The following is a 1,153,433-nucleotide window of genomic DNA, read 5'->3' as shown; positions in this document are numbered from 1 at the left end:
TGAGGAACGATGTGTCCCGTGTTGGGGCTGGCCCTGTGGTCGTCTCTATGCATTGCTGCTCTGAGCAGAAATATTGTCCTTAGGGCTTGGTGAGCCAGGATGTGCTTCACTCTTTTTTTCCCCTTGCCCCCTCATTGGGTCCTGTGTGCTCTGATCAGACAAGTCCCTCTTCTTGAGCTGTAGCTTCAGTGCTGTCTTCTGAAGTGAATTCTTCTGGAGGGGAGGGTGGTGCTGTCCACTTAGATGGTAATAGGGCTGTCCTTCAGGCTGAGACTGTAAATCTTTATGGGAATAGAAAGCCTCATCTTTCTCCTGAAGAGTAGCTGATGGTTTCAAACTGATAAATTTGCAGGTACCACCACCTCAATGAGTAACCCATTCACTCTGCCATTAAGGCTGTAATGAAGCACAGAGAATATGACACAGTACCAAATGGTTGTCATAATTAAGGTTTTCTGTCTTCTTGGCCAGGCCAGGATTCTCATTGTTTTGTCAGGTAAGACAATTCATATCATTGTGTGCACACCTCCATGATCCGATCGCTGAGGACAAACGGGTGCATAAGCAAATGTGGCAAAGAAAGCTGATGGTGCCTGGCTATCAAAAGAGATAGTGTCTGGGGTCTTAAAGGCTTGAAGGTGAACAAGCGGCCATCTAGCTCAGAAGCACCAAACCCACATGGAGGAAGCACACCAGCCTTCAAGGCGTCGAAGGGATCAAGTATCAGGCATCATCAGAACAAAAAAATCTTACCATAGTGAATGAAGGGGGAAATGAAGAGTGGAGACCCAAAGCCCATTTGTTGACCACTGGAGATCCCCTCACAGAGGGGTCTAGAGGAGAGATGCATCAGTCAGGGTGTGACATAGCACCAATGAAGAATATACAGCTTTCCTCCAGTTCCTAAATGCTTCCTCCCACCCTCTACCCCCCACTACCATGATCCAAATTCTACCTTGCAAGTCTGGATAGAGCAGAGGTTGTACACAGATGCAGGTGGGAGCTGGAGGCACAGGGAGTCCAGGGTGGATGATACCTTCATGACCGGGGGTCTGAGGGGCGATACTGGAAGGGCAGAGGGTAAGTGGGTTGGAAAGAGGAAACCGATTACAAGGATCTACATGTAACCTCCTCCCTGGGGGACGGACAACAGAAAAGGGGATAAAGGAAGATGCCGGATAGGGCAAGATATGACAAAATAATAATTTGTAAATTATCAAGGGCTCATGAGGGAGGGGGGAGCAGGGAGGGAGGGGGAAAAGAGGACTTGATGCAAAGGGCTCAAGTGGAGAGCAAATGCTTTGAAAATGATTAGGGCAAAGAATGTACAGATGTGCTTTATAATATATATATATATATGTTGTGATAAGAGTTGTATGAGTCCCTAATAAAATGCTAAAAAAAAAAAAAAGAAACCAAACTTGACCAGAAAGAGTTGTTGCTTAGGGGTTTATGTTGATGGTGGAGGAATATTTTGGAAGAGATTATCAATCATGGTTGTAAGGAGTTGAAGCCCAGAACTGTCAAGTAGATGATGCAAGCTTAGAGCATATGTGCTGGGGTCTTAGTTTTTAGCTGAGCAAGAACTCATACACTTAGCCACACCTCACTGCCTGCTATGACATCTGCTTAACATTTGAGCTGACTGCAGTAAGAGGAAAAGCGAAGACTGGCAGTACACTGACGAGGGGCTCTGGGAAATGGTGACAGGGACTACATTGAGTTTCTGGAAATAGTGATAGCAGGTGAATGTGGAAAGGTAGACAGACAGAATCAAAAGGACTCTAGAAATATGAGAAGAAACAACTCTGCCTATTCCAAAGTTTGGCCTAAGGGAGAGTCTGCTTCGATTTCTCTTCTGTAAAATGAAATATAATATTAATATCTACCAGTCTCATCCAAGGGGGTTGAGTAAATGAATTAATTCCAATAAACTGCTTGAGGTCTTTAGATGGGAACTGAAAATCAGGAAAAAGTACAGCAGAGCAGTTGATTTGTATTTATTACTGCGTTTATTAGATTGTCCCCCCTCCTGGTCTTTGGAAGGTTTTGTGAATAAGCAGTAGAAAATTAATTACTGTGAGAAAACCAATTCCAAATACAAGGAGATCGTGTGTATTCTGCAACTGCGAAGGTTCAGAAAGCCAAAGAATAACCTTCTTTGAAATTCCTTTCCCATATGTGTCTATTTGGATCCCTGTCATGAGAATGACAGGACGCATTTCAACTTCTTGGTTTCTTTTTTCCCTAAAATACCGAGAGCACAAACTCTCTGTCCTTAGGAACAATTTTCACATGAAGGTTATTTCATTCTTTTCTAGAAGTATCATGTTGTGGAAAGAGGGGCCTAAGACACATGAGGCAGGAGAGCTGGTCAGACTGTGGACTCAGCACAGAATGCATGCAAGACACTGATTATTCTGTTGCCTCCTCCATGGAGTCTTCACTGACACCCAAGCTGAGTAAGGTATCACTTCTCGGTGCTTCCATAATGCATTCAGGCTTCCATCATATAACATATGTCCTTTTGAAATTGCTAATTTGCTCATCGGTAAACTGACATTCCTTGAGAGCAAGACTTACTTGTCTTAATTTTGTCTGCCCTTGATGCAATGCTGGACATACTGCGAACTTTCAAGACACATTAAATGAACTGGTTTGGGTCTGCTAATTGGTCAAGCAGGGGAATGGGAGAGAGAGAGATTCATGTCCAAACTTGTTTTGAGATTGGGACAAGGATAACACTTTCAACTCCCAAATAAGCTTTCAGTCAACTGATAATTCACTGTATTGGGGTTAGGAGAGAGAACAGGGATCCCAAAAGAGAGAGAAATGGAGGGGACTAGATAGCACTCTTCCAATAGAATAAGCAGACATTCTCTTCTCAACTCAGCATCCAGAGGGATCCACTTTCAAACACAGATAGTTCTTATCACGTCCCTGCTCAGAACCTAACTAAGGATTTCCTGTCATGCCTAAAGTGAAAGCCCATAGGTGCCACACCATCTAGCTTTCTCCTTAGGCACCTCTCTGATCTCTACCCATAGCTCACCCAATTCCAGCTCACCAATTTGTGGTGTCTGTAACATTCTTATTTACCACCTGCCTTCTAGCCTTGGAGGAGCCCTGGGGGTGCTGTGGGTTAGGTGTTAGGCCGTTAACACAAGGTACTTGGTTCAAAACCATCAGCAACTCTGCTGTGGAAAGATAAGGCCATCTGCTCCTGGAAAGCTTGACCATCAAAGAAACCCGATATAAGGTCACTATGAATTGACTCAATAGCAGTGGGTGGTCCTCTTGCCTCCTTCAAATTGCCCAAAAGTACTCTTTTGGGAATCATCTCATGGCATTTTCAATCACCCGTACAGCATTCCCCACCCTCTGTGCTGGCTTTATTTTTTACATAGCACTCATTACTGAATGAATGGATACAACTAAGGCAATATCATATGGATGGAAGTGAGGCTCAACTCATGAAGAGTCTCCAAACCTACTGTTCATCCTGGTTGGCCTTTGGTCTGCTGCCTGAACCTCAAGTTCATGGCCACCTCTGGATTTTAGATTTGCTCTGCTCTTCCAGCTCACTTTCTCTTTTCAACCTCTGTCCATGGGTTACTCCCTTTCAGGACAGTGGGAGCTCTATCTGAGGGCAAATTAAACAGGAGGTAAAGCGATGGAAAGGGAACATATCCTTATGCACTAATGGAAGGCAAATGCTATTATCAACAGGAAAGTCATGGGCTTGCCCATTAACCTCATTTCCTGATGTGGAAAAAGGAGACAAACATCAATTTTTCAATCCCAGGCTCTCATGAAAGCCATTTTTGAGCTAATGATGGCTAGAAAAGTAACTTTATAAATAAAAATGGAATACACAAGTCCAACACTGTCTCCTAGTATAGCCGGTGTTTATACCAGCTACATAAACCTTAAGCCTTATGTCAAATGACATAATTCATTGTAATAATAAGCAGGTAACAGGATAGGATGGAAAGATGTAGGCTTTAGATACAGACACTTGATCTTCTCCATATGAGGAAAAAGTACAACACCCACCCCCACCTTATGAAACTTTAGAGTGAAATGGGAGACTGTGAGAGTGGTATATTATACATAAATTACTCAGTTCATAATAGGTACACAGTAGAAGGCAGTCACCACTATCACCAGAACTGCCAACATTATTGATATTATTATTATTTTTAAGGGTTCATCTTTCTAAGAAGAAATAAAGACAGTAGAGTACCATTATGCTGAGAGAAAAAGAGAAGTAGGGCATTCTATAGCTGAAAAATGAATCTGATCAAACCATTCCAGGATTTTTCAACCCCAGCATAGTTAACATCTGCAGCTACATAATTTTTGACTATGGGAGGCTGCCCTGTGCACGGTCAATGTTGAACATCATCCCTGGCCTCTACACAATGGATGCAGTATCAATCTAGCTGTGATATATAAAATTCAGTTGTGATAAACAAAAAAAAACCACAATCCAGTTGTGATGAACAAAAACATACGCTATGAGGCAGAATCACTCCCAGTTGAGAAGCATTGATGTCTGACCAGGATACAGGAAATAGAAGGCAATAAAAAACAAATCTCACATAAATATCTACCATACATAAAGAGCATTATACCCTTGTTACAATTAACAGCCATCCAACTATTGTCCATGGGCCAAATCCAGCTCATCTCTTGCTTGTATGTAGCTATATGGAAACATAGCTATGACCATTTGTGTATAGAGACTTTATGGCTGCTTTTATGCTACAATGGCAGAGCTGATGTCCAAAGAGAAACTATAAGACTCACAAAGACAACAGATATTGCCTATTTGACCCTTTAAGGAAAACATTTGCTGCCTCTTGGTTTATAGCTTAGAGTCTGGAGCCAGACTGTCTGTGTTTAAATTCTGCTTCTACTTCTTATCACTGATGAAAGTGTTTAGTCAGGTCTTTGAACTGTCCAGTATTGCAGTTTCCTCATCTGTCAATGGTGTAGGCAACATCTCTCTCACTTCCATTGAGTTGATTCTGACTCATAGTGACTCTAAATGATAGGGTAGAACTGTGGGTTTCCTAGACTACAACTCTTTGTTGTTTGTTTGATTTGGGGATTTCAGAACACTTTATTGTACAGAAACTTCTTTTTTCATGTTAAAATGAACTTTGAATTCCAGATCAGGTTTAGGTTTACAAAAATTGAGAAGAACATACAATGATTTCCCATATATCCCTCTCCTCTATTCATTGCTTCTCCTATTATTCACATATTTTATTCTTGTGCTGCTTTTTTAACAGTTGAACACATATAGATACAATATTATGTACAAATGTCTAAAGTTTACATTAATATGTATGCTTTCTGTTGTATATACCTATGTTTTTATTTATTTTTAAATAAGTTTTATTGGTACTTCATCCACGTATCATAAAATTCAATAGTTCAATCATATCAAGGAGTTTTGCAATCTTTACCACAATCTGTTTTATAATATTTTCTTTTCTCTTCTACTCATTGTTTTTCATGTAATTCCCCTCCCCCCAATATTTTCAAAAATATACACAACAGTCTGAGTATACTCTTTGTGTTGTGCAACCATGACTGAGATCCCTCTCCAAATAGTTCCACCACCATTAAAATAAAATCAATGTCCCCTAGCCAAAAATTCTTAATCTTTCACCCATTGTAACCATAGGCCAAGTTTGGTTTCTCTCTCTCTCTCTCTCTCTCTCTCTCTCTCTCTCTCTATCTCTCTCTCTCTATCTCTATCTCTATCTCTATCTCTATCTCTATCTCTATCTCTCTGTTTTCTTAATATAATATTCACAAGTCATACACTTCCATAGATAAATCACTTTAAAAGAGTTGTATATACATCAACACAATCAGTTCTAATGCTCCCTCTTACCTAGACTGACATTCTTAAATGGGAGTAGAAAGCCTTATCTTTTGCTAGAGAAAAAGCTGGTGGTTTTGAACTGCTGGCATTGTGGTTAGCAGCCCAACACATTCATAGGTTTGGTGTGAAGATGAAAGAATGAGGACACAGGACATATTGATAAAAGTCTCTAAAATTATATAAGCCAGCGGTTCTCAACCTGGGGGTCATGACCCCTTTTGGGGTCAAACAACCCTTTCACAGGGGTCGCCCACTTCATAACAGTAGCAAAATGACAGTGATGAAGTAGCAATGAAAATAATTTTATGGTTGGGGGGTTACCACACCATGAGGAACTGCATGAAAGGGTCGTGGCATTCAGAAGGTTGGGAACCAATGCTATAGGCACTCAATAAGTGCTACATATTATAATACATTTTTTCAATACTTTTCAAGAGGCCGTAAAGAAAATATAATGATTTTAGTTTTTAGGGACTTATTTATGTATCTAAAAATCTGGCCAGAAGAGAACAAAATGAGTCCAGTAAACTCGTTATCTTATTTCCTTTATATTTGGTGTGCTGATTTCAAAACAAGAGGGGGGAAGAATAAAAATCCTTTGAAAATATGAGTTTACACTTATCCAGTAGAAAAGGCAAGTGAAGAACTACAAAATTAGAGTGACTTTCTTTATTTTCTGGCCCTTTTTACATCGATCTAGACTACGCTTTCTTTGTTCACTGTCACCTCATTCATCTTAGTTTTCAATTCATAAAGGCTGATTGGTGGTGCAGTGGGCTAAGCAAAGTCAGAGGTTCAATCCCACCAGATGTTCCTCAGAAGAAAAATGTAGGCATCTGCTTCCATAAAGATTTCAGCCTTGGAAACCCTAAAGGGCAGTTCTACTCAGTTCTATAAGGTCACTATAAGTCAGAATGGACTCAATAGCAGTCAGTTTGGGTTTTGATTTTTTAAAAACTCCTATAATGAAAAGGCTTCCAGGTAACAAGACATATGCATATGATGTGTCTTCAACTTCATTACAAACCCCTCCTTCCCTATCCCACCCTCACACGGTCTCACTAGAGTAGGAACTTAGACCCACACACTTGGTCAGACTGCTGTTTCTGTTCTTTCCATTCTCATACATCTATTTTCCTGGTATCAGTTGGGGTGCTCTCTTTTCCTTGGTCCTTGGAACATTCTCTAGAATACATATTTTGACTCCAGTAGTACTCAGAGGACCTCAGCTCTCTATAAGGCACTTCATCCCATGCTCACTTGCTGCTATATTACTCATCTCCTATTCAAGAGGCTGCTATATTTTCAAACACATCTAAAGTGACTCATGACTAAGACCTCAACTTCTCATATATATCTCCTGTTGTACTATGGTCAACAGAGGAGCTCTTGGGAGGCACCAAACACATCCATAAATTTAAAAATCTATATTATTTATATGTCTATTTGAGATAACATTAATACCCAGGATATATTAATATATTATTAATATAATAAATAGAACTAATATAATAACCAGGTTAATTATTATATCACTATTATATAATGCTTTTATATTATATGATTCTTTAGAATATTATATTTATGCTATATGAATAAATATAATATAATAAGTATACTTATACATACAGGCACAAGGGGATTCAAAAAGTTCGTGGAAAATTTCATTAACTTCTAATTACATTTTTTATGAACTTTTTATAGCTCCCTCATATATGTCACATATACCTCATATATAAACTCCTACATATCAATGAAAATACAAGCAACTCAGGAGATAGTAGGTTTAAAAGTTGAACAGACACACCATAAAAGAGTTTCTACAAATAGCCAACAAATATCTCAAAAGATTCTCAGCACTCTCAACTATATTAGTTATCAGGGAAATGCAGATTAGAACTTTGTACTGCTTCTATCAAACGCCCACCAAAATGACTAAAATGGGTGGGGGGAATGCAGAGCAAGGAGTAGAGCAGCGCTCACAAAGAATGGGGCCACAAGTTGATAGGACCACTTTGGTAAACCATTTGGTAGATTCTACCAACGATCAACACTAGCGCCCATGGGACCCAGAAATTCTATCCCTCAGCTTACTCCCCATGGATACATGGGCTCTTTAAGAGCGAGGTACCAAATGCATACATGTACTCTTTAAGAACGAGGTACCAGAATCATCAGGGAAACACTATTCATACTAGGTGAAAGCTAGAAAGTACCACAATGTGGATTGACAGGAGAAACCGGTAAAGTGTGGTAGTGGAATATTACACAGTAGTGAAAAGGAATGATTTGCAATACTTGAAGCAAGATGGATGAATTTCATAATCATAAGGAGTCCTGGTGGTGCAGTGGTTATGCAGTAGCCTGTTAATTGCAAAGTCAGCAGTTTGAAACCACCAGCTGTTCCACAGAAGAAAGATAAGCTTTTCAACTCGTATAGAGTTACAGTATTAGAAACCCACAGGGCCAGTTCTACCCTGTCCTGTAAGGTTTCTATGAGTCAGAAGCCACATACTGGCAGTGAGAAGGTGGAGGGAAAGCAGCAAACAGAAAAGGGCACATAGAGGATGGTCCCATTGACATACAGTGTCACACCTGGTCAAATGAACCTGTGTAGCTGGCAGTTGATACAATAGCTATTCTTACAGAGCGGAATATGAGGGATCTTCCCAGAGCCAGGACCAGGGACAGGGTGGGGGGAGGTACTTCTAATGTTCTAATTTTTCATTTGAGGATGGATTTTATGAGTGTGTTCAATTTGTGAAAATGTATTGTGCTGTACAATTAAAAGATGTGACTTTTAATATATGCTTATTATTTTCAATGTAAGATTAACATGCTTGGGGTTTATGTAAGTTGTGGAAAAGTAAGAAACTGGATGAAAATGTAAGCGGCCAAATTCTCTACGCATATAAGCACGACGTTTGGATGGCTGACTCAGGTGGGGGAAGACTCCCACACTTACAAGCTAGAGATGACTCCCAATACACATTCTCCAGACTGATATATGTCCCCACAATAGGCCCCTACAAAAGTGCTGCTTTAAAGATGCCTCCTACTTGTGCCTGGTTGCTCATTATGCACCCGAGGGCTATGTATTTCAAAGAATGATCAGATTCTATTGTCTGTCCCACCCAAAGTGCAGCAGACTTCCTTCTGACACTGATCAAAGATTGGTCCCCTAGAGAATGCTCAGGGTCACCCAAGGTTAAGCCTTTAACTCACTCTAGTACCTGCCCATCCTATTATGCATATGCCTGCTGGGGTTTGCAAGCCTCATGATTATATAAACCCATTGGAAAATACATTTGCTCTCTCTTGATCTTGACATTGGGAAAGGGGAGCCCCGGTGCCCATCTTTTCTGTCTCTTCATTTCCTAAAATTGCTCATGTCACCCTTAACGGCCTGTTTGGTTGTGGGGCTGGATCCCACAGTAAATAGGATGGCATTCGTGCTGCTTTGCTTTATTTCCAGCGTATGCTTTCGGTTTGGTGCAGAGCGTGCATATAACCTGACGACGAGCAATACTGGGGAGGCAGGCACAGGGCCAGTGGGCGGGGTGTTGTTCTGTTGTACATAGGTTCGCTATGAGTCAGAATCCATGCCATGGCACGTCACAACAACACCATGTAGATCTCAAAGGCCACCACGCTCCTGGAGCTGAATCTGAGAATGAAAGAAAACTTCTCACACTGTCACAAGACCCTCTCTGCTAGTCTAGTCCCCAACACCAGGTCACCACCTCCAGTCTTCTGCTAAACACACTGGGACGTGTCATTCCTTAAATAGAGCCTAGAGTGCTGGAGATTTGAAAAGAACTTTTTTTGACAGAGAAGAAAACAGACTCTAAAACTCAAATTGCTGGTTGGAGATCCCACAGCCAAGTTACAGTTGAGGCAGGAGTGTGAACTCAGGACCCCTGACTCTCAGCTGAGATCCTACCTCCTCTGTGTGGTAGGAAATAGCACAGAGACATCGGACTTCACTGAAGTGGATGGGGTGTCACTCTCTTGATTGTTGGAGATGTCAGTGTTCGTTGTCAGTGTCTTGTTGTTGCTAGCTGCCAGCTACTTCTCTTCTTTTTTTAAAAGATCATTATATTGGGTTCCCTTTACAGCTCTTATAACAATCCATACATCAACTGTATCCAGCATATTTGTACATATGTTTCCATTATTATTTTCTAAACATTTATTTTCTATTTGAGTCCTTGGGATCAGCTCCTCTTATCCAACCCTCCCCCTACCTCCGGTGACCCCTTTTATAAATTATAGATTGTTATTATTTTCACATCTTAACACTAACAGCTATCTCCTTTCCCCCATGGTTTCTCTTACTTGTCCCACTGGGCAGGGTGTGTGTGTGTGTGTGTGTGTATGTGTGTGTGTGTGTGGTTATGTATTGATCATTGCTATTGGTTCCCCCTTCATCCCCTCTTCTCCACACTTTCCCTCTACCTGACAACTACTTCTGCCAATCAGCCAATGAAAACTCAATCATCTCCTCTTGTCACCCCTCCCCCAATTTGTCCAGGCATTGCTGACCGTCCTTGGAGCACCGAGAACAGATGTGTGCCTCCAGCAAAGCATCCAGAGTTCTCTATCAACACCCTCTGCTATGAAAACTTGACAGTTGTCTATGGGGGGAAGGCACATTTATTAAATTTCTTGGGGACCAATTGTTTCAGACTGTATGTATGAGCTTATTTCTGCAGTCGAACAGCAGAATCTTAACCTAGTACTTGGTTAGTAATTATATGGTACATTGTGTTGCATGATTCAGGGAGAAAAAAAGAGGGAGGGGGAATCTAAATCTTATAAGCAGCAATTCTTTGCCTTGTCATTTTTGCAAGCCAAAAAAATCTATATTTTGAATCCAAGGAAAACATGTTAAAATTAATGATGTGGCTATTTTGTGTTTTGCCTTGAACAAAGTTTTTGTATCTCTTCTCTGCTTAACACATACTGATGCCAGACAGAAGGAAAGTTACAAAAGAGGCCAAACTCTTACATAACCCAGCCTGGGTAAACAAACCTGTCTATCTGCGAGGCTTCTTGAATCTCTAGGCTGACCCTGCGTGATAGCAGCTATGAGGGAGGAATTCTAAGAGAGGATCACTGAGTGCAGACAAGTTGTGAATCAAATACTAGCTGCTGAGGTCACCCAAGGCACAGCAGTTGGGCTCTATTTGCCTGGAGCAATAGGAGGAAAATCAAGAACAGGAAGAAGAAATGGAATCTGTAGCTAACTAGCTAACTGCCTCTGTGGACATCTACCTCCTTGGCCATGAGACGAGAAGAACTGGTTAGTGACTGGCTGTCATTACTGAGGATTTTGATGAAAGATTCTATAGAAGCAGCCTGATCAAAAGGGAGGGAATACCAAACAGAATTTAAATTCTCAGAGAAGCCAGATTATCTGAAGCCACTGAGACTGGAGGCACCCCTGAGACTGTTACCCTGAGATAGTCTTTAAACCTTAAACCAAAAATATCTCCTGAAGTTTCCTTTAACCAATTAGTAGTTCAGCCAAGGTAGTAAAGATGATCTACCATGAGCACTGTGCTCTTTCACAAGCTAGTTATTTGGGATCAAATACACAATACCTACTCAAAAGATGAGATAAGAAATGAAAGTGAGTTAATGTTAATGAGGAATAACTTGGAAAAGGGGGGTGAAAATGGTTGTACAACTTGGCGAATATTATCAATGACAACAGACTATATAAGCAAAATCTGTTGAGTTGGTGCTTGTTCTGTTATGTGTATTCTAAATAACAACCATTTAAAAAAATTAGATTGTTAGCTCCAGTTTAAGAACAATTAGTTCTTACAATATGGCCCTGCTTGCTATGTGCATTCATGAAAGAAAAAAAAAACCCACAAAACACAAAGAACATTCTGAAGAAGGAAAGCTAGAAGTTTCTGCTCTAGCTGCTCTTGCTTAGAGTTCCCACCAGCGCTAAATGAATGGTCATGTCAGTCCACATATAACTCTGCCTCATGCTTCCGTAACCATGCTTGCTCCCAGTTCCAGACCTTTATAAGTTGTACTCACACCTTGTTCGGGACCCAGATCTTTAGAACTTGAGGTCGTCTGGGTTGCCGGCTAAATAAATCCTCTTTCAATTTCTCCAAGAGTGCCACGTGGCAATTCCTGCACCAGAAAATAGCTGTAACAATATAGGTACAATAGCAAAGTGTGATGAAGAAATTAGATGGTGCCAGGCTATCAAATAGAATAGTGCCTGAGGTGTGAAAGGCATGTTTGTAAACAAGCAGTCATCTAAGTGAGATGTCAACTAAATCCACATGGAAGAAGCACACCAACATCCATGACCCAAGGATTGTCAGTAATATAATACAAAGCCAAAGTAATCATACCAGAGCTTAGATTGTGAGATTCTGGTTTGCAGAAGGCTATGGATAACCATGGCAGCTCAAGATACATTTGTGAGATCGACATAGGAAATCAGCTGCTGGTGATTTCCATGTATATATAAGTGAGGGGTGGGAATCAACTGATTATCAGAGGGTACTGGAGTGATGACTATAGGAAATCCAAATGATAAACCTGATTTGAATGGTTAAAACTTTGTCACTTGCTCTCCCCTCTGATACACTTTGGGCTGGATTTGCTTTTCAATATTTTTGCGGGTTTTTTTTTCATATTGGGGTTTATCGCTGATGTGTCCTGACATCATGGGTAGCCCTGTTGAGTTGCTGTTGTGTCAGATGAGGTTGTCTGCTGCCGTCAAGAGGGAAAGTCTCAGAAATCCACCAGGAGCAGTTCTGCGCTGGGCACTAGGGTGGCTCTGAGTTGGCATGGGCTCAATGGCAGGGAGGTTTTTGGGGGTTTGGATCTATGCGATCAACGAACATTTTTCAATATTCAAAATACTCCCATAGGTTTCTAGGAAATATTAGCCCGTTTCAAACTTTTAAATTATGTTTCCATTTGAAAATATTGAAACGCACATATTTAGTACAAGAGTTGACATAATTCATAGGAAGAGTTCATTTCATCGAACTCTTCAGAATCACATCCACTGGATAAAAGTTACCATCTGGTGGTATATCTATTATTATGGGGGATTAGCAAACACCATGATTAGATTTAATTACTTAACTGAGTGTTACATCTCAGGATTCCCTTTAATCCTAACACTGACTGTTAAATAAGCCGGGTTGAGACGATCAGCATCTCATCCATGCTGTTTTCTGTTTTCCAGTGTCTCATTGTGTGTGATCCCCTGATGTTATCCAAACAATTGTCTTTCCCCCAACACTTCTCTGGCTCTACCAATCTTTGGAGATAGCAAATAGTCAACTTCAGAAATGTCAGAATTTCATTTCTCTGAAGGCTTGCACTCTGACTCTGCACATTCTCCTGTCCAAATTCAGGGACCCTCCAAAGCCACTACCTCACGTGGTTTCTCTTTTCAGGCTGTTTCCTGTGGCCCAAGAAGATTCATTGAAGTACCCAGATACCATCCTTCATCCATACCTTATCCACAGTGGAGAAGGAAGGGATTTCAAATCTATCGTTTCTTCATTTTTATGACATATGGAATATTATTGACAATTTTAGATATCAAACCACCAGATTATTTATCTCTCTTCTGATGAGCAAGCATAAGACTTTTATCTACCAATGACCCAACATTTCCATCCCCAAGTACATACCCAAGAGACTTGGAAGGAACTCTGCCAACAGATCTCAGAAGAGTTCATTGTACAATGAGAAGAAACAGCTGAAAATATCCATTACTACCTGGGATATGGAATGTACAAAATATGAATCTATAAAAATTGGAAGCTGTCAAAAATAAAAGGAAAAGCATAAAGAACATTTTAAGTTGTCAAGGATTTCATCTTGCTTGGATCCACAATCAATACTCATAGAGGTAGCAGTCATGAGATCAAATGATGTGTTGCATTGGGAAAGTATGCTCACAAGACCTCTTTAAAGGTTTGATGAACAATGCATAGTAGTCAAAAGGTGGAAGTAATCTAACTGACCATCAGCAGATGAATATGGATAAACAAAAAGTAGTACATACATACAATGTAATATTACTCAGCCACAAAACAAATGAAGTTCTAATACATCTGTACCATGAGTGAATGTTGAAAACACGCTTATTGATATAAATCAGATGCAAAAGGCCAAACATTGTATGATCTCACTTATATAAAATACTCTAGTTCAGAAAAAAAACAACCCCAAAGCTCACTGCCATCAAGTTGATTCTGACTCATTGTGACCTTACACAGTTTCTGAGGCTGTAAATATTTATGGAAGCAGTTAGACTCATTTTTCTTCCAAGAAATAGCTGGTGGGTTTTGCATGAGAGCTTAAATCTAAGCATTAACCTTGAAGAAGGCTACGGTTTACAGTGAAATCCTTAAATTCACTCTGCTCCTCCACAAATATTCAGTCTCCATTAAATTCTTTCTGGCCTTTTAACCCACAATGTGAATAGCCTTGCCCACAGGCTGAGTGCAAGAGTGGATTATTACCACTCTGCTAGCCGGACTCAGGAGGAGCAGTCTATCTCTCAGGGACGTGCCTGGGTGTGCCCTTAATGGGAATTAGAGTACTAGGGCTGCATAGTCATGGGTCATATGCTGACTTGGTTGGAGAGGCATAAAAGATGAGTTGCCATCAGAATTTTATTCCTGGTTCTGTCATCTGACCTGAAACTGTGATGGATGTATTGATCTGCCATCAATCATGCTTTTGTGACCATGTCCTTGTACTCTCATGTCCTGCTTAGGCCACTGGGTTTCTATAAATCCATGAGTGCCATTGTGGCCTCTGTAGCCTGCTCATCTGGATGAAGTGTCATTGTCTTTTCTTTTTCCTATTTAAGACTGAATAAATGTGTCTCTATAACTTCTATTTGAGATTTGGAATCTTCTCCCCCAGTCCCAACAATTTGAACCACAACCTTGTGGTTAACAGGCTATAATTTTCCAGGCAGACCTACTGAATCTCCTATCAGGGATAGGAGGGAAGGGGGAAAGGGAATCATTGTTTATGAAAGAGTGAATTTGTATTTATGATGCTTCTGAAAATTTTGATTATGGATATTGATGACGGTTATACAACACAACTAATTTAATTTTTATGACTACATTGTATAAGTACATGTGGAACATGTAAAACTGGTAAACATTGTACATAGGTCTAGGTATGTGTATATTCATAACAATTCCCCATCACCTCCTCTGAGCACTGAAACTATCGGAATATTTCCTGTGCTTACTAATTGTGAAATGCGTGCCAAAGGCAGGGTGGTTTAGACTATGAGTGCCCATGTGTAGGGGTGCATACCCACACTACATGTAAATACCACTGGGTGTTCTCAGAGAAGCAACACTATAACCAAGGGATTCAATGAATCTCACATCCTTATCTGATTTGATGAACCTTTTTGATTTTGTTTTAATAATTAATTGGTCTCCTATAGAATATGACTTGTGCTACATTCCTGGAAGGAAAAAACTACACTAAAAATACTGTGAATTGGGCTACATCAGGTAATTTCAAAAGTATAACTCACCGACTGTCTGAATAATGTCACAGTGAGAGGGAAGATATTTATGGTAGCTCTTTCCTCGCATCATAAATTTCAGAGGAACGAGGAAATTCGTTGCATACACAGCAGAGAATACTGATGAAATTTTCTAAGGTGGGAGCTGTCAATTCTGGTGACATTAAGGGAGTTTCAAATGTAATAAAAAAATGAAAAGTACAACTTCTATAAGCGTCTATGATAATATATTTCTCTCTCTCTCTCTCCATTAGAACCTAAAATTATACCGAAAGAATTAAGTAGAAGAAACTTCTGTTCTAAAAACAGCGATCCCCATGGGAAATGTTTCAGGCACGTTTGCCATGACTCCTTCACCTCTTCATCTTGGTTAAGCCCTTGGAGGACATAAGACAATGGTCAAAGTCATGGCTGAAAAAGAAGCTATTGAAAAGAAAAACATCAGATGATGCCAAAGTCACCAGTAATACAACCAGGACCTGAAAACTGCCTGACAAAGACTAATCTGCTTCTATTCACATTTAAGAAAATCTATTTGCAATTGACCTCCTACCATGTAGCTTCTTGGGGGACGAGGGGTGGGGGGGGATCTTCATTGGAAATAAAAACTATGAAAACTTACTGAAATTTGAACAACAGGTTTATTCTGAGAGGCCTATCTAGAGATCATTTTGATTCCAGAAAAAGCAAATAGCTCCACAAAGCGAGGCAAGAGAGAATGGAAGATTAACCACTGGTGAATCTTAACATGATTGATTGAACCCCGTCTGCCTGCCTGCTTGCTGCACTGAGACCAGGGCTGGAAGGTGACTTCGGGCAGGGCTGCTGACAATGGGCCCCTGCTCTCACCACTCACCAGCAGCCAGCCTTGTTTGAGGGACTGACACGCGATGCCTATGATTTGACATCTACGCTTTCTAGCACTTTAAGACAAACTGACAATGCTATAGGGTAGCATCTGGCTGGCTTTGGCAGTTTGAGTCAAGCTTTTCATAGGGATTTTTTTGTTTGTTTGTTTCCTGGAGAAGTAGCACTGTAAAATCACAGTAAGTTGTTATTAGTTTCCCTCTTCAACAAAGGCGTCCTTAACTTAGAGGGAAAGGAAATGTCGCTAGCATTAACCACAAACCAGTTAGAGCCCCCAGGTTGTTCTACAAGTAAGATATAAAAACTGATGCAACCAAGGAAGGTTAGTCTCGTTCTCGGTGGGCTTGGTGTGTGAAGGGCCCAGGGTCTCCACTGGGCAGCAGGCTGTGGTAGACCAGAACAACAGTCTCTTGGGTTGTGTGTTTCAGGAGACTCGGTTCATGAATGGCACAGAACAGAGAGGAAAATCCAGGAAAGATTTGCTATGGTGAAGTTTCCTGTAGGTAGCTTTAAAGAGGCAGCAACTATTTAAACAGGAACAAAGGCCAGAAAATAGGTAAACAATTCACAGGAGTTGAGTCTGACACTCATTTGGAAGGTAATAGAATGCAATATTGATGCTTTGATAAAGAAATAAGTCAGCTTTTGCCTTGTGTAGCAGGGCTGCTGTAGAAATCTATGACAATATTGTATTGACCTTCTGTTACCTACAAAAGCAGCTGCAATCACTTCTGAAAGGGACACGTGCAAACATTCCCTCGGGATTTTCACTCCTAACTTATCATGCCAGAAATAATTTCCAGAATTTATTATTTATAGACGCTTCCTCTTATTTTCGTTTTTCTCCAAACAAAGCATGCCTGGTATTCCTTCTGCAGGCTTTGTTCTGTTCTTGAGGTCTCCATGTGGACTGTGCTTTGATTCCTCGCTTCCAAATACTGGAAGTTCGATCTAGAGCTGTGTGCCTGAGTGCCCTTTCACACACACCCTTGGCTGAGCCTCCACTCTGCTCTTTGCCCTAAAATCCACCAAGAGAAGAACCGTGCGCCTACTGACGGACATAAGCCAGAATCAAGATCACTCCCTGGTGGGCATCCATGGTGATGCTACCGAGCTGGAAGTTTGGATCTGAAGTCTCAAGAGTCTGTCAAGAAGCGATGGGTAGGAAGAGAGGGGCCATCTACGCTGCCATGCTAAACTGTGATGCTTTTGAGAGTGAATGGAGATTTACAAATAATGGCACTAGAATAACAACTGTCAACCAGGATGGTGCTGGGAAAATGGATACAGGGTCTTCAATTTACCATGGGGTGCTCTTCAAATGAGTCCAGCTTACGTTGGTTCTGATGGTGGATGATGAATGCCTCATTCAATTATTTTTTCATTACAGTTGTCTTTAGTTATCAAGATATTTATAAATAATAACTGGGGACATCTTTGAACAAGTATCTGAGAATCTCATATCACCAAATTCCCCACGGCAATGCTTTATGTAGTAAATACTCCTGATGATACTATGTACTAAGTTACAAGTGCAGTGTGCCCTAACTCGAATATGTTTACGTCAGGGACTACCAGATCTGGCTATTTGAAAGTGACGGAAAGCAGAAATCATGAATCTGCTCATAGGTGACTATGAAGTGAAGCACGAAGTAGAATTGGTTATCTCATGGAGGAAGGACACCATTGCTTGGTAAAGCAAAGGGGCAGCTAAAAAGAAGGCCCTCAAGGAGACACCATTGGCTACAGCAATGGGCTCGCGCACATGGTGCAGGACTGGATAGTGCTTCGGTCTGTTGTGTATAGGGTCACTAGGGGTCATAACCCACCCGACCGCCCCTAACAACAACAATCTTGTGGAAGAGAGAAGGAGATGCCACAGAGGTGGTCAATCATATTCTCGTCCCCCACCCTTCCCCCATTGTTTCCGCTGTCCTCATCCTTTCTTTGCTCAGAGAAGCATGTTACTGATTGGAAGGGTGTGATCCCAAAGCTCCCAGAGTTTTCAAAAGCAATTGGTCGGCACACTGTTTCAAAGTATAAGGACTTCATTTCTACACAAACATGAGTTAATGATCCCAATGGTAACTTAAGGTATATTATAGCTTTGCTTTTACTTTTTTTCTAAACATCAGATAGAAAGCAGTGCTCATGTTTCTGCCAAATTCTAATCTAGTAGTGGATGATTAACTAGTCTTCTTTATTTGAAGACCTTGCTTGCAGAATGTATTTGCCAATAGCCAGCAGGATGATCGGGAGAGGTGGAGCCAAGACTGCAGATGTTTACAAAATAAATGAAACCATCGGGTTATGACTGTGAACTGGCAGGCCTTAAAACTACCTTGGCCTTAAGGGGAAAAAAAGGATTACATAAAATAAAACAAATAGAAATCATCTTTTTTAAGTGCCAATCATTTTGATTTATGAAGTCATCTAGTTGGAATTGTAGTTTCTAATGGATTGCCAAACATGTGTTTGTGGATTTTAATTTCCCTCTGTGGGCATTTTATTATCAATTGGAGGAAAAGAAAATCAGAGGCCTAAAAGGCTCAAATGGAGGTTTAAACATTTGGAACATGAATGACAAATGTGGAAAGTTATCCAGTAAACTGTAACCTCCAAAAGAGGCTTTGTTCAGGTTTAATTATACAATTTATGGATATTCATTCTTCTGTTAAAAAACATCCCGAGTTCAGCAGTGGTAGAACCAAGTATTTCAATTGTTAGGCACCTTGTGGGCAGAAAAGAAATGTCAAAGGAGGCAACAGTATTTTTTAAATCACAGCACCATGGCTATGATTACAATATGCACATTTTACAAATGAAACAAATTGGGCATCAAGAGACTACCATCGCTAGGAGGATGAGAACTCTTTAGACATTACCAGGCTGCCTGAAGCCAGCTACTAATGTCCCACTGTCTTAGTTCATCAGTTCTAATGTGGTTGGATAGACTCACAGCTGTGTTCATACCAATTTCACCCCTAATTATATTTTCCTGAAATTACACTGCATGAATTTTATTGGAATCAGGAGGTTCCAATAAAGATGTCTCCTTAATGGAAATCTGGAAAAAGACCCTAGCAGAGTAGTTCTTTTTGCCCCTCTCCAGGGGACACTTGGCAATGTCTGGAGACATTATTATAACTAGGGGGGTTAGAGAGGAGGCAGTGATACTGGCATTGAGTGAGTAGATGCCAGGAATTCTGCTAGACATTAGCACTTTATTTCCCAGTGATTTAAAAGAAGTCATTTTCTTTCTTCTTGCTGTTGAAAGCATTCCGAGACAACCATAAATGAAGTTAATGTCCATGTGTACAACTGAGTCACATTGATGACATTCTCCAAGTGGTGGAACCATTCTCATCCTCGTCCTTTTCTGACTTATGCCTCCCCAATGAACATACACACATTGCTTCACCAACCTTCCTTTCTATCTTTACTGAATGGCTGTTGTCAATTTGATCCCATATAGACAGTTCTTAAAAAGGACACAATACTTAAGGCAGATAACTAAGTGATACCTTAGATTGGAATTTGTCTTGTGCTAACTAATCCAACCTGGAGGCCGTGATGCCAGATACCTTTATGATTAGACCAAACTGATGGCCATTGAGTACTTTCTGTCTCACAGTGACCCTATATGATAGAGTGGAACTGCTTCTTACAGGAGGAGAGCTTCATCTTTCTTCCATAGAATGGCTCATGGGTTTCAACTGCCGACCATTTGCCCCGTCTTTAACTCCCTATGACAACAAGGCTTAGGTTCTTGATTATGAAAATGCATTGACTGCATTTGGAGGTTGATGTTCCTCATTCAAAGTGTTGTAAAGTATTTAAGAAGAAGGAAGGAAGGATGGGGCCCTAGTGAAATAGTAGGTTAATCATTGAGCCAAGAGCCACAAAGTCACTGGCTCCATCCCATCAGTTACTCCTTGGGAGAAAACCGTGGCAATCTGCGTCTATAAAAACACTGAAATCTCAGGAAACCTTAAGGGCAATTCTACTCGTACCTACAGAGTCACTCTTAGTTGGCATCAATTTGATGGTAGTGGGTTTGTTTTGGGGGTCTGTTGCAGGAAAGAGGGGAAGGGATTCTGAGAGGACCTTTAAGTAACCCCTGCCTTGAAGAAATGGCCAACCTCTCCTTCACAGTCCAAGGTAGCCTCCAATGAGTCCTTAGCCTTGAACAGAGGTGGAACCCGTGACTTCTTTCTAATCAGTCGACCACAGCGAAGGTGATAGGAGGTCTTTTTCTTTGTTAGGTTATGTTGTCTAACAAAGGTGATGGGGTCACTCCTTTGATTATGTTATAATGGCATAAGACTCTGACTTAACCAACTAGTGTGGAACTTTTGGTTGGCCTTGACAAAGTAAGCTACCACGTTGTGAACTGCCTGTGGAGTGGTTCATGTGGCAAGGCACAGTGAATGGGTTCTAGGATGGATAGCAGTCTCCATCTGACAGTCAGTAAGAAGCTGAAGACCCCAGTCCCATGATCATTAAGAGAAGAATTCGGCCAACAACCTGAGGGAGGTTGGAAGAGGAACTTTCCCCACTCATGTGTCAGATGAGCCCATGGCCCTGGCTAACAGCAGAACTGTAGTCTTGGGTGATTCTTTACAGAGGATCCAGCTATGCTGTGCTGAAACTTGACCCCTGGAGACTGAGAGATGATGAAGAGTGCTGTTGTAAGTTGCTAATCTAGGATGATTTACTATGCGGCAAGAGTGAATGAGCACATCATGGAGGAACCGGGTCTGTGGCAGCAAAGTAAAACTGTGAAGCCATGTTCTCCTCTTCTTTTAACTGAGAGAAGATCTGGGGTGGTGACTGGGCTAGGACCACTATCAACTGGAAACCAGTGGCCATGGCCATCGGTGGATCAAAGAAGACCCATGTAGGCAAGATTTCCTCCCACTTTGTCTCTTCCATGATGACCTTTCCTAGAAATTCCTAGGTTGCATTCACATCAAGGCTCTGTGGAATTTTCTTCCTCCTTTTTAGAATAGACCATTCTCCTCCCCTCCCCCCGCCCCCCCCCCCCCCGCCATTCTCTTCCTTGTTCCATAATCTTGTCTCAGCTGAGGAGGGAAATTCAAAGGGCCTTCAATAGTGGGGTCTTGATCTCTAAGGCATGTCAAGGACATATCAAAACGTTGTAGGTCAAAATGGGAAGAACAGGTGTCTATTTCATCATTTGTCATTTGCAACACAGATTCTTAAACTGCTCGGAAGAGTTCTTTCCCAATCACCCTTGATTCTGTCAAATGGACTATGATTTGAAGGAAATATTCAGAATATTTTAAATAAGAGATATCTCTCAAGACATTAGACATCTCATGAGTCCTGGTCACAGGTATCCCTGGAGAAAGGGTTCTAGAAAGCACCTGATGCTTTCTCCAGTCTAATGAATTCCATCTAAGGACCACAATTGGGTCTCTCAGCATTAGAATCAACATGTATGGCAACAGGCAAGCATGACAGCTTTTCCAGGGAAAAACATAAAGGGCACAATCAACCCGATGAGGCCAGGAGGGTAGCATTTACCCAGTAAAAAAAAAAACCCAGTAGGAAAGAAGGAGGAATGGAAATCCGGAAGCCAGGGAGGATGTGGGGGGAGTACTGTTCCATTGAGGGGATTGCAACTAACATCATGAAACAAAATATGTATGAAATGTTAGATGGGAAAGTCATTTTCTCTGTAAACTTTCACTCAAACTATCATAAGGAAAGAAAACACTAGGAGTTGCTACTCGGTGGTGATATAGAGATTCAATGAAGACACCACTCTATCTTGGGGACCAAATGGTTTATTTACACATTCAATATGCTTTGGACAGCTTGCGATAGAATGAGAAATGTTCTTAATGCTCTACTCCAAGTGTCTATTCTCTAAGACAGAGCAGGGGAGAAAACAATGAAAAACATTCCCTAAGGCTATGTTTCCAAAAAAATTTTTTTAAGGAAGGCAACCATTCTAGTAAGCACTCATAAAATAATTTCTGAAATATTTCTTATAAAGCAGCGGCTAGAGTTGTGTGTGAAAACACCACTAAGAATGGAGGAGGGTAAGTAGAGAACTTGCCAGGTGAGACATGCACACTTAGAAATTCCATTTTCAATCCCCCAGAGCTCTTTGAGATCAAGGCCCATGGGAAGCTTTGTTCAGCGCAGGCAAACGAATTCAGCAGTCACTGTTGTCATTGACTGTTTGCTGCTAATTTTCTATTATAAATAAAGTCTGGGAAGTGACTTGCTGCTCCATAATTACGATTTCATTCTGGCCAAGACAGCTAACTTTCCCACAGTGCAGGGTCGGCTGGCAATGCAGTGCTTATATCTGTCAAACACACGGCATCCAGGGCACCAGCTGCAGCTCTGCAATGCTGACTGCAATACTTCAGTTAAGGTCAGAATGTCCCGACCACAGGTGACACCTGGCTGTAAGATGCACAGAGGTATTATTTTTTAAATCATGAATTTTGGGGTGGTTGTTGTCATCATGGAGAATAGCCACAACAAAAACACACACCAATTCAAGTCTCTCCCTGTATATATCAGTGATGTCTACTACACTCTCAAAGTTGGCAACCCTAGCAAATGGATGATTTCTCTTCTGCAACATAAAAGTCAGAGCACAATGGGACATGAGACATGCCTCTGGATCATAGCCATTCTCAATTCCTGGCTTGAGCACGGGTTCAAATCACAATCTGTATGAGCATCAGAGTCATTCTTACCACCACCACCCCTCCGTTTTGACATTTGCTCAGACCAAGACAATTGCCTTCTGTTGCTTATTACTCCCCTTTAGGTTCCTTATCCCTAGTTACAAGCCTTTTCCCACACAGGCGGCAAGATCCTGCTGCCCTTTGAGAACACGCACTTCTCTTTCCAAAGACCATAAGTTAAAGCATTTGGGGGGAGAGGGGCAGAACAGCTCTTAATGTTGTTACAAGAATGATGGGATGGGAACGATCATCTTCATTATATGTCACTCAACATGGTGTAGGACCCATGCAGAGCAAATGCAGTTTGAATTTCTTGCCTCTCGGAGAAAAGCTATCAAAAGTAATATACTTGGGGGTCATGTACACATTCTTATTATCTCAAATTTCATTAATAGAATATAAGAGCCATATGTTAAATCAACACTAGGGCATGTTAACAGAATCACCTCATTTATCTTGCGATCATAAGGCAGGTCTACTGCCATCTAACTGGCTGGGTTTCAGGGAGTCAAGAAAATTCTCTTATTCTCACTGACAGATGTCTGTCAATTTACATCAGTCAATTACTTCTTTGGATTATGATATTGATCACTTCGTCTGGAAAATAAATCCCCAAGCAGGTATTAGGTGCTGCAGGGCTTCTTCATAGGACGCACAAGAGACAGAACACAGCAGAATGAGAGGAAGGGGGAGTGCCAGGGAGATGGGGTGGGAGGGTCATGAGGGAAAGTTGGGGAGATGGACCTGGTAAGTCAAGTAATAAGGCCTTCTCATTGAATTTGGTGTTGGTGTTTGATTTGTGACCTAGGAGACCCCATGAGTTACAGAGGAGTACTGCTCCCTAGGGTTTTCCTGGCTGGCATTTGGTTGGATACCTATTGTCAGGCCTGTTACTTCCATGGTTCTCCTGGGTAGACTCAAGTCAGGAGCCACCCAGGGACCTTGCATCGACTCCTTAATTTTGCAGTGGGAGTATGGTGGTCATTTAAATTCACCCCAAAGAGTTTTGAGCATGCAAACTAATAGAGAATTTCTTTTTAAAATAGAATTCATTAATAAAATATCAATGAGTTTACACAAACTACTTTAGTACAATGAAGACAGGTCACAAACTGAAGACATCAGCAATGCAGTGCTTATATCTGTCAAACGCACGGTATCCAGAATATATAAAGAATCCTACAAATGGGGGGGGGGAGGAAAACAGTAAACAATCCATAGAAAACTCGAAAAGGATACAGATAAGCAAGTCAATAAGAGAGAGAAGTCAAGCAGCTAATGACTTGAACTCCTAGAAACCCAGCTGGCTAGAGGGCAGTGGAGCATTGAGTAGCTGTGTCACAGGCCTAGAGAGCCTAAAAATCCTATAAAGCCTAAAATATTTACTCCATAGCCAGTTATAGGAACATTGTGGACCCTGGCCCTAGAGAGGGGTGGCTGGCTTTATGAATGCACACACATAAGAAAGACCCCACAACTGACTTTTGTAAAGTTATACTCAAGAGAACCTTATGGAACAGAGTTCCACTCTGTAACTGCTGGATTTCCATGAGTTGGAATGAACTCAACAGCAATGGGTTTGTGTAGGGAGGGGGATGGGGATGGGGGGGGGGGGAGGCAGGAGAAGGTATAAGAAAAATGTGCCAGAGTGGTCACTAGAGTATCACATCACATTTGACATAGTTTGTATTCAAAAGAATCTGGAAGTAACCTAAATTCTTACTAAGAATTGACTGTATAAATGATCTGTGATATATTTATACAATGAACTATAAAAAACTAGACCTACATCTATCACCTTAGATAAATTTCAAACACTCAGAGCTGAATGAAAAAACAAAACAAAGCATATGACAAAAAAACCCATATACAGTATGAAGCTACTTATATACATTCTGAAAAAATACTAAATTGTACAGTATAAGGTATGTGGACCTACCTGTAAAGATGGAAAATAAAAAAATAAAACTATGTACAGGAGAGAGACACACACCCTTGAAATGCCTCCTGGATATTCCTGGAGAGGAATGAGAGGTGGATGGGATGTGAACCTTCAAGGGCATGATCAAGTTCCATTTCTTTATAAAGAGATACACACCATCTGGCTCAAGCCAGGGTCTTTTCAATCACCTCCCCTGCAGTTGAAAGCTGGACAATGAAGAAAGAAAACTAGGGAAAAATCCACGCATCTGAGTGATGGTGTTGATGAAGAACATTGACCACACCCTGGCCTATCAGAAGAACAAACAAATCTATTTTGAAAGAAGTAAAACTGGAATGCTTCCTAGAAGTGAGGATGGCAAGACTTCAACTCTTGTACGTTGGACATATCATCAGGAGATATCAGTCCCCTAGAGAAGGACACCATGCTTGGTAAAAGTAGACGATTGGCAAAAAAGAGGAAAACCATCAATGACAGCAGTAATCAACCTGTGAGTCACGACCCCTTTGGGGATCAAACAACCCTTCACAGGGTCGGCCAATTCATAACAGAAGCAAAATGACAGTTATGAAGTAGCAACAAAAATAATTTTATGGTCTGGGAGGCAGGCCCCAATCCCAACTACTAAGTGGACACCTGCCCCTCACCCCAGAAGAATTTATTTCAAAGGACAGCATTGAATCTGCAGCTCCGGGAGAGGAGCATATCTGATCAGAGCATGTGGGAGGAGATGAAGGGGAGGGAGGAAAGAGTGGAGCACCTCCTGGCCCACCAGGCTGTGAGGACGATGTTCCCAATTAGAGCAGCCAGTCCATAGAGAGGACCGTATGGCCGGCCCCACTATGAGACATGACGCCCCTCTCTAACCCATAGCCATACAGGGGACAATACCGGAAACACAGTGTGGGAACTGCACCCAATATGGCCCCGCCACAACGAGGCAAAACACGAAGGTAGTGCAACAGAACGGCAAAGAAATGGAGCAGCTAGGCCCTCAGGGAATGCCGAAGGTGGACTTTGGGGCCAGGGCGTGGTGCCCCAACAGACTGGACTGGAAAACACTACTAAAGGCCAACAAACAATCATTGAACTAACTACAAGCTTTTCTTTCTTGTTGTGTCTTGTTTGGGTTTTTTTGTCATTGTTTTTTTGTTGTTTTGTTGTATAGTGTTGCTTGGTTTTGCTCTGTCTTATTTTTATGCATGTTATTATCTCTGCAGGTCTGTCTAAATAAGATAGGTTGGATGAACAATCTGGAGGAGAAAACAAAAGGACCAACAGTTCTGTGGGGGGTGGGGGGCATGGGAGAAGGGGAGGTGGAGAGAAAGGTAGTGGTGTTAACAAACCCAGGGATAAGGGAACAACAAGTGATCCAAATCGGTGGTGAGGAGGGTATGTGAGAGGCCTGGTAGGGCATGATCTTGGGTAATGTAACCAAGAGAAATTGCTGAAACCCTGGTGGGACTGAGCATGATAGTATGACAGGAGGAAAGTCAAAGGAAATAGAGGAAAAAGCTGGGAGGCAAAGGGCATTTATAGAGGTCTAGATAAAGACGTGTGCATAGGCAAATATATTTATATATGAGGATGGGGAAATCAATCTATGTGCCTATATTTATAGGTTTAGTGTTAAGGTAGCAGAAGGACACTGGGCTTCCACTCAAGTACTCCCTCAATGCAAGAATACTTCCTTCTATTAAGTTGGCATTCTATGATGCTCACCTTCCCAACACAACCACTGAAGACAAAGTGGGTGAATAAGCAAAAGTGGTGAAGAAAGATCATTGTACCCAGCTATCAAAAGAAATAGTGTCTGAGGTCTTAAAGACTTGAAGGTAAACAAGCGGCCATCTAGCTCTGAAGCACAAAGCCCACATGGAAGAAGCACACCAACCTGTGTGATCACGAGGTACTGAAGGATCAGTTATCAGGCATCAAACAACAAAAATCATATCATTGTGTGCTCACCTCCATGATGTGATTGCTGAAGGCAAATGGGTACACAAGCAAATGTGGTGAAGAAACCCGATGATTCCCGGCTATCAAAAGATATAGTGTCTAGATGTCTTAAAGGCTTGAAGGTAAACAAGCGACTATCGAGCTCAGAAGAAACAAAGCCCACATAGAAAAAGCACATCACCCTGTGCAATCACGAGGTGTCAAAGGGATCAGATATGAGGCATCATCAGAACAAAAAAGTCTTATCATAGTGCATGAGGGGGGAGTGCGGAGTGGAGACCCAAAGCCCATTTGTAGGCCACTGGACATCCCCTTACAGAAGGGTCTCAGGGAGGAGACAAGCCAGTCAGAGTGCGATGTGGCAACGATGAAAAATAGAACTTTCATCTATTTCCTAAATGCCCCCCACACCCACTATCATGATCCCAAATCTACCTCACAAGTCTGGTTAGACCAGAAGATGTACACTGGTACAGATAGGAACTGGAAACACAGGGAATCCAGGGCGATGATCCTTTAAGGATCAGTGGTGTGAGTGGTGATAATGAGAGGGTAGACAGAGGGTGAGTTGCAAAGAGGGAACCAATTACAAGGATCAACATGTGACCTCCTCCCTGGAGGATGGACACCAGGAAAGTGGGTGAAGGGAGACGCTGAACAGGGTAAGATATGACGACATAATAATTTATAAATTATCAAGGGTTCATGAGGGAGGGGGGAGCTGGGAGAGAGGGGAAAAATGAGGAGCTGATGCCAGGGGCTTCAGTGGACAGCAAATGTTTTGAGAATGATGAGGGCAATGAATGTACAAATGTGCTTTACACAACTGATGTATGTATGGATTGTGATAAGAGCCCCTAATAAAACAATTTAAAAAAGGAAGAACCAGAAAAAATGATGATGGCAACCTATGTACAACTATGCTTGATACAATTGATGAATGGAATGTTGTAAAATGTATAAGAGCCCCCAATAATATATTTTTAAAAACAAACAAAAAAATAAAACAATTTTAGATTTGGGGGTCACCACCACATGCACATTCAAGGGTCACGGCAGTAGAAAGGTTGAGAGCCACTGCACTGGGAGGTCGATTGGCACCAGGGTTGCAGCAATCAGCTCAAGCGGAACGAAGATAGTGCGGACGGCACGGGGGCCCGCAGCGTTTCGTTCCGTTGGACACAGGCTCGCAAGGAGTTAGAATTGGTTCGCCAGCACTTAACAGCACGTGTTCCCTTGGGGTGACCTTGTTGCCATTTGAAATACCAGTGACATAGCTTCCAGCAACACAGCAACACACCAGCCACCCCCATACAACAAACTGACAGCCAAGTGCTGGACAACACAACATGGCAAATACAAAAGACATGGCTTGAAGGCTTGAAGCCTTTTGGCAGGTTAACTATGAATAAAGTTCATTTGACTGTTTCCCTTCAACAAAAACAAAGTACATGACAAGGAGGCTTTAAAAAGGTGGTGGGAAAATGTCAATTTCCCGATATCATTGTTTCATGAATTTTTTGCAGCTCCTTGTATGTGCACAGCAATGGTCTTTATATATTTGGTAAGGATGGACTGTTTCATGATTTAAAATACTCTTCCAGAATGAGAAGACCACTCTGATAGCAAGCATTTCCACCCGCTCAGCCAGGCACAGTCTTTTCTGTGCAGGCCCTTTGCCTTACATAACTCTCAGGAAAGGAAACCAAGCTGGAGGTTTGGCTCATGTCAGCCCCAGCATTGTAGGGTGCGAGGAAAGGCACACATGCCGCGTGATTAATTACAGAGTCCATAAAGTCATGCTATTTGACTGTACACCTAATTATAGTGAGCACTCGAGTGTATGGGTGATGAAATAATTGCCGTAACCCAGGACAAATGCTTTATGAATTTTGGAACAGCAAGGGGAATGGAACAGACTTCAGGAGCACTCTCTGGGGTGAGAAGAGAGACCTCGCCTAAGCACTTCTCCCCTGTTAATGAAGAGTGCGTTTCCCGAACACCCTGGGTGACAAGCAGCCACAGCAGCCACGGGAAAAGAAGTGGCAATATGCTGTCCCCAGTGATGACTCAAGGGGTCTAGTGCTCTGAAGCATGCAGGACTAAATGTGAACAATAATGTCAAATGTGGTGGGGCACTGCGACTCTCCAGCTCAACATCTGGGAGTTTGGAGCTTTCTTGGCCACAGGGTATTCATAGATACCCAGCTCCTTGTACCATTGCCTGGCCCAGGCAGTTTGCCTTTGCTGTCATGGGTGGAGGCAGGCTCGGGCAGTTGGCAGCACCCCATGAGAAGGCTGTTGGGGAAAGTGGCGTATGTGGGAGGCTTGTCAGGTGGTGTCAGCCTCACAACTGCACCTGCTTGCCTTCGCCAACCAGGATACCAGGAGGAGGTTGGATGATGCCGCAGCCTCTCAGCAGAATAAAGCAGGGTTACATTCTGGATCTCCTCAGAGGCAGTGTCCCTTGCTGCCTGTCTCCTTGTCTGTACCGTGGCTGAAGGAATGGAACTGGGATCTAAGAAAAGTGAATGTCTACCTCACAGGCCCGGTGGGCATTAGAAATGCCATCTATGAGCATGTGTCAGGAGGGGTTAGGTGCTGCAAAACCCAAGAGTGAACTAGTGGGAGCTCTTCCAGCAGATGCTTTACTCTGCATGGGACTATTTGATCAACCCCCATGGGACTATTTGATTGACCCCAGGTGAGGAAGAAGGGAAGAGGGAACAGGAGGGAAAGGAAGAGGAGAGAAAGGGGAAGGAGGGAGAAGGTGAAGAGAGAAGGGGCAGGGGAGGCAGTGGAGATAGAGCAAAAGGGGCAGGAAGAGGAAGAAAGGAAGAGCGAAGAAGAAGAGAGGGTGGCAGAAAGGGAGGGAGGCCAAAGGAAAGCGGCCAGGCACATCCAAAGGAAAAGTCAGCCCTTCTGATCAATGCTCACAGACCCACGGATCAGCACTCTTCATGGACTCTGAGCCGATAATGAACTCAGCCATCTTGTCATCTGCAATGTCTGATCATTTTACCAGTCTCCAAAAAATGTCAGAAAGTGATGTTTTAAGGCAAATAAAAAAAAAGAGTACAGAGAACAGAGTTCCCTGAAAGATGTAAAGGACCAATTTAGCCAGGCATCTGAGGGCTGAAACCCAGTGGTTTGCAATGCAAATAGCCAAGCCACTCAGACTTGCACTTGAAATGATTTAGATCAATTATATCTCATCTTTGCAAAGGTTGTTTCATTACATTAACAATATCAGTTCCACAATATATATTTTTGGTCCCAAAGGGCCATATTTTATATGAGATAATGATGCTGATGCATTGTCACCGGGCCCTGCAATGAGTCAGCCCCATGTGTTCCTGCCCCAGCCCCACCCCCACCCCAATCTTTATTTATCTGGCTAGCTTTGGTAGCGCCTTCCCTAGCATGCTGCCACACTTTTTCTGTTTAACTCTGAGAGTTCAATTGGGTTGGAGCTTTGAACCACAGCCTCAACAATAATGTGCTAACAAATGAGGTAAATAAACCAAATATAATAATTACCACTCCACTCAAGAGTTGTTTGTACATATGGGCTTTCTGTGAAATTCATGAATATTTTTAAATGTTCTTCCCTGTTGTTCCCATAAATTTTGAAAGGTTCCAGAAATTTCTCTTTTCTTTTTTTTCTCCAAAATCCCATATCTTGAGTTGCTCTTCATGCCATAAAGTAATATAAGAATCCTTTAAGATAAATGTCTTTGTCAGGTTGTTTGGAACACATGTGTATTGTATATGTTGTTATTAGGTGTCAGGGCATTCGTTCTGACTCATAACAACCGATGTACAACGGAATCAAACACGGCCAGGTCCTGTGCCATCCTCATATTCCTACACATGAGCCCCTGGTTGCAGCCACGGACAAATCAGCTTATTGAAGTCCTTCCTATTTTTGAGAACACTCTACTTTGCCAAGTGTACTGGCTATGTCACTATTTAAGGGCAGCCTTCCATCAGACTACTGGGCCGCTTCCCTTCGGACCGTGCACTGTTCATTACTAGCAATGTGCCATTTAGCTCCAGTCTCTTGTGGATCATCATTTTTTCTCCCTCTACTTGATTACTGCTATCTGTATATAAACATCATGCAATATCCCCCGTATGATAAAAATTTTAAATTCTTATCTGGTCCCATGTGGTCCCTTGGCTCCTGCCCACTTTCCCTGTTTCCATTTACAGCTACAATTTCAGTCATGTTTACCTCCACTTACTGTCCCAATTTCCTCTCTACCCATGCTCTATTGAGTTCACTGCAATCAGATCTTTGTCTCCAACCTTCCACCTAAACTGCTGGTTCAAGGCCACCAATGACTTCCACGATGTCCATTCCCAGAGTCAATTCTCACTGCCTGTTTTACTCACTCTATGCATTTAACACAGCCACTACCTCTCTGCTCTGTGGACTCTGGGTTATTTTCTCCTTTCACCAGGGAATCCCTCTGTTGCATTTTTTCCAGCTGTTATTGTACTGGTTTCCTATTGTTGTTGTAACAAATTGACCACAAAGTCAGAAGCTTAAAATAACAGAAGTGTATTATCTTATAGGTCTGGAGATCAGAAGGCCCATAAAGGTCTCTTTAAAAATCAAGAAGTCAGCAGGGCTGGTTCCTTCTGGAGATTTGAGGGGGAAATCTGTTCCCTGTCCCTTTTAGAGGTTATCACAGTCCTTAGCTCATGACCCCTCCTCTCATCTTCAAAGCCAGTAATATAGCATCTTCAAATCACTCCCTCTCAAATTCTGCTTCTTCTGTCACGTCTACTTATCTGAAACGGACTCTCTTGTCTTCCTCCCATGATGGTGTTTATTATGCCACAGGGTCCACTTCAATAATCCAGGATCAGGGATTAAGATGTGGACATTTTGGGCCCCATTGTTCTGCCCACCACAGTTATCCACTATGAAATAGAGAGGAGGATTGCACTATGTTGAGTCATCAAATCAGTACCTTGGGCATGCCAAAACTGCAGCAGAATTCGAGAATACACAGTTCATTTATATTAAAAATATCTCCGCGTGGTGCTTGGCGTTGAGTGACTAACTGAGGCTGTAGGAGGTGAGCTCTGGCAGCCTCTACTGGGCATGAGCATTTCTGGGACCTGGGTAGTGGGTGCCAACTAGTGGGGGTGGAAAGAGGCACTGAGGGGTGGGGTTATCTACTCATTTTCTCCTTCAAAAAGTTCACTGTACAATAAACCTAGCATAGAGTTCAGTACTTCTTTAAAAGACTCACATTGCTGCCAGATTTAAGCTTTGTTGTGCTCTTTTTTGTAAAAAAAAACAAAAAACAAAAAACAAAAGAACTTGCCTGAAGTTATAAAAAGAGTTCTGGTGGCACAGTGGATTAAGTGCAAGGTCAGCTATTCAAACCCACCAGCCCCAGCCATTCCATGGGAAAAATAAGGGGCTGTCTGCTCTAGTAAAGACTGACAGTCTCAGAAACATTAAGAAAGAGTTATACTCTGTCCTGCAGAGTCATTGTGAGTTGGAATTAAGTAAATGGCAATGGATAGGGGGGAAATTATAAAACTTCAAGACTTGGGGTGTGAGTTTTATATTAGAGTTCCCTCAACCCTAAATGATATTCACTATACATTATTTGTGTAAAAATTTGATATAGCTAGGATTTTAAAGGAAATGACAATAGAACATTATTCCAGAAAGGCATATTTCTATATGAACTCTGTTCCTTTTTTTTTTCAGGAAAGGAGCCCAGGTGATGTAATGGCTAAAGTGCTCTGCTGTAAGTGAGAGGTTGGTGATCCAAACCCCTCAGCCACTCCAGGGGAAAAAGATGAAGCAGTTGGTTTCCATGGAGATTTACAGCCTGGAAAATATTTGGGGCAGTTTCAGTCTGTCCTGTATAGTTGGTCAGAATCAACTCCATGGCTCTTTGGATATTTGAAACATAAAAAAACCCTAATTTTTCCATACTGAAATTCTTTTTTCCCCATGAACAGGTCCAAAGTTGCTAAAAAGCAAATCAAGCACAAGTTGCTTGAAGGGCAAGAAGCAGAGGAGAAACACTCATTATCCCATCAAATATATTTGTTTAATTGATCCTATTAATTCTTTCTGTTCATGCTATGCTTACAAAAAGATACATTCCTGGGAAGTTAAATTTCAAGGGTTCCTCTCCAATCATTGAATAGTACAGAAAACACAATCTTAGAATTTGGTTTGTTTCCTAGGTAACACCCTCTCAAATATGGTATAAGTGCTCAGCATTTTGTTCCTACATATGGATAAAGATCCAGAAAGAACAGAGTGAAATGCTCAGGGACAGCAGATGACACGAGCAGGCATTCTAGAAGGATGATTTGAGGTGGATGTTATTCTTTGGAACAAAGCTTAATAAATTTAAGCTAATAAAGATAGCAGGAGACCACAAAGCCAAATTTTGATGTGTTTTTTTAGCTTTATCAAGGGCAATGTAAATGAGAGGAATTACTGAAACCTGAATGAAGGCCGAACATGATAGTAGGACAAGAGGAAAGTAAAAGGAAATAGAGGAAATAACTAGGAGGCAAAGGGCATTTATAGAGCTATAAATATAGGCATGTAGAAATGTAAATATATATATATATATATATATATATATATATATATATGACAATGGGGAAATAGATCTATGTGCATATATACATATATAGCTTTAGTATTAAGGGAGCAGACAGAAATTGGGCCTCTACTCAAGTACTCCCTCAATGAAAGAACACTTTGTTCTTTTAAACTGGCATTCCATGATGCTCACCTTCCCAACACAATTGCTGAAGACAAAGCAGGTGTATAAGTAAATGTGGTGAAGAAAGCTGATGGTGCCCAGCTGACAAAAGATATAGCCTCTGGGATCTTAAAAGCTTGAAGAAAAACAAACGGCCACTTAGCTGAGAAGCCACAAAGCCCACCTGGAAGAAGCACAGCAGTCTGTGTGATCATGAGGTGTCAATGGGATCAGGAATCAGGCATCAAAGACCCAGAACAAAACAATCATATCAATGTGAATGAGGGGGATTGCAGAGTGGAGACCCAAAAGTTAAAACCCATCTGTAGACAATTGGAGATCCCCTTACAGAAGGGACACAAGGAAGAGAAGATCCAGCCAGTGCAGTATAGCACCAATAAAACATACAACTTTCCTTTAGCTCTTTAATGCTCCCCCGCCCCCCACTATCATGACCCCAATTCTACCTTACAAAACCAGCTAGGCCAGAGCATGTACACAGGTACAGATAAGAGCTGGAAACACAGGGATTCCAGGACAGATAAACCCCTCAGGACCAATAATGAGAGTAGTGATACAAAGAGGGGAAGATGAGAGTGGAGAAAGGGGGAACCAATCACAATGATCTACATATTACTCCCTCCCTGGGAGACAGACAACAGAAAAGTGGGTGAAGGGAGATATTGGTTAGTGTAAGACATGAAAAAATAATAATAATTTATAAATTATCAAGGGTTTGTGAGGGAGGGAGAGTGGGGAGGAGTGAGGAGTTGATACCAAGGGTTCAGGTAGAAAAAAATGTTTTTGCAAATGATGATGGCAACCAATGTGCTTGACACAATGGATGCATGTATGGATTGTGGTAAGAGCTGTATGAATTCCCAATAAAATGATTTTTTAAAAGAATTACTAGTTTAAATAAACAAACACAATTGAAAATTGGTTGAGACAATTCACTTAAGGACAGTGATATCTAGTATTTTAATCTCATGACCCAAACAGATGATTTAAGTTTCTGAAACACATAGTTTAACCCAAATGGTTATGACATGATATAGTTCCCAGGGTGTAGAATACCATTAGCTGGATATGTTTGAAGAATAGTGGATCATTTCTGAAATCTAATCATGGGTAGGATTAACAATAAGCACAAAAGATATTTATATAGACTGAAAATAAAGAATATTTTCCCACCAGTTCAAAGGTTCAATGTTGGCTTTGCCCATTGCCATTGAAATCAGGTCAATTCTGATGCTTAATGACCCTGACCTTAAAGGACAGAGTAAAGCTGCCCCACAGGGTTTCCCAAAGTGTGAATCTTTATGAATTACCAGGTCTTTCTCCACGAAGCGGCTGATGGGTTCAAAGTGAAGACCTTTAAGCTAGTGGCTGAAGGCTTGCCGACCGCACTACCAAAAAACCAAAACAAACAAAACCTAATGAAACTCACTGAGTTGATACCAATTAATAGTAATCCTACAGGACAGAATAGAACAGCTATTAGTTGCTAAACATAAATATTCAAATGATGGAAAGAGAACCATTTTCCAAGATGTAAAAACCAAGGGCACACCATAGGGTGTGTGAATGTCCCCACCTTGTGCTACAATATTAGCATTATTACCTCTTTGGGAATTTTTTACTTAAATATCAATCCAAACTCACTGACTGTAAGTTGATTACAATCCTATAAGTGGTCACCATGTATAGGGTCCCCAAGGCTGTGAATCCTTCCAGAAGATAGCCTCATCTTTCTCCCTTTTATAGTCATCAAAGGTGCCCTTAAACCACAAAGTGGGTTGATTATGGTAGGTAGAAATAGAAAGGGTAGAAGAAAAGCAGCCCTCAGGCTGCCAGTCCAGATCCACCTAGCCAGCTTGTCTGCCTTTCAGTTGAGCATCTTTTCAATAACAAGAACTGTCCTTGGTGCTGAAACAGACATTTGCATGAACTTTGGTTCCCATGATGATGGTCTAAAACTGTCTCCAGTCCCTGTTTGGCATTGGTTTAAGGCAAACTCTGGCCCCCTTTTTTTGTCTTCTGCCAGCATGAGTCACCATGCATTTCCAGCTGCCTGCTTCGCACAGTGGCTAGGCAGTCCAGCCAGGCCAGGAATACTTCTGTTTGAAAGGGATAAATCAGAGCATCTGGAGTTCACACAGACAGCTGTTTAACAGCTTAGTAATTCCTTCTAGTATTCACTGGCCTCCTAGAATTTACAACACCAACTCAACTTGCGAACTGAGAATGATTTAAAATTCAATAGTATTTTCAAATGGGAATCTTTATTTCCTTGTACAAACTAAAGATGTCTAATGTTTCCCTTTTCTTGTTATCAACCTACTTTTCACTTAGCTAAATGGAGATGATTAATTATGTACATGGCATTTAAGCATATTGATTCTGCCTAGTTTCTAACAAGATTCAAATCATATTCTTATTTGAAAAATTAGTACCTATTGGTTAAATGAGACAAAAGTCAGAATAATCCTTATTAAAACCTTAAATGCACTGAAATGAACACTTTCCCATTGTTTGGGGCTCAAATAATTACTATCTCGTGGCATGGCATACATTTTCTTCCAGAGTTTACTATCCAAGATTCTGGATCTATTACCTTCTATTCCCCTGAGCACATGAAAACAATCACCTAATAAGGTGGATGATGGATGTCCCAGTCCGGCAAAGATTAACCTCTGTGTTCCTTGCTCTTCATTCTTTTGTATTTCATTTTGAATTCCAACAATCCCAATACTCCCCTATCAGTGTGTTCAGTGAGAGACTTAAAGCATGCATGCATTGATTTATCTCTAGCAAAATACTCCTGATCTGTAATGCACTGAGCATGTTGTATTTTCCATAGATACTTTTTAAATCATTTGATATGATTGTCAATATCTGTTCATAAAAAGTAAATAGTACATTTGTACATTTGTTGCCATCATCATTCTCAAAACATTTGCTTTCTACTTGAGCCCTTGCTATCAGCTCCTCATTTCCCCCCTCCCTCCGATCTCCCATCCCTCATGAACCCTTGATAATTTATGAATTATTATTATTTTGTCATATCTTACACTGTCCGACATCTCCAGTCACCTACTTTTCTGTTGTCCAACCCCCAAGGAGGAGATTATATGTAGATCCTTGTAATCGGTTCTCCCTTTCTACCACACCTTCTATCCACCCTCCAGGTATCACCACTCTCATGACTGGTCCTAAAGGGATCATCTGATAGCAACAAATGTACAAATGTGCATCACAAAATGGATGGATATATGGATTGTGACAAGAACTGTACGAGCCCCAATAAAATGATTTTTTAAAATATCCAAAAAAGTAAACAGTAGATATATGGTAGGAAAACCTCTCAATTTGAAGAAAAATGTCTACCAGAAATCTACAACAAACATCTTTTTTGGTAGTCCCTGCCTTTGATTCAATTTTAACTCACACTGACCCTATAGAACAGAGTAGAACTGCCCCAGTGGGTTTCTGAGATTGTAAATGTTTACAGCAGTAGAAAGCTTTGTCTTTCTCCCATAGAACAGCTGGTACTTTCCAATTGCTGACCTTGGTTAGAATGGGTTAAACATAATACAAATGTAAGAAATTGAATCATAAGGTTTATTCTGAGCAGTTGTTAACTGAGAGAGAGAGAGAGAGAGAGAGAGAGAGAGAGAGAGAGAGAGAGAGAGAGCATTTTGTACCCAGAGAAACAAATGGCTGGAGGTAAGCTAGTTCACAATAAGCTTATCAAGAGGAAAGGAGGGAGAAGAATAGAAAATCAAACATTGGCTAATCTTAACAAGGATGACTGGGCCTTGCCCTCCTCCCTGACTCAGGTCACAAGGTGTCTTTGGGCCTCCACCCATCTGTAGCCACACCTCTTGAAAAGCAAATCTAGCAAACCTGGCTTCATGCAGGAAAGCAAAGATTTTGGTCAGAAATTTCTTTACAGTGAATATTTGATTTTTTTTAAAGCTTAAAATTTAAATAAGATGTATGTTAGTAATTGTTCCCTTTGACAAATGTTAGAAGTCATATCATAAAGCCATAATTATGGCAACGATGCTCATTCTCATCTTGGCTAATCAAAGTTAGCCTGGATGTCTTATCTGATATTATGGATAAAATTCTAAAAAGCACTACCATTGAGAAAAAAATTTAAATGCTATAACTATTTTGCCATAATTTTTTGACACACAAATTTTTCCTTAAAATTTACAAAAAAAAATTTATCTCGCAACAAAAAAGAGGAGCTGATATCAACAGCTCAAGTAGAAAGAAAATGTTTTGGACATGGTGATGGCAATATATGTATAGGCATAATTAACCCAATTGAATGATGAACTATATTAAGATTTTTTAACAGTCTCCCAATAAAAGGATTAATTTAAAAAATCAGAAAAAGAATGAGAAATATCTTCTAAAATAAAAATTCTTCTATGTGCTACCAATAACCAGTTAAATAGTATCATTAGGAAAGAAAGGTAGTGCTTTTCCATAGTAGCACCAACTTGCATTCTGAAATCCTTAGGCCAATATCCGATCTTAAAAAAAAAACAACCACACACTGTTTTTTTTTGGGGGGGGGCTCATACAACTTTTATCAGAATCCATCCATCTATTGGGCAAGCACATTTGCACCTTTGTTGCCATCATCATTCTCAAAACATTTTCTTTCTACTTGAGCCTTTGGTATTAGCATCTCATTTTTTTCTGCTCCCTCATCCACCCTTCCTCCCTCATAAACCTCTGATAATTTATAATTTCTTATTATTTTTTTCATGTCTTATACTAACCAATATCTCCCTTCACCCACTTTTCTTTTGTCCGTCCCCCAGGGAGAGTGTTATAGGCAGATCATTGTGATCATTTCCCCCTTTCTCAACTCTCACCTTCCCCTCTTTGTGTCACTACTCTCAGTATTGGTCTTGAGGGGTTTATCTGTCCTGGAATCCCTGTGTTTCCAGCTCTTATCTATACTAGTGACAAAACAAAGAAAAGCCTGTAAATAGTTCAAGTCTGTTTGTTGATCTTTAGGAGTGTTTCCAGTTGAGTGTGATGGGGTGCCATGCCCTGGCCCCAAAGTCTGTTTTTAGTATTCTCTGGGGACTTTGTTGTTCTGTTCCCCTTGCTGTTCTGTTGCACACCCTTATTATTTCACCTCAGTGTGGAGTGGTCAGATTGGGCACAACTCCTACACTATGTCTCCAGTGTTGTCCCCATAGCAGTGAGGGACATCATGTCTCTTAGTGGGGCTGGCCCTATGTTCCTCTCTGAGCTTTTGCCGCCCTGAGTGGGAATATCATCCTCAAGGCTTGGTGGGCCAAGATGTGTTCCACTCTGTCTTCCTCTCCCTTTGTTTGCTCCTGTGTGCTCTGATCAGGCATGTCCTTCTCCCTGAGCTGTAGTTTCAGTGTTGTCTCTGAAGTGAATTCTTCTGCTGGGAGGGGAGACTGTTCACAGAGTTGGGATTGGGTCCAGCCCCTCAGACCTCTTTTTTGGTTCCCTGCTTCATGCTGGTATGTTGCCTTGTTTATATCTCTACAGGGAAAGAGGGAACAGACTTCAACTCGGTGCTCCAAGACATGAATGCAACATGACTTCTCTCTTGGAATGTTACTCTATCCCCTTTTCAATGGCTCTCCCTTGGTTAGTCTGGATTCAGCAAGCCGTCTCTTATCTAAATCTTGCAGCTTGCACATCCTGGTCATCTGAATTCTATCCTAAGATGCTTCTGCCAAGAATGGCTTTAGGCTCTTTCCAACTTGGATCAGACCCAGTAGCATGCACAGTTCACACATCAGTGTTCTCCAACTAAGCTCACATCCAAGAATCATTAGAAAGGAGGACATTATCAGACCTATAGTCCCTTCTAAGCCTATTTTTCAGGGGAAAAGTCTATCTAAAAACACCTGAGATAGCATGACTTATAAGTCTAACTTGTTTATGGACAGAGGGAGATTAGAGGCCTGGAACCATGGGAAGCAGTTAGAGTCCAGAATATTTTTAAGGGGATAATTAATGCAGGTGCCTTAAACTACAGGTGACCCCAAAGTTTTGGTCATAAGACCCACTCTGCTTCTTTTCAGTGCAGACAAAATAATTCCTCTCTGTTTCTCTTGCATGCAGCATGGTTGAGAAAGCAGGATAAGGACTAATATATTGGGTGACAACAATTCTACACCTCTCCCCACACATCACACAATGGAAGGAAAGAAGAAACAAATACTAGAAAGCTCATTGTAATACACTGAACAAGAAATGTGGAGGATCTATGTGAATAAAATTATAAACTAAAAATTATGAAAACTTTATTTTTGAAAATTAAGAGTATTGTTGCCGATTCATTTTCAGCTAACTTTTCCATTCAGTGCAGCTTCTTTGTCTCAGAAAGAAGACGCTGCAAAGAGGAAGGGAAGGGTAGGTTTTCCTGTGAGTATGCAAGCAAGGATCCTGGAGGAACAAACCCGTGGCCAAGTTCTCCCAAACTGTGAGTTGCTTTTATTAGTTTGCACTTTCTGATGAGGAAGAAGGAATAGGCTGTCTACTTCTGAGGGATAAACCACTGAAACCCATCTGAATAGCAGCAGAACCTTTTCAGATATAGTGCCAGAAGATAAGTACCTCAGAATGGAAGGTACTCAACATAGAAGGAGCATCATAAAATGAATAGAAAAAGCTGAAAACACCCACTACTACCTGGGACATGGAATGTACAAAACATGAATCTAGGAAAACTGGAAGTTGTCAAAAAGGAAAAGGAAAGCATAAAAATCAATTGAAGTTTTCAAGGATTTCATCTTGCTTGGATCCACAATCAATGCTCTTGTAGGTTGCAGTCATTGCATAGTACCTTGAGGACCATAAGGAGGGGGCTGAGAGGAGGGGAAAGTGGTCACAGTATCGCCTGTGTTTGGCATGTGGTGATCACACATAAGCATGACTTACTTTTTTGTTTCTTTGTTTGCTTCTTTGTGTTTTCTTCCGAATTATAGAACTCCATCTGGCCACTTCAGTCTCCATATATTACTAATTGGTAAATTTTATCACTCTATTTCTTACTTTCTTCCTCTGTAAAATGGGTATGATAATCTTAAGCCACCACACAGGGACATTCAGTGAAGGGAGCAGGGGCGCACACAGCAGGAGAAGCATGAAGATGACAAGGTACTTCATGAATTTGCTCTTCCATTCAAGGCCAATTTAAAGTTCATGTCCTTTGTTAAAACCTATACAAAGGGGTTTAAGCCCCCATCACTAAAATATAGTTAAAGAGATACTTAGGGAAATATAGGAATTTCTGTGTGGTAAATACTTATGGTATATACCTCTACCCAAGAGCCTGGAGGTATAAGTTCACCCAAAGGTGCCTTATTAGAAAAGCCTGAGGATCTACTTCTGAAAACTCAATGAAGCACAGTCCTCTTCTGATACATATGGGGTCACTATGAGTTCGGATTGACTCAAAAGGAACTACCATATATACTCGTGTATAAGCCGAGGTTTCAGCACAAAAATGTACAAAAATGTGCTGAAAAACTGGGGTTCGGCTTATACACAGGTCAGTGGTACCCCAGTGAGGTGTAACATCTCACGAGGCAATTGCCATTTTTCCGCTGTTCATTCAAAGCCCCACTGACATTGCAGGGCTTTGAATGTTTGCTTACTCACATCTAACCAATCAGAGCTGTCCTATGACGTGGACAACTCCAATTCGCAGAAGCACCCGTAGTGATTCACTTACGCTGGCAGTTGAACTGGTAAAGAGGTGTCTGTGGCTGCCCTCCGTCTCTCCCCTCTGGTCTTTGTGTTAATTCACATCCTGCATTTCCCACCCTAGGCTTATACTCGAGTCAATCAATTTTTCTGGTTTCCCAGGTAATGATTGGGTACCTCGGCTTATACTCGGGTTGGCTTATATTCGAGTATATACAATAGGTAAAAAAATATATATAGTTAAGGATTTTACCCCCACATATCTGGAATAGTTTTATAGACTACCTTTTTCACACAGTTCAAGGTTTCTGAACTCCCAGACTGTTGACATTATTCTTTTGGGTTAGAGTGCCTTGTGTAGTGTAGGATGTTTAGTAGTATCCCTGACATCTACTCCCTGCATGCCCAAAGCATCCCTCTTCCTCTTGTGACAATCAACAATGCCCTGGAACACTGTTGGATGTCTTCTAGGGGGCTGGAGTATCAACATAGGTTTACAAATCAATGAGTGGCACAATGGCCATTATCTCTTGTCATGAAATATTACCTAAAAGTACCTGTTAAATTATGTCCCCCCACAATATGTGTCAACTTGCCTTAGCCATGATTGCCCTCCATTTTGTAACCTGATATAATTATCCTTCATTTTGTATTATTTGCTGTGAATCTTAACCCTCTATATTTTAATGAAGCTGAATGAGGATTGTTTGTATCTTGACTTACTGTCTTACAACAGTGTGTAACTCCTGTCCCATCTCTACTCAACTCACACCCTCTGTCAAGTCACGCCCTTGCTTAAGTCATATGGTTCATCTTACAGGAGAGGAAAATAGCATAGAGGAGGGACCTGACTATCATCAAGAAAGAAGAGTCTGGAGGGTGCATCACTTGGAGGAACTCCTAGTCCCAGGGGAGGATTGATGGCAGAACACATGGAGGTCTCCCAGGCAGGCTGGGCCAACGGATGTTGCAAGAAGACTAGAGCTGACAGAGAAAGAAAGCCTTCTCCTGGAGCTACTGACCTGACTTAAAATTCCCAGTCTCCTAAACTTCAAGAGAATAAATCCCTGTTTGCTGGCATTTCATCACAATAGGACTCAACAACTAATGAGTTTAATGAGTTAAAAATAGCATAACATAATTTTATGCTAATTTTAATATATATGATTTTCATTCACTAATTGGCATTCCATATGGCTTCCTTCTATGTATGGTCACTGAAAAACATACATCTTTGAATTATTTTTAAAATGAATTTTTTCTATTATTTCCTCTTTTTTATTGACTGTATCATTTGCCTAATGCTGCTGTAAAAATTTACCACATCATTGACATGGTGAACCTTTTGTTATAGATATTTTACTACAATAAAAAAAATCACAAATATAGTAGCTTAAAGCAACAGCGAGTTATTCTTTTATAGTTCTGGCGTTTAAAATTCCAAAATGAGTCATAAAGGGTTTAAATCAATGTGTCGGCAGGCCTGGTTCCTTTAGAGGTTAAAATACAGAATTCATTCCCTACCTCATCCACTTCTAAAGATTATCAGCATCCCTTGGTTTCTGGCCCCATCACTCCAATTTCTTATTCTGTAGCATTTTCTTCTTCTCTAATCAAATATCTCTCTATTCCCCTCTTATAAGGTCACATAGGGTAAGGGCTCCTGTGTTAGTTTGGGTAGACTAGAGAAACAAATTTATAAACACACATATGTGTATAAGAAAGAGGTTTATATACAAGAGCAATTGAATTTTGAGAAAACATCCCAGCCCAGTCCAGAGCAAGTAAGAAAACATCCCAGGCCAGTCCAGATCAAGTCCATAAATCCAATATTAGCCCATATGCCTGATTAACAATCTACAAAGTCCTCCTCAGACTCACGAAACACCTGCAATGAAGCCAAATGCAAGAAGATCATAGGCCAGTGGGTGCTAAGTCTTGTGGATCCAGTGGTGGTAGAAGCATCTCAGCACTGGCAGGGGTCTCCACGTGGCTCCTTTACTTCCAAGGGTGTGGGGTCTATCAGCGTAGTGCCATTTGGTTTGTCAGTAGAGCATCTCTTGGGGAGTGAGCATTCTCAGTAGAATCTCCAAGGGAGTGAGTAGTGAGAGAGAGTCTCTCCCATCTTCAGGGAGGAAATATAGGAATTCCCAAAATTCTCAGGGGAAGGCCAGGCCTACACAGAAGCTCATTGGCTATCATTCAATTGACAGACTAGACTCCACCCTTTCACCCTTAATCCTCTCAAGTCTCAAATTGGCCCCAGATTATGTCATTACCACAGCTCCCTAGGATAATTCCCCCTTTTCAAGATTTCTAACTTAATCTCATCTGCAGTCTCTTTTGCCATATAAGGTAATGCTCACGGGTTCTGAGGAATAAGGTGCAGCACATAACACCTTAATCATTCTATGTACTTAATCACCTTGTTTCACTAACTTCGTATTTTGTATGATACACTCATACAAAATTCTTTATTTTGACATCATTGATATACAGCAAGCCCGAATATTATACTTTTCAAAATATAATTTTCTGTGCAACCAACACCTGAAATATGGTATACCACACCTGAAATATGGTATACCACAATGGTACTTTCATTAGCATTTATTTTCCTACTTACCCTTATATGAAATTGAAGTTTCTTTGATGTTTGAGTGTTATATGAAATATACCTTCTGTTTTATGAAAATATTTCTTGAAGTAATTGAGGTAATTTTTTCTTGCACATGATAGATCACCCCCTCTGTGTTCTTTGCATGATTTTTATTTAACTGTCTTTCAACCCATAGCTGGGAAAGATTTTACATTGTAAGAAAAAAAGTAACTTAAGAGCTCACAGAAAAACTGAAAAGAAGCAGGCATTTTAGGATGTGAAAAACCCTTGCCCACCAGCCCCCGAACAAGATTTCTTCCTGATTTAGGGACAGACTGTCTTGTAACTCCGGCCTCTGAAAATCAATCCCAAAGCACATATTAAAAGGCAAAGGCAGAAGAACTGGTATTCCCTACACTCAAACTGTGGTACAGAATTGGGTGCCATGTAATAACAAAGTGCAGGAGTGGGTATTCATACTACTGTTCCCAAGGTTTTCAATAATTATTAAATGAAATCTTATATGATCTGTCTCAGGAGGTGGGTATGGCAACACAGAATTCTAAGATGGCCATAGAGCAAGGTCACTTTTTTCTAATTTTTTAACATTTTACTAGGGACTCATACAACTCTTATCACAATCCATACATATACATACATCAATTGTATAAAGCACATCTGTACATTCTTTGCCCTAATCATTTTCAAAGCATTTGCTCTCCACTTAAGCCCTTTGCATCAAGTCCTCTTTTATCCCCTCCCTCCCCGCTCCCCCCTCCCTCATGAGCCCTATTCGGAGTCTCCCTTCACCCCCTTTTCTGTTGTCCGTCCCCCAGGGAGGAGGTCACATGTAGATCCTTGTAATCGGTTCCCCCTTTCCAAACCAAATACCCTCTACCTTCCCAGTATCGCCCCTTACACCCCTGGTTCTGAAGCTATCATCCACCCTGGATTCCCTGTGCCTCCAGCTACTATCTGCATGGTAGTGGGGGGGGGGGGGAGCATTTAGGAACTGGAGAAAAGCTGTATTCTTCATCGGTGCTACGTCGCACCCTGACTGACTCATCTCCTCCTCTAGACCCCTCTGTGAGGGGATCTCCAGTGGCCGACAAATGGGCTTTGGGTCTCCACTCTGAACTTCCCCTTTCATTCACTATGGTAAGATTTTATTTTTTGATGATGCCTTATACCTGATCCCTTTGACACCTTGTGATCGCACAGGCTGGTGTGCTTCTTCCATGTGGGCTTTGTTGCTTCTGAGCTAGATGGCCGCGTGTTCACCTTCAAGCCTTTAAGACCCCAGACACTATCTCTTTTGATAACCAGGCACCATCAGCTTTCTTCGCCACATTTGCTTATGCACCCGTTTGTCCTCACCGAATGTATCATGGAGGTGTGCACCCAATGATATGATTTTTTGTTCTTTGAGGCCTGATAACTGATCCCTTCAGAACCACGTGATCACACAGGCTGATGTGTTCTCCCATGTGGGCTTTGTTGCTTCTGTGCTTGTTTATCTTCAAGCCTTTAAGACCCCAGATGCTATCTCTTTTGATAGCCGGGCACCATCAGCTTTCTTCACCACATTTACTTGTTCACCCGCTTTGGCTTCAGCAGTTGTGTCGGGAGGGTGAGCATCATAGAATGCCAATTTAAAAGAAGAAAGTATTCATGCATTGAGGGAGTGCTTGAATAGAGGCCCAAGGTCCTTCTGCCACTTTAGTACTAAACCTATAAATATAGACACGTAGCTTTATCTCCCCATCCTCATATATTTATTTGCATGTACATGTCTTTGTCTAGACCTCTATAAATGCCCTTTGCCTCCTAGCTCTTTCCTCTATTTCCCTTGAATTTCCTCCTGCCCCACTATCATGCTCCATCCCCACCTGGGTTACAGCTATACCTCTTCTTTATGTTACCTTACCCTTGATCATTCCCTCCCAGGTCTGCCACTCCCCCCTCACCACCAATTTGGATCCCATGTTGTTCCCTTGTCCCTGGGTTTGTTAACACCACTTCCTTACCCCCCACCTCCCCCTATCCCAAGTCTCCCCAGAACTGTCGGTCCTGTTGTTTTTCCTCCAGATAGTTCATCCAGCCTGTCTTATTTAGACAGACCTGTGGAGATAATAACATGTATAAAAACAAGACAGAGGAAAACAAAGCAACAGTACACAACAAAACAACAACAACAAACCATTGACAAGGTTTGTTGATTGTAGCTGTGTGAGACTGAGCAGGGAACTAGCTATCCAGGCCCAGACTCTTGACCCACAGGAACTGTGAGGTAATAAATGGGTGACATTCTAAGTTGCTAAACTTGGGATCATTTGTTATGTAGCACAGAAAAAGGAACACAACAGACAATTACTAATACTGACTTAGAATAAACCCAAACGCAAATCCATTGCCATCCAGTGGATTCTGATGGAGAGAGACCCTGTGTAATAAGTAGAAGTGTCTTGTCGTGTTTCCAGAGCTCTGAGCTTCACAGAAGCAGACTGCACATCCTTCGCCCACAGAGTTCCTGGTGAGTTCAATCCTCCAACCTTTCATTTAGCAGCCATGTGCTTAGGCACTATAACAACAGGACTCATTTATTTTACAACAACTTCCATTAAAAGAGGCAAAATATTTCATTAATTAAACCCTTGAAAAAGTACACTTCAGTTATTACATCATCTGGAAAACTCATTCTCTTAAAATATTTCTGAGTCCTCCCCACCCCCCAAAAAAAGACTTGGTGAGAAGACACTGTCTTGATTTCACCATCTCTGAAAATATATCATTAATATGTACCATAAAAAGCACTTTTTAGCACACAAGGCAGAGTACATAAATTTAAATTCATGATCTAAATATTTAAGTGTATCCCATTTATGACAAAGATAAGAAATGAAACAAGAAAAAGAACTAAAAATAGTCATTCTGATTTTGATTCTTTGCAGCGAGGCTGATGAGTCTTAATTATGCTCTATTCACAAATGCCATCATCAGTAATGTAACTAATTGACAAATGAAAGCAGAAGGGACATCTGCCAAAATTTGGGTAATTAAAAGAAATGCCTGTCTTCATTATATACACATTAAATTTAACATACAATTACTGTATGGTGTTTTTCTTCTTTGCTTCAAAGCATTTTATAGTTCCAATTTTCCCCCTAAAAATAAGCACTAAAAATCAAACTTACACAATGGTCCAAAAAATAAGGAGAGATTATTTACTCACAAACAAGCTTTGGATACTTTAAACTAGATCATATTTCTAGAAGTTATTTCTAGAGCCATAATTACATAATTTCTAAAATATGTAAGAACACTCATTACAGCATTATTTGTTATAGTAAGACATAGAAATATCTTAAATATTCATCAATAGGCAAATGGTTAAGTAAATCTTGTGATCATCATATCATAGAAAGTCATGTAGTCATTAAAAAGAATAAGCTTGTCAGAAGGTACTGATGACAATATTTATAATACCTTATTGACTTAAAATAAAATTGTAATATAATATAGATTGTTTGACATTTGTATTTTTAAAAGGATCTGCCAAAAGTATGCTTTGGGCATAGAAAAAGGCTTAGAAAAATCTAGACCACGCTGCTGTGAAAAGAGAATACTTGAGGAGAAGGAATGGAGAGGAGGAAAGACTTGGGAAATTCCACTCTTGTTATAACTCCTATGTGTCCTATACCCACAAGATCCAAAGAAGCAGCTAGATAATTATGTAAAGTGTCTCATTTCTAAGTGGCATATCCTGCAAACATTAAATGGGATTCAAGTCTTGACTCCCTAATTTCCCACTTGTGCTCTTCCATTCTGCCACAATTCCCATTTTTCAGTGGCCAACTAAACCACCCAGTCTAACATAATTGTACGAATTTTACCCAGCCTCACTTACTCTCACACTTCAAGCCTTTAGACCCCACCTTCTATCCATTCTCTGGTTCAGTCCAAAAACCGTAATAAATGGTCCCCAATGAGGTAATCTCATCTCTTCTTGAGTAAAACCAGGCAGACAGATGGAAAACATCTACAAATTACTGAATTGTGACTTGTCCCATCACCCTTGTATATTACTTTAATAGAAATATCAAACAGGTTTTAGATTACTTAAGCATTTTCTGAATATGTATAAACAATTCCCAATTGATCTATTTACAACAAACTACACTTACAACTGTCTTGTTGCTTTATTTTGTGCACCATTGTGTTAGTAATATGTGCCACATACGATGATGTGGTGTGTAATTTGCCAGTCTTTTCACCCTCAGATGTAATGCTTCCAACCTCTGAAAAAATAAGGATCAGATTTATGAAGATACTCATAATAAAAGGTAAGAATAATGAAAACTAAAAATAAGAAAAAGAGGCAGGTATCCCACTTACATCATAACTAATGGAGTAGTCATCCAAATGGAACCTTGTCATTAAGTAATGGACTCTATCAGACTCTCTCTGTTGTTCCCCCATTTACTTCACAGGCATAAGATCGGTTCCAAATCCATTCTTCCCATTTTCATCTGCTCAGAGTTAATGAAATTTAATTTGACAAATACTTCATGCTCAGCAGGTGACCAAAAAGATGAAGGCTAATGCTCTTGCTCAGGGAACTTATATTCTCGAGGGATGAGGGAATCATTTGAAATAAATATAGCAAATAAGTGAACTATACAAAGATAACAGGATTCGAGCCGGGTGATGAGGGTGAGAGATGAGGGAAAGGGATTTGCAAAAAAATCCCTAAACACAGTTTTAAGAGAGAAAACAGGATGAATGAGAGGCCAATCACTGTGTTGAGAAGCACCAGGAGAGCAGAGAGGGTGTGATCCGGTGGGAGGGGTCTGTTGGTCCCCTCCTACCCACTCATCTTTAAGCCACACTCTGTGGATCTGTAGGTTCAGGTAGCTGCAGCCCAAAGCTGGAATTCAGTATGATTTCATATTAATTTACCAACTAGGATCACTGAAAAAGTTTCGTGGGGGGAATAATTAAGAATTAGGTGGTCTACCTACAGGTTTCTCTCTCATCGTTGCTGATTAATCTTGATCCATCAAGCAACTGTTTCCTACCTGAATCTCTAGCTTCAGTTCAATTCACAACAGAGTGTTTTTGCAAAATTCCCAAATCATACAACATACGTCATCATCGATTTGGTTAGAGTAAATACGGTCCACGTTTAGAACCTCTTTGTGATGGAAATCCGATTTCCCTAAAGTACTCCTCTTTTTAAAAAAAACATTTTAACAGTTTTATGGATATATATTTCACATGTCATAAAATAGTTTAAACATCAAAAGTAGTTGTTCAATCATCACTACAATCAATTTTAGAATATTTCTTCTTTCCTGTTTCTTGAGGGGGAAAAGCCTTAGCAATATCATTCCAAACTTTAGCCAATAAAATCCTTATGGATAAGAACAGAATGTTATTTGGCATAATGCTGGATGTTATCAGGATAAAACAATAGCTAGAGAAGGGCATTATATTTGGTAGAGTGGAGGGTCAGTGAAAATGGAGGAAATCCATAATGAGATGCATTGCAACAATGGACTCAAACATATCAAGAGATTGTCAAGAGCAGGCCATGTTTGGCTCTAATATACAAGAAGACTTAAAAGTGTGCAAAAGTTCCATTATATTTTAGTTACATGTTCCCATGAACTTTCTTAGGCCCCCTTAAACATAAGGTTGCCATGAGTTGGAGTTGACTTAACAGCAACTAACCCCACCACTTTCCTTACTACCTTCTCTCTTGCCCTAGCTAGTGTTACCTGAGAGTTGGTAATATTAGGGAATTATTATCAGTTCATTTTATATGATCCTTTGAGTTTTGATGATGGTTTGAAATAAAGTAATTGATATTCTTTTCTTTTATACAACTCAAGAGTTCAATTATAGTAAGAAAAGTTGGCAATTATCACCACAATAAATTGTAGAACATTCTTCTTTCTTGAAAAATAATTGAAATGCAAATCATTGAAGAAAGGATATTCATTACAACAAATTGTGCTGAAACAAAAATAACCATACCATCAATATCTTGAACAACATGACAAAAAACACCCTCAAAGTATTTCTTAGACCAGTGCCAAGAAACCACACAATCTGCTCTAGATAAATATTTTGAGTAGGTATATATTTAGAAGGATACTAGACCAGAGGGCGCTTCACATCAGCTGGGATCAAATGGTCATGGGAAGGGAAAGAGAGTACATGATGTGAGGCTGACATGTGCATAGTTGATGAGGTACCCCCTGGACAGTAGACAGCCCTATCAGAGGGAGGGAGGATACAGATGGGAAGATCAATGCAGGAGAGGGGAAATGGAGCAAACACATCTGGGGGAACATATGGCATATCTGTTGGTAGGAAAAGAGCGAGGATTAACTTCCAGGTGTGGGGAAGAATAACTGAAATACTTTGGGGGACACAGGGGGAGTGCCTTCGGAGGTGTGGCCCAGAGGGATCACATTCACCTGGCCTTCTGAATGCATCCTGAGGACCCACTCTGGGTACCAGGCTGAGTTGGGCCACTGAATCTTGGTTCTTCAAGGCGCACAGCATGCTCCAGAGGCTGCACAAATGAGATCCCATGTGGGAATTCCATGGGGTGAATTGGACTCTACCTCAGGCACATCTAGAACCTGAGGGCTTAAGTTAGAAAATGCAAAGTGTCTAAGAAAGCAATTTTGGAGAACTGTTGGAAGGCAAACAAATGAGGTCTTGCTACATCAATGCCCTATATGTTGTAATAAGTATTATTCTGGCAAACCTGTGACAGTCGTCTTGTTGTATTTGGTTTTTGTTTGTTCCTATCAGGGTTTATCTCACAGGTGCTATGGATGGTGCAGATTACCCTCTTCAAGTTGTAATATAAGTTTTTGGGGGGAGGGGGTAAATGAAATCCAGGATTAATGAGCCTATAGGGATAGCAAGGAGAACAAGTGTTTGGGGGAGGGGTGCAGGTAAGGGGCTGGCGATAAAAGGGAGATAACATCAAGGTAACCAGGAAGAAACAGGATGTTTGGAATCTGATTATGGAAGCAATGATACAATTCTGCTGGACTAGATTGAAAAATGTAATGGCATGTATTTGGCTTAATTCCCAAGTAATAATAAATTAAAAGGAAAAAACAAACAAACAAATATAGATCCAGGAATGGTTTGGGGGCTCACAATAAATCCCAGCTCTAACTTAAAAATATTAGTTCTTACATCATGGCCCTACTCAATATTTGCCTCCAGGAAGAGAACACAGTGGAGACGGGTGCTATAGCAAAATGAGGTGAAGAAATTAGATAGTGCCTGGCTATCAGAGAAAATAGTATCTGGGGCGTTAAGGCTTGTCTTTGAACAAGCAGCCATCTAAGAGAGATGTCAACCAAGTCCACATGGAAGAAGCACACAATCACGAGTCACCAAAGGATATTGTGAAGCATATAATCTGAAATCGAAGGGAGGGATTAGTATCAGAGCCTAAAGTCTGAGAGGACTATGGATGACAGTGGAAGCCCAAGATTCATTGGCGGAACTATAGCAGGAAATAAACCTCTGGAGAACCCCCTCTACCCACCATTGAGGGATAGGAGGAAAGTGGTTACTAAACGGAGTGCACTGGAGAGTTGAGTACAGGAGGTCAAAGGCATAAGCCTGACCTGAACAGTTACAACTTGTCAGCAGATTCCCCCTAGGAAACCTGATCTGGTTTCCAAAATGTTGTGTTTGGGATGTATTGCTTGCTTTGGCTTTTGATTGTCCATCTAACGGAGTATCTCGGAAGTGTTGCCATTGGGAATCACCCTCTTTAAGTGGTGATATATGTTGTTTTTCATTCTTTGGTGTATGAGAAATGAACCTATAGGGTAAGCAAGTGGAATAAGGATTTTGGCTGGAGGGGGTCACAGAGGTGGGGGTGCGGTGAAAGGGTGATGATGTCAAGGGTTCCATATAGGAAAAGAATATTTGGAAACTGGTTGTGGTAGCAAATGTACAATTCTACTGGACAAGATTGAACTATGGAATGATTTAATGTATGTATTAATCCCAACCAATCAAAAACATATTTCTGAGACTTAAGTGCAAAACTTAAGTCTGGGATAAAATGGTTCTGCTCTTGGGTAAAACAAATATTCTTCATACACAACACCAAAATATGTTTTAGAAAAGGCTAAAATGATTTTTTAAGTAATTGAGAAAATGTGTACTAATTAGAGAGCAATTATATCAATGGAGGTCACTCTCTTGAAGCTGTGTTTTATGCTTTCCCATTTTACAGTATATGAAACCCAGGATTGATGACCCGATAGTGACAGCGAGTAGAATAAGGGGACGAGAGGGGAATAGTGGTGGTGGTGGAGTAAAAGGTTGACGAAGTCAAGGAGTCCAAATAGAAAAAGAATGTTTGAAAACTGGTAGCAATTGTACTATTCTGCATGATGTGATTGAATTATGGAATGATATGATCTATGTATTAAATCCCAACTAATAAAAAAAGAAAAGGAAATGTCTACTAATTAAATGAAAGAGTTAGAAAGGACTTGACTGTGAGCAAGAATCACTTTTGTTTTTTCCAAACAAAGTATTATGGGGGAAACTTGCCTATCCATAACAGCAGTAGCAGCAGGATAAAGTAGACAAAGAGCTCTAGATGCTCAACAACGGCTTCGGGATGGCTGGTTGACTTGTCACAGAGGGATAAGAACTAACAAGAATACAGAGTACATGTCTACTGGTTACCTATTCAGGGCCTTTCTACTACACTTACTTTGAGATGGGAGTCAACTTATATATTTCCTTATCTAGCCTTACAAACAAACACTTTATTTGTGGAAATAGCATACAGGCAGCATTTCAGTACTCATCATCCCTCTTTACCCCTCTAGCTGGGTGAGATGACAGCTACAACTGCACGCATTTCTTTGATGTTTTATGTAGACCATCACTGGAGCAAGCTCTAGGCAAAGACAAAGGGTATTTAATGACCACAAGAACCACTTTTACAAGCTTCTCCTTCCCATAAATATGACACACTGATTTACAGAAGACTCATTTGAAATTACCCCTGACTAGCAGAAGTAATCTCTAAAATATGTAGCCTGGTAAAATCTTGGTGTCCTCATTTGGCATAATATATCAGAATGCTAGATTGCCATTGGATCATAGTGCCATGCTTATTTAACATATCCTACATGGGCTCAAATATTAAAATAGCTTTGAAGTACACCATCAAACATGTCTAAATGATTCGTGAACATGATTGTGGACACCATTTAATCATAAACATTGTTTGATATTCCTTACATTTAGCGAGGAGCCCTGGTGGTGTAGTGGTTACTGAGTCAGGCTGTCATTAGCATGGCAGGCAGTTCAAAACCACCAGCAGCTACGCAGGAGGAAGCCTGTGCTTGGTCCTCTCTTCAACAGTTACAGTCTCAGGAACCTACAGGGGTTGCTATGAGTCAGCAATGACTCGATGGGGGTGAGTATGGATTTTGTTTTACACGTAATGAAGTTGAAAATTGCTTCCACTGACCACGTTCTTGGGAGAAGGATGAGGTTGTCTACTCTCATCAAGAGTTACAGTCTTGGAAACCCACAGGAGAAGCTCTACCCTGACCTCGGTTCACAGTTATCATGAATCAGAATTGACTCGGTGCAGAGTAACACTCAGTTCTTACTTCCTTCTTCTCTGTTTCTGGAGCATTTGGAACATATCTTCACTCAAATGGTGATGTAACTTCCCTAGCTTCCTTTCCACTGGCCCTACAGGAAAAAGAACAAGGTTTCTCTTTCATCTATCGAACTCCATTATGGAGTTCATGGATGGGCAGTTTTTGTGTTCATGGATGGCTGATAGATGGATTTGGATAGATGAATAGACCTGACATAGATACAAGGGGGATAGTGTAGTAAAGGTTCTCTAAAGTAACTAATTCTCTTTTGACAATTCAAATGGAATCTTTTTCAATACTATCTTATTTTGTATTTCTCTGAGTGGGAAGTATCAAATAAGTTAAAATAGAGAAAGAAAATGGAAGTCTATGAAGGTGGAATATAAAGGATCCTTATTAATTCTTTACATTATTTCTACTTTGTGCCAAACAAAAATTTTAAAGCATTTCTGCAACTTGCACATTTCTCCACTGTCTTCAAAAGCATCTAGGATTTTATTCAACCATATTCCTCCTAATTTATCACAAAACTTCTGTGGTAAGTCTTCTTTTAGTTCCCAATCTATGAAAAAAACAAAACCCCCAAAATGCTGTGTACTCATCATCCATAACATATTACAAATACAGTAAAAGTTTTCTGTCCCAGTCAAAATGTTCATTATTCTGAATTTTTTCTCTGTTTCCTGTGCACATCTTTGTATTTTTATAAATAAGGAAGTATCCTAAAATCAAAGATATTATTGTTATGCATAATTTAAAACCTCATGTATAGTAGATTGCATTACATAATATTGATATTTTATTCAATGTGCTTTTTGGCACTAGACATGAGATTTATCCATTTTGAAATATGTAGCTCAAGCTCATGTTGTTCTGCTGTGTAATAAATTGACTTTGTTGGTTTATTTGCTTTTGAATCTTTGTTTTCGATTTCGTTTTTACTCTTTTTTAGTCCTTCGAATTTGGGCGTTCTTCTAATGTCTTTTTTTAAAAATTTTTATTGGGGGTTCTTACAACTCATCACAATCCATCCATCCATTGTGTCAACCACATTTGTACATATGCTTCCATTAACCTTTTCAAAACATTTTCTTTCTACTTGAGGCTTTGGTATCAGCCTAAGATCTTAACTAGAAAGATTATTTTTTTTAATCTCAGAGTTCTTCTTGTTATTAATCTAAGAATTTAGAATTATAAAATTTCTCTTTCTATACCACTTCCTCTATAGTTCAGAATTTCTGAAACACATAATTTTAATAATTATTTAATTATAAATATTTAAAAATTGATTTAATTTATTCTTTGATTCATGGGTGATTTATTTTATTTATTTTTAAACCATTTTATCAGGACATAATCCAGAGATCATTCAACTCAATAATTCAGTTATATCAAGAAGTGTTGTGCAATCACTACCACAATCAGTTTTAAACTGTTTTCTTCCTTCTTGTACTCCTTGTTATTAGTTCCCCGTTACCCACCACTCACCCCTGTCTAGTTATTGTCTCTACAGATTCAGCTCTCCTGGGTTTTATATACCAAAAACATTTAAAAATACATAACAAAGAGTCAAGAAGCCTACCAATAACAAAATACAACAGAGATAAACCCCTGTTTGGAAGAAACAGAAATTATTAAAAACGAGAGCAAACTCAAAATGTGTCAAAAGGAAGAAAAATGATAAGGTTTTAACAATTCAAATAAGATGTTTCATTATAATCTACTATAATTTTCTCTATAATACTCTCTGATAACCTGGCTATTCACATCCTTCGATTATGGTCAGAGGGAAATCACCAAAGTCTTAATTTATGTGTTGATCTTGCAAATCGATGTTGGGCTTCCACTGTCATTCATAGTCTTCTGAAAACCAGGAGTTCAGAATCTGTGCTCTGATACCACTATCTCGTTTGGATTTGGATTATAATATCTACAGACCTTGGATCACGTAGACTGGTGTGCGTCTTCCATGTGGACTTAGTTGATGTCTCTCTTAGATGACTGCTTGGTTGAAGACGAGATGTTAAGGCCCCAGGCACTATGCATTCTGGCAGTGAGCACCATGTAGTTTCTTCACCACACTTTGCTGCAGCACCCATATCTTCTGTGTTCTCTTCATGAGGGTACATATGGAGCAGGTCCATGTTGTAAGAACTAATTGTTCTTAGGTTGGAGCTAAGATTACAGGCAAGACCAAAATCCTTTCCTATATCTATGTTTTATATATGCCTCTGGCCCACCTTAAAGATGTTATTTTTTGTTATTTTATGTTATAGAATGTTATCAATAATTTCCCTGGAGCATAAGATCTTTCTGTTTATAATGTCATTGATTTAGCCCTTGGTAAAGTATTTGAAACACAATGAAGGAAAGGAGTGTAAACAAGTATAGGCTGGCTACAAATTGCAATATATGGATTATTGACTTGTACTATTTACACAAGCAATGGTAATTGGTGTACAAGCAAAACTTACTATAACATTCAATGGCAATGGCAGACTGGGTCTGCTAGATTAATATGTATCTTAATGAAGCAAGTAGGATATTAAAGTAGTAAGTAAATGGTAGTCTGCCTATTGGTAAAGCGGCCTTTTGATTCTTAATATACTATGTACTTTAGGCCCTAAGTCCTAGGGCTACAGATGTGTTTGAGGTACAGTCTAGTTCACCTAGTGGGGTTTCCACATCACGTACCTCTGGTATGACCTCTGGAGTATGTTGTGTGCCTCGAAAATCCCGGGTCCAGTGTCTCAGTATTCTATGGCACATGGCCTTGGTCCCCACGGGCTGTACAGAAACTCGATTCAACTCCCCTTGGGATGCATATAAGTATTGTTAGTCTGTTTTGTTTTCCCAGTGGGAGGTTGGTCTTCCCCATTTTTCTACACACAGAAATGTACTTGTCTTCTCTGAGATGGGGATGCTCGCTTTTTCCCTGCTTGACTTGATTTTTCTCATCAGTAATCATGTATAACTCTGGTAGGAAAGTCTATTGATTTGAGGTAACCTTAGCACATTTTTCCCCGAAAGTATTTTATTGGAAGCTAATATAGATATTTTATGGTTCCATAATTCAAGCACATCAAGTTAATATTGTACAATTGATACCACAATGAGTTTCAAAACATTCTCTTCCTTTTTGAACTCCTTGCTCCCTGCTCCCCCACTGTACCTCCCAGGGACCCTTATTCTACTTGCTCTCTCCATAGGTTCATCAATCCTGGGTTTCATATACTGACAAACGGAACAAAAATTCAAGAGGGTTAACTCAAATGATAAAACACATCTGAGATAAACCCCAATAGGTAAAATAAAAAAACAGAAAATGTTGAAAACCAGATCAAGACCAACAAGCATCAGAAGGAGGATCAATGGACAAGGTTTCAACAGTTCAAGTCAGTTTGATTACTTTGATCTACTGTAGTCATCTCTCAAATGCCTTAGCACATTTCTGTATGGCAGCAACTTAATGGCCTTTTCCCTGAGTTTGACAATCTGATCCCGGGGTTGAAGTGAGGTCTCCTCTGTCAAAGTGGTTTATAAGATCTACATACAGAGAGGGTACGGCTTCGTGGGCACTTGTTAATTTACAAACGTACAGGAGCTTTTTTGGTTACATTTTGGTGTTGATCGATTTGAAAACTGCCCCATCATGGTTAAAGAATGTGGACCAATATGAGTATTGGGAAAGTTGCTGAAATTTATTTCTTGACTTCAAGGTGGTGCTAGCTTTGTAGAGTGAACTTCGGCATGTTCCTTCCTTCTCTGTGTTCTGGAATAGATTGAGTAGACTAATTAAATCTTTCCCCATTTGCTTGTAGAATTCTCTGGTGAAGGAGCCTGGGTTGGTTTCAGTTTTTTTGGTGGGGGTGGGGATAGAAATTTTGTTGTTCTTGTTTGTTTTGTTTTTCATCAATTTCTTCTTTTGTTATAGGTCTGTTCAAAATTTCTCTTTTTGTGTTACTTTCGGAAGTTTTACTTTAGAAATGTGTCCATTTCTCTTGGGTTTCAAATCTGTTTCCGTATACTTTTTCATAATGTGCAGTTAAGATCCTTTTATCTCATTTCGGATTCTAGTTATTTCGATCTTTTTCTCTGTCAAATTGACCAGTTTGTCAATTTTGTTGAGCGTTTCAAGGAAATCACTTCTAGTCTTGCCGATTCTTTCTATTGTTTTTCAGTTTCATTTATTTTTGCTCTGCTCTTTATTATTTTTCTTCTGTGGACTGGACTTCATTTGCTGCTCCTTTCCTAATTGTTCAAGGTATATGAGTAAGTGATTGATTTGGGTCCTATCTTCTTTTTTTAATATGTGCATTTATTGCTATAAATTCTCCTTTGAATATCGTTTTTGTTGTGTTCCAAAGATTTGGGTAAGTTGTATTTCCCTTCTCATTTGATTCTAATGATTTTTTAAAAATGTAAAATCTATTGTAATACCCAGTATGTTTTAGGTAAAGTGTTATTTAGTTTCCATATATTTAATTTTTTTCCTCTTTGTTTTTTTTTTATTTCTAGCTGTAGAGCACATGACCAAGATGATTTGTGGGTAAATGGAAGCAGCGGATGGTGTAAGATATGAAAATAATAATAATTTATAATTTAGCAAGGGATCACAAGGTAGAAAGGGGAGGGGAGGGAGAGAAAAAAGAGGAACTGATACCAAGCGCTCAAGTAGAAAGAAAATGTTTTGAAAATGATTGCAATATATGCACAAATATGCTTGAAACAGTTGATGTACGGATTATTGTAAGAGCTATAAGAGCCCCCAATAAAAATATTTAGTGAAAAAAGAAGCAGCTTTACAGTACTTTGATATTTTTTAATTTATTGAAACTTTCTTTGTAGGGGAAAAATGGTCTAGTCTGGAGAAGGATCCATGTGCATTGGAAAAGAGTGTGCACTGAGTGTGCACTGTGCTGCTGTTGGGTTTTGTGTTCCGTATACATCTGTGAAGATGAGTTGGTTGATTGTATTATATAGAGCTTCGGTAGGTTTCTTTAGTTCCTTTCTAGTTGATTATGTACTTAGAGTAAGGGTTGGGAAATGTTTTCTGTAAAGGGACACATAGTAAACATTTTAAGCTTTTGGGGCCATATAATCTCTGTTGCAAGTACTCAACTCTTTAGTGTGAGAGCAGCTTTCAGGCAATACATAAATGAATGGTTGTGATCTAATACAAATTTATTTATAGATGCTGAAATTGAATTCCGTTGAAGTGTCATATGTCAAGAAATATTATTATTTATTTTTCCACATAAGTACACTTTTACTTTGGGGACATACACAAAAGTAGGTAATGAGCCAGATTTGATCCAAGCAAAAGTTTGACAACCTCTGTTTTAAAGCAGTGCCTAATACATAGTAAATGGTCTCTGTGTTTGCTATTATTTTTGTAACTAAAGGAATCTTAGTGGCTCTATTGGGTAAGCATTGGACTTCTAACGTCAAGGTCAGGGATTCAAATCCACTAACTACTCCTCCAAAGAATGATCACGCTATCTGTTTCCGTAAAGAGTTATGGCCTTGTAAATCTTATATGGGTTTATTATGCAAGATCCAAGCAAGATAAAATCCTTGACAACTTCAATCATTTCTGTATTTATTAAAATGTTACCTACTGGTCGTTTTTATACAATTTTAGTTTTTTTTAATTTTAGTTTCTTTTACATTAAGATGTCATCCATACTAAAGGCTGCCATTCTTGATCTTCATCAGCAAGTGCTTCAAGTCCTCTCACTTTCAGCAAGCAAGGTTGTGTCATCTGCATATCACAGATTGGTATTAATCCTTCCTCCGATACTGATGCTGCTTTCTTCTTCATTTAATCCAGCTTCTGTGATTATTTGCTCAGCACACAGACTGGATAAGTACAGTTAGAGGAGACAACCCTCGTATTGAACAACATTAGTACAAATACAAAAGGAATGTGTAAATATAAAAAGATTGCAGCCTCCTCTTTAGAAATTCATATAATAGTTGGATCTGAACTGACTTGAAAGAGTTGAATATTAAGAATAGGACTGAGATCATTGGGACTAGAAATGTCTAAACAGCTTGTTCATTGTCTGACACTAGCAGTATGGTATAGTGAAGCCTACTCATCATTGAAGGTCTAGCTGAAATCTGTCACCTCCTCTCTAAAACCTCCTCTGAACTGTCTGCTTTAATGTTTCCATCATTGGAACCCACGTTATCCTTGGCATATACAACATGGTAGCACTATCATTGCATTTCTAACTTTTGCTTTGCCCTCTCCTTCTCCCCTGACTGTTCCTTATTTGCCTTCTTATCTTCCACATGAAAACCAAAGCAGTGACACCTGGAAATTGTTCATTTAACATTTATTAAATACGGTAAATGAATGTGGTATTTATGTGGCTCCTGTGTTTTCCGGAGACAGGATAGACTGGATAGTAGGAATGAGGTAATTGCCTACCATGAACTACGATAAGAATGCTCTGTTACCTGCTGTGAAGTCATCCCTGACTCATGGTGCATCCTTTGTGCACCATTGTGATCCATAGACTTTTCATTGGTTGATTTTCAGAAGCAGAATGCCAGGCTTTACTTCCTCATCAGTCTGAGTAGGAAAGCTCTGTTAAAATCTGTTCAGCAAGGTGCATTTTTCAGGAATCAAACCCAAGTCTCCCAGGTGAAAAGTAGGAATAATCACCATTGCCTTCTATGAAAGGATGATTATGTATAAATTGCTTATGTATGCACTTGAAATTCTGGACCTTTACAGTAAGTGATATGATGAATATAACAAAATGGTAGGAATATGCTTCTGTATCAGTGATTATAAAAAGTGTCTAATCATTCATAAATTGATTTAAAAGAGAAGCACTTAACAACTAACAGTTATTTTTCCCAATTTATTTGGTTCCATCACTCAGAACATTGGTAAAAATGAACTCAAATGGCTAAAATCACACAGAAGGGAGAACAGTAATTCATTTTTCTTGTCAGTTATATAATAAGATTTTCTCATGAAGAACTAAAGTAAATTGTGTTAACACAAGAAAAGATTTTCTTTGCTTAGAAAAACGGAGTGAACGTGAGAAAAGCCTTTAACTTTCCTGTACCTGCAGTACATTTTCAAAATGATCCAGAAAGGAGTATTGTTGAAAACTTAATTTTGCTGAGAATCTAATCCCCAAACCCAATGCCATGATTTGTAGCCCAACTCCTAGCAAGCCTATGTAAGGCTTCTGTGACTGGAAGTCTTTATGGGAGCAGACAGACTCATGAACCACCAACTTTGCAGTTAGTAACCCGTAGCTTTCCAGACAGCTTTTACATGCTAACAGTATTCCCATCATTTCATAGATGAGAAAGAGCATTTTAATTTCCAAATACAGGACAATGTTTGCGAAATTGTTAAATCCTACTCACGCTCCCCCACTTTAAAACAACAACAAACCCTCCAAACTCACAGCTATAGAGTCAATGCCAACTCATAGCGACCCTATCTGGCAGGATAGAACTGACCCTGGACGTTTCTGAGATAGTAACTCTTTACAGAATTAGAAAGGCTAATCTTGTTAAATTACATTCCTTTTGACAGATTTAGTTTTATGAAATGCATGCTACATTGTTTTCCAGATCAGAGAAAAACATTCTCACAGGTCCCCAGTGGTCCCAGTAATCAATAAATATCCCAGTATTTGAGGACAACTGGATTAGAGGATACGTGTGATTTCTTTTAGTTAAATTAGTTAATTAAATTTTATTCTAATGACACATCTTAATACATTTTCTGAGGGTAAGTCAGACTGCATGGTTATAAAGGCTTATTGGATTTATTCCAAACGAAATGTGCTTAAATATGTCTTTGCAGTCCGTGGATGGGGCAAACAAGGTCTCTCGGTAATATACTTATCTTAGTCTCCTTAGGATGCCTTAAAAAATCCCAGTGAAAACAGTGGCTTACCAGTCAGGGTGCGATGTAGCAAACGATGGAACATACAACTCTCCTCTAGTTCCTAAATGCTTCCTCCCCCCACCCCCACGATCATGATCCCAAGTCTACCTTACAAATCTGGCTAGGTCAGAGCATGCACACTGGTACAGACAGGAACTGGAGACACAGGGAATCCAGGGCGGATGATCCCTTTAGGACCAATGGTGTGAGTGGCGATATTGGGAGGGTGGAGGGAGAGTGGGGTGGTAAGGGGGAACCGATTACAAGGGTCTACATATAACCTCCTCCCTGGGGGATGGACATCAGAAAAGTGCGTGAAGGGAGACGTCGGACAGGGAAAAATATGACAAAATAATAATTTAAAAATTATCAAGTGTTCATGAGGGAAGGGGGAGCGGGGAGGGAGGGGGAAAAATGGGGAACTGATGCCAGGAGCTTAAGTGGAGACCAAATGTTTTCAGAATGCTGAGGGAAATTAATGTACAAATGTGTTTTACAAAATTGATGTATATATGGATTGTGATAAGAGTTGAATGAGCCCGTAATAAAATGACTGGACCAGTTAAATCCACAGTTGAGAGGTCAGTTCAGAAGATGATAGTGACTACTTTTTGAAGACTCCAAAATGGTAATCTAGAGTCTCTTGAAGGACTCAGGATTATCTCTGGGGCTTTGGGGCTTATTATGAAGAAATTTGAAAACTGTATTGGTGAGAAAAAGGCCAGGAATGTTGCCCTGATCAATTTTGTTCCATGAAGACAATGCACTTACTCATTCCTACTTCAATTCTGTGGGGGGAAATTTCCCCATCTACCCTACATCCCTGATCTTGCCCCTTCAGACTTCTTTGCTGTTATTGTTAGGTGCCATCAAGTTGCTTCCACCCAAAGAGGTCTTATGTACAACAGAACAGAACACTGCACATTCCTGTGCCATCCTCACAATTGTTCCCAAGCTTGATCCCATTGCTTAAGTCACGATGTCAATCCATCTCCTTGAAGGCCTTCCTCTTTTTTGTTGCCCCTCTGCTTTACCAAGTATGATGTCCTTTTCCAAAGACTGGTCTCTCCTGACAACATATGCAAAGTATATAAGAGAAGTCTCGTCATCTTTGCCTCTAAGGAACACTCTGGCTGTACTTTTTCCAAGACACATCAGTTTGTCATCTTAGCAGTCCATGATACTTTCAGTATTCTTCTCCAGCACCATAATTCAAATGCATCAATTTTTCTTTCCTCTTGTCAATGCCCAACTTTCACATGCATATGAGGCAATTGAAAATACCATGGCCTGAGTCAGGTACACCTTAGGCCTCAAAGTAACACTGAACAAGTATGTGAGAGGATATAATTCAGATGCACACCTTTCCTAATTTTAAACCCTGCAGTATTCACTTCTTTAATTTGCACAACTGCCTCTTGATCCATGCAAGAGTTTCCCATGAGCACAATGAACTATTTAGGGCATTCCCATTCTTCTCAAGGTTATCCATACAGTACAATGCCTTGGCCTAGTTACTGAAACATCTTTCTAGTATTATTTTCTTTCAGCTAAGCTCCATCTGAAACTAGTCTGGAATTTTCACAGTTCCCTGTTCATGAACCTTTGTGGGATGGTCTTCAGAAAAATTTTAATGGAATGTGATATAAATGACATGGTTTTATGATTTGAACGTTCTGTTGAGTCACCTTTCTTTGGAATGGGTACAAATTTGGATCTTTTCCTGTCAGTTGGCCAAGTACTGTCTTCCAAATGTTTTGACATACATGAGTGCGTGCTTCCAGGGCTTTGACAGTTGTTGAAACATTTCCATTGATATTCCATCAATTAACGGAGTCTTGTTTTGGGCTAATGCTTTCATTGCAGTTTGTGCTTCGTCCTTCAGTATCATTGGGTCTTGCTCATAGGTTACTTCCTGAAATTGTGGAATGTCATAAAGTTCTTTTTTGGTACAGTGACACTTTGTGTTCTTTTCATCTTCTTAGGATCATTCAAAGGTTTATCCATCAAATATTGCAATATTGCAACTTGAGGCTTGATTTTTTTCTTGAGTTTTTTCAGTTTAAGATATGCTGAATGTGTCCTTCTCTTTCTGCTTTTTAATTCTAGGTCTTTGCACATTTCATTACAATACTTGGCTTTGTCTTTTCAAGTTGTCCTTTGAAAATTTCTCTTTAGCACTTTGATTTCATCCATTTTGCTTTAGCTACTCTACAATTAAAAGCAAGTTTCAGAATCTCTTCGGACATGCACTTTGATCTTTTCTTTCTTTCCTGTCTTTTTAATGACCATTTGCTTTCTTCATGATTGATGTTCTTGATGTCCTCCCACAGCTATTCAGGTCTTCTGCCATTAGTTTCTAACACATCAAAACTTTACTCGAGATGTTCTAAAATTTCAGGTGGGATAAAAGTCCAGAGTCACCCCTGGCCTGGTTTAGCTGTTGATATTGAGCTTCTCCATAATCTCATCACACATATGTAGTCAAATGTAGTCAATTTGATTTCTGTCCTTGTGAAAATTCACCTCTGTGTTGTTTAAAAAAGGTATTAGCTACGAATGAGTAGCTGGTTTGGGAAACTTCTATCATGCGATCTCCAGCTTTGTTTCTATCACCAAGTCCATATTTTCCAGCTATTGTCTTTCCCCTTTGTTTCCAACTTTTGAATTCCAATTGCCAATAATTATCAATGCATTTGATTGCATGTTTGATCAATTTCTAATTGAAGTCAGACTTCTCTATGTCCCCCAAACTCTAATAACATTTAAAAGGAACACCATATGGGTCCCTTGGGGGCTTTTTGAGTGGTGTAAATCAAAGAGCAGAGAGTTCTTTGGGGAAGGGTTACAGAGATGGAAACATTGCCTTCAGAAGTGTATAGCCATAGATGAAAGATATGTTCAAAAACAATAGCTTCACCCTTTACTATTTTTGTTTAATACAGACTTCTGTGATTTTTTAGCAATACTCTTTAACTTACTCTCATATATTCATGTTCCTTTATAGTGAATTATATAATAGATCAGTAAATACAGTTTAACAGGGAAGTGGTCTTGGATAAGAGATTGCCTTAGAAGTACACTAAATTTTCTCCACAGTTATTTGACTGATGGGGAAATTATGTGTATGTACAGGGAGACCTGACAGGACCTAGTGGAAAGTAAAAGCCAAGGCAGGTGTTAACATTTTCTCAACTGTACCATAGATGAATCATGATCAAAAGTGGGAAAATGCAAAACAGAATTGAAAATTCTCATGGACTCTAGATTTACTGGAGCCACAGATGCCAGATGAACCCCTGAAACTATTACCTGGGATAATCTTTAAATATTAAATAAAAGATATCTCCCAAGATTGTAATCACTTTCGTGAAACAATGTGAATAGATTGTTGAATGGAAAACTACCTTGCTGTGTAAACTTTAACTCAAACTACAATGGAAAAAAATCTCCTGCTGTCAACTTAAAACCAAACAATAGTTTAAAAATAAATAAAAGTTCAGCCTTTAGCAATATGGTGTTTTGAAAATTATTTATATGTGATCAAATTGACAATAACATCTGAAACATTGAATAGGAACCCTAGGGCAAGGGGGATGACTTTATGCTAAGGTGGGAGAAACAGCTCTGAAAAGGAAGATAAGAATGGTTGCACAGCTTGAATAATGTCAACAATGACACGAAATTGTACATGTTGAATTAGTGTAGGTTTTGATGTGTATATTTGCAACAAGATAACTAGTACTAATAAAATTTAAAGGAAAAAAACTCTCAATTTTAAATGTGTTACCAACACATAAATAAATGCATTGGAATAATGCCGAAATCACATAGGCTAAAAGTATGAGCACAACTTTTGCTCAATCACTATCCAAGTATTAAGCTATACAGACAAGATATTAAGGGGAAAAAATGAACAGGGAGAGCAGCAACCACACACAATACCACATATTGCAAATGAGCAATATTCAGTAGCCCAGACAAACAAATACAAATCCTCAAGATAGGGGCAGGATTCGAATCCAAAGTCCCTCCAGCATATTATCAAAATGCTGAGTTTACAACAGAGAAGTATGGGACATGCAAACAAAACTAGAAAATGTGACGTATACGCTATGAAAAACTTTGTCGATATTAAGTGATTTTGAACGGGGACATATGTCGGAGTGAGTACATGAACACTTCAAAGAAACTATCATAAACATGTTAAAAAACTAAAGAAAACCATTTTTAAAACAATAAAGAAAAATAAGACAATGATCCAACAATTAGAGAAACTTAGTAAAGAAATGGATCTTATAAAAAATTAAATGGAAATTCTATAGTAGAAAAGGACATTAAGTAAGATGAAAAATTTCCAAGATAGGCTCAATAGTAGATTGGAAGAGGCAGAAGACAGAATTGAAGAACTTGTAGACATAAGGTTAGAAATTATTCAATTCAAGAAGTAGAAAGAAAAAGGAAGAAGAAACATGAATAGTCTCAGATGTCTATGGGGCATTATCAAGTATATGAACATTTTTCTAATAAAAATCTCATAGGATATAAAAAAAGAGCAAAGGACAGAAAAATTGAAATTTTGGACAAACCCTTTCCAAGTTTGATGGAAAGAGGTTGATCTACAGACCCAGGAAGCTCAATTTTACCAAAATAGAAGAAATATTAAGAGATTCACATCGTAGTTCAACTACAAAAGACAAAGATAGAAAATCTTGAAAACAGAAAGAAAAAAATGCATCATGAAATCGGACAAAGGAACATTTGATCACTGTCTGATTTAAAAGAGCAATATGGAACCCAAATGATGTGTATGAGATATCCAAAGTCCTACAAGAAAAAAAAAAACCAGTTAACCAAGAATTTTATGTCATAAAAAATAACCTTGAAAAATGAAGATGAAATAACACCATTGTAAGATAAACAACTATGGAGAGAATTTGTTACTAGAAGATCTTTCTTAAAAGAAATGTTAAAGGGATTCTTCAAGCTGAAAGGAAATTACATCAAATAGTGAAATCCATAGGAAGAACAGTGGGAATGATGCATATTTATGCAAATAAAAAAGAATTATAAATATAATTTTCTTAATTTTCCTTTAAGATCATGAAATTACACAAAGTAATTAACTATAAGAACTCAATGTAAAGAAGACCAAAATCCAGACAACTGGATCAATAGGTAACATCATGATAAATGGAGAAAAAGTTGAAATTGTCAAAGATTTTTGCCTTGCTTGGGTCTACAATCAATGCTTATGGAAACAGCAGTCAAAAGGTCAAAAGAAAAATTGCATTAGGTAAATCTTCTGCACAAGACCGCTTTAGAGTATTGAAAAGCAAGTATATTACTTTGAGGACTAAGGTGCGCCTGACCCAAGCCATGGTATTCGCCATTGCCTCATATGCATGTGAAAGTTGCACATTGAATAAGGAAGACTCAAAGAGAATTGGTGCATTGAAACTGTGGTGCTAAAGAATAATATTGTAAATACCATGGACAGCTACAAGGGAAAATTGATCTGTGTTGGAAGAAGTAATACCAGAGTGCTCCTTTGAGGCAAGGATGCCAAGTCTTCATCTTACGTAATTTGGACACGTTGTCAGGAGAAATCAGTCCCTGGAGAAGGACATCATGTTTGGTAAAGTGAAGGGGCAGCAAAAAAGAGGAAGGCCATTTACAAGATGAACTGACACAGTGGCTGTATCAATTGGCTCAGGAATAGGAACAACTGTGAGGTTGGCACAGGACCACGTAGCAGTGATTTGTTCTGTTAGTGCATAGGGTTGCTATGGGTTGGAGATAACTCAATGGCACCTAACAACAATAACTATAACATTATATTGTGGGTTTTATAAAATTATATGTGTGTACATGTATATACACCCATACACCATTCCTCACATACTGGTTATTCTATCACTTGACATTTCACATTTATAACAAGAGTAAAACATCTGCTATTTTTTCATATCAGTGATATATGTCTGGCAGTATCAAATGCCAAGGTGCAAGGTAAGAGTATTGCTGGCTGTGATAGTTAAAGTTATGTGTCAACTTGCTGATCCATGATTCTTACTGGTTTGGAGATTATGTAATGATATCGTTTTGCATTATGAAATTATGTAATTTAGTAGGTATATAATAGTACAGTCAACCTGAATTTTTGTGATCTGATATGGTCATCCTCCATTTCCAGATAATGCTGATTATCAAATAATGACCCAGTTTTTAGAATCTAACTATATTGATAACTGAGGTAATAAATGATAAACCATAAAGACAATAACCCTAAAATCTGGATTGACTACATTACTATGAGATAAAAATAATCTGTAATACAAGAAATATTATTAGATATAGAAAAGAACATTATCTAATAATAAAAGGATCAATATATTAGGAAGATATAACATTTATAAACATATATGCACCCGACAACAGAACATTAAGTACATTTAAAAACAAAAACCTGACAGTTGAATGAAAAAATACATAATTCAACAGTTCAAGATGGAGGTTCTAATAGCTCAATAAATATTTGTGTAACAAATGGATAGATTAAAAATTGATCTTAACAAAAGCACTTATATATTCCTTACTCTTAAGAACTGATAGAACAACTGAAGAGTAAATCATTATGGTTTTAGAATACTGGACAATTCTTTCAACAAACTATATAACACACCACCCTGAAAGAATGTAATTTCCATTTTTTTAAAGCATACGTAAGGAAGTCTTTAGAATAGACCATATGGTAGTCGACAAAAGAGTGTAGTCTCCCACACTCTACCTCCCACTATCATGACTTCAATTCTGCCTTACAAATCAGATTAGACCAGAACATACATGCTGCTACAGATAAGAGCCTGCAACACAGGGAATTCAAGATAGATAAACCACTCAGGTCCAACAAGGAGAGTAAAGAGATACCAGGAGGATTAAAGGGTGGGGTGAGAAAAGTGGAATCAATCACAAAGATATTTCTAGAACCCCATCCCAGAAGGATGAAAAACAGAAAAGTGGGTGAGGAATAATGGAGGAGGATGCAAGATATGAAAATAATAGTCTTATAACTTATCAAGGGTTTGTGAGGGAGGGTGGGTGGAGAAGAGAGTGGGAAGAAATGAGTAGCTGATACCAGGGGCTCAAGTGCAAAGAGAATGCTTTGAAAATGATGATAGCGGCATGTGGGCAAGTTCACACTTGATGAATGTATGGACCGTGATAAGAGATGTAAGAACCCCCAATGATAGTAAGGAGGAAAAAATAGAGAGAGATTAATATATATATATATATATATATATAAATTTTTAAGTCTTAATTTTAAAGGATCAAATAATTTAAAGTATGTCCTCTAACCACAATAGAATTAAATTAGAAAACAGCAATAGAAAAAATGGACTTAAATAAGCATTTTGAAATTATCTTCTCTAAGCTATTTGATTAAAAGATAAAATCCAATTAAACTAGAAAATATTCTTAATTAAGAATTTCATATGTCAAAATTTATAAAATGTAGCTAATGTAGTTGAGGAAATAATTTGTTGTTCTAGATGGTAGTATTAGAAGAAAGTTCTCAAAATAATAACATAAGTTTCTACCTCAAGAAATTAGAAGATTTGGAGGAAGGATCCCTCTATTCCCCTTTCCCAGGCATATGAAAATAAGATTTAGAGGTGGACTTCCGGGAAGATGGCAATGGGGTGACACATACCAGAGGAACTCCGCAGAATCCATCCCAAGAGAGTTGCTTAGAGTGAATTTTAACACAGCTGGATGCAGTAGGAACATTATAAAGATAAGTAGGCACAGACCTATGGGGTTTTAAGGGGCTGGGGGCTTTTGGCTTACCAGTGGAAGCTGGCTGGGGCTTGACCTTGGCCCTGCCGCTGTCTCTGCCTGAGCCGGGACCATTTTGAGCCCGTAGGAAGCTTGGTCTCAACACAGCCACATTTTGCCCCCACCTGCCTCAGGGCAGGGACAGGACCCTTGCAGTTCCACCGGCAGGGATCTGGGTTCAGCTACATTGTTGCTTCTGTTTATAGCTCTGCTCTCTGTTCGCCCACTGTCCTGGAGGTCTGCACAGGAGCTTTTCCTTGGGAAAGCCACAGCTTGCCACCACTGCCTTGGGGCGGGGACTGAACACTTGCAGTTCCATAGGCAGGGATGGGGGTTCAGCTACATTATTTCTTTTGTTTACATCCGTTCTCTGTCCCCCCACTGTCTTTGAGGGCTGTGCAGGGGCTTTTTCTCTGCTCAGCTGTGGCTTGCCACCACTGCCTCAGGGCAGGGACTAAACCCTTGGAGCTCCACAGGCAGGGACTGCGACTCAGCTACATAACTCTTTTGTATCCCTCTCTTCCCTATATTCCCAAACAGTCTAACAGGTTTTACTTTAAAATTTTTTCCCTCCTCTTTGTCTCTTTCCTGTTCTCTCACACTCCATTGCTGACCTCCAGACCACTCCCCGTAGCCTAGGGCATTTATGCCTGCACCACATCCACCTAGGTGAGCCCCACCCTGTGTAGCTAGCTCGAGGCTAGAAAAGCCCTGCTTTCCCTCCAGGGGATATTCTGTCCAGCTTCTCACCTGGGAATTCCTACCTGTGTACCTGGGGGCATAAGGCAGCTCAGCCAACACTCATCAACATTCCAAGCTGTTGCAGGAACCTCTGTCCAACTTCCTCAACACCAAAGCAGGCACATAGGAAGTCACAGGAAGATAAAGTAGTAGGTTAGTCCCATAATAAAATTAGCTGCAGGCAGTTCGAAGAAGCATTCTTACAAGTCTCCCAGAGATAGCCAGTGCTCTTCAACTCCCTGAAAAATGGCACCTGGCTCCTCTAAAACCACGCAACGTAAATAGCAATCAGTGGCAATGACCTCAATGAAAAAATAAACAGGAGAAAACAAAAGGCAATGGCAGAAGATGTACTGAACATAACAACATACATAGAAGAAGCAGACATTGAGCTGTCACAAAAAGAAATTTTCAGAATGCTGCTTGGAGTCATACAAGATATGAGGAGAACAATACAGAAAAGGGATGAAATGATAGAGGAGATAAAGGCATTACACCAAAGGGAAATACAGGCGCTTAGGGAGGAGATAGCAAAAACCAGTAGCAGAAACACGGACCTCGAGAATCGACTGGAGGAATCAGAGAACCACATCATTAATTTGGAGGACAGCCAAGCAGACTTTAACAAACGTGAACAAAAATCTAATAAGATCATTAGAGAAGCTGAAGAAAACCTAAAAGCTATGCCTGATGTTATGAAGCAGAACATTAGAATTATTGGCTTACAGGAGGATGACACAACACATAAGTCATCTGCAACAATAGTGAGAGAATTCTTAGAGGAAAACTTCCCCAGCTTAATGAATGAAAACCAGGCAACCATTCAGGAGGCTGAAAGAACACCAACTAATCTGAATCCCAAGAAGAAGTCACCAAGGCACATAATAGTTACACTAATCAACTTTGAGGAAAAGGAGAAAATCATGAGAGCAGCTAGGGAAAAATAAGCAACCACATATAAAGTTTCCCAAATAAGAATATGCTCAGACCTATCAGCAGAAACTATGAAGAAGAGGAGAGAGTGGAGTAACATATCCCCAAAATTGAAGGAAAACAATGCAAATGCAAGCATACTCTACCCAGCCAAATTATCAATCAAGATAAATGGAGAAGTAAGAGTCTTCCCAGAAAAGGAAAAACTCAAAGAATACATTAGAAGAAACCCAGCCCTACAAAAGATCCTTGCCGACCCAGTATGGCAGAAGAACAACACTCACCAAGCATAAATAAGAGACCACCACATAGAAAAACCTCATCCAGAGGGCAACAAAGAAAAAACAGGCCCCAAGATAGCATTGGCTTAAGGACAGAAAGAGTTCAAGAGTGATACACACACACACAAATGCACAACACACTGATGAGAAAGGAAAGTAGGAAAACTCCCAACACAAAGGGTAAAAGATGGCATCACAGAGTCAGCAGATAGAGATAATAACCCTGAATATCATTGGCCTGAACTCAGGCATTAAAAGACTGAGACTAGCAGACTGGCTTAGAAAACACAACCCATCAATCTGCTGCCTACAGGAGACACATCTCAAGGCTACTGGCAAAAATAGGCTGAGAATCAAAGGCTGGAGAAGGTCCTACCAAGCAAACAGTAATACAAAAAAGCAGGGGTTGCAATCCTAATCTCGGATATAATTAACCTCAAAGTGCAAACCATAAAAAGAGATAAGGAGGGACACTATATAATGCTCAAGGAAATGGTAGACAAAGAACCACTAAGCATTGTAAACATGTATTTCCCGAATGAGAGACCCACTCAGTACGTCAACCAAATACTCCAAAAGATTACAAAAGAAATCACAGCCTCAACAATTATAGCGGGTGACTTCAACACACCACTCTCTGAGAAAGATAGATCACAGGGAAAGAAACTCGATAAGGAGACTAGAGATCTAAACACCACAGTTTGACAATTTGACCTAATAGGTATTAACAGAGCTTTTCATCCAAATACAAAAAAATTCACATTTTTTTCAAGTGCACATGGCACATATTCGAAGATAGACCACATGACGGGGCATAAGGCAAATCTACATAAATTTAAGCACATTGAAATAATATAGACCTCTCTCTCTGACCACTGTGCCATAAGGCTGGAAATCAACAAAAGAAAGACAAAGAAAACAAGAGCAAACAATTGGAGGATGAATAACTCTCTACGGCAAAAGGAGTGTGTACTGGCTCAGATCAGAGATGAAAACAGGAAGTTTCTAGAAACCAATGAGAATGAGCACACAATGTACCAAAACTTATGGGACACAGCAAAGGCAGTGATCAGAAGAAGTTTCATAGCAATACATGCACACCGAGAAAGGAAGAGAGACTCATGACTGATATGCTGGCACAAAATTTACAACGACTAGAGCAGAGTCAGCAGGACAATCCTACTAATAGCAAAAGAAAAGAAATTATAAAAAACAGGGCTGAGATTCAGTAGAGGGAAAATAAGAAAACTATGGGAAAATTAACACTGCTAAAAGTTGGTTCCTTGAAAGGAGAAACAGAATCAGTAGACCACTGGTAAACCTAACCAAAGAAAGGAGGGAACAAATTTCAGTAGCAAAAATAAGAGGTGAAAGAGGGGACATAACAAGAGACCCTAATGAAATCAAAAGGATAGTTACACAATACTACGAAGGATTGTACTCCAATGAATTCAACAATTTGGAAGATATGAACAAATTCTTGGAAAAACAATCCTTCCCTAGACTATCCTCAGTGCACGTCAAGAATCTCAACAGACCCATAGCAATAGAAGAAATAGACAAAGTTATCAAGGGATTACCAACAAAAAATCCCCTGGACCAGATGGCTTCACTGGAGAATTCTACCAAGCATTTAGGGAAGAACTAACACCAATCCTACACAAGCTCTTCCAGAACATAGAAAACATGGCAAACTCCTGAACTCCTTCTATGAAGCTACTATAACTCTGATACCCAAACCGGGCAAGGATCCCACAAGAATCGAGAACTACAGACCAATATCCCTAATGAAAATTGATGCAAAAATCCTTAACAAAATACTAGACAACAGAATACAAAAGTATATAAAACAAATAATTCACCATGACAAAGTGGGATTCATGCCAGGGATGCAGGGATGGTTCAACATGCAAAAAAAACATTAGTATTATTTGTCACATTGGCATGAAAACTATAAGAACTACATAATATCGATAGATGCAGAAAAAGCATTCGACAACATCCAACACCAATTCCTGTTTAAGACACTTGAGAAGATAGGAATGAAAGAAAAGTTCCTCAAGACAATACAAACTATGTATGAAAAATCAACAGCCAACGTGGAAGTCAATGGAGAAAAGACAATCCCACTGAAAAAGGGAACCAGACAAGGATGCCCCTTGCCCCCATTCTAATTTAATATTGTGCTGGAGGTTTTAGCTAACAGCATAAGGCAGAGACATTAAAGGTATTCGTCTGTGGAAGGAAGAGGTGAAACTATTGTTATTTGCAGATGATATGATTTTATGTATGGAAAATCCCAAAAACACCACAAGGGGAGTACTGGAAGCAATAGAGGAGTTTGGGAGAGTGGCAGATACAAGATCAACAAACAGAAGTCCATCGGACAGTTATACACATCGGATAAGACGACAGAAGAGGAGATCAAAAAGGTGGTACCCTTCACAGTAGCCAAATACAAATTGAAATATCTAGGAATATACCTGACTAAAAGAACAAAAGATCTATACGGGGAAAACTATAGAACACTATTACAAGAAACCAAGAGCAACCTCAACAAATGGCAGAATATCCCATGCTCCCATGCTTCCATGTGGATTGGAAGACTCAATATAGTCAAGATGTCAGTTCCACCAAAGGCACTATATAAGTTTAATGCAATCCCGATACAATTACCCTCATCTTTCTTCAAAGAAATGGAAAAATTGATTACCAACTTCATATGGAGAGGGGAGAAGCCCAGAATTAGTAGAGAACTCCTCAAGAAGAAGGACACAGTGAGAGGGCTTGCTTTACCTTTCTTTAGCGCATACTATACAGCCACAGTAGTCAAAATCGCATGGTGTTGGTACAATGACGGATACTCAGACCAATGGAAAAAACTGAAAACCCAGAAATGAAATCATCACCATACAGAAAAATGATCTTTGATAAGGGCTCCAAAAATATCCAATGGGAAGCAGATGCCCTCTTTAACAAGTGGTGCTGGAAAAAATGGATATTTACTTGCAGAAAAATGAAGCAAGACTCTTATCTCACTCCATACACAAGAATAAACTCAAGGTGGATCATAGACCTTGAGGTTAACCCCCAAACTATTAGGGCCATCGCTGAGGGAATTGGGGCCAACTTGAGAACTTTGGCACAAGGAATACATAGGCTATCAGAAATAGGGAAGGACAGAAACACAGAGGAGGCAAAATTGACAAATGGGATATATTGAAGATAAAACACCTATGTACATAGAAAGAATTCACCAAGAGGGTAATACGAGAGTTCATGGACTGGGAAAACATGTTTAGCAATGGCACATCAGACAAAAACCTTATTACTAAATTCTACAATACTCTGCTAGCTTTCAAAAAGAAAAAAACTAATTGGCCATTTGAGAGGTGGGCAAAGGATTTGAACAGATGTTTCACAGGGGTAGAAATCCAAATGGCCCACAAACATATGAGAAAATGTTCCCGATCTTTAGCCATAAGAGAAATGCAAATTAAAAGAACAATGAGGTACCACCTAACACCCTCAAAGTCAGCCCAATTCAAAAAATCACAAAGCAACAAGTGTCAGAGGGACTGTGGGGAAACAGGAACTCGTATCCACCGCTGGTGTACTTGTAAGTATGTCCGACCACGATGGAAATAGATCTGGTGATATCTAAAACAGATGGAAATCGAGTACCATACGACCCAGCAATCCCCCTACTGGGCACATACCCAGAAGAGGAAAGAAACAAACCAAGGCCAGACATCTGTGTGGCAATGTTCATTGAGGCACAGTTCACAATTGCAAGGAGTTGGAAGCAACCCAAATTTCCATCAACTGATGATGGGATTAAAAAACTCTGGTATATACATACAATGCAGTACTACGCATCGCTAAAAAGCAGTGATGAACATATGAAGCACATCGCTCCATGGGAAGAACTGGAGGAAATCACGTTAAACAAACTAAGTCAGGCACAAAAAGGACAAGTACACTATGAGTCCACTGAGGTAAGCATTAAAAAAAATGCAAAAGTGGCATCGGGAAAAAGCTACTCTATAGAAACATTCTTGGTGTGAAGACCGTGTAGTATGGCAGGGACCAGATCAAATGTAGGATGCACATGGTAGACAACTGAGGAGGAGGTGGGGATAGGGAAAAAATGATGAAAATAAGGAAAAATGGGTAGCGGGACCCTGGGGATCTAACCCACCCAAGGGGAGGGTATTGTTTATATCTCTACAGTGAAAGAGGGATCAGACTTCAACCCGGTGCCCCAAGGTGTGAATGCAACATTCCAGTGTGAAGTAGGGGAACAGTGGAGAGGTCTGGGGGTCTGGGCCCAGTCACAAATACTAAGTGGACGTCTGCCCCTCCCCACAGAAGACTTTATTTCAAAGGATGGCATTAAATCTGCAGCTCCCGGAGAGGGACATATCTGATCAGAGCACATGGGAGCAGATGAAGGGGGAGTAGGAGAGAGTGGAGCACAACCTGGCCCACCAGGCCTAGAGGACGATGACCTCAATTAGAGCAGCCAGTCCACAGAGAGGACCACATGGCTAGCCCCACTGACTCATGGTGCCCCTAACTGACTCGTGGTCCTGCGGGGGACAGGACCGGGGACATAGTGTGGGAATTGCACCCGATCTGATCTCGCCACATGGAGGCAAAGCACTGGGGGAGTGCAGTGGAACAGGAAGGAAATGGAGTAGAAAGATCCCCAGGGAATGCTGAAGGTGAACTTTGGGGCCAGGGCATGGTGCCCCAAAAGACTAGACTGGAAAACACTCCTAAAGACCAACAAACAATCCTTGAACTAACTACAAGCTTTTCTGTCTTGTTGTGTTTTGTTTTGTTCTTTGTCAGTGGTTTGTTGTTTTGTTGTATATCGTTGCTTGATTTTGCTCTCTCCTGTTTTTGTGGATGTTATTATATCCGCAGGTCTGTCTAAATAAGACAGGGATGATGAACATTCTGTGGGAGAAAACAACGGGACCGACAGTTCCACGGGGACATGGCAGAGGGGGTGGTGGGGGAAAAGGAAGTGGTGTAACAAACCCAGGGACAAGAGAACAAGAGATGAAAATTGGTGGTGAGGAGGGTGTGGGAGGCCTGGTAGGGCATGATCAAGGGTAATGTAACCAAGAGGAATTGCTGCTGAAACCCAGGTGGGGACTGAACATGATAGTGAGACAGGAGGAAAGTCCAGGGAAATAGAGGAAAGAGCTGGGATGCAAAGGGCATTTATAGAGGTCTACATAAAAACATGTACATATACAAATATATTTATATATGAGGATGGGAAATAGATCTATGTGCCTATATTTATAGGTTTAGTATTAAGGTAGCAGAAGGACATCGGGCCTCCACTCAAGTACTCCCTCAATGCAAGAATACTTTCTTCTATTAAATTGGCATTCTATGATGCTCACCTTCGCGACACAACCACTGAAGACAAAGCGGGTTAAGCAAATGTGGTGAAGAAAGCTGATGGTGCCCGGCTATCAAAAGATATAGCGTCTGGGGTCTTAAAAACTTGAGGATAAATAAGCGGTCATCTAGCTCAGAAGCAACAAAGCCCACATGGAAGAACACACCAGGCTGTGTGATCACAAGTTACTGAAGGGGCCAGTTATCAGGCAACAAAGAACAAAAAATCATATCATTGGGTGCACACCTCCATGATAAGATCACTGAAGACAAATGGGGTGCATCAGCAAATGTGGCGAAGAAAGCTGATGGTGCCCATCTATCAAAAGGTATAGTGTCTGGGGTCTTAAAGACTTGAAGGTAAACAAGTGGCCATCTAGCTCTGAAACAACAAAACCCACATGGAAGAAGCACATCAGCCTGTGAGATCACGAGGTGTCCAAGGGATTGGGTATAAGGCATCATCAGAACAAAAAAATCTTACCATAGTGAATAAGTGGTGGAGTGCAGAGTAGAGACCCAAAGCCCATTTGTCGGCCACTGGAGATCTCCTTGCAGAGGGGTCTAGGTGGAGAGGAGCCAGTCAAAGTGCAAGGTAGCATCGATGAAAAATACAACTTTCCTCTAGTTCCTAAATGCTTCCTTCCCCCTCCCCCCCCCCATCATGATCCGAATTCAGCCTTGCAAGCCTGGTTAGACCAGAGAATGTACACTGGCACAGACAGGATCTGGAAACACAGGGAATCCAGGGAAGATGATCCCTTCAGGACTGGCAGTGTGAGTGGCGATACTGGGAGGGTAGCGGGAGAGTGGGTTGGAAAGAGGGAACCAGTGACTAGGATCTACACGTGACCTCCTCCCTGGGGGATGGACAACAGAAAAGTGGGTGAAAGGAGACATCTGACAGGACAAGATATTACAAAATAATAATTTACAAATTACCAAGGGCTCATGGGGGAGGGGGGAATGGGGAAGGAGGGGAAAATATGAGGACCTGATGCCAGGGGCTTAAGTGGAGAGCAAATGTTTTGAGAATGATGAGGGCAATGAATGTACAGTTGTGCTTTACACAATTGATGTATGTATGGATTGTGATAAGAGTTGTATACGCCTCTAATGAAACGATTAAAAAAGTAATTATAAAAAGGGGGCAAATTAGATCTAAAATGAGCAAGTAGGGAGTAATAAAGATCAGAGAAGGAAGCTAATCAATTGATAACAAAAACAATAGAGAAAACTGAAGAAACTAAAATAAATATTTATAGAGATCAATATAACAAAACTCAGAAGGGTCTGACAAATGAAAAAGAAGAAACAAATTTCCAAAATTAGAAATGAAAGTGAGACATGACTGTCAATTCTCAGTAAGTTAAATAAATTATGTCAATGCTATAAACAAATTTACAACAATAAATTAAGCAAATATAGATGAAATAGTAACTTCTTAGGAAAACATTTTCTAAGATGTAAGAGATGAATCCCTAACTCTTCTAGATGAACACAGAGTAGAATATCTTTGTGAAGCTAAGTTAGACAATGACTTTTTAGATATAGACCTAAAAACCACAAACTATAACTGTATATAAACTCTATGTGAAAAACAGTGAGGTCCATTTACAGGTTTAAAGTTGGTTTCCTTGATGTCTTAGATTAAATTTTCAAAATATTTTCCTCTCTCCCAGCTGAAATCATTGTAGAACTCTCTAGAAGTTCTATGTTAATGCATTGCATTTTTGAGGAGATAAAAACTGTGTAATGTTTCTGTATAATTCCAACATCAAGCAAAAGGTCATAATCTCATAGCTGCTCAATAAATATTTGTGTAACAAATGGGTAGATAAAAAAATCGATCTTAACAAAAGCACTTAGCCAAGCTCAGATACTCTGCCAGGTGGAGAGGTGGAATATTAAACAGCTAAATATGAAAATGGACAGGCCTATAAAGTAATCGAATTCTCCATGGTCCTGTGTTGATGGCACCTGGGTTGCTGTTTTCAGAAATTTCATGTACTATGCACTCCCAAAGCAGATAATTTTAAGTAAACCATTTTGACAAGCTATCATAGATGAAGAACAAAATATCTCACAAATCATTTAAAGATTAAAAGAGATAAACAATGCAAATTGAAGAAAGTGCACCCATCCCTTAAATTCCCACCTAAGTCAAATTGGTCTGTGTATATCATGCAATACCTGAGCTGAAGTAAATATCTATGATGAATTTGCTTCACTTGAGCTAGGCAGGATTTATTATTTTTATCACATTCTGAATTATGAACAGATTCTAAAGGTCTTCCACAAGTTGTCCATTTTTCAGCTCTAGAATGTTTTCAAAATTACCAACACTGATTAATTCCAAAGAAAGGTCATAATATTCTCAGCAGTCCGCAAAGATAATACTGATTGTTTTACTTTTATCTGATACAAGTCTGTATTTTGCAAAATTTCCTAATAATATCTGTTATGGCAATGTAGTTGTTCTAATACAGGATATAATCAAGTGTACTGCATTAAAATGTGAACATCCTGTCTCTTCAGACTCCTTCAATCCCAAACAGTTGCTTCTCTGACTTTCCTTGGTTTTTATAAGCATTAAAATTAAAATTGGAGGGCCAGATTTGTTCTAGTGTCCCTCAAGTTTGGTTTGCATGGTGTTTTCTTGTCATTAGATCCTGGTTAAGCATTTTAAGCAGTGCCATAGATGACGTGTTGTGTCTGTCCTGCTTCATTGAATCTGCAATTTGTCCTATTACTGTAGATATTCACTTGCAGTCATTTGGTTTGGGTAGTCCTATCAAAATTTTCCACAGAAAAGGGTTATTTCCCCCTTTGTAATTAATAGGTAACCCATATACAAGTAATTGGATAGTTCCTCATTTTGTTCCACCATATGTCTTTTTAGTAGTAGGATCCTGTAATGCGACAAAGTATAACATCTCTGAAAACAAACAAACTGAACCACTAACCATCTCGACAGATGTAGTTTTGGAAGAGAAAGCTATGTTTAAGCATCGCGCAGATTTCTTGAGCCTGTTATCTACACCCATATTACTAAGGCATAAATTTAAGTAGATGTTGTTAAAGGGACTCTTCTGAGATTGCTGCTTTCTCTCCTCTATCAACATGAGGCTTGTTGTTTATGCTTTGTGCCCATGAGCTCTGCCGGACACCCATTTCTTCTGTTTAAAATTGAACAGCAGTGCTCTTCATTCTAGAGAAAACAAAATGCTTTTCTAATGTTCTGACAAATGCACCATCTCACCAAATATCAAGAAACCCAAGAGGCCAGACTAGATCAATAAATAAACTTGCAGCACCTGGCCTAAGCTCCAGTGATTTAGTTCCATTTATAAAGTGTTAACCTTGAAATACAGCTTTATATCAAGTTGAACATACTTTATTACAATACAAGTTGGAAATACACTAGAAACCTTACTTTCTGCAAGTTAACATGTTCTAATAAACAGCTCTCTAGAGTTTAAGACAACCAGTGTTTCCATGTTAACTCCAGCACTCAAATGTAGCCTTTGGTAATTCACTTTTCCTTTCTGAAAACTGGTTGACTCATCTTTAAATTTGGACTCCCAATATCAGCTCAGTGGGGTAGTATAAGAAATAAATCATACACAGGAAAGAGCTTCAAATGCCACAAAGTACTTACAAATGTCAGCAAGAGGCAAAAAAAAGCTCTCTAAAATGCCATCATATTACTTCCCATATAAAGTCATTAGCCTTAGATTTGGTGCCAAATAAGCATGATTATTATTAAAGAATTGCACACATACACCGCCCCCCCAAAGGTGACAAATAACAGAAATGTGGGTGAAGGGAGAAAATGGACAGTGTAAGACACGAAATAACAATATATGATTGGTCAAGGATACCCGGGGGTGGGGGGTAGGGGGTACCAAGGGCTCAAGTAGAAAATGATTTACAAATGATGATGGCAACTTATGTACAAAAGTGCTTGATACAATTGATATATAGAATGTCATAAGAGCTGTAAGAGTGCCCAATAAAATGATTAAAAACAGAATTTTAAATGCTCTAAATGCCTGAAGATAGAGCATCCTGATTGTACAAATAAAGCTAGCCTGAAAAGAAATTTTAATGATGCCAAGAACCAGGCATAAACTGCTCAAAAGAAGAAACTCTTGTCCATGCTGACGCGGTGAAGCGAAGCCCATTTTCCGGAGGAACAGCTGCCAGCTTGGGTTGTCAGCCCACCGCAGCCCTTTTATGGTGATGCCAGCACTACCCACACTCTGGGCTGTAGCAACGTCCTCAGAAATACTAGCCATTTAAATCAGTCATGTCTATACACACACACACGCACACACACACACACACACACATTCTGATAAGGATACAGATCAGTTAACCAAAGTGTAACTCCCTTGAGTTACCTCCTTTAATAGCTAGATCACAGGATGGTGACTGAATGTTCTGTCCCAGGGAGGGAAAATCAGATGGCTCAGGTGTCATAATTACTGCTCTACTCGCAAGTGCTCAAATAAGTAGTATTGGGTCTAAAGACTTCCCCTGAGGCTTCATATAGCAAAAGCATTATGGAATAGATGAAAACCTCTTTAGCTAAATCAATAACTAACTGAGGAGAGCAGCCTCAGGGAAGAGCTAGATGAACTGGGGTTTGGAATGGAGGATAAACCGGAGTAGCACAGGGAATCCCTGGGTTAGGAACAGGGTCTGTTATTTAGGTGTAGGTTTAGGTAAAAATTGTAGGTAAGTCAGAACCAGTGCCTATGGTTCTTATTGAGCTTTACTGGAGGGCCACAAAAGGCTCAACATCTTTCCCATAGTTTAAAAGCTGCATGTGAGGCAAACGAAAGTGGTTGTGATGAAGAATTTGTTATACGTAGGGATTGGTGAGGGCAAATTCACACAACCTCAAAGGAAAAATCCAAGTTGTCTATATGCTAGATGTTTGCAAACCAAGGACTTACTATACTGGGAAACATGTAATAAATCTTGTGACCACAGATAATGTTCAGAAATTAGCATTTGGTTGAATAGGCAAATTAATTAACCATCTGAATATTCATCTTGCTTGTATCCATGTTCTTTTAGATCAACAGCCTTCTTGGTCTTCTGAGTAAGTCATATCTTCTCATCTGACCAATTCTCTACACTGTTAACAGTAGATACTGGTTGGTATTTTTAATTGCCAATGAGTCAGTTCGAACTCATGGTGACTCAGCATCTACAGAATAGAACTACTCCATATGGTTTCCAATGCTATGACCTTTCAGAAGCTGATCACCAGGGCTGTTGTATGAGAAACCTCTGGGTGGGTTCAGACTGCCAGCTTTTCTGCTAGTAAGTGGGATATAACCATAGCTGTAATCGAACCAATGGCTTCACTTAGGGCCTCCACAGTGATTGTGTTAGGTGGCATCGAGTCACTTGTGACTCATAGTATTTCATCCAACAGAACAAAACACTGCCTGGTCTTGAATCGTCCTCACAATGCTTATGTTTTAGCCCATTGCTGCAGCTCTGTTTCAGTGCCTGTGTTGATCCATCTGGTCAAGAGTGTTCCTCTTTTTTGCTGCCCCTGTACTTTACCAAGCATGATGTTCTCCACGGAATCATCTCTCCTGACATGTCCAAAGTATATGAGACAACCTTTCACCACCCTCACTTCTAAGGATCATTCTGGCTGTACTTCTTCCAAGACACATTGCTTTGTTCATTTGGCAGCCGTGGTGCTTTCACTGTTCTTCATCAGCACTGACATTCAAATGCATCCATCCCTCTTCAGTGATTGTTTAGGACTTTTTTCTCTTTCCCTACTATGGATTATCTTGACGTTCGCTCAAGGAAATATGAAAGTCTCTGGAACTCATAAACAGTATATTTGGAATGTAGATCTATGACCTCCACAGGGCTCTTACATAGATCTGTCCTAGATTCTTGTCTACAAATATTTCCTTGATAAATGACACACAGGGATACCTCCCCTTTCTTCTTTCTTGCCATCACCTCTAAATCCCTCCTCTTATCTAGTAGTCTACACTGACAATTTGTTATTGTTATTGTTAGGTGCCATGGAGTTGGTTCTGCTCCATAGCTACCTTATGCACACCAAAACAAAACATTGCCTAGCCCATGCTACCCTCACCATTGTTCCTATGCTTGAGCCCATTTTTGTAGCTAATGTGTTGATCCATCTCCTTGAAGGGATTCCTCTTTTTTTTATGCCCCTTCACTTTACCAAGCATGTTGTCCTTCCCCAGGCACTGATCTCTCCTGAAAACATGTCCAAAGTATATAAGACAGAGTCTCCCCAACTTTGCCTCTAAAGAGCACTCTGGCTGTACTTCCTCTAAGACAGGTTTGTTTGTCTTTTTGGAAGTCCAGGGGATTTTCAATATTCTTCACCAGCACCACAATTCAAACCATTGATTCTTCTTCAGTCTTCTTAATCCAATGTCCAACTTTCACATGCCTATGAGGCCCCTAAAATAATACCATGGCTTGGGTCAGGGGCACTTTAGTCTTCAAAGTAACATCTTTGCTTTTCAATACCCTAAAGATGACTTGTGCAGCACATTTACCCAATGAAAATAATCTTTTGATCTCTTGACTGCTGATTCCATGAATATTGATCATGGATTCAAACAAGACAAAATCCTGATACCTTCAATCCATTTAAAATTTCTTTAGTGCTTATTAATTTTGGATGTTGCATTCATCAAACTTGCCTCTTAATCCTACAAGTTCCCATTGCCAGCACTTAACCATGGTGCTGGATGATAAGAGGAAGAACATAGAATCAAGATTGGAGGAAGATTTTTGAGTAACCTGCATTATGCTTGCCCCAAATGCAGACAACGTGAAGAACTTACTAGTAAAGATCATAGACCACAGCCTTTGGTATGGATTATACCTCTAGGTAAAGAAAATGAAAATCTTCACAACTAGACTGATAAATGACATCACAATAAATAGGGGAGGAAAACAAACTTGTCAATAATTTCATGCTACATGGGTCCATGGAAGCAGCAGCCAAGAAGTAAAGTGACATAGAACACTGGACAAATTCACTACAAAGGAGCAATGTAAAGCCATTTTTAAAGCCAAAATGTCACTTTGATGTCTAAAGTACTTCTTTGGTCTATTAAAACACCTCAGACAGATGCAAAAACTACACAACGAGAAAGGAAGGCGGAAGAAGCATCGATGCATTTGAATTGTGACATTGGTGAATATTAACTATATCATTGACTGCCGGAAAAACTTACACATCAATCTCATAAGAATTGACTAATAGAATCCATAAACATAGCATTTCCTGGTTCAACTTGATGCAAGGACCGAATTATCATATTTAGAACAGAGTTTTGCAACCTCTGCACTGTAGTCATTTGGAGCCAGGGAGTTCTGTGGGACGACCTAGCAGATGCACTGTAGGATATTGAACAGCATTCCTGGCATCTGTCCATTCCCAGCCCTCAAGTCAGAGTTATTTCAATCAAAATATTCCCCAAAGCCCCCATAGGGAGGCAGAATCATCCCAGGTTGAAAGACACAGTGCTATTGTAACAGAAAACAAATTTGACTCCCTAACTCTCACTTTCAATACAGATTATTCCTACCTTGCTACTGGTCTCATGGGAAATGTACTATTGTGGACATTTTCTCCTTCAACATTTGGAGATCTTCCATTTGATTTTCTGCTAGCCTCCCATTTTTTTTTAAATCGGCCAAGTACCCCCTTGCATTTTTAATTTAAAAAAGATTCTTATGGTTCTATTTTATGAATAATCATCATCATATGAGCACAGATCATTCATACTTCTGTTTACTAAAGTTTTTACCAGAGGACTGACCTGTAGGGAAAGCACAGCTGCTGTCATTACTGGAAATCGACCAATCATGTTGAAACATGCCTTTCTACAGTTATTACTCCTCTCCCCAATCTTGTCATAAAGAACTGGGAACGCTGATGCTGTTACTTTATCATTTTCCCTCTAGGGAGAATCTGCTGTACACTACTTATACTATTTCTTCTATAACTACTACCAGTTAGCATTAATTAAGTGCATTCATTATCTCTGAGGCAGATAATGTGGTAGAGTACTTGAAAACATTGTCAATGATCCTTGCCCAAACTCATTCATTAAGTCTTTATTGACAGGTGTTAGCATACCATAGGAAAGAAGATGCTCCGTTGGATGTGGAATGACTAATACTTGATATTCAGCTTAAGAAGGTAATTTCTAACAAGATATTGTCTTTATTTCTCACCTTTTGGCTTTCTTTCTTTAATCATTTTATTGGGGCTCTTACAACTCTTAACATTCCATACAACAATCGCATTAAGCATATTTGTACATATGTTGCCATCATCATTTTCAAAACATTTTCTATTTGAGCCCTTGGTATAAGCTCTTTTTTACCCTCCTCCCCCCCACCCTCGTGAATCCTTGATCAATTATATATTATTATTATTTTGTATCTTATACTGGCTATTGTGTCCCTTCACTCACATTTCTGTTACTTATCCCCTTCGGGGTGGGGATGCTATATATCCAATGTTGTGATGGGCTCCCCCTTTCTTCCCGTTCCCCTCCCCAACCATCCTCCAACCCTCATGATATCAATACTCCCACTACTGTTCCTGAGGGATTTATCTGTCCTGAATTTCATGTGTTGAGGGCTCTTACCTGTACCAGTGTGTGTTTTCTGGTCTAGCCAGATTTATAACGTAGAACTGGGTCATGGGAGTGGGAGTGGGGGTAGGGGGAGGAAGCATTCAGGAACTAGAGAAATAGTGTGTGATTTGTCAGTAAGGAACTCAATTCTTCCAATCAACATGTGAACACAGAAGAGGACTCCAACCCCAGAAAGGAATACAATAAAGCCAACACTTTGTTTTCAGCTTTATGAAAATGCTGGAGCAAAAAACTAAGCTAGGCGGTGCCCAGATTCATGACCCGCATTAATGGTACATTGTTTAAGCCACTAAGTTTTTTTTGTAATTTATTATGCAGCAATAGAAAACTAACGTATCCCTAATGTTGGGTTCTGTTTTGGAATCTGTTTTGGAAGAAATGCAGCTAGGATGTTCCTTAAAAGGAAGAATGGTATGAGTACATCTCATGTACTTTGGACATGTAATCAGGCATAGTGAGTCCCTAGAGAAGGATAGAATGCTTAGAAAGCTGAGGGTTAGAGAAAAAAATGAAGACCCTTAATGAGCTGGGCTGACACAGTGGCTGCAACAATGGGCTTGAGTGTGATAATGATTGTGAGGATGGCACAGAGCTGGGCAGTGTTGTTTTCCATTGTGTTTAAGGACATTGCAAGTGAGAACCAACTTGTCAGGCACCTAACAACAACAGTGTTGGGCTATAAAATTCAATGGTTGCCCCCAAAAAAACCCAAGAAGCTATAACAAACTTGCTTCTTCCGCCTCTACGAATTTCAGAGACAGGGGATGTATTTAACACCAGAAAATATAAAAAAGATTCTACAGTTTACAAACAAAATATTCCACTACATTTGTTGCAGACTCTTAAGATCACACTGGCCTTTCCCATGGTGGGAGGTGGGGTAGTGTGCAATGGCTGCAAATAGCAGCCTCCTTGGTAGTGTATATAACCTGTTAGTATGTATAAGCTGCCCCAAGTAAGAGACCTTGGAGACAGCCCTTTGTTGCTCTTTGATGGCTCTGGCCTGGCTATTTTTTTTGCTGTCCCAAACCTAGACTCCAAACTGGGCTAAGAGGTGCTTCTGAGAAACCCCAGCGTATGGTGTCTAGGGTCCATATTGCCAGGTCATGTTCATCTGCACGAAACTTCAAAACAAGGAATATATGATGGAGGCCTTATGCAGGGTCAAATTCAAGTCCTTTCAGTGCCAAAAGATCCACATATCTCTAAGAAATGGGGCTTCAACAAGTTTAATGCTGATGAATTTGAGGACACGGTGGCCGAGAAATGCCTCATCCTAGATGGCTGTGGAGTCAAATATATCCCCAATCATTGCCCCTGGGACCCAGTGGAGGGCCATATATTCATGAGGGCCTTGGTAGCCCTGTGCCCTTCCTGACCTGTGCCCACAAATACATGGAACTTCCTGACTCAAAAAAAAAAAAGAATCAAGGATAATGTTATCAGCATAAAGAATGGACCTCATATATAAGTTTACTAACCTTTCATTTGACTAGGAAAATAAGGTTCCATTTAGTTGAAAATATTTCATTAGCTATCTCTAAATATGCCTTAAGCAGTCTAATGGCACAAAGCACGAGCTGAGGTGCTCCTGGCTTACTTTCGTTTGCATCAGGACTATCTTTTTTACTTCCATACGGCTCATCTCACACATGCTCCATCGAACACTTTTGCAAAAAGTCAGGGCTGAGGAAGGAGTGTCAACTTCTAAGAACAGGTGTTTCGGCTCGCCCTGTCACACTTCATGTCACAGCAAGAAATTGTTTCAAGCTGACTCTAGTTTCCTCACACAGATTGCTTGCTCCCATCAGTTGATTGCATCAACCATCTATGCGGTCGAGGAAGTTATCGTTTCGCAAGATTCAAGATTCGAAGATTGCCTCTTACAATATAGCTGAAGAATTCACTGGGCTGATGTGAGAACAAATTGAGTTAACTTTAAAGACCTGCAAATAAGAAGCCATCTCTAAAAGGCTGAGTCACAAGGGGTTTAAGTCTTTTATATGGATTTAGGAATAGCAATGGGCTATAGGCTAGAAATATTGTTTTGATTGAAGTAAACAAACTTAACAGACATGAGTCAAAAGGAAGTAGAAATCTAATCAATATAAGAGATTGCAATAATTTTATCTTTCTAACAATGAGATCAGCTGCTGTGTGATAGAATGAGCTGCCAATTACTAGAAATGATTATGTGGAGGCTGGAAGATCATCAGTTCTGAAGACTCAGAGAGGGAATCCAATGACCAGGAAAAGGCCCCATTTCCATTCTACACATTTTTGAGATTTAAGAGAGAGAGGGAGGGAAAGAGGGAGAGGGAGAGAGAGAGAGAGAGAGAGAGAGAGAGAGAGAGAGAGAGAGAGAGAGAGAGAGAGAGAGAGAGAGAAAATAAGACAGAAATACTACACTCCTGCCTGTTTATATTAGGAAATAGTTAGTTTATCTATAGTATCCTTTATACCAGGGGCCTTGAAGACACTTGTGGAAAAATTAGAAAGATAATGGACTTTTTCCGTGCACTGCTTGAAGTCTCCTCATTCATCACTCTTCATATATTATAGGAATAAATGTATATCTTGTTTCTCCTTAAGTATAATGTACCCTTGACAATTTTCCCCAACTTTTTAATGATGAAAGAGGGAGGAACACTCAGCCCCGACTTCTGGTATTGAAAGTCCTAACCCTAGAGAGTCATACCTGGGGAGGGTAGTTAAGAAAAGAAAGAGGTAGACAGTCATGTGATAGACTGTACACTGACACACATAACTGTATCATCCATTACTTTCTGCAAGATATTCTGGAAAGTTCTACCTCAAACCAGTAAATGCGAAAGCACCCCTGATGGAGAACAAACCTCAATATCATTTTCACAAGACACCATCAGAATACTCGGCAGAAAGGGATGGCCTTATCCTTATGGAATCAGTTTTCTCTTCTGAAAATTCTCACATTTCTTAGTTTATCTGTCTTCCTTAATTTATAGGCAATTTCACGACTCAGGGACGATGTTCTGTTCTGATCACTAACACCAGTAATTCCCAATGAGCCCTTGATTGTTTTATGTACAACAAAATGAAGTACTGCCTGGACCTGCAGCATCCTCACGAGTGTTGCTAGTTATGTTTGAGCCCATGGCTGCAGTCACTGTGTCAATCCATCTTGGTGAGCGTCTTCCCTTCAACTTTACCGAGCATGATGTCCTTGTCCAGGTATGGCTCTCTCCTGATAACATGTGCAAAGTATGTGAAACACAGTCTCCTTCTCGTTTCCAAGGAGCATTTTGGTTGTACCTCTTTCAAAATTGATTTGTTCTTTTGGCAGTCCATGGTACTTTCATGGTACTAAGGACACTTTGTGATACATAAAACATACTGACTAGATGAACAACATTTTGAAAACAAACTAGAAAATAAAACTTGCTGCCATCAAGTCCATTCTGATGCATAGTAACCCTATGTGTTGCAGAGTGGATGCTTCATAGGGTTTCCTTGGCTGTAAGAAATTCATGGGCAACTCTCTCAAGTCCCTACCTGCGTTGCCGGGTCCTTGCCTTTCCTTTCCTTTCCTCTCCTTTCCTTTCCAAATAAGCTTTACTTTCTGCTTGCTGAGAGAGAGAGAGAGAGAGAGAGAGAGAGAGAGAGAGAGAGAGAGAGAGAGAGAGAAAGAGAGAGAAATTCAACACACCTTTCTTTCACTGAGCCACTGAGTGGGTTTAAACTGCTCATCTTTAGTAGGTGATTGTACCCTGTCCATACAACTCAGGTCCCCATAGTAAGTGGATAAAATAATGTAAAAATAAGGTCAGGATATATACAACATACTTAACATTTTCTATGAGGTGAGGTCTTTAGGTGGTGCAAATAGTTTTCCTTTGATTACTACCAACAAGATCAGTAGCTCCAATCCCCCCAACAGTGTTCTGGAGAAAAGACTTACTCTTTCTGTGAAGAGTATAGTCAAGGAAACCCTATGGGGGCAATTATGGTCCATAGGAGTCATGAGTCAAATGGTCTCTACTCAATGGGTTTGGTTTTAGAATAACCCCTAAGGGATCTGACTACAGACCTCCTATTTCTCCCTCAAGGCAAGAGATGATGATGGCTTGGTTAGCATCATGGGTGTCTCAGTGAAAATGAAGAGAAGGAGAGAGATTCGTACTCTAATATGGAGATAGAAGCTATAGGACTCACAACCTGATTGCTGGGAAGAATAATGTAGAGGGACGGACCAATGAGAACTCCAATTTATGATTTGAGCACCTAAAAAGATGGCATATGGGAATGTGGACAACTGGGAGATGAATAAGATTTGTATTTGTTATCTAACACCGCACACAAAATCACACCAAAACTTAGAAACATCAGCAATGAATGCTTCTTTTCTTATAGTTTCTGTGGGTCAAGGAGTCAAGTGTATCTCAGCTGGATCCTCCATCTCAGGGTATCTCCCAGGTGGCAATGCTGCCTGCATCATCTAAGATTCAAGTGAGGAAGAATTTGCTTCCAAGTATACTCATGTGGTTATTGGCAGGATTCAGTACCTCACTAGCTGCTCTCAGTTGCCAAGTGGGCATCTTAATAGGGAAGCTCACAACATGGCAAATTGTGTCATCAGAATGAGAAAACAAGGAGACTGAAAGGTGTGATCCAGATGGAAATTAGTCTTTGCTAACCTAATCATTGGAAATAACATACTCTTGGGTATGCAATACTGGATTCAAATGAGGCAAGTCAGTAGGTCCCATATTCTGCTCACACACAAAAGAATAGGCTGTTCTACAAAGATGTGAATACCAGGTGTGGCCACTGGACCACTTTAGATGCTCTCTACCCCAGATTTGCACAGAAACATCAAGAGTTATTCTGACTCCTCTGCTGCCTGAAATTGGAACCCAAGTGACCTCTGAGATTGTCCAAGAGGAAGTATCAAGTAGGTTATTCAAGATTCAGGAATCTGATCTCTTGGCTCCTCTGAAGGATTCCTTTGGCTGTGAATAGCACACTTGTTGTGCTGGGGAAACTGAGGAGGGTAGGACAGGGCAAGGACCTGAGAGTGGTGAGCTTCCCCAGCTCTGCCTTGCCTAACTTCCACTATGCCGAGTCACACCTTGGACCTTTTTGCTCCCAATCAGTGGGGGCCAAGCCACCTCTACCTCTCCAGCTGTGGGCAACTTGCAAAGGCTTATGTTGCCACAAGCCTGATGGGCCACCTCCCTGTACACTACTTGGACCTGGCTGTTCTGAGTAGCCAAACTCGGGACTCATTTTTTTCTTCTAAAATTTAAAAACTTGAAATAGCTAGTACAATTGCTTTTAGTTTTCCTCCTGAGTTTACCACTCAGAAAAACAATGGATAATATACTAAAAGCACAGTGCCAACAGCTCCCCCAACTTAGGTTCCTGCAGAAAAGTAATCTAAGACTGTTATTGTAAGAATTAGCCTTATGCCTGTCTCTCTGCTGTGCCATGCTACAGTGTGAGCAGCTACTAACAGGTAGCTCGGATTCTTTTTCCTCTGTCTAGGGATAGTAACAGAAGCAGTGATGTACATATCACGAATTATACCAGGCGCAGTATACAGGGGTCAGTCTACTTTCTACAATGATGATGATTTCAGGAGGGATAATGAAATCATCACATTCAGGACTATTTTCCTTCCAATCCCAAGGATAGGGCGGTCCTTATCTGAATCCATGTAATAGAACCCACTGAAGTTACCCAGGCAGGACCGACTGTGTTACAAGCTGCCATATATTATGTAGAAAAGTAAGACTTGTTAATATTGTGCTCACCACTTGAGAATGGGTTTAATCCCCTTTCCAAAAAGAGCACCCTCAGACTTTACTTACTCACTGTATGCTATCACAATTCCTTCTCCCTTTCAAAACTCAGAAGCAGTGAGACCAGGAGTAAAACACATTCTGCATAATTTACTCTTATGGAAGAGGCGGCGGTAGAGCAGTGAATAAACGGCAGTAAAAATGTGTGCCTACCTCCAAGAAATCCTCAGAGGGCAGATGTGATCACTCTGAGCACTGTCGGTTTGTATGTAAAGTCATAGAAAGAAGGAGAGCATTCAACAAGAAAAGAGAGAGACAGGGGAAAGGGTCTAAGACCAAACTGATGAACCCCAACATTTTTAGATTAAGTAGACACGGGCAGGAAAAGAAGGAAAATGGAGAAAGGGTGGACATAGGGGTAGAGAAAACCAACAAGCAACCACAAACAGCACGAAGACCCTTGAGGTTCCAGATCCAAGAGGGGAAACAAGTGGAAGAATAACGCCAAGGTCAACGACGGCAGCTGCTACTAAGAAGTGAGGTGAGATGAAGACACGGGAGTGACATGATGGCTTGTCAATTTAAAAGTTGGAAGCAAATGTATAATCAAACAAAAAGTATATACCTATTCATCAACAAGAGGCCAGGTGGAGAAGCCATGGCATGTGTGTGAAAAGGAATACTTTAATTAAAATGAAAAAACTAATAAAGACATGCCTGTCAACACCCACAAATCCCCCAAACATAATGATTCATTAAAAACAGGCAGATGTTATTTAAAGGTTCTTTTTAAAGGCAGATGCTATTTAATAGTTTAAAGAAACAACCTATAACTATGTGCATATTTGTACAGATGCAGGGATGCATGGGGCTAGTGTAAAAGCTAGCTAGGGAATTCCAAGCACTCCATGAGAGCGCTTGCATCTGCACAGAAGTAGGGGAAATGCGACTGGGAAAGGATCTGTAACCGATGCCACCTGATCGTCAATGTACTGTTTCAGAACACAAAAAGCAGACACAAATAAAGGCTGATGCATAGGTATCCCTGGTATTATTTCCTCTTTTTATCTTTGAAATGTTTCACAATGCCAATTTTTCATCAACAAAACGACAAGATGTGGTAATCTTTTCATAATGGTTTTATGTATTTATTTTTGTAATAGGGTTTTACTGGGTCTTGGATGAAGGTTTACACATCTGTGTAAGTGCTCAGCCATCATTTTCCACCCACCGTGTTCAGTGACATTGGCTACATGCTTCAGGATGAGGGAATGTGCTCACTATTTCCCACTGGTTGTTCCATTTCCATGTATTTTGTTTCTTTGTTCCCTTACCTTCCCAACTTTGTTATAAAGCCAGCCTGACTATTTGGTCTCATTTAGGTACCTTTTTATTGGCATAGAATTCACATATCTTACAATTCAATAGTTTAATCATATTAAGAAGAGTTGTATAATCATCTCCACATTTTCTTCTTTCTTGTAGCTATCATTATTAGCTTCCCATTTCTCCTCAACCATATCCCTAGGTATTAATCAAGTTATTGTATCTATAGATTTACCAATTTTGGATTTCATATACAGAAAAACAAAATCAAGAAAAAACAAAACACCCAACAACAATAACAGAACAGAGAAAACACTCAATCTAAAAGAAAGCAGAAAATAGGAAAAATGGGAAGAAATTTAAAATGGGTCCAAAGGGAGATCAAATGAAAAAGTATTACATTTTTAAACCTACCAGATCATCTATAACTGACTTCACAATGCTCTCTGTCTCACAGCAAGGTTATTCACACCCTGGACTATGGTCAGTGGGGATTCACTGGAGGCTTAATCCACTTGGGGTCTCTGCGAGTGGATTTGGGGCTTTCAATGACAATATAGACTTCTGCAATCGGTGTCTTCAGAACTTAAGTTCAGAGATACTGGTCTTTAGATTTCATTATTTATAATCCTTGGATCATACCGGCTAGTGTCCTTCCATGTGCATTTAGTTGATGCTTCACTTACAGCACTGAGATCACAGTGCTATTCATTAATTTGTGAGCCAATCACTCTGTTATTTAGTTACAAGGTGATTTCAGAGGCTGGTTTTAATTCAAGGTTGAAGAGTATTCCAGGGCAATAGTCTCAGGAAGCCTTGCAATCTCAGCCAGTCCAGGAAGTCTGGATTTCCCACCCACAGATGTTCTAAGTGGAGTAGGTTCAAGTGGACTAAGGAGCAAACTGGAGCTGAGGAAGAGTTCCATATTCTCTTGAGAAGTTTAACTTCACTCTCTGAGTGGTCTTGAAGATATGACTTAACCTCTCTGCATTTCTATTTTCTCATTTGTAAAATGGTGTGTGTGTGTATGCATATGCACACAACAAACAAATTATAGTTATTATTCAACCTTCAGGGATGACAGCTGGAACAATAGAAGAGAATCTTGCAGAGCTTAGCTAGAGTGCAGCTAGCAGATAAAAGAAATGGAAATTGAGGGGTAAAAAGGCCAGGGAGATTGCCCAATGGTATTCAGATCAGTCTGTACTAGGACAAAGGACTAGAAGAAAACAGATCTTCAGAAGCCTGCCAAGCTTTGTGGTTCAACTATAGTTACCAATATATGATTTTCAAAAGAAAATACTCCCTCCACCCAGAACCTCCCCCCCCCCACTGGCCTCCCAGAAGGGATGCAGGTGGTGGTGGTGGTGGCGCGGGGGGGGGGGGGGGGGGCGGGCGGGCATCTCTTCAGCAACTGCCTAACCAAGAAAAAGCAGGCCTGCACAGGAGCCTAAGGAAAACAGTCATTGTGGAGAGCAGAAAAGGCAAGCACAGCTCCCAAACCCTGCACAGATAGGAAAAATGTGCCTGTGCCGAAAGAGCCAACGAAGTCTGGTGTTGCTGGGGTGAAGCATTTGCCTGCTAACCAAAATGTTTGTGATTGGAATACATCAGCAGCTCCCTGGGAATAAAATGTATCAATCTGTTGGAATGGACTCAATTTTTTCACAGATATAGACTGCCACATCATTCTCCCATGGAGTGACTGATGGGCTCGAACTGCCAACTTTTCACCTCGCAGCTGAACACTCAATCACTGTACCACTAAAGCTCCTTTCTATAAAGATTGCAGCCTTTGCACTCCTCTGGGAAGTTCTACTTTGTCTTACAGGGTTTCCAGAAGTCGGAATCTGCTCAGCTTGGGTGCTGAAAGGAAGGAATGAGGAATTCCTGGAGGCAGAGCCCTGGCAACAGCAGAACCTGAGACTTATCCCAGGTACCCTGTGTCCATCGTTGATAATCGCCCACTAAATGTCTGGCCAGGTCCTACTACAATGTAGTAACTACATGCCAGCCACTTTCCTCGGCACTGCTGGCACATCTGTGGACAAGGTCAAGCCCATGTTTCATGAAGCGTACATTCTAGTGTAGTGGTTCTCAACCTGTGGGTTGCAACCCCTTTGGGGGTCGAACAACCCTTTCACACGGGTCGCCCAATTCATCACAGAAGCAAAATGACAATTGTGAAGTAGCAACAAAAATAATTTTATGGTTGGGGGGGGTCACCACCACAGGAGAAACTGAATTAAAGGGTCCCACCATTAGGAAGGCTGAGAACCACTGTTCTAGTGGGAGGGCATTGGAAATGAAAAAAATGTTAAGAACCATAAGCAGCGGACATTTTTAGGCTACAGAGTAAAGAAAAGCATGGGAACTTGATGAGCACTGAGAGAAGGGGTTGGAAATGGAAAATCCAATAAGCAGGGAGGAGCTCAATCATAAGGTGGCACTTCACCTATGTGGGAATGAGAGTCCAGGAAATGAGGGGTAATTGGGGAGGAATGAACCTCTTCCTAAAGGAGCCCTGGTGGTGCTATGGGTTAACACAGGACTTCTAACCGTGACTCAAAACCAGCCACTCAATTGAAGAAAGATGAGGTTGTTTGTTCCGAGAAAAAGATGTAGAGCTTTGGAAACCCCAAGGAGCAATTCTACGCCATCCTATAGGATTGCTATGAATTGGAGTCAATTTGATGACAATGTGCTTCGTGTTTCCAACATCTTTCTGCAAACAGAGATAAATCACAAAAAGGAGATGAATCTAAATGGTCGCCAGACTCATGGATAAGGGTGGCAAGGCTAAGAGTGAGGTTGAGAATCAAAGGAGGGTGAATGGAGACAAGGAAGGGAGAGTGGGAGGTGGGGTGATGCACGTGTGAGCACACAAAGCCCCAGGCTCCATCCCAATTTTTGATTTGCCTTTATAGAGAGTTTGAGCTGAATAACCGATTCAAATACAAGAGTGAAGTAATAGAAAAAGGACTACATCATTGGTACCTGGTCTCCACTTGCACTAGGGGAATCTGTAAGGAATGCTGTGATCAGGAGCATTAACACAGGAAGAAGTTGCATCCTAAAGAAGATGAGCAAGGACGCCTATAGATCTGGACTTCTGGAGTCATAATGATGCTGATGACGAATCGTGTGTGACCTACAAGACCTGGCACACTGTGTCATAGCGTGGCTCCATGCTGATTTAACACCATAGAACAAGCCAGGAGCGAGCTGCCACTGGCAAGGAAGAAGTTGCTGAGTGAATCCATAAGTAGTTTCTCCTTACGTTCATTTCTAAGAAAAATCTCAGTCTCAAAAATCTTTGTGTGTGTGTGTGTGTGTGTGTGTGTGTGTGTGTGTAGTAAGTAGGCCTATTTACCAAACACAGCTCACCTGAGCAACTTTCCTTGGGTCATAGATAGCAAGCGGCCAGTGTAATTAATATCGAACAAGTGTACAGAGCTTTTACATTGTGCCAGACATTGTCCAAAGTGTTTGTGGTGGAGTGAAATGGTTTTGGTGTGGCTTGCCTATCTTTGAATTCCCACCAAATGATTGGGTGTGACCGTGTAAATAGGGTGTGTGAAATACTGATAGAGGGAAATGTTCAGTTTTGCCATTCCTGTGGGTATAAAAGAGATATCCTAGAAGCGCACAGAGAGATTCCTGGGATCATCAAAAAGGCAGAGCCACCAGCAGAGTGTTTGTCAGATCCCTGTCGGAAGCTGTGGAGGCAGCAGAGACAGTAGAGGCCATAGTGCCGAGACCATGAGACAAAGCAGAAGAGCAGCACTGAAACCACGGGGCACAGCAAAATACAGAGCAATGAACTTTCCAGCCCAAGGAACAAGCCAGAGGCCAAGGGACTGCAGTGCTGAAAAGAGGTGTTTTGGGCAACGGAACTAACTATATCCTTACCATCCTTACCATTTTGTAACTGACTAGCATCCCTAATAGTGATAGTTATAGATTTTGTGTCAACTGGACTGGGCAAGGATTCTCAGTCATTTTTTGCAGTAAGGTTTCCCCAAAAGGTACAAGTCACCACCTGAATATGTCTCCTTGGAGGTGCGGCCCATTTCACATATAAAAAATAAACTGTAGAGAACTGGATCTAGCTCTTTTTATCCTTGGTGGCCTGGCTCCTGTATCTGATTTCTTGAGACTTGGGGCTGGTGACCCACCATGTGGCCTGCCAACCCTAAGAACTGTCAGTAGCCTGCCAGTTTGCCTGTCTTGCATCCACTGACCTCTGCCTTCCTTGGCCTGTGGTCTCCTCACCTCCGGCTTTATTTTCCTGCTTCCTGTTTCATTGACTTGGCAACTGCATGAGTCACGAAAGGTCTTCCAGATTAGCATCTGAGCCATGGACTTGAGTCTAAGTGGGCTTTTCGGCTCTGCACCTGTGGGCCACTTCCTTGATAGAAATTTCCTTCTTAATATAAATTTCCTTGATATCAATTTCTTTCCTATACATAAATGTCACTGGTTTTTGTTTCTCTAGAAAACCTAGTCTAACACACTAATAAACACCAAAATCATGAGTATTGCCCGAGAGATCTGTGTGGCCATTGTGATGAATATCAACACCAACGGAGAAGTAGAGTGCCATGGGAGTGATGGCTAAATTCAGAGTGGTCTAAAGAGGGATGGAGGGCGGAGGCATGGTTGCCCTCTACTTTGTGGCAATCTGCCTTGAGCTGCTATGGAGTTTGATTTTCTTTCTTCTTTGTGCAGCCAGAAAAGGTCAGTTGTAGGCCCCACACTATTTTCTCAGTGTTTATATGCATTGATTCATTGCATTTGTTCACCTAAATGTTCATCTTTTACCTGGTATTTATTGTGTACCTAGCCAAGTTCTGGTAATAAAAAGGAAGGAGATTCTTCCAACCAGTTCGGACCTGATGATCTGGGGAGGGACTCGTAGCAATTTGTTTAAGCCAATCTTCTACCACACAGGAAGAAGACTGAAGCCAGGAAAAGTCTTCTTTACTTGTGGTGGCACAGTAAGTTAGCACCACCAGATCAATGACTCCAATCCCAGCCTCCCAACTCTCACATCCATGCTCTTGGCTCTGCTAATGGTCTTGCCCAGAAATATGGTGCTGCTCTGGGAGAGAGTCTATCAAGAATGATAGTCACCATGCAAGTGTATAAATTCAAAGGCCTTGAGACTCTAAAATGCTCCAAGGGTGAAAAACATCAAATATGGCTAATGTGCAAATAGAACCAGTTGCTGATTGAGTCTGACCTAATTTGTGGTAACCTCATTCTTGTTAGAGTAGAACTCGGTTCCATAGAACTTTCTATGGCAGATTTTGCAGAAGTAGATCACCAAGCCTTTCTTCTAAGGCACTTCTAGGTGAACTCAGATCTCCACATTTCGAGACTAGCCAAGCATATCAACTGTTTGTGTCTGGACTCACATCCTTGAGTAGTGACCTAGTAACAAATCAAGATCAAGCTATGCCAAAACTGTTGTCTCAAAATGTTAATACTAGACAGATGCTTTGAGAATACAGCAAAAGATATTACCTAGGGCCAAAGGGATGGTTTCTTCATCTATTTGGGGGGAAGGAAGAAGGAGGCAAGGTCATAATTTCCTGATAAATTCTATATATTCTGAAGCCATGAAAAATTGAAAGAGGCAGGAGTGACAGTAATTAATTATTCATTACAGCACATATGTTGGCATAATATTTGGATTTGTCCCTTTAAAGGACATGAAGAGTTATTCTAGACACTGGGGGTAAAATACAAGAGATAACGGCAACAGATGTAAATACTCTTATATATACAGACCTGCAAATATATACAGACCTGCAATAATAAGACACGACTTGTGGATACACAGATATACATGGAAGTTGAACAGGTATAAAAAGGAAAATGGGTTTAAAAATAATGGACAAAGAAGTTGTTTTAGGCTGCAAATGGGCATCTTGTTAATAATTATTTTGTAAACATAAAAATCCGTTTCATTTTTTATGTCAGCCATGTGCATCAAGAACATATATATTAAAAATGAAAGAATTACTCAGTCCCTTGAAATTTACAGCCTTAGATAATATAGAGAGAAGAAAGCTTAGAAATTATTTTACAAATAATCAGATCATAGCTTTACATTTCTTGTTTGGGAAAGAAAGAGACGTACTATTTGTAAAAGATAAACCTATTATTATATGCAATTGATTATTTATTGAACTGGTTTTAGGACTGAGAGTAGTATGTACTAGACTCAGTCAAATAGCTCTCCACTCCATAAATCAATCAAGATAAAAATTAATTTGATTTTCAGAAAATGGATACATTGACTTCTGAGTGTACCTACATGTGATTTCCAAAATCAAGTAAGTGTACCTTCTCTGGACTTTGAGCTTGTACTTAATTGTAGTCCTAATCTAAATATAATTAGTTTTTATGAGGTAGCTCTGCTCAATACCTGCCCCCATGTAGTGAGGACTGAAAATATGTGTGCTATAGCAAAGTGTGGTGAAGAAAGCAAATGGTACTGGGCGATCAGAAAAAAAATAGTGTCTGGGATGTTAATGGCTTGTCTTAAATTAAGCAGCCATCTCAACGAGGCATCAGCTAAGTCCATGTGGAAGAAGCACACAAGCCTGTGTGGTCCAAAAAATATAAATAATAGAAATCAAGCCCTGATGAGGGAACAGTATTAGAGCCTAAATCCTGAACAATCACTCAGTTGGATATGGATGGCAGTCAAAGCCCAAAACCATTCACAGGGTCCCTCATGCGAAACCTCTGGAGAAACCCCTCTGACCATAGCCCAGAGGTGGAAAAGACTTTGTTATCAGGCAGAATATATTGTAGGGTGGATCCCTGAAGTTGTATTAAGTCAAAATGTAACACTTTGTCATTTGATCTCCCTCTTGATCCAATGTATAATTGTTCCAGTTTATAATATTTTCTAATGAATATTTTCTCTGATTCATTCTGTTTTTATTGGACAATTAGTTTGTGTTTTGTTTATTGTGATAGTTGTGCCAACCTGGCCAACTATTGTGCCAACCTGGCCAATAGCTACATGTTGGGATTAATCAGGTAGCATTGGATTGGAGGTCAAAGAGATAAATGGCTCTGAAAGGCCTGCCCCCCCATCCATCCCCCTCCATGTTTGCTCTCTGGTGATCAGAGCATGCTGGAGCATGCTGCTGCTTTAGCTAGTTCTCTGCCTCAACCTGTGAGCTACACTACTTGTGGTCCCAGCCAACCCATGGGTCTTTTCACTAGCACTTCAGGCTGTGAGACCTACTTCACCACAGAGCTGGTGCATATATCACTTGAGTTTGAGGTTGGTGGACCCTGTCGCCTTGTATTGCTTGTGTTCAATATCCCATGTGGGCCTGCTTTGCTGCCTGTGGACATAATCTGCTTGCCTTGCCCGGGGAAGGACTCCGCTGTCTGCTTCCTTAACCTTGGACTTGGCGTCCCTGGTGCGTTGAAGGACTTCCAGTATATTAACTGTTCCATGGAAGTAAGTTGAACGAATCCTCCGTATTTCTGTGTGGACTAATTAGCTGTTATATTCCTTCTTGCTATATAAATCAATCAATCAATCTATCTATCTATCTATCTATCTATCTATCTATCTAATCACAAGTGTCCTGGTTTTGTTTCTCTAGAGAACCCTTCGTAACACATTTATTTTTGTGTGTTTTTCTGTATATAAAACTCGGGATAGGTAAATCTATACAGATAACTACTGGATAAACAGTTTCAAAGAGACATGACAGGGAGGTTGGTCGGAAGAGGAATGCTAACCATGAGTACTAGGAAGAAGAAATGTCCTGGAGTTGATAGTGGCAATAGTTACACAACTTGTATGAATGTGATTCAATTACTGAAATGTATGGTATGTGATTTTTATGTTGGTGAAATTGTTAAAAAATAGACTATTTTTTAAATGGACGTACTCTCTTATGGTGACAATCAACTATGAGAAGACAGATAAGATCAAAGTTTTTGAATGGCACATTGTGTGGTGTGTGTGTGTGTGTGTGAGAGAGTGAGTGAGAGAGAGAGAGAGAGAGAGAGAATATACACAACAAAACATACACCACTTCAACAATTTCTGCTTATACAATTCAGTGACATTGGTGGCAATCTTCAAGGAAACACAAGATTACTGGTCCCTTAAACTTCTCATATATCCTTCAGGTCACTGTTATCCACTGGTTCACATACAAATCACAGCCATGGAGTCCATTGTGATTCAATAGCCCTAGAGGACAAAATAGAAATGCCGGCTTCCCTAGGTTCTAAATCTTTACAGAAGCAGACTCTCAGCGTTCTCCCTCCCAGTGACAGGTGTGTTCCAATCTTGGACCTTTCAGTTAGCATCCCAACATATAAACCACTGCATCATCAGGGATCCTTGATTACATCTGGACAAATCTTTAAAATTATAAGGCTTTATGGGAGAAAGACTCGACTTTCTAGTCCCGTAAACAGTTATAGTCTCAGAAACTCACAGAGGCAGTTCTACTTTGTCCTATAGGGTCAATAAGGGTTGGAGTCAACTCAAAGGCAGTGAGTTTTTTCTTGCAGTTAGACGTGGCTCAGTGATGAAGACAGGGGAATCATGAGATTAAAAAGTCAAGCCCTTAAACTTCCCAACTAGGAAACATGCTGCTCAACCAGAAACACCTATGCTGCCTGCTTGTGTGAACCTGAAATGAACTTTATTGTGTCAGCCAACTAGGCTTTCAGGGTTTATCTGTCATACAGCAACTGGTGTCACCTTAAGCAAGAAACAGATTCTTGTTATATGCTAGGGTTATGGGAAAACACATGCAAATCCCATGTAACTTTTCAATTTAAAAAGCTAATATCTCGATAGAAAGATCCTGATATTCACAAGCATATTAAAAATCTATGACCTTGTGAAAGTTACCTAATTCCTCTAAACCTCAGTTTCTGCATATGTAAGACAGGCATACAACTAGAACAAACCTCAGATTGGGTTATGAAGATGAAATCAGTTAATACATGCAAAGGTCTCTGGCCGGTGTTTGGCACATGGTAAATGCTTAAAAATGTTATCCTTGTTATTATAATGAGGAAATAAGGCCACATGCCACTGAATTGAAGAAGGCTTCCTGAAAATGGCATTAGAACTTGGTCTTGGTGGATGAGTAGAATTTGGACAGTGCGAAGTCATGTCTTGGCTGGGGTGGGTGGGGGGTGGGCAGATTAGGTCTCAGTGATCCTGCAGAGAAGAAGAGGAATTGGATTATAAGGGCACTAAGTTGGATGCTAGATTGAGGGATTTGGATTTTATTCTGTAGATAATAGGGAGGGGTCGAATGCATCTGAACAAGAAGGTGGCTCATTCATAACTGTGTCAGGAAAATTAATCCAGTGGCAGAATGTAAGCAGTATTGAAGAAAGGAAAAACAGAAATCAGAGAGACTCGATCGAATGTTATGAGAATGTGCAAGTTGGAGACTTCCAGACAGCTGGGCTACATCATGGTTATGTGTTAGGTAACTATCGGTTGTTCCATTGGGGAAAGATGAGATTTTGTACTCCCATACAGAATTACATTCCAGGGAACCCACGGGGCCAGTTCGACCTGTCCTCTAGGTCACTATGAGTTGAAATAAACTTGATGGTAGTGAGTTTGGTTTTTTGGTTTTGGAGTCATGAATTAATGAGGACTAAAAATATGGAAAGGTCAACTGAAAGTCAAAAGGAATTACTAGGCTAAGATTTTTGAAGGGCAGGGTATCCAAGTCAATATGACACAGCTACATAGTCCATTCACCGTCTGAAATTTTGACATCCAAAATAGATTGCTTGTCAAATTGTAAACTAATTTGGCAGTAAATTCTAATTTGAACTGTTGAGACCATATTGATAGTCTTTATTTATCTCACTTAGTGAACATATGAATGCTTTTTGTTGTTAATAAATTATATTATACTATTTGAATACATGGTGTAGCCCTATACCCTACTGGAAGCATTGTCCCATATATTGGATATACACTGTACTACCTTTCTAAAATCCTAAATACCCCAAATTCCAACACACCTGTCTTAAGGATTTTAGATAAGGGATTAGTGTGGTATATTTGGCAGTGTGATTTTGATGCATAAAACCCACTCTCATTATCTTAGTTACTAAATTCCTTAGTCAATCTTGGTAGAAGAACAAACATTGGGCCTCAGATTTCCCATATCTAAAATGGATATAAAGAGACTAGGACATTGTCTTCCCTATATGTTCACGATTGAGAGAGTGAATGTACTTAGGATTCAATTCAATAATGATTCCCTAAATGCGTACCATATACCAGTCACCATGCTGGGAAGTGGGTTAGATAATGAAGATAGTTTGGCATCCCTTTCAATCTAGAAAAAAAGGCGCTGTGGCTGTTAACTGTGAGCTCTCCCATGTACAGGGCCCTCCATTGACTCATCCACTAAGAGAGAACTAAGACTCAAGATTTGCACTTGAGCTAACAAGAGAGAGTTACATCATCCTCATATTCCATGCTCTAACGAAAACCCCAACTCACTCTCATTGATTCAATTCCAACTCATAATTAGCAGTGCAATGCACAAGGCACTACCGCACCAGAACGCCTTCTCCATTCCCTCCAAAATCAAATCAAACTCACTGCCACTGAGGTGAGGTCACTGCACAGTGACCCTATAAGACCACCTAGAACTGGCCCTATGAGTTTCCAAGATTGTAACTCTTAAAGAGAGTAGAAAGCCCCATCTCTCTTCCTTGAAGCCTCCAGCTGGTACTGTCAAACTGCTGACCCTGCAGTTAGCATCGCAACGCCACCAGGAGGTAGCCAATAAGCTACATAAAAGCAAAAACAGAGAGAGAGAGAGAGCAATGGATTTGCACCATAAACTTCTTCCTTATTTTCAGATGGCAAAATCTTGATTTTCCATTGATTATTGATTTGACCTCATTAAGTTCTTCTCAGAAGGATTGACCCTGATAGTTCTTTACAATGAAAGTGTTTGAAAGAAAGACAAGAACTGATAGCGGAGGAGGGATTGACAGCGGAGGGCTAGAGATGAAAGCACCTGAAGTCGAGCCTGCTCACAAAATTACATTCTCGGGATTAACCAGTCTCTGACTTTCTGAGAGAGAAAGGGGTGTTGTAAAGACAGCTGCCATCAGGATTAACAGGCTTCTCCAGGGTGCCAGGGGTATGTGTAAATTCAGCGTTCCTAGTTTTTTTCTAAACAGTCCATCTATTTCTGCTACTTGGTGTGTAACCTTGTAAAAGAACTTGTTGAATGCACAGCTATCTAAGATCAGGGCAAGTAAGGATTCTAAAGCTAGGTCAATCAGTAAGAAGCAGGAGGATATAAATAGTGATGGTATGTGGGGCAAGCACTGTTCTCAGGCAAACAATAGCCGTGTGTGGAGAAAATAGAGGACTAGGGGAAAGCTCAGAGGGTCAGATCAACGTTCTGAAGAAGTGAGACCAAGGATTGGCCTCCAAGGAAACACTGGCCGGCTTCGTGTGAAGGCGGGCCTTTCCCTGGTGTTAACAGCCTGAGCCCCATGACTGGCATCATCTAGGGTGGTCTCCCTGTGAGAAGCAGGGAGCGAAAGAGAAAGGTGGGTTTTAGTACTGAATGCACTTTGGCCGTTAGATATCACCTTCTTACAGCAGACTTTCTGTTTGCTGGCAGTGCAGTCTGTGTGTAAGGCACCCTGGTGGTGCAGTGGTTCAGTGCTTGGATACTAACCAAAAGGTTAGTGGTTCAAACCCACCAGTAGCTCCATGGGAGAAAAGACTCGGCAAACCTTTCCCTTAAAGAAAACCCTGTGGGATAGTTTGACTCTGTTCTCTATGCTCACTTGGAGCTGCAGGGGATGATGTCAGTGGGCTCAGCTCCGTAGGATCAAGCCTGGAGAAAGAAAAGTAACCTCAATAGTTGGTTTTGTAAGGGTAATGCTCAAAATAATTAGCCCCCACCCTTTGACTAACTTTCCTTTGCCTCATGAACAGTGGTATAGTTCTCAAGACCAAATAAGCACACAAAATAATCTCTAGCACAGAAGAAGTGGGATTGGGTAAAATGCATCTCCTTTCCCCAACAATTTTCTGGGGAGAAAGCCATTTATAGGGTTTCATGAGTCATTATTTTCCTAAAAAGATGGCAGAGGCGTGTTTTATCAGACCAATTAACTCTGCTTTTAATGCACTCTAGTCTGCTTAATGCACTTGATAAGTACACTAACCACATTGAACCTCTCTCCAACTCAAACACCCTTAATAACAGAAGCATTAGATAGCCCACAGAAGCTCCTACTTTCACCTCCACTTCCTTTGACTTAATGCATCCATTCAATCAGCATCTCTCTCATTTCTCTCTAGTGGCATCTTACCCTCATCTTCAACTATCTTCTCTTCTACTGACTTCTTCAATCATGAGCTCCCAGTAAGGGCTCACCACTTCTCCTGAATCATCCACTTATCTTTGAAGGTCATGTTACATTGTCTAGTGAAACATGGCCCTTCTTTTCCAAGTAAAATGGTCTTCATTTCTTTCTTTCTTTTTTTCATCTTTACTTCTCTACCACTGCAAGTAAGAGAAACTCAAAAAAGAAAGAAACCAAGGAAAGACTTTGAAGACATTATTTTTTCTAGTGTTAAAATAAAGTCCCAGGAGGAGAGAGGGAAAAAAGAAATAGAAAGTAAATGTATAGAAAAGAATGATGGCAACTTATGTACCAATGTGCCTTATACAAATGATGTATGGATTGTAATAAGAGTTGTAAGAATCCCCAATATAAAGATTTTTTAACTAAAAAAAAAAAGAAGAAGAAAAGAATGTAAAATAATTAAATAAATACAGTCCCCAGGAGGATGATGGCTCTGGATCGCATTAGGGACTCAGGCTGCATCTATTTTCTACTTGGCTTCTGCAGTCGGTTCCTTTCATCTATGATCGCTGCCTCATGAATGCAGAGTGGCTGCTTCTCTACCAATATTGGGACTGAGCCCCAGGCAAGAGGAGAAAGTTGGTGATAGGCAAAAGTCAGTCAGGTTAGCTGAATCTGCAGCTATTTTCAAGCGCAGGCCCTGAAGCCTTATTGGATAACTTTTATCCACACTTTAATGATCAGAGTCAGGTTATCTGACCAGCCATAAATATACAAGAGTCTAAGAAATACAGATTTTAGCTGGGAAAATGTTCACCCCAAACAAGAGTTTGATAAGATAAATGGGGTAATAATTATCTGATAGTTAACTGGTGACCTGGTGATACAGAGAAAAGGAATAATTACAAAAATATGCAGCAGAAAACCTTGATAAACAGAAAAGTGAGTGAGTACATATCGATATGAGCACACTTTAACAAGGCAAGCTGAACTAGTGTGGGGAAGATGAGATGATCAGGTGCTACTTCATGATAAATTATACTTAAGAGATAAATAGTAATTAAGTAGGTGATGGGGCCATGTAGAGTTTAAAAATGTATATATCCATTGCTGTCAAGTTGATTTTGACCCATAGTGACCATATAAGACCAAATAGAACTTCCCCCATATTGTCTCTAAGGCTGTCAATCATTATAGAAGCAGACTGCCACTTGTTCAGCAGCTGATGGGTTTGAACCACTGACTTTCAGTTAGCAGCTGAATGCCTAACCACTACTCGACCAGGGATCCTTCTTGGGAGAAGGAAGAGCATGGGTAAAAAATGCCCTGGAATCAGAGGGTCATGTCTGTAAAGGATGGACTCACCATAATTGAGTCAATGAAGTTAAGAAAGTCTGATTATGCACATCTATAAGCCAACACTTCCACTTTCTGCAAAATTCACCAAAATGAATGTAGAGAAAAAGTGGTATTCATAATAGCTTCAAACAAGTAAGGGCTCAAATTCCCATCAACTTTAGACTGGGTAGATAAATGGCCATATATTCAACCAATAGAATACTATACAGCAATGATGAGTTACTACAGTCAACACCGTAAATGTACCTGAAAAGTTAATGTTTAGTGAAAGAAGTGAGGTGCAAATGAGGGCATCTAAATAGAGGACTCTGCTAGGCAAGATGAATTTGTGTTATTAGAAGTCAGCCAGGTGCTTGCCCTTGGTAGCAGGTGATGGATGGAGCACAAAGGGGACTTCGGGGATGGGGGAGGGAATGATAGTGTTCTCTATCTCTTTTTGCTTACATGGGTGTGTTCACTCTATAAAAACTCATTGATCTGCATATCGGATGTATACTTTTCTGAATGTTTATTATACTTTAACAAACCAGTTATTTTTTTTTCTTAATTGTGATTTTGGTGGAAATTTACAGAGTATAGTAGTTTTCCATTCCAAAATTCATATACATTTTGTTTCATGCCATTGGTTGAAATTCCCTCAATGTAACAGCACTCTTCCTATTTCTCCACTGGATTCGGTGTTTCCATTTGTTCTTGCCTGCCCCTTCCTGCATTCTGATCTTTGTATTTGGGCAAATGCTGCCCATTTATCTTTGTACAGTGGATTGTTCTGAAGAGTACATTCATCGTGGGTGTTATTGTTCACGTTATAGGCCTATCGATTGCATGGCTAAAATATGCTCCTCGGTGGGGGCGGGTTTCAATTCCAGGTTTGAAGGTTGTCTTAGAAATTTGTAAAGAATGAATGAGAAAAGGATGTGGAGACACCCATTCCTCCTAAGAACTGATTAGTCTTCTGAAAATGGTAGGGAATTTTAATACATTTCTTTTAAAACATTTCTGCTCTATTCTCATCAAAAGTTGTAAAGAGGATGGACTGGTCTCAACTCATCTGGTGTAAAAGAGAAACCAAAGACTCGAAGAAGAAATTAGTCTACAGGAAGTCTGTAGGAGCCACAGCTTCATCTAACCTAAAACCAGAAGAACCAGACGATGCCCAGCCATGACTACTAACTGCTCTTATTAGTGACACGAGATAGACCCTTAAAGGGTATGGGAAAATATGGTACAGAACCTCAAATTCCTGAAAAGAATGACAACAGCAAAAACTCAAGACCTTCCGAACTGGTTGAGAATGGAGAACTCTCTGAGACTATTGCTCTGAGCTAAATGCCAGATTGGCTTGAAAAAACAATGGCTCTCTAGATATTATAGTGGGATAAAAGGAAAGACCTAGGAGGCACATTTATGGAGATCTAAATACAGGCATGAACATATGTACATATACTTATATATAATGATGAGGAATATGTACATATATTTATATGTTAAGTATTAAGGTAGCAGATTGACATTGGGCCTCTACCCAAGTTGTCCCTCAATGGAAGAACAGTTTGTTCTAATAACCTGACATTCTGTGATGTTCAGCTTCCCAACACAATTTCTGAAGACAAAATGGGTACATAAGCAAATGTGGTGAAGAAAGCTGGTGGTGCCCAGCTAGCGTCTGGAGTCTTAAAGTCTTGAAGATAAACAAGCAGCATTCTTCACATGGAACAAAGTCCACATGGAAGAAGCACATCAGCCTGTGTCATCATGAGAAGTTGATGGGATTAGGGATCAGGCATCAACAGACCCCCAAAAAATCATATCAATGTGAATGAGGGGGAGTATGGAGTGGAGACCCAATGACTATCTGTAGACAATTGGACATCCCCTTACAGAAGAGTCACAAGAAAGAGATGAGCCAGTAAGGGTGCAGTATCGTACCAATGAAATATACAACTTTCCTCTACTTCTTTAATGCTTCCTCCCCACCCTACCCTCCACTATCATGACCCCAAATCTACCTTACAAACCTGGCTAAAACAGGGCATGTACACTGGTACAGATAAGAAATGGAAACACATGGAACCCAGGACAGATAAACCCCTTGGGACCAAAAAATGAGAGTAGCAATACCAGGAGGGTAAAGGGAAAGTGGGGCGAGGAAGGGGAAACCGATAACAATGATCTACTTTTAACCCTCTCCCAGGGAGATAGATGGACAACAGAAAAAGTGGGTGAAGGGAGACATTGTCAGTAAGTTATGAAATAATAATAATAATTTATAAATTATCAAGGGTTCATGAGGGAGGGAAGGTGGGACAGAAAGGGGAAAAGTGAGCTGATACCAAGGGCTCAAGTAGAAAGAAAATCTGTTGAAAATGATGATGGCAACCTATGTACAAATGTGCTTGACGCAATGGCTGTATGTATGGGTTATGATAAGAGCTGTATGAGCCCCTAATAAAATGATAAGAAGAAAGTTATTAAAGTATATGAAAACTGCCAAAAATGGCTCTCACTGTTAAGTACTGCACTCTTTGAAAGAACCACCTATTTGAGATCAAACAGCCAAACATTCCTTTTCAATTATATGTGAGAATGCAAAGGAGCAGGGAAACTAGATTGATGGACATGGAACAGCCAGTGCAGAAAGAAGGAAATTATTTTTTTAAACAAGGGAGGGGAAAAAACATCCCTATCATAGGAAAAGACGGAAAGTTCTTTCACTGCAGTGACTAGAAAACCAGTGCCCTTCTATTATCTCTGTTCCCATCATTCTGGAGAGATGCCAGAAACCAAATATTTTACTAATTACTGTGAAATCAGCTATACAATGGGAGAGGTGGGTGAAGTCTCAAATGTTCTAAACTTAGTGATGGCAATCTTGCCAAAGCCCAACTACCTCCAGATCAATCGCTTTTCTTGGCAACACTTTTAAAAAGCAAAAACAATAACAAGAAACAACACCAAGCGCTCCTCCCGCAACTTTATGCACAGCATTGCCAGCTACAGATAATGCAGGAAAGAAAATCCACCCCTCCTAGCTCTTCCTTGCGTAGGTTTGAAGTCAACGACATGCCCTTCTCACGATTACATATTGGCGCTGTACCATCAAGAATGTTATTTTCTACTCTTATCTATTGGGAAATAGAAAAAAAGATTTGCAATTTCTTCATTCCGAGTGTACCACCAGATGCTCCTGTCCCATTTGTCTGCCACGGTCTAAAGTGCTTGTGTGGTTACTGCCTCCACGGAAGCTGACACTCAATGAGATCCTGGAGCACTTGATGCTGCATATTCTCGTTAACTCTCTGGGCCCAGCGCTCTCCAGAAATCCTTAAAACTACACTTACATTCGAGTATATATGTAGTTCTATTTCCCATATCCTAGGAGTTTTTAACACGACCCTGAAAACTCTGATGGAAGAAAATATGACCCATGAATGATGTTATAAATATTCAAACGTCCTTTGGCAGGAAAAAAAAAAGGTTCCCCATCCCTGCTGTAATAGAAAGCAAGAATTATCTCAGTGAACTATCAAGCCCCAAACCCAAACTCCCTGCCATCAAGCACATTCGGACTCACAGCAACCCTATAGGACAGAGTAGAACTGCCCCCGGAGGTCTGAGACTATAACTCTTACGGGAGTAGAAAATCCCGTCTTCCTACCTCAGGGTGGCTGGTGGTTTCGAACTGATGATCTCTTGGCTAGTGGCCCAACGAGCAGCCCACTATGCCACCAAAGCTCCTACTGAACTACCAGTGCCCCTGAAAACCAAATCAGTTGCTGTTAAACCCATCCTAATCCCAGGAAACGCCATGGGTTACTGAGCAAAAATGAGCTCTGGAGATTTGTGAAAGGTGTAATTTGTCAGAAGCAGACCCTCAGACCTTTCCTCCAACCATCAACCTTTCAGTTAGTCACCAAATGGTCAGCTGCTCGTACCCCCAGGAACTCCACCAAGGCCCCTTCCCACGCACGGTGGGACATAGAACTGCTCCGTAGTGTTTCCAAGTCTGTGAGTCTTACAGAAGCACCTTGCCATATCTTTCTCCCTGGGAGTGGCCGGTGGGTTTGAACTGCCAGCCAGGATGCCACCAATGCCCCTTATTGTTATGATTGCTGCTGTTAGATGCCATCCCGTCAGTTCCGACTCGTCGTGACATGAACAACAGAACAAACACTGCCCAGTCCTGTGCCATCCTCACAATTATTCTATTTGAACGTACTCTTATAGCCACTGTGTCAATCCATCTCTTCTCACATGTTCACTTGCAGACACAAGCTTCCAGACCCTCAGTAGAATATAGGATTGAAAGTACCGCTTTGTCCTACTAGATGAGGAACATGTCCTTGACATTTATAGGCCAAATGCTATAAAAACACTTCTCCCTGTACTCATCAAACAGAACAGTGAGTGTGATGAGTTAGGGCACACTGGGCCTTCATGGACAGGCACTGTCTTCCTTCCTGTTTGAGCAGAAGGTCTGCCCCTCTGTTTCTTGTGGCTTTTTCCTTCCAGGGAAACACTGAGGAGTGGGAGTCAGCCATTACCTGCGCTTCAAACCCGGAGGCTGAGGTCTAAGAAGTGAAGGTGTGCCAACAATCAGAGCAGAGATACTTCTCCCTTCTTGACTGCAGGGTTACACTGGAGGAAATGAGTTCTCACAAGGCTTTAGTAAGGTTTTGGATCAACACATCTCAAATCAACTAGGAAAATATCATCTAAATCAGATCCCTGGTTTGCAGATTCTTTTCAAAGAAGGGCGAATCCACTGTTTTGATTAAATTGGTTGCATAAGGGTGATTTCTTAATGTGCCAATGATGATTTCTTTGTGATTTGGGTAAGGGCCTTAAGAACGTACCCACTCGATGGTTTCCCAATGAGGTCAAGCTGGAGAATGTGACTAACAACTAGAGAAAAGAAGTTGAAATAATTCTGACAAAGTGGAGAATTCTGTGAATAGAAACCAGGTGAAAGTCAATTAAAACAAGCCTGGGTCAAATCATAAGGGGAGGGAAAAAAACACCTCAGAAATACATCCATGCCAGGTCACCTTGTGGATTGAGCAAAGTGAACCTCAAAGAACTGTTAAGCATTTTAAGAGACTTGGTTGTCACCAGTAAATATGACCTTATGTTTAGAAAGCAGGCAGACATCTCCAGAGAGATAGAGACAACTGTTGTTCCAGAATATTGTCATCACTTTACATTAGGTATTAACCACTTGTATTAGTGACCTCTTGCTGTATAGCAAATTACCCTGAAACTCGGTGGCTTAAAATGACACACATATATTACCTCATAGCTGCTCTAAGCCAAGAATCTGGGTGTCACTTAGATAGGCCCTCTGTTTCACTATCTCTAATAAGGGTGAAATCAAGGTGTCAGCTCAAGGTCTGGCTTGGAGTTCATCTGAAGGTTCAGCTGACGAAGGATCACTTCCAAGCTCATGTGGTTGTTGCCAGAATTCAGTTCCTTGAAGGCTGTTAAATTGAGAATTAAAGATCTCCACTGGCTCTTGGTCAAATGTCACCTTCAGTGCTTAGCTACATGGACCTTCCTGATATGGCAGCTTGCTTCCATAAAGCAAATCAAAAGAGTAATGCAGAGCGTCTTCTAGCAAGACAGAAGTTACAATCACTTGTAACCTAATCACAGAAGTGACGTCCCATCCTTGGAGCGAGATTGTTTTCATTAGTAGCAAGTCACTAATTCCAGCCCACACTGAAGGAGAGGGGATGACACAAGCAAGTGAATAACAGGAGATGGGGTTCCTTGGGGACCATGCCAGAAGCTGCCTCCCACACCACTCATTGATGCCGTTTTCCAATGCTTGCACTCAGCCGAAAGATCACAGATGAGGCTCTGTATCCCTTTGTGTGAATGCCCTTCTTAGGTAGCTTTGAGATCATTAAAAGTCCAGGTGAAGCCTGTCTACCCCAGAGGTAGAGGAAGCTGTGAAAATTGTAAATATCTCTGAAAGGGGAGCTGGGCACTGACTGAGCTGAGCATAGCTTTCCACTGAAGCGGATGTTAAGAAGATAACACGGACGTCATGGGAGCTTAAGAAAACAATCTGAGGGCAAGGAGACTAAATATGAGTCAGCACATTGGCACTGTAGTTAAGGCAAAGTAAGCTTGAAACAGAGCTGGAAAAACAGGAATATACTATATACGAGCCCTGGAGGCAGGGCCTATCATCTACTCCACAATGGTAATATCTTTGAGAGACCATAAAACCTGTCCTTGACCATGGAAGCAAACGGCTTGATGAGTCCCCAGATTAACATGCAGAAAATCATGAAAGGTTGAGGCGATAATGGAAGAAGGGCACAATGTTAGTTCTCCTACTAAAAGAATCACTGGAATACACTACTGAATTGATGGTGATAGAGAAATTGAGGGTCATTTGCTACTCTTTTCAGTTACAATTACCTTAGCATCTGAGAAACCATTCAACAGTTCCCTCTCAACCAAGAGACCTTTCTGAGCAACAGATTTTCAGCTCTCCGTTTGATAGAACTGTCCACTAAATGAAGTGCTGTGGGAAGATGCTTAGGCTCGCATGCATCCTAAACACCTCTCTCCTTGTGCTGCAAAAATAGCCAGGCTCCTATACAACAGCTCTGTCTCATCCTTCGCCTGTTCTGAAATGTCCCATGATCATCTCTACTTCTGGGCATTTTCCTCAAGGTAGAGTCCTGTCTGTTCCCATTCTTCCTCTTCTCTTCCTTTATCACCCTCTTTTGTCCTCTATGACAGGCTAACACACCAAAAAGGCAGGTTCCTTCTTCCATGATCAAGCAATAAATTACAACCATAAATGGTACATAGTTCTTCTTCCATGCAATAACACATTTCCTACTATGGTGAGGTATGCACTCCGCATTGATCCTTTAGCAGTAGCCTTAACCTAGGTGCCACGCCACAGATTTGTCAAATCCATCTACATGCTCTCTTATGGCCTTCCTGATTGCCATGTAAGAAACTATTTTAGGAGCTGCTATCTGCTATGAGTTGCAATCCCCTCAATAGCACCCAACAACCATAACAGCTCTAATCAGTCTCAGAGTTGGTTTCCACTCCCACAAGAAGCTAGGAGGAAAAAAATCAAATGAAGGCACTAACACAAGGCGATAACATTGCATTATAATGTAATGGAAGAAACAAAAGGCATACAAATATGTAAGAGGAGCAAGTATCAATATCTCCCCATGATTAAAAACACTAATCAGAGTAGGAATGAAAGGGTCTTGACAAAGGACAGTTACAAAATAGTCGCAGCTAACACCATACTCCTGGTGAAAGGCTGACTACTTCTCACTTATGATTGGAACAAAACAAGAATGTTCCCACTCATTCCTCCTATTTAACACTGTACCGGAGATTCTAGCCAGGGTATTAGGCGATAAAATAAAATCAAAGCCATCCACATTGGAATGGGAATCAAAATCAAAATTATCTTCTTTGCAAGATGACACAATCTTGTACACAGAAGTGAGCAAGCAAAATAGTGGAAATTGCCTGAAGGCACAAAGATGACATTATTGAAATAACAAGCCAAGCTTCATACTTATGTAGCATTTTAAACACTCCCAAAGAGCTATGACCACCTGCAAGCTAAGTACTATTATTACCCCATATTACAGATGACTACACTTATGCTTGGCCCCACAATTACTAAATGTCTTACATGACACACCAAATCTAGGTCTCAGGATTCTAAGTCAGGATGTTATGGCTGCTTCGTTTATTATCTCTTAAGGACAGCATAACTCAATACAAGGTTGCACATCGATGAAACTATTTGATATCTGCGTAGTCACGTATAGTGGCACCCAACCATGTGGTTACTAGATACTGGCAATGTGATTGCTGCTATTGAATAATCAAATTTTTCTTTTTATGACATTTAAAGAGCCACATGCTGGTGAGCACCCTGCTGGACAGTGTAGTTGTAGCATATCGGTCCCACTCTGAATCAGACACTCCTCCTCATGATTCTATCCTTAGAGTGCCCAACCTACGTGCAACTCTTCATAGTTTGATGAGTAGTGTGTGAGACAGCACGAAGGTAAATAAACTGCCCCTCGGCAATGACTACAAGCCACAGAACATACTTCCTGAGCAACACCAAAAATGATTCTGCAACATAGAAATACTTACGAGGGCTCTAACCAACTAGAAATAGAAAGATTCCTTTCATATCATTTAGTATTCATTGGGGGGGGGCAGGCAAATAGAATACCACTTATGATTAGGTGCCTGACTATGTATGTCTTTCCTCCTTTTGACCCAATTCAGTGAATGCTTTCTTCTAACTCCCCCCTTACTGCTTTGTCAAGCCAATGACTCTTTCTCTAAATACCACCTTCCTATTGCTAGCCAGGTTCCCTTTCTGCTGGGAGTGTTTTGCAAACATGACCATCTCCTTCAAGATCTAACCTCAAACCTACAACCTCCTGGAAGACTTTCTTGAATGCCATACCTCGGTTGGCTGTCATCACATTATTCGTCTATTTTATTTATTACATTGAGGACTCAGACCTCGTATTATCATTTTATGGACACATAATCTCCCCTATTAGATCAGAGTTTGGCATACTATGGTCCATAGACTCAATCTGTCCCCAACCATGGTCACACGGTCACATATTGCCTATGGCTACCTTCACAGTAGAATTGCTGGTTTGACTCGTTGCAAGAGAGACAATCTAGACCCCAAATTCCAATATATTTCCTACCTGGCCTGTGATAGAAAATGCCTGTTGACACGCTATTCCTATAAGCTCTTTGAATGGACTATAAGACTGAGATCTGATTTCTATTTGCATCTTCACAAAGCCTAGAATATTGCCCTATAGCCAGCAGTATATCATAAATATTTTAACCCTCACATTTATAAAGAATTCTGCTTGTGTCTGTTAACTTTCTATTTGCAAACATCATCCATTCAATTTCTCATTTACTTGTTAAGACAGCTTCCATACACAGAGGAAGTAGGTGTCATTAAACACGTTACATGCAAAAAAGGACCAGCTACTGGTTACACAACAAGTAGAAGGTGGCAAAACTGGATCATCAACTCAGATCTTCTGACTTCTGGCTAAAGGCCACCTCACTCTGCCTGGTTGTAGTTCTCTGCTTTCCCCTATACGGAACTATCATGCCAGGGCACCCCAAATAATAACATATGTGCATTGAGTTAGCCAATTAACAATCCTGACCCAAATAAGCCATGTTGAGTTTTGAGTAAAGAGAAGACAACTATTTCTATGAGGACAAATAACAGGACAAACTAAATCCTTGCCCGAGTGAAAGATCTCACCCCATCCCACACTGCTGAGAGAGACAGACTGAACATTGCCTGAGCTTATCACCCATGGAGTGCTCTACTCTCTCCGATTTGCACTCTTCTGACCCAGCAACTTCGCGCCAGTGGCTTCAAGTTAGTAGGCCTCGGATGAAACCATAAGGAAGAATAATCTGCCCCCATGGGGAGTTGATCTCATTCCAGTCCATTATCTGCTCAGCAACACCTCCTCACTATTTGGTATCGATTGTTTACACAGCTGATTGGAAACACTGGAGAAAAGCAAGAGCGGTGCGAACACAGGCCATTTGTTTTATATCTTCCTGTAAAAGACAAAACCAAACCAAATCCTTCTGGCTCGATTCTGAATATAGTAAACACAAGACTCATGTATTTTTCAATGCTTATTGTTAATGTCTTTGCATATATAGTTGATCGTTGTCCTGTTTGGAATATGTGAAGCGGAATTCGTTGTTGTTGTTGAATTACCTCTTTCTCTGAAATGGATCACCTGCCTTACCATCCCTGAGAGTTTACTTATTTCTGCCCAGTGAAAAGAAATGGATATATTTTTTCAGCCTTTTAGAGATTTGACAGTCAGCTTAAATTGTGTATGTCATTTAATGCAAATGAAAGGTTGTACTCTAAGCAGGTGCCTCTCCGAGCCGGAGGCTATCCTATTGGCAAATAGGAGTATGCATTCAACTCTGTGAGCATCCCAGAAATATTTGTAGTGTTCTCTCTCTCTCTCTCTCTCTCTCTCTCTCTCTCTCTCTCTCTCTCTCTCTCTCTCTCTCTCTCTCTCTCTCTCTCCACACACACACACACATCTAATTTTCTTTAAAAGCAAAGGTGAGCATTTTCCAAAGTCATGGATAAGGATGAGTAGACTGGCCTCGTATGAAGAAATCACAGGAGCCTGCCAACTACAGATGCAGCCTCTTTGCCTGGCTCACTATAGTGAGCCAGCCCTTTCTTCTCGAAATTCAGGGTGCTGCACTGCTGTGGGGGACCACCCATGATGATTTCTATGGCGCTGTGTACCTCTGCTCTCTTTCACATGTGCTAAGTTGTACTCTGCCCTTCTCAGAGAATGCTTTCAATCAGCCTGCAAGGGCACACACAGTCCATGTGAAATGAAGATGCTTTGGAAATCCTAAGAAGGAAGCCTTTCTGAGTCCCATTCCTCTGATGCTTGACATGGGACCGACGACTAAAACTGCCATGTGGACACACATTGGCCTCCCTCTCCGTGTCAAAGTAAGTGCAAAGATGAAGCCTGGGGTGAGGACTTGGTAACACACACTCTTCCAGGTGGCCTAGGCTGAGCATCCTCTTATCTCCATGCCTCACTTTCCAAAGCCAGAGTCAAGGATAATAACAGTGCCCCCCCCCCGCTTCATTCATATAGGCTGGCTGCAGGAGTGCCACTCCAAAGCAAGGCCCCTCTGTCGGCAGGTACTGCTAGTACTAGTCAGAGCCTGCTTCCAGAGCAGCCCTGCCAGGAGTTGTTCCGCAGCACGGTCTTCCTTAGTCAATGATGGTGGTGGTTCTCAGGCGCTGCCAAGTGGATTATCTCTCATCGTGGCACCATGTGACAAGTGCCCCCATTGGATTTCCTAGACTGTGGTTGTTATAGGAACAAATCGCCAGGTTTTTCTCCCTTGGATCATCTGGGTGGGTTCAAACTACCAACCTTTCACCTGGTAGCCAAGCACTTAACCACTGCGTTTCTAGGGTTCCTGGTCAAAAGGTTAGGACTGGAAAGAGGACTTCTAGGACCAGTTAAACAGTTGTAGCTTCATTACAATCATGGTGTCCTGTGCCTCTCACCCAGCCCAGGACGTCCCTGTCATTCATTATGAACACGTCCCTGCTGCCTGACTAGGACAAAAAGAGTACCTAGATGCCACAAAGGCTTCCTGGGTAGAAGCTGCTCTTGCTTGGAAGACAGGGATGGGAGTGGAGAGGCCAGATGGGAGCAGCAGCCCTAAGACACCACTGACCGAGGCAGGTTAGGTGGGTTCTGGATGTGAGCCTCAGATTTGGTCTGACCGCACGAGGCGGGGGGGAGGGGGGGCTCACTGGAGAGGGAAGGGCTGGTGTCAGGTTTCCTCCTTTCACAATCTACCCTCACTGTATTTTAAAAACCATTTTATTAGGGGCTCATACAACTCTTATCATGATCCATACGTACATCAATTGTGTCAAGCCCATGTGTACATTCATTGCCCTCATTATTCCCCAAACAACCGCTTTCCACCCAAGCCCCTGGCATCAGCTCCTCATTTTTCCCCTCCCTCCCCGCTCCCCCTCCCTCATGAACCCTTGATAATATACAAATTATTATTTTGTCATCTCTTGCACTGTGCGACGTCTCTCTTCACCCATTTTTCTGATGTCTCCCCGAGGGAGGAGGTTATATTTAGATCCTTGTGATCGGTTCCCCCTTTCAAACCCACCCTCCCTCCACCCTCCCAGTATCGCCACTCACACCAGGCCCTCAGTGTATTTTTTATGCTCCCCATGATGTCCTGTGCATGCATATCCCCCTTCTTCATGGTGAGTGCTTCCACTCTCCTACCACTCTCGGGCCACTCATAGACAAAGCCTTACTCTCAGATGACCGTCACCAATTGTTGCTCATAGTTCAATGTCAAAGATGTTATCTATACCACGGAGAGTAGATTGGGGTCACTTGAAGAGGGGCATAGAAGACTGTGACGCTTTAAATCCTGATCGAAGGGTTCAGATGGCAGGTTGAAAAGCTCAGTCTATTTTGTGCCTCTATCTTCCAAACGCTGCCTGGTTCATCACAGTCTCTGTATGAGAGAAAGTACACTATGGGAATAATGAATGGGGTAGGGGAAAGTGACAGCAAGCATTTGGTACTACAGCAGGTGGCAGGGAAGGGAACAGAGAGGATGTGTCCAAGGCCATCCTGGGTTTGAGGTAGTTCTGTGGGAACCTGTCTGAAAGGCTCTGGAACTAGAGTTATGGCCTAATCTCGGCAGTGGCTCTCAGGGACGCCATGGTAAAGAGTGGACAGGGAGCTTCTTATCATTCTGGATACCTATTGCTGCATAATAATAAGTGACCGCAAAAATTAGCGGTTCAACATAACATTGCGAAGGTTCTTAAATCTGCAATTTGGACAGGACTTAGGGGGAGAGTTTGCGGTGCTCCACGGGGTGCCCTCTGGGACACTTTGCAGAAGCGGGAGGGCCCACCTCCATGATGGTTTGTTCACGTGGGTGGCAAGGTGGTACTGTCAGGTGGGTGCCCACTTTGCCCTGCCAGCCTGAGGCCTCCGTGACGGTGTCTGAGCGCCCTTCTGAAGAGCCGCTTGGGATTCTTCACAGCATTGAGGCTAGGTTTCAAGAATGGCTGTCTCAAGGGACCAGAGTCACAAAGCCCACTCCTATTATGGAGAGAGAGAGAATAAAGACAGGAGTGTCGAAGAAAGTGTGGTGATCTTTGATTTGCCACGCGAATGTATTTGTTTTAAAGAGAAAAGGACAAGAAATGCCCAAGATCAGGTAACTTCTCTCTTCTCTTTCTCCGTTGCTGCCGCCAGCTGGCCGAGGAGATGGGTCTGGTTACTTTCAGGTGAGGTAGGTCTCTTGGCCAGAGATCACAGAGACCCTTGTGCCTTGGGGTTGCTGTATTTGCAAATCCCTTGCCTTTGAGTTCCTGGTGTCCCTTTACAAGCCTTCTTCCTGTGGTTCCTGAAATGGATGCTTGCAGCCTCACTGAGAGGAACCATGCCAGCTGCAAGGAAGAAGGGAGCCAGAGGGGGGAAGAGAGGCAAGGCTGCAGGGCAATTTGCTGTCTCTCTCCTCGGGGATGGCTGGACTTTATCAGCCACCAGGTGATTATGAATTGTTGATAAGCTTCTAAAGGGTGACATGCCCAACGACATATTTAACAGATACAATTTAATTAAAAGCAGCAGCAGATTAACTATTTCCGGTGGATTTGCTGGTGGTAAAACTCTTACCAGCACTTTTATTTTGCCCAAGGCATTGAAAGCATGTTAAAGCTGTTTCTAGTAGAACCCTAAATGTAAAAATATCAGAGAAATTCTGTGTTTAGTTATTTCTGTTTCAGTATAGATTGCATCTACTAAATCCTTCTGTTCTTAAGCAACCATGGGTACATAACCAAAGTCACCAGGCTATTTTGCTAAGAATCAATTTCATTATGAGATGGTATAAGGGGCCCAGGGAGCACATGGTCAGGGGGTGATAGAGTTCCCTTTCGCTGTCCTAAATTAGAGGGGCCCAGATCCTCAAAGGAGGCTCAAATATTGTGAAAGCAAAAGGCTGCTTTGGAGGCGGGGCCTGGGAGTTTCAGGAAGTGGCCCCTGTGGGAAGTTCACCTTTGGAAAGGAGGCACCCAGGCTCATTTTCTCAAGGCTATAATCATTTCACCACTTCCTTTAACAGGCTGAAAATTTTCTTATAAAGATCAGGTTCTTAAAATTTACCCAACGAAAGGGGGTGGGGGTGGGGAAACTTGGGAGCAACTAATGACTAATGATTCCTTCCCTAAAAATAAATCCCATTTTTGAATGTGGCAGCCTGGGAGGAGACAGCTATTTTCCCACCAGGAAGGAGGGAGCATGCTTGGGTCACAGGGTCCCAAGTATGCACCCTCTGCACTTGGCACAAGGCATAGGGCTCTCGGCCACATCTCTTGGACCCACCTGGATCTGAGTCACAGCATGGTGCGCACAGCAAATCTCTGGCTGCACGGTAGGTCCTGGGTGTATTGGGGCTCCTCTCTGCAGTGCTCAGAAGGATGACATAATGCATTTGGTGAGAGCTCACATGTCTGTTACAGGATGATTCATCAGGATAAAACTAGGACAATACAATTCAAAAGAATTCTGTATCTGTATGTACTTTGGCATTGAAGACTGCATTGGAAATAAAACGGACCCTGTCTGGGGCAAAAAAAATACAACATTAAAATAGAAAGGACCAAGAGAATGACTATCTTTGTTGTGTTATTTTTTGCCACAACTACTTCATGCTAGGAAGTCTCAGAAATGATCATGGTGAAGTTCTCATACCAGCAGGCCACTTAAGATGGGATTTCTATGATTTAGGTCAGTGGTACTTAATGTGTGGAGCTCCTGGTGGTGCAACATACTGGACTACTAGCCAAAAGTTGGAGGTTCAAGTCTACCCAGTGACACCTCAGAAGAAAGACCTGGGGACTAACTTCCAACACATCAGCCAATTAAAAACCTTTTGACAGCCATTCTTGAAACCCTGCCTCCATGCTGTGAAGAAGCTCAAGCAGCTCTTCAGAAAGACAGACATACACCATCATGGAGGCCTTAGACTGGCAGGGCAAAGTGAGCCCCCACCTGATAGTATCACCTTGCCACCCATGTGAGCAAGTCATCATGGAGGTGGGCACTCCAACTTCTGTCTGTTGTTTAAAATCAGGAAAGGTGTGTGTCAGGGTTGTATCCTCTCACCATACTTATTCAATCTGTAGACTAAGTAAATAATCTGAGAGGCTGGATCATATGAAAAAGAATGTGGCATGAGGATTGGAGGCAGGTACCTTGACAACCTACAATACACAAATGCCACAGCCGTGCTTGCTGAAAGTTGGGAAGACTTGAAGCACTTGCTGATAAGGATCAAGTATTGCGGTCTTTGGTACACATGATTACAACTCAATGTAAGGAAGACCAAAATCCTTACCACTGGATAAATAGGGATAAAGGGAGGAAAGGTTGAAGTTGTCAAGGATTTCATCTTGCTTGTATCCACAATTAATGGTCATGGGATCAGTTGTCAAGAGATCAAAAGACACATTGCATTAGGTAAATCTGCTGCACGGGACTTCTTTAGAGTATTGGAAAGCAAGCATGTTACTTTGAGGACTAAGATGTTCCTGACCCAAGCCATGGTATTCTCCATTGCCTCCTATGCCTGTGAAAGTTAGACAATGAATAAGGCAGACCGAAGAACAACTGATGCATTTGCACTAGTGTGCTGGTGATGAAAGTGAAAATACGACAAACTGATCTGAGAAGTATGGCTAGAGTGCTCGTTAGAGGCACAGATGGTGAGACTTCATCTTACATACTTTGGACATGTTGTCAGGAGAGACCAGTCCCTAGAGAAGGACATTGTGCTTGGTAAAGTGGAGGGCAGTGACAAAGAGGAAGGCCCTCCAGGAGATGGATAGACACAGTGGCTGCAACCATGGGCTCAGGCCTAGGGACAATTGTGAGGCTGGTCCAGGACTGGGTGATGTTTCAGTCTGTTATGTCAGTATGGCAAGTCAAATTGACTCGATGGCCCCTAACATCAACTACCTAACAACGCCTACAACCGTAGGTCTACTGAGTGTGGCTTCTCTGGGACTGGGACCCAGCAATCAGTGTTATTAGTCATCCAGATCCCTCTTCGGTCTGAAAACCTTGATTCGGACTATGGATGGAAGAGCATTTGGTTTATTCTATAAGAATGCATAATAAAATGAGGCAAACGGCATGTGTCATTTATATATTTAGGAAGTTTCCGAAAGTTTGACAGAAACCTTAAAGAAATACAATTCAATGAAATGTGACAAGTTCACAGATCAGTTACTCAAAACATTTGTCTCCAAATAACATATTTTAGATTTCAGGGAGTGGTGGTGGAGATTACGTACATGTTAAGGATATAAAGGAAGCAAGGAAGAAATAAAGCAGAGTGGACCAGCACAGCCTGTTCCCCAATTTGGGATGCAGGCGATGCTTGGCTCCAACACAGCATTTCAGAAGAAATGGATTTATCTGGTCACTTCATCATCAGGTGCGGCCTGTTCCTACCACACCTTGCTGTTATTAATTGCCATCCAACTGGCTCCAAATCCTGGTGACCACCACACCATGCCAGGTGGACTCTGTGTGGAGATTTGCAAGCCTAACACCAATCAGCAGCTCTCTTTAGAGTTAGTAATTATACTGCTGGTGTTGCCAAAGCATGATCCAGCAGTAAACACCAGTAGAATCACAGTTCTACTGCTTTAAGTTGAAAGTAGTATTCACTTGAACTTCTCTTTCCTACTAGGACCCAACTAGAACACGGCTTGAGAGAAGTGGTTCTCAACCTCTGGATTGTTTCCAGGTGCAGATGAATTACATAGCTGAAGTTTTACATGAAAGCTCACTGGGTGATTCGAATGCAGGCTGACCTTGGAGATATTGCAGGTTAGGTCCCAGACTACTGAAATCAAGTCCCTATCACCATAAAGTGAGTCACACGCACTTTGTGCTTTCCCAGTATACATTAAAGTTATATTGATCACAGATGATAGTCTGTGCCACAGAGCCTTGAAGCACATGCAGTTGGGAATAAAAATGACATTGCTCAGCTTGCTCAGTGCAGGGTTGCCACACATGTTCAACTTGTAAAAAGCACAGTACCTGCAGAGCACAATAAAGTGAAGCACACAAAAACAAGGTATGTCCGTTACCAGCCAGCTTTGGACAAAGGAGCCCAGGAAAAGTCAGTCCTGACACTGTGGGCCTAAGTGGGGATAGAGTGGGGTGGGGAGGAGGAGCTGGCATGGGATAGATTCATGATGTGAACCAAGGTTGAACTAAGTATGGAAGGAGCTCATGTGATCAAAATGGCCACATTCAGTCTGTGCTCTGAGATAAAATGTGATAAAAACAATTGTACATTTTAGAATGTTAATGATGGATATTTGTGTAGGCAATGGGTAGATTTTTTTTTGTTTTTTTTTTTTGTTTTGAAGGTACGGGGAAAGGGAGAGTCCTAGGTAGCAAAGGAGAAAGAGAACAAGCAGACCTTCAGCAGTGTGTGAATCCAGGTAGACTAGAGAAACAAATCCATAGATACGCATGTGTATAAGAAAGAGCTTTATAGAAGGAGTAATTGTACATTAAGAAAACATCCCAGCCCAGTCTAGATCAAGTTCATAAGTCCAATATTACCCCATATGTCTGATACTAATCTATAAACTCCTCTTCAGACTCAGGAAACACATACAATGATACTGAATGCAGGAAGATCACAGGCCGGTGGGTGGGAAGCCTTGTGGATCCAGTGGCATTATAAGCGTCTCACTGCTGGAAGGGGTCTCCAGCTCAGGGACCGATCATAATTCCATGTGTCTTGTCAGCTGCAATGCCTCCCAGGGAATGAGCAGAGAGAGAGAGAGAGAGAGAGAGAGAGAGAGAGAGAGAGAGAGAGAGAGAGAGAGAGAGAGTATCTCCTGCCTCCAAGGAGGAATACCAGAGTACCACGAATCCTCAGGAGAAAGCCATGCCCACACAGAGGCCTCATTGGCTATGACCTGATTGACAGGCTGGACTCCACCCCTTCACTCTCAAATTCCTCTCAAATTGACAAATGATTACATAACTACCACAAGCTTAACCTCGATACATTCTTGTCACATTATATGTCATAGCATATCATAATTGATGGCAATTCATAGTGACCCTAAAGGAAAGGATAGAACTGCCCCATGAGTTTCCTAAACTGTAACTGTTTACAGGAGTAGAAAACCCCGTCTTTCTCTTGAGGAGCAGCTGCTGGTTTTGAACTGCTGACCTTTCAGATTGCAGCCCAATGCATCACCACTATACTACCGGAGCTTGCTTGTATATGTACTAGGCTCTAATTAAGGTAGAATACATTTCTGGCCTTAACCCTGTATCTACCCTAATAAGTTCTAAGACAGCCCTATTTTACAATGAAATAAGGTTTAAACAAGATCAAGTCACTTTCCGAGTTATCATTCCAAGTCTCACCTCTTGGATCTCAGACTCGCTTTTAGTACCCTTTTTCTGGGACAGGTAGGAATGCCGGCAGGGGACCCCAGGTCATAGCACTTTGTGTTCTTGACTTGGAATACCTGGAATAGAGGGGTGTCCAAAAGATGCCAGTGTGATGTCTAGTGTGCTGAGTGGACGAACTTGAGAAATTTTCGTTCCCTAACACACAACACTACGAGACAGATGCTTTATGACTTAGCCTCGATCTGGTGAGTGAGTGAGTGAGTGAGTGAGTGAGTGAGTGAGTGAGTGAGTGAATAACAGGGTTGGTCCCTCGGGGGATTACTTTTTCATTTCCAAGGAGTTTAAAATTTCCTCTTGGACAAACACTTATTGAGTGCCTACTATATGCTTTCTCACAATTCTAGGACATACAGACTCGATAGCGAACCCAGCCAGAGCAGCTCAGTTGCCAAACTGCTGTGCCCAGATGAAGGACTCAAAACAGGAGTGAGGTGAGGAGGAATCTGGATGTAGTATGGCAGACTTGGACTTCTAAAATTACTTACTTTCATTTGGCCTTCTTATCACATACTTATTTTAAACCAGTCCACAACAACTTCCTGTCATCAGAAATGCAATTCTAGGAGTAATGCTACCAAGACCTCGGAATTGCTGACCTGACACACCATCAAAGCTGCCTGCCTATGAACGAGTCGAGGGAAGTAATTGATTCCCATACCCACAAGTGCAGAGGCAGGCTGGCTATTGCTTCTGTAGATCATTCCAGCTAGCTAAACGGGAGTGAGGGGTCCAAGAACTCACCGGAGAGACCAAAAGTTAATTAAAACTCATCCTTCATTGTCCAGAATTTGGGTAATAAATGCTCTGTAGAATGCACTGAAAGGAAGCCTAATGTTCCTCGGTCACATTTTGCATCCTCCTTTCCAGCCTTGTGAAAACAGGCCTCTGAAGAACTACCTAATCCCAGGTTTACCTGGGAGCTTTGTGTGGCAATGGATGCTCCTCTGGCTCCAGGGGTGTAGGAGCCACAATGATGATTACTAGATTCCTAGATCCCCATCACCCCTCCCCCCCACACACACCCAGCACTATGTGCATGATCCAGTCGAAATTGTATTTTCTGAAAGTGCAGACATTCTTTCTGTTAATGGTGATGGGGAACTTGTTAGTTCAATGGCTGTTCTGAAGAATTCATTTACAAAGAATCCCAAAAGTCTTGTTTAATTACAAAGACAAAAACGGGTCAATTGGGCAGATCAGGTTGTTTCGGCAAGTCTTTGGCTCAGAAGAAAGCATCAAAATCGAAAATTAGTGGTCTGTAAATACCAGGTCTGATAGCTTTCCCCCCTTCTTCTTTAATAGTGTGTTTGCTTTCTAACAGTGTCTATTTCTTGGTGTTTTAGGCCCCTGGCCTGGAGGAGATGATATAACTTCATTGTTTGCCTAAATCAATATTTGGCTGCACTCATAGGACAGCTGGGAAAAATATGATCATTTTTATAGTCCCCTTTTCCTCTAGACCGTCTTCTTTCTTAATTTAAACTATCACCTATCCCCTTCCTATATTTTCAATTACGCTTTTGTTTAATTGGCAAGTAAATCATGATGAAAAGCCACCTAACTGCATTTGCAACCCTCCACTTTCCAGTGCACTCTGCAGGCTAACAGTGTTATTCACACCCCTAGTGTATGGTCCGAGGGCATTCCCAGGAGGCTTAATCCACATATTTCTTCTGCACTTTTTTTAAATTGAAACAATTTTGAAATGAGTCAAAGGGGCGATCAAATGATAAGATGTTACATTGTAGCCTAACTACATCTGCTGTAATGGACTTGGCACTATTCTCTGTCTTGATAGAAAAGCTTTACACACCCCTTGAGTATGGTCAAGGCCTCACGGGGGACTCACCAGAGGCTTAATCCATGTGTGGACCCTGCAAATGGATTTGGGCTTCCACTGTCATCCAGAGTCTTCAGGAAACCAGATACCATTCCCTCCTTTGGATTTGGTTTTATGATTTACAATCGTTGGGTGACACAGGCTGGTGTGTTTCTTTCATGTGAAATTGTCGTTCATGCCTCACTTAGATGTCTGCTTGTTGGAGACAAGCTTATAAAACCCCAGATACTATTCTTTCTGATAGCCGGGCACCATCTGGTTGACACACTCTACTTTGCTATAGTTGTTATAGCATAGCACCCAGATTTTTAGGATCTCTTCATCAGTCCTTCCCTATACTTGTGATGCCTCGTGTGTTGCACAATATTATTATTCCAAAGAATCTTTCAATTTTGCAACTTAAGGTTTAAACTTTTCTTTAGTTCTTTCAGCTTGAGAAATGCTCAATGTGTTCCCCCTTTTAGGTTTCTAACTCCAGGACTTTACATATTTTGTTCTAATCATAAAACAACAGTAGAATGTCTGATTTGGTATCATGTAAAAAAATAATCCTCCTGAGAAAGTACGCCATTTTGTGATTTTTATGCTTAGTCTTGACTGGGGCCTTTGAAATAGCAGTGAGTTGAGATTTTTTCATCAAAGGGTAAAAATCTGTTCAGGGTATGCCTAGTGTGTTGACAAGAAAATATTCTTTTTTTTTGAATATCACTAATGGGCTCCCAAAGACAGACATAGTCACCAGAGGCTTGCACAGATGTTCATAATCATTTTAGGCAGAGGTTTATAGTTGGAGAAGCTGGTGTGCTCCATTTGCTAATTGCTTCTTCTGCCTGTTTCTCTGTAATCTCCCATTCAGACGGGCTGTAAGCCTTTTGAGAGTCTCTGATGTGATCAGAAACAAGCAATAGGGACCAAGCCCCATATGATTACTACAGGTGCACACATCCTTTCCCTTGTGCTAACTCATCTTGCCACTGTAAATTTTCCACCATTTCTAGAACTTTCCCCGGCAAATTTCAAACATGCTTTAATGACTTCTTGTGGGAATAGCTACACTCTACCTAATGTTAATTGTCCTAATGTATGTTCTTTTGTCAGAGTGACTGAAAGGAACATTTATTTGACTTGAGAGTTTTTGGATTCAATTGTTAATGTCAGTGTTTCATTTTAAAAACTCTATGATAATTTATGGAGTTGGGATGGATTGGGAGCTCTTTACTGCTAGCATTTCTTTAGAACACTCACAGCAGAAAAGATGCAAGCTGATTTACTCCGTCCGTTTGGCTCTATAACAGCCAACACTATTCTTATTGCTTTGGGATTGAGTCACAGACAAGCACGTAATTCTCAAAGAAATCCTGTGGGTGCTGGTAAGGCAGGAGATGGGCTCCCAGAAGAAAGTGACGAGGCAAGTGGGGGCACTTCCACAGGGGACCATCTCCCAGGGCAGCACAAAGAGTTTCTAGATGAGATGCGTATACCCCAGTCATCAGATGATCAATTGTTCATTCCTGATGCCCTAGGTTGTTCTTGAGGTTAGTTGACATTGGGTCAATTCCAATGTATGGTGAACCCATGTGTGCATAATAGAATGGCTCCTTAGGGTTTGCAAGGCTGTGACCTTTTGAAAGTGGATGGCAGATCTCTCTTCTACATGCTTCTGGGCAGGTTTGAACTGCCAACCTTACTGCTCACAGTTAAACGCTTAACTGTTTGCACTCAGTTAAGGTATCACTCATGGATGCCTGTATGCCCCACAGATGTATGAAACTGTCAATAGACTAAATAGCTCATTTAGCTAGGAATTCTGAGCTATCCCTGCTTTAAGAAAACGAAGGCAAATTATTTTTTATTATTATTAAGCAATGGAAAACACTCTTCCTGTACAAACTTGAAAAGCACTTAGCCAACTAGTTCAGTTAAATGACTGTGCAGCTGTTGCTGATGCCAGCTGTTGAAACCAAAAGTTGTTTCCTAAAGAAGCATGAGAAGAGTTTTCATAACTCTCGAAGAAAAGTTTTGGAGCTGGGTTATCTAAAGCTGATGCAACCATTTTGTTTCCTCTAAGAATGAATGAGTCATATGCGATTTCCTACTATTTGGATATGATTTATGGATTGACTACAAAATAATTGCTCTTTTTAAAACCCCCCTTTGAAGGCATAATCCTCAGCAACGGAATTTTAGGTGAAATTAGGCAGAAAATACTGTCTGGCCACGATTTCAACTCCAAGTTTAATGGTGGTGGCTGTTCAATGAGGTGTGCTCTCCCAGCCCTCTCAGCTCTGCTCCAGGCGCAGACCTGCAAGTCAGGAGAGCCACCAGGGCCTCCCGCAAAACTGAAAGTTCCCAAATGGAAAACTCGTGATGTTTCTGCCCCTCACTGCCTAATAACAAGGACAGAGCAAATAAAACCTTCAGTTTTGCCTCCCAAGTCCCCAATTCCTTCCTTGGTACCCACTTTTATCCTAATCTCATTCAAGCAACACATAGAAAGGAAAGAGAGAGGAGTGAGTCACAGGTTCAGCTCCCAGCATGCAGCTGAGCAAGGAGGCCAGGGCTGACCTTGGGTTCCACGGGAAGGATTGATGGACAATAAGTGGCATCAATTGCAACCTGGCAGGGGGCCGGGCGAAGAGAACTCTTCCATTGGGGCTTGAACAATTGGAAGGAAGGGATGAATGTTCTACGTAGAAAAGAACAATATGTGCAAAAAAGGCACGGGACTTGCCAATAGGTCAGTGTGACCTGAGTGAAAAGCAGATGTGGGCCCATATCACAGCAGTAATGAAAATGTGGCCAGATCACGAAGAGCCCTATTTGCTAAAATGTTTGACCTTTAAGGCAAGTAGGAAGCCACTTAAAGCTTTTAAAATGGTGAATAGCTTGTTCAATGCATTCCAGAAAGATCATAACAGTTTATAATCGTTTGGACATTTCTCAGAAAATCCCCACTTAACCTCTCTTTTTCTTGAGTATGTCTTTTCCTGCTGTGTTGACTTTGGGTGTCGCCATGTGACTGACTTTGATGAAAAAGAATATAACTGAAACAGAAGCCTTTGAAGTATTTGGCAAATGGGCTTGGCCCGTTGTCCTCTGATGCTCAAGAGCAGAGCCTGTTCGGGGTCAATTTCTGTCCCTTTAGCATGGACGCCAGGATGAGACACAGGCTGCAAACCTGAAGACTGGTTTCCCAAACCTGGCACCAAGCCCAGTAACCTGCAAGCAGGAGCAGAACCACAGTTAGGTATACCAGGTGTTCCTGGTCAATCCAAAGACCTACTACCATCAGTGCAAGCTTATTGTTATGAAATGTTAAATTTGGGGATGATTTATTACAGAGCACCAGAGCAGCAAAGCCAATACATCTATGCTAGAAGATATGACCATCTTTCCTGCCCCTTATACCGCTTATCCTTTGTTCTTCCAAATCCAAACTACTTAAGCGGTAGACCTCACATCCTTCAGCAGTGGATGACTAAAGCAACCTCCCAAGCAGCTTCCATGCATGTGTAGTTGTTGTTAGGTACCATCCACTCGGTTCTGACCCGTAGTGACCCTGTGAGTAACAGAATGAAACATTGCTTGGTCCTGTACCCTCCTCACAATTTTTTCTGTGCCTGAGCCCATGGTTGCAGCCACTGTGTCCCTCCATCACCTTGAGGGCCTTCCTCTTTGTCCCTGCCCCTTTACTTTATCGAGGATGCTGTCCTTCGCCAGGGACTGGTCTCTCCCGACAAGTCCAAAGTATGTAAAATAAAGTCTCACCATCGTTGCCTCTAAGGAGCACTCTGGCCATATTCTTTCCAAGACAGATTTGTTTGACCTTTTGGTAGTCCATGGTACTTCCAATATTCTTCTCCAGCACCACAATTCGAATGTAGTGATTCTTCTTGGGTTTGCCTTATTCCATATCCAACTTCTGCATGCATAGGAGGTGATTAAAAATATCATATCTAGGGTCAGGCATGCCCTAGTCCACAAAGAAACATCACTAAAAGGATATGCTTTTCATAACCAGACGAGCTTGCTTCTGTTCAACACACGCTGATAAAGCACCTATGCTATGTGCTCCAAGCCCAAACCAAACTCACTGCCATCGAGTCGATAGCTAGGAACATGATATAAATAAACCATCACCTTTGGCCCTGAGGACTTGACAATCTACAGCAGCGGTTTTCAACCTGTGGGTCGTGACCCTTTGGGGGGTCAAACCACCCTTTCGCAGGGACTGCCTGATTCATCACAGTAGTAAAACGACAGTGATGAAGTAGCAACAAAAATCATGTTATGGTTGGGGGGGTGGGTCACCACCACATGAGGAACTGTATGAAAGGGCTGCGTGGCTGGAGGAAGGCTGAGAACCACTGGTGTACAGTCATAAGCTACAAATGTATAAAAGGAAACCTTACCATCTTCCTTTGGAAGAACATGGTTTTATGAGGATTTACTGCCCAGCTTTGAAATGTTCAGATCCACTGTCTCTCTGAAAAGAAGGAAGGAGAGCGAGAGCACCACAAATGCATTTCCTGTAGTCACAATCATGGGTTGCCTAGGGAATACTCGTAATGTAATTGCCACCACTTTGGGGACATGATTGTCAATCCTCGTTTCCTCTCTGCACAAAGACAGAGAGCAAGGGCAGAACGGGCATCTGAGGAGACAATCTTCTGCGAACCACACTATTTATAGTTTTCCCCAATTTACCAGAACCAAATATTTAAATGTGCTTTCTTAATTTCCCCCTGTCATCTGACAGAAATGTAGCAGCTTCCATAATTTATCAAAGAGGCAGCGTCTAATGTTACAAAATCAATGCGCTGCCTAATGGAATTGCCATGTCTAGGTACCGGGCCTGCTTGGCCTTTCTTTCTTTGTACATATAGAGGAGCTATCTAAAGAGCAGCATTTCTAGACCTAACACACACACGGGGAAATTTCAGGTCCCATTGCTGATTAGGAAACAGAATTCAATAACAGATTTGTATAGTAATGTTGCCAAAAGATTCTGCAAGACTGTTTGGCTGTACTTAAGAGAAACGTACTTAGAGACCATTTCCTGCTTCAACCATGTCTTCATGCACCTCAGAGGTATAGTGTTGGACATTTCAAGTGCAATTTGATGCCAATTATTGGATTGGGTATTTAACCATGTAAGTGAATCCTTTTGCCATGGTGGTCCCTCTGTACAATGGGCACCATAAAAGGTGACCATCTCTTGGGAATAAGCATCCTCATGGCTAAGAAAGATCACCACATGAATCCTGAGCAGGCACAGTGAGAGCTGAACAGCGTCAATAAAGGAAGAAGTACTTTAAATAACTGCATATCTAACTGGTGAACAGAGTATTAAAATCTACATACTCTTCCATTTGAGGCAGTGTTTTCTAAGCACAGCCAAGCTTTGCCTTGTTCCTGGCGGGGGGTGGGGGGTGAGGTGGGGGTGGGAATCTAAAGTGTTGAAGCTTCGGCTCTATTTACAGCTCTTGGGTTACTCAAATCTAAGAAAAGAAGTAAAATTAGCAGGTCCCAAGCAAGAATGGGAAAGAATGGGGAAAAAATTAATTTAATGGCAAAATTAAATTTCTGGGACCACTGCCAGGTTGATCTTGAGTTGAAAAAGTAAAAGAAAAATGGTTCTATAGCATGCTGCTGAAGATGAAATGGGTGTTGGCTATCCAAAGGATCCCTCGTGGTGCAGTCAGGTAAACCTTGGGCTGCTAATCACAGGGTGGGCAGTCTAAACTCCCTAGCTGCTCCTCAGGAAAAGAGGAGGCTCGTCTGCTCCTGGAAAGATTTACAGCCTCTGAAAGCCGCTATAGGGGTTCTAGAAACCAGAACAATGAATTTGGGTGGGATGCCACAAAGAACGATGGTCAGCCATTCTTGATCACCGTTTGAGTTCTTCAGATCATTTTGAAAGTTTCTGCTCAACTGTTAATTAAATCTACCTTTCATAATAAATAACTACAATTTAGCAAGAAGAAATATTTCTGTGTATGGGATATTTACATATGGGGGGGGGTTAAAAAATCTAAAGACCAGGGAGAGAGAATACACTGTTGTATTTTAAAGCTTCAAGGGGTAATGAGACTGGGGGAAATATTTTTTAAACTGGTATCATTGATTTTAAAATTATTCTAGGCCTATTTCATAGCAGACAAATAACACAAAGGATGCAGCAATAAAAAGGAAGAATCTTGGAGCAGACCGGAACGAAAAGTTGAGTATCCTATAGAATCCATGTCTTCTAAAAGTCTACAGCCTAAATATAAATGTTGGCGTGATTGAGTTGTTGGAGTGAGTGGCCCTGGTATCATTCGTTATATGGACACACCTAAAAAACATGGCAAATTGATCACAAAAGGTAGCAGTTAGAGTTTATGTCCCTTTGAAAGTGCAGCGGTGGAGTACAACATGTCAGTCAAGTCACAACCTGATGATGGCTTCTTGGAGGAGTGGCCTTTTTATAAGCGAGACATTGGGAATGTCTCTCTCTCTCTGCTCCTTTGCCCTCTCTACTTGCTGGGATTCTGTGTCTGCCTTGAGCCCCATGTGAGCCACTGACCTTGGGAGTCAACCTGGGAGCTGTTGATACCCTGCCATGTATCCCCTTGACTCCGCCCCTCCTACCCTGTGATCTCCCTGTGCCCCGCTACACCTTCCTGTGTCATCAGCCTGCAGCCATGAGAGTCTGAAGAGGGTGCCAGGTCATGTCAGACCCATGGACTTGAGAAGGACTGGGCTGGGATATCTTCTTGATAGAACATTACTTCTTGATATAAAGTCCTTTCTTAGACATATATGTGTCACTGGCTTTGCTTTTCTAGACAACTCAGCCTAATGCACACAAAGATCATTTATTACAGCTAATATAGAAAAATGTTTTTCACACTCTTACTCCCTCCACCCCTTGTGCACGTGCACACACACACATACACACACACGTGCTCATAAACACTGGGTTTTACCTTTGGGGGTGGGAGGGATAGGCTAATGCTACTAACAATAGCCAACCATAAGGAAGGGATGTAATGGAGAGAGTTCAGTCATTGCTGCCTCCCTGGCCATTCCTCCTCATTTCAAAAACTCTCCTCTCACTCCCGAATGCACTCCCCCAGTCTGATTGTGGATACTGGACCCTGAATTAGGCAGAAACATGCCAGAGAAGAGAAACTCAAATATTGTTTCACAAAGACAGAGCAATAGAAAAGTGAAAATACCACAGCCGGTCAATGGCAGGGGCATTTGCCAGACTCAGCCAAACAGGGCAGTCCTTCCTGAGGTCTGTCTCACAGATTTCACCACACTTGCTCTAGCCTGGCTGCTTGTTTATCTGCAAATCATCTGATGGATCCTGGCCACCTTTTGTTAACTCGGTATTTAGAAAGCTGAGAATGAGAGGTCTGCATTAGGTCCAAAGACCTAAGCTCCTGCGGGCCAGCGGGGACATCACTGGGGAAAAAGAGAACAGTCTTGTGTGCCATAAAGAAGCGCTCCTTTCCCCAACATCCAGACCAGGGTTTCTCAACTTCTACCCTGGAAACACTGCAGGCTGCTTAAGTCTTCCTTGAAGAAGGTCTGGCCTGTGGATTGCAGGAGGTTTAGCAACTTTCCCAGCCTTGATCTGCTACATAACAATTGCCTCCTGTCCCCCAGTACCAAAAGTCACAAATCTTTGCCTGACAATTTAAAATGTCTCCCAGGAACAAACTTTCACCAGTTGAGAATCATTGGTATGTGCAAAGACAGGCCTTACTTTAAAAATCAATAACCTTAAATGCATGGTTCCATATTTTGTTTTTATTTTTTTTGCAATTGTCATAGTATTATATGAAACACTCGAGGGGGGCAATAAACCTGTTCATCAAAAAATAATCAGCCGAATTGGATTCAACTCAACAGTTTTTGCTCTTGCTTCACTGAAGGAAAAAGACACATGGATAATATTCAACAGCATGGACCCAATTCAGTCATATTCTTTGCCCCTTAGTCTTATTTCCAAAAACTTACTTGAAAATGGATTAAAGGGCCAACCAAGAACTATATTCCTTTAGATTCATTGTAATTCTTGAAGTGACCGTATCAAAAAGGTACTGGAGTGTAAAGAAACTATTAAGTGGGAACATGAAGAGGCAGAGCTTCGGATTTACAAAAAAATACTACTATTAAATCCGTAACTTGTAGAACCATCAGTGTTTCTGGCTCAAGTTAGACACATAGATCTATGAAACATATTGATTTTCAAATATGTGTATCCATGCTTTTCTGCTTTTATACCTCTCAAACCACTGCCTATGCATCTTAAATGAGTACTTCTCAACTAGGGGCAATTTTGTCCCCAAGGGGATATTTGCAAATATTTGAAGACATTTTTCAGTCAGAACAGGGAAGGTGTCCTACTGGTATCTAGTAAATAGAAGCCAGGGATCTGCTGCACGGTCAACGATGCAAAAGTAGTTCCTCACAACATATAATTCTACCCTGTCCTATAGGGTGGCTATGAGTCAGCATCCACTGGAGGACAGTGACTGGGTTTTTGGTTTGGTTAAGTTTGGTTAGGTTATACATTCAACCCTCCAGGGGGCGCTGAAGGCTATTTTCTTCATTCAGAATCTCCACTTCCAGAGACCATCAGAAGAACAATCATGCCACAGTGCTTTCTGAGGTCTCCATGCTAGCGGGGAGCAAATGTTGCATACCACTGAGTCAATTCCAACTCATAGTGACCTTAAGGGCAGATTAGAACTAACCCAGAAAGCAGAAGAGTGCTAGATCTTTCTCCTAGAATCACCAACCCTTTGGTTAGCAGCCAAACACTTAACCAACATGTCACCAGGGCTCTTTGGAGGGTAAATCGAAGATAGGAAATATAACTCCACTGGGGCATGTAAGCCCCCACACCCCATTCCTGTAAGTGAATTTCATCATTTTTCATTTTCTCCTTGGCATCTCCATTCTGGAACTGCAGCTAAACTTTGAAAACTAGAGCTCTGATCTGCCTTAGTCTTTTTTTGAACATTTATGTAATCGTATCCCATTGCTCCAATTTCTCTAAAAAGGCTGTAGAATTCAACCAAAGGGGGGAGGGGAATTTAAGATAATAAAGTACAAAACACAGGTAATGGTGGAAGAGCCCAGGAAATGCAATCCTCTAACCTTTGAGATCCTGAGTAAGCCACATTTGATTTCTAACCTGAGAGATGACACAAGTAGCCACAGCAATAACATGTTGGTTTTTGTAATAATCCTTGAAAGTGTATAAATAAACCAAATCGCTGCAAATAGAAATCCCGCCAGCTCTTCTTGTGATTAAGAATTTAAAGCACCCATATTCTCTTGGGCTTGAAGACTTTCAGAACAAAAAGTTTTAAGTGGAACTGGAAAAGAGTTAAATATTACTGATGCTCCCATATTGCTCATGGAATATGTATGAGCCACAGAATGATCATTCTGATTATTCCCAGCTGATTTTAACAAGAGATTTTTTCCCCCTCTCTTAATTAGGTGCCTGCGTGCAAACAAAAGCCTTTTATAGCACTCAGAAAGAACACACTGAATAAAATTAAAGCAGATCTAGCTTCTAAATCATGGGATAGTAGTCTGGATATAAAAATAAAATGCTTCCCTGCGATCTGGATGGGAGCGTGCTTGCAAGAGAACTTCACTATTATTTCATTTGCCACGCTTTGCAATTAAGGTGCTCAAACCTAAAATCAACTCAACGGTCTTCTTGGAATGCTTGCAGGGCATCTCAGCTGAAATGCAGATTTGATCTGAGATGCAGGTTGCATTAGCACTCTGCCATTTAGAGGAGCAAATGTCTAAGCACTGGGTCTGGGCTACGCGGGGAGGAACTGTATGGCAAATGACTGCAATTGGAATGAATTCATCATCCCTACTATTCAAAGCACAGAAGAAATCGTTCAAGAGGATGTGAGAAAGGTCGGGGCTTTTAGAAGCAACAGCTATCCTTAAACTTGACTTGCAAAGTTGAGTCCACTGGAATGGCATCCAAATTTAAACCCCCATGGTTGAGATAGACATACAAAGTTGGGAATTCTGCTGTAGCAAGCAGCCCGGCATGCTCTTTTCATTGAAGCATCTTCTGTATTCTGTGCTTCCAGCAAAATCACAACACAACGCGTTCAAAGGTACGGAACCTTCAGAGGCCAATAGCTGGTGGACTCCCTGTTTTACTTCGGTAGCATATAGAATCAGAAGTTGGATAGGTTTATGCCTGAAATATTGGACCTGATTTTAAAGTAATATTAAGGATTGGACCCTGTAGCAGGTAGCCCCCAATGTAGTCCCCATGGTTTCCACTTCCTGGTGTCCAAGCCTTTGCGAGGCTCCTTCCCCTTGAATATGAGTGGAACCTGGGATTTAATTCTAACCAACAAAAGATGGCAGAAGTGATGGCATGGAGCTTCTGAGACAAGGTAATGTTATGTAAGACTCTCCTTACAGACTTAACTAAGTGGTACGTTTAAAGAAATGCCTGGTGATTTAATAAATTTTTTAAAAAGAACAGTCACTGCAAACACAGTGACTGTTCTTTTTAAACACAGTTCTGCTCTACACATGGGGCCACCATGAGTTGGCATTGATTTAACAGCAACTGGTTTGGTTTAGTTTTCAGTCCTACAGCCTCCAGGAATTGAATGTGGCCAACAACATGACAGAGGTTGACAGTCGACTCCTTTCCATTTGGACCTCCAGATTACCAGCCAGTACCTTCACTGCAGCCTAGTATGACATGATGCAGAAGACCGAGCAATACTGTTCCCAAAGTACTGATCCACAGAAATTGCAAGACAGTAAATGTGTGTTGTTTTAGGTCACTAAGTTTGTGGTGACTTGTTCTACAGAAATATGAAATCAATACCCACTAACTCATGGCTATCAAGTTAATTCCAACCCACAGCAACCTACAGGGCAGAGAAGAGCTATACCATCGAGTTCCTAGGCTGTAATCATTAAGGGGGAAGATGGATTGACACAGTGGCTTCAACAAGGCACTCAAACAAGAACAATTGTAAGGCTGCCACAGGACTGGGCAGTGTTTCTGTGGTTCATATGTTTACTATGAGTCGGAACCAACTTGCTGACACCTAACAACAACCATCTTTATAGACCCCCCAGGAACTCCACGAAATAGGGTAGAAAAAGACTAGAATGTATGATATGATGGGTTATGCTGAAAGGTTCCACAGAAGCCAACATGAAAAGAAAGTATACCACAGGAAGAAACTAGGGAAACAAATCAGCCAAGTTGTCTGGTTGGGTGTAACCATTTACTATAGTTTTATACAAATAATGAGCATGGTTTGGGGTTTGGTTTTGATTTTGGAAACTGCATAATCCCCTTGTGTGTTAGTGTCCTGTGCATGCTATGTGCTTTATATGTGTGTGCACATACTTTGTGGGGGTATACTATTTGTGAAAAATATGGTAATGAGCTTTAAAGAGAAATGTCATGTAATGATAACTATGCAATAGCTAGCGCCTTTACAAGTTTTGTGATCAATAACACTCCCTTTAATTATTTCCACAAAATTTGCAGTGGGGATCTATGTGAGAGGGGATCTCTTTTTATAAGCAAATTTAGTTCTTAAGGATTTTATTTCCTCTTAAAATTCCATTCCACTGGCATTCAATCACATCTCTTACACAAACATAACAATTTCATCATCAAAATCTAATGGTTTTTATTGAACCTATTGAGGCTGGAGAGTCTGATAATATGTCCCTGAGTTTCTCTTTAAACATGGACTTGAAAGTTTCTCCCCACCCTGAAGTCACCTTTCAACCAAGTAACAATTGAGCCCAAAGAATATCGACTGTCACGTTGAATACTGCATTTCTTTTAAAAATTAACTATATCATTTCTTACATTATACATTATATCAAGCGCTATTTTAGAGCCTAGCTTGAAAAGACTGGGGAACAGGGCAATGAAGTAAATTGAAAGGAAAGAATTAGAATACAATGTGAAGAAAGTAGCTAATGTCCAATGATCCCAATGGCTAGAGGCTGTAGAATGGGAGTAGATAAGAGTTTTAAACTGAGGGATGCAGAATTGATGGTCTGAAATGTAAATCCTGTACCAAATTTACTATAAAATGTTTTTAAAGATGATATTTTGATTTTTCTTTAAATACCCTTTATACACCTTCCCTTGTGTGCCTTAAAGTAAAATCCATCAAAGAAAAAAATCAAGGGATTGACCAAACCAGATTGATCTTCTCTCAAGTCACAGTGGGAAGAAATGAACCTGTGTCTAAACATCAGCGATGGAGGTCTTCTTGATCATCTTGCCCACAGTGCTGGCTATAAAGCTCTAATTGATGGTAAACATAGCAGAGTGACTTCGGTAAGTGTGAGAACAAGTGGCAGCTCCAAAGCTTACAATTATCTATGGCTGCAACCCAGTTTACAAGGCTCTGTCATGTAAGGAAAACAATCCACAAATCACATACTGAGGACCAACTATGGGCCAGGCATTTTGCTGTCAAACAGCAGTGAACAAGTGTCCCTGGACCCAAAGTAGGAAGGGAATAAATAAAGCAGTAATTACATTCTGTGTACGACCTTATGGTATAATCAATATACTAAGCAATCCTTTTGATGAAAATGATTAAATGCTGAGTTAAATTAAGAAAGAAAGAGAAGCGAGAGTGAGATGCTTTGCAATGCTTCACTGAGACAGCTTGATGGTCAAAAAGCCACAGAGGAAAAAAAAGCAAAGTCCTAGCAGGAACCTCCGGAGGTCAGTAATCAGCAAAGGCAGCCTTCTCCTCAAGGAATTCTGCTAAAAGTGAAAAGATCATGGAGTTCCTCAGAATGCAGGAAAGAAGAGGTAGAGGCCCATTTTTCACTAAGGGGCTAGACCCCTTTGTGTATACTTGAATAAGGTATACATCCATTGTACAAAATGCAATCCTCTGGGCATGCTACTAAAGTTGGCCTGCACATGGGTTTGCTTTCCAATGTCTGGGACCTGTGAGGGCAGAAAGGTTTAAGCTGGCCATTAAGTGTGATCTTGCTTTGGAAGGAGGTTTTGGGAATAGATAAGAATAAACATTTTCTGAAGGAAAGCAATCTCAAACAAGTCTTCAAAGAATGACAACAAATAAAATTCCAAGGTCTATGATTCTAATGTAAAAACCACAGAAAAGACGAAGCAACAAAGCAACAGGCGTGAGAGCCAGCAGAAATAAGATAGCCGAATCAGATTCACAAAGACAGCAGTGCGTTAGTCTGAGTAGACTAGAGAAACCAATCTAGGGAGACCCATTTGTGTATAAGAAAGAGCTTTATACAAAAGAGCAATTGTATATTGAGAAAACATCCCAGCCCAGTCCAGATCAAATCCACAAGTCCAATATTAGCCCATATATCTGATACCAATGTATAAATTCCTCTTCAGACTCACGCAACACATGCAATGATGCCAAATGCAGGAAGGTCACAGACCAGTGGGTGGGAACATCTCAACACTGGCAGGGGTCACCAGGTGGCTCCTCCAGCTTCAGGGCTCTAACGTAGCTCCAAGTGTCTTGTCAGCAGGAACAGGAAGCAGAAGATCTGTATGTATCTGGCCTTCAGTGAGGTATTTATCTCCAGAGCACCTCCAAGTGAGGTCATCAACTGTGACCTGATTAACAGGCTCGACCCCACCCCTTTGCAAGTTGACACCAGATTATGTAACTATCACACAGCAGGTATTAGAATTAGCATACTCAAAATACAAAATAAATATTAAATATCCTTAAAGAGAAACCTGAAGGTAGGAGCAGAAAAGGGAGTCTACCAAAATCAGTAAGCAGATTTGAAAAAAAACTAAATTAATCCAGAAATGAAATTAAAGACTAAATAGACAAAAAATAAAATAAAAGCATTAAATAGCAGCATTGGTATAGCTCAATACAGATCTGTTGAGCTGGAAGATATTCAGTGAAATTATTCTAGATACAGCCTATAGGACAAGCAATGAAAGTGTAACCGAGATACGAACCATGGAAGATAATATGGATGGCTTTATTCATCATATGCAATTTATAGCGGAGAAAATAGAAAGAATAAGGACAAGCAATAATTGAACTCTTAAGTGGCCGAGAGTTTTACAGAACTGATGAAAGACATACTATATCCTAAAATGCAGACATTTTAATGACTTCCAAACCATAAATGAAAAGAAATCCACATGTGAACAGTAGCAGAACATAAACACGTTAAGATGATGGGAAACAGAAGACACCTGCAGGAAGTAAAAAATGAACAACCACCAATAACTGCAGTTTGGTTGATAAGTGATTTCTCAACGTCACAAAGGGAAGAAGGTGGTGCAAAGAGAAAATAACAATTTCATGTAAAATTCTAAGCCTGGCAAAACTCTCTTTGAAAAATAGGGTGCAGTTGGGGGGGGGGGGCGATTTATATAAATATATAATAAAAACCAAAAAATGGCTAGTTTATTTTTTTAATGCCGAAAGAAGATTCTCACAAATGGACCCATCATGACAAATGGAAAAAATTATTAAAATAGTCTAGGATTTCATTTTACTTGGATCGCTAACCAAGGCACATGGCAGTATCAGTCCAGACATCAAACACTGTATTGCATAAGGGAAATCTGCTTCAAAAGGCCCTGGTGGCACAGGCAAGTAAGCATTGACCTGCTACCCACATGTTCAGTGCTTCAAAGCTACCAGCTGCTCCTGCAGAGGCATGGTGACTGCCCGCTCCTGTGAAGATTTATAGCCTCGAGAGGGTGACTAGGGGTCAGATTCACAGCGATGGCAGTGGGCGCAATAGGCAGTAGCTTACTGAGTCTGCCCTTCCCTCGGACAATTAAAGAAGAAATCAGTAATAAAGATGACTAAAAAAATGGGAACATGTTTAGAAGTTTTGTGTCACATACAAGGGAAAAATTCACAATAAAAACTGGAAAATATTTATATTGAATGATCATGGAAATCCAGAAACCATTTGAGATGAGTTGAGTATGACAGTATGGTAAATTTCTGAAAATTCATCTTGATGTATAAAATTACGACCTATTCATTGTTCCTGCGTATAGTACAGTGATGCCTCAGTTGTTAAACAGCTCCAAGCTCGAACTTTCCACTACTTGAACAGCAAAATTTGAAAAAGATCTTCTGAGTAATAACTTTGCTTGATAGTCAAATTGAAAATCCAACTTGAAAAAACCTGTATGGGGCTGAGAGTGAGTCACGAGTCACATTTCCCATCGGACACAAAGGAGTGATGTTTCAGTCTGAGCACTCCATTAGCTTAGATAACATATAGTCTGTGTTAGTGCATTAGAACATTCCTCGATATGTGCAATTTTTTTCACTTTACATGTATAAAATATACTTTACTTGTATGTACTGCCTTGCATTTTGATATTTCACATACTGTACTTAGTGTGTTTAGATGTTTTAGTGGGTATCTCCACAACTTAGGGCTATTAAAATGAACTTATAAGTATAATTTGGGAGCCTCAGAACCAATGATTAGGCTTTCCATTATTTCTTCTGGGAAAAAATGTGTTCAGTTCTCAAACATTTTGGTGTTCAAACACGACTTTCGAAGGAATTGATTCAACAAGTGAAGTATGACTGTATGCTTCATTAAGAGGTTAAAAGTTAAAAATCTGATACATGGAGTTATAATCATACTTAGAGGATAATTCATGGCCAAAAATATTTGCCTTAGCTGATAACAAATCAATTTAATCAGCTTATTGATAAAGTGAAGACGTTAGAAAAATAGCAGCAATCCCATATTAATTAAGAAAAAATAGAAAACTGATTAACAATGAATAGAAAACCAATTAAGTTCTCTAGTGGGGCAAAATCCATGAAATGTACAAGAGGTCTTCAAAAAATTCACAGAGAAAATCAAGAAATACCAGAAAAACGTCATGAGTTTTTATGATGTCTTCTCACAAATACATATACATATATATGTGGACAGAGCCTGGGAGAGAGAGGAGAGAGAGAGAGAGAGAGAGAGAGAGAGAGAGAGAGAGAGAGAGAGAGTTTTAATTAATTAGTTCAAGGAAATGGCTCATGAAGTTGTGGAGGCTGGCAAGTCCCAAATCCATAGGCCAGGCATCATGCTGGAGGCTTCTCCTGACTTACATGGTTGCAGGGCCTGATGAAAGCTGCTGGCTGACATCCCAAGAACCAGAGGTCAGAGGATGTTTCATCAGATGCAGGAGCTTTGTCAGATTATTCATATATATTGGATACAAGCCACATACCCAAGGAAACTGACTGGCTTTCAAATATTTGGCTGCATAAATCAGATCACAAAATGGAAAATGATTATGTAATATCTGCCAAACCACTAAGCGTCATGGCCTAGCCAAGTTGACACAAAACATAATCCATCACAAGGATTAATGAAATTGTAAAAAAAAATTGGAGCGAATATAAAATAGAGAAATATCTGACAAAATATATAAAGAAATCAAACAAATCAAAACTATTAAGAATTTTAAATATTAAAATGGCACAAATATATTAAGAATAAAATGGGAAATTTAGATGTTTGCTTGTGTTTTATTAACTATCCAAAGGCATTTAACTGTGTGTATCCTTAAAAACTATGGACAACTTTGAAAATACTGAAAATTCCAGAGCACTTCCTTGTACGCCTGTAGAACCTTTCTACAGACCAAGAAGCAGCTGTTCGAACAGAACAAGGGAGTACTGCATGGTTTAAAATAAGGAAAAGTGTGCTTCTGGGTTGTATCCTGTCACATACTCAATCTGAATGCTGAGCAAATGATCCAAGATACTGGATTATCTGAAAAGGAATTTGACATCAGGACCAAGATATTTGTTAACCTGCAATATTCAGCTGACACAACTTTGCTTGCTGAAAGCAAAGAGAACTTGAAGCACTTGCTGAAGATCATGGAGTGTAGCCTTTGGTATGTATTACAATTCAATGTAAAGAAAACTAAAATTCTCATAACTGGACCAATAGACAACATTATGGTACAAAGAAAAGATTGAAGTTCTCAGGGATTTCATTTTTCTTGGAATCACAATTAATGTTCAGGGAACCAGTAGTCAAGATGAACAACAGAAAAGTGGATGAAGGGTGAAAGAGGACAATGTAAGATATGAAAATAATAATCTATAACTTATCAAGGGTTCATGAGGGTGGGAGGGGGAAAATAGGGAGCTGACATCCTGGGCTCAAGAAGAAAGAAAATGCTTTGAAAACGATGATGGAAACATATGTACATATGTGCCTGACACAATGAATTAATATATGGATTGTGATAAGAGATGTAAGAGCCCCCAATAAATGTATTTAATAAATCAAATGGCGACTTGCATTGGGTAAATGTTGCACAAAGCCTTCAACAAGTGTTGAAGTTGTCATTTTGAAGACTAAGGTACAGCTAACCTGAGCCATGATATTTTCAATCACCTCATATGCATATGAAAGTTGGAAAATGAATAAGAAAAACTGAGGAAGAATAGAAGTGTTTGAATTATGGTGTTGGTAAAGAATAATGAAGAACAAACAAATCTACCTTGGATGAGGTACAACCAGAATGCTCCTTAACATCAATTAACTTGCAGGTGGGTTTTGGGGTCTCCACTACATCCCCACCCCTTCACAGAGATTTGGTTGCTTGGTTTTGAATTTCTGATACTTTTTCCCCTCGACACCACATGATCACATCAGTTGATGGGATTTGTTGCTTCCTTGCTAGATAGCCATTTGTTTTACTACAATCCTTTAAGATCCCAGATGCTATATCATTTAATAGCCAGGCACCATCAATTTTCTTCACTTTTGCTTATGCACCCATTTTGTCTTCAGCAAAAATTCTTACTGAAACTTGAATAAGGAACTATAAATTTCTGTCTTGTACTGGACCCTACAATTATATAGCTGGTTCTGGCTGTTGGTCACAATCTGCTTCTTAACCAGGGTGCTGGAACCATACTTTTTAAAAATATGTTTGAGTATGTATTGTGGTTTATACCTTATTAAATAATTTTTTTTAAAGAATCAGGAGTGGTGATACATCTTCTCACATACTTTGGACATATTATCAAGAGAGACCCATCTCTAGAGAAGGACATCATGCTTACTAGAGGGTCCTTGGGTGGGGGTGGGGAGAGGAAGAATGTTAATGAAATGGATTGATACCGTCTCTATAACAATGGGCGCATGCATAACAACAATTATGAAGATGGAACAGAACTGGGCAGGGTTTCATTTTGCTGTACACCAGTTCACTGTGAGTTGGAGTTGACATGATGGCATTAACAACAACACATAATAACCAAAGGGTGGTATGTACACCTTAGAATAATTAGCCATTTGTAATCAAAAGGGCAGCCTATACCCAAGGGCATTGTTCAGAAGGGTTAGAAAAGAAAGAGAAATGGAAACCGAAATGCATAGAGGATATGGGATGCGTGCTGTTACATTGTGGACATTGCAAGCAATTCCATGAAACAACATGTCTATGAATTATTGGATGGAAATATCTGCTCTATAAACCTTCATCCAATTTTTTTAAACAAAGCACTATAAACAGAATGAAAATCTGGACCACAAACCAGAAGTCAGTGTGTACACCATATAGAAGAAACAACTACTTAGTATCTAGAGGAGATAAAGAGATCCTCTAAGTCAATAATAACCATAAAAAAAGACAACTCAAATTTTTAAAAATGCAGGAGACATGAGCAAGCATTTCACAGAGGAGAAAATCCTAATGACCAATAAACATAAGATGTTCAACTGCATTTGTTTTCATGCAATCAAAGCTAAAACCACAATGAAATGCCATTTCACACCTTTCAGAATGGCAAAAATGTAACGTCTGGGAAAGCGGTGAAGCAGAGTGGTACAGATTTCATCCCACGTTGATGTGAATGGAAATGGACAGAGCCACTTTGGAACGCGGTCCAGTGTTAACTGGCTAAGTCATACATGCACCTGCTCTATGACCCAACAAATCCAGTGGTAGATACCCTATGTAGATTCCCTAAACAATGCTTGAAAATATATGCTAGGAGATACGCAGAATGCATAGAGAAACAGCATTCATAAAGGAACTAAAACCAGGAACAAACGTCAGTCAGATGGATAAGTAAAATCCATAAAATAAACTATAGAAATCACTGCTGGCTCAATTCCAACTCATAGTGATGTGACAGAATAGAGAAGCCAATGGCCACACATTTCTCCCCATGAGTGTCTGCATACAACTGGTTAATGACTAAACTACCAGTGCACCTGATTTATAATCATATGACCCATTAATGCAAATAATTGTAAAAACTACCATGGCATATCTTGATCAAAGTAGGGGAAATGTAAGATTATATAAAATTCAAAAGGAGGCAAAAATATACATTAGAATGTTTAGGGACACATACCTTAAGTGGTAAAACTATAAAAAACAGCAAGGTCGTTTCACCCTGAACTTCAGGGAAATGATTATTGCTGCATACAGGTGTTGTTAGTTATAGACAGAACAAAATGCTACCCAGTCCCACATCATCTTCATGATTGCGTATAGAGCAATGATTCTCAGTCTTCCGAATGCCATGACCCTTGTTGTGGTGACCCCCCTCCTAACCATCAAAGTAATTTCTTTGCTACTTCATCACTGTCATTTTGCTACTGTTATGAATTGGCTGACCCCTTTGAAAGGGTTGTTTGACCACCAAATTGGCCGTGACTCACAGGTTGAGAACCGCTGGCTTAGATGCTCCAGTCCAGGGTTATGAAGCCACTAGATTAAGACCTGGCCACCATGGGTGACCTTGCTGTTATTTACAACACAGGTGGCAGAGCTTCCAGTAGCACAGCAATACACCATCTACCACACTAGGACGCATGGATCGAATGACAGAAGGGTGGTGGGCTGGGTATAAAGAGAAGAGGAATTAGGGAGTGGCATGTAGGAGACTTAAAATGTCCCAGTGCAATTCCATTTCCATATCTAGGTGCTAGGTACCATAGGCTTTCAATTGTGTTTCTCTTTGGAGTGCATGACTCTACAGAGTCTTTTATATGTATAACATATCTCACTACAATTAATTATCCAAGATAGTAAAGATTACAAGTGAACAGTGCTACAAAGGAGCAACATAAGGCACTAAGGTGTAGTGTTTACTCTTTCGATTGCAATCTGCATGGTTGGCAGTTTGAAACCACCAGCAGCTGCGTGGGAGAAAGACTGAGCTTTCTACTCTCGTAAAGCGATACAATCTTGGAAACCCACAGTGGGGGTTGCTATGAGGAGCATTGACTGGATGGCAGTGAGTTTGTTATTTTTTGGATGATACAATGGTTCAAACCCATCAGTCCAGCCCCTCCGTGGAAGAAAGGTGTGGCAGTCTGCTTCTGTAGAAATTACAACCTGGATGCATTTCCACCCTGTTTTATGTAGTAGCTATGAGTCAGAATGCACTCGATGGCAATTTGCTTGGTTTGGTTTCCCGTTACTACTTCAGGTATGAAGGGGATCCTCTCCTGGGGGTGGTTGTTGAGGGGTTCTTGTGATGAGGGCGGAAGATAGGCAAGGCTCCAGTTTTACAGATAAAGAGTGGCAAGGAAAAAGCACTGACCTCAATGTGAATTAAGATCAGAATGAGTTTTGTTCTTTTATCCCCAATTTTCTAATTGCTTCAAACTAAAATTTTGTATTTGCAGGCCATGATTTATTCTCTACCAACACACTCAACTCATTATGATTCCATTTTCCTAGCAGCCCTGACGTATCGTGCTCATAATAACCATTTCATTACTTCTGTGATTCACTTTAGCTTTCTCCTGCAGTAATTACCAGGAGGATTTCTTTTTCTTGCCTTCTCAAATGGGTAGCATATATTCTCTGAATTAGTTTTCAATTCCAAACATAATTTTTTAAGCAGGCAAATGCCCTAAATCTCTCTTAATCTTGCTAAAGCAGATATGCTGCAGCAGTCCTGGATATACTCAAATTACTCTCCTCATGCCTCTAGTTAAGATCATTTAATACACCCTGCCACTTAAAAACAACCACCACGGAGCCCTTCTGGTTTCAGAGGCAATCTCTGTGTTATCACAGGGAAGAACTTCAGCCTTGGCCTTTGGACTGGTTTCCCAGCAGGATACCAAAGTGAATGACTTCCAGTTATACATTGTGCAGAGCATGGGGTCAGGAGTCCAGAGAATCAAAACCTGAGATCGGTTCTGGGATCCGGGACCACACTGGAATAGTTACGCCAAGAGTTGATACAGATGTAGTCACTGACTTGAAGTTTATTTCCCATCAGTCCAACTATTTTTAAATAAGAAAAAAAAACAAAATGTATTGATCTAAATGCCTTCTTGACATTTTCTTACATTATATCAGTATTTAGGAGCTCTGGTGGTGCAGTGGTTACGTGTTGGACTGCCAGATGCAAGGTTAGCATTTCAAATCCACCAGCCAATTCACTGGAGAAAGACAGGGCTTTCTACTCCCCTAAAGAGTTACAGTCTCAGAAACACACAGGGGCACATCTGTCCTGTCCTATATAAGATCGCTGTGTGTCGACATGGACTCAATGGCAGTGAGGTTTTTCTTTATACCCATATTTGCAACAACAGAAACAAAGTATTTTCTTAGGAGATGACTGTGGTTTGACACTGTTACCATGAGTCATAATTTATACATAAATTGTTTTGGTTTTTTTTTAGGATTTTTTTACAAGAAATAAAAACTTTTTATAATAAATGTGATCTCTGGTAATGAAATGGTAAACTGCAAATATGATGCAATTCAAAAGGACTAAGCAATGAGGAAACCCTAGAAGAAGCAGTCAATCAAAGGATGATGAGTCATAGAAAATGAAGAGGAAAGAACCAGGTCTAATGAAGACTGCTGAATCACAGCCATGTGGGGGCCACTTTTGAGCAAGGTCCATCTCCTACATTGGCTAGTCATTAGTAACTTGTATGGCACTCATTGTCTAGAAGACGCCTTGAATAGCAATGGATTTGTTTGATACAAAACAGAAGTGTGTGATCTGAGGAATCTCATTGTGATTGATCGATTCTTTATAACTAAGTCTTCTTGATGCCTTTGATATTTGTAATAGACTTGTTGAAGGAGACAACCAGATTGATATCCTGGCTAGAAAAGGAGTATTTAAATAAAAGCCAGTTAATTGACCAAGGCCAACAAAACCAAACTGATCTCACGATAGCTGAGTCCATTCTAACTCATAATGACCCTGTAGGACAGAGCAGAATTGCTGTCAACACTGTAAAACTTTACAGGAGCAGACAGCCTCATCTTTCTCTCAAGGAGAGAAAACCTGGTTGGTTTGAACTGCTGACCAAAGGGTTAGAAACCCAACACTTACCCCACTCTACCACCAGGGCTCTTTGATCAAGATCACAGCTAACCTAAAAAGGGATGTTTTGTACAGTATTGTTACTGTTGTTTTAACATTTTATTTTGCTTTAGTTTACATAACAAATTAATCAATTAATTCATGCATACACAAATTATCTCCTGATATTGGTTGTAAGTGACAGCATTCTCCCCCTTTCCTCACTGGAGCCCCTTCTCCATTCACTTGCTTTCCCTGTCCCTTTCTGCCTTCTAATGGGAGTTTGGGCAAATGTTGCCCTGCTGGTCTCCTATTGTTTATTGTTCTAATGAGTACATTCTTCCCAGGTGTTACTATTGTTCTTTTAACACCTATCTCTTGGCTGTGGAAGAAAAACGAGGCTTTCTACTTCTTTAAAAAGTTCATCTCTGAACCCCCCAGGGGGCAGTTCTACCCTGTCCTATAAGGTTGCCATGAGTCAGAATCAACTCAATGGCAGTATTATTGACCGAAAGGTGGCCTCTTCAGTTTCACTTTAGGAGGCTGTCTTACAACAATGCTTCCTCAAGTCTCTTTCAGATCAGTAAGACTGGTCTTTTTTTTTTTTCAACTTGAATTCTGTTCTACATTTTTTACCCATTATAGCTGGGACCTCCTCTTGTGGTCTTGGTCAGAGCGGTCAATAGGGGTTCCTGGGCACCATCTCATTCTGTTCCCCAGTTACAGGAGGCTGCGATTCATGTGAACGATTCATTCTTTAGATTACTGGCTTCCTTGAGTCTTCGGTTTTCTTCATTCTCCTTTCCTCCAGGTGAAAACCCCGGATGCTATTCACCAGACTTGGATGTAGAATATTGTATTTAAGAACTTGGTTTTGCCAATGTACCTACAAGTCCTCCAAAACTATGATTCTTGGCCTTCAAGTCCAGAAGTGCAGTACCATAGTCTAACCAGTTCCTATAACTGTGCTCCCTCTGTGGACGATTCTACATATAACTATATGTGCAGCATTTTAAAATTTCTATGTAGAAATATCCACAGCAATATTTGTGGGTGCACTCTAATATGATTTCCTTTGCCTATTTAGCATACATATATATCTATGAATCTACTCATAAATTATTGTTTTTAACTATTATTTTATGAGTATATGTATTACAGAATTTATCATAGTTATCTATTAGTCTTGCATACCTCCCAGGGTTTTCCTTTGCCTTGATTACATTATGAATTACCTTTCCCTTCACCATAATTAATATTCAATTATTTCACTTAGAACTAAATTAATATTTAGTACTAACTTGTTAGTGATTTCACTTCCCTCCTCCTCTCATCTCTGGTAGCCATCAAAGATTATTTCTTTCTGTGCCTAAACCTATTCTTGGTGTTTTCAAATAGTGGTCTCATACCAAATTTGCCCCTTTGTGATGGATCTACCGTGTATACTCGAATATAAGCCAACCCGAGTATAAGCCGAGGTACCTAATTATTACCTGGGAAACCAGAAAAACTGATTGTCTCGAGTATAAGCCTAGAGTGGGAAATGCAGGATGTGAATTAACACAGAGACCAGAGGGGAGAGACGGAGCGCAGCCACAGACACATCCTTACCAGTTCAGCTGCCGGAGTAAGTGAATCACTCCGAGTGCTTCTGTGAATTGGAGCCGTCCACGTCATAGGACGGCTCAGATTGGTTAGATGTGAGTAAACAAATATTCAAAGCCCTGCAGTGTCAGTGGGGCTTTGAATGAACAGCGGAGGAACGGCAGTCACCTGCGAGATGCTACACCTTGCTGGGGTACCACTGACCTGTGTAAAAGCCGAACCCCAGTTTTTCAGCACAAAAATGTGCTTATACATGAATAGATACGGTATTTCACTCAGTACAATGTCCTCCAGATGCATCCATGTTGTGGGATGCTTTGCAGAGCCAACACTATGTCTTATTGTTAAGTAGTGTCCCCTTGTGTGTGTTTGCCACAGTGTGTTTATTCACCTGTACATGGATACTTTGCTCTTGTGATAAACATGGGTGTACATGTGTCTATTGGTGTCACAGCTCTTATTTCTCTAGGATCCCTTCGTGTTTTAAAAGAGTTTGGCTGAAAAGGATGAGAGCACCGCATTCATTTAAAAACTGCATGGGCGGGGAAGGAAATGTAACACTAGCTTCAAGAGAAATTATTTTTATCTTCTGTGATTTTCATGATCAAAAGGTCAGTAGGCTCTTGTACTTGGATTTGTCATTCCTTACTTTTTCTTGGAGAATGTCTCTTGAAATTGTTTGTCACTTGAAATTGTTTGTCACGATAAGCTACAGATTATTCAGACACCTCCGCTGCAGATCAAAACGCACAGATGGGAACCAGCTTACAGCTCATTAGAATCCCTGGCCCCTTCACCCTCAGGGATGTCCAGAGGACACTGAGAGAGGGAAAGGTCAGAAGCTAAAGGTTGGGAGATTTTAAAGTCTCCCTTTTCCATGCATTCAAAAGCAGGACAATGAAAAAGGGGGACCAAAGGATTGGTACACTTGAATTGTGGTTAACCTGTTCAAGGAATGGAAAAATCCAGCTCAGAAGAAACACAACTAGAATGCTTCTTAGGTGCAAAGATGGCAAGACTTTGGCTTATTTACATCAGACCCACTCAGGGGAGACCCAACACCAGAAAAGGTTCAGTGAGAAGGAAGATGAAGTGACACAATAGCCATGCCAATGGGCTCAGAATAATACACTTCGGATGACCATGGAGAAGGCCAACAGCCAGACAAGTTTCATTCTGATACACATACCCTTGTCTTCAGTCAGAGCCCACTCCACCACAACTAACAACAGTAAAGGCACTTTGTCCTCCAAGTGATCTCCCATGGACCTGCTACGGCATCACTAATTCCCAGCATGAAAGTCACTGCTTTTGGATCGTGACATTTTTCTTTCCTCTGGAGAATCCTGTTAAAATGCAAATATCTTCCCTGGAGAGGATAAAGTGTCAACCTCTCGCCACCGGGCAACTCCAATCGCAGCTGGCCTTCTACCCCAGGCACCAAATAAATCTCAGACAGTGGTTTGATTTAAGCCGTGGTGTTTGCCCTCACTTTATAAACAGGAAGGTTCACTTTAAAGGTTTCTGGGTTTGTTGCTCTTCGTCCACCAGCTGAGGAGTGGCCAGTAAGTGAGCATTGCTCTTGGTTATGTGGGGTGAATGGCCCCCTCTCCACAATATAGGTTTACCTGAGTATTTGATCTATTCTCATCCATTACCCACTTGAAGTAGAATTATCATCATCTTTGTACAGTAAATGGAAACACTGTAGTATCCCCCAAAATGCAAAGGAAAGAGAGAAGAAGAATAGTATTTCAAGAATGAGGCAATAATAGGTAAAGGGTTAAGGAAGCTAAGTATGAATAATTTCTATTGTCCATAGTTCTCTAGCTGTCAGCTACAGACAAATGACCATGGTAACCCCACACACAGTGTGCCACCTTGTGCCATCCTCATGATCCGGTGTGGATCAAGCCATTCAAATGCATCCACTTTTCGTTGGCTGCCTTTTGAAGGCAGATTGCCAGGCTTTTCTTCTGAGTCCATCACAGTCTGAAAGCTTCACTGTAATCAGTTCAGCCTTACCTTATAGCACCACACAAGCCTCTTCTGACAGGGAGGGGCTACTGCAATTGAGGTGCATTGGCTGGGAATTGAGCCTGGTTCTCCCGCACCCCAAACCCACTGTCATCGAGCTAATGCTGGTTCACAGCGACTCTATCTAGGGTTTCTGAGGTTGAAATTTTGGCAGGAGCAGTCAGCCTCGTCATTCTCCCACAGAGACACTGGTAGGTTTGAACTGCTCACTGGTCTCTCAAATGGAAGGCAGGGGATTCTAGCACTGAACCACCATGGCCCCCGTTCAAAGGTATCTAGTTGCAGTTTATTGAGCCCTGAGCTGCTAAACACAGCATCAGCAGTTTGAAACCACCAGCCACTCCTCGGGAGAAAGATGTAGCTTTCTACTCCCGTAACAAGTTACAGTTTCAGAAATCCACAGGAGCATTACAACCCTGCCCTGTGTGGTCCCTGCAAGTCAGAATCAGCTTGATGGACGTGAGCTTTGACTACTCCGTGTCTGAAATAATTCCCAGAGAGATTCTCCATGGGTTTTCCAACAACCCTGCAAGGAAGGGAGCAGTTTTGCAATTTTATCACGTTGAAACGAAAGGAAAACAAGAATCCTCCCACATCCTGGCGTGTCTATTCACAGTGGCAGCCTCCCTTCAGGACAGTGTGCTCTGCCCTCTCTTCTGAATGATCACCTCTTCATTGGATTATGACTTCAACAAAATTACTAAACTCAGGGACTTGTCTCACCGGTTTGGGGGTTTCTTGCTTTGGTTCTCTGCCAGCCGTGGGCTTCCTTTTTGACACTGCTGATGCTCAGCGGTGTCCACACCCATTAGGCCATATGAAGGAACACTGAGAGCAGAAAGTCAAACCCTCACCCCCCAGGCCACCAGCCTCGCTCGCCTGACTCCTGCTCACCCTTTGACCTGAGCAGAGGGCCTTCTCCTGCCCTCCTGTGCCCAGCCATCCTTCAGGAACTCTGCACTCCACTTCCTGGCAGAAAGGGGGCAACCAGGGCTGCTCTAGGAACCTTTCTCTCTCCTGTCGCTTGGACCTCAGCTTCCCAACCAGCCTGGTTCCACTTCCTCCTGCACACAGAGCTCAGCCTTTCGTTATGGCTCTCCCCGCGACTCCAGCCATTAGCTTCCTTTCTCGGGCGGAACACCCACGCTGCTTTAGCTCCGGAATGCACCAGCAAGATGAAGGCTGGCCATGCCAAGAGATATTCTTATTAGCCAACTGTTCACAGGGCTGAACATTTCTCCCTGCCTTGAAAGTTCCCGGGCATCTTCAAGTTGCTGATGATGGCTTTGGGCTTTTAACCTTCTCCTTTGCCCTTTTCGGTGCCACTTGCCAACCTTTCTCTCTTGACTCTGACCTTTTCTCTTTGTCAAATCCTCAACTCCTCGCTAGCCAGGGGTCCACTGCAAATCACTCCCTCCCCTCCGGATCCCTGCTTCAAGCCAGATTGACAAATTGACAGCTTCTACCCTCCACCCCAGCAGGAAACAGGCTCTATGCTGGCACTTTTGTGCGCTGCCCTGTGTCTAAGCGAATCTTGTCCCTGGATCCCTGCAAAGGAACCTTGCAGCACTGCCAATCATTGTAGAATGGAATCCTGCTGCTCCTCAAGACAAGTAGGATGGATTAGCAGAGATCTCTGTAGCTGTGAGCTTTCTTTGGCAGGTATAGAGCATTCCTTCTCACCAGGGGGTCTCCATTGTTCTCCTTTTGCTCCCACTAAATGGTAGCTTTCTCTTTTAGAGACAAAGGAAAATAAAACAAAAGACAGAGAAAACAAAGAATAAACACTGATCAGCATAAAATCACACAAAGGCCTTCTCTGAATTAGAAGATGCGCATTGCGGTCAATTCTCTAGTTTGTCCAGACTTACTCTTTAAAATAGCGCTTTTCAAACTCCTACAGGCCTTTGAGTCACCTGAGGAACCTCAGAATGTGGTTCAGTAGGTGCTGGGAGAGACACTGTCTTAAGCCTGTGATTGAAACCCACCAGTTGCTCCATAGGAGAAGGATAACTACTAGGACCAATGACTCCTCTAGGACCAGTGACTCCTCTAGGACCAGTGACTCCTCTAGGACCAATGACTTGCACTGCAAAGGCATCACTATGTGCTTTCATGCATCAAACCCAAACCCACTGCCCTCCATCCAATTCCAACTCCTCGTGGCTCTGGGTGGCACCATCCAAGTGCCCCATGGGGTTTCCAAGCCGGTGATCTTGACAGAAGAACTTGGCCACATCGCTCCCTCTTGGAGCCACTGGTGGACGCCAATGTCGATATTTGGGTTAGCAGCCCTTTGAGCAGGACGAGCACGGCGGAGATGGAAAAGCCAGTGGCATATCCAGGCTTCGGAGTGAGCGGTAGAGCGGAAGTTGAGCTCAGATCTTGGATTCCAGCCCGAGCTCTCCGCTGCTATACTATCAGGTTCCTCTGTGACATCCTTTGATATTTTTTCTCCAATAACACAATTTCAGTTTTGCTTCTTATGAACTTTCCCTATAGGGCTTCTCGAGAATTCTAAGAAATAGTCCTCTAAATGGACTCAAGAGCAGGAATCCGTGATGACCAGAGACCCTAGCTAGAGTGAGAACATGGACTGGCCATTATACTCGGCTTCCCTAGCACTCTGATATGCATGCGCTGTTGGATTCTAGACTTTTTCCTGTCCCTCAGAGTGCGACATCCCTAGCACCTGTCTGAGGGCAGTTGGAGTTTTGAGTTTGCTTCTCTGTTTTGATTTAATGTCATACTTGAATCAGGATGCTTTGGATTACAATGGAAGTATGTGCATGTACACACACAACCAGAATCTGGCCTAAGTGATTAAAGAAACTGATGACCACCCCACTCCACTGTCATGATCCTAAATCTACCTTGCAAGTCTGGCTAGACCAGAGGATGTACACTGGTACAGATAGGAACCAGAAACAGGGAATCCAGGACAGATGATCCCTTCTGGACCAGTGGTGAGAGTGGTGATACTAGGAGGACAGAGGGAGGGTGGGTTGGAAAGGGGGAACTGATTACAAGGATCTACATGTGACCTGCTCCCTGGGGGATGGACAACAGGAAAGTGAGTGAAGGGAGACGTCGGACAGGGCAAGATATGACAAAATAATCATTTATAAATTATCAAGGGTTCATGAGGGAGGGGGGAGCAAGGAGAGGGGGGGAAAATGAGGACCTGATGCCAGGGGCTTAAGTGGAGAGGAAATGTTTTGAGAATGATGAGGACAATGAATGTACAGATGTGCTTTACCCAATTGATGTATGTATGGATTGTGATGAGAGTTGTATGAGCCTCTAATAGAATGATTTAAAAAAATAATAAAACAAAAACCAATAAAAAATAAAATAAACTGAAAAGGATTTTTATCTAAGTAAAAAAAAAGAAACAGATGAACTTATGTTAACAGAAGCTTCCCTCACCCACCCAAGACAAGCTAAGGCAGTGTCAAGAACCCAGTTTATTTTTGCTCTCCCACATTTGCTGTGGAAACATCCAGACTCAGCTCTCCTGAGAGGCCTCGACTGGTCCTGGTCAGTGTGACTACGAAAGCTACTTGCACCCGCACTCCTAGCTGAGAAGAGGGAGCATCTCTTTCTCAAAGCCTCGGCAACGATCCTGCACTTCGCTCTGACTGGGCCCGCTCTCCATACCATATCCATTCCAACATGCACATTGGTCCTATTTTAACATCGTGGAAGGAAAACACATCTGACAATTGATGGGCAGTTTTGATGGGTATGATTGCCTTCATTATTTCTCAGTGGTACCTTTTGGAGCTCAAAGAGTGAGATGATAGACCTAGATCAATCAGGAATTATCCCTAGAGCTCGATGGGGGCAGCAGCCCCCCCACCACCCCAAAGGCATGGTGGACGTTTCTTATTAGAGAGGGAGGAATGGAGGTGGGAAAATCCTCAAAATATTCTTTAACTCACAGGGCTCATAATAATGGGGAGAGAAAAAAACCTAATCGTGCAAGTCACCTTTTCTTTTATTCATCGGTCATTTATTATTTATTCATTAAAATGAAAGCATTTATTGAATGTCAACTCTGACCTGGTGTTCTTCAAGGGGCTAGGATATAAATGATTAAAGAGATCTAGACCCTGCCACTGAACGGCTCACACACTACAGATATTTGCATTGTTAAATGTCATATAGATAGCTACATTTAATAGTGTAATAATTTCTGAGTCCTGTTTTGTGAATGATAATAACCCAAAAGTAATCTGATACAGGTAAAGCCGTGGGTAATACATCATATTAAATGCTATACCCAAAAAGCTCTGCTGCAAAAAAATCTGGCTCTAACAAAATCTGCTGTTGGTATGGCAGCACCCCTGACCCAGATTCTAGAGTAAGGATAGAGACCAACCCATGGATAAGATTCTTTTCAATGATTCTCAGACCCCAGAAAGGAAGGAAATAAAACTCCAGGAACCTACAACTCTTGGTGGTGAGACCCCTGATAATTTGGCCATCCTAAATCATATGATGTAGAAATGGAAAGCAATTGCTAATTACACTTACCAAATGCCAAATAAATGCTGCATTTTATTTTTCTTGGAAAGGCTCGCACCTGGGAACAAGCAAATGGACCCAAGTCTAACAAAAAGGTGATTATTCATCTCTGGAGTCCCTGGGTGGTGCAAACTATTAAGCACTCAGCTGTTCACCAAAAGGGTTGGAGGGCTTAACTCACCCACTGACAATATGCTTTGGAAGAAGCAGCCATTGAAAACCCCATTGTGCTCTGTTCTATTCTGACCTAGGGAGTCACTGTGAGTCAGAACAGATTCAGCTGAAACTGGCTAAGAGACTCTTGGTTGGGGATCAACTTCTCAGCCTTGAGCATGTGTAGCGTGAGATGACTGGTGGACATTTGTGATCAGCACCCCAGTAAGGTCAACCCATATTAGCTGAACAGACAAGTACTTTAGGCAATCAAAGAAACATTCCCCTTCTGGGAAAATAACCTTTTCATTGAGGCAAAGAGGCAGAGGCTTGTAGTCAGCAGATATTTTACTTCTGACTTGGATGCAGCATGTATCGATTAAATTGTGACTCCCCCCACCCGCCTCAAGTAGATATTCTAAGTCCTAATTCCTTTAGGGTTGTTAGAAGTCAGGATCCACTTGACAGCAGTGTTAATTTGTCTTTTTATACCTGTGGATATGATCCCATTTGGGAATGGGCTTCAGCTTCGTAGTGAATGAGGCCATATCAATGTAAACTGTGTCTTAAACCAATTACTTTTGAGATGTAAGAGACCAACTGAGGCACAGAGAAATGAGACCAAATGGGGAAAGGTTGATGCCATGCCACGTGAAGATCACCAACGGAGGCATACAAGTTGAAAAGAGGCCAGTGTCTTCCTCCCGAGCTGCTAGAGAGAGCTCCCGTCCCTAGAGCTGGTGCCCTGAATGCAGACTGCTAGCCTCCTAGACAGTGAGAAAATAAGTTCCTATTGGTCCAAGCCACCCACCGAGGGTATTTCTGTCACAGCAGCACTAGGTGAGTAAGACTGACACCTACTCTCTGCTTTCCCCTGGTGGAGAGTGCATAGCTCATATCTGTGAAGAACTTCGCTGGTCCTAAAGCATCAATAGTTTATTTTTGTGATTAGGACATAGATGGGAGGTGTCAGGATCAATCCTTCTCCCATTTCCTGTGTAAGATCAATGGCATTGGGTTTGGAGAATGGAGAATGGAGAGGCCTAGGAGCGATTCAAAGAGCTTGTTCATGCTGTCCCAAGCGTCTGATGCCATCTGAGAAGCCAGTTCAAATGGCTGCGTGGAGCAGAGAGTCCACTGATGGCCCCCAGGAGGAGAACACACCCTGCTTTCCTCTTCAGGCTCTCTAGAAATTCCCTGCCTGTTATGAAGGTTGTGACGATGACAGAAGAAATGCATCAAAAGGGAAATGGAGAAAAGCCTTAATAGCATGTCTACCCCCACTCCCCTCTACTCAATTCCAGGGCATAGTGACCCTATAAAGGATAGAGTAGACCTTCTCCTGGGGGGATCTGAAAAGGTAAACCTTCACGGGAGCACACAACTTTATCTTTCTCACATGGTACGGCTAGTGTGTTTGAACTGCCAACCTTGCACTTGCCCAATCTATAACCCACAGGGCATCCCTTTGATCGAAGCTGGAGAGCCAACCTGCCTACTCTCTGGGTACCAGCCATCATCACAAGGTTAGTCAGGTTTCCAAAACCACAACAAACTATCTATCCCTGGCTTTGCTACAGTAGCTTTGAAACCCCAAACATACACAAGCTCTTAAAGCTGAGGGCAGAGGAAGATTGTACCAGAAGCAATGCATTTCTACAACTTGATAATGCTGTTATTGTTCCTTGCTGTCAAGTCAATCCCCAAGTCATGGTAACCCTGTGCACAGCAGACCAAAATGTTGTTCAGTCCTGTGCTAACTGCCAGCAAGCCATTGTGACCCACAGAGTTTTCATTGTCTGGTTTTTAGAATTAGATTGCCAGGCCTTTCTCCCTAGTTTATCTTAGTCAGTAAGGCTATCTAATATTGTGGCTCTTCCAGTGACCATTAGTAGGAATGGCAAAAGGAAGAATAGGGCAGGAGTGGCTATACCAACACTGTAAAGTCTATGAAATTAATTAGGTTGGGAAATTCAAATAATGAATTGACATAGTTGTTACACATTTTAAAATAACACAGAAGACAATGACGGTTTGGAAAATCATATAGGTTCCAGATTCCCTGCATCACCTTAACCCAAATTTAGTCAGTCGGTCCTAGACCACAGCACTTTGCACTTATCTATCACCGAATTTCTACCAAGATGACTGCAGGCTCCTAACTATTCCATCCTGGTGATCATGCAATATATCAAGGACACTTTAGTTTCAGAGCCAATTTTGTATTGCAGGTCAAACCCCTATAATTACTTAAAGGCCATTTGGAATCTTAATACCCATGATCCTTTCATTTTACTATCCAAGTCATTAATGAAAGGCTCCTGTTTCAGATCTAGAGCCTAACCCCATGGAAATCCATGGTCTCATCAATAATGCCTCCAGGACATGCTCCTCCATGGAAAGTCATCAATGTGGACAAGAAAGTTCAGCCACTTGCCCCAGTTTAAGTAAATATATTAGGGGCTGTGCTAAAGGGTGGTGGCTCACAAGGCACTCTGCCATACTTAGAGAGCTGAGGACACTGAGCACCGACTGGTGCTACTGAGAGGAAAGTTTGATGAGAAAAAAGCCTTAATATTCAGTCAAGCCTCCACCAACCCAGACAGCTCTAGATATAACCCAATTATCCCGGTTGTTCAGGCCAATGCATACTGCCTTCACACCCTGATTGTAGGCTTTGCTTGGATAATACACTTGCCTGACATTTTCTTCCACACTGTTTTCCCTTACCCAGCGTTTCCTGTCATAAGGTTCTTGACAATGCCAAGGCTACTGACTGCCTTTGAAACTTTTGTTTGAGGATATAGTTCTCTGCTTGGGTTATATGTAGTATAGGATCGATGATTGTCACTTTTTACCAAAGCACTGTGAGTTCAAAACTTATCACTCAATTTCTCAGAAAAAATAACTTCCATAATCCTAGAGTTTGCCTTGGGAGGACAGTTGGTGACAAAAGTGATAAAGGCAGCTAGAGGCTGGAGGGTGGAGGCTTGAGATAAAAGTCAGCCTCTGTCTTATAGGAATCAGCCTTGGGCTAATGCTGTCGATGACTGGCCTTCTCCCATCTTGTGAAGTTAGAAAGGGTATGACTCCATGCCCACATCTGATTACAGTAATACAGGATCGAATATAAAGAACAAACGGACATGTGAGAAGCCCAAGGGGCTCAGCTGGTGAAACAGTAGTTCCTATAGAAGGTCAGAGGTTCAAACCCACCACAAGAAAGAGGAGGCTGGCTGCTCGTACAATGGTGTACACAATAGGACAGAGAGGAGTTCTACTGTGCCCCATGTAAGGTCACTATGAATCAGAGGGGGCGGTGAAGCAAAGGGAAAAGGGAGTACACGAATTCAAGAGGTTGGCCACCTTCCTCAGTCTTTGAACAGTTTCATCTGGGATGACAGCAGGCCTCTTTTTTCCCTTTTTTTAAAAATTGCAGTTACGTCTTGCCAAGAAAAGGATCAAGGAAAACCTCCATAAAAGCCTGAAACCATCTACTTCCTGGTGGTTGAGACAGGCATGGTGAAATTAGCCTAATTGGAAGAGAAGACCCTCCAATCGAATCCAAACCAGTGTGGCCACCTGGAAATGTTTAATCGATTGAACTGAGAAAAGTCAGATGCACGCATCCCCAGTAGTTTCTTACAAATAAATGGAGCTGGAGATTTAACAGACGAAACATTCAGGAGGATTTGGGGATCGAAGCGTCGGTCAGTGTACATCAAAGGAAATGTCACTTGACATTACTGGAAAGGTCAAAAGGGGAAAGAGTGAAATTCAACGTAGTTGGTTTGACTGATTTTGCCTTTTAAAGAAAAAGCGTAGATCATGGAGAAAAGGAAAAGTCCTAGTTAAAGCAATATTTCAGCAGCATTAATAATTTTTACATATCCATGCCATCTTTTGAACCCATGTCATGGCTACAAAAGGTATTAGTGCTGGTAGGGGCCATCAAATAAATTATGACTAATAGGTACCCCATGTGACAGAGTAGAGCTGCCCCATAGGGTTTTTCTAAGCTGCCATCTTTATAGGAGAAGATACCAAGGCCTTTCTTCCATGTAGCTGCCTGGTGGGTTTGAACCATCAACCTTTTTGTCAGCAGCTGAGTGCTTAACGGTTGAGATACCAGAGTTACTTAATGTTCTATTCTTTGTATAGAAGCTGCTTTCCTCCCAACTTTATATTTATTGATTCTCTCCCCCCCCACTAGATTCTTACACCTCTGTGGGTGTGGCGTTTGTGTCTTAGAATCTTTTATGATAGTACAGTGCTGAACTAATACTCTTGAATTGATTCACTAAAAATTCAAATATGGCGGTCAAGCAGTGTGGACTATATTGTGAGAAACATATGAAATGATGATTTTTTTTCCCCTTGTCGGAGACGGAAGAACTTCTGGCCTTGCCCTAGAATACAGATGACGGGACACAAGGACACGTTGCTTCAAAATAATAATCAAATCAAGCCACTATTCAAATCCCATCCTGGGGTGAAAATAGCTATGACCATTTTCTTCTGCATCGGTGTATTATTTGATTCTTTTTTTTTTAAGCTGCTGAGAGCGTGGAAAGCAGCAGGCGGGCCCCGTGTAGGACTGAGAACAAGATGTTTATTTATATCCCACCAACAATGATGACACAGGAAGATGGTGTTGTCAGCTGTTACAGGGGCTCTTGAAGTAATGTAACATTTGCAGAATCAAATCATAACAACATGACCCTGGATAAATGAAGCCCACTCTGGTCATGGCACATGTATATGGATTTAAAGAAGCGGGGACCTCTTTTTGGACCCTGGGGGGAAGTCTACTAAGTTGCTAAGTCTTATTTCCGATTGAAATGCACTTAAAATTATGCTGGAGTCCAAACTAATTTGAAGGCACCCTTTTCAAGATAATGCAAGTGAAGGCACTGGCAGCCAGCATCTGGCAATCAGCTCAACAAGCAATTGCTGAGTAAGTACTTTGACACACACACGTGCACACACAGATAACCCCCGAAAATAAAAACAAACTCTTCTGGTTAAAAGGAGATCACGTAGCCCTGTCCTCTTGGGATATTTACCATCAAATTTATAAAACAGGGTATCTGATCAGAATCAGGGTCCCCAAAGTGGCCCAGGTACTAATCCCCAGAAACTGTGAGCAGGTTACATTGCCTGTCGAGGGGGAATTAAATTTGGAGGTTGTTTTTACACCACTGGCATTAGTCTAAATTATCCAGGTGAGTTCAATACAATCACACTGATTCTTAAATGTAGATGAGAAAAACTGAAGGGAACCCGAAATGTGGCCGATGGAAAGGACTCAGCTTCTCCCTTCTGGGCTGTAAAGAGGGAGGATGGCAGCCTCCCAAAGCTAAAAAGGGCAAGGAAACAAATTCACCTCTCATTTAGACTCACTGTCATCGAGTCAATTCTGACCCACAAGTCTGTGACCCTATAGAAAAGGGTAGAACTGCCCTTGTGGGTTTCCGAAACTGTAACTCTTTTTTTTTTTTTTCTCCCAGCCACCCTCCCCGAGACTGTAACTCTTTACGGAAGTAGAAAGTCTCATTTTTCTCCCACAATTCTCCCCTACTCCAAAAACCAAACTCGCTTCCATTGAGTCAATACTGCCTCAAGTTTTTCCTATAAGACAAGGCAGGAGGGACCCCTGTGGGTTTCTGAGACTGTAATTCTTTAGGAGAGAGAAAGCCTCACCTTTATCAAGTAGGGCAGTAGGTGGTCTCAAACTGTTGACCTTGCAGAGAGCAACCCACTATATGCCACCAGGGAGCAAAGATCATCAAAAGGGAAGGCGTACTCACAAGAAGGATGAAGAGTCCCTTGTCATCAGAGTGTTTGACCTGCACTTGAGGAATCTGGGGAAGAATGTTGAGCTGGCTAATTTCTTGGAAGACAATGTGTAGTGGAGGTGTTTATTCAGGTGGATCTGCCCTCTTGGTGTCTGTCACAACAGATAGTGCAGGAGTATGTCTCAGGGACTAGATGCAAGGTATGAATTCGATTGATCTGGCATAGCATTGTTCAAGAGGACAACCAGGAGGGGCAAACAGATCTCAGCAGAGAGAAGCTTGAAATCGTTCCAGATTCCTATGGACCCGAGAACAAGAACTAATGGCCGGCACAGATAGATGAAAACACTCATGAAATAATCAACTGCATCCCTGGCAACCAAGGACCCTGAGGCTGGACGCCTCTGGCAGTAACTCTCCTACTAGGACGTCCTTGCCTCCTCATGCTGTTCACTCTGGAGCAGTCAGACACCATGGGTTACACAGGGGAGCAGAGGGAGGAGAAGCCAATAAGCACCACTCTCTGGCTTCACACTTCCCGCTTGCAGCATTTCCAGGTTTCAAGGTTTACAAGGAGGGGTTTCATAAAGTTCATGGAGAAATGCCATTATCTGTCATTCCATTTTCCGTAAACTTGTTGAAGTCCCTTCATATCAGAGGTAACAAACCTTTTTACTCACATATCAGATGGCAACAAACATTTTAACTGAATGAGATTGTATTATAGCACCTAAAGTGACTCTAGAAATTGATGTTACCTAAGAGAAGTGAGAAAATCCAAGGATAAGGGAAGAAAACAACTCTATGTCTGTCATGTTGACTAATGTTGTCCCTACCCAGAAATGCCTATCAGGAGCCTCTGCCTATGGTCTTATTTGGAAATAGGATCTTGACCCTAATCCAAGGACCAGTGTATTTTAAAGGAACTGGAGATGGGCCTATAGGGAGCAGGCCATGTGATGAGAGGGACACGAATGGATTCAGGTATCTACAGACCAAGGAATGCCAACGATTAGCAGCAGCCACCAGAAGCTGAAAGTATCCTTTCCTCGAGCCTTGAGAAGAATCATGGCCTTGCTGACATCTTGGTTGCAGACTGTTAGTCCTCAGAACTATAAGAGAATAAATACCTGTGATTTTTAGTCCCCCAGTTGATGGTACTTGGCTATGACAGCCCTACGAAACAAATACACCACAGGCCGATTTAAAGAAATAAAGGGAGCAAAACTAAAAGCTATGTTATGATTCCATACCCTAAATCCTTCTTGTTCCACATATTGGTCATAAGTAGGTGATCAAAGGAAAACAAGGTGAAAAGCTAAATAAGGTTTTGAGTACCAGGCAAAGGTGCCTGGCCTTTATCCCTTGAGGCAGTAGGGAATAAATTCAATTTAACTGAAATATGTATTGAGCATTGTGGTTAGTAGTGAAGATATAAAAATAAATAGAATAAGGTCACTTCCACAGAGGCAACAGACAGATGAATTCAATACACTGTGATGAAGGCGATGCTCCAGATGTGCATCAAGTGCTGTGGGGCTGATATGCACAAAGCAGCTTTTCAGAGAGTCCATTATAGTTAGGATAGAAGAGAAAGGCCAAGACAACAACAAACGCCCTACAAGAAGGTAGGATACACACACCTTTCTTTCAGAGAAGATCCAAATCATCAAACATCTGTGTGGAAGACCAAATACTTAGTTCAAGTTGGAAGAGGGAAAACTTTTAGAAGATGGTGCCAGAAACAGAGAAACCTGACAATGATTTTACCTCTCTCTCTCACTGCCATCAAGTCAATGCTGACTCATAGTGGCAGTATAAGGCAGGCTAGGAACTGCCCTCTGGCAGGTTTTGAGACTGTAACTGTTCATGGGAGTAGAAAGTCCTGTCTTTCTCCTGAGACAACTATTTTAAGGGATCCTGAATTGCGTTGACAATCTCTGGTCTGGATATGGATCAGCATACCCGAGTTTAGCAGGTTTCTTCTCAGGTCTTCTTAGGAAGCAATGCACAGTACCCCGTGCCAGGCTGGGTAGAGTGATGTACAGAAGAAGGATGCAAATAACAAGTAATCAGCCTCAAGAGACAAGACCTTGGCCTGCATTTCAGCCTTGCTGTTCCAATAGGCTCAGGTACTCTGCACGCAAATTCTAGAAGAAACTTGAAGGGAGAAGATGAGAGAGGAGAGCACAGTGCTTCATGAGGAAAAGGCTCGGTATTGCTGAGTTCTTGCTCCCTACTGCCAGCAGCCCTGAAGTAATAATATGCCACCTTGTCCATTCTGGGACACACCACCCAGCTGCTGAAAAGGATAACACACCTGCTGTTTTCTGGGGATATTGTTCTCTTTCCATGCTGATAGATTAGGGCTTATAGAATGTATCTAGCAGGGGCCCATCATTTGAGAGGCTTGAACCTCCAACCGAGCTGTATTTGGTGCCTTCAATTACTATTTGCCAAAGTGATATTGCCTTATGTGACAGAGCATATGTCAATAGAAGGCTTTCATGTCCTTTATAAAAAAGCAATTGTTTGGGTGAGCAAGGCATGTCTACTTCACTTATGGACATAGTGTTAAGAAGTTTACCTTGCAATCACAGTTTTGGCTTTTCATTATAAGAGGAGTTCTTTTCAGGGCATATGTAAATTGCACTTTGCTCTGTTTTTATCTTTCTTTTAATGCCCATTTAATTCAACTCTGTTGTTGTTTCTAGGTACCTGCCTCACAGCAATCCCATGAACAACAGAAATAAATACTGCCCCGTTCTGGGTTATCCTCACAATTGCTGTTATGTGTGAGGCTACTGGTGCAGTCCCTGGGTCAATTTGTCTTATGGTAGATCTCACTCTTCTTTCTCAAGCATGCTGTTCCTCCAGGGACTGCTCCCGCTTGATCACATGTACAAAGTATGTGACACACTCTATTATTGTTCTTACTGCCTTTGAGTCAATGCTGACTCATAGCAACTCTGGAAGGCAGGGGAGAACTGCCCCTGAGAGTTTCTGAGGCTGTAGTTTTTCATGGGACTAGAAAGGCCCATCTCTCTCCCACAGAGTAGCTGGTGGCTTCGAACTGCTGATCTTACGGTTAGCAGCCCAACTTATAACCTGTTGTGCCAGAAGGGCTCCTCTGTTGTTGATAGGAGCTGTCAAACACATTTCAATGCATGGTGACTCCAAGTGACAGAGTAGATCTAATTGCCCCATATATTTTTCTAGGCCGTAATATTTATGAGACTATATCACAAGATTCTGTGGAGCCACCTTCTCTGATCATTTGCTCAGCATACAGATTGAGTAAGTATGGTGAAAGGATACAACCCAGAAATGCACCTTTCCTGATTTTAAACCATGCAGTATTCCCTTGTTCTGTGTGCACAACTGTCCCATGATCTGTGTTGGATCAAGAGGCCCATACTGGATCCATGTTCCACATCACCACAATGTAGTGTTCTAGGACTCCCATTCTTCTCAAGGCTATCCATATTTTGGTATGGTCCATACAGCCAAATGCCTTTGCATAGCCAAGGAAACACAAGCAAACATTCTTCGAGTACTCTCTGCTTTTACCCAACAATCCATCTGACATCCGCAATTACATCCCTTGTTCCACATCCTCTTCTGAATCTGGTCTACACCACTAGCAGCTTCCTTTCAATGTATCATTGCAAACACTATTGGATGATCTTTAGCAAAATGTGATGTGCATGTGATATTAATGATATCACTCCATAACTTGTGCATTCTACCAGGTTACTTTTCTTGGAAATGGGTAAAAATATGGATCTTTACCAGTCAGTTGACCAAGGAGCTGTCTTCCAAATTTCCTGGCATAGACGAGTGAGTGTTCCAGGGCTTCATCAACTTGTTGAAACCTTTCCATTGGCATCTATCACCCCCTGGAGCCTTGTTTTTGGGTTAATGCCTTTAGTGCAGTGAAGACATCTTATTTGGTTCTTCTGCACATGCTACCTCTTGAAATGGCTGAATCGTGACTAGTTTGGTTTTTTTAGTACTGTGATTCTGTATATTCTTTCCATCTTCTTTTGATGCTTCATGCTTAATTTAATAGTTTGTACAGAGAATATTAAAATATTGCAACCCGCGGCCTGAATTTTTTTCTTGAGTTCTTTCGGATTAAGATAGATAGTGTTCTTTCTTTTTGGTTTTCTAACTCTTGTTCTTTTCAAATATTCTGCTCAACTCTTGGACTTCATCATTTCTTCCATTTGCCTTAGCTACTCTATGATCAAGAGCAAGGTTCTCTTCTGACCTCCATACTGATCTTTTCATTCTTGTCTTTTTAATGTCCTTTTGCTTTCTTCACTTATGACCTTATTGATATCCTCCCACCACTCACCAGTCTTCTGTTGTTAGTGGTTAATACATCAAATCTGTTCTTGAGATGTTCTCAACATTCAGGTGGCATGTACTCAATGTCATATTTTGGCTCCCGTGGACTTGTTTCCATTTTCTTTAGTTTCAACCTGAACTTAAAAATCAGCAACTGATGGACTGTTTCACAGTCAGCCCTTGACCTGGTTTCAGCTGCTGACATTGAGCTTCTCAATTGTCTTTTCCCACAGATGTACCAATTTGTTGTTGCTGCTGCTGTTTTCAACAGATTTCTTGGCAAGTAATTTAAATGTCATATAATTCAATAGTTCAATCATTTAATCATATCAAGGACAATTGTAAAATCACTCCCACATCAGTTTTAGAGTGCCCCCCATGGCTAAGCCTCCTTTAAGATGAGTTACACCATTACAATCCAATCTAGTGTCCCCTTCCCGCTCCCATCTTTATTATTTACTCCCCAAATACCCTTTCCCTCCCTATCATCCACCCACCCCCTTCCCTTGTATTCCCTATATCCCTGTATCAATTATTATCATTATGCTTCTACTCCTCCGGTGCTTCACAGCTGAAAGACCCAAGAGAAAACAATAAAACAATGTGCTGGGGACATGGGAGAGGGGGAGGTGGGGGAAAGGAAGTGGTGCTAACAAATGCAGGGACAAGGGAACAACAAGTGATCCGAATCGGTGGTGAGGAGGGTGTAGGAAGCCTGGTAAGGTTTGATCAAGGGCAATGTAAATGAGAGGAATTACTGAAACCCAAATGATGGCTGAGCATGATAGTGGGACAAGAGGAAAGTAAAAGGCAATAGAGGAAAAAGCTATGAGGCATTTATAGAGGTCTAAATAAAAGCGTGTATGTATGTAAATATATTTATATGAGGATGGGGAAACAGATCTATGTGCATATTTTATAGGTTTAGTATTAAGGTAGTAGATGGACATTAGGCCTCCAATCACGTACTCCCTGAATTCAAGAATACCTTCCTCTATTAAACTGGCATTCCATGATGCTCACCTTCCTGAGACGATTGCTGAAGACAAAGCGGGTACATAAGCAAATGTGGTGAAGAAAGCTGATGGTGCCCGGCTATCAAAAGATATAACATCTGGAGTCTTAAAGGCTTGAAGGTAAACAAGCGGCCATCTAGCTCAAAAGCAACATAACCCACGTGAAAGAAGCACACCAGCTTGTGTGATCACGAGGTGTCGAAGGGATCTGATATCAGGCATCAAAGAACAAAAAATCATATCATTGTGAATGAGAGGGAGTGCAGATTGGAGACCCAAGACCCATCTGTAGGCAACTTGACATCCCCTTACAGAAGGGTTGCAGGGAGAAGACGAGCCAGTCAGGGTGCGGTGTAGCAACAATGAAACATACAACTTTCCTCTCGTTCCTAAATGCTTCTTCCTCCCACCCACTCCCACCACTATCACGCTCCCAATTCTACCTTACAAAGCTGGCTAGACCAGAGGATGTACACTGGTACAGATAGGAACTGGAAACACAGGGAATACAGCAAAGATGATCCCTTCAAAGCCAGTGGTGAGAGTGGTGAAACCAGGAGGGTGGAGGGAGGGTGGGGTGGAAAGGGGGAACCGATTACAAGGGTCTACATATAACCTCCTCCCCTGGAGGATGGACAACAGAAAAGTGGATGAAGGGAGATGACGAACAGTATAAGATATGACAAAACAATAATTTATATATTATCAAGGGTTCATGAGGGAGGGAGTACCAGGGATGGAGGGGTAAAAATGAGGAGCTGATGCCAAGGGCTTAAGTGGAGAGCAAATGTTTTGAGAATGATGAAGGCAACGAATGTACAAATGTGCTCTACGCAATTGATTTGTGTATGGTATGTGATAAGAGTTATATAAGCCCCAATAAAATGATTAAAAAATAAATTTAAAAAGAAAGACAAAAACCATCACTCAACAAAAAAAATGTGGTAAGAATAAAAACATGAGACACTACAGACAAAATTACAAATAATGTGTAACAGGGGAAAGACCCCCAACACCATTCAAAAAGCCAGGGAATAAAATTCTGTCATGGAACCAGTAAGAGATACTTGCACCCAGGACAAATTCAGGTTGCATCTGTAGGGTGGTCAACTGGCCAAGTATCAAGTTCAATCCAGCATGATCAAGATTACAATGATCTCTGCCTGATAGTAAGGCTGTTCGAGACTCTCTCCTGTGGCAAGAGCGGATCTGCCAGTGGGCTGAGTCTGAGCAGATACTCTGCAGGTGGGTCTTGGGCTCCCACCCCCTCCATAGCCCTCCACAAATTGGGTGTTTATAATTTTTGCTCTGATACTTTTCTCCTCACCATATTCAAATTGTGTAGTTGTCATCTTTGGATCACACAAGCTGGTGTGCTTCATCCGTGTGGACTTAGTTGACTCCTCACTTAGATAACTGCTTGTTTGAATACAAGCCTTTAAGACCACACACATTAGTCCAATTGATAGGTGGGCAGCAAGATGCAGCCAATTTGATTTCTGGATATTCCATCCTATTGTGTTGTTGAAAAATGGTAATTGCAATGAAGACGTTATTGGTCTTGCAAAATTCTATGATGCCATCTCCAGCTTTGTTTCTAGCAACAAGACTATATTTTCCAACTTTAATTCCTTCCTCTTTGCAACTTTTCATTCCAATGGCCTACAATTATCAATTCATCTTGATTGCATGTTTGAAAAATTTCAGACTGAAGACGTTGATAGAATTCTTCAGTTTCTGCATCACTGGCTTTAGGGTTGATGCATGCAGTGGTTATGTGTTGAGCTGAAATCTGCATGGTTGGCAGTTCGAAACAACCAGCAGCTCCAAAGAAGAAACACTGGGCTTTCTGTTCCCAAAGGGGGTCCGCTATGAGTCAGCATTGACTCAATGGCAGTGAGGGTTTTTTTTTTACTTACATATTGACTGTACTTCCATGAAGTTGGATAGAAATTCTATCACATATAGCATTGTAGTTCAAGATAGATCTTGGAATGTCTTTTTTATCATTTTATTGTGGGCTATTACAGCTCTTATCACAATCCCTACATGCATCCATTATGTGAAGCACATTTGTACATATGTTGCCATCATCATTTTCAAAACATTTTCTTTCTCCTTGAGTCCTTGGTATCAGCTCATATTTGCCCCTTACTCATCCTCCCTCCTTCATGAACCCTTGATAATTTATTTAAAAATTTTCATGTCTTACACCGACCTCTGTCTCCCTTCACCCAATTCTGTTGTCCGTCCCCCTGGGATGGGGTTATATGTTGATCATTGTGATCAGTTCCCCCTTTCTCCCCTCACCTTCCCCTTAACTTCCTGGTATCGCTACTCAAATTATTGGTCCTGAGGGGTTTATCTGTCCTGTATTTCCAGCTCTTATCGGTACCGGTGTACATGCTCTGATCTAGTCAGATATGTGAGGTAGAATTGGGGTCATGATAGTGGGGTAGGAAGCATTAAAGAACTAGAGGAAGGTTCTATGTTTCATCGGTGCTATACTGCATGCTGACTGGCACATCTCTTCCTTGTGATCCTTCTGTAAGGGGATGTCCAATTGTCTACCGATGGACTTTTGGTCTCCGCTCTGCCCTCACCCTCACTATCACCCTCATTCACATAGATATGATTTTTTTGTTTGGGACTTTTGATGCCTGATACCTGATCCAAATACATCATGATCACACAGACTGGTGTGCTTCTTCCATGTGGACTTTGTTGCTTCTCAGATAGATGCACACTTGTTTATATTTAAGCCTTTAAGACCCCAGACACTATATCTTTTGATAGCCGGGCACCATCAGCTTTCTTCAGCATACTTGCTTATGCACCCATTTTGCCTTCATTTTGCATTCAGCGATTGTGTTAGAGAAGGTGAGCATCACAAAATGCCGGGTTATTAGAACAAAGTGTTCTTGCCTTGAAGGAGTACTTGAGTGAAGGCCCAATGTATTTCTTCTGCCTTAATACTTAAATAAATATATGTACATAGATCTATTTCCCTATTAGTATAGAAAAATATATTCACATATGTACAAGTCTGTATTTAGACCTCTGTAAATGTCATAATATCCTTTGACAATGAATAAGACATACTTCCTCTTGATTGTGTCATTCCTGGCATTGCAAGCCATATGATTTTCTGATTCAAAATGGCCAATATTAGTCTATTTCAGCTCATCAACACCTACAATATTGCTCTTCATTGATTCCATTTCATTTTTAACAACTTCCATTTTTCCTAGGTTCATACTTTATACATTCCAAGTTTCAACTATTAATTGATGTGTGCAGCTGTTTGTTCTCATTTTGAGTTGTGTCCCATGCACAAATGAAGGTTTAGCAAAAGAAGGTTCTGAAAGCTTTACTCCAGCAGACTTTACTCCATCTGCCCCATTGCAGCAGAATCTACTTTGAGAAGGTAGCTCTTCCTCAGTCATATCTTGAATGTCTTCTAATCTAAGGGGCTCATCTTCTGGCACTATCTCTGACAATGACATGCCCCCAATTATTAGGTTTTCAGTAACTGACAATGTTTTGATGCTATCCGTAGGGATTTCAGTGACTCCTCCCTCTGAAGTGGACAGCCTATTCCTTCTTTGTAGTTTGTGCTTAGTCTGGATGCTTTGTTGAAACCTGATCACTTTGGGTGAGCCTGCTGGTATTTGAAATGCCAGTGACATAGCCTTCAGCATCACAGCAATACACAAGTATGACAAACTGACAGACAAGTGGTAGAATTTAGCCATTACAAACTAAATTAACAGCATTTAAAAAAATGTTGTGTGCTTGCATGTGTTTAGTTTAGCTTTAAACACATCCAAATACATAGTATCTTTTTTTTAAAAGTTCCTTCAGGATAGAATTATGTAAAGTTGTCTGCAAGGGTTGCAATAGGAATTCCCGATATAAAATATGTGACATTTGCAAATAAAGAAATGCCGAGAAGTCATGAATGAAGACATTGTGGTTAAAAGACTGTTCTCAGGTTGTCCCATTAGCGCCTCCTAAAAATAATCCTCATGACTGAAGTGCCTTTTTCATGTGTAAAAGCATAGTAATTAGAACAAAGCAATTAAGGGCAGGGAAATCTTTAAGTGGAGGTGAGCAAGAAGAATTGCCCATTGTTTTTAATTACCACTTTCTTTCAGTGATATGGTCCACTGTGACCAAATCAAGCCCATTTCCATTAAGTTGATTCTCAATCATTGGGATCCTATAAGACAGAATAGAGCAGCCCCTTAGGGTTTCCCAGGCTGTATATCTCACATGAAGCCAACCATCTCATCTTTCTCCAGTGGAGCAACTGGTGGGTTGAACTCGCTGGCCTTTCAATTAGTAGCCCACTGAACCATCAGGCCTCCTTTTAAAAGACTGCACTTTCTGTCAAATAGAATCAACATTCCTTCTTACTATCACCCTTTGTCCTTGCCATAGCACCCCAGAGTGTTACACTGTTCTCTATAATTGTATCCTTCATTATAGGATCATAGCTGTATTGTTTTATTGTTAGGTGCTCCAGTCAATTCCAATTCATACTCATCTCGACAGTACAAAGTAAAACTCTGTACATGGTTCCTAGGCTGTAAAATCTTTAAGGAGTAGGAGTTCTGGTAGTACAATGGCTAAGTGATAGGCTGCTAAATAATCAGTTGTTTGTTCAAATCCAACTGCCTGTGGAAGAAAGGTGCTGATCTGCTTCTGTAAAGATAACAGCTTTGAAACTCTATAGGGCAGTTCTACTCTGGCCTACATAGTTACTATGAGTCCAAATCAAATCAATGGCAGTGGGCTTGTCTTTGGGTTTTGGAATCTTCTGTGGAGAGAATGGGTGGATTTAAATCTAACTTTACTTACCAAAGCAAAAAACTCAAAAGGAAACAAAACAACAAACTCACGACCATTGAGTCAATTCAGACTTACAGGGATCCTATATATACTTTCTGAAATTGTAAATCATTAGAGCAACAGACAAACACATCTTTCTACCATGGAACAGCCAGTGGGTTTGAACTCCTAACCTCGAAGTTAACAGCCAGATGCCTGACGCACAGCACCATTAGGGCTAATTTAGGTTAATTAACTTTTAGAGAGAACCCCATAATAACGTTAGGTCCCTTTTCAAATACTCACTAGAGTAACCTGGCTCTTCATTGCTCATGGGAAATTCCTCCTTTTAACAGTATTATTTCTTTAGCACCATAGCAAATTTGTGGAAAACTTCTGTCCAAGTTCCCCCCACACAATCACACTCCCAACAAGTTTTAAAAACAAATAAACAACAAAAGAGAGAGAAACAAATCAAAATATTTCAAGAGCATAAATAATAATTTTTCCATGTTATAATTAGAAAGAAATAAGAATTGTCACAGAGGTTGACAGATTGGCTACTGACACATGCTCTAAATATCTGGCCCTCAGACTTGTAGTCTCAGAAATCAGAATGTTTTGGTGCCCAGAGTTAAGCAGCCTTAAACATATCTCAATGGTATCCATGAGAGACTAGTTTATAATAAGTAATATTTTATTTGTTTACACTGAGAAGTCTGATTTCAAGAAGACTAGCATACTTTGACCTGGGTAGTATATTATTCTCCCTCATAGAACAATTGTGGCCTTTTTGGTGAGCCAGGCAAAACAGAATGAGAATTGACCGGATGAGTCCCTTGGCTGCGATCATCAAACTATTTTTTTTGGGGGGGGGCACCCTATGCTTCCACCTCAACCCCATGTGTCACCTCCCACTAGATCTCTTGAATGTTAATTTCTGGATAGAATTTGTTAAAGAATAATAAGTTCTCACTGGAGTAATTTCATGACTCACATAAAATATTTTTGTAACTCTTTAATTAAATGAGAAACCCCAAAAGATGCTACAACCAGTTCAAAGTAGAATTAAAGAAGCACTAATTTATATAACCACCACTTGTCTGTCAGTTTGTCCTACTGTGTCAATCCATCTCATCGAGGACCTTCCTCTTTTTTGCTGCCCCTCCACGTTAGCAATCCTACTCCAGGGATTGGTCTTTCCTGAAACCATGCCCAAAGCATGTGATGAAGTCTCGCTATCCTTGCACCTAAGGAGCATTCTCACCATACTTCTTTCAAGACAGATGTGTTTGTGCTATTGGCAGTCCATGGTACTTTCAAGATTCATCACCGGCACCGTGATTCAGATGCATCTATTCTTCTTCAGTCTTCCTTATTCACTGCCTTACTTTCACATGCAGATGAGGCAATTGAAAACATCATGGTTTGAGTCAGGTGCACCGTAGTCCTAAAAATAAGATCTTTGCCTTTCAACACTTCAAAGAGGTCTTCTGTAGCAGATTTACCCAATGCAATGTGTCGGTTGATTTCTTGACTGCTACTTTCATGAGCATTGACTATGGATCCAAGCAAAACAAAATCCTTGACAACTTCAATCTTTTCTCCTTTTGTCAAACTGTTACTTATCGGTACAGTTGTGAGGATGTTGGTCTTCATTATATTGAGCTGTAATCCATACTGAAGGCTGAAGTCCTTGATCTTCATCAGCAAGTGCTTCAAGTCCTCTCACTTTCAGGAAACAAGGTTGTGTCACCTGCCTATGGCAGGTTGTTGAAAAGCCTTCCTTCAATCCCAATGTCCCATTCTTCTTCACATCATCCAGCTTCTCTGATGATTTACTCGGCAGACAGATTGAATAAGTATAGTAAGAGATGGAATATGTATGGTGAGAGGACACAACCCTGACATACACCTTTCCTGATTTTAAACCATGCAGCTTTCCCTTGTTCTGTTCGCACAATTGCCTCTCGATCCTTTTGCTGTCAACTTACATAAGGGGCACAAAATATTTCATTTGGTCAATAGACCTGGAATTACTCACCTTTTCAAGATCAAGTGCTCTGTGATAGCCATTTACAGTCCTCGACATTTCTCATAAACCCTTTTCTACTTGGTCGGTTTTCTATCCAGACATTCACATGGTTTTAATGATATGTGGAAATCTGGGTAAAGATTTTTAAATAGCCCTGATTAGGAATCTAGGATTCCTAGGTCTTATGGTCCAATACTCTACTCCTGAAATGGAACATCTTTAAAGTTTTAACTAAAATCTATACCTATAGGGAAAACAGGGTCAATTAAAAATGTTTCTTTTTTACTTCATGGTTTTATTACTTGCTTATTTTAATTCATTTTCAATAATATTGACATGACAACAAAGAGCTTGAAGGCAAAAGAATATGACCAAGTATTAAATAATATGCAGATAGGAAAGGGCTAAACATTCTCCTTCTTCATTTACCATTTTGTTAATTGGATGAAAGCTTAAAATACAAATTTTTCCATTCACCAATTCATACACATTTTGTTTTATGTCATTGATAGGAATCGCACATATCACTCATCCCACTTCATCCCTGTTTCTTGTTTCTATTTCTCCATCTTTCTCACTTTTCCTGCTTTCTGATCTTTGTACTTGGACAAGTGCTCCCCTTTTGATCTTAAATGGATGCTTATTCTAAGGAGTATGTACCTCCCTAATGTTATTGTTCACCTTATAGACTTGTCTATTTGGGGGCTAAAAATTGAGTCACAGGGATGAGGTCAGTTCCCTGACTGAGGGTGACTATGGGCCATAGTTTCAGAGATACTATGCCTAGTCTTTTTTATGATGTTGAGCTCTGTTCCAGTGTTTCTCCCACTCCATTTAAGCCTTCTCTTGTAATACCTTCCAGAGTGGTCAGCAATGGTAGCCAGGCACCATCTAGTCCTGGTCTCAAGGTTATGGAGACTGAGGTTCTCATGGTCCATCAGTTCTTTACGACCATTGTTTCCACGTGTATTTGATTTTCTTCATTCTTCTTTGCTCCAATCAGAGAAAGACCAACAGCAGCACTTTATATGGCAGATCACAAACTTCTAACATCAAAGTAGGGTGTAGAACATTGTCTCTGCGGACAATTGACCTTAGTGTTTCTAGAGACTACGGTCCTAGGCAACCAGGCCCAGCAACTCATTCCCTCAAGGTGTTTGTTTATGTCTAAGAAGTTTTCACCTTGTCCCTGTATACTTGACCACATCCATGGATGTATTTGCAGCAAAGGTAAACACACATGTATAAATATCCTCTGTAAAATATTACATATATATGCACATAATGTATATATGTGCATACACACACAGAGTGACCAGGGTCTGACCAGGATCTATAGTGATTTAATACTCCTGTCCTGATGCCCCAAGAAGTGTGTAGGTTAAAGCTTCAACACAAAGAAAGAGGTTCTCGATGAAACAGATGGAAACAGGGGCTGCAACAGGGAATCAAATATAACAATTGTGAGGAGGGTGCCAGACTGAGCAGAGTTTTGTTCTGTTGTACACGGAGCACTATAAGTCAAAGCAGACTCCACAGTGCCTAACAACAATATGACGATTCTTGTATAGTTCACTTGGGCAGCTTCGCCATGTTATGGTTGTTGTTGTTCTTGTGTGTGTGTGTGTTCACAGTGGGGATGATTTCTGCTCACAATGGTGCCATGTTACAGAGTAGAACTGCCCCATAGGGTTTCCTCAGCTGCCATCTTTAAGAAGCAAATTGCCACATCTTTCTCTTACTGAACAGCTTGGTAGTTCGAACCCCAACTTTCCAGTAAGCACCCAAGAGCATCACCAGGGCTCCTTCAAATGGTTAGAGACCACTTTAATGGAGAAGGGAAATGCAATCCTACAATATGTCTAGCAAGTGGTAATGTCCGTCCACATGCTTCCGACTGCCACAGGAACATACTCTGCAATTTTTCCAGCCAAGTCTGTCACCAAACTCACTGCCATTGAGTCAATTCTAACTACTGGAGATCCTATAAGATAGAGTAGAACCCCTGTGGCCTGTGGGTTCTGGAGACTGTAAATTACTACAAGAGCTAAGAGCCTCATTTTTCTCCTTTGGGGCTGCTGATGGGTTTAAACTGCTTGACCTTGTGGTTTGCAGCCCAACAAAGTAACCCACCAGAGCTCCTCACACAAAAATTGTGCTGCAGTTAAATGTGGATATTTATGCTCTATTGAGTTTAAACTAACTGCCCAGGTCTTCATACTGGTCTTATGCACAAATGAGTCTTGGTACCAAACATAAAACTCTGTTTTCAAGCTTTGGAGATTTCAGACTTGACATGAAGGACTGTGACTACCTATTATACTGAGGGGTTTCTATTTTTGTTCACTTTTAGATTTATTTTGTTATTGTTGGCTTATATTTTCAGAATGGCATTCATTCACTTTAGATATTAAATGGACAGGTAGTGTAGCCATGACCTGCAACATATAAGCCATGGGAGTAGGACTCTGCTTTGGGTGGGGCCTGCGATTCTTCATTCCTATAGTTCCTAGGGGAGGCTGAGGAGCCTTGGTGGCATAATGGGTACTCATTCTGCAAGGTCAGCAGTTGGAAACCACCGACAGCTCCACGGGGGAAGGGCAGGGCTTTCTATTCCTGTAAAGGATATTTATATATAACAATAAGATGTATTAAGGTAGCAGACGGACATTGGACATCTACTCAAGTACTCCCTCAATGCAAGAACACTTTGTTCTAACAACCCGGCATTCTGTGATACTCACCTTCCCAACACGATAGCTGACAACAAAATGAGTGCATAAGCAAATGTGGTGAAGAAAGCTGATGGTTCCCGGCTATCAAAAGATATAGCATCTGGGATCTTAAAGGCTTGAAGATAAAGAAGCAGCCATCTAGCTGAGAAGAAACAAAGTCCACTTGGGAGAAACATGCCAACCTATGTGATCATGAGGTGTCCATGAAATTAGGTATCAGGCATCAAAGACCCAGGAAAAAAATCATATCATTGTGAATGAGGGGGAGCACAGAGTGGAGACCCAAAGCCAATTGGACATCCCTTTATAGAAGGGTCACAAGGAAGAGAGACAGTCAGGGTCCAGTATACCACTGAGGAAATATACAACTGTCCTGTAGTTCTTTAATGCTTCCTTCCCTCCACTATCATGACCCCAATTCGACCTCACAATTGTGACTAGATCAGAACGGGCACACTGGTACAGATACGAGCTGGAAACACAGGGAATACAGGACAGATGAACCCCTCAGGATCAATAATAATAAAAAATAATAAATAAATTTAAAAGGCTCAAATAAAAAGCAAATGTTTTGAAAATGATGATGGCAACATCTGTACAAATGTGCTTGACACAATGGATGGATGGATGGATGGATTGTGAACAGAGCTGTAAGAGCCCCCAATAAAAAGATTTGAAAAAGAAAAAAAAAGAGAGAAACTCACAGGGGGAGTTCCGCCCTGTCCTATATGATCGCTATACATCGGCATGGACACAATGGCAGTGAGGTGAGGGAAAGCTGATGCTGACAGGCTGGTCTTTCAGGTCTATTGCTCTAAAGGAATGTTTGGAATTACCACTAAAGTGCTAGTAGTGTCCAAAGACAAACTCTAGTAGAGAGCACTGACCCAGGAAGCCTTGACCTCAGAAAGCGAGGTTTCCCTGGAGGAGCATTAGTCTTTTAAAGCTTGGGCCCTGCTCCCAGGGAGTCCAGTGTCACTGCTTGGGGTGTGGCCTACACACCCGGAGTTTCAGAGCTCCCACATGATTCCAGCTTGCATCAAGTTCAAAATCCACTGATTCCCTGAAGTCTGCCTTCTGGCATGGCAAACCCCAGTGCTTTGTCTGTACTGTGGGTTCTGCTCTCCCATGGATAAAGGTAACAGCCACCTGGCAGTGAGAGTGCTGGAGTGAGCTCCTGGCTCTGCTACCCCTGCTTACATTAGGAGAGTGTTGGTTGGGCCTGAGAGTGCCTTCTCTGTCTTCTCGGCTATTGTGACTCAGGCTTCCAGGCACCATGAACTTACCACCACTCCTGTTGGTGGGTGGTCCCCAGAACAACTTTCCCAGCATGCTCCCTGGTGCTGTACTCCCCTAGGGACATCTGGTTTTTCTCACCTGCCTTTGCAAGTTCACCGCAGTGGCTGTGCCGACTAAACGCTCTGTTATATTCATTTTACATGAACCTCCAGATGCTGCAAGCCCAGCAATCACTGGAAATCAGATTTCTATCTAAAAAGCTGCCTTGACAGTGAAATACACGGCCCTGGCAAGGCGTCTAGGGGAAATTACAGAGATGGAAACTTCCACCTTCCTCCGCACCTCACCTTACTTTTTGTTGATGCTCAATTTCTGGGTCCAGACCAAGATGATGGAAGAAACTGAATGTTCATTTACTTTCACTCTCGAAACACCACTAAAATGACTGCAAAAGCATTGGTATGTGCATATATACATATATATATATATATATATATATATATATATATATATATATATATATATATATATTCTCTCAAATCACTGGAATTGAAGAGAGGTTGCATGCCAGCAACATCATTTTGGAAGCTGGAAAGCAAATAGCTGGGTAAATTAGACCAAATGGAAGATGAATCTTGAATCAGCAGTGGGGAAAGCCACAATGCAGCCCAGTTTATACTATAGAGTGGAGTCAGTGGTTTTCTGAGGACACAGCCTAGACCATTCATTTATGTATCAGCTGTGGATGTTTTCCAGACAAGTGACATAGTTGAACAGGTGCGATTTGATAGTTGAGCAGTTTTATGGCTGCCAACGCCTACAATATTTACTATTTGTCTCTTTAAAGAAAAATATCGAGGCCCCCTGCCATAAATTACTCAAAAGGCTCAGTCGCTGGCAGCATGGGACATGAGGAATAGGATAGAGTTATGAAAACTGGTGGATTGGCTAAAAGTATGCTTAAGAAACAACTTGATTTCCAGTTCCCCACCCAGACCCGTTGCCAAAGAAACATCCCGAGACTTTTTTAAGCTCATAGGAATGACAAAATGGAATAAGCTCAATGGATGGACTGAAAGATCAAGTTGCATAGATATCTCAAAAATGGAAAGAACAAAAACACAAAGGAAAATCATAATTTACAAATCGTACATGAAATCATTTTTAAAAGACTGAGCAAGAATTCCAGACTAGGTGGGCCCACTGTGTGCCTGGAAAGGTCTGTCATCATCAATGAGCAGAACAAAGAGAAAAGTCTGGCCGGTTATGAAGCAAAGTGCTAATAATTAAAATACCTTCGGTCTTCTCCATAGCAACCCTGGGACCTAGAAGACATGTATTTAAAAAAAAATTTTACAAAACAACCTTATCACCTTCAAAATACTTTCCATTACACTTCGCACATTTGTCAAATATGCAATTCCATTCTTGAAAACATTTTTCAAACTCATCTGTTTGGATGGCTGATAGCACCTCCCTCATTTTTTCCTTCACCTCTTCTACATTGTCAAATAGCTGTCCTTTCATGTCCCTCTTCATTCACGGAATGAAGTAGTGCAGAGTGAGGTCAGGTGAGTAAGGTATGTTGGACAAGAGAGCCATGCTGTTTTTTGCCACAAACTGTGACACTGAGATGGCTGCGGGAGCAGGTTCATTGTCGTGGCAGCAAAACCAGTCTCCCGGCTTCCACAAATCAAATCTTTTTTGTTGCACACTGTTACACAATCTTTTTAGAACCCCTAAATAGAAAGCTTGATTAACAATCTAACCTGGTGGACCAAACTCCAAATACCCTCTCCCCCTCACATCAAATAAACAAATGAGCATTTTCTTGATCTTTGATTTCACTTAACAAGCTTTTTGTGGGTGAGGTAACAAGTGCATCTTCTACTGGCTTGATTGATGTTTGCTTTCGGGTTCATAAGCATAGCACCATGTGTCTATACCAGTAATGACCTTGGGGAAAACTCGAGGTAGCTTCAGATCTGTTCTTTCAAAGTATGGCATGCTTCCACTCAACACTCTTTCTCTGGTCAGTCAGAACCAGAGGCTCACATTTTGCAGAGACCTTTTCATTCCCAAATTTTCTGTTAAAATTCACTGAATACACAATGGGGCAAATCAACAAGGAAACATAACAGATCAGCAACAGGAGCAAAGCATAGCCACACCCCTGAGGAGCCCTAAAAATAGACTTCAGGCGAGGAGGGGCTGTTCCTGAAAACCCCCAAGACCGGTGGGGAGAAAGTCATAAAGGTCAGCAGACAGTCCCGAAATTATGTTTGCGGCATGGGAAGCAAGCCCAAAGCAAAAGCAATGGGACCAACTGTTCTATAGGGACCTGGGGGGAGGAGCAGGTGAGGAGGATGAAGGAGCGTTGATCAAACTACACAATAGACAGGGAAACAACTAGGGAATTAAAAGCAACAATGAGGAGAATGTAGAGATCCTGGGGTTGCTGGAGCAACAGAAATCTAGCTGAGAAGAATTACTGTGGCAGGAGGGAGGTAAAAGGAAACAGAGGAAAGGTCTAGGATGCAAAGCTATGGATGGACGTATAAACATAGATGTGCACTTATGTAAACATATTAATTCATAAAATAGAGGAATTTTCCTATGTGCATATATTTATATCGCAATATAATGAGGAAGTAGACAGACTTTGGGCCTCTGCTCAAGCCCTCTCTTAATGCAAGTACACTTTGTTCTAACATCCTGGCATTCTGTGATTCTTTCCCTCCTGACACAATCACAGAAGACAAAATGGGTGCATAAACAAATGTGGTGAAGAAAGCTGATGGTGGCCGGCTATCAAAAGATATAGCAATCTGGGGTCTTAATGGTTGAATTTAAACTAAGTGACCATCTAGCAGAGAAGCAACAAAGGCCACATGTAAGAAGCACACCAGCCCGTGCAATCATGAGGTGTCAATAGAATCAGGTAATGGGCACCAGAATAACCCAAACAAACAAATAACAAACATATTGTTGAGAATGAGGGTGGTCGGAGCACAGACCCAAAACCCATTTGTAGACAATAGGTCATCCCCTCACATAAGGGTCACACGGAAGGGATGAGTCAAACAGGGTGCAGTATAGCACCAATAAACATTCAATATTTCTCTGGTTCTTTGAGGCATCCTCACCCCCCACTATCATGACCCAGTCCTGCCTTTCAGTTCTGGCTAGACTGGTGCATGGACACTGGTATAGGTAAGAGCTCATGACACATATAATCTAGGTCAGATTAACCTCTCAAGAACAGAAAGGTAGAAGAAGGTGGGGGTGGGGTGGGGAGGAAAGTAACCCAATTATTGCATAATCCAACATGAGTGAAGGCAGACAGCAGTCAGTGTAAGATATGAAAACAACAATAATTTATAGTTTATCAAGGGATCACAAGAGGCGGTGGGAGGGGGAAAAAGAGGAGCTGATACCAAGGACTCAAATAGAAAGTAAATATGTAGAAAATGTGATGGCAACATATGTACAAAAATGCTTGATACAATTGATGTAAGGAATGGTATAAGAGCTGTAAGAGCCGCCAATAAAATGATTTTTTTAATTCACCATACCAAGTTCCAAGAGAGTCCAGATACTTCCCCATTTCTTCAATGGTCTGCCATTGGTCTTCAAGCACAAGTCAAGAATTTTGTTGACATTTTTGTCCATTTGGGAAGTTGATGGACACCCAGAATGAGGTTGGTTATCAATAGACATTTCACTTTTTTTGAAACAAGAAAACCACTTGTATGCTTTAGTTTTTCCATAGCACTGTCCTTGTAAGCTGTGTTCAACATCACAACCGCTTCTGTGGCATTTTTCCTGAGCAAGAACCACAATTTCACAGCTGCACTCTGTTCTCTTAAAATGGCCACAACAAAAAGGAGGTAGAGCAAAACAGTTTTACGAAAAAATTTACTGACCTGAGAGAAGCTTCCCAGGCAATGACACTGGGTGCACTAACTCAGAGTGTGTTGCTCTATGCTTGCCTAGTGGAAAAATATGTGTACTACAAAAGCTCTGCCCAGTGGAGCTTTTTTACATTGTTGGGTTTTTTTTTTGGGGGGGGGGGACACCCTCTCATACTGTAGAACTCCTTATTAAAGAGTTGATGCACATGCCGTTTCTTCTAACCTGGAACTGTCAATTTGCACCTTTCAGATCCTAGCTTCAGAGTCACCTCTTCAGAGAGCCCAAACCTAGACAATACTACTCGAAAGATGTTTAAGAAAGAAAAAGATGAAGGAAGTAAAGAATGATCAAAGCTCAGCATAAGGTAATTTCAACCACCAGATTTCTATCACTGCAACCATTCAACTAAATGTCTGGTTCTGGGACACAGAAATTCACCAGTAATTCTAGACGCTTTGTCTATAGTATCTAAGTTCCAGCACTGGTTTCTGCTCAATTATCAAAATTCTCCTCCTTGATTTTCACTTCTGGTGGATCAAACAAGTTACAAGTTGCAAAATGTGACTGGTTGCCTCCACTCCACTTATCAAATGAGTATTACTGGCTTGAATTGTCTCCTTATTTTGAATCCTAGATACTTTCCTTTTCAATATTCTTAAAAAGATAACTAACTAGTTGCCATCAATATGTTTTTGACTCATGGTGACTCCATGTGTATCAGAGTAGAACTGTGCTTTGTGTTTTCTATGGCTGGTTTTTGGAAGGTTAGCAGCTGAGCACATTAACCTTTTGACAAGTCTAGAGATCAATATTATGAAAAACAACCTAATCCTTGGCATCACTTGGTGAGACACAAAAATTTTGTCCTAAATGATTAATGTTTGGGCAAACTTGCACTGTTCTATTTCAAGCTTATTTCAGGAGGTGGTAAATTCCTACTTTGCCCTTAATTCCATGATAACCAGAATTCCATTTGTGTTTTCTTCTGTGCCTTAGTTTCTTTTTCATGTCAATGATAAATTTAAATACACTTTTCATTAGCAAAATAATGTAATTGTCAGGGAAATCACCATAAGATAAGATTTTAAAGCAAAGTCCCCATCAAAATGTAAAAACCTAGCATACATTTCTGCTCAAGCAAAACTTTTTAAAAGACAGGTAATAATAACAACATGAATATTGAGGCTTTGTCCATTTTCAAAGCCTTAACATGTGGGTTTCTTGTTTTCTTTATGTCTCCACTACACGGGTCTTTCTTACAAGCCTCCCGTGCCCCCCCACCCCCAATCATGCTGGCCGATTGACAAGCTTCATGCTAACCTCACACCCAATGAATAGAAGGCAGTGTTGTGTTAGGAAAGGGGAAGAAGACTTGGTATTTTCAATAGAGAAGAAAAATATTTTCAACTTGAAGAGCAATTCAAGTATTCCTCCATTATTGCAATAGTGCTAAAAATAGCTCTCATGACTTCAGAGCCTCTAGCCAAAGTCTTTTAAACTAGAGATAAATCCAGAAGCGTGCGCCCAAACAACTGGATTTCTTCAAACTTTGAAACAGGGCTTAGAAATGGTTAGTTCTGGTTTGACACCTAGCTGGGAATTTGAGTTTCTAGCCTAGACAAATTGAAGATCACCCACGTGATTCTTATAGATCCCCAAGTGATTATTTTTGATCCCCCAGTGATTTTTATAGATCTCAGGTGATTCTTATAGCTCCCCAGATGAACCAGAATAAACCAGTTCAAAGCCCTGCTTCCAGCACTGGATTTATTCCAACAAAGAAACCATTGGAAGCTGAAGCCTTTACTTGTTTTTATTTTCTAAGTCTTAAAGGGATGCATTGGGAGGATTCAAACTACAAGGAGGCTGAGGGTCTGAGTCAGAATGAAGTGCTCCTTAAACAAATGAGACACTGTCCATCCTTCTTATTTTGAAATGAGTTATCCTTCATAGAAGCTATTTTCCTTCCAAAGAGTATGTGAGTCTGTAAGACTTACCCCCAGATATGAAGTGGCATATGGCTACCTCTGGGGGATGAAGGGAAGAACGCTTCTATATTTCACCAGATGCCTGGGCCACAGGGAATATGCAGTTACCAGAAAATACCCGAATAGCCAAAACGTAAACGTATGGCATTCCTCACAATAATCACCTGTTAAAACTTCCCAGTAGTAATGTAAAACAAAACAAAAACACACACATACTTTACATTGTTGCCAGAAATTCAGTGTCAGGAAAGCCACAGTTTATTGACAAATTGGTATATATGATTGAACTTAATCTTCAACATTCACAAGAAAATACCAGTTGGGCATAACTCATCACACGCACCATTTTTTGTTGTTCACAGAACATGGTGCATGTTCTTTTTCCTCTTCAAAACAAAATTGAATTTAACAACAAATATTATCTGAAGTAGAAAAATTGCCATTAACGTGAAGGATATCATCCATTCAGTCACTCAAACAATCTGTAACTATTTACCCTGTGCTATATAGCAAACCTTGTTCTGAAACCTGCATTTGTGTGTGTGTGTGAGTGTGTGTGTGTGTCTATGAGAGAGAGAGAGAAAGTGTCTCATAACGTCAAAGAGTCTACACAGACATATATATAATTGCAAGTAAGAACTTGTAAGAAAGGACAAGAAGCTCCATCAAGTTTTTGCAAAAAAAGAAATACTACCGAATTTTATTTGACAAGAACAGAAAATGTCCTCAGTTGCTCAATTAACACTCATAATGAATGTTGGTCTTCCTCAAGAGTTAAGTACATCTTCTTTACCGCGGAGAGTTTGTGTGAGTGGCTGTAGCCTAGCAGCCAATGTCCCAAGCAACCAGAAGGATGATCTCCATTTCCCAATAACCTTCTTCCTGGTGGTATACTTGGGGAAATTGTGAGTCAAGATGCTCCTTCTATCCCTAACATCCTTGTTTCTAGGTAGGCTGACTGCCATTGGCAGAACCATGCTTATGTGAAACTCAAGTACACTTCACTCTTTTAAGAGGTAGGTAGACCCAATTAAGGCAAGAAAACTGACTAAATCCAAAGAATCCCAAATCCTAGGACCCCAATGCAGTGACCCGGTGAGTGTGTTCTCCATCCACCCAACACAGTAGACTAAATACAAACATTTTCTTGGAAATCTTTGACACTGAGGTCATCAGGCAGTCAGTCACCTATTTGCTTGGCATCCTCAGACCATCTTGATAAACTCATCAACCCTTTAAATATGCCTGGCAATGGGCCAGGAAAGTTAGCTCTATGCTATGAATGAGCCAGAACTGTTTAACTGAAATAAAAATTCTACACCTTAAGCTGTCTTTTGAAGAGTTTAATTTAAAAAGAAAATTAGCACAGAAGCAAACATAAATGAAGGGGCAAGGTTATTGCATACTTAGCACCAGATTTATCAACTGAATCATAATTAGAAGTCCTGCTACCGAAATAATACAATTTGATGCTACATTTATTCTAGTGGAATATTGATCGTCCCAAAAGAAACACAAAGCTAATCTCAATAAAATTCCCAAATATTTTGGAAACTCAGTTTTGAGCCGACAAATGCTTAGAATTATTGTTTCCAATTGAGAAAAGGGTTCAACTGGTTCTTGAAATAGAATTGATTATGGAGACACTGAGAAGCAATGGAGATGTTTTTGATCCCTTGGAATTTCTGGGCACTGATTTGGGCATCAGAAGAGCTGAAAATAATTTGTAGCACTAAAAGAAAATGTTTGATTTTCTGCTTGACTTTTTCATGGCTTATTGCTAGCCCATGCATCTGGAAAGTTCTTAGTGATCCAAATGAGGGCTACTTCCAGGCAATCATTTGAGACTGCTGAGATAACTCAGAGTTTAAACATAGGAAAAAGGAAACAGCCAGTGAGGACACCATGGAGAAGAGTAAGACTATTTTCATTAAAAGTTTTGCAAGGATATGCTTAGTAGCAAACAATAAATATGGACCATGAATAGCCAAAACAGAAGCAACCTATTATTTTTTCATCATCTAGGTAAATCTTGAATTGGAAGCTTTTTCCAGTGCTGATGTCTCAACATGTAGAACCTAGGGTCGAGACTTCAAGTGACTGTATTCATCTTTCTCTTTTGTGTAAATGGGAGCCTGAGTGTGGAGTAGCTCAGCCCTTGGTTGCTATGCTGACATTTTAAAGGTTTTTCTCATGATTAGCAACTCACAGGTATTAACTGATGAACTTCTATGTGTGGGGCACTATAGGACTGGCAGTGGAGGAGACAAATGACAAGGGCACTATGTATATGGCATGGGTGACCATGGAATAGTGTCAATACTCTTTTAACAAAGGTGACCCAAAAAGACCACTGTAGTGGACAAAGTGATATTTGTCTAGGCTTCTGAACATAATTGGGGAGTAGGGGTGTTGAAGATGTGTGCTTCAAGTAGAGGAGGTACAAAGAATAAGGGGAGAGAGTGGTCCGTGCAAAGGCACTCAGGAGCACATTGTCAAGTACAAGGTATTTTGAATGTCTTTTTTTTTAATATTCTTATTTAGTCCTCTTCAGTACTTTCTTTATTTCAAATAAAAGAATGTTACTTGTTTTGGACACTCAATGTCAGATATACAAGTTGATACAACCAACTCGTTGAAGTAGATGTTGAGCATCACACCGCGGGCAGTTCTTGCTTTAAAATTAATGATCATTTGCACAGTTGACCAATCGCTTAATTTGAATAACATTTTCTAAACAAAATCGTTAGTATTCTTCCAGAATTTTATATGCTTTCTTTATTTGGTCTCGTACATTAATATAACTCAGTAGTTCTCAACCTTCCTCATGCTGCCACCCTTTCATACAGTTCCTCATGTTGTGGTGACTCCCCCAACCATAAAATAATTTTTGTTGCTACTTCCTGACTGTAATTTTGCTACTGTGATGTACTGGGTGACCCCTGTGAGAGGGTCGTTCAACCCCCAAAGGTGTCACGACTCACAGACTGAGAACCACTGATATAACCGGTAGTATTTAACTTACAATATTAAATCACTCATGGTACAAGTTATAAATCTCACAACTTCCAGGATTCCGAGCATTACTAAGAGAGAAAGTAAATTTTAGTGAAAGTTAAGCAAAGAATAATGTGCATGAATGTGGAAGGAGTCAGTCAAGATGAAAGGCATATATGAGAGCCCCTCCCAGGAATATGGACAACAGAAAAGTGGGTGAAGGAAGACATCGGTCAGTGTAAGTCATGAAAAAATAATAATAATGTATAAATTATCAAAGGTTGATGAGGGAGGGAGTATGGGGGAGGGGGAAAATGAGCTGATACCAAAGGCTCAAGTAGAAAGAAAATGTTTTGAAAATGATGATGGCAACACATGTACAAATGTGCTTGATACAATGGATGAATGGGTGGATGGATGGATAGACTGTGATGAGTTGTATGAGCCCTCAATAAAATGATTTTTAAAGGCATATATTGATTTAAATGCTTTTACATTTTATGAAGTCTTTAAGTGAACAGCTCATCTTTCTTAATTCATGCCTGCAGCATGAATTCCATAGGGAAAAACAACAACAATCTAAATACCATTACTATATTTCTTTAGCAAATATTCCCTCCTAAATGATGAGAGTGGAGAAAAACATAATCTCTGCTGCGCTCAGCGTCCACTCACCCTGCGACTAATAACATGAGTAAGTGAATTGCACTGCCACGTGCTGACTCTATGGTCTTCATCAGACAAAGCTTTTCTCTTATTTCTCCTCTAACTCTAAATCAATATTTCTGGACAATTTCAGTACTGTGTGTTTATTACACAAATCAAATCCTCTTGTTAAGGTGCCATGCAAATTCCAAAACATGGATGTCTCTTTTACATGTATGCATCCATATGTTCACTTATCCAGTGTCTACTGACTACCCCTATGCCAGGTCCTATGAAGAGTGCTACCTCCCCTTCACTGGTTCTTGTGGTAGTTAGATGATTCTAAGTCAACTTGAAGATGAAAGTGTAGGGGTGGAATCCAACCTGTCAATCACATCATAGCCTGGTCTTGCCTCCTTGGGGGTATGGCCTTCTTATAAGGAGGACCCTAGGAACATTCCACACACCCCTCTCTCTGCTCCTTCAACTTCCTGCTTACTGAGATTCTTCCACTGACCCTGAGAGCTTCTCTGCCCTGTTTCCACTGCCATTGGATCCACACAACTCTACACCCCTGGCCTGTGATCTTCTTGCAGTCTGCATCATTTCATGTGGCTGCATGAGCCTGAAGAGGGACTCATGGACTTATGGACTTGAGTTGGACTGTACTTGGATGCTTTCTTGATATATAATTACTTCTTGAGATGAAGTTCTTTCTTATACATATATGAGAGGCACTGGATTTGTTTCTGTAGTCACCCTGGCCGCACACAGTTCTGCTAAAGAATGACAAAAATGCAGCTTTCCCAAAATGGCCTCGATATGGACTCAATATAGTTGTCTTTCCCATCAATATGGTTGCTTTCCCATCAAGAGCTGGAGGCTACTGAAAAATCCTCTCATGAATCTGGGTGGACCCTGTGACCATTTGAACCAAGAGAATGCAGCAAAAACAAGACTGTCAATTTCTGCTTCCTCTTTTCTGAAACTCTAGCAGTGAGACCTCAAAGTCACCTTATAAGAAGCCCCATTAACCCTTCTGGAGAGACTGTATGGAGACACCATGTAGAGAGGAGAGGTACTGAGACTATATGGAGAGAGGCCCCACCTTCCAAGTGTCATACTCAGCCTTAAGATGGCTCTAGAGTCTAGATCTAGCCATTCTCTGAGTACAACTGACAGCCTGCAGGAAATCTAGGAACCAGCTGAAGAGCTGTATCAATCCATAGAACTATGAGAGATAATAGAATGGCTGATGTTTGAAGTCACGATGCTTGCAAGCCTCAATAGAATTTGAGGGGGGTGGGGTTGCCAATGGGACACTCCCCTACATTGGACTAAAATATTTCTGAGATCAATATTATAGAAAAGGCAACAAAGGGCCAGATGGTTACAAAATTTATGCCCTTTATCTAGTAAGGAACTAGCTTTGTAGAGACTGAATAAAGCCAGCTTACTAAATATCCACTGGGAGAGACCTGGGGTAACTTATAAATTCGGGAGAGATTATGAAGCTCCTGGCAAAGGCACAGCAGTGTCTCTAGAGGCAGCTGTCTGAGCTTCATCCTCACTGTGCCTTGAGGTTCTCCATGCTCATCATTATCCTCCTCTCCATGCACAAGCAGCCTGTGGCTAGAAGTGAAGATTTCAGACAACAGTACCTCATGATTCCAGGAACTCAGATTCCTGAGTCGCTATTGGCACATAGAAGAGCCATCTGACTGCCTCAGAATGTGGCTAAATGAGATGAAATTTGATCTTGTTGGGTGTATCAGTCAGCTTATGTTGTGAAGTGGTAATTAACAATCCCAACTTTTCAATAGCTGATGACTACACAAGTTTATTTAGCATTCACATCACATGTCAACTGCTATTGCTATTTGTTTATGGCTGTATTCCTTGCATATTCTTTATTCCAAAATCTAGACTGAACTGAACTTTATTTGGGATGTGTTTTCATGGCAGAGGAAAGAAACCATCAGCCATAGAGATGAATTTCCACTCAGATGAGGTAACAATTACATTTGCTCAAATTCTATTAGTCCACGCCTGTCACATGGTCAGGGGCAGGGGAAGGCATTGTAATTTAAAGGGAACAGGCCAGGATAAATCTTTTACATACAAGGAGGCTAATCAATTAAGGATGATGAAACCACCTACCACATTTTCACATTGGAGTTGGGGAATACTTGACATAGCCTTTGGTTAGCATTACCCTGGGTTTTCAAGCACCTTGGAAGTACCTAGCTAGACATGCACAAAAAGGTAATTTGGGAAGGGTTAAGCAGAAACCTTGTTTCTCCTAACCATACTCATAGCCCTAATGGGGTTCATAGATACAGCATTTTTCCCTTGTGGCTGGATTTCAACATCTATGAAAGGATTTTAAAAAGTTTGTGGACAAAATGAATGAAAAGATCATGGGACTTTCCCGTGAATTTTTGGAAGCCCTCTTGTACTGATGGCATGGCCTTGGACATATTTCCTAGGGCTGCTTTGAGCAGCAAGTGAGAGACTATCCTAGCACATAGTAGGTTTTCATCAAATATCTTTCTTTATTCCTAAGTTATTATCCCATCCCATTTCAAAGGTTCATCTGATGGGAGAATTAAAAGCATAGTAGGTCTCAGTCTTATCCAAAGAGACATTCTCCTTGGTTTGATCTTGCGGTACTCACTAGATACAGAAGAGAATGTGGCAAAAAGAAGGCTCAGTGCCTTTCTCTTGAATGAGACCATGGGGCAGCTGATTAAGTCTGCATATCATATCAACTGTGGCATTTAAATAAAGATGTTAGCATTAATCATTGATTGCGATGAAAGCCCATGGTTACTGCAAATGCTGAAAATATGCTTGGCTTTTATCCCCTTCTTCCACCCAACCTACGCCAGGTTTAGAGTCATAGTACAGAATCTCAATGGCTACAAACGCCCAGAATCAAGCTTTCTCTCTTTTTATTAGAAACAAAATGGGGAAAGGCTCTTGGAAGTTATATCAGGAAGTAAGAGTGCGGGGTGCTTGTGTTGTGCTTCATAAAGGGATGCCAGCTGTGTTGTTTTTAATTTGGGAATTACGAGGACCAAAAAGAGATCTACTCAACTAATAAATAACCAGGTCTTTTTCTTCCGTGTCATATTGTCCTTCTGGAACTCAGGACGAATTCCAAAAGTGTGTAATAGTTATCCGGCAGACAGCATGGAGTGTTGTCATTGATACTGGGTTCTTTACCACGTCGGAACTGACAATCTCTGCAGCAAAGCAAGTAGGAGGAGGGGGTTGTTTGTTTTTAAGATACTCTCCTCTATGCAGGTTTTTAAACCACAAATTGAGAATGAGGAGGCAGCTTTAACTAATATCCTTGCATCTGAAACACAAATTCATTTCCAGGGCGGAACTCCTGATTTGGGCATTTTCCCCAACCCCCATTCCTAAAATCAGCTCTGGACAAGTAGGTGGAGATTTTTATTGGAGCCTGTCTATGACACTTGCCAAGCGTGACTCCCTAGCGCCCTCTGGTGTCCTTGACTCTGAAAGGGTTGACTGAAGTATTCCTTCCAGACCAATCCTCCCTCAGCAGCATCCTTGTTCTCAACCTAGCCCCCAGTTTCCTCTGTTCAGTCTCACATTCCCTGAGGGCTCTGTCCTCCCCGCTTCTAATGGATTAGGTTGCTTTAGAGTTTAATATAAAACCAAGGCTTTTGCCTAGAATAGTGGAACTTAACCAGCATTTTAGTTTGCTTCCCAGTGTGGGACATTTGGCAATGACAAGAAGCAATTTGGGTTGTGACAGTTGGAGAAGGAGGTGTTACTAGCAGCAAGTGGGTAGAGGTCAGGGACGTTGCTCTACAGACTATAATGCACATGACAGCCTCCAAATGTCAAAATGCCCATAGTGAGAAAATTAGAAGATGGCCTTCCAGGTCAGTTACTAGGAAAGGCAGTTCTTTCCTATCACGTTGACTGGTAGAAAGGACCAGTGGGAAGAAGATAAAAGCAAAGAACACTGGGAAAGGAGTTTCCTTACAGAAAGCTCTCATCATTGGGTAGAGAGGTGAAATCCCCCACATCTGGCAAGGTCATGGTAGCCTTCACAGGTTCCTAAATGGCTGCCCTTCCACCAGAGTTCCTGGTTTTAGTTAAAACACCACCACTCCAGCTAGAACAGTGGTTTTCAACCTGTGAGTTGCGAACCCCTTTGGGGTCGAATGACACTTTTATGGGGTTTCCAGATTCATAACAGTAGCAAAATGACAGTTGGGAAGTAGCAACAAAAATAATTTTATGGTTGGAGGTCCCCACAACATGAAGATCTGTATGAATGGGTCATGGCATTAGAAAGATTGAGAACCACTAAGCTAGAAACTCAAACTATTATCTACCAGCCCACCCTGCTTCTCCACCACCCCACATGCAACTCAACCCACCCACCATCCATCCAGCCCCTTATATCAGGTCATTTCTGACTCAGGGACCCATTATGATTTTTCCAAGACTATACATCTTGACAGGAGCAGCCAGCCTCATCTTTCTTCTGAAGATTGGCTAGTGGGTTTGAACCACCAAGATTGCAGTTAGCAGACCAACACCTAGCCCAAGGATCCTCAAACTTGTTAAGCAGGGGGCCAGTTCCCTGTCCATCAGATCTGTTGGAGAGCCAGATTATAGTTTAAAAAAAAAACTATGAACAAATTCCTATGCATACCACACACATCTATTTTTAAACTTTCTTTTTCTTTTTTAAAAGATCATTTTATTGGGGCTCATACAACTCATAACAATCTTATAACATCAACTGAGTAAAACATCCTTATATATTTGTTGCCCTCATCATTCTCAAAATTTGCCTTCCGCTTGGGTTCCTGGAATCAGCTCATTTTCCTTTTTTCCCTCCTCACTGCCCCCTCCCCCTCATGAACCCTTAATAATTTATAAGTTATTATTTTATCTTATCTTACACTGCCCAGCATCTCCCTTTACCCACTCTCCTGTTGTCAATCCTCCAGAGAGGAGGTTATATGTAGATCCCCAAGATCAGTCCCCCCTTTCTATACCCCTTGCCTCCCAATATCACCCCTCTCACCATTGATCCTGAGGGGTTCATCTGTCCTATATTCCCCATGTTTCCAGATCCCAACTGTACCACTGTGCATCCTCTGGTCTAACCAGGTTTGCAAGGTAGAATTGGGATCATGATAGTTGGTGGGGAGAAAGCGTTTAAGAACTAGAGGAAGGTTGTGATTTTTATTATTGCTACACTGAACCCTAAGTGACTCATATCTTCCCCACTACCCCTCTGCAAGGGACGTCCAGTTGTCTACAGATGGGCATTGTGTCCCCATCATGCACTCCCCTCACTCACGATGATATGATTTTTTTCCCCGCCTTTGTTGCTTGCAACCTGGTCCCCTCGGCCCTTCATGATCACAAATGTTGGTGTGCTGCTTCCATTTGGGCTTTGTTGCTTCTGGGCTAGATGGCCGCTTGTTTACTTTCAAGCCTTTAAGTCCCCAGATGCTATATCTCTCAATAGCCGGGCACCATCAACCTTTTTCACACTTACTTATGTACACATTCGTCTTCAGTGTATATGTGGGGAAAGTGGTCACACAATGATGGTTTTTGTTCTTTGGTGTCAGCTACCTGATCCCTTCAACACCTCATGTTCACTTAGGCTTGTGTGCTTCTTCTCTGTGGGTTTTGTTGCTTCCAAGCTAGATGGCCACTTGTTTGCCTTCAAGCCTTTAAGACCCGAGACGCTATATCTTTTTGATAGCCGGGCACCATCGGCTTTCTTCACCACATTTGCTTCAGCAATGATGTTGGGAAGATGGATATCATGGGATGACCGTTTAGCTGAGCAAGGCGCTATTGCATTGAGGGAGTGTACACACATCTTATTTTGAAGTAAAAAAACAAATGGGGCAAAAACACCCGGCGGGCCGAATAAATGTCCTTGGCGGGCCACATAAATGTCCTTGGCGAGTCGCATGTGGCCAGTGGGCCGTAGTTGGAGGACGCAGCCCATAACACAACTAGGGCTCCTGAACTCAGCCCAGGACTTGTCAATGCCCCTTTCTTTCCCACCTCTACACTCTGAGCCCCATACCCTCTGTCATGGACTTAGTCCCAGATCTCCTCATGATCTTTCCTGGGAAATTCACCCTCTGTGATACCAGTACAACTATCACTCCAAAACTTACCTATGGTCATACTGAAAACCTTCACTGGTGACCTATTTATTTAAAGATAATTTGGCCTCCTTAGCATGGCACACAAACACAGTATAACCTATTTTCACTTGCCTTTGTATTCTCACTTCCTACTCTTCCCCCTTTCCACAAACTGGACAAGGTGTGCTCTGTACGTTCAATGTCTCTGTGCTTTCACACAGGTTATTCTATACGCTGGGGAAAGCCCCCCCACACCACCCTAGCCACTTCCCTTCTTCACTTGCTCAAATTCACGATTCCAGATCCATGCTACCAATTCTGCAAAGTTCCTTCAATCTATCTGGGTCAAAATTAATACCGTTTCTTCTAGGTGTCCAGAATGCTCGGTTGAGCCTTTAGTGGGGATTGGCTCCACTTTATCTATTTTATACTTCCTGGGGGTAAAGTACATTTGAAAGGATTTTATAGGAATAAACTCATTGAATACTCACAGAAACCCCCTTATTAGTGTCATCTACATTAGACAGATGGTAACAAGGAGGCACAGAGATCTCAAGTAACTCTTCTGAAGCCCCACAGCTGGTAAGTGGTACAACCGGGTTTCTTCTCTGTTTTGTCTAACTCTGGAAGTTCAGACATAGTCTCTCCATCATCTCTACTCAATGGAACATTTTGATGATGAATATATTCTATTTTGGCGATGTTCAGTATGGTAACCACTAGCCACAAGTGGCTATTGAGCACTTGAATAGTGGCTGTTCTCATTAATTAACTGGATTTTTACATTTTATTTCATCCAGTTAATCAAATTTCAATGTAACCAGCCACAGCACTACACCAGATGCCTCTGCACATGAGGCTAGGAATCATGGCTTGTTCATCATCAGATACCCCAGGACCTAGGCCAGATGTTTGGAATGATCAGGCCTACTGCCTTCACAGCCACAAAAATACTTGGCAGCAATACAAGTCCATTATTGATACTTCTCTCCTCCTTGGACTGAGGGAGAGGACTACTCTGCAGCATGTACCAAGCCATCCCTGTGATGGGAAAAGCTGGCAAACCTCAGGCATCGAAAAGGCTTTCCTCAAACTGTCTTAAGGGGAAATATTTTATTTTATCGTTTTATACGCAAAGCTCACAAAGCAACCTCATACAGCTCAGAGGAGAATCTGACCTCTGTTTCCAGAATTACAGTCCCACTATTGAAATTCTTATTTGTGTTTACAAGGTCAACATTTAGTAAGATTTATAAGGTCAGCTTATCATGCCAAGAAATGTGAAATAAGAGTCAACTAGAGTAAGGACAAACACATCTTGAAAGTTCTTGTGCTGTGTTGCTACAAAGCATTTCCCTATATCCTGCCACCCATCCATAGATGATATATATAAATATATATTTACATATAAATAACCATAGGTGAAATATATATGGATATTTATATACTTACATATCATGCAGGGAGATACCTGGTTTTATATATATAATCTATGGATATTTATCTTATTAATATATGAGATTTATACTTATTTATATACATATATATCACCTATAGAGACTGGTCTTTAAAACCATGAGCAGGTATCTCTTTGAAGAAGTTAAATCAATGTAAATTCCTGAGCCCTGTTCAACTCCTAATGGAAAGTGTCTAAGTGACAAAGGCAGCAGATGTTGACTCTACACTACGTTATTTAACGCACACACACACAAAGTGATTTCCTTTTGCTCCTCATCCAACATCAAAAATAACAATATCTATGGAAATGATTGTTCCCATATGTTGAACCACCAGCTGCTCTGTTTTAAAGAAACACACAGGGTTGGTTTTTGTTTGCTTGTTTGTAGTTGTGTTTGTATTTCTCAGGGGAAGAGTAAGTACAAAAACACAGTGGGATGGCATACACCAAAAACAATTTTGAAAGGATGCCAGGGATTAGAGCTTTCCAGCAATGCAATACAAGCCTATAGGAGGATTACTAGCTGGTGATGTGTGGATCAAGGCTTGCAAGGTAGTGGCCCTCAGATGGTCTCCTCTTTGGCCTGTGTAGTGGAATTTAAACAATGGGTCTGAATGTCCCCTGGCTGCATTTGCATGATCCAACATTCCATAGTTCCTTTCAACCCTTCTCGCTTTCCAGCTGCCAGTTTACCTGTGTGGCCCCCTATACGGAGTTTGCAATCCCCTGTTAGGGGCTATTCCTTTCCAGGTACTCACATCCCTCCAGTGCTTTCTAGAAAAAGCCAGTTCCCACCGAGTTATTACTCAAATGACATCTTCCGTGAAGAGCCCCCCCCACAAGGCACCATGCAGCTGCAACACCCTGTCTGTGCCCCATGAAAAGTCATATTCATCCTTTAAAGGAAAAGGACAAGCTTACACTCTTTATCTCTGCTCCTCCTATAGAGCTGGATGGATTAATTCATCCAACATATATTTACAGGACCCCGAAGTGTAGCATTAGTTCTGTACCCTTCAAACCTCAGAATTCTCATGGAACTAGAGGTCTACCATGTGTCAGCAGCAGCTCTCACCTGGTACCGTGGCTGTAAGCACAATTAAAAACAAACCAAAAAAATCCGTTGCCATAGCATTGATTCCAACATCTAGCAACCCTGTAGGACGGAGTAGAACAGCCCCATCAGGTTTCCAAAGCTGTCATCTTGAGAAGCAGACGGCCACATCTTTCTCCCATGGAGTGGCAGCTACCTTTGAACTGTCACCCTGATGGTCAACGGTGAGATCTTGAACCACTGCCCCACCCACCGGGCTTCTCTCACTACAATCACCAAACTTAAAAACGCCATGGCTCTGCTTCCTTCCTGTCTTCTCGAGTTTGCTCAGCTCCCCGAGAAGCATGGGAACGGGGTCAGGGCTTGTGCCCCTCCTTGCTTGACTTTCTCCTCTGGCACCCTCACCCTTTGCCCCTATTCGATTTCACAACTTCCAGGAAATACATCATCTTCATTCGATAGAAAGTGGTGAAACAAACACAGATTTTCCCTAGAGTTGTTTTTTTCTTATTTATAGAATGGAAAATGATATATAAAATGTTTAATTCTGGTTTGGAATGTTGAGAATTTTTACTTGGACACTTCTCATGCCACCCACCTTTCCTCTATCGGGAAGAGATAGTGAAGGTTACATTGAACTCCCTTTTCCCCTCAGAAGAACTTGGGCTGCCAGTGATCTGGCAGCCACTCAATCGAGAGAACGAGACCAGAATTAGCTGGACTGGAGATTCTCAATGGTCTCTGCTTCTCAGAATGCCATGCAGGCTGGGGGGAGAAGTTTCACCTTTAACTATTGATGTCTGGGCCCAACTCCAAGTACTAGGATGTTCAGCCCTCCCCAGGGGAAGCTAACTTGGATGCAGGGTGGAAAACCTCAGGTCCAGACCAGCAGTGCTCTTGACAGAGAGCTGTACTCAACCATTCTGCATCAGAAACACAGAGCATGCCGGAAAAAAATTGGAATTCCTAACCCCAACTCCCCCAAAAAACGACCGGATGAAACTCTCTGGGCCCTGGGTCTAGGTAGCTGCATATTGATCTGCTCTTCCTGATGTGTAGAAACTCATTGGCCTATGGAAAGCACAGGCTGAACAGGGTTGGATTCCAGAAGGACCACCAATGTGGGAAACATAGATGGTCTGAATCTCTACTTGGTACCTAGAAACTTGGGGAACCTAGAAAGGGTCAATGTCTTCACCTCTTCAAGCCTCAGTTATTTTAGCTCTAAGATAGGGTCATTTCAATCACTCAGAATTCAAAGAAACTGCATGAAGCAATCAAATTACAGCACTCAATTTGGTGCCCGGGCCCAAGTAGGTGCTCCATCCACCCATTTCCCCAAGCAGCCAGAGGCAGCCTCTCTTTGTATTCCATCTGTTCTGCAGTAAACGTCAGAAACGACTTTGTTGCCATATTCTACAATTGTGATTGGATGGAATGCTTCCACATATTTTACACACACACACACACGCACATGCACACACACACGTACATGCACGCACACACGCAAGGATCAATTGCGCTTTTTAAAATTGTCTTTTTGGGGGGACTGATTACAAGGATCTATATATAACCTCCTCCCTGGGGGACGGACAACAGAAAAATGGGTGAAGAGAGATATCAGACAGTGCAAGATATGACAAAATAATAATTTATAAATTATCAAGGGTTCATGAGGGAAGGGGAAGCGGGGAAAATAAGAAGCTGATGCCAGGGGCTTAAGTTTAAAACAAATGTTTTGAGAATGATGAGGGCAATGAATGTACAAATGTGCTTTACACAATTGATGTATGTATGGATTGTGATAAGAGTTGTATGCACCCCAAATAAAATGATTTAAAAAAAATAAAATTGTCTTTTTGACTAAAAGGCATTCCTGCTGGCAGAACACCAAATCTTGCTTTGTCACCCTGTACACATGGCTTATTTGTTTCTCCATAGGCTAAGATAAGTTCACTGGCTCGGCAGCTCCGTGGACTCCTCTGTCAAGTGCTGTTTTTGTCCTTGGAGGAATCTAAGCCTTTTTATTTCCTTCCTGTTATTATCCCTACAAGTCATTTGCTACCTAACCTCCAAGAAGAGCTGTAAATGAAAACTCTGTTTATTGGGTCAATCATTTAGACCATAGGTTCCCAGAGAAAAAAATCAATTCCCCGCCCCCTCCATCCCAGCAATGAAAAACTTTTGTACTATAACTCATAATCAGGATAAAGGACAGGGACCTGCTTTTGCAGTCCCCTGAGATCGTTCCAGTATTGCCCCCTGGGCGGCAGTATCATCCACTTTGGAAAACACTGAGTTAGATGGGAAAAATCTAGGGAAGAATATAATGTTTTGGTCAATGCTCTCTCTTAGGTGCACCAAAAACAGAGTGAAGAAAATATGTCCTTTGTTAAGCAAGAGTTTCGGTTCCCAGTGGTAATTCCCAGGCGGACTGCATATGAAGATTTGAGATCAACCTGGTTACACATGAAACATCAAATAAGAGGCTGGCAGTATCCACATTAGCTGCCAACTTCAGTAGCAAGGACCAACGGAGGTGTTCTTCTCTCTTTCCCATCTGTTGCTTTCTGGGTAGGAGGAGTCAGCCACTACAGCAGAAGTCACTTCTATTAGCCTCCCCTCTGTCTGCACTGTCAATCTCTTTGTGATAATCAGCCAGCTATTTGATTCCACAAGTACAGACAGGACATCCCCTCTTTGACACTATCAAAGCACTCCAAAGACTGGGTCTGACCTGCCTGTTCATCTCCCATTCTTTGGCCAAGTGTGGCTGCACCCCTACTTGAGCCTCCTCAGTTACTTCCTCTTGCTGCTTAAACACCTTCTGGCTCAATGGCACACTCACTTGCAAAGTAATTAGACTAAAGCTGCCAACTCCCCTTCCCACCACTATCACCACAATGACTCTTAGTTCTCAAAGGAATGCCTCTCTCTCTCAGGTGCCCACAGAACTGTCTGCTGGCTACAGTCCATCCCAGTTGTTGTTTCTCTCTATATATAAAAATTATTTTCTTGGAGGCTCCTACAATTCTCATCACAATCCATACATACATCCAGTGTGTCAAGAACATTTGTACATTTGTATTTGTTGCCATCATTCTCAAAATATTTTCTTTCTACTTGAGCCCTTGGTATCAGCTCATTTTCCCCCTCCCTCACGAACCCCTTATCATTTACAAATTATTCATATCTCACACTGACAAATGTCTCACTTCACCCACTTTTCTGTTGTTCATCCCCCAGGGAGGAAATTATATGTAGATCACTGTGATCAGTTCCCCCTTTCTACCCCACCCTCCCCTTACCCTCTCTACTCTCATTATTGGTCCTGAGGGGTTTATTTGTCCCGATTCCCTGTGTTTCCAGCTCTTATATGTACCGTTGTACATCCTCAGGTCTACGCAGATTTGTAACGTAGAATTGGGGTCATGCTAGTGGGGGTGGGGGTGGGGAGGAAGCATTAAAGAACTAAAGGAAAGTTGTATGTTTCATTCGGTGTTACACTGCATCCTGACTGTCTTGTCTCTTCTCTGCAACCCTTCTGTAAGGGGATGATGCCTACAGATGGGCTTTGGACCTCCACTCCACACTCACCCTTATTCGCAATGATATGATTTTTTTCCTTTGATTCCTGAAATCTGATCCTATCGACACCTCATGATCACACAGGTTGGTGTGCTTCTTCCACATGGGCTTTGTTGCTTCTCAGCTAGATGGCTGCTTGTTTACCTTCAAGCCTTTAAGATCCCAGATGCTATATCTTTTGATAGCTGGGCACCATCAGCTTTCTTCACCACATTTGCTTACGCACTCATTTGTCTTCGGGGATTGTGTTGGGAAGGTTAACAGCATGAAATGCCAGTTTAATAGAACAAAGTGTCCTTGCATTGAGGGAGTACCTGATTAGAGCCCCAATGTCCATCTGCTATCTTAATACTAAACCTATAAATATATGCACATAGATATATTTCCCCATTTTTATATAAATATATTTACATATGTACATGGCTCATGGCTGTATTTAGACCTCTATAAATGCCCTTTGCCTCCTAGTTTTTTCCTGTATTTACTTTTACTTTCCTCTTGTCCCACTATCGTGTTCAGCCTGCATTTGGGTTTCAGTAATTCCTCTTGGTTACACTGCCCTTGATCAAGCCCTACCAGACTGCCTACACCCTCCTCACCATCAGTTTTAGATCACTTGTTATTCCCTTGTCCCTGGGGTTGTTAACACCCACTTCCTTGCCCCCACCTCTCCTTCTCCCATGTCCCCTGGAACTGTTGGACCCATTGTTTTCTCCTCCATATTGTTTCTCTGGCTGTCCTTTCTTTTTTATGCTAACCTGGTTTCTGTCCCCTCCCTGCTCAGCTCTTCCACAAGCCTCCTTGTTTCCAGCGCCCATTAGGCCCCACCCTACTCATGCCAAAGAGGCTGAATCTGGCTGCTCTCCAAATTACCAGACTGGAGATGAAGTTGACTCAAAGAGAGAGATAATCCTTAAGTGGTGATACCATGCCAAACTTTGGTAAGCAACCCCTTGAAGGTTCCATAACTGTGTCCAGGCTCTGCAAAAATCCCTTTTGAGTAATTCTGTTAACCTTGGCCTCTGTATCTCTCATAAGATTGAGAATTGACAACCAGCCCAAAGGACCATGCTACTCTCTTCAACCCTCTGTCTCCATTATCTATCACCATTCTTGAAGAGTTCTCTTCTGTTACCAAATATATGTACAGAAACAAACAAACAGTGTTTGAAGGAAAGGAGGTCAAAGGGAGAGATTGGTGTCTACACCAGGGGTTGGAAGACCACGGTCCATAGCCAAATATGGTCCACTACTTCTATTTTTAGGAATAAAGTTTTATTGGAATACAGCCACAGTGTTATATTCACCTATCATCTGAGGCTGCTTTTGCTTTACAACACTTGAGTTAAATAATTAGGCTAGAGATTACAAAGTCTAAATCATTCACGATCAGCATGTTCCTTTACAGAAAATGTTTGAGGGCCCCTGATCTGATTTACAATATGTCCCAAAATAACACGATTGGAAAGAATCAATAGCACCCTCACTGGGACTCATGGTAACTTGTCTCGACAGGCTACATTTTCAGTTCTTTGCAATGCCAAAGATAAAGATACTTCATACATGATGACGATAACAATGGTGATAACCTTTAAATTAATTTATGGAAGATCAATGAGTCATATAAATATATGGCCTACCAACCTTGCTAAGCTTGATTGTTGATTTGGCTTTACTCTAATTTCTTGGTAAAAATATACACAACAAAGAAGATACCCTTTCAATAAATCATACACTCACAGTTTGGTGACACTGTTTATATTCTTCAAGGTGTCTAGCTATTCTCTTTATAACCATTTCCAAGTTCTTCTACCACCAGAAGCATAAAGGATCCCAGGTGATGCTGTGGGCTGTCTACTGCAAGGTCAGCAGTTTAAGCCCACCAACTGCTCCTTGGGTAAAAAAATGATATTATCTGCTGCCACAAAGGTCTACAGTCTCAAAAATATTGCATAGGGTCACTACAAGGTGGCGTTTAGGAACACAAAGCCATTGTCCCCTGTGTGTCTTGTCGCAGCTTCTGAGATGCTGCTGTGAATTTGATCCTGCACTGGTGAGCACAATGCTCAAAGCAGACATAATTTACTAATTTCGTGCCGAGTTTTGATGTGTCTTCTACATGTGAAGAAGCCTCGATACCTGAGGAAGAGCGAATGACAAATTTACAAATGCAAACTCAGGAACTCTCATACTAGATTATAGTAAATTATTGTGTATATGTTTATGCAATGTTTTGATGTGGGCATTAATGACACAGTGCATTTGCATAGTGCTAAATGGTTTGCAATGTCTCTTCCTGGATTATCCCTTTTGATTAGCACAGCTCCCTGAGGAGGGAAGAGACCATAAAGAAACTGAGCTCCAAGGGCTTAAGAGATTTATTTGCCAACTTGTAGCTTGTGAGTGGAGGAGCTTCACATCTTTAATATTAAAATTTCTTGAACTGGCTAAGTCAAAAACTACGCATGAAGGTTTCCAAGTTCCTTTCTCAAATTGATGACAGAACTGGGAAACAGACACTCATTGATATAAATGACTTAACAAACAATTTCATGCAACCGAACCTCAATGACATTTTTGGAACACACCATCCAACAACAAAAGAATGGACATATGAAAGGGTTTCAAAAATTTCATGGGGAAATTCCATTTTTTTTTCACTCCATTCTTCCCACCAACTTCTGAAGCCCCCTCATATTTTTCAAGAGTACACAGAACATTTGCGAAGACATGCCATGTTCTGGGACATAAAACACATCCCAGTTCATATCGGATGATCGATGTTCTTTGAATAGCACGCAACTCAACTAGAAATCAATAGGAGAAATACATCTTGGGAAATCCTCCATATATTTAGAAATTGAATGATAGGAGACATAGCGAAAGAGTGAAGGTCAGGGACTTTAGGGGAGGAGACTGACCAAAGAAAATATCTTGTCCTGCTGTCAATATATTTTGTATCTTTATTTCTGTGGTTGCCATATGATTGTATAACTTTGCTGAAATTCATTAAAATGCACACTTTTAAAGCTTTGTTTTCAGTAAATTATACTTACAGAAGTGGAAAGAATATTACCTTCCTGTCAGAAACTTTCTCAGAGTCTCACTACAGAAAATCCATAACCCCTCTCTTGCTCCAATAACTTTTCATCTATAATTATATTGGACACATTGCATCAAGAATTCCTGTTGAAAGCCATTCTCCCCTACTATAATATTCTTTGGGGTTAGGAACACATAATCTAGATTTTAATATCACCAATACATAGCATGGTGTCTGATGAATAGTGGGCTTTCCAATATAAGTGCTCCGAGACTAGAGCCCAAAGTGGAGGATATGACTTGCCTGAAGAATCCAACAGACGCTTGATCAATAAAGAATGTTTCTTAGTGAGGAATGAAATTATTAACAATCACTTGAATATAATAATATCTTGGCATCTCAAAGTTTTAGTAAGTTGAAAGTTTCTGGTTGGATGCCTTAGACCAGCAAGGCCACTAAAGTCCCGGGCTCATTTTTATCTTTCTACTTTGCTACCAATCATCAGCATTTTGCCTTAGGCTTGTAATCTCATGGTGGCAAGATGGCTGCTGCAGATCCATATATCACATCTTCTGATAAGGACATTCAAGGAAGGGAGGATGAGGAAGAAAGGGCAGCTTGTCACACTGTAAACTCTAACCTGGATGTCCCCCAGCAGACTTGCCTTAAACCTGATTGGTCCAAACTCACATGGGCTGCCTGGTCTGCAAGAGGTTCTTGGAAAAAGAGTCGTTATCAAAATAAAATGGAATGAGCGTGATCTGGTTTAGACCAATAACATCCCTTGGAGTTGCGCAGACTGCCACCTAGAGGAACTTGAGTTCTTCATACTAAGGAAGAGGGCGCTCTGCTAGTGTGGATAAAACCAACTGTGTTTGCCACAGACACTAGTAGAAAATCGATTCTTCCTATTGGAGGAGCTATTTCCATTAGCATCCAAAGTAGATGTATTCACTCCCCATCAATAATTCTGTCATATCTTTAAAACTAATCATCTTGTAAAAGCTCAAGTGTGCAAGGTCAAGATTTCAGAGTCCTGGCATCAAAGTGAGAACAGTAATCAATAATGATTCTGCCCTACTGTGGTCATTGATGATATTCCTAAAAGATGGCTGATAAAGATTGACATTGCAATGGGTCTTCAAGGTCAAGGATGAGGCCGAGTCAATTCCAGCTTGCCTCCTGAGAAAGGCAAAAGTGAGGAGCAAGACAGGAAACTCGATATTTGTTTCTGCTAATTGTGCAAAACCACTTCAGGCAGTGATGGTAGCGCAAAACAGAATGATAAGATACAAATCCAAACCATGTTCTCGTCTTCTTGGCAGCCAGCACTTAGAAAATGCTCTTTGCCCTTCAACTAAGGGAACCAAGGATCAGCGGGACTTGATGAAGTAGACATGTATCTCCCTTAGCCTTGAGTTTAATGGCAAAGTCCCCTCGACTCTATGAGCTCAGTAAGGCAACCATGAGATCTAGCCTTCATGATGGAGGGCTTGGTCAACAGATGATGACCATTTGTATCAACTCACTTGAAAGAGAGTTGGTAAATGTGGCTGTTTCAAAAGAAATTGATATGCTTCTACAATATTCTGATGTTTCACTTATTATTCTCAACAGTTAAAACCCAAATAGTGCAAGACTGCAATGACAGCCATCTATAAAAGACAAGAGGGAGGCACCTTTCCTAGCTGAAGTTGTATGGAGAGAAAGTTCTGTGGACTTTGGGTGGAGTACAGAGAATCTAAATTTACAACTAAGATTCAAATATTGGGTTCCTGATATAATATAATTTGTAACTTTAAAATGTCTTGGCTTTAACCAAGAATGCATGGGATTTTAAAAACAGGATTTGAACACAATGAAAATGTGATTTGTATTTCAATCAGAGGAGAGAAAGGAGGCCGGCAAAGATTCAAGGATGGTTTTTCTTCTGGTTTGCTCCAAAAGCTCACTGCCATTGTGTCGATGCCGACTCATAGCGACCCTACAGGGTAGAGTTGAACTGCCCCTCTGGGTTTCCAAGGTGTGCACATTTATGAGAGCAGAAAGCCTCATCTTTCTCCCAAAGGGAAGCTTGTGGCTTTAAACTATTGGCCTTGCAGCTAGCAGCCCAACGAGTAACCTGCTATACTACCAGGGCTCTCTGTGGCTTACTAGCAGCCTCATTATTTGATAGTTACACTGAATGTTTTGATTCTGGATCAAGGAACTTAGATTATTATAAATTCAGTTTACTTTAATTTGCTCTTCAGTCAAAGCTTGATTTAATTTGTTCTTTAATAAAAGTATCATATTAGCATCACTATTAAAATGGAAAATATTCCAGTTTAGAAAATGAGGGTAATATATCCCATTCTGTGCTCAATACCCACACATAAACACATGCTGCTCCTTTCCCCCAGCATGTTTCATTGACTTGAAAGATTGGGAAAATGTCCAGTGATAGATTATATGAAAAATCATACTTAAAAAGCTATAAACAAAATGGAAAATGACAGCTGTGTCATTCTCATTGCCACTTTATTTGGCCTGCCTTCCTCAGTTTCTATATCCAAGAACACCCTGCGTAAGCGTATCAACAATATTCTTACAGTTATTAAAGTCAAAAAAGCATAGTTATCCTTGGCTCACACCATATAGTTATTCCATCAGCAAATCCTGGTGACCCTGTAATAAAAATATATCCATTTGCTAAAAGTTACACAGCCATCCCTGTGGTCCCAGCCACCATCACCACGCCACATCTCCCAACCAATCTACTCACCTTCACCCTTTTAACCTTTTGGTCATTCTCAACACAGCAACCCAAGTGGTGCTTTAAAAACAGAGACAGGGGCTCATGAGGGAGGGGGGAGGGGGCAGGGAGGTGAAAAAAGAGGACTCGATGCAAAGGACTTAAGTGGAGAGCAAATGCTTTGAAAATGATTAGGGCAAAGAATGCACAGATGTGCTTTATACAATTGATGTACGTATGGATTGTGATAAGAGTTGTATGAGTCCCTAATAAAATGTTTAAAAAACGTTTAAAAAAAAAACAGAGACAAGAGTGTGTTGTCTTTCTCTGCTGAGATCCCTGTGATGTACTAGCCCCTTTTCCCTAGAGCAGTGGTTGGAAAGCAGGCATGCGTTTGTCCTCCTCCCGGGGCACACCAAGCAATGTCTTGGATCATTTCTGATTGTTGTATCAAGTTGTAGGACTGGGAATAGGGAAGTGTTACTGAAATCTAATGACTATATTCTAGTAAGCCTTCTATGTATTCTTCCATGAACAAGACAGCCCCCCATGACAAATAATTGTCCAGCCTCTGATAGCAATAGGAGTCCCTACATAATACAAATGATTAATGTGGTTAACCAATAATCAGGAGGTTGGTTGGAGCTTTGAATCCACTGAGGCACCTCCGAACAAAGGCTTGGAGATCCTCTTTCCAAAACTCAGTTTCAGTCTGACACACATGAGTCAGAAGTGACTTGCCAGCCTCTAGCACAGTGGTGGACAGACCCTGCTGTACATACGCAGCATGCTCTTCCCTCCACATGATGGCCTTCTTCCTTCTGTTTCCCTCCTGGATGTTCACTTCACTTACCATGGGTAAACCAGCTCCACAATTTCTATGCCTATTGTTTCACGTCTCCACAACGAGAACTTCAGCCATACAAAGAAGTGGTTATCTGCTCTACTCATTGTTGTGTACCTAGGGCTTGATGGATGCTCAGTGAATGTGTCCTGAATGAAAGAATGGACGCCAGCAGCTCGAGCTGTGACATCATCTCCCTAGATAATAGCACTGCAAAGGACCGTCCTGAAGATACAGTTGGGGAGAGCAGCCAATCTGATCCACCCACATGGGGACAACTCAAGAAGGGGTTGCAATAGACTAGTGATGGGAGGGAAGCCACAAAGTCCCCAAGGAATCCTGATTATATATTTTTGACTCAGGTGGGGGGCAGCGCTTGGCACCTCATCTAAACTTGTTGGTGGTTACACACAAGGGTGCCACACTGTATGTCTAAAGCCATAATGGGGTAGGGACACTAGACTACTCCATCCCTGAGTACAGGAATAGCAAGGGGGACTTTTAGGATGCATGCCTTTGAACACAAATGCTGAAGACTAAAGGGTGTACTGTTAGGTAAGCAAGACCCGGATCTTTAGGTAAGCAGGACCCTGAAAGAAATGGGGACTGAACTAATGGTTTATAACATGCCCTTATCTCTATTTAACAGAGAGATCTTCATCTGCTCTGTGTCAGGATCCTTGTTAATCTTGTGATTATTTATATGTTGACTGAGTGATTCCTTTTGGTGTATATCTATACAAGAAAAGCAGGATAGGCAATCTTATAGAGAAAGAGTCTGGTCTGACAGTTCCTGGGAGCCATGTGAGGGGAGTGGAGGAGGTGATCAGGAATGCAACAATGACTGGTACAGGGGAATAGTAAGGGTTCTAAAATTGATGGCGAGGAGGGTTTAACTTTTCTGGTCATGTTTGATCCATCTATTGAAACTGAGAGGAATTACTGAGAGATGAACAGCGGGTAAACATAGTAGTGGGGTAGGAAGAAAGGAAAAAGAGGAAAAAAGAAAAATATATATGTGTATGTTTGTGTGTATTTGTTGTATGTGTATATATATGTAAATGCAACAAGGAAGCAGATGGACTTTGGGCCTCTACTTTAATCTTACCTCAGTTCAAGAATGGTTTATTCTAATAATGCGGCATTGTAAAATACTCACCTTCCTGACACAATCACTGAAGACAAAATGGGTGCATAGGTAAATGTCAAGAAAGCTGAGGGCGCTTAGCTGTTAAAAGATAAAGCATCTGTGGGCTTAAAGGCTTGTAGTTAAACAAGCAGGGAAGCAACAAAGTGCACATGGAAAAAGCACACCAGCCTGTTGACGAAAGAGGTATCAGAAGTTTAAAAACAAGCAACCAGATCAATGTGAGGGGGTGGGGATATAGTGAAGACCCAAAACCCACCTGTAAGATAATTGGATAGTCCCTATCAGAAGGGCCACATGGAAGGGTTGATAAATCAAGGGTGTGGTATGGCACTGATGAACTACATAACTCTCCTCTAGCTCTTTATATTTCATCTCCTTAATATTATGGTTTTAATTGTTTTACCTCATTAATCTTGTTAGATTTGTGTATGTTCATTTGTATGTTTAAGATCATTCAGTACATGAAAGCCAAGATAGACAGGGAAGCAACAAAACCCACATGGAAGAAGCATACCAGCCTGTGTGTTCATGAGGTGTCAATGGGATCAGGTATTGGAAGATCAGAAACAAACAATTGTATCTATGTGAAGGGAAGGGGTCAGAGTGGAGACCCAGAACCCATATTCAGACAATTGAACATCCCCTCACACAAGGGTTACACAGAAGGGACAATTCATCCAGGGTGCAGTATGCCACCGAGAAAACACACAACATTCCTCTAGTTCTTTAATGCTTCCTCCCCTATCATGACCCCAGTTCTACCTCAAAAATCCTGCTAGACCAGAATCGGTACAGATAAGTACTTTTGACAAATGGAATCCAGGACAGATAAATCCCGGAGAAATAGTAACAGAGTAGCATTACCATGAGGGCACAGGGTGGGGGGAGAGGACTGATAGCACTAATGGATGTATAATCCCCTCCCCCCCCCCCGAGGGGGTCGAATAACAGAAATGCAGGTGAAGGGATACAGCAGATGGTGTAAGATATGAAAAAAATAATACATAATTTTTTAAGGCTTCATGAGGGCAGAAGGGTGGGGGAGAAAGGGAAAAAAGAGGAGCTAATATCAAAGGTCTCAAATAGAAAAACAACGTTTTTAAATGATATGTACAAAACATTAAAATGATATGTACAAGTTTACTTGATATAATTGATTTATGGATTGTTATAATATCTATAAGAGCCCCCAATAAAATGATTCAAAAAGAAAGAAAGAAAGCCAAGATAGAGAACCCTTCAGAAACAGTAACAGGAGGAATGGTTCTCTGGGGGTATGGGAAGAAAGGTGGGAAAAGGGGGAATAGGGAGTTGATAACATTGATGACTGTACAATTGGATCAAACAAAAGAATTGTATGTGAATGAATATATTGGATGGTGAAGATATTGGGGGGGGACTATTATGGGGGGAAAGGGTTTCTGGAGGGCAGTGTGGGGGAGGGAAGGGATAAAGGGGAGTTGATATCAAGGCATTCAAAAAGAAACACTATTTCAAAACTGATTGTGGTAGCAATTGTACAATACTACTTGATGTGATTCAGCTATAGAATGTTATTATACCTGTAAGAGTGCCCAATAAAATGAGTAATTAAAATTAACAACAACAACAAACCTTCAAGTAAAAAAAATAAATAAAAAGAATGGAGGCCAATTGGCCCTGAGACATTTGCAACACCCTGGAAGGGATGATGTCTCAGAGATAGCCTACCTTAATTCCCTACCTATGTCGTGAAATAAAGACTTGAGGTCAAACTGCAGTAAAGTGAAGGATATTAAAATCACATGGTATTTGCTCATCGGTGTTCTTGAACCGAGAGTCATACATACTGCACCTCACCTTTGTAATTGAGGAGTTCAATACTTGTTTAAGGTCATCACTAAGAAAAATGGGTGTATCCACATAGTGAGGCCCATCTGGTGCCAAACTAATTTTACTAGATCTTCTACGAGATCATGTGCTCCTTCGAGGTGTCTCATTAGACCAATCTTGACATTCAAAGAGAGAGTAAAAAAAGGGGGGGGATGGAAGCAACAGAAGTCTTTGTGGTCATTTATTTTCTATCTGGGTTCCAGTTCCATTCAAAGGGATGTTTTCCCACAACAAACAGGAGCAGTCACAGAGCAGATCCCTGCTAATTACATTTCTCTGAGGCGAGAGTTAAATAACAAATCTCACTAAAAGGCAATTTAACAACCTGTGAAATTATTGTATCTTCCCTATAGAACTACTTGTGATTAGATGAAAAGGCAGAAGAGAGACCAGGAACTGGCTCTTGATATATCTGAAAGGAACTGACCTGAAACAACTGTCTAGATGCATGGACCACTGAATTAGTAATGCAGTATTTTCCCAAAGACCATGAGTTTAAATAAGTCCTTAGTGGCCAACTGCAAGCAGTGGCATGGGGCCATAGTTGACCTCTTCTGCCTTTCCTATTGTCATGAAGCAGGGGTCAGACACGCCTCCTTCTTTACCTACTCTGACACCAACCATTCCTCCCATGACCTTGTACTTCTATGCTAGGTTCGATAATATGTGGCAATGGACACAAAAACCCAAAGAGAATACTCACCATGGTAGGAGTTTACCAGGGAAATCTATTATTAAGGGGTTTATTATGGGATACCACAAGTCGGGATCAGTAAACAGCAACTCCTCTGCTCAGTCAGTGACCCAACCTTTCTCTGGTCCTTAACCTCTCGGCCACGTGGTCACTTGGCCTCTGCTTTCCTGTAGCAAGAAGCCAGCCTGTTGCTCTATCTCACAATCTTCTTACTCTGTCCCATAGTCTCCATGCCAGTCTCTGTTACCTCTGATATCAGCCTTCAGAGATCTCGAATGTGTTCTTCCAATGGTTCTGGGCTTTCTTTCTGTGCTCTTGCTTCAAAGATGACTCATCCTTCTAGTCAGGGGGCTGGTAAAGAAAACTGACCAATCCCCTCTATTAGTATTACACATGCCCTATTTGCATCATCCCACCTGTGGTAGTTACATCATCTGGTGTCAATCTGAGAATTAAAAGTGTAGGGGGGCGTCTAGCCTGTCAATCAGGATATAGCCAATGAGGCCCCTGTGTGGGTGTATGTGGGTGTGGCATTCTCCTGAAGATTCTGGGAATTCCTTTCCTCCTTGGAGATAGGAGTCTCCCCTCTCCCTCTCCCTCTCCCTCTCCCTCTCCCTCTCCCTCTCCCTCTCCCTCTCCCTCTCCCTCTCCCTCTCCCTCTCCCTCTCCCTCTCCCTCTCCCTCTCCCTCTCCCTCTCCCTCTCCCTCTCCCTCTCCCTCTCCCTCTTCCTCTCCCTCTCCCTCTCACCACGTGGAGACCCCTGCCAGCGCTGAGATGCTTCCAATGCCACTGGATCCACAAGTCTTCCCACCCTCAGGCCTGTGATTTTCTTGCATTCGGCGTCACTGCATGTGTTTCATGAGTCTGAAGAGGACTTTATAGATTGGTATTGTACATATGGGCTAATATCAGCCTTAGAGACTTGATCTGGAATGGGATGTTTTCTCAATATTCAATTGCTCTTGTATAAAAAACTATTTCTTATACGCCTATAAGTGTCTATGAATCTGTTTCTCCAGTCTACCCAAACCAACACACCACCCAATCATTTGATAGGAGTTACTGAGAAATGGACAGAAGAGCCAAATTAAGAAATTTTATTCCACCACGCCGATACTTTGTATTGCGGGGTTGTATTCAATTCAGTAACCAATCCAGGGACATGTGATGCTATTGTTGTTGCTGTGTGCCATCGAGTTGATTCTGACTCACGGTTAGCCTATGTGACAGAGTAGAGCCGCCTCACAGGTATCCTACGTTATGAATACTTATGGAAGCAGATCACCACGTCTTTGCTCCTTTAGAGTCACAGGTGGGTTCAAAGAATCCTCCTTTTAGTTAACAGCTGCAGTGCAGTGGATTACTTAATATGACTTTTCTAGTCATAGTCTTTAAAGAGCCTTGGTGGTATAGGGCTGTTAACCACAAGGTCAGAAGTTTGAACCTACCAGATGCTCCAAGGGAGTAAGCTGAGGCTTTCTGCTCTCATGAATATTTAGTCTTAGAAACCCAAAGGGGCAGTTCTACCAGGTCATGTAATGGTCACTAGTCTATAGGATTGCAATAAATTGGAATTGACTTATGACACCAGGTTTAGTTTGGTTTGGAGCCATACTCTAACGCTTACCACCTATCCTCACCAACTGAGTGAGAGCAAGCAGATTGTGTGTATTTCCTCTTCTACTAACGGGTTTGTGTAAGACAAGGTGGGGGGAAGGTGATGATCAGATGATATAATTCAGTTGTCAGTGATTATTAATAGAATTCATTGTGATCATCAAAACTCAGGATTCTCTCTTGGGAGTTGGTCAAATTTGCCATCCTGCTGTATATAACCTGAGAGTTCTCAGAAGCAGGAAGGGGGAGGTTTTATTACCATCAAGATAAAAGAACCAGGAGTGGAGTATGCCTTTGGGCCCTGGGATTGCACCTCCTAGATCAAGGGGCAGAGAACTGTGTCACCAGAGATCGGGCAAGGAGGAGCAGCAGCAGAAAGAAGGCCCAGAGTGGGTGAGCTTCCTAGCCCACTGAGCAAGTAATGTTGAGTTGCCTCAGGCAGGATACTTGCTTGTGGAATGGGGTGGCTCAAGGCACTTAATTGGGGAGCTGGGTTTGTTCATTCACAGAGATCCAGCTGAGTACCTTCAGGCTGAGGCTTACAGCAGAGTGGAGTGCCCTTTGGGCATTTACTGCAGCACTCAACAGCTTGGCAACTTTGTCCAAGCAGAGCAGAGGCCAAGGGTGGTCGAGGCTTGCAGGCCTAGGACAAAAGCGAGGCCTGGGGGTGTGGTTGGGAGGAGGTTATCCTGACCAACGAATTGTGTCTTGAGTGTTTCTGATCTTTAATTGTCACCTGTTAATAAAACCTAATAAAGCCATCATTGTTTGTATGGTCTGTGAGTCTTGTGGCCAGTGTAGTGAATTATTGAATAGAGCTGAGAAGGAGAGTGTGCCTTGGGAGTGAAGGTTGGTGTCAAACTTGGTGAGGAAGGTTGGCATGTTGAGGCATGTCTGGTCCTTGTTTCCTAAGAATTGACCTTGGGGAACTAAAACTGGTTCTCCTCTTTTGCCCCCACTCCCTTGTGAAGCCAGTAGATGTTGAGTGCTTGATTTTGCACAACCCAGGATCCTATGATGCCCTGCAGATAGAGATAATCCAAGTGGCAAGAAGGAGATACACTGTCCATTTGGACTTGCGTTCACTATTTTGGCACAAAATGACCCAGTAGTGAGGCATAAAATGTCTTTCAGAGAACAGTCAAATTAAGTAAATACATACTTATGGTCCAAACTCCTTATAAATAATGCAAGCACTAGTCATTCAGTGACTACAGCTAAATGATCATTGATCATATTAGCTAGCATTTAAGCCCTGGTCCTTATTTCTTGTGAGGAGGAAGAGAAAGGTGCCAATAAGGTGACTCCAAAAAGCAAACAAACAAACAAACAAACAAAGGGAAGGCTGCCCGTGCAAAGTGCCAGCTGTAACGAAAGCAGCCGCCCGCTCCTGAGCCACAACCAGGGAAAATAAGATTAGGTTTTATGTCAGGCTTTAGTCCACAATAAACGTCAGCCATTTTCTTCTGTAATAACAAATTATTCTCGTGCATGCCTCTTGCTACCGTTGCCAGCCACCTCCCAAAAGGAGGTGCCTCCTTCCTCATCAGCCAGGTGCACATCAGGCCATGAAGAATTGGGAGGCCATGGAGAGGAGTCGAGAGCAGATTGCCATTAGCTGCACAATCCACCCTTCAAATTTACAGTTCAGGCTCACCTATAGTCAGCACTCCCTCTTCAAGAAGAAGTAAATACATACTTGGAAGAGCCATTTGGTCGTTTTTTGTATGAAGTTGTCATTGCACACAGAAGCCTGGCTTTAAGCAAGTTAGGTGTTAGGTTCCCTTTAAAGAGTAGGGGTGGTCAATGCCACCTTGAAAACCTTTATCAGACACACCTCCGTGGCAGCTCTGTGCTAGCACTTGTTCAGGTCCCAGCCTCCGAGCCACGCTTCACTCATGGGTGCTCTCACTGCCCCCATCCCACCGCTCAGATGCTTTCAAACTGGCTCCAAACTCTGACTACTTGTCACTATCTGCTCTGACCTCTGTTGCCCATCTGGGTTATGGGTGGGTAGCTAAGAGGCTCCTCCGGGATGATGCTAGTGTTGCTACTGCTCCACAGGCCACATGGGTAGAAAGCTCTAGAGCAGTTTTAAAGGGCAGGGTCTTTGAGTGGCAGGGAAGCTGAGAAAGAAGAGGGCCTTGTTGCCAGTGGAAGATTCCACGTGAAACACTGTGCCTGCAGCAGATGAAGGAAGGTGAGGGAGGTTCATTACTTAATATGGCCCATCTAGCCATGCTGTTGTGATGAATTGTAAGGCCTTGCCTCTATACCTATGGTTATAATCCCATTTTGGAGGCTGATAGCTGGTATGCTACACACACCAGGATTATTGCGATTGGTGTGAGGTGCCACTGAGTCCGTTCTGACTCATAGCAACCGTACACACAACAGAAGGAAGCACTGCTCTGGATCCATCCTCAACACAGCGATCAGGTTGCACCACTCTCCGCTCAAAATCATCTCATGACCACTGGCCCCAAAGTTATTACAATGACCGGTCTCGACCTATCACCTCTTTGACCCTCTCTCCTATCACTCCCTCACATGGTTCATCCACAAGAGCCCTTACTTGCCTCTTCCTTCTTCCTTGAATAGACCAGGCTGCTCCTATTGGAGGCCTGTGCATGGGATATTTTTGGCCTAACCTGTCTGTTCCCATTCTTCGCATGGGCTAAGTCCCTCATCTCTTCAGGACTTGGTACCCATATCATGCTCTTGAGAGGCCTACCCTGAATACTCAACTCCTCAATGAACCATCACCCTCCCACCACTGTGACCTTCCTGACCTTGCTCCAGGCTTGCCAGAGCACTTGTGTCTGACATAGGAGACAATTCATTTACTTGTTTACTAAGTTATTTGATGATTCTCTGTCTCCCCCACTAGAATGCCGACAGTGCCTCGGCAGGAAGTTTGTTTCAAGCTTTGTCCATTAGTGTGTCCTCACAATGAGTGCGCGTGTAACAAATGAGCATCGTCTTCGTTGATAGCATCTCCTACATGCATAAGGAGCTCACAACATGTGAAAGAAAAAAAAAGCCCTACATACCAATTCTGAATCACTTCTTTTGTTTTTAAGTTTGTGTTCTGAACAATATCCATACATAGAGAGGGAGAGTTTGTGCAGAGAGCTGGGTGTTTCAACAATTACCAATTCACTCTCACACTTGGTTAGCTAGACGCCTGCCCTATCCCCTAGCAAGATATTTGGGAGTCAGCCCAGGAATGACATTCTGTATTTGAAAATATATCAGTATTATCTCTAAGCCACCGTTTGCCTGTCAGTGGTCGTACTGTGGTGGCTGGCAGGTTGCTGTGATGCTGGAAGATGTGTCACAGGGTCACCCAAAGTGAACAGGTTTCAGCAGAGCGTCCAGACTAAGAACACACTACGAAGAGGAAATAGGCTGCCCATTTCAGAGGAATTAGCCACTGAAAACCCACCGGGTATCGGCAGAACGTTGTCAGCTACTGAAAACCTAATGAACAGAAGTAGACCCTTGTCAGAGACGGTTCCAGAAAATGAGCCCCTCGGGTTGGAAGTCACTGCCAGTCCCTGCAAAAGGACATCATGCTCAGTAAAGCGGAGGGGCAGTGACAAAGAGAAGGCTCTTGACAAGATGGTGGGACTGGCACAATGGCTGCAAACAGGACAACTGTGAGGATAGTGCGGGACTGGGCTGTATTTAGCTGTGTTATGCATAGGGTCACTCCGAGTTGGGACTAACTAGATGGCACCTAGCAACAACCAACAACGTTACCTCTAAGAGATAAGGACCTTTAAACCCACTGCCATCCAGGTGCTTCCACCTCTTAGCGACCTATATTTCCAAGGCTATAAATCTTTATGGGAGCAAAGAACCTCATCTTTCTCCTGAAGATCTGGCGGGTCTGAACTGTGGACCTGCAGGTTCGGAGCGTGATGCTCACCTGACAGCACCAGCAGCACTCCCTTCGCCCTTCGTGAAGGCAATAACTGGGGATTGGCCACGCCCGCCCCAGCCCCCCACTGCTGTGCTTCTGTCACTCTGGGTGGCCTCTGCCTGTTTGTCAATGTCCTAGAATGGAAGCAGACGGCATGTGCTCTTTCGTATCTGGCTTTCTTTTGCTCAGCAGAGTGTTTTGGCAATTCATCCTTATTTCCTACCCGATTTTACAGCAGAAGAAAGAAACAGCCCTTGTCAAGTGGTTGGAAGAAAGCAAAGTGAGGGGAATGTTAAGTAAGTGCCGCCCAGATTAATTCAGACAGGGAAGGGAGCAGTTGTCACACCTCCACCCACAAGGCCTATGAAAGCCTTTTTACACTGAGGATGGGCTGGGAGCCTGCTAGAAATGCAGACTCCCAGGCCAGGTCCCAGACCTCCTGAATCAGAAGCGGTACTTTAGCAAGCTGCCCAAGTGATTTTGAGGACTTTGTTTGCTATTCCGAAAGCGTTGGTGTCAGTCTCTGGGGAATCACGCGGCAGGCCAGCTAAGGGCCACCTGCTTACCATGGCGCTGGGGCTGAGCCCCCAAGCAAATACCTCTGCTGCTGGGCCCTTTCCAAGAGACAGGTAAGGTCTCTGGATTGCTATCACCCTAGCCTCATTGCAAACACTAGGCTTTGACCCTGGCCGGTGGGAAGAGAAAGAAAGAATCCTACAAGAGAAAGCAACTGACGGGGTCCAGCTGAATTCCCTTCTCCCCACTGCATGTGCCTGCGATTGAGGGAAGCGGACTGAATTGACCATAACAGTGACAGCCCACATGGCCCTGCAGCGTGTCTGTGCAGTCACCCTGTAGCAATCATTTCAGACTCAATGGCCGGCAGCCTGAAATTAAGAAGTCACATGGAAGAGCATCAATAAGGTAGAGTTCTTTCAAAGCAAGGAAATTCCCTCCAGCGTTGACATATTCATCAAAAAGCCCCGAGGGTGGATGGATTAGTGAGGATTTTTAAAACTAAGACACAAACTAGAAAAAGGATTCAGGTTCAAATCGTAGCCACTTTCTGAAAGGGCAATAGCAACTGCGACTGCTGAAGGGACTCCGATAGAAACACAGTCACCCAGCGGCAAGAAGAAAAATAACATCGGTGTGGAGGAGCTCGGCCTATTACTTGCTTGAGGGGTTTCCAGAACAAGGCCAGGCACCCAGGCCCTGGGTAGTCAGCTAATGGAAGGCTAAAAGACTGCCGCTGCCCTGCCAAACAGCAGCTGCTCAACCCCCCTCTGGCTTGTCTCTGCCGTGGTACCACTGGCAACAGGCTGGTTTTTCGGTATGGCCTTCTTAACTGCCTCATTTTTCAATTCAGAAAAAGTGTGGTCAGTTTGAAAGTGTCCCTGAACCAAACTATGATGATCCATTGGGTTTTCATAAAGGAGATCACCAGGTCTTTCTTCCTAATCTGGCTCAGGCAGATGAAACTCTGGCGAAACCTGTTTGGAATCTTAACAACACCCTGGCTTGCGCTGACAATTGGATGGTGGCTGTGTATGAGGTGCACTGGCTGGGAACGGAGCTGGGATCTTCTATATGGAGGGGGTGCAGAATTCTACCCCTAGACCACAAATGCCTTCTTTCATAAGAGAGAACATATTCGATTATCCATGTGTTCCCCTCAATTCCTCTTCTCCCTGGTGTAGGTGCTCCCAGTTCTTCAGAGTCATGAGAGGGTTTAGCCCATCCCATTCTGTCCTCCTCGTTGTTTTCATTAATGCTCTAAATACAGAGAAGGTCAAAACAGCCATTGGAGAAATGGAATTAAAAACTAGGGGATTTTTCTTGGGACTTTTTGAAGCCCCCTGTATTTGGCCGTGGAAGGCCAAGTAATAGCCTTCTATCAACCATCAGCCTATTCCCTGGATTCTCACTTGGTGGTGATGTTGCCCTCTAGGGCACATTTGGTGCTGTGGGAGATGCTTTGCTCGTGACAACTTGGGGGTGCTACTGGCATCTAGTGGGCACGGGCCCCATCCAATATGTGCACAGTAACATCCACACTAAAGAATCACCCAACATTAGTGCTGTGGTGAGGAAACCGAGCTCTAATGTCCTAGCAAAAGCAAGAATCGTCTTGTCCAAAACAACAATTCTGGAACTGATTGACCCCATTTGAGGGTAGCTTTCTGGGAAGAAGCTCGGAGAACTTTCACCAATGACCCTCCCGGAGCCCTCAGCTCCCACAGCCAGCCTGGGCCTCCCTCACCAGGCAGCAAGCTCCACTCAACTGATCTGTCCCCAAGGTCTTCCTTGGGTGCTCTATGCAGACCGTTCCGAAGCCCATTCATCACCACTGAGGAGCCCTCAAGTCCCCCCAAGTCCCCCCAAGTCCCTCCTCCTCCCAGAGCTCCTTTCCTCTGACACATGCCTTGCCGTCCAAGTGCAGGCCATGACAACATCACCTGGTGGGACCTTGAAGAGATGCTGACTCTGCCCCACCCAAAGCTTCTGCTTCCAAACGCACGTTTTAACATGACTTCACATACATATTAAAATCTGAGACATGTGGCTTGGTCTTAAGCAGTGATTCTCCAATTCAGCTGTGCATTGAAATCTCCTGGAGAGCTCCAACAACAAATAAAACCTGTATTGATGCCTACATTGTGCTCCCAGAGAGCCTGGCACACTTGGTTGCTGTGTACTCTGGCCACTGTGGTTTCTAAAGCTTCCCATGGGATTCTAATATGTAGCCAAGATTGAGACCACTATTCTGGAGTAATCATGCTTGCTATGATAGAGATACCGGCTTCTTTTATTTATACCAGTGTTTCCCAAAGCGGGTGATACTGCCCTCTGCGGGACACTGGACTAATGCCGTGAGAATTACAAAAACAAATACCTATACTTTATCATGGATTACATGCTTTTTGAAAAGTTTGTGGTGTTTTTTAAAGGGGGGAGGTAGGCCAAATATATTTGGACATCTGTGAATGACACGTTTCAAAGTATATGCAAAAGGCAGTATCACATAGAAGTCAAGGAATCCAGCTTTTATAGCAAAGGACCTGGATGTGCATTGCAACAGTCTCTTCCTAGTCATGTGACCCTGGGGCAGTTCTTTAGTCCCTGTATTTCAGTTTGTTTAAATGTAAATGAGACAAACTGTTTCATAAGTAAGGGTGTTCATCAATGAAAAAATACTGCTTCCTAAGGTAGGGGCTTTTATCAGTCAGAATCCAGTCAGACAAGATGCAGCACTAGTAGGATGCATGTTAGATACCTATGGATTTATTAGGAGTTGAAGCTTCTTGTCCACCAGTGTTGCTTTCAGGAAAGTCCAAGCCCTCTTTTTGAAAGCTTCCTTACTGATCAGATCAGCCCTATACTGCTCAGTTCTCTTTTGATTAACACAAAATCAACTGATTAGGTACTTTAATCACAATTTAATATCACTCCCTAACATACCTAGATTCATGGTAGGTTGAATGACTGGGGTATGTGTATGCTACAAAATGGCCACAGATTCCCTTCCATCTCTTAACTCTCTAGAGCAGCAGTTCTCAACTTGTGGGTCACGACCCCTTTGGGGGGGGGTCAAACGACCCTTTAACAAGGGTTGCCTGATTCATAATATTAGCAAAATTGCAGTGATGAAGTAGCAATGAAAATAATTTTATGGCGGGGGGTCACCACATGTGCTATATGAAAAGTTTCATAGAGATGAGGAACTGTATACACGAGGAACTGTGTTAACTGGTTTTGGCCTTAGGAAGGTTGAGAAGCACTGCTCTAGAAACTATCCCTTGTAGCCCACCCTAACCTGCAACAGAATTCCCCAGAAAGAAGTTCTGAAGCTGTAGTTGAGTCTCCCCAAGTTGACATTTCAAAAGGTATCAAAGGGTTAAAAGTTATTCTCACCTAATAGATGGAGAATAGCACCATACTCTTACTTCAAACTCAGTAAGTGTGGTAACTGTGATTAGCAACGCAGTGAAGGTTTATTTAGCCACATATTCTCCTATCAAAATACTTGCTCATAAAGTGCATCTTGATATGGTCCAATCGCCATTTCATTTTTATATTGGCCTGGATTCCAGCCAAAGTACATTTTCATCCACAACCAAAATAGATTATTTGTCTCCAAAATGCCGTAGACACTTGAAAGGCAGTGAGAAGCCTTAATAAAACCTTTAAGAGCTCAGGAACAAAATATATCCAAAAACCAAGGGCTTTCTCATCTGTACAGGAAGCAGTTCTTAATAGAGGTGCCCTTCAGAATCAGTGTGAAACCGAAAAGAAATAAATATATTCTTGGCCAAGATTCCATAAGACTCTCAAGGTCATGGGGAAAAAACAACAAGAAAAGCAGAGGAAACTTTCACAGCCAAGAAGAGACTGGAGAAAGATAACAGGTGAATGAAACGTGGTCTCCTGGATGGAATCTGAGAACACAAAAGAAGCAATGGAAAAATGGGAAATCTCAATGAAGTTTGGAGTTAGTTCACGGTAGTGTACCAGAGTAAGTACTATGGAAACGGACAGCACTAACACTGAGGCAACCATTGGGAACCATCTGTCCTACCTTTGCATCTCTTCTGTAAATCTAAAATTATTCTAGTTTTTTAAAAATTATTTAATAAACTGAGGTCTTGTCTCAAGTATATTGATTATAAATCGAACTCCAGGGCTGTGATTCATCCCAGAAGAGGAGCCTACTCCCAGAATCCCTGCTGGGCTGCTTTCGATGCCCTCACCTTTGATCAAAAGCAGCAAATCCCAAGGAAGACTGTGATCGGACTGCTTTCCCTGCTGTCCTTGAACTGTGCAAGGAACTTCCAGTTCACAGTATCAGAACTTCAGTATTAAGTAACTCCATTCTCTGCAGAGTGTGTTGTGACACACTGGTTCTTATGCATTTGGTTGTATCCTAGCTTACAAGCAACTTTCTATTCACTCTGCCTTCCCTCCAACAACACTCACAGGAGCAAAAGGGTTAGTGGCTTTCAGAGACTGAGCCTCCAACTGGGTCGAGGCTCCACTGTCTTAGATCATTCACTCATCAAAGCCAGAAATAGATTGATGGTCCTGATGCTTTGTTTGAATTACAACAATAGCAAATACATTGTTGAAAGATCATATTTAGAACGAAACAAGAAAATCTCACTGCCATCGAGTTGATGTCAATTCTATAGGTCACAGTAGAACTGGCCCAGTGGGTTTTTGAGACTTTAAATATTTTTTCTTTTCTTTATTTTTTCAAACCATTTTATTAGGAGCTAATCCAGATACCATGCAGTATAGTACAATTGCTACCACAATCAGTTTCAAAACATTCTCTTCCTTCTTGAACTCCTTGATATCAGTTCCTGTTCCCCACCCCTACCACACCCCAAGCTCCCCCACTGTACCCCCAGGAATCTTTATTCTAATTGTTTTCTCTATAGGTTCATCAGTCCTGAGTTTCATATACTGAAAAACGGATAAACACACTGGTGACTAAGATTCAAGAAGGCTACCCAAAATGACAAAATACAAAAGATAAACTCCAATATGAAAAAAAAACCACAGAAAATATTGACAAACAGATCTACCCCAAAGTGTATATGACGGGAAATCAAGTGACAAGATTTTAACTGTGCAACTCAGGTTAATTATTTTGATCTCTTACAGTCACCTCTCCAACACTGTTTCATAACCAGTTTATTCCCATTCCTCAATTACAGTTAGAGGGAAATTACCAAAGGCTTATTTCCTGCGTAGCTCTAGCTAATGTATTTTGGGCTTCCACTGTCATCCATAGCCTTCTGCAAACCCAGAATCTCACAATTTTAACCCTGATACTATTCCATAGTTTGTTTTTGGATTATATAACTTAAATCTTTAGGAGAGTAGAAAGTCTCATCTTTTTCCCTGTCTGTTGAGCTGCTGACCTTGTGATTAGTAGCCCAATGCATAACTTACTAGGCCAAGTGTATAATATTTCATCTGGCAAAAACCTTAGGTCTATATCAAGTTACTCTTTTCTGTTCTATTGTGAGCACTAAAGCATTCTACCCAGGGGTGCTTTGAGCCAAAATAAGAACTTTTTTCCCCAAAGGAAGAAAGAAAACTCCAGGGGGGAAAAGGGTATAAATTCTGGCCAATTGAGCATATCCGAAAAGTGTTGTCTAGCTGTATATACACACCCATATACCTATGGAGGGGGGGGGTTTCGAAAATTTTACATTAAGTATAATAGAATTTTCTTACAGACTTTCTGAAGCTCCCTCAGATAAATTCCCTATGCACACATACACGGTCACATGTATACGCAAACAAGCAGTGGAAGAATCGCCCCTCTCTACCTGAGACCAGGAAGGCATCTGATAAAACACAAAAAGGTCATTGTTCAGGGACTGTCGAATTTTTCCATTCACTCGTTGATCAAATAATTACAGTGGTGCCTACTATAGCCAATCATTTTCACATCATGAAATCACATTGATTAAATATGTAACAAACTCCGATTATTGGGTAAATAATCCCTTTCCATGTATTATCTCATTTATGCCTCACAGTAGCCCTCTGAGGAGATAAAATTATTATCTGCTTTTTCAGATGGGGTTCAGTAAGAGCAAGTAATTTATTCAAGCAAAGGGATAGAGCATGGATTTGAATGCAGCGGGCATAACCCAGCCTCTGAGCTAGTGTAATACTGCAGGTTTATGTAGTGTTTAAACCTATTCCGTGATAGCATCGAGTACCAAGCGGGCCGAGAAAAGCATAAACATTGCTATCCTTCCTGCAACAGGGAGAGGTTCTGGAGCTTTCTTTCCGTGGCTTCTGTGTGCAGGAGGAGTATGCCCTTGCCCTGTACCAATTTCCCATTCCTCATCTCTGCCTCTCATTCCTGGAAAGGGAACAGCAAGGAGGAAATTGCCTTCGCATCCTGCGCCCAGCTGTTGGGAGGAAGCTCTGGCAGACGCCAGGGCCTCCCAGAAAAGGGAATCCAGGGGAGCCCTTCTCCTGCTCCTTCCTCGGCATCCTCCGTTCTGTGCCGACTCTGGCTCTAGGCCACCTGTTCAATGCAGCTCCAGGTCTGCCTTTGGCTCCCTGACGGAGCGGAAGCAGTGCTCTCTGCCCCAAGGGGGGACGCGAGGAGCAGAGGGAAAAAGCCCAGGTTGAAAAAGGAAAGTGAAGACAATGCTGGACTGCACGGTTCTGAACAACAACCCTTGGAGAGATCCCAAGAGGCAGCTGCCCCACAGACAGGCCTGCGTCAGGCAGCTGTGCACCCAGGAACGGGGAGCAGCACACGTATGGCCGAGGGGGCTGCACCATCTGCCACGCACCCGTGCCAGCCTCTACTCCTCAGGTAAGTGAGAGTTGGAAGCTTGAAGAGGGAGGCAACAGCTCCCCAATCACGCACGCACTCACGCACAGACACCACAACCCCCACCCCCCACCCCCCAGGGCTCCCCTTTAATGACCTCTTCCTCTAAACATTTACATTCCTTCACTGCTGCCCACCTGGCTGTTCTCAGGGCGCACAGTGTTGTGATGAGGAGCCTGGAGGCCAGCATCAGAAAGCCCAATGTCTGATCCTGGTTCACCAAGGTCAAGGGTATGGGACTTGGCAAGTCATTGTCTTACTCTCTCTCCCGCTTTCTCTGAGCATCCGTTTCCTCTTTGGGAAAGAGAAATTATAGCTCCCCCTTGAGGTGATGATGACGATTAAATGTCATGATATTTATAAAAAGCCAAGAGGCGTGCTTTGTTTTTACTTTTTTTACAGGTAGGTCCTAAGTGAGACCAAACATTTGCCAAGCTGAATCAAATCTTGGACCTCCACATATTCTTTTACCATACGTGATGAGCCTTCCACAAAATCAAGGCCTGGTGAATCACTTCTGAAAATCTGTCAACGAATTAGCCCAGGGATCACAGTGTTCTGGTCATAGAGAAGGCATAGACCTGGGGACCGTTGCATTAAGTTGTGCATGGGCTCTTCATTAGCTGGAGAGCAAATGGGTGATAGTGAACTAGCAGCAAATGAATCTTGTCAGTCTTGGAAGTAAAAAAAAGCAATCAGTGGAGATTTTCCACATGCGTTACTGTGCACACAAGTCACCTGAGGAATTTGTGGAAAAGGCCCTTGCAGGTTCAGCGCAGCTGGATTAATGCAGTGGAAGCAAGGATAGGCTCCAGGGTAGCAATAATTGGGAGGACCGCACAGGATGGCGCAGGGTTTTGTATTGTTGTGCATAGGAGGGTTGCTATGAGTCGAAACGGCCTCGAGGGCACCTAACAACAGAGCTGGAGCAGAGCCTGAGATTCAGCATTCCCAGCAATTCCCCAGATGCTGCTACTGCTGTCAAGGAGCTACATTGTCCATAGCGAAGGACTCGGAAACCAGCTGTAGCTGCTCAAGGCTTCCGTTTGCTCCGCTGCAGAATTGTAATCAAGTATCTGGATAATATCAGATTCCTTTTCAAGCTATCATATTGTGATAGATCGTCTATATAGATCGCTGGGCTGCCAATGTTCCTACCACCCTGCATGCTCTGTGAAATGCAACTTTACTACATCTCCTATTAAGAACTGGGATTCTTCCGCTTGACTTTGCTTGGTGAATTAGTTTCTTGTGCCAACCTGGCCCATAAACACATGTGGGGCAGAGGGATAAAAGGCTCAGTGAGCCTCACCTTTCTAGTTCTCGGGTCTCTTGCTTTGTGATGGTTGGACCAGGGTACAGCTGCCTTAGCCAGTTCCCTGCTTCAGCTGGCAAGGCTGACTTCCTGCAAGACATCCCCAAGGAGAAGCTGCATGGACCTACCCCCACGCAGCCCTGGGTGCTGGAGCAGCCGTGTGGAGACCACTGCGAGCGCTGAGATGTTTACACATTCGCTGACTCAGCTTTCCTCCTACAGTCGGCATCACTGTGTGTGCTTTGTGAGATGGAGGAGGACTTTGTGGACTGGTGTTGGACATATGGGTTAATGTTGGACTTGTGGGCTTGGGCAGCACTGGGTTGGGATGTCTTCTTGATGCTCACTTACCCTTTATATAAAACTCTCTCTTATACACGAGTTTCTGTGAATTTGTTTCTCTAAAGTAACCAGACTAACACAGTGACCTTGAGACTTGCTTTGGCCAGTGGAATATAACATAGATAAAGTTGTATGACTTCTAGGGCTAGGCTGTTGGAAGCCTGGAAGCTTTTCTTTTTGTCTTCTTGGGATTCAGCTGCCATGTAAAGCAGCTCAAGCTAGACAAATGAATGAGAAAAGTGAGAGAAGTTCAACCAGGGGCCAACTTTCTGGTACCACAGCTAAGGAACAAGGACATAGGAGCATAGTCAACTTGAACATTCCAGCCCAATGAAGCTCCTAGATTTTGCAGCCATGTGACCTCAGCCCAAGATATCATAGAAGAACCACCCTGCTGATCCCAATACACAGAATTATGAAAAGCAATAGATTCTTGTTGGTTAAAGCAAGTATGTCTTGGGAGCTATTTGTAATAGCAATTGCTAGCTAAGACACACGTTCTACTCATTTAGGAGCTAATAGAAAATCTCTTATTGCTGAAAATATACACTGCAGAGAATACACCAATGCAACAATTTCTGCAGTAATACCAATTACATGCTTCCAGTTGTACAGCCATTTTTACCCTCCTCTTCTGGCTTGTTCCTTCCCTATCTACAGGAGCTAATCAAAAATGGAAAGACCAGAATCCTTGTAAAAATTATATTTTTAAAACATCTATAAGCTGGAGGATGAAATATATTCTGACCCCTGACCTTTTTATATGTATAAGTTTCTTAATGAGATCTGTGATCTGTATTCAATTCAACTTACTATGTATTTATTCAGAGCTAATGGGAAATAGGAGACAAGTTTGGAATGGAATCCCAATAGACTTGCCATACTAGTATGCCATAAAGAAAATAATTAGTATGTCATAAAAAACACATCTATTAATGATAATACACAAAACCTATTTGTGTATTATCTTACACAATCATCTTACAATGATCCTGGTCTTTAAATTTTTTCTATTCTATTTCTATTCTCCCCACCTCCCACCATCCACCAATCTCTTGTGGCTCAAACTTCTTTGACCATTCATTCATGTATTCATTTAACAAGGAAACTAAATGACCAACATTGAAAAAGTTATAGTAACTTTAAATCTGGCTATAGAAATATTCATTGAGCCAGCATACCCTGGGGCAGTGCAAACGGTTAAGTGCCTCTGGGTAGACTGAAGAAAGGCCTAGTGATCTACTTCCCAAAACCCAGGCACTGAAAACCCCACGGTGCACCGTTCTCCATTGCCACACGTAAGGTTGCTATAAGCCGGACTTGATTGTGGGGCCCAGTTTTTGCTTGTTTTATAGTCGATGCATCCAGGGCAGGGGGGAAGGGAGACTAACAGTGAAAAAACACGTTCTGTGTAACAGTGCTGGTTGGTCTCAGGTGCTCTGGAGAAAACATGGCTGAGTAAGGAATAAGAAGAGAGCAAGAAACGGAAACTGTTTGGGGGCCAGGTGGTCAGGAAAGGTCTCGCAGAACAGGTAACATGGGAGCAGGGACACAAGAGGAAGGACATTCCAGGGAAAGGGCCCAATTTGTACACCAATCTTGAGAGAGAGAGAAGGATGGGACTCTGCAATGATCATCAGGATCAAAACAAACAGAAATGAGAAGCGACACCAACAAAATATAAACAACAAAAAATGTAAAGATGCTATTACTGGAGCTGGATTTCTGTGACAGTATGTTAACGTGTTTGGGGTTTTGAGTTCTCTACTTGGGGAGAGGAGACGGCCTTCCGGACAAATATATAAAACAGACAGAATGTCCAAACCCATTAGTCAGTCCCCTGGGATGGTTGTGTTCAATCCTGGCAGCAATTATCTGTAATTCAGGATAACAATCTGTACCTGAGAGTGGGCTTTGAAAGGGCAAAGGTAGTCGCCGCTAGAGAAGGGTCCTTCAGGTGCACTTCAAATTGACTGGGGAAAAGTCAGCTGACATCTCTGTTTGCCTTTCAAAGCACTGCATTTGTCTGTGCTTTGTAACCAAAAGACAGCAATAAAGAACGAAATAAAAAGATTGATCTACATTGATCTCCTCTGTGTCGCATCAACATGTTTCCCAGCTGTTTCCTTTGAGGGAGCCACTTGATTGAGACAGTAGAAGACCCCTCAATTGGCATCTTACAAATTGTGTGGGGTACATATCAGATGGAAAATGATGAATGAACAGGACAGACTGGTGGAATGTGAAGCTGTTGATGACCATTGATGATCTCTTTATTGATCTGTCTGGGGAGAGCTGAGAAACACCCAGTGGGCATGTGTGTCCCTGTAGAGTAAATAACTCTTTAGTTGGGCGTCCCACAGGGCACCTGAGTTTGATAAGTATTTGGCCATAAAAAGATCCCAGTCACTGAAGAAATGATGGAATAATCAATAGCATGAATGAGCCTTAATAAGGTTTTCCTTTATTTGGATATACATTCAACTCAAAGCTTTGCGATAGTGTAATAGATTCTGTCAACTGTTAATGGAAAACGGTTTACTGAATAGAGGCAAGCTATTGCGCAGTACTTTTCTAAGCTCTTGGAAGGTGGGTGGGGAGGGAGTCATTTTTCTCTTTGCAAATCTGAAAAATATGACAGACCCATCCCCTAGAGGAGTTTTTTTTCCTAAAGGAAATAATTTGCATAAAGTATCCAAATGTTCAGGAGCCCAGGTAGCTGCTAACCCAAAAGGTCAGTGATTTGAACTTCCTAGCTGCTCCATTAGAGACAGATGTGGCATTCTGCTTCCATAAGGATTTCAGCCTTGGAAACCCTTTGGAGCAGTTTACTCTGTCCTATAGGGTCACTGTGAGACAGCATAGACCTGAATCGGCAGCAGGTTTCCTTTCGCGGGTTTATTAAGGAGTTCCCGGATTCCCTGACTATTGTTAAGGACCTGTGACTTGGAGACATAAGGAGATAAAGTATGTGACAATGGTAACACCTCGAGTCTGCAGGGCACTAAGAGAAGCATTGTGATTTACAATTGACAAATACCTAAACACAAGTCGTGGGGGTGTCAACTAGTTGGCAAGCACAGCTGATAACAGAAAGATTGGAGCCCATCCAGAAGTAGCTTGGAAGAAAGGCTTGCCTATCTCCTTCTAAAAACTCAGTCAATGGAAACCCCAGGCAGCACAGTTCTCCTCAGGCACTCAGGGATCGTCAGGACTTGAAAGTGACTCCATGGCAGTTGGTTACCAGTATACCCGAGCAGGGTATGTGGGCACAAACGTTTGGAGGCGGCCATTTTTTAATTTAATAAATCTTTTTATTGTGGCTCATATAACTCTTATCACAATCCATACATATATCAATTGAGTAAAGCACCCTTATACATTCGTTGCCCTCGTAATTCTCAAAATTCACCTTCCACTTAGGTTCCTGGAATCAGCTCGGTTTCCTTTTTTCCCCTCCCCCTCCCTCCCCACTCCCCCCTTCCCCTTGCACCCTTAAGAGTTTGTAAATATTATTTTATCTTATCTTACACTCCCCGGCGTCTCCCCTCACCCGCCTCCCCATTGCCCATCTCCCAGAGAGGAGGTTACATGTAGATCCCCAAGATCGGTTCTCCTTTTCTACACCCCCTTCCCTCCCGGTGTTGGAGGTGGCCATTTTGATTAGCCCTGTGGATATAAGGAATGTTCTTACTCGGCTCCTTGGAGCAAGTTCTCTCTTCAAAAAGGCCCCATCAAAATGTGGAATCTGTGTTTCAGCAACGATTCCTGCACACAGCAGGCTCCCTTGATCTTTATTCTCTCCTCAACGTACCTCAGTCATGAGGATTTCACTTTGACTCTGATTGGTTCCCTATTTTTGAATTTTAGGTGTATGTATTTATTACCTTTATAATAAAAAGGCAACCAAGCCTTTGGGGAGTAAGCCTCCAAGGGTACCTCAACCATATCTTAAAATTCCCCCATTCAAAGTAAATGTGCACAGGAATACTGATGTAGTAACCCCTGGTGGTGCAAGAAGCCCACAGGAGAAAGATGGGGCTGTCTGCTTCCATAGAGACTTACAGCCCTAGAAACCCCGTGGAGCAATTCTACTCTGTCCTATAGGGTTGGTAGGAGTCAAAATCAACTCAACGGCAGTGGTGGCAAGGTGAAAATTGTTCAACAATAGACAGCTGACAGAACTCAAGCTCATTCATGGGCACCTCAGAGGGCAGGCCTGGTAATCCACTTTCTATGGAGTTCACTTCCTATCTGCGCACACAGGGTAACCATAAGTGAATCGACTTGGCAGCATGAAACGTGTGTGTGTGTGTGTGTGTGTAGAAAGAGAGAGAAAGAGTGCCCTTGTAGCATAGAGGTTAAGCACTAGACTACTAACTGAAAGGTTGGTAGTTTGAATCCAAAAGCTGCTCCAGCGGAGAAAGGCCTGGCAGTCTGCTTCTACACAGATCACAACCTTGGAATCACTATGCGTGTTTCTACTCTGTCCTACAGGGGAGCTATGAGTCAGAATCCACTCAATGGCAGTGGTCTATATGGAAGCTTCAAAAGAGTTCATGGAAAAATTTCATTATATTTTCCATTTCATTTCATTCCCCCCCCACAAACTCTTTGACTCCCTTGTACTGGCGTATATGTGTGCGTACATGAGAGGGCTTAAAATTTATGAAATAAATGAAATTTAAAAAAAACAAAGGAAGCTTTCCCAGTACTTTCTGAAACCCACACTAGTGCATACACTAGAAGAACTGTTCAACGTTGATTTCAAGACTTTCTGTGCAACATGAAACTGAGAATAAGGGCTCACAAATTCCACTCTCCCCTTCCCTGCTGTGTCTAACACACACCTGATTAGTTCAACTGAATGTAATCAAGGAGTCTTCAAATTAATAGAAGTGTCTATCCTCGCAAATATCAAATGGAAGCGGAAATAAATCTGCAGTCAAGTGAGTGTGATTCTTTACTGAATGCAAATGAGTGGAATCATTGTAACTCGAAAGGTGAAATGAATTAATATGAGATGTAGGCCATTCCAAATGCACGTGACTTCTCCAAGGAGGAGCAGTCAGCCAGGAAGCTAAAAAAAAATTTTTAATCCTTTCTAAATCAAGGGCTTAGATGGCTCTGAACCCCATTCTTTCATTACAGCACTCTGACTCCCTCCTTGGCCCAAATTTGACACAGGAAAAATGAGACCCCAAGATGGGAACCAACACTTATTTATAGGCTGGCTATCAAAACAGCTGGAAGTTTAATGATTTGGTTTGGGCAGGTGGAGGGAGGCTATAGTAACTTGGTGGTATCAACAGACACCTGAGTCAAAATAGAGCTAATTAGACAGCTGGGTCAAAATAACATCTTCAACATACATTGTGCCTGTCTATTAGCCAAAATCAAGCCAGTAACATAGCGTGTGTCGTTTGACGCTGTTGCAGAATCTGGTCCTTACTAACTGGTTTCCGAACATGCTCCTCACTGATGCCTTCACAGCTCTCCCTCTGCAGACGGGCCAGAGATTCGAAACCCGTGGCGGTCCAGAAGTTCTATTTGTTTACTCATGGTTGTTCTCAAGCACCAGGAGTGCTTACAGCTGACATGACAAATAAATATCTACAAATATGTACAGGAGCTCTTCGTTTCATTGCAGTCTAAGTATTTTAAGAACAGGCACTATGTCTATGATTTCTTTTCCATCCCATACCCTAGGCCTAGACTAAGGCTTAGTACAATGCCCTGCATGCCAGAGCAACTTGCAGATTTTAAGACTGAAAGCAAATTGCATGATATGTGGATCAGGGGCCAATAAAACTTTTAAAGAATACTAAAAGCCTTTTAGCAAAATCACATTTTGGAAATGTTGGAAAATAAATAAATGTTTAAAAAAAAGAAAAAGGGCTGTGGGCGAATGAGCGCCCTAGGAGTAACAGCATAAGCTTGATGTGTCTCTCTTCGCTCTCACGAGGTGCAGCCTAGTAGCAAAGTATTGAGAATTTTAACAAGAACATTAAATGGAATCCCCTTCTGAGGCTTTGATTTCTATTTCGGTGCCAGTGACCCCCATTTTGTACTTTGTAGCCCAGACTTCTATTTAAACGTGTCTACTTTGCATGACTACCTGGAGGTCTCAGAGGCCTTCATGCTTCAAAATTTTCCTGAGCTGAACACATGGAGCCCCCAAAAGATCGTCCTCACATTAATTGGAGTTTTGTGTTGTTTACTGTTGGATCCCAGGACCTAGTGCCTGACACACAGCGAGTGTTCAATAAAGATATGTTGAATGAATGAATGATAAAGACATGAATTATGTAAGAGAATTCTCCAATCTGTAGGCAATAATCTTGTATTAATGCCACTCATGTTGCAAGAAGGTTGTCCAATCCTTGACAATATAGAATCTGGTAACTCTTCCCATTATCTCATCCCTCCAGCATCCTCTCTCCCTTTTATCATTAGCATTTTATCTGCTGCTACCACCCCAGCATCCTCTAAATATGCTCCCCATCTAAAATCAGAGGACCGAAGGCTCCTTTCTTATAAAAAGACCATCTCTAAAGCTCCTGATTCCCACTTTACACTTTGTACTTTCAGCATCCTGGATACACTAGAGTGTCTAATTCACACCTTGTTGTCCCCTGTGTGGCTTTCTCAAGAAAGGGATGTTTTGCTTGGCATGTCCTCCCGCTCCCCTAGAGAAGTTCCCCTTTGTCTCCATACCTCCTCAGTATCCTTTAATTCCCAGTGCAACTGTGACCACCTCTAAGAAGCCTTTCCCTGGTACTCTCCTCCCCACCAAGGAAGTAAAGCATTCTTTCTCTATGCTCCCATAATGTCCTAAGATAGGGATTTTCAACCTTTCACCCTTCTTAGTATTCATAGAAAACGATCAAGCCTATGAATGCCCATAAGCAAATGCCCCATTGTTGCAACAAGGGCCTCAAACATAAGAATACTTGGCAAAATGACCCAGTATCAGACGGGGTCTCATTCTATTGTACATAGAGTTGCTATGAGTCAGAACTGACTTGACGGCACCTAACCACAATAAGCAACTGACCAGGTCTCTGGACAACTCATCATTGTCCAGCAACATCTAGGTACACCTAGAACCCACCCATGATATAGTAGGATGGCGTGCTGAACTACTTGGTTGTCTACCACAAATCTGTCTCATTCATTGCATTCAGCCTACTGTACTGGAATTATTTGTGTCTGGATTTGTACCTCACTGGTTTCTGAACTCTTCAAGGGCAAGAAGGTTGTATTCTTCTTTTTAATCATGGAGTGAAATTTACATTTTGGGGGTATACTATTCTATTCTTCTTAGTGCATGTGTAGCAGGATACAGAACAGCTCCAATGCTACAGTCACAATCTCACCCCTACTCCCTGGCAACCGCTGATCTGTTCTCCATCACTCTAATTTTATTTGTTTGATTTTGAATGCAATGCTATTTCAATGGAATCATAAAATCTGTAAACTTTTGAGACTGGCTTCTTTCACTCAGCAGAATGCTTTTGGACAGCATCCAATTGTTATGTATAGCATTTTTTCTTTTTTATTAGTGAGTAGTATGCCTCAGTTTGATATTTGGGGTTTTCCCAGGTTTTTTGCTAATATTAATGAACTGCTGTAGACATATCTGAAAGTTTTTTTGTTTCTGTAGGATACATTCTCAGGAGTGGGTTTGATGACAAGTGTGTGTGCTGAACTTCATGAGAACCTGCCAAGCCATTTTCCATTTGTCCAGAGTGGCTGTACCATTTTGCAGTCCCACCAGCAATGTGTTAGAGTTCCAATGCTTGGTATTGTCATAAATATCTCATTTGAAACAAATAAGTCCCCTTCCCTCCAAAAATCATCTTTAGATCAAGTCTAATTTTAACTCATAGCAATCCTAAAGGACAGAGTAGAACTGCCCTATTGCGTTTCCCCAAGCTGTCAAACCGTGTGAAAACCGACAGGTACATCTTTCTCCGCTACAGACCCTTCGGGCAGCAGCTGAGCACTAACCACCGTGCCACCAGGGCTCCTCCCATTCGACACTAGACTCATCTTTATCTGCGTTTCTCTAGCACTTAGCTCAGTGGGTGACTGTCAGTAAATAACTGTTGACTGAAAATAAACACATGTTTATTTCTATTTTAAATCCACAAATAACAGATCTTGTTTTCCTTATAAGAAGAGGTTTCACAATTTCCATAGAAAATTTCATTACCTTTTCATTCCACTTTTCTGGGAATTTTTGAGGCCCTCTCATGCTTATTTTGTGTACAATAACCACTTGAACTTAAACTAATCTGGAAGGGTTGCAAACAAGTTTATTTTTAAAGGTTATACTGTCACTACTAGTAGCACTAACAAGAAGAAGGGCCATCAGGAATTGGATAATTGAATGAGCCAGAGACTGTAGAGGGCTTCCTATAGTAACACCGCTGTCCTCAAGCCCAGGAGGCAGGTATCATCCTCATTTTACAGACACCAGAGCTGGGCCTTAATGAAGCTTACAGACTTGCCCAAGTCATGCAGCCCAAACGTGACAAAGCCAGGAGGCACATCCATGACTATGAGCCAGGAACCAGGATCCGAATCAGACTGTGTCCACTCTACTGAGGAAAGGAACCAGCTGCTCTTTAATCAACAGAAAAAACAATAAAATCACTCTCAATCACGGGCTGCTTCAATTTTGAAAGCTTATGAAGTTTAAGTAAATCATCCACATCAGTCTTATGACAGGCTCCTTCAAGTGAGGCACAAGGATGGTATGCTTGGAGAGCCCCCAGAGGGGGAGACCTGCACTGCCTGGTTGGAGGCCAGATTACGGATTTTGGATCTTAAGTAGACAAGAGTGGGACTCAATTGAGCCAGTGAAATTAATGTCACCTGCAATTCAATGATAATTATCCCTATCCATTGAATATTGAACCATACTTTCACAGTTGTATATTTGATTCGAATGTCCTCTATTGGAGAGCTGAGCTGAAGTTAAAATAATGGTTGCTTTTTACATTTAATCATAAAAATAAAATCATACCATGTAAGTAAAAAAATGTAAATAACATACTAACTTGGACCTGTGTACATACAAGGATAACACAGAACTTTAGTCGTTAGAGACACATCCAGTACTAAAATCTAATAAAACAAGACACAACCAGACATTTCACTAGCTTTATCTAGTTAAAACTCTGGCCAACAACCCATCAAACTGCCATTCAGTACAGTGGTTTGAAGCAGTGATCTCTTATTTCCTCCTCGCTCTCTGACTCGGAAACACTGTGTTTCATTAACCTTGGAGCTGGAGGAATCTCATTTCATGCTATTACCTGGGTTAGACACAAGACACAAATCCCAGGATCCTATGTCTTAAGTGATCACTTTGCACAGCCAAAATATTCCATCTCTTTACCCTTCATGTATGAAATCGGGAAGAAAAATGCAGGTCCTAAAAAAGAAAAGCTAGCCAATGAAATCTGCCACAGGGAAATTGTGGTTCTTGTAGAGGATGGTAACTCACTGCCTTCGAGTGGATGCCGGCTCAGAGGAGGGTCGCTCCACAATGCCAGGGTGCGGTTTGGCTTTAAGGAAAGTGAGAGTGCCCCTGACAATGGACTACAGAACTTTAAATGAGATAGAGACACACGAGAAGAAAGTTTCAGCTGCATTCATCTCAGTCCTCCTCTTAACAAATAGTGCCACCAAGTAATTGCCATCATGGCAAAATATGGCAATTGCACCAAAAAAAGATTTGGCTCCAAGTCCAAAGTCGTGAAAGTCGAGGGTAATGATTTGTGCCAATGTAGAGAACTGCTCTTGACCTGTGGCAGTCCCTCCATGCTTAGGCCTCCACATAATGTTCGGATTGCAATGCTTAAATGCTCAATAATCATCGGATCTACTGAAAGAACATGACTTAGACAAATTCATAAGTGGCTTATAATACACAATGCTGGTGATTAATGATAAAACATTAAATAGCAGGATGACTGGAAGCGTTCCAATCAGTTCTCCAACGCGTATGCATTACTGACAAATTCCTCATCCCTGAGCCTCAGACAAGCCCCAGGAAGAATTACAGCTCTATATAAATCAAAGCTGCTCAGCTTCTTTCAAATGAGAAAAAAACTTATTTATCAAGGCCATTGAACATACAGAAGCAATTAATATAAACCAATTTGCATAGTCAAAAGAGTATTTTCTGCGTAGCAATCAGACCTTTTCCCTCCAACAGCAACATTTGTCACTGAGAAGATACTTTTTTTTTTTTAAGAAAATAAACCAACACAGTGTGCTCCAGCTTCCCTTGAAAAAAGTGCAATCGAGGAGCTGATGCCAGGGACTTAGATGGAGAGCAAATGTTTTAAGAATGATGAGAACAATGAATGTACAAATGTGCTCTACACAATTGATGTATGTATGGATTGTGTTAAGAGTTATATGAGCTCCTAATAAAACGATATTAAAAAAGGAAAAGCGCAAGAGTTTAGTGTGAATTATGGCCTATTATAATATAAAGGACACATGGAAAGAATCACTCTGTCTTCCCAAACGGGCCTTTGGATGACTTTAATGCTTGAGGAAATCAACAAGCAACGTAGTACAGGGCTTTGCACGTTTCTCTTACAGGATATTCCCCATCGCAATAACACTTTCCACCATCTAGGTCGCCTAGCCCAAACTCAGAAGGAGCTCGTGACTTTTCTATCAAAGACATCATTGTGCTAGAATTGAGACATGTCTTTCAAGTCGTGTTTAAATAAATTCATCCCACTGAAAAACATGAAAGCATCCCAGAAAACAACGAGAAGTCCCCGCATTGTTTCCCTGGAGGACCTTTACTCACTGGCAAGTATGTTCTCCTGCATCCTCAGCCGCCTTGCCAAAGCCCCAGGGGATGGAGAAGGTCTGCCAGCTTTCTCCTCCCAGGTCCTCCTCCATGGTCCGAAGCCAACTCAGCGCACCTTTTCCTAAGGATGGAAAGAAAGAACGCTGTTCTTTATTCTCTTAGCAGAATGATTGTGTCCTCACAAACATCTGCTACACAAGAAGAGAGCCAGAGAGGAAGGAGAGAGGGAATCAATGCTGAGAGACCAATCATATTTCATCACTCGGCTACTTGGAAACCAGATATGCTTAAACCATCACATGCCTGGAGAGATTTGAGGATGCAAAAGAGCGTGTGTCTTTTATAAATTATTAACAGGGACTCCCTGCCCCTGCCCCCTAAAGATGCCCAGGTGGCTCATCCAAGAGAAAAGCAAGCAGGTTTGGCAGGGAGCATTTAACTTGACAAAACAAGAAACAAATGTTTGGGATCAAAGCTCGGCCTCTGACCTCTGTGAAGCAGGACACCAGGGCAGGTGGAATCGCGGTGATGTTACACTGGCAACGAAGTGGCACCTGTCTGAAGAGGGGAAACTGCCGCCTCAGCATGTGCCTCTGACAGCAGGGAACACTGGCTCCTCCCTCCCTGTCTGAGAACTCGCTGGGGGAATATTTGGCACTCTGGGCTGGAATGTGGCCACCTGAATGCAATTCTCACCTCTTTCCTTGATTTCCCAGGGTTGCCCGACTTCGCCTGTGGCTTTATGGCACTTTGTCCAAATGTGGGATTCAGCCCTTCTACTTGACAGTGATTCCCAAGTTGCTAATTTGAACTGTATGGAAAAATGCTGAACTCAAAAGCTTTTCCGAAGTGGTGGCGTCCCTTGCCATTGATATGAGACTTTGGGGTGAGGCAGCATGTCTCCCTTCTCCAGATCAGGGGTTACCATTCTCAGCATGATTGGCATTTACCATTGTCATCATTAAGTGCCATTGAGTCAGTTCTGACTCACAGCAACCCTAAAAGGAAACACTGCCCAGCCTCCTACCATCCTCACAGTTATTGTTAAATTTGAGCACAGGGTGTCAGTTCATCTCATTGAAGGTCGTCCTCTTGTTCACTGACCCTCTACCATACCAAGCACGATGTCCTTCTCCAGGGACTGCTCCCCTCCAATAATATGTCCAAAGGTCATGAGTCAAAGTCACGCCAACCTTGCTTTCAAGGCGCATTCTGGCTATATTTGTTTTTCTGATAGTCCATGGTGTGTTCAATATGCTACACCAACATCATAATTGAAAGGTCTCAGTTCTTCAGTTCTTCAGTGTCCTTTATTCATTGTCTAATTTTCTCATTCAGATCAAGTGACTGGGATCACATATACCTTAGTCCTCAAGTTGTTGTTATTGATGTGATTTTTAAGACTTTAAAGAGTTCTTTTGTAGCAGATTTTTTTGAATTTTTAAAATTTTTTTGTGAAGAACCAGTTTATTAATAGATTACACCGAAAGCATAAACAATTTCTACACCAAATTGACGGGAGGGGGTGGTTTTAAAAAAATGTACCATAGTCACAAATAACATGACAAGTTTGACTTGTTCAATAAATAGAATTGGAATCATGACTAAAAAATATAGGATGGACAAAGAAACAGTCTTCCCCTTGTGACAACTTTGAATGGATGCCCAATATTCAAGCCTACACACAGATATGCTCTGACAGAGCCAGAGGCCAAAGACCATTGCCTCCAACTGCGAGATCACATCAAGGCTTCTCTAGGGGCCTAGGAGACTTCACCGTAACAGTGGGTAATGGCTCCTGACCTGAGTTCTAGTGTAGTCTGTAACACGCCAAGTTCAACAACAAACCAATGATGCATGGGGAGCTCTTGCATACCAACGTGAATTTGTCAGCACTTCTGGAGAAATGGTCAAGATTTTCTCAAGTTCACTAATCTGGTGGGTATCAGACTGAGGGAGAAAGGACTTTCTTTCCCCCACCTTCCTTTGCCGCTTAACTGGTCTTCCATAGTCACAAAAACAAACAAGCACAATTTGTAGCACATTTGCCCAATGTAATAAGTTTTGATTTCCTTACTGCTGCTTCCATGACCATAGATTGTGGATCCAAGTAAAATGAAATCTTTGGAAGCTTCTATATTTTCTCTAATTGACTGGGTAATTCTCTAATTTGGGGCTGGGTAATTCTTTGTTGAGAGAGCTCTGGTACCCTAGTGGGTGATACACTGAGTTGCTAACTACAAGATCCAAGGTTCAAATCCACCAGCTGCTCCACAGAAGAAAGAGGAGGCTATCTCCTCCCACCAAGATTCCAAGCCTTGGAAATCAAAAGGGGCAATTCAACCCTGTCTTATAGGAGTCAGAATCAACTGGATGCCAGTGAGTGAGAATTCTGTGATGTGGGCCATTTGCCATAGATTTAGCAGCATCCCTGGCTTCTACCATTTAAATGGCAGTAACATCTCCCCAGTTATCATGCTCATTATGTCTCCAGACAGCCCCCAAATCAATGTCTCATGGGAGGCAGACTCACCCAGTTGAAACTACTGTTCTAGACTCATTTCTCTAATTAAGGTTTTACATTGGAAATGTGCTTATGCCTAAAGGAAGTGGTAGGAAAAGAATCAACACTTTAAATGTAGACTAGGACTCAGACATCCAAGTGAAGCTGGAAAGCTCGCTTTGTCAAAATGCAAACACACTTTCAGTGGGGAATACCAACTCTCCAATGGCATTCGTAAAACCTCTCACTACCGTAGTTTCCAAGTCTCCAAAGCCTGCTACTGGGAAGATGCTACTTCCTCTTTAGTTACAAATTCTTTCATTTACACGCATTTTTGTCACCCTACTGCAAGTCAGGTTTGTTCTGGCAAATTATTCCGAGTTGCTTTTTGACAACTTCATCAACCTAGGCAAAGATAATGAGGACACAGATCCCCTGCCTAGTCATGTAACCTTAACCAGCCTCAGCTGGGATGTGTCCTTCCCAACATTTGATTCCCAAAACAGCAAAGACAAAACAAACCCTTTTCAATGAAATGAAGTGACGGCATTTATTCAAATTCAATGCTGAGAAAATTAGGAAGAGGGTGTCAAAAGCAAAAGTGTGATTCAGCAAGTCCACAGGTGATAACACCTCACTCAACAAGGCTGTCCCTGATGAAGACAGTTGCCTTGGGAGAAAAGATGCCTTTAGATGACTCAGGTTCACGAAAAGTGACATCCCAATGGCTAAGAACATATGAGAAAAATGCTCCTAATTATTAGCCACCTGGGAAATGCAAATCAAACCAATGATGATATCATCTTAAACCAAAATTGACAATCTGATTAGAACAACACTTTATTTTCTGAGCGATATTGAAACTCTCACACCTTGCTGGGAGATCTGTAAATTTATATAACATCTATTAAGCTTTGGGGTCTTAGAGCTCCACTGTTGCAGGATTGTGAATAAAATCATATTTTCCTTTAACTCCTAAGGGGAAAAAAGACTCAGATTCTCTCTCTCTCCTGTCTTTCTCTCTCTCTCCTAACTCACTATCACATAAAGCAATTTAATCATTCGAGCATATTTAGAGGCGCTGGGCACCACAGTCATTTTTAGAACATTTTCTTCTCTCATAGTGATCGTTAGCACCCATTTCCCCTCACCCTCCCCTGCCCATGTCCCTAGGTAATTGTTCATCCAGTTACTGTCTCTATAGATTTACCTATCCTGGATTTCCTGTACAGGAAAGCAGACAAAACAGAATCAAGAAACAAGCAAAGGACAACAATGACAAAATAAACCTCAATCCAATCCTCACAAAATATTAACAACTGGAACAAGTTTGACATGTTCAAAAGGGAGATCGAATGATAAGATGTTACATAATAACCTAACTGTCTCTGCCACAATTGACTCCACAGTGCTCTCTGATAACCACCTGTTCTTCACCAGAGGCTTAATCCATGTGGGGACCCTGCAACTGGATTTTAGACTTCCACTGCTGCAAATTATTCAGAATTTTAGGTCCGATACTGTTTCCTCCTCCAGATTTGGATTTTATTATTTATGATGCTTGGATCACACAGGCTGTTGTGCTTCTCCCTTAGATTGGTCTTGTGAGGAGGAATGGGTGTGCAAAAAGAAGGGCATTGTGGTTGAATTGTGTCTCCCCACCTGACCCCAGTATGTGCTGTAAACTCTAACCTCTATGCCTATGGTTATAATCCCATTTGGGAATGGGTGGTCTTTGTTATGTTAACTCCATGGGATTTAGGTAGGGTGTGTCTTCAGTCCATCTCTTTTGAGATGAAAAAGAGATTAAACAAACAAATACAGCAGAGCTAAGGGAAGAAATATCCACCCCTGAAGATCTTCCAGGAGCAGAAAGAATGTCAGAAAAGATAAAGACCACATACAAAAAGGCGAAGGCCAGCAAAAAAAATAAAAATCAAGGCAAGGAAGGCACTGGGAAGAGTGCAAGGGTTTAGGGTAACAGAGGTAAATACTATTATATATACAGTTATCCCCTAATTACAGTAGCAATAGTCTACAAGTAGATACAAAGGTAAATATGTACATTGAACTGGTATGGGCAGGAGAATGGGATTACAGACACAAATATATATATAGGTTGGACAGAGGATATTCCCATATATGATGGGACTTCACCATAGTTTTTTGAAAAATAGAATGAAAAATATTGAAAATGTTTTCACTAACTTTGGGAAGCCCCTTATTGCTGCAGAGTCATGGAAACTTTGTCACATAATAATCTAAATGTAAAGCCATTATTTCTCAATATATTCTCCATCTAAGTCTACATACTTCTGAATATGGTGTTTCCATCTCTATAAACCTTCCTCGAAGAACTCTGTACTCTTTGATTTATATCATATTTTTACATGTTCTTTGAGTTTAGGAAACAGCTCTGAAGGGGGCACAGTGATGGCTATAATGTAGGCAGGGTAAGATTCCATGAAATTTCCTTGGACAGACCTTGGATCACAATGCTATTTTTCATTTTCTTTAAAGTTCTTCCTAACAAGCTCCCGGCATAGACCAGTGCCCTTCAAGAAAAAAAAAATCGTTGCCATACCTTCTGAGCCAACCTATTTACCTTGAAATGAACTGTCCCAACAACAGATCCCTTCAGAAGCCACTGTTTTGATTTGATTTTTTAAGGCCCCAAGACTAAGAGCAGTGTAATCCAGAGAGAACTTGTCTGTCCCCACTCCCTGGTCACAGAGACGTGTTTAAACATGCTGTGTTTGGCAGACAGCCATGCATGGATGAATTGAGATCCGAGTAGAAATACTTTTTAACTTAAGCTTATAGTTACATATGCCCCAAAAACATCCATGAACACAGTAGCACCTACAGGGACCAAAATTATGAAAGTCTCAAGCATAACCACATATTTTAAGAGATTGAATTCCTGGGCCTGGGATCGAAAGACCATAGTAGTCTCAGGGGGTATTAAAAACAATTGGGATAACATTTTGCACAAAGATAATATTTTACCTCCGACACCTGGAGTCTTAAAAGCTTGTAAATGGCCATCTAAGGTGAAACTGTTAGGTAGGTCTAGCATAGGGATGGGGAATGTCCATTAACACATGTCCAGAGAGCCACGCACGAGAACAAGGAGTGGCGCACTGCACATGCTCAGAGATTCAGGTTTCCCGCAGATAGGGCATGGGTGGGCCTAAGCCTGGATTGGCCCACCTAGGCTACCTGGATTGGCCCACGTAGGCCAGGTGAATTCAATTCAGCCAATGGGGTCGATCAGGGGTTGTCCACCATGCCTCCCTGTGGAATCCTGGAAAAGGCAGGAGCCCAGAGCCAAGAGAGACTTTGTCTGCATTACGCTGAGCAGCTTCAGCCAGGCTGCATGGTCGGGAGGAGTCCTATGGGTGCCATGTAAACCTGAATCTTCTTCTAACTCTCATAAAACTCACTTGGATCACAAACCAGGCTTCGGCTTGAATTCTTTCTTGCGCGGAGTCAAGGATTGAGGTATAACTCTAGCTCCAGAGAGATCTAACAAAACTATTGGCCATTCCCCATTTGGAACAAACTTGAGAACAGAACAAGATGGTCCCTAGCTACCACTGCCCACTACTTTTAAAAGGGTAACAATAGAATTGACCAGATAGATTGGGAGGAAAATGTGGAACAAAACTCAAAATCACCAAGATAAAAAAAAAAAAGGCCAAACTCATTGGTTCGATAAGGGCTAGTAGAAGCCCTAAGACTGCTAGCCTAAACTCTGAGAGAACAAATTTTTGTCTGTTAAAGCACGCAGTTTATGATATTTCTGTTCTCGCAGCCCTGGGGAATGGAGACAAAAGGTAAAGTTCCCTGTAGGCATCTGTAGGCAAGGATCTGGACAACTCTCTGTCCGCGACAGGCTCATTTTGGAGCTGAGGGTTGGATGGCCCATCTGAAAGGCTGAGGTTTCCTTTTGGAAGGACTTACGTGGGAAGAAAATGGGAGGCCCGTTACTTCTCGGGAACAAGAGTTTTCAACAACGCAGCAGGGCATGCTGAAGTGGACAAACTCTGTCCTCCACTGTGGACTGGAATTCAGGGGAAGGGAACTGTCTGACCTGGGAAGTCCAGAGCTTAACATGGTTATGATGCATTTTTCCTCTTTTTAAAATTTTCAAGGTGAGTCATTTGTGGTTGTTTGGTGGAAGGATATGGTGCCCCATCTTTATTTAACAGCAATGAAAGTGTGTTTTTAGAATGAAATCATAGCCATGGTTAAGCCAGCTCATTGTCTGGGCATCCACAGCCATGGAACAGGAAGCATTCATCCTCATCTCAAAGGAGCACTATTTGACTATCTGGCCATTTAAAAATATCTCTGGGGGTCTTCAAGCTTGTTCCGGATGCCATTTAAATTTTCATGTGATTATGGCGGGGCACCTCCAACCTACGCACACCAGGCTTAGGAACATACTCTACTTTATCCCCAGAACAGCCGAGTTCTCTGGATGGTTCTCCTTTGTTCTCAATAGCTTGTTATTTCGTTCCTCTGTCTGTGTGTGTTTGCTGTCCAGATTGTTTGCTGTTCGGATCGTCTTCTTCTTTCTGAATGAGCTGTCTGCAAAGTACTGAGTTGTAAAAGTGCTCTATTTGAAGTACATATCCTTAGATGAATACATGTTTTGCAAATGCTTTCCCCTACTTTTCAACGAACAGTGTTCTTTGAAAAGCGTTTCTTAAAATTCCAATCAAATCTGATTTATCAGCTTTTAGTTAATAATCCTTGCTTTTTAAGAAGTCCTTTGTTTATTTGGTTTTGCTTTGTTTTCAGTTAATGTTGGTGGTGGTGCCGTGGAGTCGGTTCTGGCTCCTAGCGACAAGATGGACAAAAGATTGCCTAGTCCTGTGGCATCCTCACACATTTGAACCCATTGCTGTAGCTACTGTGTCGACCTATCTTGTCGTGGGCCTTCTGCTTTTCCACTGCCCCTCTACTTTGTAGTTACTTAGAGACCTATTTATTGAGTCTTAGGGCAAAGCTAAGACAAAGACAGAAATAGATCATCCAAATGAGAGAGACCATCAGCATGAGGCCATGATGGTGTCCACAGATTCAGAGCCACGTAGCCACTTAAATCAGACATGAAGTACAAAGGAAACTGTCATGAAATCATGATTTGAGGCATATAAATTCATCACAGTTTCAGTTGGGACCACAAAATGAGAAAGAGATCATGACAGGGATATGTATAATCTATTCTATGTTTTTCAAATCTTTGCCCAACCCAAGGTCACTAAGCTTTTCTCCTATGCTTTCTTATAGATGATTTATTGCTTGAACTCTAATATTTAGATCTAAGAACCATTGGGGTACATTTTTATATGTGGAATAAGGTAAGAATTCAGGTTCATTTTCTTGTATATGGCTCCGCAATTATTTCAGTATCATTTGTTGAAAAGATTAGTCCTTCCACATTGAATTCTCTTGAGATTTTTGTTGCAACTCAATTGACCATATGTACCTGGATTTATTTCTGGATTTTCTATTTGGTTCCACTGACCTAGGTGCGTATCATTTGACTGCTATATTGTCTTGATTATGGTGGTCTACAATTCCAGTAGAATATCTCTCCAACTTTGTTCTTTTTCAGAGTTGCTTTTGATTTTAGAAACCATTCTAGGTTCTTTGCATTTCCATTAACAATGTGATCAGCATATCAAATTCTATAGAACAATATACTGGATTGTAACTGGGGTTGTGTTGAATCTATAGATCAGTTTGGGAAATTAGATGTGCTACCAATATTGCGTCTTCTAAGTCATGAGTAAGCTATAGCTCTATTTATATCTTATTTAGTTTCCTTGAGCCAATCTTTTTTAGCTTTCAGTGTACATATCAGACCCATCATACAGTATTTGTTAAATATATCTGTATTTCATATTTATTAATGTTATTTTTAAAATTTTATTTTGTTCATTGCTATATTGCCTTGTATCTGTAAGATTGCTTGAGTCACTTACTGTTCTAGTAACCTCTTAGATATTACTTTTCTAGATAGATGATCATGCCATATCCAAATGAATCCATTTTACATCTTCCTTTCCAATTCAGCTGCCTCCCTTTACCTTATTTCATTGATTAGAACCTCCAGGACAATGTTAAATGGAAGTAATAGGAGTGCACATCTTTGCCTTTTTCCTGATCTTAGTAAGAGGCCAGCATTCTTAAGTAATACGAAAAGCTGATGAAATGAATTTTATCATAATCTTAAACATGTGGTCTTCAAAAGTAGGGGAAATGTTTTCATTTCTGCAGAGTTCGATTTCTAGATAGATTTTATTGGATATTTGGGATCCTGGCCTTGGAACAAGTAATTTACAACTGCAGAGGAGATGGGAAACTCCCTTCAGATTTACCTTTCTCTGTAAGTGTCTATTCACATTTCAAGGGAAAATGAGGCTTGGGAAGTCAGGAAACATCTCTAGGTCATGCTGCCAGAGAGGCCTGGGCTTATCCTGCCTTTAAAGAGTTATGCTGACATTCCAAAAGATTAGAGTAAGGGTCTGGGATCCTTTTATCCCATCTCTAATATGGCAAAGGTCTTCTCCCTCCTCTTCAGAGGAGTGGGGAGGCAAACTGCCTCTTTCCCTTGTATGTAAACAGAGAACATCCAGTTTTCTCTGTTCCTCATCTATATATTATTCAGCTCCTTGTAAAAGAGACTTTTCTATCTGACTTTCAAAGTGCCTCCCCCAGAAGTAAGGCCTGGGGCCAAAGCGTCAATACAATTGTTATTATGTAAATGATATTACGGATAATCTGTCTCTAATTCAGAACTTCTTTTTTTTGGGGGGGGGGGCTTAAGGTAAACTTTAATGTATGGCTTGAAAGATTTTGGCAAAAAGGTATCCATTTTCAAAGAACAATTTAACAGAAATGCAGATATTGGGGCCATAACAGAAATGCACTTGAACAAAAGACTGTAGTCACTCAATAAATCCTCACATAATAAGCACACCAGGCAGAACCAGGTTCTCCCCTTCTGACCCAGTGTAAAGGAAAAGTGAAATAATACGAAGGTCTTCCATGCAATAAGTGACCAATAAGCATATCCAAGTGCCTTTGCTCTGAAGAGCCTTACATCTACCACATTATTTCTCTTGGGGAGTCATCTAGGGGTGCAATATTTTTTTAAACAATTTATTAGGGGCTCATACAACTCATAATCACACAATTCAATAGTGTAAGGCCTGGCCTGTTTTTAGGGTAATGCCTGGCCTTTTGTGAGTTTTATTCTGCATTTTTCTCCCGCTCTATCTGGATCCACCTATTGTGATCCCTTTCAGAGTTGTCAGCAGTCGGAGTGAGGCAACACCTTGTTCTGGTCTCAGAGCTGTGGAGGCTGGCTTCCATTTGGTTACTTAGTCCACGTGAGTGTTGGGAGAAGCCAACAGTTGGACTGGGGATGGAAATTCACAAGCTTTTCAGATCTCAGTTGCTATACACTCACCAATGTAGGACATAGACCCACGTGGTGACCATGTTGGACCAATGGTCCTTGGTGTCCCTTGAGACTATGAGCCTGAGCCTCCAGCCCCAGCTCCTCATTTCCTCAAGAAGCTTTCCTAGCTTTGCCCTTTGTATGCTCCACTACATCCGTGTATGCATTTGCAGTACCTGGAAAGTGGGAGACGCGTCACCTGACAAACTTATAGATCTTCTTGAATGTGGTCCCATTTGCCTTTCTACTGTTGTTCAGCCTGTCAGCCAGTCTGTCTGTCTATCTAATGACCTGATTTTATGAGCTAAATTATTATTTTTTTTCACAAAACCCGACTTTGTGCTTTTATTATTTTCTTTTTTTTAAATCTTTTTATTGGGGCTCATAAGGCTCTTATCACAATCTGTGCATACATCAAATGAGCAAAGCACCCTTATACATTTGTTGCACTCGTCACTCTCATAATTCACCTTCCACTTGGGTTCCTGGAATCAGCTCGGTTTCCCTTTTTTTCCCCCCATCCCCCTCCCTCCCCGATCCCACCCCTGGTCCCTTGATAGTTTATAAAAAATTATTATATCTTATCTTACACTCCCCGGCGTCTCCCCTCACCCGCCTCCCCCTTGACAATCTCCCAGAGAGGAGGTTACACATAGATCTCCGAGATCGGTTCTCCCTTTCTACATGCCCTTCCCTCCTGGTGTCGCCTCTCCCACCGCTGGTGTTGAAGGGTTCGTCAGTCCTAGATTCCCTGTGCCTCCAGATCCCCACTGCACCGCTGTACATCCTCTGGTACAACCAGGTCCGCAAGGCAAGGTAGGATTGGGGTCATGATGATTGGGAGGGAAGGAAGCGTTCAGGAACTAGAGGAAGGTTTTGAGTTTCATTGTTGTTACACTGAACCCTGTGTGGCCCATCTCCTCCTCACTACCCCTCTGGAAGGGGTGTTCAGCTCTCTACAGGTGGGCATTGGGTCCCCATCATGCACTCCCCCTCTTTCACGGTGATGTGATCAGAACTTCTTAAATACACATTTAGGATAACACTAATCGAGGTGAATTTTTTTAAGCCTGGGCTTTGATCTCTGATTGCTGTAGGAGTAAAAAGAAAAGGTTGTACATTTTGATGAAATAGTATATAGAAAAATTCTGACCCAAAAGTGGGGCTGGGGGAGGGGATGCAGAAAAGAATTTTACATTCTCACGGAATCCAGAGTTTATAGAGCTGTGAAGGCTGGATGAACTCAGAAACAGTTGGCCTGATTATCTTTAGTGCTTGAACCAAAGTGTCCCCTTTAGTCTTCTTTAACCCACACAATAGCTTAACTGGATTTGTAAAGAATGTCTGCCTTGAGCATTAGGCTCTTACAAAACAAAACAAAACTGTGTATGTGTGATGAACTTATTGACAGCACCTCCACGAGTCAGATAGAACACTAAAGAGGCAGTGGGTTTGTGTTAATGGGGAGGAACCATTTGGAAAAGGAAGACAAGAAGGGCCACACAATTGTACAAGCAGACATTATTGAACTGATGTATGTTCTGCTGAGATACTCTCAAGAACAACATGGGAAAAAGTTAAGTCCTAATTTTCTGCAAATTGGAAAATGCCCTCAAGTCCAAAGAAGTTTCCAGGCTCACTTCCGTGTCTATTTCTCATCTCAGTCTGCATTTTACAGTAACATGTCTTTGAAGTCATTGTCAGGTCTTCAGTAATTGTGAGATTTTTTTAAAGCAATATATTTTATCCAGGGCATTTCTCTTCATAACTGATGCTGCCACTGGCCAACCAGGCCACTTCATTGTCATGCCATCACCCATGGCCATGACAGTCCTCCCACAGAACACAGCAACCCTCCTATGGGCTCTGTACCATCAAGAGGAACTTTTATTTTTTGACACAATGCTAAGAATGACGTCTTTAACTTTGTTTTAAAATAAACAAAGATAAACAGTAAAATCAGTTGCCAGCAGGTTGATTCCAACTTATGACAACAAAAAGAACACATACACACACACACACCAAGTTTTCAAGCACTAGTGGCAGAGTGGTTATGCACTGGGCTGCAATTTGAAAGGTCACCAGTTTGAGACCACCAGTCCTTCCACAGTAGAAAGAGGGTTACCATCTCAGAAACTCACAAGGGCAATCCTGCCCTGTTCTATTGGATCACTATGAAAAAGCATTGGCTCGATTGCAATGACATCGTTTGAAAAGAGATCACCAGGTCTTGTTGCCAAAGGGCCTCTGGGTGGGCTCGAGTTACAAGCCTTTCAGTGAGCGGCCAAGCCTGTTAACTACTTAGACAACTCAGGAACTCTTTTTTCTGTGTTACATTTTATTAGAGGCTCATACAACTCTTATCACAATCCATACATATACATACATCAATTGTATAAAGCACATCCGTACATTCTTTGCCCTAATCATATTCAAAGCATTTGCTCTCCACTTAAGCCCTTTGCATCAGGTCCTCTTTTTTTTCCCCTCCCTTCCCGCTCCCCCCTCCCTCACGAGCCCTTGACACTCAGGAACTCTTAATAGAGTTTCTTTGGAATGTCTGGATGAAGTTGTAGTATTTCTCCATAAACAAATGCCTGTCTTTTTCATGTGGTTGAAACGATGCTCACACAAAATGATCCTGTTCGTTGTATAAAAAGACATCATCTACAGTATAAATGATGGACGCGCAAACTGCTCGGTGGAGAGCCTTTCATTGTCAAGATTTGTCTCCTTAGCTGACTTTAACAAGAATCGAGGCAATGTTGGCACCACGTGTCTGTTATCTGTGTTCTGTCACCTGTTTCTAGAGTCCCCTTGGCTTTCTCCACAAGAAGAGTAAGGAGAATACCATACGGCTTGCTGAGCAACAAATCAATCTTTTGTAACTTTGAACTTACAGTTAGAACTAATAAACCTAGAATGAGATTTTTACCCTTTCTCTTCTACTTCCTGGAGAAAGGAAAGGAAATGTCATTTAAAATTTAAATTGATCACAGTCTTGTGAAATTGAATGGGAAATTTGCCTCTCAATCTAAATGCTCCAGTAATATTGTCCAAGGTTCAAATAAGTTGGCTATTAAGGAAATTAGCTTTGAACACACAAGTGGCATTCAAAAACCTGCCTAGCCATGAAAGATTTAAGGTGAATTGTACCTGCAATGAAAAATGAGGAACGGCTTAGAAAAGCTCATGACTTAGAATACACATCGCATTTTCATATTTTTCTATGCATCTATAATGGGGTGCAAGTCACAGTGAAGAAAGGCTTTGTGCATTCTTCAGTGGGCACCATTTTCCAAAGAACCTACAATGGCAGGATCTCATATACTCATCAGTCTTTATTATTTATCATTCATCTAGTGTTGATGGAGCGCCCAATCGGAGGCTGGCATTGTGCTGGGTAGTAGGGCCAAAGAACTGGATAATGGCCAGACCTGCTCAGTAATCTCGGCATCCCCACCCACAAAGCTTTGGAGCTCTACTAGATAGAGGTCTCTCTGTTCTTTGGCTCCCTGTCTGGGTCCTTCCATCCTTCCTTCTTCATCCTTTCTATCCACTACCGGGTTTTCGGCCCAACTTCATCCTCCACACTCAGTCGCTTCTGAATGTAAGGTAGTCTCAAGCATTTTCTCTTTTGCCTCCTTTTAGGATGCTTTCTATGGAGCTCTGGTGATGTAGCAATTATGCATCAGGCTGCAGTCTGCAAGCTCGAAACCACCGGCAGCTCCACCAGAGAAAAACTGGGCTTTCTACTCCTGTAAATAGTTACAGTCTCAGAAACCCCCAGGAGGTCGCTGTGAGTCAGCATCGACTCAACAGCAGTGAGACAATCCAATACCCAATACCCCCAAGCAGACATGCGATTTGGGATACCGGTAAAACACATGGCCCTCTTAAACATGAACTTAAGAGAAAGCATTTTTCTTAGTATCAGTATGCCTCATCCAGTATCGAGGCTTTTATTAAAAATGTCTTGGTTATTAGCTGAAATCCAGACTTACCTGGGAGTTCAGTATAGCTAGAGCCCTGGAGGGTTGTTAACTGCAAGATCCACAGTTCAAAACTATCAACTGCTCTGCACAACAAAGGTAAGGCTTTCTACTCCTGTGAAGATTTGTACCTCCCCCAACCCCAGGGGGTGCGCAACAGAAACATAGATGAAGGGAGACAGCAAATGGTATAAGATATGAAAATAATCATTTATAATTTATTATAAGTCCACGAGGGTGGCAGGGTAGGGAGGGAGGTAAAAAAGAGGAGCTGATACCAAGGGCTCAAGCAGAAAGAAAATATTCTGAAAATGATGATGGCAACATATGTACAAATGAGTCTGATACAATTGATATATGGATTGTTAGACAAGTTCTCAGAGCCCCAATAAAATGATTTATTAATAAAAACAAATAAATAAGTTTGAGGGTTTTTTTTTTTTTTTACGGTCTTGGAAATCATCCTGGGTACAGCTCTACCTTGTCCTATAGGATCACTATGCATCTGAATCAATCCTACGGTAGTGAAGTTCTTTGATTTTCAGTATGTTTATTTGGTATATCTGGCAAATAAAATACGTTCCTCAAGGAACTAACCACCGTAAGTTCGTGATTGAGTGATGAGTCAAGGAGCCTTGGTGGCGCAACAGTTAAGCATTGAACTGCTAAGTGAAAGCTTGGCAGTTTGAACTCACCCTGGAACTCCAAGGGAGAAAGTCCTGCAAATCTCTTCCCACGAAGATTACAGTCAAGAAGATCCTCGAAGGCAGGTCCACCCTGTCACAAGGAGATCCCGGTGAGTCAGAGTCAACTGCAGTTGACAAGTGGAATGGCAGTAACAAGCTCGGGCTTGTATTAGGTTGGGTTTCCCCCTTGAGAAGTGACAAGAGAGGACAGGGAAGGAAGACGATACAGGGCCCCACAGGAGCTTGCTGGTGTGGGAAACTGCAATGTTCATTTCTTCCATTCCCACCCCACCCCGCTCCTCACCCCCAAAAGCACAAGGGCACAGAGGTACAAAGGGGCTTCAAATAGTTTATAGAGAAATTCCTTTATCTTTTCATTCCATTTTCCATGAACTTTGTGAAGCTCCCTCATATGTCTCCTCAGCTCGCAGTGGACATTGGTTGGGGGCTAACTCCCCTGAATTTCCAGCCAAGCATGTGTGCAGCTCAGGGAAACCTCTGGCAGAGAGGTAGAGGTACCAGATCAAGGCTAAGAGTGAGGCACTGCCGTGGCAGGGTGAGCCACAATGGTCGGGACCTCCAGCCCATGAGCTCCGCATCTACAGTGTTAATTTGGAGGGCAAAGGTAAGTCTGAGAATCCTGGTGTGATAGATTTTTTAATGCCAACTTGAAGATGAATGTAAGTGTAGGGGTGGTATCCAATCTGTCGATGACGTCACAGCCTGATAGTGCCTCTTTGGGGGGTGTGGCCTTCTCATAAGGAGGGCCCTGGACCCGCCCCCTGACCCCCTCTGCTACTGACCCTGAGAGCTGCAGAAGGTCCGCTATGTTTCCACAAACCTTGGATCCCCAGGACTCTGCACCCACCGATCAGTCATCTTCCGGCATTCTGCATCATTGCATGTAGCTGTGTGAGTCTGAAGAGGGACTGATGGACTAGTACTGGATCGGGACACTTTCTTGTTATATATTCATGTCTTCATATAAAGCTGTTTCTTATACATATATGAGGGTCACTGGAGTTGTGTCTCTAGTCCACCTGGCCTAACACACATGGCAAGTCCGAATTGAGGCAGTTTAGTTCAACTCCCTTATTTTAAATATCAAGATACTTTGCTTGTAGGTCATAGAAAGCTTGCCACTTACGCCTTGCCTCAATCAGTATGTGTAAAGGCCATGAACCAGATAGGTAACTGGAAATTTTGTGCAGGGAGAGTTATTGAGGAGTCTGTCAAACACCTATGAAATCTTACCTCTTGGAAGAGCCAAGGTGCTTTGCCATTCAAGTCACCATGAACAGTGATGGGTGACTCCCAAAGAATTTTCACATTTTAGCAAACTCTGGTCCCACTAACACTCCAGCTTCCAAGGGCAGCCTGAGATATGGTCTTAGGACACCTGGTTTATTTTATAGATTTGCAGTCTCTAAAAGATCACATATATGTGAGCAATTCCAGCTCCCGATACAGAAGTGTCTCGTAGTAGCTGCTCAATAAATGTTTTAGTATGTGAGGAGAGCACACCCAAATTGCAAGTCACTGCTTATCCTTGCATTTAAAAAATGCAACGTAATCTACTTCTTTTTGCTTGGTTGATGAGAAAGCCTGGGCTGGATGTGACATTCTTACACTGCTGTCTGTGGTACAGGGTGTGCGATGGAATATTTGGGCTCTGAGGGAGCACCAGGGTACAAATGGAGTATCCAGGGAAGGGAGTGGCAAACATATGGAGAAGTAAGCAGTGACAATTCTATGACCTGAACCAATGTTTTGGAGATCTCATGATCTATGAAAGTTGTCCTTGAGGCTTTCATATTTACTTAAGCATTTATGATTTGAGCAAAAAATAAAACCAATCAAGATAATATAATTGGTGCTAACTGTACAGATTTTTCTTCCCAAACTGGAGGGTTTTTCCTCATACAATATGTATCAGCTAACAATTTTCTTATCTGGGCCATAAATGACCTCACAGCACAGCCAAGAAATTCAATTGGGATGTTAATGTCATATTTAACATTTTTTTTCACTTCTTGATTCAATATAACAGACCCACAGTGAAAGCACTATAGTTTGTAAGTGGACCCATTTATCAGAGTTATTTTATAATCAGTAAAGCCCTGGGGGCAGGCAGTAGGAAGGTACTAAGCAGCATAATGCATTATTTCTCCATGCTTTTAAATACCAAACCACAGAAATGAACTCAACCTCGAATGCTCACTATGTCCTCAAAATATATGTGGTAAAACCACTACTGTTTAATGACAAAAAAAACCTCTTCAAAGCATGTACTTTCTGAGAAGACAATTATAACCCTAAGTCAGTATCACCTTGAGTTTCTGGACACAGTGTCTTAGACTCATGGCGATGCAGCCAAGAGATTTGGGAAGGATCTTGGGTACTACTGGCCATTCAATGTATTTTACAAATGACAAAACCAATGGCCAGTGATGTGAAGTGGCTCTCTCTATCCCAGAGGTCAGCAAATGTTTCCTTTAAAGAGTCAGATAGCAAAAAGTTAAGGTTTTGTGGGCAAATGATCTCTGTTGCAATTACTTAGCTCTGCCACTGTAACGAGCACACCTATATTCCAACAGAACTTTATTTACAAAAACTGATGGTGGCCTAAAATTGGTCCATGAGCCATAACTGACCAATTGATGATCTAGATTTACACAGATGAATAATGTCAGAGCCAGGACAAACTAAGCTACTGTGGTTTGCTCTGTTTACTTATGCATTTATTAATCTAACCAATATTCATTAAGACATGTAGTGGGATAGTTGTTCTTATGTTTGAGCTCCTCAATGCAGCCACTGTGTCCATCCATCTCATCAAAAGTCTTCTTCTTTTACCTGCCCCACCATTTACTAAGAGACTGGTTTCTCCTGATAACATGTTCAAAATAAGTGAAATGAAGTCTTGTCATCCTTGCCTCTAAGGATCATTCCTGCCGTACTTCTGACAAGACAGATTTGTTTGTTCTTTTGGCGGTCCATGGTACTTCCAATGTTCTTCTCCAAGATCACAATTTAAATGAATCTATTTTCTTCTATCATTTTTATTCAATGTCCAACTTTCACATGCATAGAAAGTGATTGAAAATGCCATGGCTTGGGTCAAGTGCACCCTAGTCTTCAAAATAACATCTTTGCTTTTCAACACGTTACAGAGGTCTTATATAGCAGATTTACCCAAGGTGATGAATCACTTGATCTCTTGACTGCTGCTTCCATGAACATTTATTGTAGATACAAGCAAGATGAAATCCTTGGCAACCTCAATCTTGATGTTACCTACTGGTCCAGTTTGTGGGGATTTGGTTTTCTTTCTAATCTATTCTGAAGGCTACAATATTCTATGTACTGGGACTAATTTCATCTCAAGAGCACATCTTAAGTAAGATATTAAATTGCTGATTATCAAAATGTTTATCAAGTCATAAAAATCTAGTGCTAGTATTACAATGCATGTACATTTTCAGGGCTGAGTTCCCAAGAGAATAATAGGTGCATTTATTATTTTCTGAACAGACATGAGCCATCAAGATTTCTGGGACCAGCTTTCTTCCCCAACCCCTGGATCATGACCATTTCTTTTAGCAAGTTGTTACTGCATTTGGCTCACCCTGCAACCCACTCTCCCATCCTTCCTAACTCAGTATTTTTGCCAAATGATATCATGATGAGAAGCCACTTTCAGAGAAAAATGAGGAGAGTAGGTTCAAAGGGAATCAGGGACAGGAGAGGTGCTGAGTCATCCACATAAATTTTCCACAAATATTTGTCAGCCCCAACATCAGGCTAGGGGAAAGAGAAGAACAAGAGAGACAAGGACTCTGTTCTAAGGGGGGTGTGGGCAGGTGGAGGGCTAAAGAGGACAAAGTGTGGACAGAGAAGGTTTCTCCAAGACAGTGTCCTTTAGAAATAGTGTTGCATGATGCCAAGAAGCCAGCCTCCTGGGTAATAAAAACCACTGGTGCAAAGGGGGTCAGGCAGGAACCTGTTTGTGGTAGTCAGTGTGTTTCCACTAAAACATAGGTTCCCAAACTTATTTGGCCTTTTCAGGGGAAAATAATTACTCAATGCTCCCCTGGAAAATGAAAAACATTTTTACACTCACCTGTAATACAGGATAAAGTATAGATATCTGCTTTGGTGTCTCCTTGGATCCTTCTAGCATCACCCGGGGTTGGTATCACCCGCTTTGGGAAACATGAGAGATGGGGTCAAAACAGACTGAAGGCAGAACTGCAACCATTGGCCATTGACTCTGTGACCCCATGTCTACAAAGCCAGATTCTTTCTGTACAGGACATGACCCCAGATAACCTGTTGGGGTTTGGGATGAAAGTATAAGCATTCTCATTTGAATGGGGTTTGGGGTATAAACATGAAAAAGAAATTAAATTTTGCTCATAAGTCATGCAGTTTTCCACTGGCCCCTTCTTTCTGTCAGTCTCATTTGTCTGAAAGTCCTGAACCAGGTGAGTTACTGGAAATCTCCTGAGGGAAGACGGTTACTAAGGAGTCTGTGGGGTCCTCCAAATACTTTCACTCTACTGCCTCATTAAGTAAACATATGGATTAATTTCTTGAATATGGCACACAATTCACAAGTAGCTCAAACAGCTCTGGGCAAGAGACTCAAGGATTGAAAGTAATGTGAAGAACACAAGCACACGAGGAAAAAGCTAAGATGGTAGTAGGAGAGTTTGCAAAGACGATAGTAGTGGAGCTTATGTTTCTCCTTCTCCTAGTATGGACTTTTAAGATACTAATAATAATGATCTGGGGCATTGCTTTCAAAAGTTTGGACCGAGAGAGAGAGAGAGAGAGAGAGAGAGAGAGAGAGAGAGAGAGAGAGAGAGATGATATTCACCATTAGTGATGTATTCCGACATTATCTCTTTCTCTTCTGTCACAAATATCAGTTATGATTCATCTCATAATCCATCAAAGACTTGGAGAGACAGTTTGACCATCACCGATACAATCAGATCTGAGGAAAAATCAGCCATAAGAAAATCAAAATCAAGCTTGCTGAAATATAGATTACCATTGCATACTGTTAAGCCCAATCTCACCCCAGATATGTCTAGCCCCCTGCCCTGAAGCTGGCCAATGAGAGCATGAAGTCACCACAATGTGTAAAACATTGTTAAAAATGTAACATCCAGACCAGCAAGGCTAACTGCTACAGTATTTCTCAATAATATTAAATGTCATAAGATAAAACTCAATTCATTACTTAACAAAATTTTACAAAAAACGATGTATGCTTGAAAGCCTCTCTCAAGATTCCCAATATATTAATTCAGTAGCATATGTGTGCAATGTGTATATGCACGTGTGCATGATAATAGGTTCTTCAGTCCATTTGGGACAAAGGAGTTCATAAAAAAGAGTCTCCAGGCTGAGAGTGAGATATATGGACATGCCCAGCTTTCACTAATACATTCATTTCTGAGGAGAGGGATGAACTCATAAACTTGGAGAATTAATCTATTCTAGACCTTTCGCCTCTGTCTGAGGATTTTCTTGAGAACTAAACACAGTGTTTCTTCCCCTTATTCCAAGACTGATATACCTCATCTACTAAATCCAGCCTTCTCAGTCCTTCGGCAGCTGAACTATCAGCTTGGAAACTGCACCTATTTCACAAAATCTTTGTTTTAAAGCAAGCGATTCACAGACATAAGCCCTCATAAGGTCAGTCCACATAATAGCCATTCCCCAGTCAAAGTTTTTCATGAATCGATTCATTTTGCTCTAATGTAGTCCACAGTCTGAATATCCTCTTAGAAAATTCCAGTGTGTAAAAGGATCTGGTCCGTCCTAAACAACACTCAGTTTACCAGTGACATAATCTACTCTGGTTAAGAGTATTCTCTGTGGAGAGGGATGGGGCTAGTCATTTAACACCTGTGGAATTCAGCAAATGTCTCATCCTCTCTTTGCCTCAGTTTCCATTTTCATCCAATTGTGAACAAATTTGCCTCTAATGAATCCTGTTATGATTATTCACCAGAACATCCATATACATATAGCCTCCTTAGCACGGTGCTCGGTATGGGACTCAGACTGCGTAAACTGTTGCTGTCAGAGACACTGTTTCTGTGGAAATCAGCTTTTGTGCGTCACATCTTCATAGATGATGTACGAGGCACGTCAACATGCTTAAAAAAATAATAAAGGCAAGTCACTCATTTTCACATCCTCAGAAAAGAAACAATCCCACCCAGATTCTATTTGCAACATAACCCAAATGATTCTTTAGTCAGATCACCAACACTGCCTTGGCCACCTTCTCTTTCTGAGGTCCTTCAGGCAACTTTCCGAATGAACTGCAATACTGGCCAGAATGGTCAAAGATGGATATGCAACAGAAGGGCAGGGCTTGGAATCCTGCGTTTTTTTAATGTCCATGTTCTGCGGAAAGACAGGTCTTTAAGTCCCAGATTTTTGTCCTCTTGGTCTCTTTTCCGTCTCTCCAGGAGAGAAATGAGCATCTGATTTTGACCATCTTCTTACAGTATCTTTTTCAAGGACAGTGCCATTCGTTCTGTTTCACTCCTCAAATGAATACTTCTCCTGAACTTGTCACCGATGAGCATTGTTCTGACTTTCACACCCCCACCAGCCTCCATTGAAATCATGTTTCACGTGGTGAAACGACTGATGAAAATGAACTAAAGTGGCCCTTGCCTTTTTTTTCCCATAAGAACAGCATTCACTGGAGAAAAATTGATTTTCCTATGGAAGGCAAACACTCACATTTTTCCAGAAACTGAAGTCAAGCATACCAACAAAATTGAAGAGTTCTCAGGTCAATAAGAAGTGTCCACAAAATCCCTTTCAATTTGGAGTGCATCTTTGTACTTAGAGGGCAAGTGAATGAATGGAAATCTTCATGGGTCAATGGGCATCGATTTTCTACAACACTCCCCAAACAACAAAAGGACTGAGAGCCGTGTAGCTGATAAAGATAAGAGGGATGGTCAAAGAGCCCCTCAGTCACAAAAGATCAACTTTGCCAGTCGTGCGTGCAAATCAAAGCCACGGGCTGGTTCCCCTTCCCAACCACTTGCCAGGTGCAGAGCCGTGACTTACCCTCCCCTCAGTGATTTCCATGGCTCTTTCCTGTCCTGTGTGGGTCTACACCCCTCATCTACCCTCGAGGTCCCAAATTGGGCTCAGTCCCCACCCCAGGCTCCTCTCTGCTTGTTCCCCAAATCATTCCCTCTTGGTAACTTTCTAAACACTCCTTCTGCCTTTCCTGCAGACATTTCCAGTGGGTGTTTTCTGCAGAGGCCCTCGGCAAGCTGCGCAGGCAGTAGCACTTATGGGAAAACATCCCTCGACTCCTCTGCCCGGCAGCCTATGACCTCCTCTTGCTAGCACCTGCAGCAAAGTCACAATCTATAGTTGTGATATTACCAGGATGTCCAAGGCAACCGGCAGTCAGGCCCTACACAGAGACGTTTTCCAGTGCCAGAGACAGCGACATACGATGCCATCCAAGGCACAGATTCAATGTACATCTTCATTAATCAAATATCAGTCTGCGTAAGCGATGGCTAGCAGAAGAGTCCTTTGGCAAATCATACCAAGAAGGAGCATCATGAATTAGGAAATTATAGAGCCATAATTCCTTGTTGAGTATATTAAAAAGATACTGAGGAAAAAATAAGGGAAAGAAGCCTCTCCCAGGTGTCTTCATCAAAGGCTTGAGACTTCAGTTCTTTTTAAGTTAGGAGCATTGGATTAGAGGCATTCGTTGTTATTGCCCATTATTTTAAGCACACGTTGAGTTAGCTAATGATTGAATAATGTTTTTTTCTTTCACATACATGTATGTGTGTGTGTATACATATGACTTTGGTCACAGAGTATGACTGAACCATGAAATAACCCGTGCTGTCATAAGTCAAAAACATTCAGTAGCTGCACACTACAAGCACCGGTATCCTAGCGATGACTCTCAACCTCTATAAAATGCAGCAGTGCCCCGAGAGGTCTCGACTATCTGATATATATCTATCAAACCATGGACTACAAATAAAGCTAAATGAGCATCCTTTTTATCACCATTTGCTTGTTTTTATGCTGAAGTTGGTTTTATTATCAAGCAATGTGCAATAAGTCAGAACTACCAAATAAAAGTAATGTCAACCCTAATATTCAAAGCAAAAAGACCTAAGACCTGAGAAGAAACATCATCTGTGCTTTTTGTCATGAAGGAATGCACATAGGAAGGTGAGCTGACATAGGAAATTGACCAAGTAAATGACTGTTTTGTGAGGGATTTAAATATAAAATCCCAATGACACCTCTTTAGCTCTCTATCTTCCCATCTCAGATATTATTTATTACTTATCCAGATCTCAGTGCAAATGCTGCATGAGCATTGCCAGCTTTTTGGCTCTATTTTATGACACTAAGTAGATCCACAGTTAATACCCAAAATAAAAACACCCAGTATCTTGGAGGTGCTTATGAATCCCGTAGCAGAGACGAACTGCATCTCTCTTTAAAAAGAGGAAAAAGAGATTATTGTGTGAAAGCATGCCAAGTGAGCGAAGGAAGAATCAGACTGAAAAGAAAAGGTCACCTCCCAGATAACAAGAAGCGTCCCCTCCCCACTAATAAATCGGGGTTTAACTGAAAGCCCTTCGAGTCCATCCCACCGCACTCGCCTTCAGCTACATCTTCCTAACTTGGTTTAGGAAAAAGCCATACTTATTTACAGAACTTTTCCCTCTCTTCCATGAGTTCATTTATAATTAGGTTTGAAGAACCTCTATAACATGCTTCCAAGGCAGAAACATTTTTCCTCCAAGACAATTTGTCTCTTTTAAATGTCATTAAAGTGTGATTGGCACAGAGCCCTTGGGGAGCTAAAACCCAGAGAGAGCAGAGCACATTACTAATAGCTAGTCAGGTGCCAACTGGCTCTAAGTTGCCAGCAACCTTTCCTGGAAAAACCAAGCATATCGAAGCAAAGGAACCTTTGATGGTAATCAGAAAACAGTCGTTGGCATCAAAATGCTGCTTGGCAAAGGATGACACAGAACTGAAAACACCACCTGAGTCACAGATTAGTTTGAACCGCCGAGTCCAAATCCACCCGGGAGAAGTGAAACTTCAGGCCAAGATCACAGAGAAAATCCTTTCCCAAGCAGCTCCTCTCCTTGCACCTTAATCTCTAAACGGAGGGGACCCAGTGACATAGCAGCCGCATGTGACCAGTTTACTCTTACAGAGAAAACAACATCTGGAGAAAGGATTCTTTCCAAATGTGTTCTTCATTTTCTATTGTCCCCTGAGAAGCATTTTGGTCAATTGATTCGTTTAAATCAGTGATAGTTCTGGGTATTGGCAGCACAGGATCCAAAAGAAGCAAACTTAGTCAAAGCGATGGGCCAAGGGCCTAAGCACAAAGGCCAGGGCAAACACTGGCAATAATAGGACGATACTGCCAAAGGGGAAGAAGGCCACTGGCAGAGTGGACATGCCAGGAAATAGAAACAAGTGGTTCATTTGAAGTGGTGGCCCTCTTTTAAAAAGTCGCTATCAAGTCAACTCTGATGCATGGCAACTCTATATGCGTCCGAATGCAACTGCTCCACAGGGCTCTCAATGGCTGATCTTTCAGAAGTCAGTCTCCAGACCTTTCTTCCAAGGGGCCTCTAGATGGATTAGAACCACCCACCTTTCTGTGAAGCGCACAGCAGGTTAACCATCTGTGCCACGCAGGGACCCCAGAGGAAAGCACGCAGACTATCTGAAGGGGATGAAAGAAAGGATAACCAGACAAGCACAGCTCTTACAGTCAGAGGAGAAAACAATTGCAGGACTTTCTCCTTGCCTTTGAACTCTGATCTGATTTCGAAAATAGCTGTTTCTTGCAAAGCCATCTTAACTATTTAACTTCTCAACTAAGAAAAGGCAGGGATGCAAAGTCTGAGCAGGGCGCCTTCTTGACATTACACAAAATTGAGGAATTGTACCAGGGGGCTTCAAAAAGTTCCTTTAAAAAAAACATTTCTTTTCATTCCACTTTCCAATCCATACACTTTTTGAAGCCTCCTTCTATGGGTCTAACATGTTTTGGTTTGGGTTTTTCAATTATCTTAGAAATTGTCTATTTGGTGTCCAGATTCTGCCTCAAAGTGATCAGTTCCAAGTTTGAAACAGCAGAGCGAAATAATTTTGCAAAGCCGCATAATGTGACAACCTGAGATCCTTTTTTAAACACTACATGACAAAGCCCCCCAAAATTGCACAGTGCTGTGTTGTGCTTCCTGCTTTTAGCTATTATCAACTGTATATTGCAGAGACTAAAAATTGATATGCTGGGTAATTCGGTCTCTGCTTGCCAGTGTAGTTCTTCCCATGTGCAGTAAATGAAAATTTTTTAATTAAATAAATGTCAAGTAGCTCAGTTCACACATAAGAATGGGTTCAACTCTATTATCTACACAAATATTGACGAACATAGTAAGAAAATAGATCATTTTTCACACCTTCAGCTGTTTATTAGAACTCAGGATGAGAAAAAGTAAATTCTTTTCACAGCTACATTCTTAAGAATTTCTAGAAGTATAACATTTGCTTTGCTAATGAACCGCATCATAAATGTGCATCTTCTTGGTAAATTTCCCCTACTCAAAGAGCAAAGGGAAACCCTTTATGCCGGAGGGCACCCTTAACTGATTCAAAGTACATTTGAGCGGATATTTCTCGGTCATAATCAACTTCCTTCTACAAAGAGTTCTCATAACAAGCATTCTTTTCAAGTATCCAAGGGATATTCTACAGGATAGACTACAGGCTACGCCGCACCAAAAACATCTAATCACTTTCAAAAAGCTGCAATCATATAAGGTCTATTGCACCACCATTTATCATTGGCACCTGCCACTGTGTCGGCCTGCAACTCTTGGTGATCGTCAGCCCCCAGGCATTGTTGTGCCATCTCCATGATCGGTTGCAGATCAGACCCTGGTGGTCCAAAGTATTTGCGCTGGCTGATTTTCTGAAGTAGATCACCAAGGCTTTCTTCCTAGGCCATCTTTGTCTGGATGCATCCTAATAACATGCAAGCCTCCTGTACTGCAGTGAATTCTTTAATACAGCTCTTCTAGCCATAGCCTTGGTTATTTGCAGTAAATGGCTTTTCCCTAATGGGTCTGAGTACAAATGTGGGAGAAGATACTGACTGTACATAAATGACTCGACAGTGAGTGTTGGCCATCTGACTGCATATAAAGCAGGCCATCTCATAAGCAGGGGCAAGACTCTTATGACTCGTGAAAGAGAAGAACTAGGAGTGGGGCGTGTTTTCTGGACTCCAAGATCCCCGTGCACTGAGCCTCCTTGATCCAGGGGCCACCTGTGACACCAGAAGAGGGGCAGAGGAGCATCTGCAGAACCAGAAGACAAAACATGAGACAGCATTGCATTTCCCAGTCCACAGGAAAAGGAAAGCTGAGTGCTCTGGGACAAGAGGCTGGCTTGTGGAATGGGTGCCTCTAAGCACTTAATTGGGTAAGCTATGTTTGGCTCATCCACAGAACTGGCACTGGAGCTGGAGCTGAATGCCTTCAGGTGAGGCTTACAGTGGAGTGGTATGAGCTTAGGACCTTTAATGGTAACCTTAAAAGAGATTTGTGATATTCCCAGAGCAAGACAGAGGACAGGCCAATAGGTTAAGGGTCAGAAGAGGGCCTCCTATGGATATAACAGAGAAGAAACTATCCTGACTAAACAATTGTGTCCTGAGCATATTTTGCCTGAATTTTAACCTATTAACTTCCACAATATGCTCATAATCATGAGCTTTGTCTGTGTGTTCTGTGTAACAATTGAAATGAAGTCTAAAACCCAGCAGAAGAGCAGAGAGTGAGGAAGGTATAGAATGCTATGGAAGACAAAGCAATGACAGTAGAGAGTGTTACAGGAGAACTGCCTCGCTGAAGGATAGATGGTAGCCTCAACTGAGTTGCCATGGCCAGGAATGGAACCACAGACTGAGATAGTGACGTGTGCTCCATGGCACTTTCATGGGGTTCCACAGCTATGAATATACAAATCAGGGGGAAATTGAGCAAAGGTCAGAGTTTCCTTTATTCTTTTTGTTTATTCTTCCATTAATCTATTAGTGGGGAAAGGGACTTGAAAGTTTAAAAGTATTGGGGAAGCGAGATTCACTTCTGGAATAAAGGAGAGAGGAAGTTAGGAATCCTCTCACTACAAATCTGGGCAAATCTACCCCAAACAACAGCTCAGCACTCTGTGACTTAACTACCAACAGATAATGAACAAAGAAGAGTCATTCATGAAAACTACTGGGCTTCAGGTAAAAAAGATTGGACTCTGTGGCTCTATGGCATCCTTCCTTGGGCCTATGCCCACCCCACACACACCCAAGCGCCACCCTGAATCCTTTCTGTCAGTGCAGTAGTTCAATCAGGGCAGAGTAGGCCATGGGAACCAGTAGCTTCATTGTGCCTGATAGAGGTGGCCAATGAGATTTGGAGCACAGTCAGTTAAAATGATTAGCTCCATCAGCAGAGTGGAAGCCGTAGTGATTCCAAGTTTTTGAGCACTGTCTTTCACTGCTATTTACCTGAAAATTAAGCTATGAAGATGGAGAAGCAACATTTAGGTTAAAAAAAATGGGGTATAGACAGGGCATGAATCCACCACGGGGAGGGTACTGTTCATATCTCCATAGGAAAAGGAAAGAGGGACCAAACCTCAACCTGCAGTGTCAAGCCTTGAGGGCAACATACCACCATGAAGGAGTGAACTTTCAGGGTGATCAGCAGGGCTAGTCCCTATCCCAGGTACATAGATCCCAGTACCAGAAGAATGCCCTACAGAGGAAAACACTGAAGATAAACCCTGGAGAGAGTGGCAAGTCTGCCCAGATCACCTGGGAGAAAACTAAGAGAGAGAAAGGAAGAGAGAGAGAGAATAGTATCCTGGCCCACCAAGGTTCGATGATGACATTCCCACTTGGAGCAACCAATGCACAGAGAGGACTGTAGGGTTGGCCTTGTCATGAGACACAACACCCTCTTACTGACCCACATCACTGTGGGGTGCAGCACTGGAGACACAGTATGGATATTGTGCCTGGCCTGACCCCTCCACACCAGGATGTAATATGAAGGGAGCACAACAGAGCAGCAAGGGGAGCAAAGCAACAAAACTCCCAAGGAATCCTGAAAGTAGACTTCAGACTCGGGGGACAGGGCTTGGCAATGAATTAGACCCAAATGGAAAACATTCATAAGGGTCAGCAGACAGACCTGGAACTATTCATAGGCTATTTTTGTTTTGTTTTGTTTCATATCTATCTATACAAGATAGACAGGCTAAATAATCCTGAGGAGAAAACATTGGGACCGATGGTTCTCAGAGGACAGGAGAGAGGAGGAGGAGAGGGAAAGGGAGGGGGGGCCAACAAACCCAGGGACAAGAGAACAACAAGAGGTCTAAATTTTATTATGAGGAGGGTATAGAATGCCTGGTGGGATTTGCTGGGGTTTGATCAAATGCAATGTAGTTGAGAGGAAGAACAGAGAGCCAAATGAAGGTCGAACATGATAGTGGGACAGAAGGAAAGTAAAAGGAAATGGAGGAAAGAACTAGGAGGCAAAAGACATTTATAGAGCTATAAACATAGGCGTGTACATATGTAAATATATTTATATATAATGATAGGGATATAGGTCTATGTACCTATATTTATAGGTTAATAATTAATGTAGCAGATAGACATTGGGCTTCTACTCAAGTTCTCCCTCAAGGCAAGAACACTTTTTCCTAATAACCTAGCATTCTGTGATACTCCTTTTCCTATTAAGATCACTGAAGGCAAAATGGGTGCATAAACTAATGGTGAAGAAAGCTGATGGTGCCTGGCCACTACAAGATATAGCGTCTGGAGTCTTAAAGGCTTGAAATTAAACAAGTGGCCATCTAGCAGGGAAGTAACAAAGCCCACATTGAAGAAGCACACCAACCCGTGTGGTGTGATCATGAGGTCTCAACATGATCAGGTATCAGGCATCAGAAGATCCCAAACAAATAACCACTTTCATGCAAATGAGGGGGTTCAGAATGGAGAGCCAAAACCTATCTGTAGACAATTGGACATCCCCTCACAGAAGGGTCACAAGAAAGGGATGAGGCAACCAGGTGCAGTTTAGTACTGACAAAACACAAAACATTCCTCTAGGCTTTTATGCTTATTCCCCTGCACTATCAGGACCTCAGTTCTACCTTAAAATCTGGCTGGACCAGAGCATGTATACTGGTACAGATAAGAACTCTCTACACATGGAATCCAGGACAGATAAACTCCTCATGAACAATAATGTGAGTAATGATACCATGAGAGTAGGGGGAAGGTGTAGGGAGAAAAGGGAGAAAGTGAGAACCGATGTACAACCCCCACGGGGTAGGGGGGGGGAGACAATAGAAATGTGGATTAAGGGAGACAGCAGATGGTGTAAAATATGAAAATAAAAATAATTTATAAATTGTAAAGGGGGAGAGGGGAGGGAGGGAGGGGGGAAAGAGGAGCTAGTATCAAGGGCTCAGGTAGAAAGAAAATGTTTGGAAATGATGATGGCAACATATGTACAAATGTGCTTGATACAATTGATGTGTGGATTGTTACAAGAGCTGTAAAAGCCCCCCCCAACAAAATTATTTATTAAAATTTATTTAAAATAAGGAAAAATAAACAAGCAAACATCAGAGATATCAACAGCCACCAACCCACTGGAAAGGGGAAGGACAGATTAAGCCTAGGCAAGTTGCTAAACAAAACAAACAAGGTCAAGCAGCAAAATCCGACAGTGTGTTGGTGGGGAAGGGGGTGTGAACCAGAATCTAGTTGCTTCAAAACAGTATCTGCAATACATGCATTCAACTCTGCTGTGATAAGAGAAAAGACAGCAATGTACATGAAATGTGCAGAAAAACAAATCTACACAGATAGAAAGCAGATCAGTGGTTGCTTGGGCACGGTAGGGTGATGGTGGGGGACTCAGGAGTAGGAGTTGACTATAAATAGGCTCAAGCAATAGGAACATTCTAAAACTAGACTGTGGTTATGGTTGCACAAATTTTATAAAGTTGCTGAGAATAAAAATAGAAAACCACTGGGTCAATTTAATCTAAAACCCTCTATTTTACAAATAAGCAAATGTCCTCCCTCAACTGATTTTTAAAAATATATGAATATCTCTCCAGCCCTTTTTTGTCTGAGTTTTGTACTTGAGCTCTGATACTGCTTTCAGATTTTGCATAATGAGGGTCTTATTTCCTATGGGCTGACGAGAGCCTTAGAATCTTATAGACTGAGAATTAATGCTAGGTTCATGATGAGTTAAGTTGAATTTGACTTCATTTCAATTCAGAGGAAATAAACTTAGTGGGAGTGAGTAATCCCCCAGACTCATGTCAAACAGTGTCACTTTTCTATTTCTTAATTAGTCAGTTTTTTAAACTGCAAATTACCCAAACATACACAAGAATTCACAGTTGTCATTAGGAGCCGTTGAGTGCATTCAAACTCATAGCAATCCCATGTGAAGCAGAATGGAACATGGCCAGTTAGTTCCTTGACAAGTCCCACAATGGTTCTAATTGAACCCATTGTTCTAGCCATTGGGTCAATCCATTTCATCAAGGCCCTTCCTCTTTTTTATTGACCCTCTACTCTACCAGGCATGACGTTCATCTCCAGGAAATGGTCCAAAGTATGTGAGACATAGAATATCAAGCTAAATAATAAAAAAAAGCTTGTAGTAGTTGAGAAGGATCCTGTTTCAGGCACACTCTTCTATTACCAACTCAGATTATTCTGATCCAGGAGAAGAGATATGTACAAATCTCAGCTTTCAAAACAGAATTCAAGTTCAATACAATTTCAAAACCAATTTCCTCAAAACCCAGCATCAACCTAAATATGTGAGAGGCCTAATGCAAAAGACTAGCCAAGAGCTGAACTGAAATCAGAAGGAAAATATAATTCATAGTAAAAAATGTGATACTGTGATGCCACAAGCTATATCACTGGTATTTCAAATGTCAGCAGGGTCCCCCAATGTGAACCGGTTTAGGCACATTGTCCAGACTAAGAACAGACAACAAAGAAGTACTCAGCTCCCCACTTCAGAGGAAGAGGTCTCTGAAAATCTTACGAATTTCAGATACTGAAGACCTAATGAATGGGAGCAGAGCATTGTCTTCAGAGAATCCCAAAGAATGGGCCCCTCAGGTCGGAGAACACTTGAAATGTGACAGAGCAGAAGCTGATTTCTCAGAGCGGAGTCAACCATGGTGACTTGAATGGAGTAAAGCCTATGGCAGTGGAGCCTTTGAGACCTTCATTTGCTACAAGGGCAAGGCTCGAAGTAAAGGGAAAGAGCTGCAAAAATCTGCTAAAGATGAGAACTTGGAATGTGCAAAGTATGAATCTAGGAAAATTGGAGGTTATAGATAAATGAAACTGAAAGCATAAAAATCAACATTCAAGGTATCTGTGAGCTGAAATGGATTGATATTGGCCATTTTGAATCAGAAAATTTACTGTTCTGGGAATAACACAGTCAAGAGGAATGGCATGGCACTCATTCATTGTCAAAAAGGACATTTCAAGATCTTTCTTGAAGTACAATACTGTCTGTGATAGGATTGTACCTATCCACCTTCAAGGAAATCCAATCAATGCAACTACTATTCAAATTAATGCACCTACCACCAAAGCTGGTGACGAAGAAGTTCAACAATTCTACCAACATCTTCAATCTGAAATTTATCATACATGCAACCAAGATGCATCGATAATTATTGGTCATCAGGATGCAAAAGTTAGAAACAAAGAGGAAGGAACAATAGTTGGAAAATGTGAACTTGGTAATAGAAACAAAGCTGGAGACCACGTGATAGAATTGTGTAATATCAACGACTTGTTCATAAGCAAATACCTTTTATCACCAACACAAAAGGCACGACTATACATGTGTACTTCTTCAGATACAATACACAAAAATTAAATCAACATCTGTGGGAAGAGATGATGGACAAGCTCAATATTAGCACCTAAAAGGAGGTCAGGGACTGACTGTGGAACATATGTAAGTTCAGATTGAAGCTGGAAAAAAATAAGTACACAAGAGCCAAAATACAACCTTGAGTCTATCCCACCTGAATTTCTAGAACATCTCAAGACTAGATTTGTTGTATTAAATACCAATGAAAGAAGACTGATGAGCTGTGGGAGGACATCAGGAACATCATTCATGAAGAAAGTAAATGGTGATTACAAAGAGAGGGAAGAAAGAAAAGATCAAAGTAGATGTCAGAGGCGACTGACACTTGCTCTTACTTGTACAGTAATGACAACAAAGAGAAGACAGAATGAAGTCAGAGACCCGAATAAACATTAAAGGGCAGCCCGGGAAGCCAAAGCCAAATAAATGCAGTGTGCAAAGCCTGGAATGAAAACACCAAAAGAGAAGAACATACTCAGCATATCTTAAAGGGAAACATTCAGACCTCAAGCTGTAACCTTGAAAGATTCGATGGGTAAATATGGAATGATACAGAAAGCATCCAAAGAAGATGGCAAGAATACAGTCACTGTACCAAAAAGAACTAAGCTCAGAGAAGGGAGCGGGGAGGGAGGGGAAAAAAGAGGACTTGATGCAAAGGGCTCAAGTGGAGAGCAAATGCTTTGAAAATGATGAAGGCAAGGAATATACAGGTGCGCATTACACAATTGATGTATGTATGGATTGTGATAAGAGTTGTATGAGTCCCTAATAAAATGTTTAAAAAAAAAAAGAACTAAGCGACAGCCCACCATTACAAGAAGTAGCATCTAGAGTCGATGGTACTGAGGGGAAAAGCTCAAGCTGGGCTGAAAGCATTAGCCCCAAACCAAGGCTTTAGGAATTAAGGGACTCCCCATTGAAATGTTTCAACAAGCTGGGGAAGCACTGGGAGCACTCACTCGTCTATGCCAGGACATTTGGTAGATAGCTACCTGGCCAACTCACCAGAAGAGATCCATATTTGTACCCATTCCCAAGAGAGGTGACCCAACAGAATGTTCAAGTTCTAGAACAATATCATTAATATCACATGCAAATACAAATTTGCTGAAGATAACTGCAACAGTACATTGACAGGGAGCTGCCAGAGGTTGAGGCCAGAATCAGAAGAGGACATATCATTGCTGATATCAAATTGATTGTGACTCAACGTAGAGATTACCAGAAAGATATTTACTTGTGTCTCATTGATTATGCCAACGCATTCAACTGTGTGACACAGAACAAACTATAAGAAGAGTGGGAATTCTAGAATGCTTCATTGTGTTTATGTGTAATTTGTACATGGATCAAGAGGCAGCTGTGTGAACAAAACAAAGAAATAGTGCATGGTTTAAAATCAGGTAAGGTGTGTGCCAGGGTTGTATCCTCTCAAGATACTTATTCAATTTGTTTGCTAAACAAATAATCAGACAGCTGGATTATATGAAGAAGAATGTGGCATCAGAATTGGAAGAAGGTTTATTAACCACCTGTGATGCACAGATGACACAACGTTGCTTGCTGAAAGTCAGAGGAATTCCACCGCTTGCTGATGAAGATCAAGGACTTCAGCCTTTATTATGGATTACAACTCAATGTCAAGAAAATTAAGATCCTTACAACTGAACCAACAGGTAGCATCATGATAAATGGAGAAAAGGCTGAAATTGTCAGGGATTTCGTCTTGCTTGGATCTACAATCAGTGTCTATAGAAGCAGCAGTCAAGAGATCAAAAGATGAGTTGCTGTATAAGACCTCTTTAGACTATTGAAGAGCAAGGATGTTACTTTGTGGTGCCGGAAATGAACACTGAAAATACCAGGATGGCAAAAGGACAAACCAATCTATCTTGGAAGAAGTAAGTCCATCGTTAGGACAGACCAGTCCCTGGAGAAGGACATCATGCTTGGTAAAGCAGAGGGGCAGCAGTGGAGGGGCAGCTCATCAAGGAGATGGACTGATCCTGTGACTACAACCATGGGCCCAAGCCTAGGAAGCAATGTGAGGATGGAGCAGGACCAAGCAGGATTTCTTTCTGTGGTGTATAAGTTTGCTGTGGATCAGAACGGGCTTCATGGCACCTAACAACAACAACAGTCAGAAATGCAAATGCAGTCCAGAAGGTCACAAGTTGGGCTTCCTCTTTGCTCTATAAGGTTGTACGAAAAGTGACAAACAGTTTTACAGATTCCATGTCATGAGTGACAAATTCCTTGCTTTTTAGTTCATCTTTCATAGTAATTGGGAATGAGTAGCTAATGGGAAACTGGGAATGTAACTCTGAGGAATGAAATACAGAAAATATTTGGAAAAGGGTATGGGTTTTGACCTTTCATTTTGTACTTTTCTGAATTGTCAGGTGTTTTTACTATGAATACATATTTGTTTTCCCTTTCTGAACTGAATATCAGTTATTTTAAAACAAAATAAAGCTTTTTAATGACCTCCTTTAACTTTCCTTTGAAAAAAAATAGTGGGGACATAGCAACAATAGACTTTGAGAAGTAAAAATATAAACCTTACCATCCAAAAAATTTAGACTCAAATCCAATAGCCCTCTAGGATTATCTTTGTCAGCTTTCACCAGAATATAGCAAACAGTTTGTCCTACCTGGCCCTTGCCCTCAACAGTGAAGTCTTCTGTGGTTAGTTCCGGGTCTTATTTATAATTTCCTCTCTTGTGTCTCATATAGCCTGATATCTATTAGTTGTTCAATAATGTTCATTAAACTAACCTTTAAAAACCATTGCCATAGAGTCGATTCTGCTTTAAATCTACTCTCCTTGTTTCTAGGTGTCTTCAAATCAATTCCAACTCAAAGTAAATCTATGTACAGCACAGTGAAACACTGCCTGGTCCTGCACCATCCTCACAATTGTTCTTATGACTGAGCCCATTGTTGCAACCACTGTGTCAATCCATCTTCTTGGGTGCTTTCCTCTTTTACGCTGCTCCACTACTTTATCAAGCATGATGTCCTTTTCTAGTGACTGATAATATATCCAAAGTAAATGGGATGAAGTCTCACCATCCTTGCCTCTAAGGAGCACTCTGGCTGTATATCTTCCAAGACAGATGGACCATATAAATTCCAAAAACCAAACTCACTGCCAGTGAAACAATCCAAACTCAATAGGACCCTATTTGACAGTGTAAAGCTGCCCGAGAGGGTTTCCAAAGCTGCCATCTCTACAGAAGTAAGCTACGACACCTTCCTCCAATAGAGCAGCAGCTGGTGGGTTGAAACCACCAAACTTCTGATTAGAAGTCAAGCACTTAATCATTGTGCCACCAGGACTCCTTGGGTGGTAGATATAGATTGCTGATCGAAACCACCGAAATTCTACTACCTTTCAAAACCTCACTTCCTAACAATGGATTGTACAACCTTTTAAATAAATTTAAACCACTGAATTGTACAGTATGCAATTGTATGTCAATAAAACTAATTTTTAAATTAAAAATAAAGGAAACAATGGGGAGAGAAAGCTAGATAAGGAGAAGAAAAGTCATTGCCTGGCTGGCCCAACCCGAGTTCTTCCTCAGGCCATGTGGCCCCAACGTCTCACCTCACACTTGGCACATTGTGCAGGCGTAGTTTTCACTCCCACATGGAAGGCACACTGATGGATTGCTAAATCGGTAGTTCGAACCTACCAGCCACTCCAAAGGAGAAAGATGAGGCTATCTGCTTCTGTAAAGATTTCTGGCCTCAAAAATCATATTTAGGGTCACTGTGAGTCAGAATCAACTGAGTGGTAGTGAGTGATGTGTGTATGTATGTATATATATATATACACACACATATATATTGCATGTATAATGTATATGTATGTGTGTATTCTATATATGTGTGTGTGTGTGTGTGTGGGTGTATATATTCCTGCTGTCTTGATGTCATCTGGCTGCTTTGATGAGGAGAGCAAAGGAAAAGGGCGGGAAGACTACTAGAACTAAATGGAACTAAATGGCAAGGACAGGTGCCCAGACCTCTGTGAACGCTGAAAGAGCATTTAAGTCATTCTGGCTTTAGAAGACAAGCCTGGGAAACCAGCATCGTAAAATGGTACTTTTTTGAGCATCTTTTTCTATGTCAGTGGCCTCCTTGACTCCTGAGAGTCTAATGGCTTCATTTAAATGCCTAGAACAACTGTGTGTGTGTGGGGGGGGGGGCGGGTGATGCTGAGAGATGCTGGGGTTTGATTCGTCCAACCCAGCTTTTTTTTTTCGGCTTCCTGAGTCCAGAAAAAGGAAACTAAGATAAAGGAGCTATGCCTTGCCTGGTGCTTTTGTAATTGAAAAGAAGAAAAAATGGCAGATCCTTTTCTCACATTTTGTATTTTAAAAATTGCTGTCAGACTAAGGTTTTGCCAAGTTTCAGCCCAATGTGAAATTTTCCCAAGAAGACTAAACGATGTGTTAAAGAGCAGATGGATTATAGGTATAATCATACAGCCCATGCATGTGTTCTGTTTTTTCAAACAAGTCCATCCTGCTTGTGTTAAACTTAGAGTCACCATAATTAGCTTTAAATGCTGAGATATATATCCATTTATCATTCTATTTCCTCATGATGAGGAAGATCTCACTTTTGTGAAGACAAATATATTCACCTGAATAAAAACAGGCATTTTGCCTAAAAGAATACATTAGGAGGAACAGGGTGGCTTTCCATCTTCAGACACAAGAAAGTCTATCACATGGAAGAAAAAGCGGATACTCTTCATGACTCCAGAGAGTGGAAGGTGAACAAACATTGGACAGTTTGCATCGAGTATCATAAATCCACTTAAGGAAAAAGAATTGAGGTCAAATGTTGCTTTTGCTGTGTTGTTTTTAAGTGCCATCCAGTCCAATCCTACTCATACTTATGCACAAGAGAAAAAAACACTTCCCAATCATGTGTCATCTTCATAATTTTTCTTATGTTTGAGCCCATTGTTTCAGACAAGATGTCAGTCCATCTCCTGGAGGGTCTTCCTCTTTTTCACTGCACCTTTTCTTTACCAAGCATGATGTCCTTCTCCAGAGAGTGGTCTCTGCTGACAACACGCCCAAAGTACGTGAGATGAAGTCTCACCATCCTGGCCTCTAAGGAACACTCTGCCCTACTTCTTCCCAGGTGGATTTGTATGTCCCTTGCGCAGTCCATGTTACTATCAATAGTCTTCACCATCACCACCATTCAGACGCATGGATGCTTTATGTCTTCTTTATTCAATGTCCAACTTTCACATGCATGTAGCTCACTCACTGCCATTGAGTCAATGCTGACTCATAGTGATCCCCTAGAACAGGGTAGAACTGCCCCCTGTGGGTTCAGAGACTAAATCTTCACAGGAATAAAAAGACTTCTCTTTCTCCCATGGAGCAACTGGTGGTTTTGAATTGCTGACCTTGTGGATAGCAGCTGGAAGCATATCACTACACCACGAAGGTTCCCACATGTATATGAGGCAATTGAAAGCATCATGGCTTGAATCAGGCCCATCTTAGTCCTCCCTGCTTTTCAACACTCTAAAGAGGTCTTGTGCAGCAGATCGACCCAATGCAATGCATCGTTTGATGCCATGACTGCTGCTTCCATGAGCATTCATTGTGGATCCAAGCAAGATGAAATCCTTGACAACAACTGCAATTTTTGCTTCCTTTATCATGATGTTGTCCACTGGTCAATTATAAGGATATACTTCTTCATATTATCCAGCTTCTCTGATGATTTGCTCAGCATACAGACTGAATAAGTATGATGAAAGGATGCAACCCTGACGCACACCTTTCCTGATTTTAAACTTCGTCTTGATCCCTGTAGAAGCTCTGAATGAGCATGAGGCTGTGTTCTAGCATGAGCATGTGTTCTAGGATGCTCATTCTCCTCCAGGCTATCTAGAGTTTATTTGTTATGTTCCACACAGTCAAATGCCTTAGAATAGTCAGTGAAACGCAAGTAAACATCTTTCTGTTATTCTCTGCTTTGAGTCAAGGTCCATCTGACATCATCAATGATATCCCTTATTCCAGATCCTCTTCTGAATCCAGCCTGAACCTCTAGCAGCTCCCTGAGAATGCACTGCTGCAACCGTTGTTGAATGATCTTCAGCCAAATTGTCTTTGCATGTAGTATCCATGGTATTGTTCTATACTTGGAGCATCCAGATGTTTCACATTTATTTAGAATGAGTACAAATATGAATCTCGTCCAGTCAGTTGGCCAAGTAGTTGTCTTCCAAAACTCCATCTTCTTTTGACGCTTCATGTATCATTCAGTATTTTGCCCATTGAATCTTCCCATGTTGAAACTCAAGGCTTAAATTTTTGTCTTGAATTATCTCCCTTTCAGATATGCTGAGCATGTTCTTCCTTTTCGGTTTTCTAAATCTGGGTCTTTGCACCTTTCATTACAATGCTTGACTTTGTCTTCTCAAGCCACCCTTTAAAATTTCATATTCAATTCTTTGGCTTCATAATGTCTTCTATTTGCCTTAGCTACTCTGATTAAAAGCAAGTCTCTTCTGACATCCATGCTGATCTTTTCTTTCTTTCCTCTCTTTTTAATGACATTTTTGCTTTCTTCATGAATGATATCCCTGATGTCTTCCCACAGATCATCATATCCTCTGTCATTAGTGTTCAACGCAGCAAATCTAGTTTTGAGATGTTCTAGAAATTCAAGTAGGATAGACTCAAGGTTGTATTTTGGCTCTCATGGACTTGTTTTCATTTTCTTTGGCTTCAATCTGAAGTTACATCTGAGCAATTGATGAACTGTTCCACAGTCAGCCCCTGGCTTGCTTTTAGGTGCTAATATTGAGCTTGTCCATCATCTCGTCCCACAGATGTAGTTGATTTAATTTTTGTGTATTGTTTCTGAAGAAGTCCCCGTGTATAGTCTTGCCTTTTGTGTTGGTGATAAAAGATATTTTCTATGAATAAGTCACTGATATTACACAATTATATCATGTGGTCTCCAGCTTTGTTTCTGTCACCAATTCCATATATTCCAACAATTGACCCTTGCACATTGTTTCCAACGTTTGTATTCCAATGCCTAATAATTATCAATGCATCTCAATTGCATGTTTGATCAATTGCAGACAGAAGAAGTTGGTAGAATTGTTGAACTTCTTCATCACCAGCTTTAGTGGTTGGTGCATTAATTTGAATTAACAGTTGTATTGATTGGATTTCCTTGAAGGTGGATAAATATAATCCTATCACAGACAGTATTGTACTTCAAGAAAGATCTTGAAATGTCCTTTTTGACAATGAATGCCATGCTTTATTATGACTGCTTTATTCCTAGCATAGATATTCATATGATGTTCTGATTCAAAATGGCCAATACCAGTCCATTTCAGCTCACAGATGCCTTGAATGTTGATTTTATACTTTCTATTTCATTTTTTACAACTTCCAATTTTCCCTAGATTCATACTTCATACATTCCAAGTTGAAGTTATTAATTGATGCTCGTACCTGTTGTTATTTCAAGTCATGCCCCATCAGCTAATGAATGTCCTGAAGGCTTTACTCCTACAGATTTTACTCCATCCATGTCATTATGGTGGACTCTACTTTGAGATGACAGCTCTGCCTCAATAATTTCTACGTGCCTGCTAACCTGTGGGACCCATCCTCTGGCACAATCTCCAAAAGTGTTCAGCTTATTTTCATGAGGTCTTCAGTATCTGACAATGTTTCGATTCTCTCCATAAAGTTTTCAGTGGCTAATTTCTCAGAACCGGACCACCTAGTCTTTCTTAGTAGCCTGGTCTTAGTCTTGAAGCTCGTCAGAAACCTGTTCACTTTGGGTGACCCTGCTGGCTTTTGTAACACGTGTGACACAGCTTGCAGCATCATAGCAATACACAAACCACCACAGGCTGACAATCCGGTAGACAAGTCGTGGTGACATCAGCTAGATCCTTCTGAAAACAGGATGAGCTGCTGAATGAGTATATGTTAAGTGAGAGGCATTGTCATGATGTGAGTTCAACACATGAGCCCTGATACAAGTGAGACTAAAATGAATTTCACTGGAGAGCTAATCAAACCACTGCGGGGAAAGTGAAACCTATAGACCCGGGCAGAGCCAAAGACAAAGAGTGGCCACCAGAAATGCGGTGAGAGCCTGGGAAGTTCTGATGACAGGGGATAAATTCTTGTTTAGATGGGTCAGATTGTCAAATACAACTAAAGAGGTCTGAGGTGAAAGTTTAGCACAAAGAAGGGAGTTCCAACTGTAGCTGAAGAAATTGTAATCCAAAAGAAAATATAAGGGTCAACAAAGAATGGTTTACTAATCAGATTCAGTTAGAATATTCTGAGCAATAAATTGACCCTGAAATTTTGTTTATCCCAGTGCAGGTAGGTAGGAGCTGTGGTCCATGCAGTCAGTCAGGGGGCCAAGCTCACAGAGTGAAGTTCAGCTAACTCGTGGCTGCCGCATCTGGATCAGCAGGGCACCAAGGTTTCTGAATAGCATAAGCAGGGGAAAGAAAGAAGGACCCTGACTCAGAGGACTCGGGCTTCACATCTGTTCATGTTGCCATTGGCGAGGCCTCAGTTACATGTCTAAACCCAGTGGCAAGTGAAGCGGAGATACAGAGAAGTGGGTGCTCAGTGAGCTCTCTGGTGCCAGAGGAGGCAGTGCCCAAAACTCAAATAGAGCTTCTCTGGGTGTCCAGGTGGAGGAACTGCAAACCCTCTTGATCTACGCTTACTCCCAATAAGGCACTCGTTCTCCTGGCCCTTCGATGCATTCTGAAAATCTGATCATAATGAATTATCATGATTCAAACATTCATAAGAAGTTAATGGCCATGCTCTTCCATAAGGCAGTGGATGGGTTGTATTTAGTTGGTTGAAAGTGAATCAGATGGCCTCTTAAAGTTCCTTCTCTCCCTGAGGTTCCTTGATTTCTGTTAGGACTGGTGTCAGGAGACTGCTGCCTCTCAGAGGGGGGAAGGGATTTTAAAGGTCATCTGATGAATGAATTCTTTCCTCTGCAGCATTACTGCTGAAAGGTCATCTAGCCTGTGCTGGAAGATCCGTAGAGCATGAGAAGTTGGTGAATCTTTGATTAACTCTTTCACTACTTTATTGAATGCCTTTATTAGAGAGTCATCCTTACATTGAGACAATCTGTCTCCCTGTACTTGTAACCTCCACCTCTTAGATATCCCTATGGGAATCACAAAGACAGCTGTGTCTGAAGGGAAGCCTGCTATCTAGTCAATAGAGGCCCCACCAAGAAATGAGCACACCTTGCCAGAGAGGTAGTATTGGAAGAGAAAGAAAGCAGCAGGGATCAGGGACAATCAGAACCAGTGATGGTAGCAAACAGGTCTCAGAGTAATCTTGAGGTCCTGGGGAACAGAGCTGGGAATCAGTTTAGGTGACCATGAGGTTATCATTGTACCGGACCATGGGCCAATTTGGGCAAAGATCACAATCATTTGTGCTAAGATCAGCAACCTTTGGATTAATCTTTTTAGTTCAACTAAAATTTCTTGAAACATATGGCCCCCAAAAGCTTCTTCTAAAATGCTTGCAGACAACCAGATACATAGTCTAGGGAGTCCACAATCTTGTCTAGAAAAGATAAAAGAATCTTCCCAAAGCAACGGAATACTTCCCAGTCTTTATTTCGTGTGTTTGTCTTTCAACATCTGATACGGATAAATACATTTTTCCTCGACATGTTACCCTTCCTTATCTTCCCTCCTTTATCTATTACCATTCGCTCACTCTTCCCTGTGATGTTAACAATGATGACGTTCCCCAAGGTGCAGTCTGGAGCCTTGTTGTCTTCCATGTCGCACCACGGCAATCTACCCATTCTAATGAGTGTACCTACAAAACCCTCAATATGTCCCTCTCATTGGAACTCTCCCCTAAACTCCAGACTCAGCTCTCTCTGAACACATTACGAAAACAGGAGCATGCATAGCCACCATGAAGTCCATTATTCTTGCTTCCTCTGTTCATGAATGTGTAACTCAATGCCACGTTTACCCAGCCAGAATTCATCCTATAAACCCCCACAATTCAGGCATGTAATTTCAAAGATTCTACTCAAAGGCAGCTCAAAAATTAGCCTCTTCCTTTCACCCTCATTTCACTCACATGTTTCAGCATATCTCATTTTTACTACTATAATATCCTGTTTTATTTTTTCATTATAATACATTATTGTTTAGGGACTTTTAAAAGGAGCAACAAAAGGGTTTTTTTTGGGGGGGGGATGTCTTGTGGTTCAGTCTTGCCCTATCCCCATCTAGCCATCCACAAGGTACCAACTGAAATCATTGCTTTTTTTGATTATCTATCACTGGGCTGATAACCACAAGGTCAGCAGTTCAAAACCACTAGCAGCTCTGCTGGAGAAAGATGAGGTTGTCTAATCCCATAAAGAGTTACAGTCTCAGAAACTCACAGGGTGCAGTTCTACACTGTCCTATAGCGTAGCTATGAGCTAGAATCAACTCAATGGCAGTGAGATTTTTGAAACATTGGTATCTCCAGATATTATGTCTGCATGGGAAAGTTAATTATTTAATATTATTTAATGTGTCTCTTCTAGCCACAGTCTCTAGCTATTACCAAACAACTTTTTCTTTCAGAGATCTGGTGAGAAGGTGGGAGAAGATACTGATAGAATTCATCTTTGAGTAATTGTGAAAAGGATTCTCTGGAGTGTGCTTATGCTGCATATAAAATAAGCCCTTGGCAAATCAGGTGGACGGATTTTATTACCAGCAAGAACCAAGAGTGGAGCTCGTCATCTGGACCTGAGATTCCCGTGCAGTGAACCTTCTGGATCTGGATTACAGCATAACATCAGAGGAGATCCAGGAAGCAGAGCATGGAACAGAGTGGTGGACTCCCCAACCCACAGAGCAAGTAAAGCTGAGTGCTTTTGTGCAGGAGGCTGGCTTGCAGAGTGGGGTGCCTCTGGTTACTTAATTGGGAAGGTGGGCTCACTGATCTATGGAAAGGAAGCTGAGTACCTGCAAACTGAGGTTTACTGGAGTGAGGTGCCTCTGGGCACATCATTCAGAGAGCTAGGTTGAGGCTACCAATTGAGTTGTATGCCCCTTTGGGCATTTATTAGCAGACCTGAAAGAAATTTGTAATATATCTGATAAACTGCTATCCTGAGCATTTTGCACTGACATTACAATTTGTTAACCTCCTTAATGAACCCTTCAATCCTGAATTGTGTCTGTGAGTTCTTTGTAGCCATTGAAATTGATAATATAACCCAGAGAAGTAAAACAGAGAACATTAATAAAAACAACACAATGTCTTATCACAATATTTGGTTTATCAACATCAGGCATCTCTATTAATTATTTGCTGTTCTAGATGAAAATGGCCCCCACTTCCCCAACTCCTAAATTTCCTGTAGAGTTTCTTCCCAAATTGTGCATGTACTGAAATATAAAACAATGTTTTTCCTCAAATTATTCCATCAAAAATAAAGTCCTCATTGAGACTTTCCTATTATAGTTTCCCAATTACTTAATTTTGAACATCAAAGTACTATTTGAGGAAGACAAATTAACCTGAAATGGCCTCAATCAATGCTAGATTTGGATACTTCTGGAGACAACCTGACATACTGACGTAAGAGAAAGAAACTTAATATAGATGGTGTCATTATTTCTTGAGAAGTGGCTTAAAATTGCAGCTCTGGGTGTCACCGCATACAAGTCCTTTAAAATTTCACCTGAGTACAGTACATGAAATGCTGTAGTTGTGAAATTTAGCATTAATGCATGGATATCTGTGAACCAGGACACAATTTTCCAGTGACAGCATCATACATGCACTTGAAAAGTGTAGCAATCAAATAACAGTGGGTTGAATATATCACTGTGCTTTCAAGTGGCTCCAGATGAAGAAGAAATTAATGTTAATGTATTTATGAAAAGTTTTATACTGAAATATGAGAAGTGAAAGAGCAGTGTTACACAACACTCTATTTTATATGATTTATTTAAAATATGTATATGTAACTAAAGGTTCAATGAATTATTTTAGGCTGATATTTGGTTACTTCAACTCTTTTCCTAAATGATGTCCATTCATGTTTAAAAGGCAAAAGTTGTCGTCAACCTTCCCATTAAGAGATATAGTGGCTTGACTTACAAGCAGAGTTTATTTATGTTTGTACTTATACTCTACTTATATTTCTAGGTCAAAACTTTTGTTGGTGAATAATATACCTAAATGTACTTCTGTTTTACCATTTTGTTTTGTATCTGCCTAAGGCAGCGGTTCTCAACCTGTGGGTCACGACCCCTTTGGGGGTCGAACAACCCTTTGACAAGGGTGGCCCAATTCATCACAGTAGCAAAATGACAGTGAAAACGAAAATAATTTGATGGCTGGGGGTCACCACCACATGAGGAACTGTATGAAAGGGTCGCGGCGTGAGGAAGGTGAAGAAGCACTGGCCTAAGGCAATATATCTTGGCTCTTTGTTTTGTAGGATAAAGAAGTAATATTCCCTCTTATTCCACTTCTCCTTCCCTGGCCCAACCAGCCTGATTCTTAAAAAAAAAAAAGAGTTGTCTGAGCTTTTTCCAGCACGACTAGACAAAGACTGTTTGCCTCTATGTGAAAGATGGCAAGGATGTATTTGATTTAAACTTAAATAAGAAAGTTCATATTAAATTATTTCCCTGTATTTAAAATGGAGAAACTTCATGTATTACAGGACTAGTATTTTCTTAATATTTCTATTGTGTTTTACTCTTTTACCTTCTCAGTTACATGACCTTCACCCTAGAATGTTCAGTCATCCAGCTGCCTGCAGGGAGATCAGAATTTATTACAGAAGAAATTCAAAGGTAAAGTTCAAGGGAATATTCATCTTCTGGCATTCAAAAATAGGCTTCTGAAGCAGGACAATACTCCGCCAAGACTAGCTATTTTCCTGAAAGAAGATTTTCTAGGTTATTCTGTCAAACTTACGTTGTCGAGGGCCAAACATGCAGGGCCCGGCCTCAAAGATTTCTACAGTAGAATAGCAAAAGGCAGTCTTTCCATTTTTGCCTGCTGCCTACCCTCGATGGTAGTAGAAAGAGATATCATAAACAGGTCCACCATACATTTTGATGTGACCTAGAACAGCCCTCCTTGCCACAGGTAATCCAAATCCATGGATCTCATCCACTTAGGAGCTCTTGCCACTCTCAACTGTGTCCCAGACTGGATGATACATTTTATGGTCACCTTCATCATAAATGATTTCCCCTACCACACTCTGGTCCTGGCAAAGGAGAGAGAAGATGGACAACGTTGAGAGAATAGTGGGATCTGAGAAGAAGCTGCCTCATATCACTTTCTAGTGTAGTCATACCATCTTGCCTGATAGCCAAGTTATGCCAAAAGAGTCCCTGACATTTAGCTTGACCAAGTTGCCCCGGGTTCCACTGTGCAAGAAGCCACTAGGTTTCTAGAACCAAAGGAGATGGTACCAGTGAGGTTAAGGTAGCTCTCCACTGAAGACTCCACATAAGACCCCCTGAGTCTATGTCAAATGGCAGTCAGTCAGACTTCAAGGGAACCTAAAGTGTTAACAAGAGCAGAGTTAAGCAGAGTGAAGAAATGATGTGGAAGCCATGTCTGACCTCCTTCAGCTACCGAAGGGAGAAGGAGAATCTGACTGCATGTCTGCCCAAAGATGATTCCTCCACCCTTCTTTACTTTATTCTGACACCAACTACCCTTCCTGCAGCATTCTACTTCGCTGCTGGGCTTGATAATCCATTTCAATGGCCATGTAGCGCTCACAGACAAAATGCATGACTGAGAGTTATTAAGGAAGCAAAAAGGTTAGAAGTATTAGGGATGCACTTCTTTTGTCTGCAGTACCTCTTCTCAGCCATGCTGGTAGGCATGTCTCTCTCTACCCTTCAGTCTTGGTCCCTTCGTTTCTGCTCTGCTTGGGCAAGTGGTACAAAGCTCTTTTAGTGCTGATAAATGCCTAAAGGGCTCCCCACTTTGCAAGCCGGTCTTCAGTCCAAATGTATCACGCTTTACTTGTTCTGCCAGCCAGGAAGTCCACCACTCCGCCTCACGGTCTCAGGGCTGCTGCTCTGATATGCCGCATGCTCCCTGTGTTGCGCTTCTGTCGACTCTCTGGGTTCTTCATTCGGTCTTTTTTTTTTAATTACTAAGTTTATTTTTAAAAATTTCACTGACATACAAGTCACATATGAAATATTTCTATAGTTCAATCACATTCATAAGTGTTGTGCAAACAAAACCACTAACAATTCCAGGGCATCTCTTCTTCCTTGTACTCATTGTTAGCTCTCCATTTTCTGTCAATTTCTCTTGCCATGTCCCTTTGAAGCTATTAATTCAGTTATTGTCTCTGGATTTACTATTCCTGGGTTACCTATCCTGGATTTCCTATGCAGAAAAATACACAAAGTCAAAACAAAATAATACACACACAAAGGCGTAACCACAAGGACAGAGTGAAACAAAGAACTCTCAATCAAAAACGAAGCCGAAAAAATTAAAAACTGGAACAAATATACGTTGGATCAAGAGGGAGATCACATGACTAGGTGTCACATTTGGACCTTACTACAACTGCAGGGATCCACCGTACAACGTCTCTGTCTGATAACAAGGGCCTTCTCAGCCCTGGTCCAGAGTGAGAGGGAATTCACCAAAGCCTTATTCTACCTGGGAGACCCTTTAAATGGGGTTCAGATGTTCGCTGTTACCCACAGTCTTCTGAAAACTGGGTGGGCAGAATTTAAACTCTAATACCGTTCCTTCCTCTAGGTTTGGTTCATATTATTTACAGTTCTTGAATCACATGGGCTAGTGTGCTTCTTCTGTGTGGATTTTGTGGACAACTCAGATGGCTTGTTCTTTTATGACAAGCCCTTTAGACCCTAGAGCAGCGGTTCTCAATCTGTGGTTCACGACCCCTTTGGGGGTCTAACAACCCTTTCACAGGGGTCACCCAATTCATAACAGTAGCAAAATGACAGTTATGAAGTAGCAATGAAAATAATTTTATGGTTGGGGGTCAGTCACCACAACGTGAGGAACTGTTTTAAAGGGTCGCGGCATAAGGAAGGTTGAGAACCCCTGCCCTAGACACTATTCTTTCTGAGAGCCAGGTATCATCTTCGTTCTTCACCACAGTTTGCTCTGGCACCCGTATCTGCCGTCATCACTTCATGGGAGCAGGTATTGTTCAGGGCCATGTCATATGGCTCTCCTTTCTTGTCGGTCATAGGATTCTCTGTATTCACTTCTGAAACGGCTCAATATCTACCCAGGGAACTGGCAACATTGACCAATGCCCTCCGTTAGAGTTTCACACATCCTACTTGCATAGTCCCACCCAATAGTTTGGTGAAATTTACAGACTAGGGATGGAAAAGCCAAGTAATTTCACTTCACCACACAAGACATGAGCCACATATGCCAACAAGGTTAGCAGTACTCGTTCTTCTGCGTTCCAGAAGAAGACACCACAATCTTGACTTTTCTCTGCTCCAAGGATGTTGTGGAAGCCACACGCTACCCCATACCTTGATGTTCTTTTGTGGAGAAAAATAGAAGACTGGGTGTTTTTATATTAGTTCGAACCATATTAGTAGCCCATTTTCAACACATGTGATCTGCACAAAAGGCAATAACATAAACTCCAAGGTATTTAAAAGTAAGTATGTAATGCAACAGTAAAAATACATATACTTAAGTTAAAAAGTTGGGAGGGGGTATAATTTATCCAAAGAGATGATAAAAATGGCAATAAACACATGGAAACCTGGCCAACATCATTCGTCATTAGGGAAATCAAATGAAAATCAAAACCCCAATGAGATATCACTTCACAACCACTAGGATGGCTGTAAGTAAACAATGGCAAGTGTTGGATTAGAGAAACCGGAACCCTCATACATTGCTGGTGAGAATGTAAATTGGTACAACCACCTAGGAAAACAATTTGGCGGTGTTTCAAAAAGTTAAACACAGACTTCCCACAAGATCCAACTTATTCTACTGCTAGGTAGATATTCAAGAGAAGTGACAACATATGACTAAACAAATACTTGACTATGAAAGTACACCAAGCATTATTCATAATAGCCATAATACTTTTTAGTAAAAACAACTCTTATCTTCTCCACGGATAACTGGATAAGCAAAGTGAGTTAACTCCATATAATGGAATATTATTTGACCATAAAGAAAAATGTAGTTTGCTGATACATGCTATAAAATCACCAGACCTCAAAACATTATACTGAAAGAAGTTAGACGCAAAAGGCCATCTATTGTATGATTCCATTGACATGAAAATTCCAAATCCCCAAACTAAATTCCCTGCCATCAAGTCAATTTTGATTCATAGTAACCTCATAATTCACAGTAGAACTACCCCACAGGGTTTCCAAGGCTAGGAATGTTTACTGACTCTGACTGTCGCATCCTTTCTCTCAGCCTTCCTTTGGGTTAGCAGCCAAGCACTTAACCGCTGCATGACCAGTGCTCCTTTTATGAAATGTTCAGAGTAGAGAAAGATATAAAGCGGTTGCCAGGGGCTGAGGGAAGAGAGTGGGTAGTGCTTAGATGGTATAGAGTTTATTTTTGAGGTGATAAAATATTCTGTAATTAGATAGTGGTGAAGGTTGCACACATTTGTGAATACACTAAAAACCCCACTGAATTGTACACCTTTAATGAGTGGGTATTATGATATGTAAGTTATATCTCAATCATTTATCAAAGTAAAAAAATTCCTAATTATCAGAATGAACTAAGATTTCAACAAAATTGACTCTTACGTGTCATTGGTATCCTTTTTTTTTTTCACTCTCTCTAACCAGCAGAAGGGAGATTGGGGAAAGGCCATAATTACAGACTAAATAAAGCAACGAGATGCTTTTCTTTCTATTTATATTGTGGTGTGAAAAGAATTGTGTGACCTGCTATATAGATATAAACCCAGCTTTCTGGTTTTCTTGAAAATATAAATATGTAACAGTGAGTGGGCAATCCTGTATGAAAACATCCCATTCGGTTCAATAGCAGCAGCAGCTGCCCATTTTACATAGAGCACATGCTCTCTAGTTTGCCATGCCCTCACCGAGCCCCGCAAGCCAATGTCACTTCCACTGCCTATCCAGCTTTGAATCTATTTAAACTAGTGACCCCTAGCCAATACATCATACGAACCCTGGTGGCACAGTGTTTAAGCACTCACTTGCTAACTGAAAGGTTGGCAGTTCCAAGCCACCAGCAGCTCTTTGGGAGAAAGATCTGGCAATGTACTTTCATAAGGATTATAGCCTTAGAGATCCAATGGGGAAGTTCGACTCTCTTTTGCAGGGTTATTTTGAATTAAAATTGACTAGACAGCATACAACAAGTCAATCCAAAAAGTTAAGTATCATTTTGGTTAGGAATGCAGATAGCTGCAAATAACAAAAATCCCAAATAGCAATTCCATTAAAAAGTAGGGGGTTCTTTTCCTCACATTTCAAGAAACCTGGTAGGTGGGTGTCGGAGTTGGATCAAGAGCTCAATGATTTCCGAAGTTCCTGTTCCCAAGGCTACTAGCTATCTACTATGTTACCTGAACATAGTATTCAGGTAACAATTTTTCTCTTTCTATATTATTTGCACCTTGATATTATTTTAAAAGAATATGGCTAGCTGAGGGAAGTTACTACTTCCCTTCGAACTAGGAATTTCACATAGTTCTGGTCAATGAGATATAAGAGGAAGTCACTAAAGGGACTCCCAGGAAGACATTTTTTAAGAAACTTAACACAGTGGCATATACCGTCTTTACTTTTTGCTCTTCTTCGTGCCTGAAATGAAATCATGATGGCTGGATTTCTGACAACCATTTTGAGAGGAGGAAGAGGAGGGTCATGCTCAAAAAAATGACAAAGCAAAATAACCAAAGGGAGCTTAAGTCCCTGATTATATCATGGAACCACCTTAATAGTCCTGGCCTGCCCATTCTGGACTTAGTTTTTATGAGAGAAAAAAAATAAAGCCATAATTTAAGCCACTTTTTTGTGGGCTTTTATTACTAGTAGCTGAATGCAATTTCTAACTGCTATATTGCCAAAGTAACTAAAGCTCTCTTGGCCTTTTCATTACGGTTTTAAAATTGCTGCTGTCTTGTTCATGGCATACTATAGCAAAGGGAAAGGGTCAGTGTACGCTGCATATGCTCTCTTTTATCAGAAAAACCACGTTTGGCCATCAAATGTAGGTGTAATTGACCACCCTCACTTGGAAGTATAATGGAAAAGTAAGTGTGGTAGTTATATAATCGTTTGTCAGTTTGAGGATTAAGAATTAAGGGGTGGGGTCTAATCTGTCAATCAGATCATAGCCAATGAGACCTCAGGTTGGGCATGGCTGTCTCCTGAGAATTCTGGAAAACTGGCATTTCCTCCTTGTAGGTGGGAGACACTCTCTTACTTTGCTCACTCCCTGTAAGACCCTCTACCGACAAGGCTGACTCCCTGCAAGACATCCCTGAGGAGAAGCCACAAGGACCTCCTACCCTGATGCAGCTCTGGGAACTGGGGGAGCCAAGTAGAGACCCCTGCCAGCGCTAAGATGCTTACAGTGCCACTGGATCTAAAGAGTTTCTACCCAATGATCTGTGATTGTCTTGCATTCCGCATCATTGCATGCATTTCATGAGTCTGAAGAGGACTTCATAGATTATTACCAGACATATAGGAAAATATCAGACTTATGGACTTGGACCAGACTGGGATGCTTAATGTACAATTACCATTATATAACACTCTTTCTTACATACATATGAGGGTGTATGGATTTGTTTGTCTAGTCTACCCAGACGAACACATCAAGGAAGAATATTGTAAGAACTTAGACCATTATGAAAACACATTGCATTTGGTATGGCTCTTTGCTACTCTGAATACAATGAAAATTCTCTTGACAAGGAAGAAGACAGAGGGATAAACATTGATTAAGCAACAAGCACTGTTCCACTAGGAGCAAGTTGGTGCTAAGATTACAAGAACTTTATCACTCAAAGGAAGCTATTCCTAGTGTCTCTATTTTAATGGGTTGTCTTCACAAAAGCCTTCATATAATTCTCAAGATTTTCAATGTGATGGCTTCCTCTACCTCATCTGTCAACACTTCACCACTGATTCTATTTCCAGAATTTGATTGAAATTCTTCATCATTGATTGTCTCTGTGGCCCCAGTATGCATTCTCTAATTCTTCCATGATGTTAGGTCCCCTGATTTTTACCTACCCACCTGTTAGATGGAAAATATTTTCATTGTCCTGCTTCCCTTAATACTAGCAAAAATCATATGACTGAATCCAGTTTCATCGAGTTGGGAGGGATGTGGTGTGTAAACTGCAAGAATATGCCCTTAGGTCTTTGGATGTCTCAGGTTGGTTGGTAGATCAAACCCAATCAGTGACACAGTGGACACTGCTTCTGTAAAGACCACAACCATACAAACTCTATGGAGCAGTTATAGTCTGCCACATGGGACAACCGTGAATCAAATCAACTCATAGGCACTAAACACAAATGTGCCCATAAAGAAAAGAATGGGTCCCTCCATCTTTTTTACCTTCTGGATATATTTTCAGGAATACAGTCATCTTGGACCACATGGATGAGAGCAGAACAACTATAGAAATACTGCTTGGGTCTATGATCGCTTTCCAGAGCAGAGCTAATTGGAATGTTATATAAGAGCTAAATAAATTTCTATTTTGTCCAAGCCACGCCTATTGGGGACCACTATTTCACATGGCCAAACTTATATCCAAAGCAATATAACTCTCCTGGTCTTGGAGTTTGATCTCCCTCTTTTTAAACTGTGTTTACTTTCATTTGTTTCATTGCAGGAAGTATATACATATAAAATTGTCATTTCAACACTTTTCACACATACATTTCAGGGTTATTAATTGCATTCATCATGTTGTGCACCCATCAAGGGAAAGAAAATGTGCTGAGTTTGTCACTTTGAACTGGAAATAACCCATACTAGTCCCTAAAGCATTAGATGCTTTCCCTGCCTTTGCTTTTCCCCCTCTGAGCTCTTCACCATGTGGCACAGGATGACTTCTTGAAAATACAAATCTGATCCTACACCACCTTCTTTTAAAACCAGTGGCACAACACGACCTGGTAGCAAGGACCAAACCACAATGCATGGAAGCTTCAGGTGTTTTGCAATTTTCTACTTGAAATGGGGCAAAGCCACAGGACCCATACACATTTAAAAATATTTTTTTGCCTTTTAAATTAAACACACATATAATATCTGTTAGGAAATGTGCTCTATGTGAGATTTTTAGACAACCTAAAACAAACCAAAAAAAGACTCCAACATGTGTTAGTCTGAGTTGACTAGAGAAACAAATTCATGAACACTCGTATTTGTATAAGAAAGAGTTTTATATACGAGAGCAATTGAGTATTGTGAAAACATCCCTGCCCAGTCCAAATCAACTCCTTAAGTCTGATATTAGTCCATGTGACCGATACCAACCTCTAAAATTCTCTTCAGACTCACGAAACACATGCAAGGACACTGAATGCGGGGAGATCACAGGGCGATGGGTGGGAAGTCTTGTGGATCCAGCGGCAGTGTAAGCATTTCAGTGCTGGCACGGGCCTCTACCTGTTTTCTCCAACTCAGGACACTAGCATAGTTCCATGTATCTTGTCAGCAGCAATGTCTCCCAGGGAGTCAGCGTGTGTCCCACCTCAAGCGAGCTATTTATCTCCTTAGTACCTCCTCATGAAGTCATCAAGGTGCCACCTGATTGACAGACTAAACTCCACCTCTTCACTCGTAATCCTTTCAAATTGACAACAGATTATATAACTACCACAAATATAATTTTGTATCGAACAGTTTCTGTTCTTCCCTAAACCCGAAATATTTTTCATAGAAGATCGTGGACGATGGGCAGAAGATAAAGGTCAAGTTCCTTAGACCTTTACATAACAGGATCCTCTTGCCTCCCATCATCACGCCCAGGACTGTCCTCATTTGCATTTCCCTGGCTAGTCCCCCAAATCGAAAAATCCTGGTGCTACTTAATTTTCCTGTTTCTTTAGCTATATGACAGGTAGTTTCCAACTGGCTGCATAATCAAGTTAAGATAAACTGCATTGATGACATCTGTGGTTTTGTTTGGTATTCCCCCTCTTTTGGTACATCTTCGTGTTAACAATATGTACTTATATACAATGCTGTGGCACATCATATGCTGATATTATCACATTATCTAATGTTTACTCACAGATGTTCAAAGATTGGATATATAAATATGCTGATAAAAAGTAATAATAATGAAAATAATAATGAAAACTTTTTGGAAAAGCATTCGACTTGCTTCAGAACCAACTTAAGATGGAATCCTTGGACCAACATGCCACCAATATGTCAGGGACTACGTGTCTTCCCTGTGCCAAGGACTCTTGCCCTCTTCAATGCCCTGTGCTATCTTCAAAACCCACCTCAGGGCACATTTTCCACTGTCTTTTACATCAATAGTTCTTAAAACTTAAAAACATGCAGACTTCTCTTGAAAGTTCTCATAGGCTCCCAATGTAAACTTAGATAACATTTATTTTAATTGTACTTAAAAATGTCATAACATTAAACTAATATTCAGTTTCTTAAACTGATTACTCATTTCCATATGTAAAACATAACTCTCACTCAATTATGAAACTAAATCAAACGTATAAACTAAATAGATACAAAGCTGATAGCATTCTAAACAGCAGTCTTTAATTTGATCAATGGTGCTAATTTTCACAAATTAATCATCAATGGTAGGTCTAATTATAGAGATACTTCTATAATGGCAAGTTTGTTTCCAGAGTAATTATGTTTCTGAATTTTTACATTAAAAAGGCAACACAGAGAATGCTTGTTCTCAAAAGAGGGGTTCACAGCACTGGTATTAATAATCTTGAGGCTTTGTTTGCTAGCTAAGGACGACCAAATTTCACACCTACCCAATTGTCCAGGCAAGTTTCAAGTGCCTGGAATAATGAGTTGTCATGGGTACAGCTTTTCTGTTCACTTAAACAATTTAAGCACTGGACCATTCCTTGGGCAAGAAATGGGTACCCAAGGAGCCCCAGTGGCTCAATGGCTAAGTGGAACTCACCCACCCTGTCCACAAGAAAAGATCTTGTTTTCTTTTCCCCTCAGCATCAGAGCCTATACAATCCTTTGGGGCAGTTTTACTTTGTCAATTAGGACCACTACGATTTGGAATTGACGCTATGGCACCTAACAACAACAAATGGATTTGTAGCCCACTTGTGGTTAGAATTAGGAGTAGAACATATCTCCCTTAAACTGGTACAACTCTACTTCCTATTAATGAGGTTTTACAAATTAGTACAAATAAAGATGGTCTCTGTACAAAACATCCACTAGAGCTTGAACAGGCTACTCTTGCTCCTAGACTGATTCTTTGGAATGCCCAAGTGCCCTGTGGTGAGTGACTTGACACAGTTCCCTCAACCACTTCCCCCTATTCATACTCCAGCAAAACATTTTCTAGAACAGTGCATCAAGGTGAACAAAGGCACTAAAATCATGTGTCACTGTTCACTAAGATACAGACGCATCCAGATGACTGTGTGTGTGTGTGTGTGTGTGTATGTGTGTGTGTAGGGGGGGGGCTACAATGTCCATTAAAATGAAAGCAAAAGCAAATAAACAAAACCCCTTAAATTCTTATAGCACACATAACATTCCTCACGAACACATTACGCCCCCGGTCCAGTTTAAGATATACTGTCCTCAACCCTGAATGGTCCCTCGTGCATCCTTCTGCTTGTCTCTGAACCGTGTATTGTGCCTCTTCCAACAGAACAGAGAACGTTCTGTCCTCTGGTCTCTTTCCTCCTTCTCTGGGAGCTTTTTGAGGTTAGCAGCTGCTCTTCTTTGTTTCCTTGTGGATCAATCTATTTACTTAACACTGGGAACGTGCTCAACAAATACTTGTTAATTTGAAGGTAATTCAAGATAAAGTGCTTTGAAGGAGTAAAGCCAGTGAGACAAATCTGAAATGATCTGTACTTGCAATTTTCACAATACACACAAAAAGGAAAGCCCATTAGAAAGTACTCAAGTCGTCAAAAACTTGACTTTGATGGTCTGCGAAGGAGACCAAGGAGAGCATGTAGTTCCCCTTGACACGTATTTATTATTTATCCTTCCTGTCAGAAATCAAAAGATTTTGTTCATCCTTCCTGTTCAATCAGCAGCAAGAGGTGTAATGGTTGGTTGGGCCAAGTCCCTAATGCCTTCAGTGCCCCCTCCCAACATTCTATTTTAAGGCCGAGCCAGTGAGCTCATTTGCAGGAAGGCTTGCCAGGCTCTGCATATGGTCTGCAATATAAATAGCTCCCATCTTAGACATATCAGCAAGATAAAGGAGGTCCGCCTTCCCCAAAGTCTGCTGAAGTAGAAATTCTCACCTACAGTGTAGGCAAGTCATCTCTCCTTTCTGCTTCACGGGGAATTTAAGGATGTGGTGAGTGAAAATCCCAATCGCTGGAAACTGAGATGAGCCCTGGGATATGCAAAAATAAGCTCAACCGAAATGAAGGTCTGTTTCCTCCAGGACTTGTACCTCTCATTTGGCCTTACAGCTGCCTGTTTAGTACAATCAGTCAGGCTGATGATTTGGATTCGAACCTCTTGAGTCAGCTTAAGCCTATATTAATTAGAATCCATTCTGTTCATTTGTAAATAACACTTGATCGTTTAGTTAGCTTGTGATCTGAGTCGCCATTAAAATAAAAATAAATCTGCAAGGCGAGGTTGATTGCAAAGCTAAGCGATCCTCAAGAGGGTCTTTACAATCAGTTTCAATAGCTAATCATTTGGTGTGTTGTTTTGTTTTTAAACTATTTGTTTTAAAATCATGTTAGCCTCACGTGAAATTACAAAAATACTACAGAAAGTCCCATGAGTTCTTTACCCAGCTTCTACCAACGATAACACCTTGCAGACCTAGAGTGCATTCTCAAAACCAGAAAATAGATATTAGTGTAATCCCATCAACTCAACTGTTAATCTTACGTAGATCTCCACAGTTTTCACCCATACTGTCTTTGGAGAGTGGGGTGGGATGTGTGGCATCCAGTGCTAAGAAAGGTTATTCCATGTATAGATCTGGGGAATCACCATTACAATCAGGATGTGGGTGGTTTTGTTTTCTTTTTAACATGTATGGAAGCCTAACTACAGCCAAGTACTGGTGAAAACTTTATTTTCTTCATTATGGAGTGAGAATACTTAAGTAAAAAAGGAAAAATCAGCAGGCATCTCCCCTTACTTGTTGTCAGCATCAGAATGTGGCTTAGGGATACTCCAGTCTAATGACAACAATTTCAACAAAAAGGATTGACTTTTTTAAACTTTCATGTCAGTTTTTTAGGTGCCATAAAGTCAGTTCTGACTCTCAGGACCCTGTGCACAACAGAAGAAAACACTGTCCGGCCCTAGGTCATCCTTATTCTCCTCTCCATGTTTAAGTCCCTTGTTACAACTACTGTGTCAATCCATCTCATTGAGGGTCTTCCTCTTTATCCACTGACCCTCCATGTTACCAAGCATGTTGTTTATCTCTAAGGGCTGGTACCTCCTGATAACATATCCAAAGGTTATGACATGTACTTCCTATTGGAACTTTATTAAACCATAGATTTTTACTTTTCATATGTGTAATGAGAAAGTTCACACCATCTATTGACTCTTTAAAAACTACTGTCTGAAACATATAACTTTCCTCTAGTTCTTAAATGCTTCTCCCCCCCCCCTTCTCCACTATCATGATCCCAATTCTACCGTACAAATCTGGCTAGACCAGAGGATGTACATAGGCACAGATAGCAACTGGCAACACCGGGAATCTAGGACAGATGACTCCTTCATGACCAGTGGTGAGAGTGGCGATGCCTGGAGGGTGGAGGGAATGTGGGGTAGAAAGGGGGAACTGACTACAATAATCTATGTATAGTCTCCTCCCTGGGGGATGGACAGCAGAGAAGAGGGCGAGGGAAGACGTCACACAGTGTAACATATTACAAAATAATAATAACTTATGAATTATGAAAGGTTCATGAGAGAGGGGGAAAAGGGGAGGGAGGGGGAAAATGAGCAGCTGATATTAAGGACTCATGTAGAAGGCAAATGTTTTGAGAATGATGATGGCAACAAATGTACATATGCGCTTGACACAATAGATGGATGGATGGATTGTGATAAGAATTGTATGAGCCCCCAATAAAATGATTTTTAAAAAACTACTGTGAGGCATGAGTGAATATAGAGATGACAAATAAGAACCCTGAAACTCAAGAAGGTCATAGCTCCTTTAGTTCTTGTTTTTCTGCTGTACTCAGACAATATTTCTCTGAAGATTACTTCTACATAGAAAATGAGAAAGAAAACCACATCAAGGACTCCAGCTTTGGCTTCTACTTGATACCTTTAATCTTCTATTAATTTTAATCACTTTAGTAGTTACATAATGTCCTATCAACTTAAGGGTATTAAGAGGGAAGGGGTGGAGTTTAGCCTGTCAATCAGGTTGCAGTTTGATGACCACATTTGGAGATGTGACAGAGATAAATGGCTCACTGGAAGCCAGACCCACTCTCTCTCTGCTTCACATTCCTGATGACAGACCACATGGACCCATGCTGATTGAAGCCAGAGACCTGGAGGTGCTTCTACTACCACTGGAGCTACAAGACTTTATACCCACAGGCCTGTGATCTTCCTGCCTTCAGCATCATTGAATGTGCTGTATGAGTCTAAAGAGGAGTTTATGAACTAGTATCAGACATATGGGCTAATATCGGACTTACAGACTTGATTTGGACTGGGCTGGGATGTTTTCTCAATGTACAATTGCTCTTTGATATAAAGCTGTCTCTTACACATATGTCTATGGAATTGTTTCTCTAGTCAAGCCAGATGAACACAATCACCATCCCCTTTGAGAAATGATCTATCCAGCAGACTGCCTTTAGGCCCCATGCAGTTAGAAAGGTGTGATCATGCTTCCTGTGCCTTGTCCCCTCGACCACTACTGGGGATCTCATAAAGACAATATGGTGGAGCTGTCTGACTTTCCTCCACTGATAACCTAAGTCCAGCTATAGAGTTTGGATCCCTTATTGGGGGTTTACCTCCCACGTTAGCCACTGTTCCTCAGCCTTGTTTCCCATTTCCTCCTCCTCTTTCTGACTTCCAAATCCATGTCTGTGATTCTCAACCAGAGATATTTTGGCCCCCAGTGCACATTTCACAATGTAAGGAGATATTTTTGGTTGCCACAATTGGGGAAGGCGTATGCTACTGACATCTAGCAGGTATTGATCAGGGATGCTTCTAAGCATCCTACAAAGTTCGACAAAGAATGACCCAGCCTCTAGCATTAGTCAAAACAAAACAGAACAAAACAAAATTGCCATCAAGTTGGTTCTGACTTTTATCAGCCCAATAAAGAGTTTTTGAAGCTGTACATCTTTATAGTAGAAGATGCTCTCCTCTCGCCTGAGGATTGTCTGGTGGTTTTGAACAGCCACCCTTGCAGGTAATACTCCAGTGTGTAGCCAATAGCACTACCTTGAAGTACCAATAGTGCTATGGTTAAGAAACCCTCATGCAATGCCATGATATACCTAGACACTGTCTACATGATGCTGGCTCCCAAATTTCTTTCTCTAGTCTTGCCTCCCCCCACCCAAGTTCCAGATACCTATATGTAGCTATCTTCACTTATGTCCATTAAACCTCTCGGGCTTGTCTTGCTCACAACCAAACTTGACATTATCCACAAACGTGCACCTATTCCAGTCACCCCATATTGCTGAAGGTATCCTGAAGCAACATTTGATGAATCAGTTGGGATTTGTGTCATTCCTTCACATCAAGCTTTCAACAAATGTGTATTGCATTGGTTGGTTTCACCGCCATTGCTCGCACCTGCATTCAAGCCAGCCCCATGTGCCTGCTGTAAAACTCCCCTAGCCTCTAACCAAATTCACTCTGACTTCCACTGGGTCTATTCTTCCTCGGCCCTGATCTTTGTAAAGCACAAATGAGAAGCCACCTGTCAAGCTCTGATGGTGCTCTTGGGTAAGCGCTGGGCTGCTAACTAACTGAAAGTTTGGTGCTGCACACCTATCAGCAACTCCAAGGGAAAAAGATGAAGTTGCCTACTCCTGTGCATCCTCATGCTGTGACCCTTTCAGACAGTTCCTCATGTGGTGGTGACCCCCAACCATAACATTATCTTCATGGCTACTTCATCACTGTCATTTTGCTACGATTATAAATCAGGTGACCCCTGTGAAAGGGTTTTTCGACCCCTAGAGGGGTCGCAACCCACAGGATGAGAACCACTGCTGTATAGAATCACGATGAGTCAGAATCTACTCCATGCTGTGGGCTTGGTTTGGTTTTGTTTGTTTGTGTTTCCTAGCCATCAATAAACATATTTTGTTGGCTTCCAGTCACACTTAGAATAAAATAAACACTAAGCCCTACCTCTTTCTTCATAACTTCACTCTAATCACCTTCTTGGAAGACTGTTTCCTGCCATAGGAGTGTTACGCTTGCTACAGTTTTACAAGTGTTTGGAACATATGTTCCCACAACTATTTGCATTCCTTTCTGTTTCGGGTCAAATAGCACCTTCCTAAAGCACCTTATAAAAGTAGCAGACACTCCTTAAGTTCTCTCCATAGTACTTGACATTACATGTGATTGTAAGATGAATATATTTGTTTAACAGGAGCCTTGGTGACACAGAAGTTAAATGCTCAACTGTTACCCCAAAGGTCAGAGGTTTGAACTCACCAGCCACTTCATGGAATAAAAATCTAGCAGCCTGCTTCTATGAAGACTGACAGCCTTGGAAACCCGATAAGGCACTTTTGCTCAGTCCTACAGGGTCACTAAGAGTCAGAATCGACTCAATGACAATGGGTTTTAGAGTTTACATATTTGTTTACTTGCTTTCTGTAGTCCCTCTTCTAGAATACAAGCTCCCTGGAGGGGAACAACCCCTAGCCCAGAGAACAGAACTTGGTACAAAATAGACAGTAGTATCGGGTGAATGAATGAATCAATTAATCCATCAATAAAAAGTATAAACCAAGAGATTACTTACACAAATCTACTGCAATTTGAAAAGTTTCATCTGCCCCAAACTCTTTTGTAATTGCTTGCTAGTGCCTCTGATATGACCACCACTACAATAATCATGCTGTAAAAAGAGAAATAAAGTGCTCTGCATGGGAAATAGGAGGAAGAGTATGAGAGCTTGCTGTACCCAATGTAGCTCACTGATCTGTGTAAGCCAAATGGCTTGTTTGGGCATCAGAGTCCTCTGTCATAAAATGAGGGAGTACACTGGACCCAAGGCCTTCAAAACAAAGAAGTGAATTCAATAGGATGGTAGGTTTTCCTAACAACGACAAGAAATGAAAAGGACACAAAAGAATCATTTCTATATTTTTCCAATCTGGATATAAATATATATATATGTCCGAGTATAAGCTGACCTGAATATCAGCCGAGGCACCTAATTCTACCACAAAACATCATTAAAAAATGTGCTGAAAAACTAGGCTTATACACGAGTATATACTGTGTGTGTGTGTGTGTGTGTGCGCGCGTGTGCGTGTGTCTGTGTGAAGCTGTACATTTGTGTATTGCTGACTTGGCTCCCTAGGAAAATGCCTAGCATTTCAAGGTCATTGTTAGCTAGGCAGTTTTAGATAGAACGTGGGTCAGCAATCTATGGCCTGTGGGTCAAACCTGGCCTGCCACCTGTTTCTGTCTGTCTCAGGAGTAGGGGAATTTTTCCCCACTTTGAAAGAGCTGGGGGAAATTCCAAAGAGTTATGACATGTGGAAATGATATGAAATTCAACTTCCAGTGTCCACAAATGAAGTTGTATTGGAGCACAGTCACATTTATCCAGTTACTCGTCTCAAAGGGCAGCTTTAGTGCAATGGCAGAGCTGAGTAGAAGTGACAGAGACCATATGACCCATAAAGTCTAGAAAAGTTACTTTCTGGCCACTTCTAGGAAAAGGTTTGTGATCTCTGAAACAGTGGCAAAGGCTCAAATTTCAGGGGAAAAGAAGTGGATTTCCATTTTGACTCTCTTGGCAGTAGGATTCTTTTTTTCTGTGACCCAATATCTCTGAGCTTCCAAATGTTCATCTATTAAGTGGGGATAATGATGATTTCTTTGGGAGTACGAGCAGCAATGCATGTAACAGTTTGGAGTATCCTAGGAACTCAACAAGTGTTGTCAATAATAAAAATCCTTATTAATATTACTATTATCCCAGGCATTATCCCTGACATTTTCTTCTTTGGTATGCTTTGAAAGTTCCTAAAATTCAAGCAATTATATACCTTCAATTGGCTGCCCTGGTCCCTTCTGTGCACTCGTTGGGTGATAACAGAACAGGTTCCCATCGCATTACGAGATGACAGCAAATTGGAAGGATGGTTAATATCTTTACAATTCACACATCACTGTGCCCAAACATGAATTCCCTCCGTAATTTGTTTCTTCGAAAACTGTCTCCAGGGTAACACAGGTGACAATAGCTCAGAGAATTAATATCTGTGACCTGTCCTTGTGAGGAGACTCGCGGAAAATTGGTTTAATTGAGAGAAACTGGAGAGACCCCACACTAAATTCATAAATAGTACATAAAAGCAGAAGCTCCCTCTCCCGTGGGACCATGGAATCAGGAATTAACCTTCGTTTGGGCTTTGCAACCCCACAAGCTTCTAGGACAAGAGATTGGGGGCATGCCTGACACTCACCTTGTCTGTAGCTTCCAATGGTACCGTGACCTCAGCCATAGTCATCACCTCCAATCTTTCAGGAGATTCTGCTATTCCTGGTGGAGTCTCGTCTCGTGCTAGTCACCCGGGTTATGTGCCATTTCCTGACTGGAAGAAAGGTTAACTCCAGCTTTTTTTCTTTGTGTGACCCCATCCTTTGCCCTTCTTGCATACTGCCATTTTCTCCTTCTCTCTAAGGCTGCTTCTCCTGAGCAGAGTGTGTGTCACGCCCCAGCCTCCTCGAACTTCCTCTTCCCGCTGAACTCCCCTCCCTGTGGTGTCTTCTGGATGATCCACATCCCTCACTAGTGACAAGCCGTCATCTTGCTAATTAACATGTGGCCTAATTATGGCTGTGTTACACTTTAGAAGACAGAATTCAAGTCTGAAGTGACCTAAGCAATCCGGAAGAGTAGACAGAAACAAAGGGAAATAGCAGTCATAGAGCCTGGGGAGGCACTGACTTTGCCATGTCTTGTGAGGCTGGCCAGGGCCAAGGCCAATGAAAAACAGAAGGTCAAGACTCAGGAGCCCTATCACCTTGGGTTCACAGACAAGCAGGTGATGCTTAAAGGGGTTTAGGGAGGAGGGGGCAAGGGAAACAGTATGCAGAGTGAGGTGAAATTTTCTTTCTTTCTCCCCGTCTTTATTCTCTTCAGCCATCCTGATACTGAGGTGGATCTTGTTTGTAAAGAAACAAAAACTTATACACCAGAAATGCTTATTTCCATGCAGTTCAGTTCTCACGTAGTGCTGCAGAAGAAGCAGCCTAAATAGAACTGAAGTCCACCAAAAATAGAATAGAAAAAGTCAGGTCACAGAACAACTGGCAGTAGCATTGGGACACCAGGCACACCTTCAGTGGGGTCCTTCTTGGGGGTTGGGCATCACAACTTCAACCTCCCTTGAGAAAATCGACTGGAAGGGTGGAGGTACAAAATAATGCTGGATGAGACTAGTCATCACGGAATTCTCTGGGTTAGGCAGCACTATGCATTCAAAGAGTGCACTACAGGCACAAGAAGAGAATCGTTAACCAAGAAAACAAGTTGATTTCTGCCTAAAATCAAATATTTCAACAAAGAATGCATAGTGAAACTGCTGGAGTCCAGCTCCGGGAGGGAGGGTTGAACTGGCTACCTGAAGGAGGTGTGAAGTTGGCGAACACAGACAAGACAGACACGAGAGATGTTCTGGTGGAAAAAATCTCTACCGAGTTCTTCCAAACAACTTTATTTATACCATAAAAAGTTTTGCAGACCACTACATACAAACAATTCCTTATAATTAACTCCAAAGTCACCCTCATTGATTCCACTAAAACCTGATAAAAGATCATTATAAGCTCTGTACTTTTTTCTATCCCTTTCTGTCCACTTCCTGGTTCTTTCTTCCTGTACTGTTTGTCTTATACGTCACATACTATTCTTGATTGAGGTATTCAGAATATTTTGTTAAACTCATATCCTACTCACTGCCCTATTTTTTGCTCACAATGTTTCTTTCCTGGTTGACTAACTTAACATAATAAAACTACCTCATGTGCTACTTCAAAGCCTAATATCTACAAGCAGAGTTAAATGCTTCTCAAATATTTTCCTTTACAAACTTTCCCATGGTAACTGTTCCATTGTCTACCTATGTCTCTTTTATTTTTTATACTCCTGAGGCACCATGGGAAGCCAAACCGTCTCATTCTTTGCCAAAGACGTAATGTTTCCCCCTTTACCTGTTTTCTATCAATGTTAACCATTCTCTCTCCTTCCAGGGAAGCCCCTGTCCAAGGTTAAGGGGCATCAGTTGGGTGAGGCAGTCTACAAGGTACTCTATGTCCAGGAGGCCAAGAGTCTCCCTCTACCTAATCTGAATGGAATCCAGGGTTTTTTGGCGGGTTTCATTTTCTCCTCTGACCTCAACTTTGAGGCGTCTTCCTCACTCAATTCCCACATATGCTTCTCAGAATTCCCAAAGATGTATCGCTGTCTAAGCCTCTCCAATGCCTCAGTTAAGGAAAGCCCTGTCATATATAAGCAAGTTTTAGATCTGGCTTCATTCGTACTTCTCAAGACTGCCCTCGCATCCGCTCCAGGTGCGGTAAACATGATAATGCACAGCATTCTCAAGAATGAATTTAACAACAGCAAATATTTGAAGGATGTTGGAATCCCTTCCTGGGGAGTTCTGCTCTGCAAAAGCTTTTTCCACCGGGCTGGAGCTTTGCTACACAGCAAGGCTGGGAAGGTTCCCAACAGGAAACCTTGGAAAAGAAAAGGTATTCCATAGTACATGCTGTGGAAAACAACACAAAAAACACATTTGGAAGCAAGTACAAAAACTTTCACTTTATGTCACGTAAGAAGTAATATTCCAAGTAGACTTTTGGTTACTTGTTACTTTTTGTTACCAAGAGCTTTTTTTAAACATTAACAAGAAAAACTGGAAGCCATTCAAAATCCAAATTTGATTCCAGCAGAATGTCCCCTAAGAAATCATCAAAATGATGCAGAAAGAGATTCACACACCAATTGCTCAATTAAAGGCTATGGTTAAAGAAGTGTCAGAGTTTCAATTCAATGAAGGGATATGTGTTCGCTGAAGCAATTATGAAAACTGTAGCAATATAGAAAAATGGTTATTCAGGATGCAGCTATGAAGAATATGGTGTGTCGACTTTCTATGGCTGCTGTAACAATTTACCACCAAGATAGTGGCTTAACACCACACACATTTTAGGACTCAGAGGTCCAACCCGGTCTCAAAGGGCTGAAATCAAGGTATTGCTAGAGCCGCAATCCTTTCTGAATGCCCAAGAGAAGAAGCCATCCTCTTTCTGCTCCACTTTCTCCAATTTCTAGAGCCCACCTGTATCCCTTGACCAGTGGCCCCTGGCTCCATCTGCAAACACAGCAATATACAGCTGAGTCCTTCTCACGTGACATTGCTCTGACCTGTAGTAGTTGCACTTCCCTCTGACTCTTCTTCTGCTTCCCTCTTCCACTTTAAAGGACTCTTGTGATTATACTGAGCCCACTCAGATAAATCTAAGACAAAGTCCATTGCCACAGAGTCAATTCCAACTCAGAGACTCTAAAGGACACAGTATAACTGCCCCATAAGAGTTTCCAAAGCTGTATACCTTTTCGAGAACAGACTGCCACATTTTTCTCCCACCAAGTGTCTGGTGGTTTCAGATTGCCAACCTTGTGGGTTAGCTGTTGAGCACTTGAGCGCTGCACCACCATTGCTCAATCCAGGGTACTCTCCCCAGTTTAAGGTCAACCATAATTACATCTGCAACCCGAATGCTTTTTCATGTAGCTAAACACATTCACAAGTTCCACACTAGCATGCTGACACCTTTGTGGGCCATTATTCTGATTACCACATATGGTTGTCAGTAGATGATGAGAAAATATACTGTAACTCTACTCATAATAGGGCAGTGAGACAGTGAGGAAATGTTTTCACTCTATCATCCAAAGTTTTAGTACTGCCCTATTTTTTCTATATAATTTTTGCATATCAAATAAGACTGATAAGTCAAAATACTAGAAAGATCGGCTAAACTTTAGCTTAAGAAATATGGGGTGAATACCATCATGGTTTATTGCATTGCTGTCCTCTTTGCTTTGCTTTCTGAACATTTGCAGACTCTCCTCATTATGGGACCCCAGCACAGTCCTGACCCATCAGGGCAGTTGGCAGTTCTTGCCAAACAATCCCAAACCCGACCAGGCACCTACATGTTACACCATTTATTTTCCGTAGCATTTTGGAACAGACTTATAACAGGTGCTCTGCAAAGGTGGCTCTTGGGCCTTGGGTACATTTGGTAGAAGGCGCTGAAGGAAAAGGGAAGTGAGGAGTGAGCGATCTCCTCCAGCAAATCACCCCTTGCATGCAGGGAACTGTGAAGGTGCACATGCACTCTATTTGCAGGTCTGATAACTCATATTCAAGAACAGAACCAAGAACTAGCTCCCTTGGAGAGGTGGACAATGGAGAATTCAAGGGAGAGCAGGAAAAAGTAGCCCACAGGGGAAGTACTCAGTCTTGGGTGCCCAGGTTGACACAGTGGTGGAGGTGTTACAATCATACAAAACAGTCCTTCAGTAGGGATTAGTGCTCCAGGGCACCCTGTCATGTTTTAAAATGCATGAATCATTCAGGGGTCTTAATAATGTCCACATTCTGGGTGAGTAGGTCTAGAGTGGGACCTGAGCATCTTCATTTCAAATAAGGTCACAGGTGATGTCCAAGCTTTCTGTCAATGGAGCTGATTTTGAGTAGGGAGACATTACGATGTGCACAGCTTCCACTCTACCTGGGTTTGTAGAGCCTATTCATAGAGCAACTTACAATTCTGGTTTGCCGAGGACTGAGTGGGTTTGGGTGATATAAGACTTCTAGTCCAAAACCAAACTCACTGCTATCAAATCAATGTCAACTCTGTAGAATCTCCCCTATAAGTTTCCAAGACTGCAACTCCTCATGGGAGTAGAAAGCCCATTTTTCTCACAGAAATGAGGGCAGTCATAGCAAAATGGTAAGAGTTGGTCACTTCACCATGAACACTGTGTCAGGCACATATTAGAGCCAAAGGCCCTCAATTCTGCCCAGGTAGGGTTCCTAGGTTCAGTAATGAATTGGCAACTTCTGGATTTTAGGGTCAAACAATGAAATAAGAAATCATAAGCCAGACAGTTAAAATGTCAAGCAATGGAGTTCTAGGGCATGAACTCAGGTCCACTCTGCTAACTCCAAGCTTTCTTAGCAATGTCGCAGGAGCCCTTGTCTTGTACTGGGTTATCCGTTGGACTGCTAATTTTGAGGTAAGCAAGTTGAAATCACCAACTGTTCCAATGATAAATAGGAGTCTTTCTACTCCATAAAGATTTACACTCTCACAAACCCACAGGGACAGTTCTATCCTGACCTATAGGGTTGCTAAGTTAGAATCAACTCAATGGCAGTGAGTTTGCTTTAGAGTGAGCAATGTCCCAAATCTCCTCTTTCTCATACAGACAATAGGGGTCTTAAGATTGTGCACTTTCTGGATCAGATATCAGGCATCACAGAACAAAAAATTATATCGTTGTATGCTCACCTCCCTGATACAATCGCTGAAGACAAGTGGGTGTGCATAAGAAAATGTTGTGAAGAAAGCTGATGGTGCCCAGCTATCAAAAGATATAGTGTCTGGGGTCTTAAAGGCTTGAAGGTAAACAAGTAGCCATCTAGCTCAGAAGTAACAAAGCCCACATGGAAGAAGCACACCAGTCTGTGTGATCAAGAGGTGTTGAAGGGATCAGGTATCAGGCAGCATCAGAATGAAGAATAATATCATTGTAAATGAGGGGGAATGCGGAGTGGGGACCCAAAGCCCATCTGTAGGCAATAGGACATCCCCTTACAGAAGGGTCATGGGGAGCAGACGAGCAAGTGCAGTGTAGCAATGATGAAACATATAACTTTCCTCTAGTTCCTAAATGCTTCGTTTCCCCTGCTCTCCACACCCCACTACCATGATCCCAATTCTACCTTACAAACCTGGCTAGACCAGAGGATGTACACTGGTACAGATAGGAACTGGAAACACAAGGAATCCAAGACGGATGATCCCTTCATGACCAGTGGTGAGAGTGGCGATACCAGGAGGGTGGAGGGAGAGTGGGGTTTAAAGGGGGAACTGATCACAAGGATGTACATATAACCTCCTCCCTGGGGGATGGACAGCAGAAAAGTGGGTGAAGGGAGACTTCGGACAGTGCAAGATATGACAAAATAATAATTTATAAATTATCAAGAGTTCATGAGGGAATGGGAAGTGGGGAGGGAGGAGAAAAATGAGGAGCTTAAGCTGAGAGCAAATGTTTTGAGAATGATGAGGACAATGAATGTACCAATGTGCTTTATACAACTCATGTATGTATGGGTTGTGATAAGAGTTGTATGAGCCCCTAATAAAATGATTTTTTAAATGTGCACTTCCTAGTCATTTGAAAAACAAAGCAAAATGCTTCTGTTCCTCTGACACATTTTATTGACATGTAATTCATATATCATACATATCAATACAATTGGTTTATCAAAAAGAGTTTATAATCATTATCATAATCAGTTCCCAAATATTTTCTTCCTTCTTGTGGTCATTGCTGCCAGCTCCCAATTTCTTGAGAATATTCAAAAATACTATGGATATTAAAACAAGCCAATGAAAGGCAAAATACAACCTTGAGTCTATCCAATCTAAATTTTAAAAACATCTCAAGAACACATTTGATGCATTGAACCATAATGACAGGAGACCTGCTGTGGGAGGACATCAATATCATCATTCATGAAGAAAGCAAAAAGTTCACCAAAAAGAGGAGATGAGGGAAGATGGTGACCAGGTAGGCAGCCCACGACAGAAGCTCCGTGAAGAATGGTGAGTTGGGAGATCTGGGAGCCGAGTAGGAACTCTGAAGCTATCCATTAATTTCAACAGTCTGTTAATTCTCCTGCACCTGCAGGAACTGGTTAAGCACCAACCACTGCACTTCTGTGGAGTGCCGAGTCTGAGCCAGCTGTAGCATCCCAAGCATCCTGAGCGCCTACTACCCAGCAGAGGCTGGTATAACCTCAATTTCATATTCCAAATGACACAAGAACTTCTGCTACACATTAGTGGGCCCCCTTCTACGACCAGCATTTCTTTTGCTCCCTTTTCCCTGCCTTGCCAGGTGTTCCCACACCTTTAATAGACTCAGCTGGCTGCCTTTAGCCGGAATCAAGGAATCCCAACCACTTCCACATCCCAACTCACTGAGCTGCATGCTCCCATGCCTGGACCAGTATCTCCTTTAGGCTTCAGGGCACGCAGTTGCAAATGGCACCTACAGAGACCTGACAGGTTGTTGTAACATGATGCAGGAAGGCATCAGAGCCTGACTATTGAGAGGGCCACCCATCCTGCCCTCCAAACAACAGACTCCTGAAAGGCTATGGTGAGAGGGAAACCCCAAAGGTGAAACACAACCCCTCAGGGCAAATGGTTATAAGACAGTCTATAAAAGTATCACTACCAACCTCCAAAAAAGACAGCCCAGGAATCTGTGACTAATGGGAAAATGGCACCTGTGGCTCATAGGAAAATGCCACCTAGCTCCAATAAATTGACAAGGAAGCAGCAAGCTGCTTCAACAAGAAAGGAGAAACAAATTCCAATGACAGAGGATGACATACACCTAAAAGCAGACATAGAAAAGGCAGAAATTCCCACAGAGTAAATCTTCAGAATGTGGCTTAGAGTCATATAAGATATGAGGAAAACAATGCAGAAAAAGCATGATATGATAGAGGAGATAAAGGCCATACACCAAAGGGAAATATAAAAGCTAAGGGATTAGATAACAAAAACCAGTAGCAAATTCACGGATATTGCCAACCAATGGAAGGAGGCAGAAAACTGCAACAGTGATCTAGAGGATAGCCAAGCAAACTTAAACAAACATGAGAAAAGTCAAATAAGAATATCAGATAAGCTAAAGGTAACCTGAGAGCTATGTCTCATGCTGTGAAGAGAAACAACATAAGAATAATTGGATTACCAGAGGAAGACACAACAAAATAGTCAACAACAAAAATAGCAAGAGAATTCTAGGAGGAAAACTTCTCCAGCTTAAAGAATGGAAATCGGGCAACCATTCAGGAGTCTGAAAGAACACCAGTTAGATTGAATGCCAAGAAGAAGTCACCAAGGCATATAATAGTTAAACAATCCAGCTTTGAGGAAAAGGAGCAAATCATAAGAGCAGCTAGGGAAAATCAAGCAGTCACCTATAAAAACAAGCAGATAATAATATGTTCAGGCCTATTAGCAGACACTGGTGAAGAAGAGGAGAGATTGGAGTAACATATTCTGAAAATTAAGGAAAATAACACAAACTCAAGAATACTTTATCTAGCCAAATTATCTATCAAGGTTGATGGAGAAGTGAGAGTCTTTCCAGACAAGGAAAAATTCAAAGAATACATTAGAAGAAACCCAGCCCTAAAAAAGGTCTTTGCCAACCCAGTATTGGCAGAACAACACTCACCAGGCACAAATCAGAGACCTCCACACAGAACAATCCACCCAGAGGTCAACGAAGGGACAACGACCCCCAAGATAGCATTGGCTCAATGATGGAAAGAAGGCAAGAACGAAACACACACACACACACAAATACACAACCCACAGATAAGAAATGGAGGTAGGAAAACCCCCAACACGAAAGGCACAAGATGACATCAGAGTCCACAGATAGATGTAATAACCCTGAATATCAATTGAATAACCTCAGGCCTTAAAAGGCAGAGGCAAGCAGATTGGCTTAGAAAACACAACCCCTCAATCTGCTGCCTACAGGAGACACATCTCAAGATTACAAGAAAAAAAGGCTGAGAATCAAAGGCTGCAGAAAAATATATAGAGCAAATAGCAATTCAAAGAAAACAGGGTTGCAATCCTAATCTCAGATTTGATCTCAAAATGCAAACCATAACAAGAGGGACACTATACAATGCTCAATGGAACAGTAGGCCAAGTCCCAGTGAGGACATTAACCTACCGAAAAATGGAACCACAAAATTCGTCAATCAAATGCTCCAAAAGATGAAAAAAGAAATCACAGTCTCAACAGTTATAGTAGTTATAGTAGATGACTTCAATCCACCACTCTCTGAGAATGATAGATCAAAGGGAAAAAAACTCAACAAGGAGGCTACAGATCTAAACACTACACTTAGAAGATTTGCCCTGATAGATATTTCCAGAACTCTCCACCCAAATGCAAAATATTCACATTTCTTTACAAACATACATGAAGCTAGACCACATGCTGGGAAACAAGTCAAATCTGTGTAATTTCAAGCATATTGATATCATAGAGACCTCTCTGACCACTGTGCCATAAGGCTGGAAATCAACAAATGGATGATGAAGAAAACAATTGGAGTATGAATAACTCTCTATTATAAAACGAGTGAGTGCTGGCACAGATCAGAGATGAAATTAGGAAATTTCTAGAAACCAATGGAGAAAGAATATGGCATCTTAAAATTTACAGGACAGAGCAAAGGCATTTATCAGAGGGAGTTGGATAGCAATATATGCACACCTGAAAAAGGAAGAGAGTCTTTTTTTTTAATTTTAACAATTTATTAGGGGCTCATACAATTCTTATCACAGTTCATACATATACATACATCAATTGTATAAAGCACATCTGTACAGTCTTTGCCCTAATCATTTTTTTCTCCTCTTTTCTTTTTTTACATTTTATTAGGGACTCATACAACGAAGAGAGTCTTATGATTGAAAGCCTGACACATATTTAGAGTAATCAGAGCAGAGTTAACAGGACAATCCTACTAATAGCAATAGAAAAGAAATAAAAATCAAGGCTGAGATTAAAGGATAAACGGGATAATTTAACAGACCGTTAAATCAAAAGTTTCATTAAAACAGCTATGAGATATCACCTTAACACCCTCAAAGATAGCCCAATTCAAAAAATCAGAAAATAACAAGTGTTAGAGGGGCTGTGGAGAGATATAAACTGTTGTCCACTGCTGGAGGACCTGTAGGTATGTACAGTCATTATGGAAATCAATTTGGCAATATTTAAAACAGATGGAGATTGAGCTACCATATGATCCAGCAATCCCCCTACTGGGCATATACACAGAAGAGACAAGAAACAAACGATGGGCAGACATCGGTGCTCTAATGTTCATTGTGGCACAGTTCACAATCGCAAGGTTTAGGAAACAACCCAAATGTCTATCAATAGATGAATGGATTAAAAAACTATGATACATTCATACAATGGAGTACTACACGTCCCTAAAGAGCAGTGATGAATGCATGAAATACATTGCCACATGGGAAGAACTGGAGGAAATTATGCTAAGTGAAGTAAGCCAAGCACAAAAGGACAAGTACAACATGAGTTTGGTCCTGTGGCACACCCCAAACCAGAGCCAGGGATACATATGGCAGTCAACTAAAGAGAAGGGGAAAAGAGAAAAAGACAGAGACAGGAGTAGTGGGGGAACAGGTCACTAACCCACCCAAGGACAGGGTGCTGTTTATATCTCCACAGGAGAGTGAGAAAGGAACCAGACTTCAACATAGTGGGCCAAGACTTGAATGCAACATAAAAGCATGAAGCAGGGAACCAATAGAGAGGCCTGTGGAGCCGGCTGGTCCCCAATCCCAACTACATGAGCACCCTCTACCCCAGAGGAATACACTTCAGAGGACAACACTGAAGCTGCAGTTCACAAAGAAGGGCGCTTCTGATAAGGAGCAAACTAAGAGGGAAGGAAAGAGAGTGAAACACATCTGGCCCCACCAAGCCCTGAGGAAAATAATCTGATGCAGAGTAACCAAGGCACAGAGAGGATCACAGGGTCAGCCCCACCAGGAGACATAATATCCCTAACTGGCCCATAGTGCTATGGGAATAGCACTGGGAACACGACATGGTGCAGGAGATGTGCCTGACCCAATCACACTGCACCTTGGTGAAACACAAAGGATGTGCAGCAGAGTAGCAGGAGGAGCAAAGCAACTAAGTCCTCAAGGAATGCCAAAGGTGGACTTTGTGGCCAGGGCGTGGCACCCCAATGGACTCAACTGGTAAACACTCATGAAAGCCAATGGACACACCTGGAACTGTGGGAGGGCCTCTCTTCTTTTGCTGTTGGTTTTTACTTTTTTTTAACTTAATTTTAATTGTTTTGTTTTCTTTTGTTGATGTTTCACTTTGCTTTTTTTTTGCGAATTATTGTCTCTGCATGCCTATCTGGACAAGACAGGTGGGATGAACAATCCAGAGAGAACAATGGGACCGGTGGTTCTGGAGGGACATGGGAGATGGGGAGTTAGGGAAAAGGAAGTGGATACCAACAAACCCAGGGACAAAAGAAGAACAAGTCATCTAAAATCAAGGGCAAGGAGGGCATAGGATGCTTGTGGGAGGCTTGATCAAGGGCAATGTAGTCGAAAGAAATTATTGAATTACTGAAACCCAAATGAAGGCCGAACATGAGAGTGGGACAAGTGGAAAGTAAAAGGAAATAGAGGAAAGACCTGGGAGACAAAGGACATTTATAGAGGTCTAAATACAGGCATGTATATATGTAAATACATGTATATATAATGATAGGAGAATAGATCTATGTACATATATTTATTTATAAAGTACTATGGCAGCAGACAAACATTGGGGGAGAAAATGAGGAGCTGATACCAAGTGCACAAGTAGAAAGAAAATGTTTTGAAAAAGATGATGGCAACCTATGTACAGATGTGCTTGCCACAATGGATATATGTATGCATTGTGATAAGAGCTGTCAAGAGCCCCAATAAAATTAAAGAAAAGAAAATACTTTTTAAGGGAGAGGAGCAGAAGACTGAACAATAAAAGCTTAAGATAAGCTTAAAGTCTATAGGAACACCTTCCCCAAATACCTTATTTTCTAAGAATAGGGAAGTTGAAGGGTGGTTGACATTTAACCTCACTTGCTTCTCAGGTGCACTGTGATTGTTGGTTGACTTCATTAATAAAATTAATTATTCCTGCTCCAAAAAAATAAAGACAGTAAAGAAAGGAAAGATCAAAGTGATTTCAGAGGAGACTCTGAAACTTGCTCTTCATCATAGAATAGCTGAAGCAAATGGAAGTAACGATGAAGTTGGAGACCTGAGTAGAAAACTTCAAAAAGCAACTTGAGAAGACAATGACAAATATTAAATGAAATGTGTAAAGACCTAGAATTTGAATACCAAAAGGGAAGAATACGCTCAGCATGTCTTGAAGTGAAAAAACTCAAGAAAAAAAATAAGCCTCGCATTGTAATCTTGAAATATCACATGGGAAAAATATGGAATGAAGCGGGAAGCATCAAATGAAGGTGGAAAGAATACACAGTGTCACTGTCCCCAAAAGAACTAGGCTACAGTCCACCATTTCAGGAGGTAGCGTAAGAGCAAGAATCCGTGGTGCTGACGGAAGACGCTTCACTGAAAGCATTAGCCAAAAGCAAGGCTCCAGGAATCGATGGGATACTAATTGAAATGTTTCAACAAACTGATAAAGCACTCACTGGTCTATGCTAGGAAACTTGGAAGACAGCTACTTGGAAACCCGACTGGAAGAGATCCAAATTTGTACACATTCCAAAGAAAGGTGACCCAACAGAGTCCTCAAACTACAGAACAATATCATTCATATCACATGCCAGTAAATGTTTGCTGAAGATCATCCAACAATGGTTGCAGCAGTACATTGACAGGGTTCAGGCTGGCTTCAGAAGAGGATGGGGAACAAGGGATCTCATTGCTGATGTCAGATAGATCTTGGCTTTAAGCAGGGGATAGCAGAAAGATATTTGCTTGGATTTTATTGACTATGCAAAGGCATTCAGTGGTTTGGATCTCAACAAACTATGGATAACTTTGAGAAGAATGAAAATCCCAGAAGACTGCTTTGTGCTCATTTGGAATTTATACATGGATGAAGAGGCAGTGTGCAAACAGAACAAGGGAGTACTGCAGAGTTTAAAATAAGGAAATGTTTGTACAACGATGTTATATCCTAGCACCACATTTAATTCAATCTGTGTGTTGAGCAAAATAATCAGAGAAGCTGGATTATATGAAGAAGAATGTTTGGCATCAGGATTGGAGGAAGGTTTATTAACAACCTGCAGTATGCATGTAACACAACCTTGCTTACTGAAAGTGAGGAGGACTTGAAGCACTTGATGATGAAGGTCAAAGATTGCAGTCTTCCATATGTATTACAACTCATTGTGAAGAAGACCAAAATCCTCATAACTGAACCAATAGGTCACATCATGATCAATGGAGAGAAGGTGGAAGTAGTGCAGAATTTTGTCTTACTTCGATCCATAATCATGGAAGTTGCAGTCAAGAGATCAAAAAGACAGTTTGCATTAGGTAAATCTGTGGCACAAGACCTCTATAGAGTACGGAAAAGCAAGGATCTTACTTGAAGGACTGAGTTGCACTTGATCCATAATGCCACGGTATTTTCAATTGCCTCATCTGCATGTGAAAGTTGGACAGTAAATAAAGAAGACTAGGAATCATAAAGGGGTCCGGTGGGGTCTTTGAGTAGAAGCTACTTGGTACTCACATCACGTCTTTTTGGCTTTGGTTCCTCTCTGCCTTCCAAGTGCCAAAGGTGAATGTTTAGACCCCCACAAAATTTTTCAGATTGTCCCATTGGCCGAAAATGTTGATAGTAAAAGAATGGTTGAGCTGGAAGCCAAAATCTCTTATTAGAGTGATATTTTTTGGTGACTTTAATTTATCTCTGGACAAATTTTTAAAGGAATGGATCAAAGTAGATGAAGACTTGGTACCATTGGAGATAATGATAAAATTCAACATGTTAAACCCTCTAACAACAGACTTTTATGTAATAGTAGAAGCAGAGCTCATGGAAATAAGTAAAGATAAAACTAAAATCAGAAGATCTCCTTGCAAACCCCTTCCTGAAGTGACTGTTGAGTATAAAATTGATTTAAAAAAAAACCCAGATGTTTACTTGATCAGATGTCCTCTCTCTTTTTTTAGTACTTTTATTGGGGACTCTTAGATCTCTTATCATAATCCATGCATTCATCTAGTGTGTCGAGCATATTTGCACATATGCTGCCAGCATCATGTTCAAAGCATTCTCTTCCCACTTGAGCCCCTAAAATGAGCTCCCCATTTCTTTCCCCTCCCTCCACCACCTTCCCTACCTCGCGAATTCTTGATAAGTTATAGATTATTGTTTTTATATCTTACATCGTCCTCTATTACTCCTCACCCACTTTTCCATTATTCGTCCCCTGTGATGAATTGATCCTTGTGATAGGTTTCCCCTTTGTCCCCCACCCTCCCCTAATCCTCCTGGTATCTCTACTCTCATTGTTGGCCCTGAGGAAGTTATCTATACTGGATTCCCTGTATTGTGAACTCTTATCTATAGCAGTGTGCATGTTCTGGTCTAATCCGATTTGTAAGGTAGAATTGAGGTCGTGATAGCAGGGGGAAGGAAGCACCAAAGAACTGGAGGAAAGTTGTGTGTTTCATTGGTGATAGCCACACCCTGACTGGCTCATCTCTTCCCTGTGACCCCTCTGTGAGGTGATGTCCAATTGTCTACAGATAGGCTTTGGGTCTCCAATCCCTGCCCACCCCTTGTCCATTGGACTGCCAAAAGGACAAACAGATCTGTCTTGGAAGTGATATGGCCAGAGGGTCCCTTAGAGGCAAGGATGGTGAGACTTTGTCTTAATTACGTAGGACATGTTGTCAAGAGAGACCGGTCCCTGGAGAAGGTCATCATGTTTGGTAAAGTAGAGGTGCCATGAAAAAGAGGAAGGCCCTCAACTACTCAATGGCTACAACAATGAACTCAAGTGTACAAACAGTTGTGGGGATGGCTCAGGACCAGGCAGTGTTTCGTTCTGTTGTACATAAGGTCACCACGGGTGGAACCAACTAGATGGCACGTAACAACAACAACATGAGTTCAAAGTGACAATCACAACTTGAAAGGTTCAAAAAGATACTTGAGAGAGAGTGAGTTCATCGTGATTTGGGAAGGAACAATTCAGGAAAGGAGGGTGTGAACAGTTGCACAAGGCCAAGACTGAGTTGTGCATTCAGCATCTGTTGAACTGGCTTGTGGTTAGCTGTGGGCATTTTAAAAACAATTGCTTTGTCGTTGTTGCTGTTCAGACTATAGACACCAACAATTTCTCTGTTGACAGGTCACTAACATTGATTGTGTATATTTTCAACAAGAAAGATAAATATACTTAAGAAAAATATCTCCAAGACTCAACCTCACTCTTTCTGAATCTTTGCTGATTAGAAGTAATAGCCAAACTTTTAGGGATGTGCTTCCTAACTTCCAACTGATTGTGTTTGAAAAGGGACCATTTTAGTGAGGTCACATACACACGCCAAGAGCCACCTCAGAATCGTTAGGTAGCTCCTGATTACTCAAAAGTAGTAGGGTTCATCCTACTAGAGTGAAAGCTTAAACATAAATCAGAGTGGTTTTACTGTTTTCTCCAATCAGCTCTTGCATACAAAGAGAATCTTTCAAAATTAACCACTTTATTAAAATTTCCCACAAAAACACAAACAGTTCTTCTCAAGCTTTTACATTTGACTTACAAATCATACTGTTTATAAATATACTGAATTTTAATAATTCCTCTTGAGGATCTTTCCATGTTGTTCCCATTACTAATGTGGGTGATTAGACTCTGTTTAGTATGGTAAACACCACTGAAAGGTTTAATATATTCCATTCCTTTGTTAAGTGCTTCAATTGTGTGAGTAACAAACCTTTCCAAGTACTTAAGTAATGTTTATAAATCTAATAGATTAAATTTGTTAATGGATCATAAACTTGAGCTCTCCTAAATGTTTTAATTCTGCTGATAAATTGAATATGATTTTAAACTAAAATCACAAGTATCAAACAGTATCTCAAATACAGATGTTAGATTGACATGTAACGATGATCGACCATTCCAGTAGATCAGTGGATATAATACAATAAAACAACAACAAACCCACTGCCATAGAGCAGATTTTTGACTCACAACCACTCTATAGGACCAAAGAGAACTAGTCCCTAGGATTTCCAAGGCTATAAACCTTCATAAAGCAGAATTCCTCATCTTTCTCCCAGTGGAGTGGCTAGTGATTCTGAACACCACCTTATCAGTTTGCAGCCCAGCATTTAACCCATTGTACCACCAGGGTTCCTTTTAAATATAATAAGCACCTAAAAGGTTAGTTATGCATATATTATTCTTAAAAATATTAACATTACAGTTTAATTTATGTTTAAAATTTGTTTTCTTTCTAAAATCTAACTTTTTCTTACGGTTAAAAGATCTTTTTTTTATGATGGAAACATAAAAGTGTCCTTAAGTATTACTGTCATGATGGCATGCCTTAAAATGTTGAGTTGCCTTCCGTGTGCTGTGTGAGCTTGTCTTCCAGTTCTTTCAAGAAGCCCAGGCCTCAGCCCCTCCAAGATTCTTGTACCCAACACTGAAATGACACCCAGAGCCCTTCATGGCCTTCACATTCCAACTCAGAGTGATCCTGTAAATCTTTATGGGAGCAGTAGCCTCATCTTTCTCCCGAGAAGCTGCTGATGGGTTTGAACCCTCAACCTTTTGGTCAGCAGCCCAACATTTGCCAGACAGCACCCCCAGGGTTCCTCAGCCACCACAATCATGCTTGCCAACTTCCGCAGAACTTATTTTTTATGTTTGCTAATGGAAGCCGCCTGGAATTCCCTCCTCAAATCTAAATGATTAAGTTGGAAATGTACTTGCCTCATAAGGATACTTGCCATCTTTTCCTCTAGTTCCTGTGAGTGAATGATCCTTGTTGTCTTTTCATAATCTTGTGGTGGTGCTTGTGTGCTTTCAGGTGGATTCTGACTCACAGGGACCTCATGTGACACAGTAAAACTGCCCCATTGGTCATTATTGTTAGACAGTGCTGTAGAGCTGGTTTAGACTCAGTGACACTATGTGCAACTGAACAAAATACCCCCCTTCCTGTGTGATTTCTCAGCTGTTACTGTTGTTTGAGCCCATTGTTACCACCAGTGTGTCAATTTATCTCATTAAGGGTCTTCTTTTTCACGGTCCCTCTACTTCACTAAGTACGCTGTCCATATGCAGGGGCTGGTCTCTCCTGACAACATGTCCAAGGGATGTGAGCGCAGTCTCTGCACCCTCTCTTCTGAGGAGCATTCTGACTGTACTGCTTCTAAGACAGAGTTGTGTTTCTTCTGGCATCTCTCCGTACTTTCAATATTATTTGCCACCACCACTTGAACGCATCAATTTCTTCTGTGCTTTCCTTTTTCCATTGCCCAGCTTTCACGTGCATATGAAGTGATTGACAATATCATGACTGAAGTCAGATGCTTCTTAGGTCCTTTTCATAACATTACTAGCTAGTAGAATTAAAGTTCTAAAGATATTAAAATAATGTGCAGCTGGAGAAGGAATTGTGCAGCCAAGAATAGAATCCTGGGGAAGAGTTAGGAGACTCTTTCCATAGTCCAGACATAATAGTGGCTTGCATGCAGATCGTATTAGTGACACTGGGCAAATACAGATGGAGCAGGATATGTTCCAGATGTAGCATCTGCCTAAGCGAGCATGTTGTTTTGGTGGCACTATAGACCAAGATGAGGGCAGCTTGAGTGGTAGAAGGTCTGAAGAAGTTTCAAACGTTTTTTGTTTTAGGTGTCCTAAGGTGGAGATGCCACTGAGACCATCGAATGGTAATGTCATATTACATATTTGGCTCCTTTGGCTGGAGAAAAGTGTAGACTAGAGTTACAAGTGTGGATGTCATCAGCCTATAGTCAAAAGATTAATCTATAGGTGGTGCATGAAAACATGGGCCTGGATAAGATCCTTTGGAGAGTGAGTGTAAAGGAAATTCTGGTAGCTTCCAACTAGTCCATGGAGTGGTATTACTCTCTGGAGAAGGGTGTTTGTCAAGATGAAGCCGTGATTGTGTCACACACAAAATCGAGCTCGGGGAGTCTAGGGACTGGGTGTGGCAATTACATAATCTCTTGTCAACTTGCGAAGGGGTGCCTGTCAATCAGGCCATAACCAGGCCACTGGAGATCCCCTTGCAGAAGGGTCTAGGGGAGGAGATGGGTCAGTCAGGGTGCGATGTAGTAGCGATGAAGAATACAGCTTTCCTCCATTTCCTAAATGCTTCCTCCCCCCTCCCCCCAAATATAGTGATCCGAATTCTACCTTGCAAGTCTGGATAGAGAAGAGGAGGTACACTGGTGCAGATAGGAGCTGGAGGCACAGGGAATCCAGAGCAGATGATCCCTTCAGGACCAGGGGTGTGAGGGGCAATACTGGGAGGGTAGAGGGTGAGTGGGTTGGAATGAGGGAACCGATTACAAGGATCTGCATGTGACAACAGAAAAGGGGGTGAAGGGAGACGTCGGACATGGCAAGATATGACAAAATAATAATTTATAAATTATCAAGGGCTCATGAGGGAGGGGGGAGTGGGGGCGAAAGAGGACCTGATGCAAAGGGCTTAAGTGGAGAGCAAATGCTTTGAAAATGATGAGGGCAAAGAATGTACAGATGTGCTTTACACAATTGATGTATGTATGGATTGTGATAAGAGTTGTATGAGTCCCTAATAAAATGATTTTTAAAAAATCAGGCCATAACCAATGAGGCCTCCGTGTGGGCATGGCCTTCTCCTGAGGATTCTGGGAACTCCTATATTCTTCCTTGGAAGTGGGACACACACTCTCCATGTGATATATTCCTGTTGACAAGCCACATGGAGCTATGTTGGTGGCAGCCAGAGCCTTGGAGCTGGAGTAGCCACGTGGAGACACATGCCAGTGCTAAGATGCTTCCACTGCTACTGGATCCACAAGACTTCCCACTCACTGGCCAGTAATCTTCCTGCACTCAGCATCATTGCATGTATTGCATGAGTCTGAAGAGGAATTTATAGACTAGTATCAGACATATGGGCTATTATCAGACCTGATCTGGACTGGGCTGGGATGTTTTCTTAATTTACAATTCCTCTTTTATGTATAGTGCTTTCTCACATACATATAAGTCTCCCTGGATTTGTTCTTCTAGTCAACCCAGACTAACACACTGGGGAAGAGAGGTGTTCCAGAATGGAGACAGAATGCAAGAGTCAGTTTGTACATCAGATAAAGACAGACTTATTTCCAGAAAGCAACGCCAAGACTTGGTCCAGTCACTGTTATTTGTTACCTGAATACAAGTGAAAACATCTTTCTCTTCAGTATGAGTCCTATAGAAACTAAGCATTAACTTTGTGCCTTCAATAAGCAGGAATAAAGATTCTCATTCTACAAAACTTTGAATGTGTGCCATCCTCTTCACATAACTTGTGGTAAAGGCAGATTGCTTTTTGAAAATTTGAATTTGATGATAAAATATGTTGGTTCCCAAAGAGCTGATAGTAAAAGAGTCACCATATGTTATTCTTCCAAATAATCTCTGTGGGTCCAGGTAAGCTATGAAAATTACATCTGACCATTTTGAAATTAACATGTACCCTTGTTGTCCCTGCAACAATGTGAATGAGCACTGGTTCATCGGATCTTGTTCATAAATCTGTGACAAAAAAAGGAAGACAGGGAGAGAGGGAGAGAGAGAGAGAGAGAGAGAGAGAGAGAGAGAGAGAGAGAGAGAGAGAGAGAGAGAGAGAGAGAAGGAAGGGAAGGGGGAGGGACAAATTTGCACCTGCAAACAACTTTTCCAGAGTTTCTGCTTGGCAATAAACATGTAGGTCATCAGGACCAGCTGGCCTGGCTACTGCTAACCACCATCCTCAGCACCTCATGAAGGGCTTTACCATGTGCCACTTAGCAAAGAGCTGACGTGTGGTTCTGCAGGGAACTTGAAGAAAGAGAGGTCCAAAACCATAACTATTTCCAGAGACAATATGGCATTGATAAGAAAATCTTTCAAATTACACACTGCATCTGTGTCAAAGAAATGCATCTGAACAACCTGTGTTCTTTGTTAGCAAAACGGAATTCAGCTAGAAACTCTTTCCCATAACATTACCAAGCGCATTTTACATTAATTAGCCCACTCTCCCAACAGAATGAAAGGCAGCTGATTTTCTAAATTGCTTGCTTACTAACGCATGATTGCGATTTAATAGGCCACCATGAATAACTCATTTTTAGGACATACGGCTAGGATGCCAGGATTGTCACAAAAAAAGCTGCTTTGTCATGTAAACTGCCTTTCGTGTCCCTGCCAACTCTGTATCTAAGAAATACCTTCATAGGATCACAGACCTGTGCATACAAGCACACATCATAAAACACCTTGAGGAAATGCATGGGAAAACAGCTGCACGCCCTCATTGTTGGCAGGAGTCTCTAGTTGGGGCCCAGAAAGCAGCTCCCATAAAATGAAAACATGCTAAGTTGGACTTCATTAAAATCAGAAACTTCTACTCACCAAAGGACCCCATCAAGAGGAGGTAAAGGCAGGAGGCAGGCTGTGATCACAGTTGCAATACATAATCCCTGACAAAGCACTGGGTGCAGATGATCAAAGGAACTCCCACCAATCAATAAGAAAAAGGCAGCCAGCTTAATCTTCCAGAGGAGACTTGAAATGACGCTTTGCAAAAGAAGACGTATAGATGGGGGATCACGACATGAAAATATAGTCGGCAAATGAATGCAAAGGAAGACCCCAAATGAGCTACTACTACGAACTCGACCAGCTGGTGAAAATGAGAAGAATGGCGCGGGCCATGGCTGGCCAAAGCGTGGGGCCAGCAAGATTCCCATTGGCTGCTCACACCGGTGTAAGATGCTCAAGGGGGTGTGAAATGTACATTTGAAAAGACAGATTTCAGCCACCCTGTAGAACTCATGGTTCCCAAGGCTGCAATCTTTACAGTCGCAGATTACCCCATCTCTGTGTTCAGAGCTGCTGGGGATTTTGCCAAACTTTTGGTTATCAGCCAAATGCTGAACCACTGAGTTACCAGAGCTCCTTCCCATACCCTAAGTGTGAGCAATTCTACTTCTTGGCATTTTCCCAATAGGAATGAAGACATATGTGTTCCCAGACACTGATGTGAAAATGTCCACAGGAGCTTCCATCATGATAGCTCAAAACTGGGAACCATTCTAATTTCCATTGATAAGTAAATAGATAATCAGTGTATTGTATATTTGTTTATTGGAACATTACTAAGCAAGAAAACAGAATGAACTGCTGATGTCTGCAACAGCACCATAAATCTGTAAATTACAGTATTCAGTGATGGAAGCCAGACATGAGAGAGTGCATAATACATGATTTGATCGATATGAAATAGGCTGAGGCAAGGGGGGTATGGTACATTACATTTCACTTGAAAGGGATAAAGGGGAGATTTTCTAGAAACACAGCAACTTCTCTATCTGGAGGCAATGGTTACACAGATGTTGATACATTTGTCCAAACTCACTGAACTATGCTCTTAAGACCTTTTCATTTCACTGCCTACAAGTCATGCCTCAATAGAAATTTCCTCATAAAGTACACCCATGACCCTATATGGGATGGCATCAAAGAGTTCATGGAAAAATGTACTTAAAAGGTATGGCAGAGGATATTTCCACCCATATATTTATATGTGCAAAGGAGTCCTGGTAGCGTAGTGGTTACACGTTGGGCTGCTAACTACAAAGTCAGTAGTTTGAACCACCAGCCAATTTGAGGAAGAAAGATGAGGCTTTTTACTCTCATAGAGTTACAGTCGCAGAAACTCACAGGGGCAATTCTACACTGTCCTGTAGGGTCACTGTGAGACAGAATCGACTCAATGGCAGTGAGGGGTTTTCTTAGTTTGATTTATATGTCCATGTGTACAGTGCAGCAAACTGGGGACAAAGACATGAAAGCTTCTAAATCATAGCCAAGTACCTTGAAGGAATGAGTTCCTAGGCTTGAGGGCTGCAGATAACAGTCTCCAGGGACAACTAACTCAATTAGCATAAAACAATTAACAAAGACAATGTTCTATATCCTACCGTGGTGAGTATCGACTAGGGGCTTAAAAGCGTGTGAGTGGTCATATAAAATGTAACTATTGATTTTGCCCTATCCAGAGCAAAGAAGAGTGAAGGAAGAGAGTCCAAAGGACTTATGAACCACTCAAGCCATAGCTTCCACTACCCTGAAACCAGAACCAGATAGTACCCAGCTGCCACTACAGACTACTTGGATCAAGATCATCAAAGGACCTGGACTGGATTTGGGGGGTGGGAGGGGGGGAAATGTAGAACCAAATTCAAAATCATATTTAAAAACCAACATTACTGGTATTATAGAGACTAGTGGAACCTTGACTTTGTGGCCCCTAGTCATCCTTCAAACCTGCAACTGAACCTACCAGCAGGAATCACTTTGCAGTCAAGCAACAGATAGACCTATAAAGTGATCAAAAACACTGATTGGGAACATGCTTCTCAGAGCAGTCAACCACAGGAGACCAAAAGATCAGCACATGTCCAAAAACAAAGCTCAAAAGGCAGAAAGGAGCAAGGAAGAAAGTGGAAAGGAAATAGGAAACCAAGGGAGAAAGTGGGAAGGGTGCAGTTACACTGAGGGGAAGGCAACAGATTTTATACAACAGAATGTGTATAAGTTGCTGAGCTGTGGAAAACAAATTTTCTCTACCAACTTTTATCCAAAACACTATTTTTTTAAAAGACAGGAGGAAATTTCTTCATAAGTAATACAGCACACAGTTGCATCCACATTTTCCCTGCTCAGAAATTTCCCAGACTCTTTATACGGCCCATTACGATTTTAGAGCCTAAGTTACATTGTTTTAAGGCTCCAAACAGCAGCTCTGGTGGCATAGTGGATAGGTGTTGGGCTGCTAACCACAACACAAGGTTCACAGTGTGAAACCATCAGTCTCTCCTTGAGAGAAAGATGAGCTGTCTACTTCAGTAGAGTGCCAGTCTCAGAAATTCAGGGAGCAGTTCTACCCTGTCCTATAGGGTCCTGTGAGTCAGCATCCAGTGGAGGCAGTGAGCTGAGTTTTTATGTAATAATGAGAAGTTAATACTTTACACTTTGTTTCTGTGGGCTCTAATGGTGTAGCTAAAGCAGGGGTCCTCAAACTTTTTAAACAGGGGGCCAGTTCACTGTCCCTCAGACCCGTTGGAGGGCTGGAATATAGCTTTAAAAAATTATGAACAAATTCCTATGCACACTGTACATATCTTATCTTGAAGTAAAAAAACAAACGGGGCAAAAACACCCAGCGGGCCAGATAAATGTCCTTGGCGGCCACATGTGGCTCGCGGGCCATAGTTTGAAGACGCACAGGCTTGTGGCCTTATGGGGACACTCAAATGGCATTCTTTGCAATTCATCTGAATACTTCAGGAATCAATAGATCGATCAATGTAGCCTCAGTGGCATCTTACTCTGTGTTCTAGCGCAACAGCAGTGTTATTGTATCCAGGTGGCTATGGTCACCTCTGAAAATGCCATTGGATCTGTGGCTGTAGGCCTCTACAGCAATGCCAAGTGGACACGAGCCGAGGTTACCTTCAACAGTGCTTAGGGCATTCCATGACTTGTCATCATTAAGTGTAGTTGAGTCGATTTCAGCTCATAGTGATGCTTTGTCCATCAGAACAAAATACTGCCATGTCCTGTGACATCCTCCGAGTCCCTGCTGTGTTTGCACCCATTGTTGCAGCCACTGGCCTAAGCTGTCTCATTGAAGGTCTTCCTCTTTCTTGCTGACTTCCTAGTCTACCAAGTATGATGTCTTTCTCCAGGGTCCTGTCTTTCCTGATGACATGTAACATCACTTAAAAATTATTCTTTTCCACCTCTCCAGAACACTGAACTGAGATTGGAGGATAACTCAATGAACATGCCAAGAATCATTCACATAAGGATTCCCTTTCTCAAGTCTTCCATCTTTTCCATACTGGGTCTGTTTGGGGAATATTTGAACTATTTACCTCTGACTCTCTGGCCTTGCTGTCTAAAGGTGTTTGAAGGCCAGTTGCTGGCCCCTTGACTTGGACCTAAATAAACCACCTCATTCTCAGCAGCCCTGTCCCACTTACAGATTCCAAGTGCTGACCCAGGCACTATGCCATTACAAAAGAAGTGAACCTTTCTCTTCCCCACCCCCCATTATCACTAATTCCCATCGATGTGTTCCTGATAGAGGTGAAGAAATTAGACTTAGGAAGTAGTAATGTGTCAACAGGAATCCCTGGGTGGTGTCAACGGTTAATGCGCTCAGCTGCTAACCAAGTCCACTCAGAGACATCTCGGAAGAAAGGCTGGGTGATCTGCTTCCAAAAACTCAACTATGGAGCACAGTTCTACTCTGACACGCATGGGGCTGTCACCGGTTGAAGCCAACTGGACAGCAACTGCTCTGGTACCAGGTGATAGGAAAGTGAAATATGTGAGAACCGATGCAAGAACTCAACAATCAGCAGGTTCACATAATTACAAATCTATAATCAGGTTTTCACATTTTCATATTTATATGTAGTTTAAAAAAATCCCCACCACTCTTAACATTTTCAGCAGGCAAGCCAACCAGAAATTTAGATACACCCTTTTCTTCAAAATGCTATAATTACACATATGCATACAAACTTATGGAATAATAATGGATTTTCATAAAGAACTTGATCAGGAAAATTACATGTTTTTCTGTTATCCAAGATAAGTCATTTCTTTCAGATGCAATAATTGACCCTGAAGTTAACTTATAATCTAAAAATAAAGCAGACTTGTTTCGGTCTACTACCCATGTATCTGCATGAAGAAGCTCACCTGAAAGCATAGAAAAAATCCAAGTAGGACATCTTGATAGACTAAAATAAAATTTTAAAAAATAGTTTCTACTAAATTAAGTATACACCACACTTGAAAACACTGATATCAAAGAGAAATTTTGCCAATCTAAGGAAACTCTTTCGTCCCAGACTGAAATACAACAGGCTGAAGTTGAATTTAGAAGGCTGGAACTATAATCTATTATTTTTCACCCCAGCCACTGCACTGTTAAAATGGAAGATGTGGCTAATCAATTACAGCAGCTGAAATGGAATATTGCATAGCTTGTAATCTCTGAAGCTTAAAAGAAAATCCGTTTACAAAAATTCAGAGATACATCAAAATGACAAGGGGAATAAAAGTTCCTTCATTTTCAATTAACACCAGCCAGAGATTGAGAAAGCTGTAACATCCTCATCCCCCCTGCTCTCACCTCCTCTAACATCTTGCAATTTGACCATAAACACATCCAGGAAAGAGAATTGATGAGATATTTACAAAAAAAGATGTTTTCAAGGGATGCTAATAATATATTTAAACTGGAAGATGTACCTTTCCAAAGGCCCATAAATTACAAGTGGCAGAATACAAGGCACATGGGAATACATTAAAATATATGCCACAGAGCAGACAGAGTCATCGGAGATGTTGTCTATTTGGCATTTATTGAACATCCACTCTATGATAAAGTTCCCAGATTTCTCCTGAAGAATTAATATTCTTTCACTTTGTCAAACTACATACTATCTGTTTCAAAGATTAATCTACAAGAAAAGCATCATATTTCACCCTGCCCAGCACTACCAGGGGATGGAAAAAGAATATTGAAGATGTCGTCTTCTTGTGACCCCACACATCTCTCAGTTTGTCCAACTGGGGTGGCCTGCATGTTGCTGTGACGCTGGAAGCTATGCACTTGTATTACAAAAACCAACAGGGTCACTCAGGATGAACAAGTTTCAGCAGAACTTCCAGAATAAAAGCAGCCCAGGGAGAATAAATTGGTTATCCACTTCTGAAAACTCTGCCATTGGAAACCTCAAGAATAGCAGGAGATTGTATGATAGTGTAGCAGTTATATAATCTCCTGTCAACTTGTGAAGGGGTGGAGTCTAATCTGTCAATCAGGTCGCAGCTTGATGACTTCATTTGGAGGCTCAAAGGAGATAAAAGAGGCCAGATATACTCTGCTTGGTATTCCTGATGACAAGCCACATGGAGCTACACTGATGGAACCAGGGACCTGGAACTGGGAGGAGCCACATGGAGGCCCACGCCGGCACTAAGATGCTTCCACCGCCACTGGATCCACAAGATTTTCAATCCACTGGCCTGTGATCTTCCTGCATTTGATATTATTGCATGGCTGCGTGACATATGGACTAATATTGGACTTATGGACTTGATCTGGACTAGGCTGGGATGTTTTCTCAAAATACAATTACTCTTGTATATAAAATTTTCTCTTGCACACATGAGTGGCCCTGGGTTTGTTTCTCTAGTCAACCTGGACAAAGAAGATAGTGTGCCAGAAGATGAGCCCCTCAGTTTGGAAAGCCCTCAAAATGCAACTAGAGAAGAGCTTCTTCCTCAAAATAAAGTTGACCTGAATTATCTGGATGGAGCAAAGCTTTCAGGACCTTCATCGGCTAATGGGATACCATTTCGAATGAGAAAAACCCACTGCAAATATCTCTTAATATTAGAAATGTGGAATGTACTAAGAATGAGTACATGAAAACTGAAAGCTCTCAAAAATGATTCACAATGGCCAATGCCATACCCAGCATAGAAATTTTTTATCAAAGAGTAATTGTATTATGAGCTGAATGGCTTGCATTGGCCATTGTGAATCATAAGGTTTTCTATGCTGGGTATGGTAAATTCAAGAAGATTGGCATTGCATTTTTTTTATCAGAAAAGAACATTTGTATTAATTTCCAATTTAATAATAATAACACAAAAGAGAAACATATGGTCCACGAAACATGCCTTTCCTTCTGAAAGTTTTACAGTGCTTTATTTTCATTAATCAGCCATTTACTACCAAATTTAAATGGCTAACTGAGATTTTAAAAATAATATTTTAAGGTCTATCTGTGATAAGAAAATATCTATATACCTACAAGAAAGACTAGTTACTACAACTATTAATGAAATTTGTACACCGACCACTAAAGCCAGGGATGAAGAAATTGAAGAATTCTATGCATTTCTTCAGTTCAAAATTGATCAAACATGCCATCAAGACTCACTGACAATTATTGGTGTTTAGAATGCAAAAGTTGAAAGCAAAGAGGAAAGATGGGTAAATGTGGAAAAATTCTAACCTTCCAAAAGGTTGGAAAATGTGATAGAAACAAAGCTGGATATGACATGATAGGATTGTCAAATTTCACTGGCTTCTTCATTGGAAATATCCTTTTTCAACAACTTCAGTGGTGATTGTACACATGAACCTGGCCAGATGGAATACACAAGAATCAAGGTGACTCTTTCTGAGGGAAGAGAGGCTGGACAAACAATATCAGCAGCCAAAGTGAGGCCAGGGGTTGACCGTGGCCCAGGCTATCAATTGCCTATGTAAGTTCAGGTTGATTTTGAAGACAGTTGGTTCCAACCCAGAGTGACGCTATGCACAACAAAACATAACACTGCCCGGGCCTGCTCCATCCTCACCATCGTTCCTATGGTTGAGCCCATTGTTGCAACCACTGTGGCAATCCATCTTGTTGAGAGCATAGTCCAGCCAATACCTTGCTTTGAGACTTCTGGCCTCCACAATTGGGAGAATATATTTCGATTGTTTTAGCTGCCTTATTTGAGGTACTTTGGGATGGAAGTCATAGGAAATGAAGACACCGCCCAAACAGTCCCTCAAAAGAAAGGAATATACTTGGTAATTTAGGCTGGGATTGACTACAGCTGCCTTGAGAGATGCCACCTGTGAGATGCATACCTTAAAGAGACTCCACCTCGACTCTCAATGTGCCACCACTAAGAGCGAAGCCCATCGATGGCTCCGTAGCGTAGGGGAGGACAGTCTCTGCTATGAAGCCTTCTTTCTTATAAAAGGTCTTGTTGCATCTTTACAAGGTTGCTTTCCCTCCAGGACTTCAGGGAAAGCTGTTCTTGTGCGAAATAATAAATCAAGCTAAATAAAAGATGGCTTAAAAAGGGATTTGCACTTCCATTTACAAGAATGGATCGTGGCAGTAGATGAATCAAAGTCACCTCATTTTATTCATGATCCTAACAAGTGTGGTTATCTGGTTTCCTGGCCTTTGGAAAGTAAAATGGGAGAAGGATAGAGGGAGGAGCTTCGTAGGAAAACACAAGGCTGGCAGGAGTGAGGGCCAAGATCTATCCAACTCCAAGGGGAAGAGGTATCCAGAGATACTAATTAAGTAAATTGAAAATTTTCAAACAAAACCAAGGCAGTACTATTGAGGAAGGCAATTTTTTTTCAAGTTGGATTTCCTGTCTTGGTTTAAGAACAGCACCTGGTACCTAGTAGGTCCTTTGTTAATGTTTGTTGAGTGAATTAAACATAGAGTCTTGACAAGGGATGCAGTACAATGGCCACATACATATTGATGGTGCCAGTGGAAACTAGAGAGTCCTGGTAGTGTAGTGGATTACATATTGAACTGCTTACCGAGGTTGGTGGTTCAAACCCACCAGCCACTCCACAGAAAAAAGTTGAGGCCTCCTACTCCCCTAAATATTCACAGTTTTGGAAACCCACAGGAGCAATTTAACTCTGTCCCATAGGGTCACTATGAGATGAAATCAGCTGAATGACAGAAAGTACAATACCTATTTTCTTTTTGCAATAGAATTGTTTTAAATGCATTAGGCTTTTAAGATGTCCAGACCGTTGGGTCCAAGAGTTATGCCTTTAGAAATCTGATCTAAGAAAGCAATCTTAAAATTTTTTAAAGGCACATACCAAAATACTTCCAATAGCCAAGCTGTTAGCAGTCACACTGCTAACAAGTCAATGTTACACAACCACTCATATATGACATTCAGGACAATCTGTAAAAATGTATTTATCTATTTCTATACACATGAGTATATATGTGTGAAAGAACATTTATAGATACCATGATAATTATGCTTTAAAAGGATGTGCCTAATGTCCTATACCAACTATACCCCAGGATAAACAATTAAAATAAATCTTCTCTTCATAGAAGTATTCTAGTTAATAAGTGAGGATGGAATGAAAGGGTTAGGATAACACTTGCATTGGTTAATTTTCCTGGGGAAAAAATTAACTCAGAACATAGAGGCTTAAAACAATTGTGTCTATGGGTCAAGAATTCAAGAGTGGCCTAACTAGAGGTTCTGGTTCAGAATTTTTCATGAGGGGCCTTCAAGAGTTCCGATGGGACTATAATCATCTAAAATTTTGACTTCATACGTGGTCCTCATGATTTGGCCACTGGCTTTGCCTGAATGAGTGACCTAAGAGTGGATGGATTTCCCAAGAAGTAAGGTAGCACAAGTTAGCTTGTTCGCTACAAATGAGTAAGTAAGCACAAGTAAGCCCAAACTTACCTTGATTGCTGGCTACCCCATTCCTCAGCCAAGTTTGAAAAGAGATTGTGCGTCTATAGGAAGGTTGCCATGGGGTTGGCAGACAAGCAAATGACAGCCAGACCTAGAAGCAGAATCTTTGATGTGGTGAAAAGAAACATCAGCCCATGCTTATCTTGCTTTATGGGTACCTGGACACTGCCCAAGAGAGAGGGGAAAGCAGAAGCTCTGCTGTCTGCTGTGACCTAACCTCTCAGGTGAGATGCCATCACTCTACCTCTGTGGCTTGTGTGGACTCTGGTACAATTCAAGAGAATATCATCCAGGATGTGCATACCACAAGGTAGGGACCACTGTGAGCCATCTTGAAGTCTGACAGCCAAAACACCATTGTGCAATCCCCAAATAATTGATGGTTCTAAGCTACAGTCATCGGTGACTGCCAATATGAAAAGAGAGACGGACATGAAATGTCACTTGACATCAAGAACAAGAGCCGCTATGAAGCAATCATTCCCCAAAAGGTAAACTTGCATCTGATTCAGCCTCTGGTTCTATCGACTAATGTGCAAGAAATAGAGGGGACGACGGAATGTGTTTATTAAACCACACCGTGCGGATACAGTGAGGAAAATCCAACTGTGAGCAATTTTACAAAACTAAAGAATGAATTTCTTCAAAATGGAATCCCTCACAGTGCTTTTTAGAGAGAGAGAGAGAGAGAGAGAGAGCGAGCCCGACCGAGTAAAAGACATGAAGGGACATCTCAGTAATTCCAATGTCTGAACGTTAGTGTAATCAGAATCTGATAAATCAATGATGGGGAGGGGAGACTACACATGTAAATGCAAGTGTAACATCAAAGCAGACACACAGACAAAATAGAGAACAAGGGAACCGAGGAACATCTGATTTCTACCTAGTGTGGTGGAGTAAAATTTCTGACTATGGCGCTTCTACCCACGTCTGTGAAACTGCCCCCTATTCCAAGAGGGCATGTGTAACGCTAAAGAGGGCATTGGCCAGTTTCTGTTGCCACCCCCCTGCTGTAAGGGTCAGCGATCTCCGCGGGAGGGAGAAAGCCCTGGGACTCTGGAAGCGCACATTCGGATCTCTGTCTGAGGGGACGGAGGCGCCGAGGCCAAATGCATAGCACGGTGTGGCACAGCCCCAGAGGAACAGCGCCGAGACAATGGGGAACCTTCTCCTCGCCTGGCCTGAGACAATGGAACTGTGGGACAGAGTTGGCTTCCTGCTCCATGGAGGCAAAGACCAAGGGACCACGTGGCTCAGAGCCTGAGGACCAGCGAGAGACTTGGCAACCATGTGCCTGAAAGGCTGAGACCCAGAGAGAGACTTGGCTGCTGCCTGAGGAGACCAGTGACTGTATCCCTGCTGTTTGCTGATCCTGACTTGTGGTAACCTACTGACTTCCCTAAGGCTGTTCTTAGGTGCCTTTGAGTCCGTTCCAAGACACAGTGACTCTATGTGAGGACGGGGGAGGACCAGGCAGTGATTCCTTCTGTTGTGTAGAGATTTCCGTAATAAACTCCCTTAATTGTGAGTAAATTGTAAATTCTGCGTGGCCACTGCACTGAATTATTGAACCCAGCTAGATGTAGAGTGGCATGGGAGAATGGTTGGTGTCAGAATAGGTAACGAAGGATGGAACATGGTGGCATGCCTGACTCTTGCCTTGTGGCAACTGGGAAGCAGGAGGAGGTCAGATCCGTCCACCTCCATGCTGTTTATTGAAACATCATATCATTATTGTTAAGAGGCCATTAAATATGGCTGATGAATTACTCTACATTGATGAGTAAGTTCACCGCGAAGACAGATGAAGATGATGGGACTTATCATGGCTTTAGTGGAAGAAATCAAACCAAAATACACCTACTCCTCACTTATTGACATGGTTAATTTCCAACAACCAGGTCATTAAGCAAAAATCTGAAATGCGTTATGCAGAAGTAGTATAGGAGGAATGGATGGATGGGCCACACAGGTTTGTCTGGTCCCAGGCTCGTGGTACTGGAGAAGCCAGAGGAGGTCAGGTACGGCCCTCCATTGTTGTTTATTGCATCTAGACTTGGCTTATTGCACAATAGTTTGCTTGCGCACAGCCGAAAACATTTTTATTCTTTGAAATCCTGTTAGAAGCTATCGTTTGCAATGAATGAACTTTCTAGAACAAGGAAAATCACAAAGAAGAACATTTTAAAAACTCACGACTGGGCAAACTATGACTATCATTTCAGAGGATTTTAAAAAAACTCTTTGTTCTGCGCATGTATAAACAGGTCACTCTTAGGGCATTTCAATCTGACTGCCTCTCAATTTACACCTAATTTATTATTTTGTGAGAGTCTGGTTTTATGCTATGAGATTGACATTTTAAATGCAAGACCTCATTCCATTTTCTAGAATTATGGCAACATCATAGATATTGTCACCTATTATTTTATTCATACGTTCTTTGGTACAACTTTACAATGCTTCTATTTTAAAAGGTGCTTTTATGTAATATAATATCTGGAATTAATTTCAAAATAATATGGAAAGCCAGAGAAGCGGGTGAAAGTATAGCTCGCACCAGATGAAACAAAGTCGGCTATGACTCAGTAGATAATGCTTGCAGCGGATGATCCTACCTACAGGCTCAATATTCTACCTGGTCAATTTTTGTTTATGTCTAAATTTCTTCATAATAAAACCTTGAAAATAAATAAGATATAAATTACTGTCATACACTTAAGGTCAAATGTTAAAAATTATTACATTTTTATTCCAGCTAAACAGTCATTAATCCTGTTGCCAAATACATTTTATTGAACACATTTTCTCTTCATTCTTTGCTCAAGAATGTATTAGTTTCCAAGTGCAACTGTAATAAAATAACAATGAATATAATAATAAGGAAAAACAGAAGAATTGCTGAATTTGAATAATGGTGCTGGCAAAGAATATTGAAAGGACCATGGAATGCCAGAAAAACAAGCAAATCTGTCTCTGAGGAAGTACAGCCAGAATATTCCTTAGAAGTAAGGATGAGACTTTGCCTCATGTATTTTAGACATGTTATCAAGAGGGAATAGTCCCTGGAACCAGATACCATGCTTGGTGCAGTGGAAAGGGGAGTGAAAACGAGGAAGGCCCTTGATGAGATGGATTGACACAGTGGTTGCAACAATGGGCTCAAACATAGAAATGGCAGTGAGGACGTTGCAGGAGCAGGCGGTGGTTCATTCTGTTGTATGCAGAGTCACTGGGAGTTAGAGCCGCGTGAAACCTAGCAGCACCAATATCCATAACAAAACACCAAATTGTGGGTGCTTTAAAGCACAACCATGGTGTTTTTCTTATCGGTGTGGAAACTCGTAGTCTGAATTCAGGTCGCCTTTCTGATCTCGAGCCCCAGGCCGTCCTGGGCATCTTCACATGACCATTTTTCCTCTGCCTCTCAATGTTTTGCTTCCATTTTCTAGGGTACCATGCAGAGTCCATCAGGATGCACCCCATTCCAGTATGTTCTCACTTTAATGGATAACGTCTTCAAGCAAGGTCATGCTTACGGGTACTAGGGGTTCGAAAATCAATATAGCTTTTGTGGAGAACACAGTTTAACCAAGAAGGGGTCCCGGTAGCACAGGAATTAAGCATTTGGCTGCTAACCAAAAGGTCAGCAGCTTGGAGCCACCCAGGCACTCAGCTTCCATCAACATTTACAGCCTCAGAGACCCTGTGGAGCACGAGCTCTACAATGAGTTGGAATTGACTCGATGGCAGTGGAGGTTTGGTTGGGGGTTTTCATTTAACCCAAACGTAAAAATAGCTGCAACATACCATTGTGTTCGGGATTTTAAAATTTTTATTTGGAGACCTAGAGGATCACTTTGTTACACCATCAAACGGTAAATATCAGAGTCATGGAGCAGTGCCTTAAATAAAGCACTTCATTTAATATAACTTTGAGCATACATAAATGGAACAAATTCACTCTATTAACAGCCCATTCTGGAAAATGGCACTGCAGTGAGAGGAGCCTAGGGACCAACATCCATCAACTTGGCCACTATGGATTCCATCAGGAGTGATGGGCCCCAAAAACACAACTCTAGGAAGTCTCCGGAAAAAAAAATGTGATTACCACTAAACACTAGGTAGCCTTTATGTAAGAATAGTGGGAGTTCAGTGGCAGAAATCTCATCCTCCATGTGGGAGACTCCAGCGCCATTCACAGCCAAAGCACCTCATGTGAAGCCACCACCTGTGTGTCTGTGGAGCTTGGCATGTGGCTTTGATATCGCACAGGTTTCAATGGAGCTTGCAGACCAAAGTGAACTAGGAAGAAAAGTCTGGTGATCTACTTCCCAAAGTCAGCCAATGAAAACCCTAAGGATTGGTCCAATCGTTACCAATCATGGGGATGGCACAGAACCAGGCAGCCTGTTGCGCATGGGGTCACCATGACTACAGAGCAGCTAATGACGACCACCACTGCATTGTTTATGGACTGCTATCTTAAATAATTCAATAGTTCCAGGTGATAAAAATAAGGCTCAACTCTACTCAAGTTCTCCCTCAATGTAAGAATAAGTTGTTCTATTAACCTGGCATTCTGTGCTGCTCGCCTTCCCAACATGATATCTGAAGACAAAGTGGGTGCATAAGCAAATGTGAAGAAAGCTGATGGTGACCAGCTATCCATAGATGTAGTGTCTGGGGTCTTAAAGGCTTAAAGATAAGCAAGCAGCTATGTAGCAACAAAGTCTCCATGGGAGAAGCCCGCCCGCCTGTGTGATCATGAGGTGTCAATAGGATCAGGTATCAGGCATCAAAGACCCAGAACAAAAAAATATCATATCACTGTGAATGAGGAGGAGACCCAAAGCCCATCTGTAGGCAATTGGATATCCTCTTACAGAAGGGTCGCAGGGAGGAGACAAGTCAGTCAAGGTGCAGTATAGCATCCATAAAACATACAACTTTCCTCTAGTTCTTTAATGCTTCTTATCCCCCAATATCATGACCCCAATTCTACCTTACAAACCTGGCTAGACCAGAGCATGTACACGGGTACAGATAAGAGCTGGAAACACAGGGATTCTGAGACGGATAAACCCCTCATCACCAATATTGAGAGTGGCCATACCAGGAGGGGAAGGGGAAGGGGGTGGGGGAAAGTGGGAACCAATCACAATGATCTACCTATAACACCCTCCCATGGGGATGGACAACAGAAAAGTGGGTGAAGGGAAACATTGGTCAGTGTAAGATATGACAAAATAATAATAATTTATAAATTATCAAGGGTTCACGAGGGAGGGAGGGGAACAATGAGAAGCTGATACCAAGGGCTCAAGTAGATAGAAAATGTTTCGACAATGATGATGGCAACAAATGTACAAATATGCTTGATACAGTGGATGGATGATAAGTGGATTGTGATAAGAGTTGTATGAGCCCCAAATACAATGATTTTAAAAATGAGGTTCGGATGCTCTCAGGCTTACTTGATGGAGATGTACAACTCAGAAAAACAGAGCTCACATCAAGTCATTCCATTAGCACGGCCTGATATGAAACTACGTTCACAGCACCTCAAGGAGGAGAAATGCAATTTGGTACATTTCGATATAGAAAAGCTAGGAGATTGAAAGGTGTCCCCAGGAAAAGGGTATCCTTACAATTGTTGCATATGGTGAGCGAGCAAAGGCACATCAATCTATTTAAAATTACAAATGGTCTATTGGAAGAATAACTGACAAACAAACAAACAACACCTCACTGCCATAGAGTCAATGTTGACTCATGGGAATCCTATCAGGCAGGCTAGAACTGCCCCTGTGGGTTCGGAAACACAATCTTTAAGGGAGTAGGAAACCTCATCGATCTCCCGCGGAGTCCTTGGTAGCCTCTAACTGCTGTCCCTATTAGTGGCTTCATGTGTAACCACTATAGCATCACGGCACCTACTGGAAGAATAAGTTCTCTAAAATACACACTGCCAGGTGTGTCTGGGAAGCACATGGTTCTCTGAAGGAAACTGGGGTGGGAGGTGAATGGCATGTTGTAAAGTGTTCATTTTCCATCTGCCAAGCCCCAGGGCCTTCCGAGGGGGCAATTTACTGGGTCATCGCGAAAATGGCAATGACAATGAAAGCACTGTCATTTCTGAGTCTTCAACAAACTCATTACTGGCACTTTAGAATCATTTGGTGACTCATAGGAAACACAAGGTGTTCCATTTCTGCTCGCCCTCAGCCCTTTCCAGCCTGGAGTCACCAACAGCAGCCTCACAGGTATATTTGTGTGTTGGTGTTAGCATCTGTAACGAAGTGTTGCAAAAGATCAGGGACAGGGCAATAGGACAGGTAGCAAACAAGAAGGCTCCTGGCCTAGCCTCAGTCATGTCTCTCTGAGGCCTCTCTTCAGATAGGTATCATAAAGCCTAACCTCTCTACCAGTGGCTGTAATCCCACTGGTGTGGGGGTGGTGGGAGTTGTAAACATCTTTGTTATGGTAATGGGGATTTGCTATGGTGATTACTGTATGTGCATTTTTTAACTCAATCTCTTTTGAGACATAAACCAACCAACTCTGCCTTCTGACTCCTAGGGACTCTGTTTCAGATTTCTGAGCTTAACAGGAGCACTGGTGGTGTAGTGGTTACACATTGGGCTGCAATCTGCATGGTCTGCAGTTCGAAACCTCCAGCCAGCTGCTCTGTGAGAAGAAGACTTGGCTTTCTACTCCCATAAACAGGTCCAGGTCTTGGAAACCCACAGGGGGCTTGCTATGAGTCAGTATCAACTAGCTGGCAGTGAGGATGATAGAATGGGAGCAGGAAGTCTCTTCCGAGTGCAGGTTTGGACCTCAATACTTACCGGACAATTGCCCCCAGGGCTGGTCTTGATATAGAAACCACCACTGCCATCAAATCAATACCGACTCATAGGGGACCCTATATGACAGGGTAGAAATGGACCTCAAAACTTACCCAACAAGTGCCACCAGGGCTGGTCTTGAGATAGAAACCACCACTGCCATCAAGTCGTTACAGACTCATAGGGACCCTATATGACAGGGTTGAACTGCCCCAGTGAGTTTCTGAGACTGCCACTGTAAGCATTCGGAGGAGAAAGCCCAATCCTTTTCCCACTTGTACTCTTTCCTGTTGTAGCAGGACTAGGAAGCTACAGGAAAACGAACCCGGTGGAGGGACGCTTCAGAGAATGGAGAAGGACGCCATCCAGGAGGCCGGTGAATGGATCAGGACAGGAGGTGGGGAAGGGGTGGGGGTAGGGGTGGGGGCTCACTTTCCTCCAGGAAGCATAGAAGAAAGGAGTACCTCTCAGACGAGTAAGACTCACACTGGTTCTAGAAGCCTGGTCCCACCACGGGGGAGGGAAGGAAGGCGTTCTTTCTCTTCAAAAGGAAAGAGAATGCAGTTGGTCCTATGTTTCAGGGGATCCAACCAGCCATAATACCCATAAGGGGACTGGGAAAGCTCCTCAAAAAGCAATGAAGTGGTCAACTCCACCAAAAGACCAAACTCACTGATATTAAGTCGATTCGGACTCAAAGTGACACGCTAAGTCAGAGAAGAACCCTACCATTTCGGAACTGCAATTTTTTGTGTGAGCAGAGAGCCCCTTCTTTCTCCCATGGAACGCCTCGTGGGTTCCATTCGCTCACTTGATGGGTAGCAGCCCAATATTCACTAGACCACACCGCCACTGGGGCTCTCCTACGAGTTGCTGAGTCTGCAACTGTGCAAGGAAGAAGAAAGGCCCATCTTTTCCCTGTGGAGCGGCTGGTCCTTTCAGACTCCAACCTATCGCTCAGCAGCCCAACAAGTAACCACTTTCCATGGCACTGGAATGTCACATTGGGTATTATAAGGAATCTAGAGACGACCTCCTCTCTGGGGGATGGACAACAGAAAAGTGGGTGGAGGGAGACGTCGGACAGTGCAAGACATGACAAAAGAATAATAATTTACAAATTATCAAGGGTTCATGAGGGAAGGGAGAGCGGGGAGGGAGGGGGAGGAAATGAGGAGCTGATACCAAGGCCTTAAGTGGAGTGAAAATATTTTGAGGATGAGGGCAACAAATGTAAAAATGTCCTTGACACAATTGATGTGTGTATGGATTGTGATAACACTTGTATAAGGCCCCAATAACATGATTTTTTTAACTAAAGTATATGGGAGAATAGGCATAGGTTAGAAGCAAATGCTACACTATAATATAGAAGGGTCTTGACCACCCAGGAAAGTGGGGATGTGAAGGGGATATCCAAAGGGGGTTTTCCACAGACAATAAGGGCACTATGTAAGGGCAACAATATTAAGGGACTAGAGAGCAAGGCAAAAACAAGTTTTGTACAGATATGTAACAGGGGATTATTTTTACTTTCCTATTTTACTTTATTTTCTTTTTAAGCAATTCCTGGGGAGCATCAGGGGGCCCAGAAGGTGAGAGGAGGGCCTTTATAGAAGCCCTCTGCAAGCGATGGGGAAGCCCAGACAACAGCTGCTCTCCTAGTGCTAGAGAAATCATCAAACCCTTCTCTTGTTGTCTGCATGGAGCCACAACACAAGCTATATGGACATATGGACCAGGACACAGAGAAGCTAAACCCATCCTTTCACACATGCAAAGCCCGGCAGTTTGTAAAAGCAGCTTGTGGGGATATTCAAGCTAGGTAACTACTATAGAATGAATGCTGCCTGGTCCTCTGTCACCTTCACAATTGTGGTGGCCAGTGTGCCAATCCATCTCGCCGAGGATGGTCCTAGCCATCCGGCTTCTCCAAACACGACATCTTCCTTCAGTGATTGGTCCCTCCTGATGATTGTTCCCAGTTAGCAAAGCAGTCAATGTTGTGCTCTGAAATGTTTTCATTGACAGAGCTTCAGAAGTAGGTGGCCAGATAACCTTCTAGTCTGTCTTAGTCTGCAAGCACAGCTGAAACCTGTCCCCTCTGGGATGAGCCTGCTGGTATGTGACATACTGGCCGTGTAGCTTCCAGCCCCACAGCTACAGGCAACATACCAGATGGGTGATGGTGGTCGTTAGGAAAGACTGGGTTTTCTTTCCATCCTTTCTATGCACGTGGTGGGCCACACACCCTTCTTTAACCCTCTGCTGAACTCTGCCCGAGGCCCCTCCCTGCACAGCCATGCCCAGGCAACATTGGCACCTGTCAGCTCTGACACACATTAGTAACTGTCCTTTGGTGCCTAAGAAACCAATGCCAAGAGAGCAGCAAGAGGACAGAGTCTTTCTATTCTGGAGACTTCTTTGCAAGTACAATATGATCTCATAGAGTACTAATGGATCACTGGTGAAATATGAGATGTTAACAGCTTATGAAAAAAGTGCAGAGGTTCAAAAAATCATTAACTACTAAAAAGGGGTCAAAAGGGCTTTGAAATCAAGACCTTTTGGGATTCATTACTAGAAACTCAAGAACTCAAATTATTCAGAGTCCTGGGAACATCGCGCTAGTAAATGTAGTTGGAAAATAGCAACTGCATGTCTTATTAAATAGCATTTTCCATCCTTCAATGACCTGTCTGGCTCATGGGACATGAAGTCATTTTCTAGAATTGAAAAGGCAGTGGAACCAAGTAGGCAAAAGACTGGACTTCCCTGTACCGCTCTCAGATAACAAAATTCGCTGCTATTGCGTCAATTCTGATTCACAGCAGCGATCCTGTAGGACAGGGTAGAACTGCACCTGTGGGTTTCCAAGGCTGGAACTCTTTGCGGAAGCAGAAAGCCTTATCTTTCTCCCCACAGGTAATACAGACATCTCATACAGGATACTCAACACTCTTGGTATGGGGCCCGTGTTCATGCTACAAAAGCAACCAGCACAAGCTCATGCTTTGTTGACTTTGATATTACCTTTAGGTAGTCCGGGTTCATTTCTATAGGTAATATTCAAATCTGAACTCTGTTTTCTATACAACTATTTAGAATGTAAACAAAAAGCCTTTTTCTACAGACCAGGGCTGAGCAAAATATAACCTATGTGCCACATCCTGCCTACTGACTATTTTTGTAAATAACGTTTTATGAGTGTAAAGCCATGCCCAGCAAAGCCGCTACACCCATTTGCTTCCATCTAGGCTGTGGCTGCTGTTATTACTCCGGAGGGGCCAAAATATGCAGCTTCAAGAGCTTGTGTAGCACGCAGAAACCAAACCGTCTACTATCTAGACCTTTACAGAAAACATTTGCCAATGGGAAACCACCCGCCCAAGGGGACAAACAACAGAAACCATGGAGGAAGGGAGACAGCAGTTGGTATGAGATAGGAAAAAAGTAATAAATATTAATCATTTATAATTTATCAAGGGGTCACGAGGTGGGAGGTGGGATTTGAGGGGGAAAAGAGGAGCTGACACCAAGGGCTCAAATAGAAATGTTTAGAAAATAATGATGGCAACATATATACAAATATGCTTGATGCAATTGATGTATGGGTGGCTATGAGCTGTAGGAGCCCCCAATAAAATGATCTTTTAATTTTAAAAAAACTAAAAAAAGAAGAAATGAAAACATTTGCCAGCCCATGTACTAGACAGTTTCTTACTTATCCTCACTAACCTTATGGTGCACAGGACCCTGGGGGCACAGTGATTACTCTTAGGGCTGTGATTTGCAAGGTCCAAAGTTCAAAACCACTAGCCTCTCCCCAAGAGAGAGGCAGGGGCTTTCTACTCCCATAAACAATTGCAGTCTCACAGGAGTAGTTCTACTCTGTCCTTTGAGTCACTATGAGTTGGCATCAACTCAATGGGAGTGAGTTTGAGGCTCTTTGTTTGAGCCTCATGGCAAGAGTTCTGGTTGTGCAGTGGGTTAAGGGTTAGTTTCTAACTACGAATTGACCGTTCACACCCATCGGTTGCTATATTGGAGAACAATGAGGCTGTCTGCTCCTGTAGAAACTGACAGTCTTGGATACCCTAGGGAACAATTTTACTCTGTCTTATTGAGTCACTGTGAGTCACAATCGACTCAACTGCAGTGGATATGTTTTTTTTCTGTTTTATGTCTGTGGCACAATAAATCACTTAAACAAAATTTTAGTACAGATCCTCATTTTATTGTGTTTCTCTATACTGTGATTCCAAGATAATTGTGTTTTGAAATTAAAGGTTTGTGTCAACCCTGCTTCAAGCAAATCTATTGGTGCCATTTTCCTAATTGCATGTGTTTACTTCATGTCTCTGTGTCACAATTTAGTCATTTTCAAAATATTTCAAAAATTTTCACCAAGCTATTGTGCTATATGCTATGAGAGATTAAAGAGCACTGAGGTAGTTAGGTTATTGTGACAATATGGCCAATTAACACATGTGGGGTTAATTGAAGGGCAGAGGGATAAATGGTTCAGTGAACCTCACCTTTCAAGTTCTCGGGTCTCTTCCATTCTGATGGTCCTACCAGGGTGCAGCTGCCTTAGCCAGTTCCCTGCTTTAGCTGGCAAGGCTCACTTCCTGCAGGACATGTCTGAGGAGAAGCCACATGGACCTACCCCGATTCTGCCCTGGGTGCTGGAGTAGCCGTGTGGAGACCTCTGCCAGCGCTGAGATGCTTACACGTTCACTGACTCAGCTTTCCTCCTGCAGTCGGCATCATTGCGTCTGTTTTGTGAGATGGAGGAGGACTTTGTGGATTGGCGTTGGACCTATGGGTTAATGGGTTAATGTTGGACTTGTGGGCTGGGGCAGCACTGCGTTGGGATGTTTTCTTGATACGCACTTAACCGTTATATAAAACTCTCTCTTATACATGAGTTACTGTGGATTTGTTTCTCTAAAGTACCCAGATTAACACAAGCACTGTCATGCCATGAAGACTTTATTAAGCCAGTGGCTACTGGGAAGGTGAGTGTCACTTAAAGCCCTGAAGCCCCTTATAGCAGTCGTACAAGGGACAGAAAGGCAAACACCCTAGCTTGTTTTTCCAAGTTTAAAAGTACAAGGCACCAGCTGCATCCCATTTTTCCACTCTGATTAGTCGAGCTGATTACAGAAACTAAGAGAAGTGTTAGTCTACAGTAACAGCCTGGAACAGGGTGGAGGTCAATGCATAGTGTCTGGAAATGAGATGTATAATAAGATCCTGGAACAGGGTAGAGAGTTATCGGAAGGCTCTAATTTAGGATGGAGAATTACCAGGACAGCTTGACATAGCGAGCTACCAACAGGGCAATGGGTTATAGGGGACATGACCTTAAGGCAAGATGGTGCCACCTACACTTGCGGGGGATTGGGGGGGGGGCGGGTAGGCCAGAATGTTGGGGTAGGTGGGACCAATTGCACACTGAAGAGACTACAGTGCAGTGTCAATGCAGCTTTTTGCGCACTGGTGTGGAACCTCGTGTTCTTTGCTATGGCTCGTCTAGCCATTGTCTTTTAAACACCCAAATGACTTTTGCCTGTTGGGTCTGGGTAACAAAAGGTGGGGGTAGATATTGGTAGGTTTATATGATTCAATTGTGAATGATCCTTAGCAGAGTTAATTGCGATTATAAAAACTTGAAAATCGAACAGGGAATTGGCCTGTTTTGCCACCCTGCTGGGTTTTAAATGGGTCATCTCAGAAGGGGGTGGGGGTCGGCGGGAGGTAGTACCTCATTAAGTGAGAAGAGCCAAGGGTCAAACACACATCCTTTGGACCCTCAGAGCCTGCCCATTGCACCTCCTCAAGCCAGGGACAGAAAGCTGCGGCACCAGAGAAGTGACAGTGGAGTGGCAGCAGCAGAACCAAGAGACAGAGCAGTGAGCTTCCCCGCCCACAGAGGGTGGGAGGCAGAGGGAGGAGAGTGAAGTGCCTGTTCATAGTAGGCCTGTTGGGGGAGTGGGGTGCCTCCAGGCACTGATTTGGAGAGCTGGGTTTGCTGACACACAGAGCCGAGAGTCATCGAGGCTGGTGGATAAGCATGCCCTCTAGACATGTACCAGCAACTCTGGACAAGGGCAATCACATTGCCTGAGCAGGCCAGAAGCCAAGGAGCCTAGCGGCTGAGAAGGTCAGTGCAGAAAGAGGCTTGCCTGCAGGCACAGCTGAGGAGAGGCTGTCCTGACCAAAGTACTGTATTCTGAACCTATCTGATCCATAATTGGAACCTGTTAACTTCCCTAATAAGCCCCATAATCGTGAGTATTGTTTGTGAGGTTCTGTGTGGCCATAGGAAGAAATTCTCAAACCCAACAGAGAAGCAGAGTGTGCTGTGGGACGGATGCTCGGTCTAAGAATTGGTAAGAAAGTTGGGGTGTAGAGAGGCTTCTCGGATTCCTGCCTCATAGGAGTCCGCCCTGGGAAGCTGATGCCAATGATTCTCTCTCCTTCTTGTCAGCAGAAGTCAGATGTGGCTTGGACATTTTGGGGTTTTTTTACAACTAGGACACAGATTTCTGTGACTTGATGGATATACTGGGCCTGGGTATATGTATAGTGCTATTGTCCTAAATGTCATGCATGGGGTTTATATGAAGTTCTGGTAAATTGGTTGCAATGTGGCTGCTGAAGAGTCCTCCCTGTGCAATATTGCATGCTATTCTTGACGTAAAGATGTGGTACCCCCAATGCCCTCAAATGTGCGGTGGTCCTGTGACTTGGTTTGACAGCGGAAGATGGCAGAAGTCTGGGAGCTTGCACCTTCCCTCTTGGGTCCTGAGTCACTCTGTGGGAAGAGAGGCCCAACTAGGTCCCCAAGCACTGCAGGCACCCCAGTTAAAGGCCATATTAGACATCCCAGCTCCCACTGAGCCCCCAGTTCAGTGTAGCCCCATGAATGGTTGTGTCCAATGCCATGTGAGGCTGAAGAACTTGGAGTTGAGGTTTTTGTTGTTGTTTCCTAGGGCTTCTGTAACAAAATGCTACATAAAGAGTGGCTTTGAAGAACAGAAATTGATGGTCTCCTAGTTTTGGAAGCTAGAAGTCCAAATTCAGAGTGTTCGCAAGACTTGATTCTCCTCTTCTCTTTCTCTAACCCCCTCCCCACCTCCCCATCCCTCCGCCTTTCTCCATCTCTGCCCCCACCTCATTTGTCGCTGCCTCTGTGCCCATCTCTTTCAGCCTTCCATGCAGCATGCCTTGGATTTCTGATTCTGCCTTGTTGTCCGTCCTACGCATTCTTGCATCTGTGTGACTCTCCTTCCATCTTGTAAGATACCACTCAGGTGGTTTATTCCATTGCCGCTTAAGCGTGTGAAAATTGGACATTGAATAAAGAAGACCGAAGAAGAACCAATGCGTCTGAATTCATCTGGTGCTGGCAAAGCATATTGAAAGTACTCGGGCCGCCAGAAGAACAAACAAATCTGTTTGGGCAGTACAGCCAGAATGCTCCTGAGAGGCGAGGAGGGCAAGACTTCATCTCAAGTGCTTTGGACATACTCTCTGGAGAGACCCGTTCCCGGAGAAGGACATCATGTCTGGTAAAGAAGAAGCCCCTCAATAAGATGCCGACACCGTGGCCACAACCATGGACTCAAGCTAAAGGACACTTGTGAGGATGGGGCAGGCCTGGGTGGAGCTCCTCTCGTACACAGGCCTGCTACGAGTCACAACTAACTAATGGCAACCACCCTCCGACTGGCTCCGCGCTTGACATACTTCAGCATGACTGCATTCACTGTTCTGACCTTCGAGGAAAGATCTTATTTCCAAACAAGCTCAGAGTGATCGCCCTGGGGCGAAGCCTCCAACCTACGGGTTTGGGGAGGCCACAGGTTTAATCCCCAACACTATATTGAGCCCGCCCACAGGTTCACAAGAAGAAGTCACTATTGTTTTAAGCCGGGAAGCCATGCCATGAGGCAGCAACAGATTCACACAACATAGGGGTTCAATATTGATAGTATTCCATAACTTTCTTTACGTCAAAAAACACACAAACAAACCGCCAGCAACAAAACCACAACTCCCTGTCATCGAGTCAATTCCAACTCATAGCATCCCTATACGATAGGGTCGAACTCCCCTTGGAGGTTTCTGAGATGGTGACTCTTTACAGGAGTAGAAAGCCTCATCTTTTTCCCACAGAGCGAACTGACTTTAGAATACTTAAAACTAGTTCTAAGACAAGTCAAGGCTGTGTTCTTTCATATCTTAAAAGCAAACAACATCATTCGATTCAGATGGCAGCGGGAGCAGATCGAATAACAATTGCCTCTCCTGGATGATGTATAGACAGTGAGAATTGACAAGGAAGGAGCAAAACCATCTAGCCACAGCAGAACACAAAATATAATCATACTTGTAACTCAGGGAAGATGTTTTCTATTTAAAATATATACAATTAAAACCCATCTTCTCAAAGAAAGCTGATGATGTCCAGGTATCAAAAGATATAACATCTGGGTCTTAAAGATCAACAACTGGCCATCTAGATGAGAAGCAACAAAGCCCACATGGGAGAAGCACACCAGACTGTGTAATCATGAGGTGTCAGTGGGATCAGGTATCAGGCACCAAAGAACAAAAAATCATATCAATGTGAATGAGCGTGAGGGCAGAGTGGAGACTCAAAACCCATCTGCAGACAATTGGACATCCCCTTACAGAAGGGTCACAAGGAAGAGAAGAACCAGTCAGGGTGCAGTATAGCACCAACAAAACATACAACTTTCCTCCAGTTCTTTAATGCTTCTGATCTCCCCTCCCCCCCCCCTGTCCCACCTATCATGAACCCATTTCTACCTTACAAATCTGGCTAGACAAGAGCATGTACACGGATACGATAAGAGCTGGAAACACAGGGAATCCAGGACACATAAACCCCTCAGGACCAATAATGAGAGTAGTGATACCAGGATGGGAATGAGAAGGTGTGGGGAGAAAAGGGGAACTAATCACAATGATCTACATATAATCCCCTCCCAGGGGAATGGACAACAGAAAAGTGGGTGAAGGGAGACATTGATCAATGTAAGACATGAAAAAATTCTCAAGGGTTCATGAGGGAAGGAAAGTGGGGAGGTGGCAATGAGCTGATACCAAGGGCTCAGGTAGAAAGAAAATGTATTGAGAATGATGGTGGTAGCATATGTACAAATGTGCTTGACACATTTCTATGGATTGTGATAAGAGCTGTAAGAGCCCCCAATAAAATGATTTTAAACATAAAAACCACCTTCTCGGTGGTCAGAAATGGAAATCTGATCTTTAAAGAATTCACCTTACTGTACTCGACTTGTCCTATTAGGCAGAAAACAAGTCAGGAGGCGAGAGAAAAAAAACACTGACATCCAAATCATCGTTGGTCAATTTAAGTATGCTGAGGAGAGGCGGTTTATAATTGACTAGACAAACCCTGAAAAAAGAGGACCAGGTTAGGTAGAGAAAAAGAATGACAAAAGAGACAGATGTAGTCTTGAGAATAAAAGTTCTGGAGCCACTGGGAACCATGGTGTTGCTCAGCTACTATACACAAGGTCAGTGGTTCGAGCCCAGTAGATGCTCCAAGGGAGAAAGATGTGGGTGTGACTTCCAGAAAGATGACAGCCCGGAGAACTCTCTGGGCCAGTTCTGTCTGTCCTCTAGGGTCACTATGAGTTGAATTGAGTCAGAGTAATTTTTTTTTTTTTTTTTTGCGTTCCAGAAGCTTGAGGCAAGGAATTCAATTTCTCATGTGGCCAGTTAAGAGGGTGCATTGAGATCTCAGCAGTGTGGCTTCAGCTTGCCATGGATACAAGTGGTCCTCAAAGAGATGATAAACTCCTAAATTATTATAACTAGATATGGCAAGGGAATGAAGGGGGATCCACACCCCCATTTTTATCTTTCCTTTGATGTGTCTGCATTTCAGGCTTTTGGTTTGCATTTATTTATTTAGGTTTTTGTTTTTGACTGAAAAAGTTAGCCTTCCTGTGATTTTAAAAGAAGGTTACCTGGCTGCGTGCTGATAAGCTACCTGGATTTTCTATGTTGTCTTTTCAAGGTATACAGATAGCATTCTTCATAGCCCACATCAGAATTATGTGAGGTGGAAGCCCCCCTAAGGGAACCTGACCTTACCTGACACACAATGTTGCAAGATTAAAGGAACTGAACTACCACTTTGGTTTTAAGGCCGCAACACCCTAGTGTGAGAAGAAACTGAGGATTACTCTCACAAGGTCGTGGGTTTGGAAGTCAAGGGATTTCGGTTCAAATCTCTTACATTTTTTGAGGTTGCCCAATAATTAGCAACTTAAATTACCATATACTTGCTATGTTCTTGCTTTCTTTGCTTTTTGTGACATGTCTTAGTCCTGCAGACAGTTTTGTCTTAGTGAATGAATGGTATTGAAATTTTTGCTTTATGTCTAACCCTCATCTCTTTCTTAAACAGTGTTCAGTTATTTGTTTTTAACCTGTATAAGTGAACAGCCCACATATTTTAGTCTTAAAAATCATTTTATATATGTATATTACCCTTTCCTCAACAGTACTTTAAAATCTATACCAATGGTTAGAATAATGATACCAATATTAGATTTACCAAACGCCTCAAGGAGGTTACTTAAATTATTTCTCTGCAAGCTAATAGTGCAGTCACTAAAGTGGACCAGGGATATATATAAACTTTAGCTATATGAATGAACATTGAGCTTGCACTTAATTGTAAAACCTAATCTAAGAACAATTAGTTCTTATAACATGGTCCTGCTCAGTACTTGCCCTCATGAAGTTATGTGGGTGCTATAGCAAAATAATGTGGTGAAGACATTAGATAGTGCCTGGCTATCAGATAGAATCACATCTGAAGTCTTAAGAGACTTATCTTAAAAGTAGTGGCCATCTAAATGAGATGTCAGCTAACTCCTTACAGAAGGAACACACCAGACCCTGTGATCCAAGAATTGCAAAAAATAAAATCTGAGATTAGAGGATAAGATTGGATTAGAGCTTAAATTCTGAGCACCCAGTTTGCAGAAAGCTTGGGTGACAGAGAAACCCCAAAATCCATTTGCAGAGTCTCCACTGAGATTAAGCGTCCGTTGAACTCCCGTTGACCAGGGATGTGAATAGTCTTGTCATCAGACAGAGTGTATTGGAAAGTGAACTACTGCCAGCAAGTTTGTTCTGACTCATAGAGATCTTATAAGTTCAAATTTAACATATTATCATTTGTTTTCCATTTGAGCTGTTTGTAATTTTTTCTAGTTTCTATTATCTTCTGCTTTCTTTTGGATTAGGGTTTTCCTGTGTTTTTTTTGTTGTCATTGTTGGGGTTTTTCATATGACTTTCTTTATGTAAATTTCAGGATAGGTAAATAGAGATAGTAACTAGATTAAAAGTTCCTTGGGGCTGTGATGGGGGGGGTTGTGGGTTATAGGGGGCTAATAATGGGCACAAGCATGAAGAAAATGTTCTAAAATAGATTGTGGTGATGATTTTTATATATTTAAATTAGGGGTCCTTAAACTTTTTAAACAGGGGGACAGTTCATTGTCCCTCAGACCCGTTGGAGGACCAGACTATCGTTAAAAAAAAAAAAAAACTATGAACAAATTCCTATGCATACTGCACATATCTTATTTTGAAGTAAAAACCAAAATGGGGCAAAAAAGCTCAGTGGGCTGGATAAATGTCCATGGCGGGCCGCATGTGGCCCGCAGACCATAGTTTGAGGAGCCCTGATTTAAATCATCGAATTGTATGGTATGTGAATTATATGCCGATAAAACTAACTTTTAAAATGAAAGAAACAGGGTTAAGATGTGGTGAGTTCAAGAAGCACACCAGCCTGTGTGATCATGAGGTACCAAAGGGATCAGTTATCAGGCATCAAATAACAAAAAATCATACCATTGTGTGCTCACCTCCCCAATACGATCGCTGAAGACAAATGGGTACATAAGCAAATGTGGTGAAGAAAGCTAATGGTGTCTGGCTATCAAAAGATATAGCATCTGGGGTCTTAAAGGCTTGAAGGTAAACAAATAGCCATCTAGCTCTGAGCAACAAAGCCCATATGGAAGAAGCACACCAGCCTGTGCGATCATGAGGTGTCAAAGGGATTAGATATCAGGTATCATCAGAACAAAATATCATATCATTGTGAATAAGGGGGAGTGTGGAGTGGAGATCCAAACCCCATCTCTAGGCAATTGGACATCCCCTTATGGAAGGGTCTTGGGGAGGAGACGAGCCAGTCTGGATGCAGTGTAACAATGATGAAACATACAACTTTCTTCTAGTTCCTAAATGCTTCCTAATCCCCCCTTCCCCACTATCATGATCCTGATTCTACCTTACAACTCTGGCTATATCAGAGCATGTATACTGGCACAGATAGGAACTGGAAGCACAGGGAGTCCAGAGCAGATGATCCCTTCAGGATAAGTGGTGAGAGAGGCAGACAGGGCTTTCTACTCCCATAAAGAGTTACAGTCTCAGAAACTCACAGGGACAGATCTACCCTGTCCTTTAGGGTCGGTATGAGTCTTCATCAACTCGAAGGCAGCGAAGGTGGGAGAATACAGAGCTTTCATGTAAAAACCACCATAAAGGCAACAAGGGGCAGGGCCACAGTTGCATTCTCACAAGTCACCAGCCAGTGAGGGTGTATCGGGGGGGAAAAAAAACCACACACACCCACAGGCCAAGAGTTCACTCTTTTGACTCATAGTTGCCAAGGCTGGAAATCTTGATTCCCCACCCCACAACACACAGAGCGGCTGGGGGCGGGAAGCGGGGGCGGGGGGGGGGCGGTTTGAACTGTTCATCTTTCCTTTATAGGCCTAGGGTTTGAACCACTGTACAAATCCTAATTCACCTGGCACACATTTTGGTGAACCCATCAAAAACTTTGGGCATCCCTGGGGTGGCTAATGTGCTTGGAAGAAACATCTGGTGAACTACTTCCAAACAATTATCCCTGAAAATCCCATGGAGCCAGTTCTACTCTGACTGATACTCAGGGTGGGTGGGGGCGGCCAGAGTCAGACCACTTAACCAGATGGGGCTTTATTAAGAACTTGAACACTTTTTATAAATGTGGATACTTGTGGAAGCAGGAGCCCCACAGGACTTTCCAGGAGTCCCCAGAGGTCAGGATCAGACCTGGGAGGATAGGGTGCATTTCAGTTGAGATGCTCTGGCAGAACTGGCTCGGGAACTGCTGGAAGAAGGTGGAAGCCGGCCCCAGGGGGCGGTACCTGATTGTCAGCAAGCCTATTACGAAGTGGAACCTTCTCCGCGCTTCCTCTGGCATCCCTCTCCAGCGACCCCTGCTGGCTGACTCAAGTTGGACACAGCTCACAAAAGAGAACTGTGCTTTGTGGAATCCCACATGCAGAAGAGTAGCTGGGCGGTGGATTTAGACAGTCAACAGCTTAAAAACTGACACCACCTTCAATCTCTATAAAATGCCCAACGAGTGTACAAAATATGCTGGATATTTCAAAAACCAGAGACTGGCTTCCAAAATTCAAGGACAGAACTTAACTCCCCTATAACAGGCTATGTTCCTTTTAGAAGTCAGCAGGATTGTGCTTCATTGTTATATTATTATTTTTAATAATGATTTTGAGATGGATCTGACTTGGATATTTTGAGGCCACAGATATGCCCCCCTCAATAGTTTTCTCTTCTTCATTTTTTCCATATAAAATGTAGGATATCGCTTTCCCTCTCAGGAGCACTGCTTAAAAACCAGTTAGAAGAGCTTAAAGCTCCGAGCATCTATATTATAGAGCCTCAACAATGTAACCTGACATAAATGGAAAAATCTCAGGCAGCTCTCAGCTACAGTTACTAATGGAAAGCAGTAAGGGGGTGTTGACATCATCCTCTTATGATCAGCTGCTCTGGACTGAACCCAAAGGACAAAGGCTTCGCACAATTTGTGGCGAAAAACATTTATTATGGGAGCAGGCTTCGTGCAAGCTAAATCATTTTTGACAGAGGATGTGTAAAAATCTAAAAGCACTTAGCTACTTATGGCTTGAGCAACGGGTGTAATTTTCTGATTTACAAAGGGAATATTTTGTGAGCAGGTTGTGGTGTGCTGATGTAGGCTTTTAAACTTGACCTCTAAGAGAGGAAACCAAACCCACACAAAAGAGCTGGTTTATCTTAGTGGGTGATGAATCTGAACCGCTCAGAAATGACAACTGCAACACATTCACACCATTCACCCAGTGACTTGAGACTTTCTTTGGTTCCTTGGATGACCAGTCAGCTGCTTTCCATAATGCCATTAATCATTGCCCTGGAAACCAATTAGTGAGCAAAGGAGAAGCCCTGCCACCTTGGTTTTTTTTACTACGGTGTAAAGTGTATGTGGGTTCTTTGGTTGTTTTCATTTCCCAGTCCCATGAGAACACCAAATAAGCTGACCTAGCACCCCATGAAAACGCTGGGTGGAGGGTCAGATGAAGAAACACGGAGAATGTTTGAAAGGTATTTCAAATTTCAACCCAGTCTGACTATGCTTTCAGCTTGGTATGCTGTCAATCTCCCCCAGACTGTTGGGTGCTGTTGCGTTGGTTCCAATCCATAGCAATCCCCTAGACAACAGGATGAAACTGTCCAGACCCACACCAGCCTCACAACTGGTATGCTTTGAGCACACTGTTGCAGCCACCATCTGTCTAGGTGGGGCAGTGGGGTCTTCCTCTTGCCCCTCTACTATACCAAGCACGTTCCATTTCCAGGGACTGGTCTCTCCTCATAACATGTCCAAAGTACATGAGACGAAGTCCCATGTGACTACCACCTGAACATGCTAGCAAAGCAAGGTCCCTAATGGAGGAACTTTCCAAGCGCACAGCTACTGCATCTAATCCAATTGATAATGATCCTATAGGGCAGGGTGGAACTGCCTCTTCTGTAGGGTTCGAGACTGTGAGTCTTTGTGGGAGTAGAAAGCCTCCTGCAGAGCAGCCAGTAGATTCCAACTGCTGGCCTTGGGGTTAGCAAGCCAACTCATAAGCCCTCATTCCCCCACACATTCACCTTGCAGGAACAAATAAGGCATGTACCTCCCCCCTGCCACTAGACATCGCAAACCAGTCAGCAGTGGAAGCTCCTGGAAGGAGGCACTGCTTGGTGAGGATGGGCCCACTGTGAGAAGGGTCTGCCTGCAATTCAGGCCTCAGACCACATGGAGTCAGTGTGAAACATGGGCCACCTCTGGAATCTGCACCCCTAACAGCTCTGCTGGACACAAGTCCAAAGGAGAAAACTGAAGAATATTGGCAATACCGCTCCCTGGAGGACTTTACCCTGCGTTATGGGATGTAGCACAATCTAACTATTGTTTGGGAACAGGAGGTGGCAGGCCAAATAAGCTTGGGAACCTACGGTCTATCCCGGGGTTGGCAAACTTATGAGACAGGAGAGTCAATCTGTTCCTCACAACAATTTGAGAATTATTTGAGAGCCACAAATATATTTTTACAAACAAATGAAATCACCACGATCTGAACAACCACCTTTAAAATTTCTCAATTTTACTTCAGAGCTACATGGCTCATAAGCCAGTTTGCCAACTTCTAGACTTTTACATCGAAATGTTCAGAGTAACGATTCAGGAAATTTAATCATTTTTAATGATAATCTTTTGAAGAACTGTCTAAATCAACCAAAGCTGCACATATTCCTCTTTCTTAAGGGCAGTTGTGATTAAGAAATGTCTTTGGGCAAAAAAAATACATTAGGATAGAAAGTGACTTCACTTTAATACCAAGGTTTATGGCAGTAAAGGCGTTCAGAGACAGGACATTGCACTGGCGACACTGACCACACAGGTTATGAAAAAGGAAATAATTTTCCTTCAGGCCGTGAATAATCACTCGAGACTGCCCACAATTTAAAGCACACTGCAGACACATCAGACTGCTTTTCATTTTGAAATGTTGACATAGGTCTGTCTTTCTGTCTAGCAGTCAGGGGGAGAAGGTGGCAGATGAGGCAGGATGATGAGGAATAAAAAGGTCACTTGACTTTTTTTGGGGTGGTGTTAGTCAGCTGATAATGAGGGAGGAGGATGCATGGCCTTAGCTCCAGACCAACACACAGGGTGGCAGCAAGGTGACAAAAGAGGGCACTGTGCCCCCAAATCAGACAAAGATCAAAAGGCAAGGAAACAAAAGATCTCAACAACAAACATACAAAGGTGAAATAAAAACAAAATAATAAAAAGAAACCAAGCCAGGTACACAGGTCCAACAGAGGACGGAAACAATGAGAAAAAAGAGGGAAAGAAGAGAGAAAAGAAGGGGGGCAGCAGAGGCATCAGGAAAGGGAGAGAGGGAGGGGGTGAGGGGGGAGAAAAAAATGCAGGTAGAGTAGAAGCTCTCCTGGGAACATTTCTGTCCAAAAAGACAGAGAACACTTTCTAAAACAATGTTTTCCAGAAAGGAAGTTCGACGACAGCTGTACGTTTCTTGTTGCCATCCCTCTGCGGCTCCGTGGCGGCGGCAGGTTCTCTATGTACATTCATGCTTGTGGGACGCGGGGAGGGATTCAGTCCTGGTCACGAAAATGAAAGTCCGCAAAGCATTTTCATTTAGTACGAATTCAAAAAAAGTTTATTACTAACAAAAAACTGCAAATGCTCAGTTTTCTCCGCATCAGGCTGTCGCTGCGCTGACATGACTGCTGAGAGCTGTCACCGGTGCATCCGCTGTCAGGAGCCAGCCTGGCTCCAGGGCAATCATTCTTCACAAAAAAAAAAGTCACATCACATGGCCGTACAGCTCCAGGTGCAGGTGGCAGATTGGCGATGTCTTCTGCCAGAGAAGAAACCTCCACTATTGTCCCTTGCCCCTGCCTGGAGCCTGGGCAGCCCGCTGCCTCAGCCTCAATACATGGCACGGGGGTTCTTGGTGCTATAGTGTGCCTCGCAGGCAGCGACGTAGGCAGACTCTGGGAAAAAGTCATCATGATACTCCGCCAGAAACCTGAAAGGGGAGGAAACAGCCTTGGTGATCACAGACGAAGGGCAGACCCCCACAGAGCCAAAGCACCACCTCTGAGCACTCCAACGGGTGACATCTTGGTGTCAATGTGCGACCTGCAGTCCTTACCTGCAGCTGACGTCCACGAAAGATTCTGCCCGAATCCTGGCACCCAAGCTCCATTAGTTAACAGTTTTGATTATGTAAACACTTGTGTGAAAAAACGAATACCTGGAAATGTCTGCAAATAGTTCACATTTCTTGTTATTAAAGCCAAGTATATAAAACACAGATTGTAGCCTATGCAGGCTACACGTTAAGCCATCCAGAACAGAATACCTATTGCTGGCCATTTTTTGTCCAAAGTTGCCCAGCCAGATGTCCCAGCCCCAGCCTACAGGAGCAGAGCACACCGAAGCTGGGCTTGGAGAGTGAGCAGGCTTCTGTTCAAACAGGGCACTGCTCCTTCCTGCTCCCACAGCACTATAAGATCTCACTGATCCAGATTTTATGGCAAACAGAGTTATGGCTTTGTTTTGGGGGGAGGATGACAAAGAAGAGGCATCTGGTACTTTTGAAACTTGCTACAGTAAAATGTTTTTAGAGGCTAATTCCATTCACCATAGCTGTATTCATGTTGCATGACAGTATTTTTTAAAAATCCCAACACCACTTGGTGTGAGCCAAGGGCAAAGGTGAGCAAGACCCCTAGACACATAATCTCAAAAGCCAAAGAGGTTATTAGGGATGGGAAGAACAAGAAAGCCAGGCCAGACAGCCCTGGGGCCAATCGCCAGGAGAGGCCCAGAAAACAAGCTGGGCCAGAGACTGGATGGAAGGGGTCTTGTCTTGCTTGAAAGGTTTCTCTAGGTAGCTGATGAAAATAAGGAGGGGTCAGAAATGACCCAGAAGAACATGGCCCAGGATGTCTGCAAAATAGCAGAAGTGGTACTGAGCTGCAGCGGCAGGAAGAGAAAGACGGGGCTGATGAAGATGGTCACTGCTTCCACAGCTTGTTCATCTATGTATACACCAGTCCACTGGGAAGGAAGGGCCCACACACAGGACTGGGTACCAGGATGAACTCCAATCCTGGCGCTGGTTACTCTGAGTCAGCCAGGCCCTGGGATTAAAAACAAAAAGGGCCAGCACGGGACCACTGCGTTCAGATGAACTACCAAACAGGAGACCGAGCTGCAGAGTCGTGGCTCGCGAGTACTTGCTCACCTTTTGACGCATACGCAAAGCTTTAAAGTGCCAGGATGAAACCGGTGCGCGGACCTGAACCCTTGCCAGACGCGACAGCACACCTTGCGCTGCTGCAGTCCAGAGGCTGCCCTCTCGGGGGGCCACAAGCTAAGGACGGGAAGCCAGAGATGCAAACACCCTTCTTTGTCAATTAGACCCTTGTGTCATGAGAAATAGTAAAGTATATAAGGCAAAAATAGTTTTGAAGAAAACTGCTGTCTAGGGATGCCCTCAAGTCGATTTCAACACCTACCAACTTCATGTGGCACAACAGATGTCCCCAATGGCCTCAGGGGTTTTCAGTCTGTTAATTTTTTCTGAAATCACTTTATTGGGGGCTCAAACAACTGTATAAAGCGCATTTGTTCAATCGTTACCCTCATCATTCTCGAAACATTTGCTCAAGTAAGCCCCTGGCATCTGCTCATTTCCCCCTCCCTCCCTGCTCCCCCTCCCTCATGAACCCTTGATAATGTATAACGTATTATTTTGTCATATCCTACACTGTCAGAGGTCTCCCTACACCCACTTTTCTGTTATCTGTCCCCCAGGGAAGAGGTTCTATGTAGATCTCTGTAATAGGTTCCCTCTTTCTACCCCATCCTTCCGGTGTCGCCTTTCTCACCACTAATCCAGAAGGGATCATCAGTTCTGGATTCCCTGTGTTTCCCAGTTTGTTAATTATTGTGAGAGCAAATTGCCAGCTCTTCTCTTCTTAATTTTTGCACTTTGTGTGGATCATAACAAACTATGGATAACCTTAAGGAAAATGGGAATTCTATTGTGCTCATGATGAACTTATACAGGGATCAGGAGGCAGTTGTGGGAACAGAATAAGGGGACACTGCGTGGTTTCACATGGGGACAGGTGGGCGTCAGGGTTGCATCCTCGCATCACACCCACTCAATCTGTACGCTGAGCAAATCGCCAGAGAAGCTGGATAATACAAGAATGTGGCATCAGGATTGGAGGAAGGCCTAACAACCCTGTGCTTGTTAGAAGTTAGAAGGACTTGAGGCACTTGCTGATGAAGATCAAGGATGGTAGCCTTCAGTATGGATTAACAATCATTTCAATGAGAAGACCAAAATCTTCAAAACTAGACCAATAAGGAACATTATGATAAATGGTGAAAAGGCTGACTTGTCAAGGATTTTGTCTTCCTAGGCTCCACAAGTGATATCATGGAAGCAGCAGTCAAGACACCAAAGGATGTACTGCATTAGGTGAATCCGTTGCAGGAGGCCTCTTAAGAGTGATGCTGACAATCAAGGATGCTACGTTGAGCACTAAGGTAGGCCTGATCCAGCCATGGGACTTCTAACACTTCATAAGCATGTGAAAATAAGACACTGAAGAATAATGAAGAAGAATCGAGGCATTTGAATTGTGGTGCTAGAGCAGAAGACTGAAAGTACCGCGGACTGCTAAAAGGACAAACCGATCTGTGTTGGAAGAGGTAAGGCCAGAGTGTTCCTTCTAGGCAAAAATGGTGAGACTGTGTCTTAGAAACTTTGGACATGTTGTCAGGAGAGACCAGTCCTCAGTGGACATCATGCTTGGTAATGCAGAGGAGCAGTGAAATAGCAGAAGACCATCCAGGAGATGGATTGATAGTGGCTGCAACCATGGGCTGAGGCATGGGAACAATTGTGAGGGTGGGGCAGGCCCAGGCAGTGTTTCCATCTGTTGTCAGAAAGGTACCGACTAAACGGGACCTAATGCCACCACCACCAAGAGCAACCACCCCCTTTGTGTTACTGCCATTCACCAAAGCGTGCTGGAAACAAGGGTCCTCCAGGCGATGGATTTATTGCAAGAACTTGACGAGTACTTCGAACTGACAACAGCGTTTACTGGCTGCATGAAATGCCGTCTCCGGACACTAAACTAAGGCTGCTCTGTAGCAAAACAGCTGGCTCTGTCATGTGAGGTAAACAATACCTTCCTGTGAAGGAGCCTAAAATGTCAACAAAGACCAGCGGGCACTTACCTTCACAATACAGCCAACGCCAAGGCCCGCCCTGCAGATGCTAACATGGAGACAAAGGGCACACGTCCAGTGCTTACAGCTAAACAGGAAGATGTCAGGCGGTCAAGGGCATTTTGGAGAAAATCATAAAATTACCTCAGAAAGAGATCAAAGTGCTTCAGTAAGGCTTTCAAATTCTTCTCGGAGAAAGACATCTTCCCAAGGATTTCTGGAAGTTTTACTGCATTGGAGGAAAAAGGGAAAAAAAATGGGAAAAGCATTTGCATTGTATGATCTCAAATCCTAAAAATGTGCAACATGCACTCTGGCATCGTCTGCTTCCTCCTGAACCTGACACGTAATTCATGTTCTTGAGGTCGCTTCCAACTCTTATCACCGCTCTAGAACAGTTTCCAAGGATGCAAATTATTTAAGGAAGCAGACGGTCTCGCTCATCCCTCCCTAGAGCAACTGGTGGTTTCGAAGTGCTGGGAACTTTCAGTTAGCAGCCTGACGCGTAACCACCAGGGTACGCCAGGGATACATAGAGAGGTACAAATGGAACAATTCACTTGGCACAAAATCTGATTCATTCAGTGCGTTCTTTGAAGAGGTCATCTTAGACCTGAAAATACCCACATTCATTGGATGCTTTGAGTCTAACTCATACAATGTACAGAAACACACAAGACTAAGGCGCACCTTCACAGGACCAAACGGGAGGCAGAGTACAGGAGCCAAGACTACTTACCAAACATGCGCAGCAAATGCTGTGAGCCGTAAATGTAGGAGGGTGGAGGCGGCTGGTCACCAGGGGGGAAATTGTCCGGGACAAGCTTCCAGGAGAGGACCTGGGGACAGCAGGGATGGATACTTCCGTTAGCATGTTCCTAACACCCCACGACCTGCTCACTGCACACTCCAGAGAAATAACGGGGCATTGGCCTTAAGGAGCACTAGTGGCACAGGGGGTTAAGTGCCCGGATGCCAACCCAAAAGGGAGCAGCTCAAACTGCTTCTGTCAAAGTGGTCAACTGGGAACCCCTGGGGGCAGCCCTATTCTATCTTGCTGGGTTGCCAAGTTGGAACCAACTCAATGGCGAGGGGTTTGGGTTTGGTGGACCTTCTCCAGCTGATAGAGGGTCATGTTCCCCACCCCCCAGGACTCAATCTTTGCAACTTCGATGGCATCACGATTGGACCAGAAAGTGGGAGGAGACTGGTAACACTACGGATGGGAGTGACGAAGCTACTACTCCCGACATGGCCAGTGGGTAAGATCGGCAGGGACCGACAGTAGGCACGGTTCCCGTAAGAGGATCAAACTAGAAAGCAGGGAAGTGCAGTGGATGCATGTAATATATGACTATGAGATATAGATATCACAGAAGAAACGCCAAAAGTTGTATGCTAAGCTCTTGACACACGGAATCCAGGAATAGGAATGGGAGGAGGGATACCAGGAGGGTAGGAAGAATGTGGGGAGAGGAAGGGGGCACTGACACATAACCACCACCCCAAGAGGGATGAACAGAAACCGTGGGGGTTAGACAGTGGTCAGTGTAAGATATGAAAATAATAATAATTTATCAAGGGGTCGCCAGGGGGGAGAGCGGGAAAAAAGAGAAACTGGTACCAAGGGCTCAATAGAAAGTAAATGTCTAGAAAATAATTATGGCAACATTTGTACAAATATGCTTGATACAACTGATGCATGGATTATAATAAGAGTTGTAAGAGCCCCCCCTAATAAAATCTTTTATTAAAAATAAAATGCTAAACAAATGTTAACCTCTCATTTCTTACTAACAAAAGTATTTGTTTTCTGTGTGGTTTATAAAATATGTATTTCCATACAGATTTGTTCTCCTTGATTTTTTTTTCTCTAAACTTTTCTCTTTTAAATCTGTGATGGGCAGCTTAATCCGGCAACAGACACTGCTGGCTGGTGAACACTAAGGATGTGTGTGTGTGTGTGTGTGTGTGTGTGTGTGTGTGTGTGTGTGTGTGTGTGTAGCTATGCCCTATATCCAAGTTCACAACAAGAAGAGAGGGCAGGGGAGAACATAATATGAGATGAAGAAACTAGCTGGTTTCCTCAATGAGGAGTAATGACCTAGAAATCATGGAGCCTTTTGGCCCCGTTTGTTCTCTGGGGAAGCTCTTGCCAGGTGAGAAGGAAGCAGTAAAAAGTAACGCAGACCAATATCATGGAGCACGGTTCCCATGAACCGTTGAATAGGAATCTAATTTGTGGTGGAAACTTCCATCTGGAACACAGTATTGCCACAAAAATAGTAACTGAAAGATGTTTTTTTTTTAGTACTACAGGTAAGCCTGCAAAACGTGGAACAGGTGGGAACCTGTCAGAGAAGGAAAACACAAATTACTTCCACTGAAACAAGGGATCAAAGAGCAGTCAGGCCGTGCCACCTCAGAGGCAGACAGACAAGGCAGCCTCACTGCCCTCGCCCTGGATTCCCATGGTTTCAAGATTCACGCGTTCTCTGTGGAAACGGACAGGGCTTTTTTTTACCTACTCAAGCCACTACAAATAAGACTTTGCACTTAATAGCAGCTTTTTCCAGCCCTACATTTTGAATTCCAAACCACAAGCTGCCTCAGGAGCTTTGGTCAAGTGGGAACTGTCCCCCAAACTTATGACTTTCCCTGGAGATATTACAACAGGTCAAAGACCTGCAGTCTATTCGCCTGAGGCTGTGCCAGTGGCTCTGGAGACTTGTCAAGTGTCAGGGGAACATTGCAGGGTCTACAGAAGTCTAGTCAGTTAGACCTGCAAGATACCAAAGCCCCACCCAAACAATTCGGAGTGGGCATGGCTACACAACATGAGGAGTATGAGGAATGGAACTGAATGACACAGGCCGTTGTTGGATGGAGAATGTTTTGTTGTTTCTGTGTGCCAAAATTGAGGGGGGGGGGAGGGAAATACACAAATAGCAATGAATATGGGTAAGAAGAAAACGTTCTAGAACTGATTGTGGTAATGCTTGTGCAACTCTTCTTGATATGATTAAACAACTGAATTGTATGATATGTGGATGGAGTGCCAGTGAAAGTGTTCAAACAACGCGCACACGCACACACACCCCAGCTAGATCCTGAAATGAAGTCACTGCAGGAAGCCAACAAGGTGAACACAGCTACAGCGGTGGTTCCGTCTGGCTCTCCAGGTAAAGGCCTCCTGTCAGCCTTCCCTCATCATCTCCGGACACCTTGCCATGTGCAAATTGCTCTGTGCGTTGGGAGACGAAGGCAGGGCCACGGTCCCAGCATCTGGATGTCAGCAAGCCTTCATCATTTGGTCTAGCTGGGTGGTGGTCTTGCATCTTCCAGCTACAGCTGACTAGAGGTCTTGCTATGTCCACCTGACACTTGGCAAGTCTCCAGTGGATCTTTATTACAACTATCCACGTCTAGACAAGGCCCTAACAAAGTGGAGATAGAGACATGGTGGCTACATCGCTGAGCCCTGCTTAGGAAACACTGCTTCAGTCTCCTGAATCACTCTAAAGGGCTTGCTGCATTGAATTCTAAGTATTTACCAGAAATCATCTTTTTCACTATAGATTGCAGCTATATTTTAAACCACGAGATGGCGCCCAAGCACTGCTTTTGAGGCAAATCAGTTCCAGGACAGCTTCTCAGGTACCACCAAAAAACAAACCCAAACTCACTGCCATTGAGTCTATGCCAACTCATAGCAACCGAATCTGCCAGTTTGCCTAAAATAAGACAAGGGGGTTTCCAAATGCTCCCGAGACAACTCCCTTCTCCAGAGGTCCACCAACTTGAAGAAGCCCCTCCCATACCCTGCAGCCCCCAGCCTTATCTGAAAACTCAGGAATTCCTGGCCTGCCCTCTCTGACATGATGATGGCAACGAATGGCTTCTGCACCAGGAGCCCACCAACTATCGCCTCGGGGAGGGGGCACCTGTGCTGCAAAAGGTTGCTACATTTTTTAATAACTGAAAAAAAAAGTCTAAAGCTTTTCTAACACAAGCATTGCACGGTATGCAAGTGTGCTTAGCAGTCCCGTGTAGGGTTCACTGGAGCCCTGCCTGGCCATTCATTTCCGCCTCTTCCGTGGTGGTTTTGGGGTTTGGTATACTTCATATGGACCGCAAGTGGCCTGCAAAAGCCTAAAATACTCACTGGTTGTTGGCACAAAGGCTTTGCTGACATCTCTCTAAGAAAGGAAAAGACTGCTATTTCAATCACTGAGTTCATGGAAAGAGACGGTTTGACGTCTTGGCTGAAATCATGTTTAAGGAATGAGAAACAGCACCATGGGGACAATGTTACTCATAATCCTCATGGCCGCACGACACTTTGCAGATACCAGGGAGCCCTCTGACAGAATTAGACTAAGAAATGGTGACAGGATTTCCCAGTGCAATCACAATGCAGTTTAAAAGGACAAGAAACAAAACAAAAAACCGGTGCAGGGAGTGGTCAGTCTGGGAGGAAAGGCCGGCCTGAGCTTGTTACCTCATTTATTTCATTATTTCGTCTCCCTTCAAAGCCAGCAAACGCCGCGCTCGCTTCCTTGCTCGGAGTGACAGGAATGGGGGACGATGATCCGCTATGCACCGGGGTCTCTGCGAACGACAGTGATGTGTTCACTCACCTGGGAGTGGCCAGCAGCTGAACACAGGCCGGCTGTGCAGCCGAGCCCACATCGCAAACTGGGTCTCAGAAGTGAATGCGTAACAGTGAGATGCTTCTCTCCGAAAGAGAAGTTGCAGTAGCCTTGGGCCCGAAGGGGGAAAACACCCAGCCCCTCCGTTGTTGTTGCTGTTGTTAGGTCCATAAACTGGTTCTGGCTCACAGTGGGCCCATCTTCAAGTAAATGAAACACTGCACCATCCTCACCACTGTCACACTGGAACCTGCTGTTACGGCCACTGTCCACCCTTCTCCACGAGGGTCTGTCTAGTTCTCACTGACCTTCTCTTAAGCACATCATCATTTTAAAAGGTTTCTTTAAAGGTTCACCTTCGCTCAAGGAAGAGGTTTTGCTAAGTGAGCACTGAGTTTATGTTAAAGGTGGTAGAATAATTTGGAAAAGGATATTAATAATGGTTGAATAACATGAAGAGTATAATCATCAATGGCACTGAATCATACATATATAAGTTGCTGAATTGCAGAATGTTTTGTTGTGTAGATTCTTGCCACAATTAAGAAATAATTACACAAATAAATAATGCGTGCCAGGAAGAAGAAAATGTTCTAAAACTGAATGTAGTAATGCTAGTACAACTCTTTTTGGGTACGATTGAAATACTGTATCATATGATATGTGGAGCAAGTGCCAATAGAACTGTTTAAAATACAGCACAATAAAGAGCATTCTGGCTTTTAAAAAGGAAGAATAAAAATAAAGGTATACCTTCTCTCCCTTTCCTCTTTCCTGCAGCGCCTCTTTGGGCATCAGTAAATCCAAATCCCTTATCACCACGTGAAGCTAACCTAACTACGGGCTGAGCACTGCACTGGTGACGGTGGGAGTAAGGCCGCCAGTGAGTCAGACACAGGCTGGGGTTTGACACCAAGGGCGAGTCAATGCCAATGCAACTGTCAGGAGGGAGCCTGGCTGGGGAAACCTGCGGGAGGTGCTGACGGGGTTATCCAGGTAGGCAAGAGGCAGGGGTGAGGGGCAGCAGCCTGGAAGATACTTATGGAGGCCTGGCTAGCACTGGCGAAACAAACCAAACCTAAACACCCAAACCAGCTGCTGGCGAGTCAATCCCGAGTCTCAGCAAGCGTATACCGGTTTCTGAGTTGGTCAATCTGTAAGGGATCAGATGGCGTCATTTTCTCCCTCCAAGAGGCTGGCGGATTTGAGCTACAGTGAAGCTCCTTCAAGATGACCCCCAGGACTCACTCTGCTATTGGGTGGGGAGTGACGGCGGGTCCAGCTCAGACTTGGAGGCCACGCAGTGCTGTCGCCTACTCAGTCACCCCTGCCTTTCCAGAGGGACAACTCTGCTGGCATGCAATATTACAGGACGGCAGCATTCCAGGAACCCTGAGCCCTGGGGACTGTGTTTGTGAAGGTGGCCTGGGTACAGTGGCGGGGCTGAAAGAGGCACAGGCCAGCTGGCCGGTCAGATGTCAGTCCTTTTCAGGAGAACTGTAGAGAAAGGGCTTCCCATTTTTTGTTTTGTCACTCAATATACGCATGCACAACCACTTTGAGGCTCTTATTTCCCAAGAGTGCTGGGTGCATTACACGCGAGTTTCTGATAGTTATGGATTCATTATATGCAAAAAATGACGGTGCTTGGTATATACACTGAACAGTCATATTTTAATTAACTTGGGGAACTGTCTGGTTAGTGTGTGCTTTGGGAGCTAATATTAGCTTCCAGAGTTAAGTGTAGCCAATTTAATGATTTATTGTTTTAGTGTAAATGGGTTTTAATTTGAAAGCGCGGGGATTTACTACAATTCTTTCATTGAAATTCATAGTAATTGCTTTTTTGACTTACAACCATCCATCTACTGAGGAGCTTTTGAGGAATGAATTAATCCTTGAAGATTCTTGGCGACACAGCCCAACCCCACGGGCACTCGGGGGTCTGGCTTCCCAAGCACGTCCAGCAGCGTGGAGGGGCTTTGGCAGTGCTGCCTTGGGGCTGCCAAGAGTGACAGTGCAGGTGAAGGCCACTCACTCCTCCTCCTATCTCCACTCCGGTCCACCTAGACACCCATTCTCCTCTGCCCTCACCATGCCTCCGGTTCCAACCTTGCCCCTTCCCTCCTCATCTCCCAGCCCACCTGGGCTGTTCTGGCTGGCACCCCCTTCGGTGCTGCACCTGGAGGTGCTCTGAGGAAAGGCCCCAAAACAGGAAAGATCCTAAGGGAAATCAGGCTGACGTTCCACCCCGGGTAGGTTCACATGGGACTTGCCCCTAACTGCAGACATGGAGGGCACGTGAAATGAGGCCACCATTCTGCCACAATCAGAGAATGACTGTGCATGTCACATGAACCCCTGGGACACACACACTCCAACTGAGTCCCACCTGGGCTCTAGTCAGCCTGCACTGTCACCCAGCTGCGTGTCAGCTGCAGGCCCCAAACACCAGGCCTTCTTCTGCTGACAAAGGCATGCAATGGCGCCGGCAGACCAGGTGGCTGCAACCCCGATGCACCATCTGGCCCTGTACAGAGAGAGCCCTGTGGTGAAGTGCTGGCCTGCAGTGGCTGCGTCCTTGGCGGCTAAAGTTGGCAGTTTGAACCCAGCAACCAATCTGAGGGGCAAATATGGAGAGATCACAGCCATGGGAAAACCATGGGCCAGTTCCACTCTACCCTACAGAGTCCCGATGAGTCCGAATTGACTCAGTGGTCCGGGGAGAAAACGTTGGCCAGCCTTTGCTGAACCACATTCCTTTATTCGCAACTTAGTAGGACCTCTCTACGAGAGGGATTCAAACAATTCCGTTTTTCCACGAACTTTTTGAAGGCCCTTCGGATGGATGGCAACCACGCTGACCTCTAATTGTGCGACTGTGATTGAGTTTGACTTCAACAAGTCACTGTTAGGGAGAGCAGACAATGCCTTCTATTTTATTTGAGAAAACTGCAAGGCTCACTCTCAATTTCCAACTTACTATAACCTAACGCTGGAGAACCATATTTGGCAGTCGGGAAATAGTGCGTCCGCTTTATGCTTTTGACAAAGCGTGTAAGCCACCAGCCTTCTAAGTCTGATGCTACAGCAAACCCATCTTAACATGTCTTTTGTAAAAAACACACTAACAAACAGTTAATAAACTCCTCCATCATCTAGTCTACTAAAATCCCAGCTCAATAGCAAGGCGAGCCAGTCTGAAGGCACCGGGGTCAAATCACTCTTGCTTTACTTGAGAAAGGCACGTTCAAAGTGGAAACTGAACGAGGCAGGCCACCGTAAAAGTAAGCAAACCTAAGAGCGGCTCAATCTGAAGTCTTGGCAAGGAAGATACCAATAATTCAATTTGCTCAAGAGACCCAACTCCAGCTCACTGCCACACATCGATTGCAATGAACAGTGCTGCTCCAGGACAGCGTGCTGGTGCCCGTGACGAGATCAAGGCTGCCATCTTTAAGGAAGCAAAGGGCTTCGTCTCTCTGCTGGGATACGACTGCTGATCTTTCTGTGAGCAGCCCAACGCCCCCCTGCCCCCCCCCGCCCCCACCAGGCTCCTTAGTAATGCGGCCTCCCCATTTCTCCAAGGTGGGATCTGGGTAAGTTGATCCACCTTGTTCTGGCTCCGATTCTTCCAGAGAGAATCACTATGGTATGCAAGTGAGCCCGTGAGCTTGGCATGGAGCCCCGCACAGATGATGTACAACACAAACGACAGACAGCTCCGAGGACCACCCCCCACTCGCCCCAGGTGCAAACCTACTCTTTTCCAGGTGCAGGAAGAGCTTAGGCATGGTGGCGGAAGTGTCCTGGGGCCGACGCTTCGGCTGAGGAGAAGCGCTACTCTCAGACAGCCTGTCACAGTTGGAGCTGTGGCGTGTGGAGCGCCTCAGAGACTGCAAGGCTTCGGGCTCGGCTTTGCGCCGTTTCGGGGTGGCAGCCTCCCCCGAGGTGGGCTGGCTCTCGGAGGACTGCGGTGTGGATGGATTCAACAATGGCGGGCTCGGGGACAGCTCCTCTTGATTCCTGGGAAGAACAGGGAGTGCTTTCACAGCCGACCACTCCCCCAGACTCCTTCCACAAGGGCCGTGTTCTCCGGGACAGAGTAGTCAACCAGCTCCTAACTGCAAGCAGGTGACCCAGCTTCATTTCAAGCATGTGCCCAAACTAATCGTTTCTCAAAGAGTTCACTAAATCCATGAAATCATCTGGCGTTCCTTGTCTCCGATAGGCACACTGGCAGGAAGGATGGGGATTCCCACTCTGCATTTGTTCAGAACAGTGCTTAGGGGGTCGGGGACATTTAGCAAAGTAGCAGGGTCTTTTTGCTTGTCCCCACTAGGAGCGAGGGCTGTTACTCAACCTCCCACAACGCACAGGATACGCTGAGCCACAAAGTACTGCTCTGACTCCACATGTCAATGGGGGGGCGGGGCTGAGAAGAGACCACCTACTTCATCGAAATGTCCTGACTAGCAGAGCTAGAGAAGTCTTCAAAAGGGAGCTGTGGAAACAGAGCCTGCCCCAGGCAGCCCAACTCGCAAGGTCTAGAGCAGGGCATGCAGATGCAAAGATGGGCCTGGACCTGGGGTGGAACCAGCAGGTGGAAAAAGGCAAGAGAAAGCAAGCAAGGCAGGTGGAAAAGAGATGGAGGCAGGGCAGAGAGGAGCCGGAGAGACAAAGCCTTAAGGCAGGGAGGGGCTGACCAGTGCAGGAGCAGGAGAAAGGGTCTGCACTCTTGGAGACAGGAGTTTGGTTCGGGGGTCAGGGCAGAAGGAAACTAAAAGGCAAAGAGAAAGAAGATAGCAGAATGGAAACAACGGAGAACCAATTTTCGAAGTGACAGGAAAATGGAAGATGGGAGCATAGTTTCTAGAAGGCGATGGATAAAGACTGAAGTTAGGGGACTTTGTTCTTTTCAAAGACTAGACATTTCCGCTTGCTGCTGACTGAGGGAAAGCTGCAAAGGGGGAAGCAAGGGAACCTTCCCCACAGGTCAACTGTGGCCAGTCCCTTCAAACAAGTCTCGCTTCCTCAGACTTGCCCCACGAGGCAGATGCTCAGTCCATGTGGACAGGCAGAAGCCCCCCCATGCAGAGGGAACTTTCCCCTGGTCCCAGCACCAGTTAAAGAAGCTAAAGGCACAGCCCAACTCCCACCCTCCTGCACTCTCCCTCAGCTGGGCGTGCTCGCTGACATCTCTCCAAGCCACTGGGAAGTGTGTGAGGGCTTTTCCCTGCTCTGGACCAGTAGGCCCTGTAGCATCACAGAGCCCCCTCCACGGTGTAGCTGCTCTACTTGATAGCTGATGTCTGCGAGGCCACCTGCAGGCGAGCTCACTTACCTGGTGGTACTTGTGGCACTTTCTTTGATTGGCAGAAAAAATTTGGATGAAGTCACCCTCTTGTACTGTGCTTGCTCATAGGGGTAGAGCAAAAGCAGTGGAAGTGTGTAATCGAAAGTTATCCGTAATCCATCAACCATTTCCTTGCAAAGGTCCACACTGCAGGGGACAAAAAGGAGAGATGCTGCAAATGGGATTGTCATACTGATGGGCCTGCACACACGTCACCAGCAAATGCCATGCCTTTCCGAAAGCACAGGCTGAGGGGATGGACTGGTGGGTGCAAATGGAAGAGAGCCAAGAGAGGAAAGCAAGCCCGGGGTATAAAGTGCAGAGGACAAAGTGGCTCATTTTCCTCTCCCATGCTTCACACTAAAGAATGTGGCCAGTAGCAATGGGGCCTTCCCAGCAAGATCTGTGGCTGCAGGTGCAGAGGTCCAATCGCTGGGAACTGAGACCAGCTGCCTTGCTGAGACCCAAGACTCATCTCTACTCCAATCATCAACCTTTCTGAGTCTACTCCAGGGAGGGCAGTGCATGGGGAGGAGTCCTCTGAGCACAACACGTGACTGTTTGTCAAACAAGCTGCGGCCCAGTTCTCAAGGGCCACTGGGATGCTTAGGAGGGAGGCCAAGCCCTGGGCGATCTCCAGGTGGCGTGTGAGACCTTACATGCTCAGTGCCTCCAGATCAGACCCCTAACTGGTGCCTGATGCTTTTGAAAGAGTCAAGAGGAGTCCGGGAAGATGGCCGACGGGGACACCGGCATACTCTGAGAGCTCCTCCAAACAAAGCGGGCTTGGCGACCAGGTAGCTGAATAGTAGGAGTCTGGTGAGTGAAATATTCCCCTGGGACAGCACCCCAGTCCCACCCCACGTATTTGACCTGAGCAGGGGTCTAGGTGAAAGAGGACCAGACTCGTGGGACATCTCTGGTCACTAAGCTGCCGTGAGCTCACTGGCGACTGGCCTAGGCTCCATTCCCAAACCGGACCCCAGCCCAGAGTCGCTTGCCTGCCCTGCCTAGACAGGCGCAGCAGGTCATGCTCCCCTACACCAGCGGCCCACTCGCGGATCCCCACTGGGAGAGAAGCTTTCCTCTCCCGTGGTTCCCCTCTCCCCATCTCCCCACAGGGCAGCGATCTGCCCTCAGGCCCACATCCCTCCCTCCATTCATCCAAGCTCCGGAGAGCGGACCCGCGGGTTGTCTGGCGACCCCCACGGGGGACCATCCACCCTTACCGCTGTCACAGACCTCTCCACCTGCCCTCCGTGAGCCGTCCTCCCACCCCCGCCCACCCTGGCAGCCTAGCACCAGCTCCACTCCCCGCTGGGACCCTGCGCTGAGCACTTCCCGCCGGGAGCCATAGCCCAACCCGCGCCTTTCCCGGACCCTGAGCTTCCTCGGAGCGCCACAGCCCACGCTGCTGAGTCTGCCCGCCAAGGGCCCCTCCCTGCGCAAGGCACAAGAGTAGGTGCCCTCCCCAGGGTGCTGCGGGGACCCCGGCGCCCGCGACTCTGAGCCTGAGCGGAGGACTGGCGCCATTGCCCCCTGCGGTTTCGTGTTGCTGGCGCCATTACCCCCTGCGGTTTCGCGCCAAGCCACTACTGTCCGCGGGGTTCTGAGCTCAGAGCGGGGTGGAGGGCGAGCACCATTGTCCCCTGCAGTGTTGAGCCGCTGTCTGCGCGGCTGTCCGAGGGGCCTCCCTGCGCCCGCTCACAGCCCGGGCAGATCAAACATTCCACCTGCAGCGGAGCCTGGGACTCGGCTTTGCAGTCCCTGAGGAGCCGTCGGTGAGCTCCAGCCAGCTCTCACCACCTGGGGGCCCTGTGGGGTCCCCAGTGCCAGCCCTAAGCCTGCCGCAGCCCGCCCCAGCCACCCCAGGAGACGGCATGGTGGCCTGAGCCTCCACACAGTACCCTTAGCTGCCCTAGCACTTCCCAGCTAGAGCACGAGGACCTCCAGTGGGGAGCGGCTGGACCTGGGAGGGCTTACTGAGCTGAAGAGCATTCCAAACAACACATAGATCAGCACCACATCTTGGGACAATACGAACTCAGCCACTTCTGTGCTCTATTAGGCATCACCAGCGCTTAGAGGGAAAGGGGGAAATTTTCAGACATTCACATCTACACATCCTCCATCTAGCATAGGTTTTTTTCTGTTTTTGTGTGTGTCTGGTTTTGTTGGTTTTTTTTCTTTCTTTTTGTTTTTTTGCCTTTTGGGTGTTTTTTGTTTGTTTTGTTTTTTATTCCTTCTTCCCTTTCTTTTACTTTCTGCGCTGTATTCTCTCTCCTTCCTTCCTACTTTTTCATTAATGCTTGTACTTCTCTTCTGCCCCTTTTCTATAGATTCTCCTTCTCTCTCTTTTCTTTCTTCTCCTCCCACCTCTACTAGTATCACAGCTTGTCCCTCTTCTATTATAGATTCTCTTCCCTCTCCCCCCAATTTTTTCTTCCTCTGCCCAATATTATGTTAACAACTATTTTTATATCATTAACCTTTTAAATCCTTTTTATTACTAACCCCCCTCCTCATAAAGGGGGCTGCTAAGGGTACCTTGTCACACCTGGTCAAAGCAGCCTGAGGGCACTCACTGAGGCCCCAGCCCCCACTCCAGCTGCTGAAACATCTCAACAACCCGACAGGGAACTCGGTCTACACGGGAGTCTGACCCACCCTTACAGTAGGTCATAGGCAATCGCCTGAAAGAATCCTTAACAACAACATATATAAGGTTACTCCTGTCTCCCAGAAGCATGGGGTCTATGAAAGGATCAAGGAAAAATCAACAGACCACATCACTCCCAACAAAAAAATCAGAGAAACGAGGCACTTTAACAGACCTAACGTCACTCATAGAAGAAACAGATATAGATCAGCCACAAAAGGAAATCTTCAGAACTCTGCTTGCAGTAATACAGGAGCTAAGAGATGCAAACCAAAATAAGGATGCAATGATAGAGGGGATGAAATGCACAATAGAGGGGATGAAGTCCACAATAGAGGGGATGAATATTATCCACCAAAAGGAACTGCAGAAACTACCAGAGGAGGTAGCAGAGGCCACACAAAAGGTCACAGAAGCTATATGTAGGCTTGAGGAGGCTGAGAACCGTATCAGTGAACTCGAGGACGCTCAAACCAAACAAAGCAAGCGAGAAAAACAATCAGATAGGAAAATTAAAGAAACAGAAGACAGCCTGAGATCAATGACAGATGGTATGAAGAGGAATAATATTCGAATAATCGGTCTACCGGAACACAACATAACACACAAATCGACTGCCAAGATAGCAAAGGAATTTCTGGAAGAAAATTTTCCCAACCTAACAAAGGAGAATCCGACTCTCATACAGGAAGCAGAGAGGACGCCGGCTAAGCTAAACACCAAGAAGAACACGCCAAGACATATAATTGTAAAATTATCCAACTTAGAGGAAAAAGAGAAAATTTTACGAGCATCAAGAGAAAGGAAGACAGTCACATACAAAGGAGCGCAGGTAAGAATATGCTCAGACTTATCAGCAGAAACCATGAAGAGGAGGAGAGAATGGAGCAACATCTTCCAAAAACTGAAAGATAAAAATGCCTCCCCCAGAATCCTATACCCTGCCAAGTTATCCATTAAGATAGAGGGTAAGATAAGGGTCTTCCAGGACAAGGAAGAACTCAAAAAATATACTGCAAGTCACCCAACCCTGCAGAACATACTGGCTGACTCACTATGGCCAGAAGATCAAGTTCCAACTAGAACCACCAGGAGACCACCATATAGCCCATCTCCATCTAGAAGCCAACATGCCAGCAACACGTACCAGCACAACACGGTCTCAGATGGAAAAGAGGACAGGATAGAAACCCTCCACTCAAATGCAGTACACTGATATGAAGGAAGATAGGCAAAGACCCAAAACACAAAACAGAATATGGTAACCATGAAGCCAGAGATAGTAATAATCACTCTGAATACAAATGGGCTCAATTCATACATTAAAAGAAAGAGGCTGGAGGATTGGATTAGAAAACATAACCCATCAATCTGCTGCCTGCAAGAGACACACCTTAAGCAAGCAGACAAGCATATGCTGAGAATAAAGGGCTGTCAGAAAGTTTACCAAGCAAATGGTAACTCCAAAAAGGCAGGAGTGGCTATCTTAATCTCCGACAAAATGGATTTCAAGATCCAAAACATAAAAAGAGACAAAGAGGGACACTACATAATGCTCAAAGGCTCAGTAAACCAGGAAGCACTTAGCATACTGAATATTTACGCACCTAATAATGGCACGGCAAATTTCGTCAAACAAACTATTAAAAAATGACAGAAGAAATCACGGAAACAACAATAATAGTGGGGGACTTCAACACTCCACTATCAGAGAAAGACAGGTCACAGGGAAAGAAGCTCAGCAAAGAGGCCAGAGAGCTAAACAATGTAATTAGGCAACAGGGCCTGATAGACATCTATAGAGCCTTTCATCCAAAAGCAAAAGGTTTCACATTCTTCTCCAATCCACACGGATCTTTCTCAAGAATAGATCACATGCTGGGACACAAGGCCAGCCTGAGTAAATTCAAACACATAGATATTATCCAGACGTCTTTCTCAGACCACCATGCCATAAAGCTGGAGATTAATAGGAGGGCACCCAGAAAAGCAAGGGCCACCAATTGGAGAATAAACAACAATCTCCTGCGACATGAATGGGTTAAGGTCCAGATCAGAGAGGATATCAGGAAGTTTCTAGAAACTAATGAGAACGAGCATACAACATATCAAAACTTATGGGACACTGCAAAGGCAGTTATCAGAGGTGGCTTGATATCACTGAATGCATATATGAAAAAAGAAGAAAGGCGTATGACAGATATGTTAACACAAAACCTCCAACAAGTAGAACAGAGCCAACAGAACTACCCCTCCAATAGCAAGAGAAAAGAAATAATAAAAATCAGGGCGGAGTTAAACCAGTGGGAATACAAAAGAACAATGCAAAGGATTAACGCAACTAGAAGCTGGATTTATGAACGAATTAATAAAATTGACACTCCTCTGGCAAAGCTTACCAAAGATAGAAAGGAGCAAACATCAATAGCCAGGATAAGGGATGAATCGGGGGCAATAACAACAGACCCCAATGAGATAAAAAGGATAATCACAAAGTACTATGAAGGTTTGTATTCTAATGAATTCAGAAACCTGGAAGACATGGATAAATATTTAGAAAAACAATCTATCCCTAGATTATCTGAGACAGAGATCAAGAACCTCAACAAACCCATAGCGAAGGAAGAAACAGAGAGTGTCATCAAAAACCTACCAAGGAAAAAGGCCCCAGGGCCAGATGGCTACACAGCAGAATTTTACCAAACATTCAGGGAAGAGCTGACACTGATCCTCCACAAAGTATTCCATAACACAGAAAAGAACGGCAAGCTCCCAAACTCATTTTACGAAGCCAGCATTACTTTGATACCCAAACAGGGAAAAGACCCCACAGGTGTAGAGAATTATAGACCAATATCTCTAATGAACATAGATGCAAAAATCCTTAACAAAATATTGGCCAATAGAATACAAAGGAACATCAAACATATCATTCACCACGACCAAGTAGGATTCATCCCAGCGATGCAGGGATGGTTTAACATCCGAAAATCCATCAATATCATACACCACATCGAGAAGAAAAAGGATAAAAACCATATGATAATATCCATAGATGCAGAAAAAGCATTTGACAACATCCAGCACCCATTCCTAATCAAAACACTCATGAAGATAGGATTGGAAGGTAAGTTCCTCAAGCTCATACAAGCTATCTATGAAAGACCAACAGCCAACATCATAGTCAATGGAGAAAAGACAAGAACAATACCACTGAAAAAGGGTACAAGACAAGGATGCCCCCTGTCCCCTCTTCTATTCAATATCGTTTTGGAGGTTCTGGCTAACAACATAAGACAGCGGAAGGACATCAAAGGGATCCAGTTGGGAGAGGAGGAGGTGAAACTATCGTTATTTGCAGATGACATGATCCTATACATTGAAGACCCCCAAAACTCCACAGTTGGAATTCTTACAGCAATAGAGGAATACGGAAGAGTAGCAGGATACGAGATCAATAAACAGAAGTCGGTAGGGTTTCTATACACATCGGACAGGGCCATGGAAGAGGCGATTAAGAGGGAAGTACCCTTCACAGTAGCCAAGAACAAACTGAAATACCTAGGAATATATTTAACAAAAAATACTAAAGACCTTTATAAGCATAATTATAAAACCCTATTACAGGAAACCAAAAGTGACCTTCACAAATGCATGACCCTTCCCTGCTCATGGTTAGGTAGGCTGAACATAGTAAAGATGACAGTTCTTCCTAAAGCACTCTACAAGTTCAATGCTATACCAATCCAATTACCATCAACCTTCTTCAAAGAATTGGAAAAACTGACTACCAACTTCATATGGAGAGGGAAGAAACCCAGAATTAGCAGAGAACTCCTCAAGAAGAAGGACACAATTGGAGGACTCGCCCTACCTGATTTTAATGCCTACTACACAGCTACAGTGGTCAAAACAGCATGGTACTGGCACAATGATAGACACTCAGACCAGTGGAAAAGAAATAGAAAGCCCAGGAGTAAAATCATCAGCATATAGACAACTGATCTTTGACAAGTGTCCCAAAAACGTCAAGTGGGAAGCAGATGCCCCCTTTAATAAGTGGTGCTGGAAACAATGGATATCCACATGTAGAAAGTTGAAACAAGACGTCTACCTCACCCCATGCACAAGAATACACTCAAGGTGGATCACAGATCTAGAAGTCAAACCCCAAACCATCAGGACCATTAAGGAGGGAATCGGGACTAATCTCAGAGCACTGGCCCAGGGAGCACATAGGCTCACTGCAACAGGGAAGGGGACACACACAGGTGAACTGGAAATCGACAAACGGGATCTAATAAGAATAAAACACCTGTGCACCTCGAAAGACTTTGCCAAGAGGGTGACAAGGCAACCCAGACTGGGAGAAGATTTTTAGTAATGACACATCAGACAAAGGGCTCATTACTAAAATCTACAACACCATCGTGACCTGCAAAAAGAGGAAAACAGTTAACCCCCTAAGGAAGTGGGCAAAAGAAATGAGAAGAACTTTCACTAGAGAGGAGATCAATATGGCCAATAAACATATGAGAAAGTGCTCAAAGTCCCTTGCCATAAGAGAAATGCAAATCAAAACAACCATGAGATACCACCTAACACCCCTGAGCCTAGCCTAGATCAGTAAATCAGAGAGCAACAAGTGTTGGAGGGGCTGTGGTGAAGTAGGAACCCTCCTCCACTGCTGGTGGTCGTGCAGATTTGTACAGCCACTGTGGAAAGCAATCTGGCGATACCTAAAGAAAATGGAAATTGATCTACCTTATGACCCAGCCATCCCTCTACTGGGCATATACCCGGTTGAAGCAGCAAATAAAACACAACCAGTCATATGCGCTCCAATGTTTATTGCGGCACAATTCACAATAGCAAAGACTTGGAAACAGCCTAAGTTTCCATCGATAGACGAGTGGATTAGCAAACTTTGGCACATACACACAATGGAGTATTATGCAGCACTGAAAAGCACCGATGAGCACATGAAACACGTTATTTCATGGGAAGAGCTGGAAGGAATTATGGTAAGCGAGGTAAGCCAGACCCAAAGGGACAGGTACAACATTTGAGTCCCCTGAGTTAAGTACAATCAGCATGACAGAAATAGAAGAATAAACATCCATCCCACAATAAACGGGAGGAAGCATAGATAGTTGGAGGGAGGACAGGCCACACCTAGGGAGGTACATGAGAGCCCAGCATAAAGAAGGAGTAGTTGGGTAGGGAGAGGGAGAACCGGGAGGGGGAGAATCTGAATGGATGGTATGGGGGGGGCAGGGTACTAACCCACCCGGGGGAGAGTATCGGTTGTGTCCCCACAGATCTGGAACATGCATACGGACCCCAACACGACACACCAAACAAGGAGGGCAACGCAAAGTACAGAGGTCTACACAAAGAGGCTGGACGACAAGTCGGCCCAAACCAGAATTAGGCCGACCCCCACACTCGAAGGGAATACCACAGAAAACAAAAATAGATCGTCTGGAGTGGGAAAGGAACTGACCCACCACACCACATCCAGAAGGAAGCTGAAACAAAAGAAGGAGAAAGGACGTAGTGGAGTACACCTGGGTCCACCAAGCCCAAAGTCGATAGACCAGCTAGAAGGGCCCGTCATACAGAGAGGACCATTCAGCTGACCACACTACGAGATACGACATCCTGCACCAACACATGGCCCTACACGGGACAGCACCTGAGACACAGTGGGGGATGGACGACTGAGCTGACCCCGCCACACTGAGGCAAACACTGGGGGCGTGCAAGGGAGCAGCGGAGGAAGCAGAGCAAAGGGAGCCCGAGGAATATAAAGGATGGTCTTCCGGGCCAGGACGTGGCGCCTCCCAAGCTACACCTAGAAAACACTCCTAAAGGCCAACGAAAGGACCTTGAACTACTAGCCATTTTTCTTTTAATATTTGCTATCTTTTTGCTTAGTCTTTTTTAAATTTGTTTTGTTTTTTACCTTGTAAATTTTGTATGTTAGTGGCTTTTCTGCTTATCAGCGTGTCGATGTTGCTTCTGTCAAAGCCATGTTCTTATGGGCCACTTGGGCGCAGTCAAAGTCATATCCATTTGTATGCACATATTACTATGTCAGCAGGTCCACCTAGACAAGATAGGCTGGACAAATAATGAGAGAAGAAAACAACAGGACCAACGGTCCTGGAGGGACATGAGAGCGTGGGAGGTAGGGGAAGGGAGGAGGTGTCGCCCAACACAGGGACAAGGGAACAGCGAGTGGTTCAAAACCAGAGGAGGGAGGGGAGGGGAGGACTGGAAGGGAGTGACCAAGAGCAAGGTAACTGAGAGGAACTACTGAATCCAGAATGAAGGCTAAACATGGTAATGGGTCGGGAGGAAAGCGAAAGGAAATAGAGGAAAGGAGTAGGAGGCAAAGTGCATACAGAGAAGCCTAAATACAGGCATGTACATATGTAAATATATTTATGATTATGGGGGCAAGAGATTTATATGCATATATTTATAGGTTCAGTAGTAGGGTAGCAGATGGACATTGGGCCTCCTCATGCATAATCCCCCAATACAATAGCACCTCGCCCTGCTAAGCAGCCATTGCAGGATACCCATCTTCCCGACATGATCACTGAAGACAGCCGTGTGTGTAAGCAAATGTGGTGAAGAAAGCTGATGGTGCCCGGCTATCAAAAAAAGATATAGCGTCTGGGGTCTTAAAGGCTTGAAGGCAAATAAGCGGCCATCTAGCTCAGAAGCAACAAAGCCCACAGAGAAGAAGCACACGGCCTAAGCGAATACAAGGTGTTGAATGGACCATGTAGCAGATACAAAGGAACAAAAACAATCATTGTGTGATCACCTTCCTCACATAATTGCTGAAGATGAAAGTGTGCAAAAGCAAGTGTGGTGAAGAAGGCGGATGGTGCCCGGCTACTGAGAGATATAGCGTCTGGGGACTTAAAGGCTTGAAAGCAAACAAGCGGCCATCTAGCCCAGAAGCAACCGAGCCCACACGGAAGCAGCACCACCAACATAGGTGACCATGAAGGACAGAGGAGACCAGGTCTCCAACATCAAAGGTGGGGTGGTGGTGAGAATCACATCACCGTGAAAGAGGGGGAGTACATGATGGGGACCCAATGCTCACCTGTAGACAGCTGGACACCCCTTCCAGAGGGGTATTGAGGAGGAGATGGGCCACTCAGGGTTCAGTGTAGCAACAATGAAACTCAAAACCTTCCTCTAGTTCCTGAACGCTTCCTCCCCTCCCAATCATCATGACCCCAATTCTACCTTGCCTTGAGGACCTGGTTATACCAGAGGATGTACAGCGGTGCAGTGGGGATCTGGAGGCACAGGGAATCTAGGACAGACGAACCCCTCAACACCAGCGGTGGGAGTGGCAACACCAGGAGGGAAGGGCGTGTAGAAAGGGAGAACCGATCTCGGAGATCTATGTGTAACCTCCTCTCTGGGAGATTGGCAAAGGGGAGGCGGGTGAGGGGAGATGCCGGGGAGTGTAAGATAAGATATAATAATTATTTATAAACTATCAAGGGACCAGGGGTGGGATGGGGGTGGGGGGAAAAAAGGGAAACCGAGCTGATTTCAAGAACCCAAGTGGAAGGTGAATTATGAAAGTGACGAGTGCAACGAATGTATAAGGGTGCTTTGCTCAATTGATGTATGTACAGATTGTGATAAGAGCCTTATGAGCCCCAATAAAAAGATTAAAAAAAAAAGAGTCAAGAGAGCTTCACATGGAGAGCATGATGCCAGTGGGGTCCCAAATGTGTTCCAGAATCAGACAAGAATACTTTTGACCTGGCAGCCAGTGCAAAACCCCAGGCCTGTGGTTACAGAGAGCTAGATCTCCAACACAAATCCTTGAGCACAACCACAGGGAAAATGCTGGCTAATAAATGTCTTCAGATAGCCAGAGGGGCAAATGGCGGGCGGGCAGGTGAGGAGTTGGGGGGGGGTGGTTGCATGAAAAAGTCTGTTAGAGAGTGTGAAAAAAAGCGGTGAGCATTTTGGGAAAGTAAGCCGAATTGCAAATGAGAAGGCAGAGTGTACATAGTATCCTCTCCTGAAATCACTAGCTCCATCTAGTATGGGTTCAATTCAAATTTCAGTGAGCTTTCTGAAGAAACTGGGTGCGATTATTTTAGAGATCCTGAGGAATGCTAACGGTCCAAAGACCGGCAAGTATACCAACAGATAGAGGGTGGGGCCTCTCCTTGCCTGACATTAAAAGTTCCCAGGAACACACGCACACATAACCCACACAGCCATGGAAATGGCAGGTGCACACAGGGAGTCGAGACACGACCCTGGGCTTTGAAGAAACCCTGCCCACCCACTTGGCTCTCCTTTTCAATATAAACCAACTAGTCTCCTCTCTCGGATTCAGATGAGATTGTGTCCAAATGAACTAAAGGACTTCTAACTGTTTTAACAATCAAAAGGAACCACAGTGTGAAGTTAGTTGACCACAAAAGGACAAATACTGTATGAGACCATTCTTACAAAGGGTGGGGGGCTCAAGATCAAGCTTGCTCATGTAAAAAGAAAGACTTTGATTGACGGTCCCCTGGAGCGGGAGGGGATAGGAAGCAATAGGTCAGAGCAATCTTTCCCAAAGTGAGTCATATCACTCCCCTCTGGGCCAGGCACTGGAATGACCCAAGATGGGGGCACTACAAAAGCAGATACCTACGCTATCTTCTGATTGTGGGCTATAGTACGAAAGCTTTTCATTAGTGGGGGTGGGGGGGAGTTGAGTACTTTTCTTCTGGAAAGTGGGGAGAAGGCCAGGTGAGCTTATGGATCTAGGGCTAGAGGGAAACTAGGTGTTAATGTGGGGGCAGGGGAAAAGAACATTCTATTAGAAAGATCAGGGAGAAAGACAGAGGGAGGGGCAGAGCCAGCTACTGGAAGGTTGGATATATTGTTGGACACAACATGGATTGTACAAAATGTGTATCTGCACCTAATTCACAATGCAAAGTGAAAAAAAATTATCCTTAGAGAGAGCAAGAGAGAAACAGCCCCAGAAGTTACCAGAGGGAAGACACACAGATAGATACTGCCCAAGAGAAAACGGCTGATAATCTGAGGATGATTTGCCACAGGCGTTGAGGGGGTGGGAGAGAATCCTATTGGTGTGATTACTGTCAAAAGCTGGTGTGAATCCTATTGGTGTGATTATTGACTAGTGAGTGCCTTTGAATAGCAAAAAAGGCTGTTTACATCAGGGTTTAGCAAATGTCTTACGTCAAGAGCCAGCTAATACAAGGGGCCTTCAAAACATTTGTGGGAAAATTCCATTCTCTTTCAATTCCACTTTCCCACCAACGTTTGGAAGGCTCTGCATATTCTGGGCTTGGTAGGCCGCAGCTTCTCACAACTACTCAATGCTGCCCTCGCCTGTCGAAGGTAGTCACTGACAGCATGTTGGTGACTGTCCAGAGAACGTTAGTGGCAGGAACAGGTGATTGGCCAAACTTGGCCCTTGGCCAGAGTTTCTGTGTCCGGAACAAAGTCAGGAGAAGGCTGGACACACACAATGACTGGGAGCCTCTCCACTAACCCCCAAAGCAGACAAGTTGTAAACTTGAGAGGAAGAAAGAAAACCCTAAAGTTGAACTGAAATAGAATAAAACAAGTAGCCCCTAAAAGGAACCAAAGACAGAGAAAAATCACTCTCCTGTATTACACTGAAGCCCAGGAGGGGAGGTCTGGGCCTCATGGGGACTGCCCTGATTTTCCAAGCTTCACTTTCCCACGTGGGCAGCCTGCGATCTGACTACTTTTCTCTCGCTCCTTTAAGTGGGAAGGATTTGCGGGGTTTTCCCACTTTTCACAGGTTCCTGCTTTCCTAAGTTTGACAGCAGTATGTAAAAAAACTGGATGAAAAAAGAAAAACTGAATGGACGTTTAAACAAGGAAGATGAACATTCTGATCTTTTGCTTTGGTCAATGGGCATTTTGTGGTTAGGGCCGCTGCTATTCTGAAACCGCGTCGATAAGAACCATAGTTTCCAGAGAAACAGGTACCTGGACCATTGTGGGGGACTGTCTCTAACATAGAGCAGTTAGCAACTTCTGTCTCATTTCTAAAGAGCCCAGAATTCCAACGCCCCGCCACTGAATCAATTCAGGCTCATAATGACTCTCTAGGACAGAGTCACACTGCCCACACAGTGTCCAAGGCCGGGATCTGGATGGAAGCAGATGGCCTCTGCTTCCTCCCACTTCAAAAGCAGTGCGTCTCAATGACCTCCCAAGCTTCTTGCAACTTAATATTCTTTTTATCAAACCCTGCACAACCACCCCTGGTGGAGATGAGAAAACCAGAGGAGGTAAAAGTGACCACAAGGAGACATATGCTCAAAATACCCAGATGGAGCAAAGTGCCACCAGCCTTAATGGAAATTCCTTTTCTAAGACATAAGGAGAGCTTTCCTGAGGACAATGAGTTCCAAAGGGTTAGGGAAGGAAGTAGAATGGAGCCAGCAAACACAGGAAGTGGGGGGTAAGAGTTTGGTTACCTGGTGGGGATTGCAATCAATGAACAATACTGTGTATGGATTGTTGAATGGAAAACTGATCAACACCCTCCCCAAAAAACAGTTTACACTAATCACAATGAGTACAAGGAAGAAGAAAATTGCTTCTAAAACTGATTGTGGTAATGACTGTACGACTCTTCTTGCTATGACTTAACTATTTAACTGTATGATGTGTGGGTGAAGTTTTCAAAAATTGATCAGCTCTGAGAACAGTCACCCAGTTCACAATCAAATGTTACTGAAAATCCAAAGACCCAAGGAGTGGAACAGGGCATGGCAGGCACTCACTTCTTTTCAGCCAGGACATAATGCGCACTCATGTTGGCGTGTGGTATAACATGGTGGTGACGAGGCCTCTCGTTGGCTGAAAAGGCTGCGTTGATAGCAAAATGCTTCACATAAGATTCCAAGATAGTGATGATGTTGGTCTGGCATGGAAGTTTCACCAACTGTCAATAACACAGAAACGTCCAATGTCAACATGATGAACCAGTCCATGGAAAAGTGGTCACATCTACATATTTTCTTTACCTCAACCAAAAATAAAGCCAGCCAGTTCTGTTCAGAGGACGCAGAACTGGCTGTCATGGAGTCAATTTGGCTCTGAGCGACCCTTAGGACGGAGGAGAACTGCCCCATACATGTTTCCAAGAAGTAAACTCTTTCGAAGCATACTGTCTCATTTTTATCCTACTGAGTGGCTGGTGGGCCCAAACTGCTAACATTTCAGTTAACAACCAGGTGCTAACCATCGCTCTGAGAACCCAATAGAACCTCTGAAATGGACATGGTCTGATCACTTGGGTGGTTCCCTGCTACTGATTAAATCCTCCTGTGGATTAAGGCATTCCTTTCATACTTGTAAGCAGTGGTTCACAATTATAGCGTGTCAGGAGAGCATGCGGGGTCTCTAAAAACTACCTAGCACTGCAGCCACGACCGCCTGGTGGGCGCCCAGGCATCCGCACTTGGGGATGCTACCTAGCAGTTGCTACTGAAGCAGCCAGGTCTGGGCTGGCTTTGCTTTCAACCGTACTGCTGGCACCACTGACCAAACCCGACCGATCCCACTGCTGATTCTGATTCCCACGGTCCGAATAGAGGGTTTCTGAAGCTGTAGAGCAGGGATCCTCAAACTTTTTAAACAGGGGGCCAGTTTACTGTCCCTCAGACCCATTGGAGGGCCAGATTATCGTTTAAAAAAACTCTGAACAAATTCCTATGCACACTGCACATATATTGAAACCAAAATGGGGCAAAAACACCCGGCGGGCCGGATAAATGGCCTCAGCGGGCTGCATGTGGCGCGTGGGCCACAGTTTGAGGACCCCTGCTTAGAGCATTACTGGAGCAGACTGCTTCCTTTATCTCCCATAGTGGCTGGTGGGTTTGAACCACTGACCTCATGGGCAGCCGTCCAATGCTTACCCACTAGGGCCCTCCAGGGCTCCCCACCACTGACAGGACAGGGACCTCAGCAGAGAATCCAGGAAATGCACTTCATTCCTCAAAACAGTGGCCAGCTCAAGGACACCCCCAAAGGCAGTGGTTCTCAACCTTCCAGTCATGCCGCAACCCTTTAATACAGTTGATGACCCCCCAACCATAAAATTATTTTTGTTGCTACTTCATCACTGTCATTTTACTAACATGATGAATCGGGCAACCCCTGTGAAAGGGTTCTTCAACCCCCAAAGGGAATTGCCACGTTTTCACCATCACCTTACATACCCGCTTCCTCCGGTTAATATAATAGCAGTCGTCCTCCAGTTTCTTCTTCAGGACTTCAGGAATGTCTATATTGATTGCCCTTTCATCCATGGCCCTTTTTGGGTGCAGCCTGGCGTCTTCTTTCTGCAAGATTGGAAGTCTGGAATGCATGAGCACTAACCTGCAGGAGTGTCCACAGCCCCAAAGAACTCCCGGACAGAGGCAGAGGACTCTCGGGGCTGCGGACACAAAATACACCATGTGTTCAAAGGAAAAGCGTGGTCGAAGAGAAAGGAAGGCTAGATCGTAATATTCTTGATAGCACTTAGTGCTTCTATTCCAAGGCCTTCTTGTGGTTCTTCCCCCATTTCGGCTAATAAGCAAGCTTGCTGGTAACTTTGAAGGTCAGAAGATGCTGGTCAAACTGTGGTACCCACCCATGACCTCTGAGTTGATTCCGACTCAGAGTGACCCTGAGGACAGACTGGAATTACCCCCAGAGGGGTTTCTGAGGCTATAAATCAGAGCTTCCCAAACCAACTTAGCTGATCGCTCCCCTTTTCGGGGGGTAAAAAAAAAAAGCAACAAACACAGCACTCCCTTGGTAACGAAAACCTTTTGCACTACATCATGCAGCATAAAGTGTATGGTTCTCTTAATTGGGAGAGCTCCTGGATCGTGTCAATGCCCCACCCCCACCCCAAGGTGCATCACCACCACTTTGGGAAAGACTGTCTCTTCCGTCTCCCCAGGAGGGGCTGGTGGGTTTGAACCACCTACTTTTCAGTTAGCAGCCCAATACTTTAAAGCCATTTAAAAACGAATCACTGGTACAAAAAATGTTTGGAAATAGCCAACTTTATCGTTTTCAAAAATGCATTATGGGAAACACACAGCCACAGAACATCGCCTTCCCTGTCCTTTGCCCTCCGCCACTGGATTGATTCCAGCACCCATGGACCTTGCATGGGGTTCCCGAGACCACAAATCTTTACAGGAGTGGCCAGCCTCATCTTTCTCCCTCAGAACACGTGCCAACCATTTGCTCTGCAGCTCAGTGCCGAGCCCACAGTGCCTCCAGGGGAATCTAACCCAGGGCTGCTTTTCTTGAAAGGTCAAGTAAGCATGTGTGTTTCATAAACAAGGAACTTTGGGAGAATCATTCGCAAGTGGAGAATTTTACCCCTACAACACTGATGAAAAGGGACCGTGGACAATAAAAACTTGATACCTTATCAGCCTTTTCTTCAGCTTCACTTTCGTCACTTAGCTCAGCCTCAGTTTCCCGGCTGCTATCGTCAGAGGAACTGCTTATTGCTAAGGAAAACAAAGGGCATCGAAAAGCTGTCAAAGTTGAGTCTCAATTCACCCGACAATGGCAACCTGACAGTGATATACACCTGACAAACTTAACAAGATGTCTCGTCAATGCTAAACTCAGACACTGTGTCCACCAGACCCCAAAGGGACTTTCAAAAATCTAACACCCACTTCAGTGCATGTGGAAGATCACATGAGCTCAAGATTTCTAAGCAGTTCATTCTAAAGTGGAACTAAGGTCCAGGCATCAACTCAAGGAACACACGAGAATTCCCCAGGAGGCCTGAGAATAAAGATGCTGGCTGAGAAGGTAGCAACTGTGAGAAAGATTCTGTGGCGTTCTCTGAAGGACACTGATGGCTACTTTTAAGGTCAAAACCCCAGGGGCCAAACGTTACAAACATGATGAACTGCCCATGAATCCCTGCTTGTAATCACACTCACTCATCCCATTAACCCTGCAGAATAAAAAACAAGTGGAACATCTTTTAGCCCAAGAAAAGAGAGCTAAACCACGCACAGTTTTCAGAATGTTCATCTTTCTCGTCCACAGGGATGCTTTTTAAAACCGAGTCAACACCTGGGAGCCTGCAGCGTTTCTTTTTTCTTCCTTTTCTTCTGTTGGAAGCAAAACTCAGCTGAAAGACATCTTGACATTGACTTGGGAAAAACATACAAGAGCTTATAAAGCAGGATGGCTAGACACTCGGGGAGGGGTAGGACTCTAGAACTTAAACGGTAAATTCCATTTCAGGTTAGGCACTATAATTATTTAAACAAAAGGAACATTCTTTGCACACACCCTTTAAACATGGAACATTTTAAAACCAACCGCACTTTATCACTGTATTAATTTTGCATCAAGCAATTCTAAACACTAAAAGAAAGCACTGAGTAACATTTATGGCAGGGTTTTTTTGGGTTGTTTTTTTTTATGTTCTTACAGGCGAGTTACAGCTTTTCTTGCTAATTTCCACTGCAATCTCCGGTTCTCCTCCGTGTCGTGGAGCACATGATCTTCAGCTGCCCACCGATCCCAGCTGATGGAACAGAAAGAGAAAATGGAAAAATCAGCATTTCACCGTGGTCCTAAAGTAAATGCTCAAAGCGGTGTCCCAGGATTTGTGACATTTTAGAACACTATTCAAAACTTTTTAAATCACAACTATGGCACAAATAAGCTGAGAAAAGCCACACTCAAATGGACAAGGAGAAAAGGTGGGGTTTACAGAATTACCCAGAGACTGCAAAAGAACTATTTCTTACAACAGGCAAACCTTGATAACAAAAGAAGGAAAAAAGAAACTTTCCCCAAACGATTCTCAAGCTTTGGTGCTGCAAAGATTAGTTTTCAGCCCAGTTTACCACGTCCGCTTACCTTCGGTTCCAACCATTAAAATGGATCAGATATTCTGGGATCTTTCTGCCTTTTTCGTCTTTGCCAACAATAACATCGACAATCTGAAACCAGGAAAAAATTGCCCAGAAGTGACAGAGCATACAAAGTAGTAGAAGCTAGATCGAAAAAACTAGATCATATTCCATTTTTCAAAAAAAAAAAAAAGCAAAGCTTTCGCTCCTTTTTTAGCTTGAGAGCTGGTTTGAAACATTTTCCCTTTCAATTCCATTTTTTCCCCGAGTGGATGCCTCAAAATAGGAAGCATCCGGCCAACCACCTTTGTGATTGGTGTCTGAGCTTTAAAAAAGGGGGGGCGACGCCCCTGATACCATTGGCCAGCGAATCAGTCACTCATGCGCGTCCCAGCCACACAAAAGGACAGCCGCCTCGAGACTTCTGGGAGTTGTAGTCTCCGGCTGGCCTAGCCAGCGTTAGGGGAAGGCGGAAGAGATGCTTCTAGCCCTGCCTGCAGGATTCCCAACATTTGTCGGGGCCAACAGATTGGCCTGTCCCCAGCCTGGGAAACTGAGGGGTGGTAGGCATTCGGGGAGGAGAGAGGGCTTGGGAAAGGAACAAAAACTTAGACGGGGGCTACAGGGAAGGGGCTAGGAGGTACAACCGCACAGCCCAGGGGTTCTGATGTCCCCCGGGGCAACGCAGCACACGCACCTGACGGACCGCCAGTCTGGGCCAGTTTCACCCCCGAGGCCCTAGGGACAGGCCTAGTCCCACTCCCAGGACGCCGGGCTGTCAAGCCTTATGGTTCAGAGGCTGGCACCTCCCAAAACGATGGCGTACACTCCCTCCTCCCAGCATTAGGGCCCGAGACACGGCAGGATGGGGCTCAGCCACTCCCCGAACCCTCAGGTGGACAGTTAGAGCCTGGGCTCTACCGTAACTCAGCTCTCCGCAAAACCTTCAGAGGATTGAAGGCGGAAGTGATGGAAAGCGCTGAAGGGCGGGGAGAGAAGGCGAAAGGGAGGGGGGAGTCCTGCCTTAGAAACCCCAAGGATGGGCGACGTCGGCGGCCAGTAGTGAGAAACTGGATTAGGACCTGGGTCTGTGTGTCACGGCGTGCCACAAGAAACCTCACCGGACCGCACAGGACAAGGAGCGATTTAGCGCGACGGCGAAGCCAACCGCCCGGAACCCGGCGCAGCCCGCTGCCAGTTCTGACGTTAACAGCCCACGCTGGCCCCTGCCTAGCAACGCTGCTCAGCGAGGTCCTTTAGGGCGCCTGCGCGGCCCCGCGTTCGAAGCGGAAGTGGAAGTGCCCCGACCGGTGTCTAGTGCACAGCCCCGCGAGCGCCCCCTGCCGACCTCCCCTGGACTGCGGCCACTGCGGCCAAGCGAAGTGCCTGGCCCAGCCGCGCCACTGCTGACCCGCGGCCCAGGAGCTACTGCCCACGCCCGCCGCCAGGCCCTGCCCCCGCCCGCCCCTCCTCCCTCGCCCCGCCCGCGGCGGCACCTTGGCATCGTAAAGGACTCGCGCCTTGGTGGGGTCAGGCTCGAAGCACAGCACTTTCTCTCCAGACTGGAATTTAAATGTCATGCCCTCACTCGAGCTCATTTGTTCATCGTGGCACAGAGATACTCCGGGCGGGAGGTGCGCGCGGCACGGGGGGAGGGGAGAGTGGGGGTGGGGCAGTGGCGGATCGCGGGGGCGGGGTCACACGGGGCCCTGGCCGCCCCGCCCTCCACTAGTACCGCCTCCCCGTCGCCTGACCGCTCCCCAGTCCCCAGCTGTGGCCGGAGCGAGTGCCCTCAGTGTCTCCAGTGGTCAGGGCGGGCTGCAGTGGGGGTGCGGGGGGGAGGTGCGCGCTGTGTCCTTCGAGTTCAAGGTGGGCTGTAGCAGAAGACACCTGCAGTGTTCCCCGGGATCTGGGCAGGCTGTAGCAGGGAGCACGCAGTATCCTCAGGATCAAGGCACTCTGAGCCAGGGAGAGCGCCGCGTCCCGGGGTCAGGGCGGGCTTCAGCAGGGAGTACGCAGTGTCCCCAGGGTCCGAGCCATGTCCGGTGAGGGGGTGGACTGGACGGGCTGCAGAGTGGAGCTCGAAGTGACCCCGGGATTCAGATCTTCCCCCCAGTCTTGCCCTCTGCCTCTGGCGTGGCAGTGAGGTGGAGGTGGAGGCGGGGCTGCGGAAGAGGAGTCCCCTGAGCCATCAGACTGCGCACACACGTTCAAGCGGGCATCTGCTGGAGTGTTCCTTCTGGCTCAGGAATTGCCCTCTCAGCCAGGAGGCTCGCCCTCCAGCCAGCAGGACCATCCCGGGGTTTGCCCTCTTGAGCTTCTCTGAGGCGGGCTCGGTGGCCAGCGAGATGGGAAATGGCTGAAGCCCTCTGGGTCCGCCTTGTAGAGCCACGCGCCGCCGGGCGTGGCTGTGCTGAATGACTTTGGGTGGAAAGGGGCAGGAGACTTGGGCAAGGGAGACAGGTGCTCTGCGGGAGTGCAGAGAGCTGGGGAGGTCTGCGGAGAACCCAATCAGGTGGTCTGAGAGCGGTGAGAGTGAGGAGGAGGAGTCCTTAGCAGGTCATAAACAACAGAGATCTCACCACCCAGTCCTGGCCTTTCTGGAACTGCTCACTCATGGCTGGCACTCCTCCGTGGATGGCAAACTCTCCTGCAAGGGCTCCGGGTGCTGGAATAGCTTCATACCTTTACGTGGAAGGTGCTCAGTCATTGTCTAGCAGAAGCTCCTTCAAGGACAAGTCTCCAGATGGAGGGTGCTTTTGTTTGCTTGCTCCACTGTCCACCCCCACCACAAACACACACACACCAATAGGAAATCTTCGGATGACAGAGTTGGTGGATTAAGATGGTACATCTATGGGAAAGCAGTGAGTTGCCAACACACACCGCCTACTCTTTGTTTTTCTTGCCTCTAGGCATTGGCACTGGCCCGCCCACTCCAATCCCTTTCACCAAGTTCCTGGTACCTTATCAGGAGGAAATCATCAGGCTTTTCCCAAAAGTGCTGATATCACACCCTCAGTATTCCCAGAACTCAGTAGTAGAATTGGTGGTCTATTCTCAAGATGCCTTCATGTAAAGGCCTGGAAGCTGGGACCAGTTCTTCGTTTGTGAACTTGTTTTTCTGATCGTGGTGAATATTTCAGGAACAAGACATTTCAACCATCTTCACATGTACAATTCAGTGACAGATAACCAATATCTTCATCCAGCTTGCAAACCTCGCCGTTTCTGAGGGTTTTTTTCCCATCATCCTTAACAGGAGTTTAGTGTCCCCTTAAGCATTGTCTTCCCTTCCCCTTCCCCCCAACCATCCAAGAAATTCCATTTAAGTGAATGAATGAGCAGATCAACCAGTTAGTGACACCAAAGCAAACATCTTTTGACCAATTGGCTAGGGAGAGGTGGGAGGCTTCTGGGTGGTCATCCCGGTTCTCTGGAAAGAATTTAGGTGAGTGAAGGTGGCATAGGTCAGAATAAGAGCCCACAGAGAGGGACAGGTCTGGGGGATGATGTGGGAAGGTAGGCTTCAAACCAGGATTCCTCCAAGGTGCTCTTCCCAGAGCTGCTGCTGGTTTTCCCAGACATGGCCTGGCAGTGGGGGTTCAGTTGCGCATGTCAAGTGTGAGCCATATGTTTTGATGTTCCTGCCCCAGGAATAGAAGGCTCTTCTTCAGGCTCCAAACTCCCCCAACACTTCAGATGCTCCCCTTAGTGTCTTTGCTCCCGATCCCTTCTGATGTGACTGAGCAGTGTCTGTCTGCCTGCCCCCTTACAACCACCCCACCCCATAAAGAATGCAGAAGCCTTCAGGAGCTTTGTCTTCAGTGCCTGGGGCTGTCGGAACAAACACCAAAAAGGTGGTCCCTTTAAAAAGTGCCCTGTTTGGGCAGCTGGGAAACTAAATTCAGGGTGTTGGCATTTCTCCTTGAGTTCCATTCATTCAGGCAACGAGTATCTTGGACCCCTTCTGAGCTGGGCACAAGACACAGGCAATAGGATGAATGCATACAGTATTTCCACACAAAGAAGATGCATTGTTTTCCAGAGTGCCCAGCAGCATGCAAGCAAGCCGGAGCGTTAACCAGGCTAGGAAATGTTGGCAGGGTATAAAGGAGACAGAGTGGCTGGCTCCCTGTGAGCAAGGTGCCTGTTGGACAAGGAATCTGGGAGGAAGCTCCTCTTTTATGTTTGTTTGCTTTTGTTTTTTAATCATTTTATTAGGAGCTCATGCAACTCTTATCACAATCCATACAGACATCACTTGTGTAAAGCACATGTGTACATTCATTGCCCTCATTCTCAAAACATTTGCTCTCCACCTAAGCCCCTGGCATCAACTCCTCATTTCCCCCTCCCTCCCCACTCCCCGTCCCTCATGAACCCTTGATAATTTATAAATTATTATTTTGTCACATCTTGCCCTGTCTGACATCTCTCTTCACCCACTTCTCTGTTGTCCCGTCCCCCAGGGAGGAGGTCACATGTAGATCTTTGTACTCGGTTCCTCCTTTCCAACCCACCCTCCCTCCACCCTCCCAGTATCGCCACTCACACCACTGGTCCTGAAGGGATCATCCACCCTGGATTCCTTGTGTTTTCAGTTCCTATATGTACCAGTGTACATCCTCTGGTCTAGCCAGATTTGTAAGGTAGAATTGGGATCAGGATAGTGGGGGAGGAGGAAGCATTTAGGAACTAGAGGAAAGTTTCATCGTTGCTATGTTTTATCGTTGCTATATCGCACCCTGACTGGCTCATCTCCTCCCCAAGACCCTCTGTAAGGGGATGTCCAGTGGCCTACAATTGGGCTTTGGGTCTCCACTCTGCACTCCCCCCCTCATTCATTATGATATATTTTTTTGTTCTGATGATGCCTGATACCTGATCACTTTGACACCTCATGATTACACAGGCTGCTGTGCTTCTTCCATGTGTGCTTTGTTGCTTTTGAGCTAGATGGCCACTTGTTTACCTTCAAGCCTTGAAGACCCAGATGCTATGTCTTTTGATAGCCGGGCACCATCAGATTTCTTCGCCACATTTGTTTATGCACCTGCTTTGTCTTCAGCTATCATATCAGGGAGGTGAGCACACAATGATAAGGAATTTTGTTCATTGATGCCTGATAACTGATCCCTTCTACACCTCATGATCACACAGGCTGGTGTGCTTCTTCCATGTGGGCTTTGTTGCTTCTGAGCTAGATGGCTCCTTGTTTACCTTCAAGCCTTTAAGACCCCACACGCTATCTCTTTTGATAGCCAAGCCCCATCAGCTTTCTTCACCACATTTGTTTATTCACCCCCTTTGTCTTGAGCGATTTTGTCCGGAAGGTGAGCATCATAGAATGCCAATTTAATAGAAAAAAGTATTCTTGCATTGTGAGAGTACTTGAGTGGAAGCCCAATAAAACTTATAATTACATGCACATAGATCTATTTCCCCACCCTCATATATAAATATATTCGTATATGTATATGCCTTTATTCAGAGCTCTATAAATGCCCTTTGCCTCCTAGCTCTTTCCTCTATTTCCTTTGACTTTCCTCCTGTCCCATTATCATGCTCAGTCTTCATTTGGGTTTCAGTAATTCCTCTCAGTTACATGACCCTTGATCATGCCCTACCAGGCATCCTCACCACTGATTTTGGATCACTTGTTGTTCCCTTGTCCCTGGGTTTGTTAATACCACTACCTCCCCACCCCCCACCTCCCGCTCTCCCATGTCCCCCAGGGAACTGTCGGTCCTGTTGTTTTCTCTTCCAGATTGTTCATCCAGCCTATCTTATTTAGACAGACCTGCAGAGATAATAATACGCACAAAAACAAGACAGGGAAAAACCAAGCAACAATATACAACAAAACAACAACAACAAACCAATGACAAAACACAACAAGAAAGAAAAGCTTGTAGTTAGTTCAAGGACTGTTTGTTGCCCTTTAGGAGTGTTTTCCAGTCCGTTGGGGTATCACGCCCTGGCCCCAAATTCCACCTTCAGCATTCCCTGGGGACCTCGCCGCTGCATTCCCTTGCTGTTCTGCTGCACCCCCTTTCTGTTTTGCCTCGGTGTGGCGGGATCAGATTGGGTGCAATTCCCACACTGTGTCTCCGGTGTTGTCCCCTGTAGAGCTATGGGTCAGTGAAGGACCTCATGTCTCATAGTGGGACGAGCCATGTGGTCCTCTCTGTGGACCAGCTGCTCTAATTGGGAACATGGTCCTCAAGGCCTGGTGGGCCATGATGTACTCCACTCTCTCCTCCTCCCCCTTCATCTGCTCCTGCATGCTCCAATCAGATATATTCCTCTCCCGAAGCTGCAGATTCAGTGCCATCCTTTGAAATAAATTCTTCTTGGGGGAGGGGCAGGTATCCACGTAGGAGTTGGTATTGGGGCCGGCCCCTCAGACCTCTCCACTGGTTCCCTACTCCACGCTGGCATGTTTCATTCACATCTAGGAAGAAGCTCCTCTTGAGCTGAATTTTACAAGGTGTTTACCAGATTTTCAGGGAATGAAGAAAACCATCAAATCTCATAACATATGTCTTTTTTCTATTCTTAGAACTGTTTAGAGAGAAATTTCCCAGAATGTACAGAGTTCCCACATAATCCCTCTCCTTGCTATAGCATCTATTAGTAAATCATGTGTCAGGTAGTACATTTGTTACAGGTGATAAAAGCATACTTGTGTTAGTCCAGGTTGACTAGAGAAACAAATCCAGAGACACTCTTGTATGTATAAGAAAGAGCTTTATATCAAAAAGTAATTGTATATTAAGCAAACAGCCCAGTCCAGACCAAGTCCGTACGACTTATATTATCCCATATGTCTGATGCTAGTCTATAAATGCCTCTTCAGATTCACACAGCACTTACAATGATGTTGAATGCAGTAATATAACAAGCTGGTGAATGGAAAGCCTTGTGCATCCAGTGGCAGTGGAAGCATTTCCAGAGCTCTGGCTGCCATCAGCATGACTCCATGTGGTTTGTCAACAGGAAAGTGAAGCAGAAAGAATATGTGTGGTCTGCCTCTTCTGATGACAGACCAAGAGAAAGGAAGTTCCCAGAATCCTCATGGGAAGGCCATCAAGGAGGGGTCATCAAGCTGTGACCTGGTTGACAGGCTAGACTCTACTCCTTCATTCTTTTATCACCTAGACATGAAATTGTGTAACTACCACAATACTAATACATGGTTATGAACTTAAGTCCCTCGTTTACATTCTGCCTCACTCCATGTTCTGTGGCCCTCTGGGTTTTGACAAATAAATGCATGATGTCAGGGAGTTTCTCTATCTTAAAAACACACACACACACACACAAATCAACCCTGAGCGCCACCTCTTGATCCCTTCCCCCTGTCCCTGTATCCCTGGAAACCACTGGGTTGGTTTTGTTTTGTAATTTCTAAAATTGTTGAGACTATACATAGCAAAGACCTACCAGGGGGCTTCAGAAAGTTTGTGAGGAAAAATCAAGTTTAAAGATAATGGCAACATTCCCACAACTCAGTACACCCAACCAAATGTTTGTACATGTGCAAATTCGTGCCACTGATGACATGCTCAGAGTTGTGCACCTAGCATCACCTCCCTTTTCTGAGTGTTCTCCCCTATTCCCAACCTAAACCCACTCCTCTTAAGGGTCCTGGTTCCCCCTGGATCTCATTTAGCTAGTTTTGAAAAGAGCAGACTGCTCAAGGCAGACGTTTTTGGACTAATAAAACTAGACTACTGTTTGATTTGAAGAACACTTTGGGAGGTATATTTTGGCTTCAGGTTTCAATGTTTTTTTCAGGGCATTGCTTTCAGGGGTTCATTCAGCCTCTGTAGTTATATTATTATTATTTTACAAATCATTTCTTATCATAAAATAAACTCTAACACTTGCCAATTCAACCTTTATTTTACACGTATAATTCCGCAGCCCCAATTACATCAACATGTTGTACCCCCACCATAAGCTGATACTCAATGCAATGACTAACCGTTTCACTGTCGCTGTAGAAGACCTTCATTGAGATGGACTCATGCCAAAGCTGTCACTATGAATTCAAGCATTGCAACAATTGTGAGGGTGGCACAGGGTTAGGTAATGTCAAAAGGGGGCTATGAGGCACAATCGACTCAATGGTGCCTAACAACAGTAGCATAGTTCTGCCTTTTCTAGACGGTCATATACTTGGTATGGTACTCTGTGTAGCCTTTTCAGACTGGGAGCCCTGGTGCCATAGTGGATTATGCATTGCACTGCTAGCAACAAGGTTTGTGATTGGAAACCACCAGCTGCTCCAAGGAAGAAAGAGGAGGCTGTCTATTCCTGGAAAGAGTTACAGTGTTAGAAACTCACAGGGGCCATTCTATCCTGCCCTGTGGGATCACTATGAGTCAGGATAATGTCTTAGTCTGGGTAGACTAGAGAAACAAATCCAGGGAGATTCATATGTGTGTGAGAGAGAACTTTATATCAAAGAATAATTGTGCATTAAGCAAACATCCCAGCCCAGTCCAAATTAAATCCATAAGTCCAATATTAACCCATATGTCCGGTACCAGTCTATAAATTCTTCTTCAGATTCATGCAGCACATACAATGATGCCGAATGCAGGAAGAAAGATTACAGGCCAGAGGTTCGAAAGTCTTGTGTCTCAAGTGGCAGTATAAGCATTTCAGTGCTGGTATGGTCTCCATGTGGCTCCTCCAGCTCCAGGGCTCTGAGTGCCATCACTATAGCTCCACGTGGCTTGTCAACAGGAATGTCTCGCAGGGCGTGAGTGTCTCCTACTTTCATGGAGGAAGACAGGAGTTCCCAGAGTCCTCAGGAGAAGGCCATGCCCACACAGATGCCTCATTGGCTATGGCATGATTGACAGACTAGACTCCACCCCTTCAAAAGTTGACAGGAGATTACATAACAATGGCAGTGAGTTTTGTTTAAGTTTTTTTAGTCTCTCGTGTAGTCATTCCTATTTGTTTCTTCTATGACTTTTGGTAGCCTGATAGAACATTTCTTTGCATTGCTGAGTAATAGTCCCCTACTGCCTCTTTTTCAAAAAAAATTACTAAGTGTCCCTCTGGTAATTAAAAAAGTTTGTGCTATAAGCCATAATCCAGGATAAAGTATAGGTATCTACTTTTGCAGACTCCCTGGATCATCCCAGTATCCCCCACAACCCACTCCTCCCCCTCCCACGGTGGGAAACAGTGGTAGGTGTCAGATAGGTTGTTTACCTTTTCACCTTTTGAAAGGCAACTTGGTTGCTTCCAATTATTTGGGGCAATTTTGCATAAAGCTTTTGTAAACATTCACGTGCACGTTTGCATATGGACAAACATTTTCAACTCATGTGGGTAAATACACAGAAGAAATCTTCCATTTTGGATCATAGACCACCTAGAGGGTGGCTGGCCACACAGCAAGACCTTCTCAGAGCTACAGTGAAGAACACCCACATCCAGTTAATTGCTCCTCGTCCCTCCTGCGAAATCCAACCCCTTTTTCTGCGGACAGAGACCCAATTTTGCCCGAGGTACTTTGCCCTCTTGCTAGACTTCCCAGCTTCAGGCAGGAGTGAAAGTTGACTCATTAGGGACCCAGCCCTATGTCTCTTTACACCTCAGAATAATCCAGTCACTGGAATTCCTTTCTTTGTACAGTGATTGGCTTATACATAACTCTGTGCTGCAATTCTGGCCAAGGAGGACTCTTCTGGGCGAGGGAGCATGTAGAGAGTCTGCTATTAGAAAAGATTCCTCTTCTAAGCCAAAGAAAGCTCTATATCAGGACAAACATCCTCTCTCCTCATGGGGTAGTGCTCAGGCATCACCCAGGTCCACTGCTAATCCAAAGGTTAATGGTTTGAGTCCACCAAGTGCTGCTCAGAAGAAAGGCATGGAGATCTACTTCTGAAAGGTCAGTCATCTTTTGAGCACAGCCCTACTCTAACTATGTGGGGTCTCCATGAGTCTGTAGGACAGGGAGGTGGGTGAGGACAAATGGTACTCTTTGGACAATGGTATTTGCATTGGATTGGGGTCAGTGCTGTGGCCATCCCCACCCCCAATTATTGATAAGGCAGCAATTGTCACGTGTACTGTCCAGGCCTAAAAACTCCCCTGGGCCCAACTTCATTGCCAGAGTAGAACTGCCCAAGAGGGTTTCCCAGGCTGTCATGTTGACACAAGCAAATGGCTACATCTTTTATCCACAGAGCAGCTGGTTGGTTCAAACCACCCACTTTCCATTTAGCAGCCAAGCATTACCAGGGCTCCGTATCAGCCGGGAAAGGGGAACTTTTTTATAGTTTGTGGCTTGAATCATATTCACCTTTGTCTGTATCCACTCATGATTCCAGAGTGGTCTTGATTTTCCCTTGATCTATCCTGTTTATCACAGATTGGCCTTATCTGAGGTTGGTGGTCTGTGGCATTGTTCATGGTCAACAAGAGGCCACCTAGACCAAACTGTGAGAGCCCACGAGCTCCTGTGTGTCAGGGGCATCTTTTTGTTTTGCAGTAGTTAAGGTTTGCTGAGTTCTTACATGAGTTGGGCACTATGCTTTCACCTGACATATTCTGAGTGAATTATCACCCAGCCCTTCAGCGTTTCCTCAAACAGGTGAAGACGACAGGACCTGCATTGCTAACCCAGGTTTGGGTCACTTCAGAAATCAGGATTTTCTTAATCCCGCTGTGTGAGTCCGGGTTAACTAGAGAAACAAATCCAGAGACACTTATATGTGTGTAATAGAAAACTTTATATCAGAGAGCAATTGTACATTAAGAAAACATCCCAGCTCAATCCAGATGAAGTCCATAATTCCCATATTAGCCCATATGTCCGATACCCATCTGTAAATTCCTCTTCAGACTCACAAAGCACATGCAATGACGCCAAATGCAGGAAGATCGCAGGCCAGTGGATGGAAAGCCTTCTAGAACCAGTGGTGGCAGAGGCATCTCAGTGCTGGCAGGGGTCTCCACATGGCTCCATCAGTGTAGCTCCATGTGACTTGTTAACAGGAATGTCAAGCAGAGAGAGAGAGAGAGTCTGTGTCTGGCTTCCAATGAGCTATTTATCTATGTTGCGCCTCCAAATGAGGTCATCAAGTTGCGATCTGATTGACAGACTAACCTCCACCCCTTCACTCTTAATAGTCTCAAGTTGAAACCAGATTATGTAACCACCACAGACTCCTCCCCACAGAATTAGATGGCCATGATTTAACAGTCAAGTTCAAGGTTCAAGTCACGGTCACTTTAGAAATGGCAAAGTTGTTAATGTCTGTGAAGTCTAAGACTAGATGCCAGTCATGAGTCTGCATCTAATTATAGCATCACATCTATACTTTGAAGCCATTTAAAACTGTATCATAGAAAGGATCTTCTAGAAATTATGCAGGTTTCATACTGCTGCAGTTACAAAATACCAAGAACTGGATGGCTTATAGCAACACACATGCTTTGTCTCACAGTCCTGGAGGCTAGGAAGTACACTTCAGGGTGCCAGCAGGGTCTTGCTTTTTCTGAAGGCTGTAGGCTCTGGAGTTTAGGGCAATAGCCTCCCTTGTCTCCTCCAGTTTCTCGTAGCCTCACATAGCCATATCTTTCCTTTGGCTTATAGCTGAATTTGCTCCAGTGTGTCACATGTCTGTTCCCTTTTATGAGGACTCCACTCAGGATCCATCCTACTCCAGTCTGACCTGTTAATCTAATTGGTAATATATTCACAGCCATTATTTCTCAACAAGGTCATGTTCACAGGTCCTAGGAGTTTTAACTTGTGTGTGTGTGAAAGGAGGACATAATTCAATCTCTAACAACATGGGGTGGGGCTGTTTTTCTCTCCAGACATACCTCGTTTTATTGTGTTTCACTTCACTGTGTTTTGCAGATACTGAACTTTTTTCTCCCCACTAAATTGAAAGTTTGCAGCAACCCTGCATCTACCAAGTTTGTTGGCACCATTTTTCCAACAGGATATGCTCATTCCATATCTCCATGTCCTGTTTGGGTCAAGCTCACAACATTGCAAATTTTTCCATCATGCTATTGCCCAGGCCATAAATCATTGTCAACCTAACCTCTCTATGCACCAGAAATTCAAAACATTTCGGGGAGTTGATTTATTGTGATATTTGCTTGACTGTGGTGATGGGGAACTGAACCAGCAATATCTCCAAGGGATACCTGTAGTAACAGCAACAACAAAGTGACAAAGCAAAACAGGATCAGACTCATCTGAGAAGCTTTTCAAGCATGCAATTTAAACCCAGCGAATCAAAATACCTAGGGTGGAAGGGTGGGGTGGGGAGGAGCAGTGGGCAGGGTTCCAGCATCTGTAGGGTTGAAATCATGTACCTCTATAATGGGCACTACGAATTCGGACTCTTATTGACAGGCTAAGCCTAGTGCTTTCTTTGAGGGGCCTAAGCCATGACAGGTTTCCTGTTGTGTAATCAAGAGTATCAGTGATCAACACTCGCCATATACTTGGATTTGAATGAGTTTCAGCTCTACTCAATACCTCACTACCATCTTGTCGATTCAGATCCACGGGGAATCCAAGCTGACGGTGATGGCTATTTCACCTCCCCAGTATTGTATTTGATGAACAGTTCATGCTTTGGGAAGTTAGTGAGGATGATTATTTAAATCACTGGCAAGTATGAGTAAACCCACTGTTCGCCTTAGATTTCTCCCTGACGACAAGTCTAATAATGAACTTTGGATCCTCAGCATTCTTATTCAAGTTTCCGTGTTGGGAGCTGAGACCTATTCCACATACAGAACCAACTGATTCTTCTCAGTATCAGCTTCTAATCAGGGGGCTCCGTGCCAGGCATTTTGTTGTTGGTTGTTAACTGGTTGTGATTTGGGTGAACATGGACAGAACAGATCAGTTTTCCCTTCAACACTTCATACCTGTTTTGTCCCATGCCATTGCTGATGTGTCAAGTTTTCCATTTGCAATTTGATGTAATCATTTCCCGAATCTCCTGAGGTAGATATTATTATCCTTTCTGAAAACCAGGAAACTTAGATTGGGTAAGGGTCTTGCCCAAGGTAACACATCAGTAAACATCAAAGCAACCGAACATACACAAATAGGAGGGGGGGGCTTCAAAAAGTTTCCGGACACATTCCATGATGTTTTCATTCTGTTTTCCGGGAACATTTTGAAGCCCCCTCCGATTTCTCGATAATCATTCCAGCTGCCAGTTTGTTAATAGCCCTGGAAACAGCTTACAAAGCCCGACATTGGTTTCAAATGTCTCTGCCGTTATGCTGTTATGTAATCTATGCTCTCTGCACCTGTGGCATATCAAATTAGTACGGGACCAGAGGATATTACTTACATCACAAATGGACGTTGAATTTACAGTCACACAACCAGTTTAGTCTTCATGATGTGGAGGGTCAGACCAGCTACAATAGCCAGATTAGAAGCGCATTCTTACGGTTGAATTCCTGAGGTGTTCACTAAAAATCGTTTTGTAAAAGGTCCAATCAAGCAAATTCATTTTCCTTTTATTCTTGACTTAAATAATATTGATAATGAAAGTCTCCATATAGCAGAGCCTGTTTAATAGAACAAATCATTTGCCATTGCAAAGTACAATTCTGTGACATTTGTCAACCATCGCTGGTGTCAAAATTTTAAGGGAAGTATCGGGTGTCTTTCATCAGGTAATGCTTGATCAAGTTACTAGGTTTTGATTTCAGATTTTAAATGGCTTCAATATGTATTGTGGTAGTTACATAATTTCATACCAACTTGAAGATATATAAAAGTGTTGGGATGGAGTCTAACCTGTCAATCAGGTCACAGCCTTAAGGTACCTCCTTGTGGGCATGGCCTTCTCATAAGGAGGGCCCCGTGAACCTCCCTTTCACTCTCTGCCTTCACCTTCCTGCTGGCGGACCCTGATGGCTACCAAAGCCCTAGAGGTGTTGCTGCCGCCATTGTTAACAATGGTAGCACTGTTATTATACATGAAGAAAACATGCCAGTCCAGTTCAACTCAAGGCCATAAATCTGATACTAGTCCATAAGTCCCTCTCTAGACTCACGACGCCACATGCAATGATGCAAAACACAGGAAGATCACAGGCTGGGGGCTGCAAAGTCTTGTGGATCCAGTGGTGGTGGAAGCTTCACAGGGCTCTGGCAGCCATCAGGATCAGCTAGCAGGAAAGTGAAGGCAGAAAGGGAGGAGGGGCAATTTCTAGGGTTCTCCTTATTCTACCCCTGTAGGAATTGAATACCACCCCTACATTTTTATATATCTTTAAGTTGACATGAAACTATGTACCTACCACATGTATTTTGCAACAATAAAGCTAGAAATAAAAGACTTTGAAGCAGGAACTATAAACCTACTTCTATAAACAGTCTATTACAAAGTATGGCTGAAACTGACTAGGGAAGAAAAGTCACATAAACTCTAAATTTTGCTGTTGACCATAAACTGATAACTCCTTGGTATTTTAGATGAAGTACATACTCACAGTTCAGCCAGTGAATCTGGCAAGCAAACCATCATATTTGGGTTTATCATGGTGGAAAAAATATTTTATGGTTCCTGAAATTAGGTTTCTTTTTTTGTTTGTTAATTTGGGGGGAAAGGAAGGGAATAGAGAATTGAGCTACACTGAACATTTATTATATCAGATTGTAGGACTCCTGGAATACATAGCATATGTGTTTGCTTTTCTTTAACTCGTTATTGAATATCATGTTGACATTGTTATCAAAATAGGATCTCATGAAGAAAATAGCAAAGGCCTCAAAGATTAATTGATGATCAAATAAAACCTCATGCACGACACTAAAATTATCGACCTAAATCACCCTTTATGATATGAGATGGATTGACACAGTGGCTACAACAATGAGCTCAAACACTACAACAGTTGTAAGGACCTGAGAGTGTTTCGATCTGTTGTGCAGAGAGTCTCTCTGAATCAGAACAGAGTGATTTACTCTAAACTGAATGTTCTCAAGACGTTTAAATATCTGGCAGAGACTCGCGTGATGCTGCCACAAGCCCAGGAACACTTGGAGCGCCTACAACCATGGTGCCAATCCATCTCAGACCATGAAGGATAATTTAGGTCAGTCCTGCTAATGTAGTGATTGAGGTTTTATTTGGTGATCAGAAGCTGGAAGAGGCCAGAAGGCTTCTCCCCTGGAGTCTTCAGATAAAATGTGGCCCTGCTGGAGACCTGAATTTGAACTTCTGGCTTCTAGAAATATAGGGTATACATTTATCTTATTTGAAGCCTTCCACTTAGCAATACTTTGTTACAGCAGCCTTCAGGAACGCATATGGTCCTCTTTGAAAGTTATTGTTGACAAGGAAAATTCTGAAGTTTTTTCAGATCTTTTTCTTATCCAAAGTATTGGACTCTCACCATTGCAGTTGTGTGGATGACAGTAGTGATGGGAATTAGTCTGCCTTGTAGTATTTGTCATCTTCCCTATTATTGGAGCAGAGTCCAGATGGTGTGGTAGGTTATGAGTTGGGCTGCTAGCCACCAGGTCAGCAGTTTAAAACACTTGTCTCTCTAAGGGAACAAGATAAGGTTTTTGAATCCTGCAAAGAATTAACAGTTTCAGAAACCCACAGGGGCAGTTTTACCCTGTTCTATGAGGTTGACAGGAGTCAGAGTTGACTCGATGGCAGTGAGAGAGTATTCTGGTAGCAGATCTTTTTTTTCCCATGACCCCAACATGGACACATACTCCAGGACTAGAATAAATAGCCCACCTTCCCACTGAGGTGTTTGAGGAAAGAGACAATTTTCTTGGTTGGGTGGACGGCCCATCAGAGTCCCTCCCTAGACTCACTGTTGAACACAGAGAAAAAGCAACTGAAAGGAAGCAGCTCCACGGGCCTGGAATGAGGTGTTTCTTCTCCATCCTGTGAAGAGAACTATTGCGATGACAGTCTTTGTAACTCTCCCACAAAGACCCGCAGGAGCCACGTGGCATCCCAACAAGTAATATGTCCAGGTCGCGGTCCTTTTTGAAGATTCAGTGAGCTACCAATGAGCAAAGACAAGAGGTATTTTTCCCCTATAACTTAACCATTTCCCACCTGCAACCAAGAGTCCTGACAAAAGGTAACAGTTACCACGCTGAGCACTCACTAAGGTTACCTGTATGTAGAAAATATTGTACACTCATGAAAGCAGGGTAACCGGACAAATTAGGTGGCATATGTGTGGAGCAAGGTCTCACATATAATCACACCTTTTGGACACAGTCTTCTTAGTAGAATCCCCATATACATTGAATCACAGAAAAGATATATTCGAATATCGTTCTGGGTTTGCACATCCTTGCCCATCATTTCCTGAGCAGAACACAGAAGCCTGGCTTGGCTTGGAATGTTGCAATTGGAGGCTAGAAAGGATGGTGAAAGACCATTTCTCAGACAGGAACAGAAAGATTGCAAAAGAAGTTCAAACATGAAATTAACTTTTCTGCTTCTCACAATGCAATACTCGGTCTCACTGTAGCAAAGACCCATGGAAGCAGCAGACAGGAAATCAAAGGACATATTGTGCTGGGAAAATCTGCAAAAGATCTTGTTAACGTGTTAAAAAGTTTGCTTCCATGTGGGTGCACCAAGCGCTAAGGACGACGTTCCTGCACAGAGCAGCTAAGGCACAGAGAGGACTTTAGGTCCAACAACAGCTCGAGATATGATGTCCCCTCACTGGAATATACTGTGACAGAGAACGATACTGGGGACACACGACAGGAGTAAGTCCCATCTGAACACCTCACAGTGGGGCGAACCAAGAAGGGACTATATCAGATAAACAATGAGAGAAAAATCAAGCCACAAAGCCCCATGAGGAGCCCCCTAAATAGATTTCAGGCTAGGAGGGCAGTTCCCAAAACCCCCCAGGACCAGTGGGGAGATACTCATAAAGGTCAGCAGACAGACCTGGAATTATCTATGCTGTGGGGTTTTGTGGGGCTAGTTATTATTTGTATATATATATATCCTCTCTTTTTTCTCTTTTTATTCAATCTTTTGTTTCCTTTTTGTATTGTCTACATTATTGTTGGTTTGCCTGCCTATATAAGATAGGCATGGGAAGTAATCCTGAAGAGAAAACAACCAACTGATGGTTCCGGAAGGACTTTGAGGGGTGGGGAAGGGAGGAAGGGAGCAGTGAGCAAACAATGTTATAGACAGAGGAACAACTAGGGAATTAAAATCAACAATGGGGAGGACGTAGAGATCCTGGGGGTGTAGCAGCAACAGCAATCTAGCTGAGGAGAATTATTATGAGGCAGAAGAAGGGCGAGCATGATGGTGGGAAAGGAGGGAGGTAAAAGAAACCAAAGGAAAGATCTAGGAAGCAAAGCTATGGATAGAGGTATAAACATAGGTGTTCACTATGCAAATATATTATTTCATAACAATAGAGGCATTGGCATATTACATGTATTTACATGGCAATACATTGAGGAAGTGGATGGACTTTGGGCCTCTGCTCAAGCCCTCCCTCAACGCAAGAACACTGTGTTCTAGCAACCTGCCATTTTGTGATGCTCACCCTCCGGACACAATTGCTGAAGACAAAATGGGTGCACAATCTAATGTAGTGAAGAAATCTGGTGGTGCCCAGCTATCAAAAGATAGAACGTCTAGGGTCTTAAAGGCTTGAAGTTAAACAAGTGGCCATCTAGCAGAGAGCAACAAAGCCCACATGGACGAAGCCCACCAGTCTGTACAACCATAAGGTTTTGACAGGATCTGGTAACAGGCATCAGAAGACCCCCAAAAAACATACCGAAACATATTGTTGAGAACGAGGGGATCAGAACAGAGACCCAAACCCCATCTGTAGAGAATGAGACATCACCTCACAGAAGGGTCACAAGGAAGGGATGAGTCAACCAGGGCGCAGGAGAGCACTGATGAAACACACTATATTCCTCTGGTTCCTTGAGGCCTCCTCACTCCCCACTATCATGACCCCAATCACTGCGGGTTAGGCTGGAGCATGTACACTGGTACAGATAAGAGCTCAGGACACACGGAATCCAGGTCAGATAACCCCCTCAGGAACAGAAATGGGAGTAGAGATACCATGAGGGTAGGGGGAAGGTGGGGAGAGTAGGGGAGGAAGGGTGAGCCAATCGAAATGTTGACACATAACCACACAGCCCCTCCTCAGGGGGGATGAACAACAGATACCATTGGAGAAGGGAGACAGCTGTTAGTGTAAGATATGAAGATACTAGTAATTTATAATTTATCAAGGGGCCACAAGGGTGGGAGCGGGAAAGGGTGGGGGGGGGAAAGAGGAGCTGATACCAAGGGCTCAAATCAAAAGTAAATGTTTAGAAAATGAAGATGGCAACATATGTAGAAACATGCTTGATACAACTGATGTATGGATTGTTGTAAGAGCTATAAGAGCCCCCAATAAAATGATCCTTAAAAATAAAGAAAGCAAGTGTTAAAAAGTGAAGATGTCACTTGGAAGACTAAGGTGTGCCTGACCCAACAAGGTATTTTGAAATGCCTCACATGCATGCGGAAGCTGGAATTCCTGTGCTGGTGCAGACTATTGAAAGCACGGTGGACTACCAGCAGAACAAACAATTCGGTCTTCAAAGAAGTACAACCAGAATGCTCCTTGGAATCAGGGATGGCAAGACTTCCTCTCATGTACTTTGGACATGCTGTCAGGAGAGGCCAGTCCCTGGAGAAGGACATCATGCTTGGTAGAGTGGAAGACTAGAGAAAAGAAAACCGTCAACAAGATGGATTGACACAATAGATATAGCAAGGAACGCCAACACAGAAAACAGTGTGAGATTGGCATGGGACTGGGCAGGGCTTCTTTCTGTTGTACTGAGGGCCGCTGTGAGTCTGAACTCACTCAATGGCACCTAACAACAAGAAGAGCTGTACGCAGAAAGGACCGTGGTTGAATCTATTCATGCAGGGGTTAGTGAATTACTTGGGGCTTTACATGGGAGCCCTGGTAGTGCAGTAGTTAAGGGGTTGCAAGGTATGTTAAGCTCTGAAATGTTGACAATTCCATCCCACCAGCTGCTTCCCGGAGAAAGGTGTGGCTGTCTGCTTCCATACAGATTACAGCTCAGGAAATAGGATGAAAGCAGTTCTTCTCTGTTCTAGAGTCTCTGTGAATTAAAAATTGACTCAACAGTAATGGGTTGGGTTTGGTTTCAGAGCTATGCATTCAGTGTGTAGAATTATTTGGGTCAGCACGTGAAACTCTCCAAGTGTTCCACAGAAGAAAAATGCGGGTTTCTGCTCTTGTAAAGATTCACAGCCTCAAAAACCCACAGGGGCAGTTTTACTCTGCCCCATAGGGTCGCTATGAATTGGAGTGGATGACATTGAGAGTTTTTGAGGATTCAGAATCAACTTGAAGGCAGTGGATCATGGAAACACAGAGGAGTCTTTGAATGTGCAAATTGTTATGTGTTTGATTATTAACCGAAAGGACACCTCGTTCCAGAGGCACCTCAAAAGACAGGCCTGGCCATCAGCTTTGAAAGGTCACAACCTTAAATATTCTGTGGAGTAGTTCTACTCTGCAAACTTCTGGTTACCTCAGCCACAGTCAACTCAATGGCAGCTAGCAAAAGTGTCATATACACATAACTGAAAAGATGCTCAACTCCAATCAATGTAAGAGGTAGTGAGACTCGACAACCCTAGTCCTTAGAGGTGGTATTTTCCCAAGTCCTCTCTCTTCCCCATTGGTGAGTTGACTGCAAACTGTAAAGTAATGATGACCCCCCAGGTCTTTGCCTGTACTCCAGATTTCTCCCAAGTGCCAGACAGACTCTGGTCGCTAAAGGACCTGCTTGCTTTAACCCATGGAATTCTCAATGCGTCTGCATTGCAGCAAATCCCAAGTGGAACTCATCACCTTTCTTCCTAAGCCCCCTGCTGTGTCTCAGTGACTATCAGTGGCTGCATTACCACCCACCCTTTTGGGTGCCAGTAGTTCAATTCTCTTCCTCATTCCTAACATCCAATTGATTCTCAAGTAGACCTGCCCAGGAAGGAGCGGAGAGGGAGAGATAAGAAATGAGGAGCTGGTACCAAGGGCTCAAGCAGAAAGCAAATGTTTTGGGAATGATGAGGGCAACAAATGTACAAATGTGCTTGACACATGGATGGATGGATGGATGGATGGATGGATGGATGGATGGATGGATGATGATAAGAGTTGTACGAGCCCCCAATAAAATGATTTTTTTAAGTAAGTAAATGTGTAGAAAATAATGATGGTAACATATGTACAAATATGCTTGGTACAATTGATGCTTGGGTTGTTAAAAGAGCTGTAATAGCACCCAATAAAATGATCTTTTAAAAAATGTGGACCTGCCCGGACCCCAAGGTAGGGTGAGTTTGAATGGTACGTTTCCACACATCCTTTCATTTTACAGGACTCATCTCAGAATATGATTATGCATTCATTTTTGTGAGCGTGTAATTGCATGTCTCTTCAATTAAACTGTGATCTCAGTTAGATCATTGGTCTGTTTGAGTCCATGGCTGTGGCAATTATGTCACTCCGTGTCATTGAGGGTTGTCCTAGGTTTTCCTCACCCTGTGATTTTCCAGTACTTTGTCTTTTCTGATGACTTGTCTGAGGGTAGCAAACCAAGTTCTTGCTGTCCTTGCCTCTAAGGAGCATTCGAGCTGTAAGACATCAAGGACTGGTGTGTCTCTTCTTCTGGCAGACTGTGATAGAGCCAATACGATTTGCTGACACCATAATTTGAATGTCCATATACGGGGGAAGTGAGAAGGGTTGGAACCACGTCAGAGTGTAATTTGACCACATCTAGTAAAGTTGAAGCTATACCTATTTTGAGGTTCATATCTAGACAAATTCTTCCCTTTATTAAAAAGTGGATTTGTTCTAATATTCTCTATAACTTTCTATGTGTTTGAAACATGTTCCATCCTGGGACATTGAACAAAATATCTTGATATTTACATGACAATGCAATTGTGTGCATCTCATTTCTCTACTACCACATTCCCTTTAGTCAGTTTCTTAACTGTTTTTTCTCTTAAAGAGTTTTATTGACATATAATTCATGTATCATACCATTCAATTGTGGAAAATTTTCTTCATTTTTGCACTCATTGTTAGCTCCCCATTTCCCCAACCCCCCACCCCCAGCCATAACCCCAAGTTACTCTCTATTTGCCTCTCCTGGATTTCCTATAAAGAAAATCAGAGAAAACCTCTTCCAACAACAACGAAATAAAACACAAGAATGCCTCAAGTCACAAGAAAGCAGAAAATAACATAAACTAGAACAAATTAAAAATGGATCAAAAGGCAAATGAATGAGAAGACGTTACAGTTTAACCAAACTAAATATATGCGAGTCATTTTCGTTGCCCTCTGTCTGTGGACAAGGCTAGTCCTATCCCTAGTCAATGGTCAGAAGGAATTCAATGGAGATTTAATCCCTGTGGGAACTCTGCGAATGGATTTGGGGCTTTCAGAGCCTGGTTTGATGGCACTGAATTTAAGCTCTAAGACAGTTTTCTCCTCTCATATTGGATTTTATTGCTTATAATCCTTGGATCACAGAGGCTGGTGTGCTTCTTCCATGTGGGTTTGACTGTCACCTCATTGATTTGACTGTTTGTCTTAAGACAAGCTGGCAAGACCTCAAACACTGTTACTTCTGATAGCTGGGCACCATCTGATTTCTTCATCATACTTTGCTATAGCACCCATATTTTCAGTAATCCCTTCATTAGGATAAGTTTCTGACCTTCTTTAAGGCAAGCTGTTTCTATGGCTTTCTAGGGGTGCATGGCACCCCTAATTCTCTAGTGTACTTTTTCACACAACAAAAACATTCTACTACAGAAGAGCCATATCACCCGTTGCCATTGAGTGGGTATGAACTCACAGAGCCACATGTGTGTCACAACAGAAGTATGCTTCAGGACGCCCTCAGTGGTTAATTTGGCTTTTCAGAAGTGAAACACCAGGTCCCTCTCGGAGGAAGTTCTCAGTAGACTTCAACCTCTAACCTTTCAATGAGCTGGCAAGTACACAACCATTTGCACCACTCAGAAACCCCTTGACAAAGGAAATGTTTGTGTGGGGTGCCACCGAGTCCATATTTGACCCATAGCAACCTAGAAGGTGTTCCTAGGGCAGACTACTAGAGGAAAATCTAACACTACTGTAGGCATAATGGGCTTGGGAGATTGTAAAGTCATCCAAAAAAACTTTAAGAAGGAATAAAATGGACAAGAGGGAGTATACAGGAGGGCATCAAGATGCCCTACACCAGCGACTCTCAACCTGTGGGTCCCTACCCCTTTGGGGGGGTCAAATGACCCTTTCACAGGGGTCGCCTTATTCATCACAGTAGCAAAATGACAGTTATGAAGTAGCGATGGAAATAATGTTATGGTTGCTGGGGTGGGGGGGTCACCACAATTTAAGGAACTGTATGAAAGGTCACGGCATTAGGAAAGTTGAGAACCACTGCCCTAAACCTAAGTATACTCAGTGGCAACTAGCAACAGCAGCAAGACAAGAAGGTGACAGCAGCACAAGGACATGGTTCTGGGCCTCATGGGACGCGAGTCCAGCTGTGTAGACAGACCAACTCCCCACATGCCAGTGATGGAAACAACGGAAGCATCCAGGAAATGCAAAGTGCCAGGGAAGCACGAAGTCGGGCAAGAAAGGGCACTGAAGGGTTTTCTGGAGGAGGTATTGTCCACGTTGAGACACTGGGCAAGGATCAGTTGGTGATGAAGCTAAAGGGGCAAAGCACGGACGAAGGGCACAAAGTCTGCCTGGGCTGACAGAGAGACGTCACAAGGTGTCTCGGGAATTGCTTGTGTAATACTCAGCAGACCTCCCGAAAGACCATGGTTGAAGATAGAAACATGTTACCCAGGCTGTCCCATGATCACACTGGGAGCCTAAATCCTTCTACTGGGTTGTGGCCAATCTATGCCCTTCATCCTATAGACATCTTGTGGATATTTTCACTGAGTTTAAGTAGATTGAGCCTAACTTTATAGTTCCTGGATAGGCTCCCCTTTGCTGTATTATCCTTGTTTATATCCCAAAGGAAAACGTACAAATAATATGAGATTCATTTGATAAACAGAAAGCTATGAGACTCTATAAAGATAATATCTCCAACCACATAGATATGTTCCACACGAATTCCCATTTTTGGAAATCATCTTAAATGTGCATGCAGCAATATTTAAAAACAGCTTTTATGATGATCATAAACTGATATTGTAAAGTAGCTTGTGGTGCAATCCAGGCATTTTTTTACTCATTATTTAAACTGGGTCCACTTCAACTAGAATGAAATACAAAGCCCCCAGTTTTAGCTTAATAACCTTTTCCAATGGATTTTTCAGAAATGGATTCTCTGACAGATGGGTCTTTAACAGACCAAGAGGTCTCCTAAGAGAACCAGGAAATGAAACGTATATCGTTCTGATATTTCAATTCTTTGACAAATGAGGATGATAAAGCATACAGAATTCTAAGCGATCTCTACCTGTATATATGTATTCAGATACACATATATTCAACTTACACGTTGCTATGGATGGGCACCATTAAGCCCATCCCACCTCATATTGACCCTGTGCAACAAGATAAACATTTCTGCACTGGGTTTTTTTTGACTGTAATCATTATGGAAGCATTTGCCTTGTCTTTCTTCCAAAGACCTACTAAAAGAGTTTGAACCACCTACCTTTCGGTTAATAGCCTACTGCTTAACCGTTGTGCCACCAGGGTTCCTTATCAACTTACATACTTATTTTAAATTTATGTCGTTTGTACCAATTGATAGGGTGGTGAAGTGAAATTTCTTAATATGGCTCTTCTACCTAAGTCTCTATAACCCTCACCACATTAAATGTATATTGTTCTGATATTTAAATTCTTTGACAAATGAGGAAGATAAAGCATGTAGAATTCTATAGCTATCTTTGGGTGGGACTGTGCAAGCAGGGTGTGTGTAATGCTGAGAGGGGACGTGTGCGTTTTCATTAATCCCCCCTCCCCCCGTGGCTGTAAGGGCGCGCCATCGTGAAAGCAGTAGCAGAGAGTGAAAGTTGTCTGTCTGAAGCAGCTGCTGAGTCCAGATACACCAGAGACTGTGGTACAGACCCAGAGGAGCAGCACCACCACTGTGGGGAACCTTCTCCTCATCTGGCCCGACACTTTGCAACAGTGGGACAGAGCAACAGGTGGGCTGCCTTCCTGGCCCATGGGGGCGAAGCTAAAGGACCATGTGACTCAGAGACTGAGGAGCAGAGAGAGACTTGGCTACCACATAGCTGAAAGGCTGAAAATCAGAGAAGGGGACCTAGCTACTGGCTGAAAAGACAAAGGACTGTATCTTTACTGTTTGCTGATCCTGACGTGGGGTAACTTATAGCTTTCTCTAATAAACCTTAATTGTATTATTGAACCCAACATAGGTAGACAGTGGCTGGTGACAGAATAAACGTAGGATGGCGCACGGAAGCAATAGGAAAGCCAGAGGAGGTAAGATATGTCCAGCTCCATACTGTTTATTGAAACATAATACTGTTGTTTATCCTAGACTTTAAGTGCAAGAGGCCAATAAATGTGGCTGATATATTAAGTTAATGAATAAGTTATTTAGAAAGACAGATGAAGATGATGGATTTACCATGGATTTAGAGGAAGAAATCAAACCAAACTACACCCACTCCTCACTTATTGACATGGTTAGGTTCCAAAGACCAGGTTGTTATGCCACAATGGCAGATGACTGAATCAGATAATAGAATGTAGGATGTTTACATTGTTGCATAACTACCAAACCTCTAAAGGTCATGGTGCCGCCAAGTGGACACTTAATGTTAACCATCACAGCCACTATTACTCTTGCCTTTGCACCTCGTATTTGTTACTGCCAGACTCACTTTGTTTGTGTACAAGATAGTCCGATTTTTTACTACTGTTAAGGATATGTTTCACTCTTGTCCTAAGTGCAAAATATCAGCTAATGAGCTAGTTGGTGTGCATCCCCAACCCGTGGCATCCCGCTTGCCCCCTTATGATCCATTCTTCATCTTGACACCACTTTAATTGCTTGAATCTCGTTTTCCATGTGCAAATTAAAATTAGCCAGGCACACACATCATCCTCTGAACTCCAGCCCGCTTCAACTTCTGTAACCCTTTATAAAGATATTCTCAAAGGGCTCCACTTATGATTTGCAAGAAAGAAAGCTAGATCCTACAAAAGAACTAAACCATTTCTTATTGTTGTTAGTTGCCATAGTCTGGCCAATGGAGACCCATGTGTACAGAGTAAAACGACGCCCATAGCATTTTCGAGGCTGCAACCTTTCAGAAGCAGATCACCAAGCCTGTCTTCTGAGGGTCCCTTGGGTGGGTTCAAACCTGTAACCCTTTGGGCTCGTAGTCAAGCACTTACCCACCTATACCATCCAGGACCCCACTAATGATTTTCTAGGGAGTCATGCTCACTGGTACATTCTAAATATCACACAATGACTGTTCGGCCTAAGCACCTTAAGAAGATTTCATTTAGCAAATCATGGATTTTTATGTTGTAGCCTTTTTATGCTACAACAGCATATTAGGGTAATGCACCAGTAGATAGGGGGGCCACCTAATTGATTTGCATCATGAATTGACTCTGAGCACTGAAACCAGGAATAACACCGGTGAACTTTGTTCCTTAAAGTTTTCTCTCTTTTTAAAAAAAAAAATGTTATTCTAAATAAACACTTTTTAAGTGATTTTTAAGATTCTTTTATTTACTTTTGACTGTCGTTGCTGAAAATACGCACAGCAAATATACACCGATTCAACAGTTTCTATGTATACAATCCAGTGACATTTTACAACCATCCCCACTCTTCTTTTCTGAATTGTTCCTCCTCTACAAACAAGCACCCTGCTCCGTAAGCTTCCTCTCTATTCCTCTGAGTTCCTGTTGTCCATTGGAGCCCATACTGAGTTCTTTAAAAGAGTACAGTGTTCAAGGCAGGCATTCTTTACTAGTTAAGCTCAACTGTGTCTTCTCACCATTTGTATTCAATCTATATGTTGAGCAAATAATCCAGGAAGAAGAACTACTCAGAAGAACCCAACATCAGGATTGGAGGAATATTTATTAACAACCTCTGACATACAGATGGCACAACCTTACTTGCTGAAAGTGAAGAGGGCTTGAAACACTTTCTGATGAAGATCGAGATTGCAGCCTTCCCTGTGGATTAGAACGCAATGTAAGGAAAACCAAAATCCCCACAACTGGACCAATAGGCAGCATCATGATAAAGGGGTAAAGATGGAGGTTGTCAAGGATTTTGTCATACTTGGATCCACAATTAATGCTCATAGAAGCAGCAGTCAAGAACTTAAAAGACATGTTGCATTAGGTAAATCTGCTGCACAAGACCTCTGTTTAAGTGTTGAAGAGCACAAGGATGTCACTTTGAGGCCTAAGGTGTGTCTGACTCCAGCCATGTTCTTTTCAATCTTTTGAGTGTAGAAGATGACCCTGAGTTATCCAGGTGGACCCTATATACTATACTCACCAGGGTTTCTATAAAAGGGAGGCCAGAAAGTCCAAGAAGAAGGAGCCAGAATTACAGGAACAAAGCTAGGAGTGATTTGATTTGAAGATGGAGGGAGGGGCCAGGAGCCAAAGCAATTCAAGTGGCCACTCGAAGCTTGAAAAAACAAGGAAAGAAAATTTCCCCTGGAGCCTCCAGAAGAAACCAGTTCTGCCCACACCTTGATTTTAATCCTCTTAGACTCTCTTGGACTTTTGACATCAGGGCTGGAAGAAAGTAAATTTTTCTGGTTATAAGCCACAAAATGTGTGCTAATTGCTTACAGCAGCCATAGGACATGTTCCACCCTTCTCTTCCTCTTAAAAAAAGTTTTCAAACGAACTGTACGTGAACCTGGCATAACATAATGTAGATAGCAACATAGCTCCAAGAATGGAGACATTAATCGACCTTATTCTATCTGCTGCTATCATTTGTCCAGAGAGTGCAATATCCAAGCCCATCTCAAAGGGATCCACTTATATACAATTTTACAAAGTTCGAAACCGCTCTCTCCCCGCCCCTTAGGAATGCATCTCATCCCATGTGACGGGGCATGGTTCAAAGAGCTGGAAGACATGAGTTTGCCTGCAGAACCTTGGCCCTTGGCTCTCATCCAGTGGTCTCATCCAGTCCTTTAGACTTTCAGCACCTTTTGCCATACACCACTTTTCGGTGAACACTTGAACATTTCCACTGGTATCCTTTTTCTCGAATGTGGTGGGGTGGGATGGGATAAAGGCCAATATTCTCAGGAATACAGTTTCTCATCAGCAAAGTATGCTCAAAGGAAGTAGCGTTTAGAGAACGGTAACTGAGTTTAACTCATTAAAAAACAATAATAAGAGAAGCAAGCACTAGCCAAAGCAGGTTTGACTTTAGTCCCAGTTCTGGAAACTGGATGCCTCACGTAGCTCAGTCCCATATCAGCTGACTATCTCCTTTCCAAAGCCTATTGTTGGGTACCATCAAGTCAATGCTGACTCATTAAAGTTCCATGTTGTTGTTGTTGTTAAGTTTAATTGAGTCAGGTCTGATTCATAGTGACACTATGGACATCAGAAGGCAACACTGCCCAGTCCTGCGCCGCGCCACCCTCCGAATTATTCTTGTATTTGAGCCCACTGTTGCAGCCACTCGTCAAGTCACCTCCTTGAGGATCTTCCTTTTTTTCGCCGCCCCTCTACTTTACTAAGCATGAAGTCCTCCTCCAAGGACTGTCTCTCCTGGAGACAAGCCTTTTCATCCTTGCCTCTAAGGAGAATTCTGGCCGTACTTCTTCCCAGACAGATGGGTTTGTTCTTTTGACCATCCATGGTACTTTCAATATTCTCTACCAGCACCATAATTCAGATGCATTGATGCTCCTTAGGTCTTCCTTGTTCAATGTCCAACTTTTACCTGCATAGGAATCAATTGAAAACACCATGGCTTGGGTAAGGTGCATCTTAGTCCTCAAAGTAACATCCTTGGTCTTTCAGCATTCTGAAGAGGTCTTGTGCAAATTATCCCAATGCAATGGATCATTTGATCTCCTGACTGCTGCATCCATGAGTATTGATTGTGCAGCCAAGCAAGACCCAAACTATGACAACTTCAACCTTTTATCCATTTATCATGATGCTCCTTACTGGTCCAGTTGTGAGGATTTTGGTCTTCCTTACGTGGGGTGGTCATCCATACTGAAGACTATAATCCTTTCTCTTCATCAACAAGTGCTTCAAGAGCTCTTAAACTTCAGCAAGCAAGGTTGCGTCATCTGCATATTGCAGGTGGTTAATAGGCCTTACTCCAATTCTGATGTCTCAGTTTCTTTCAAATAGTCCAGCTTCTCAGACTGGGTGCACCTTAGTCCTCAAAGCAATGAATACGCCCCATGTGACAGGATAGAACTGTTCCTTAGCGTTTCCTCGTCTGTCATCTTTATGATCATCAGATCTTTTCTGCCCTGGAGCTGCTGGGTGGGTTCAGCCTGCTCACATTTTTTGTTACCAATCAAGCACTTTAAGCATTCCAGCCCCAGGGAACCTTTTCCCAAGGCTACCTCTATACAACAGGGGGGAAGGGGAAGGGCTGGGACCATAACACCAGATGGTCAGACTCCAGCAAGACAGGACAGTGCACCTTGGGACTCCAGCCTGTGGCTCAGGAGCAACTAGAAAGGCAAAAATGACAATCTCACTACAGGCCCTGAGAAAGAAGGTTCTTGTAAGGAGCACTGAGTTCCCACAAGCTCTTCCTTTACTTCCCTACCTCTCTCCTTCAAGGTAGAGAGGCCAGCCATTCTCTCTAACCACAACCAGGCAAAGCGGCTTTCCTAGACACAATTGAAGTCTTTGACGAGATGCAAATAGAAATCGACGTCGCTCGAGCCGCGTGGATGCGTCTGGAATGACCGAGACTCCAGTTTGGGACTGGGCACAGAAGGCAGGAACATCCAAGGGGACTTTTCTTAGAATGAGCACATATCCATGCAATCATCACATCCTGAAGAATCAGTTGGCAAAGAATGTATCTAGAGGCTGAATGTGGATGAATTGCAGCTTCGGAGTCTGAACCCTCTGCCCCTCATGAATCAACCCAGATAAAAGGGAGCAATGGCTGGACAGGGACCTGCGTCATCAGCCTGGCTGTGGATTAGCAAGGAAAGGAGAACCATATGACATGGAGATGATGAAAGAAGGGGAATCTGGAACAGAACCAGGGCAGGTCTTGAATTTCCAAAGGGAAGAATCTCGGTGTTTCCCATCTTTGTTCCCCAGGTCTTGAGGCCTGGCTCGCTCTCTGTAGTGCGCAGGCTCTCAAATGCTTCTGGATTGACTGACTGACTGACTGGCTGGCTGGCTGCCCGAGGAAATGGAAAGATGACCCAATTCCTTCCATGCCTGGCTAAGGTCTCATGCATCCCTAGTGAGAAGACACGTCTAACTGACACTGCCTGGAATTGGAGAGTCCGTGTGGTCCCTGCAAGTCTACGACTAGCTGTGGACTGCTCAGCCATTCACGCCCTAAAATAGAATCAGGCCTCTCAGGGAATCCTTTCGCGGCTTTCATAGATGCCCACATTCAAAAGGCACATTCATTTTTCCCGACCTTAATCCTAGTTTGAAAAAAGGGAAATGCTGGAAATCAGCAATTGCCAAATCAGGTTTGGCAAAAGGATCAACTTATTGAGAAAATGAGAAAGTAGTGCACTTTGTGCAGTGCAAGTTGTAATTGTGGCCATTTGGGGGCCTGTAGCTTACCAGGCCTGTGTTGCGGAATTGCTCTTCATGGGGCTAGCCCCTGGAGCTAGGTCAGTTGCCACCCAGAACCCCCTCCCCGCCCCCCAATTGTTTCCAGTCAAGCAAATTATGCATATTCTACCTCAGTGATGGAGCTGGATGTATACCCTCTCACAATGCCATCTACTACCAGGAAGTTCCCACCTGCATATTGGGATCTTAAGTTTATTGGATGGAACTGAAAGATGATAAAAGGTCCAGGGAGACCAGATCCTCCTAACATTCATGCGTTTGCATCAGAGACTGAACGGGGCCCAGGCCAGTGAACATCGTTACTGCAAAATGAATGATAAACAATCCATCATCAGTCCCTTCAGCATGAATTGCCTCACCTGGGTTTCTATGCCACACCTCAGAATGAGGCTGAGACAATGAGATGGTAACTACATACATATTGGTGAAAGAAAGAAGGAACCAGTTGTCTAGACAGAAATGGCAAATCCAAGGTCTGCATGCTTCCCTCCTCCCCTTCCCACAGCTCCAGCAAATCACAGACTCTGGCCAGCCGGGGCCAAGCAGAACCACTGGGAATTCCTCTCCAACATAAAGCTGCCACAAAGGAGTTGCAAACTATTGGTCTTCCACCTGATTCCAGCTTCTAATGACCTCATAGGGCAGTGGATCTTCCTCCTCTGTTTCTGAGACTGTGAATTTTGATGTGGGCAGACAGTTTTAACTTCTTCCCCAAGAGCCTCTGGCAGTTTTGTATCTCCAACCTAGTGGGTAACAGTCTAACACGTATCCCCAAGCACCGCCCAAGATGCTTTATGAGTCTTATCAGCTCCAGAATATGAGGAAGGAACGTAGGCAGGACCAACAGGAAGAGGCCAGGCTGCTAGCAGACAGGTGCTGCAAAGTGACATAGAATAGTGACCAGGCAGATTGTTTTCTTTCTGTTGGCATAGAACTAAGGAGCAGTGATTCTGACATTTAAAGGCAATCGGAATCACTGGGGAGTGAGGGGTGGGGGGCGGGACGAATGCTTGTTGAAATCCAGATTCTAGATTCAGCTCACAGACAGGATGCTGAAGCTGCTGGTCCAAAATTGAAGGACACTTCGAGTAGGGACAATAGTGAATTACTTCATGAGAAAGAAACTCAGGTCTCAGGTACAGGCTCCTATGTGGGAAAGGTGGGGGGCTGGTCAAGAGTTGGAGGTCCCAAGTTCAGCTTTGGATCTGCCGCTGGCTTAGAGACTTCAGTCTTTGAGACCTTACTTCCCCTTCTTTGTAAATAGGAACAAAGCCCAGCTATCTCCTGGGACGCTGGTGAAGATCAAGTTGGCAAAGGTCCAGTGAATGTTAGTGAACTCTGTAAGAGTCACAGTCAATAACATTTCAAGACAACACAGAAGCTTGTCTCCAGCAGGAGAAAGAAAAGAAAGACCTCAGCCTTCCAGAAGGCTGTTGGAAGCATGCTAGCAAACATTCACCTCTTTGGAATGCATTCCAAACATCCTCGCCAAGCACCTTTCTCCTTCCGATGGGTGTTTCGGCTTCAAGGAGACAGGGAGTGGGGGGTTTTCGGGAGGGAGATATTATCTCTCTAACCTCACTGGCTCCTTTGTATACTTTGGAGCAGCTTAAAGACAAACTGGAAACTGGTAATGCATGCAACATGGATAATCTCAATTTTCAGAAAGCCTTTGATACTGTTCCATGTAATGGGCTGCTTAAACCCAAGACAGCAGGGATTCTTGATGGGACCCTGGGAAAGGGGAGGAACTGGCTAGAGAGCAAAACGAAAAGTTTAGAATGAACCGGAATGGAAACTAGATAGAAGTGAGGTTACGTTCATAGCGTGTGGATGTGGGGTGGGGTGACTTCAGCTGCCATACAGGAATGGTCAGTCAGGAGAACGGCAATGCGTTCTATAACTCCGCTGGCATGACAGGGACGCACACTTGAGATGACAGTGGATTAACTCTAAGGATTGCTGGTTAATTAGACGGAGTAACCGTTGGAGGATGTTGGCAATGATAGGAGACTAGCTCCTGCTTGAGAATAACGCAGCCAGTGGCAGCCCAATACTTTAAAGAGGCATTTTGTATTCTGAGTTCATTATAATCCTTGCAGGGAGCCCTGGGGTGGCTGTGGTGAAAGCATGCAGCTGCTAACTGAAAGTACGTGTGTTCGAACCCACTGTGTGGAAGAAAGGTGAGGCGGGCCTTTTTCTACGAAGCTGACCACCTTAGGAACCCTATCAAGCGGCTTGATTCTCAGCATGGAGTCCAGGGCAGTGGGTGGGGTAGACTTCTTGGGGAGCGTCAGTGACATAGTGGCATGGTGGTCAGAGGAGGTCAGTGAGGAGAACGCCCCAGCAACTCCACAAACTTAAACTCACTGCCACAGAGTCCATGCCAACTCCTACGGACCCTTTGGGGCAGCTGAGGACTGGCCCTGTGGGCTTCCAAGACTGAAACTCTTCCTGGGGGTAGAAAACCCCATCTTTCTTCCGGTTTTGAATGGTGGAATTTAGAGCTCACAGCCCAAGAGCAACCAGTACGACCCCAAAACCTGAGCAACCTAATGGCGCAGTGCTGCTCCATCCCCTGGCGAGTCAGAAGGACTCAGTGGCACAAAACAAGGATAAACAGCATCCTCATTGTTACACGGGCAGGGGGCGGGGAAAGAAAGGCATCTGTCTTCACTGGCCTCGGCCAGTTAGTCTAACAGACGCCATTTTGTTTTGAGGAAATGGATTGCTCCCGAGAGAGCAAAGAAGGTGTTGGGATAAAGGCAGAACTTCAGAACGCTTCGAAATGCAGGTACTTGCATCTTTCCCATTTCTGAATTCTAATGCCGAGAAGACAGGCATTCTTCTGACGCCAGCCTCCTAGCGGATCAGGCAGCGAAAGAGAGCCTGTCTTTGGTAACTGCTCCCTAGAAACTGTGGAAGAAGCAGCTGCAATGTGGGGTGGTTTCAAGTGTTCTGGAGAGGAGCCCCGGCCAGTGGCCCTGTCTCCTTGTCTTTCTCTCGGAATGACACCTTTCTTCGTCCCGTGTCTGGCCTCTGCTCTGGATGCTCACACTCAATGTTGGGTGCCGCCTGCAGCAACAGACCCCGAAACGTCATCCAAGAACACAGACGATCGCAGTGCAGCACGGCTTGGGAGTGGAAAGGAAGCGGGAGAAACGTCCAATGGCTGAGCTTAGCGAGGTAGACAAGTTCCTGTCCTTTAGAATGACCTTCAAATGGAAACTTGGCTGGGAAGGCGGCTCCTTAGTGCATTCCACATTCCTTCTCACGTAAGGCAACAGGAAACACAGCCTACTTGTGACAGGTGAGCAAAAGGGCGTTACTGGCCAGTGGCGAATTCCATGGAGGGCGTTGTAGCCCAGAAATCCGGTGGGGTATGCTGGAAGGAAATTGTTCATCAGGTAAGTGGAGGCTTGAAAAGATCTTTCATTGTGCAGTGAAGCCATTTACATGCCCAAATACAACCGATGATGTGGCCTTGCATTTCAAGACCATTACTGTCATTTTTATTGGCACCCTGGTGGCATAGTGGTTACAAATTGGGCTACTAACCATAAGGCCAGCAGTTCAAAAGCACCAGCAGCTCTGAGGGGGAAAAAGATGGGCTTTCTATTCCCATAAAGAGATCCCAACTGGTATCTCTATAGTTTAATTAGAACTGCATGAAATTGTTAGATCTCTCTAGGGATAGATATACCTCATTCCTTTGCTCCACGCCAGAAGGAATTCACTCCGAAGCCTGGTTTGTGATCCCAGTGAGTTTTATGAGAGTTAGAAGAAGTTTCATGTTTACGCAGGCACCCACAGGGCTCCTCATGAACGTGCAGCCTGCCTGGAAACTGGTCGCAAAGTCATGCAGTCGACTCCGGGCTCCTGCCTTTTCAATTATTCCGCGGGGAGGCGTGGTGGGTGACCCCTGGTCAACCCCATTGGCTGAATTGAATTCACCTGGCCTAGGTGGGCCAATCCAGGTGCAGCAGCCACCCATGCTTACCTGGCGGGAAACCTGGACCTCTGAGCACGTGCAGTGTGCCACTCCTTTGTTCCTGTAGCTCAGCCCCCCTGGGCATGTGTAATGGATGCCCCAGCGCCTGTGCTAGACTACTAACATTATATTTGGAAGACAGACCTAGCATCTATGAAGAGTCTTGGCAGCGAGGATAAATGGCCCCAAATGTCTAAGTACAATGCAATTGTGAGGCTGGGGCAGGACCAAGCAGGGTTTCGTTCTGTTGTACATAGGGTCACTATGAGTCAGAACCGCTTTAGTGGCACCTAACAACAACGACAACTAAAAAGATACCTCCTCGTTGATCGTACATATTCTGGCAGTTCATTGTGCCTATGTACAAGTTTGGGGGCCACTCTCAATCATTGCTAAGGCTCCAATGGATGGATCTTTGGGCTCTGAATTTTCATTTTCTTCAGAATGTTTGAAGGGTGATAAAGCACACGCAAACACAGAGACTGCACCCATGGAAGTAGCCAATTGCTGCTCAGCTTTCTTATGTGGGATCCTCTATCACCTTTCAGTGTGCATCAGCACCACCATCAATAAGGCCCCACTTAAGTTTCAGTGAGGAGCCCTGGTGGCATAGTGGGTTACTCATTAGGCTGTTAACCACAAGGTCAGCAGTTTGAAACCATTGTACTCCTCAGGCGCGGGGGGGGGGGCAGGAAGATGAGACCCTTTACTTCCATCATGAGATACAAAATCCAAAATTAGAGGCGGAAATGCATCAGAGCTCAGATTCTCAATACCTGGCTTGCAGAAGGCTATGGATGACGGCAAAACCCCCATGGCCCTCCGAACTTGTACAAAATGGACCACCAGAATTGGTAAGATTGAATGAACTCCCCAAGGGGAACAAGCCTCCATTGAATATCCTCCGACCAGTGATCAGGGAAGTGAAAAGTCCTGTCCTCAGACAGAGGGCATCACAAAGTGAATCATTGCAGATATAATTAGATTAATGTAATATCTTATCGTTTGTTTTACCTTTGAGCTCATTCTTTAGTTGTTCTATTTTTCATTATTATTTTCTGTTTTCTTTTGGATGAAAAAAAGGTGTAATCAATGTTACTGGAAAAGTTGTGTAGAAATTATTAAAGGAAAACCTAATCTGCTGTGTAAACTTTCACTGAAAGCAAAACATTATTATTGTGTTTGGTTGTTTTTTAGATTACAGACTCAGAAATCCACAGAGGCAGTTCTACTCTGTCTTTATAGGGTTCCCGTGGGTCAGAATCCACCCAATGGCAACGAGTTTGCAGTTTTGGAAGTTTTAGTGTGTGAAGAACAACATTTACACTCATGCAACCACAAAGAAAGGAGATTTCAGACAGCTTAATCAGGAAGATGAAATATTTATCTGACACATTGCATTTTACCCATAATAGCCTTTCCCCCTAGTGCTACTAATACTTATTAAATTTGTTGATGTGGCTGTATATGTTCTCTGGTGGACAATATCAGAAATCCATTACTAGATCATGTTCTAATGTGGCATACACTCAGACAAAATCAAATTGGGTCGACAATTTTTGGTCTCTTCCCATCTAGAGGAAAGAAGAGTGCTGAAAATCGAAAGGCGTCTGAAAACAGCTAGGCCATTGGACTAACGGACCGTACCAATGTCAGCCTCCATGACCTCAGGAGCCTGGAAGAACTAGATCAGTCTTTCCCAGAGTGGGTGATACCGCCCCTTCGGGTGCTGGAAAGATCCAAGGGGGGTTACAAAAGCAGATGCTGACACTGTACTCTGGATTGTGGGCTATCGTACAAAAGATTTTCATTGCCAGGGTAGCGCTGGGCTTCGTTTGTTGGGTTTTGTTTTTGAAAAGGGAGGCCATATAGCTTTGGGACACTATATGCTAGATGATGCCTGGCTACCACCACCAACTGCTCTGAAAAGGGTCACAATGAAAGGCCTAGTAGAGCAGGGGGAAAAGATGGGAGAAAACCCCAATCCTAAAAGGACTGTAGAGAGACTGGTGGGATTTTTAAAACTATGATCTTAAATCGCCATTCAGGCCTAAACCTGAACTCACTTCCATGTGAGGATAATCAGCCATTTGAGCTCAAAGGGGTGTGGGAAACAGAGAGAATTCTCCCAAGTCCTCTCCCCCAAATATATGTTAGACTTAGGGCACTGCTTGCAGCTAATGGTAAATGATTGTCAAGTTACCTCCCTGAAGGCAGTCAGTTGCCAGACTACTGTTTGATCCCACCACAGGTAGGACCCACTCCCTGCTGTTAAGGACAATGGGCTACTTCTCCCTAAAGGTTTGGTCCCTGCAGGGTGGGTTTACACCCGACTGATAATGGTTTCTATAGTGAGCCAGAGAACAGGTCACACCGGCTCAGTGACATCCAAAGTAAGGGTGCCATCCTGAATCTAGGGTCCGCCCATCTTGTCACATGTATACCCCATCCCCTCCTCTTGCTATTGCATGGAAACCCCTAGATCAGCCCCCCCCTCCCCGCCCATTACTGTATAACCTATGGCACAACCCTTTCCTGTGACTTATTTCTTCACTTGTAATTAGGGGGCTTGCACGTCCCCAGAGAATATAAAAGCCTTGGTTAGCAATAAATAGCTCTCTCTCTCTCTCTCTCTCTCTCTCTCTCTCCATGTGGGCCACCAAGTGAGACTGACGTGAGCATGCTACCATGAAAGGTGTCTGACTCCATTATTTCAATCTCTCTTCTTTCTCTCATGCTCTCTATGACTTTACTATAATCTTTACTTATTATCGCTGTACATTGCGCCTACTGGACCTTTGATGAGGTGTTAGGGGCTGGTCTACCTTGACAAAAGGGCAGCACTTTTCCAAACACAAAATATGGAGGGTTAGGAAAAAGGAGTGATGGAAACATGAAACCTAGGGGGAAAGGAAGAAAAGCGAGATTACGTTGAAGGGGTTGGAATGGATGTATGGAAACAAAATGTCTAGGAACTATTGGATGTCAAACGAATGTTCTACTTTGTGAACTTTTACTTCATTCACAAGGAAACACTTTTAAAGCATCACATTGGGTCTGTCGGTCAATATGATCTGTCTGATGGGAGAGTCATATAAGTCAATCTGATCAAGCATCTCCCTTGTGTGTGCCTGAGCTAGACCTTGGAGGGGACAAAAGGCTCCTAAGGATGAGTCTACCCCACTCAAGGAAGCCACAGACAGAAGAAATACATTTGGAAATGCTCGCGCACAACAAAACATTTTCCACATGCACCAAGACATTCCTGAAAGATATGTCAGAGACAAGTGCAGCCAATACCTGCTGCGGCAGTCAGAGAAGCATCAAAGATGCTTATATCCCAGCATCTGTGCTAAGTACTGGCAAGTTGACTGTGACTCGTAGTGACCCTGTGTTTCAGAGAATCACTGCCCCGCAGGATTTTCAAGGTTGTCATCTTTATGGAAGGCGTCTTGGCAGCATAGCGGTTAAGCACCTGGCCACGAGTCAAAAGGTTGGTGGTTTCAATCCACCAGTGAACCCATGAGAGGAAGATGTGCCAGTCTACATGGATTAGGCCTCCGGTCGATCCCCTCTGATCATAGTTAAGGTATGTGAATAACCCTGTTACCAGACAGAGGTCATTTTAAGGTCAATTATGGCAGATGGAGTTAGGTGGATTGTTGCAGATGCAGTTAGGTTGAAATTTAGCACTCTATTATGTGACCTCCCTTATGATCCACTTACATTTGTTTGAAAAAATATTTCCTGCATTCTTTTCAATTGAAGTTTTTATCTGTTTCACTTTGCTATTGTTGTTAGCTTTTAACAATGTTTATCTGTATATGAAAATCAGGATAGTAAATCTATAGAGACAGTAACTGATTCATTGGGGTTATGGCAGGGGATATTGGAAGGAAATGGGGAGCTAAGAATGATGAATAAAAAAAAGTTTTAAAAATCTGATTATACCACTGTTTTTCATAAGCTCGAACTATTGAATTGCTTGATATGTGAATCATATGCCAATAAAACTGTTGAAATACAAAAAAAGTGACCCCACAGGACAGGGTAGAACTGCCCCCGTGGGTTTCCAAGACGGCGACTCTTTACAGAAGTGGAAAGCCTCATCTTTCTCCCCTGTAAAGATGACAGCAGTGGAAACTCTGTGGGGGCAGTTCTACTCTGTGCTGCACGGTTGCTATCAGGTGGAATCAATGGGATGGGAGCAGGTATTATCTTTACAGAAGCAGATTACCAGGTCTTTGTTCCATGAGGCCACTCAGTGGTTTGGACCCACCAGCCTTTCAATTAGTAGCTGAGCACCTAACCATTGCACCGCCAAGGTTCCTGTCCTTGTCCCTAGCGTCTATGACTATGCAACCTCACATAATAAAAGGGACTTTGCAGGGGTGACAATATTAAGCATCGCTCAGCAGTAGAGTATGGCGGATTATGTAGGTGGGCTCAGTGGAATCAGTGTCCTTACACGCTGGAGGCTCAAAGGCAGAGATGATGTTGGCAGTAGAAGCAGTTAGAGCAATGTGGGTCCAAGAGCCAAGGACTGCAGTCAACCTCTAGGATCTGGAAGAGATTCTTCCTTGGAGCCTTCTGAAAAGAAGCAATTTTGGACTTCTAGAACTGTAATATCATAAATGTGTGGGGTTTTTTTTTTTAGCTACTACGCTTGTGGCAAAGAAAAGGTACCCAGAGCAAGTATGCTGCCGGCATCTATCCCACTCATTTGGGAGTAAGGACATTACTCGGGCGGTTTATAGGCTAGAAGAGGCATAGGCAAACTAGGGCCTTCAGGCCAAATCTGTTTGCTGCCTGCTTCTGGAAGGCCCGTGTGTCTTACAAAACCTGTTAGATGGTTTTTACATTTTAACATTTAGGTATTTTGAAAATTTAAAAAAATCCCAAAGAACATACTCAAATTCACGTGAAAGTGATACCCAATCCAAATTTTAGTGAGTGCCATGGCGGTCAAATGGCCAATTTTTCATCTTCAGTGTAGGAGACTCAGGTGTGACTGCTGGCCAGTGTGCCCGATGCACAGCCACCACCCATCTGTTGTTGGAGTCTAAGGTGTTGCTATGATGCCGAACAGGTTTTAAAGGAAATACTAGGGGAAAATTGACCAGGAAGAAAGACATGGCAATATATTTTAAATCAGTCAATAAAAACCCCGTGGATCACAAAGGTCCCATCTGCACCCCATCATGCACGTGGCCCAGGCCCAGGCATTGTGTCATTCCCACGTGCATGGGGTCACCCTTAGTTTTGGGGTCAACAGCAAAGAACCAAAGATGTATTGGCTCACCTCTATGCCTGTTTATATGCATATTACCCACGATGTCCTCACACTGCAGCCATGGAGTTCAGTAGTTGTGGCAGAAATCATATGGCTGCAAAGCCTCAAGCAATTACTCTCTAGTCCTTTACAGAAAGGAGCCCTGGTTTATGAGCTGGGAGGCTAACCACAAGGTCAGTAGTTTGAAACCACCAGCCGCACTGAGGGAGAAAGATGGGGTTTTCTACTCCAGTAAAAGAGTTTCAGTTTCAGAAACTCACAGGGGCGGATCTACCCTGCTCTATAGGCTCACAATGAGTTGGCATCAACCCACCGGCAGTGAGTTTGGTTTTGGTTGGTTCCTTAGAAATGAAGCGGACTGGGCTAGATCATCTAATTGAAATCATTCCTGTTCAAAAGTGGAAGCGATCTTTTAATCAAGTGCCCTCCGCAGCTGTAGGTTAAAATTCTCTAATTGGAAGAAAAACTCAGAGTGCTCAATATAATAAAAAAAAAAAGTCTGCACTTGCCAATTCCTTGAAACAAAGAGCAAAGATAACAAGGAAGCATTTTATTTTATTGTATTTATTATTATTTTTAAATACCTTTATTAGGGGCTCATAAAGCTCTTATAACAATCTATACATACATCCATTGTGTCAAGCACACTTGTACATATGTTGTCATCATTATTTTCAAAGCAAGGAAGCATTTTAGAACTCCCCCAGTTTTCCCAAGTTCTTGTCATTTCTTCTCTTGAAAGCATGCCATTTCCTACTCTGACCACCAGGTGGCGAGACCAATGATGGTTCAATAGTACATCAATGTTTACTTACACAAATAGCTTATGTATAATTTTAAACGACACTTTGTAAACGGTATGAATTTAGAAATCAGCTGCATCATGCCAAACTCAGAGTTTCCTGGCTAGGGAAACAGGCCAGACCTCAAAGCTTACCTTGTGCAGAGAAGCAAGTACCTGGGAGTAAGTGATCTGCACATGTTGTGAGTCAGTGGTCTCATAATGAAATGAACAAAAGAATCATCTAGAATATGTGCTAAAAATACAGGCTTCCAGGCCACACTATTAGAGAGTTGTCTCTGGCTATTTGAAGATGCTGAACCCAGATACAAACCTGTGGGCAGGAGTGGAGACCCAGGGGCAAAAGCCACTTCTTGAGTTCCAGAGCCCAGGGAGGATCTAAGAGGATTACCACCAAGTGAAATGGTCCTCAGAAGTAAGGGGTGGGTATTTAATAAACAATCTTGGGTTTACCTTGCTTATTAGATGATCCCTTGCCCCGGTCAGGGATTGTACATTTTTTTAAAGGCTTCTATTCTTTGGGAAGTTGCTGTGGGGCTGGGGGAAAGACAGATGCCAACTCAACCTTTGATCTTTGCAGAATCTTTGATGTTCTGGGGAAAATGTTAAGCTGTTCAGTACAGATTAGCAAGTAAGCACAAGTCAACCTGTGCTTACCTTGCTTATTGGGCAATACAGGACTGCTCAGGAAGGACTGCTGAAGAGAAGAGAAGGGAACTTGGGAAGATGCTGACAGGACTGATGGTCTTTGTGTTAAGAGATGCCAAGTTTCCAGGCAGGCAGGAAGAGCCACCTGATGCTCTCCTGGCAGGGCTGGCCTCTGGGTGGCTGGTGCTGAGCTGCTGGCTGCTGGCTGACATTTCCTTGACTCCTCAGGATGTGAAAGATGGGAAGACACCTCCTGAGGACCTCTTTTCTCATGATCATATCGTGTGCCTGTTCTATTCTTACATGGTTTGAAGACAAGGTATACATTCCAACCACCAGGCAACCTCTTGTTACAACGGAAAGATTTATCTAGATATTTTTCTAGATTTATCTAGAATGCAGAAAGTTTTATGGTGTCTCATGAGTATTGAAAGTGACTTATTTTTCTGCCAAATGCAGTAGTCAGAGAAGCCACTACCAAAGTCTAGATGAATCACTTTTTTAACTTTTTGGTCTAAGGTAGTGATTTGGGGGCCATAACGTTTCTATTTTGGAACCATTATGAGAAGTGAAGGAGCACCGGTAGCACTTTGGACTAGGAATTGAACTCTCAAAAAGCAAGCTCACTGCCATCGATTCATAGCGACTCTACAGGACAGGGCAGAACTGCCCCTGCAAGTTTCTGAGACAGTAACTCTTCACAAGAATAGAAAACCTTGTCTTTCTACCAAAGAGTGACTGGTGGATTTGAACTGCTCACTTTTCAGTTAGCAACCCAATGCTTAACCCGCTATGCCATCTGGGATCCCTAGGCATTGGACTACTAACCACAAAGTCAGTAGTTAAACCCACCAGCTGTTCCACTGGAGCAAGATGAGGCGACTTGTCCCCATAAAGATTTGTAGTCTCATTGGGTCTCTACCCAAATACTCCCTCAATGCAAGAACACTTTGTTCTAACAACCTAGCATTCTGGGATGCTCACCTTCCCTGACATGATCACTGAAGACAAAATGGGTGCATAAGCAAATGTGGTGAAGTAAGCTGATGGTGCCAGGCAATCAAAAGATATAGTGTCTACGGTTTTAAAGGCTTGAAGCTAAACAAGCAGCGATCAAGCAGGGAAGCAATAAAGTTCACATGGAAGAAGAAGCACATCAGCCTGTGTGATCATGAGCTATTGATGAGATAAGCTATTAGGTATCAAAAGACCCCAAACAAACAAATATATTGATGAAAATGATGGGTGTTGGAGTGGAGACCCAAAGCCCACCTGTAGATAATTGTACATTCCTTCACAGAAGGGTCACAAGGAAAGAATGAGACAGCCAGGGTGCACCACAGCACCGATGGACCACACAACATTCCTCTAGTTCTTTGATGTTTCCTCCCCCCGCCCCCCTCCCACTATCATGGTCCCAGTTATACCTTACAAATCCAGCTAGACCGGAGCACGTACGCTGGTATAGATAAGGGCTCTCAACACATGGAATCCAGGACAGATAACCTGCTCAGGAACAGCAATGGGAGTAGCAGTACCATGATGGTAGGGGGAAGGTGAGAGGAGAAGGAGAAGAAAGAGGGAACCAACAATAATGAAATATAATCCATCCGCCTCCCCAGGGGGATAACAATAACATGGACCAAGCAAGACAGCGGTCAGTGTAAGATATGAAAATAATAATTTATAATTTATCAGGGGTCCATAGGGGTGGGAGAGTGGAGGAGGGAAGGAAAAAAGAGGAGCTGCTACCAAGGGTTCAAACAGAAAGAAATATTTTGAAAATTATGAAGACAACATATAAGCAAATGTGCTTGATACAATTGATTGTTATAAGAGCTGCAAGAGCCCCCCAATAAAATGATTTATTTATTTAAAAAATATTTACAACCTCAGAAATCCTATATAAAGTTGCCACGAGTCACAGTTAACTTAATGGCAATGGGTCTGGTGCGTTTTTTGTTGTTGTTTTTTTTTGTTTATGGGGGAAATTAACATAGGGGCACTGGTGGTGCAGCGGTTAAGTGCTAGACTACTGACTGGCAAGTCAGCCATGCTAGCCCATACAGATGACAGCCTTGGAAACTTCTGGGGCCAGTTGACTCTGTGCTCTAATGCTGCTACGAGTCCCAATGAACTTAATGGCGAACGGCTTGTTTAGTTTCTCTGAGAACTTTATACAGGTGCTCAATAAAGATGCATTCATTTCTATGGCGTAGTCAAAGTGGAACCTTTGGTCATAGACATACAAACTGTATACCATGCTTCCTCCCAATGTTCGTGCCTTCTGGATAAACCCAAACCAAACTCACTGTTAGCAAATCGATTACAACTCCGAGAGACCCTCTATTCTGGCTAGATCAGTTATATTAGTCATGGCACTTATTTACAAGATTGTATTTTGTGTGTGCTCAATTCTGTGCTAGCTTAACTGGTGCACCTAGTGGTCTGTGGCGAAGGCTGAGGAGACGGGGGAAACCGTGTGTGCTTCACGCGTCGTTTTCTTTTCAGCCGTCATTTGATTCCAACACCATGCTGCCCTGCCCACGTTTTTGCGCGAGGAGGGGAAGATGTTTGAATTTACAGGTGCACACTTTCATCCATTACATCTTCATGGTGGACTTCTGCTAAATCCTCTTGGCTCAGACGTCTCTGGTGACTCTTTCTGGCACCACCCACACTTCCAGATCTCAAGAAGGACATGGGAAGCTGGAGAGACCTCTCCAGAGAAAAGACAGCCTCAACCCGTGACAGAGCTTTTAGATGGAGATACCCATGAGGGAAGTTTGAAAATGGAGGAAAGACTTATAAAAGAATATTTCTATGGTTCTGACAGATTTATCTTGAGAAAGGGTTGTAGACACTTTTCAGGAATAAAAGACAACTTCAGTGTGTGTTTGGCAGGAATTGCTTGTGCTTGGAGACACATTTGGTTGTTACAGATGGAGAGGGAGTGGTATGTGTGTTACAGACCTAGTGAATGGAAGCCAGGGATGCCCCACATGTCCTACCATGTACCAGACAGCTCCACAGCAGAGAAACCCAGAGCTAGTAGGCTGTACAGTGGAATAACTCTCGCATAGGTACTCCCTCAAAGGCTTTATTCCACTTTCCGAAAGGAAGGCCCCCAAAATAATACTCCGGATTCCAAAAAGAATCTCTAACTTTCACTAAAATCTGACTGTAACCAGCCTGTAATAACAGTTTTATATCATAACAAGGGGTGATTTATCCATGCCCAAACCTATGTTTGAGGCAGAAATGAAATGGCAAAACATGGGCCATAGAAAATGAAGAAGAAGAAGATGAAGACGAAGACAAAGAAGAAGAAGAAGACAAAACAAAGGAATCAAAATTATTTTGAAAATCCTGGAAGCATTAAAACAACAACAACATCAAACGAGCTGAACCCTGTGTCAATGCTTTTAGAGGTGGGGGGGAGGGGAAGAAAGCCTCCTAAGAACATAAGTGAAGCATATGCTGGATGGAGTGTGAAGAGATGGGAACACTGTTGGTGGGACTGGAACTGCTGGTTGGACTATAAAACAGTACAGTCATTGTGGAAAGAGTTATGGCACTTCTTCAAATAATTGAGAAGAGAAATACCATATGACTCAGCCATCATGGTATCTTCTTTACCAAAAGAAAGAACAGGGCATGAACAGACACATACACACCCGTATGCACGACAGCACTATTCACAATTGCAAGAAGATGGCAGCAGCTTAAAAGCCCAGGGGTGGAGAAATGTATTAATAAGCATTGGTCCATATACACAGAAAGAAGACTACACATCTGGGCAAGATGGTGACAGGTAGGCAGCTCATGCTGGGAGCTCCATGGAGATAGGTGAGTGGAGAGATCTGGGGGCTGAGCATGGGTTCCGAGGCTGTTGGTTAATTCCCAAGACAGTTCAAGAGCTGACTCCCACTCCATTTCCTGCACCCACAGAAACTGGTCTGGCCACAGGCACTGCGCTGCTGTGGACCGCCACGCCTTGGCCTGCCACAGTGTCCCAAGCACCAGCCACCCAACAGAGACTCATGCACCTGTGGTTTGATACCCCAAAGGACACTGAGCACTCCCACTGCCCATGGGCGGATCCCTCTCCCAAGACCAGCACTTTCTTTCCTACCTTTTCCTGCTCTGCCAAAGTTCCCTGCCGCTATAACAGACGTGGATGGGCCCTATTTTCCACCCACCCTTCTGTCTGCACAGCACCCCCATTCCCACCCCATCACGACTCCCAGAGAGGTGATTTTCCTCGCCCCAGCCAGCATTTTCCTTCAAACCATGGCCGGCAAAGCTGCAAACAGCCTGTATGGAGGCCCCAGGGTGGTGCTGGCAAAAATGGAGATCTACCTGCAGAAAAATGAAGCAAGACCTTTACCTCACTCCATGCATGCAAATAAACTCAAGGTGGATCAGAGTCCTTGAGGTACAACCCCAAGCTATTAGGGCCAATAAAGAGAGAATTGCGACAAACCGGAGAACTTAGGCTCAGGAAATACTTAGGCTATCGGAAATAGGGAAGGACACAAACATGGAGGAGGCACGAATTGACAAGTGGGATATACTAAAGATAAAACACTTGTGAACATAGAAAGAATTTGCCAAGAGAGTAATAAGAGAGTCCACAGACTGGGAAAACATCTTTAGCATTGACACATCAGACTAAGGACTTTTACTAAACCCTACAATACTCTGCTAACTTATAATAAAAAAAATTAATTGCCCCTGAGGAGGTGGACAAAGGACTTTGATAGAAGTTTCACAAGGGCAGATATCCGAATGGCCAATAAGCTTATGATAAAATGTTCTCAATTATTAGCCATAAAAGAAATGCAAATTAAAACTATGAGATACCACCTAACACCCATAAACATAGCCCAGTTCAAAAAATCAGCAGCAAGTGTTGGAGGGGCTGTGATGAGATAGGAACTCTCACCCACTTTTGGCGGACTTGTAGGTGTGTATAACCATTGTGGAAACTGATTTGGTGATTTCTCAAACAGATGGAAATTGAGCTAGCATATGACCCATCTATCCCCCTACTGGGCATATACTTGGAAGAGGCAAGAGACAAACCGCGGCCAGACATCTGTGTTCTAATATTCATCGCTGCACAGTTCACAATTGCAAGGAGTTGGAAACAACCCAAATTTCTATCCAGGGACAAATGAGTTTTTAAAATGTGGTACATACATACAATGGAGTACTACACATCCCTTAAAAGCAGTGATGAATGCATGAACCACATTGCCACATGAAAAGAATTGGGAGAAATTTTGCTAAGTGAAGTAAGCCAAGCACAAAGAGACAAGTACAACATGAGTCCACTGAGATAAGCTTAAAAAGGTAAAGGAGGCAGAGGGAGGAAGCTACATACCTTCTTGGGGTGAGGTCCAGGTAATGTGGCATGGGCCACACCTAATCCAGGGATACATATGGCAGCCAACTAAAAAGGGTAGGAAAAGAAAAAATAAAGACATGGGTATTTGGGGAATTGGGCACTAACTCACCTATGTAGGGTATTGTTTATATCTCCACAAGAGAGGGAGCGAGGGACCAGACTACAACCCAGTGTGCCAAGATGTGAATGCAACATACCAGCACGAAGCAGTGAACCAACAGAGAGGTCTGCGGGGCCAGCCGCAGTCCCAACAACCTGAGCAGTCCTCCTCCCACCACATGTCCAGAAGAATGTACTTCAGAGTACAGCACTGAAGCTTCAGCTCAGGGAGAAGGGATCTTCTGAACAGAGCACATGGGACAAAATGAAGAGAGAATGAGAGAGAGTGGAGCACATCCTGGCCCATCAAGCTCTGAATGATATCCCTGCTTGGAGCCGCCAATGCACAGAAAGGACCATAGGGCCGGCCCCACTAGGAGATACTATGTCCCTTACTGACCCATACCACTATGGAGGACAACACTGGAGAATTAGTGAGAAAATTGTGCCTGATCTGACCCCAGCAGACTGGCATGAACGCAAAGGGTGTGCAACAGAACACCAAGAAGTAGGGGAGCAATGAAGTCCCTGAGGAATACCAAAAATAGACTTTGGGGCCAGGGTGTGGCACTCCATCAGACTTGACTGGAAAACAATCATAAAGGTGAACAAACACACCTGGAACTATTTATAGGCTTTCCTCTTTTTCTGCTATTGGTTTGTGTTGTTGGTTTTTCTTTTGTTGTTATGTTTTGCTTTGTCTTGTTTTTGCACTTATTATTGTCTCTGTATGTCTATCTAGATAAGATAGGCAGGATAAGCAATTTGGAGGAGAAAACAATGGACTGACAGTTCTGGGGGAACATGGGAGAGGAGGAAGTGGGGGAAAGGTAGGGGGTAGCAACAAACCAAAGGGTAAGGGAACAACTAATAATCTGAAATCAATGGTGAAGAGGGTGTAGGATGCCTGGTGGGGCTTAATCCAGGGCGATGTGAACGAGAGGACTTACTGAAACCCAAATGAAGACTGAACGTGATAGAGGGACGAGATGAAAGTAAAAGGAAATAGAGGAAATAACTAGGAGGCAACGGACATTTATAGAGGTCTAAATATAGGCATGTAACATGTAAATGAATTTTTATATAGTGATAGGGAAATAGAGCTTTGTACCTATATTTGTTAAATATTAAGGTAGCAGACAGACACTGAGCCTCCACTCAAGTACTCCCTCAATGCAAGAACATTTTGTTCTAATAACCCGGTATCTTGTGGTGCTCCCCTTCCCTTTGATGCTTATCTTCCCTGACACGATCGCCGAAGACAAAATGGGTGCATAAGCAAATGTTGGGAAGAAAGCCGATGGTGCCCAGCTTTGAAAAGATATAGTGTCTGGGGTCATAAAGGCTTGAAAATAAACAAGCGGCCATCTAGCTGAAAAGCAACAAAACCCACATGGAAGAAGTACACCAGTCTGTGTGATCACGAAATGTTGATGGGATCAGGTATCAGATATCAAAGACCCAAAACAAAATATCAAATTAATGTGAATGATGGGGGAAAGCAAAGTGGAGACTCAAAGCCCACCTGTAGACAATTGGACATCCCCTTACAGAAGGGTCACAAGGAAGCGAGCCAGTCAGGGTTCAGGAAAGCACCAACAAAATATACAACTTTCCTCTAGTTCTTTAATGCTTCCTCTCCCCCATTATTATGACCCCAATTTCACCTTAAAAATACAGCCGGATCAGACCCTGGTACAGGTAAGAGCTTGTAACACAGGGAATCCAGGACAGATAAACCCCTCAGGACCAGTAATGAGAGTAGTGATACCTGCAGGGTAAGGGGAAGGTAGGGGAGAAAGGAGGAACTGATCACAATGATCCACATTTAACCCCTACCCAGAGGGATGGACAACAGAAATGTGGGTGAAGGGAGATAGCACTCTGTGTAAGACATGAAAAATTTTTAAAATAAATTATCAAGAGTTTATGAGGGAGGAAGGGTGAGGGGAGGTTGGAAAATGAGCTGATACCGAGGGCTCAAGTAGAAAGAAATTTTTTTGAAAATGATGGTCACAACACATGTACAAATGTACTTGACACAATGCATGTATGTATGGATTGTGATACGAGTTATATGAGCCCCCAAAAAATGATTTTAAAAAAAGAAAGAAAAAAAAATGTCATTTTAACTTTAAAAAAAAAGAAAGAAAGAAAACTACATAAAATGGATGGATTTAGAGGACCTTGTGCTCAGTGAAGTTAGTCAAACACAAAGGGGTACACGCTGTGAGACAACTGTTATAAAAAGCAAATCGCGAAAAGGTTTCCATCCCCAAAGAAACGGACTTGGATGGTAACCAGGAGAGGGAGCGCAAGTGAAGAAAGGGGAATGAGCAGAGTGGAGAGTGGACAGGTGTGAATGTGGGTGAAAGGGAAGGTCATGTACTACAAAGTGGGGTGGTGAGGTGGACGACAGGGAAGTAGGGCAAGTCACTGGGTGGTTGGACATTTTTGTCATTTGTGGAATGCCAAAAAAAGAGAGGATCTGCTATGTCAACCTCATTCACAAGCAGCCATTTGAAAAACCAAAACCCCAATCAGTTAAGCATAATGCTGCTCAACTATGAGCAAGTTTAGAATACTCTATCTTTGTGAAGACTATTTAGCTTTTGGAGAACGTACATAAGCAATACTATTCACTCAAAAAATTGAGCTGTGACACCTACAGTATGATCCCAGTTCACATCCAAGCTTTTTAATTTTTTTTGAATGACTAGACAACTTTGACCGAAAGATGGGAAAGGAAAACAATGCTGTAAGAAAAGATAGTCTCTAGTTCGTGCGATTGCTTTCCTGGTTACTCTTTCTGTTATTTCGTTCACTTTCTACACTGAACATGGATTGTTCACCACAAAGCAGGGAAGGCAAAGAGGCAAGGGAGGACGAACAGGAAGAGGGGGAGGAGGACCGAAACCAGATCTGGTTGGACAGAAACTATTTTAACACCACCGGTCAGTGGACACATGCTTTGGATTGAACGTCTCCCACATGCTAATTGGCCGTATTCCTTAGTTGTATGGAATCTCTGCGGCCAGGCAGATTTACCCTCCTTTCATATTGAAGCGAAGCAAAGCATAACATGACTAATTTGTTTCCCTAAAGCCTTGCAGCTCTGAAGTTTGAGCTCCTCTGTTTTGTATTTACTTCTGTTGGGTGTTCTCCGGAAAAGCCTCTGAAACAAACCTTTCCAACAGCACATACGGACGTTCCAGGCAATCTCGGGGATTGGGCTCAAGAGGGAGAAAAGTGAGACCGATAATTCCCACAGTTCAAATCTTTGTACTTGACAGCTCCTTTACTTTACTAATGGCTCTGAAAAACGGATGGCTGAGAGCAACACAGTATTAGTATTTCAGCTTGAGAGCCTTCACAACTCAGATGGTGCAGACCTCTGGCTTCCGACCACACACGCCGTGGATAAATAGTAGGCAGCATTGAAAAGATAATAATAATAAAAGAGTTCCCCAGTTTGAGCTCCGTGGTTGGGATGCAGCAAGGAACACTGGATTATGGATTCCTCTTTTCTGCTGTAAGTCCAGATCCAATATAGGAAATATCGACTCCAGCCCCAATATAGGAAAAGAAGAGAAACCATCATTTCCCAAGTGAAGCAGATAGGAGCTTGAAGACTAACCATAGTTTCACATTGATTTATTAGCAGACAGGCTATTCCAGTAAAGGATGGTAAGAAAGCACCCTCTGCTATCAAGTTCGTTCTGACTCAGAGCGACCCTGGACCCTATAAGGCAGAGCAGAAGTGCTCTCTCGGGTTTCTGGGCTGTATGTCTTTATGGAAGAAATAAATATTTCTTCCTGGGATTGGCTGGTGGGTCCCAACTGCTGACCTTGAAGTTAGCAGTCCAGCCTGTAACTCACTCCATGACCAGAGTGCCTTTGGTAAGCAACAGACACCCCCTTTTCATGTCCAATGGCACAACAGTTAAACACTTGACTGTTAACCAAAAGGTTAGTGTTAATCTCACCACTGGTCCTGAAGGGTTCATCTGTCCTGGAATCCCTGTGTTTTCACTTCCTATCTGTACCAGTGTACATCCTCCAGTCCAGCCGGATTTGTAAGGTAGAACTGGGATCATGATAGTGGGGGCGAGGAAGCATTCAGGAACTAGAGGAAAATTTTATGTTTCATCATTGTTACACTGCAAGAGTGGTGATACCGGGAGGGTAGAGGAAAGGTGAGGAAGAAAGGGGGAACAGATTTCAAGGATCCACATATAACTTCCTCCCTGGGGGATGGACAGCGGCAAAGTGGGTGAAGGGAGACATTGGCTGGTGAAAGATATGACAAAATAATAATAATTTATAAATTATCAAGGGTTCATGAGGGAGGGGAGAGCAGGAAAGGAGGGGAAAAATGAGGAGCTGATACCAAGGGCTCAAGTAGAAAGAAAATGTTTTGAGAATGATGATGGCAACATATATACAAATGTGCTTGACACAATGGATGGATGGATGGATTGTGATTAAGAGCTGTACGAGCACCTAATAAAATAATTTTTTTAAGTTAGTGTTTCAACACTGCCCAGCGGCTCCATGGGAGAAAGGCCTGGCTATCTGCTTCCATAAAGAAAACCCTATGGAGAAGTTCACCAGCCACCTGGGGTCTCTATGAGTTGAAAACCAACTCCACAGCCCCTAACAACACACACCAACATCATTACCAAGAACATTTGCTCAACTGGACATGTGAAAACTATGAAAATGGCAAAGGCTGTGAACACTCCTCCCACCGTTTTTTTCTTTCTTTTAATCATTTTATTGGGGCTCTTACAATCCACAAATCAATCACTTCAAGAGAACTTGTTTATATGTTTCCAGCATCATATTCAAAACATTCATTCTACTTGAGCTCCTTGATATCAGCTCCTCTTTTCGCTCTCCTTCCCTCACCCTCCTACCTTCACGAACCCTTAATAAATTTTATATATATATATATTTCATATCTTACAACATCTGCTGTATCCTTCCACCCACATTTCTATTATTCGTCCCCCTCAGAGCAGGTGTGTGTGTGTGTGTGTGTGCTACACATCCGTCATTGGTATCAGTTCTCCCTTTCTCCGCACCCTCCCTATACCCTCATCATATTGCTACTCCCATTACTCTTTCTGAGGCGTTTATCTGTCCTAGAATCCATGTGTTGAAAGCACTTCTCTGTACCAATGTACATATTCCGGTCTAGCAGGATTTGTGAGGTAGAACTGGGATTATGGTGGTGGGGGGAGGAAGCTTTAAAGAACTAAAGGAAAATTGTGTGTTTCGTCAGTACTATAACTGCACCCTGGAGCAATCGTCCCTCCATGTGACCCTTCTGTGAGGGGATGTCCAATTGTCCAAAGATGGGTTCTGAGTTTCCACTCTGATCCCTTTCACATCGATATAATTGCTTGTTTTTGATCTTCCAATACCTGTTCTTGTCAACACCTCATAATCACACAGGCTAGTGTGCTTCGTCCATGTGGCCTTTTTACTTCCTTTTTAGAGGACCACTTGTTTAACTTCAAACCTTTAAGACCTCAGGTGCTATATCTTTTAATAACCGGGCATCATCAGCTTTCTTCACCACATTTCCTTATGTCTGTCTTCAGTGATCGTTTCAGGGAAGGTGAAAGGAGGGGCCCAGAGTCCATCTTGTGCATAATTTTTATGCAGCAACATTCAATTAGAATCTGTGCATTGTGGTTGGTGGATCAGACCAAAATGTCAAACTTAAGAAACCTGAGTTTCACTCTGACATCCTTCTTAAAAATAAATACATAAATAAACAAAACCCTCTGGGAGACGAAAGAGATGCATTAGCAGCCCAAAAAATATGCATGACACAGCCTTTTTGCTTTTTCTGGGTGGAAGTGAAAACTAAACTAGGGATTTGGGTGTCATGACTTAAAGATCAACTAAAGGTGAGCATCCCTTTCAATGGCAAGGACCTGCTTGAGCTGGGTCTCTTTTCTTTTATTGTTGGTTTGATTTTAACTTTTTCCCTCGAGCTAATTACGGATTCACAGGAAGTTATAAAGCAATGTACAGGAAGCCCTGTTCACCCTTCACTCAGGTATCCCCAGTGATACCATCTTGCATAATTAATAATACAATAAACAGCAAAATCAAGGAGCCCTGGAGACTTAGTGGTTACAGGTTGAGCTGTGATCCACAAGGTCTGGAGTTGGAATATCCCTGCCACTCTATAGGAGACAGGCGGGCTTTCTACTCCCATCCAGAGTTGCAGTCTCAGAAACTCACAGGGGAAGTTCTCCCTTGCCCTAAAGGGTAGCTGTAAGTTGGTACTGACTCAATGACGATGCCTCGATTGTGTGTGTGTGTGTGTGTGTGTTTCTCTGTCCTTTCATCATAGGTAACTTGATTACACCACCACTGTAATCAAGGTACAGACTATGCAGAGCTTTTAGAGCCACTTCTCCCTTAAGAGCAAGTTCGTGAGCATCTGCTCTCTCTCCAGCACGGCTACCTGCCTTGAGGGAAACAGAACCAACAGGAACTCTTACTCTTTCAAGGCCACCCCTCCACCTCGACTCACTATTCACCTCAGAAAGTAGTAGGTATTCACAACATGAAGAGTATAATCAACAGCACTGAATTATACGTGTAGAAGTTGTTGAATTGGATGATGTTGTATGGTATCTATTTTTTGCCACAATTAGCAATGATAATAATTACACAAATAACAATGAGTACAAGGAAGATGAAATCGTTACAAAATTGAGTTTGGTAGTGATTTTACAACTCTTCTTGATTTGATAGGACTGTTGAGTTGTATGATATGAGGATGAAGTGCCAATAAAACTGTTTAAGATAAAAGAGAGAAAGAGATAGGTTTTCAATCAATATTTCCTGAGTGAATGAAATGTAAAATGTATGTCAGGCCCACTTGAAAAGTAAAAATTTTAACACTAATGGATCTAGGCCTGGTCTTGCATATAAATATTCCCCTGTGACTTCTTTCAGAGGTACTTTTGGGGCGTGGGATGTCTGGAGGTGCAGTGGGTAAGCACTAGATGTATGACTGACAGAAATGTGGGAAGTTCAAACCCCTCAGCACTCCAAGGGAGAAAGATGTGACAGTCTGCTTTACAGCTTTACAGCCTTGGGATCTCTAGGGGCAGGTCCACTGTGTCCTGTAAGATTGTTATGGGTCAACTCAACAGAACTGAATTTGGTTTTGTTGGGGGTTTTTATCCTTAGGGGCTAGTTCACCTCTGCACTGGAGCATCATAATATTGGGAGGCCTGTGAGAACACCAGACCATTCTAATATAATGTGGCATAACGATGTTAATGTTGGTGAACTTGGATATTGCAAATGAGAGGAAGTTTCGTAGGTGGACTTGAAAGAAGCTGGGGATTGTTGAGAGTACTAGCAGCCTGACTGAGTATCTGGAGGTGGGGAAATGCATGACAGGTCTGGGAAAAGGCTCTGTGGTGGAGCTAGTGGGACGGGAAGCCAAGGGAGGGGGCTGGGTATATGTATGTGATGGTTTAGACTAGAAGCATGGAGCCACAGGAGAGCCACTGAACAATGCTAACCAAGCAGTTGACATGAGAAGGTCATGCACCTTAAAGCCATGGCGAGGGGAGATTGGAGGAACAGGGGATTTGAGGCGGTATAGGACACAAGCAAGGAGCCTTGTCTTTCTCCACTTGGGAGAAGATAGGGCCATGAATGAAAGCCATGACTGTAGAGGTGGGAAAAATGATCCAGCATTGTTATCAGCCAAGCTTACTGAGTAAGAGAAAGCGGGCAAATTGGGAATGACAGTATAGAAATAGAGGAAGGGGCAATTTCACCATCTCTCTCGTCCCCTGTGACCATTTCTTCATCACTTCCTCACCAGGCCTTGCAAATATTAGGTACTGAAGACATATGTTTGAATGATTCCCTTAATTAGTTAGCCTTCTTCTATGGACATTATCAAGGTGAACAGTTCCAACCCCCCAGCCGCTCCTCGGGAGACAGACGGGGCTTTCTTTCCCACAAAGAATTACAGCCTCAGAAACTCACAGGTGTCACTCTAGGAACCCTCGTGGCACAATTCTCAAGTGCTTTTCCACTAACCAAAAAGGTGATCTGCTTCCACAAAGATGATATCTTGGGGTACTTCCATTTGGTCAAATGTGCTCATTATGAGGAGAAAATTTGCCCTAAGGAAATCTGACAACAAAATGGTAGAGATGAAAAATCCATGGAAGAGATGAAAATGTTGGCAAATCCAGAATAAAAGGCATCCTTTTCCTCCTTTCCATTAAAACAAAGTTTATGTTAATATTCTAATAAAAAATGTCAACATGCAACAAATGAAGAAATGGCCGGGTGTGATAACCAGTTCATAAATTCCTTTTTAGACTCATGCAGCACATGTAATGATGTGGAATGCAGGAAGATCACAGGCCAGTGGGTGAAAAGTCTTGTGGATCCAGTGGCAGGGGAAGCATCAGCTTGATTCAAATAGCAAAATACATGAAAATTGCACATCGAATAGTGGTTCCCGTATGAACATTCATGAATTCCTCCCGTGTATTTTCCAAAGGCAGCTTTTCCATACCCTGGGATTTCCATCTGCAGAGCATTCTGTAACTTATTTCATCCGTCCTCTGTTTCACTTGACTTCTTAAATATGAGGAACAGTTACATCGAACTTTTAAATGTCAGTGGATATCCTAAGACCAAAAGAGCTAGATAACTCTCACCATGGACTCAATTGATACCCCTGGATAGAATGGGAGAAAAATATAGAACACGCCCCAAATATCCCTCAAAAAACATGGCTTACTGGATTGTAAAAGACTAGAGGATTCCATGAGGTCATTACTCAGAGCAACCCGTTAAACTTGAAACTTAAGCACTCTTGTAAGTCACTATTCAGCCAAATAACAGAGCACTTCATAAAACAAACATCACCCCTGAGAACTATGTTCCTTTAAATGATCCCAATTCTGCCTTACAAATCCGGCTGGACCGGAGGATGTATACTGGTACAGATAGGAACCGGAAACACACGGAATCCAGGACAGATGAACCCCTTGGGACCAATGGTTAGAGTGGCGGCACCGGGAGGGTGGAGGGAAGGTGAGGGAGAAAGGGGGAACAGATTATAAGGATCTACATATAACCTCACCAGAGGATGGACAACAGAAAAGTGGGAGAAGGGAGACGTTGGACAGTATAAGACATGACAAAATAATAATTTATAAATTATCATGGGTTCAGGGGGGAGGGGGGAGTGTGGAGGGAAGGGATAATGAGAGGCTGATACCAAGAGCTCAAGTAGAAAGCAAATGTTTTGAGAATGATGATGGCAACAAATGTACAAAAGTGCTTGACACAATGGATGTATGTATGGATTGTGATAAGAGTTGTATGAGCCCCAATAAAATGATTTTTTTAAACCAACAACAAAAATTAAAAGGCACTATAAAAATAATCATCTATATGAGAATAAATGTTCCACATTTGCCCTAAGGCAAGACCAAAAGGTCAGGGGAACAGGGAAGGAACATCAATGGAAACAGAACAACCATAGTAGAAACAATCTATACTGACACATTGTGGAAAATGTAACAGTGATATTGAACAGTATGTATAGAAATCATGCAATGGAAACTCAATTTGCTGCGTAAACTGTCACCAAAAATGAAAAGCTAACACACACACATCAGTGGATAAAGAACATACAGGATTTCAGTTTCCTGGCCCTAAGAAAGAAACAGAGGGGGAAAATCTTAGCATTTCCAAAATAATCATTTACAGAAAAAGATCTCACAGCAAACTCATTTGAAATCAAAACACATATCCATCACAGAAAGACAAAATCAACATGAATCAAGAAATTATTTTCCAATATTTTAAATGAGGCTATATTCCTTATGAAAATTTATTAGAAGTTCAAGTCTTATAATGGGGCTAATGCTTGAAATATTAATTAGTAATAAAACAATCAAAAGCTATGTATGAAAGCAAATTTATATTTTGAAGTCTTATGCAAAGTTACCCTGGATTTATTTCAAGCTTCTGAAAGCAAGTACAACAGGTTTCCATGTTTTAGTCAATTGTCCCAAAGTAGAAATATAATTGAGTGTCTTATTAAGGTTCAAATCATATCAAAAGAGCTCATTTTGTCCTTTCGCATTTCATAGGACAGCAATCAGTAAGTTTAGATTTTGAAGTCTTATTTTCAGTTCAGGAGCCCTAGTGGCACCATTGGTTAAGTGCTGGGTTGTTACCCACAAAGCCAGTGTTAACCACAAACCCACCATCCATTCCATGGGAGAACAAAGAGGCTGTCTGCCCCCTTAAAGAGTTACTTTCAGAAACCCTGGGAAACACTTCTACTGTGTCCTATAGGGCCGCTATGAGTCAGAATTGACTTAATGGCAGTGGGTTTATTCCCAGTTATTTTTTTAAGTTAGCAGTTTTCATATACTGCATTGAAGATGAGATATGAACAGCAACTTTTGAAAATGAGCCAAGAGGTTACATGTAGTCGGCACATGAAATCCTTTTCTAGTTTTCTCGATAAAAAGGCTAACTTTGAAGCATTTACACATTTCAAAATTAGATCCTGCTTTGAAGGAAATGATAGCAGAAGTAAATATTTGCTTGATAGTGAAGAATGACTCACTGAACTAACAGTGTTTTTTGAGCCTTTTATCTATAATAAAGGTTATGATTCCCAAGGAGATCATGGGTGAGATGATCACGGGGGCTCTATAGCTACACACAGGCAAGGAGTCGGAGTCTTGCCTGGGGGCAGAGCTGTTAGCTGATTTCTGGGGTCGCCCTAACGAATTGCTCTCCCCCCCCCCACCAGGATGTGGCTTCCAACAACACAAATGTGTTTCCCCACCACGAGGGCGGCCAGGAGTCTAAATTCAAGGTGTTGGCAGGACCACGTTCTCTCTGAAGCCTCCAGGAAAGACTGACTCCTTGCCTGCCTGTCTCAATAGGCCTTCTTTTAAAGACTTTGGTCATATCGGATTAAGGGCCCACTCAATTCCCATATGATCTTACCTGGACTAATTACACATCTACAGACCAGATTGCCAAATCAGATCAAATTTTCTGATTCCAGGAAGGCCATGAATAGAAATGAAACCACCAGCTGTTCCGAAGGAGGAAAATGGGGTTTTCTATTCCTCTAGAAAGTTACAGACTCTGGGACTCATAGGGGGCAGCTCCAACCTGCACCGAATGGTTGGAATCAACTCCGTGGCAGTGAGTTTGGGGTTTAATGTATTATTCAATCAATATATATTTTAAGTCTGCCCTGTGAAAAACCCTGTGCTACTTGCTATCGAAGAAGCACAGCACACACAGACAACTTGCATTTACTAGAGAAAAACATAAGCACGCAACATTTTAATTTGTGCTGAGGAGAAAAAGCAGGCAAAACCCAATTGATTGGTCAATGCATAGAGTAAACAGCATCTGGGAGGTCTACGTAAGGGCTGGGGCAAGGTATGTATAGGCAGGAGAAGTTGGGTGGCTTCACACAGAAGGCAAGACCATGGATAAAATTGGGGTGCGAAGAAGGGGCAGGAGGTCCACAGGCATTCGGATAGTTCATAAAAATCTCAATGGTAAGGAAGTTCCCTTATTGCGGGCCAGTGACAGGGCCAGTGAAGGTGAAGGATAATAAAGCTTGAGTCACAGAGATGGGAGTCAGTCTCTGGAAAGCTTTGATTGTGGAAATAAGGAAGACTTTGGATATGGATCTTCTCTCTATTGATCCATCAAATATTCATGGAGTTCCAGGCAGAGGTCCAAGAGTGGATTACTATAATGATGACTAAGACACTCAAGGCCCCTGCTCCCCTGGAGCCTTCATTCTAGATGAGGAAATGGAGTAGAAACCAGAAAACAGATACATGCGCAACAGCACTTCAGAAAGTGATCACTGTGGGGACATCCCAAAGCAACATGATGAGAGAAGGTGACGAAGAGTTGGGCACACATTTAGATTTTTTTTTAAATCAAAGAAAGAACACTGCCACAACAAAGTCTTTTTTAACTTATATCTACCTTGACTTCTCTAAGACTCATATACTCACCAGAAAGTGTAGTCTCACTTCCTGTCCTCATGTTAGTTGCATAAAACACTGACTGAGCAAAGCAGTTGGGGGACAGTCTCTCAATTTGTTTTTCTAAATTAAAGCATGAGGGTCTCTAATGATAGAGATTTTGATCCACGTAGAAGGATGAGATGTTTTGTGTACAAATATGCTTGATACAATTAATGTATGGATTGTTATAAGAGCCCCCAATAAAATGATCTATATTTACATCTGTATGTAGAGATATAAACAATGTCAGGGGGAAAAAGAGCAAGATGTTTGAGACAAGTTAGTACCTACCTAGCGTAGGGCCCCAGAAAGTTTCTTTTTCATTTGTTGGTTATGATGGTGCTGAAGGGGCCTAGGCTTTTTGGAGAAGGGTGTGTTGGTTGGCTTTTCTTTTATACAAACTGTGTCAATGGAGCCCTAGTGGCTCAGTGGCTATGGGTTGGGCCATCCAGCCGGCAGTTCAAAACTACCAGCAGGAGAAAGTCTGGGCAGTTCAAAACTACCAGCAGGAGAAAGTCTGGGCTTTCTTCTCCTGTCAACAGTTACAGTCTCAGAAACCCAAAAGGGGTCGCTATAAGTCAGCATTGATTCATGGCAGTGAGTGTCAATGAAGCTCTCTACATTGGGAGTGGGGGGTGAGGAGAGGGAAAATCTTCCCCCATGGTCAGTTCCACCGAATATCATTGTCCTTAAATAAAGAAAAGACAAATATACCCTGATGCTTGTTCATGCCAGTCTGTGTTCTCAAAGGTTAGGTGACAACCCCATTCTAGGCAGGTCAGATTTGCACAGTGAGGTCCTGGACCACATGTGCAAGGAAAGCCACTACCACAGCCAGCAGAACTGCCTATGGATCAGAGCGAAACTGAGTGTTTCCGATAAGAAAGGCGCTCCTTTGCTTCTGAGCTAGATGGCCGCTTGTTCACCTTCAAGCCTTTAAGACCCCAGACACTATCTCTTTTGATAGCCGGGCACCATCAGCTTTCTTCACCACATTTGCTTATGCACCCATTTGTCTTCAGCGATCCTATCATGGAGGTGTGCAGTCAATGATGTGATTTTTTGTTCTTTGATGCCTGGTAACTGATCCCTTTGGGACCACTCGATCACACAGGCTGGTGTGTTCTTCCATGTGGACTTTGTTGCTTCTGAGCTAGATGGCCGCTTGTTTATCTTCAAGCCTTTAAGACCCCAGTCACTATCTCTTTTGATAGCCGGGCACCATCAGCTTTCTTCACCACATTTACTTGTTCACCCACTTTGGCTCCAGCCGTTGTGTCGGGAGAGTGAGCATCATAGAGTTCCAATTTAATAAAAGAAGGTATTCATGCATTGAGGGAGTGTTTGAGTAGAGGCCCAAGGTCCTTCCACCACCTTAAGCACACCGGCCAGTGTGATCACGAGGTGCCCAAGGGACCAGATATAAGGCATCATGCAAAAAAAAAAGATATAAGTGTGTGTATGTATGTGTATATGTATATATGTATGTGTATGTATGTATATATATATATATATATCATAGTAAATGAAGGGGGAAGTGCAGAGTGGAGACCCAAGGCCCAAGTGTCGACCAATGGAGATCCCCTCATAGAGGGGTTTAGGAGAGGAGATGGGTTAATTAGGGTGCGAGGTAGTATCGATGAAGAACACAGCTTTCCCCCAGATCCTGGATGCTTCCTCCCCCCAACTACCATGATCCGAATTCTACCTTGCAGGGCTGGATAGGACAGAGGCTGTACACTGGTGCATATGAGGGTTGGAGGTACAGGGAATCCACGGTGGATGATACCTTCAGGACCAAGGGTGTGAGGGACGATGCTGGGAGAGTGGAGGGTGAGTGGGTTGGAAAGGGGGAACTGATTACAAGGATCCACATGTGACCTCTTCCCTGGGAGAGGGACAGCAGAGAAGGGGGGAAGGGAGACTCCGGATAGGGCAAGATATGACAAAATAACGATGTATAAATTACCAAGGGCATATGAGGGAGGGGGGAATGGGGAGGGAAGGGGAAAAAAAGAGGACCTGATGCAAGGGGCTTAAGTGGAGAGCAAATGCCTTGAGAATGATTGGGGCAGGGAATGTATGGATGTGCTTTATACAATTGATGTATGTATATGTATGGATTGTGGTAAGAGTTGTATGAGTTCCTAATAAAATGTAAAAGAAGAAAAGAGAAAAAAATGATTAGGGCAAAGACTGTACAGATGTGCTTTATACAATTGATGTATGTATATGTATGAACTGTGAAAAGAATTGTATGAGCCCCAATAAATTGTTAAAATAAAAAAAAAAAGAAAGGCGCTCCTGGACATCATGGCAGAACACCACGGCATCTGTTTATAATTCTGGTTGAGGATTTCTGAAGCAAGCCAGTTTCATTACCTTGCTGCTTGCTTCTTTCTCTTGACCAGCTTTCGGTTTTTGTCTGAATTAAATGTGTGCCTGGGGGTTTATGAGGGAGGGGGGAACAGGGAGGGAGGGGAAAATGAGGAGCTGATACAAAAGTTGAAAGCAAATGTTTTGAGAATGATGATGGCAACACATGTACAAATGTGCTTCACACATGTATGTATATATGGATTGTGATAAGAGTTGTATGAGCCCCCAATAAAATGATTTAAACAAAAACATATATATGTATATATATACATATGGATACACACACACACACACACACACACACACACACTCCCTTCTACCTCAGTCTTTCCCCATCTTATTCTCATTTCCCTCAGGAGCTTTTGATCACCCTAATTCCTTAAACTCGTCCCACAGATACAGACCTTGCCAGTTCATTCCACGATCTCTTACCTTTAACCCACGTCTGTCTTCCCTCCATTCAAATGTCTTTATTGCTTTCGAACTATTTTTCAGTCTGTTGGGTGTAGTTTGGCAGAAAGATGGTGCGCTTTGAAGTAAGGAAAACTTGGGTCTCAAATAATGGTTCTGTCAGAATGGCTAGGGGAATCACTGTCCTTTGTTTTTCTTTAAAAAAAAATAAATCATTTGATTCAGGGCTCTTACAGTTCTTATAACAATCTATACATCAATTGCATCAAGCACATATGTACCTATGTTGCCTTCATCATTTTCAAAATATTTTCTTTCTGTTTGTACCCTTGGTATCAGCTCTTCTTTTTTTCCCTCCCTCCCCTACTCTCCCACCCTCATGGTAAGTTATAAATTATTTTCATATCTTACACCGACCACTGTCTCCCTTCATCCACCCTATTGTTGTTTACCTCCCCGGGGGGAGGGAGAAATTATATGACTCTGTAGTTGGTTCCCCATTTCTCCCCTTTTTCCCCCCACCTCTTACCCTCATGGTATCCCTACTCCCATTGCTGTCCTGGATTCCATGTGTTGAGAGGTCTCATCTGTACCAGCGTACATGCTCCAGTCTAGCCAGATTTATAAGGTAGAACTGGGGTCATGATAGTGGGGAGGTGAAAGCATTAAAGAACTAGAGGAATGTTGTGTGTTCCATCGGTGCTGTGCTGCACCCTTGCTGCTCGTTCTTTGCTTGTGAGTCTTCTGTGAGGGAATGTTCAATTATGTACAGATGGGCTTTGGGTCTCCACTCTGACCCCCATCATTTGCATCGATATATTTGTATGTTTGGGGTCTTCTGATGCCTGATACCTGATCCCATAGACACCTGGTGATCACACAGACTGGTGTGGTTCTTCCATGTGGGCTTTGTTGCTTCTCTACTAGATGGCCGCTTGTTTAATTTCAAACCTTTAAGACCCCAGACGCTATATCTTTTAAGGCCTTGTTTCTTCATCTGTGCTAGACAGATGGATGATCTCTTGCCTACCATAGCTCATTGCTGTGATGTTTATACAATATAATGAATGAAAACTGCATTTAATATGTGTCTAACTGCCCAGCATGTAGAAGTTGCTAAATACAAACATTTCCTGTTTATAACGTCTTGCTTGGAAAAATGTACTGTTTGTATGTGTGCATATTCTGTATTATTTCTTTCTACCTTTTCCAATAATAATAATGGTTTGAACCTTGGGGATCTCGTTGCATTTGCACACTGTGATTTGAGAGGATCTCAGGTTCTGCATTACTAACAAACTCCTAGGTGATGCGGAGGCTACAAGTAGTCCGTGGCCCACAACTGTAATAGCAAAGTCTTAGGAAGAAAGTTTACAAGTGTAGCATTGGGAATGCATCACCAAGGAGTTTGTTAGTAATGCAGAACCTGAGATCCTCTAAAATCACAGTGTGCAAATGCAACGAGATCCCCAAGATCCGCCAGATAGCAATGCCTTGCAGGGATTGGTTTATACACCCCAGGAAGCTTAGAGGTAGGTAGATGGCTACCCACATTCCTTTTGTGGGTAGTTCCCTGATGTCACACTCAACATGGCTGTGATTCTCTTGCTTTTCCCAGATGCTTGTTGATGAATGGCCATAAAATAAATGGATGCTGTGAACATTCAAAGTAGTAAGTGGGATAAATAAAGGCCTATCCAGATGTTTTTGTTTAGCACAGCCATAAAAGATTTCTCAGAACCCCCTGAAAACCTTGGCTTATGTTATACTGATCTGATCATCTTGGCGTCACATGGTCAACCCTTGTTCCAAGGGAGCCTGGGAAAATAGTCTTTTGGGAAGACGTGGAGAGTAGATATTGAGTAGGCAACCAACAAAGTCTACTGGCATCTACATTCATTCTACTATAGTTAAATATTAGCTTCCTTTTGATACACAACCTTGTAACACCTATTTAAGATACTTAGTTACCCTCTAAGGATTTACTTAACTGTCTCAATATAGCAATCACTTTTCACAGATCTTTTTCCACATCAGATTAATATGATCTTCATAAATAGCCAAAAGAAACTTGAGGGATAATAAAGTCAACTTTCAATGGTCTAAAAAAAAGTTCTTTTAAAATTCTTACCGAACACGGACGACACCACTTCATGTAATCTAGGCTCTTAAATTAAAGATTTTAATTTACATTTAATAGTTCTCAGGGAAAGATTAGATGTCCAGAATCATAGGTCGAAGGGAACATGGGAATGTTAATCCTTTGGCTATAAATAGAAGACCAGTGATACACAGTAAACACAGATCAAAATTAAGTTCAAAAGGCATGCCTAAAATAGACAATTGCAAATAGGGCTTCTACAGAGGAATTATTTTAGTAAAAATAACTCTTACTCCTATTTTAAGAAATGTTATGGTAATACATTTAAATAACAACAAATAAATTAGTGGGTATCTAATAAATCAGCAAATAATTTTTTTTCTTTTTCAGCTTAATTAAGTTGAATCTCGAAAATGATAAGCACGTGTACTTTGTAAGACAGCTGCACAAACTATGATAATAGATGTAATATTCATGTCTCCCAAAGACAAGTTACAGATCAATAAAGAAATCAAATTCCAGTTATCTAATACCATATTGACATTTTCCTCAACTTTGCTTAATGCATTAATTATGCAGTATATGTAGGATCTTCACAAAAGATTGAAGTCAACACCATTACCTCTTAGGAACCCAATCTATCTTCAGAAATGGTGTGGGTTGGTAGCCAGGACACACTTCGGCGTCAAAGAGACTTGAGTTTGAAGTGTGCATTTGCCACCTGCTTCAGCTGGCTGAGCCCACACAGTTGGCTTACTCTCACCAACCAGGGTGACTATGTAGAACTTTATGGGGGTTACACGAGAGAAGGTAAGTACAATGTCAGGGACACAGTAGGTCCTATAAACCTTCTTTCTGCTTCTGCATCTTTCAGAAAGCACCGGCCCTGCTTGTTGTGGTTGCTTGGTTTCCTGATATTTAAGTATCAGAAAGGTGCTTCATGGTAAATCATAGCAATTAAGACCACAGAGAGGCGGGCCAGGACGGGCATCGCTGCGCAGCCATGGGGGCTCCAGGTGGGAAGATCAACCAGGCTTGAACGGAGCTGAAGAAGAAGCTGTTCGGGCGGCGGTGCGTGTTGACCCAGGAGCGGCGACTGAAGCACCGGTGGTCGGGGCTGTGCTAGATGCAGGTTTGACCACGCGGCACCACCTCAAGAAGCGGGCATCCAGTGACATTGCCCTATCGGGGAAGAAGGGCAGAAAACTCCTCCAGCAGATCCAGCTGGTGCAGAAGGAGAAGGCAGTCATGGAAGTGGAAGCCCCCCAAAGCCATCCAGGACTCATGGACCAAGCCCAAGCGCCAAAGGACCAAAGCCCCCCTGGATGTAGACATGGAGGAGCTTGAAGATGGGAGCTAAACATCTCACCCTTTCTTCTAGAAGCTTTCCACTGGAGCCAAGAGTCCCAGAGTCAGTGGACTTCGGAGAAAGCACAGTCCCTTCCACTGCCCCCACCTATTGCCCTCTTCCAAAATGGCCTGGTGGCCCCTAGAAGGAGGTCAGAGGGCAGAGGAGAAAAGACTGGACTGGAGAGGGTTTGCTAGCAGTGGGTTCCATTTGTAATAAAGCCTAGAGTACTGGCCCCCCCCCCAAAAAAAAAGACCACAGAGAGATTTCTCGATTTCAAAGCAGTGAAATGCACCAGGATTTTTAGACAAAAGCAAACATAATATGGAAAGGTGAATGTGTACCATCCATCTGTCCATGCATTATACTGTGGTGGCTTGCATGTGGCTATGTTGCTGGAACCTTGGCAACCTTGTATTTCAAAAGCCAGCACGGTCTCTTGCGGTGAGCAAATTTAAGCACAGCTTCCAGACGAGCACGGACTAGAAAGAAAGGCCTGGAGCTCTATTGCCCAAAATTAGCCAATTAAAAAACATATGGCTCACAAGAGAACAATGGCCAACATGTTTGCTTTGGACACACCATCAAGAAGTTTCCTTTCCTGGAGGACATCGTGTTTGGTGAAGTAGAAGGCCAGTGGGGGTGAGGGACAGGCACTGTGACAACAACAATGAACCTCAACATCCAGGCTAGTATGAGAATGGCTGGGCAGCACTTCATTGCGTCATACATAAGACTGTCATGAGTTGTAGTCCACTATTGAAGGGCAAGTGTACACGATTATACCATTGTCTACTATTTCAACATTGTACCACCTTTATCACTCTTTGAGAGCTGACATATTCCATATGTGAGAGCAGCTTCGATAATAGTTTGTTTTGCTTCATGTTTTGTTTCGGAGTCCCTTTGAAAATATAATTTTAAATTGTGAATCAGGTGGGGATTTATAAATCAGACAATCAATTTTGTATTCAAACTTATTAAAATTATGAACTCCCCTAATAGCTTGTTCTACTCCTCACTTGAGTACTCATCTCTCTGTCTTCGGGAACACTATCTTTCCCTTCACCCCGGTTAGCACCTGCCTACGCTGAGTACTTGCTCTTCCCTCCCTTCCCCCTCTGCACTTGGTAACCATCAAAGCCCGTTTTCTTTGGAAACCTTTGTTTTGATATTTTTTCCTTCATAACAGTGGATGCATACAAGAATTTTTGTCTTTGATTTTAGTAGTTACCTAATTTCATGTCAACTTGATAAATAAAGTGAAGGGGTGGGTTTTTCCAATCAGGTCACAGCTTGATTGGAGGGCGAGCAAGATAAATGACTCTCTGGAGGCTGGCCCCTCTCGCTCTCTGCTTCGTCTTCCTGTTGTCCAGCCATGTGGAGGCACATTGAGACCTGGGAAAGCCCTGGAGATGTTTCCACTGTCACTGGATCCACAAGACTTTTCACCCACTGGCTTATGATCTTCTTGCCTTCTGCATCAGTGCATGTGCTGCATGAGTCTGAAGAGGGATTTACGGACTGGTATCAGACTTATGGAATGATATCAGACTTATGGACTGGATCTAGACTGGGCTGGGATGTGTTCTTAATATTCAATGGCTCTTTGATATAAAGCTCTGTCTTATACACACATGAGTGTCTCTGGATTTGTTTCTCTAGGCAACCCATTCTAACACAGTGAATGACTAATTTCACTCAGGATAATGTTCTCCAGGTCCACCCATGTCATGAGGTACACTTCACAGTTTTATCATTATTGTTTAGAGCAACAGTTCTCAACCTGGGGGTTGGGACCCTGTTGGGGTCAAACGACCCTTTCACAGGGGTCGCCTACAACCATATTTCTGATGGTCTTAGGAAATGAAACACCGCTCCTCTATTTGTCTCCAGGCGGGTCTGCTCATATGCAGATACATCTACTTACGGGATCCCCACAACATGAGGAACTGTATTACAGGGTAGCAGCATTAGGAAGGTTGAAAACCACTTGTTTCGAGATTTATAATATTCTCTTTTGTAGGTACCACAGTTTCTTTATCCATCCTTTGACTAACAGGCATTTGGATGGTTTCTACCTTCTTGGTATTGTTAACAGTGCTGTGATGCCCATGAGTGTGCATAGATATCCGTTCATCTAATGGTTCTTGATTTTCTTCTCTTTTTTAGATGCATATTTTATCTATCAATCTATCCATCTAAATAAAAGCAAGATGGTTTAATTCTGTTATTAAATTTCACTGTTAAGTTTTTATCCTATTTCAGCATGCCCCTAGGAAATGATTAATTCATTTACTGTCTGTATAGATTTGCCTATTCTGGAGTTCACGTACAGAAAATCATATAAAACACAAATAGGAAGCAAACAAATAAACAAATAAAATAGCAAGGACTAGACAAAAGATAGAAAAACCTCAATCAAAAAGGAAGCTGAAAATATTAAAAACTGGAACAACTTTAAAGTGGGTCAAAAGGGAGATCAAATGATATTACATTTTAACACAACTACATCTGTCATAATCAGCTTTACAATGCTCTCTGTCTGACAGCAAAGCTAATCACACCCTTAAATTATGTTCAGCTCAGTCTTTGTGTGGACACTGTAAATGGATCTTGAGTTTCCATGTCATCCATACCCCTATGCAAACCAGATATTCACTATAGAAACGGATACTATTCTCTCTTTGGGTTTGGGATTTTATTACTTACAATCCTTGGATCACATACATTGGTATGCTTTTTCCATGTGGACTTTGTTGACACCTCTCTTAGATGGCTGCTGGTTTGAAGACAAGCCTTTAAGGGACCAGTTGCTATTCTTTCTGATAGCCAGGCACCATTTGGTTCTTTCACCACACTTTGCTATATATCCCATACCTTCAGTGATCTCTTCATGAGGGTAATAATTGTGTTTGGCCATGACATAAGAAAGAACTAATTGTTGATAGCTTGTGGCTAAAATTAAGTGTGATCCCCAAATCCAATCATATCTTTTTTGTTTAGAGATCTCTGGTTTACTTTAGAGGCATTATTTTCATTTTGTGATAGAAAATATTTCAAGCATCCCTCTGGGGTATAAAGTAATCCTTTTAATAGTGTTAATAATTTACCCCATGGTATAGGACTTTTAAAAACTGTTGAGAAAAGGAAATTATACAAGTATAGGCCAGCTTCAGCCACAATACATGAATTGTTGACTTGTACCGATGAAACCCTTAAGTGACTAGACACTATTTATATGAGCAATGTATGTTGGTGAGAGGGCAAAAATTTTATTAAAACTCACTCACAAGGCAAAACCATGCCCACTGGACTAATACATGTCATAAGAAAGCAAGGGGGGGGGATTAAAATTGTAAATATATGGTAGTCCCAGGCCAGCATTCATTGGGTACCCTGAAAGCAAAAGGTTCAAACCAAAGTCCATCAACCATCCATTCCATAACTGTGGGCTAGCAGTCACCTGCTTCTTCTCCTACTAGGGCTTTTCAGCCTTCGGTCCAAGGGAGGATGTCAGTTCTCTAACTCTGCTGTAGAAAGCCCAGTTCACTTCGTGGAGTTTCCACGTCGAGTCCTTCTGGGATGGCCTATGAAGGATGTTGTATACCTCGAAAGGACAGAGGGTCAAGTCCCAGTAGCCTGTAGTACACAGCCTGGGTCACTAAGGGCTGTATAGAAACTAGGTTAAAGTCCAATTAGGAATGTAGTAAAAGGCATATTCTCCTCTTGGGGTTTATATAAGTCTTGTTTAGGGGTTTTGTTTCCCAATGGATGGTTGCTCCATCTGGTTTACCTACCAAGAGAAATGTAATTGCCTTCTCCAAGACATACATGCCTTCTCCCATGTAGACTTGAATTTCCAATAAGGTTCGCTTATCCCTCTTGTGGGAATGTCTGTTGATTTGGGGTCACTTTAATACAATGATGTATAGCAGGAACTGAATGGTCTTCTCCTTCTCCCACCTTGAAAAACCGATCCCAACTGAGGTGAGGTATACTCTATTGAAGTGTTTTTAAGATGTACACATAAAGGGAGTGACACATGGTTCATAGGCATTAGGCAGGATCAGTACCTGATTGCTTGGGAGACCTGATTAGAAGATTACATGACTTCAGAGCAGAAGTCTGGCTTCGTCTTGATGTTTATCCTCATAATAGTAGACTTATACAATATTGATCCTTTTGTGATTGACTAACAGTACTCAACATAATCATTTCCAGGGCCATCTATGTCATGAGGTGTTTCATGTTTTCATCGCGGCTTTTTAGGGACACATAGTATTCCATTCCACCACTTGTCTACCAGTTTGGCATACTGTGATGGTTTGTGTGTTGCTGTGATTCTGGAAGTATGTCAGTGGTATTTTAAAGCCATCAGTGTCTCCCAAAGTGAACAGGCTTCAGCCGAGCTTCCAGACAGACAACAAAGAAGGACTGGGCTCCTCACTTTTGAGGAAGGAGCTGCTGACAACCTTATGTATAGCTTCAAAACATTGTCAGATACTGAAGGCCTAATGAATGGACACATCGCTTTGCTGGAGTAAGCGCCAGAGGATGGGCTCCTCAGAATCAAGAGAACTCAAAATTCGACTGAGGAGGAGCTGATTCCTCAGAATGGAGTAGACCATGGTGATGTGCATCAGGTAAGGTCTGTGGGAGTGGAGGCTTCTGGATCTTCACTTGCTCATGACTCAAGGCAAGAAGAAACAGCTGCAAAAAGTATGCTGATAAAAATGATGATTACAAGTTGAAATATGTGAAGTATGAATCTAGGAAAATTGGAAGTGGTCAAACATGAAAAGGAACTCATAAAGATTGATATCCTAGGCATCAGTGAGCTGAAATTGACTGGTATTGGCCATTCTGAATCAGAAAATCGTATGGATTACTCTGCCAGGAATGAAACTATCAAGAATGGCACTGCATTCATGGTCAAAAGGACATTATTTCAAGATTATTTCCATTTCTAATATTATTTTGTCAATAAAAATGTTTGCTTCTTCTTGTTCCAGCATCCCAATGAGATGTAGCCCGTGCTCCATATCATTCTCGGGCGCTCTTCAGATTCCTTCCTTATTTTAAAAATTATTTTTCTCATTGATTGTACTCAGAATGATTGTCTTTGAGCTCACGATTCAATTTCCTTTTTTTCCATTGTATTCCTCAGGTCTATGTTGCCTACTTCTGTTATTTCATTGTTTATCTTCTGTGATTCCTTTTGGTTTAAGGATTTAAGGTTTTCAATTTCTTCTGTTGCTTTCAAGATTGTTCCCCACATCGCTTCAAAGACTTGAACATCATTCTTCTGACTTATATTTTAATCTTTTGATACACATAAAATCTTACTGTCAATAGTTAGCCATTTTGTCTTTTGCTGTGTATGTTTTTTTCTTGTTATGTTTGATAGTATGTTTATGCCCTGTATTAGGGCCTTTAAGTTTGTCCCTCTTTTCTCATTGATGATCTTTATAACTCTGAGATTTACATTTAGGTCTTATTCCATCTTGAGTTTGTTTTTATCTATAGGGTAAGGTATATGTCCTGTTTCATTCTTCTGCAGATGGAAATCCAATTTTGCCAGAACTATTTTTCAGAGAGACTGTCTCCCACCCATTTAATCCTTTTGGGTCCTTTGTTAAAGGTCGGTTGTTTGTAGGTAGATGGGTTAATTTCTGAGTTCTAAGTAACATCTTTTTAAAATTCATATCAATGACTGTCTTCACTTAAGAAGTGGATCATAGACTAATTGGGCCACTAAGATTATTTTCAAAGAAAGTAGGTGAACCAACACTGCAGAGATGAGAAACCACTTCCTAGTTAATTTCAGCCCCCAAATTGTGCAGTCACTATTATCACAATGTGTGACAGGTTGCTGTTGTCTTTTGTGATGTACTGACTTTCATTGGCAATTTTTCCTGTAGTGATAAAATGATTGCTTATGTTCTTGATGTAGGATTAATATAGGCAAGGGATAGAGAGAGGGCCAAGTAATTCATTGAGCTCTATGAGGATATGATTAGGCTTTGTGGATTTCCAGGGGCTTAAAGACCTTCCGAAACTTGAAATCAAATTTATGGGCTCAAAAACACAAAGTAAAAACTGTAGAATAGAAATGAATAATGTTTAATTAGATGTTTACAAAGCCTAACATTATGTTAACTTCAGTAATTCATCAATTTAGTCTCCATAAATATTTCATTATATTTGAAAAGCATCTGTAAGTTGTATTTTTCTCACTTCACAAGACTGTGTATGCTTTAGGACTGGTGAGAAATTATAACCACTTCATAAATCAAAAGTTACTTGTAGCCAAATGTCATAAAGCATAATTATAAAATCCTATGAACAATATTATAGCAGCAAATGATGCTTCCTAGGGGATGTGCGCTGCTTTTTATATTTTTATTTTTTCTATAAAGTAACACAGAGACTCCAAAAGCAAGAGAGCATAGAACTGCAGTGGGTTTAGATTAACACGGGGGGTAAAAAGAGGAATGCGTTGGTGATCCGCCACTTTATAGGAATTTCCGCAATTGAGGAATGAGATTAGTAGTTGAAATGCAATGGTCACCGCTCTTAGCAGAACCACCCTTGACATCCATCCTCATCACTTCAGTGGATGCTCCGAAGGCTTCACTGATCCTACATTTTTAAGACGTTTCCTGCATAAAATTCTATGGCTAGCTTTCATGGAGTATCATGAATAATTATATGCCCAATTGACCCAATTATCTACAGCAAATAATTTAGCCCTTGGTCCTTCTGAGAATCAACATTTACTCTTTCTCATTGCCTTTCTCTCTATAGCCTTCACCTGCACCTGCAGTGTACCTACTTGTCCTTAATCCTCATTCATTCATTCATAAGTTTATTTTGCAATTATTGAGACTATCATGAGCCAGGCGATGAGCAGTGGCTACTGTTTTATTGGTTCTGACTCATAGCAACCCCGTGTATAACAGAATGAAAAACTGCCCTGTTCTGGGCACAAATCTCTTGGTTAGCAGCCAAGTGCTTAACCACTGAACCACAGGGGCTCCTTATCAGTACAATTGTGAAGATAGCCCCAAACAGGGAAGATTTTCACAATATGAACATTCATAAGCATTCATGAGCATTGATGGATATAATCAAAATGAAATTCTTGACAACTTCCATAGTTTCTCCATTTATCATGTTGTTGCCTATGGGTCAAGTTGTGAGATTTTTTTAACATTGAGTTGCAATCCATACTGAAGACAGCAGTCCTTTATCTTCATAAGCAAGTGCTCCAAATCCTTCTGGGTTTCAGCAAGCAAGGTTCTGTCCATTACACATTGCAGATTGATAATAAGTCTTCCTCTAACCCTGATGCCATGGCTTTTTCCACATCATCCAGCTTCTTGGATGATTTGCTCAGCCTACAGATAATTATGATGAAAGGATACAACCTTGAAACCTACCATGCAGTGTTCTCTTGTTCTGTTCAAATTACTCTCTTTGGTCTCTGTATAGGTTCCTCAAGAGCATTGATACTCTGCAATATCCCATTCTTCACAACATTATTGATGGTTTTCTATGACTCACACAGTTGGATGTGTTTGCATGGTCAACAAAATACAAGTAAGCATCCCTCTGGTTTTGACTTCTGAATTAATGTTGTACCCCAGAATTCATATCAGCATCTGCATTCTTGAGAACTCAGTCTGTGTCAGAATTTCATAAGCAAGGCACCAAAAGGAGAAGCCATTGAGTCAATGCTTCATAGGTGCTTAACAGCTCAACTCAAAAACTCACTGACATCGTTTCTTCTGCTTCATAGAGACCCTATAGGACAGGATGAACTGTCCCCGTGGGTTCCTGAGATTGTAACTTCATGGGAGTAGAAAGCCTCATCTGCCCCCCAAACAACTCAACAAATGGTAGCTCTATGAAGTTTTAATAGTTTAAAATATTTCTTACATGTTAAAGACAACATATGGCTTCTATTCTCAAGGGCCTATTTCTTGATGATCCAGTACAAAAAAATTAGCAATATAATGGAGTGCCTATTATCTGTATTCTTTAAAGCATAGTAACTTCATGCTATTTAAAGGCATTGGATTCTCTTCTCCTGATCATACAGAGTCTGCTGTGGTGCAATAAGATGATTAATCCCTGTTTTCTTTGTTGGATCATTTCTTAACTGTGGTATGTGGGTTCTTGAGTTTAGTTTTTGTGTGTTTATTATGAATTTTTTTCTGAGCTTGTCTTCCCAGATTAGGATAATGTCTTGCCAATGGGTCTCATTTACCAGGCTGGGATCTGGAGGTTTGGCTTTCTTCATGCCAACAGCACTCAAGGAATTACGTCAGAGGTACAAGAACCATCAGATTTCTCTAGATCCGTTTATATCACCACTGTTCTTTCCCTAATACTTTGCAGCGCAAAAAATATGTTCTGTTGTGGGAATGTGACTGTTTAAATTGAGTGGAAATAGTCTATGGATTAATCACTCTCAGTTGATGGCACTATGAAGCTGAAGCACCAGAGGACTATATATTCAGCTGAGAAATGGATTTGCCCAAGAACTAGATGCACATTGGTATGGATAAACAGTTCTATCCCGTCTTCCTCTTTGTGTGGCCAATAACTCACAGTGCTTTTCCATTTGGATTCCATCATTTATTTTGTTTGTCACTTCCTGGCCCTTTCCCATGAGACAACCCCCAACCAATGACTCAGATTAAAAAAATAAAACCTCAACAGATCAAAGATTAAGTTATTTTTCTTCTTTAACTAGCTCCTTCCCTTTTACTTGTATCCCTTATCACATATCCCATATCTACACACACACTCACTCACTCAATTACAAAATATTAACAGCGGCATTGCAACTTTCTCTCCACCTGCCAATTCAGAGAACATCACTTTTTAAGTTTAAACGAAAGTCAGGAATAGTTGCATTAAGAACAACGCCACTGCCATGCAGTCCATACTAACGCCTAGAGACCCCGGAGGACACATAGAACTGTCCCCAAAGGTTCCCAAGGGTGTTGTCTTTGCAGAAGCCGACCACCACGTCTTTCTCCCATGGAGTGGCTGGTGGGTTCTAGTCAGCAACCTCTTGGTGCGCAGCCGAGTGCTTCACCACGGCGCCACCAGGGCTTCTTATCAGGACGGTTGTGAAGATGGCCCAGCACAGGGCAGTGTTGCATTCTGTTACACAGAGGGTTGCCGTGAGTCAAAACCAACTCCATAGCAACAACACCCGCTGCTCATTGCCTGACTCATATTAGGCTCAATAGTTGTAAAATAAACTCATGATTGAGGATCAAGGAGCTATACACGCACGGACAAACATATTTTTATCATAAAGCAGCTAGATTAACCTAGGTTCTTAACATCAACTCAGAGGCTTGGGTTCGAGACCCAACTTTAACCGATGTGTTTTACCAAGTCTCGGGAGTCATTTCTGTTCATCAAGCCTCTTTCCTTTGGTCACCCACCTGACACAAAGACATATATGACAGCTGTGTAAGTGATTGCTGGTGAACAATGCCAAGTTTCATGGAAGAACGCTCATGAATAAAGCGTTCCCAGTAACAGTCTGTGAGAAGCCTTCGGGGTAAGTAAATACATCTGGAAGAATTCATATTTTTTTCAAACAGCAGGCTGAACGATTAACCATTAAGGAAATTGGTCATTCTGTCCAAAGAGAAGTCATGTTGAAGTTTTCTGAAAAATGAATTTTCCACATTTTATAAATATTTGCATTTCATCTAAATTGTAAGATGTACTAGCTATAAATTATGCCAAAATGGCGATAATATTTTTAGAAGTCAGATGTGCCGTTTCACTTCAGAGCAAAGGCCTTCCTTATGGGGACAGTGGATGATGGCAACAGGTGAACCTTGCCTGCGGGCTTGCAAAAGCAGTTAGCAGTTTCCCTTTCAATCAACAGAGCAGATGCTGTCAGGATGACCAACCCTTTCTTCCCAGACACCCCTGGGTGGCCTCAGACCTCTAACCTCTGGTTAGTAGCCAACCGTGGTAACCGTGTGCACCACCCAAGAGCTTTGCAATCAAATTGTGAGGCAACTCTGCGGCCCGGGGACCCTGGGTCCTCAGCCCTTGACGCGAAGGTCTCATGTGATTGCATGACCTCCGTCTGACCCTCATTCTCCAGCGAGAACATGCATGGCCAGCAATTCAGAAGGTCCAGTTACATTGGCCATGGAGGCCCCAGGACCTGGGTGATCTCACAGACACACCCTTATGGCTCACGATGTGGGTTTCACATGGCCTAAAGACAAAGGGGGGGGCACCGGTGGATGGATGAGTGGGCCACTCCCCCTCCTTGGCTTTTTCTCACCCTAATTTCCATACAGTGTCTTCAGGCTTCTGCCATTGGGTAGATGTGCCACTGTCCACCCTTGAGAGAACTAGAGGTCCCTCTGTTCCTGTCTTTCAGGGAGAAGGGGGTGGGGGCAAGAAGCACGGGCTTTCTGTAAGATGCAGTCTGTTTTGCTGCTCAGTCATCAGCAGCGATGGATCAATATTGTTATCTGTGGCATGTTGATAAGGAAGTCAGCCCAGGGGACTGGCCTGTTTGGGATCACACACCAAGTTCCAAGCCAAGCAGGAGTTAGACCACAGGCACCCCCTTGGCCTGTTCTACTTCACTGCTTTCTGAAGGGGCCCACCAGCAGAGCCACAGATGCAAAAAGACATCACACAGAGGACACGGCCTTTCTGCTGTCCCACAAGCCCCCTTGTGTTATGATACTAAACATTGCACATTTTCCTGTAAGTTGTTGAACTTCATTATTTGACTTTAAGCACACAGCGGAGTTACTTATATCTGAGTGTATGACATACCGTCACTTATGATACCGATTTACAAAGGCGTGTTATTTTTTGCCCCTTCATGTTCCTGGTGGATACATTACATACCCCACCAACAGGCTCAGTCTGCAGTTTTAGATATAAACACACTCTTGAAAACGCTGCACTCCTGGTTGGCTATTACCATCAGTACGGTCAACATCTCTTTCATGTTTTGTTTTGCTGAGTTTATTTTTCATCCGGTTCCTCCTTCCTGGCAACACCCTAACATGGTTAATTTAGGTCTGAGGGTAAGAGTACATGCTGGCAAAAATAGTCCTTGCTCTTTAACATGTTTCAATTTATGCTTCTCATCTACACCGTTGTTATTCGGAAGAAGCACCTAATTTGGATGGACTCGAAGCTCCAACCTTGTAGTTCATAATGGAGCACGTTCACCATTTGCACCACCCAAGGACTCCTCCCCACCCCCGCTGTGGTTCTCACATGCCATGGGGCCCATTCCCTCTCTGAGAAACCCGACTGAAAACCGAACACAGGACTGCTCTGTTCGTGGACCATCCTCACAGGCATTGCTGTGCTTGAGTTCCTCGTGACATTGGATCAAGCCAGCTCCTTAAGGGTCTTCCTCATTTTCACGAATTCTCTAGCCTGTGTGTCCTGCATCCATCATGTCCTTCTCCAGGGACTAATCTCTCTTGATACACGAGACGGAGTCTCTCCCTCCTTACCTCTTAGAAACACCTGTGTGCACTTCCTCTGAGACAGAGTTTGTTTATCGGGCAGCCCGAGGTGGGCGTTCGGTATTCTTCGCCACTGCGATCATTCTGAGGTAGCCCTCCTTAGTCATTGTCCACCAACTCGACGTCTATTCAATTCATAATGATCCGACACCCACTCGAAGTTAAGTATGGTGCTGAGTACCACGGAAACGCCAATAAATAAAGCTCCTGTTCTTTTTTACTTTACAGGCTAGTAGGGGACACACACCAATATTAACAAGGTATTCTGGTAAATGCAATAATGAAAGTATTTAAGGTTTTGAGACCAAAGAGGGAGGACTTCATCGAGGTCACATCTAAACTGGGATTTGATTTTTGAAGCAGGTGTAGGTGTAAGATATTTTTCCATAAAGTAGAAAGGGCAGCAGCTTTATGATACCAAGGTGTGCACAGAAAAGCTGTCTTTTTAGTATTAGATGGTGTCACTAGGAGAATAATAGTAAGAGGTAGGTACGGAATGGAGAGTTTGGGTTGGTGACTGGTTAAGGCCCACTGTGTTTCTGAAAGCTCATGATGGCCTATGTAGTCACTGTGTTGTTTGAGTGGGAGAGTGTCAAGGGAAATTTTGACTGTTTGAAATCCAAGCGTGACTAAGCCAATGGTAATTAGAAGAGAAAGACACTGGAATCCAGCAGATGAGTTTCGGAGGTTAGACTCACTTCACAGTTAAGGAGTTAAATGACCAGGACCTGGTCCCCAGCAATGGCAGTCCTGATGCTGAAAGGGAGATAGAATAGAGTGGAATCCAGGGAGAATTAATTGGTAGACCACCAATGGTTCTAAGAGACAAGCAGAAAGTCTCTGCTTGATGAATTTGATATGTGTGATTTTTATCTTGTGTCACATGACCATGATCTAAGAAAAAAAGGGTAGTGCTTAAAAGCTGAGATGGTGTGTGTAGTGCTAAGAGATACATACAAGAAAATAACTTAGGGAAGTAGTGAGAATGTGCTGTGCGTTATTCTGGGTATTTTAGAAAAACAAACCCACAGAAAATCAAATGTATAAGAGAGAGTTTTATTTAAAGGGTAAGTGCACATCAAGAAAACATCCCAACCCAGTGCTGCCCAAGCCCACAAGTCCAACATTAACCCATATGTCCAACACCAATCCACAAAGTCTTCCTCCATCTCACAAGACAGACGCAATGATGTGGACTGCAGGAGGAAAATTGAGTCAGTGAATGTGTAAGTATCTCAGTGCTGGCAGGGGTCTCCACACGGGTGCTCCAGCACCCAGGGCTGCATCAGGGTAGGTCCATGTGACTTCTCCTTGGGCATGTCTTGCAGGAAGTGAGCCTTGCCAGCTGAAGCAAGAACTGGCTAAGGCAGCGGCACCCAGGTCCGACCATCAAAAAGCAAGAAACCTGAGAACTAGCAAGGAGAGGCTCACCGAGCCATTTATCTCTCTGCCCTTCAATTAACCCCACATGTATTTTTCGGCCAGGTAGGCACAATAAACTTTAACTCCCTCACACTCCATGGCAACGGTGGTGATTTGTGGAAGGAGACAATTCGTGGACCTTTGGGCAGATGCGGTGTTTGTGAAAGATGGATCTACCTACTTTGTGATGGAGATGAGGTCATAGAACTGGGGAAAGGGGTGAGATGCAATAGGTTGAGAGACTGAGACCTAAGGGAAAAAGTCCATGAGAGATTCCCCTTTGGCAGCTATAACCAAGATCCCGGAGTCTGTACACAGTTGCTCAGAATGAGGACCGGGGTTCAGAAGATGACTGATGTCCAATTTTAAAGAGATCTGTGGGGATTAAAGGACAATTGCTCTCCATTCATGACAATTGTTGACAGATTATTACACCTCACGGTCTTTCTTTCAGCTGCAATAAACATGTCCTTCCAACTTGCGGTAAAGTGATTAAGGACATAGGTAGCAAGGAACCAGGAGAAGTAATTGAAGCTGGTCTGTGACCAGCAGTTGTGGTAAGGAGTAACAGGTGACCCCCAGGACAATGGAAGCACACCTGGAAATCAATGTGTCAAGGGGTTGGGGAGTGTTGAAGCAAATAAAACCCCAAAACCCACACTTGAGTTACTGGATTTGGAAATCCAAGCAAAGGGTAGCAGAGGTGAGAAGGAAAAGAAATAGGTAGTTGCTGTCAAGTTGTCCTATAAATGGAATGGGCACCAAATATATGACTTTTATTTTCTAAAACTAACTAAATACATAATTGCAAAAGCAAATGATTTGCTTTTCCTTTCTACTTAGAGGTAGAAAGAAAATATAGTTTTATGTAGCATCTGTAATTCCATTAGTAGTTAGAGTCCCTGGAATGCAGCTGCTGGAACATAACCCACTGATGGGCATTCGAAGAGTCTTCTGAAAATAGCCACATGGAACAAGACCAGTCATAGCTAAGGTCTACATCATTCTGCTCTCATTCCCAACATGCAGTCTGGAGTAATTGAACAAATTCTATGAGGAATAAATGAAAGACAATGACTGGCTCCACAGGAGGGTGAGCTTCTGTGAATTCATTGACAGAGTGTGGTGTCAAGCACCTGCGTGACTCACTTCTTGGGTTTCATGCCTCAGACTACTGGTCATGGGCATGGCATAGGAATATAATTGACTGGAGAAAAGATCAACTATGACCAGGACTCCAGGCCACCTCGCTGAAGGAAAGTTCTTTTTTTGTCACAGGAGAAAGGGCATTTGGCTAGTGGAGATGCCTTAGCTTATTGATGGCATTCAAAGAAGAAATCCAAGGTGCACTGAAGGCATTAGTAAAACACAAGGCTCCAGGATGCAACAGATTTCCAATTGGAATGTTTCAATAAGCTGATATGGCCACGAAAGAATTTGGCAATCTATGCTGAGAAATTTGGAAGACATGTACCTGGACAACTGACTGGAAGAGATCCATATGTGTGCGCATTTCAAAGAAAGGTGACCCAACACAATACCATTAAGACAACCTGCAAGGAAAAGTTTGCTGAAGGTAATTTTAAAATGACTATAACAATACACCAACAGCTGCCAGAAATTTACGCTGGATTCAGAAGATGATAGGGAAGGAGGGATAGTATTGCTGAGATCAGATGGACCTTGACTGAAAGCGGGGGATACCAGAATGCTTGCACGAAGGTATTTGCCTGTGTGGATCATAACAAGCTATGGACGCCATGGCTAATAATGTGAAGAATAGGAGTACCAGAACACTCCATGGTGCTCTTGTGGAATCTGTACACGAACCAAGAGATGGTTGTTTGAGCAGAACAAAGGAATAGTGCGTGGTTTCAAATCAGCAAAAGTGTGCCCCAGGGCTGAATCCTTTCATGAAACTTATTCAACATGTGTGCTGAGCAGATAATCCAAGAAACTGGACTATATGAAGAAAACATGGCATAAGGAAAGAGGAAGGTTTATTAACAACCTGTGCTATGCAGATGACACAACTTTGCTTGCTGAAAGCCAGGAGGACTTGAAGTACTTGCTGATGAAGCTCCAGGACTGCAGCCTTCAGTATGGGTTACAACTCAATGTAAAGAAAACCAAAATCTTCACAACTAGAGCAATAGACAGCAATATGGTAAACAGAAAGACTGGAGTTGCCAAAGATTTTATTTTACTTGGATCCATAATCAATGCTCATGGAAAGAGCAATAAAAAAATCAAAGGATGTATTGCTTTGTGCAAATCTGCTACACAAGACCACTTTAACATGTTAAAGAGCAAAGGTTTCACTTTGAGGACTAAGGTGCAAGTGACCCAAGATATGGGGTTTCCAATCACCTCATATGCATGGGAAAAGTGGACAAAGACTAAGGAAGACCGAAGGAGAATTGATGCTTTTGAATGATGGTGCCGTGAAAGAATACTACAAGTATTACGGACCGCCAGAAGAACAAACAAATCTGTCTTGGAAGAAGTACAGCCAGAATGCTCCTTACAAGAAAGGATGGCAAACTTCGACATCAGGCTTGGTAAAGTAGAAGGTCAGAGAAAAAGAGGAAGACTCTGAAGGACATAGGTTGACACAGTCGCTGCAATAATGGGTTCGACTATAACAATTCTAAGGAGGATGCAGGCAGCACAGTGTTTTGTTCTGTTTGAGCAAGGGTCCTTTTGAGTCAGAACTAATTTGATGTCTCAAGACAATAGCATGCCTGAGCTGTCTTTCTTTGAAAGTGTTTATACCAGTTTTCCAAATTAACTTATGTTTTCTGTAATGCCGTACGCTAAAGCTTAATACCAGCTTAATGGAGAAATGATTGCCCAATGAACGATTCCCTTGGAAACGTGCTTGTTTTCTACTCCCAGTGTAAAGAGTAATGGTCTCAGAAACCCACAGGGGCAGGGTTAGTCTGTCCTATAGGTCACTGTGAGACAGTATGACCTGCTGAAAGGGAGTTCTTTGAGTTTTTAATACCATACACCAAAGCATGACTGGTTTAATGGAGAAATGATAGTCAAAATGATCATTCTCTCTTTTAAAAAAATCACTTTATTGAGGTCTCATACAGCTCTTATCACAATCCATCCACACATACATTGTGTCAAGCATATTTGTACATCTGTTGCCATCATCGTTTTCAAAGCATTTTCTTTCTACTTGAGCCCTTGGTATCAACCCCTCATTTCTACTCCTCCCTCCCCACTCCCCTACTCTCCCTCCCTCGCACCCTCCTGAACCCTTGATAATTTACAAATTGTTATTATTTTTTCATGTCTTATACTGATCTATGTCTCCCCACACTCACTTTTCTGTTGTCCGTCCACCAGGGTGGGGGTTATATGTAGATCATTGTGATTGGTTCTTCCTTTCTCCTCCTCCCCCCCACCTTCCCCTTCCCCTTCTGGTATTGCTACTCTTATTATTGGTCCTGAGGGGCTTATCTGTCCTGGATTCCCTGTGTTGCGAGCTCTTATCTGTAGCCATGCACATGCTCTGGTCTAGCCGGACTTGTAAGGTAGAATTGGGGTCATACTAGTGCAAGCAAGAAGCATTAAAGAACTAGAGGAAAGTTGTAAGTTTCATCGGTGCTATACTTCACCCTGACTGACTTGTCTCTTCCTTGTGACCCTTCTGTAAGGGGATGTCCAGTTGTCTACAGATGGGTTTTGGGTCTCCACTCTGCACTCCCCCTCATTCACTAAATATGATTTCTTGTTCTGGGTCTTTGATGCCTGATACCTGATCCTATCAACACCTCATGACAACACAGGTTGGTGTGCTTCTTCCATGTGGGCTTTGTCGCTTCTCAGGTAGATGGCCCCTTGTTTATCTTCAAGCCTTTAAGATCCCAGATGCTATATCTTCTGATGACCGGGCACCATCAGCTTTCTTCACCACGTTTGCTTATTGCACCCATTTTGTCTTCACCAAACGTGTTGGGAAGGTGACCATCATGGAAAGCCAGGTTATTAGAACAAAATGATCTTGTGTTTGAGGAAGTAGTTGAGTAGAGGCCCAATGTCCTTATGCTACCTTGATACTTAGAGCATTCTCTTCTAAAACTGTTTAGGTGCCATATGACTTTTACAAGCGATCTCCTGGTATTTCTCTCTTTTTTTTTGTCTCAGAGTTAGGGCGAAGTTTTCTAGTGCCTTTTCTCAAGCCTTTTGATAACTTTCACTAAAGAGAAATTACATAAGATTAAAAGCCACGATTGAAACATCCTACATGGTGAGGAATTAATGAGAATAGCAGTAGATGGGGAAATTGATTAATTCTATGGGATATATGTGTAAGAAGGTGCATGTGTGTGCGTGCACACGCACCCCAGTGACTTAGTGGTTACGAGTTTGGCTGCAATATGCAAGGTCTGCCGGTCAAAACCACCAGTCGCTCCATAGGAGATAGTTGGGGCTTTCTACTTCCATAATGAGTTACAGCCTCAAAAAAGCTCAGGGACAGTTCTACCCTGTCCTATAGGGTTGTTATGAGTCGGAAGAAAGGCCAAAACATTTGCCTCTACAAGGCCACCATCTTGAAAACCCTACTGTGCACAGTTCTAGTGTGTAAAATCCAGGGGCTCTAGGAATAGGAATCTACTCCACGGCATGTGCTTTGGCTTTGATTTTGGGTGTGTGCACATATATGCATGTGTAGGTTCAGAAAACCAATCAGGGGCACATTAAGAATTATTATTTAGAACAGAAATCTATTGTTATCCGCCCCCACTCCATCCCCCTTGACCTAACAGCCTAGGATTAAACTTGTAAATGATTGCTGTTGCGGAGCAACTGTTTCCTGGTTTGCTTGCCAAAATTTAGTATGCTTCCATTTAAAACGTTCTCTTTGGTGGGCAGGGGGCAGGGGGATGAAGCAGAGACTTTGACATTCAAATATATTCCAGGAAATAAAGCTCATCAAATGGAAGTCACTACACGCAATTTAAATGGAAGGTGTAATGAAACTGAGCAATTATGTGGGAGCCAGGTCATATGACGTCTTATCTACTGTCAGACATAACCCTCACATCTTGTATCTGCTGGACCACAGTGGAAAGACCCTCTTGGAATCGACTGTGGTATCCTGCACCTGCTAGACCTCAGTGAAGGAATATCCCCCTTCATTGGGTCTGTGGTAAAATCAGCGGCAAGGTTAGAGGAACTGCTTTTTAGAAAAGGCAGCTTGTAAACTTCAACGTGGGCTGTAGACTCATGACAAGATTTTAAATTGGAATTAAGTAAGGCTCCATATTCAGATGTCTATTGACACACCCTAAAGCCCCCTGATTTTAAGCTTTCATACAAATATAAGCAACAGAATCAATGAAACGAGTAGTATTAACTTGAAACTCTCTTTGCCCAAAATATGAAGAATAATGAAACTGCTATTTCATATTCTGCCAAAACAGTTTTGAGTTAACAAGAGAAATCTGGCTCTAACAAGGACCACCAGACTAGAAGCTAAAGATAGTGCTAAGAACACACTCGACTCACCCCAGTAACAAAGGGGAAACATAAAGGGACCTTTCATGTTGTTGAAAATGGGTGTAGGTCTTCGCCTTGAGGGCCAAGCTCATTTTCTTACATATCCTAAGATCACTGGTGCAAATCTTTGAGGGGACAAACGCATAAATATTTTGGTTTATTTCTCAGAATTTTCCTGCTCTTCTTCTTGCCAAGTATTACTTATATTTTCCACAAAATGAATGTATTCCACTTCAAAAGCAACCCCATTCACTAGGAAAGTTTCCATGAAAATCACAAATGGACTCTTGGATAACTCCAGTGAAAAAGAAAGGCAGGGCAGATCCCAGAAGGGGAAATGATGCTTAGTCCCTAAAATGCACTCTTAGACAAATGCTGTGTAGGGGGAAACACACATACACACATCTAGTTACTATCATGAAATGAATCAACTTTCTCAAGAACATTTAGATTTTCAAAAATAAAATTTAGAATGGAAATTTCTATTAGAGAATCTCCCCAGAAATTGCAATCATAAATGGAAATATTATACCCAGTTGCTGTTTATAAACAAAAACACTTGGAAAAATGGAAATTGATGAATTAATTATTAGTCCTCAACAAGGCTTTCTGTGTTCTATCAGCTGGTAAATCTGCTAAGACTTGGAAAAACAAGTGCTGGATGTGTTTTAGGGGGGAAAGACCCCACATTCAAACTTACTCTATAGAGACGCCTTTATTAAGCCTTAAACAGGACAATGACAAAGCAAGGAAGGAGTCCATCTGAACGAGGCCATAGATAGAGGTGTCCAAAGATTCACTGTGGCATGGCTAATGGACCATGGGACACAAAAGAAATGGTCATAGGATCATGATTGGCTGCCTATCAATTTGTCACTATTGCAGGTGGGACTACAGAATCAGGGGAAGGGCCATGATACTAAAGGCTGCAGTCTGATTTTTTTATCAGCAAGTGCTTCACGTTCTCCTTGTTTTCCATAGGCAAGGTTGTGTCATTCACACACCACAGGTCATTGATAAGCCTTCCTTCAATCCTGATGTAACAGTCTCCTTCACATAGTCCAGCTTCTTGGAATGTTTGTTCAGCATACAGATTGAATAATTATTTAGAGAGGATATGACCCTGATGCACACCTTTCTGGAGTTTAAACCACGCAGTCTACTCCTTGCTCTTTTCTCACAACTGCTTCTTGCTCCAGGTACAGGTTCCACGTGAGCACAATGAAGTATTCCGGAATTCCCATTCTTCTCAAGGCTAGTCATACTTTGTTATGATCCATATCATGTGGTGCTTTTGCATAGTCAATAAAACATAAGTAAACATCTTTCTGGTATTCTCACATTTCAGACAAGATCCAGCTGTCATCAACGATACCCCTCATTCCGTGCCCTCTTCCGAATCCAGCTGGAATTTCTGGTCGCTCCCTACCCACGTACTGTTACAACTGGTTTTGAATTATTTTCCACACAATTTTATTTCTGTGTAGTCTTAGTGATATTGTTTGATAGTTTCTACATTCTATTGGGTAACCTTTCTTTGGAATGGGGACAAATATGGATCCCTTCCACTTGGTGGGCCACGTATGTAACCCTCTTGGAAATTTCCTGGCATAGAGAAGTGCTTCGTCAGATTGTGGCAACACTTCAATGGGTATTCTGACAATCCCTCAAGGCCCCCAGACCCCACTTCACCAATAAGGAAACAGAGGCATAGCCCTGTGAGCTGTGGAGTTGGAACTCCATCTGTGCTCTACCTTTATTGCCTCTCTGACAGGCCTTTGCTATTCAGAATGCTTGTCAGATGATGAACCTTGACAACGAAAATAGAGCAAACTGCCCAAGTTGCTATATTCACCATCCTAGGGAGGCTTGTAGTAAATGAAGCTTTCTCCCAAGACTGTGCAAACCCTTTTGCAACCTGACAGCCTTCAATTCCTGAACTTCCTTCCCTTTTTAGTTTGCTCTCTGCTCCTGTTGCTTCTCCTGAAGGCTCAACTGTGCAGAGAGGGAAGCCATCTGTTGGTGGTGGAAGCTCTGCCGCTCCCTTTCCTCCTTTCCCCAGGTCTCACTCAGTGCTGCCTTGCAACTATCATCTTTCCAAGGAAGGGAAACCATGGCCTATTTTTCTCGGGGTGTCCTGGGTGATTGTGCTCAAGAGCTGGCGCGGCACAAATCCATGCATGCACATGCAGTAACTCTATTGGTCCCCAGAGTCAAGACCCTAATTAATTAAGCTTGTTTGGTCCATCCCACTTTTAAAAAGCATTCCTAAATGTGCTTGACAAAATGGATGGATGGATGGATTGTGATAGGAGCAGGGTGGGGAGACACTGAATTGATGGCATGGGGGAACAGGGCACTAACCCACCCAGGGGGAAAGCATTGGTGTGTCCCCACAGAACTGGAATGTGCATACAGAACCCACCATGTCACGCCAAACCAGGAGGGCAACGTAATGTGCGGAGGAATCCACAAAAACACTGGACCATACGCCAGCCCTAACCAGAATCAACCCGACCCCCACCATCGAAGGGAGTGCCGCAGAAAATGAAAATAGATCGTCAGAGGAAACTGAAGCAAAGGAAGGAGGAGGAACGGAGCGGAGCACACGTGGGCCACCAAGCTCAGAGGACATTAGCCTGGCTCAGAGGACACAATGTACAGAGAGGACCATATAGCCGGCCCCACTGCAAGATGCGACATTCTGCACTGACCCTTGGCCCTACACGGGACAGCACTGGAGACACAGTGTGGGATGTGTGACTGAGCTGACCCCACCACACTGAGGCAAAACACTGGGGGCGTGCAATGGAGTGGCGGGGGAAGCAGAGCAAGGAGGTCCTGAGTGAGTATAAAGGATGGACTTTGGGGCCAGGACATGGCACCCCTTCAGACTCATCTGGAAAACACTCCTAAAGGTCAACAAACAGACCTTGAACTATTAACAGGTTTTTCCCCCCTGGTTTTTTTGGTTTTGTTTTGTTTCTTTATTTTTCTCTTCTTTTAAATTTTGTATGTCAGTGGCTTTTTTGTTTGTTAGCTTGTCGGAGTTGCTGCCGTTGTCGCCGTGTTCTTATGTGCCACTTTGTTTGGTGCTGTCGAAGCCATCCGCAATTTCTTGCACATATTTTATTATATCTGCAGGTCCACTTAGATAAGATAGGCTGGACAAACAATGTGAGAAGAAAATAACAGGACCAACGGTCCCGGAGGGACATGAGAGTGTGGGAGGTAGGGGAAGGGAGGAGGTGTTGGCCAACACAGGGACAAGGGAACAATGAGTGGTTCAAAACCAGTGGAGGGAGGGGATGGGAGGACTGGTAGGGAGTGACCAAGGGCAAGATAACTGAGATGAACTGCTGAAACCAGAATGAAGGCTGAACATGGCAGTGGGACAGGAGGAAAGTATAAGGAAATAGAGGAAAGGAGTAGGAGGCAAAGGGCATACATAGACGCCTAAATGTAGACATGTACATATGTAAATATATTTATGATTATGGGGAAAATAGACCTATGTGCATATATTTATAGGTTTAGTAGTAGGGTAGCAGGTGAACATTGGGACTCCTCACGCACATTCCCTTAATACAAGAGCACCTGGCCCAGCTAAATGGTCATTCCACGATACTCACCTTCCTGACATGATCACTGAAGACAAACATGTGCATAAGCAAATGGGGTGAAGAAAGCTGATGGTGCCCGGCTAACAAAGGATGTGGCATCTAGGGTCTTAAGTGCTTGAGGGCGGACAGGCGGCCATCTGACTCAGAAGCAACAAAGCCCACAGAAAAGAAGCACACAAGCCTGTGTGATCATGGGGTGTTGAAGAGATCAGGTAGCAGACACCAAAGAACAAAAAACATCATTGTGTGATCACCTTCCCCACATAAATGCTGAAGATGAATGTGTGCATAAGTATGTGTGGTGAGGAAGGCTGATGGTTCCCAGCTATCGAGAGATATAGTTTCTGGGTTCTTAAAGTCTTGAAAGTAAACAAGTGGTCAGCTAGCCCAGAAGCAACAAAGCCCACATGGAAGCAGCACACCAACATGTGTGATCATGAAGGGCCGAGGGGATCAGGTTTCAAAAGTGGGGGGGGGGGGATCATATAATCGTGAATGAGGGGAGCGCGTGATGGGGATCCAATGTCCATCTGTAGACAACTGGACATCTCTTGCAGAGGGGTAGTGGGGAGGAGATGAGTTACTCAGGGCTCAGTGTAGCAATAATGAAACTCACACTCTTCCTCTAGTTCTTAAACGCTTCCTCCCCCTATCACGATTCCAATTCTACCTTGAAAAACTGGTTAGATCAGAAGATGCACAGCAGTACAGATGGGAACTGGATACACAGGGAATACAGGACAGAAGAACCCCTCAGGTCCAGTGGTGAGAGTTGCGATAATGGGAGGGAAGGGGAGGTAGAAAGGTGGAACCGATCGCAAGGATCTACATATAACCTCCTCCCTGGGGGATAGGCAACAGATAATTGGATGAAGGGAGATGCCGGGCAGTGTAAGATAAGATAAAATAATAATTTATAAATTACCAACGGTTCATGAGGGAGGGGAAAAAGGAAAATGAGGAACTGATTCCAGGAACCCAAATGGAAAGCGAGTTTTGAGACTGATGAGGGCAAAAAAATGTATAAATGTGCTTTACACAATTGATGTATCTGTGGATTGTGATAAGAGTTGTATGAGCCCCAAGGAAATGATCTTTAACAAAAGAATTGTACAATCCCCCAAGAAAATTATTTTTAAAATAAATTAAAAATAAAAAAGCATTCCTGCATCCTGTGTCTAGTGGTGCAACACCCAAGGAATTCCTTAGAAAGCGACTCTTGTTCCATCTGAGTTAGTTGTATGATTGCCCAGCCCTCTTCTTTAATTCCTCATGTGCTCCATGCCGAATAACGAGGCAAAAGAAACTTGGAGAGTGTGCGTACAAGTTATCCTTCACTGCCCAACAAGTCAGAAACGTTGCACGCTAAGCCTTACTTCATTAAGATACATTCTTATTTTCATTTAAAACGAATGTGAACAAATTCTCTAAGGCACTACTTACATTTGACAAGGCCTCTGGGTGGTGTAAATGGGCAGAGCATTTGACGGTTAGCTGAAAGGTTGGCAGTTCAAACCCATTCAGAGGCACCGCCAGAGACGAGCTTGGCCATCTGCTCCAGGAAGTTCACAGCCTGGCGATTCGCATGGAGCACACTTCTGCCCCGCACACATGGCATCGCCATGAGTTGGAATCGACTCAATTGGCAACGGGCACCAGCATGCCATTTGACCTTTGTGTGGCAGTGGTGGGCGAGTGAAGAAGGGTTTCTGACCTGTCTGTGTCCCTTTCTCACCATCCTGACTGGTGGACAGGAAGCAGGAGAGGCGGGCAGAAACTGAGCAAAGTAACTCAGGTGGGTTGAGGTCTAGAGTAATCCCTTGAACCTTGGTGTTAAGGTCACTCAATCCATTTATGGCTAATTGTGGGTGTTCCCTTGGATATTTATGACCAAAACTATCACGGCTTTGCTGCTGGTCTTCATAGCGCAATGCGTGACAGGTCCCAGAATATACCACAAAAGATTTTAGCAGATGGGGATTCAGGAAACACTCAGCGAGAGCTCTGCCATCAGTCCCCCCCTAAGATAGATAGGCCTCTTGGATGTTTATTTTCCCTTCCCCAAAATAGAACGTTTTCTTTGCTCCTTAAGTTGTCATGATAATTGTCGCTCTGGTGACCTGGCCCCAGAATACTGGGAAGGATCCTGGCTTCCATTTCACTGATAGTTGCTGCATCTTGTCAAGTTTTTTTATTTATTTAAAAGACGATCTATTAGGAGGTCAAGTCGAAGCACCAGATTTCAGTTTTAGCAAAAGACAAAAAAGCAAAAGCAAAAGTAAGCACAGGGGAAAAGTTTGCAAAGCCTGATGTGAACAGAAATGCTTGTATAGGGTGTTTTAGGAATGAATGACAACTTCACACACTGTCCCTGCAAGGCTGTGACCTTTGCTAGCAGCAGTGTCCGCGAGCACAAGAGCCAGAAAGTGAGCATGCCCCTGAGAGCAAAGGCAGCGGAGGAAGTCAGCCAATGGACGGCAGTGCCAGAACTATATTTAATTCTGGAAACTATATTTCAAGTCTCCGGGGAGTGTTTTTATAGATTATTCTTTTAAAAATAAAAGCACAGAAGCACTGTCTTTTGTGAGGGTGATTCTAAATCTGCGGGTTGAATTGGAATGCTAAGTCTCCTAAAGATAAGCGGCCCTGGGCACATCCAAAGCAAGTGTTTCCTTGACACCTACATCAGGCATCTTTCAAGTGGCTCCACTCGGAGTTACTGAAGTTCACCCTGCATGTTTTCCTTGGTAGTTCAGGGGAGATATTTCGGGTCACCACTGTGTGCCTTTTGATGATTGTTTTAGCTGCAATCACTGTCAAGTCTGAAGCACATCCTCAGGCAGATTAATGCCAGCTCTCCCGCCCGAGGAGCCCGGTGACACAGTGGTTAAGTGCGCCCCGGCCAACTAAAAGACCAGTGGTTGCAGACCACCAGTCAAGACCACCCTGCAGAGGGCTGCTGTCTGTTCCTAGAAAGATTTACAGCTCTGGATACCTTATGGGAACAATTCTACTCTGCCCTATAGGGTCGTTAAGAGACAGAACCAACTCAACAGGAATGGGTTTGATTTTTTGGTTAGGGAATCTTGAAATTATATGTTTGGGTTTTTTTTTTGTCCTGAGCTTTCTCTACGACCTGGTTAACACTTTGAAGGTAAGGACACTTTCTATCCTGGTTATTGCCATATTCATATTCCGGCATGTCACCAACCACGCAGGATAGCTGACCAACGATGCTGGGAAGGGACAGGGCCTTTACTGCCCGTAGGCGACTTTCCATGAACTGCCACACTTAGCAAAAGGAGACCCCATTGCCTTCATTTACGAAGTGATTGTGGTTCTGTGGGCAAATAAAACGAGGCCTCAATTTTAGGGGACCCGGTCTGTCCAGGGGTGGAGAAGGGACTGGAGAGCACCATGATCAATTACTCCATCCCTCCAGGGCGGTTTGTTTTATCTGGTCTTGTCTTGCCCAGTGGTTTTCATTTGCTTTTTAAGCACTGCAACAAATGTCAAATCAGGACACTGGAGCAATCTGTGCAAACAAATGTTTTATCTTGCTGGAAATCAATAAGAATAAATCCATCAGACTTCTTCTAAGAAGACCATAACCCCTGGATTTGGTCAATCGTCTGAGAGTCCCATGACTCTACTTTGGAAACTCTTCTTTCTCAAAAGATGCTGACTCAAAAGAGCCATCGCCCCCTGGTTGCAACAGTTTGTTGACAAAATTAAAAATGAGCATCAGAAACTTGTCTTGGGCACCTCAAGAATTTCAACACAGAATTCTCGCCGGCCCAGTAGTTCTATCCCTCAGTGTCTATGTGACACTTGAAAGCGGCACTACTCACAATAGAGAGACGGGGGAAGCAACCTCTGTTCGCCAACAGACAAGGCACTACAGGAAATGCGGCAAAGACTAGCCACGAGGATTCCAGTGCATACATATAAGTATGTTTACACATGTCTGTCTGATCAGTGGATGGGGGCAAACGAGTTCTCTTAGTCCTGTTACCAGACCACACTAAACTCAGTGCCATCAAGTCGATGCCGACTCTTGCAGGGTAGAACTGCGCCTGTAGGTTTCTGAGACTGGCATTCTGGACGGGAGTAGAAAGCCCCATCTTTTTCCCTCAGGGATAAGGTGGTTTCAAACTGCTGACCTTGCAGTTAGCAGCCCAACGAGGATCCAGGGCTCCAATACAATCAAAAACCGTGGCTGCCGAGGGGTTCTGCTGTGCCAGTTCCATTCAAGGCAGCCAGGTCAGCTCAGAAGCTTAGGGCGACTCTTTGTTTTGCAGGGGAGCGTCAAAGGGGTCATCTTGATAGATTTTCTCAAAGAACCCAGGACACTCATAAGGGCTTATTACGAAGGTTTAAGAAAACGGACAAGTGTGTTGATGAGAAAGGGCCGGGAAAGTTGCTAGGCGGAATCTTTTCCCCTTTATAACCCTGTACCTCCTCATTTTGGAGTGCAGCAAAGGCTGCCCTGGGAGAACTTCCTTGGGAAACCTTACATCCAGTCCTGGTCTTCTGCCTTCAGACTCCTGGTAGAAAGTCAAGTGAGCAGGGTGTATTGAGATCAGTTTTCCGATTTCAGGCATTTACCAGCTAGCTAGCTGAGGCAAATTCCGACTCCGCCACGGACTAGCTCACTTCAGCAATTTCACAGCGTCATGGTGACTCCGTTTCCTAACTAGGATAATGAAGCAACAACCCCCTGATCAAGATGGGAAGATGAAGTAGATGGTCCATGGAAAACACTTGCCACACACCCTTGGTCCACATATAAGGTACATAATGAGCCCTGGTGGTGTAGAGGGCTCAGCGCTGGGCCTCTAACCACAAAGTCAGCAAGCAGTCCAGCCCTGTCAGCTGCTCTGAGGGGAAAAATATACAACTTTCTGTTCCCGCAAGATCAACAGCCTTGGAAGCCCTCGGGAGCAGTTCTACTTGGTCCTAGAGGGTCACTATGAGTAGGAACGGACTCGATGGCAGGGAGTTTGGAGTTTGGGGACCATCAATGATTGTAATTCTCATTTCATGGCGTTGGTGTCGACTCATGGTGACCCTGTGGGACAGGGGCGAAGTGCCCCTGTGGGTTTCCAAACTGACTCTTCATGGGACTAGAAATTCTCGCATTTCTCCCGCAGAGCTGCTGGTGGTTTCAAACTGCTAACCTTGTGTTTAGCAGCCCAAAGCTCCACCCACTACTCCATCAGAACACCAAATTCTTGTTACTAGGGGTGAGATTTTATATCACTATTTGCATACAGATAGACAAGCCATACTATGGGCCTAATTTCTACATTTCATGCTAATAGGCATTCTTAAGAATAAGTAGCCATTATTGTGTATTTCTTCTATGCCCCCCAAATGTCTCTCTCACCCACATGCTCCCATGCATGCATACTTGAGACCGGAACTTGGAAACATGCTTAAAGAAAGATCAGCAGTTTTGAGAACTTCAGTGCTCATCTTAGTCACGTCTTGCACGGCATGTCCAGTCAGTAAAGATACCGTCTGAGACTGCCGGGGAATAAGTCCAAGGTTTTGGAGACACAGAAGGCAAGAGGTGGCAAACTGTTAAACAGCTCAGCTACAGAAAAGGAGGTTGGGGCTGACAGGTTGCTGTGCGACTGTCAACTCAGCCCTTATTATTCCATGATGTGATACAGTGGGGATACAGTGGGAAGCCAATCAGCTATGAGTCTTGCTTCATGAAACTTAGGGTCTCTGGACTATTCCATACACTGGTAAATACCACGTCATTAGGATTTTTCTAAGGGCTCTGAGGAGCCCTCATGGCATAATGGTTGCAAGTTGAGCTGTCATCCACAACGGCAGCAGTTCAAAAGCACCAGCTGCTGTGTGGGAGGAAGAAGGGACTTTCTACTCCTGTCAAGAGTTACAGTCTCAGAAACTCACAGGGCAGTTCTCCCCTGTTCTATAGGGTCATTAAGAGTCAGCATTGACTCTGTAATAGTGCATGCGGGTTTTTGAGGGTGTTTTTTTTATGATGATGGCAAGGTGAGCCTAAGAGAGTATATAACCAGAGACCACAAATCTAGCCACGGGAAGAGAAGTCAAGGAGAACCTCCCTAAAGAATGACTTTTAAACTCAAACCAGAAGATAATCAATGATTGACTTGGCACATGGCTAGGTGACTAGGCTAGACAGTTGCCAAATCTATGCTAAAAGGTAGATCTGTGAATCTCATTCCTGAGTTTTCCCCACTTTCCATAAGCCTTCAGCAATTCCAACAGTTGCATTTTGCCAACGCCATAGTTGTGGTTAGGTGCCATATAGGGATTCCAAAGCCTAGTGACCCATGACACTGCTTTATAAAAAGAGGAAGGGGGTGGGGAGCCTTAAATGTAGCTCCCTGGTAGCAAACCTGCCTGTTAAAAATCCTTTGGATGTCTTATTTGCATTCCTATGTCTTTACATGGGGGCCCGGGTTCTTTGGTAGTCTCTAGTCTGTGTCACACCAGGGAGCAATGGGCTGTGAAAATCACCCCAGGCATCCTCAATCAATCTCGCAGGAGGCAAATGAGGGGCATGCAGCCATGAACCTGAGCACCTCTGCCCTGTCAGCAGCTCCCCTGAGGCCTCCTGGAGAACATTTGCCCGATCTTGGGTCCTAGATGCTGGATGAGGACACTGAGCAGCCCCAATTTTCCCTGTCGGTGGCATTTCTGTGTGGCTACATTCGGAGCCTGCTCTAGCCCTTGGACCCCATTTTTGGCCAGATTTGTGCCCTTTCCCCTTAAATGCAGAGTGAATGGCACACCACAATAGCAAAGGAAAGTATCCCAGCCCTCCAGCTTTGCCTGAGTCAGTGATACACACAGTGGATGAATTGCAAAACCACACCTCACTCACCTTTACTGAAACACACTTACACACACAGAAAGGAAGCCCTTGCCTAAGGGGAGAATTGACCTCCATCTTGAAACCTGAGAAGTTTAAAGCCTGCAAATCATGACCCTATGCTTAGCATCTTGACAAGATGTCCAGGTTCCAGCCATCTATCTTCTCTTTCCTTTGCATGAGAAGTACTGACAGGCAGCCACTGGCCTTCTTGCCTTATAAGTTCCTGTGATTGCTTCTTGCTGAATTAAGTCCTTGGCTCTGGGTTTTATTGAATTGCTAGAAAGGAGAGCCAAGCTGTGGTGTGCTCTGCTTAAAAGTTAAAAGCTCTGCCCTCCCTCCACCACCCACCCCCGCTTCCCTGCTTCCTCCTCCCTCCTCAATCTCCCTCCTCTCCTCTCCCTTCCCCAACCCCCTCTGCAACATATAAAAGAATCTTTATTACATCAAATCCAAAATGTGTGACCATCATGACAGATGTCTTTGACTTTATAACTTGACCTCCAGAGACTTTCTGAAATGGACTGACAACCAAATTTAATGTCTGTTGATAAGCTGTTTTGAACACACACTGCTGGCCCAGTGACATGCCTTCTACTGTAGCCTGACTTCCTTTGACTGCTGTGGATGAAGGTGCACTTAGCGTTCATGGTCATTTGGTACAACAGTCCTTTGAAGTGAAGACAGCACAGAAGATGAGCTCAAAGAGACAGTGTTGTAAGTGGCAAAAGCGATGTACAGTTTGTCTCTTTCTTCCTGTGCTTTCTCCTTCCAGAAAGCACTGAAAAAGTGTTTTCTAAATCAGCTTATCAATGTACAGACAACATCCACAGCCCTCAAAGGGTCTTCTAATGCTAAAATTCCAAAGTCAAAAGTGATTAATAATGTCATGAATCTTTGCTTTGAAGGATAAAACTATTTGAGGGGAACGGATAACAGAATTGTCGGTAAATGGATACATTGGATGGTGTAAGATATGGCAAATAATAATATATAATCTAATAATAAGTGTTCTTTAGGGGTAGGGGAGGGGAGGGAGGGGGAAAAGGGGAGCTGCTCTCACAGAGTTCAAGAAGAAAGAAAAGGTTTTGAAACTGATGGTGGCAGCAATTGTTTAAGTATGCTTGATCTAACTGAATTATGGATTGTTGTCATATCTGTAAGAGCTCCCAATAAAATTATTTTAAACGGAATAAAATTATTCTTGTTATTAAAAAAGACCTGATTTGTTCAAGATAGTGTGTTCTCCATTTAAAAGAAGAGATCTAAGTTATTTAAAGGTCAGTACCTGATGGGTTCATTTCTAAGCAAAACTAAGCTATTGTAATTCAAGTAAAATTATTAATCGTCAGTCTCACCTCTGATAATTTCAGGAGGAGAAAACAATTAATAAGCAGACTATTTTCCTTTTCTATTAAAGAACAAAATATCTTGCAGATTCCTTTCGGAGAGAAAAGAGTTAATGGCCCTTCCTCAACACACACACACACACACACACTTTTTTCTACTTGAAACTAATTTTTATTGGTTTTTGTTTGTTTGTTGTGGTGAAAGCACACACAACAAAACAATCACCAACTCAACCCATTTCTAGATGTAAAATGTGGTGACTGATTACATTCCTCAAACTGCATAAGCATTCTCTCTATCCTTTGCCAAATGCCTACACCACAATGAACATAAGCTCAATGCCCCCTAAGTAAAATCTCTCCCTTTCCCACCCTCTCCCAACCCCGGTAACCAGAATAATCTTCGGTTTCTATACGTTTGCTCATTTCACATGAGTGAGATCATATTGTATTTGTCCTTTTGTGACTGATTTGTTTCACTCCACTCAATATTTTTAAGGCCCATCCGTGTTGTGGCATACAGCGGGAATTCATTTCTCTTTGTGGTTGAGGAACATTCCATCGTGTGCATAGATTACCTTTTGCTTATTCATTCATCTGTTGATGGTAAGCTCTGTTTCCACCTTTTGCCTGTTGGGAAAGTACTGTAACAAATATTGGTGTACACCTTTCTGTTTGTGTCCCTGCCTTCACGTCTTCAGGGTAGACACAGGATCAGGATTCCTGGCTCACAGAGCAGTTCTCCATCACTGGTCTGTCAGTCTGTGGCAATGTGGTGGCTTGTGTGTTGCTGCGATGCTGGAAGTTATGTTACTGGTATTTCAAATACGAGAGGGTCGCTCAAAGTGAACAGGCTTTGGCAGAGTTCTCCTCCTAAGAATAGACTATGAAGAAAGATTCGGTTGTCTACCTCTGAGGACTTATTCACTGAGAACTTTATGGGCAGCACTGAAACATTGTCAGACACTGAAAACCTCAGGAAAAGAAGCAGACCATTGTCAGCAATAGTGCCATAAGATGGGCCCCTCAGGCCAGAAGAAACTCCAAATGTGTTGAGGAAGAGCTGCCTTCTCAAAGTAGTCGACCCTATTGATGGGGATGGAGTAAAGCCTGCGGGAGTAAAGCCGTGGGGCCTTCACTTGCTGGTGAGCCCCGATTCACAATGAGAAGCAACAGCTACAAACATCAATTCATGACCATATCTTGGAGTGCATGAAGTACGGATCTAGGACAATTCGAAGTTGTCAAAAATGAAATGGAACATATAAAGACCGATATTCTGGATGATAGTGAGTAGAGATGGACTGGTATTGGCTACTTTGAATCAGATAAATCAGATGGTTTATTATGCTGGGAATGATAGATTCCAGAGGAATGGTGTTGCAGTGGTCATCAAAAAGGACATTTCAAGGTCTATCTTGAACTACAATGCTGTCGGTGGTAGGATAATATCTGTGGGCATACGTGGAAATCCAGTCAATACAACTATTGTGCAAATTTATGCACCAACCAGCAAAGCTAGTGACACAGTAACTGAAGAAGTCTACCAAGGTGTTCAATCTGAAACGGGTAAAACATGCAATAATTGATAATTAGTGGTGATTGGAATGCAAAAGTTGGAAACAAAGAGCAAGGAACAGTAGTTGAAAACTATGGTCTTGGTGATAGAAACGAAGCTGGAGATCACGATAGAATTTTGCAAATACCCCTTTTCAACAACACAAACAGCAACTATGCATGTGGACTTCTCCAGATGGAATAGACAGAAATCAAATAGACTAAATCAGCAGCTACCACCGGACTTGGGGCCTACTATGGAACAGATCATCAATTGCTGTTTGTGTTGTTGAAAGAGGGTATTTGCAACCTGAATCGGAAGAAACCAAGTCCACAAGAGACAAAGTATGACCTCGAGTCTATCCCATCTGAATTTTGAGAACATCTCAAGAACAGATTTGATGCGTTGAACGCTAATGATAGAAGACATGATGAATTATGGGAGGACAGAAAGAATATCATTCATGAAGAAAGCAAAAGGTCACTAAAAAGACAGGAAATAAAAGAATAGGATGGATGTCGGAAGAGACTTTGAAATTTGCTTTTAACCATAGAGTAGCTAAGGCAAATGGAAGAAATGATGAAGTCAAACAGCTGAACAGAAATTTCTAAGGGCAGCTCGAGAAGACAAGGTAAAATATAATAAAATGTGCAGAGACCTAGAGTTAGAACATAAGCTGAAAGAACTCAAGAACAAATTCAAGTCTCAACTTTCATTGTTGAAATAATCAGTGGTTAGAATATTGAATGAGGCAAGCAGCATCAAAAGATAATGGAAAGAACACAGAGTCACTGCCCCCAAAGAACTAGTCAACACCCAACCATTCCAAGCTGTAGCATGAGCAAGAAACAATGACGCTGAAGGAAAAAGTTCAAGGTGCACTGAAAGCATTAGCCAAAAACAAGGCTCCAGGAATTGATGGAATACCAACTGAAATGTTTCAACAAGCTGAGTGAAGCACTCCTTACTCACCTATGCTAGGAAATTTGGAAGACACTACTCGATCAACGGGCTGCAAGAAACTCATATTTGTACCCACTCCAAAGAAAGGTGACTCAACAGAATTTTCAAACTACAGAAAAATATCACTGATATCACATGTACATAAAATTCTGCTAGAGATCATCCAACAAAAGTTGCAGCAGTACATTGACAGGGAGCTTCCAGAAGTTTCATCTAGCTTCAGAAGAGGACAGACTCATTATCACTTGAATTAAGATAGAGAATACAAGAAAAATGTTTAATTGTGTTTCATTGACTATGCAAAGGTATTCAATCATGTGGATCATAACAAAGGATGGGTAGCCTGAGAAAAGTGGGAATTCCAGCACCCCTCAATATGCTCATGGGTCACTTGTACATAGATCACGAGGCGGTTGTGCAAACAGCACAAGGGAATACAGCATGGTTTAAAATTAGTAAAGGTGTGTGTCCAGTTTGTATCTTCTCACCATGCTTATTCTATCTGTACACACAGGAAGTCATCAGAGAAGCTGGATCATATAACGAAGAACACGGTATCAGGATTGGAGGAAGGCTTATTATGACCTGCAATCTGCAGATGACACACCTTGCTTGCTGAAAGTGAGGAGGACTTTAAGCACTTGCTGATGAAGCTCCAGGATTACAGCCCCCCTTATGTACTACAATGCAGTATAAAGAAAACCAAATGCCTCACAACTGAACCAACAGACAACATCATGATAAATAGAAAAAAAAAGATTGAAGTCGTCAAGGATTTATATTCGCTTGGATCCACAATCAATCAATTTTCATTGAAGCATCAGTCAGCAGATCAAATGATGCATTGCACTGGGTAAATCTACTGCACAAGATCTTTTTAAAGTGTTAAAAGGCAAGTATATTACTTTGAGGACTGAAGTGTACCTGACCCAAGCCATGATATTTTTGATAGCCTGCTACGTATGTGAAAGTTGGACATTGAAAAATGAAGTGGTGTTAACAAAACCAGGGACAAGGCAACAACAAGTGATCCATAATACGTGGCGAGGAGGATGTAAGAGGCCTCGTAGGGCTTCATCAAGGGCAATGTAATTGAGAGGAATTACTGAAACACAAATGAAGGCTGGGCATGATAGTGCAACAAGAGGAAAGTAAAAGGAAATAGAGGAAAGAACTAGGAGGCAAAGGATATTTATAGAGGTCTAAATAAAGACATGTACATATGTTAGTATATTTAGATATCGTGATTGGGAAATATATCTGTGTGCATTTATTTATAGATTTAACATTACGTTAGCAGATGGACATTGGGACTCCACTCAAGTACTCACTCAATGAAACAATACTTGGTTCTATTAAACTGGCATTCCATGATGCTCACCTTCCTGACACAATCAATGAAGACAAATGTGTACACAAGCAAATGCACACCAAGAAATCTGATGGTGCCAGGATAGCAAAATATATAGCATCTGGGGTCTTAAAGGCTTGAAGATAAACAAGTGGCCATCTAGCTGAGAAGCAACAAAGTCCACATGGAAGAAACACACCAGCCTTTGTGAGCACGAGGTGTTGACAGGATCAGGTATCAGGCATCAAAGAACAAAAAATCATATCATTGTGAATGAGGAGCAGTGCGGAGTGGGGACCCAAAGCCCATCTGTAGGCAACTGGACATCCCCTTACAGAAGGGTCTCAGGGAGGAGATGAGCCAGTCAGGGTGCAGTGTAGCAACAATGAAACATACAGCTTTCCTCTAGTTCTTTAAAAATTTTTTAAAAGTTTTATTGACATATATTCCACATATCATACAAGAGTTCAATCATATAAATTAGAGTTGTACAATCAACTCACAATCAACTTTAGAATATGTATTTCCCTTCTGTACCCATTATCATCAGTTCCCCACCTCTCCCAAAGAAACCTTTAATGAAGTCATTGTCTCTGTAGCTATTCTCATCTTGGATTTCACACACAGCAAAACAAAGAAAACAAAATACTGAAAAACAAAACACACTGCACTCTACATGATAGCAAGGCTATCATATCCCTGATTTATACTCAGAGGGTATTTCCTGGAGGATTAATCCATGTTTAGCCCCTACAAATGGATTTTGGGGTCCCACTGTCATCCATAGCCTTCTAGTAACAGGGCAAAGAAGCTTACCCCCCCCCCACTATCATGATCCCAATTCTAACTTACAAATCTGGCTAGACTAGAGGATGTACACTGGTATAGATAGGAAATGGAAACGCAGGGAATCCAGGACAGATGAACCCTTCAGGGCTAGTAGTGAGAGTGGCAATACCAATAGGGTGGAGGGAAGGTGGGGTAGAAAGGGGGAACCGATTATAAGGACCTACATATAGCCCCCTCCCTGGGGGACAGACAACAGAAAAGTGGGTGAAGGGAGACGTCGGACAGTGTAAGACATGACAAAATAATAATAATTTATAAATTATCAAGGGTTCGTGAGGAAGGGGGGATGGGGAGGGGAAAATGAGGAGCTGATACCAAGGGCTCAAGTAGAACGCAAATGCTTTGAAAATGATGATGGCAACAAATGTACAAATGTGTTTGACACAATGGATGTATGTATAGATTGTGATAAGAATTATATGACCCCTCAATGAAATGATTTGTAAACAAAAGAAAGGAAGACTGAAGAATTCATGCATTTGAATTATGGCGCCGACAAAGAATGCTGAACATACTATGTACTTCCAAAAGAACAAAGCAATCTCTCTTGGATGAACCACAGCTGGAATGGAATGCTCCTTAGAGGTAAGGATGGGAGACACCGTCTCATGTACTTTGGGCGTGTTGTCAGGAGAGACCAGGTCATGGACAAGAACATCATGTTGGTAAAGTGAAGGGACAGCGACAAAGAGGAAGGCCCTCGAGAAGATGGATTGACACAGTGGCTGCAACAATGGGCTCAACCATAAGCACAATTGTGAGGCTAGCACACCAGCGGGCAATGTTTGTTTCTGTTGTACTTAGGACTGTTGTGAGTCAGAATCCACCTGATGGCAACTACGAAAAAACAACAACAACAATGGTTCAACTTTTTTTTTAAGGGAACACCAAACTTTTTCACAGCAGCTACACCATTTTCTTTGTTTATCTGTTTCCATTGAGTCCATTCTGGCTCATGGGATCTCTGTGTGTTAAAATCAACTTGAGGGTTATTGAGTTTGGTTTGGGTTCTCTGCAACTCTATCCGGGACCGTTTCCCAGTTTTCATCATTGGCATTCTAATGTGGACATGGTAGGTAGGAGGTGTCTTAATGTGTTGTTTGTTTGTTTGTTTTTTAGTAGAATAGAGGGAAGCAGATTTTTTAAATGTCTGATAGCACTGAGGATCTCTCCATATGCTTTTTGGCCATTTGAATTGCCTCTTTGGGGAAATGGCTGTTTAACTACTTTGCCCATTTTTTGACTGTGTTGTCTATCTTCTTTTTATTAAATAGTAGATAGCTTGTTTCTCTACATTTTGAATATCAGACATCTTGAAACCATTTTAATGGATATGGATACTAGCTCTGCCACTTCATTAGGGGGGAACCTATGGAACTCTAGATCTTGATTTTCTTGGTCTATAAAACCAAAGGTTGAATCATATCCTTGTGTACTCACCTCCCCGTTGTGATCACTGAAGACAAATGGATGCATAAGCAAATGTGTCGAAGAAAGCTGATGGTGGCCGGCTATCAAAAGATATAGCGAATGGGGTCTTAAAGGCTTGAAGGTAAACCAGCGGCTATCTAGCTCAGAAGCAAGAAAGCCCGCATGGAAGAAGCACACCAGCCTGTGTGATCACGAAGTGTCACAGGGATCAGGTATCAGGCATCAAAGAACAAAAAAATCAAGTCATTATGAATGAGGGGGAGTGCAGATTGGAGATCCAAGACTCATATGTAGGCAAGACACAGTGTAGCAACTATGAAACATACAACTTTCCTCTAGTTCCTAAATGCTTCCTCCGCCCCCCACCCCACCTCCATTATCATGATCCCAATTCTAACTTACAAATCTGGCTAGACCAGAGGATGTACACTGGTACAGACAGGAACTGGAAACACAGGGAATCCAGGAGGGATGATCCCTTCAGGACCGGTAGTGAGAGTGGTGATACCGGGAGGGTGGAGTGGAAAGGGGGAACCGATGACAAGGATCTATATATAACCTCTTACCTGGGGGATGGACAATAGAGAAGTGGGTGAAGGAAGACGTTGGACAGTGTAAGATATGACAAAATATTAAGTTATACATTACCCAGGGTTCATGGAGAGTGGTGAGGGAGGGTAAAAATGAGGAGCTGATGCCAGGGGTTTGGGTGGAGAGCAAATGTTTTGAGAATGATGAGGGCAATGAATGTACAGATGTGCTTGACACAATTGATGTATGTATGGATTGTGATAAGAGTTGTATGAACCCCCAATAAAATGATTTTAAAAACCCAAAAAACAAAGTTTGAGTACAAGTGGTTGTTGGTGGGTGCATGTGAATATTGATTTGGATCATGCATGCCTGATTTCTGCCTTGTGGCTGCCATGCACAAAAACTCAAAGAATACGCGTTGTTATCATATGGGTACTGCTGTGATGAGCAAAGGGCCAAGCTGGATCGTGGGAACAATGTTAAATGCAGGTTAACAATGGGCATAGATGTGGTCTGGGCTGTTTATGCCTTTACTGTAAAGATGTTCCACTCCTGATGATCTCTTTCGGTATGTTGTGTTGTTAGCTGCCGTCAAGTTCTTTTCCGACTCGGAGCGACCCTACGGACAACAGAATAGAATCGCTGTGGTATTTGAGCCCATTGTTGCCGCCACTATGTCAATTGATTTTGTTGAAGTCTTTTTCTCTTCCCTTCTATTCTGCAGCGCATGATGTCCTTCCCCAGGGATAATGTCATTTCACAATATCGTTTGAGGTATAATATTAAATTCGAGAGCAGAATTTGAAACTTAGACTTCGCACTTAGAACTGATTAGCACACAAGCTCTTAATCACTCTTAGGTTTTGCATCTTATCGTTTCCAGAAAATGAACATGATGACATTTCTGCCTTCTGGAAATACTCACAGTTTCTTGATACTGGGGTGGTGCATAAGAAAGCAACTTTTTTGAACCCCACCCCCCATATGGAGCTATTTTGACACCCTAGGTTTATTTCTACTGACATCCACTCATTGCAGCTTAAACGCCTGAGCAGTGACTATATTCATTCTGGGAGAGTCTAGGGTATGAATTTAAAGACACATTGTTAGTTCAGCTGCAAAAATTCTTAGTTGACAATGAAAAGTAATTTAGGCCTGGCGTAATCTGGCTATTTAATGTAATTAGCATTATTAAATCCTAGATAATACAGATAAGAATGGTGGCGCCTGGACCCTCAGCTCCCTTACATGATTCAAGAGCTTGAGGCAGAAGCCATGACTTCAATGAGAGAGGGAGATGCTGCGAACTGTTTACTCCAGATGCCACTAAGAACATGGAAATGATATCAGAAGGACCACATTAAACTTGAGAGACATGGGCAGGCTGAAACTAAAACCAGGGATGCTGAGCAAGAGCTGCGAGCCAATCAGATAGAAGTTTGAAATATTATACGGCAGTCAATCAGAAAGTTCAATGTGATTTGGGACTATATAAGCAAAAGGATCAAATAACAAACAAGGGGGAACTAGGCTGCCCTAACCTGGAACATAGGACCTCTGGACTGAACAGAAATCAGCAAACTGGAGGGAATCCAGAGAAGATCATCCACGATGATGGTTTTTAAAGCAAAATATGAACTTTATAGTGTAGCCAAACCACGAAGTCAGACCCAAGGGGCATGATAACTATCTACAGATAGCTCGGGGGTCTAAACACCAAGGGTAAAGAGGAATTTTGGCTGGAGATATGAAAAAGTTCCAAGGGCTACAGTTAAGGAAAGGGAAATTTCAGCTAAGCATCAGACTATATCCTTTGCTAGTAAAATGTATATGCTTATAGATCAGTTTCTCAGGGGAATAGGAGAAAAACAATGGATGCGTTTTCTAAGATGATACTTCCCTGTCAGACCAAGGATTCTAGGAAATTCATTTGAATATTCTTGTGCCAGTGAAAGTCGGAATAGATATATTGAATTTGATTTTCTATCCTGGATTTCTAGCGTAAACATAATGGGAAATGGATTGTGAAAAAAACAAAAACAAAAACAACCAGTTCTGCCCTTTAATAAAAGCTATCCAAAAATGCAGCTCTGAGAAGAAAACATGAGAAACAAATATGAACAGCTCTTCTGTACAGCAAATGCCCCATGAAAGGAGCAAAGTCTCAGAGACCTGATGCTGAAAGTGTTTATGTTTGAAATCCTTTCTTTCTAGACCACCAGTTATGTTGCTTCTGCAGCCAGCTAATGAATTGTAGGCAGGGTTTTGGAAATCAGTATAACAAAACCAATTCTTTTTGAAATTGGTCATTGAAACCCATAGATCTGCCTTAATTGAGTTTGGCATCACGTGGCAGGTAGTCAGAAAGGCCAACGTGAGTTGTGTCTATAGATGCCAAAGGATTAAATAACCAACAGGGGTAGAACAGGCTGCCTTCACCTGGAAGGAAGGAATATGCCATAAGTCATGTTGACTATAATATAAACCAAATAGGAGTCAGATTTACAGCCAAAAGAGTTTTTAGAATACCATTTTAAAAACCAAAGATATTATTTTACAGTTCCTCGTTCCAGATGGACCTCCCTGTGGGATGCAGGGGTAGGCCACACTTGGGGACATCCTTAGAGGTTGTTATTGTTGTCAGGTGTCATTGAGTCCATTCTGATTCACTGCAAAACACTGCCCAGTCCTTTGCCATCCTGCTCTGTTTGAGGCCATTGTCACAACCCCTTTGTCATCTCATTGAGGGTCACTAATCCTCTACTTATTGAGCATCCTGTCCTTCTCCAGGGACTGGCCCCTCCTGGCAACATATCAGAAAGGGTGACACCAAAATGACGGTGTATATTTTTGTGGAGTGCTTCAGCAGAAAACTACCTTTAGAATAAAATTTTCCCTGAAGTTAGTTATAACAACAAGGAACATTCTTCATAAGCCCAGTTTACAAACGTGTCAATATACTCACAAAGCTAAAACTCTATGCTCATTTAGGTTTGGAACATACTTATCAGCCAATGAATCAGGAAGCCTTCAGAAGAATGAATGCATCTGAATGATGGTGCTGGCAAAGAATGCTGAAAGCCCCATGGACTGCCAAAGAACAAACGAATCTGTCTTGGAAGAAGTACAGCTAGAACGCTCCTTAGAAGGGAGTGGGGTGAGACTTTGTCTCGCGTACTTTGGGCGTGCTATCAGGGAAGAGCAGTTCTTGGAAAAGGACATCATGCTGGGTAAACAAGGGTCGGGGAGAAAGAGGAAGCTCCCCAAGGACATGGGTTGACACGGTGGCTGCCACAGTGGGCTCCGCCCTAACACTGCCTGGGAGGATGGCACCGTGTTTCATTCTGCTGTCCATGGGGTCATCGCTGTGAGTTGGAACTCACTTGATGACGCCTAGTGTTATTACTCAAGGACAAAGAAGCTATCAATCTCGGGAGATGTCTATGAGCATGTGCTGTTGTTGGCTGCATTTTTCATATTTTTAGAGTTGCTGATTTTGTCAAATTTTCTGGTGCTTTCGCTGCAGTATGGAAGTAATTCGTATTTGTAAACCTCCAGCGATAACCTTTAAGAATAAAGTAGCAAATTAAAATCAGGGACCATTTTAAAATTTTAGAATGTTTTTAAATGAGCATTTCATTGGGGGCTCTTACAGCTCTTGTTACAATCTACATTGATTGCATCAGGCATGTTTGTACATATGTTGCCTTCATTCATTTGCAGACATTTACTTTCTATTGAGCCCTTGGTCTCAGCTCCTCATTTTCTCCCCTTCCCTCCTTCCCCCATATGCCCTTGGTAGATTATAAATTATTATTATTTACATATCTTACATGGACCACTCTTTCCCTTTCCCCGTGTTTTCTGTTGTTCTTTCCCCCTGGAGAGAGGTGTATGGCTATGTGTCAACCATTGAGATCGATTCCCCCTTTCTCCCTTCCCCTCCCCTCCTTTATCGTTGCTACCAAGAAGGGACTATTTATTAAAGGTTTCCAGCTTAGGTACTAATAATATTGTAACTAAAAAGTCAGTTCAATGTGGAAAGAGTTTACAAAAACCGTTTTGTTGTTAGTACTTATATCATCTAAGAAATAGTCCATTTATGCAATTTACACCTGTACTGATCACATGTTACCTTCTAACTCAAATTGATAATAAACATGACTAAGGATTTTATATGGCCTGGGACTGGAGGAGGTTCCTTAGGTGGATGGGGTGCAAAGCCCTGAGTTACAGCATGGGGTGACCGCAACCCTAGTAATGTCACTGCATTCTACACACACACACACACACACACACACACACACACAACCACACCACTTTCCCACTGACTTAAAAAAAACCCTTAACTTGATGAATATTTAAAATACTTTATTCACTGTTCCCAACAGTGAGGCAAGCTCCAGGCACCTGGAGGGTGAGGACTGCTTGGAAACAAGATGATGACTTCTCTGGAAATCATTGGCTCCGGCCCTGAAAGCTGATCAAAGAGCCCTGCTGCAGACTGGGAAGGTACGGCTTTGCCCCTGGAGGGCTTTCACATTAGCCTGACCCAGGCAGGCAGATTGAACTTCCAACCCCATGGTCATGGCAGAGAACTAGAATGTCCATGACTCGTACATTACATTTGCTCAAGCACTTTGCATTCTAAGTGGCTGGAGGCAGTGTGCCTTTGCTAACCATCAACCCTACCTGCCCCATTCTAGTGAGGCAGAACCAATTCCATGCAACAGTATATAAATAGGGGAGACATCAGGTTCTCATGACTAGTTGACAAATGACAAGGCATTGTTATGAAAGAAATGGCAAGCAAGGCCTGCCCTGCGCACTTGTACTTCTAGCGTAATATGTTGGAGGACAGAACAAAGCCTAAGGTACCAGTCCCCAGATGGAACTGCTGTGCAGTCAGTCAGCTGAGGAAGCCACTGACCTGCATTGCTGTTCCTCTCAACAGTGCAGCTGATGAGCTGCCACTGAGCCTTAATGGAGCTGCGGGTTAAGCATTTAACTGCTAACCACAAGGTCACTGGTCACACTCACCTGCTCCTGCAGGTATGCTCTGCCCTATTGAGTCCCTGTCAGTTGAATTAACTGGGTGGCTAGAGGCTAAGTTAGGCTTAGATGGAACATTCCCAAGTGGTTCTGGACAGGCAACAAAGAGGAGAGATGCCCTGGTGTGGGGTGATGCCTCTCATTTGGTCTACAGTCCAGAGGTAGGGGAAGGAAAGCCAGGGATGCAGTTGATCCTTCTGCCTTAACAAAACCATGCTCCTTAAGACATCCCCATTCCAATGCCCTGTGGAGGCATCGGATTCTTCTGGTCAGCATTTTGTGAAGTGCCACCTCCTAGGTAGCTCTCATTGGTCACAATTTTTATAAAGCCAAAGGGCCTTATTTTATTCCCTGAGAATTTCCTAGCGCATAAAGCTGCTGTTGTTAGGTGGCTTGGAGTCAGTTCTGACCCAAAGAGTCTGTACAACAGAACAGAACACTGCCCGATCCGACACCTGCCTCACATTTCTTGTATTTGAACCCATTGATAAAGCCAGGGTGTCAATCCATTTTGTTGAGGGTCTTTGTCTTTTCATTGCCCCTCTACTTTATCAAGTATGTTGTCCTTCTCCAGGAACCGGTCTCTCCCAACAACGTGTCCAAAGTACATGAGCTGAAGTCTCGCTATCCCTGTCTCTAAAGAGCATACTGCCTATACTTCTTCCAAGACAGGAATTTGTTCCTTTGGCAGTCCATGGTACTTTCAGTATTTTTCTCCAGCACCACCATTCAGACATCTTGATTCTTCTTCAATCTGATGTCTTCAACGCCCAGCCTTCACATGCATATGAGATGATTGAGAATACCACAGCTTGGGACAGGCACACCTTAGTCCTCAACGTTAACACCCTTGCTTTTCAACACCTTCAGGAGGTTTTGTTGCAGCAGATTTACCCAATGCAATGCATCATTTGATCTCTTGAAGGCTCTGCTTCCAGGAACAAGGATGGCAGATCGAAGCAAAACGAAATCTTTGACAACGTTTCATCTTTTCTCTGTCAATCATGATGTTACCTACTGGTCCAGTTGTGAGGGAATAAAGGTAATGTTCCAAAATCTGACCGATGCTAAACAAGACAAAAGCTAGTGTCCAACTACCAGTATGTATAAACTCATTCTAAGTCGGTTTCTTTTCAATAAAAGAAATGGTCATGAATAGTTTACGTTTGCAAGTGTAGAAATTTCTCCTCACCCCGACATGGAAAAAGAGAACACACAAACACAGTTCAATACAACAGGCGGACTTTTCCCATGTCTAGTCCATAGGACCCCCGCGGCGACGGCTGGTAGATGCATGGCACAACTGAGAGGTTCCATCCCAAAGCCCTTGCTGATCCCTGGGCTCCGACTGGAGCGAGAAAAGCAACTCCCGGCGTTCAAGCGGCAAACACTGAGATCACCGGGAGTCTTCTGGCTTCCCAGGAAGGTAACCCCAGCGTGCAACGCCCAGAGGCGGACCTGGAGACCCAAGGCTTTGGGCGCTGGAATCTCCAAGGCGCTTCTCTGGCTCCTTTTCCACAAGTGCTCAAGGCCCTTCCTAGCAGGTCCCCTTGGTCAGCCAGCGCTCAAGCAGCCCTAGCTTTGGCACTGAGTTTTCATCCTTCCGCTTTTAAAACAAAAACAGCAGGGAACTGGGGGGCTCAGGCTGGGGCTGAGAGGGCTGTAGATTTCACTCCAACTTCAGGGCGATCATCCTGGGCTGCCCATCCGACACCAGTGGGTGGGGTGCAATCTGACACCTCCCTTCCTTTCTAGAAACGTGAGTGGAGCTGGCCACCAGACCCTCGGACCTGGGGGAGGGGAGACAGGGGGCGGGGGGGGGGGAAGGTCCGCACATTGGGTCGTCACGCCTTTCTCCCCTGGAGACCCGCTATCAGCAGCCAGCAGCTTCTCCCCGTGGCTCTCAGGTTTGGCGCCTAGAAAACTCCTCCTCTTTGGGTTTTCTCCTGCTCCTCGCTCCGCCCTGGCCCAGCCCAGGCTCTCCTCCGGCCCTACCCGTCCGGCCACCCGCTTCTTGCTGCCTCTGGCAAGAGAGTGCGGAGACATCCCCGCGCCCGCCCTGGGCCCAAGGCTGGGCTGCAAATATCAAGTCACAATCTCCGGAAAGACTCGGGCACCCGGCATTGGCGGACGAGCCTGAGCTCCCCACTTTGCCAACAGCGCAGAGTGCAGCTGAGGATTTCTCCCCTCATCGCCACCCAGCCGTTGGAAGGCCCTGAGCATAGTGCGCGCGGGACCCCGACTGAGATCGAACCAGGACCCTGCAGGAACCTGGAGCTTGGAGAACCCCCATTTGCCTCTTCAGTCGGAACGGTGAGCAAAGCGCACCGAGGAACCAGCCGCGCGGCACAGGGCACCCAGCACCTGGCGAGGCGCCCCGAGGGTCCCTGGAGTCCCGGCTCCGACGCCTGAAGCCTCCGGGTGGCCGCGCGGGAGTCCGGCGGGCGCGCCCCGGGCGCACGCCCAGGCGGTCTCCTCCCCAGCCCTCGGGACTGTGCTCCGGAGGCGAGGAGGAGCCTGCTGGAGACTTCGAGGCTCTCGGAGCCAGCGAGGGAGAGAGCGAGCTACGTCCCGCTTCTCCGGCCTGGGCTGCGAAGGGGGAGTGGCGCTGGCGGGGCTCGCTGGGAGCCCAGGGAGCGCCTGACCTCCTCCTCCTCTTCCTCCCGCGGCTGGACTCGAGCTCCTGAGAAGGTGCTCGCGGCGACAGTCCCGGGGCCCCTCTCCTAGAAGGCTGGTGATGGAGCTCCGTTGCCCAAGCCCACTGGGGCCCTCCGCTTGCGCCGGGGGCGCGTGAGCCAGCTCTGCCTTCTCCTGCCCGCCCGCCTGCCCGCCCGCAGGCAGCCCCGGCTGCCGCCGCGATGTCCGCGCAGAGCCTGCTGCACAGCGTCTTCTCCTGCTCCTCGCCCGCCGCCTCGAGCGGCGCGGCCGCTGCCAAGGGCCCCTCCAAGAGGAAACTGCGCCAGACCCGCAGCCTGGACCCGGCTCTGATTGGCGGACATGGGGCCGAGGCGGGAGCCGATGAGTCTGGGTCGCGGGGGGCCGCAGGGGGCCGCCTGGGCCCCCCGACGGCCGAGGGCACAGGGTCCCGCTCCCTGTCCTCGACCCGAGGCGCGCCCCTCCGGGCCCCCAGGCTGCCGTCCCCCAAGCCCCTCTGCTCATCCTTCTCCACGCCCAGCACCCCGCAGGAGAAGTCGCCTCTGGGCAGCTTCCACTTTGACTATGAGGTCCCCCTGGGCCGAGGCGGCCTCAAGAAGAGCCTTGCCTGGGACGCACCTTCCTTGCTGGCTGGCCAGGGCAGTGGTCGCAGCGCGGCGAGCATCCTCTGCTCCTCAGCGGGCGGCCCCAATGGCCTCTTCACTTCTCCCCGAAGGTGGCTCCAGCAGAAAAAGTTCCAGCCTCCACCCAGCAGCCGCGGTCCCTCCTATGTCGTGTGGAAGTCTCAGGTAGGGACCCGCGTGCGGCCAGAGCCACTGGGCTTGGCATCATTCTTTTTGCAGTTGGCAGAGCCTGGGTCCAAAGAGGGACTTCGCGCTGTGCTTGTCGCGCCTGGGCATGTCCGGTGATGCCGGGGGAAATGGGCCGTCCTGCGTGGCCACCTGCGTGTGTGTCTTAGAGGACTTTTTGGCTTCTCTAGCAAGCAGCGATGGGGGTTGGAAGAAGAGTTTCGTGTTTCAGAACTCAAAAATCCGCTTCTGTTCCAGGGGAAGACTCAGAAGCTGTGGTCTCCACCTTCCTCATGCTGTGACCCTGTAATCCAGTTCCTCATGTGGTGGTGACCCCCCAACCATAACATTATTTTCATTGCTCCTTCATCACTGTCATTTTGCCACTGTGACGAATCAGGTTACCCCTGTGAAAAAGTCGTTCGACCCCCCCCCCCAAAGGGGTCGCGACCCATAGGTTGAGAACCAGTCTCAGAGGAACCATGCATGTGGACTGGTTGTTTGACAGAGAGCGCAGGGTCACAATTGGGGAGGGTGTGGTGGAGTGTGTGTGTGTGTGTGTGTGTGTGTGTGTCTATGTGTGCGCGTGTGGCAGAGGGGGATAGCTACTAGAATTTTCTAATATTGATCTCTTCCTTTCCTAAGACAGAGGCTCAATCAGAGGACAAGAGGTAGCCAGGGGAACTTCTTTAGGGCCACGAATGAGGTAGTTTTCCCGAAATTCCACCCATAAATAATGAAATAGTCTCCCATGAGAAACAGAAACCACTAACACTGGTCAACAGTTTGGTGTCTCAACTGTGAGACCTTTTTCTGGGTGTATTTGACCTGCCGATTCCACACGTGGCAACAGTTTCTCCCTCTCAGGTCTCGCTTTTGAGTTACAGACCATATGCCATGTACTGCTCTTGACTCTGCTCCCCAATACAAATTCAGGACAGTTTCATAGAGTGTTAGCGAGCCCGAGAGAGGCAGTGCACCTGGGCTTGGTTTAAAGCAGTTTGTGTTGCCCTACATCTTTAGATCAAGTCATACTTCACATGCAGTCCTTTGAGCCAAAGATCTACTTGAACAGTGAGAATTACATGAACTGGGAATTTTCCCCAAGTATCATTTCACATTCAGTAGGAGCTGAATAACGGGTGACTCCAATTGGTCATCTGCAAAGGGGGTCAGACATGCGAGTTACTGTACCATCAATAACGAGCCCTGATGACAAAGTGGTGTTACGTGTTTGACTGAGAAACACGAGGTCAGCTGTTGGAGCGCACTAGTTCTCTACCCCTATAAAGATTCACCACTTTAAAACACTCTGCCCTATACGGTCACTATGAGTCAGAACCGACAGACTGTGGTAGTGAGTTTGGCACATGCCATAGAGATTCAAAGGTTCTGAAACCCCAAATGAGTCTGTTAGGACTCCTATTCCTTTATGAAAATGAAAATGTTCCCGTCTGGTTAGAACATGGCACCATTTCTCCCCCTGTGCCCTGAGACTCTTAAAAGTTAGAATTCGTCTTTTCAAGCAGCCTGGATTCAACCTCTCCTCTGAAACATTTACTATGAATTATCCATTGACTTCTAAATATTAAAATGTGTTCTGAAATGTTTATGGCTTAATTTGAGAAAGGAAAATTTAGATTTTCAAAATATATGAAAGTTGTTAAGAAGTCTTAGATTTTTGACATGCTCAGTGGTATACACATCTTCCATATCTGCGCTTTTTCAATTTTCTCTCATTTTTCCACTCTGTTCAAGCTGTGTTCTGACTTTGCAGTATCCAACTTGTAGTCTCTGTATATATTGCACAGCCTCCCACACCGAAAATCGCACCATCATCTGATCGATTCTAACTCATAGTGCCCCTATAGGAAAGAGAAGAACTACCCCCTTTGAGTTTAAAGGATTTAGAGTGACTGGTGGTCTCTAACCTCTGACCTTATGATTGGCAGCTCAATGCGTAGCTAACTAGCCACCGTGGACCCATAAATAGCTTACCTTGATACCTAATTCTTTTTCATTTATATCTTACCTTTTGTATCTGAGCCTGTAATTGGTGGGTCTGATTTCTCATATTTAAAACTAGGATGATAAATTGATAAGTGAATATGACATAATAGCTACAAATATAATGGAACATGGTATCTAAGAAACTAGAGCTGACGTGATCCATCCAATGCAATTTTCTGAATCAGCATACCAAGTAAACACCCAGGGAGCAGGCCTAAACACCAAGACCCTGAGCAAAGACATTTTTGTCATTGGGCTGTGTAATCAATGGAGCGCTCAGAGGAAGCAATCTGGTACCTTTCAAATGTGGCCTCGCTGGTTCAGAATTACGGAGAACAGAGCTGATGGGAAACTCTGGTGGGTTTAGGGAAGCCATATACTTGTTGCAAGTACACAGTAGTTGTTCTGAAAATGAACATCTATTCCTTCCGGTCCACCAGCTCTATCGGATGCTCCTAGATCTGTTTCTATAAGGTATGGGAGATCCTATCGTGCTAATTAAATGCCCTAAAGGGCCGTCTCATGTTATCGAAATGCAGTGAAATGCTTTGTAATGGCATGAGATTTAGGCCAAGGGCAGCCCAACCAAGAATACCACTGAAAAGAGCACCCAGGACCATCCTGGGCTCTGTTAACCGATCAGACAATGTCCACAATTTTTAGCAGAAGTTTTAGCTCTCAGAATAATGAAATGTTAGCTATTGTGTCAAAGTGATTGCTGCTGCAGGGGGCGTCTGGGGCAGGGAGCTGAGGGGATAGACTGTAGAAAGACAAGTCGAGGCCGAGAGCCAGAAGGTCTGCCCGAACCACAGAACGCAGCATGACCCAAACCAACCCAATCCAATCCACTGTCATCAAGTGGATGGCGACTCCGAGCGGCCCTATACTCAGGTCAGGGTGGAGCTTCCTCTGCTTTCCAAGGCTGTCATCTTCATGGACACAGCGTGACGAGAAGCAGCTGGAGGGGTCGCACCACTGACCTCTCAGCTCTCACAGCCCAATGCTTAACCCCCGGTTCTCCAGCAGAGCCTGGATCGGGACTGTTCCAGCCGCATGCAGTATCCAGTGAATCTGCTGGCTTTGAGAGCAAGGAAGACATGTATAGGCAGCCAAGTGCTTGCCGGTGCCGGTCACTGTGCTTCTTATTGCAATCCCCTGCCTTTCTTATGCAACTGGATGCACTTCGGTTCGAATCTATAGAAATCTTCATTGCTGTTATGACCGAAAGGCCATCACCGATAGACGATCCCAACTGGGTAAATATCATCTTCATCTCGATGAATTTCGCATGGTCGGTGGATCAGTCTCTCAGCTGCACCAATAGCAGTGGACTCCTCCCAGGTTTGGGGCAGCCTGCACCCATGTCATCTACCATGCCTTTTACAAGTTCTTTGCAGGGGGCCAGGTGAAGTCCATAAGCCATCTAGCAAAAAGCACGTCACGTTCTCTTAAAGTGTACCTGTGTGTGTGAGGCAGGTGTGCAGTGATTGGACGGGACCTTAGGGCGTGGGTCTAAGGCTGTCTTTGTCTAGTAGTGACCCTGGTGGCCTCACCTGTTTTTATCTGTCTTCCTTTTTCCCCAAAGAATGAAGCACGCAATGCAAGGAATGTGCTGCAAGGGTGTGGAGAGGTCTGGAGGAGCTTCAGAGGGAAAGCAGGGTGATGGGTGAGCGGGAATGTGCGCTGTGAGCAACCTGGGCTTTGGGGAGCAGAAGGGAGCAAAGGATCCAGAAGTGAAAGCCCGCCAGGTTATCCTCCCTGCTGGGGCTGCTGGATCCCTGGCCACTGCCAGCGACTGTTGCTAGAAGCAGAATTTCTCCCTTACTTCCACCTTCCGCACTCACATGAGAGTTCAGCCCCTCGCTGGGACCCAGCTGAAGAGGCAGCCTGAAAAGTGTGGTTTTCCTGTTACCAGGCTCTGGGCCTTACCTTTCAATGGCTCGGTCCCCCTGAAACTCTCTCCACAGCAAGAGAGATGCAGCCGATTGGTTATTGCTTGTCCTTTTCCCTTGTAAACAAGCTGGGTTCTTTGTACCAAGAAAATCTTTATTAATAATGTCCAGAAGCTAGCGGTGAGCACCTAGCAGGGCTACTTAGAGGTCCTTGTGGTGTGGGGAGCAGGGAGATTTGAGTTCATAAAGACTTGGTTCTGGCCTGTTTCCTCGGTACCCTGGCTTAGCATTCTCTGTGAATGCTAAGCCACCGAGGCAGGTCTCAGCTTTGTCAGCTGGTGAGCAGCATCCCTCCTGGCCTCCCTCCACTAGATGCCAGTATCACCCCTTTCCCCACGTGCACAATAACCAAAGATCTCTGAAGACACTGGCCAGTCACCCTGGATGATAGTCATTCCCTGTGAGCATTCAAGCCAACAAGAAGCTTCCCTGGGACCGTTGTCTGAATCCCAAACCCTCCTGCTCCCTCTTGTGTCCTCCCTAGTGGCTCCTTCCTCAGGATCAGTTCGGCTTCTCCTCTTCTCTCCCACTGCAGCCAGGGAAGACTGAGAGCAACGTGTCGGGCAAAGCCCATGGCAGATCACACCACTGTCAGCTCAATCTTTCAGCTGATCATCTGGTTTGAAATGAACCTGGTAGTCAATGGCTCCCACGCTCCAGATGCTCATAAATTTGGTGGCTCAATTACTTCTGCTCACTCAAAGCCCAGCAATGGCTAGTTTACCACCTGTCCCCAGGAGGGATCAGACAGAGTCAGCTCCAACTCCAACTCCAATGGTGAATCAGTGAGCACCATTGGTCCCTGGGCATACTGGGTAGACAGTCTCCTGAGTAGAACAGGGCACAAGGCCAGGGGATCAGTGGTGCAGGTGATGACATAGGTACATGTCACTGGACCTCTGTTCTTAGCCGCTGAGCTCTTCCCCTAACTTGAGTCACAGATAAGGGAATTCTGTCTTAAGGACTGCTGACCTGGCTGTTGGCAGCCCAATCCGTAACCCATTGTGCCACCAGAGTTTTTTACTCTCAGCTGAGTGCTTCTAACTCTCCTGGTTTACAGCTGGCATTGTGCCCTGGTAGCTGACCAAGCATCTCCCAGCTTCCGTCAGGCATAAGTGAAAGGCTCTCCAATTATCTAGGACTTCGATGCCTGGGCACCACAAGCATTTCTTGAGCATCAGCATGTCTGTAGGCCCAGGCAGGCAAAGAGGCGACTGTCTGGGCTCAGTCGTCACGCAGCTCACAGTCTAGTTAGGGAGCTGAGGCACAAGGCAGAGCAAGAGCTCAGCACCATGAGGGACCAGCGGGAAGGGAGACTCGTGGGGCTGTAGGAGAGCTATGGTGGGCGTTACTGTGCAGGTGACATTAGAACTGGATCTTCCAGGGTGACTGACACCTAGGAGGAAATGAGGGGAGGTGATTCCTTAGTGAGGGTGTTGGCCATGCTGGGTGTTAGTTCAGGAAGCCTCCAGCTGAATACACAAAGTGACCACATGATTTTTTAGGCAGCTGTCTAATAAGACCCGAGGGAGCCCTGATGGCGTAGTGAGTAATGAACTCGGCCTCTAACCACAAAAGGTCAACAGTTTGAAACCACCAGCTGCTCCATCAGAGAAAGATGAGGCTTTTGACTCCTGTAAAGAGTTACATCCTTGGAATCTCGCAGGAGCAGTTCTTTCCTGCGCTGTGGGGGTGGCTGTGAGTCAGAATTGACTCAATAGCTGTGAGTTTGAATGAATCCAGAAGGAACGGTGGTTCTCCACCGGGGTTCGGTGTTCAGTCGCGATCAGAAAGGTGGACTATTGGAACCCATCCATCAGCTTGGCCGAAGCATGAGCTGGAAATCTGTTCCTGTAAAGATTGTAGCCGCAAAACCCCTATGGGGCAGTTGGCTCCACTTGGTCACACGGAGTGGCTGGGAGTCAAAATCAACTTGACACCATGGCAACATCTCACACCAACAGTGAAATCAGACACTCGACATACTTCTGAGGGGTAATTCTGGGGGAAGCTCAGAATGACGGCGGATTCTCTAGCCTCCCGTCTGCAGAGAGCAGTGGAGGGCTTCTGCATGCACAGAGGTGCGGCCAGCGAGGAGCAGGGAGCCTCCTGGTTGTGCTCTCCTGCGGGGGGTGGGCAAGACGGTGGGGCCATGGTTTCAACCATTGGAAACTTTGTCGGAGACCTAGAGATACATATGAAGGTATTTGGGCTTGTCACAATGGTGCTCTGAGGGTGTCTTCATCTCTTATTGCTGCCATTCTAACAAATTCCCACCAGCTCAGTGGCTTCGAATAACACACACCTGTTCCAGAGGTCAAAGGTTCAGTATGGGTCTCCCTGGGTAACACCGAGATATTGGCAAGATCGGTTCCCTCTGGGGCCTCCAGGGGAGGATCTGGTCCCCTACTTGGGTCAGAGGCCTCCTTTCTCCATCCTCAAAGCCAACAATGTTGTGTGTCTCTGACTCTTTTTGCTAGTAACTTCTCTTCTCCTCTCTTACTGTCTGGTGATGACATTGGACCCACCCAGATAGCCCAGGAAAGGGCCCCATCTCAAGGTCATCAAATTGGCAACCTTGTTCCAGCTGCAACCTGTATATCCTTTGCCATGTGACTTAACATGCCCACAGGTTTTAGGGATAGGGACATGGACATCTTTATTCAAAACTCACTGCCGTCAAGTCAATTATGATGCATAGCAACCCTGTAAGGCAGATTCGAATTGGTCCTTGGGGTTTCAGAGACTGTAACTCGTTACAGTCATTCTCTCAGGGATTGCCTGGGGGTTCAAACTTCTGATGGCGGGGTTAGCAGCTCAGTGGGTATCCCACTCTGCTACCAAGGATCCCTATGGATGTCTTTGGGAGGACATTAATATACTTATCACAGGAGGTACTACTAACATCTAGTGGGCAGAGGCCAAGAGGCAGCTAAACACCTTCCCATAGATAGGAGGGTTCCGACCACAAAGAAAGATCCCGCCCAAATGTCAAAAGTGCCAAGGTGGAGGAACCCTGCTATAGGCAGACTAAAAATCAAAACCAAATGCACGGCCATCAAGTCAGTTCGGACTCATACTGACCTCAAAGGACAGAGTAGAGCTGCTCCTGTGGGTTTCTGAGACTGCTTCTTTAAGGGAGTAGAAAGCTTCGTCTTTTTCCCATGAAGCAGCTGGTGGTTTAGAACCTCTGACCTTGCAGTTATCCGCATCCCCCCACCACACCACCCCCCGCCGCCCAAACACGTAACCACTATATCAACAGGGCTCCTGACACCTGGGAAAATTGACAAGCTGGAATATCAGGGTGAAACATGATCCGAAGATGGGTTGGAAGAGGATGCCATGACAACTGCGCATGCTCAGAGGAGGTGGGCATGGCAAACCAAGCCTAGCACCCTGGGAACAAGTGGGAGTTGGCATCCATTATAGATTAATCTGCGCTGCCTCAGAAACTGTGTTGTAAATCCTGACCTTGCTACCTGTGGCTATGACCTCATCAGAGAATGAATTTTTATGGTGGTGTTGGTGTTAGGTGCTATTGACTTCTGACACAACAGAAGGGAACACCCTTGGGTCCAGCAGCCTCTTTACATTTGAGGTTATATTTGAGCCCATCGTTACAGCCTCTGCATCAATCCCTGTCAGAGGGTCTGCCTCATTGTTTTTTTGGCTGCCCCTGAACCTTACCAACCATGATGTATACTTCCAGGGACTGTTCTCTCCTGACAACATGCCCAATGCATGTGACTTATGAGGCAGTTTTGGTGTAGGGTGACTTTGAAAGGTAATCTCTTTTGAGAAATAAAAAATCAGATTGAGCAAGCGAGCAGAGGACCTTCCTCCAGAGGGGACAAAGAAAGCCCCTCCCTGGAGCTGGCGCCCTGAACTTGGGCTTCTCCCCTTCTGAGCGGCTAGATAATACAATTCTGTGTGTAAACGTCACTCCTTTGTACTAGTTCTGTGAAGGCAACACTAAGTAATTCAGAAGCATGGGTCAACAATGAAAAAAATACACACCCCACCTTGTTCATGCCGATTCATAGCAACCTTATAGGACAAGGCAGTGAGTTTCTGAGACTAATGTTCTTTGTGAGTAGAAAGTCTAGTCATCTTCCTTCTGAAGATTGCAGTCACCACTACACCAAGATTAAGCTTTCAGTATTTCCCACTTCTTTATTTCAGCACTCTGTTTTCTTGCATGGTTGAACGACTTGAAAGCTGGCCTCATGCTCGTCCTTGTGTTCTAGAAATCTAGCCCAACACATGACCTCTGGTGCCCAGGCAACATCGGGAAGCATTTGTTGTTGTCACACTGGGTTGCTGCTAGCGTCTTGGGTATGAAGTCAGGGATGTGCCAAATGTCCCACAATGCACAGGGCCAGGGCAGGCCCCAGAACACATAAATCTCTGGTCTAAAACTCTGTTGTAGCCGACATTGTGCTTCTTTCTCCAAGAAATGGAATCCTACTTTGTGCTTCCCAGGCCATTTTCCTTCCTGTTTGTGATTTCAGCTTCATCTGCCTTTGCTGATACATGTCACCAAGGCTTTCAGTGGAAGAACATGCATTTGCAAAAGATAGAGAGGATGGAGGGCGGGGGTAGGGGCGGGATAATGAGGTGTCTACAGATCTCTCTGTAGGACAGAATTGAATGGTAAGTATATAAAGAGGGGAACGAATTAAAATTTAAAATACAGGCCGAGGAGAAGATGGTGATTAAAATAAAGACTCACCCATGTCACAGAAGGAGTGGATTCAAATGTGACATTGACAGAGGGCCTTTGACAAGGAATGATGCCTGCAATCAGCTCAGTGTCATCAGGCGGTAGCACTTTGGAGACTTGTTCCTTTTGCTGAAGTTCCTTTGAATTTAGAGAATAGTGAATGAGAGAGCAGTGTGCCCTCGGATGCCTCGGAGCTGAGCTTCCGTGAGCATTGGGGGATTGTAGGATTAAATAGAACACTGTTTGACCCACAAGGGAACCCGGGGGGCCTCTAGCTCCAGCTTCCTTTTTGGACATTTAGAAAGCAGAACCAGCTTCTGCTTTTTATCACCTGATCCCATGTCTACCTGTGAAATCTTGACATATAGGGCTCCCCCAAATGCCCCTTCCAAATTCATAGGCTGTGACTATGGCACCCAGATAGCATGAGCCAATCAGGATTTGGAGAAATGAGAGCTCATGTTTCTGTCGTGGGATTCCCCGTCTGTTTGTCTCATGCCAGTCAGGCCAGTCTAGGGAATGCGTGTCTCATTTCAGCATCTTGTCAGTGACTTGGGGAATTCTCCAAGTTCTCTAAGGCCCCAGAGATGGTCCTTTGGGCCATGCCATCTTGCCCTAGTGCTCTGAGGCCTCTCTGAGCCATTCAAACCCACCTCCCCTCCATCATTGAGTAGATTCTGCCTTACATTGACCCTACATACAGTCTCTGCGACCTTCATCTTTCTCCCACAGAAGGGCTGGTGGGTTGGATCCACTGAACTTGCAGTTAGCAGACCTAAACTGGCCTGACAGCTCCTTCAAAGCCACTGGTTATGGTAAACAAAAGCCCAAAGTTAACCCCCGGTCATCCAGTCCGTCCTGATTTACAGTGATCCCATAGGTTTCTGGGTTGAACTGTATTCCATACTTTTCAATGGCTGATTTTTTTCAGAAGTAGGTTTTCAGGCCTTTGGGCTCACACTTCCAAACTTTGGGTTAGCAGCTAAGTATGTTTCCCATTTGCACCAACCAGGGACTCCTTGTCGTTAGGTGCCATCGACTTGGTTCTGGCTTATAGGGATGCTCTGTACAACGGAATGAGATACTGCCCAGTCCTGGGATGTCCTCACCTTCGTTCTTATGTTTGAGCCTATCGAGGCCTCACTGGGTCAATATATCGTGTTGAAAATTTTCCTCTTTGTCACTGCCCAGCTACTTTACCAGGCATAATGTCCTCCTCTAAGGACGGCTAATTCGTCCTTAAAAACCCACTGCCATCAAGTCAATTCTGACTCATGACAACCCCTTGCATTTCAGAGTTGAATTGCATGTCATCGAAATTTCAGTGACTGTAGATTATCTGGAAGTCGAGTCCCAGATAATTCTGTTGTGGTGGAACGGGGGAGATTTGAACTACCAATCTTTCCGTTAGTACTTGCTCCCAAATGACTTGCACTGTCAGGGACCTCACTAGTCTCTAAACAACGCATTGCCAGGCAGCCGGTTCCAACTCCTAGTGACCCTATAGATCAGAGGGGAATGGTCCATGGGGTTTCCAAGGCTGTACAGCTTTATGGAAGCTGACTGTTGCCTCGTTCTCCCTTGGAGTAGCTGGTGGATTGGAACTGGTGACCTTTTGACTATCAGAGTGCTGGTGGTGACATCTTGGGTTATATATTGGGCTGCTAATCACAGGGTCAGGGATTTGAACCCACCTGCTGCTCTGAGGGAGAAAAGATGAGGCTGTCGACTCCTGTAAAGATTTACAGGCTCAGTAACCCCCAGGGGCTTCTACTCTGCTGTGAGCCAGAATTAACTGGAGGGTAGTGAATGTTGGTGCACAGGCCAGTGCTTAACCATGGCGCCACCAGGACTCCTTTCATTAATTATTAGTGAAATGCCCACCTAAACCACAAGGAGCTAGCCCTTCACAAAGACTAGGTTGGCTAGCACGTAACAAGTTGTCAGTGAGGGAACAATGAAACTGGCCCCCTGTCTCACTGGTGCCTATGAGAGAGTGTTCTGGAGCCACTAGAGCTCAAAGTAGTGGAGCAGTTACCTAGTAAGCAATGTGCTGATGGACCTTCATAGTCCGTGGGGCCCAAGTGCAACCTCCTTCAGCTCTGTGCCTTGTATGTGTGTGGGGTGGTGGTGGTGGTGGTGGTGGTGGTGGTGGTGGTAATCAAACTGCCAGCTTCCAATTTTTTGTGAAGGTTTCAGGACTTCACAAGGGCAAGTTACTTGGAAAGTGCTGCACAGACAGTAAGTGCTGAAGATGCTTAGTAGGACAGCAGTCAATCAAGGTGAAGAGGTGCCTAGGTCACATGGTTAGGACACAAGTAGGACTTGGACTCACTATCAGGTGCCCTTGCGTGGGCTTTGACTCCTATCAACCCCGTGTACAACAGAATGAAGCAGCGCTGCCCAGCCCTGCACCGTCCTTACCATTGCGCAGTGGAGCCCGTTGTTGGAGCCACTGTCAGTCCGTCTTGTGGAGGGTAGAGGGTCTTCCGCCACCTTTCACTTACCTCTCACCAAGCATCATGCCCATCTCCAGGGATTGCGCCCTCCCTCCCGATCACGCGTCCAAAGTCGGTGAGAGGAAGTCTCTCCGTCCTCACAAGGTACCTTCTGGCTGTACTTCCTCCAACAGGTTCATTTTGAGGGGGGAGGGGGTGTTTCTGCTGGCAATGCATGGCAACACATGGTCCATTAGAATTCTTCACCAACCCTACAATTTGGGTGTATCAGTCCTTTTGTGGTCCTCTTTACTACCCAGCGTTTGCATGCAGACGAGGTGATTGTAAACTTGGCCAGGCACAACTCAGTCTTCAGGGTGACATCTTTGCCTTGTGATATTTTAACGTGGTCCCGGGCAGCAGATGTGCTTAAATGATTCAATATCAGTTTGTTGAAAATAACTTATTGTGGACCTACCGAGTCTGCCAAGAATTTTGGTCTTTCTGTGATGGCAGTCAAAGAAGGGTTCGCTGGTCAACATATGAAGGCGTGTGCCATCAGCCACCTTGGATAGTAGCAGAAAACAATTGGAAATGAATTTCGTAAGCTCTTCAACAAAATGCACTCTGTATCATAGTTGTTAGAGCCACGGCGGCCTGCCACCCAGGCCTTTTGGCCTAGTGACTTGGAACACAGGAATTTGCCGGGCTTGCATTGTGGATTTGGTGTAACCTTAGACGTGCCAACAGGCCAAGGGGGTAGCCTTCCTTCCAACACACTTGTCACCGGAATTTTATTACATCACATCCTTTTTTTGTTTGCTGAATATTTAGAATGTTGGAAATTGGAGCACTCCCAGTCCAGCCCTGGTTCTTTTGTGGGAAGATGGTAGCGTGCTTCTCACTTCCAGTCTGATCTTCTCATTTCCTCATCCCACTGTCGTGTGAGGCCAAGCTTTGATGGCTTGTCCTGACTCATCTCAACAACATCTTTTGCAGAGCAAAGAGGCAGCGTCACAGAGTTGGGACAACACTGCCAGCAGAGTGTTGGATGGTGATATATTGTTGTCCTAAACCTGTTGATATCACCATGTTTGGAAAAGTCTTCTGCTAATGAGGGTGTACTGGACTGGTGTAGGGTGGTTCCTAAACCTAATCTCTCCGGAGTGGTGTCTTATAAAAAGGGATACAGTGGTGGAGAAAGACACACACAGGACGAAACCATGTGAGGACCTAGCAACAAGTCAAGGAAACCCAATGACTTTCTGAGGGCAGCCAGACGCAGAAACAAGGAAGGATCTCCCAGAGCAGACAGGACATGCCCTCCTGATGCCCTGAATTGAGATTTCTAGCCTCCGGAAGGGTGAGACAATACATTACCGTTCGTTAAAGCCACCCATTTTGGATCTTGCTTCGGCAAGCCTTAGGGCGACCAAGACGCCATCGACACAGATGCTCTTTCTGCTCAAAGTCTAAGTCTTAGTCCCAGTAGCCTGCCTCAAGTGACTTGAACATTCTATGAACAAAATGGAATCTTAGGTGGGAAAAGCCCTTCAAAGTCATCCAGGCAGTCCCAATCTGTGTCCAGCGCCCCTCTCCCAAATGGAGACCTTTATGGGGCTGCCTTTGTTTATAACGGGCATGAGAAATTCTTTGTGGAATTCTGTTAGAAACCAATCTTCCTCGGGCTTTCATCACTCTACCAACAAACCCTGCCTCTTCCGTTATGCTGATAAACCCCATTGCTGCATCATTCTTGCCGGGGAAAGGCATAGGAAATGTCTTAGGCTTCTTTTTGTGAGTCAGTGACAACATTTGGCCATGTCTTCTTCTGGCAGAAAGAGTGGTTAATGAAAGTTAAAGCATTCCCCCAAAGGTAGCTTGCAAACTCCAGCGAGAACTCCAGGGCTACAAGTCCCTCCGGCTTCCATGAGGATGGGTTTTCTCCCCTTTATGACTGAAAAGCGAGCTCAGAGGCAGGTGTGGATTTCATATTTTGTTGAAGACTATTGCTCTGGGTCTTCCAGCAATCCCCCAGAGAGACGAGCTGACCCTGCCTTCTAACGTTAAGGGAGGCCAGTAAATGGGGTTGTCAGAAGGTGTTTGTCAAAATGCCAAGAGAAGCAACGTGAAAGGCGATACGGGGATGATACACAGGCTTGAAGGTCAAGAAGTGTGATTTGAGCCCCAGACTAGCTCCAGAAGCTCTGAGTCATGAGCTCGGCAAATCTATTGCCATTCTCCAACTGTGGTGATATTTTAGTCTTTCATTTCATGTTGTCTCTGCGCTTCGATTGGAAGCACGACTTTTCTCATATAGCTGAAAGTGCACTCTTAAAAGTGGGTGCTATGCTGTAGAAACGGTCCGGTATATAGGCTCTTGTTCAGGATTCTGTGGGCCCAGATTTGGTATTCAGAGTTCTAAGATTAAAAAAATAAAACCCAAAACAATTCATTTCTCTTTGAAATGGCATTCTAGGTCTGGGTTCTCCCGGGCGGCTGAGAGAGATGCAGAAAAGCCGGTGCGCCTTGATGGTTTTGGTTTGTCTTTCTTCATCTCGAAACAGCAGTTTTCCAGACCATGTGTAAAATGCTGCTTTGCGTAATATTTCATTTTGAAGTTCTCATTTCTAGCTTCTATAAAGAGTCAGAGCTCTACTCTCAAAGGGAACGAAATTTTATCTCCAAATCATGTATTTTTTTCTTCCTCATTCTGATGTTTAAAAGAGATAGAGTCACTGTCGGGTTACCCCCCAGAGAAAAGTAGATGTCACTCAGATAAGCACTCATTAAGTAGATCTAAACCATATTAAAAACCCTAAAGTTTACTTTGTCAGAAGTTCAATGACTAGGAGGATCAAATGGTTGCCATGGTCATCCAGTGTTGCTAAAACAGGAGTGCCACACATGTATGGCCTTAACGGACAGAGTACATCTTCTCACAGGTTAGGATGCCAGAAGTCCAAATTCAGGGTACCAACTACAGGGGAAGGCTTTTATTTTTGTTCACAGTTTGGGAGCAATGTCCTTGTCTCCTTTCAGCATCTGTGGGTCCCAAAATTCTGTGGGAATTGACATGGGGTTTGGGCATCAATCACCCCTGGGTCTGGGAGGCTTCCAACACAGGAACCCTTGCCAAGGACACCATCAGCTCCTGGCTTTTCTTGGTGGTAGTAACGCCCTCTGAGCCCTGCTCATTGTTTAAATTCTTTCATATCACAAATGAGATTGACTCATGGACACAACCTAATTTTGTATATTGCATCCTGCCCCTGTAACACAGCTGCCCCTGGTCCTGCCTCATTTGAATCACGGAGGTGATGTTTCACAGCCCACAGAATCATTTGATCAGATCACTGAATGGAGGGTAAGTGGTGCATAATAGTGGGAATCATGACCTCATCACTGATTCATGCTTTGACTAAAGCAATGGTCAAGGGGAAAAATGACCTTAATTCTGTCCTATTCATTCATTATATTTTCTACATGATATTTGTACAATCCAGGAAAGTTCGTCCCCCCCGCTCTTTATTTGGGAAGACTCCCAGCAGTTTTAGATCATATTCTAGTCATCAAAATTCTCTCTGTCCATAGATACATACATCCAACTTTTATCCTCACGATCACATCTTCTGATGTGATGGGCTGCTCGCTGAAAGGTCAGCTATTCAAACCCACCAGCTGCTCCTCAGGAGAATGATGAGGCTGTCTGCTCCATCTACATGGACAGCTTCCGAAGCCTTCTAAGGGACACCATGTGTCCGAATGGACTCATAAGCAGTAGAATGGCATTGGGATAATCTCTTACTTTAAATGGATGGTCGATAGTATATATAATTGGACCAATGTGGAGACATGCTCTTTATGGAAACACAAGGTGTTTTTTTTTTCCTTTCTGTCCCTCCCCCCTCCAGAATTGACCTGATGGCACAGAGATTTTTCGGTTGGTTTGGTAAGATTCATGCATATTTCAGTGGTAGGCCCATCATTACTTCCTTTTTATTTTACAATTTTATTTTATTTGGGGCTCTTGCAGCTCTTATCACAATCCAAACATATATCTACTATGTCAAACACATCTGTATATATTTTGTCATCATCTTTTTCAAAACATTTTCTTTCTACTTGAGCCCCTGGCATTAGCTTCTCATTTTCCTCCTCCCTCCCACTCCCTCCTTTTCCTATGTCCCCTTGATAATTCATAAATTATTATTTACTTTTTCATGTCTTACACAGACTGCTGTCTCATTTCACTCACTTTTCTGCTGTCTGTCCCCCTGGGAGGAGGACTATGCATTGATCATTGTGATCAGTTCCCCCTTACTCCCTCCCACCCAACCGTTACCCTCCTAGTATCACTGCTCCCCTTATTGGTCCTGGGGGGCTTTATCTGCTCTGGATTCCCTGTGTTGTGAGCACTTATCTGTATCAGTATACATGTTCTGGTCTAACCAGATTGGTAAGATAGAATTGGGGTCATGGTAGTGGGGGAGGAAGCATTAAAGAAATAGAGGAAGGTTATGTGTTTCGTTGGTGCTATACTGCACCCTGACCGGCTTTTCTCTTCCTTGTGGCACTTCTGACAGGGGGTGTCCAATTGACTACTGATGGGCTTTGGGTCTCCACTCTGCCCTCCCCCTCATTCCCATTGATACGCATCCTTTGTAAACAACAATTTTCTACTCTGGATTGCGTGGAGGTTTGAAAATGTGAGTTTAAAATATTCTGTGGAAAAATAAAATAGAGCAGAGCAAAAGCTCTGTTTCGTTTTTTGAGTTCCCCAAAGACAGGAGCTGGCTTTGTGCACTTTATTTAGGAGGGGATCTCAGGAAGGAGGAACGAAGAGGTGGGAGAATGACGTGGGGAAATAGAAAAATGCCATGATGAGGAGGTGCCATGAAATTATGGCTGTGGATAGCAGGGACAACCAAGGTTCCCCCAGGACTCCTGGGAAGCTTCTAGAAGGCCTTCCAGGGTGAGCTGCCCCAGTGTCCTGTTCTCTCTCGCTGCATACCAAAGCCGAGGCCCAGGGATTAATTAGAGCAGGACTCAGCTGGACAGGCTGTCTGCTCCAGGTAGCATCAGCTGTGTGCACTCGACTGCTTTCAAGGAGTGCCTTGTAGGGTTGGAAGGTTCAAAATGTCTTGATTTACACTGTTGGTGCCCCCATGCTCTTTCTTGTGGCCCCGCTCTCTCCCAAGTGGCTAGGATGGCCTTTATCACTGTATGATGGTCTTCATGTTTTCAGTCAAAGGGAGTCACGAGGTCTGCCTGGATTCCGTGGCAGGGAACATAGAGCCACCTCTTCATGGGGAAAGTGATACGGGGTTTGTGGCCTTCTTTAATCCACCACAAGCTGCACGATGGGAAGTTGGAACACGTTTCCATTGGTTGAGATCGTTTCCATTGGTGTAAATGCCCTTGTGCCTTGTGCTCTTTGTACACGATTGAATACATACTAGAGGTGGGTCACTGGCCTCACAAGGTAGCTGGACTCTTTTTCAGCCTAGACTCTTGGGGGCAGCATTTTGAATCAGTCACCGACGAGCTTAGCTAACGGCAAAGCATTCTTGTAAGACAATAAGATTAAAGACTTTTCTAAGTCTGGGATCCAAACCCAAGGCCACTGCTTATGAGATATGAACTTTCATTTCCTTATCTTTAAGGGGATATAATAGGATTTACTCTCTAGGAGGTTGTAAAATTAATTGCTGAGTTGCGCTAAGGACTCATGGACTCTGAGGGGGTCATGCGGCAATGTCTGTTTATTACTTGATCTATTTCATTCTAAACAGCCGTCATCAAGAAGATGTACCGTCCATTTTGTAATAGTTGACTTGGAAAGATAATGTTAACAAGGCAAGAATACTCTGTTCTTATTAGGTGTCATAGAGTCAGCTCCAACTTCTAGCAGCCCTGTGTACACTAGAAGAAAACACTGCCCGGTCCTCCCAACCATTGTTCGAACTCATGGTTGCAGCCATTGTGTCGGTCTGCCTTGTGGAAGGTCTTCCTCTCTTTGGTGCTCTTCTACTTTCCCAAGCGTGAAGTCCTTTCTCCAGAGACTGGTGTCTCCTGGCAATACATTCAAAGCATATGGCTTCTAAGGAGCATTCTGAATGTGCTTCCTTTGAGACAGATTTGCTTGTTCTTCTGCTGTTCATGGTGTAGCCAAGATTGTTTGCCAACACCGCCGTTCAAATCTGTCAGTTCTTCATTGTCTGGCTTTGTCATGTATCTGAGATGATAGAAAATGCCATTTGCCCAAACAATGCATTGCATTAGGCTGATCTGCAGCAGTGCTATGGTAAATGTAAATAGCAAAGGTAATCGCTACATTTTAAGATTCAAGAATGGTGTGCTGTACTCTTAATTATATGTTTTAAAAGTTGATATTTGGTTCCAGATAAATCTATCTATCGAATGATGAATGGCAAAATGAGCCCTTATTAGTATATGCCGGACTGGGCTGAAGACGTAATCAAGATTATACTGGCTTGGCCTCCTAGTACTTGCTCATTCGAGGAAGGCTAGTATATCGATCTATATGCTGCCTTCAGGGGGTTTGCTACACATTTTTGGATTGGCAATTAATTGCCTTCCTTATCATGGTATTATTGTGCAGAGTTAGTTGTTCATAGCACCTTTCAGTCTACTCTGCCCTGAAATCTTCCTAATGCCTGGATATTCACACAACTTAGTGCAAAACCACCAGCCATCTCCAGTTAGAACTGGCTTTCGAAAACAGAGAGGCATGGGGTGGTGCATAAAGAAATGTAATTTCTGTTACCATTAGTTAAGTAGCTCTGGTGGTGCAGTGATTAAAGTGCTCGGAGGCTAGGCAAAAGGCCATTGCTTCACATCCGCCAAGCACTTTGAAGGAGAAAGATGTGTCATGTTCCAGGGGCTGTTCTACTCTGTCCTGTCGGGCTGTACTCAGTTGGAATTGACTCCACAGCAAGCAGCAATGACAAGCATTAGTTAACAGTCATCATCTATATCAGCTACTGCATCATGCCCATCATTTTTGATTGATTAATGCCCTCAAACATTTATCAAGTGCTTCAGCGTATCTTAAGTGTCAAACTCTGGGCTTAGCAACATAATCGCTACAATCACTAATTGAATACCATCGAATGGTTGCCTCGAGCTTGTTTGTTATCCTATTAAATGCTTTAAAAGGCATTAGCTCCTTGATTCCTGACAGTAATCCAATGAAGTCCAAAGCCAGCAAACGGCACAGGTGGGATTTGAGGCCAGCTCCAAGAATGCCTTTCAGAAATGTCAATACATTCAACCTCTTCAGTCTGGAGCGATTTCCAAGAACCATAATAACAACTAACAATTATCAAGCACTTACCAGAGCAGATGCTCTTAGACTTAATTTATTTGCAGGAACTCATCTAGTCCTCCATCTCAAAGCCAAACCAATAGCTATCAAGCTAATTCTGACCCATAGCGACCCTGTAGGTCCTAGTAGAGCTGTTCCCTAGTGTTTCTGAGGCTGAGAATCTCTCTGGGAAGAGGGTGTCTTATCTTTCTCCCTCAAAGTGGCTGGTGGGTTCGAACTGCTGACCTTGAGGTTAGCAGCCCAACTCAGAACCCACTGTGCCACCAGGGTTCTTTTGCAGAACAACTCCGTGGCCTTTTGTTATTATTAGCCCATTTTATGAGTGCGGACACTAGGCAGGGAATGAAGTCATTTTCTAAAAGTTACCCAACCTGGTAAGGGATGAGGGACAGAGTCAGGATTTAGAGCCAGTCGGGCCGGTTTTAGATTTCTCAGTCCTAACCAGCATTAGGGGCTAGGTTCCTGACCTGATCACGGGGGGGCTATTAGAGGTTTGTAAGCAAGATTCTTCCCGGGTAATTTTGCCCAGGGAGATTTGAAGTCAGTTTTCAAATGGAGTATTGATTTGTCAGGGAGACAAGAATGGGAAGGAAGGCAGGTCGAAGAAACAGATTGAGCAAAGGAATGTTAACTATCAGGAAGCAAGGAGATGTGCAGAAACTGCACGTTGTCAGGGATGGCTGGAAAGGGGGAGCTTAAATTCCGAATTGTTTTGCATTTAAGTTAATCTGGTACCCCACCAGCAATTTTAAGATTAAAAAAAATGGCAGACAATAATTATGCAACATCTTTAAAAAAAACAAACAAAAACCCTTGAATTAAAAAAAATTGCATTTACAAAGAATTGGAAATATCTTTGAATATATATATATATATATATATATATATATATATATATATATATGGCATACCCTCCACTCAGTTTTTTTCCTAATGTGAACACCTTACATAATCCTGGTACATTGGTGAAAACTAAAAAAAATAGCCCTGGTATCAATACTTTTAACCGAAATACAGCATTTCCTTTTTTCTTACCAGTTCCCCTACTAGTGCCCTTTTCTAAAATGTCAAGTGGCCTTCTGCTCTCCCGTCTTCTCCGCCTCTTCCCAATTGCTCTTTGTTTCTCATGACTTAATGCACTTCCATTTGGGTTTGTCTGGAGTTTTCCATGTTTAGAATCCATTGATGGATTGAGAGCAAGGATACACCCAGCATCACTGGAACACAAGAGGCCGCTCCTGTCCATTGCTCCGTGGCTGCCGTTGTGAGGTGCCCTCACGTCCATTTCCACTCCGAGCGCACTCCTGAACTTTCAGGGTGTTGTGGTCAAGTACTCTCGACTGCTAAGGGAAAGCTCTGTGGGTTGAATCTACCAGTTGTTCTGCTGAAGAAAGAAATAGCTGCCTGTTCCCATCAAGATGTAGAGCCTTGAAAGCCCCATGGGGCTGATTTCCTCTGCTCTACGGGGTGGAGAGGAGTTAAAGTCAATATATGGCCATGGGCTTTGGTGTAATTTTCTTAAAAAAATATTTTACAGTTAATTAAGCGTCTGATGAAAAATCCACCCAGTCATGGCGGATCACGTCGCTGCAGAGTGTTCCTGCTTTCTTCTTGCCAGCACTCACATGGGCCTTTGAACACACAGCCCCCTCGCAACTTTCTCCATTCTGCTCTAGAATGCCCTGGGCTGCTTGGTCGAGGTCTTTTTCGTCTCAGACAGGCCGTGTCTTGTAAGTCTGCCTTTGGCTTCTTTTTCTCTTTGCATAAGCCAAGGAAGCATCAATCATCCCAAAGCCAGTGGTCTTGAGCGCCCCCCCCCCAAAGGGTTCTAATTCCGCATACAAAAATGACACGTGGTGTGGTCTTGTACATTTTGGCTCTCTTTCCTGAAAATCTGAAAGCAGTGTTGCCTCCCAGGGTGAAGGACGTCAATGACCATTTGTTTCCAAGGAAGTAGTCTGTTGGTCATGAACGTCTTGTCTAGTGAGTGATTGTGTTATTCATGATGGCGGCAGACACGGGAGTTAAAAAGACTGGTTTAATTTGTAAGGGAACAGATGACCATATCCGCCCCCCCTCGTTTCCACCCCCTCCACCCCCACTCCTTCAACAGCCACTAGGTGGGATTTTAGCATCAAACTTTTGATTAGCAGTAACCCATTGTGCCACCTCGCTCCATTAGTAAATTAGAATGTGTCTACTAAAGGTGATGGCGTTCACAAGTCAGTCACATCTTCCTGTCCTGGCTGTGCGCATGGTCATATGTTTGTGGGACAAATGCAATATTGGGGGTGTAACTGTGCCAAAGGAACTGAAGAAGGCCAACCCCTCACAGCGACCTCCACAGTTCTTCAGTGCCTTCGACATAGTCTAGACCCCCAATATTGCATTTGTCCAACAAGCTTATGACCATGCAATACCGTGCCAGGACCCTGGACTGCCAGAAGAACCAACCAAGCTGTCTCAGAAGTACAGCCAGAGTGCTCCTAGGGGGCCAGGATGGCGCGGCTTCCTTTCACTTACGTTGGCCAGCAGAGACCAGTTTCTGGAAAAGGGCATCATGCTTGGTAAAGTTGAGGGTCAGCGAAAAAGCAGAAGACCCTGGAAAGGATGGATTGAGACAGTGGCTGCAACAATGGGCTCACACATAAGAACAATTGCGAGGGTGACCCAGGGCCAGGCAGCATTTCATTATGGTTTACATAGGGTTGCTATGCATCAGAACCGACTCAACAGCACCGAACACCAGCGTTGACCTCATTACTAACCAAATGGCTTGACTGGCCACGATCACTCTTTCTCTTCTTCCTCATCACAGGCCAAGCTCTCTTATAGGCTCTGGTCTTGCCTGCCCTGGCTGCTTCCCTAGGCCATCAACACGCATTCCTGTGGGTGCTGCATTTGCAGGTAGATCCGTTTGGGCGGGATCCAACCTTACAATGCTCATCCCCGGTCTGCCGTCAGAGGGGGGCAGAAGGGGGCCTTGCGTAAACAGCCCTCCATGCAGCAGCATTCCTCTGTCCCCTTCTCGGCTGCAGCCTCTCTTGTCAACAGCGCTGGGAGAAACACACCATTCTGGCAACGCATTAGCAGAGGGTGCTGTTGTCTTTCACTTGCCGAGATTGGGTGATAATAAATACCATGGGAAAATGACCATTTTCCAATATCCTCGGCAATTACAGTAAATGCCCCCGGAGCACAGAGAATGGATCTGGGAGATGTTTTGCAAGAGGAGCAAACTCTGTCTGGCTGAGAAGGCATTCTTTGATGATACAGATGCTGGGACCTTTGAGCTTGGTTCCATATCCAAAGTTGATCGCATTATTTTGTATGCTATAATTAAATATTTTGGAGAAGGCAAATCAGGCATAAGGTTTCTTTTAAAGCCTAGTGGTCCTAAAACTGCTTGTTGGTTTGTACCTTCATTCTAGATGTTGGTGATGTGTCTTCATGCTAGACATTTGTAGATGAAATCGGGTAATTGTCAAATGTGGGTGCCCCAAATAATTCTAGTCAAATGGCAGAGATGGGCTTTCCTCACCACTTTATTTGCTTGGCTCTCTTAGATTCAATGATTTGAGGTGTACCTCCCCAAATGAATCTTATTCCGATGTCCACCTGCCCATAGGATGTTTCTACTTGACGGTCCACAATCCTTTAGAATGCTACATGTTTAAAACAAATACTGATCCTTTTCTCCAACAAAGGAAAAGCAAACAAATGACTGACCAAAGTCCAACCAACACTGTAAGCCATAGGCTCCCAAACTTATTTAGCTTACTGCACCCCCTTACAGGAAAAAAATATTGCTCAGTTCCCATAATCCAAGAAAAGGCACTGGTACCTGGATAATTACGGGAGAAAGACAAGACGTCCTACTCTTGGAAAGAGTTACAATCTCAGAAACCCACCGGGGCTGTTCTCCTCTGTCCTATAGGGTCGCTTTGAGTTGGATTGGGCTTGATGGCAGTGAGTTTGGTTTGGGATCAGCCCAGGGCCCCCCAGGGGGCAGTCTCTCCCAGTTTAAGAATCATGGCTTTAAACGTTGCCATTTTCTTTGGTGATCACCATTTTCACTGTCTTGGAACCTGAAACACATGGGTGATTGTTCTTCATATTCCCTGTTCAGACAGTCGCCTAAACCTGCTCTTCTTTCGAGGAAATGCCCCTTTCTCTCTCTCTCTTTTTCTTTCTCTCTGTTCATCCTGGTACTGACCCTCATTTATTCATGCTGGGCCCTCTAACTAATTTCCTGGCAGATCTGGTAGGTTTGTCTCATTAATGTTTTCATCATGTACTATGTTCTCTTCCTGAAGCACAAATATCTTAATGTGATTTCCCCTTAAGGCGTCCCTCTTAACATCAAGACCAACCTGTCAGCATTCCTAGAAATTGACAGGACTATAGCTCTCGCACTCAGCATTTGCATCCCCACCTCACCTTTTTAACCTTCCAACTGCTACTTCACGCTTTCCCTCGCGTGGAAGCCCAGCTCCCTGTTGTGTCCTTTGAGACCGAGAATGCTTCCAAGATGCAGTTTCAGTCCCAGCCATCTTCCAAGCTCAAATGCGAACCCAGCAAAGGACCCAAGGAGTTTATTTGAAAAGAAGTTTGGAACAAAGGAAAAGAATGGCCATTTGCCCAACTCTTGGGAGAATGCCACAAAATGAGACCATTTGCCAGTGAAATCTTGACTTGGGCAATTGAGAATTTCGGAGAACCTGGTAGCCACGTACGATGATGACTGTTTCTCTCTCTTGTCCCTGGTGACAGCTACCATTGGGCTGTTCCAGTAGGCCGCACGGGGCCATGTGATCGTGGCCTATGATGGGGAGAGGGTCCTGGCTTGACAACATCGTGTGAAGAGAGTTCCCGAAAAAGTTACTCTCCAGGTGCTTTCACTGCCTAGCATCCTAAATGGACCATTTTGAAGTGTCTGTATAAATTCCACTATTTATATACAAGATGTACCACCTAGGTAAAAGTGAAATGTATTGCATATGAAACTATGTAGTGTATTAGGAGCACTGGTGGCGTGTAGTGGGTTACACGCTGAGCTGATCGCTATAAGGTCAGAAGTTTGAACTCACCACCCCCTCTGCAGGAGAGTCATGTGGCTGTCTGCTCTCCTAAAGGTTGTCTTGGCAACCCTAGGGAGCAGTTTCACTCTGCCTTTACAGGGTGGCTCTGAGTTGGAATCCACTTGAAGACAGTGGGTTTTGTTTTATATTGAACTGTGTTTCCCAAAGTGAGTGATACAGCTCTTGGGTATGAGGGCCAGCACTCGAAAGAGCCGGAGGGGGCTATAAACGCAGACACCCACACTTTACCCTGGATTAGGGGCTAAAACAAACATTTTTCATTGCTAGGGGCGGGGCGCATCAAGTATTTTTTTTCTAAAAAGGGACCAGCAGGCCAGAGAACCATGGAAAACTATGATAACGAGTACTGCACACATACACAGGTGCATTTGAACAGGTGACATGGATCTGTGGTTATGGCCTGAGAACAAAAGAAAAGGGTAAAATGATAAAGTACTACTGGTCTCTCAAACAATGGGGGGGGATTAAGGATGCTTGTTCATTTATGTTTTTTATGGTATTTTTTCCATAGGAAGAAAAAATACTTGGTGAGGGAGGGGGGATAAAAAAGATGAGAAAGCAAGTGATGTTGTCAACCTTGTGCCAGAATGATATGATTGACAATTCCATGCAGCTGCGCAGAAACAACATGGGCAGGCTTAGAATTCGCTCAAGTACTTTCTCTGCTTCCTTCCCTGGGGGCCTATTAAAATTCTTCAGCACAAGAGCATTTGAGCATTTTTTCCCCTAGTGAGTCTATTCAAGCATGCAGAATGGATGCCTTGCCGACATTCTCCAAAGGTGATGTTGGTACTTGCCTTTGAGTTGGCTCTAAGTCATGGTGACCTTATGTGGGTTGCCTTTTCCTGCGCTCCCCTCAGTATGGGGTATTGGAGCCCGTTGTTACAACCATTATGTCAGTCCGCCTCTTTGGGGGTCCTTCTGCTATTTCTCGGCCAAGAAAAATTTCAGCGTTCCAATGCACCCCAAACATATTTTTTCAAGAACCAATGGAAGCTCCAATGGCAGTTTGTAGAAATTCTTAGTGTTTGTATCAGTTTATTCACAAACTTTAAATGAATGCTGTTTTTCACTTTTCTCTGAAGCTTTTTCATGTCTTTATAACTAAATTTATTGTATCTTCTGGTACAGTGTGTGGTGTAACCTTCTACTGACCGAATTTGGCAGGTCAGCAAAAGGTCTATGTCTTAGACTGGCTTTTCTAGAGAAGCAAAACCAGAAAAAATAGATATATCATATGTGTTATATATATATATATCATGTTATGGATGAGTGTACACACACATATGGGAGAGAAAGAGAGAGAGAGAGAGAGAGAGAGAGAGAGAGAGAGAAAGAGAGAGAGAGGAGAATGTCTCGTGTAGTTGTAGAAGCTGTCAAGTTCCAAGTCTAAAGGTCAGATGTCAGGCTTCTTCTAACTCATTGTGATAGTTACATAATCTGTTGTCAACTTGAAACCATTAAGAGTGATGGGGTGGCATTTCGCTTGTTAATCGGGTCACAGCTTGATGACCTAATATGGAGGCTCTAAGGAGATAAATAGCTCACTGGAGGCAGAATACTTGCTCACTTCCTGGGAAACATTACTGACAATGAGCCTGATGGAGCTCTGCTATTACAACCAGAGCACTGGAGCTGGAGTAGTCATGTGGAGACCCCTGTCAGCACTGAGATGCCATTGGATCCATAAGACTTTCCACCCACTGACCTGTGATCTTCCTACATTGAACATTATTGACTGGCTGCGTGAGCCTAAAGAGGAATTTGTGAACTAGTATTGGACCCATGGGCTAATATTAGACTTATGTACTTGATCTGGACTGGACTTGGATATTTCTCAATGTACAAGTGCTCTTTTAGATAAAGCTCTTTCTTATACACATGGACGTGTCCTTGATTTTGTTTCTCTAGTCTACCCAGACTAACACATTCACGTAGCTGCAGGGTCTGACAAACCCAAAATGGACGTTAGATGGCAGGCTGCTAGCTGTGGAAACATGAATTCAGTCAGCAGTTAAGATGGCAGGATGCTGACTCATAGGCTACAGTCACTAGTGAGCAGCAGACAAAAATTATGGCAGACCAATGACTCAAGTTCAAAGAACTGGAGGTCAGGTGATAATCAAGTAGATGTGGGGTTCATTCAGATCCTGGAGAAAGCATAAGGGTTTTGCCAGACTGTCCACACATATTAGAAGCAGCCTACACCCTTGAGAAAACTCCGCTTTATTGGATTGGCTTCTCAAAGCAGATTTCATCGTGAAGGTATTTACATTATAGCAGATAACATGGCAATGTGGTGATGGTGGGGTGTGTGTGACTGCATTAGAAGTGCCAAATACCTGAAGATCATGACTCAGCCAAGCCGACATACAACCTTAACATTAAAGCTCTTCTTGAACATTGGCTTGAGCTACTTGTCCAAAGAATGTAGGTGCTCCAAGTCCCAGGATACTTGCCCAGGATACAGAGAAGAGCAATGTTACTGGAAGAAATGTATTCCCCCTGGATATCTTTTGAGAATCACAAATGTCCCTTTTTGGACATGAGGGGATAGCTTTTACTTTCCCCACTCCCTTTGAGTATAAAGTCCTCGGTGTCACTGTTAAGTCAGTGGGGCTACAGATTGAAAGGGTGTGCTACATGCCAAAGTAAGACGTCCAATTTGGCCCGAGTGTCGTCCAAACAGAATAGATTTCTTACACTGTGATCCTTTGCAAAATCAGATAACTCCTTGTTCCAAGGAAAGCATTGTAATAAAAGCTGCCTTAACCTTCATACAACTTAACAATTCTGGCTGGGGAGCACACAGGGAAAAGGTTAGAACAACATTCCGGTATTAGCTGGGGTCAATTGTATGGCATAGCCCAACCGTTCCATCTACATGTAGACAGGGGAGATTCTAGGATGATTCGGAGTGGAATGGGGTCGTCATGAGTCAGAATCGACTCAACGAGTTTGTATTTGTTTGTTTGGGGTTTGGGGGTGTGGACAAAGAAGTCCCAGAAAGGGGTCTTTGATGTAGTTCTGAAGTGGCCAGAATCTCAATACATGTATATGTAGATACTTCCAAATGCCTGAAATTGGAAAAACACGACTGAAAATGCAGACAGAGAAGCAACTCCGAGAAAGCAGCAATAGGTGTGGATGTGATATTACAACTGGAGTCCCGGTTACAGGAAAAAGCCACAAACACCCCCCCCCCCCCAACGCATGTTTAAAGCACCCGAGCAACTGTCTTATTTTCCTGATGCTTCCATGTTTTCTACACCAGGTACTTCACAGTGGGAGGCCTTTGAGGGGGAGGACAGCACTGCTCGTCCCTAGGGTCCCATTTACGTCTTGAGTCTTCAAAGCACCAAGAACTTTGGGGAATAAAATAAGAGCACACACATCCAAATAGAAGGAATTTCCTTCTTCAAGTCAATGGGAAATTTAGTATTTGGGTTATCGCCTTGCGTTGTTGTTCTTAGGTTCCTATTGGAACCCTGACGGCCATAAGCCTCGAACATCAGGACTTAAGCTGTCGAGGGATCAGTGAAGGTAAATTCAAGCACTTGGCCATGGACTCTGTAGGACTGCTCCATAGGGTTTGTGAGGGTGTACATTTTATGGAAACATATGACCAATGCCCACCCCCCACCCGCCCCTGTGGAGCTGCTGGTGGGTTCAAAGTGCTGATCTTTCAAGCCCCCAAGTGCTTAACTCACTGCACTACCAGGGCTTCTCTGAAGTTGAATTGCAGAGTGGAATATACATGTGTTCCCTGACAGCATTGCTCTTAGGTTGCTTTGAAACGTTATTTGCTTCCAAACCAATGACTTGGAAACTTATATATATAAAAAAAAACTATCCCCATAAGAAATCATGGAACTAGAAACACAGGGAATCCAGGGTGGATGATCCCTTCAGGACCAGTGGTGTGAGTGGTGATACTGGGAGGGTAGAGGGAGAGTGGGTTGGAAAGAGGGAACTGATTACAAGGATCTACATGTGACCTGCTCCCTGGGGGACAGACAACAGAAAAGTGGGTGAAGGAGACGTCGGAAAGGGCAAGATAGGACAAAATAATAATTTATAATTTATCAAGGGCTCATGAGGGAAGGGGAGGAAGAAGGAGGGGAAAAATGAGGAGCTGATGCCAAGGGCTTAAGTGGAGAGCAAATGTTTTGAGAATGATGAGGGCAATGAATGTACAGATGTGCATTACAAAATTGATGTATGCATGGATTGTGATAAGAGTTGTATGAGTCTCCAATAAAACGATTAAAAAAAAGAAATCATGTTTAATTAGGTCATAGAGAGAGGGTTTCTGCCTCGGTTCATCTCAGCAGTCACCTAGATATGAACTTTTTGTTTAATCTGGTACAAAATTGTAACAGTAGGATGATGTTCCTGCTTACTAAAAATCACTTCAAATTTCATAAGAATTGCCTTACACTTAAAAGGAGCCTTTAGAAATGCGAAATCTAGTTTTTATCTGCTTTTCAAAACTCGGTCGCTAGGGCTGGCGTACAGGGATTGGGAGTGATTGGTGTGTTAAGGACCAGGTCGATTATAGAGGAAGAAAAATGGTCTAGGGGAATTTGGTACTTAGTCACAGAAAAGTTGTCTAATCCAGAAGGAATATATTTAAAGAACAACACAGGCTTTTAAGATATTTAAATAACGTCTCCCAAGATTCTTTTTTTGGTTCCGGGGTGTATTTCTGGTTGTGCCTTTGGAATCTCACAGCCGTTATGCCGGAGGCAGATGTGGCAGTCAGCTTCCAGAAAGATGGCGGCCTTGGACCGCCTACAGGGCAGCTCCACTCTGTCCCATAGGGTAGGGTTGCTATGAGTTGGAATTGACTCGGTGGCAGTGGATTTGGCTTGTTCCCGTTTTTCCACTCCTGCTGCCTTTCACATTCCTTCAAATCTCGGTCCCCTTTCTGGTCTTCGGCAATCCCGAATCCTTGCAGACGAGACTTCCATGGATGCTTCCCCAGACCTCGGATTTCAAGAAAAGCTGAATGACCAGTCCCCATTCATTCAAGTGCAGCCTTTCTCTGTAAGCTAACACGGCGTTTGTCTGCACAACGGTGGTTAGTATCCATCTTGTTTATCGGTGACCTTGCTTCCTCATGAACTAGGACATTTGTAATTTTTCAAAGTTTAAGTTCTTGCACCAAAGGTAGATGGGAAACAGGGTAAGGGGAGACAGAGAGAGCATTGGGAGGTTTGATGTGGTCGTTCCTTGGTGACATTGAGTCCGTTCCCAACCCGGCCCTGTGCCATCCTCGCCGTTGTTCTCATGTGTGAGCCTGTGGCTGCAGCCACTGTGCCGGTCCATCGTGTCGAGGGCCTTCCTCTTCTTCATTGTCCCTCTGCTTTACCAAGCACAAAGGCTTGGCCTCTCCTGACAACATGTGTAAAGCATGTGAGACGAAATCTAGCCATCCTTGCCTCTGGACAGATTTGCTTGTTTTTCCGGGAGTCCATGGTACTGCCAATCTTCTTCTTTGGCCCCATAATTCAAAGGCATCAATTCTCCCTTAGTTTTCTTATTCAGTGTCCAACTTGCACATGCAAAGGAGTAATTGAGGTTTGATATGTGGTTTAAAATGGTGAATGCCCAAATGATCACCAGATGTGTAAGACCCCACCTAATTCACAATAAAAAGAAAAAAATAGACTGTGGTTTCTCTTTCATTTGCAGGCAGTCATTTTCTTCCTTGGAGAATGGGATGAAACATGAGTTTTTTATGGGGTCTTGTTTTCTATACGTGCTAACAGACTTCTTGTTCTTGGCAATGGTGCCAGGAAGAATTACTGTTAGCAGTGAATACAAGTGGAGCTTTCAATGGAGGGTCTAGAAGGAATTTTAGACGGAAACAAGCACAGTTCAGTTCCAAAGGTCCTGTTGTCTTAAATGCCTTGTTTGGTTATCTGTACAGAGGAACTAACCCTTGCTTAAAGCTTCAGTTTCCAGTATGTGCTGACCTGCAAACAGCTTGTAAAGATTTAGATCTGGCAGGTGTGCCTCAGCCTGTTGAGGTTTTATGAATTCGATCTACTTTGTCAGGATTTCCCCATTGCTCTTTTTTGACATCACTGTTTTCTTCTGCAAGTGTACATGATTCAGACTTAATTGAACATCAAAGTTGCTCTTCTTAGCTACCAAATCCCTATGAACAACCTCTTCTACTCACTTGGATTCCTTCTGGTGAGATTTGTTCTTTTGTTTTCCAAAGGCCACCTCACCAGGGCATCTCCAACTTGTTGCTGCGTGTTCTCCATCCACCCAATTATTGGATTGGCTTCCCTGTAGCCAGAAGAAATAGGGTTTCTCCTGACGGCGATGGGAAATTGTCCTTTGAGAGCTGATCATTTTTCCCTGGCAGGGAAGCAACTGACTTGGTGGTATTGAACTCTTTCCTCCGAGGATAAGGCCTTCTCCGTATGAAGAAATGAAAAATAATTCATCACGATGTATTACCCGAACATCATTGAAACTACTCAAAAGCTAATTTCAAGGCATCCTAAAAGAATCATTTTCATTTAAGCTGCTCAGCCTTGGGTAATTAGAGAGATTTTAAAATGTCAACAAAAGCCATTATCACAATTTGCATTTATTACAAGTATCGCTTTAGAGAAAAGGATAAAAGCAAGCACCGAACAATTTAATTAGATTGGAGAAAGTCTTGGGAAACAGAAAATTATCTAAACTCATTGAAGTGATTTTAAAAATGCCTTTCACACAAAGGCACTCGGATCAAAAATGAGCTGTACTGTTGTTTTTTATTAGTGTATTAGCCTATCGTATTGAGTAGGAGTGAAAATAATGAGGCAGTGTTTTTTGTTTCTATACATTATTAGAGATATAACCCAGATGAAAAATGACAGCAAAATTTGGAATGACCTTTTTACAATGTTAAGCCAAACCCAGCCAAACTCACCACCAAAGAGGCCAATCAGACTCACATAGAAACTTTGTTGTTGTTGTTGCTAGGTGCTATTGAGCTAGTTCTGACCCATAGCAACCCTGTGCACCACAGAAGGAAACCCTGCCTGGTCCTGTGCCATTCTCACCATTGCTTCTGTGCTCAAGCCCAGCGTGGCAGCCAGTGTGTCCGTCCATCTTGTCGAGGGCCTTCCTCTCTTTCACTGTCACTCCACTGGTGTCCTTCTCCAGGGACTGGTCTCTCCTGAGACCACGTCCAAAGAGCATGAGATGAATTCTATCCTTCCTTGCCTCTAAGGAGCACTCTGGCCAGACCTCTTCCGAGACCGATTTGTTGGTCCTTTTGGCCATCCGTGGGACTTTCCATATTCTTCACCAACACTGCAATTCAAATGCATCAATTCTTCCTTATTCAGTGGCCAACTTTCACATGCATACGAGGCCATTGAAAAGACCATGGCTTGGGTCAGGCACACCTTATTCCTCAAAGTAACATCCTTGCTTTTGACTGCTCTAAAGATGCCTCGTGCAGCAGATTAATCCAAATGCACCAAATCTATTGTTCTCTTGATCCTGTTGGCATTTGAAATACCAGCGACGGAACCTCCAGCCTGGCAACAACCCACCAGGTGCCATAGTACAACAAACTGACAGAGAAGTGGTGATGAAACCCTATGGGATAGAGTAAAATGGACTCTTTGTCTTTCGGAGACTGCTAATCTTTCTGAGAGTAGACAACCTCATCTTTCTGCCTCAGAGTACCAGGTCGGTTCTAACTCTGCCACCAGAACTCCCCGTACAGCGCTGTGAATTGTTAAAAATCAATTGGCACGGTTCCAGCAGTCTTGGAAAATGGCAGAATTTTGTGCCATGTCTACTCACTTTTTCCTTTTTCCATACCTGTTTCCGTCGAGGTGATTCTGACTCACGATGACGATAGCAAACCTATAGGGCAGAGAAGTGCCCCCAGATGGTTTCCAGTGCGGCAAAGTTGATGGAAGCAGCTTGCTACATCTTCTCCCTGAAGAGCAACCAGTGGATTAGAACCTCTGCCCTTATAGTTACCTGCTGAGAGCTTCACCACTGTGCCACCAGGACTTCTCCCCCTTTCCCAGATTGTCATGGAATGACCCTCACACCAACCCAGCCATTTTATCTCCCTAGTGTTGGAGGGGCATGTTCTTAGAAGGGGCCAGTCCCTGAAGAAAGACATCGTGCTTGGTAAAGTAGAGGGGCAGGGGAAAAGAGGCAGGCCCTTGCCAAGATGGACTGTTTCAGTGGATGAAACAATGGGCACAAACATAGGAACAATTGTGAACATGGCCCAAGACCGACTGGTGTACATAGGGTATCTGTGAGTCAGAGCAAACTGGATAGCACCTCAACAACAACACAACAACAGCAATGTTGTGAGATCTGCTGTGAGCACACCCAGACTGTCATAAAATCCACTGTGGCCTTCTTCCAAATCTCTACCTGGCAACTCATGCCCGTTGATTTAAAAACAAACAAACAAAAAAACAACTGATTGTCCTGTTTGAGTAAGGTTTGTCTGTTTGAATTTCCAGTTTCCAAGTTTGTAAACAAGGCAAGACCTCGAAGCGCCACTTTTATTAGAAGGAAGTTCAACGTTAATTGGATATAAGCTTGTCATTTCACTTTGCCCAAAGTTAATGATGCTCATATTTTTTTCAAGTGGATCATAGCTTCCATTTTCATGCACAAGTTTTGCCAGGGTGCCGTGCATGTTCCATTTGCCCTGACCAACATTCCGATTTCATTTTCCAGGATTACCAGTGAACACTCTGTAACCAGTTGTGCTTTTGTTGTGATGGCCAGCATTCTGTAAGATTGTGGCTTTTATCTGCTGCCAGCCATTTCTTGGGACTTAGTACTTCCAGTATTCACTCTGTGCTGAGAACTCACAGTAGCCAACGGAGGTCGAAGCTGATGGCCAGGGAGTTTTGCAGCCCCTTCCCCAATCCAAGTGGGTTTCAGACAAGCAAGCTTTTAGATTCTGGGAGCCGTTGTCCTTCTTTGGAGAAAGCTCGGGAAGAAACCCCGTCTTCATTGCTGTTTGAAGAATTCCAGAAAGTTGACATAATCCTCTTCTTCTAGTGGATGGTGGGCCATCACCAGGAAGCCTCAGGAGTCATCATGCCGGCATCTGTGCTTGGATCCTGGTTGCTATTGTTCTGGGGGAGCAAGGGAAGCCCCAATTCCAATATGACCTATGGAGGCACAGACAAGACCAAGTCATCTAGATGAGGGGGCCCAAGGAGTCACAGAAAGCTGGCCACTGCTCTAGCACGTGGATAACCAAGGAAAGTGTTACAAATCCTCCTGGATGGCAGATCAATTGATCACAGTTGCAGGTAGAACCACAGAAGCTAGAAAGGGACCGTTCTTGGTATGTGCACACTATTGCAGATACAAGAACCTTACAAGATTGGTTCAGGGCTCTGACGCCAAGGCAGTTGTACTATGTGTCTCGGGTATACCCAAGTTTCCATCAAGAACACCCCCAGGCAAGTCCATACAGGCTAGACTCCCCCACACTGGCCTGGCGAGTGGAGTAGTAACCCACGTTCAAGCACACTCTGCCTATGGGGAAAGCATCTCACTTTGTGAGTCAGTGGTCAGAAAGAACTAAATGGAAGCTGAGTCTATGTGGAAACTCAAAAAAATGGATTCAGGGCTCCCATTGTAAATTGCAACCTCCCATGACCCTAATGCTCAGAATTTACATGGGAATGCAGTATGTAGTAGTGGCTCTAGAGGCAGTGGTGCAAGCAGGAGAAGGGGCTGCTGCATAGTTTAAAGTTGGGAAAGGTGTGCATCAGGGTTGTCTCCTCTCACCATACTTATTCAATCTCTATCATGAACAAATCATCAGAGAAGCTGGATTATGTGAAGAATAATTTGGCCTCAGGATTGGGGGAGGCTTATTAACCTGCAAAACTCATATGGACACCATCTTATTTGTTGAAAATCATGAACCGCTTGCTGGCGGAAATCAGAGATTGCAGCCTTCAGTGCGGATTACCACTTAATGTAAAGAAAATAAAATTCCTCATAATGAATGGAGAAAATATCAAAGTTGTCAAATATTTTGCACATCGACTAGAATCTGTGCATTTGAATTACAGTGCTGCTGAAGAATACTGAAAGTTGCAAGAACTGCCAAAAGGACAAACAAATCTATCTTGGAAGAAGTACAGTGGAGTGCGCCTTAGAGGCAAGGATGGCGAGACAGGGTCGCACATCTTTTAGACAGGCAAGGAGAGACCAGTGCCTGGAGAAGCCCATATGCTTGGTTCAGTAGTGGGACAGAGAAAACAAGGAAAGCCTTCACCAAGATGGACTGACACCGTGGCTGCATTGATGAGTTCCAACATCAGCTTCCAACTCAAGGCGACCTCACAAGACAGGGTAGAACTGCCCCTGTGGGTTTCCAAGACTGTAACTCCTGGCGAGAGTAGAAAGCCTCATCTTTCTGCTGGTAGTTTCCAACTGCTGACCTTGAGAAATGCAGCCAACGTGTAACCCCGGCATCACCAGGGCTCTGTGAATGATTAGAGACTTCCCGGTGTCTTCTCTTGGAGTTGTGCCTGATTTTCTTACCAGTGTTCACTGAAATTCACTGGGGAATGGAATGCTTCTGCTTTGGGTTCTTGGCCAGCAAGATCTCGATCCTGGCAGTCTTAGGAGAAGGCACCTGCATTCACACGGTGGCAGCGAAAGGAAGAGAGGGGCTATTTGATCTCTCGCACCAGTTAGAATGTGACCTTCTTGAGCACCAGTACTATGTATTAGACTTCTGTCTCCCACAGCAGCATGCGGTACATTGGGATGCTCAAACTGAAGACCGAGTAAACCCTCCTGAGGAGTTGACTTCCTTTGGAAGTATCATATTCTTGACACTTGCATCCAAAAGCCTGGATATGAGTGTCCCAAAGCCGGTTATTTAAAGATGTTTCAGTTGAGTTTGCATCTGATGCAGTAGAAAGGGGATCCAAACTAAGAAAAATATAGTTAATCATGGCCTGAGCACCCATTTAATCACCAGCTGTTTGAAAGTGTCCACCCAGATTTAGACATTTCAGTTACAACCAGACCTCTACTAGGAGTACTTTATCACAATTCCAGAAATGATCATTTAAGAATAACTTAATTTTACCATTGTAAGCAAAATTATAATTGAATTGTTCTTATTATTCATTAAACATAAAGCTGTTTTCTAATTATAAATTCATATATGCTCATTGTAAAACAAAACAAAAAAATCTTTGAATACAGAGCATTATAGAGATGAAACTGAAAACCATCTGCATTCCTTTATCTTAGAGAGGAATACATGCAATATTGCTATAATTATGATATTGCTGTTATGTCTCTCGCCAACGCTGCCATCAAGTCGACGCCAACTCACAGCGACCCCACTGTGGGGTTCTGAGACTGTGACTGTTGACGGGAGTAGAAAGGCCCATCTTTCTCTTGTAGAGCTGCTGGTGGTTTTGAACTGCGGACCATGCGGATCGCAGTCCAATGTGTAAACACTTTGCCACCAGGCCTCCTTTGTTAGTTAGCAATGGATCATTAATATAATTAGATTGTTTTATAAAATAGCCTCCATGCCATTAAAAATGATTGGAAACATTACTATTTTTATGAATGCAAATGCATATGACATTCTTTAATTATTGTAGTGTAGGGTCTTTTAATTCTAATTACTACCTACTATAAAAAATCCCTTGATAAACATCCTTCTACATGCATCTTTGACTTATAGCTACCTTCTTATTACGTGAAGGTTCCTTGCTAAAGGAGAAATTAATGACTCCAAGGATATGAATAATTTTAAGACTTTAGGAATACTGCCAAATTACTTTCCCCAAAAGGTTAGGCCATTTTACATGCGACTAAATATTTTGCTAAACCCTTGTCAACATGGAATAATTAAAAGATAATTAGCCAGCATGAGAAATAGCATCCCCTCTTTATTTTGATTTTTCTGTGTATATATTTTCATGAGTTTTATTTCTCTGATTATATTTTATTATGACCAGTTGGCTAAGCATTACTAAACATTTAAATATGAAGACTTATCTAAACATAGTGGTTTGAAGAGTTAGCATGCATGGGTGGAAAGGTTAGAAGCTTGTAAGTTCTATCTAGAGTCTACCCAGAGGCACCTTGATTTAAAAAAAAAGGAAAAAGAGGGGGGCACCAAAAGGTCAGGGAGCATAGTTTTGCATGGAATGCGCCCCAGGTCCCACCTGAGGTAGACCTGAATGGGCGTTACCTTGAAAGCCACTGGTCCTGGCAGAGCTCAAATCACTAGATCTACAAGTGGATCTATTTCTACGAGGAGGTCTGTAAGTGAACATTTATCATGTGCTCTTTTCGGGCTTTGTAAACATTAACTTATTTGATCCTCAGGACAACTCGGAGGCAGGCAGCATTATACTGCCCATTTTACTGAAAACAGGGAAAGGGCACTTTGCTGAATAGAGCGCAGCCAGCCCAAGTCAGAGCTGAGCTGGGAAGGCAGGTACACCCTGGACCACTCTGCATGTGCCCCCCCCCAGGCCCCCTCTCAAACAGGAAGTTGCATCAGCTCACCAGCCTGGTTATGGGAGACATTGCCATTCCTTCATGATAGATCCGACCCAGTACATGGTATGAACAAGTTGTTTAAGACCATACAGATCGATCCTGAGATTCAGAGCTCAAACGCTGGCCTGTCTGCTTCCCTTCAAACCCCACAGCTCTCTGGAGGGTCAAACGAAGCAGGTGGTGCAGTAGTAGACAAGTGAATTCCCACAGCAATGGCGCTATACGAGGGCACTAGGGAATGGACCAGCAGTAATTGGGGGGTGGGTATTATGGGAGGCTTCCTCATAGTCCAGCCATTGGGAAGAGGGTAGGGGAAGATGAGAGGCAAAGAGTGAGCACCTGAGGGCAGAGAATGGTTAGGAAAGAGGAAAAGAAGCCTACTTGTAGGCAAAGATTTTGATGGCTTTGAGACAGGGACTGTGTATGGGCATGCTGGTCAAGTGGTCCCCAGAATAATTGGATCAGTGTACATATTGACCGTCAAGTTCTCCTAGAAGCAGGGTCCTTACCAAGGATCCAGTGTTGATGACCTATTCAGGAAGAGCTCCAGGGGGAACTGAGTGGGGAGGTGAGGTAGGAAGGGGAAGAAGGCGAGCAGGGGTGCAAGTGTGGGGGGGGGACACGTCCCAATCCCAGGATGATCTCAGGGTTCCTCAGGAAGGTCAATTTGCCTCTGAGCTTGTCCCATCACGAAGCAGAGTTGCTGGTTTTCTGTACTCCCACACCAGACAGTCAATGGTTAAGTGTCCCAGGCATCTCCAGCTGGGGTGAGGCTAGGCAGAAGCAACACCAGTGCCCAAGGTCCAGGTGCCAGCCATTGGCAGCAAAGCAGACCAAAACTGATGAGGGCATTGGTGGGACATCTACAATATATTGTAAACGACACAGGTCCACGCATTGTAATCCAGAGAATGATGTGTCCACTTCAGTACCGCTTCCAAGTCCTCGTGCCAGCTGCCAGAGATTTTAATTTGACAATTGAGCAGCACTTCCCAGAGAGTCTCCAGGTACCAGACAGGAGGAGAAATTTTATTAAGTTCTTTACACTGTGACCAATTAGGTAGCCTCGGTGGGAGTTAGAATGCAATCGTTTAAAACCATGGTTTTCTAGGGGGTAATAAAGAATGGGACAAATAGTTCTAAGTCTCCAGCTTAGAGGGCGAATATCCCGATCCAATTGGAGCTGTGCAAATGGTAATCGTTAAGCTGGGGTTGGGGCATTTCAATTTTCTGCCTCCCAAGGCAGGTTTTAATAAAGCCAGGGAACTAGTAATCCCAAAGGCTTTGCTAACAGCAGGATAGCAAGTCATTATGTATTATGTGTTATATTAGGAAATGAAATATGCCTTTCCAATTGTCATCACCCCCAAACACATTTCAACAATCGATTAAGCCGAAACCAGGAGAAAATCATTTCTTCTTACTTGTGTTTTCATAACCTAAGGTCCTTGTCGAAAACGTAGGCATCAGCTGCTCTGGGTCCTGCAGCCAATGCCTGCTTCTTTCAAGTTTTCCCAGACTTCGCCAATAGAGTAGCTTGATAGCCATGCTGCATTTGTTGGGAACACGTTCTCTGTTTTATTGTTTCAATCCTTACCCTCAGCTCTTTCAGAGGCCGCGTGCTTCATAGTTCATGCAGACACCCTTGAGACATACACATCCTCCAGCCAGGCATTGAAAGAATTGCTTACTCTAGATCAGGGCTCAGCAAACTGTGGCCCATGGCCACATCCATGTTCGTAGGGCCCGTGGTGGAAAAAAAAAGTTTGTTTGTTTTGTGTTATTTCAATCGTTGGAATTGTTTTAAAAATTCAAGAATACTTTATGGCATGTGAAAACTACGGGAAATGCAAACATCACTGCTCATAAATAAAGCTTTCTTGATACACCATCATACCCATTTATTTGTGTATTGTCTGTGGCTGTGTTCTAGCAACATTGTGAGCTGAACATGGTGGCGATTTGACCCCTGACTCCTGGGCTTCCATTTGCCCACATTTGCCCAGCTTTGAGAACAGCCTGAGGACCCCTGCGAGACGGGAAATGATGTCATGCAGACCCTACAAAAGCAGTTCATTTTGCCTTTTTAGGTAAGAGCGTGGATCGCCTTTCATCCTGATGCGCAGGGTACTTGCAGACACACAGAAGGCGAGCTTTGATGTAAACCATGTGAGTGTCTGAAGTGATCGTCCACTTCCAGGGGCCGGGATTATCTGAACGCCTACCTGTCGTGCCCTGTACGTGCGTAGTGAGTCATGTGTCCTTGGGCGCACAGGCAATCACCAAATCTTTCTAGCTGTTTAGACACCGTGCCAGGCAGTCCAGTGGGTTCTTCCATTGTTATTTTCTTGTGACCTGTTCAACAAGCCGACGAGCACATTTGTTCTTCAGTTGCACTGAGGAGGAAGCCTATTCACTCCGCTGGCCTCACTGTGACCCCGTCGAGATAGTTCTTAGGATGGGAAGGAAAGTGGTGTAACAGCACCTCATTAAGGAAGAGTGACAAATGTATGAGACCTCACCTTTTTGTAAAATTACAAATAATTCCTTCAGAGCTATCAAAACTTACTGGAGTATAGGAGTGTGTCTGTCTATCTATCCATTGTCTATCTACTATGAAAAGACTTAGTTATACATTTTTTCTTAGTCCTTTACCCTAAGACAGGCGTCCTCAAACTATGGCCCACGGACCACATGCGGCCCGCGAGGACTTTTATCTGGCCCGCTGGGTGTTTTTGACCTGTTGGTGTTTTTACTTCAAAATAAGATATGTGCAGTGTGCATAGGAATTTGTTCATAGTTTTTATAAACTATAGTCCGGCCCTCCAACGGGTCTGAGGGACAGTGAACTGGCCCCCTGTTTAAAAAGTTTGAGGACCGCTGCCCTAAGACTTCTGGGTGGTGCTTGCCTTTTCAAGAGAACAGACGTTTGAAGAAGATAATGAATGGACTTGACCTCTGCATGAACAGACACACCCCCTGGTCGGTGGAGCCATAGATGTGGTTCAAAGGAGGGGTGCTGGTGCAAAGGTGTGTCGCATGACTGCTGTTTTAGGAGTAGTTACAGGTTAGGCTCTGCCATTTTTCCCTCGTGTATCTGGCTGCTTCTCAGAAGTTGCCTTTAAGAATTGTATTTTGGAAGTTCAGAGTAGAAGCTATTATTAGCAGTGTTTGTGGTTGAATCATGAGGTCAGGCTTGGCAGGAGACTCTATAGGGTGTGCGAAGGCATGCCTCGGCAGTCATCTGCTGCCACTCGGTGCCTTGGGGAGCAGCCTATTCCTGGGTGCAGATGACATGGCGTTGCCCTCTGATTTGTGGAAGTGTGTGCTGGAATAATGGAATGCTATCTTTTGGGGTGCAGAATGCTTGGAGCAAATTTCTATTTAGGATTTGGTATCCTAATGAGGCAGTAAAAACACATGAATATACACATATGTATGTATATTTAGGCACTGTCTATATATTTAAAGGGTTTCATTAGGTCAGGGGCTGAGTTGAGCTTGTTCATTGCCCCACCTGCTCCTAGAACACAGACTTGACATGATGTGTCAATATGTACTGGATGAATGAAGGATTGAATGATTGAGCAATGGTAGTGAAGAGCATGCTTGGAAAGATTAAGGGTGATATGGTATTTTAAATTGAGGAGTGAAAGTTGGTAGTCAGGGAACATTCAGAAGTCCAACATGTTCAAATGACGATGCAGATCCATGGCACCATAGGGATCGAGAATGCTTTGGACCTGAGGCTGTGCAGGAACTGTGAGGTGGTGGGATGCATTGAGATTGGTGGAAGATGGAGGTGGAGATGGAGAAAAGGAAAAAAGTCCCCTTCCTTCTTTACTCCCTCTTGGAACAAACTAAGCTATGTTACACTGGTGTAAAAGAACCTCAGACCTGCAAGACCCTCCTCCAGCTCGCACAAAGGGCATTTGAGAGGAGCACATGATGACAATAATAATTAATCTCTCATTGTAGGCAAATGAACAAGATTAACCAGGGTTACAAGCTATGGAACGGCTAGTCCATATAATCACGCCCTACTAAAAGAAGAGAAAAAATTCATATCCATCTGAAATAGTTACAAAGAAACATCATTCCAATTTCGCCAAACTATTCGCACGCCTAGTCTTCCTTCGATGCAGCAGAGATTTGCTGTTGTTGGATGTCCTCCAGCTGATTCCGGATCCCCGTCGGCCCGATGTACAACAGAGGGAAACGTCGCCTGGCCCTGTGCATCTATATGGCCAGCGATATTTTTGCATCCAGTTGGATAATCACATGTTGTGGTGCACTAGGGTTTATTGGCTGATTTTTAAGAACTAGATCACAAGGATCTTCATAATCTGTCTCTGCTAGTATTTGAAATACCAGTTATGGTATTTCAACAACACTCAAGCCACCATGTCACTGCCACCTGACATTGATAGCTGATGTTTTGTATGATTAGAATGCCTTTATTCTCTGATCCTGCTAAATAAACAGTCAGGTAAAAAGGATGTGATCCTGCTGTCATTGTCATGGATGCAATATATACAAAATGTACCACATAAACCGAACATCTGTGTCAAAAGAGACTACAAAAGCCAACCTTCAGTGAGAATTTCTTGATACCCGGGAGAAGAGACTGCAGATGCTTCAGTAGAGACCTGCTTATACCCTTTTTTGAATCAGGAGATTATGTTAGGGGACAGTTGCTCTTCACATGCAACAGGAATGTAATCGTCTCTAAAGCTTTCAAATAATTGTGAAATCCTCTTTGTGATTTCTATTTCAGAAGCAGAATCATAAATATTTTCCCCGTGTCAAACATGTTCGGTGACACTCAGTTCCACCTAGTACATTTTGTTTGCTCCTAAAATCTCATAGCGTGCACAAGCCAGGCCCTTTCAAAGTTATGCCTTAATAAACAATCGGATAGTGTAGTGATTTATTGCAAATAAAATGGCTCATTTGGGGTTGCTTTTTTTCCCTCAAATTTGCCATGACATGTGGTCATTTACTAAATATGACATTGCTAAGGAAAGTTTCCTTGTGAGTTTAAAAATAAGGAGCAGTAAGTTAACTGGAACACTAATCTTTAGGATTCTGACTTCATGGGAACAGTAGCTTGAGTTTGAATGGGAGATGATCGGGAGATGGAAGGTCACAAATACTGGGTTCTTGTAGAAACCATTATTATGTAATGAGAGACTGTTATTGGTCAGCCGGGATACTGAATGAATTAGGCCTTTACTTGTATTCAGTCCTCTTGCTAATCTTATATAAGTAAGCCTGTTATTGTTCGTGCTGGGTTGAGTCAGGTTCACCTTAGTCCTCAAAGTAACATCCTTGCTTTTTCCACACTTTCTACCCAAGCTCATTCAGTAATAGGAATCTCTCCCTTTGATAGAGGACGAGTTCCTGGGTGATGAAAATGGTTAAGTTTTATCTGCTCTCTGAAAAGTTGGAGGTTTGAGCTTGTGGTAGTTACATAATCGCGTCAATTTGGGACTTGAAAGGATTAGGAGTGATGGGATGGACTCTAGTCTGTCAATCGGGTATTGAGGCCTCTGTGTGGGCATGGCCTTCCCCTGAAGATTCTGGGAATTCCGTTATTTCCTCCTTGTTGGTGGGAGACACTTACTCTCTCTGCTCACTTCCTTGGAGACGTTACTGACAAGACTTTAGACCAGCAGTTCTCAATTTGTGGATCGTGACTCCTTTGGAGGTATCGACCGAAATAACAGTCATGAAGTAGCAATGAAAATAATATTATGGTTTGGGGGACGTCACAACAACATGAGGAACTGTATTCAAGGGTCGCAGCATATGAAAGGCTGAGGACCACTGCTCTAGACTCCTCCCTGAGAGATGCTCTACTGAAGGAGCCACGTGGAAACCCCTGTCAGCACTGAGATTCTTTCACCACCACTGACTCCACAAGACTTTGCACCCACTGGCCTTTGATCTTCCCGCAGTGGGCGTCATTGCATATGTTTGGTGAATCTGAAGAGGACTTTATAGATAGGTATCGATCTGATGGACTTGATCTGGACTGAGCTGGGGATGTTTTCTCAATAGTCAATTGCTCTTGTATAATAGCCCTCTTTCTTATACACACATGAGTGTGTCTATGAAATTGTTTCTCTAGTCCACCCAGATTAACACAGAACCCACTCGGTGCTTTGGAAGAACGACTTGGCTATCTACTTTCAGAAAGCCACCCCTAATGAGCACAGTTCTGATGCACAAGGAGTTTTCAGGAGCTGGGATCAACTCAACAACTCGGAGACACCTAGTTTAACATTTTATTATTTGTTTGCTTTTATCTGATGGGAATACTGAGGTCCAGAGATTAGCTAATAGGCTCAAAGTTAAAAACCCAGCAAGACTTGAATTCAGGTCTGTGTTCATCATCACTTTGACCTAATTGCACTGCCGCCGCCACTCTACTAGTGCCTACAACTGAGAGAAACAGCACAATAGATAATTGATTCTAACTTGTTTGTCAATGTATTCAGGTCTAACCTCAACAATTTTGCGTGTTTTTACACATCTCTATACAGGTATCGTTCTTGTTTTTGTTGTTGTTATTGTTGTTCACATTAGGGTTTTCACGTTAATATTCCATTTGCAGAGATAGTAGGTCATTATGCCCTCTGTCTGTGGAAGCAGGCATCTAATAATCAGTTTAGGCATGTGTGTGGAAGGGGTAGTAAGGTGTAATTGGAGTCTGGCCCCCTTTGCGCCCTTTGCCTCAATTTTGAACAAAATAATTTTCTTCTCTGGAGTTCAAAAGAGAATCTTACAGTGCAGGAAATTTAAAAGTAATATATTCAAGTCAGGAGGATGGAATGTCTTTTAAGATGATGTAGGGTCGCTATGAAGTTGGAATTGACTCTATGGCAGTGAGTTTGGTAAGACGCATGGTGCTCAAGGACATGAGGCCTGCTTGAGAGTGGTGCAGAAGGGCAAAATGGCAGAATGGCAATGCCGGTTGAAATACAAAGTAAAGCAAGGGAGCAAGGGAATTTGAAGGTTTAGAATCATAATTCTCAGAGGACTCCGAACTAAATGATCTGAGGAGATTTTATAAGAAGATACAGGGAATTCCAGGAAAAATTCAATGATTAGTTGACATTTGGGTAATGGCTCCAAAATTGGATGAGGGTACATTTGATTGGTAGGAGATTATATATGTGTTTAACATTGTTTTCTAAGGGACTTGAAACAATCATGGAACCCTCCGTTCTTGACTGCAGGGAAAACCAAAACTAGTTGATTCTGACTCATAGTCACGCTATCCAGATATGGTTTCCGAGGTTGAAAATCTTTACAAGAGCAGATATAACCTCTAATTGTCCCTGAGAAGTAGGTTGTGGGTTCGAATCGCTGATCCCGAGGTTAGCACTCCAACACTTACTTGCCAGTGCCTCCGAGGTCATTTGTAATTTTAAAGTTTATTATGAGTAAGCATCTGCTTTGAGAGTTGTTTTGGACCCAGCCTCCAAAGCAGCAAGCAAAAACTCTTAAGCAAGCAAAATGAAATTGTTCTCTGAAATTGTTTACCATGTAATTTTCTCAGGGTAAAGAGCATAGTGGCCAGAATGACAGGCTTTATTCTTGATACAGAGGTTACTTTTGATTCCAAATAGACTTTGGGCCACAGACCTTAGCATAGCCACCAGCTCTTGTGAGGAGTCCTAAGTTAATTTGGGATGTTCTTACTCAAGATCAACCACTGAAGGAATGCCAGTTTTTCTCACCAAGAAATCCCAATGTATGCTGCCTTTGCTCCCTGCTTTCCTGCTGTGTTCCCCTTTCCTCTGCCTGAAATCAATCCATTAAAGATTTTTTTTTAGAACTTTTGGATGTTAAGCATCCTTAATGCCTAGGTTTTATAGCATTATTTTTGCCTTCCATATTGCATGATTGTTTATCTGGGAATACAAGTCTATATTGCCAACCATTTTCCCTCATCACGTAAAAAACACATCTCTGGGTTCTTCTACCATGTATCTTTCTTGATGAGAGGTCTGCTCTGATTACATTAGTTTTTTTTTCTTTTGGGTTAAACTACCTTTTTTTATCTCTGCTGGATTTTCAGATTGATATTTTTCTGTTTCATAAGGGTGGAGTTCTTCACATCTATGCAGCTGAGTACATATAGGGCATTATATAGGGCATTTTGACCCGACGGCTCATTTTTCTTTGATTTTCAAAAAGTTTGATATTTATGCTCAAACATTGCCTTTTGTTTCAGACATTAAAAAAAAAATCTCTAATAACTATTCCAAATCCTTAGTGGTGTTGCCAGTAGCCGTAGGACTGCAAGGTCGGCAGTTCAAAGCCAACAGCCAATTCACAGGAAAAAGATGAGACTGCTTGCTCCTCAGAAACTGTTGTGTTGGGCTGGGTTCTCTAAAGAAGCAAAAAACAATGGGACCCGTGTGTGAGTGTGTGTGAGTGTGTGTGTGTGAGAGAGAGAGAGACAGAGAGAGAGAGAGACAGAGAGAGAGAGAGAAATCTACACCAAGGAAATGGTTCATACAGTTGCAGAAGCAGACAATCCAATCTGTTGCCAAGTCCCTGTGTCAGATGCAGAGCTGGGAGCTGATGAACCTAGGATTGGTAGGGATACCACAGGATACTGAGTATCTTTTTCATTGTGTTCTTTCTTCATGTGTTTTGAAAGTTTAGTTCACAGGCTAATTTGGAGTATTGTGGTTCGTTGTTTGCATTTCTATAGCTTTCTTGTTCACTTATTCTTGCACTTCCTCTGGCGCTGACTTTTGCATTATGTGCATCTCTTCCTATGAAGCTTTTTTTCCCCAGCTGACTTCCCTCTGGGGGCTCACTGCAGAATCTTGATTGGTGGTTGGGAGCTCCTGCTCTCAGTGATAGAAATATTATAGTCAGTCTCCCAGTCAGTAGCAGTTTGGATCAGATTTTGATGTAATAATAGGCTATGTTGCTGCTGGCCCCTGCCTCATGTCATCAGCTTCATACAAACCAGGGTTCCTCAACTGCAGCACCACTGACATGTGGGACCAGATGGTTCTTCAGTGTGGGGACTGCTATACACTTTCATGGATGTTTAGCAGCATCCCGGGTTTCTGCTCCGCCCCATCCCTGTTGTGACAGCCAAAATAGTCTCTAGATGTCACCAGATATCCTGTAGGGAACAAAATCATTCTTTTCTTGAGACCTGCTAATATAACCTGTAAACCCTGCAATCAGGTGGCAATAGTTCACTTTAGCTTCTTTTCACAAGAGACCTCCAATCCAGTCCAGCTTCCAACTGAGAACCTCATATTAAGTAGAAGACATTTAATGACTCCAAAGGAAAAGAAAGTTGCAGCCCCTGAGACCTGTTTTGGGACCCAACACCTAGCAGCCTGTGGATGTCTTCCTTAGTCTGTTTTCTGGCACTGGCGTTTCTGGTGTTCTCGTTTTATATTCCCCATATCACACTGTATGTGCGAAGCAGAAAAGCCCCACAGAGCATAACCATATTGACAAGATGCCATCGAAGAAAGTTTTACAAAACAAGGATTTGAGCTTTTGTCATGGTTCATCTTTTTAAAGAAAAATTTCCCCTTTACAGTTTTTGGATATTGAAAATATGCACAGCAGAACATATGCCAATTCCACGGGTTCTTCATGTACAATCCAGTGACATTGATGACATTCTTTGGGTTGTGAAACCATCCTGCTTTTCATTTCGGAGTTGTTCCTCCCTCATTAGTGTAAATTCACTGCTCCCTGAGATTTCCATTGACGCTTTTGAGTTGTTGTTGTCAATTCGATCGCATATCGAGAGTTCTTAAATGAGCAAATGGCTCATGGCAGACATTCTTTTCTTAGGGGAGCTAAACTGAGAGGACTTCGGGGGATATTTTTAGTGTAAGATTTCAAGATGATATCAGGGCCATCGATTTTAGGGGTTGCCATTGCTCTTGATAATTCAACTCATTTAGATACATTCTTGCCCCTGCCGGCTAATCATTGTTGCTGCTTTTTATTTTTATTATTTCCATCTGTCCGGAACCCAAGAGAAGCAACAATGATTTTTGGCATTTGTAACAAAAGCCTGTGGACCAGTTCTCTTGTTAACCGAGTTTACTATTTGGAGGATTGCTGAGATCAAGGACTTCTACAGACCTATTCATGACCTGATGTATTCCCGTGTGACCTAGCTCAGGAACTGCCTGTTACCAATGAGAGAAAGAAGATGGTCTTACAACGTGAGAAGTAGGGATGATGGTACCTGTTAGGACAGCGAGTCTTTGAGGGGAAGGGATAGGGCAGCTGGAAGAGCTTCAGGAATGAAGCAAAAATGGAGCCAAGTTGGAACCTACACCAGCCCGTTCCCTCCATGTGCAAGTTAGTTAAGTCGGTTCCAGTGCCTATTTATAGTCCAGCCTTGCTTTTGATTAATGGTCTTAGAGAGAGAGAGATCAGAGCTCAGGAGGGTACTTCAAGGAGGATGAGGAGAGGCCAGGCGGCTGAAGCTGATATGTTGACCCAATGTTTGTGCCCTACCCTTCAGTGCACACACCTTTCTGGCCAAACGTAATTTACAAATTCTTTTTATTAGAGGGTAATAGCCCATATCCACATTTTCATTACAGACCAATTGAGGCCATCAAATCCTGAGACACCAACTAAGCTTTAGAGCAGATCATGCTCCCCTGTTTCTTGACTTACGTGCTATAATGGTCATGGACACGATCTAAGCTGTAATTTAGCAAACATTTAATTCAAGGACCCGTGTTATTGTTGAAGCGGGGAGCTGGAGGGAAACACCAAGGGCCCAACAGTTGATAGGGAAGAAAACCAAGAGATTTGCTGAAATCCACCCAACATCTCTGTTCCAGAACGGGAACCAGATCCGATAGCTTGCTCCCAATCCAGGGCTCTTGCTATGTCTGCCCCACAGAGAATCCATTTGAATTTGGTTGTTGGCCATACATACTTTTCTGGTTGACTTATGTTCTCTGCTTTTAAAGTTGGAAATAGATGAAAGTTCATAGTTCTCATAAGTTAGCTTCAGTTACTAAGGAGATTAGTGCATTATTAATCCCTCCTTTTTTTGTCTTTTCCTACTAAAGCCTACCTTCCTTGAAAATTGATATTTTCCAAAGGCTTAGATCTCTAGCTCTGCACACATACTCAGAGAGGGTTGCTTGTGACTAAGGTTTGCCTTCATGTAAAACCGCATGGTTGAAATATTTGAGCCAAGGGGCGGGTGGACAGTGGCTCCCCTGGGATCCAGTGCCTGCTGTGTAGCGGATGTCTTATTCACCAATAGTGCTTTCCTTGTATGGGAGCATCTCCGGAGTCCTAAGAGGTATTCCTTGATTTAGTTACAGGATTTGGCATTGAGCCAGAAAAGCATGTGTTCTCTCAGACAGTCTTTGTTAAAAATCTTATTTCTTCGCTTTCTCTTCTTTTACTCTGGAGGGTTTTCTACTTGTAGCCCCATGACGCTGTTGTGTCCATCCATGTCGCCATGTGTAGCTCACAGCCATGGCCATCAAGTGATTTCTGGTTCATAGCAACCGAACATGGAATTTCTGAGACAGTCTTTTTTATGATACTCTCTCCTATTTCATTCTTGTGCTTTTAAAAATGATTTTATTGGGGGCTCATACAAATGTTATCACATATATTATATCATATTGTATAATCCAATTGTATAAAGCACATTTGTACATTTGTCACCCTCATCATTCTCAAAACACCCACTCTCCACCTAAATCCCTGGCATCAGCTCCTCATTTTCCCCGTCCCTCCCTACATTCCCTCCCTCATGAACCCCTGATAATTTATAAATTATTATTTTGTCATATATGCCCTGTCTGACATCTCCCTTCAGCCACTTTTCCAGACAGTAAGTCTTTATGGGAGCATATGGCTTCAACTTTTCCTATGGCCTGGCTGGTGGGATAGACCTGCTGACCTTAATATGGGCAAGCTTCTCCCACGTGACCACCTGGGCACCATAACCAGGTCCAGAGGGAATCCACTGGCGAGCGGCACTCTAGGAAAGGTGGTTGTAGAGAAGGCATTCTAGAACAAATCTCGAGACTGTTATAGCTTTTGGGTGCTGTCCTGTCAACCCCATGGAGCCCAGCAGAGCAGCCTCAAAGGGTTTCCAAGGCTGGAGTCTTTATGGGAGCAGCAGACTGTCAGATCTTTCCTCACACACAACCAATGGTGGTTTCAAACTGGTGACTATTTGGTTAGCATCTGAGCTCCTACCGTTGTACAACCAGGGTTCTGGGAAGCAGAGCAGGCCCGAGAGCCACTCAGCTCTTAGTGAGTATGCTTCCTCGCAGTCAAGGGGCCCCGGTGGCCTATTGGTTGCACCCTGAACTGCTAGCTATAAGGTCAGTAGTTGGAAACTACCAGCCTCTCTCGGGAGAAAGACGGGGCTTAATTCACAGGGACAGTGTTACCCTGTCCTAAAGGGTCACTAAGAGTCAACATCGACTCGATGTCAGTGTGTTTGGTTTGGTTGATTACAGTCGTAGAAATTTACATATACTGACATTGGAGGGAACCTTCACTTTCACAGGGAAGCTGACCTTTGGCGTAGTCCATCTGTATGTGTGCATAATGCTCGGTGAGTTTCCTATGGGTGGCTGTAAGAAATAACTATAAACTCAGTGGCTTGGCATAACACACACCTATCATCTTAGTGTTCCAGAGGCCAGAGGCCGGACATGGGTCTTCCTGGGCTAAAGCAGAGGTGTCAGCCAAGCTGGTTCCTTCTGGGGCCTCCAGAGGAGGATCTCTTCCCTCTCCTGGTCCCTCTTCTAGAGGCCTCCTGCAGTTTTGGCTCCTGGCATCTCCCTTCACCTTCAAAGCCAGCAGTGTAGCAGTTTCCAGCGACTCTTATGATGGATAGGAAACACAATTGCAACCAGCTGCTTTGTACAGTAGCAGTCCCTATCATACAGACATCCAAAGACACATGGACCAATGGAATGAAAAGATCAGGAAATTTTCTCCAAAGCCCCTTCATTTAAAGCAAGCCAAATAAGAGGTGCCATCTCAGGAACTGAAGTTTTTCCAGCCATTGCTGCATGTTATCGAGTCGATTCTGACTCAGAATGACTCCAGAGGACAGAGTAGAATTGTCCCATCTAGTCTTAGGCTGCAGATCTTTAAGGTGGCAGATTATCAGGCCTTTTCTACTGTGGAGCCACTGCTGTGTTTGAACCACCGAACGTTCAGTTTTCAGACAAGTATGTCACCACTGTCTTACCAGGGCTCCAATTTTCTCATAGTCACATTAAAAAAAAAGTAAATAGAAACAGGTTCAATTAATTATAGTGATTATTTAACTCAATAGATTTAAAAATCTTAGGTCCATAGTTAATCAATGTAAAAATAATAATGAGATTGTTTCTGTGTTGTTTTTTCCCCACAAAGTCTTTAAACGCCAGAGTGTGTTGTACATGCACAGCACGTCTCCGTGTGGACAAGGCCAATTCCTTATGTTCCCCATGTGGCTCCTGGCTTTTGTATTGGAAAATATACTTTGGTCGCCAAAGTGCTGTCGTTGGTTACACGTTGAACTACTAACCCCGGGGTCAGCAGTTTGAAACCACCAGCAGCTCTGTGGGAGAAAGATGAGGCTTTCTGCACTGGTAAAGCTTCACAGTCTCAGAAACACAATGGGGGTGTTCCACTCTGGCCTAAAGGATGATTATGACTTGACGGTGACTTAATGTCAATGAGGTGGGGTGTTTTTTAGCCATTTAAAGGAGGCTGTGGCGATTCAGTGGTAGAAATCACATCTTCTGTGTGGGACACTTGGTTCGATTCTGGCCTCAAGTTCAACCACCTCCTCGTAGTGGAGGCTGGGGTGTTGCTTGTGATGCTGAACAGGTGTCAGAGGAGTTTGCAGACTATACCACCCCAGAAAGGTCTACCATTTAGCTCTGGGAAAACAAACCTGAGCCATTGAAAAAGTGATGGGTCTCAATCTTCCGAGTCTGTTGTGTATGGGCCAGCCAGAAATTCGTGGCTGACTCCACAGCTTCTAAGAGCAAGAAAAATTCATGTAAGATCCAGGTTGTCTATTCCAAGAAATGGGCCCCAAGGACGGACATATTGGAGCAAAGCACGGTTTCTCAATCTAGGCATTACTGGCATTGGGCGCTGAAGCGCTCTGGAAAAGACTCGGTCCTATGCATTGCAGTATGCTTAGCTCCATCCCTGGCTCCTGCCGCTCTGTCTTCCCAGGAGTCACAATGGAAATGCCGCTAGACATTGCCCCATGTCCCCCATAAGACAACATCGCCCCTGGTTGAGAATCACTGGAACCAGACATAGAAGATTTGCCTTTGAACGCTGCTCTTCCTACAGTACTCAGTGAGCTGGAGGGAGCCTGGTGAACTTGTAACAATCATTCCCCCCGCCCTACCGAAGTGAGTAAAATAGTTTCTAGGCTGCCCAAGACCTAAAAGAGACAGTGCACACAAACTAAATTTGTAAACTGGAGATCGTTAGCAATATTTCTTTTAGGACTGATACATTTTGTTTTCATCAAGATTGATTTTTTTTTAGTATGCTCTATTTGTGCCCATTGGATTTTTAACATTTTCCTGGCTTCTGGCGCTACGAGGGTACAGACAGAGATGGCATTTGGGTCCTTCTTAACTGATCAGCTCTCTGAGGGGCGCAGACTGTCCCAGAACTTTCCAGCATGTTTTGCTTGATCTCATACTTATTGAGCCCCCTGCTTCTACCAATCCCACTGGCAAAGTTGTTTGTAACTGCCTTCAAGAAGGCTCCCAGCACATGGCAACACATGCACCCTGGACTGGGAATCTGCTTGGTCTTGTGCCATCCCCGTGATCAGTTTTGCTGCATTCAAAGGGTTTTCATTAGCTGATTTTCAGAAGTAGGTCTCCAGGCCTTTCTTCCGGGTTTTAGTCTGGAAGCTCCACCCAAACTTATTCAGCAGCAGCAGCAGCAGCAGCAGCAGCACACAGGCCTCCACAGACAGATGTAGGGAGGCTGCACATGCAGTGCACTGGCAAACACTCGACTCCAGAGTCTTTAATATGGAGCAAGATAATTCTTCCATCGGATCCTGAAGGTTTACTGGACTCTTCTTTTGAGCTAGACCAACACGGTATGTTAGTCTTTGGACAACTAAGTGCGATACTGGTGGTTCAAACCCATCAGCCTTTCTGCAGGCAAAGGATGAGGCTGTCTGCTCCCTTAAAGAGCACTGTGCATCAGAATCAACCGACGTCATTGGATTAGGTTTGGCTGATAGGGATAAAATAGATTCCACATTCCAATCCAATTCTACTGCAAGGAAAAATGGAAGATGAATTTTTCTGATTTTGAACATGCAAGTAGACCGGAGTCACCATTTTCTTATCAACTGTGTTGCTCTGTAGGAAGAGTGGTTTCAAGGCACAGGGGTCCCCCAGTCGTGCCAGTAGCACACCATGGTTCACTATTTCCTCTGGAGGTATAGCTGTGAATTGACACTCCAGAAAATCCAAATCAACCTATGAAATGGCAGGACACGGGTGATTAGTGAGACCCAGGCTTGCCTATTCTTTTTTTCCAGGAAGGAGGACAAAACATTGAGAAAGCAATTGTCTGTCTTATCCATGAGCGATCATCACCCAGAGATTGCTGATTTAATCCTCCCTTCCTTGTCTTTGACACAAATACCTTAAGAATGACAGAAATATAATTCACTGCCTTTCTTTCTTTCTCACTGGAGCCTATAGTGTCAGCCGTGCGAGGAAACTGCTACTCTAGTCCACTCCTGAGGTAGCTAGTTTATTGTGGCAACCTGGCTGATAAACACATGTGGGGTTAATTGAAGGGTGGAGAGATAAATGGCTCAGTGAGCCTCACCTTTCGAGTTCTCGGGTCTCTAGCTTTGTGATGGTCGGACCAGGGTTCAGCTGCCTTAGTCAAGGCCCTGCTTCAAATGGCAAGGCTCACTTCCTGTAAGACATCCACAGGAGAAGCCACATGGACCAACCCTGATGCAGCCCTGGGTGCTGGAGCAGCCATATGGAGACCCCTGCCAGTGCTGAGATGCTTACACACTCACTGATTCGGCTTGCCTGATTCAGCTTTCTTCCTGCAGTCGGCATCAGAGTGTGTATTTTGTGAGACAGAGGAGGACTTTGTGGCTTGGTGTTGCACATATGGGCTAATATTGGACTTGCGGGCTTGAGCAGCACTGGGTTGGGATGTTTTCTTGATGTGCACTTAACCTTTATAAAAAACTCTCTCTTATACATGAGTTTCTGTGGATTTGTTTCTCTAAAGTTCCCAGACTTATACAACTCCAGACACTGTTGAGAGAATTCAGAGGATAAGTTTGTTGTGGGGATAGCTCTTTGGCCACAATTACAAATCACTTTCCATTAGAATATATGGTCCTTGTGACAAGCAATATTTTCATCTATGCCCCAACTTAACAGTAATTAAGCATCCAGGAATAAGAAGTAGGTTGCATTCCTCGGTCGCTATTTTTAAACTCTCTATTTACAAAAGGAGATGGAGAGTGTTAATGCTGAACAGAGCCTCGGCCTGGCAGTCCCTTTTCTTGGAAATCGCATTCGGTTGGCTTCGTGAATTTTTGCTTCTGGACAACTGCACTGTCATCAGACCAGTCTCTGAGCATAAATAGGTCAGTTCACATTGGGGATACCTTCTTAGCTGGTTTTTAATTACATGGATAAAAGGTGGGGGTGGGGGGAAGGATTTTTATAATTACCTGGATAAAAGGCGGGCAGGAGGGGCAGCCCTTGTGTTGTGATCGCCACAGCGACCCTTGCCGCTAATGTCCACTCATTTTCATATCCCTTGTGTGCAGTGGATGCCAGACTGAAAGCACGGTCCATAAGTTGTATGCGGGCACCGTGGTGCCGTCTCTGCAGACAACTGTGCATATCGTCACTCAGGCTAGCATCCTTTGACAAGGGGAGTTTCCTTATGAGGGGCATCAAATGCCCCCAAAACGAGGAAGCAAATTGTTAATATGCAAAGGGGGGAATAGGGTTGGGCCCTGATGCATTGGTAGGATACATTCTGGTCATTCGTCATAGTGAAGTGTTAAAAGGTTCTTAAGGCCGGGCTTCCACAATTTCAAATGGACTCGGTAACATGTAGACCAGCGGTTCTCAACCTGTGGGTTGTGACCCCTTTGGGAGTCGAATGACCCTTTCACAGGGGTTGCCAGATTTATCACAGTAGTAAAATGACAGTGATGAAGTGGCAACGAAAATAATTTTATGGTTGGGGGTCACCACAGCATGTGGAAATGTATTAAAGGGTTGCAGCCTTAGGAAGACTGAGAACGACTGGCCTAGAAGCTCTGCAGATAAAACCCCAACCCAAACTCATGACCATTGAGTCAATTCTGATTCATAGGGAGCCTATCATAGAACTGCCCCTATGGGCTCCCAGACTGTCAAACATTCCTCCTATGGAGAGCCAGTGGGTTTGAACCTCTGATCTTGTAGTTAGCAGCCCAGTGTGTATCCCACTATCAGAGTTCCTTGCTCTATAAAGTTCTCAAATGAGTAAGAAACAAAGCTGTACACACGTATTTGAGCCTCTTAATCATGCTTTCTCATTGAGATGGGCATTCGAAAAGAACCAACGAAATATGAAACAGGTCCAAGAGAATGAAGCTCCAAACCAGGTGATTTCACAAGGAGGTGTTTTCAGTCATGCCTTTTGAGGCAGCATCTTGGTTTTGCTAAGTGGTCGCCTCAGGTATTTCAGGTTTAATATTCCTCTTGCTGGCTGATAGAGTTTTCATGTGAAGGAAAAGTGCCCAACGGGTGACTTTCCCACTAGGCTGCGCCCACCACAAAGGCCACTCACCTGGAATCTAGGTGACACTCGAGGGAGGCCCTGAGCTGGACTTCAGTTTCCATTTTAATGAACGATGCTGATCTCAATAAATTCTCTTAATCAGAATCACAGTTGCTGTCCCCAAGATACAAATGACTTCTCTCTGCAGATACATTTCTGGAGAATAAATTCAGGAGTTTTACAATTTCTGCTCAGGGGTTAAGGCCACCTGTGAGCCATTAGCAGCGAGGTGGGCCCAACAAGTTCTGTATTGCCTTTTCCTATGATTGTCCCCGCACATACACATAGGGCTCAACAATGACAGATCTGTAGGTGGGCAGCTTTAATGGCCTCATCTGAGAAAAAAAATGTATTTTTTATTTCTGAAAGTGTGTCTTCAAGTCTAGGGGCAAAGACCCGCAATACAAATAAATTTCCTACAGACCCCTTAAGTCCTTAATTCAAAGATGAATTACAGAGACGAAGAAAAGCATCAGCATGAGACCATTGGATTCACAGTTACATGGGTAATTACTTAAAACAAAAACCAGAAAAACCACTGTCATTGAGTCTATTCTGACTCATAACTACCCTACATCATGTTTTTGAGGCCGTGTAAATATCTGCAGGAGCAGACAACCTCATCGCTCCCCTTAGAGTGGCTGGTGGGTTTGAACCAATGGTCTTGTGGTTTGAAGTCCAGTGCTTATCTAACAGCACCACCCAAGCTCCTTTAGCTAATTATAGAACATAGGAAACAAAGGAAAATGTCACAAAATCCTGATGGGTTACAAATCAATTAACCTTAGTGGCAGATGGGACTCTGGAAACATGAAAGGGACCATGATTGGGAATGCATACATGTTGCATAAGTCCAAGGTTGCAGGATTTCTTTGGGGACTTCCTTCCACCTTGGTCAGGGCTTCTGACTCATGACCACACACCTCTGTTTCCATGAAGAGCACACTCCTGTAAATCCTTGTGGGCAAAACTACCCCTCCCAGGGCTGGTCAGGGAAGTGGCCTTTCAACATATTCTACCTTTGGGTAATTCTTTTTCACATTTCTTCTTAGTGGTCAGAAAGAATTTAAATGGAGACTGAATCTGTGTCAAGAGTCTGAATGGAATTAGGGCTTTGACTGTAAGCCGCAGCCACCCACTACCAGGTGCTTGGGTGTAAGTCCGAATACCCTGCAGATCAGAAGTCCCGGAGTGATGCAAACAAGCTTGGCTGTTAACAGAAAGGTTCAGCTTTGAGTCCACCCAGAGGTGTCTGGGGGAGAAAAGACCAGGAGATCTACGCCTGAAAACCAGCTTTTAAAATACCAGTGGAACAAACACCTAGGGGCTGGGGGACGTCAGTTGGAGTCAATTTAAAGCAACTGGTTTTCAGACAGATCAGAACAATGCTCTTTTACAAAATTTTGTTCTTTATGGGTCAAACTAAGTCCTCTCCCCACCAGCACTGTTCCTTTCATCGTCTTCCTTATTTTACAGGGTAAACTACAGTCAGACATGCAATCTCTCTGTCCCTATTACACGAATAATACAAACACAAGTCATGTCCTGTTAATAACTCACAAACCTCATCTAGATCTAGCACAGACACTTTGATGGTGCAAGTCTGGTGAATTCACACACACACACACACACACACACACACACACACACACACACACACACGGTCTATGATCAACCGAGGGTAAATCACATTCCAGGGCATTGTTTTGGATCTTGTTTTGTGCAAGGGGGGAAAATTACATACTGAATCTCGGTTAGTTAAAAAAACAAAACATAACAAAACTCTGTAAGAGCAGGGCTGGAATGCTCCCATGTCCAGAACATCTTAATCTGGTCGCTGTTGCTATTTCCCAGGATTAAAAAGAAAATTATCCTTTCCGTGGATTAAATGGCCTGGGAACCGATGGGGGAATTTCACAAAGTCGGCTCTGGCTCTCCACCGTGCTGGAGAGGCATGAACCAGTAGGACAGGCCGGACAGCTTTCGTGTCACTTTCCAGGGCAGGAGTTCCACATTACCTCTCGGAACCGAGAGCGTGTTCTCGGCCTTTCCTTCAGAGCAGAGACCCAATCACGGCCGTGAGGACTATGTGCAAGCGGCAATCTCCAGGTTATGGTGAACTTCATATGACGATCAGAGCAGGCTAGAAGCCAGTGGCTGTTGAGGCCTCTCCAGCTCATGGCCCCCCATGGGGATCAGAGGGGCACTGTGCTCCAGAGAGTTTCCATGGCTGGATTTTTGGAAGTTGAGTGCCAGGGCTTCTTTCTCAGGGGCCTCCGGATAGACTCCAGCCTCCAGTCCCAAATCTCCAATGCCATCTGTGGGAGTTGTGATGGAAAGCAGAGAGAAGATAGTTCCTCTCCCACCTTGGGCCGGATGTGGGTAGAGCCAGGGAACACAACGTGGACTCGGCCAATCAGATGAGCACAGAACCCTGAAAGACTGGCACCGCGATAGAGAGACCTGGCGGCCAGTGGCAAGTGGCTGTGACCACTGGGCCCTCACGTGGTGACAATGCACAGGGACTATGATGAAGGCAGGTGTCCAGGGCAGACACATTTCTTATCTCGCCTTGATTCCTGCCCATTTTGTGAGCCTGACTCCCTCAGTCTTTCAAGATACAGCATTACTTGCAGCTGAGAACTCCTGATGAGGATCCAGGCATTTGCTGTCCCTGTGCCCCTTGCCCCCTTGGCTTCTCTAGATAGACCAGTCAGCCTGCTCTCTGCCTCGGGCAGGACGGATATGCCAGGCTCTCCACAACTCCCAGGATCCACCTTCAGCTCACTACCAGCGCTTTCGGAGAAGACGCAGTGCTTGCCCACAGCCTGCAATCCTGCCAGGAGACTTGGGGAAGACAGTATGTAGCACCCCTCCGAGTGATCCTAAATGGAGGTAAGGAGGTTGATGTCTTGACCCTGACACTGCCTTGGACTTTGGTCAGGGCCACTTGCAGGGGCGTTAACCCGCTGGCATTTGTGACTCACCCCGCATGAAGACATGTTCCTTCAACCAGAAATGAAAAGCCCTCAGGCAGAGATGCAGGTGTGCCCAATAGACCGCCTGCAGCTGGGCAAGGAATCGCTGCTACACCAGGTGCACGTTTTCGGAAAGATTTTGTTATGGTGCTGTAATGTGGAGACACATCCTAGCTGTGCCTGGCCTGGGTTGATGAGATCATCTCTTTGCAAGATGGTTCTCTGCCCCCACTCCCAATCCCCATTAGCTTAGTCAGTGTCTGATTTGTAGGCAAGTCAGTTAAGCTGGTGTGGTACCTTCCTAAAAGGTTCTGGATTTCTTATATGGTCAGAATTACAACTAGGGAGTCCCTGGGTGGTACAAACAATCTCGACTTAAGGTGTCTTTGAATCACAAAAAGGTGCCTCGCAGACAAGCCTGGTGATCTGCTTCTGAAAGGTCCCAGCCTTGAAAGCCCTGTGGAGCCCTGCAAGTCTGCACGCTTGGGATCGCCCTGAGTCATGATCGTTGACCTGCTGGCCACTCAACCACAATGAAGGAGGAGTGCAAAGTCTCGATATTTGGTACTGAAATTTCTAGCATTGGGTCAAAACTCGTCCATTTTTAAAGGATGGGTGGAACATCTTAACCGTCTGGGTACCATTTGCCTTTGGCTCCCCTTCAGTCCCCAGAAATCCCTGCATGGATGGCACTCTGGACCTGATGTTCTGGTCTGACGGCTCTTGAAAGGAGAGCCAGGACCTTGGCAACCACTACAGAGCCATCCACCTCTGAGAAAACATTCCGAAAACCAGCTGCCCCCGAGTGCAGGGCATCTCATCACTGAAGGCCTTTATTTGTTGCAAATTGACATCCTTGCTCCATTCACTTTGGGCAGTCTTCATTTGCCCAAGTAGAAACATGTGTTTTGGAAATAGACCCTTGCTGGCTGGGCTGTGTTGCTTAAAGGGAAAGCATTTATTCTGGATTATAAGCAAGGCCTGGGGAGCTAGGTTTGCGTCAGTTTAGGAGTCAGTATCTGAAACAGCCGGATTCTCCATCTCCCCATACCCCCGCCCAACATTCTTCCAGGGTTCCTCATCTCTGAGACGACCACTTTGACCGTCAGTTGCAGAGCCAGGTACTTGAATGTGTGTGTTTCAACCCTTCTGTATTCCATGTCTTTCCCCTGCATCCATTGAGTTCTCTGCCAATGTCTCTTCCACTTTTCAAACATCTCTTCGCTCTCCCTCTCTCCTTCTCCACAGCCCTCTCCTTGATCAGACCACCATCTTCTCCCTCACCTGAGGCACCTTCAGGACTTCATTCTGCTTCCCACGTGACCCACCACCAACCCATTCTCTTTTGTCATTCAAGCAGCTTTTCCAGAATTGTCCACCTGACATTATGACTGTTCTGTCTCAATACTTTGATGGCTCCCCAAATGCTCTTGGAATGAAGTCCAAACTCCTTGACTTTGTATATAAAACTCTCTCATCCACCTCTCTGTTTCTTCGCTGCTAGGCCCCAACCCTCTAGCCTCTCCCCAAATTCGATCTCAAACATAAGCCACTCTTCTCACTCCTTGAAAATGTTATACATTCTCTTACTTAGGAGGCTTGACACACACTCTTCCCTCCGCCTGGAATACTATTGCTTACTCTTGATTGCTTGTATTTCTCCAGAGTCAAGTTCAAGGCCTGACCTGCTGTCAGTTTTTGATTAAAAATGTTGATTTTGGCTTTGCTTTTTATATTAGCAGTGATAAACTGTAATTCCTTACAGCTTACAGAATGATATTTGCTTACCCCATGGGGATTCAACATAATTTTTAATGTCCTGTATTTGACAAGGAAAAAGAGCAGATTCCATACCCCACCATCACCACCAAGAATGAAAAGGTGATAAAACAGATGTTAATCAGCACTATTAACTGGCCATAAACTTCAGTCCTGCTCACGGTGTCCTCTGAGGTCCAAGCTAAGCTGGATGCTCAGTACACACGGATTTCCTAGCTCAGCTCTATTTTTTAAAAGTGATTAACATTTTGGCTTCGAACCCCTCTTTTGCTCTTCGCATCTACGCTGCCAGAAACATGACAGACCTTTTGGTCTAAATATAACAGCTCTTCAACCAGCCAATGAACTCACAGAAAACCACTGTTGTGAAAATGGTTATTTAAAACCCTACTGACAGAAATGCATGCACCTGAAATGAGTGAAAAAACATTTGCGTAAACATAATCCTATAGCACTGTGTTACCCTTGTGAAAGCCAGAGGTAGGCTGCTCACAGCTTACCGCGGCAGTTGGCGTGTGACCAAGGTCCCCATTTGCATCCACAGGAGGGCTCTTGACATCAGGGATTTCAGGGGTACAACTTTGAACTTGGCACGTGTGGAAAATGTGCAAATCATTACGAAGCAGGAAAGAAAAGCACACCCCTTTTCTGCACCCCGGGGCACCCACTGTTGCTCTTTTTCTACAGTTTTAAAACAACTTGACTTTGCATAGCATATAATTCATGTTTTCAAATGAGCAATTCCATGGCTTTTCAGTCAGTCTGGGAAGTTGTTCATCTATCACAGTGAATCAAGTTTTGAGTACATTTTCATCACCCTCATGCAATACCCGACATACCCATTGAATGACGTCAATTTCTTATTCCCCTCCATCCACCCCATCTCCCAGTCCACTCCCTCTGTATAGATTTGCCTGTTGTGAGGATTTCATTTAAAGGGTATCCTCCAATATGTGGTATCTTGGGTCAGCTCTGGTGGCATAGTTGTTAGGTGTTGGGCTGACATCTGAACGGTCAGCAGTTCCAAACCAGCAGCAGCTCTGTGGAGAAAGACAACGCTTTCTGCTCCCTTAAATAGTTACAGTCTCAGAAACTCATGGGACAGGACTACCTTGGCCTCTTGGGACTCAATGAGTCAGCATTGGCTCCCTGGACGTGAGTTTTGTTTTGTATTTTTGTTCTGTGTCTTCCTTAATTTTGCAGAAGGTTTTCAAGTTCTTCTGTATGGTAGGATGGATCCAGTTTTTTTCTTTTTATTGCTAAATACTCTTTCAGTGTCTGGAGAGACCCCGTTTTATTTATGTTCTCATCAGTTGGTGGGCATTTGGCTTGTTTCATCGCAGTCCTATTATGAGTCGGGCTGTTAGGATCATTCACGGAACAATCTTGGTCTGGGTGGATGCATTCACTTCTCTTGGGTGTACACTTCAGAGTGGAACTGCTTGATCTTATACTGAGTAACTCAGTGTTTGCTTGAGAAAGTACCAAACTCCTTTGGCAAAATGGTTGCCCCACTTTACAATGTGTGAAGGCTCCCAATGCGTCCAGCTCTTTGACAAGGCTAGTCCTTATGCCTTTGATTGCAAACATCCATATGGTGTGCGGTGGTCCCATTGTGGCTTATGTTTGTATTTGCCAAGGGGCAATGATGCGTCCCTGAAGTTTGACATAGTGGAGATACTGCCCTGCGTATGGTGTGTTCTACTTTTTCCCCTTAGCTCATGAAACGAGTGCATCCTCCTGTTTCATAAAACGATTCCTAAGCATATTGAATCATACACTACAATTCCAATAGATGCACGTGCCCAGTTGGTGGTGTGAACACACGCAGAGGCTCCTGGGAAGACAAACCTGATGCTCTGCTCTGCACACTTCTGGTCACCCTATGACAGTTAAGAACATTTGGTTTCAAATGCATCTTCAGAGTTTCAAATCCAATTATTTGGATTGTGTTCGGTTCTTTGTATGCATGTATCATTTTGTTCCATCATTCAACAAAGAATGTCTGTGTCATTGTGGGCATGGTGTTCGGTGCTGGAAATGTATAGTCTCCTTTTTGAACCAAAAACAATCAGGGAGTAGTTGAACTACATAACTATTATTTTGAAGATGACAGCACTGACATTGGGAAATGAAACAGTGAAAAATAATGTGAGTCGTACAAAAAGGAGATCGCAGTCACTGAAGTACAGTCATTGTTCCCTAAGGAGTCCCATGGTGGCCCATTGTTCAAGTGCATGACTGCTAATCGACAGGCCTGTGGTTCAAAGACACCAGTGACTTCTCAGGAGAAAAGACCTGGGAATCCGTTTCCATAGAGATTTAACGTTGTGGAAACCCAATGGGACAATTCTACGTTTTGTTTCATTGTTGTTGTTGTTCTCTACTCTGTTACATAATATTGCTATGAGTCAGAGTTGACTTGATGGCAATAGGTCTGGTACTTTCGGTTTAATTAACCACTAGGAGACGATATCGTTGTAGGGTTGTGATTTCGATCTTGGTTAAAGCTGAATGGAATTATTTAACCTCCTGTGATTATCATTGCCATATATATATATTTAAAACATCAAATTTTTATTGAGAGCCACACAACCTTAGCATGTCACTGTGATCATTAACGGTATATTTGAAAGCCTGCAGTTCTCACTGAGGGCAAGGCAGGCTCATCTGTGCCACCTCTTTGCCCTGCCCTTCTCAGCTCGCCCTCAGCTCCTCCGTTTCCTCAGTTCTGACGCAGGTATTTCAAAGCAAGTCTCCTTGGCTCCATCTTACTCTTTGCATCTTCCCCCCAGCGGCTGCCTAATTACCTCTGCAATTTTAATGGGAGTGTGTTTGAGTGGATCTCATTGCTGAGATGAGCTGATGGTCTCACGAGCTCCTGATAAGGTAACCATTGCACAGATGAAGGGGGGACTTGGGGAAAGCAGGCACACGTTTTTGCAATGAGGTCAATTTTCAGTAAGTCTCTTAATGAGGCATCACCACATGAGTGGGCTGCTCTGGCTTTTGTCAATGTCGGGTCTCAGCCTTCCCCTTCAAACTCCCTTGTTGGGTTCCCCCTTAGATGATTTCACCCGTACTCAGCATTTCAGCAGCTGGTGCCTAAATGCCTTCTTTCCTTCCCTCCGAAAAGCTCCCTGTTTTTATAGCAAATAAGACGAGCTTGCTGAAATACTTCTCCAAGGCAGGCTTTCCAAATGAGTCTAGTTTCCCAGGCTTTTTATAGTTTAATCTGCTCGTAGACTTTTCAAACATAGTATGTTTCTTTCTATGGCGCCTTCTACCCGAGATCCGCGCTACAAGCGTGCCAAGCTGGCAACATGGTGATATATTTGTTTTATCAACGTTGTTCATTTTTTAACAGTGGACCAAACCAATGTAAACTCCGGTGCCCCAGACCAAATTCACTGCTGTGGCACAGCTTCCAACTCGCGGTGGCCCCAGGGGACATCTGCCCTACAGGGTTTCCAAGACTGTCCATCTTTATGGGAGCTGACAGTCTGGTATTCAAATCCTGGATCTTTCAGTTAGCAACGGAGCACTTAACTACTGTGCCACCGGGACTTCTTAACTACGTTGCAGCAGGTGACTATATAAGCATACTAAAAAACCAAACTCACTACCATCAAGGTGATACCGACTCATAGCAACCCTACAGGATAAGGTAGAACTACCCCTGTGAGTTACCCAGACAGTCACTCTTTACTGGCCTAGAAAACCTGGGCTGCTTCCCTTGGAGCAGCAGGTGGTTTTGAGCTGCTGCACTTGTGGATCATAGCCCAGTGGGTAACCACCACACCACTAGGGCTCCCCCATGTAGGCAAACCTTGGAGATATTTCGGGTTTGATTCTAGACCCCCAAATCAAGGAAATATTGCAATACAGAGAATTACACAATTTTTTTGGTTCCCGAGTAGATAGAGAAGTTATGTTGACACCATCCTGTAGTGTGAGAATGAGCAAGGTGGGTCACAGAGACACGGAGTGAGTGTATACTGGTGGAAAATGGTGCCAGTCAACTTGTTAGACACAGGGTTTCCACAAACCTTCCATTTGTAGGGGGGGGCATGCCATATTTGTCAGGTGCAGTAAAATTGAAGCATGACAAAATGAGAGACAAACAAGAGGGCATAGGACTACTATTTTTAGTGACAGTTTTTTTAATGAAATTTTTATACCATCTACTTATCCTTAGTTGTGTAACCATAACCACTGTCTTAATTCCAAAACATTTCATGACCCCCAAAAGAAACTCCATCGCTGTTGGATAAACCACATTAGTACTGAGTTGATTATAACTGATAAAACCTTCTAGAATAGAGTAGAAAGGCCCCTCAGGGTTGCCAAGTTTGTTCTCTATATGGACACTGATTTCTACATCTTTCTTCTATGGAGCAGATGGTAGGTTTGAACCTCTGACTTTTCATTTAGCATCTGAGTCCTTTAACCAGTGTAGCAAACCATGGGACAGTTATGAGTGGAGATCAACAACTACAACAGTGGGTATAACATGTATCTCGGTTTAGTTTTAATTTACATCTCTCTGCTGGCTGGTACTATGGAGGGTCTTTTCATGTGCTTGTGGGCCATTTGTATATCTTCTGAGAGGTGGCCATTCAGATTCTTAGCCTAGATTTTAGTGGAATTACTGTCTTAGTTATCATATATACTCAAGTATAAGCCAACACGAATATCAGTCAAGGCACCTATTTTACCACAAAAAACTGCATTGAAAATGTACTGAAAAACTCGGCTTATACACAGTATATACAGTAGCTAGTTCCGCTATAACAAAAATACCACAGGTGAATGACTTAAATAGGCAGAAAATCGTTCTATCTAAGCTGGAAGCTATAAGTTCAAATTTGAGGCACCAGCTCTAGGGAAAGGCCTTGGGAGAAGATCTTTGGCTCCTTTCAACTTCTGTGGGCCCAGTATTTCTTAAAGGTCTATTGACATGTGTCAATCATCAATCATGCCCTGGTCCTAGGAGGTTCTAAGTGTAGGGATCTTGGGCACAAAGATTGTGCTCTGCTCCCCACTCCTTTCTTGTTGGTATTCAGGACCCTCCTTCTCTGCCTGATTTTCTCTCCCTTTGTCTCTTGTAAGATAAAGGTGATGCAAACCACACCCTCGCAAAGACTCTTCTTGCATTGGGTTCGGACTGTGAGCTGGGTAAAGATGTTTCATCCCTCCCTGGTCCCCTTACAACTGACTGACCGATCCCCCATGAGGGATGATTACAATATTACTTAACTGTCAAACCACTGAGAATTGTGGCTCACGCTACTTGACACCTACTTTTGGGGAGAACACAATCCAGTCCATGACAGTTACTTAATTAAAAAAATTATTCAGCTCTAGTACTTCTTTAGATATTCTAGTTCCAAGTCCCACATCAAATATGAGGTGCAATTCAAAAAGTTTATGGGGGAGAAATCGTGGAATTTTTTCGTGAACTTTTGAAGTCCTTTCATAAATAAGAGTTGTCTCCTAATTGTGGGTAGTCTTCACTTTCTTGAAAGCTTTTACTTTGAATGATGTCAAGTTTGTCCAGTTATTCCCTTGCTGCTTGGGTTTTTGGTGCCCTATGTAAGACTCCATTGCTTTATCCAAGGTCACAAAGCTTTATATGTGTATTTTTGTCTAATAGTTTTCTTTCTTTTATCTCCTACAGTTAAGCGTTTGATCTGTTCTGAGTTCATTTTTGTGCATTATTTGAGATGGAGGTTCCGTTTCACTCTTTTGCAAGGGGCCATCCAGTTGTCCCAGCACAATTTGTTGACAAGACTAGACTTCATGTAATGGTCTTGACATGCTTGTTGAGCTCAATTGGTCATAAGCATGAGAATTTATTTCTGAATGCTCAGTTCTAGTCCATTAATTTAGATAGCTATCCTTCTAGTAATAGAGTACACATTTCAGCTTACCATGAGCCCAAATGCTAAAGTCGGCTGCTCCCTTGCATTAGCCACACCAAGGGCTCAGTAGCCACATGGAGCTATCAACTGCCATGTTGCATGACCCAAGAGCCCAATGCCTTGCCTAGCTCATTTACCCAATTTGCATTTCTTAATTGGATTAATAAATGAGCCCTTGCCAGTGGAATCTATTACGATTATTGTGCATTATCACTTTCAGAAGCCCCCAGTGCTCTACTTAACTTGGGGATTGACTTTAAAATATTGGATTAGTATTGCTAATGCTGAATCTAGGTTACAGAAATGAAAAATCCATTGTACAGACTACTCTGATGACTACTTAGCAAATGGGAACATACTAGGCACTAAAACTCCTTGGGGGTGAGGTGGGGCGGAGATGCTGAATTCGTCCATTTGGCTTCCCAGGTCTAATCTGCTGGTAACTGATCTTTTGCCAGAGTGGCCAACTTCAAATTCAAGAGTAGACCTTGGGCATTTACCAGCTGCTTTCAAGAGTAGAAGACCCCCATGATGCCTTTCTGGCTAACATTTTGTGGTATCTCACATAGCCCCTGGCCTAGGATGGTCTTCTCGCTGGCTGTTGTGAGTTAGAGTATTAGGAATTGCTGTCTTATTTCAAAGGCTGTAAACAATTTCCTTGATATGTTTAGGCCAATTTGTTGTCAGACTGGCTCTGTTCGCTGACCCGTGGTATGTATGTTCTATGATTATAACAGTTGCAAATGTAATGTCAAAGCAGAAAACTCTGTATACATTTAAAGGCAATGTGTTTGATCCTCCATATGAAGTCTACGTGCATGTCCAAAGAAGGTCCTAGACCCTGGGTGGTGCAAACACTTAAGCACTTCACCACTCAATAAAAAGTTGATGGTTCGAATCCTCCTTACAGCCTGAGAAGTAAGGGTTGATGGTTTTTTGACAAAAGGTCACAGCTTGAAACCCCTATGGAGCAACTCGTCTCTGCACCCATAGGGGTCTGGAGGAGTCAGAAACCAGCGAACAGCAATAAACAAGAACAGGGAGGACACTAAGCCAAGAGGGTAAAAGGTTGGTAAAAGATTGGTGAAAGGTTCCGAATAGCCAGCAATCAAGAATAACAGGTTAGAAATATAGAAGACCTGAATGCAGGATAAATGGTTGGCATGGTTCCGAGCCATCAACTCCCAACAGTTTTAGCTGGGAAGAAAATCTGGGATGTTTGCTATCTTCAAAAAATAAAACCAAAACAAAACACTGAGCTATGATTCTCCCATAGGATCTGCCCTGGGAAAGAGGTCTGCCAGGAATAACACTGGCGGATGTTCTTGAGAGGCTGGAAAAGTGCGCCTTTCAAGCTGGAATGGATTTCCTGAAAGGAATTAACTTTGTGATTTGCTACAGGATGGGAACACTAGAGTAATTCAGGACCCACTGATTTCTCTCCCTAACCCAAAGAGCAAGTTGAGAGGCAGCCCCCATGCTTACTAGAATAAATCCATACACCATTCAGCGCCAGGCCTTTGTTCCTAGTTATTGAACACTCCCCTATGATCTCCAAAGAGAGATAAATGTTCAATGTAGAAAAATTGCCATTTTTTTTCAGAGTTCAAAACAGAAGTGTGAGTATTGACCATTTATGGTGCTGCTCCTGAGATGTTCTGCTCTGTCCTGTAGGGTCACTATGAGTTGGAATCAACTCAGTGGGTTTTGCTTTGAGCTGCAAACCTGGAGGTCGGCAGTTGCAACCCATTGGCTACTCTGAAGAAGAAAGAGGAGGCTGCCAGTTCCTGTAAAGATTTACAGTCTTGGACACTACAGAACAGTACTACTGCGTCTTATAGGGTCGCTATGATTCCGAATCAATGGCACTGGGTTGAGCTGGCTTGTTCTGTCACATGCTTTTTGGTTTTTCACTCTCTCAAATCTGCTAGGCACCTCGTGACAAAAAGAATAAAAAAGAAGAAAGAAAGAGAAAGAAAAAGAATATTTTTATTTTGGTCTGCATCTCCTTGAAGTTGAGCATTTTATTCATATGTAATGGGCTATTTATATTACTTATCTTGCTAATTGCCTTTTCGCATTCTTTTGCCATCCCCACGATGGATGTAACAGCCCTCACAACTCCTGCTCCCGGTTCTTTCCCATTTCCATTTGTCCTTCTTTCCTGTCCCTTTCTGTCTTCGGAGCTTCATTCCCGGGCAAAGGCTGCCCTTTAGAGCTCAGATGGTAGATAGTTCTCAGCAGGGAAGACCTCTCTGGTGTTATTAAGAGGCCTATCCTTTGGCTGAGAGTTGAACCACGGTGGGTGAGTTCCATTCCAGGATTGAAGGTTGACTAAGGCCCATACATTAGGGGGATTCTACCAGTCGCCATCCAGCCAGTAAGCAAGCCTGCTTTTTTTGTTTCGACAACTTGGAGTTTTGTTCCACATTTGTTTTTCACCCCATCTCGGACCTGGTACTGCCATCACTTTCAGAGCACTTGGGAGTGATGACGTGGCAGCCTCTAGTTCTCCTGCCTCCCGAGTCCTGGCAGCTGGGCTTCCAATGACCCGTTAGTCCTGTGGACGGACGGTTCCCATGCATCTTTGATTTTCTTCCTTCTTCCTTGCTGCAGATGGGGAGACACCAACAGTTGTACCTGAGCTGCCTGATCACAAGCTCTTAAGACTCCAATCTCTACTCATTAAAGGTGTATTTGGAACATAGTCTTTGTAGACTATGCTGTGCTAATTGACCTTAGCGTCCCCGGAGACTATGGTCCTGAGTCACCAGGCATACCAACTTAGTCCTCCATCTGTTCTGCCGTGTCCTGGGATAGCTGCGTATTTGCAGGGCATGTACATGCAGAGGTAGACCTCCCCTCTGTCAAATATGCATGTATTCCTGGAGTAGTTGCACTGGCCTGCCCTCCCCTGTTCAGCTTGAATGTCTCGTAGATGACTGACGTTACTATTTTATGTTATTGTCTTTAACTCTCGTACTTCTCCCAGTGGCTTCCTTAGCAGTGGTCATTTTGTGCTGACCTCCCCCTTATTGTTTGAAGGGGTTTCAAAAAGTTTGTGGAAAGTAGAATGAGCCTTCCATTCAATTTTGTCACAAACATCACACCAAGTTAGCAACACACTCCGTGTCTACCATCTAGTTAGTGATGAACACTTCCACCGATGGTAACCTTCAAGGAATGTGTCTTTTAGCATGTAAACCTTTTCGTGATTTTTTAATAGTAGTGGTCTGATACGGTATTTGTCTTTTTGCGATTGACTACTTTTACGCAGTGTAGTGCCCTCCAGGTTCATTCATGTTAAGAGATGTTTTGAAGATTCATCGTAATTCTTTTATGTAGCATAGTATTCCATGGTGTGTGTGTGTGTGTGTGTGTGTGTGTGTACACTATGGTTGTTTTTCCATTCATGTGTTGATGTGCACGCAGGTTGTTCTTATCCCTTTGCTCCTGTGAGTGGTGCTGCGATGAACCTGGGTGTATGCCTGTCCTTTTCCTGGCTCTTATTTCCAGGAGTGGGGTTGCTAGAACACATGGCATTTCTATAGTTCCAACCAACAAGGAATCATCATTCTATTTTCCACAGCGGTCACCACCGTTTTGTAGTGAGTGCCACTAGCAACGTCTGAGGTTTCCAATCTCTCCCCACCCTCACTACCATTTGCTGTTTGCGGTTCTTTTCAGGCTTCCTATTAATGCTGGCTTAAGGCCATATCTCGTGGTGGTTCTGATTTGCATCTCTCACATAGCTAATGATCTCAAGCATTTCAGTGATTGGCTTCTCTGATGAAGGGTCTGGTCATCTCTTCTGCTCATTTTTTTTTTACTTGGGATTGTTTGTCTTTTTCGTGCGGAAGTGTCTGACATGTCCTTGCCTAGAAGTTTTTTTTTTCACATTCTGTAGATGATCTTTTTACTCTTGGTGACGTTGTTGAATGCGCATGTCTGATGTTTAAGAAGGCCCAGTGATCTAGTTTGTCTTTTGTTGTTTGTGTGTTTCTAGTTAAATTTTATAGGGTAGTTCTGCCACGAATAAGGGCCCCTAAGTTTGCCCCTATTTTTCTTTTGATGATCTTTATAGTTTTACATTTTACATTAGGGTCTTTGATATAACTTCAGTTGGTTTTTGTGAGATTTGGTTCTGGTTTCCTTTTTCTGCAAAGGACTAGCTCGTTTGGCTGACACCATTTGTTAAAGAGGCTGTCTCTTCCCCCATGAGACAGGCTCTGGCCCTCTGTTGAAGATCAGCTGTCTGTAGGCGCATTAGTTTCCTTCTGGGTTCTCAGTTGAGTTCCATTGGTCTCTGTGTGTTGCTCTATCAGTTCCAGGATGTTTTGACCATTGAGATATTTGATACTTTTGCTCTTAACATTTCGCTCTTTAATCCATGTGAAAATTATTTTTGCATGCAATATAATATCAGCAACGTAGTTTACTTTTCCCCTAATTGGTTTCATCTCCATGACGCCCACGGATTCAGGATGGCACCTTTACCATATGTCCAACTGCAATGTACTTATGATATATTTGAGTCTGTGTTTGGACAGCCTCTTTTGTTCCCATTGCCTCCTGTCTGTTCCTTTGCCAAGAGCATGCTATTTAAATTATAGAGCTCTGTAGTATTCTTGATGGCTCGAGAGGCAAGGTCCCTCTGAATGTTGACGTATTTTCTTTTACTCCTTTTAATTTGGGGGTTCGTGTGATACCTCTGGTCTTCCAGATGAAGTTTAATCTTTCTATGAACAATCCTGTTGGGATTTTGGTGAGGATTATATTACATTGGGGTAAAATGGCCATTTTCTAAATATTAGCTTCTTTCACAAAAAACCATCATGGACATGTCCTCTGCCTCTGGCTTTCTTTTATGCCTTTTCAGCCGAATTGAATAGGCCTGATACATTTATTACTTTTATTCCTCAGTGCTTTTTAGATTTGTGTTTGTTTGTTTCTTGGTTGGTTTGTTCTTGCTTATCTCAATGAAATCTATTTTTCTGATATGTTTTCAATTTAGCTCTCGATGCCATGTAGGACATGCATGGGAATTTGTATGCTGGTTCGGTGTCCCGTGACCTTTGTTTGGTCTGTGCTAGACTCAGCCAGTTGCTGGTGAATCAGTACTCCATAGGGTTTTCAGTAGCAGATTGTTTTAGAGGTAGAATTCCAGGCCTTTCTTATGAGGAACCCCTGGATGGACTGGAACTGCTGCCTTTTGTCTAGCAACTGAGCGCCTTGACCATTTGAGCCACCTAGGGACTCTCATTACTTCTAATGCATTGTAAATCAACAGGCTTGGATTTGTGGATAGGAAATTGCATCGGTTTAATATCATTCTTTCCCACATTCATGGTTCCGTTTGATCTCTTCTTATTTTGTTGATGAGACTTCATGTCTGATGTTTAATATGGTCACGTTTGCCTTTCTCTTGCGTTTCAAGGGACCCCTTGTAACTTTCTACTATTAACGGGATGCTTTCCACTGATCTTGTTGCTAAGCTGCCCTTAACAAATTAAAGCAATTTTATCCAATGGTAATATAGTAGTAGCTAAATTTTCTTCCTGTTTCTCTGGAAAGCCTGTGGAATTATGTGAAATGATTTTCACATCCGTTGAGATGACCACGTTTGCTTTCCCTCCTTTAATACAAGTATGTGGAGAATTCCATTACTGGCATCCCAGATGCTGAATCTTGTTGGACTTCTGGGATAAACCCTTCTTGATTTTTGATTTATTTTTATGGCATTCTTTATTTACTTAGCTTTGTAATCACTTTCAATGAAAAACAGTGATTGCTGGAGTGTATGTACCAAAATATCTAATGGGCTATGGGGATTTCTGAAATTATAGCAAGGAATAGAAATTGTCTAAAAAGATTTGACAGAAACCAATTGCCATTTCCTCCATTCCAAATCATGATGACTCAACCCCGTAATGTCATAATAGAACTGTGCTGTGTTGTGTTTTTCAGTGGCTGTTTTTAGAAGTAGATCTCCAGGCCTTTCTTCCAAAGAACCTCTACATGGACTTGAGCTGTCACTCTTTCAGTTAAAGGCTCGACACCTTAACCATTGATACTGCCCAGGAATGCCACTTGACTGTAATATCCACTTTTTTTTTTCTTTTTCCATTCCACATTGACCTGAGCGATAAGATTTGATCATAACAGAGGGATGGCTTCTTGGTTGCCTAGGCCCTAGTTTTCATTGGTGTCTAGTAATGAGCAGCCCTGATGACTTACTTTGGGTCTTTTAACAACTGGGTCAAGTTTATCTAAGCGGAAATGAAATACCACTGGCTGACAGCACACTTTTTTGAGCCTATGAAAACTATCCTGTGAAATGGATTTGAGATCATTATATTACATTAACCTTTGCCTGGGACTGCCTGGTTGCAGAGCCTCTAGATTTTTCTCCCATCCCTAATCTTCAGTTATTAAATTGAGGGTGTGAAGTCCTGATATAATACTCCATTCACAATCCAGTTCTCCCATTAGCTGACTATAAAAATGCCAGAACTTAGTTCCAATATTTAAAAATGGCACTCTGTAAAATTTTTATTGTTGATAGGTGCCATAGAGTTGGCTCCAATTCCTAATCACCCTGTGTGCAATACAAAGAATTACTACCCAGGCCTACATAGTGCTCATAATCCTTGCTGTCCTTTAGCCCATTGTTGCAGCCACTGTGCATTGACCTTTCTGCTGACCTTCTGCTTTACCAAGCGTGATGTCCTTCTCTGAGGATTGGTCCCTCTCAATGGCCTATCCAAAATATGTGGGACAAAGTCTCTACATCCTCCATTATAAGAAACATTCTGACTGTACTTCTTCCAAGACCAATTTGTTCATTATTCGGGAAGTCCATGCTTTACACAATATTTTTACATTATGGGCTTTTGTGAATAGTAAAAGAGTAGGTAGCAATCACTTAAAAGACTGCTTGGCACACGGTAAGTATTGTATCCATGCTTGCCCTAATTAGAAGTAATCATCGAGTCAGGGTTATCAATAAGGTAAGAGTTTTTGTTTCAGACACCAGTGTCTTATGATCATACATTAAATATTGTTCTCTGTGTGCATGACTCAGTGAAACGTAAAACATGTAGAACCAGGCTGGCCTTTTACTCATTTGAAGCATTTCTGAAAATAGACAGTTTTGTTTAACTTAGTGTTTTTCCAACAACAACAACAAAAAGGGCTGGTGGATTTTTCCAAAATATTGTAAAATTTGGCAAATCCAGAGGGATGACTTTGAAGCTGATGATCCAAATAAGGTAATCTGTCTACCGATACAAAGAGTAAAAATCATTAAATCCCAGCCAACTATAATTAGCAAACAATGGGGCCTGGAGAATGCTGAGTTACAAGAGGCAAGGGGATTACTCACACCTCTCATTGATCCCAATAAGACTCGTGCCCCATCTCTGTGTTGACTAGGACAGTGAGTAATGAATAAAAACATTGATCATGGATTCCAGAGGAGAGTGAGTTCAGGCTCTCTTCAAAGGCTCGCTCAATTCCAGTCTGAGCTTCGACACTGCTCACCAGCTATTTGACCTTGGGTCTGTTCCCAATGCCTCAGTTTCCTGACCTGTAAAGTCATCATTTGCTGTTGTTTCCAATTGCCATTTAGTTGTCTCTGATTCATGGTGGCCTTATTTATAGAAGAATAAACTATGTATGATAGTTGGGTTCTGTGTCAACTTGGCTCAACCTGGATTCTTATTGGTTTAGCAATTAGGGCCTGGTGACCCAAGATGTGGGTCACAGTGCAATCAACTCCAGGAGGAGATCCTCTGGGTGTTTTAAAGCAGTTGTACATGGATTCAGGAGGAGTGCAGGCTCCTTACTCAGGTCACAGCCCTGAGGCAATTAAAAGGAAGCTTCCTAGAGGTTTTGACTACTCTTTTTTTCAGCAAATTCTGTGGGAAGGCTTGTACTCTTGCTGGCCTGGATTCTGCATCCGTCACATCAACTTACAGCTCTTTAGACTTGCTTACCTTGTGTGTATCTGCCTCTGTCTTCAATAACCTGAGATCATCCTGGTTCCTGGTTCATCAGCCCCAGCAGTTACATGAACCAGGAAAAGCCTCCAGCTTAACGTCTGACCCATGGTCTTGAACTTGACTGGATTTACCAGCTTCTATAATGGTGTGAGCCAATTCCTTGGTATAGATTCATTTGTGTGTGTGTGTGTGTGTGTGTGTGTGTGTGTGTTTATCCCTGGTTTCTAGAGAACTCAGTATGCTTGAACCCATTGTCTGCCCTTTGGCTGCTTTGTCAATCCATCTAATTGAGAGGTTTCTTTATTTTGGTTGACTCACTGTTTTACCGTGAATAGTGATGGTTCACTCGTGGAATTACTGCCTTCCTAGGTTTGATTCCTGACCAATACATCTCAAACCCAGCTACTACCTTTCGGTCTCTAGGGACTTATGAGTTGCTATGATGCTGAGGAGGTTTTATTGGAGTTTATAGACTGAGACAGACCAGGAAGAAAGATTTGGTGATCCACTTTTGAAGATTCCAGACAAAAAGTTAAAAATAAACAAACCAAACCCCCTCTGTGGATCACAATAGTCCAATGGGATTACCATGAGTTGGAGCAGACTCAAAGGGCAGCCTACAGCAACAACAATAGCCAGTGACACATCCAAACTCAATGAACTACAGTTTCACTGCCTTTAAGCCTAAGGAATATTTTGGTTGTATTCCTAAAATTGCTTCATACATGTAGTCCACATAAACATGCATGAGGGGTTTCAAAAAGTTCATGGAAAAATACTATTTTCTTTTCCATAAACATTTTAAAGTTCTCTCACATATACATATGCCTACAGAGACTTCGGTACATGTGCACCTTATCCTCGCATGCCTTTCTATATACATAGATGCATACATGTGTACCGTTGAAGCTACATGCACATTTTTGGTTATGATACTTGTTGGACATGGCATTTAGTGAAATTGTTTCTCATTTTTATGCACTTTTTAATTTCATCATGTACCTTGGCTAAATTGTACGACGACAACTATATTGGGTATTAGTTTTCTCATTACCAAAAAAACATGACTTTTTATAAAAAGGAGACATATAATATTTGTCCTTTTGTGATTGACTCAACATAATATTTTCCAGATCCATCCTTGTCATAAGATGTTTTGCCAACTCATTACTCATTATACTTGTGTAGTATTCCATTGTATGTATGTTACTACAATTTGTTATTCATTCATCCCTGGGTGTGTGTTTAGGATGTTTCCATCTGTGCGCTATTGTGAATAATGCAGCAGCGAACATAGGAGTGCATATGTTTAGTGCCATCACTGCTCTTATATCTCTGGGATATATGCCCAGGAATGGGAGAGCTGGATCATAGGAGGAAGTGCTATACTGCTTTCTGTAGAAGTTGCATCATTTTACAATCCCACGAGAGATGTTTAAGAATTCTATTCTATCCCAACTGTGCCAGCAATTTTTATTGTTTTTGAAATTTTTAATATAATCATTGCCATTTTTTTCCGGGGAGAGATGATACCTAATTTTAATTTTCATTTGCATCTTTCTAATGGTTAATGCTATGAGTCAGAATTGACTCAGCGACAGTGTGTTTGGAGCTTTTGGTTAATGGCTAATGATTATGAGGATTTTTTTCATGTGTTTGTTTATGTCTTTTACCTTTGTTTTTCATTGCAGTGCTTATCTTTTGCTGTTGAGTTAAGTTGTGTATGCATTTTACGGATTAGACTCCTGGCCCAATGTGCTATTACCAAAGTCCACCCCCCACCCCAGATCATAAATTATCTTTTTACTCTGTTGATAAAACCTTTGATAAGCATACGTATTTGATTTTCAAGGGGGCCCAGTTACAAAATTCGTCTTCTGTGGGCCCTGGATTTTTAGTTTTCTTTGAAAGGCTGGAAGTGAGGTCCTTTTATTTTGACCCTATGTGATCTTCCAGCAACTTTATAGTTTCAGCTTTAGCATTTAAGTCTTTGAGCCATTTTGAGTTTTTTTTTGTGTTTTTTGGTGCATGGTGTAAAGTATGGACCCCGATTCATTTTTCTGCATGTGGATATCCAGTTTGGCTACACCATTTGTTCAAGAGATTGTTTCTCCCCCACTGAATGATGTTTCACCCTTTGTTGCAGACCAGCAAATAGATGCATTTACGTCTGAATTCTCAGTTCTGTGACATTGGTTTAGGAGTCTACCATTGGGCTGCATTGATTACTGAGAGTGTGTTGGACTTGGTTCTCTAGAGAAGTGAAACCACTGACGCTTGTATGTGAATGTCTATAGGATGTGATTGATTACAAGAAATGGCTCACACAGTTGTAGAAAGTGGGTAAGTCTAGTCTGATTTGATTCTCCTGACTCCTGTAGCTGCAGTGGGTGATGAACAGGAAGCAAGAACACCACATGCTGGTGGACAACGAGCTGAATGCACCCAAGATTGGCCAATGAATCCAAGGTCAATAGTTGGCTGATGCTTGCTGGGATTGGCAGGCGATATAACAGAAGGTCAACAAAGCGGGTGCAAGATCCAGATCTAGCAGAAGTGAGCTAGCGTCCTCACCCTGTCAATCTATACAAGGAGTAGGCCACATCCTGAAGGAAATCTCCCTCAGTTGTAGCCAGGCTGTTACCAGGCTATCACCTATTCTTCCTACAACTGCTTGGCTGCTTCACAGAAGATCCCGTCATGGAGCTGCCCACACTATGTGAGATTGTAACATGGGAGAATCCTGACCCAGCCAAGTTGACGTAAAACCAAATTATCACAGAGTTTTCAGACCTTTCAGGGCCTCCTTCCTTTCCACACAAAGCTGAAGGTTAGTTTATTTTTATTTATTTTCATCATTTTTTGCCTTTCGTGGGGAATCACAAACTCAAAACTCAGTGCCATCGATTTGGACTCTTTCTCTTCCAGTAAAAGGCAGCCCCTTCTTCAGCGAAAGCCATAGTCTTCTTCATTGCCGCTTTTGCTAGTCACCGGGGAGAAGGGGAGGGACAATTGCCTAGCCTGCTGGACTCCAGAAGCAGCCTCCTAGGTGGATGTGTCCCTGGTCCCACCCAGGCCCCAATAAACCAGAGGTCGGTGATTTCCAGGGCCTTCGTTTTCTCTGTGCTGTGAAAACCGCTGCAGAAAACATATCGTTGGAATGGACAATGCATTTGAATGAGATTGATTGTGGACACTTAGGCTTTTTTTCCCCCGATAACTTCCCAATTTGCATAGCCTTCTAACTACTTCACTTATGGGGTATTTTCATTTCATTTTCAAGGGGATGTTTATAGCATTTAACCAATAAAGCATTCGTTAGTGCTCGTGGCATGTGGCTGGTGGTATAGTTTAAAGGCACTTTCCATGCTGCTGTTGAGAGAGATGAAAATGGAAACTATGAGCCCAGACTGGTTTCTCGAGGGAGGCACATACAGGGCTACACTTCATAATGGTTCTCTCAACATCTTCTTCTCTGCTCTTCCGTGGGGGAGAGTTTGTCTCCTGACTCAGATTTGATCGAGAGTTTCAAAAGCATCGAGTCTCAAACCTTTTGCAGCAAACAATTTGCCCAGATGAAGTCAGCTCCCTTGGAAGTGGAGATTTCCCTGTGAAAGTACAACTAAGTCCACGGGCTGTGGAGACGTCACACTGAATGGGTGGGTACCTTCCAGATATCTGGAACAGTTGGGAACATTCTGAATTATAGATGTGGGACAGTTGGGCAGGCCACAAATCTTTGCCCTCAGAGAAGTAGTCCTTTAAGGAATTTATCATAAAGGAGAGGGAGGAGGACATGGGAAATGGGGTTATTTATAAAGTTGTTCCTTGATCTAGTCAAGATCTCATTGATGGGCCTATTTAAAAAAATCTATGTTTCTTAACCTACAATGACAACTTTGGAAAACGCTATGACTCTGATTGTTCAATAGTTACAATTTCTAACTTGCCATGATGGCAACACTCCAATATACACAGCTAACATTTGTCTGGGGCTCAAGGTTTGCCCACTTTACTTCTTTTCTCCAAAGCAAGTAGAGCTATTAGTAATTAGTCCTTGAAATTATTTGTTTCTCAAGTGGGCCTATGGCTGTCCCCCAGGTCTCTAAATCAGTCAATGAATTAGTGCCCTGGAAGAGCTACAGTTGACAAAATGTAAGCATTCCCCGTCTCCTTTTCCTCTTCTCTCTCCCTCCGTTCCTTCCACCCCCCAAATTGGTTGAGTCCATTCCTTTAGCACATGCCAGACAATGTACCAGATATTAGGACAGAAGGAATCTCTTGGGATGATGACTGTCATCAGGACTACCATAGTCTTTGACTATAAAGGAGGACATGCAGGTTTGGGCAGGAAAGATGGAATACTGTTTGGCGTGTGTGGTCAAGTGGTTACACATTGGACTTTGATTCACATGGCCAGTGGTTCAAAACCACCAGCAGCTCCACAGGAGAAAGACTGGGATTTCTATTCATGTAAGTCCTACTGTCTCTGAAACCCACAAGGGGTTGTTATGAGTCTTCATTGTCTCGGTAGTGAGTTTTGTGGGTTTTTTTTTTCCTGTAAATACTTTATAGAGAGTAAATATTTTAAGGTTTGAACATCATATACTCCATATTGAAATTAATTGATTCTGCTCTTGCAGCAGAAATGAGAAAAGCTATGTTCTAATTAAGCTTTATTTATAAATTCAGTTCATATTCTTTTTTTTAACATTTTATTAGGGACTCATGCAACTCTTAACACAATCTATACATACATCAATTGTGTAAAGCACATCTGTACATTCTTTGCCCTCATCATTTTCAAAGCATTTGCTCTCCACTTAAGCCCTTTGCATCAGGTCCTCTTTTTTTCCTCTCCCTCCCCGCTCTCCCCTCCCTCATGAGCCCTTGATAATTTATAAATTATTATTTTGTCATATCTTGTTCCATCTGACGTCTCCCTTCACCCCCTTCAGTTGTCCATCCCCCAGGGAGGAGGTCACATGTAGATCCTTGTAGTCGGTTCCCTCTTTCCAACCCACTCACCCTCCACCCTCCCAGTTGTGTTGTTTAAAGGCCAGAAACCCAGTCAAATCAAATGGCTCATAGTACAGCTGAGAAGAGAGGATGGGGGCTAGAGAGAGAGCTTGACGTGCTGTGAGTTCAGTGGGCAGACTGTCAAAATCAACAATACCAAAGATAAATAAAACGTCTTCAATATAAATACAGAAAAACTACTGGTATAAGTTGTGGATAGAGGAAACACAATTTAATATGCAATAGGAGCCAACTTGTTGAGACCATAAAAAAGCACCAATAAACTTATGTTCTTTTGGATTGAATTAATGGACATATAACCCACTCCTTTCTATGTCCATTCTGACTCATAGTGTCACCTAGTACGATTTCTGAGGCTATAAATCTGGACAGGTGTGTATAGCCTCATCATTTTCTGTTGGGGTGGCTGGTGGGTTTGAAGTGCTAAACTTTTGGCTAGAAGCCTGCTCCACGAGGGCTAGTGGAACTATAACATCTTGTATGTGGGAGCTGACAACCCCGCTCAATTATTTTAGTCTGAGCAAGACTTTAACTGGAATGCTACATTTCATTCTGGTTAGCACAGGAAGATAAAATTCACTACCCTCCAGTCAATTCTGCCACCGTAAACCTGTAGGCTACAGTACAACTGCCTCGGAGGGTTACCAAGGCTTACTCCTGACAGAAGCAGGCTGCCACATACCATGTATGCTCGAGTCCAAGCTGACCTGAATATCAGCCGATGCACCTAATTTTACCACAAAAAAATGCATTAAAAAATGTGCTGACACCGGCCTGTCCCGACTTGATCGCTGAGGACAAAGTGGGTGCATAAGCAAAAGTTGCAAACAAAGCTGATGATGCCCGGCTATCAAATGATATAGTATCAGGTGTCTTAAAGGTTGGAAGACAATCAGGTGGCCATCTACCTAAGAAACAACAAAGCCCACAAGGAAGAAGCACACCAGCCTACCCTGATGCGAATGCTGAAGACAAAGTGGGTGCATGGGCAAGTGTGGTGAAGAAAGCTGATGGTGCCCAGTTGTCAATATATATAGAATCTGGGGTCCCATAGGCTAGAAGATAAATAAGGGGCCATCTAACTGAAAAACAACAAAGCCCACATGCAAAATGAACACCAGCCTGTGAGATGACAAGGCATCAAAGAGATCAGGTATCAGGCATCAAAGAAAAAAAATCATAGCATTGTGAATGAGGAGGAGTGCAGAGTGGGGACCCATGGCCCATCTGGGGGAAATTGGACATCCCCTTGCAGAAGGGCTGTGGGGGAGGTGACGAGCCAGTCAGAGTGCAGTGTAGCAATGATGAAACATACAGTTTTCCTCTAGTTCTTGAATGCTTCCTCCCCCCCCCCCCAACTATCATGATCCCAATTCTACCTTACATACCGGCTGGACCGGGAGATGTACACTGGCATGGATAGGAACTGAAAATACAGGGAATCCAGGACTGATGAGCCCCTCAGGAACAGTGGTAAGAGTGGTGATATCGGGAAGGTGGAGGGAGAGTGAGGGAGAAAGGGGAAACAGATGACAAGGTCTACATGCAACCTCCTTCCTGGAGGATGGACAGCAGAGAACTGGGTGAGGGAGACGTCGGATGGTGTAAGATATGATAAAATAATAATTATTTATAAATTATCAAGGGTTCAGGGGGAGGGGAGCAGGGAGGGAGGAGAAAAATGAGGAGCTGATACCAAGAGCTCAAGTAGAAAGCAGGTGTTTTGAGAATGATGATGGCAACATATGTACGAATGTGCTGGGCACAAATAATGTATGTACGGATTGTAAAAAGATTTGTATGAGCCCCTAATAAAATGATTTAAAAATATGCTGAAAACTCTGCTTATACACATGTATATACAGTATTTCTCCACTATCAACTGCTCTAAAATAGATCACATTGAAAAATTCTGGATAGAATAGGACAAATATGTTGAACAAAATGACCAGGCTAAACGTTACAATCTCGGAAACCCACAGGGGCAGTTCTACTCTGTCCTTTAGGGTTGCTATGAGTCAGAATTGACTTGGTGACAGTAAGTTTGTTTTGATTTTGAACTAGTCAGATAGAGACTAGTGGAATCCTCACTATCCTGGCTCAATTTTCAGCCAAACAATAGACAGCTCTATAAGGGGAACAATCCCACTAGGAAGGTATCCCGCACTTAGAGTCATCAACCTTTGGAAATCAATAGGGCAGCATTTCCCCAAGGGCAAAGTTCAAAAGGGGTGAGCATGAATCAGACATAGGAAACAGGGACGAAGTGGAATACGAGATGCTACATTGAGGAGGCTGCAATCAATGAGATGAAAGACAATGCGTCAGAATGGTGGATGATCTGCGCTGTAAACCTGCACTCAGTTCACAATAGAAAGTTAAAAGAAAAAGTAATACCAGCACCAGCACCAGCACTCCTTACACAAACAAACAAGGAAGACAAAGTACCTTAACTCTGCCCTTGTAGAGAGAAAGCAGCAACAAATTCACTGCCCTCGAGTCAGTGCTGACTCATAGTGACCCATGTGGGTTACCCAGACTTAACTGGTTATTGAAGTAGAAAGCTGGTAGTTTTGAACCGGCAATGACATGGATCGAAGCCCAATGTGCAACCATTATGCCACGAGTGTTCCTATTCATAGCATATGAGCTGTACATAAACAAATGTTGAACTGGGTTTGGCCCACGAACCTTGGTTTCCAGGCTTCTGTTTCACCAATGCATGGACCAACCATATGTTAGACTTAAGAATATGCATGAGTGTGTAATCTTGGCCAAAATTGTTGGGACAATATTAATACTCATAGAACCAAAACCAAACTCCCTGCCGTTGAGTTGATGCCAACTCATCGCCACCCTATAGGGCAGGGGAGAACTTCCCCTGTGGGTTTTCTGAGACTTTAAATCTCTATGGGAGTAGACTCATTTTTTCTCCTGTGGAGATGCTGGTGGTTTTGAACTGCTGAAGTTGGCAGTTAGCAGCCCAATATATAAACCCCTACGCCGCCAGGGCTTCTTGAGCATCCAACAGCAGGCCACTTGTTGGGTCATGTGACCTTAAACAGTCTCTTCACCACTCTGGGGCTATGCTTGCCCTTCTGAGAAGGGACATGACTGGATAGGATGGTTGCAGAAGGCGTCCGGTGTCCAGGGCATCTCTTCGAAGCACTCACCAATGGCCAGTGCTTGCTGACAACATCTGTAGTGCTCTGCTGCCTTTTAGGTCGCAAAGGCATGACAGAAGGTTAAGGACACTGGAATCAGCCCGCAAGCAGTGATCAGTGGGGCTTGCTGAGGAATTTACCAGCTCCTTGGATCCTATGAAACACGCCCCACCCTATCTCTTAGTTTCTCCGAAGGTCTGAGCCCCAGTTGCCTTAGACGTAGGTGTCCTGTTAACTTGAATTGTGTTGACTTATTTTCTTTCCCTGGCTTACTTTCCTCCTTCACCCACGTTTTCTGGGGTCTCTGCTTGTGGTCAGCAAAATGGTGCGACCTGTGACTCTGTGACCTTATAAGGCAAACGAATTTTTATGATTTAAATCAAACCAACACCAAACCCGCTGTCTTCTAGGAAATTCTGACCCTCTATAGAATCTTAGGCTTCGTGAATGTTCCTGGGAGCAGATAGCCTCATCGGTTACCTGTGGAACACCAGGTGGGTGTGAACTGCGATTAGCAGCTCGGTGCAGATATTATTTGGTGTAGGGCTTTGAGATGGGGAGATCATCATGCCTTATCTGGGCAGACCTCAATATCAACTCCACGGTTTTAATAAGAGAGACCAGAGCATCAGAGAAGGTGACCCAATGACACAAGCAGAGTTGGAGAGTTAAATGGAAGCTGTTACACTGCTGGCTTTGAAGCTGGTGGAAATGCCACAAGTCATGAAATGCAGGTGGCCTCTAGAAGCTGGAATAGGCAAGGAAACAGATCCTCCTCTGGAGCCGCCAGCAGGAGCACAGCCCTGCAGACAGCTCCGTGTTAGCCCAGGGAAACCCATTTGGGCCTTCTGACCTCCAGAACTGGAAGCTCAATTAATTTGTGTTAAGCCACAAAGCACCTGGGAATGTATTGCAGTTGCAACAGGAAACTAATGCGTCTCCTAAGGAACCCACTTACCCGTGCATTTCTGACTTAGCAGCTGCTCCTGGGGGAACCCAGTTTGGACCGGGCAGCCTTTTGTCGCTATGAGTTGGAGCTGATTCAGTGAGCACCTATGAACTCTATGACAATCTGACACGGCCTGCTTCTTTCTGTCTCCGTTAAAATATCACGACTTTCCAGTGTTCAATGAACAGTCATTGTGTGCTTCGCCACTCTTGCTGCTGCTTTAGGACACATGGAACTCAGCCCTTCTCTGAACTTCCTGTCTAATGGTGGAAGTAAGAAATGTCACAAGTCATTCTAGCCTGTTCCTTGAACTGTTGAGCTTTTTAAAAGAATTCATTTTATTGGGGGCGCATACAACTCTTATCACAATCCATCCATCCATCCATTGTGTCAAGCACAGTTGTCCATTTGTTGCCATCATCATTTTCAAAACATTCTCGTACTACTTGAGCCCTTGGTATCAGCTCATTTTTCCCTCTCTCCCCCTCCCACCCTCATACACAATTGATAATTTATAAAGTATTATTCTTTTTCCATGTCTTGCACTGTGTGCTCTCTCCCTTTACCCCTTTATCTGTTGTTCATCCCCATGGGAGGGGTTATAGGCAGGTCATTGTGATTGGTTCTCCCTTTCTCTCCCCCCTCCCCCCACCTTCTTCTTCCCCTCCTGGTATGGCTACTCTCAATATTGGTCCCAATGAGTTTATCTGTCCTGTATTCCCTGTGTTTCCAGCTCTTATACCCTTGTACATGCTCTTGTCTAGCCACATTTGTAAGGTAGAATTAGGGTCATGATAGTGTGTGTGTGTGTGTGTGTGGGGTGGGGGGGGAGCATTAAAGAACCAGAGGAAAGGTATGTTTAATCGGTGCTATACTGCACCCTGACTAGCCCTTCTTGTCCCCTCGACCCTTCTGTAAGGGGATGTCCAGTTGCCTACAGATTAGCTTTGGGCCTCCACTCCACATATACACCCCATTCACAATGACATCATTTTTTGTTCTGAGAGGAATTATGGAAACCCAAATGAAGATTGAACATGATAGTGGGACAAGAGGACAAGAAATAGAGGAAAGAACTAGGAGGCAAAGGGCATTTATAGAGATTTAAATACAGACATGTACATATGTAAATATATTTATATGTGACGATGGGGAAATAGATAGCTGTACATATATTTATAGGTTTAGTATTAAGGAAGTAGATGGACATAGGGCTTCTACTCAAGTACTCCCTCAACATAAGAACACTTTGTTCTAATATTCCGGCATTCTGAGATGTTCACCTTACTGACACGATCACTGAAGACAAACAGGTGCATAAGAAAATGTGGTGACGAAAGCGATGGTGCCCAGCTATCCAAAGAGATAGTGTCTGGGGTCATAAAGGCTTGAAGCTAAACAAGTGACCATCTAGCTGAGAAGCAACAAAGCCCACATGGAAGAAGCACACCAGCCTGTGTGATCATGAGGTGTCTGTCGATGGGATCAGGGATCAGACATTAAGGACACAGAACAAAAAATATCATGTCAATGTGAGTGATTTTTTTCACCAACAGTCAAACAAGGTCTCATGAAGCATACCTTGACAACAGAGAAGTAGTGTATCAAGAGGCTTCAAAAAGTTCATGGAAAAATTCCATGATCTATTCATTGCATTTCCCCATGAACTTTCTGAAGCCCCTTCCCTGACTTTCAAGTAAGTCATCCCTCACAAAATTAGCCACTTTTCAAGTCAAATGTTTCTTTCCTTTCCTTTCTTTCTTTTTCCTTTTTTTTGAAATAAAAGTACTATCACCCTAAAAGGGACTGATTTCATCTCGCTGGTCGAAAATAAAACCGTGAACATGAGTTTTGATGTAGAAACTACAGGGACCCCTTTGTAAAGAGACTGAAAGCCTGGTCCCCTCATTCCTGTACGAAAGCACAGATACCATTTGTTTGGTTCCCAAGGAAATCCAATGTTGCTTAGTTCCTGAACCATCAGCACGTTTCCAAAAAGGATTATTGACTGCAGTGTTTTGGCTGGGAGATGCGCTGGAAGAAAGTTCAGGTCCGATCCTCAGGATGTGAGTTCAAAGTTTCACCTTTTTATTTTTTTTGACCACACCAGGTCATGCGATTCCATGTGTATTTTAACGCCTCTGCGCGGCATCTGGCCAACAGTCAAGCCTGGAGAATGAGGGCAGCTGGTGGAGGCCAGGCCCCACAAACGTTCAAAGCCCTCGACGACTTAAATTGTGGGTCATCTAGAAGCAACTTTTCCAGCCCTTTAGGTTCAAAGTCTGGGACTACTCTTCCTTTCGGCTCGCAAAGTAATGGCGAACCCTTGCTACCAGGTCTCCTCTTTCGTGAAATCCTTTGCTAAAAGCCTTCAAGCGGACTCATCGCAGGCCCATGGCTTCATTCTCAAGGTGCTGGGCCTGTAGAATCGGTGACAGGTGAAAGTGTTGGCAAAGGTTTTGCTGCTGCAAGCCGGGAATCTTAGAATTCCGATGTATTTCCTCTTTGTGCCCTCAGATGCATTTCCTCTTTGTTACCTAATGGCTAAGCCAGCCCCACAAATCAGTAGGCATGGGCTAGGGAAGTACCTCACTGTACAGTTCACCTTTTGCTACAAAGGTAGGGTAATTTCTGGGACAAACAACCTGATGTTTCTGTGACTTCACACAATAAATGGTTGGGTTCTGTTGGCTTCACCACTGAATCAGGTGTTCAAGTCTCCATGTCTGGCTTGTGTGCTCCTATAAATGACTGACATGTAACAGCATAGCTGACCCACACAGTGCTTAATCATGGCAAATGCTTATCGTGAACATCAGTGTCATCATCGTCAGCAGCAGCATCATGCCATTGTCATCATCAACCTTCAGCCCAGACGACCCCAGCTGTGGATTAGTAAATATACTACTTAGTAAGTTTTTGAAGTCTTGGAGACTGGGAAATAAAAGAGGAAGCTGTTTTCTTGGTTGCTCTTGTCATTTAGAATTTTTCCTCTTGCCTCTGGTTCTGACCATGGCTTAAGTAGATATAAAATTTAATGTCACAACTCATGAGACTCAGTGGAAATTGCAGGCCCTCCTTCATCCTCCTCTTGATCCAGGACCTATTATTGTGAGGTCCCTAACATGCCTTTCATTTTACTTTTACTCCAAACTCGAGCTTGCTGTAAACAAGAAACTTACTTTTCAGTCTTTCCTCCACCCCCTGTATTGTGCTCAGAGCTTGTCTCTGTATTTCTGCATTTGTACCCCCATTCCAAGGCTTCTGTTAGGCCAACATGTTAAATGTGAGAAAAAGAAATATCATGGAATGAAGATATTGTGCTGGGCAAAAGAAGCGCCTGCTGAGTCCACTGTAGAAGGGACTTGGGACTCTTAGATGGTTTAAGGAAACTAAATGAAGAGATGTGAATAGCCGAGAAGTCTGTAGGAACCTTCAAGGCTGTTGATAGGCAGCACATGCGAGACAGAGTGTGGGGCTAGTCAGACCCTAACTGAGGGGTAATGTAGTTGGGAGAAACCACCACGGTACAGACAACCACCCAATAAACTTGATAGAAATGTTCAGTCGCCCAATAATGTTACAATTGGCGCTAGAGTCTGAGCTTGCTTTCAATCACTTTACTTGAATTGTAGGTGTTACTAAAGCTGGAGCTAGAGAAGTAGGATGTTTGGTTAATAACAATTTCAGAAATTCGACTAGCTCAGCCCACCTTCTCCCAACACCCAAACTAGCCAGTTGTGACATCCTTCCTAAAGAAATGTGCTTCCTGCACTTTCCATGTTAAACTTTCAGCGTGTGTAGGATTGATTCCCTTTTGTCTGAAGCCAAGTTTCTCAACTGAGGCACTGTTGACACGTTGGACCAATTTATTCTCTGTTGTGGAGATTGTCGTGTTCATTGCAGGATGTTTAGCACATTCCTGGCCTCCACCCATCCCAGGAAAGAATCTCTTTCTGGAATGGGGACAACCAAAAAGGTCCTCCGGGAGGCAAGATTGCTCCCGCTTGAGAAACGCTAATCTACAATCTTCCTTTTTCTCTGCTGGTCATCCTTCCTCATTCCCTTTTATAATGCTGCTCACAGCTCAACACCTGTACGAAATGATTCTGTAATGATTCCTGCTCAGCTTTGAGGATTCCCAGCCCTAGGCAACTTTTGTACCTGTGGGCCTAGACATAGACCTTACCAGCTATGCATTGCTGTGACTTCCATTTGTAATAAGTTAGTATTTGTTACTTCTTCTGCAGGTACTAAAATAAGGTTGTTACTTCCCTTTTTATCACATAATAGTTCCCAGGAGCCTATTTTTGCACACCAGGGGCTTAGTACAGCTTTGATTCAATGAGCAAAATGACAGTTGAATTGCTCGCTGTTTCGTTTACTTTGTCTTCACTGATGATTTGCATCAGGAGACTACATCTTGAGTATCTATACGGAGAGGAAGGTACAAAGAGTTGTGGCTTCATTCAGTCTCCTACAACTGTCCAATTTGCTCCTTTGGGGATGAGTGTATTTCTGAAGTCAAGAACCCAGATGAGCTGCGGTCCATGGAAGTTTTCAACTATCCAGCATGTCGAAGCTGCACCATTTTTGCCATGGATTCAACAGGAAGTTTGCGTGCTACCGGTGGTTTTGTTTTTTTTTCCCCTTCAGGACCCTTCCTGGGATTGAAATGTGTGATGCCTACCTGTTAGGCTGTTCAGTACCATAAGGTCAGCAGTTTGAAGTGACCAGCCGCCCCATGGGAGAAAGATGAGGATTTCTACTCCTGTAGTCTGGATTGGATGGCAGTGGTGTTTGTTGTTGTTTAATGCTCAACAGAGATTATCACAATGAACTATGTGCCTTTAGCATTTGCTAAAGGCTGCTTATTAGCAACACCTGACACTACCTGAGAGCTTTGTTTCTGCTAAGGAGAAATGCTGGGGATTTAAGAGGCCACGAAGCAGCCATCATCCAGTGATTAATGGGCAGCAGGTGGATCATTGCCCCAAATTCCTAGTCCCTTAATCGGGACATTTGTAAGGTGTGTTGTACACTATTTCCCATCATGCCCAAGTGAGTTCCTGTTACCCACAGCCATACCTGTTTGTCACCATACCTTTATGGGTTTGCTTTCTTTCTCTGTCTCATTTCCCAAATAAATGGCTTCCTTCCCCTTGAGAATGGGAATGAGACACGGATGCCTATCTCAACTCTTGCTGGATATTGTCCTGGAAGTCTAGAGAAATAAGGCCAGAAAAGAAGGCTATCTAAATTGGAAATGAAGATATAAAACTATTCCTAGATAGCATTTTCCTGTATAGAGAAAATTCTAGAGATTATACTAGAAAGTCACTGGAACTAATAGAAGGATTCAGCACAGTGACAAGGTATAAGATGTACACACAAAACTCACAAGGAGAACTCTGAAAAGGGACTCAGGTAAACACCACCATTTACAAACAAAACAAAAACAAACTCCAAACCACTGCTCATTGCTTCTGGCACGTAACAACCCTCTGTAGGGTTTTCAGGCCTGTAGATTCTTATGGGAACAGCCAGCCTCAACTTTCTCTCTCATAGAAGCCTATGGTTTGAACTACTCACTTGAGCAATTAGCAGTCTGCTGCCTCTCTCAGAGCATCAGCAGGGCTCCTTAAAAGGATAACATGCTTAGTAATAAACCCAACCAGGTACATAAAAGACTTAGACAAGGAAAACTACAAGATACTACTTCAGTAAACCAAAAGAGACCTACATCAATGGAAAAATACTTCATGCCCATTGATAAGAACACTTAGCATTGCAAAAATATCAATACTACCTAAAATGATCTATAGCTATAATACAATCCCCATCCAAATCCCAACAACATTCTTTATTGAAATGGGGAAGCTAATCTTAAACTTTAGATGCAAAGGACCCAGGTCCCAAATAGATAAAACAACCCAGAAGGAGAACAAAGTAGGCCTTACTTTTCCCGATCTCAAAATTCACTACATAGCTCGAGGTATCAAAGCAGCCTGGTACTGGGTCGATGACAAAAACCTAGACCAGGGGGCATATCAGTGAGAAGCCAGAAGTAAGACCACCCATACTTGGGCATATGATCTTCTACCAAGGATGCCCATCCATTGCATGGGTAGGAGAAATAATATCTTAACCAAATAAATGACACCTGAGGGTGGGAGGGAGGGAAAAATGAGGAGCCGATACCAAGGGCTCAAGTTGAAAGAAAATGTTTTGAAAATGATGGCAACAAATGTACAAATGTGCTTGACACAATGGATGAATGGATGGATGGTGATAAGAGAGGTATGAGCCCCCAACAAAATGATTTATTAAAATAACAAAAGAAAAGACCACAAGCAATATTAAAATAAATGAATGAATGAATGACTTCTATCAGAATCCAGGTCTTAGAGTCTACTTCCAGAGGAGCTCCCACCAAGCTATGTTCCAGGGATGGCAGTCAAATATGATTAGAGAAATCTTGAGTGAATTCACCGAGATTTGTCCTTGCAATGCTGTCGATCAGCATTGTCACCACATGCTCTAAGGCTGCCACCCTGGGGGGCCAGGCTGCACTGGGACCGGGTGTGCATGGATGTTTGTGTCTGAGCTGATGTGGACATGGCTATTTCTTCTGGGTTTGTTTTGAGTAAAACTTTCAGAAAGTGTGCTTTCCCACAAGTTTCACAAATGTTCCCACATAGTAGAAATTGTTTGAGCATGCTCTTATCCATAACGTCGAAAGTCAAGCGGTTTTGGCTGGTGATACTATTTTTAAAGAAATACAGCAATTTAAAAAACATTTTAAAAATTCACTTTCTGCCCTTCAGGCCTTAACTTTCTTTGGCTAGGGTTCAGCCTGGCACGATACTCCTGGTGCAATTGAAAGGACATTTAGGTATAAATATGGCTATAAGGGATCATTACTGGTAAAACTTTATATTCAAAATCTCTTATAGATGCAACCATTTATTTGTTGATCACACAACCCTTGAAGTATCAGCACAGTTTACGGAAAGAGGAGACTGAATCTTAGAGATCAGAAGTGAATGTCTGTTTAGCACTTTTATCTTATCATGAACGAAAGGTTTTCTTGGTATGGTGAGTAATTTCCCAAAGGTAGGAGAATGCAATCTCCACGCGATGCTATAGGAAGTGGGGCATTTGGGGTAAACATGGATTAAGGGTCTCAGCAGTAGCTGTAGCTCTTGATTTCTCGTGTGTTGTCAATTTGTCAGAGTGTCAGGTTGAGGGGAAAAGAAGAGCTAACACTTTGATAGCATTAACCCGGGTAAGCTCGCCTTCCGCGAGCTTTCCTTCACTATGATGTCAGTCTCCCTTGGACGCATGAGGAAGACGTTAGTCCATCTTTTCTCCATCGCCAACTAGAGATCCACTGGCCCAACTGTGTTGGTTTATATTGCCTTTCTCTGTGTACAGGAAGCTTGCACAGGGTGAAGAGCACGTGCCTCACAATTTTAAGAAGCGATATTGGATCTTGAGGTCAGGTCCAAAGACAGGTGACCCTAGGCTTCCTAGGAACTAGATCAGTGGTTCTCAACCTGTGGTTCATGACCTCTTTGGGGGTCAAATGACCCTTTGACAGGGGTCGCCGAAGACCATTGGAAAACACTTCTTTCCGATGGTCTTAAGAGCTGAGACACTGCTCCTCTCTCTGTCTCCAGGTGGGTTCGCCCACATGCTGCGATGGCCACCTACGAGTACCTGGTGTGAAGACTGTTGCTCATGCTACCCCATGCTTCAAGACAAATTTCACTTTTTTGTAATTATAAATAAATATTTCACAATGTATAATTGCATATGCTTTAATTATGTTCTTTTGGTAACAACGAAAATATATCCTGCATATCAGATATTATGATTCATAAGAGTAGCAAATTAAAGTTATGAATTAGCAGTGAAAATAATTTTATGGTTGGAGGTCACCACAACATGAGGAACTGTATGAAAGGGTCATGGCATTAGGAAGGTTGAGAACCACTGAACTAGATACTTACCTCCAATACTCAGCTCTGAGTCAGTGTCCCGATTGGTGAGCGCAAATCTGATTTCTTGGCCCTTCAACTATTGCCTGCTGTTGGTTCTTGGGCTGCTCTTATGGAGTCCATTTTATTCCCTTTGGTCCTTCTGCCAATAAATGAGAACCCTAAATTATGACCAAGGTAGTCCATAACAGCCAGGACTCTAGTTCGGAAAACAGAAAACCCTTAGATATTTCAAGAAGAAAGACTAAACACAAGGTTTCCTAAAGAATTGAAAAGGACTCCAATTAACAGCCAAGAAATCAGGAAGGTAATGATGACAAGACACAACCACGACCACTATCTCAGTTGTCTCCTGCATCTAGAAGCCCCTGGCAGCATCTCCCATCTGGCATGTACCCAAACTTGTAACTGTTACCACCATACTGGCCTTAGACTTCCCAACCTAGTCATTTGTGTGACCTCACCGTATTTCAACATGTTATCTGGAAAGACCAGTCCCTGGAAAAAGGCATTGTGCTTGGTAAAGTAGAGGAGCAGCAAACAATGGAGAGACTCTTAATGAGAGAAACTGACACAATGACTAAAACAATGGGCTCAAACAATTGTGCAGATGGGGCCGAGCCAAGCAGTGTTTTGTTCTGTTGTACATGGGGTCACTATGAGGCACAGTCAACTCAATGGCACCTAACAACCTTGAACCATGGTGGTCGATAGTCTGAAAAATGTAGCTCCCAGCTTTTCCAGCTCCTGGGATACAGAAAAGAGACTAAGAGAAAAGACATGTTGTTGAGTGCTCAATGCATCGTGTAGGCATCTCTTGGATCTGGAAAATTTCTGAAACTGATTAGTGTGCCTGGGACACTCCCAGGAGAAGAGGCTATTTCCTCCCAAGCCAAAGAGTCGAAGAACTACATTTATGTTCTGGGGCAAGTCAATAGAAATAAAGGAGACATTACAACTTGGAACACAGTGACTGCCAAAATTAAGACTAGTGTAACTCAAGGGCACTTAAAAGCTAAACTTGGAAAAATTTAAAAAAAAACCCTGAGGGCATAGTGGGTAAGTGTTCAGCTGCTAACTGAAAGGCTGGCGGTTAGATCCCAGCAACTGCTCTTCAAGAGAAAGGTATACCCGGTGACTTCTGTAAATATTTGTAGCCTTGGGAACCCAGTGGGGACAGTGCTAGCCTGTCTTGTAGTGTCACAATAAATTAGAATAGACTTGGGATTTGGGTTTCAGTTGTTAATAGTTGCTGGTGGCAGTGGTGAGAGTGGCGATGCCTGGAGGGTGGAGGGAATTTGGGGTAGAAAGGGGGAATCGATTAGAAAAATCTACGTATAGCCTCCTCACTGGGAAAGGGACAGCAGAGAAGAGGTCGGGGAGACGTCAGACAGTGTAACATATGACAAAATAATAATTTGTGAATGATGAAGGGTTTATGAGGGAGGGGGAGGGGAAGGGAGGGGGGAAATGAGCAGCCGATATTAAGGGCTCAAGTAGAAGGAAAATGTTTTGAGAATGATGATGGCAACAAATGTACAGAAGTGCTTGACACAATGGACGTACTTATAGATTGTGATAAGAATTGTACGAGCCCCAATAAAATGATTAAAAAAAATAGATAAAACTAGTGGGGGAAAAAGTTGCTAGTGTCATATAGGGGCAAACAGGGACCTATGCTTCAAGTTCAGTTCCCAGGAAAACTGGGCAACTCTCTATCAAGCTTTGTTCTTACTGTTTATTGTTTGTACTTCCAAAGTTTACTTTAAAAAAAAGACTTTACTTTCTGTTGATGTTATTAGGTGCCATGGAGTTGGTTGTGACTCATAGTGACCCTGTGTACAACAGAATGAAACACTGCCTGGTCCGGCGCCAGCCGCATCATTGTTGTTATGTGTGAGCACATTGTTGCAGACACTGTGCCAATCCATCTCATTGAGAGTCTTTGGAAGCCTCCAGAAGGCAAAGGGATTTGGCCAGAGGTACATCCATGGGTGCCTGCCCTATGAAACCAATCCTAGGCAAGGGTATTGGAGCCATGGTTGCAATGGTTTTCAGTGAGCCATCCTGCTTTTCATCAGATTCACATTTGCTTCCAGAAGCTGGTGCTATTGTGGGTCTAGGTTGCAGGCTAGAATGCAGAAGCACGCATGAAGTGGACCTAGTGTTGTATGTCAATGTATATTACTAGCTATAAAGCATGATGCACTCGCCATCGAAGGCCAGTAGACAGTTTTCTTTGCATCATGATATAAAATAGCATCTAGTTATTATTTGGTTTTGTGAAAGAGTGTTGTTTTATACTTAATTACTAGTTACCATTAAACTATAATGTGTTTATAGCCTCAATAGCGCATTACAAACTAGAATTCTCTAAAATAAAACCTTCTTCTAAACCAGTGAAATAAAAGATAGTCTGTCTAAGCCCTTGAAGACCTTCAAACCCTGTTGCTGTCGGGCCGACTCCGACTCAGGGCGACCCCACCTCTTCTAGATTTCAACTGTACTTCACAGGGTTTCCGTGGAAGTGAGCGTGGAAGTAGATGCCATGCTGTCAGTGGGTGGATTTGAACCATTATCTCTTTGGTGACTAGCCAAGTGGAAACCATTTATTGTCACTCAGCACCTAAAACCCAATGCTGTTGAGTGAAGGTTTACTTCTATGATGCTAGTAGGTCAGAGCAGGACTGTCTCACCGGGTTTCTAAGGTTGCAGATCTTTACAGAAGCAGACTGTCATAACACCTTTCTTCTTCATAGTAGCTGATGGCTTTGAACTGCTGACCTTTCAGTTAGCAGTTGAGCGCTAACCACTGCACCATGAAGACTCCTCAATCAGCATTTAAGGGCTCTTAATTTCACCCAATTAAATTATTAACGGACAATTTTCTGATTTATTTTTTAAGGAAATTTTATTTGAATTGTAATCGCTATTATTCTGAACATTAAAATTTTTCTACTTCACAGAGATTTCCATCTAATACTGAAATTGTATTTCTTTTGATAATGATTAATAATCAAACAGAAAGCCATAGTAATGATTTAATGATTAAAATAAAATTGAAAAATACTTTTGAAAGTAGATGCAGTTCATTCTTTCACCTGTATGGTGATACAGTGGAAATAGTATTTATTCCCCATCAACACTGGTTATTGGCTCTGATCACTGTCTATTACCCCCACCCCACCCTTCTTTTTTGGGGGAGTAAGGCACTTTGTAAATGTTGTCTGAATTTTTCTGTTGACAGCCATAAGGTAACATGTCAGAAAGTGTTTTTTTTTTTTTTTTTTTTTTTACAAAAGTGGGTTTGAGGACTGTTTGGGACTCTTCTATACCTTTAACACATGCTAGTTTAGAGCCGTCATCTACTAAAAAGATGTCCTAAATCAATCAGTGATAACTTCCCCAAAGGTTTTATGGTTCAGAGTATAAGAGAAACAAATACCAGTATTTTCTCCCAGATTCATAAGTGTAAATATAAGAGTGTGTTCATACTGTTACTTCGAACAGGAGGCCATGCCCTGTAGCAGCTCAACCAATACACCAACTCCAAGTTGGTGTGGGGAAAAGAGTTTTATTAGGAGATGACGCCTGTAGGGAGACTGGCAACAATGCAGGCTGCTTGGGTGAGGTCCTGCTTGTGCTCAGCATACGGAGAGACGTAGAGGATATATACTTTTACACCAGAATGCACATCTGGGAGAGTTATGTACTTTCCCAGGAACTTTCCATTAGTACTCAAGTCATGAGGCAATTACAAGGTGTAAGTATCCACTATGAAAGTCAGATAAAACGGAAAGAGTAACATTTGTGATGCGCAAACACTTTCTTTCAATGACTTAATGACTCTCCAGCCCGAATCGGCCCCCGCAGCATCCCAGGATGAGTCAGCCAGATGCTGGTATCTATGTTTGAGCAGTTCACAAATCTAAGAACTTTTACAGAGACTGGAGCTCATTGGGACCCGGAAACATGACATGAATTCAGCTAACTACAGACATCGAGTAAGTAAGTCAAGGTTCCTATGCCACTCCCATCACTGCTTTTTATGATGTGATTTGAATTAACACACTAGCAACAGCGGTCAAGTTTCCCATTGGTGTTCAAAATTCACCAAAAAACAGACTGAAACACATATTTTATTCTGAGCAGTTATTCCATATGTGTATAAGGAGCCTATTCTGATTCTAAAAATAAACAAGTGGCTCTGGGTGGGCTATAAAGAGGAGAGAGCAAAAGCCAAGATCACCCATTGGCTGATCTTAACATGATTGAACTCTGCCCTCCCCCTTCATTGAGAGCCACTGAAGAGAACAGGCCTGAAGAGGGTCTCTGGCCTTTATTCACCTGGAGCCATATTCCTTTTGAATTTCAATGATGAGAGCCTAGGGTCTTTTTCATTATTTTAGGAGGTAATGGTTTTGTTGTGGCTACCCTTTGCCTACTGGAAAAAATACAGATTTACATGGAATGAGAGAGACTACTGGTGTTTAATTCACTCCCCCCACCCCCGCCCTCTTTCTTCTTCTTCAAAGTTTCTGGGCTCCAGGTTTTTCCTTTGTATCCATTTTCTTATGTTTTTATAAGTCAGAAATGACTTTGTATAATATATCTGTCTAGCTTGCTTTCTTTATTGGAAATCTCTGTTGAATTCCTTCTGGCCACGAACTGGCAAGGGTGGAGTGACATCATCTCACGTACTTTGGGAATGTTGTCAGGAGAGACCAGCCCCCAGAGAAGGACATCATGCTTGGTAAAGTGGCTGGGCAGCGGGAAAAGAAAAAGGCCCTTGACAAGATGGATGGACACAGTGGCTGCAACCATGGGCTCAAACAAAAGAACCATTGTGAGGCTGGCGCAGGACCAGCAGTGTTTCCTTCTGTTGTTGTACTTAGAGTCCCGAGGAGGTGAACTGGAACTAACTTCTTGACACCTAATAGCATTAACTGACTGTGAAAAAGCTTTGCCCTTGGGCAGTGTGTTTGAATGTGGATTGCCACCACTCCCTCTAGCTAGCCAAAGAAGGGCCAATCTCCAATCTTGCCCTCGGCCCTGCCTGTGAGTGCCCTTAATGGAATTTGGGGTACTAGGGTCACATTGTTGTGAGTGCCTTAGTGGGAGGCCTGTGAGTCAATCAAGTAAACTTTGGTTGGTTGGTTGGTTGGTTTTGGTCTACGGTAGTGTACTGTAACCCAATCACAGCCCCTTTCTGGATTTTGTTGCCTTGCCTGCAAGTGTTATGTATTGATCTGCCCCTGATCAATTTATTGTGACAAGTTCCCTTGTTCTCCATGTCCAGGTTTCAATGACCAGATTTCTGTGAATCCTTGGACACTATTCTGACCTCATGCTGAGGGTCTCCCTCATCTGTATGATGTGTCTTTGTCCGATACTTTTCCTGTTTGGAACATAAATATGGCTCTATGACTTGCAATGGAATTTGGAGTTTCTTTTCTCCCCAGGAGTCCTGGTGGATTGTGCATTCTGTTCAGCTAACTTCAAGATTAGCAAATCAAAACCACTAACTTCTCCTTGGGAGAAAGATGAGGCTTTCTATTCCGGTGAGGATTTCCAGCCTTGGAAACTCACAGGGCCAACTGTACTCTGTCCGATTGGGTCACTGTATATCAGAATTAACTAGATGCCCGTGAGTTTGGTTTGCTTTCATTCTTCTCCCCTAGAACATTATGATGAGTGGGCACCAACCCAATGACAATGAGAAAGAGTTTTAAGAACATGATTCTTCTCCACTATAGGCTTCCTGGTAGAGCTGTAGGATGAGTTGGGCTGAGAATCACAAGGTCAGTAGTTCCAAGCCATTGGTCACTCCTTGGTCATAAAGAGTAAATCTTAGAAATCTTATGTAGGGTCATTTTAAGTTGAATGGACTCAATGACTGGGTCTTTTTTTATCCTCAATTCATCCTTGATTATATACATCTGGTGGGATTCCATAACATTGATAATGATAATTTTCAATATTGTGAAATCACACCAGATTTATATAATAATATTCCATTTTCTTCATTAGACATTTCTATAATCTATACTCTATTACGGATGTTATGGATAACTCTGATGTTTTTTGTTATTATTAAATTTGTTTCTCATTATGATTTTGGATAAGTGGGTATTCCAATTCTTGGCTTCCTTGATTATTTTTGGTAAAATAATTGCCTCAAGGAATTTTTATATTGAAATGGCTTATTTCAAATAATGACATTTAATGTCAGTTTTGGTTTTAGCAGTTTTCTAATAAAACATCATGTCTGTCTTTATCTGGATTTCAGCCCAATATCTCTTTAGCAAAATGTGTTCATGAGTGGACGTCAGCCTGCATTTATCTCAGATGCTCAGCAGACGTTACTCTATCAGCATATTGATTTGTTGTGGATGTTCTTTCAATAGCAGAAGGTAGTCCAATGCACCTTGCAGAGAAAGCTCCTACTGGCAGCTCAGTGGAAAGTATGGTTGCTGGCATATTTTCAAAGTAATAACGTTTCCAAAAATAGACAGTGAATCCAATTAACATAAAACCATTAACTGTTTCTGGGTCCCCGTGAGTTTGCAAAAGTCTTGGGTAATTAGATTCGCTTATGCTCAAAATAGCCAGTGAACCTTGCGTGACATTGCATTTCAAAGGTGGGAGCCAGGGGGAAGGTCACCATGGGTATGGGAGCAGGGAAGAAAGAAGAGAATTCCCTTTGCAATCACCTTTGCATGCTGCTCTTAGTTACTGATTTTTAGCTTGTGAAGAACCTGCATTGCTTAGGAAGCAACACCAAAAAAATAATGTAACAGAATAGATATATTAAGTGCATATGAGTGGAATAGACAGTATTACCCAAGCATGTTGAAAGGGTCCTCCCAGGATAGGCTGGGGAAGTGGGTTGTATGGGTGGTTGCTATGTTACTTTATCAAGGGACAGCATCAAAGCACTGAGTAAGGCACCGAAACAGTCCCCAAGGAACACTCCATATAACCTAACACAGTCTCTAGGTGGCGCCTGGAGTTCCTCTTTCTGGAAATGGCTTAAACATACACATCTGCCCCTTAAAATCAATACCTAAAGCTAACCTCTCTCCACTGAGCTGCTTGTTAAACTGTTGTCTGGCATAAAGGTCACTCTAGGGAACTAGCTCCTCTGAGGTCCTAAAGGGACATCTAAGAGTGAGTGCCCCGAGTGGTTCACCCCAATTCCATGAACTCAGAAATCTAGATTTTAGGAGAATCGATTTTTTTTGTCGGCTAGATAGCATAAAGGAATTATTCCACTTCTTTTCTGTGAGAATCAGAAAATGAGCTATAAAAGAACCCCCCGATGTGAAATTTTAGATGTTTTTCCATAGGTTTCTTAATTTAAAAAAAGTTTTCTATGTTTATATAACAAAAAATAATATTAAAGTAATGATAAAGCTATTTTCATTTTGAAAAGGACCAACTCCTTCTAATGGACATTTTCGTTGTTTTGTTCTTTGCCTCAGATGAAGGATTGACAAATGTGTCTGGGGAAGGATCAAATAGGAAATACTTTAAGTCCATGTGCCTAGTACTTGGCTATTGTTTTGTGACAACAGCCATAGACCAAAACAAAACAAAAACAACTCAGTCACACTTACTGCCATTCAGTCTGTTCTGACTCATAGCGACCTATATGGAGTTTCCAAGTTATAAATCATGATGAGAGCAGATAGCCTCATCTTTCTCCCAAGGAGCATCGTTTGGCTTTGAACCACTGACCTTGTGGTTAACTGACCAACACTTGCTATGTGTCAAGGAGTCTGGTCTGACCCATAGCGACACTCCATAAAATAGAAGGAAACACTGCCCACTCCTGAGCCAGCCTCACATGCATTGTTCCTGTGCCCATGGCTGCATCCACCGGGTCCGTCCATCCCTGATTGAGGGTCCTCCTCGTTTTCACTGCCTCTCTGCTTTACCAAGCATGATGTCCTTCTCTGTCTCCAAAGTACGTGAGACCAAGTCTAGTCTTGTCATCCTTGCCTCCAAGGAACATTCTGGCCATACTTCTAAGGTGGATTTGTTTGTCCTTTTGGCAGCCTATGGCACTTACAATAGTCTTCACTGCCACCATAATTCAGACCTTTCGATTCTTCTTCACTCTTCCTTATTCAGTGTTCAACTTCCACAGGCATATGGGGCAATTGAAATTGCCCTGGCTTGGGTTATGCCGATCTTAGTCCACATTGGAATCTCTCTGCTTTTCAACACTCTTGTGCAGCAGATTTCCTCAATGCACTGTATCATTTGATCTCTTGACTGTTGCTTCCATGAGCAGTGACTGTGGATCCAAGCAAAACGAAATTCTTGACAACTTCAACCTTTTCTCCATTTATCATGATGCAACTTGTTGGCCCAGTTATGAGGATTTGGGTCTTCTTCACCTTGAGCTGTTTCCCAACGTAGTTTGCTCTGCTGACGCTTGAAATACCAGTGACACACATAGCTTTCAGTGTCACAGCAACACACAAGCCACCACAGCAAGACAAACTAACAGACAAGTGGTGGTGGCCAACACTTAGAAGATATAAATAAATGGGCAGGACTGTGTTCCAATAAAACTATTTACAAAACCCACTAACAGGTCGGATTTGGTCCTTGCTCTGGATGATGAGACAATTTTAGGTAGCACTGGCCCTAGCAGATGCTTAGAGAACTGATTTTTGGTTTCTTTGTATGCAAATTTGCTGTTAGAAATGAGGCACCTGCTTTTAAAAATTTGGAGGCATATTGGGATAACAAAAGAGTTCAATGGAAAATGTATGCCTTTTAGAACATACTCCTTCTCGATGATTTAAAATCAGCATGTTTAAAGATGTGGTTTAACTTCATTTTTTTAAGTGGGGGGAAACAGGCCTCATAGCATTGCTAAGAACTGGAATCAGTGTGATAGGGGTGAGTTGGGATTTGTTGGTTTGTTTTTGATAAACAGGGATGAGAGGCTGCTTCCTGGAGGAAAGATTGGCCTGACACCTCTAGCATCTTACATTATTATTCTTTCAAATTTTGCTCCCTGTCTTCCTGGCCCCATCAGTCTTATGACTAGAGTAATGTACATTCGCCCAGCACAACAGTTTGGTGAAATACACAGGTCCCTAAAGCCATTTGGTGTTGGAGGAGGAAGACTATATCATCCTGAAAGTATGTGTCCTCTCCAGGAGGCTGACTTCTGATGGTTTTTTTATTGCCTTTTCCACATGGCACTGCTTCTCATTTCAGCAGCCACTAGATTCCATGCTTTTGAATGATTCGACGCTAGAGACAAGGCATCAGCAAAGCAGGGCCTGCAGGTCATTTTTGTCAATAAGGTGTTCATGGACCTCAGCCTTGTCCATTTGTCACCATACTGTCTGTGGCTGCCTGTGCATGGCAGTGGCAAAGAGGAGCCCACAAAGCTGAAAACATTTACCTTCCGACCCTTCATAGGAATCGTTTTGCCACTTGAGTGGTGCAAAAGGTTAATGTATCCAGCTGCTAATTGAAAGGTTAGAGGTTTCAATCCGCCCAGAGGCACCTCCGAAGAAAGACCTGGTGATCTGCTGACAACAAAGTCAGCCATTGAAAACCATATGGATGCACTTCTACTCTGATAACACACGTGCCATAAGTCAAGGTGGACCTAATGACAATTGATAGTCACGTGCCAACTTTGTGAATTCCGTGTCTGTTTTTCTCCAGCGCTGTGAATTTGAGGTTTTCTCTGAACTGATCAGTCAGTGCCATTGAGTTGATGCCAACTCATAGCGACCCTATAGGACAGCGTAGAACTGCCCCTGTGAGCTTCCGAGACTGTCACTCTCTACAGGAGTAACAAGCCCCAGCTTTCTCCCGTGGAGTAGCTGCTGATTTCAAACTGCCAACCTTGTATCTGTTTTTATTTTCCAGGAGCCCTGGTGTCATTGTGGATGAGACACTGGGCTGCTCACCACACAATCAAACCCAACAGCTGCTCTTAGGGAGAAAAAGAAGTCTGTCTGTTCTGGGAATCATTTACCACCTCAGAAACCCTATATGGTGTCATTGTGTGTGGTTTTTGTTTGATTCTGATTTTTTAGGATGATGACCTTGCAATGGTCTGTTTCTTGCCTGTTAAGGACCAAGCATGGTTGATAGATTGATTTGTCTTTTCTGGTAGTTAACTCTTAGTCGGATCCCCAGACAGTTGATGAGTCTAAGCTTGGGCATATAAAGTCAAAAGAGCTGCATTTACTATTCCCAAAGAAGCCTGAGCCAAAGGGCCAGCACAGATCGGTGAGGTGGTTTAAATGTATGAAAGGCCTGCTGTGAGGGAAGTGCCATCTGTCCTATTTTACCCAGAAAAGCAAACTCGCTGTCATCGAGTCGATGGCCCCAACATTGTCACCACTAAGAAGATAAGCTGGAGCTAAGTTTAGAAGGAGGAAGAGTAGGACCAACAAAGGAAGAGGAAGGCATTCCAGGGAGGCAGAGGGTAGGTACCCTTAGCATGTGCAAAGGTGCTAAGGCCCTCCCCTACTTTCCCAACACACAAAGTCAATGCCATCGAGGTGATGCTGACTGCAGGAACTGGGCACAACTGCCTGTGTGAGTTTCTGAGACGGTAACTCTTTGTAAGAGCAGATAGTTGTTAGGTGCTGTTGAGTGTGGTCCCACTCATACTGACCTGATGTCCAACAGAATGGGACACCGCCCAGTTCTGCACCCTCTTCACCATGGTTGTCAGGTTCGAGGTTTCCAGTACTAGAGTCAAGTGAAATAATTGCTTTCTCCTTTGATCTCTCCACTGGCTACCCCCTTGATACCACCCTGACTGCAAAGTCCCTGAGCAAAGGAAACATGGGTGAGGATCAGGCTCTGTCAAGTAGCCAGGGGCAAATAGAGTGGTCCCAGTCAATCCCAAGGTCAGCTAGTTGGGAGGTAGAGGGAGTTTACATGAGTTCACTCAAGAATTATCCATCTTCTTAGAACTGTGCAGTGATTCCTTGCAGACTCCAGCTGAACTCTTGATCTCAGGAGAGCAACTAGAGTTGATACAGACTTCATGCTCCTTGCAGCCCAGTTCCAGTTAAAACCAAGGGAGAGGAAAACAAAAGCAAATTGAGCCCATGCCTTTGCCAAGAAGAAGTTTTATTTTGATTTTTTTATTTGCATCCTGGATGTTCCCTGGAAAGGAACATGACATTTGGCAAGGTTCAAATGCCTGTTGACAATCCTCCGACATCATTTTCCATTTCCATTGCCTCACTCGGCACGGGTGCTCTCATAAGCTTCCCAGTCAACGATGAAGCCCAGATGTTAGGAATAAACCACAGGCTTGGGGGGGGGGTGGAATTGCTAAACAAGAGAAAGAAATAAAGGCCCTGGGGTCATTGTGCAGCCCCTTCCAGGGTGTCTAGATGGTCAAGCATCGTCATTCCTCGGGTAGAGTGCTTGGAGGTTAATTTTAACAGCAGATAACATGGAGCACGTGTGCATTTGAATGGCTGGTCCATCCCAGTGATTCTGCGGGACGTTCCTATTCCAGCTCTTCCACGGTGATTGGAGTGTTGGGAAAATCCATCCCCCTTCAGTCTTGAGATGCTTCTTCTGTTCTGGATAAGTCGCAGGGAATCCCGTTCTCTTCAGGTCCAAATCAGCTTTGGAGTTATGTTCTGTGCAAAAGCAAGCCCGTTGGAGGGCAGAACCATGTCTTCTTGCGATCGAACCTGAACCCCCCAGTTGATATGGTGGCACCTACAAAAGTGTCTCATGGTGACTGTCTTGATGGGGCTGCTCTTGGGCAAAGTTTTGTGCTTACAAATTTTTTCATGTCACTTAACACTGGGATGACTCACAAGGCACATTTTTGTAAGAAAAACATGTTCCTCCTCTTTTCTACAGGATTATTCCTGAAATAATGAAATGATGTTCTTGCTTTGGCTCCCAGAAGATCACTCATCCTTTCTTTCATAGAATTTTCTTTTACACAATTTGTGTTCTCTCTCTCTCTCTCTCTCTCTCTCTCTCTCTCTCTCTCTCTCTCTCTCTCTCTCTCTCTCTCTCTCTCTCTTTCTCTCTCTCTCACACACACACACACACACAATGTCCAGAAGCATTGAAATTCCAAGGGATTGCCTAAAAGCCAAGATGAGGAAGGAAACAAGGGATGGAGCCAGGAGAGGCAGGGCAGAGGGATCACCAACCAAAGACATGGAACAACTGTGCATTTATTGTGGAACGGGAAATCAATTTACTACACACTGTTTAACCGAAAACATCATATTTCCTGAGGGTACAGGAAGGGGGGGCTGATTGCAATGATACTTATATAATCCCATTTGAGGGGAGCAAATAACAGAATTATAGGTAAACGGATATTTTAGATGGTGTCAGTCATGGAGAATGACAATAATAATAAAATATATAACATAACAATCAGGGCTTCTTGGGGGGCAGGAGAGGGAGGGGATATATGGGGAGCTGATATCAAGGAGTTCAAGAAGAAAGAAAATGTTTTGAAACAGATGGTGGCAGCAGCGGTACAGTTATGCTTGATCTAATTGAATTGTGACTTGCTGCAACCTCTGTTATAAGAGCTCCCCATAAAAATGATTAAAAATAAATAAGGACAAAAAAGTGTGAGAGAGACATTTAAGGGATCCTTATGATTGGGGTGGTGCGCGGTCAACCTGTTGGTGCCATTTGCGATCCTTGTAACCGCATGGTGTTTGAGTTCGTTGTCGAGCTTAGGCTGCCTGCGATCTGTTTCCTTGTGAGCAAGCTGGTATTCATGCTGCATTCTATTCATAGCTGACTCTGACAGGGTATTGTCAAACTTTGTATCTTCTTCCAGAAAGGCCTTGTACATGGGTGGTGGGATCTGTTAGAAGGAACTGTCAGCTGAATAACAACAGGTATTAACTTCTCGGAAGAAGCGAAACATCAAACAACGGCATCTCCTCCTCCTTCTCTCCATCCTCCTCCTCCTCCTCCTCGGCTTCACTTTGCTCTGAGCAACACGTGGTTCACACTACCTTCATGGCTTCGGTTTTATGGCAGCGTCTTTGCACTCTTCAACAGCGAGGGGATGTTGGTGTGGCTTAAGTAGAGAAGCAAGAAAAACCCCACGTGTGTCCATAAAGGCTTAATGAGAACCTATTATGTGCTAGACCCTGAGTGAGTTATTGGAAGACAGCTAGGGATAAGGCTTGGCCTCTATCTTTGGGAATTGTAGGACCTCATAGGTCGTCAGATGAATGGAAATTTTCAGTATAATAAAGAGGCACCAATGACTCTGAGAGCAGGGGGATTAGTATTTCTGGAGAAGAAATTTCGTTCTTGAAAGGAAATTCCTGAAAAGCAGAGCAACCTTTGAGTGGCGTCATAGCACAATTAGCTACGGTTAGTTATCCTAGTAGCCAGTGCTCCTCTCCCCCAGTTCCAGAGGGACTCCTTTCTTTCAGTCCTCAGTTAGCCTCACCCAGTGGAAGACCCAAATAGTGTAGAGGGAATCTGTTGGTATTTGTGAGAAACTGTTATTCACAATGTTTGGATGGATTGTAGGAGGTTCCCCAAATGAGTGTTGGCTAGTCAGTGGCATGGCACAGGTTAGCCCATGTTCATTGACGTCTGACCTGGTTTCCGAGGGAGGCCTTCTTTCTAATTCAAATTGCCTTGTTGATCCTGGTAACTGCCCAGAGTCAGATGTACCCCCACCTATCTCACAGCTCCAGTTGTTCTAGAAAGAAAGGCATTGGCATCTATGGACACTAATGGAGAATGTGTAGTGAGCATCAGTTGCTTATTAGCAATAGCAATACAGTAACAGCACTTTCAGGGGGATGATGATGATGATGATGTTGATGATACTAGTGGTGGTGGTGGTGGTGATGGTGGTGGTAATGGTAATGAGGATGACGATGATGGTGTAGATGCTTTGGATGTTTATCTTCATGGTAAGGCTATAGAATGCTCATAGTGTTGTTCTTGTTGCTACATGCTGTAGAGTCATTTCTGACTCGTCTCTACCCCAGGTACAACAGAAGGAAACACTGCCCAGTCCTGTGCCCTCTTCACCATTGTCCTTATACTTGAATCTGTCAATGCAGTCACTGTGTCAGTCCATATGACAATAGTAGGGTAGGAAATGTATCTTGCTCATTCTTGTATATTTAGTCTTTGGCACAGAATAGGCATTTCATAAATCTTGTTTAAAGATGGGTCTAGTGACCAGGGATGGCCTCTGGAAGCCCAATAGAAAAATGGGACAACTCGAACAGAGATCCTGAGAGTGTCCACACATCATGAAGAATGAAACCAATGCCACTGAACAACTTGTCCACCACAGGAACCCAAACTTCTGTGTAAATCTTTGAAAAACCCAGTCCAATGTCAGGGAGAAAAGCAAAAAGGCTCAACAGTGACTCAGGGACCGGGGCACCTGGGAACTCTCTGTACTTCCTGTGAAACTTTTCTGTAAACATAAACCTACTTTGAAAGCATAAAATCTTTCAGAAACTGAGAAATGGAAACCTAACGGAACATGCTACTCTCCATGGTGGCCTTGCATTTCGTGTCCACCTCTCTTGCCTTGGCCTATGTTCTTTGGCTCTCTTAGCTCTCAGATTCCTCTTTTCATTCCCTGGGCGCACTCGCTTCTTTGTTCTTTGCCTAACACCCACCACATTCCCATCTTAGGGTTCCTGCACCTGCTCTTCATCTGTCTGAAATGCTTCCCACCCCCACTCCCCAAATATCAAGAAGGCTCACTCCTGCTCACATTTTCCCTCTTCAGAGAGACCTTTCCTAAGCACTATTCCAAAGAGCATCATCCCTGCTTCCCTACCCCATCCCTTTATCAGGTTGTCTTGGTCTTGGTAACATTTGCATCTTATGCATTATTTATGTGTTCAGTGATTTCCTGCGTCTGTGCCTCCACTCTGACCTCACTAAATCTAAGCTACAGGAGTTGAAAAGGGCTATGTTTCCTTCACAGCCACTTCTCTATAATCTAGAACACTCTATGATATGTAAATATTGCTAGATGATTTTGAAATGAGTGAAGGCTTCATTATTCACCTGCCTGTATATCAGCAGAGGGTCACTCTGTGGTCTGACTTGGCTTTCTCTCTCTCTCTAGATTTATCCTTCCTGTCATCCTCTGGGTGGTATGAGTCCTTTGGGAGTAGAGACCCAGCCTCAAACATTTTCGTGTCCCAATCCGAGCCCAGCACAACCCCATTACCAGTGTAGCAGCTCAATTAATACGTATTCATTGGTCAGTTGTCGCAAAGGCTCCGGGTAGGAGAGTTGCCCCTCTTCCTTTGTTCCATTCACCATGTCACCTTTTCAACTTTCCTGGTTTTCTCCCCATATTTTTGCCATGTCATCAGATGATTTCTTCCTAATGGACAGCTATACGAGGGGATGAGAATATAAAATCATTTGGATCATCGCTCGCAAATCCGTGCAGTGGACTTGGGCTTCATTCTTTTTGTAATCTATTCCACCACAGCAGAAGGCAACTGCCAAGAAAGCTAGACAAGCCAGGGTGGTGGTGGTGGTTTCTTTCATGTTTTAGGCCATGCAGGCTCCCTATTTTGAAAATATCAATTCCTAATTTTAAAAGATTGAACAGAATGACACTTTAAGGCAGCTTTTAGCCCATCACATTTAGATGCAGTATCTGATTTGTGCTATGGTGCGAAGCATTTGTTGTTGCAGTATGTGGATCAGAGTACCTTTTCATTAATTCGATGGTCTTGAAATGCCTTTCTGGAATAGTTCCTTAGACCCATGTTGATCTTCACCCTCGCCTCAGTATCACTGCCTTCCTCACCCCCAGGAGCTTGGCCAGTGATTTGCCAAATCAAGCTGGCCTGGTACTTGGTGACACATTTTTTCAAGAACGGATTGTGCAACACATGTTGATATTTTCTGCTCTTCTTTCTTTCCTTATTAATCCATTTGGCTCCTTCCCTCTCCCTCCAGCTCCCCCGTCCACCCTCCTCACCACCTTCTTAGAAAACATTATTTGCTTTAGTAAACCCACTGATGAATTGCTTGAAGGATGAAAAGTGTCCACGTTTCCAATAGATGACTATGGGCCACAGTTTTGGAAGGTGGGGGTGTTTATTGGGTGTGTTTAATCAAGCTTGGATTTTGAAACCTGATTTAACATAAAGACAGCTCATATTTTAAGAATGTGTTAAAAATCATATTCTCAGCTAGTCGCAATCATTTTTATTAGGAATATTATTTTGACTTGAAAACAAAAATGTTTTTCTGGATGTGAATTCTCAACTGCTATCCTCACAGCATCTGACACGCAAACTCCTGATGAGAAGAATCCAATGTCTTTATGAGGAGCTCCTTGAGTCTCTAGATACAGTAAAATATCACTTCATTAGGATGAAAAGTTCAAACCAATGTCATTTTATAATTTGCTGAGGCTTCACCTAAAAATGCCATCGGGTAAGATTGTCATCTTTACTATGTTATGCCTTCCAATCCACAAGTATCCATCTAGCTGAGAAGCAACAAAGCCTACATGGAAGAATCACACCAGTTTGTGTGATGACGAGCTGTTGAAGGGATGAGGTAGTAGGCATTAAAAAACAAAAAAATCATCATTCTAAGCTCACCTTCCCATATATACGCTGAAGACAAATGTGTGCGTAAGCAAGTGTGGCGAAGAAGGCTGATGGTTCCCGGCGATCGAGAGATATAGTGTTTGGGGTCTTAAAGGCTTGAAGATAAACAAGCGGCCATCTAGCTCAGAAGCAACAAAGCCCACAGGGAAGAAGCACACCAGCCTGTGTGATCACAAGGTGTCGAAGGGATCTGGTATCAAGCACCAAAGGACAAAAAAATCATATCATTGTGAATGAGGGGGAGTGCGGGGTGGGGACCCAAGGCCCATCTTCAGGCAATTGGACATCCCTTTACAGAGGGGTAGCGGGGAGGAGATGAGTCACTCGGTGCAGTGTAGCATCGATGAGACACACAACTTTCTTTTTTTTTTTTTTTTTTTTTTTTTTTTAGTAATATGGTCATGTGACTCATTTTTATTTCGTTTATGTGATAGATTACATTGATTGTTTTTCTTTTTTTTTTTTCCATTTCATAATACTTTTTTTTTTTTTTATGTTACATTTTATTTTATTATTATTTTTTTAACAATTTATTAGGGGCTCATACAACTCTTATCACAGTCCATGCATATACATACATCAATTGTATAAAGCACATCTGTACATTCTTTGCCCTAATCATTTTCTCTTGTTTTCTCTTGTTTTCTTTTTTTTTTCTTTTTTTATTTTTTACATTTTTTTTCTTCTTTTACATTTTATTAGGGACTCCAACAACTCTTACCACAATCCATACATATACATACATCAATTGTACAAAGCACACCCATACACTCCCTGTCCCAATCACTCTCAAGGCATTTGCTCTTCACCTAAGCCCCTTGCATCAGGTCCTCCTTTTTTTTTTTTTTCCCCCCCCTCCCTCCCTTTTCCCCCCTCCCTCATATGCCCTTGGTAATTTATACCTCGTTATTTTGTCATATCTTGCCCTATTCGGGGTCTCCCTTCCCCCCTTCTCTGCTGTCCCTCTCCCAGGGAAGAGGTCACATGTGGCTCCTTGTAATCAGTTCCCCCTTTCCAACCCCCTCACCCTCCACTCTCCCAGCATCGTCCCTCACGCCCTTGGTCCTGGAGGTATCATCCACCCTGGATTCCCTGTATCTCCAACCCTCCTATGTACCAGTGTACAGCCTCTGTCCTATCCAACCCTGGAAGGTAGAATTCGGATCATGGTAGTTGGGGGGAGGAAGCATCCAGGATCTGGGGGAAAGCTGTGTTCTTCATCGATACTACCTCACACCCTAATTAACCCATCTCCTCTCCTAAGCCCCTCTATGAGGGGATCTCCATTGGCTGACACTTGGGCCTTGGGTCTCCACTCTGCACTTCCCCCTTCATTTAATATAATATATATATACACATACATATATACATATACACATAAATACACATAAATACACACACTTATATCTTTTTTTTTTTTTTTGCATGATGCCTTATATCTGGTCCCTTGGGCACCTCGTGATCGCACTGGCCGGTGTGCTTCTTCCATGTGGGCTTATTTGTTTCTGAGCGAGATGGCCGCTTGTTCACCTTCAAGCCTTTAAGACCCCAGACACTATCTCTTTTGATAGCCGGGCACCATCAGCTTTCTTCACCACATTCGCTTATGCACCCATTTGTCTTCAGCGATCCTATCATGGAGGTGTGCAGTCAATGGTATGATTTTTTGTTCTTTGATGCCTGGTAACTGATCCCTTTGGGACCACTCGATCACACAGGCTGGTGTGTTCTTCCATGTGGACTTTGTTGCTTCTGAGCTAGATGGCCGCTTGTTTATCTTCAAGCCTTTAAGACCCCAGTCACTATCTCTTTTGATAGCCGGGCACCATCAGCTTTCTTCACCACATTTACTTGTTCACCCATGTTGGCTCCAGCTGTTGTGTCGGGAGAGTGAGCATCATAGAGTTCCAATTTAATAAAAGAAGGTATTCATGCATAGAGGGAGTGTTTGAGTAGAGGCCCAAGGTCCTTCTGCCACCTTAATACTTGACCTATAAATATAGACACAAAGATCTATTTCCCCAACCTCCTGTATATATTTGCATGTACATGTCGTTGTCTAGACCTCCATGAATGCCCTTTGACTTCTAGCTCTTTCCTCCATCTCCCTTGACTTTCCTCCTGCCCTACTACCATGCTTCATTGCCACCTGGGCTAGAGTATACCTCTTCTCTAAGCAACCTTACCCTTGATCATTTCCCACCAGGCCTGCCACTCCCCCTTCTCTACCCTTTGGGGTCCCATGTTTTTCACTTGTCCCTGGGTTTGTTAACACCACTTCCTTACCCCCCCCTCCCCCCCACCCCAAGTCCCCCCGGAACTGTCGGTCCCGTTGTTTTTCCTCCAGATAGTTCATCCAGCCTGTCCTATTCAGACAGACCTGTGGAGTCACTAACATGCACGAAAACTAGACAGAGGAACACAAAGCAACAGTATATAACCAGACAGCAAAACAACCAAAACAAACCACTGAAAAAGAACAGAACAATACAGTTCGCAAGAGAAAAGCTTGTAGTTAGTTCAGGGATCTTTGCTGGCCCTTAGGAGCGTTTTCCAGTCCAGTCTGTTGGGGCACCATGCCCTGACCCCAAAGTCCACTTTCAGCATTCCCTGGGGACCTTGCCACTCCATTCCCTTGCTGTTCCGCTGCACTCCCCCAGTGCATTGCCTCGGTGTGGTGGGATCAGGTCAGGTGCAATTCCCACACTGTGTCTCCGGTTCTGTCCCCTGTATCGCCCTTAGTCACTGAGGGGCATCATGTCTCATAGTAGGGCCAGCCATGTTGTTCTCTCTGTGGACTGGCTGCTCTACTCAGGAACCTCATCCTCACGGCCTGGTGGGCCAGGCTGTGCTCCACTCTCTCCTCCTGCCCCTTCATCTGCTCCCGTGTGCTCTGATCAAATATGTCCATCTCCCATAGCTGCAGGGTCAATGTCGTCCTTTGGAACAAGTTCTTTTCGGGGGAGGGGCAGGAATCCACTTAATTTATTGTGCTGGGGCCTGCCTCCCAGACCTCTCCACTGGTTCCGTCCTCCACGCCGGGATAATGCATTCACACCTTGCGACACTGGGTTGAAGTCTGGTCCCACTTTCCCTGTGGAGATATAAACAATACCCTCCCCTTGGGTGGATTAATGCCCCATTTCTGTCATGCTGATTGTACTTACCTCAGGGGACTCATGTTGTACCTGTCCCTTTGGGACTGGCTTACCTCGCTTAGCATAATTCCTTCCAGCTCTTCCCATGAAATAACATGTTTCATGTGCTCATCGGTGCTTTTCAGTGCTGCATAATACTCCATTGTGTGTATGTGCCAAAGTTTGCTAATCCACTCGTCTATCGATGGAAACTTAGGCTGTTTCCAAGTCTTTGCTATTGTGAATTGTGCCGCAATAAACATTGGAGCGCATATGACTGGTCGTGTTTTATTTGCTGCTTCAACCGGGTATATGCCCAGTAGAGGGATGGCTGGGTCGTAAGGTAGATCAATTTCCATTTTCTTTAGGTATCGCCAGATTGCTTTCCACAGTGTCTGTACAAATCTGCACGACCACCAGCAGTGGAGGAGGGTTCCTATTTCACCACAGCCCCTCCAACACTTGTTGCTCTCTGATTTACTGATCTGGGCTAGCCTCAGGGGTGTTAGGTGGTATCTCATGGTTGTTTTGATTTGCATTTCTCTTATGGCAAGGGACTTCGAGCACTTTCTCATATATTTATTGGCCATATTGATCTCCTCTCTAGTGAAAGTTCTTCTCATTTCTTTTGCCCACTTCCTTAGGGGGTTAACTGTTTTCCTCTTTTTGCAGGTCATGATGGTGTTGTAGATTTTAGTAATGAGCCCTTTGTCTGACGTGTCATTACTAAAAATCTTCTCCCAGTCTGTGGGTTGCCTTGTCACCCTCTTGGCAAAGTCTTTCGAGGTGCACAGGTGTTTTATTCTTATTAGATCCCATTTGTCGATTTCCAGATCACCTGTGTGTGTCCCCTTCCCTGTTGCAGTGAGCCTATGTGCTCCCTGGGCCAGTGCTCTGAGATTAGTCCCGATTCCTTCCTTAATGGTCCTGATGGTTTGGGGTTTGACTTCTAGATCTGTGATCCACCTTGAGTGTATTCTTGTGCATGGGGTGAGGTAGACGTCTTGTTTCAACTTTCTACATGTGGATATCCATTGTTTCCAGCACCACTTATTAAAGAGGGCATCTGCTTCCCACTTGACGTTTTTGGGACCCTTGTCGAAGATCAGTTGTCTATATGCTGATGATTTTACTCCTGGGCTTTCTATTCTTTTCCACTGGTCTGAGTGTCTATCATTGTGCCAGTACCATGCTGTTTTGACCACTGTAGCTGTGTAGTAGGCATTAAAATCAGGCAGGGCGAGTCCTCCAATTGTGTCCTTCTTCTTGAGGAGTTCTCTGCTAATTCTGGGTTTCTTCCCTCTCCATATGAAGTTGGTGGTCAGTTTTTCCAATTCTTTGAAGAAGGTTGATGGTAATTGGATTGGTATAGCATTGAACTTGTAGAGTGCTTTAGGAAGAACTGTCATCTTTACTATGTTCAGCCTACCTAACCATGAGCAGGGGAGCTTCATCCATTTGTGAAGGTCACTTTTGGTTTCCTGTAATAGGGTTTTATAATTATGCTTATATAGGTCTTTAGTATTTTTTGTTAAGTATATTCCTAGGTATTTCAGTTTGTTCTTGGCTACTGTGAAGGGTACTTCCCTCTTAATCGCCTCTTCCATGGCCCTGTCCGATGAGACACACAACTTTCGTCTAGTTCTTAAATGCTTCCTCCCCCGCCCCCACTATCATGATCCAAATTCTGCCTTACAAACTTGGCTAGTCCAGAGGACGTACACTGGTACAGATAGGAACTGGAAATGCAGGGAATGCAGGATAGATTAACCTCTTAGAACCAGTGGTGAGAGTGGCAATACTGGGAGAGTGGAGGGAAGCTGGTGTAGAAAGGGGAACTTATCACAAGGATCAACAAATAACCTCCTCGCTGGGGGATGGATAACAGTAAAGTGGGTAAAGGGAGACGTCGAGCAGTGGAAGGTATGATAAAATAATAATAATTTATAAATTATCAAGGGTTCATGAAGGAGTGGGGAGTGGAGAGGAAAGGGACAAATGAGGAGCTGATACCAAGGGCTCAAGAGGAAAGCAAATGTTTTGAGAATGATGAGTTCAATAAGTGTATAAATGTGCTTGACACAATGAAAGTATATATGGATTGTGATAAGAATTGTAGGAGCTCTCAATAAAATGATTTAAATGTAAAACGTTCCAATCGGAGAGGCCAGCTTGGTTTCCTCCTGCAAGAATAAATAATTGAGTTTGATGGTTACTGCCTTTGGGTTTTAGTTCACAGCATCCTGACCATCTACCCAGGCCTATATTCCATCTCACAAACCCAGCTGCCCATCTTGCCCTGGGGATGCCCATGAAGGTGGACTTAGGCCTCTTCTCTTTGATCTCACCATTCCTCCAGCTTCTGCATCTTGCTTCTCTTTTCCATTTTTGCACATTAGTAATTCTTCTCTGGATTTTTTCGCTTAGCTTCCCCTAAAGAATTTGTCTTAGACATACTCCACTGACTCTCTGACTCAAATCAAGTTATTAGATCCATCACCCTCGGCAATCCTTTGACATCTGAGTTTGCTGCCAGCCAGTTCACCCACCAGCCTACAGGCTGAGGGTCTCTAGTTGCTTAGGAGGTGGGGAGTTGGACAACAGAGTTTAAGAGTGTTTCCTCTCCAGAGGAGCATGGTGATCACCTCTTGAATGATTTTGCCACGGCTAAGCCTACCTGTTCTGATGAAATTCCCGTGTTCTTATTGGAATATTCTTTCTAATCTGTTATTCAGTACATGCATTTTGCTGCTCACAATCCATCAGGGGCTGTGGGGTTTACAATGAACTTTCTCCAAAGAATTTGGTCTTTGTCCTTGCTTCCTCAGATATAAATTCGTAAAAACCTTGGGGATTCACCAATCATTGAAGTACTTGTAAGAAGGCCTGGAGACCACACCTACAGGTTTCTGCTATTGAGTGACTCAGGTTGGGGCTGGCTGGGCCGGCCACTCAGTGGAGTTCTAGTAGATCAGCGGTTCTCAACCTGTGGGTCACGACCCCTTTGGAGGTCGAACGACCCTTTCACAAGGGTCACCTGATTCATCACAGTAGCAAAATGACAGTGATGAAATAGTAACGAAAGTAATGTTATGGTTATGGGGTTACCACCCCATGAGGAACTGCATGAAAGGGTCGCGGCATGAAGGAGGTAGAGAACTGCTGTAGTAGATGGATGGAGAGGTGCAGGGCACGTTCCAGTCACTCATGCCAATGGAACGATGTTGCTGTTGGGGTTAGCTGCCATCCAGGCAATTCCTGTTCACGGCGAGTCAGTGTGTGCAGAGGAGAACCACTCCAGAAAGTGTATAACGCATTGACTTTGAGAAGGTAGTGAGCCCCTATGTGGGACACCAGGCTGGAAACCTTCCAAGACTTTGCCATATGCATTGCATCACTCCTATGCATTTTTGCTCTAATGAAATGTTCCTGGTAAGTGTAGCACTTCCTGTATGCTCTGTGACACATTCACATAAGTTATCCAACTGAAGCCAGCATGGAACCCCACTGGCCAGATATCCTGAGGGGGTCAAGTGAACCCCGGAACTTGTAATCAGAAGTAAGGGAGGCCAGATTTGTAGAATGCTATGAACGCCAACTCCATCCACAGAATCTCTAGTCAGATGAAGCCTCTGGCAGATCCCCTCTCGCCACAGCAAAGGGACTCAAACAGCGTTACCATGAGACAGAGCTGAGTGTAAACTTGATGATGGTGGCTGAAACCATAGTATATAATATGGTGCTTGGTCAATTAACCTCCCTCTTGACCCAAACTAGATTTGTTCTAGGCTTAAATATTTCTCACTTGTTCCATGACAGAAATTTCTTCTCTGGCTTTTAAAAAAAATATTGCTAGTGGTCTTTTCTTTCTTACTCTTCATTTCTATCTTTTTATTATTATTTCTTCTTTCTGCTTTATTTTGTTGTTGTTTTTTCTTGTTTCTGTTAGGTTTCCCAGTTTATGAAGCACAGAAGGAGTGGATGCACAGGGACAATAAGTGATGCCATGGTTTATTAGGGATGTGGTGTGGAGAAGGGGAATCAGGGATCAAACCGTGGATGTGGGAGTGGGAGGACTGTGATGATGTATATACAACTCTTTCTAAATCATTTTATTCGGGGCTCAGACAACTCCTATCACAATCCACACATGCATCAATTATGTAAGGCACATTTGTACATTCTTTGCCCTCATCATTCTCAAAGCATTTGCTCTCCACTTAAGTTCTTGGCATCAGCTCCTCATTTATACAACTCTTTTTAAAGGTGACTTAACTATAGAAGTGTATGATATGTGGATTTTATATCAAGACAACTACTGGGGAAAAAAAAGAAGAAAGAAACCAAACTTGATCAATGGTGAACATGAGTGAAGGAGGAAGAGTTGTTTCTTAGGGCCCGTTGAGTTTATATTAATGGTGGTGGAATAATTTGGAAAGGGGTATCAATAATGGTTGCACAACACAAAGATTATAATCCATAACTGTAAATTTTACACGTAGAATTTGAATTTTTTGTTACAATTTAAAAAATTTTTGTTACAATTAAAAAATACATTAATAACAATGAGTACAAGAAAAAGAAAATATTCTAAAATTAATTGTGATGATGGTTATACAACTCTTCTTGATATGATTGAACTCTTGAATTGTATGACAAGTGGTTGAAGTGCCAATAAAAGTTTTAAACAAAGAAATAAATCTAGACGTTTGCATTTACAAAAAGGAGAAGAAGTAGTAAGGGAGTCCAGCATCTTGGGATTAGCATCCAGAAGGGTCAGGGAATCCCAAAGCGAAGAAAGTGTTGAGGGGATTCCCGAGCATGTGGCGTCCATAGCAGAAGTACCTGCGGCATGTGCAACTGGTGTCATGACGCACGAGGCAGGGAACAGGAAAGTACAGATTTGATAACATCCTTCCTTACCAGGCTGGTTCCTCAGCTGCCTGTTTCCCATGTCCGCTGGGGCTCTGAACTCAGAGGGCACCCTTACATCCCCTGGGGAGCTGTTCCATCTCTTATGGACTGATTGAATTGGTCTGGCCTGTGGCCTGTGCATCGGAGTTTTTTCAATCCCCAAGAACTTTGCAGGTGCTACTGAGTCTGAGAACCACCCCAGTGAGCATGCACCTCCCCTGGGACTCTCGTTCACATGTCAGTTCCCTCTCCGACAGTGCAGCTGGCCAGGGCTAGGACCTGGATGATACCATTGCTGCTGGCGGCGGTTTCGTGGAAGAGTGGCATAATTAACAGCAGAACATCTGACCTATCCCTGTGCCTCCCAGGAAATATGGAGACTGATTCAGTGTCACCCTTTCTGGGCATATTGTAGCTCACACGGCCCCAGGCTAGGAGTAGCTCCATAACCACCTTCCAATGGCCAGGACTTTTCTCATTCATTCCGCTGGCCTCATTTACTAATTGCCTTCTCTGGCCTCCAGGGGTTGATCCAATGTGATTCTTGCCCTCAAACCTATAGGCGAATATCCTATAGGCCAGTGCTTTACAGATGATCTGTGTGCTATAGGCCCAGTGCCCCCACCTAGTCTGTCCCCCTAAAGGGGACCCTGGTGGAGCAGTGTGTTTTGCATGGGGCTAACAGAAAGGTCAGTGGTTCAAAACTTCAACAGCTGCTCCAAAGGACACAGTTGAGACTGGCTGCTTCCATACAGGTTGACAGTGTTAGAAACCGTCTGGAGCAGTCGGATTCTGCCCTATCGGGTCTCCATGAATCAGAATCAACTGGATGTCAGAGCTCTATCAGATTGCGTTAAACATTTCGAAAGTCCTGAATTCTCAACTTCTCATGGGAAGTAGGAAACAGTTATCTGACCGCCAGTGGAGCGCCATTTCAAGACCTGGCTGGCCCGAGGGCCCTGGACCAGCAGTATCAACACCCCGTAGGCATCAAAGCCGAGAACATTTTCATGAGGTCCCGGGCGGGGGCTGTTCATTCCTGTGAGCTGAGCCTGCTTAGAAACACTGGCCGGGGGGTGGGGAGGGGGGCATTCCTCTACTGCGGCTGCCTATTAGTCTCACCTGGGAGGGAACTTTTCAAGATACTGCTGCCCTGGTTGCCTCCCAGGGAATTCAATTATGATTTTTGCAAGCAGGCATCCCAGTTTGGTGTTTTCCAGAGCTACCAAGGTGGAACCTGACTCCACAGAATCCTGGAAAGAGGCGGGGGTGGGGGTAATCTGATGGTCTAATCCGCAGCTCAGCCCAGGCTCCCACGCACGCCCTCATCACTCCCAGGACATCTTGAGGAGGACCATGGTAATCGAAAGGTGCTTCCTAAAAACAGTTTCAGGTTTGGTTCTTTGCTTGCAGTTGAGTCCATCCAAGTGCAGTTGGCGCCACCTACTGGTCATTGACAGCCATTCCCCTTTGTCCTTCCTGATGGCGGAATTGGCCTCTGAGGAAAGAATCTGGAAACACCTGACACCATTTATCCCAGGCTTCCTTGCACCTTCTATTTGGCCCTAGACCCAGTTCTTTCCAATAAACAAGGGAATTCTGGGTTCTCCCTGATAAAAGGAGCACTATAAGGAGAAAAACAATTGGTTGTAGGTCTACTCTGCTGCCAGCTCACCAGGACTTTTTATTGCCTCAGTTTCTACTCTTGTGTTTCAGGATGGGGCTTTTGGTTAATTACTGAGAAAGGACTGTATTCTTTTGCCAGATCTCTGTGTAGCGCACACCCATGTTGAAGTGCGGGAGGAGCCTTGACAGTGCAGTGGTTAAGCACCCACCCATGAGCTGCTCCCTAAGAGCAAAGGGTTAACGACTTGCTTCTGTAAAACTCACGGTCTTAAAAAACAAAACAAAACAAAAAAACCCTTACGGTCTTGAGAACCCTAACAAGCAGTTCTACTCTCCTCTATTTGTCACTATGAGTCAAGAGATTGTTAGACATGCAGAATCCCAACCCTGTAGAATCACCTAGACACCCCCTCCCCCCGCCCAGCAATTCTCAGACCCGTAATAGTTGGAGTAGTCTTGGTCTGTAAAGGACAGCGTTTCTCTCTGGAACCCCTTTTCAGTGTCCCCTTTTCCACCTTTTCACCAAGGGAAAAGCACTAAGAGCCTAGGCACGTCCTTCACTTATGATTTGAAGCATTTTTTTTCACCCCTGCAGGGGAAGGGTTACGACATGACCTATGAGAAAGTGCTGCCTGATGGGGCCATCAGCTATTTTTAGGTTTTCTAGGCTGGAGAAGATTTTTCCTGACTCCAAAGAATGTGAAGCTGACCCGCCCCAGATTTCTTTGTAACCGTTTGCTTTTCCCCACACATCTTGAGCACCATTTCCCAAAAACAAAGGCGCCTGGGTAATTATCTACTATGCCTCAGTTAGTAGGTTGTCCTATCCAGCCAAATGTTCCAAGCCATGTCTTGTAACTATGATTTATCAGGGAAATCGAGCTATCAATTGATCCAGTCTGTGTACATTGGCTATCTCTCAATTGCAGAGCTTTCTTAGGGTTTGAAGAGCTGTGGATGTATACCTGGTTGGGGAATAGGGAGGAGGAGGGGGTGGTGTCCAGAGGCACATGTTGATTCACTTTCATTAGAGGAGTTTGGATGCATTTACTCAATGGACAGTCCACTGAGAAACCAAACAGCAACATGTGGGCCCTCAGGAAAAGAAACGCAACAAAGCGAAACCTGCTGTGGGAGAAGGGAATGAATGAAAGCTAATAAAATTAGCTGGAGGGGATTCCCAGCTATGCCTTATACCCAGTGTTGACCTCTGACCACCAGAAAAACTTGGAAGCAATTCAGGGAAGAGCAGATCGGAGTTGAGGCTTAAGACTTCCCAGTTCCTAACCCTGTGATACTATTATCTAATACTGTAAAGATACAGATTTTAACGAGTCTTCCTGTTGTAATTAGATTCTATCCACTATGATAAATCCCAAAGGGCTTATTGGATGGAGAAAGCCATTTACACACTCAGCCATCTTTTTTTGCAAACCCAATAAATGCCAGGTATTAGAGGGAAAGCTATAAATAAGACATTGTCCTGATGTAAAAGGCAAACAAAGGTGAAGTTGAACACAAGAGTGAGGGCCCCAGAAGGAGATGAAATACCTCCTCGATCAGAGTTGGTTTTCTAATTTTCACAGTAGCACAGTAGCAGAGGGCTCCCTATTCATATTTTGTAAGGGCTAATACAGAAATAAAACCAGAAGGTCGGCAACCCTTCCTCCATATCCAGATGTCTCCTCCCATGTCAAACCTTACTGCTATCGAGTAGATATCAACTCATAGTGATCCCACAGGGCAGGGCACAACTGACCCTATGGGTTTCCAAGATTGTAATTCTTCATGGTAATAGAAAGCCTCAATTTTCTCCCACATCTCCCATGTATACCTTCCTAAATTGGGAACGCTTACTCGTTCACACAAGTCATGATCCATAATTTCTTCTGTTCTAGTTTATGTTTTAAAATGGGAGGAAGGATACTGTTGATGTTTATTCTGCAAATAACAAAAATATGAACAGTTTAGGCTAGCACCTTGGAGTATTCTCCTTGAGGGGCCACTCGGTCACCTCTCTTGCGGCCGTCTGCAGAGCAACTCTGAATGAAAGACAATCACATTCCCATGTTAGATGCTAAGACTGAGGTTAGAGGCATAGTCTTCTTCAAATCTCAGCTAGAAGTAAAGGTTTGAGCCATTGTGCCCAGTTGATGCTTAGCCTTCCCAGTGTTGGCTTGCCAATTGTCCATTTTGCCATTTAGAAATCATAGTTAGTGGACCACTGGAAAACCCCACGTAATTGTGGGTTTCCAATAGACCACATCACCACATTTCCACCGAAGTATGGAAACAGATGGTTCAAATCCCCTGGTTCAAATCCCATTGCATAAGTTTGAAGAAAATAAACAATCTAACCACCCGGATTTTTGTATTTGTAATTTACCAGCCCCTCAAAAGCCAGTGACATTCTAATTTAAAGGTTACTAAAATGAATAGCATTGTCACTCTAATATTTGCATTTAAGAAGCATAATATCTCCTTGAAGTCAAGAGAGTTGAAAGGCTTTGTGGTTTGGGGAACTAAACATACGTTTGCCAAATCCATTTGTTCTTATTTTTGAGAATCATATCACAGGTTATGGGCCTTTTGTAATGGCTACGAATCATGTCATGTATTGTCTAGAACACCCCTCCCATCTCCTATTTTGTAGATGAAAACCATTTGCCCCAGCTCACACAGCTTGCTGGTGTCTGAGGAGAATCCAACCTGAGAGGTTGCTCATCATGGTTGATTCTCTGCTGAACTGTCAATGTAATCATGAGCTATCAGGGAGTTTCAGAGCAATGAGCTCACTTCTTCAAGGTTTTTGTTTGGTTGAAATACTTGGTTTTAATTTCTGCCAAGTAGCTGTAGCCCATTGGAAAACTCACATTGTGTAAGTCTAGCATAAAATATGTATAATTTCCTCTATTTGATGAAATATTTCACCTTCTTACCACTGGGTAGGAGCATGCAGGATTCTGAAAGGCGGATCGAGAGTCAATTCAGTTTTAAAATGAAATCACATGACTTGAAGGCCATAGCCGTCAGGGTGAAATGAAGGTCTTCCAGAGAACTGACAAAGCTGGAACCAGTTCTTACATGTTAGCCCAGGTGGACTAGAGAAACAAATTCATGGACACATATGTGTATAAGAAAGAGCTTAATATACAAGAGCAATTGAATATTAAGAAAATATCCCAGCCCAGTCCAGATCAAATACACAATTCCGATATTAGTGCATATGTCCAATACCAATCTATAAATTCCTCTTCAGACTCATGCAACACATGCAATGATGCCGAATGCAGGAATTGCACAGGCTAGTAGGTGGAAAGTCTTGTGGATCCAGTGGCAGTGGAAGCATCTCAGTGCTGGCAGGGGTTTCCGTGTGGATACTCTAACTCCAGGACTCTGGCTGCATCAGTGCAGCTGCACCAGGTTCCTTGTCAGTAATGTCTTGCATAGAGTATGCATGTGACCCGCCTCCAGAGAGCTATTTCTCTCCTTAGCACCTCCAAATGTGGTCATCAAGTTCAAGCTGTGACCTGATTGACAGGCTAGACTCCACCCCTCCACTCTTAAGCTGAAATTGACAACAGATTATGTAACTACCACATCTTATTTGAAGCAAGTAAACAAGAAGAAGGATGTTGACGCGGGTATCACAAACAGAGCAGCAACAAATACAGCCAACCAGTTGCCATGGAGATGATTGCAACTGTGCTTTATAGGGTTTCAGTGGCTGATTGTTGTTTGTTTGTTTTTTTGTTGTTGTTGTTTTCAGAAGTAGATCATCAGACCTTTTTCTTGAGGTTGTTTCTGGGTAGGCCCATACTTTCAACCTTTTGGTTAGAAGTCAAGTACACCAACCATTTGTACCACTAAGGGACCAACAAATGTAAGGGAGACTTACAAATTGACTTGTTCTGGTGCAACCTCCAAAATAAATTGGGTGTGAAACCAAGTTCAAGATGACAGGCAAGGCCCATCCTTGATAGCTCATTGAAACTGGCTCTTCCTTTGAAGGGCACACTAGTTTGGGGAATGGTTCGAACACTGGCCACCTTGTCATGCATGTGGCAAGTCTGTGGCTTCTACTAAAGTCTGACCAGGCCAGCTGTCTCCCTTCTTGGATTTAAAACTTTCACACGTGTTGTTTTCTTTTAAATAAATGGTAGGTCAGTTGGCACCTGCTGCTGCTGCTGCTGCTGTGGATCCCAGAGTCCTTGTGACAGTTATCATTTTGGTCATTGCACAGATGACATGCATGCCTTTCATGTGCCGTCTGTTTCCTTTCATCATCTTCCCAAATGACTACAAGTATTTGGGCCAGCTTACGTACAAAGAATACGGTTATGGGGAGACATTTGGTTGGATGTACCATGAAAATCATTCAAGATGGTAGTACGTGTGCTATGGCTTTAAGGCTAAGGTGCTCTCTGTCTATTCTGATTCTTCAATGGTGAAAATCCATCTCTAACAAGAGTAGATACTTGACTTGCACAAAGTGTGACACAAATTGATCAAAATTAGTACTGTAACTGAATACTCTCCCCTTCTCTCTGTTAAGCACATGTGCACAAGCAGACACATGGTTGGTCACAGGTTTGTCTATCATGTCCAGGGTAGGGGCTGCTTAGGAGGACAAGCTTTGGGGTCCAATGATCCCTCGTCTAGACGCACCTTTATCTCCCACTGGCTAACATTGGCAGGCTCTTCTCATGTAATTGGGGACAAAGAGGGCGGATGATGACCCTTCCTTCTTGGATATATTTGGGTTTAATACGATCATTTGAACCAGGTACTTCTGCATCATTTTCAGTGCATAGTAAATATAATGCTAATTAAGAATCTTTGCTCTAAAGTTTTGCACTTATGTTTCTGTGTGTGTGTATAGTGGCTTAGCGGTCTCAGTGTTGGGCTGCTAACCACAGGGTCGGTGGTTCAAACCCACCAGCTTTTCCAAGGGAGAAAGGCAAGGCTATCTGCTCTTATAAGCATTTATATCCTTGGAAACCCTAAGGAGAAGTTCTACTCTGCCTTAGAGAGTTTTTATGAGCCGGGATTGTGGCAGTGTGCTGGGTTTAGATCACACACACACACACACACACACACACACACACACACACACTAAACTCAAACCAAACCCATTGGCTCCATTTCAATTCATAGCAGCCCTACAGGACAGAGTAGAACTGTCCCATAGCGGTTTGAAGGCTGTCAGTCTTTCTGCTCTGGTGACTTTTGGTAACATGCTCAGCTGCTTATTGAGAACTTGGTGGTCTGAACTCAGTGACTCTTTGGGACAAAGTCTTGCTGGTCTAATTCTATACCAGTCACAGCCAGAGAAAACCAATAGGGCAGACCTACCTTGTCATATGGGGTCACTATGAATTAAAGTCAACTTGACGGCACTCAACAACAATATATATGAGACTTCACAAAGTTCATGGACAAGTGGACATACAGATAATTTTCTGAAGCCCCCTTGTGTGTGTGTGTGTGTGTTTACTATGGACATTTAGAAGAGTCCTGGTAGTGTAGTGGTTAAAAACTCAGCTGCCAACCCAAAGGTTGTCAGTTCATCCCCCAACGCCCCCACCCTACCCCTGTCCAGCTGTTCCATGGGAGGAAGATGTGGCGATCTTCTTGTTTACACAAGATCAAACTCAAACCAAACCCATTGTCACTGTAGGGATCACACCTCCACATAAAGAGAGTAGGATCGTCACGTTGTCTCAATAAGCAGCAGCATGATAACTAGCGAAATGATTGAAATTGTCAATGACTTTTACTTGGATTCACAATCAACGCCCATAGAAGCAGCAGTCAGGAAATTACATTCAGCATATCTGTTGGAAAAGACCAGTCTGAAGTTAAAAAGCAAAGATGTCACTTTGAGGACTAAATTGCTCCTGACCCAAGTCGTCATAGTTTTCAATTCCCTTACATGCATGGGAAAAGTCAACAATGAATGAGGGAGACCAAAGAGGAAAGAGAATAAATGTTGGATAAGTATACTCAATAGACCACGGACTGACTGAACAATGAAGAAATTGGTCTTGGTAGAGTACGCCAGAATGTTCTTAAGAAATGAGGATGGCATGGTGCCCGGCTATCACCAGATATAGCGTCTGGGGTCTTAAAGGATTGAAGATAAACAAGTGGCCATCTAGCTGAGAAGCAACAAAACCCACATGGAAGAAGCACACCAGCCTGTGTGATCATGAGGTGTCAATGGGATCAGGTTATCAATAATCAAAGAAAGAGAACAAAAAAATCATATCAATGTGAATGAGGGGGAGTGCATAGTGGAGACCCAAAGCCCATCTGTAGACAATTGGGCATCTCTTTACAGAAGGATCACAAGGAAGGGACCAATCAGTCAGGGTGCAGTATAGCACCGGTGACACGTACAACTTTCCGCTAGTTCTTTAATGGTTCATCCCGTCCACTTCTATCATGACCCCAATTCTACCTTACAAATCTGGCTGCACCAGAGCATGCATATGGATTCAGATAAGACCTTGAAACACAGGGAATCCATGACAGATAAACATCTCAGGACCAATAACGAGAGTAGTGATATCAGGAAGGCAGGGGGAGAAAGGGGGAACCAATCATAGTGATCTACCTATAATTTCTTCCTGGGGGACAGACAACAGAAAAGTGGGTGTAGGGAGACATCGGTCCGTGAAAGACATGAAAAAAATTATTTATAACTGATCAAGGGTTTATGGAAGGGCAAAGGAAAATGAGGAGCTGATAACAAGGGCTCAAGTAGAAAGTGTTTGGAAAATGCTGATGGCAACATATGTACAAATGTGCTTGACACAATGGATGGATGGATGGATGGATGGATGGTGATAACAGCTGTATGACCCCCCCCCCCAATAAAATTATTTTTTTAAAGGAGAAGAAGAAGAAATGAGGATGGCAAGACTTCATCTGGCATACTTTGGACAGGTTATCAGGAGGGATCTGGAGGAGGACATGCTGCTTAGTAGAGGGTCAGTGAGAAAGAGGACAGCCTCATCCATGAGAATGATGTGAGAAGGCTGCGAGACTGAGGCATGTTGCACATGGGCCGCTGAGTCAGAACCAACTTGCTGGCACCTGACAATAAGAATCCTACAGGCTCATGAAGCTTAAACATGCCTGGTCTACTCTGACCAATTATCTTCAAAAAGTCGGCACAGGTTGAGCTTGCAATAAGGAAGACCACAAAGAAGACTCAATGGATTTGAACTACGGGTATCGGTGATGAATATTGAAAGTACCATAGACTGCCAAAAGAACAAACAAAGCTGTCTTGGGAGAAGTCTAGCCAGAAATGCTCCTTAGAAGTGAAGTTGATGACACTTTGATTAGCCTTATGCACATGTTATCAAGAGAGACAGTCCCTGGAGAAGGACAACATCATGCTTGGTCAAGTGGAAGGGCAATAAAGAAGGAGAGAGACCCTCAAGGAGATGGGCTGACACAGTGGCTGCCACAATGGATTAAAACAATGTTTGTGGGGATGGCATAGGACTGGGTAGTGTTTCCTTCTGTCGTGCCTGGGGTCACTATGAATTGGAACCGACTCTATTACACCTAACAACAACCACAACACAGAAGTGCTGAGTGGTTGGGGAGGCCACATGAAGCCAGGGGCCCTGTGGTTTGGAAGTCTGCATTCTTCTCCAGCATGTGCCTAAAGTCCATGGCTGTTGGCAAACCCAGCACCTAAGCAGGGCCTGCCTACCGTTAAGCCCTTCACTAACGTTTATTGAAGGATGTTGTTTCTAGATGTGAGATCGCTTAGTCTAGCTCTGAAATGGGTGTCGTGGGCTAGGTGTCTGGGAAACATTTCCTGAATTTGTGCTTGTGGGGTCATCTGTTCATAATGGTAGGTGGCTCTGCACATTCACTGGAAATTACCTTTAGTTGAATCAACCAAAGGAATAGCTTTATGCTGAATTTATAACAGTGACAAAACAAACTCTGATGGGGAAAAGCACCCCAAATCTTATTCCCAAACCTTTGCAATGCAATAAGCAAATTGCTTCAGTGACCCAGTTCTTGAATAGCGGAGTGACAAATTGAGGGTCCTGTTTCACTGGGTCCTAACTATGGGTGATTTTGCAATGTGGTGGTATAGTGGTTATGTATTGGGCTGCTACCCTCAAGGTCAACAGTTCAAACCCACTAACCGACGCGCAAGAGAAAGATAAGATTTTTCTACTCCTGTAAAGAGTCACAGTCTTGGAACTCACAAGGGCAGTTCTACCCTGACCTATAGGGTCACCATGAGCCAGATTCGACTCGAAGGCAGTGAATTTGGTTTGGGTTTGGGGGAGACATTTTGGATGGTCACAACTGAGGTCTGCGGTTGCTACTGGCATACAACAGAAACATCTGACTCCAAGTGTCACAAGGGCCAAGAGTGAGAAGTCCTGATTTATATTCATGTGACATCGGGATTCGCTTCAAGGACTCTGCTTAAAAATCAAAGGTCTGGAATATTAAGAAAGGGAGAGACTGCTTGTTTAAATATTAAGTACCTCAATACTTTTAAAATTAGAAATAGATAGGTCTTGAACTCCAGCCTGTATATCTCACTTTATGTGGCCTTCCGGAGTTAGTGGTGATCTTAAACATCGTAGACATCAATTCTTTATCAAATGGAGACATCAATTCTTTATCAAATGGAGAGGAAAAAATGCTTCACAAGATAGTAGGTTTCTCTTGAAACCTTTATATTTTTAAAAATAAGGCCATCTGAACCTTCTCTCTGAGCAATTTATTGGTTTTGAGTACAGCTAGTCTTGTTCTCCTAAAGATAACTTTTATCCTGCTCCACCGTGACGTGCCAGGGAACAGCAGAGAGGGCTACAGTTTAAGATCTTAATGTCCCTTCAGTTACCAGATTTGATTGGGCCTAGGCTCAGGAAATACGAACCCAGATCTCTCGATAGTCCCAGATGTCTCCGATTAGAAGACAGTTGAGGACGACTAACTGTTTTTTTCTCCAAGACAAACGAGTCCATTGAATGTACAAAGGGGAGGTCTTCAAAAGTCCAGGAAAACCTTCTTTTCCTTTTGACTTCCATTTCCCATGGACTTTTAGAAGTCACCCCACTGTCCCCCCCTTCATATAGATTCCATCTTAAACTTAAAGGGATCGCCAGCTGTGGCTCCTGTGCGCTAGTTAACTTGTGTCTCCCTGGTTTGTACACATTAGGGCATAGGGAAGCGGGGAGAGGGAATGCTCTGTATCTCTTAGACATGATGAGCATGTGTTTATAAGGAGAGTGACTCATTTCTGCCATTAAGGGTACTGGGGTATTTGATCAGAGCCAGGCCTTTCAAGTGGCTCCTTTAAGTGCAAATTCTGGTCTGAGGAACCCAGGAGCATAAGGGACACTCAGAGGTTCCTTGAGGTCAAAATGATTTTCACAGTAGGACTGAGCCACTCCATGTGTGTGTGTGTGTTGTATGTTATTTGTGTGCCACTCTCCTTAAATCATGAGCATACGATCGAGTTTTCCCAGGAGCACAGGTTTACTAAAGAATCCACTAAGAAGCACAAGAGAATCAAAGTGTTGGGGGGGGGGCGGGTGGAGGGAGAGGAAGATCCTCAATAACATTTTCTGAGACTGGAACACAGTTGGGGACAAGCCCTGCTTTGGCGAATGGCAGAGCAAATGAGGCAGATTGAGTGCAAGTTCAGAACCCTGGATACTTCACATACCAGGGCGAGTAGCCTGAGTTGACATCATCTCGTATTGTTTGGTAGATAAGAGAACTCGGAAGAACTAGAAGCATTTGTTCCTGAGTTCTTGTTTTGAGTCCAATGTCCAACTTGGGGCTTGGCAACCTTGGTGCTATTGACGTTTGGGGCATCTTTGGAGTCGGGAGGACTACTCTGCGCATTGTAGGGTATTTTGTAGTGATGTCCAATTGTGACATTCAAAGCTGTCTCCAAACTTTGCCAAATGTCTCCTGAAGGGCAAATCTCTCCCTACTTGAGAATCACTGTCTCTTAAGGTAGATTCTCTGTCATTACCACAGGGCAGTTTGCCTGATATTTCAGTGTCCTGAATGTCACCTTGAAGCCATCTACTCATATGCTCCCTGCCAACTCACAACGACTCAATAGGACAGGGTAGAACTGCTCTGGTGAGTTTCACTCTTTGTGGGAGTCAAAGGAGCAGCTGGTGGTTTCCAATTGCTGACCTTGTGGGTCACAGCCCAATGAGTAACCACTGTGCCCCCAGGGCTGATGGAGCCATACCTAGCTGTAAACTGAAACCCACCGATGAGTAGAGTGGCCTCAGAGAGTTTCCAAGCCTGTGGAATAGCTAATGGGTACACGCAGCTGACCTTTAGCTTAGCAGCCCTGTGCTTAGCCCACTGTACCACCAGGGCAACCCTGTAAGGGTGTCAGTCATGCTTCTTTTAGGGGAGTGCTTGCCAGCTCTGCATGAGATGCTCTGTCACTGCAGTGGAAAAAGAGGAGAGGTGTTGGGGGCCCACTCCAAGGTTCCGTCATATATGGAAAGCAAACCTGGGCCAGAAATGTTTGTGAATGTGCCGGAACGTTCTAGCCATTCCAGAAATCCTAAAGCCACAACCATTGGATTTTATTGAAGCGTTGACGTATAGAGGTGTGGAATGTCTTCCGCTGAGAACTATCTAATTGGCCATTTGGTTTTATGCCCGATTCTATCGTGCTCGTAAGTCGGAGAGTTCAGGCACACCATTTATCGTTGGTGGACAGTTGGACAGTGCAGGGGTCAATTTCCAATAGATGGGCAATTAGGAAAACAATTGTATGGGGCCTTTTCTTTCTCCAAATCACATTGCTGCCAGAAATCCAATAGTTGAAACTAGGCAATATTTGTGCTTCGTGTCACACCAAAAATTAAATTCCCTTTCAGCTTTTATTAAGGTTCCAGCTTCCACCGAGTGACCAGCTGTTTCTTATCTAAACACAGTTTTACTCTCAATGAAAGTTCACATGTTGGGGGCGGAGTCCTCTCAGAAGCAAGCCCTGAGTTCAGAGATCAAGTCCAAGGACTTCATTTCTGAGCTAACAGATCTGAGACAGGGAAGGAAGGCATCAGGTTTGGGTCGTGGAATAAACAAGTCGTCGCTTGATGCAGTAGAGAGTATCCCATTAGGGAACCCTGGAGCCACTGTGGAGCCTACGGAAGGAAGGCTCCCAGACGCTGAGGTGGTTACCCTCCAACTCCTATGGGCCATCCACTTAAGTCTACATCCAAGGCCATTGACTCTCCCCCACACTCCTGAACTTGCCAAGTTTCTCTGGCAAAGATAGAGGCTCTAGGCAGAGAGCTACAGAAGTGTGCAGAAGCATGTCATCAGAAGATTCTGGAACACTGCATATAGATTATGGATCCGATGATGGATTGGATTGTGCCTTGCCATGATCCCAATATGTGTGGGAATCCTAGTCCCTATCCCTGTGGAGGTAATGTATTATAATGTCATAGTTATATTGAATCCTAACCACTTGTGCCACCAAGGGCCTTCTGTGGACTGCATAATGATGAACATATGTCATCAAGTGACCCAGATGGCACAAACGGCAACAGATAAATATGAAGCGGACTGCTGAGAGCCATGGCAGTATAGTTGGAAGTTTCCACTCAAGGGATAATACAGAACAAGGATAGGACATCGCCGTTTTGGATCGTTGTTTGACTCGCACACGTCACAGATCCATCCGCCTGCAGCGTGGCTCCAGGCCAACTTTGCACCAGACTTACTCTCAGATGTAAGCCAGCTGCTATTAATGAGCATCTTCGGTGCAGCCCCTGAGGCAGTGTGCCTCACCACAGATGGGAAAGGGAATGAGAAGAAGGTGTGAGGGTGTGGGATGTGGGGAATCGACATGGGCCCTTCCAGAAGGGCAGATGCCAGCGAGCGAGGCTTCCTTTGTCAGCACGTCAAACATGCTCCCCATTGTGGATGAGCGGGAGCTGAGGACCGGCCACTATGGTCAGCAGGTGATCATCTTCTTTATATTGAGGCGTCATGCAAACTGAATCTAGCGTCCCGTCTCCACCAGTAAGTGCTTCAACTCCTCGTCACTTTCATAACACAAGGCTGTGTCATCTGCCTAGCCCACGTTGGTAGTGCTCTGGTGCTATGAATGTTCTGGTTATAATCTGACATCTCTGATGATTTTCTCAGCTTGAATAAGTATGGTGACCGGCTAGAACCCTGACACACATTTGTCCTGATTTTAAACCACATTGCAAAATGTATTGTTGGTATGTGGCAGCGAGCCTATCTTTGATATCCAGAAATCGTGTCATCATTAGCAGTTATGACTTGGGGCATCATAACCCATATGGCTTTCAGGGGCTGCTCTCAGAAGTATCTCGCTAGGCCTTTTGTTCCTAGTCTGTCTTAGTCTGGAAAGTTCCCTTCCACTTGTTTAGCATAGAGTTGAGAATTAATTCCACCTGTTTCCTTTTTACTTAGTTACTGTGGCTACTAGAAAATGGTGGCTGACAAAATGGCTCAGCTGTGCGGTGCCAACGCAGCGTGTAAAGCCTCTCGGGAGCCAGGTGTGCTATGGGCTAGAGCAGCAATTCTCAACCTGTGGGTCGCGATCCCTTTGGGGGCTCAACGACCCTTTCACAGGGGTTGCCCGATTCATCACAGTAGCAATGTGATGAATGACAGTGATGAAATAGCAACAAAAATAATTTTATAGTGTGGGGTCACCACAACATGAGGAACTGTATGAAAGGGTCACGGCATTAGGAAGGTTGAGAGCCAAGGGACTAGATATTCTGCTAAACCAGAAGTTGGAGGTCCAGCGCAAGGAACCACTCCTTGTGAGGAAAATGAGGCTGGCTGCTCCCAGAAAGATTTCACCTCAGAATCAGCTATGAGCAGGGGAGCTATGAGTCAGAATTGGCGCAGTGTGCTTGATTTGGGTGTTCCCATTGTTATTTAATCCCCATGAGGGCACTAATGAAGGGGGGGGTATCATTCATTTACTCATTCTAATAACTTCAGGTCAATGGCCCAAGGAAGGTGGCTGAGCCACTAGTGAGCAGAGCACCAGGTTTGAGTGGATGTACATTGGCCCACTAACTCCAATAGATTCCAGAAAGTTCTAGCCTCCTGGGCCCAGTTCTTTGTTACCATGGAGTAGGCCACTCCCCTAGCCCTGGCTGCCCAACTGGTCATCAGTCTAGATCCCTTTGATCTTCCAGTATTCACGTACCACACAGTGACCTTCTCCCAATGCCTTAAAACTATCCATGTTTCTTGATTGACCCTGGCACTTCCGTGCACACTCTTTGCCATGCATTGAGTTTGATATTTTTTGTCGCAGAGACTCAGTGGGAATCAAAAAAGACTGCATGTTTGTGGTTTTCATCAATGGAAAAATTCCTGGTGATACCTCTCAGGTCTGTCATTGAAGGCTTTTAGGATACCGCTTTGCTTGCTTAGAGTGGGACCTGTGCCCATGTTGGTCCAAACATATCAATTATGTATATATATTTAAATTAAAAAAACATCTTATTAGGGATTCATACAACTCTTATCACAATCCATACATACATCAATTTTGTAAAGCACATTTGTACATTCTTTGCCCTCATCATTTTCTTTTCTTTAATTAATAAATCTTTTTATTGGGGCTCATATAACTCTTATCACAATCCATACATACATCAATTGAGCAAAGCACCCTTATACATTCATTGCCCTCGTCATTCTCAAAATTTGCCTTCCACTTGGGTTCCTGGAATCAGCTTGGTTTCCTTTTTCCCCCCTCCCCCTCCCTCCTCGCTACCCCTTCCCCCTGCTCCCTTAATAGTTTATAAATAATGATTTTATCTTATATTAAAACTTTTATTAAGAAAGGTACAAATTGAACTGCCAGTGAAAATTGTTTTTATGGAGTTGTTTATCTCAGCATGTTACAAAATTCTGTCAAATCTGCTAACAAATGCCCCAAAGGCATACCACGCTGCAATAAACCTCCACCTGAAAATAATTACCTTAAGCTCTGTGGGTCGGCCAACCCAGATTCCTGAACAAGGTGTCCAGAAGCAGCCTACTCCAGTGAGCCTCAGCCCACAGGCACTCAGTTGCAGATCTATGGGTCCACTCTATTTGCTCTGTGCATTGGGAAGGTCCTAACTGTGTTCGATGCTCCTGCTTTTACTGCTGCTCCCCTGATGGCACAGCTGCCTTCTGAATCTAGGAGTTTCACTGGGCAGGGATCTCAGCTTCAAAGGACATATCCCATTCCTGGCCCTCACTCGAAATACAGTCCCTCCTCTCCGAAAGCTCATTGTATACGCAGTTGATGCAAATAACCCAATGTTATGAACCAGTGTCACATTTGGGGAAATGCAAAAGCAATCAAATTCCTTGTGGACTAAATAATGCATAGCCCTAGCGAGCTGAGATAACCCTGAGGAGGAGTAATAACATTGCATTGGTGGTCCTTTGAAATTGGAACTGATTTTCTTAAAGGTCTTGGCTAGATCAATAGCTGCACACAAGGTGCAGGGCCAGTAAATTATTTAATATGACACTTCCAGCCAAATCTCTAAGTCCCACCCAAAGACATTTCTCTGCATGATCTGATAAGGAGGCACTGGAAGGCATTGAGAGGATTTGCCAGTGAGTCATTGTGACGAAGACTACCTGGAGTGCCATATCAATGATATTTAGGTAACCAGCTGGCCAGCAATTTGTTCCATAAAAGGAGGTCTTTATATTATTGGTTTCACTTTAAATTTTTTAAAAAATTATTTGGAAAGACCAGGATTTATTTATCTCTTTATCGGTAGCTCTGAAAATAATAGTGCAAACACAGTAGGTGCTAATACATACAAAACTGAAAACCGAAACTCACTGCAATCAAGTTGATTCTGACTCATAGTCGCCCTATAGGACAGAGCAGAACTGCCCCTTGTGCATTTCAGAGACTGTAACTCTTTACAGGGGTAGAAAGCCTTATCATTCTCCTGCAGCCACCAGCTCATGGTTTTGACCTGCCAACCTTGCTATTAGCAGCCCAACTCATAATCCCCATGCCACTCAAGCTTAATTACACTGATGACATTAAAGACCAGTTTTGATACTAGTAAAAGGTTTCTTAGTGCCACCTACTGGGAACACGGTGGTACATACCCATCTTTGTGTGCTTTTAAAAATCAAAGGAATATTTGAGTATTTACCAGAGAAAACCGGTCCAAGTTGTGAAAATTTGCCCACTTTCTCCCGTCATTATAGTTTACTTAGAGCCCATTAAAATCCAGTTCATAATATTTATGCCTAATTAATATCTTTATTAATGCAAACATTAATTTATTTGTGTAATAAAGACCATTTTGACAAAATGTATTTAAATTTAATAAACAAGAATCAATAAAGAAATAGCTCAAAGCATAATTAGGAAGAAGTAGGAACATTTATCCTAATTCTGGTGATTAAATAATGATTTTAAAACCCACCATCCCCCTCTGCCCCCAGTAGGGATAAGATACAATAAATAAAACCCAGTTCTGCAGAATGACTGCTGGTTTGGACTACCCACCTTTGAGGTTAAGAACCCAGTGTCTAACCCACAGCACCACCAGGTTCCTTATATTTCTATCATGCAATACAGCTACTATGTATCCACTATGATAGTGTCTTCAGTAATTCCCTATGTTGAGAATATGATATATGTTTTTGTCATATAAGCTTTCTTTACAGCTTGCAGTTGAATGCGATATCGTTCACCATTGGGAAATACTGGAGCTGCCCATCTGTCCACGCGTTGTTTCCACACTCAGAAATAGGCTCGCCTTTATTGTTCCTCGGAGCCCTGGGGGTGCAGTGGTGAAGAGCCAGGCTCATCATAAGGTTGGCAGTTGAACACCACCAGCCAGCTGCTCCTTGGGAGAAAGACGGGCTTTCTATTCCCGTCAGGAGTTTATAGTTTCCGAAACCCCCAAAAGCAGTTCGAACCTGCCCTTATAGGATAGCTATGGGTCAGCATGGACTTGATGGCAGTGAGTTTGGTTTGTTTTGTTGTTGTTGTTTTGGTGGTGTGAAAACAAAGTTAGCCTACTTATCAATAGCTGATTCAATCAAACCAAATCAATTTCACTGCCATTGAGTCCGTATGGACTCATAGCAACCCTACAGGATAGCGCTACTCCGAGGATACTCACGATTAACCTCGGAATCCAAATTTATCATTAGCTGTTCTTCACTTCACCAGTAGATGCCAGCCAATCTCTAGAAATTAAACCAAGTGTGTGTACTGAACCTGTTTCTGAAAATATGGCTCATAATTGAAAACTTGGTGTAACAAAGGCACTGAACCAGGAGTGACACACACAAACAAACCAGAATTGAAAAGTCATTGCTTTATAATTCTGTGTCAGTAGAGAAGTTAACAAACATCTTATGGGATCAAGTTGTAAACTCTTTGTCACGTCTCTCCTGTCTTCTGCAAGGAGGGCAAATGGCTAAGGAAATAATAATATTAATGAACACTAGTATGAATATTAAATGAAGCCGCACTCTATGGCTGTGGTGGATGCAGAAATTCAAAGCTGAGCAGACAAAGATTCTGCCTTCAAACACTCCACTGCATGCTGCCATCAGTTGTCCTGCAACCAATTCCATCCCATGATGGCTCCACCTGTACAGCGCAGACCTGCTCCATCAAGTTTTCAAGGGCGCGTGATCATTCACAAGCAGATTGCCAGACCTGTTTGCCAAGGCCCCTCTGGGTGGTTTTAACCACCAACCTTTTGGCTAATAGTCAAGTGCCTAACTGCTTGTGCCACCCAGAGGTTTTAACTGTCTGCCTACTGGAGTGGAGGTTGATTGGGCTGGAGCGGAACTGTGAGCCATGGGATAGGGGAAGAACAATGCTCGGTCTGTGGGTCTCAGTACTTGCCTCCCTCTCCCACTCCTCCCTTCCCTCTCACTTTCACCAGGGTTACAGGCTTTCTGTTGGGTCTGCTCTTCCTTGGTTATTCCTGCTCCTGGATCACTTGGTTTTTCCCGGTTATCTGGTCTCTTCATATTCTGAAATAGCACCGCAGTGACCCTTCACCCCACCCACCCTGAATGGGAGAAATACAAAGCCCTGCCCTAAGATGCAGATCAAGGGCCTTCCTAGGGGATGCCTCTTCCTAGGAGAGCAGCTGTGCCCTGGGGGGAGAGTGGGTTAGGTGTTGGGTTTCTAACTGTGAGGTCCGTGGTTCCCACCCACCAGCTACTCTGAGGGAGAAAGAAGAAGCGTTCTGCGCCTGTAAAGATGGAAGTCTCTGAAACCAATGAGTCAGTTCTACTCTGCCAGAGAGGGCTGCTATGAGTCAGAATAAACTCAGCCGCATTGAGTGAGTGACTGAGGGTGTGGAGTAGAGAGGACAATCCCTCAAACCAGTGTCCATGTTCTCTCGGGGCCAAAGTTCTGCTTGACCGTCCCTCCCTCCTTTCTTCCCTCCCTCCCTCCTTCCCTCCCTTCTTCCTTTTCTCCCTTCTTCTTTTCCTTCCTAGAACACTGATACCAACAAGGTAGGAATGATGGTCTGTATACTGTTGTGTCTCCAGCATCTAGAACAGCAGTTCTCAACCTGTGGGTTGTGACCCCTTTGGGGGGGGTGTCAAATAACCCTTTTGCAGGGGTCACGTGATTCCTCACAGTAGGAAAATGATGGTGATGAAGTAGCCAGGACAATAATGTTAGGGTCACAGGGTCACCACCACATGAGGAACTGTATGGAAGGGTCGTGGCTTGAGGAAGGTTGAGAACCACTGCTCTAGAACATTGCCTAGAACATTGTTGTAGGGTCTACAACATGCTGTAGTGAATGGATGTTGAGAAAGTACCCAAGAGGCAATTTTTGCTCTTGGTTTCAGCAGCTCAGCGTACTTTTCCTCCGTAGATGAGGTGGGTACGGTATCCGCCATTACCCAGCATGCCTAAATTAACCTTTCATGTCAACTTGGGTGTGTGCTAGTCAGTAGGGGCTTTCTGAGGTGGAAAATCCAAACTAGAAGATGGGCAGTTCAAATCTACTCAGAGGTCATCAGAAGAAAGGCCTGGTAAGCGGCTTCTGAGAAGGTCCATCCTGGAGCAGTTGCCCCCTGCACTGCTGGCGTCTCCAGGACCTGGCATGGACTTAACATCTGGTGTGGTTGGATGCTTGGAAACCATGCTGGTAAAGCCCAGGAAGCGAAATGTAAGGCGCTGAGGTTGCCTATGTCAGAGCTGGGCAAACTCCGCGGCATGCCAAGATGGAATGGGCAGATGTGCCCTAGGTAGGCTGGCCTGTGCTAAGAGGTTAGCACTTATTTTATAGAGGTGTGTCCCAGAAGGGTCCTGGAAACAATGCTCAATTGGCCATCTCGCCTCAAACAGGAATCCCAATTCTGCGTCGTCTCATGAGCTGATGACTCTTACCGAGCCTGCTCCTTTAGACTCCAGCTCCGGAAAGAAATGCATGAGGCTGCCCACGAGCTTTATTAGACACGCTAACTCAGATTGGAGACATGGCTTCCCAAAGCCCGAATGTTTCTGGGCCCCTCAAAGCAGGCATCCGGTTATCCATTCTGACTCCAGGGACTCCAAGAGACAGATTGCTGCAGACCCCCTCAGAGAGTTCATGGCTGTAAAATCTTTTTTTTTTTGTAGAGAAATTCCATTATCATTTAATTCCATTTTCTATAGACTTTTGATGGCCCTTTATATATGTGTATATACACACCCACACACAGTTATTGTTGTTGTTGATGTTGTTGCATCAGTTGTTAGGTGTGTTAAATCAGTCCCTACTCAAAGTGATCCTAAGTACAACAAAATGAAACACTGCCAGCTCCTGTACTATCCTCATAGTTGGTATTAGGCCTGAGCCTCTTGTTGTAGCCACTGTGTTAGTCAATCTTGTGCAGGGTCTTCCTCATGCCCAGTGACTCTCTGCTTTATCACGCATGATGTCCTTCTCCAGGGGCTGGCATCTCCTGATAACCTGTCCAAAGTAGATGAGACAAAGTCTTCCCATCAATGCTTCTTAAGAGCATTCTGGTTGTACTTCTTCTAAGACAGATTCCTGTGTTCTTTAGGCAGTTGGTACCACTTTCAATATTGTTTGCCAGGATCATAACTCAAAGGCATCAATTCTTCTTTGGTCTTCCTTATTCGTCGTTCAACTTCTTTTTTTTTAATTAAAAGATCATTTTAATGGGGGCTCTTACAGCTCTTGTAACAATCTATATACATCAACTATATCAAGCATATTTGTACATATGATGCCATCATTATTTTCTATACATTTACTTTTTTTACATTTTATTAGGGGTTCATACAACTCTTATCACAATCCATACATATACATACATCAATTCTATAAAGCACATCCATACATTCTTTGCCCTAATCATTTTCAAAGCATTTTCTCTCCACCTAAGCCCTTTGCATCAGGTCCTCTTTTTTTCCACCTCCTTCCCCAGTGCCCCCTCCCTCATGAGCCCTTGATAATTTATAGATTGTTATTTTGTCATATCTTTCCCTAGCCGGAGTCTCCCTTCCCCCCCTTCTCTGCCGTCCATCTCCCAGGAAGGAGGTTACATGTGGATCCTTGTAATCGGTTCCCTCTTTCCAACGCACTCACCCTCTACTCTCCCAGTATCGCCCCTCACACCCCTGGTCCGGAAGGTATCATCCACCCTGGATTCCCTGTGCCTCCAGCTCCCATATGCACCAGTGTGCAACCTCTGCCCTATCCAGTCCTGCAAGGTAGAATTCGGATCATGGTAGTTGGGGGGAGGAAGCATCCAGGATCTGGGGGAAAGCTGTGTTCTTCGTCGGTACTACATCACACCCTGACTGACCCATCTCCTCTTCTAAACCCCTCTATGAGGGGATCTCCAGTGGCCGACAAATGAGCTTTGGGTCTCCACTCTGCACTTCCCCCTTCATTCACTATGGTGTGTATATATATAATCTTATTTTTAAAATCATTTTATTGAGGGCTCATACAACTCTTATCACAATCCATCCATCCATCCATCCATCCATCCATCCATCCATCCATCCATCCATCCATTGTGTTAAGCACATTTGTGCATTTGTTGCCGTCATCATTCTTGGCTGTTATCTTGAGGGGAGTACATGACCTGGTTTTCCTCCCACCGACAGAGCCGCTGGCTGGCTTCAAACCACCAGCCTGGTGGTGAGTAGCTGGACATTTAATTATTGTGCCACCTCAGCTCCTTGCAGGCAGTACTTGTCTCGTGTCATGCTTTCAGAAAGTTCCAGTAGACCAAAAGGCTGTGAATTTGAGTGCTTCTAGAAAACACAGAGCCCCAACTAGATCCATAAAGTGTTTCAACATCCCTATAAGATAGAGTCGAAAAGTCCATGGGAAAATTCCATGATCACTTTATTCAATTGTCCCCTAAACTTGTTTGAAGCCTCCTCGTGTGTCTTCTCTGTTTGTCTGTCTGTCTCTCTCTCTATGACACTGTGGTGGCAATGCTAGCTGCAAGGTCAGTGATAGAAACCTACCAGCTTCTCTGCAGGAGAAAGATGAGGATGTCTGTTCCTATAAAGATTTGCAATCTTATGTACTCCATGACGGGTTGCTATGTATCAAAAGTAACTTGATGGCAAACATTAGTAATATATATATATTGAAAACATTTCACTTTGAGGTCTAGAGTGCACCTAACTCAAGCCATGGTATTTTCTTTTTTGTTGTTGTTGTTTAATCATTTTGTTAGGGGCTCATACAACTCTTATCACAATCCATCCATACATCAATTGTGCAAAGCACATCTGTACATTCATTGCCCTCATCATTCTCAAAACAGTTGCTCTCCACTTAATCCCCTGGCATCAGCTCCTCATTTCCCCCTTCCCTTCCCACTCCTCACTCCCTCATGAACCCTTGATAATTTACAAATTATTATTTTGTCAAATCTTACATTGTCCGACGTCTCCATTCACCTACTTTTCTGTTGTCCATCCCCCAGGGAGGAGGTTATATGTAGATCCTTGTAAGCCATGATATTTTCAATCACTTTATATGCCTGTGCAATTCGGACAATGAATAAGGAAGACCAGAAAAGAATTCATGCATTTAAATCATGGTGTTGGTGAAGAATATTTCATGTACCGTGAACTTCCAGTAGATCAAACAAATCTGTCTTTGAAGAAGTACAGCCAAGAGTACTCCTTAGAAGTAAGGATGGCGGGACGTCATCTCTTCTACTTTGGGCATGTCGTCAGGTGAGCCCAGTACCTGGAAAAAGACATCCAACTTGGTAATGTAGAGGGTCAATGGAAAAGAGGAAGAGTGGCAGCCAGATGGATTGATAGTGACTGCAACAGTGGGCTCAGACTTAACCCTTGTGAGGATAGCACAGGACTGGGCGTGTTCCTGCCATTGTCCCTGGGGTCTCTGTGAGTTAGAACTGATTCTGGGGCACCAAACCGATCTGAAATGCAAAGTTAAATGGGCATCTTTTGTTTTTATCCTAATCTAGTTTCATCCATACAAGGATGTGGGGACAGGCGAAAAGGAACCATAAATGGAGGGCTCAGCTAAAATAACGGTCACAGGTTGGTAATGTGACAGTGAATTAAGAGTACTTGTCCATGCATCTCATGTAAACTTCTTAACACTCAGAAGAAATGCTTTAGAGTTAGGAGGAAGAAGTCTTCATTTTACAGATGAGGAAACAGGCTTGGAGAACTCGAGTTACTTGCCTTGAACCACAAAACTAAGATGCTCAAGTTGTTTCATTTAGGAACCTGGAGTCTGGACCACTTCAGTGTAGTTTTAAGTTGTCAACAACACTGGAAATTCACCATTTTTGTTGTCCTGGAAGATTTCACATACAAGTTTTTTTCACAATCACATCAAACTGCAGGAGATCAGCAGCCTGAGCTCTATGGTTCTTACATAATGCAAGTCTTTCCCACTCCGGGCATCCCTATCCTACTTCTGGGAATCATGAAATTAGAGCGATTCCATTCACTACCTAGACCCCAGATGAACTTTTCCTTAGAAGCCAGGGTGGGAAGACTTCACCTTACGTACTTTGGACAGGTTCTCAGGAGGGACCAGTCCCTGGAAAAGGACATCGTGCTTGGGAAGGCGAGAAAGAGCAAGGCCCTCCACAAGATGGGTTGACATAGTGGTTCAAACAGAGGCGTGATGGTGACGATGGTGGGAGACCAGGCAGCGTTTCGTGCTTAATGGCCCTCCGCCACTTGTAACAACAGCAAGATAAACTTCCTTTTTCTGCAACTGAAATGAGTTCTGCGGGACTGGAAGCCCCCAGGTTGGAGAAGCAGGCCAGGCAAAGGGTGTGTGGAGTCAGAGATTTCAGTCCGGCGCCCAGCGGTGTTTCTGCTACATCACATCCTCCTGATGGCTTTAGACCCCAGTCTCTGTGGCTCTGTACTTGGTCTGTCACCACTCTTTCCTTTCTCAGCATCCAGCAGGGCAGTCTGGAGGCACCCCTCCACATCTCAGTGGATGGAATCAGGTTGGGGAAATGCACCAGCTACCTTGCCCTTTGGGTGGGACGATGCTGAGTCAAGTCCCCCGCCACCTCCTAGAGGTCCCCAGCAGAATTGCACCCCAGTGGCCCTCAGCAGTTGCCTCAAAGGACCTTTCCTCCCTCCCTTCTTCCCTCCTACCTCAATGCTTCCTGGAACTGCCTCCCAGTTAAACTGGTAAACCAACACGTCCTTTTCTGACTGTTAGCTTCTGGCAATGGTAAAATCTGGATTACAAAGTCTCACTCCCGCCCCCACCCTCTTTTTCAAACTTTGACCTAAGTACCACTGCTGGTAAAAGCTGGCTCTCAGGGTCTCTTTCTGCGTGATATTGTGTCCTGAGAAGGCTTGCAGCCCTCTGCGAGCCAGGAGGCTGGTGAGCCTGGATAACATCAATTCTCCACCGAAGGGCCCGTGTAGTTACTAACAACATGGGTAAATAGAGCCTGACGTCAATTAATTACCAGTGGGTAGGTTCCCCCATCATCCCATCCATTTTGGTCATTTAAAATAAGGAATTGACAGGTTCCTCCCTCCTGGCATCTTTTTATTTGGGGGAGAGGGCACGGGCGGTTTCCTTGAGCTAAACTCGGAAGGGGAAATGAGAGGATTTTATATGGTGAGAAAGTTGCATCATGAAAAATCACAGCAGCCTTTCCGCTCTGAAAACGGCCTCCGCGTCGCAGCAGCAGTCCTGAGGGGTAAAAGCCAAGGGAGGCTGCACCTCTGGGGCCTGGCTGCTCCGTGGCCTCAGCTAAGTCCTGTCTTTCTTTGGAGGGGGGGCCTATGATTTCTTCCAAGCCATTTACCCTTAGATGGTGATCTTTTCAACCAGTAAAAGCCCGAGGGGACAGCGCAGAGGTGAAAAGGATGCTAGATCCTGGATACTGGTCAAGATCCTGAGATTTTCTTCCTGGACAACTGTGGAAGAGTCAGCAGACAGACTGGATCGATCTTGAAGATGCCTTATTTTCGAAGACAGGCTCAAACAGCAGTTCTCCACCTGGCTGATCCTGTTTTTCAAGGACCACTTGGCAATAACTGGAGATATTGTTGGTGTCACACCTTGGGGAGGGTGCTCGTGGTACTGAAATATTCCGCAGTGCAGAGGGCAGTCTCCTGGAGCTACAGATGATCCAGTTCTAAGCGTCTATAGTTGTGAAAGGGAGAGATCTTAAAGCGAAGGGTCTAGTGGCTCGGTACCATCAAAATGCGATTTCTTGTGTCCCTAGCAGCCCAGGGTAGTTTGCACTGGCCTGCGGTGCCATTGAGGCAAGGGAGACCCAACTTTGCTTCCTGTAAGGACTCAGGCTGAAGGAGTTTTTCTTCATTTGACACATTGATTTCCAGGCCACCCTGGAATGCCCCTCTCCCACTATGCTGTCACAGGCAAGTGGTGGCTTTACATGGGCCATAGTCAGCAGGAGTCCTTCATAGCTCGTTCTTTCATCTTCTATTGGGCGAGAAATTAGCTAATGGCTGCAACACGCAAACCAGTTGTTTATCCAAAAAGAAAAGGACAGAGAAGGATTTTTATTGTCTAGTTTAGCCATCTCTGCCCTATTTTTTGTAAGGATGCGTTTCAAAAGAAGAGATGAAGGCGGCACCCATTTAAAAAAATCGATTGTCTTTTGGCATTGTAGTTGAGAATATACATAGTAAAACATTCACACTCACATCCACAGGCACCAGTTTCACCCTGTACAATGTCATGACATCTTTGGAGCCCTCTCCATTCTCCCATTCTTTGGAGTTCCTCCTCCCCCTTTCACATCCCTATCCTGCCCTCTGCAGGCTCCTATGGAATCTTAGGCGTTTCCATTATCACTTCGACCTCTGATAGATAGTTCTTAAAAAATCATAAAACTCAAGGCAGATTTTTCCACCACTACTTAAGCTAAAATATTGTTTGGATTTAAGCTAACTTCAGGAGATATTTTGCGGTTCAGGGTTAAAGATGATCTCTGGGCAATAGTTTTAGGAATCCATAGCACTGCAAACCTGCCCCCCCACCCACCCGGCTCCACAAAGTCTAGGGTTCATGTGTGTTTGAAATTCTGTCCTTCATTTTCAGGATTCTTCTACGGATTCACTACTGATCGAAGTATTCAGTAATGGTAGCTGGGTACCATTCAGTTCCTTCCGATCTTATGATAAAGGAGGCAATTGCTCATGGATAAAATTAGCCATGCATTCTACATCCTCCTCCTATTCCCTACTCTCCTTTATTTAAAAATCATTTAAATGGGGGTCCATATAGCTCTTATCACCATCCATCCATCCATCCATCCATCCATTGTGTTAAGCATATTTGTGTGTGTGTATATATATAAATATATATATATATATATATATATATATAGAGAGAGAGAGAGAGAGAGAGAGAGAGAGAGAGCTATCATTACTTTTAAAACATTTTCTTTCCACTTGAGCCCTTGGTATCAACTCCTCATATCCCCTCCTCCCCCACTCTCCTTCCATTGTGAACTCTTGATAATTTATAAATTACTTTTTTTTCTGACTTTTCTTTTTCTGTTGTTTCAGGAGAACAGCAATCAATAGTTTTACCTTAGATGGCCACTTGTAAGCTTTTAAGATCACAGTGCTATATAACAAACTAGCAGATAAAATTGAAGCACTAAAATAAGTTATTAGGTCAATTCAGTGAGTCATCCTATTAAATATGACCCTAAACCTCCAAACCAAGGAACCAAGAAGTAGCCTCAGCAGATACTCTTGTGTGTGTGTGTGTGAGAGAGAGAGAGGGGGAGGGGGAGAAAGATTGTTGTAAATACTTAAATATTTGCCACACAATTTTTGCAAATTCAACTTTTTACAGGAATATACTTTATTGCCAGCAATTACAATGATCTACTGTAGCTTTTATGTGCTTAGTTCACATTTCCCACCACCTTCTCCTTCTTCCTCCCTGCCCTGGTGACCACGAAGAAACTTTGGTCTCTCTCTGTTTTTTCATATAAATTATTGACATATTTTATTAGTATAATGTCTTCAAGCTCCATTCCTTCCAGTGCATGTCTCGGGACTTCATTTCTCTTACTGGCGGAGAAGTGGTGCAGGGAATGACGCGTGGACCACCTTTGTCTATCCTTTCCTAGATCGTGTAGGAGGAGTAGGGCTTGAGCAGCCCTGGGGGCGCAGTGGGCCCCTTTTTGGACTCCGAACCACAAGATCAGCCATTCAAACCCAGCTGCGGATGTGAGGAAGAAAGTTGAGGCTTTCCTTTCTCTTAAAGACTGATGGCCTTGAAAACCCACTAGGGCAGTTCCACTCGGTAGGGTCACTGTGTGTGGGAATCAAGTTGTTTGCAGTGGGTTTTATTTTTGTTTCTGCTAACTTTTCAGCAAGTGAGTATTAGTTCTGAGGCACAGAAGGCCCTTCAGTGATTTGGGGGCATGGAGACAGAAGTGCATAGAGAAGCCAGAGTTCCCCAGAAACGAGATTGTAACGGTCATATTATATGGACAAGACATCTGCATGGTCTTTGTATCCCCCTAGGCAATCACCTCCAGCAGGAAATAGGCTGGTTTTCTTAGTCAAAATGCAAGCAAAGTGGTCCTCAAAGGGAACCTGGCAAGACTCTTTGACTCCTTTATGATGGGCACATCATGAAAGGTCGACCACTAGAGAAGGACAGCGTGGCTGCTGAAAGCAGAGGGTGAGTGAAAGCAGAAGAAACCCTCAATGCCTTGGGGACACTGTAGCCGTAACAATTACTTCCGACATCATGAAGATGGTATGGTGCAGGACCCCGCAGTGTTTCCTTCTGTTATTTGTAAGGTCACGGTGAGTCAGAGCCAACTCCAGGGCACCTGACAGCAATAAACGCTATTTTCCACGAGGAGCTTAATGTTTGGGGTGTCAGCAAAGCAGAGGCTCATGGGGTCTTATAAGTCTCTCTCAATCATTTAGTCTTCTTTTCTTGTCTTGAAAACAGCCATAAAATCCCATGTACTTGAACAGGTCTGGAGATAAAACTTTCTTAGGGGTGCAGGAGTTCAATTCCTTTACTGCTAGCTGAAAGGTCAATATTTGGAGCTCTCTAGGTGCTTTGAGGGAGAAAGATGTGGCAGTCTGCCCCAGTAACAATGACCTCATTCTTTGCTGTCAAATTCTGACTCATAGTGACCCTCTGGGACAGTATTTCCCAGAGTTCTTTCCTGTTCGTGCGACAGTCTTGGAGACCCTTGAAGTCATTTCTCTGCCCTGTTGGGTTGCTATGAGTCACAGTTGACTCAAATGACAACGTTTGTTTTTGTTTGTTTGTTTGTTTGTTTTAATAAAGCTCAACCAAACTTTTAAGGCTTTGGGGCAAATAAATTGTTGACTGCAATTAGAAGGGGACATTTTTCTTTTATTACTAACGTGCATGAATCACTTTATAATAAACGAGTTTATTTGGTGCCCATAGTAATGACAAATATGAGTCTTTCAAAAACACAATATGTTTGAAAAGAAGAAATTAAGGCAAAACATTTAGAAGATAGTGATCAAAGAAATGTTTTAAAGTTAGACATTTCTATGGCCTGTAGGTTTGTTGCCAAGTTCTGAAAGTTGGCCAAATTTATTGAAAGGTAATCCTTGCTTGTTAAGAGGGGTGATGGTCGTATATTTTTTTATGCTCCAATAAGGTATATGATTGATTTCTTCAAAATAGCAGTTTGAGTACTAAACTAAAGCGTTCCAATATCACAATGTGAGTGATACCCTACCCACCGCTGTGGCGTTGATTCGGACTCTGAGGGATGTTACATGACAGGGTAGATGCGCCCCATAGAATTGCCTGGTGGTGAATCTTTATAGAAGCAGATTGTCAATATTTCTCCCAAGAGAACAGCTGGTGGAATCTACCCACCCACCATTCAGTTAATAGCTGATTGCTGAACCTGGGGACCACTAGAGCTCTTTGGACAGACAAGGAGCCTCAGCAACCACTACCTCAGGACAGGAGAAGATTAAAGGACGATTTTTAAAAGTCCTCTGTACTTTCCCCCATGATTTTGACCATTATGGCCCAAGACTGCTGCTTCTTTTTTCCCTGGCCTATCAGTGCTCAACTGCTGTGCCACCAGCACTTCTATGGCATTCACACCAGTATTTTATTTGGGGTCCACAGCAGACATCATGGATCAATCATGTGTTGCTACTGAACCTGTCTACAACTCTCCCTTTTCAACACTGTGTTGTCTAGGGAAACAAAACCAGTGACACTCACAGAAGCAAGCACCTTAGATCAAGAAGTAATTGTATATCAAGAACGCATCCCAGCCCAGTCCAACTCAAGTCTATGGGGCTGATGCTAGCCAGGGCCTCTTCAGACTCATGGAGCTGCAGGCCAATGAGGCAGAAAGATAAAGCAGGAAGCAAGGAGATCCCAGTCCAGTGGGTGCAGAGAAACATGGATCCATCATCAATGGGAACATGGCAGGGCACTGATGGACAGCTTCCAGCATCGGCAGTCAACATAGGGCAGGATGCCCCAGATGTGAGACCCAGGAGCCAGTCAAGCTGGAAGGCAAAGGGCCACAGAGAGAGAGAGAGAGAGAGAGAGAGAGAGAGAGAGAGAGAGAGAGAGAGAGAGAGAGATGAAAAGAAGTTCTCATTGTCTCTCTTACTAAAAGGCCACTCACCCAAGTAGTTTGGACTCTATGCTCTATTTCCATCCAGACCCAAGTTGACATAAAATCGAATCACCACAAACACCCTGGAGTAAGCAACCACTCTCAACAGGTGTGCTTGTGGGAGGAAGTCCATTTCCACGCCGTAGCACATGCCTCTATGAGGGTGGACCAACAGCGAGAGCGGGATCCCAAACTTGATGAGGGTGGACAATAGGAGCTAATGCAACGGGGTCAAAATGTGTGTGGTGCATGCTTGTCTGAGCTAATGTGTTGGATGCTGATTGTCAAGGACGTTGGAAAAGAGGAGTGAGTCACATTCAGAAGATACTGACAATCCCCTGGATGGCTTCAGATTTCTTGTGATGCTGAAGGCGACTATGTGATACAGTTGTGTGCAAAGCAAATGGATCAGAAATGGAGTCTACTAGGCAGTATAGGTTGGTCCATCTCAAATGGAAAATGACTGAATCCTCCAGGGGACATTTGTTAATGTCTAAAGACATTTTTAGATGTCGTACTGGAGCGGTGAGGACAAGGATGCTGCTAGTACAGTACACGGTACTGAGCAGCACTCCACAATGAATTCTCTTACCGCAACTGTCTGGAGGGCCAAAGTTGATGGCTAATTTATATAACAAAACTCTCAAATCTTAGTGACTTAACTCAGTAAAAATGTCTTGTTCATCCTCATACAAAGACCAAAGCCACTGCTCGGGTCATTAGAAAGTCCTTCTTTGAATATTCACTCAGTATCTTTAATATATAACCACCAAGGTAACCAGGGAAGATGAAGGAGAGAGTGTGGAGGGAGAAGGCACACTGGCTTACACTTGCCTTGAGCCAGAAACAACACATTATTTCCACATAAAGAGTAATATAGTCCCACAGCTGTGAAATATAGCTTCACTCTGTGCTCCAAAAGAAGAAGAACTGGGTCTGACACACCTAGCCATTCTCTGTCACTTAGCCATTCCATGCCAGAGACTGGGCATGGAGAACGGCTAGGGAACTATAACAAGGATGAAGGGCAAAGTTGTAAGAACTTAGATGCATGGTAGCAAAAAGAATAGAGAGCTATTGAGCGACTCTATGTCAGAGGTAAGAAGGCAAAAGATATAAAATAAGTCTGTGATGGGAAGTCTGAAGCCCTGTGTCTTCCTACTAAGCCATAGAATCCTTGAAGGTGGTGTTGAGTCTTCATCCTCGAAGGCCCCACTCACAAGGGTGTAGTGTTTGGTTCACATTCCTTGCAAGAATTAATGGATGGGTGGGAATGGAACAGGTGGGAGCAAAACCTTGACTTTGTTGCTGTTGGTGGTGCTTTGTTTTTTTGGTGGAGGTTTCTGGAGGAAGGAATGATTCCTTAAGAGTTACACATGATGAGTTTTCAACAATGGCAAAATATTCAATAGAACTAGACCCAATGTCGCACCAGAATGGTGTGCTGGAGATGACAATTTGGGGCAATCATCAGTGGAGCAGAATCCACTGCTGTGTGGCTAGATCTGGCTTTAGAGCCTGGCACAGAAGAGAAGATTGTTAATATTTTGTAATTGCATGGATCCAGGTAAAATTTGCATATTAGAGCCAGGGAAAAGGACAGTTTTCTCTTTCATAGAAAAAACCCAAACACCTGACAGTACTATAGCTGTGTATCAGGTCGCTACAAATGACAAACCACCCCAAACCTTAGTGACTTTAAACAACAAATATTTTACTATTGGTCAACTATGGACAGCTCAATGATCTTTCTTTCCAGTCTAGACTGGACCCTCCCTCAAGCAGTCACACAGGTGGATTTGCTGAGTCAGACTGGCTCTCCCGTGTTTGAACCAAAATGGCCCTCTCATGTTTGACAGTCACCTAACTATATGTTGCTTGAGGGGGATAATGGCTGGGGTCCTTGGTCTCCTTTCCGTGTGGTCTCTCATAGGCCATCAGACCGTCCCAGGCTATACTCATGGTAGATCATGGGGACTCTCAAATATCCCTAAGAGCTGGTGGAAGCACTCAAGACCTTTTAAGGCCTTGATTCAAATCTGAAGTGCCATCATTTCTGCCAAAGTCAGTCCCAGGGTCAGCTCAGATTGTGCAATCAATTCGGCTCTTGTTGGGTGTGGTGATTGCCAAGTCATATCGCAAAGGGCATGAATATATAGGGAGGTTATTAATTGCCACAATAATAAAAAATCAATTCACAACCGTCTGAACGGAGTTTGATTTGCGCTGGATTTGCTCACTTCTGAGCAACTGAATCTCCAGGGAAAGTAATGAGGTTCTTGGAAGAATTTCAAGGCCATTTGGTATTACTCATAAAATTGGTGACGATTAATAAATCCACTATGAATTAATTTAGAAATGAATTATCTACCAAGGCCTAATGTGTTCCCACAACTTTAAAAATAAATGATTGTCCTATGTTTCATCCTGGCTCAACTGGCCCCACTTCTCCCCTAACCATTTTCATGTTGTGGCATATAAAGAAAATGACAATAATTGGGGGGTACACTAGGGTCAAATGGCAAGTCTGATTGGAGGTAGGGTGTTGGCATTGGGGAAATGCTGGACATATGGGGAAATGCTGATAACATTGTCGACACACCTGTAAGCTACCAGTGAAGTGAATAGGTAGGATATTCTGCAATGGACTAAACTATCACTTGGCCCATTGAATCCCATGAGTTGGCTGTAGGGCAGGCATAGAAGCCAGACATAGATCCCATGCACTTTCTATGAAATCACATTGAGAGAAAAAATGAGAGCTTTCTACTCCTGTAGAAAGTGACAGTCTCCGAAACCCTCGGGGCCAGGATTGCTGTGCCTCAGAATTGACTGCATGGTGGTGAGTGTGTGTAACCATGTCCCAGGCACTGGGACAATAGAGAAGCCATATCAGCATGAGTCCTGCCCTCTCATGGATTATGGGGCTTACTGCTATGCACCCATTTTGATATCCTCTGTAGGTCCAATGTAGTCCAGCGTCCACTGGAGCCCAGGATACATTATTAGTATATTCAAGAATCTCTGGCACTATGACAATTGAGTATATCACCCATTCCAATAGATCAATTGCTATTAGTGTTTTTTTCATCCTAAATTTTATGTTTTGTTGTTGAAAATGTACATAGCAAAACATACACCAACTCATCAGTTTGAACATGAACCATTCAGTGACATTGATTGCATTCTTTGAGTTGTGCAAACATTCCCATTCTTGCTTTCTGAGTGCTCCTCACGCACGAACATTGGTTCACTGTCTAATAAGGTCCCGATTTGCTGCTGTCATTTTTCTAGTTCTTAGCAGAGCACATGCACAAGGCAGACTTTGTTTTACTCACTCAAGCTCATTGCTGCAATCGAGTCAATTCTGACTAATAGAAACTTTATAGGACAGAGTAGAGCTGCTACTCTGGGTTTCTGAGACCGGCGACCTTTACAGGAGTAGAAAGCCTCATCTTTCTCCTGAGAAGTAGCTGGTGATTTTGAACTGCTGGCCTTGTGGTTAGCAGCCCAATGTATAACTCACTACACCACCAGAGTTCCTTGCCTTTTTTAATAGTTCAGCTAAACTATTGCTTGTGTTTAAGATTCCGCAAGGGGTTTCTGTTTGTTCATTTGTTTTTTAAATATTTTTATTGGGGGCTTTTACATTTCTTATCACAATCCATACATACATCCATTGTGTCAAGCACATTTGCACATATGCTGCCATCATCATTTTCAAAGCATTATCTTCCCACTCGAGACCCCGATATCCGCTCCTCATTTCTTCGTCCCCACCCCCCACCCTCCCTCACGAACCCTTGATAAGTTATACATTATTTTTTCCATATCATCCTCCATCACCCCTTACCCAATTTTCCGTTATTCGTCCCCCTGAGAGGGGCTTCTAGTTTGATCCTTGGGATCCTTTCCCCCTCTCTCCCCCTCCCCTACCCTAATCCTCCTGGTATCTCTACTCTCTTGTTGACCTTGAGGGGCTTATCTATCCTGGAGTTCCTGTGTTGTGGACTCTTATCTGTAGCAGTGTACATGTGGCCTAATCTGATTTGTGAGGTAGAATTGAGGTCATGATAGTGGGGGGAAGTAAGCACCAAAGAGCTAGAAGAAAGTTGTGTGTTTCAAAGAGGAGAGAAAGACAATAGCTTTAGGGCTTCACCCATTTCCCCATGGCTCTAGAAAGTCTAGAGTTCACAGAAATTAGAAATTCTATAAAAAGAGGAGTGGTACCAAGGGCTCAAGTAGAAAGAAAATGTTTTGAAAATGATGATGGCAACATATGTACAGATGTGCTTGATACAATGGATGGATAGGTTGTTTGTTTTAAGAGCTCCCACTAAAATGATTTATTTTTTTAAAGCCTCCCTGGCTTAGTGGGTTAGCAGTTGAGCTGCTAACCACAAGGTCGGCAGTTCAAAATCAGAAGCTACTCCTTGGGGGGAAATGAGACTTTCTACTCCCATAAAGACTTACAGCCTTTGTAACCCACAGGAGCAGTTCCACTCTGTCCCTATAGGCTCACTATGAGTGGGAATCAACTCAATGGAAGTGAGTTTGGTTGGGAGTTTGGTTCCGTATTTTCTGTCTTTTGATCAGGATTCTTCAATGGATTCTTTGATCAAAATGATCAGCAATTGTAGCTGGGCACCACTCAGTTCTTCTGGTCTCATGACAAGGAGGCAGTTGTATATGGAGGTCAATTGTCACACATTTCATATCTTCAACTATTCCTGATTTTCCTTCTGATGTTCCTTGTGAGCAGATACCAAAAGTTGTGCCCTTTTTGGTCACTTGTAAGCTGTACACAAGGAAGTACGGGGTAGGATAGAAGCATGAAACACATTATTAGGTCAATTAACCAATCACTACTAATTTTTTATGACTTTTTTTGTAAGAGAGAACCCACTTTCATGCTGTTGTTGTTGTTGTTAGGTGCCATTGAGAAATTTCTGACTCATAGCGACCCTATATACAACTGGACCAAACCGTGCCCGGTCCTATGACACCCTCACAATTGTTCTTAGGTTTTAGCCCATGGTGCAACCACTGTGTCAATCCATGATGCCAAAGGCCTTCCTCTTTCTCACTGCCTCGCCAGTCTACCAAGCCTGCTGTCCTGCTCCAGCGATCAGTTTCTACTGACAGCATGCCTAAAGTACACGAGAAGTTCCACCATCCTGGCTTTGAAGGAGCAGTCTGGTTGTACTTCTTCCAAGACAGATCTACGGGTTCTTTTCGCGGTCGGCAGCACTTTCAATATTCTTCACCAGCACCATAGTTCAAATGCATCCATTTTTCTTCACTGTTCCTTATTTAATGATCACCTTTCACATGCATAGGAGGGGATTGAAAATACCATAGCATGGATCAGGTGTGCCTTAGTCATCAAACTAACCTCCGTGCTTTTCAACACTGAAGACGTCTCATGCAACAGATCTACCCATGCAATGTGTCAATCGATCTCTTGACTGCTGCATCCATGAATATTAATTGTGGATCCAAGCAACATGAAATCCTTGACAACTCTCATCTTTTCTCCAATTATCATGATGTTGCCTAATGCTCAACTTGTGAGGATTTTTTGTTTCTATACATTGAGTCGTAATCCACACTGAAGGTTGTAATCTTTGATCTTCATCAGCAATGTTACTCCCAGCAAGATCATTTAAAAACACAGAGATTTCCAGCAGAGTCTACAAAATTTGATCATGAAGATCAGCTAGTCAAGAATTTCAGCTTTGTGGTCCATGTGATCTCTGTTGGCAATACTCAACTCTTCTGTTGTAGCAGGAAAACAGACATCGAAGATATGCACATAATTGCAGATGCCTATGTCCCATTAAAACTTTATTCATAGACACAGATTTGAATTTCATGATTTTTTTATTTATAACAAAATCTTCTTTTTTCAAAATCATTTTATTGGGGCTCTTACAGCTCTTATAACAATCCATACATCAATTGGATCAAGCACCCTTGTACAAATGTTACCATTGGTCAGTTTCAAAACATTTTCTTTATACTTGAGCCCTTGATATCAGCTCCTCTTTTTTCCCTCCCTTCCCGATCCTCCCACCAAAATCTTCTTCTTCTGTACTTTCCCAAACATTTAAAAATATGAAAGCCAAATGAGCTCCTTAGTGGCCAAGATATATGACACCTGGCTTTGGTCTTCAAGCTGTCATTTGCAGTCTCCTCACTTAAAGCGACCATCATTGTCACTTTTTGGATTTGTTGGGAGGTGCAAACAGTTACCAGTTACCATGCACAGCTGGTAAGAGGTGCTTTGGAAAAAAGACCTGGCAGCCTAACACTGAAAAATTAGCCAATGAAAACCCTACAGAGTTCAACACTCGGATCCCTTTGTGAAAGGAGTTGTTATGGCTCGAGGGCTCTACTGGTGTATTGGTTAGGTGCTTGGCTACTAACTGAGACATCATTAGTTCGAACCCACAAGTCGCTCTATGGGAGAAAGATGTGGTAGTCTGCTTCCATAAAAATTACACCCCTGGAAAACCTCTGCGGAAGTTCTACTCTGGCCTGCCTTCCTTGCTACGAGTCAGAATTAGAGTTGGTGACGACGGGTTTGGTTTTGTTTTAGCGAGTCTTCCGGTTGTCATATTGTTAGAGGTGGGCCAGTGTAAGGGTGGTCATTTGTGATCCTACTTCCGGGTCCTGCTGGACTTATCTTCTCATCAAGGAGGAGGTGGGTGTCTACATTAGCCCCTTCATGTGCTCATTGTTCATTCTGGGACCTAGGCTCAGGCCACATGGCAGCAGCAACCAGAGAAGGTTCTGGTCAGGGCTGCGGTGGACACCAAAGAGAACAAGCTATTAGTTGCCTCACTCTTGCTAATGTCTCATAGGACAGAGCAAATCCCATGGCTGCCTCCCATGCCAATCGGCCCGTAAACCTGCTCTTCCAATGGTGGGAAGGGTTGGAATTGTCATTGCAATCGGCGATACCCACCATCCTGGTCCTGTGGTGAAAAGTACAGGGATCTTCCTATGACTTTTCCTCCAACTATCTGTGAGAGAGACGTGAACGAAATGTCCACCTAAAAGTCAGCATCTACTCGATGCCAGCGCCACGATGTCAAACCCAGCAATTGGCTGTAAGATGCCAACAAGAATTGTGCCTTTGTGAGTATATCTTGTCTTGTTTTTGACTGGGCTGCATCTGATAATGGGAAAGATCCGTTGCATCCTTTCTGTGTACACTATGAACCCCACCCCACCCCATGGCTATCTGGGTCTCAAGGTTCTGGTTACTCAAAAGGTCCCTTTGCCCTGCACCCAGGGAGGACAGAGGAGTTGATTCTTGGAATTGGGGGGGGGGCTATGAAATCACTGGGCCCTCCGCTCGGGGGGCCTGACGTCTCCCCTCATGGACACTGTTGAGTGGAGCTTATCTGGCCTTTGAGCCACATTCTTTCCACTCCACCATTTGTTGATGCAACTGTCCGCACAGGACAAAGTGTTTGATTTGTTTTTTAACCTTTCCCACTTGGTGGATTTCTTTTCTGATAACCTCCTGGCTTTCAGATGGATGACTTTGAATTCCTGAATAGAACATTGCTGAAAACAACAACATCTTCATTTCTTTTCAAGCCTTGCACTCAGGATATTCAAAAACTCCATGAGCACGCACCTCCTTAGCAGCCCCCCCAGCAGGGGAGGGGAGATTGTCCTTGGCAGGGAGGGTCAGGTGGCAGCTCCATTCCACAGTACCTCAGAAAATCCCCTTTGAGCCCAGAAAGCCTGTGATTCCACAATTCAAAGTTCACAATGGGCAATTTGGGTAGAGTATTGGAGATAAAATTCCAAAAGGTGATTTCTAGTGGCCTGGATCGAGATTAGATATTGGACCCAAACCATTGATTTTTGAGGCCTCAAAGTTCCCTTCTGTAGCCCCTGCGCCTCCCTAATCTGAGGCCCACCAATCTCAAGCCATTTGTGTTTGTTGTTTCAGGTGACAGGAGTCTGAACAGTGGGGATCCAGGCTGCATGGGTGGGGGAGGCAGCTTGAGGGGTGGCAGTCACCGTATAGTAAGGTCTGTCAACTGACTGGGCATGGGGTGGGTGGCTTTGGGCACTGTTTTCCCAGGAGTCCAACCAGTAGCATCAACTTCCCTCACCCCTCAGCGGAGCCTCACGGAAGTTTGCCTCAATGACACACTCCTGCATCCCCTATGTGGCAAGGCGATCACTGTACTGGGAATGACAAGCCGCGGGAATCTAAGCAGACTGGCTTCCCCGTGGGTCCATGCTGACACACGGAGACCCTGTGTGTCAGTGAGAAGAAAGGTGTCACAAGGTGTTCTTGGCTGCAGTCTTTCTCTCATGGACATGACCTGCCAAACTTTAGGCTTAGTAGACTGGAGCAAACGCTCGGCACCACCCACCAACTGCCCTTACTCGGGTGCCCCTGAGTCTGTTTGGATTCATGTTGACCCTGGGCTTTGCTCATCAAACTGCTGTCTGTAAGTCTTTCAACAGCAGATCGCCAGACCTTTCTTCCAAGATACTTCTGGGTGGAACCAAACCACCAAGCCGTGTAGGATTGAACTGTTTACATCACCTTGGAATTGGAAAGCTTGAGGGGTGGGGTGGGACACAGGCCAGCCATGCCTTGTCCCTGCCCTGCCTGCCCCTCTTCCACTCTCCCATTGGTCAAGGCAGAAAGACAGAGACCCTACGGTCCATCCCACTGCCAGGTGACTGGGGTGAGTGTGGAATGGTGGTGGCGTGATGCACTGAGTGAGGGGTGACTCAGACCACAGTGAGGCCACTGCCTTAGCAGTCCCTCCCCCTCCTGCCCAAGGTACTCTGGGGCTCATTTGGGTGTCACCCTGTGGGACATTGTCAGGTGTGCTCTGCATCCCTCTAGTGATGCCACTGGGTAAATCGCGGTACCTGGATAGGACTCGAAAATACAAAGTGCTCACCTTGTAGTTTGAGTGCACCTGTGTGTGTGTGTGTGTGTGTGTGTGTGTGTGTGTGTGTGATAGAGAGAGAGAGAGAGAGACAGAGACACAGAGACAGTGAGAGACAGAGACAGACAGTTGGGCTTTCAGCAGCATATGTCCTCAGTGAAGTTTCCAGAAGTTGAAATGGGAATGCATGGGACTGAGGAATTGACGGCCAACAAGGTGACATGTTAGCATCCCAAGCCCCTGAGAAAGAGGGAAGGTCTCTGGGGTGAGCACGTCTCTGAGGGAAGTGACATGGAGAAAGGCCAGTTAGATTTTAGCCATATGATATCTGGACCATTGGAGGTAGGGCCATGCAATGAAGACAAGTAAAATACAAGGTGTCCTGGTAAACTTCAATTGCAAATAAGCAGCCATCTGTTTTATCAGGTCAAGTAGTTCCCAGAGCTAGCTTGGGACCTACTTATGATAGGTAGGAAGATTAGGGATGAAGGGGGTTGTCTTCACCGACACTAAACGAAAATTAGCTGGCCGTACCACAACAAAGGGGTTGGAAAGAAATCAGGCACACACTAAGCACCTATGGGGACAATCTGAAGCTGAGCATGCTCTGACCCACGTCACCTAGACATAGGTGAAGGTCAACCTGGGCACACCCACTAAACACCAGCAACATCACATCACAGAAGTGCCCAAACTCAGCCACTAAGAAAGGCCAATACCCTCAACCAAGCCCCCTCAAGTGGGAGTAGGAGGGCCCAAGTAGCAGAGACTGAGGCCAGGCCTCTCTTTCAGGTCAGAGGGCAGGATCTCTCCATGTGGGTAGCATGCATGTGTGCGCCCCCTCAGGGCTCCCACGCCCTCTCTCCAGAGTTACTCTTCCTTTTTCGGCTCAGGTGTTCTTTTGGTTCTGCGGCCTCCTCTTGTTCCGGTACTTCTTCCACGTGACTTTTCCTGTGCTCCCCGTAAGTGGTCGTTTTTGGTTGCAAACTTTCCCTCAGTCTCCACCATGCAGCCTTGCTTGCTTTCCAAAGATGGCGTGTACTTTCCCTCAACGAAGTTACTTGGATTTACAGACGAGCCTTTGTCGCGTGAATCCTTTCAGCATTGAGAAGCAAGAAGCGAGGAAAACCATCCCAGAAACCAACACTGACTGAAATAAAACTAACAATTGTATTTTTTTGTTGTCTGAAATTCACATTGAGCTGGTGTCCTAGATTTTATTGACTGCATTTGACACTTCTACTCATCCCAGCCTGGATGTTTAGCTCGCTTTGAACTTTCTGATTTATTTGGAGGATTTCTGCCTTTCATTTTTGTCTGTCTCTAGACACCTAGCTCTATGAAGGCATTTTGGGCAGTGACATAGCCCATGCCCAAGAAAGTGGTGAATTTGACCTAATGAGCAAGGACTTGCATTGGAAGCCCTACTAGAAGGTGTCTCCCTGAAGCTTCTGGCCAAACAGTTTCTCTGTGAGCAAGGAAGCCAGGGGTGGGGAGATTTTTTTTTACTGCCAAAGGTCAAATATTTGGATATTTATCACATAATTTGAGGGCCACACATAACCATCTCCTGAAAAATTAGGCTGCTGTATTTGGTCAGACATTCAAAGAGCCCACCCCTAATGTGATAGCTGGAGCTCCTTTTCTCTGGGCGGCACATGATGTCAGCTGATATTGATGCCTTCATGCGCCTTAGATGGCCCAAGGGCTGGATGTTCCCCACTCAGTGTAAGCCTCAAGTCCCTCTGGGGGGTGCCAACAGTTGGGAGTTCATACCCACCCAGGGACACTTTGGAAGAAAGCTCTGGTGATCTACTTCTGAGAGGCCACAGCCATTGAGGACCCTCTGGAGCACGAGTCTGCCAGGAGGCCCAAGGGGTCACCATGGGTTGGAGTCAATGCCAGAGCAAGCGGTCAGTCTACAGCTTGAAGCAACAGGGGACCGGCAAGGGTGGCACTCCTTTTGATGGAGGCTGGGAAAGAGTTGGCCGGCTGTGAATCCAGCACTGGGAATCTCTCAGGATTTGGTCTGTTGAGATTTCATTTGTTAAAAGTGACCCAGGGGGGAACATCCCCCTCCTCTAGAGTAAGCAAATATCGTTTACATTCCTGTTAATTATTCAAGGCCCAGGCCTGTTGCAAAACAGGCGAATCTTTGGAAGATGCTCTATTCGGGAAAGGGGAAGCAAGGCTATTTGGATAAACATGCTGGCTGCAACCCCGGAGCGTACAGGTCTGAGGGCCCCTGGAGTAATGAAGATAGCAATTGATGATCTGATCATCTCTTGGGGAAATGTAAACTGTTTTCTAGTGAATCGTGCTCCTTTTAGCCACATCCCATGAGAGTCCTCGGAGCTCTTAATATTTATAACTTGCTGGATTTGGACTGAATTCTGAAGCCGTTTAGAGGTAGCAAATCCAACTGTTGCCTTCTGTCAGCACTTGCAGAGGTAAGCTTAGAATTTCTCCAATCAACCTGGTCCCTGTTTTGGGCCAGGCTCTCTCAGACCCCTTGCCAGCAAGCAAGAGTTCCGCGTTGTCGTCATTCTTCTAATTAAATACATTGGATTCAACAGCCTTCCTGAACATAATAAAGGAGCCCTGGGGTTGCAGAGTTTCATCACTGTCTGCTAACTGGAAGGTCAGCAGTTTGATCCCACCAGCTACCCTAAGGGAGAAACATGAGGCTGTCTGAACCCATAAAGAGTTACCTCTCAGAAACTCTAAGGGATGCAGTGGGTTTGGGCTTTCCATTTTCTTTTGGTGGGAACCATATTCAGGAAAAGGGGCCCTTGTGTTTTGATGGTTGCGCTTTGGGCTGTAATACGCAAGGTCAGCAGTTTGAAACCACCAGCTGCTCCTTGGGAGCAAGCCGGGGCTTTATACTTCTGTGAAAAGTTGCCTTCTTGGAAACTCACGGGAGCAGTTCTACCATGTCCTGTATCCTCGTTAGGAGTTGACATGGACTCGATGGCAGGGAGTTGTTCATAGATTTTAAAAAATACATATTCAGAGAAAGAGGGGATTCTGTGTGAGCCTCTTTTTTCTGCAAACATCAGTTGCCGGGAGTTGACCTCAAGTCAGGTTTTCAATGACTGTGCTTTCAGAAGTACATCACCAGGCTTTTCCTCCAAAGTACCTGGGAGTTACCTTGAGCCACCAACCTTTTGGTTAGCAGCTGAGCACATAAATAATTTGCAGCCACCACCAGCTGCTGTTGGAGGGGGATGCCAGCCCCCACCACTAATCACGGGTTCGATAGGCACAATTGTGCAGTTGATATATAATATTATATTACAGTCATCCAGAGCATGAGAGATAGAAGAGCTATTGAAATAATGGAGTCAGACACATTCCATGGTAGCAATGCTCACCACAGCCCTGCTTGGTGGTCCACGTGGAGAGGGGACAAGGGAAGGAAGACAAGCAGAAAGGGAACAGGGTAGCAAGGATGGGAGAGGAGAGGGTCAAGGGAGGAGCAGAGAGAGAGGGGCCTTTTATTGCTAACCCATGCCTATATATACTTTGGTGGCAAGCCCACTGATTACAGGGAAAGTCATACGTCACGGCAAGGGGTTGCACTATGGGTTATACAGCAATGAGAGGGGGACAGTCTAGGGATATACATTCAATAGGAAGGGGAGGGATTGGGGGCACACGTGACAAGATGGGCGGATCCTAGATTCAGGATGGCAGCTTAACTTTGGATGTCATGGAGTGGGTTTGATCTGTTCTCTGGATCTTCATAAGAACCATTATCAGTAGGGTGCAAACCCCACCTACAGGAACTAAGCTAGTGGTTGTAAGCCTCAGGGAGAAGTAGTTCATTGTCCCCAGCAGCAGGGAGCAGGCCCACCCTGTGCTCAGGCAACAGCAGTCTGGAGGCTGATTACCTCAAGGGAAGTAAGTTTTACCATTAGCTGCAATTAATGTCCTAAGTCTAACATAACATATTTGGGGGAGATAACTTGGGAGAAATCTTTCTGTTTCCCACAACAAGCCCCCACCTCCCAGTTTGCCACCTCCTCCTTCTGCGTATTCACAAAGGCAGGCATGCTGAAATCACAAGAGACAAGAGGAAAAGCCAGCACTCTGGGTGTCACCAGATGTCCTTGAGCCAGCAGGCCCGTACCCTCCTTGGGCATCTTAGATGTCTCTGGGGACCAGATCTCTGTGGAGCTCTCTTCCTGGGACAGGAGAGAAAGCTCTTCCTGGGGTCTTCACAGTGCAGTGGGCAATGATGCCATCTAAGTTACATGGAGTATGGTTTCAAATCAAGGGTTTGTTTAAATGGAGGATAGAATAAGTGAGCCCACATGCTTCAGGGAGGAAGAGAGTGAAATAGGAGAGCATGTGGCAAGGGCGTTTGGGAGCCAGAAGCTTAAAGTGCGTTTCCAGCCTGGTTTCTTTGCCCAGTGTTGAGCACAGGAGGAAATCCTTTTGAAGGCACTGGGATTCAACTAATGGCCCCTTCCGACTGGTATTGGGAGAGGAATAATCTTCACCCACGTGGCGTTTTACGCCTTCAGATTTTAGAAGGCTGGGCCAAGGGCAGTAACCCCAACAGTGGGAGAAAGTGGCCAGAGGACCTTTGAGGGAGGCAGGGGCTAACATTTCCGTTCATGCGTGTTCAAACAGGTGGTTCCAACAGCTTGTCACAAATAGGCCAATTCATGAGACAGGAAGGAGCAGAAAGGAGAGCAAAACTATTGAGTGCTAGTACCCATAGTGCTCTGGTGTTGCTATGAGTTGCATGCACTTGATGTCAGTGAGTGTTTTGTTTTTGAGGACGCAAGGAGCCCTGGTGGTTTATGTGTTGGAGTGTGATCTGCAATGTCAAGTAGTTCAATAAAACCAACAGCTCTTTTGGAGAAAGGCAGGGCTTTCTACTTCCATAAAGAGTTCCTGTCTCAGAAACCTACAGGGCTTTCTACAGGCTCACTATGAGTCAGCATCGACTCAATGGCAGTCAATTTGGTTTGAGGTTTGGCGTACCCATGGGATGAACCCTGGGGGTGTAGTGCTTACACATTTGGTTTGGATTGCTAATCACAAGGTCAATGGTTCAAAACCATCAGCTGTCTGGGGGGGGGGAACCCAGCAAGGTTTTCTACTCCCATAGAGTTATGGCCTTGGAAAGAAACAACTTGGTGGTGATGAGTTTTTTGGGAGCACCCAGGAAAACACTTGAGGGCTGGGGGATATGGTTGCACCTGTGATGTAATGTTGCTGGTGCCTAGTGTGTGTACCCAGGGTGGCCTTCACTTGTATCTAGGTGGCCTTGGTTTTCGATTGCCCAGCTTTGGATTGTCCCCATAGGTATCTAATGTGTTCCTGATTTTCTTCAAATCCTTTTATTGTGGCATTGCTGGCTAGTTTTTGTTTAGATTAGGCATTTGGTGGAGACAATCCCCTTTTATTCTTTATCTTTCTACCTCTCAGTTTGAGGATCTGATAAGTTTTGCTTCTTATACATATGTTTTAATGAACATATTTATTTTTTTCTGTACATATATAACTAGAAATAGAATTGTTGATGCTTTATGTGGATATATGTTTCGATTTAGTTTTCTAACCAGGCTGTACCAATTCATACTCTTACCGAGCAGCCACTGACCAACATTGGCCCACAGATCTGTTTTCGTGAATAAAGTTTTATTAGAACACAACCAATTGGGTTTCAATGGTTTCACAACATTGCCAGCATTTACGCTACCTGTTTGTTGTAAAAAAAAAAATTAGCTCTTCTTGTGGGCGGTTCATGGTATTAGTATTTATTTTTCTGGTGCAATGGGAGGTATTTTCACTGAGAGCTTAAGTGTTGAACTGAACTTGAGTTGCTGTACACCCGTACTCTCTTCTTCTAGGAAAAGACTTGGTAATTTTGTGTGATTTTTTTTCTAATTAATTATATTTTGGAAAAATCAGTCTTTCACTTTGCCTTTGAATCTTAAAACAATAAACCCAATGCGGAGGAGTTGGATCCGATGCAGGGCAATGGCATGTGGCACAGGCTGTATGCAACCTTTATGGAACCAGATCCCCATTATTCAAGGGTACTACTTTTAGTTTCTTGTCCTCGTTACGTGCAGTCCAGGCAGTCTGACTCTGAGGGGCCCCATGTATAACAGAGGGAAACACTGCCCTGTCCTGCACTGTCCTTGCCTCCTGACACGCAGCTCTTTTCCTATGGAGCATCACAGCCCATTCCTCCAGGTCAGAGGAAGAAAAAAACCATTTTCTTTAGAGCAGCGGCTCTCAACCTGTGGGTTGTGACCCCCTTGGGGGTCCAACAACCCTTTCAGAGGGGTGGCCCGATTCATCACAGTAGCAAAATGACAGTGATGAAGTAGCAAAGAAAATCATGTTAGGGTTGGGCAGTCACCCCCACATGAGGAACTGTATGAAAGGGTCGCGGCCTGAGGAAGGTAGAGACCCACTGCTTTAGAGGATACACCAGTGAGGAGACCGCAGCAGTGCAAGCCTGGCTGGCTCTGTGGTGTCCTGTTTGAAATCAGAATGCATAAAGGAAAACATATCTTTGGCTCTGGTATTTCCACTTTGGGGAGTCACGTATAGATGTTTAACATTAACTAAGGTCTCAGGGTAACCACGGGAAACGGTTGTTGACAGTGAGCAAGCAAACAGAACAATAAGATTCCTTCAGGCTTGGGTTAGTCCCAGGATGCCATTGTTGACTGACTAGATAGTAGGGCCTAGCTTTTAATCACTAACAGTCAGGTAAATAAGAGGAGAGGAAGCATGATTTAGCCCTTTGAAGTGGCCTCTACATTCAGCCTGTCTGCTTTTGAGCAATGGAGCAAGTTATAAAAATGCCATAGAGACTGCATTCAGTAAAGTACCTGAGACTAACTGCATTGGGTAAGGGATTTTTTTTTCTAACTACATTAAATACAATAGCTTGGGTTACAGCCTTACAATTGTTACAGACACTGTGTCAACCTCTTCCACTGAGGGCATTCCTGTTTTTCATGGACCCTCTGTTTACCAAGCATGATGGCCATCTCCAGGAACTGGCCCCTCCTGGAGAGTGTATCCAGAGTGCTTCTCTCTATCCTCACTTCTAAGGAACATTCTGGTTGTACTTCTTCCAAGACAAATGTGTTTGTTCTCCTGGCAGTACATGGCACACTTAGCTTAATAGTTAGCTTTTAATGCAAAAAGTTTAAAAATATACTTTAGTAAGGGACATTTTCTTCTCATTAAGATATAGAGTAGATGAAACCAGTGAGTTGGGTAGCCTATGGCTCTTGAGAAGTATTTTACTATGACAGTAAAAGTCCAATAAATCTGTATTAAATGAATCATAAACTAGGTGGGCCTAGTAGCTTTTAATGTCCTTTTGAGCTCTCCTCTAAATTCACATACTAAGGAGTTTTGGCACTTGGGACTTTACCACTTGTCCCCTCCTTCAACCATTCTCCTAGGCTAAAGATTTTGTAGGGAAATAGTGTCCCTCTTCTCTGGTGGCACAGTGGTTAAGTTCTTGGCTGTGAACCAAAAGGTGGGTGGTTCAAACCCACCAGCCCTAGAAAGGAGAAAGATGTGGCAGGATACTTCTGAAGAGATTATGACCCTAGGAACTCTTTGGGGGCCATCCTACACTGTTCTATAGGGCTGTTATGAGTGAGTCTCAACTTCATGGGAGCAGGGTTTATTCCAATTAAAAATACCCCAAACAGAAGGAAACAAATAAAACAACCCACAAAGGCTTAAGTATCTGAATAAGTATTTCAGACGGAAACTGGCGTGCATGCCAATAAGCTACAGAGGATAGCTCAGTCAGTCCTCCCACCTCCACATCGCTTCCAGCTGAAGTCACACATGGTTGAGCCAAATGGCTCAGAATGCAAAGATGGCCCCAGTCCAGGAGCAGACCTCCCTCCATGTGGCTTCTTCTTCCATTTACAGTGTCCTTTGAGATGGATGGAAACTATGAATGTCACTGCTGGGAGCAAGTGGTCAGAGAACCTGGAGACCAAGGAAGTCAATAGATGTGAGACAACAGGTCCTTTTTGAAACACTCCAAAGTTATCAATTGGCCTGATAACCTCAAGGTCAGCAGTTCGAAACCACCAGTGCCTCCACAGGAGAAAGACCAGGCTTTCTATTCCCCTAAAGAGTTATAGTCCCTGAAACCCACAGGGACAGTGCTACATGTCCTATAGGGTCACTATGAGTCGGCATCGACTTGATGACAGGGTGGTTTGGGTTTGAAAAGCCAGAGCAACCTTTTGCTCTGCAGAGAGGAATTCCTGGGGGATCCTCACCCCCACCCCAAGGATCTGTGCATCTAGGGTCTCCCTGGAAGCACATTGAAGAGATTAAAGAGACACGGTTTTAAGAAAGAAGTGATTCTTTTGAAGAGAAATTAAATCTATAGGAAAAGGCATAGAGTGTTGAGCAAGGGGAGAATTGATGCGTGGTGAAGTTGAGAAAACATTTTTTCTAAATACGAGCTTCCCAATGTCTTCAGCTTAAATGCATGACTGACTGAAGACACCTGACACTGAGTTCAACTGTAAACACCAAGGTTATGTCTACCCACAGCGGGCGGCGGCTCAATGCAGTGCATTTCGGGGAGAAAAAGATTAAGTCAATGGAACAACCAGCTTTTAAAATGCCAAATACCTCCTTTGTCTGCGTGTTTTACTTTTCCCTTGTTTTGGCATCCTGCAGACACAGCCAGAAAATATTACGACAACAGAAACGTCTCCTGCCAGGATGTTATTTTAGTCACCCGGGCAATAAAAGGGCACTAAGCTTACTAGATCGGCACAGTTGATGGCACATCTTGGTTTTTGAAATCTTGATTGGAAAGTGCCAGAGCTTGAATGACTCAATGCAGCTGAGTTGATTGCTTCTAGCGCGCTTCCCTGAGACTGTTCTTTTACCAAATGGTTTCAAAACGTGTCTAGACCTACTAGGATCACTTCTCTGCAGATGCATATTACTTGTGTGTTATCTCAATATCAACAACATAGTCTTGAAGGACTGCGATAGCATTTTATTATTTTTCAATAACAATCAAACTTTGGTTCGCGTGTTACTGTTTACTCAGTGAGGTGAGTTTTGCCCTGCTTTGGGTATGACGTTCAAAGAAGCAAAATGACTAGCCCAAGGTCTTGTGTCAGAGAGGTTAAAGAAAGGTCTTGAATTTGGTCAATGGCTTATCTATTCGGACACCCCCGCTGTAGTAGTAAGCATTTAATGAGCCCTAAATCGTTGTCTCAGAGCCCAGGTTGCTCAGTGGTTAAATATCTTGGATGCTAACTCAAAAGTTGGCCAGGTAAGGCCACCAGCCACTCTGGGAGAAAGCTGTGGCAGCCTGCATCTGTCAATATTTACAGCCTTGGAAACTCTCAGAGGCAGCTCTGCTCTGTCCTATAGGGTCACTGTGTGTTGGAATTGACTTGACGGCAGTGACTTTACTTTGGGTTTAATCAATGTCTATCGAAGGACTGGAATATACTAATGATGAGAATAGAACCTGGTAGTATAAAATTTGTGATGGATTGCCCGTATTTCAACTGCAGCCCTAGGGACCTTTATAAGAGTAGATGTTGTTGTGATTGTGAGGTGCCATTGAGTCAGTTCGACCCATAGCAACCTTATGCACAAGCGACCTTATAGCCCTGGCCTGGGCCAGCCTCGCCATGTTTGTTAAGCTTGAGCCTATTGTTATAGCCACAGTGTCCACCCATCTCTTGGAGGGTTCTGCCTCTTTGTCCCTGCCTTTCTGCTTGACCCAACATGCTGTCCTTGTCCAAAGACTAGTTTCTCCTGACAACACGGCCAAATTTGGTGAGACAAAGTCTGACCATCTGTGTAGACCGGGTTGACTAGAAAAACAAATCCTGTGACACTCATAATATGTATAAGAAAGAGCTTTATATCAAGAAGTAACTGTATATCACGAAAGCATCCCATTCCAGTCCAACTCAAGTCCATAAATCCCTCTTCAGCCTCACACCCCAAACCCAAAATAGAGTCAATGCTAGTTTATAACGACTCCCTGTGGGTTGGCAAGACTGTATCTATATTTGCATGCTGAAAGCCCAGTCCATCAGAGCTGCTGTTGGTCATGCTCACACAGCGACATGCAATTATGCAGAATGCAGGAAGGCCACAGGCCAGTGGGCACCAAGTCTTGTGCATCTAACATCGATTTAAATATGGCAGGGCACTGGTAAATCTCAGGGTGACCACAGGAGTCCCAGGAAGCAGGAAGGTGGAGTAGAAGAGAGCCGGGGAGGTTCCCAGGATCCTCCTTAATAGAAGTTCCCCGCCCCTCCAAGGGTGCTGCATCAGGTTGTGACCCGATTGAAGGTTGGATTCCAGCTCCACATTTTCTTTTTATTATTGTTATTATTTTTTAAATCATTTCACTGGGGACTTGTACAGCAATTATCATAATACATCCATCCATCCATGGTGTCAAGAACATTTGTACATTTGTTGCCATTATCATTTTCAAAACATTTGCTTTCTACTTGAGCCCTTGGTATCAGCTCCTCATTTTTCCCTTTCCTCCCCCACCCTCCCTCCCAAACCCTTGAAAATTTATAAATTTTTAGTATTTTTTCATGTCTTACACTGACCAATGTCTCCCTTTACCTACTTTTCTGTTGTCAGTCCCCCTGGGAGGGGATTATAGGTAGATCATCGCGATCAGTTCCCCCTTTCTCCCCGCCACCTTCCCCTTCCCTTCCTGGTATCGCTCCTCTCATTGTTGGTCCTGAGGGTTTATCTGTCTTGGATTCCCTGTGTTTTCAGCTCTGATTTGTAAGGTAGAACTCACCCCTACACTTTCATACATCTTCAAATTGATATAATGATCTAACTCCCACACCCTTTTGCCTCTCTGGCCGGACTTCTTCCAAGACAGATCGTTTTTTCCTTTTTAGCAGTTCACGGTGCTTTGACCTTTCTATTTGAGCACCACCATTCGCAGGCACCTGTTTTTCTTTGGTCTTCCTTATGCAGTGTCCAACATTCATGTGCATCTGATGCAAGAAAAATAATATAGCTTAGGTCAGGCTCACCTTAGTCTTCAAAGTAATATCCTTGCATTTCAATACTCTAAAGAGGTTTTGTGCAGCACATTTATGTAAAGCAACTTGTCTTTTCATCTATTGACTGCTGCTTCCATGAGCATGGCTTGGGGATCCAAAGAAAAGTAGATGCAAGTCTGTGAAAAACAGAGACAGTATAATCATTTGAATGTGTGGAGAAATATTAGTTCTCATCCACTGTTGTGGACAGGAATATGGTGGCATTGGGTCAGTTGAAGCAATGTTAGGTTCTTGAATCCTAAGCTCCACTTAGAAATATATACTCTAGAGATTTTCTCATTCCCATACATGAGAATGTTGATGGCAGCATTTATTTGTGAGGGGGGAAATATGGAGTTTTCCTCCCTGTCCATATGAGATTAGATTTATAAATTATAGCCTAATGATGCTATAAAGATATGTGAATTAGTCCTACCCATGTCAGTGTGAATAAATCTTAAATTACAATCTAATAGAATTTATGGATTAAATGAAAACAAACTCAAGGTTATATCAACATTCATGGGATACTGATATGCCTTTATGATTGCATAATAAGGGGCTTACAGCTAATTGTCTACAACTCTGGGAATTATTTGTCCATAGAAGAATGACATGTATTTGAGTGTCATTGTTTTATTTGCAAAAGGGAGCGGGGATGGTGAGAACCATCGTTCTGGAGCTAGTTTTTCAATAGTGACCAATGAAGGGCAAATAAACTCAAGGAATCCCAGTGGTGCCCATGAAGGAATTTCTTCCGAGCAGAATGCATCTCTATACCATGCAACGTAGCCCATCAACACCTGGCCGTGGGTTCCCCGTGCTCATAATGATCGGATTGAAAATACGGGATCCAAGGTACCCAGGGAATTCATTTTGATGGCCCCCGAGGAACCTCTATACATTAGTCCCCTTTCTCCACAGCAGCTGAAGCCGAGGTAGAAGAAAGATCACTGAACAGGCGAGGCCTCACCCAAGGCACAGAAAACGAAGAAGGATTTCAAATATGGACCTTAAAAGAAGGTCACTGAAGTTGTTGTTGTTTGCTGTTGAGTCGATTCCAACTTCCAGAAACCCTCTAGGACAGAACAGAACTGCTCCGTAGAGTTTCCTCTTTGCCACACTTTCATTTCAGCAGCACAAATATAGAATATGTTGGTGTGTGTAAGAATGCGGTGAAATGATATGAAAAGGACACCTTTTTTGCTAGTTCAATATAATCAGAGTGCATTTAACCAGAATGATTCACCCTCAAATGTCAATGCTCCAGAGCACATAATAACTCTGCGAAGCTCTCTAGTTTGTTTGAATATAAAGTTAGCACAGTGGCTTTTTTGGGAATCTTATAATTGTGGATTATAAGATAATAAATCTTGTAATTAGCAGTAGCTTATTATTATGCTAATGGAATATTGCAAGTACAAAAATACCAGAATCTGTACCAAAAATTGCTCCATGTGTGGCAGGCTGCTTTGGCCTGCAAGTAACACAATAGATAACTCATAGTGACTTAAACAGTAGGAATCCTTTGTTACTTTACACTGCCATTGTACTAGTTATCTATGACTGTGTAACATATTACCATACACTTCATGACTTTGAGCAACATACCGTTTCTGTAGGTCAGGAGTCCAGACAGGGCTCAGTTGGGTTCTCTGCATTAGTGTCTACCATAAGGCTGTGGTAAAGGTGTTGTTCAGAAGCTTGACTCTCATCTGAAGGTTCAAGTGGGGAAAGATCCAGTTCCAAAATCACTCTGCCTTTGGCTAAATTCAGTTCCTCAAGGGCTCTTTGTTTGAGGGTATCAGTTTCGCACTGGCTGTTGCCAAATGGGTCTCTTCAGCATGACTGCGTCCTTCTTCACAGCATGCAATTGAGAAGGCAAAACCAAAAATGTAAAATTCTCATGGAACTTAATTGCAGAAGTTATGTCTCCTCATCTGTGCTGTATTCCATTGATTACCCAACCAGCCCACACTCAAGAATAAACAATTATTAATGGGCATAATTCATCAGGAAAGGGATGGTTGGGGACCACTCAAAACTCAGCCCACCACAGGCTGAGACTTGTAGCATGGTTCCAGGGTTAGCTCAGGGACTCAGTGATACCAAGCCACCCAGACGTTGTTCATCTCTGCCTAGGTTGAGGTTCTCTCTCTCGATAGTGATGGGCCCCTATAACATGGTGGGTAATCTATATAGGGACATATGTGTACATACAATGTACATATCGGGACACACTCACGTAGAGAAACCAAGGCCTTTGATATTTTGAAGGAAAACCTTTGCGAAACGTCCTCCAGTGGAGGCCTCTGAGGCCACATTTGCCATGAGAGGTCACATTGCAGAGGTGTCTGGGAGTTTGAGCTTTCTTAGGAACTGAGTCTCTGCCAGCAAGAAAGAGGCCAGGGGAAAGAAGGGCTGGGGACTAGCTGGCGGAGAGTCAAATCAAGTGGCTCCCACCGGCACCAGTGACCGAGGTCCAGGCTCCATTAGGTGCATGCATGGAGATGGCCCTGTGCTGAACTCCCCCACCTTTTTGCCTGGTTCTCCTTGCTTGAGAAACTCAGTCTTACAATTTGCTGTGATGTCATGGCTTCTTTATTTGACTCAAGCATCGTTGTACAAACAAACACAAATATGGGTTCTGAAGCAGCTCGAAGTTCCAATTATTTTTATGATTGCTTTTATTCCGATGTTTTCGAAATAAGTTAAAATGATCAAAGTAGTTCAGAACTGCTTGTGTGCATAGCTGCTTCTGTAAACTTTGAATCAAGATTTACAGCCTTGGAAACCTGCTGGGGGCAGTTCTACTCTGCCCTCTAGGGTCACTCTGAATCCGAATCAACTCCAAGGCAGTGGGTTTTAATGGCTGGCTCTTCAATGGCCCATTGACTTCCAATCCTCTAAGTCATTTCTGTAGACAAGCAAAGATGATTGTGAAAATTTAAAAAATCAAATGTAGTGTGAGCCTTTGATCTACTCTCAGCTCCCACCTTTGGGGCAAAAGTGCACAGAGAGTGGATGGGCTAGTTACCAATGACACCAAAGGAAGGGCAGCTTCGGACTTCTGAGTAAACAGAGCAGAGTCTGGGACCCTCATCACCTTGGGGTATACGGCTTCCAGACCCCCTGGGAGCTCCTCAGGCCTGTGATCTTCTTCACCAGTGAACCCACCACCAGGCAACTTAGTTGAGTGTCAGGTGCCTGCACAAAACGACTCTGAGAGTATCCACTCCTTCTGGAAGCCTCGGTGCACAGTTAGCTCTCGTAGAACATTCTTTCGGTCACAGTCCTTAAATGTTTGGTCTCACCTACAGTGGCTCATTCAGGTCTCTTGCAGATTAGTTTGCTGCTGGTGGTCTGGACTCCGACGAATGCAGTTATATTGATCCCTTTCTAGGGAGTCTTATGTACGAGGCACATCTGCCATGACTTTCTGAATCCTGTGTCTTTAATCTCCCTTAATTACTGTGATGCTCAGCTTAATGTCAGCCACAGGAGTTGAAAGCTTGCCCAAGCATATTAACCGGCAAAGCCAACGCGTAGATCCATCCCACGAGGTCTGATCACTGTGTGGAATTTCACAGAAATCACTACTAGCAGGAATGCAGTGAGGTTTGTTTGTCAGTTTCGTGCAGTGCTGCTTCCCAACTCCGGGTAAGGAGGAGATTGGTCCTCCAAAAGGAAGCATAACTAAGTCTGGTAATAGTTTTGAGTGTTCTACCTGGAGATTGGTTCTACGGGGTCTATCTAGTTTGATAGAAGCCAAGGATAAGCTCCCTATGGCCCTTACCACAAAGAGTGATCTGGCCTCATCCCAGAGGTCAAGATACAGTTGTCAACTATATTTTGGCATAACATAGTCCACAATGACGACAGTCTATATCCTCATCGGGTGAGTAGTGACTGGGATCTTGAAAGTTCATGAGTGGCCATCTGATTGGCAAATATTACTCTTGCTCTGTCTGGAGAAAGTGAGTGATAAATAGCAAAGACATATAGAAACAATGCAGTGGACTAATGGACCCTGCAAACAGCAATCTCCATGACCCAGAAAGCAGAAGAACTAGATGGTGCCCAGCTACCACTACCAACTGCTCTGAAAGGGATCACATGAGAAGGTCCTGGATAGAGTGGGAGAAAAATGGGGAACCGAACTCAAACTCATAAAAAAGACCAGGGTTACTACTCAAATAGAGACTGGTGGAACCCCCAATTGGACAGCCCTTAGTTACTCTTCAGCTCTAGAACTGAGTTCACCCTCATTTGCTACTTAAGAGCATTTAAGACAGCTATTAAAGAGGGCCAGAGACACTAGTGAAGTACACACACTTTAGAATAATCTACCATGTGAGTCCAAAGGAGAGCGTTTACCCAAGGATAAACTTCAAGGGAGTTGGGACAGAAGGATGAATGAAAGCAAGTAACACTGGGAGCCACTGGGTCAGTGGTGTTACATTGTGGGAGTTGGAATTAATGATGAAATAAAGTGTCTACGAATGATTGAGTGTGAAATTGATGATCTGTTCTGTATACCTTCACCAAATCCACATTAAAGAATTATATATGTGTGTGTAAAAAAAAAACTTAAAAAAAGAGGCAGCTCTGTATGTGATTAAAAAGCCTAACTCGAACCACTACTGTGGAGTTGATATTGAATCATAGTGACCCCGTAGGACGGACTAGAACTGCCCCCAGGGGTTTCAAAGGTGTAAATCTTTCTGGAAGTAAGCTGGCACACTTTTCTCCCTTGGAGCAGCTGGTGGGTTCAAGTAACTGATCTTTGGTCTAGCTTTAACCACCGTGTCACCAAGACTTCTTCTGTATATGTATGAATGTGGAAAATGTCGAAGCCTTTGAAATATTTTGTATGCTATGGTCCCATCTCTATTGTATGCACACGTGTGCGTATTTGTGTGTGTCAGAGAGAGAAGGAAAAGTTTGAGAAATTCTACTTTATTTCAAGAGATGACATTTGGTTTCGTATGTGAAATTTCTGTCAATTCTGTATTCATTTCCATTGAGTACTGTTGTTATATTTGAGCCCTCTTGGCAGGAGCATCAGATTGGCTAAGCCTGGCTTGCAGAACAGAGTGAGACTTTGGCATGGACTCCAGACTAAGGGAATTCAGATGCATTATACTTTTCATCCTCCCAGGAAGTCTTACCCCATCTCCACATCGATTCCCCAGAAATAATCACTGTGTTAGACATCCTTGTAGACAGATTTGATGAATGTTGCCATGAGGTGCTGTCAGGTGGTTCTGACCCAGTGACCCTATGCACAACTGAATGAAACCCTGTCCCATCCTGCGCCATCCTCACAATTGTTCTTGTGCTTGAGCCCATGGTTGAAGCCAGTGTCAGCCCATCTCCTTGGGGGCCTGCCTCTTTTTGGCTGCCCCTATACGTTACCAAGCAAGATGTCCTTCTCCAGGGACCGGTCTCTCCTGACAACATGTCCAAGGAATGGAAGACAAAGTTTCCCCATCCTTGCCTCTAAGGAGTACTCTGGCCATGTTACTTCCAAGACAGGTTTCTTTGTTCTTTTTGCAGTCCATGGTTCTTTCAATATTCTTGATGCATATGTAGGCCTATATATTTTTATATGATCATGCATGTATAAGCTAGAGTGGGCTAAGCTGTTACGCCACCACTCATCTATTTGTCTGCCATGCTGTGGTGGCTTGTGTGTTGCTGTGATGTTGGAAGCTATGTCACTCGTATTTCAAATACTAGTGGGGTCACCCGTGGTAGAGAGTTTTCAATGGAGCTTCCAGACTAAGACAGACTAGGAATAAGAACCTGGAAATCTAATTCTAAAAGCAAACCAAACATTGACCAGTGAAAACCATATGAATAACAGCAGAGCATTGTGAGATATCTCCCTAAATTTGAGCCCCTTGCACTCAAAGTAACAATTGGGGAAGAAGCTGCTTCCTCAAAGTCAACTCGAAGTTCATGATGTGGAGGGATTAATGCTTTTATGGCTAGCATTTGCTGATGGGGCATGGTTTAAAGTGAGAAGAAAGAGCTGCAAACATCTTTCAATAACCAGAACATGGAACGCACACAATATGAATCTAGATAATTGTCAAAAAATAACTGGACGGCTTAAAGATTGATATCCTAGGCATTTGTGAGTTGAAATGGACAGGGCTATTTAATATTGAACAGTCACATGGGCCATTTCAGGAAATAGCACCTGATTCAAGCCATGGCATTATAAACCACTTCTTGTGTGTGGAAAATCAGAAAAATGAATAAGGAAGTTGAGAGAAGAACTGATGCATTTGGATTATGGTGTTGGACATGAATATTGAATATACTGTAGACTTTCTTCCAGAAGAACCAGAAAATGTGTGTTGAAATGCTCTGGTAGAAACAAGGCTGGAAAGGCTTTGGATGGATTTTTAGGAGGTACCATGCCCTGGAGAATGGACATTAGGCTTAAAATAGTTAGAGCAGTGGTTCTCAACCATCTAATGCCACGACCCTTTAATGCAGTTCTTCATGTTGTGGTGACACCCAACTATACAATTATTTTCGCTAATACTTCATAACTGTAATTTTCTTACTGTTATGAATCATCATGTAAATATCTGGTATGCAGGCTATATTTTCATGGTTACAAATTGAACATAATTAAGGCATAGTGATTCATCATAAAAACAATGTGTAATTACACCTTGTGAAATATTTATTTCTAATGACAAATAACTGAAATTTGGGCTTGAAGCATGGTGTATTGTAGCATAGGAAGCCGGGTAATCCTTTGTGGTTTATCTGCATGTGGGTGGACCCGCCTGGAGAGGAGTGGTATCTCCTTTCCTAAGACCATTGGAAATGGTGTTTTCCGATGGTTTTAAGCAACTCCCGTGAAAAGGTTTTTCAACCCCCAAAGGGGTCGCAACCCACAGGTTGAGAACCACTGAGTTGACGGGTCAAGGAAATAGAGGAAGATGGGCAATTGAGAAGGGTTGCCACAGTGGCTGCTACAGTCGGCTCAAACATAGCAGTTATTGCAAGGATGGTTCCAGTTCGGACAGCGTAGACCTACTTGGTTTTGCTGGCTTTGTGGTTAGCAGCCCAACTCATGAACCAGACACCACTTTAGGCTGCTAACTGTAAGGTCAGCAGTTTGAAACCACCAGCCCCACTCTGGGAGAAAGACGAGACATTTGACTTCACTATAGGGTTGCTATGAGTCAGAATTGCCTCTGTGGCAGTGAGATCAATATCCAGTCGATTCAAGTTCATGGCAGCCCCTTTGACAGAGTAGGTGTGTGCCTCATGGGGTTTTCCTGCCTGTGAGCTTTACGGAAGCATGCTGTCATATCTTTTCCAATGGCGTAGCTACAGTTGTATTGTATTGCAGAAGTGGAGGACAAACTTTTGTGGGCAGCTTCTGAGTAGTTGCTCACTGCATGTCTCTGTGTGTTTGTGTGACTGTCTGTCTCTCAATATAAATAGGACAACATTATACAAAATCCTAAACACCTTGGACATTTTCCAAATTAGCACATATAGATATCCCTGGAGAGGAACATCATGCTTGGTATAAAAAAGTAGATGGGTGGCCACAGAGAAGAAGACCCTCCACAAGATGGAGCGATACAATGACTGTAACCATGGACTCAAGCGTAACAGTTGTGAGAAAGGCGGAGGACAGGATAGGGGTTATTCTGCTGTACATAGTCTCGCTGAGTTGGAACCGACTAGACGGCACCTTACAACAAAGCACAGATAGATAGATGCCTCCTTTGAAATGTTGTCTATTTTGTTTTTTGACAACAACATTCACTGGGAAGCTGCTAAACGGCAGAGTCAGTAGTTTGAAACCCATCAGCCACTCTTCAGGAGAAAGATGGGGCTTTCTTCGTGTGTCAAGAGTTGCAGTCTCAGAAACCCACAGGGGTAGGTCTACCCTGTCCAATAGGGTCGCTGAGAGTCAGAATCGCCCGGATGGCAGTGAGTTTGATTTTTGAGTTCTATCAACTGGAATGCATGGGTTATGAATGCATGTCTCTCAAGAGGCAAGAACGCCATTCTTTTTTCCATTAGATGACTGTGGCTCTTTCTTGTGGTTTCCTGGGTGAAAGGCCCAGCACCTGTAGGAGTTGATCCATGTACCCGAATGCCTTGGGAATGACTGATGAGGTCTTCTTTGTGCCTTGCTACTCCTGTCTAGTCCAGAAATATGGCTGCTGCTGGGGAATGTTTGCTTTGTAACTCTCCACAACCATCTATTAAGGGATGGCTGATTTGTTTTGTTTATAATCGCCCTGTTAACGAACACGGGTAATTAAGATGATCCACTGCACATCACATTCTATTTTCCAAGAACTGGAGTGCGGTGTGGATTCCTCTGAATTCTGTAGCTGGCTGGTGTTTGCACTGTTGACATTCCTCCGAGGATACAAGGACAGCGGGAATACAAGGCCTATTCCTATCTGGACCTCCGGACTGCTCTCCTCCCACTCTTCATCTCCAGCATTGTAGTTTCACATGAAGGAGCCTTCTTTTGGAAGAAAAAAAAAAGTGCAGGGAATTTGCCTGATGGCTCAATTGTGGATCAAACTCAAACTGACTCTGACTCGTGGCAATTGTGTAGAACATAAGAGACTGGCCCCATTGGGTTTCCTCAGCTGTAAATCTCTATGGGGGCAGACGGCTACCACTTTCTCCCATGGAGCAGCTGGTAGGTTTGAGTCATCAACCATTTGGTTAGCAGCCAATTGCTTTAACCACTGTGCTACCAGTACATCACTGTTGCATGATGAGTGGTTCTTATTGTCCACAGTAATGGCAACTTTGAGTTGAATTTCGGCATGCTTTTCTGGACATCTTCCACTAAATATTCAAAAAGAAACAAGAAAAGGTAAAAGAAACCAATACATCTGGTAACAACAGAGACGCTTCTGCACTTCCCGTCTTCCAGTGACTACCCAAAGGCACAGACTGACGTACAGAAGCACATCTGTAAGCCAGCTGCCACCTGAAATGCCAGCACTATCTGGGGCACCTTGTTCATCGCTGCATACCAAACGACCACAGACCTATACACCTACAGCCACAAACATTGGTCATCTCGCAGGTTCTATAAGTTCTATGTTCAGGGTTCGACAAGGTTGCTAATTAAAGGTTTCAGCCAACGTGTACTCCTCTCTGGGGTTCATCTTCAAAAATTCATGTGGTTGTTGGTAAAATTCCGTTTCTGTGGTTGTGGCACTGAGGACCTGGTTTTTTCACCTGCTCTTGGCCAGGGGCCCGCTCCCCGCTTTCTAAGGCCACCCACAGTCCTTGGTATATGGCTACTTCACGGGCCGTCTTATTTCCTCAGTGCTTCCAGGAGAGAGTCTGATAAGGCGGATTCAGAGAGAAAAGGTCCGACTCCGGAGAGTAACAGCTCATCATCTTGGCCATATAAGGCAGGCGTCCTCAAACTATGGCCCACAGGCCACATGCGGCCAGTCGAGGACATTTATCCGACCCATAGGGTGTTTTTGCCCCATTTTTTTACTTCAAAATAAGATATGTGCAGTGTGCATAGGAATTTGCTCAGAGTTTTTTTGAAAACTATAGTCTGGCCCTCCAGCGGGTCTGAGGGACAGTGAACTGGCCCCCTGTTTAAAAAGTTTGAGAACCCTTGATATAAGATAACCTAAGCAAAGGAATGCGATCCTATCACCTTTTCCATATTCAATTGGTTGGTGAGAAGAAAGTCACATGCACACTCAAGTAGGGAAGGTTACACATTCACTGTCCTTGAGTGGATTCTGACTCATAGCAACCCTATAGGACAGCATAGAATTGCCATTGTGGGTTTCTGATACTGCAACTCTATGGGAGCAGAAAGCTTCATCTTTCTCCTGCAGCGTGGCTGGAGGTTACAAACTTCTGGCCTTGCACTCAGCAGGTCAACAGCCCAATGTGTAACCACTATATCACCAGGGGCCCCTTTAGGGGGGGGGCAGAACCCTGGTGGTGTACTGGGTTACACGTTGGGCTGCTAATAGCAAGGTTAACAGTTCGACTCCACCAACCATTCTAAGGGAGAAAGATGAGGTTTTATACTTCCTTAAAGATTTACAGCCTCAGAAACCCTAAGGGGCAGTTTTACTAGGCCCCATCTGGTCACTATGAGCCAGAATTGACTCAGTAGTTGTTGTTGTTTTAGGTTATGTCTATTGTACATTTTTTCTGGTTTTACCCGCGGCCGTTCTATTTCACCTCTAGCACCCCTCTTGCCTGGTTTTAAACCCCCACTTGTTTATATATTATTCAGGTTTTCACCTGCTTTCTGGTCCCCTTTACACCGCCTTTCCAATATCCCTCTACCTCTCTTCATGTTCAGCTGCTGATCCCTGTACTCTGCTTACCTGCTCCTTTTAGTTTCTGTAGTAGTTACATCATCTGGTGTCAATTTGGGACTTGATAGAATTAAAAGTGAAGGAGTGGATTCTAGTCTGCCAATCAGATCACAGGGGGCCCATGGTCTTCTGAGAATACTGGGAATTCCTGGATTTCCTCCTTGAAGGCGGGAGACAGACTCTCCTTCTCTCGGTTCACTCCCTTGGAGACGCTCTACTGACAATACACAAGGCTGACTCCCTGTGAGACATCCCTGAGGAGAAGACACATGGACCTACCCTGATGTAGCCAGAACCATGAACCTGGAGAAGCCACATAGAGACCCCAGCCAGCGCTGAGATGCTTACAGCACCACTGAGTCCAAAAACTTTCTACCCACTGGCCTGTGATTGTCCTGCATTCAGTGTCATTGCATGTGTTTTCGTCAGTCTGAAGAAATATGGATTGGTATTGGACATATGGGCTAATTTTGGACTTCTGGGCTTAGACTGGACTGGGCTGGGATGTTTTCTCAATCTCCAACTGCTCTTGTATAGGAACTTCTTTCTTCTACACATATTGGTCTCTATGAATTTGGTTCTCTAGTTTACCCAGCCTGACGCAGTTTCCAAGATTCTGGCCAGAATGAAACCAGCGAACATCTCCTCGTCCTGGGTTACATACTCACTTTAGTGGTGCGTTCTTTCTTGCAGACACCTGGGTCAACGCTGAAGAGGTGTCTCTGTTTCTTCTAAACCGCAGCACCATCCATTCATTGTCATTGGGGTTCATTCCAAGCCAGAGTGACCTTGTAGGACAGGGTAGACCCGCTCTCTGGGGTTTCTGAGGAGGCTATAAATGTTTATGGGAACAGACTGCCTCGTCTCTCATCTTTCTCCCAGGGAGCAGCTGGTGGGCTCACACTGCTGACATAGCAATTTGCAGTCTGAGACTTAACCCACTACGTCACCAGGGCTTCAGTCCTCTAGATCAACCTGTGGGCCGTGACCCCTTTGGGGGTCGAACGACCCTTTCACAGGGGCTGCCCAATTCATCACAGTAGCAAATTGACTGTTAGGAAGTAGCAATGAAAATAATTTTAGGGTTGGGGGTAGCCAAACCATGAGGAAATGTATTAAAGGGTCGCGACATGAGGAAGGTTGAGAACCACTGCTCTAGATCAAGGATTTGCAAACTATGGCCAAGGGTGCTTGTTTGGGTCAAAAAAATTTTTATTGGAATGCAGCCATGCCTGCTTGTTTATGTATTGTTTATGTGGTTGCTTTCTTGTTGCAGGATCAAAGTTGAACAGTTATGACAGAAACTGTGTGACCCACAAAGCTGAAAATATCTGCTATCTGGCTCGATATAGAAAAATGCTTGCGAAGCCATACACTAAAGAGGACCAAGCATGTTTTGGGGTTTTTAAAATTCCAATATTATGTGATTCTTTCTGTTTCTCTGCTGTCTCCAACCCCACCCCCAGTTGTTTCTTGGCATACAACTGGGTTGCCACAGCTATCTCCTGCCTGGGCCCCCAGCAGCTATTAAGAGCTGTTCTCCATTGTAGCCTTTGGAGGATCTTCATTGCCTAAGCATCTGAGGTTCTTCCTGGTCTGGCTCTAAGTTCCCTTCTTGGCCTTCTCCTCTTGTTTTTCAATAGAAACTCATCTTCCCTGGCCACATGGTGACAAACACGAGCCCCAAGACTTTACCTAATGAACATGTCTTGGGCATCGGACTCATTTGCAGGTTGCATTAATTGTCTAGATTTAGTTAGTACCTCTTACCCTCTGGAAACTCTGCCTCCCCTATAGACAAAACAGCGCAGCTGACAAAACAGCATTGGGCTGAGGGGGGCTTGGGAGGTCAGCAGGAGTTACAGATGAATCTGTCTGTGAGACAAACTGCTTTACTATTCGAAAAGAAGGAATGAATGAAGGAAGAAAAAGGAGAAAGAAAGAAGGAAAGAGATATTTTTAAAATGTAGTTATTTTGCATGTTGGTGATATTAAAATGAATTCCTTTTAAATAAATTGAAACTTACAAGCAGGTGGTTATGATAGAGGAAAGAACTGTTTTGCCTAAATCACTTGAGCAGAGCTGGCCAGTATCTTTGACTGTGTCCTTCACCTTTTCTAGGCCAGAACACCAGGAGTCCTGGTGGTGTAGTGGGTGATGCGTTGGGCTGCTAACCATGAGGTCAGCAGCTCGAAACCACCTGATGTTCTGTGGGAGAACAATTGAGGCTTTCTACTCCCATAAACAGTTACAGTCTCAGAAACCCACAGTGGCAGTTTTACCTTGTCCTATAAGGTTGCTATGAGTCAGAACCGACTTGATGGCAGGGAGTTTGGTTATCTGTGAGTCCGGAAAATTACTGTTGCCCCCATGTGGACACCCTCCTCATGTCACTCATTCTCTGATTCCTCCACCACAAGGGACCCAGAGCAAACGCCCTCCTCACCTCGTCTGCCTCACTCAGATAGCCCACAGCCCACCAAATAGCCCTTGGGTTGCATTATTCAGGAAAGGAAGGGAGGAGGGAAGGCCAGTCACCAGTCGCCTCTGGACCCAGCTCATTTACAAGACCAAGTTCTAGAACAGCATCTGCCCTGTAGCAGGTGCCCAAAGGTTATCCATTAAATAAATAAATGAGTGAATCAATGAACAAATGAGTACATGGAGGCCTAAGGTTAGTTTCCCCCACAATCCATGTAGACACCCTTAAAAATTCCCTTTCTTGAAATCTGGAGTTCATGTGACTTTGGATGGCAAAGTCACCCATGGGAACCCAATGATTGTTTTGGGTTACCCACCTGATCTTGCCTGACGTCTGGGCAAGTTTATTTTCAGGTCACTATAACCCAGGCTTTTTTTTTTTTTCCTTGCAAGAGAATGGCCCAAACACCATTTTTCCTTATTAGGCGGTGGCTCCTGTGTTTGTGCTGGGCTCAGATTTCATGGCTCCCAGGCCCCTCCCGCTCTGAGCTCCACCCCTGAGCTGTCTGTTCGGAGCTTTCAACCCACTGATCAAAATCTGCCTCTGCTTCTGTCTCGGAATCAAAGGATTGTCCAATAAGACATCTGCTTTCTAAAGCTATTTCTGCCCAGACAACGAATGAATCGGGGGGCCACTTCTGGCATTGAGAGAAGGAATACACTGACCACAAAGGGGACCTCAGACCAGGCCACAGAACAACGAGCGTGGCTAGCATTACCACGTCTAGCATGGTATTTCCATCTGGAGTTGAACATAAGTGCTTCCCGGGGGGGGGGAGGGAGACACTAAACAGCCACCGCATGCTGGGCCGCTGTGCATTTTAGTTTACGTGTGTGTCGCAAACGACACCGAAGCAGACGGGCCTTCCAAAGTGGTGTTTATTTCCTGAAGAAGAATGCTCTCCATAGCTTCGGAGGGAGGATGTTTCCCATTGCGTCGGCAAAGAATTTTTGCGGAAGTGAAATGGCACTTCCTTCTCATGTGTTTAGCTGTGCACTCCTCTTTAAACACCAGGCGCCCCGTCTAGTTTCGAGAAGATGCACTTCTTCCCTCCCTTTCTCCTCTGAGACCCTTGCCCTAGTAGCTGCCCTGCACTGCCAGAGACCAGCTGGGAGGCACGTCCCCCCGGGAGCATCTGTAGCGCATCTGTCAGTCCGTTAGAACAGTCATCATGCCTTCAAAGTCCGTATTGACTTTCTGTCTCTATCACTGGCTGGGAACTTTTGGGTGGGGAGGGAGGTTTCATTTCGTTCTATTTTATTTTAGCTGTGCTGAGACATAGGGGATTGCCTATTGAGTTGCTACACCACAACCTCAGCAGTTTGAAACCACCAGCCACTCCCTGGGTGAAAGACGAGGCTTTCTACTCCCATTGAGAGTGACAGTCTCAGAAACCCACAGGGAAGTTCGATTATGTTCTAGAGGGTTGCTGTGACTCAGAATCAACTCGACGGGGGTGATTTCGGTTTGTTTGTTTCTTTGTTTGAAGGATCTCAAGTGTACAGTTAGTGGCTAAGTCACAACCTGTGATCTTCTTCTCTGACTGACCATTAGGGGCATGTAGTATCAGAGGGCCTAGGAGCAGGGCCCCGGGACCTATAGGCCCACTTGGGCTGGATTCCTGCACACCTACTTTGCTGTGTGACTTTGGGCAATTCAGATAGCCTTCCTGATCTTCCATTTTCTCAAACCAAAAATAGGCATCATAAGACTCCCCATTTGACGGGTCTTCTTTTGCCATTTTGAAGGTTAAATGGCAGACTGATGCTCACAGGTTACATGGCACACCAAGCAGCCAGGAAATTCTAGCTCCCACTTTTTTATTGAAATGCACTCAGTAGATCCTCGATAAACGAACGGTCCAAGAAGCTGTTTGGAATTCCCATCAAATAAACAACTTGCATGTGTTTTCTTGATTCAGTTTCTCTCTCTCCTTCGCCATCTCTGAGTGCTGCTACCTCACTCACCAGGGCAGAGTTGGCTCAGAGGTTGAAATCTTTGTGAGGCAGTGGTCAAGTTCAGGCACATGAACTTCTCGGATGCAACCCAAAGACTATCAAATAACACAGCGTTAAGCTGCTTTGCAGGCGCAGCTGGACTCCCCCTCTCTCAGAGTGTTTTAAATATAAGGATGTGGCACCAGGCATTTGACAAATGTGATGATTTCCAAGCATTCTCACAGCAGGCAGACCTGGGAGGAGTTTGCAGTGCCATTTCACAGTTAAGGCGCTTGCTGCCGGAGTCACCAGAGGAATGAGCTTCTTATAGGTACAGCCTCCCTCAGCTTGGTCTCTCCCGATGGTAGCTTTTTACCTCCAGTCCCCACTCCCCTACTGCAGATATATTTCACCCTAGCGTCCTAGAAGATGGTCATTGGCTTCCAGAAACAGCCATGTTTACAACGGTTCCTCTTTGTCATCGGATTGCGTGGCAGGCTGTGATCGGCCTGAGGTCGTCTTGGGCTGAGGCTGTCAGCACTAGAGAGCCATCCGCTGTGGATCCAACGAGGGGAGGTGCCTGATAGTGAGCGGAGCCTGACTTCAGGGATCGCTGCCCTGGGAGCAGAGTCCTGTCCCTTGGCTTTTGGGGTTTTGGCTCATGGCTGCAGGCCATTGTTGCCCCTCTGAAAGATGCCTCAGCATGGTCAGCAGAAAACATGGCCAGAAAAGAGGTCCTTCATGCCCCCCCCCCCTTTTATTTGGTCTCTGGGAATGCTGCCGCTGACTTCTCTTTCTGGCTGCTGAGGCCCAATCAGGAGATAGCTGTGTCAATCCAGGTGTCCCCTGGACCCCAGAGACTGAGCGCTTCCTCTTATCTGATCCCAAGCTTTCTTATCTTGGAACTCAGCACAGGCAGATTCAAACAAACCATTCCAAAAACAAAACAGCCAAATGACCCTGGGATCTCAGAAAACTGCCAGCACTGTTTCTTTTAGTACACATATATCCCATGCAGGATTGGGGACATTTTTAGACTACAAAATAATCCGTTCTTCGCCCGACATTCACGTTTAGCTTGGCAGCTTGTGATTGATCTGGAAAGTGTACGTGGATGGCATTCCTTCTCTGGGGGCACCGCTGCAGAAATGCATGCCATTGCCACAGCCTCCTTGGCAACCGCCCCCCCTGTCCGTATTACCCCACCCCCTAGATGGTTCCCAGGCACCTAGCACGCTAAGCTGCTCAATTTCCCAGACTCTTGTCCCCCTCCTTCCTCCACTTTTCCCGGCTTTCCCTAACTAGTCATGTGGATTTGGACTTTTCAGGCCTGGAGCCATTGCGTGTGGGTGTGCATGTGTGTGAGAAAAAAAAAAGATTTCTGTCTCTTTGAGAAGCTCATGGGAATGGAATATATGAGCAATATGCCTGTGGAGGGGCCTTGGGGAATGGCTTGCTAGTGTTCCGCAGCAACCCCCTTTTTGAAACCCCGAGGTTAACAGAACCATGAAAATATTCAAGGCAGAAGGAAAAACTCCTCTGTAAATATAACACTGAAGGAGCTGCCAGGCTAGCTTGACCAGATGCAGTCAACCTGGGATCCGACACACATGACTCAGGATACAGTTGTGAAAGGATTTCATTTATGTATGCTTTCTTGGGCTAAATAAGCAGCTGAGTTTTGAGGTGTTAAACCCAAATATCTATGATTTAATGTTGCTGAGCATTTTCCTTAGGCTCTAGCCCAGAATGAAAAAGGACAGGAGTGAGGTTTTGGTTGTTCTGGTAGCTACAGCAAAAGGATAAGCCGCAGGAGGCAGCCTCCTGGGCTCCAGAATCCATTTGAAACTGAAATAACTCTCATGTCTGTTTGGTTAGTGGCCCAGGGGGAATTGAGCTTGAGTTAGAGTGCGTGTGTTACTGAGTTCGTTTTGGATGTCTTGATTCATTCAATTAAAAAAGATGGTTAGGGCCAGGGAGTAAAATCTAGCTTGCTAAAATTCTAATGATGATTGCAACATTACTTTAAAAAGACCAGGTTGTGTGATTCCAGGATTATAAATAATAAAACCCAGCCCCAAAGGAGGGAATGGCATCAGAGCTTATATTGTGAACACGTGGTTTGCAGAGGCTATGCAGGACAGAGGAAGCCCAAAGACCATTTGCAGGGTCACCAGATAGATTAAGTCTCTGAGAACCTCCTTTGACCAGAGTTTGGGCTGTGACTAGCCTGGCTATCAGACAAAGCAGTGTAAAGTGGATTAAGGCAGATATATTTAGGTTCAAATGTAATACCTAAATATTTGATCTCCCTTTTGACTCATTTTAAAATTGTTTCCGCTTTTAATATTCTCTGCTTTTTCTTGATTGTGATATGTCTATGTTTTGCCTCGTCATGGTTGCTAGGTTTCTGTTACCTGTTGGGCTGCTTCTTGTCAGCGTTCTGTAGGATTTTCTGCATGGGAAATCCAGGATAATGGAGCCGTAGAGACAGTAAGTGGATTGCTGCTCGTCTAGGGGCCTGGCAGAGGAGGATGGGGGACATTGAGGAGGTAATGTCAATGAGGACCAGAAAGAAGAACATGGTGTGCAATTGATTGTGGTGATGATTGTACACATCGCCCCAGTTCAAGTGCATGATATGCACAGTTATGCCAGTAAGACTATTTTTTAAAAGATACTGGAATTTTTCCACTACCCTTTTGAAGCGGCCCCATATGTGGATGTTGATGTGGCAGTTTTATTTATGAATATACACTAAAAAGAAATGTATGTATATATGGGAGGCTCCAGACAGTTCATGGAAAAATGTCCCTATCTTTCTTTTTTATTAATAATTTTATTGGGGCTCTTGCAACTCATATCACAATCCATACATCCATCCATTGTATGTCAAACACATTTGTACATTTGTTGCCCTCATCATTCTCAAAACATTTGCTTTCTACTTGAGTCCTTGGTATCAGTTCCTCATTTTCCCCTCCCTCCTTGCTCCCCCCTCCTTCACGAACCCTTGATCATGTATAAATTATTATTGTTTTGTCATATCGTACATTGTCTGATGTCTCCCTTTACCCACTTTTCTCTTGTCCATTCCCCAGGGAGGAAGTTATATATAGATACTTGTAATTGGTTCCCCCTTTCTACCCCCACCTTCCTTCCACCCTCCCGGTATCGCCACTCTCACCACTGGTCTTGAAGGGATCATCTGTCCTGGATTCCCTGTGTTTCCGGTTCCTAATGGTATTACAGGTTAAAAAAAATCATTTTGTTGGGGAGCTCATACAGCTCTCATAACAATCCATCCATCCATCCATCCATCCATCCATCAATCCACCCATTGTGTCAGGCACATTTGTACATATGTTGTCATCATCATTTTCAAAACATTTTCTTTCTACTTGAGTCATTGGTATCAGCTCCTCATTTATTCCCAAAATATTAAGAACTTCAAGGCATCCAGGACAGAGCAATAAGCCAAGTGGAACCCTGGTGATGTAGCAGTTACTGGTTGGACTGGTAATCAAAGGGCCAGCTGTTCAAAACCACCACCTGCTCTGCAGGAGAAAGTTGAGATATGCCTGCAAAGAGTTACAGTATCGGAAAACCCACAGGGGCAGTCCTAGCCTTTCCAATAGGGTCGTTGTAAATCAGCACTGACTCCATGGCAGTGAGTTTGTTTGTTTTAAGGCCTTCTGAGTGTGGGCACCCAGTGCAACTGCATAGTTGTCAGCTCAGGAAGCTGACCTTAGTAGACTTCTGAGTTTAAGGTAGTATTTCTAAATTGCATCTGCCATAGAGTACCAGCCAAGAATTAGAAGGACATATTTCTAACAGTTCAATTGTCACCATGCCCATAAGAATGTCCCAAAGCAATCCCACTGGCCACCAGTAGATGTTGATTCACAGTGGCCCTATAGGGCAGAACTGCTCCACAGGCTTACTGAGGCTGAAAAGTTTTATGGAAACAGACTGCCCCATCCTTCTGCCACGGAGCAGCTAGTGGGTTCTAACCACTGATCTTTGGGTTAAAAGCCTGGTGCTTAATCTACTGTGCCACCAAGGCTCTTCCAAAGGCTGTCATTCTTCAGAAAGACATGTACCACTAGGTATCTCCAATCTTTGAGCTGGGGTCCAGTCTTGTTCTTTGTTTGGGGGTTCTTGCTGATGCTTCCCATTTTGTGAGAGAGAGCATCTCTCAAGTGCCTCGTGGGGTGGGCCCACCAGCTCAGGACCTCATGACTCAGTGGAAGTCTGACCATGGCGTTCCTGACTTGTTCGGGGTCCCTCCGGGAGAAAACCACGCTTGTTGAACGTGGGGACCAAGGAGATTCAGAATGCGCTTGAAGACATGTGGGAGGCTCAGATGACAGTGGCGGTAACCGGTGGCTGCCTGAGGCATTTGCATGCATGAATGTTTGTGCTGGGAAACAAACAATGTTTGGTCCCCAATTTAGAATTCTTTATTTTGTGAGTTCAAAGGTTCTGGGCTTCCACAGCTCAGCAGGCTCCTGTTTTGGTTTCTTGGTGCCCCAGAGGACTAGAGCTTCGTGTCACTTTGTTCTCAGAGGAATTTTGTTGTTTGGAAGGAATATTCTTGATAATTAGCATTGATGGAAAGTGAGAAAACAAGTAAAAATGAATACAAGCTCTGGAGATCTTTCTATCCACTCTTCCCATCTGGCTTAAATTTATATTTTGATATTTTCTCATGCTAACAATACTTTTTCAAAGTATAACATCTAGACAGTAAAACGCACTCGTCTTAAAGGTTCCAGCTTCATGGAGTTTGAGGGACGCACACACTTAATGCCCAAATTAAAGTACAGAACGTCTCCAATGCTCCATTGCACCTCCTTTTGGAAAATTCCACTGCCAAGACTCAACCACCATTCTGATTTCTCTCAAGGTTGATTAGTGAGGTGTGTGTGTGTGTGTGTGTGTGTGTGTGTATTTTGGCATCCGTACAAAATGAAATCATACCATATATACTCCCATGTGTCTTTCACATAGAGTATAGATTAACAAATTGATCTGTACTTCGAAGAATTCTTTATACATGCTGGGAATGAGTAATTTGTCCGATATAAATACATATATTTTCTCCCAGGCTGTGTCTTGCCTTTCCAAGAGCAGGAGGTTATTTGGGGTTTGTTTTTCATGCTGATGAAGTTCAAATTTTAACTCTTCTATGATTGTTGCGTTTTTCATCTTAAATAAGAAAAATTTAACTACCACAAAAGATTTTTTCTTTCCAATGTTTTCTAGTCTCAAACTTTTCATTTTAGTTCTGTGCCCCATTCTGAGCTCAGTGCTGTGTGTGATGTGAGGTAGTGGTCCACACATGCTCACACCCTTTCCTGTTGACATGCCATCCTGGCCCCATTGAGTTTAGTTGCCTTGGCATTCTTTTTTTTTTTTTTTTAATTGATTGAATCTCTATGTGGGTCTGTGGATTCTCTTATGTTTCACTGACCTATGTGCCTTTCTTTGTACAAAGATCACTCTCTCTTTATTCCTGTAAATGAGCTCTGGTGGTATCGTGGTAACACATTGGGCTGCAATCTCATGGTTGGCAGTTCAAAACCACCAGAAGTTCTGAGGGAGAAAGCCTGTCTTTTCTACTCCTGTTAATAGTTGCACATTTTCTCTTAATAATAATAGTTTCTATTCACAATATTTATACTTTATTTATTATACTTTCCTGTGGCAATATTTAGGGCTGCTTATAGAATCTTATAATGGTTCTTGGAGCCTTGGTAGCACAGTGGTTAGGTACTGGGTTGCTAACCTTACAAATCAGCAGTATGAAACCACCCACTGCTCCTGGGGATCGGGCGGGGGGGGCACAGTTGAGTCTTTCTATTTCTATAAAGAGTGACAGTCTCATAAATTCACAGGGGCAGTTCTGTTCTGTCATGTAGGGTCCCTACCAGTCAGCATCAGCTTGATGGTCGTGAGTTTGGGTTTAGTATGGCTTTAATTTGCATTTCCTGTTGAACATTGCTACATGAAACCTACTGTAGATTCCAACTTTTAGCAACCCTGGAAGATGGAGTACAGCTACCTCAGTGTTTCCAAGGCTGTAATCTTTATGGGCACAGACTGCTTCATCTTTCTCTCCTGGACCAACTGGTGAGTCCCCAACAGCGACCTTTCACGTCGCAGTCAAGCACTAAACCACTGCACCACCTGGGCTTCTTTAATTCTTACTTTGCTCTTCGTGTATTTATTGACCATTTGAGTATTTGATCCTGTGAACGGATGGTTTCACACATTTTATTACTAGTATCACGATTGTTCTTCATAGCCACCCTGTAGGGCAAACAGAGCCTCCCCTGTGTCTTTCTGAGACTATCCCTCTCTATGGGAGTAGAAGACTGTGTCTTTTCCCAGAGGAGCCGCTGTTGGTTTCAAACTGCTGGCCTTGTAGATCAAAGCTCAACGCATAACCATTACGCCACCTATGAGTCAGCATCAGCCTGAGGGCACTGAGTCATTGTTCTTCATTGGGGTATTATTTCATTACTTGTAGGAGTTTTTACTTTACTATCCTACATAAAAATTCATTGTTAGATATATGCAATATAAGTATTTTCTTTAACTCTGTGGCTTGTCTTTCTGAATTCTAAGAAGTGTCATTTTTCAGCAGAAAAATCCCTACATTTTTGCTGATGAAGTCAGATGGTAAAATTGTCTTTTATGGTTAGCTCTTTTTCTGTCCTTGGCGATCTTTGAATATGCGGAGGTCATAAAGACATTCCTAATTTCCATTTAGATCTGTGATCCTTTATTGATTTTTTTAAAGCATTTTATTGGGGGCTCATTCAACTCATCACAATCCATCCATCCATCCATTGTGTCAAGCACATTGCTACATGTACACATTATTGATAGGTACTATTGAGGTAATGTTTGGTACAGTGATCCTATGTGACAGAGTAGAACTGCCTCCTACCCTTTAATTCATGGAGAGAGATACTTTTGCTCCCATGGTGCTACTGGGTAGATTTGAACCAGTGAGTTTTTGGTTCTAAACAGAGCTCTTAAGAGAATGCCATCCAGAACGCCTTTTATACCATTAAGCTGCTACCTGGAAAGTCAGCAGTTTGAGCACAACCAGCTATTCTTCTGGAGGTAGGACCTGGCCACGTGTTCCCCCAAGGGTTACAGTCTGGGAGATCCTACGGAGTCATCCTACCTTGCCCGACTGGGTTGCTCAGGGTTAAAATGGACTCCAAGGCACATGGCAGGAACAGAGAGGTAGGTATGTGGATCCAAAGGAGCATCAGGCCAACCCGTTTTAGAAGTACAGCCAGAGTGCTCCTTAGAGGCAAGGGTGGTAAGACGTTGTCTTAATATACTTTGAATATATTGTCAGGAGAAACCACTCTCCAGGGAAAAAGGCATCATACTTGATAAAGTGGAGGGGCAGCAAAACAGAAAAATGCCCTCAATGAGATCGATGGACACCATAACTGCACAAATGGGCTCGGGCATGGGAACAATTTTAAGCATGACGCAGGATCATGCAGTGTTTCATTCTGTTGTGCATGGGATTGCTATGGGTCGGAATGGAAGAGATGGCAAAGCTAGCTTTGGGAAGGAAATCCTAGTAGACTCCCTGGCACTGTCTTGGATAGACCCCGGTCTAGTATGAAGGTCACACCCAGGTCTTTGTGGTGGGGTGAATGCTTGCATTGGGAGTCTTGGTGGTACACATGGTCGAACGTTGGGCTACTAACCAAAGGTTGGTCATTGAACCCATCCTGAGGTATCTTGGATGACAGACCCAATCATCTGCTTATGAGTGATCAAAGCCTGGAGAACTCCAGGGTGAACACTTCTGTTCTCCATTGATGGGCCACCGTGAGTACGAATGGACTGCCACCTGAACGCAGAAGGCCACAGTGCTGGAGCTCTTCATCTTATTAATCTTCAGCATACAAATGCCCCGACACAGCTTTTCAGTAGGAAGTTCATGTGCAGACCCAATGTGCCTAGATGAGCATTTGTATGGGAAAAAAAATCACCATGTAAATATCCTTCCTTGATTGGCTCCATTGGACTCAGAAACTCAAAGTCTTTCTGCTCTCTTATGTGACTGACCCCTACCCCATTGCTCTCTCTGGATCATAAGAGGATTCTGTGAACATCTGAGACCTTTCCTCTGAGATTCATAATGGAAACCATTACTCTGTATCTATGTTCGGAGACACAGAGTGTTCTGCTTCAGTTCCCTGAGAGAGTTCAAGGGCTGGTGGAGCAGATGGTCAGAGATGAAGGTAAGGTAAGGAAGCAGTCAGAACCCAGAGTTGCACGACTCGGGGCAAGTGTGTAGAAGCAGAGGGTTCAGAGGGAATCATAGCTTGGAGACTGATCCTGGATGAAGCTAGGCAAGTCTGGCCCTGTTGGAAGCAGCTTCCCCACATGGAAGATGAGGTCCATCTTGGGGGACAACCAGAGAGGAAGGGAGGCTTGTTGTCCAGTCCCAAGCTTTCAAAAGCTCCGCTGAGCACCTCATCACCATGTTCTACCCCTTAGCTCCCATGTCTTCCAGCCTCATCATCTCTCCCCTGGACCAGTGATGCGCTCCTTCTACTCCCTATGCTCCAAACCATTCTCTACAGAGAAAGCTAAGGGTCTTTTCAAACCTAAACAAGTTCTCTGTGACCTGGTCTCTGCCCACTCATCCGACATCATCCTGTGTCCACCCCTCTGCCTCCCTTACCTTCCTTTCACTCATCAGGCTCCAACCACCTCAGGAGCATTGCACCCACTCTGCTAAATGCCCCCCCCAACTTCCTCCCTCCACTTCCCATTGTCTGGGTTTGGGGCTTCACTCTTCAGAGCAACCCTCTGCAACCATCTAACACCCTCCTTTAAATAAACAAGCACAAAAATATTCATTGTGATCTGGGTGAAAGTTGACAGAGCCAATTGGCTTGCCGTTCAACAATTCATACACCTTTTGTTTTGGCTGGGGCATAGGCATTGGCTGGAGAGTCTACCAATCTCCAGCCGACCACCAAGGCGGGTCTTTTGTGTGGCTTTGAGTTTTGTTCCACACGCATCATTCTTTAACATTCATCTAATTGTCTTTCCTTCTTACCTTTGACCACTGATTTGGTTTGGGTGCTCAGGGTGAGGCCTAGAGATATTTTGTGCTGTCACATCCGAGGACATGCTACAGGCATCTAGTGGGTGGAAGCAGGGATGCTGCTGAGCATGCTTTCATGCAGGAGAAAGGTCCTCTACCCCTCCCGATAACAAAGACTTGTTGCAGCCCCCAAGGTCAGTAGTACTGAGTTTGAAAACCGGGCTGTATCCATTTATTATTATTTATTCTGTCAATACCCTGAACCATTTCTTCTCAGGGGTGTCACGACTTTATATTTGGACTCCAGAATAGTGTCTGGGACACAGCTGGTGTGCAAGACATAGTGATAATGGTGGATTAATGATCCCTTTGGAATAATGCATGATGGAGTGAATGAATGAATGTGCCCCTGCTGTGCATCTGTTCTTGACAAGCTATTTCAGCCTAGACAGGTCTCATCACTGTTTCAAGCTGTGGGGACATTGAGGTCATTAAGGTGCCCAAAGGAGCCCTGGTGGCCTAGTCTTTGCTCATTGGGCTGCTAGCCACAACGTCAGCAGTTCAAAACCACCAGCAGCTCTTTGAGAGACAGAAGAGGCTTTCTACTCCCATGAAGAGTGATGATCTTGGAAACCACAGGGGCAGTTTGTCCCTGTCCTATAGGGTAACTGAGTCAGCATCCACTCTATGGCACTGAGTGCTGGTTTTGTTAAGCTGCCCAATATATTACTGTGCGTGCGCTAATTGAATGTGGCGTGCCTTGAAGACATAGAACAGCAGACTTGGTCTGCGGTCCATCCTCAGTTCGCAACACTTCATTGCTGCCTTGGGTGTCTGACTCCTAAGCTTTACCTCCATGTGCTTCCTTACCATTTTGCTGTTGAGAAAATCAAGGGAGCCCTGCTGGGGCTGGGGGCTAGCAATGGACTGTGAACTTCAAAGTCGGTGGTTGAAACCCTCCAGCGGTTCTGAAGGAGAAAATTACCCCTGGCCGCTCCCTTAAAGACAATAGCATTGGAGACACAGGGTGGCCATGAGTAGGATTGAACTTCAGAGCAGTGGGGCTGGGGGGTGGCTGCCAATGGCAGCTGGACCTTTTTTTTTTTTTTTTTTTGCCTCACCACACAAGCACTTTCCAGTGAAACACTCTGTTCTGCCTCAGTGCGCTCTTCTTGGGGATAAGGACCTGGATTCTTGGGTCGGGGGGTGGGGGGACAGAGATTACTTTTCCTGCTGCAAACTTCCCCCCTTTCTCCCAGCACACTCATGGAGAGAGGAGCTAAGTATGTTTGCTAGCGAGTTAAACTACTGGTCCCACCTACCTCCTGGGGATGCCCTGTGTCCACGGTCTTGGAGGTCAGGCAGTGAGTGGCTCTGTCCAACCCCCTCCCCCCACGGGGACCTTTCCTGCCCCTTGCCCTTTCTATCTATATATTTGTTGTTGCAGATTTTACTAAGAGTCTATTTTTATGTATTAATTTGGGAAGATTGATATCTTTACAAAAATTAAATCTTGTCATCCAGAAATAGCATTTACTTCTCCATGTAGTCTGTTGCTAATTCGTATCCTTGCTAATTCGTATCAGCAAAAAAATTCTAGTTCATGTGCATAGATAATGTTGATGTGCATTTCTTACTACATTGATTCATAAGCACTTTCATAGTTTTTGTAGCAATTACAAATGGATGTTTAGTTATACTTTTACTGCCAATTTAAAGGGGGACTGTTGGTTTTAAAATTTTTACTTTTTCTATATTGAAATCTTTTTAAAATTTTAAATCATTTTATTGGGGTTCATACAACTCTTATCACAATCCATACATACACCAATTGAGTAAAGCACCCTTATACATTCGTTGCCTTCATCATTCATCATTTGCCTTCCACTTGGTTCCTGGAATCAGCTCATTTTCCTTTTTTCCCTCCCCCTCCCTCCCCGCTCTCCCTCCCTTATGAACCCTTAATAATTTATAAATTATTATTTTGTCTTATCTTGCACTGCCTGGCGTCTCCCTTCCATCCACTTTCCTGTTGCCCATATCCCAGAGAAGAGATTATATGTAGATCCCCGAGAAACCTTTTAATCATCCTGATGAAGAATATTAATATTATTTTGTCAATATCTGGCACTCTCCTTTGGTAAGTTTCCTTTGATTCCACAATTATTTAGAGCATAGACCCATTTCTGAAAAAGTGTTATTCAGCACCCTGCTGGCAATTTAAATTCTTGTACTGTAGCCCATACTCAAGTACAAAGTGTAGGCATCTGCCTTTGAAACCCCCTGGATCATTCCATTAGCCCTCGTGGCGCAGTGGGTGATGCTTTAGGTTGCTAACTTCAAGGCCAGCAGTTTGAAGCTACCAGCTGTCCCACTGGAGGAAGATGCAGCTTTCTATTCCTGTAAAGAGTTGCAGTCTCAGAAAGCCACAGGGACAATTCTACTTTGACCTCTAGGGTCACTGTGAACTAGAATTGACTCCGGGGCAATGAGTTTTGAGTTTTGTTCTAGATTTTTCTGGCTCCTGTAATGGATCGGTATTGCCAGGGGTAGGTATTGCTGAACTAGACGAATGGTCATCTTTTATTTCTAATTTTCAATTGTTAAGGCTAATTGTCTGCTATTGCCATCTAGTTTTATCATTTTAAAAGAAATAGCTGCTTATTTTTATTTACTATGAGATTTAAGAAAAATGAACTTTTAATTTTGTTTTTGTTTTTTTAATTTTAGCCTTCTCGAAAAGTTGCCAAGGTAATACAGGTTATACTTGTAGACTCTGAGTCCAATTCTCCCCCCTCCCCCACTCTCATTAGTTCACTCTTGTGAACTCTTGTACACTCTTGCCAAAATTGGCATTTGTGATGAAAGGAGTGTCCTGCTTATGCAAATGAGAAAGCTATCTAGGGAAGGGTGGAAGGGGTCTTACTGCTGTTGCTAGAACCAGCTACCTCATCTTGAGGCACCCAGTGCAAAATGGAAAATCAGGCCTTTGTTTAAGACTTTGTAGGAATTTCAAGATGGCCATAGCAGAGCATTCAACATAAGGGTTTTAATCCTGGGCCCAGGGGCCCCATACAGCGAACTGCACTGCCCATGACATTGGCCCTGGCTGGTCCTAGGAATCTGTCAATGATCCAAATACCTCAGCAAGTGAAAGAAGGTCTCCTGCATCACCAGGCCAAATCTACTCAGATGTGAGTTTTTCTAGAACACTCCAAGTTTTCTCACTAGCCTGCCTTCTAAATCTCAGTTCAAAAGTCTCTGTGTGGAGGACAATGGTATTAGCTACTCTGAAATGGCAGTGAAGCTAATTCTAAAATAACAGTCACATTAGCTCACACTGGCTGATATTTTCTTTGCTGCAGATCAGGCCAATGGAGTGTTTGTTTTGAGTGCCTTCCAAAAATACTTCCCAGTAGCCAAGAATGTGCGGGCTCTTAGAAACTGTACCTTATGCCCAGGGGCTTTTGGTGAGTGTTTTTTCTTTTTTCAACCAGGTTTCCTCATTTCACTTGTTTAAATGGCATACTTTCACAAGGTAACTCTCATCATCAGCCATTTCCAATGAAATCACCAAAGACCCCAGTGGAAACCATCTCTGAAAGCTCGTGGTACATTGGGAGCTTGAGTGCCTCTGGGAGGTGCACAGTTGGAACCTGGGAACCTCACTCATTTCTTAAACTTCAGCAGACGTTTTGGGGATCCCAGGGATGTAGTTTTCATGTGGAACATGTGCTTAGCTGTGTGAGCCAGCTAACTGCATTGCGCAGAGCTGTAACATGTGTCTCCCTCCCCTCAATACTGATGTCCTCTCTGTCCTGGTCAAAGAATGTTCTAGAATCTAGGGCTATTTCCTCCTGTTTCTACAACACAAGCACTGGCCCCACAGCAGACCAGGGTCCCATGAGATAGAAGAGATATCAGTCTGTCTCTCCTTCCCGACCTCCATGGACTCATAGGCTTCTGGGAATTGACTCGCACTGAGAGCAGGTGGTCAGGCCACCCAATGACCGTGACACTAGCATAGCATTTGGTGCTACAGTCATTGCCTTCTCTGCATGGGTGTGTGCAGCTAGTGAGGAGATGTGACGTTTTATATCCTCTCACCTTTGGGCCTTTGCTCATAGGGTGCAAATAGGCCGCCTGCCCTCAGACTTATCTAGGAGCTGTTTCAATTGCTAGAAATTTGCAAGAGACTTGAGGCAAGAGACTCCTTAGGGGATTGTATCAGCATTTTAGAGTGGATGTAAGCACAAATTAGGCCTCCATTCTTAAAAATGTGTGTGTGTGTGTGTATAGATAGTTGTACATTTCAGAAAGTTCCTGGGCATTCCATTATCTTTGAATTCCCTCCACAGCCCTGTATACATACATACATACATACATACATACATACATACATACATACATACATACATATACACATACATATACATATGAAGGAGCTCTGGTGGAACAAGGGTTCTGAGTTTGGTGGCTCCAACATACCCAGTGGTGCTGCGGGAGAAAGACCTGGTGATCAGGGCTCTTCTTCTGAGAAGGCCACACCTACTCTGTCACACCAAGCCACCAGGAGTTGGAGTGGACTCCACAGAACCTAACAAGAAGAACATATACATATATGCAGACATATATAGCTATAGACACATTTGCATAGTAATTGTAATTTAAATGATATTTTCTTTAGAATTGTCCAGAATATGCCACTTACATGAGCAAAATTAAAACGTGGTAAATTCAGTTTCTAGAAGTCGAAAATGACCTCAACATGACCTTGCATAATTAAGAAAGAAAGAAAGAAAGAAATTCATCACATTCTTCAACTTTTTCTGTTTTTTACGGAAAGGGGCCTCATGGCTTCTCAGATCCTCTTTGTAGAATGCTGATGAATGCTGACCGAGCCTCATAAGCACCACCTCGTATCCCCAAAGACGCAGTTCTCTCTTGATGCGGCCTATTTGTGTGACTTTATCTTTTTTCCCCTTAGAGCAAGTCTACATTTGGAATTGGTTTGAGGGAAAGGATCTCCTGACCTGGAAACCAAGAAACTGATTGAAAAAAAAACATGTCTTTCAGAAGTCATTATTATTATTATTTAATATGAGGGACCTCAAAAAGTGTGGAAAGGGTGAAATGAAAAGGGTGGAATTTTCACATACATATTAAAAAAGACCTTCATATATCTGTTGCTCAATAAATATTATTTGATAAAATATTTTAACTGCCCACGTTCTTCTCAGATAAATGCACTTCTTTTGAAATCATTTCCTGTATTAACTGGTGAGTCATTAAAATGACTTATGGTGAAGGAAGAAAGAAGGCCACAACTGGGACACTAGTAAATGTCAAGGGATTTAAGAATAAGTGGAAGAGACAAAGGGACACTGGTGGCTAAGTGGTGACGCATTGGGCTGTGATTCACAAGGTCTGCAGTTCAAAACTTCTAGCTGCTGCATGGGAGAAAGACTGAGCTTTTTACCCCCGTAAGTAGTTACTGTATACAAATATATAAATATATATACACACACACACACACACACACACACACACACACACAATAGTTCTACCTTGTCCGTTCACTAGGATTCCGCATCGACTCGATGGCAGTGAATCTGGTCTGCAAAAGACAAAGCCAGAGAAAGAGGGAAAAATTCAAGAATTGAGTAAAAGTATTGGGAAATATAGGGGCTTAGATTATTCTGCATTCAGCATAATTTCCTTCAAACTTATCCGTCCAGGTAACTGGCTCTCCCTTCAGATAACAAGCTGTAAGCATATATCGCTCCATGAATTTTCACCAAGTGAGCACAGCTTTGTCACGGTCAGCCTGATCAAGAAATAGAACATCAGTGAAACCCCACCGCCTGCCCTTGTGCCCCATCACAGACTCCAACTCCCCTTCTCCATGGAGGATGCACACACGGACCTCTAGCTCTCGAGAGGCATTGTGTTCGTTTTGGTTCTCTATTGAAGTGTAATCAGACAGTATGTACCCATTTGTCTATCGTTCTTTTGATCAGCATTGTGTTTGTGAAACACACCTGTTTCTTGCTTGCTGCTCTATTGCATTCTATTCTCCGTGTGATTCTCTCCATTGACAAAGATTGGAGTCGTGGTCTCCAGCTAGGTTTACAGGAGGAATTGTTCTTGTCTGTGGCTGGAGGGAGAGTTTTTCTCCTTTTACCAAAGTATAATGTACCTTTAGGGTCGTGACTTTATGTGAGGGCATGCCCGCTGAGACTCACCACGTGGGAAGACCTTGGAATTTGCATTTTGTCACCTGAGTCTGTGAGGCAAAGTAGAATGTAAGTTCAACAGGGTCAACCAATGGCTTCGCGACAAAGCTGTCCATCAAGCTCCCTTGGTATTTCTTACCCACTCAGGCATCTCTTTTGAACCATTTTCAGATATTTTATCTAACATTCCTGGTTGTTTTCCATGCTGGGTATTTATTCTGCCTGCCTGTGAAAACCATATGTACATACATATACATACACATTGGTTGGTAGCACCAACATCTTTCAGATGGAATGTAGGGCCAAGGAGGGACCCAAATCTTTCTCGCCCCCTTCTTTCTCAACTTCCATATGAGCGCCGGCGAGGTTATTTTACTCAGACTGTTCTCCTTTCTTGCTAATTTGGTGTGTGGAGAGTAAAGGTGGTGCTTTGAAAGGCTGCCACTCACTGCTTTTTAAAAGTTCCTTTACACATTATATTGAGTGAGTCATGCAGAAACGATTTTTGAGGAGCTATGTTTTTTACAAGATGTTAAAGGGGACTTCTGGGGGGAAGGAAATGTCTATCACACAAAATGCAAATGTGAAAATTGCCACTTACGAGTCCACGAGCAAAAGCGGTGTCAGTTGACAAGAGGGGGGCGTGTATTTCCTTCTGAGTGCATCTGGAAAGTAGGGGTGCCTGAGGCGGCGTCGTAGCAGGGCCCTGGAGGATGGCATGGTGAGCTCCTCTCAGGTGAGAAGGAGAGATGTGTGCAGTGCATGAGCTCAGGTGGGGGGGACACGGAATTGAGTTTATCTAGTCTGACAGAGTCCTTCACCTAGCGCTGCGCTGCACAAGATGGCAGTGGCCAAGTCCATGTGCCTGTTGAATCCTCGCTATATGGCTAGTGTGAACCCAGAGACTGGCTTTCATTTTACAGAATTGTCTTCAAGTTAAATGCAAACACAACTGATACTCAGTTCAGTTAATGGGGAAACTCAATGAATTTATTTAGGACAACTCGGGTCTGTGAATTTACTTATCCAAGTGTTTATTTTATGAAATCTAAACCCCAGTCCAACCTTTCTAATGAAAATGTAGTGTCCAACTGAGATGCATTTTCATAATGGAAAATGCCTCATTTGATTTGATTGCATATTCATATTTTATTTACCTACATCATTTGCATGATGAAAGGATATTACTTGGACTGGTTGGTATAAAGAAAATACTTTTAATGTTGTTTTGAAATCAATGTCTTTCTTTCACAGTTTTATTGACATGTCATTCACATTTCATACAATTCAAAGTTCAGTCATATTAAGAAGTTGTGCAATCAATTTTAGAACATTTTCCTCTTTCTTGTACTCATTGCTATTAGCTCCCCATTTACATAAAATCAACCTCACCTCTTTATTTTTTGTTCCCTTATTATAGCTGCCAAATACTTAAAATGACATATGTTGCTTGTCTCATAATCCTCTTAGTGTGATTCTAGGGATAAGAAGGTTGAGGCATAAAAGTGGGAACTCAGAGACTACATGGTTTTTCAGAGGACATTGGAGTGTGGGAGGGCCACAGACACGGGACGTTGGTGTGTTCAATAGTGATGACGGCTGTTTGGAAGACTGGCGGGGTAGGCTGGAATGCACTAGATTGAAAGGGAAAAAAGGTATGAATGAGGAAATGAGAATCGCAGAGGCAGAGTTCTCTCTAAGAGGGAATAGAGGTGGAAGCCAATCTCAGTGTGCACCTTCTCAACCGCGGAGCACATCTCCAGCTTCTTCCGCGTTCACTCGTCCCACCCAGTGCAGTGATATCAGTCTTTTCCCTCCTGCCTTTTTCATTCCATTCTCTTCTTTGCCCGAGGGCTTTGTCCATTGGCCTGTGAGATGGTTAAAGTTTATTGTGCCTGGCCAGTAAACACATATGAGGTTAATTGAAGGGCAGAGAGATAAATGGCCCAGTGAGGTTCACCTTTCTAGTTCTTGGGTCTCTTTGTGTTTGATGGTAGGGCCAGGGTGAAGCTGCCTTATCCAGTTCCGTGCTTCAGCTGGCAAGGCTCACTTCCTGCAAGATATCCCCGAGGAGAAGCTACATGGACCTACCCCAATGCAGCCCTGGATGCTGGAGCACCCGTGTGGAGACCCCTGCCAGTGCTGAGACACTTACACATTCACTGACTCGGCTTTCCTCCTGCAGTTGGCATCATTGTGTTTGTTTTATGAGATGGAGGAGGACTTTGTGGATTGGTGTTGGACATATGGGCTAATGTTGGACTTGTGGGCTTGGGCAGCACTGGGCTGGGATGTTTTCTTCATGTGCACTTACCCTTTATATAAAACTCTCTCATATGTATGTATATATATATATATATATATATATATATATATATATATATATATATATGAGTTTCTGTGGATTTGTTTCTCTAAAATACCCAGACTAACACACCCTGGAACATTCTCCCTCTTAACGCTTTCAAACACTTTCCCTCCTCCAGTTTTTGGACCAACTAGTAGATACTGCAGACGTCATCCTGGTTGCTATGAACGCTTCCTGTGGGCTCACCCCTCATCCACTGAACGCCTCCAAGTTGTACCCCTTTCCCAGGCACTCTTCAGTTCCTACAGACCAGGTTTCAGCCCCACTATGTCCCATGACCCTGTTTTCATCCTCATTCCCTTGGTCACCTTTGCCATTTGCAAACCTACGTAGAAGACTCTGTCATTTCTCTTTGCATAATGCCTCTTACTGATACTTCTACTATTTGTATTTCAAAGTGGTCCCACTGCCCCAGGTTGGTTGGTTTTGTCTGTGATTCCGTCCATTTCCTTCTCTCCATCTTAATTTTGTGGCCTCTTGGTCTTCTCGCCTATTCCTATACCTCCAGCCTCTATTGAAACTCCACACTGAAATCTCTCATTGTCTTTGCTTGAATGTGCCCTAAAATGTCTTCATACCTGCCTATCAGCTTCACAAATCAAATCCCTTAGTGTCAGCTTCACAAATCAAATCCTATTTTTGCAACAAGGTTCCTCAGCTAGGAAAGCATGGAATCTCCCCTGTCCTTCCTTGGCTACAAATTTGTCATCATAGCTTGTCACTTTTATCTTAGAAATTCTGTTTTTGGAATGTGTTTCATTCCACCTTCCTTTTTGTATTTCACCACTTTAACCTGTTTGTCCATCTCTGATCTTCTCTTCCAACTTTTTCTCTATATTGCCGCTGGACTTGTATTTCAAGGACCAGTCTGTGTTGAGCGGTGCTAACTCGGGTGAAATGAAAGAGCAGAGGCCACAAGAAGGAGCAGAGAAATGAAGGATCTAGTGAAGGGGAATCTACTTATGAGTGGTTTGATGAGTAGTTGAAACTGTTGAATACAGAGTGGATTATCTGAAATATAATTCTCCACCTAATTTATGAGAACAATTTTCTATAAAACCAAAACATTTAACTTTTTTAAAAAGAAAAAGAACAAGTCTAATCTGTTTCTCTTCACCATTGAGGAAGGATTCCAGTGTTTACTTGCTTGACAATCATTCAACATGTTTATTCTGGTCACATTTCTACTGTTATGCTTTAGTACCAAGGAGCCTTGGTGGCACAATGGTTGAAAGCCCAGCAGCTAACTGAAAGGTTGGAGGTTCAAATCCATCAGTTCCATGGGAAAAAAGAGACGGTGGGATCCGCTCCCCTAAAGATGACCATCTTGGAAACCGAATAGGGAAGTTCTATCCTATAGGGCTGCTATGAGTTAGAAATGACTTAGCAGCACGCAGCAGCAACGGGCCTTAGTGCAATGTCCGCAGCATAGTAAGTGTGGCACTAACATTCGTGTAACAAGGGAAGAGGGCACGCATGCCCAGCTCTGCTCCTGTTTACAGGCTGTAGGGACCTACAGAAACATTGATTGCGCAGAAATACACTTAATACTATATATGAGTGGGCTTCACAAGGTTTGTGGAACGTTTCCCTGATCTCTTCATTCTATTGTCACCCTCATACATCCAGCCCCCACCCTCCCAACACCTTTTGTTGTAGTAGAGAGAATACCTTTTCATACCATTGATGCTGAACTTGGCCATGTGACTTGCTTTGGCCAAAGGAACATGGGCAAAGAGGACAGTGTCCCAGATTTGAGCCTAGGCCTGATGGGACAGCTCACTTTTCCACTAGATTTTGTCATTGTCAAGTGCACTAGAGCACAGCCCCCAAGAGCAGCGTAGTTCTTCCCAAACCAGCTTTCTCATAAGCCTCTGTATGAAAAGTGATTTGTAGGACCCTGGATGGTGATGCGACTTCTTACACATTAATAATTGACTGGCATATTAGTCATATGATAGTTGATGATAAAGGAAAAAGAAGGCTATAGACTGGGATGAAGAAATCAGAGGGTACTTCGAAAAATTTGTAGGAAAAGCACAGTATTTTTTAATTACCATTTCCCACAAACTTTGTATAGTGCCCCCAGAAAAGAGTATACATAGGAAGTTAGGACAAGTCTCACTCTGCTACTAGTTAAATAGATGCACATTAGCAAGTTACATAACTTCTCTAAGCCTTGGTTTCCTCAGTCCCTATGGCTCTTACCTCATAAAAGCATTGAAAGAGTATGATCAGATGCCACCTGGAAAATCCATGTCAACACCTGGCTCAAAAGTTAGGTGTTAACATTTCTGTATTTAGAGAGATAAAGAGGAAGAGAATGAAGCGGAAAGCGAGACTAATTTACAAAATATGAAGTGACCTGGTGTGGTAGTTGCATAATTTCATGTCAACTTGATATATCAAAGTGTAGGGGTGGAGTCTAACCTGTCAGTCAGGTCACAGCCTGATGGTGCCTCCTTGTGGGCATGGCCTTCTCATAAGGCGGGTCTTGGGAACCTCCCCCCACCCTTTCTGCCTTCATCTTGCTGCTGACAGGCCTCTCTGAGACCTTCCATTGCCGTTGGACCTATACTCTGCACCCACCAGCCTGTGACCATCCTGCAACCTGCATCATTACATGTGGCTGCGTGAGACTGAAGAGGGACTTACCTCTAGACTGGATTTGTGTCCCTAGTCTACCTGGTCTAACAAACCAGGGTAGCTAAAAGGCCCCAGATCTGATGCCCAGTGAATAATGAAGAGTGAGGCATGAGGAATTGGCCACTTGGACTGAGGAAACTGAGAGGAGATGCCGGGTGAGCATTGGAACTAGTGCAGTCAGAGATTCTTTTACGCTTGGAAGCCAATTCGTACTTTGCCATGAATCAACTAACTGAAGGTGGAGGTGGGTGGCAGCTTCCCAGCCGTGCTTCCATTGCAGCAGCATCTGAATGACACATCCCGATGAGATGGCCACCCAGAGTCCTTTAGGGTTCTTTGAGTTTAATGCAATAGAAAGAAGCAGAAGGCAAGTTGTTCAATAAAAGTTGCTCTTCACGGAAGCCCATTGTGGTTAAATAAAGAGAGGCAATTTATCAAAAGGTAGGTTTAGAGAATGTCTGATGAAATATCAGAGGAGGGGGGAGCGGCAAATACAAAAAGGAAAAAAAAAGTTGTGAAAGAAGAGAGTGGCAAATTCTTTAGCTTTACAGTTGAACTCACTTGCCAATTACTGGAGATAAGAAAAAGGAGTTTTCTGGCCCAGCTTTGCTAATTTTTATAAACAGGTGGGAACATCCTGTGCCTTTCCCCCTTTCACTGTGGCGTGTGACTAGTTGTGAGTGTTGGGACATCTGTTTCTTTGCTTTGGGGTATATCGTTACAAGGACTCCTTGTTTCGCTGGGATTTTGTTCCAGTTTCATGTGAAGTTAATCACAGGAGCTTAAAATGCCTCACAAAAGAACTGAGCGAGAAATGCTCGTATTGATTGTTCAGTGGTTTCTTCCAAAATAAAGAGAAATAAATAATACCAGTTTACTTGGAGGTAAAGCAAGAGCTTTGTCAATATTTCTCTTACGGGGAACGGTCCACTGCATTCTGTGTTCAGCTGCAAAGAGGGCATGCTTCCCTTTTCTCTAGGAGAAATTGATTTTACATATATAAAGAATGTATGACTGAAGATGAGGATTAGCTGCATATATCAGGAAACCTCAAAATAGCAATGGCTTAAAAAGGTAAGGAGGCTGTTGGTCTCTCATTTAAAGGAGGATAAAGTGATGGTTCCATGGTTTCATGGGATACAGTGTTATGTGGATTGAATTATGCTCCCCCTAGCCATTACCCGCCCCTCCCCCCCAAGAAAAGAGATAGGTTGGGATTTTAACATCTGTATCTATGAATGTGATTAGGTTTGAAAAGCAGAGTCTCTACAGAGGGCATCAGTTATCTTGACATGACGCCATATTGGAGTAGGGTGGGTCTTAATCCTATGTGACTGATATCTTTATAAAATAGAAGAGACAGGGAGGAGGGCCATGTGACAACAGAGGCAGGTACAGTTGCATCCAAGGACAACCAAAGACTTCTGGCAGCCACCCGAAATGAGGAGAAAGGCATGGAACATTTTCTTTCAGCGGCTTCTGAGGGAATCAATACTGCCAATACCCTGCTTTAGACGTTTAGCTTCCAGAATGGTAAAAAAATCCATTTCTGGTGTTACCAGCTACTCAGTGTGTAATATTTTGATGGCAGCCTAAGAGAGTCAGATTCCATCTACCTCACTATTCCATCTTCCTCATTCACGCCTTCCTCCCCAGGGACACTTGGTAGCCTAAGATAGCTAATATTGTGGCAACCATGATGGCCACAGTGCATGCAGCTGGGGAAGCGGCAGTGTTGAGGCAAAGTGGTCGTACTGGATGATTTCTGAGAAGGCCCTTTAAAGGGAGTTGACTCTAAGTAGGTGTCTTCCTAGGAAATCACCCTCCACTTCTCCTCATTTCTCACTGACCAGCACCCAGTGCCTCTGCCTTTGTCAGGGAGAAAAGCAAGCAGAGAAGAGAATAATTTGGGCTGAACAAATAGCAGTGATAATTCTCTAACTCACCAAGGAAGAAGAGCCAAGTGAGCAACCACCTGTCTGCTCTGCGTTGGGAATGGGAACATCATACCTCCAACCCCCCTGAGGCACCCTCGGCCCACATGGATGCTGATCACTTGTCTTCTCACAGCAATCTGGAAATTCAAGTTGTAGCTCAAGGCCAGATGCTTAGTCCTGCTTTTCCTAGTTAACATGGGATTAGCTACTTCCCCCTTTACACATTCCGGTAGCTTATTTTCCGATGATGGAGCTGATCTTCAGTTGGGCACTGTTAGAAGTGCTTGGCTTATAATTATAGGTCAGGTTGTACTACAAAATGTATGACTTTCAGCAGTCACTCAAGACCAGGTGGGCAAGTTTCTGTCTGTGGAGAAAGATGCAGAGCTAGGGTACCAACTAGACGAAGAGCACATGCCCTTCTGGGAGGGATGTGCTCATCGAGTGGAATGGGAGGTGGAATCAATATTTCATTTACAACGGTGCTTTCTCCTCTTTCCATCGTTCCTCCCATTGATGCTTGTGTGTCCAGAAGGCCTGTGATGGCATTTAAGGCAGAAACGTCTGCGTATGCTGTTGTTCTGTTCTATGGCAAGCTTGCCTGCCTGCCTGCCTTCTGGCACCCCAGTGCTACCCTACTTCCTACTCAGCTTGCATGTCTTGTGAGAGCTGTGGAGTCAGCCCCTGAATCACGGTGACCCTGAGTTCAACCGGAGGAAGGGATGCCTGGCTCTTTGTCATCCCCGTGGTGGGTTGTCAAATAGATCGCTGTGGTGATCCAAAGGGGTTTCATTAGCTGGTTTCTGGCAGTAGAACAATCAGCCCTTCTTCCTTGTTCATCTTGCTCTAGCACAGTGGTTCACAACCTGCTTGATGCTGCGGCCTTTTCATGCAGTTCCTCATGTGGTGGTGACCCTCAACCATCAAATTATCTATGTTGCTACTTCATCACTGTTATTTTGCTACTGTTATGAATCGTCCTGTAAATATCTGATAGGCAGGATGTGTTTTCATGGTTACAAATTGAACATAATTAAAGCATAGTGATTCATCACAAAACAATATGTAATTATGCATTGTGAAATAGTTATTTCTAAAAACAAATGAAATGTTGTCTTGAAGCATGGGGTAGCATGAGTAACAGTCTTCACGCCAGGTACTCATACGTGGGCATATCTGCATGTGGGCGGACCCACCTGGAGACGGATAGAGGAGTGGTGTCTCAGTTTCTCAGACCATCGGAAATATGTTTTCCAATGTTCTTAGGCGACCCCTGTGAAAGGGTCATTCGACCCCCAAAGGGGTCACGCCCCACAGGTTGAGAAACGCTGCTCTAGAAGCTGTGCTGAAATGTGCTCGGCATCCGAGCCTCACACAGCCTACATGGACAGTTGGGTGGCGTTTGCATCTGAGCTGCATTAACAGGGAATGAAGCTCACGTCTAGTGCATGGCAGGTGCGAATTCTACTATCTGACCACCAGTGCCCCCGTGGAGTGCATGGAGAGAGACGCAGTAAAGGCCACCATCACATAGCAGAAAGTTGACTGCCCACCTGTGGCTGAGACAGATCACACGTTTTCCAGCTCTGGGGCAGAGAAGAGGAAAGAGAAGAACATCTTCATGTGCTTTGAAGGCCTTCAGCTTGACATGACAGAGCATTTTCATCAGCCATGCCTGCCGTGAAAGGGCCTGTGAAGGTTTGGCCCAGTCTGGCATCACTCCGCCAGTGCTTCTCGGTGCCAAATGTCATAGGTATTTGAGAGAGAAAGCTGTGAGAGTGCTTGCCAGACAAATGTGTAGCTCAGAATCTCATCCTGGTGCAGTCTTGAGAATCGGCATGAGGGAAGAAATGGGGGGAGCAGCATGGGAGCCCAAATCTCATTAGCAACAACCTTTGTCTTGGATATGTCAACACAGCCATGCTTCCTTCCTTGGCTGCGCTATGACAACTCCAAGGGCACTGCTGTGTTCCTACTGGACTGTTCCTTGACCAAAGCTGACATCGACTTGGCAAATATTTTCTGAGAGTTGGAAAGGCAAAAATGCGAGGGTGCTGTTGCTGCCCCCAGACAACTGGAAAGAAAGGTCATCTCCACACCTCATCCCGAGGTTGGATGTGGATCTGGGACAAGCACCATTGGCGATGGTTGTATGTGGAAGGTACTGTTGTGAGGTGGGGAAGAGATGTGGCAGTTCCTTTTGACCTTGATGCGACCCACTTCGTGTCGCCTCTCTTAGCCTGAAAAAGCAGAGGGAATTCCTTGTGTGAGATGGGACAAGGGGGACCTTTGCCTCTTCACCCATGTCTCCAAAGGGCAAGAAGGAAACACACAACCTAGCAGGCTTAGTAGAACACTGTTGCTTTTTGCATGCCCCTGGCTCCTTTTGTGTCTCATAAATAAAATATTCCTATGAAAATATGGAAACTATCCTTACCCTAAATTAGGAAAGCAGCTTTCCTTTAATTTCCTTCCTGGCAAGTTGGCAAATGGGTAAAAGACAATATTTTGATTTCCAGAGACACTATTGTCTGTCCCCCAGCCTCCCCACTAGCCCTGGGCTACGGGCAGAGTGAAGGCTCTCCCTTCTAGCCAATTACTGGGTCAGACCTACTCGGTTTCTCTATGACAGGGACCCCTGATTCTTAGCCAACACAGCCTGCCATGGGAAAGTTTGCTGCCAGCAGAATGCTGAACCTCCAGTCACCTTTTACCTCCATCCATAGCCTGCAAGATAGGAATGTGGTGTTTCTGATAATGTGCGGAGCTGTCTTGTATACAAAGTTCATTTGTTTGTTTTATCATCTTCAAATTATGTTTCCAATGCCTGGTAAAGAAAAATCTAGACCTTGGAGAGAGCACGTCTTAAAAAAAATTTTTTTTTTTAGAGAGCACATGTCTTAACCTGTCCCTCTCGCTCAGTAGACCTGTGAATTTCTACTGTGTGCCCAGCAAATGTACTTGGCACTCAGGGTCTACATGTGGGTCAAGGTTTTCCCATGACCCAGCTAGGTCCTCTGCTTCACATCTCACACAGATGCTATCAAGGGCTGCAATTTCCCCCTCAAGTTCAGGATACTCTTCTGTCCTAGGACTGGAGGTTCCTGCTGAATTGCTGGCAGTCAGGAAGTGGCCACTCTTCATGTCTGCAGGCTGCCTGCAGGTCCTTGGCATGTGCACGTGGCCTGCTCACAGGGCCTCTCCACTCTGCTACTGTGCCATCATGCCGTGTAATGGACTCATTCCCATTACTCTTGCCATATCCTAAAACAACCCGTTGCCATCAAATTGACTCTTAAGATTTTAAGTGAATTTCTGCCTTAATTTCCTAGTGCTTCTGTCATAAAAACTACCCAGAGTGGGTGACTTTCAAAAGCAGAAATGTACTTGCTGGTCGCTCTAGAGGCTAGAGGTTTGGAATCGAGATGGTGACCTTGTCAGTTTCTTCTGTGGACCTCTCTATTAATACATCTTGATCTTCTTTTGCTTGTAGTCAGGTCCGAGCGTGGTGTCTTTCATCTCCCTGCATGGGTGTCTGCGTCTATTCTCCTGCTCATTTTGGTACACAGCGATTAGGTTTAGGATCCACTTGACTCTGGTGTGGCTTCATTCACATGACAAAAGAAACCTCTCTTTCCAAACAGGATCCCATGTATAGGTACATTGGTTTGGACTTTCAAATATCTTTATTGGAGGGGGACCATTTAATTTGGAACAGTGGGCTCAAGTCCCAAGTGAATGCAATGAAAGAATGTCATTTTCCATTCTCTATGCTGTTCTTACTTCAGTATCACGAGTGCCCCCTGAAGTCACTCCCCAGGCATGGGGATGAAAAGGATTATTAGGGAGAAGTCCTGGGTAGTGGGGGGTAGATGGAAAAGAAGGAAAACAATTTCAGTTACCATGAGAACATCATAATACCATCCATTGGCCAGCTCTTGATTTATTGGCCATAAGCATTTTCACAGTCAGTCCCTTTTTTTCTTTCCAGTTTGCAATATTTAATGCCCTTGCTTGTCTCAGTACTACTGAGGTGAGGAAGACTCTGGCTGTATATAGATATCAAACCATGGAAGATCAGGCTGCTAATGTGTGTGATGAGTAGCTGTTCAGTGGGAGGTGCTGGTACCCTTCACCACCCCTGCCTCTCATATTGTGTTTTAGAGTGACAACGATGTCCCCCAATGAACACAATCCTGTTCAGATCATCCCAACCAATATCCCACATAGAAAATCATGCTTTTGTCTTCTTCATTCTGCGTAATCTGGAAAAGTACTTCAAGATTGAATTCAGCAGGAATATATCGCAACCCCCCCCCCCTGTGGTTATTTTCAAAAGGGGCCTGGAAAGCAAATGGAGAAAGTCCCATGTGGTGTGTGTAGGAATTTCTTCCACTGTCTTGGAGAATATGTTTCCTCTCCAGTGTCAAGTAGCTGCATTAGAATTCACCCGCCGGATGATAAGGAAACGGATGAATTTTTGGTTTCTATGTTTATAAAAAGATCTGTCATGGACCCAAGTTATGCTTGAAGCACTGTGTTTTATTATCAAGCCAAATAGCTCTAAACCCAAGGTAGTTGAATCTTGGTCAAGATTCGACAGTCATTCCAATCATGAGACCAAACTGGACAGGGGGACATGCACTGAACAACAGGTATGTCACCTGTGTCAGATGGTCCTGTGCCAAATGCTATCGCAAGTGCCCAGCTTGGGCCCAGGGTTTCTTATGTTTCCCGGTTGAACTATCTGTTTCACATGGGAGTGGACATTGAGGATCTGCAAGGAGAACTTGCAGCGGTGGCTCAGAGGTGCTGTGTGCTGGACTGGCTGGACCATCAGTAAGAGCAACCCAGCCTAAGGCTAATCAGCTCCAAGACCTGAGAGACCACACTCCTCGACTCTTGCCAACACAACTCCATATGGAAATTTACTAGAGGAAATCCTCCAGTGAACTCGAATGCCAACCAGTTAGGTAGCCCCTGTAAGGGGGACACATGCTCTTTTGTTTATGTAATTACTTTCTGTAAAAAAGATGCACTCAATATTATGGCAGAAAAGAGACATTCTCTTTTTCTATACTCTGAAGGATTCAAAGGCAGCATTTCTGCTGTCACCTCAGAAGTGCGTGAGTGTGTGTTTTCTCCAAAAGTAGTCTCATCAGAGAAAATTCCCGAAGCCCACTGATTACAGAAATGAGCCTTCAAGGGCCTGCCACCTCTGAGACTGATCCTTCTCTTGCTTTCTGGAAATGACCTGAGACAAACTCAGGCAATCAAGATGAAACGGCAGCTAGGTTGTGTCTCAGTTATCAAGCAGAAACACTACGGGCGTGTATGGTTTTAACCAACGGCAATTTATTCTCTCACAGCTTAGGTTGATTGAAGTGTGAATTCAGAGCCCTGGCTCTGGGGAATGCATTTGCTCTTTGTCAGCTCCGAAGGAAAGTTCTTGTTTATTTTCAATGTCTGAGGGCCCAGTATTTCTTGGAGATGTCCATGTCCCTTGGCATCACTCTTCCTCTGGGTCTAGGAGGTTCTCAGCACATTGATCCCTGGGCCAAAGAATGCGCGCCATTCCCAGCTCTTCTTTCTTAGTGGTAAAATCAGGTCTCTGTGTCTCTGCTCACTTGTAGAATCTCTTTTATATCTCAAGGTGAAGCTTAATCCTATGACTTGTGTCCTAGCTTATTACCAAAATACTCTCAAATTCGGTGTCACTAAGTAACAGAGGTAAAGATATGTAACACAGAGCTAGATAATGAAATTAGGTCATAAGATGGTGGGCAATCGCCTAAAACTGAGCATCCTGGCTTAACTGTGCTGGCACATCTTTTTGGGAAGCATGGTTCAACCCATAAAAGCTTTGGAAGATATAAGGAATTAAAATCAAATGATTTCTATGAGTGAGAGTAGCAAGGGAACATAGAAATTTGCTTTTAGAAGGAGTAAAAGTGAAATAAAAGAGGCAAGTACTAAGCAAGTTTTTATGAGACCAGCTGAACAACCATGTTCCTTCAAGAGGCAGGAGATCTGTCACTCAGCTCACTCAAGGAGTGGGCCACTTCATTTCAGAAGCAAAAGGATAGCTTTTGGAAGCAAAAAAGCAACAGAAGCCATTTTGAAAAAAATGCAAATCATTTCCTTGAACGTCTCGACAGAACCAAAGGAATGCTTAATACACAGAAGAAACATGGCCTAACACGACGTTTTCCCTCCCTCATTGGCCATCTGCACTCTTGATGACCAGTTCCAGGTCTCTTCCAAGCATACAAAAGCTCAAGCACCAGCTGCGTGGCACTGGGCAGCTAGGACAGGGCAGACACAAGCTGAACAAGTCAGAAGCTCTTTAGCATGCTGAAGAGGGGAACTTGTTTTTCAAATATTTACCACCACCACCACCCCAAAAAAACATATATCCAATGAACTTAATCCATCCCAAGTGAAATGGTAGTTCATTTATTTCCAGGGTCAGAGTTTTTCACAAATAGCTCTTGTAGATTTTCAAAATCCACAGCAGCGGTACTATTTTGAATGACGGTTTTGAAAAATGCCCACACAGAGGGACCTCTAAGTCAAGCTGTTGGAGCACTCCCTCCCTTTAGACAAAGCCCAGGGAACCAGTCCCAAGTTTTTCTGACTCATAGAGACCCTGTGGGCCCCAGAATCAACCACGGCAGGGCCCTGTTTCATCCTCACCCCTGGACTATTAAACAACATCCTGATAAAGGGAGGGAAACATGAAGTGGTCAAGGATTCCCCATTACATAAATCCACAATCAATGCCCATAGAAGCAGCAGCCAAGAAATCAGTGTTAGCACTTGACAGCTCCGTCGTTGCAGCAGACTTCTTTAAAATGTTTTTTAAAGTGTGTTTTGAAGGACAAAGATGGGTCAGACACAAACCATGGTCTTTTGATTCGCCTACTATGCATGCAAGAGCTGAACAGGAACACCAAAAGAAAGGTCGCTGTCTTTGAATTGTGGGATGGGTAAAGTATATGCATGGACTGCCAGAAGATCAGATTACTCTGGGAAAGACATCCAATGAATGGCAAGAGTTTGTCTCACATACGCTGAACATGTTATCCGGAGGGACCAGTCACTAGAGAAAGCCATCGGGCTCGGTACAGTGTCACCGAAAAGAGAGTCAGACCCACAATGAGATGACGTGACACGTTGACCGCCAAAATAGGATCCAACATAGCAATGGTTTTGACCATGGCCTAGAACCAGCTCACACTCTCTGCCACCGAGCTGATTCTGACTCGTAGTGGCCCTCTAGGACAGGGTTGAACTGCCCCTGTGAGTTTCTGAGACTGTAACTCCTTATGGGAGTAGAAAGTCTCACCTTTCTCCAATGGAGTCCCTGGTGGTGTCACATCACTGACTTTGCGGGTGACAACTCAATGTGTCACTATCAGGCCACAGTGGCTGCAACCATGGGCTCAAGCATAGGAACAATTGTGAAGAGGGTGCAGGACCCTGCAGTGTTGCCTTCTATTGTGCATAGGGTCGCTATGGGTGGGAACAGACTCTGTGATACATCACAACAACAACTACGATCAGCCTGTGCTTCGTGTTGTTGTATAGAGGGTTGCTATGAGCCATTCCTGGTTGGATGGCAAGCAACCACGGGATGAAGATATTTATTTGGGAGGAAGGCTAAGCTAGGTCAGTGGTGGCCAGCACTGATTGACCACCACTGTTGAGTAGGGACATTTAGGAATCCTGATGCCCAAGGTTATCCCTAGACCAAGTTCATCAAACATGCAATCAGTCTTTTCAGGGGAGGTGGGAGAAGCCCTAGGAATAGCCCTGTCTCTTGGTTGTTTGCCCTTATTCAATGAGAAAGGGGTGGTAACTCCACGACCAGGCAGGAGTTGGGCAAGCAGAGTGGAACATATACCCTAAACTGAAGGCACCCACCAGAGAAGGAGAGGAACAAGACAGGACAATGGCAGGCTATCTTCGGCCCCTTTAAAAGGAGTTCCAGGGCCTTTCCACCCACTCCCCCCTCCCCCGAGCGCCGCTCCGGCCGCTCCGGGCTCCTGCTATGCTCCCTTCAGCCGCTATCCTGATCATCTACCAGGACCTCATCAACCATGATGAGATGTTCTCCGACATCTACAAGATCCGGGAGATCGCAGATGGGCTGTGTCTGGAAGTGGAGGGGAAGATGGTCAGTAAGACCGAAGGTGCCATCGATGACTCCCTCATTGGGGGTAAAGCTTCAGCTGAAGGCCCCGATGGTGATGCAGCAGAAAGCACCGTGGTCACTGGTCTTGATATTGTCATGAACCATCACTTGCAGGAAACCAGCTTCACAAAAGAAGCCTACAAGAAGTCCATCAAAGACTACATGAAATCAATCAAAGGCAAACTTGAAGAACAGAAACCAGAAAGAGTAAAGCCTTTTATGACAGGTGCTGCAGAACAAATCAACAACATCCTTGCAAATTTCAAAAACTACCAGTTCTTTATTGGTGAGAACATGAATCCAGATGGCATGGTTGCTCTGCTGGACTACCGTGAAGATGGTGTGGCCCCATATATGATCTTCTTTAAGGATGGCTTAGAGATGGAGACATGTTAACACAGTGGGCGACTCACGACCGATGCCTCATCCCGACTGGCTGCTGTTCATCCACACGACACCAGGACTTAGACAAACGGAACTGATATCATCGTGAGCTCTTCATTTACTTTTGACCTTGATTTATTTGGAGCGGAGGCTTTTTTTTTTTTTTAAGGAAAAAAAATGTCGTGTAGGTTGTCTAAAATAAAATGCATTTAAACTCACTTGGGAATGCCTCCTGGTTGACTCTCCGTAAACTAAAATCACCTTGTAGCGCTCCTGGAGAAGCTAGAGCCGCGTGTACAGTGTGAGGCTGTCTCCAGATGCCCGTTGCAGCCAAACTACAGGGATCCGAATAGAGACAAGAATCCAAAGGCTTACTTTTGAGTTTAAATAAAGGGAGTGACCATGTTCTTAACGGTGCCGGCATCTGAAGCATTTCATCACCTAAAAATGGAAGAGATTATCAAAAGAATAAAGAGACTCATACAATTTTTTTAAAAAAGGAGTTCCAGGGATTTGTGTCCTCTTTGTGTCCATTTATGCAGTTCTCTCCCAGGGTACTTCCGCTCCCCCTGTCAGGGGGGTTGTGGTCTGGGATTGATTGAGGTGGACTTTGCTAAATCCCCACAAGGAGTCAAGGAGGGTGTCTACAGCCGACCCCATGGAAAGAAATTCCACCAAAACACCCTGGCATCCGGTTGGATAGCAAAGGCCCAGAAGTCAGGAGAGAGGACTGATGAAGAGAGAAGGAAAGATTGGAGGCTGTTCTGAAAGATCGACCCACTCAAGGTTAAGATTGCAAAGTCATGCACTGAGGGTGGCTGTTGAGCAGGCCCGGGAAGTGAGGAAGGGAAAGAGGGGCTGAATTTGTGTGGAGGTGGATGAGCACCCTTGCACTTGAGGTGACTTGCTTTAAAATGTGGCAAACTTTACCTAACCCTCTGGCTCATCTTGCTTCTGGAACTCTCTCCTGGTTATGGTCACGTTCCTTAACATGAGGGTGGTCTCAAGGTGACCTCAGAGGATTATTGCTCAGTTGTATGTCATCTACATTCTGTCTCCACTGGTTTAAGACATTGACCAGAACTAGCCCCACTGCCTCACTCTTGAGAAAAGAGGTTTTTTTTTTCTGCAAATGGTCTCCCTTTACCAGAAAGCTTTGCAGAGTCAGCATCAGGTCCAAACAGACACCTTGCATGCTAGAAGCATGTGTTCTCTTGATTTGTGATTATCTGCCTACTTGGTTGCGATATCTGTAGCTGAAATTCTTTCCAGAAGATTATGAACTATGTATCCAACCCCCCCCCCCCGGCAGTGGTGGTGGTGGGGACTGCAGGATCAGCAAACTTGTTCTGTAAAACAGTTCCAGAAAATAAATCTTTTTTTACTTTGATGGCAGGGTGGTCTTGGGCCCCTATCACAGCCACTCCACTGGGCCTGTTGCTGCATGAAAGCAGAGAGCCCATGAAACAATATGTGTGGCTGTGTTCTAATAGAGCCTTATTGACACCCCACAGGCCATCGCCAGATCTAGCCTTAATGCAAAGGTTGCCAACCTCTGCTTGCAGTTCATAAAAGGCTCCTGTGGGCTGTGTTTCTTTGTGAAAAGGTGTCCTCTCACCCTCATTTTAATTCCTTTGACTTCTCACTATGGGTTCTTTCTGTGCATATGTGGGCGCTTCTCCCAGAGTTTGTTCTGGCTCATCTAGAAATGATCACGGCACAGGTGGGTTTAGGGAAACTGCATATGTCATGGTAGCCTGATGTAGAGAGACTTCACATGTTGTCATCTTCATAGACTCCCTGAGACACTCAGGTACGTTCTCTCTGGTCATAATGCCCCTGTGCCTTCAGCTAGGCCAGCCAGACACACAAATTAACAGTGTCATTCTGTGTGGCCTGTTCTTTTCAAATTAATTACATTTATGGAGAGTCGGTGTCTTCTAGGAAAAATCACATTAGACTGAAAATCTGTTCCCAGCTGTTGAGAGCCCTCATTAAGAGGCACACTGGCTTGTTATTTTGTCCCCCACTGATGGGACCACATGGCTTGACAAACAATAGTTCTGACAAGATGTCAAGACTCTGCGCTATTCTCTCGTAATTTAGACTATCTGGACTGGAAGATACTTTTCCACAAATGAGATAAATATCCCATAAAATGCCCATCACAGATGGTGCTTCCACAGTCCCCTTTAAAGTATTTCAATATTTACTCCCCGTCCTGCCGCTTTCAGAGGGGGCTTGCTTTTTTCAATCCGGGCCCCAACAGGGCTGTTTTGACCCATCGCGCTCCGGAGGCGACTGCGGGCACGTTGGGAGAAGAGGAAAGGCATGGAATGTCAGACTTCTGTCAACGATTCTTGGCCCAAAGCACATTCCCCTTTTTTTTTTTTTTTTTTTAAACTTTCAGTGTGAGTCACTTGGAGAATTGATCTGAGAAAGGCATCCAAGGAAGAAAACGCCATGAAGGAGGAAAACAAATCCCACATCCATCTTGGTGCCCTTTCCGTTAGAAAACGGGGACCAGTCATCGTCTGACTGTTTTCTTTCTAAAGCGTCATTCTGGACCTTTTCTTTTGGAACATGCCCTGATGGGATGAGCCTCACTTGGGCCCCGTTCAAAAGGAAATAACAGGAAGAGGACTCTGTAATGGAGCAGGTAGTTGGGGCGTATCCCAGCAATAATGCCTACGCTGGTTGCCGGCATTGAGTCAGAGCTGACCTTCTGTATAACAGAAGGACACATTTTCTGCTCCTGAGCCATCTCCATGAATGTTGGGATGCTTACGGCCACGGTTTCAGCTATTTTGTTGCCCTTGATTTTGCTGATCCTCGACTTTACCAACCATGATGTCCTTTTCTTTCCTGATAATGTGTCCAAAGTAACTAAGCCAAGGTCTCACCACCTGACTTTTAAGTAGTTCACCTTTCACTCCTGATTATAAGTAAATATGACAAACCTGCCTTCAGAATAAGTAACACGCCCCAGGATGGAATAAATTAGACATACAATTTTATACAGGCATTTAGAAATTGAATTTGAGACTATACACACCAGAAACTCTGACCCTAGCTTCTAATCTCTCTGCATGAAGCCATTGGTGACTCTCAAATATGGAACGTTGGGAAGGTGACTCTGGCCAACATGTGGCCCGATTTCCCATCTGCCACCTTATGGAGTGTAACTGGCAGCACGGATCTATGTGCTCCAGGAGGGGCAGTGCTTCTTCTAGTGGTCACTGGGCTCTAGTGCAGCTTTCTGAACCTTGTCATGGGGTGAGCATCTCATGCAAGATCAGATGTTTACCAGCATCCCCTGGCCTCCACCCACTAGATGCCAGCTGCATCACCTCCCAGTGCTGACTACCACCAATGTCTGTCTTCAAGATACAGTCCAATGAGCCCTGGGGTCCAAAGCTCACCTTGGGGGAGAACCACCGCTTCAATTTGACATTGACCTATCCCAGGTTCCCCAGACTCACTCCCTGATATGGAGAGGATTCTGACTCATAGCATCCCTATAGGGCCTAGAACTGCCTCTGTGGGTTTCTAAGACCATAACTCTGTACAGGAGTAGAAACCGTCGTCTTTCTCCCACAGCTGCTGATGGTTTCGAACTGCTGACCTCTCGGTTACTCACTACACCACTGCCCTACATCTGCTTGATGTCAGCCTTGCATTGAGTATTGGCTGGACGTGGGTAAGGCAGCTGCACATCCAGGTGTCCCGGGATGGGTGGAAATCAGATGGCTCTCTGGCAGAGGCTATTTGCATTTTACCAAATGGCTCAGAGTGTGAAAGGCTAACCTCCGAAGGCTCTAGGGCTGCTTCCTGCACAGCCGGAGGTGACTGGGAGGGTGCTCATCTCATGCTCAGATGGATATATGCTTTTAATAAACAGTGCTTGGGGAGATTCTTTTTCCAGTAGAGAATCCAAAGTTCTAAGGAAGAACAAATGACTGCTGGGCTAATAAGGGCCTTCGTATTTGCTTTTGCAACCCCGGTGCTCCTGATAGCAGCCTTCCTGCTTGGAAAAGTACGCAGCGAAGCTCGAGACTGCAGAGAAAGCTTGGACCACTGGCTAGGCTTTAAAAGAAGAGAGTTGAAGAAAGCAGAGGTGGGGTGAAAAGCAACCATTCCTTTGTTCTTAGAAGTAGGGGTGAAAATCCACACCCCTCCCCCTTCAATCCTACCACTGGTCGAAGAGACTACCGGAGCAGATGGCGGAATCGTGCGGCCCTCTGGCAGGTACCTTGTCTAACGGGACCACCACAAAATTCCCCAGAGGCCATAATGTACACTCGAAGCTGTAATCAGAATTGTGCTCCCACCTGGAATTTGAAGGCTAGCTTCTCAGGCCTTAACGAAGCTGGGAAATTATGTGGGGCCACCCCATTCAAAAGGTCAGTAGGGATTTGGTTATCTGCAACTCAGTGCTGGCTGGGATTAGCTTTTGAAAGTGATATAAACTCAGGGCACTGGCATGAGTTCAGACAGTTCCTGCTGAATGCCCTCCTGTTTTGTTTTGTTTTGTTTTTCTTTGGGTCAGCCTCCTCTCAAACTCAGGCAATGCTCCGTGGGGCTGGTGGGCCAGGTCGGAGGTCACTCACACTCTCTGGATTCCCTGGGTGATGGCTCGTCCCTGGCATAGACATTTTGATGGCTGTTGCACTGCAAATATTCACGGAGGTTGTGCCTTTACCTTTAAACATCAGAACATTTCCCCCATATTTCCTGTTGCCTTTACCTCCTGCCTGTGAAATGCATGCGCCAGTGGCCATCGATCTGATCTCCACTCATGGCAGGTCCATGTGTATTGGCATAGAAGTTTGCTCTAGAGGGTTATCAATGGCATTTTTTGGAAGCAGATTGCCAGGCCTTTCCCACGGCGCCCCCGTCCCCCGCCCCAGTGGATTCAAACCTCCAAACTTTGGATAAGTAGAAAGTATGTTAACTATTAGCACCAACCAAGGACTCCCAACCAGAATAGTTGCAATAGCAAAAGAGACAGAACTGAGAAGCATTGCGGGAATATGGGACAACTGGAATGCTCAGACATTCATGGTGACAGGGTAAGCTGGTACAACCACTCTGGAAAATGGCTGGACCATGTATTAGGCTGAGTTGATGAGAGAAACAAATTCAGAGACACTCGTGTATGAGAATGAACTTTGTAATAAGAAGTAATTATCAAGAAAGCATCCCCGTCTAGTCCAACTTAAGTCCCTAAGTGCATACTCCATCCGTCCCTCCTCAGACTCAAATAGACACATGCAATGATGCAGAATGCAGGATGATCACAGGCTGGTGTGGATCCACGGCTGGTGGGAACATGGCAGGGCTCTGGTAGTTCTCACAGTCGACAGCAAGCAGGAAGGTGAAAGCGGAGAAACGGTGGGAGGGGGGAAGAGGAGGATGTGCGGAGGTTCCCAGGACCCTCCTTATGAGAAGGCCACGCCCACAAGGAGGCACCATCAGCCTGTGACCTGACTGATAAATTGGAGACCACCCCTACGCTTTCATACATATTCAAGTTGTCATAAAACGAACTACCACAGATTATAATTGCTGCGGCAAAGCATATATGCTTCTGAGGATTGAGACAGTCTACTGCTGGGCTAAGTACTAGAAGTCTCATCTTGGCATTGCTGGTTAAGGAGACCAAATGGGAAACAATCCAAATGTTTATGAACATTATAAAGGACAAAGCAGTTGTGTTGTATGCATCCAATGGAACCCTTTTAGAAAATGAAGTAGGATGAAGTGCCACTCCATGTGACAAAATGTCTTATGGGCAAAAACAAAACAAAAAATGGACCAGGGGATCATCTGCTACATGAGTCAATTGATAAAAACCTCAGAAATAGACCAAACAAATCTATCCGGTTGGAAAGCAGGATAAAACCCTGCGCCATGCAGTAAGTTCTGCCTTGTTGTGACCTGGCAGGATGGAGTCAAAGTGCTCCCTAGAGTTTCCAAGATGGGAATCGCAAAGTAATTGGTGCTTTCGAACCTCTGACCTTGCTGTTAGCATCTGAGTGTTTAAACACTGCACCCCCAAGACTCCTTTGCAATTCAAGCTAGTGGTTACTTTTAAAAGGTAAAATATTGGGAGGGGCTTCTGGGGTCTAGGGCAATGGCATCATTAAAAAGGTATGGGGGCTGGGGTAGGTCAGGACTGCACTGGGTGACAGACACAATAAGAGAAATCAATGCCAAAATAACTATAAAATTTGGGTGCCGTGCTTTTATTAAAACACCCCCATAGTTAGTGGTAACGACAAGAGCCGTTTTCAGAAGCCTGGCTTATGTATATCACCATACCTACAGAGCTACAAGTCCTTGCTTCTTTGTTTCTGAGCCTTCTTGGGCTCACTTCGAGGGCAGTGAGTATGCTTTTGTTTGGGGGTTTACAGCCATCGGGCCAGAGCTGTCGCTATTACTCAGTCCCAATGACGCTCTGAGTCACTTGGTTTCAGCTGCCTGCACTTCAAAGCCTGTTTCATCGCTGCCCATGTTTTTATAGTTGCTGTTCTTGTCAGATGTTCTGGTATTTTAGCTTCAATATTGCGGTAATTAGTATCTGTTAAATTGCATCAATAATTTCAGCCTCAAAGTTACTGATGTAAATTTGAAGTATTAATTAAAGGTAAAGAAGAAAGATCAAAAATAGCTTCTGCTCAGTCACGAACTATGTGGTCACCAGAATGTTGGGATTCACCGTAGAAAGATTCAGCCTTTAAGTAATTCACAAATTGATTTCTCCCATTACTCGATGATTACAATTGCTAACAACCATTTATGAAGATTTTGTATGGTGTGATCTAGGAGGAGGTCCATGTGGGGCAACGGTGGGCTGGCATGATGAGTTACTACAGTGGGTGATATCAACCCTAGTAACACCACCTGTCTAGAGGGAGCCCTGGTGGTGCCGTGGTTAAGTGCTTGGCTGCTAAGTGGAAGGTTGGCAGTTGGAACCCAACAGCCTCTCTTTGTGAACAAGATGCCTGCTGCCCATCGAGATGCACAGCCTTGGAAACCCTACGGGGCCAGTCTACTCTGTCCTATAGAGTCACCTTGATTCCCCATTGACTCAACAGCAACATGTGTAGGTTTGGTTTTACTGGGGTCTAGTAATCATCTAAAAGAGCCCTGGTGGTGTAGTGCAAGCATTACATGATGGGCTGCTAACTTCAAGGTCAGTAGTTCAAACCTACTAATTGCTCTACTGGAGAAAGAAGAGATAGCTTTCTCCTGTAAAGATGGATAGGCTTGGAAACTCAAAGGGACAGTTCTACTTTATTGAGTTGTGGACATTATATAGGTATGTTCAGTTTAGCAACATGTTTTGAGTTGTACCTTTCTTGTTTCAGCACGCTTCTGCTCCAAGTCATCCATGACAACAATAAAAAGGCAGTGCATGAAAGGGCCCTGGTGATGTAGAGGGCTACCTATTAGGCTTCTGACCACAAGATCAGTGGTTCAAACTCACCAGTTGCTCCCCAGGAGAAAGATGAATATGTCTGCTTCTTTGAAGGTCACAGCATTAGAAACCCGCAGGGGCAGTTCTACTCTGTCCTATAGGGTTGCTATGAGTCAGAATCGACTCAGTGACAGTGAATTATAATAAGGGGGAAATAGTCACAGAGTAAAAGGATTCTTACCTTCCCTGAAATGCATGTCATATGCAGCCATCCCTTGTCTGTCAGTAGAGGCTATGATGCAAGCAGGGTTCAGCAGAGCTGCTAGATTGAGTCACACTAGGAAGAAAGGCCTAGCGATTTACTTCTGAATATTACCCAGTGGAAATCTTAGGGACCCACAACGATGCCATCTGAAATGGACCATGTAGATGGCACAGGGCCTGAGAGAAGTTCATTCATTTGTGCATTGGCTGGGAGACTGGGGGTGGGACTAGATGGCAGCTAACCACGAGATCATCATGGGGATAGTCCACTGAGTGATCCCTGGGCTTCTGGATGGTGTGACAGAAGAAACAAGGCATTGCTACAAAAACAGCTGAGTGGAGCATGTGGAATCTGTAGACCCCCAGAAGGCCTTATGAAAGTCAAAAATTTTTTTCTTCATTTCTGTTTAGTCTTAACTTGGTGAAGTTGTCAAGAGGGCTGGAGACTGAGGAAGCTGTTTGTATGCAATGTGTTGTCGGCTTCAATTGCACTCTTCAATTCTGGCTCCCTGCCCAGGCCTTGTGTGCTAGGCTGGTTGAAATGTGTGCACTTAGAAAAAATTTTTTTTCAAATTTCAGAAAGGAGGCAAGTATTACTCCTTTAAAGGGAGAAAAGGAGGCAAATTTTAAATGAGGTCAAAAATAATAGCAGCCTGGTCTTTTGAAAGACTTCCTCCAATTTGGGGCTGATGCTTATGACTGACAGCTGTCCTCTTCCAGAAATACAATGGAAAGATAAACACAAATATTAAATGCTAATCATCAATTAAAAGGATGACTATATTGGTTCAAACATCAAACTAACTGATGACCTTAAAAAAACAAACAAAAGGCATTATTATACACCAAGTTTAAGTAGCTGTAACCCATAAAGAAATTAAATCTGAAAGTCCTGACACTTACATAAGATACTGCCCTATTTGTATTACCGACTTATGCAAATCGGTTTCACTTCAATGTGTAACATTAGACTGATGAACCATATAAGCCTCAACCTCCATGACCCTGAGACCAGAACAACTAGATGGTGCCTCACTCCCACTGCCCACCACTCAGACTGGGATCACAACGGAAAGAGGGAAAGGGATAGAAAAGTGAAGGAAATAACTCAAACTTAAAAAAAAAAAGCCTAGGTTGATTGCTGTGATAGACACTGGTAGAACCTTCAAGACTATGACTCAACTTTCAGCCAAACAATAGGTCTCTAAGGTGAACAGTACCAGTAGGGGGAACAATTAACCACCTATGATCAAAAGGGCAGCATTGGCCCAGGGATAGAGCTTGGAAGGAAGTCAAAGGAATGAAGAATGATGGTAAACACAGGGGGAAATGGGAAGAGTGCTGTTATAGTGTGGGGATTGCAATGAATGTCACAAAACAAATGGCGTATGGATGATTGAATGGAAATCCAATTTGCTCTATCAACTTTCGCCTAAAAAATCACAATAAAAAGCTTAAAATGAACACCATTTTAATATATAGATGTGCATATCTATCTAGTTTCAATGTACATAAATATCCATGTTGTATGTACATACACAGTCACATCTGAATATAGAGCAGACGTCAAAAGCCTGTGAAAACATACCATTATGTTTTAATTACATTTTCCATGAACCTTTTCCATGAAGGCCCTCCTCATATGTACATGTTCGTGAGATTTTAAAAATGAATCATCCTCAAATAGGAGTGTCTGGCCAGTGATTACAAGGGCCTGGAATTGGGAAAGAAATAGTCTCATCAACAAATGATGTGGGCAAAATTGGGTCCCATCTGCAGAATGAAACAGGGCCCATATCTCAGCCCATGAATAATATCAAACTCAAGATGGATCAAAGACCTAAATGTAAGCCCCAGAGGTATAAAGATCATCAATGAGAAAGTAGAGACAAACCTAAGGGCCCAATTGGTAGGGCATATACACACTATCAAATAGGATAAAGATGACAATAAAAGATGAAGTAGATGACTGGGGTCTACTAAAAATAAGACATTTATATTCATCGAAAGACTTCACCCAAGGAGTAAAAATAAAATCCATAGACTGAAAATAGTTTGGTAACAACACAACAGACTCATCTCTAAAATCTATATAAAACTATAATATCTCAGTAAGGAAAAGCTCAATAACTCACTTTAAACGTGAACAAAGGACATCAAAAGACAGTTCACCAAGGCCGACAGCTAAATGGCTAACAAACATAGGAAAACATGCTTGAGATCATTAGCCATCAGGCGTTGCAAAGCAAACAATGGTTAGATAGCACCTCACACCATCAATGACAGGCAATTCAAAAGCAGAGAACAACAAATGGTGGTGAGGGCATGGAGAGATGGGAACCCTCGTGCACTGCTGGTGGGTCTGTAAATATGTACAACTGTTGTGGAAAGTGATAGGGTGCTAACTCACACAATTGGGAATAGCAATGCCATATGAGCCAGCAAGTCTTCTTCTGGGTATATACCCTAAAGAAAGAAGTTAGAGCCATAGCAGCAACAGGGACATGCACTCCCATGTTCATCACAGCACTGTTAGCAGCGAGAAGATGAAGACAGCCCCAATGCTCCTCAGTAGAAGAATGTATAAAGCAACTTTGGTACATACACACAATGGAATGCTGCCCATTGCTAAAAAGCAGTGATGAACCCATGATGCACTTCCTGGTCTAGATGGTCCTGGAGACCATTATGCTGAGTGATTATGCCAATCACAAAAAAGCAAATATTGTCTGAGACCCCTCTTATAAAGGGAATGAAACAAAGACCAAGACAGAGACTTTCAGGCCAAAGGGAACAGACTTTGGAGGTCATCAAGGGTGAGACAGAGCAAGGGAAGGGAGATGAAACAATAGACTAGAGGGCTGACATGTATTCACTTGGGTAAAGAGGCTTCATAATCCACAAGAAGGAGACAGCAAAGGAAAAAGGAAGGGGTAAGGTAAGCTACTACGGAGCCCTGGTGGTGTAGTGGTTATGCGTTGGGCTGTGATCAGCATGGTCGGCAGTTGAGAACCACCACCAGCTTCGAGGGAGGAAAACTGGGCTTTCTATTCCTGTAAACAGATACAGTCTCGTAAATCCACAGTGGCAGTGAGGAGGTAAGTTGCTGGAAGGGAGTGGATACAAATAAACTGTTGAACACAAAATTGATGGTTGGAAATGTCAACCCCTTACGTATTTTACAATTTAAAAATCATTGAAAAATTAAAAAATAAATCTGTCTCCACCCCCCCCTCCCAAAAAAAATCACAGAAGATTATCATTATCTTGTGGCAGCTTCTCGGGTCTAGGGTAGCACCTCAAGGGACAATGTTTTGTTAGAAATCCAAATATTTATTCCGGAGAAAACGCAGAACATTCCATGACTGGCATTTCGGTGGGAATTCCAGTCTGACAATAACCAATGTCTCGGCGGCCCAGGTTTGAGCTTCCAACTACTTCTGAGAGGGCTTTTCTCTTAGCAACTTCGACAGCCTGAGGAACTCCAGGAACAGTTCTGCCCTGACCCATAGTGTTGCCATGAGTCAGAATTAGCCAGACACAATGAGTTGATTGGGTCTTAAGCAAATGACTGCCTCGTGGTGCCCCTATTATGCAAGCCTCAAGATCTAGCTCTCATGTCTGATAACGGAGTTGAACTGTGGGATGTGTGCCAAGGTAGGACTCCGAGTTCACGAAGCTCAAGCTCTGTCAAGAGTTCTAGAGTGGACTCCACTTGTTTCTGTGAGAAACTGAGTCAGAAGACTGGGCCTCCTGAACTCCCAAGTAGACTAAGGTGAGCCATCCAGTCGTGTCTGTGGTCATGCTGAAGTCCAACCTCAAATGATGGCCTTGAGCTGGAGCAGAACCCTTGTGATTTCCAGCAGCGTGTCCTTTCCTGCTAAGCGGGTTTCTTCTTTCCTAAGGACCAGGTTGATGATTTCCTCACAGATGGCTTCAGGCTCCCATCACTTTCCTTGTAACGCACGCCATTGAAGTTTCCTTCTAACGTGTGGGTGTCATTGCCACCAGGACAGAGCCTCTTGTGTCCTAGAAAGAGACGAAGCTCTGTTGTCAGGGATCATTTCTCCAGTGGCGGCAATCAAGAGGTGACTGTGGCATTTTTAGTCTCAAGGAAGAGGAGCCTGGGTGGCTAAGAGAAAGGTTGATGGCTCAAACCCACCATCCATTCTAGGGGTGAAAATCCCTAGCGGTCTACTCCAGTAATGGTTATTGACTCGGAATTCTGATGGATGGTTCCACTCTGTCCTACAGGGTTGTGATGCGCCGGAATCAACTCAGTGGCACTTAACAAGCAATCACAGTCACAGGGTCTTTCCTCCCCGCCCCCAACACCACCCTGGGGTCATAAATGGTTCATCTCTGCTTGGCTGCTCACCCAAAGGTTAGAGAATTTTGTCCACCCCAGAAGGACCTCAGCAGAAAGGTCTGGTGATCTACTTCTGCAAAGCCATCCATCCTCTATGGTGCATTGCTGTGTGGCGCTTATGGGTTCATCTTGAGTCAAAATTGACTGGCTGGCTTACTGGTTTGTGGGCTGAGGGGGAAACAGATGAGATGGGTATATTCACAGAGGTCTGAGCAGAAGCAGGCTGAGTTCACACACATGAAAAATGCATAATGGGGGTGATGGGAGTGGGTCAGGGGCAGTCCCTTGAGGAAAGCCTGGGCGTAGTTGGGATTACTACGGGCAAGGGGGGCGGTGGGGGGCAGAATGGCATGATGGATGTGATGGAGGAAAAAGAACCTTAGGGATGGGTGAAGTTTCCTCCTGGGAAAACTCAATATTCCAAGGGGGCAAGTCCTCCAGCAGGAAGCCAAGAGGGTGAGTGGCCATTTTATGGCATGTTGACTGTATCCGAAAGATACCCCAAGTTGCTGGATGTGCCATGCTACTCTGAACATGTAGACACACACCTATTTCTCTATATAGTGTGACAGGCACTTGAAGGCTCAGTCTGGACCTCTAGTGTATGCCACACATATTACTCATCACTTGAGGTTGCTGCCTCTGAGTGGCCGAGGGTTTTAAAGAGAAGACAAAATCATCAGATTCTGGGGGGGAGGGGCAGGAGGCCACAGAGTTGGGATTGGGGTTGGCCCCTCAGACCTCTCCACTGGTTCCCTACTCCACGCTGGTATGTTGCATTCACATCTTGGAGCACTGAGTTGACGTCTGGTCCCTCTTTCCCTGTGGAGATATAAGCAAATGTGGGGAAGAAAGCTGATGATGCCTGGCTGTCAAAAGATATAGCGTCTGGGGTTTAAAGGCTTGAAGGTAAACAAGCAGCCATCTAGCTGAGAAGCAACAAAGCCCACATAGAGGAAGCATACCAGCCTGTGTGATCACGAGGTGTCAAAGGGATCAGGTATCAGGCATCATCAGAACAAAAAAAATCATATAATTGTGAATGAGGGGGAGTGCGGGGTGGAGATCCCAACTCTACCTATAGGCAATTGGATATCCCCTTACAGAAGGGTCTTGGGGTGCAGTGCAGCAACGATGAAACATACAACTTTCCTCTAGTTCCTAAGTGCTTCCTCCATCCCCCTGCTATCATGATACGATTTCTACCTTACAAATTTGGCTAGACCAGAGGATGTACACTGGTACAGACAGGAATTGGAAACATAGGGAATCCAGGGCGGATGATCCCTTCAGGACCAGTGGTGTGAGTGGTGATACCGGGAGGTGGAAAGGGGGGTGGGGTGGGAAGGGGGAACCGATTACAAGGATCTACATAATACCTTCTCCCTGGGCGACAGACAACAGAAAAGTAGGTGAAGGGAGGCGTCAGATAGTGTAAGATATGACAAAATAGTAATTTATAAATTATCAAGAGTTCATGAGGGAACGGGAAGCGAGGGGGAAAAATAAGGACCTGATGCCAGGGGCTTAAGTGGAGAGCAAATGTTTTGAGAATGATGATGGCAATGAATGTACAAATGTGCTTTACACAATTGATGTATGTATGGATTGTGATAAGCGTTGTATGAGCCCCCAATAAAATGATTTAAAAAACTGACAAAAATAATCATCAGACTCTGAGAGCCAAATATGGCCCTGGCTTGCTTGTTTTCCTGGCCTGTGAGCCCGAGGCACATCGTCAAATTGAAGCTAGTGCAGATGTGGGAAGCCCAGTTTATCTTTGGAGGAAGGGTTACCAAGCAACATAAAACGCGTGCATGTGAAAGCAGGCCCATGAGAGTGTGCGTCCCTGGCTGAGTGCTCAGGGACACTTGGCTTTCAAAGACCTCTGGAAAACTCCAATCAGTGGGAAGGAAAGGCTTTGTCGCATGACTTGAGAATAGTAAATCCAAGACACGAATGTTTGTTTGGGGTTATGCTTTATAATGTTCTGGAAGAAATGAGATGGAGGGTGCTTTCTATAGACAAAATGGATATCAAATATATTTACCTGACTCTTCTAGAAAGAACAAAACAGTTTCTCTAAAAACTCAGTGATAGTGTGTACTGGGTCTAATTTGGAACTTGGCCTGACTTAAACAGTGGTGGTGGGATTCAAATAATTTAGCAACTACTTTGCTACCCTAAAGGCCTTTTTAAGTATAAAAAAAAGATATATGGAAAGCTAGCCTATTATTTCATACAGTTACTACTTACATAAGAACAATAAGAGAGGTACACAAAACTGGATTTTTACAAGAGTTTTTAAATTATTAATGAAAAAATTAATAATACCTGCCAACAAATAATAAAACTGTGAGTTACGATATTTCCATATTGTTCCTTGATTGGCACCCTCACTGGTGATATTCTCCACTATTGTCTGCGCACCACTCGGCTGCGTGATTTATCTTCACCATCTTTTTGCTGTAGGAGTAGGATCCCAGTCCTTCAGAGGTAGGACAATTAGACAATAGTCATCGTGTTTGCTTAGAAACAGACGACTTCTCTGAACATAGTATGTTCATCTTTGAAAAACCCCTTTCCACTTGTGCTGAATTGACAGGAATTGTTCTGACAGTATTTGGGGCTCTTTGAACACTTCCAGAATTACATAAGTCACTCATTAGATATCATGGGGATTTGGGGCTTAACACAAAGCTAAACAGAGTTGCACCTTATCACCCTCTGGTGAAATCAGAATTTAGTATTTCATCCCAATTATGAGTTTTATGAAATGAATACATAACTATGACAGCATAGTTCCATCTATTATTTTTGAACCTATGGACGGAATGAACATTACTACAGGCACTTAGACTATGCAGCTGAGCAGATGAATATTAAAAGAGGGTAAGGAATGTAAATTTGTGATTTGCACATCCTAGAGAGAACCCTGATTGCAAGCACCATTTTAACAACTGGTTCACCAAAATCAACAACAAATTAGGAATCTGACCTGCCAATCTGCGTGAACCAGCTGTTAAACATTCCTGCCACTGTTAAACATTCTGCCTACTGCAAGGTTCAAGAAAATGCAATCATTGAGGTATGGCAATGAATACATGGAAGCTGTTTTTACTTTGGTTTGGTAAAACTCTAGGACAGAGACCCTGAAAGTCAAAGGGGATGGGGACGGGAGTGGTGGGAACTAATCACAAGAATCAAATAAAAATAAATAGTGTCATTTTTGTCCTCCAGATCATGAGTGGCGGTCTTACTCTCTAAAATACCACTTTATTGTTGGTTGCAGTCTTCGTAGATCACACCTCTACTTCAAAGCTGCCTCGGAGCATTCAGAAGCAAAGGGGCATGACTGTGCCCCATATACAATGTGTATTACAGGCCCCACAAGTTGAATTTTTTTCCTGAACCACAAGAGCATGTATTAACCATAACTGTGGCGGGTTCGCTGTACTCCTCCCCACAATCCCGAGATAAATACCATTCAAACAGTGTCCAGGTGAAAAGTGGAACATTAAATCCCTTGTAGATCATACTAATAATTAAGCAGAGAAGATCACGAACTCAGTCTGATTACTGGTTTCAAGTATGGCTTCTCAGAGGAAAGCTACCACTATGGGCTACCAACCCAGATGCTTTCTGACTCCTGACAGGAGTGGAACCCATGGATTAAAGTTCTGAAAGCCAATTGCAACCCATGTCACCATACCTTCCAGTAAAGTCTTATGAATATCCACAACCCGCTGCACTGCAGCCACTGAACTGGAGCCAGGAATGCTCCATAGATATCTGGACCTTGGAATGGGATTCGACAAAACATATTCCCATTATCTTTGCCCAGAAATGAAGAGTCGGACATCACAGTTTTATGTGTCCTGGGCATAAAACAGCTCTGACCACGATCTAGGCATCAAGCTAGGACGAACAAAAGGCTGCCAGTCTGCTCTGCCCCTGACTGATATCAGAGCACCACCACCAATCAGGTGTCCCTTTGCCGATAGCCTGGGGTTCCCACAAGTTGAATTTTGTGTACTTATCTTTCCATCCCATTTGCCACCAACTTCTTGAGGTCCTCTTAGCAGTCTCGTGGTTTCCAATTATTTATAAATGTAAGAACTATGCTTAGTTCAGGGGCTTGACAAAACCAGGTAGCTGGCAGGACTAGGTGTTTACCCACCCCTGTGAAAGACGGGCCTTTCTTTTTATTCCAGGGAACTTCCATGGGGCAGCTCTACCCCACCCTCGTTGGGCCACCATGAGTTGGCATAGACTCCATGGCAGGGAGTTGGGCTTTGGGGTTTGATGAGATAGGTCGAGAAGCTCTGGTGGAGGAGGGGTGATGCACAGGGTTGTTAGCCAAAAGGTCAGCAGTTGGAAACCACCAGCGGCTCCATGGGAGAGAGACGAGGCTTTCTATTCCCATCAAGAGTTAAGTCTGGGAAACTCACAGGGCCAGCTCTTTCCTGTCCTATAGAGTGGCTATGAGTCAGAATTGACTTGATGGCACTGAGTTTTGACTTGGTGATAGATCAAAGGAATATGGGGATTTAGTAACAGCACTGAGCTTCCAACAGAAAGGCTACCAGTTGGAAGCCCCTGCGGGGGGGAAGGGTACGGGGTGGGGTGGACTGGGGGGAGGCCGAAGCAGTCGCCTTTCTTAAGGATGACAGCCGTGGAAACCCTACCGGCCAGTTCTACGTCACCTTTTAGTGTCGCTATGACGTTGGAATTGGGTTTGGTTTTGGTTGCTTAGCTGTTTTTGTTTTTGTTTTGTGTTATGCTGTTTAGGGCACTCACTCTCCCTGGAGGCTTTGTTTGAGTGGAGATTTCTTGTTCAAGTCGTTCAGAAAGTCATTGGATGGGGACTTCCCCTCCCCCTTGATATTTTCCTGGGTTTTTCTTGAAAGCTCTTGCTGATATCAGTCACCATGCATGTATTAAGCGCTCACCACCGTGAACCGAAAGGCTGAGGACAGACGTCAGAGGAAAAGAAAATATTAGCAATAGAGAGTGGTGCCGAAGCTCCTCTATTTATGGAAGTGCAACCCTGTGCCCGGACCTAGATACAAACAAAGCCCGCTCCTGAGCAAGCCCTCTTGCTCGTCTCACCGCCAAAATATGCACTAAGAGCTTCTTGGAGCTTGTTTTGGTTTCCTTCCTTCTTTATTGCTCCCTTTCTCGCATTCTCCCGTGGAGTTGCCGTGTTTCTGCTCAGTGCATTAACCTCATCGTATCTGGCGGCTTCAGAGGAAGAGAGGAAAATGGTGGTCAGGAGTGGCAGAAGGGAGGGGAAGGTAGAAACCATCTTGAAAGATAGGATTGGGTTGCCAAACTGGTGGCAAGTCCTTGGGCACGAAGAAGGTTGACGATGAAGACCCCATCATGCAACTTGAGAAAATGGTCAGACCTGTGTGAGAAAGGCCACGGCTGACATGCACTGAAGTGTTCCACGGCACCGTTGTATGTGCAGCTACATAGTGCAGCTCCCTGCTCCCCGGGGACCCCGCGTGTGTCAGCGCAGGCATGTATCCATAGGGTTTTCACTGGCTGCTCCTTCAGCGATTGATGACAGGGCTTTTCTTTTGATGCACTTCAGGGCTGACTTGCATGGCAAACCCAGTGGTGCGCAACCTGCCTAATGCCGGGAACCGATCATACAGTTCCTCATGATACGGTGACCCCCAACCAGAACATTATTTTCATTGCTACTTCATCACTGTCAATTTGCTACTGTGATGAGTCGTCATGTAAATATCTGATAGGCAGGATGTATTTTCATGCTTCCAAATTGAACATAATGAAGGCATAGTGATGAATCACAAAAACAGTACATCATGATATATTGTGAAATATTTATTTCTAATGACAAATAAATGAAATTTTGTCTTGAAGCAAAGTGTAGCCTGGGTAACAGCCTTCATGCCGGGTTCTCATAGGTGGGCATATCTGCATGTGGGAAGACCCGCCTGGAGACGGATCAAGGAGTGGGTGTGTCTCCGTTTCTAGGACCATCAGTTTTCTGACGGTCTCAGGCCACCCCTGTGAAAGGGTCCTTTGACCTCCAAAGGGGTCAAGACCCACAGGTTGAGAGCTGCTGGACTAACCTGTGGTTATCAACTGAGCACATTTCGCCCTTTGCGCTCCCCAAGTTCTCTTGTGATCCCTACAGAACTAGAATGAGACAGATGTACACTAACCCATTTAAGCTCCACAACAAGGCATTGCTGAACAACTGTTGGCATGCAGGGGTTAATGACACAGAGGAACCGTGGGAGTGTTACTGATGGGAAGCTTCTTTGGGTGACATGTGTGGATTGAGGACAATGAAAGAAATCTGGAAAGGAAAACTCAGAGTTTGGTCACAAGGACTCAATCTCGCATGGTTCCGTGGACGTTGGGCTTTTGGAACCTGCCCATTCTTTGCCACGGGACATGAATGGCAGATGACAAGGAGGCTGCACTTTTTGAGGAATTTCCACTTCAGGGGAGTTTCAGGGTCGGAAATGAACGATCTTGTGTGGGCATGGCTCCCAGTTCAAGGATTTCTTAGCAATGGAAGGAGTCAGATGGATTGCCAAGCCTTCAGAGACTAACTCATACTTCATCTTGGTAGAAGTACATCGGCAGGGTGCGAGCTTCTAGGCTTCTCAGTCCCTCTGGATACAGAACAGAGATACCAACAGCCTTTAAAGCCGTACACATTTTCCACCAAAAAGGCTAGTGGAGTTTGCTGGGTGCAGGCCCAGAACATCGCAGATTATAGACGAGTTCTATGTGCTAATCCCATCCCTCAGCTGCTTCTGTGCAGCTGACTTCTAAGGAACTCCATCTGTGTACTTCTTCAGAGAACGTTCCTTGGGATTCTAGAACAGAGTCTCTCTACCACACAGAGTGGGAGATTACAGTACCCTTGGACAGCACATAGCCAATAGCTGGCAGGTGCAAGAACCTTCAAGATTGCCTCCTTTGGCTTGCAATGAAATACCAGTTACCCTCCAAGCTTCCCTCAGGAGTAGGCTGGCACTGAGACTCTGCCAGAAATCCTGCCCCTACTTGGATCCTCACGCTTTTTTAACCCTATTATAGCCACCCCTTAACAGGTTTCTCTTGGGGATGTGGCCTGAGTGTCAGTTTTTAGGCAACTCTACTGAAGAGGAGAGGGAACTATATGTGAATGACAGAGAAAAAGCCCAAAGCTGTACTGGCAGTCTAGGAGCTGTGGTGGCACAGTGGCTATGCATTGGGTTGCAATCCTTAAGGTCAGACGTTCCAAACCACCTGTCTCTCCTTGGGAGAAAGACAGGGCTTTGTGCTGTAAGGAGTGACAGTTCTAGAAAACCCACAGAGCGCAGTTCTCCCTGTCCCGTAGGCTCACTATGAGTCCGACTTGATTCGATGGCAGTGAATTACCTCTCACTAACAGCCAGTCGATTTATTATTACAGAGCACAGACTGCCCCTTAGGCAGGAGCACGCAGCCTCATCTTCCTCCTGTGGAGTGGCTGATGGGTTTGAACCACCAACCCCTTTGGGTTAGCAGCCCAATGCTGAACCCATGGCACCACTAGGGTGCTTTTACCTACTCTTAACCCTCTTGGAGAGTGAGAGAAAGAATACACAGGATGACAGCATGGAAGCCAGTTTTTATCCTTGAACCACTCAGATTGTCCTTAGGGAAACCAGCAGGGGCTTGGCCCATCAGCACATCGACTATTGCATTCAATGTTTGAGGTCCTGCAGGGGAGTTGCTCTCGTAGGGCAGCCTGTCTTTCTGGTGGTCGTCCTGGCTCAGCTTCAGTATTTCCAGGAAATAAGCCCCCCCCCCAAGACATCTCACTGCCCTCCCTCTCTCTTTCCTTCCTTCCCTCCCTCTCTCTTTTTTCTCTTCCATTTTTGGCACTATCTTTATTTATGGCTATATTTTAGAGATGTAGATCTATACATGGAAGGTATGGCTATAATTTACATGCAATACAATTCTCCCGCTCAAAGTGCGCACGATAGTGGATTTCAGTATGTTCGCTATTGGCACCATCCCGTGTTAGAACATTTTCATCATTCCACAAAGGAACCATTCTCCTTCAGCTATCACTCCCAACTGCCCCACTCCCTCCAGTCCTAGACAACCACAAAGATATTTGCTTTCTGTCTATTTGGATTTGTCTATTGGGCACATTTTGTATAAAAGGAATGAAATGATACATACTCTTTTGTGACTGGCCTTGCTCATGTAGCAGAAAGTCTTCAAAGTGCACCCTGTTGCTGTTAGGTGCTGTCAAGGGAGGAAAGACACACGGCAGCGCGTGTGGAGCAGAGTGCAGCATGGCCTGGTCCTGTAGCATCTTCGCCAGCATTGCACACTCAAGCCCGCTGTTGCGGCTACTATGCTAGTCAATCTCCTCGAGTGTCTAGCTATTGTCCCATGACACTTACCAAGCACGAGTTCCTTTTCGAGTCACTGGTCTCTCCTGTTAACATGTCCAAAACACAGTTCACTTCTTTCGCATTGTTCATTAATTTATTTTTATGGCTAAATAATTTCCCATTGGATTGAGAATACTACATTTTGTTGATTCATTCATCAGCTGAGAGCCACATTTTACCGATTGTGGATGCTGCTGCTAGAAACGTTTGTGTACAGGACTTGGTGTGGACATCTGTTTTCTTGGTCTCGTACCTAGTTGTAGAATTGCTGGGTCAAATATAGAAAGCTCTATCTTGTGAATCATATTTTAGGATCTAATTCAGACATCATACCATTCTGTCATTTAATCCTATCGAGCTGTGTTGTACAGTTGCTACCACAATCCATTTCAAGACACTTTCTTCCTTCTTATGCTCCTTGAGAGAAGGTCCCCCTTACTCCCCTCCACCCCCTGCCGTGGGACCCATATTCTGGTTATTGTCTCTATAGATTCACTTTTTTTAAACATTTTATTAGGGGCTCATACAACTCTTATCACAATCCACACATATACATACATCAATTGTTTAAAGCACATCTGTACATTCTTTGCCCTCATCATTTTCAAAGCATTTGCTCTCCACTTAAGCCCTTTGCATCAGGTCCTCTTTTTCCCCTCCCTCCCCACTCCCCCCTCCCTCATGAGCCCTTGATAATTTTAGATTATTAGTTTGTCATATCTTGCCCTATCCGGCCTCTCACTTCACCCCCTTCTCTGTTGTCCGTCCCCCAGGGAAGAGGTCACATGTAGATCCTTGTAATCGGTTCCCCCTTTCCAACCCACTCACCCTCTACTCTCACAGTATTGTTCCTCACACCCTTGGTCCTGAAGGTATCATCCACCCTGGATCCTCTGTGCCTCCAGCTCCTATATGCACCAGTGTACAGCCTCTGATCTATCCAGTCCTGCAAGGTAGAATTCGGATCATGGTAGTTGGGTGGGAGGAAGCATCCAGGATCTGGGAGAAAACTGTATTCTTCATCGGTACTACCTCGCACCCTGACTGACTCATCTCCTCCCCTAGACCCCTCTGTGAGGGGATCTCCAGTGGCTGACAAATGGGCTTTGGGTCTCCACTCTGCACTTCCCCCTTCATTCACTATGGTAAGGGTGTTTTTTTTGGATGATGCCTTATACCTGATCCCTTTGACACCTTGTGATCGCACAGGCTGGTGTGCTTCTTCCATGTGGGCTTTGTTGCTTCTGAGCTAGATGGCCGCTTGTTCACCTTCAAGCCTTTACGACCCCAGACGCTATCTCTTTTGATAGCCGGGCACCATCTGCTTTCTTCGCCACTTCTTTTGTTGAGCCAAAATTGGAGTCTTGCTAATTTTTCTCATTGGTGTTTGTCCAGCCTTCTGGACAAAAGCAGCCAAAACTTTCAGTCCATCACATCGTTCATGCTGCTTTTCTTGTCCCTCCACTTTTCCAGGCTGCTTTTCTGCTCTTCTTTCCATCAAGAGACTTTGCAAATGGGGTAGTCTGGCAGATGGCACATTCTTTGTTGCAATGTACAAGCCAGCTTGCTTTTGCCCCAGATCTCAGACTTTCCTATCTGCACCAGGGAACTGGTGGCTGATCACTGTACTTTGCCAAGATGGGAGACGGCAAATTGTTTTCTAGGTGGGAAGCTTTTTCAATAGACGCCGAAGAGCTTTTCCCTTTGGAGAGCCTCAAAGGACTAATAATTTGTGTAATTACACAACTGTCTTCTTTTGACATGCTCCTGTGAAAAAGGTAATTGCATGGTTTTGAAAAATACATTTTAGTGGAAAAGAGTTGTCTGAAGGGCTTTGAAAGGAGTCCTGTGTAACTTTCCTCTGACTCGGTCACCAACGCCATGGGGCACAAGCTTGTTAAAAGGCCAGGAAAATGTCGCAAGTTACTCAACGGGCTCTGACCTGTGCTCAACTGGGCCAAGAGGTAGGTCCATTTCTTCTTGCTTCTTGGTCATCACTTTTGAGTGATTTTCCACTTTGATGTTAAACATTAGATCCAGAGTTTTGCATGTGTTCTGGCATTGCCTTATGCTGGATGCTCAAACTTGAACGAGTCATTTAGATGTTGGAAGTGTTCACTTTTGTCCCCATGGTCGACCACATCAATGATTCTCAAATTGCTTTGCATAGGATGGCACTAAAGGGCTCTTGCTCCAAATGCCAGTCTTGGAATGGCACTCCCAGCAATTCAGAATCAGAGGATTTGGAAGCGGGTATTGGATTGAATTTTGAAAAACTCACCTCCAGTGATTCTGATGCATGGGGCCCTGAAGATGCTGGTCCTCTCTCCTGCCTTTCTGTCTTCCACTGGAAGGGAGAAGAAATCTTAGAATCTCTTGAGACCCTCTCTCTCCAAGTAGACTGTGTGCATGTAGGTGAAGACAAATGGCGGCCAAAATTAAGATGATGAAAAGGCCTTCATCTTTCCTTTAGACCCTGAGAGATGAGAAGGATTTTGACCAGAAGAAGTTTAGCCCAAGAGCCCACGTTCTCAGACTCAGTCCTGAGTAATATTTGGAGCCAGATCCCTCTTTGCTGTGGGGTACTGTCCTGTGCATTTGGAGGTGGTCTAGCAGCATCCCTGGTATCTTCTCATTCGTGGTTATTAGCACCCTCTTCCCCCGAGATGTAACAAATGTCCCAGGTCAAGAAAACGTTTCATAAAACCTGTACCCAAAGAAAACCCATCAAGAAAGTGGACTCGAGAGCAGTTTGCTTTAGTCGGTTCCCGTTGTAAAACAAGGCAGCGGGGGGAGGGGGGTGAGCGGGGGAGGCTTGCTAAACGATTGCCACTAGGCCCGTATATACTAAGCATCCTCTGGGGGTCTGGAACTCCTTGGCCCATCCCTTCTCATTGGCAGATTAATGGGATCCAGCCTTGTTAAGTAATTTGGCAGGCGAAGGACACACTGTGATTCCTTCTTTTCTTTTTATGACACTCCTGACAAGAGGTTCTCAACCTTTGCCTTATAAGTTCTGTTGCCATAAAAAAATGAGTGTCTTGTACTCACACAGTAGATTAATTGCACGTGGAATGCCTTTGAAACCTGCAAGCCTCACAACGATGCCAGGGGTGATGAATCAAGACGTTGCTGAGCCTCCGCTCTCTATAATGTTTTTTAAGGTGCGAATGGTAGTTTCTTTGGATGAGTAGTCACAGGCTCGGAAAGACATCAGCATGGTCAGTTTTGACCACCTGCATACTGTGTTGGGTGGAGATGTGATGATGTATGAGTCCCAAAGCTGATTCTGCTCTTCTGCCCTGGTGACATTTCTCCCTCTTTCCTTAGACGTTTCAAGGCCCACTTCATTGCGGGAGTGCGGGGTGTGGTGTATTGGTGTGTGAGGTACTACCAAGTGAAAGTGATTAGAAGGTGAATTTCTTCTGATGCACAGCTTCTCCACCTTGGCATCAGTGACATGCGGAGTCAGATGGTTCTCTGTGGTGGGAACTACCCTGGGCATTGTAGGTGTCGGTAGTGTCTTTGGTCTCTTCCCAGTACATGTTAGTACCACTTCTCCCCAAATTGTTACAAGGAAAAAGGTCTCCAGACATTCCCCAAGTGTCACCTTGGGGCAGGTACAATCGCCCCTAGTGGAGATCCACTGGCCTTAGGGATAACAGACGGGGTCGGGGCAGTGTTTGCTGCCTTCTTTTGGCAGCCAATGACTCTTGTCAGGCTTATCCAAAAGAACCACAATGTCAGAAAGTACTGGAAAAGAGTGTGTTTATTTCTGGACTCCGCCTGTTAATTGGTGTACAACTTTAAGTTAACTACCCTCATGGATTAAATGGGATTCTTTCCTCACACTTATTTGGAGGCACCACATCTAACAAACTATCTAGCTTAGCAAAGGACCCATGGCATACCCGCTCATTAAAGAGGGCAGCCATCATGGGTTCTGATCATCCCAGCACAGCATGTTGCCCAGTTTGGATGCTTGAAACATCAAGGAGCAGAGAGGAAGTTGTCATTGGAGAGAGAAAGGCAAGTAATTAGTGTGAGCTTATGGATATTAGGAAAAGGAGCTTGATTCTTAAACGTTTCTGCTGGAAAGTCCTAACTGGAGGGGTCGTGGCTTCTCTTTTTTGTAATTTTAGAATTTTTGTTAGGATTATATTTTGGGTGGAGGGTTCTCTCTCATTTGCCAAAAGGCTCTTGAATTGAAAGTTAATTTTAGAATCATCTCTCCCTACATGCATTTTAAAAGCCTCTCCCTGCCTTCCTAACACAGAATAGAAATAAACATGAAAAGAGTAAAATGGTAAGAAGGAGACCAAAACCGATGGTCCAAACCAAACTGATCCTAACCATCAGTCCACCTCGCTGGTTGATGGATCCCAAGCTAAGTCCAATCCAGTGGCTGTTCAGCTGATTCCAACTCTTCGTGGTCTTCATGTGTGTACCAGAGTAAAGCTGGGCTCTGTAGGGTTTTCCGTGGCTGCTTTTGCAGAATTAGAGGGACAGACAGGACAATCTTCCAAGGCACCTTCTGGGTGGATGGCAAGTACCACTTTTCCAACATTTAATTGCTGGCACCATGCAAGGCCTCCAGTTGCAAATTTCTCAGCATGTTTTGTAGTAGGACCCGAGGCCCAGAGCAACGGTAGGCTATGACCTATTGTTACTCTCTTTCTCTTTGGCCTGTCCTGTGTGGGGCACCATGCTTCCCACAAAGTGGACCCCTTGATTTTCTTGTCTTTGGTCTAGGTCTCCTTTCAAAATGAGTATTCCCTTTCTGACTTTCCTTCATTCCTCCTTGGGTCCCACCTTTCCGTATATCCTTGTCAAGGCTCTCCCATCACTGAGGAGCGATGGTCAAGGAACCAGAGGAGTTAGGGAGTAGGGTGGCCATTCCATCGGTAGCACCCACAGAAGAGTTGGTGCACTAACATCCCCCCACCCCTGTAGGGAACTTTTCCCCTATACTAAGTCTTCTCTACCAAATGACACCCCTTGTAGCCATTGCTGTTGTTGGCATGGGTGGGTGGAATGGACGGTGGCATTGCAGATCTCAGGGCCCTGGCACAGCTGGGAGGTGGGATTTCCTTCTTCACTTGTAAGAGGCATGATTTTGGACAAGGCAGATCTCAGCTGTTCCCCCGAGTCTCCTCCCTGATCCTGGACTTTTATTTCCTTGGTTCCTTCTTTGGAATCCCTTGAGGGGTGGGGTGGGGGTGGGGACTGCCATGAGGGACAACTTGAAACTAAGTTTAGTCTTTATGTAAACTCTGCTCCGTTTATTTATATTGTAGTGTAAATAAAGATTCTAATTGGTACCATCGCCTTGGAAAACCATTTGGCATTGTCCTGTGGAGTTGAAGATATGTTTTGCATGCCGACGCAGAAGTCTATTTCTAGGTTTGCACCCTATAAAAATGTGTGCACACATTCACAACGCGATAGGATAAGGACTGCAAGCAGTATGGCTTGTGGGAGTCCTGAACTGTGAATAACACAGAGATGCCCATCAGCTGGTGAAAATGTAAGTCAGGGGGCGGAGGGCAGGGGGGAAGCATACAGCAGGAGGCTGGGCTATGATGGGAGTGAGCAACTACCTATTCCCCACAGCGGTGGCAAGTGGGAGCTTGTAAAACCATGTTTCCCAAGAGAATCCAGATGTATTAACAAGCACGCAGTTCTTTAAAGTTAGATGATGGACAACACAAAATTCTATTGTTTGTGGCTGCCAACCTTCCTCAGAACAAGTGGTTCTCAGTCAAGGGCAAATGTGCTCCAAAGGAGCCATTTGACAATGCCTGGAGACAGTTTGGGTGCATTGGTGCCCCAGAATGCAACGGATGGCCACCCCCAAAGAGGTATCAATCCCCAAATATCCCCAGGGCCTGGACTGAGAAGTCCTGCTTTAAAAGGGAAGCAGAGTGACTGCCATAGAAGATAAGACAATTTCTGCCACTGGGAGAGGCATAGGATAGGGAGAGGGAGAGGGAGAGAAGGCAGCTGAGGGAGAGGGAGAGGGAGAGGGAGAGGGAGAGGGAGAGGGAGAGGGAGAGAAGGCAGCTGAGGGAGATGGGCATATCAAGCATGTTAGCCACACTCTATCTCTTGACCTTGGTGGTGTAGAGATGGATGCAGGCATACCTCAGAAAGTGAGGACTCCATTCCAGACCATCACAGTTCATCGGGTCACCCAGTGGTTTTTGATTTCACAACCCAGATAGAAGTTGGGTTGACCTGAGAACGCAGGCTATGACGTGTGCGATTGTGTGACGAATAAGTTTGAACTCTTGGGGGAAACCGTGCTGATAGACTTACTCAAAATCAGGGTGCCCAGAATGTGCTATGGCACATATTTTTAAAAGGAACAGAACAAAACAATTCAGGATTTGTGATGTGCCGGCCAGTGAAATACAATGTAAGTGAGGCCTGCCTGTCCATGGTTTCGGCCAGGTCATTAAGGTGCATATTGGATGTTGTGTAGTTTAAAATAAATCATCTTCTTTTATTTCAGGTGAGTGTGTACCCAGCAGATGCACGCTCTCTATACATATGGCTCCCTGGCATTGGCTCCCCCTGGCAGACTATCTCGGCGTTCTCCTTATTTCCATGCTGGCGATAGGGTCTCCGTTGATTTTGATTCCTGACCCTGGTTTTGCCTTCTCATCTTGGATTTTGAGTAAAAGATGACTGTTGGGTCACCGGAAGTGGATGGTTTCAGGGAGCTGACTACTCACAGGTGATGTTGGTTTATTTTAAAAGGCAATCTAGTGTTGGGCTGAAAGGCGATCTGACCTCCAGGAGTAACTTGCCATGCCAAGGTCAAGGGTCTTTTAGGGAAATAGACTCAGGGGTTTCTCTAGTCTCTATTGGTCCAGTAGGTTTGACTTTTTAAATTATTTTCTCTTCAAAGTGATGCTGGTGCAGTAGCTTGCTGAGGTTATATTTGAGATCTCTCTCCTGGGGCGGGGGGATTATAAGGAGTCCTGGTGGTGTGCACATTAGGTGTCTGATGGCTAACCCCAATGGTAGCAGTTCCAATCCACCTCAGGAGAAAGATGAGGCTATCTGTCTCCACAAATGTTTACAGTCTTGAAAACCCTTTATGTGGTCACCATGAGTCAGAATCCACTCCATAGCAGTAGGGTATGTTTGATTTTTCCGGGGACAACTATAAACCCCATACTCCCTCTTACTGCCATTCTGACTCACAGGGACCCTGTAGGACAGGGTAGAGCTGCCCCGGTGGGTTTCTCAGTCTGTAACTCTTTACGGGAGTAAAAAGTCTGATTCTTCTCTCAAGGAAAACTTAGAAGCTCCTTGCAATGTAGGAGCCAGGGTGGCAAAATGGGTTACATCCTACTCGATGGCAGTGAGCGAAGCATGCTAATATGTAGTTTGATAGATGCTTAACAATACCTGTACAGCATAGGGACTTATATTCAGTTATAATGATTTAATAGGGATATTAATTACAAATTTTATTAATTTCATCAACATGCGTTAAGGAGACACTTGTTAACACTACTCACCTTTAAATATCCCCAAGTACCTAAATGATGAATGTGGGAAAGATCCTTGGAAGTAGAGATGGCTGTGCTATTCAGAAATTTCTATTCCCACGAGGACTAATATCTAGTTCAAGAGAAACTGGGTGGGGGATTTGGACTGTAGAAGAATTCACAGACCTTGGAGTGTTCAGCATTGTTTGCCAGGTCCCTGCTTGAGCCTTGAATAAATGGACAGAGTGTTGAGGGCTGGTTGATTCACTGCATTCAGTTTAAGAACCTGCTAGCAAGGACTGATCATTTCTTGAAGGTTTGGCTGTACCTCACACAAAAAAAAACAAAGCAAAAAAACACACGTGTAAACACAGCAACACACCCCTATCGCACTTTACAATTTCACTCTGATCTGGCAATGAAAACTTGTCCAGAAAGAATGCTAGAAGGCAGAAATCCTTCCTAAAATGTAAGTATACGATTTGGGAGCAAGGGATTATTTTTGGCTGAAGATAATGCTGCTTGATGGCTGTAATACATTTTTCACAGGCAGAACACAAACAAAATCTAAGCTGACCCAATTTTAGTGTGGCGCTGACTTTCTCATGGGTATCCGTGAAAGAACCAAAGTTAAGGGGTTTTCAACCTAGAACCTTATTTTGTATTGTTGGCATATATTTAAAAATAAATAGTTTCTGGGGGTAGGACCTGGGTAGGTTTCCAGGTATGGGGTTTAATGGCGGATAGGATAAAGAATCACAAAAGGCCACTTCCTGCATTGTAGCCGGTCGGGGTCATGCAATCTCATTAAGCACATGTGAACCTCCCTCACCTGCCCTGGCTGCCTTATCCGAAGGGTACAGTGTGGCTAAGATTACTACCTGGATTCTACCTCAGAGTAATCTAAGGGCCTTTGGTGATCTACGGAGGCTCTGGGGGGGCACAAATGGGTAAGTGCTACTTATTAAAAGGTTGGAGGTTCAAACCCAGGTAAAAGTGCCTCAGGAGGTGAGCTCCTGCGATCAGCTTCTGAAAGGCCACAGTCACTGCTTTGCTCTGTGCACACGGCGTCGCCATGAGTCCTAATAGCCTTGAGGGCAACTGACAACATACCTGGGGAGGTGCCACCCTGTTCAAGATCCAAATTTTCCCACAAGCTGGAAGGTCCCCTTTGCACCCGAGTCCCTGTCAGTGTCTCCCTGCAATCCTTCATAGTCCCTCTTTGATGCCTGGCACCAATTCTTTCATTTCCGGTCACTAATAAAACACATGGGAGTGCACGGTGCGAAGGTACTCTTTTTCAGATCTGGTTTATTTCTCTCCATCTGAGATAGGACTTGGCTCTGCTCGCAGAGTGAAGGACCCCCGTGGGCCTCTCCGTGACACACTGTGTGGCGTGACTGTGCCTCAGGGGGTGCCCGAGGGTGCGGGGAACCTCCTGCCTCCTCTTTACTCTGCATCTCGGTGTGGAGTTACTGGGTCATGCGTTAGAATCAATATTATTCGCCCAAACTGGACAATTGGCCCACCGATTGTCTAGTGTCTAGCAGCTGTGTTGCCAAGTGTTTTTATTGATATTTATTTTTCTCACTGACACTGCCTTTAATTTTTAAAAAAGTTTTATGGACACTTCACCTCTATAGTATACACTTCCACAGTTCAAACCTGTCAAGAACACTTGTGCAATCATCACCACAATCAATTTTAGAACATTTTCTTCTTCCCTGCACTCATTGTTATTAGTGTCATTTTTTTAATTGTTGCCAAAACAGACACAACAAAACATTGTCCAATTCGACGATTTCTACCATGTATAACTCAGTGCTAGTGATTATACTCGTCGTGTTGTGCAATCTTTATTGATAATATTTTCCAAATTATTCCACCACCAAAGTGTTTTTAATACATCACCTACTAGTGGGTGGTGTGAAGGAGTCTGGAGGCGTAGTGGCTGTGGGTTCCCTTGGTTGGTTTTTGTTTTTGTTTGGAGTGGAGAGTGCACCTACTGAAATGGTAAGTGCAACCCCATGGGGGCTGCATTCAGTTTAATGTCATTCCACTGCCATCCCGACTTCCTGCTGGGCCTCAGGCCCTGCCTCTGGCTGTGGTGGGCTGGGAGAGGTTGCAAAGTATTCACCTCTGGCCAGGGTTGGGGAAGGAACATTTTTCACAGCCCTGTTGTAAAGGGAGTGCGCATGCTGGGGGTGGGGGTGGGGGTGCCCTCCAGGGCTTCAGAGGGGGCTCAGAAGGGGTTCCGTTTGAGATTGACTTGTGAGCCCGGTGGGTGCTCCAAACGAGTTGATTTTTGTGTCTGTATTTGCACTTCACGCGCCTCTGTGTTCTCATCTCGCATGTCATTTTCAAGATTTGCGCCCTAGAGCAAAGGCGTAGAAGAGCGCACCCCCTAGCAGATCAGCTCTTCTCGGAGACCAGCCCCCAGCTTCCAGGGGATCCTCCATTGTGCACTTTGAACACTGGGGACCTAGTCTTCCCGGGCCAGGGTCCAGCTGGGCTCCCTCCCTTCCGCCTGCCCCGCCCAGCTGCCCCCTCCCCCACCAGGTCCCTGCTGTGGAGACTCCCTGCAAAGACTGTTGGGGGCTGCTTGAGACTGGCAGGCTCCGGACTCGCTCAAAGTTGGGGAAAAGTCTCTCTCCAGGAGCCCCAGTTCGCCGGGCTCAGCCCCTGGAGAGACTCCAGCAGCCCCTGGGCTTGCTCGCTGCTCGCCAGGGGACGGGTCCCTGGGGCCGAGCTGGGCTTGTGGCTGGAGTGGGAGCGCTGGTGGAACCTCCGCCGACACCTGTCGTGACCACTTGGGCGCTGCTGTCCCCAACAGTTGGCGGCGCAAGGGGCTGGTCTGAGGCGGAAGCAGAAACACCGCCCCTTGCGCTGACTTGCAGCGCCCTCCTCCTCCCCCGCCCCCGCCCCCGCCGCCCCCGTCCCTGGTCCCTGGCAGCTCAGCAGCGGGACACGGGTGCCCAGAGCCAGGCAGGCGCTCCGCCACTCGGAGCAGCTCACGCCAGCCCTGCTTGGGATGGCGGTGGAGTAGGGGGCTGGTGACAGGCGCTGCGACCACAAGCTACTCCTAAACAGCGACATGGGGGATCCCATGCGCTGCCAGAAGCCACAGCTGCACTACGCGGTGAGTATTGCGGCGTGTGCACAGGCGACAGGGGGCGCCACTGACTGGAGGGGTGAGGGGCCCCAAGGCTCCCTGGAGGTACTTGGTGATGGTGGTGGTCCTGGTGGTAATGGTAGTGGTAGTGTTGTACAGTGTGCCCCACCCAAGTGAATGTCACCTGCTCTGAAGCTTGTATTGTGGTCACTGCCCAGGGGGCCGGGGTTTTGAGCCAGGAGCTCCAGGGGCAGGGCACAGGCCACCCCATTCAGCCTCTGGTTAGACGCCCTGCAAGGACAGGAATAGAAGTGGACAGGACAGGACCTCCCAGTGGCCCAAAGATTGCCATCAGCCACAGGGGGGTGCAGTCTGTTTGCTCCTGGGCCAGGGGTGCATGTCTCCCTCTGAGTTCCCAGTGGGAGAAGTCGCATCCTCCCTCTTCCCCATCAATACCACAATCCCTCCATCAATAATCTTGAGGGCCCTGCTCTGTGCCAGGCACTGTGCCCAGCACTGACACGCCTCAGGGAGCACAGCAGACATAGAGCTTCGGGGGTCGGCCCCCCAAGATTTCAGAGTTTGTGATCAACCAACTCTAGATGTTCGATTGAGATTAGAAAGGTAGAAAAACGAATGATTAAACAGGAGAGCTGCTCGGGAGAGCCTGTGATGCAACCCCCAGGAAGGGGCAGGCAGCCTTGGGAGCTCCTGGCTGGGGCATTTATTTTCCCCTTGTAAGATGTGTCCTTGGCAGATTTTCTACCCTTTACTAATTGTGTTTTCCTTGATGCGATTTTCACTGTTGAGAAAGGAACCTGCTGAGGCTGAATTTGAACAAAAAAAAGAAAGAAAGAAAGAAATTGGAGAGAAGCATGTAGAAAGTTAAGAGGAGAATTGTCACTCTTACTAATCGGGAATGCGTGTCCTCCAAACCTTATTCCCTTCCTGGCCCAAAGGAGCCTAGGCGGTAGAGAGGGTAAGCAAGGAGGTCTGAGCCATCCTAGCCGGTTTCCAGGACTTCCCAGCTGCTCAGGGCTCATATAGGGTGGTGGGCAAACCAAGCACCGTTCTCCTTCACTCTTCCTTCTCGGCTGGAAGAAGGAGCACTTGAATTAGGAAATACTTTAGGTCCCTTTCCAGGCGAATGATCTAGGAACGCATGACAGGGATTTCTCTGAGTTTGAAAACATTTGCTGTCTTGAAATGCCAAGTGAATTACTTGTACGTTACCGGTGCCGGTTGTGTGTGTGTGTGTATGTGTGTGTGTGTGTGTACACTTGGCGTTTTTAAAGTGGAATGAAGGATCATTCATTTTTAGCCGGGGTTTCTTTGCACAGAAAGAGCTCTCTTTTGTGTGAGTCATGTGCTCTAGATACCCCCACCCCTCAGAGTGGTGTAACCTTGCCCGGATTCCAAAGGCTGTGCAGGTTTGCCCCTCTAGTTAGTGATCCCAGGGCTCCTTTCCCTGCTTCCAAGGGGGGAGGGAAAGGTGAGAAGGGACTCCTTACTTACAAAATTAAGCAATGTGAGTCTTAGCGCAGGTGACCAAAAAGGCCCTGGCCTCATTTACTGCAAATCTACCCAGTGCATCATGAAACAATCGTATGAAATTATTTGTCTGCCTCATTCCTAAAATCAGAAACCCAGAGTCAGCCCATGGTGATGACCCTTCTTGAGCTTGGTAGTAAGATTTGCTAATTTGCCTCATTTCAGCACAGATCACGATGCATGTGTGTGTGTATATACACATATATAAATCTGTAGATAAGATAAATACATGTATTGATTTATATAGACTTATATATATTTATTGATCTAAGACTATATAAAAAGGAAGCTTCCAGAGAGAATGCGTTGGGCTCTCCATTAGGAAGAAGAAATCAGTATCAGACCCTGAGGTTTCCCATGCAGACTGTAGCACGATCAATAAAGCACCAGCCTTCAACAGCTCATACCCTTCACTAGTCCAAAGAAGGCTCTTTATTATGTGTGACCCATTGCTTCTCATATTCACATAACCGTCCGTTGCTTAATCGCTATTCTCATGCTGCTCTCTCCCACTGGGGCTTTAGAAGATTCCAGAAGCTTGTTTGGTCTTTTAGAGCAAATATTCCTCAGCATGGTTTTGCCCAATGCTGCATTGTCCTGTGGTCTTGGGGGTTTGTCTTCTTGGAGAAAGAATCACCCTCCTTTGTCCTTAGCGTCTCTTGGGGCCTCTGAAATATAATCCAGGGGGCAGTTGTTTGTGCTCAGCCTCAGTGCTTTTTCCACTTTTCCAGGGTGAGACTCCAGCTGTAAGGAATCCATGGATTGCCTTTTGTTCATTCCACAAGCATTTCTTGAGTACCTATAGGGTGCCAGGGATTTTGTCCGAAGAGCCAAGTAGATAGCGTGAAAGTGTCCAGAGTTGCTAAGAACAGCTCACTCCCGGTTTTCAATGATCATAATGGGTACAGAGAGAGAACTTCACACACCTATGTCGCTGAGAGCATCCTGCATTTCAATGACCAGATATACGCTTTTTCAAAGTAAAGCACAACTCTCTTCTGGTTGCCTCACAACAAAACTGTGTTTTAGCAGCTCATGTACTTCTCAGGAGCTTCCCTGCTCAGGGTCTCCTGACCTTCAGTAGAGTAAAACCCATGCAATTTTATGACTCCATCTTTTCCAGCTAGGTGTCCTTACAAGCACCTCTTGGGGAACTGACCAGATGTGCATCTTGAAAAACTTGCTCTGGTTGCACGAAGGATTTTAGGGGCAGGGGGTGACTCAGGTTGCTTCTTGTATTTGGACCAGATTGGGGAGAAACTGACTGGAACTAGGGAGGCAGTGAGGTGGGGGCAATGGACAGATTGGGAGATGCTCAAGGCATTGAACCAGCCAGCTGTGAGTTGTAAGGAACATGGAGGCAGTGGTAGAATGTGGGGGTCAAGGATGATGTGATGAAAGCAAGGGTGTTCTCACAGCACTTCCAGAGAAACTGCAGATGAGAACACTGTTCTCGACTTAGCTTACCAAGTGTTTGGACACAGTAGATGTCAAGTTCATCCTCCAATGCTTTGGATGGGCGAGGTCGGCAGGAATCTTCTTCATGGCTGAAGAAAGCAAGCTCAAAGTGGAACTGGTGTGGGGACAAAATGGAGAGTTTTGCCCGGGGTCTTGAGTCTGCTGTACTTGCCTGAGTCATTTAGACCTTTGAGGTAGACAGACTGGATTATCCTTTCTACTACATCTTTTTTCAGGCGAATAACCCAGCAAGCACATGGTGGACCTTCAGTGCTGTTAACAGTAACATCCATCTTAAGGAATTGCACTGCCACATCACTCTCATTCAGCTGGTAGAGACAAAATGCATTTTTAAGCATCCATTAAATTCAATGCCGCATCTCTATGTTTATTTCAATGCTTTTCAGCCTTGGCAAAGCTGACATTTTGAGCCCATTAGTTCGTTGGGTAGGGTGGGGTGGGCAGGGCGGCCTGTTCTATGCAGTGGAAGATGCCCAGCACCATCCGTAGATCCCAGTAGCACACTCCCACCTCCAGCTGGGACAACCACAATGGCCTCCAGACATTGCTATATGTCCTCTGGGGACACAGTCACCTTCAGTTGAGACTCAGTGGTCTATCTGATGTACACACATGGTTTTAAGACAAGGAGACCTGGGGTCTATAATAAGGAGATGTGAAGAAAAAGAAAGAAAGCATAGTAAACACTTCGAGTATTACACTCAGCACACATGTTGGGGGTGTAGCAATAAGCCACTCCAATTTCAATGGTCACAGCTTTAGCCACCTTTTCCTGCCATTAGAAGTACATGGTGGGGATGACCCTGCCATGTCAGGTGCCTGGCTGGGGTTAAGGCTTATGTGAAACGGCCTTCCCCAACTGACCTCCTGTGCTTGCCTTCATTAGCCACCACCCAACTATTACAGACTTCGACTGCCCTCCGGGAACATGCACCATAGGCCCTGATCATGACAGTCCATGCGATTAAGTCCCACGACTTCTTAGGCAGATTTACTGCACTGTGTCTCAGCTAGATAATAAATTATTGGAAGCAATTTGGGGCATCAGATAAAATATCATTTGTTCCAAATGACTCCCTGGTGTTCCATAATTATGTTTTATCTCTTATCTACAGCAATGGGAAGACGTAGACAGTTTCATGGTGTATTCAACTCAGACAAATCTACAGGCATGTGTGCTTAAGAAGTGGCAGGAGTAGACGCCTGACTTTAAGCCAGTCCTATGGAGTCTACACTCCAAGATGCCCCCAGTATGATCTCTCAGACCTCCATATATGACTCTTTCACTCGTTTGCTATAAAAACCTACTATGACCTTTGGATCTAGGGCAACTTCCTGGAGAGGAGTGGTGGGATCCTCCATGACCGGACCCTGCTGGGCTCTTCAGGTTCATTGGGTGTCATGTTGTCCTTCACTCGACATCCCAGTGCCATGGAAGCCACACCATCCCTGCTCCGCTCTAATCTCGGTTGTCCTCTCCTTGCCCTGCCCGTCTCTCTCTTCTGCAGGCATTCTGGCCTCTCTGATGCCCGGCTGGCTTTGGTGCTTTACTCTTCCCTCTGCCAGGAAATGCTCTTCCCCCAGATAGTCTCCTGATTCCTGCTCTGACTTCTTTTAAATCTTTGTTCTGATAATAACTTCTCAGTGAGACCTCCCCTGACCAATCACCTTCCCTACCATCTTCCCACCCCACCCCCAGCCAGTCTTGCCCAAGTTCTTGCCTTGTCTTATCCGGATTCCTAATAAGGTTGGATCTTTTCCCTAGTGCTTAGCAGTTTGCCCTAGTGCTTTACGGGTTTTTTCACATACTGTTTCTCTGTTAGAATAGAAGCTTCATGAAGACAAGACACTTGGCTCTTTGGTGCCTTGGCATATGCAAGCACTCTGCACCTCTAGATGAACTCCAACCACTAATCTTTCTATTAGCAGCCAGGCGGTTCACAGTTTGTACCACCCTGAAACCCTGTTTCTATGGAATCAATTCAGACTCGCAGCAACCTTGTAAGAGAGAGTAACCTTGCTTGAGAGAGTGCCCAAGACTGGAACCTTGATGGAAGCCGACTGTTGGATCATTCATCCTTGGAGCAGCTGGAGGGTTTGAACTTCAGATCTTTGGGTCAGCAGCCAAGCCCTAAAGCACTGCACCAGGACTTTTTAGTTGAATAACAAAAATGATAGCCATATCGGTTACTATTGATTTAATTTCAACTCATAATGAGCATATACGGTAGAGTAGAATGACTCCTTCTGGTTTGCAAGGCTGTACACTTTATAGTACTAGATCACTTTCTCCTGGGGAGCAGTTGGTGGGTTCTTGCCGCTGACATTTCGCTTAGCAGCTGAGCCTTTATTCAACCATGGCATCACCCCAAGCTCTTTCTGGACCCCATTGTCATCCCCAGTTTTGCCCGCTTGATTTGGACTCACGGTGACCTCAATGTGGGTCGGAGCAGAACTGTGCCCCGCAGGGTGTTCAGTGGTCAATAATTGGTAAGTAGATCACCAGGTGTACATTTTAAGGTCATGTGTCACCTTGGCAGGGTCAGGATCCTGCATCCAGCTCATCATTTGAACTCAGATTCCTCAGACTTCAACCAGCAGCCTGCCATATTGCTTGCGGATCATGAGTGTTCTTGGTAACTTGCTCACTGACATGCCTATCTTTGGTTGGTCAGGCCCTGCAGCTACGTGGCAGCTACATGAGTCAAAAGCCTCCAGCTTGACATCTACTCCACGGAACTTGGAATTTTCTAGCTTTTATAGCTGTTTAAACCATTCCTTAAGAAAAATCACTTTGCGTGTCTACACATAAAAATTTCCCTAGCTTTGCTTCCCTAGAGAACCCAGTCTAAGATGCCAGGCCTTTCGTCTAAGTGGGCTCTGGATGGACTCAAACCTCCAACCTTTTGGTTAGCAGCTCACCATTTTTTTTTCTTGACAAGTGATTTTTTTTCTTTTAAAATCATTTTATTGGGGGCTCATATGGCTCTTATCACAAGCCATCCATCCATCCATTGCGTCAAGCACTTTTGTACATTTGTTGCCATCATCATTCTCAAAACATTTGCTTTCTACTTGAGCCCTTGGCATCAGCTCCTCATCTTATTCCCCTAATTCCCTGAGCCCTCCCTCACGAACCCTTGATAATTTATAAATTATTATTATTGTGTCATATCTTACACTATCTGACATCTCCCTTAACCCACTTTTCTGTTGTCCATCCCCCAAGGAGGAGGTTTTATGTAGATCCTTGTAATCAGTTCCCCATTTCTACCCCACCTTCCCTCTGCCCTCCAGATATCACCACTCTCAGCACTGGTCCTGAAGGGGCCATCTGTCCTGGATTCCCTGTGTTTCCAGTTCCTGTCTGTCCCAGTGTACATTCTCTGGTGTAGCCGTATTTGTAAGGTCGAATTGGGATCATGATAGTAGGTGGGGTATTAAAGAACTAGAGGAAGTTGTATGTTTCATCATTGCTACACTGTACCCTGACAGTAGCTGAGCATATTAATGATTGGTTTATATCACTAAGGGATCCTAGGAGCATAATAGGTGCTCAATCAATACGTGTGGAATGATTGGAGAGATCTAATAGATGAGAATCTAGAATGGGAGGCCCCAAGCTGCCCATTCCCCTCCCTCAGCCTACTTCTGAGCTCAGCTGCTGACCTCATTTCCTGTTTGCTGCAGTCACCATGAGATCTGTGCTTTTGACCTCAGCCTCGTAGTCAGGCACTACCCCTCCACTGAACCCCTCCCTAGGGAACCCACTGGAGGAATGAAGCGACTCACTCCCCAGAATAGTGAGTGCCTTATGGGAAAGTTTCCATTTATGCTATCTATGAATATATATATATAAATCAGTCTCTGAATTCAGTTGTCCACATAATATGGAAGTCAGTCTGATGACAGGATACTCTTCAACCATTCAGAAGAGGTCCAGAACTGGGCACTGATGACACAAATCTGTTATCATCCATCAGTGCTGCCACTGTGGACCTTTTAAGCAATTCAACACAACTGGGGCTGACCTGTGGCACAGTCTGGAATTTACTTGCATCAAAAGTCATTTTCTATCACTCCATTTACTAGTTGTTTGTCTCCTTCTCATAAAAGTAACTCTTATGGACGTTGAAAACCACAGGGCGATGATCTAATCCTATTCAATAACAGCCTTACAAATTCGGGCTATCTTTGCTGTCACCCTAGCCCAACCTATTGCTCTGCTGACCTCAGCCTTTCTGGAGGTGGCCTTTTGGGTCAGGAACTCCCTGCTCTTCCCATCGTCCTGTTGGGAGCCACATCTCCCATCTTTTGGACCACTTGTAAAGTATCACTCTTCCTTGATAAATCATTGGATTTATCAATGATTTGGGTCTGGCATAGGGGAGCTACTTACCAACCGTATGAAAACAAATTCAAGTTCTATTTGGTTATAAACTCTTTTTATCCCCCATGCCCCCTCCCCCCACCATCACCTTCCTAACATTGTGATAACCTGGTCCATTTGCACTTGACTCTTAACTTAGCTGTGGTTTCGGTGTTGAGTCATTTCTACTCTTCATTGGTTACTTGAGTCTTCACTTGCTGCACCCCTGTGTGTCTTCTGGTCCTGTTCGTCTCAGAAAACCATTCCCCTGGCCATTCTGGAAGTTGGCCTAGCTGTAACATCTCGGAGACGGCCTGTTTTCCTCCCTTTGCCAAATGCCTCTCATGTAATCCCTGAGATAATCTCTTTCATAGCACTTTCTGCATCGGTCCTCTTTCTCCATCTCCATTGATCTCATCTGAATATGGAGCGCTGCCAGCCATTGTCATCATAAAAGGCATAGGACAGCCTCAGGCTCAACCTCACCTGAGGCAGGGCCATCTTTTAGCAAGAAAATGACATCGTGGTATTGCTGTGCCTGAAGCCCACCACAGCTTTTCATTCCATTCTATGACTTTGGCCTTGCAAAGCCTCCCTGCATGATCCTGGTGGACTCATGCGCCCCTGCCCACCTGGCACTGCTCAGACACAATAGTGGACTTTCTGTGCCTCCCACATGAACAGCTCTTTCCTGTCTAAGTCCTTTGTACTTGCTGTGCCTTCAGCCCAGCATGTTCTTTGTGGGGCTTATTTCTTTTCATCCATCAGAGGGCAAAAAAGAACATCCCCTTCCCTGACTGCGTTCTCCAAAGGTAACATCTTTCATTTCACAGTGAATGCCACTTCACTTGTGTACATACCCGATTAGATCATCTATGTATTGCTTGCCTGTGACCTCCTACTGGGACGCCAGGTGTCTTCTGAGCCTCCATCCATTTACCAGTTCCCTGCCTTGTCACCATGGCTATAGCAGACTCTGGTACCTGTGGCTGTCCTTAGGTGCCTTCGAGTCGGCTCCAATTCATAGTGACCCCACACACAACAGAATGCAACCCTGCCAGCTCCTGAACCGGCCTCAGTGTCATTGATGTGTTGGAGCCACTGTGTCGGTCCATTTCATTGAGGATGTCCCTCTGTCCCCAGAGCCTCTGCTTTGCCGTGTGTGCCTGTTTGCGGGGCGATAACTCTGGATGGCTGGGTGTTTGGGCCAAGGTTACCCCACTGGTCTCTACACTTGACTCATCAGTTAATAATGAGGGTGAGCTGGGGGCTGGTATCCTGGAAAAGAGATTGGCTTCAGGGCTTGACCCAGGTTTGACTCAGTGAGACTTCTCCACAGATAGGACTTGACATTGCGACTGGCATAGGATTCACATTAGAAGGGCCTGGATCGAGTAGAAATAAAATGTGGCCCAGAACTCAAATTCTTCAAAGATCCAGCTTCTTGATTGGAAAGAGACCGGTAGGATCCTCAATGCTGACCCGTAGTCACCCTTCAGATCTGGAACAATTTAAGGTAAGCAGGACAGCATTGACCCAATGACAAAGCTCAGAAGCTTAGGAAAGAAGGATGGATGGAAACAGGAAACTCAGGGAAGGATGGGAAGACATGATAGTCTGGTGACGGGATTGCGATGGAGGAGCTGAATCAAAACATGGATAGGTTTCTGAAAGTAAGACTGACGATCTGCTTAGGAAACCCACACGGAATTAACAATAGCAAGTGGTTGTTTATATATATTAAATTATATATATATATAATTTTAGTGGGGGCTCATATAATTCTTATCATAATCCATCCATCCATCCATTGTGTCAAACACATTTGTACATTTGTTGCCATCATCATCCTCAAAACATTTGCTTTCTACTTGAGCCCTTAATATAAGCTCTTCATTTCCCCCCTCCTTTCCTGCTCCTCCTCCCTCATGAACCCTTGATAATTTATAAAGTATTATTTTTTTCATATCTTACATTGTCCGACATCTCCTGTCACCCACCTTTCTGTTGTCCATCCCCCAGGAAGTTGGTTATATGTAGATCCTTCTAATCAGTTCCCCCTTTCTACCCCACCTTCCCTCCACCCTTCAGGTATCACCACTCTCACCACTGGTCCTGGAGTCACTGTGTTTCCATTTCCTATCTGTACCAATGTACATCCTTTGGTCTAGCCATATTTATAGGGTAGAATTGGGATCATGATAGTGGGGGGAGGAAGCATTTAAGAAGTAGAGGAAAGTTGTATTTTTCATTGTTGGTACCCTGACTGGCTCATCTCCTCCCGGTGACCCTTCAGTAAAGGGGTGTCCAGTTGCCTACAGATGGGTTTTGGGTCTTTACTCTGCACTCACCCTCACTTAGATATGAATTTTTATTCTTTGATGCCCGATACCTGATCCCTTCAACACCTTGTGGTCACACAGGCTTGTGTGCTTCTTCCATGTGAGCTTTGCTGCTTCTGAGCTAGATGGCTGCTTGTTTATTTTCAAGCCTTTAAGACCCCCGATGCTATGTCTTTTGATAGCCGGACACTATCAGCTTTCTTCACTACATTTGCTTATGCACAGATTTGTCTTCATTGATCATATCGGGAAGGTGGGCACCCATTGATATGATTTTTTGTTCTTTCATGTCTGATGCCTGGTCCCTTCGACACCTTGTGGTCACACAGGCTGGTGTGCTTCCTCCATGTGGGTTTTGATGCTTCTCAGCTAGATGGCTGCTTGTTTACCTGCAAGCCTTTAAGACCCCAGGCGCTATATCTTTTGATAGCTGGACACCATCAGCTTTCTTCACCACATTTGCTTATGCACACGTTTGTCTTCAGCAATCGTGTCAGGAAGGTGTGCATCATGGAATGCCAATTTAATAGAACAAAGTATTCTTGCATTGAGTAAGTACTTGAGTGGAGGTCCAATGTCCATCTTCTGCCTTAATACTAAACCTATAAATATGTGCACATAGATGTATTTCCCTCATCCTATATAAATATATTTACATATGTACATGCCTTTATTTAGAGCTCTATAAATGTCCTTTGCCTCCTAGCTCTTTTTCTCTACTTCCTTTTACTTTCCTCTTGTCCGACTATCATGCTCAGCCTTCATTTGGGTTTCAGTAACTTCTCTCTGTTACATTGCCCTTACCAGGCCTCTCACACCCTCCTTGCCACTAATTTTGGATCACTTGTTACTCCCTTGTCCCTGGATTGATCAACACCACCTCCTTTCCCCCGCCTACTCCTCTCCCATGTTCCCCTGGAACCATCAGTCCCATTGTTTTCTCCTCCAGACTGTTTATCCAGCCTATCTTAACTAGATAGATCTGCAGAGATAATAATATGCACCCAAAAAAACATGGCGTGCAAGACAAAGTGACAAAAGAGAAGACCACTATGACAACAAAATAGAAAACCAATGACCCTTAAAACAATAAATTAATTTAAAGAAGAAAAAAATTATAAAAGAAAAAACCTGTAAATTTATCAAGGTCTGATTTTTGACCTCTAGGAGTTTCCTCTAGTCAAGTCCAATTGGGTGCCACGCTCTGGCCCCTGAGTCTGTCCTTTGCACTCCCTCGGGAGCTCCCTGCTCTGCTGGATGCCTTTAGTGTTTTGCTTTGGTGTGGTGGGGTCAGACCAGGCCAATCCGGACACTAAGTCTCCAATGTTGTCCCCCATAGGCCCATGGGTCAGCCAGGGACGGCGTGTCTCATAGTGGGATCAGCCATATGATCCACTCTGTGCATTGGCTGTTCGGAGCAGGGATTTAGTCCTCCAGGCCTGGTTGGCCAGGATGTGCTCCATTCTCTTTTCCTCCCCATTCATTTGCTCCTGTGTGCTCTGATCAGACATGTCCCTCTCCCCTAGCTGAAGCTTCAGTGCCATTCTCTAAAGTACCTCCTTTTGGGGGAAGGGGCAGTTGTCCACGTAGCTGGTAGGGGGGCCGATCCCTCAGGCCCCTTCACTGGCTCCCCTCTCCATGCCGGCTTAGCAAGTGGCTCTTAAAGAAGTAAAAGCCCAGGCAGTCATTCGGATGCTGGTCATGCGTGGAAACCATCGATTTTCCCTGTGCACCACGTTCTGCTGGCACAGCTCCAGGAAATTGAGGGCTCTAGTGGCGAGTGTGGTCCAGCTGGGTGGATACCAAGGTGGGGAAGCCCACATGGCCAGAGGGCACCTGGCATTCATCATCAAAGCCAACAGATGTCCCTCAGTATCCATTTGCTAATGGTTTCAACTAAGGGACATTTGGCAAGACCAGGGAACATTTTCGGTTGTCACAGCAGGGACGTGAGCCAGCGTGTTACTGAAGCGCAGAGGCTAGGGGTGCTTCCAAGCCTCCAATCCACAGGCCACCGTCCCAAGAGTGAGCCCGCCACTGAGATTGACTTTGCTGCGGTGGAGAACACCTTTATCTTTTAAGAAGTCTCTGTCTCTTCTTTTTATACTGTGCATGGAACTTAAAATGTTAGAGCTGTCTTGCCAGCTGCCCTCTGACCAGGCATGACCAAAACCACATAAGCTGCGCAGTTCTTTGCTTACAGTTTCTCTGGTGAATACCTGGCAGTACTAGGGAACAACGTCTACAATTGGGGCACCAGTATTGACATGCTAGTACTGTCAGCTCCATTGTTCACATTCAGAGTCACTCTTGCTCTTGTCCAGCCAGGCCTGTGGCTTTGGAGACGTGCGCAATGTCACGTCATCATGTCGGTTTGTTTTTTTTTAAGACAGCACCGTCTTTCTGGATTTTGAGAATGGCTTTGTACGATGCTCTCAAAAAGGCCTATATTCTGACCCGTTTTTTTTTTCTTTTGTGTTTTTAAAGAGATGGAATCAACAACATGTGACTTACCTTTTCTTGATGTGAAGAACAGATGTGATCATTGTTTTTCCTACTGTGCGGGATTCTCCTGGAAGGGAGAAGGCTGCTGGCGGCCCTCCTAGCAGCCTCAATGTCTTGGGCTCTTTGCTTATACACCCCAAACTAATCTTGGGCTTTTTAAAATTGGTTGATCTTATCTTTTCCCTTACCTTTATCTGACTCCTTGATTTATTATATTAATATCTAATAACCTTGCCTTAAATCATGACTAGTAGTTAGATTTAAGGAGCCCTAGTGGTGTAGTCAGTGAGGCATTGAGTTACTAGACCACAAGGTTGGCAATTCAGTCCCACCAGCTGATCTCTGGAAGAAAGATGAGGCTGTCTGCTCCCATAAAGAGAACAATGGTCTCAGAAACCCCGAGTAGGGTCACTGTGAGGTGGGAAGGACCCCACGGCACTGGGTTGGGACTGTTAGCACTTTTAGGTTAACTGTGAGTGGTTTGAACCCACCAGCCTCTCAAGAAATAGAGATGAGGCCGTAGCCTTGGAAACCCACGGGGGCAATTCTACTGTTTAACCGGGTTGCTTTGTGTTGCAATTGAATGCGTTTGCATGGGTCTCACAGTAGTTAAACTCTTCTGCTAACTGAGAGGTCAATGGTTCGAACCCACATTCTGATCTGCAAGAGAAAAATGTGGCGGTCGGCTTCCATAGAGATTGACAGACTTGAGAAAACCCTATGGGGGCAGTTCTCCACTGTTCTCAGGATTGCTCTGACTCAGAGGGAACTCCACTTCAAAGAGTATGCAAATTTAGCTGGAAAACCAGTTCATCAGATTGGTTTGTTCTGGGTCTAAGGTTAGAATTCATCATCTCCATGTGGGAATCTGAGAGACTCTGGGAAAGCCTTCTTTGACTGGAAATTAGATTGTCTTTCTACGCAAGTAAAGAGCTAGAGTACTCGCTGCTGGGTGCCAGCAACTCCTTAAGGATGTGACTGAGACCTTCTTTCTTGGCATAGGCAAACAGTATCGAGAGAGAAGCAGTCCTTGTCAGTGCCAGCACAGAGCTCTCCCCTTAGCTCTTCTCTCAACCGACTCAGGGTCATAAGCCTCCCAAGCACCCTAGGGTGGTCTCCTATCTATTCAGCCACTGACAAAGGACTGTTGGCTCAGTATTCACCGACTCCTTTAGTCCCTGGGTGGCAAAAATGATTAATGTGCTCTGCTGCTAAGGAAAGGTTAGAGAGTAGAGTCCACCCAGAAGTACCTCGGAAGAAAAGCCTGGTGATTTCCATTTGTAGTAGTTACATAATTCCATGTCAACTTGATACATAAGTATTGGGGTATAATCTGTCAATCAGGTCACAGCCTGATGATGCCTGCTTGTGGGTGTGGCCTTCTCATGAGGATTCTGGGAACTTCCTATCTTTCTCCCTGGAGGTGGCACACGCTCTCCCTCTGCTTCGCCTTCCTGTTGAGAAGCCACGTGGAGAGGTTGCCAGTGTTGAGGTGCTTCCACTGCCTATGATCTTCCTGCATTTGGCATCATTGCATGTGTGCATGAGTCTGACGAGGAATTTATAGACTAGTATTGGACATAACAAGGGCCAATATCAGACTTATGGACTTGATCTGGACTCGGCTGGGATGTTTTCTCAATATGAAATTGCTCTATGATATAAAGCTCTCTCTTACACATATATGAATGCCCCCGGATTTGTTTCTCTAGTCAACCCAGCCTAACACACCATTCAATCAATCAGCCTCTGAAACCCTAGGAAACTCAGTATCCCTCTGACACATATGAGATCCCCACCAGGCAGGTGAGTTGGTTGGTTTCTTGACATTGAATGAATGTTAATCAATATCACCTGTTGTAGATGGTAAGCTCCTTAAGGATGATGAGGAAATTCAATTAAAGTGATCGTCATGATATATACACAAATACAATTAATTTACTATCTTGTACTGTATTGTCCAAGAAGCCCTGTCAATGCAGTTGGTTAAGAGTTGGGCTCCTTCTTTAAAGACGCCAGCCGTGGAAACCCTAGGAAGTAGTCCTCCTCTGCCCTGGAGGGTTGCTATGAGTCAGAATCGACTCAAGGCCAGTGAGAATGGTTTGAGGGGAATGTACCTTCTCAGGTTCGCTGGTTTGAACATGACTTTCAAAGGATTGATTTACTTTGAATACAAGACTGACAGACTACTAAAATACATCCGCTAGGATGCTGCTAATCCTGATATGGCACTGACTGTTATCCTGGTGTCCTTAGAGATCTTGGTACCAAGGAGTTACACACAAAGTAGAAGGCTAAGGTGTTTATTAACAGTTGGTCAGCGCCACTATGAGTGCTACAACTTCCTGTTTCCTTGAAAGATTCTGTAAGGTGACCAGATTTTAACATTGGTAAAGCGGGACACCGTTGACAAAACTCATATCCTGTTGAAATATCCACATGGCAGCTGAAAACCGTATACCCTAGCTTGTCGTGCATTCTTTCCAAAAATTGGGACTTCTTTAAAACACCATGGGACGCAGGAAAAATTGTTAAAAATCGGGACTGTCTCGCCAAAAGTGGGACGTCTGGTCACCTTATTAATATGAGGCTCAGTTATCTAGAGAAACCAAACCAGTGACACACACACACACACACACACACGAAAGAAGTAATTTTATATCAGGAAGGCATTCCAGCCCAGTCCAACTCAAATCCATGTGTCCGATGCTAGCCAGGGCCCTCTGCAGACGCACATGATGCAGAAAGGTGAAGTGGGAAGCTGAAGTGGGAAGCAAGGAGATCACAGGCCCGTGGGTGCAGAGTCTCATGGATTCCAGGTTGGGGGAAACATCACAGGGCACTGACAGCTCTCCAGGTTGGTGACCCACACGGGGCTGCCTGGGGTATCAGACACAGAGTCCCAGGAAGAGGCCAAAAGAGAAAGAAGTTCTTGTTTTCTCTCATAAAAAAGCCACCCCACCCCACCACCCCTACCAAGGAGGCAGCATCAGACTGTGACTTGATTGATAGGTTGAAATCCACGCCTACACTTTCACACAGGTGCAAGTGGACATAAACTAATTGCCCCTGATGCCCTGATGTACTACTGAACCCCAGAAAGGAAATTAGACCACAATTTTCTTCCTCTTTTCCTTGAGCTATTTGCCACATTCTTACTCTCTTTTCACATTAAGAATTTTTATAGTAAAAAATGCGAGTGTTTAGGATATTGTTGAACTTAGGCTTCAGAGTTGCAGTTGGCTAGGGAATTGGGGGTTGTGTCTTTGGGGGAACGTTGCTATGGGAACAGAAAAGGAAGTTCAGATGGATACACTTGAATGATATTTTTTCCTAATGGTCCATTTTTGAATCTGACTGAATTATCAGGTAAATCTGAGGCTCTAAGTCCATCCAGGTCAAAATAAAATGGCAAAGAGCACTGTATCAGTTTGGAGATCACCGTGGCTCTGTTTTCGCTGGACTCTCCTCAGTAGGTGGGCTGCCAGTCAGCACGGGCAGCACGCCTGGCAGTGGCTCTGGGTTCCTAACTTGCCTGTGCCGCTTGATGGGAGCCCCAGAGCCATGAGAGGCGAGTAAGGGAATGGAATGTGGAGTTTGTCGGAAGAATCTGAAAATGGTTACACACTGCATTGTTTTTATAAATATTTACCCACATGACTGTCAACAATCCCATGAATAGGATGATGTCATTTTGATGGTCTGAGCAAAATAATAAAACACAGTCTTTAGTTTGCTCTCGAAGCAAAAACAAGAGTCAGTGTCCTTCCACTTTGGCTATAGATTGGACAAGCACATGGCAACCAGTAGGCCCAGAAAGACATGTGGCAATCAGAAACAGTCATGTGCAAAGGGCATAACTGAAGAACATTTCAGCCTTAAACTGTGACTCGCGTGGGGAGAGATTTACGGGAACCTTCAGCGTCATGGAGATGCTGTTCCTAACCCCTACTAACTGAGTCCCAACTACATATATGGCAGGACCCAGACCAGCGAAGCCCAAGGAGACCCTGAAATGTATTTCAGGCGAAGGCAGCAATGACAAAAGATGGAGAAATAGGGTTGGATCTGGACGACAAGTGTCCTGACCGCTTGCTCTTCCCATCCTCCATCTCTTTCTCAGGCCATGGGGATACTGTCTGTCCCCTAAGATCTGTTGGCAGGGTGCTGAGCAGAGAAGAGCGAGTCATACTTTTGCTGGGCCAGGGAGAGGTGCCTCGGCAAACAAAATATTATTACAAACATGTCTTATTTGGGATCTACTCACGTTATCAAAGACCCGACGTTCCTCAGTATATAGAAGACTTGCAAATTGCTTCAGCTATCTTATTCTTCGCCTCTGTGCTTTATTTCATGTCTACATTTGAAGTAGTGATGGGTTTTGCCAATTCCATCCATCTGTAATGTGCTTACCTATAGGAACTGCCACACTCAAAGACTGTTAAGCACCTTACCTTTAAATCCTACTAGCCATGTAGGCCAGAGTAGAGCCAATGGTGCGTTGAACTACCAACTGTTTGGTTGGCAGTGGAGGGCTTTAAACACTGCACCAACAGGATGCCTTAATTTGTTATATAGTGACATATTTTACACATACATAATGATTAATATTAGTATTATTAGCCAGTCAGAAATGGTTTGGTCTATTTTCCATCTAGATACACGTGATTATAGATCCCCTTCAAAGTCTAGTGAAGGACAGCCGAATATAATTTCTTCCAAACAAAGAAAAAGAAACAATGTGTTTTGCTCCTTTTTTGGTGGTTTGAGCTGGGCTAGGCTGCAAAGTGGTTTGTCCTGCTCTCTGCTGAGTAAGGAGCAGTCGCAGCTCAGGGCTAGCCTGTACACGGGTTAACTCAGTAAAGAAAACTCTTGTTTCAATAGTTTTAACTCTGGACCGCATCCACGTTCTGAAGAGCCATCCTGCTTGCCCCTGAAAGACCACGCCCATTATGGAAATGGAAGCTTGGAAGAGGAAGAGAAGCCAGGTCCAGAGGCCAGCTCTCAACCCCACCATGTTGGCCATAGATAGCATGTGCTGACCACAGAGTAAGTGCTAGAACGTCCGTCACGTTAGTTAGAGACGCGTAGCTCTTTGAGCCCTACTGCACGGTGGATAACAGAACCTGACTTAGATGATCTTCGAGCTGACCATTTTTTTCTTCTAAACTCCGTGTCTTGAAATACAGACCCATCCGAAGTTGCCAGAACCTTACAGAGAGGTTACCTAGGCCGCTATGGGTAGCGTTGGCAGTAACTGTGCTGCAATCGCAAAGTCTGGACAATTTCTTTAAAACAAAATCATGTTATTGGGGGCTCATACAATTCTTATCACAATCCATACATACATTCGCTGTGTCAAGCACATTTGTATATTTGTTGCCCTCATCATTCTCAAAATGTTTGCTTTCTACTTGAACCCTTAATATCGGCTCTTCATTTTCCCTTCCCTCCCCTCTCCCCCTCCCCCTCCCCTCCCTCATTAACTCTTGATAATTTATAAATTATTATTTTTTTGCCATATCTCACACTGTCCGACACCTCCCTTCACCCACTTTTCTGTTGTCCATCCCCCAGGAAGGAGGTTAGATGTAGATCCTTCTAATAGGTTCCCTCTTTCCACCCAACCTTCCCTCCACACGGTTGGTATCGCCATTCTCACCACTGGCCCTGAAGGGATCATCCGCCCTGGATTCCCTGTGTTTCCAGTTCCTATCTGTACCAGCGTACATCCTCTGGTCTAGCCAGAATTGCAAGGTAGAATTGACATCATGCTAGTGGGGGTGTGGGGGGGACGAAGCATTTAAGAAGCAGAGGAAAGTTGTATGTTTCATCGTTGGTACTCTGCACCCTGTCTGGCTCACTTCCTCCCTGGGACCCTTCAGGAAGGGGATGTCCAGTTGCAAAGTCAGGAAATGGACATGGGCCACTTCCCTCTTACTTTGGACATACACTAATACCTCCCTTGGCGAACATCTGCAAGCTCTACCTTTTCACTACTCGAACAGCTGAGTTCTAAAAACAAAATTAAAATCTGCTCAGTGTTTGTAACTTTACTCAATTGTCGAATGGAAAATCAGGCTTGTGAAAACCTGTTTGGGCTGAGAATCAGTGTTAGGTCACATCTCTCCGCTGACATGAAGGGGAGACGCTTCAGTCTAAGCACCCCTCTCAGTCGGACAACATAGATTGCTTATGTTAGTGCGTTAAAACCTTCATCGTGGTGCTTTTTTGTGCGTGTGCTTTATTTGTCTAAAACAATGTAGCCGTGGCTCCAAAGAAACTTCTTGATCCCAGCAGTAACGCTAAGAAGATAACTGAGCAGCACGACAGAGTTAAAGAAAGAAATCGTGGAGACATTTCAAATCTGGTCGCCACCAGTCTGATTTTGTGGCTGAATACTACATGGCTAAGTCGACATTCTATACATTTTTGAAAAAAATAAATGTGATTAAAGCAGATATTGTTGTGAAAGGGGTGAAATACTTAACCACAAAAAAATAAAGACCATCGACAACCCAGACCATCGACGAGGTTGAAACGTTACTGTTAATGTGTGGATATATCGGAAACAACTCGATGGCAGGAGCGTATCTAGGACAGTGATCATGCGCAAAAGCCCCTGTCGTGATGTAAAGTACTGGAAAGATGATTTCATACATGTTATTTGGGGGCCCTAGAACCAATGATCTGGTTCTAACCAATTCCCGTTATTTCTCATAGGAAAAACATGTTCAGTTTTCCAACTTTTTGGTGTTTGAACATGAACTGGGAGGGAATTGAGTTCGACAAGCAAGGTATCACAGGATCAGCTGGTAGGGCCAGTCCCCGGAGAAAAACAGAGTGCATGGTCAAGCCAGAGGGCTGCTAAAGAGAGGAAGGCTGTCCAGGTAGTTGACACAGTGGCTGCAACAATGGGCTCAAACACAGTAAGGACCATGCACGTGGCACAACATGGAGGCGTGTTTGTTCTGCGCTGGATAAGGTCACCATGAGTGGGAATGGACTCAACTGCGCCCCGAAGCAACAACAACAGATGCTCCGGCGGACTAGTCTACAGACTTTATTCAGATGGCAACCATCTTCCTTGCGCTCATGGGTCTCTGTGTGTGTGTATGTGTGCAGGCTGTGCAAGTTTCTCTCCTCTGTAGATTCTGACTCCGTCACCATATTGAAGACAGAGAATTACTTTATCCCCACAAAGCAACTTTCTCCTGTGACCCACGAGTCTTCTCACCTAGCCCACCTCCTACCCACATCGTTCACCATGGCCCACAGTTGAGCTGCTAAGTTGCTAAGATAATGTTGTTTTTAAATTTCTCTTGATTCAATTCTAACTCATTTCAACTCCTTCTTCCATAAAAGGAAACATGACCCGGGCCTCCACCACTTTCATGATCACTTGCCTGCTCTAGTTCATGGTTGTGGCTATGGTATCTTTTTCGTGCCTGGCAACTGCAGGGCCCATCTTGCAGCACTGCGTCAGGCAGTCTTCTGCTGTGATCCATCGGGGTTTCCTTGGCTCCTAATCAGAAGCTGACAGGCCTTTCTTCCTTGTCACTCTTAGTTTGGACGCTCCAAAGAAACCTGGCCAGTAGGCGTGACCCTGCCATTACTAGAGACACTGGTGGCAGAGCTTAAAGAACCATAGGACTACACAAGCCACCACATGTTGTTGGGGGGTGCCATTGAGTGGGTTCCGACCCATAGCGACCCCATGCACAACAGAAGGAAACCCTGCCAAGTCTTGCGCCAGCCTCCCCATTGTTCCCATGCCTGAGCTCATAGTCGCTGCCTTCCTCTTTTTCGCTGTGCCCTTCCAGCTTGTCACGAGTCTTCCTCTTTTTTGGTTGCCCCTCAATCTACCAAGCATGATATCCTTAACATGTCCAAATTATGTAAGATGGGGTCTCGCCGCCACATACAGCATGACAGAGACAGGCGGGTGGAAGTTCCAAAAGACAATACTGTTCAAATGTCCCCTGTCCTGGCAGTACGGTGAGAGCAACCCTGTTCCCCATTGATAACAATGAGGTTAGAGAGGATTTGTTGTTTGCGTTGTTCGTAATAGATATGCAACCACAAATAAAGAGCATCCTGTTTGGGTATTTTTAGCTGGTGCTGTGGTTACTTTATGATTCCAACTCTTGTGTTTTCTGTAGCAAAGCACTTCGGATGGAAACATGGTGAGTTTCCCCTCTGCATGAATGCCCCTCGCTCCCGCTTGGCATGGCTGTTCTAATGGAACATCCATTTCAGGAATGACAACCGTGTGGTTGAACTTGCAGTGGCCTGGAAAAGGGACATGAGAGCTGGCCCTCAGCCCTCGCCATGGGCAAAAGTATTTACGAAGCAGGAAAAACAGAAGAGCTGGTTGTGTTTGCGGTAGCCACGGCCGCTCTAGGTTCTGGGCAGCCATGGTTATGTAAACCCTGGTGTTCATGGTACACGTGCATTTTTGTTTTACTCATGCCTTTCAAAGGGAGTGGTAGTTCATAGACCTCTCTTGGGGAAAAGTTTGAACCTTATCAAGATGAACTGTTTCCCAAAAAACCTTAATAGCTGTTTTTCATTCAGGATAGCTGCGGAGTGAAACCTTATCACCGGGACACAGTTATAAAGACTTCCTGCATTTATTTGGTTCCCACTCTTTAAAAAAAACAAGAGTGTAAGAAGTGCTGATGCTGTCCAATTCTGCAAGCATAGTCACACTGCCATTGGACACTCCACCGAGGGCTCAGTTTTGTTGTGCAGTTGTGTCTTGATCTTTCCTAGAGAGGAAGAATATTTTTCACACCCCAGACATACTGCCCCCAACCTATGGCTTCTATCCAGTTGGTAGGGAATGTTCTTATGACTGTAGAGGTCACCTCAACCAGGCGAATGTCTGGCATGGTTCATGGCTTCTTCCACAGAGCCTCCGGAGAACCTGAATTTTGAAGCTCCAGGAGGCTTTCCAGGAGATTTCTGTCCTGGTGTACACTTGAGAATATGTATTTATTTCATTAAAAAGGGAACTACTTACATGTCCAGCAATGGGTGAGTGTATCAATTCAGTGGTGTGTGTGTGTGTGTGTGTGTGTGTGTGTGTAATGGAATCTTCCTCAGGCAGAAAGAGAAATAAAATTCCGATGCATGTTATGACACAGATGAACCTGGAAAACATGCTGAGTGAACTAAGTCAGTCCCACAGGCAGCAATCTTGTCTGAGCTCACTAACCTAAGACAGGTAAGAAAGAGGGAAGTGTATAGAGGCCAAGAGTTGGTGATTCCCAGTGGGAGGGGAGGAGAAGGATGGTGAGTACATGGGGCACATTGCGCAGCAGTGCAGGGGGTGAGAGACACAGTGAGAAAGGAAGGGTGGAGTTGGCTGCACAGCATGCTGAATGCAATGACAAGCTGGGAATGGCGACTGGCTATTCGGTTGTCCTTTGATGCTAGCTCATTGGTTCCAACTCTTTGAGACCCCATGCACAGCAGAACAAAGCACTGCCAGGTTGGCTGGCATCCTCACAAGTGTTCCTGTATTTCAGCCACTGTGTCGATCCATCCCCTGAGGGCCTTCCTCTTTTTTGCTTTCCCTGTCCTTCTCCAAGCACGAGATCCCTCTCCAGAGACTGTTATCTCCTGATACCACGTCCAAAGAACACGAGACAGAGTCTCCCCTTCTCGCTGTCTTTTCTTTATTCCTTTTCACTTTTCCTTGTGATTTGGATGACAAACCGCAGAGTAAACTGGCTTTCCATTCAACAGTTGGTTTTATTCTGTGATAATGATCGCAGGTCACACTGTTTGCTGGGGCTCTTCCTATTTCCTCCCCTGGTTTCCATTCATCTGTCTTTCCTGTCCCTTCCTCCCTTCTGAGCCAGATCCCTGGCCAAATGCTGCCTGCCCTGTGGATCTAAGAATGGCTGATTGTCCTGAGGAGAGCCACTGGTCACAGTTAGGCCTGTCTGTTGTTGGGGCTTGATCCTCGTGGTCGGCAGTTCAGAACCAGCAGCAGTTCTGTGGGAGAAAGACTGGGCTTTCTACTCTTGTCAACAGTTAGTCTCTGAACCGCACAGGGGGTCGCTATGAGTCAGCAGTGACTTGATGGCAGCGAGTTTGGATTTTTGAGTTCATTGTTTGGCTCAAAAGTTGAGCTGCCAGGGGTTCTAGCAGTATCTAGCAAACCTGCTAGCCTGCTCGGCTTTATGATTTGGGTTTTGTTAGACATCATTCTCTCACACTTTCCAGCACCTTCCATTGTGATCTCTTTCAGCATGGTCGGTAGTGGTGGCCAGGCACCATCTAATTCTTAGTCTCAGGGCCATGGAGTCTGAGGGTCACCTGGTCCCTTCACTAGTCCTTTGGTTTCCTAGTGTCTGATTTTCGTCACTCTTCTTTGCTCCTAATATATAGAGCTCTCAAAGAGCTGCTCTTTTCAGACCCCCATCTCTACATTGCCAAAGTAGGACATGGAATATTGTCTGTGTGAACTCCGTTATGCCAACTGACCGTGGGGCCCCACTATGGTCCTGATCTCCCAAGCCCCATGATTAGTTCCTCAAGGTGTTTGGTTATATCTGAAACATTTTTGTTACTTTGCCCCTTGGATGCTCCATCCCATTCATGGATATATTCACAGCTAAAAGTAAATACCCATGTTCAAATATCCTCTATCTAACCTGTGTGTATGTACATCCCACTCTTGCTCACACACCAGATGTCAATCCATGTGTCTACTGGTAGATCACGGTTGCAGGACTGTGTCTAAAGCAGAATTTACCTCTGTTGCTGTGAACTCCTGCACTCTTCCCAGAGTCCTGGTTATACTTTCAGCACATACAAATGTAGAACTATTCTGTCAGATTGACTATATTCGAAGGTGTCTTCCTCGTCACCATCTCATCCCTGTTCAGCTCATGGGTCTGCCTGTGTGGATGCATAGATGAAGGCTTTGCTGCTTTTGCTGGGCTATGTATGGAATGCTCTGGACCTTTGTTCCCAGTGTTTCTCTGGTGCTCCTCCCAGTGTCCTCCATCCCCTTCATCATTTGGGACTGATCTCCCTCTTTCCATCTTTGCTTCTAAGAAGCCTGGTGGCTAGCTATCCCTCTTATAAGACAGATTTGTTTGCTTCTGAAAGCCCAAGGGCTTCTGTATCCTTAGGCTTCTTCACCTTAACTATTCTTTACCAACATCATCATTCAAGGGTATCAATTCTTCTGTCTTCATATGTTTATGAGATGATGGAAAATACCATGTCTGCATCAGATAGACAGTTGTTCTCCAAGTGACATCTTTGCTTTTGGAGTAAACTGCCCAATGATTTTTTCTTATTTTTTTCCTTTTTAAAAATGTTTTTAAATTGATGTATGGATTGTTATAAAAGCTGGAAGAGCCTCCAATAAAATGATTAAACAAAACCAACCAACCAACCAAGCAAAAAAACCCAACAAAACAGGTTTTGCCCAATGGTTTCTTGACTGCTGCTTCCATGAATGTTTATTGTGGATCCGCATGAAATGAAATTTGAGAGTTTCAATAATTTCTCCATTGATTTTGATATATATGTTTGGCACTAGAATAATATAATCTGTAGAAATGAAATCTAGAACCGGGTCCATGCCTGTGTATGTTGACGCCTCACTGCCATCATTTCGATTCCAGTTTACCTTTCAGTTATAGTGTTGGCTTATCTGACAGCCACACCAGGACCCCTTACATATTCATATAGCAAACTCCAAACTTAATGCTGTCAAGTGGGTTGTGACTCGTAGAGACCCTATAGGACAAAGTAGAAATGCCCTGGTGGGTTTCTGAGACTATGCATCTTTATAGAAGTAGACAGCCTCATCTTTCTCCCTCTGAGCATTTGGTAGTTTGGAACTGCTGGCCTTGTGCGTAGCAGCCATCACGTAACCCGCTCTGCCACCAGGGCTCCTACACAGAGAGCCCAAAGTGGTGCTTTATTAGCTGTACTATCCAACATGTAGAATTGTGTTTGGATTGGTTAACTGTGGCCACACGAAGGCTGTTTTACTACGTACTCTGAAGTTCAGTGCTTTTTTCAACAGCTGTCATTTCTTCTTGTATCGGTGAACTGTGGGTCACCTGATGTTGGCTTCTCTAGGCTGGGCTCAGCTGTGTGATTTGAGGTCAAGCTTCCAGCCCTGCAGGACTTGGCTCCTTATTCGTTTCAACTCCTCTTGTATTCAGTTGGGAACCCAGGCTGGCATAAGAGCATCTGCCTGGAGAATCTTGGCTATGGCAGAAACATAGATGACAAATGGAATCCACAAAGGCCTCTTAAGGCTTAAACTGAGCGATACCTCCACCCTGTTGGCCCAGGCAAGTCATATGCTCAAGGCAGTGTCAGCCAATGCGGAGGTCCACTCTGCCCATCATGACAAGGTGCGTGAGGAATGACGAACTGAATCAAATCACTCACCGTGGTGAATCACATTCTCCCACAAATATTGATATTTTGAGGAAGATTCCAATCCATCCATTTCATTTTGTCCCCCCTTGTCTACTGGGCCAATGAATTCTTTCTATCCAGGAACTCCTGACATACATCATTGTGACCTAATTAAACAACAAACACAGGGTGATGGCCCCCTCCCATTGAAATCAGTCCCCACACACTCACAGGAATACTCGCATTGATACGAATGTGTAAACTATACAGCCCCAGTCTTCACCCTCTTCCTTGCCTTCAGCGGGTTCCTCGCACCGTGGGATGTGAACCCATTCAGGACCCCACTTGCTCCCTTTGCTGGAGTCTGTGTTTTCCTCCGCTGCCAGTTACTATGTGTTAGCTGGAAAAGACATGGCACTCTTTTGGAACTCCTAGAAACCTAGAAGAAATTAAGGGTCAGGCGGTTTGCAGCAGGAAGAAGAATCCATTACTTTATTCGGTCACATAGAATAGTCAATATTTGGCACTTAGCTGGTTAGCTTGGCCAATTTTGACATGAAAATGCCTAAGGCAGTTTTTTAACATGTGCACTCAATATTTACTCTCTCTGAAGTCTGATAACCTTTCCTTTGGACACTGGCGTCATCTCTGATTCTCCTGGTTGTTCTGTTTGTGGCCAGGCATATTAGAAGTCCTGCCAGATTGCTGTAGCTCGGGAGTCTAAATGGGAGGGCGGTTCAAGCCGTGTGTGAAAAATGGAATTAAAAGAAGGTAATGGGATATTTGTCATGATCTTTGAAAGCTCCCTTGCAGAGATAACACACTAGGGCCCATGGGCCAAATCCAGACCCCTGCCTGCTTTTGAAAATCTGCGAGCTAAGAATAGATTTCTCATTTTTAAATGGCTGGGAAAAAATCAAAAGGAGAGTTTAGTAGACATGACACGCCTTTGAAATTTAAATTGTATTGTATTGTCACTCTCCAAACTCATGGATCTGGAGTTGATTCCAACTCATAGTGACCCTATATAGGGTCCCCTAGGCTGTAAATCTTTATGAGCACAGAGAGCCTCGTCGTTCTTCTGTGCAGCAGCTGGTGGGTTTGAACCACTGATCTTGCAGGTAGCAGCCCAACGCATTTACCCGACCATGCCAACAGGGTTCCTTGATCTGTAAATAATGTTGCATCGGCACATAGCAAGGCCTATTTATTTGCACGTTCTCTATGGATCTCTTCATGTTAACAGAGTTGAATAGTAAAAACAGATCGAATGGTCTTCAAAACCTAAAATATTTACTAGCTGGCCCTTTGCAGTAAATGTTTGCTAACCCTTGGCCTAAGGCGATGTCTTCAATGACCACAGACAATGTGGTTCCGTCACCGATTGCATAAATAAAACCAATTATAGTCAAGTCCCTTCTGACTCCTGGTGACTCTGTGTGTTTGCTTAGAATTCTCCTCCAGACCATTCCAGAAATCCAAAGCCAGGCCCTTCTTCTGGGGCACCTCTCAGTAGATTTGAACTGCCAACCTCTCAGTTAACACAGCCTGTTAGCTGTTGTACCCAAAGAATCCTGTGTAAGTCTGACGACTTCAAGAGAGGGCTGTGGAGGGTTTTTTTGGGTCAAGAAGGCCAGACAGTCTTTGACTTCATTTCTTCCCTAGTTTGTGTGAAGAACTGCATATGTGCTTCTAAACTGAGGACTCAGTTTGAATAAAAAAAGTAAGAGGCTTCTGCATCTCCACAATACAGGGTTGAAAACACCCTTCTTGACTAGCCTACAAACCAGTTCTCTGCAAACTCTACTGACTTTTAATATATAAAAATGACACCACCACCACCACCACCACCATCCCCACCCCCCCACCCCAGCTGATTTGGTAAATATTGGAAACAGAATACTCTTCATGAGCATCAGACTTCTTATCAGGTCTGAATGGGGTGTTAATCCTCTGGCAAAACATGTCTCTTACTCAGGGGTTTCCAGTGTCTCTTGTTTATGTCTTTGAAACTCTTATGTTACTTATTCTGAACGCTCTCTGAAGGAAGAATGTCGGGCCTTCAAGAGTTGGCCCCTGCAAACATCACCACCCGTTCTTTCCGTTCTATGCAGTTCCATGCACTGCCACGGGAGCCAGTGTAGCAGGGGGCTGGGTGAGCACAAGGCCTGGCCCCTGCAGCCTGGGTTTTGCCAAGGGATGTGGGCCTGTCTTAAGCCCTGGGATGTTTCTTTTGGCTGACTCCTCCACATTCTTGTGACCCTTTGAATGGAGATGTCTTAACAGCTTCAGCCCCACCACCTGGCTGCCCGCTATCATTTCCTGCAGGTCTCCTCTCAGATCTCAGCAGCTTCCTGAGTAACTGTCACCTTGTTGTCTTCCAAGAGGGGCTGGTAGAGCATGCACCACGGCACCCTGCTTCCCACTAGATAGGAAGCATAGGGTCTGTAAGTCTCCTTTTCATTGGGCTGTGCATGGGAAGGAGTCTGAGACTTTCTTCACTTCCAATGGGAGGGGCATGGTGGGGCACTGAACTGGATGCTCCTGAGGGTGGGGACCAGCTGACCCCAGAGGAGGAAATTCCAGTTTAAAATAGAAGTTGGGTCATCACCCTTGCGTGATCCACGTCTTACTAGAGTTTGAAACCATTGGCCTGCGGTGTGTGGAGGCTGGCATCCAAGGTCACTGGTTGGCCTGAGTAAGGGTGTTGCCTTTTCTGGCAGTAAGTGAGTGGTGCAAACCCAAATAGAAACCTGATTTTCCACCTTCACTGCTATTCTGTGCTGGGGAGTCAGAGGGAACTCACTGAATGATACATTTGTTCATAAATTATATAGAGAGAAATATATAATTTATATATCTACATATCTTTTTAAAAATAATTTTGACTTGCAGTCAGTTGTTTAGCAGATAATTCCTTAATGTACTTTTATTCATTAAAAGATCCCAACTAATGACTGTCCTTTAAATTCATAGCTCCTTATTTAAAAGGGAAATGCCCACAATGTTAGAAGGTTGCTAAGAAAACCAGTGACTTTTTGGCTGGTGTGACAAATTTCCTGAATGTCTTGAAAGAGAATTTGATTTTTGGAAGGTGTATGCTATAAAAAACTGTAGAACCGGATGTCACTTTAGAACATTTTGCTTACCTGTATCAGTCCACGGACCAAATTTCATGATCAACTCGATGGCAATGGGTAAACTGATGCACGTTTTTTGGTTTGTTTATTGGTTTTGTCTGAAAATAAAGTAAAGCGTATTTACTGTGAATGGTTTTGAACTACTCATTTTTGAATTTTGGGGGAGACATGGATTGGAGGAAGATAAAATTGACACTCTTTGTAGAAATGGAAAATATTGTCTGATGGTAAAATGTTGCCTTTTAGTTGCTCCTCAAGAGTTTTAAAATACTTAGCAGTGCAGAAACATGTTATTTGTGGAACTGTTCTTCAGAAGATTCTTTGCTACCTCTGGTTTGTTACTTAACAATTTTAAACATCACAGACAACAACGTCTTGGTGGTAAATAGAGTTTTATTAAAGAAGCCATACCTTTTTGGTCTAGGTTTTGTATCTATGTGTGAATATGATGCCCTCCATAAATATGACCTTGAGGTTAGCAGCCCACTCTGTAACTACTATGCCACCAGGGCTTCCCCACATGCCAGTAGTCTTGATCATTTTAGATCTCATGACTTTGTTCATATGGGCTTTTAGCTTCATGGCAATCAGTAACAATGTGATAAGTGATGATGCATTCATTAGCTCAGGGAGCCTGTCAGCTATAGTCCACCCTGGGCACACCATGTTACCGAGCAACACCTTTCTCTGTATGTCCAAGGTATGTCTTTATTGGTTTAACAACTTATTGTTAAACACAATACAATTCAACCCTTTAAAGTGGACACGTTATGTTCACAGGGTTCTGTCACCATCACCATTAGCAGTCCTTCTCCGTTTACCCCATCCCCCGTTAACGTGTTACCACTCCTCTACTTTCTCTCTCTATTATGAATGGTTCACATAAGTGGAATCACCCAATCTGTGGTCTTTTGTGACAGTATTAACCCATTCATTTAACCTCCTGTTATAGAGCCAATTCCAACTCAGAGAAATCCAATGTAGTAGGCTTTCTAAGGCTGTAATCTTTAAGGGACCAGAAAGCTTCATCTTTCTCCTGCTGGGTTTCAACTGTTGACATTGCAGTCAGTAGTCCAATGATTACCTGATATGCTACCAGGCACTTCCTTTTAATTAATATAATGTTTTCTTAGTTCATCTGTGTTTTAGCATGTATCAATATGAGTATCATTCCTTTTAATAGCTATATAATATTTCATTGTGTGGGTATGCAGCATTTTAGGAGAGAATTTTAAAAAGTTCTTAAGGGTCTCTGAGGATCCCTGGTGGCACACTGGATTAAGCATTGGCCTGCTAGCCACAAAGCCAGTGGTTGAAACCCACAAGCTGCTGGGGAGTGGTTGGGGCGCGTTGCAGTGTGCTTCCATAAAGATTGACAGCCTTGGAGACTCTGTGGGGCAGTTCTACTCTGTCCTCATCCATTCGGAGAGGGTGAGTGGGAATGAGTAGTGCTATGAGCTGGAATCACCTCCAGGGCATTGAGTGGGTTTGGGGCACTTCCCCTGGATCTTGTCAACCGCCTGGTTGGAAGAATTCATGAATGGCTATGGTGGGAGCCTACTGCTTTTAAATTGGTTTCTTTGGCTTCTTTCTGCCCCTGGTTCCTTCTGCCCTCTGAACCACAGGGTTCCAGCTCACCTACTTGTGTATCAGAGAACTCCACTGGTTCTTTCTGGGCAGCAACCTCCATGTGAAGAAGACTCCAGGCCTCCTTATAGGGCTCTGTTGACTGGGTGATTCATAGGACAGTCACCAACCCGCCTCATGGGCCCATCAGCTATAACCATGGATGAATCTATAGTATCCCCTTGAAATTCTAAGCATTTGGAATGCTCAGTAGTTTATTGCCTCAATATGGTGGGCCTAACTCACTGCTTTAGAGTCGCTGCCTATAGGACATAGTGACCCTAGAGGACAGACTAAAACTGCCCCAGTTTCTTTGACTGTAACTCTCTACAGGAGTAGAAAGCCTCATCTTTATCCCAGGAACGGCTCATGGTTTTAAACTGCTTACCATGCACTTAGCAGCCCAAAGCATAACCACTATGCCATGAAGGCTCCTATGGTGGGCATTGGGAGCACTTATGTGCCTTTCTTTATAACAAACAAACCCACAGCATCAATACCAAACATCTTACAGATTTGTGTCAAGAATAACAGACACAGTGTGTGTGTCTTACACCAAACTTGCCATTTTTGCCACCTAACTTGCCATTTTTGCCATGAACTCTTCTACCCTATTCCCAGGCTTCTTTCTGCCCACCCCCTACCCCACCCCCCATCCTTTCAAGGCTCTTCTTGACTGACTCCCATGCTGGAGTCTTGGCCAGTGATGAGGCAAGAGTGAGTGATACCCCCATTGACTTAGAGTTCTATTTTCCTAGGGTGTTTATTTGGAGAGTTATGATGCTGAAATCATTTGTTTTCTTTAGTTATGAATCTTATGGCTTCCTTCAACAAATTGTTGAGTAACGTTCCATAGTGTTTGGGTACGTGATTTATAGTTAGCTCACAAATGCCAGTCCCAAGATTAAAGCTACTGACAAATTTCTGGGGACGTTCACTGTGCGAACAGAAAGAAAATAAGTCACCACTGGGAAGTCTTTCTTGTTTCTGATTTCACCACTATGCTGCTGAATTCCATCCCACACCTCCACTCCCATTCATCTCCATTAGTCTTGTTATGAAGGCCTCTTGAAAGCCAACCAGGGATATAGCAATGGCCCACATGCAGATGAAACGGTGCTCAGGAACATTAGCCACTAACGGGTCACAATCACAATGAAGGACCACTTCATATGCTCTAGGATGGGCATTAAAAAAGATAGATAATAACAAGTCTCAGCTAGGGTGTGGGAGAACAAGTACTGTCATATTCTTATGATGAGGATGTAAAAATGTGTTGCTACTTTGGAGAACAGTCTAGAAGTTCCCTAAAAAGTTAAACACGTGTGGGGGAAGAAGGAGGAAGAAATAGGGAGCTGATATCAGGGGTTCAAGTGGGAAGAGAATGCTTTGAAAATGATGATGGCGGCATAGGTGCAAATGTGCTTGACACACTGGATGAACGGGTGGATAGTGATAAGAGATGTGAGAGCCCACAATAAAAGTATTTTTAAAATGTTAATCACAGAGTTACTATATAAGCTAGCAATTCTTGCTCTGGGTATATTCTCCAGAGAAATGAAAACATATGTTCCCGTAAAGGACTGCCCACAGCTCTTCATAGTAGCATTATTCAAGATAGCCAAAATTGTCAAAACAATCCAAATGTCTTATCAACTGAAGAAACTCACTCCCTGCCGTGGAGTTGGGCCCAACTTATAGCAACCCTATGGGACAGGGTACAACTGCCCCTGTGAGTTTTGGAGAGTGTAACTCCTGACGGGAGTAGAGAGCCCCATCTTTCTCCCAAAGAGTGACTGGCAGTTTCAAATGGCTAACCTAGAAGTTAGCCATACAAGGGAATGTTATTCAGCAAGAAAGAGGGAAGGCCGAATAACCCTTTAAAAGATTATGTTGAATGAAAAAAAATGCATCCAGAAAAGCCCACATATTCTAGGTTTCCATTTATTTGAAATTCTCAGAAGGGGCAGAGACAGTGACTACTAATGGGCATAGGAGTTCTATGGAGGCTTCTGAATAAGTCTTAAAATTGATTGTGTTGATGGTTGCGCAACTCTCTGAATATACTAAGACCATTGAAGTGAAGCGTGTGCGAATTATACCTCAATAAATCTGTGCTTTCAAAACACACGTACATATGGGAAAGAAACGCTCAACCAGAGCTCAACTTGAGCGGTCCATCCCATTGTAAAGGAAAAGTGTCTGGAGGTCCACGTACTTGATGTAAAAAAGAAAAGGCTCCCCAGTTATCTATTTCTATGTTGCTTTGCCATATATGTCCTTAAGAAATGTCTCCATTTACTTACAAAATGTATGTGACAACCAGTTTATTTTATGTCGTGGGAAACAGAAACAGAATGAGCAAGGGCTGTTTACATGAACATAGTCTGGCCTCTTGCTGGAAACTCGGATATCTTTGAATGCCCCAAACCCACATATTCCACACATTAATCTGGGCCAATATTGCTGGGGGCAAGCTCGCCTGCCAACCGCAGGCAACTACAATGGATTTTATATGGACATTTGTGGGCAAGTGTCTACATCATCTGCCTCACTGGTGTGGCGGTTGGTGGTACAGTGTTATTACAATGTGTGTGTGTGTTTATAGCCAATTCACTCACAATGCTGTAGGCCAAATGTTGCTCTGCGCTCTAAAAAGGAAGAAAAGTCAATGTCTTCTCCAAACATACTTTTACATGTTCTCATTTCTTCAAAGATTGTCTTTCTTGGGGCAGGCCTGGTTGAGTCCTGTGTTACACGAGAGCCAGGAATGAGAAAAAGAAATGTTCCCTCTGCATTCACTCTGTATCACTGAATTGACTCAGTACCTCAAATGTATAATCCCTAATCCTCGCATCGATTGTCTAATGGAGTTGATTCACACTCTCTCATTTTTAAAGTTTGACAGCTTTATTGACATATCATTCACATACCATACCATTCAATATCTTAAGCATATTAAAAAGAGTTGTGTAATACTCACTACAATCAATTTTATTACATTTCTTATTACATTTTCTTTCTTATACTAATTATTATTAGCTCCCCATTTCTCCCCAATGTTCCCTGCCCAAACCCCAAACAATGACTGATCCAGTTATTATTGCTATAGATTCACCTCTCCTGGATTTCATATAGAGGAAAACATATAAAAACAAAAATTAAAAAGTCGCCAAACCCGAGACCAATAAAAAACTTAGAAAAATCTCAATTGAAAAGATAATAGAAAATAATGAATACTAGAAACATTTTAAAATGGGTCCAAAAGGAGAACAAATGAAAAGATGTTACATTTTAACCCAACGACATCTACATTAGTCTACTTCCTGATGCACATTGTCAAGACTCGGTCGCATCCCTGGTCAATGGTCAGAGGGGGTTCACCATCTGTAAACCAGGTGCTTGAACTCTAAACACGAATACCATTCTCTCCTACCTTTGATTTTAGTATTTAAAACCCTTGAGTCACACAGGCTGGCACTCAAATTATTATAAGAATGAGGAAACTGAAGCTTTCAGGGGCTAAGAAACTTCCCCAAGGTCACAAAGATATTAAATGGTGGAGGTGGAATTTGAACTCATGTCCACTGATTCCCAAGACAGCATTCCCTCAGGTGAGGCTTATTTTTCTATCTACCCAAAAAGAAGGGAGAAAATTTGCTATTGATTTTATTGTAATTATTCATACACCAACTGAAATAAATTGTTTGACTAGAAATGGATTGCATGTCAATTCGGTGCTTGTCCAGTCATTATTGTTAGTTGCCTGTGATTTGATTAGTTTTCTACTCTTGGGGAACTCATGCACAGTATGACAAAATGCTTACCAGTTCTACACCGTCGCCATGACATGTTGCAGATGGGACCATTTGAGATCTGTGAGGTTTCCATTGACTTATGTTTAGAAGTAGAGCACCAGGATTTTCTTCCTAGTGCATCTTAGTCTGAAAGTGCCACTGAAACCAATTCAGCAACAGAGCAACATGCAAACCTCCCCTGAAAGACTGGTTGTGAGTCAGGTGCTTTGATCAGGAATCAAACCCTGGTTTGGGTGGAAAGAAAGAATTCTTAGCACGGAACCAGCCAGCCAGCAGCTCCTAATGCTTGGGCCACCAAGAAGCTGCATACCATGTGGAAAAGATGCATCCATCATAATGGACTGCCATTATGGGTGGCTGGAAACACATGGAAACTCCATGTGGTGTGTTTTACCTCTGTTTTCTTCTCCAGTTATGCCGATATGACAAACTGGTTCAATAGTTTTAAAAGATAAGGAAGTGAAATATCTCCATTAGAAAAGTACTAGCTCTTTCAGTAAGATAGGGCACCATCCTCCCGCTAGCCAGGATGTGAACTATCTCAAATGACTCATCCTGATTACCCAGGGAAGCTGAGGACTTGCTCTACTGGGTCTTGAAAGTTCTGACCGGCTCTCTCTCTCTCTCTCTCTCTCTCTCTCTCTCTCTCTCTCTCTCTATATATATATATATATATATATATATATATATATATATATATATATATATATATATATATATATATATATATATATATATATATATATGACATTTTTCCTTCCTGAGGTTACCACAGTGGTATCCTTTGACCACAACTTCCTTGAGTTCGATATCGGGGGTGAGGATGGATTCTAACCACCCACCAGCACAAAATGTATTCCTCCCAAGCTCTCAGGGGCACACAACATGAGAAACCAAAAAGAAAATGTGGTTGTTGGTGGCTGGCATTGCTACTGTCTTTGAGTGTTAATGACATGGCGCTGCTTTGAGATGCATCCAACAAATGCAAATTAAAAGGAGAGGTATATTATGTCATGTTTGATATCTGTGTTGCCTTACAAAGATCCAGAATTGATTGGGATAGATTAAAAGGCTTGGCTCTTAGTAATTCTTGCAGTCATCTTTGGACACTCAGGCTAGGTTTGGTTACGTAGAGTCATATCTTGCGGCTCTACGGCAAAGATGGACTTGCTTTTTCGTTGGACGGCTGCTTGCAATGAGTATAGGCCAAATGAGTGAATGGCAAGGACACGAATCAGGAGTGATGACGGAGAGCTAGAATGGCTTACTATAGTGAGGGCCAAGAGTGGAGAGGATCACCAGATTGATGAGGAAGGTGGCTTTTGCCTACGGCCCAGACACGAACTAGTAGAACGAGGACAGCGTTGATGGAGAGCACAGAATGACGGCCCCCTGGACATGCGAGCATGCGCTACTTATACGAGGGGCGATGCAGTCTCCTCGCCTGCCGTGGCCAGGCCTGAGCTTCCTCCACCTACACTTCTTTTGACTATTCATCCAGCAGCAGCACCTAATTATGAGCCTGTTTCATCATTACAGCCTTCTCCATCACTGCTTTCACATGACTTAGATATGCCCTCAAAGGAAGATAATTTAGCGACATGGCTAACCATCCCTTTCATGTCCCCCAAAAGCCAAAGATTTGTTTATCAAGCAGGTTTTGCCAAGAAGGCAGTGAATGAAATTTCAGGGTTTCAAGTATGCTTGAAGTTCTCCTTTCGCAACAGGGAGCCAAGATCGGTCAAACAACACTTTGCCTTTGAGCTCAGCATCAATCACGCCACACTGCCCCATAGAAAGGCAATTCGAACCACACATGTGGCTTTACATTTTCCAATAGCCGTGTTTCAAGTAGGACGGCGTGCTTGGTAAGGTAGAATGTTAGCGGAAAAGGGGAAGACTATCGAGGAGATGGGCTGGCACAGCGGCTGCCATCATGGACTCAGCCGTAACCGCCATGGTAAGGCTGGTGCAAGATCAGGTAGTCTTTCATTCGCTCGTACACAGGGTCGCTATAATTCCCAGCCAACCCAACAGCCTCTCACAGTACAACAGCATGTATTCAACTGAATATACCTGAAATGCTACCAATGCAATGTACAATGGCTAGAAAACCGTTAGTTAGATCATCTTTTTATAATGCCCCCTCATTGAATCTGGTGTGTGTGTCCTTTGTGCTTATCCATGTCCTCAAGGTGGTTCCAATGTAGTGACTGTACATTCTGAGGCTGTACATCTTGGCTGGAGCATGCTGCCTCATCTTTCTCCTGTGAAGTGGCTTGATGGGTTTGAACCACTGATCTGGTGGCTGGCAACCCGGTGTCTAACCTACCACCAAGGACTCTTTGTCCACACAGGGCTAGTTGCGACCAGACAGGACAGTGTCACTTTTAAGGTCAGAATGTGGAGCAAAAAGATGCCAGATTGGATTCAGTTCTCTGCGAGGGAAGTTTGTAGATCAATTGCTAGCCTCCTCGGTTTACCCATGCCTCCACCCAGGATCTTTTACCTTCAACCACACTGACAGAGTCAGGATCTTGTATCTGCCGAATTCATGGATGGGGAGTGTTTGGGTGTCTGGCTTCCAGGCTGTTACATCAAACTCAGATGCAATTCTCCGTTGATGTTCTCCTCTTCCCTGTAGCCCGTTGATTTCCCTCCACCGAGCATCCAACGCTCACTGTTGTGTACAGCCATACCTGTTCTTTTCTAGAAAGACCAAGGCAGTAATCAGAAGGAAACATGGTACAAGTTGTTCAAGTGAAATTACCTACTTGTTTTGGTGATTCCCCCCACCACCCCAAATTGCTGGGGTGTATCTTCATCTGGGGTTATATAAATAGCAATTGCCAACCTCCTAAATAGACTGTGTGACAATGGAGGTAACCTAGGCATCCTCCCACGCCCTGCCAGGGCTGATGCCCCGATTATTCCTGAGAACACCTAAGCCCTTATGTAATTGCGCCCTGGGAAGAAAGAGAGGTGGCAGGCAAACGTGGCAGAAATATTTTGAACGTCACTCATTTATGAAACCATTGGAGCTGGCGTTTAAGCGCGAAGGTCCTTTTGCTTCTAATTATAGAGTTTGTTTCTTCGCATAGATGGTTAGCAGTCAGTGAGGGCAGCAGCGTAGAGCTGATGCTGACCATTAGCTGTGCAGTTCTCAGAGCCCTCTGTGCAGGTCCCATTAGAGACCAAGCTCTCACAGAAGTGTGCTGACTCCGGCCTCTGGCATGATAAAACCCGGGCTGCTCCACTGTGTTTCCCCAAGGCAACAGAGAGAGCCGTCTGCAGTTTTGTTAGTTCATCTGCTATATTCAGTTTGGCTTAAATTAGGCGCGGGCTCCAAGCATGACTCACGGACAATCTTACATATTTTGAAAAGGTTCAAAGAAGATGGATGCAAACTAGATGGAAAAACTAGACACTCATTAGTGCTCTTCTCACTCGTTAATATGCATACTTCTTCCTTAAAATGAGACCAGCTTCTGATACATATGTGTAGTGTAGCCAACAGCTTGGTGTTCCCGGGCAGTGTCCTACATGGGTTTGTGTCTGGAATGAGGCACGGTTTCAAAGCCTGACTCTGCTCCTTAAAACTGGGGCAACTTCCAGTCAATTCTTTGTCATCTACATAATGGTGTCCATAGACCTATTTCTTACAACTATGGTCAGACTTACATATGATGATGTACATGAAACAGGTGGATGGTAGTTGATAAGGGTTGGTCCTGATTAAGCGGCACCAACAATTAGACACACAACAACTAGTAGAAAGGTTGATGATGTGAACCAATCCAGAGGGACTTTGAAGAAAGAGCTGGCAACCTGCTCTCCAAAGGTCACTGACTTTGAAAACCCTACAAAATGCTGTTCTGTTCTGTACAGAATGGGTGACCATGATCCGGAGCCGACGTGGTGGTAACTAACCACAATATCCTTATTTGCAAGCTGTAATGGGCTACGAGATCTCTTTCTCCCATTGTGTATTTATTTATTTGGCACTGAAGTCCTTTTACGTGGTGGTTCATAGAGATTCTAAGATGGGAATTATGATAAATCATGTTTGCATTTAAGGCCACAGACCATTCCTGAGTTTGGATCATGTCAAAGAACTTGCTGTTTGTTGGGAGATGTTGGCCATTTGTCAACTTTTGCCTGTCCTAGCACCTTGTTGGGCTCTGGCTTCTGTAGCTCTTAAAATGTAAGACCTCTGGCTCAGAGGTTGTCAAGTAAGGCAATGGTCCCCCACCCCCACACCAACCATGAGTGACATGGGCAATATCGGTGGCATGTGTAATATCTGGTGACATATTAGGTTGTTACTACTAGGGAGGACATGCTACTGGTCTCTAGAGGGTAGAAGTCAGTGATACTGTAAAACAGTCTAAAATGCACAGGACATCCTCTATCTTCCCCACCACTACCCCTGCCCCAGATAGTGCTGAGGTGAAGAAACCCTGGACTAAGCTCCCTACCCCCACTCCTAGTATACAAAAAAATACTCATTCCAAATTGCCAGTGGGGACAGTATCACTGTGTCAGTGGGTGCCTTATTGTCACTCCAACTCTCCCTTCTGTCTTTAACCCACTGCTTTCAACTTGGATCGCTTTATTCATACACTTCACAATCTCACACTTATGTCCCTCTTGTAAATGTTGACCAGGTAATTTTAAAATGCATCTAGTCAGACTCTTGCTCTTTCTTTTTATTATGGAAACAAACAAGCAAACGAAAAAGACTTAGATTACAACCCAAGTTATGTTGCTAGTGGAACACCCATATTAAAACCATTTCCCACCAACTAACTCTCCAGCCTTCAAAATCGCCCAACATCCCCAAACTCCCAGACTTACCGGACACATTGAGTCTAGAGGAACCTCTAAGATGACCTCCAGGGATACTCCTCAAACCCTGAGATGGAGCTACTCCCTGACATCACCTTTAAACAATCAAAAGAACAAAACCAATGTAGCAGAACAAGTAGAGAATGTCACACTTGAGCTTTATACTTCAATAAGAAAAATTAAAAAAAAACTCCCTCAATGCATGAATACATTCATTAAATTTGCACTCTATGATGCTCACTCTCCCGACACAACTGCTGAAGCCAAAGTGGGTGGACAAGTAAATGTGGTGAAGAAAGCTGATGGTGCCTGGCTATCAAAAGAGATAGTGACTGGGGTCTTAAAAGGCTTGATGAAAAACAAGCGGCCATCTAGCTCAGAAGCAACAAAGCCCACATGGAAGAACACACCAACCTGTGTGATCGAGTGGTCCCGAAGGGATCAGTTATCAGGCATCAAAGAACAAAAAATCATATCATTGGCTGCACACCTCCATTATACGATCACCGAAGACAAACGGGTGCATAAGCAAATGTGGCGAAGAAAGCTGATGGTGCCCGGCTATCGAAAGAGATAGTGTTTGGGGTCTTAAAGGCTTGAAGGTGAACAAGCGGACATCTAGCTCAGAAGCAATAAAGCCCACATGGAAGAAGCACACCGGCCGGTGCGATCACGAGGTGCCAAAGGGACCAGGTATAAGCATCATGCAAAAAAAAAGAATATTATATATATATATATATGTGTGTGTAGATATGTGCATGTGTGTGTGTGTGTGTGTGTGTGTGTGTGTGTGTGTGTGTGTGAGTGTGAGTGTGTGTGTGTATACCATAGTGAATGAAGGGGGAAGTGCAGGGTGGGGACCCGAGGCCCAAGTGTCGACCACTGGAGATCTCCTCATAGAGAGGTTTAGGAGAGGAGATGGGTCAGTCAGGGTGTGATGTAGTACCGATGAAGAACACAGCTTTCCCCAGATCCTGGATGCTTCCTCCCCTCAAGTACCATGATCCGAATTCTACCTTGCAGGACTGGATAGGGCAGAGGTTGTACACTGGTGCATATGGGAGCTGGAGGCACAGGGAATCCAGGGTGGACGATACCTTCAGGACCAAGGGTGTGAGGTGCGATGCTGGGAGAGTGGAGGGTGAGTGGGTTGAAAAAGGGGGAACTGATTACAAGGATCCACATGTGACCTCCTCCCTGGGAGATGGATGGCAGGGAAGGGGGGAAGGGAGACTCCGTAGAGCAAGATATGACAAAATAACAATCTGTGGATTATCAAGGGCTCATGAGGGAGGGGAGGTGGGGAGGGAGGGGGAAAAAAGAGGACCTGATGCAAAGGGCTTAAGTGGAGAGTAAATGCTTTGAGAGTGATTAGGGAAAAGAATGTACGGAGGTGCTTTATACAATTGATGTATGTATATGTGTGGATGGTGATAAGAGTTGTATGAGCCCCTAATAAAATGTAAAAAAATTTAAATAATTAAAAAAAAGCCAAACATCTGTAGTAGACCAAAGGAACAGTAGTAACCTCAAGCCACAGATGAGAAGCTGAGGGGAACCAAGACAGAAAGTGAAACCAAACTAAGTCCACTGAGCTGGAGCCCGTTCTGACTTGTCCTGACCCTACAGGCCAGAGTAGCACTGCTCCATACATTGTCAGATGGTGGAAATCTTGATGGAGCTGGCTAGCTCATCTTGTCTCATCTTTCTTCTGAAGAGCATTGGTGACTTTGAACCATAAACCTTTCGGTTAACAGCTGAGCACTTCACTACTGGGCTACCAGGCTTTCAAGGTCATCCTATTGTAAGCATTAAAGACACTCACTAAATACACACGTTCGTGTGGTTTCTGGAGGAAATGTTAACGTATCTATCTGTGAGGACACATTTACTTGACCTCCTGCATTTAATGACAGTAGAGAGATAATACCAGTTCATGCAAATAGCAACTCCCTTTTCCAAGTCTGCTTATTTACCATTTTGGCAGTTTCCGGATGAACTGTTCCCGCTACCTACTGAGAAAGTCTGTGCTTTTGCCGAAGGTCTAAAGGAAATTCAAGCTGGAATGCACTTAATACCAAGCCAATTTTCTGGAATTAGCACTGAGTTGCAAAAATATTCTGACACTTATAACTCAGCTCTGACACTTATAACCCACCTCTTTTGGGTTAAGGTTCACCAATATGAAAAGTAGATTTTCCAAGGCACGTAAACCATAAAATAAACAATAAAATGGATAAGAAATTGGACTTAAGCAAAATCAATGGCTAACATTTCATTCCATGTCGAGTAATGGACTGAATGCATTCCTTCTCCAAATGGGAACCAGAAAGGATGGGCCTTTATCAGGACCCTTAGTTCACGTAATCCTGGAAGTCCTAGCCAACGCTATTCAAAATTAATGGCATCCAGATTGGCAAAAAAAAAAAAAAAATAAGTAAACTTTCTCTATTTGTAGATAATACGATCTTATATATAAAACACCTCAAAGCCTTGAATTAAAAAATTGCTGGAAATAATTGAAAGATTTGGCAACATAGTAGGCTACAGGATCAATACACCAAAAAATTCAGTAGAATTCTTATGTGAAGAAATAGGACTTTTTAAAATAATTTTTTAAAAATAGCCAGTTACAAAAACCGCCCAAAAGATAAAGTAGTTATGAATAAATCTAACTGGAGACCAAAAACTTATTCAAAGAAAGCTATAAAACACTACTGCAAGAAAATGAAAGATAAATAGAAGAATGTCCCATGCTCATGGATATGACTTAACATAGTGAAAATACCAATGTCACAGAACACACCCTATAAATTTCATTGCAATTCAAATCCCAGCCCAGTTCTTCAAAGAAATGGTAAAACTAATGACCAATTTCATATGGAAAGGAAAGAAACCCAGGATAAACAAAAGACTACTGAAAAAAAGTAGGAGCCCGCTCACCCCCCAGTTTCAAAACATCTTTTACAGCCACAGTAATCAACACAGCTTGGTATTGATATGATAGAGTTATAAACTAATGGATCATAACAGGAGAGAGAGAGCCAAACTCACTGCCATTAAGTCCATGCCTACTCTTAGTGACCCTATAGGACAGGGTAGAACTGCCCCAAGAGTTTCCTAGACTGTAACTATTTACAGAAGTAGAAAGCCATGTTCTTTCTCCTGAGGAGTGATTGATGGTTTTGAACTTCTGACCTTTTGGGGTCACAACCCAACATGTTAACTACTACGTCATCAGGGCTCCAGAACAGAGAATTCAGAAATACTACCAAGACGTCGGACTTTTGATAAAAGACTAACGCACATTAAATAGGGTAAATGGTGCTGGAAAAATGGACCTCTACAAACAAAAGAATGAAACAGGAACCAAACCTCACATCATATACAAAAATTTACTTGATGGATTAAAGGTTTATCTATAAACCTAAGAACTAAAGCAATCATCAATGAAAATAATAAGGAAAAACTTTAAAAATTAGTTTTATGATCTATAATTAAGGCATCATGTAATTCAGTCATTCAATTATATTCATTACCACAAATGAATTTTGGAACGTTTTCTTCTTTCATATACCCATTGGTGTTGGCTCCCCATTTCCCCTGTCCTCTGCTTCTGTGCCCCCCACCCCCTGGTACTTATTATTTCAGTTACTGGTTTCATAAATCTTGGCTTCCCTATACAGAAAATTATATGAAACAAGGAAAAAGAACAGGAATAATAAAAGGGGAAGGGAAAAGACCCAGCAACACTGATCATATAAAACAGTAAAAGATTTCAATCTAAGGAATAGCAAGCGATATTAAATATGTAGGATGAATTCAGTGTGTCCAACGGGAGATCGAATGGCAAGGTGCTACATTCCAGTCTAAGTACAGTTGCTAACAAGCTCTTTGCAATCCTTTTTGTCTGATATTACTGCTATTCACATTGCTAGTCTTTGGGCAATGGGGATTTACTTGGGATGTAACCCACGTAGGAACCCAGCCAATGGATTTTGTGTTGCATTATAATCTATAGCATCCTGCAAACCAGGTGTTTAGAATTTAGGCACTGGTACCTTTCCCTCAACTGTGTGTGAATCTTACAGTTTATAATCCTTGGATCACACATGCTTCTTATATGTAGACTTAGCTAACTCCTCAATTAGATGGCTGCTTGTTTTGAGACAAGCATTTAAAACCCCAGAGGCTATTTCCCCTGATAACCAGGCATCATCTGATATCTTCACCACTCTTTGCTATGGCACCTATGATTTCAGTGATCTCATGAAGGTGAGTTCTCTGAAGGGCCATGTCCCAAGAGCTAATTGTTTTTATAGTAGGGATATGATGAAGTGAGAGCTCAAAATCCATTCAAATAACTGCTTTCTATATGTACTTTGTTCACTTTGGGCGACATCTTTATCATCTTTGCTGTAGCTCATCATAGATCATTCCCATGGGAGTTAAGGCAATTCTATTAAGAATAACATTATAGTCAAGGGTAATGTATTGTGCAAAGGATTTGAGACATGTATAGGACATCTTATTAGTCTCCAGCACATGGTTTGTTAACTTGTACATCATCATATCTTGGGTGATTGGACACTAATTACACAAGGTTGGAGACATGGCAATACTCTCAGTTACAAAGGCAGGACCATGGAGAAGGACACACTTAGCGCCCTAATACAAAGTCCAGATACAGTACCGAACATAATGCACTCATACTACAGAAGACAAAGAGAGGACTGAGACCTCCTAAAAACATTACATTTATGGACATCAAAAGACTATCAAAAGAATAAAAAAGAGAACCCATAGACTCTAATAGCCAAAAGATGGAAATGGATACATAAACTCTGGTACATATGGAATACTATGCATCTAATAAAACAATACAATTGTCAAATGCTTCGTGACATGGGCAAACTGGGAAGACATTGTATTCAGCAAATTTATTCAATCTCATAAAGGTGAACACTATTAGACATGACTATTAGGGAAAAAACTAAGAAAAATGATTTTCACACCAACAGAAGTAGATTTTGAAGGCTATGATCGGGGGTGGGGTTAGGGGTGGGAGGGAGGTTTGTGGCAGGAAGAACGAAGTAAAAAAAAGACTATGGGGCCTCATGTACAAGGTGTGTGGGGCTTAGTGGGATACTATCACTGTTCTGATGCATTGGGCCGGGTCGTTGTGCTTTGTATGTTTTCTCCTGTGTATGCTCTGCTTCACAAATAAACGAGAAAAGACAAATCGACTGACTCTGAAAGGGATCATAGTAGAGGGTCCTGGATTGAATGGAAGAAAAAGGTATAACAAAATTCAAAACAATAACAATACAAAAAAGACCAGACAAACTGAGCAGATAGCGTTGGGTTGAACCCCCAGGAGTATATTCCTTAGTCAGCCTTCAGATCTGGAACTGAACTTACCCCCAGGGTTCCATGTTTAGCCAAGCCATAGATAAGTCTGCATGGAAAATAATACATTGACAAGGAATACACACCTTAGAGGCATCTGCCTCAGGAGACCAAAAGAGCAGCATTTGCCCAGGGACAGAATTCACAAAGATTAGGAAAGAGGAGGCATGGAAATGGGAAACATGAGAAGCAAGTGGGACCAGTGATGTTACCTTGTGAGGACTGCAAATGCATGTGATGAAGCGAAATATGTATGAATTCTTGAATGTAAAACTGATGATCTGCTCTGTAAACATTTAGCCAAGTCACAATAAAAAGTGTAAAAAGAGTTTTTAAAAGAATCAGGGCTTTATGGCCTCAAGCAAGTTCTTTAGAAGTCTAGCTCTACCACGGAAAGCTATGACCTCAGTGTCACCAAGACTCAGTTCCCTACGTGAGACCAAGGCTCAGTTCCCTACGTGAGACCAGGAAATCTTGCTCAGTGCATTCTTGTGCATGTTCAATAGCAAAGTCCTATGATGCACTTGGCATAATGCTTACCATAGTAAGTCAATGTTTACTAAACTTTAACTGCTATTCTATCTCTCATGTAAAGGTTATCACCAAAACAGAACAGATAATCTGCTCAGCGTTGTGTTCATTACCTTTAATAGATGGGTATATATTTAGATATATGCAACGATCATAAAAATTAATAGCACAGGACCTGACCTTTCTGCACTCAAGAAATGTTGACTGTCATTATTATTATCATCATGACCATTATTATTTACAGGGGCTTTCTTTACGAGGTGGACAGATGGAGAAGTTCCGCTTCTATCAGTCTCTTTCTAGTGTGTTCTTTTGTGTGCCTTGGTTTTGTTGGTTTGGGAGTTGGGCCTGGAGGAGAACAAATCAAGTTCTTCCATCTTAATGCTCCCATGTTTGGTGTTATATGATTTCTCCCTGTCTTACTTTGAAATTCTGAAAGACATTTTCATATCCCACATTTGTGTTCATTAGCACAAAATGAGTAAATTTCCAAAGAGGTTTTAGTAGGAATTAATATAAATGTAGACTTTAAAAAGCCTTGCTTTCCCTACTCTCCCCAAAGATGTGATCTGAGGAGTTTACAATGCATTAGTCTCCATGGATATTTTATTTTAGGCATCATTTATTTAATAGCAATGCTAAAGGGTACACTCTTGAAGTCTTTGCTTAAAGGACTCTTAGTTTGTCTGAGCATTCAATCAACATCAACAATAAAATGAAATGGGAAATACAGTTTTCACTTTTTGGCCAAGGGTTTTGATTCCCAAGATCCTGATCTTTCATTGTGGTAGACCCACAAAATCATTTTATTAGTACTTCAGTGTTCCCCCAGAGGCCTTTGTATTTTTCTTTAATGCAGCATAAAATTTGAACACATTGAAACTTGTTTGTGTTGCAGCTGGAAGGCAATGAGTAATAAGTTATTATTGCTTAGAAATATGTTCATTGTATTGTCTAGAACAGGTTTATGTGGCCAGGCACTATTGACCTGTGAGACAATATCTGCCTTTGTTGGGAACACTATCATCATTCTTTGATATGCATACAAATGAGGATCTCTTCCAGTCAGTTGGCTATGTGGTTGTCTTCCAAATCATGCCTGACCCAAGCCATGGTATTTTCAATCACCTCATATGCATGCGTAAATGGGACATTGAATAAGGAAGTCTGAAGAAACATTGATGCATTTGGTGCATTTGAAGGATGGTGTGGGTGAAGAACATTGTAAGTACCATGGATTGCCAAAAGAACAAGCAAAAGTGTCTTGGAAGAATTGCATCTAAATGCTTTTTAAAGGCAAGGATGGTAAAATTTTTTTAAAAAATCATTTTACTGGTGGCTTGTACAATTCTTATCACAGTCCATACATACACCCGTTGTGTCAATCATATTTGTACATATGTTGCCATCATCATTCTCAAAATATTTGCTTTCTATTTGAGTCCTTAATATCAGCTCCTCTTTTTCCCCCTTCCTCTCTGCTTCCCCCTGCCTCATGAATTCTTGATAATTTATAAATCATTTTGTCATGTCTTACACTGTCTGATGTCTGATGTGTCCCTTCATTGACTTCACCCACTTCATTCCCTCCACCCCAGGGAGGAGGTTGTATGTAGATCCTTGTAATCGGTTCCCCCTTTCTACCCCACCTTCCCTCCACCCTCCACATATTGCCGCTCTCACCACTGGTCCTGAAGGGATCATCTGTCCTGGATTCCCTGTGTTTCCAGTTCCTAGCTGTACCAATGTACATCCTTTGGTCTAGCCAGATTTGTAAGGTAGAATTGATGATAGTGGGAGACGGAAACATTTAAGAATTAGAGGAAAGTTGTATGTTTCAACGTTACTACCCTGACTGGCTCGCCTCCTCCCTGCGACCCTTCAGTAAGGGGGTGTCTAGTTACCTACAGATGGGCTTTGTGTCTCCATTCTGCATTCACCTTCATTTACAGTTATATGATTTTTTTGTTCTTTGATGCCTGATACCTGGGTCTCTTCTACACATCGTGGTCACACAGGCTGGTGTGCTTTCTCCATGGGGGGCTTTGATGCTTCTGAGCTAGATGGCTGCTTGTTTGCCTGCAAGCCTTTAAGACCCCAGATGCTATATCTTTTGACAGCTGGACACCATCAGCTTTCTTCACCACATTTGCTTATGCACACGTTTGTCTTCAGTTATCATATCAGGAAGGTGTTCATCATGGAATGTCAATTTAATAGAATAAAGTGTTCTTGCATTGAGTATGTACTTGAGTGGATGCCCAATGTCCATCTGCTGCCTTAATACTAAAACTATAAATATATGCATGTAGATCTATTTCCCCACCATCCTATATAAATATATTTACATATGTACATGCCTGTATTTAGACCTCTATAAATACCCTTTGCCTCCTGGTTCTTTTCTTTATTTCCTTTTACTTTCCTCTTGTCCCACTATCATGCTCAGCCTTCATTTGGGTTTCAGTAATTTCAGTTACATTGCCCTTGCTGAATCCCCACCAGGTCTTTCACACCCTCCTTGTCACTAATTTTGGATCATTTGTTGTTCCCTTGTCCCTGGGTTGGTCAACACCGCCTCCTTTCCCCCGCCTCCCCACCTCCCATGTCCCCCTGGAACCATCGGTCCAGTTGTTTTGTCCTCCAGACTGTTCATCCAGCCTATCTTATCTAGATAGACCTGCAGAGATGATAGTCTACACCCCAAAAACAGGGCATAGCAAGACAAAGCGACAAAAGAGAACACAACAGTGACAACAAACAAAAAAGACAACCAATGACCCAGAAAAGAATAAATTAATTTTAAAAGAAAGAAAAAGATTGTTTATTTATAAAGAAAGAAAAACCTATTAATAGATCAAGGTCTGATTTTTGACCTCTAGGCGTGTCCTCCAGTCAAGTCCAATGGGGTCTCATGCTCTGGTCCCGAAGTCTATCCTTTGCACTCCCTCTGGAGCTCCTTGCTCTGCTCCCCCAGTTGCTCTGCCACATGCCTTCAGTGTTTTGCCTTGGTGTCGTGGGATCAGATCGGGCCAATCCCGACCCTGATTCTCCAGTGTTGTCCCCCGTAGGACCATGGATCAGCAAGGGACTGCGTGTCTCATAGTGGGATCAGCCATATTGTCCACTCTGCATTGGCTGTTCGGATCAGGGATATCATCCTCCAGGCCTGGTGGGTCAGGATGTGCTCCACTCTCTCTTCCTCCCCATTCATTTGCTCCCGTGTGCTTTGATCAGACATGTCTCTCTCCCCAAGGATGGTAAAACTTTATCTCACGTACTGTGGCCATGTTATCAGTAGAGGCCAGTCTCTAGAGAAGGACAAGATGCTTGGTAAAGAGGAAGGTCCTCAAGTAGATGGATTGGCACAGAGGCTGTAACCATAATGGGCTCAGGCATAGAAACAATATTGAGGATGGCGCAGAACTGCGTAGCGGTTTTTTTCTGTGAGTCATAACTGACTTGACACCATGTAACAACAACAAAAACAACAGAAACAAAATGCTGATGTTATTGCTAGCTGTCATCAAGTGATGACCTGATAACCTCCGTGGGCAATAAAACAACTCACTTCTCAGTCCTGTGCCGTCTCTCTGATTGGTTGGGATCAGATCAATGTGATCCATCCAGTTTTCGCTAGCTGATTTTTTTTCAATAGATGAGCAAGTCTTTCATGTTAGTTCATCTTAGTCTGGAAGCTCCCCTGAACCCTGTTCAGTACCATAGCAACTTGCAAGCCACCACTCAGAGAGTTGGTAGCTATGCCTGCTGTGCATTCGTCTAAATTTGGCATAAGTCTTCTCCATGCTTATGTCTCGATTGAGCTGAAATAGCAATGAATTGAGCTTAGGCCTCCCACTGAACCGCTACTGCTCCCTATGACCCAAATAAAAGCAGCCCACCAAAGCCCCTGCCACAGAGTCAATTCGGACACATGGCAGCCTGACATAAGCTTTCCAAGACTGTTCATCTCTACAGGATCAGACAAACTCATCTTTCTCCCACTGTGTGGCTGGTGGGTTTGACCTGTTCTGTTATTTCTCAGTCCTGATATTTTTTTCTTTCCTGGATGAATCAGTTGTGATCCGGTGAAGAACACTGGTACACTGGCTTTCTGTTGACAGTGATTCCAAATATTTAAAACAATTGGTCTCTTATAAGCCACTGGACACATCTCCCCCTTTCTTTTCTGAAGTTAGCTGAGAAAACTTACTTCCGAAATTCAAGGCTCTTTGAGTCACGTAGCAGATGGGCTTTATTGCCTGTAAAGCCCAAATGAGGAAATGACTTCGGTCACCCTTATAGGTAGGATTGAGGTTAAACAGCTGTCTGTCTTGATCATCTGGAGGCTTGTATCCACACACGTGTGCACCTTATTGGGGCTCAAGTCTGGCTGCACATTGGCATGACCTTGTGGACTGAGAACTTCTCTTTCCCCATACTGCAGAGATTTTAATTTAGTCATCACTCATGATTCTTAGACCTGATTGTTTTGTTAAAGCCCTCCATGTCACTAACGTGCATCCAGGATTGACACCCACTGGTGTGATTTGGGCGGGGGAGGGGGGGACTCACTGTCTTTGTCCTTACTTGATCACTTGCCAGTGTCGATCTCTGACTTGTTTTCTGTGTCTGAAAAGTGCAGCTCTTCCCTTCTCCCTTATTCTTTGTCTTATTTTTTTTCCCCACCAAATGTTTTTTTGCACATATTTTTCCCTTGCACAGCCTTGGACTTGCAAAGAAACTGTTGGTTCATTCCAATCCACTTAAACCGTGACCTTCTATTGGCTGCTGTCTTAGTTTGTACTCCACCTGAAAAACTTTCCTTGTTTTTCAGTGGGCTTTTCCTCTTTTGCCGGCAGGTCATTATCCTCAATTTCCATTTTTTTCCATCACCATGTGTCTTTATTTTAGTTTTATTACTGCTATGTGTAGCAGGTTATTTTTTTATTTCCTCTCTTGGTGCTCTGTCTTATACTATTTTTTTTGTCCGTCGTTGACTTGGCTATCTTTTGTGTGTTCTTAAGTATGTTTCAAGATCTGAGAGTCTAGTCTGTTACTGGAGTCTCATCTGTTTGCTTTTTGCATTTTCAAAATCCACCTGCCCGTTATTTTTAACATAGGGCCAGCAGGTTTTGCTGGGGCCTTATTCAAAATATATACTCGTCTCCTTGTTTATGGCCTGGGAGGCATTTCATTGTGGCACCTTATGTCTGCTGGACACCCATCTTCCTATTATGGCTCATGGAGTTGGACCAGGTAAACTGTTCCAGACTTCTAGCATCTCATCACGTCTAGAATCTCCTCCCTTCAGCCCACAAGACATGCTCACCAGCCTTTTAGGCATGCCCACCTCTCCTTCCAGGCAGTTGTCTTCAGCCACCTTTGCGTTTCTACGTAATGCTGAGCTGATCTCTGTCCTCTGCTCACTGGAAAGTCTCACAGGACTTCAGATAGTTCTTCCAAAAGAAATCAGGGCTCAAACTTAGATGATGTTCTGGCAACTCTGGCTTCTGAGTGGAGGGCAGACGGCCCCTCAATTCATCCCTGGGATATCGCGGTGGGGGTTACCACAGCACAAGGCACGTGCGGCCCCTCTTGGCCTTTTCCTTTTCCCTCTGATCATTTCCCAAGGTCTTTACTTTTGGCCCACCCTTAAGACTGCCCCAGCACACCGCATCCGGAAACGTCACACCGCTTGTGCACTTCGCCACGTGGGCTGCGGCTTTTGTGCCCATGTTTACAAGACTATCTCCATTGCTCCCACTTTGATTTGGGATAGCAAGTCATATTTGGGATAGCAAGTCATACTTTGAAGAGTGTACATTTCTAAAGATGTTATGCTCAACTTGTAACTCTTACTTTATTTGTAAAGCTTATCAGTTTTAAACTAACATTGCAACCAAAACAAAACAAAAAACCCTTTCTTGGTGAACCTTTTAACTGCCCGCCAGTTAGATTTCCCAACCTAACATTTCAATATACCCTAAACATCTAAGCATTCCTTACAAAGTAAGTCTGACCTTCTAGATGTAATAAATCAGATTTCCTCAAATATTTATACAGGGACTACAAGCTTAACTCATTCAATCCAAGTATTTTAATTAAAATCATAAGCTTAATGTGTCAGCTCTTCCCAAACATTTCCAAGGTCTCAAAGTACAAATATATTCCCATATCGTCGTATCCTGATTCCAGAAGTTACTATTCTCTCCAGCTCAAAGGTATTAATGCCAACATTCAATTCATTTCTTCATTAAACCCATTTTTATTTGTATAAATCTAGTCGTTTGGGTGTTAGTTCTGTGTGTAAGTATTGCTAACAGTTCCAACATTAGCACTGACATGGAGCAGTAGTGTAAGTACCAGTGTAAGGACTAGTGTTAATAACAGTACCAGAAGTAGCATTACTAATGATATTGTTGCTACTTTTAATACTAATATCAGCATCAGTGCTGACATTAGTATTAATTAAGACTAAGACTTATATTGAATTAATACTAGGATAAGACCTGTACTAGCATTAATATTCATATTTCTAACAGTAACAGTATTAGTACTAGTACATTCACATTCATGTCAATGTTAGTATCCACTTTAATACTAAAACTAAAACCTACACAAGTATCAGTATCAACATTTATACTCATTCCTATGAGTATCAGCAGGATGGTTATATAGAAGACCAATGACTCTCAATCCACTTGCTCACTAGAAAGGCTGGTGTGCTTTTCAAAACTGTTGCCATGTGCCATTGAGTAGAACGTCCCCCTAGGGTGTTCAAGTTTCAAATCTTTGTGGAAGGAGCCCTGATGACACATTGGTTAAGCAGTTGTCTGCTAACCATAAGGTGGCCGTCTCCATGGGCTAGATAGGGTGGCTCTGGTTTCAAATTGACGCAACAGCAGTGAGTGATCATTATAGGAGCAGATCTCTCGATCTTTTCTCCTAAAAAGTCAATTCCAACTCATAGCAATCCTATGTAGGATTTTCAGGATTGTAAATCTTTAAGGGAAGCGATATTCATCTTTCTCTTTCAGAGTGGTTGCTGAGTTTAAAGCCCCAACCTTGTACTTAACAGCCCAGTGACCCAAATCATACTTTCAGATAGTCTGCTTTATGGATGTGGGGGTAGTGCCAGGAACCCTGTTGGCTTAGTGGTTGCACATTGGGCTTCTAACCACAAGGTCAGCAGTTTGAAACCACCAACTGCTCTGTGGGACAAAGACAAGGCGTTCTACTCCCTTAAAGAGTTACAGCCACAGAAACCCACAGGAATAGTTCTACTCTGTCTGATAGAGTTATTGTGAGGTGGAAGAAACTTGATGGCAGTGAGTAAGATGTACTGCCATTTAATTAGGAAGACCGAAGAAGAATCTATGGGCTTGAAAAGAATATTTAAAGTATGATGTACTGCCAAAAGGACCAACAAATCTGTCTTAGAAGAAGTACAGCCAGCATGCTCCTTAGAGGCTAGGATAGAGAGAGACTTCATCTTACATACTTTGGACATGTTATCAAGGGAGACTTGTCCCTGTCCCTGGAGAAGGACTTCATGCTTGGTAAAGTAGAGGGGCAGCGACAAAGAGGCAGCCCCTCCAGCTGATGGATTCACACAGGAGCTGCAGCAATGGGAGCAAGCACAGGAACAATTGTGAGGAGGGCATTGGGTCGCTCTGGGTCGGAACTGACTCGATGGCCCCTAACAGCAGCATGAAAGGAATATACTTAAAAGCTCTTTATGTGATTCTGTTACCAACACAGTTCTCACTCAGTGCAGCTGAGAGACGTAACCTGCGATGAGATGAAACGAAGGAGAAGAGCTTTGCATTAGTTGATCAAGCAAAGAGCACACAGGGCCTAAAGTCGCCAAGGAAAGCTGCCCTGATGAACAAAAGGGGGTTTACAGTTTGATGCATGCACACCAGGATGTAAATTGGGAGATTATGAATATGTAACAGATTTCACCAAAAAGATCATGAATATACATTAGGGTGAGATGATAAGTTTTGCCCAGAGCTGGTTTATTGGATCTCTGATCTTTAAATGTCTTCTGAGTTGATCTGATGATGTCTTTCCATTAATTTTTGATTCCTTGACTTTTGTTCTGCGATGACTTGAAGGTTATGACTGTCAGTTTTGTGCATGACCCGTTGGCCAGGTCTGGTCCTAACCTATACTCACTTGCTGTGCATTAGGTGAGAGATATCCCAACATCCTGTTACAACACCTCCTATTGAAAGGTAGGTTCCTAGGGCAAGCTGTGGGATTTACTTTACACAGGCTAAGCAGGTTGGGGATTGGTCTCAATTCTCCTGTGCAGCCAGTACTGTGCTGTACCCTCCATCCTGTTTGCGACATAATATGAAATGGTTTCACTGCCTGCTTGACCCTAATAGAATTGAGCAAAACTTGAGTTTGACAAGCATGCCTTTAGGTTTATCAATGCGCATTTCCGGTCGTCTTTCCTGGGGAAAACCACACAGCCCTTGCTGTAATCATACGATCTTTATTGTTTGTGAGCGTCATGAAGGGATAACATGTTCATGAGTTTTCTAATGCCTGGCAGGTCCACTTCTTTGCTCCTACTCATGGAATACCATTTTGTAAAAGGCGTCCTTCAATACCATTGTTTTTTATTTTTTACGAGGAAGCAAATCTAACACAGGTCCTTGATGTAAAATTTCACAAATGTACACATTATTAAAAAGTAGGGTTCTTTGTTTTTGTTTGTTGTGGGCCGATGTGTTTACACTTTAGTGTTTCCAAAGGAACCTAAATACATTGTGCTCTGTTTTAAGTAAACTCATTATTATGTCTCAGCCCGACCACTTAAAATATCAAAGATCTTGGGTTCTCAGCCGCTATGATGACATCCTTTCTTTTTCTGCCTTTCTCTGCTTATAATTAGAAAGTATATTCAGCTTTGTGAATAATCGAGACCCCACGATGGAAAAACAAATAGGTTTTATTTAGTATATCTAGTATCTTGGTGAGTCATGGGAGACCATCCGTAAGCTTCAAAGGAATGTGTATTCCTTGACTGAATGAAGATGTCTGCTTGGACAGGAGAAGGAGCAGGTGTTGACAGACTGTGCTTGGCTTCATTGTAACTGTTGAAGATATCATTACAAGCATTTATTTACCGAAGTTGTCAAGAAGAAAAATCAATATCATAGGGACCAAACTGTATGGGTAAAAAATGAACTATTATTGAAGATCCCAAATTTATTTGATGAAAGTAGCCAATTGATCTGCTTGGTCTTCCTAACGTTGACTTTTCTACTTCTGGAAATGATGCATATTCTGTGTTGGTAGCAGAGGGTCAGTTGCTTCTTCAATTCTTAGATTTGCAAGCACAGACTCTTACTCTTTACAAAGGTGTCGACGTTTGATCATATGCGTCAATGACAAATACCTACATAAAATATGTACTTTTAAAATGTATTTTTATTTCACCCCCGCCTTTATTGGGGCTCTTACAGATATTATAGCAATCCATAGTTCAATTAGATCAAGCATGATTGTACAATTGTTGACACCATCATTTTCAAAACCTTTTCTTTCTTCTTGAACTCTTTGATATCAGCTCCCCTTTACTCTGCTCTGCCCCATCCTACCCCCAGGAACCTTTGTTATTATATTACATGCTATTATTATTGCCACTCATTTTTTGCTGTATCTTACATCATCCAATGTATCCCTTCACCTACCATTCTGTTATTTTTCCCCCTTGAGTGAGTGAGATTATATAGTCATTGGTGGGTGCTATCAGTTCCCCCTTCTCCCCCACCCACCCCACTTTCTGTACCCTCAGGAAATCATTCCTCCCATTACTATTTCTGAAGGGCTGATCTATCATGGATTTCATGAATCAAATGACCTTAATTATACAGATGAACATACCTAGTTCTAACAGGATTGATAAGGTAAAACTAAGACCATAATAGTAGGGGGAGGAAATATTAAAGAACTAGAGGATAATTATGTTTTTCAGCAATTCTATACTGCACTCTGGATCTATCATCCCTTCTGTGTGGCCTTTTTGTGAAGGACAGTCCAATTATCTTACAAATGGATTTTGGGTCTCCACTTTGCCTATGCTCCCTCATGTCAATTTGATTGCTTATTTTTGAACTTCTGATACCTATTCCTGTTGACACCTCATGATCACACAGTCTGGTATGCTTCTTCCATATGGACTTTGTTGTTTCCTCGAAAGACATATTTGATGAATCACTGAGAATATGTATAGGCAACCTCTACATATGAAACCAGTAAATTATAAAGCAAATTATATTTCTCCAAATGACTCTTATTATCCATAAGAACCATAAGATTGCATTTCTGACCCAGGACAACATCAAAGATCAATGACAACATTTTAGATGAACTCAACCATTTTTAAGTGTCTACAGTCATTTAACGTAAATTATACAGCCTAGCCTTTCAAGTGAACTTGCAGATAGTGTATAAATTGATTCACCATGGAACCGTAACAAACTCTAAAATGTATCTATGTTGTTTGTAGGTGCTATTGATTGGTTTCTGACCCATAGCAGCCCTATGTACAAAAGAACACAGCACTGCCCAGTCCTGCATCATCGTCACAATTGTTGTAGTAACTGTATCAACCGATCTTGTTGAGGGCCTTTTTGTTGTCATTGCCCCTCTACTTTTCGGAGCATGGCTTCCTTCTCCAGGGACTAGTCTCTCTTGATAACATGTCCAATGTATGCGCAATGAAGGATTGTCAGCCTTGCCCCTAAGGTCCATTCTGGCTGTAGTTCTTCCAAGACAGATCTGTTTCTTTTGGCAGTCCACAGTTTGTTCAATATTCCTCGCCAGTACCATAACTCAAATATATCACTTGTTCTGTGGTCTTCCTTATTTAATGTTCAACTTTCACATGCAGATGACGCAATACACCTTCAGTCCTCAAAGTAGCATCCTTGCTTTTCAATTTTTAAAAGAGGCATTGTGCAGTAGATTTACCCAATGCAATGCATCATGAGCATTGATTGTGGACCGAAGGAAGAAGAAATCCTTAACAACTTCAATCTTTGGTCCATTTATCATGAGGTTACCTATTGGTCCAATTGTGACGTTTGTGATATTCTTTACATAGAGGGGTGATCCACACGGAAGGCTGCAATCTTGGATCTTCATCAGCAAATGTTTCAAGTCCTCACTTTCAACAAGCAAGGTTGCGTCATGTGCAGATCACAGGTTATTAATAAGCCTTCCTCCAATTCTGCTGCTACATTCTTCTTCATATAATCCAGGTTCTCTGATTTGCTCAGCATACAGATTGAATAAGTACAGTGAAAGGATACAAGCTGACGTACACCTTTCCTTTCATGATTTTAAATTATATTGTATTCCCTTATTCACTTTAAGCAACTGCCTCTTGCTCCAGGTACAGGTTCCCCATGAGCACAATGAAGTCTTCTGGGATCCTCATTCTCCTCAAGGCTATCCGCAGTTTGTCCCAATCCACACAGTCGAATGCCTGTGGATGAAGCACCATAGTCAATGAAGCAGCAATAAATATCTTTCTGGTGTTTTCTGCTTTCAGCCATGATCCGTTTGACATCAGAAATGATGTTCCTTGTTCCACACCTTCTTAAAAATCCAGCCTGAACCTCTAGCAAGGTACTACTGCAACTGTTGTTAGATGACCATTGGCAAAAATTACTTACATATGATATCAATGATATTGTTCTATAGTTTGACCATTCAGTTGGGTCACCTTTCTTTGAAATTGGTACAAATATGGATCTCTTCCAGTCAGTTGGCCAACTAACTGTCTTCCAAATTCCTTGGTATTGATTGATCGATTTCCAGTGAGTGATTCCAGTGCTTCATCAGCTTGTTGGTATTACATCAATTGGTAATCCATCAATTCCTGGAGCCTTGCTGTGGGCTAATGCTTTCAGTGCAGCTTGAACTCCTTCCTTCAGCACCATTGGTTCTCGCTCACATGCTACCTCCTGAAATAGTGGGATGTTGACTCTCTTTTCTTTCTTTCTAAAATGCAGGCTGGGAACAAAGTGAATAGAATAATATTTTCTACCCAGCCATTTTTCCCAAGCCTGTTTTAATGCTCCAAAGTTTAATGAACAAAACAGGGAAGCTGCCCTGAACTGAACTCAACACTCTGGAAGACTCTCTGTCCTTCCAGCCTCTTTTGATGCTTCTGGCATCATTCAATACTTTACGCGTAGAATGTTCTAAGACTCCAACTGGAGATTTGAATTTTTTAATTTAAATTTTATTTTATTGGGGGCTCTTACAGCTCTTATCAAAATCCATACACATAACCATTTTGTCAAACGAATCTGTATATATGTTGTCATCATCTTTTTTTGCACACCTGAGTGCTTGTCATCATCTTTTACACAACATTTTCTTTCTACTTGAGCCCATGCCATCAGCTCCTCATTTTCCTCCTCCTCCCCTACCCTCCCTTTCCCATGACCCCTTGGAAATTTATAAATTGTTTTCTTTTTTCCATGCTTTACACCGACTGCTGTCTCATTTCACCGACTTTTCTGCTGTCCGTTCTCCTGGGATGGGGGCCACACGTCGATCATTGTGATCAGTTCCCCCTTATTTCTACCTCTCCACCTTACTCGTACCATCCTAGTACAGCTACTCCCCTTATTGGTCCTGAGGGTTTTATCTGTTCTGCATTCCCTGTGTTGTGAGCTCTTATCTGTATCAATATACCTGTTCTGGTCTAGTCTGATTTGTAAGATAGAATTGGGGTCCTGGTAGTAGGTGGGAGAAGCATTAAAGAATTAGAAGGTTGTGTGTTTCATCGGTGCTGCACTGCGCCCTGACTAGCTCTTCTCTTCTTTGTGGTCCTTCTGACAGGGGGTGTCTAATTGACTACTGATGGGCTTTGGGTCTCCACTCTGCCCTCCCCCATTCTCATTTATGTCCTCTTGGTTTGTTTGATTGTTTTGTTTTCGGTCTTAGATGCCTGAGACCTGATCCCATCGACACCTCATGATTACACAGGCTGGTGTGCTTCTTCCATGTGGGCTTTGTTGCTTCTCAGTTAGATGGTTGCTTGTTTATCTTTAAGCCTTTATGACCCCAGAAGCGATATCTTTTGATAGCTGGGCACCATCAACTTTCGTCACCACATTTGCTGATGCACCCATTTTTTCTTCAGTGACCACAGAATGCCGTGGTAGTAGAACAAATTTAATTGAGTTCTTTCCGTTTAAGATATGATGGGTGTGTTCTTCCTTTTTGTTTTTCTAACTCTATGGCTAGGCACATTTCATTACACTATTTTGCTGTCTTATAAAGCTGCCTTTTGAACTTTTCCATTCAGCTCTTTGACTTCATCATTTCTTCCATTTGCCTCAGCTACTCTATGATTATGAGCAAGTTTCTGAGGTCTCTTCAGACATCTACTCAGATTTTTTTCTCTTTTTTTCTGACTTTTTAATGGACTTTTGCTTTCTTCGTGAAGGATGCTCTTAATGTCCTCCCACAGTTCATCAGGGCCTCTGTTATTAGAGTCCAATACATCAAATCAGTTCTTACGTTCTCAAATTTTAGGTGGGATAGGCTCAAGGTCATTTTCTGGCTCTTGTGTACTTGTGTTAATTTTCTTCAACTTCAACCTGAACTTACGTATTAGCAATTGATTGTGCCATAGTCAACCCCTAGCCTAGATTTAGCTGCGGGTATTGAACTTTTCCATGTCTCTTCCCACACTCAGTTTGATTCTGTGCATTCCATCTGGAGAACTCCACCTGTAGAGTCACCTTTTGTGGTGCTGAAAAAAGGTATATTTTACCTGGCAGGGGAGATAGCATGAAGATGAAGGTGGTTTTCCTAGGGCAAGGCTGATCCATTGCACTGTGGATGTGCTGACCCCTGTGATTCCCCCAAATGTGGTAATCTTGACTGCATAATTTGTGGGAGTGGGGGGCTGCTCTCCTGTGTAAGAAAAAGAAAGAAAGAAAAGGGTATTTTCTGTGAAATGTGGTGAAGAAATTAGGTGGTATCCTGCTATCAGATAAAATAACATGCAATGTCTTAAAGGTTTGTTTCCAAACAAGCAGCCATCTAACTGAGATGACAGCTAAGTCCACATGGAGGAAGCACACTGACATCAGCAAAGAACGATGGTAAATCACATAATCTGAAGCCAAAAGAAGGAATAATATCAGAGACTAAATTGTAAGAATCTGATTTTCAGAAGACTATGGAGGACAGTAGGAGCCCAAGATATATTTGTGGGATCTACATAGGAAATAAATCTCCGGTAATTTCCCACTACTCATAATAGAGGAATTGAGAGAAGCTCAATATTAATGACTACAGTGAGAAGAGAATTGTATATATAATTTTTCGGGATTGGATGAAGTTTTAAAAAAAGTTGTTCACATTTAGAGAATTTAATTATCAATGAAAAAGTCATAATAGTTACTAGGATCTTAAAACATGCTTCCAATGCCATGTTCTTCTTCATATGAGGTCTTATGCGTTTTCTCTCTGAATTTCCAAGACAGTCCTAACACATGCTCACTGGTGGCAGAAGTATTTAAGTAGGGATGGGAATGAGATGGTCTTTCAATACTTGATTTGGATGCTAAAGGGAGCCAGTTAAGACTTTCTCCTCATATTATTTTCATTCAAGCTTCAACTTGCAGAACTTTGTCTGATGCAGCATTGAGTTTTGCTTGTCATAACCTTAATGCTTCATCTTACATGTAAAGATAGAAAGAACACCAAGAGACAGTTAAATTTGTCATCTTTGCCGCCCCACGAACAAAAATAGTTGTTGCTGTTTAGAATAAAAATCCTTCACTGAACCTTGTACACAGAAATGTCTTGGACAGTTTTCTCTCCTGAATTCGTGCCAGCAGATATTTGTATCCCTTTAGGAAATAACAAAAACTGTATTGAGCTCTGGGCCACCAGCCTCCATCCTGCACTTCTGACAAATGACTGTTTGACAAAGTTCTGTACTCCTCCTGGTGGTGAAAAGAAAACACTAACAGTAGCTCTCCTTATGGGAGGGTATGATTGACAGAAGAATGAATGCATTTTGACTGTGGTGTTAGTGAACCATGTCGAATACACCGTAGACTGCCAAAAGAAGGAACAAACCAGCCAGAGGAAATACAACCAAAATATTCTTTAGAAGCAAGGCTGGTGTGACTTGGTTCCTTAGGTGATCCCAAGAAAGACCAGTGTCTCGAAAGGGCATCGTTTCGGGTAGTTTTGGTCAGACGCTGCGTCGGCTCTGACTCCGAGTGACCCTGTGGACTACAGAAGAAAACGCCACTGGTTCTTCTGTTTGAGATCACGGTTGCAGCCACTGTGTCCATCCATCTCTTTGAGGATGTTTCCTCTTTTGGGATGCCCCTTTACTTTACCAAGCATGATGTCCTTCTCCCAGGACTCATTATTCTTGACTACTGGCCTCACCGTCCTTGCCTTTACAGAGCATTCTGACTGTACAGATTTTGGGCAGTCCTTGGTATTTTCAGTATTCTTTGCCCCCATAATTATTCAAATACACAGCTTCTTCTTCAGTCTTCCTTATTCAGTGTCCATCTTTTACATGCATATGACACACTGGAAGGTGCCCTGGCTTGGGTAGGAGCACTTAAGTCAGTGGTTCTCAACCTTCCTCATGCCGCGACCCTTTCATACAGTTCCTCATGTTGTGGTGACACACAACCCTAACCATAAAATTATTTTCATTGCTACTTCATAACTGTCATTTTTCTACTGTGATGAATCGGGTAACCCCTGTAAAAGGGTCATTTTAACCCCAAAGGGGTTGCGACCCACAGGTTGAGAACCACTGGCCTAAGTCCTCAAAGTGATATCCTTCTTTTCCAACACTGTAAAGAGATCTTGGGCAGCAGATTTCCCCAATGCAGTGCATCCTTTGATGTTATGACTCTTACCTCCATGAGTGTTGATAGTAGATCCAAGCAAGATGAAATCCTTCACTTCAATCTTTTCTCCATTTGCCGTGATGTTACCCATTGGTCCAGCTGTGAAGATTTTGGTTTTCTTTATATTGTGCTTTGTCCATACTGCAGGCTGCAGTTCTCGATCTTCATCAGCAAATGTTTCAAGTCCTCTTCACTTCAAGCAAGCATGGTTGTATTATCTGCAGATTGCAGGGGGCTACTAAGCCTTCCTCTGATCCCAATGCCATGTTCTTCTTCACATAATCCACATTTTTATTATCAGTCTTTCAACATAGAGATTGAATGAGTATGAGTATGATGAGATGATATAGCCTTGGCATACAGCGCTCCTGATTTGAAACCATACAGTGTTCCCACCACTGCCTCTTCATCCATGTACTTTCCTCGTGAGCACACTGAAATGTTCTGAGATTCCCATTCTTCTCAAGGTTTTTTATAGGTTGTTATAATCCAAACAGTCAGACGCCTTAGCATAGTCAATGAAACACAAGTAAACCCCTTTCTGAGAGTCTCTTCTCTTCGCCAAGATGCACGTGACATCAGCATGTCCTCTTCTGAATCCAACTTGAACCTACGTAACTCCCCATCAGTGTTCTGCTGCAACCGTTGTTGAGTGACCTTAAGCAGAATTCTACTGCCATGTATTATCAATTATAGTGTTTTTTAATTTTAGCATTTCAGTTGGGTCATTTTTCTTTGGAATGGGTACATAGATTGATCTCTTCCAGTCAGTTGGCTAAGTAGCAGTCTGCCACATTCCCTCGCATCCATGAGTGTGTGCCTCCAGTGCTTCATCAGCTTGTTGAAACATTCATTTTGGGTCGAGGGCTAATTAAAATTAGGGAACACCTCATTGAGTTGGATGAACACAATAACCACAAAAATGGACTCACATCAACGTAGTCTTCATGATCTTGTGCTCCTGGAACAGAAATACCCTGAGTGCACGACTTTAACTACCCGAAATTCATCCGCTCACATTCTAGGAGGCTGGAAGTTTAAATTCAGAATGCAGGCCACATGGAAAGGTCTTTTCTTTCAGTGTTTCCTGGTTCTAGGAGGTTCCCCACATGGTAACCTTGGCTCCACAGGTGTTCAATGCCCTCAGGTCTTCTTCGTGGTGGTATTAAGTCCTTTCTGTCTCTCCTCTAATATTCCTAAAGAGATGGACTCAAAAGACAACCTAATCCTGCCTCATTAGTATAAGTGTTTTATAACTGTTTCTACTCATGCCTCATTGGCATCATAGATTTACAGTATACCAGATCCTTAGATCAGATCCCAAACTGGATGATAATTTCATAATACCGAGAATAATGGTCCAGCCACGTTGACACATTATTTGGACAGGAGGGGAGCAGGGAGGGAACACAATTCAATCCAGAACATGTATCAACAGCCATGAAGAGGGCACAAGCCTGGGCAACATATTATTCTTGTATACATACTAAGGTCACCATAAATTAGAGCCAACTCAATAGCAATCACCAACAACACCTTCTTGTGGGTTGAGTTGTATATCCCAAATGAGATGCTCAAGTTCTGTCCCACGGTGCCTGTGAATGTGACCTAATTTGGAAACGACATCTTTGCAAGTGCAGTTAGTTAGGGCAACATGATGTCATATGCCATAGGATGGGTCCTAATCCAATGTGATTGGTGTTTAATGGGAACAGAATGGAAAGTGAGAACGGCACAAAGAGAAGACAGCTAGTGACAATGTGACAGGGAAGTAGATTTGGTGTTATGCTGTCACGAGCTAAGGACTGTCTGGGATCAGCAGAAGGTAAAAGAGACAAGAGAGGATCTTCTCCCAGAACCCTCAGAGAGAGAATAGCCATTCTGACACTCTGAATTCAGACTACCATTCCCCGAAACTGTACAGATGAAATTCTGTTGTTTAAATTGTCTACTTTCCTATACAGTCCTGCCAAACAAAATCACGTGCTCAACTTTTATCTCGGTCCCTTTCAGTATTTTATTTCTTTGAACAACTGATTTTTTTACACTAAAAATCATTTTATTGGGAGCTCGTACAACTCTTATCACAAGCCATCCTTCCATCCATTGTGTCAAGCACATTTGTTGCCATTATCATTCTCAAAACATCTGCTTTCTACTTGAGCCCTTGGCATCAGCTCCTCATCCTTTCCTCTCCCTCCCTGGGCCCCCTCCCTCATGAACTCTTGATAATTTATAAATTGCTATTTTGTCATATCTTACACTGTCTGAGGTTTCCATTCACCCACTTTTCTGTTGTTCATCCCCCAGGGAGGGGCTATATATAGATCCCTATAATCCATTCCCCCTTTCTACCTCACCTTCCCTCCACCCTCCTAATATCACCACTCTCACCACTGGTCCTGAGGGCTTCATCTCTCCTGAATTCCCAGTGTTTCCAGCTCTTATCTGTACCAGTGTACATCCTCTGGTCTAGCCAGATTACAGCAACTGATTTTTATCTTCTAAGGTCATTGGCATGAAAGGGAGTTAGCAAACTGGTTCGATGCACGGCTTTAGGTACAACTTGAGAGAGTATCTATGTTCAATGTCAAGATTTTTTCAGGATCACAGTAATATATTCAATTTTATGGTCAGAGGGCTAGGCTTTAAACCTCAAGATCCTAGCAGTAGGTATTGCGTGTGTTTTGTTGTTATTGCCTCTGAGGAGAGAAGACTAAAATTCTAAATACACCTAATGTGTCATTCATTGATGGAGTAGTTTGGATCCAAAGGCCTGATTATTATGTGAACATGGGCATTATTTGAAAATGGAGACTGGCCACGTCAGATCACAAAATCAAGGACGCCTACATCCTTACATAACTGCCAAATTGCATCCTTCCACAACTGACAAACCACCGAGAGTCGTGGCCCAGCCATGTTGACACATAACCTTAACCGTCACTGCCAGCGTTCCTCTCACCTCTCATGCTGATGTTCCTCCACTGCCAGTCTTTTGCTGTTAATGTGCAAAATAGATAGTAGTGTTTTTTTTTCTTTTGACAATTGTCGTAAGTGAGAAATGTCAGATAACGAGATTGTTGATTAAAGGCGGAGTGGGTGTATAATGAGCACAGTATAATTTCTCAAGAGTAGACAGAGACACTTCACTTTCTGTGTAAAACAAGGTTTGGAGAACATTGGCTCATAAAAGGCCATCTTTCCGACACAACGATCACCAACTCTGACTGTGTCAGGAGGTCCCCATACGTCCTCCTTGAATGTGTGTCCTTAGGAGAGTTCTGGGGAGGAAGCACCAGCACATCTTGGCTTTAAGGGGGTGGACACAGATGCTCTGTATCCCATGGGTAGTAAGTGGCACAGGCTGACTCCAGCCAGATCTTTTTCAGTAAGAATCCATCCTCTATGGCACCAGTTGTTGGCAGGGGGATGGGGGGTTGGCCTCTAGAGGACATTTTATAATGTTTGGAGCGGGCAACTAGGAATAGAGGTGCTCTAGCTTCTTGTGGGTAGAATCCGGGCACACTGCTCAACCTCCCACAATGCATAGGACAGCCTCACATGACAAAGAGTCATCCAGCCCAGAATGCCAAAAGTGCTGTAGTTGAGAAATCCCGCTGTGAAGCGGCGTTCCTCCAAGTATGGCCCTTACATCAGCAGCATCGTCAGCATTTGGAGGCTTGTTTGAAATGTACAGCCACAGCTCTTAGCCCAGTCCTATTGAGTCCGATGTGCCGGGGACGGGACCCAGGCACCTGTATTCTCACGCGCCCCAGGTTCTTCTAGCAGGCTCAGCGGGAGAAACTCTGCCCCAACACCAGACTGGTGTGTCTCTTGCTGAACCAGACATGACTGTATGGACTGCTCACCCCCTCACCTTGTAGAAAGACGGTTCTCTCTGGGCTTCCAAAAGAGGAAAGACTAGCACATCCTAGGAGCAAGTGTGACTCATGGGGACTTAGTGCAAATAAATGCTAAGAACCACGCCCAGCTGAAAATCTACGAGTCTCCTTTTTCTTAGTTTTTCTATTTAAGGAAGAAAGGCTAGAGATTCAGTTCAGATCCAGAAGAGGTGTATAGGTACGCTAGTTTGCTTATTGATGCGATGATCAAAAAGTTAAACATAGTAAGGAGGTTCAGAGGAACCCCTTTGAAGAGAGTAATATCCAGAGAATGGTAAAAAACAAAGTTCATTGAGTTTCATGTTTACTGGTAGCCATGAAATACATCTTTTTTCTCTATGTTTCCATTTTTCAAATCAAAGATGGCTTTCAGAACTAGTGGATGAATTATGTTGATTGAGGTCTCTCAAAAAAAGTTGTTCATTGATTGGCATGTGCTTTTTGTGGGAATGCAATAGAGGCATGGGTGCATCCTTCAGGATCAAAATGTCAGGTGAAGAATCTGAGTTCAGCTAGTTTTAAATACTATTCTCGGACTCTTAAACAACTCTGCTGGAACATTAAAAATACATATTTAAGAAACCCCATTATTTTCAAAATTAGCAAATAAAAAGGACCACTCTAATTCAGAAGCCTTGGATAGTGATTAGAACCTTTGAATTGTTGTTAGGCGGTTCTGCGCCCTAGCAATCCTATGGGCAGCAGAAGGAAACACCGCACAGGCCTGTGTCACGCGCACTGGCTGCAGCAGTCTCTCGGCAGGGAGCTGCCGGAAATTCCAGTTGGATTCAGAAGAAGACGTAAAATGAAGGCTCTCATGGCTGGTATCAGTTGGATCTTGACTGAACACGGAGAATATCAGGAAAACGTTTACTTCTGCTTTATTGTCTATGGAAGGCGTTCGATGGTGTAGATAGTAAGAAACATGGATAACATTGCAAAAATATATACATTATAGAGAGCCCACAGGGGCAGTGGTGTTCTGTCTTATAGTGTTCCTTTGAGTCAGAATTGATTCCCTGGTAGCGAGTTTGGTGTGGGTTGTGTGTGTGTGTGTGTGTGTGTGTGTGTGTGTGTGTGTGTGTATAGAAGCTGTGCATATGTAAGGATTCATTCTTTCTCATAAAATAAGGGGGCACTGTAGGTTTTCCCATCAGGATGGTGCGTGGCGGGATTGTATGTTGAAACCATACTTATTCAATGCATGTGTTGAGCAAATAATTTGACAAGCTTGACTCTATGAAGAAGAATGGTATGGGGCTTGGAGGAGGGCGTATTGACAACCTACAATATGCAGATGACACAAACTTCCTTGCTGAAAATGAAGAAGATTGAAACACTTACTAATGAAGATCACAGACTATAACTTTTAGTATGGATGTTACACCTCAATGTCAAGAAAAAAATCCTCCCAACTAGACCAATAAGAAGCTTTGTTATAAATGAAAACAGCTTGAAGTTGCCCAGGATACCATTGTAACCAATCTACAATCAATGGCTATAGAAGCAATGGTCAAAAAATCAAGCGTCATGTTGCATTGGGCAAATCTGCTGCAGAAAACCTCTTTAAAATGTTAAAAGAGCAAAGATCTCACCTTGAGGACTACTGTGTGCTGGACCAAAAACATGATGTCTCCAATCTCCTGGCATGCATGAAAAAGCCAGGCAAGAAATAAAGATGACCAAAGAAGAAATGAAGCATTTGGCAGTGGTTCTCAGCCTTCCTAATGCCGCGGCCCTTTAACACAGGTCCTCATGTTGTGGTGACCCTCCCCCCCATAAAATTATTTTCGTTGATACTTCATCACTTTCATTTTGCTACTGTGATGAATCGGGAGACCCCTGTGATAGGGTTGTTTGGCCCCCATAGGGTTCACGACCCACAGGTTGAGAACCACTGGATTATGGTTTTGTCAATTAATCTTGAAAACCCCATGAGCTGCCAGAAGATGGTATGATGAGCTGCCTTGGAGAAAGGTCAGCCAGAATGTGCCTTTGTGGTGGGGCTGTGTTAGTCTGGGTGGACTGGAGAAACAAATTCATAGACACACATATGTGTATAAGAAAGAAATTTATATATAAGAGGAATTGAACATTGAGAAAACATCCCAACCCAGTTCACTCCAAGACCATAAGTCTGATTTTAGTCCATATGTCTGAAATCAATCTATAAAGTCCTCTTTAGACTCACAAAACACATGCAATGAAGCCAAAGACAGGATGATCACAGGCCAGTGGATAGAAAATCTTTGGATCCAGTGACACTGGAAACATCTCAGCTCTGGCAGGGGCCTCTCTGTGGCTTCTCTGGCTTCCGAGGTCTGTTTGTGTCCATGTGGCTTGTCTTCTGCAATGTCATCCAGGGAGCAGCAGAGGAGAGCGAGCGAACGAGTGAGTGAGCAAGAGAGAGAGAGAGAGAGAGAGAGAGAGAGAGAGAGAGAGAGAGAGAGAGAGAGATTTCCTCCTCCAAGGAAGAAGTACCAGAATTCTCAGAAGGCCATGCCCACACAGAAGTCTCATTGGCTAACTCCAGATTGACAGCTTGGACTCCACCCATACACCTTTAATCCTTAAATTGACAACAGATTAGGTAACTGCCACAGGGACTGTGGAGACTTTGTCTCATGTAACTTGGACATGGCCAACAGGAAGCACCAGTCCCTGGAGAAGGCCACTTCTACAGGCTCCTTAAGGAGATGGATTGATACAATAGCGGCCACCATGGGCTAACACATCATCATGACCATGAGGGTGTCGCAGGGATGGGCAGTGTTTAATTCTGTTGTCCACAGGGTCCCTTCGAGTCAGAGCCAACTTGACAGCACCTACCAATCACAAGACCAACAGCCAGGGCATCAGTCTCCAACATGAATGATGCCTTAATATGAGGGAGTCTGAAGAAAATGTATTGGGATTTTATTATTTTGGTGGCTGAATATTCACTGTCAAGATTTTGCCCTCATTAGGCGATCATGTGTATCAGTCAGTGAACCTGCAGGCTCACATGTTTGTAGAAGTTCAAGAAGAATGTAAGGAATTAATTCATCAGACCCTTGCCCTCATCCTGGGGCACCGTTGCTCTGCCTCTGCTAAGTGAAAGAAAGGCCAGGGATTGTAGTATCAGGGATGAAGTTCATCTAGAAGGCTTCTCCACTGATGGAAAGCTTGGAAATGGAAGTGTGAGTTTTCCCCATGGTTGAGGTTTTCCCTTTTAAGTATTAACTTCAATTTTCTTCAAAATCATTAGCCTAACAACCTAAAAGGTTGTGGACATTTGAGTTACCTATTGACTTGTCATTGAAAACCTTTGAGAGGCTCATAATTGGGCTGAGAGTGAAGAGTTGGGAGCTGCAAGAGGGATACCCCTCCCTACTCACTGGGGCTTCACGGGGTGGTGCTTCTTGTCTCCAGCTATCTGAGTCTGCGCTGTACCACAGAACCCTCCGAGGAGCCTCCAGGTATGTGGGAATGCTTGTCTGGTTCCCTGGTTGTTAAAGATGGTGCAGCTAATTCAAATCGGTTTTCTTGTCTCCCCTCATCCATCACTGTCTTCCAGCCCCTCTCACCTCCTCCTCCTGCTGGGCTCAGACTGGAGGCAGCTTTTTAGGTTGCCATGGGAAACGAGATAAGCAAGTTCATTAAAGACCAGGAGTTCTAAACACCATCTAAAGTATATCATCTCTGGCCAGAGAAATCTCAGAGGTTTTTTATCTTGAGAAGAATGTTCATATGAAAGCTTTGGAGTTATTTCTGGGTGTAAAATCATGCTTTCGATATTTGGGGGCCCTGAGAGGACTAACCGGTGAATAAGTGAAGGCATTTCTGTAAATAATTTGTTCATTCACTCAAAGGCTTTTAGTTGTGAAGTTTGATGGCGCATATTTTGATTTCTGATAAGAATTCAGAGAATTTCAGGCTCTTCCATATTCTGGGAAACATTTTTCCCTATGCAAAAAGGCCACAGAGACCTTAAGTGACAGAGTATAGACAAATGGGGAATACCAAGAGTTCATGTCCACTTTGGCCATTGCTCCATTGTGAGCAGAACACATTGGACAAGAGGATTCATGACCATGGAGCAGGACTTTCCCCAGGTTTTCAGTGTCTCAGGTGTTCAAACCCTGTGCAACACAGCATTGGAATTTATAATGAGCATGAGAGCAAGGGGTGAGGCTCACTGGGATGAAGCCCCAGCCATGCCCACTCTCCCCATGTCAGTCATTGAAAACAGGTCATCTGTCTACTCTGATGCAAGTGGGGTTGGCATGAGTTGAAACTCATTCACCAGCAACCAGTTTATACAGTCAACTGGGGCATGTTGTAAGAAAAGTAATCCATGGATTCCCAAATGGATTAGAATCCTGATGAATGTCATTGGCGGTCAAAAACTAACGTGCACAATATTAGCAATGACTCAATTGGTAGTCAATGTCCAGCGTCTCTGAATATTACATCTTAAGACAAAAGTCAGCCAATGAGTTAGACCCAATGGTAAATAGCAAGAGTTTACTTTTGTACAGGGCTGTAAAGTTGATTCTACTTATGTCCCAGTCACATTAACCATCCCTACCTTGTGAGGTAAGAGAGCAAATATTACCAACAGTTTCTAGAAGAGAGAGATTTAGGGATTTAGTGACATCATGCCATCTTGTAAGTGGCAAAGCTGACATACAGAGCTCTTGGTGCAATGTTGAAGAGTCTCCAGGCCTCCTGGGGGCAGGGCCAATATCCAAGGCATGCTTTCCTCTTTCGTCGTTTCTTCTGGAAAGTCATTCCATATTCATTCTGTATTGCTGGAATTCGTGGTCCTCCAATAGCACCATTCTTAAAAACGCCTGTAATGTCATTTCATTTGGCCTGCGAAGGAACGCTAGGAGGGACACATGGCCAGTCCCCCATCTTGAATTGTCAACTTCAATGTTCTCTCCTTCTCATCTTAGCCATTGGATTTGATTTTAACAAGACCATTCGATTAAACCCTTCACTTTAATATTCTTTTTAATATTTCCCCTTGGCATCTTTGATCTCAGTTCATTTTATCCCCTCACGCTGTTATGGATTTAACCTAGAACAACGGGAGACCATTAGTTCAGATCACATCTCTCCTTGACTGACACCAGGAAAGGCTCTCTGCTTTCAAAGACCAATGACATAACATGAGTCCACGCTAATAATCCAGAATAGTCTCCTCGTCTGGAAAACCAAACCGGACTCACTGCCATTCAATTGATTCCAACTCATAGAGTCCTTATAGGGTTCCTGAGACTAACTCTTAACGAGAGTAGAAAGCCTCATCTTTCTCCTTCAGAGCGATTTATGAGTTTGAGCCACTGACCTTGTGGTTAGCAGCCTACTATGTAACCCAGTTGTTTGGGGGTAATTAATCTGTCTACAAAATAGCATTCTGGCTAAGTACTCGGCTGCTAACTGCAAGGTCAGCAGTTCAAACTCACTGACCGTCCCACACTAGAAATCTGTGGCAGCCTGCTTCCATACACATCCCAGTCTTGGAGACCCCATGGACCAATTCCATTCTACCCTGTAGTGTTGCTATGAGTAGGAATTGATTAGATGGTAATATTGTTCAATAGATGGGGGTTTTCTTGTTCTCCCTACCCTACCCTGCTGTGTTTGTGAGTATGCATACCTGACCATCACGGTATTTGCATGCTTTTATATGTGCATTCTTTTTGTTTGCTCTTTCATGCTATAACACCTGCACCCTCTCTTTTTTATGGTTTACATTGCCTTTGTCCTTGCTGGAGCCATGGTGATGTAGTGGTTACAAGTTGGGCTGCTAACTGCTAGGTAAGGTGTTCAAGATAACCATCCTCTCCAAAAGTGGAGGCTTTCTAGTCCCATAAAGAGTTGGAGTCTCAGAAACCCACAGGAGCAGTTCTACTCTGTCTGGAAGGGTGGCTATGAGTCGGCATCAACTCCATGGCAGCAAGTTTGTTTATTTGGATTTGGGGGGGGGGGGTTTGGTCCTTTACTATACAGGCAATCCCTGACTAAGGATATATTGAAGTTACTCTGCACATGATATTCCATTTATTCTTATCATAGACTGTATCATTATAACATATACCACTCACACTGGTGCAGTGTGTACAGTGTTGATATCATCAGATCTGTAAGGTTGTATGTAATATTTCTGACTGCAGAGCACAAATAAAGATAGGATTTATAAAGATACTGATACTAAAACAAAATAATGAGAGCGTATAAAAATTTGACGTGTTCCACTCGCATCAACACTTGCAATGGAGTCACTGGAAGGGAACCACATGATGTTGGGCACTTCCTGTAGTCTTTTATCCTTCTTTGTTACAACTTAAACATTTTTTTAATCCTTCTTATTATTTGTTAAGGAGCCCTGGTGGCATAGTGCTGCTAACCACCAGGTTAATGGTTCAAACCCACCAGTTGCTATTCAAGAGAAACACAAGGCTCTCTGCTACCTAAAGATTCAGTCTCAGAAACCTTTTGCCCGTAGATTTGCTGCAAGTCCAAGTGGACATGGTGGCAATGGGTGCCGCCTACCAATTCTTATTCATTAGCTACTTTTGAGTACTTTGAACTCGTTTACCTTCCTGTTCTTTTCTCTCTCATTTTATTGTCTAATCTCTCTCTCTCTCTCCCGCTCCCTCTCCCTGTCCCCCCTCTTCTCTCTCTTTCCCCAAGACATACAGTATATATTTTTACATGGCATAGACTCAATCTCTCTTTTGGTCGTTACTCAGCTTCACCCCATAGCCCTCATTTTTCCCCAGAATTCTTATCTCCATGCATACACATTGGTGACTACTGCAGCCCCCAACGGGGTGGTTTCTATTTTAGTGCTTGACTAGGGTGGCTTGGCGGAAGGAGTGCAGGCCAGGCAGGAAGATAGTAAATTCTGAGAATCATAATGGGGACGTATGTGCCTCTGTCTTCAATACTTCAGGCTCTGTGGCCAATTCAAATCAACTGAAGCTCCTCTTAAAACCTTTTCAAGGAGTTACAAAGACTTGGACATTTGAGTACACAGACTTCGGTGGGAGTGAGTGTGTGTGTGTGTGTGTGTGTGTGTGTGTGTGTTCACTCCCAAGGGCCAGAGTTGAGCGTGGGTTCAGTTCCTGGTCATGTCTGTCTTCCTACATGGATGACATCACCAGCAGCCCACCGTCGAAATATGAACGTTCTCCATCACTGCCTTTACAATATATGGCTGCTTGTTATGCATGAGTCTCAAAACGTTTGCATGTTATAAGCTGCAGTGTTGTCATGTGTGGACTTTGAAGATGATCATGTTAATGATATGGAGTGGCATTACACCCATCTAAGCTGACATCCTGAATCTTACCAGGCCACGGACCTAATCGGTACAGAGTAGGACCTAAGTTAGGCTCTTTCCCACTCGAGAATGCACTTCCACGCCATTTTGCACCCATTTTCATGAATTCGTTTCTGAGTTTCAGTTCATGGACAAGTTGATTGTGCAGGTATGAGTAAAAAGTGAGCGACACCGGCCTGGGCATTAAAAATACATCAGTGAAATAGTTAAAGATGTATCCTTCTCAGAAGATGATGTTATAGACTTGGTTCCCTAGGAAACACAAACACTTTCTGATCCTCAGCTAATCAAAAAGGCTGGTAAGGTGATTCTGGAAAGATCGTTGTGCCATCCAGTTGATCCTGATTCATACTCAACTAAGTAGAACTGCCCTCTAGGAGTTCTTAGATGGTACTCTTTATAAGTGCCGAACGCCAGGACTTTTTTCTTATGGAAACAGGGGTGGTACTGACCTCTTGTTTATCAGCCACGCCCCCTAAACTTCACAGCACCAGGAGTCTTTTCCACCAAGAGAACCCCGTGGTGCAGTTCAACTCTGTAACCCATGGGGTTGCCGGATTTGGCATCTAGGCAGGGGTTGGCATTTGTTGCTGTCTGTTTTACAAAAGGAAGCCCAACAGCAAACCACTAAATATACAAGTTGCAAGGTAGTGTTCAGTACGATAAGGATTGGTGAGCATTCGTTACGAGGATGGTCAGAGCAACTTTCAGAGAAGGCAGCACTTAATCCAAGAAAAGGCATATCACAGTGCTGATATTAAGGGATGAGTCAACCATTGGAATAGCCCTGCTGGTGCCTATTAATGTGAGCAGTAGGTTTTTGCTTAAGTTCTCACACCCAGTCATGCATAGCTAAAATTAGTCCATGATAGAAAACACAGCCACAAATTGGTCTTTGACTAAGCAAACATATGGCTTCCCACGGCAACATGAGTGCCAACGGTGGCATTAGGTTGCACACTTTTGGAGAATTGAGTGAAGAAGGGGTTACAGATAAATTTTGAAAAAGAAAAATTGAATAAGCAGATAGATTAAATTTGTATAATGTTTATTTATATAGCATTGCTCAAGAGACATTTTTGTGATGCTGGAAATAATCTCTCTCTGCACTTTCCAATACATAATGGCTTGAAAGAGGTCGTGGGGGTGTGGGATTAAAAGATAATGATCCCCCCCCCCCGCCAAGAACTTCTTAGAAGCTCCCACGCATGGCAACTGCCAGGCATGTGTGGGTATTGAGCACTGGGGCTGGAGCTCTGACTCAGTGGCGTGGTGGGGTGCCGGCTGCGCTGCTCACTGCAGGGCTCATGGTTCGGATTCCCCAGCCGCTCTCGGGGAGAAAGATGAGGCTTTCTATTCTAGTCAACAGCTACAGTCGCGGAAACCCACAGGGGCAGTTCTGCTCTGACCTATGGGGTTGCTATGAGCGAGGTGGGCAGTTCAAGAAAACTGGGGGGTCAGGGTGGGGAACAGCTCTCAAGCTCACACTCAAATATTTGTAGTTATATTATCAACCTAAGTGACTTCTAGCTGAAAAATCCCCTCCCCCGATCAGGGAAGTACTGATTCCTTCTGGAAACCTTTCCAGCAGCATTGCTTGCATCGCCTGAACCCCTGGAGTCTTGAAGAGCTTTAGGCAGGGTGAAGGGAATGAGGAGGAACTGCTGAGGACCCCCACACGAAGAGAGAGAAAGCCACATTCTATTTAGAAGTTTCACTTTGCTTAATGTTTGACTACTACATAACTTGTAGCTGGACCACCACTGCTCAAAGTGTGCTCCTGGGCCAGTCTCATCAGCATCATTCGGGAATGTGGCAGGACTGCCCAACCGCAGCGCCCCATCACAAAGCGATGCAATCAGAGTCAGCATCTTAACAGGATACTAGGTGTTTCGTCGATCTATCAAAGATTTGAGAAATAAAGTGGAGACTGCAGTCAAGAGAAACAGAAAAGGAGTTGATGGGAGCTCATGGCCAGAAGACCACGTGCTTCTCAATTTAAAGGCACCTAGGTCTCTTCATGAGGAGCCCTGGTAGTGTAGTGGTTACGAATTGGGCTGCTAACCACAAGGTCCGCAGTTCGAACCCACCAGCCACTCTGCAGGAGAAAGAGGTACAGTCCTAGAAACCCACAGGGTTCAGTTCCTATAGAATCACTTAGAGTTGGAATTAACTCGAAGGCTTTGGGTTTGATTTGGCGGGGGGAGGGGGGGGGAGTGGTTGAGGTCCTTTATCCTCTCAGACTCCCTGGATTCTGACTCCTTCCTGGCCCTCCTCACCCTCTAACCCACCACTTTCCATCTGTGGAGGTCCAGCTGGTGAGTCATGTTTTGGATGTTCTCTGGATGTATCTTTTGAAAGGGGAGACCAATTACAGGGATCTACATATAACCTCCTCCCTGGGGGGATGGACAACAGAAAAGTGGGTGAAGGGAGACATCAGACAGTGTAAGATATGGCAAAATAATAATTTGTAAATTATCAAGGGCTCATGAGGGAGGGGAGAGCAGGGAGGGAGGGGGAAAATGAGGAGCTGATACCAGGGGCTTAAGTGGAGAGCAACTGTTTTGAGAATGAAGAGGGCAATGAATGTACAAATGTGCTTTACGCAATGGATGGATGGATTGTGATAAGATTTGTATGACCCCCCCCAATAAAATGACTTTAAAAAAAGAAAAAAGAGAGGTTCAGGTAGAGCAGTCGGTAATAGAAATATGGTTCCTTTCAGGGACTCAGATCCAGGGTGAGTGGAAGGATACTGATGCATTTCCTTCACAAGCAGCAATGCATTTACAGCCCATAATTTTTTCCATTCCAGTTCCCACAGAATGTATAAATTGAGTTCCTTCTGATTCAGCTGATCGTGGAGCCCTGATCTTACGGAGATAATGGAACAGGTGGTGGTTTGTTTGTTTTCCTCATAGTAGGGAAAATAAGATTCCCTCCTTGACTTTTTTGCTTTTATTTTACTTACCAAGTAGGCATTTTCTGAGTGATTTTCTCACCCATTACCATCCATGGAAAGAGCTCTGGTGGCACAGGAGGCTAAAAATTGAGCTGCTAATCGCAAGATCAGTGGTTCAAACTCACCAGTCACTCCTCTGGAGACAGATGAGGCTTTCTTCTCTCGGACAGATTTACAGCCTTGGAAACCAAAGGGAAAATTCTACTCAGTCCCATCGGTTCACAATGAGGACTTATCTACTTGATGGCAGTGAATTATATCCTGAGGTTTAAGATCACCTATCTGAGCATTTTACACGACTGGTGCTTGATGGGAAGAGGTTTAGCATCTGAATTAAAAAAATACAGATGGAAGTTAAAAAATGTTACAGTATCTATAGAAAGCACTCAGAATTATTGGAACCGTTAGTTTCATGTTTAGCAATTTATCGGAATGTATTTTATTTTGATATTAACATATGGTAAACATTTATGGAGCAAGTTTTGTTTTTTGCATCTAATTAGGAATAAGGCATTATTAACTGTCTTGGCTTTTGAATTTCCAAAGCATATCTTTAAATTTTCAGCATAATTGGAATTATAAACCACTATTCCAAGTAAGTTAACAATTTATTGCTTTATTTTCAACACCCACAACAAGAACAATATGAAATCATTATTCTATGGTGAGAATGGAGACTTCTTATAAGAAAAAACATTCTTTACCAATAGCTTTGTGATTTTCATATAACCATTTTCCCAGTAATTAAGAATTATTGGTCATGAGAAGAATGTGCTTTCAGCTTTATATATGGGAATCAAGTGGGCGGGGGAATTTGTGATGAGTGTAGAAATTCATCATGGACTTCACTTATGTAGAGAAATGTCAATGTTGAATTGGCCATCTGATTTTAATACCGCATCTGGATAATTGAGTAAGAAAGCTGGAGCTCGTACTTGAGAGGAGAGAGATGATGCTATATTTAGAAAGTAGCTTGGACTTCAGTTGCAAAATTATTCTTGACAGATGGTCCTGCTTCCCTTTTTGTTTTCTCAAAAGTAAGTATTCTTGTCTTAAAATTAACTGAAGCAGGATGCAAAGATAACCTTTCCTCCATTGAAATGGAGTTGTTACTCACTGGCTTCGCCCCTTTACATAATTATGCCTATGTACTGAGTAAAAATATAAAGAATGAGGTGTGCTATGCTATAGCTGAGTTTTTTGGAAGAATTGGACTATGCCAAATGATTACATATATACTCTGGACATGAGCACAAAACACAAGTTCAAGTGTTTATTTCAGGATATATTTGACAGCATTGAGCCATGTGATTTATTTGTTTCCATTTGTTAAAAATAATCAGAATGTCCCGAAATTTGAACACAAGTTTGATTCTGAGCTTATTTGATATGAGGGGCCCTCACAGGGTCTTTAATTCCATTTCCCCCCCACCAATGTTTTTGAGCCCCCTTGTATGCTTATTGGGAGACCATTTTGAATCTAGAAAATGCAGACAGATAAAAAAGGTGGGTACCATGAGGTTTATAGAGTTTCTATTGCTTAATGTCCACATCACGTTATATGGTCTAGCAGTTGTGTGAACCAAACACCCGTGGCATGGAGCATGGGGCTCCCCGCCAACAGGCTCTAGGCCACATTTCCCACCAGAGATCCCTTAGGTGAGTGCTCAGCTGGGTTCCACCTGATGGCACTGCCTCTTTTGATAAACCAGCTCTAAGAAAAGCCAGATCACCCTTGAGAACTTGCCCAGAGAGGCGACAGTGGGAAGGAAGCAGGCTGAGGGAGCCTGACGCAGGCCTAGGCCACCCAAGGGTGCGTAAATTTTCCATTGACACCATATGGGGCCATACCTGAGAAAACATGAGGACTAAACCCTCACCAGGAGGAAATGGCCGACCCAGTAGAGAGACATAGGCACCATGGGCAAAACAACTGTTCCATAAGTTGGTCAGTGATGGAAAATTATAATCTATACTGACATAAGTTTTATTCCATCTGTATATTGCCTACATACTCAGAAGCTGGACTCTATGGAGAGGAATGGGGCGTCAGGATTGGAGGAATGTTTATTAGCAACCTGTGATATGTATATGACACAACCCTGCGTGCTGAAAGTGAGGAGGACTTGAAGCTGATGAAGATCACAGAGTGCGGCCTTCAGTATGGATAACAGCTTCATATAAAGAAAACAGAAATCCTCACAACTGGACCAATGGGTAGCATTATAAGCAGAGAAAAGACTGAAGTTGTCAAGGATCTGATCTTCCTTGGATCCACAATCAATGCACATAGAAACCACAGTCAAGGGATCAAATGACACATTGCTTTGGGTCATTGTGTTGCCGAAGATCTCTTCAAGGTGTTGAAAAGCAGGGAGTAATTTTGAGGACTAAGGCACACCTGACCCAAGCAAAGGGATTTGCACCTGCCTCATACGCATGTGAAAGTTGGACATTGACTAAAGAAGATCACCAAGCAAGTTCTGTAATCGACTTATGATGCTGACAAAGAATATTGAATGTATCGCCGTCTGCCGAAAGAACAAACGGATCTGTCTTGGGAGAAGTACAGCCAGAGTTCCCCTTAGAGACAAGGATGGGAAGACTTAGCCTCACGTACTTTGGACATGTTGTCAGGAGAGATCAGCCCCTGGAAAGGGCATCCTGCTTGGCAAAAGAGAGGAGCAGTGAAAAGGGGGAAGGCCCTCAACAAGGTGAATTGACACCGTGGCTCCAACAGTCCTGAGGACAGGACCCGGCCATGTTTCCTTGTGTTGTACACAGGGTCACTATGAGTCTGAACCAATTGGATGGCATCTAACAACAACAGAAACTTAACTGCATTTTGAATGTGGGATGTTTTGAATGATATACAGCACTTTCAAAATAGAGTCACTTCAAACTTCACATCCAGTTTTCCTATAATGAAAATCTTACAGATTATTCCTAGAACGAAAATATTACAGGTTATTTCCCAGTGAGCAAATGAGCTAAGTTTCCCATCTCCCTCTCCCTCTCCCATTCCTGACTCTACTCTGAGAGCACGGGCTCTATATTAGGACTGACATCAGAGAAAAGAAAACTGTTTGTAGCGGGAAATGACCTTCTGATGACCACAACAATGATTGTGCCCCATAGATATAAATAAGATGTTATTGTTGAAAAAATGCTATCTCAACCCCTTCGCTTCACATATGCAAAAACAAAGGCTGGAGTTATGTGGCCTTTAAAAGACTGCAGGGAAGAAAGTGAAACTGTAATTCTTGGAGTTTTGTTGATACCCAATTAGGAAAAGGAAGAAAGTACTTTGTTATTTTTTCTGTAAGACTTAATTGGAAGAGTTTGCCCATCCTCTGTATCTGTCTAATAATTTCTCTGATTTGGGTAGCAATTACTGTGTTTCAGAAGCATACTCTTGAGTTGCTTGCTATTGTCCCTACTTATACATACAAACTAGGGGAGGCAGCCAGGACAAAAAGACTTGAATCCCCCCAAGTGACCATAAAACGACTGTGAACTGAAGTTTATCACCAAGTCATGTGTTCCTGCTCGCCCAGTACACACTTGCTTCTTAAGTGTGGCCCCGGGACCATGCAGCTGTTACTGTCACCCGTGGGCCTGTCCAGAATACATACACATTCTCTGGCCCATGTCAACCCTGCTGAATAGAATCATCATTTTTCTATTTGCCCTGGTACATGCTGGTGGCCATAGAGTTCATTTCCACTCATGGCAACCCTAGAGGACAGAGGAAAACTGCCCTGTAGCATTTCTGAAGCTGGTTTTGCAGCTGTTCATCTCCGGTCTCTTACACCAAAATGGTGATGGTTGGAACCCTTCCAGCAACTGTGATGGAGAAAGACGTGGTGCCCTGCTCCTGTCAAGATGACAACCTAGCAAATCTCATGGGGCAATCCTGCTCTGTCACATTGGGTTGCTGTGAGTTGAAAAATGGACTCAACAGCACCTAACAACAACAGCCATCTGCATGGGAGCTGATGACCAGGCCCGTTTGCTGGCAGAGTCACGCTAGTGGGTTGGAAGCTTTGACTTTGGGGTTAGCAGTTGATCTCTGTGCCACCAGCGCTTCTCAAAGGAAAATCTTTGCCATTGGCTATCCCCACACCACCCCAGTCCAGGAGTGTGACAGGCAATAGAAGCAATTCTCTTTATTGCCAGGAAGGAGACTGGGGAACCAAACCAACCAACCAACCGACCAACAGGCACTATGTCCTTTTGTAAAAAAAAAAAAATCAAAGTGGGGGTGCTTCATCTGACCTGGAAACCCCACCGACAGAGCATTAGAGATGGGATCAAGGGAACTCAGACTGGGACACTTTCGAAAGGGAGAGGTCCCTAGTAATAAGTACTCAGAGACATTACAGGAACATCACAGTTGGTACGTCCAACCACATCAATCAGAGCCAGGTAGGTCGCCTTCTGTCGGAACCCACCAGAAGAATGGGATTGTTTTCGTCTGTAGAAAATGAAGACTGATGGAACGTTGAAAGCATACACATTAAAGAGGATGGTAGTAACTTGTTGATTAAATGATTTCACTCCCCCAATGTTTCTTAAGTCCATTTCTTCTTTGGCAGGTATTTCCTAGCCATGGGGGTTATGGACCATAGTCAGGAGAACTTCACAGGGCGGATACTACCCGTTCAGCTGGGCCAGAGTCAGAAATGAGCATGACGAGGAAACACGACCGTAGAAGAAGCGCTAGTCTCCTGGGAGTCATCAGTGGAAAGCCTCTTTGTCCTATTTTTAGCCTGGATCTTCAGATGTGTCCAATTCTGCCATTTTTTAATGCAGAATTTTTAAAGCAAACTTTGATCAATCCTTAGAAGATGAGCCCAACTGTGCTGATGAAGGGAAGATGGGAAGTTATTATTGGGGGAGAGGTGGCAATGGTATTTTGGGTCATAAACAAAAATAAACTTGGCATTCCCCCAGCCTCCTCATATACCACCTGGATCTTCTGACAGATTCTTGAGTCCTGGGCCGTGACGAAAATGAAAACACATGTCAGCTTTGGCGGTCGCCATCTCGTGTGTGTTTATCGTAAGACTATGTCCACCCTGAGCTGTCCCTTGTAAACGAGAAGTACAGCCCGTTCATCCTTCATGCGGAAAAATAAACAGCAGGCGCATCCATTGTAAACAGTAAGGCAATAAGCTTCGTGAGATTTACAGATGCATCCTTTCAGATAAACAGTCAGAATCCTTATTAATAATTTGTTCTCTGCCAAGACACGTGGCGATCGATACCACCCTGGGAAAGGATGCGATGGCCAGGACTTGAGTGGGGTTCCAAGTCCATCGGACACCGTAGGAGGACAATTAAAGTTGGTGGGCCTCGGAAATGAATCAGATGGCATTTCAGGGATCCAAGAAGGAAAAAGAAGCACGGTTAGTCATTCTTGTTTATCGCTCTAGCTCTTTTCTCAGGCTGCAGAATTGCTCCAAGGCGGCTCACATAGATGGTCCCAGGTCAATGCAGGCAACCAGGAAGGAGAGGGTAAGAGCTGACCTTGTGGCTTGGCCAACTGTCTCTTCTATTCTGGGTTTGTTTCCTTCAAGGAGAGAAGGAGATGTGCCTGCCTGATAGGGCGGAAGCCTGGAAGGCCCAAGATCTGGAGATAAATATCCTGGTCTCTCCAGCTTTCTGGGTTATTCATTAACCCGCTACAATGGCTAGACTGCTCAGTGCCAGAGGGGACTCTTCAGATAGAGTAAGTCAAGATGCCTGGCAAATGATGGGTGGGGCAGATTCCTCAGTCTTGTGAATGTGAAACGGAGTGACGGCAGATCTAACTCATAGCCACCCTGTGTCTGGTGGACGGAAACACGGTCCTGGGTAGAAGCAGCCTCACAATCATTGCCATGACTTAATATCTGTCAGGGAGTAGCGTTGCTGGGGTCCTATAGGATGGCTTTGAACCAGTAGGAACTCAAAGGCAGTGGGATGGGTTTGGTGATAGTTTCATGCCGAGGATTAATTAAGTTGATCCCTGTTCTCCCCAGTGTCGCCGCCATCCTGATCTCTTTGCATCTGCATAGGAAGGAATATTTTGTTTCCTTTGTGGAGACAAGTAGGGAAGCTATCTGATAATTAGTTGGTTTTTATGTCTCTGGAGGTTTTTCCCTAGTAAAAATAGAAGCCAAGGGGGGAGAGACGACATCCTCGGCATTTGAAGACCTATTGGACGAGCCAGGTGGACTGGAGGGCAATCCGCGAGTGGCAGAGCATGCCCCTCCCGCAGTGTGAAGTAGCAAAGAAAGTGACATCTAGTTTAACAAAGCCCAGACGAACACAGAATGTCAGCATGTGGCGATTCTCCTGCCCTGCTTTGTTCTCTGGTAGCTAACTGGCTGCTATCAGTCCCAGATATCACCGCCGGAGATCTGAAGGACCACAAGCACACCATTTCTTCCTGTCTCTTCCTGCTTTTTCCAGAAGCTTATATCCTGCCTCTATTTTATAGATAAACGTCAGAAAGAAAAAGAAGACACAAGACTAGCAGGGATCCTGATACAGAGCAGATGACTGCTTCTCTGTTAGAGAGCAGGACATGTTATACACCATCAGTCCGGTCCCCCTTTCTTCCAGAGCTGTGCCTCCCGGGTCCCGCTGGCCTAGCAACTCAGACACCCTTTTAGTCTTCCGCACTTGTGTCGGAAAGGCGAGCATCCTGATTGTCCTCATTGCTATTTCTGCAGTCAGGGCTGGAGCAATCTCTTGCCACCCCCTTGCTACGCCTTTAGACACTCAGTGTGGCCCCCTTGTGAGTAATCCCCAACTAGTTCAGATGGGGTGCCAAGTGCTGCTCCCTGAGTCAGAGGTCTACGATCAGGATACTGTGGGTCTTCGTGGCTTTGCTCCTGTGTGTGTGTATGGCAGGGGTCTAAGCTCCCTGTCACACGGACAGCACCACTGCTGGTCCGAGAGACTCCATGGCTGAAAAGAGCTACATCCTTGGGGAAAGGAATGAGCTGTGTGAATATACTGGGTAGAAATAATCCACCGATAGATGTGGAGACAATCACAAAATGAAGGGACATTGGGGGAGGCTGGTTTCCCTGGCCTCACCCACCACCTCGCTTAAAAGAGAAACAATTTCCCACCAATTGGATGGGAGAAAAGACTGGAATTCCATGAATCACCCCTTGGATTTCATCCATCCCCATTGCTCTGGAAACAATTAAGTCCAATGACAGATTGGTGGCTATAAAGAATGATGCACTGTGTCACTGTGGGATTAATTATAAAAAGAAACTTAAATTAAATGACTTCGAAGTTCAAAGCAGTGTGGTGTTGGTTCATAAAACAAAAAAAGCTGATGCTTTCTAGTCAATTAGGACTTAGAGCCACCGTATAGGAGCCCTGGTGGTGTAATGGTTACGAATTGGGCTGCAATCTGCAAGCCCAATACTTCGAAACCACCAGCCACTACGAGGGAGAAGGATGGGGCTTTCTATTCCCAAAAGCATCACAGGCGCAGTTCTAGTCTACCCTACAGTGTCAGTATGAGTCAACATTGACCTGATGGCAGCGAGTGAGTGACAGCATGGAGTAGAACTGCCCCGTAGGGTTTTTCACAGGAGCACATTGCCAGGTCTTTCTCACACAGTCCGCTGATGGGTTTCAACTTCCCATCTTTCCATTAGCAGCTGAGAGCTGTAAACGCCATGCCACCGGCGGTCTTTCTCATGAGCAAAACAGCGCCACAGTGCAAATCCACATAGAAGGGAAGCCGAGGGCATGGAAACTGTCATTTCAAATGACCCGAAGGAGCAAGTTCACGGCAGGTTGTATGGCTGTAATGAAATTTCTCATAAGAGTTGTATGAGCCCCCAATAAAATGATTAAAAAAAATGAAAGGTGAAAATGTGTCAGTGAAAGACACAGCCTAGTTCAGTGGATAACCAACGCAGCCATACAGAGGCACAGCAGATATTTGGAAATGTACTCGTCTAGCCCTTATAGGGACCCCAGGGGCACTGCTGGGTTATGCATTGGGCTGCCAGCAACAAGGTTGGGGTTTCAATCCCACCAGCTGCTTTTCAGGAAGAAGATGAGGTTAGGTGCTCCAAACCCTACACAAGGTCATGAGTCAAAATCCATCTGATGACAGTGGGTTTGTTTGTTTGTTTTGTCCTGCACCAATGTCCTAATCCTGCTGTAAGTCTATGTCTTCATTTTTCTCATTTCTAAGTCAAGGCAATAATGGATATTTTGTGTCACTGAATTGTGTAATAAATTCCTCATTCGCTTTGGTGGAATTTAACTCTGTGGTGTAATTTAGCTCTTTAATGATTGCAACTAGTCCCCAGTGAATCGATGCTGACTCCTGGTGACCCCATTTGGGTGAGACTAGAACTGTGCTCCAGAGAGTTTTCAAGGGCTGGGTTTGGGACATGGATTTCCAGGCCTTTCTTCTCAGTCACTTCTAGGTGAACTCAAACCTTTGGAGGTAGTAGTCTGGTGTTAAACATTTGGACCACTGAGGGACAAAATAGAGATCTCAAAGTTTGGTTAGTATACTAGGTTCTATCTACCTATCATGGTCTGGAAAGTCAAGGGGTAACGAAAGAGAGTAAGGCCATCAACAAGATGGACGGACACAGTGACTGCAACAATGGGTTCAGGCAACAGGACTGGGCAGTGTTTTGCTCTGTTGTGCATTTGGCTGCTATGGGTCGGAACTGACTCAATGGCATCTAGAGACATCTATCCGCCGGTCTATCTATCTATCTATATCTATCTATCTATCTATCTATCTATCTATCTATCTATCTATCTATCTATCTATCTATCTATATATCTATCTATCCACAGACATATATATAAACATTACCTCGAATAATTATATTACATCACTATAGTATTTAATAGCAGTCACAAAATAAATTCACATCCTGTCGGGCATTAGAAAATATGACATGTTTTAAAAAGATAAGCAGAAAACTTAACAGTCATCAAATGATCAAAGGAAAAGCCTTCACATGGACACACTACTATGATAGAGGTTATGCCTGTTAATTGCAGGGCTTCAAACAGGTTTCATCATGGCTGATGAAGCCACACCCAAAAAGACTGGAGATTTTACCATTTAGGCAATTTCAGCATAGCAAACAGAAACAGGAAAGATATTACAGGTTGAATGGGAATGGGAGATTCAAAGTAGGTGTAGGGAGACCTCTCAGGAGCCTGAAGTGTGATACTGGCTCATCGGTAAAACTGTCGAGAGCTGCGCAAATTCAAAGCGACGTGGCCAAGCTACCATCTTTGAAGCCCTGCTTCATGGTCCGTAAAAAGTACCAGCATTCTGAAATGCTTGCATTTCCCTCTGCTTTCCACAAGGTCTTCATCTCCATCACTTCACTTGCTGCCTGTGCAGCTCTTAACTCACTGAAAAGGCTCGGAGCCTTTTCTTGAACTAACTCAACCGCTTGCCACAAAGTCTATGCGAACTCACAGTGACCCTATAGGACATGGTAGAACTGTCCTTGTGGGCTTCCAGGATTGTAACTCTCTGTGGGAGTAGAGAGCCTCTTTGCCCTTCTCAGAGTAGCTGATAGTTTTGAACTGCTGGCCTAGTAGTGAGCAGCCCAGTCTGTAACCCCTATGCCACCAGAGCTCCTCTTTTTGCACCAAAATAGGTCTAAATAATACCCTCAAGTACCTGCTCTGACTCACAGCTACGCTGTAGGACAGAGTAGAACTGCCCCCTGTGGATGTCTGAGACTCCCACTGTTTCGAACTGCTGACCTTGCAATTAGCAGCCGCTATGCCACAAAGTTTCCCTGACTCACCTACAAATTCATAAAGACACAGCGAAGAATTAATCATGTTTGCAGCCTGGCAAAAGTGCCTGACTTCTGTCACAGAATAGCAAACACCACGCTTTGCTTTATCAGTTTGACGTCAAAATACTTCCAATTGGAGTAGGTAGGGTCACATGCCCTGATGAAACCAGTCAAGCAAATAGGCACTTTGCTAAACTCGCGTTTCCACTGTTGACTAATCATTCCTCAGGTTTTTAACTGATCTCCCTGGAGAAGTAGGCAGTTAGCCATGCAGTGGGTCCTTGGGAAGCACTTGCTGCCATTTGCCTCTAACCTAAGGATCGTGGGCGTGTGAACCAGCGTAGGTCAGTATTCTGTGCTTCAGGTGGACCAGGTTAGCCCACAGGTCACTGGGGAAATAATCGATTGTCCCCAGGAACAGATTGGCGTAAATCGTAGTTTGGAAGTTCGATTCATGCCTTTCTGAAGTAATCTGCATGCATCCTCTTATCAGGGAGAGCAGCCTGCTCTGCTCCTCAGCCATCCAGAGCTGGCTCTAATCATCTTTCCCCCTATTGTCAAGTATTCCCTGTACTCTCAATGACCACACTCCCCTTGCCATCATATTCTTAAGTGAAATGTAATGTAGAAGAATTGATTCATGGTGGTGGGGACTTCAGGGGGCTTCCCACCCACAGCAGAATTTCTCTCCCCAGTTCTCTTGAACCAAGAGTCCATTGGTTCTCTGCCAGAACCTTAAGCGAGAAGAATGCCCTTCTCCATAAGTCACTTATCCTTAACGGTGAACGTTTCCTTCAGAAAGGATCTCCGCGAAACAGGTTCTGCTCTAGTCCCTGGAATTGCCATTCTGTTGTCTTAACTCTGCCCTCTCTGGACTAAAGGACCTCGGTTCTTTACATGAACTGCAACGTTTTGTGCAAGTGTGCTATTGCCAGACCATCTCGCATGTACACTTGGCTTCTTCACGATTTGCCAAGTGCAACTCTCATCCCCAGCTTTCAAGGGCGTGGTCGCCAGCCTGGAGCTTTGTGCTCCACATGTGCTTGAGGCTGCTATCAACACACTCTTTTTGAGTCAGATTCGAAAGTTCTTTAGATGCAGCCTTCGTTTCATCACGTAATGATAATACCTCAAGGGGGTTGCAGAGCTTGGTCTATGATGTCATTTGAACATAGTGGATAGTCCATATACTCTTCCCTTTCTCCAGAGCTTGGCACCAGTGGCCACTCCATGTCCAGCTAATTTTGTTCTAGATTCAATGCAAATTTCTCTCCAGTTCATTTGGATCCTTTTTCATCTCTTGGTAACCTGTTGATGGAAGAAAATGGTACATAAGTTAAAATTATTGTAAACCCCTGAATTCTCTTTGCTATCACATTGCCTGTTCTTCCTGGCTGTTGCCTTCAAATTTGATCAATGAAGCCTGAGCCTTTATGTAAGTTGTTGATGAACATGTGGAGGAAGATAGGCCATGTGCCCACTTGGTTAATTAGTACCTGGTAGCGGTAATTATTCAGCTCATTTGCATGTACAGCTATTTCTGCTACAGTTCACTTCCTGGTACACAAAGATTCCTAAAAATTTTGTCCAGTGCATCACAGACATGAATCTAAACCTTTGGGGCGGGGGGGTCAGGCTCTATAACAGCAAAGAAAAGATGGTCCTTGAGAAAAATATATATTAAAACCGATGAACTCCAGAGGGAATCTTCCTATATAGAACCATACTCGTTCGTGTATGTGGGGGTTCAAAAAGATCATGGAGAAATGGAATTCCAAGATAATGGGATTTCCCCAGAACTTTTGGAGGCCCCCTTATGTGTAACTGTATTCTTTTGAGTGCCCATGCCTGTCATTACAGAAGTTTTATAATGATGGCATGCCTTGCACTGTGATCTGAAAGGCCAGCATTTTGATACTACCAGCTGCTTTGCAGGAGAAAAAAAATGAGGCTTTCTATTTCTATAAAGAGTTAAAGTCGATGCGATCGCTGAGGACAAACGGGTGCCTAAGCAAATGTGGCGAAGAAAGCTGATGGTGCCCGGCTATCAAAAGAGATAGTGTCTGGGGTCTTAAAGGCTTGAAGGTGAACAAGCGGCCATCTAGCTCAAAAGCAACAAAGGCCACATAGAAGTAGCACACCAGCCTGTGCGATCATGAGGTATCAAAGGGATCAGATATAAGGCATCATCCAAAAAAAAAATCTTACCATAGTGAATGAAGGGGGAAGTGCAGAGTGGAGACCCAAAGCCCATTTGTCGGCCAATGGAGATCCCCTCACAGAGGGGTCTAGGGGAGGAGATGAGTCAGTCAGGGTGCGACGTAGCACCGATGAAGAATACAGCTTTCTTCCAGTTCCAAAATGCTTCCTCCCGCCCCCCCCCTACCATGATCTGAATTCTACCTTGCAAGTCTGGATAGAGCTGAGGTTGTACACTGGTGCATATAGTAGCTGGAGGCACAGGGAATCCAGGGTCGATGATACCTTCAGGACCAGGGGTGTGCGGGGCGATACTGGGATAGTAGAGGGGGAGTGGATTGGAAAGGGGGAACCGATTACAAGGATCTACATGTGACCTCCTCCCTGGGGGATGGACAACATAAAAGGGGGTGAAGGGAGACACCAGATAGGGAAAGATATGACAAAATAATAATTTATAAATTATCAAGGGTTCATGAGGGAGGGGGGAGCGGGGAGGGAGAGGAAGAAAGAGAACCTGATGCAAAGTGCTTAAGTGGAGAGCAAATGCTTCGAAAATGATTAGGGCAAAGAATGTACGGATGTGCTTTACACAATTGATGTATGTATTTTGATAAGAGTTGTATGAGCCCCTAATAAAATGTTTTTTAAAAAGTTAGTCTCAGAAACTCACCCAGGCAATTCTACCCTAGTCTACATGGTTGCTACAAGTCAAAATCGACTTGATGGCACTGAGTGATTGAGTGAGTGAATATTTATCAACAGAGATGCCGATCAGGGTGGGGGAGTGATGCTGATGATAATGGACACTGTGCTAAGTGTCTATTGAGCTCTTTTATTTTCCAGTCAACTGCCCTAAATGCATTAGAATTCTTGCATCATTTAATCATCACACCAAAGTGTTGCGAAGTGAGCCCAGACCAGGTTGACCCCGCCCAACAGTTAGCTTCTCTTTGCAGGACACCCGGGAGATCCTGTGAGGAAAGTAAAGGTTAACAACCCCACTGGACTCAGAGTGATCCTGTGTAGAGTTTCCGAGAAGGTAAATCTTTAGAGGTGCAGACAGCCTCATCCAGCTTTCAAAGATGGCTGGTGGGTTTGAATGGCCAACTTTGTCACCAGCCTGATGCCTAACCTATAATGTCACCAAGGCCCCTTAAAGGCTAACAACTGCCCTACAATGTTGCTAACAGGTTTCCAAAAGCCCTCGATTTTCCACACAGCAGTACATAACTGTTTATTAACCAAATGTCTAACTTGTTAGCTTTGGGGTCACCCATTTCAATGACCTTTCAGTTGTTTTTGGCCACCTCTTTGCGGGAAAGGTTTGCTTGAAAGGATTGTTGGCACTTTTGAAATCCTATACCACCACCTAGGAACCTTGGTGGTGTAAAAAGTTGTGTTGAACTGCTAACCACAAGGTCAGAAGTTCAAACCCACTAGCCACTCCTCAGGAGAAAGATGAGAATTTCATCCACTAGGAAAGATTTACAGTCCCCAAAACCCACAGGGGCAATTCTACTATGCCCCATGGGGTTGTTGTGGTTCAGATTTGACTCAATGGCCACGAGTTCAAGTGAGACAGCACCTTTTCTCCAGGCTTTAGGGGCAGACCCTGTGCAAGCCAGGCATCAAGGAGTGAGAGCAAGAGAGCAGGAAGTGCTGCGAGGAGGCACACAGGAATCAGGGCTCATAGAAGCATCATTCTGGTTCTACCCCCTGTGGAGAAGCGTCTGCCTTTCCACCCCAGCGATGCTGCATCAGAATCGACATTCTCCAGAGTATCCCCGATGATCCTGATTGAGGTCTGTGGGAAAGGCAGATTCTGACTCATATATCTGAGGTGGGAAAGAAAATTCTCTACCGGCGAAGGAACCCCACAGGCACCAGCTTGAAGCCCTGAAGCTAATTAGGAAAGAGGGAATTGAAGCAAGGTGGAGTGGGATCATTTGGGCCCACTTGCCATACATCCAAAGTCCTTTTCCTAAATTGGGTTTTGCTCAACTTCCAAGAGATGACTGTGGCCCTTAGGACAATTTAGCCCAGATTAACATTTCTACCACTTCTTTTTTTCCTTAAAGAAATACAAATGTGAGCATTAAGTAGGGTTCCCTGAGCTAGATTACTCCAGTCCAACATTCCAACAAATACCTCAATACTGAAGATTCAGACTCTTGGCCAAGACTGAGCAATCCCCTGACAAGGAGGACAGGAGTAACTTGATGAGAGAACTTGTTACTCCATCTGTTCTCCCTTCCCATTCATTTGGCCTGGCAGACAGCACCCTGCAGTGATGGTAGCCCCTTTGCCTCTCCAGCATTGCTCACATTACCCTAGCTTAACTGCGGAAGTGATTTGCTGCCTTCTTATCAAATGTCAATTAGAACACTTGGGTCTGAGACTTACCCATTGGGTGTTAAACCAACTGACCAGCATTCAGCGACCAGACTGACCAAGTTTCAAGGAGCACCAGCTTTGCCAGAGGAAGGAAGTGTGTTGAGACGCCCACCAATGCTCAGAGGACGGTTGATTTCCCAAGGGAGGCAGATGCACGTACTTTGGAAACATGCTAGTTAACAAGGCAGCCCTTTCTGTATGTGTGCCCACAGATGTGTTGGTGTTAGGTGTTCTTGAGCTGGCTAATGCACTTGGAAGGCATTTGGATACATCGGTTGACATTCTTTGTGCATGCACACAGAGGGAGCTTATACACACCTACACACATATGCATCTAGACATGTATTTTATATGCCATCCAAACTATCATTCTTAGGCATTTATTTTCATTTTCTCAACCCACGTCTTCTCCTCCTTTATTTCAGATTCCCCTGGGTTGCTGGAACATATCATCCTTAGGGATGATGAAATCAAAAAGTGAGCTTACTAAAGCCAATTGGTTGTTAATGGTTTTGCACTTGGGAATTAAGAGAAGTTAACTCAGCAGGCCTGAAATCTCCATTCTGGCCCCCACAGGAGGCCCACATCACTACACTGAGCTTGGCCTTCATAATTAGTGACTGATCAGAGGATCTGATCAGCAAGGCAGTTTGGTGTAGACCCTGTTCTCTTCCATGTGCCACCCTGGTCCCAGCAGGTTCTGTGCTCTTTTTAATTAAATCAAGCCTTGGCCTTTTTCTGCTGAATACACAGAAGCTATACCAGGTGTACCTGCTTTAGCAATCCATCTTTCACTTAGATTTGTTTCCTCTGTGTGTGTGTGTGTGTGTGTGTGTCTGTCTGTCTGTCTACAAAACCAGAGTGTGTGATCCATCAACTTGTGCCATGCTATTTCTTTGCTCTTAATGGGAACTCTGTCCTTTAACACATAAAACTCAAAAACCATACTCCTTGCCTTCAAGTCAATTCCCACTCCTAGCAACCCTAGAGGACAGAGTAGAACTGCCCCTGTGAGTTTCTAAGACAACTTCTTTGCAGGAGTAGAAAGCTTCTTCGTTCTCCCAAGGAGCGGCTGCTGAGTGCAACTGCTGACCCTGCGGTGAGCAGACGGACGTGGAACCCCCTGCACCACAGGGCTCATCTTGACACACGTATGTCCCACTGATTGGAGAATGAATGCTGCTGGATGACAGGCTGTTGCTCAGTTGACTTGAACCTGCTGTTATTAAAGTCTAATCTAGGATAAAAGCCATTCACTTCCTGTCCCATGGCCGAGCGTCTTGTCATCAGGCTTTGGCCAGTTCTCGTACAGTTGTTGTTTTTTTCTTTTAGACTTGGGAGGGAGGGTTGGTCGAGATTGGGAATGAATGAGTCAAAGCTATTCCCTGCCACAAGAGTCGAATGTTGAAGCTCACATCTCATGGTTCCTGTTTACCTCCAAAAAAGACAGCCCCTATCTGTACAGGTAAAATGTCTGTGTTTGTACCATCGGGGGTGGGGGTGGAGCCCCTCTACTGACTTATGAATAATGCTAATGGCAGAGACTCATTCTTTGCCACGGTGCAGGCCAGGCACCGATTGTTGGAGCTGCCTCCTGTTGGTGTGTGCAAGGAAGGCCTGGCTGTAATGTTCACCCAAGCATTTCCAAAAGGGAAGAGGTGAGGACTGATTTGTCAATGCCAAAGGTCGCCCAACGTGTGGTCCAGAACCATATTTATCAGTCAGTTGTTTGGGACTCAGCAGGAATTTTCCCACAGAAAGGATGTTCTCACTGGCAGACTCCCAGGACCGCCCACTAGTCTATTTAACCCTAGCAGAGCCAACGAGGACTGTCAGGACTGCAGTCGGGATCCAAATGGGAGGCCAGCCTAGTATTAATAGCACGGTTCCAGCTGCACTGCTGGGCCAGCAGACTTCAGATGAAACAGCCTGTGAACCAAAGCCCTCTGGGTAACATATATAGGAAACGGACCCCTTGGTGAGAATGGAGTGACCGGACTACTGCATGGGCCAGAGCAGGATGGGTCCCCATTGTTTCTGCCTTGAATTCTAAGCACTACCAGCTTCAACCCCTTGACCCACAGCAGGATGAGACCAGGTGAATCCTGGGGCCCGGCCAGCCTTCTCCTGCCAGCAAAACTGGGGCGAGCCTTCCCCTCCGCCTGTCCAGTGGCTCAGCTGTTCCCATGTACAGGATATTTGTAAGTGGGGTGTTTCTAGGCCACCTGTATTTAATTCTGTGATATGAATGTTTATTTGGAGATAGTAGCTGTTTGTCCAGGCACAACTAGATGCAAATAGCAAGTTTGTTTTCATTGTAAAAGATGTTTTTATTCATTTCAACTACTGCTGGCTGGGAGGATGCCCCTTGGGATTTCTTTCTTGGGTCAAAGCCATTCTTTTTATGCAAATGAAGGAGGTGGAGGGGTTTGGTGAGGTGTGTGTGTGGGGTGGCTCTCAAGAAATCATTTTTGCTGGTTGTAGAAGGAAATGAGAGAAGTGGATAGGGTGTGTGTGAGTGTGTGATTGAACAGTGACCCAAAGGTGTGTTATTCATATCAAGATGTGCTGTGTGGAATTTTAAAATTGTACAGGGACCAACCCTTTCACTAGAGTATTTGGAACTATTTCAACTTTTTTTTTTGGTCTGAAGCATTAAAATGAAAAAGATTTTTCTCCTCAGGGAGTTCTTTGAATATACATATTTTGAAAAGCTATTTTAAAAGTCTAGATGCCAGCCTATAAATTCTTTTCTGCTACTTCCAAGTAAATGTCCTTCTAATGGAAGCGCTTTATTAAAAGCGAGCTGCTGTGGGGGCTGGGGGAGTGGATCTGATCCAAAGGGTAAAAGAATGTGTTTAGTAACTTGTTTTCCCTCCTGTTTTCCTGCTTCGCAAGTTGTCAAATCCATCCTGGTGCGGGCAGTAGAAACGTGGGCACTGGGAAACGAAAGCCAAATTTAAAGTGTAAATGACCTAAAATGTAGGTGCAAACCCTGCCAGATTCTTTGGAGTCTCTTGATATTTCTGAGCCATACTCGTATGCGATCCTATTGGGGGCCCTTGTCATAAGTACAAGAGGAGAATTTGAGCACCACGTTTGCTTTAGCTTTCAGATAGTGGGCCCCTGCCCCGCCCCACACAAACATGACAGAATTCGCTGCAGTTTGAATTGCTGAGAAAAGGGAATTTTCTTCCAGAAGTTTGGTTGGGGCTTTGTTTTGTTTTGTTTTAGGGAAAAAGCATCTCTTTAGGCCTATGAGTCTAGATTTCTATTCTGAGCAATTGGCAACCCTTAATGCACCTCCTGTTGTAGAGTCGATTCCCTCTCAGAGCACCCCTATGGAACAGAGAAGAAACATACCCAGGGTTAATGAAACGCTGAAGCCTTATAGCAGCGGTTCTCAACCTGGGGGTCGCGACCCCTTTGGGGGTTTAACCACCCTTTCATAGGGGTCACCAAAGACCATCGGAGCACACATATTTCCGATGGTTCTAGGAACCGAGACACCACTCCTCTCTCTGTCTCCAGGCGGGTCTGCCCACATGCAGAGACGCCCACCTATGAGTACCCAGCGTGAAGACTGTTATCCATGCTACCCCATTCTGCAAGACAACATGTCATTGACTTGTCATCAGAAATAACTATTTCACAGTATATAATGACATTGTTTTTGTGCTGAATCACTACACTTTAATGATGTTCAATTTGTAACCATGAAAAGACATCCTGCCTATCAGCTATTTACGTGATGATTCATCACGGTGGCAAAATGACAGTGATGAAGTAGCAATGAAAGTAATGTCATGGTTGGGGGTCACCACCACAGGAGGAGCTGTATCAAAGGGTGGCGGCCTGAGGCAGGTAGAGAACCACTGCACTAGACTCTCCCTCAAAGAAGCTGGTGGTTTCAAAAAAGTGAGCTTGCAGTTACCAACCCAACAGATGAGCAACTGTGCCAACAAGGCTCCTTACAATCCTTCATGTTTCCAACCCATTGCATCCCGTGCACAACAGAAGGAAGCGCTGTCCACTCCTGTGCCATCCGCACCACCGCGCCTCTGCTTGAGCCTCTTGTTGCAGCCAGGGTGTCAATCCATCTTTTGGAAAGTCTTCCTCTTTTTGGCTTCCTCTCTTCTTGACCAAGCATGAGGTCCTTCTCCGGTGACTGGTCTCTCCTGCCTACAAGACCCGACTCCGTGAGACAAAGCCTCACCATCCTTGCCTCGAAGGAGCATTCTGGCAGTACGGCAAATTTGTTTGTTCTTGTGGCACTCTACGGTACTTTCAATATTCTTTGGCAATACCATAACTCAAAGGCATCAATTCCTCTTCAGTCTTACCTATTCAATGTCCAACTTTTACACGCATATGAGGTTATTGAAAACACCATGGTTTGTGTCAGGCGCACCTTGGTTGTCTCAATAACCTTCTTGGTTTTCAACACTCTAAAGAGGTCTTGGGCAGTAGATTGGCCCAGTGTGATGCATTCTTTGATCTCATGACTGCTGCTTTCATGAGCATTGATTGTGGATTCAAGCAAGACAGAAAGATTTGATAATCTAAATATTTTCTCCATTGGCCATGATGTTACCCTCTTGGTCAAGTTGTGCGGATTTGGCTCCTCTTACATCCATACTGAAGGCTTCAATCCTTGATCTTCTCCAGCAAGTGCTTCAGATCCTCCTCACTTTTAGCAAACAAGGTTGTGTCCCCTGCAGTCAATAGTCTCTCCAAGAGAGGTCATTATTTTACCCAGCCCCATGAAGATATATTTGGGGAAATCAAACCAAAAGTGCAGGATTTTCAGAGTGGAAGATCATTCTATCATACCCTGTTGATACTGTAGGCAAGGGAGCAGGAGCCCGCAGGAGCCCACAGGAGGGAAGGGGCTGGAACCAGGCTCCAGCTGGTGAGGGCAGAGCTGAGATGCATGGTGGTAAGTATCAGCAAGTGTAGGTTGCTAGTGGAAGATGACTTGCACGGTTTCATTTCACCCTCACAGCATCCTTGCAAGGCAGCAGGTCACAGGCCAGCTTTCTAATGGTGCGAGTTGGGAGATCCTCATACTGCCCAGAAAGCAAAAGGCATGAAGGGCCAGAGTAAGACTTCAGCTCAAACAATCTTTGAATCTGAAGGCTTCTTGGGCTCCTAGCTCACTTCCCAAAGACACTCTCGTGGACTCTTGAGGTTGCTTTTCATCACACGAGGCTGGCTCCCAGGCTTCAATGTGGCCAAAGGCCCCATAACCCCAAACCAAACCAAACTTGCTGCCATTGAATTCATTCCATACAGGGTACAGAGGCTGTCCATTTTTATGGGAACAGAGAGCCCCATCTTTCTGCTTCGGAGCAGCTGGTGGGTTTGAACTATGGACTTTAAAGTTAGCAGCCCAATGCCTAAACCACAGTGCCACTAGGACACCTATTCCTTTTAAAATATGCCTATTTGTAATATTCCCAGAACATCTCCCTCTAAGTGTACTGTTCTAACTTAGTTTTTTTTCTAACAAAAGTGATTGTTCCTGTCCTCGTGTTTCAGGGGTTAACTGCCACCAAACCATCATGTCTGCTATTGTCTCAATGGGGAAATATATCAAGACTTATAAACTTTAGACTTGTCATCTTTCCAGACTTTAGACTTGGGGAGCAGCCAATCTATGACTGTGTAGGTTCCAGTGAGACCACATCTGGCTGGTTAGCATCCCAGAGTTTGACAGCCTCCCCAGGAGAAGGCCCATCAAATATGACACGAAGGAGGAGTAACCGTTTCTTCAAGGTTGTATGGGATTCACTGTGAAGACAAGCCAACACCCATGAGTTCCACAGGTCACCTTCTACGGAGTTTGAGTACCAGCCCTTCTGTCAAGTTGGTTACAATCTATTTAATCGATGTTTGTAACATTTCCTAATTCTCTGCGTGGCACAAAGTGGTAGGTACCCAACTACTAGAAGAAGGTGTGTTTTTTTCTGAAAGCCTTGAAAACCTTGTCGAGCAATTGCCCACTGCACATGTGGGGTCACCATCAGTGACAAGTAACCACAAATGGGTAGGATTCACGTTTCTAACCCTGGCAATAGCCAGGTGCATGCTGAATGGAATGGAATGGAAGGTTCTCTGTAGTCATGCTGAGTACTAGCAAGGGGTGATCTGCGGTGTTTTGCCATCTCTTTTCTATAATGAAAATGTAATTGGCATTTCAGTTCCTGTCCTACATCCTTATTTATCATCAGTTGTCAGGTAGATGGATGCCATTGTATATGGTAACAACGTTGAGCGTGTATAAATTTCTTGGAACACCATGAACTTGCATTGAACTGTAGTAGTTGGTCCGCTGAGGTTCAAAGGAATGATGGTTATGATTGCCGTGGCAACCATAGCTCTGTGCACTCTTCGTTTTATTACTTACTCTTTTCCTTTAGGGGGGTCATTTTAAAGAGAAACAAAGGAAAAGATAACCATTAGGAATAATTTTCAGTTATGTGGCTGTTGGAAATGATAGCATTTTATGGGCAGTAGTCCCTGGAACTCTACTGAGTCTGTTCCTAAGTCTGTCTTTAAGTCAAGTTTGTACCTAAGTTGTGGAAGTTAAGTTGGTTTTGCATATCTAACATGATTGTCTTAGTATATAATATACCTTTCTTGGCATAAAAATTATTAAAGAAACATTTACAAACACACTAAATCATCTTTGAACATAAGATGACAACAAAACCATGGATGATCTTCTCTAAGTAGCCCCCGTTCTTAGGAACCATTGTATGTACCATAAAATTTTATTATAGCAGGTTTGACTGGGTTACTTCATAGCCATGTGCGTATGTAAATTAGACACTCATTCTCCAGGGACTGTCTGCCATTACAAAAGGACCTCCTTAAATTTTCCCCAACAATGGAAAGTCCAGACATATTAAATGACACACCCTCAAAAACAAAGGCCATCCTTTATTGTGAAACATATATACTGCTCTATCCAAAACCTACCAGCCAGGAGTTGGTTTTGACTAATCATTATGGGTGCAGACAGCCTCATCTTTCTTCACTGAGTGGCTGGCTGGTGGGTTTAAACTGCCAGTCTTGCAGATACCAGCCCATCATCTAACCCACAGCACCACCAGGGCTCCTTCTGCTCTATATAGATAAGATCGTTTTTTCAAGTCTGACTGACATTATGACTTTTACATGTCTCCTTATCTTACCTGTGACTTTGATTTTTCTCTCCCAAATGAGGGCTACGGGTTCAGTTAATTTCCCTCAGTACTTTTACATGCAATGTAGTTATTTAGCTGCAAATAGCAAGCCAGATAAAAATGTTTTATGATAGGAAAGAGCCAGATTCAAGTGTAATAAAAAAATTGACATGCCCTCTTCAGCCTCTGTTATAGAACATACTCGACTTTAAAAGATAAAACATGATCATTAAATTTTTGGTAATGAATAGGTAGACTCGCGTGATTTACTGGTACAAAAACCTATATTATTGTACAACTACAGTACAAAAACCACGAAGTGGCAATTGATTTTGTCTAGTCCCTCATTATAATTAAGTTTCTGTGGGCAATCTTTACATTTTAATACTCTAGGACAAGTGTGTTACATCCTGGGTGGTACAAATGTTGAATGCACTTGGCTCCTGCAGGTCTTTGAATCCACCCAGGGGTACCTTGAAAGAAAGGCCTGGCTATCTGTTTCCCACCTCAAAATAAGCTATTGCCAACCCTGTGGAACATAGCTCTATACTGATACACATGCTATTAGCCGGAATCATAATCAAATGGTGCTTATTTGCTTTGTTCTTTAGGACAAGTTGATCAACATTTTCTCTACCTGTTTAGATAATACATACATTTAACTTTCTCGGTCATGTGGTTTCTCTGGCAACTCTACATAACCACTACCACTCTGCTGCAGCCTCAAACATCCCTAGATAATATCTAAAGGACTATTCTAATAAAACTTTATTTACAGAAACAGACAGTGGGCTGGATTTGGCCCATACCTTGTCGTTTGCTGACTCCTACTGTGTTAGTCTGGGTAGACTAGGGAAACAAATCCCTGGACACACATATCCCAACCCAATCCAGTCCAAGGCCATAAGTCTCATATTAGCCCATATGTCTGATACCAATCTATAAAGTCTTCTTCAGACTCACGAAACATGCAGTGAAGCCAAATGTGGGACGATCACAAGCCAGTGGGTAGAAAGTCTTTGGGGCCAGTGGCCTTATTAGCATCTCAGTGCTGGCAGGGGTCTCTCTGTGGCTTCTCCAGCTTCCAAGGTCTGGTTGCGTCCATGTGTCTTGTCTTCTGCAATGTCTCCCAGGGAGTAGGAGAGAGAGAGAGAGGTCTTCTGCCTCTAAGGAGGAAGTTCCAGATTTCCCAGAATTCTCAGGAGATGGCCATGCCTACAGAAGTCTCATTGGCTACTCCAGATGGACAGCCTAGACTCCACCCCAACACTCTTAATCCTTATTAGGTGACTACCACATCTATTCTAGGAGAAAAATCGCTTTTGCTTAGTTGACCACTACCCACATGTGCTTTAGGCAAATGGCATTCTATTAAATGATGTGTCTACCAGGCTGCCCTTTCCTTGCCCTGTGTCTAAAATGCCATGTTGCCACCATATTGTTTGTAGCAAGGTGAGATAGAAAGGCAGGAGTCACACACTTTGGTGATGTCTATACAAAGCAGAAGCAGATATTTCCTGTTAGATTTTTCATTAAAAAACTTGTAGGATATAGGGCAAAAATACACTGATAGGATTTCCTTACATGCCGGACCCATGTGAACCTGAGCTGGAAAAGAAAAGGCCTAAAGGCCTTTGCCTGCATGAGACAGCAGTGTTAAACTGAGGCAGGCACTTGTGGGAAGGGGTCTCTTGGTTCAGCCGGCACGCAGCAGACATGTTTTCTTCTTTATTAATTTTTTGAGGGGTAGTATTCTCTGGTTCTTTGTTTATACTGGTTATCACATCTTGTCTCTATGTTGTTTTTCTTTAAAGCCCTAACTGGAAGCATAAAAGTTTATAGAGAAACTGAAGAACAATCCATGTAAACACTGTAACATGCAGTGGCGTTGTGTGAAGGATGTGTTCCTTTTTTGAAAGCAGAAAAGAACTCCAGACACAGTGGAAGTGTGGACAAGACTCTGGGTGGGTCAGCTGTGGTTCCATGCTCACGATTCACAAAGAGGGTCTTGATTTTCCAATGAGTCTGACTTCCTCCCCACTTGTTAAAAGGACTTACGGAGAGCCTGGAGGATACAGAACATATTGGTTTTATTTCCTGTGTCCTGATCTTGGTGGCTGCACAGAGCCATCCATTTGAACTAGTTGATAAACGTTGGCTGCCCATCCAGGCTGAAGTAATGCCACAGGTTCACTCTTAAGCTAGATGCTGCGAATCCTTTGAATGTCTTCCTTCTGGTGAATGGCACTCACTTCTAAGAGATGGGAGATATAAATGATACTAATTCATGATAAAGAGCTGGTTACCACTTCTCATTTCCATGGCAACTTTAAAAAATGTATTCATTTTCTCTGGTGCCTGTGACATTGTTAACACTTTGTGGTCTCTGTACATTCAGGAACGTGTTCTCACTATAGCTTCATGAAAGCCGGCTGGGGTGGGGGTGAGGGTGGTGGTGGTGTTAGACAATTTGCCCCAGTTTCTCAGGTAAGAAAAGGAAGGCTCGGCCTGTCAGCACAATGCTTATCGGTCTGGACTGCTCCTGATCACCATCTGGTGACCTTAAAACACTCTTGATCCCTGAACTCATCCACAGAACTTGACTTCAACCAGGCTGCCGTGATTGTGGGTATCAGTGTTTGAACAGAATCTCCTCTTTTGCTAAGGTTGGGAAGCCCAGATTTAGTGGATCTGGTGAAATCAACTAACAGCTGTCAACTGGGGGCAATTTGGTCTCTCCCTGGGGGACATTTATCAATAGATAGGGTGTTTTGGGTTGTCACAAATGGGGGTGCGTAGGCTGCTACTGGCATAATGGCTGGTGGCCAGGGATGCTGTTCAACATCCTAGGGTCCCCCGACCATCACCCCACACCTGCTCTAAGAGGAAACCCTGAGGTCCCCTGCCCCTGCTGGACTAAAGGCCCCCGGACTCCCAGCCCTTGTTCTTTCTTCAGTCCCAGATTGCTAGGGGATTCAAATTAGCCCTCCTTTCCTTATTGCACATTTGAAGCAAGTTACCCTTGGCAGTGAACATGTTTACAATGGCTTTTTAGTCCACCCCACCCCCACTCCCAGGAACTAGATGATCTTGCATCTTAACCACACTGGCACTGGCAGAAACCCTCGTGTTTAGACCTTAGTTTTGAAATAAGACAGCACACACACACACACACACACACACACCATAACATTCAAGAGAAGAATAGAGCTGTTTCTCCAAGTTAGTATCTGTATGATTGAACATCTAAAATGTGGATTGTGGCAAGCCCTCGTTCTCCTACTTGCGGGCACCCTGGACTCCCTGGGAGGGCCGATTCAAACACAGGCTGCTGGGCCCCACCTGGGAGCATCTGAATCAGCATGTCTGGGAGATGACTCAAGTCCTCAGAATTGCTACCTAGTTCCCTGGTGAGGCTGAGGCTGATACTGAGGCTGCTGCCCCCGGGCTACATTCTGAGAACCACCGAGCTAAATAAAACTCAAGAGTTTCTATACTTTCTATTCAAGATGACCAGATTTGTAGTCTCAGAAACCCACAAGGGGCAGTTCTATTCTGTTCTATAGGGTCGCTATGAGTTGGAACTAACTCGATGCCAGTGAGACCCTTAACTCCAGAAGTCATCCTGGTGGTGCAGTGGTTACGCACTCAGCTGCTAACTGGAGGATCACTGGCTCGAACTCACCAGTCAGTCTGCAAGAGAAAGTTGTAGCAGATATCCGGTCTAGCTTTCTGGCTCTGAAACCCTATTGTGGGGCATTTCTTCTCTGTCCCTTACGGTCACTCTGGGTCCGAATAGTCTCAGTGGCAGTAGGTTAGTCCTTCATTTGCTCCAGCAGGTGCTCTAAGACCTTCGAAGGTGCTCTTAGCTCTTCCCCTATTCGGTTACCGAATGCCTTGATAGGACAAACTCAGTGTTCATTCTTCTCTAGGAAGTGGCACGGCTCCTAGCAATACCGTGTGGACTGTGTACTCATTCCGTTTTCACGGACTTTGCTTCAAGTACACCGGGCTACGTTTTGTGATTTCCAGGTGACATATTTCAGTCCCACTGAACTGTGGGTCTGCTTACCCAGAGGAACCCAGTCGGCACTCAGAAGCTTTCATCAGCATCTGGGGGAGTGGCAAGAAGAAAGGGAAACTATTGGAGAAACTGCATTGGTTCAGCTTGGATGCTCTCTGTGGCAATTAGTATCGGGGTTGCCAAGAATCGGAATGAACTTGACAGCAAAGACTTTTTTGTGTTTTGTCGTTGTTGTTGTTTAGCTATGTTAAGACTCTAAAATGAGAACTAAATTACCCGGTAGTTTAAAATAGAGTATGCAATCTAAACTGGTAAGAAACAATAAAGTCTGAGGATTTTTTTAAGAATTCAAGAAAATCATGGGTCTATGAGCATCCTTCTGGTGTTGTCTGTTTAAGAGCAAACCAGGAGTTGCTATGGCATTGACTTATTACAGTGCATAGCAACAGAGCAAGCTCAGTGATTCAGTTTGATAAAAGAGGAAATTAGCTCACCATTTCCCTTTCCCCCAATCCAAGTCAGCTAGCCAAACATTTCATTTTGAAACGGTATATCCATCAACATGTTCTGATAGCTAAAAGTCAATAGTGGGGGTGGGGATGGCGAAGGGCACGAGATAAAATTCGTATGTCACATGCTTACTGCTGCGAGTAAACTCGTGTCTAAATAATCTATTAATATCTTGGCATCCTGCTCTTCCCCCTGATCGGACAGGGTTTCTCAGCAGCATATGTTGGGTGAATATACACTGATGAGTAATAATTTGGCAGAGGACGGCAGTTTACCAGCCCATATAACTTTGTCCTAATGAAAGTTGATGGGAAGATATTTTTCGAAAGACACATTGTTGTTCTGTGAAGCGAAACTTTGCTGTGGGTTACAGCTCTCAAGGGAAGGGGTCGGTTTTGCCCGGATAGTTAAGGGGAGTCATTATCAACTGTACAAAGCAGAGGGCAGCCAGGGGTGGATATGAGGGAGGCGCCATTCTGAAGTCGGCTCACCACCATACCAACAGAACCCAATAGCAAAATGGATCGTCACTGCATGGCTATTTCAAATATTATTTTTGCCCTTTGCCTTTTCTTACATCATTTATCCTCAACCTCTTTAATTTGTTTCTAGTTTCCTTGCTTTAAAATGAGAAATGGGGAAGTATGGTTTGAGTCAGTACTTGACCATGAACACAGGAAGTGATCTGACCCTCCTCCCTAAAAAAAAAAAAAAAAAAGAAAGAAAGTACCCCAAACTCGTGATCCTTGGATTCTTTGATTTTTTTTTTCTTCTGAGTTGATGTGACATTCAGAGAGCCATAGAGTTTTAAAATTTATTTTGGAAATTCACCTACTGTAAAAGTCACCCTTGCGTGGGTGATGGGGGGTAAAATCTCATGAGTTCTGACAAATGTACCGAGCTGTGGATCTACCAGCACAGTTAGTATGCAGACGAGTTTCCTCGCCCACTCCGCCTCAAAACAAACTCCCTCGTTCTGCCCGTATGCAGTCAACCTCCCCCGGCACAACCCCATCAAAGGATGCAACTGCTGATCTGTGGGGAGTCTCCTAATTTCACTGGTTTTCTCCTTTCCACTCATTCACGCAGCAACTATTTCCGAAGCATCTACTAAGTGCTACGGATGAAAAGCCACACAAAGCCTCGTGGTCTCTATTCTTCAGGAACTTTCTTGCTTGGAACAAGAGACTAAACCAAAATAAACCAGAAATTCAAAATTGTTGTTCCAGTGACAACATACCTCTGAAGGCCAAGTCTAATTGAGATGGAGTGAATGGCATCTAATATGGGCACCCCAAGGCAAGAACAAGTCCAGCTATGAGAAGTGGGAAAGGGGGGGCACGTGGGGCAGTCATTCCAGACTCAGGGAACAGTGTTTGTAAGAAAGGTATCTGGAGGGTGGTAAGGGACGAGGCCAACAACTGCAGAGTATCTGGACAGATAGGCCGGGCCCGGCTTAGGTAAATGGTCTTCACCCCATTGCAGAGGTAGGCCAATGAATAGGGATGGGTCGGTGAATGGGGCATGATCTGATTGATGCTTTGAGTTTTCTGTGGGAAGTGGATAGGGGGTAAGAGAACAGGACACAGGGGCCAGTTGAGCTGCCGGGATTGTCCAGTTGACTGTCGGTGGCTTGGGAAGGGGCTGTGGAAATGGAGACTTGAGTGCAATTGCTTGGAAATACATTTGAGAGGTGGCAACAGCAGAACTAGGGGTTCGCCTGGACAAGGAAAGGGGAGATGGAATGGGACTCACAAGTTCTTGCTTGAGCAACTCACTGGGTAGTTTACTGAAATGAAGAAACTATCGAGGAAGACAATGCAAGAATACTCTCTTCTATTAAATTGGCATTCTATGATCCTCACCTTCCCGACACTACCGCTGAAGACAAAGTGGGTGATTAAGCAAATGTGGTGAAGAAAGCTAATAGTGCCCGGCTATCAAAAGATATAGCATCTGGGGTCTTAAAAGTTTGAGGATAAATAAGCGGCCATCCAGCTGAGAAGCAACAAAGCCCACATGGAAGAAGTACACCAGCCTGTCTGATCATAAGGTGCCCAAGGGATCAGTTATCAGACATCAAAGAACAAAAAAATCATATCATTTGGTGCATACTTCCATGACACAATCACTGAAGACAAATTCGTCCATAAGCAAATGTGGCAAAGAAAGCCGATGGTGCCCGACTATCAAAAGGTATAATGTCTGGGGTCTTAAAAGCTTGAAGGTAAACAAGCAGCCATCTAGGTCAGAAGCAACAAAACCCACATGGAAGAAGCACACCACCCTGTGTGATCACGAGGTGTTGAAGGGATCAGGTATAAGGCATCATCAGAACAAAAAAAAAATCTTGCCATAGTGAATGAGGGAGGGAGTGCAGAGTGGAGTCCCAAAGCCCATTTGTCGGCCACTGGAGATCCCCTTGCAGAGGGGTCTAGGGGAGGAGACGAGCCAGTCAAGGCGCGATGTAGCAATGATGAAAAACACAACTTTCCTCTAGTCCCTAAATGCTTCCTTCACCACCACCCCCCCACTATCACAATCCGAATTCTATCTTGCAACCCTGGCTAGACCAGAGGATGTACACTGGTACAGATAGGAACTGGAAGCACAGGGAATACAGGGTGGATGATTCCTTCAGGACCAGTGGTATGAGTGGTGATACTGCGAAGGTAGAGGGAGAGTGAGTTGAAAAGAGGGAACCGATTATGAGGATCTGCATGTGATCCCCTCCCTGGGGGACAGACAACAGAAAAGTAGGTGAAGGGAGACGTCGGACAGGGCAAGATATGACAAAATAATAATTTATAAATTATCAAGGGTTCATGAGGGAGGGGGGAGCAGAGAGGGAGGGGAAAAATGAGGACCTAATGCCAGGGGCTTAAGTGGAGAGCAACTATTTTGAGAATGATGAGGACAATGAATGTACAGATGTGCTTTACAGAATTGATGTATGCATGGATTGTGATAAGAGTTGTATGAGCCCCTAATAAATTGATAAAAAAAGAAGAGAAAATATCGAGGGAGAAATTAGATGGTTAGAAGAAACTCAGAAGTTCATGTTTTAGATTGAGCAAAAGACCCCATTGGGCATCCACCCACAGAGGACTATGAGACCCTTCGATGGGTGTAACAGTTTGGAATCCAGAGAAGAGCTGTCAGCTGGAGAGAGAAATGTGTATACGCATTTAATTATTAATCATTCATTAAAATGAATGTAGAATGGAAATATGATTTTAATGTTTGCATTATTCATATACTGATATGTTAATGTATGTTGGATGTTAACATGAAAAGCTATATCAATAACATAGACTGAAGTACATTAATAATTATACATTATGAAATAATTCATAAAAATTGCAGCCTAGGAAACGCCTGGGGACAGTTGGACGCATTCCTACAGGGTTGCTCTAAGTTGGAATTGACACCATGGCAAACACCAACAGCACGTGAATATCTGTATTATTAGCATTCCCTGTGATAGCTGTACATGGGGCTCCTAACTACAAGGTCAGCTATTTGAAACCACCAACCGTTCTGAGGGAGGAAGACGGGACTTTCTACTCCTATAAAGAGTTGTTGTCATCGTCGTCGTTGTTGTTTTTAGGTGCCATTGAGTCCGTTCCAACCCTTAAGGACCCTCTTCACAGCAGAACGAAACCCTGCCCGGGCCTGCGCCATCCTTACCATTGTTCCCAAGCCTGAGCTCATGGCTGCAGTCACGGTGTCCATCTGTCCCATTCAGGATCTTCCTCCCATTCACTGCTGCCCCTCTACTTTACCAAGCAATCTTGGAACTCACACTGGCAGCTCCTATAGGGAACAGTTCTGTCCTATAGGGTCGCTATTATTCTGCATGGAGTCAATGGCAGTGACTTTAGTTTTTTATTCATTTGCTGGTATTAGATGGCCCACTCTGAATGGGAGGAGGAAATGGGGATTAATGAACATCTTTTAGATTCATTTTCTCCTCCCTGAAGCTTGAGGCTTGAAGGATGGGCTGCAGCCCGCAGTGCAGAGACACACTCAGAGTAACAGCTTGTCCTCTCTTAATCACGAGATTCTCCTAAGGGTCTATGAAATGTCAAGTGCACGCCAAAGTAAGAGACGAATCATGATGATGATCAGATTTTCAGGTTAGAAACACAGAGGCCAAGCAACTTGCCCAAAGCACTTAGAATTGGAATGTGTTTCTTCGCCTTCGGTTTCCTAAGGCGTTCTGGTGGCACTGGGGGTGAGGCCTTGGGCTGCTGCCCACAAGGTCAGTGGGCCAAACCGACCAGCTGCCTGAGGGAGAAGGATGAATGTGTCTGTTCCCAGAACAGGTACAGCAGTGCTTCTCCACCTTCCGCACGCCACCACCCTTTCATACAGGTCCTCCTGTGGTGATGACCCCCAACCAGAACATTATTTTCGTTGCTACTTCATCACTGTCATTTTGCTACTGTCATGGATCGGGCGACCCTGTGAAAGAGTTGCTCGACCCCCAAAGGGGTCGTGGCCCACAGGTTGAGAACCGCTCATATGCCGTCTCAGGAACCCTATACAGAGAGTTGCTGAGACTCAGTAAGAATCGACTGAGTGTCAGCAAGGCGGTGCAAACCATCTCGGGGCAGTTTTTGTTTCAAATTCTTCCATTTATGTTCAGAACCACAGGGGAATTCAGGTGCACAGATCGGCAGCAGGAGAAACAGAGGTAGAAATGAAGAAAGTTCTGGAAAGTGACAGTAGAATCTTTAAAATGCTCTTAGCAAATTCACTTCTATATCTGACTTCCTTGAAAAAACATAAGTTGACTAACATCCTATGGAAGGAAGAAAATAAAGCTCAGCAGTGAGCGCTGGCTGTGTGGATACATACAGGTGTCCCTGGTTTCGGAAGTTTGCTGTGAAACCACTTCGCTTTGCCTTAGGATCTGCCTGCCTCGGTAGCCGCTTCTACACATGGCTTCAAAGCAATGCCGAGAGGATTTTTGATTGTACACCCAAAATAAAATACAGAGGTGAGGTGAGAGTGTGTTTCGCAGCAAGCCATTAAAGAGGCAGCATGACCACCTGAGCAAGGACTTGGAAGCATCCCTTGCCCAGAATGACACCAGCTCCTGAGCATCAAGCCACCATGGCTCTGAACTGTGTCTGTGAGCATAATGTGTCAGTCTTATTTTAGGTTGGATGTGTTATTTGGTATGATTTGGCCAGTGATATTTTGAGTCCGGGAACACTCAAAACTGTTTCCCATAGAAAAAAAAAGCTTCTTCGATTTCTGGCATTGTGCTTTAGAAAGGGTTTATGGGTATTGGTAGACACCTGTATATGGTGTATGTTTTATCTTCCAAAACAAATCGTTCACCAGTCGAAGTGCCAGTAAGAAGACTGCAAAGGAACACGTGGGCACGCTCCTCACGACCAGTGGAGCATCCTGGTCAGTAGCAGGGAGATTCAGAATGTTGGTGGGAAAAGCCCATGAGCTTTTCATTTACATTTTCCCACCACCTTTTGAAAGGCCGTCATATAAGGAGTCCTCTGCAGAGCTTGCAGTTGAGTCTCTCTGTGGAAGCCAAGCTAGGACCTTCCTTTGCTGACCCATCAAGGTGTGGAGGGTGTCTGGTAACAATGGTCTGCAGTGCTAAGAGGAACCTGTAGCTGGCAAGCCTTATGGGTCATTGGTCAAGGCCAGGAGATGGACGAGCAGAGTGTTTGAACCAGAGCACTCCCTGAGTCCCGTGCAAATCTCTGGATGGACTCTCTCAACATTGTCCTTTGTACAGAGCAAACGTGGTCAGTATTAACCAGGGCATGCAGTTCAACTGAAAAGTCAGACTCTCCTGCTCCTACTTCAGTTACAAAACAGTGGAAGCTGTAGACCAGGCTGGTTGGAAGCTTGAGATCCATCTGTCAAAGTATCCCCATTTGGTGAGGCAGAGCAAACACCTTTGAGTTTCCGGTAGTATTTGGAAGACTCTCTTGTGGGAGAGAGTGCCAGCATCATCTCTTTAGTCCCCGCCACAGTCGGTGACTATGTGAAAAGAAAGGGAAAGACCTTTCAAGCCGGGTGATTGTCTAGACAGGATTAAAATAGCTGCTTCCAGGTGCAAAGGAAGTAGTAAAATGCAGACAAAGCATGAAGGTCCTTTGCCAAAAACACACTTTGTGTGAACTCAAATTGACTCCCTGTAAATGCAGGAGAAATTAGCCAAGAGCTAAATCTCAGTAATTGTGAGCACTCAATTCTTTAAATGACCACACTTTCTAGACTCCTCTGGGTGTTCCACTACATTAAAATGCATTTGGGGGGGGGCAATTGTTTATTCGATGTTTCAGTTAAAGTAGTCCAGAGGGAAATATTTACCTGGATAAAATACTACTTCAGGCTTTAATTCAAATTGTTCAGATGCATGTGCCTCTCATTAACCCTTGAGCACTTTGCTAGGGGACTTCAGGGTTTGTAACTCGGTGGCTGAGCCCTCTTGGCGGGGCTTCCTCCAGTGACCGGCTAAAAGTGATTGCTGACCAAATTACTTCAGTTTAACTTGCGTTGTTCTATTTTGATGGTTAAAATCTGCTGGTGACTAGACTTCACTCAAATGCAAGTCTGTAGCGATTTCTGGGAAGGCGATGTGCTAGATGTTAGAATGAAGATGGTTTCATTCTTAAATTAATTGATTCATTCAACCAGCACATGTCGAGTTCAGAACTTCAAAGCCTAACCCACAGTGCCACAAGGGCGCCTTTCGTTTCAGATCAGGAAGGGAAAGCAGGGACTGCAAAGTTTTCCACTTTGTCACACATCTGAGTTGCCCCAGCCAAACCAACATCTGTTCAGTGTACTGATGACAAACAAGAACAATTCGAGATTGTGGCCGACTCACATCAGATCTGTGAAACATTGGGAAATTCCTGCCGCTGTGTCGGCTCTCATGATCTTTACCACCTTGCAGGGAATGGCTGCAACAACACCGCTCTAGCTTGGGCTCAAGCAATGCCCTGTCATGAATCCATAACCCCGGTGCCAATGATTGCCCACGTTTGAGATGTGTGCGTATAGTTGTATGGGCTTCTTCTGTTTACCGATTGGAGACCTATCAGCGAGAGGACAAAGCTCAATGCTAATACTCTTTTTTCTAATGAGTCACCTCACTACCTCTATGCTGATCAAACACATTGTTTGACAGAATTAGTTATTTTGTAGCCCAGGGTGATTTCCGTTAGAACATTCAGTTATTTTATCAGAATAACAATCTAACTATGGGGCGTAATATTCATTAACTTGAATGTATTAAAAGTTATATTTGAAATGGAATTTCTATACTCGGAACAGAGAAATGAAGATACAGGGAAAGTATTGGTATTTTCAAAGCTATCTTTTGACTTGGATCCATGATCACGAGCCTATGGAAGCAGCACTCCAAAAACAATCGGACACACTGCATGAGGCAGAGATGGATGCAAAAGACCTCCTTCAAGCCTGCGAGCTGAAAGGTGTCACCCTGAAAACTTAAGCTCCAGACCCCAAGCCATGAGGTGTTTCTATTTGCCGCATCTACGTGTAATAACTGGACAACGACTAAGGAAGCCTGGAGAAGAATTGCTGCATTTGGATGCTGGTGTCAGCGAAGAGTTGTTAAAAACATGCCATGGAGAAGGTGTAGCCACAGTGCCCCTCAGAAGCTGGGATGGTAAGAAACCACCCCTGTGGAGAAGGACATCATGCTCGGTCCAGCTGTGCATCAGACAAAAGGAGGACGAGCCTTAAGGGGCTGGAATGACACAGTGGCTGCAACAATGGGCTCAACCACAACAGTGGCTGCAACAATAGGCTCAAACATAACAATGGATGGTTCAAGAAGGGGCCAGCGTCGTCCTCCCAGAAGGATGCACTCTGAAGAAAGCAATTCACAATAAAGGTGGATAAACTCGTGGCCTGGCTTCTTTAAAAGAACTGTTTGTGACCCTGTCAAGCCTTTGACATGGAACGTACCAGCAAGATTTTGTTATGCTCTCTGAGCAAGAGTCAACTCCAGATGGCCTCAGCTCCCCACGACTACCCCATTCAGAAAGTTGGCACCGCTGACGACCTGTGATCTAAAGGAGGCCTCATAGACATGCAGGAAAATGACACCCAGGAAGAGATCCCCACCCCCACTGGCGCTAAGTTTTCTGTTTTGCTTCCTTTTGGGTGGAGTGAAAGATGAGTACACAGTGCTAGCCTCAAATGTCAACATAGACAACCATCTATTTTTCAGGAATGAAGGATAGCTCTTTGTTTCATTGTTGTTGTTGATGTATTTCCTGTGCATTTATTTGTATCAGCTCCATCCCGTGACCGAATCAAGTGGTCAACCAGGACATTATTTAATGACATGACCTATCAAATGGTTTCATTTGGAGAAGAGAGGCCATAAACCCTCAAAGTGGAGCTTCAGTGAAGTTTAACAAGTGTGTAGTTCCCACCCGGACTCTTGCAGCTGTAAACTATTGCTTGTCTCTGCCATCACTTGAGCTTCATGGAAAATGGAACTATTTATTTAGGACCATTAAAAGTTAAATTTTAATTGTGTTTCCTAAAGCAAGACAAAATAGCACTTGCACTTGACATCAGGACAAAGAAAAGATAGTTCGGCAAACTCTGGGCTGTGACTGTGGCTTCAGCTGAGCTGGGTTTTGTGGTGTGGTTTTCTGAGGATGTGACGGGATTCCCATTTTATAGTGAAGACATTGCTTTGACTGACCGTTCAAAGAGGTGCTTTTCAGTGGAGAAGATCTGTGAGCAGATGGCACCCTTGGGCCCCTTCTAGGGATTCCTCAATGTTCCACCGAGTTTCTTACTTCGTGAGAAGCCAGCAGTAGCAAGAAGGGGTAGTTGTCCTTCCCTTTTCCCCAGAAGAAGACACATTTCTGTGATCAAATACCATGTCCTCTCCCAAGAAGGATTCTCAACACATCGGACCACAGAGAATGCTGCTGCTTTGGTAGCACAGGTTACCCCAGGAATGAATTGTGTGTGTAAGAGGTCTCTCAACCTCAGCCTGGTTGGCATTTGGGGTGGGGCGTTTTTCTTAGTTGGGGGTAGCAGAGCTGCCTGTGAAATCCAGTCTGTGCTGCAGCATCGCTGCTAGATGCCACAGGATGCCTTCTTAACAGTGGTGACATCTCCAAAAGTCCCATGGGGTACACAATTGTCCCCAGTTGAGCACTAGTGGTGTAGAAATGGAAACTTTCCTATTAAAAACAAAAAGCAAAGTATAACCTTTGATGTAAGAAGTTTTTCTCTTTCAAATGCAGTGCAGTATATTTTAGATGATTATCATGTCAACATTCAGTGTCAATGACACAAGTCAAGGTTTAGGACTGAGATGCGTAGATGTGTAGGAGTATAAATACCATCATGACAATATATTTTCTGAACCAATTATTTCTGTGTATAGACTAGCTGCTGTGAAACTCTCCCCCCACTCCCCCATCCCCGGCCAATCTGTGCTTTCAATAGGAGCCCTGGTGGTATAATGGTTAAAGACTCCGCTACTCACCCAACGTCAGCGGTTCAAATCCACTAGCCCACTCTGCAGGGGAAAGACGTGACAAAGATGTACTTCTGGAAAGATTACAGCTTAGAAACCCTCAAACTAAACCAAATCCACTGCCATCAAGTCATTTCTGATTCATAGTGACTCAACAGAAAAGAGTAGAACTTCCCCTGGGGGGGTTGGAGACTTTAATTCTTTAAAAAGCTTCATCTTTCTCCCTTGCAACTGCCGGTGTTTTCGAATTGCTAACCTTGCAGTTAAGAGCCCAACTCATACCAGCAACTCCACCAGAGCTACTTAGAAACTCTTAAGAGCAATTTTGTCTAGTTCTATGTCTCTAAGGAGACCTGGTGGTGTAGTGAGTAATCCACAGGGTCAGCAGTTCAAACCCACCAGCTACTCCTTGGGACAAAGGTGAGGCTTTCTACTCCTGTTAAGATTTACAACTTCAGAAAGCCACAGGGGCAGTTCTGTTCTTTCCTATTGAGTTGCTGTGAGTTGCAAGACACTTGACAGCAATGGGTTGGTTTGGATGCCTTTCATTCAATGAATTGACTTTTGGTGGCATGATAATGTGATTGTCATTAGGAAGTTGTGCAAAATAACAAAAGAAATGAACAATTCAGAAAACACATATTAACTTTACGTTTGTCCTTTATAATCAAAGTAGGCATGCTGCTTCCCTTACCCAATAATTATTATTTCTCACATTTTTGTAATATGAGTAATTTCATGGACTCACCCTGAATACATTATACTTGTAATTATTTTCCATAAACATTTACCTTCACTTTTATTATCCTTAAAGAGTGTGGTCACATATTTTCAAATAAATTTAGCAGAGGAACTGGGCCTTTTTTTCTCATATGGAACATTAATCTCTCAGATTAAAAACAAAACAAAAAAGCTCCAAGGAGCCAAACAACTGTGAACAAAGGGAAAGTATAAACTTTCTGAGTGATTGATATAAGCTATCAATATATCTCAATGGTGGAAATGGTTACCACACTCTACTGATAATGAAGGGTTGGAAGTTCATATCTTCCCCCACACCCCACCACCCCCGGCACCTCAGAAGAAAGGCCTGACAATTTCATCCTAACAACCAGACATTGAAAATCCTACAGAGCGCAGTTCTTGTTTGACATCCATGGGGTTGCCAGGCATTGGAATGGATTCCATGACAAGTGGCTTATGGAAATGGATTTTTATCTGCGATACTTTAATCACTTTTGTTGAATTATCCAGAAGCATAAGGAAGCCCATCACCAGCAATATCATGTATTGAATTCTGTTTCAATTGCTAAAATCAATTGTTTTCCTTTATCTAAAATACAAGATAAGCATCCATTCCCATGTACTTTCCAAGGCTAATAATCTGTGTTTCCGTTTGGGAGGAGATCATTAAGGCAAACGTGATGACATGCTGGTTTCAATCACAAATCACAAATTCTGGCTGCAACTGCTTGGAAATGTTCATGAGTTTATCGGAAGCATGTTTTTTTAGGGCTTTACAAATGTTTACAGTGAAAGAAATCTAAGACACAGTCACTCCAGATTTGTCAGTCTGTTGTAATTAAATATGACAAATTTTGCACACATTTGCAAATCGCACAGACTGGCTAGAGCTCATGCAGCTTGTGCTGTCGGAATACAAAAGCTGGGGCGGTTTTCTAATATCTACCACATTGATTGATCAAAGAGGTGGATGTAAATGTCGGCAAATGGTGATTTTCAACTAGGGGTGATTTGGCCATCGTCCCACCACTTTCAGAGATATTTGCCCATGGCTGGATATATTTTGTTGTCACTGTAAGGAGGAAGTGGTTTGCTAACAGCATCTAATGGGATGCTTCTAAGCAGCCTACAATGCACAACACACATATACACACACACACACAAACACACCAGCCACCACCATCACACCCTGGCCACCACCACCACACCCACCACAGAGAATGATCTGGCTCCAAATGTCAAGAGCACTGAGGTTGAGCCTCCCTGTGCTATATAGATTATTCTCTAAAATACGTTCCTTATTGTTCAGAAATCTCTTAAGAGGCTCTTAAAGTCTGGTCCAATTAGCAAATCTAGAGTTGGCTTCATTATTTCAGAGGACAAGCCACCATCTCAGACCCATCACAGTACCAAGAAAATAGATTCTTATAGCTGCTCCCTTATCTCGGCACAGGGCTCCATATTCCAGTGCTATGGCTTCACCTTCAAGCCCTTCATAAGGAGTATTATTAAAATAGATCGCCAATGTTGATATTTGTGGTTCAGTTGCCAATAAGGATGAGAGTCAGACACTTTCCTCCATTCCCACGACAGATGAATTTGAATTTCTGATTTAAGCATGTTTTGTGCCAACTGCTTTGTATTTTATTTGTGCTTTGAAATCTGACTTGGAACAAACTGGAAATTGTTAATAATGGCTCTGAGTGATTGATGTTTTAGTGTGATGGGCTCTTTCAACTTTTTCTGTTAAATAGGATTATATTTACTTTGAAAAACATACATATACCCACATACACTCGTCTATGCTTATGTATTTGTTGACAGTTCCAGGGCGGAGAGCTGAGAGACAATACTGTGTCATAAACTCTCTCACTCACACTCTCTCACTCACATTATTGATGAGTTACTTGTTAGTCACACTTATTCTTTGCACGCAAAATAGCACTTCTCTTTTTTTTTTTTTTAGAAAAGCTTCATTTGGAGAACTATTCGCTTTGCCTGTCCGTTTGACGGAATTTTACATCAAAGTTCAACTTTTCAAGTAAACTTGTGTCCCATGGGACCACATTGGCAAGTGCATTGGAACTTCTGGCCCAGTGCTGCTTTTGTTTTGGGTGCCATCCGTCAACTCAGACTCAACCCCACATGGCCAGAGTAGAACCGCCCCATAGAATCATCTTGCCTGTGATCGTTGTGAGGAGCCATGTTGCCATTGGGGTTATGCATTGGGTTGCAGTCCTCAATGTCAGCAGTTAGAAACCACCAGCCACTGCACGAGAGAACGATGGAGTCTACACCCGTCCCAATGAGTCTCAGAACCTCACATAGGGCCCTTCTACCCTCTGCTGCAGCGTTGCTATGAGTTGGCATTGATTCCATGGCAGGGAGTTTGGTCTTCGGGTTTGGTGACCTTTGTAGAAGCATAGGGCTGGATCTTTTCCCTGTGAAGCTACTGAGTGGATTTGAACCACCAACCTTTGAGTTCACAATGGAATTATTCGCTGTTGCAACACAAGAACAACTGTATGTAGAAATTACAAAGAAGCCATATATTTCTATTGCCTTGGTCTCAGAAACTTCTATTCATGGCATACTTTGTGGTAAATCATCTATTTATATTTGTGGTGCCTGTACCATTAAAAGCACCACTGATGTGAGCATGCAGCTACACCAGGATTGCCCTTGAGGTGCCTATGCAGCGAAATCGGCAGGCCTCGTTAAATTGCACCCCACAGATCCTGCCCCTGCCACAAATGGAAGGTTTGTGGCAGCAAGTTATCAGCATCATTTTCCAAAAGTTTGTCCTCCCTCTGTGTCTCTTGGGCACATGTTGATCATTCTGGACTATGGGAACCCTTTTCCTCGTGCTTTCATAGACTGTCTACCCTGAGAAAGCTAGCGAAGGCCTGCGACTCACTTTCTTGCAATCCTCGATGTATTGCAGCGGACTGGAGTTGAGCCCTCAATGCCTCCAAGGTCAGCCTGCAGAGGTTAAAAGTAGATATTTCTATTAAGGAGTGTACCTGTGCACAAACGGATTATTCCACAAATCCTGAGTGTGTGCAGCGATAGATACAATAAGTGGGAAATAATTGTATGTTCTGTAAACTCACTAAAGCATGCATCCCCCCCCCAAAAAAAAAAGAAAGTACAATTCCCCCTCAATTAAGCTATCTAACAAGACCTGGTAGTATAATGGATCAAGTGCTTTGCTACTTGTAAAAATGTTGTTACTTCGAACCCACTAGCCGATCCGTGGGAGAAAATGAGACAATCTGCTTCCATGCAGATCACAACCTTGGAAACCCTATAGAGCCACTCTGCTCTGTCCTAGCAGGTTGCTATGAGCTATAAGCAACTCCACGACAAGTGGTTGGAACTCCTAAATCATTCCCAGCCTGCCTCTATCGGAGCCCTTTGTGACAGGTTGCTCAATGCGACACTCAGTGCCTTCTAATGGATGCCACCTCAGAGCGACCTGATAGCATAGGGTCAAACTGCCTCTGTGCGTTTCTGAGACTGAAACTCTTTACAGGAGTACAAAGCCTTAGCTTTCTCCCCCAGAGCTACTGCTGGTTTTGAACTGCTGACCTTGCAGCCCAGCAATTAACTCACTACACCACCATGGCTTAGGTGGCTGTAATACATCATCCTCTCAGAAATGAGATGCCCTATCCCTGGAATTACGCCCTTTTTGGGTCACATTTAGCTCATAACTCCAGTGTTGGCCCTGGCCCCATCTGCAGGACAGGTACAGGTTTCCTCCCTTTTCAATAGGCCTGTTGCCCTCTGGAGACCTCCTCACCTGTGTTTGTCCAGGCTGGGAACACATGGAAGAAGAAGTTCTCCCCGCCTATCCTAATTCAAAGTGACTTCTCTTGTTACTCAATCTCCCAAGTATTTATCCTGGAAAATGACCTATTACATTTCCTTGTGTACATGTCTTGTCTCCCACTAATTGGTACCCACTGAGGTCTGAGGCAGCACAGCCGTGTTCTTTAACTTGACCCCGAGGAGCTGCAGGCCTTGCGTTGATTTAAGGGTGGCATCTGTGGAGCTGTGTTCCCATTGAACGGCTGCAAACATGAGCTACCACCACCCTGGAATCCCACCACCGGGCCGTCTCAAAGAATCTTTGCTCTGGGAAGCACAGCTTGACTTTTGGTGAGCATGGTTGACATCCAGCAAGGCCAACGTTTACTTGAAGTAAGGGGGTGGCTTCGGTCCTGGGGGCGGTGATTGTAGACCTGAAGGGAAAACAAAAAAGAAGCGAGGGGAAGAACATCTGCTTTTCTGTGTGATATTTCCCCCAGCTGTTTAGAGAATTATAAATTGTTCCGTCAAGAGGCTTGTTTACGAAAGCCTGGCCAATTTCAAAATGAAGCTGCCTTTGAGTCGTTCTTGTTTCATCTGACTGTTTGGAAAATAAAGCTCAATCATTTCAATGTAAATACATCAAGTTAAAAGCCATAGGCAGTGAGCACCGAATAAGTGCAAGAGATGTACCACAATTTAATCATCCTCCTGGGGGAAAGACTGTGTGGTAATGCTTTTTTTATATTGCACATGTTTCTGCTTCTTCTCTCGTTGTTTAAAAAACAGTAACCGGTTGCCATCGAGTTCACTCTGACTCACAACCCCTCCCCCCATGTGTGTGAGGGTAGCACTGTTCACCAGAAGTCAATCACCAGGCCTTTCTGATGAGGTTCTTCTGAGTGAATTTGAACTTCCATCCGTTTAGTTACTATGTGAGTGCCTTAGCTCTTTGTACCACCCAGGGACATGGTTAATTTATGACATTATTAAATCGAAAGTGCCAGAACATTTCTCTTGTGTGGTATTTGTTTCCATGCCCAATTCATGATAAATAATGAAAGTTGAAGCATGAAGAGGTAATCGCCTGCTCATTAAAATCGAGTTGGATATGGAGAAAGAAAAGTAGGTAGTGATTCTCAAAATACCATCTGTCTCACAAAGCATCATCTGCTTCACTCAGGAACTTGTTAGACATGCAAATCCTCTGGCCCTGTCCCAGGTCTACACACTCAGGAGGCCTAGGAGTCAACCTACTCATAGATTTTAACAAGCTCTCTCGCAGGTTCTGGTGGATGGTCACATTTGAGACCCACTGATGGATCCCAGAGAGGTAGATGGATTGTTTTAATACAGAGATGTAGGAGGCCTACACACCATTCTTAGAAAAAGGGCATTTACTAATTTTTTTTTTAATCAAGAAATCGTTCTATTGGGGGCTCTTACAGTTCTTATAGCAATGCATATATCAGTTGTATCAACCATACTTGTACATAATGTTGCCATCATCATTTTTAGACATTTATTTTCTATTGAGCCCTTGGTGTGAGCTTACCCCCTCATGTCCCCTTCATAAATTATAGATTATTATTATTTCCATATCTTAACCAACTGCTGTCTTCCTTTCCCCACGGTTTCTGTTGTTGGTCCTCCTGTGGGTGGTGATGGTGATGGTTATGTGTCAATCATTGTGATCAGTTCCCCCTTTCTCCCCTCCGCCCTGTTGATGGACTGCTGCAACTGTTAGTGAATGATCATTGGCAAAATTTGACTTGGAGGTGGTATTAATGCCACTGTTTCAAAATTCCTTCTGGGTTCCCTTTATTTAGAATGTCCAAATATGGACTCCTTTCAGTCAGGTTCAGTTGGCCAGGTAGCCATCTTCCTGATTTCATGGAACAGGCATGTGAACAGTTCAAGTACTTCAACAGCATGTTTCAATGGATATTCTGTCAATTCCTGGAGCCTGGTTTTCCACTGATGGCCTCAATGCTACTTGGATTTCTCCCATCAGCCCAGTTGCTTCGTTCTCATCTTCTTGATATGGTTGAATGTCAACGAGTTCATTTTGGTACTGTGACTGTGTGTTCCTTCCATCTTCTTTGGATACTTCCTATCCCAATATTTACATATAGTCTTTCCATATTTCAACTCGAGGTTTGAAGTTTTTCTTCAGTTCTTTCAGCTTGAGATATGTTGAAGATGTTGTTCTTCCTAGTTTTCTAACTCTAGGTCTTTTGCACATTTCATTATGATACTTTGCTTTGTCTTCTTTAGCTGCCCCTCAGAATTTTTTCTTCATTGCTTTTACTTCATGGTTTTCCCCATGTGTTTTCGATGCTCTATGATCAAGAGCAAGTTGGAGAGTCTCTTGTGACCTCCAATTTTATCTTTTCTTTCTTTCTTGTCTTTTTAATGACCTTTCTACTTCATGTGTGATAATCCTTTTTTCATGTATGATATTTTTGATGTCATCTTAGAACACATCAAGTCTTCTGTCATTAGTGTTCAGTGAGTCAAATCTGCTCTTAAGATGTTCTTGAAATTCAGGTAGGATGGTCCTAAGGTCGTATTTTGGCTCTGCTGGGCTTGTTTTAATAGGCAAGTAGACAGTAGAAATCGGTGACTATGACTCAATGATGGAAAGACCAGAATAAACAAACAATCTTAGGGTGCAATCTGATTTCAATTGAATGCTAGTCAAAAGGTTAGCGTTTTCAAACCCACTCCACGGCTACATGGAAGAAACGGCTTGGTGATCTGTTTCCATGACAATCACAGGCAAGCCAACCCTTTGCGGTAGTTCTACTCTGTCCAACATGGGGCGACTCTGGGTCAAAGGACAATGCGATGGTGACTGACCACAATAGGGAAGACACTCTGGTGGCACAGTGGTTAAACCCACAACTTTTACATAGCAGCTAGACCTGGCGATCCGCTTCTGTAAAGATTCCAGCCTTGGAAACCCTATGGGCAGCTCCACTGTCTTTTTGAGAGTTCCCATGAGTGGAAATCTTCGTGGGGGTCATAGGTTTGGTTGCAGTACTGCACTGCTGGTGGAATTGAAGCAAACCTGGCGTGGAAGTTCAGGCATGGGGCTGCTAACCACAGGTGATTCTTTAAACCCTTCAGCAACTCTGCTGGAGAAAGATGAGACTGCCTACTCTGGTCAAGATTTCCACTCAGAAATTCTATGCAAGGTCTCTATGAACCAGAATCTACATGATGGCAGTGGATTGAGTTTGGGGTTAGTTATGGTAGGGTAGCGGTTACGCATTGGGCTGCCAACCATAAGGTCAGCAGTTCCAAAACACTAGCTGCCCTGCAGTAGAAAGACAAGGCTTTTTACTACCAGAAAGAGTTACAGTCTCAGAAACACACAGGTGCAGTGCTACTCTGTCTTACAGGGTCACTGAGTCAGAATGGACTCAGAGGCAGTGTGGTTGGCTTGAGTTTATCATTGTGAAGCATTTAGCCCAGCGGGCAAGCCCATTAGTATGTGTACAAACAGATAAGAGTAAATATAAGTTGAGGCAAGTTCACACACACACACACACACACACACACACACACCAATGCCTTGACATCAGTTTGTAGAGGTCATGGGAGGAATTTCTGAGGGATGAATTGCAAACTGAGGCCTGAGGAGGGAGGAGCCAGCTCCAGAAAGACACTTGGGACTTGCTGTTCAGGCACCAGGGAATGAACAGCCCGAGCAGGACTGTGAGCAGGACTGAGCTTACCCTGTGCACATGTCATTGAGTCACAAGGAAAGTGGAGAGGAGCACGTTTCCCTGCGTCTCAGCGAAACTTGTCCTGTGGGCATGAAGTAACCGCAGTGCCTACCTCTGAAGGGTGCTTCCTGGGTTCAATAGCTACATGGCGCTCACTATGTGTGTCTTAGGACTTTCTTGGTTTCAGACACGCACTCTGGCTTTCCCCCAAGACGAAGGCTTCGGCAGGGCGAAGAGTGGACTTGGTTAGGTTGGTCAAAAGGTTGTTACATTTGTTCTGAAGACATCTGAGGGAGGCCGGCAGTGGGGTGATGAAAGTGGAGGTAGAGGGAGGATGGGATTTTTAAATTTCTTTTGAAGGCAGAGCTGACAGAACGTGGTGATGGATAGAATGTAAAGCAGGAGGTGAGAAGCACCAAGACAAAAGAATTGATTTCTGGCTCAACTTCCAGGATGGATTTTTAAAAATCCTCCTCCTCTCCCTCCTTCCCCTCCCCCTCCTCCTTCTCCTCCTCCTCCTTTTCCCCCTCCTCTTTCCTAAGCAACATCTTTTCAGTGGCTCATGAGCCCAGCACTCTGAAACGTGGTTTATAAACACCTCCCGAGGTGTAGGAGGCAGAGATGCAAAGGTATTTGCAAAAAGGGAAAATCAAGAGGTTAGTAAAACCCCCTTTTTGAAAAGTCACTTTGTGCCATTTTGCTTTCATGAAAGACTTACATTTTTTTTTCTTAACCATGGGAAAAATTTTTGTTGTGGAGGATTTTTGCTTCCACCAAGAAAAAAAAAAGCGCAAAGCAAAGCTCAAATTCAGATATCATTTTGCAGTAATAGTGGCGCCGCCATGCTCCTACCGTGGGAGCTACACTTGGCATGTCAGTGCCAAGCCACCATAGCGATCAACTGGGTCTGTGAACATGACATGTCAGCTGGTGTCATGGTTGATTTCCTGTGTTCTTTATGATTTGGCTAACACTCCCCCCACATAAACTAATGGGGATCAGGTCTTCCCCCCATGTCATTCTAGCTAAGGAAAGCTTTCAAAGGGACACTTTGCTTTCAGAGAACAGGGGAAACCTGTGTTGGAGGAGTGAAGTTTGAGAGCCCCCCCCCCCCAAGTATCAGTTGGAAGGCTCTGGAAGGATGGAGGACTGAATTGGAGATTGTATTTGCCAGTCATGAACTTTGCAACAGAATTCACCCCAGTGTTCGTTTATGTAATAATTTTGGCTTTTACAATATTATTTTATTTCTCTTGGCCATTTTCTTTGAGTTCAGGACCTGCTTCTCAACAACCTTCTTGTCAATTGATTTTCAGTGGCTTCTCCACAGTTTGAAATAAACTATCGTGGTCACTTTTCTGCCTCTGAAAGCAAATGCTTCTGAACTCTGCTTGCCTCATCCACCCTTGGTATGCACGGCAGTATTTTCTAGTTCAAACCTAGAGATGCTTGAGTTCCGGTCAACACCTGCAATCCACAGAAGACTTTTAATTCTTAGGGGCGTAGAGAATCATGTATTTACAGTGTTCCAATGGGCATTTAAACAACTCTCTCAATCCCACAAAGCTAGTGGCAGGAGGTCTTGAGAAAGCATGAAACACTTCTTTTTGTTTATTGCCCTCCTAGTTGGTCAAGCTTGCCAAATGCAGTTCATTTTCCATAGGAATTCACAAGGCTGAGCAGTGGCCAACTTGTCCGAGTTGCTGATGTTGAGCCAGTGTACAAACTTTAATGATTTTATGATTCCTCCTCTTCCCCCTAAATCCCACCCCCACCTACCCTGTTAAGCCTTTAACGTAATGTGTGCCTCGGGGTTTTATGATTTCACATTTCTTCCCCTTACTGCACTTGAGTGTATTTGAGAAGATGTCATTCTAGTACACCAAGAACATGGGCGAGTTCTCTGTGGACCATCCATTTGTATTTGTGCTTGTCCTCCACTGAGTCAGCTTCCTCCTTCAGAATGCTACCCATGACCTCTAGAAGACAAGGGCATCAACTTTGAAAATTGGATTCTTTCGAGGATTTTTAAAAGTTGAAAAACTTTAAGACAAGCCCAACCCCCAAACCCTCAAACTCACCGCCATCGAGTCAATACTGACTCATAGCGAACCAATAGGATGAAGTAGAACTGCCATTGTATGATTTTTCCAAGACTATAACTCTTAACAGGAGTAAAATATCCAGGCTTTCTCCTGAGGAATGGCTGGTGGTTTTAAATTCCTGACCTTGTAGATCTCGAAACCCAACTTGCATGCACTATGCCACCAGGATCCCTCAGACAAGTCCAATATAGGAAACCTGTGACCTGCTGCCCTCAAACTCTGATCCATTCCACAAGTTATACATTGTAAGTGATGGAAGCCCTCAGCCCAGCTTCCTTGCCAGCCCTGATAACCTAATACAGTCCTTCCAACTCATCATCTGACAAACTTGAACTAGTTATCATCAAGGGGATCATGGTCCCAGGTGTTGTGTCACTCACTGTGCTGCAGAGTAATTTGAAATGATGAAGAATGGGGAAATTCTTTAAATGATCATGAATAATAGCATTGCTGATGAAAAGGAATAACAATTCAAGTGCCTCAAGAACTCCAATACCGCTCTCTTAGTGCACAAGTTCTCAAACTTATTTGACCTACTACTCTGCAGAAGAAGTAAAATTCAGGACCCTTGTAGCAATTCAAAGCCCGTGATCCAGGAGAAAGTGCATGTATCTGATTTTGTGGTGACCCCTGGATCATTCCAGCACCCCCCCACCCTCTACTATAGGTTAGTGTTTCCCCAAGATTTGACACTTTGAAAGCATCAAATATTCCACTGGCGTTATTTTCGGCCATAGCGAGTTCTGTAACATTGTCATCATCCCCAAAGAAACTTTATTTCTGTTAGGAGCCACTCCCTGTCCCCACCCCTCACCGCCTTACCCCTCCCCCCGCCCGCCACCCTGGCATGCTTGAATCTCCTTTCTGTCTAGCCATGGCTTTGCCAATTCCGGGCATTCCCTCTAAATGGAATCCCGTAGCATGTGGTCTTTCCTGTTGACACTTACTCTGCTAAACATAACGTTTCCAAAGTTCATCCATGTTAGAACCTGTATCCATACTATATTGTTTTTTATGGTGAAGTACATTTGACGATAGTGGCAAGCCACCTTTGGATTATGTTCACTTTGTGACTACTGGGCATAGTGCTGGTCGGAGCATTGTTTCCATTCTTCAGGATCCATACCTAGGACTGGAATGGGTGGGTCTTCTGGAAGACCCTCGACGAGATGGATTGTCATTGGCTACAGCCATGGGCTCAAGCATAATCACTGTGAAGGTGGCCAAGGACCAGGCGGGGCCGTGGTTTGTTCTGTTGTTCATAGGGTCGCTCTGGGCTGGAACTGACTGGAAGGCACCTCACAACAACAAAATGACGACAGTGGAAGTTGGATGTTTAAAAAATTGGAGGATCCCGCGAACTGTGTTCCAAAGCGTTTTCTATTCCCACCAGCACTAACTTAGAACGCCGGTTGCTCTACAGCCTCACCAACACTTGTTATTTTCTCTTTGGGGTAGTTTGCGTTGTTCATGTCAGAGAGGCATCCTCGTGAGTGTGTCGTGGGCTGTGCATACATTTCCCTGATGACCGACCATGTTGAGTGTAGAAGCCCAGCAAGAACTACCCTTGTACAGAATACCTTTGCAGACCCTTCTAGTCGTTCTTTGACCCGTTTCACTTTGTTGTTTGTTTATTGTTGAGTTGTTGCCAGACTTCTTTACATAATCTGGTCACAGACTCCCTCAGAGATGTGGTTTTGCATTTCACTGAGTGGCACTGCTCACTCACCCCTCTACCATTTACTGTAAATGGTGCCAGACTCTGCAGCCATTTCATTTCTCTCACCATGTTTTATCTTCCACACTCCACCCCCACCCTCCCCCACTCCATGGGGCTTCTCAGGCTCTGGAACCCAGGGAGGTCTTTCAGAGTGAGAGCTCCCCAGGGTGTCTGACTCACAGGAGCACAGTGGCCCCAGACTTCCTCCCTCCTGGGGTCTCTGGCCATGCATTCCAGCCTGAGAGCAACATCTGTCTCCTTCTCTGCTCCAGGGTAAGAGGGTGGGGGTTGGGGGGTGGGGGGTGGAGTTGCTGCTGCTGCTGAAGTGTCAGGACCCTAGAGAGGTAGGAAAGCATGGTCTGGGTGGGCATTTCCGGCTCTGTGCACTCTGCCTCCTCGTTCAAGAGGCGGGTAGGACCCAAGCCAATAAGCCACGGAAACTTGCTGGGCCTGTCATCCCTTTCAGCATCCAAGCAGGGGAATTCAAGGGGGCTAGCAAGAGAGGAACCATGGTGTTGGAGGGAACCCTTTAACTGGTGCCAGGTCTGGAGTGTCTCTTAGCTGCCAAGTTCAGATGGTTTGAGTGACAGTTAAAAGGTCTCTGCGTGTTGCTTTAGGAGACGGTTCAGAGCCTCTGAGCCAGAATGACTGGAATGCTACCTATCTTTGCCAAGGTGCTGGTCTTGCTTTTGATTGCTGAGAGCAAATCCTGGATGGGGCCCACCTTTTCCTCGGCTTCTTCCTATTTAGCTCCTTATTCAATATTTCTGAGTCAACACCACTTGGTTTTGACAATGTATCTTGATGTACAATGTCACTCTTGCGTGTATCTTAGTGGTCTTCTAGTCTAATACATTTTTTTTGCTACACACCAAGAAATGGGGGTCCTGCATGGATTGGTTAGCATACAATAACTGACCATTGGCAATAGGGTCATCCATTTTCCCCAGTGTGATGAAGGATCTTGATTCTGTGACATCTCTAAGCATCTCTTATGATTGCTCTGCATAGCAAAAACAGATAGATGACCACCTCAGAAAACCATGGTTTTGCAGCATGCAGGCAATAAAAACGGGAGCTCTGGTAGTATAGTGGTTATGAGCTGGGCTGCAGTCTGCATGGTCGGCAGTTCGAAACCACCAGTAGCCCCTTGGAAGAAAGACTTGGCTTTCTACTCCCATATACAGTTAGTCTCAGAAACCCACAGCGAGTTCCTGTAAGTCAGCATTGACTTAATGGCAGTGCATTTGAGTTTATATAATAAAGGCAAAAGTTCCCCCCCCACATCCTAGTTGTTTTATGGTTGTACAGAAAGTACCTCAAGATGCATGTTTTCTTGTGATTGTCTGTTTGACTATTACTAAAGTTGCTCCCCATACTAGAGACTAAATAATTGCCTGGTTTCATCAAGCTACATGTCAAAGCTTCTTTGAATCATTCCTAAAGTATCAGATCAGAGTGAATGTGGTGAGTTGGTTAGTTGTTTTGGTTTTAAAGCCCATGAAGGTGAAACCACTGATTTTCTAGAAAATATTAAGATCTTAATCACTTCGACCCCGTGCGAGTGGCTCCCCCTCTACCCATGCTTCTGCCTCTCGTGTTATAAAGTAAGCAAAAGCACAGGTCCTGGTGTCCTTGTTAAACTCCAAATTGCTTTTTCAAAACCGTTACACCTGCTGGGGCCCTATTTAAGATCCTGGTACCAAGCTCACTCCTACAGCCATTGAGTTCATTCGGACGCATGGTGTCTCTTTAGAGGACAGAGAAGAGCTATTCCTTGGGGTGACTGAGACTGTGACTGTTTATGGGCGTACAGAGCCTCATCCTTCTCCGGAGGAGTCACTAGAGGGTTGAATCACTGCCCTGGTGTCGGCAGCTCAACATGTCACACCCCCAGCCCCATGAGTGTTCCGTGGGATGACATGAACTATAAAATCACCCGGCTCTTACCACGTGGGGAGTACAGGTTCCTGAATGTCAAATGCTTTTCAATGGAGCGTTTCTTCTCCTACCTGGGGAAAACCAGACACAAGGGCGGCTGTCTTTGTTTCCAGCTCTCTTTACCAATCCTGCTGATAGGGATTGCACATGTATACCACACTTAATAAGGACCTAAAAATGTGCAGTGGTTCTTCGGAAGGAAGCGATTCGGAAGTGCTGTGTTGTGTAGAGATGAACCAGGTGGAACCCAAAGTCCTCGTTGTGGAGAGATCCTGGGATTTTGTCTGCTAGGAGGGGCTTCCGTACAGTGATGCAAACACACAAGCAAGCGTTTCCTTCTCTAGCTGGACTGGTTGGCAGCAGCCAGCTTGGACTGCTGCCTGGAGAGCTAACATTTGTGGAGGTTACAACACAGGAAGTTAGCTACTTGAACTTTTGTATATACTTTAATCTGGGCATTAAATGCCAGGCAGAGAGAATCGTCATGATTTAATGTTATGCCAGGGACATAATAGCAGCCTTTCTGTTCTGACCGATCTCTGTGAATTTCAGCATGTCCCTTGTACTGTCCTTCCTGTACGTGTTGAGTTCCCACTCTGTAGACTGTTTGGAAGGACTATCTAGTGGAAGACGAAGGTCTGGGTCTTCCAACACCCTATCATTTTTTTCTCCACGCTAGCGTTCTTTGATGGGTTAAGACAGTGAAAGCAAAGCTATGGCTTGCAGTTGCTAAGGGGATCAGACTAGAGTTATTTGCTACCAATCCATGTTTTTGGAACAAGAGAGGGAATGAGAGCACCCATGGTTGGGACCAATGATCTGTCATGTTTGCCATAGCAATGCTCCCTGGCTGGGTATCCTGGACCGGTGTGTTGAGAATTAAGATGTTTCCTCCCTGTCTGGACTGAGTTACAATGAGAAGCAACTCTTCCCCTACAACTCCACAGCAGCGAACGTTGGGTGGAGGATCTTTTGGCTTGGCTTCTAAGGAGCCCCTTGGGATAGCCTTGGGAGGGCAGATAGTCAGGAAAGTGCGGGGACCAAAATTTACCAGAGCCACTAAGATTGTTGGGTGGCACAAATGATTTGTGTTTGATTAGTAGCCTAATAACATTGAAGACTGGGTGCCCAAACCCACCCACCCAGTATTGCAGAAAAAAGGGCAGGTGATTTTGCTTCTGTAAAAGATTACCCCAACACAAACCCATGGCGCTATTCTACCTTGTAAACCATGGAGTCAGCTGGAGTTGGATATGCGTCTGTGGTAACTGGTTTGTCTTTCTTGGTTCGCTGGCTTGTTTGACTTGCCAAGATCCAAGGCTCCCATTAAAGGAATCAGAGGACGTATGTCTTAATAAGAGCAGGAAAAAGTGAAGACAATTTTTAAAAATTGGTTCTGACTGTACAAATAAGTCAGGTTTATATAGATAAATTAGGTTCTATACTAGTGGTTATTCCTTCTCCTTTGTGTGTTTAAATTCGTTAGATCTCTTTGAGTAGGCATAACCTTTGCAGAACACATGTTATCTTTGTTTGAAATTTCATTGTTTCACCTTTCTGCCCCTCTAAATTTTGTTCTTATCCCAATTTTGAATGGCAGCATTCCATCCAATGGACTTGCCAAAATTTAAGTGAGGTTCTATTCCTCACTGTTATAGGTAATTCTGTGGCAAACATCTTTACCCATATCTTAGGATAATTCACAGACATGTATTTCTACTCCAGAAAACACACACACACACACACACACACACACACACACAAATCCTCACCAACAAAGGATGACGGAAAACATAACAAATTCCAAACATATTTGCTATGTAAGAAATGACAGTGGTTATGGTGAAATGAAGGTTGATTTGAGGCTTGGCTCTTTTTCAATAGTTTGTCTGTCTTTTCAGCTTAATGTCAAAGTTGTAGCATGGCTTTATAAATAATCTAATTGTGTGTGTTTTCCACTGATTTAAAAATTGCGTAAATCTGGCTCATGTGTATCAATGCATTTATGATCTTCAGTGCTATTTATCTCAGTCTAGACTTTGACCTGTGATCTTTAGTGCATAGTGATGCTCGTCCATATTTAATTCAAGTGCATACAACACTGGGCGGTTGACTAAGCCTGGAATGTAATGAGTTAGAAATGTTGTTTGATTCCTTTTATATCACCTTATGTTACACTGCATGGTGTCAGCCACATCATACATCTCCGTGTTAGAATTTGGTCATTTGCAGCCATCTGCCACAGTTGACAAGTCAGGGGGGAAATGCACGATTCTCCGAGTGACTGTGGAACTTCCACCCTAATAATCCCAGGGCCACTGCACTTCATTTTGTTAGGGAGTGTTTATGTGTTTAACATAACCTACATCCAGTAGACATTAAACTACATAAATATAGATTGCCAACAACAAGAAGTAACAGCCAAGAGTAGAATAGCAGATTTAGACCCGAAGAACAAGCCAGAGAACAATTGTATGGGACAATTGGAAACGACCTCAGAGCTTTCCCACCTCTGAACTCCCAGTTGCTCCCACTTCACTGATTGGCGGTCCTACATCTCATTTTGAACTACCATGAAGATGCTAAGTTGTGATGAATCTGCTTTGTTTACTACAGCAGACCCAGGCCCATTAGGGCAGATTGCCATGAGCGTGAGGGTGTTAGTGAAAAGCACACATTTGGACACTAATGGCAGCTACTTAGTTTACAAAGTTAGCTTAAGTAGTACATCTCTTTCCATAATGGATAGACCTTCAGAGTGGAATGATTTGACTTTTCCCTGGAATTCAAAATGTGATTTAACACTGTTCATAGGAGGGTATGTGTGCATGCATTTACATATATTTCAATCAAAAGAGTTGAGAACGTCCCCAGCTTGACTCCAAAGTGTGTGCTCTTTCCAGTATCCCACAGTCTCCAGTAACTCCTTCCCTTACGCCCATAAACGGCTTCTCAATAACTACTCTGGCAGCATTGCCATGAATGTCTGATCTGGTTTTGGAGCAGTATCTCTAGCTTGCGAGCCCTCTCAAGAGTATTTTTATGACGTCATGACCAAAATAATTTGCATTCCTCTTGGCCAGGTCAGCTTGACCTCAGTAGAGACGTCGTTGGCAGGCAGGGTGTGCATGGCAGGGGTTCTGGATGGAGATCTCATTGCCGACTACTTGCAAAGCAGTGGCATAGAAGTAGGGTGTTATCCACCTAGGGAGATGTTCCCCCCGACCTCCAAATCCAAAAAAAAACCTTTGCTGTCAAGTCATTCCTCATTCAGGGCAACCATGTAGGATGGAGCGGAACTGTGCTGTAGGGTTTCCAAGGTTGTGAGATACCCAGAAGCAGACTCTTCACCAGTGGAATGGATGGTAGGTTCAAACCACTGTCCCTTTGATTAGCAGCTTAGTACTTAGCCACTGCTCCATCAGGCCTTCTTGGCGAGATGGTCTCAAGATGGGTCAATTCAGGGGCACACGAAGCTAATAAAAGACCCAGAAGCTTTCTTTGTTCTCACTTGCCCTTCCTGGTCTCAAGATGGCCATCATGGCTCCTGTCATCACATTCTGAAACACTGATCCAAAGATAAAAGAACCCTCTTTTCCAGCCTGCATTTTACTCGAGTTCGAGGGAACTCTCTTTCACTCCTTGACACTTTTCCTTTGGGGTGCACGTGTTTTTTGGTTTCTAGCTCGCACCCATCCCTAGGCCATACCCTGGCAAGCAGAAGGCAAGTATTGGACATGCTTCTAAATGGGATGGAAGAATGGAGGGGAAGTCCTGGGAACCGAGGCAGCAAGTCGTCTCTCCTGAACTGGATGGCTGGATGGTTAGATTAATTCAAGCTCAGCCAACGGGGAAGACCTGTGTTGGGGAAAGCTGCTGGACAGCTGGAAGTACATAGTGACTGTGCCACTGTCATAGCATTACGATAGCTAGGCTTTCTCTTATAGTTTCTTGTGAGCTAATTCTGTCAACACATGAAATAGTGCCCTTCTCTAGCAGGAGCTTAATAAATATTGACTGAATTGATTAGTATTGGCCCTTGCCAATTGATTATGAGCTTTCCTGACTTGTTTTTTTACACTGAATCTTAATGCCTTAAAATCAAGTTCATTGTTTGAATATTGACATCCTCCCAGGAAAGCTATGTTTATTCATTCCAGAAAATGATTAAGCGGCCATAATCATAAAGGTACTGGAATAAAGTCGCTGTGGGCAATATGTAATATAAACCCTGCAGAGTCTGTTTACAATTCTGGATGGGTGTAGGAGGAAAAGAGGATTCAAATATAAATATGCATGGGAAAGAAAAGTGGTTTTGAGTACATTATGTGTATTTTTTAGCATTTGAAAGACAATGTAGAACTTATCGTGTCAAAGATTATGAAGCGAGAGAAAGAACAGATATAAAATTGAGGTGAATCTCTTCTTTGAAGCTTCACTTAATCAGCAGACCTTAAGAAAATGAACCACTTCAACTTTTTTTTCCAATTGAGTACATTCTTTCACATCTTACATAATTTCATTTTGAATTTTTTTCCCAGCAGGATGAGATCAAAAGATTGAATTTTGTTTGCCACTGGAATGTAATGTATTAAGAATGTTCTCAGTTCAAAGTTGTTTCCTCATATACACATTTTCCGAAGAGTTTATCTTTTTTGATGTAAAGAATCCTTCCTATAAACTTTCTTTCATTTGGTTCTGATTTAATGCATATACATGTTCATAAATTTTCACTTTATCAACTATTAATTCTGATTTGCACCACCACTACCACCATCACCTCTTCCTTCTCCACTATTGCCCACTACTACCACCGCTGATGCCTGCTCCTCCTGCTCCTCCTCCTCCTCCTCCTCCTCCTCTACCACCACCACCACCACCATTTGCCATCCAACCAACCCAGACACCCAGCATCCATGATGTGTCAAAGAAGCACTGTGCCCCCAAGAGTTTTCAATGACTGATTTTCTGGAATAGGTCCTTGGATGGACTTGAAACCAACACCTTTAAGTTAGTTGCCAAGCACATTCATCATTGGCACCACCGACTTTTTTGAAAAATTTCAGATAGTATCATTTACATTTTCTCTGAGAATGATAAGTATTGCTTTCCCTGCTAAATGGCCAATCGGTGAGTTGTAAATAAATATTCTACTCCTTACTGAAGAATACCACCCTTGCCACCCCCGTGCCCGCATTTTCTCCAGGGATGCACGCTTAGAGGTTGGATTCAACAGGGAGACATGAATCATTTTTTTAAAACATTTTATTGTCTGCTAATGGCACATAATTTTAGTTACAGCACTCACTACAGAGGGTGATCGTAGACACCCATCGCCTTGCTCTTGGGGCATTGCTGGAAGCAACTGAAATGGCAGCTTCAGTCCTTCGCTCCTCATCCATTGGTTTAATCCTGGGGTGGGCAGAATGGCAGAAGGGACAAATGAGCATGATGGAAAAAATCTTCCTACTGAGTGCTGCCTGCCTGCCAGATTGTGAACAAATGATTTTCTTGTTCTTCTCCGTTATCCCACTCTAAAGAGGTATCAAACTTCACATTCTCCTTTCACCCAGGAAGTTGATTGTGCCCAATCCACGTGCTTTGCATGCTCCTCCTCCTGCGTCTCAGTTGCACCTCACCAACAGTATCCATAAATTGACACAAAACTGAGAGTTTATAGATATGGATTGAGGCCAATTCATGGACTATGTCCCATTCCTTTGGAAATATGAATGACCCATCCTGGAAGGAAATTTTGAGCGAAATGATGAAAACTTCTTGCTGAGAAAGCTCAATCTACCTAATCCTTTTGCAGCAAGGTAGCCTTGCATATGCTCCATGTAGTTCTAATGCCTAGTTTCCACTGTCAAGTGACCCTGCATCCCTTCCATCATTAAGAATAAGAGACCTGGAGTTACTGCAGCCCCGGGTCCTGGATTGTTGGAGAGCTCTGGGTGCATTTTGTTTCCCCCATGTCCCCAGGAGTGGTACTGTCATGGCCTCCATGTGTACTCACCACTTCCTCCCGCTTGGTCTTGTCCGTTGCCGGCCAAGCTTCCATAGGCAGATCGGTGAGCATGGGGGGCAGAGGCTGCATGGGGAACATCGGAGGCAGAGGTGGCTGTGGTGGCAGGGGCTGCATGGGGTGCACGGGTGGCTGGGGCGGCATGGGCTGGTGAGGCTGCGGCTGCACGGGCTGGGGCTGGTAGGGCTGCTGGACGGGCGGAGGGAGGTGTGGCTGGTGGTGTTGGGTTGGAGTCATGGAGTGTTGGCCGGGAACTGGCATCATTGGCTGCTGGGGGGCCACGGGCTGCTGAGCGGGCACCATGGGGATGTGGTGATGAGGCTGCAGGGTGTGGCTCGGGGGAAGCTGCTGGGACAGCACAGGGATGATTTGGTGGTGCAGCCATCCACCCATGGGCTCGTAACCATAGGAAGGGTACTGGTGAGAAACAGAGAGGCACGTTTAGCATTGGCTCCGGTGACCTCCACCGTTATGAGCATATGAAGAGTTCATTCGTTTTGCATCCCTTTGCAGGGATTTGCAAACTTAGTTCCAGTCCGACACTCATGCTGGTTGGTTGATGGGACACATATGACTCATCGCAACTCAATGTCCCATTGGTGACAGGAGGTGGAGGAGACCTGCTATTTCACTTTAATAAGGGGTACAGACTCCGGTTTACTATTTTAGGGGAAGAAGGAGCAAAAGGTGTACTTACTGGCTGCCTTAGCATGTTCTGGTACCACTTCAGAGGAGTGAGCACCTTTAGAGAAGGAGACATCAGAAGACATTGGTTTTCATTTAGACTCCTGCACTAGAAATTCACTCCCCCCCCAAACCCTGGCCAATTAGGGTTAGCCTGAAGTTGTGACTTCTGCACACGAGAGACAGGGGTAAGCATGTGCCAGGGCCTTCCCTGGTGCCGTGGTATCTGTCACCTGCATGTTTGCTGTTTTTGCTCTGGCTCTGAGGCCTGTAACACTGCTCTACATTTTTACAGATAAGGGCCCAGCCAGTCAAAAGAGAGGGGCTGGTTCACTTGACTGAAGGGGAGTCTTTAGTCCATTTAGGTCCACACACACCCCTCTTCCTTACTGGAGAGGACAATGAACAATCATGTGACCCGATGTTGCTTTTATCCTTTTTTGAGTTCATGCCAGGATGACAATAATGAAGCGGAAGCAGAGAAACCAGGCCCCTCATCCTAGAAACATAGGCTTCCTGGTCAACGATATCAACCTTTTAAACTGTTCCCAGAAAGCCTTGTCCTAAATTCTTGTTACTCTTTTCTTATATTTGTCTGAGGGAGACTGACAGACTGTGACTTGAACCACGGAGAGAAGTTAAGAGTGTCACTTCTTTCTGAGCAGTGTATACTTTGGGGCATGGAGGCGCCTTCGCACAGTAATATAACATTTTAATCAATACGACAAGACAATGATCAACTGTGCTTAAGCACTACTTGACAGAGTACTTGTCCTGTTCACGAACCCCCGGTCAATCTTTTGAGGTGTGGCTTTTGTCATGATTTCCCTCTTCGGATGAGGAGGTCAGTGGTTTGTTTGCCTAAGGTCAGGGTGGAGACTGCTAGGTTGAGGAATGCCTCAAGCAAGATTCCAGGACACCCTTTGCAAACCATTCAGAATCTTGCCGAGGCCACGTGCTTTCTAATCCTTCAGGAAAGCCACGTGAGGGGGACACACAGAGTGGAAACATCTTAGAAACCAGTGGTTGTTAAGCTGGAAAGGATGGTCAATAACATCGTCCTACATTTTCCAGGCTGGCGAGAACACAGCTAGTCGGTACTGCTTACTTTGTGCCCTTCTGTGGAAAACCCCCCGAGTGGTGTTTCAGGATGGAGGATTTTACAGCCATAAGTAGAAGGAGAAGCTGAGTCAGAAAGACCAGGTAGGATGATGCTGGGACCATGCAGGCTATAAGAGACCCATTGGGACTTATGAAGTAGAGGACCTGGTGGCAGGAACTGAAACTGGGGACCCTTGGAGCCACATTGGGAAGGAAGAGTCAACAAGCTATTCTTGATAGAGCTCAGGGCATTGTTAACTCAAAACAATGGTCAAAATTAGTAAAGAGAAAAATTACCTCATAGCTGAAGTTGATATAACCAGGGTGCCCAGGATGAGGTGGTAGCTTTTTAGGGAAGGGGAGGGGGAAAGACAAGAAGAAGAGAGAGGGAGAGATTAAGTCAATAAGCAGTTGTTTACATTAAAGGAAACTGAAGCAAATCCAAATAAAACCTTTATAGTACAGAATGTAGTCGAGGTCAATTTTTAGCTTAGACTTGGACACTGTGTAGGAGAAGTTCCTTTCTTATTCTAAAAAGAGGTCCAAACCAGCTAACATTCTTTTCTAGGGGCTATAGCTTGGTGGTAGGAGAACCTTCTGGAAGCAGAGACCAGCACACACTTATTCTCTTGGGACTCCCCATGTTGTCGATGAATGCTCTCCTCTCCTACCCATCATTTCACTTGTTGGAGCCTACTCTATGTCGTGATAAAGGTGTGTTTCTCTCTCCCTTGTAGAAGAGGAGGTGGTTAAGTGTCTAAGTGTCAAAGATGTGCCTCCTGATTGGCATGCAAAGGAAATAATGCATTAGCGACAGCCAAGAAATAGCACAACTAGGTACCCCTTTGGAAGAACATGAGTGCCAGGTGGGGTATAGTAAAGTAGAAACCTTGTGAGTCCCCTGAAAAAATAAAAAGTGTGTTTAGGAAGTTTGGCCCAATTCATTTTATGACTCGATCAACATGGGCAGGGTGGTGGTGGTGATGGAGGAGGATTTCAAAGCTCAAACAAAAAGCAACTTGAGCAGGACTAACTGTCTTTTCACTAGTGGGTGCCAAGTGGAAGGTTGATTGGCCCTGGAATATGGACATGGAGCGTGAAGAAAGCTTTCTTCGGACACCTAGCTCAGGTAGAGAGGGGGCAGTTCTGTGCTTTACAAATGCTCCTCTTTCATCACAGGGCTGAAGCCCTCTTCCTCGTGTATGATAGCCTCTCCCTTGTTGATAAAGTGGGGTGGTGAGTTGAAGCTTGGGAAAAGTCTGAATGTATGAAGTTCTGGCCCCTTGGGGAACTCAGAGGTGTCACAATGCAGGGTTTAGGCAGACAGAGTAAAGGCTGTTGATCTTGGGGGTGAGAGAGGAGAGGAGGCAGATAGACAAGTTTTGCTGGCCTCTGGTTGTATCAACTCCTCCATATGCCATGAAAAAAACCCAACTGGACCCGCAGTGCCTATACCTGAGCTAAGCCTTTCTACCTGCCTAGGAGAGTGCATCTGACTTCCTGCTCTTTGGTACATTTGACTGTGGACTGTATCAATATGTAGTAGGCAGAGGTAGGTATCTGTGGAGCCAAGCAGAAGTCAGGTGCTTAGCAGAGCACTCAAAGGGATGGGAGCCCTGGGAACAGAGGGAGATGGTTCAGTAGGGATTATTCTGAACACAGAAATCTTACCCGCCGCTCAATGCCAGCAATGGGATTTATCGGGCAAGGAGGATAGTAGTTGGACACTTGTGAGGAATTGAGTTTTAGTCCAAAAAAAATGGGGGGGGTTAGGGGTCGTTTTCTTATAGTATTGGCCTATGTCTTTGTTGCCCTTTCAAGTGTCCCTTCTGAAAGCCACGCCCCACTTTGAGATGGCCGCATTTGTTCCTCAAAGCATGGTCCCCAGACTACCTGTCACAGGATCTCCTGGAGTGCCCCTTAAAATGCAGAGTCCTGGGCCCCAGCCCAGCTCTACGGAATCAGAATCTCTGGGGGAACCATCCAAGAATCTATTGTGTTAACTAGCTCCTTGAGCTCCTCTTAAACAGAGCACAGACATTGGAGATTGGCTGTGCTGCTCTTGTAAACCTGAAAGTTGAAGGGACATGAGGCTGATACTGATGATCAGGCTTGTGACTTAGGCAGGGGTATGACACTCACTGGCATTGCAAAGGCTGCTCCCAAGAGGCAGGCAAACAAAATCCAGGTCCCCATTGCTGGATGGTCCTGAAACATAAGACAATACCTGCATTCTTATTGCTTCTCAGACATGGACATAATGAATGCTCCACAAAGCAAGACACAAACACAATCCACACTGGTCTGATGCTAAGATGAGACTCTTTTTTGAGAGGCTACTTTAATCATATTTGATTCCCAGGTCTCGGCTTATCTCCTGGACTCTAAAGTCACCATAGTGATAAAAATGCTTTTAATTTAGTTGAAGGCTAAATGCATCAGAGGGATATGAATAGTTTTATCATTATATATGATTAGTTTGGCCTGCCATTTGCCTGTACCTGAACTCAGCCTACCTACATCATCATAGAAACAAAGTGTTATTTACAGTTACTGATTCAAGGAACAGTGTTGACTAGACAAGTTGGTGAGATTGTCAAGGTCACTATACAGCGGCCAGACCAAAAGGTTGACGGTACAAGTCCATCCGGAGGCACTTTGAAGAGAGGCTGGGCGATCACCTTCCCCAAAACTCAACTCATTGAAAACCCAGTGGAACACCGTTCTGCCCTGACATACACTAAGAGTCACCAGAAATCAGAGTCAACTTCAATGTACCTTTATATTTTTTGAACAAGGAGATACAGAATCTCTTTTCAATATTCACTTGCATTATTACAACCCTCCCTCAAGTCTAATCACTTGAGAACAGCCAAAGTAGATTAAGTGGGATTTCATTTCAGGTAGTTTGCCTCTATAAGTTTGTAGGCAAGTCCCTAAAATCCAGGGTTAAAGGATAGTGTTAAGCAACAGGGAGAAGCCAGATAGTCTGATCCTTTTCCATGCATTTCGAGTGAGTCCATCTTTCATTGATGGCATCTTCCTTTTGCTTGATGAGGTATGGTAATATTTCCACAAATAACCCCATTTAGGATATGAAGCAAAACAGGCTATCCGAAAATATGCATTTGACTCTGTAGGCCAAATTATTGACTAATTTTGAAAACTGTTACTAGAAAACTCTGACATGTTTTATAGCCAGAGAATAAAATGTGCAGTAATGCTGAATAAGGAAGCTTGCATTAAAGCTTTCAACGGCATGTTTTTTTTTAATTATTCTAAATATGCACAGCAAAGCATACAGTTTGTACAGGTGCCATTTAGTGACAATGATGACACTCGGAGTGTGCAACTGTTCCCATCCTTTTTTTCTGACTTGTTCCTGCTCTGTTGATACAAAACCCCTATCCCCTGAGGTTCTCATCTAATCTTTCGAGTTGCTGTCGTCAATCTCATCCCACATCGACAGTTCTTAAGAGAGCACACTGCTCAAAGCAGACAGGCTTTATAAGTTAGGCTAAACTGTTCTTTGGTTTTAAAAGGGGATTTTTGGCTTAAGGATTAAAGATTATTTTAGGGAATGATTTTCAGGGGTTCATCCAACCTTCATGGCTCCGGGAAGTCTGGAGTACATCTGTTTTTTTTTTAAAGGTTGAATTCATGAGAAAAAGCCTGGCATAAACATGCAGTTGATAGTTGTACTTGTTGTCCTCAAACAAAAAATAGCTCTCAAAGTAGTGAATCATAATAGCCTAGGAAAGTAACATTTTACCTTAATTGATCAGCAATTATCAAAAATATTTTTCTGTGGGTTTTGGTACTCAAAAGTGCTTTTAGCTTCCAGAATGAAAATGAACATTGAAAAGGCCTATATTGCTGCATTGGAAAGTAAAATAATTCATTTAAGTAATCAAAGTCTAATTTAATTATAGCCAATGAAAGAAGTGGCTAAATATTGACAGCATGAAGTACAAAGCAACGTGGAATACATTTGCATCAGATAAACATGAAATGCAGGGAAAGAAATAGGCAGAAGAAAAAGTATCCCTAAGGATGAATAAAATCCACATACCTTTGAATATCTTCAGAAGGTTTCTGAATCTCAGGGATGCTGGATCCTTTAGATTTCTCCCAACTCTGAGCTCAATTTATATCATTCACGGCAGCTAGAGCAACCAATCGCGTTTCTGAGGGGAAAATATGTTGAGTATAACCCCAAATCCCTGTATCAGGACTTTCTGTTTTAGCCAACGTGATCAAACATAGACTAGGGTGCTGTGATTAGTGTTTATGCAGGCTTTCATTATGGGCAATAGTAGGTGTAGCAGGCCAAAATGCGACAGCAGGCAGTTTTTAACTCAGTGAATTAGTTGACTATGCATGTTGGTATATTCACATGTACTTTTGAGATGCAGCTATGTCGTTGTCTACTCCTTGGCTATAACCAACATAAAATTGTACTAGTTAAAGTGCCCGATCTCTCTAATGTAGCCAAGATGTCTGCCAGACTTTCCCAGTCATTTAAGAGCACGATAAATTGATATAATCCCCTATTCTGGTTTTGGTTTTGTTTTCTTGTTTATTTATTTTCGAAAATCCAAACCCTTGTATTTCTCTGAGGAGCTAGACTTCAACTTGTAATGATCCCATATATGGTAGAGTAAGAACTGTGCTCCATAAAGTTTTCAATGACTACTTTTCAGAAGTAGGTCGCCAGGCCTTTCATCACCGGCACTTCTGGATGGAAGTTCGAGCTTTAGGGTAGCAGCTGACTGTGCGAACCATTTGCATCACTCAGAGACTCCAGTTATCCAATCGCCACTGCTCTCTTTCTTGGCTCCCTTTCTGTGGTCCCCACTCTAGTGTCCACCCAAAGAAAGGACAAGGGAACCCTTATTGCCTTGGCTCCTTCCTCCAGCTCATCTGCCATCCAGGCAGCCTCGAACTCGGGGTCACCACAGTAGCAACTCCTGAAGGGAGGATCTGAAGGACAAGGCAAAACACATTACACATAATGGGAAGCACACTGCCCAAATGTCTGGGATCCCTTACAAATAGGGATCACACGGGCAGTGCTTCATGCCTCTCCCACGTAGCAATGCTGCCTTTCTCTCAAGCCTTGCTTTCTCACAGGCCATGACCAGGTGGTGCTGTGTTAGTTCAGAGTCAAGGAGCCCCCATGGGTGTCAGACTGCAACTGCACTCCATAGGACTTCACCAGCTTATTTTTCAGTTGGAGCCTCTAATAGACCTAATGTCTTTCTCCTGAGGTGCTTTTGGATGGACTCACCCGCCAACCGTCCAGTTACCAGGTGATCCTGTTAACCCTTTTCACCACCCAGAAACTCCACTAGCTGGCCCTTTACTGATTGTCCATGTCCCTTCCTGTCCTTTTCAGAGTCTCTATCTCTTGACTTGCATGACCTCCAGTTTCTCAGCTCTCTTTACCCCAAGGCCCAAATGACAACAATCAAGCCCTGTGGGTCTCTAAAAGGACCTTTGATCTAGCTCTAATTATACTTAAAAGAACTAACAACATAAAAAACCCTTCAACCTAGTGTACGGGTTTATTATTCTTTCTTTCTGCAATGTATTCATTTGGTAAATGATCAAATCTATAACTTGACAAGAGGTAACTGACAAGTTGTCTAACAAAGTGACCCGTAAGGGATATTGAAGATACTCATGCACCCAGATACAAGTGATGGTTTCACTAAATCTCTTTGAAGACTTGAATACTTATGACATTTGTACATATATTTTTATGTAGATCCTCCACATTACCAGAAAACCCCAAGACCATAGCCTTCAAGTCAATTCTGACTCAGAGCAACTCTCTGTAAGGTTTCCGTGGCTGTTAATCTTTACAGGAACAAATAGTCTCAACTTGCTCCCATGCAGGGCTGGTAGGTTTCAACCTCCCATCTTTCTGTTTGCAGTCCAATGTTTACGTGGCAGTGCCAGCAGGGATGCACATTGGCTGACTTAATTCTTGGAGAAAATATGCATTTAAGACAATATAGGAATGTTTAAAAGCTAACTGAAATGTCAGTACTTTGTAGTGACCAGCGGTTCCACAGGAAAAAGCTGTAGCTGTCTGCTTTTGTAAAGATCACAGTCGTGGAAACCAGTTCTACCCTGTCCCATGGGGCTGCGATAAGTTGGAGTTGATTAGAAGGCAATGAATTTGGGCATGTTTTAAGAGGATTAGCTTGAAAACTAAATGGATGGGGGCATCCCTGGGGACACATAACATTATTGATCACTCTCCTCAACCCCACCCCCTGATTCACATGTTGTAGAAGTGCGAGTAGGTGCAATTCTAAGCTGATCTTTGGATCCGAGGCAGTAGAGAATGGCTAGCCCTCATGAAGAAAGGTGAAACTTTCCAATCTATTGAGAGATTGCCAAGAAGGCAGTGGATTCGAGTGAACTGAGAATAGGGCCCTCAAGGGCAATTGCATCAAGAGTGTGCATTTATTTATGAGTACATTTATCAATAAAACATATAAGAGGGTCCTGAGATTTTCTTTCAACGAAGTTGCCCAGTGGGCTTCAGAGGATTTGCTTATTTTGCAGAGTGGGTGCGATCCAACAAGGAGAAGATGGCAAGTTCAGATCCCGTTCTCTTCCCATCTTTTCTGGTTTTCCATGGGTTTTTTGGCATACATTGAAGCACCTGATCTTTTCTGGATTTCCATATGTCTTTTTTTTAGCATACATTGAAGCACTGAAGTTGTCAGAAACTGTTCTCCCTACACAATCCTGGGAGAATTGTGTTAATGAATTCATCCATGAGATTTGTGATGGTAGGGTTTTACAGCATTTCACATCGCTTTGTCATCTATCTATCTATCTATCTATCTATCTATCTATCTATCATCTGTAATCTCCACGATGATCCACGTAATGCTTCCTTCTTGGATATTCAAGGCTCTGGTCCACTGACCAGGCAGTGACTGCAAAGCCACCATGCACAGGTGGCCTAGATGTGAGAGCCAATTCCCTAATTAAAGGGCTCCTTGGCTTTATTTCCAATATCGATCCCAGTACTTGAAACCTCTTCCCTTGATTGGACTCCCTCTTATACACTGAAAGATTCTAGACTGCTTTGGAAAAGAAGACAACATTTCAATTGAAACAGTTTTCCTATAAATCACTTTGATTTTTGAGTCTGTTGATTTTCTCAAGGAAAATAGCATTTACTGGATTGACTGCTTCTAACACAAAGGTGATTGTATTTAGAGATTTTGTGGTTCTGTTTTTCCTCTTTGAGGTCATGTGTTATCTTTCTTTTCTGTATTTTAAAACGTGAATTAGAAACACATTCATTTCCTCTGCTGCAGCATCTTTCGAATGGCGGTGATAATCTGGCCCCAGAATTCTACCTTTCTTCAAATTTGTGGACACATTCGCTGCAAACGTAGCTGACCAATATCTGCGAGAGTGCCATCATTCTGGTTATACTTGAAGAGCCATGGCTACGTGGATTGACTCCTGTATAGAAAAGAGCTCCTCCAATGGGATGCGTGGATAAAGAGCCTCACAAATGATGAGCAGGTTCTTTGGCTCATTGTGCGTGTTCTTCGTTCTTCAGCTTGCCTTGCAGCTCATCACACTGGGTTCTGCCTCATCACGCAGACATGGTGCTTATGGCAGCACCTTGTTCCCTTCCAATTTGCAGTGCGCTGCAGAACCATGTGCCTGAGCTTGTCGATGCTGTGTGGCCAGCAAGTGAAGGACCTAGCTACGTGTAGGTGTCTGTGGGGAGAAGGGCTCACCTGTGAGGAAATGGCAGGCAGTTCAGTTGGGCAGCAGCATGCACTTTTTTGACTGCTGAGAGGGCTTTGTTTTTGTTACTTTTGCTTTCGGTTGTACCATCTTCCTCTTCACGTTCTCCACAGCACTTGGTGTATGTGTATTGTCTTTAGGGGTCTTGGGGGCACAGTCTTCTGCTGCTAACCGCAAAGTCAGCAGTTCGATCCCACCAGCGACCCTTTGCGAGAAAGCGGTAGCAATCGACTTCCATAAAGAGTTGGGGTCTTGGGAACTCTCTGGAGCTGTCCTTCTCTGGTGAGGGGGGCCTGTTCCGTTTTTGTGTTTGTTGGTTTTTAATAGGATCTCTGGGGAAAGCTAGATAACATGAGCTCCAGCAGCTCTTATCGTTGGCAGGAACTCAACTGCCCTGTCTTCTTTTAAATCAGTCCAAGATTGTCTAAGACAATAACATATTCTGGAACATTGTCAACTGAGGGAGGTCTTATGGGACTTGGACCAAAGTTGGCTTTGTAGAGATTTCGTTGTGTTGAAGAAAATCCCAGAGCCACACCCCTCCCCATCACCTTTCAGCTAAACACCTGTGATGAAAGGGAAAGTGTTCCTGCCAACAATCAACCAAAAGGACAGGGTTTGCCCCCAAACGAAGCTGAGAATGCAGGAAAGGCAGGGGAAGACTGCGCAGAGGGAGCTGGGGAGACCAAGGAGCAAGTGGGAAGGATGCAGTCACATAGAGGGGATTTCAACTCCTATCAAGAAGCGACCCGCATGCAAATGGCCACACGGAAAATGAATGAGCCCTTTACAGATTTCCAAGGAAGCCACAACAAAATGTTCAAAACCAAAAGCAACGCTCATTTCCCGGGTGACTTTTTCCTGAGATAGGGCTGGACCCTCCGGGGCTCCTCCTCATACAACGCCTAGCTGCTCAGTGCCACGGAGTCCGTACCAAGTCGTAGTGGCCCCGTGGATAACAGAGGGCAACCCCACCCGGCCCCGGCCCCGGCCCCGGCCACCTTCCCAGCTGTTCTTATGTTTGCGTCCATGGTTGCAGCCATGGAGTCAATCTATCTTGTGGAGGGTCTTCTTTGTTTTTGTTGTTTCCATAAACCTCTGTTTATGACATCAGTCACATTGCAACCGTGGGGAGCCAGCAGTGTGTCTTGTACTTCTGTGGTACCCAGCAAAAGCTCTTAGGAGTTCAGTGGTACCCAGAAAAATCTCTCCTGCAGAGTGAGGGCTAGTTCAATGCGTTGGCTCATTAGTATACAGGTAGAAAAGTGATCTCTGGCACTTTGAAAGGGGAGGAAAGATTCATAAGCAATGTGAATTCTCTGTTGAACAAAGCAAAACGACACTTCCTGCAGTGATTTAGCTGGGCCTTTGGAAGAGCTGAACGAGTCAGTTAGGACCTCGGTGGACTTACATGCACATAACCAATGATGAGCAGTGAAAAGTGCTTTAAAGATTTTTACACCATTACACGATGTTTAAATCTGCCTCTCAGTTCAAATGAGAATAAATTGCACACAAATTCAATTCCCTCACATAGGTCAAAGTTACTGAGCTTCTTTGCTTAACATAAGGACTCTTCAATACTATGACAATGATTAGCTTTCTAGGCGCCCGTTTTAGAACACGGCCTTGTACTCACGCTCAGTCTGTACGCGGAACATGAGGCAGTCATTGGAACGGAACAAAAGGACACTACATGCTTCAAAATTAGCCAAGGTGGGCATCAGCATTGTAGCCGTTCACCATATTTATTCAGTGGGTATAGTGAGTAAATCATCTAGGAAACTGGACCATGTGAAGAAGAACACAGCAGCAGGATGCATGGAAGACCTGGTAACACCCTGTGATATGCAGATGCCTCAACTTCACTTGGTGAAAACAAAGAGGACGTGATGCTCGTACTGACGGTGATCAAAAGCAGCAGCCTTCCGTAGAGATTCCACCTCTGAGAAACAACAACTCTCACAACAGGATCAAGAAGCAACACCTTGATCAACACAGAAACAGGTGGATGGGGCTTAGCAAGGATTTCATTCTGGTTGGCACCACAATCAGTGCTAATGGAAACAGCAGTCAAGAGATCAAACAATGCATTGCACTGGATGTATCTGTTGCACAAGACCTCTTTCATGTGTGGAAGAGTGAACATGTCACTTTGAGGACTAAGGATCGCCTGACCCAAGCCATGGTCCTTTCAGTCACTTCATTTGCATGTAAAAGTTGGACATTGAATAAGGAAGAAGAATCGATGCATTGGAATTATGGTGCTGGCAGAGAATCTTGGGAATCCTGTGGACTGTCAGAAGAACAAAGAAACCTGTCTTGGATAAAGCACAGCCCAAATGTTCCCTTGAAATGAGGATGGTGAGATTTCATCTCAGGAATTTGGGACTTGTGATCAGGGGAGACCAGTCCATGGAGAAGGACCTCATACTTGGTAAAGGGCCAGAGAAAAAGAGGCCAGCCCTCCAAAAGATAGACTGACACAGTGGCTGTACTACTGTTCCACAACCGAGCAAATGGATCTGAGGATGTGCCCAGCTGGAGAGTACCTGCTGTGTGGGCTCAGAATGATCTGGCAAAGACTCAACAGCAGCCAACTGCAACCAGGATCCTCTCAGGCTGATGCCTCATTTTGTGTTGGCTGAGAAGAGTCTCGCTTGTAAATAGACCCATCTTAGTCTTTCTGACTTGGGTCCTTTATTTTCCTCTCGCAATCACAGTACTTCGCTGCTTGTCACATAATGAGTGAGCCCTGGGAAAAGATGGAATTATAGCCCGCGTTCGCTGTTTTCAAAGCATAATAGGAAGTAGAACGAGCTGTGTATGGATTAGCCTTTCAATGACAATGTCTAGCAATAGGAGGCTGATTAAGTCAAATATGCCACATATAACATTTACCGTGAGGTTGTCCATCTGTATTTGCTGACGGAGAACGATGTTTGTGGCATATCACTGAGTGGGGAAAAAAGGGGATTTTTTTTGGAAGGCTCCCTTTAAACCAGCATTTCTCAACCTGTGAGTCCTGGCCCCTTGGGGGGTGTCGAACGACCCTTTCACAGGGATCGACCGATTCATCACAGTTGCAAAATGACAGTGATGAATTAGCAAAGAAAATAATTTTCTGGTGCGGGAGGTCACCACTACATGAGGAACTGCATGAAAGGGTCACGGCCTTAGGAAGGTTGAAAACCACTGCAGACATTCTGTGCCTTCACTCCTTGGCTCTCCACTGAGAGATGGAGAAGGAGCTATTTACCAAAATCTCTGCAGTAGGTCTTTTAGGGGTTCCTTCCTGAAAGTCTCTGGCTAGTCAAGGGTTAATTTTACTTCTCTTAATTCTCTTCGTTTATCTGTGAGTTCCACACAAGCTGAGCAAGTGTGAGCCATTGAGGGGTAAAACCTTTTTCCTTCTTAGCCAGGAAGAACAACAGATAAGGGGAAGGGGTCCATCCCTCTCCCTTAAGCCCTTGTCTCCTTTAAATGTCTGCTTGCAGAGAAGGAAAAAGTTGATCCTGAAGTAAACCAGAAAAAGTGGTGTGTGTGTTTGTGTGTGTCTAAGTGATAGGGTCCTTTTTAGATGAGCAGTATCTTAATAATATAAACATTCCCAGCCAATGTTCATATAGCTTGTAATTTGAAAGGCCGGTAAGCATTTGTGAAGTGTCTGGAGGGGCAATTTTCAGGAAGGGAAATTATATGCAGATGGGTAGTATATTATTTGGGTTATAATTAAGGGAGAACTGTTGGGAGCGAAGATGTTCTCTCTGTGTTCACAGCAGTAGCACGGTCATGTCAAAACAGGCATTGGTATTTTTGTTTGTTGGGCAAAAGAAAGGAAGTTATACATAACTTCTCTGTTTCAGGGGCCACATCACCAGATTGGTAGTTTTTCAAACCAAACCAAGATAGTTTGGTGGGGTGAACTGAGTCCTGGGCCCCACACCTTGTGGGTCAGAAGAGATGCAGGGGTTGGGTACCCTGAGGTGTAAAATTCTGTCATGTTTTATAGGCAAATCCCAAAGAGGCAAGTCAGATGAAGAAGTACAGTAGTGAGATGGGGGAAATTCTTGTTCAAAAATGATCTGATTCAGGAAAATCATCCTTTTGTGGTGGTGATTTTGTTCTGTTTCTTTTTTTATCAGAGGGGTTCTGTAAAACAAACATCTAAATTGTTCGTTAAAAAAATGAAGATCATATGTTTGAAGCCCATGGCTTTCCTAGCCTATGAAATCATTCTAAATGATTATAAATCACCAGTGGGCAGTTAGTGCATTCTAACCAGGGTCTCAGTCCTTTAAAAAAATGTAGGCAACTGTGAAGAATCAATTATTCTCAAGTTCCTTCGGTCAACTTTAAAGAAAATGCTCCGTACCCTGTAAACACCGCCCTGAACAGTGCAAGGAAGCATGACATTTGATTAGTACCGTGGCTAACGAACACACGTGGGCAAGCACCGCTTGATCAGACTGGACTAATCTAACATCGTTTCCGGGATGAGAGAGAGAGCAGAAACACGTGGGCTTTCAAAATATGTAAATTATTTTAGTGAGTCGGTGTCTAAGGGTCACTTCTCTTCTGTGCTGTGCTAAAGTGCGTGAGTGGGCAGAGATCCCCCCGCCCTGGTAGGGTAGGCCCATGTGTAACTAAGGGGGAGGAAGCCCAAAACATCCTCTCTAGTGCCCAAGATCGGCCCTGCTCAGGGTGGAGCTCAGAATGATTGAAGCAAGTCTGGGATCTAGTGCTTGATACCTTTGTGCGTGGCAGCAACAGCCTCTTGAATTTGGTCAACCCACCTGCCAGCCAGTTAACGCTCATTCTCGACCACCTCATGGATGTCCACGTGGAACTGTGTTCCAGCAGGTCTTTCAGAAATAGATCACCAGGCTTCTCTGCAGAATGCCCACGTGGGTGTGACAAGTGCTTAACCATTTGTGCCATCAGACCGCCTTCACTGTGTATTTTAGGATATGGAATTGATGGGGCCTCTGACACAGGCTGGGTCTGACAGAGCCATCATACAAGTGGATGAGAGCCACACGTTGGTAAAAACATCTCTGGGTGGTAGTCTATTGGCACAGGTAGAGTAGCCTCTTGGACTCTGCTTGGAGTAGTCAGCCATGGGACCGGTGGGAAGCGCAGGGATCTGCAGTGCACCGGGGACCTCAAGGGCCTCCTCCTCCATCTTTGTATAACACAGAAATTAGGCATAGCTTCTCAAGATATGAGTGGGGACCACATTGAACCTTAGGTGTCCAGCAGGGAAATGTTGCCTTTCAGGGGGCAGTTGGCATTGTCTGTAGAGATTTGGAGATGCCACAATTGAAGCTGGGGAGAGAGGAAGGCAGCTAACTGGTGGCTAGAGGCCAGTGGTGCTGCCAGGAAATACACTCCTCCTTTGTTCCAGTCCCCCCCCCCCATCTCTTCCTCAACATTTAGGAAAAGTGTATTTGTTTCCTATTGCTGCTATAAAAATAACGATATTGATCTATTAGGAGGTCACCCGATTACATTCCTTATGGGAGACTCCCAAGGAGAACCGATCTCTGTGTCTTTTCCAGCTTCCAGAGGCTGCCTGCAAACCTTGGCTTGTGGACTTCTCCCATCTTCACAGCCACAAATGTCTGGTGAAGTCCTTCTCATCTCACATTACTTGGACACTGACTCTACTCCCCTTCCCTTCCATGGTCAGGGCCCTTGTGATGACATAGGTATCCTGATAGTACCACAGTTAGAGCACTCAACTGCTGACAAGTCAGTAGTTTAAGCCCACCAGCAGCTCTCTGGGAGAAAGAGGCAGTAGTTCATTTGGGTAAAGATTACAACCTTGGAAAACTGATGAGCATGTTCTACCCTGTCCTTACTGAGTAAGAATTATGAGTTGAAATCAGCTCAACATCAGTAAATTTTGTGATGAAATTGGGCCCATCTGGGTGATTCAAGATACACCTTATGTTAGGGTCAGATGCCTAGCCACCTTAAATCCACCTGTAACCTTGATTCCTTTGGCCTTAAATTCAGAGATTTTAGGTCATAGCCATTTTTTGAGGGTCATCATTCTGCCTCTCTTGCAAATAGTTTCCTTTTTCCTAACCCAAAATCTTTCTATCATATAGAAAAGTCTTGGAGAGAATCCAGTTGGGCAGAATCTCTTACCAATTCTGAAATCTTATAAATTTCTCCACATTTGACCATCTAATCCAGGCATCTCAGCTAGACTGTAAGCTCTATCCTATAGCAGACCTGCTTCTCATGCTTATTCTCCACCACCACCCTAGTACTTAGAAGAGTGTTGATGTCATAGTACATCCTCAATAACCACTGGTTGATACCTTCCTCTAGAACAGTGGTTCTCAACCTTCCTAATGCCGCGACCCTTTCATACAGCTCCTCATATTGTGGTGATCCCACAACCATAAAATTATTTTCATTGCTACTTCATCACTGTCATTTTGATACTGTGATGAATCAGGCGACCCCTGTGAAAGGGTCGGTTGACCCCCCAAAGAGGTTGCAAACCACAGGTCGAGAACTGCTTCTCTAAAACTAGGTCTCTATCAATACACATTGTTGTCAGCTACTGTCAACTCATTCTCAGACTGAATTGATACTCATCAATGTCACGAAACAATGCCCTGTCCTGCTCTCCTCATTATCGACTATAAATCAGATCATTGTGATCTGTAGGGTTTCCATTCACTTTTCTTCCTAGCCCATATTTATCTGAAAGCTCCATTGAACCCCGTCCAGCTCCACAGGCACACACAAGTCTCCGCTAACAGCTAGGCAGTGGCTGCAAATTGGCTGGGTCTTTCACATGGAAGGTGAGGCTATCAGTCAATGCATGGGCTATGGAAACTAGAATTTCTGTGAACCTGTGGGAGTATTGCCGATTATCTCCAAGCCATAATTGCCTCATTTAGAAAAGGAGGCTACTGCTCTATTTCTAGGATTGTTTGTGGCATCAAATGAAATGATGTCAACAAAGCACTTAGAGCAGTGTTTAAACATGCTGTGGGGGTTGAGTGCCATTGAATTGCTGCCAAGTCATAGCAACCCTATGAGACCCAGTAGAATTGTCCCATAAGGTTTTCTAGGCTACTGTTATCAAGTCCTGTAGGATGGCTGTCAGTTTGGTTGGGATTTTGGTTGTTGTTGTCGTTGTTTCGGGCTTGGGTCATCTGTATAGGAACAGACCATCATGTCCTTCTGCTGTAGAGCTGCTCGGTGGGTTCAAGCTATCAACCTTGTGGATAGTAGCTGAGTGCCTAGACATTGTGACACTGCCTGCTAAGTGTGTCACCGTAGTAAGCACTGAATACAGTGAGACTTAGGGACGATTTGCTCTTACGTGAAACATCAGAGGCCACGCGTGGGAGAGTATCACCTTTCTGATGGTTTCCTAGCAAAACTGCACAATTGAGACTGGTTCTAAGCAGGTCTGTTCCAGACTCTAAAATCAGCGCTTCTCCACGCCATCTCTACTCGAAGAACACGCGTGTGACTTTTTGTTTTAAAGACCCATGGCTGGGTCGCCTTGCACCAAGATTAGACTGTGCTGGTGGCAGGAGTACCTTGGGCTCAATTGATCAGGAAAAACCTTCAGGCCTTTCTAAGGAGCAACCAGAATTCCCCTGAGGAGTCCTCCCACTATCCTTGTGGTTTTGAGTCACCTGGGAGCTTTAAGAACTATCGAGGCTCACAGGCCACCTCCAGAAATTCTACTATTTCCCTTGAATGTAAGGTGACTCACTTCATATTGCACTTGATTGATTAATATTACAATGTCTACCACCGTGTTTCCAACTTGTCAGCCTGTGTTGACTTGCATGTTGCTTTGATACTGGATACGGTGGTTCCAGTAGTTCAAATACTAGCAGGGCTCCCGAAGTAGATAAGCTCAGAGGAGCTTCCTAAGTAAAACTAGGTAAGAAGTTTTGGTGATCTGCTTCCAAAAATCAGCTCATGGTTACTCTATGGATCACAACAGAATATTGTCCATTCCATGTGGAAAGATGAGCCCCCAGACTGAAACAAAAATCAAAAACCTACTGCCCAAATCAAACTCACTGCCAGGGAGTTGATTCTGACTCATAGTGATCCTATGGGACAGGGTCGAACTGCCCCTGTGGGTTTCTGAGACTGCCGCTCTTTACAGGAGGAGAAAGCCCCGTCTTTCTCCTAGGTTGGAAGGCACTCGAAATAAACGGTGTCCGTAACAATGAACTGAAGCAGAGCAATGATTGTGAAGATGGCGCTGCATCAGGCAACATAAACATGTACAACCTGCACCTGGGTCACCCTGAGTTGGAGCTGATCCCAACGGACAGCAAAGTTAGTCCTTACTGTTATGTTGTAATTGTGACACCTTTGCCCGAATCAGTGCTGCTGTCTTGGTTCTCTAGTCAGCGGCTTTCCAGTCAGAGGTTTGCGTCAAACTTAGCACACTCTGTGCGATAACATGTGTGATTTTAAAGGTAGTATCCGACTCACAGAGGATCAACAGTTTGGGCAAGATGGGAGACCCCCAGTGAGCACTCAGAAAGTGGTTGTTGATGACGGACACCTTAGTGTTCTTTGTGGTCCAGAGGTTTACTCATGAGTCTGTCATTTCAAGCTCCATCTCTCACAGAATCTGAGGGTGGCTGCTAAAGGGCGTTGATTAAATTGATGGGGCGCATTGTAGGAGTCACCCGGCCGAGCGAGTTCCTTTGGGTGGAGCTGTTTGGATTTTGCCTTCCCCTGATATATGGTTTTGTTCCTTTAATCAAACCAATCCAGTTGTTTTGTCATTTTGTAGACACATTCTATGTGTGGCCAAGAATCTTGTTTGGGGTAGCCACACCACAACTAGATTTGAATGCAAAGCAGCGGAGCCAACAAGTGCTAATTGGACTCACTTGTTAAGATTGCCAGCAACAAACCAATGGAACCTCCATTACTGGGTTCAATTAGCAACCCGGTGGGCCAGGCACTGTGTTTATTCCAATTTCATTTCCTTCAGGAGGCAGTAATAACAATCTTAAACTTAAGGCATTTGGGGGCTCATGTAAATTTTCGCCATGTCCTGTTTGGGTCTTTTTTGTTCCAAAAGTAATCCCAAACCCAAAGCAGTTGCTATTGAGTGGATTCGGACTCGTGGCGACTTTATTTGACAAAAATCATACATATTTGTAAATATATCCAAGCAATACAGAAGTGCATAAGACGGAATGTCAGAAGCTATTTTAAAAAATCCCGCTCTCTGGGAATAACCACCAGAAACTATTTGAGAATATAATTCCAGAATTTTCTGTACCCACACTGGATTCTTGTGACACTGATAATACCTATAGTATCCCTGCTGCTCTGTCACTTCTGTTTAGCTTAGAATATAGTGGATGTCTTTCCAAATGTATACAGGAAGAGAGACGTCATTTTTCTTCATTTTTCATAACTGCAGAGAGTCCCATTGTACAAATATCCCAGTGGGTGGATGCTTAGGACAATGATGTTGTGTTTTAAATTTCAAGTATAACACAGCAATAAACACGTATAATATTATCCTAAGTGTCTAGCTTTATGAATTGCCGCCAAATGAACCCATCTGGCCCGGGAAGAAAAGATAAGCATCACCTCAAGTGACCCCCAAACTCTTCCCTTTCTTCCCGTTGCACACATTGGTTTGGATGGTTCTGCCCTCTGGGAAAATGCTGTCTTACAGCAAGTTCTCTTGGTGGCCCTTTGGTCCGCCAGGAAATCGGTGGGATTCGTCCATATTGTCTGTGGTGGGAGCTGTTCATTCTCGTTGCACAGTATTTATGGTATGAATATACCACAATTTGTCCTTTCGGCTTTGATGGACAGGTGGAGCATTTGGGGCTGTTATGAAGAATACTTTTATACATATTCTAGAACAAGGGTCAGCAAACTTTTAAGATGGAAGAGCCAATCCTGTTCCCTCACAACAATTTCAAAATTATTCAAGAGCCACAATTATATTTTTGACAAACAAATGGAATCACCATGATCTGAATGATGCCCATAAAAATTTCTTTTTTTTCCAATTTCACTTCAGAGCCACACATCCATACCATACTGCTCAAGAGCCGCAGTTTGCCGACGCTTGATGGGCTAGAACGTATCTCCTGGTTAACCGACACTTGGTTTTCTTGTTGCTGGGAGTTGGGGCTAGTAAAGATAGCATTGGAATGAATGCATCTATTTTTGCACATTCTTAGAATTACTAGATCAAATGGCATGCACCATTTCATTTTGCGTAGGTGCGGCAGAGCTGCTCTCTGGAGGTATTTGGACTCAAGCTCACTCTGCCCTTCACACCAGCCCTTGTGACTGCACTGGTATGGCCATTATCTGTGACACAGATGCTGCTGCTGTGCCTTCCGGATCACAAGGCAAAGCTAATGAAAACCAGAACCTTCTTTCTGGCCCTTTAGAGGCAATTTCTGAAGTGGCCTAGTACCCCTCGCATCTCCCCACCAAAGGACAAGAAGACTCCCAACCCCTCACACAAACCACTTTGAGTAAATTGACACCCCAGGGTGAAGTAGCAGACGGATGACCCTGTGGCTCTTGGCATGCTTCACCTGCCAGGTAGATGAGGTCTCATTTCCCACGTGGTGACAGAGTTGGAACCCAGAAGCCACAATGCAAGCTACTGTATCACAACAAAACCACAACACAAACCAAACTCACTGCCCTTGAGTCCATGCTGACTCACGGCGACCCTTATAGGACAAGGTAGAACTCCCCTGTGAGTTTTTGTGACTATAACTTTTCTTGAAGAATTGTTACTTACGGTTTTACTTAGCACACAGAGAGCTCGCAAATGGGCCATCGATTCATTTTCTTTGCTGCGCAGCCTGGCATTGGGATGGGTGATTCTGATGACCAGCTGGGCAGCTCTTTCTCTGGCAGCTTTGTGATTCTCGGAGGACCCGGGGTGAGCGGTGTCCGCACAGTAAGACTGGGCGCATCGTGGTGGTGCTTCCTGCTCCTTGACCTTGTGGAGACACCACTTGCGGAAGCCACTGGGCAGCAGGTGCCGGTTTTTCTTGTGGCTCCCATAATCAATGTTGGGCATCAAGATCTGACCCTGGAATCTTCTCCACATCCTTTTGTCAGTGCCCCTGGGCGGGCACCGGTTGCGCTTCAGCTTGACAACATGGTCTGATTTGCGCCAGAGGAACTTCTGGGTCCTCTCTTTCATCATTTTGGGCTTTCCCAGAGGTCTGAGGGCAGCCAGGAGGCCAGTGGGAGAAGGCTGCTTCTATGTGGGAGCTTGGCTCCCTCACTTGTGTGTGACCCTGTACAAAGTCCTTGTGCTCTCGGTGCCATACGTCGTTTCTCTGTATAAGAGGGACAGTCATAGTCATCCGTACCCTTCTGTTGTTGTTCAGTGCCATCGAATCATTTCTGAGCCATAGCAACCTGGTACATAAGAGAACGAAACATTGCTCTGTCCTGTACCTTCCTCACCATTGCTCCGGGACTTGAGACCATTGTTGCAGCCACTGTGTCCATCCATCTCTTTTTCCACGGCCCTTCCATTTTATTAAGCAATGCCTTAACCAGCCATAAAGGGAAATTGAGCTTCTTCAGGTAAAGCTCTTAATACTATCTTTGATGCACACTAAGTATTCAAAGTGGTTAGCTTTATTTGTCGTAGCATTGTTTTGCATTTCTATTATTAAACAACAGAAAACCCTGAAGTGGAGGAACAAAGGGTTTCACTAGCATGTTCTGGAAAAGGATGTGGATAATGGGTATCTGAGAAACATCAAAGGCCAGTGGGCTCACAGCTCTTGGAACGGGGAGTGGGAAATGTGGAGAAAACATTCGTTCAGTACTGCAAAGGAAAACAATGGCATTCGCTTGTATCTCTGTTCCTCCTCAAATTAGCATTCATGGAAACCAGAATTTGTGGGAAGTGGACCTTGGCAGCAGAAGTAGGTGTTTGTAGGAGCATGCTAAATCACTATGGGGAAACATCTTACTGCTTTACTCTTATTAATATGGAATTAGTAAACCTTCAATAGTGGTATGCACAATGCCAACTCATTACAATGACAAATAATAAAAACATGACTCCATTCAAGCCTATTGGCTTTGCTGTTGCTGTTATTTAGTGGAGGAGTTTTTCTATTCTGTAGTTTATTGGATTAATTCTCACCTGATGCCCTCTTTTCCTATCGAGGTCTAATTTTCATGAAATGGGACTCTTAAGAAATCGGGTCTTCCTTTTGTCCGTGGAGCAGAGCCGAATTCCATAGCAAGGCTGCAGAGTTGGAGGGTGAAACCAGAGATGTGTCCGTGCAATCTGGGGGCCATTGTGAAGAAGTTCCTTTGTCCCTTTGAGCCTCGTAGTCTCAACTGAGCAGATAGGATTAGTCCAAAATCTCTCTACTGCATTCTGCGCAACTTGAGATGTTCAGAAGATAAAGAAGAGCAGTTCAAAACCACCAGCCACTCTGAGGATAAAAGATGAGGCCGTGTATCCCTTTAAATATTTCCAGTCTCAGAAATTCACAGAGGCAGTTCTACTCTGACCTGTAATGTTGATATGAATCGGAATTGGCTCCAAGCCTGTGAGTTTGCGAGCCTTGGTGTAGTAATGCTACAGCCACAGTTCAAAACCACCAGCTGCTCTGCAGGAGAAAGATGGGGCTTTCTACTATTATGAAGAGTTATAGTCTCATAAAACCGAGGGGACAGTTCTACCCTGTCCTGTAGTGCCGCTATGAATCAGAATTGACTGGGTGACGGTGAGTTTGGTTATGAGTTATAGGCTTGCTATGAGTCAGAATTCATGGCTGTGAATTTAAACAGTAGAATGTATTGTCTCACAATTGGGGAACTAGTAGTACAAATTCAGGCTGTTCCCAGGGTCATGTTCTCACTCTGAAGGCTCTAGGCAATTAAGCTTTCTTGTCTCCCTAGGCTCTGGTAGCCCAAGGCATTCCTTGGCTTATTGCTGCCCCTTCTCTGTGTGTCAGTCCCTCTGCCTCTTCTCCTGGTTTATAGGACTGTATACTCAGATGGCATGAGGACTCACCCTGCTCTAGTATGACCTTGTTCGCTTAGCTGATAACATCGTCAAAGAGGAACATCCTGGACTCAGCTAAAATTAAAAACAAAAGAGGTTTATGGAAGGCTAGAGCCAGCAGGAAGACATCCAGATGTGTAGAGTTAAAGTGGCTGCTCCACCTCGTGATGGGGAAGAAGACCTTTTCAACAGGTAGAGCAGGGACTCCGAGTCATAAAACCATCATTGGCTGAGAGACAAACAGCGGGGACAAAGGCAGGCTATCTGAATGTGAGGAATTAACAAGGGTAGGTGGGTCACACATGCACTAGATCACATGCTTGCAAGGTCATGTGCTCTTTGATTTATTACAGGATGGTCCCAGGGCCTGCCATAAGAATTACTTGCTCTCTCATGTCTGTTTCTGAGAGCTCCTTATAAAGACGTATTGACAGCATGGTACATCTAGACCTGCTGGGTATAAAATACTGTATCTTACAACTATTTGACCATAGCAGAAAGACCCTCTGGGAATAGACTGATGTCCTGCACCTGCATCAAGGTTCAGGAACGCCCATTGGAAAAGGCAGCACTTAAAATGCAACGTAGATTCTAGATTCACGTCAACCCTGAGATAGGGTTAAGGCTCAACTTTCAGCCTGCCAAGGGCCTCTGATTTAAAGCCCTCATGAAACATCATCAAAGCCCCTCATTCCAAACCAGGTCTTGCTCACAGCTATTGGAGGTAAAACTTCAATGTATTCAATGGATCTGAGTGGACATGATTCGATTCAAACTTTGCTGATCAACAAGATTTGCCCCTCTTTTTACTCAGTGTGACTTTACCACTGTTGCGGTTAGGTGCTATAGAGTCGGTTCATAGCCAGCAACCCTGTGTACAATAAAAGGAAACACCGCCCTGTCCAGAGCCAGCCTCTCCATTGTTATATTTGACAAGTCCATGGTTGCAGCCACTGTGTTGATCATCTTATTCAGCGTCTCCTCTTTTGTGCTGCCCTTCTCCTTTACCAAGCATGATGTCCTTTCCCAGGGACAAATCTCTCCTGGTATCATGTCCAAAGTTGGAGAGCCAGAGTCTCACGTCTCAGGAGCATTCTGGCTTTCCTTCTTCCAAGACGGATGTGTTTGTTCTTCTAGCGGCCCATAGTACTTGCGGGATTCCCTGCCAGCACCACAATTGCAAGGCATGGATTCATCTTCAGTCTCCCCTTGTCATTGTCCAGCTTGCACATGGATTAGAGGCCATTGGAAAAAAAATAACATGGTTGGGTCAGTCACACCTTAGCACTCAAACTGACATCCATGCTCTTCAACACTTTAAGGAGGTCTTGGGCGACAGCTTTGCCTGGGCGATGCTGAGTTTCATTTCTTGACTCCTGTTTCCACGAGTATTAATGATTCAAGCAAGAGGAAAAGGTCAGGCAACTTCCATCTTTTCTCAGATTGTTGTGATGTCTCTGGCATGAATGTCTGGCAGCTCCCTGGCAATGTGGTGCCGCCACCATTGTTGAATGATCTTCAGCCAGATTCCACTTGCGTGTGCTTTTAATGATATTGTTCTAAATTTACACCTTCCTTTTGGGTCACATTTCTTTGGAGTGCGTATAAATATGACGTTAGCTACTTCAAAAGAAATGCCTAAATGTCATTATCCCTAGCTGCTCTTGATGTTGTTGCCATGCAACAGCCACAAAGGGCTCCCCTTAACCCACTGCTGTCCAGTCAATTCCCACTGAGGCCGACCACAGGAGGTGGGCTAGAACTGCCCCAAAGGGTTTCCGAGGCTGCAAATCTTGAAGATCGCCGGCATCTTCCTCTCACCGAGCTCCTGCCGGGTTCTAACGACCAACCTTCAAGTTAGGGAGCTAAATGCCCTAAGGACTGCGTCACCAGGGCGTCTTTCCCCCAGATGACCTTTCCACCAACACATATGCAGAAAAGCGTAAGGTCCACCTCCAACTCCAAGGGCTCTTTCTCCCCCTGTAATGTGATGGCAAGCCACTGAGGGGAGAAGGCACCACGATGGGGCCACCAGCCTTTCGGGGCTGGAATCGGGGTCCAAAAAGAAGCTGAAATGTCAGAATGGATCCATAAACTCACAAATTGCCAGTGGCGAGAGTGGAGTGGGATGGTTACAGACCAGTGGAATCTGACTCCTGACAACCCCATGCGATTCAGAGTAGAAGCACATTCCATTGGGCTTTCAATGGTGAGTTTTTCAGAGGTCGATTCCCAGGCTTTTCATCCGAGAGGTCCCTGGGTGGGGGAAGGGGGAGGACTCCAGCCACTTGCCTTTTGGCTAGTAGCTAAGCACATGACCGATTGGGCCATTAGATCGATACATAGGAGGGAGATATTTTAAAAGGTTCGATTTGGGAGGAGGAAGTTACCTCACATCAGCTACCATGCTCATGTTCTTTCCGGAGTAGAAGAGAAAGGCAGGTCACTGAAGCTGTGACAGTACAGGGTACTGGTCAACACCACGAGCTCTTCCACTTGCCATCTATGCCCTTGCACAATGACTTAACCTCCCTGTTCCTTCATTTCTGCCTTTTGGAATATTCAGTTCAGCCAAAAGAGAAAAAAGGCCAACATTGTAGAGAACCAAATAGCACTCAAATAAGTTTGTGAATACCTGTAACCATTGCATCCATTCTGACTCCTAGTGACCGACCTTCAAGGCCAGGGTAGAACTCCATAGGAAATGGATCACCAGTGTAGCAGCTGGCGGATTCGAACCTGACCTTTGAGTTGGCAGCCGAGCATTTAACCACTGCGCCTATAAAGCTCCTTAACATGTGAATAGAAGTGAAGAAAAAGGCTGAAATGTCAGAACTGTGGAAAATAGATGTCATCATAGAACTTACCTCATAAAAATTGTTGAATGATTAAGTCAGCCAGTATACAATAAGGGCTTGGAATAATATTGGTCACATATGATAGCTACAAGAAATGTTAGGGTTTGTTTTTTTTTTCATCTTCTATCTAGATCTCCTGGGAATGGGCATAGCTCCCGGTTTATCTTGTCCATGCTGTGAGTCACACATGACTATTAATCCACCATTAATAGTTGTGTGAGTATAAATTTTCCTGGTGCTCAAACCAAATTAAACTCACAGCCATTTGAGACTGTAAATCTTTATGGGAGTACAAGCCCTCATCTTTCTCCCAAGGAGATTCTGACATTAAAAAAATACCAAGGATTATGATGCTGGCACAGTATTCTGTTATATAGAAGGTCATCAGGACACAGAGCTGACTCAACAATAACAACATTTACCCATAAACAAGTGGTTAATAAGGACGAGGAAATGAGACTCAGTGTAGAAGATGTGAATATGCGTAAATCAAGCAGTAGTTCCTGTGAATGAGAATGAGATTTGAGCATGTTGCTAGGCTATAAACCAAAATCGGTCCAACTGCAGGTCTTAAACCAAGTAGCCATCTAAGTGAGGCGTCAACGAAGTCCATACAGAAGGAGCACAACCAGTCCATGTGATCTAAGATTGTAAAATCTAACATCAGAGGAAGCAATTGTAGTAGAGTTGAAATGCGGAGCCCTTGGTTTGCAGAGGACTCGGGAGCCATCTGCGGAGTCTGCACACAGATTCTGCCTGCGCCGGACTCCCGCGGACAAAGGATGTGGGACAGTGTTGCTCTCAGACAGAGTACACTGGATATAGTCAAGCTAACCTTTAACATGAGCATTTGTTTGATCCTTGCGGCTCATTTGTAATTTTTGCTAGTTTCTATTATCTCTGTTTTCTCTTGGATTGAGGTTTCTCTGGGTTTGTTTTGTTGTTGTTGTGGAAGCGTTTCGTGCACTTTTCTTTTTATGACATCCAGGATACGAAAATCCATAGAAACAGTACCAAAACTGCCTCACAGAATCCCCAAGGTTGTCATCTTTTCTCCCACCGATGGCTTGGAAGGCTTAGTTTTCGCAGCCAAGTGCGTAGCCACTGTACTATCAGGGCTATTAACAGTTGACATCACCAGAAGATCAGGAAAGTGATTATGGGACAGAAAAGTGGATTTGTTATAATTGCATTCTGGAATTCTGAGTCTTGCTGTACTTACAAATAATCGACGTGAATTAGTGCATATTAATTAGTGCTTGTCATATTAAAATTAACTAGTGGCATGGAAGTTAATAAAATTAAGTACTCATGTTCCAGAGTCAGTTCAGTTTTTGAAATCGCTTCAGCATTATGTGCTTGTTCTCCTAACGGCTTTCTAAACTGTCCTCACACAACAAGGCAAAGTCACTGCCATACGGCGATGCTGACTCATCGTGGGCCTACGGAGCGGAGTGCCACTGTCCTTGCGGGTCTCTAAGCCGGTGACTGTTTCTGGGCGGACAAAGCCTCCTCTTTCGCCCATGCAGCGGCTAGCGGTTTCCAACTGCTACCTTGCCGTTAGCCGCCCAGAGTGTCACCACTGCGCCCCAGGGATCTTTGCAGTGTGAGGTTACCTTGTCTCATGCCTAGAGCATGCTTTTTTGAGTTCCATTACTTCCTCCCCAAATATCACTCACCCCACAAGTGGGGGTGCATGCATGTGGGTCGCTATGGATGTGAACTGATGCAAAGACACCTAACAACACTAACAACAGCATGGGAATGAGATCAACACGTGGGTCTAGAAGCGAGCATGAAACATGCCATCTTCATCATGTGTGGTACATGCCCTTCTCACAGGACTGTTATCGTCTCCATTTTACAGAGCAAGTAGCAGAGATTTAGAATTGTCAAGAGACTCAACCCAGTAATTGGAGACTGAGCTGGTACTACTACCTATGACGTGGCAGGGGTGGTTTTCAATCGATAAGATATGGTCCAGGGTTAGAAGCGAAGCCTATAACCCCTTTTCACAGTCTCCTGGCAAAGTCCTAGCCACATGACCACCACTAACTAAAAAGGCAGTTGGGGAGTGTAGTTGAGCTACGTATGCACGGAGGCGCTTGTGAGCGTTCGCGGGTGCATGGCACCGTGTGCGTTTGGAGCAGCTGTTTTCTCCCTCACTGTATGCAAGCCTTCGATCCTCCATCACCTCGTCTGTAAACTAGGGCTGTGGAAGAAACCAAAAGTGTGGCACATGCGAAGTGTTCTAATACACAATCACCTGCCCCTAATGAAAGTTCCCGTACACACCCAGTAATGTTCAGCTACTATCGTTGTTATTCACTCTCATGCCGAGCCCATTTGAATTCATTCGGTTTGATCAACAAACATCCCTTGAGCTGTGCTGAGGAATTTAGACTTTGCCTTAGAGCTAAGAAATCGCCTGGGTGGGCAGTGCACACAGTTACTAGGGTCAGTTCTAACCCAGAGTTTGGAGGATCAAGGCTCCCCAGAAATTCCATGGAAGGAACCCTAGTGATCTACTACGGAAGGATTGAAAACCCAAAAGAGTCCGGTTATATTCTGATGCACATGTGGTCACCATCTACTTGGCATGTACTTGATGACATCTGGTTTGCCTGTAGCTAAAGAAAAAAATGAACAAAACCACTGCCATCAGGTTGATTCTGCCTCATAGTGACCCTGTACAGAAGGCTACAAGTCTTTATGGAAACAGATAGTCTCCACTTTCTCCCTCAGAGCAGCTGGTGGGCTTGAACCCCCCATCTGCAGTCAGCAGTCCAGTGCTTACCTGACAGATACTGAAAATTTGTGAACAATTGAGTGCTATCACCAGTACAATGTTCACCTACACTGTCTGGCAGAGAGTTTCTGTCATAGTTTTGCCCTGAAGGTAGAACGAAAGATTTTAGAATGCAGCCAAGGAGAAGGTAGAAAGCACACGACACAGATTCTGGGCTATGGGTTGTTTGACTTTGGCTATTGAGGGGTTAAATGGACACAGGAGGACCACTTTCTCCTCTGCGTTGTTTCTGGTTAGCAAAATTCTTCCATGGACTGAACTTTTAATTGCTTCTTGATACTTACTCTCAAGGCTGTTTGGGAGACTCTTGGCAGCTTATTTGTTCTATTTAAAGAGCTGTCTTTAAATCTTAGAGGGAATTCCTTATCTTCACTCTTCCTTTTTTGGCCTTGAATCCATTTTGCCAAAGATTGCCTAAAGCATACAGCTTCTCCATTATTTTTGCATTTCCTCTCAAAGCCTAACTTGATTCCACTCTTAAGACAGGCCTGGGCTTTCACAAGACCAATGTCTCTGGAGTTTATTTGCTCAAAGAAAGAGTTCTTTGCCTTGGGAAACATTGTTGACCGGACAGTCTGTTTGTTTGTCTGTCCAATAGTTGTCGTGACAGACCATGCCAGTGTTAGCTCGTAGTTCTTACCGAATGGCCCGCGTCTGTTTCCCTCTGCACACTTCGAGCATCGCTCTGACTTGTGTAAACTCAGAATCCGTGCTTCTTCTAGCAGTTAATTTGTCAGACCCAGAGAGTTTGGAATCACAGCTGCTTCATTTATAGGCTGTGAACCTTCAAACAAGTAACTTAGCTTCTCTGAGCTTTTATTTCAAAATGATGTCCCCTGAGTTGATTCCAACCCATGGAGATCCTGTAAGACAGAGCGGACATTGCAAGACTGACCTCTTTGTAGAAGCGAACTGGCACATCTTTCTCCCGTGGAGCAGCTGGTAGACTTGAACTGCCCACCTTACCGTTAGCAACAGGGAACTCCTATCGCTCTGTTCATTTCACCTGAAAGATCCTTTCCTCCAATGATAAGAAATGGGTTGCTTATTCATGCACTTCATGCTAAATTGTACTGTGTTGCTGGGTACTGTCAAGGTAACTCCTGTGGTTGACAGCCCCACGGGACAGGATAAAACTACCCCATGGGATCCTGGTGGCGACCAGCTTTATAGAAGCAGGTTGACAATAGGCTTCCCTCCCGTGGAGCTTTTGTGGGTTCAAATGGCCAACTTTTGGGTTCGCATTTGAGCACTTAACCATTGTTCAGCCAAAGCGGTTTCAGGGACATAGGAATCCTTTTAAGTGAAGCTCTGCTTCAGTGATACAGAATTGTGAATATCCACTGTTATATGAGCCATATTGACTATCTTCTGGAATTATGAGCATTGAAATATCAACCTTTTTGTAGGGATATGCACTAAGGTAAAAGTTACCCCCCCTTAAAAAAAACATCTTCACAGAGGAAAGCCTTCTGGCATCTTTTCTTGTTTTGAAGTTCCTCCCTCGTGCTCCATAAACAGGACCAGAGGCTCTGTGTGGCTAACACCCGGAGATGGCCCATCCGCCTGTTCAGAACTCCCAGTCAAAAACATTCTGAGCCCCTTAGTTTTCAGTCTGTCGGCAGGTTGTTGGTAGAGTCCTTTTTCACTTTGCCAATTTCAATAGTGATTCCTTTGCTGGATAGTCCCTTGGGGCCCCAAGAGAACGGCAACTTCCTATGGAGTGGGACACAAAGCAGTCTTTTCGAGCTGTCTTTGGGTCCCCGCCATGCGCCATCAAGGTGATTAGCAGTAAGGGGGTTAGGGGAGAGGGGTGAGTTGCATCTTGTCTTTTTCGTGTCTGCTCTTTATGGATCCCACCCTCAGCTGCACTCTCTTCCACCTGGCCTAGTAGTGATCATGTTCTGCCCACCACACCCACTGTTCCGGAAATGAACACTAGACGATTTAACTTTGTGGACTATTGTTCCACAAAGAGTAGAAAATTCAGAGCACGGGTAGGCTTCGGTATAAAGGAGCGGTTGCTTGGTTTGAATTGTGTGTGGTAGTGTTGGAAGAATGAAGAAGTCAGTGTTTGGAAAGGAGAATTGAAGACTACAGCATGTGCCCAAGGAAGCATCCTATGTGCTTTAGAATCTTCTCGGGGGGCTCACTGAGGCTCCCAGCATTCTCTGCTTGATTCCTAAGAAGGATAGTTCGCACAGTTGGAATCCAATTGCCATTAGTAGATGGAGGTAGGAAAAAGGGAGGGGTTGGGTTTTGTTTTTGAAGAGGAATCCTTTCTTAAATTCAGTGTATCTCTTCAAAATAATCATATTAAAATAAGCAGGAAATTGTTTGTATTTCTCTGCATTCTTTCTGTCTCTTCTCCCCACCACCAACACCTCCCTCATCCCGCCACCCACTCTCTCTCACACACACATACATGCTCACATTCTCTGTCTCTCTCTCTCTCTCTCTCTCTCTCTCTCTCTCTCTCTCTCACACACACACACACACACACACACACACACACACACTTATAACACAGACTGCCTGCGTTCTAAAGGGACAGGAACTTTTCAGTTGTCCGATGGAAAAGCTTTTTTTTTCAGTCCCCAGTTTCGCAGCAGCCAGAGCCAAGGTCTCTGGCAACAAAGGTATCGTGGGAGTGACAGTAAGGCCAGCTGGGCCATTTCTCAGACACTTGGTAGGATCTGCTGTTCGTGGACGCATTTTTCATCAAACAAAACCATTTTGTTAAACAGACTCGCGCTCCTACTCCAAGCTTAATTCCGTTCAATTAGAGAGGACGGCAAAGACGCGGCCGAATCTAATTAATGGGTAAGCAATCTGTACCTCTGTACTTATACTTCTTTTCCAGAAAATTTGTGGGATAATACTGCGTGATTTTTCCACATCCATCTTGTGATTTGAGGAAGAGAATTCGAGTAAGGATTGCCTGAGATGTGTGGCAACTAAACATTGTCAGCAGCAAGAGGTTGGGGTGACCTGTGCTTTGAGGTTGATTGAGGGCGCTGTAGCAGCGTGATTACAGGAGCTCTCTCGTGAGGTTGATCTCTGCAAAAGATCCCAGCACAAGCTGCTTAGACATTGGGGGTGGGGGGGGGGCGGCGGTAAAAGGGCTCATCACTCCCTCAGCATCCTGAGCACGACACAACATTGTAGTTGCTGTGATCAGAAAAAGGGGATTCAGAAAAATGAGCTTTGGTTAACAACTCGGGTAGCAGACAGTGCTAACATGGACTCTCCGGTGCTCTTTCGGTCAAAAGAGGGGAACCTCAAATTCCTGTATGTTCACACACTGACCGGCTTACCTGGTAATGAGGGCAGTTCTCCTCCTGACAAGGCTGGGGTGGGTGGGGGGAGGGTTGGACTGTCTTGGTAGAGGCTCCCATCTGCTCCTACAATCGTTACATCCCAAGTGGCTCTGCACCTTGTCTTACCCCTTTGTGAAGAGAGAGGACTTCAACCGGCTGGTCATGAGAGGTGGGGAAATAGAAGTGTTCAATTTTGATTCTGTATTTGACTACAAATGCTGCCTGGCTTTGCATCCCTCCTTGGCCACTGACTAGGTGTGTGATCTTGGCAAGTTACTGAAGTCCCGGCCCTCTGTTTCCACATCTGCAATCTGGGACCAGTCGGGACCATATCTCCCTTAGGGATCAACCAACATTTTATATGAAGAGACAGGTAGTCACTATATTCGATTTTGTGGACCATATTCAATAGGTCCTTTGTAGTATGAAAGCTACCATGTACGTGGGTGAATGAGCGGGGTTGTGTTCCAATAAAACTTTGTTTACAAAAACATTTTGGTAAAATTTGAACAAAATGTACAGTCTGAAAACCTTACAAGTTTTTGTCCTTTTTTTTTCCCTTTTTGTTTTTTATCACAGAAACCAAACTTGCCCCCCCCCACACACACACACCCCTGTTGAATTTTGCTAATCTTGGGTTGATCAACTTGTATCAACGAACTCCTTAAATTCTATCTCCCACAAGCTCTCAGTACTGAACAGTCATAGAGTTTGTACTTTCCAAAACACTTTCTAAATCTTAACCACGTTACTCGTCGTCAAAAACCTATGAGATTGGGACCACTGTTGTCATCACCCCCATTTCATGGAAGAGAAAAGTAGGGTTATGGGGAAGCTTGTTCAAAGCCACCAGGTTAGCAAGCGGCAGAGTTGTGAATCAAACCCAAACAGTTCCCGTAACCAGCCCTCTCCCGAGTCATCCTTATGTCAGCCTACCTCTCTGCTTGGAATTCTAGCTCCCTGATTAGCACCAAAGGAGCCTCAGTGGTGTAGTTGAGCTGCTAACTTCGAGGTCAGCAGTTTGAAGCCACCAGCTGCTCCTCGGGAGAAAAATGGGAGGCTTTCTATTCTTGTAAAGAATTACAGTCTTGGAAACTCACAGGAGCAGATCTCCCCTGCCCTCGAGCGGTGTTGCAATGAGTCGGCATCAGTGGGTTTTGCATATCCACCTGCCATATTTTTGCTCCCTCTAGAAGTGTTGGATCACATGTCCCTTTCCTAGTACGGCTGCCCAAGCAATCCTATTTTGAGTTCAAGCAACCTTCTTGTCATTCCTGGTTCCCCTCACTCTGCTCACGGCCTCCTTTTCTAGAACCGATCACCTTGAAATGTGCTGTGGAATGTACTCGTGCGTTAGAGTGATCTTTTCTTGTATGTTTCCTGCCACTGGAATGGCTTTTTATATTCTTTACTAGTATGTGGACAGGACCCATTGAAAATAGTTGAATGAATGAGGTGGGGTGGCCATGAGGCTACGGTCACATGTATGAGTACTTCTGGGGGGTGATGCAAATGATTCACTCGCTGCTACTAATTGGAAAGTTAGAGGGTAAAGTCCACGCAAGGGGAAATGGGAAGATATCCTGAGGATTTGCGTCTGAAAACCGAGCCATTGAAAACCCTATGGGGTGAAATTCTACTCTGACACACCGTGAGTCAGAGTCAGGGTGGAATGCATGATGGCAACTTCTACTTGGAGGCCTGGCTTTTTTTTTTTTTTGGTTGTTTGTTTATTTGTATTGTTTTTTGTAGCCACCAATGGCTATTACATGAAAAAAATAACAGTGGACTGCCACCTCTACCAACTGTGTGGAATTAAAAAAAATATCTGCTTATTAAAAGCTACAAGAAAAAAATAAAATAAAACACGACCAGAAAACTAGAAAAGAACGATAAAATATAAAAAGTGCATCTAGCGTAGTCGAAGTGTTGACTCCACTTTGCAAACAGCTGCTGAAAAGGAGTGGGTGAAGAACCAGAGAGAGCAAGAAGGAACAATTGCTGTTGCCCGGTTGTCTGCAAAGGAACTGCTTCCTTCGGGAGTCCAAGCAGGACTGTGTGGGCGACGCGGACGCCCTGGGCTTGGCCCGGAAGCTCGTGAGGAAGGAGTCCTTGTCACTGAAGCTATGTTTGTTTTAGAGGTTGACAGAACTTGGCAGCCTTTTTCAGAAAAGTTGGTTGTGATCATTATGGTCGCCTGTGCTTTCTGAAATATTCAGAAATGACAGCAGGCACCTCTGTTGTTGTCTTTAGGTGTCATTAGGCCGGTGATGAACAACAGAATGCAACAGTGGGCTGCCCAGCCCGAGCCCATCCTCGGGCGTAGCTTGGAGCCCACTGTGGCAGTCACTGCGCCCTCCCTGGCAACCCGTGGTATGTTTCATGTTCCTCTCCACCACAACTATTCCACGGCATCAATTCAGCTTCGGTCTGCCTTATTCATTATCCACCTTTTGAATACGTGTGAGACAATTGAATGTTCCGTGACTTGGTTCCATCGGAAACAATTCAAAAATCACTAGTACCAAGCATCGTTTATAGGAGCCCTGGTTTGTATAGTGGTTACGCTCTGGGCTATGATCCTTGTGGTCCACAGTTCAACACTACCAGCAACTCCTAGGGAGAAAGAATGGGCTTCCCACTCCCATAAACAGTGGCAATCTTGGAAGCCAACATGGGGTCGCTCTGAGTCAGCATTGACCTGATGGCAGTGAGTTTGGTTTGGGAGCATGGTCTCTAAAGGAGCCCTGATAGAGCTGAGGGTGAGGCATTGGGTTGCTAACCAAAAGGTCAGTGGTTCAAACTCACGAGCTTCTCCTCAGGAGAAAGTTGAAGCTGTCTGCCCCTGTAAAGATTTACACCCTTGGAAAGCCCATATAGAATTGATATGAGTCAGAATCAACTCCACAGCAGGAGGGTGTTTTTCCGTTTATTTTTATCATGGGTTATAGTCCAAAGGTCGGCATTTCAAGCCCACCAGTCTCTTCTTGTAACAGTATGCTTCCTTAAAGATTTACATCCAGCCTTGGAAACGCTAGGAGGCATTTCTACTCTATCGTACAGGGCCACTGTGAGTCGGCATCTAGTTCGCCTCAGATCCTGCATCTTCTTCTGCTTCTCACCCTTGTGAAGCCACAACACAGGGGGGTAGCTTAGAAGCCCCTACAAACCCAAGGGGCTTACTCATAGTAGAGGATTTAATCATGAATTCAACACACATTTTTACGAGTTGGAGGCATAGATTCCCAAACTTATTCAGCCCACCACCCCCTTTTCAGAAAGAAAGCCCCAGCACTCTCTGGCAAATAAAAACATTGTGCTCCAGCCCATCATCCGAGACCAAGTGTAGGTGGCTGCTTTTCAGCCTCCCCTGCATTATTCAAGCTCCCGCTGTGGGAAACACCACTTTCAGGTATCACTAAAACAATCATATCGCAGGGACTCCAACCCCTGGGTACCCCATGCATGTTAGAGTAGAACTGTGCTCGGCACACAGGGTTCACATCGGCAGTGAGCGGAGGGGCTTAACCAATTTTGCCATCGAAGGACACTGCCATGTCTGAGAATGGGATACACATGCAGAGCGATGATGGTTAATAGTAGTTAGGCCTTACATTTCCACTTATTCAGGCCTATCTGGAAGGTCATCAACAACTCTACCTCCACCCCCTCAAATCTATTTTCCTTGGTTGCTGGGATCCCTACAAACCTGAGAGTGAGGTCTATGAGTATGGCTCCATTTTGTTAACGGGCAAACTGAGGCTCCCAGGTGTTCCGTCTTTTGCCAACGAGCTAGCTCAAAATTAGCTGAGCCTCAGCCTTACCCACCACTCTGGTGGGTCTCCATCTCGAGGCATCCCTACGAGTCATCTGGGAGCATTTGTTTGCAGTAGAGATGATGGGCCCCATTCCTTACTACGGTAATGCCAGAAACCTGCCTTTGAGATCACGCATCTGCGTGTTGAAAAAGCAACACTAGGTGACTCCTAGGCCCTGAGTCTGTCTCCAGGCCACCCTTTGAGTTGCCTGCCACACTCTTTGCTGGCCCTCGCATGGCATGGGGGGTGGGGGGGGGCTTTACGTGGACTGTGGTTAAAGAGATGCTGCAATTAGACACTCATCCCAAGGACATAAGAAAACAATGCGGTGTCGACCAAAACCAAAATTATTTCAATCAATTTCATTTCATGGGAAAATCAAGTCTGTTTGTAAAGTTGCAATTTAGGCCCAAAGAATGTCTTTTTTTTTCCAGAATAAAACACAGATATTTAATTGGCGTGTGTGCATGTGTGCGTTTCGTTGCATCTCTTTTTCTACATTTGGAGATAAATCCTGTTAGAAAGGAAATTGCTTTCATTAGCACTGGTTTTAACTTGATTAACTCCAGTTAATCACGATTCTATTGTGTTGAATTTTTTTTTACTTCTCTTAAATGGATTCTTGAGACTTTGATATAAAAGCATTCATAAGATTCTGTTCATATACCTAATATAGAAAATAATGACTGCATAATAGATAGAATAATGCATAATACACGCAATAATATAAAGGGCATGACTTTAATGAGAAGAAAAGTGCTTCCATTAGGGTTTTTTGTTGCCTGACACCATTATTGTCGGTGGGTTCTATGTCATTTGGGCCTTACAGCCAACCTCACTTGGGCCATGCTATACTTTCTCAAGCGCTGAACTGTTGCCATTAGGGGCTTAAGAAAACCAGCCTTTTGTTCTCTGCCCTTGTCCTGTGCACTGTAAAATGTTTAGCAGCATCTTGGTGCCCACTCCCTAGATGCCAGTAGCACCCCCACCCTCCAGTTGTGACAACCAAAAATGTCTCCAAGACACGGCCAAATGTCCCCTGCCTGAGAGTCACTGTGCTAGCCCTTTCTTGTATTACTCTGAACTTAGCCTTCATGAATGCTACCACGTAGTAGCCCAGAATAAATGGGTATTTTTTATAACTGTCCAGGCTTTTAGTGGATTCAGCACCTTTGGATCTGGTTCAACTTCACCCACACTTGAGAAATGGCAAGACATTCCACATCATCCGTTTTCACTCCCTTGGTGCGGGGGAGGGGAGAGGAGGGAGGACTCCTGCGAGGGACACTCCAAAGACGGGATCCAGAGAGCCTTCAAATGAGTCACCTCTTTATTAGGAAAACAGTCACCAAAGAAAAATGCTGCCCTGGGACTCACTTTGGGGAGTGGAGAATCCGCCAGAAACCCCTTCGCAGCCGTGCTGTTGAGCTCGGGATCGCGTCCCTCTGTTCTGTGGTTCATTTCCTTGCTCTGTGTCTTGAGGATCAGCTGGGGACAGTGTCCTGGGTGTTCCTATCTTCCTGTTCCTAAGCTGTCTGGTGGGTGTAGGCGTCACGGATACACTTTTGTCCAGGTCAGATCCTATCGTGTTTGTGTTCTACCCTCATGTACTCGGCATTTCTCAGCTTACAAACAGGCTCTGTTTCAAAGTCTGTTTCGTAGCAGTTTATTACCGATCCCCACTACGTTTTTGGTTTTTTTTTTCGACATAGAGACAGCATGACATGGCTTGGTTAGGTTTCTAGGCAGGCCCAGAAAGATGATTTTTTTTTAACGCTTAATGTTCTTGCTGCATTTAGTCACTCTTGTTGCTGTTATTAGTTGTCATAGAGTTCGCTCCCACTCCTGGTGTGTGTGTGGATTCATAGTTGAGAGTTGTGTCTGTCCATCGCCTGGATGGTTGCATCCAAACAGGATGTCCTTTCCGAAGTGAGTGCGCTTTCCTGCTGATGCTATCCAAGCAATGAGCTGACATCTTGCCCCGCTCCTTTTTGCTAAGGAACGTGCCGGTGACATTTCCTCACAGACTGACTTGTTCGACTGCATCGCCTTGCTCACCATGGTGTCCTGAGCACTCCAGACAGTGTCTGGCACAGAATCATCTTATTGGTGGCGCAATTGTTGAGGTCTGGAAGGCAGCAGTTAAAATCCTCAGGCCTGTCTATCCAGTGGAGAAAGATAAAGATGGGGTAGTTTGCTTCAGTAAATATCACAGCCTGGAGAATGCTGCGCGGGGGGTGGGGGATCCTACTTTGTCCTCCAGGGGAAGCTTTGGGTCCAAATCAACCACATCGGCTACAGTTTATTGGGTACAATGTGTCCAACTCAGCTGGGACCTTTCCCACAGCTCATACGGGGGGGGGGGGGTGGGAATGCTGGATAGTGAAGAGCGAGGCCAACCCAGATCTCTAACTCCGAACTCTTCAGCCTGGCCAACCCTGTGGCCATCAGGTCAGCACTGACTCCTGGCACCCCAAATGGCAATGCTCTGTAAGGTTTTCAGGAGTGGATTTTTCAGAAATATATCACCTGGCTTTTCTTCAGCGGCACCTTGAGGTAGATTTGAACCATCAGCCTTTGGGCTAGCAGCTGAGTGCTTCCTCCATTGAAGCCACACATGGATTTCATTTAAACTTTTAACTTATATTCAGTCCAGTTATTTAAAAAAATCAGAATACAATGGATCTTGAAGAATGTTCTTCAGTCCACGAAATGGAATAACAGCCTGCCCGGTCTGCCTAGATTCTCTTGCCTACTCGGCCTCCTCCTCCCTCCTCCCTCACTGAGCCCCTCTCCAGCTCCTGCCAGGCATCCTCCTTATCTGCTGAGTGTAGAGAGTCATATATGTCCTAACAAACCAAACCACCCTCGCTTCCTCTGGCTCGCGCCCAGATGCTGCCTTCTCAGGAAACTCTTCCCCCGGCCACTGTCATCAACACTGCAGATTCCTCTCTCCTTCCCACACTTCCAACCCCCCTTCCTGTCCTTCCCCTCCTAGTAGCCACCACCGTTTCACACACTCTTTTAGGTGCTTAACTTGCTCTTTGGCTGCCCCTACTAGCGTCCAATGGAACCTTGGTGGTGCACTGGGTTAAAGACCCGGTGATCTACTCCTGTAAAGATTGACGGTTGTGATTAGGGCCATTGAGTCGACGCCAACTAACTCAGAGAAGCCCCTTGTACATCCCAATGAAACACCAGCCAGTCCTGCGATTTCCTTACAATTGTTTTTCATGTTTGAACCCGTTGTTGTAGCTCCTGTGTCAATTCATCTCCAAGAGGACCTTCCTCTTGATCGCTGCCCCTCTACTTGACCACGCATGATGTCCTTCCCCAGGGACTGGCGCTTCCTGATGACATGCCCAAAACATGCGAGACCAAGCCTCACCATGTTCCCTTCTAAGGAATGGTCTAGCTGTACTTCTTCCAAGCCTGGTCGTGTTTGTTTTCCTGGCATCCTTGAGGAAGGCCATCATGCTTGCTAAAAAGAGGAAGACCCTCGAAAAGATGGATCGCGACAGTGGCCACCACAGTGGACTCAAACAGCACAGCACTTGTGAGCACAGGACCGAGCAGCTTTCCGTTCTGTTCTCCAGAGGGCCCCTGGAAGTTGGAACCCACTTCATGGCACGTGACAGCAGCATGGTATATTCGGTGCTCTTTTCCGACACCATCTGTTTGTAGGTCTTCCTTTGTCATTGCCCATAAAGACGAAATCAACGTCCTGGCCTCGAGTGGATTATTATTCATAACAACCCTATGAGCCTCATAGCAAGACAGAGGACAACTGTCCCATAAGGTTTCCAAGGCCGCAAATCGTTCCTGAAACAGGCCTTTCTCCCGCCAAGCTGCTGGCATGTCCAAACCAACCTTTTGGTTCTCAGCTGAGCCCTGTATCCACTGTGCCACCAAAACTCTGTCCATGGGTGGGTGGGGGTGACCATGAGTTCAGGTTGACTTCCAGCAATACCACCCCTAATGCATTTGCTAAATGAATGACTGATTAAATGACTGGAGAGATGACATTCCAGTTACTGAAGGGGGGAAAAATGAAAGTACCTTCCCCTGTTTGGCAGGAACATTGCAGGCAGGACCCTGCCAGCTTTCTAGAAGAAAGCTGTCTTCCTAGTTGCTGGGCCATGCGTTCTGTCTTTGTTCTTTAAAGTGAAAGATGAAGTGAGTGAAGTCTTTGAAGTCCACTGAAGTGTCACCGGCCTCACAAGTTCCTGTGGTGTGTGCTTCTGTGCTGCTCCTGCACAGGTTCCTACTTATTGATTGTCTTTCTTTCTTCTTGAGGAAACAGCAGTGGTTTCTTCAAAGCTCTTGGACCCCGAGTGGCACCTGTGATTGGCAGGAAGTCCTCTCAGTGAGGGACCAGCAGGCTTTCACAGGTTTGTCAGTGCCTATCCTGTGGGTGCTCAGGTGAAGGCGGCCCAGGCCTGTGCTTGCCCACGAACAGCCTCCAGGCTGCCTTGACTGCGGTGTATTTGAGCATCAAATCTCTCTGGAAAAGCAAAAACAAAACAAACCGACCAAACTCACTTCTATTGAGCCGATTCGGACTTAGAGTGAGCCTATAGGACAGAGGAGAACTGCCCCTGTGGGTTTCCGAGGCCGTGTACCTTTATGGGAACAGAAGGCTTTGGGGATTTTTCCCCTTCAGAAGTGGGTTTGAGCAGCTAGCCTTGTAGTTGGCAGCACAGCTTGGAACCCATTACATCACCCAGAAAAAGGAAAGCTCACGTGGGTCCTACCTTCATGCCTCCTGTGCTCCAAAGAAGAGTGCCAAGTAAGAAATCTCAGTGTTTATGATTTTGTCCAGAGTTGAATGGCGTACAGACTGCAAGGTTGGCCATTCAAACACACCTGCCAAACCTTGGGAGATAAACAAAATCTGCCTTAGCTCCCCCAAGTCTTACTTTCATCGTGCATAGTCTTATGTTACAGTGTATTTTGTTATTTTACATCACATATCACATGATATTGTACTGTCTACTCCCTGGGGAGTATACATCATGAACACACTCGGCTGCTAAGCAACCATTCAGAGATATGAATTCACACAGAGGGGCCTTGGGGAAAGGCCTGATGATCTACTTTGAAAACCCCATGGGTTGCAGTTCTACTCTGACATGCCGGGGGTCACCATGAGTCAGGATTGACTACTAGGAAGCTAACTGTTCGGCTTTATTATCTACTAGGTAATAATGAGAATATAATATACTTCTTTCTACTACAAAATGTGTCATAAGTATATACCCTCAGTATAGCCAGTCCTGGTGGCCCAGTGGTTTAACACTCAGTCGCTAACCAACAAGTTGGTCATATATAACCACAAGCTGCTCTGTGGAAGAAAGATGTGGCAGTCTACTTCCATCCAGCTTGTTAGCTTTGGAACAGTTCTACTCCGTCCTCTAGGAGTTGGGATTGACTCAAGAACAATGGGGTTTTTGTGGAGTTCTGAGTATTAGAATTTATCCTATAGGTCTTATAATTTCACATTACATGCCGTGAATTTTATGAGCTTATGGTCAAACACAATGAACTAGCGAAAATAAGATATGAAGAGTGTTTTTGTGCATGTGGCTCCAAAGGCCAGGCATAGGATCCAAGTGGACTTCTAGTCAAAGCAAAAGCCAGGTATCCACCTCTGACAATAGCACACACTGCCCCACATCCCAGCTCCCACCAAGTCTCTGCTACAGCATCAGCATGGTTTCTCCCTCTCCCCCAATTCCACAGATGAAAATGAGTTATTATAAAATTCACCTATAACACACACACATGTGTATGTAGAGATGAGGGTATCTTCAAGAATGACAAGAGAGGTGGCGATTAGTACTCAGCCCCATGGGGTTTGCCAGCTGGTAATCTCCATGAGCATGTCAGGGTAGGGGGGGAGGGTTCTGATAGAGTTCTGGGTGCAGCGTTGGGCTGCTGATGGCACCAGCCACTCCAAGGAATGCTCCTTGGGGCTAGTGCTTTCTGACGTGGAGGGTAACGAGGAGTTCGACTCAGCAGCAGTGGGTCGGGCTTAGGGAGGTTCAGGGCTAATCTTTATGGGAGCTGATGTATGACACGCAGGTCTTTCCCCCAAGGACCAACTAAGTGGGTCTGAATCTGACCAGGATGCCTCACCTAGGATGTTACTGTAGCATTGACGCTATGTCAGAGAGGTCCTTCCATCTCCTAAGGTGAGATGAACGACAATTAACCCAGGGTACAGTCGCTGGTACTGGGTAGGCTCTGCGCTCCTCTGCATGGATTTGACATTCACCCTCTTGGAACCAGTGTACATATGTCATCAAGGACGGTAATTAGCAGGACAGTCTTGGCTGTATAAAATCTAGAAATCAGTCTTGTGCGCATGAGCTAGGAAAAGAAAAGGTTCCTAAGTGTCTCCGTGAGCCGTTCCTGTGCAAGGACATAGGACCTTCCGGGAGACTCTCCACATGGCGTTCTTGGCCTATGGCGCCGTCATTTGATGTGACTTGGTCTCCTCCCCCACCCCACCAGCAAATACTCAAAATGTTGATGTCGGCCACAGACTAAGAAAATCCACAGCCAAGTCAGAGCAGATTTGGTAGGAGAAATTGGGACGCCGAGGTGGCGAGGGTTTGCCTTTATGACTAACAGGGAGGGAGAGTGGTGTTATGAGAAGTTGGTGGCTCCTGTAACTCTTGATGCTTTTCCCTTGACCTGCAGGGTGATTTCACCTGGAACAGCATGTCGGGCCGGAGTGTGCGGCTGAGGTCAGTCCCCATCCAGAGTCTCTCGGAGCTGGAGCGAGCCCGGCTGCAGGAAGTGGCTTTTTATCAGTTGCAGCAGGATTGTGACCTGAGCTGTCAGATCACCATTCCCAAAGGTAAGGGCTGTGCTGCCGTTGGGCTCCCGGAATGTGGTGCATCCAACATCCGCCTGAGGCCAAGCTGCCAGCTACCGTCTCCTCGCCCACTAAACCTTACGCCAGGAAGCAAACGACCATCTTGTGGTGCTTGGCTGGCATGGGTGTATATTTTGAAAGACAGGTTTCAGCAGAACCTTTTGCATGTTAGCGAATATGTTTACTGAAAGGGGAAGTTCTGCCTGGGGCAGGAAAAGGAAAACTGTATGGATATATCTCTGCAGTCAGCTTGGCTGCAGAACAGCCAGAGAAATGAATGTTCAGAGAGGTCCATGGACAGTCTTAGAAGAAAAGGCTGTGTGGATCCCAATGTGATTTCAGAAGAAGCGGTGGAAAAGAAAGTTTTCCCAATCAGCTCAGCTCATCAGTAGACCTTCCGCAGACACGCTGCCATTCACGCACTTGTTTGAATCCAGTCTTCCTTGCCTGGTGTTCTAAGGGTGCCCCCACCCCACCCCTGGACGGCCTTGGAGACTGTGCAAGCCAGACCACCGTGTGCTTCTGCAAATTCAGAGCCTTGTTCCAGTCGAGAGGGCAAGCAGGCCCTGGCATGCTGTTACTCTAACACGAGAAAGATGAGGCGGTCTGCTTCCATAAAGATTTACAGCCTCCGAAGCCCTAGGAAACAGTTCTGTTTTGCCCTACAGGGTTGACTTGAAGGCAGTGGATGGGGAATTTCAAGCGGTTCATTTGCAGCTTAAATTCGCAGCCATTCCCCGCTCAACTAGGGAGCCCTCACTGGCAGTGTAGAGTCAAGGTTGGGCTGCTAACTTCATGGTTCAAATTCACCAGCCATTCCTCAGGAGAAGGAGGAGGCTGTCTCCTCCTGTAAAGATCTGTAATCATGGCAACCCTGTGTAGTGTCCATATGAGTTGGAATTGATTGAATTGTGGTGGGTTCCCTTCCAAGGTACCCTGGTGGAGCATCAGAGTAGCGTTTGACTATTAGCCCAAAGACACGAAGTTCACATCCACCTGGAAGGACCTTGGAGGACAGGCTTAACCATCTCCTTATGAAAGATTTGGCCTGAAAGTCCCCTGGAATACAGGGGAACCTTTGGGAGTCACGTGGACTTGTAGGCAACTGGAGCCATCCTGTGTCCTCCCCAGGCTCATTCAGAGAAAACCATCTCCCATTTCACGGAGAACAGATAAGCAATTGGAGGGGAAATTTCACACACTCTCCCCACCACCTTCTGTGCATCTGGGCTTATGAGACCGATGGCCACCTTTTTCTGTCGCTTGAAATCATCCCCAGCCCTTGCCATCATCCTCCCCCAGCTACCATGCTTCCTTCTCCACGGGACGCCCAACAGTTAATGAGTATGCTGCTTCATCCTTTATCCGGGCCTGTGAGGGCCAAATATACCCATGAGGAAATCCCTATGATCTTAAAAGACAGGGCAGCTTGAGTGTGTCACCATTGTCATTAGACCCCACCCATGTCTCATCTTCCTTGGCAGCCTTTCTTTGGGTTCTAGGCCCTGGCAGCTGAATTTCTTTTTCCCAGATCAAGCATTGGCCATGTGAAGCTGGCCTCATTGAGAACCTCCACGTGGGGGTTTGCAGCGGGATTAAGCACCCCACTCCCAAGATCAAAGCTGCCACGTTAGCACTTGGCACAGATCTCACTCCAGGTTCAATGTCTATGATTATCTGCCCAAATTAATAGCTTTAGATCCAATGGATGGTGTCTGCTCTTCCCCACCCCACTGCATATGTCCTTCTCTCTTCCAGCAGTTAGAAAATGATGTCGAAAGCTTAAATTCCCATTGCCATCGAAAATAGGAAAACAACCTGTGTACTTGGCCAATACCTTCTAACAACCCGAGAGTGTGGGCTGATCCCCAGAGAGGAAAAACCACATTCACTTCTGAAAGAAGCAGCAGAGACAGACAAATTTCATACCATTGTTCCTTGGGTAAAAGGCTATGCATGTAGTGAACTCTTCCAATCAGAAACAAGGAGAAGCAACACCAGAACTGACACGGTCCCAGGGAGAATCTGTTCCAGGAGACCTTATCTGGACATGTATTCAACCCAGAACTTGAGTCACTTTTTAAGCCACCATTCCCCTTGTCATATACTGGGTTCCCCAATGGCAGCTCTCTTTTCTCAGCAAATAAAGGCCATCTAAGGCTGGGGGAGTGAGGGAGGGCTCTGGACTTCTGCCTCAGCCACCTTGTCAATTAGTGGGGACAGGATCTGGGACCTTGCTGAGTGAGAGATGTTAGGGTACGTATCAGTATTGCTCTACTTGGGCACTTGGGCATCAGGGGCTAGATCATTCTTGGGGTGAGGGCTATCCTGGACATGTTAGGGTGTTAAGCAGTACCTCCGGCCACAGCCAGTAGAATTCAGCCTCCTCTCCCAAGTTGTTACAATCCAAAATATTGGCACATACTTCCAAATATCTCTTGGGGGCGAGGGAACAAAAATCACCTCTAGTTGAGACCCACCATTATGTGTGTATGTCTTTATTTGTGAAGTCCCTGGGTAGTGAAAATACTGAACGCAGTAGACTGCTGATCAAAAGTTGAAGATTTGATTCCAGTCAGTGACAACTTGGGAGAAAGGCCGAGGGAAGGAGTTTAGGAAAACCATCCATTGAAAACCCCGAAGAGCGTAGGTCTATTTGGACACGCATGGGTGGGTTCACCTGCCAACATTTGGATTAGAAAGTGATAACTTAATTGTTCACCAGGATAAAAATCTGGTAAAGAGGTCTAATGAAGATCATCCCTCTGCATTTGTTAAAATATGTCATGAAAGTAAAGGAAGTAAGAGAGTATTGTACAGACTCAGAACCAGGCAGATCGCTGAGACAATGGACCCAACCTGTGTTTGATAATGGACCCATGTCGAGGTGTGGAGGGACAACTAGATTTTGACATTATTTCTTTCGTCAAAATAATTTTATATGGAATACTTATTTGAAGATAAAAAATGTCATCTATTTTTTTGCTAGAGTTTGCTTAGAAGACAAGTTCTTCAAAAACTTTGAGAAGTAATGAATTTCACTACATGCCACAATAGAGTTTTCTGTGTGGCCAATAAATAAATAAAAATGAAAAGACAAATTATCAACATACTTGACAAGCCAAGGGCTAATTTCTGGATGATTTAAAATTTAAAAATGAGAAATTAATGTAAAAAACGATCAAACTAAAATATAGTCAATGTACAGATCACTTACAGATAATTGAATGCAAGTCCTTTATGATACCAGAAAAGACCCCCAGCCTCATGTTCATTAAAGAAAAGCAAGATAAAACCGAGACATTTTTCTCTCTCTGCTTGGCATTGAATCCCATCTGTCAGTCTGTGTGGTGATGTACTGCTGGAAACTCTGCCACAGATATTTCAGTTACCCACAGGTGGACAGGTTTTCTTCTCTGCAGAGTTTCCTAAGAGAAATGAGAAAGGAAGGCTTGGTGTTCTTCTTCTGAAAGCCAGCCCATGAAAACCCTCTGGATCTCAGTAGCCTGATCCACAACCATGTGTGACTATGGCATAGGATTGAGATGGGGGGTGGTGTTACGGGAATGGGGAGTGTCAGTGGAGCTTAAAGGTGATGGAAAACTAGGAGGAAAGGCCTGTGGTGTGATTCTGAAACGCGGCCAGTGAAAACCTGGAAACCACACCAGATCATCATGTCGTAGCAGGCTGCAAGTGAGGCCTGTAAGTTGGAAGGCCCCACACATAGCAGCCGCAGCAGTGCCCTCAGACATCGTAGCAATCATGACCGTGGCACAGCACTGGGCAGCACTGTAGTATGTTGTCCATAAGGTTGACCCCAACTTGAGAGCAAAGAAGAACACCAAAAATTTGGAAGGAAAGAGTCATTCTGACAGCATCTAAGGTCTAACTTGATACAGCCACTTAAAAGGCATCTGTCTGTTTTAAATGGCCTGGTGATTTGACTTCAATGGATATATATAATCAATATAGTTAGGTTTTTTGTGTGTGTGTGTTTTTTACCAAAATCAAAATTCAAATGCATCTGTTCATCTTTGCTCTTTCTTATTCATTTCCCCAGTTTTCACATGACTATGAAGAGATTTTTTAAAAGCCCGGGCTTGGGTTAAGAAACTCAGCACACTGAAGGACTGACATGAATGGTCATCCCTTCAGTTCTTCACATAGTCTCAATTCATTCACTCACCAAGAGAGAGCCGCAGGTGATGGGGTGTCAATCAGATGTGACTGTGGGCCCAATTTGTATTACCATGCTTTAAGTCAGGGTTAGTAAACAAGACCATGGGCCAAAAAAGCTCAACATCTGTTTTGGTAGACAATGTTTTATTGACACCCAGACACCTGCATTCATTTATATATTATATCTGGCTACTTTTGTTCTCCAGCAATGGATTTTAGTAATAATGGCAGACTATTTGAGGGAGCTTGAAAAAGCTCAGTAAAAAATTGAATTCCAAGATTGTGGCACTTCCCCCACAAAGTTTTCGAAGCCCCCATAGACATCGGAGTCTTCCTCTCCAAGGACATTTTGTTGACCTCTCGTCTAAGGTCAGGTGATAGGAAGTGACAGATCACTGCAGTAGCTGTACATCAGGCCAGTGTAGGCAGGATGGCTTCACCTCCTAATCTGGTAAAGAAGTATTTCCGGGCAAACAGTTCCATTCAAGTGAAATGCATAGCCATTTTCCCCTTTGCTTCCATTAATTTCTGATATGCCAATTGAGAAATGCTTTATTTATGTCTTTTGAAAACATTTTCATGGAATGAGGACTAGCCAATGGTTTTTTTAAAAAAAAAGGACAACAAGCAAGGCTTCAAAATGTCTCAATTATATTGCTTCTTATAAAGCAACCGCACACCATCATCCCTTAGGCAATGTAAAACCCAAGTAAACAACTCCATGACATTGAGCAAAGGATGTTCTTGGTTGGCCAACGCGGCTGTTGTCTTCAATGTGGGATTTCCATGTTGATGGAGAAAATGAAGGGTCACCTAGTGTACACAACATTCAACTTTGCATGCTTATCGAACAACCCGAGATGGGAGCTCTAACTGACATAGGATCCTTGCTGGCAAAAGTCAATCTAAGAGTTGATGTGGTATAATTGTGTTCTTTCTGTGTGTGCGTGTGTAAATTAAAATGATGTGGGAGCATGGGGCAGAATCTAAGAACCCCTCCACCATGCATAGAAATGCAGAAACAAAAAACCACCATCACACAGGGCGGTCAAAGACTAATGTTAGGCTACTGGGCTTAAAGACCCTCAACAATGTCTGCATAATGTAAGCTGTAGAGCTAATCATGTAAGGGGACATCAACAGGTGTGTGAGATAGTTCCATTACGTTTTCATTCCATTTTCCGACAAAGTTTTTGAAACCCCCTCATAACTTCTAAGTGTCCGTCATTTTTTTTCAAGATTCTTCCATATAAGGAGTGGTTCCCTATGGGGAGAGCTCTAGCTTATTATTCTTTGACTGTCAGCACTTGACCAACACACCACTATCTCTGAGCAAATGTGTGAGAAATAAGCCAATGAGTAAATGCATAGTTAAGCTTCCCCCTTTCCCTTTTCACTCTCTCTAAAGAGCATCCCCTTACTCTCCTTTTTCCTAATAATGATTTTGAAGGAACCCCAAAGCTTCCCTCCTATTTCACCCCATACTCCTTGATTTCTAGCTTTCTTTCATAGCCACATGGGGTTGATGTCATTGGGTGACTTCCTGAAGTAATGATGTAGTGAATTCATGAAGTAATGATTTAGTTGAAATGATCCTAAAGTTCTTAGATGATCTCAGCAGAATATATCCACTACCAGCAGCAGCATCACCACCAATTTACTTTGCCTTGTGTCCATCTCTTCTTTTTACTTGCGACTACCTCCATCGTATATCTATCTAGCCTTAGGTCTCCCGTGAACGGTAGGTAGCTGTAGGTGCCGCCTACATACCTCAGCTCAGGACTTCTCCTCTCATTGACTTATCTGGATCAAAACACCCAGAGTAATCATCAAACAGTAGCTGAAAACCAGTCTCCCCAGGTTCCCCATTGCCTACTAACTCGCAGAGCCATTGACACGACTATTTCTGATAAAAGGAGATGGTTTCGTTTGCAGCTTGTTCGTCAGACACACTGCAAACGGGTGGATTTACCTTATAGCCGTGGACTTGAAGCATTTTGTCTGCAATCTACAGTGAGAGATGCGGTTTACATCTCGGTCCCGAAATACACTTTGATCATCTCTATAGTATTCAGACTCAATTTTCTATTCTCAAATGTGCGAGTCGTGACACACGCGGTGTCCGTGATCCACGTGGATGGAGCTGGGCTAGAGAACAGAGTCGAAGGAAACAAAAATGTCCGCGTGGGAAACTGTAGTTGTTCTTGGCCCTGGCTCTTCGGGTCTTAGTAAGGCACATGGACACTCGCATTCTCTGTTATTGTGGGGTGTCATCGAGTTGATTCCAACTCACAGGGGCCCCTGGTGAAAGAGCAGAACTCCCCCCTCGGGTTTCCAGGCTGTCATGTTTCTGAGAGCAGGAGGCCAGCCCTTTTCTCGGGGGTATGGGCTCAAACTGCCAAGCACTTAGCCTCTGCAACTTCAGGGGGCCTTTGGGGTGCCACAGGGCCTTCTTCCTAGAGTCCCTCTCTGCCAGTGTTACCCAGGGGCTTCCTGCTCTCCCTTCTGCTCTCTCTCCTCATTCCAAGCTGGGGCTACTTCTCGGGGAGATGTATGCGGCTCTCGATTCCAGCAGCAATGCAGGATACAACGATAGGCCCAAAGAAGTCCCTGGTATCAAGGAGTGCTCAGGTAATCAGTGGCAAAAACCTCGAAGAACCGTTATGTCAAAAAATGTGTTTTCTGCTGCCATTGCGTAGTCAACTCCGACCCAGAGCGCGCCTGGGTACCACAGAAGGGAGCACCGCCGGGCCCTGCGCTGTCCTTACAAGGATGCTTGCATCTGAGCCCACGGTTGCAGCCACTGTGTCAATCCATCTGTCTAGGAGCTTCCTCTTTTTGCCTCCTCCTCTATGTTACCAAGTGTGGCGTCCTTCTCAAGGGACTAGCCCCTCCTGTTGACACGTTACAAAGTAGAGCAGTAGGGAGGATCTGCCCGCGTTACCTTTGGGGACTCTCCTAAATAGAGACTATTTCATCTACCAACTCAGATAAAAGCTAGGAATGAATTTCATCATTTTCTTCTTGGATGCTCTGCTGAACCTCAGGGTCTTTGCCATTGCCAAGGTCTCTGGGCATGCTGCTGTGGGATCCCTGGCTGGTGTAGAACAGGCTGCCGCCAGCAGTAGTATGCAGGTCTTTAAGCCATCAACTCTTGGGCCTCAGGATTCACAGGCAGCATTGTTTACGTTCTCAGACAGTATCATTTTCTCTCCCAGGTCTTGTCTCCACTGGTCACAGCTACGCGTATTTGTATATTATTGCACAAGGCTTTGGCATCCTGAACCAAACTCGTGTCATTGCAGTTTCTGAACGATTCTGGCACAGCTCACAGATTGAAGGCTGTACTATTTCCTCGCTCTGTTGGGATCATGGCTCCAAAGTAAACTTGATAATTACTTATAAAGAAGGCCCCATCCTTGAAATATGAACAGCACCATCTTCCATTCTTTGCTCATTCTCTCTTGATTTCCCCAGGACCACCTAAGTATTAAGTGAAATACTGAGCAGTGTGCTTTTTTTAAATCAACTCAGGCTTTCTAGATCAGTGACAAATTCTAGTAATGAGGGATTATACAATTTTCACTGTTGGAAAGTTCTGCGAGAATCCTTTAAGAGGTCCTCACTTAAGGCAGGTATGGGCATACTGGCCAAATCCGGCCCACTGCCTGCTTAAAGTTTTCACACACACAACCATGCCCCTTCATATCTGTACTACCTCTGGCTGCTTTGGTGCCAAAAGGACAGAATTGAGTAGTATTAACAGACACGGTCTGGCCATCAAAGCTTTGAATATTTACTATCTAGATCTTTTTTTTTTTAATTTTAACAATTTATTAGGGGCACATACACTTCTTTTCACAGTTCATACATATACATACATCAATTGTATAAAGCACATCTGTACAGTCCCTGCCCTAATCATTTTTTTCTCCTCTTTTCTTTTTTTACATTTTATTAGGGACCCATACAACTCTTATCACCATCCATACATATACATACATCAATTGTATAAAGCACATCCATACATTCCCTGCCCCAATCATTCTCAAAGCATTTGCTCTCCACTTAAGCCCCTTGCATCAGGTCCTCTTTTTTTCCCCCCTCCCTCCCCTTTCCCCCCTCCCTCATGTGTCCTTGGTAATTTATACCTCGTTATTTTGTCATATCTTGCCCTATCCGGAGTCTCCCTTCCCCCCTTCTCTGCTGTCCCTCTCCCAGGGAAGAGGTCACATGTGGATCCTTGCAATCAGTTCCCCCTTCCAACACACTCACCCTCCACTCTCCCAGCATCGTCCCTCACACCCTTGGTCCTGAAGGTATCATCCACCCTGGATTCCCTGTACCTCCAGCCCTCATATGCACCAGTGTACAGCCTCTGTCCTATCCAGGCCTGCAAGGTAGAATTCGGATCATGGTAGTTGGGGGGAGGAAGCATCCAGGATCTGGGGGAAAGCTGTGTTCTTCATTGATACTACCTCGCACCCTAATTAACCCATCTCCTCTCCTAAACGCCTCTATGAGGGGCTCTCCATTGGCCGACACTTGGGCCTTGGGTCTCCACTCTGCACTTCCCTACTATCTAGATCTTTACAGGAAAAAAAAACTTTATTAACCTCTAATTTACTGGTCTGATAGAGGAACTTACAGTTACTATCCTGGCAGTAGATGATCTACACTATCCAGTTCATGTAAATGTCTTCACTGCCATAGCATTATTTTGCAATAACTGGTTGACTTTTGATGATTGGATCTTAGTGACTCTCAGATGCTCGGGTCTATTATCCGTGGCCAAACATCATTTCTCAGTGGAAATCCGGTCCGGTCCCTTGGTGGTACTAAGCCCAGAAAGAAAGGTCGCTGTTATTGCTGTGCAGTGCTGAAGCCACTGATGCCACTCTTCAGTCTCTATGAAATGAGTGGCTTTCATCACACGTCCATTTTTAGTTTGCACTGATTATTAAGATTATTATTCCTACCCTATTTGATCTGTAGTTAAAATAGATCTAATAATCAGATCATACTGGAGTGGGAGATGGACTTATTATTCATGTCACTTATTGGATTTATTATTGAGTTAGAATCTATTCTCCTGTCCGTGAATTTGCTCATAGTAGCCCGGATGGCACTGCCAGGCAAGCTTTGGAATGCTAACTGAAAGATGAACGGTTGGAACTTACCAGCTGCTCCAAGGGAGGAAGATGAGGCAGTCTGCCACTATCGAGATGTACAGCCTCAGAAACCCTATGTAAGGATGCTGTGAGTTGGAATCAACTCGATGGCAGTGGGTTTGGATTTTTGGCTTCATCTTGTTTGACACCTAAGACATTAGCAATATTTATCCTTAAAGATGACTTGATTTCAGATGTACCATTCTTTGAAGTCTCCTCCCTCTCCTTCTCTTACTCTCTTAAATTAGATCCCATCCACACTCCACCCAAACCCTATAGGACAGTGTGGAACTACCCCTGTGAGTTTCTGAGACTGAAACTCTTTATGGGAGTAAAAAGCTCTGTCTTTCTCACAGATCCTACCCAACACATAAACACTTATAACTTCTAGTGACATCTTTCTTAATGAGACCTAGCATGACATTACAGCGAGTACAAAAACACACCACCACCACCACCCCCAATAGGATTTGGGATGATTGGCTGTTAAGATAATTTTCTGCAAATGATGAGAACTCAACCAAAAGTGGGTTAAATAATAAAGAAGAAGAATAAAGATTATTATCTTACTTTAGAAGGAGCCAAGAGGTAGACTAATCTCAGGGTTCATGAATTCGGTGACTTTCACCTTTCTTCTTTGTAGTCTGTGGTGGGTCAGTCACCTGAATCTTTGGCTGGCTCCCCTTGGTGTCACAAAAGGGCTGCAGCAGCCTCTAGCAAGACAGCAACATCAAAAGGCAGCGGAAGCAGTGGTGCTTCCACCAGGAGCGTTTTAAGAATAGAGACGATTGTCCCTGCTGAGTCCCAGTCCACTTCTCCTCCTTCTCACTCCTTAAAACTGAAGTACCCACCCCTACCCAAATCTGTCCTGGCCAGGGGGGTGGGCCTGAACTGTTTTCTTTCCCGACACTGGGGAAGAAACTGTGTCAGGATGCATGACAACATGGAGGATCAGCATCCAACACAAGTGGGACTCTGAAGGCAAGGAAGAAAATGGGAGGTGTTAGAGGGGATTTAGATGGAGATGGATTTTCATTGGACACTGTGCATGTACAGTATTGATCACAGGCAGGCGGTAGGCAAGAAATGGTCCTTACAGCATACTCATTCACTCCAGTGTGTACATGCTGCCCAAGAAATAGTTCACAAATTGAATCATGAACTGGATTAAAAGTCCTGACCCTCTGCCATTTGTTGATGTCCCAAGCAGAATACCTGTTGCCACAGAAGAGATGGGACACAACTGTGCTCCACAGAGTTACCCACAGCTGCTTTCCTGTGCAAATCAATCACCAGGTTTTTCTGTCAAGGTATCTGGGTAGGTTTTAACCATCAGCCTGTGGGTTCAGATGAGAGTGCTTACACTTAGGCACCACGCAGGATCTCCATTTATTGATGCAATATTTCTATGTTATTTGGAATTGCTTCAGATGCCTCTGAGAATCATCAAAACCAAAGCCTTCGAGAAGAATTTGATGAATAGTGTTTCAGCTAATCAGATCATGCATCCAGTTACTGTAGCTACGGGAGCTCTTTTTCATGTGAACAACTGTTAGGAATGTTCAGGAGCCCACAAGTCAGCAGTTAATGGAAACTTGATCCCCCTCTTAGTTGTTAATTCTAAACCTGTATCTGTCCAGAGAAAGCAGAGAGAATTGGCCCCTTCCATGGGTCAGACATCATCACATTGTATGTAGACACCATGGTCTGACTCTCCCCTTGCAGCTTGAACTATGCTCTCTGAAGCTGACGATTTGGCTCATGTTTTCTTGAGGGATTGATTAGTACAGGGTATTGCTTTGTGATAAGTGAGGGTATTGCTTTGTGATTAGTGATTTTTGCCTTTTTCTTCTCCTACATACTTTCTTTCATTTCCCCTCCAGGAAAGATAGCTCAAGGAAATGACTTGCCAGCCACCCCCCCCTTTTATTTGATCTGATATTTGGAAATTTCTGTCTCTGCCAAAATAGCACCGAGACTAAGTTGAAAAAGTATTGTTTTCCATTCAAGGAATGTGCGGTGAGAGATGCAAATTTGGGGGGCCTGGAAGTACAGATTCGCTCCTGACTTAGGGACTGCCCTTTGAGAACAAGTACTAATAGCTTCTTGTGTGTGTGTGTGTGTGTGTGTGTGTGTGTGTTTTGGAGGGGAGTGCATATTTTGTCCACATACCACTTAAATATGGAAACAATGACAGCAAGAAAAAGATCTTTCTAGGGCATAATTTTTCACAACCGGTTGTCACTAGCAAGCAGCGATTACAGAGAAAGCTTGGTAAAGGAAAAATCATAGCTTGAGCTTTTAAAGCCGTGGCATTCAAACCATGAGCTCAGCTCCCCTGCCTCACGTTTTGACAGAATGGGGAGCCACGGTAGCCAAATCCATTATCTGAACGATTGTCTGCAATGGGAAAACAACGTTCTTTCTGGCTCAAAGAGAGACAAGAGTTTCTTGTTGCTCTTCAGGATGATGGAGATAAACATTTAGAACAAATCACCTTGCCCAAACCACATAACACCAAACGCAAAAGGTTTCTTGATGTTTAATGTAGCTAGGGGCATGGGGATGTCCATGAGTCAGGGAGAGATTCACACTGTACCCTTTCTTTGACCACAGCTGTGATCGTTTCGCCACTGCTTCAGCATGTAAACTGTGGGGATTAGAACCTTGCACAAATTCCTTCGGGAGCCTCAGCCCTAAAGAGAGGAGTCTCTGTTGCTTAAGAATACCATAAAACATGTCCCCCGGGGCGGAAGCAGACACTTCAGGAAGAGTTAGTGGAAAATGTTAGCCCAAGAGGTGTTAGTGAGATAAAGAGCCGGTGTTTCATTCATCGGCATTCACAAGCAGAAAAAACAGAGCCCGATCATCCTGCCCTCCAGCATTTCATCAGCAACTTGAAATAGGGTCCAAAGATGTAGGCTCAGTGGTAGAGCCAGATTGGGCTTGAAAGCATCGTTTGCTACTTTTTCCAGATAGATTCTTCTAGAATGTTTACTTGCCATGCTCTGGAATCCTGATTCCCATTTAAGAAACTCATACTCCACCCCCTGAATTTATAAATTTCTCATCTTTTTTATACCCATAGAATTATTTCTTGATTCAGTGGTTGGAGTACAAGGAGTAAAAATGGAAGGGGGCTTAGGATAATCGGAAGAAAAAGGTTTTCTAGATGAGGTAGTCACTGTAGGTTGTAGCCACAACTTGTCTCGGTTTGTCATACGGTGGTAGTTCGTGTGTGCATGTGATGCTGCAATTCGCTTGCTGAAAAGGAGGAGTTGAAGCACTTGCTGCTGAAGATCCGAGGTAGTTCTCATGGGAGCAGCAGTCAAGAGATTGCATTGGATAAATCTGCTGCAAGAGACCTCTCTAGAGTGTTATAAAGTAAGGATGTTACTTTGAGGCCTAAGGTGTGTCTTACCCAACCAACTTGTAGTATCTTCAGGAGCCTCGTATGCATGTGAAAATGGGGCATTGAATGAAGAAGACGGAAGAACAATTAATGCACTTGATTTTTGTTTGCTGGCGAAGAATATGGACAGTCCCATGGACTGCTAAAAGGACCAACCGATCTGCCTGGGAAGCAGTATGGCCAGAGTGCTCCTTAGAGGCCACATACGTTGGACATATTGTTAGAAGAGATCAACCCCTGGAGGAGGACAACATGCTTGGTAAAGTAGAGGCGCAGTGGAAATTAGAACAGCCCTCAGTGAGATAGAGGGACACCATGGCCGTAGCAGTGGGCTCAAGTATAGGAACAATTGTGAGGATGGCCTAGGACTGGGCGGTGTTTCGTTCTGTTGTGCATAGGGTTGCTATGGGTCAGAACCAACTCAATGGCACCAAACAACAGCAACATAGGATTTAGCAAGGAGTCCTGGAGGCACTGTGGGTTAGGCATCAGCTGCTGATCACTAGGCTGGCAGTTCCTGGCTGCTCCTGTAAAGATTCACAGACTTGGAAACCCTAGATAAGGGGCAGGTGAGTCCAAATTTATTTGATGACAGTGGGTTTGGTTTGGGGGGTATATGATCTAGTGGAAGAGATTCCCACCAAAGTGCAAAGGCTTATGAGAAAAGTTAGCTCTTTATTGCCCTTTGTTCCTTATGAGGAAACTCAAGTATTAGTCTTCCCAGGCAGGTGTGCCCTGTTGTTGTTGTTGTTGAATGCCTTCAAGTCAAGTCCAACTCACAGTGACTTTATATAACAGAATGAAAAGTTGCCTGGCCTTACCCCATCCTTACAATCATGGCTCCATTTCAGTCCATTGCTACAGCCAATATGTCACTTCACTTCACCTTGTTGAGGGTCTTCCTCTTTTCTGCTGACTCTCTACTATACCAAGCATGATGGCCTCATTCAGGGACTGCTTCCTCCTAATAAAGTGCTTCAAGTATGTAAGATATAAACTTGCCATGTTTGCTTCTCAGTAACGTTCAGTCTCCAAACTTTCTCCAAGACAGATAATCTCTCCTCTCAAAAAACAAACAAACAAAAACCCAAACCTGCTGGCATCGCACCAAATCTTGCTCATAACCCCCCTTTTGGACAGAGCAGATACAGGAGTAGAAAGCCTTGTCTTTCTCTTGCGGAGGAGTAAGTAGCTATGGGGTTCGAACTGCTCTCTTCGTGTTTAGTAGCCCAGCCCGTAACTACACCACTAGGCCCCTTCTTTCCTCCTGCCATCTAACAAATGTCTCCATGGAAACAAGGCTTTGCTTTGCTTTCGTTGTTGTTGTTAGGTTCTGTAGAGTCAATACCAACTCATAGCAACCCTATGTAGAAGAGAACAAGATATCACCTGGCCCTAGCCATCCTCAAAATTGATCGCATTTCCATTGCCACCACTGTGTCGATCCATCTTGTGGAGAGCCTTCTTCCTTTTTTATGACCCTCCATTCTACCTAGCATGAAGTTCTTTCCCACAGACTGTTCTGTCCTAACAACATATCCAAAGTCCTTGAGACAAAGTCTCACCATCCTTGTCTCTAAGGAGCATTCTGCTTGTACTTCTTCCAGGACAGATTTGTTTTGTTTTGTTATTGGAAAATACATGGTGGGTCAGGCGCACCTTAGTCCTCAAAGTAATATTCTGGGTTTTTTTTAACACTTGTGCAGCCATTTTACACAGCGCAATGCATCTTCTGATCTCTGAGAATTGATTGTAGGATCCAAGCAAGAAAAATCCTTAACAACTTTACTCATTCTCTGTTCACCATGATGCTACCTGCTGGTTACATTGTAAGGATGTTGGTTTTCTTTACATGGAGTTGTAATACATACCACAGGCTGCCATCCTTGATCTTCATCAGCAAGTGCTTCAAATCCTCCTCATTTTCAGCAAGGAAGTTTGATTCATCTGCAGATCTCAGGTTGTTAATAAAGAAACCTTTCCTCTGATCCTGGTGCCACATTCTTCTTCATAGAATCCAGCTTTGCTATTTGCCCAACATATGGATTGCATACATATGGCAAGACTTTTCTGATTTTCAACCATGTAGTATGCATGCCCTTGTTCTATTCACACAGCTACGTCGTACGCCATGGACTGGTTCCACGGCAACACAATGCAGTGTTCTGAGATTCCCATTCTTTTCAAGGCTATCCATAGTTTGTTATGATCCACCATGGAATGCCTTTGCACAGTCAATGAAACACAAGTCTTTCTGGTGTTCTCTGCTTTCAGCCAAGACTCATCAGATGTCAGCAGCGATATCTCTTGTTCCATGTCCTCTTCTGAATCCAGCCTGAACCTCTGGCAGCTCCCTGTCAAGGTATAGCGGCAACTGTTGGATGATCTTCAGCAAAATTAGATTTCATTAATCTGCCACATATCTACGTCCAACAGTCAATTCTCATTTCCTCCAAAAATCAATTCCTAAAAAGAAAATAAATTAAACCAGTGATGGTGGAAGAATGGACTGGGAGTTGAGCCCACATTCTAGGGAGGGCTGCTACTTCAACAGATAACCACTCTATAGGGAATACTATTCTCATGCCAAGGGGAGCCATCATGTTTTCCAGTGTGCCCTTGGACATAGGGTGCTTGTTTTAGAATAAACAACTCCTTGCTTCAGCCTCCCTTTCAAAATCATGAGATCCATGACAGTTCAATTCTGAGCCCAGAGCATTGCACTACCCCCATTGGTACCCTTGTCTTGGGCTTGCTGGACACTTCCCTGCAAAGAGACCAAAATGGCAATTTTCCTGGTTGCTCTTTCCTCCCATCCCTCGGGGCTCCTCCCTTTCCCATTGCTTGGCAGGGGCTTTGCCACTCTGAGCAGCCAAGCAGGCACCATTCTGTGTTCATTCTTGTCAGGGTGGTGGCACCACTCCCTGATTGTGAATTCCCAGGGAACGTTTCTGAGGTATTACTGTGCCTGGCAGCCTGTCGGCCCAGCTTCTCTCTGTTCCTTTCTATTTTCCAAACTTGTCTAAAGTTTTCTGCCCCTTTTGCATGGTTTCCAATATCCTTCAAGTGCATTATTTTTTTCTACTTAAAACTATCCAGATTTGGTCTTTGTTGTTCCCATCCAAGAATCCTGTGTACTGGAGAAATTTCAAATGTTCAGGCCTATCTTGATAAAACAAAATATTTTTTGAAAAAATATAAGATCTATTTCAAAATATGAATGATGGGAGCGTGTATGTCAATTTGAAGATGAAGGTGTCCCTGGTCCGAGCCATGGTCCTTTCAGTCACTTTATGTATACGCAAAAACTGGAGGATGTAGAAGGAAAACCGACGAAGAATTGAATTATGTCTTTGAATTATGGTGTTGGAAAACAAGAATGAATATAACATTCACTGCCAGATCTTTCTTGGAATAAGTACACCCAGATTGTTCCTTAGCAGCGGGGATAGAGAGACTTCACCTCATGTATTTTAGACATGTTATCAAGACGGACCAGCTCTCCTGGAGGAGTACAAGGTCAGTGACAAAAGGAAGGCCCTCAACAAGATGGATGGACACAGTGGACACCACATTGGGCTCAACCATAGCTATGACACCGAGCCTGGTACAGATAGAGCAGTGTTTTGTTCCATCACTAAGAATTGAAAGGGACTGGGCAGCACCTAAGAACAGCAGCACACCACCTATCAGAGTCCATGCCAGAGCCAGCTGTGAATGCACTTGACTACTAACGAGATGGAGGGCTGTTTGAGTCCACTTGGAGTTGTCTCAGCAAAAAAAGGCCTGGCAGTATATTTCTGGGAACACCCGCCATTGGAACCCCTATGCAAGCCTGCTGTCCCTTCACGCACACAGGTCACCACCATGGGCCGGGGTGACTCAGTGCCAACTTGTTCCCCCAATCTAAGGATGTTCTGTAGATAACCCGCACTGAAATTGCGTTTTCTTCTTTACCACAATAAAAATGTATGCTTCCATTTTATTCATTTCCCTTTGTGAGCATTTGGAAGACACAGACCTCCCAAAAAAAAGGCAAGAAAGAGACTAAGACTGATATGTTATTTCCATTTTGGGAACAGAAGGTCGGTTCCAGAACTAAAAATATTATTGATGGCTCCCAATGCTTGGGGTCATTCCTTGTGCCTATCCTCCACTTCGATGGCTTTTCAGTGATTAATCTTAGTCCAGCAAGTCAATATTTAATGGTTCTGATAAATCATCTCTGAGGCAAACACTAATTCATTAGTCTTTGCATGTCCAGAAAACAGCGATGTTCACATGCTTCAGAGCCAAGAATTCTGGAAGACCCTATTTTTATTATGTTTCTAGCAATGAAAATGCAATAGAAGATGCAAAGATGAAATATTTGTCTGATTCCAAAAAGGTGGGCTCTCCAGTTATCCCACACAATTTTAAAGAAAAATACATTTCACAAAAAGCCAACCTACCACCAAAGTCATAAAAAGATTAAATGGGTTACATTTGCTCTAGTCTGACATACATGTTTATTCTCTTCCCTCAGAACAGCTCAAGATTCGGTTTGGGTATGGTGTATGTCTTTATCTCCAGCCCCAAGACCAATGCTGACATCAAGGAGACACTGAATAGTTGTCAAATAAGGGGATGAGTGACCATGTAATTTGATATATTTTAGGTGTTCATGGGAATGACCCATACTATCCAAAAAAAACCTGACCTTTCAAACCTACCACCCCTCCACAGGAGAAAGAAGTAGCAGCCTGCTTCTATAAAAATGAAAGAATCAGGAACCATAAGAGGTAGTTGTACCCTGTCCTGTCACGTGTCTCAAAGTCAGAACAACTGAGTGACCTCTAGCTTCCTCTTGCCCCCTGCCCTGTCAACCAAGAAAGCCACTTCTTCTAGATGGTGCTACAGAAAGGGTGCACACCCATAAGCTGGCTTTCCAAGGAGTGCGTAGTACGAAGTCTCACTTCGGACACACTCCTCTTTGCAAATTCAACCGTAGTTTAGCCTACCCTAATCTAGAACTGTGTAGAAGAGCCTTCTTTTCAATGCTAGATAAACTGCTTGCCATCAAGTGGACTCGAACTCACGGCTTCATGTGTGTCTTGAGTTGAACTGTGCTGCAGAGGGTTTTTGATTGCTCAAATTTTGGAAGGAGACCACAAGACCTTTCTTCTGTGGCATCTCTGGGTAGACTCAAACGTCTAACCTTCTCCTTAGCAGCCGAGTTTGCTCACTGCTGGCACCACGGTTGCTCCTCAAAGGTATCTGAGAAAATATAAGACAATATTGATGTTGTGGACACTCAGAGAGAAGTGGTTTCGTGAACCAGCTGAAGTGTAAATGGGATTTTGTTGTTCATTTTTAATTTACTGCAAACTGATGGCAACACACACACAGAACAGCCCAGAATTCATAAAGGCTGAAATTGAGGAAGGAATCGTCAGGCCATCTAATCAGCAGTCTGATACCATCACCAGAGCTAGAAAATGAATCCACCCCGGCTTCTTAGCCGTCTGTGCCCTTCCCCGTGAATGGAGAGCGCCAGGTTGACAGGCCTAGTCAGGACTTTGTCCCAGGCCAGATGCGTGTTTGCTTCGGATCTGGGAGATCCGAAGGGGAGATGGTTCCAGTCGCTTCCGCTGGCCAGAAACGCTGGCGTGTGCATTCTCTCTCTCTTGTCAGAAAGCTCAGTTCGCCAGTCTGAGATCCAGAAGGCTTGCTGTCAGCAGATTTTCCCAATCCTCCACATAAGTAGTAAAAAGAAAGGAGGGAATCTGGACCGCCTTCATTTCTTGATGTGTGTCGGAATAAATACACGTGCGCATAATTCAAAATGCCATCTTTGCAGGGAAAATGGATGGCATGTCCTTTTGAAGTTGAAAGCACGCATCATTCAGCCTCTCCCCATGAGACCGAGAGTAGCGCTGCCTGCAACTTCTCGCCCCACAATTCTCCTGTATTTCATTGCGAAGTGATCTTGACTTGTAAACAGCCTCTCCTTGACTCCCTTTGAAATCGTGGGGATGCAACTCACGCAGAGCACCAAAGAGAGGCCACGTTTCCCCTGGACTTAATAACCTTATTAGGGAAAGCGTCCACTTTCTTAGTGAAAGTAAGGGGGGCAGGTAACCAACTGAAAAGTGAAGACCTCTCTTGAATCCATTACTCGTTTTCCCAAAAGAAATACTTCCCAAATGTTTCTCAAGGATCCAGTGCTGAGAGGGGTCCGCGGTAGAAATGAACACCCCCTTCAAAGAGGTCAATACAGCCAGGCATGCATTTTCCTGTGTGTTCGACAGCTGTGGCTCTTTGGCTAGGGCACATTTTGATGGTTGGAAGAAAGGGCCTAACACCACCTCCTCTCCTTTTCGTAAACAAGCTTTTGAAAGGGCAAACTATTTTCTCTTTCAAAAGTTTGTTTCTTAAAAAAAAGAAAGAAAACTGTCTTCCTGACCTAATTTTAGATATACAGAGCATGTTCTAAGATAATGCCAGGTTTCCTTTAGCCCCTCACCTGCCCTGGTTGTTGGGGGCCATTCTGTCATCATGACGCCCAGCAACCCCATGTGAGAGAGGAAAACCACCCCACTCAACTGCTAACTGAACGGTGGGCAGCCTCTCTTCAGGAGAAAGATGTTGCGATCTGCTTCTGGAAATATTGTAACTTTGAAACCTTGTGGGGTAGCTCTACTCTGTCACCTAGGGTCACTAGGAGTCAGGACCAAGCCAACATCACTAGGTTTGAAAAAGAATCTTAAGGAAGCACATCACCTGGGCCTTTCTCCTGCAAGGCCACTGGGTGGATTCAAACTGCCCACCTCTCAGGTAGCAGCTGAACATTGAACTGCTATGCCCTCAGAGCCCCTGCCCTTTGACTAGCCTCTCCTCACATTAACATCTTATAAATGCATGATGCATTTGTCACGACGAAAAAGGCAATATTGGTATGTTGCTGTCATCTAAACTCTAGCCTTTATTGATATCTCACCAGTTGACCCTTTAACGTCCATTCCTCTGTCTCATATCCCATCGGAAATACCACATTGTATTTTAGGTGAAGTCTTTCTTTCTTTCTCTTTTTTGTTCTAGCAGTAAGCATTGGTTATTTCCCACGGGTTCTGGGAGCACCGTAACTAGATGTCTCAGGCTGAGGTTTTCATTTGGTTGCAGTCAAGCTGAGCCTATACTCATCAGAAAGCTTGACTGGGACTGGATGATCCATTTGCTAAACTAACTCATGGCACTGTGGGCTGGATGCGTTCGATCTTCACCATGTAGTTTTCTCCATAAGGCTGCTAATCATATGATATTTCCCAGAATGAGTGACAGACACAGAGAGATTAAGAGCAATCAACATACCCTCCGTCAACACAAGAACACTTTGTTCTAACAAAGCAGCAGTTTGAGATGTTCACCCTCCTGATACAGTCGCTGGAGACAAAATGGGTACATAAACAAATGTGAGGAAGAAGGTTGATGGTGCCCAACTCTTAAAAGATATAGTGTCTGGGGTCTTAAAGGCTTGAAGTTACACAAGCCGCCATTCAGCAGAGAAACAACAAGCCCACGTGGATAAAGCACACCGCCAGTGCGATCATGAGGAGTCACTGGGACTGGGTAATAAGCATCAGAAGACACTTAACAATCAAATAAACAAAAACCTTTTGTTAAGAATGAGGGAGGTTGGAGCAGAGAGCCAAAGCCCATCTGTAGACAATGGAACAATCCCCCCACAGAGCAGCCACAGGGAAGGGATGAGTCAACCAGGGTACAGTAAAGAAAGCATAGATGGAACGCACAATATTTCTCTGATTCCTTGAGGCATCCTCACCCCCCACTATCATGACCCCAGTGCTGATTCTCAATGCAGACTAGACAGAACATGTACACAGGTATAGATAAAAGATGGGATCTCAGGACACACAGAATCCAGGAGCAGGAGTAGAAATAGTGTTACCAGAAGGGTGGGGGAAAGAGGGGGAGAGGAAGGAGAAAAGGGGGACCAATCATAATGATCAACACATAACCATACACCCTTCTCCAGGGGGAAGAACAACAGAAAACATGGGGAAAGGGAGACAGCGGTCAGTATGAGATATGAAAATAATAACAATGTATGATCTATCAAGGGATTATGAGGGTGGGGGTAGGGAGGGAGAAAAAGAGAAGCTGATATCAATGGCTTAATAGAAAGTAAATGTCTAAAAAAAATGAGGGCAACATATGTACAAATTCACCTGATGCAAGCTATGTATGGATTGCAGCAACCGTTGTAGGATTCCCCAATAAAATGATTTTTAAGAAATAAAAAAAGAGTGTGCTCACGCACAACAGAGAGAGAGCTGGAAGCCATAGTGAGCAGTGCTTTGTTGTGGCAATTCATCTCATTGCTAAACAAGTTCCACTGTCTAGGAAAACTGTTTTCCTATCACTTCCTCCTGAATCCTTATTCTGGCCCATGGAGGGCTTACCAGCAATCTGCTTATCCATCATGTTTAGTCCCCTAAAAGGGAAAATCTGCACGGATGCCAGAGTCCCCCATATATGCTAACCATTCCCCATCAGACACTGTTCTGGACATCATTTTGACACTCTCAAAAGAGAAAAAAAACCACTTGACACGAAGAAGTGAAGGCTGTTTAACCAAGGAACTGGTGATGTAGTGGATTGCATGTTGAGCTGCTAGCCAAAAGGCCAGCATTCAAAAACGCCAGCTGCTCTCCCAGAGAAAAAACAAGGCTCTCATCAATAGAGAGGTCTGCGGGACCGACCCCAATCCCAACTACTTGGACACCCCACCTCCTCCCCCCAAGAATTTGCTTGAGAGGACAACACTGAAGCTACAGCTCGGGGAGAGGGGCACGCCTGATCAGAGCACACAGGGGCAAACAAAGAGGGAAGGAGAGAGAGTGGAGTACATCTTGGCCCACCAAGCCCCGAAGACCATATTCCTGTTCAGAGCAGACAAGGAATAGAGAAGACATCCCTGACTTACCCATAGAACTAAGAGGCACAACACTAGAGACACAGTGTGGGAATTGTGCCCGACCTGACCCCACCACACCAGGGTGAAAGGCTAAAGGCATGCCACAGAGCACCAAGGGGAGAAAAGCAATGAAGTCCCCAGAATATGCCAAAAATAGACTTTGGGGCCAGGGCATGACACCCCATCAGACTAGACTGGAAAACATTCCTTAAAGGTCAAGAAACAGACCAGGAACTATTTATAGGCTTTTCTTTTTTGTTGTTGTTGGGTTTTTGTTGTTGTGTTTTGTTTTACTTTGTTGTTTGGTTTTGCTCTCTCTTATTTTTGTGTTTATTGTTGTCTCTGCATGTCTATCTAGATAAGATAGATGGGATAAATAATCCGGATAAGAAAACAACTGACGGATGGTTCCAGAGGGCCATGGGAGAGGCGGAGGTGGGAGAAAGGAAGCCCAGGGACAAGGGAATAACGAGTGATCTAACATTGATGGCTAGGAGGGTGTAGGATGCCTGGTAGGGCTTGATCAAGGGCAATGTAACTGAGAGGAATTACTGAAACGTAGTGGGACAAGAAGAAAGTCAAAGGAAATAGAGAAAAGAACTAGTAGGCAAATGGGCATTTATATATAATGATAGGGAAATATATATATATATACACACATATGTTAAGTATCAAAGTAGCAGATGGACATTAGGCCTCTACTCAAGTACTCCTCCAATACAGGAACAAATTGTCCTAAAAACCTGGCATTCTGGGATGCTCAGCTTCCCAACATGATCGCTGAAGACAAAATGGGTGCATAAGAAAATGTGAGGGGAAAAAAATGATGGGTCCCAGCTATCAAAAGATATAGAGTCTGGGGTCTTAAAGACTTGAAGATAAGCAAGAGATCATCTAGCTGAGTAGCAACAAAGTTCACATGAAAGAAGAACATCAGCCTGTGTGATCATGTATCAGGCACCATCAAAGACTCAACAGAAAGTCATATCAATGTGAATGGGGGTGCAGAGTGGAGACACAAAGCCCATCTGTAGACAATTGGACATCCCCTCACAGAAGGGTCACAAGGAAGAGCTGAGCCAGTCAGGGTGCAGTATAGCACCCATGAAACATACAACTTTCCTCTAGTTCTTTAATGCTTTACATACACCCCACATTCATGACCCCAGTTTTATGTTACAAATCTGGCTTGACCAGAGCACGCACATGGGTACAGATAAGAGCTGGAAACACAGGGAATCCAGGATAGATAAACCCCTCAGGACCAATAATGAGAGTAGCAATACCAGGAGGGGAAGGGGATGGTGGGAGGAGAAAGGGGAAACCCATCACAATGATCTACATATAACCCTTCCCAGGGGGACGGACAACAGAAACGTGGGTGAAGGTAGACATTATCAAGGGTTCATGAGGGAGGGAGGGAGGGTGGGTCAAGGAGGGAAAAAAATGAGGAATTGATGTCAAGGGCTCAAATTTAAAAAATGGTTTGAAAATGATGATGGCAACAAATGTACTTGACATAATGGATGGATGGATGGATGGATTGTGATAAGAGCTGAACATGATTTAGGAGGGGAAAAAAGGTTACTATCTTGGAAACCCACAGGGGTAGTTCTACCCTGTCCTGAAGGGTCACTGTGAATAGGTATCACTCAATAGCAGTGAGGTTGGTTTGGGGTTTGTAGTACCTGGGTGGCTCAAATGGTCAAGGCATTCAGTTGCCAGCTGAGAAATTGGTAGTTTGAGTCCATCCCCGAAGACCGTGAAAGAAAGACTCTGTGATCTCGGAAAAGATCAGCCATTGAAATCCCGCTGGAGAACAGTTCTGCTCTGGACATACATGGGAGTTGCAGTGGGGATGGAATCAACAAGGTGGCGACTGGCTGCTTTGGTCATCTTAGGAAGCTGGGAGAACAGTTCGAGACCCTTTGATCTGGTGCCTCATGTTGTGGTGACCCGTATGTGGGAGTATCTGTGTGTGGGTGGACTCACCAGGAGATGACTAGAGGAGCGGTGTTTCGGTTCCTAAGACTGTTGAAAATATGGTCTTAGGCACCCTGTGAAAGGGTCGTTTGACCCCCCAAAGGTGTCGTGACCCCAGGTTGAGAACTGCTGTGTTAGATAACTACAGGAAGACTCGCCACCTTACAAATGGAAGGAAGTGGTATTGTGTCAAAGATCCCACCTGACAAGGCTCAACCATGGGTAAGCCTTTATATAGTGTTCTAGTTATAGCAGAAACGGGTTGGTTTGAAGCTGGAGCATTCTCACAACTAGGGAAAGGTGAATGTTCATTCACTAGGGCTTCTCCTCAGGGTGACTGCCTCTAGGGAACATTGCATAAAGACAAGAGCTACAATGGCAAGTAGTGGGGAGGGGACAAGAGCAAGCGCCCTTGGCATCGAGAGGGTGGAGTCCAGGGCTGCTGCTAAACGTCCAAAAATGCATAGGGTGGTCCCCCGGACAAAGTCTGGCCCCATTGAGAAATTCTGGCTTAGATTAGAGTCTAAAGGGCCATTTCCCACCCTGCCACCCAAGTTTCTCTTTATATCATTTTTCCCCTCGTTTTTTAACTGAGTTTCCCTCATTGCCTATGAATTCCTTTGGTTTGCCTTCTCTGGGAGTCTATTTTTCTGGTTCAAGTAAATAGTGAGGCAGCTGTGGTTGGGAACGGCAGAGAAGGTGGTGCCAATAAGCATTCCTTCAAACTTTTCTCAGCAGGTTTTCTCCTTTTTGTTTTGTTTTTGTTTTTTAAAGATTTAAAACACTCGGGAACCTTCCTTTCAGGCCTAGGATGTGGTTTCAAACTCCAAGACGTGCCAGATACTGTGATTGGGTGCATCAGCCAAGGCTTAGGGCTCTGTGGGGACCTGCAGTGCATTTGAGGAACAGGGGGCCCAGTAAAATGGCCTCGATTTTGCAGTAGGTTTTAGGAATCACCGTGGAACTACCCACCCAAAGAGCAGGGGCCGGCTCTGACCAGTTTGCATTCTCGGGGCTAGTGCTTTGCCTGTGGCTACCGCAGCACCAGATGAGGGCCGTATCCACTGCACACATACAGGAATTCTTTCTATTTCTATTTCCAAATCTCAGTGCAGGCAGTCTGTTCACCTTTCCACTCCTGTATGTGGGGCAAAGTGGGGTCAGTGGTAGAGTCATTGCCTTCCAATTGGGAAACCTGGCTTTGATGCCCAGCCAATGCAGTGGAGGCTTGCACGCTGCCATGATGCTGAACAGGTTTCAGCAGAGCTCCCAGCTTAATAGGGACTAGGCAAACAGGCCTGGCTATTGACTTCAGAAAAATCAGCCGAGGAAACCCCTGTGGCTCACAATGGTCCAGTTGACAACAGATCTTGGAGATGATGCAGGAAGAGGCCAGTTGCTATGCCCTACCCCAGAGTTCCGGATTCTGCAGACCTGGGGTGGGGCTCAGGAATGTGAGTGTCTAACAAATTCTCAGATGATGCTGCAGGCACTGATCTGGGAACCTCACATCTCGGAAATGGCTTTTGGACATGCATTTATGGAGGTATGAACAGAATTGTCCCCAAACATTGTCCCAACTAGGGCCAAGCCAGAAGCAAGTGAAATGTATATTGATAACTCACTGGATATGTTAATTGCGGTGTAGTCATACAGGAAGGAAGCTTGGTTGCACAGTGGTTAAAGCACACAGCTGATAACTGAGCAATTGTAGTTCTAAACCACCAGGAGAACGTTGTGGTAGTCTACTCCCAAAAAGATTCACAGCCTTGAAACCCCTATGGGGCAACTCTACTCTGTCTATAAGGTCCAATCTATAGTGTCTATAGAATCCAACTATGAGTTGGATTTAACCGGAGGGCAGTGGGTATAGCCATATGGGATTCTCAAAAGGGTGCAAATGATTCAGTTCACCCACTGCTAACCAAAAGGCTGGTGAGTCCATGCTGAGGCTACTCTGAAAAAACACCCGGTGATCTGCTTCTGAAAATGTTGCCATTGAAAAGCCTACTCTGACCCACATGAGTTGGAAATGACTCGATGGCAGCTCATGGGCTGGGTAGACAGCCCTACACGAGCAACTAGGGGGCTGGTTAGACAGCCCTACACGACAACAGTGGATGGCAATCAGAATGAATGTGCTCCACTGCCTAGCTTCTCAGGATGAACCTCCCCACATATTGACGAAGCAAATCAACAAAGCAAAGACAGAATGCCTACCACGTGACTCCATCTCTACAAATGCAAACACAGGAAGCATGAAGCTATTGTCATTACACGCATTCACAGAGAGTAACATTCTCAAGAAAAATTGGAAGAGCAATTTCCTGTGAATGGGAGGGAGAAGAAGAAGATGTGACAGGAAAGTCACAGGGTACCAGTAGCTGTCAATATCATAACTTGGATATGGGGGAATCTGCCATCTAACTATTCTATAGATGACTTGTTCATAGTGTAGATATTTGCATCTGTATTTTCTATAATTTGTAAAATTTGAAAAAAACATCCCCCCTCCCTATGGTAGATACCCAATTTCGTGTCAACTTGATCAGTAAGTGGAGGGGTAGAGACTGGTCTGTCAATCAGGTCACAGCCTGATGAGGCCTCCCTTTGGGCGTGGCCTTCTCTTGAGGATTCTGGGAACTTCCTCTCTCTCTCTGCTTCACCTTCCTGTTGAAGAGCCACACTCAGAGAGTTGGAGAGGCCATGTGGAGACCCAAGACAGTGCTGGGATGCTTCCAATGCCATTAAATCCACAAGACTTTGCACCCGCCGAACTGTGATCTTCCTGCATTTTCCATCATTGCATGTACTTCCTGAGTCTGAGGAGTATGGTCCAGCATCTGGGCTAATATCGGACTTGAGGACTCGATCTGGACCGGGCTGGGATGTTTTTTTTAGTATACAATTGCTCTTTAATATAAAGTTCTCTCTTATAAACACATGTGTGTGTCTGGATTTGTTGCTCTAGTCTACCAGATGAGCACACGCTCCCAGATAATACTCCCAATTTTATACACCTTTTGATTCTTTGACAACTTGTCAAGTTTTCAAATATGTTCCTTATGAAAAAAAATATTTTTAAGTTCTCAAGCTTTCATTTTGGGCCTAACAATTTCTCTGGATAAACAATTAAAAGGGAGGTGCTATCAGATTATTGATTTTAAGATAATTTGGTTACAGGCCAATGCATATAGTAATATGAGCTAGTGATGAATAGTTATAGAGTAAAAGTCTTGTCAGGCCTAGCTAGATATCAGGTTAGCAGCTGAAGTAGTTGTTACATTTCATGTCTAGCTATACATAGGTAGTCATGGTAAAACCGGTTGCCATCTACTTGGGTCCAACTCATGTTGGGCCCATGAGTGTCAGAGTTGAACTGTGCTCCACGGTGCTCTCTTTCAGCCCTTGATTTCTTATAAGTAGATTGCCAGGTCTTTCTTTGAAAATGGATTGCTAGTTGCCTCTGGTGGACTCAAACCACCAACCTTTGGTTTAGCAGCCAGTCACATTCATCCTTCACACCACCCAGGTAGATATGGTGTATGGGTTGTACTGTGTGTGAGGGGCTGTCAAAACTGCTTTGACTTATTGGGACCTTGTGTACAACTGAAGGAATCCCTGCCTGCGCAGTCCTGTGCCATCCTCATAATTGTTATGTTTCAGCCACATGGTAGGCTCTCATAAATAGACCGTCTTTAAACACAAACAGTATGGACCCAGATAAAGGGATCAGACACTCTATCCCATTATGTAACTGTCCCCTATACAAAGCTCAGGACTTCCCGGATGAAGACTCATAGGAACTGTTTCCATTTCATGGCAGGAGAATCATTTTTGAACTTTTTTTAAAAAAGAAGAGAACTTGAATGTGCCCGTGATTATATTATGATGTTCTTTTGCCTCCAAAAATTCAGGAAGGAGGAGCTGGCCACAGCTGCGGCCCCTCGAGGATGCCAGGAATGTGCCTCTCTCTTGAAGAATGCTTGCTCCATCTTTTCCAGATAGTAGTCTCTGGCTTTTAGATTTGATAGGGCTGAGTTGCTTTCTTTACTACAGTTTGTAGTCTCTCCTTTAAAAAAAAAAGTAATCCTCCAATAAACAATAATGTAGTGCATACATACAATGGAACACTAGTTACCCAGTAGGAAAAATGAAGTCCTGATACATGCTAGAGTGGGCATGGAACTTGAAGACCTGCTGACCTATGGCATAGTGCTTACATTCTGGGCCATAAGCCTCCAGATCAGCAATTCAAATGCCCCCAGCTTCTTTCTGAATGAAAGACAGAGCTCTCCAATTCTGTGAAGATTTAAGTGTCAGAAACTTACAGGGGCAGTTCTGCCTTATCCTATAGGGTCTCTGTGAGTCGGCATTGACTCAATAGTAGAGAGCATTGTTATTGCTTAGTTGAATATTTTATGACCTCACTTAATAAAAAAGACATGAAAAGACAAATATGAGACCAAAGTTTATTAAAGGTTACCAGGTGTGTTAGGGTACTTTAGAGAAACAAATCCATAGGAACTCTTATATATAAGAGAGAGTTATATATAAAGGTTAAGTGCACATCAAGAAAAGGTCCCAACCCAGTGCTGCCCAAGCCCACAAATCCAACATTACCCCATATGTCCGACACCAATTCACCAAGTCCTCGTCCATCTCACAAAACACACACAATGATGTCGACTACAGGAGGAAAGCCAAATCAGTGAACATGTAAGCATCACAGCGCTGGCAGGTGCTCCAGCACCTAGGGCTGCATCGGGGTAGGTCCAAGTGGCTTCTTCGGGATGTCTTGCAAGAAGTGAGCCTTGCCAGCTGAAGCCTGGTGTGACCATCACAAAGCAAGAGATCCAAGAACTAGAAAGGCGAGGCTCGTCAAGCCATTTATCTCTCCGCCTTCAATTAACCTCACATGTGTTTCTCGGCCGGGTTGGCACAATAAACTTTAACTACATCACCAGGAAAGGAGGAGTGGGGGGGGGTAGAGGAGGTTAATGATGATGGGGGTGGGGGGAATCGCATTCACGGTAGAATGACATAGAATGTAATTGGTTGCTGTCCATAAGTTGTACACCTGTGAAAGACTAGATTGACAAACATTGTGCGATGATATTTTTACAATAACAACACCAAAAAGAGTGGCTACTGAGGCAGTTCATGTGGAACAAATCCTTTCATGGGATTCGGTGGTTTCATGGGACACCCCAGTTAATTGGCCGTATAACCTGTTGAGTGTTTCTGTTCTACCTCCTAGTTTGTGGTGTAGTGCCTGGGGTCTTCCAAGCTTGTAAGCTGCCATCAGTGGCACAACAAGTGGTTTCCTATATTCACCTGGAGCAACAGTGGAAAAAGGAGGGCCAGGAACAGAAGTACTATCTGGAATGCGTGGATCATAGCCTGCATTTCCATGAGTCCAGAAGGACTGGAGTGGTGCCCAGCTACCATTACTGGGCATTTTGATTAAAGATCCCATAGAAGAATCCCGATCAAAAGAGTCAGTGCAGAACAGACTTTCAATTTCTCATGGATGCTAGAGTTTCTGGTGAACCCCGGAAAAACTTGGCTTGAGATCATTAATCTTTTAACACTTAAACCGACTGAATATAATTTAGCGAAGTTATCTTAAAAGGTCTGCTTTGAGCAGTATGCTCTTTTCAAAGCTATCTGTATGGGATCATACGGACAACAGCAACTGGAAAGAGACCAGAGAGGAACATGGGGGCAGTGAGCTTATGTTAATGCGGGAGGAACACTTCATACAAGGAGGGGGAGAGAAGTTGTACAACTCAAAGAGTGTAATCAGTGTCATGCGGTGACACATGTAGAAAATGTTGCCTTGTGTGTGTTTTGTTGTGTATAGTCTCCACAACAACAAAAGGAAAAACATTTTGAAGAAAACAAAACTACACACACACACTGCCTTAATTCCCCATTGAAACATCGGTGTTTGCTTGCATCATGAACTGCCACTTTCCCTATGTGCCTTCCGTATTGGCATGTCCCACTGGTGCAATTGACAGCTGCATAAATCTAGAATGCCTTCCTATAATGATCAATGCCAATAGTTCATGATGACACCCTAGGAATGCAGTGGAAGCTGCCCATGAATCTGGGTGGCATCTTTATTATTTGACAAATCCAACAGACGTATTGAATACTTTAGTTGAAACTGCCAGATACTAAGAGGATACGTGTCTTCTTTAATAAAGTGAAAAGTTATAAGCTATCCAAATGGCCATGTATGAGGGAACGGTTCATTAGCTTGTTATACAGCCATTTTGTCCACCACCTATCTGTCAATTTGTCTCACTGGGGTGGCCGGCATGGTGATATGATGCCAGAAGCTACGTCTCTCGTGTGTTTTACATACCAGCAGGATCACCTGTGGTGGAGAGGTTTCCGTGGGGCTTCCAGAATAAGATAGAGTAGGAAGAAAGGCTAGGCAATAAATTTCTTAAAATCAGCCAGTGAAAACCCTTATGGGTCAAAGCAGAAAATTGGCCAAGTTAAGTCTTGGGAGATGAGTCTCCTAGGTTGGAAGACAGTCATGATACACCATGGCCACAATGATAGAATGGAGCAGAGCATCCGATATGAAGATAGTGTAGGCAGCACTATGAGTTGGGACAAGCTTTATGACAACTAACAACACATATTTAAATAACTACTATTATGCAAACCCCTGGGGGGAAAATAGATGTGAACTTTACTGATTTGTGTTAAGCTCCCTATAAAGCACTTTATTAACATCTTCTCAATGATTTTTCACAATATTCTATAAAGTCACTCCTATTCGATAAGAGAGGACACACAGACTCAGCCAAAGACAAACAGTAAATGATGCAGTGACACTTAGAACTGAGCTCATGGACCCCACATGTGGTCATTGATTGGTTGACACTCATCTCCTGGAACTTTGATCCATAGACATAGCACCCAGGAAAAGACTCATGTGCTTGTAAAGGTCAAAGGTAGTCAAAGGGCAGTAGGAAATGATTTCCAAAGGAGGACCGTTTCTTGTTTTGTAGACTGAAACAAAAATTGACCACATGGTTTTGTGAGCCATCCAGGTTCGGGATGTTCAAGTCATCTCTGTTAGAAAGAGCAAATGAGGAGCAAAGTGAGTGAGAAACCGTAATTTGCTCAAAGATGGTCATGCAAAATATCGGTATGCTCGTTCCTAAATCATCTCATTCCCCTTACAGATGGACAGAAGCGAAAGAAATCTTTGAGAAAGAAACTGGATTCCCTCGGAAAGGAGAAAAACAAAGACAGAGGTAAGTGAAGTAAAGCGAAGGCATCATTAGGGAGCGTGATAGGTGCCCTCAGTGGCGTTTGCGAAGTGCATAGATGTATGCGGTGGAGCTCTGTCACGTAAGCGGGCTGCTGCAATGGAATGCCGCTAGGGGTTGCTTGGGTCTGCTCTGTTCCTGTGTGTCTGAGTGACCCTGTACTGAGTGACGAGGTCAACTGCTTTGCACAGGGTGCAACTACAGCCAAGTTTATGGTTCCAATTAGGATTCTGGCCAATCAGCTATGCATAAAGGGAATCTGGGTTGAGTAGCCATGGACGGCATCTCTAATATTAACCAGCTGTCTGGCAAATCCAGACCATTAGGCTGGGCTGGGCATATGTGCAAGAGTTTGGCTTTGCCTACCATGACTACTGGAAAGAAACAGGCTCATACTCATGGGTTACTGCAGATGAGCCGTTCTCAGTATGTTTCTATTAGATCACAGAAGGCTCATGTCTGGCCCTGTGCTTACCTACTTACATCTTGCAAATTATGACACTCTTCCTCTTCTTGCGTGTAGCCTTCTAGGTTTATTTAGGAAATGACTTAAATTCCCCCACCCCTTTCTGGAGTATATGGTGTCATTTTCAACAAATAGTCATTGGGCCAGCCTATTCAATGGACACTTGGCCTCCATGGGCACAGCCCAGTTTTTTGTGACCTACTTCTCTGGCCTGAAGCGCAATGATTGGAGAATGCTGCTATGACATTTGGTTCTTTGGAACAAAAATAGAATGTGACCATTTTTTTTGAGAAAATGAAATTATTTTATTCTATTTGGATCAATAGTGAAAACCCATAGAAGTGGCACTTGAAATCAGTGGACATATTTACAAATGGAAAATGTGCTACTCAAGACTTTAACCCTTTTTTAATCTCAAAAGGGACCGGTCTGTCAATATTCCTTTTGTTTTGTTTTCCACACAATACTGCAGCAGTCAGCTGGAATACATGCCCCAATTCCCTCTTAAGCAGAAGGGACTTTCTGTCTACCAGGGGATCTTTGAAATGTTTGGAGATAGTCTGGTTTGGACCAGTTCTACTGGCATCTAGTGAGGAGAGCCTGAGGATGCTGCTGAACATTCTACAATTCATAGGAGACTCCCTGACACGAGAAAACTATCTGGTTCAAACAGTGCCAAGATTGAGAAACCCTCCGTTAAGGCAAATACAACATTTTTCCATGCCTTCACATTCTTTATCTCCTTTTTCTTCCAAAGAACCCAATGCCATGACCTCTTGGGCAAAGGGCCAGATATGGATGTAGAGACTGAGATTGATGGTGTGGAGTTGGCCTTGGATTATAGTGGTCAGATTGCACCCTTGCATTATTTATTTTTAAAAATTACCTACATCAGACCAAATGGCCAAGGGCTATTTTAAAGCCTCGATGAAGGTTGGAGGGCAATGAGCTGCAGTTAATGAGAGTGAAACAACTAGAACAGAAATAACAAGAACATTGGCTCAGTGAGAAGAATGTAACCAGTATCATGATTTATTATGTCTTAGAAGCTGTGGAGTAGGAGCAGAGTTTGCTGTCTATAAAATAAAATAGGAGTTAAAAAAACCCTATGAAGAAAGAGCTTGAGTGACTTGAGACTGTAGATGAAGAAAGAGTGTAACTGTGCATTTTGGCTTTGGAAGAGCCTTGTTCAGCTATGCACAATATTCACTGATTCAGTATCATCACAAAGAAGCTAGAACTTAGCGATAGAGGTAGAAAACTTGCCATTGGAAGATAAAGCCATCTTCCTAAGATAGTTACCTTCAGAGGGCACAAACAAAAGGTAAAAGCTCAAATCATTCTTCGCAGGACCGAACTGCCACTCTGCCAATATTCTTCCCACTCTTCCGTCTCACTGAAAAGTGTTCAATGTCAACAAATTGTAGCATGGCAAGGGCCCCTTCCCAGCTCAATAGCTCCAGTCCTTAATCAGGGCATTTCTAAAGCCTGTGAGTTAATTAATAAGTGAGGACACTGATGCACATGTCATGTTCTCATTAGGCTGGCTGCCCACATGATCTAGTAGTTAACCTCAAATCTGAAAACAAAAAGGGAAATATGCCAGTGGTGGCCAACCTTGACTTCTCAATAGAATCACTAGTAGAACTGCTCAAAAATGCCAGTGTCCATATCTCCACCACATAGGGACTGCTGGTGTTCTGTGCGGCTCCAAAATGGGTATGTTGAGGCTTTCTGCTCCCTTAAAGATGGAACAGTCTCGGAAACACATAGGGACAGATATTTTTTCCTCTATCCTATAGAAACACTATGCTTGCTTATCGACTCAGTGGCCGTGAGAGTGAATTCAGATGGCCAATGTCTAAACCTGGTCCATCTTCACCAGGGTACTTGGCAGGACGCATGGCATCCCGGGTGAAATTACTGCTAGAGGAAGGAAGGTGATGCCTTCTGCAGCCACCTTTCACCCTTGTCTGCTCAATTCAAAGTGATGTCATTGGGTGACTTGTCCATGCCCTTGTCCTGTAATAACTTGGCTTTTAAGTCTCAAGCCCGTCTATTCCTCTAGTAGAGCACCTTTCACGGCCTCGCTAGCTGAGAGCAGGTCTCCAGGTGTATCGAATGCCCTAAGGGCATCATGCTGGCTGTTATCAGTCTTGCACATTGAGACTTGTGTGAGCTGGGTCCGTTGGGGACTGCCTTGTTTCTCTGCCTCTCTCAAGTTTCGGATCCTATTAGGGAAGAATATTTGTGTTTTCCTTCTCTAACAGGCATCTGCTTGACACAGGTTCTGACTTTCCCCTTACTGTACAGTGGTCCCCCTTATCCACACGGTCCTGTTATCGTACCCCCAGTGGATGCCTGAACCTGTACATGGTACCAGACCTTAGATACACTATGATTTCTCTTACACATACATATGTCAAATACCCAGGGCTCCCTAGGCCAAGCTGCCGCCCAGCCAAGGATGAGGAGAAGGGGCAGGAGCGGGAAATGGAAAGATTTCATCAAGCTGCTCAGAATGGTGCACAATTTAAATATTTTTGGACCCATGCATGACCACTGGTGACAAACTCTGGAAAGCAAAACCATGGATAAGGGGAACGGATGTCTTTCTTTTTCAAGTGGATGTCTTCTCTCACTGCCGAGTCAATGCTAAATCATAGCGCCCCCATCGGGCAGAGTAGAACTTCCCCCTGTGAGTTTTCAAAACTGTAACCCTTTATGGGGGTAAAAAGCCCTGTATTTCTGCGAAGGAGTGGCTTTGAACTGCTGACCCTGTACCACTATACCACCAGGCTCCTGAGTGTATTCTAGGATGGCAGTATCGCTATTGGGGTTTAAATACTCATGGTGTAGAATTTAGGCGATTCTTTAGGACAGCGGTTGCCCAATTCATAACAGTAGCAAATTGACAGTTATGAAGTATCAACGGACATAATTTAATGTTTGGGGGGTCACCACAACATGTGGAACTATATTACGGGGTTGTGTCATTAGGAAGGTTGTGAACCACTGCTCTAGGAAGTACCCAACTGGCAGGGCTAAGCAGAATGAGCATTTTTGCAGGAGATGATGCTTGGACGTTCGCAGAGGAGGGAGGTCCACTTGTACTTGCTGTCAGTGAGCATTACAGACATGGTCAGGGAAAGTGTTCAACGGACCTGTCTGCACTTTTCAGACCCAATCATACTTCCACAGGCTCATCGGAATGCTGATTGAACACTCACAAGTGTGTTGCCTACAGGAAGGCAGGTTCTGGATCATTCTAGTGAAGTGAGGAAGTACCCAGCTTGAAGACAAAGGAGTTGGGTGTTTTTGTTATTGCATTGTAGCTTTGATGTTTAAACCCAGGGTACTCTAGGGTTAAGTGAGACAGAATGACATAGCATCATTCCTGAACAAACAGGCCAGTCTCTGTCACCCCTGAGAACCCTGACTTGGATTCGGAGAAGCAGGGGGGGTGGGTGGTGTGCAGTCCTGGCCCGGGCATAATCTGTTCACATTATTTCCTTTTCGTTCAATATTGGCATTTGCATTCATAACCACTGCACGTGTGAAAAAATGATAATCAGTTCAATCCAGTAGTGAAAGAAGGAACACAGGAAACTCTCAAAGACCTTTACTTCTGGGTCAGTGGCGAATAAATAGGAATCAGATTTTAGAGTCAAGTCATGCTCCCAATACAGAGCATGATTCATAAATGCTGGATATGCCACTCTGTTAATTGATTCAATCACTGTGAATCATGCACTGAGTTTTACTTAATTGCCTCGATATTAAATGCAGCAGTTCATGTAACACTCCTGGGTCTTTCCTGCCACTTCACAACAACAACAAAAAAAAAAACACCATCGATTCTGACTAATGGCATCCATACAGATCAGAGTACAACCTGGTCCCTTTGGCTTTCTGAGACTGTACATCTTGACGGGAGCAGACAGGCCTGCTTCATCAGGACCAGTATTACCTTTGATTTCTATACGGAAATTCATTTGAGTGTGGCACTGATTCAGAAAGCATCTTTCCATACAAAATGGTTCCAGGTTCTTATTTTAGCATAGTTTAATTACTTGGCCACCAAAAAAATTGATTTTGAAAACTCTCAATACTTCCAAAACTGGTATCTTATTGAGAAAAGGAATTGTCTATTAGGGGCGAGGGCAAGGGGGGGATGCATGGGGAATAAGGTTTAAAAGATAGCTACTTCTCCCATGGACTGCAGTTCCTGCCCCACATGATGCACATTAGGGTTGCTTGGGCCGTTAATGAGGCAGAGGGGGGGCTTCCCCGGGATATTTTCAGATTAATTTCCTATATGAGGGAGCTTCAAAAATGCATGCAAAAATGGGGAATGGAAAGTGAACTGAATTTTTCCACAAAATTTTGGATGTCCGCTCGTGTTTATTTACAGTGGACACAAACTCCACATGCAGTGTAGGCCTGCTGCCTCTCTGTATATTGAAATTGCATTATGCAGCATTTCCCTGTCCTTCACTAAGCATGCCACTGTGTGAGACCTTGGAAATAATGCGCCACAGGCATGCATCAAGGAAGTGATTAGTCTGGAGCTCTGAAACTGAGACAACCGAGTTGATCAAGGGTTATTGATTTATTCCCCCCGCCAAGAAGAAACAGCTGGAGTATGTTTAAATGCTGAAGAGAACTTCTGACAGAAGAGAAGAGGTACAGGCATGAGAAGCTGTCATGTACCCCTGGGGTGGCCCGCTGCTTGGTTTTGTGAATAAAGGTTTATTAGAATACAACCACACCCATGCATTTACCTATCATCTACGGCTACTTTCAAGCTGCACTGGCTGAGTTGAACAGTTGTAACAGACACCCTGTGTCCTGTACATGGAGCTAGGATCAGGGTAAGATGAATAAGGTATCTAGACCACTAAATTTAAGGAAGTCCCATATTCACTCAGGGTACCAACCAACCCTGCCCTGATCTACCTGGATCAGGAGCAAGAGGAGCAGGAATCAGAAGTTAAAAAGGGGCCTTTGCAGCAGGAGGGCTGCCACACAATGTGGGGGCAGTGAATGTCTGGACATGTTACATATTGTCCTGGCTCAAGGACAGTGAGTCTTGGGTAATTTCCTTGCTGTCTTAAAAAAGCTATTATCAACTTTATCAGCCACTGTCAACACAGCGTTAAGGTTGCTTGTTCCCCTAGAAAAAGAGCATCTAGCCTGAAGATCCACATGCATTTGTGTACATCCTTTTGTGTATGAAGAGAGAGAAGATTTGCTCAATAGGCTTGTGAGCAGCCCACGATCGCCAGCAGCCATGTTAAAAGCAACCATACCCCCAGAAGCCTGCCTAGAATGTTACAGAGGCTAAACAGACTCTCCAAAGGAACTCAGAGCAGAGGGGGTCTCCCTTCTGCACCTTGTAAGTGTCCTCAAAGGAAGTCAACGAGAAAGCGACCACATCAAACTCTACCCTTGAAGTATCAGTGCACTCCGCCAGGAAAGAAGTCTATTAGAGGGAGAGAGAAATCGGCTAGCATGCCTTTGCTGGGGACAACAGAGAAATGGGAATTTGGAAAGAAAGAATGGCTTCCTATGTTTCCCTAGCGGAATTATACTCAATTATTGCACTTTACAAAGAGAATGACAGGCTTTCTGATATTAAAAAGGGACACATTTCAAAGGAAACCATTTTCAGCTTTTCTTCCAGAGCTACTAGCAATCTCTAATTGCAAGAAGCATCAATAACCTCCATCTCATATGCAAGCCCTGTGATTCATTTTTCTACATGGGCTGACTCGTGTTACTTAATCAATGTCCTTTTTAATGTTATCATGCCTAGACAGTTTCTATTTCCTGTAGCTCCCACCCAAGTACTCCGAGTACAAAGCAAGTGATCTGATAGTGTCCCTTGCATTTGGCTTTTGGTTTTGCTAGGAGTGAGTATTGGCTCTTACTACCTCGTTCCTTGGTGGTGCAAAGGTTACCAGTTTGAACCCACCTCAGAAGATAGGTCTAGTGATCTGATTCTGAAAGGTCACAGCTTTGAAAAACCCTAGGCAGCAGTTCTAGCCTGCCCACTCCAGGAGTCACGTCGCCTGGACAGCAACCAATAAAAACAACATGCTATCCATATTGATCAGAAGAGGAATGCCTACAAAACGTTTTACAGTGTTACCACATGTAGCCTCTAGTTTGTTTATCAGGACTGCCTAGTGCACTCTGAAAATTTCCAAATGCTGAGGGCTTCCTTTGTTTCTTCTAGAGGTACAGATTTTCTTTTTTGTTCTTTTTTAATTTTCGATGTACAGATTTTCAAGGACCACTTCTGCTTTTGCTTTTAGCCCACACCGAACTAAACCCATTGGCCTCGAGTTGATTCTGACTCAAAGCACTCTTCTAGGACAGAATAGCTGCCTCCATAAGGTTCCCATGGTTGTAGCTTTTTATGGATGCAGACTGCCTTTGCTTTCTCTGACACCTCAACTGGTGGGTTTGAACCGCTGACCTTTTAATAAGCCATTTGAATGCTTAAGCACTGTGCCACCAGGGCTCCCGTGGTGTGCTCATCAGCCCAGTGATGTTGAAATGTCGCCACGTCCAGGCAGAAAATCTTTTGCAGGTGCTTCCTCATTGATTTCATGTTAACTGTTTCTTTTTAAAAAATAAACAACCTTAGACTATTTGGCCTTAATCACGCTGGTTTCATTCATAGGCGTGATAAAAACAAGTACAAGGTCAGATTCCAATTTGTTGCTTCCAGCGGGCCTTCTCATTGTTAGTCGAAAAGAAAGTATGCACTTAATGCAGTGGTCAGTGCTTTAGAGTAGGAAGCTAAAAGATCACCTGTACAGTGTCGTGGCATGTAGATGCAGACAGATTTTCCACAGAGATCCAGGAGGCAACTGCTGGAACGTCACCAAATAAAGCCATAGTTTGCTGCATTACACCCAGTTCCCTTCCTAAAGGACTTACCAAATTGTATTTGAGACCCTCCCCTGCCTGGTGTGTGCTGGCATCCACTTTTGTATGTGACCAATAAGAAAGCCCGGCGAGTGGCACCCTTAACACAGCAGGAGATGAAATGAGGGGATGAGGAAGACGACGAAATAAGGGCAGATGTATTCCCTAACTGCCCCTCTCCCTCCCAGACTAGCATTTGATACACTAACATTTTTATTGGGGACCCAAAAGTGCATACACTTCACTGAATTGCTGATGAAGACGCTTCAGAAAGCCCTTGGGAACATGGACTTGATGGATAATGGAGGTTTCCCTAACGCATGATCTTGACACTCTGCCACAGTTCTGTACCTCCCTGACTTGCCAGTCTTCTCACTTCTGCTTGCATGCTGAAACCCTCAGGAGGGAGAGCAGCGCCTTTCGTGCGCTTGGTACATACCCTGTGGCACCTCTGGTCAAGATGTTGCTGTTCCTTGTTGCCATCAAGTCAGGTCAAACTCCTCACGGAACATTGCCCTGTCCTGGGCCATCTTCACAGTCCTTGGTACGGGAGCCCGCGGTTTTAGCTAGAGCGTCAGTCTGTCTCTTGCAGGGCTTCTCCCCCCTTCACTGACCAAGCATGGCGCTCTGTTCTAGCCCTTGGTCTTTCCAAATGGAGTGCCCAAAGTAAGCAAGCAGAAGTTTTCCTAAGCTTTCGTCTATAGAACAGTGGGGTTTTATTGCTCCTAAGACTGATGCTCGTCATGCACGATAAACATTTGGCATATAATAATTGCCTGTTGTATGGATAATTGCATGGCTTCCCTGTACCTCGTCAGCTTTGTGACCTGAGTCCTATAAATCAAAGTCTTATAAGTCAACCAGCCCTTGGAGAAGGACACCTTTCATGTTAGGTAAAGTAGAGAGGCAATGAAGTAGAGGAAGACATTCAAGGAGGTGGATTGACGCCATGGCCCCAACGGTGGGCTCAGGCACAGGAGCAATTGAGGGGATGGCACAGGACCAGGCAGAGTTTTGTTCTGTTGTGATAAGGTCGGAACTGACACTATGGCATCTAACAACAAGAGTTTCTAAAACTGTAATCATCCCTAATGACAATGTATTATTTACATTTGCTCCAAAAGTGTGTGTGTGTGTGTGTGTGTGTGTGTGTGTGTATAATCTCACTACCATTGATTCTATGTGAACTCATAGCGACCTGATAGGACAGGGTAGAGCTGACCCTGTGAGACTCTGAGACTGTAACTCTGTACCGAAGTAGAAAATCCCATAGTTCTCCTGAAAAGCAGCTGGTGGTTTCAAACTGCTGATCCTACCATTAGCAGCCCAACTCGCTACGCTCAGAGCTCCTTCCAAAAGGTAACCATTCCCTACAAAACTACTTCCCTTAAAACTGACTTGAGACAGGTGAAGAAAAACTAAAGGTGAAGATTTCTTTTTTTTCTTTTTTATTTATTTTTTAATTAATAAATCTTTTTATTGAGGCTCATACAACTCTTATCACAATCCAAACATACAGCAGTTGAGCAAAGCACCCTTATACATTCGTTGCACTCGTCATTCTCAAAATTTGCCTTCCACTTGGGTTCCTGGAAGATTTCTAAAACGCATGGTCTTTATACCTACTTACGGAGTCACTGTCATCTCTGACTCATAGACACCTTATAGGACAGGGTCGAACACCCCCTTTGGGTTCCCAAGACTAACTCTTTAAGAGAATAGAAAGCTTTGTCTTCCTCCCAGTGAATGGCTGGTGGTTTCAAACTGCTGACCTTCTTGTTAGCAGTCTAATGGAAAACCCACTAAGCCACCAGACTTCTCTTTATCTAATTAAAGTTTTCTTCATTTACATAGAAATATTTTTCGCTCTGATAAACTCAAATGTCAACCCCAGGTTTGTTTTTCGTTTTCTTTAAAAAAACAAAACAACACTTGTTTTTTCTTGTGAATTCACCAGGGGCAGCACATTTTCAGATCATCAATGTTGTATTCCACGACTTATCGAGCACTCCGTTAATATCTCCTACCCGTGCTTCCTTTGAATTCAGTTGACTCTCTTGTGGATTCCTCTTTTCTTTTGTTTGTTTGTTTGCTTGTTTGTTTGTATGTTTGTGGTGGACTCCTATTTTCTCCTTCACCCAAGTGAACATCTGTCAACCCCGTAGCCCATTGTTGTTTTCATCTCCCCTGCCTTGTTTGCCCTCCCTGAGTAACCTTCAAAGTCTGTTCACTTTGGTATGAAAGTCTTTGTTTGGAGTGGTTGTTGTAGTCTTCATGTTTATAACAGGCGTCTCATACAACATATTTGTTCTCTTGCGATTGACTAATGTTACCCTACTTGTTATGGATGAGTCACGACCTGAAAGAAGAGGTATTTGACTCAGTCTGCCAATAGGTATGAAACACAAGTGAGAGTGTCTGCTCCTGGGGCCAGGCTTCCTCTGAAAGGGAATATTTGTGTTTCCATTCCAGAATTCATCCCACAGGCCTTTGGAATGCCATTATCCCAAGTCATTGCCAATGACCGGGCCTATAAACTCAAGCAGGACTTGCAGAAAGACATGCAGAAGGACGCATCGGATTTTGTGGCTTCGCTTCTACCATTTGGAAATAAAAAACAGAACAAAGAACTCTCAAGCAGTAACTCATCTCTCAGCTCAACCTCAGAAACACCAAATGAGTCGACATCCCCAAACACCCCGGAACCGGCTCCTCGGGTCAGAAGGAGGGTGAGTAGGCCAGTTTTTTCTCTGGTGCTCTGATGTGAGGGACACCGAGCAAGTTCGCCTGTGATTCTTTGCTCATGTGCTACCTAGAAATGTAGGGTCAAGCGTCACTCACCCACCCCATTCAGCAGCCATTTGCACTGGGATGACAGCACCCGGAACCCTTCTCAAAACTATTGGGTGCCTGTGCCCATTTACACCTATAGCCCTGGGTATCCAGAACATTCTGAACTGCCATAGATCTCCATCTATTGTCATCTTCCATTGTTTTGCCAGACTTTTCCACAAAATTCTGATGTTTGAGGGCAAAGCTTGGTCTAATGCACTGACAGCATGTGGGTCTTTGCAAACAATGAGGGTTTTCCTTATCCAATGCAAGAACTTTTTTTAAGTCCAACAGTACTATGGCTGTTAAGCGCTGTCAAGTCCCTACCAACTCGTGGGGAGACTTTGCATAACAGAAAGGTGTTCTGTCCAGGCCTGGACTTCTCCTCCTCAGTGTTGCTGACCCTCTGCTTGATCAAGTGGGATGTCTTTCTCCAGGGACTGGTCCCTCCTGGAAACATGTCCAAAGGACATGAGATGAAGACTCAGCGTCTTTGTTTCTAAAGAGAATTCTGAGCGTACTTGTTCCAAGATAGAGTTGATCATTCTTCTGACATTCGTTCAGTACCCTTCACCAGCCTCCTCATTCATCCGTTCTCCTTGGGACTTCCTGATCCAGTGTCCAAGTTTCTCGAGTATATGAGGCAATTGAAAGACCATGACTTGGGTCAAGTGGACCTTCATCCTTTAAATGACATCTTGGCTTTTGAACACTTGCAAAAGAGGTTTTTTTTATCACAGATTTACCCAATGAAACACATCATTTGAGTTCTTCACTGATACTTCTAGGGATATTGAATGTGTACCCAAGTAAAATTAAATCTTTGACAACTTCAAACCTTTTTTCGTTTATCATGAAGTTGCTCATTTGTCCACTGAGAATTCTAGTTTTCTTTATGCTGAGGTGTAACTCATACTGAAGCGTGCAGTCTTTGAGCTTCACCAGTAAATAGATGAAGTCTTCTTCACTTGCACCAAGCAAGGTTGTGTGATCTGTACATCCCAGGCTGTTAATGAGTCTTCTTCTGAGCCCTCCCCTTCCTTCTCCTTCATGAAGTCCAGTGTATCAAGCCATTTGCTCAACATACAGATTGAACAAGTAAGTTGGGCGAAAGGACACCACCCCAACTCACACCTTTTATCATTGTAAACATGCCCTGCTCCTTATTCCTTTCAAATGACTATCTGATGTCCAGGTTTGGAACGGGCACAGCGAAGGGTGCTGGGATCCCTAGTCTTACAGTGTTATCCATGAGTTAGTCTGATCCACACAAGGGGATGCCTTTGCATAGTCAATGAAACACAGCTAACATCTGCTAGTATGCTGTGTTTTCAGCCAAGATACATTTCATATCAGCAGTGACATCCCTGGTCTCATGTTCTTTTCTCAATCCAACTTGAACTTCTGGCACTTCCCTTTACATGTACTGCTACCATAACTTTTTTAGTTATCTTCAATAAAATCTCTGATGTGACAGTAATTATTTTGTTCAAGAACTCCTGCACTCTCTTGAATCACCTTTATTTGAAGTAGATGTAAATGTGGATCTCTGCCAATGGGTAGCACAGGTAGGTGTCACGCAAATATCTTGGCATTGATGAGTGAGCACTTCCAGCCTTGCATTTATTTGTTGAAACAATGCAATTGGTATTTCTTCACTTTCTGGAGTCTTGTTTTTTTGTTGATGCCTTCAGTGCAGCCTGAACCATCATCCCTTGACCATTTGATATCTCTGGAAATTGTTGAAAGTTGACCAATTCTTTTTGGTACAATGACTCTGTACATTCCTTCATCTTCCTTTGATGCTATGTACATCGTTCAAAACTTTGCCCATCGAATGCCTCAATATTTCAACTAAAGGCTTGACTTGTTTTCTTCAGTTTTTCCATCAAGTTTCCTTACGGACTTGCTACCTCCCAGCCTTTGCACTTTTAATTATAGTACTCTTTCTTCAATCAGTTGATAAATACCCCTAACAAGTCCTAGGTCACTAGAAGACCCTCCTGGCTTTTTTTTCTCTCACCTAGAGGCTTCAAATCCATTCCTCCTGCAACGTCCTTCAATTTCACAGGCAACCTCCAGCCCTCATGTGTTTGCTGTGGTTCTGGGCAATGCTGCTGTTTATTAAGACTTGCAAAAGAAGAACTGACAGAATGGCTTTTCAGGATGAAGTTGTTCTTTCAGTTCATCATGGTTTCTCAGACTCTGCACATCGACTCATCTGGCTGTAAGACCATGGTTTCATTTGGAGCATTCTAGGAATCTAGGGCTGTAGCGATGGACCTACCAATTCCCTTCTCCTCTGCTCAGGTCTTGCGAGCAGCCGACTTCGCCTTCCACATTTCCTGAAAGGCTGGGTGGTTCGAGCAGATACAGATGGCGATATGTTCTCTTCTTTGCTGCCTTGCCCATCGCTCTCTGCTGCTACTTTCCATCCCTCATCCCTTTCCTGCAGGCTTTCCCACACCCGTAGCAGACGGGGGGCACCGTGTTCGGAAGCACAAACACCACCGCCTGGCCCCTATTACTGATGGCTCTTAGAAGGAGTGTAGAAACACCCCAGCTCTCTCGCTCCTTAGCAGGGATTGCGCTGAGGTTCATACTCTACACCAGTGGTTCTCCACCTTCTTGATGCCATGACCCTTTCAGACAGTTCCTCATGTCATGGTGACCCCCAACCATCACATTATTCTCGCTGCTCCTTCATCACTGTCGTTTTGCTACTGTTATGAATCAGGCGACCCCTGTGAAAGGGTTGTTCTACCCCAAGGGGGTCGCGACCCACAAGTTGAGAACTACTCTACACTGTCTCCCAGCGTGCCCAGTGCCACTGAGCACCAGTGACTACGTGGCTATCGGTCATGCTTCTTCACTGGCAGCCTTCTCTTCTGCACCACACTACCTAGGGCTATTTTCTGGGACTAACTCCTTAGTAAAGCACATCATGCTGCTTCTGGAGGACACCGAACTAAGACAGCTGTATGGAATCCCCCCATTTCCAAATCTACTTCCACTAGTCCTAATGGAACCTCTTTTATGTCCAAGAGACCTGTGGCTATCTCCTACACCAAGTATGTGATTAAAGGAAATTATGCTTGCAGAAATTAAATGGTTGTGCCAAAGTATTTTCTATGTTTCCCGTCTCTCGTCTTCCATGTGGAAACTCCTGTGTATGTTGACCTCGTGACTGCTGTTATTTTGCCCAAGGTTTGTTGATTCCCTAGCCTTTTTGAAAGGCGTCTTTCTCCCCCTTTGAATGTACACACAGGACCATTAAAGCAAGCCGTGTCCTTACAAGTGGGAGAAACACTGCTGCGCGAGAGGATCTATTGGCTAGCATCGAGGGGGGGGGGGCTCTTGTTTGTTCTCTGTCTGCTCTCCTGGTTCATGCCTGTGTGTAATTTGCAGGGTGCGATGTCAGTGGATTCTATCACAGATCTTGATGACAATCAGTCCCGACTTCTGGAAGCTTTACAGCTCTCCCTGCCAGCCGAGGCACAAAGTAAAAAAGAAAAGGCCAGAGATAAGAAACTCAGTCTGAATCCTATTTACAGACAGGTCCCCAGGCTGGTGGACAGCTGCTGTCAGCATCTAGAAAAATATGGTAAGTGGCACTGTGCAGCTAACCAACCAACTTCAATTTGTGTTCATCTGACTAGACGCCGGGCTGACATGCCCGTGGTGAAGAAAGCTTTATGGAAGTGAGTTGGACTTTGAGGATTATGGGGGCCGAAGGAGCTGACGAGGGAAAGCCTGTGTCCAGACTGCTAAGCCACCACAATCCTTCAAAAGGGAGATTGGAGGCCGAGCGATCTGGGAAAGGAGTGAGATTTATTAGCTAGATCTGCCCCCAAGACTACCTTCAGTCAAAGCAGAGCCACTTTTATCTGTCTTATACATGAAAGGTCCTTCTGGGATGCCTTCAAAAGAACAAGGGGGAGAGGCAGAGAAGCCAACTTCCCAAGAAAGAAAAATATCAAACACCGTCACGTAAATGACTGGGAACTGCACAGTTTGACAAGGGGTCTCTATCCTGCTCGCTGTATTCTTGTAAAAGAGGCCCTTTTTTTAACATTGCTTCACTTTGACCCTTCGGAAAACTCAGTTAATATGCTGACGTCGAAATGACAAAAAGACTCTTCTGTAAAACATGCTCTAGCATGTAGACTAGTAGCTGCAGCAAAACTGCCATTTCACAATTTAAATGTCTTCGTTTTCTTTAGCCTGTACTTTAGGGTCGTGAAGGAAAGTTTCTTCCTTGTTGCTTTACTAGAAGAATAAAAAGTATAACATATTACAGAAGAGAGAGGAAACTTCGGAGGTCATGCAAACACAATTTATGTTAACTTTCTCCTAGCGCTCCTTCTACGGAGGATCCCGGGGGCTGCAGTGGTTGAAACTCTTGGCTGATAACTGACAGGTCAACAGTTCAAAACCACCAGCCACTCCACAGGAGAAAGATGAGGCGGTCTGCCTCCATAACACTTTACAGTCTTGGAAACCCTGTGGAGCAGCTCTACTTCGTCCCACAAGTCAGGACTATTTGAATGACAGTGGTTTCTTTCTAATAAAAATGAAACTTTAAAACTTTATGGGATATATCTAAATTTCTCAACTCAATATATGGTTACAGGGCAACATATAACCGTTTCATAAAATTTCTATGAATTAAAACATTCCCTTATTTGTTTTAGATACAATTTTGAAATGTGGGGTTTCTTTAAATTAAATCTTTCTCTATCTCCTCTTTGGATGATATACTCGAAGATGAAGACACTGTCTTGGTAATCTTGACTCCTCAATCATTGGTTTCATGATTCATACAAGGATGATTTTTTTAAATCACTTTATTGGGGGCTCATACAGCTCTTATTATAATCCATACATCCATTCATTGTGTTAAGCACATTTGTACAGATGTTGCCATCATCATTTTCAAAACATTTTCTTTCTACTTGAGCCCTTGGTATCAGCTCATTCCCCACCCTCCTTTCTTCCCTACCTCCCTCTTGAATCCTTGATAATTTATTAAAAATGTTTTTCATGTCTTACACCGACCAATGTCTCCCTTCACCCACTCTTCTGATGTCAGTCCCCCTGGGAGGGGGTTATATATCGATCATTGTGATTGGTCCCCCTGTCTCCTCCCACCTTCCTTGTCCCCTCCTGGTATTGCTACTCCCATTATTGGTCCTGAGGGGTTTATCTGTCCTGAATCCCCTGTGTTTCCAGCTCTGATCTGTACCCATGTGTATGCTCTGGTCTAGCCAGATTTGTAAGGTAGAATTGGGCTCATGATGGGGAGGGGGGAAGCATTAAAGAACTGGAGGAGAGTTGTATGTTCCCTGAATAGCTTATCTCTTCCTTGTGACCCTTCTTTAAGGGGTTGTCCAATAGTAAGGAAGATGTTTTAAAATAGAGGTTATTTGGGCAGAACTGTTTGGAATATACAGCTCAGGTAAATAGCACCACCAGGCAAGAGGGCATGATGTGCTCCTGGGAGGCAGGGAGGGTCAAGGGATGGGAAATGGGCCAGTGCCTACACATTGCAGGGGAAGAGAAAAACAACTTTCCGGAACAAGTCAAGAAGGAATTGTTGAATGGGAAACGCATTTTCGTTGTAAACTTTCACCTAAAGCACAATAGAGCAGAGGGAACTTAAAAAGAAAATGTTTTGAAAACAATGATGGCAACAAATGTACAAATGTGCTTGACACAGTGGAGGGGTGAATGGGTTGTGATAAGAGCTGTACGAGCCCCCCCAAAAATGCTTTAAAAAGTAAATGGTTAAATAAAAGCTAACACTTAAATAAAATATTTTCTAAAAAAAACTAGAGTCCAGTACACGGTGCATATGGGAATGAAGTAGAAAGTCCACTGTGATGTACAACTGGGCCCCATACATAGAGTATTAGATAGTCCCTAGAAGCGAGTTAAAGAAAGCACTTTGTAAAGGATTTTAAAGGAGAAAATGTCCCCCCCCCAAATTCACAGCAGTCTAGCCAGCTTGAGTAAGTGAATTTGTGAGTGAAAGCTGAGGGCTGCTTTCGGTTTTCTTGTTGGCCTCTCCTGGCATGTGTTTCTGCAGTTTGTAAAATAGCATGCCGTTTTTCAGAATGATTCACAACCAGGGTGCATGGCTTCTTGTTTGGAAGAGTTCAGATGCTACATCCAGTGTGCCTAAACGCAGGAAGATAACCTGGCTAACCTTTCAAGGCCCGGATTCTGCTCCAGGTCCCCAAAGTATTTAGTCCAGATGGCTTCAGACAAATAAAAGACATTCTTAAATCCAAACACATATTGATCTTGGTTACTATAAACCGATGGGGAGGGGCACGAAGGTCCCAAAGCAATTCCTTCCTAAGATGGTATTTGCCAGAGTTTGAAGCGAGTAGCTGAAGGCTTGATATAACTGGGTTCTTTACATATTCGTCAGAGATCTTTGTGCCAACCCCAAATGTTGACCCATTGTTTGGGTGTCATCTATATTCTTGTCCAAGGAGCCCTGGGGGAGTATTAGTTAAGCAATTGGCTGCCAATCAAAAGATCAGCTGTTCAAACCCACCAGCTGCTCTGCAGAAAAAACCGTGGCAGCCCCTTTCCACGAAGGTTCACAGCCTTGGAAGCTCTATGGGGCAGTTCTACTCTGTCCCAGAAAGCTGCTAGGACTTGGAATAGACTCAGTGACCATGGAATATTGATGTGCACCACCCTTCTCCAGCTAGATTTCGCCCGAAGGCATTCTGTATCCCTAGGGCAAACAGCCTAAGCATCTTTGATTCCCAGGAAGCACTACGCCCAGGAAGACAAGCACGAAGATATGGGAGGCCAGCCATATTCTCTTTTGCAACTGTGCCTGGTTTAAGGGCAGGGCCAGTAGCTCATTGTGCACGCTCTGGGTTCCTTCCTTCATTTCAGCCCTTCTAGATCTCCTGTTCCTTTCAGCTTCTTCAAAGCCACCTGTCTTTGTCTAATCAATGCCTTTTTGTTTGTTTTTAATTGACACCTGCTTTCTATCAGGGACTCCCTTAAGTGAAGGTTAGGGAATGCCTGCAGCTGAATCTGTTCTTTTGTGGAAAATCTCTGTAGGGTAGTTGGCTAATAGTAACACTAGGCTCCATCTGTTTGTTAGGCTGCTATTTGTTTTCCCCTAGCCATCCACCGCCCCCTTAAAAAAACCAGACGGATCATAATTGACTGAGAGACATAGGAGATACAGCCATCTATGTCGCCAATGATTCTGTGACACAGTAACTGGGACGGGGATCCAGAAGATGGTGTCAGAGTAGAATCAACAGCAAGTGCCAACCACAGCGTCACCGATACCTCGTTTTCCATCACATTCATTTTAAATGAGTGAAGATGATCATGCTATAATTGATCAAATAATACCACAGACATGGGTATTTCCGAGCCTCCTGGAAGGACTCCGCTGCCAATAGAATAATTCAATCAGTATAGAAAATGCTCTCATTTGTTAACTATGTGGACATTTTCCATTATTCAGAAACCAGCTGAGAATTCGAAAAGCAGAGCAGGCAAAATTTCAGTGATTGAGACCAAGTGCTGCATTAAAGTCGTTTGTTTTATACCTAGAAGACTCATGCTGTTCACCGCATATAATTCTGTGTACATAATATATAGTTCCATGTCCCAGATAATGATTCTAAGTTTTCTATATGTATGCCTTAAGTAAGTCCTCCCAAGCCCTTTGAGGGGGATGCTTATTTTACAGAGGAAGAAGTATAAGTCCATATTTGACTGCAAATGGCTTGATTAGCCTTTGTTCCAGTGCCCATAAAGTGGAAACAAAACATTGGGCTAGACAACCAGAAGGCTCCATAAGTCCACTGAAAGTTGACCAAAAGTCACATCACAACACCCAAGAGCAAAACACCAATATGTGCCTCTACAATTCACCAATCACTAGACTCGGGAAATACAGAATCTCACAGGTGATGCTGCTCAGTGCCCTCAAGATGCGTCTAACTCCTAGCAGCTTGATGCACAACAGAAGGGAACCCTGCCCGGCCCGGCACCACCTTTCTCATTGTTATATTTGACCCCACTGTTGCATTGTGGAAGTGTCAACCCCATCTCCTTCAGTGTCTTCCTCTTTTTCACTGCCCCTCCACATTACCAAGCACGCCGTCCTTTTTCCAGGGACTGGTCTCTCCTGATAATATGTCCAAACACCATGAAAACACACCTCACCAAGTACAGCATTGTGGCTGTACTTCTTCCAGGACGGATGGGTTTGGGCTTCTGGCCATCCATATCTGTAATCCTTCCACTATTTCTTACCGGCACCAGCATTTAAGTCGAACAACTCTTCTCCAGTATTATTTCCCATCAGTGTCCAACTTTCACATGCACCTAGGGTCTTGCACTTACTACAGCACACGGCAAGACCTTAAAATAAATAGACCAATAGATTTATTTCCCAAGAGCAATAATCAATGATGTCATAAGAAATAAAATCGTTCAGATAGACATCAACCCTAAAACAAAATGTGGAATAAGATGACATGTCTGGGTGGAGGACTCTACCAAGAGATACCAGGTCCCTGAAGTTACAGTGGGTTAATTGCTTGGCTGCTAGGCAAAAGGCAGGTGGATGGAACTCACCAGGCATTCCAGGGGAGAAAGACGTGGGAATGGACTTCAGTAAAGGTTTACAGCCTTGGAAGCTCTAGGGGGCAGTTCTACGCTGTCCTAGAATGTTGCTAGTGGTCTGTATCAACTCAATAACATACGACATGTATACAATCTTGTAAAGCACGGTTTCCCAACCCCAGGAGCATTGACCTTTTGGACCAGTTAACCCTTTACTGTATGTGTTGACCCCATAGTCTCACTTCTAGAACTAGATCATATATATATGAGAGAGAGAGAGAGAGAGAGAGAGAGAGAGAGAGAGAGAGAGAGGAGAGCAATGAGACCAAATAACCTGGCTACTAAATTAGTCATAGTAAGGTCATATACTGATATAATAGTAAAAACAGTGGGAGGTGGGTGTTTGTGGGGTGTGTCTATATGCCTTCCAGAGGGGAATAGAAAGTAAATTGTGATGCATTCTTATAATAAGAGTATTTTGCATCCATTTTATATATTATCTGCAAGCAATTTTTACTGACATGAAAATTCTACTGGCATAATATTGAATGAAAACAAGCATTCAAAAATACACACTATCTCTCAAAAGTCTGTTAAATATGTGCAAGGAGACTTCAAAAAGTTCAAGTATATGGATTTAAAAGATTATGAAATTTTTAAGAATTATTTTATTGAGGGCTCATACAACACTTGTCACAATCCATACATACATCTATTGTGTCCTGCCCATTTGTTGCAATCAGCATTCTCAAAACATTTTCTTTCTACTTGAGCCCTTGGTATCAGCTCCTCATTTCCCCCCTCTGTCCCCACTTGTTCCTCCCCATGAACCCTTGATAATTTATAAATGATTATTATCTTGTCATATCTTACATTGTTCAATGTCTCCCTTCACCCACTTTTCTGTTGTCCATCCCCCAGGGAGGAGGTTATATGTAGATGCTTGTAATCAGCTCCCCTTCTCTACTCCACCTTCCTTCCACCCTCCTGGTATTGCCATTCTCACCACTGGTCCTGAAGGGTTTATCTGTCCTGGGTCCCCTGTGTTTCCAGTTCCTGTCTGTACCAGTGCACATCCTCTGGTCTAGCTGGATGTGTAAGGTAGAATTGGGATCGTGATAGTAGTTGAGGGGGAGGGGGGGCATTTAAGAGCTAGAGGAATGTTATTTGTTTCATCATTGCTACGCTGCACCCTGACTGGCTAATCTCCTCCCCAGGACCCTTATGTAAGGGATGTCCAGTTGCCCACAGATGGGCTTTGGGTCCCCAATCGGTTAGAAAAAGTAAGAAAGATAATAGAATGTGTCTGCTTTTTGAAGTCTTGGAGTGTGTGTGTGTGTGTGTGTGTGTGTGTGTGTGTGTGTGTGTCGGTGTAGGCTGGAAAGAAATCAACATATTATGAGTGCTTACTTCTCAAGTATTTGTAACATTTGTCTGGGTTTTCTTCAACAAGCACTTACTTTTATTATGATCACAGAAACAAGAAAGCTAGGTTTTAAAAACTGACACAAGAACTCAACATCTATATATAATGCATGCTTACATTAGAATTCTGAACAATAAAGAAATGCTGCATTGTCTTTCTTCATATGGAGAAGACATTGAACTATCATATGGAAATTATTTCATCAGAAACATTGAAACAAACTGATCCTGGCACTGAAACATCTAATGACCCAACAGAGTAGAACTGTCCCAGAGGGTTTCCAAGGCTGTCCATCTTAACAGAAACTGACTATCACAGCTTTGTCCCGCACAGTGACTGGAGGGTTGGAACTGCCGAGATGTTGGTCAGCTGGAAGGCTGCCTTAACGGCTGCACCACTAGGACTGCTCTTGGATACCATCCAGAAACCAATCTCACTGTCATCAAGTTGACTCTGACTCTTATCGACTTTGCAGAACAGGATAGACCCCAGGCTATACTTCTTAACAGGACCAGAGGTCTCATTTCCCCCACAGATCAGCTGGTTGTTTCCAGGGACTGAGCCTCTAATTAGCAGCTTAAACTATCACCTGCCACCCACCCCAGCCACCAAGGCTCCTTTATGGAGACGATGGTGTGGGATAAATGAGCATTCATGGACTTCCTGTTGGCACACCTCTTCCATTGCTGTGCTGGCATTCCGTTCGATTTGTATTTGATTTCCTCCAGAGGAGTCAACAGGACTATTGATTTTGTTTGCTTCTCCACAGGTCTCCAGACAGTGGGAATATTCCGTGTTGGCAGCTCAAAAAAGCGAGTGAGACAAGTAAGTGAAAAATGAAGATTCTATTAAGACATTTCCCTTGGCATGTAAATGAAGTGCCATGTGCAGACATTAAGCACATACAAATCTGTTTCTGAAGATGTCTTCTTTGCCTCTCTACCAAAAAAATCAAAACCAAGCTCCTTGCTGGCAAAGTCAAAGCCCAGTCCCTGGGGATGAAAGGCAAGAATTTGTAATCATCTCATTGAGCCAGAAAGGACAGGCAGAGAGAACCTGATCAGCAAGTGATCACAAATAGATCACAACTGTAAAGTACCCATTATTGTCAAAATCCAATCTGGAAATGCCCTCAACATTCTCTTTTTGGAAGAGGTTGTGTTTAATGATCTGACAGAATGATTCGCTACTCACTTTACCCAGAAAACCCCACAAAATTCAGGCACATCAAGAAGAGCAATTCTTTGGGTCCCTTTGAAAAGGACACCCATGAAACTGCCCAAGAGCCTGCATATCCAGAAAACCCCCGAATATCTGAAAGATGTTACTTTGCAGAAGCAGTGTGGGCTATTGCGACATGACAGTGGTGGAGTGAGTAGGTGTACCCAGGCCACACAGTGGGGTTGGGCCCAGGGTCAGTGGCCCAAAAAGAGTGCCACATTTTGGCCACACTTGCTTAAAAATGCAGAGTCATGCTGAATGGAAGGGTTTAGCTGTGACTTCTCTGGTCATTGAGCACATCCAGGTGAACAAAGCCCCCCAGATGTGCCGCCAGAGCACATGGGGGTATTCAGGGACACAAGAACTCCCCCTGCCACAGGGGCATGACCCTGACTGAATAGGAACACGTTGTTCCTCAAGCAGAAGAGACAGCTGCACGGAAGAAAAGGGCTCTCCCAGAAGAGACTGAAGAAGCACTAACTTATGGCTCGGGAGGAAATTAAGGTTAAAAATCAAAGATAATAAAAGCAAACAAAAATTTTTTTTAGCTATGTTTATAGCTTTACCTTCTCAAAACTAAGTAATTCTGAAGTTGACCTAGAACTACTGGTCCCTAATTCATTTTTCCTGTAGGGATCTGCCCCACGGATGGCCTCAGCTACTGTGTTACATTCTCTCAACAAAACTTTGCAATGAGACCTTCAGGAATAGAATCCTACAATGTAGCAGGTAGCCAAATTCATAACAGCTTCAGAAAAGCAAACCTTCCTTTGAGAAGAGAATTCATTTGTGGGCTGAAAGAGAATTAAAATGCTAATTTCCCTCTGTTGGCACCAACCAAAGGAAATAAAACTCAGTGACTCAATAATGCAGCCAAGGGAAAAATAAATGTTTAGTTTGATAGAGCTGAAGAAATGATATTTGTTCATCTTATTGAAACTACCTGAAATAAATATCACCTTGTATCTGTGTGTGTGTGTGTGAAGATAAAAAAGGGTTTTTACAGGAAGCACATTTTCCATTTGGTTGGTTGGTTTTTATTTAATACTTACAAGAGAGACTATTGAGCAAACAGGCAGTATTTCACCACAGAATTGGCAGGAAGAGTGATAGAAGAGTGACATTTGTTGGGTCTCCTCTCTGCAGAATTGTGGAATATTTTCACAAACATTATCTCCTGGAATCCACCCATGAACCAGGAGAGTAGTTGTAGCTTCTTTCATCTATTTTCCTTTTTTTTTTAAGTCTTCCAAAATGCTCTCTCACTTCCATCTAGTCTATGCCAACTCATAGTGACCCAACAGAACAGGGTAGAACTGCCCCTGTGAGTTCCCAAGGCTAAAACTCTTTACGGGGGTAGATGGTTTAGCACTGCTGGACTTGGGGTTAGCAGCCCATTGCTTAACCACGATGCCGCCAAGCCCCTTCAAACAAAATCAAGATCACAAACATTAACCCGTCCATAGGAAAAACTTTGGTGTCTGTTCATTTTGTATGCATGTGTATGTGTGTACTCAGAACAGAAAAAAAGGTGAGCTTGAGGGCTTGCAAGTCAGAATAGTGCCATTGGCAGTGGTCTTGACCAGGGGTGCCTAACACACTGAGGGCGAGGTGCCTGGAGCCAGTACACCCTCCCAGCAGTGCTGGGGTTTCGCCTCAGAAGGAGTAGTGGAAAATGCCAGCAGTGATTCATTCATTGTATCTGGATACGCTGAATGGGGAATCTTTGCCTGGAACTTGAGGAAGAATCATTCAAGTATGTTGTTGTTGTGTACTGCTGAGCTGGTTTGGACTCATCATAACTGTATGTACAACAGAACAAAATACTGCCCGGTCCTGCTCCCTCCTCCCAATTGTTCTTATGTTTGAGCTGACTGTTGTGGCCGCTGGGTCAGCCCATCTGGACGTGGGCAGATGACCTAATGACAATAGAATTAGTGACCACTTTGATTTGAAAGAATGAAAGATGCTCACATTTGTCATTCTGTCGTGTTCTATTGCCTCTTGGTGAGCCAGGAGGGCTCTTCAGAACACTTGTCACTGTATTGAGAGCTAGTCACTGGTAGGATTACCCTCTGATCCCCTGTCACTCTCCCAGCCCATGGGCTGGGGAAGGGAGGGGGCTTTGCCTGTTGATTCCTCGGGCCCGTAACAGGCGACAGAGGAAGTGTACAGTACATCTTTGTAAAGGAATGAATCCATGAGTGATTGAACAGATGAACTCATGCAGAAAGCTTATTACATCGAGGTGGAGTCATGAACTCCCATAGTGATTTCTACAGCACACGACCATGCGTCAACTCAGCTGAGTTGTCCACAGGGAACATAGGATGTGGAAGGTATTACTTCGTCTGGCTGGTGTGGGATTTTGCTACAGTAACGGCTGAGAGGCGGAGTGTAATGATTAAGTCAAAGAATCCTTCTGAGGATTGTTAATAAGGTGACTTTGACAAAGCGAAGGCCGCTTTTCTTTCAGGAGTGCCATCTTACCAGCCTCAGTCATGAATGGCTTATCAGCCTGATGAATTTGATTAGCTGCAGCAAAACCCCCTCGCTTTCTTGCCGAGTGCCTCTGAAAATTTTTAAAATGCCAACCTGACAGGCTTGCTGACGCGCAGACAGGCTGGGTGATGGACGGATTGTTCCTGCCGGCCTTGAGAGTTGACCTATGTTCCATTCCACCCTGGAGCTCTCTGCACCTCACCCCACCCCCCACCTTCTGGTTGTCATTAGCGGGCCCTTCTGCTTGCGTCATCCACAGCAAGCCTGCAGAGAGTTGTACTTAATATCACATGTAAGGTATGCGTACTATAGTCATGGCTGGGTTCCTGCCACACACTGTCCAGACGAAGGTGGCAGCGTGCTTGTTTCTCGGATGGAATACCAGGTACTGGGGGCCCAAGTGCGCCTTTGGCTGGGAAGTGAACACGGAAGGATGGGGTTGGGGGACTGCCATTTGAACCGTTTGTCTCCCCTCAGTTACGGGAGGAATTCGACCGTGGCATTGACGTTTCTCTGGAAGAGGAGCACAGCGTCCACGACGTGGCTGCCTTGTTGAAGGAATTCCTGAGGGACATGCCAGACCCCCTGCTCACCAGGGAGCTGTACACGCCCTTCCTCCACACGCTGCGTAAGTGAGGCCATCCTGGGCAGAAAAGTGCCCCTGAGACGCCAGGGTGTCCAACTCCTTTAGCCAACCTTGTGCCTCTTTGCCCTGACAGCTATATTTTGTCTTCATTGATGGCTCTCTAATGAGCGGGCTATTTGGGGACTTTTCTGAGCTTCACCCTAGGGAGAATTAGCAAGAAGAAAGTTGCTATCAAACAAATGCACATAGCCAAGAAAGAGTTGGGAGGTTTGCAAATGACCCCAAAGACTAGAAAGTGCCACATCAATGGATGCTTTGGACTACAAGCAAAAGTTCACATTAAGACTGACTGTGAAAATAAGTTTGCTTTTTGTTGTATGGAAAAGGAGGGAGGTAGAAGAGCCCAGAGAGAAGGAGCCAGTGGGCGATCCCAGGGCAAGCTCAGGCCAGGGCTTCGGGTCTGTGGATACAGAGCCCATAGAGGAAAAATGCAGGGTGATGGGCAAGAGGCATAGACACGGTCAGCCTCCCATGGGAGGACTCGTACAGGACCATGATAGAGAAGACAGAGCCACCATGCTGTATCTGAGGATAGAAAGAACGTTTAGCCTTTGGATGTTCTTCAAAAGTTCGCCCCAATCCCATTAGAACTTTTATTGAGTCTCAGTCATTGGCATCAACAATGAAATCTTGATATCTATAAAGTAGGGGATGTGTTACATCTTAAGGGAAAGGTGAGAGACACAAGTTAGAGAAAAGAAGTTACCTGGATTTCCAAAGGTAAGAGTCTCAGAGATGCTTACAATTAGGGAAATGTAGTTATGGGAGCAGGGATATTGCTGTGCTTATCACTCTTTTGAAGTTTGCATGGTCGCTAGAATTCCAGTTTCTCTCTTGAAGAGTTTGGATGGAGATCCTTTTTCTGCCCAGGGCCGTTTAGATATGGATCACATCATTCTCAATCACACAGAATCATCAACGTAAAACTTAGCCTGTGATCTTTGGTCAAACATCCAAGGAAAGTACCTCTAATGTGATGGTGGGGACATTTTCTCTGGTGTGGCGTGTGCCATGAGCTGGGATTGATGATTTTGTGGGCCTGAGGTGTATGTGTCTGGCCCGCTAGCTGGGCATGCCCCCTCCCTGTTTTAGAGGGCCTTGCATGATTTCTGTAGTTGTTCCATGTCCTCAGGTCTAATCCCTAGTTATATTCTTCAGAGAGCTGGGTCAGTAGTGAGGGAGGGGGGGTGGTAGTTGATGAAGAGATGCATGACTTGCCTTGACCCTTTCCATTAAGAATGTTGCCCACTGCCTGGTATGCGCACCTCCAACTCAGAGGGCCTCTTGTCGCCTTGTTTTAGTGTTGGAGCCGGAGGAACAGCTGGGCGCCCTACAGCTCCTCATCTATCTTCTACCTCCCTGCAACTGCGACACCCTCCACCGCCTCCTGCAATTCCTCGCCATCGTGGCCAGCCATGCTGACGACATCAGCAAAGATGGGCAAGAGGTATGCCCCCCCACTTCCCCAGTTGGTGGTCAGAGAGGCTGTGAATCTTGCTTTTGATTTCAGAGGAAGAACCACCAACATGGTCATACTTTCCACATGGAGGAAATGACATTCCCTCTCTAGACTTTTCTGACTCGGTAGGGAGTGAGTCAATGCCAGGTTTTCTCTCCAGAGACAGCTTCTACGAGCACCTGGGCCACTCACCTCCTTGTAGGTTCTTAAGGAAGCTTCTCGTGGAGGCTCTCTTTTTTTTATGATGATGATGCTATGGCATACCACCTCACTAGTCTCCTCAGTTATCCTTGGAACTCCCATCTTTCCTAGTAGCTAGAGTTCTACTATCTCTATTCCAATGGATCCTTACTCTCTTTAAACACTTTCTGCAGAGTAAGGACTGGTTCTATGCGGTGGCTGATCAATCTGACTTTCAAAACGAGATGCAAAGGCAGCTCACTGCCATCGAATCCATGTAGACTTGTAGCGACCCTCTAGGACAGGGTAGAACTTCCCCTAGGGGTTTTTGAGAATGTGACTCTTCGTGGGAGTAGAAAGCCCCGTCTTTCTCCCAAGAGGAGCAGCTGATGGTTTTGAGCTGCTGACAGTTAGCAGCCTAACTCCTACCCACTACCCTACCAGAGCTCCTGGAAGGAGCAACTAGGAGGTGTGCTTTACTCATCATTGTCATGATGGCTTGAGGCAACACGATGTCAACTGTTGGAGATGGTTCTACACAGTCCCCTAGACTTTTCTTTTTTATCCTGGTGTGATCCACACCACAGGTTTGGTGTTCTAGCGCTCTTTGACCACACTCAGACAATCCGAGGTGGCGTGGAGGTTCACTTTTGGACAAGGAAGACACTGTCTTAACTTTTAAGTAACCTCCGACCAAGTTACCTGTTTCATCTTTGCCTTGATAGGAAACCAGCTGCCCTCTTTTATACCATTCAGTCTTACTTCTCCTTGACCTTGGAACCCCCAGAAGATATCCAGCTCTCTAATCTGATAACATGCATTATAAATCAACAAGGGGCTTCCCAGATTTGCTTAACCATGGAAACATTTGTTTAAAATCCTTGTTAAGAACACTGTGCTTTCTTGTGAGTTTAATTCCATGAAATGCTTCAATGCCTTTCCTAGACAACATAGTCCTATATAATTTTTTTCCACTTTAAAACAGACAGATCATTTTGTATTTCTTATCTTTGTCGTCTTCCGTGTAGGGGAGCGAATGGAACTTTCATGAGGTTGTTATTTTTCTTTCTAGTAGTTGTAATTCTTGAAAGCCTGATAGGCAACAGATTTAATACTATGGCCCTGACACATTGTTTCAGCACAAAAATGTCTTTGATGGGTAGAGTATAATTCTCGTTAATTGCTAAGTAGTTAGCTCACCTGTCTGAATGTTAGCCTTTTTTGGCAGTAGTATGGTCTGGGTAATCACCAGGTAATGTCTGAGAGAACCCTGTGTGCCCAGGAAGGTCAGTTGCTTCACTGGGATTTCTCAAGTGCTAAGTGTGAAGAAGAAAGTCAGGTCTAAGCTGCTAAGAAGCCAACAAGGATATCAAACGTGCGATTGAGCTCCCACAAACCCCTTTCTTTATTTTAATAGTTTTATTATCACCTCATCCACATGTCATCTAATTCAATAATTCAATCCTATCAAGAAGAATTGTACAATTAGCACCACAGTCCATTCTTGAACATTTTCATCTTCCATGTACTCATTGTTAGTCATGAATTTGTTTTCTAATTGTGGCAAAAAATATACCCAAAAAAACCCCTCTCTGATTCCACAACCTCCACCTGTATAATTCAATGGCATCGATTATACTCTTGGCGTTGTACAGTCCTTACTGATATCCTTTTCAAAAGCATTTTGCCCACCATCAACATAAGTTCAATTCTTTGTCCTTCACCCATGGTCACCCTTGGTCAAGTTTGGTTTCATTTCTTGTTTTTATTAGTAGTTGTCTTGGTGTAGTATTCACATATCATACATGCTTGGTTAAATTGCTTTGGAAAAGAGTTTGTATCTATATCATCCCAATGAGTCCTAGTGTTCCCGCATGCCACAATTGCCCTTTTGGAATCGTCTTCAAACACTGTCCAACTGTTGAACAAATCTCCATTGCCTAAGCCAAAAGGAAGAATGACTCTTGGATGAGTATAAGTGAGAGATAGCACCTCCTACCATGTGCCAGCATGGTGCTAGTGACTTTACCTCTGCACCCACTCCTCACTTATCAACTTGGTTAGATACTAAAGACCTAGCTATTGGAAACTTTGTATGACAAGAAAATGGAAGATGACCTCATCACCTCCCTCCCTCATTTGTACTCTGGATATCCATTGGCCCCTGCTAGGTTCACCTGCGCCTGACACCTCCCCCTACCAACCCCAGCCCGTCTACTCATCAAGAACATGCATGTAGACTAGCAAGCAGACCTATACCAGAGGCCTCCACGTGACTGACCATTGGATGTGGATCATTCTCTGTGGTGGGGAGACTGTAGGGCATTTAGCAGCACCCTGGGCCTCTCCCCACTCCATGACTCTCATCCCCATGTGGCGATGGATGGGGAGGGTCGGAGTTTCCTCCTCCCTAAAGCGAAACAGCAACCAAATGTGTTGCCATCAAGTCCATCATGATGCGTGTGGCAGAGTAGAACTCCCTCATAGTGTCCGCTTGGTTGTGCTCTACATGAACGCACATCACCAGACCTTTCTTCCATGTTGCCACTTGGCAGCTTAGCATGACCAACCTTGAGGTTAGGAGTCCAGTGCCCACCATTTGTCATACCCAGGGACCTAAATGACCATCACCATTGCCTTTCTGATAGGCATTGGTGAGTTTGCAAAATCATTGTCTTATTTACTAGTGGGACCTTACAGCTGTCTACAGAGAGGGCATGAGAAAAATGGTCGACTAGTCCAGCAGTGTTGCTTTTAGAAAGGGGAAAAAAAAGAAGAGTGATCTTTTATCAAGTTGTGGTGTTTTGCTATCTTTTGTTTGTTTTATTTTACTCTGTTTTGTTTGGTTTGCTATTTGCTGTGCTCCTTGGGGGAAGGAGAAATTCCCAAATGTAAGAAAGATTTTATTTCTTCTAGAAAGAATATTATAGCGGCAAAATGGAAACAGCCTTGGGGAAGTCCAAGTCCCACCGTAGGAAGTCCAAGAACACCACAACCACCACGACCACCACCACCACCACCACCCCTCCCCACACACACTCCTCCCTGGCATTGCATGGAAAATATAGCGTGAAAACGTTCTTTTCTGGCGAGAGAATCCAGGGCTTTTGTTTGGTTCTGAGAACAAGAATTTAGGAAGCATTGAAGGGGAGTGTGGTGACTGGTCTTTGGGGAGGAACATGCTATGAGGAACTGGGAGGCTACCTTTGTAACATCACACAAGGGTGAGAGGTGGTCGGCCCTCTCCTTGGGTGTAGAGTTTAAGAGGCCTCCAAACCACTTAGTTGTCAGAGATTTGCTCTGCATTCATTTTGAGTTTATCTGGATGACCAATGGGTTTTGGTTTGTTTTTTTTTTTTTTACCCCTTCTATTTTGTGCTCATGCTGCAGGCCTAGTTCCTGCCATGCTTTAAAGTAAGTATCCCCACAATCCATACTGCTACAGGGTCTGCCAAGGAAAGTGGGTGCAACCTCTTCCCAGCTCTGCCACCACCTAGCTCTCTACGCTGGGTACCAATTTACTAAAACTTAAGGCTAAAAATAGCAGCTCCTTCAGAAGCATACAGGGAGAGCACGTTCAAATGGTCTGTGGACAGCCCTGAGTCCAGTGACCATATGTGCTCAACTTGTAATAAATGGGAATGCTTCCCACTCCGCTCAGAAATCATCTACGAGGCTTAGTAAAGAGCAAACCTGACCTTAAATTTGCTAGTGAATTAAATGATAATCTAATTCATCATCCAGTGTCCACTGTACTGCCTGGACAGCTTTCTCAGATGTTTATTTCCATATTACACTTATTGTATATAGTTGTGCTTTCTTTGATCACATATTTATATTATCTATCTTTATGTTTAGGAGGCCTGGTGGCTTCGTGGGTCACGCCTTAGGCTGCTAACTACAAGGGCTGCATTTGGAAAGCTGAGGCTTGTAGTGAAGGCTGAAGTGGAAGCTGTCTGCTCCTGTAAAGACTGACAGCCTTGCATGCCCACGGGGGTGGTTCTCTTCTCACCTGAAGGCAGAAACATAAATAAAAGTATTTATATTTTATACGTTAGGTACACAGAATCCTTTGGGGGGCGGGGCATTGTTGTCCAAGTGACTCTACCTCATGGTCATTTATGGGTGTCAGAGTTGGTAATATTTGCAGTGGTTGTAATCTTAGGGAAGTAGATCATCAGGCCTTTCTTCATCAGTTCCACAAAGTGGATTCAAACCGTCAACCATTCAGTTAGCAGTGAAGCACCATCCAGAGACCTGTACACAGCTATACACCCACTGCCACTGAGTTAATTCCAACTCATAGCGGATCTATATAGAGTTTCCAAGGCTGTCATATTTTATGGAAGCAGACCTCCTCAGCTTTCTCCTGAGGCTGGTGAGTTTGAACTGCTGACCTTTCAGTTAGTGGTCCAAAGCTTACCTAACAGCGCCACCAGGGCTCTTTCATGCATTGCTAGCGGACAGATAGACATATACACACATACTCACATATGAGCCAAGCTTGCTGCCACCCCGTTCATTTGGACTCGCAACAACCCTATAAAGCAGAAGAGTACTTCCCCTGTGGGTTTCTGAGGCTGGAAATCTTTACAGGAGCAGAGAGCCTCATCTTCCTCCTGTGGAGTGGCTCGTCGGTTCAAACTGCTGCCCTGCAGCCCAATTCATTATCCACTCCACTCCTCGACTCACATGTATACATACATACATAGATGTGTCTGTGCATATGTACAGAAGGGCTTCAAAAAATTCTCAGGAAATATGACAGTGCTCTTTTTCCACGAGTTTCCTGAAGCCCCTTCATATGAATGTATACAAACAAAACAAACACACTGCTGTGGAATTGCTTCCAACTCCTAGCAACTCTATAGGACAGAATAGAACTGCTCCTCTTTATGGGAATGCACAGCCTCATCTTTCTCCCTCAGAAGAGCTGGTGGATTTGAACCATTGAGGTTATGGTTAGCAACCCAACATCTAACCCACAGAGTCATAAATGTATGCACATGTATACATGTAGACACAGAGTTGACTCTGGCTCATCGCGACCCCCTAGGACAGAGGAGAGCTGCCCCTGAGGGTTTCCCAGGCTGGTGTGTTACAGGAGGAGACAGCTGCAGCTGTCTCCTGAGGAGCAGCTGAGAGGTTCGGCCCACCGCTTCTCAGCAGGAGTTGAGCAGTTAGAATCCTTACACCACCAGGACTTTTTATAGGGGCGAGTGTGTGTGTGAGTGTGTGAGTGTGATTGTGTAACCAGACTCAATGGAGTCAATTCTGACTCACAACAACCCTATAGGGCAGGCTCGAAGTGCAGAGTGTAACCCTTCACAGGAGTAGAAAACCTCATCGTTCTCCTGACACACAGCAGATGGTTTGAACTGCTTGATCTTGTGATTAGCAGCCCAACTGTAACTCACTATGTTACAATAGGCGGGTGGTGATGATGGGGTGTGTGGTGTGTGTGTGTGTGTGTGTTTAAACATGGAGAGCAAGAAGCAAAATTGTCTGGAAGCGGGTCTACTTTGCAGTTTTACAAACAAAGCAAAGTCACTCCAAAATGGCACAAATGAAGCTGTGCCCGGCTAGCTGCTGGGCACAGTGGGATGTTACCGGCATCTGGTCTGGTACTGCTTGCTCAGAATAGCACCTGGAGCAGGACCAAGAGGATGTGGAGCTGCAGCTTGTCCTTATACTCAACATTGTTGTAGAAGGAAACAGCCTTCTACTGGTCCATGTTAAAAGAGGAGAGAGAGGGAACCCTAGTAGTGCTTTGTGTAGAGAACATTCCCTGTGCTCAGACTTGGTTTGATTTTCCATCATGAATTTCCAGCAAGATAAATGAGAAAGAAAAATGAAAAATGGCTGTGGTATATCAGGGCAATAAAGAACACATAGGCTGCCATCCACATAGAGCGCTTGAGTTCAAATCCCCAGTGTTTAGTACTGGGAACAATTTCACTTGGCTGCTAATTGCCTCCGAAAATGGCCAGAAGTTCTGGGCAGCAAAGGATGCGGTCCCCTTGGAGGCTTGTTCTCAGCTGTCACTTGGAACTAGTGACTTCTATGCTGTGTACCTACTTGCTTTTCAATCCAGGTGAAGTCTCCCCACCCAGAAACCTTCCGCAGGCATGCGTAGGATGTGAATGAATCCTGACCAAAGAAATCAACATCTACCTAGACTGGGGTCGTCTCAGGAGAATGTTGGGGCCATCTGCTCCTTGTGGGTGACAGTCCCGGAAGTTCTATGGGGCAGTTCTCCTCTCTCTTCTAGGGTTGCAGTGAATCAGCCTCAATTCAACGAGTTTGAAAAAAAAGAAACACTCACTGCCATTGACTCTATCTTGATGCAGTGACCCTATAAGACAGGGTCGAACTTCCCTTGTGGCTTTCTGAGACTGTAAACCTTTTCAGGAGTCGAAAGTTTTGTCTTTCTCCTACAGGGCAGCTGGTGGTTTCGAATTTCTGACCTTTGGGTTAGCAACCCAACGCATAACCATTACACCACTCCTTCACTGCCAATGGAATTGGTTTGGGTTTGGTTGTTTGCTTGTGGGGAAGGGGACAGTATTTAGTGTTTCTCAGCCACAGGCCAATTTTGCCCCCCAGACAGTACTTGACAATGTCTGGGGGCATTCTTGCTTGTCTAAGCTGTGGGTGGAAGGGAAGACTTCTAGCCTCTAGTAGGTAGACATGAAGCATGCTGCTGGATATCCGATAGGTTCATAGACAGCCCTGGCCCCAGGGAACCCTGGCCGAGAGAAACTTGGCAGGATAATCTCTCCCACCTTAAAATGGAAGCAAGTGACAGGTTTGTATAGATTCAGAGAGATCAAAAAACAAATTCACTGCCATCGAGACAATTCTGACTCATAGTGGCACTATAGAGAAAGAGAGTCAGTAAGCAGAATCTTGAAGTCCTTTCTAACGTTCAGCTGCCTTCCTTCTGGCCATGCCACGTAGAGGGGTTACTCCTCAGACAGCGCCCAATCCTATTCACAAAGTGTATCTTTGCGGAAGATGGCCAGACACCATTGTGTGTAATCACTGAAAGCCGAAAGCAATGTAAATGGCCATCTTTTCATTGTGGTTATAACAAATCAGGGTGACATCCATGCAGTGGGAAGACTCGGGACCAATCAGGGTGACGATTTCAGATGGAAGTGGGAAAATGCATGCAGTATCTTGTTAAATTATACGGTGCAGCATCACTGGTGGCTTGATAAAGGAAAAGAGTTGTATCAAATGTGCTTGACACGGTGGATGAATGCATGGATTAAGATAAGAGTTGTGTGAGCCCCAAATAAAATGATTAAATAAAAAAGAAAATAATTATTGATAGATATGTATAGAAGAGGGTATGAATGGATGAATCTTGGGATGGTGGGCAATTTATTTGCTTTATACTACTTATTCATATATTGACCATGGGTAGAATTTTTTTTTATATACTGTCGGTTAAAAAAAAAGAATTTCCTTCTTGCTCTCTGTGCTCCCTTTAGTTGCAGCCATCTTTCTCCTTCCTTTTCTGCCAAGCTATGTATGCAAGAGCGCTCTCTTCATTGTCTCCCCATTAGGGATGGGGCTCCTTTCTACACGGCCCCTGGACATGGTTTGAACCATTGGGAAGGCCCGTCTTCATGGATGCTGACAGAAAGAGCGGGGTCCTTTCTGGAGAAAACCCACAGCAGGGGGCAACGATCCATTGGTGATTCAGCCATCCCGTGTCCTCTCTTTCCATAGGTCACTGGGAACAAAATGACATCTCTGAACCTGGCCACCATATTCGGACCCAACCTGCTGCACAAGCAGAAGTCGTCAGACAAAGAGTTCTCCGTCCAGAGCTCAGCTCGCGCCGAGGAGAGCACCGCCATCATCGCGGTGGTGCAGAAAATGATAGAAAATTACGAGGCCCTCTTCATGGTAGGTGGCTTTTCTTGAGGGTCGCAATAAGGTGAATTGCTCAATGAACCTCAAGGGTATCTCCTTCTGGTCACCAAGGGTCACTCTTTGGAATCATTTAATTCAGCGGTTCTCAACGTGTGGGTGGCGACCCCTTGGGGGGGGTCGAATGACTCTTTCACAGGGATTGCCTAAGACCATCGCAAAACACATATTTCTGATGGTCTTAGGAACTGAGTCACCGCTCCTCTATCCGTCTCCAGGTGGGTCTGCCCACATGCGGATATGCCCACATCCGAGTACCTGGAGTGTTTCAAGACAACATTTCATTTATTTGTCATTAGAAATAACTATTTCACAATATATAATCACATTTTGTTTTTGTGATTCATCACTATGCTTTAATTATGTTCAATGAAATACATTTGTCACAGTGAAAATACATCCTGCATATCAGATAGATTCATGATGATTCATAACAGTAGCAAATGACGGTGATGAAGTAGCAAAAACAAAATGATGTTATGGTTGGGGGTCACCACAACACAGGAACTGTGTGAAAGGGTTGTGGCATTAGGAAGGCTGAGAACCACTGGTTTAATTAGTCATAGCAGTGCCCTAGCTCAAAACAGGCTGGACACTCTTTCCTTTGTAATTGAGCTCAGGCGCGCCGGGAGTCTGACGGCTATCCACTGTGATGCTCCAAGAGCCTCTTGGCATCTTGCCTCTCAAATACAGAGAACTTCACCGGGTCTTCTCTTGCCCTTCCTCTGTCCTTCCCTTGTCACTTCCTGTTTCTTCGTGGTGCTTCTCTTGCTCGACACTGTGTCACAGTCTTTGGCAACAATTCCCCTGGGTGATTCTAAGCTCCTTTCAAGCCAGGCCTGTAGCCTCTGTCTCGCCACTCTGTATCCTCCGGACGCTTTGGAAGGTCCTCCGTCTGGCAGTTGTTCGGTAAAGATTTTAAAAATATATTTCTTGGATTCCCAGTTCCTGTTTTCCTTCATGAAACTGGGTGGATTCCTTCAGCTTCTCTTGAAATGGAACAATGCTCTGCCATTTGTCAGAAGGTACGGAGACTCACCCCATCTTCCTTATGCGTCTCTGGTCCCCTAGCAAGACCCCAACATAAAGTCTGTCTTCGCCTACCCTCTTCCATACTCTTGTTCTAGATAGACATGTTCAATCCCTGAATGAGCTGCTTCCCTTTAGGAAGGGCCTCACAGGGATTTATGTACACACTTGTCTTTTCCCGCTTTGAGTTTGTACATGTGAGAGACAGTGCTTCCAGCCCTTGCCCCCTGTGTCTAACCTGTGTGACCATGAGCAAGTAGTTCAACATTCAGTAGTATCAGTTTAGCTTCGGTGCAATGGGAAGAATAAACACGTGGCCTAAGCCATAGGCTGGTTACCACAGTCTACTGATAAGAGGGAGCGTTCTTCAAACTTGCTGTCTGTGTTTACAAATAAGTAAATCAGTAGGCAACATGAGGTGTCTCAAATCTCTGTGCTTCAAAACAAGGCACACAAATATCTCCTGAGCAGAAAATGTAATCTGATGTTGGGTGGACAGTTCTCCCGGTGGCAATAGAGGGACTCTGGCACCCTGTTCCTTGAGACTTTGCTGTCCCCTAGCATTTTATGGGCCCAGCCTAGAAAGAGCACCCATCCCATTGGCTCAAACCCTATTAGCCAGAGTGCCCTGAGAAGCCACACCTGCCTGTAAGGGAGGCTGGGAACTGTGTTCTGGCTGAGTGTCCAGGAGGCAGAGAGAGTAAATTTACCAGAGACAACTTCACTGAGGGACAGCAACCCTGTCTCACTTGTCTTTGCACTGGAACTGTACCCTCTCTGCTTAACGCCCGAAAAGCTCTCCAAAAAGGTACGCGGAGCCATTGCCACTGTGTCCGTGTCACATGTCAGCCCCAAGCCTCATCATGAATCGCATAGTTGGATGAATCAAACGTATGAACTTTTCAGCAGTTTCCTCTGATTTTAAGTCACATCTCATCTTTCCAAGTAGTCTTGGCATTATTTCCTGCTCGCTGGCTTTTTTGCCAGCAAAATAAAATAAGGGACCTTCCTTCTTTCCTAATTCTGTCCTCAAGGTTTTGTGTTCCTTCCACAAACCACCGGGCATTTCTTTTCCTCCCAATCCTGACAAAACATGTCCTGGTTTCCTGGAAAGGCCAGCTGCCGCCATTCGGGCCATGGCATTCCCCTTCCCCCTGTCCCTCTCTGGGCTCACTCACAATAGCGGGTGATGCTGTTAGCAACCCGCCAGTCAGTCCCGACTCCACGGGACCTCATGCACCATGTAGCCACACATGGCCCAGTTCTGCACCACCCCCATGAGTGGTGGGGTCCTAACCGGATGGCCACGTTTAGAGGTGTCATCTTGTTTCCAGTGACCCATATGAAAAGAGCCAACGCAGGGCAGCTGTTTTGTTTTGCTTTATGAAATGCAGACTAGATCATCAGGAGGCGAGGGGGACAGCATCTTGTTGTGACCCTTGGGGTTTTCAAAAATAGCTCCCCCTGCCTTTCTACCTAGTCTGTCTAAGTCTAGAAGCTCTGCTGAAACCTGCCCACCATGGCTGACCCTGCTGGTCTTTGAAGTACAGGTGGCCTTAGCATCCAGCATCCCAAAAACATGCAGGCCACTAGAGCATTCCCACAGACTAACAGGTGGTAGAGGTGTATGTAAGATGCTCCTTACCACCATTACCCTCCCCCCCCACACACACACAAGAGAGAGAGAGAGAAGAGGGAAGAGAGTTGCTAGTATATTAACCTGATAACATGCCTTAACTATTGTGCCACCGAAACAGGCTCTAGCCTTTCCCTGGCAAAGAGTCTCTGGAGGAGACTGTGCCCTGCCCCAGCTCTTCCCTACTTCGACCCCTCCCTCCCTCCCTCGACTCCTTTTCTTTTTTTTAATCATTTTATTAGGGGCTCATACAACTCTTAACACAATCCATACATGCATCAATTGTGTAAAGCACATTTGTACATTCAGTGCCCTCATCATTCTCAAAACATTTGCTTTCCACCTAAGCCCCTGGCATCAGGTCCTCATTTTTCACCTCCCTCCCTGCTCCACCCTCCCTCATGAACCCTAGATAATTTATAAATCCTTATTTGGTCATATCTTGCACTGACATCTCCCTTCACCCACTTTTCTGTTGTCCGTCCCCCAGGGAGGAGGTTATATGTAGATCCTTTTAATTGGTTCCCCCTTTCTACCCCACCCTCCCAGTATCGCCACTCTGACCAGTGGTCCTGAAGGGATCATCTGTCCTGGATTTCCTGTGTTTCCAGTTCCTATCTGTATCACTGTACATCCTCTGATCTCGCCAGATTTGTAAGGTAGAATTGGAATCATGATAGTGGGGGGAGGAGGAAACATTTAGGAACTACAGGAAAGTTGTATGTTTCATTGTTGCTACATCGCACCCTGACTGGCTCATCTGCTCCCTGAGACCCTTCTGTAAGGGGATGTCCAGTAGCCTACAAATGGGCTTTGGGTCTCCAGTCCACACTCCCTGCCTTCTTCACAATGATTTGATTTTTTGTTCTGATGATGCCTGATACCTGCTCCCTCCGACACCTTGTGATTGCACAGGCTGGTGGGGTTTTTTTTGCTTTTGAGCTTGATGGCCGCTTGTTTACCTTCAAGCCTCTAAGACCCCAGACACTATATCTTTTGATAGCAGGGCACTGTCAGCTTTCTTCACCACATTTGCTTATTCACCTGCTTTGTCTTCAGCGATTGTGTCGGGAAGGTGAGCATCATAGAAAACCAGTTTAATAGAACAAAGTATTCTTGCATTGAGGGAGTCCTTGAGTGGAGGACCAATGCCTCGACTCCTTTTCTATTACCCACAGTGCAGTCTTGCTTTGGAGCAGTGGTGGTGCACAGTGAATGCGCTCAACTGCTTCTGGAAAGGTGGATGGTTTAAGTCCCCCAGAGGACCCAGGAAAGAAAGGCCTGGTAATCTACTCAGACACCCACAGGGTAACCCATGAGTCAAAGTGGACTCGAGAGCCAATTGTTTATCACCTTCTAACTCACAAGAAGCTGACTCACGGTAACCCTAGAGGACAGGGTAGAACTGAGTTTCGAAGGCTGTAACTCTATGGGAATAAAAAGTCCCACCTTTCTCCCAAGGATCAGCTGCAAGTTTCGAGCTGCTGACCTTGAGGATCAAAGCCGTCTGATGGAAACTGGCGAGGAGGCAAACTTGGGGAGGGCAGGGAATGTTGCTTGTTTTGTTCAGTGGCAGATCCACAGCAGCTAGCCCAGGACTCGGTAGGTGGTGGGTACCCAGTAATTAGCTGTTGAATAAAGCCTGCAGCCTTTTGGGACTGGGGAGAAGAATGTGGATTTTTTTTTATTTGGCTGCTGGATTTTGATTCAGCACCTTAACAACCTTCCCTTTGCTTTGCATCATGCCCCTCCAACTCTGCTATCAGCGAGCATTTAGAAGCTGCGTAATATCAAATGTTACTTTCCGGGAACACGGGAACACAAACATCAGAAACAAGCATACAACAGACACAGCCACTATTCATACAAGCAGAAAGCATCCACCCACTCCATCATCTGCACGACTAATTGTTCTGGAAGCGGTTCCTGCGGAACCTGCTGTGGGCACGTCCGGATAACATGCACCATTGCTCTTGCGATGAATCTGCAGCCCCGAAGCCAAGTGGAGGAGCTGGGAGCAAATTCCAAAGGCCAAGAGGATCGTGACATCGCTTCTCCTCGGGGGGAGGGGGCACTGCCCTGAAGGGCTGATGACAAGGCTGGACCACAGTGTCGAATGGGAGACATGGGAAAGCCAGGGTGTTCCCACCCGCTGGACCGTTAGCTGAGCTGGGGACAGGCACCGCACACATGGGAAATTCAACTGAGAATGGCGGTGGCAAGGGTCGCTTCCAGGATGAGGAGTCCAAGCTTGGAAGCCAAGTTTTGTTTACTCGGTGTTCGCCTCATTCTCTGATGCAAACTGCATGTTCGTACCACCTCATTTGCATGCACAGTCAAAGGCCATGTTTCTATAGTAATGCCAACCACTGCTGATGGGCAGGGCTTGGGCGAGTCACAAGGAATAGCACTGGTTTGTTTCATTTGGTCCAGGATTTTATAATGACTAAGCCAAATATCATAAGGATTAAGCCACCTAGAAGCCCTGGTGGTGTAGTGCTTACACACTAGGCTGCTAACTGCAAGGGCAGCCGTTCAAAACCACCATCCACTCTACAGGAGAAAGAGGCTTTCTACTCCCATTAAAGAGTTACAGTCTTAGAAGCCTCCAAGGCCACTATGAATCAGAATTGACTTCATAGCAGTGAGTTGTTTTTTGTTTGTTTGTTCCTTTTCACTCCCTTTTATTGAAAAGACAAATACTAGGCAGTGCTTTATTCTATTGGCTCACTAGAGGTTGGAACCTCACCAAACAGCAACGAGTCAAATACCCACCGCTGGCCTGGCAGGCAGTCATACTGTGGTGGCAGATGTGTTGCTGGAAGGCCAGAAGCTCTGCCACCAGTATTTCAAACACTAGCAGGGTCACCCCTGGTAGACAGGTGACAGCTGAGCTTCCAGACTGACACAGAGGAGGAAGAAAGGCCTGGCAATCGACTTCCCCAAATCAACAATTTAAAAACCCTATGAATGACAGCAGAATGCTGTCTGAGCCAGAACTGGATGTGGAGCCCCCTAAGTTGGAAGGTGCTCAAAATGCAGAGGGGCCGAAACAGTGGCTCATGCAGGTGGAGCTAGCCCAGGTGTGGATTAGTTTGGGAGCGCAGAGGGCAGCGCCAGCTGGAGTCACCTTGACAGCATCTACAAGCCACGATCCTTTGCCTGATCATGTACCCACAACACAAATGACTTCCACAGCATGCTAGTGCCCCGCCACAGAAAAACAGGCTCTTAGACATCACATCTCAGGTAGGGGGGCCCTTTCGAGGGAGAGGAAGAAGAGCATTTATTTTAGCCAGTCTGAAAACAGGTGGGAAAGAGGCCTTGAACAGTATGGTCCTTCTTGAGTCTAGAATAATTGTCGTTCCAGCCCACTTGATACTCAAGCTGGCTGTTGCCGATCAGAGGCAGGCTGGGTCCCCCGCTGGGGCCGGCTCACATTGTAGTCACACGCACGTGGGCAGGGGGCAGAAGCAAGGTCCACTCCACCTGGGCTACTGCCACTCCCCTGAAACCCACCACTGCGGAACCAGGTCTGCTGGTTTTTCTGTCCTCCTGGCCCACACCATCCCCCGAATACTTCCAGGAGCTGTGAGGTCTGCTCCCTGCTTGTCATAAGAGCTGCCGGACTTCCCTTGAGATTATGTGTCTTGAAATCGCTGCTGGGTGTGAATGGAGTGCACGTGGGCAGCGCTCGCATTGAACAATTCATCCATGTTTTGTCTTATGGCTTTGACTGCAGACCCCTCACTGTACCAAACATCACCTCTCCCACATGCTCCCTGGCCTTCCTGCTTCCATTCTAGCTCCTTTCCCAACAGGAGCCCTGGTGGTATCGTGGTTATGTGTTGGGCTGCAATCTGAAAAGTCAGGCGTTCAAAACCACCAGCAGCTTCCTGGGAAAAAGACATGGCCTTCAACTCCTGTAAAGGGTGTCAGTCTCCTGCAGTCAGTGGTATCGTTTGGAGCTCGAGAGGTTGGTGCTTTTAAGGTGTGTGAGTACCTCCCCAGGGTTGCTGTTCTGCCGATAGGCCTGCCTAATGTTTGGCTGACCCTTGAGCTACAAGGTTTATTTCCAGACTTAAGGAGTAACTAAGAGCCTGCTTGACCCTCTAAATGCCACTGGGTGCCTTTAACCCATCACAGCAGAGCCGCGGCGAAGGTTCTCAGCTGGGCCTGCCCGTCGTCATAGCCTTTGTTTCCATAACGAACAAAAGCGATGGCTTTTCCTGAGTTTGTTCACTAACAAAAAAGCAAAAAAAAACTTCCAGATATTTACGTGCACTGGGGAATGTGAGGATTGTCGATGCCAAAGTAGGCTTCTGGGTCAAGTGAGAAGTGGTGGATTGGTGCCTACAATCCATGGCCAAAGCAGAAGGGCAGGGCCCTGGGGATTACCCTTCTAGAAGACCTTACTGGTTTACTCTGGCGATGTAGTCGATGGAGAAGGTTCATACAATTCTCCCTTCTTTGTGGTTTCCAGAATGGCTGCCCCGGGCAAGCCATCCAGGTCGCCGTTTTAATGTGAAAGGGCAGCTTTTAATAGAGAGAGTGTTATTCCCTCGTGTGTGCCCATTTGCCATCTTATTCTCAGAAGCAGAGAGGCCAAAGTGCCTGTGATTGTTGGAAAGGCATTAGGCTTGGAGGGAGCACGTGAAAATCTCAGGAATGGAGGTTCCGGATAATCACATCCTTAATAGCACCCCCAGGAAGTAATGAAAGTGACGGAGTAACCGACTACGAGCCAGCAGCAATCTGATAGGTGGCATACTACACAGCAAGTGAAGACTGTCAGCAAGCTGGGTTTTGCTTCTTTGTTGCTAGCGTGCACAGTTAATTGACTAAACTTTTTTTTTATCGTGTTCAAAACCACCTCCTGTGTTTTCCACTATCGGCCCCCTTAGTTTCCATTTTGTTGTGTTGCAAAACGCCCGATGCCAAAACATTGGATGCAGTGTCATCAGCGGAGGCATACCTCTCATTTTTAGGAGTTTCGTATTGATGAAGAAACCCCAGTAAGCACAGTGCTGGGCAGCTAACAGGAAGGTCAGCAGTTCGAACCCCACAGTCACTCTGTGGAAGAAAGGTATATCTGTCCCCTTCCATAAAGATGACAGCCTTGGGGACCCTATACAATGGTTCGGCTCTGTCCTCCAAGGTGGCTGTGGGTTGGAATGTACTTGACTGCAATGGTTTTAGATTAATGGGAACCATTTATAAGTCCTTGCTAGAAGGATCTTCATGATCATGAGGTGGGAAAGGAAATTTCTTTGCAAACTTTAGGAATGAAGAGCGAAGAGTTTGCTGCAACATGACCTTGACAGGGCTTTGAACTGATTTGCACCCATTCTGCCATGAGTGGCATGGTGAAATCAGAACAGACCTAAATTTTAAAAATGGGAGTGAAACAGACTAATAGCAAGAATGGGGAAAACGACAGCTTGAAATTCTGGAATGGGAGTCGCAGAAGCGACAGAGCAGGCTCTCCCTGGAGAAGACCGGAGTATTACGAGGAATGTGGAGAGCTACCCACGTTCATAGCAGCATGTCCAGCTGCCATCTTTGAGTGGGACTCGGTTGTTTCCAACTCTGCCTGTCCAGAGATTTTGGTTGCCATGCAACGTGCACACTGCCTTTGTTTTCTAAGAGGGAGATTCAGTTTCCAGCAGGGAGTTGGCCCAAAGCTTTTCCTGCTCTGGGTATCGTTTATGTTCACCCACCTTGTGCCAATTCCTGTTATGTTTCATCCACCATGACTCAACTAGGAAGAAGCAGAACGAAGGCCTGAACACTGCTAACACGAAGAGAGAGAGAGAGTGAGACCTCTGAACTAAGCTGTCATAACCAGTGCATAGCATGAAGACCAATACTCCCGGGTCATTTTTATTTGTATGTTCAGTCATTCCAACATTTATTAAATATTCATTGGGTGAGAAGCATCACCGCGTTCTTAAGAGCATACAATTTAATGAGTCAGTGAACAAGGGTCATCCTGCTGCATGAGGAAGCTTCCGGAGAGAAAAGAAGAAGACAAAGGAAGAAGAGTCATCAATTAGGATGTGTGCGGCTGCAAGGAAGAGGCTAATCAGCTTCAGGTGGCTTCACCCATTAGGGCAGCCACGGGAGCCTTTTCTTGCTGCCAAGGGCTATTAGGATATTTATAGTAATATCATCCCAAGGCCGTACAGTTCAAATGTTTAACTCACCCCTAATGTGAGGGCCTGAACTGCTCCTCTTTGGTGAGGTGTGTCATGGTTGCAGATATGGATGACTTCGTGGGCCTTATAGAACCTTCTGGAAGAAAGACAGGGTTCTCTACTCCTGTAAACAAGTGCATTCTCAGAAACCCACAGGGACAGTGTACTCTCCTATAGGGCTGCTATGAGTTGGCATCCACTCAAGGGCAGTGAGAGTGAGATACAGCTCTCAGGGCTGAACATTGGCCCAACATCCTTGCATTGTGGTCTGTTGCTTTATTTAGAAGTAAGGGCCTCGAGGGGCCAGAGTTGTAACAGCTTAGTGACACTTTTATTTTCTCAACTCTGCCATCTTCAGCGATAAGATGACCAAACCAAAAACAAAAAAACTCACCATCATCAATTCGATGCCAACTCATAGCCACCCTCTAGGGAAGGATAGAACTGCCCTCTGTGAGTTTCCGAGACTGCAACTCTTTACAGGAGTAGAAAGCTCCATCTTTTTCCCAGGAAGCAGCTGTTGTTTTTGAACTACTATGGCATCTCTTGAAACCATCATCACATACAGTGACAAAGAAAGACATGCCCTCTCATGCATCTCTTTTCAATATAGAGGAAGACCATAAAGGACAACTCTGTAAGCTTTTCCAAAAACTTCTACCTGAGCCTCCTCAGGCTACCTTGGCTGGGATTGGCATCCAATGCCCTGGCCTTCACAGTGAAGGAGGCTAGCTGACAGAGAAGGAACTACCACACAAGGAGCCTGTAGCTGTTGCAGGCTTTCTTTCCCTCAGAAAAGTTACCTTCCACTGGTGTGGCCAGTGCAAAAGCGCATGCGCAAGGGGGATCAGCCATTTGGTGTCTCCACCCTTACTGTCCTCATAAGCAGCAGAGCCACGGATGGACCTTGGGCTGCCAACTCTCATGCTTTCCACAGCATCCCACTTCCTAATTCAGGCCATATGTGAGTGATGCTCCTGGACTGTTTTCTCACTCCCTTTAAAGGGCTGTTTCCTATCCATTTCTCACTTCACTTTTGTTTCGGTGGTAAGCATCATTTCCGTGAATAGAAAATGAAGACTCATCCCATAAACTTCCAAAGACCAAGAGCGTCTTGCTGTCGGGGCCATTTTGATGCACGGAGAGCCCCACGTGTTGCAGGGTAGAAAACTGCTCCAGGGTTTTCTTAACTGCTGCCTCTGTGGAAACAGCTAGCCAGTCCTTTCTTCCTCAGAGCTCCCCGGTGGGTTCAGTCACAAACCACTTGTGCCAATGGCTTCATAAAGCCAGTGGCTTGGATCCTGGTGCTTGGTGAATTCGTGTGTTTCAGAGTAGAACTGCACTCCGTGTGATTTTTTTCCCCCAAGGTCTTCAGAAACCTATTACCTGCCCTTTCTTCCCAGGACCATTGAATGTAGTCCAACAGTCAGTCTACAGCTTGTAATGTAATGCTTCATGATGCGAACTGCCCAGAAAGGAGACTTCAGTAAATTTTGAAAGTCAAGGCTAACTGCATGAATAAAACCTCTTCAGAATGACAGGATGTTTTGATAAAACATGTATGAGCAACGATTTTTGCAATAACGATGCTTCCTCCAACCTGTTCTACCAATATGTCCAAATGGATAATTTATCAGTATAAACATCCGCCTACCTATCACGAATTATTATTAGGGTTCCTGTAGCACCTCGGAAGAGATACACTCTGTTTGTTTGTTAGTGGGGAAGCACTAGTGTTGAAAATAAGTTTCTATTACTTGTCTAAGCCTAGCGAACTTAAAATAACTAGAGGAAAATATGTGTACTTGATTGAATTCATTTCTAGAAGATTATTTTGTAAAGAATTCTAGGTATACATTTTTATTCTATAATGTGTTTTTCCTCACTACTCATTTTTCAATTCTCCTTGTTTTCACCCCTTAGGTCTCACATTCAAAAGAGATTGATGTAATAGTGGGTTATGGTGTTCCTAAAAAATTCCAGTAGAAACAATCAGACATTTGCTTTGTTTAATTTGGCCTCTAAAGTAAGTGCAAAGTCTATAACTCAGGAAACTCTTTGTCCTACCCTTAAAGTTCTGCCCTCGTCTCTTTTCTTTCCATCTTCATTCTCAGACCACTGCAGACAAGTCCGAGACCTTGAAAGGTCAGTGACGTGTGTCTCCCAAAGTTCTTTCTCCAGCTGGGACCTCCTTGAACTCTGGACCCTGAGACCTGACTGTCTGCTAGATAGCTTAGTCACATGGGTGTTTCACAGACCTCTCAGCCTTCCTGCCAGAGCCAGACTCCTAATCTTGTCTTGTCTTCCTGCATCTTCTCCACATGAGTTAAAGGCAAGCCGCCCTTCCAGTTGCCTAGGCACAAAACATTGAAGTCATTCCTTCTTCGAATTCTTGTCTGTTAATTTTCCTCTTCCTCTTTTTTCTTCTCTCTCTCTCTCTCCATCCATCTATCCACCCACCCACCCACTCATCCATCCATCTATCCAGTAAATATACTAAAACAGACATAGCTGCCAGATCAAAATAGTTTTAATTTCCCCATCCTCTTCGTTCAGCCCTCCATCGTCTCCTGTCTGGATGATTTCCACAGCTCTTTCCTGTTCCCCAGTTTCCTCCCTTTGCTTCTCAGCTCAACAGTCAGGATGAGATCAGTTCCTGTCAGTCCTCTGCTCAAATCTCCAGTGGCTCCCCTTCCCACTTAGAATGTGAGCAGATGCCCTTAACGTCACCCTTGAGAATCCCCAACATCTGGCCCTGGCCACCTTGCTGACTTACTTCCTACTACTTGCCTCTTTCCTCACTCCTTTCCAACCTCACTGACCCCCTCGCTGATCCCGAATCAAGATGCTTCCAGTTGATTGCTTTTTCCTTCTGTTCTCCCTGGAGTGAATTTCTTCAACTCCTTCATCAACCTCAGTTCTCTGCTAAAATTCCAGCTTCTCCATGGCCTCAACACCACCACTACTGACTCACCGACCCTCGCCATCACCCTCCTCCGTTGTTTTCTCCTGGCTCTCTAGTCGATACCTTCTTCCAGTCCTGATGCAACATTCTGGCTCCTTTGCTTGGCAGACAGAGTGACTAGGTATGGTGAGAGAATAGAACCCTGACACGTGCCTTTCCTGCTTTGAAACCATGCAGTATCCCCTTGTTCTGTTTGCATATCTGCCTCTTGGTCCATATACAGGATGTGGATAAGCATAATGCAGTGTTCTGGAGTTCCCATTACCTACACAGTTGAATGCCTTTCATGAGCCACTCAGGCTGCAGTATAGCACTGATGAAGCGTACAACTTTCCTCTAGTTCTTTAATACTCCCCCCGCCCACTATCATGCTCCCAATTCTACCTTCCAAATCCGGCTAGACCAGAGCATGTACACTGGTACAGATAAGAGCGAGATAACACTGGGAATCCAGGATAGATAAACCCCCCAGAACCAATAATGAGAGTAGCCATACCAGGAGGGTAGGGGGAAGGTCGGGGGAGAATGGCAAAACCAATCACAATGATCTACGTATAATCCCCTCCTCGGGATGGACAACAGAAAAGTTGGTGAAGGGAGACATCGATCAGTATAAGAAATGAAAAAATAATAATTTATAAATTATCAAGGGTTCATGAGGAAGGGAGGGTGGGTGGGGGAGAGAAAGGGGAAATGAGAAGCTGATATTAAGGGCTCAAGTAGAAAGAATATGTTTCAAAAATAATGCTGGCAACAAATGTGCTTGACTCAGTGGATGGATGGATGGATGGATGGATGGATGGATGGATGGATGGATGGATGGATGGATGGATTGTGATAAGAGTTGTATGAGCCCCCAATACAATGATTAAAAAGAACACTAGTAAACATCTTTCTGGGATTCCTTGCCTTCTGGCAAAACCCATCTGACATCAGTAATGCTATCCCTTTTCCACATCCTCTTCTGAGTCCGACCTGATCCTTTGGAGACTCCCCCCATCTATGTACTGCAGCAACCATTGTTGGATGGTATTCAGATAAATTTGATTTACATGTGATATCAAAAATTTTTCACTCTAATTCACAGTCATCACGTCAATGCTGACTCAGAGCAAACCTCTGTGGGTTTCTGAGACTGGAACTGTTTACAGCAGTACAAAGTCCAGCCTTTCACAGAACTGTTGGTGATTTTGATCTGCCAACCATGTGGATCACAGCCCAACTCATAACCACTACATTGCTTGGTATCCACAATATTAATGATATTGTTCTATAATTTGAGCACTTTTGTTGGATCCCCTTTCTTTGAAATGAGTACAAATAAGAACAAACCAATATAGCTTGAAAGAAATAAAGCTGCTCCTTAGAGACAAGAATGGCAAAACTTTGTCTCATGTACTTAGGACATGTGGTCAACAGCGACCAGTCCCTGGAGAAGGACATCACATTTGGTAAAGTAGAGGGGCAGGAGAAAGAGGAAGGCCCTCAAGGGGATGGCTGGACACCGTGGCTGCAACCATGGGCTCAGGCACAGGGACAATTGTGAGGATGGGGCAGGACCGGGTGGTGTTTCGTTCTGTTGGGCATGGAGCCGCTAGGAATGAGAACCGACTTGAGGGCACCTCACAACAACTCCCAGTCTGTGCGGACAAGGGCTCTGGTCCGTTGGGTGTGCAACTAAGTTCCCAGTATCCAGTGTTGGTACTCGATAGCATCACCAGAGATCCTCACCAGCTATTTAGATAATGAACTAAAGCAATGTGGATGACAAGCATCTATAAGTGAGACATGAAATGGTGCTAAGTCAAAGGTAGGTGAGGATGCTTCCTGGGGGAAGATAGCAAGCATACATCTGAAAGGCAGTAAGCAAATGAAGGACCTCAACTGTAGGGATCAGGTGTTTGCGAGAGCGTGTACTTTACTAAGAGCATTCTGACAACCATAGAGAGGGGGTAAAGGTGGACTCCCAAATTAGTAGGCTATTGCATCAAGGAAGTATGTTTTCTTTAAACTCAAGAAGAACTCAACTCAGTCGAGCTCAGGGATCCTTGAGCGTGCATAGCGGAGCAACCCAAGAACAACTACGACTTCTGGCATCACTTTATTCAATGCTTGAATGATGCCAAGTGATCCCTTTTCTCTCTGTCTCCACCTCTTGGTATTGTTCCTTAGTTGTCGGCACAATGCTCAGATGGCATGCAGGTCAGAGGAGTACCTCTCTCAAAGAAGTCTCGGTGGCTTCTTCATGACTTTTCATTGCCCCTAAGGCATTCATCACTGATGAAGATCAAGGGCGACAGCCTTCAGTGTGGATTGCAACTCCATGTAAATGAAACCAGAAGCTTCACAGCGGGTAACATCGTGATGAACGTAGGGAAGACGGAAGCGGCCGAGGAGTTCATCTTCCTTGAGCCACAGCAGTGCTCAGAGAAGCAGCAGACGAGAAAGCTAACACAGGGTTTCACGGGCGCATCTGCTGCACATGCCTCTTTCAAATGTTAAAGAGTGAGGGTGTTCCTTTGAGGACTAGTGTGCACCTGACTCAAAACACAAAATCTGGACGTTGGCTAAGGAAGACCAAAGAAGAACTGAGAGGCTTGTATGGTGGTGCTGGTGAAGAATATTGACAGTAGCCCACACTGCTGAAAGATTAGGGAGATTGGTCTTGCAAGTACAGCCAGAAAGGCCCTTAAAAGCGAGGCTGTTGAGACTTCATCTCAGGTGCTTTGGACACGTTATCAGAAGAGACCAGTCCCTGCAAAAGGACATCATGCTTGGTAAAATAGGAAAGGAGAAAGACCTTGAGAAAAAGGATTGAGACAGTGGCTGGAATCATGGGCCCAGAGCCACAATTAGGAGGATGGTGCAGGCCCAGGTAGTGTTTCCTTCTGTTCTCCATAGGGTCACTATGAGTCAGAACTGACTTGACAGCACCTGACAACAGTGGAGTCACACATGCATTGCTCACTGTCACAAACAACCCCAGTGTTCTGGAGAATGGAATGATTGATTGATTTAGACTAGGATTCATACTTCACCCTTTAGCTAAGCATTAGGGAGCAGTTGATTCTCTGAAGGGAAATTGTGGTCTAGCAGTTAAAATAAGGAGGAAATGGTGGTTTCTAATGGCCAACAGATGACAACAACAAAGGATGAATTAGGGCTCAACCCTTGGTAATTCTCAGATGGAAGAGGGAGGAGAGAAATAAGTAGCATCACGGAGATGGTATTGGTTGGTACACCTTGCTCCAAGTGGAGAAGGCAGGGGGTACCGAAGTTTGAATAGAAGTCAGAGATGGTGAACTTCTGCAAGTAGAACTTAGCGATGTCATTAACAAAGATGCAGGATGAAGTCAGAGGAACAGATTAGTGAGACGAGGAAAGAGTTCTTATTTTCTCATCCTTGTTTTTATTAATAAAATTGTTTCCAGCTTCTCAGAACTCAATAGCAATTGAGTTCGGCAAGAGGCAGAGGGGAAATTCTTCCACTAGCCACTTATTCTCCAAAGACTTGCCCTTGCAATCATTAAGAGTTTTCTCTGTGAGCCCACGGGTGAGAGAATCCGACTGAAATTTTGTTTTTCCCAGTAGTTTCAGTTTCCCTTGGTTAGGCTTACCAGCAGTAGCTACAGAATAGAAAGCCAGTGGTGTTGGGTGCAGCCTTCTCTCATAGAACATTTCCACATGCGTGTGTCAAGGTAGGGAGGCCTTCTTCTAATGCAGTGGTTCTCAACCTGTCTCATGCCACAACCCTTCCATACAGTTCTTCATGTGGTGGTGACCCCCCCAACCAGAACATTATTTTCGTTGCTACTTCATCACTGTCATTTTGCTACTGTGATGAGTCGGGCGACCCAAAGGGGTTGCAACCCACATGTTGAGAACCGCTGTTCTAACGCATTGTAGGTCAGACATAGAGAAGCATGCTAATCTCACATTGTAAAACTCTTAAATAAAAACTAGTGACTGTCTCATGGAATTAGGAAGAAGGAAAAGAGTCACTGGGGAGAGAGAAATCAGGGTACAGGGAAAGGAATTCAGGAAGCAGCGAATGTTAAAGGAGAGGGTGCAAGTGAAGGAGCCAACCTGGTTTCTGTTGTTATATTGAGGGGTTACTATGGGTCAGGTACTGTTTTGAGTTCTTAACATGTAAAAGCTCATTTAATAATTCCCACCAGACTTTGTGGTGAGGACTATGATTGGCCCTGATGCGGAGATGGAGACCAAGAAAAAACAAAACAAAACGTGTGCTGACATGGTAGTTAAAGTGCTTGACTGCCAGCTAATGGGAAGCTTGGCGGTCCAAACCTACCAGCCACTCAGTGGGGAAAAGATGTGGCTGTCTGTAAAGATTCTACCTTTGGTGACCTTATGGGGAAGTTGTACTCTGGCTTATTGTGTTAGTCTGGGTACTTTAGAGAAACAAATCCACAGAAACTCATGTATAAGAGAGAGTTTTATATAAAGGTTAAGTATGCATCGAGAAAACACCCCAATCCAGTGCTGCCCAAGCCCACAAGTCCAACATTAACCCATTAACCCATATGCTCAACACAAATCCACAAAGTCCTCCTCCATCTCACAAAACACACACAATGATGCAGACTGCAGGAGGAAAGCCGAGTTAGTGAATGTATAAGCATCTCAGTGTTGGCAGGGGTCTCCACACGGCTGCTCCAGCACCCAGGGCTGCATCAGGGTAGGTCCATGTGGCTTCTCCTCAGGGATGTCTTGCAGGAAGTGAGCCTTGTCAGTTAAAGCAAGGAACTGGCTACGGGAACTGAACCCTGGTCCAACCATCAGAAAGCAAGAGACTCAAGAACTAGAAAGGTGTGGCTTACTGAGCCATTTATCTCTCCGCCCTTCAATTAACCCCACATGTGTTTATTGGCCAGGTTAGCACAAGAAACTAACTACCTCACCTATCACGTTGCTATGAGTCAGAATCAACTCAATGGCAGTGGGTTTGGTTTGGGGTTACCAACTACAGTTAGTAAGTGGTGGAGATGGTCTTCAAATACTGGCAGCCTGGCTCAAATTTCTATCCTCTTAACAGACTGGCCAGATGTTCGAGAACGTCCCAGGACAATCATCATATATGCCTCTTGTCTTGTCATAGTTCTGGGCTGTTGTTGTTAGGTACCGTGGAGTCAGCTCACACAACAGAATGAAACACTGTGTGGTCCTGCTCCTTCCCCACAATTCCTCCTGTGCCTGAGCCCATGGCTGCAGCTGTGGTGCCAATCCATCTCATCGAGGGCCTTCCTCTTTCTCACTGCCCCTCCACTTTACCAAGCGTGCTGTCCTTCTCCAGGGACTGGTCCCTCCTGACAGTATATCCAAAGTCTGTCAGGTCAAGTCTTGCCATCCTTGCCTTTAAGGAGCACTCTGCCCTTACTTCTTCCAATACAGGTCGATTTGTCCTTTGACTAGGGCATGGTGCTTTGACTATTCTTCTCCAGCACCACCATTCAAATGCATCGATTCTTCTATGCTCTTCTTTCTTCAATGGTCAACTTTCACATGCAGATGAGGCGCTGGAGAATACCATGGCTTAGGTCAGGCGCACCTTAGTCCTTAAAGAAACAGCCTTGCTCTTCAGTACTCTAAAGAGGTCTTGGGCAGTAGATGTGCTTAATGCAATAGGTCCTCTGGCCTCTTGACTGCTGCTTCCATGCGTATTGGTTGTGGATGCGAGTAAGAGGAAATCCATGACAAATTGAACCATTTCTCCAGTCATCATGATGCTACCTATTGGTCCAGTTGTAAGGATCTTGGTCTTCCTTACATGGATTTGTGAGCCATACTGAAGGCTGCAAGCCTTGCTCTTCAGCAGCCAGTGCTTCAAGCCCTCCTCACACTTTCAGCAAGCAACCTTGTGTCATCTGCGTACACGGGTTGTTAATAAGCCTTCCTCTGATCCTGATGCCACACTCCTCTTCACATAATCCCACTTCTCTGACAATTTGCTCAGCATATAGGTTAAACAGTATGGTGAGAGGATACAACCCTGCCGCACACCTTTCCTGATTTTAAACCATGCCGTATGCCCTTGTTTTGTTCACACAACTGCCGCTCATCCAAGTTCTGAATGAGCACAATGAACTGTTTTGGACTTCCAGTTCTTCTCAAGGCTGTCCAAAGTTAACTATGGGCCACATAGTCAAAGGCCTTCGCACAGTCAAGGAAACACAAGTAAACCTCTTTCTGGTGTTCTGTGCTCTGAGCCAAGATCCATCTTCCCTCAGCAATGATATCCCTTGTTCCACGTGCTCTTCTGAATCAGGCCTGAACGTCTGGCAGTTCTATGTCAGAACTGTACTGTACTGCTGTATTGTCTCAGCCATCAATATGAATTCCAAAAAGTACCCTTGTTTGGACAATACCGTAGGGGCTCCAGACCTCTTAACCACTCTATTTTTGCTTATTCAAAGTCAAGAAAATCTAATCTGAGCAACAGAAGCACCCAAGGGATCAGGCTGTGCCCCAGGCATAGGAGGAGTGGTATGACTACTTGGTAACCATCCAGTTTGCCTTTAGGATGAATCTGGCAATATGTGTTAGCATAGCTTTAGTTTGAACCAGCAAGTCATAGAATATAGAGCTCTGCTTTGTGCTATTATAAAGTTGCTCAGGACCATATTGGACCTTTCCCCAAATGACGTTACTCATGGCCCATTGCCTGGCCCCTCCAGGTATCCCCGGATCTCCAGAACGAAGTACTGATCAGCCTGTTGGAGACCGACCCTGATGTCGTGGACTATTTGCTCAGAAGGAAGGCTTCCCAGTTGTCGTGAGTATTGCCGCTTTCCATTCTGCTGCATCTGTGTTGGGGTGGCCGATTTCCATTTCTAATCATGTAGAAGGGTTTGCAGAAATTTATGCATTGCCATCTCCAGTGACATCTGGCAAATTTCTACTAATTGGGCTAGTCCACCTAACCGGAGAATGTCTTGGGCTCGCCCATCGACCTATCACCTTGCAAACCACTTTCTGGTCTCCCCACACACTGAGTTTCACTATCCCATTTGGGTGCTTTTGATGGTGTTGACTAGAGGTCAGGATGTGCTGGGAGCAGGGAGCCCTGACACACTGATGAAAAGCATTAAGGACTATGAAGGGCATCGCCATTCGGCTGCTGGAAGCATGATAAGCTGTGCTGGAAGCATGATAAGCTGTGTTGGGAGACACAGGTCTTAAGGATGCTACCCCACCAGTGGGAATGGTACTGTAGCCAAGAGGTGGGCACCCTCTTAGCTCTTCCATTCTCTGAAATGAGTATCCTTTTGGCAAAAATGCACGGTGGGCTCCACATGGGCCTTGGCTTAGATGAGAAAAAGGCATGTAATGCTACGGACATTGGCTGACACATTTGTCCCCAAAAGAAAAACTCTGAATGTGTGTATTTTGTCACATACTGTGGTTAATGCCAACGCCCACACGGATCAAGGCAGAGAGAGTCAGGGGTGTTGGACATTTGGCAAAGTCAATCCACGAGATAATATCACACTGATCAGAAGCCATGTCAAAACAATGACACCGGAACTGGTGACAAGAAGGTTGTTATCCTCTCATGAAAGTGTCTATTGTATTTCTAATCTGTAAAATTCCAATAATTCTAAGACACATTTCCCTGTATTTTGTCTTCTCTGAATTTGAGATGAATGTTACAGTCAATGATTTGTCCTAATTCATAGCATTTTTCTTTCTTGCTCAGATATAAAATATATAAGGGTATGTCTTATGTGTATTAAGTCTGATGAAGGTTTTAAAGCCATTATCTGTGATAAGTTAGTCCTATTGATGTCAAATTTAATGAATTAACATCCACTTAAAGCTATGTTTAATGCAAGAAAAAGCTACATTGTCATAGCAGTTTTGTGAAGAAAAATTCGATGGTATGAAGTTCCCACTCTTTATAACAATGTGATGTGATTGCTTTTGTCGGGTTCTGTCGAGTCCATGTGGCCTCCCAGCAACCTCCTGTTTGCTTGGTACTCTGCCCCTTGGGGTTTCTTATTGGGAGCTGATCTCAAGGTGCTTGACCCACAGCAATGGTTTTGAACCGCCAAACTTTATGTTTGCAGCCACTAGCACTAAGTTCAGTGTCTCCCCATTTCTTACTGCTGAGGGAAGAGAGACTTTAATTGAGTAGCCTTTTAAAAATGCATCTTTTAGAGCCCACCTCTGCCCCCATATTTGCCAGGCCAAATGGAGGTTCAGGCCACCTCTCTCTCCGGATTCAGACTGCCCCAAGTCCCACAAGTGACTGGGAGGATGTTCCAAACTCCCTGCCACTGAGTCATTTCTGATACCCACCATGACCCTAGAGGTCAGGGGAGAAGTGCCCCTACAGTTGCTGAGAATGCCACTTTTGACAGAAGTGGAAGGCTTCTTCTTGCTCCCGCAGAACAGCTGGCCTTGGGGTGAGCAGCCCAACATGGAACCACTAGGGCACCAGGGCTCCTGCAAACGAGGTTCACATGCCACAAAGGGGCTGGCATCACTTGGTCTGGATTTCTAGACTGGAGTCTGGCTTAGTTATGATACCAAGGAACCCATTCATCTCCCTCCTTTTGGCAAGAAAATAGATCCGGGCACATTGCTCTCTGTGAATCCCTCTTTAAGTTATATTGATCACATGATCTCCTGGGGCCCCTGTGAAAATGCTGCCACTTGATCAGTCGCTCGGGGGAGGCCTGAGCATCTGCACTTGGAATAGGCGCCCAGGTGCTACGGCCGAGGCTCCGGGCTTGAAATGGCAGGGGCTTTTGGCCATTTTTGCTTTCAGAGGACTCCGCCCAGGCCAGCATGGGAGGGAGCATGTGCTAAAAGATGTCCCCAAGTGCAAACCAGGGGGGCGTTAGTGGTCTTCAGACTGGCCTGTCCACTCGAGTCTGCTGAGGATTTTGATGGAGTATTATGCCCTGGCACCGCTTTCGGGGATGCTAGTCCATTTGGTCTAGGGGGCAGGCTGAGCACTGGAATTTTTCTAAGTGTCCTGGTGATTGGAAAGAGTTGGCCCACTGAGCCCCAGTAGCTTAGTGGCACCCTGTGGGCTCTGTGTGGCCTGTCATGGGGGGACTGGAGGTGACATCAAACTTTCCAAAGGAGCCACCACAGCCAACCATAAATCCATGTGGCATGTGGTACAGGGAAAGAGGTGTGGCCTGCATTGTCAAGACAGATTGGCCGTGAACTGGGAAGGAAGCATACACAGGATGGATGGCGAGCATGAACTGGGGGTTGGCCAGAGCAGTGCATGTGTTGACTAGGAGGGGCATCAGGAAGATTGTGGCCAGATGGAAGGCCAGACCAACCCAAACCCATTGCCAAGTGACCCTACAGGGCAGAGTAGAATGACCCTGCAGAGTTTCCAAGACCCAATCTTTCTCCTGAAAAGCCATGTGCGGATTTGAACTGATGTCCTTTGGGTTAGCAGCTGAGTGCTGAACCACTGAGTAGGAGGTCGTCGTGCATAAGTCAAGAAATGGTGACAGATTGTGGTCGCCTAAACTGCCAGAGGATACTGACTACAAGGACATATCAATTACCCGTCAGTAACTCAGTTGTCCAAGTGACTGCCTGGTATCTAAGTATAACACACTAGTCACCTTCTTCAGCTCTGGAGCCAGACACCCTGAGTTTCAATTCCAGTTCCACTGCCATTAGCTGTGTGGTCTTGGGGAAAATGCATCTGAGTTTCCTCATCTGTAAACTAGAGAGTTGGCATGGCTTTTGGTACTTCGGTGTGATGGGGCAAAGGCCCACATGTGGGATGACAGACCCGTTTACCACAGGCCAGGGAGCTCTGGGGAGGATCTACAGGTGACAGGTTGGCAGGTAATGTGGAAGAAGCCCTAGACGAGCTGCACCACAATGCACAGTGTTTCTGGCTTGAGTTTTGCAGCCTTTATTTGGAGAAAGATCACCTGCAAGACTGTTAGTGATTTCGTTTGCCTGAAGCTTCTGGCCTCCGCTGCCTGTTGACAAAACAGCAATGAGAGGGTAGATCCCCATGCCAGCAAGGAGAAATGGTGCTGGATTGTATTGGAGGGACAGAGAAGCAAGTTTTCAAGTGAATGTAAAACCAAGAACAAGACTACCTTTCTAATGATTTCTGTTGTGAGAGATCAAACATTAATTGGCATTTTAGGGCCGCAGGGTTGTGGACTGCGCTTTGCATGGGCCCCTTTTTGCACCATGAGGAACTTGGGGCTGTGGAAGGCAGATTCCTTCTGGTTTCCGGGGCTTGTCTACTTCCATTTTTGGCTTGAGCCAACAAAATGACCAAAGGAGATTTCAAGAGATTGTTGGTTTTGTTTTTTCAATTATTTCACGGATACAAAATTCTGTTTTCTATGGTTTTGTCTGATATATTTATTCGAAGTATAAGCTCTTGCCTCCAAAGATATTTAAAGTTGAGTCCCTGTCCCCTCTTGGATGTCCACATACATGGAAATAGGAGATGGAATTTCAAGGTTCATCAGAGGAAGGGCAGATGGGAAGTAGGCGCAGGCAGCAGAACCAACATGGAAATGGCGGGGCGGAGGGGGAGAGGCGCGGCAGAATACTCAGTCATTCAAACAAGGCATATTGGAATTGAGGATTTTAAATCATCAAAATTCATATCAACATCCCATGATGAACAAAATTGCAAAACATTTTTTAGAAGACTAGTACCATGCCAACCCGTATTGCAGCTAGCCGGAAGCAAAAGGGGAACTGGGGGCTTATGTGGAAGCAAAACACATCCACAATGTGTTCAAAATCGACTTCTTTGCTTGTCCACAGAGCCTTGTTTAACAGCTTCCCTTAATCAAACAACAATTCGTAAAGAAGTACAAATGAACTGAAGCTGATTATCAGGAGGTGCAGGATGCTCGGCTAAATCAGTTAGCTGCCGACTGTGCCTGCGTGTTCACTGATATGTGGGCAGTTTAAGTCCACCCAGGGGTGCCTAGGAAGAAAGGCCTGGTGGTCTGCTTCCAGAGACTCGGGGATGGGCCACCGTGAGTCTGAGTTGGCTCCACGCCAACTGCTTTAATTAAGCTGGTATCAAATGGCACTCTGATTGATTCTATTTTGTCATAAATATATAAACTGGAAATCAGGACCAGCTTTTCCAGTTTCCCATATTTTTCAACTGTTTTAATGTTCGGGGGGGGGCGGCTAGTGAACCATTAAAAAAGGAAAAAAAAACAGCACAGAGAGGCACTTTGTTTTTTTTTTGCCCCTGGCTCTGTGTGTCCCCAGGATTCTGCACATACAGGATGCTTTGCAAGACGTATGATTCACATGAACAATGATTATCATGGCATCTTAAAACCAGAGGTAGCTAGGGAGTAGAGCCCAGCTCATCTGCAGTGACTAGCTAGTGGCATGTCACTATGGGTTGAAGGAAATGAGGTAGCACCGATATTAAAGAACTCGCTGCTCACTAAAAGCTCAGCAATCCGAACCCACCAGCTTCTCAGGGTGGCAGGTGGGGGAGGCAGCCAGGCTGCTTCTGTAAATATTGCTAGCCTGTGAACCCCTGCGGGGGCAGTTTTCCATCTTAGAAAGTCTCAGTGGTGTGGGGTCTGAAAATGTGTGAGGAACTTGCCAGACGGACAGCTTCCCTGCCATACTCAGAAGACAAGATCCAAATAAAACCTTCTTCATTATGGAATAGATGAGCCAAACCCCTCAGTTTTGAAATTTCAATGTAGTTCATTCCTTTCATGGTCTATGTAAAATGTGAAATTATATATATATATATATATATATAGCTAGTCAACAGGACCACAAAGATCATGTTTGCCTGGAAAGATTTAAAAAAAAGAATTGTAACAGTGGCATATGATTTCGCCTTTTGCTCAATGACATGCCTGTCAAATGAGAAATCCACCTTCTCCCCTCCTTGCCATTGAAAGGCATCACATTGAAGGGATCCCATCTCTTAGGGTTAGGGAGGCCCTTCATTTGAATCTGGCAGAGATCATCACAGACCTCCTTCTCTTGGTGTGTTAGAGAATGGACTATCATTTGGGTTTTTCTTTGACTGGGATTTGTTTGAGAAAGAGAGAGAGAGAGAGAGAGAGAGAGAGAGAGAGAGAGAGAGAGAGATGTTCAAGATGTTTCAGAGCTTAGAAAACGGACTTTGGCCAGGCACTATATCAGAGATGCATCCTCCTGAGTGGCAGTAATTGGTGTCGTCAGTGGTCATTCGGTTCCAGTTCCCTGGGAAACGGTGGAGTGTGGCACACGCACAAATACGTTCCCCAAGCAAAAGAAGCTTTTTCATCAGGGAAAAACTTGATGTGGAACCGGGCGTTCCCGAGTGGAATATTCCAGGGAGTATCGTTCAGAAGGGACAGAGCCTGGGGCACGTCACCCACCCCACCTCTTTTTTTTCCAGATGCCTGCCCTGTGTGATTTGTAGATTCCTTATAACTGTGTAAGACATTGATATGAAGGTCTTTTATCAGGTGCACGGTTAACTTACAGGGGTGAAAGCTGTCTGGTTTAATGTCTGTATCTGTATACCACGGTTACTAGGAGCAAATTGAGAAGGGATCAAACCAGAGGGAAGTGTACATCCGAGTCCAGTGTGAGCTCTGATGTTAAAGGTGCTGGCATGGGTGGGGGGACAGACAGTTCAGGTCCATGGCAGCCCCTTTTCTGGGTGACGTGACTCGGCCTCTAGGATTCAGCAGAAGGAATACTTTGCTGAGCAGAGCACGATGGATGTGAAAATCCTCCCTCAATTCCCAGTCACTCTGGGAGCAGATGCCTTTCACAGTCTCCTAGCCTCCAAGATGGTGACATGGTTGGAGAAACAACCACTTGGGTGGCCAATCTAGCTATCCACGGAACGATGCAGCCCAGGAGGCAGCCGGCACACGTTGGACATCTCTGTTCGTGTGGCTGGCTGGGCTAGCTCAGCAATTGAACTGGAGTTTTCCATTTATCCACAGAACCAGTTCTGTGCTCCCGGCTGCAGGGCAGGCCTGCCCACAGCACCCGGCCAGCGCGTTTACACCCTGACCTGGAGGGACCACGGTAAGGGTGAGAACGTGACTCAGTCTCCATGCTCATCCCAGGCCTGTGTGATCAGCTAGAACTGCCCACGCATGGTGGGGTGGGCCGGGGGATTTCGGATCTCAAGAGGAGTCCTACACTGCCTGGGAGCAAACGTGTCCACAGGGGCCCCAGCCATCATCCATTACAGGCTCCAGACTTAGCAGAAGAGAGGCCGCTGTGTGTTCCATGCTTTCGCAAACATTGGTTGAAGTAAAGATTTCCCTGTAAGGAAATACATGAATTTTGGATGTGTTTGATTGGGGCTCTGAACTCAAAATTGGCTTCTTCCTGGTGGGCAAATCTTAGAGCAGGGGCTCAGAAAATTGGAGTGTGTGCCAATTTGACCCTGGCCTGCATGAAGATAATGCCCGCTGAGGGCTACCTCAAGGTAAGCTGCTCATGATGGGGTAGCGTCTGAAGAGGAGGGGCTTTCCCATTCTCTCCCCCCTCTCTCGTTTTCCCTCCAGCTTGCCGGCTCAGGGAAATGGCCTTTCTGTTTTGTGGCTCCGTCCCACGTTTCCACTCTCCTTCCCCGGGTTTCCTCGTGGCCTGGCCACTCACACATTTTCTGGCTCAGGAGGACGACTGCTCAGCTTTTTTTTTAATATGAAAAATCTTCCAGCACTTCATAAATGTGATCTAATTTATTTAGACCTTTGCCCAATTGCTTTTAAGGGAAACAGTTAATCTTATAAAATGAGCCATGTCCCAGCAATGTGGGGATGCAATAGAAAGCTTCAGAAGCAGGAAGAAGCCAGGCCAATGAAAGAGAGCGCTGCGAGGGAGGCTAAGGTCCAGAATGTCCGGGTCTCTAGCCCCACTGGCTACAAATGTGCTCTGGAAAGCCCTGATAGGTCTGTGTCCAGAACGCTAGACATTTCTGTCGGGCACATAATGAACCCTGTCTAAATATTAACTTGTACTGTTCTCACAGGCCACAGGATTGTTTCACGAAAGGGTATGTAGTTGACAAAGCTCTTGCCCTGTGTACCTTGTACCTCCCAGTGTGTCCCTTGTCATGGCCAAGACACATGGGGTGGCTGAGAAGTGAGGAGCCAGCTCTCAGAAGTGACCCCCTCAGCCCCTGAGAGACACCTCTGCCACCTGGGTACAGCTTCAGCCACCTTCCAGGACCTCTCTCCTGAGTGGGGCCTGACTTAGGAGAATGAACCGCAAGAGCAGAGAAAGGCCGGTCGGTTAGTCTCTCCTTCCCACACTCTCACTGTAACATGCGCTGATCCACAACCAGGATGCTGTCCACTATCTGGATGGTGCTGGCTGCGGGAGGAAGAGGTCCAGGCGCCAGCTGGAAAGGGCCTCGCTCCTCCTATAGATGGCCCCATACTCACCCCACGGATGGTTTCCTTCGTCACAGACCTGTGGCAGTGTCACCACTGCCGAGGGCGGATGGGAGGGGGAGTCGACCGGCCGGTGCTTCTCTCCCTTCCCAGAGCTCCACAGTGGCCTTGAGGACTCACTGTCACGCCCCAGACAGCCCCCTCCCCGACCCCCCACTGCCCTCATGCCAGAGCCCCAGCTTGGTTTTAGGCTCTGAGGCTGCCATCTTGAAAATCGGGAGCGCTCTCAAATCAAAGGCCGCTCCCGTTCATTTTGCACCGGGGCCCCACAAAATCCGTAGCTTGCCTGGCCCATCCTTCCAGGTTGGGGCCCGCGCATTCCCACCTTTAACAAGTTCACAGATCACACTTTGGCTGCCATTCCAGGGCCCACTTTGAGAACAACTAGGATTTTCCAGCATCCCCCTGAAGAGCCTGAGGAAAGGGTGTGACCCTCCACCGCCCCGCCCCACTGCTCACATGTCCAGTCTTGGTTGGGACGGTGGAGCCAAAGGCGGAACTCGTGCGCTGCTTCCGTCATCTTTGTTCTCGTGACCACTGTGCTTTGTTTCGACCAGAGTAAATGCTCTCACGAAGATGCATGCTGCCCTTGCGAATCCCTCCCCCACGCGTGTAGGTGAGACCTCCCTGACTTGTCCTGCCCATCACTCCACCGATACTTTCGGGAAGCCAAACTACTATTCATTCTGATATGAATAATACCATAGTAAGTAGGTTGGGGGGCTGGGGAAAGGAAAATGATAGAGCAATAAGATGAAGTCGGAGGGTATGTCCCGCCAGCGCCAACACCGACTCAAGCTGAGCCCCAATGATTGGTGTACTTCCCGCCTGACGATTCCATAGGTTTTAAGTCATCAGCTTGCTCCATAGGAATCCAAATGTTCCCAAGCCTGAGATTCATCTGCAATATCTTCCACGGGGTCCCTTTATGCCCGTCACTCCTAGCGGAATCCCGGGTTGTTGACATTACAAGGAAGAGTTCTCTTCCGGTATGGTCTGTGAGGCAGAGAAGCAGACTTGGACCAGAGTTCTGGGCAGAGACAGGGGCCATCGATAACTCTGATGGTTATTCCTCTTGGCTGGTGACCTGAATTCCTTTTAACCATCCCATAGAATCAGGCTTTGGGTCCCCACTGTCACGGATGGCCAACCAAATGCCACACCATGTGAACCTGTTCAAAAAATGGTTCATGCCTGACATGGGTCCATCAAATGTTTGTCTTTATATTTATTTATTGATATAGTGTATCTTTGTAAAAAAATCATCCTTCAAGGAATATTTTCAGATACACAAAATCATCTTTAACATAATACGGTATGAGTAATGTTTCTCTACACCTTGCAGATTAGCGCCCTTTGGGATTACGAGCCATCCTCTATATACCTCCAATTGTTACTCTCATAGGATTTAGAGAGGTTGGCTCATAACTCCAGGATGAATGTTCCATAGTCTGGGGAGACAAATGAGATGGACCAGGGAATCAAATTCCTGGCCCTGGTGGGCCCATCAAGCCCCCTCTGTGAACTGAGCTCCACCACAGTGGGCAACAGGTGACCTTCTATGTATCTGTTCCTCAGCCAGAACATCGCTATTGTGAGAGTCATGCCTGTCAGAATTAGGGAGACTTTGTCCCTTTAATTGGATGCCATGTGGCTAAAGACTCCCCTCCCCCCTGTGTAGCAAAAGTACTTGCTTTTTTTTGTTATTGTTTTCTTTCCTTTTTTTTTTTTTAAAAAAATGTTCTCCATCAAATTCAGCAGAGGCCTCGAATTCTGGAAAAGAATTCTCACGGTTTTCCTCTGGCTTTTTCCCATAAGATTATCTGACATCAGTTAGGAGCTAAGAGCTTATTCACTCCACATGGGTAGGAAATGTCCTCTGGGGACAGTCCCCGGGTCCTGATGCCTCAGTGACAGGCGAGGTGCATCCCGGAGGCGCAGATGGTTTATTCTGGACCCAACCCCTAGTCAGAAACCCTGGAGGAAGCTGAGACCCCCATGAGTACACCCACCCATGTGGCTGGGCCAGGGTTGCTTGGGCACGAGCTTGCTATCATTACAGTAAAAAGGGGGAAACGCCGACACACAGAACAAAGCATTTTATTACACTTTAGGTGAGGGGTGTCATCGTACATTAATCTTCCAGTCGACAGCGGAGACACACATGGCTCCATGACATTGGGTGCCGCCCCGGTTTCCTCTCAGGCTGCTCCATTTCCACGATCCCCTTTCCCCGCCCCTTGGGTCCCCTCATCCGCGGTTTTAGGCAAACGTGGCTGTTGCAGTCTGGTACGGATGCTTGTTCGTGGCATCATTGTTTATTTTGTGGGCCCATCTATCATCTGGCTGAAAGGTGGCTTCCTGTTGCAAGTTGGAAGGGTGACTGAGGGCCCCAGTCTGGGGTGGGTTGGCCTTCATTAAGAACGTGAAAGATTGACAAGGAACGGGTCGTCGAGTAGGGGGAAAGGTAGGCAGGGTCTGGGCATTTTAATCAACCTGTGATCATTTCCCTTTAAGATGTCAGGGCCACTGTTTGTGAGGAAGGTAGAAAAGAGAGATGGTTCAAGGTAAGACTTCACACACTCTTTCCATGTCCCCACTTGCTCATTTTCCTGTCCCGCTTACATTTTCACTGTGATTGTGGTTGTAGTTGTTATATGCCATCGAGTCCATTTCAATCCCAGGCGACTGAGTAGATCTGCCCCAGGGGGGGTTGTTGACCCTGATTTCTGCAGAAGATCACCAGGTCTTTCTTCTGTGGCACCGCTGCATGGGTTCAAACTGCCAACCTTTCCACCAGCAGTGGAGCCTTTAAGTATTGCTTATTGTTCTCCTTAACTGGGCTCTACTGGGGTGGGGGGGCAGCCTTTTATATGTTGACATAATTATTCCCACAGTAGCACCATCATCACTCAGAGGAAGGATGTACTGACACATTAAGCATTTTGGGGGTCGCAAAAGGAGCTATCCAAAAAGCCACAATGGACTCCAAGTAAGGTTTCTATTGTGGTTTTTACATGAATTCTTTCAAATTTAGAATATAGAGGAATGGAAGAGATTTATCTCCCAGGTTTTCCTGGCTCTGAGCCCCATCAGACATTTAGTCTGAAATGGACCCAGGAGCTAATCGGTCCGCTATTTCAGTGACACTCGTCGGTTACAGCTGGGTTCCGTCTGTTTCATCCTCTCCATTCTCAGTTAGTCCTCCCCGGTCGCACTCCCTATGCTGCGCTTTCCTGTAACATCTGTTGCGTTTTAGTGCCATCTGCTGGCCATGATGTGGAATCGCTTTCACCTCTCTAGAACTCTTGGACTACTTCCCCCAAGGTCTTTTGGTTTCAGCTCCTGTGTCCATGCGTTCTCCTGTTGTGTGTTTAACGGTTGCATTGTTGGAGCCTTGATACTCCTGGTCAGCACAATCACTCACGCTCTCCGCTTTGTCTCCTTGCGCCAGAAGCCCTGACCTGCTGCAGACGGACATTTCTTTCACCATGGGAGGGAGGCATTCATCCACAGACTCCAACAAGGCCTCCAGTGGAGACATCTCCCCTTATGACAACAACTCCCCAGTGCTGTCCGAACGCTCCCTGCTGGCTATGCAAGAGGATGTGGCGCCGGGGGGCTCAGAAAAGCTTTACAAAGTGCCAGAGCAGTACATGCTGGTGGGCCACTTGCCATTGAAGTCAAGAGAAAGTTCTCCGGGACCGAGACCTGGGAAAGGTAACTGGAGCCGGCACTGGGCCCAATCCAGGGGGGTGGGGGATGGCGTGGGGTGCTTGGGGCCCTTCTTTCCTTCCCTTCATCTGCATGTCTCAGGAATTCCATATGCAATATTTGAACACCGGTTAAGCCCCTACTCCAGAGAAAGGAAGATTTGCCGAGCCCAGTGGGCACTGTTCTCAAACATCTGGGAAGCTAACCAAGCGCAGAATCCCTGGTGGGTGGTAGACAGGGGTAGGTTCAAACAGTCCACTCGCTGGGCTGCAAAACAAAAGCTTGGCAGGTGGAACCCATACCGGGGTACCTCAGAAGAATGGCCTGGCAATCTCGTTCCCCAAACTGCTCCTAGTAGCGCACATGTTAACGGTTTTTACCACCCAGGGAGGGTAGGGGGGCTTTGACAAGAGTGTAGGAGAGCCGGCGAGAGGGCATGACGCTGGAAAACCCGTGGACAAAGGAGATTGCCTGGTGAATACATGTGAGAGGCCACAGTGAATCTGTTGCTGCCACAAGCAGAGTGCCAGGTGCTCCGGTATCCGAAAGTAGAGCGTTCCCGTGAAACCGTCTGTAGGCTGAGAGGGCAGAAAGCAAAGTCTCGGTTACCCTTCATTTCTCAGTCTTTGAGTCAAGGCCGACTCACAGCGATCCTGCGGGACTGAGTAGAACTGCCCCTGTGGGTTTCCCAGAAGGTCAGGCTTGGCGAGAGCAGACAGGCTCCCCTATCTCCCAGCAAGCAGCGCTGCACGAGGCCCTGCTGACCTTGTATTTAGCCGTCCAATTTGTTACTCATGAGAAAAATCTGTGAGCATTCCAAGATCCAAAAAATAACCTACTAAATCATACCGAATAGCACATCAAACCTAAAATAAGACAAACAGCACTCACAGACCCAGTTGCAGGCTAGGGCAGCTTGATGCTGTGAAGCCAGTAGTCATTCTCAGGGAAAGCGCTGGGGGGCGCACTGCCGCCTCTTAAAGAGCTCTCGGCAGATAGGAACTGCTGGTCTGTGCTTTAGTCACCAAAAAACCTGTTTTAGATTTCTTTCATTTCACAAACACAGGTCCTCCTTGGGGTCTTTTGTAAAAGTCAAGTGGCATAAAGCAACCATTCAAAAAGTGGGGGACACCTGTCCTCCAGAATGTGGAACCAAAAGAATAGTTAGTCCTGTCTCGGTGTTAAAGCGGCCCAAGGTGGAGAGGATCGCCACCAGTGTGTGGGTGTTCTGTTTCAAATGACCACAAACCCAGAGGCTGAACACATGAGGTTTTAGCTCAGCATTCTGGTGGTAAGAAGTCTAAAGTGGACCCCCAGGGGCTACATTTCTCCTGGGGGCTCTAGAAAAGAATCCACATCCTTGCCTTTTTCAGGTTCCAGAGGCTGCCTGAACTTGTTGGCTCATGGCCCCTTCCTTCGTCTTCATAGCCAACAGGCTGTGGAAGGTCCAGTCGTAGCCCTTACTGTCCTACCCCTCTGATAGTCACTCTTCTGCCTGCTCTGAGGAAACATGAGGCTCACCTGGATGGTCTATGACCATCCTCTGATGTCACAATTTCTTTCTGATGATCATGTATTCTAAGGTTCCAGAGCCCAGCGTGTGGACATCTTGGGGGCCATTTTAAGCCTCACTGAAGAAAAGGCTCCTGTACAAAAGGTCCAAATGACACAGTGGTGTGTCTCCTACCTAATCACAAATAGACCATTTTGAACCGAGGCGATGTTCTGCTCATCCCTTTTCTTGGCTTTTGTTTCTGAACTTTACTTTGGCATAATATTTTTTCCCAGATATGTTGAGGGAACCTTTCAATATCTGGGGGACTTGGCATTCAACGTTAAAAAGTGGATCCAAGGACCCAGGAATGACAGGTAAGCTATCTCTTGATTTTTAACCCAGAAGAATTACATACCCAAACCTAGCTCACTGCCAGAGGGTCAAGGTCAACTCATAGCGACCGACCTCATGGGACAGGTTAGAACTGTCTCTGGGAGTTTCTGAGACTGCAGCGCTCTAAGGGAGTACAAAGCCCTGTCTTCCCTGGAGAAGCTGGTGGTTTCGAACTGCTGAACATTAAGTGGGCTCCCCACGCTAGTACTGTCAACCTTTGCCTCTATTCATGCCATTTCCTTGTGAAAAACCGCAGAATGAGATAGACACGGGGTGGATGGAGAGTCTGGGGGAGTAGGCATGGGGACCATCTGTATCTACAAGCCAGAGAGTGCCCAGGGCTTCCCACAAGGAAAGACCCACCCTGAAGCTGACAACCTGATTTGAAAACATAATTTGTACCCTCTGTCTCTGAAGAAATGCAGTTGCCTTTTATTTAAACTGCTCTTCTATTATAATTCTGAGCCCCAATCATTTTGGGGGGACTCTTACACCTCTTCTCACAATCCATACATCCATCCATTGTGGCAAGCACATTTGTACATATGTTGCCATCATCATTTTAAAAACATGTTCTTTATACTTGAGCCCTGGATATCAGCTCATTTCCCCCTCCCCCACCTCCTCCCTCATGAACCCTTGCTGATCTGTAAATTATTATTATTTTTTCATGTCTTGCACTGACCAATGTCTCCTTTCACCCACTTTTCTGTTGTCTGCCCCTCTGGGAAGGGGTAATAGATCATTGTGATCGGTTCACCCCACCTTGCCCTTTCCCTCTTGGTATCACTACTCTCATTATTGGTCCTAAGGGGATTACCATATCTGTCCTAGATTCCCTGTGTTTCCAGCTCTTATCTGTATCAGTGTACTTCCTCTGGTCTAGCTGGATTTGTAAAGTACAATTGGGGTCATGATAGTGGGGGAGGGGGAGGAGGCATTAAAGAACTAGAGGAAAGTGGTATGTTTTGTTGGTGCTATACTGCACCCTGACTGGCTCATCTCTTCATTGTGACCCTTCTATAAGGGGATGTCCAATTCTCTACAGATTGGCTTTGGGTCTCCACTCTTCACCCTCCACCTCATTCACATTGATAGGATTTTGTGTTCTGGGCCTTTGATGCCTGGTACCTTATCCCATCAACACCCCATGATCACAACATGGCAGCGTTGAATTTCACCAGGCACTGGGTAGTTGGCAATCCAATACCTGGCAATAAAGTTGTTTCACTGATTTGATTTTGATGGGAATAAAGTAGTTATGCCTTCAGGAATATTTTCATCGAAAGGTACTTTTCTTTTGGCATTTCAAATTATTAATAGATGACCTCAGATTGTGGAAAGTCAATGGCAAGGTATTAACTCAGAATAGGCCAAACCCATTGTCATCAACGCAGACTCTGAGTCACCGTGACTCTGTCGGATGGAGTAGAACTGTCCCATAACGTTTCCAAAGCTGTCATATTCACGGAAACAGATGGCCACATCTCTCTCTGGTAGAGTGGTTGGTAGGTTTGAACTGCCAAGTTTCTGATTAATAGCTGGGCACTTTTACCCACTGCTCCACCAGGGCTGGTACATTTGAACTGTTGGCCTTTGGGGTAGCCCTCTAGTGTTTAGCCCACTGTGCCATCAGGAGGCTTTTTCAGAATAGGCAAATGGTTCCAAAATCATGAAATGTTTCCAAGAATCCCGGAGGAATTAGCACGTCACCTTCTGTCTTAGTTTGCCAGGGTTATGGCCATAACATAAACAGCACAAGGGGGGTGACTTCAAAGGAGCCTGCAATTCACAATCAGGGCAGCAGCTCCAGGAGAGGGTCCTTCTTTGTCAGTAATGCTAGGTGCTCCTTGGCGTATCTTGGCTGGTAGATGGATGCTTACATGGCTTCTTCCCCTATGTGTGGGCCTTTGTGCCTCTTCTGCTCACCCTTTATGACACCACTCAGGAGGGCTTAGGTTTGGGACCCAATCGACTCCTGGGTAACCTCATTAGCATCACAAGAAAAGCCAGACACTTTACCACAGAGCCCTTCGGTGGCCAACAAATGCATGCAGCGATGCTCTGGATCATTAGCCATTTCGAGATTTGTCAACCAAAGCAGCAATGAGCACGAATCACAAGCAACACTGACGCAGAAGTCAGTCAACAAATGCCGGCGAGGGGGCTGAGAGATTGGAACCCTCATCCATTGCGGGCGAGATGGTCAAATGGTGGAACCATGTGGACACCAGCACGGCGCTCCCTTAGCAAGTTAGAAAGAGACAGGCGGGACCATCCGGCAATCTCACTTCGAGGTGTCTAGCCGAGAAAAATACAGACCATGGCATGAACGGCCAGAGGACCATGTTCATCACAGCGTTATTCACAAAAGCAAGAAGACGGAAGGAACCCGAGAGCCCACCAGTTGATGACAGAGTGAACTCTTACCGCGCTCCCCCCCCCCCCAACACACACACACAACGGGCTACTTACTCCCCAAAGTGTAAGGATAACGGTGAATCTGCGAAGCACCACTGAATGGGGACGAGCCTACAGGGCCTGAGGCTGAGTGAAATTATTCAACCGCAGAAGGACACATCTCGCATGAGACCACCACTACTACAAGTCAAGAAACGCTCTATACGGAGGAAAAGACCTTCTTCAACGGGTACCAGGGATGGGCTGGGGAGTGGGGGAGACTAGTACGCGGGTGGTGACTTGGGTGGCAGGAAAGGCGACACACTGTCAGGGAAGCCCGGGCAATAGGGCCAAGGCGAGAGAGACCTCAGGAGGTACACAAGGGCCAAAGGCAGCAGTGGCGAATACTCGGACATACACAATCCTGCCCAAACAGTAAAAACAAACACTAATTTCCACTAGATACATAAGTCGATCGTTGAGCGGCGTGGGATGCCATTTGGCGGTCAATCCAACAGCTTGGATAGACTTGTTGTTAGGTGCCATTGAGTCGGTTCTGACCCATAGCGCCTCTCTGCACAACAGAACGAAACCCTGCCCTGGCCGGCACCATCCTCCCAGTTGTTCTAATGTTTGAGCCCATTGTTGCAGCCACTGTGTCTGTCCATCTCGTTGAGGGCCTTCCTCTTTTTTGGCTGCCCCTGCACATTACCAAACAGGATGTTTTTCAGGGACCCGTCTATCCTGACATGTCCAAAGTAGCCGAGAAGTCTCGCCATCCTTACTTCTAAGGAGCATTCTGACTGTGCTTGATACTGTTCTTCTAGAAGAATATATCGATTTGTAGGAGGGCATTTCTACATAGGTGTCTGTAGGTGTTACAAACACATTCCGGTGTGTACAGTAGAACATAGAGGGAGCAAAGTCGTACAAACTTCTGAGCCCAAAGCAAACACCTGGAGGAATTGAGTCATGGAGCCTTGGGGCTCAGGAACATAGTCTCAGGAGACATGTCCATCAAGTGGCATAACACAGCCCACAAAGATAAATGGCTCACATCCCACTTCAGTGAGGGGTGGTTGGGACCATAAAAGCGCAGAAGTGGCAATCTAAGATACAACCACTGGTCTCTTCCTGTTCAGAGCAAGCGCAGAACAGTGAAGACAAGGAAAGGCTCGAGACCGTATGCCCAAAGGGCTTGTTGGTCACAGCCTCTGCTAGCCTGGGGCGAGACATAGCACCCACTTAAGACAAGCAACCACTCTGATTGGGGTCACACTGGAACATCCGACCGCGAGTGGGAGGAAAAAAAAACACGTTAGAACAAAATTCAAATCACAGAAAAGACAAGATAAAGGGTCTGAAAGAGACTGGTGAAACCCCCAAACTGTGGCCCTTAGACAGCCTTCCAACTTGTAATTGAAGCCCACTGGGGGAATCACCTTTCAGCCCAACAACCGATGGGCCCAGCAGGTGGACCCTAAACACCCGGAGGAACATCCTTCTCAGTGCTAGCCATCAGAACAAAGCAAAGGGAGGGCAGCATTTGCCCCAACACACAGCTCAGAAGGCTGGATAGGGCAACACGGATGGGAGAATGGAAAGAGAATGGAAAGGGTTACCCCAGGGAGGGGGGGGGGGCAAGAGTGTTGTTATAGTGAGGGGCTTGTGCCTGATGTCAAGAAGCAAAATGTGGGGAGACAAATCCATTCTGCAAACCTTCATCCCACCCAATAAACAACAACAGCAAGAGCGCAAGAAACAATTTATTTACAAACATGATCACATTGACAGCTACAGAAGATGGGACTTTCCCATTTTGGGGAGGGGGCATTTCAATCCGTAACACCTTCCAGAGAGGATACCCTGCTTACAGTCTCCCAGCCATGCACAGCAGGCTAACTTACTACGCACGGCCTCCTCTCACCTTTTGGTCCAATGCAAAGGGGAGGAAGAGTAGGAGGGACCTAGGGCAAATTGTGCTCTGTGCCACTGTCCCTCGGGGTCCCAGTGATGGTTCCAGCCTAGCTGTCTGTGGAACGAAGCCAAGGGAGTCAGGAGAGTGGTGAAGATACCTTTGAATTCAACATCATGTTATCTCCCCACATGTGCTGGCCACACCCCATTCACATGGCCCCCGAATGGCAAGGGAGTCTGGGAAATGTGCTGGAATGAAAGAAGCTGCCTTTGGTGGACCGTGATGGAAAGGGAATCCACTCAATGACTGCTGTGTTCTTCATCTTCTGACATCGAGTGTCACCAAGTCCTGCATTTCTAATCGGCAGGAGAGGCCCATGGCAACGTGAGGACTCGTGTGTCCTGAGAAATAGGGCACTGCATCCAATGAGAAGGCCTCAGCCCCCTTCACCTTCTCGGGGCCATTAGGGTTGTCCTGGGTGCATAGAGGGGACTTTCATGAAACCCAGTCGTTTTCAATAGCTGATTTTTTTCCCCACAAGTGGATTTCTGTGGCTTCCTCGGCCACGGGTTTGGGTCTGTTTTCTCTCGAGGAAGGCTGTGGGTGCTTTCTCTGGTGGGGAGGACATCCCAGCCTGGGTTTGTGACCAAATGACTCCATGCCCCCCCTCCCTCTCTGCCTCGCAGGTTCCCACGGAGACATTTTTGAAAGCAGCTCCCTCCGACCGGGGCTGTGTTCCCTTTCTCAGGGGAACCTGTCCCTGACGTGGTCTCGGTGGCCAGGGAGCCCAACGGAGCCGGACCGGGACACGCCCGGCCTTCGGAGAACTCAGACGGCAGCCACCCTGGCCGAAGGCCGGGCCCACCCGCTGGCGTCGCGCGCCCTCAGCTCCCCGCATGCCCGCGCCCGCAGCCGGCCCTCTGAGCCGCCGCCGCGCCGGAGCAGCGCCGAAGACCTGAGCGAGGGTGAGCTGGACGGGGCGTGGCCGCGCGCCCGGGGCCCCCGAGCCTGCGCGCGCCCCGAGCCCCGGCCTCCGCCGCCGTACCCTGGCGGCCCGGGGAAGGCGCCGGGCGAGTCCCCGCTGTGGCGGCCGCAGAGGCCCGAGCCAGGCGCCAGCGCGGCTGTGAAGGGCAGCCCGGGCGGCCCGTGCCCACGGAGCAGCGGCCCCGCGGCCCCAGGCGGTGAGCAGAACAGTACGAAGCGGGGCGAAGCCAACTGGCTGGACTGGCAGCGAGAGCGGTGGCAGATCTGGGAACTCCTCTCCACGGACAACCCGGACGCCCTGCCCGAAACACTGGTATGAACCGTGGCTGCCGCAGGAGGGCCGATGGCAGATGGTGGGACACTTGCTTAGCCTTCTTTGATGCCTTTCGAAAGCAACAGGAGGGGAGCTCTGGTCGCTGATGCGGGCAGAGCCCCCCCCACCCAGGCGCCCCCCACCCCACGCCCTGGACAATCAATCCGGTCCTATTGCATAGCCAGCCTCGGGAGACCAACAACACCCTGACCCCAACGGATGACAGCACCCACTCCAGAAATAATCCACCTTGGCTTTGTGTAAGATAAACCAGTTGCTTCGATATTGCTTAATTGTATTTGTGTCTTCTGTCATAGATCATGTATGATAATCGTTATATATTCACAGAGAAAAAAAACCGAAGGAACAATTTTGTTAAAATCACTTCACTTACATTAAGCAATGAGCTCTAGGAAGCTAGGAGACTCAATAGAACGCTCTGGAAGGTGCGTAGGGGGATTTCTGTGCTTTGGGGCTGTGGTATTTTTACAGGGGACAGCCCTTCAATGCCTAAGAAAAACAAGTTTTCCAAAAACACAAATGAAAAAGAAGGTGGGAAAGCCATATTTTTATAAGTAGGGAGATACAATAAACATAGTTACTGAGTACTTTTTCATACCGAATGTTTTAGGAGTATATTAAATTTGATACATTATGAAATATATTTTTGGAATTTGTTTAGAAAGGATTCAGTTAAGCAAGAAAAAGGCCGTGCCTAACATAATAATAATGAAAAGCTAATGTCACCCTTTCTCTTTTAGGTCAAGTTCAAGTTTATGTAGACCATATATAATATATATTTATAATGTATAACTATGTATTTTTCAAAACTATAAACTGGAATTCAACTGCAAGGTGTTGAAGAAGCTAAATGAAGTATTTCAGATCATAGACACGGTTTTTCCCTTTGCCCCTTAATCAGTATTAGCCAAATTATGTGAAATGTTTCGTAAAATAAATCCTAAGCGGGAGGGGGGTAAACTACAGCTTTGTACTTACTTTGTGCCAAACGCTGAGTGAACACTTTCTTCCATAAATAGATGTCGTATTTTACAAACTGTTCCTAAACAATGTTCCTACCGTACTTAGTAATACAGTGTCGGAGTGTTTCCACTGCAAAACCATTGTACGACCAGTAGGCGGCTATGTGCTTCATTCAGTATTTCGTGAGACGTTTTCACTTCGTAAGGGAAAGTGTATTATTAAAAAAAAAAAAGTGTTTTTTTTTTATGAAACATGCTATTCTTACTTGTCATGTTGGCACTGCCATGTTCAGTGGTGTTTCTGAAAGTTCTATCCTGTGTCATAATGAATAAAAACATGAAGCAACAGCTCTGTTCCCTGGAATTCAATCGGGACATAGACTTCACTGTCCACCGTGTCCTTGTGCAACACAGAATGGTCCTATTACCCGTGTGTGACTGAGGAGCTGGTAGAAAATACTGTCAGACCGCATGGGCGGGTGCGAGTGGGGCAGCGGTGGCATGAAGCATTCAGAAACTGAGGGTCAGTATTTGCTGCAGTCACCGATGGTGTGGGAAGAGGTGGTTTGCTTCAGGACCTGGGGGCAGGTTACCGGCCTGTGGGATGGGTGTTGTCGTGGCACAGCTTCTTGGATGTGTACTTTGCTTGGGACCATGGTGATAAAACCCACAGTGCTTTCTTAAGATTCCCGTTGAGGAAGTGGTTCGGATCGCTTCAGGCCCTCCCGTGGAGATTCCAAAACCATGAGGCTGGGCAAGAAGGAGTTGCTTGAAAGCCTCTCGTCCTGGCTCCTGACCCTCAGCCGGAGCTATAATCAAGATTCAGAGCTCGATTGCAGGTCAAAAACTATCTACCCCATCTCTTCCTGTTGCCATCTGGCATGCTTGAATTGGGAACTGAGTGGCCTGGCCATATGAGCCCCCTCTCCGCCATATTCCTCTTGTAAATCATGGTGAGAAAATAAGCCAGGCACCAAAAAGTCTGTCTGTTACTAGATCAAAAGTAGTCCAGAAAATGGAGGAGCCAATATTTGTGTAACTAAATGAATTTGCATGTGACTATAAATAAAAATAAACGTTAAAGGTCTATCACTGTAACCTGACATGATTCATCATCATGTCGCTAATAAGCATCCTACTACCAGTTGCCATTGGCAGTTGATCCCTGGTAGCATAGTTGTTGACAAGCTCGACTGCTGCCCACAAGGTCAGTAGCTGGAAACCACCAGCCGCTCTATGGAAGCAAGATGAGGTTTTCTCATCCCGGAAAAGTCAAGTCTCACAAACCCACCAGGGCAGTTCGCCCCTGTGCTCTGGTACGAGTGAGCAAACACTGTTCGCCTGCCCAGTTACTCAGTCCCAGGAGTTGCCTTTAGTGAGTGAAGGTGGCTTTCTTTCCTTAGCTGCCTTTGTCATCTGGTAAACTAACTGTTGCGAAAACACGCCCAGGAGACCCGAGTGCCTGAGTGGAAAGTGAAGCGATGTCTAGTCTTTGTAAATGAGATAACAGATGACAAGAGAAAAATCTAATGCAGATGCCTCCAGGGTGACAAGGCCACCTCCACAGGCTGTTGGAGCCGCTCGTTCCTGGGGAGCAAACAGAAAACAGCATGTGGCACAGATGTCCGAGCAGCTACAGACATTCGATAAGATGTTTGCATCTTCAGAAATGGACCCGGATGGTGATGGCAGAACTAGCCACGGAGGGATGTTTCTGTATTCAGCTTACTAGCTATTAGCATCTGTTTGTTGTGGGTGTGAAGGCAGGTTGGAGGGGGTCTCTTGAACCAGTGGAGCGTGTGCAAATTAAGACCACTCCTCCATCCTTGCTGGTTTCCTCTCCATGCACACATAGAAATCCACATCTGCTTGGCGGAGAGCCAGCATTGGGCGTACATCTGAGGAGCTGTGAGAACAAAGCGCCAGCCTGAGGCGGTGGGTGCTCCGATAAGCGAAGTGCAGGGGCTGAGGGGAGCTGAACACAGAAGAAAGGAAAAAGGGGCCACGAAGAAGAGTCACACAGAGTTAGATAGAACAGGACAACATAGCCGCGGCCAGAATGTGAAACCATGAAATCGGCAGTAAATATTCAAGAGAAAAACCAGACACACCAAAGGATGATCACGATGGTGGAATTCTGCCCAAAACAACAGCTGGAGCGGCACTCACATGTCACTGCAGACAGGGGTGTCTGGATTATGGACCTCGACCTGGCCAGGACCCCAAGTCATCACCAACTTGAGGTGTCAGCTCCCAACTACAGGCCCCCAGATGCTGCACCCAGCCCAGAAGATGGGCTAGCTTCAATTCAACCACAAGCAGTTCAGCCTATGGTGGCCAACTTGTCCCAGTTTTCATGGGACATCCCCAGGTTTAGTACTAAAAGTACTGGCAGAGGCAGCCTTGGGAAGCCCCTCTGCCTCAGTGGCATAACCATGCCACTCTGCTCACAGGGCCTTTGGAGCTTTCCACCTTGGCGCCTCTCCAGTAGGGCAACTTTGAGACACAGGGTGTGTTAGTTTGGGTACTTTAGAGAAACAAATCCACAGAAACTCATATATATAAGAGAGAGTTTTATATAAAGGGTAAGTGCACATCAAGAAAACATCCCAACCCAGTGCTCCCAAGCCCAAAAGTCCAACATTAACCCATATGTGTGACACCAATCCACAAAGTCCTCCTCCATCTCACAAAACACACACAATGATGCCAACTTCAGGAAGAAAGCTGAATCAGTGAGCGTGCAAGCATCTCAGCACTGGCAGGGGTCTCCACATGGCTGCTCCAGCACCCAGGGCTGCATCGAGGTAGGTCCATGTGGCTTCTCTGCGGGGATGTCTTGCAAGAAGTGAGCCTTGTCAGCTGAAGCAAGGAGCTGGCTAAGGCAGCTGCACCCTGGTTCGACCATCAGAAAACAAGAGACACGAGAACTTGAAAGTCGCGGCTCACTGAGCCATTTATCTCTCCACCCTTCAATTAACCCCACATGTGTTTATCGGCCAGGTTGGCACAATAAACTAGCTGTCTCACAGGGGCCCCAGCTCAATGTGAATTCCAGTGAGACCAGGGCCGGCTTTGTGGTACAGGCAAACTTCGTTTGTGCTTTGCGGATTAACAATCAAGCAGATTTTTAACAAATCGAAGGTTGTGGCAACCCTGAGTGGATCGAGTCCATCGGTGCCATTTTCTCAATAATGTGCACTCATCTTGGGCCATATCTTGGACTTTCTCACACATGCGGGGAAACCCCATTTCCACATATGTGATGCTGGGTCACACTTGTGTTCCAAGAGCCTTTGAATGCTGTTCCCATCTCCCTGTTGAATCCTACACCATCGCCTTGGTAAAAACTGGGCTATTCCTCACCTACGAATGATAAGCAGCGTGGGATATTATATGCCTTTACAGGTAGCCCTCAGAGATACCGTGGGTCCCGTTCCTCATGTACCCACTGCCACCAAGCCAATTCGTACTCCGGCTGTTCGTATGGGACAGAAGAGGACTGTCCCTGAGGGGTTCTGAGTCTGTCCCTGTTTACAGGGGTCGATAGCCTCATCTTTCTCACAAGGAGAAGCTGGTGGGCTTGAACTACTTACCTTGTGGTTAGCAATCTGGAACCCACTATGCCGCCAGGGCTCTGGGTTCAGTTCCACATCACCACAATACACTGAGTACCCCAATGAGGGGAGCCACAGGAAGGTCTGGCTTTTCCCAGTGTAATGCCAAGTTAACGTCTGCACTACACTGTCACCTAGGAAGCAGACAAATGGGGCTTTCTACTCCCTTAACCAGTTACTGTCTCAGACACGCACAGGGGCAGTTCTCCTTTGTCCTAGAGGGCCGCTATGAGTCAGCATCACTTCCAAGGCCACGAGTGAATATCGTCTATGAAGTGTGATGGAAAAGTTTGATATGTTGTGAAAATGACCAAATGGTGCCACAGAGAGGAACAAGTACTTGCTGGTTAGGAACATGGCACCTACAGACTGGCTGGATGCAAAGTTGCCACAAACCTTCCATTTGTTCAAAACAAAACACACAGTATCTGCAAAGCACAATAAAGCTATGCCTAATAAAAAGGGGTGCACTTGTATTTTACTGCTGGGCAGTCTTCCTCTGGTCCTGAGAGTGGGAGCTATTCCTCTTTTTTTGGTATCCTCAGGACAGGTATTTCTAGGTTCTGGTGGCTAGTAGATCACACATTAGCTACTAACTGCAAGGTCAGCAGGTTGAAACCACCAGTGGCTTCGAGGGAGAAAGATGAGGCGTCCTGCTCTCAGAAAAAGGGATGGCCCCTAGAATCAGCTGGGTGGCTGTGAGTGCGTTGTTACTACCCCCAAATACCGTAGATACTTGAGTATAAGCCAACCCAAATATCAGCTGAGGCACCTAATTTTACCACAGTTGCGTGAAAAATGTGCTGAAAAACTTGGTGTTTGCACGAATATATACGGTACTTTGCCTGGGCTTCAGAATCAGAACACGGTTGGATTTGACCCTGTCATTTTGTCACTGGGTGACCTCAGGCAAGTGACTTTCCCTTTTGGGTTCTCGGTTTTCTCCTAGGCCTCGTGAGTGGTGGGTTCCGATTCATAGTGACTCCCCGTGACGGAGCAGAGCTGCCTCAGGACATTTTCTGGCCTGGATTCTTTATAGAAGCCGATGGTGAGGACTTCTCCCACAGAATGCCTATTGGGTTTGACCTGCTTGACCTTTTGGTCAGCAGCCAAATGCTGAATTAGTGTGCTGTCAGGGTTCCTTGTCTGAACCGCAGATGTCGTCGTCATTGTTGTTGGGAGCAGTTGGGCCTGTTCTGCTGACTCCTAGCCACCCCATGTAAAGCCTGCACCTGCGCCTGCGCCTGCGCCATCCTTACCACCGGTGTTAGGTGAGAGTCCATTACTGCAGCCTCTGGGTCAATCCATCTCCTGGAGGGTCTTCATGTCTTTCATTGATCCTCTCCTTTTAGTGGCTTCCAACCTTAGGGACTCCTTGTCAGGCCCTCTATGTGACAGTGCCCCTCTGCTACTCATAAGGTTTTCAGTGGCTAATCCCTCAAAAGTGGGCAGCCTATCCCTTTTTCTGACTCTGGTCTTAGTCTGGGAGCTCTGCTGAAACCTGTTTGCTGTGGGTGACCCTGGCTGGGTCTGGAAACGCAGGTGCAAACGCTTCCAGCATCATAGCCCCACCCAGCCACCAAAGTATGACATATGAGTGGTGGGCTTTGTGCATAAAAACTAAAGCCAAACCCACTGCTCGCCAGTTGATTTCAACCCATAGCAGCCCTATGTAAAGTTTCTGAGGCAGTACCTCTTCAGAAAAAAGGGAGCAGAGAGCCTCTCCTTTCCCCCTTTCAGCAGCTGATGGGTTTGAACAGCTGACTTTGTAGTTAGCAATTCCATGTGCTACCTGACAGTAGCACAAGAGTTTTATTCATAGTGCCCCCAAGCCAAAACCCAAATCCACGGCCATGGAGTTGATTCTGACTCATAGGCTTAGGGGACAGAGTGGAACTCTCCCTTTGTGTTTCTGACACTGGAAGTCTTCAACTTTCTGCCACAGAGCAGCTGGTGGGTTCGTGTTGTCTGATCTTCGGGGTTAGCAGCTCAATGGGCCGCCAGAATAAGGTAGGAGTACAAGAATACCGGCCCCACCCAGGACTGCTCCGAGGATTAAATGAGAATCCGCTGAGGGGTGTTTGTCACAGAACAGCCAGCAATTGGAGGGTTGCTTGCAGATTCCACATGGAATCACTTTAGCAAACAACTGACGACTTCTGCTGGGAGGTGAAAGTTTCCTGCCCCTGCAGTGGTTAGACTGCTTGGCTGCTAAGCAAGAGGTCGGCATTTCGAAGCCACTCGCTATTCTTCAGGAGAAAGTTGTGGCAGACCGCTTCTGGAAAGATGCGCAGCCTAGGGTCCCCATGAAACCATTCTGTTCTCTGCCATGAGGTCACGCTCAAAAGAAATCCACTGCTCAGCCGTGGGGTTGGCTTTGGGGGCCTCGTTAAGCCAGTGGCTGATTCCCACTCACGGTGAACCCGTGTGTGTCAGATAGAGCTATGCTGCACGGGCTTTCAGTGGCTGCTTTTACAGAAGAGGATCACCAGGCTTTTCTTCCAAAGCACCTGGAGGTGAGCTCATTCCACCAACAAACATTTTGGTCAGCAGCCAAACTCTTCCATCTGAGCGGGCAGATTTGCCTATGCGAGGCTGATGCTATAGGGAAGGGCACGGTCTTCTCAGAGGGAGGGGCTGAAATTAGCGTTTTAACCCGTACCTCCTGTGACCCTGAGTTCCCGCGTGGTGCTGGGGGCACAAGAGGGTGTGAGGTGGAGGGCAGCAAGGCCCAAGATGCTGCTCTAAAGCAATGCTCTGGCTGCAAAAAATACCAAAGCACCCATTACAGAAAGCCAGATGAATCAGGAAATGGGTACATATTACCATTTACCTTAAAACAAAAGCGTCTGCTCGTGAGCTGAGAGTGGTGCCCTACGACCTTCTGACATCAACCAGATCAACCCAACATCCAAGATGCCAGGTACCGGTCCTGCTAGTGCATTTTGGAAACTGAAACTGAGTGAAGAATTTATTGGGAGTTTGAATTTCCTACCCCTTTACAATTCAGTTGTTTACTACCCCTTCGCAAAGGGAGTTGTTTTGAGAAATTTGCCTTCAACTCATTTGTGTTGATAGACTCCGTTTATGCATTTACATGGTGTTTGGCTTTTTGTCTAATTGCTCTTGATTGGTTATGCCTCAGGCTCACAGCAAGCTCAGGACTGGTAGGCAGGGGGCTGCCAGCGGTGTGGGGAGCAGTCAGCACTTTCCAACAGCTTTGTTGAGATATACGAGTAAATCACCCACCGCCCAAGACACCCACTCACTGAATGTCCAATTAAGCATATTCATAGATCGCGAGGCCATTCCCACGATCCCCTCCCCCCCACCCCCGCAAAGAAACCCTCCCTCAGAGCACCCATTAGCTGTCCCACCTCCCACCTGTGGGCTCTCTAACGGGCCTTCTTGCTATGGATCTTCCTCTTCTGGACATTTCGTATAAGGGCAGTTAAACAGTATGTGCCTTTTGTGTCTGACTCTTTAACTTTGCATCATATTTTCGGCGTCTGTCCATGTTGTGGGGAGCCCTGGTGCTGTAGTTTTGTGCTGGGCTGCTAACCACAAGGTCAGCAGTTTCAAACTACCAGCCCTTCCACAGCAGAAAGACGGGGCTTTCTACTTCTGTCAAGAGTGTTAGTCTCGGAAACCCACAGGGGCAGTTCTTCCTTGTCTTATAGAGTTGCTATAGGATGATAGGCTGTAGGTTACATCTTTCTCTCCTTGCCTCGTGGAGCGTTCCAGCTTGTGGTTGGCCACAATGCAGGCAGCATTTACCACCGGCAGGCTCCACGTGCTTTTCCCGGGACCTTGTCATAGTACCCAGACTGCTCTGCGGGTAGCTGCTTCAAGTACTCTGGTTACAGAGGAGATGGCTGAGGCCAAGACTTTATCATGGCACACATGCCAAGACAGTTGCCTGTCTCCAGGACCTGCTCTCCCCACCACCTGGCCCATTGGCTCAAGGCCACTGCCCAGTTGAGCAAATGCTGAACGCTAGTGCTAACTCGGTGCAAAAGCACATAACCATCTGTCAGGAAAACAGACATCAGCACACACACCCCACCCCGGATTCCCACAAACCTAATCTTTCAGACAATTCTGCCACTTGCCACCATTTTTGTCTGTCTTGCGTGAGCTCCCATGTGTGGCTCCTAGTACGTCTCCGTGGACACACCAGCTAGGGAGCTCATGTTGTTGTTAGGTAGCTGTTACCTACTGGGCTGCTAACTACAAGGTCAGCAGTTCGAGAATACCAGCTGCTTCATGGGAGAAAGATGAGGCCTTCTACTCCCCTTAAATTAATTTCAGAAACAAACCCACAGGGCATATTTGGTCTGTCTTATAGGCTCGCTGAATCGGAATTGACCCCATGGCAGTGAGTTTAGAGGGAGCAACTAAGAATATTCAATTCACTTTCATCTGTGATCACAATTTACATTCCAATTCTGACTGCTAATGCTTCATCTAATGTGCAATCTCTGGGCTCAGAACCAAGCCACTTGACAGAAAAACAATAAAACAACTGCCATCAAGTTGATACCCATTCAGTGACTCTAAAGGACAGGGGAGAACTGCCCCGTTTTGGTGTTTGAGACTGTTTACAGGAGTAGAAAACCCCATTTCTCTCCCATGAAGCCACTGGTGGTTTTGAACTGCTAACCTTGCAAATCGCAGCCCAGTGCATCACCAAGGATCCGGAAAAAAGTGCTCATTTATTTAAATCCTGGAGAATAGCTAAATTGCATTTCACGCCCTATAACAAGAGTGCCCGTCAGTGCAGAGAAGCAGCCAACCCTGGGCATGATCAATTGGCATCTGGATGCACAGGGCCAATCATGGCCAAGAAGCAGTGTAACAAGGGTGCCTGACCATGGCTGCTCATCAGAAAGCTCCTCAGGCAGGCGAGGTTCTCTGCAGACTCTAGACCCACAAAAGGGGCAGACCCAGTGGCTTCACCTCTAGGACCCAGTCCTACCATGCTTGCTTGCTTCCAGGAATCCTTTGCATTTTGTTCTCTACCCACTAAGTATACTCTGTTGGCATAGTATATGCCTATGTGCTGCAAGGTCAACAGTTTGAAAGGGGGGGGGGGAGGGGGACCTGAGGCCCTCTATTCCTAGACAGTTAGTTTTGGAAACTCCCAGGGTCCCTGACTCAAAAAGTTGATGGCAGTGCATTTGGTTTGGGCTTTAGACTTGTGAGCATGTAGCTGTCCCCCACCCCCCCTGGCCCCGCCCAAATAAAAGCCAACAGTCATTCCATTCCTCCCGAGCTTGAAAAGATGTGATTAACAAATGAGAACAGAGCAGTCTCCTATAAGGAGATTGTTCCATTACTTCTGTTGAGGAGGCCATTGTCGAGTGTCGAGTTTTACTTTAATGATTTTTAAAAACTGTCGATCAGCTGGAGTTTATGAGGGTGCCTGTGTTGCTACAACATAATAGAAACCTTGATCACAATATCAACATGTGAAGGCATCATATCTCGACATGTCTTTTTGCGTCTATATATTTCCGAGGGTGGTGTCTTCATCTAACGCTTTCTCAAAAATTTCTCCACCCTGCAATTTATACATCAAAATGGCAGCTTTCCCATCTTAGAGAGATTTAAATCATGTTCCTCTTAAGTATTGGCATTAGAGACAAAAATAAATCTTAAGGGGCAAGGTCAAGACCCTTTGGTGAATGGGGTAAGGTTTCCCGTGAAATTCTCATTGGGCATCACTAGCTACCTTCAAACAATGAGCAGGTCCATTGTTGTTGGTAAAAAAAATGCCATGGCCCAACTTTCTTAGCCTCTTCCTCATCAACACGTTTCAATATTCTTAAAATGTTATAAGGAGCCCTTGTGATCATCCTGTGCCCTTCAAAAAAATACTCTTTTGGATCCAACTCCCAAAGTCCCCATAACCTCCTGAGCTGACCTCTCTGCCTTGAATTACAAACCTAGCAGATTCCTGTGGGAGCTTGTTGATTGGACTGGTTTTTTTCCTCAGGTACCTACCCTAGCGAAACTAAGACAAGTGTGTTAGTAGAGAACTTGTCTGCAGCCATCCACTGATCAGTCATGTTTTAATATGCTTTATTTGGCATAGACCTGTGCATGAACTAGAACCCTAGTAGTAATATTTTTTTACTTATCCTTGTATACAAGAATTTTGAAATGTATATTTAAGGTTGTTGGGTTTTCAAAACTTTACACCATAAACTGACACCACAGAGCAATCTGCATTAATTGCTTACAAACCATTAATCTCTTCCAAAAAATGTTAACACTGCAACGTTTCAGATAAATTATTTATTACAAACACACACACACACACACACACACACAAAACCCCCAACCAACAGTTGTTGGTAACACACTAAGAATTAAAAGAGCAACCAGTTTATAACTTACTGATTCAAGGAAGTTTACCAGCAGATTGAGAGTTTTCTTAGCAGAAACCTGAACTGGTGCTTGAGGTTCAACATTCTACATCAGTGGAAGCCCAGATGATTCTTAAACAATTTAACATTTAAAATTAAATTTAAAATTTAACAGTGGGACAACACAACCCAAGACAGGCTCCTGAGATTTTAGGTCAAGAAGAATGGCTTCAGAGAGAGAGAACGGGAAGACATTGGGCCAACTCAGGAGCCCTCTGCTGACAGCACTGGTGGGTCCAAACAGAATCTAAAAAGAAACTTATCTTACAAATTTAGGTATGTATTTCAAAGCATCGTGAACCTGAAAGGACAGGTAGTCCCCAACTCCCAACATACTCTCGTTGTGACCAAGCCCACTAAGGACTGTGGTTTTCGGTACATCTCATCACTAGGAATATGCACTACAGACCACCGTCTCGGGGTGTAGTTTGCTGCTATTCCCATTTGCAGATGTTTGATGTTATGATATGTAACGATACTGATACTCAAAGGGAATAATCATGAAAACAAAATAAAATGAAATCTTTGACTTCCATCAAAACAAACATGATGGAACCACCAGAAGAAAACCACCATCAAAAGTCGGGGACTACCTGTGTTCTACAAGGTCCAGGCTGAAGATCTCACGTGGACAAGGAATTGGGAGGTGCAAGCTTTGCCCGAGTCTTGCCCGGCACAGTTCCAGCACACACCTTTCTTGGGGTGTTCAGATGTCACTAATCTATTGGAGGAACTTTAAAAACATGGGTGAACTTTCTAGAAAAGCACAATGGCCTCTTATTGAAAACGCAGTTTTAGTTTAACTAGAGGACAAAGGCAAGCCCTCCTGAGCATCAACTTAACTTTTAGTGGCTATACATCAATTATGTGTGAGAACACATTCAGGACAAAACAAAAACTGCTTCCTTCACATTTTAACAGAAAAGTCCTTTAACAGAAGTGGTTCAGACTTTTCTAGATGAAATGCACAGGCAATACTGCTGTTAAAGGGGCGACGATGTATAAGGAGCTGCCCACAGAGGCCAGTGAAACGGGATGCTAGAGACCATCCTCCCCTAAGCTAAGTGTCTGATCGCTGACGTGAAACCCCTGTGTCATCCTAAATGCAATGCCGTATAGGGAAATAGTTTAATCTAGCCCAGAAAAAAATAGTTCCTATTTTTCTATCTCCAACAACACAGTGGTTATGAAGTCCAGCGCCACCAGGCGACCTTCATCCTGTCCCACACCGCTGAGAAGGAATCCAGGGCAGGACGGACATCCAAGATGGTGAACTGGTAGTTCTTGTCCACCTCGCCGCCATCGTAGTAGTCAATGATGTACCTCACCTCCATCCCACAGCGGTTGATGATCCAATCATGCCGGTCAAAGGGCAGCTCATACCTGGAAGGAAAACAGGCCAGTGAGGGTTCCTGGGCACTCCAACCTGGGTCAAACTGTAAGAAAGAACCAGAGGAGCACCTGCCTGCCCTGAGAGCTCTCCCTCTAACTGGGGAGCTGAGATTCACGGGGAGAATCGGAATGCTGGCCATCTGGAATACAGCTAGTCTGGCCGCAGAGGAATCGGTCTGTGGGAAGGAGCCAGGTCAGGGAGGTTTGCTGAGATACTGCACACATTCAGGCTGGAGGGCCACGGACAGGAGGGGGTGGGTGCCCACATGACAGATGGCAGCTCAGCCTGATCCCTGACAACAAGCAGACGGGAAGCCAGCATACAGTCAGAAGGGCCCTGCCAATTTGCCCAGGAGAAACTGCAAGTGAGCACCGCCATTACATTCTGGACGGTGGTGCTGTGTGTCATGTCTCGGCACCTCTGGCAGGTTTGGCTTTTTTCCCTTGACCTCTGAGTTTTTTAGATCTTTTCACTTCTGCTAATGACAGAAAGGTCACCTTGCCTAACGAAGGGGACAGTATCATATTTGCACTGGCACTTACCCCATCCAGGAACGGATCCTTGCCCTTGGCGAATACTCCTTAGCTTTACCTCCAAACCGGATCAATGTAGGGCCGCAGGGACACTCCCTAGGAATCCCCAAGTAAGAAAAGTCTGTTAAAATATCCTTCATTTTCAGAGACCAAACGGAATGCTTTCACGTCAATGGTGACTCACAGTGACCATTAAGGATAGGGAAGCAGTGCCCCTGTGGGGTTCTGAGACTTTAAATCTTTCAGGGAGCTACAAGCCTCATCTTTCTCCCTCGGAGCGAGTGGTGGGTTTGAACCTCTAACCTTAAGGTTAGCAGCGATCTATCTCTAGGAAAACCCTCCCAGTGGTCCCCAAGCAGGAGAAAAGATGAGGTGGAAATGAGGTTGTCTGTCTTGTGAGTGACATACTATGGTAAGCTTGGCAGCCATCTTGAAGTGTCTCCTAAGGGCCAGAGCACTAAGGGGCCTCTAGGAGTTCTGATACCCTACTCCCCACCCCCTACCTCCAAAGAGTCACAGGTCAAGATGAGATCCAACCCTGTCAGACTTTCTTCCCAGGCCCAGGGTGTGTGTTTCCAACAAGCTGCTTAATTCTGCTGCAACTCAGACAGCTGACTGACATCTACTATGAGGGGCACCCACTTCCCCTCGGAGCCACGCTGACTCTGCCTGCGACCTCTCTAGCTTCCAAAGCAGGGCGTGGAAGAACCAGGACAGTGCCTGCCACAGGACATCACCACAGACTCTTCGGATGAGCCCTTTTCACTCGCCAGTGGGGTGACTCCTAACGGGTGGCATCACACCCACCTGCAACATCCCTGTTGGGTCCACAGCCCAAACACTGCCCCCAGGAAGATTGACTGATGAATTTCAGGTTTTCCAAATATTACAAAACTTTCTATTAAAAACAAAATCAGGTACTGAACTTTTTTAGCCCAGACACTGTTGCCAGGTCCCTGCCACCCCCAGCAATCACAGAGCACCTGCCGGGGGACACAGCTCCATAGGGGGTATCGCCACACAATGGAACGTGCCACTTGGCCCGCTGTGTCTGGAGAGCGGACTGCTGCCGAGAGGGCTGGCTGCTCTAGGGACTCACGTACACGTCCTTACCTGGCGTGCAGTGCTTCCCACTTCAAGATCTCCTTCCAGGCCTGCTCATTATTCTGATTGTGAATTTGAATGATATTATACATATCTTTCTGACTAATATCATCATGTTTCCACTTCCACCTAGGAAAGAGCATGGATACCGCCCGACAGTTAGTGAGAGTGCCACAAAATGAGTCCTCACGCCTGTGAAAGGAAGATGAAGGCTCGTGGTCTATGGATGTCAGTGACCCCACAGAGCAGGACTAGCCAGCAGCCCAAAGGGACTACAGACCCACTGGAAACAAGGCCCAAGAGACCCCTTAATCTCATTAATGGAGTCCCAAAACCAGTCACATGAGATCATGCCACTATTTTGGGTTGACCCTTTTCAGGTGGTACCATAGATGATTAGTCCCCTCCATCCCACGTTTTCCAAGGATTTCCTAGGACAGGGTTTTTTTTTGGTTTTTTTTTCCCCCGTAAAAATTACTGGCTTAAAAAAAAAAACAATTACTGGCTTGTCTTTAGATCTTGAGAAGTCGGGAATAGTAGGTGAGGAGCAGAGAATGACTGACTCACTCACCAGGCTTTACTGAAGGTTTAGAAGACTGGAGACGTCTTTGCCAGACAATGCTGACCAGCAAGTTGCTATTGCCAACTGTAGGCGCCCTCACTCACCCTTTCTTTAACATGGCATTCCAAAACATCTGCTCTGAGGGGTACACCCACTTCTTCTCGGAGTCTGCTCTTGGAATGGAAGATTCCTCCCTGGTCGTCGACAGTGGAAAGGGCTGATCAGGGGCTGGCATCTGATTGGGTGGTGGCATCTACATCAAATGAACCGAGTGGGTAATGTTGGAAAGAGGATTCAAGGGGAAAATAAGCTCTAATTAACTCCTTCCTGGAAAGAGAGGCCTCACGCAACGAGCGGCACTGGAGACTTCAGCTGCTTTAGAGAGCTAGAATTCTGTCCTGCGTTTCCCGTCAGTTCTCAAAAATGTTAACACTGTGGTAACAAGCCCTGCTTTCTTGCCTTTGAACAGGTTTAAAGTCAATGTGTGATGGCACGCAACCCACCAGGATTTCCAGATCCTGTGCTGAGCCCAAACTCACTGAGCCTCACCAGTGAATTGTGACGCCAAGGACCAAAACCCAAGGCCATGTGGTCATCACAAGGCATAACTGCTGGCAGTCACGTGACATCAAGCCCCACTGTGCAGGTGACCCCCCCACACACCTATAAAAGCACCCCAGTCCAACCTTGCCAACTCTAGCTGCACTCCTCAGTGTCTCAGGGCCACCAGGCATTCTCTAGCCTCTGAATTGGTGATTGTGCCACCTGCACAGAAGTCCTCATGGGGCCTGATACCAGATGACTGGCAGCAGCTGTTAACACCATCTGACAAACTGGCCTTGTGATGGCCACACAGCCTAGGGTTTCATTCTTGGCTCAAAGCAGAGAATACAGAAAGACGTGGACTTGTGTTTCGCTGAGTATGCGAAGGCACTCGACTGTGTGGGCCCGAACACACTGTGAAGAAGCTTGAGAAAAATAAAAGTTCCAGAGCCCTTCATTGTGCTCACGCAGAACGCATACATGGATCAAGAGGCAGCTGTACAAACAACAAGGGCATATTGCATGGTTTCAATCAGGAAAGGCGTGTGTCAGGGTGACAGCTTCTCACCATACTTGTTCAATTTGGATGCCAAGCAAATCATCAGAGAGGCTGGCTAGTGTGAAGAAGAATGGGACATCAGGATTGGAAAAAGGCTTGTTAACCTGTGACATGCAAACGACAGATCTTGTTTGCTGAAAGTGAGGACTAGAAGCACTTTGCTGATGAAAATCAAGGATTGTAGTATTCCGTATGGATCACAACTCAACGTAAGGAAGACCAGAATCCTCACAACTGAACCAGAGACCGCATCATAAATGGAGAAAAGGTTGAAATTGTCAAAGATTTGGTCTAGCTTTGACACACAGTCAATGCTAATACTCAAAGCAGCAGCAGTCAAGCGATCAAAAGATGTGTTGTGCTAGGTCAATCAGCTGCACAAGACCTCTTTAGAGTGTTGAAGATAGAGGGTGTTACTTTGAGGCCTGAGGTATGCCTGACCCAAGCCATGGTATTATTCTCTGTTGCCTCATATACATGTGAAAATTACATGTTGAATAAGGAAGACTGAAGAATGGATGCATTTGCAATTGTGGTGCTGGAGAAGAATATTCAAAGTACCAGGGACTGCTAAAAGGACATATTGATCTGTTCTTGGAAGAAGGCCAGACTGCGCCTTACAGGCAAGGATGGTAAAACTTCATCTCACATACTTCAGACGTGTTATCAGGAGAGACACGTACCAGGAGAAGGCATCTGCTTGGTAAAGTACAGGGGCAGTAAAAAAGAGGAAGGCCCTCAATAAGATGGATGGACACAGTTGCTGCAACAATGGGCTCATAGTTTGTGAGGAGGGTATAGGACTGTGCAGTGTTTTCTTCTATTGTAATAGGGTGGCTAAGGGTTGGAGCTGCCCCGAGGGCACTTCACAGCAACAGCAGCCTCTGTGTCAATCACTATTCTAGATTTTCAATGTGGAAGGACTAGCCAAGACCTTGTTTCCAAAGAACAGAAGAATCGGCCCTAGCAGCCTGCAACTTGTCAAGAGAGTGTGAAATCCTTCCACGCTAGTGAGGAACGCTAGTGAGGAACGCTAGTGAGGAACGCTAGTGAGGAACGCTAGTGAGGAACGCTAGTGAGGAACGCTAGTGAGGAACGCTAGTGAGGAACGCTAGTGAGGAACGCTAGTGAGGAACGCTAGTGAGGAACGCTAGTGAGGAACGCTAGTGAGGAACGCTAGTGAGGAACGCTAGTGAGGAACGCTAGTGAGGAACGCTAGTGAGGAACGCTAGTGAGGAACGCTAGTGAGGAACGCTAGTGAGGAACGCTAGTGAGGAACGCTAGTGAGGAACGCTAGTGAGGAACGCTAGTGAGGAACGCTAGTGAGGAACGCTAGTGAGGAACGCTAGTGAGGAACGCTAGTGAGGAACGCTAGTGAGGAACGCTAGTGAGGAACGGGCAGAGCAGGCCTTACCAGATTGGAAGGGTCCACCTCCACAGACTTGCCGGCCTTCACTGGGCACTCTACGTATTCGTAAGCGTGTTCCTGGTGGGTGGGTACCAGGGGGGCCACGCCCTCAATGGCGGCATCCCGTGGCTCTGTGCTCACTGGACAACCTGAGATAACCCGCAAAGAAGGGTGTCACAAGGCAGGACACCGGCATCCCCCCAGGCTCACCATCCCAAACCCCAGCACCAGGGAGTCATTCCAAGGCACAGTGACCCTGGGGACCTGAGCGGCTGGGTGGTCAGAATACACTGCATTTGACCTTCTTCAAGGTCACAGAGTTTTCATCAGCTTTGCCACTGTGTCATTTCCTCGACTAAACAAGAAAACCTAGGATGCTGGACTCTGTGGACTAGAATATACGGTCCAGAGGAGCCCTGGTGGCACAGTGATTAAACGCTGAGCTGTGAACTAAGAGGTCAGTGGTTCAAACTCATTGTCCATTACATGGGAAAAAGAAGAGGCAGGCAGCTTCCACATGACTGAGAGCCTTGGAAACCAGGTAAAACAACTCTACTCTGTTTGATGGGCTCACTATGAGTTGCAACCCAGTAACAGCAAGGAGTTTGGTTTGGGGTTTGCTTGGCTGAGGGCCGGGCACAGAGTCGGCTGGTGTGAACAACTACCCTGCGAAATCATAGTGGGGCTCTGGAAACACTCCATGCTGCTGCCTCCCTCCTCTTCCGGGCCAGACAGACTCGAGACATCTGTGACTACAATCTAAAGCAGACCCAGACCCTTTAAAAATGAAGGCCAGTTCTCTCTGCCCGTAGAGAATGGACTGCAAGTCCACCGGGTACTGAGTGTGGGCAGTGCAGTGAGCACGGCGTTCGCTAGGATGCATTTCCAGCAGGGTGGTCGCCATCTGGGGCTAATGCTTCAGTGAGGCATCCTGGAGGAGGTTGCACAGCCTCCTTGACCCATCAGACGCCAGTAGCACCATTACCTTCAGTTGTGCCAAAAAAAAAAAAACCTCCCAAAGGCGCAAAAGGTTCCCGGGGCACCCCATTACTGGCTGAAAAGTACCATGTACACAGTGATCAACTGCAGACGTGGGAGCTGACTTTTGGGACAGTCTCAAAGTGTCAACACTGGCCAAGACACTTTTAATCCGCATCTCAATGGATCCTCTTAATAACCCTTTAAGACAGTATCACAGTGTCCCCATCTCACGGCTGGTGGACAGACTTACCAGAAGCGACCTAAAAGCCACGTGGGCACAAGGGACCAACCCAGACTGAATCACGCTTAGGCCCCCATCCGTCACCAGCATGCAGCCTCTTCTAATCACTGAGAATTCTCTGGTTTTTAGTTCCTGGGCAGTCCCTTACCTGTCATTTTCCCTTCATGCATCGGGCATCCTGAAGGGGGCGCTGTCTGATGATCTGAAGCATTTGAGGTGTGCACGGCCACAGCAGGCTTCGATAGGGGCAAACCCATGGCTGGAAGCACAGGGTTGACTCGAAACGATTCTAAATAGACACACACACACACCACAGCAGAGACACAAAGTATACCGCTGAAGCCTCAACTCAAGACTACTCCCTTCTAACTCTTCATCTGGCCAATCGTGTTCTTCCCACTGTGGTCTTGGTGGGGACCCACAGGCAAGACAGCCACCTGAGGGAATGCCTTGGAATCTACCGCCCCATGGGAACACGTTTGTAGAGGTGGGCGGATTTGGAAGCCGAAGGTGAGGAGGTCTCTGTGAAAGAGGGGAACCACTTCCCCACAGCGAGGCGTTCTGAATGGGGGAGGGGGACTCACCTTGCCAAGCCCCTGGCCTCGGGGCTGAGGTATCACAGGAGGGACAAAGTTGTGGCGTGACGCAGAGAAAAGGGGTCACGGCAAGAAGGGGCAACGGTAGCAGCGGGGCGGCCAGAGTCTTCCTTACAGTGTTCGCGCGACTCCCAACTGCTCCAGTCCCCGGATTCCAGACCGCAGCGGGCGCCTCCCCACCTCCCCGGGCTTCTCGGAGCGGGTGGCTCCGCCTCACACCGCCAACCCACGCCCAGGGCCGCAGCAAGTCGCCGCCGCTACCACCTTCCCTCTACCGGTCACCCTTATCGCCTCGGTCACTGCCGGTGCCCCGCTCGTCCCGCCGCTTCCTTTTCCGAAGGCGGGACTTCCGGGCGCGTGGACACGGGATCGCCGACTACAAGGCGGGACATCCGTTACCCGCCGCGAAGTGGGCCCCTCCCCCTACCACACTCGACCTATAATCACGAGGGCCCGCTTTCTGGCCCCGCCCCTCGCGACCCAGCTTTGCTCAGGCCCCACAGAAGCAACTTCCGGAGACTTCCAGAGCGAGGCGGTCTGCCCTGTAGGCTGTAAGTGGCAAGGGGGCTTACTTTGGAGGAATTTAAAAATAGCGTTCTGTTAGAATGGATGTCCGGAGTTGTGTCCGATTCTGAACATCTGCCAATTCGCAAAATAAGCCCTGTCCTTTAAAGCCGTCCTAGCTGGGCGTGTGGACTCGACTTAAAAAAGAAAAAGAATAAAATAGACATTCTCCAGTTTCTGAATGTAGACAACCAAGCTCAGTAGTGTTAGCTCTGTGGCACCAGTAGAAATCACAGATATATAGATGGTGGCTGTGTCTGCTTCCAAATACCGTTCATTACACAGGGAGTAAGGCAGTTAACCTTTTGAGGAGACCTGGTGGCTCAGTGGTTCCATATACCACAAGGTCAGCCTTTGGAATGCCAAGAGAAGGATGGGCTTTGTACTCCTGTAAAGAGTCTTTGAAACTCAAAGGGGCAGATTTATTTTTCCCTATAAGGTCCCTATGAATCAGAATAGACCCGATGGCAGTTTTATTTCTGTGTGCTTTAAGAGTCACGAGTGTCACAAACAGCTAAGTGCTCAACTAAGTCCTTGATTGCAATCTAGTCTTGTTTCACAGAATTGCATGTAGCTCCCATAATCCTTTTTGCTCTGCATTCCCAGAATTGTCTTTCATTCCCATGTCAATGGTGTTTCCCAGAGTTGGTTATCTTTTTCACAATTCCCTATCTACTCCGCAATACTCTTATTAGGCCAGATTGACTAAAGCTGTGGTTCTCAACCCCCTTTGGGGGTTGAAGGACCCTTTCACAGGGGTCACCCAATTCATAACAGTAGCAAAATGACAGTTATGAAGTAGCAACAAAAAATAATTTTATGGTGAGGGGGTCACCCCAACATGGGGAACTGTATTAAAGGGTTGTGGAATTAGGAACGTTGAGAGCTGCTGGACTAGAGAAACAAATCCAGAGACACTCATATAGGTGTAAGAAAGAACTTTATATTAAAAAGCTTTATTTATTAGGAAAACATCCCAGCACAGTCTAGATCAAGTCCATAAATCCAACTCAAATCCACAAGACTCTCTTCAGAGTCACAAAGTCACAAGCAGTGATACAAAATGCAGGCAGATCACAGGTTGGTGGATGCAGAGTCCTGTGGATCCAAGGGCCATGGCGCTGACAGCTCTCAGGATGGTCAGCAGGAAGGTAACTGCAGGGGCGGCGGGGGGGGGGGTGGACATTCCCAGGACCCTCTTTATGAGGCCGTGCCCACAAGAAGGCACCATACACTTATATATACACTTATATATACCTTCAGGTTTCATGAAATTATGTAACTATCATATCTTCTTTCCCACAATTTCTTGTAGCTCTCACAATTGCTGGTCTCTCCCACAATTTAAATACTCCCAAAACTTCCCCTCCCTCCCACAGTTCCCTGATACTCCTATAGTTCTCTCTTCTTACTTACAATGCTTTCTTTCACACTTCTTTGTTCCCTTTCCAAAGATAATGTCCCTTTCCCCAATTTTTTCTCTCTCCTACAAATTTCACTACTCCCCACAATTTTCCACAATTCACACAATCCCATTTCTCTTTCACAGTTCTGGATATAATCCATAATTCTGTCTGTCTGACAATCCTCATAGTTCCCACAATTCCAAGTTCTTCCCATAAGTCACTTTTTCTCCCATAATTTTTTCTTACATTCTACAATTCTGTCTCTCCTACAATTCCATGTATGTCCCACAATTCTCCACTTTCTCTCAAGTCTCTGTTCTCTCTTCCAAATACTCCATCATTCACAGGTTCCTGTCTCCCCCACTCTCTCCCATCTTTCCCCAAATCCTCTGTCTCATATTTCTGCATTTTCTCCCATAATTTCTTCTCTTTTCCTCAGCTACCTGTTTCAGCACATTCCACAGAGTTCCCTTTCCTCCTTCAATTTCCCTGCTTCCCCATAATTTCTCCCCCACACACACACAATTTCTTATCCTCATCCACATTTGTCATAATTTTCTGTGTACCAGTTCTGTTCTTTCCTCTAATTTCTTGCCTCATTCATCATTCCCTGTTTATCCCACAACTCCCAGAGTTTCTCTTTCGCCCCCACTTTCTTTTGTCTGCCACACCTCTCTAATCTCTCTCACTCAGGCTTTCACTCCATTTCTAGTCTTTCCAGCAACTCCCTTTCCCTACAACTCTCCAGTCTCTTCCACAGCTCTCTGTGCTCTTCATCAATTCTCGATTCTCAATTATCATTCTCTGTTCTCTCCCCAAATTCCCTGTCTCTCCTATAAGTCTTGGTTTCCTTTCACAATTTCCACTCTCTCAGGATTCTTCATTCTCTCATCTCCCATGTTTTTCTCCCCCCCCCCAAATGATTTCTTCTCTCCCGAGTTCTCCATTCTGTGGAAATAGACAATAGCAAAAGAAGAGCAGACAACAGCTAGTCATTCGAACTTGGAATTGCAAGGAAGCCACCACTACTTGGTTTGGCCAAAACAAAGGCAGGCAGCAGAGTGGGGAAGCTTCCTAGTGACAAACAAGGAGGGCATCAGGCAAGCCCTGATTGGAGGCTGTCAGCACGGGGAGGCTTAAGGGCTAAGGGCTGGCCGAACCCATGTCATTGGGTAAGTGAGCATCGTTGACTTTCTTGAGCTGGTCCCAGATTAGAAGCAGGGGCATCAAGGAGGCCATCGATGGTTAATACCTGGTCTTTTGGATCCATGGTCACTGAGGTGGGTTAGCTTCCTGGGCTGGACGCTGCAGATGGGGGACTGACTTCTTGGGCTGGTGGTACAGGCTGTGGGACAGACTGGCATTTCTCTTTATGCTCGCTTCAAATTCAGTTTGAAAACTCAGTCTCAGGTCTCTCCCACCATTATCCAGTCTCTCCCCCAAATCCTTTGTTTTTTGTGTAACCCCTGCATCCCCCACCATCCTCAGTTATTTGCCACAATTTCTCAGAAGAGCCTTCCCTAGGTGCCTCTGGGCTTCCCCAGGACCAGGGCCTGCAGGACTGCCTCACAGAAGCACTGCCAGAGCAGCTTGCACTAAACGGAGCAATCCAGGCCTGCATGTGAGCATTGTTGAACTAAAGATCAAGGCCCTTAGCATGGGAGGCCAGGTGGAGCAGGGAGAGAAGATTGCAGAGAATAGGGCAGTTGTGGTGCTGGCAGTACGTGCACCTGCAAGGGGGTGTGGCCATGGCGAAGTGCTTGGATTAGTCAAGGCAGGAGAGATTGTGGTTCCCAAACAGCTCTGGTGGCACAGGTAGAACACAACACTCTCTCCCCCACACCAACCAACCAAACAAAAACCAAGTGGCCTTCAGGTGAACAGCAACTCACATTTACCTCGTGCGTGGTAGAGCAGAGCTGTGCTCCACAGGGTACTCAGTGGCTCATTTTTCGCAAGTAGCGAACCAGGCCTTTCTTCCAAAGCACTTGCACCTCCAACCTTTCCATTAGTAACCTTTCAGTGCAGTGACTGTTTTCATTCCCCAGGGTCCCTGGGTCACCACACAGGAGGCCAATGCTCTGCTTTTTCCCAAATGACCCATTGATCTTATACCTCTCTGGGACAGTGTTTGGCACATCTGCCATTGTGTGTTCAACTGTGTGCTTCTCTGACCTGCTTATGGGTTTTTTGAAATTGAAAATATAATCTTATTATGCTTTCTAAACTCCTTTCTTCTTCTATTAAGAAAGGTTTCCCATAATAAAATAAAGTAAGGTCACTTTAACTACGTACTTTTTAAAGCAGTGGTTTTCAACCTGTGGGTGGCAACCCTTTGGGGTTTGAATGACCCTTTCACAGGGTCGCCAAATTCATAAAATTAGCAAAATCACAGTTATGAAGTAGCAACGAAAATAATTTTATGGTGGTGGAGGGGGGTCACCACCACATGAGGAATTGTATTTAAGGTTGTCAGCATTAGGAAGACTGAGAACCAGTGCTTTAAAGCATTGAAAAGCAACTATGTCTCTCTGAGGACTAAGGTTCAGCTGAGCAAGCCAAGGTATTTTCAATGACCTCATCTATATGTGAAAGTTGGGCACTGACTAAGAAAACCGAAGAAGGATGGATCCATTTGAATCATGGTCCTGGGGAAGAATACTCAAAGTACCATGAACTGTAAAAAATACAAGCAAACCTGTCTCCGAAGAAGTCTAGCCAGGTTACTTCCTAGAGGCCAGGATGGCGAGACTTGATCTCACGTACTTTGGATCTATTGTCAGGAGAGACCAATCCCTGGAGAAGGATGCCATGCTTTGTAAAGTAGAGGGGTAGCAAAAAAGAGCACTGACCCTTTGCACCATGCAGGGACCCTGCTTATGAATAACTGCCTTTTGTTGGGTATCACTGCCAATGTCTTTCTCTAACCTCTAGATGTTCACAAGGCAACAGTCTTTGAAAAAAAAAAAGATGTTCTGATATATAGCCGCCGAACCTGCCTAAGACTGGACCCTCCTTGGTAAGTGCTGAAGGGTGGCCATACACTGTGCCTGCTACAAGGCCAACTCAACAGTGATCACCATCCACTTGTGATGCCAGCCTGGGCTGCCCAAGAATTAAAGCCGCATTCACAAGAGGGATCTCATTGCTGATCTCCAATGGCTCTTTCCTGGAAACATAGACTCTCAGAAGGAGGTGCCCTTGTGGCTTATTGACATAGCAAAGGCATTGGGCTGAGTGGATCGTAGCAAACTATGCTGAACATTGCGACGACCGGAATTGCAGGACACATCACTGTGCGCATGCGGAGCCTGTGCAGAGACCAGGAGGCAGTTGTTCAAACAGAATCAGGGGTGACTACAAGGTTTGCACTCAGGAAAGGTGTGTGCCAGGGTTGTATTCTTTCACTTTACTTATTAAGCAAGGATGCTACTTTGAGGACTAAGGTGCACTTGGCCCCAGCCAGGGTCTTTTCAGTCCCCTCACGGGTCTATGAAGGCTGGCTACTGAATAAGGAAGGGAGAAGAAGAATGGATGCATTTGGATGGTGGTGCCAGTGAAGAAGGCTCAAAGAACCGGGGTCTGCCAGAAATCCAACCCAACTCACTGCCACATACTCCAGAGGGTCAGCAAAACCCAGGAAAACCCTCAGTAACTGAGAGGGACTGACACAGTGGCAGCCCCAGTGGGCTCAAACATAAGAAGTGAGGGTGGTGCAGGACCGGGCAGCGTTTTGCCATTGGACAGAAGGTCCCTGCGAGAGGATGGCACCTGACAACAATATACCAGGAGCATGTCCTTGTTGAGCTGCATTTATCCACATGAGGGTCTCCCGCACATACGACAGAGGCCAATTCTTTGTCGAATTCTTCAGCATCCTTGTGTACCCCTAGTCCACCCTACCATCCACAGAATCCCATCAATCCTGAATTCTATTCAGGACATTTTGGCCGCTTTTGCCATAGTCAAGGATTTTCCAACATGTTCCTTCTTTTCAGGGAGGAACTTGGCAGACTACTGCTGTCTGAAATTACCATCAGAGAAAAGATGAAGGAAGGAAGGAAGGAAGGAAGGAAGGAAGGAAGGAAGGAAGGAAGGAAGGAAGGAAGGAAGGGAGGAGAGAAAGAGGAGTTTAGGCAAGAGGAGTTTGGTGTGGGACACATTGCAGGGGAGATACTGATGTTTGTCTAGACAGTGGCATCCAAGAAGCAGTTCGGAACCCTGAACTGGAATTCAGGCAAGACAGAGCACTGCCTGTAAAGAGGGGTGAGTCATCAGGGTATGTGTGTGTGGTGGTAAGGGGGATGTTAAGCCAGAGTATAGACGATAGCATCTTTCCAGGCCTTTGCTTTGCTATCATTCCACATTGACCAAAAAAGTCTGATATTAATTTGGTCTCCCTACTGGGAAGGGAGTGCTGGACGAGCCAACCTAAACACATTCCTGTCTACTTTGCAGTTTTATTTCTTATTGTAAACGTTGTAAATTAAGCAATTGGCGAGAAGAGAAGCACAAATGGAAGGGAAATCGCGAAGGCGAGGGACGAGTGGCTGCAGAGCAGGGGTGGACAGCCCTCTCCGGTGGTTTGCACTCTCTGAAGTGGGATAAGAGAACTGCAGCCACAGAAGACAAGCTGACGGACCGTGCTCTGCCCTCACCACATCAAACACCATTGCCCAAGAAATATGCTTTGTGGCATATTGAAATTCATATTTTAACTCTTGACTCTTAGGAGGTACACATGTTTGTGATATTATTCTATCGCTTGGTCTCCCTATGCAATAAATCCCAGAGACTCACAGGCTCTAAATGGACAGTTATTGGTGCAAATATTGAAAAGATGTCATCAGAATGTAGCAATGTTTTTTAAAAATCTTTCTTTCACATATGTGCACGTTCTCCTCTCCTCCACCATGCTCTCTCCCCTCCCCTCCCTTCCCCTTTCACCTCTCCCTGTCTCTCTCTCTCTCCTCTGCCCTCTCCCTTCTCCTTTTCTTCTCTCCCTTTACCTCTCCTCTCCCTTCACTTCTCTCTCTCTGTCTCTCTCTCCAGTAATGGCAAGAAAAGGAGTCTGCACCCAAGTAGGGAGGAAGCATGTTGGTCTAACACTTAAGCGTTCAGCTGCTAACTAAAAAGTTGGTGGCTCCCCAGCCAGCTCTGCGGGGGAAGAAGGAGGCTTTCTAATCTACTCCCATGTTGAGAGAATCACAGACGCAGTTCTACCCTGTCTGATAGCGCTGCTATTAGTAAGCATTAACTAGAGGGCAGTAGAGGTGATGCCCCCCTGGGGAGCGGGATAGATAATGTTCTCTAATATAAAGTGACAAGGATAGCTCTTCAGGTGAACCAGATACATATATGAAACATAGATGCTTCTTGATGTGAATGGACTATGGAATGATATGCTAAATTAACTCAAAATAAAATAGGTTTGCAAGGAAAAAAACATAGAATGATGCATGAATGGATTTTATGTTTGCACTTAATTTTAGCCCCAATCCAAGAACAATTACCTAGTTCTTATGGCACGGTCCTGATGGATGCTCATCCTCATGAAAAGACGACTGACGATACAGGTGCTATAGAAAAGTGTGGGAAGAAACTAGAGCAAAAGAAAATGTGGGTACAAACTTGACCAGCTCTCAGAACAAATAGCATCTGGGGTTTTAAAAGCTTGTTTACAAACAAGCAGCCATCTAAGTGAGGCATCAACTAAGTGCACATGGAAGAAGCAGAGCAGCCTGTGTGATCCAAGGATGGTAACTAATCGAATAATCCACATCTAAAGGAGAGAATGGTATCAGAGCTTCAATTGTGAACACCTGGTTTGCAGAAGGCTGTGCATGACAGTGGAAGCCTACAATCCATTTGCAGGGGCCCCACATGGGTTACGCCTCCAGCGCATCCCCTCTGACTGAGTTAGGGATGTGAATAGCCCTATTTTCAGGCAGCATTGTCAAGTTGATTATGCCAGACATAGTTAAGTTGAAAGGAAATATCATTTGATCTCTTTTTTGTCCATTTTAAAGTTGTTTCAGTTATTGTTTTTTTTAAGCACAGGGGAAACACATGTGGTGAATTCCCCCTGCCCAAGGACAAGGGATGAGAAATAGCCTTGCTATCAGGCAGAATGAACTGGAAAGTAGATTCTTGCGCTTTGATCTCCCTTATGATCCATTTAAATGTGTTCTAGTTTTTACTATTTTCTGCTTTCTTTTCGATTGAGGTTTTCATGTGTTTTATTTTGTTATTGTTGTTGGTTTATAGTTTTGGGGGAAAAAAGTCGGTGGTTCAAGTGCGCCAGTGGCTTCTTGGGATACAGAACTAGAACTCTACTATTGCAAATATAGCAGCCCTGACAACTGTGTGGGCCAGGCTTCCTGGGGCAGGAGGGATTTCTCTGAGCTGGAATGGCCTTGACAGCACCCAGCAACAGCTGTCACAACTCCCAAAGCGAAGCCTTTGAGTGGTACAATGGGTCCATGTGCTCAGTAGCTAACTGAACAGGGCACTCCTCTGAGGTGCCTCCAAAGAAAGACCTGGTGATCTACTTCTGAAAAAATGAACCATTGAAAACCCTGTGGGACACGGTTCTACTTCGACACACACAGGGTCACCAGGAGTTAGTCAATCCAGCAACTGGCAACACTGAAAGAAGAAATGCATGCTGGATGATAAAGCATAAACCACAAGCGAAACAAAAATCCATTGCTGTGGGGTCCGTTCCAACTCATAGGTACTCTAGAGGACAGAGGAGAACTGATCCTGTGGGTCTCTGACATGGGGCTCCTGGCAGGCCTTCTGCCAGTGTGCTCAGTTTCTCTCTGATTGCCCCACCCTTGATGCTCTGTCCCCAGATATCTGTCTTACCAACTATTGATTGAAATTTTACTATTATTTACATAGACAATTACATGACTTCGCATATGTTTGAGTATATGAGGGAGCATCAAAAAGTTCATAGAAAGAATTCATTGATCCTCTTTTTCCATTTTATACTAACTTTTGGAACCCCTCCCATTAGAATCTATCCTAGTATAGGAAGAAAGGTACACCTCAAAATCCTACCCCCCCCCCCATGTTTTTTCTTGCATGGCTACTCAGTTGTCCCAGGACTATTGAAAACCAGTCACCTCCCCCAACAATTGAATAGTTCAGTTACATCAAGAAGAGTTGTATAAATCATCACCACACCTACAACTTTGACTTGCTGCCTTAATATGAAAATATAAATTTTCCCAAGCCAAGAAAATTGCACAACAGACAAGTGATGAGAGCCAAGCCTCAAAGTCCCCGAGGAATCCTGAGTGTAGATGACTGACTCTGGGGCCAGTGCTTGGCACCTCTTCTGAACTGGGTAGGGGTTACACACAACAGAGAGTCTAAAGTTGTAACGGGGTGGGGCACTAGACCGCTCTGTCCCTGACTGCAGGAAGAGCACTGGGGATTTGTAGGAGGTGTGCTTTTCAGTCAGGAATGCTGAGGACTGAAAGGGTACAAGGGCTGTAGGGTAAGTGAGTGCTTACCCAACTCTGAGAAAAATGGCGCCTGGACTGACGGTCTATAATACGTCCTTCTTTTCATTTAACAGGCAGATACTCATCTGGTCTGGGGCAGGATGTTAGACTCAGAACTATTTGTATGGTCTTTCTTTCTTTCTTTCTTTCTTTCTTTCTTTCTTTCTTTCTTTCTTTTCTTTTGGTGTCTATAGCTAGGAAGGATAAGCAAACCAAAGGAGACAGCGATGAACTAAGAGTTTTGGGAACAAGTAGGGGGTAGGAGGGGTGAGAGGGGGCATGGTAGAGGAGGAGGTGGGGAGAGGGGAGTGGTGAACCAATAATGACAGGGACAGGGGAATAGCAAGGGTACTAAAATTGAAGGTGATGTGGGTATGGCATTCCTAGTCATGTTTGATCAATTGAAAAGTATCCAAGAGGAATTACTAATAGGTAAATGATGGGTAAACATAATAATAGAGCAGGAGGAACGAAAAAGAGGAAATAAGAAAAAAGAAAACACTTATTTATAGGTGTGTATATATAGATACGTATATATGTAAATAGTTAAACATATCAGTTTAGGTGTATTTGTTCATATATGTAAATATAGCAAGGAAGCAGGTGGACTTTGGACCTCTACTTAAATCTTATTCCAGTAAAGGAATGGTCTGTTCTAACAATGTGGCAATGCAGGATACTCACTCTCCTGACACCAACCGCTGATAACAAAATGGGTGCATAAGCAGATATGATGAAAAAATTCATGGTGCCCAGCTATTAAAAGATATAGCATCTGGGGTCTTAAGGGCTTGAAGTTAAACAAGCAGCCACCTTGCAGGGAAGCAACAAAGCCAATATAGAAGAAGCACACCAGCCTGTGTGATCATGAGGTGTCGATGGGAATAGGTATGCATCAGAAGGTCAAAATTAAGCAACCAAGTTGATGCGAAGGAGCGTGGATGTCGTGGAGACCCCAAACCCACCTGTAAGATAATTGGACTGTCCCTCACATAAAGACCAAAAGGAAGGGATGGTCTGGTATAGCACTGATGAAACACATATCTCTCCTCTAGTTCTTTAACATTTCCTCCTCCCATTTTTATGGTTTCAGTTCTACGCCATTAACCTTATTAGATTTGTGTATACTAATTGGTAAAATTAAGATTGTGTGATGCACAAAAGCCAATGTAGATAACTCCCCAGGAAAAGAAAGGGAGTAACAGTTTCTTGAGGGTTTGGGAAGAGAGTCGGGGCAGGGGGAGCTGACTGCAAAAATGAAAGCCACTCGAGGGGAGCAAAGAACAGACTGATGAAAGTATTAGGCCGTGGAGGATATGGCAATACACACACACAATAATAAGGTGATGTGCTTGGGTTCTGGGGGAAGGGAGGGGAACGAATATCAAGGAGGTCCAGAAGAGGGAGAACATTTTGAAACTGATTGTGGTAACAAGTGTACAATACTGCTTGATGTGACTGCCCTATGGAGTGTCACGATATCTGTAAGAGCTCCCAATAAAATGATATTTTAAAAAAATTACAAATGTTCCATTTTGAGACAAGCATCATTTTCATTATTGGGGCCCTCTCTGGCGAAGCCACTTCCCTCTCACTGATCTTCTCTAGAACTTCCATTGACATTTTTGTTTCGATTTTGGAGTGAATATTGGAACCATCTGGACTCGTTTCTTAAACCCCCACGTGTCTGTCAGCGTGTCACACTGTGGTGGCTTGTGAGCTGCTGTGATGATGGCAGCTACGTCACTGGTGTTTTCAAACACCATCAGGGACACCCAAAGTGCACAGGTTTCAGCAGAACTTCCAGATGAAGAACAGACTGGAAAGAAGGAATAGGTGGAAAACCTTATGTATACCAGCAAAACATTGTCAGATACTGAAACCGTCATGAATAGCATCAGAACATTGTCAGAGATCGTGCCCGAGGGTGACCTTCTTGGGTCAGAAGGCATGCAAAATACGACCGAGGAAAGAGCTGCCTTCCCAAAGGAGCGTCAACCCTAATGGCTTGCCTGGAGTAAATGTAGCAGAAGTAAAGCCTATGGGAGTAAAGCCTCTGGGACCTCCTTCATTTGCTGCTGGGCAGGTCTCAACATGAGAAAAAACAGCTGCAAATATCTATTAGTCAGTGAAACTTGGAATATGCGAAGTATGCATCTAGGAACATTGCAATTCATCAAAACTGTAACGCAATACACAAATCTCGATACCTCAGGCATTAATGAGATGAAATTGATTGGTATTGGCCAGTTTGAATCAGACAGTCATATGGTTTACTATGCCAGGAATGAATTATTCAACATTTTGAAATATCTTTTGTGACTCCATTCTTCTCAACTATTTCAGAATCTATCTTTAAATACAGTACTGCCTGTGGTGGGATACCTATCCACATACAAGGAAATCCAGTCAATACAAGTTTTATTCAAATTTATACTCTAACCACTACAACTAGTGGTGAAGAAATTGAAGAAGTTTACCAATGTCTTCACTGTAAATTTGATCAAATGTGCCATCAAGATGCATGGACAATTATTGGTGACTGGAATGCCAAAGTTGGAAATAAAGAGGAAGGAACAGTTTTCAGAAAATATGGCTTTGGTGATAGAATATCAGAAATGAAATGGACTACATCTGTGTGAAGAGGCAATGGAGAAGCTCAGTATCAATAGCTATCACACGGCCTGGGGCTGACTAAGGAACAGACCAATTATTGCCCATATGCAAGTTCCCAGGAGCTCTGGTGCCATAGTGATTACTAGTTGGGCTGTTAAACATAAAGTCAGCAGTTCAAAACCACCAGCTGTGCCACGGGAGAAAAATGGGACTTTCTACTCCCATAAAGAGGTATCGTCTAGGACACTCACAGGAGCAATTCTACACTGTCCTATAGAGTCACTATGAGTCAGCATTGACTTGATGGCAGTGAGTTTGGTTTTAAATTTAGTTTGCAGCTAAAGAAAAATTTAAAAGTCCACAAGAGCCAAAATAGGACCTTGAGTATATCCCACTTGAATTTTGAGACATCTTAAGAACAGATTTGATGCATTGAACACTAATGATAGAAGACCTGATGAGTAGTGGAATAACTTCAAGAATATCATACATGAAGAAAGCAAGGGTCATTAAAAAGACAAGGAAGAGAATGTCAAAAGAGACTCTGACACTTGTGCCTTTAATCATAGAGTAGTTAAGGTAGATGGAAGGAATGCTGAAGCCAACGAGCTGAACAGAAAATTTCAAAAAGGATCTTGAGAAAACAAAGTAAAATATTATATCTGAATGTGCAAAGACCTAGAGTTATAAAATCACAAAGGAAGAACACATTCAGTATGTCTTAAAAGAACTCAAGAAAAAATATTGAAGCCTCAAGTTACATACAATATTGAAAGTTTCTGTGGGCAAAATATCAAATGATGCAGGAAGCATTCAAAGAAGATGGAAAGAATCCACAGTCACTGTACCCAAAAGAACTAGTTGACATCAAACCATTTCAAGAGGTAGCATATAATCAAGAACCAATGGTACTAAAAGAAGAAGTGCAAGCAAAACTGAAGGCATTAGCTTAAAACAAGGCTCTGGGAATTGACAGAATATGAATTGAGATGTCTTTGCTGAGCGGTTTGGAATATAGCTACTTGGTCAATGTATTGGAAGAGATCTGGATTTGTGATCATTCAATGAGAGGTGACCCAAGGAAAGCACACGGAGAACAGTATCACTACTATCCATGCAAGTAATATTTTGCTGAAGACCATCAAACAACGGTCACAGTGGCACATGGGCAGAGAGCTGCCAGAAGTGTAGGCCGGATTCAGAAGAGGATGTGGGACCAGGGATATCATTGTCCTTATCAGATGAATCTCGGCTAAAAGCAGAGAATACTAGAAAGATGTTTACTTGTGTTTCATTGACTACGAAAAGGCACTGGACTGTGAGGATCATAACAAACCATGAATAACATTGCAAAGAATTGCAATTCTTGAACACTTAATTGTGCCCATGTGTTCATGGAGCAAGGGGCAGTTGTGTGAACAGAACAAGGGGATAGTGCATGGTTGAAGGGAGCAAAGTATCAGAGAAGCTGGACTATATGGAGAAGAATATGGTATCAGTATTGGAGGAAGGCGTATTAACAACTCTCAACATGCAGATGATACAACCTAGCTTGCGGAAGTGAGGAGGACTTTACGAGCTTGCTGATGAAGGTGAAGGATTGCAGCCTTCAGTATGGATTACAAGTCAATGTAAAGAAAACCAACATCCTCACAGCTGGATCATGAAGAGTGGAGAAAAAAATTTTAAGTTGTCAACAATTTTATCTTGCTTGGATTCAAAATCAATGTTCATGGAAGCAGGAGTCAGGAGATCAAATGATGCATTGCAATGGGTAAATCTGTTACACACGACCTTTTTAAAGTGCTGGAAAGCCAGCTAGAGATTGTGTGGTAGAATTTTGCAAGACCAATGATTTCTTCATTGAAAAATTTTTTTCAACAGCAAAATGCTGATATACATATGTAGATATTGCCATATGGAATACACAGGAATCAAATTAACTACATCTGTGGAAAGAGATGATGGAGAAGCCCAATATTATCTGTCAGAATAAGGCCAAGGGGTGATTAACCATCACTTGCTTGGGTGCAAGTTCAAGCTGAAGCTGAAGAAAATTAAAATTAACACAAGTCCACGAAAGCCCAAATATAATTGAGCATATCCCCCTGGATTCAGTGACCGTTCCAAGAATAGGTTTTACACATTGAACTTTAGCTATGGAAGACTAAACAAATTGTGCAATGATACGAAGGGCATCATATACGAAGAAAACAAAAGGTCATGGAAAAGAAGAAAGAAAAGACTAAAATGGGTGTCACTAAAGACTCTGACACTTGCTCCTAAATGTAGAGACACTGAAGTGATTGGAAGAAATGATGAAGTAAAAGCAACTGAACAGAAGGTTTAATAGGGTGGCCGAAGAAGATAAAGTATGTTAATGAAAAGTGCAAATACCTGGAGTACGAAAACTAAAAGGGACGAACATGGTAGGCATTTCTCAACCTGAAAGAACAGAAGAAAAACTGAAACCTCGAGTAGCAAAAATGAATAATTTTGTTAGTAAAATATTTAATAATGCAGGAAGCAATAAAAGATAATGGAAGACATACACATAATCATTGTACCCAAAAGCAATGGGTAACTTTCAACCATTTAAGGAGGTAGCATATGATCAAGAATCAATGGCATTGCTGGGAGAAGTTCAAGCCACACTGAGAGCGTTGGCAGAAAACAAGGCTCTAGGAATTGATAGAGTATCATTGAGAGATTTCAAGGAATGCATGCAACACTGGAAGCACTCACTCATCTACGCCAAGAAATGGGGAGATGGGAAGAGATTTGCCCACTCCGAATAAAAGTGAGTTAGTAGAATGTGGAAATTATGGAATACTATCATTAATATTACATTCCAAATACTTTTTTGGTGAAGATAATTTTTAAAATGACTGCAGTGGTACATCCATCAACAGGGGGCAGCCAGAAATTTAAGTTGGGTTGAAGAGGTTGTGGCATGGGGGGAGACCGTTGCTGATGTCACATGGATCTTGACTAAAATCAAAGACTACAAGAAAGATACTTACTGGTGCTTTATTGACTATGCAAAGCATTTGACTGTGTGGAGCATAACAAACTATGGGTAATATTTCAAAGAGTGAGAATTCCAGATCATTTCCTTGTGCTCATGTGGAACCTGTACAAAAAACAAGACGCTGTGACTTCAACAGAACAAGGGGATACTGAGTCATTTGAAATCAGGGAAGTAGTGTATTGCTGTTGGATCGTTACCCAATCAAACCAAACTCACTGCCATCAAGTCCATTCCAACGCATAGCCATCCTCTATGACAGGGCAGAACTGCCCTTGAGAGTTTCTGAGAGTGTAATTTATTATGGGAAGAGAAAGCACGGTCTTTCTCCCTAGGAGCAGTTGGTGATTTTTAACTGCTGACCTTGCAATTAGCACCTCAGAGTGTAGCCACTACCCCACCAGAGTAACTACATGTATCCTTAAACCCTACTTATTCAAGTTGCATGCTGACCAAATAATCTGAGAAGTTGAACTCTATGAAGAACAGGGTGGGTGGACGACACAACCTTGCTTGCTGAAAGCAAAGGGGATGGAAGGCACTTACTGCTGGTTATGGGTGACATCTCAACAAAAAGAAAATAAAATTCCTCGCAACTAGGCCAATAAATAACATCAGAGAAAATGCGAACGCTGTCAAGAGTTTCATTTTATTTGTATCCACAACCAAGGCTCATGGAAGTAACGAGAAATCAAATGATGCATTCCATTAGGCAGGCCTGCTGCCAAAGGCCATCAACATGGTGAATAGTGAAGATGTTACCTTGAGGAGTGAGTGCTCCTGAAGCAGGTCATGGTGTTTTCAATGACCTCTTTGCATGTGGAAACTGGACAATGAATAAAGACTTCCAGAGAAGAACTGAGGTCTTTGAAGTATGGTATTAGTGAAGAGTATTGAAAGTACCATAAACTGCTAGAATAAATGAAAGAAAGAATTAATCTGTTGTGGAAAAAGTACAGCCAGAATGCTCCCAAGATGCAAGAATGACTCTGGTTTACTTACTTTGGACATTTTATCAGGAGGAAGCAGTCCCTGGAGAAGGACAACATCATCTTGGTAGAACAGAGGATCGGTGACAAAAGCAAGGGCCTCCATGAGACAGGTTGATGTGGTGGCTACAACACTGGACTGAAACACAGAAATTGTGAGTAGGGTGCAGTGTCAGGGTACCCACCCCTAACACATCATCACAGGTTTGGTAGGTGCAATTGTACAGTGATAATAAGTAAAGATTATAGGTAAAGTCATAGAGAGCGTGAGAGATAGAAGAGATTGAAATAATGGAGTCAGACACATTTCATAGTAGCATGCTCACCTCAGCCCCACTTGGTGGTCCACGTGGAGAGAGAGAGAGAGATTTATTCCTAACCAAGGCTGTTATATTCTCTGGGAGCGTGCAAGCCCCTAATTACAGGTGAGGATATACATCACAGGAAAGGGTTGTGCTATAGATAATACAGTAATGGGGGGGGGCTGATCTAGGGGTATCCACACAATAGGAAGAGGAGGGATTGGGGGTATACATGTGACAAGATGGGCGGACCCTAGACTCAGGATGGCACCCTTACTTTGGATGTCACTGAGCTGGTGTGACCTGTTCTCTGGCTCTCCATGGAAACCATTATCAGTAGGGTGTAAACCCCACCCTGCAGGGACCAAACTGATGACCTCAAGCCTTTAGGGAGAAGTAGCCCATTGTCCCTAACAGCAGGGATAGGGCCCTACCTGTGGTGGGCCCAGACAGTAGTCTGACAACTGACTGCCTTCAGGGAGGTAACTTGACAATCATTTACCATTAGCTACAAGCAGTGTCCAACTCTAACATATATTTGGGGGAGAGGACTTGGGAGAAATCTCTGTTTCCCACATGGCAGGATCTGGCAGCATTTCCTTCTGTTGTCCATAGGGTCCCTCTGCGTCAGAGCTGATTCAGCGGCAACTGAGGAAAACATACAGCAAGATGCCAAGATCCTCCAAAGGTTCCTTCTACCCACGAATATTTGTTGAGTTTATTTCCTGGGGTTTTCACTCTGTTGTTGCAATGGAGAGAAGGCATCTTGTCTTATGTCGTGTGACTTGCCTATTTATGAAAGCTGTTGATTTTATTGTCTTGGGTCTAAATTTCGGTTCGTTTATCTCTGGTCTTCTAGGGATTCTTAAATCGAATCTCAATTAACAATAATTTTAATCCCTGCTTTCCACTTTTAATGCATCTAATGTCTTTCTCCAATTTAACTGCAGAGCTAGAACCTTCCAGTAAAATGTTAAATAATAGAAGTGGTAGTGGTGTCCCCAGTGCAAAGAATTTAGGTTGTGAGATGAAGTGACCACCAGAGGGCAGTGTTGCAAAATAAGCTATTTATTTTGCAAGCTTAAAATTCACCGTGGAGTATGAAACAGCACAAGATTATACCAAACCAAACCCATTGCCTTCAAGTCGTTTTGGATTCATAATGACCCTCTAGGACAGAGTAGAAGTGGCCCACAGGGCTTCCAAGACTGTAATCTGGATGGGATCAGACGGACACATCCTTTTCCTGTGGACCAGCCTATGGGTTTGATCCACCGACCTTTTGGTTCATAGCTAAGTGCTTAACCACTGTGTCACCAGGGCTCCTCTAAAGTACCCTGACAAATCCAAAACTCAAACTCACTGCCATGGGGGTAGCTCACGACTTACAGGACACAGGAGAACTACAGAAAGCCTCATCTTTTCCCCATGGTTTCGGTTTGTTGACATTATGGGTCACAGTCCAACGTAGAGCCCAGGGGTCCAAAACTACCTCATTCAAAAAGCAAAACAAAACAAAGAGAAGCTCACTGCCTTCGAGTTGATACTGACTCATCACGATCCTATTGGACAGGGCAGGACTGCCCCTGTGGGTTTCTGAGACTGCTACTCTTGAGCGGAGTAGAAAACTCCCTCTTTCACTTGAGAAGCAGTTGCTGGTTTAGAATGCCTCAAGTCTGGGAGCTTAGTGCTTGGTGTGCGCCATTTACAGGACTGCACACTTGACTTTTAATTTTCAAGGACGCGGTGGTGGGGACGGGCAGGTGGTGAACCAAAGGAGGGAATCTGAAAACAAACTTCAGTGCTGACTCCATTGCGGGCATGAACGTAAGCGCCTTCTCTTTTCTGGTTTGAACATAAGCTGCTCCAGTCTGGATTTGCTCTCCTGAATAACAACCACGTGTAGAAAATGAGGCCAAGTCTTATAAGCCCATCACCAAAAAACACTTCCTGCATTCAGTGTGAATCTGTGAATTTACGACGCTACAAAACGGGACATACACTTGCTCTTTCCTGCCACACACTTTGCACCTTTGAGGCGTTGGAAGAGCACTGTGTTTGCCAGAGGTGCGTGATAGTTGTGGCTGGCTGAGTACTGGTCTCGACTCTGTCCAAACAAGGCTGACTTGATGCCAAATGCTGGAAGTTCTGTCTGGACTTAGTGATTCGTGAATGGCTATTTCGGCCGTTCCTGAGGAGGGAGCCTCAGAATGGAGATGAGACCGAAAAATTGAAAAAGCTTCTTTTGCTTTATCACCGTGAAAGCAGGAGTTGTTCTTATCCATCTTCTATTCCCGGTACCTCCTCATGTTTGGCCCATACTTAATGAATAAAAGGATGGATGGGTACACAGATGGATGGATGGATGGATGGGTAGATGGATGAATGCATGGATGCATGGCTGGGTAGATACCCCACTGCCATTGAATCAATTCCAACTCATAGCAACTCTATCTCAAAAACCAAACTCACTGCCATTAAATCAATTCTGACTCATAGTGATCCTATAGATGAATTAAACCAATTCCTACTGACCATTTAGACTACTTAACTACTATTTAAGTGAAAAGTATCCATTTCTGCTGACTTAAAGAAACTCTATCATTCCTGTTTCTGAGTTTCATCTGGTTAAAGTTTGAAACCACTAAAAGTTTTATCAATTCGCTTCTACCACGCAATGTATAATCTGCAGAAAGTTTTGACTGGATCTGACAGTGGTATTTCTGTTTACTTTGTACAAGCTTTATGTTGGCGTGTAGAAAATTAAATCTATATGATTTTTAAGAACCTCTGTGGGGGCTGTAAATGCTCCCTCACCTCCTTGGACAACGTTCTAAAGCATTTTATGGTGGAAATTTTTACAAAAGGATTAAATATGTTAAAAAATCATAGCTAATGAATGAGCGTGATTTACTTGGACCTGAAGAAAGAAATAAAGAAAACCTAGTTTGAGCAACTCTGAATTAAACAATTAAAATTAAGAACATATTGGGGGTAATCACTTTGTGGTAAGTTTGGTAGAATTATTTTTGACAAAACACACCACTTGCTGAGCTGTGTCAACTGTGTGAGTCCATGACCCTCTGACCCTACTGCTGTGAACTTGACATCGCTAACCCACCTCCGCCGCAGACATCGCCCTCACCTGGTCCATGAAGCTTTTCATTGTGTAAACAGTTTTGGAGGGAATTGCAGTCACCTAAATTTGAGGAAGAAGAAAACTTAAGCCAAACCCAATCTTGTCAAGTTGATGCCTAGTGGCCCTGTAGGACATAGGAGAACTGTCCCCTAGGGTTTCCAAGGCTTTATGGAATCAGGTGCCCACATATTTCTCCTATGGCATGGCTGGTGGGTTAGCGGCCAAGGGCTTTTTAAACTACCAACCGCTCCACGGGAGAAAGAGGAGGCTTTCTACTCCCCTAGAGAGTTCCAGTCTCAGAAGTTAGAATTGACTCCATGGCAGTGAGTTTGGGTTTGGTTTTGGTAGCATCAGAACTCCCTAACACACCCCCTTCCCTTCCCCCCAAATTCACTGTCATCGAGTTGATTCTAACTCATAGTTGACCATATAGGGCAAAGTAGAATTCCCCCCCCCCTTGGGCTTCTGAGGCTGCAAATCTTTATGGGAGCAGAGAGTCTTGTCTTTCTCCCTTGGCTTTGGAGTGACTAGTGGGTCCAAGAACTAACTGTTAAGCCACCAGGGCTCTTTCCAGAACATCTTCCAAAACCCAAACTCACTGCCATCAGAGCAGAACTGCCCCTGTTTACGGGAGCTTCAGTTTTTCTCCTGACTCAGAGCGTCTGGTGGATTTGAAACACTGTACTTTGGCAGCTCAGAAGGTAAACTCCTTAGAAAATCCCGGAGAAGGCTTACAAAACTGCCAGTAGGGGGCGATAGAAGTTCAGAAACGGGCCTGCTAGTCCCAGCGGCCAGGGAGCACTTGGACTGGTTTATTTATTCAAAGCTGGAATTTGGATGTGTGAACCACCAAGCTCCAGGAAATTCCTGGACGGGAACACCGGCCCGGGAAAAACCTACCAGAGGTGGAATTAGCACCTTGGCGGACCGCCTTCAACACAAAGCGCTTTTCCTTCCTTGTGTGTCTTAATAACTTACTCCAGTTCCCTTCCGTCTGTAAGGAAGGAAGCCAAGTGAAACTGCAGAGACCAGACAACAATGAAGGAAGCTTATTTATCTATCATTCCCTGCAAATGAGTTTAGGGCACCACAGACATGGCCTGAAGGCATCTTGGCGCCTCTGAGGTTCAAGTGGGTCAGGATCAGTTCCTTTTCTGATGGAGTTCTCATAAGAAAACCCGGGTCCTAGTTACCACTGGGTTAGTGAGATGGCACTTATTCATCTCTTAAAGGAGGGAGACAGGTGTGTGGAAAAGTGTGTCTACATTGCCCTTTGTGGTGGAGGCAATTCGGACTCATCGCGCCTTAGAGGAACCCCCGAGGGTTTCTGAGACTATTAATTTTCCTTGGGAGTCCCTGGGAGGCGCAAATAGTTCATTGTTCAGATGCTAACCAAACAGTTGGAAGTTCAGATTGACCTGGGGTGCCTCGGAAGAAAGGCCTGGTGATCTACTTCCCCAAAAAATCAGCCTGTGGAGCACCACGCTTCTCTAATCTGTGATCCGGGGACACCTGGCTGGAAGCAGTTTTGTTTTGTTTTGTCCTTAGAGGGAGGGTGTCCTTGCCGTCCCCTTGATCCTTTCTTGCCTCAAAGTTTTTTTCAGCTCCTACTTTCTCCTGAAAATGTTGACTCAATATCCCGTTCTTCTTGTGTATCATCGCTGATATGTGGGCCACAGCAATAGTAACACCTGCCGTTCACGGGTCTCTTCTGGAGGGGGTCCCTATGATGGGAGGCATCTTTTAAAAATATACTACAATACTTTTAGAAAACTCTTACTCCACCCATTACTGATGTTTTACATTGGTGTGGCATATGTGTTCCAGTGAATGAATCAATGTAGAGTATGTTATTAGGTCCCATATGCTTCAATCAGATAGCCTAAGTTTTGACCAAATGTCCCTTTTCGGTTCCAGGCTTCCACCCAGGATGCCACCTTACATTAGCCATCGTGTCTTCTGGAGCATTTCTTGAGTGTGCCCATTTCTCAGACAGTCCTTGTATGGTTTGGAAGAGAGCTGGTTGGGGGGGGGGGGGCCTTAACTGGGATTTTGTCTGATGCACCATGTCCTCTCTCATCCTGAAAGTTCTCCTTGAATATGTTGCTATTGTGTTTAGATGCCGCAAAGTTGTGGGTGGGAAGTGACTGGATGGCACGTGTAAGGAGTTGCTGGGGCACGGGACATCACGCTAAGGCTGGGACAGCCCCAGGCCAACCAGAACCCTTGACCACCTCACCAACTAGCTTTCGTGAATCGCTAAGGGCCCAGTGCTCTGCTGCTAAGCCAGCCGTCCGCAGGCTCTTCTGAGAACACAAAAGTCTGAGCTCCACCGTCTTAGATAATGGAATGAATTGCCCAGGAAACTGGAGACATGCTGCTGGGAATATTGGTAAACATGATAGGGTTTCCTTTGCCTGGGTGTTCGGTTCTATCTGCAGTGGAGAGAAGATCCCAACCCATCTCCAGACCCAATCACATCACAGCGGCTGCTGGCCTCCATTCCATGACACATGAACATGAGTTCTAGCTAAGGAGTGACTAGAATCCCTCAAAGATCCTTGGGGACACAATCATGTCACCAGGGAGAGTTGTAAGATCCTCATGGGAGGCCCTCCCAGACCAATTTTACTAGAGTCTTTGAGGGTGGAAGCTGGGTTATAGCCTGATGGCCATCGATCTAAAGCAAGGTGCCCAATGGAAATCCAACTCAAACCCTCATTTTCTAGTAGCTACGCTTTTAAAAGTCAAAGAGAAACAGGTGAGTATTAAGGATAGCCTCATTTTAACCCAATAGATCTCAACTCTTACCATTTTATTAGGTGATCATTATAAAACAGTGATCTTTCATTTTATCCTGTATATAGTTTACAGACTGAGTTCATGCTCTCTCTTTGAAAGCAGTGTGTCTGAAAGTTGGTGTTTTGCGCTCACCCCACTTCTTCACGTTGGAGGTGAAATGGTCACCAGAAAGAGAACTACATTGACGTTCCTGAACCCAGGTCCAAGTGAAAAGCATTCCCTTCAAGTGAATTAAGTTTTTTAATTGAACTTTCAGTGAGTCAAAATACAAACCCATCCTGTCCCTCCATTACACTGGCGTCATTACTGGTATCAGGGGCTCGATCCCATAGCGACGGAGAGCTCCCATCTAGAGCAGCAGTGCCGAAACTTGCCTTGGGGCAGAGAGATGGTCAGGCGTTCTTCTTCCAATGTAAGCGCTGACCCAGAAACCTGAGAATCTGCATTTCTGCGGAACACCATTCTGAGCCCCACCTTGACTAATAAGCACCTAGTGAACAATCGCCAGTGAAAGCTTCCTCAACTCTCTTACTGACAATATTCAGGTCTTTCTGGTTAAGAAACGTGTGTGTGTACATAATTATGGGCCTGGACTTGTCTGGAAGCCTAAGAAAGTTCTGGAAAATGTAAAGAACACTCAATACTACACAGATGGTTTGTCTTCTCCACTTTATTTTCAATTCAACGTACGTACTTCTTTGTGGTTCAGTGGAACTGAACAACAGCCGAATGTTTAATCTGAATTTCAGTCTCTACACGTTGACTTGCTTTGGAAAATAAACAGGGCAGCTTCCTGTGTTGTGTCTCTACATTTGACGGCAGGTAGCAATCGCTGGGTGGCCGGCCTCTTGCCGCTTTGTGCACAGCAGACTATAAATCTCTGCCCCACTTGGTGCCCCTTTGTGCTGAAATGCCCTGGGCCGTGCTTCTGCTTCTCTCTGTGAAGGGGAAGGAAAGGTTACAAATTGCTTCTGAAGTGTTGTTGCAACCTTTACTCAAGTCAGTGACTCGTTTCCTCTGCAGAGCCAAAGTGGATTCCATGCTCATGCCAGGGTCTGAAAAACAAACTAACAGACCGTGACAACAAACCGAAAACGGACTGAGTTCTCGCTTCCTGAGGGGCGAGAGTCTGGAAAAGGTAGTTGGGCATAAAGAGCAAATCCAATCCAATTGTAGAAGTTGATCAGTCATGTTTGTTCTCGCCTGTTCTGGACTTGCTGATAGGGGGCAGGTTTTTCAGGGGCAAGCTCCATTGTCGTCAGCAATTATTGCCATCAGGCAACGGAAGCTGGGGAGGCAGGAGCTCTGGAGGATGTGTGGAATATGCAGGGAAGGAAACAAGGGACTAAAACGGAAGGAGCGAAAGTGAGAGAGAATAGTTGCGCAGGGCAACCTGTCAGAGTCGGAACAGGAGGCATTCGCTGTTTCTCTGACGCCTTCAACAGGGTGCAGCCTGGCCTCTTTGCTCTCTGGCTTCTCAGTGGCCAATATTTGTGTTTTCCTTTTCTGACAGGTTTCTCCCTTCCACAGGGTCCTGGTTTTACTGTACCAAACCAGACCAAATATTGTTTTTATGTCAATCCCCCCTCTTTTAATATTTTAATTTTACCAATTATCCATGACTCCCAGAAGAACTTTTTAAAAATTATCTTTAAAATACCATTTTAACTATATTCTTTCCATTTATTAAAGATTATGTTATTGGGGGCTCTTACAGCTCCTAAAACAATCCATTCATCAATTGTATTAAGCATATTTGTACATATGTTGCCATCATTAACTGTATTATTTCTTTTTGGTCACAAGAGTTAGGAAAATTATCTTTCTTTTGCTTGACCCCAAAGTCTGAGTTCACAACCATCAAGTCAATCCTGACCCATAGTGACCCTATATATAGGATAGAGTAAAACTGGGTTTTCTGGGGTTGTAAATCTTTATGGGAGGAAGAAAGCCTCATCGCTCTTCCACAGAATGGCTAGTGGTTTTGAACTGCTGACCCTGTGTTAATAGTCCAACATGTAACCCACTACATCACCAGGGCTTCCGCTTGATGGGACAGCATGCTTCTTCTGCATAGGGTTAAAGATCATCATAGCTCTAAAGACCCATACACACACATACAAACGGCTACTGAATTCAAAGCTTAATTCAGTGAGGTAGAGTCTAGAGAGGAGTGTAAAGGCTGGAAGGCAAATAGGCTAGAGCTCAATATTAAATGAATATTCCCTTTCTTTTATTTTGACTTCATACCTCTGGGTAAAGTTTAAAGGATATGACTTTTTAAAAAAACTTCTTTGCTAATTCCCTTTAATCACAGCTTATAATAATAGATATTCATGGAGTGTTTAAGATGCATCAGCTCCTAATGAACTATTTAATTTATTTTTAAAATCTCGTAACAAACCTAATGACAGAGGTTCTATTTTTATAGTATGCTTTTCAGAGTTTCAAAACATGAATCTCATGCAAATTATCAACTGAACACATTGAAAATGTATCCAGCTCATTAATATTGGCAAGTTGATGAAGGTAAAGCTGATTTTAAGGGCAGTCAGGAGAACTTGGTATTTATAGACATTCAGGCAACAAAATGAGATTGGAGTGAGCTTTCTAAGCTATATTCAGAAATGGTTAATGTCCTGCAGGGCAATAAAACCATGGCATTCGGTGTTATCTTTTCTACCAGGCAGACATCTATAAATTACCATGTGACTTAAAAGCAGCTTCTGAAGTCTAACCAAAGGGCAAAATAGAAAGTCAAACACAGGTACATTCTCAAAATAATGGATTAACTCTTAGTGTACCAGTAAGAGTTTGACAGTCGAAGTTTTGGATAGTTTTTCTTACCCAGACAATAGTCATCCACATTTTCCCAATGAGGAAAGTGATGCTTAGAGATGTGAACTAATATGAAAAGGGAATGTCAGGAAGAAGTGGAGCAAAACCAGAAGCCAGGTCTTCTGACGCTTGAATCCTACCTTGCAGTTCAAGTTGGAGTCCATTTTGATCTGGCTCACAAGGTTGTTTAGTGATTATCATTGTGGGTTTTGTTTTCAATTTAGGGTTTTTTTGTTTTGTTTTGTAGTTAGGACTCAACTCTGCATACACTAAATGGGATGCATATTTGGCAATGAAAAGCCTTCATTGTGGGCACAATATTACAATGACGGTATCTGTTGTGGTGAGACTGGCCAGGTCAAACAGGCTCCCCAAGAGGAATGGTGCCTTCTCTGCAACCAAAGCTGGCCAGAAGCAATGGCTATAAGGCCTTCCGAAGGTGGGAAGTTCTGTCAAGGGTAGACCCCAAACAGGTTGTGATCTTGGGTTTAACAATGAAGGTGGGAGATTGACTTTGGCTTGAGGGAAGAAAGCTGAGCAGCCTTAGCTCTCACCTCTGCAGTTTGAAACTGTTGATAGTGAACCCAACCTCCTTTTTAACTAGGCAGACGCCAAAAAGAATGGCAGGAACTAGGATGTTGAATCTGGGGAGTCTGATTATTCAACTTATTTATAATCAGCTGATGGCCTGATAAATATCTAAAGTGTTTTTAGTGCTCAAGACTGGTTAGATAGAGTCTTACAAATAGTCTATATTTGATCTTAACTTTGTTGATTATTTGTTGTATGGTTTATTAATCAGTATGGCTTTTGTGTGACTTATTAAAGGAAACCGCACTATTCTGACCAATTGAGGAAATAGTTGCTTAACTTGGTGAGCATTCTGACTGTTATAGATATTAAAATGAGCTTGTTGGCATATTTTGAAAGAACAGAGGGTAAGTTAAAGTAGGTGAAAACAATGTTTCAGATAAAGGTCCCCAGGAGACCTAGTTTTTTGATTATTAAGTCATATTTTTAAATAAGTGAATTGCACTTCAGACTAACATGGAGTAACAGATTTACCATTTTACCAGAAACAAACCCTCAAATAGCACAAAATTAACCTATGATTTTCAGGACACTGATATTGGTCAAAGGAGAACAGTGATTCTTAGAGATGGGAAGCAAATGACTGTCTTGTGATTGCCCATGCTTATTGCCTCAGGAGTTTCCAGATACCTGCGCTGGCCAAACAAACCAGAGTAGAGCTTGATGAATGCCCAGAGTTAAGGAGATGGAGCACAAGGAGTTTATCGGAGAGAGCTGCACAGAGAGTGAACTCAGGAGACATGGAGAGTGTCAGCACAGTTGTGACCATGTGAAGAAGCTATCTGAGGCCAAAGACTCACCTGAAAGCACGACAGGGAGAAATATTTGGCACTTGTCCATTGATAGAAATGGTGCTTTCTCTACCAACAAGACTGGAAAACCTTATAATTCATTAGGTTTTGGGGGAGAATACTGCCAAGGGTATGATTAGTCCTAATGTAATCACAGTCTGATCCTAATTCACAAATCTTTAAGAACAATAGACATGATCTATATCTATATCTATAAATCATCATCCTCTCTCTCTCTCTCTCTCTCTCTCTCTCTCTCTCTCTATATATATATATATATATATATATATATATATATATATATATATATATATATGTAGACTCCTAGCAATTAATGCTACAATGTGTGAGATGAAAAACAGACTGTATCTAATTAATGGTGGATCCAATACTGTAGAAGAGAAGATGAGTGAATGTGAAGACACTGTAATAACAATCGTCAAAATATAAAAAATAAAGGACAAGTGTGTTTAAGTGAGCTGAGCATCAGTGAACTGTGTGATCATTTCACAGTCTGATATATATGTGTATAATTGGGGTCCCAGAAAGGGAGGAAGGTTAACAGAAAACACTTGTCAAGAAATATTGGCCAAAATGTTTCCAATTTTGATGAAACTATAAACTCACAGATCCAAGAAGGTCAATGAACGCTAAGAATATGAAACATGAAAAAAAAACAACACTAAGGCATATTATAATAAAGCTGATCCAAACGGAAGATAAAGAGAAAAATGTCTTTGAAAGCCAGAGAAATAAAGGGACATTATATGTACAGGAACAAAGATAAGGACGACAGCAGATTTTTAACAAGGCAATTATACATACATACATACATACATACATACATACATACATACATAGGTCGATCTGTAAAGTACTGGAGACAAACAAAATGCTGATGATCAAATGTTCTATACAAACAGGGACTATTTTTCATAAACAAAAGTAAGAGAAAGACTTTTTCAGATGCTCCCAAACTGAAAGCATTCGTCACCAGCAGACTTGCAGCTCAAGCAAGTCTTTCTTTCAGATGGAATGTTGGGCTTACAGAAAGGAAGGAAAAGCCACTTCTTGGATGAACATGTAAGATCTTTTTCTTATTATTTCAATCTTTTCTTGAAAGATAACTGACCAAATAATAACAATACAGGGTGGGCGGCATAACACAGGTCGAAGTGCAAGGTGAAGGGACAATCATGGATTTTAATGCGTTGAATTAAAAAAAATAACTCGCATGAAATCCAAAAAGGGAAACAAAGGGAGAAGGACACATTCTTCACACAGATCCTATTGTTAGAACAAATGGGAAAATCACCCTCAGTTTCATTACTGATGCAGTCAAAGATTGTCAGTGCATGCCAAAGTCCCCTCATGAAATTGTATGTGGGGAAGAGGGGGATGGACACCACTAATCATAGCCTCCACATTGTTTACTACTTACAAAGGAGAAGGTGTGCCTTGAAAATGGTGATCAGATTTAACACCAGCAACAACGCAACAAATGCACAGTACAGCCCCCTGATGGGATGCGCCCAGGACTTTCTCTCATCTCCATAGTATTCTTGTCAAAGAGGTTAAGTGAAATGAGGTTTAAAAATGATCAGATGCGTCTAAACCGTGATCATTATATTCAACAACCGGCCCAGCCTCTTCAGAAGGATTCACGTTATGAAACAATTGCTTTAGAGTAGAGGAGAGTGAGGCATAATGACGAATGGCTTAGGATCCTCCGCTAGCATATCAAAACAGCACGAAAAGGGGCGATTTTAAAGAACAGAAATGTATTATTTCACAGTTTGGGAGGCTAGAAGTCCGAATTCAGGGTGTGACCACACCGCGCTCTCTAAGCTTCTGGTAGGCGAGGGTGTTCTTTGGCTTGCAGCTCGATCTTCATCTGGTGTTTCATTTCACCGTGTGTGTGATCCTATCTGTTCTCCCCTCCTGGAAGAAGAGATCAGGATTAGACCCCAGCCTACTCTCAGATAACCCATGCCACTGATAACACAAGACATCCCTTATTTCCTAACAAGATTGTATTCAGGTGTAGGCTTTAAGACTTCTATATATTCTTTGGCTGCACAACATTCAATTCATAAGGACAAAGAAATGCAATAGACAGTTCTTTCACTGGCTACTAGATGATCTAATTAATGAAAATAATGCTAGTGTAAAATGCTATCACATGGGTGCATAAGGAGAAAAGTATGGGCTTCAAATTAATGTTATTGTACCAATATGAACTTTCTCCAGGGTGTTAATGACGCTGTGGTTTGGTAGAATAATGTTCGTAAGAGATGTATGCTGAAGTATGAGGGGTGAAGTAGGAGGTCAGGGACCAATTACTCAGAAACTGAGTGAGCGTGCAACTGTGTTAATATATTAACCATCAGGGAATTCTGATGGGTGAGTATAAGGATGCTTATTTTAGAATTCTTGCAAATTTTCTGAAATTTGAGAAATTGTTAAAACGCTGAGAGAAAGAGGACGTGCGTCTTTTTATAAATCAAAAGAGGCATCTTCAGGGGAAGGAAATCGCTTGCTAATTGATTGGAGGGAAGCGTTCAACACTCTGGTGAACGTCTCACGTGTTCAAATAGGACCTTAGCCAGCTCAGAGAAGGGGCTGGTGCATTTCCTCCGTGGAGGTGGTTTCCTGTCTGCTCAGAGCACTTACCCTGGAGGTAGATGCTGACTTCCAGGCTCTTCATTTCAGAATCTGAGTCCCAGGACCTGATCATCACCCTGAGACCTTAACCTTTTATCCTAGGCCAGACTCTATTTGGCTAATTTCCTTGTCTCTCTTGAATTCCAAGACCTTTTCCATGCAGCAGTTTGCTGGGCACATCTTTAGCAATTTACATTCTTTGGGTTGGGTTTGTGGCCTTGAACCATTCTTTTTTGCCCACACTTCCACTAGGGCAGCTCCTAACGTTTTCCCTGCTCAAGAATCAGCAGTTTCACTGGGCACTCCTGCGAACTCTAGATTCCCCAAGTATCCTTGATGCTTCTTGTCATCAGGAGAGTTTGGGCAACACTGGTCCACAGATCGTTCCTATGCCAACATAAATCCTAATGCTTCCCTCTGATATTCCCAAAATCTTGAGATGAGCTATCCCCAAGACTGCCATAAGGAAAAAAAAAAGCATCTGTATGCACCTGGCAAGAAGGGATGGGGGACTTTGGAACTGGTATTCTAACCTGGAGATTTTCAAGATTGTTATTGATTTGAATGAATGAGGTAATATTAATGTTTGGAATATTTTCCCCATTTAAAAAAAGATGATTCTCATTATACCTTACCCATTTGGAATAAAAACCAACAACTCTATGATTAAGAAGGAAATCTTCTCTATTGCACTGCACTATCACATGCGTTATCCTCACGTTTGACCACCAGCATGGGCTCCCCAACAGGCTGAGTAGGAGAGTTCCACTTTGAAGTCCCGAAACAGGCTTTTCCTCAGTACAAAGCAAACTGTGTCCCTGCAGAATCTAAATCCATGAACCCCAGTCTCTAATCAGCTCAACGATCCTGCTTAGATCAAAGAGGTTTAATCCTTGCCCTTTAGGTGTAATTTGAATGGAGATATTCTCTGTAAAACCTTTTGGATTGAGAGGGGTAGGGAGGAGGGGGAGTCTAGTCACCATGTGGTGCAATGATCACTACTAGCCAAATGTTGTCCATCACCCCAAACAACAACTCCACACCACCACCACCCGGGCGGCCCCAGCCACTGGCAGTGGCCAACCAACTTGTCTCTGAAAATTTGCTTATTCTACAGATTTCATATGTGACACGCGTCCTTTTGTGTCTGACAGTTTTCATGTAGCATGGTGCCTTCGAGGTTCTTCCTTGGCATGACCTGTAGCATGACCTCGTTTCTCTTGTCTGCAAGTCCTCCATTTCTTTATCCCTCTAGCGAGTGAGGACCTCGAGCTTGTTTCCTCCTTCTGGCCACTGTGCATGAGACTTGCAATGATCATTCATGTGTAAAATGGAGCCCTTGCTTTCAAGGGTCTGGGGGAAATGCGAAGCCGTGCATTTGCTGTGTTCTGTATTTGAGAAATGTCTGTTTCGCTGTTGGAAGACCCACTAGACGGTTGCCACGACAGCTCCATCATTGACAATGCCACCAGCAATGTACAGGGGTTCTGATTTCCGTAGAGCCTTACCAGCACTGGTTGCTTTACATTTTTCTACTAGCAAGTGGCTTTATTTTCTTCCTGGAATTCAAACTTATACAGATGGTTTGACTATGCGATGAACAATTCCATGATGCATTTAAGGAAAATACTTTTAGAAAGGAACCCTGTAAGGTGTGGTGGTGATATTGCTAGGTGTAGTTTAAGTCTTGGTGAATTTGCCATTGGGATCAGCACCTTTCCTTAGGTTTCACTCTATTTCGGAGGACCATCTACATACGATCCCAAGGGTTGGTCAACTGTGGCCTATGGGTCAAATCCAGCCTTCTGATGATTTTTATAAATAAAGATTTATTGGCAGGCAGTCACACACTTTGGTTTATATATTGTCTCTGGCATCTTTCACTATAATGCAGAGTTGAGTAGTCTCAACGGAGACCTTATTTCACAAAAGGGGGGAAATAGGTCCTATCTGGCCTTTTACAGAAAAGGATTGTTGATCCCTGTAATTTCCTGATGCCTGCCTCCTTCAAAAGTTGAGGTTTTCTACATCAGTATCAGCTGATTTTGATAGGAAGAAACTTAAAAGTTAGGGCTATCAAGTCGATGTCTATTCTGACTCATAGCCACTCAGTAGGACAGAGTACCACAGGGGTAGGGAGGCTGTATATCCTTGCCCCAGGGCTCAGTGAGTGAGTTTGAACCATGGACCTTTGGTTTATCAGCCCAGTGCTTCAACTTCTGTGCCACTAGGGCACCTTTAACTAAGGATTCAAATGCATTTCTGTCAAGGAGCTTCCTGCTTATAGTGGCCCTATATGACAGGGGAGAAATGGCCCCACAGGCTGCCATGTTTTTCTCCCTTCGGGCTGCTGGTGGCTTCCAACCACACACCTTTTTGGTTCACAGTCCAGTGTTTAACCACCGCACCACCACACCAATCTATAAGCCTTAGAATTTCCTGAGTAGTTGAGGTACCTTTGTTGTGTTAAAACTTTCTGTGGACCCCAGGGGGATTTGGGCATCTCAAAACAAAAACAAAAAGCAAACCCACTGCCAGTCAGGCAATTCTGGATCACAGCGACCCTGCAGGACACAACAGCACTGTCCCTGTGAGTTGCCAAGATTGTACATCCTTATGGGAGCAGAAAGCCACATCTTTCTCCCAAGGTACAGCTGGTGGTTTCAAACTGCTGATCCTAAATTTAACAGCCCAACACATAACTCCGTACACCACTAAGTTTCCCACTGGTGGGATTAGATCAAATAAACCGATGAACAGCTTTGGTGAAGCAATTTAGGATCCCTGAAAGAGCCTTTTAGTTGGCTCAAAGCACCCACTTGCCAACACTGCTCGCCTGGCACAGTGACATGCCCCTTTTCAGTCCCTGAATTCCTCCTCAAAGACTTTGGCTGACTCTGCAGCAATTCCCACTCTGCATGGCCTAAAATAGGCTGAGAAGCTGTTGGTGCTTTGCATGGCTCCCTGGAAGCCAATCAACACGAGGACTTTTCTGAAGAAGATTTCTGCTAATTGGACTTGTGAGTGTCCCGAAGGCAAATAGGATGACTCACTGCTGGCATGATTTCCAAATAAAAAGACAGACTTAAATATAAAAGGGGAGCATTATACTTATTAAATTCAATGTTGTAGAAGCAATTGAAGAACTACTTAATGAATGACTAGAGAGAGAGCGAGGGAAAAATGTGATTAAAAGTGATTGCGTTCTTTGGGACGCAAAGCCCTCAGTGAGTCTGGTTGAGTCATGATTTCTTAACCAATTGGCTGTGCCAATCTCTTCTCTGTATTCAATAACAAAAGGGAGCCAAGAGCGCTCTTACCCTCTCTACAAAAATGTTGCCACTGCAAAGAATCTCTCGGGAAGGATATAGTTTTGAAGATTGGCCTTCTACTTGACCAAGCATAACGTCCTTCTCCAGGGACAGGTCCCTTCTGATTACCTGTGCAAAGTACATGGGATGAAGTCTCACCTGGCTTGCTTCTCAAGGGTGTTCTGGCTGTGCTTCTACCCAAACAGATTTGTTTGTGCTTCGCGCAGGTCATGGTCTAGGTCAATGGTCCTCAACCTTCCGCATGCCGTGACCCTTTCATACAGTTTCTCATGTGGTGGTGAACCCCCGACCATAAAATGATTTTCATTGCTGCTTCTTCACTGTCATTTTGCTACTGTTCTGAATCGGGCATCCCCTGTGAAAGGGTCGTTCGACCCCCAAAGGCGTCGCGACCCACAGGTTGAGAACCGCTGGTATATGCAATAGTATTCTCAAGCACCATAGTGCAAAGGCCGCAAATGCACCGTCTGCATTGGCCTTCTTTCCCGTGCACGGCAGGCCATTGAAAGAAAACACCGTGGCTTGAGTCAGGAGCATCTTAGTCCTCGAAGTGACATCTTTGCTCTCTAACACTTTAAAGAGATCTTTTGCAGGAGATTTGCCCAATGCACTCTGTTGTTCGATTTCTTGACTGTTGCTTCCATTGGTACTGGCTGTGGCTCCATGTACAATGAATATCTTTGACAACTTCGATGTTTTCTTTACGGATGAAGAGTTTTGTTTTCTTTATGTTGAGGTCTAATGCATACTGATGATGGCTGTGGTCTTTCATTTGCAGCATGTCATTAAGTCCAGCCCATGTTTATGAAACTCATGAAGTATATGTATAAGGTTTTTGCATTAACATACCCACGCATATAACATGCATAGTGTACATAGGGAGATTGTGCGCTTGCAAAAAATGAATAACATGTTATTTGCATACAAATTCAGTATATAAGGCAGCTGAAAAAATCAGAGAAATATTCCATTTTCTTTTAATTTTTTCCCCACAATTTTAAAACTGTTTTATTGGCACATACCATGCAAGCCAATGGTTTCAATATATTAAAAGGAGTTCTACAAAATGTTTGAAGTCCTCTCCGGTGTGTGTGTGTGTGTGTGTGTGTGTGTGTGTGTGTGTGTGTGTAGTTATAGTATGTGCCAAAGAGGCCTTGGCAACTTAGTAGGTTACATGGTAGGCTAAATGCAAGATCAGCAGTTCGAACCCACCAGCCCCTCCTTGGGAGAAGGATGAGACTATCTGCTCCCATAAAGAGTTACAGGCTTGGAAACCCACAGTGGCAGTTCTGCTCTGTCCTATAGGGTAGCGCTGTGTCTGAATCAACTCAACGTCTATGAGACTATATGCCAGGCTCTGTTTTACTTCCTTGGCATATGAGGGCAGTCAGCAAATAGTGAGAGAATGGAATATTCTAGAAACCTCTCTATTATGACAAAATAATAATAATTTATGAATTATGAAGGGGGAGGGGGAGCGGGGAAATTAGGAGCTGATACTAAGGGCTCAAGTAGAAGGCAAAGGTTTTGAGAGTGATGATGGCAACAAATGCACAAATGTGCTTGACACAACTGATGTGTGTATGGATTGTGATAAGAATTGTACGAGCCCCCAATGAAATGATTTAAAAAAACAAACAAAGAAATCTCTCTATCATTCGTCTGGTTTTGGAGAAGGAGCTCAGTTATACAAATCATGCGTTCACGGCTATCCAACTAACAGCTTTAGTGTGGCTCCGTCAGGCCCCTCAGCCACACATACTTGTGTCCTCTTCCTGGATTCGCTCTCCTCACAGAGTAACTGAAAACAAAACAAAGCAAAGCAAGCACACACAGGAGGATCATTTCCCGGAGATTCTTTTGTGACGAGTCAACCATAAAGTTTGTATTGGACCAGAGTTAATTTGGAGCAGCAGGAAGCCACTTGCCCTTCCCCTTCCAGCCCTATCGTCTGATATTTATTCTTCTTGACAGGAAGGTAGACTGCCATCTTTGCTTTTAATTACTTGAATACAATCACATGCATCATTCTCCCTTGTCTCATGCTTTCCTCTGAAATCCCATCTTCGGTGTAACTGATGCTGATGAAATCGCCGGTTTTGGCATTAGTGCTTCTGTCAGCCAAGTGAGATGGACTGAGTTAATATCCACACCCTGAAATGACGCCAGGAACATTCGCCCTGTCTTCTCCCTCTCTCCCCTCACTCTCTGGCTCCCCTCAACCCTTTACCTGCCACCCGCTAGACATACCAGTCGCATCTCTCCTGACACCTGAGTAAACATTGCCATGGATTTTTTCATTCCTTCCCTTCCCACCTCCCCCTTTGTTTCTTTTCTTCTTTTCGTTCTTCTTCTTTTTCTTCTCTTTTTTTAAAAACAAAATACTTGAATCCTTGGTCTTTTTTGTCTTCCAGTGTAAACATGGAACAAATGTGTAACTCATCATACTGGACATCTGTTGCATGAATACTGGCGAGCCCGTATCTCCCAGATTAATCACTGTTTCTATTCATTTGGAATTAGCAACCTGTGACTTCGAGTAAGTCCCTTATGAGATGGAACACACATTCTTTTCACAGATGTATAAAAATAGGAATAAATCTACCATTTGGCAGATGCAGAGCACAGTACAGGCTTATAATAAGAAAATATCATAACCGCCTCAGACCAATACACAGGAACCCTGACAAAGAGGGATTTATACAGTGGAAACGTCCCGAAAACAGCCTCACCTGCATAAGTGTTTTCTAAAGTCCAGCCCTGGGGCCCTGCAGCTTCCTGACAGAGTTTTCTCATGTTATCCCGCCTCCTTGGAGACTTGAAATTCCTCATCACTTAGGAGCAAGATCGAAATTTGGAGGCTATGAAGCAGAACGGAATGAGGGTCTGTAGGAGCCAGCATCTTCTGGCTACCCCTCCTTGTGCAGGTCTGTTCTCAGGAGGAGTGCGTTCCTGTGTGCTAGGTCTGTGTATCGAGGACATCGATCATACACGGACTGTTGAGTAATTGCAATCGAGTCAGCCGAAGTTAATGAGTCACAGTTGTAGGCCTGTGCACATTCAGGCAGAACTTTCCACTCAAGCCAGAAGACAGAACGCACCATGTCACCATGCGCCAAATTCATGGACGCCATGAAATAATGCCAGCTCTCGTAATAAAGTCAGTCAGCAGTTGTTTAGTGCGCACCTACTAGGATCTTGGGCCTTTTCTCACAGAGGTGTATAAAGACATTGGCATGCTTCTTTTAAAAGGCACAGTTTAATGAAGAGGAGGACATGTTGTCAGGTCCCTAGAGAAGGACATCCTGCTTGGTAAAGCGGAGGGGCAGCGAAAAAGAGGAAGAGCGTCTACAAGATGGACGGAAACAATGGCTGCAGCCATGGACTCCAACTGAAGAGCCATTGTGAGGCTGGCGCAGGAATGGGCAGAGTTTCATTCTGTTACACAGAATGAGCCGCTGGAGGAGGCAGACCTGTCCATACAGGAGGTCAATATAATGGGATGGACCATTGGGGTGGCACCTGCACGGCTAGAGACAGAGTGAGACTTTCAGAAAAGGCTAAGGGAGGCGGTGACATCTTTCTGGAGTCTTGAAAGACACTTAATTTACCTAGAGTCTTGGGCATGGTCTTAGAGACAGGCCCAGGGCAGAAGGCAAATGTGATATGATTGTCTTCCTTAAGTCGCAAACTGTTTCCATTCTACTTCTAGAATCAAAATTCAAATGTATAAGATGTAAGTAAAACAATGATCTAGTGAGGTCCAGTTTTGAGGGGAAGAAGTCCAAGATCCTTTATAGTCATTATAATCTGATGGTAGAAGCACCAGATAAGCCATTTCTGGTTTCTTACATTGCACTGTGTTGAAGAGAGACAAGGTGAAAAAAATGGAACTGGACCCACATCTGATCTCTTATGGCTCCCAAGACTGATTGCCACAAGGCAGAGCTCAGACAGACCTCCGCCCTCCGCTCCTCTTTACCTTATTCTGACACTAACCGTCTCTCCTGCAGCACTGTACTTCTGTGGTTGGTTTTGATAATTGATAATGACCACACAGAACTCACAGACAGCACTCATGATTATTGGGTTGATTAGGGAAGTGAACATATTGCAATTCAGTTGATAAATGCTCAGGATATTGTTTTCTCGTCGGGACAGTTTTTTTTTTTCTTTCATCAGCATAGGCAGGCTTCTTTCTGGTCCTCAGTTTCTCGGCCTGGCCTCTTCTCTGCTTGGGCAATGTTATAAAAATATAAGGCTTCCAATAAATGCCCCAAAGACATGACACTCAGCTATAAGCTTCAATCTGAAGGCACCCAACTCCCTCAATTAATTGCCCAGAGGTACCCCATAGCACAAGCCTAGCCTCCTGCCCCCAAGCATTCAGCTTGACTTGCTCTGTGTGCTGAGAAGTCCACCACTCAGTCTCATGCTCTGGTTCCTGGTTCTGCTGCTGCTGCTCCTCTACAACTCCTATGGAGGCCTGGCTGGTTCCTGGGTGAAAGAGGTTCAATGTGTAGGGGTCTTGGGATCCAAAGGATGTACTCTATGCCTAGCACTTGTCTTTCGCTGTAGTAACATTCCCATGACTCTCCCTTCCCCTTCCTGCTTCTAGGATGACTTGTTTTATACCCAGCTAGGTGGCCATCACAATTAACCCGTTAACATTAACTTACAATGCAATCATATATACCCATCAGTATCTTCCCTTACCCTCTTATCCAGACCCACCACGAAAATGAAAGTCATTTGATGGGAGTAAAAAATTCAGTACATTGCAGAAGAGAATAAGAACACTAGAGATCCAGGATGGTCGAAAATTGATCATATCATAAGGTTCACTTTAATAGTTATAACAGGCCTTGTATGTTGTACAGGATCCCAAGAGGCAAAAAAGGAGTGAAAAGTATGTCTTCTTCTCATCCCTCTCCATCAGCCACCCATTCTTCTCCTCAGGGAGGACCACCCTAGCATAGCTCTCCAAAAGAGTCCTGCTATATTCAAGAATATCCATAATGCAAAGTGATTAAAACAGGAGTCTTCCAGGGTCTGTGTTGTCTGAAGCATGAAAGTCATGAATATTACATGTCGAGACCACTGGGCAATAATTCCAAGCAGACTATGGAAAACTGGAATAGAAGACCCAATGACATGGGGGTGAAAGGGTTATGAGAATGGAGGTGAAAGGCATTTGGGAGGAGGATTTCCTTGGAAAAAGTTGGTGTCCACCACTTCTATTTCTTTCCCACGAGCATGAGGGTGGGGGGACTCCTGCCCCTACCTTCCACGATGCAATCAAATGTCATATAGCTAACTTCCTTGTTTAAATAATGCAATGGAATGTAATATAAATTGTAGAGTGGATACTATACCTAATCACTTCTGAGTTACAAGAAGACCAGATAGAGATAGACACAGAGGTGCATGCACGTATACACACACATGCACAAAGATTGAGAATCATCTGCAAACAAAAGAATGTCAAGGATTACCAGCAGGCATCAGAAAGGAGAAGAGAGACTCACAGAAGGAATGGTCATAGATGAGACTCTGATTTTGGCTTTTAGCTTCCAGAAGAGTAAAAAAAAAACAAACCATTTTTGTTCTTTAAATCCACCCGCATTTGTATAAACAGTACTAGGAGAGGAGCACAGATAGTAAGCATTGCCTTTTGGAAAACGCTAACAAGAGCTCATTGTATTTGATCTAGATATTAGGCAGAACATCTCCTGGTATGTGACTATAAATATGATTTACAGTAGTGATGTTGGGTTCGGGGTCCATTTCTGATCTCAAGACGGAGTTCAGACTTGCCTCCCGCCTCTAACCTTCCTTATCCTATTCTCACAATAGCTCTTGGCATCTCTGATTGGATTGAGAATCCATTGCAATGGCCACAGACAATACTCATGATTATGCGATTTATTAAGGAAGTTAACGGGTTATAAGTTGTGATCAGAAATATTAAAGACATTGTCTTTGCCCAAAGAAAAATTTCCCTGCTGTGTCCAGAAGCACTTCTTTCTCTGGCGCTCAACCTCTGAGTCACATGGCTCCTGCTTTGGCAAGTGTTAAAAAACTCCCCTCTCACTCACTGCCGTGGAGTCCATTGTGACTCATAGCTACTGTACAGGACAGGGTACACTTGCTCCTGTGGGTTTCTGAAACTGCACCTCTTGAAGTGACTAGAAAGCCTCATCTTTCCCCCACGGGAAAACGTGTAACTCACCATGCCCTCAGGGCTCCCCAACCTCCTCTAGCTCTGATAAATGTCCAGAGGGCACCCCTTCTGCAAGATAGCCTCTTTTCTGAAGGTACTCAGATGTATTCATTCCACGGACCAGTAAACCTGCCACTCTGTCTCATGGTCTCGGTGCTGAGGCCTCTGGTGCTGAGGCTGCTGCCACTACTTCTCCACACAGGGATTTTGAACATACTTCACTTGTGGCTCTTTCTTGATGGCTGTGTGATTCCCCTTCTGCTTTCTGAGATGGCTCACTTTATACCCAACAAAATAGTAAACTGACCAATCTTCACAATAGATTCCTACACATCTTACTCTTATGTTCCCACCAAGTCATTTGGTGGTGTTACAAAGACTATGGACAGAAGAACCGTGCCAAGTGCATCACAGGGAATGATTCTAGAACGGTCTTTCCTAAAGTTATTGTAGAATGTATTAATATTTGAGAAGGTATCTCTTCTATGAGATTTTGGGGGTATTCATCATCACTGAACATTTATTTAGTATTTTAGCATAACCCTCTTTAGGAGGGTATGATCAGGCTTCTTTTAATTGGTGATGGCATAGTGTAGTGAAAAGAGCTCAGAGACGTTCTCACTTCTGAGATGACAATGAAAATAGTTTCCAGTATTAGGTAGTATATAATGTAGACAGTGTATCTGTTTAAGAAATAATAGTTATTTACATATATGTGTATATATGCCATATTTTATAGTCTCCCTGCCACCTAGTTAATGAAAAAAAGGGCAAAGGGCAAAGGCCATCAGGATTGGAGAAAGACTCTTGAACACTCTGTGATATATAGATGACACAACTTTGCTTGCCGAAACCAAAGAGGATTTGCAGTACTTACTGGTGAATATCAAATAATACAGCCATAAGTATAAAATACAAGTCAAGGTAGACAAAACTAAATAAAATCTTCACACATAAACCAGTAGATAACATCCTGATGAATGGAGAATAGAAGGACGTTGTCAAGAATTTCATTTTTTTTTTGTATCCACAATGAATTTTCCTGGAACAGCAGTCAAGAGGTCGAATGATATAGCACATTTGGCAAAACCACACAAGACCCTGTAAAGTGCTGAAGAGAAAAGAAGTCATGTTGAGGGAGGAGTAAGTTGCATTTAACCCAAGCGATGGCAATTTCAATCACCTCCTGTGCACGTGAAAGTTGGGCAAGCAAGAAAGGTGACTGAAGAAAAATGAACACCTTTGAGTTATGATGTTGGCGAAGAGTACCGAAAGCACAATAGATTGCCAGAAGAACAAACAAATCAGTCTTCCAAGTAGTGCCGAAATCCATTTTAGAAATGAGGATGGTGAGACTTTTTCTCATGTCCCATATTATCAGAAAGGGGCATCGAGTATGGCGAAATAGAGGTCAACACAAACGAAAAAGTCCCTCAATGAGATGGGTTGACACAGTGGCTCCCACAGGTGTGAGGATGGTGGAGGACTGGCCAGTGTCTTGTTCTGTTGTACATGGGATTGCTGTGGGATGGAACTGACTCGGTGGCCCCATACAGCAATTTTCCAAAGAGAAAGGTCAATCTATAAATGATCTTCAAATGGACCATACATACACATGCCTTATTAGACGGAAACTCTATGGTTCCCACCTTTACCAAAACCCAAGAGGCTTTTCCCCCAGAAGTTTTCGCGCACATTTATCTTTCTCGGCATCCACCGTATTCTCTTCAATCCCATTAAACTTTAGTTGTTGCCCATTCACAGGAAATTCTGCTTGAAGAAGCATTTGCAATTGGGGGATATCATTCATTGCAATACCACAAGAGGGGAACAAAGGATTAGAGACACAGTTACCAAGCCAACATCTGGATTTTTGTTTGGAATTATCCTCAAAACCCCCCATTCTGGAGCTTAAATGGTGCTATCAAATGACTTCCCTGTTAATTACTCCTCCCCTCTCCTCTCCTCCCCTTCTTTCTGCCAATTCCTTCCTCCCACTTTAACGATGGCATTATTCCTTCAATTGACCCACCACGAATGTGAAACAGACTGAAAATTCATATGATGTCAGAAGTGGCAATGTCAGCTGGCATGTTTGATTGTGTTGTTATGAGATATTGATTGTGCAGTGGCCTCCATTCAGGTTGCTTCCTTTGGAAGGGCCTAGATCCCACTGACACAGCAAGCCAGCTGGGCCTTCACAGAGTTGGATAGGCTGCATATTTTAAGAAGCAGTTCCTTGTGCAAACATTTGAAACTCACTAGGTACTGTCCCACCTCACCCAATTATGGTTTTAAGCTACATATTTCACAATGTCTTGCTTATGAATACCAAGCAAAAAAGCACCTATGTAACTGAGGCAAAAAGAACTCAACAGGGTAGAGGGGCCTAAGTGAATTTGGGGGACCATGATTTTCCGAAGATCTCCCCCTTCCTTGTCCCTCCCCTCTCAATTCTTAGGGAACCGGATCAGAGCCAAAATATGAAGCATGGGGGTGGGGAGGGAGGATATTTCAACATCCATAGTGCTATGCAATGCCTTCCCGAACTTCTTTAGTTTTTCTTTTCATGTGGAATCAAAAGTTCATCTCTGTTGCTCTTTGCCTAAATTCATTTTGAACTTGAATTTTCGCACTTGGCCAGCTACTGTGAAAGCACTTTAAAAACAATCTCTCCTGTTGTCCCCACCACCAGCTGTCTGTCAGCTGGTCATCCTTTGTGGCTTACATGTTGCTGTGAAATTGGAAGCTATGCCACGGATATTTCAAATGCCAACAGGGACACTCATGGAGGACTCGTGTGTAGGTTGTGACAGAGCTTCCAGACCAAGGCGAACTAGGAAGAAAGGCCTGGCTACTGACTTCTGACAAAAATGTATGTCAATCGTTATAGGAGCAGCCAACCTCATCGCTCGTCCACAGAGCAGCTGCTTGATTTGAACCACCAAATTTGCTTTTAGCAACCCAAAGCTGTTCACCAATTTGCTGTCAGATGGCACCCCCTCCGCTAAACATACAGATCCATTTCCTTTTCTCTTGCTTGTCCTGAAGACCATTGAATTTCTCAGATTTTTATAACACCCATTAATCCCTTTGGGACCTTGTACAGTTTTGTGATGTGTAATTTACAGTTATGTTTTAAACCATAAGGTGCTCCTACAATAAATAATACTTTTAATCATACCCAAAGCTTATCTCTTTGCATATGGTTTTATTTTAATTTTGGCCTCATACTGCATATTATGACCAAGATTACAGAATTACCCAAGTTTCCAAACATAGCCTTTTTGCAAAATGAAACAAGACTGAATTGCAAGCATACTTGTTCCCCTTAATTGATTGAGGGCTAAAATGATATATGCAAGTTTGTGAATCGTGAATGATTTTCATCGAGCTGTAGTTACGTAGCATATGCCTAGATAGAAATAGCGATCAAAATGAAGAGAAACTGAAGAGAAAGAAATGTCCCTCCCTGTTCCTCCTCCCTTTGCTCTTTCTTTCCCTCCTGCCTTCACTGTTTGCAAAACAGAAACATTGAAACTACTGAAGATGTCACTCCCAGAATGGAATGGTACACTGCCATTAACAAAGGAGATAAATCTCCACACATCCATACAGAAGTGAACAAGATCTATAGACATGCACCCAGATGGGCTCAAAGGTATTAGACTCACTGTAGTCCAGCAGTAGGATGATCGGCAATCACGAGAGGGCTTCAAAAGTTTCATGGAAAAAATGGAATTAGAAGATACTGGATTTTTTCCATGAACTTTGTGAAAGCTCTTTTTATGTAGATATTAGAAAATGTGCCAGGTAATGACATTTTGTATTGTTTAGGTATGTATGTATATGAAACTAAGAGAAGCTTTGCTGACACAATGGTTAAGCATTCAGCTGCTACCAACCTAGAGACTTCTTGGGAGACAGACCTAGCAATTTTCTCATCAAGATCTTATTCTTTGTATTTTATTTTATTTTAAAAATCATTTTATTGCGGGCTCGTACAACTCACCACAATCCATGTATCTATCCATTTGTCAAGCACATCTGTACATTTGTTGCCATCATCATTTTCAAAACATTTGCTTTTTACTTGAACCCTTGGTATCAGCTCCTCATTTCTTCCCTTCCCTCAATGTCCTCCCTCCCTCAGGAACCCTTGATATTTTATAAAATATTATTTTTTCAAGTCTTACACTGTCCGACATCTCCCTTTACCCTCTTTTCTGTTGTCTGTCCCCCAGGGAGGAGGTTATATGTAGATCCTTGTGATTGGTTCCCCCTTTCTCCTCTACCTTCCCCTTACCTTTCTGGTGTCTCTACTCCCATTATTGGTCCTGAGAGGTTTATCTGTCCTTGATTCCGTCTGTTTCTAGCTCTTATCTGTACCAGTGTACATGCTCTGGTCTAGCCAGATTTTTAAGCAGAATTGGGATCATGATAGTGGGGGGGGGGGGGGAAGGAAACATTAAATAACTGGAAGAAAATTGTATATTCATCATTGCTACACTGCACCCTGACTGTATCGTCTCCTTCCCGCAACCCTTCTGTAAGTGGATGTCCAGTTGCCTACAGATGGGCTTTGGGTCAAGGTCATATTCTTGAAAACCCTATGAGACTTTTATTTTGTCACATGGGGGGAGGGGTGTCACTGACTTGGAATAGACTGGAAGGCATACCACCACCATTACAACATCATCTGAAATATAAATCTGAAGTCTTGTACTGGAAAGGTCCACACCAAATTGAGAAGTGTGGGTGCAGATGGGACACAGACAAGAAAGCAAAGGGACTTTAATTATTTCTATAATGTTCTACCCCCACCCATTGAAACATTAGCTGAAGCTAAAGTGAATAAATGTGAGTAGTTGTTAGTTTAGACACAAAGCTATTATATTTTCTTATCAGTTCCATCATTTTCAAGCTTTTCACAATGAAAAATAATTACATACAGTCAGATTTCCAAAGGAAGCCTAATTTATCCATCAACGCTAAGAGTTTTGTCTATGTATTCAGATAAGCTACAAAGTTAGATAGAGAGATGATAGATAAATAACATGATAGGTAATACACAAGGAGATAGATAAACAGAAATGATAACTAAAAAGAGATGATGGATAGATAAATGGAGTGGGGAGGTGGTTGTTTTTGTTTTGCTTTTTGCTTTTCGAAGCAGTGGTTGACATGGTGATTTTTCACTTGGTACTTTTTCCAGTAATCATCAGAACAGTTTTGTGCCAAAATCTCCCTGCTGTGCTCTGCTACTTTAGGCCATTTTATATCACTTATGTGTAAGAGTGCATTTTGTCCTTAACCTTCCCTGTGCCCCAGAGTATTTCTCGAGCTACAATGCCCAGTGTGTTTCCCATTAACCTCCAAATTCCTACCAGGGCTCAGTCTTACAACCCTGAAAAATGCCTCTTTTCATTTTAGCCAACACCAAGCCTGCTGCCGGAGCGCTAAAAGCTGGCGAAAAGAAATCATCCAAATCAGATTTCCTCCGAGAAGAGAGTCCTGGGAGGTGAGACTGCAGCTCCGAAAGCCTGCTCAGATGAAGAGGGGGAAGCCATTCGATAATTGTGAGTGAGACGGCCGGTGACAGCCTTGGCTCTCTCTCAGTTTTGTGAAAACAATAACTGCAAGAGAGGCAACATCTATTTCATTTTTTAAAATTTTATTATTATTTTATTTGCAACATCCTGCTCAATTCTGAAGAGGTGAACATTTCAGAATGGGAACTTTAATGGCAAACAGAGAATCTGAGAAAGAGTGTTGTTTGCTGAGCTGTGACATCACCGTGTGGGAATGAGTATTATCTTACACAATGGAATGTGTTCTATCCCTCCGCTGAGAGGGAATTTGGCTTGGTATGCAAATTAAAATATTGTTTTGAAAAATCTCTTGCATCAAGTGACCAGAAAACTTTCGAATGCAGTTCATTGGTCCCTTGTTGGCATAGCAGTGGACAGCAGGCTGTCTGCCCAGTTTGTCTGGGCCACGTCCTCAGACTGAGATGGGATCCAGTCCAGCAGTATTGCCCTTTGGCCGAGGCAAAGAGCCCTAAGTTCCTGTGGGTCTCGTATCAAGCCTAAGAGAAAGCAAGGATCGGTGACTTGAGATCCGCACAGTCCCTTATGTGCCTTTAGCATGTGAGGGCCACTTGGTTCTCCTTTGTCTGTGAAGCTGCCAGGTGAAGAGATGGGCTTCCTTTTCTCCTTGCATGCTTACCCTCAAGGAGTCCATCCCCAATATGAAGTCTTCCAGTCTCAGGTTCTGCAACCTGGAAATCATTCCGAAATGTTGTCCATTGCAAGACCTCTCTGTTGTCCAGAACAAGGTGGTGCAAACAGTTAAAGCCGTGGTTCTCAAACTTCCAAATGCCATGACCCGTTAATACAGTGTCTCCATCATGTCGACCACATTTGTACATGTGTTGCCCTCATCATTCCATTGTGCAAGAAAAAAAATATATATTATAAAAAATATTGTGGTAATATGTGTAATGAACCTTTTAAAATATAAAAAATACAGTTCCTTATGTTATGTTGACCACCCCACCAACCATAAAATTACTTTCATTGCTACCTAATAATTGTTATTTTGCTACTGTTATGAATCCGGTGACCCCTGTGAATGAGTCGCTTGACCCCCAAAGGGGTCGTGACTCACAGTTTGAGAACTGCTGAGTTAAAGACTCTCAGCTGCTAACCAAAAGGTTGGAGATTCAAGTCCACTCAAAGGTTGCTCAGAAGAAAGGCCTGGTTATCTTCTTTCAAACTATCAGTCATCTACACCTTTATGGAGTACAGTATTACTCTGACACATAAGGGCTCATCATGAGTTGGTATTGACTTATGGCAACTAGTCACTGCTGCCCAGTGTCAGTGACTGATGTCACCAACAGCTCATGCTTCCCGTGGGGCAGGACAGGTCATTCTAAAAGAGCAGCTCTGCCTTAGCAGCATCAGAATTCCACGGAAACTTGTCAGGGATGGAGATTCTCAAAGGCCACCCAGGCCTAGTTAGGTGGACCCCAGGACTCTGATTGAACACGTCTTCCAGAAGATTCTAAGCACAAAGTGTGACAACCCCTGCTTCCCAGTAACCTGCCTACTTTACTCTTCCTCCTCCTGCTGTGGCTGAGATCCAAACGTCAAACTGATTTGTCATATAATTGCTTGTGGTGGAATCATTTAAAATGGATGGTCAATGTGAGCAAAGGACCTTGGATGTTATTTTGAATTCTCTGGAAAATAAAAGGCTCTCCATGACAAACTAAATGTGGTGATTCTTGGTTGTGAAAGGTAGAGCAGAGGTCTGGGGAAGGGCATGCCACTTGGTGCTGATTGCAGAGGATCCGGGCGGGGTGTGATTGTCCTTGTTCACTTCCAACTCCTAGCAACCTGGCCCAGTCCCACCCCATCTTCACCATGGCTGCGAGGTCTGAGCGCATCCTTGGAGTCATTGTGTCAATCCATTTCATTGGGGGAATCCTCTGTTGTGCTGACCCTCAACTTTAACCCAGGTGATATCCATTTCCAGGACTGGTCTCTGCAAAGTATGGGAGACAAAGCCTCATCATCCTTGCTTCTTGAGAGATAACCAAGAACTCTTCCGTGGTGTAAGAGGAAAGATTTATGCTTTTTGTGTCGACAGGACCGGAACTCTGGTGGTGTAATGGGTTGGTAATAGAAAGATCAGCAGTTCAAAATCACCATATGCTCTGAAAGAGAAAGATGAGGCTTTCTACGCCCATAAAGAGCTATAGTCTGGGAAACCCACAGGAGCAGTTCTACCCTGTCCTGCAGGATTGCTCTAAGTTGACATTGACCCAATGGCAGTGAGTTTTTGGGAACTCAGAATAAGCATTTGCAGACATTATAAAATGAAATCTACCCACACTGCTTTCTAATTATGCACAGAATTTTTTCATACGGAGTATAGTTAGCATCACATATAGTAACTATCTGAATTGCACACGGTCTATGTTGCTGTTGTTAGTTGCCATAGAATTCAGAGCTTTGTTGGTACAGCACTGCCCAGAACTGCCTTGCATCTGGACTTATAATTGGATGGGTTAACAAGGCCCTGTTGTTGAAGGCAATTTTGTCAAGCATTGTGTTAGTAGCATTGGAACAAGGACTAGCATCCAAGTGTGACTGATACTAAACCCTATTCTGCTTTGTTCTCTCTCTGTGCATCTCTCTCTCCCTGCCTCCGTCCCTCTCTCTCCCCTCTCGGTTCTGGCATTCCTCCAAACAAAGATAAATTTTACTTACTTGGACATCTTGTTTATTACCCCCCTATAGAATTTGAAGTCCTAGAAATGTGACGAGCAACCACAAGAAGGCATTTCAAAACATTCTACTAAGGACAGTTTATTTGACACCAGATTCTGACCAGAAATGCTTTATCCAGATTTTTTTTCTGGTAGCCTGATATATTTGGAGTACACAGAGGATCAACAAACACATTCTTATTGTGAATGGCCAAGCATTACACCATGCTGGGGTTACCTGTGACTTACCCGTTGTCACTATCCTCACCAGAAGAAACCACCCTGACCCATTTATTCTCTGCCCAGTTTAATCTCCATTCATTTATATAGTTGTATGCTCAGTGGAGATGAGTGTTAAAAAATCCAGAGGGTTACAGCCATCCTTTAGCTAAAGCAGTTTCTTCTTTTTCGTCCTATTGCTGTCAATTCTGACGCTTAGTGACTGCCACAGCATCTTCTCACAGAGTAGCTGGTAGGTGCAAATAGCAGCCTTTCGGTTAGCAGCCAAGTGCTTTAACCACTGCATCACCTGGGCTCCTTGGCTAAAGTTATACCTGGTATATAACAGGCTACTTTGGTTCAATTAATTTATCTTTAAAGTTTCCTTAGGTTGGTTGTGATTTCTCCTTTTTGTAAACAAAGAATCTTCATGGATTTTAGAGTCTGTCAATCTGCCCAAATGAGATCCTCGTGGGACTTTGATTGGAATTTTATTGGCGAGTACAGACATTTTTATATTACTAAGCCTCTCCACACATTTTTCTGCATGTATGTTTTTGTAGGATGGATGACTTGGACAGATATTGCTGCCTCAAATGGGATATGAATTTTTAAAACGTAATTATTATTGGAAAAAATGCTTTCCAATAAGACTTCTATATTAAATGGAACCATCAATAATATATGATGGTGCTGTTGATACTGCTGCTCCTGCTGCTGGTGGTAATGGGGGGTTAATGGGAGTGCTGAGGGTGGTGATGGTGATGGAGGTGGTGGTATTGGTGGTTATGTAGTGGTGGTGATACTTGGATTCAAAAGAATCTGTACTAGTTTGTCTGCAATGATTCATTTTAGCTTTGATTTTCCCCAGATATCTGGTCAACTAAAAATTGTATCATTTCAAATTCTAAGTGTCCAAAGCAATCCTGATTCTTTAGTTAACCGTATAGTAGGAAAACCTGATTTGCCTGAGAGTGTCCATCTTGTGATTGCCACCAATACAGTGGATCAATCCCACTTAGGTGTTTGTATTGGGATATTGAGTGATGCCTACTTGCTGAATTAGGAATATCCCCAACCAAAAGCCCAATTGGTGACCATCGCATCATTTCAGACTCAGGACAATCCTATTATATGTGTCAGCATAGAACTGTCTGCCACAGGGTCTTCAATGGCCGGCTAAAAAATATAATTTTACTGGGGTATCTTATAACTCGCATCACAATCCACAATCCATTGTGTCGAATACATTTGCACATTTATCGCCATCATCAGTCTCAAAACATTTGCTTCCTACTTACACCCTTGGCATCAGCTCCTCAGTTTTCCCCTCCCTCCCCATACCCCTCCCTCCTGAGCCCTTGATAATTTATAAATTATTATTATTTTGTCATGTCTTACACTGTCTGATGTCTCCCTTCACCCAATTTTCTGTTGTCTGTCCCCCAGGGAGGGGGTTATATATAGATCTTTATGATTGGTTCCCCCTCTCTATTCCACCTTCCCTCCAACCTTCTGGTATTGCCACTCTCACCACTGGTCCTGAGGGGTTCATCTTTCTTGGATTCCCGATGTTTCAAGTTCCATTCTGAACCAGTGTACATCCTCTGGTCTAGCCGGATTTTTAAGGTAGAATTGGGATCATGATAGTGGTGGGGGGGGGGGAAGGGTAGGAAGCACTAAAGAACTAGAAGAAAGTTGTATGTTTCATCGGTGCTATAATGCAACCTGACTGGCTCATCTCCTCCCCATGACCCTTCTGTAAGGGGATGTCCAGTTGCCTACAGATGGACTTTGGGTCCCCACTCTGCACTCCCCCTCATTCACAATGATATGGCTTTTTTGTTCTTTGATGTCTGATACCTGATCCCATCGACATCTCATGATCACACAGGCTGGTGTACTTCTTCCTTGTGGGCTTTCTTGCTTCTGAGCTAGATGGCCACTTGTTTATCTTCAAGCCCTTAAGACCCCAGAAGCTATATCTTTTGATAGCTGGGCACCATCAGATTTCTTCACCACATTTGCTTATGCACACATTTGTCTTCAGCGATCGTGTCGGGAAGGTTTACATCATGGAATGCCAATTTAATAGAACAAAGTGGTCTTGCATTGAGGGAGTACTTGATTCGAGGCCGAATGTTCATCTGCTACCTTAATACTTAACCTATAAATATATGCACATAGATCTATTTCCCCATCCTCATATATAAATATATTTACATATATGCATGTCTGTATTACGACCTCTATAAATGACCTTTGCCTCCTAGTTCTTTCCTCTATTTCCTTTTACTTTCCTCTTGTCCCACTATCATGCTCAGCCTTCATTTGGGTTTCATTAATTCTTCTTGGTTACATTGCCCTTGATCAAGCCCTACCAGACCTCCTACACCCTCCTGGCCATCGAATTTGGATCACTTGTTTGCTTGTCCCTGGGTTTGTTAACACCTATTTCCTTTCCCTTGCTTCCCCCCTCTCCCATGTCCCCCCAGAACTGTAGGTCCCATTGTTTTCTCCTTCATATTGTTTATCCCATCTATCTTGTCTAGAAAGACCTGCGGAGATAACAATATGCACAAAATCAAGACAGAGCAAAACAAAGCAACAAAAGAAAACAAAATAATAACGATGACAAAAACATGACAAAAAAGAGAAAAATTTGTAAATAGATCAAGGTGTGTTTGTTGACCTTTAGGAGTGTTTTAAGGTCGAGTCTGGTGGGGTGCCATGCCCTGGCCCCAAAGTCTATTTTTTGGTATTCCCTTGGGACTTCCTTGCTCTGCTCCCCTTGCTGTTCTGTTGCACACCCTTAGAGTTTTGCCTGAGTGCGGTTGGATGAGATCGGGCGCAATTCCCACACTGTGTCTCCAGTGTTGTCTCCCATAGGGCTATGGGTCAGTGAGAGATGGCTTGTTTAGTAGTGGGGCCGCAATGGCCGATTTTTTGGAAGTAGATCACCAGAATTTTATTCCAACAAACTTCTGAGGGGATTTGAACTCCCAATCATTCAGTTAGCAGCTGAGTATGTTTGTACCATCCTACGTTTCCTTCTTAGGAATGAACCCCTTGCCTTAGAGCCGGATTCTGACTACACTTTGACCCTATGTAGGGTTTCCCAACTATAAATCTCTACAGAAACAGGTAACCTCATCTTTCTTCCATGGGGTGCCCAGTGAGTATGAACTGCTGACCTTATGGTTAGCCGCCGAACTCTTATTCTACAGCACCACCAAGGAATGGGAACTCCTATCGCCTAATGGCAGCAGATAACCTGTAGACCGGAAGGCAAGCTGTAAAAAGAGATAGTTGCCTACTGGTTCATGCTTCTCTAACTCTCTTGCTGTTTACCAAGAATCCCTCACTATTCTTGTTTCCTAATACATCTCCAGGTGCGTGAATGTGGGGGCATTTCTGAACCTCAGCGGCAGTTGGGTGAACTTAGGTAATCCTCGGACATCAGCAGTTAACTGGCTGCCTCCATTTCGAATTTATCTCACAGTGTTGAATGGATGGCCAACAGGCTTACTTACTAATCTGTAGTAAACTGATTCACTACCTCTGCTCTTGCCTTGCTCATTGGGTAAGCACTTTCACCTGGTTATGTCAACATGGCTTTTCTGACTTGCAGCACCCCGTGTCTGGCCCTTCTGGTCAAACTGACAAAGTTCTGAGTCAATTGAAGAGATCTTTTGCTGTTGCTGTGTGTGTGTGTGTGTGTGTGTGTGTGTATGTGTGTGTGTATGAGTTGTTTGTGTGTTTTGGACAAAGTACCTATTTGTGGCCCTGAGGATTAATGCCACTGACACAATTAGAATGACACCTGATTGATTGCAATAAGGCTCATATATATTATACCATGTTAGACCTTGACATTCCTTGCCTTATAAAGGAAGTGTCTATCCCATATGATAAGCTTTGTAAGATTGATGAAGGATTTATGGCTATCCTAAATTCCTTAGAGACAATGATTCCAGTGTATTTCCCCCAAAATTAGAGAGTCTACAGCTTTTGCATACAGATAATAGTCTTATGTATTTTCTTAAATATTGGCAAAGACTTAAGGCTTTTGAAATATGTTGCTAGGGGATGCCAAATACCTCACTGTCATTATAATCTTACCATCTGTCATAATCTTATTGCCCAAAGGTCACTCCGGGGCAAAAAGTGTGAGAAGCCTTTCCTTGGTGTCTGCCTAAGGAGCTGACTTATGCCTTGTGGAGCCCTTAGGGAAAGACGCCATTTTCGGCCCCTGAATATGAAGATAGGTCCCAGTCGATTTCAGAAAGAGACTGCCTGGCATGCTTCCCCTTCCGCTTGCCTGTCAGGCAGGCTGCTCCTGCTAACTGATGTGGAGTGAAGTGTCGGCCAGGCCCATTGCTCTGGTGAAGGATGATTCCAGACAGGCTGCTATCTGCCTTGTAGGATGCCTCAGGTCAGTGAGATCCTACGTCAGAGAGGATGTATTGGTTTTTGAGCTAATACATGAAAAGGATCTGCCTTTCCTGAATGCTTACTTTGAATTCCAGCAACTCTTCCTGTATTCATTGCTGGGATTCCATCTTGCCCGATTTGAACTTGACGCCACAGAATGTTGAAGCCTGAAGCATGATCCCATAGAGAAAGAGGGGTGACTTCTAGACATTGCGAATGTGTTGCTGTTGGTTATTGGTCCGTCGATAATTGCAGTGCATACTAGCTCAGAACTGCTGTCACTTTGCCGTGTGATCGCCAGCTCTTTCTTTTAAGGAATGTGTTGGGTGGGTTTATACCACCAACCTTTCAGTTCACAGCCAAGTGCTTAACTGTTGCACCACCAGGGCTTCTTACAGACAATATCACCCTACAAAAAAGACTACGTGAGTCATGAGCGTGGAGGTTTTCTTGGACCTCACCACTCAGTACGCCACATCTCAACAGCTGGGAGGGAGCTGGTTAGAAATGGCGGCACTTGCACCCCACTCCAGCATAAGAGAACCAGGATCTTCATTTGAACAAGGCCCTGTGAACAAACACTCCTTGGGTGCACAGAAAAGTGAGAGAAGAGCTGTCCTCGGCAGTCTGAAGACAGAAGACGAGCTTCCTCCACCCACTGCCCCCCTATTGCCTCCTACAACTCTATGACCAGCCCCATTTCAGAGCAGCCTCCCAGGAAAGGCTTTGCACAGTCTTGTGTCAGGAAACTTGAGATGACAACTGTCAGGAATAGCACAATCCAGCAGTTTGTGCTAGAGCTCCAACAAGCCGGCACAACTGAGAGTCTCTGGGTGGGGAGAGTGGGAATCCCCGATGCTTCAAGGGCCGAACCCGACCAATTACAGCTGACTAGAGAGATTAGGGCAGTGAACACATCAGCAGGTTTGGGGTGAATCGGGGTGCGATAACTCTGGCTAGAGACAGATGAAAGGATGGATCAAGCTTCAGGAGCCAGATTGTACCAATTTATGGCAAGTCCTGTCATGTCTGTACCCAACTATTCAATGCTATAGATCAGAGGACAATAGTAGCTTTGGGGGGGCAGAGGGGACCCTGCTGGACCTGGTTTTTACGTCACATGTCATAGACTGAACATGGAGTTGACTCATTCTCCATATTTTGATATAATGCTATTTGATCTCATGTGTCGTAAAATTGAGGCCTAATTAAGCTACAATAAGTTACATAAATGTTCATTTAATTCACTTTTAGCAACAGCTTGCATTAACCACCCAAAATAAAACGTAGAACACTTCTGACATCCCGGAAAGCATCCTGGGGCCCCTTTCCAGTTAATTATTAGGGCTTGAGCCTTTGTCATCACGCATTCTTTTGCTTGTCCCATAGCTCATTGCCATCAAGTTGGTTCTGACCGACAGTGCCCCCTATAGGTCAAAGCAGAACTTCTGTCTTTTACAGAAGCTGACTGCCCCAGCTTTCTCCCATGGAGCAGGTGATGGCTTCAAATGGCCAACTGTTGGGTTAGCTGGGGAGGACGTGGCCTCTGTGCCACCAGGGCGCTTGGTTATCAGGAGGGACTAGTCCCCAGAGAAGGATGCCATGCTTGGTAAAGCAGGGGGGCTGTCAGCAAAAATGAGGCAGACCTTTAACAAGCTGGATTGGCACAGTGGCTGCAATTAGAGGCTCAAATGTAACAGTGGTGAGGATGGTGCGGTACTGGGCAGTGTGCCTGTCTGCTGGGCATAGCACAGGGTCACTGGCAAGCATAACCAGTGGTGAGAGTCAGCCGGTTCACATCAGTTTGGCTGAACCATGACCTAATGTTTAGTTGAGTTCTGTGAAACAGTTGTTACAATGGAACTTGTAATCAGGGTTCTCGCTAAAGTGCGGAAATTCCAAGTTTACATTCCTTAACTCTTTTCTAGCATTCGTCTGCACAGGAGCATGTTCTAAGCGCCCGTCATAATGTTCATTCTGTCCATCGGAAGAAAACATCGGACTATGCTTGTAATATGTATTTATTCACTTCATGAAACGTGTTTTACTTTCGATGAAACACTACATTTTTATTCCCTGCCATTTATCACGTCAGTAAGCAAACATCTCACGGAAAGAGAAAAAGCACCTGACAAGCAGAGGGTGGGTGACTCGTTGTCACTCACTTCATCTCTGTGTTACACCCAAAGGCCCACAAGAGATGATGAGTGAATTATGCAAGTCCTGAAAGTGTTCAAAGAGCTAAAAATGCTGTCAGAACAATTGCTGTGAATTCCGCAAAAAAGGAAAGGGTTTTTCCAAAGATGAACATAAAATGTTCAGAGAAGAAATTTAACTATTTCTGATCTATCAAAGGCGATGCCTACTGTAATCGGCCTCCCTCTAAAGAAATGGGATCCTCCTCCTACGGTGAAAAGATGGCCAAGCCGACGCGATCTGGATAAAAGTGAAGAGAATTTTGCAAGTGAGGCCGTCACTCAAGAAGCGATATGGAAACAGCTTAAGTGGCAGTTTTGTTTTTTGTCAGATATGACTTAATATTTTTCATTATTATTTAAAATTCTTACAACATAATCTAGTTTGGGGTGCCTCTTTTAATTCTTTTCTTCTTATTTAAGCATTAACTGTATCAAATAATAAACTACCTTTCAGTATATCCTTTTTTTAACATTCTGAAAACAGTCCTTAGGGCAGCAAATCGGTTGTTATTTGCATTGCACCACTGGCTGTGACCTACTTGTCCCCTAACAAAGCCACAACAGAGCTTCATATCAATGTGTCTGACTTCTTTCACCCAGAGTTACTTTGAGACGCATCCCTATTTGCAGATGCATCAATGAGGTGTATCTCTTTTGGATTGCTGAGTAGTGTTCTCTTGCATGAACAGATAAGCGTTTCATTCATTCACAGGCTGATGAACATACAAATAGTCTACAGTTCTCAGATATTGCACAGACGGCTGCTTTGATGATTTGTAAACAAGCCTTTTTGTCACCCATCGCTTGGGTAATTAACGAGGAGTGGAATGTCTGGTCTATAAGATCGCCGTGTCTTTAACTTTAGTAGAAACTACGGAAACAGTTCTCCACAGTGGTTCTCCTATTTATTTTACACTTGGATTAGAAATGCATGAGAGTTCTAGCTGCTTCCCATTCTCCTCAATCTGTGGTGTCAGTTTTTAAAACTGGGATGTTGTTGGCACTTCTCTGGCAACTCTGATATTGGCCACCCATTCATGTACTTATGTGCCTTTCATATGTCCTCCTTTGTGGAAGGCCTGTCGGACTGCCTCTTTCACCTGTTTTGTCGGGGGTGGTCTATTTATCCTGGACTTGTGGGAGGGCCACAGATGGTTTTCTCTCAGCTCCCTGACAAGTCCATGCCTTCACTTTCAGGAAGACAGACATCCCTCTAATGGGCTTTTCTCGGTTTTGCTTTTGGAGGTAGGTCTTGTTTATCCCAGCAGGTGATCCTTCTGCCTTTGGCATGATAGCTCCAACTAACAACTTGGCAGAAATCCACAGGATTGATTTGATGGGTTGGTGCAGACTGGCTCTGTGGCTGAGCTCCCTGGCATTCTTATCTGCCCTGCCAGACCACATGCGACAGTTCAACTTTCATTAAAATTTTGGCTGGTTTCTCCTTAGCCCCATCCATGATGGCTTTCTTCTCCGCCCCTCATTCTGCACAGAAGGAGAACAGCTATGCCTCTCGTCTCACCTCTGATCACCTCCGAAAGGTTTATTGTTGTTTAGAAAGTTGTTCATTTTGAGTTCTGTGCATCCTCAGTTTTAAGATGGGTTTTCTAAACCTTTGATTGTGTAGCTCATTAGACTGGAGGTTGTGTCTGAATGAGAATGACGCTCTCTTGTGATGTCCTGCATCCGAACCAGAAGTGGCAGTTGTGCACATTTCTTGCCTTCTAGGCCTCTCTTTTGTGTGCCAGAAATGCTCTCAGGACCAGAGCCTGGAGGGAGAGAGAGAGTGCTTGAGCAAGATCAGTCAAGAGGTTTACAATCACCCATTGTGGCAACCCAGAGGGTTACAAGAAGAACCATACTATGTTCAGTTCTTGTTGCTAAGTGCCAACCAGTGAATTCTCAACTCAGAGCAGCCCTACCGACTATAGAATAGAGCTGCCCCATGGATTTACTAGGCTGTAAGCTGTATTGCAGCAGGTCTTTCTCCAGCGGACCTGCTGGGTGGACTCGAACTGCCAACCTTTCAATTAGCAGCCAAGCACTTAACGGTTCTGCCAGCTGGATTCCCGAATCAACAGTACATTTTTACAATAACAGTCAAGTATTAACAGTACATGTATCCAGAGTTTGTTCATTTTATATTAGTAAATGAAAATATTTTACACAGATAATACATTTTACTTGACTAAGTAGTAAAATAAAATTTTAAATATTTTGAAGAAAATAAAAACTTTTTAATAATTTTGATTAGCAGGTAGTAACCCATGCCAGCTCTTGATCTCAAGCCCATTATAAACATCTCTCAGATGTGATCTGCTTGTTTGATGTGGCGGTTACATAATCTGTCGGCTTGAGAAGAGGTAGAGTCCAGCCTGCCAATCAGGTCACAGCCAATGTGGCCTCTGTGTGGGCATGGCCTTCTCCTGAGGATTCTGGGAACTCCTGTCTAGAGGTGGGATACAGGCTTTCCTGTGAGACGTTCCTGATCACAAGCCTGATGGAGCTATGCTGATGCAGCCAGAGCCCTGGAGTTGGAGGAGTCATATGAAGACCCATGAGCAGCGCTGAGATGCTTCCACCACCGCTGGATCCATAGACTTCCCAATCACTGGCCTGCGATCTTCTTGCATTTGGTGTCATTGCATATGTTTATGTGTCTGAAGAGGAATTTATAGACCGGTATTTGGACTTATGGGCTAATATTGGACTTATGGACTTGATCTTGACTAGTCTTGGATGTTTTCTTAATATAGAATTACTCTTTATATAAAGCTCTTTCTGATACACATATTAGTGTCTCTGGATTTCTCTAGTCAGCTCGGACTAACACACCTGACATTGGAATAAAAACCATGCTATGTCATGAGGTTGCTGAAAAATTAAAGGAGCTAACATATGTAAAATGCTTAGAGGTGTACTTGGTATATAGCCAATTCTCAATAAATAAGAGCTCTTCTTAACAATAGTATAGCACTAATCATGATAACTCATAGTATAAGTAGATAAAGCTCTTTTATCAAGAGTTTAATTATTCTCAATATCTTTGCACCCTAATTTAACCTAAGTCAAAGCTTTCTCTACTCTAGGTATCGGCAAGAGTTAATAATAGATGTAGCCAATGGTGAGATTCAAATCATTTAACATCTGGTTACTGCCTTAATGACCATTTTAAGTATAAAAAAAATGATATACCGAAAGGTGGTTTATTATTTCATATGGTTAATACTGAAATAAGGACAATAAAAGAGGCACACAAAACTAGATTATGTTATACATTTTAAAATATTAATGAAAAATATTAAATAGTACCTGACAAGAAAAGTGTTACTTAAGATATATCCAGCAGTGGAATTCAGCCAGTTTGCGTTGGTTTGGCTGGACTGATCCCTAATTTTTTTTTGTTGAGTTCAGCAAGCTAGATGTTCACAACTTAGAGCAGCGTTTCTAAACCTGTGGGTCGCATTTCCTTTGGCAGTCAAAGAACCTTTTCACAAGGGTCGTGCGATTCCTAACAGTAGCAAAATGACAGTTATGAAGTAGCAACAAAAATAATTTTATGGTTGGGCGGTCACCACAACATGAGGAACTGTAGTAAGGGTCTTGGAATTAGGAAGGTGGAGAAGCACTGCCTTAGAGAGACCCCTGATTACAAGTGCCCTTTGAACAGGCTACAACCAACCGATGCAATATGTGTGATCCATAAACCAGTATATCGTGTAACTATGGCTTAAAAATTGGTACCTGTGGTAGCCATTCATATTGGTCAGCACTATCTTTGGTTCTCCTGAGTTTGAGTGGGATTGAAACTTCATGCCAGCTTGATGGGCGGCGTGACATGTGGCTCATATGGGATAATGAAATGTGACTGGAAATGTGTCATTATGAGCTGGCTGATAACACAACATGCTTTCTTTCTCCTGCCATGATGAACGGGGTGTGGCCAGTCTCTGAGCCAGGGGGATTTAGAGTAGAATCCTAGCTCACTGGTGCCGGGGGGAAACCAAAAATGAAACTTTGCTTTAGTCCATGCTGAATTTGAAGATCTTTGTTATTGCAACATCACCAACCCTGTCCTCATTGGTTCTGTATTGTCACAAGACCTAGCCCAGACTTTCTTCTCTCCTGGGCTCAAATTGGGGAGTGTTGAGTCTAGTGGGTGTACTGGGCAAGAGTTTGGAGGGAGAGAGAGACTTTAAGCCTGAGAATTAGAGAATGAGTTCCAACCAGATCTAACACAGGCACTAAAGACCCAACTGCCCACCTCTGCCCAGAGTGCAGGTGTGAGACTGGAAGGAAGAAGCCGGAAGTGAAGTGGAAAGGTTTGGAGCTGAGTAAAGGCGAGGCTGGCGCAGGAACTGAGGAACAAACCTGGAACCAGATAAGAGGCCTGTCCGTGATGGTCCATGGAATAATAAAGGGAGAGCCAAGGTACTGCCTTATTGGGTGCAGCTGTTTTAACATGTGGGGGGCTGCTTGGCTGAAAGTCACAAGGTCAAGTCCAGAACACCTTGGATGAATTCTTTTGGAGTGAGCTGGTCTTCACACATACAGGTTTCCTAGACACTCTGAGGATCTGCTCTGGACACAGGGGTCCATCCCTGTCCTGTGTTGATCATCTCCTCCTCCACTTGCCCTCTGATGAGCTGGAGGATCACACTCACTCTGCCAGAGACAATCACTTATGAAACACTCCATCTCATCTTTTGGCTCCGCTTTAAGATGCCTTGTCATTTAAATCACACACAATGTTACCAACACAGAACTGTCCATGTATGTTTTTAATTGGGTCAGCAATGTTAATGCGGCAGCCATGTAAGCAGAGCATTTTAAAAAAAATTCTTCCAGTCCTTTTGGAATTCAGCTCATGGGCTTAACAGACATGTATTGACATAACTAACTTGTTCAACATGTCTTTCTGTAAGTTATAAATGAGGAGAAAGTAAAGCTTTGCATTAAACTAACAGATGAGGGATAATATACTAATAGTATACATACTAATAGGACACACATCCCCGTGCGTGTTGTTGTTAAGAGCTGTCAAGTCAGTTCTGACTTACAGTGACCCTGTATATAACAACAACAATACAACCATGGCCTAAGCCTGGAAATCCTCAGAGTCATTGTTTGAGCTCATTGTTGTTGCCATCATGTGAATCTGTCACATAGAGCATCTTCTTCTTTTTCACTGACTTTCTACTTTACAGCACAGGTGTCCCTCTCCCGTGAGTGACTGGTCCTTCCTGATAACTTATCCAAAGTACAAGAGATAAGGTTTCACCATCCTTGCTTCTAAGGAGGATTCTGGCTTCTTTCAAGACAGATCTGTTTGTTCATCTAGCAGTTCATGGTATAGTCAATATTCTTTGCCAACATCATAATTCAAATGCATCAGTTCTTCAAACTTCCTTATTAATTGTTCAGTTTTTGCATGTGTCTGAGGTAATTGGAAATATCGTGACTTGGGTTAAGAACATCTTAATTCTCAAAGTGGCACCTTTACTTTGTAAAAACTTTTAAAGGAGTATTTTGCAGCATATTTAAATAATGCAATATTTGTCGTTTGATTCCTTGCCCACTGCTCCTAGAGTATTGATTGTGGATCCAAGGAGAATGGAAGGCTTTACTATTTCAAATCTTTTCTCTTTTTATTGTGTTACTGGTCCAGTTGTGAGAAGGTTTGTTTTCGCTATATTGAGGTGTAATGCATACAGAAGGCTTCCTCTTCTGGCTTCATCAGCAAGGGCTCCAAGTCCTCTTCACATTCAGCAAGCAGAGTTGTGCCACCTGCATACTGTAAGTTGTTAATGAGCCTTCCTCCAATCTCGATACCCCCTTTTTTCATATATTCCAGATCAGGGGTCCTCAAACTTTTAAAACAGGGGGACAGCTCACTGTCCCTCAGACCTATTGAAGGGCTGGACTATAGTTTAAAAAACAAACTATGAGCAAATTCCTATGCAAACTGCACATATCTTATTTTGAAGTAAAAAAACAAATGGGGCAAAAACACCCGGTGGGCTGGATAAATGGCCTCGGCAGGTCACATGTGGCCCACAGGCCATAGTTTGAGGATGCCTGTTCCAGATGCTCAGATTATGGGCTCAGAATATAGATGGAATACCTATGATGAATGACTTCAACCTTGATATCCAACTTTCCTGATTTTCAATCAGGAAGCAGTACCTTGTTCTGATCACACACTTGCCTGTTGGGGTATGTACAGGTTCCCCATGATGACAGTTAAATGTTCTGGAATTCCCATTCTTCACAATGTTATCCATCATGTGTTATGATCCACACGGTTTGTATAGCCTTGTATAGGCAATGAAAGACTGGTAACATGTTTTTTCTGGTAGTATCTACTTCCAGTCAAGATCCATCTGACATCAGCAATGATATCCCTTCCTCTACATCCTATTCTGAATTCGGCTTTAGTTGCCAGTAGTTTCCCGTTGTTTTGCCGCTGCAACAGTTTTGAATGATCTTTAGCAAAACTTTACTTTCATGTGATGTTAATGCTATTGTTCAATAATTTCTGCATTCTGTTGGGTCACTGTCATTTGGAATGTGTTCAAATATGGATCTCTTCCAGTTAGTCGGTCAGGTAGCTGTCTTCCAGATTTTGTGGCACAGATGAGTGACCACCTTGAGTAGTGCATTCTTTTGTTGACACTTCTCAATTGGCATTCCTTCAGTTCTCGAGAGATTCATTTGTCATCAATACCTTCATTGCAGCTTGGACTTCCTCCTTCAAAATCATCTGTTCTTGTTCAGTTGGTACCTCCTGAAATGGCTGAATGTTGATAAATTATTTTTGGTACAGTGACTCTGCATGAGTCACTATGAAAACTCGAGACTTACATTTTTTCTTCAGTTCTGTTAGCTTGAGTAATGCCAAAGGCGTGGTTCTTCTCTTTTGGTTTTCGAACTCCAGGTCTTTGTACTTTTGTTCTAATGCTTTGCTTTGCCATCTTGAACTGCTCCTTGAAAGCTCTCTTCAGTTTCCAAAGTGGAGTGTCATCATGCAACGGAAAGCTGCTTCCTGCTGGGAATGAGAGACTATTTTACAAAAAATAAAAATCATGGGGAGTTTTTCTTTCTGTGCACTGGTGGGGGGGGGCTATTTGCTGGTGTGTACTGCTGGCTTGGCAGAATATTCTTCTGTTGGACAACAATTACCAGAATTCTATGGAGAATGTACTCTTATGATTCACCAAGAACCAAACTTTGTAAAAGTTGCTTTTGATTTCAGTTGTTCTCTTAAAAATGTGAAAGAGAGAAATGAGTTGCCTTAGTTTGTTTGTATTTGTGGTCATGAGGTGTGTTAGTCTAGGTAGACTAGAGAAACAAATTCATAGACACTTATATGTGTGTAAGAGAGAGCTTGATATAAAAGAACAATTGTATATTAAGAAAACAACTTAGCGCAATCCAGATCAAGTCCATAGTCTTATATTAGCCCATATGTCTGATACCAATCTATAAATACCTCCTCAGACCCACGCAATGCATGCAATGATGCCAAGTGCAGGAAGATCACGGGCCCGTGGGTGGAAAGTCTTGTGGATCCAGTGACAGTGAAAGCATCTCAACACTGGCAGGGGTCTCCATGTGGCTCCTCCATCTCCAGGATTCTAGCGTAGCTCCATGTGTCTTGTCAGCAGGAATGTCTCGCAAAGAGTGAGTGTATCTGGACTCTAGTGCACTATTTATCTCCGTGGTGCCTCCAAATGAGATCATCAAGCTGCAACCTGATTGACAGGCTAGACTCTACACCTTCACTCTATTGTGTAACTACTACAGACTATCCCTTGTCAACTTGTCACTTTCACATACCACTTTAGCCATCTATAATTTTCAATCAAACAATAATAAAATCATATCTGTACCTAACAGGATAAAGCTAAAATGCTTACAATTAAAAAATATGCCACCCTCATTTAAATATAACATTCTATAAGTGAACAAAACAAAAAAGTCCATATTTATGTGAACACCTACACCATAATCCTATGAACATATTTCCCCACCTATGAAATGTTGTAAGTCAGCCACTTCATGCCTTTTTCTGCCCCAGTTTGGGTATCCAATTTCCATACTGCCCACTTATATCAACCCAGTGCTCTGAGGAGACAATCATATTCTTGGATGTGAAGAATCTTCGTTCCAGTTAGAACCTTATGAGTCCGCATCCCTAAGAAAAGTACAATTGTGACAGGCCATCCATAGGGTCAGCAGCAATATATACCAGTTCACAGGCTCTAGAATATTCTCTTCATCTGGTCCGGATCAGGTCAACTCAATGTAGACTGCCTCACTTGGCCTCATCAGGGTGCCCCTTGGTCGCTTTGCCTTTAGACCATGGCCCCATCACAAATTCTCAACAATCCCAGACCCCTTGGGCCAGGTTATGCCATAGGCTCAGGATCCACACAACTCTATAAACTTCAGACCAGCCAAGTGTCAAGTTGGCACCAGATTATGTAACTATCACATGAGGTTAACGTTGTGATTTATTAAGTTGTTTGATTTTTTGACAATTAACTTATTATGGTGATGGTTTACATTGAGATACATTTGCACATGCATGTCAATGTTTAATAAATGTATTATACAGGTTTTATAAGTATAAAGATCAATATCCTAGGCATTTGTGTGCTGAAATGGACTAGTATAGGACTTTCAGATCAAATAATCATATGGTCTACTATGCCATGAATCAAAAATTGAAGATAAGCAACATCATATACATCATATTCAATGTTTAAAAGAACTCTTCAAGATCTGTCCTGAAGTAAAATGCTGTCAGTGAAAGTGTAATAACAACATACCTGCCAGGAAGCCCAGTTAATATGAGTATTCTTCAATTTTACTCACCACTATTGCCAAAGATGAGGAAATTGAATATGTTTAACAACTTCCACAGTCTGATATTGATTGAATATATAATGAAGAAGCATTGATAATTCCTCATGGTTGGGATGTGAGAGTTGTAAACAAAAAGAAGGGTTGGTGTTTGGGAAATATCGCATTGGTGATAAAGACAATGTTGGGAATAATATGGTAGAATTTTGCTAGACCAATGACTTATGTATTGCAATTCTTGTATCCAATTTATTTACATTTACTGTGAGAAAAGCAACACCAAAAATGTTCCAACACACCAAATAAATATTTTCATTTCAGTAATGTAAACAACAACTATATCCATCAAAGATATCACACATGAAGAAAGCAAAAGTTTGTTTAAAGACAGGGAAGGAAGAAAAGACCAAAGTGTGTGTCAGAAGAGACTCAGAAATTTGCTCTTGCATATAGAGTAGCTATAGGAATGGATCAAATGATGAAGTAAAAGAGCTGCACGGATTTCAAAGGGCATCTCAAGCAGACACATTATTGTAATGAACTATACTAGGACCTGGAGTTAGAAAATCAAAAGAGAAGAACACCTTTGACATTGCTGAAGCTAAAAGAGAAAAAACTTAGTCCTCAAGTTTCCAAACTGAAGGGTTTTATGCAAAAAAAAAAAAAAGAATGACCCAGAAAGCATCCAAAGGAAATGAGGGATATACACACTACCAAAAAGAATTGATTGGCGTTCGACAATTTCAGAAGGTAGCACGTGAACAAGAACAGATAGTGTTGATGGAGGAAGTCTAAGCTGCACTGAAGGCATCGATGAAGAAGGAATCGCTCAAGAAAAGTTCCAAAAAAAGAATGCACTACTCGAGGTGGTCACTCATCTGTGCCACGAAACTGGAAGAGATCCGTATTTGTACCCATTCCCAAGGACAGTGACCAACAGAATGAAGAAATTATCGAACAATATCATTAATCTCACACGGAAGTAACATTTTACAGGAGGCCATTGGAAACTGTTGCAGCAGTACACCGGCAGGGAACTGCTAGCAATTAAAGCCAAAATCAGCACAGCCTGTGAAACAAGGGGACCTCATTGCTAATGCCAGATGGATCCTGGCTGGAAGTAGAGACTACTGGAAAGATGTTTAACTCACAGTCAGCATTTGACTGTGCGGATGTGTAACATTTAACAAATGATGGATGACTTTGTGAAAAATGGGAATTCCAGAACACTTAACTGGGGTCATGGGGAACCTGTACATACCCCAACAGACAGTTGTTCAAATAGAACAATGGGTTTTGACTTGGGCCAAAGCAAATATCTTCTCAAGTAGACCAATAGGCATCATCGCAAAAACGTAGTGAAAATTAAAGTTGTCAAGGATTTCATTTCATGTGATTTGCAATGAATGCCTATGAAAGCAAAAGTCAAGAAATCAAAGGACATATTGCATTGTGCAAACGATCTCTTTTAAGTGTTGTTAAAAATGCAAAGATGTCACTTTGAAGGTTATGGGGGCCCCTGACCAAAGCCATGTTATTTTCAACCACCATATATGCTTTGAAAAAGGTCCCTTGGACAACGAATAAGGAGGACAGAAAAAAATGAGATCTTTGAGTTATGGTGTTGGTGAAGAGCATTGAGGATCTGCCCTGGAAGAAATAAAGTCAGAATGTTCCTTAGAAACAAAGATGGGATGACAACGTCTCACATGTGCTTTGGACATGGTATCCAAAGGGACCAATCCCTGGAGAAAGACATCATGCTTGGTAAAACAGGTCAGTAGAAAAGAAGTATAAGATGAATTGAAACAGCGGATGTATATTGGATCATTGTGAGTTGATACTCACTCAGTGACAACAACAATGACATGTGTGTACTATATACACAGATATAGTTTTTTATATGTACTATAAATACATACATACTCATGGCTATGAAATTGATGTCAACTCATTGTGACCCTATAGGACAGAGTAGAACTGTTCCTGGGATTTTTTGAGACTATGACTTTTTAAAAATCATTTTATTGGGGGCTTGTACAACTCTTATCACAATCCATCCATCCATCCATTGTGTCAAGCACATTTGTTGCCATCATCATTCTCAAAACAGTTTCTTTCTACTTGAGCCCTTGGGATCAGCTCCTCATTTTTCCCCTCCATCATGAACCCTTAATAATTTATAAATTATTATTATTTTGTCATGTCTTACACTGATGTCTCCCTTCACCCACTTTTCTGTTGTCCATCTCCCAGGGAGGGGGTAATATATAGATCCTTGTAATCAGTTCCCCCTTTCTACCCCACCTTCCCTCCACCCTACTGGTATCGCCACTCTCACCACTGGTCCTGAAGGATTCATCTCTGGATTTCTCATGTTTCTAGTTTCTATCTGGACCCGTGTATAACCTCTAGTCCAGGTGGATTTTTAATGTAGAATTGGGATCATGATAGTGGGAGCGTATGAAGGAAGCATTAAAGAACTAGAGGAAAATTGTATGTTTCATCATTGCTACACTGCACCATCTGAGACTATGATTCTTTTACAGAAGCGGAAAATCTCATCTTTCTTCCTTGGAGCAGTTGATGGTTTCAAACTGCTCACTTTGTGGTAAGCAGTCCAATGCAAACCCTCTATGCCACCAGGGCTTCTCATATACATATATATCATATATACATGATATGTGTATTCTATGTGTATTTGGCTGCTAAACAAAGGCTTGGAGATTTGAGTGCACCCAGAGGTCCATTGGAAGAAATGTCTGTCATTCTTCTTTGAAAACATCAGTCATTGAAAACCCTATGGAGCACAGATCTGCTCAGATACACATGGGGCCACCATGAACAGGATTTGATGGGATGGCAACTGACCTTTATATGTGTGTGAATGTAATATATATAGGAATATATAGAGGCTATATACGAAACCTCTCTAGAGAAATAATATCAAATCATCTCTCAATGTTTAGATGAGAGCCATACAAGGAAAGTAGATTCCAAGGGAAAATCTGCCCTAACTTATTTTATTGCTTCTTTGTGGAAGGTATTTACCCAGTACATCAAAAGTAAGGTATTAAAGGCAACTGTCAGCTGAAATTTAAATATATGTGACTGCATGTGTTTAAATTGAAAAAGAACGTTGACAGAAATAAATCACTTTTAGAGAGAATTCCCAGGACCTGGTCCATTTTAGGAGGGCCCTCCCGGTCCTGGTGCACATACATGGCTCTTCAAAGTTTGAGCTCACATAATTTATGGGTTTATGTCTGTATGCCTCTGTTTATTTTCGGTATAAAAGTCCTTGCTTATAAAAAGGGTAGTTAAGTCGGGTACTACATAACTCTGATCCCTTTTGCCCAACTTAAGACTTTGTACTTAAGAACATAAACCAAAGTCAGAGGTAATTCAATTGACCTTGGGAACAGACAAAGGTATGCTTGCTTCTCAGCTGTAAGGCAAAACGCAGTCCCAGTAAATTATAGCAGTTGTTGCCGCACTTGCGCACCTTTTAAAAAAAATTCATGAATCTTAAGGCCAATCTCTAATTTGAGAGGGTTGTTTGCCTCTGGAGAATAAACTGAAATAAGAATCTCAAAGTCCAATAGCTTAACTCTTTGTCCAATTTCAGAAAACTAAAAACCGAAAAGCAACTTTCCAATCAGAGCAGAGATGCATCTCTGATTCATCCTCTTCACCTCTGTGCCTATCAAATCTATCACTGAAACCTGTGGGCTGCTGCTGCTGCTGCTGGTCCTGCTGCTGCTGGTCCTGCTGCTGCTGGTCCTGCTGCTGCTGGTCCTGCTGCTGCTGGTGCTGCTGCTGCTGCTGGGTGCCTTCCAGTTCATTCGGACTCTCAGCGACCTTAGGCACAACAGAAGGAATCGCTCCTGCCCATCCTCAGGTTGTTGTCATATGTGAGCACATTGTTGCAACCACTGTGTCGATTCATCTTGTCAAGGGTCTTCCTCTTTTTCACCAATCCTCGACTTTAGTAAGCTGGTCCCTCCTGATCACATGTCCCCAAGGACTTGCGACAAAGTCCTATGGCCCTGGCTCCTAAGGAGCCTATGGTTGTCCATGGCGAAGACAGAGTCTTTGTTCTTCTGGCAGTCCACAGACACTCAACAGTCCTTGCCAGCACCGTCATTCAAATGCACGCATTCCTTTCTTGTCTCGCTTAAGCGTCCAGCTTTCACATGCATAGGAGGCGACTGAAAATATCCTAACCGGTCAGACTCCACTGGCTCCTCAAATTGACATCTTTCAAGAGGTCTTCGAACGCAGTTGTGCCTACTGCAATCTATCATTTGGTTTTTTGACTGCTGCTCCCAAGAACATTGAAGTTCTTGACAACAGCTTCAGTCTTTTCGCAGTCGATGATGAGGCTGTCTATTGGTTCCATTGTGAGGGGCTTCTTTATGTGGAGGTTGAATCCACATGGAAGGCTACACTTTTGAACTTCATCAGGACATGCTTCAAGTCCTCTGTGCTTTCAGCAAGTCAAGTGGTATCATCTGTATATCACAGGTTGTTAATGCGCCTCTCCTCCAGGCCTGATGCTTTATTCTCTGCATACTTCAGCTTCCCAGATTATTTGCTCAGCATGCAAAATGGGTAATTATGCTGAAAGGATACAACCCTGATACATACCTTTCCTGATTTTAAACCAGCCAGCATCCTTTGCTCTATCAGAAGAACTTCAGCATGAGCACAATTAAGGGTTTTGGAATTCTCATTCTACAAAATATTATCCATAGTTTGTTATAATCCATACAGCTAAATATCTTTGCATAGTCAATAAAACACAAGTAAACATCTTTCTGTTATTTTCTACTTTCATCTAAGATTGAGCTGACATCAGCAATGGTATCCCTCATCCCACATTCGCTTTGGAATCCAACTGGAATTTCTGGCAGCTTCCTGTCAATATCCTGTGGCAACCATTTAAAAATTATCCTCAGCAAAATTTTACTTGCCTGTGATATTAATGATCTTGTCCAATGATTGCCACATTCTGTTCGGTCACCTTGCTTTAGAATGGGCACAAGTATGACTCTCTTCCAGTAGGTTGGCTAGGTCTTCGAAATAGTTTGGCATATCTGCATGAGTACCTTCAGAGATGCATTCCTTTGTGAAAACATTTCAATCAGTATTGTGTCAGGTTCCGGAGCCTTGGTTATCCCTATTGTTTTCAGTGTAGCTTGGACTTCTTCATTCAAATCCCTATGTCAGATTCATATGCTACCTTCTGAAATGGTTGAAGATTGACACTTTGCATTCCTTCTGTCTTCTTTGGATGCTTTCTTCCTACGTCATTCATATTCTGCCAGTATTCAAGATTGCAACCTGAGATTTGAATCGTTCCCTTCAGTTCTTTAGGTTGAGAAATGCTGAAAGCGTTCTTCCCCTTCAATCCCTTTGGTCTTTTAAATTCCAGGTCTTTGCACAATTCATTATAATGCTTTGCTTGGTCTTCTTGAGTCGCCCCTTGAAATGTTCTGTGCAGGTGTTTTACTTCATCATCTCTTTCATTTGATTCAGCTGCTCTATGCTCAAGAGCAAGTTCAGAGTCTCTTCTGGAGTCCATTTGGCCTTTTCTTTCTGTTGGTCATTTTAATGATCTTTTACTTTCTTCACACATGGGATTCTTGATGTCATTCCACAATTTGCCAGATATTTCTCCATTAATGTTCAATGTGTCCTTCTGTTTATGAGATAGTTTCTATGTTTAGGTGGATAGTATTTTGGCTCTTGTGGCCTTGTTTTAATTTCTTCATCTCCAACTTGAACTTGCAGAGGAGTAATTCATGGTCTGTTCCACAGTTGGCCCTTGGCCTGATTTTGGTTGGTGATATTAACTTCTTTATCATCTCTTCCCAAAGATGTAGTCAATTTAGTTCCTCTGTATTCCATGTGGCAAGGTCCATTTATGTTCTTGAAAAAGGGGGGGGGTTATAATGACAAAGTCATAGGGCACACAGAATTTTATCATGCGAGCTCCAGCATCATTCTTCTTACAAAACCCATGTTTTCTTACTACTGATCCTTTCCCTTGGTTTTCAGTTTTCCTCTTTTAATCACCCAATAGTAACCAATACATTTTGATTGCATGAGGGATTGGCTTCAGGCTGAAGAAGTTAGTGGGAGTCTTCAGTTTCTTCATCAGTAGCTGTAACGTTTGGCACGAAAATAGTCATAATAACTGGTTTCTAATGTTGGCATGTAGATACTATCCTCTCACAGACATTATTTTACATGAAGAGAGAACTTGAAATGCTCTTTTTGACCATTCCTCTTGAATTTGTCGTTCTGGGCATATCTGATGGAAAATGGCCAGTACCAGTCCACTTCAGCCTAGGATATTAAGCTTTATTATTTAAATGTGTTACATTTAACGTTTTGCTGATCTCTAACTTTTCTAGATACTTCATATGCTTCACATTGCAATTGTTAATGGATATTTACAGCTGTTTCTTCTCATTTTCAATTGTGCCCTATCAGCCAATGAAGGCCCTGAAAGCTTTGCTCCACCCTGTGATTAAGGTGACCTTTTCTTTGAGGAAATAGTTATCCTCCGGTTGGAATCGGCGTGCCTTCCAGTCTGAGGGGCTCAGCTTTTGGCACTATGTCAGACAGTGTCCTGTGGCTATGCTGAAGACTTTCAGCGATTAATTTCTCAGAAACAGATCACCTCTTTCTTCTTCCTCATTTGAGCCTGGAAGTGTCCTGGATACTTGTTCACCATGAGTGACCTAGCTGGTGGCATAGCTTCCAGTTTCACAGCATCGCACAAACCACTACAGCATGACAAACTGACAGGTGAGTCAGTGCTACTTGAGAAATACTTATTGATTTTTGTCCCTTTCTGCCTTTTTTTGCCTTTGCTTTAATTCAGAAAACGGTCTCTTTTTTTGCCCATCACAACAGTTGGAGTTTTCTACTTATTCTCCCTGTCCCCAAATTATCCCCTGTGGTCTCTCTTCCAGGATCCCAGGTGATGCAGTGATTAACACTCAGTTGGTGACTGCAAAGTTGGCAGTTAGAACCTGCAGCCCCTCCATAGGAGAAAGATGTGGCAGTCAGCTTCCATAATGTTTCTAGCCTTGGCTATTCCTACGGTGGCATTTCTGCTCTGCTGTGCAGAGTTGTGAGAAGTCAGAATGAACTTAATGGCAATGGCTTTTTTCTTTATTATCTTTGTGGTAAAACCGTTTCATTGGCATAGAATTCACATATCATATAATTCAATAGTTCTATCACATTCAGGAGATTTGTACCATCATCAGTCACCACAATCAGTTTCACAAGGTTTTCTTCATCCAAACAGATAAAAACCTCAACAAAAAAAAAAGGAGAAAACATTAACGACTAGAACAAATTAACAGTGGGTCATAAGGGAGGTCAAAAGATAAGGTGCTAAATTCTAACCTAAATGAAGCTGCAGTAATCCACTTTTCAGGGCATCCTCCATGATAACGAGACTTCAAATTCCTGACCCACCCACAGTCAGAGAGGCTTCACTAGAGGTTTACCACATGGGTATTTCCCGTAAACATTTTTTCAACTGAAACAACTTTAAAATGGGTCAAAAGGGAGATCAAATGCTAAGATAGAGAACACATTTTAACCTAAGCATGTCTGCAATAATTGACTTTAGCATGCTGTCTGAGGGGTGTCATCCTTGTGTAGACTCGAATGGATTTGAGACTTCCACTGTCATCCAGGGTTCACAAGTTACGTTCTGATACCAATCCCTCCTTTGGATTTAAATTTTATTGTTTATCATCCTCGGAGCACACAGGCTGCTGTGCTCCTTCCATGTGGAATTAGTTGATGCCTCCCTTCGATGGCTGCTTGTTTGGAGACAAGCCTTTAAGGCCCAGATGCTTTTCTTGAATTGCTGGGCTCCATCTGGCTCCTTCGCCACACTTTGCTCTAGCACCCACATCTTCAGTGCTCTCTTCTTGAGAGCTATGCCATAAGAGCTCATTGTTCTTAGAGTGGCACTAGAATTAAGTATTGGCAATGGATTTGGGTTGTCCTTTCCATGCCAAGGAAAGATGCCTTGGTAGTGATTCAGCCCCACCAGCAGGTCTATAGGAGAAAGGCTGTCAATGTACTCCCATAAAACCGGAGGCCTGTAGCCCAGACGAACCCTATTGGACGTCCCTACTGTGCTCCTCCATTTTGCACAGAACAATCCACTTAATAACATTCAATTGAGTCTTAGCTTAACCATTAATTCCCAGGCTGCCTGGTTTCATCCCCTTGACTCTGAACTCCTGAAGCCTCTGGAACAAGTCCTCTGTTGTAGGAATCCCTACCTTTTCTGGTAACTCCTTGTGTCGGGACCACGCTCATCTTGTATGCCCACAGTCCTTGGATTCAAGCCCAGGGTGGACTCTGAAAGTATGAAGGAATTCATCATAACTCACAGTTAGGAAAGCAGTTCTTGAGCCAAGGCATGCACTAGCACTTTCTCATGTGCTCATGTACTCTGTCTCATGGTCCAGCCTCTATGACTCAAACGGAAAGCTCTCCAAGGCAACATGTCCCAACAGGCTTTATTTTACTTGTGAGAATAGTACAATCTTAAACATTTCTCCCCAGCAGGGGTATCCATGGAAAATAATGCTTAGGGCACTTAGTTTTAACTTGCTGAGTGATCTCCCACACCTGGTGACAGAAATTGCAAAGGTTAGCAGAAAATGGTTAATGCCCCAACTTCCGTCCCAGCCCCATGGCACCCAGGGCATGCCCATCCCTGCCATCCCTTGGCTTGTCTCTGTCCTTCCTTGAACGAAAGGCATCAACTTGCATTCTTTCTCTTGACTTTGATGCAAATGCTGGTAATGAGGGATTTTAAAAATTGTAATTGTATTAACTGGAGAGTTTACACAGTAGACTAGGTTCATCTTTAACCATTTGTACACAAATTATTCAGCAACTATGGTTATATTTTCACAGTGTGTCATCATTCTTATTCATGCTGTTGTGGTCGTGCTGTTTCCAGGACTCGAGTTCCCCCCTACCTTCTCCTCTTTGCTCTAGAGTCATGTTTGACCTTTTGGTCTCCTGTACTCTTAAAAGCTTGTTTGGAGGTTCTACCTGGGGAGCACAGTTACTTGTATACCCTTGACTGAAGGGTGGTCCTCCTCCCTCATGTAACGTCAGCCTCTTCAATGCAGCATGCCACTCTGAGAGGGGTGCAGGTGGAGCAGTGAGGCAAGAAGGGGACACCCACCCAGTGAGCTTGATCAGCCGAATAAAATCTGGCCATCAGTGGGGTGACAGATGTCTCCTACAGTTCATTAAAAAAAATAGCTCATTACTCATGGGTCATAGTTTTTATTCTATGAACCAATCTGTTATATAGCTAACAGGTGCCTGCAAGGGACAATTACAGTTAAGGTTTGAAAGTGTCCCAAAGCAATGGTCTAGAGCAGTGGTTCTCAACCTTCCTAATGCCACGACCCTTTAATACAGTTCCTGATGTGGTGACTCTGTATGTGGTCATATCTGCATGTGCACGGACCACCTGGAGATGGATAGAGGAGCGGTGTCTCGGTTCCTAAGACCATCAGAAATATGGTCTTAGGCTATCCCTGTGAAAGGGTCGTTCGACCCCCAAAGGGGTCGTGACCCACAGGTTGAGAACCACTGCTCTAGAGTGATAGATCATCATGGGGAGTGCTTTAGTCCTAACCTGTCCAGGAAATCTGAAGTTTGGAAAGGAGTTCTTTGGATATTTTCACTTTTGCCTTTCTTTATGATGTAGTGTTGCTTTCTGTTAGAATCAACTCAGTGGCAGTGGTTTTGGTTTGGGGTGGGTTTTCTATCTAAATATGCCATGACACATAGTGTGATGTAATACAATGTGATATAAAAATCTGCACGTGTATACAATGGATGTGCCATGACTTTCCTTAATGGTTTAGCACGTTAGATTACTATGCATATGTTTATTCTTCTTATTTCTTCCTTTCACACCTTATTTATAGTCTTGTCCACACAGCTGAAAAACATTTGGTTTAGGCTAAAGCATTGCTACAGGTAGAAAAATTACATGTGTCTTTCTGTGTTTATTTGTATGCATAGATGACATAAAACATTTGGGAGCTCGTGAAGTAGAGGTTTATTCATAGGTCTATTATGAACAAACCACCCCCCTTTTTCAGGTTGCTGTACTTTGGTGGTTTGCATGTTGCTGTGGTGCTACAAGCTACACCACCAGTATTTCAAATGCCAGCAGGGTCAACCCTCGTGGTTAGAGCTTAGTGATGCTTATGGAGCAAGACAGACTAGAAAGAAAGGCCTGGCAATCAACTTCTGAAACTTAGCCAATGGAAACCTTAGGGCTCATAACAGAACATTGTCCAGACTAGTGCTGGAAGATGAGGCCCCTGGGTTGTGTTGTAAGGCTGACATGGAGTCAGTGCTACTAAAAAGCATGCAGATGGCTCTGACGCTCTCCGCCCTTCTTTCTGTTATGCACAGGCCCTTGTGAGTCAGAGCTGCCTCGATGGCCACTACCAGCAATGTTGTAAGGAAAAAGTAATTCTCAATTCAAATTTCACTTCTTTATTCTACGTGTGAACATAAGAAACGGACTGTTATGTAACATAGAAATATATGCCATTCTACTCACAGAAGTCAAAATTAGGAACCATTTAGCTATGGCCAGAGGTGAGGATAATCTGGCTGGGATCTCCGCCATCCCACTGATCACCAGAGTTGATTCAGCTGATCTGGCTGAGTAGGTGAGAGTCCTAGTCCTTCCTCATTGCTTCGTATGTGATCCTCCCAAAGCCGTGTGCTTCGCCCAAGAGGACCACCTTCCTGATAGAACTGTTCATTGGCCAAGGGGATATGAATAGCTGGGCTCTCCTGCTAGAATCTCCAAGCAAGCTCTTGGGGTCCATTTAATTATGAACCCCTCAAACTCACTGCCATTGATTTGATTGTGACTCATAGCAACCCTGTAGGACAGAGTAGAACTGCCCCTGTGAGTTTTGGAGACTCTACATGTTTGCAGGAGCAGAAAGCCTGATCTTTCTCCCATAGAGTGGCTGGTGGTGTCAGATTGCTGACCTTGCACTTAGCAGCCGAACTCATAACTCGCTCATATCAGCCACCAGGACTGAGACATCTGCGATAACATTTCACACCAGAAATACAGACTTGCTAAAATTGTTCTTAGATCATTTTTGGGGGGGCTTACAAGATGATGATGACTGTAAAACTCTTAATATGCTTAAATCATTGTGTTGCATGCTTTGTGAACTAGTTCAAAGAAATGTCATTTTTTTTAAAAAAGGGAACATTGAAATATATATGTATAAAATCCACTGCCATGGGTTCAATTCCAACTCCTAGTGGCCCTAGAGAGGATTTCTGAAATTAATAGTCACGGAAGAAAGGTAAGGCTGCCTCCTCTCACTGTCTTTCATTCCAAAATGGAGTAGCTTATTGGTTTCCAACACTGACCCTGCAGTTAGCAGTCTAATATATATCCCACAGCACCACCAGAGTTGTGATCCTCGCTCCATACATAATAATCAGTGCCATGTTGGGCTGTGACCCACGTGGTTGGCAGTTCCAAAGCACCAGCAGCTCCGCGGGAGAAAGACTGGGCTTCCCACTCCCGGAAACAGTTACAATCTCAGAAACCCACAGGGTATTGCTATGCATCAGCATTGACTCGATGACTGTGAGTATATATAGCTATAGAGAGCTATATACATATATGTATGGACAGAAATAATTAGAGGTAAAATGGAAAATGTAAGCTTGGCTTCAGAAGAATCCGGGAAGGAGAGGCAAATGAGTAGAGGTATAGACTAAATGAGTGGCCTTGAGTTGAAAGTCATTGAAGCGGAATAGTGGGGACATGGTGGTTCCTTATATCCATGTATTCTCCTTACTTCTATCCCTGTTTGAAAGTTCCCATAACACGAAGGCTTTAAAACTACCGATGTTAAAAGGAACACGCATGCAGAGGAAGGAGTCCCCTGAAGCCGATGAGGCTAAGTCTGAGGAACCCCCACTGGGTGGGTCCCTTCCATGTCACTGAGAGGAGCTCTTGCAACATTTGAAGATGTGCCTGTGTTCTTGTAACAATCGCAAAAGTGCGATAATTTGACCCCAGTGGCTTAAGGCTGCTTTCTCCTCCCTTCAGAATCCCTTCCATCACACTTCCCTTCCTGGTGAGATTCCTTGAAGGGCTGGAGACATCTGGGGAATTCTGCCCAGGAAAACTGGAGTTGGAGCTACAAATAGCTAGTTTAACCTTATTTTTACTTACAGACAAGTAGACACACACTTAGATACCTCCAGATTTCATGGGTGGGATTGATCGATTTGTTATCGGCTCTTCTAGATGTAAGATACTGGGCTGTCGGTTATTGTACATTTAGAATGGTTTCCCAGAATAGTCCTATTAAATTGTGCCAATTCATGATATTTTGCGACTTGAGGCTCAGAAGCGAAGACTGTCCTGGGAGATGTGTGTGCCGCTCGGGCAGCAAAAAAGCATGTAGGCAGCTGCACCAAAGCAAAGTGCCCGGACCGAGGAGGCGAAGCAAGGTTCATCATGTGTGAAAGCCGCTCGCTGGACACCTTGCTCACTCACAGATGGAAAGCATTGTCCACATCTGATCTGCTTCTCATCGACAGCATCAAACTAGATGGTCCTTTCAGCCAGATGTATACTTGGGAAGACTGCAACTGTAATTTTAAATTTACTGTACATGTGGGTTTGTACTTTTGGAAGAAACCAAGAGAACTGGGAAATGATCAGAGCTCTGTGTTTAGAGTGTTGGTTTGGGTTGAATGGTGTATCCCTCCCCCAAAGTTACGTTAAAGGCTTAACCCTGAGAAACAGGGTGATGGTAATGACGTACCAGAATAAGATGGGTCCTAAACCTAATCTCTACTGAGTGGTGTCTATTAAAAATGCTGAATAGACCCAGACACCCAGGGGGAGAGAGGCAGCAGGTGCATATAGTTCCCTTTATAAGAAGCTAAGGGCCACCGAGGAAAGCCTAGGGCTCTTGACATGGAAGGGCCCTTCCCTACAAGCGATTTGGATCTCTATCTTCTAAAGCTGTAGGACTGTATCTTCTTATTCTTTAAGACCACCCACTCGGGGCATTTGGATTATGGCAGCAGTAGCAAACTATGACCAACACACAAATCTCCACTGCCAGAAATAGAAGTTCCATTCGGACTGTGTGTCCCTGAAGGAGTGCTGGGGCCCCATGGTTAAGCAACCGGCCACAAATGGAAAGGTTGGCTCTTGGCACCCACCAGCTACTTGGTGTGAGTGTCTGCTTCAATCAGGAGGACGGCCTTGCGCATCCCATGGGGCAATTCGACTCTGGCCTCCCTATGGGATCACTCACTAGGAGTTGGAATGAACTCACTGCTAATGGCTTGGTACGTGGCTGCTTGTATATCCAGTCATTGTGCTGTCGCCTATCTGAAGCATGGTTTCCGCCCAAGTGGTCTGGGGTGTCAAATAAAAAGCCACATAAAACTGCCTGTGATGCAATGCAGTCACCTGAAACATAAACATATGGTTGTGCGCGCACACACAGGATGAAACCAACACAGAGTCAGAGGCGGTCAGACATTAGTAAGGGGATGAAAATGTGGCAGTCGGGTGAATACTCCCATAAACTGAAAGCTTTTGGGAGAACCCCCCCCCCAGAATGGCTTCCAGTTATATCATGTGCTTCTTTAGGCTGATATTTAAAAGAAATTAACAGTCAGTCAGATGTGGTTTTAGGTTTGAAACCAGTTTCTTCATACTTTGCATTGGAGCTCTTAGTGAAGACGGTTTCAAAGATAAAAATCTAAATTGTTGTCACGTGTATGAATGTGTTTAATGAAGTTTATGTTGAACAAAATATATGTGTGTTTAATAAAGTACCCTCTCAGAAAACTGGAACACAGCCCAAATCCCTGAACTAGCAATGAACAGTCACGTACAAAAGAAAAGCAAGTCATTCTGCCTCACATGGCAATTTTTGCTTCTAAACACAAAATATAGGAGTCTTGAAAGCAGGGTAGCAGCTAATGAATAGGCATCCTGTTTTGTTTTTCTTGCCCTTCAAAATGCACGTGTCTGACATCTTCGACAAGCACCAACCTTATATCATTTCTAATTTGTCATTTTGAAGTGAAACCTTAGTCTCTTTTCTTCTGCTTGACCTTCTCTCCTCCCCAGCATTGCTCATCATGTTTGCTAATAGCCTCTTTACCTAGAGCATGCCGGCTGCCTATTTTGCGCTTGAAACAAAATTTAAACACCTTGACCCACAAGCAAATGTGCATGAGACCTCTGAGTGAATACAATTACACGATCCATGTCGAGCTCCCAGAGCCGGTTGTTGGTTGGTTTGTCAAAAGTTATGCCTTTGATTAAATTCTGGCCACTTGATATGCTTGCAGTGACCTAGAAAGTCTCATTTTCCAGGTTGCTTTAGAATATTCTTTTGTGCAGGGGCTCCTCTCAGGGTTCCTTAAACACCCTTTAACCTTCCAGTCAATCTAGCTCAAATGGCCACCCTCCAATGTACTGTGAGGGTAAGCATTGCTGGCTCCAGTGGCAAGTGATCCCCACATTTCTGTGACATAACTCAGGATAGAGGAGTGAACTGGAGGCAAGCCATTCATGGGCACAGGTTCCCTTCACCTCCTGTGTCTACTGGCCTTCGAGGACTCGAATTTCTACTGGATCATCTACAACTGAATGGTAGGGAAAGGGAGAGGATATGGAGAAGACTGCGGATTCTGAGCAACTAGGCCTGGATGTGGCAGGCATCATTTCTACACACATTTGAAGGATTAGAATTTGCCCGAATTGCAGTGGAGGCTGGGGACTTGAAAAAAATTGAGCCTAGGAGGATAAGAAAAAATAGTTTGGGAGATCCATATCCTTGCCACTGCCACTATACTGGTCTACCCGCTCTGATTCAGTTGTGCCCTGAAGTCCCTGGGTCCTCAGTGTAGTGTGTGACACATTGGACAGCGAAGCACTAGGTCAGCAGTTTGAAACCACCAGTCTCTCCTTGGGAGAAAGATGAGGATTTCTACCCCCATAACAAAGTACAGTCTCAGAACCCTACAAGGGCAGGACTACTCGGTTCGATTGGGCTGCTGTGAGTCAAAATCAACTCAATGGCAGTGACTTTATGAAGGTCTGATGGTCTCCAAATATTCCCCAATGGCAAACTGCTACTTCACTTCTTGTTAGGCGAGCTTTTATTATCTTTCATTTAAGCTCCTGTCTGGAGAACGACTTTGAGAGCAAGTCTTATTGGAAGGTGGACTGTGGCGTAGGAATTCCTGGACATGTAGGGTACCTACTGAGTAGATATACTGCAGCGTGAGCAAAAAGGTTGACTGGGCCCATTCTACTTGCAGTGCTCAGACCTGCTGACTACCCAAGAGAGGGATAGTGTTCAAAGGTGCCTGACCCCGTCTTCTGCATGTGGTGTTCTCCAGGAAACAGACACGGAGCTAGTGATGTGCCTACAAACAATTTATTGTGGAGTTCTCCCAACTGCTTTAGGGGAGGGGGAAAGCACGATTAGACAGAAGGAGAAACTGAACTGGACTTGGGCCAGGAAGCTCTAAAGTTGAAATGGCTCTCTAAAGTTGCCCTGCCCAGAGGCAAGAGAGTCAGCTTAGCCATTGTGAAGTGTGTCCATTGAAAAGTCCCCGGTGGTCTGCCTTAGGCCTGGCGCTCTGCAGAAACTATCCCTATGGCTTCACACTGACAGCAGCAACTGGAAAGTTAGATAAGAACCTTCGCGGGTGTTGAGTTTATGTTAATGAGGGAGGAACCAGTCAGAAAAGGAGGGTGGATGGGGTGGTTGCATAACTGAAGAACAGCATTAGTGTTGATGACGTGTACATGTAGAAGCTGTTGGATTGGTGTATGCTTTGCTGTGCATATTTTCAACAAGCACAAAGTCAACAAAAGGAAAATAAAGAGTCCTTGGATGAAGACTACTAGAGATGGGTATAGCCTCTGTCATGGTGGCTCTTTCCTGCTTGGGCAGTACCTGCAGAGGAACGCAGCTGGCAGTGGTCACCATCTAAGACGAGTCTATTGCGTACACCACTGCTGTTGTAGTTAGGTGTCCCAGAGTCCATGCTGACCCATGATATCCCAGCATGTGCCTAGTAGAAATGTTCCACAGGATTTTCAAGGAAGCCCAACACCAAGCTTGTCTTCTGAGGTTCCTCTGGGTAGGTTCAAACTGCCAACCTCCCGGCTAGAAGTTGAGCCTAGAACCTTGTGCACCTCCCAGGGAAAGCCCTCTTCGCCAGAATTGCTCTCTAAGAAATGGGCTCCGGTCTGAAGTTTCTTTTCAGAGATGATTGACCTCTGGGACCTCCACTCCTGCTTCTCAATCGGTTCCACCTCCACCTCCTTGGAATACTATTTGCCCCCATCCCACTCTACTGCCCTGGACTGGAGTCTGCCTCATAGTGACCCTCTGTGGAATTTCCAAGCCTGTAAATCTTTATGAAAGTAGCCAGCCTCATCTTTCTTCCAGGGAGCAGCCGGTGGGTCTGAACCCCTGACCTTGTGGCTAGCAGTCCAATACTTACTTGGTAGCCTCACCACTCCTCCTTGACGACTACACCAGTGGGTATGGGGCTGCAATGCATGCATGGGGAAAATCCATTCTATTTTCATTCCAGTTCATCCACAAACATTTTGAAGCTTCCTCACATGAGCAGTATAAAACAGAACTCCATTTTATCCTTTCAAATGTTACTTGACAACATACTTCTATCAAGACCATCTGTGCCGCAGCTTGGCATTTTACACACCATCCCCGCAGCCGGTGGTGACTTCCCTCTTTCCCGAGCTTTGACTTTCCTCTTTCCCAAGCTTCGCATCCCTTCAGGTGCATTGCTGTTTTTCCCTTTTGCAAGCCATTCCTTGCTCACCTCCATTCTGTGGGAACCCACACTCCCCAGGAATCCTTCTGAGCGATTTTTGTGTGAGTTCGACATCTGCGACTCATTATGTGTTGTTTACATCGCTGCTTATCTTTTCCTGTGTGTATCTTCACCCAGAGATGTAAGTGCTGGGGGCAGAGGTTGTGTTTTATAGTCTGGGAATCATCTTCAGTCTTTGGTACAATGCTATGTCCCAAGTTATTTAATTAGTTTGACAAATATTTACTGAGCACCTGTTATGCTCTAAGGCACTATTTTAGATACTGGGGGAGAAGTAGGTAAGAGTTGTCATATCCAAGGAAATTATTCTTGTGAGAGGGGAAGACCTTCAATGCCAATGTATATCAGTGAGATAAGTATGAGTAGGGGTGCAGAGTGCTATGGAAGGATTTATATCTACCCAATGGATCGGACTAGATCAATGACCAGAAGTGGAGGCATGGGTTAAGAAAGGTGGCAAAAGAGGTCCAGAACCATTATTATTAACCCTTAATAACAGAAATTAAGGTATAACGAACTCTGAAATGTAGGCACTTGCTTCTGAGGATGATGGTTGGGTGGAAGGCTGGGAAGGAGGACGTAACAGAAACAGGTGTTAATTTTTAGAACTATTGGGCTAAGGAGGAGCCCTATAGCACTGACCAGTGAGTGTTGGACTGCAACTGTAAAGTCAAACCTACCTGGCCTTCCAAGAAATAAAGATGAGGTTATATGCTCCCATAAATATTCACAACCTTGGGAACCTTATAGTGGGTGTCAATGAGTTGGAATCAACTCAATGACAGTAGGGTGTTTTCTTTTAAGTTTTTTCTTTTTATGTGGCTAGAGAGGAGCTATGATAGTACAGTGGTTAAGTATGCTGCTGTGGTTTGAACTTGACATCTACTCCATGAGAGAAAGGTGTAAATCTGCTTCCAAAAAGATTTTTCTCATTCATTGTTAGGTGCCGTTGAGTTGGTTCCAGTTCATAGCAACTCCATGTACACCACAATGAAACACTGCCTGGTCCTGCACGATCCTACTGCTTGTTGCTTTGTTTGAACCCAGTGCTGCAGACACTGTGTTAGTCCATCTTTTTGAGGTCCGTCTTCTTTTTCAGTGATCCTCTAGCAAACATGATGTCCTTCTCCAGGGATTGGTCCTTCCTGATAATGTCTAAAGGACATGTGAAGGCACGTCTTGCCAGTCTCACTTCTTAGGAGTATTGTGGTTGTACTTCTTCCAGGACAAATTTGTTTGTTTTTCTGGTAGTCCCCAGTATATTCAGTGTTCTTCACCAACCCCATATTTCAAAGGTACTAATTCTTCTTTGGTCTTCCTTACTTCTTGTCCAGCGTTGGCACACATACTCAAATAGGGCAATACAAAATGCCATGGCTTGGATCAGGTGCATCTTACACCCCAGAGTGACATCTTTGCTTGTTAGCACTTCAAAACATTCTTCTGCAGCAGATTGAACCAATGCAATACCTTGCTTGATTTTCTTACCACTGCTTATATGGGTGTTAATTGTGGATCCAAGAAAAATGATATCCTTGACAATTACAATCTTTTCTTGGCTTATCATGATGCTGCTTATTGGTCCAGTTGTGATGAGCTGGTTTATTGATGTTGCAATGTAATCCATACCGAAGACCATGCTCTTGGATGTAAGTGCTTCCAGTCTTCTTCCCCTCTTATAGTACAGTTCCTCAAATTATTTGCTCAGGACATAGATTGAATAACTATGGTGAAAGGCTGCTAATGTGATGCACACTTTCCTGATTTTAAGCCACAGAGTATGTAAAGATTACTGCATGTAAACCTGACAGCATTGGACCCCCCATGGGGTAGTACTCCTCTGTCCTTTAGGGTCGCTGTGAATTAGAAACAACTGAACAACATGTTGACCAAGTATGAGGCTCATCCAGAACCACAATGGTATTGACATTTTGGATTGAAAAATTCTCTGTTGTAGAGGGCTGTTAGGTACACTGTAAGATGTTGACCACCCTCACTGTTCTCTACCCACTCAAATTCACTTCCATTGAGCTGATTCAGCCTCACAGTGACCCTATACAGAGTTTTCAAGGCTGTTATCCTTTATAGAAGCAGATAGCCTCATATTTTGCCCACTGGTGGGCTTGAACCCCCAACCTTGTGGTTAGTAGTCTGAAGCTTACTGGACAGTGCCACCTGGGCTCCTTCTCTGCCCACTGGAAGCTAACAACTTTCCTCATGGATGACAGCTGAAAATCTATACAGGTATTGCCAAGTGTGCCCTGGGGTTCAAATGGGCCTCAGTTGAGAACCACTGGGTTTAACAGTAGGCGATGCTTGTCATTGTTCTGGCTGTCCTGGCAGCATGGACATTTCTTTGGTGAGATGGATTTCGGAGTATGTTTATTGGTAATGGATGCTGCCCCTCCCTCTTGTGGGGGATGCTTTACACTCAACTCTTGATATGTCCACTTCACAAAAGCGTTTGCCTTGGAGATCTGTCCTAGGGACCCAAAGCTAACGGCTCGGCCCTCTCCAGCATCTCTCTTGGAGTCCGTGGTCATAGAATACACAGATCATAGTTACTAATCATTTGTTTATTATTTTTTGGAAACTTTGACCAGCACGGAAGTATGAGGATTTCTAGAACTCACCAGGGTATAGTGAAAGTTGCCAATAAAAATGTAAAATAATACAGATGTTGTTATGAAGCAGAAACATGTTATGTTTTAAATAAATCAGTCTTCTTAACTATCAGCAAGAGAACTTGAGTTTTTTTTTAAAAGAACAATAGCATTATACTTTTATTATCCTTTTCCTACACATCTGGAATTTTGAAAAGTTGTTGAATAAAAGAAACCATTAGATAATTTAGCTCACCCTTGAGTTTAATGGTGATTTTGAAAATACATGGAAAACTTCTGTCTCAAAATTTTCTCATTTTTCAGAATTGTCATAATTAGTCCAAAGAATATATCTGTAAGGTGTATGTGAGATGTGTGTCTGATATATGTCAACAACATACAGAGAGTATTGTGCACACTGTGATTTTTAAAAGTACTTACTATTTTTTCTATTGTAACTATAAAATTTGAAAAATGGAGACAAGTACAAAAAAGAACATAAACCGAGTTTATGATACTTTGATGTCATTTTTAAAACCTTTGTCTTTGCTTAAATTTTAGTGGGTATCAATAAAACTTTAATGTGCATAAGAATCACGGGGAAAACTTTAAGGTACTACAGGAGGAGAGTCCAGGGACTACGGATGACCATCTTTATTCAGCAATTTAAATGTATTGACTACCCAATTTTTAAAAATAGTTCAATGTAACATCATCTCTCAGAGTTTGAAGTTTGATGTAGACGATAACTCTGAAGAGAAACAAATGACTCCATGCCCCAGGAGTTTACTAGAATCCAGAACAATCTTCAAAAATACATGAAAACATTCTTTGGAAGATAGGGATTGTCCAGTTTTTCTGAGACACTTTCAAAGCCATTCAAGGCACGAAATGCATATACTCATTCTGGAGTCTTCGTGCCTTGAACACAGCACATCACAGACTTGGAATCCTATAGAAACTCAATGTACCAAATGAGATTCTGCCTACTAGCTAGAAAACCTATAAATAAGCCTATAAACCAGCGAATAATTATTCCAAAAACTCACAAAGTCTAGATGCAACTTCATCAAAGTTTAAATGCTTCCAGTTTGGACAATTCATTTAGAATGTATACAAGTTTGGTTCCTGGAACGGATGCATCACTAGACTCTATTAAGATCAATCAAGGGCAAAATTTAACATGATTTTCAGCATTTCACAGGTCACAATTTATATAAAATCTAAACCGACAACCATGCAAAACCCCAATTAACTATCATATAGTCATTTCTGACTCATATGGACCTTACAGGACAGAGTAAAACTGCCGCTGTGGGTTGCTGAGGCTACAAATCTTTAAGAGAGTAGAAAGCTTCATCTTCCTCCCTCCAATCAAAATGTAGTTTGTGGAAGAGCTGACCTTCCGATTAGTAGTCTTTTGTGTAATGCACTATGCCACCAGGACTTCTACAAAACTTAATGCAGCCAATACTATTCAATAGCATTCAAAGATAAGTCAAAGACTCTTTGAAGTAACTAATTTGACCAATGGTTATCCCGATCTGTTTAATCTATGCAAGACCATCCAGGAGCACAGTGATTAAGTACTCAACTGCTAATGAAAAGGTAGGTGGTTCAAACCCACCAGTGGCTCCAAGGGAGGGAGGCATGGTAGTCAGCTTCAATAAAGATGAAAGCCTTGACAACTCTACAGACGAAGACCTCTGTTTCATTCCATCTTTTAGAGTCACTAGAATTTGGAACCCGCTTGATGGCGGTGGGTTTGGTTTAATATGTGCACAGGGAAAATGCACTTATTCTCTACTCTCTTATAAAATAACAAGTAAAGAGTAGCTACAGTAGACATAGAAGGGGAAAGAGAGTTTTAAAAAGTCCTCTCCATTAACATTCACTTCACAATCCTGAAAAGCAACCACTTCCCCTCACACTCCTTTAAGGTTTGCACCATAAATGAAATTGTATTCTCCAATCCACAAATGTTAATGCTGTTTGGTCACTGGGTTCTGTATTGCTAGCAGATTCATGGGTCCCATTTGTATCATTAGTCTCAGAATTTCTACTTTCAGCAATGCTGTACTGGCAACCTCCTCAGCAGTCGATGCTCTGGTGTATTGGGAGCTAGCATTTTAACAGATACCCAAGATGATTCTGATTCAAATGGTCTGTAAACAACACTTGGGAAACCTCCCAGATAACATTCTGATGTTGCCATCATATTGATGCCATCTATCAACGTGTCAGAGGAGGGTAAGAATGATGCATTTTTTTCCATTGCTTTGTTGATTTAAAAAAGAGTCCAGTACCTTGTAAATAGCAGCTATAACCAAAATGCTATAGTTTTGAGTCTACCCAAAGGCATCTTGGAAGAAAGGCCTGGCCTTCTCTCAACTTCTGAAAATCCACAGGGAACACAGTTCTACCCTGATACACATGGAGTTGCTACGAGTCAGAGTTGACTGGATGGCAACTGATTTATTCGTCTTTCACTAGCCTTTTGGGCTCTACTCCAAGGGTTGCTAACCATGTAGTGTTTCTTTTGCCATATGGTATCCAGAGCAGATTTGAAAACTAAAAGTGACAGATCCATTGAAAAAGTCCTACTCTCCTCCAACTCTGACAGCACTTACCCTGCATTTTGTTCATGGTGCATTAGTTCCGGGCAGGAGGGAGCTGGCATGTGGAGCAACATTTGTATGGGAAAAGAGGGCAGCAGCCCTGGACTATTTGGGGAGCAGACTCTGTAGTGATTAGCATTCATTAAAGTGACAAGGTGAATGAGAAAGCAATGATCATGCTGACCCCCAGTTTTCAAGTCTGGGAAACTTGAGGGAAAGACTTGGAGAGGTGCCTGAGGAGTTGGGGGAAGCAGAGGTTTAGGAAAGGCATTGTGATGCCATTGGAGCCAACAGCAGGATGTCCCTTAGAGATGCATATCAAGGGTTTAGAAAATCTGAACCTTGCTTGAGAAGGTGATCAAGGTTTGTGTGTTAGTCTTGGTAGATTAGAGAAGCAAATTCATAGACATGCATATGTGGATAAGGAAGAGCTTTAGCTACAATTTATCTACAATTGACTATTGAGAAAACAACTCAGAAGTCAATATGTCTGAAACCAATCTATAATTTCTTCTTCATGACGGCACAGTCTGGTTTGCTTCTTCCATGTGGGCTTGGTTACTTCTCAGCTAGATGGCCACTTGTTTATCTTCAAGCCTGTAAGGCACCAGACACTCTATCTTTTGACAGCCGGGCACCATCAACTTTCTTCACCACATTTGTTTATGCACCCACTTTGTCTTCAGTGATCGTGTTGGGAAGGTGAGCATCATAGAATGCCAGGTTAATAGAACAAAGTGTTCTTGCATTGAGGGAGTACTTGAGTGGAGGCCCAATGTCCCTCTGCTACCTTACTACTAAACCTATAAATATATGTACATAGATCTATTTCCCCATCATCATATAAAAATATATGTACATATGTACATGCCTCTATTTAGACCTCTATAAATGCCCTTTTCATTCCAGTTCTTTTCTCTATTTCCTTTTACTTTCCTCTTGTCCCACTATCATCTTCAGCCTTCATTTGGGTTTCAGTAATTCCTCTCAGTTATATTGCCCTTGATCAAGCCCTACCAGGCCTCCCACCCCCTCCTCACTATCGATTTTAGATCACTTATTATTCCCTTGTCCTTGGGTTTGTTAACACGCACTTCCTTTCCCCCAGCTTCCCTTTCCCATGTTTCCCTGGAACTGTTGGTCCGTTGTTTTCTCGTCCAGATTGATTATCCAGCCCATCTCATCTAGATAGACCTGCAGAGATAATAACATACACAAAAAAAAAACAGAACAAAACAAAGCAACAAAAGAAAACAAAACAATAACAATAAAAAACCAACAACAGATGAGATCAGGCACATTCAGGGTGGTATGGCCGTAGACGGTTATCAGGCATCAAAGAACAAAAAATCATATCATTGATTGCACACCTCCATGATCCGATCGCTGAGGACAAACAGGTGCATAAGCAAATGTGGCGAAGAAAGCTGATGGTGCCCAGCTATCAAAAAAGATAGTGTCTGGGTTCGTAAAGGCATGAAGGTGAACAAGCGGCCATCTAGCTCAGAAGCAACAAAGCCCACATGGAAGAAGCACACCAGCCTGTGCGATCACGAGGTGTCAAAGGGATCAGGTATAAGGCATCATCAAAAAAAATCTTACCATAGGGAATGAAGGGGGAATTGCAGAGTGGAGACCCAAAGCCCATTTGTCAGCCACTGGAGATGCCCTCACAGAGGGGTCTAGAGGAGGAGATAAGTCAGTCAGGGTACGGCGTAGCACTGATGAAGAATGCAGCTTTTCTCCAGTTTCTAAATACTTCCTCCGCCCACTACCATAATCCGAATTCGACCTCGCAAGCCTGGATAGAGCAGAGGTTGTACACTGGTGAAGATAGGAGCTGGAGGCACAGGGACTCCAGGGTGGATGATACCTTCAGAACCAGGGGTGTGAGGGGCGATACTGGGAAGGTAGAGGGTGAGTGGGTTGGAAAGGGGGGACTGATTACAAGGATCTACATGTGACCTCCTCCCTGGGGGACGGACAACAGAAAAGGGGGTGAAGGGAGATGCCGGATAGGGCAAGATATGACAAAATAATAATTTATAAATTATCAAGGGCTCATGAGGGAGGGGGTTACAGGGAGGGAGGGGGAAAAAGAGGACTTGATGCGAAGGGCTTAAGTGGAGAGCAAATGCTTTGAAAATGATTAGGGCAAAGAATGTACAGATGTGCTTTATACAATTGATGTATATATATGTATGGATTGTGATAAGAGTTATATGATTCCCTAATAAAATGTTTTAAAAAATTTTTAAAAACAACGACAGAAAAAGAGAAAAGTCTATAAAGAGTTCAAAGTTTATTTGTTGACCTTTTAGGGGGGTTTTCTTGTTGAATCTGATGGGATGCCATGCCCTGGCCCACAAATATATTTTTGGTATTCCCTGGGGACTTTATTGCTCTACTCCCCTTGCTGTTCTGTTGCATGCCCTAAGTGTTTTGCCTCGGTGTGGTGGTGTCAGGTTGGACACAGTTCCCACACTGTGTCTCCAGTGTTGTCTCCCATAGGGCTATGGGTCAGTGAAGGACAACCCAGTGTCGCAAGGTGTGAATGCAATATCCCGGCGTGGAGGAGGGAACCGGTGGAGAGGTCTGGGAGGCTGGCCCCAGCACCATAAATTAAGTGGATTCCTGCCCCTCCCCCGAAAAGAATTTGTTCCAAAGGACGACATTGACTCTGCAGCTATGGGAGATGGATATATTTGATCAGAGCACACGGGAGCAGATGAAGGGGCAGGAGGAGAGAGTGGAGCACAGCCTGGCCCACCAGGCCGTGATGATAATGTTCCTGAGTAGAGCAGCCAATCCACAGAGAGAACAACATGGCTGGCCCTACTATGAGACATGATGCCCCTCAGTGACTAAGGGCGATACAGGGGACAGCACCAGAGACACAGTGTGGGAATTGCACCTGACCTGATCCCACCACACCGAGGCAAATCACTGGGGGAGTGCAGCGGAACAGCAAGGGAATGGAGTGGCAAGGTCCCCAGGGAATGCTGAAAGTAGACTTTGGGGCCAGGGCGTGGTGCCCCAACAGACTGGACTGGAAAACGCTCCTAAGGGCCAGCAAACGATCCCTGAACTAACTACAAGCTGTTCTCTTGTGAACTGTTTTGCTCTGTTCTTTTTCAGTGGTTTGCTTTGGTTTTTTTGTTGTCTGGTTGTATACTGTTGCTTTGTGTTCCTCTGTCTAGTTTTCGTGCATGTTAGTGACTCCACAGGTCTGTCTGAATAGGACAGGCTGGATGAGCTATCTGGATGAAAACAACGGGACCGACAGTTCCGGGGGGACTTGGGGTGGGGGCTAGGGGGGGGTAAGAAAGTGGTGTTAACAAACCCAGGGACAAGGGAAAAACATGGGACCCCAAATGGTAGAGAAGGGGGAGTGGCAGGCCTGGTGGGAAATGATCAAGGGTAAGGTTGCTTAGAGAAGAGGTATACTCTAGCCCAGGTGGCGATGAAGCATGGTAGTAGGGCAGGAGGAAGGTCAAGGGAGATGGAGGAAAGAGCTAGGAGTCAAAGGGCATTCATGGAGGTCTAGACAAAGACATGTACATGCAAATATATATAGGAGGTTGGGGAAATAGATCTTTGTGTCTACATTTATAGGTCAAGTATTAAGGTGGCGGAAGGACCTTGGGCCTCTACTCAAACACTCCCTCTATGCATGAATACCTTCTTTTATTAAATTGGAACTCTATGATGCTCACTCTCCCGACACAACGGCTGGAGCCAAAGTGGGTGAACAAGTAAATGTGGTGAAGAAAGCTGATGGTGCCCGGCTATCAAAAGAGATAGTGACTGGGGTCTTAAAGGCTTGAAGATAAACAAGCGGCCATCTAGCTCAGAAGCAACAAAGTCCACATGGAAGAACACACCAGCCTGTGTGATCGAGTGGTCCCAAAGGGATCAGTTACCAGGCATCAAAGAACAAAAAATCATATCATTGACTGCACACCTCCCTGATAGGATCGCTGAAGACAAATGGGTGCACAAGCAAATGTGGTGAAGAAAGCTGATGGTGCCCGGCTATCAAAAGAGATAGTGTCTGGGGTCTTAAAGGCTTGAAGGTGAACAAGCGGCCATCTCGCTCAGAAGCAAATAAGCCCACATGGAAGAAGCACACCGGCCAGTGCGATCACGAGGTGCCCAAGGGACCAGATATAAGGCATCATGCAAAAAAAAAAAAGATATAAGTGTGTGTATGTATGTGTATATATGTATATATGTGTATATGTATATATGTATGTGTATATATATATATTATATTAAATGAAGGGGGAAGTGCAGAGTGGAGACCCAAGGCCCAAGTGTCGGCCAATGGAGATCCCCTCATAGAGGGGTTTAGGAGAGGAGATGGGTTAATTAGGGTATGAGGTAGTATCGATGAAGAACACAGCTTTCCCCCAGATCCTGGATGCTTCCTCCCCCCAACTACCATGATCCGAATTCTACCTTGCAGGGCTGGATAGGACAGAGGCTGTACACTGGTACATATGAGGGTTGGAGGTACAGGGAATCCAGGGTGGATGATACCTTCAGGACCAAGGGTGTGAGGGACGATGCTGGGAGAGTGGAGGGTGAGTGGGTTGGAAAGGGGGAACTGATTACAAGGATCCACATGTGACCTCTTCCCTGGGAGAGGGACAGCAGAGAAGGGGGGAAGGGAGACCCCGGATAGGGCAAGATATGACAAAATAACGAGGTATAAATTACCAAGGGCATATGAGGGAGGGGGGGAAAGGGGAGGGAGGGGAAAAAAAAAAGAGGACCTGATGCAAGGGGCTTAAGTGGAGAGCAAATGCCTTGAGAATGATTGGGGCAGGGAATGTATGGATGTGCTTTATACAATTGATGTATGTATATATATGGATTGTGGTAAGAGTTGTTTGAGTCCCTAATAAAATGTAAAAGAAGAAAAGAGAAAAAAATGATTAGGGCAAAGACTGTACAGATGTGCTTTATACAATTGATGTATGTATATGTATGAACTGTGAAAAGAATTGTATCAGCCCCAATAAATTGTTAAAAAAAATTTAGCCTTAAACCCATTCATGCACAACAAAGGAGTCCTAGTTTTCCTAATATACCTCATGGTCACCTAAAATAAGGACCATAATGAACTTACCTTCTATAGCACATCCTTACTTTTTATGTATTTTTTATGTAAAGTCAATTAGTATAGCTCAAACACTAAACCAGATTATGGGATATGACAGATGACATCTTTTTCAGCCAAAAGTTGAAAATGTGGAATTCAAAGGCATTATTTATTTAGAGGTAACTTAAATAATCTTCGTGTTTTAACTTTGGTCTGCTCATATTTGGAGAGAACAGAAGAGCCCTGTAGATCTGGTTCTTGCCGTTCTTCCCTCATTCAAATGTTTGACAAATCAGCTGTTAGGACTAGTCTCCCAGGAATGGCCACTGAACAAAATCCAATCTGGGAATGGAGTAGGTAACTTCACTGGCTCACAATAGATTTGAAATCATTAGTAAATCAATTCAGACTCATTTCTTACAAAAGTCACTTGCTGGGCAGGATACTGCTTGCTTGCTTGCTTCAACCGGAATCTTGTTTGGAACAAGAAAGGAATGATCCTTCCAAACTCTCTTTCGGGCAAGATTTGTTCCTACATTGCCGGGTTCCAGTTCCGGATGCAAAGACATCACTTATCAATTGTGGAAGCAACTCGCTGGCAACTGTTGGCATATCACTGACCAAGACTGACTTGGAATTCTGCTTGGATTATGTGCAGTGTTTATTATGTCATAAAAAGGATATGCTGTTGTTCTGTCTCTCGGAAATCCCCACACCGATTGCCTCATTGCTCCAGGGGAAAAATGCATTGTGCCAAGCAATTGCTCACTGTTCCTGCGCCAGTCTTTTAAGAGGATAGTAAGAACAGAGAACAAGACAATATGGCTTCTTAGGGCTTTAGTTAGTAACGTGGCTTGTAACAAACAAACAAATGAACAAAAGAGATCTAGTCTTCTATAAATAGTTTAATAGGGTAACAATGTGCAGATGATATATTCCGACGAGAAAACATAAAATAAATTCCCACTCCTGTCATTTCCAAAGAGCCATCTGCATAGTGATGAAACGCTCAGCTGTTAACTGAAAAGTTGATGGTGTTCAAACCTACCAGCTAGTCCCCGAGAGGGAAAAAGTCAGAGCAATGGTTCTCAATCAGTGGGTCGTGACCCATTTGGGGGGTAGAACGACCTTTTCACAAGGGTCACCCAATGCATTACAATAGCAAAATGACAGTGATGAAGTGACAATGAAAATAATTTCATGGTTGGGGGGAAGGTCACCACAACATGAGGAAGGGTTGCAGCATTAGGAAGGTTGAGAACCACTGAACTAGAGCCATTTGAGTGGGACTATTCTAAGTGGCCATGACCTGCTTTTTCAGTTTTAGGTAAAGATGATGGTTTCTTTGGTAGATCATGTGTTTGAGGAAGTGGATTTATACTGTGCCCTTTTATTCCCCTCCGTTGCCCCCCTCCCCAACTTGCCCTTGTTTGCAGTATCATTTATTTTCAAGGCAATTGGTTCAAGGTATGGGTCTAATCAGTGACCTTGACGCAAAGCAGAGTTAATTGACACAGCACAGGGTTTGTAAGCGCTTCGTGCTGAAACATGGAACTGGATGGATGGGCTAGCCTATTTGAGTAATGAGCTGCATCCTCTTTTCTCAGCTCCTGGCTCTTCACAATCAAAAGGTAACCCCTTTCCCTCCTCTTTATTTTTCTTTAACTGTAGGAAGCCACGTATGGCTGACTATACTTTCCACACTTGTACAAAGCAATATTTCTAGTTCCATATGTTCTTTCCCAAACTTGCCACCGTCTCATGAAGAGGTGGAATCCAGTTTCAGTCCTCTGTGGCTGGGTACACAAATGTAGAATACAGAGGAAGGGTTACTGCTTGTCCTCAAACTCACGGACAGAATAAGCCCCCTACAGGGCAGGGTCGAACTGTTCCGTCAGTTACTGAGACTGCCACTCTTCTTTTTTTCTTTTTAACTGCTTTAACTTATATTATTTTAAGCTTAATTTATTCCCGATCCATGAGTTTTTGCTTCTTCAGTTTCTTCTGGGAAATCTTTTTCTTCTGTCCAACCTCCTCTTCTGGTTTTGGAACAAGTTTTTCCTTCTCAGTGAGGATCATGTCAATGTGGCAGGGGGAGCTCATGTATGGGTTGATCCGACCATGAGCTCTGTGAGTCCGGAGGCGCATCTTGGGGGCTTTTTTCACCTGGATGTGCTGAAAGAACAGAGAATCCACATCTAAACCCTTCAGTTCAGCATGACTTTCTGCCTTTTTAAGCATGCGAAGCAAAAATTCAGCACTCTTTTTGCGCCACCGTCCTTGGGTCCAGCCCCACTGTTTTGCCTGGGCACATCTACCAATGGCACCATTGTATCATCGGAAGGACACACACTGCTTCTGCAGAGTGATGTCTTTCAAGTATTTGGTGGATGTCCAGATGTGCATGCCTTTGATGGCTTGGGAAGTTTCACGGGTGTTATCGAAGTGGATCCAGAGATTTGACCCTCTTGATTTGCAGGATTTTGTAGGGTTTGCTGGGTCAAGTGAGTAGTGAACCATTTTGGCAGATCACCTCAGGCCGCTACAATTAGAGCGAGACTGTCACTCTTTATGGGAGTAGAAAGCTTCATCTTTTCCACAAAGAATGACTGGTGCTTTCAAACTACCGACTGCATGGTTCTCAAAAAATTAGGAGATAAAAAGGCAACGTGACCTCTACTTGAATCTCTCTCTGTATTGAAAGGAAGCCTGAACAGACTACCTGTTGGCGCTCTTCTGGCCACCATCCCCAGCTGATAGTCAGAAGCAGCTACCAGAAATATTATGAACTAGCTCTCAAGCGATTAGAGCCCCCAGCCCTTCCAGCCCTAACCCTTCAAGCTGCCCCAATGTGCAGATTCTTGGGCAAAAATTAATGTCATTATTTTAAGGTACAAAGTTTGAGGGAGGAATTTGTTAATCAGGTCTACATTGCCAAGAATAGGCATTTCAGAATACTTCATTGTGCTCATGCAGAACCTGGAGACCAAGCCATGAGACCGGGGGGGCAGTTGTTGAAGTAGAATGAGGGGACACTGAATCATTAAAAATGGGAAGGTGGGTGTCAGAATTGTATCCTTTCACCATACTTATTTAATCTGTCTTCTAAACAAATAATTCTGAGTGGGGTTATTGCATTCTACCCTAATCTTCATACAACTGATTAGCAGATAACATCAAATCACATCATAAGGGATGTGATCACATCATTATATAATTGGCCAACTAGATCATTACAGAACTGCCAAGCCACTGAGAATTATGGCCCAGCCAAGATTACATATATTTTTTGGGAGGGTGGGGTTGGGGACATAATCCAATCTATGACACACATATACATATGACTCACTGCTATCGAATCGAGGAAAACTCATGGTAAATCAATAGGACAGGGAAGAACTGTCCCTGCCAGTTTCCCAGACTAACTCGTTGCGGGAATAGAAAGCCCTGTCATTCTCCTGTAGAGCGGCTGGTGGTTTCAAACTACTAACCTTTCAGTTAGCAGCCCAATGCATAACCATTGTCACCAGAGCTTATATATACATGGGGACTTCAAAAAGTTCTTGGAAAAATTCTATTATCTGTTCATTCCATTTTCCATGAACTTTTGGAATCCCCTTGTATATTTGATACACACATTTCCAGATATGAAAATTGTTAGCCATTCTCATTTATCAGCTAGTTAATTAACTGGCTAACTCTTACCAATTTGAACTACAAGGTCAGCAGTTCAAAACCACCAGCTGGTCCTTAGGAGAAGGATGAGCCTTTCTGCCTCCATAAAGAGTTCTAGTCTCAGAAACCCACAGAGGCAGCTCGACCCTGTCCTATATGGTCACTATCAGTCAAAATGATTCTATGGTAGTGAGTTTGGAGTTTCTGGTTGTTTTTTTTTTTTGGTATTATGTGGTAAATACATTTGGTTTTGCTGTGAGTTTACTGTTGTTCCTTTGATTTGTCTGGAAATTCAGTTATCAGTATGATTTTATTTTAGTGAATTTTATCTTATAGTACATTTCAATGTTTTATAGGAAATTATTTACCTTTTTTACTCTAGAAGTTTCTTGATTAAGGCTCCAAATCAAAACCCTCCAGCAACTCACTGAAGTTATGATTGAGATTTTTACTTGGCATATGTATTACGAAGAATGACAGACTGAAAACATAACTATTTAGTTTCTTTTTGTCCCACATTCCTACTTAATGACAATAGAGGGGACTTAGAAGATAGGAGACAACTGTGACAATATTTTGGAAATGCACTGACATTTAGAGGAGTTTGAAATGAGTTAGCAGGCTTGAAAAAGCTGAATCCAGAGATGAAAGTTAGGAAAATGGAGAAATAACCTAATGTAGATTGCAGAACCATCCAAAGGAGCCAGAATTGGTAAGTGGAAGAAGTGGTTGCAAGTCTGTTTAAGAATTTAGTCTTCCACATCCCTTTCAAAATGCCAGACACAACTCAAAGACTCCAAATAGACAACATATGGGTACAAGATAATCGTATATAGGACTCGAGATCTCCACTCATCTCCTTTCATATGACTCAAGAATGTTGGAAGTCAGACGTATCCTCTAGGCGAGTGATCCGAAGCATACTCACAGAGAAATTAATCCTCCAGGGGAAATAAACACAAGATCCGGAGATTTTTTCTTCCAAATGCTACCCTAGAGAGAAAAGCACTATTAATCAGCTTCCCACCACCACTACCACTACCTATGTACCCACAGAACTCTCTAGAATCATTTTGATGCCCTACTCATAAATATGAGCAGACAGGCAAGGACTGCCAGGCATTTTAAAAAGTCTAATTTAAAAAACACACAGACATAGAAAAACTGTGTAATAATTATTATATTCAGAAAAGATGTGGATAGATGGAGCAAGAACTGAAAACAAACCCCTAAAAAATGCACGTACACAGAGAACACAAAACATCAGAAATAAAAAATATGATGGCACAAACTATTGGAAGATAGTCAAGAGAGTTCCCTAAAAGGTTGAATAGAAGACAGAAATGGATACTAAGATAAGATTTAAAAATATTAGAGACCCATCTAGAATGCTCAACATCTGAGTCACTGATGCTCCATGAATAGAGATATTTTTCTTTTTAAAAATCATTTTATTGGGGGCTCATACAATGCTTATCACAATCCATCCATCCATCCATCCATGTGTCTGACACATTTGTACATTTGTTGCCATCATCATTTTCAAAACATTTTCTTTCTACTTAAGGCCTTGGTATCAGCTCTTCATATCATGAACCCTTGATAATTTATAAATTATTATTTTTTCCATGTCTTACACTGACCGATTTCTCCCTTCACCCACTTTTCTGTTGTCTGTCCCCCTGGGAGGGTGTTATATGTAGATCATTGTGATCGCTATCTGCCCTCCCTTCCCCTCCCCCAATCCCCGGAAATGGATACGCTTTTATTAAAAACCATTTTATTGGGGGCTCGTACAATTCTTATCACAATCCATACATACATCCATTGTGTCAAGGACATATGTACATCTGTTGCCATCATCATTCTCAAAACATTTGCCTTCTACTTGAGCCCTTAATATCTGCTTCTCATTTCTCCTCTCCCTCCCCACTGCCCCCTACCTCATGAGCCCTTCATTATTCATAAATTATTATTATTTTGTCATATATTCCACAGATATTTTTAAAGGTAAGGCAATCATTAATTTAATAATTGAAGAAAATTCACAAAATTGAAGAACATAAATGATCTGATTGAAAGAGATTACCAAGTTCTCAGAACAATAGATGAAGTAAATCAATGCCAAGATCAAGGAGTTCCCGAAAGCTTGAAACAGATTCTAGAAACTTAGGGGATAAGATAACATCAACAGTTTTCATATAAAGGATAAAGCATTAGATGACATCAGATTTATAAATGCCAACTTATAAATACTAATGCTACAAGGAAATGGAGTAACAACCCTCTTCCAAAAAAACAACAAACTTGAAAGCAAAAATTTCCTGTTCAATGTTTAAAAAGTATTTCTTATGAACTTCTCAGAAAATTGTTTGAAAATCTGCTTCTATAACATGATGGTTTGTATCAAGAAAAGGAAGATGACTAAGCAACAGCGAATCCACACTAAGAGAAAGGCTAAGGTAATCCCACAGGTACTGATGGGAGATTCCTGGATGGTTTCCACTTACATACATATAATGTAAGCAGAATTTTAAGAGGATTCCCAAGAACATTCCTATCTCCTTTATAGTTCTCTACCCGTGGGTGTGTTGCGAACTGTGAACATGATAGGATATCACTCCCATGATAAAGTTATGTTGTATTGTGAAAATAAAGGAATTCTGTGGGTGTAACTAAGATCTCTAATCTCTTGCCTTTAAGTCAATCAAAAAGTAAAATTATCCTAGATCAGTGGTTCTCAACCTGTGGGTTGTGACCCCTTTGGGGGTCAAATGACTCTTTCACCGGGGTTTTCCAATTCATAACAGTAGCAAAATTACAGTGATGAAGTAGCAACGGAAAAATTTTATGGTTGGGGGTCACCACAACATGAGGAACTGTATTAAAGGGTCACAGCATTAGGAAGGTTGAGAACCACTATCCTAGATGAACCTAACCTAGTCAGGGGAACCTTTTAAAAGATTTAGCCAACAAAAATGGGAGGAATTATAGGAATTTGTAAAAATTTAGATTCACTTTTCTTGAGTGTGAAGAATCAAATTGCCACATGGTAGAGAGGACAATGGGCAGAAAATGACAGGCAGCCTTAAGGAGACAAGGGCCTCAATCCTACAATTGCAAGGAACTGGATTTTGCCAACCCATGAACATGGAAGAGGGGACCCCAAGTCTCTGATGAGATTATAGCCCTGGCCAACACCTTGATGTCTTGTGAGGCCCTATGCAGAGAACTTAGCTAACCCCTGCCTGAATGCCTAACTCTAAGATGACAAGTGAGTCTACTTTTAAGTCACAAAGCTTCCAGCAGTAGGAAACAAATATAGGATTAGTGGGCAACAAATCTAGGCTGAAGAAGCCCAGGAGATTTATCCATAGACATAAAAGTGATAGAACATCTAAAGGATCATAATGTTCTGAGAGATGAGCGTAATTGGGAAATGAATTAATGCACCTAACAAAAAGAACAACAACAAAGCAAAGTTTCAAAAGATGCATGAAATGTTGGAAACGTTCATTTTTCTAAGCTAAAATATTTGAAGACATAGTGGAAGAGAGCCACATCTGTGCCCACGCCGGGGAAAGGATAATGAGCGACCCAGCAGAAGGCAGGATTGCCAACCAGTGTCATGACTATCACACACAAGTAAAATTTTGCTGACGATAACTCCAAAACAATGTTCGTAGTACAGAACAGGGAATTGCCGGAAAGTCACATCAGATCCAGAAGAGGATAGGGAACAAAAGATAGGATTTCCAATGACATATGGATCCTGGCTGAAAGCAGACGATACCAGAAATTTATTTATCTGCCTTTTACCGACTATGCAAAGGCATTTTTCTGCATGAATAATAACAAATTATGAATATCATTGTGAAGAATAGGACTTCTAGCATGTTAATTGTACTCATTTGAAACTTGTAAATCAGACCAAGACACAATCATTCCAACAGAACAGGGGGCTACTGCAGTGTTTAAAATCAGGAAATGTGTGCATCAGGGTTGTACCTTTCATTGGACTTATTCAAGCTATATGCTGAGCAAATATATCCATGCTTCACTGATTGCCATGGCTAGGGTTAAAAGACCAGGCTGTTGTGTGGAAATTGATGTTGTGCACAAATGGGGAATGACCACATCAGATCAGCAAATGGCGGGGAGCTACATCATAATATAACTGCCAGTTTTATTGGTATGTAATTGCCAAAGGTCATCAGTACATATCTGTACAAACCACTGATAATCATGGCCCAGCCAAGTTGGCACATAGCCTTAAGCAATCACAACCTGCTTGATTCATTCACCTCATCTCAGCATTTGTTATTGTTCACACCAAAAAGTTGGATAGCCAATTTTTTATTGTCGTTGATGTGAAATATTGCATAATGAATTAGTCTATCAGTGAGGCATAAGTGAAATATACTAAACAACAAATTAATGGAAAAAATCCCTGAGTACCATAGAGACCTATCATATTGGAGGAGGCGGCAGTTGACTCTTGTTTCTTGTAAGTGCTGTGTGCAAGTACTTGACTTTTTAAAAATATTTGAATGCATGCTTTGACAAAAATGAAAACTAATTTAATGCACATACTTGAATGTTCAATACATTCATTTGAGGATACCAAAGATTGGTTCTTGAGATGACAGTTTCATTTAATTGAATTTTCAAATCTCCTTGCTTATTTGCTCTTTGTAAATGAACAAGATTATAAACTGTAAAATTCAATTAGCTAATTCTGTACATGGACAAATGCCACAAAAGAAAAGAATTTCCTTGTCCTAGTCACATATGTTTTCCTTGAAAAGTGACCTTCTGGACACTAGCCTGCCCAAATAAACAAGAGCTGCCCATCCCAAAGGTTTAGCACATGGGAGAGTGAGGGAATTTGGTCTATCTACCCTTTGGTTCCCGAGTGAATGATCACAGATTTCAGCGTTTGTTTCTGCAGTGATCAATTTTTGCTTTGGGATAGGTGGAATCTAAATTTGGTTTTCTCAACAATTTTTTTTCTCTCCAGAGGCTGGAATTCAGCTAGATGATGAAGGAGATGTGCTGCGGTTATATAGCATTCACCCTGAATTCCATGCTGCACCAGCTGTGTGCATTTTTTCCATTATATTCATATGCACTTAACATGCACATTCTTGAGCCTCGAAAGCAGGCATTTCTATTTCAGTAGACAGGAAATAGCAATACCACCTCTGCTATACAAATTTTGAAGGTCCAGCGTGATATATGTAGACAAAGCACTCAGCACAATAACTAGTATAAAGTAAGAAATCAATAGGTGTTAGCTTCTGCTATTATTATTATTAAAAACAAAACAAAACTCCCTGACATGCACTCGATTCTGACTCATGGTGACCCAATATGATGTAATAGAGCTGCCCCTATGGGTTTCCCAAGCTGTAAATCTTTATGGGAACAGAAAGTCTCATTTTTCTCCTGTAGAACAGTTGGTGGGTTTGAACTACTGACCTTATCCCAACACACAACCCATTATGCCACCAGGACTTATTACTCAGGAGAACAGAATTGTCTTAATCAATAAGCATTTTTATCCATGTTTGCTCAACTTTGAGAGGAAGATGCAGCTTTCTAATCCTGTGAGAATTTCGAGCCACAGAAACTCACAGGGGTGGTTCAACTCTGTCCTCTCGGGTTGCTATGAGTCAGAGTCAAATTGATGGCAGTGAGTTTTGTGTTTGAGTATTCAACCTTAACTCACTAGGAGCTTTACAATTCAACATTTAGAATTTTCTCACATGATCCAGGAGAGAAATGGTAAATTGCTCGAATCCTAACCACTTTCTGAAAGCAAATTAATTGTATCCACCGCTAAACCAGTTTTCATTGATTCTGACTTACGGTGACAACTTCTTTTTCAGAGCACAATGTGTGGCCAGACATTTCTTCCAAGGTGCTTCTGGGTGGATTTCAGTTGGTAGCCAAGCACTTAACTCTTTCTGCCATTCAGGGATGCCAGAATGTAATTTATAAGATCCGGTTACTAACATCTGTGTAATTCAAATGCTCCTTTGATTGCCTTCTGCTTGGGGCTTAGAGAGGAGTGGCATGCCCCTTAGGCCATTTACTGACAGCCCTAAAAGAACTTTGTAATACTGCTCAAGCATTTCCCAGGTCAGGCCGAGACCGAGTGCCTGAGAGAGGCCTGCGTGCAGGCACAAAAGAGAGGAAACTTTCCTGACTGAAACACTATGCTGAACATTCACCAATAAGTCTAATTTGTTAACTTTCCTAATAAACCCAATAATCGTGAGCATTGTCTGGCAGTTCAGCATGGTCACTGAATTATTGACCATACTGAAAAGTAGAGAGCACTATGGGCGGGACAATTACTGCCCAGAATTGGTCAGAAGGCTGGAGGGTGGAGGGATGTCTGACCTCTGCCTTAAAGTAATCAGTTCGGGGAGCCAGAAGAGGCCAGATGTGGCCCCCATACCATTTCTTCACATATATATCCATGAAAGACAGTCTGACTTCCCCAAATTGAAATTTAATAAAGATTTCTTGTAAAATCCACAATCTCTTGAAGAGGTTGGGAAATAATCTGGGTTTAAATAGCAGACACAAAAGCCTCCATCTGACCTTACCTAGAAAACCACTTTACTGCACATGGTTATTTGCATGTTAGATCAAGAAATATTCTTTGACCATTAAGACTCTGGCCAGGAAAAAATAGAGAGAGAGAAGGAGGGTCCCTGGCTTGGACCCTTTCCTCATCAATCAGCTCTAAAAACCAAACTCACTGCCTTTGAGTCGATTCCAACCTTTTAGGACAGAATAGAACGGCCCCTGTGGGATTCTGAGACTGTAATTCTTTACAGGAGTAGAGAGCCTCATCAATCAGCTGTACCTATTTATTTCTTGCTCAAAGAAAAACATTTTTAAGCATTAATATCTGTACTTTCAAATTTTCCAATGATAAATTCACTTTAATAAGATCATTATCATGCCTCAGGGAAAGTGATCAAAACGGATTTTTTTTAAACAAACAGTCCTAAAAGGGACAGTCATGCTTGTGTTCCAGTTCCATTTGTACCATTGGATTTCCATTAAAGACACAGGAATGAAGATCTTCGGGTTAGCAACTGCTGAGCTTGATGTTTTCTGTAGAAGTGTATTCTTCCTTTTTTAACCCATGGAATCTATATGCAAATACTAGGTTACCACAAGATCGCTGTGCAAAGCCCAAACTGTAGAACAACTGTCAGGAAATTCCCAAAGTTCTCCATTCTGATTAGATGATGTTGTGGTCTGTAGGTAATTTCTTGATTCCTCTTTTCATTAAATTTATACCTCGGATGCATTTCTGCTCATGTGGCCAAGTTTTCATTCCTTCTCAGATCCTTAACTAGGAATGTCCTGACTTTGGATTTTTGAGCCCTTTAAACAACGCTGCATTAATGCATAGCATACAGAATATCAGCTTGAGAGAAGAGGAAAGAATTGAGGGGAATGAAATGTGTCAGCAGGTGGCATCTATGGAAAACGAGTAGAATCAGTCTTGCTGTTTGCATAGGAGGGGGCTTCAAAAATTTGTGGGAAAATCCTGTTATCTTTGTGACTGTTATTATTCTTCAATGATTTTGAATTGCCTGAGGGCTTACATTTCAGACCATCAACTCTGCTTTCAATGGTTCAAACCACTCATCAGACCTGCCCCTCACTTATTTTCCCCACTTCACCACCTCTGATTTCTCTTCTCCCTCTTGTAGTCCTCCATCCTCCCTTTCACCCAAGTCAGTATCTGTCAACCTTTTGGTCAGTTGTTTCTTCTTCTCTCCCTTGCCCTACCCACCCCCTAACCTCCAAATCTTTTCCCTTCTACGTTTCTCTGTCTTGCTTTTTAAAAATCATTTTATTGAGGGCTCATACAACTCTTATCACAATCTATACATCCATCCATGGTGTCAAGCACATTTGTACATTTGTTGCCCTCATTATTCTCAAAGCAGTTGCTCTCCACTTAAGCCCCTGGCATCAGCTCCTCATTTTTCTTCCTCCCTCCTCGCTCCCCCTTCCTCATGAACCCTTGACAATTTATAAATTATTATTTTGTCAGTATCTTACACTGTCGACATCTTCCATCACCCACTTTTCTGTTGTCCATCCCCCGGGGAGAAGGTTATATGTATATCCCTGTAATTGGTTCCCCCTGTCTACCCCACCCTCCCTCCAACCTCCCGGTATCACCACTCTCACCACTGGTCCTGAAGGGATCATCCATCCTAGATGCCCTGTGTTTCCAGTTGCTATCTGTACCAGTATAGCCAGATTTGTAAACTAGAATTTGGATCATGATAGTGGGTGGGGAGAGAAAGCTTTTAGGAACTAGAAGAAAGTTGTATGTTTAATCGTTGCTACACTGCACCCTGATCCTTATAGGAGTGGCCTTATATAGTGTTTTCCTTTTTGTGACTGACTAACTTCACTCAATGTAGTATTCTCCATGTCCATCTGTGTGATGAGGTGCTTCGTGGTTGCATCATATATGATGTTTGTGTGTATGTGCCAAGGTTTCTTGATTCATTCTTCTGCTGATGGGCATTTGGGCTGTTTCCAACTTCTTTTTATTGTGAAGAGGGCTGCAATGAAATTATCCCCTCATTTTTTAATTCTCTTTCCCCACAAGGAAAACTTCAGGAAGTACTTGAAGTTCCCTGTATATTTTGGTGCAATGTGTCCCTGTTCACATGACAAGATGAAAAGGAAGACAAACCTTTTGTTTGTGTTAAGGCTAAGCGAGGTTCCCCTAATTTATCATTCCACTACAAGATGGAAAATTCATCTTTTTATTAGAAATTAATATTTCAAGAAAATGTGCACAGATTTGAACAATTTCCCATTGTGAGTAGTCAACATGAAATCGTAAGTTTTTAGAACATGGAATCAAAACTCGAGGTAAGATCACAGTTGAAGTTGGATATTCAAAGCTTTAAATAATGGGGATTAGGAATGAAGGGCTGGGTATCAGAAGAAATTTAGGAATAGCGACAAACTAGAATCAGAATAAAACTTGTTCCTGTGTGGTTCTGATGTCAAAGAAAGTGAAAATGACGTCCATATGAGTAGTTAAGATCAATACTGGTTGAAGGAGTATGTTTTCTACACAAGTAGACAAAGCTATGACTCCTCTCTGGGAAAGTGGGTTTTGTTCTGAATTTTCCTGTTTGTTTCTTTCTTAGCAGAGTCTGCCTCGACCCACTGGATTTTTGGAGTGGAGCAGAGTTAGCTAGGGATGTGGATCCTAACAGCTTGTGCCTTCCAGCCACTGGGAGCACACTGAGAGGCAGCTGGCAAAGGGAGGGCATATCATCCCGTTATTGACAAATCTGATCATCCACTCATCCCTCCAACAGAGGCATTGCATGCCACTAGGTGCCTGGATTGCAGTTCTTGCAAGGGGTGACTTTTTCTAACCCACCTCGACTAAATGCTGGGTGCTCTGAGTGAACCTAGATTCTTAGTTTTTTTTCCTCACATGCAGTGCCACCTGTCAGCAGAGACTTACATGTTCCTCAGATACTGAACAGGTTTCAACCAAGCTTCTAGACTAAGGTCTAAGAAGGGACTGATGAAAACCCTATGGAGACAATAGCACAATACACAGCCCATCATGAGGACAGCCATGCAGTACCTAGCAGCATTTCTTTCTGTTGCTGTGGGATGTGGGGCATACTGGGCATTAACTACCGATAGAAAGTTTAGATCAATAGACTGAGTTAGCGTGCGGATGACAGCCTTGATGGTGTAGTGGTTATGCATTGAGCTCCTAAAATCAACCAAGGGGATGAAAGGACAAATACCGAGAAACATATTCAGGTCGCGTTTTGTCTGCTATTAAATTAAGAAGGATTAAAAAGTTCTACTCAATAATTACCAAAAAAGGGGACCCGTTTTGCTACCTTCCTTATACTTTCATACCATTCACATTGCCTAGCATTATTCTAAGCAATGTATGCATATTAGCTCATTTCCTCCTCACAAGAATTGAATGGAGTCTGGACTCTATCATTTCCACTGCATTTAAGAGAGACAGGATAGAAAGGGGAGGAAAATAGAACAGAGAAGAGATGATGGATGAAACCAGTGAGAAGAGGGGCTCTTGTACTAAAAATATTGTAGGAAAACAGAGAAGAGACGTCATTGCATGTAGGCTGGCATGTCGTTAGCTGTAAAAACTCAATCCTATCATTTGCCAAAGTCAAAAGCATTAGCAGATTAATCATTTGTGGGAGAAAAGGAGAACCTACAAATGATTAGATTAAAAGTATGTATAAACACTGTCAAGATTCATTATGAAGAGTGTTTGAACTTCAGCCTAATATTTGGAAACCCTAGCTCCTCTGAATGTTCTCCTTTACTTCATTCCATGGACAGAGTACTGATGCACACAGTATAGACACAAGTGATGTACTGCTACGTTGCTCCCCAAATAGGCATTTCATTGAATACATGTCCATCTCCTGCATGCTCTTTTTGACTTTAATTGATGGCCGCTCGGAGCTCCTCTTGCACATTGGTGAAATTAAGCCAAGACCTGTACCCATCCATAGATATATGCCACTCTTTCCTTCCTCGCTCATCCAAGTCTACCATGAAAGTAAACCTAGCATATCATCAGTGCAAAGTAAATGATCTACATACAACTGAAATGCTCACAATATGTTTAAAATAGCCCTGTACACCATGTGTAACAATTAACATACTATTGTAGGACTATACACTGGAGTTTCTCTGCTCTTTAGTGAAAAAAGTACTCTGATTTTCATTTCAAACTAAAGATGGTTCATTTTCTGAGACTCACTCACTGCCACTGAGTCAATCCTGACTTATAGCGACCCTATAGGACAGAGTAGACCTGTCCCTATGGGTTTCTGAGACTGTAACAGTCTATGGGAGTAAAAAGCTGCTTCTTTCTCCCTAGGTGGTTTCAAACTGCTGACTTTGCAGCCCAACACATTGCCCATTAAAAAGTGGAGAAGAGTAGATTTGCATATGAAAATTAATTTGGTTTCTCTCTCTTTATTCTTCACTATCAAGGTGGTCCTGGTATGTATTTTCATGGAGTAGTTTCAAATGAATTTGGCATTTGTCCCAGTGTGCCTGTTCTCTCCTCTTTGTCATTCCTTTGTATACATTTTCTAGTTTAGGAGGTCAGGACCATGCACTTATGTAGCTCAGGATTCAGGGATACATCCTTTAGAATCTATGCGAATTTCGCCCTTTATCAAACTAACAATTGATTCACAATAAAGTTAATGTAAGTAACAAAGGTCAACATTAAGTATCTAGAGCTGGTTAACTCTGATAGAAGAGCTTGCTTGAGTTGTTATTAACTGCTGTGGATTTGGCCCCTGACTCCTGGCAACCCTGTACCCAAAGGAATTGGATTGATATGATCCATGAGGTCTCTGTTGGATGGTTTTGAGAAGTAGATTTCCAGGCCTTTCTTCTTAGTCACCTTAGCCTAGAAGTGCTCTTGAAACCTGTTCAGCATATGGGTGTACTTGGAGATCATTAGGCTGAGTGAAATTAGTCAATTACAAAAGGACAAATACTGTATGAGACCACTATTATAAGGGAAAAATCCACAAGTCACAGACTTGCAGTCCAAAGGGAACAGCCCCTTGTTGTTCACCAAGGGCGGGGGAAGGGCCAGAGAGAGAAGATGAGGCAATAGCACAAAGCAAAGGCTTGACTGGCATTAACTTGGCTGAAGGTGTCTTGTAATCCACAAGTGGGTGAAGAGAAATCAACTGGTAGTGGGCAGGGTAAGCTACTAAGTTGGGGCAAGTGTGGTGATTAATTTAATTTGGTGAATACAAAATTGATGGTCAGAAATATAAAGCCCCCACCTATTTCACAATAAAAATTGTTTATGACAAAATCAAAAGAATCATAGCAGCACACAGGCCTCTTCTGACAGATGGGTGGTGACTGTATATGAGGGGCAGTGACTAGGAATCAAACCTAGGTGTCCTGCATGGAACAGGAGAATTCTAGCACGGAGCCACGTTAGCTGTACATCTCCTCAGTTAATGGTGCATAGTTCAAAGATGAGACGGGAACTTGCAGATTTGCTGTCCTTTTTATTTTTACATGTAAAAAGACATAATCCCTCCTTGCCTACTCCTTTTCATTGGACATAGACTGTTGTCACTGTCAGCTCATGAAGCTGTCAGCAGGTCCGTGGAGACCCATTTAAGATATCAAAGTAAAGGCCAAGGTTCATCGATGCAAATCCCATGTTTATTAGCCAAACAAACAAAACTCATTTAAAATGACTTTTACAGTTGAGGACTGCTCTCTGGACTCTTCCTGACTACTGTTTCCATTTCTGAGTCACATCTTTTGCCAATGACATCATAGGATTGTGAATTCAAATGGGTTGTGTTTTAGTAAGCCTGGGGAAGGCTCTTACTAGGGTTCTAATGTCCCTCGGGCACATTAGAAAACCACACGCTGTGAGAAAGTTGGGTTTTTTTGTTTGGGTTTGTGCTTTAGTATGGGTTAAGCACTTTGATCATTATAGGGCTATGCTATTGCCTCAGGCTTAAAGAATCTTCTCTTGGATTGGGGATATTGACTAAAAAAATCAACTAAAATGATACCTCTCAAATACTTGAAGGGCGCTTGATTGAGGACTGCATCATTTTTCAACCACTCCCCTCCATCGAGCGTTCACTAAGTGCTTACTGTGTGCTAGCCTTTGGATATGCTTAGTGTGTGTGTGTGTGTGTGTGTGTGTGTGCGTGTATACTACTACTAAAAGACAAGCAAACAAACCCTGTGCTCGTAAATAGATTCTGGCACATAGCACCCTACTGTAGAAATGTTCCATCGAGTTTCAGAGGCTGTAATTTTTTTAAATATCATTTTATTGAGGGTTCTTACAACCCCCAATTTTTCATTAATCATGTTTAATTTGTCATTTTATTTTATTTTTTAAATGTTTTATTAGGGGCTCATACAACTCTTATCACAATCCATACATATACATACATCAATTGTATAAAGCACATCTGTACATTCTTTGCCCTAATAATTTTCTTTTCCTTTTCTTTTTTTACATTTTATTAGGGGCTCATACGACTCTTATCACAATCCATACATATACATACATCAATTGTATAAAGCACATCCATACATTCCCCACCCCAATCATTCTCAAAGCATTTGCTCTCCACTTAAGCCCTTTGCATCAGGTCCTCTTTTTTTTCCCCTCCCTCCCCGCTCCCCCCTCCCTCATGTGCCCTTTATAATTTATACATCGTTAATTTGTCATATCTTGCTCTATCCGGAGTCTCCCTTCCCCCCCTTCTCTGCCGTCCCTCTCCCAGGGAGGAGGTCACATGTGGATCCCTGTAATCAGCTCCCCCTTTCCAACCCACTCACCCTACGCTCTCCCAGCATCGCCCCTCACACCCTTGGTCCTGAAGGTATCATCCATCCTGGATTCCCTGTGCCTCCAGCCCTCATATGTGCCAGTGTACAACCTCTGCCTTATCCAGCCCTGCAAGGTAGAATTCAGGTCATGGTAGTTGGGGGGAGGAAGCATCCAGGATCTGGAGGAAAGCTGTGCTCTTCGTCGGTACTACCTTGCACCCTGACTGACCCATCTCCTCTCCTAAACCCCTCTATGAGGGGATCTCCAGTGGCCGACACTTGGGCCTTGGGTAATTAGTCATTTTATTTGGAGCTCATACAACTCATCAAAATCCATACAGACATCCACTGTGTCAAGCACATTTGTACATTTGCTGCCCTCATCATTCTCAAACATTTGCTTCCTACTTGAGTCCTTGGTATCAGCTCCTCATTTTTTTCTTTTCCTACCCATCCCCCTTTCCAAATGAACTCTTGATAATTTATAAATTATTATTATTTTGTCATTTCTTACACTGTCCGATGTCTCCCTTCACCTTCTTTTCTCTTGTCCATCCCCCAGGAAGGAGGTTATATGTAGATCCTTGTAATCGGTTTCCCCTTTCTACTCTACCTTCCCTCCACCCTCCTGGTATCGCCACTCTCAACACTGGTCCTGAAGGGATCATCTGTCCTGGATTCCCTGTTTCCAGTTTTTATTTGTACCAGTGTACATCCTCTGGTCTGGCTGATTTGTAAAGTAGAATTGGGATCATGATAGTTGGGGGTAGGGGAAGGAAGCATTTAAGAATTAGAGGAAAGTTGTGTTTCATTGTTGCTACACTGCACCCTGATTGGCTCATCTCCTCCCCTCAATCCTTCTGCAAAGGGATGTCCAGTTGCCTAGAGATGGGCCTTGGGTCTGTATCTGTACTCCCCTTCATTTGAAAAATATATGATTTTTTGTTCATTGATGCCTGATACCTGAGCCCCTCAATATCTTGTGATCACCCTGGCAGGTGTGCATCTTCCATGTGGGCTTTGTTGCTTCTGAGCTAGATGCCCACTTTTTTATCTTCAAGCCTTTAAGACCCCAGATGTTATATCTCTCAATAGCCAGGCACACTCAGCCTTCTTCACCACATTTGACTATGCACCCATTTATCTTCAGTGTTTGTATAGGGAAAGTTAGCACACAATTATATGGTTTTTTGTCCTTTGATGTCTGGTACTTGATCCTTCAACACCTCGGGATCACACAGGCTGGTGTGCTTCTTCCATGTGGGCTTTGTTGCTTCTGAGCTTGATGGCCACTTGTTTGCCTTCAAGCCTCCAAGACCCTAGATGTTATATCTTTTGATAGCTGAACACCATCAGCTTTCTTCACCAAATTTGATTATCAGAGGCTGTAAATCTTTACAGAAGCAGGCTGCTACATCTTTTTCCCATGGAATATCTGGTGGATTCAAACTGACAGCCTTTGGATTAGCAGCAAAGAGCTTTAACTGCTGCATCACCAGGGCTTCAGAGCTACTAATATCCTTTAACAAATGGAGGTCCTTGACTGATAGAAATATGAGGGGACTTCAAAAAGTTCATGGAACTTTTTCATTATCCTTTGAAAGAAGGAACCGAATGTGCAAGGCACCAAAGAAGTAGAACATATTGTGTGCGTAATAAGAATGGTTTTGATGGGACCATTGGTGATGGGACTAGAATAGGATGAAACACGAGAAGGTGATGTCAAGGAACTATCAGACTTTGGAAAACTAAGAGATGGTACTGTTAGGTGCCATGAAGTCAATTCCAACTCATAGTGATCCCATGTGACAGAGTAGAACTGTGCCATAGGGCTTTCTAAGCTATCATCTTTATGGATACCTGGTGGCACAGTGGTTAAGTGCTCAGCTGTGAACTCAAAGCTTGAACCCACCAGCTGCTCTATGGAGAAAGTTGTGACAGTCTGTATCAGTAAAGATGACAGAATTACAGATTAAGAAACTTTATGGGACAGTCTAGCTCAATTCACTATGAGGCAAACTAGATTCTACAGCAATGGTCTTGTTTGGGTTTGAGTTTTGATCATTACATGAGCAGATACCCAGATCTTTCTCTGGTGTAGCTTTTTGGGCAAGCTAGATCTTTTGGTCCACTGCTGTGGTAGGTGCACAGTCAACTGGATGAAAGAATGAAGGGGTGAAGTCTAGCCTGTCAATCAGGTCACCACCTGATGATCCCACCTTGTGAACATTGTCTTCTCATGAGGATTCTGGAAACTCTCTGCATCACCTTCCTGTTGACAAGCCACATGGAGTCACACTGATGGCAGCCAGAGACCTGGAGATGTATCCACTGCCATTGGATCCACAGGACTTTCCACCCACTGGCCTGTGATCTTCCTGTATTTTGCATCATCACACATGTGGCATGAGTCTGAAGAGGAAATCATGGGCTAATATCTGATTTGTGGACTAATATCAACCTTATGGACTTGATCTGAACCGGGCTGGGATGTTTTATTATTGCTTAATTTCTTCTTGAAATAAAATTCTCTCTTACACATATATGAGTGTCAGTGAATTTGTTTCTCTTTCCAACCTGGTCTAACAAAATAGCTAAGCTGTTAACTATTGTGCAATTGTGACTCCTTTACAAGGATGACGACCTTTACCCAACTGTATTTGAAGACAAGAGGGATCCTTTGAGAGGTTTTCACTGGAATATTTATGTGTGTGTTTGGGGGGGGGGGCTTATTGTGAATTGGATGAAGGTTTTCAGAGCAGATCACTATTTTTCCATCCAGCAGTTCATATACATTTTTGATTTATCTCAGTATCTTACATTTTTCATTTTCATCAACAGTAGAACATCCACTACCTAATGATTTGGTACAGTAACAAATGAGAGAGTCATGCTCGGCCATGTTTCTCAGTGGGTTGGTAGTTATGTAATGATGTACACTGGCAGTCATGTAGCGATGTAGTTACCTTGCATTTTGTGATCCGATGTGGTCATCCTCCATTCTCAAATAATACTGAATTTTGCATTATGACTTGGTCTTTGGAACCCACCCATGACAATAAGTGAAGAGTCATTCTTTGCTCTCACGAGTCTGCTCAGTGGTATACCACTCACATTGTGTAGAATCATAGTTACATAGTGGTGATGAGAAGCATACCAACTCTTCGTCTATTTTATTATTGCTTTTAAAATCTCTGCAATTGTCACACCCTCTTTTGTATGAACATGGTGTAGACGTTGTCTCCCCTCCTTGTAGTCCTTTTGTTCATTGTATTTGGTTCATTTTCCCCCTCCACTTTGAGTATCTTTTTTTCAGCTTCCTTGCACATGCTCGTAGTCACAACTTCTATGCTTCATTCCAAAGGTTTCCTTGTCCTGGGGCCCAGGCTCTGCATCGCACAACTCTGGTGGTACTGCTTGTTCCTCACTGCCTTTTAACTACAGCGCCTACTCATTTCTACTGCAGAAATGACATCAGAGCTACGTTTGACCTCCTTTGGCTAGACTCCAAATCCATAGCAGCCATAGCTGATTGCCATAAGGCAGAAGTCAGATCCCCTCCATATTTCTGTACTCCATTCTGACACCAACTATTCCCCCCACAGCCCTTTTTATTTCTGCTGGGTTCAGAAATGCATTGCAATGGTCACACAGAACTGACAGACAATACTCACAATTATGGGGCAAATTAGGGAAGTGAACAGGTAAGTGGTAATTGCTGCCATCGAGTCAATTGTGACTCATCATGACCCTACTCTTTACAACAGTAGACATCCTCCTCTTTCTCCTGTATGCTAGCTGGTGATTTTGAAATGTTGACCTTGTGGTTAGCAGCCCCACTTGTAACCATTATGCCATCGTGGCTGTGTTACAAAATGTTAAGGATCATTATTTTGTTCAAAATGCCATGTTTCTGCCACGCTGGCAGTCATGTCTCTCTCTGGTCCTTAGCTTCTTAGGCAGGTGGTTCCTTGATCTCTGCTTTGTTATTTGGATTGGGTAGCCCACCTCTCTGCCTCACAGTCTCAGGACTGTGCCTCTACTCTGTGACATTATCTCAGTGCTGTGGCCTGGTGGTTCCCCTTTAACCTAGGATCTCTCATGCACTCCACAGGGGGCGCTTCTTTCCTGACACTCACAGCCTTTGGCATTGATTTCTGTGCCTCCGAAATGGTTCTCTTATACCCAGAGGAATGGCAAAACTGGCCAATCTCTATGATTTGTGTTTCACAAACACTGATGTACATGGTCCCACCTAATCATTTGGTTGGCATGACAAAGACAGCTAGAAGGGCCACGTATAAGTATTTCCCTTCCCCACATCTACAGAAAAGAAAGAAAGAAAATGCGATCGGTCCTTTTGAAATTACTGATGTTCCTTTCCAAGAACCAACATTCTGATTGGTTTGCCTCTCTTTTTCATGTTAGGCAGCATAAGAGGTATAACTGTCCTGGAATCTGGACCCCATCTGGGATGAAGAGAGTAGCACGATACTGTGTCCTAGACCAGTTCCCATTGTTGACCTATCTAATGGAGAAAAAAATCATTGTGATTACTTGTTCATTTTTAATGCAGATTTCATAGCAAGAGAACTGATAGGCAGCATCTACTGGGCTGAATACTCCCTGTCTTCCTTTTCGTTTACTGATTTCGAAAGAATGCCTTACAGGAAAAAGATGGGGCAGTCTGCTTCCATAAAGATTACAGTCTCGGAAACCCTCTGGAGCAGTTTGACCCTGTTGTGTAGGGCTGTTATGAATTGCAATTGATCCATTGGCGGGGGCCGGGGGAGGTGGTTAGTTTGGGTTTAAAGAATACATTGACTATCAAATTGTTGAGTGACAGCAGACAACCTGAAAAGGGTCCATCTCTGGGTATTTTATAAGCAAGGATTTAAAAGGAATGACATGTTATTTCTTTGATCCAGAACCAGAGGTTCTGAGGAGTTACTGACATGTTCAAGAGTACCCAACTAGTCAATGGTGGACTTAGACCCTGGTCTATATTTATCAAGGCCAATGCTACTTCCACAATGCCATTCCAGTTCTCATTATCCCTTCATTAATCCCCATTTCCCCCAGCCCGTCCTGCTTCTTCTCTTGGCTCAGACATCCTGAGAACAGATCAGGTGCTTCATTCAGGGCCTCCATCTTGTTTGCTAGAAGAATTAGCTCTCAGGCCCTTTATGCATTATCCCTTGAGGTGGGAATGTAGTCCAGGGGAAGGGGGCTGCCTTCCTGATTCCATCTCCTTAGGACAGTCAGCTGCCCCTCAGGCACTCCAGACTTTGAGATGCATGTCAGGTCTCCAACCATTTTTATCACTCTTTTTCACGAAGGAGCCGTTGTGGCTCCTATGCCTTTGGTTCTGGTGTGGTCTGGGGTCTCCTCTTTGTCCAGTGTCTATCACAGTACTTGTGATGGACAGGAACACAGAAACCATCAGGTATGGCAGAAACCAACAAAATGAATGCAAGGCATGACCCATGGATAAACGCATGGAAGAAGGAAGTGAAAAAGGAGAATGACGAAAAGAACACAGGAGGTGTTTGGGACAAACGTGCCACCCAATAATATTGTCATCATCGTTGTTAGGTGCCATTGAGTCCATTCAATGGAACGACTCACAATCATTATGCCTGAACCCACGGTGCTCACCCACGTCTTGAGGGTTCTCCTCCTTTTCATGGACCCTATACTTATGAAACAGGAGAAAACCCTCAATGAGATGGACTGACCCAGCGGCTGCAAGGAGGGCACTCTGGTAGCACTGTAGGTGAAGTGGGAAGCTGCTTTTGGGAAAGTAGGCAGTTCATAACCACTTGCTCCTTAAGATAAGGCTTTCTATGCCCCATACCAATTCATAACGTAGCTCACCCACAGGAGCAGTTTTACTCTGTCTTACAGGGTGGCCATGAGCCAGAATTGACTCTGGGACACAGGTTTTGTTTGTTTGTTATTGTTTTTTGCTTGTTTGGGTTTGCTTTGTTTTGTTTAAATACTGTACCATGCATCGCGTCCCATTCTGGAGAGGTGAGGAGGGCATGAAGCATTGCTGGAGGCTGTGGAAATCTTAAGCTCCTTTGGCAAGGACCTGAAGTGTGGCAGGGGCATAACAAAGTGTATCCTCTTTGACTCACTTGTTATGCTTATAGGAATAAGCTTGAAAAAGTACTTCTAACTGCTGAAAGAAAACAAAACAACTTTTTGTACACAGAATTTCTTCCCAGCAAGTTTTATGTAAGTAGACAAGCATTGACAACCAATGAATACCAATACACAAGTTGCTAAATAATTTTGGCCATTTTAAGTAATTCCTGTCACTTGACTGAATGTAAGGTAACCATTGAAAAGAGTGATTTTGAAGACCATGTCACTTAGAAACTGTTTATATTAAATTGTTACAGCCACAACTCACAAAAGGGATCTGTGATCACAATTCTGTTTACAAGGGAAGAAAACAGTGTCCATGGTCAACTTAGATGCACTGTTTCGTTCTGTTGTAGACTGGATCACTCTGAATCAAAACTGACTCCATGGGGCCTACCAACCACAACCTGATACAGATGTCAACAGTGACGGCGTTTGAGTCGTGAGACTTCAGGTTCGGTTTCCTTTTTCTTTCTTTTTCGAGCATATACAAGTGTTAACAATGAGGTATATATTCATGTACAATGGATTTACTTGTTTTACCTTTGGCAAGAAGGCTTGGTGATGCAGGTGTTAAGCACTCCTCTGTGAATCAAAAGTTGGTGGTTCAAACCCACCAGGAGCTTTTCAGGAGAAAGGTTTGGGGGCAGGCTGCTTCTGTGAAAATTTCAGCTTAAGAGACTCTGAGACGGTTCCATTCTGTCTCAGTGGATTGTTAAGAGTCGGTGTCTACTGGATGGCAATGCTTTGGTGGGGGGCGGGTTATACAATTGGTGTTGCCACCACCACCATCAAGAAGTTTTCCTTGCCCCCTTCTCAGTAGACTCCTGAGAAACTGCTGATGTATTATTTGTCACCCAACTTTCACCTTCTGGAAAATGTCTATGATCGATGGGATCATATGAAACCATAATTTTAAAGGTTTGATTGATATGAAATTTTGTTTCTTGAATGAGCACATTAAAAAGGGATTTGGACCTAAAATGTATAGATCTCAGATCTTTCTTTTTCCCCTAAAGACAAGGCAGGAAAGAACTGCAGGACTTTGATTACTTAGGAGGAGACTGTCTCCCTGCTGAAGACAGTTAAAACAGAACTGAGGTATGAGGGGGCTCATCAAATCTCTCTACTTAGAGACCTACCCAGTGCTGGCTTCAGACTGATCACCAGTCAATTCTGAGAGGAGCAGCAGACAACTTTTTGAAGTTTGGTTCCAACCTGATCAGAGGAAAAGAGGAGGAGAAGGGAAAGGCAGGAAGAGACATTTGTCAGCAGGAAATTATAGGAGGTTCACTTTCACTGTTTGCCTTTGGAACAGATCCCATTATAAATAGAAAAGTCTACTCTGTCCCATTTAAAGAATGCAAACGTCTCCAACCACGTAGTTCGGTTGCTTTATTTTCTCCTTCTTCTTGTGAAATGTCAGCACATTAATCATTTAAGTGAGGTCGGGTAATTGTAAGGCAAACGATGCAAGGTTAAGCATAATTATGCTCACCATGAAATTAAAGGAACCATTTTTAGTAAAAATTACTGTCTGATTTACTGTATATAGTCATGTCATCATCTGTATAAAGACCTATGCACTTTATAATGATATGAAGCGTAGGTACAAATTCAAATATTGAATGAGAGATGCTACATATGCACAGACACCACACACATACCACATACAAGTACATAACTCCATACATTCCTATATGCAGTTGGGAATGTTTTTTCTTCATTTAAAAATTTTTTTGGAAAAAATTGTTTTATTTTCTTTTAGAAAGGAAAAAACTTAAAGATTTAACTTTCCAACAACTCTCCAAATACCATTTAAACATGACATCGGGGCATTGAACCTAGAATGGCACAAAAATGCCGAGGGCTGCTTTTCCCTACAGTGCATGCTAGCCTGTTGGTCTCTCAGGGCAGCAGTAACTGTCTCCAAAGTCAGTTAATCAATGGCAGGTTGCTTCATAGGCAGAGATTGAAACGGAGCAGCCCTCTAAAGGACTGAAGGACCAAGGGATTTCTCTTTTAACCCTTGCAGTTGCTCTCGTGTCCACTGGGTTCCATGGCAGCTTGATGGGTGTTTGGGTAGAAGTCTGCACCACAGGTCTTTCAATGGCCGTTCTTTTAGTTTTTGTGAGTCAATCCCTAGGATTTTCTTTCAAGGCACTTGTGGGGGTACTTGAATCACCAACCTTCCAGTGGCACCCCAAGGGCCTCCAGCTGAGTACAAGCAGTTCTTTTACTCAAGCCCTGGAGCAGGAAATGTTGTCTTTTCCAGAAAACGTCTACTTTTATTCATTACGTTTCACCGATGTATTTTTATGCACATAGAATATGAGCTTGGTGCTTATCCTATACTTGTTGAAGATGCTGATCCATTGTCTTTGAGTTCTGTGGGTAATCAACTGGAATTCTAATAGTTCTTTTCTAGAGCATCCGTCTTTTCAATGAATCTGGTCTTGGGCAGTTAGTTTCACTATGATGTGTCGAAGTACGCGTTTATTTTTTTCTTCTACTTAGAACTCATCATGCTACTTTGAGCAGTGGGGCTTGTGTGATATCTTAAATTAATATTCTCTTAACCCAGAGAGAGTACAACTTCTTACCCAGACCACACACATGGTGAGGGGATATGGTCTTTCTTTTTCCCTGGAACTGAGGTTTTCCCTGCCTTCCCTCTCTCCTTCCCTCCCTCCCTCCTCTGTCCTTTCCTTCCCACTCCCTCCCTCCTACCCTCTTTCCTTCCTTCCTTCTTTACCTACTCTCTCCATTTTCCTTCCCTTTTGCTTTCTTCCCCACTGTCCCTCTTTCTTCTTCTCTCCCTTCCTATCTCCCCCCCTTCCTTCATCTCTTCCTACTTCATTACTTTCTCCTCCCTCCTTTCCTATTCTCCCTTCCATCTTCTGTCCCTCCTTTTTTGTTCTAGGTCAGCGATGTATTTAAAACATTGCTTGCATCCAGCATGTATATGTATTCAGGGTAACAACATAATCTCAGGGTCTGTTGTGGCTACACATTTTCTATGTTTAAGTTTTAAATACCTAAAGTGCATGCACACATGCACACATGCACACATACACACACGCACACAGCATCGATATGGCAAATACTCGAAGGGTCACCATGGTGCACAGGCTTTAGTGGAGCTTCCAGAAGCCACGAAGAGGAAATGATTACTGCCAACCTTATGAGTCACCGTCGAACATTGTTTGCTATCGGACCAGAAGACTAGTCACTCAGCTTAGAAGGCACTCAAAACGTGACTGGGTAAGATCTCTCTCCTCAAAGAAGAGTCAACAAAGACATGATGGAGCAAAGCTTTTAGGAACCTTCAGTTGCTGACAGAGCACGATTGAGAATAAAAAGAAATACGGTAGTTGTAAACATCCATTAACATTCAGAACGTGGAAAGTATGGAGTATGAGTTTAGTAGAACTGGAAATCATCAAAAATGAAATGTGTGGCAGATATATAATCTGTCAACTTGAGAAAAAGGGCAGACTCTAATCTGTCAATCAGGTCATAGCCAATCATGGCTCTGTGTGTGCATGCCCTTCTCCTGAGGATTCTGGGAACTCCTGTCTTCCTCCTTGGAGGCAGGACACACACTCTCTCTGCTTCACTTTCCTGATGACATGCCTGATGGAGCTATGTTCATGAATCTAGGGTCCTGGAGCTGGAAGACCCACTTGGAGACCCACACCAGTACTGAACTGCTTCCGCTGCCACTGGATCCACAAGACTTTCCACCCACTGGCCTGTGATTTTCCTGCATTTGGCATCCTTGCATGTATTTATGAGTCTGAAGAGGAATTTATAGGATGTTATTGGACATATGGGTTAATGTCAAACTTATGGACTTGAGCTGGACTGGGCTGGGATGTTTTATCAATATGTAATTGCTCTTTTATATAAACTCTTTCTTATACACATATGAGTGTTTATGAATTTGTTACTCTAGTCAACCCAGACTAACACATAATGAAATGCATAAAGATCAATATCCTAGGCAGTGTTGTTGCTTATTGTTAAGAGTCATCAAGTCAGTTCCAACCCATAGTGATCTCATGCACAACAGAACAAAACACTGTCTGGTCCTGTGCCATCCTCATAATTGTTCCCATGCTTGAGTCTATTGCTACAGCTATGGTCAATCTATCTCTTTGAAGATTAGTGTGTACTGTGAAATCATCAACTACTGCAATATATATATATATATATACCATGGGTACTTAATCTGGATGCTGTTGTTATATATTATTTTCATTAGGAAACCATCCCATGACAATGGATGATGTAGAGAAGAACGTTAAGGAAAGAAAATACAGTGAGGATTTTTTACAGTATGGTTTTACCTCAATAATTACAGCAGGAATTGAGAAACTGCAATGTGTTATTTGTTGTGAATTTCTATCAGGAAAATCTATGAAGTTGTACAAACTAAAATCCCATTTTGATAGCAAGCACCCGAGCTTTGCCAGCAAGGATACCAACTGTTTTAGCAGCAAAGCTGATGGACTCAAGAAAGCCAGACTCGACACTGGTAGCAAGTACCACAAACAAAATGTAACAGCCGTTGAAGCTTCATATTTGGTGGCACTCAGAATCGCCAGAGCTATGAAACCTCACATCATTGCTGAGGATTTACTGTTGCCAGCAGCCAAAAGACACTGTTTCAGTTACGATCAGGGACAAATTTGTTATGAAATTGAGTGCAATTTCCATATCTAATGACGCTGTCTGCAAAAGAATAGATGACATGTCTGCTGATATTCTTGATCAGGTTATCCAGGAAATTAAATCTGCTCCACTTCCAATAATTAACATCCAGCTTGATGAATCTACAGACATTGCAAACTGTTCACAGTTACTGGTTTATGTGAGGTATATTAATATTGGTGACTTTAAAGATGTTTGCAAACCTCTTGAAATGACAACTACTGCACGTGATGTATTTGACACAGTTGGTTCATTTCAGAAAGCGCATAAGAACTCTTGGGAAAAGGTTTGTGGTGTTTGCACAGATGGTGCTCCAGCTATGTTAGGATGTCGATCTGGATGTCAATGTTTGGTACTGAATGAGTCACCAAAAGTCATCGGAACTCACTTTATGATTCATTGGCAAATATTAGCAACAAAGATGCTGTCACAACAGTTACAAGAAGTAATGAAAAGTGTCATAAGTTCTGTAAAGGCATGCGCTTTAAACAGTTGACCGTTCTCACAAGTGTGCAACAAGTTGGATGCATCGAACAATCCTCTGCTATTTCACACTGAAGTGAGATGGTTGTCGAGAGGAACAGTTTTAAAATGTGTGTTTGAGCTTCGTGTTGAACTCAAAACATATTTTAATCAGAAAGCAAGACCACAGTTCAAAGCACTTTTCAGCGATAAAACTGAACTGTAGAAAATAGCTTACCTGGTTGCCATCTTTGCCATCTTGAATGAGTTAAATTTATCACTGCAAGGACCAACGGCAACATGCCTCAATTTGTCTGTAAAGATCTGATCGTTCCAAATAAAATTTCAGCTTTGGCAAAAAAGGGAATGAAAATAAAATTTACATGTTGCTTACCTTATCTGTTTTCTTTGAGGAACATGACATTGAAACAGACAAAATGATTATGATGATAATTTCTGTGAAAGAACACTAGCACATGTTTGCAGAAGGAATTTCATCATACTTTCCAAATCTATGTGACACCCCATTTGCACTTGCCAGAAGGCCATTCACAGTCAAGGTTGAAGATGTTCATGAGACAGCGCAAGAAAAGTTCATTGAACTTGTTAACAGCGATGCAGCGAGAACTGATTTCTCTACAATGCCAGTGACAGTATTCTGGATCAAGTGTTTGCAGTCATATCCTGTTCTGTTTGAGACTGTGTTGTGCCTTCTTCCATTTACAACAGCATATCTTTGTGAAACAGGGTTTTTGAGCTTGTTGGTAATCAAGTCTAAATACAGAAGTAGACTTGTGGAAGATGATCTTCGTTCTTGTAAAGACTTCCCAGAGAATTTCTGATCTGGTGAGAAAGAAACTATCTCAATCTTCACACTGACATTGGCTTTTTATGCATTCTGTTGCAAAATGTAGCAATGTAGTTTACTCTTGTTATATTAAGACTGTTACCCATGCTACACCAAGCTTCAAGACAACATTTCATTTATTTGTAATTAGAAATAAATATTTCACAGTATATAGTTACATATTGCTTTGTGATTAATCACTATGCTTTAATTGTTTAATTTGTAACAATGAAAATACATCCTGAATTTCAGATATTTATATTATAATTCATCACAGTAGCAAACTTACAGTGACGAGGTAGCAAAAAAAATAATTTTATGTTTGGGGGTCAGCACAACATGAAGAACTGTAATACAGTGTCATGGCATTAGGCAGGTTGAGAACCACTGTCGTAATAGTTTCCCCTGACCCCTACTTTGATTTCTGTTCTCCCTGTTGTACAATCATATTTTCTTTTTTCAAAAACAGGAACAGCAACTACATACAATTATATGCTTTGGTAGATGGAATACACAGAAATCAAATCAACTGTATATTTCAGGAGAGACCATGTAGAAGCTCAGTATTATCAGCCAAAACAAGGCCAGACCACCAATTGCTCACATGCAAGTTTATGTAGAAGATTGACAAAATTAAAGGAAGCCCACATGAACTTGTGTATATGACCGTGAATATATCCCACCTCAATTTAAAGACCGCCTCAAGAATTGATTTCATGACTTGAAGAATAATGACCAAAAACCAAAGAAGTCATAGGGTGACATCAAGGACATCATGTGAAGAAAGCAAAAGTTCACTAAAAAGATAGGAAAGAAAAAAGACCAAAGAGGGTGTTGGAAGAGACTGAAAGTTGACAATTTTTTCCCCACTCTACTTCAGAGTAGCTTAAAGCAAATGAAGAAATGAAGTAAAATAGCTGAAAACAAACTTTCAAAATGATGCTCAAGCAAACAAAGGGGATCCCCATGGAGACATAAAAATGTAAACAAAATCTTATGGTCATGTCTATTCCAACTCCCAGCCACTCCATGTACCACAGAAGAAAATGCTTCCTGGTCTGGCTTCCACCTCAAAACTGATGTTGTGTTTGAGCCCGTTGTTTCAGGCACTAAGTCGATTCATCTCCTTGAGGATCTTCCTCTCTTTTGTTGACTCGACCAACCATGATGTCCTTTTTACAGGGATTGGTCTCTCCTGATTCCGTGTCCCAAATAAGCAAGTCCAAGTCTTGCCATCCTTGCTTCTAACGAACATTCTGGCTTTACTTCTTCCAAGACAGATTTGTTTGTTCTTCTGACAGTTCATGGTAATTAAAGTCATGGTAATCAAGTCAGTTCTGACTTCTAGCAACCCTATAGGACAGAGCAGAACTGCTCCTATGGGTTTTTAAAAATCATTTTATTGGGGCTCATACAACTCATCACAATCCATATGTACATCAATTGTGTAAAGCACACTTAAACATTCATTGCCCTCATCTGCTTGGGTTCCTAGAATCAGCTCCTCATTTTCCGTTTTCCCCTCCTCCTCCCTCTCTGCTTCCCCCCCCCCTCATGAACCCTTAATAATTTATAAATTTTTATTTTATCTTATCTTACACTGCCCGGTGTCTCCCTTCACCCACTTTCCTGTTGCCCATCCCCCAGAGAGGAGGTTATATGTAGATCCCCAAGATCAGTCCCCCCTTTCTACACCCCCTTCCCTCCCGGTGTCACCACTCTCACCGTTGGTTCTGAGGGGGTTCACCTTTGTTTCCAGATTCCAACTGTACCACTGTGCATCCTCTGGTCTAACTAGGTTTGCAAGGTAGAATTGGGACTATGAATTTCTCTTAGATTGCAATTCACATAGAATGCTTTATATTTTTCCTTTACTTATCAGATGTTTATGAGGGGGTTTCCAAAAGCACATGTAAAAATGGAACCGAAAGATAATAGAATTTTTCCGAGAACTTGCAAAGGTCCCCCCATATTTGCCATTCCTTTTATTTTGGGCATTCAACATCACTTTATTTATTGTCTTTTATAAATAATATATAGTTCTTATTTAAATATCTTAATACAATTTAACAAATGTACATTTATTTTCATATTAATATGGTTGATTTTCTGACATAATGTTTTATTTTTCTATTTTCTTATAGTTTTTGTTGGTTACCATTTTTTAGAAAATAGTTTCATTGAGGTATGATTAACATATCACACAATTCAATAATTTATTCATATTAAGAAGGATTGTGCAATATGCAGATAATCAACTTTGGAGCCTTTTCTTCCTTCTTGTATCCACTGCTGTTGACTCCCCATTTCACCCCAGCCTCTCTGTCCATGTCCCCAGGTAAGCATTCACCTGACTTCCCTATATAGAAAAATATACATACAAGGACAAAAGATCAAAAAGAACCCAGCAACAATGACCAAATAAAACAGAAAGATCTCGATCAAAAATAAAGCAAAGAATATTAAAAATCTAGAATAATTTCAGATGCATCACAAGGAAGATCTAATGACATGGTGTTATATTCCAGTCTTACTACATCTACTAAACTCCTCCTTATAATGCTCTTCAGGCTATTCACATTCCTAGATTATGCTCAGTGGGGATTCACTGGAAACTCAATCCATGTAGGGACCCACAAATGGATTTGGGGCTACTACTGTTATCCATAGCATTCAAAAAACTGGGTGTTTAGAATTTAGGCTCTGGTACCTTTCCCTCCTCTGGGTTTGGATTTTCTTAGTTACAATCATTGGATCACACAAATGGATGTGTTTCTTCTGGATGGACTTAGCTGACTCCTCACCTAGATGACTGTTTGTTTTGAGACAAGCCTGTAAGACGCCAGACCCTATTTTTTTCTGATAGCCGGGCATCATCTGATTGCTTCACTATACTGTGCTGTACCATCCATATCTTCAGTGATGTCCTCATGAGGGCGAGTACTGAGCAGGGCCGCATCACAGGAATTAATTATTCTTGTATTAAGGCTATAATCAAGTGAAAGTTCAAAATCCATTCATACATCTATGGTTTGTCTGTGTCCCTGGTTTACTTTTGTTGGAGTACATAAATCATCGCCATGGGGCATAAAGTTATTCTATTGATAGTAACATTGTTTTAATCAATGGTATAGAATTTTAAAAAGTGTTGGGAAAAGGAATTGATATATGTGTAGGACATCATATTAGACTAAAGTACATGAACTATTTGTACAGCTTTGAAACTTAGGTGACTGTACAATTGTTACACAAGCTCTGAAGGTTGGAAATATGGCAATACTCTCATGACACTCATTTACAAAGGACTGCCAGAATAACCTATGTCACAGAAAAGCAAAGCGATCGTGAAAACAGCAAATATATGTTGGCCCTGGGTCTCCTTTTACTGGGCACACCCAAAGCGATAGGTTCAAACCAACCAAAGTCCAAGGAATACTAAATCGCTAACCTTGGAATAGAGATCATCTGCTGCTTCTCCCACTGGCACATTTCAGCTTTAAGTTCAAGGGAGTAATTTCAGTACTTAGCTTTGCTACCAGTGACTTTAATATAAAGTTGTTTTCTTAGTGGGTTTTCCAATTTGGGTCCTTCTGGTGTAGCCTACACTGAGAGTTGTGCACCTCGAAAGGACATCGATTACTTCACATTGTCTATAGCAAGTTGCCTGGATCATCAGCAGCTGGTTAGAAACTAGGTAAACAGTGCCTAGTTGGGGACATACTACCAGACATATGTACCCTGGGGTCCATATAAGGAGTGCCAAATGGTGGCTGCAATGGCAAGGTGCCCGACCCACTTGACTCACCCTCAGAAGTGTAGTCACTTTTTCTGTTATAGACATGTCTCCCCCTCCTGTTGATATGAGTTCCCAATTAGGTTCACTAATTCCTTTTGTAGGAATGAATGTCTATTGCTTTGTGATGACTCTAGGCCACTGCAATATGGCAGGAATTGATTGATCTTCTTCCTCTCCCCACAGAATGAGAAACTGACCCCATCTGGGTTGAGGCTACCTCTCTTGAGATGGTGTTGAAAATATTCAAATAAGGGGGTTATATGGTATATTGTTTACAGGAACTAGGTGGGCACACTACCTTGGAACTTGGGAGTAGATTAGAAGACTACATGACCTGGAAACAGAAACTTGTCTTTGTCATGGACTTTATTCTTTTAGTAGTTGACTCACCCAATACTTGTCCTTTCGTGACTGGCTAACTTTGCTCAACATACAGGTTTCCAGGTTCATCTATGTCATGAAGTGTTTTGTAGTTTCATTGCTGTTTTTTATGGATGCAAAGAAGTCCATTATATGTATCTATCAGAGTTTCTTTATGCATTCATCTACTGATGGGTATGTGGGTTGCTTCTTGCTTCTTGCTATTGTGAACTGCACTTTACCCAACATGGGAGAGCATGCGTCTGTGTTCTATCTCTTACTTCTTTGGGAAGCAATACCCAGCAGAGGCATTGCTGAGTCCTCTGCTATTTCTATTCCCAGTTGTTTCAGGAAGCTCCACATCACTTTCTACAATGGTTGTACACATTTCCAGTCCTAACAGCAGTGTTTGAGAGTTAAAATCTCTCCACATTCTCTCTAGTATTTTTCGTTTTCAATTGGGCTATTGTTGAGGGGATAAGGTGATATCTCATCATTGTTTTGATTTGTATCTCCTAGATGGGTAGTGATTGTGGGCATTTCCTCATGTGTTTATTAGACACTCAAGTATCTCATGAATTCTCTGTTCATGTCCTTTGCCCACATTTTATGTTTATCATCATCATCATCATCATCATCATTGTTATGATCAAGGTGTTACAGAACCCAAAGATTTGAGCGATTACTCCCCTGTCCATTGGGTTAATGATTATTTCACCAATCTGTGAGCTCTCGTTTTACTCTTGTGATTAAGTCTTTTGAAGTGCATAAGTGTCTTATTTTTAATAAGTCCCAGTCATCTCTTTTTGTCTTCCACTGATTGTGTTGTCTTTATCATATTTGGTAGGTTGTGTAGAGCCCTCCAATAGGGCCCTTAAGCTTGTCCCAATTTTCTCTTTGATGATCCTTATGGTGACGGGGTTTACATTTAGGTCTCTAACCCACCTCACATTGATTTGTGTGCATGCGGCCAGGTATGGGTCCTGTTTCATTCTTCTTCAGATATAGACCCAGGTTTTCCAGCATCACTTCTCAAAGAGGATGACTCTTTCCTATTTAAATTTTGGGGGGAGGGGCCTTTGTATGAAACCGGTTGCTTATAGGTAGATGTTTTTATTTCTGGATTTCCTGTCCTATTCCATTGGTCTATGTATCGTTCATTGTACTGGCACCAGGCTAGTTAGAATACTGTAGCTGTAGTCCATTTTGACTACTGTGGCTCTACCAGACTGTGTGATAGGATAGATTTGGGGGCCAGGTAGTGCAAGACTTCCTACTTTGTTTGTTTTGGATGTTTTTGAGGAGTTCCTTGCTTAGCTTGGGGCTCTCCCTGCTCCATAAGAAGATGGTAGTCAGTTTTTACATTTCTTTAAAGAATGAAATTGGGATGGTTACCATCTTTTGATATATATGTAGAACAATGGGTAAGATGATAAATTCTAGCATATACCTGTCTGGGCATGAATCCCATTTCAAGATTAATATATACTTAATTTCTTTGTGCTTCCATATTTGTAAAATGGAAAGGGAAATAGTACCCATTTCACAGTTTTATTCAGTTTTAGAAATAAGTGTTTAGAACATAGGAAGAGTTTGATAAATGTTAACTAGGATTAGTCATGCCTTGGGCTGTGTTATCTGTGGAAACATTGAATGCATTTTTATCAATGGGTACCATTGAGTTTTTGTTACCATTATACTTTTGTGAAATTAATAGTTACCATTAAAATTTGCATTGGGGAAATCTGCTGCATAAGATTTCTTTAAAGTGTTAATGAACAAGGATGTCACGTTGAGGTCAAAGATGAGCCAGACCCAAGGTGTGGCATTTTCCATGGCTTCCTATATGTATGTGAAAGCTGGACAATGAATAAAGTGCACTGAAGAAGATTCAATGCCCTTGAGTTGTGGGACTGGCAAAGACTATCACCAGCGACTGCCAGAAAACACAAACAAATCTGTCTTGGAAGAAAGACAGCCAGAATATTCCTAAGAAGCGAGAATGGGGAGACTTGGTCTCACGTACTTTGGACGTTAGCAAGTTTTCTTTGGAAAAAGACATACAGTTGCAGTTCATCACAAAGGTGGGAAGCCATCAAGAAAATGACCTGATACGGTGGCTGCAATAATGTGTTCAAATATCATAATTGTGCAGCTGGTACAGAAGCAGAAAGCATTTCATTCTGTTGGGCAGAGGGTCGCTACGAGCAGAACCAACCAGACAGCACCTAAAAATAGGATAATGAAATTTAAAAATGTACAAAAACCTTTGCATCTCTAATTGTCAATTTCACAAATGAAATGAAATATTCGGAACCTTACATAAGATGAGGACTTGAGCTTTTTATTTCCCATTTTTAGATGGGTGCCATGATGTTTATTCAACTAATCTGAGATTGTAACGCCATAGTCTTTTACATTCAAAATACTTATTTGAACTCCAATGTCTTTACTTTTCAGAATAGAAAGCTTTTTGTCCCCCATTCTGTCATGATCACAAGTATTTGACTCATTTGGGACATAAGTGTTTTTAGTGCTCATTATCAGTCTTTAGCAATCTTCCTATGTTCACTTTTTTCTTTATATGATTATCATTTTTAGTCAAGAAGCATTCTGTGTACATTTTGAGCCTACTTTTATTTCCTTAAGAATCCTTAAGAGACAGAAAGATTCACCCCAGGGAGAAACAATC

At 43.7% G+C, this 1,153,433-nt stretch overlaps 4 protein-coding genes, 2 non-coding genes and 3 pseudogenes across 11 annotated transcripts; 4 read left to right on the top strand and 5 right to left on the bottom strand.

Moving 5' to 3' along the window:
* The first annotated feature begins 86,395 nt into the window (after positions 1 to 86,395).
* Positions 86,396 to 86,540, top strand: LOC142435314 (small nucleolar RNA SNORA70; annotated as a pseudogene).
* Positions 86,541 to 349,914: 263,374 nt separating this feature from the next.
* Positions 349,915 to 383,834, bottom strand: MSL3 (MSL complex subunit 3). 3 transcript variants are annotated; one of them, XM_075538885.1, is made up of 13 exons: positions 383,698 to 383,834; positions 382,209 to 382,291; positions 381,775 to 381,870; positions 381,351 to 381,448; positions 380,742 to 380,827; positions 379,532 to 379,654; positions 378,089 to 378,249; positions 364,574 to 364,732; positions 362,993 to 363,255; positions 359,079 to 359,188; positions 355,317 to 355,416; positions 354,722 to 354,806; positions 349,915 to 351,347 (listed from the first exon to the last, which is right to left on the bottom strand). In XM_075538885.1, exons 1-13 carry the CDS (start codon positions 383,797 to 383,799, stop codon positions 351,248 to 351,250), a joined length of 1,566 nt encoding a protein of 521 aa, XP_075395000.1. In that variant the 5' UTR covers positions 383,800 to 383,834; the 3' UTR covers positions 349,915 to 351,247. The 3 variants fall into 3 exon arrangements, with proteins under 3 accessions (XP_075395000.1, XP_075395001.1, XP_075395002.1); XM_075538886.1 differs by having other exon boundaries at positions 381,351 to 381,445; XM_075538887.1 differs by lacking the exons at positions 381,351 to 381,448; positions 381,775 to 381,870; positions 382,209 to 382,291; positions 383,698 to 383,834 and having other exon boundaries at positions 379,532 to 379,670.
* A 62,527-nt stretch (positions 383,835 to 446,361) lies between these two features.
* On the top strand, positions 446,362 to 446,718 carry LOC142433960 (uncharacterized protein C11orf98-like; annotated as a pseudogene).
* A 44,921-nt stretch (positions 446,719 to 491,639) lies between these two features.
* Positions 491,640 to 1,009,575, top strand: ARHGAP6 (Rho GTPase activating protein 6). 2 transcript variants are annotated; one of them, XM_075539194.1, is made up of 13 exons: positions 491,640 to 492,224; positions 905,363 to 905,522; positions 936,474 to 936,545; positions 946,438 to 946,694; positions 950,206 to 950,401; positions 957,609 to 957,664; positions 961,040 to 961,190; positions 962,510 to 962,655; positions 970,588 to 970,767; positions 989,314 to 989,411; positions 1,000,496 to 1,000,761; positions 1,002,544 to 1,002,624; positions 1,007,648 to 1,009,575. In XM_075539194.1, exons 1-13 carry the CDS (start codon positions 491,640 to 491,642, stop codon positions 1,008,262 to 1,008,264), a joined length of 2,865 nt encoding a protein of 954 aa, XP_075395309.1. In that variant the 3' UTR covers positions 1,008,265 to 1,009,575. The 2 variants fall into 2 exon arrangements, with proteins under 2 accessions (XP_075395309.1, XP_075395310.1); XM_075539195.1 differs by lacking the exon at positions 491,640 to 492,224 and adding an exon at positions 900,076 to 900,230.
* Positions 718,163 to 718,306, bottom strand: LOC142435474 (small nucleolar RNA SNORA48). Its single transcript, XR_012781524.1, has one exon. It is a non-coding gene; the product is annotated as a small nucleolar RNA SNORA48 (small nucleolar RNA).
* On the bottom strand, positions 789,387 to 789,519 carry LOC142435345 (small nucleolar RNA SNORA36 family). Its single transcript, XR_012781417.1, has one exon. It is a non-coding gene; the product is annotated as a small nucleolar RNA SNORA36 family (small nucleolar RNA).
* Positions 791,164 to 791,318, top strand: LOC142435118 (U1 spliceosomal RNA; annotated as a pseudogene).
* Positions 863,121 to 867,212, bottom strand: AMELX (amelogenin X-linked). The gene is made up of 4 exons (XM_075539341.1): positions 867,159 to 867,212; positions 865,314 to 865,361; positions 863,929 to 863,973; positions 863,121 to 863,648 (listed from the first exon to the last, which is right to left on the bottom strand). The coding sequence occupies exons 1-4, from the start codon at positions 867,210 to 867,212 to the stop codon at positions 863,121 to 863,123; spliced, it is 675 nt and encodes a 224-aa protein (XP_075395456.1).
* A 9,456-nt stretch (positions 1,009,576 to 1,019,031) lies between the features above and the next one.
* On the bottom strand, positions 1,019,032 to 1,027,919 carry HCCS (holocytochrome c synthase). Of its 3 annotated transcripts, none has more exons than XM_075538798.1 (7): positions 1,027,782 to 1,027,919; positions 1,026,762 to 1,026,902; positions 1,025,398 to 1,025,540; positions 1,022,986 to 1,023,134; positions 1,022,329 to 1,022,448; positions 1,021,225 to 1,021,311; positions 1,019,032 to 1,020,672 (listed from the first exon to the last, which is right to left on the bottom strand). In XM_075538798.1, the coding sequence occupies exons 2-7, from the start codon at positions 1,026,868 to 1,026,870 to the stop codon at positions 1,020,474 to 1,020,476; spliced, it is 807 nt and encodes a 268-aa protein (XP_075394913.1). In that variant the 5' UTR covers positions 1,026,871 to 1,026,902; positions 1,027,782 to 1,027,919; the 3' UTR covers positions 1,019,032 to 1,020,473. The 3 variants fall into 3 exon arrangements, with proteins under 3 accessions (XP_075394913.1, XP_075394912.1, XP_075394914.1); XM_075538797.1 differs by lacking the exon at positions 1,027,782 to 1,027,919 and adding an exon at positions 1,027,198 to 1,027,328 and having other exon boundaries at positions 1,026,762 to 1,026,872; XM_075538799.1 differs by lacking the exon at positions 1,027,782 to 1,027,919 and adding an exon at positions 1,027,198 to 1,027,472 and having other exon boundaries at positions 1,019,033 to 1,020,672.
* Between the last annotated feature and the right edge of the window lie 125,514 nt (positions 1,027,920 to 1,153,433).

The sequence above is a fragment of the Tenrec ecaudatus genome, chromosome X (assembly GCF_050624435.1).
Source record: "Tenrec ecaudatus isolate mTenEca1 chromosome X, mTenEca1.hap1, whole genome shotgun sequence".
Lineage (NCBI taxonomy): Eukaryota > Metazoa > Chordata > Mammalia > Afrosoricida > Tenrecidae > Tenrec > Tenrec ecaudatus.
This window is presented reverse-complemented; position numbering and strand designations above follow the sequence as displayed.

Excerpts from the sequence above, each read along its gene's own strand:
- MSL3 (XM_075538885.1), bottom strand. The coding sequence starts at position 383,799 with ATGAGCTCGAGTGAGGGCATGACATTTAAATTCCAGTCTGGAGAGAAA. Across the intron at positions 381,871-382,208 it reads TTTAATGGTTGGAACCGAAG|CTGGGATCGGTGGGCAGCTG; the intron begins GTAAGCGGACGT and ends CTGTTCCATCAG. Across the intron at positions 378,250-379,531 it reads ATATTAACCGGAGGAAGCGG|TTGGTGAAACTTCCATGCCA; the intron begins GTATGTAAGGTG and ends TGTTATTGACAG.
- ARHGAP6 (XM_075539194.1), top strand. The coding sequence starts at position 491,640 with ATGTCCGCGCAGAGCCTGCTGCACAGCGTCTTCTCCTGCTCCTCGCCC. Across the intron at positions 946,695-950,205 it reads CTCCTCGGGTCAGAAGGAGG|GGTGCGATGTCAGTGGATTC; the intron begins GTGAGTAGGCCA and ends TGTAATTTGCAG. Across the intron at positions 961,191-962,509 it reads GCCCTTCCTCCACACGCTGC|TGTTGGAGCCGGAGGAACAG; the intron begins GTAAGTGAGGCC and ends GCCTTGTTTTAG.
- AMELX (XM_075539341.1), bottom strand. The coding sequence starts at position 867,212 with ATGGGGACCTGGATTTTGTTTGCCTGCCTCTTGGGAGCAGCCTTTGCA. Across the intron at positions 865,362-867,158 it reads GAGCAGCCTTTGCAATGCCA|CTACCACCTCATCCTGGGCA; the intron begins GTGAGTGTCATA and ends TTCCCTAAAAAG. Across the intron at positions 863,649-863,928 it reads AGAACATGCTAAGGCAGCCA|TACCCTTCCTATGGTTACGA; the intron begins GTAAGTACACCT and ends GTTTCTCACCAG.
- HCCS (XM_075538798.1), bottom strand. The coding sequence starts at position 1,026,870 with ATGGGTTTGCCCCTATCGAAGCCTGCTGTGGCCGTGCACACCTCAAAT. Across the intron at positions 1,021,312-1,022,328 it reads TGGGAAGCACTGCACGCCAG|GGAGTGTCCCTGCGGCCCTA; the intron begins GTAAGGACGTGT and ends GGGGATTCCTAG. Across the intron at positions 1,020,673-1,021,224 it reads AGGATCCGTTCCTGGATGGG|GTATGAGCTGCCCTTTGACC; the intron begins GTAAGTGCCAGT and ends TTTTCCTTCCAG.